This window comes from Mustela erminea, chromosome 2 (assembly GCF_009829155.1).
Source record: "Mustela erminea isolate mMusErm1 chromosome 2, mMusErm1.Pri, whole genome shotgun sequence".
Classification (NCBI taxonomy): Eukaryota; Metazoa; Chordata; class Mammalia; order Carnivora; family Mustelidae; genus Mustela; species Mustela erminea.
In genome coordinates this window covers 21,069,774-22,223,206 of record NC_045615.1, presented here as the reverse complement: position 1 = coordinate 22,223,206, position 1,153,433 = coordinate 21,069,774, and the positions used below count along the sequence as shown (strand labels likewise).

General features: G+C 38.8%; 6 protein-coding genes, 3 long non-coding RNA genes and 2 pseudogenes across 19 annotated transcripts; 5 read left to right on the top strand and 6 right to left on the bottom strand.

Moving 5' to 3' along the window:
• Window positions 1–194,024: 194,024 nt before the first annotated feature.
• NR3C2 (nuclear receptor subfamily 3 group C member 2) lies at window positions 194,025–530,958 on the top strand. Of its 4 annotated transcripts, none has more exons than XM_032330605.1 (9): window positions 194,025–194,098; window positions 201,602–203,360; window positions 363,034–363,173; window positions 431,375–431,491; window positions 460,333–460,677; window positions 461,955–462,099; window positions 488,700–488,830; window positions 494,501–494,658; window positions 528,202–530,958. In XM_032330605.1, exons 2-9 carry the CDS (start codon window positions 201,604–201,606, stop codon window positions 528,355–528,357), a joined length of 2,949 nt encoding a protein of 982 aa, XP_032186496.1. In that variant the 5' UTR covers window positions 194,025–194,098; window positions 201,602–201,603; the 3' UTR covers window positions 528,358–530,958. The 4 variants fall into 4 exon arrangements, with proteins under 4 accessions (XP_032186496.1, XP_032186482.1, XP_032186487.1 ...); XM_032330591.1 differs by lacking the exon at window positions 194,025–194,098 and adding an exon at window positions 195,502–195,689; XM_032330596.1 differs by lacking the exon at window positions 194,025–194,098 and adding an exon at window positions 196,004–196,369.
• Window positions 384,365–407,568, top strand: LOC116582861. Its single transcript, XR_004282538.1, has 4 exons — window positions 384,365–384,493; window positions 400,334–400,342; window positions 400,876–400,878; window positions 407,557–407,568. It is a non-coding gene; the product is annotated as an uncharacterized LOC116582861 (long non-coding RNA).
• Window positions 448,784–449,299, bottom strand: LOC116582838 (60S ribosomal protein L23a-like). The gene has a single exon (XM_032330634.1). The coding sequence runs from the start codon at window positions 449,287–449,289 to the stop codon at window positions 448,816–448,818; it is 474 nt and encodes a 157-aa protein (XP_032186525.1). The 5' UTR covers window positions 449,290–449,299; the 3' UTR covers window positions 448,784–448,815.
• Window positions 530,959–536,844: 5,886 nt separating the features above from the next.
• ARHGAP10 (Rho GTPase activating protein 10) lies at window positions 536,845–856,338 on the bottom strand. Its single transcript, XM_032330629.1, has 23 exons — window positions 855,936–856,338; window positions 773,070–773,165; window positions 772,934–772,995; window positions 751,414–751,485; window positions 742,352–742,453; window positions 735,948–736,058; window positions 733,582–733,686; window positions 723,615–723,744; window positions 720,702–720,808; window positions 718,105–718,199; window positions 693,852–693,933; window positions 691,839–691,884; window positions 689,079–689,144; window positions 671,365–671,439; window positions 664,578–664,665; window positions 655,411–655,469; window positions 642,081–642,186; window positions 640,476–640,635; window positions 589,433–589,583; window positions 563,162–563,318; window positions 547,157–547,309; window positions 545,881–545,972; window positions 536,845–537,581 (listed from the first exon to the last, which is right to left on the bottom strand). Exons 1-23 carry the CDS (start codon window positions 856,087–856,089, stop codon window positions 537,493–537,495), a joined length of 2,358 nt encoding a protein of 785 aa, XP_032186520.1. The 5' UTR covers window positions 856,090–856,338; the 3' UTR covers window positions 536,845–537,492.
• On the bottom strand, window positions 620,074–622,515 carry LOC116582847 (annotated as a pseudogene).
• On the top strand, window positions 659,663–659,974 carry LOC116582853 (annotated as a pseudogene).
• Window positions 801,967–829,222, bottom strand: LOC116582858. Its single transcript, XR_004282537.1, has 3 exons — window positions 827,570–829,222; window positions 814,836–814,841; window positions 801,967–802,003 (listed from the first exon to the last, which is right to left on the bottom strand). It is a non-coding gene; the product is annotated as an uncharacterized LOC116582858 (long non-coding RNA).
• Window positions 856,339–915,136: 58,798 nt separating the features above from the next.
• On the top strand, window positions 915,137–959,246 carry PRMT9 (protein arginine methyltransferase 9). Of its 2 annotated transcripts, XM_032332470.1 has the most exons (12): window positions 915,137–915,611; window positions 917,937–918,085; window positions 921,417–921,653; window positions 922,199–922,366; window positions 925,064–925,166; window positions 927,558–927,664; window positions 932,853–933,045; window positions 934,624–934,807; window positions 944,231–944,945; window positions 954,271–954,424; window positions 958,442–958,564; window positions 958,866–959,246. In XM_032332470.1, the coding sequence occupies exons 1-12, from the start codon at window positions 915,423–915,425 to the stop codon at window positions 959,079–959,081; spliced, it is 2,538 nt and encodes an 845-aa protein (XP_032188361.1). In that variant the 5' UTR covers window positions 915,137–915,422; the 3' UTR covers window positions 959,082–959,246. The 2 variants fall into 2 exon arrangements, with proteins under 2 accessions (XP_032188361.1, XP_032188362.1); XM_032332471.1 differs by lacking the exon at window positions 917,937–918,085 and having other exon boundaries at window positions 915,532–915,611.
• Window positions 959,247–960,884: 1,638 nt separating this feature from the next.
• Window positions 960,885–986,442, bottom strand: TMEM184C (transmembrane protein 184C). Its single transcript, XM_032332467.1, has 10 exons — window positions 985,753–986,442; window positions 978,654–978,784; window positions 978,519–978,555; window positions 977,593–977,798; window positions 967,398–967,472; window positions 966,213–966,306; window positions 964,187–964,299; window positions 962,550–962,649; window positions 961,875–962,046; window positions 960,885–961,651 (listed from the first exon to the last, which is right to left on the bottom strand). Exons 1-10 carry the CDS (start codon window positions 985,969–985,971, stop codon window positions 961,386–961,388), a joined length of 1,413 nt encoding a protein of 470 aa, XP_032188358.1. The 5' UTR covers window positions 985,972–986,442; the 3' UTR covers window positions 960,885–961,385.
• Window positions 986,443–986,564: 122 nt separating this feature from the next.
• On the top strand, window positions 986,565–1,080,815 carry LOC116584322. Of its 7 annotated transcripts, XR_004283158.1 has the most exons (6): window positions 986,565–986,760; window positions 987,378–988,177; window positions 1,008,989–1,009,066; window positions 1,064,256–1,064,382; window positions 1,079,132–1,079,227; window positions 1,080,044–1,080,815. It is a non-coding gene; the product is annotated as an uncharacterized LOC116584322 (long non-coding RNA). The 7 variants fall into 7 exon arrangements; XR_004283157.1 differs by lacking the exon at window positions 1,008,989–1,009,066; XR_004283162.1 differs by lacking the exons at window positions 1,008,989–1,009,066; window positions 1,079,132–1,079,227 and adding an exon at window positions 1,068,789–1,068,875.
• On the bottom strand, window positions 1,069,470–1,129,197 carry EDNRA (endothelin receptor type A). Its single transcript, XM_032332468.1, has 8 exons — window positions 1,129,102–1,129,197; window positions 1,124,643–1,125,125; window positions 1,097,830–1,097,957; window positions 1,082,374–1,082,572; window positions 1,079,068–1,079,220; window positions 1,074,319–1,074,452; window positions 1,073,786–1,073,894; window positions 1,069,470–1,071,843 (listed from the first exon to the last, which is right to left on the bottom strand). The coding sequence occupies exons 2-8, from the start codon at window positions 1,125,060–1,125,062 to the stop codon at window positions 1,071,703–1,071,705; spliced, it is 1,284 nt and encodes a 427-aa protein (XP_032188359.1). The 5' UTR covers window positions 1,125,063–1,125,125; window positions 1,129,102–1,129,197; the 3' UTR covers window positions 1,069,470–1,071,702.
• Between the last annotated feature and the right edge of the window lie 24,236 nt (window positions 1,129,198–1,153,433).

The following is a 1,153,433-nucleotide window of genomic DNA, read 5'->3' as shown; positions in this document are numbered from 1 at the left end:
CATCAGTATTTTTTTCAAAGCTTCCCAGGTGGTTCTCACATGCAACCAGGTTTGAGAACCACTGGTTAAAAACAAGGACCAGGGTGAAACAATAAACAGACACACCTGCAGTTGTTCTCAAACTTTATTATGGGGAAAATGTCACCTGGAGAACTTGTTTAAATTGTAGATCCTCTCAAACCCACTCCACACAATCCCCAGAAGACCAGATTCAGTTGGTCTGATGAACTCTAGGAATCCACATTTGTAACAAGCTCCCAGTGATCCCAAGGCAAGAGAAGCTTTGGGAAAGAGATGGCTGATGAGGATGAAGGAGCAGAGAGGTAGAGCTGAGGATAAAGACCTCTTCCTCGCCTTTCTCCAGAGTGAGCGTACTAAACTGAATCCTGAAAGAGGTAACAGATTTTTTTTCTCTAAAATGATGTTTGGCATAGGATAACAGAAAAATATTGGTACTTACTAAAATTTCATTCACCTTTAAATTTAAATCTTTCTGAAAGTATTTGAATATTATTGAATGGGTTCCAGTTATGTGTTCATCTTCCCTTACCCAGTAGCAAGCCCACCATGCTGGTTTGGAGAGAACACTATTTGAACAGGAGAGGTCTTTAACCATGAGTGTGCTTTCATATGATGATTATCTGATACTTAAGCAACCTTTAAAATTAAGGAAGCCAGTAGTACAGGACTGGATTTGAATGACCAAATAGGGAAGGTGCGTTAAATGGACTGTGAAGTTCCTTTCATTATGAGAAATGAAGGATTCAATTTGGGAACATCAGGGATTTTTATCCCCCCTTAACACCTGTTAAATCATCTTTGGTATTGGATCGTCTTCTTCTATATTGCACAAGATTGAAATGTAAAATGTATTACAGAAAGTAACTATGATCCAAGAGACAGTCAAGAGAATTTGAGTGATGTGTATATTCTTGAGCATGCTCAGGGATTCCCCAGGTCCTATCAGTCTGGGCCTGTGGATGAATCAGATTGCCTACAGCTGTGTTACCTTCAGCATGTTGCTTGGCCTTTCTGGACCATAGTTTCCTTGCTTGTAAAATGAAGCTGCTGATAATAGCTCCATTTACTGTGCTCCTATGTATTAACATTTTTGTGCCTACCTTCCTGTATACAGTAACTCTGTGTGCTATTACTATCCCATCGTATAGATGAGGAAACTGAGACTCCAAGAGGTTAGGTAACTAACCAAATGTCAAGCTCCTAAGTGGCAGAATAAAAAGCCAGTTTCACTATCCTTGAAGTTTCTAGAATTTAGGGCCCATGACTTGCTCACCATTGCATCTGTTGAGTCTAGCATGTTTAGTACAGTGCCTGGCACAGAATAGGAGTTCAGTAATCACTTCTTAAGTCAGTGAATCAAACTAGCTCTAGAACCATGTTCTCCACACCTCCAATTATTTTATTATATATGTATCAAGAAGTGGACACTGGTATTAATATCCCCAAACAAATTTTATAACTCAAGATTGGGAACAGTTGAAAACTTCAGTATTTTGTTTCAGGGGAGTTGAAAGGAGGATTTGCAGAGTGGTTGGGTGGTGGGATTCTACAGTAAGCAGAGAACAGGCTAGAACAGAGGCTGGGGTACTCCCTACCTTCTTAATTTTGTGATGTTTAAGGCCAGTTAACTCTCTCAATTCATCTTTGAGAGCCAATGTGAATCCAGTGATCCCCGTGGTTCATTCAAATTCAAACTTCTAATATATATATATATATATATATATATATATATATATCATCTTATTTTAAATATCCTCCAACATTCACTTACCTAGGGGAAAATCCAACCATCTAATTTGTGCAGGAGTGTCTGTAAATGGAGTTGACTATTCAGACCTTTTGCCTATCGCATTTATTGAAGGATCTGAAGCCTTTTATCTTTAGTCTGTAGGTAGTCTCCTTTTCAGATGACAAGGAGGGACAAATCAAATATATTCAGAGTGAGCAAAATAATTCTATTTCACTCAACACTCCTTGAGTTTTCTTCTACCATGATCAGCCTGTGTAGCATTTAGAAAACTCTATGTGAATAAGAGCTCTGCTAGATGACATGTTCAGGAAATGGAAAGAACCAGTGAGACAAAAATCATTCTAGATTCAGAATGTTACCTTTAACAGTTATGGTCATGGGGCCATAATTCTTTTTTTTTTTTTTTTAGAGATTTATATTTATTTATTTACTTTGAGAGAAAGAGAGAGAAAGCAGGGGGAGGGGTAGAGGGAGAGAATCTCAAGCAGATGGAGCATGGAACCTAACGTGTGGTTCCACCTCACAACCTCTGAGCTTATGACCCGAGCTGAAACCAAGAGTCACATGCCTAATCAACTGAGCGACCCAGGTGCCCCAGATAATTCTTAGACCAGCCAGATAAATATGAATGTGAACCTGGAGATGCCTGCAAACTACCTAGGGAAGGAAAATGTAAACCAAACTTAGGTCGAAGGTAATTCTTTTGCAATCTGATTTCAAGAGGTAGAAAGTATTTCCCTATTATCTTTTCTATTACCGCCTGTTCTTTTTCATTCCACTTCTCTCAGCCTTTCAGTTAATCTGCATTGTATTCTTGCTATGAGGGTAAGATAGTATAGGAAAAAAGCAATGAAAAAGGATTTAACTTTTTTTGAGAGGGGGACACACATACAAAGTCTCAAGTGGCATAAAATAATGCTGATACTGAAACCTCAGACTTGGAAAACAGACAAATCTGGCTTATAATTCCAGCTTCCCTAGCTGTGCAAACCTAGGCAAGATATTTAATGTCTTTGAGTTAGTGTCTTTCAATTCTGGAATAAATAAATGATGGTTGATGATACCTACTTAATGAACCTGATACAATGACTGAGATAATTGTGTAAAAAGTTATATACTTGATCTTTTAAAAAAAAATTATAGGTGTATGGGATGATGAGAGAGGAAGAAGTAATCCATTTTAATGGGGCTCTGGTACAGACTTTCTGGGTTCTTAATATGTGCTACTACCCTTGATACCAAAAAGCACTCCTTCTTAAAACTTGGTTTTGCTGATATTACAGTAGACTGACTCATTGTTTATATCTCAGTCTTGCTGCAAAGCTCTCAGGTTTTTTGTTGGCTCCTCTCTCTGTCCTCCTCCCCAGGTTCTCGTCCTGGAGTCCTGACTCTCTTGTCTTGACCTTATTCCCTTTCATGGGTCAACTGCCACATCTGTGCTGCTGACCCCTTCATCTCTATCTTCTGAGCTGAGTGTACCTCCAAACTGGAAGGACAGAGCACACAAAAGCCAGATGCTGCAAGGGTTATAAGAAGCTCCAGGGAACAAGGTGCTGGGATCAAAGGAGATTATGTTGAGTGAAATAAGTCAAGCAGAGAAAGTCAATTATCATATGGTTTCACTTACTTGTGAAGCATAAGGAATAACACGGAGGACATGGGGAGATGGAGAGGAGAAGTGAGTTGGGTGAAATTGGAGGGGGAGATGAACCATGAAGACTGTGGACTCTGAGAAACAAACTGAAGGTTTGGGAAGGGCTGCGGGATGGGAAGTTGGGTGAGCCTGGCGGTGGGTATTAAGGAGGGCACATATTGCATGGAGCACTGGGTGTGGTGCATAATCAATGAATGCTGGAACATTGAAAAAATAAAATAAATAAAACCAGATTCTGCTCATCCCCCGCCCCCCGCCAAAAAAAAGAGAGAGAATTTTTTAGCTCTTCTCAAACACAGGTCATTTTTGTTAAGGCCTACCTCACTTGTCAACCTCCCTGGGCTTGGGGGAAGCACTGCCATGAAAGTCTTCCCAAAGCATTGTTTTTATTAGGTTTTGTTCCCACTACAAGATTCCCCTATTACCTTGTATCTCAAACACAAGCTTCTCTGCAAGGGCCGCTTCTGTGTACTCATCCATCTCCCCAAAGCTACTCTCACCACACCATCTCCTTGCTGACAAATTTGGTAACGTGTTTATTCCAAGGTAATAACACACGTAAAAGCGCCTAACACCTGGTCAGGCACAGAAGAAGTATTCAATAACCACTCATATATCCCTAGCTTGATTGTTAGGGACTACAAGGACCAGTTTTTTCAGCTGTGTAATCATACACATGCATGCGGGTTGAGTTTTGACATTTCCATGTGATAACTCCACATGTTCACTATTCCTTCCCACAGAGGGCTAGAGCATTCTTTGCAGGGAAGACTTCTGACTTCCCAATGCGAAAATCAATAGACACAGACTACCCTTAGAGCCAGAGGAGAAAACAACTGTAGCTAAGTTGTAGGTGAGGATGTAGAATATGTATAGAGTGTTGTGTACTGCCTGAATGAAAAGTCGTGAGAACAAGCAATATTCTAAACAGCAACTTGCTTCTCTTGATAGAAACAGAAAAAGTGTGTTTTTTTATTGTTCAGTTGAATCTGGGCCTTTGGGTGAGAAGGACACTGAGATTTATGCTTCCCTAAGAATTATACATTCTCAAATTGCAAATACGAAGACCAGATGGCATTCAGAGAGGGAGAATTCATCCTTTCACTGATTCACAAATATTTATTGGAATCATGCTATCACCAGAGAGCATAGCATAGTCTCCTGCCCAAAACTAATTACCTGGAGGTATTCATGAATAAACATATGGTTAGTGATATCTATTGTTTGACCTACCAAACTCTGTTCTGAGCATGCTATTACCTAATTTCTCTCCTATTATATTGAAATATTATATTACAATATAACATGATATTGTAATATATAATATTACAATGTAACATGTTAATGGCAGAAATCATCTCTCACTGGTCTGTGTATCCCTGTCAGTTAACACAAAGTTGACGCAGAATAGGTTCTTCATGACAGGAAGTGAATGAGAGTATGCAGGCAAGAGCACCATTCAGCCGATTGTTGCAGTGAATCCCGTGAGATGGGAGGGCTAGGATGGAGGTTGTAGCATTGGGAATGGACACAAAAGACATTGCAGAAATAGCTTAAGTCCTGGAACATTTTCCAACATGATCATGAAAAGGCACAGTCTTGTTCCTCCTTCCTGAATTACAGGCCACCATAGTAAATAATGATTTAGGCTTCCTGGTCTGTGCATCTAACCAAGAAAACATGGGTAGGGATAATGTTGTAGCCAAAACCGGAAATCTTTTATTCATTTGCCTTGGGTATGGATTCTTAGGTGCACATGGCACACACAAGTATGTGCATGTACACACATACACACACATGCACACACCCACCACCCATTCTGAATTTCTGGTTTTCCTGCCAACTAAGAAAAAAATGCAACAATAACAGGCCAAAAGACAAACAAACAAAAAATGGGAGCCAATAGAAACAAATGGATAACAAGTTTTTCAAAATAAGTCCATAAGAGATAGTAATGATTAATAAAATATGCTTATAGATGGTCATAGTATAGTCACTGATCTAATCTGTTCACAACCAGAAAAGAAAAAGCCTGAGCTGTCATCAAGAGTGGAAAAATGCTACTAGAATGGCTAATATCCAACACCTTGAAATGTTACTAGAATGGCTAATATCCAACACCCTGAAATGCCAACACCTTGAAGAGCAACAGGTCCTCTCATTTATGGCTAATGAGAATGAAAAATGGCACAGAAACTTTGGAAGACAGTCTGCCAGTTTCTGCAAAACAACACACTCTTACCACATCATCCAGTAATTGCACTCCTTGGTATTTATGCAAATGAGTAAAAATTGTATGTCCATACAAATATTTATGGCAGCTTTATTCATAAATGCCAACACTTGAAAGCAACCAAGAAGCCCTTCACTATGGGGATGAATAGTGGTATATCTATACAAGAGAATATTATTCAGCAATTTGAAAAATTAACTTCAAGCCACAAAAAATGGAGGAAACTTAAATGCATATTACTAAGTAAAAGAACTCAATCTGAAAAAGGCTGTATAATCCCAACTATATGACACCCTGACAAGGCAAACTATGAAGACAGTAAAAGACCAGGAATTGCCAGGAGGAGGCACAAATAGTTGGGATGCAGGGATAGATTTTTAAAGCAGTGAGACAGTGCTCTATGATACTTCAACCACACATACATGTTAGTATATACTTGTCAACATACATAAAACGTACAACACAAAGAGTGAACTCTAAGCTCTGGACCTTAGTTAATAATGTATCACTATTTGCTCATCTACTTTATCAAATGTACCACATTCATATAAAATGTAAATAATAGAGGAATCTGTGGGCCAATTAGACAGGGGATATATAAAAACTCTGCTTAATTTTTCTGTAAACCTAAAACTGTTCTAAAAAATAAAGTCCATTAATTTTTGTTAAAGACAAGCAGAGTAAGTTCTATACTATATCACACTTTGTCCAAACACTATTTTAAACTGTTAGCAATCTATCAATCAAGTATTGTTTACATAGATGAGGTGTAAGATAAAACACCAAAGGGAGTGTTCACAGGGAGGCCACCTCAGTGATTTGCGATAGCAGGAAGCATCTCCTACGTCTAAGCTGAAAAGACAAAGGGGAAGACACATTATGACAACCCGGGGCTAGGGCGTTGAGAAACCTAGAACCCAGTGGCCCATAGGACCTAAGGTGGCAGAGAAGGCACTAACACTGACATAAATGATACCTGGGGAAAGGAGATCATGCTTCTCCCTTCCACTCACCCCAGTCTCTTGTGAGTGCTGCTTAATAGCTAACCAAGCTGTAATTCGAGGCAGGCAATGGGACAGCAGGGATCTGAGCCTGGTAACACAGACCAGAAGGAGAGAAGGGAAAGGTCTGGAGCATTCCGGCCCCAAACCAGCATACCATCAGAAAAGAAAAAATAATAATTATGATAATTGTAATAAAAGAAGGATGCTACTGAATTGAATTAACCTGGTTTTTAAAATACAGTAACCTTGGGGCGCCTGGGTGGCTCAGTGGGTTAAAGCCTCTGCCTTCAGCTCTGGTCATGATCCCAGAATCCTGGGATCAAGCCCCACATCGGGCTCTCTGCTTAGCAGGGAGCCTGTTTCTTCCTCTCTCTTTCTCTGCCTGCCTTTCTGCCTATTGGTGATCTCTGTCTGTCAAATAAATAAATAAGATCTTTAAAAAAAAATAAAATAAAATACAGTAACCTTGAAAGTACATTAGAAGAAATCGATAAAATAGACATGACCAAAATTCAAAAAGTAGCAATAGTCATTTACTAGAAAGAGTATCACTTCTGCCCAGTTCCCATGACATTTCTTATATTATCTGCTCCCCACCAACTCTCAGCCCTAGGAAGGATAATTTCATTACATGACATATGAGCCAACCAGATTCTCTCTTCTGGGAAATGGCAACCAGAGAGACTAGCTGAAGACCTTACATCTAATAAGGAGAAGGAAAATGAGGAGGTATCTGACTTTTTAGCTCCCAGTGAAAAATTACGAGATGCACCCCCTCATTTATGTTACGTTGAATAGGTTTCTGCTTTTGCTAAGGGATACCATCCCTAAGATCATCAGCTATAAGAGTAGTTATTTCAAAGTTTCAGACTGAAGTTTTTTTCTTTATGATTCCTGTGATAACATATATGAGATATATGAAAAGGAAATTTTATTATGATTTAATATTAAATACACCCAAAGAAACTCTCAGACTGCCCATGTTACATATTTGTACTGGATACAAAATAATGGAGCTTGGAAATTGGTTGCAGTCGAAACAATGAGCTCAGAAGAACATATTGAGGTAAAAGTTAAGGTTACCTATTGTCCCACAACCAACAAAAACATCTTCTAAGCCAGTTATAAGAGAAAACACAGATGTAAGAATGATGTCCAAGCTGAAAAAGGATAAGTAGGAGATAGTCAAAGGCAATTAAAAAAAAAATCTAAGAAGCTCTACATCAGTCTTTCTCCATTATACCAGGGTTTAAAGAGGGCTATTTATAATAATTTGATACATATGTTTAATATATACAAATGTATCATAACTAATTTATAATGAGTTCAACAGGAGATTTTCCCCATATTTTTCTATTTTAAAATATTTTTCTTCTTGGTTAAGCGGCTGCCTTCGGCTCAGGTCATGATCCCAGCGTCCTGGCTGTGGGATCGAGTCCCACATCAGGCTCCTTGCTCAGCAGGGAGCCTGCTTCTCCCTCTGCCTCTGCCTGCCTCTCTGTCTGCCTGTGCTCACTCTCTCTGACAGATAAATACATAAAATCTTTTAAAAAATAAACAAAAAATAATAAAAATAGAAAAAAAAATATTTTTCTTCATCTACAAAGAAATTCTAGAGTGAAAGAGGAATAATTGAGCCCTCAGCACCTGTCAGGTGGTACCAATAGTTTACACAAATATATATATGCACAAGCATAAAGCAGTGTATGTTCTAGAAATTCAGTCATATGGACTGAAGTGCTAGAAGGGTTTTCATTTTATTTCATTTGGACATAGAATATGGCTCTTCTTATTTGCATACTTCTATTTAATATTAAATTCTCCATAGCCATAAAATTGCATACTGTATGTACATTGTAGCAAAATATATTGTATTTTACTTTTGAGCACCCATGTGTTAATAGTTACTAGAACTATTTGAAACAGTGGATGCACCATTGACAAATCATACACACACACACACACACACACACACACACACTGGATTGAGCACAATTATTGAAAAGTTCACCATCTATTGCTGTTTTAGTTTGACAGACTGACACTTAGGTGCACACAGCATACACAAGTATGTGCATGCACACACATACACACACATGCACACACATCCACCACCCATTCTTAATGAATCACATTAGGAGAAATCCTGTGTGCAACAAATGGCTCTCTTGTGCAGTGGTTTCCAAATGTAGGTGGTCAGAATTCTACCTAATAGGTCTGAGAGGAGCCTGGTTAGGGACTACTGGCTCAGAGTGTCTTCTGGCTGTAGGCTAATTAATAGCAACCCTATTAAACAGGAAATTCTATAGAATTACCAGAAAATATCAGCTACTACAAAAATAAAGTTTAAACAATAGCTTCAAGAGTCAAACAATAGCTTTACTCTCTTCCTGACTACATAAATATTTTGAGGTAACTTATCCCTTCTAAAGTGCTGTTTATAAATAGTATAAGAGCTTATACTCAGGTTGACAGACCTAGAGATCATCTGTATGCTCATTTTATAGATGAGGGAATAAAGTTCTAGAGACTTTTGAAATGAACACATGTTTTGGGTATCAAGCTGACCATAATATATCCTAGAACTGAGCTTCTTCAAATATACACAAGTCTGCTTATATCTAAAAGAAGGAATGTTCTTTATATCCAGTGAAAATCAGCCATAGCTCCTCCACCACTTACCAGATTCAAGAGCTGTTATAGGATGAGTATACATTAATAGGAAAGCTCTCCTTTTTACACTCCTGTTATATAGAAAGTTCTAAAAAGAACACTTGTAAAGTATTATTCCTTTAAAAACTATATTGCTTTAATCAATCAGATTATACATTTATCACTTTCCTTTTGCTAACAGAAGAAAAACACCTAGTTAGAATTGTTCTTTCTAGAAGATCTTAATATAGAAGTTTTGGAGTTGAAGACTCTTTTTTATACTATCTGGATTGCATTTTTACATAACACTATTTTTAGAACAGCATAGTATTCTATAGTCTGCTAGGTATTTAAATCATCTTTCAACAGATGTCATTTTAAAAGTCATAATTTTGTATACATTATCTCATCTGATCCCCCCTCACACATAAAACCTTTGAAGTAGGATGATATTTTAAACTTCATATTTGCAGATGAGCAAACTGGAATTTCACAAAGCTAAAGAAAGTTAAACCAAGAGACTTTCAGAAATGAATAAATTATCAAGGCCTACACCAGAATCACTTGAGGGAAGGGACAATTAAATTCAGATTCCTAGGCACTCCCCCCAACATTTCTGAATCAGAATCTCTGGGAGCAGAGCTCAGGAACCACTGAGATAATCTAATCATTTTTAACTGTTTTCTAAGTCCTAGGATTCTGCAGGGACAGTTCAGAGACTGCTATAAGAGTGAAGAGAAAGCTTAATTAGTATCCCAACTCAGCCTTAAGTTTTATAAGTAATAGGTTTCCACTTACAAACTCATTGGAAGAAAAATGGAATGGGTGTTCTGCTGTTTAAAAAGAAAAAAAAGAAAGCAAAGCACCTGCATTTTTCAGATGAAGACTTCAGTCCCATGAAGGCCCAAGGTCAAACAGCTTGTCAGGACAAAACCGGGTTCTGACACTCTGATGCCGGTTCCAAGGTTTTTCTATTACACCACAGTGAATCTTCCTGCTATAGAAATGTTCCTGGGTCAGAGTCTCTACTATTGCAGTTGCATTCATATAAATACAAAATTAACAGTTCAATGGAGCTTTTTCAAACTATAATATTATGGTTTCCACATGAACCACTTGGTTAACCAGGCAGACTGTAGAAACTTAAAAGCAGGTAGACTAGGACTTGAAGGTTTGGATCCCTGACCTCCACTGCTCCACTGATGGAAGCCTCCTACTCTAGAAGGAGCTTGGTCTCCTCTCTCTCTCTCCAGTCTCCTATTTCCCTTGCAACTCCACATCTTTGAAAGCACAAAGTGGAAAGGGCAGGACCTTTTCTTCTTAATCTCCTGCATTCATTTCCTACAACCTGTTTGGAACAACATGATGCATGAGTTCCAGTTGCATAGTCACAATTACACCAGAGACGAGTACTGTTCAGGTTAAAAACAAACAAACAAACAAACAAATACCATGCATTGTCTACCCCACCCAAAACCCAATGAAACCATAAATAGAAACTCCTTAGATGTTGTGATGTGTAGCAACTGGATATTTTGAGATTTATGCAATATGTCGGGATTATATAAAAATACTGTAATACACTACATGTCCTCATTGGCACCTACCTAAAACCAGCTGCATCATAGTAGAAATCACTGCAACCTGTTGGTGGAGATGTTTTGTTCTCCATGGATAAGGTAGAGATGAACAGTCACAATGTACAGGGAGGTCAGAGAGATTGCAATAACCTAGTACATATTGAAGTCAGGAGGGAGTTGAGGCTTCACATACTGAAGGAATCTGTTAGAAGGGAGAAAGGAGGCAGAACAGACACCGAGTAAATAGCTAAGACTGGTATGGATGAATGAGATCAAGAAGGAGCAGTTCAGTTCTCAATGACTTTCCTCTTCTGATTCTAGACCACAGGTGTCCCAGTAAGCCGCCATTGCTTGGGTTTTAGAGCAATTCTCTGTTCCTTTCAATCAAAGCAAAAATGCCTAACTAAATACTCAGCAAGAAAAAGGAAATAGCAGAAAACATTGAATTTGTGTTTTATTTCAGAAAGAACATTTAATTTGAAAACTCCAGACTTTACAGCATTCAAATAATATCCACGCAAATATAAGTTTGTGTGCGTGGTTCTGTTATGGTATGTATTTGCAATGTTCTTAAAAGAAAAATTGGGGCTAGCTGATACAAGAAATCTGGGGCTATAATGTTTATTGGTACTTTCAATTAATACATTAAAAATTAAATGGCTCAACATTTTTAAATTATTCAACTATTCTATGATTTTCTTCCATTTAAATGAAGAATTTAATTTAAAGAAAGTTACCAATTCAGCAAGTTGAGAGTTAAATGAAAGCTAAGAAGTTTGTGAGTTTTTACTATTTTTTCTTCTATAACTTTCTACTAATCTGATGTATTTCAAAAAAGAGTCTGCCCAAATTTTTCAAAATAAAATTACCTCCATCTTCAACCATGCTTTTTTCAAGCATGGATAATTTAAATCTAAAAGAGATTATTTCAAAAGCTTTGAATGACTGAAAGGAATGGCTTATAATGAAAATTACTTTTTCCTTCTTACACAGCATTGTATTGTAATATGGAATTCTTACTACTCAAATGAAGCTATTTCCTCATATACTCCTACACAAAATAGACTCTAAATAGGAGCCATTATGGTTCCAGGGACTGAGCAGGCGCAGGAGTCTACTTCTAACATCCTACATGACCTAGACCATAGTCACCTAATCCACCTAGTTCTCTGTTTATTTCTCTGGAAAACATGAAACTAGGTTAAATCACTTGCCCTTGATGACATTAGATTGATATTTGCTTTTTTTAAAAAATTTTATGGAAGCTTCTCTAAGATGAAAGCAACACTACATATATTGTGCAGAGTAGCTAAGTTTTGTAATTAACTGCATTCATTTTCTCTAACATGAGCATAGTAGGAGCAACCTGCTTGAAGAACCACTAGAAAATGATACTCTACCTATTAAGGACTACTTTACTAAATAATCTCTAAGATCACTTTCTGCACAAAAATTTTATGATTCTAATTCTAAATTGACTAGGTGCACTGTTGCTGTTCCTAACAAGTGATACATGAGGTAGAAATTACAGTTTTGATCCACTGAATGTTACAGCAAAGATTTTCCATAGCTGATAAGATGGCAAATAGCATGCTTGATGGCTCTCCCACCTGAACATTAACCTAGAGATACACCAACATACAATATAAATGGGGTAGAGTGTAGAGTTGTAATGATAAAACAGAAGTAGTTGTAGGTATTCAAGTAGTCATTTAGTTCAGGAAGAGATAAGATTCAGAAACTTAAAAACAAATAAGAAAAATAAATTTAGGGATGAGCCCTAATAGGAGTAATCTCTCAAAGAATAAAAACAGGGGTCTGGGTGGCTCAGTGCATTAAAGCCCCTTCCTTTCGGCTCAGATCATGATCCCAGGGTCCTGGGATCCAGCCCCACATTGGGCTCTGCCCAGCAGGAAGTCTGCTTCCCTTTCTCTTTCTCTGCCTGCTTCTCTGCCTACTTGTGATCTCTGTCTGTCAAATAAATAAATAAAATCTTAAAAAAAAGAATAAAGATAAAAGTATAATCTTAAAAAAAATGCAATAGCTAGAAGACAAGAAAGGAAGTTTTAAAAAGAAGCAAACATAGAAATGCAAAATAATGTGGAAGAACTTCTATTTTTCGCAATGACTATAATAAATATAAAATGCTAAAAATCACAGATCAAAGGACTTTAAGATTGCACCAAAAAAATAAGACCCAGTAGTACATCCAATATAGTAGGCATACTCAGCAGGGGGTTATTAAAATGCTGAAATAATAGAATGGTTAGGGAAGGAGGGAATAAATCAAATAAAAATGTTAGATATAAGCTGAAATTTGTTTCAACTCTGACATGTAATGTCCTGTCCTCATAACAACAGAAAGTTGAACAAACAGAAATCAATGACATTTCTTAAATCCAAGATCTACGTTTGCAGGGCAAACTGCTACCTCAAAATCTAGAGAGAATGGTAAACCCAGAGAGTCAAAAACAAGATCTACTCACCTGGAATAGAAGTTGCTGAGACCTCAAACTAGTTAGACATTTACATGGCAATTTTGATGAATTGCTGGAGTCCCATTGTATGCTAACTTAAGAATGAAAAAATATTAAGGCCACGTGGTCTTTATCTCCAGGAACCCCATGAGGTTCTTAAGATAAAAACCCAAGAAAATCGTCTTGTGGCTCTAGCTGGGAAAGGAGAAAAGTAATCCTTGGTAAATATGCACAGAGCCTTCTCTATTAAAATAAAAGCCTACTCTTTGGGAAGAAATTCTTTACCACAGTCTGTGCAATAGTTGTGGGGGAAAGGATGTCTCTCTCATTCCAACCCCCTCTAGTCTTCCTGTCTCACTTAAGGAGGGAGTTGCAGAGCTATACAAGAAAACATGCTTTGAAGGTCACAAAAGACACTAGCTTACCAAAAGGCTGAGACTTAACTGGAATATTATAAAACACTCTCTCACTCCCATACCTTATAACAATACTAATCTGGTTTCAGTATGAACATAAATTAAAACTGGAAGAGCTGCAAGAAACAGACTGTTTTGGTTTTTTTTTTACATGATTATCTTAAAAAATTAAAAACAGAGCTACCCTCTGATTCTGTAACTTGCACTACTGGGTATTTACCCCAACGATACAGATGAAGTGAGAAGAAGGGCCATCTGTACCCCAATATTCATACCAGCAATGGCCACAGTCACCAAACTGTGGAAAGAACCAAGATGCCCTTCAATAGATGAATAGATAAAGAAGATATGGTCCATATATACAATGGAATATTATGCCTCCATCAGAAAGGATGAATACCCAACATTTGTAGCAACATGGATGGGACTGGAGGAGTTTATTCTGATGAAATAAGTCAAGCAGAGAGAGTCAATTATCATATGGTTTCACTTAGTTGTGAAGCATAAGGAATAACATGGAGGGCATTGGAAGAAGGAGAGGAGAAGTCAGTTGGGGGAAATCAGCAGGGGAGACAAACAATGAGTGGCTGTGAACACTGAGAAACAAACTGAGGTTTTGGAGGGGAGGGGGTGGGAGGTTGGGTGAGCTAGTGGTGGGTATTATGGAGGGTATGTATTGCATGGAACACTGGTGTGGTACATAAACAATGAATCTTTGGATACTAAAAATAATAAAATAAACAAAAATACAGAAATAAAATACAAAAAAGGGAAAAAGAAACAGACTCTTTCTGAGGGAGAATACGCAAGTAAACCAAAATTAAAGAAAGGAGACAAAAAAAAATCAAGATAGTTAAGTGATTTGAAGCCTCTGACACCTATAGCTACAGAACACATTGAACAAATCCCAACTCTTACCCAGATGAGCATATATTATTAGAGGCCTATTTTCCTCAGTTTCTGTAACCACTTACACGTCTATTTTCCAACAACAACAAAAAAATTACAAAGCATACCAAAAGATAAGATAAAACAAAACAAAACAAAAAAAAAGCTACAAAGAGATGAGCAATTTTTGAAACAAGACTGAGATATGACACAGATTTTAGAATTATCTGAAGAGCATTTAAATTGTGTTTAATATGTAAAGGGATTTAATGGAAAAAGTAAAAAACATATAAGAACAGATGGATAATGCAAATAGAGAGGTGAAAATTCTCAGAAAAAAATCAAAAGTTAATGCTGGAGGCTCGAAACTTTCTTAATGGACCCATCAATAGACTAGGCACAGCTAAAGGAAGAATCAGTGAGCTTAAATATATGTTAATAGACACTCTACAAACTAAAGTGCAAAAAAAGCAAAATAACAAAAATAGTAAAATATCCAAGAGCTTTGGAAATTTTTGAAAGAAGTTGGATTACAAGAAAGAGAACAAAAACAGAGTACAAGAAATATTTGAAGCAATGAGGGCTGAGAACTTTCTAAAATTAGTGACAGTTACCAAACCATATACCTAAGATGCTCAGAAAACACAAAGTAAAATAAGTACCAAAAAAATAAAAATAAAACATACCCATACATTGCATATTGAATTACAGAAAACCAAAGACAGAAAAATCTTGAAAAAAGCCAGATTAAAGAAAAAACAAAAACAAAAACAAAAATGCTGTCTATGGAACAATAAGGATAAGAATTATAGCAGACTTCTTGCCAGAAATCATGCAAGCAAGAAGAGATTGAAGTAAGCATTTAAAGGGGGGGGGAATATATATATAAATATATAAATATAAATATAAATATATATATATATATATATATATATATATATATATATATATATATATATATCTCCACCAACCTAGGCTTCTATATTCAGTAAAATTGTGCTTCAGAAGGGAAGGAGAATTAAAGAGTTTTTCAAAGATTGAGGGACTTCATTGTCAGCATAGCTGTCCTGCAAGAAATGTTCAAAGATTTTTTTCAAGCTGAAAGAAGCCTGTATTTATATAAATAAAGGCCATCAAGGAAGAAATAAAGATATGATAGGATATTTTTATTTTTATTATTAGTTAATCTGAAAATAACTGTTTAAAGTAATAATAGCAACAATATGTTGAGTGGTTACAACATATATGAAAGTGAAATAGATGATTGCAATGTCAGGACAACAAAAGGTAAAGAAATACTGTTATGAGATACTTGTATTACATGGGGAGCAAAATAATTTTATCTGAAGGTGGAGTTACATTGGTTAAAAATGTATAATATGAATTCTAGGCAACCACTAAAAAACAACTTTTTAAGTATAATATATAAACTGAGAGAAGATAAAATGGAAACAGGTAAAATGTTCACTTAAAACTAGAAAAAGTCTAACAACAAATATAAAATAGTTAAAAACATAGCTTATATTAAATAGATCAATAATCACTTGAAATATGCAGGGTCCAGTTATACCAGTTAAATGACAGAGATTATCAGAGTGGCTAAAAAATAAGACCCAACTAGATAGTCTACAAGAAACCCACTTTAGATATGAAAGTAAATTAATAGCAGAGAAATAGAGAAAGAAAACTAACCAAAAGAAACCTGGAGTAGCTATATTAATTTCAGACAAGGCAGACTTCAAAATAAGGAAACTTATCAGATATAAAGAACAGAACTACATAATAGAAAAAAATTAATATTCCAAAAAGACTTAACAATCTTAAACACATATGTACCTAAACACAAAATGTCAAAATATGTGAGATAACAATTGATAGAACTGAAAGGAGAAATAGACACTGCCCACTTGTAGTTGGAGAAATCAACACCTCCCTTTCAATAATTGATAGATCAAGCAGGCAGAAAATCAATAAAGATATAGTTGACCTGAATAACACTATCAATCAAGTTGATCTAACTGACAATTGTAGTACACTCCATCCAATATCAGCAGATTACACATTCTTCTCAACCTTCCATGAAACACCAACATAAGCCACATTCTGGCCATAAAATCCACTTTAACAAATTGCAAAGAATAGAAATCATATAAGGTACACTCTCATACCACAATGGAATTAAGCTAAAAATCAAGGAAACATAACTGGAAGAGCTCCAAATATATGGAAATTAAACACATTACTTTAAAATAGCACTTGGGTAAAAAATAAATAAATAAATAAAAATAAAACCAAACGAACAAAAAAACCTCATGAGAAAATTTTAAATATTTCAAATTCAATGAAAATTCAATTTTTTATAAAAATGTGTGGAATGCAATAAAGGTAATGCTTAGAGAAAATGTATAACATTAAAGGCATATTTTTTTAATGACGAAAGATCTAAAATCAATAACCTTAGCTTTCATCATAGGGAAATAGAGAAAGATCATTTAAGCCTAAAGCAAACAGAAGAAAAGGAATGATAAAAACTGGAGCAGAATTGTATAAAATTGAAAACAAGAAAACAATGGAGAAAATCAATTAATTAAAAAACTGACTCATTGAAAAAAATCAATGAAGTTAATAAACCTCTGGCCAGCTTAACCAAGAAAAGAGAGAAGATAGGGGCGCCTGGGTGGCTCAGTGGGTTAAGCCACTGCCTTCGGCTCAGGTCATGATCTCAGGGTCCTGGGATCAAGTCCCGCATCGGGCTCTCTGCTCTGCAGGGAGCCTGCTTCCTTCTCTCCCTCTCTCTGCCTGCCTGTCTGCCTGCTTATGATCTCTGTCTGTCAAATAAATAAATAAAATCTTTAAAAAAAAAAAAAAAGAAAAGAAAAGAGAGAAGATACAAATTACTCATAACCAAAATGAAAACAGGATCAATACTGATCCCATCAGCATGGAAAGGATAGTAAAAAATATTATAACTCCATGACCAGCAATTTGATGATTTAGAAGAAATGGACCAATTTCTGCAGAAACACAAATAACTAAAACCCATAAGAGGAGAAGTAGGAAGCCTGAATAATCCTACATATATATTAAATACATTTAATTGATATTTAATAATCTTCCAAAGAAGAAAATACTTGGCCCAGATGATTTAACTGGTGAATTTTACCAAACATTTAAGGAAGAAATAATATTAATTCTCACAATCTTTTCCAGAAGATAGAAGCAGAGGGAATAGATCCTAATTCATTCTATGAGGCCACCATAACCCTACTATTAAAACCAGATACAAAAAAGAAAAAACAACAACAACAAAACCAGATACATACATTAAAGGCAAACAACAGAAAAATATCTTTCATAAACATAAACATGGATTAAAAATCCTTAACAAAATATTTCCAAACTTAACCAACAATGTATACAAAAAATTTATATACCACCAACAAATGGTATTTATTCCAGGCATACAAGGCTGTTTCGACATCTAAAAATCAACCAGTGTAATATACTATATCAACAGATTAAAGAAGAACAAGTATATGATCATATCAGAAATCCAACAGCTATACTATGACAAAAATTTTCAACAAAGGAAGAATAGAGGAAAATTTCCTCAATTTGATAAAGAATCTCTCTAAAACACCTATAGCTAACATGACAATTGATGATGAAAACTGAATCCTTTCCTCCTGAGATAAGAAACAATGCATGTTTATTCTCTTTTCCACTCCTATTCAACATTGTACTAAAGCTTGTAGCTAACGTGATAAAATAAGAAAAAAAAAAAGCCATATCAATTGGAAAAGGAAGAAATAAAACTGTCTCTATTCACAGATGATGTGTCTATATAGAAAATTCCAAAACTTAACAAAAAGAAAAAGCTCCTGAAATAAATAATAGAGCACAGCAAAGTCACAGGATACATGATTAATACAAAAAGATCTACAAAAAGATCAATGAGCAACTGGGATTTGGGATTTTTTAATACATTTATAATAGCACCCAACAAATTTAAATACTTAGGTATAAATCTAACAAAATATATGTAGGAATTATATATGGAAATATGGAAAACAACAAAATGCAAAACTACCAGTAAAATATAATCAAAGAAGACCTCTAAAAGGGCAAGATATTCTGTGTTTATAAATTTGAAGACTGATTAAGATGTCATTTCTTCACGATTTGATTTAGTGCAATCCCAATTAAAATCTCAAAAAAAAAATCTCATAAGCTATTTCCTAAAGAATATACAAAAAAATTCTAAAATTTATAAGGTAAGACAAAGAATGGCAAGTGGTGAAGTTTCTCCCTGTGAGAGTGAGAGGTTACAAATAAGCAAGAGGGAAATTCTAGAATTATCACGTGGTAATGAATTAGAATTGAAGACATAAACATGATCTCATATTTAGCTTTATATAGATACAAATGGTAACATACATATGGAACATTTATAGATATATGTGTACATAGTTAATATATACACATATTTCTTTGTTCTGTTAGCTGAGAGGGCCAAGAAGAAATGACAGCCATTAACAACAAGAAGGCATGTGTTGTGGTGAGCACTGGGTGTTATATGCAACTATGAATTACTGAACTCTATATCTGAAACTAATGAGGTATATGTATACTACATGTTGGCTAACTGAATTTAAATTAAAAAATAAAAAGAACATCTAGCACCCAAACTTTGGTTTCTAATACCGTTCTCCAATAAAAGAAACCAGAGTTCCTTGGAGAAATGACTGATTCTAGGACTGGAGCACAAAATAAGCAAGATGAGTCTGAAGTATCTTATAGTACTAGGAATTAAAAAGTGGTTTTCTAAAATTTTTTTATTTTATTTTTTATTATGCTCAATTGGCCAACACGTTGTACATCATTAGTTTTTGAAGTAATGTTCAGCGATCCGTTAGTTGCATATAACACCCAGTGCTCATCACAATATGTGCCTTCCTTAATACCCATCAACAAGTTACCCCATTCACTGGCCCCCACCTTTCTCTAACCCTCAGTTTGGTTCCTGGAGTCTAGAGTTTCTCATGGTTTACATCCCTCTGTGATTTCTTCCCATTCAGTTTTCCCTCCCTTCCCGTCACCCTCTGCAGTATTCCTTATGGTTCTCATATGAGTGACACCATACAATCATTGTCTTTCTCTACTTATTTTATTTAGCATAATCCCCTTCAGTTCCATCCATGTCGATGCAAATGTTGGGTCCATTCTTTTATACCATACACAAAGATAAACTCAAAATGGATGAAAGACTTAAGTGTAAGACAGGCATCCATCAAAATCCTAGAGGAAAACATAAGCAGTAACCTCTTTGACATTGGCCACAGCAACTTTAAGACTTGTCTCTAAGGGCAAAGGAAATAAAAGCAAAAATGAATTTTGGGGAATGACATTATGGGAAAAGGGCTGGTATCCAAGATCTGTAAAGAACTTCTCAAACTCAACACCCAAAAAACGAATAATCTAGTCAATAAATGGACTTTTAAAAAAAAACAGCAATGAAAGTATATGTCAAAGACATATAGGAGTGAAACCATATGATAATTGTACTATATGCTAACTGAACATAATAAAAAAAAAGAAAGAAAAAGTTGTTACAAGGCTAGATCTTAAATGTTCTCAGCACACACACACACACACACACACACACACACACAAAAGATATACAGGAACGGACTGAAAGAGTACCCAATGGTCAATGTTAGACCAATTTTAGTAACAAAATAAGGTAGTAATGGATTATGACCTACAGTATAAATATCCTTGAGCTCATAGTGATACAAATAAATAGTTGAATAAATAAATAGGGAGAATAGACAAGTCTCCCACAAAGAAGAACTCCAACAATTTATGTTGATACTCTACACTTACGGAAGTAGAATAACTCCCTACTCCTTAAATGCGGGTTGTGCATGATGACTTTCTTCCAAAGATTATGGTATGGAAAGGAAGAAAAGAGGAACTTCACTGTGGAGAAATTTAAAACCACTACCTCAAGCAGGTGAAGAAGGTTAATATCAACACTGATATGATGTGATGAGAATGGCATTTTACCTCTGTGTTTTTAACTCAAAAAGTCCAATTTTCAAGTCCAATTTTTCAAAACATCAAATAAATCCCAACTGAGGAACATTCTACATACTATCTAACCAGTAATCTTCAAAACTGTCAAGGTCATCAAAAACAAGAAAAGTCTAAGAAACTGTCACAACTAAGAAGAGCCTAAGGGTACATGATGACTAAATCTTGAATGAGGTTTTTGATCAGCAAAAGGACATTAGGTAAAAACAGAGGAAATCTAAATGAAGTATGGACTTTCTTTAATAATAATGTATCAATATTGGTTAATTAATTGTGAAAAATATACCATACTAATATAAGATATTAATAATAGAAGAAACTGTGCAGGGGTGGGTGGGGGTGTATGGGAACCTCTCTGTACTATCTTCACAAAAATTGATAGAGATAAAGCTGTTCTAAAATAAAAATATTATTTAAAAAATATGTAAGCTGGAATAACAATTTTAATATCAGACAAAATAAAACTCAAAATTTAAAATAAATTTAAAATTTAAACTAAAATAATTTTAAGATTTTTAAATATTTAAAATACTAAAATAATATTTAAACTAAAAGTCAAAAACCAAAAGTTCTCATATAAGTCTGGGGGGAATAGTATATGCTGATAACAACAGATAAAAGGCATAAATTAACAAGGAACATAGTTTCATATTATGTAAAGAAAAAATTGATAGATATCTAGACATAGAAAAAATGACATCTAGAAAAAAAATGAATCAGCAACTATAGCTAGATATTTTACCAAAGGTCTTTTCTTTTTTTTACCAAAACCCTCTCAGAAATTCTTGCAATTAACATGAAAATAGTTAAACAGAGGTAGGTGATATCGTAATTAATGAATAACAGAATTAATAATTATAAATAATTTAGAATTTTAGTTCATATGATGGACTAAAAGAAAAAAATTATGATAGCTCAATAGGTACCATGAAAGTATCTGATAAAGTTCAACACAGGAATATTTTAATCTCATAAACCAAAAATAGAAATCAGCTTTCTTAATTTGGAAAAGACAGTATACCAAAAGCCTTCAGCAAATCTCATTTTTTTCACACAGTAACATTATATACATCCATTTAAATTTTAGAACAAGATAAAGATGCTCACTTTGCCTCTCCTTACCATGGTATCTCACAACCCTGGCCAATTCAACAAGAAAAGGAAAAAGGGTTGTAAGAAATGAAGGGAAAAACAGAAAATGGTCATTATTTACAAATGATACAATCCACATTATAATAAACTCTTGATTTCAACAAGTGATGTCCACATGCAAATAATAAAGTTGGACTCTCACCTGATTCTGTATACAAAAATTAATGTAAAATGGATCAAAGACCTAAATATAAGAGCTAAAACTGTAAATAACTTAGAAGTGAACCTAGGACAAAAATTTCAAGAGAATGGATTTGACAATGATTTCTCTAACATGAAACAGGAAACAACAGCAACAAAAAGACCAAAAAAAAAGAAAAAAGACTATTTAGACATCCTGAATATTTAAAACTTTTGTGCATGAAAAGATACCATCAACAGATTAAAAGGAAAAACTACAGAATGGGAGAAAATATTTACAAATCATATATCTGATAACGGACTAATATCCAGAAAAAGGAGAATTCCTAAAATTCAACAAAAAAGAGCAAAACAACTCAGTTCGAAAATGGGCAAAAGACTTGAACAGACATTTCTCCAAAGAAGATATGCATATAGGCAACATTACATAACATTACATAAAAAGATATTCCACAAAAAGATATTCCACATTACTAATTATTACCAAAATGCAAGTCAAAACCACAATGAGACACTACCTCACACCTGTTAAAATGGCTACTATTAAAAAAAAAAAAAAAAAAACATAAAACAGAAAAGTGTTGGCAAGGATGTGGAGAAATTAGAACCCTTATACACTGTTGGTAGGAATGTAAAATCGTACAGTTGCTATGGAAAACAGTATGGCAGTGTCTCCAAAAATTAAAAATAGAATTAGCATATGATCCAGCAATTCTACTTCTTGGTATATACCCAAAAGAATTGAAAACAGAGTCTTTTTTTTTTTTTTTTCCCTGCTTTTTTTTTTTTTTTTTTTTTTTTTATTTCCAGCATAACAGTATTCATTATTTTTGCACTACACCCCGTGCTCCATGCAATCCGTGCCCTCTATAATACCCACCACCTGGTACCCCAACCTCCCACCCCCCGTCCCTTCAAAACCCTCAGATTGTTTTTCAGAGTCTTAAAGAGACTTTTATACCCATGTTCATAGAAACATTATTCTCAGCAGCCAAGAGATAGAAACAACAAATGCCCATCAATGGATGTATGAATAAAAAATGTGAGATATATATATTTCATATTTTTATTCATACATATATGCCCTACCATATTCCAACATTTATAAGTTTATATGTAAACTTAGCCACAAAAGTCACAAAAGAACAAGTATTATATGATTCCCTTTATATGAGATACCTAGAACAATCAAATTATAGAGACAGAAAATAGAATGGTGTTGCCAAGGGTTGAGAGAAGGGGAGGAATGGAAGTTATTCTTTCATGGGGACAGAGTTTCAGTTTTGCAAGATGAAAAGTGTTGAAGATGGTGGTGATCATTAAACAATCCGATATTTAATAACACTGAACTGCGCACTTAAAAATGGTTGATAGTAAATTTTACATTATTTGTATTTTACCACAATGAAAAATTTTAATTATAAAATAAATACAAACAAAATACCACATGAACTAATAATTCAGTACAATTACAGATAGTGATCAACTTATAAGTGTAAAAAAGGTTATTCTATACCTCAAGACAAACTACAAAATAAAATAGAACATAAAAAAACCTTTGTAATAGCAACAAAAACAACAATGTATTTAAGAATTATACTAATAAAGGATGAAAAAGGCCTTTACAGAGAAAATGTTTAAACTCTTAAGGATAAAAAATTAGCACAACTAAATAAATATAAAAAGCAATATAACATTGGGAGGGAGACAAACCATAAGTGACTCTTAATCTCACAAAACAAACTGAGGGTTGCTGGGGGGAGGGGGTTTGGGAGAAGGGGGTGGGATTATGGACATTGGGGAGGGTATGTGCTTTGGTGAGTGCTGTGAAGTGTGTAAACCTGGTGATTCACAGACCTGTACCCCTGGGGATAAAAATATATGTTTATAAAAAATAAAAAATTAATTTAAAAAAAAAGCAATATAACATTATAAAGATAGCAGATATGTAAGAAATTTTTCTTGAATTCAATGCAATGCTGATAAAGATACCAGTAGAAATCTTTTCTCACCTTACAAACTTTCTAATACTATATGGAAAAATAAAGGTTCACAAATAGTTGTCAATTATTGTTTTACATTTGTTTTGCATTTTTATAATTTTTTTTTCCAGCATAACAGTATTCATTATTTTTGCACCACACCCCGTGCTCCATGCAATCCGTGCCCTCTATAATACCCACCACCTGGTACCCCAACCTCCCACCCCCCGTCCCTTCAAAACCCTCAGATTGCATTTTTATAATTTTTTACACAATGAAAATATCTTTATTTTTTCTGACTACGTAAATAAAATATGTTCATTAAAAAATCATGACTATATATAACCATGTGAAGAAGTCACCTGGAATTGCACTACCCTATGATAACCATATTTAACATTCTAATTATCCATGGTTGCATTCTTTATGCATACATGTACATACATAATTTTATAGATGAGAGCATATCATACATTCTCTCTTTATCATGGCTATCTTTTTTCCACTTTCATCCTTAATTCCATGTAGCCATGTAAACATTCTATATTTCTCCATAATCATATATTCTGTACATATACATACATGTGGTTTAATTCATTCTCAGGATGGTAGACTATTACATAATGTTTGAGCCATAATTCATTTATATCCATCTCATTAGTACAACTTCGTTTGTCATTTTTGGTGAATATATACAATACTGCAGTAAAAGGCCTTGTGAGTAAAATGTTCAGATAGACTTGTACTTTTATGGGCAAGATTTGTACTTATATTTCTGTAATGGAGAGCTTTCTGGGACTAGAAGTATTGAATAGAAAAGAATATGGATTTTTAATATTCATAGATACTGCCATATTCCCTTCCCAAAATGCTATATATTTTAACATTCTACTACTAATTTGTATCACATTATTCTTTTCTTTATGTCTCTGTTCAATGAATGTAAAGTTTTATCTAATTGTTTCTTTAATGTGGATTTCTCTTTTTTTTAATTTGTGCATCTTTTCACATTTGTTAGCTATTTAAATTTGTTTCTGAATTATCTATTCATATCTTATGTCCATTTTTAACTGAGTTGTTCAACTTTGAATAATACAGAAATTAATACTTTGAGTTATAAATGTATTTTTCTTTTTTCATTGTTGCCTATTGAACTTTTATGGAATGTTTTGCCATACAAAGGTTTTAAATTTTTATGTAGCCAGTTATTTCTATCACCTATTTTATAGCCTCTAGATTTCCAGTTTTGGTAGGAAGATCTCAGTAATGCATCTGTTGTGCATTTCCTCTCATAGATTTTCAAAGTTTTATTTTTAAATTATATCTATTTCTTTATTCATTTGGAATCTATTTTTTTAATACTATGGTATATTTTTCTTTCTTTCCATGTGGATAGCTAGTTGGCCAGTAGGCTGATTTTGAAAATATAAAAAGAGCAGGAATTTAACCTCTCAGATATTAAGGCATGAAAGAAGCTATAGAAATTTGAAGCAGTGTGGTATAGATGCAAAAACAAATATTAATGAAACAATAGGGAGTTCAAAAGAGGCTAATATTTACATGTGAATTGTTATATCATAAAGTTGACACCAAAAATAAGTGAGAAAAGATGAAAGATGGCTTATTTAGTAGATGGTCTTGAAAAAATTTGTTTACATGCAGAAAGACAAAATGAAAAACAAGGTTTATTTCAAATGGATTAAGGACTTCAATGTGAAAGTTAAAATGGTAAAGCAAATAGAAAAAAAAGTAGGGGAATATCTTGGTGCCTAGAAAGCAAAAACTATATATATATATATATATATATATATATATATATATATATATTTCTATATATGTAAATGTACATAGAGAGCTGGATAATATCAAGTTTTGAAAAGAATATAGACAAGTAAGAGCTTTTATACAGAACTAATAGGAGTAGTAGGTGGTAAGGCCTGTATGGAAAACATTCAGACTATATATAACAAAATTATGAATTTTCATATTTTAACCTTAATAAGTTAGGAATACCCCAAAGAAACCCTTGCAAGTCCTACAAAACAAACAAACAAACAAAAAACGTAAACATATACAAGCAAGAAGTTTGGTACTGCTTTATGTATATATCACTAGAAAAACAGATAAATACAAAAATAGTGGGTCAATAGAATGGAATGCTACAAAGCAATTGGAAATAATGTACTAGATATACAGGAGCCAGTGTAAATACTCCTTAAAAATATGATGTAGCATGAAAACAATTTTTAAAAATGGAATGAGACTAGTATCATAATACCAGTTACAAAGAGCTTAAATTTGTGTGTATATATAGTATATATGCACAACCATAGGACAAAAAATGCATTTTACATATACAAGAACATATATTGAAAGAATTAGATTGGTTGTCCATGGAGTGAAAAGAATGGAGACTAGGGATAAAGTAGAAAATGAAGTAAAACAAAAGAAGCACCTTGCTTAGAAGAATGTGATGGTGTACTATACACTGAGTTGTACAATTATTCAATTCCGTATCTCAGATCAATAACAAAAACAAAAACTAATGAAAAAAAAAAAGGTAAGTCTAAAAATCTCATTTTTCATCTCTGGAAACTGAGGCCCTGGAGATTAAGGTTCCTGCCCATGTCATACAGCTAATTAATAGCCAGTCCAAGGCAAACCCAGAAATACAATCACTTTGCCCCATTACATCCTTTACATAAGCTTTAAACAATACATACAACCAGAGCATTAAAGTTGTCAGGAGCCCAATATACTGTAAAATGTAGCTACCACATAATTTAAGAAACCAACGTAACTATAGTATAAAGAATCATTTTGAAATAGTAGATGTCTTGGGTTTTTTCCACCAACCTCTTTTCCTTTGGAGATTTGTACCTCCCTAGTTCCATATGTTTCTGGTGAGGTTGTCAATCCCTGGAACCCCTTCATCATCATCGATACCACGATGGGTACTTGATCCAAACTCATCCAATTATACCTTCTCCCAAGAAGTTATGTCTTAAACAGAGCACAGGAACAAATTTGGGTGATGGCCCAACCAAAGGAGAGAGAGCCCTGAATTCCTGCTCTTCAGATGGCAGAGGCAGATGTTCTGGTCTTTCTCAAAGTCTGCTGGTTCAGCTCTTTCCTAAATTGTGTGGGCTGCTCAGCTTCCCCGAAAATATTTTTGTTGACTAAATTAGTCGGTGTTTTCTGTTAGCTTGTCTAAAAGTAATATGTTAGTTGCAATAAATTTTAAACATTTAATAAACATTTTCATGATGCTCTGGAATTGAATGGGCCATGGAGGGGGTTGATCCGTATGGCCCACGTTTCTTAAAATAGATTTCCAGGAAATTTTTTTTAGGCTTGTCATTCTGTAGCAAACAGAGGAATTCAAATCCATTCCACCGATGAGTCATTCCAAAAGAGACATTTTATTATCTTAATGTTTAGAGGCACTTTCAGTATCCGAGTGTTAGAAGACCTGGAACCATTTAAATATAAACCTCTCTGGCATTGTTCTTTCTTTGCTCTCTCCCTTCATTACCAACTCTCTCACCTGCCTCCTCATTGGAAGGAAAATATAAATCATAGTACACAGCCTGGTGGTGATGTGCAGACAGGGGCTACAATATTTATTGGACAACTATATATTTCCTTGGGAATTTTTTTAAGCACAATCTCATTTTCCACTATTGAATCACTGCCCATGTGGAGTGTGCCATAGAATGAATGAAGTAGTTAATAAACATATTAAGTAAAATGCTGCTATAACTTCACAGAACATTAATCATAACAGCTCAAATACATCCATTGTTTGTGTTTCATGGAACTCAAAATATTTCACCTATTATCTCAGTTCACAAGAGTTCCATGAGATAGGTAGATAACCTTTGGTATGCAGTGCCTTTTCCCCAGATGTCTATAATATTCTATGCACTCTTTCTTCTTCCTTCTCCTTAAACTCTTATGAGGGAGAAAGAAGACAAGGGCTAGCCTCTTTGCTTGACAGGGATAAAAACAGATGTTCACGAGGGACAATGATTTGTCTGTTTGGCCACAGAGGCAGATATATGGGACTAAAGGATGTCCCATAAAACTCACCACAAGGAAATGAGAAAGAAGACGCTTAGATCAAAAGGAATAAAAAGTGAGAGAGAAAAGGGGAAGAAAGGGGTGGTCACCTCAGCCTAGCTTCCCACTGTTCTTCCATCAGTGTTCTCATACCACGGTTTCAGAGTACAGAGTAGCCACTGTCATTCCGATGATGATGATGATGATGATGATGATGATGTTCAGTTAGCCACTGTGTAGTACATCATTAGTTTTTGATGTAGTATTCAATGATGATTCATTAGTTGCATATAAAACCCAATGCTCATCACCAAACACGCCCTCCTTAGTACCCATCACTCTGTTACCCCATCACCCCCCTCCCCATCCCTCTGAAACCCTCAGTTTGTTTAATAGGGTCTGTAGTCTCTCAAGACCATTGTCATTCCTAACATAATTTTCGCTCCACTCTGAAAGTAAAATGTTGATAAATACAGTGGTCCAAGATCTGGGTGGGGGTGATGTCTAAGTCCATTTCCATTCCTACACACATTCTTTAGCAGTCACATCACTTCTGGATCTTATTCATCACTATTTAGGTGATATATATTTCACATGTAAAGACTTCCTCTAAACTTTGTTATTTCTGACTGGAATTTGGAAAGATAGACCTGATGGGGATAAACTGGGCCAAGTTCTTCTCAGCTTGTGGACAATTTCTCTGTGTCAAAGTGATCTGACATTGACAACAGATAAGTTGAGAAATTAAAATGTGTTTTCCTTCACCTTAAATGACAAGAAGTTTGAAGTTAAATGAATTGTCCAGATATAGTAAACCATTCATATCAAATACCTGGGAGCACTTTCCCTCTACTTTCTCTGCTTTTTTATAATTGTCTCCATTCTGCCCTATCCTTACATATCTCACTTTGTATCTACTACATTTTTGGCAACAAGTAGTATGAATTTGGGTGTTTTTTAAAGTCATTTTGCTAACATTTGAGGGTGAGGGAAAATAATTATAGAAAATAACAAACAAAAAGATAACCTTATTGCTTCAAGTAAGTGATTAAACTACCTTCACTAAACAATCTAGAAAAATTTTTTTGGAAACTAATACAAGGTCATGTTTCCAGATGTGAAGACATTTGACCTCCTTTCATTTATTTCTCCTCACATTGGATAAGTGTAAGAAAGAGAGAAGGTGAGGGAAGGGGAAAATGCGCGATTGTGCAATTGCTCTGAAAGGTAAATTAGTACTGGTTTTAGATTTGTGAAAGGCAGGAGAAGATGGACATGCTTTTCTGTGATGAAAATGACTGCCAGTCTCTACTATGGTCTCCCTGTTGATGGTGGTTTGTCAGTGTAATAGTGAAATATTTGAAACCACAAGTTCCCTCAGCTGGAGCAACAAATACTAGCTATTTTCTTAAGACCTCTGTCAAGATATTTTCTTGCATCAAATTTGAATTTTTTTTCCAGAAGACAATGAAGCTCAATATCACTCTTTTTCAAAAAAGCAAAGCTAACATTTTTTTAAATAACTTTAAATAACTCTTAATTTTTCAAGCCATTACTTCAAACCATGAAGTAACTTTTGTCCCAGCTAGCTTCACATGCATTTAATGAAGAGAAGCTAATGATTTAGAGATTTCTGTGAAATGCTTGTGAGCTAAAACATCACCATATGCATTTGTATGGTTTCTTTATCTTATACCAACAAATTTCTTAACAGGACAGAGATTTAAAAAAGGAACTGCCCATAACAAAAGCAAAACAAACTTTGTGTGGATCTGGAAAAATTCTTGAATGAGGAAAGTAGTCACTTACCAAATGTAATATGGAAGTTATTTGGTGAATCACATACCTATTTGTACTACGGAAACACATTATGTGGAATAGCTTGTGCTAGGACCAGAAGGGAGCCTCTCTAAATAAAATGGAGCAATAAAGAACATTTCCTTCTAGCCAGCTAGTATATCTCTAAGTGAATTTCTACCTGGTTTGTCTATAGAGAAAAGAGGACATTTTTAACTTAGCAACCAAGCAACAAATGTACTATAACTAGTTACATAAAACCATATTTACGTGGATTTTGGGATCAGCAACTGAAATTAGAGAAATTAGGCAAATTTGGAAATTGTAATATTTTCAAGAAAATTAGTTTTTGACTATATATAGCTTATATATATTTCTCCACTCAGATCTTTTCATATCCCTTCTACCATTGCTACCACCCCACCCTCATCCCCTACATCTGCTCCTTTGGATTTTGATGGCCAAGTTCAGATTCTCCTCAGAGGCCCACTTTGCCTGTATAATTAAACGGAAGTTCCAGAAATATATTCCACTTTTCCCCTACTCTCCACAGCCCACAGCAAATCACTAGTTGATACTGAACAAGACAGTCTCGGTTTTTGCCTACGGTAAGAAACTCAGAGGTGCACCTAATACTTCAGAGCAACACTTTGGCCTCAATCTGAGGCCAAGAAAGACATTGCTTGAAATCCTACTTTTGCATGGCTTGCCTAATTTCCCAGCTTCTCCCAAAGAGTACTTCCTAAAAAAATCACTTGGCCACAAATCCTCCTCTCTGAGCCTGGTTCTGGAGAAACTAACCCAAGACAGCAGCTCAAACCACTAATTAAACAATATCATCTCCATTTCATACTCATCTATAATTAGTGGTGTGTGTATATATAATGTTCAAAAACAATTTTCTCTAAATTAGTATATATTAATCAACTGGAATTCCATAGTCTGTTGTTTACCTTCATAAACTTCTTCAAAGAGAATACAAAAAGAAAATCACACTATTAAACATGAATATCACATTGAAAGTTAGAAGAGTACAAATTAGCAAAAATTTAAAAAATCATGTTTAGATTTTTAGGAGTTTTGAAGATTCTTTACTGAAAAAACCTAAGTCAAATTCCTTTCAAGTGATATTTTTTAAATGCTCTGTAAGTTATTTAGGTCCTTGAAAGAAATTTACTACTTTCAAATTAATATAGAAGTGGATCAGCTAATAGGACTAGAAGATAAACTATGAAAATGTTGGGGAGAAAATCATGATGAACAAGGAGCATTTAAAAAAATAAATAGTAAATGTTTTTTGACCAACGTCCAACTCATTAAAATCTTTCTGAATCCAACCTAAACCTTTGTTTCAGAACCTTAATACCCTTTAGTGGGTAAATTGAATTAAATTTTGAATTTAACTTGTAAAGGTCAAAAGAGCATACTTCTGATGACACAGGAAATTAAATGTATGCTATTTTATCTTCCATTGTTTAATGCATAATATCTCGTTTATTTGGAAATGATGTTGGTAAAAACCTTTCATGCAGAATAACGCCTATTTTTTAGCTAGAAAAACGTGATCATATTCTTTTTTGACTAATTCTGCCTCCAGTTTTTGAAAACTAGAGAAATGTCAACATCTAATATGGGTTACATATTGAATTATAAGTAATGCTATATATAGGTAAGAGTAAACTGAAAAACAGAAACAGCATGTGCCCGTCAGGTAAATCCGGAATATACATACAATCATTAATTCCACAAATATTGATTGAGTGCCTAATATATGTCAAACACATATGTGGTTCCTGCCCCCATGGAACTTAGTCTAGAAGTGTTCCTTCTCAGTTCTTTATCCTCCTTGAGTTCACAGTATTTCACATTGTTGACCAATGTATTTCTCTTAAAATTACCTTCTCTTTAAAGTCTAGAGATCTGAACCTGTGGAATATTTATCCCTCTGATTTCCTCTGGTTTTCTTGTCTCCTTCTGTTCCTTTCTTTCGTCCATCACCAAATGTTTATTTTCCCCAAGAGTTAGTTCATCTCTGGCTGTTTTACTTAGCTTCATCTATACCCTGCAAGCTGCTGACACCAGATAGACATTTCTAATCTAGACTAATATATACTCTAGACTAATATATACTAATATAACATATTTTCAACTGTGTACCTCACTGCTCCATTTGGATAACCCAGATACCTCAAACTTAAGGTGACCTCTTTCTTCTCACCAAAAAACAAACAGAAAAAAATTATCCTTCCCTGTCTTCCCAAGCCCCTAAAATGCTATATCATTATTGATAAAACCTAGCTGCCTTAGATCAGAAAACCTCTTGTCTGGTCATATAATCTCCTGTCTGGACCACTTACCTGTCCTTACCTGGTCTTTGGTCTCCAATCTCTCTTCCCATCTTTCTGTCAAGTCACAATTCATACAATACCACCAAAGTTATCAGTTATAAATCCAATATTAACCATGTTAATCTTCACTTTAAAATCCTTATAGCTGTTCCTTAATTATAGCATAAAATTCAAACTTTTAATTATGATACATAATGGACTTCCAATCTCATCTCAATCTGATTTTTAAGATTTATCTCTACCCATCCTTATCTTATATCCAGCAGTGCTGGGCCAGTATTGTTTCCAGAAATCTTAGACATCATCAGGCCTCTGTTTTGCATGTGTTGTTCTCTGTACCTGCTATTCTTCACCACACTACTTCAAATCTGACTCATGCATATAACTGAGAACATCTCAAAAATAGATACTGACTTTTATTCATTTTTGTACCATCAGAACAGCCATGTGCTTGGATTCTCATGGATGTTCAATTTATGTTGGATTTGAAACCCTTTACAATGTTCTCAATTTCCTATTCTATCTCATCTCTAGCCTTTTATCCAATTCAACCAATTTTCTAGTCATATAAACTTCATCATGACTGAACATATCATATTCTTTCATGTGTTAGGCTCTTTGTTAAAATCCTATTCACCTTCTAAGAATCAACTCAATCTATATATTTTAGATACACATTTTCATGTGTTCTGTGAAGGTTTCCCTATCTTTTCTCTCCAGACACAACCAGGTAGAATCATTTACCTTCCTTTTCAATAGCTAAATATTCATAATCTAATACTTACCCAGTTAAATTACATATGCATGTCTTGGTCTCTCCTACTGAATCATGAGATATTTATCTAATTTATATCTCCTGCACCAAGCATTATGCCAAGTATCCAGTGTATGTGTGTGTATCTATATATATATACACACAGACACACACACACACAGACACACACACACACATCTATATGTGTGTGTGTGTGTGTGTGTGTGTATAAAGTCTTAAGTTGAATTAAATAAAATTGAAAAATAGACCAGATTACTTGGGACACAGGATTCTCATAGCACATGGTCCACAACTTTAGCTGACCCTTATAGCTTCAGACCCTCCTTAGTTTCTGAGTTATTTTTACAGGGACAACAATAATACTAATAATACTAACAACACTTAGTAGGTTCTGGCATTCCATAAAGCTAGCAGCCACAACATAAAGTTCTAATGACATGCCCCCAAGACTTCCTCTGGATCCTGTAACTGCCACTGTTCGTGCTTCCCTAACAAAGTAGTCACCTTGGCTCTTCTGTCTGTGAGGTAGCACTTAGGACCACATTGCTCAAGAAAGGATAGACAGATCTCATGGAACCACTGATTCTGCATTGTACTTCCCCCAACACCACCACCATATAGACCTTATTTGTTTTAGAACTCAGCAGGGTATGGGAAGACCTGGTTTCTTTGGGGGATTGTTTATAAGATATAGAAGTGAAATTGGAAGGAACTGAAGTTACTTTGAACCAAAATCTTCCACAAAATGGAAAATACCACTCCACCATTTTTTATCTACCTGTTGACATACTCTACATGGAGTGTGTTTTTCCATAAGGAAAAGGGGTCATGAGTCTATTAGATAAACTTACTGAAGTCATGCCATCAGACAACCAAATAGAGAGAAAGGCATCAGAATCAAGATTGAAGGAAAAATAGGCTCCATCTACCTCAGGACCAGAAAAGTGATAGGTAGGAAATCCCTCTAAATAGTTTTGTTACCACAGTCTATGTGATGGGGTCAGATCAAGGAACAGGAAGAAGTAATATCTCAAGACAAAAACATTTCAGACATGATACCATCATAGATAAAAGCCATGAAATAGATGAGTGATAGATAAACTGGGCATATTATTGTGGTCATTCCTACATTCCTACATAATACTTTTAAGAATCATAATTATCTTTGGCTTCTGTTATTAATTGTTTAGATAAGATCTTGTTTCCAGGGAGAGGGGAACCCTCCTACACGGTTGGTGGGAATGCAAGCTGGTGCAACGACACTGGAAAACAGCATGGAGGTACCTCAAAAAGTTGAAAATAGAGCTACCCTATGACTCAGTATTTGCACTACTGGGTATTTACCTTAAAGATACAAATGTAGTGATCCAAAGGGGCACGGGCACCCAAATGTTTATAGCAGCAATATCCACAATAGCCAAACTATGGAAAGAACCTAGATGTCCATCAACAGATGAATGGATAAAGAAGATGTCATATATATATACACAATGGAATACTAGGCAGCCATCAAAAGAAATGAAATCTTGTCATTTGTGACAACATGGATGGAACTACAAGGTACTATGCTTAGCAAAATAAGTCAATCGGAGAAAGACAACCATCATATGATCTCCCTGATATGAGGAAGTGGAGATGCAACGTGGAGGGGTTGGGGGGTAGGAAAAGAATAAATGAAACAAGATGGGATCGGAAGGGAGACAAACCATAAGAGACTCTTAATCTCACAAAACAAACTGAGGGTTGCTGGGGGGAGGGGGGTAAGGAGAGGGTGGTTGGGTTATGGACATTGGGGAGGGTATGTGCTATGGTGAGTGCTGTGAAGTGTGTAAACCTGGAGATTCACAGACCTGTACCCCTGGGGCTAATAATACATCATATGTTTAAAATAATTTTTAAAAGATCTTGTTTCCAGGGAAAATCTTATTCCTCAAAGATACTTTCAGCAAAATGCAACCAGTAAGAAATGAATCCTCTCCCATTATTTGGAAGAGAACTTACATCTCTAATCCCATTATTTATTAATTCTATCAGCAAGCATTTATCATACACTGTATGTGTGGCACTCTTCTGATGGAGGGTACAATGGCGAAAAAACAGACAAAAATGTCGGCCTTCAGGGAGTTTATATTTTAGTTTTTCAATAATTTGAGATTCACATCAAATAAATTAATATCAAGAAGTTTCTTTTTATATCTTTTACTGGAAGAAGTATTTATAAATAAGAAGGATTAAGGATACCATTCAGATAGTTACAATATTATGCATCTTTAAAGATAAAATATAGATTCTCAAATTGATCAACAAACTGTCCTTTTAAAAAGATGTCAGGCAAATGTGATATGTCCTATTTTTATTTTGCCTTATATTTTTTGGCTTACACGTGTTTTAGCCACTTAAAGCTATTGTTTGAAGTATAAAGATAAAAGATGAAGTGGATGTAAGAGACATAAGGTGTGTACAATGATAAGAAGACTTTTTCCTGCTGTTCTACAAATTCATTCCTATTTGAACCAAAACCTGAAATTTGTCTTTGAATGCATTTTACAATATATAAGGAATTTTTACCTCATCAAATAGGTTACAAATATTACCAATTGAACATTTATAAGAAGACTTCACTTAGTCTTTTGGGAGTTCTTAAATTCAAGAAATAAAAACATGATACATAGATTTGTTCTGAGGCTAGAAGAAATTATCCAACACATCATTAAAGGAAAGAATACAATACCAGGGGAAAGGAAATGTCAAGATGTCAAAATCTCCCTCAAATAAAATCTTATGGACAAAGCCTAGATATGCTGAGGAGACAGAAAGAGGATTTGGGTATGGCTGCAGTTTTTTGGCTTTTTTTTTTTTTTTAAGATTTTGTTTATTTATTTGACACAGAGAGAGATCACAAGTAGGCAGAGAGGCAGGTGGGTTGGGGGGGAAGCAGGCTCCCCACTGATCAGAGAGCCTAATGTGGGTTTTGATCCCAGAACCCTGAGATCATGACTTGAGCTGAAGGCAGAGGCTTAACTCACTGAGCCACCCAGGTGCTCCCAGTTTTTAATAGATAGTTTTTCTCTGAAGTAGAGAACTCGAGACTATGAAATAAATTAGTAGATAACAAAAATTTTATATAAATCAAAAAAGTGAAATTTTATTTACATTAACAAATAAAATTTAATAAAAGTTGAATACCTTTGACTCCACTAATTCAGAATTTAAGATAATTTCATGGAAAATAGACTAAAGCTTTTTTGGTAATTTGGGATGAATGATCTTCTAGGTCAATTGTTCTTAAACTTCAATATTTATAGGACTCACTCAGGGTTGTTGGTAAATCCAAGTTCTGATTCAGTAGCTTTAGGATGGGGCCCTGAGATTCTGCATTTCTAGCAAGCTCCCTATTGATCCTTATGCTAGCAAGACACAAACATTCTTTGAGTTGCAAGGACCTGAGAAAATCAGTTTAAGCTGGGTTTCGGGGGAATGATAAACAAACCAAAAACATACTTTCACAATATCCTTGGAGGGAAAAAAAATGATTATTTACAAATGAACCTTTGTTTCGTTAAAACAGTTGTGGTAAGAGTGCTACTTTGCAGCATCTTGTAAACAGCTAACTGGAGTTAATTCACATTGTTAAAAAATGAAAAATAAGGATTTCTTTAAAAATTCTTTACCTTGCCAATTTTTCATTCTAGTTTCATTCATTTATATTGTCTTCATCTGACAATTATCATTTGATCTCCCTGATATGAGGAAGTTGAGAGGCAATGTAGGAGGTTTGGGGGCTAGGGAAAGAAAAAATGAAACAAGATGGGATCAGGAGGGAGACAAACCATAAGAGTCTTAATCTCACAAAACAGAGGGTTGCCGGAGGGAGGTGGGTAAGTACAGGGTGGTGGGGTTATGGACGTTGGGGAGGGTATGTTCTATAGTGAGTGCTGTGAGGTGTGTAAACCTGGCGATTCACAGACCTGTACCCCTGGGGCTAATAATACATTATATGTTAATTAAAAAATTAAATAAATAAATAAATAAAATAAAAAATATATTGCCTTCCTCTTAGTTAATGAACAACTAAAAGCCAAAGAAAATAGTATCATTATCCATCTTTAATTCTTCTTTGTTTCATTTTCCTATCATGGGATTTCCTCCATTTACTTACTTCCTCATTTACTCAGAAAACACACACACATACACACAGACAGAGAGTGAGGAGAGAAAGAGAGAAAAGTTACCAAGAGCAAGTCCTGAAGAGACTAAGAACAGATCCTAAGATATGCCTCCTCCACCTTGTACATCCACCTTTGGTAAGATAAATAAACAAACAATATTTTTAAGGCAAATGTTATTGTATAAAACTCAATAAAAATAATAATCCATTAAAATTTCTAAATTGGTATTTCAATGGGCTACTCCCATAGCTGTCAAATGGCTGAGGTTGTCTGAAAGCCGTTGCTTTACCTTAGTCTCCGCCATATCACTAAACTAAGGAAATTAAGAAGTAACAGTGATTGTACTTTCCTATTTCTAGGAAATGCTAAGGAAACATAGGTTCTGGAGGATATCTTGCCTTTAGATATCAATGATGATCTGGTTTTCCATGGCAAATAAACAGTCCTTTTACTACATGAAAACAGAAACCCAGGGAAGAAAGACAGAGATGGAGGTGCAGTGCAAGGAGTATACAGAAAGACATATGATGTGCAGCAAGAGAGTGTCCAGAAAAGAAACAAGAGATAGGAATATTAGGAAAAAGGAGAGAAATGCAGAAATGCATCATTAAAGCAGCAAAAAAAGAAAACACAAGTATAAAGAGACTTTGAGAAGGTGGAAGAAAAGGTTGTAGCCTGCTTATATTTGAGCATGAAAAAGGAGGGTCCTCAAGCTCCAAAGAGCATACAAAACACCAGTACCATCCAACATGGCAGAAGGGTTCCCAAGCTCAAGCGTATGATCCAGGTGGAAAGTACTCTCCTATTTCAGAGATGCATGGCTTAAACAATCAAATAATAATTTACTACCCTATATCTTTTTCCATGCTCACTAAGCAGGTTTTCTTTTATGTATAGGGGAAAAAATAAACCAATCTAACAAAAGAAGCAATAACTTGACATTTGAATTTCTCATTATAACTTGATAAATTGGCACCAATGGAAAAAGAAAGAGATGAGGAGGGATGGTGAAGGGAGAGAGAGAGAACCCAGTGCTACACTATAGCTTTTGCTATCCCTCTTGGGAAAAACTAGGACATAGAAACCAGGATTCATCAAACAGAGTTTTGCCTTGGTATATCCAACTTCATAAAGTGGAGCTAAATTGAGTGTCACATGAAGTCAAAGGAAACCTACTGCGAACATTAGAGTTAGAAGAATTTGAATAGGGACAAAAATGGGGGGAAAAAGATATCAAAATTGAGAAGACAGAACCGAGACTCATGAATAAAAACATGACATAAAGCAAGCTGTAAATATGGATGCATTCCAGAACATTCTTTTTATGTGGGTCTCAGTGAGATTTGAAGGGTTCAAAATGAACCTAAAAGGAAAATCCAGACCTAACACTTAAGCAGTCTTCAATTCCCAGCCTTGTGAATATCAAGATAGGACATGCAAACCTACTTCCAGCTGGCAGGTATAGCTGCTTTTTTGCACATTTGGAGGAACTGATCATTGGGTCTCCAGCCTAATGTAACTCTCCATCTCCCCTGGCTCTAGCCCTAACTCTGTTCAGAAAAACATAGGGAACCATGTAAAAGTAGATCTGACAGAAGAGACAACAACCCTCATAAGTTGGTTTAATAAGTCACACATTCTAACGCATGAGACCAGTGTTGCATTCAGTAGGGTGGAGTCTGACTCAAATAAAAGAAGCAGCATTCAGGGCTATTAAGAGTTTCCTTGAGTCATGTTCTTCTATGAAGTGGACCTTCTAAGAATTATGCTATGGGTAAGAAAAGAAGGTGGTGCACTCAGCCTAGGCTTAAGTTAGATAAATCACACTGTTACTAACTACTCCATTCTCTAGAAAGGGGCATTAAAGACCTATATTTCTTAAAGAATGAAAGAAAAAAAATTAAAGGATTACCTCAGCTCTTGGCAAGTGAGAGCTAATGGAAGTTCCTCTAAGATACTCAGTGCTGTTGTTGTTTTTCTTCTCAGCATTTCTTCCTGACCAATAGGAATCCACACCTGAAGCCATCAGTTTCTTCTAACCCTCCACCCTCTCATTAAAACATAATCCTATGCTTTGACTGATCTTTTTACCTCTTTTAGTGACTAATGCTCCGTTGATGAATTGAAAATATAGGTCCTATTCAGCCTTGAAAGAGACATTCCCTGGAAATGCACTGAAGTAAAATACTTATGTAAGCACAATGTTCTTATAAATCTCAGTATTTATGTCTTTAATACTCACAAGCTATTTTATACTGAAAGCAACACTTGATCTTCTTCTATAAGCACAAATGGCAAAGTCAACAATAAGAACCATAACAGGAGTCTGAAGAGGAAAATTGCAAAAAGAAACGAGAACTCTGCTCTGTAGAGATTTTCCTAAGTAGAAGAATGAAAACAAGGAAGTTTTCCTTTAGTTGGCCTTTGCACATCTCACATTTTCTAAGCCCTCTTCCCACGATACCCAGTCCTGCCATACTCCATCCTTCTACCTGTATCTTGATTGCCTAGAAAACATGCATACTGTTGGACCAGATCAGTTTGGATAGACCTTCCTCAGGCAGTGTCCTGTCTACATACAGGCATGGGGCAACAGCAAGGTGGAAATCAACAGAACAGTTTGGAAACAAAATTCTGATGAAGGAAACTATCCTTGCCTCAACAAAGTTATTCAATGCTGCAGAAGTCAGAATAATGTTTACCCTTAAGTGAGCAGTTAGAGATGGTTTCTATGAGTATGTTCAGTTTGTGAAAATCCACTGAACTATATGCTTACTTTTATGTACTTTTATGCATGTGTAACATATCGAGAAAATGGCACTATGCAAGAGATTGAAGAGGTTCAGAAGAATGCAAAATATAATCAACATAGCCTGGATATTTTAAGAAAAATTATTCCAAAGAAAGTGAAATGGCATCTAACAATATTATCAATAAAAATCCCTTCTAAATATTTTTACAAATATCTTACAAAATATGTTTTCCCTTACAAGGAATTACCGTTTAAAAAGACTCTCCCCAGGCCAATATTGACTTTAAGTATTATGGGTCTGCAAGATGTATGTAGGAAAGGAGCTGAAGAATATCTCCAGCACTATCCTGAGAAGAGGGCAAGCATTGCTAAATCAAGCATCATGTATATTGGATTATCCAACCAATTATTTTTCTTGTTCAGATCTCTATAGCACATCAGCTATAGAGACAACAGAACTTAGGTTTATTGCCCTAAATTAATAATGTTCCAATTTTACATAAATGTCTGTGTAGTCCCAACCTTTTTTTCAGTATGAGTACCCTTGCTAATCTAAAAAGTTTATCAAACTCTTATATAATAGTAACTGTGCAAACAGTGTTTGCAGTAACTTCCAAAGGAGTTATGGCTCCCAGGATGGACACAAAATAATCCTCCCACAAAAGCATTTCTAGCAAAACATTGTCTAGCACTAGAACATGCTCCCCCACTGGGTATCACTTTCTTTAGGCCAATCCAACCAGACTCTGTGGGCAATTGCCTGCTTTATCCATGAATAAGAATGTATGCAAATTCTACTGTATGTTAACTATAATAAAAGGGGCTGTATTGATGCAATGAACAGAATGTTATTTCTGTCACAAATAACAGAATGTTATTTCTTATTTTTTAAATTAAGGTATAATTGACATACAACACACTAGTTTCAGATTAGTTTCACAACGTAATGATGCAATGTTTGTATATACTGGGAAATGATCGCCAAAGTAAGTCTAGTTAGAATCTATCACCACATATAGTTACAGAATTTTTTTCTTCTGATGAGAACTTCTAAGACTTACTCTTAGTAAATCAAGTACAGTATTAACTATAGTCATCATGCTGTACATATCACCTCACTCTTATTAGAATGACAATTACCAAAAAGACAAATGTTGGCAAGGATGTACCAAAAAAAGGACTCTTGTGTACTGTTGTTTAGAATGTAAATTGATTTACTCACTTTGGAAAACAGTATGGAGTATCCTCAAAAAAAAAAAAATAGAAATACCATACAATCTGGTAATTATACTGCTGGGCATTTTCCCAAAGAAGATTAAAACACTAATCCAAAAACATATATGCTTCCTTTTGTTTATTGTAGCATTATTTACTATAGCCAAGGTATTGGAACAACCCAAATGTTCATCGATAAATGAATGGATAAGGAAGATGTAATACACACACACACACACACACACACACACACACACACACACACACACAGGAATATTATTCAGCCATAAAGAAAGAATAAGAGCTTGCCATTTGCAAAAACATGAATGGTCCTAGAGGATATTATTTTGAGTGAGATAATAAGTCAGACAGAGAAAGACAAATACTATATGACTTAACTTGCATGTGAAATATAAAAAACAAGTGAGTAAACATACCAAAAAAAAAAAAAAAAGAAAGAAAGAAAAAGAAAAAACAGACCCGTAAATACAGAAACAAACTGGTGGTTGCCAGAGGAAAGGTGGTGGGGGAGATGGATTGAAGGGGGGTGGGAGATACAGACTTCCAGTTATGGAATATATAAATCACAGGGATAAAAGGTACAATGTAGGGAATATAGTCAATGGTATTGTAATAGCATTCATTGTATGATGATAGATGGTAGCTACACTTCTGGTGAGCATAGCATGACGTATAAACTTGTTGAATTACTATATTATACACTTGAAGCTAATGTAACACTGTATGTAGATTCCAAGTCAATTTTTTAAAAAATATGTGAATAACAAAATTAAGTAGCATAGAAAGAAAATGGTCAATAAGTCACTTCATTGAAATACTTAGAAAAGAAGAACCAAAGTGTTATAAATAGAAACAAGAATAATACAACAGAAGTAATTTCAAATATATTGGTACTCATAATAAATAGATCCAGATAGCTTAAAACTTCATTAATATATAAATTTCACCAAAAAAAAAAATCCATGAACTCAAGAAGATGTATATATGCCCATTTTCAAGTCTTACAGCATTATTAACAGCTAAGATATGGAAGCAATCAAAATGTTCAATGATGTGGGGCACCTGGTTGACTTAGTCATTAAGCATCTGCCTTCAGCCCAGGTCATGATCCCAGGGCCCTGGGATCGAACCCCACATCAGGCTCCATGCTTGGCAGGAAGTCTGCTTCTCCCTTTTCCACTCCCCCTGCTTGTGTTCCCTCTCTTGTTGTGTCTCTCTCTGTTAAGTAAATAAAATTCTTTTTAAAAAATTGTTCAAGAATGGATGAATAAATGAAAGAAATGGTGGATATATATGAATATTATTCAGCCATAAAAAGGAATGAAATCTTATCATTTGCAAAAATATGGATGGACCTTGAGAACATTATGCTAAGTGACATAAGTCAGAGTAAGAAATACCATACAATCTTAATGGTATGTGGAATCTAAGACAAAACAAAACAAAACAAATTCATCAATACAGAGAACAGTTTGGTGGTTGCCAGAGATAGGCAGTTAAGAGGATGAGCAAAATTGGAGAAAACGTGCAAAAAGTACAGAATGATCTTTTTGTGCATTTTCAGAGAAGTCTTCAAAGAGATTTGTCATAAATTTCAAATCACTTGAACAATCACTATTCTGGAAGTACTTTAACTCAAGAATTTGAGCAGGTGTTATGTATTAGTCTTATCTCTATTGGCACTAAACATACTTCATAATACCTGTCGATATAATGGGATTTAATAATTCCAAGAAAGAATCACAAATCACTAATGGAGAAAAATACCTGCCAACAATTGTAAAGGGACACATATTGAAAAGCAATTTTAAATATTTATAAATATACAAGATTTCAAAATTCATTAATCTGTTTTCTAAAATTAACATCTATATTTCTCTACCAAATAAAAATTCTTTGTAGTTATTTTACATAATTAATTTTTTCCTTAATCTTTCTCTTGCTCCAAAATGGAGATATATAGCTTATATATTTCACATAGACATTTCTTTTTTTCATTAAGATATAATGTATTATTTGTTTTAGAGGTACAGGCCTGTGGATCATCAGTCTTACACAATTCACAGCACTCACCATACACATACACACCCCAATGTCCATCACCCACACACCCAAACCTCCCCACCTGCCCTCCCCTCCAGCAGCCCTCAGTTTTTTTCCTGAGATTAAGACTCTCTTATGGTTTGTCTCATATAGACATTTCAAATGTGAATTTTCCATTCAGAGAAAATCTTGTCCTTCCTTTTTGGAAGAATATCTTGGTGTCTAGTTTATGCCATTATTTGAAACATACCTAAAACTTTCTGTCATGTTAATCATTAGTTCTTCAGCAGTCATGAAAGAAACATTCAGGCAAACTTCATTCCAGCATTCAAATATAACTGAGTTCCTGTTTTCTTCTACTTCTCTACTTGACAAGGAGAAAACATCAACTGCTCCCCCAGAGCAACTTTGAAAAAAATATACAAGAAATCAACATCAGTTTTACATCAGTTCTTAAAATGATGCCTATACATAAATTAAAGTCATCTACCATCCAGGTGAGGAAAAAGGAAGAGCTAAAAATGTCCTATTTCAACTTCTGGAGTTTTCTTTGCTTTTTCTTTTTCTTTTCTTTTCTTTTTTTTTTTTTTTTTTACTTCAGTCATAACCACAGTATTTAGTTAGAAGCCACTTCCACCTAATATCCTCACCCAGAATAGAACTTGTCTAGGCGAGAATGATATACTAAAGCCAGATTGGAAAAACAAGAGGAAAGATGAAACCTGCAATCACGTTACCTTCAAGGAAAAGAGAGAAAAAGAGTACCCAGGCAAATTTACAGAACACTTGGGAAAAAACAAACTGTAGCATTCTATTCACAGGCAAGTTATTTAATTAATTAAGTAATCTCCACCCTGAAGCACTAGATTCCTTTTTCTCTAATTACTTTAGACATCATTTTTTTGGCACAATAATTATGAATGAATGTTCCTTCTTATTATCAAAAGGTGGCTTTTTCCTTCTTTCTGATAAAGCATATCAGCTAATTTAATAGATGAGAGCAAAACTATACTTTTGTTTTTTGTTCATGTCACACTGTAGTTGTCAATCAGAGATGGTTTTGTCCCCCAGGGGACATTTGACAACACCTTCCAATGTACAGGGGAGGACCTTCCTGCCCCTAAACACCTCACAAAAGAATTATTGCACCACTTTTATTTTTCTGTTCCTATATCTACCTAAAGAAAGTGTGGATTACTCATAGCATATCCTGAGACCCACATTAGTAAAAATACTTACAGTAGACATGGAACTGTGATATCCAAATTCCATTCAAGGAAAAGACTGTTGTACCAGCTGCCGAGAATACTGTCACGAAAGGACCTCTGGTTGCTATCTTTTCAAGGTTTGCTTCAGCAGCAGATGCTCTCCTCAACAAAGCAATGCCCTTCCAGGGCTGGTCCAGTGACTGATTACAGCAAGGATATAAAGGCCTGGCCATTTCAGCATTGCATTATAATGGCATTCTGAAATTTCTGATGGAATAGATCAACTCCAGAGCTCCAGTGGGAGGTCTGGCCAGTAATGCAGTTCAACTTCTCCCTCTGCCCAGTGCCGTTTCCTGCCAAAGGTATTGACCCAGGATATCCTTCACTCAATGTATACTTCACTCCTGTCTTTGACTCAACATCTGCTTCTGGAGAACCCAATCTGGGACTGAGATAAAAGAACTTAAGAAAAAGGTTTTGGTGGGAGGGAAAAAAGTTCCCCTATGACCCTGTATAGGATATACCCAGGAGGGGATTGTAGAGCCCACAGAACCCCTTGGGAAGAGTGACGAGGGAAAAAGACAGTGGGCATGGGCTCCATCTTAAAGCATAAAAAACTCTGCTATAGTAGCAAGTTGGAAAGGCTCCTAGACATTGAAGATGGTTTGTTCAAATGAAAAAATAAAAATGATATAATTATTACAACTCTAAAAACCTTCTGGACACCAACAAAAGACCTCCTCTGTGTAAACTGTGAGATTTAAAAACAAAACAATGTAGTATTGTGTCAGTGAAAAGAAAAGACAGGAGTGAACCAGTAGGAAGGAGCTGAGAGTCCCAGCACCCTGAGGTTCTAAGCTACCCTTCCTTACCTTTCCCCACTCAGACTGAGACACTTTTTATGACAAATCCACATTCTAAAAGGAGAGAGTACAACCAGAGGTCCTTTCTTTGGTTGGTGGTAGTTCAGAAACTCTGGTGGGAATGCAAGTTAACAATGGTCACAGATTGGGGCACACCCTTCAGTGCCTTACAAGGGAGTGAAACTATGAAGCCACAGGCCATTAACCATGGCTATTTTTAGCAGTGAGTCACCTGAACATAGGTAGAATCATAAAAGTTCAAATTTCAGAAGTGATTTTCATCTGTGAGAAATAAAACTTAAATATACTTATTATCAGGAAAGGATGTGCTACAGAAACTATTTAAAAGTTATCTGAAACTGAATGAGGACTTTGCCCATGGTGGTATGCAAAGAACAATGTTTGATGAGTCATTATAACTTGTGTTCTTATGGAAACTCATTTCTTAAAACCCTGTATTTTTCTATATCTTTGGCTTATCATATAGGCATTTATTTTTGACAGATAACTCCAGCTTTTACAATGCAGAATACTTCTGAAAATTTTATATTAAATGAATCTTCATAAAAATAAGCATAAGCTTTGCATTTGTCAGTTAGAAAATATTTAATGTCAGTGAGATATTCAATAAATGAGCAGGTAAAGATGAGAAGAAATATACATGAATGTTTATTAAGCAATGTCAAACATGCAAAGCAGAGAAAAGTAGAGACCCTGTGGAATGCTGTTTCTTATACCCATCACCAAGAAAGTCTAGTAAATAAGCATCAATCCAAGAATCCAAATGTCCAAATGTCTTAAGCAGTTTACAGTCAACAAAACCATAGTTGTAACCACAAACCTAGCATTATGGGGCTTGTGGTCCAACTGGGATGACTTTTTTTGGAACAAGGCTGACCTTACAGGGTCATAGGTACACAAAGGCAACCCTGTAGAGACCTGCACCTCTTCAGCCCAGGACAGTAGGTGTGGGAGTCCGGTTGGAAAGAAGAAATGTGTGAAGAGAATGGACTGCCATCATAGGGCCTAGATCCCACTGGAAAGGGAACAGGCAGAGAAAAAAAAAAAAAAGGGAAACAAAGAAACTTTTTGCTAGAGATAGTGGGGAACCAGGAAGTCATCTTAGAAAGATGAGGAAGAGGAAGTTCTAATTAAAGGAGTGTCATCACCAAATATGACAGCCTTTGAAAAAGAAAGTCAGATATTTCTTATCAGAGAGTTTGAAATCTGTGGTTATATCATAAGAGATCAGGTCTCTCCCATACAGACATAGATGCAGTTTTAAAAATATAGATAGATCTGCTTAGATGTTTGCCACCTGAAATCTTACTAAGTTTTCCATGGTTTCTAAGGATGCTTAGTATTTTTTGGGTAAATGACAAAACAAGCAGAGACTGGCCTCTCATTATGAATTTTTACTTTTCTATATTCTGTTCTTGGTGGTAAAAGTAGAAAAGGATTTAGGAGATGCCATGTTAACATTTGCATTAATTCACACTTTCTTTGGAAGTTTAATCCTATCAGTCAGGAAATGCAAAACTTAAGGTTCTTCCATTTATGTAAATTTACATGCCTTTAATTGGCTGCATTTTTAATTACTAAGGAGCAATTATTATTTTACTGTCCCATTTTTACAAATGAGCATGTTCAGTTCCCTTTGTAGCACCTAATTGTCATGTAGTTCATGGATTTTGAGCTCAGACTAGCTACATTACCATCGCTTAATGCAGAATACTGTTTAAAAGAGTGTACATTTTGCACATCCAAAATGACATGCATGCACAATGATTTCACAACTTACAATGCTAAATGAAGTTATAGAGCAATTGGAGAAAGCAGATTGGTAAGCCAGAAATCTAAAGCTTTTATAAATGCATGAATGTAGTCTCCAATTTATCTGCATCCCAGACCTCTCCATCTTCCACTATCTCCCTCCCCTTTGGGGATCTCAATGATCATTAACACCTCCACCAGAGAATATGCAAGTGAAAAAGTAAAGGCATGAAATTCAAATCAGTGTGTTACTTTTTAGTAGACCCTTAGAAAGTTTTATGGAGAAAAAGTCAAAACTAATAACTAAGCTGAGGTTTGGAGATTATGTTAGATCTTCTTCATTCATGCTCTTCCTCACTTGCGTATTAGCATAGATAATTGAATTGGGGGAAATTGGAAGGGGAGGTGAACCATGAGAGACTATGGACTCTGAAAAACAATCTGAGGGTTTTGAAGGGACGGGGGGGTGGGAGGTTGGGGTACCAGGTGGTGGGTATTATAGAGGGCACGAATTGCATGGAGCACGGGGTGTGGTGCAAAAATAATGAATACTGTTACGCTGGAAATAAAAAAAATAATAATAAATAAATAAAAATAAATAAATTAAAAAAAAAAAAAAAAGAAAGTTTTCTTCATATATCCTAGCACACTAACCAAAATGACATAGCTGTCATTTTAAGTTAAGACCATGGAAAGAAAACAAGATTTTAAATTACTACTAGAGGAACTATTACAGAAGTGAACTAAATTACTTCAAGGAAGCCAAAAGAACTAGTTACCCAAAGAAGTTATAGAATCTTCCTCTTTGAAGATTTTGAAAAGTCAAGTAAAAAACTCCTTCAATGAAGATCTGCTTGGAGACAGAGAAACCAAACTGTATTTTGTTAACAACCTATGCTCCATAGTTTTATATTCCCTCATTTTTAAAAATGTGCAAACTATGAAATGTTTGAAAAGAGAAAATTTGTGTTGGCTTAATTTATGACATAATTCAATAGCCTCCAATCTTCCCCAAACTGTGACTACACAAACCGATGATTGTGTTACCTTTAAAATTCAGTGCGACCCTAATCTCCCCCTCCACAGAACAGTAATAGTATCTCCTAGGCCGATACACATACACAAATTATAAAGGGTTCCCAGGTTTATTATTCTGGTTTGTGAATCCGACACATTCTGTGCAGATCTCCACAACTGATGACTTCCAGAGAACATGAGCTGCTGAGCTTGGTTCTCTCGGGTTCCTTAAACAGTAACTTCTAGAACCTGAATATACTGCAGAAATGGCCCTGCCCCCAGAGTCATGCTTACTGTTTGCATGGCTAGTATGGAAAGTTTTGTCAGTTAACCTAGAGTGTAGGGATTCCTCTCCCCCAAAGACAGACAAAATAAAAAAAAATGAACTGCTTGGGCCCTAAACATGAATTGATTTTATAGCTCTTAGTGATTTGGTCTTTGAATCTGTAAGAGAATTGTTATTCTTACCCCATGAAAAGTAAGCTTCAAACCAAGTTGTGTAAGGAATTTTAGTTCAGCGTATTGGAGTGGCAATATCTAGGCTCACCAACTTCCCTCTAGTTCCCACAGGCTACTTGGCCACATGGTAAACCATTACCATTAATAATCAGCTTACACATTTCCTGAGGGAAATTATGGTGCCTCAATTCAATATTCTTAAATAAACAAACATTCACTGAATACCCATTGCCAGTACCTTTTTCATGTGAACATGACAAGGTCCCTGCTGTGCTTTGCTAGGGGAAATATAAGACACTGTGGGAACACATAGGAGATACTTGACTATGATTATGACACTTCAGGGACTAGGAAGGTTTTCTAGAGGAAGTGACACCAAAATTGAGACCTGAAAGATCAGGAAATTATCAGGTCGAAAAAGGAAACAGGTACATTTTGAGAAAAGAAAATAACTTGTGCAAAGGATTATACACACAGAAGACCATGTTGGGCTCAAGGAGCGTTACATGATTCTGTATGGCAGGGGCAAGGAGAGCAGTGAGAAATCACTAAAGGGGTGAGCAGGAGCCAGATAATAAAGGATCTGGGATGCCATGCTAAAGGACTGGAACTTTATCTTAAGCACGATACAGAAAGTCATGAACTGGTTTTAAATAGAGGAGTAATACAATCCAGTTTGTGCTTTAGACAATCATTCTGAAAATCAGTTGTGAAAATAGAGGCTGGAACCCATCAAGGAAGATACAACATAATGTTGGATTGTAAGAAAACAGTAAAATTCCCTGAAGCAGAAAGAATCTGGGCTGGGCTACAGTTAACAGCTGGGTCAAAATGAGAGCCTTGAGGACCATGGTACACAGTGAGGTTACAAGAGTAACTGAGGATGAACCCAGACTTCAGACGGCACAATGACTGCTTCTATTCTGATGGATATGCCCCCTTGAATCGTCTTGGCATGATCCAGTTTAGATAATTCAAGGAGTGAAGCAAATGTTCTTTTGACTGACTGTATTGATCTGTGAGGTTTTCAAAGGCAAAGATCATCTCTCATTCATACTCGAATTTTTAGGACCTTACGGCATATACATTTGGTAGATGCTCAGTAAATATTTACTGGTTGGTTAATTATAAGATGATTAGATGAATGGATAGATGGATGAATAAGTAGATGAATCATTACACCTCAGGGATAAATGAGCTTTGGGTGAAATAATTTATCAGAACAAGTAAAAACCTAGGAATAAGCAGATAATCTAAAAACCCTTTGAGGGGCGCCTGGGTGGCTCAGTGGGTTAAAGCCTCTGCCTTCGGCTCAGGTCATGATCCCAGGGTCCTGGGATCAAGCCCCGCGTTGGACTCTCTGCTTGGCGGAGAGCCTGCTTTCTCCTCTCTCTCTCTCTGCCTGCCTCTCTGCCTACTTGTGATCTCTGTCTGTCAAATAAATAAAATAAAATCTTTTTAAAAATAAATAAATAAATAAATGAATAAATAAATAAAAACCCTTTGAAATAGGTGGTGGGACCCTCATCATGCTCTGCGGGAGCTAAAAGAGAAAATAAATCTTTTTGTCTCCAGTGATTTCTACATCTTGATCCTTAGCACTGTTTCAGTGTTTCTCCCCAAAATCTGCAACGTGAACCTATTGAGACAATGTTTCCTTCAAAACTATCTTCACTATGGGTTCCAATTTTCCCTGAGGAATAGGACAAGGGACATCCCTTCCTTGGGATCATTCACAAAACCTTAAAGACAGAAATAAAAGCACAGTGTTTTTAGGACAACCATGTATTCTTTTTCCCAGAATTTAACACCCCTTCTACACCTAAAATAAAACTCTTAGAACCAGTTCTTTAATTAGAAAGAATAAGTTGTTTCCTTGATTAATCGCACATAGCAGAAAAAGACTATGTAGGAGGTAATAATTTATGGTAGCAATTTGAGGTGATTTTGTCATAAACTTTCCATGGTTTCATATTGTAGATTTTGGATAACATAGTACTTTGTCAAAAAGGGAGGGGAATGGAGGAAGTAAAATAAATATTTAAGCCCAGAGAGATCATTCCAACAAATGTTCATTCTTAGATCATCTGTTCTTCATTTCATGATATACATTATAAACAACAGCCTCACTCCAACTCTCACATTGCTGCATACTTTAAAATTCAGCAAATATGTTAGCGCACATATATAATGTATTGTTGTAGTTTGCATTCACAGATAACACTACTAATGGAGTTGTTTGCCATATATATGGATAAGGTTAAAAATCTCAGAGGGAGAATAACAATCTTGCCACATGGGCAGACTCATAGGAGGACTGTCCTATTTTTGTAGCTCTAGAGACCATTTTAGAACAAATCACTTCTCATGACTCTGTCTCTTTGCTCAATGGGTTACTAATGTCTTTGCTCTAAAAGAGCTACATGGATTTACTCACTGCCAAGTGGGTCTTTTGGCTGCTGCTATACCCAGAATATCTTAACTATATAGAAAAGCTTTAAATGATATTTCAGGATGTCAATTTAACATTTCTTCTGGAACCTGCAGTCTCCTGCTTCAGTTTTCCAAACAGCTGCTCAACTTTTTCTGTCTTTTGGTAGGGAAGCAATATGGCATCAGCGTTAGCAAATACTTGTCCATGATTAAGAGGTTTTGTTTTTGTTTTTTGGTATTTCAAGACTTTTTTTTTTTTTTTTTTTTTTTTTAGAGCAGCATTACATTCACAGCAAAACTGAGTGGAAAGGACAGAAATTTTCTATATACTTCCTGCCCCCTCATATGGATATAGCCTCCTCCACTATCAACATGCTCCAACAAAGTGGTACGTTTGTTATGACTGGTGAATCTACACTGACATATCATTATTATCCAAAGTCCATGGTTTATATTAAGGACCACTCTCAGTGTTGTGCATTCTGTGGGTTTAGACGAATGTATAATGACATGTGCCCACTATTAAAGCATCATACCATGGATTAGTTTTACATTTTACAGAAAAACAAACAAGGAAACCAAATATCTACACATACAAAATTGTGTTTTAAAAGGTAAATTTTATTCAATTTGAAGAACTAAATATTATTCTAAAGTCACGTCCATCCCCTCTACTTATTTTTTTCAGTAAAATATACTTACTACAAAATCATAATGGCAAAATGTAAATAATAGTACTTACTTCAAGGGATTGTATGAGGATTAAGGAGGATAATCCATGTAAAATTAGCACAGAGTCTGGCTAATGACAAATTATTAAAAAATGCTAAGTATGATCATTATTATTGTTACTATTCATTACTTCTTGTTGGTTTTGTTTTTTAATTGCTGTTCCTGTTTACTGAGTAAAAATATTGCCTTTTAATCATCTAACTTCAAATAAGAAAAATGTTTGGCATTATGCTAGCTCTTCCTTCCTTGTTTAAAATAAACATAAAAATAACATAATATCCAAATTTCTAGAAATTACTAGTGGAGGGAAAGTAGATCTGAAGAATACTACCCAGGAAATCTGTGACCAAACACTGGCTTTCTGATTACACTGGCTATGTGACTATAATCACTTACATTCTCTGTGGGTGACGTCCTCACTGAATGAGGTTAACGTGAGAGTATCTTGGAGTGCCAACATGTTGTAAATATAATACCTCATAGCATTCTTGTGAAAAATAAATGCATTTAGAAATAAAGCATTTAGACAATGCCTAGCATACACTGTGCATACACAATGGACGTGTTAGCTTTTAATGTTATTTCTGTTACAGGTTCTATATGAACAGTCAGTATTTAATCTTTAAATCTTCTATGATGATAGAATCACTTCATTCAAGGTGCTATCTATTGGTGATAATATTCTATTTATACCTTTTCAAGGCCCAGGATATCAGAAAAATTGCTATAGTAAATATAAGGCTGAAAGCCATAAAAACATGGAAAACAAACTAGAGGCTTACATCACTTTATGGAATAATATATTTCTAATTTTATATAATTTCCCATGGCATCACATAGTCAAATATAACAAATCTATTTATGAAGTACTCATAATTTTTCACTGGTTGTACATTGGAATGAACTGTCATAATGAGTTCTAGAAACCCCTTCATTGAACACTTATATATAACTATCTGTCTACGTGAGATTTCTCCCAAATTTGTAACTTTCTTAGATGATAAAAGGACAAGCATGTCTATTCCTGTTAAGAATTTTTGTCATGATTATATTGACCTTAATTATCAAAATTACTAAAGAAGATAATTATTTCCTGCTTAATATAAATTGCTTCATTCATTGTTTATTAACTGCCTACTATGTGCTAGGTACTCTACAGGGTAGTAGCTTCAGTCTTTACACCTCTCCAGTTCAATGGGGAGATACACAAGTAACCAAAATATTATAAAAACAGGATCTTAAATGAAGGTAGCCCGGACACTTCTCGGTGCTATGTTATCATGGAAGCTTAAGTGTGGAAATATCAAGGCAGCCTTGTTGCGTGAGCAACTTCAAAACTCAGACAGGATGAATAAGCACTAGAGAGTCAAAAGATAATGCACTGCATAATAATCATCTTCAAAAACAGCTACTCAGTTAGCACATACTCCACTTCTCTTGCAGATTTCCATTCTCCCCTAAATTACCAGGATCCCCATTACATCCCGAGTTCTGAGTGGCCAGGCAAGACTATATTTGCAGTACACTCTTATTTCTCATAAAATTCCAATATGCTTTCAAGATAGTGAGTGTCTGAAAAAACATTTTAAATATCACTTTCTAGGGGTGCTGGGGGGCTCAGTTGGCAAGACCCACATTGGGCTCCATGTTGGGTGTGGAGGCTGCTCAAGATTCTCTCTCCCCCTCCCTCCGCCTCTCCCATTTCTCCCTCTCTAAAATAAATAAATATAGATAGATGATAGATAGATATAAATTGATATAAATTTATACCTATATATCAATTTATAAAGAACAATACCAAAGCCCAAGGGGAAATGTCATTTGAAGACAACAAAAATGGAATGACAAGGGCTCAGTTCGTTGAGCCTCCAGCTCTTGGTCTCAGCTGGGGTCATGATCTTGGGATTCTGGAATTGAACACCAGGTTGGGCTCTGTGCTCTTTGTGAGGTCTGCTTGGAATTCTCTCCCTCTCCCTCTGCCCCTCCCCCTGTTTACTTTCTCTCTCAATCTCTTTCTCTCTCTAAAAACAAAATAAATACTTTAAAAAAATGGAATGACAATATTATCTCAATATTAAAGAAAAATCAACCTTTAAAGTGACAAAATATGCCTTTCACATCTATTAAATTATAAAAAATATAAGCATATAATTTGAAGAATCAAGGCCATGCATTTCTGGTATTAGTATAAATTATTTCCTTCTTTTGGGATAAAAATCTGGCAATACATTGCAAGAGTCATAAAAATGTTTAAAACTTTTTGTTGTTGTTGTTCAAAACTTTTGACTCAATAATCACATTCCCAGGAATTTAAATTAATGAAATGATTTTTTAAAAACAAAGGGAAAATGTTAAAATTAGGTAAAATTGATAAGGCAAAAATGCTAGTATAATTCTGATTTTAAGAATAAAGTGATTCTTTTTTTTTTCCTTTTTAAAAAACTGACTTTATTTTCTTATTTTTTTTTATTTTCAGCATAACAAAAAATAAAAAAATAAAAAAGAATAAAGTGATTCAGCATCCAGAAAATGAGAAAATTATGAAATATTATCTAGAAGGAAATCTGAAACCATTTAAATGTAGAAACATTAAGGTCATAGAGACACCAAAGAAAAAAGTATCTACAGATAAAAGTAAGAGGAAAAAAATACAATTTTATAACATAATTTGTTTACTAAGTAAGTAAATAAGTAAAAGATTTACTAAATAAGTAAAAATACTTTGAAGCATCAGTAAAATAATCATGTGTTTCATTTGGGGTAATTTTTATAAATAAATGCCTGTTTTAAATTCCTTTTTGTGGGGCACCTGGGTGGCTCAGTGGGTTAAGCCTCTGCCTTCGGCTCAGGTCATGATCTCAGAGTCCTGGGATCGAGCCCCACATCGGGCTCTCTGCTCCACGGGGAGCGTGCTTCCTCTCTCTCTCTCTGCCTACTTGTGATCTCTCTGTCAAATAAATAAAATCTGTTTAAAAAAAATTTTTAATTCCTTTTTGCATATACATATATATACATAATTTGACATAAATGCCTATATACAATGGAAATTTTTGAGTACTTTTAATTTTTCTGTTTTATTTAGCTCTCCTAGTCAATGTCTCTACCCTCCAAACTATAGAATCCATTCCACCATGTTATCTATGATTAAAACTGTAGTATATTATTCTTTATTTTTTCTTATATTCTTATAACACAGAGAGACATGTAGAATTATATATAGATATACAATTATATATATATATTCATGCATATAGAATTTTTCTCATCTTTTAACTGAAAATAAAAGTATATCCATTTCTTTCTTCCATTTCTCACTTATATCTTGTCAAGTCAATTTATGCAGCTATAATTCACCCTGTTTAGTTGTTGTTTGCTATGGTATAATGTATATGGTTGTTTGCTATGGTATAATGTATATGTACCCAATCAGTAGCTTTAAATCAGTAGCTTACTCTATTTGTGCATTAACTTTGTTTCCATTTTTTCTTTTTATAAACAAGGCTTCAGTGAACAACTTTTATAAATACCAATTGAGTACCAGAACTTTTGTTTCTAAGACAGATTATCAGATCTGATATCGCTGGTCAAAAGTATTATATATTTTGAGTTTTAACAGATCTTGCCAGATTGCATTCCAAACTATTGTAATAACTCACATTTCTACCAGCAATGTGATACCTGCTTTTTAGTTCTTTGGCAGCCTCATATGTATAAAGTGATGTTTCATGTTACTTTAACTTGCAATTGCTTATTGTAAATTTAAGCATATTTTCCTTTGTTGACCATTTGGATTGATTTTTCTAAGGGTTTCCAGTTTATTTTTTATTTTTACATTAAATTGAGGTATAACATATATATAAAAAGGTATATAAATCTTATGTGTACAGCTGGACGAATTTTTGCATAAATAGATACCTCCCAGATCAAGATAAAAATATTAACAACATCCTAGAAGTCTTCTTAGTGCCCTTTTGTAAACTTATACATACTGTTACCTCACTCCAGCTCCAAAGGGAATCACTGCTCTATCACTTCTATCTCCTCAGATTAACTTTGACTGGTCTTGAATTTCATGTAAATAGTTCATATAGTGAGCTCATTATTGTCAACTTTTTTTAAAAAAGATTTTATTTATTTATTTGACAGAGATCACAAGCAAACAGAGAGGCTGGCAGAGAGATGGGGAAGCAGGCTCCCTGCTGAGCAGAGACGTCCCCCTCCCCCTACGTGGGGCTGGATCCCATGACCCTGAGATTATGACCTGGGCTAAAGGCAGAGGCTTTAACCCACTGAGCCACCCAGGTGCCCCTATTGTCAACTTTTTTAATCAATGTTATATATATGATATTCAATTATATTGTAGAGAATGGAAACACTTCAGTCTTTTCATTGCTTTTTATATATGAATGTTGTACAATTTAAAAATTTGGATCTTTTTACTTTGAGGCTATTAGGAATAGGTCTACAAAAATATTATTTTATGTGTCTTTTAGCAGATATATATATCTATTTCTCTTGGGTATATACCTAGGACAAGAACTACTGGGTAATAAAGTAAATGTATGTTTATATACTGCAAAATTAGTTTTCCAAAGACTTTGTACTAATTTACATTCTCACAAAGAATACATGTAAGCTCCAGTTTCCCCATATCTTAGTTCACATGTGGTATTGATTGGTGTTCTTTTTAATTTGGTCATTCTGGTGTGAAATGGGATCTTATATGCTTTTAGTTTGCATTTTCTTGATGAGTAATGATGTTTAGCTTTTTTTCATGCTCTTTTTGGTTTTTATGAAGCCAATTTTATAAAGTGCCTATTCAAATCTTTTGTCTACTTTGTAATCAGGTTATTTGTATTTTAACTAATGATTTGGAAGGTTTTTATATTTTCTGGATTCAAGCCTTTGTTGGATGTATATATTACAAATATCTTCTCCCAGTATATGGCTTCCCTTTCCACTCTTTCAATGGCATTTTAGAAAAACAGAGGTTCTTAATTTTAATGAAGTTCAACTTGTCAATCTTTTATTTTATAGTTAATGTTTTTGTGTCCTATTTAACAAAATGACATGCCTCAAGATAATGAAGATATTCTTCTGCTTCCTTCTAGAAGCTTTATTATTTTCCCATTAGTATTTAGATATTTGACCTACCTTCAATAAAATTTTTGTAAGAGGTCAGAGTTTATTTTTTCCATAGAGATACCTAATTATTCTACCATAATTTTTTGAAAAGACTACCTTCCCCCTCCCCTCTCCAAATACAGTGGTATTCTTGTAGTAAATCAGGTGATCAGATACAAGTAGAATTATCTCTCAATTCTCTATTCTTTTCAATTGAACAAATTTCTATCCTTAGGTTAATACCACACTGTCTTAATTACTGTAGCCTTTTAGTAAATCTTAATATCTGGTAGTGCATAAGTTCTTAAACTTTGTTATGTTTATTCAAAATTGTCTTAACTGTTCCATATAACATGTAAATTACACACACAACCAGTGGTGATTTTTATTGGGAAAGTAACGAATCTATAGACCAATCTGGAGACAACTGACATCTTAAAAACACTGAGTCCTCCATTCCTTGAAAATGGCATATCATTCCACTTATTGAGATTTTCTTTAATTTCTCTTAACAATATTTGTAATTCCCAGGATAGATCTCTTATACATATTTCATGTTACTAACTAATTCCTAAAAATTTTAATGATTTTTTGGTGTTATTGTGTTAATTATTTATTATTAGAAATGCATTAGAAATACAAATAATTTTATATTGACATTATATCCAAAGACCTTGCTAAATTCATGTAATAGAACAGTTTGTAGATTCTTTTAGATTTTTTGCATATATAATCATGTCCACTGAAAAAAATAATAGCTTTATGATGTTTTATGATGTTAAGTAGAAATAGTGGTAGTGGACTTGTGATCTTCTTCCCAAACTTGAGATGGAGGGGGAAACATTCAATATTTAATACTAATTATGAAACCCTAATTTTTATCTATACTCTTTATCAGGTTAAGGATGCTCCATTGTACTCTCAGTTTCCTGAGAGTTCTTATGAATATGGATTGATATGATCATTTTCTTATTATTTATTCTATTAATGTGATGAACTAGATTGATTTTTTATTGGTTGATTTCCTAATGTTAAGATGACCTTCCATTCTTTGGATAAACTTCACTTAGTTATGATTTATTATCTTTTCACATTTTACCAGATTCAATTTGCTAATCTTATATTAAGAATTCACATCCATTGTCGTAAGATCTTAAAGTCTCTTTCTTTTTTTTTTTTAGATTTTATTATTTATTTGACAGACAGAGATCACAAGTAGGCAGAGAGGCAGGCAGAGACATAGGAAGGGAAGCAGGCTTCCTGCTGAGCAAAGAGCCCAATGCGGGGCTTGATCCCAGGGATCCTGGGATCATGACCTGAGCCCAAGGCAGAGGCTTTAGCCCACTGAGCCACCCAGGTGCCCCGTTAAAGTCTCTAACTTTCTCTTTTCTTAATGTTATTTTCAGATTTTAGTTTGGGGTTATGTTGGTGTAATAAAACAATAAGTGTTCCCTCTTTCTGGAGTCTCTGAAAGCGTTTATGTTAGATGGATACATTTTCTTCTTTTAAATGTTTGGGAGAATTAGACAATGAGGCCTTCCTTTCCTGGAGAAAACCACTCAAAATTTGTTCTCAGGACTGTTGAGTCTAAGAAGTCCCAGTATCTGAAGGCAGCAATTTGGAGACCAAGGAGAGTTGATCGTATAGTTCCACTCTTGAGTCGAAAGGCCTGAGAAGCCTAACTGACAGCGTAATTTCCTGACTTCCTCCAATTCCAAAGGCAGGATGTCCCAGCTTGAGGACAATCAGTCAGTGAAAAAGTAATGCTCCCTTAGCCAGCCTTTCTGTTCTGTTCAGGCCTTTAATGAATTAAAGGCCCACCTACTTTGGAAACAGCAATCTGCTTTAGTCCGTCTACAGATGCAAATGTTAATCTCACCCAAGAAAACCCTCACAAATGTATCCTGATAATGTTTAACCAAACATATGTGCACCCATGGGCAAGTCAAGATGACACATTAATCATCACACAACTTTTGGCTTTGTCAATATTCTTGACTACCCCTTTGCTTTCTACTTCATTTATTTTCGTTTATGTATTTATATGTCCTTCTCCTCATTTTCTTTGTGTTTAATTTGTAATTCCTTTTCTAGCCTCTTGGGATAAAAGCTTTAATCATAGCTTCTCAACTTTCCTTCATCTCTAATATGTGTTCTTAAAGCTAAAGATTTCCTTCTAAGCACTGCTTTATTTATGTCCTGTGAATTTCAATATGTTATATTTGTATTATTATTCAGTTCAAAATATTTTTGTAATTTCAATCAGGCTTTCCTATTTGACTCAATGAGCTATTTTTGAAAGATACTGCTTTGAAATTTAAAATTCAAAAATTTTTGCATATTTTCTAGCTATGTCTGTCTATTGATCTCTAGCTTACTTCCAATCTGGTAGAAGAACATACTCTGTATGCTTTAAGTTCTTTTGATATTTCTTAAAAGAGTTTTTTCATGGCTCAGCATAGGTTCTCTTTTGTTAACTATTCCATGGCCACATGAAAATTTGTGTATTCTTTCTTATGTCAATAGGTCAAATTGGTTAATCAGGCTGTTCAAATTTGATATAACCTCATTAATTTTTTTTTCTGCTCATTTTACCTCAAACTCTGATTTTGGATATGTTTATTTTTTTTCTTCAATTTCTGCCAAGTTTTGGTTAAAAATACAACTTGAAACTATGTTACTATCTTCAAACAATTTTAGAACTATGTTTTTCTTCTTTTCAGTATGAAATATGCCTCTTACCTTTAAGTCTATGTTGTCTGATATCAGTAGTGGCCCCACATTCATGTTTCATGCTGTATATTTTTCTATTCTTTAACCTTCCACTTACCAATGTTCTTATAAAGTTTGTCTCTTGTAAATAGAATACAGTTGAGTCTTATTTTTCTCAAACACTCTAATAATCTTTATCTTTTCACTAGAGGTTTTAAACAACTTACGATTCATGTGATTTTTGGTATTTAAATTTGGCTAAATTTGTTTAACTCTACTATTTTGTTATTTGTTTTCTGTTTATCCCATCTGTTCTTCTTTCCTTTATTTCTTTTTTTTTTAATTAATTTTTTATTTTTTATAAACATATATTTTTATCCCCAGGGGTACAGGTCTGTGAATCACCAGGTTTACACACTTCACAGCACTCACCAAAGCACATACCCTCCCCAATGTCCATAATCCCACCTCCTTCTCCCAAACCCCCTCCCCCCAGCAACCCTCAGTTTGTTTTGTGAGATTAAGAGTCACTTATGGTTTGTCTCCCTCCCAATCCCATCTTGTTTCATTTATTCTTCTCCTACCCACTTAAGCCCCCATGTTGCATCACCACTTCCTCATATCAGGGAGATCATATGATAGTTGTCTTTCTCTGCTTGACTTCTTTTGCTAAGCATGATACGCTCTAGTTCCATCCATGTTGTCGCAAATGGCAAGATTTCATTTCTTTTGATGGCTGCATAGTATTCCATTGTGTATATATACCACATCTTCTTGATCCATTCATCTGTTGATGGACATCTAGGTTCTTTCCATAGTTTGGCTATTGTGGACATTAATGGAAAAATGTTCCATGCTCCTGGATTGGAAGAATAAATATTGTGAAAATGTCTATGCTACCTAAAGCAATCTACACATTTAATGCAATTCCTATCAAAGTACCATCCATCTTTTTCAAAGAAATGGAACAAATAATGCTAAAATTTATATGGAACCAGAAAAGACCTCGAATAGCCAAAGGGATATTGAAAAAGAAAGCCAACGTTGGTGGCATCACAATTCCGGACTTCAAGCTCTATTACAAAGCTGTCGTCATCAAGACAGCATGGTACTGGCACAAAAACAGACACATAGATCAATGGAACAGAATAGAGAGCCCAGAAATAGGCCCTCAACTCTATGGTCAACTAATCTTCAACAAAGCAGGAAAGAATGTCCAATGGAAAAAAGACAGCCTCTTCAATAAATGGTGCTGGGAAAATTGGACAGCCACATGCAGAAAAATGAAATTGGACCATTTCCTTACACCACACACAAAAATAGACTCAAAATGGATCAAGGACCTCAATGTAAGAAAGGAATCCATCAAAATCCTTGAGGAGAACACAGGCAGCAACCTCTTTGACCTCAACCGCAGCAACATCTTCCTAGGAACAACGCAAAAGGCAAGGGAAGCAAGGGCAAAAATGAACTATTGGGATTTCATCAAGATCAAAAGCTTTTGCACAGCAAAGGAAACAGTGAACAAAATCAAAAGACAACTGACAGAATGGGAGAAGATATTTGCAAACGACTTATCAGATAAAGGACTAGTGTCCAGAATCTATAAAGAACTTAGCAAACTCAACACCCAAAGAACAAATAATCCAATCAAGAAATGGGCAGAGGACATGAACAGACATTTCTGCAAAGAAGACATCCAGATGGCCAACAGACACATGAAAAAGTGCTTCTTTCCTTTATTTCTTCTTTCCAGCTGCTGCTTTTAGATTAATCAAGTACTTTTAAAAATTCTACTTCACCAAAAAAAAAAAAATTCCACTTTACCTAATTCAATAGCATTGTAGTAATAATATTTTGTATTTTTTCCTTTAGTAGTTATTCTAGAGATTAAAATATATTAAAATATGCTTAACTTATTACAGTCCAACTTAATTCAACATTTTTAGAATTCCCCAAATAGTGTACACTGAAGAAATATAACAAGTTACCTCCTCATATCCTTTGTGCTATTGTTATATTTCTAGAGGTGCTAAAAATCTCATAATATGCTATTATAATTTTTTTTTAAACAATAAATACCCTTTTATATCTATCTACACATTCACCATTCCAGTACTCTTCATTCTGCTTTGCATTTCTTTCTTCTATGTGGGATAATTTTTATTCAACTTGAATGACTTCACTTACTATATCTTAATGTGTGCTGGCAACAAATATTCTCAGCTTTTCTTTGCCTGAAAACATTTTTATTTTGTTTTATTTGTGGGAATAAACACATTTGATGATGATATAGTATGCTTTTTCTGTATTCATGAGTTTATTTGCTAATATATTTAAAAAGCTTTTTACATCTATGTTCATGAGGAATATTGATCTGTAGCTTTTTTTTTCTTATATGTCTCACCTACTTTTGGTGTCAGGATAATGATGGACTTAAAATAAGTTGGGAAGTAGTACTGCCCTCATTGTTTTCTGAAAGTTTCTAGAATGTTGATTTTCTTTCTTAAAAATTTGATCAAAGTACCCACTGAAATATGCTATACCTGGTTTTCTTTTTGGTGGTGGTGGAGGGCGTGAAGAGTAGGGCGTGGGTATGATTCAATTACAGAGTGATTTCAATTGTTTAATAAATATAAGGAATTCAGTTTTTCTATTTCATTTAGACTATAGTTCATCATAATAATCCCTTATTATTTGTTCAATGTCTGTAGAATCTGTAGTAATATTCCCTCTTTTATTCTAGATATTGGTATTTAATGTCTTTTCTCTTTTTCATTTGATCTATCTATAGTTTATTGATTTTGATGAACTTTTCATAGATCTAGCTGTTGGTTTCACTTAATTTCTTTACTGTTGTTCATTTTCTATTTAACTAATTTCTGGTCTATTCATTTTTTTTTCCAACCTCTTTTTTCTCTCCACTGTTAGAACTGTTTCTATTGCCAGATCTTCTAATACATTGATCTTTTTCTCTACAGAATTTACACTGCTATTAATCCTATCAAGTATTTTTTTTTATTTCTGATATTGTACTTTTTACTTTTAGAAGTATCATTTGTCATTTTTATATCTTCTGTTTCTCTTCTCATTATATCACATTTCTCTTTAAATTCTATAGCTCTTCTAAAGTCTGTTTCTGTTATTTCCACTATCCCTACCATTTTCAAATCTGTTTCTATTGATTGATTTTTTCTTTGCTATTACATTGTCCTGACTCATCATATCTAGTAATTTTATTGGATATTGAAGATTATAAAATTCATGCTATTAAATACTTGATTAATGTTTTTCTTTCTTTAAAGAAAGAAACTTTGGACTTTGTTCTGGACTTGCACTTAAGTTATAAAATTATTAGCATACTTGGTCCTCCAAAGAATTGTTTTTAAAAAATCTGAGGACAAACCTAAGATAGTTTTTTGGCTGGAGTTAGATTTGTTCTAATACTAAAGCAATGACTTCTGGATGCGCTGAGAATTCAACAAGATACTCCAGTTTGGCCAGTCAAGACTCAAATGTATGTTGCTCAACTTTAATTTCTTTGAGCATGTTTATTATTTTTCTATGCATGTTGTCATCTGCCTATGTCAGTAGTTTTAATTCACTATGCACATGATCTAGTTCTCAAGTACCTCTAAGAGGCAGCATTACCCAAAGTGATAGAGTTAAATGGTGACTCTTACCGAGCCTCTAGAACCCTGCTGAGAAGCCTAGAAGAAGCCTACTTTTTCCTCAGTCTCTTAGACACAGGTCTGACATGACTCAGCCACTTCTCCATTGAAGGCCAGGAAGACCCATCATATTCATGACAGCCAATAATACTCTTACCTATAACCTCCTTGATCCACAGTGCTTGTAAATCAAGCTATTTTCCAGGGTTGCTCACTTTATGATCTCTATTCCAGTGCCCCTATGCAGATTCCTAAGTGGTCATTGAGCTCACTAGGCCAAAAAAAAAAAAAAATCCCCTTCATTTGTATTCTCTACTAATGTTCCCACAAAACCAAGGGCTTCATTGAACACAGAAGGCTATAGGCCTCAGTAGATGTTTAACTAAGAATATGCAATTAAATCTAAATTGGACAAGGAAGAAAAGATGACAATATGCCTATTGTCATTTTCTTGAATCCCCTCTGAATAGTAACTTTCACTTTTAAGACTTCTATTTGTTCTTCCCATGTGTCCTCTTGTCCAGTACTCTTGTCCAGGAGAGAAAAGTTAAGTTTGTAAAATAACGCATGTTGTGGGTTAATTTTATCCAATGAAAACTATCTGCATTTCAATCATGACCTTTTATAAACAGTAATGTAATCCAAAAGCATGTATCTTTAGGACTTCAAAGTATGATGACAAGCTGGGGAAGAAAATATTTTCTGTGTGATTTCAATTATAATCATCATAAAAATGGAATTGCTATATTGTAGGATATGGATATATTCAGCTTTACTAAATATTTTACCAATAGCAATGTATAAAACTGTTGTTACTCCACGTCCTCTCCAACACTTGGGATTGCAAGATATTTAGAGTGACAGACATCTGTTGGTGTAAAATAGTATTTCATTGTGTCTTTACTTTTCATTTTTGTCATTAATTTACAGTTTCATTATTACTTGACATTTGGGTAATCTCTTCCATGAATTGATTATCCATATTATTTATATCATACTATATTTTTTTTCTTACCTATTTGTAGATGACCTTTTAATGTTTGGGCAATGAATACTGTGCTAAAATACTGCAAATATCTTCTCCAAATCTGTCTGCTGTATTTTAGCTTATAGTTTTCTATCTTAAGTTGACAGATTTGTCAATATTTCACTTACACTTGATGCCTTTTGTTCTTGTACTCTTGTGTTCATGTTTAAGAAGTTTTTTCCTACCTTAAAATCATGAGGTTATTGTCTTATATTTTCTTATAAAATGTTTTTAGTTTTGCTGTTCACATTCAAAACATATTCACCTAGAATTTACTTTAGCACAATGTACAACAGGGTTATAATCTAAGGATATAATTATTTTCTTCTTAAGGCAAATCAATCTTTATAGTCCCATTTATTAAACCTTTCCTCACTGACTCTCTACCAATTTAAACCACATCCTCCAACATGTATCTATTTCTGTTTTATACCTAATGTACCTACTTCTGGGCTCTAGTCAACTATCCATCCCTGAGTTAACCTCAGAGATCAATGCTTTATTGTTAGGGGACATTGGAATTCTTGAGAAGCAAAGTGACCATCTGTCTTTGAACTGGGCTCCAGAATGACAAAAGCCTGTTGGATACACTTAACCATCAGAAACAAGGTGAGTGTCATGAACATCATGACATCAAGACCAGAGAGGTATTAAATGTGCTTGACACACAGGGATCTCTGATGATAGTGAATAAATCATTATGTCTATAGTGTTGAGATATAAGAACAGCTATTGTTCATTTGTGTATTAAAGAAATTGAGATCTGAAAAGGAAAAGGAAAATGTTGATGTCAGTACTGTAATGGAAAATCGTTACTTCCATCCAGGTTTCAGATCTACATTTATCAACATCATTTGAAGGGGAGGATAGATCCCTTTGAAGAATGGCCCTGCAATTCTGCCATGGGTTATATATTATACTTACTTAGATAATATACCTTTTTTCTTGCTTTAATGAAACCTGTAGTTATATGCCAGGATAAGGGCCACCAGAGAACAAGTAATACTCAGACCTTCTGAGGAGATACAAAATACTATTACAGTTCTCCAGTTGAATGAGAGCTTATGAAGCCAGGTAATCAATGCAATAATAGCTCAGAATCATCTGATAGTGGATCCAATAAGTCCTTCAGCCTAGTCTTTGGTAATTCCTCAGGTTCTGAATGTATAATTGATGCAGTATATGTAGCAGCTCACATAAGTTGGAGCAAGAGATATCATGAAAGGAAGTTCCTGAAATTTGCATCCCAGCTAAGGTAAATAATCAGAAGTAATCAAAGTAAATAAATCAGTAGAAATACCAATCTCTTAAAGAATTACAGAGATATCCACCACCATCAAAGAACTGAAGGATATAGTGGCAGTGTATCAAATCTCTATCAACTTATCTAGGCTTTCATAAACCTAAGATGGATCACAGCAAATGAGGGTGAACCTCTGTAAACTTAGCAAGGTCACAGTTACTATGTGCAATATAATCTCTTTACTGGAGCAGATCAGCACAGCTTCTGAAATTTATTTATGAAATAAAACTTCCATAACTATGAAGGATTAGATGCAGTTTACCTTGTCTTTGCAAGGACAGCAGTTTACTTTCACTGTCCTGCCTCAGAGCTCTTGCCCTTTCTATCATAGTTTATCACTTAATTTGGCAGTAAATAATAGAAAAATTATATATATATATGTAAGTATATGGTTTTTTCTTTGATACTACTAACTAGAAAATATACATTTGACCCTTGAATAATGCGGGGGTTGGGGCACCAACCCCCAAAGTAGTCAAGAGTCATGTGGATTCCAAAAATTTAACGACTAACAACCTACTGTTTACTGGAAGCCTCACCAATAACATAAAGTTGATTAACACATTCTGTATGTTATATGTATTATATACTGGATTCTTACAATAAAGTAAACCAGAGAAAAGAAAATGTAATCAAGAAAATCATAAGAAAAAGAAAAAACATTACATTATATCATTTATCAATGCAATTAGTTTGCATCATTTCTTTATAAGATGAATTATCTGTCAGAACCTATTTCAATATTGTCCTATGTGATACAAAACATTGTGGATTGGGGTGCCTCAGTGGCTCAGTTGGTTGAGCACCTAACTTTGGCTCAAGTCACGATCTCAGGGTGTTGGGATTGAGCCCCATGTCAGGCTCCTTACTTAGTGGGGAGGGAGTCTGCTTCTCACTCTCCCTCTGGCCCTCCCCACCATTCATGCTCTTTCTCCCTCTCTGTCTCAATAAATAAATAAAGTCTTAGAAAATATTTTAAAAACTGTAGATGTTATATATATTGCTCACACTAGACATCAAAAATGAAAATATAAATTCACATGAAAAATTCATATTTTTATAGGTTTAATGATTCATGCATTGATAATGAAAAAGCAACAATAAGATTGATTTATTGTAGTCTAGCCTATACACTAATGAATGAATTATTATAAAACTTTAATGCCATTCAGTTTTGCAGTTATATTTATAATACAGTATTAGAAAACTGTTACCTCTAAAAAATAAAAAAAATAAAAACCTGTGGTGATAGGCTGATGATACATAGTTACATAGAAGCATACTGTATGGTAATGTAATTTTTTGAAAGCAAAGTTATAGAACAGTAAGAAAACTAACACATTATATTCTATATCACTTACCTTATGCCTATGTAAAGATAGACCACCCACTTCCATACAAGTCTTGCACACAATGTTCTACAAGATGAATACTTAGGCAATGATGATGATAATGACACAAAAATGTCTCATGCAGCTCTTGCCATACAGTTACTAGATTTTACATGAAGATGTTCACACACATACACAACAGTTAAGGTCATTAACTATATGGCATGATGGTTATTTACTATTCATTAAGTGGAAGGAGGTCATCATAAAGGTCTTTGTCCTTGTCTTCACATTGAGTAGGGTGAGAAGGAAGAAGAAGAGGAGAGTTTGGTCTTGCTGTCTCAGAGGTGGCAAAGGTGAAGGGGTTCAGGAGGTGGAAGGGGAAGCAGGAGAGGCAAACACACTCTGTGTAACTTTATAGAAGTACATAGTAATTTCTGTCTGAATTTTTTTCCTTTTTCATTTCTCTAAAAACATTTCTTTACTGTACCAATCCTTCCACTGTTTGCTGTAGTTTCAGTGCCCATATCACAGAGGGCTCATGTCCTAGTAGAAGTCAAGAATAGTCTCGAATAACCAGAACACTTCTGTCAGGTTGTCTAACATCAATTTGTTTTCTGGCACTGCTTCTTCTATGTCTTCCTCCTCATGGTCTGGCACTGGTTCAGAAGCACTCATCTCCATCAAGTCGTCTTCTGTTAATTTCTTTTGTGTGGTGTCTATTAGCTCTTGAATTTCTATGAGATCTGTATCTTGAAACCCTTCACACCCCACCTCTTTTACCATATTCACAGTCTCCTTTCATGATTTCCTTGATTGGCTCTGTTGTAAATTCTGTGAAGTCATATACAACATCTGGACACAGTTTTATCCAGCAGGAATTTATTGTTTTAGGCTTGATGGCTTTAATAGCTTTTTTATATAGCAATGGTGTCATCTTCATTGGTATAGTCCTTCCGGACTTTAATGATATTCTATCAGGGTTCTTTTCCACAGTGTTGGCAATCCTTTTCCACAGAGTACCATGTGCAATGAGCCTTAAAAGTCCTAATGATCTAGAGGCTGAATTAGAGATTCTGTGTTTGGGGGCAAGTAGACCACTTCAACATCTTTGGTGCTGAACTCATGGGGTTCTGAGAGACCAACGGTATTGTCCAATATCAGAAGAACTTTAAAAGTCAGTCTCTTACTGGAAAGGTACTTCTTGACTTCAGGAAGAAAGTATCAATAAAACCAATCCAGAAAAACTGTTCTTATTGTCCAGGACTTCCTGTTGTACAACCAAAAGCCTGGCAGCTAATGTTTATCTTTCTCTTTCAAGGCTCAGAATTTAACATCTTTGTAGGTAAGAGCAGATGTGACAATAAACCTAATCGCATTTACACAAAATTGTAGAGTTAGCCCATCCCTTCCTGCCTAAATCCCTAAATCCTGGTGCTCACTTCTCTTTCTTACTAATAAATATCCTTTGTGGCATTTTTTTCCCAGAATAGGGCACTTTCTGCTGCATGAAAAATCCATTCAGGCAGATATTTTTCCTCCAATGACTTTCTTAATAGCACCCGGGAATCATCTGCTGCCTCTTGGTTGGCAGAAGCTACTTCTCCTGTTATCCTGACATTTTTTAAGCCAAACCTCTTTCTAAAAGTATCAAACCATTCTTTTCTGGCATGACATTCTCCAGCTTTAGATCCTTCACTTCTTTTTGCTCTAAGTTGATATATAATGACTTTGCTTTTTCTCAAATTACATTACAGTACATAAGGAGGCCTCTCTTACGGCAACCCCACACCCACATAAAAGCTGCATTTTCAATATGAGATAAAAAAAAATATTTCACAAAATGTGTAAAGTTTTCATGCCTGTTGGCATAGCTGCAGTGATAGCTTCATGACTTTTCTTCTCTTTTTTTACAATGGTCCTTACACTGGATTCATTTATCTTGAGACGGTAGGCAACCACAGTTACAGACTTCAATTTATGGTACATATCATGCAATTCAACTTTTTTCTTGTAATGTTATGACTTTTCTCTGCCTCTTGGGAGAATTTCTAGCATCACTAGTGGCATTTCAAATGGCTCCCATGGTGTTATTCAGTGTTTACAGTATTACACTGAACATGGTGAAAAATATGTGAGAAGCGTGAGAGATCACTTTTTACAGCAGTACAATTTATTTGCGACAAACTGCTCACGTGAAGATGATTAACATCACATTGCATTCCAAGCAGATACTTGCAACATTTGGGCTCAACAATAGCAACAGGAGGTATCTAGGAAATTATTTTAGTAGCATAGCATGTACAATAGTTATTTTTATGCAGTTCTGATATGGTACCTTCACATTTCTTTACATTTTTTTTCTCAACTGTGAATGGTGTCATGTATGTTCTATAAGTATTTATATGCATACGTTTTTATAAATTTTAACTTTTATAATAGATTTATATGTATTTTATGAAAGTAGATGATAAAATGGACCAGTATCTACATATATATATGCATTCATGAAATACCTAATTTTTCTTAATTTTTTTAATATGTAGGCCATGCAGTTCATCTGTAAGTTTTTTCCAATTGTCACAGATCTCCAAAATATTTCCAATATATTTATTGAAAAACATTCATGTATAAGTAAACCTATGCAGTTCAAACCCATGTTGTGTAAGGGTCAACTGCATTTAGTAACAGTGATTTCTCATTTTATTTCTTAAGTCTCCATTCTTCTACACATGGGTAGGCTAATTGTATCTAGAATTTTGTAATTAATTGGTCAAGTATTCCATTTTTTTTCCTTCTTCTGCTGATGTTAAACACATGGCATTCAGATGTGAATTTTCCTTTGACATGCAATAATCTTCAAACATTATGATTGCAATGAAAACTTTTTCAAGTTTCCATTCCAGAAAGTAAGGGCATTAAAAAAAAAAAAAAACAGCCATTTGAAGATTTTCTGCACAATGAAATGACTGAAATGCTGTGGGTTTAGAGGTTGCTAGTTGATTTCAACATACAGTTAAAGATCATTACTGCTTTATTCAGACCATGATATTTTTGTTTCAATATTTTATATTTTTATAAATATCAGTGCTGAAAGATAATGAAAACCTTTTAGCAAAGCATCTTATACTTCTCTATTCCTAATTTCATAATAATAACCTATTTGAACCCAGAACTCAAGCTTCCTTTACAACCCTAACGTACCATTTTAATTTCCTATACCTATTTTGCTAACCTGTCAGGAGTTATGAAATAGATAACATAGAAGACCTGAGCATTAATAATCCATTTTCACAGATGTCCTTCTCTCAATTTCATTAGTAGACTGAATCCCATACAACTTTCTGTAGATTGGCCTGAAAAAAATCTCACCTCAATGAATTAGACACCAATATTAAGTCTTTCCTAGGAAGAAAAAAAAAAAGTGCATATTTTCCCCAAGAGGTACTCATCTAGATATTTCCCATTTTCACATTTATAGGTATAATTTATCTGACTATCTCAGTAACACCTTTGGATCTGAGAAAATCAGAGTGATAGTTAATGGAAATAAATCTTTAAAGACACAGATCAAGATATATGAGCCACACTTGTAAACTAATTGTTTAAGATGATGACTAGGAAAACACTGAGAATAGATTTCACATAATTCAATATTTTAAGACTATTGGTAGTTATCAATAACTATTAGTATAACAAATCCCTCAGAGAAATGGAAATATTATACCCAGAAAATCAGTGATGTAATGAAATGAGCACACATTTTCTGAAGGTTTGACTCCAGACTTCAATCTATCGCTTGTTAACTGTGAGACCTAGGACAAGATATTGAGCCTCTGTCTCACCATCTGCACACTGTAAAGAGTAATAGCTACCTCAGAGAATTGTGAAAATTAAGTAATCAAACACACAATATGTAGTACATCATAAGGTCTCAGTGAATGTTAGGGGTTTGGGGGTTTTTGTTTTGTTTTGTTTACAAAAATCTATTTTAATAGGAAAACAGTATTGCAAATTAGAGAGTTAGTCAAGATGATATCTTAAATCCTCTATAGTTCTGTTTCTGATTCTATAATTCCAAACAAAGAAGAGTCAGAGAAACAATTCATTCTTGACTCTTATGTAGATGTTCACATGCCACCATACATCCCATCTACTGTTGGTTTCAGCTTCTGCAGAACAATTTGACCATGTGGTGTATTCATTAGACCACTGGGACAAGAACAAGTATTCTAGTTAAACAGACAGACTTTTCCTGGATTGGAATTACAGTCCCTAAATTCAAACTTAACTCCCAGGATATATCCCTTTCCAGCATGCCTGAGAACACAGCCTAATCAAATCCATATATCTCCTACCTTAAGGGAGACTGCTAACAACTTTGTAAATACTGCTTTATACAAATCTTAAAAGTCAAGTTTAACAATAAAATTAAATGCATACTCATGGGAGATGCTGATGGGAAAAATGATAATGAGATTGCTTCTAGGCCATCTCCTGACAAAAGTTTTTAATGGTTCTGTTTGGATTTACAAAACTTTTGTTAAAGCTTATTTTGTGTCTCTTATACTGTTTTTGTGTTTTTATTTTTTTCTTAAGATAAGGGTTAAAAAAAAATCAGGGCAGTATAGCAATTATATTGTACAAGAGATTAGTTAATATTTCTTTGGGTACCATCTTAGTAGTACTACAATGTATATTTTAAAGAACACTGATTTTTAGTGCTTTATTAACCTGGTTTGAATTCTAATTCCACCAGTGATAACTAATTGATCTTCCAAAAAGGTTTACTTTTTCTGATCGACAGTGTTCTCATTTGCATAAAGATGGAATCACAGGCAATTAACTCAGAAAGAATAAAGTGAAAATAGTCTGGTGGCACAGTGTTAGTTCTTGCTTCCTATTACTATTTTTCCTCTGTATTATCATCACAATAATCCAACAATGTTTAATAAAGAATATTTTCTTGTCTGCCCTTCATTTATATCTTTTATAATTTTCTCCTTGTTATTTCCATGCCCCAATACCACTGTGAAGACAGCATCAATGTAAGGCAAATAAAGACTAAGAAATTGTTACAAATTAAAGAAACTTAAAGAGACATGACAGTTAAATTTCTGGATTGCATCCTGAAATATAATGGACGTTAGTGAAATATTTGGTGAAATACAAACTAAATCTGTAGCTGTAATAGTACTCCGTCAAGGTTAATTTCTTGGTTTTGATCATTGTAATGAAGTTATATAAGATAATGTTCTTGTTTTTAGTACATACAAACTAAAATATTTAAGACTAAAAAAGTATTATATAGTCAACTTTTAAATATTTCAGTAATATATGTGTGTATATGTGTAAGCCTACATATGGGAAATTCTCACCATGGGTTCCATATTTGCAAATTTATTTACTCACTAAAATTTATTTGTAATGACAAAATAATACCTGTAGCATTTATGAAATCATTTACAGACATGTGCCCTGCAATGAAAATTTGAGTCACATAATGTGCACTTCCCAGATGATGCTAAACAACTTATGTCCTGCCTTCCTGTTTAAACTCTCACACTGTAAATAAGTGTCCTTTTCACAGTTAATTTAATGCCATGTGGGTTTTTTTTTTCATTTTTGTTTTTTGTTGGTTATTTACTGTTTAAAGTGGTCCCCAATATAGTGCTAAGTTGCTGTGTAGTGTTCCTAAGTGCAAGAATGCTGTGATGGCCTTATAGAGAAAAGATGTGTTTAAATAAGCTCCCTTCAGGTATGGGTTATAGTGCTGTTGGCCTTTGGTTCTATGTTAATGAATCAACAGAACATGTTTTTAAAAGTGTCTCAAACAGAAACACACATTAAACAAGATTTTATATTGGTCAGTTGCGGGAAATGTGAGCAGAGACTCATGGGAATCTAAACCCGTATTTCCCCCAGGAGCTCAGCATTTGCTATTTCAGTGTTTGCTGTGTCTTTATAGAACAAACCTACCACAAACAATGACAATAGAGAAAGAACAGAAATGAGAGTGATTGATAAAGCAAAAGTGATAAAATGTTAATTTTGAGAATCTGAAGGAAGACTCTACCATTTTCTGTACCTTTTCTGTGTAAGTTTGAATTTTTAAATGATGTTAAAAAAAAAAAAAAAGCCTGTACTCTTCATCTAGAACCTTTTTCAGGGCCAAGAACAATCTAGAGACACTGGACAAGGGTGAGAGAGGCTAAGCCAAGAGTAGGATGCTGAAGACTGAGCGTCTATTTACTCTGGCTGGCCATGGTAGCATGATTCGGTAGGAGGGTATAGTCATGGTCAGAAAAGAGAAGATGTACAAGAGATGTGTAGAGCACTGAATGTGGAAAGAATAATGGAGCAGAAGCCATTCAGATCTGCAGGAAATTGGGAAGGAAGATTTGAAATGAATTAGAGCAAAAACTTCAGACTTAAAACCTTAAATAATGCAAGGTCCTTAGGAATTCTGCATTTATGGGTACTGCTTACATGGCATTGGGTCAGTCTGAGAGCTTTAAAAGAAGCAGGTAGGACGAAATATTTTCTTCCTCTGCATTAATATGCATCTTTTCTCAACACTGTAATTCTTCCAGAGTCATTTGTCAAAACCTTTTTTTTTGGTAAAAAATGTAATAAAAAATAATAATTGATGAACAATAACAAAAACCATCTGTTCCATCTGAAGAAAAACATCTATTTGTGAACTGAAATTGATATATGTGTTTATTTGGTTGTGTGGTTTGGGAGAGGCTTTTCACTTGTTGTTTAGAAAATAAGTACAATTAACAATATATCCTGAACACATTCTTAACTGTATTCGTTGCTAGAGTGTAACACATGGATAAATGATTCATAAATCATAAACATACAGCTTAATAACTTCACAAAAGAGAACATCACCAGTACTGCAATGGTCACCCTATTCCTTCCCAGTCCTTATGTCCACCCCTTCCCAACTTCCATAAATTAGTTTTGCCATTTTTAAACTTTGTACAAATGATATTATACAGTAGGTACTCTTTCTTTTCTGGCTCCTTTATTTACTAATATCTTTATAAAAATATTGATGTTTTTCTATGTAACAATTCTTTATACTTTCTCATTACTATTTAGTATTCCATTGCCTAGAGATACCAAAATTTATTTACGAAGTCTACTGTTGAAAGATATTTCAGTTGTTTCTAGTTTGGGGCTATTATAAATAGTAATACTATGTACATTCACGTTTTGGTACACATCTGTCCAAGGGGCTTGTACTTAGTTGTAAAATTGTTGGGTATGTGTATATTCAATGTTTAGTTCAATCTCTCAAACAGTTTTCAAAGTTCTTAAACCAGTTTATACCTTCACCAGAAGTATATGGAAATTATCCTGGACAACTTTTTATTACTCTTTTCTTTTTTTTTTTTTTCAATTTATTTATTTTCAGAAAAACAGTATTCATTATTTTTTCACCACACCCAGTGCTCCATGCAATCCGTTCCCTCTATAATACCCACCACCTGATACCCCAACCTCCCACACCCTTTATTTGATTATATTCAGAGAAAATGCTCTGAAAAGTATCTACATTTTGGAAGGTGAAATTTGTTTCTGACCAAGTATATGAACAACTATTTAAAATATTCCAAGGACATAAAAGAAAAATTATGAAATCTGTTTGTTTATACATAAACACATTCATAAAACTGAGACCTGAATACCTTTGGAAAGATAGATATTCCTAGATACAAAAAAAAATGTCATAGATACGTCAGTTTTCCCCCAGACTAATATATAAAGTTAATGCATTTCCAAATATATTATAATAAGAGATTTGTGTAATGTAGAAATTATATTTTTAATTTCATGCAAAAAATAAATTATTAAAAATTGATAACTAAAAATTAAAAATAAAATGATAAAAGGATGCTTGCCCCACTAAATACAAAGCATTAGTCTCAAGTTACCATAATTTTAATAGAATATGTTGAAACAGGAATGGTCAAATAGGAAAATATAGAGTCTATAAACTTATCCCAATACACATGAATTTTACATATAATAGAAATGATTTATAAAATGCACTTTTTTCAATAACTATCCATCTAGGAAAATAAAATTATATCCTATTAGATACCATATGAAACTAAATCACACATGAACTTAAAAACTAAACACTAAAAAAATAAGCAGTAGAATATTTAAAATCACATTTGTGTAACTTTGAAATGAAAGATGACTTAAGAATATTGCAAAGCTCCATGCAATCCATGCATGGAGCACTGGGTGGTGAAAAAATAATGATACTGTTATGCTGAAAATAAATAAATGAAAAAAAAAAGAAGAAGAATATTGTAAAGCTCAGAAGCCATAAAAAAATTATCAACAGATTTTAATACATAAAAATCAAAACTTTCTCTCAAAATTCAAAGATAGACTGAGAGAATATGTTTGCAATATATATGGCAAAGCTTATAACAAAATAAAATGGCTGAATAAATTGTGTTTTCAAAACTAAATGTTATTCAACTATTAAAAAGAATGCATTAGATCCATATGCATTGACCTTGAAAACGGCCATGTCTTTTAAGAAGCAAAAGATGTGCATTCTGAGAAAATGATGGCAGTAGCACAGCTTTCAGACATTTCTGAGTGCTTACATAAAAATAGTCAAAGTGCCTGGAAAGCGAAAACAAAATATTTACAACAAAAATCAATAACAAGTGAACCCCAAAATACAAACAGATACAGATAAACCACCAATACCTATAAGATCTAAATGTTATTGATATTTGTATGAGAGAAAGCAGAGGGAAGCAATGGTGCACCTGACTGATCTAAGAATAGTATAACACTTAATAGTCACCTTAAACACTGGAAGGCCATTTCAGGAATAGTAGCTGCATCTAGGAAGGGTTTTACACCCTATAATAGTGAATAAATATAAAAAGCCATGGTAAGGACTAAAGAGTTCAGATCAGCCTAGCCCCTGTGAACTCTTGAAACTGAATTTGCAGGGCTCCTTTGTAGTACAAGGCCATAAACGGAGGGAAAATGGATTTGAACAAAATGAAAACTGATCCTACTGGGATAAGAGAGACAAAGAAAAGAGAAGAGTCAAAAAAAAATTTTTCAACAAAGTGAATAAAGCAAGGAAATCTTAGAAAGCATTATGTCATATTTTTAACACTACACAAAAGCAGAAAAGGAAATTTTGTGAAGGCAGAAGACTATATGAGCCAGGCTCCTTATAAAAATTCAGAAGAACTGAAATTATTAATATTAAAATGAGCAATGTAAATTATTGAAATCAAATCCCATTCAAATATACTGCATAAAAAGAATAAGAACCAGAATGACATCTCTATAAGCAATAAAAACTTGCCAGAAAGATGTATTCAAAAGACAGTAAAATATTGTAAAGTACTATTTCAAAACAAGCTAAAAGATATTTTAAAATGTACAAAATATGAAAAAACAGTATAATTCAATATTATAAAAATTACAAATTGAGATGAGAGAATTCACAAATTAGAAAGAAGATATAAAATCATTTTAGAAATGAAAACTAACTTAAAAGGAAACAGGAGTGCATTAACACAACAAAAATTATCTTTATTCTTTTATGTATTTATTTGAGACAGAGGGCATATGAGAGAGGACAGGGGCAAAAAGAGAGGGAGACAACAGTGAATGCTCAAGCAGACACCCCACTGAGTGCAGAGCCAGATGCAAGGCTTAATCCCAGGACCATGAGATCATGACCTGAGCTGAAATCAAGAGTCAGCTATTTACTGACTGAGCCACCCAGGCACCCCAAAATTATCTTTAAATATAAATGATAAAAAAGGGAAAGGATTTTTTTAAATCAAAAGAAAATAAGAAAAGGATTTCAAATAGTAACAGATAGTAAGAAAAAAAAGATCCAATATATGGATAAGAGGAGCCCTAACCAGAAAAATCAATATAACTAAAAGATTATAAAAAGTTTCCTAAAATAATAATAAAAATTTTCTGCAACTATATATTGAAAAGGCACAATGTGTACTTGAGTATATAGACTCAGAGCAACAAAACCAAAACATTCTAGTAGAATTTTTAGGCTTGTAATAGAAAATTAAAAACCTTTGGTGTTCAAGAGAAAAAAAGCACATGATTTGTAAAAAATATAAAAGTATAATATTATCAGATTCCTTGTCATCTTTATGCCAGAAGGAAATAAAGTAATATATTCAATGTAGTCAAGGAAATAAAACGTGAGCCAAGTGATTTCTATGCAGTGAAATGGATCTTTAAATTAAAAAACACTAATTGTTACCAATAGCCAAGAATTTAGAGACCATTGTTCCCAAGAGACATTCTTAAGAAATCTACTAGAAAAATAACTTTAATCAACCAAAATGACCAAAATGACATTTACACAAGGACTGATAGTAAAGAGTAAATATATAAATATATATAAAACTAATCAAAATTAAAATAGATTATAGATTGTCACATTTAGATGTATTATAACTATAAAAAGAAAAAGAGCAAGATAACATATATAAAACAGTTTTAACTACTTTAATTAATCATATTAGTGGTATTAGTAGTATTAGTATTTTGATAACATTCATATGCATGGAGTAAAACAAATAAATAATTATAGGATATTTTAATTATAACATTTCCTATGACTCTAGGATTTTCAAAATGCAAGAATAAAAATAATAGTGTGACACAGAGCAGGTTAAGATAAACCATCTCATTCTGAATTTTAATTTGAAATATCACAAAAACATATAAGGTATTTTTAGGGTATGTGTGAGTGTCCTATCTGTCCACTGAAAAGGTCTATACATAATCATCATTCCAATAGCAAGGAGCATCAGTAGGGCCTCAGATATGTGGCCTTGAAATACTATTTTCCAGTTAAAAACAGAGAGGGGTGGTGCTTCCTGAATCTCATCTAAGAAAGGAGATGAACAAAAAGAGCATGTAATATCTTGATATACCAGATAACATGAAACTATTAAAAACAGGATTGTTATATAATCCATAGGAACCATCTTGAAGAAGAGTCCACTATCTAAAGATAGAAATTTTGAACTTCAGTAGGAATAAGAATTGCACTGCATTAAAACTCAAAAAATATGTTTAAATACATGATTTCATATCATTTTTCTTTTCTTGTCTAATTAGCTAAGACTTACAATGTTGAAAAGGAGTGGTGAGAGGGAACATCTTACCTTGTTCCTGATCTTAGTAAGAAAGCTTCAAGTTGCTCATAATTAGCTCTAGTTTTTTCATTTTTTTGTTTGTTTGGTTTTTTTTACTTCTAATTACACTTCTGTTTTTCATTAACGCTTAATGTATTGACTTTCTCTGATTGACTTGTTTAATTTAGCATAATACTCTCTAGTTCCATCCCAATCATTGCAAATGGCAAGATTTCTTTTTTGATGGCTGCATAGTATTCCTGTGTGTGTGTGTGTGTGTGTGTGTGTGTGTGTGTGTGTTTCACATCTTCTTTATCCACTAATCTGTTGATAGACATCTGGGCTCTTTCCATAGTTTGGCTACTATGGACATTGCTGCTATGAACATTCAGGTACACATGCCCCTTTGGATCACTACATTAGTATCTTTATGGTAAATACCCAGTAGTGTAATTTCTGGGTCACTGAATAGCTCTATTTTCAAATTTTTGAGGATCCTCCATACTGTTTTCCAGAGAGGCTTCACCAGCCTGCATTCCCACCAACAATGTAGGGGGTTCCCTTTTCTCCTCATCCTTGCCAACACCTGTTGTTTCCGGACTGGTTAATTTTAACCATTCTGACTGGTGTGAAGTGGTATCTCACTGTGGTTTTGATTTATATTTCCCTGATGCTGAGTGATGATAAGAACTTTTTTCATGGGTCTATTGGCCATTTGGATATCTTCTTTGCAGAAATGTCTCTTCATGGCTTCTGCCCATTTCTTGATTGGATTATTTGTTCTTTGGGTGTTGAGTTTGAGAAGTTCTTTATAGATTTTGGATACTAGCCCTTTATCTGATATGTCATTTGCAAGTACCCTCTCCCATTCTGTTGTCTTTTAGCTCTAGTTGTTTGTGGGTTTTTTTGTTTTGTTTTGTTTTGTTTTTTTCAGATACTCCTTAACAAGTTGAGGAAGTTCTCTCCTATTCTTATATTTCTGAGAGTTTTTATCATGAATGAGTATTGGATTTTGTCAAATGCCTTTTCTGTATCTATTGATATGATTGTGTGATTTTCCTTCCGTACCCTATTGATAGATTACATTAATCAATTTTCAAATATTGAAGTAGACTTTCATCCCTGGGATAAATTCCACTTGGTTATGGTATATAATTCTCTTTACACATGACTGGATTCAATTTGCTAATATTTTGTTGAGGATTTTTGCATGTGTGTTCATGAGAGTCATTAGTCTGAACTTCTCTTTTCTTCTATTCTATTTTCTTCTATTTGGATAATGCTGGCCTTGTATTATATTAAGAAGTGTTCCTCTGCTCTAATCTCTTAGAAGAGATTGTAGAGAAATGGTATAATTTCTTTCCTAAATGTTTGATAGAATTCACTACTGAACTCATTTGGACCTGGCACTTTCTGCTTTGGAAAGTTATTAATTATTTATCATAGTTATTTATTTTTAAAAACTAATTAATCATATTCTGAGGATGACTCGACTCCAATTCATTATCTTGAAAACCAGGTAAATAAAAAGACAGAATCAAGCATTATTCCTGTCATCCTGATATAAACTTTACCCATAGGTAATTAAATAGTAGATGAGGGAGCTGGCTCTGGTAAATAATATATTTTGAACAAATAAAACAATAAATGAAAATGAAATAATAGAATATCATCATATTGAGAACAAATACTTTGGGTAATGGCAAACTTATTTCCTAATGGATCAAAAAACAACTATAATACAAATACAGAATACAGAACTACAAAAATCAGGCTGCCTGAAAGCACTGCTGAGTGAACAAAAACTGACATATTCTGGTGAGGAGACAATGCTCAGAGGAAAAGAGTTATATCTACTGGGTTTCCATTTGCATGAATTTACCTGGGAGCCAGATACATTCAGCACAGTTTTATTCTTAATAGCCAAAAACAAGAAAAAACTCAAATGTCCATCAACTGGTAAACAAATTAACAAATTGTGGTAAATCCACTGTGTATAATACTGTGTAATTATAAAGGAAAAAACTACTGATTCACAGAGGCAGAGGTGAACCTCAAAAGCACTATGTAATATAAGATAAACACATACAAAAGACTACATAGTGTATGAGTTAATTCACTTAAAGTTATAGAAAAAGCAAAAACTAGAGAAAAGAAAGAATTAGTGATTTTCAGGAGATACTGAGTGGGCACAGGTGTTCGACTGCAAAGAGGTGTAGAGAACTTTTTGAGTTATGGAAATGTTCAATTTTATCATTGTTACAGTTTCTTGACTATACATATTTGTCAAACTCATCAAATATCACATGTAAAATTGGTGAATTTTATTGTACATAAATTATGCTACAAAACTGATTTAAAAATAGAGGGAAAGCCAGACTTCTCATGCTGAAGAAATTCAAATGACTTATGCATTTGCCAAAGTTCTTGGATGTGGATCTGAGTAAGCCTCTGGATCCACCTGTTAATTTGAAGGAATATAAAAGACAAATGGCTATGTTAAATTGTACCAACATTATAAAATCAACAAGACACAAATCATGAAAACTCTATAAGTCAAATGGCCAGGTCAGTTCAACAACTCTATAAGTCAAATGGCCAGTTCTCTTCAGCAGATAGTTTTACAGATATACCAAATTGCGGGAAGGAAAGGTAAGCTTAATCAATCGTGTATTGGGATTCACACTTGGCTAATAAAAACACAAAGCAGTCTCCCAGATTCCAGCCCAGCATGTAAGAAGCTTAGAAGTCACCAATGCATCATAACAAGTTACAAGCTGAACCAACTGGAAAATAAATAATTCTTATATTCATCAGTGAAGTAAGGAAACAGAACAAACTGTTGCCCCCCCAAACTGGAGAGAAAGAAAAGCATATACAGAGACAACTTCCTGGATCAGAAACCCATGAGCAGAAAGTCTAGAGGAACTTTAGAAATTTCCTGCTCGGGCAGGAAAATTTAGACTGTAAATGAGAAATTACTGGAGGCTTAATGTGAGCAAGTTTGAGAGTTAAAAACTCCAAGGGTACCCAGTCACAAATCGGCCTTCATACTTTTGTGAATTTTACCTCCAACAGTTCTATAAGGTCCTCACAGTAAATATCAGAGAAGAATCACTTCTGCGTTTCTATTATGAATAGGGGAGAGGTTACCATCTTGAAATATGTCAGAGTATTCTTTACTTTTTAACAAGACCTGCCCTCAGGAAAAACTATTTTACTAAGGCATAACCTGCTAGAGTTTAATCAGAGCCTAACCAACCTGGGAGAAAGGAAGTTCTCAATTCCAACTCCCTCCAGCCATCCTGTCCTACCAAAGAAGAGAAAAACAACTGAAGAGCACTGGTGAAGTTCACGTTCCAGAGACCTGCTCACCAAAAGGCTGAGACCTAATCACAAGACTATAGAATGTTTTCCTTCCTCCCATAACTTATTACAACATGCTAGAGGCCTATGAATCATAGTTCTTTTTACTCCGTGCATCACATCAATTTTCAACAACAACAACAAAATTACAATGCATACGAAAAGGCAAGGAGCACAGTTTAAGAGATTGAATAAGCATCAGAGCCAGAGTCAGGTTGGCAGAAATGTTGAGATTTTCAGACAATTAATTTTTTTAAAAAACTGTAACTAATATAGTAAGGGCTTTAATAGGGAAATTAGACAACTTGAAATAACAAAGAGATAACATAAGCAGAGAGATGGAAATTCTACAAAAGACCTCTAAAAGAAATGTTAGAATTAAAAAAAAAAGTAATATAAATGAAGAATACCTTTAAGTAGGCTCATTAGTAGACTGGATAGAACTAAGGACAGAATCTCTGAACATGAGGATATGGCAATAAAAACTAAAAAGCAAAGAGTGGGGGGAAAAGGCTAAGGAAAGACCGCAAAGTGTTCTAGAACTGTGGGACAGCTACAAAATATGTAACAAATACAAAATGGGGATACAAAAAAAAAAAAAAAAAGAAAGAAAAGAAAAGAAGAAGAAGAAGAAGAAGAAGGAAAGAAGGAATATTTAAAACAGTTGTGACTGAGAATTTCTCCAAAAGAACCTCAGACACTAAATCACGGTTCCAGGAACCTGGGAAATATTAAATAAGATAAACTCCAAAGCAAAACAAAAACAAAAACCCTATACCTAGATATATCATATTCAAACTATAGAAAATCAATGATTAAGAAAAAATTTTGAAGTCAGAGAAGAAAAATGCATTCCTTACAGAGGAGCAAAGGTAATAATTACATCTGTCTTCTCAGAAAACATGCAGGAAAAAAAGGAAAAAGGAAAGAAAGAAAGAAAGGAAGGAAGGAAGGAAGGGTTGGAGTGAAATACTTAGTGTTGATAGAATAAAAAACACTGACCTAGAATTCTATACCCTGTGAAATTATCCATCAAAAGTAAAATAAATAAATAAATAAATAGATACTTTCTTAAATAAAAATAGAGAGAATTTGTTGCAAATAGACCTGCCTTCCAAAAAAAAAAAGTTAAAAATAATCTCTTCCAAGAGAAAAAAAATGACATGTCAGAAACTTAGATCTACATAAAGGAAGCAAGAGCACTGGAGAAGGAATAAGTGAAGGGGTGTTGGACTGAATTATGGCTTTTATTTTAAAAAATGGACAAATAGATCAATAGAACAAGATAGAAAGCCTAGAAGTAAATCCACATAAATATAGTCAACTAATCTTTGAAAAAGAACAAAAAACAATACAATAAAGTAAAAATAGTCTTTTCAACAAATGGTGTTGGAATGAGGGGATATGCCCATGCAAAAAAAAAAAAAACCAAAAACCAAAAAAATCAAATAAACAAAAAAACAAACCAAAAAAACCCTACCTAAACACATACCTTTCATCCTTCATAAAAATTAATTCAAAATGCATCATAGACCTAAATGTAAAATGCAAAACAAGAGAACTCCTACAGAACAATAGAGGATAAAAGCTATGAAGCCTTGTGTATGGAGACACCTTTTTTAAATACAACAAATGTATGAAAGAAATAATTGAAGGACATAATCCAAGATGGTGGAGGAGTAGAACTTAGTTTCCCCTGATCCCTTGAACTCTACTAGATAGCTATCAAATTATTCTGAACAACTGCAAACTCAACCAGGGATCTAAGAAAACAATAGCTGCAACTCTGTAAATAGAAAAGTGACCACTTTCTGCAAAGAGGTTCAGAGGAGTGAATCCAAGGTAATATTTGAGAAGATAAGCTGTAGGGTTAAGAAGCCTCCATCATCCAGCTACCAGAAAATGATACAACAGTGGAGCATAAAATCAGAACTTTTAGAAGTCCGGTCCAGTGAGGGACTTCCTTGCTTGAAAGGTGCTCAGATAGCAAAGCAGGGCAGAATACTATGTGGGACAGTGTGGTCTCAGGATCCCCAGGGTCACAGGAAGTCAAGAGGTGACTGAGTGTAGCAGAGTTCCCAGGCATCAGAGCAGGTAAGGTGGTTGTGATCAGTGAGTCCAGGAATAGGTTCTCAGCTCAGGGTTGTCATATACTACAAACCCCTACACAGTCCAGTGACTGTTCTCTGAGCAGGGGCCCAGCAAGTGGCAAAACTGTCATGATACTCCCTTTCTTCTGATGGGAAGAGTAGCACAAGTGTGCACCACAGAAGTCTCCAGGGTTTGGAGATTCAAAGTAAAGTCACGTGACTGAAATAGAAAAGCTCATCACGTGCTGGGTGAGCATGAAGTGTGGATGGAGATGAGGGAGACAAGAGGGATTGACTGCTTTTCTCTGAGGGCACAGTGAGAAGTGGGGCCCTGAGCTCTCAGCTCTGGGACTAGAGGTTGGGAGGCCATGGTTTTCATACTCATCCTCTAAAGCTGCATGGAAAGACTTCAGTAAACAAAAGCCATATAAAGCAATCCAGAACCACTTATTTAGTCTGGTTCCCTGGCAAGGGTGGCGCAACTCTGTCCACCCTTTATATATATATGAAGTTTTTCTTTCTTTACAGTTTTGGGATTTGGTTTTCTAACAAACAGGACAATATACACACAGGATCTAGTGTATTGCTCTGTTCTGTTCACCTGTCTGATTATAGTCTCTCTCTTTTTTTTTTTTTTGTTTTCCATTTTAGGGTCTCTTCTGATTGTTAGTGTATATTTCTCTGGGGTCATTGCTGCCATTTTAGAATATTGTTCTCTCATTCATCTATTCTTGTCTGGTCAGAATGACAGGACAGAAAAACTCACCTCAAAAAAATACAACAAGAGGCAGTACTGACTGCCAAAGACTTAATCAGTATGGATATAAGTGAGATGTCAGAACAAGAGTTCAGAATAATGATTATAAAGATATTAGCTGGATATGAAAAAGCATAGAAGACACAAGATAAACCCTTTCTGGAGAAATAAAAGAACTAAAATCAAACCAAGTCAAAATCAAAAAGGCTACTAATGAGAAGCCATCAAAAATGGAGGCTCTAACTGGTCACATAAATTAGGCAGAAGAGAGAATTAGTGACATAGAAGACAAAACAATGAAGAATAAAGAAGTTAAGGAAAAAAGAAATAAATAACTACTGGGTCACAAGGGAGGAATGTGAGAGGTAAGTGATACTATAAAGCAAAACAAAATTAGAATAATTGGGATGCCAGAAGAGGAAAGAGAGAAAGGGGTTGGGTAGATGATATACTGGAGCAAATTATAGGGAGAACTTCCCTAATCTGTGGAAGGAAACAGGCATTCAAGTCCAGGAAGCACAGAGAAACCCCCCAAAATCAATATAAAAAGTTCAACACCTCGACATACCATAGTGAAACTTAAAAATCTCACAAACAAAGAGAAAATCCTTGAAAGAAGCTCAGGATAAGAGGACCATAACCTCCCAAGGGTGGAAACATCAATATGGTAGCAGAGCTCTCTATCCACCAAAAACCGGCAGACTAGAAAAGACTGGCATGATATACTCAGGAGGCTAAATGAGAAAAATATACAACCAAGAATACTTTATCCAGCTAGGGTGCCATTCAAAATAAGAGAGATAAAAAGCTTCCAGGACAAACAGAAACTAAAAGAATTTGTGATCACTAAAGCAGCCTTATAAGAAATATTAAAAGGCAACTCAAAGAGAGGACCCAAAAGTAATATAGACCAGAAAGGAATAGAAATAATAAACAGAAACAGTGACTTTACAGGTGATACAAAGACACTAAATTCATCTTTCGCTAATTACTCTGAAAATAAATGGGTTAAATGTCCCAGTCAAAAGACACAGGGAATCATATTGGATGAAAAAGCAAGACTCATTAATATGCTATTTGCAAGAAACTCATTATAGACCCAAAGATACCTCCAGATTGAAAGTGAAGGGGCAGAAAACTATCATGCTAATGGACCAAAAGAAATCTGGGGTGGCAATCCTTATACCAGACAAGTTAGTTTTTAAACAAAAGATGGTAAGAAAAGATGAAGAAGGACACTGTATCATAATTAAAGAGTCTATCTAACAATTATAAATATTTATGACCCTAACATGGGAGTGGCCAATTATATAAACCAGTTAATAACAAAATTAAAGAAACACAGTGATACTAATAAAATAACAGTAGGGGACTTTAACACCCCACTCACTGCAATGGATAGATCATCTAAGCACAAAGCCAATAAGGAAACAAGGGCTTTAAATGACATGCTGGATCAGATGGACTTCACAGATATATTCAGAACATCCCATCCTAAGGCAACAGAATACACATTCTTCTCTAGTGCATATAGAACATCCTCCAGAATATATCACATTCTAGGTCACAAAATAGGTCTCAACTGGTACCAAAAGATCAGAATCTTTCCCTGCATATTTTCAGACAACAGTGCTTTGAAACTTGAAGTCAATCATAAGAGGAAATTTGGAAAGAACTCAAAATACAGGGAGGCTAATGAGCATCCTACTAAAGAATGAATGGGTCAACCAGGAAATTTAAAAAGAGTTAAAAACTTATGGAAAGAAATAGAAATAAATACACAGCTGTTCAAAATGTTTGGGATGCAGCAAAAATATCCCTAAGAGAAGAGTGTAGCAATACAAGCTTTTCTCAAGAAATAAGAAAATATCAAATACACAACCTAATCTTATACCTTATAATGGAGAAAAGCCAGTAAATAAAGCCTAAAAGAGAAGGAGAGCAGGAGCAGAGAGGAGAATTAATAAAGATTAGGACAGAAGTCAATGAAATCAAAACCAAAAGAATGGTAAAACAGACCAATGAAACTAGGAGCTTGTTCTTGGAAAGAATAAAATCAAAAAACCCATGGCCAGACTTACCCCAAATAAAAGAGAAGGACCCAAATAAATAAAATCATCAACAAAAGAGAAGAGATCACAACCAACACCAAAGAAATACAAACAATTACAAGAATATATTATGAGTGGGGCGCCTGGGTGGCTCAGTGGGTTAAGCCACTGCCTTCGGCTCAGGTCATGATCTCAGGGTGCTGGGATTGAGTCCCGCATTGGGCTCCCTGCTCAGCAGGGAGCCTGCTTCCTCCTCTCTCTCTCTGCCTGCTTCTCTGCCTACTTGTGATCTCTCTCTGTCAAATAAATAAATAAAATCTTTTAAAAAAAAAGAATATATTATGAGCAACTAAATGCCAACAAAATTAGGCAAACTAGAAGAAATGGATGCATTCCTAGAGGTGTATAAACTACCAAAACTGAAACAGGAAGAAATAGAAAACTTGCACAAACCCATAACCAGCAAAGAAATTGAATCAGTAGTCAAAAATCTCTCAACAAACAAGAGTTCAGGGCTGGATAGCTTCTCACAGGAATTCTACCAAACATTTAAAGAAGAATCAATACCTATTCTTCTGAAGCTGTTCCAAAAAAAAAAAAAAAAATTGAAACGGAAAGAAAATTTCCAAACTTATTCTATGATGTCAGCATTACCTTGATCCCAAAACCAAAGACCTGTGAAAAAGAAGAATTACAGACCAATATGCCTGATGAACATGGATGCAAACATTCTTACCAAGATACTAGCCAATAGGATCCAACAGTACATTGAAAGGATTATTCACCATCACCAAGTGAGATTTATTCCTGGGTACAAGGAGAAAAAAGACAAGAACCATACGATCTTTCAATAGATGCAGAAAAAGCCATTGACAGAGTACAACATCCTTTCTTGATTAAAACTCTTCCCAGTGTAAGGATAGAGGGAACATATCTCAATACCATAAAAGCCATCTACAAAGAGCCCACAGCAAGTATCATTCTCAATGGGGAAAAACTGAAAGCTTTTCCCTTAAGGTCAGGAACACAGCAAGGATGTCCACTATCACCACTGCTGTTCAGCATAGTACTGGAAGTCCTAACCTCAGCAATCAGACAACAAAAAGAGATAAAAGGCACCCAAATCAGCAAAAAAGAAGTCAAACTCTCACTCTTCACAGATGACATGATACTTTATGTGGAAAACCCAAAAGACTCCACTCCCAAATTGCTAGAACTCATACAGTAATTCAGCAAAGTGGCAGGATATAAAAGCAATGCACAGAAATTAGTTGCATTTCTATACACCAACAGCAAGATAGAAGAAATAGAAATTAAGGATTCGATCCCATTTACAACTGTACCCAAAACCATAAGATACCTGGGAATAAACCTAACCAAAGAAACAAAGTATCTGTATTCAGAAAACTATAAAGTATTCATGAAAGAAATTGAGGAAGACACAAAGAAATGGAAAAAATGTTCCATGCTCATGGATTGGAAGAACAAATATTGCTAAAATGTCTAGAGCAATCTATACATTTGATGAAATCCCTATCAAAATACCATCAACCTTTTTATAGAGCTGAAACAAATAATCCTAAAATTTGTAGGGAACCAGGAATGACCCCAAATAGCCAAAGGAATGTTGAAAAAGAAAACCAAACCTGGGGCATCACAATACTGGACTTCAAGCTCTATTACAAAGCTGTAATCATCAAGGCAGTATGGTAACAGCACAAAACAGACATATATATCAATGGAACAGAAGAACCCAGAAGTGTACTCTCAACTCTATGGTCAACTAATCTTCAGTAAGGCAGGAAAGAAGATCCAATGGAAAAAAGACAGTCTCTTCAACAAATGGTGTTGGGAAAATTGGACAGCCAAATGCAGAAGAATGAAACTAGACCATTTCCTTATATCATACACAAAAATAGACTCAAAGTGAATGAAATACCTAGAAGTGAGACAGGAACCTATCAAAATCCTAGAGGAGAACAAAAGCAGCAAACTCTATGACCTCAGTTACAGCAACTTCTTGCTAGATACATCTCCAAAGGCAAGGGAAACAAAAACAAAAATGAACTATTGGGACTTCATCAAGATAAAAAGCTTTTGCACAGCAAAGAAAACAATTGACAAAACTAAAAGACAACTGACAGAATGCGAGAAGGTATTTGCAAAGGTCTTACAAGATAAACTGTTGGTATCCAAAAATCAATAAAGAACTTAGCAAGCTCAACAACCAAAGAAAAAATAGTCCAGCCAAGAAATGGGAAAAAGACATGAACAGACATTTCTCCAAAGTAGACATACAAATGGCCAACAGACATATGAAAAAATGCTCAACATCACTTGGCATCAGGGAATTACAAATCAAAACCACAATGAGATTCCACCTCACACTGATCAGAATGGCAAAAGTTAACAAATCAGGAAATGATGGATGTTGGTGAGGATGTGGAGAAAGGAAAACACTCTTACACTGTTGGTGGGAATGCAAGCTGCTGCAGCCACTCTGGAAAACAGTATGGAAGTTCCTCAAAAAGTCCAAAATAGGGCTACCCTATGACCCAGCAATTGCACTACTAGGGATTTCCCCAAAGATACAAATGCAGTGATCCAAAGGGGCACCTGCACTCCAATGTTCATAACAGCAATGTCCACGATAGCCAAATTATGAAATGAGCCCAGATATTCATCAACTGATGAATGCATAAAGTAGTTGACTACATATATACAATGGAATACTACTCATCCATTTAAAAAAAAAATGAAATCTTGCCATTTGCAATGATGTGGATAGGAATAGAGGGTATTATGCTAAGTGTAATAAGTCAATCAGAGAAAGATAATTATCATATGATCTCATTCATATGTGGAATTTAAGAAACAAAACAGAGGATCATAGGGGAGTAGAGGAAAAAATAAAACAAGATGAAATCAGAGAGGGAGTCAAACCATAAGAGACTCGTAATCATAGGGAAAAAAACTGAGGGTTGCTGGAGGCAAGAGCGGGTGGGAGATGGGGTAACGGGGTGATGGAATATAGGAGGGGATATGATGTAATGAACACTGGGTACTATATAAGATTGATGAGTCACTGACTTCTACCTCTGAAACTAATAATACATTTTATCTTGATTGATTTAAATTAAAAATAAAAAGTTTTTAAAAAAGAAATAATTCATAAGTTGTCCTTGTTTACAATTTAATACTTCTACTCTGTTAAAAAAATGTTAAGAGAATGAAGAAACAAGCCATAAACTAGGAGGGCATATTTGCAAAAGACACATCTGTAAAGGACTATTATCTAAAATATATGAAGAACTCTTTAAATTCCACAATAATAAAATGAATAACCCAATTTAAAAGTGGACAAAACATCTCATCAAAGAAGATATATAGATGTCAAATAAACATATAAAAATGTTTAACATTCTAAGTCATTAAAGAATTACAAATTAGAATGAGATTCCATTAGACACCTATTAGAATGACTCAAATCCAAATCTCTAACAATGGAAAATGCTGGTAAGGATATAAAACAATGGGAAATCCCATTCATTGCTGGTATGAATGCATAATGGTGCAGCCATTTTGGAACACAAGTTTCCTGTTTCTTTTTTTTTTTTTTTTTTTTAATAATTTTTTTTTTTAAGATTTTTTATTTATTTATTTATTTGTCAGAGAGAGAGCGAGCGAGAGCGAGCACAGGCAGACAGAGTGGAAGGCAGAGGCAGAGGGAGAAGCAGGCTCCCTGCCGAGCAAGGAGCCCGATGTGGGACTCGATCCCAGGACGCTGGGATCATGACCTGAGCCGAAGGCAGCTGCTTAACCAACTGAGCCACCCAGGCGTCCCAAGTTTCCTGTTTCTTATAAAACTAAACATTTCTTAGCATACACAATGCAGAAATTATTCTCCTTGGTAGTTAGCCAAATGAATTAAAAACATGTGTCCACACAAAAACCTGTGCACCTATGTATATAGCAGCTTTATTCATAATTGCCAAAACTTATGAGCAACGAAGATGTCCTTCAGTGAGTAAATGGATAACTATAAATTGTAGTATATCCAGATAATAGAATATTATTTGGCACTAAAAAAAAAAAAAAGGGTTATCAAGTCATGAAAAGTCATGAGGAATCTCACATTTGTAATATATTACTATGTGAAATATGCCAATCTGAAAAGTCTCTATAGTGTATGGTTCCAGCTCTATGATATGCTGGAAAAGACAGAACTACAAAGACAGTAAAAAGATGGGTGGTTGCCAGGAATAAAAAAGGCAAAGGGGAATGAGTAGGCAGAGAACAGAGGCTTTTAGGGCAGAAAAATTATTCTGTATGATACTATAGTGGTGGATACATATCATTAACATTTGTCCAAACCGTAGAATGCACAACACCAAGAGGGAGCCCAAATGCAGACTATGAACTTCAGAAGTAACTAATGTAATGTATCACTGCAGTTCAGGATGTCAGTAGTAAGTAAGTTTGTGGGGGTGGAAAAAGGGGATGGGGCAGGGATTACATGTTAACTCCCTTGGACTTTCCACCCAATTTTGATATAAATCTGAAACTCCTCTAAAAAAATTGTTTATTAATTTTAAAAATAATATAGATTACTATTTTACGGACATGGAAACATGTTGTCGGCATGTCCAAACAGTGTGTCCAGGATGAACCTAATTTGTTTAATAAAATATGTTCATAACCAATTGAAGAAAGTGATCAAGAGTCAGGATACTGGTTACTCTGGAAGGAAGAGAGGAACTCTTGTTAGAATGGGCTACACAGAGGGTCTTCCAAGTGGCAACAAAGTTCTGTTTTCTCACCTGACTTGTGTTTATTATAAGATATTCATCTTATAAATAGTTCACTAAGCGTGTGGTTCTCCAAATTGGGTCCAGATAAACAGTATCAGCTTCACCTGGGAACTTGTTAGAAATGCACATTTTCAGACCCTGCCTGAGCCTAATGAGTCAGAAACTGCATTCGAAGAGTCAGTCCAAGTTTTCCAATGTATACTGAAGTTTGAGAATCATTGCACTGAGTCCTACCTTTGTTCTATGCAGTTTGTTAATTTTACGTCTTATTTTACAATACAAAATTGAAAGATTTTTAATTGCAGAATAAAGTGGTTTTTTAGCAGTTCAAAGGGGGAACTTCTGCTATATATGTAGTTATAAGTTTTATATGTTGATATGATAAGAATATGAAAGGACATACATCAAATTCTTAGCATTGATTAATGCAGGGAAGTAGAGTTAAAAGAGATAATTTAACTTCTTTTAATCTCTATTGCTGATTTATTAATTTGAGTTGAATGTCACTTTTATAAGTTAAAAGAATTATAAGATTTAAAGGATTAAAATCACAAAAGCTACAACTCTAACTTAAGCCTTTTCTAAATAATGTTCCCTAGAATGCTAGTATCCTACCTGATATTAACAGGTATTCCAATTAAAATTTTTGGTAGTCAAATAAAGTATAAAGAATATCTTAGAATTTCAAAATACAAATTAGTATTTTAAATGTTACAAGAGTTTCCACACGTTTAGCTGTACCCAGTATTTCCCATTTAAAAAAAAAAAACAACAACTATGAATGCTTTCTTCCCCAAATTCCCATTAATATCTAGCAGCCATGGTGTGTTAGAGTCAGCTTGTAGTGCTCCTCTCTTCCCAGCTCTGCATTCAGAAACATTGAGTTGGCAGCTTGAAATCAGCTATAGTGAGGGTATTTACACCACGGAAATTAGCAAACATTACGACTCAAGACTCCACCTATCCCCCTGAGCCGCTTGTTAAGCAATTTTCAGCACACCACTCTAAAGGACTCAACATTTTCTGAAACACAAGAGAATTCTCCTTTACATTGTTTTGTTTCATTGGAATCTGGTTGTCCTCAATAATCTCAACTTTGTTACATTCTTCATTTATAATCCATAAAATCAAATCAAAATTGTATTTCTCCTAGCGCACTAAAATTTATGCATAAAAAAACTTCTGAAACACTAAAAAAAAATATTGGGGGAAAAATAGAAGTTGAAGAAAAAGAAGTAAAAAGGCATCTTCTGCAATGTTGCTATACATGTATAGAAATCTGAGGGCACAACAAAACATTTCCAATCTTTGCAAAGAAGCAGGTGGATACAATTTAAAATTTTTATGTTTATGTGATACTGTTTTTATTAGCTGGTATAAAGTTCTAATTATTTTTTTCTCCAATTGCAACTACTGCTAATCCCATCCAGTAGAAATAGCTCCAGTTCCCCCCACAGTACAGCCTCTGAAAGTAGTTCTAGATTTGTGTATTTTTGGCTAAGATGACCAGTGTTCTAAAGAACGTTGTCACATCCATATCAAACAAGTAAGCAGCTTCCGCTGTCAGACTAGTTTGAAATACAGTTCCCGTAAACACCATCCTTGCTGGCACATACGTCATTCCTTTATCCACTCTCAGCTACTTTTACATGGACTCCTCAGAAATTAAAACTTAGTACACCCACAGAAGAGTGGGACTGGAGCCAGTGGCTGAAGATCTTTGAACAGGTGGTGGCCTGCCAGAGTGTGACAGTAAAGCCCATCTTTATAATGGAAAATTCTTATTATTTCTTAACCTTGTAACAAAAGAGATAGATATTATATAACCTAAGTCCCCCCTTGCCAATCCTGGGTTGCTGGCAGCCACCCTCCTTAAACAGAATTAGAACACATCACACAGATAAACTATGTAGCATAGGTCTATGAAAGCAGAAGTGGGAATCCCAGAAGCAGGAAAACAAACCCCGTTGCCCAGCAACACTGTGGCAATGGGCCGTACAGTAACATCAAGCCCAACCCTTGAAGCAAGACTCCAATTCCTCATCCATGGAGTCATGCATACCAGAATTACAGGCTTGCATGCCATAGGCTTCTGAGTGAAAGAGGAAACTCTCATTGTGAATTGTACCATGGGCTTTCCTCACACACAGTTGTAGAAACTGACCATGAGCTCAAACAGAATTCTCGTTGCCCCATGACTATTCTAGGGATGATGCAGGGCCATTTACTGATGCATGGTAAATCACAGAATAGACACAAAGTACATTGCCATGTTGATAGGAGCATTTACATCATTATGATATTTATATCATTTTAACATATGACACTACATCATATTTTCATTTAATTCTGGGGAACATTAGATAAACAGTTGCATTTTTATAGTTCAACCCCCTCAAAATACACATACCCATTCACAAGGGCATCCCAAAACAAGAAGATGAGGGAGTGTTACCAAGAGTGAAGCCTGCTTCTAGATATTTCCTCCACTGCCAAAACAATTCGGACTTATAAAACCTTCTTCTGTTTTCAGTAATTATTGTGGATGTCTCCATGATGACATGTGAACTTCAGACATCTTTTAAGGCTTATGCGAGAAAAATACATCGATGTTATTTCATAATGAGAGCCATGGAAGTTGAAGATTCTCTGAGGAACTCTTAGGACTTTCTTTACTTCCCTGATCACTATCATTTGCTTCCAAAGTTTAACTCTTTATCTGACTATTAAAAACATAGCTATCCACATCCAATTTCAAAAGAAAGAGAATTTTCTAATCGTGGTGATATTTTGCCCTAATCATAACAGCTACCACATATTGTGCACTTTCCTCAGGTAATTTATTTACATTGTTTTATGTATTTATTACAACAATTCTATGGATTAGATCGTTTACAGATAAGGATACTAAAATTCAGAAAACTTACAGAATTTGCCTAGGGATGCCTGGTCACCAAGAGGTAGAGCTAAGATTTTAACTACCTTCCTGAAAAGCTGTTTAGTGTCCCACTTCAATATTCTCCTTCAACATGACACCAAATAGTCACCGCTCCTCTTAATTCTTGATCCTTTGATTTCTTGAGTCAGCAAGACACAGGCACTGTCTTCCAACCATTCTTGTGAAAATCAAGAACGGGAAAATAAGTATCGTACTTTGTTTATAATCTTATAGGGTATCCCTGCTGGGAATGAACCCAATGCAAAAAAACTGAATTGCCTCCCAAATTCCCTTCCAAGAGTGTAGTTCTGAGGAAGGCAGCCATTGCTGCGCTGTAATTGAGATGAGCTGACTTTTATGCTGTCTCTGTGAGATGTGCCCTGGCACTCACATTTCCTGGCCCTTAACTTGATGAATGTTGGCACAGCACAGTGGCTATTGCTTGCAGGAGCCTTAATGAATGATTGCATTCTGATTGACTTCTAGCCCAGACAAAATGCTGAATATACTCACTTTCAATACCCAGTGGCTCTTCCATTAATGCCTGGCTGACTTTTACATGTAGACCAAAGTCCCTAATAAATGTAGCGTTAGATTCAGTTGCAAAAGTGCACACCATCAAATGTGACTTGCAGACTGTACAGAGACATCAGGATAACAGGTATAGTACCTACCCTTCAATTTTGCTGTGAATCTAAAACTGTTATTAAAAATTATCTTTTAAAAAAATAGGTACAATTTTACAACTGTAGGTTGACTCTAGGTGCCTCAGAATTGGTAACCAAATGAAAAGTAAAACAAAATGAATATGAATTTTCTTGCTAACTAAGAAAGTTTGTTATTAATCTTTTATAGTATATCACTCTTAGGAATAAAACGTTTCTCCATTTTTGTTACGTGGGTCTACACAATAACAATACCATGTGTATCCTAATAAGAACAATTTAATCCTAATAAAAACTTAAGGGGAAAGCTGCCTGAGTGGCACAGTCAGTTGGGCATATGACTCTTGTTCAACCCTCAGGTTCTTGGCTCTCAGGTTAGGTTCCCACCTAACCTGAAGCGGGTCCCACTCCGCGCTCAGTGAGGAGTCTGCTTGTCCCTCTCCTTCTGATCCTTCCCTTGCTTTCTCACTCTCTCTCTCTTTCATTGAATCTTGTGTAATAAATTTTCTTTATAATAGTAATAAACATTATTTTTCCTTTTCCTTGTGTCAATCAATATTTTTCAAAAATATTATCCTAGATAATCTCAAGTATAATAATTAAATGCATAACAAAATATTTCCTTAACCATTCTTCTACGAATGGATATTTATTCATAGTGATTTTCAATTAAAAATTCTGCAAATGCATACACATAAATCTTTGTACAATCTGTCTACAAGAGGTGAAAATACTCTGATAGTGAATATGAGCTTTCTTAGGGCTGTTGAAACATATGACCAAGCTATTTTTCTAATCAATTGGTATACTTACACAACCATCAGCCATGAAAGGATCCCTTTTAATAAACACTTACTAATATTGGGCATGACATTTTCAAAAAAATATTTTCTCATTGATAGGTAGAAAAAGTTTTCTCCTTTTAATTTTTTTTCTTTATTTCTTTTTTAAAGGTTTTATTTATTTGAAAGAGAGAGCAAACAAGAAAGAATGAACAGGGGTAGTGGCAGGCAGAGGGAGAGGGAGACACAGGCTCCCCAATGTAGGAAACCCAATGCAGGGCTCGATCCCAGGGCCCTGAAATCATAACCTGAGCCGAGGGCATATAATTAACTGACTGAGCCACTCTGACACCCCTATTTTCTTTTACTTCTAATGATGTTGAAATTAAGTATTAATGTTCTTAATAATTTATTTGTCTAATTGATCTATCATGGTAGTGAAAATATCACAATAATTAAATTTTGCTAAAACTACTTTGAATTTCAAAAAGTGTTCACCTTCTCTATTAGTTACACTATAATATTCCATGCATGAGGATTTTTGAATGTTTTTAATCTTTGTCACTAATTTTACCATCTCCTGATTAAAATGAACCTCTTTATAGCACTTAATGTTTTTCCTTTAAATCCTACCTTAACTATAATGACTACGCTATACATTACATCCCATGACTTACTTATTTTATAACCAAAAGTTTGTTCCTTCTGATTACCTTACCAATTTCATCTACCCCTGGCAAACACCAGTCTGTTCTTTGCATCTATTTCTATTTTTTTTTTAAGATTCCACATATAAGCGAGATCATATGGTACTTATTTTTCTGCCTTACTTATTTCACTTAGCACAATGCCCTCAAGGTCCATCCATGCTGGGGTACCTGGGTGGCTCAGTCAGTTAAGTGTCTGATTTCAACTCAAGGCATGATCTCAGGGCCCTGAGATTGAACGGGGAGTCTGCCTCTTCCTCTCCATCTCGTTATGCAACACCCACTGCTCATGTTCTCTTTCCTTTTCTCTCTCAAATTAATCTCACAAAACAAACTGAGGGTTGCTGGGGGGAGGGGGTTTGGGAGAAGGGGGTGGGATTATGGACATTGGGGAGGGTATGTGCTTTGGTGAGTGCTGTGAAGTGTGTAAACCTGGTGATTCACAGACCTGTACTCCTGGGGATAAAAATATATGTTTATAAAAAATAAAAAATTAATTAAAAAAAATCTTCTTTAAAAAATCCATCCATGTTGTCACAAATGGCAGAATTTCCTTCCTTTTTTATAGTGAAAAATATTCCATTGTATGTACAGAACACATTTCTTTATCCATCCATTGATGAACACTTAGGTTGCTTCCATGTCTTGGCTATTGTAAATAATGCTGCAGTGAACACAGGTATGCACAGATGTTTTCAGATTAGTGTTTTCTTTTCCTTTGGGTAAATATCTAGTAATGTCATTGCTGGATCATATGACAGTTCTATTCTTAAGTTTGCGCAGAACCCCATACTGTTTCCCACAGTGGCTGTACAAACATTCCCACCAACATGCACAAGGATTCCCTTTTCCCTGCATCCTTGCCAACAGGTGTTATTTCTTGTCTTTTTGATAATACCATTCTAAGTGATGTCAGGTGATATCTCATTGTGGTTTTGACTTGCATTTCCCTGATGATTAGTGATGTTGGGCATCTTTTCATGTGTCCATTGGCTATCTGTAGGTCTCCTTTGGAAAAATTTGTTTGGGTCCTTTGCTCATTTTTTAATCAGATTGTCTGGGTTTTTTTGTTTTGTTTTGTTTTGTTTTGTTTTGTTTGCTATTGAGTTGTATGAGTTCTATATATATTTTAAATATTAATCTCTTAGCAAATATATGACTTGCAAATATTTTATTCCATCAGATAGGTTGTATTTTCATTTTATTGATAGTTTCCTTCACTGTTAAGAATATTTTTACTTTAGTAGAACCCTTTGTTTATTTTTGCTTTTTTGTCATTGCGTTGGGTGCCAAATTAAAAAAAAAAAAAAATCAATGTGGCATGGATGTTAATAGGCTTACTGTCTATATTTTCTTCCAGGAATTTTATATTTTCAGGTCTTATGTTCAACTCTTTAATGCATTTTGAGTTAATTTTTGTGTAGTTTAAGATAGTGGTCTAGTTTCATTCTTTTGCATGTAGCTGTCTAGTTTTCTCAGCACCATTTATTGAAGAGGTTATCCTTTCTTCATTTTATCTTCTTGGCCCTTTTCTTGCAAAAAAATTCATCATATATACAAGGGCTTATTTTGGGGCTATTTTGCTCCATTGATATTTGTGTCTGTTGTTATGCCTATATCATACTGTTTTGATTACTATAGCTTTGCAATATATTAATTAATACACATTTATTGGTCTAATTAATAGTTGGCCATGCTTCTACCAATATGTATTTTCTTTTTATCTTTAAAAATAATTGCTTCCTGATTTTCTTTTATTTGTTTTCCCTAAGTAGAGGTTTGGTTGGGGCTTTTGTTTGTTTGTTGTTTTTGCTGCTGTTTATTTTCTTTGACTTGCAAAGAAAAATATCTACACCTACCCCTTAAGCAACTACTTTAAACTTTTCAAAGACAGTTGCAAAATTATATTAAAGTAGGGCAAAGTAATCATTTGTTAACCTTCACTGATAGAAAATAAAATGATTTGTGCTTTTGCTTTTGAATATTCTCCAATTTCTAGATATTAATTTAATTTTTCCTGTATTTTTCCTTCTTTAATATCTTACACAATAAAAGCCAAATTTTGTGACCCATGTGGTAGTTTAGATATTAGTCTAATAGTTTTTACCAAGGATTTAGACTCGTTGATTTTTTTAAAGTTTTTATTTATTTAAGTAATCTTACACCCAGTGTGGGACTCAAACTCATGACCCTGAGACCAAGAATCAAATTCTCCTCCCACTGAGCCAGCCAAGCACTACTAGACTAATTGTTTTTAGCAGCCATTATTTGCTATGTCAAGAATTCTGAACTTTGACACTATTTATATTGTTACAATGCAGATTTTCAAATTATGTATTTATGATGTCAGGATAGCATATTTTTAATTCACACATAACAAAGAATGTCTTTCTATTGCTTTCACACATTGATAACTTCACTGGGATTTTTAAGGATTGCATTAGAATATGTCTAGTTAATGTTCTGTCTTCATAAAGTTGACCTGTAATATACTTCAGTGCATTCAAGCTCATGATGGAGTTTGCCTTTTTCCTGATCATCATTGCTCTAGATTCATTCTTTCTATTTTTCTATTTAGAGAATTTATTTTATATAAGTTAATCTTTTGATGAGTCATCTATGTCTTTCTTTTTCTCCTTTTAAGCTCTGAATTATGTGTGATTATATTTATTTTTTATTTCATCCATTCAACTTTCATCATTTTGTTTATACTGAATTCATTTTATCTTTTCATTAAGCAATTAAATTTCCCATATTCATGCAATACTTCCAAAACATAGATTGTTAGGGTTTTTTTTTTTTTTCATAATGACACCCACATCCATATTTTATAATCTGTCTCTTTCTCCCTCTCTGAGCTTCGGTGATTTTTCATAAGTCTGATGGTTTTTCTAATTACTCATCCTACAGAGAAGAATCTATTCTTGCTAAGTAGTGGCTTATAGTCAAATGGAAGACTGATAGAATTTATATGGTTCTCTGCTTAAAGCTTTTACATTTTTAAAGACCATAGTTTTAAGGCAGAAGAAATTAAAAAATAATGGGAAGATTATATTCACTGTAAATTTATATAGTAGGTTCAGAGATTTATAAGTCTAGAGGAATTGGGGAGGGAACTAGACCCATAGACAATTATAGCAAAGAACTTAATTTCAATATTTGTATGATTGCCCTCCTAGAAGAGCAGGATTTTACATCACCAAATCTCTCAAGGATTGTAGCTTCTGGTTTCTGAAACAGGTCCTAGCTCAGTCACTTCCAACAACTCACTGTTTGTTCTACTTGCCACCTTGCTCACCAGTCACTCTTACAAGATCTCCCTGTAATTCGCTGAGCACTGAGCTAATCACTGGAAATATGGTGGGAGGGAACAGATTTTCTGACTCTTAAGGGACTGATGGCAGATACAAGCACAAGACAGTGTGTTTCAACGTAATATGACAAGGTGTATAATGTGTAATTATTAGGCACATTGATGGTTTAGAGAATGCACATATATCATCAAGTTGTAATATGCCACATGTAAATAAAAGTACTTCTGTTGAGCTACTAATTGAACTCACCTTGGCTGAATTGATCTTTGAATGTGTTGAAACAATTTATTTGCTGGTTTAGTTTGTTTTTCTTTGTTTTGTTTTTATGTCATTAACCATCAGGTACCTTCTCAATAAAATGTAGCCTCTTTTCTCCTCTCTAAGACATCTTATGCCAAATCAGAGTAGGAAACTGTTATTTCCTCCTCATATCTTTATATACTCACATATCTCAAAAACTTATTCAAACAGTTGCATCTAATGTGGTTGGAAAGCCAAAAACAAAACAATCAACTTGTTCTACTGATACATTGATTGGTAAAGCAGTTGGCAGAGTAAAACAACCATTACCACCAAGCTGTGTCTAAGTCTACACACCATCTTCTTATAGTTTGAGTAGACTATTATATTCACTTTGAGCAAATTATTTAATGAATTAAACATGAATTTAAAAATTTAAAAAGAACTACCTGGAGATAGATAGATTGAAAGATAGATAATGTCTTCAATATATAATACATACAAATATGCATATATGTTATATACAAAATATTATAACTATATAGCTTTAATAGCAACTACCAATGTAGATATATATACATACATGGGCATATATGTCAGTGTCGGTTTGAAATTGATAGTTTATTGGTGAGAACATGTGTATAAGCACTGTAGGGGAAATCTATTCATTACGAAAACCCTTACCCCTACAGGACAATAAGACAAGCACCAGAAGACAAATCAGAAAGGAAGAAAAGGATGAAAACTCAAAGCCTTGACAAATCACTGCAGTAAGAGATTCTTTTCTCAATTTGCTGATGGTCTGTTTCTCCAGATTAATAGTAATCTGATACCATATGTTTAGTTCAACCCCTACAGCTTTTAGTGCATGCCTCTTTCAGATTCAGGCTGCCAGGTCAGCGGCTTCGGCTGCTTTTGGCAGTGTTTTGATTTTTCACAAGAATTGTTACAGTAACTCTGAACCTGAGTTTCTTAGATAAACTTTGAAGCTAAGTGCTCTTCTCTCTCCACTGGGTTAGAACACTGCCAAAGAAGCCAACAATGTTCATGCATATTCATATTTATGTTTAAATACTTATATGCCTGTTTGTATTTACTTACAAATACTTTGAGAATTTACTAAGAAATTTGAGAAACTGTCAATCTACTTTGACATTTATATTTATGTGTCCAAGTTAAATGTTTTAGCATTTTTTGCCAATAATTTTATTTGGATGTTTAAATAGTATTTTGATAAAGGTAGGATCTCAAATGCCTAGAAAAATACCATTCTCTGTACCTTTCATCATAAATTAAAGTCTTTTTATAGAAACAATATTGTTTGCTGTTGGAGAGAATAAGGTAATCACACACAAGTAAGTGAAAGACAAAATATGTGAAAAAACCCACAGGCCCTAATTTATGAAAATATGTGCCCAATTAATTTTTAATAAATCAAAAGTCAATAAAATGGACAAGCAAGTAGACATGTAAAGAAGCTTTTTTAGAGTTCTTTGGAAGACGTTGGATGTTCTTAATTTATAAAGAAAGATTTTCTGAGAAAATCTGAGATTTTTCTAATCCTCCCTCCACCCCCAGGAGAGGAAATATCACTCTATAGCATTCTCTGAAAAGCTCTGAATTTTGTAGTTTGACTCTTAGGGTAAGCGGGGCAGGGAACAGATATAGACCATGACTTCAGTGTTTTCAAGGGAATAGTCACTTCAACTTTTTAAGAGTGAACTGACTCAGAAAAACAGAAATTCTCTGGGACAGTTTTTGCCAACTCCTGGGGTTGAAAAATACTGCTTAGAGAAGTCTACTTCTTATATTATCTCTAATAATTCATTTAGGGAAAATGACCTTGTTGTGCAACTCTGTTTGGAACTGTTAATTAAGATTAACGAGGATCTTGCTGTTTTGCACTGGCTTGTTTCTTCGATCAAGCTAGTTGAATCTGGACTGGTCTGATGTCCTGCCTGGACAGGGCTGACATTCTGCCAACAAGCCAGTATTACGCTGAGGAAGGTTAAAACACTGAGCTGGCAAGTAATAATGATTTGAAAGTTGAATTTGGGGCATGAACAACAAAATGGAGGCCTGACACCCAGAGGTAAAGGTGACAGAATCTAAGATACCAGTGTTGAAAAAAGCCTCTCCCTCTGTATAAGAAACATTTATGCTTTTTTTCAATTACCAACTAAAAACCATGCACATTTAGAAAATTCCAGCAATTAGAGTTACCACTGAAAAGCATGCAAACCTAAGAAATTCTGAAATTTTCAATGCCAGAGACCTGCATTGAGATCATCTCTCTATTTGCCTGTTCTACATTTTTTAACTTATTTATTTTTATTTTTTTAAAGATTTTATTTATTTATTTGAGAGAGAGAGAGCCACAAGCCAGGGTGTAAGGGAGACAGAGGGAGAAGTAGTCTCCCCACTGAAGGGGAACTGAATTTGAGGCTCGACCTAAGATCATGACCTGAGCTTAAGGCAGATGCTTAACCCACTGAGCGACCCAGGCACACTGCGCCTGTTCTACTTTTTTTTTTTAAATAATAATAAATACATTTGTTTTCTATAGGTGTCCCAATTTGGTGGAATATTTCACTTTGAAATATATTTGAAGAAGTAATTATTTTTTAAACAACTTACTGGATTCCATAAAGACTTACAAGTGATATAGAATTTATATTTGAGAGATATGGATATTTCAGCCACACAGGAAGGGAAACTAGCAAAGTTAGAAGGGACAATAACAAAACTCAAATATCATTTTCTCCTGAGCAACAGACACTATTTCCTTCTCCTAGCCAACAACACAAGGTTGTATTATTTTGTTGATATTTATATTATACTTGGGAAATAGTAGTGTTCACAATTTTTTTTAACAAGTTAGCAGTCACACTTTAAAAAACATGTCTTCCTTTCATTATGTTGCTTTTGTTCAGGCCTACTGTGTGATGACTTATAAGTAATAAAATAAGGGGAATATTGTTGTGGTGTAACTTTTCCTCAAAAATGTCCTATAGATTCATTAGAATTCTAATCAAAGTCTAGCAGAATTGTTTTTTGGGGAAATCATTGAGATGATTCTAAAATGTATATGAAAAGGCAAAATAAGACAGCATTATAATAGCAAAAATAATTTTTAAAAAAGAACAGATTTGGAGAATTAACATTACATTTCCAAACTTTTTATAAAGCTATGGTAATTAAGGAATGTATTGGAGAAGTAATAAACATGTAGATCAAGAGAATACAGTAAAAAGTACAGAAACAGACCCATACAAACATGGTCAGTTGATGTTCAATAAAGGTGTAAAAGCTATTCAGTTTTGAAAGGATAATCTTTTCAACAAATGGGCTGGAACAATGAGCTATCCTTTTTTTTTTTTCTAAAGTATCTTGATCTATACCTTGTACTGCATATAAGAATTAACTCAAAATGGATCATATACCTCCAGTTGAACCTAAAATTGCAAAACTTTTAGGGGAAAACAAGAGAAAATCTTTGTGACCTGGGGCAGCCAAAGATTTTTAGGCATGACCCTAAAAGGACAAACCATTTTTTTTTAATGACAAATTGTCTTATTTTATTTTCCCTTCTTTTCCCCTGTGTTCATCTGTTTTGTTTCTTAAATTCCATATACGAGTGAAATCATATAGTATTTGTCTTTCTCTTGCTGACTTATTTCACTTAGCATAATATCCTCTAGTTCTACCCACGTCAATGCAAATGACAAGATTTCATTCATTTTGATGGATGAATTACATACACACACACACACACACACACACACACACACTCATACTACATATATCACTTCCACATCTTCTTTATTCATTCATCTTTCAATGGACATCTAGGCTCTTTCCATAGTCTGGCTACTGTGGACATGGCTGTTATAAATATTGAGGTGCTTATGCCCCTGTGAATCACTATGTTTGTATCCTTTGAATAAATACCTTAGTGGTACAATTGCTGGATCATAGGGTAGCTCTATTTTTAACTTTTTAAGGAACTTCCATATTGTTTTCCAGAGTGGCTGCACCAGCTTGCATTCCCAACAGTGTTAAGAGTGCTCTTCCCTCTCTACATCCTCACCAACCTCTGTTGTTTCCTGATTTATCAATTTTCACCATTCTGACCAGTTGAGGTGGAATCTCATTGTGGGTTTGATTTGTTTTTCCCTGATGCCAAGTGATGTTGAGCATTTTTCCATGTATTTGTTGGCCATTTTAATGTCTACTTTGGTAAAATGTCTGTTCATGTCTTCTGCCCATTTCTTGACTGGATTATTTGTTCTTTGGGTGTTGAGTGTGATAAGTTCTTTATAGATTTTGGATAGTATCTCTTTATCTGATAAGTCATTTGCAAATATCTTCTTCCATTCTCTAGGTTACCTATGTAAACAGAGAGGGAGACAAACCATAAGAGCCTCTTAATTATAGGAAACAAGCTGGGGTTTGCTGGAGAGGCAGTGGGTGGAGAGATGGGGTAACTGGATGATGGGTATTAAGGAGGGCACTTGATGTAATGAGCACTGGATATCACATGGAACTGATGAATCACTAAATTCTAATTCTAAAACTAATAATACAGTATATGTTAACTAAATACAAGTTAAATTTTTTTAAAGATTTTATTTATTTATTTGACACAAAGAGAGAGAGAGAGAGTAAGCAGGGAGAGTGGCAGGCAGAGGGAGAGGGAGAAGCAGGTTCCCTGCTGAGTAAGCAGTCCGATATGGAGCTTGATCCCAGGACCCTGGGATCACGAGCTAAGCTGAAGGCAATCATTTAACCAACTAAACCACTCAGGTGTCCACGGAATTTAATTTTTAAAAAATTTTAAAAATTTAAGGGTGCCTGGGGGCTCAGTGGGTTAAAGCCTCTGCCTTCGGGTCAGGTCATGATCTCAGGGTCCCGGGATCGAGCCCGGCTCTCTGCTCAGCAGGAAGCCTGCTTCCTCCTCTCTCTCTCTCTCTTTCTCTCTCTGCCTGTCCCTCTGCCTGCTTGTGATCTCTGTCTTTCAAATAAATAAAATCTAAAAAAATTTAAAATTAAAAAAATCAAAATTTTTAAAAATTTAAAAATGACAAATTGGACTCCATAAAAATTGAGAATTGTTCAAAAGATACTATTAAGAGAATGAAGACTAGCCATATACTGGAAGAAAATGTTGGCAAAACACACATCTTATTTAAAAAAAAAAAAAAAAACCCTGCATAAACATAATATAGAAAGATCTCTCATTATGGACATTGGGGAGGGTATGTGCTTTGGTGAGTGCTGTGAAGTGTGTAAACCTGGTGATTCACAGACCTGTACCCCTGGGGATAAAAATATATGTTTATAAAAAATAAAAAAAAAATAAAAATAAATTTAAAAAATAAAAATAAAAAAATAAAAAATAAAAAATAAATAAAAATAATTCAATAATAAGAAAATAAATCACCCAATAAAATAAGTGGGCAAAACAGACACATGAAAAAGTGCTCCATATCACTCGGCATCAGGGAAATACAAATAAAAACCACAATGAGATATCATCTCACACCAGTCAGAATGGCTAAAATCAACAAGTCAGGAAATGACAGATGCTGGCGAGGATGTGGAGAAAGGGGAACCCTCCTCCACTGTTGGTGGGAATGCAAGCTAGTGCAACCACTCTGGAAAACAACATGGAGGTTCCTCAAAATGTTGAAAATTGAACTGCCCTATGACCCAGAAATTGCACTATTGGGTATTTACCCTAAAGATACAAACGTAGTGATCCAAAGGGGCACGTGTACCTGAATTTTTATAGCAGCAATGTCTACAATAGCCAACCTATGGAAAGAACCTAGATGTCCATCAACGGATGAATGGATCAAGAAGATGTGGTATATACACACAATGGAATACTATGCAGCCATCAAAAGAAATGAAATCTTGTCATTTGCGAAAACATGGATGGAACTAGAGCGTATCATGCTTAGTGAAATAAGTCAAGCAGAGAAAGACAACTATCATATGATCTCCCTGATATGAGGAAGTGGTGATGCAACATGGGGGCTTAAGTGGGTAGGAGAAGAATCAATGAAACAAGATGGGATTGGGAGGGAGACAAACCATAAGTGACTCTTAATCTCACAAAACAAACTGAGGCTGCTGGGGGTAGGGGGGTAGAGAGAAGTGGGGTGGGGTTATGGACATTGGGGAGGGTATGTGCTTTGGTGAGTGCTGTGAAGTGTGTAAACCTGACGATTCACAGACCTGTACCCCTGGGGATAAAAATATACGTTTATAAAAAATAAAAAATTAAAAAAAATAAGTGGGCAAAAGATTTGAAAAGCTATTTCACCAAGAAAGATATACAGATACAGTATATACATGAACAGATGTTCAGCATCATTTGTAACTAGGGAAATACATTAAAACTACAATGACATAACACTAAATACCTATTAGGATGGCTTAAAAATATCTTTTTAATATCAAGTTCTAGTGAGAAATGGAGTAATTAACAGTGGGAATGCCAAGTGGTAAAGTCAGTATTAAATGATTTGGCAATTTCTTTAAAAAGTTAAACATAACACTTACAGTAAGAGTCATTAATCTGACTGCTAGGTATTTACCCAAGTGAAATGAAAACCTTTGTTCATACAAATACCTCTATGCAAATGCTTATAGCAGCTTCCCTGTAATCACCAAACACTGGAAACAACCCAAATGTCCCTCAACTAGAGAATGAAAAAACAAACTATGGTACAGCCATATAATGGAATAGTACTTCATAATAGACAGGAATGAACTATTGACACTCCCCACAATTGGGCTGATTCTCAAGTGTGTAGTGACAAGCGAAAGAAACCAGACTTAAGAAGACTGTAAATGGTATGATTCCATTTATATGACATCTTTGCAAAGTCAGAACTACAGGGAAACAAAAGAAATCAGAGGTTGCCGGAAGCTAGAAATGTTGAGAGGGGCTTACTTGAAAGGGGGAGCTTTGAGGGTGATAGGATTATTCCACATATTGATTATGGTGGTGATAAGAGTGACAGGGTTGTATATATTTGCCAAAACGTGCAGAAATGCTGCACTGCAAAGAGCAACTGGGGAAAAAATTGTGAGAGGAGGTATTCTGAAAAACAGCAAGATGGAAGGCCAAGTTTAGCGCCATTGAGGGAGCATGAAGGACAGTGGAACTAGGTATATGGGCCAAAGTCAGGGTAAAAGTCCTATATTAGCCATTTGTAATCTTGGGCTTTTGATACATTGTTTCTTGGGCAGGTTAACTTCACCTCTCAGTTCTGTATCTTCTTCTGTGAGATGCAGGCGCATACCACCCACTTTATGAGGAGCTGTATGGCTACATGAGAAACTGTATATGCTTTGTCTTAGCACGGTGTTTGACACGTATGATTCTTCTAAGTAAATAGTAGCTATAGAAGATGCCTCTGGTGACTAGCTTCACATCTCCTAGGCTCCCTCTGACTGCAGCCACAGATGGGGTGGACAGACTTATATGCCTGATGCACTGACAGCATCCCATCTCTGGAAGGTGCTTCAAGCCTTTCTGCATTTTGTCTCAGGCCCTGGGAATGCTGCTGAGCCAGATGGAAATGCACCCCAGGAATACAGGGGAGTTCGAACCCCTGAAACAACCCTCAACAAATGGCAGACGGCAGTTTCTTGTCTTTCAGGAGAACGGCGGAGGTTCCAGCAGAAGAGAGACTCCTTGCCCATAGCAGGGACCATAATAATATATCTTCATATTGTCTTCCTCTTTCCCATCTCATACTTCATTCTCTCTCCAGATTCCTGAGATCACCTCTGAAGTCCGCTCTCTCTCCCTCTGTCTCACTGCAGCTTCTCCTTTTAAGAGATCCCAAACTGACACACGAGCTATCACCAGAAAGCTGCATTTTTAAATCTGACACAATGACTTAATGAAGTGTCCATTCCTTATGCTCCCAACCTTATCATGTCCACCTCAACAAGTGCTATTTATGTTGTGATTTGTAACTTGCTGAGTACCTGTATCCATGTTACCCCACTCTGCCATCTCTTCCAGCTGTGGAACACAGAATTTACAGACGCTGCCTGCAGCTTCCTGTCACAGTTTTCTTCCCTTCTGGGCTCCTCCACTCTTTGCTACCTAACAGAAAATCTCTGCTCCAGAAACGAATAGTGCCCCTGCTCTTCCATCTTCAATCCCCACATCCTCCCTTCACAAGTCTAGCTCCTCCCCATTCAGTTCACCATGAGATTACTGAGCTGCTCTGTAAGATGGGCTCCTCCAGACACGGACTTGGCTTCAGCGCTCAAGGAAGGTTTCGCTATCCATCCAGATCAGAAAATGGGGAGAACTGAAGTGGAAACAGCTAAGAGAATAAACACAGAGAGAGCGACACCCTGCCCCATCCCAAGAAATAGATGCTTTGAGGCTCTCCAAACATCTTCTGATGTTTTTTTCTAACTCCCACTCCCATTCATAGTTATTTGGAAAACAGCTTGTAGCTGTGTGCAAATGCTACTTATAAAAGAAAACTTAACCCAAGGCTATGTAGCAAATAAGCCCCATTGTAACAAGATTTAACAAACACAAAAGCAGTCTTGAAATATTGTCGTATCTTTAACAATGAAATTATTATCTATATACGGCACCCCACATCTTGTTATGACACCCAGCTCTGCTTTAGGTGGTTTTATAGCTTATACCGGTGCTGTCTGACAGAACTTTCTGCAGTGCAGAGACGTTCTTCATCTGCCCTGGCCATCGAGCATTTAACATGTGGCTAGTGAGACTGAGGCACTGGATTTATAACTTTATTTAATTTTAATTAATTTTAATTTAATAACCACATTGCCTATGGAATACTGTATTAAACAGGCCTATAGTTTCATCACCAATTATCACAGAAATTAAACTTGTGTCTCCTAAGAGAATTATTTTTCGTTGGTTTTTTTTCTCTCATTATTTGGTTGGGGTTGACAGAATATGATTTTTCTGGGTAGTGCTGGCATTTGAATTTTAATCCCCATTGAGTATAATTATTAGTATATGGAAAAACATTCATGCTTTTAAATCTATCAACATTCTAAGAGTCATAAACAAATCACATTTCCTTTTTAAAAAGTTTTGAGAACAGGGGTACCTGGGTGTCTTAGTTGGCTAAGTGTTTGACTCTTGATTTCGGCTCAGGTCATGGTCTCAGGGTCCTGGGATCCAGCCCCATGTTAGGCACCCTATTCTGCAGGGAAACTGCCTGGGGATTCATTCTCTCTCTCTCTCTCTCTCTCTCTCTCTCTCTCTCTCTCATTCTCCCTCTCTCGCTGCCCCTCCCCTTACTCACTTACATGTGCTTTCTCTAGCTCTTTCTCTTCTCTAAAATAAATAATAAATCTTTAAAAAAAAATAAAAAGTTTTAAGAACATAAACAAAAACTAAAGACCTCTTGGACAGGAAGACTTTCCTCAAAAACTAAATATATGGTTTGATAGCAACATTTACTTACTCTCTGTCTCCCTTAGAAAGAACAGTTTTAATCAGATGATTAAATAACTCTAAGCCTCTCACAATATTTTGTTTCTCTAATTTGGTAATATCATGAACCCCCAGCAGTGCTCTGTCTTGCTTCTTTACCTATAGCTCAAATCGTTGTAGGAAGCCTAAAGAAAAAAATTGGCATTTTTTTCTAGACATTTCTAGGCATTTCTCTCAACTCAACTCCTCACCTCCCTCTCATAAACAGATCCTCATCCTGACAGTCATCTACACCAACATCAGCCATCACCAATTCCTCTTTCCTCGCCTCTGACAGATGGCGAGTGAAACTTCCTATCATCATCGCTTTATGTCAGTTCCTAGACAAACACAGCCTCCTCATCAGGCTCTAACTCCACCTTTCCTCCCTTCAACACAACTTGCACTGTCACCATATATGTCTTCCAAATGTATTGCTTTCAAATCACCCTCCTTATCCAGAAAACTTCAGTAGATCCCCATGACTTATGCAGTATTCAATATAAGCCCCTCAGTTTTGTGCTCAAGAGCCATATTCCCTTCTCTACCATAACTTTCTTCCGCTATAAATCGCCCCCCTTCTCTACCATAACTTTCTTCCTACTATAAATTCTGTTTCTCCAGACTGCAGTTTCCCACCGCTAAGTTTGTGCCCACAGACCTTCTTCCCAGTTCTTTGCCCAAAAATGCCCTATCTCTTCATGCTATCTACACAACCCTGGCTCATTTTTGGCCCTAGCTCAGTCCACTTTCTCCATGTGACCCTTCAGGTGTTAAGCCTTTTCTGATCTTTAGAAACAAATGTTGCCCACATCACTCACTTGTCATTTACTGTTAGTTGACTGTGTGTGAAAGTCAAAATACATGTAAAAGGCTTAGAGTGGCTCCTGTCACATGGTAGGTGTTCAATCACTATTAGCAATTATCAGTATGAGTATTCTTATTATTACTACTACTAATATTATTGTCATGGAAATGACCTACCGATGTAGTCTACAGAGTCTAACATGGTATCTTAGAATTAGTATGTGCTCAATAAACAAATCCTCTAAAGTAATTTTTATGCATGGATGATTTGCAAAGGAATTCATAGAAGCATAGAAAGAAGTGAGTGATGGAGGGGGTTTAACTAATTATTATGAGTATGGAAAATAGATTTTGCATTGAAAATTCTTTTATGAAAGTCTTTATCCAGTCTGTGTATACATCCAAATTATAATATATTTAGTCTCTTCTCAGAGATAACAGCACTTCTCCTACCCATCTGTCATGTCAGGTTGCACTGAGAAAATGCTAATTTACCTTTTTGATATACCATTTGACAATTTCTGGTTTCAGATATCACACGCAAGGTTGCACATCAGTGAATCAAATTTGAATCCATATTGTCAAGTTCATATTTAGAATAAAATTATGTTACATCTTTCATATAAACTTAAAAGTAAAGTTGTATATCAAATGAGTGTGTGCGTATAACTTGGATACAGAAGATAAAAGTAAGGCAAAGGAAGACCTTACTATCCTATTGGCTATGAAATTACAGAACCAACTCAGTCAATTAATGGAAGAAGGTTTAAACAAAGCTTCAGCTGAACTTTCACAGTGCAACTTCTGGATGCCCGTTCCATTAATTCATTAAATAAAAAGAGCATTCTTTTCATTCTAATTATCTCAGCTACACATGTTAAATGTGCTAAAAGCTAAACACAAGCAATAATATTCCTGTCATTTTTTTCATCTGCCAACTCTTCAGAAATAATTAAACTATATTGAGAGAAATAATTCTTCACTCAAAATGATTTTTACCAATGCAAAGGAAGGAGCATGCAATAAAAATTCATATAACCTAGTCGTTCAGTACAAAAATAGAACTAGAAAAGCATTAACAGCAATTTAGTTCAATACAAAGGAGAAAATTGCCTGTGTTTACTTTAATTTCAAAGGATAAGTATATATTTCAGATTTTCCATAGTCTTAAGGAATTTGGGGGATTTTAGAGACTAAGTTTGCGGTAACGAAAAACATTTGGAGATTTTAATATTTTTGAATCAAGAATTTCAATATTGAATATATTTGAATCAAAAAATATCAACATAATTTCTGAACTACAAAGTCAACAATAGAGGCAAAGAGTCACAGATAGGAAGAACAGTTTTGAGCAATAAGAGATCCAAATGGGAGTTGTAAGGTGCTATAGTGACAAAAAGGATCACAGTTTTCTGGGTATTGAGAGGGAAAGACTAAATTTAAGAACATCCTCAGTCCCTCATGCCAACTAGGTACATAGGTAAATACGTAGGTAGCTAAGTAGGTAGAGACACAGACAGACAGATGAAAGATGGGTGGATGGATGGATGGAAATGAAGTTACAATTGATAGATTCTCTACAATGTGAGAGCTTGTACACAAAAGCCATCTTCGTTCATAGATGAAATTTCCCGGACCCTTAAAGTTTTGTGTCACTGAGTAACAACAGCTAAATACAATATAATAACACAGTAACAGGACAGGCTGCAAACAGACACAGTATTAGAGCAGTGAAACAAGTACTGTCTTGGAAGCACTTGTAGGGAGGTTTTCCTCTTCTTTTGTGTAAAACCTGAAACTTTTCCTCAACCTACAACTTTTCTCTCTTCCCTCATTTCTATAATTCAGATGCTTCAACCCTCTCTTACATTCACCTCAACCCAGTTGCTTTCACCTTTTTCCCCCAAGGGTGAAATCTAAAATGTACCATTGTGTTATTTTTTAGGAGTATTGTGTGTCTTTTTAACTAGTTAGTAATTAAGATTGGTATTTTTTTGACATGCACAGGTTATAAGTTGTATAGGTTTGGAATGACTTGCCCCAATTCTATTTTCACATTAAGCTTTTTTATCTTTTAGGGATGATTTTTGCCAGACATGAAGTTTTTCAGAAAAGTGTGCATCACATGCTAGTAGAAGAGATGTTTATATTCTGTTTTAGAATTTTACCAAAAATGTTTCATCCTTACCCTAAAATGCACATTGTCTATGTTCAAGTTTTAATTCATCATATTCATTTGTTTCTAAGATCTCTCAAAGGAATTTACAAATTTTCTTTCCTTTTTCCCACAACCTGATCTAGTCCTGGACTGTGGAAATTCTTCAACATTTATAGGTAAGTTATTAATAAACCTCCCTTGATGTTGTAAAATCTTCATCAAAAGGGTGGTTATCAAAAATTATTTTTTGCAAAAATATTATTTGATATTAATTGGTTAAGTCATTAAATTTTTTTACTCTACCAATAATCCGTGGTGTACAATGTTCTACCTATCTAATTACAGCACTGTGACTCATCTCTTCTGTTTCATTGCACAAGATTTCTTTTAAAAGATAAAAGGTTTTTGTTCACCTGTCATCTTTCTTTTCATTGCCTTCTCTTCGTTTCCCATGTTGGCCTCAGTCATGTGGACTTTGGGATGCTAGTCACCTGCCTGCTATCTTTCTGACATATTTTTGCAAGTATTTTTGGCATATCACTGTGAGCTAAGCTTGCCCTTTCTCTCACATTGGCTACATACTTTAGCGCTTTCCCCTTCAACTGAACTCTTCCATCTGTCTAATAAGTAATTAATTCCCTTGGCAAAAAAAAAAAAAAAATAGGCATCAGTGGTAACTTAGAAAGTATCAGTTTTTAATACATCAATACATACTTAGGTCCAATTCAAGTGGTATTTTAGCTGTTTTATTCTCTTATTTTCAGTTTTCCTTAGTTTTTTTTCAGAGCCATAGTTTTGTTTTGTTTTGTTTTGTTTTTCAAATGGAAGGAGTAGGATGTAGAAAAACGTAACCTCTAGAGCTTAGCTTTAGAGCTCACATCCTTTTCCACTATTTACTCACTATGTAGTCAAATTATTTAAACTCCCTAGGCCTCAGTTTCCTCATAGAGTTGTGGGTTTATTTAAATGAGTAAAGATGGATGAGGTGCTTATAACATTGCCTGGCACGTAATTAGATTAATAAGTGTATACTGCTATCACTATGACTTTTATCTTCCCATATCACTGCTTTTATGCCATGTCAGTCCTTGATGCTCTTACACTATATATTTGCAGGGGTTGAGATACGAAGTATACCTTAGGATCCATGTACCAATATGGTGCAAATCAAAGTTAACATCTTCAAACACACACACACACACACACACACACACACACACACACACACACCCCAGACAAGAACATTTTAAAATTTTGTCAGCCACTCTACCACAATGATCCATGGACCTGGAACTCAGTGATTAGACTCTCAGTAAACTGGGGTCTCAGATCCTTGAGATCTTGGAGGGTTCTCCTGAAATAAGCATCTAGTAATCTGTAATTAGGGAAAATATAAATTTGAACTACTCCATAAGTTACTGATATGTGAGAAGTTGTCATTTCATTAAATTGTTTATTCACAGAGTAAACAGTCATTCCCATCCTGTGTCAAACACAACACAGGTTCCTGAGGGTACAAAGACAGACAAAATATTCGTGGTTCTTAATGTCTCAGTGTTTGTAATCTGGTAGAGAAAACATATAATGAAAGCAATATAGCATAAGAGCTGAAAGATGAATAAGGCAAAGTTTTGTGAGAGTAGATGGAAAGGGTAGATATGCTGAATTGGGGGGTCAGGAAAGGCTTCCGGAGGAAGAGCCATCTAAATGGAGACATGAGGGGAAATAAGAATTAGTGAAGGTCTGGGTGAGAAATTAGTGAAGGTCTGGGTGAGAAGTTTTTGAAGCAAAGAGAATAACAAGTGTGAAAAGTACTCCATCTATTAATGACCATAAGCATTTAATTGTTCCTACTGTACTCATCTAACCCTCCACTAGATTCAGAGTGGAAGATTTGTCTGATTAGTGCATTGCTATGTATCCATCTCCCAGAAAAATGCATGTATGGTGATCTATAGCATTAGCTCTATAAGTATTTGTGGAATGAATGAATAAATTCAGCATAACACTATTTCTGCTTTACAGCTTACCAGTTCACTCTGATGATTAGACTTGAGGGTCTGCAGTGGTATCATTTATGCATGTCACACATCTCCTGCACAAATAATACTACATGACATCCCTGTGTTCATATCAAAATCTACAGTTTTCTTTTCAGTGTTATTAAAGGGCAAAGAGACAATATTACCCTTGTTAAGAAAAAATGATACTAATATGTCTTATCTTTCCATGAGCCCTATACACTGCCATTAAGATTCATATACAGATAGGAGTGTGGGTGTGTTCAAACATTTGTACACTACTCTTTGGTATAGTTTCTCAGCTGTGTTTCTATCACAATGATAGAAAAAATGGAGAAAACGAAGTTCCAATGTCTTAATATTGGTCAGAAAAATTTGCATTTGGTATAGGTTAAAAATGCAATAATTCCAGCTTTAGAGTCAAAATTAAAAAAAATTTGCCAGGGTTCCTAAGTGAGTCTTAAAGTCTTTCTGAGGAACTGCAGTAAAATATCGAATTGAAGTAAACCTAACATACGTGAAAGGTGGATGAGTTCCATTCTGGGAATCAGTAATTCTGATGCCAGCACAGGGGAAATGGTGAACCAACCAGTCCACTTCTAGAATTTTCCATTTTCCCCTTCAGAAACCTTTGCCTTCTCACTGCCCAAACCAACCCCCAGTCCTGTCCTTAGGGTTGGTGCTCTCAAGCTCTCCACTTCTCTCTTTATGCTCTTCTCTTTCAGAAGATCAGCTAGATTGGAGGCTTTGCTTCTGTGTTCATGAAAGAGAGTCTGACCCAGTAAACAGCACAGAGTTGAAAGCCCAGTTCAATCACCTACATGCTGTGCACTCCTGGATAAGTTACACAAGGTCTCTGAAGCTCCGATTCTTCATCAGTATGGTAGAGTGCTTTAAAAAAATAAAAGAAAAAGAAAAGAAAAGCCCTAGTTGCTATCCCATCTGGAAAATGTAACCAATGATTCCACACCAGAGAGTTAATGATTAAAATACTCAGTGCATCCTTCCAGAAATAGCCACATGTTCAAAGGACATAAGGCCAAAGGAAGAAAGTGCTTGCAGGAAATTTTCTGGCATCAGTAAAAGAATAGTATGGATAAAGACTTTCCCAGAGAACTTTAACCCACACTTCATGGGCAGCTACCTACTCCACCCATTCCTACTGGTATAAAGTGGTACACACAGAATGTGATTAACAAACAGAAACTTCTAGATAAGTAAATGGTTCCAGCCCAGCTATGGGCTAGGATTAAGGCCAGATCTAAGCATATTTAAAGTGCTTAATTTATAACTAAATGAAATTGACCAATGCCTTATATATTTTAGAGTACAGCTGCCTTTTGAGTATATCTTTAGACTTTCAACAGTGCTAGTACTTTTCATTAACTCTACAATGTATTTTTTCATCTCTGAAATCAGGATATTGCTTACAATTCATTGAAATTCATTAGTCTCTTTCTTCTTTCTTGGTGGTAGATATGTGATGGAGTCTTAGGGTCACTAAAATATTAACATCTAGAATGATACAGAATCCCAATGAACACTCAGTAAGTTCTGAGTGAAAATCAAACAGCAAATATGCAGTTTAGAGGATTAGAGCAATCTATTTTATGTCTGTGAGCACCAACTTTAGGAATATTTTAAAAAGACAACTTTCAATAAGGTACATGTATAAAAAGGAGTGTGCTTCAAACAGCTTAATGCACAACCTCCAATAGATTAAGACTTCATTCAAGCTTTATAAAGAGTCAACATCCTAGTGGTTTTTGATTCACATCTTATAATTAACATAGGTACTTGTAGAGACTAAAGTGAATCTATATTCATCTTATTTTGAGATTTGCTCATACCCCTTGAAAGTAATTATATATTCCCTAAGTCATCACAAAACCTGAGTTTGAAAATCTCTACCTCGTATTCATCAATATGTATGTTAAAATGCCCAAAGTATTATGGTTCCTTTAAGCAATTTCCAACTGTTTATTCTACCCATGTGACCTCGGGGATATCATAAAAAGAAGAGAGAAGGAAGGAAGGAAGGAAGGAAAGAAGGAAGGAAGAAGGAAGAGAGATAAAGAAAGAGGAAGGAAGGAAAAAAGGGAGGAAGGAAGGGAAAGAAAAAGGGAGGGAGGAAGAAAGGAAGACAGAAAAGAGGGAGAAGGAAGGAAAAGGGGAAGGAAGGAAGTCATGCATTGATGATGTAAGCACAGCAAGTTGATAGTTAATTTTACAAATCTTCTATTATTTTTGGTTTAATTTAAACATAGCCTTGTGAGGCCCCCATGGGGTTATAATTAATATTGTTGTATAGTGAATAGTCAGTGTTGATTCTCATGTACTTGTATTCTCTAAGAAATTCCTTGTTTTTAAATTGACATTTCTGTGTCTGTGAAGACTCAAAAATCCTTATTACCTTGATGTGTTTTGGGTTTATATTTTGACTTACCACCTTGGGTACAGTTATTCACAGATCAGACCACAGTGTATTATGTAAAAACATATAACATAAAAATTCCAATCTCACAACCACTATTTCACACATCTGTGCCTAGGAATATAATCAATTGCAGATGCCCTAGTCTATAATATTCTCTGTAGTCATGGAAAATACTATACTAGACAGACATGTTGTACCACAAATTCTCAAATTTAAAGTTTCTAAGATCTCAGAATGGTACAGTCTGACAAAATCTGCATTGCTTATCACAACATCCAATATACCTCTTGTATTAAACAATTCCTATGTGAAAGAAAAAATTAGATAAAAATAGAGAAAGATCAAAGAATCCAAAGAAATTTCAGAAACAAATTAAAATTCTATAACTATTAAGACAAGCATAGTGTTGTCTTTATTTTTCTCTAAATCTTGACCATAGACAATAAACGTAAAATTGACAAAAATCAATTTTAGAATGTTATTTTTACAAAAGGCAGTGGAAACAACCCAAATGTCCATCAGCTGATGAATGGATAAACATAATGTGGTACACCTACACAGTGCAATAGTATTCAGCAAAGAGAAAGAGGAAGGAAGTAGTTTACATGCTACAACATAAATGAACCCTGGAAATATTTTGTTAAGGAAAAGAATACAGTCACAAAAGACTGCATATTATATGATCCCATTTAAATGAAATGTCTAAATCCAGAAAGACAGAAAACAGATGAGTGGTTGCCTAGGGCTGGGGGTAGATGACAGATGGGGAGTGACTGCTCACAGGTACCAGGTTCCTTTCTGGAGTGATGAAAATGTTCTAAAATTAGATTGTGATGGCAGTTGCACAACTCTGCCTATACTGAATTGTACCCCTTAAACTGTATACCTTAAGTGGATGAATTGAATGGTATGTGAATTATATGCGAATAGCACCATTTCAAAAGACAATAGTTCAAAGGCAAAACTTTTTCCTCCTAGTAAATTGCAAAAACTTTCTCCATGGATAGAGATGGAAATGTCCTGCTGCAAGCACTGAAAAGTGAAAATTTGCAAAGGATAAGGGGAGTCCTCAACAGAAATTTGCTACAGAGAGCTTAAGATGGAAGCAGTTACCCAATTCTATTATCTGTGTTTAAACAAATGATTCCAGTAACCAGGAAACAGTTCTTGGGGAGTAGTGTTGCCAGATAAAATAGAGGAAGCTCAGTTAAATTTGAATTCCACACAATGAACAGATTTTTAGCATAAATGACCCCAAATATTATATAAATATTAAATTAAATATTTTAAAAAGATTACGTATCTGGGGACATAGTCAAAGTAAAATACTACCCATTGTCTGCTTGAAAATCAAATTTATCTGACTGTCCTGTACTTTTTGTTGTTCTTATTAAATCTGGCAACCTAGGCTGGTACTTTTTTTAGAGTACTTTCTTAAGAGCTCAGAGCAGTTGAATACAAAACCAGGGTAGGTCTAGATAAGAATGGGAGAAAACTGTTCCAAACCCTATGACACCCATTCATTTATTCAGCGTTTTGTATGCCCAGTACTAGAAAGACTACAGTAAACAAGATGGACTCAGAACGTAGAGTCTGGCAAAAGAAGACAGAAAAGTGAAAACACAATAACAGTATAGTATGATAAGTGATCAAGGATGACAAGCAGACAGCAAGCAAAGGGGAAAAGTAAACAGAAATGGGCAAAGGCTCAGAGATGAACAAGAGTATGGCTAGTTCAAAGAAACAAAGAAGTTGCATATGAAAACAACAACAACAACAAAGACACGGCAAGGGCGGAGTGGGGAAGAGATCATTTTAAAGAGATATAAAGAAGCCACGCCATGGAGAGTTGTGGGTTTCTTTAATGTATTTTATTTTTTAGGGCAATTTAGGTTCACAACAAAACTGAGCACAAAGTACAGAGTCCCCATATACCCCTGTCTTTACACACACAGAGCCTCCGCCACTATCAACATCCTGCATGAGAGTGTTAGATTTACTGATGGATGAACCCACATTGACATATAGTTATCACCCAAGGTCCACAATTTCCATTAAGTTTAACTCTTGGTGTTGTACATTATATGGATTTTAACACATGTATAATTACATGTATCCACTACTTTAGCATCATATAGAATAGCTTCACTGTCCTAAAAATCCTCTGTGCTCTACATATTTACTCTTCCTACCCTCTTAATCCCTGGCAACCACATATCTTTTTTACTATCTCCATAGTTTTGCCTTTTTCAGAATGTCATACAGTTGGTATTATACAGTATGTAGCCTTTTCAGATTGCCTTCTTTCAGTTAGTAATATGCTAAATGTGTAAGTTTCTTCTATATGCTTTCATGGCTTGATAGCACATTTCTTTTGAGTGCTGAATGATGTTCCATTGTCTGGATGTACCCATGAAAGATTTTTAAGTTATCTTAAAAGTATTGACTTTAAACAGGAGAGAAACAGGATCATATTATTTTAAAAAATCACTCTGGTTCTAAATTAGAGAATAGACTGGAAGGATATCCATTAGAAGATTATCATAGTAATTAAAAAAAGAAATGATGGTGGGCTATAATAGTGTGTTAGTGGCTGTGGAGAGAAGTAAGCATAATCAAGGCACAACAGGGAGCAGAATCCTAGGACTTGGTGATTGGAAGGTAATAACTATAAAGGAGCAGGACTTGTGTCAAAATTCTAGGTTTCTGATTTGGACTGTAGTGTCATTCATCAAAATGATGAGCACTGAGAATAAAGGAGAGAGTTGTGGAGAAACACACTGAGATCATTTGAGAGCACACTGAACTTGAATTATCTCCAAGATATTATCTGAGCAGTGACTTCTAGAAGATGGTATACTAATGAAGAACTTAGGAAAGAAGTCTAACACATAGATGTAGTTTTTGGAGACATAATCACAAAAGAAAAATTGAAACTTAGATATGGATGAGCTCATCCAGTGAGTGTGTTAAGACTGAGAAAAGAAGACAGGTTAGAACAGAGCCCCAGAGAACAACAACATTTGAAATCCCTGTAGAGGAAGTGACAGCAGTAAGAGATGTTGATGAGAAGCTAGGGGTTAATAGTATCACAAAAGTAACAGAAGAAAGTTCCAGAAAGTGGGAGCTAATTTAAGGCTTTTAGAGACATTAAACATTGTGGTATTCTCTCTTCCATAGGAAATTAAAAACTAAATATACATTTCATATATGTATATTAAAATTAAATTATTATCTATTTTATATCTGTCCATTGATGAAGCATGAAACCAAAACATATGCTGAAATTGATATAGTTTCTTTCCAAACTTCTAATGGAAAAATTTAGGTATGTTCATTGAAGCTAATTTTCTTCAATTTTGGAAGAGCCTCAAGCACTTGCTTCGTCTACTTATTGGATAATCTTATTCTATTGACAGGGAATGGTTAGCTGTATTGAATGCTTAAAACAAGAAAATAAAAACTTCAAGATACCCATTGGATTCAAAGACAAGGACACTGATAAAGTTAACAAGTTTAAGTAAAGAGATGGATCAGAATTCAGAATGCAATGAGTTATAGCCTAAATAGGAAATGTGTCAGGAGGAGGGAAAGGGGGACAATGAATATATACAACCCTTTCAAGAAATTTGGCTTTAGGGCAAGAGAGAGAGTTAATGCAAACACTGGACCTGAATGTGTGGTTATGAGATGGGCTAGTCTTGAGTGTGTTCAAATGTTAATGGGGAAACACTGAGGTCTGTAGAAAAATGGATTCTAGACAAGGATGCCAGGTCAGGTCTTAGAGAATGGACTCCTCCTACTTTGTAAGAGACAGAAGAAAGACAAGAAAGTGCATAGTTACTACCACATTTATCAATCCCATGGCAGGAAGTTAAAAGTGTTTGCTCTAATACCTTTTTTTTCTTATGGAATAGAAGAGAAAATAATAGCCTGAGAATAAGTGAAAAAATGGAGTAGTCAGTAGTTCAAGGTAAATGGTGGAGAAATGGACTACTAGGAAGAATGAAGACATTGACTAAGAACCCATTGTGTCTAGGAAAGAAGGCAGGACAAAAAATTAATGATATAACTCTTCTTTTCACTAAATAGATATTCTTAAAGTAATATAAGACCATATACATACGCACACACAATAGATTTTCCTGGACTCTCATTTTAGTGTATTCTGATTTGAAGGAGAGATTATCTGCTATAAATGGAGTTCTTTTGATTTGCATCTTTGTAATACATCAAGAGTAGTGTTAAGATATTTCTATCAATCTATTGCCAGCGCCAAACTTGCTTTTAAATACAGAGAATCAGGTTCAATTACTAATCATCTACAACTTCATTATCCATGGTTAGATTTGAGAAGCATTGATCTAAATAATCTAAAACAGGAGATATCCCAAAATTATTTGAATTGGGTTTTGAAAAACATAATTGTTTACATTAAATTTACATTCCTAATTTGCCTCACTTTGGCAAATATTAAAAATAGCTTAAATTCTCTAGGAAGATACTCATGATACTAGAAAGGGATTAGTGTTTAGAGAGAATCCCAACAGAGATTAAGAGTTAGCAACAAATAAAATGAATCCCCTCAATTGTATTGAGACAAATGTCTAACAGAACTCCTTTTTCAATTATAAAATAACTGATAAATGATAAAATAACTGATAAATGACTCCTAAATTTTCAGAAGCAGAGCTGTTCCCATTCTCAACCTGATGCCACTCATACCCTCAGCTGAATTTTGACTTAAACTCCATGTACATTCTTTCCAAAAGCCAGGCTTATATAAGTTACCTCTGAATAATAAATAGTTCCACCTTGTGTATAGGGTGGCAGTATAGCCAGGGCAGGTGGACAACTCTAATCTAATTATACTCTCCTCACATCCCTCATCCACTCATTCATTCAATTGATTCATTCAATCTCAGTAATAATTCAAGTACTCAGAACTTACTCTGTATTAGGGGCTGTGTTAAATGATAACATCACACATATCAACAACAGAGATGACCTAAGTAAATTACCAATTAAAAACTATGAGATATGACTTATGGTAGTTGTGTACTATATAAGGTAAAGCAGTGGACCACCAACTTAGGTCTTGTGTTAACTTCTGAATACTTCCCAAGGAAGATAGCTTTAGAGTTCTTAAAGAATGAGCAAGAGTTAATCGTCTGGAGAAGGAAAGAGATCAGGGAGGAAAATAAAGACAGGGAATCAGCCTGGAAAAAGAAATAAGAGGTGTCATAGAACATCTTTGCAGTTCCCTCATATGGAGCATATGGGTCAGACCATGGAGAGAATTGTATGTCAAGATAAGGAAGTGGATCATATACTAAAGGTTATGGGGATTTTTTTTTTTTGATGGAAGCTTTAGAATGACATGATGAAATTCACATTTTACAACACTTTTTCTAGAAATTGTGTTTTGAAAACATAATTATTTACATTAAATTCACATTCTTAATTTGCCTCATGCTTATGCAAATATTAAAACTCTTCTGAATTCTCTAGGAATTCAGTGGGTTGGAAACATTTAAGAAAAACTTGAAAGCAGGGAGACGAGCTGAGGCATCTGACTGGGACAGATGCAATGGAATCAGAAAGCTGAAATCTGGAAATGTTAAAGGGGCAAAAAGAAGGTGATGATGGGAGGGAAGGAAGAACTTCAGCTAATTCTCCAGTCTCTGGTTTGGACATGGAATTATTTTTAGCATTACCACTCATTAAGTTAGAGATTGCAGTAGGAGAAAAATGGTTAAGCACATAGCAATGAATTCAGATTTGGACATGTTGAATTTGGAACACCCATGAGCAAAGACTTCTAGAGATAATCAAAGAGTCAATCAATTAAATAGGTCTGTCACTCAAAAGACAGGTCAAAGCTGAAGATACATATTGAGAATCATTACAATATATGTAATGTTATGTGGATGAAGGTATAGACCATTTGAGAGTGGAACAAGGAGAAAAGCAAAGCAAAAACAGTAGAGACCTATACACATTATACCAACTAAAAGACTGTGAGTGTCCTACTTAGTGGAGCTAAAAAGGCTTCACCTTAGAGCTAAGGCAGAGGCCAGCTTTTCTTTATCCTAACCAACTTACCCTGGTTATTCTATCAAATAATTCTTAAATGTTTATGTTTCTTCTTGATAAAGTATGTTTCTTAATCTCTTCTTATAAGTAAATGTTATTTTTTTAAACAGCTCCTGAATTAATATTGGCTCTTTTTCTTACTTCAAGAACCTGAATCAATCGACAAATAATCTAACATCTACATCATATTATGTTCATTGGCATTCATTGGCAGAGCAGGAGAAAACTTATTGTAGAACACACTATAATAGATTACAATTAAATGATTACAAATTCCTGCCATTTCTATAAGAACACCCCTACACAATATGACTTTTTCAACATCTCCCCCACACACACACAACAACGGGGAGAATCTTTACTCCACTCCTTGAATCTTGGGTTGCTTGTTTGGGGTTTTTTACTTGGTTTGGTCAAAAAGCCATCAACAAACATTAATGTGGGCAGAAGCTTAAAGGAATTGTACCTTGGAACGTGCACTCTATTGCATCTGGGAAACTTTCTACCACCTTGTGAAGAAGCCCAGGTAAGCCTACTGGAAAATGAGAGACCATGTACAAAAATGAGCCATCCCAGCTGAAAGGCTACCAGACCTTCCAGTTGACAGACATGGAAATGAAATGATCCCAGACCATCCAACTGCAGATGACCTGCCCACTGCTTATAAAGATGAACAAAGCTGGCTCAGAATTGAAGACCCTCCCAGCTGACCTGGAAAAATTAGCAAATAAAATGATTTTTAATTTCAGTCACAAAGTTTTGGGTTGCTCTGTCATGCAGCAATGGATAACTGACACTACCACCTTCTAAAAATGAATAAGAAATCACTTAATTTGTGTTAAATAACTTTTAAATTATAATCTCTGATATAGCAAGAGAATCTCAGAACAGGCAAACATTACCTCCTCTATGACTTTAACCAGAAAAACATATTCTACTTAAGCACATTGTAGAGTGTTGTAGACTTATTCTAAATCATGACAATTACCTATCTTGGATTTTAATCATAGTTAATAGCTTGGATTAAGTCTGAGTTGAGAGACAAACAGCTCTCACAAGTTTTTACCCTGCAGCTGTAAGCTTTTAAACTTCATAACTGTAATGAAGACATAAAATCAGGTTTTTATCCAAATGCACATTGATACTTAACTACCTACCCTTTATTTAATTTTTCTTTAAAAATTCAATAGATGTTTTAAAAACTACTTTGAAAAGGATGCCATGACATTTCTCAAGAAATCTAGGATGAAATATTTCATAGCAGATATTAATATTGCCACAGAACACTGAAAGAACTCTTTTAAAGTGCCCACCTCACAAGATAAGCCTAGTTTTCTTAAGATAATTATGGACAAAGTTTATGAATTATTCATCTTTATATCACCCATAGTCTCCCCAGTTTAGGAGGTACTTGATATGTGTTTGTTAAGTTTGAGTGAGTTAATGGTTAATAGGCCAATTGCATTGTTTCAGGCTTTAGTACATGTGGTTGTTGTACTTCAGGAGAAGTGATTTGACCCATGATATATGTGACTTGATACACTTAAAGAGTCACTCACAACAAGGCTCTACTGGTTTGTACTCATAAATGAAACCACACTAATGATTCCAAAGGAATCATCACAACTAAGCGATCCCTCTACATGATGTTGGATTTACCAGTTTTGACCCAGTATCTATAATAGATATCATTCTTCTTTTAGAAGAGCAAAATCAGCCAATCTAATTTTCACTTAGTTTACAAGATGTGTATATAGTTATGGATATATAAAATATATATTTATCTTTATATTTAGAGATACCAGGGCTGGTGATTGCTATCTGAGTGAACAGGTGTGGATGAAAAAACCTCTGCCTGACCAACTGTTCTTTCTGTACTGTACACACATAAAGGCTATTCTATGGATGGCAGCTGTAGCCCTATTTGCAGAGCCCACAACTATTTGTGACTCTCCACAACTTAAAATCTTCCTCTGCCCACTACCATCATTCATATATAGCTAGACTTCTAACTGGTGCAACGAAAGATGCATTGCCTATTATCACTTGGAATTCAGGATTCCACTGAGTCATACGAAGTTTTACTTCGTGGGATCTTTACAGTTTTTCTTCCACTGACTCTGTGTTTGCTTGCCACCCTCCAGCTTGGCAAACAGCATCTATATGAGTCTCCTATTGTCATACATTCTTCACACCTGCCCAGTCTCAGAGCCTCATGCTTCCGTGACAATTACATACACTAGCTAAATTTAGGCCTTCCCTGTCTGACTTGTCTACTTAAAGTTAAACATCACTCACATCAAAGGAACTGATGAGCCTATTCAAGAAATAATTTATTCATTTACTTAGTGCTTATTTATTGAAGCCACTGTTTTGAGTGCTGAGAATAAAGCAGTAAACAGAGTCACTTCTACAACGGAGCTTTTATCACAGTGATGCACATTGTTCTTCCCACCACAGAACAGAGATAGTATCTCTTCTTTGGTATCACTTAGACAACTCTTTAACACCTAGTAAGTGCTTAATACATGCTTGTAAGGCAGGTCAGAAAACCTCATTCTATACTAGAGTCTGGGTATTTATGTATATTCTTATATACATATGTATATATGTACACACATATATGCCCCATATTGGCCAGTAAACCTTGGAGAGCACTGGACTTCTGATTGATTCCACTTTCCACTCCTGCTTCCTGGATCTCATGGATCTCTCTACTGCCTAGGTAACAAAGATCATGACTGCTTTTAGATATCCTTTGCTAATCAAAATAAGTAATTGACATCACTGTTTTCTCTCTTCAGGCTGGGATATGATTTTGATCTTCTGATACTTGTACCAAGTCTATGGTCCTATACTTATTCTGCCAAGATTTCCATATATTTTATTAGCATTTTTCCTGAGTGCTTCAACAGTCATCTAGTTGTGAAAATATGGGTTCATGACATGGATTTGTCATGGAGGCTTGTATGGGTCTTTACATGCTGCCTCACCTTCCCTCCAAGTTTTACAAACACCAGTATTCATCAAAGCACCCACATCAGATGGAGATAAGACACATAACAAGTGAGTAGTAAACACAAACACAAGTCTACCATTCACTTACCTTCGTTCTGAGCCCCATAGTCTCAACCATTTTAATAGTTTGTTGGCCAGTTGGTTATTTATTCCCAAGACCATATTTTAGGAATCCCCAAAGGAGCTTCTGACATATTTCTACTGTATAAAGTTCTTTGACAAATCCTACCTATACCCAATTTCTTGTTTCTCACTCAGTAAAAATTCTCCCCCCGAAAAGGGCTGGGTTATACTAGAGCGTATCATGCTTAGTGAAATAAGTCAAGCAGAGAAAGACAACTATCATATGATCTCCCTGATATGAGGAAGTGGTGATGCAACATGGGGGCTTAAGTGGGTAGGAGAAGAATAAATATACTCTAAATTTGGATTCAAAAAAGTTAAACATTTTATTACCCAAGTTTCATCTCCATTTGGACTTTTATAAATACCATGTTATTTCCCATTTTTTGCCCCCTATTTAGTCTAGGACAAATTTGGAGTGGGAGGGAAAGAAAACTCAAAAATGTGTTAATAAACAAGTATACTCCTGGATAATTAGAAACAGAGATTATGTAAATTGCCTTGTATCATGGTCTGGACAGTAGAATGCACATGAATATGGTTTTTTTTTAATTACTTGACCATGATCTCTAGTCCTTCAAGACTCAAACCATGGAGCAATCACAAAACAAACGTTTATTTTACACTTCCTATGTTGATAGTAATATGCTATTTCTTGTGAAAAGTAAAGGATTATTATCCTCCCCAAAGGGTCCTAAAATTTTAATGAAGAGAGAATGCCAAATAATGACATATATGGCCAACAATAAAATGAGATTTCATACTATTTTAGCAAAATCACAAATATTATTAAAAAGGCAAAATCAATGGTTAGTTGAATAGTACCACTAATTAGCACTAAAGGAATTTAAAGACAAGACAATCTTCACCTCCTCAAAGTAGAATGTAGAAAATTGTTTTCCCAACTTCCCTCAAAACTAGAGATGGTCTCATGACCTGGGCATGAGACATGAGCTTGGAAGAGGGTGGAGTGAGTAAAAGACTGCAATGTTAAATTGATGCTGGCACACTAGTGTCTCCTGCAACATTCAGAGCCCACAGCAAGTTGCGCAGTGGAGTGGTGCAATACTGCATTTTGGAGATTGTTTGTGAGTGCAAAGCCGTCAACCTTGACTCACTGGCCATTACCGAGACTCTGTGGTATAAAATTTATCCTTTTGTAAACTTTTTGTAAATATATTATATATAATATAATATATAATATAAATATATATAAATATAAATAATATATTATATTATATATTACATATAATATAAATAATAAAATGATAATATAAATTACTTTATTAGTCATATATAATATATAATATAAATATATATTTCTAGATAATGTATATTATATTATTTTATTATTTATATTATTATTATATATTATCATATTATTTGTATAGTATATATACTACATATAGTATATTCTATATATATAGTATATACTATATAACTATAAGGACCTGCAGGGAAAAGAGAAACACATTCTGAAAAGTGGTTAACCTCAGGGGATGGGAAGAGAGGGAGAGTCATTCTAGTGGGGATTGGTAAACAAGAGACACAGAGATAGCAACCATATGTGTAATATATATCATATAAAAGCTTATGTATCCTGGCATCAATATTTCACTATTCTTTTTGTTTTGTTTCTTAGTGTTCAACAAGTCAGTTTTCAATCAGTTATGTTTAACACTCAGTGCTTATTCCATTATGCGCCCTCCTTAATGTCCATCACCCTATTACCCCATCCCCCACCCACCTCCCCTCCAGCAACCCTATTTTTTTCCTATAGTTAAGAGTCTCTCATGATTTGTCTCCCTCTTTGATGAATTCCCATTCAGTTTTCCCTCCCTTCCCCTATGATCCTCTGTGCTGTTTACAATGTTCCACATATGAATGAAAACATACAATGATGTCTTTCTCTGATTGACTTATTTCATTCAGCATGATACCCTCCAGTTCCATCCAGGTCAATGCAAATGGAAAATATGAAAAATCTCTCCATTTATTTAGTTCTTTAACTCACCCCAGTGATGTTTTATAGTTTTGTGGGGAGATATGTTATCATCTTTGGTTAGATTTTTTTACTAGATATTTGTTGCTTTTGGTATTATTGTCCATAGCATTGTTGTTGGTTTTTTTAATTCTCTTTTCCTTTTTTTAAAGTTTATTTAATTAAGCAACCTCTATCTCCAACATGGGTTTCGAACTCACAACTCAGAGATCAAGAGCCACATAACCTTCTAGCTGTATCAGCCAGGCACCCCTGAATTTTATTTTCTAATTATTATTATTTTTTATTTAATTTCAATTATCCAAGGTATAGTACATCACTAATGTTTGATATAATGTTCAATGATTCATTAGTTGAATATGACACCCTGTGCTCATCCTATCACGCCATCACCCAGTTACTCCTATTTTCTAATTATTAGTTCCTAGTATATAGAAATAAAATATATTTTTATATTAACCCTATCATCTCCAGTTATTTCACTAAAGTCACTTATTAATTCCAATAATTTATGTGCACATTCTTTGGTATTTTCTATACCAATAATTATTTTGTTTATGAATAATGACAGTTTCTTTTTTTTCTAGGGTGTATGATTTTTTCTTGCCTTATTTCACTATCTAGGACATCTGGTGCAATGTTGAATAGAAGTAGTGATAGCAAATATCTTTGTTTCCTATCTTAAGGATAAAAATTTAAATATTTCATGACTAAGTATTATGTTTCCTATAGGATCTTTCTGTGAGTGCACAATTTTCAGACTAAGGAATTCCATTTTCTGTGCCTACTATTTTTCAGAGTGAAGAATTCCATTTTATGGTAGGAATTTTTACCATAAATAAATATTGACTTTTAGAAAATACTTTTAGCGTCTATTGAGATAATCCTATGGCATTTTTTTTCTCCTTTATTCTGTAAATGTGATGGATTAAATTGACTGATTTTTGAATGTCAAAAGCATTTTCTATTTCTCCTTCCTGGAATAATCCAACTTGGTTATTTTCTTAGTTTGGGGTCCTTCCCCCACCTCCACCCTCAAACAAACACACACACAGACACACAGAGAGAGAGAGAGAGAGAGCTGGCCCTGAGACAAAGATTTGGTTGTAAGTAGTTTATGAAGAGTTGAAGAAAAACTCTGATAGAGAATGGAGAAGTGAGACAGGGAAGAAAAGGAAGCCAACAAAGTGTGAATTATCAAGCCAGTGGCCATGGTCTGTGACTGGAGCTTAAACCTACCAAGAAACTCCTGGAAATGGCATAGGCAGGTGTCTCAGAGTTATCCCACCTGAGAGATGAGGAAACTAGAACATTTAAAATACTCCCCGCCCCACCAATCAGTCATTTGTTGAGAACTGCATCTGAGAAGTGTTAATTCTCTGGTATCTGTGGCCTTCATGCATGTGGTCCACAGAAAGCTCTCAGGCAAGAAATGAATATACTAAAAAGTAACATTGACCCTCCCATAGGCCAAATCTGCCACACTGATGACATACGATCCTTTCAGCATATTGTGGGATTCTCTTTGCTGATACTGTGTTTGGGATTTTGCTTTTACATTTATGAGTGACATCGACCTATTGATTCTTTTTTTTTGTAATTACCTGATAATTTGTCATTGGCAATATTTCTTCCTTAAATATCAGGAGCATTTATTGGGTCTGGATATTTCTTTCTGCAAAGACTTTTTAAAAAGGATTTCATTTCCTAAATAAAATTATTCACCTTATTTTCTTGCATCAGTTTTAATAAGTTATATGGGCTTGGTTTTTTTTTAAAGATTTTATTTTTTTATTTATTTGAAAGACAAAGAGAGAGCATGACTGGGGGAGGAGTAGAGGGAGAATCAGACTCCCTGCTGAGTGGGTAGCTGAATGTGGGGCTCAATCTCAGAACTCTGGGACCATGACCTAAGCTGAAGGCAGAAGCTTAATCTACTGAGACACCCAGGTGCCCCAGTAAGTTATAGTTTTGGGGTTTTTAAAAAAAAAAAATTATTTATTTAATTGACAGAGAGATAAAGAGAATGCACAAGCAGGGAGAGCAACAGAGGGGAGAAGGAGAAAAGCAGGCTCCACAATGAGCAGAGAGCCCAACGTGGGTCTCCATCCTAGGACCCTGAGATCAGGACCTGGGCCAAAGAGATGTTTAACTAATTGAGCTACCCAGGTGCCCCAATATATTGTAGTTTAAAAGGTGCTTATTTATTTTGAATTTTCAAATGTATTGTTAATAAATTTTTTCTGTAGTATCCATATGGATGCAAGAGAATACTTTTATCTCCTCAAACAGTACACTAGACATCTCTGGGACACCTGGGTGTCTCAGTCAGTCAAGTGTCTGCCTCCAGCTCAGGCCACAATCCCTTAGATCCTGGGATGGAGTCCTGTATCCAGCTTCTTGCTCAGCGGGGAGGCTGCTTCTTCCTCTGCCCACTGCTCCCCCTGCTTGTGCACTCGCTCTCTCTCGCTCTCTCTCTCTCTCTGACAAACAAATAAATAAAAATCTTGAAAAAAAAAAAAAAAGAGCACTAGACCATCTCTGAAATAGGTAACTTCAGCGCCAGCCCAAGATTAAATATTAGCCTTATATTTGTGTAACTTAAGAAAGCCAAGATCTGCCCCAAAGTGAATATCTGCCTCCACAGATAAAAGCTACTAGTAATTTTTCAATGCAATTCACTCACGGGAAACAATTAACTTTCATCTCACTTAGCACTAATTTCACAAGTTATAAAGACCTAAGAAGCACTTGGAGACTCAAGAGTGCAACTCAGAGACCAAATCAAAGTAAGAGATTTAGATTTTGAGGTAACAAACTAGAAATAATAGATGAAGCCATAAGAAGGAGCTCATATTCCAGAAAAATGTGGGGAGAGAAAAGTGACAGGTTTGAAAAAGAATTTAAGTGGAAAAAACTTACAATAAAAATTAACTAGGAAAGGTAAAAAGTAAGGGGAAGAACCAGAGTGGTGATGTTGTTGGACATGTCAAAGAAGGAGAATTTCAAGAGCAAAGATTTGGTAAGCGAAGCCCAATATGAATAGTAATCTTAAAGAATAAGGACTAAGGTCATTTGTTTTTGAATGACAGCTGAGAAAACAGTAAAGTAGTAAATGTTAGCAATTAGAAATGTGGATAATGCATCATTTCACTGATTTCTAAGAAATGTCTATACTGAATAGCTATGGTGCCAAGTAGTCAAGATTTAAAAATGTTTCCATGCAGGGGAAAAGAAAAAAAGGAAAGTTCTATACTATAGCCTCACAGGTTGAGATGCAAAAAGGATAAAAAGCAGTTGAAAGTGAGTCAGGTCTACACTCAAAGGTCAAGAATATTATAACCAAAATAACAACCCTTTTTTCCTCAAACCTGATATTTAAAGTCCCACAAAGTTTAATATTTTTTAAAAAGCACTGCTTTTCTTCTGTCCCTTTGTATCACTGAAAGTGTTTTGCCAATCTCTAATAAAAGAAAAAAATACAGCAATCCTAAGAGGAGTCATCACACTCTGTCATTTTAGCTGTTTACATGAAACAGAAAAGTAATGTGCATGTTGGGAATCCAAGCAGAGTGAACTCTGTTACCCTTACCCTGTCTTTAAGGACAGCCCGCTTAAGTGATTTCTGGAAATCTTAAACATGTAAGACCCTCCTGATTCCAGAATCTCAGCTAGCACTTTGATTAAGTCTAAAGATTTGACAGTGAAAGAATTGCCCAACCCTGCTCTAAAAAGAAATATTTTTAAAAGACCCTTACTTTAGGGGGGAAAAAAATTCTACCTCCTGTGAAACTTGCAATATCTTCAAAGAAAATCTTTTTCTGTTTCGGTACAGGAAAGGAGCTTGGCACATGAAAACCAGGGCAAGCCATCTTTCCAACAAAGATATTTCTCGTGTTTTTGCAGAGTAATTTCAGCGATTAAAAGGGGTAATCAAAGTACATGAGGGCGGAGAACCCAATAACTTATAACAAACCTTCATTAAACACTTATTGGTTGCAGAAAATACATGAATTTCCACAGGTCCCATATCCCAGGGTATTTTTGTTCATTCTCCCCCACATCCCTTAATCTCTAGCACAGAGACTTACCTTTGTCTTCTGCGATAGAGATGAGTACATCTTCCTAGGACTGATGTTGGAAGAGGGGTGGCAGAGAGAACAGAAGAGGTGAGTCCTCAGGACTCCACTCCTGGGCAGGTTTAGTGATTCCAGGCCCCCTCCATCACAGCTGGAGCTGTAGGGATAACTGGTAAGACTGCTTTTTATTTTCTCACTTTAGTCTGCTGAACATGGTTTCCTAAAACTGAATATACGCATTAAAGTGAGATAATGAGTAGATAACTTTCCCCACACTATGCTTTATTCCTTTCTGAGCAACACAAAACCGCAACCCAGGGCCATGGAAGTTAACGTTGTCAATGTTGTAACACCATAAAGTTAGAAGGAACTTTCAAAATGAGCCCAGTCGTGGGTATTAAGAAGGGCACGTATTGCATGGAGTACTGGGTGTTATACGCAAACAATGAATCATGGAACACTACATCAAAAACTGATGTTGTACTGTATGGTGACTAACATACACAATTTTAAAAATAGGAAAATAATAAATAAATCAGTAAAAAAAATGTTCTGGCCCAAACCCCTCATTTTACTGATGAAGAAATGGGGGCCTAGAGATGGGTAATTACTTGCCCAAGGCTACACAGTTACTGGAAGATTAGGATTGAAACTGTAGTTACGTTTTACCACACCAAACTTTTCTTGCAACAATAAACAAACAGATTGCATTTTCTCTTTTTTTCCATTTCTCATTTTCCCCTTCATTCCTTCCTTCTTTTCTTTCTTCCTTTCTTTATTCCTTTCTTCCTTTTTTCCTCCATTCTTTTCTTCCTTGTTTCATTCCTTCTTCCTTTTTTTGAATTGAATAAGTATTAAAACCAAAGATTAAAAGTATTGCATTCTTTAACCCACCACACTGTCTACCCCTCCAGGCACCATTAAGAAGTCTTCAACAGTGTCTTTGAACTGAAACTTGTTTTACAGGTTCTCAGCTTAGGCACAACCTCATTATTTGTTTTTTAATAATTTGAAAATAACTCTTTATGTATTTTATAATTTTTGAACTTTGCAAAACTTGGCTTATCCCTGTATTATCTGTTTCAGCATCAGTTTCCTACATATGGATGGCCAATACAGCCATTAGATCCATTTCAAATGTATTCACTGAAACAGAGAGTGAAATTTTGTGACACAAGTCAACAGTAGTTTCATGGGTCCAGATTTATCATAGCACATTAGACATAATTTTACCTTGACCTTAACAGTAATGGAATTTTAAAGTTAAAAAACATAAACTTTAACACTAATCTACTTTTATGAGTAGCTGTTACCCAGAAGAGTTAAAAGTTGCATGTGCAAAAAAAAAAAAAGTGTATGTGCCAAGGTCATGTATTTAACAGTGGAACCAGCATTAAAATTTCTCTACTGGATGGTCTACCAGTTCAATTGTGTATCCTGCTACATCACATTGCCTCTCAGATGAACACAATTATTTGCATCTTTCCCATTCTAATATTCCTAAAATAAACTTTGAGTTGTTCTTCAGTAATCATTCTTTTTATTGAGAGGATGTTTTGATTCTGTCTTCCTTTGTTGGATTCCACCTTTCTTTCATCTGTGGGCCTTTGCTGCAGTTGCCCTGCTGAAATGATAAACAAACCTTAAGGTTCTTGTCTGATATCATCAAAGAAGAAAATAAAGCAGTTCCTTGCGTTTATGAAACAGGTTTCCTTCCTGGTTGGCACAGCCATCATTGCTTATGAAAGTAGCTGCATCAAGAAATCTGCTCTATGACTTCTTAAGAATTGGGGCATAGTGAATTTTTGTGTTTCAACCTTTAAAGAAGCTGTCTAACTTCAATTCTCAGCGTTGCTTTTCACCAACACTGTCTTCTCTTAGTCAGCTGCGAATCCTACCCTCATGATTCCCAGAATACTAAATCAGTCATCAGATTCCACTATTGCTGAACTCTCTCCCATATCTCTCCCTTTGAGAGTGGAGTTTCAACAGCAGTTCAGCTCTTTGAGACCTAGACTCTTCTGCTGATCTCCAAATGTCTCCATACATCTATAATCTCCTGGCTTCTGTCCTTCCAAAATGTGTCCATGTTACCTGAGTGTCTTACAGCCCAAGACCTTTGATTACTAATAATTTCTTCCTTCTTCACACTCACAATTTCTTTGACTACAAAACCAACTCTTGCTCCTGGTTCTCCCCCAATCCTCTGATTAATCCTTAGTCTTCTTTGCAGACTCCTCTTCCTCTAATAATCTCTTATATATGATATCCTCCTCTCTTCTCAATATACAAGATCTGCTGGTCAGATGAATTTACTCAGCCAGCACCTAACTGATCCCTCACAAAGCTACATCTACAGGCCAGATCTCTCTCTCTCACACCTCGCAGACAAAAGTCTAGAGCTACTCTGTCCAGTACAGAAGCCCTGATACATAAAGGAATTTAAACTCAAATTTAAATTAAGTAAAATTTAATATAATTTAAGACTCAATTTTAAGTTAGCATATTGGGCAGCACAAATATAAAAAAATTCTCATCAATACAGAAAGCCCTATTGGACTGTGCTAGTCTAGAACTTTCCACAAACAATATCAAGAGAAACCCATTTCTACCTTAAAATAACTAAAATGTCTCATATGAATTTTTAAACCTACTCTTCTATATAAATTTCCTTCCTGTCTCCTCTACAGTAACCCTATTGATATTGACATAGTTCCCATAAACTTTCCAATAGTCTCCAAGTTGATTTCCCTGTCCATGTTCCTGCATATCCTATCCCTACCACAATTCATTTTTGCACAATGTAACCAAGGATCTTTTTCCAAAGTGTAAAGCTGGTTGTGTTAAGCTCCTAGTAATAAGTTTCAGTGGTCTTCTAGTATCTATATAAGATGACCACATAATTTATCATCTAAACTCCGACAATTTTGATAATAATAGGGAATGCTATTAATAATTATTCTGCTACAATAGGACTAAAATGGACTCTCTGAGGTAAACCTCTATGTATGTTTACTCTTTACAGAATCTAAATTTCTTAGCTTAGTTTATGAGCTCTTATATAATCTGACCCTGTCTACCTCTTCAGCTCTGTAGATCTACTTGTCATTCATCAAATGTAATGTCCTGTTACTCTTCTGTGAATTTTGTTGTTCTGGACCCTCCATCTAGATCTCCTGCACTTTCCTTGTCATGCCTGCTAAATACAGAATTTTATAAGATGTATATAAGTACTATATACTCTATTGTTTTTAAATATATTATTTCCTTCTTATGAAATAATATATAATTCTCAGAGTAACTTGAAAAGTATAGAAAAGTTGAAAAAAAACAAAAGCATCCACATTCTAACCACTGAGAGATAACCACAATTAATATTCCATTGTGTATTTTTCTCTATCCATATATACACACACAGTTTTCTTTTCTTTTTTTTTAATTTTTTATTTTTTATAAACGTATATTTTTATCCCCAGGGGTACAGGTCTGTGAATCGCCAGGTTTACACACTTCACAGCACTCACCAAAGCACATACCCTCCCCAATGTCCATAACCCCACCCCACTTCTCTCTACCCCCCTCCCCCCAGCAGCCCTCAGTTTGTTTTGTGAGATTAAGAGTCACTTATGGTTTGTCTCCCTCCCAATCCCATCTTGTTTCCTTTATTCTTCTCCTACCCACTTAAGCCCCCATGTTGCATCACCACTTCCTCATATCAAGGAGATCATATGATAGTTGTCTTTCTCTGCTTGACTTATTTCACTAAGCATGATACGCTCTAGTTCCATCCATGTTGTCGCAAATGGCAAGATTTCATTTCTTTTGATGGCTGCATAGTATTCCATCACTCGGCATCAGGGAAATACAAATCAAAACCACAATGAGATATCACCTCACACCAGTCAGAATGGCTAAAATCAACAAGTCAGGAAATGACAGATGCTGGCGAGGATGCGGAGAAAGGGGAATGCAAGCTGGTGGGAATGCAAGCTGGTGCAGCCACTCTGGAAAACAGCATGGAGGTTCCTCAAAATGTTGAAAATAGAATTGCCCTATGACCCAGCAATTGCACTATTGGGTATTTACCCTAAAGATACAAACGTAGTGATCCAAAGGGGCATGTGCACCCGAATGTTTATAGCAGCAATGTCCACACACAGTTTTCTTACCAAAATTTAATTTTTACTATTTTATAGTAGGCTGTTTTGTGTGATATATTATTTATTTTCTCATGTCACAAGTATTCTTTTATAATATGAGTTTTAGTGATGAGATATTAATTCATTGTATGAAGATAACACAAGTTTAGCTAATCTTATGTTGGATATTTTTTGAAATTTATGAAATTTTTAAACAAATACATCTTCTCACAACAAAAGCAATTCATATTCACTGAAGACTTCTGCAAGGAAAATGCACAAAGAAGAAAAGAGATTTATCACATTCTGAAAAATTACATGTATGGTGTTTGAAAGAAAAGTTTATATGAAAACATATTTCTGAAATTGCTATTAAGTCAATGGAAAAATATTGCAATTCTAGAAATGTGGACATGCAAATTTGCAAGAATGCAAATATTGTATAAAGATAGTTTTTCCACAGCTATGAATATTTTTCTCTTAATATCTAATACAGCTACTAAGCTTAATACTTATAAACATATACATGTTAAACATGTTTGTAAGAAATACTTATTAAGATATGTAGCAGCATTCTAGGAATTCTACCCATGAACATTAAGGTGGAATATAGCTTTTCTGAAAATTTCCACTGCATTTTAATCACAGATGAAATTGAGATTCACTGTTAAAAAGTTATGCAAAATTTCTGACCTAGGAATTTTTAAAAACATCAATTATTTCTCTGAAAGATGTTAGACTTAACCAAGCATAATTGGACCTGAATTTGTGATTCCAGGAAACAGAAATATGATTAATATATCACAGATATAGTAACCATTTACCATTTCAGCAAGTGAAAGGTGGACGTGCGAATATATGAATACCAGAACATGTGCCAAAATGCTACCATAATTTTATTACTTGCTGTCCTTCTGCTAATTTTAAAATGACTTCATTCAATCTGAATTAAACTTTAATATGCCACATCTTGGTACTTGTTTGGCAGGAAATGTCACAAATTTATTCTAGTGACCTCTGCACACTGACCTATTGCTGAAATGTTTAACTATCTCCTTTCTTAAAAAAAAAAAAAGATATCGGAATATTTAGAAAGAAAGAATGCCACCAGCTAGGATCTGTAGTGACCAAATAATATTAATATTCAATTGGATTTTAGAGGAAGTAGTTCAGAAAACTATAAAAATATCGACAATTCTTGTTGACTCCAAGCCCTAAACATATACACAGCATAAGACTCAAAAGTTGTGGTTGAGAAAACACAACCTCCCAGAAGGGCCTAAATTTAGCAAACTCACACCACTATGTCAATATAGAGCCAAGCAGCACCCATGTTTGCAGAGGAGAAACGATGAGGCACAGTGGCACTTGGCCATTCTGAACTGGGCCTTAAGGAAGAGCATGTAACTCACCTTTGTAGGTGTCTGGGTATATCTGGGAAACATCAGGGGTAAGACCATAGCCTGCAGGTTATGCACACTTGCACAGACTAATTATAGAAATGTCCAAGTGCCAAAAAACACTGGGTATCCTTGGCTAAAGAAGGAAAAAAAGGAAAGCTAAGGTGAATGGCTCAGACCAAAGCTAAAAACACTGTAGGAACACTGGTTATGAGGCACTTGGGTGGCTCAGTCAGTTAGGCATCTGCCTTAGACTCAGGTCATAAGCCCAGGGTCCTGGGATCCAGTCCGACCTGGGGCTCTCTGCTCAGTGAAGAGCCTGCTACTCCCTCTCCCTCTGCCTGCTTCTCCCTTTGCTTATACAAAGAGAGAGAGTGTATATATATATATAGATAGATAGATATGTATGTATATGTATATATGTATGTATACATATATACATATACATACATACACATACATACATATATATATATATACACACACACATCTCTCTCTCTCTCTCTCTATATATATATATATATATGTATTTATATATAATAAAATAAATAAAATCTTTAAAAAAAAAAAAAGAACACTGAGGGGATAGAGCCTCCTTATGTTTACTAGCGAATCAAGGATGTGTGCTAACACAGGCATGAAAAGAGGTACAAATCCTCATGTTTAGGAGGTGAACGCAAATCAGTTCAGATAAATTACCCTGACTTAGTGTTCAGTTTAAGATCATGTCAGATTGCCAATATATTGACCGGAGAAGATCCAAACTGATGTTTGCTGTAGTATGCGCCAAAAGTCTCACCGGTTTTTACACAACAGCAGAGGTAGGAGCAGGTGACAAGTGATAACAGAGCTGGTACCAGTTGGCTGGGCTACTGAGATTAAACACACAGGTGTCCTGGCACCAACAGGCATGTCCTATTGGAGCAAACTCGCACTTTTCACCCTGAAATGTGTAATTACTGCCTTGACTAGGGCACAATGTTAACCTTTCCTTGTACTTCATTTATAAGCATTCTTCTAGGCACAATTATACACACAAATGCATTTTTTTGCTCCTTAAGCTATAAATGTTGTCAATTAAAAAAAGAACATTTGTATAGATCAAATCATTTTCCTTTGGGCTCTAATATAGATTTTGTAGATGGGGTTCATAGGCCCATAAGCTAAGTTAGTGACCACTGCAGGCAAGTAAAAGGTGTCATGCAATAATAACACTGGGTGGTTGTTAAGAGCTTTACAGGTTTTAAGTCAATTTCACATATATTACTTTATTTCATGTTCACAATAACCTAAGAAGTAGGACAGGAGATACTATCATTTGTGTGCCATTGAGTAAACTAATCTGGGTTTAGAGGTGTTTCATGTGTTGCTTAAAGACCCATGACTAGTAACTGTGCATGTTTTCTAATTCAGAGTTCAGCGTTCTTTCCTCTACAAAATAAACTAAATTGGATTACTGTCAAATATTTTTAAAATTTCTCTGTGTGTGTGTATATATATATATATATATATATATGTTTCTAGAAAAATTTCTCCATATATAAGTTCCTTATATGTTTTATGCAAGGACACACAGATAAATTTCTGTATATGTTACTTACATATAGATATTTCTAGAAAGGAGAGAACTTGTCTGCCTAAATTCTCTAATTCCACCCCTATTCCACCACTAGGAGGAAACAGGAATATATTTCCTTTGTAGTCAGAGAGGAGTAGGAGGACCCTCTGCTCTGGCTACAGGGAAAGAAATGCAGGAAGAACTAACTCTCCAACCTGGAAATACACACAGCATGAATCATCTATTTTAATGTAATGACAATAGTTTCTATGCTCTATAGTTACTTCATATACTTGAAGGAAGTTGGAAGAATAACCTCCAACCTACAAGTCAGGAACTTGGACTAGTGAAAGTTTTATTTAAGTGACCTTTACCTTTAACAAAGTCTGAATGTGAAGCTCCCATCCATTCCTGCAGGCCTCAGGCTATAAGGAAAACAGGGTATTAGAGGAATAAAAATGTCAATAAGAACTGAGTAAATAATGGAAACGTTGATAATGCCACAACAAATAATGTCCAAAAGACAGTTAAAACATGAAAATATCAAGAGAAGTGGAGGTAAGATTTCTCTTAGGTGATTTGAATTTCTAAATCTCTTAGGAATAACTTTTATCATCTGCAAAATCTTTTAAAAAATTTAATTGTATTTGTCAATGCAACATCTATTGGAACTTATGTCTTGTTTTATTTGGCACTTTAGTAAGGCACTTTTGCATAATATGTCAACACATTGTGCTAACCTTTGTCAAGAAAGGCAAGCATTTGAATCTTTGTCAGTCAAGCATTTCATTTTTAAAAAATGATCTAAGAGTCAAGAACAATAGACAACTATTCTTGGCTTCATTAGTGCTTTTATTTTGATCTTTGCCTTTTGATACTCTTTCTCAGGCACATTTAGGCAAATCTAGTGACACTAAGCCCCATTTAAAGGAAACCAAAAATTCCACAATGAAGTTCTCCACTTGACTGGAAGATTTTCAACTCTCAGAAAGAGTGGAAATTGAATATTATTTTCTTTCACTTTGAGATTCATTTAAAGTAAGAACAGGTGCATTAAAACCAGATTGGGGTTAGTAATGAATGGGGAGAAAGTGCAGCAACTATTAGATTCAAGATATGACCAAATTTAGCAGGAGTAAGGCAGAAAGGCTGACAGAGAGATGAGATCAAGAATATATTAAATACCACAAATCTCATTAATCTGTACCTAAGGCAGTGAACAGTAGACCCTTTACTTTTTGAAATGAAAGAAAACACATTGGGGAGGAACTGTAAGTATTAATTAGTTAGATACATATACATTCCTCTTAATTAGTTCACATTTCCCAAAGTAAATAAACACTCAGAGATGATGTTTAATTCTCTGCTAATTAATATTAATGTTAGAAATGCTAACCCAAAAAAGTCATTATCTAGATATAGTGTGCCTGTGCTTTTCATGCCATCTGTATTTTTGAAGTGGGTTCTTTGCACAAGTGGAAATGTTCTTAATTATTTTTAATTCTAGATGTAGTCAGAGACGCTTAGTCTTAAGAAGTAGAGTGAGGGAGACTACCTATGGTGAGTCTTCAGAAGAATTCAGTGTATATGTTTACATAGGGAGGGATGACTTTATCACTATCTTTTTTTAAATTTTTTAAATTTTTTTATTAACATATAATGTATTATTAGCCCCAGGGGTACACGTCTGTGAATCACCAGGTTTACACACTTCACAACACTCACCATAGCACATACCCTCCCGAATGTCCATAACCCAACCACCCTCTCCCTACCCCACTCCCCCTGGCAACCCTCAGTTTGTTTTGTGAGATTAAGAGTTTCTTATGGTTTGTCTCCCTCCCGATCCCATCTTGTTTCATTTATCCATTCCTATCCCCCAAATCCCCCACATTGTCTCTCAACTTCCTCATATCAGGGAGATCATATGATAATTGTCTTTCTCTGATTGACTTATTTCACTAAGCATAATACCCTCTAGTTCCCTCCACGTCGTTGCAAATGGCAAGATCTCATTTCTTTTGATGGCTGCATAGTATTCCATATATATACCACATCTTCTTTATCCATTCATCTGTTGATGGACATCTAGGTTCTTTCCATAGTTTGGCTATTGTATCACTATCTTTTGAAAGGGTTGAGCACCACTAGGTAGTTACCTAAAAGATACAAAAATACTGATTCAAGGAGACACATGTACCTTGATACTTATAACAGCATTATCAAAATAGTCAGATTACGGACAAAGCCCAAATGTCCATCAACTGACGAATGGATAAAGAAGTTGTGAGATATATATATATACTCGGTCTATATTCAGTATATATATATGCTCAGCCATAAAAAAAAAGAATGAAATCTTGTCATTTGCAACAACATGGATGGAGCTAAAGTGTATTATGCTAAGTGATATAAATCAGTCAGAGAAAGACAAATACCGTATGATTTCACTCATACATGGAATTTAAAAAACAAAACAGATGAGCATAGGGGAAAAAAAGAGGCAAACCATAAAAAAACTCAATTATAGCGACACACTGAGGGTTGCTGGAGGGGAGGTGGGTGGGGAGGATGGGTTAAATGGGTGATGGGGATTAAGGAAGGCATTTGTGATAAGCACTGGATGTTTTATGTAGGCAATGAATCACTGAATTCTAGTCCTGAAACTAACATAATACATGTTAATTAAATGGAGTTTAAATAAAAACCTGAAATTAAAACAAATATATACCTAAATGCATAAATTAAATTTAAAAACAAACAATAAAACTTTGCTATCTTTAGAAACAAAATGCAAAAATAAAAATGGTTACATTATATTATTTTTATAATTATTATTTTTCTTTTTCTTAAAGCATTCGAAGACTTAAAGTAGCACCTATCAATAATACCATTTATGTTTTTTTCCTTGCTGGAATAGTTAAGTAACAGATTCTTCCTCAAGATGGTGAAGCTCCTTGTGGGTAGGGGCCATTTGTTGGTTGTGTTCATCATTCTAAACTCAGTTCTTATCACAGTACCTGGAACATAATAAAAGTTAAATAAACAGTTGTAGAATCGATGAGTGAATTATGCTCTATATTCAAACTGGCTTCTTGAAAATCAAACATCTCTACACATCGTCAGAATGTATATGATGAAGAAGGAGTGTACGCCTTATAAGTAGACAGGGCTGGACTACTTTATAAGTAGACAGCATAGACTAATCTAGGCTGATCACCAAAATAACTGAACCTCAGTTTCCCCTTATCTAAAATGAGATGCTCACTTTGCCTGGCTGTGTTATAGATTACAGATATTGTATACACATACATACACACACACACGAGTCCAGCAGAATATCTGATATTTATTATATGTTCAATAAATTGAAATTATTTTTACCATTTAATACCTAGATCATCTATTAAAGTAAGTTTAAAATGAAAAGCTTAGTCAAAGCTTAGTGCAGCCTCTCATAAATGAGAAAAATTAGAAAGAACAAGCAGTTTGCTGAAGAGTCAAAAATTAGTGATTTTTAGAGAAACAGGGGTCTGTACCAATTCCTGCTGAAGGGTTTGAAGGCAAATTTCACTGGATCCATCCTCTACTTTTAATTGCACATACATTTTGACATAATTCAGCATATCTTTTCCCAGGCCCCACGAAACTATATGTATGTGGATATTACTATCTCTTAATATTAATCTTCTTACATTTTTATGGCTTCTCTGCCTTTGAAACAAGGTAAATAAACTTAGAAACTGTGCATGATGAATCAGTTCTCCAAATGACTGCAGTATACACTAATTTAGACTGTCCTGAATACTGGCTGAACTAGATTATTTCAATTTTTTTCGAAGTATCACTTCAACTTTCTAAAGTCTAATTAAGAGTAAAATAGGGGCACTGGGTGGCTCAGTCAGTTAAGCATCAGACTCTTGACTTAAGCCCAGGTCATGATCACAGGGTTATGAGACCAACCCCGAGCTCTTTCCACACTCAGTGGGGAGTCTGCTTAAGATTCTTCCCCTCTCCTTCGACCTCTCCCCTCTGCATGCAAAGCGCTCTCTCACTCTCTCAGATAAATAAATAAATATTTTAAAAAAAAAAAAGGAGTGAAATAATGTTTGGTAAAATACTCATCTTACCAAAATACTAGAAAAACTTAGTCTGTGCCTAAGGCAAGGTGTGATACTATTAGGTGGTATCTTACTACTTTACAGAGGCCTCAAATCATGCTACTCTTTTTAGCAAATTGAAATTATTCCAATGGCTTGAGAACATCTGGAGAAGCTTTAGATTTATCCACTTCTTAGCTTCCAGCACAGTGGTCTCCTCCTGTGTCTGCTTCTTCCTTCAGAACTGTCTTCTCCACCACCAGTGCACGTCTTATTCCTGCCTCTCTCATCACTGTGTACTGATCCACTGGGTGTGGTTAAGGGTCTGAACCATTAGCATCTTCATCTACAGTCCACTCCCAAGTCCAGCAGTGAAATGCTTAGAGCAGCGGAAACACAAGGATTCCAGACAGACTCGGTTCGTGTCCTGTCACTCAGGGGTAATAGGCCTCAGCCATACTTTGCTTCCTTGACTGAGGTTACCTCATCTGTATATCAAGGGTGGCAAAAACATGGACTATTGTGGTTCTCCAAGGTTATTCAGAAGTCCCAAGTCAGTAAGAATGCACTGAAAACTGTAAGTGCTCCCCATATATTGGTTGCTTTCTTTTTTCTTTTTAAGATTTTATTTATTTTCAGAGAAAGAGAGCACAGAACTAGGGGAAGGAGTAGGCAGAGGGAAAATCAAACTTCCTGCTGAGCAAGGAGCCTGGTATGGACTCAATCCCAGGACCCTAGGCTCATGACCTGAACTAGGCGTCCATATTGGGGGGACCCTTCTCTGTCCATGCTTACTTGCTAGGATAAACTGGGAGTTGATAACCACTAAACTGATGAACTACAACATTGGTGAGCTCCAGTAATAAAAGTAAAGTGTCTTAGTCAGCTTGGGCTGCTATACCAAAATATACACTCAGCAACTTGAACAGCAAACATTTGTTTCTCACAAAAAGTTCTGGAGGCTACAAAGTTCAAGATCAAGGTGCAAGCAGAGTTGATGTCTGGTGAGGACCCTCTTCCTGGTTTGCAGTTGGCCATTTTCTTGGTGCATCTTCACATGGTGATGAGAGAGAGAGTTCTGGTCTCTTCCTGTTCTAATACAGATACTATTCCTACTATGTGGACTCTGCCTTTGTGAAATCACCTAAATTTAATTGCTTCCTAAAAGCCCCACCTCCTAATACCATCGCATTGGCAGTTAGGGTTTCAACATGTGAGTTTGGGAGGCACATTCAGTCCTTACCACAGAGGGTCAAAATATTTTTAAAAATCTGGGACATCACAATGTATGAAAAATGCACTGAGCTGGAAGTAAGATAAAGAATTTTAATTCAGGTTCAACATCTTGCTCTATAAAGTAGGAAAGTCACTTAGCAAATTAGCAATTAATTATGTTGTCAGGTATCGTGTTAGGTATGTAACACACACATTATTTTTAATCTTAAAATATTATAGCAATTAGTAATTAAATATTATATATATAGTAATTAAAATTATCATTGATTTGCAGATGAAGACATGGAGACTCTGAGTGCCTCAGTAGCATGCCTAGTATTATAAACTACTCAACAGTAGTCCCAAGATTGAGACCTAGTTCTCTTACTAAAATCCCCTCCTTCCTCACTCTATCATGCTTTTGCTTTCTTCTTTGGTTGTCTTATCTGTAAGTTGAATCATCACTCCAGAAGTTTTCTTTGGCCCCATTCAACTCTAAAATGTGATAATTGACTATAGTAGAGGAGTATTTGGATTTATCAGATGAGCTATTAAAGCAGTTCTAAATAAATCAAACTGTATGCCTATGAATAGATTGTAAGTGTACCAAGATGTTAAGAGTCTTATATTTCAAGTTTGTGAGGAGGAGACTGAGGAAGCTGGAACCCCCGGCCCCATCACAGGGAGCACCCTCTTCTATTTACTCCAATGTGCCATGTGACTAAGACATTTTTGGTGTGTCATGACCAAAAGTGTTTGGGAAGCTCTGTAGTAATGAACCATGTGATTACATACAACAGGGAAAGTGTTTTGTAGCTTGAAACCATAGAATCCATATAATTCAACTCATGTTGTGAGTCTGGGAATGACTTAGTTTTCCCAGAAAAAGGCCATAGCATGATTTATATGTTCTCCAACTTGTGTAGTTGGAGCCACAAATAAATTTTGCAAAGGCAGACACTGATTGAGCCAAGAAAACTAAACACTGATCTTTTGAGCATTCTTAGGTAACCATATTTATGTAATAGTTTGTTTAAACTAATAGCCTTGCTATGTTTTTAAGCCTTTATTAGTTAAACGAGAACATATGTGCCAAGTTCACCTTCCACTGATGACAAACATAGCTTTGAATTCTGAGATGCAATATGAAATTCTATGTAATTGATTCTAATCTTTTCTTTCCATTGATTCAGTAACTTCTAAAGTACATTGCATTGTAGAAATATGCAAAGTAGTTACCTAGGATGACCTAGTTGATGTTTAATAGTTTATCAAGCATGTACATCTTTGAAATATTAAGATTAGAGTTCCTGGACAAATTGTAAACCTGGTACTTCCTCTTGGTTTAGAGGTCAATTTCTACAGTTCATAGCCAGAAACTGACCCTGACCCTCTTCATGAAATAGAACTGTGGAAGCACAGGCTGCCATGGTTCTTAGAATGCCATTCTTTCCAGGCAATCTTTCAGGGATGAGAAAGACACTAAGGGATAAGAGAGAAAGATTAAAAAATACTGCACTCTGAGGGCAAAATGTCATCCATGCCATTAGCTAAAGCTACAAACCCTTATGTACCCCCAACACCAGCTACTCCAAAAAAAGGCAGATATTACAAAGTGACTGCAAATGCATCACATCGCTTCAGTCTAAATAAGTAAATATGCTCACATTGCATGCAGAAGAAACCAAAACTCTCCACTACTTTTCTCTTCAATGCTTTGCTAACCTATACTTTTGTTTTTGTTTGGGACATTATTGCTTCACACTAAAATTTTCAAACTTGCCTTCTTCATGTTGAAAGTTAAGAGGAAGGTGGACTCTTTTCTGATAGACAATAGTAAAATTACTGGTTTCATTTATGGGTTAGAGATCACAGTCTCTTATTTAGGGTGTCCTAATATTATTTAATAGTTTAAAGCTGCATGCTGCTACCTCTGTTAAATTTAGAAAAGAAAACCATTTATTCACGGATATATCTATGGCAAAGTTTTCCATTCATCATCCAAACAAATAATCATCTCATTTTACATGTTGTCTTAAAAATGAGAACATTGGGGACCAAAGTTCATTATCCTTTAGAGTTTGTGCAAATTACAAAATGGAAATAAATTAGCTTTATGTAAATAAAAAAGTCTCTCATTTAGTTTGTCTTTAAGTATTTTAATATTAATTTTTAATAAATTTAAATAAAATTTAATAAAATTTAATAAATTTAAATATTTATTTTTAAAAATACAAAATATGATAGCCTTTTGAATAGGGCCTCCCTCCAGATTTGTAGAAACCTTAACTGAGATTTTTTAGGATTGAATATGAAAGTTACACCCACCAACAGTTCTATTAAGTAAAATGTCTAGTAGGGCCTCCTACAAAGTTAATACCAAGTCAAACAGCTGACAGAAAGGGCTCAGTAAAAAAATAACCACTATGTCACCATGGCGTTTGCTCACTTTGTTTTCTCCTTTCTAAGAGAAAGAGAAATGTACTGGGGCTCCGGTAAACGCTGAGGTTTCTTTGAAGTGTTCTCCGAATGTGTCATGCTGTATCATGCTTAAATACTTTTCATATTTGTTTCTCTCTGTCTTGAGTGCCTAGCACCTTCTTCTTCTCCTGGCAAATTTGGAGCCATCAGTTAAGATCCAGTTCCAAATTGACCACCTCAAGGAAGCCTCTTTAGGTTCTGGTTAAACTGATCCATGGCAGGGGTACAGTTCTATCGCTTCTTGTACCATTGCTAGACTTCTTCCCATGAGCAGAAACCAAGAGAAACTTCTTTTTGCCATGGATTTTTGGTAGGAGTAAACATAACCAATGAAACTACCTAGCACAAGATTCTATGATTTGTCTACACTAAATAAATAATTTCCAATGTTATTGCTGTTATGATCAGGCTGCAGGGCCTGCAGAGGGCACAGCCAAGATGGTCACTTGGAGCTTATGTGTGTAGCCACACATGTAGGTCACTCCCACATCTGCTGGTCACCCGGGTCCTTCTCTCCCTCTCCTGTGTTCTGCTTGTCTCAGGAGTTTAGAGGCGAAGTGATAGATTCACGAAGGGAAATTTATCCTGCATTTGGTTCTGCAGACCTTGCATCAGGTATTTTACTCAATTCTCACTGCCTCCTGGGAGAATCCTGTGCTTATCTGGGATCGAAAAATAATGGTTTTCTTTTTGTTTTAATATATGATATATGCTACTAATGTAATGATGCATACTAACATATGACAAATTGTAAATCAAATGATCATATTATCAGGTTGATAAATTTAGGGAACTTAGACACTATTAATCTTTGCTAGTATTTGTTCCTAAGCAAGGAGGGCATTTTTCTTTCTTTTTCTTTTTCTTTTTTTTTTGTTCCAGGGGTAGAATTTAATGATTCGTTGCTTGTATAGAACACCCAGTGTTCATTACATCAAGTTCCCTCCTTAATGCCCATCACCCAGTTACCCCACCTCCCTTCCCATCCCCCTCCAGCAACCCAATTAGGTCCCTATAGTTTAGCATCTCTTATAGTTTGCCTCCTTCTCAATTTTCGTCTTATTTTACATTTCCTTCCTTTTCCTAATGTTCATTTACTTTTTAAATTCCACAGATGAGTGAAATCATATGGCATTTGTCTTTCTCTAACTGACTTATTTTGCTTAGCACAATACCTTCTAGTTCCATCCATGTCATTGCAAAAGGCAAGATTTCATTCTGCTTGATGGCTGAGTAATATTCCATACACACACACACACACACACACCCCACATCTTCTTTATCCATTCATCTGTTGATAAACATCTGGGCTTTTTCTATATTTTGGCTATATTGGACATTGCTACTACAAACATTGGGGTGCATGTGCCCCTTCAAATCCCTATGTTTGTATCCTGTGGATAAATACCTAGTAGTGCAACTGCTGGCTTATAAGGTAACTCTATTTTTAACTTTTTGAGAGAACCCCATAATATTTTCCAGAGTGTCTGCACTAGTTTGCATTCCTACCAACAGTATAAGAGGGGGCCCTCTAGGAAAATATTTTCTATATCAAATATTTTTACAAAAAGCAAAACAAAAAAAAGTAAATATATGAGATGATGTGATGTGTTAATTAACTCAATTGTGGAAATACTTTCAGAGTGTATGTGTATATCAAATCTTCATGTGGTTACTTTAAATATTTTGCAATTTTATTTGTCAGTTATACCTCATCAGAGTGGGGGAGAGGGAAGCCAACCAAGTAATAAGTGACCAATTTAGACAGTCCATTTGTTTTTAATAATATTTAATACCATAGATATTTGGAAATACCTAGAAATTCAGGAATACCTACATTTGTGTCACTATATTGACCCAGTTAAAACCTATTCTCATATTTTCATTCATATATAGTATATAATTATAAAGTGATTAAATGAATTTTGCATGCCATATGCAAAATTTAATCTTTATTCTACAGCCATATTAGTTGTATGCTTTTCTCTCAGAGTTGCATGCATTAAACCAATCATAAATGCCAGCCACACGTAAAATAGTGTGTTTGAGCATCTCAAGGTTACAATGATATATCCCTGATTTCTAGAAACCTCTGGTTTAACCATATATACTCCTTATCTTTGTATTTTTTCCTGTCCTCTCTCTCTCTCTTTTTTGAAAGTATATATAAAGTTTAACTAGCAATTTTAGAAGCCCATAAAGTCATAAGCAGATTGACTCTCAATCTTTAAAGATTTTAAGCAGAATTGTAATGGCAGTGTACAGGCAAATACAGGAGTTAAGAAAGTTATTTTTATAATTTAATATCATCTTCCTGGTTAACTAACATGTATTGGGCAACTTCACAATGACAAAAGGTAATGTGATGCTAGCATTACCACATATCTCGGGCAAGTATTTATGGTGGATCTTAATGTGATGGCCCCTCCCCTTGCACCTGCACATACTCTCTCCTTGTGTTAGTCACTGTGTGGGGAATGTTTACTTTCCATGTATTTGCTTGGTGGCTTCCAGTATGTTCTGTAGCCCACTGCAACACTGTTTTCATAAAATGAATTGTTTTTCCCAGTCAAGTGTAAACCAGTGCCACCCAACAATAAGATGTCTATTAAGCTACAATATCATAGATTTTCTCTGAGAATAAGGACCTATATATGAAAGTTTTAAATATGCTATATTAAATATAGTATCTGCCAGGGCTTCTATGACAAAATACCACAAACTGAGTGGCTTACACAACAGAAATCTATTATCTCACATTTTCGGAGGCTGGAAGTCCAAAATCAAAGTGTCAGCATCGTTGATTTCTCCTGAGGCCTCTTCCTTGGCTTATAGATGGCCTCCTTTGTGCTGTATCTTCACATGGCCTTTCCTCTGTGCACACACTCCTGATGTTTTTTTCTCTTCTCATAAAGATATAAGTCCTATTGAAATATGACCCCACCCTTATGGCCTCACTTAACTTGAATTTTCTCTTTAAAGCTTCTGTCTCCAAGTACAGTCACATCAAGGAGACCAAGTCCACAACATCACAACATATGGATTTGGGGTTGGGCAGGGGGACAGGACACAGTTCAGTCCATAACATATGAAAAAAACAAAACCTCAAAAATCATAAATATAATAATCCCATTAAAAGAAACTTCCCTCAATGTTTCTGAGGATTCTTTCAAGTAAATTAGGCAAAATATAAAATGCACCTGTCATAAATTTTAGTTCATATCGCATGTTTAAGAAATGGCACATTTGTTATTTTTCTAAATAATGTTTAATCTAATCAACAGGCTATAGGAAAATTGATTTTGTTTACTATTCAGGCACTATGGCTCCTTTTTGTCCAGGTTCAATGTAGATCTAAAAGTCTTCTGTGGCTGAGAAACCCACTGTTTTCTAGCTCACACTGGTCATTGCCTCTGCTTATTGTCCAAACCATGCAGTGGCTCCAGGGCTGAGATATAGGGTGGGGCTTTGGTGAGTCTGGGAACCTGACACCTGGGGCCCTGTGTCCTGAGAATAATGAGAGCAAAGGAACAGTGCAAAGATTTCCACTATTCGTTGAGCCTCCAAACGATCCATTTGTCCCCCTTCTGTGATTAAGAGATCTCTACACCTTCTTCCAGACTAGGACCTCTAGTTCCTTCATCATTTACCCTTCTACAGATACTGTCCCCTTAATAGAGTTTAGAAATGCATTCTTCTTTTTACATCAGTCATTTTTTTCTTACTATTACAAAAAATAAAAATAACAAAGGGCCTGAACTGAGCTGTCTTGTAGGCTGGCTTATTCAGTAAAGATGACAGCTAAAGTCTACACAATCCAGGAAAATGAAAAGTTCCACATGTGTCTCATCATAGCAACCAACAGGAAGGCATGAATCCTTTCTAAGAGACAATGAGAGACATCAGAAACTAAAAATATAGAGAAGTTGAATGAATTTCATTATAGGCTCTTTAAAGTTCTTTTAAATTGTCTGTGTTTTACTTTCTTCACCTGCCCTGTGTCCTTTGTTGAGAGTGTCCTAATACGCCTTCAGTCTTTTTCATGGCAGGAGAAAAACTGATATCAGGAGAGAGTTGAAGAGGGAAGAGGAATGACTTTTGCCACCAACACATTCTTCTCCATTATCTATAACTCTGTTATTCCAGTGAGATCCAAAGTGCTGTAAAAGTACTCACATGAGGAAGCCTCAATAACCCAGTGACCATTCCAGAGTCAAACAAATTCTATGTGCTGTTAAGGAACTGGATTAGCATAATAAAAATATATAAATTAGGTAAACAGGATTGAAAAAATTTTCCAGCTAAAACACCAGATCAATAATGTACTAGTTGGATATTTTGCTTATTCCTGCTAGCTAGCTCCCAATATTTGAATAAGATGAACAAGATTAATTTTTATCTCTTTACTATTATTCAGGACTTCTATACTCAGGATTTTTAAATAAAGAGATATTTCATGTAAGTATTTTTTGTAAAATTAAATAAAATATAAATCAAATGTCACAATTTAAAAATTTATCATGTTAAAAGTGTTATCACTAAAATTTTCCATATTGAGCTTCATTTGTCAAGACTTATTTTTTCATATTTTAAAAAGAGTAAAGGATGAAATAATATGCTTTCTGGGATGTGCTTCAAAAAAATCCTGAGTTGAAAAAAAAAAAAAAATCCTGGGTTGAAGGAGAAATGAAACAAGATTGGCCATGGAATGTTAGTTTTAGGAGTTTTGTGATGATTATATGGGGATATATCTTATTGTTTTCTCTATTCTTGTATATATTTTTTTAAAAGATTTATTTATTTATTTTAGAGACAGAGAGTGAGAGAGCTGGGGAGGGAAACAGGAGGGGGAGGGAATTTCAAGCAGATTCCCTGCTGAGTGCAGAGCCTCAAGGCTCAATCTTACAACACTGAGATCAGGAAGTGACCAGAAAGCAGGCATTGGAGCCTCAATTGACTAAGCCACCCAAGTGTCCCTTGTATATATTTTAAATGTTCTATGACACAAAGTTGGAAAATAACAAGTAAAGCTTAAAAATTGAATGCCATAATCCTTACAAAAAATAAAAACCAATAGTAAATATGATAGAAAGGTAAATATAACTTTACCAGAGAACACTAGATAGACAAGTGTCAGGGTGATTCAGGAAATGTCAACTTTTTCTCCAGTTAAAGTGTTTGGAGTCCCCAGGGAACTGAACTCTTTTATCTTCTGTCACCATTGTGAAAGCTGATGGGTGTGCCAGTCACCTTTGAGAGTAATGCTTTGGGGAATAGCATCACTGTGTCAGCAAGGGCCAACTGGTGCTTGTGCTGTTTTAATATTCTCTGAGGTCTTGTCAATCAGCAGCTGTATTTCTGAGAAGAGTTTAAAACCAAGCACCAGTGGCAACTGTCCTTCCCTAATAATCTAATAATGGGCGAGAGAAATAGTAAGAGGCAGCATGGCTGGCTGTTCCCCTCCTTTGACCTTAATTTTGTGGGTCCCACTGATGAACAAATACACTCATTCTAGACTTATCTATGAAATGATGTAGGAAGACTTGCCATGTGTTGCAAGGGATACACAAAAGCAACAACCATTCTCTCTTATTCCAAAGAGCTTATAACCAAGTTACAGTTGGTACACATAGGGTGGATTAAGTTAAAAACACAAGGCAGTAAAGGATATATGCCCACTGCCCACAGATTCCCAATACTGCAGATCTCAAAGCAGGAAAGGGCCCATATTTGAGAGAGTAAATTGGAAAAGCTTTCCTGAGAGAATGGGATTAAAACAGAGGTTTAACCATATCCACATTCAAAGGGCGAGACAAGGACTGAGCTAGAGGCACATCATACAGTATTTCAAAAGAGTAGGAGAACTGAGTCAGACAGATCTACCTTCCAACTCCAGCTGTTGACTCTGAGCTCTGTTCTTTCTTTTGTAAATTGTGCAGAGTTGTTATAAGAGTTTAAAATGCTAGCACTTGGGGAAATGCCTATTGCTAAATAGTCTCCCAAAAATTGCTTGTGTGTGTGTGTGTGTGTGTGTGTGTGTGTGTGTAGGAAGCCATAGGATAAAAATTTGTAAACAAAAAGTGCACCCATAGTGTAGAGACCTTAAATATCAGACTAAGGGATTTAGACTTGATTCCATAAATGTCTAATGCTTTAGGTGGGGAAGGTATTTGGGAAAGATTATTGCAGTAGTTATGCAACCTGGTTGAGGGAGAAGACTTGATCCAGAGAAATTCATTAGAAGATTAATGTGATGATCTGAGCACAAATTGGTAATGACTAGAATTAGGGTTGTAACCAAAGATGAATCTACCTGAAGCTAATAAAGCTTAATTTTTGGCCCCACACTTGCATGAGCCTCATCTAAGTCTTCAGAAAAGACCCTAGCAATACCTTCACATAGTTAAGTGGGTTTTTGAACTTTGCAAAAGTAAAATATTAATTGGTTAAGACCACTCTCTCTTTTCACCCTGTCTTGGTCAACTTGGGCTGCCATAACAAAATATCACACTTAAATAACAAGCATTTTTTTTTTCTTAGTTCCGAAGGTTGGAAGTCTGAGATCAGGGCCAGCATGGTCAAATTCTGATGAGACCCACTTCCTGGTTTGCAGATAGCCATGTTAGGTGCAATGTATTCCCACAGCCTTTCCTCTGTCCTCATAGGGGGAGAGAGACTGAGCTCTCTTCCTCCTCTCCATAAGGATGCTTGTAAGGACCTCATAATGAGGTCACTATCTTCATGACCTCATCTAACCCTGATCACCTCCCAAAGACCCTACTTCCTAATACCATTCCAACAGAGTTTAGGGTTTCAAATATGAATGGGGGCTCCCAACATTCAGTCTATAGCACACCTCTATTTTTCTTCAATATCACTTTCCTTTCATTGTGCTCTGGAGAGACTATGGGCATTATGGAAATGGACTAAGAGGAATTGGAGTTGGAGAGAGATTTAGTTTGGGTTAAGTAAGATATATTGGTGTGCTTTTCATTCAAGTCCCTGTATAATCAAGTTACTACTATCTTTCCCTACACAGAAATGGTTTCAGAAATACTCCTGTGCCCCAGTGCCATCTTACCCAGAGTCTGGACATGAAAGTGCAGGGCCACAGTTTGGATTGCAACATAATCTGCCCTCAGATTAGGCCCCAAAGGTGTAGGTGGTAGAGGAGAAAGTCATTTTGAAATGTATGGAGCCAGAAGCCAAGTCTGTGGAAAACTCTACCATCTAATCTATCAGATATGTGAAGTTGGACTTGGAAGATTTGGTTCTTATTGATAATTAATCAAAATAGATGTCTTCTCCAGTTTGGAATATGTTCAACAATGCAGCATATGCATTATAAATGTTTAACTGTGTTATAAATACACCATACTGTTTCTTTTTAAAATGGAATTGTACAAAATAAAACTTTTCAAAACATTTAGATTTACAAAACATATACGTACTTTTAGCCCCACTTCACAAGTCTAAAGCAACTCATTTATGAGGAAAAAAATTAATAGATTTTTCACAAGTTTCAGACTCGTTTATAACTGAGAACAATTTATATGACATATAATAATGGTCTGTGATGCTGAAAGAAACTTTCTTAAACTATTAGTAATTTTTAAACTTTATTCTACTAAGTTGGAGGAAGATTGAATTGTCTTTCTAATCTCTCTAAAAAATTATTACACAATACATAGCTTATAAAGAGGTAATCAACTTTGTAGTCAAAAAAATACATACCAGGTAAAAAATTTCTGTGAGGTTATAAAACAGTTAATTAATAAAAATTTTATGTTTTTTTTTTATTTTTTTAAAGATTTTATTTATTTATTTGACAGAGATCACAAGCATGCAAAGAGACAGGTGGAGAGAGAGGAAGGGAAGCAGGCTCCCTGCTGGGCAGAAAGATAGATGCCAAGCTGGATTCCAGGACCCTGGGATCATGACCTGAGCAAAAGGCAGAGGCTTTAACCCACTGAGCCAGCCAGGTGCCCCAAATTTTATGTTATTTTTATGGAATTTGTAGTGATTGTGGTATTTATCAGTTGTGATTCTTTTTACCAGTCTAAATACAAATTAACTTCCTGGTCTAATTTTGTTTTTATAATGTTTGATACTTTTTTCTAAAATGGGGCTTCCCGGGGCACCAGGGTGGCTCAGTGGGTTAAGTCTCTGCCTTCAGCTCAGGTCATGGTCCCAGGGTTCTGGGATGGAGAGCCCCGTATTGGGCTCTCTGCACAGCGGGGAGCCTGCTTCCTCCTCTCTCTCTTCCTACTTGTGATCTCTGTCTGTCAAATAAATAAAATCTATAAAATGGCACTTCCTAAACTTGGATCTATCCCCTTATTGTGGCAATGGAATTTTTAAAAAGGATAGAGATGCAGACATTAAGGAGGCTCAAAACAGTGAGCCTCAGTGAATCATGTTCATTCTGAAAGAATCACAAAAGGAAAAAGAACTTACTCCCCTCCTAGAGAAGTTCATTTCATTAGCCATGAAAACATTTACCAGCCCTCTTCAGGTGTTAAACTTTCTGGAAGACTGTACTAATGACACAGTTTGAAACACTCAAGTCAGTATAAAGTAAACAGAAATTCACCACATGTGTTCACTGTCCCACTGCCACTATCCACACCACATTCTTTCTCACTTGCAGCAAGCTACCAACTCATTTTTCTCTCTTTGACCTTATCATCACCACCCAAAACAATTCTCCAAATTATGGACACACTCACCTCTCTAATATGCAAATTAGGTCATATTGCCATCCTATTAAAATTTTATTACTTTTAGGAAAATTATCAGTCTGTAACATAGAGTGTTAAGGACATTGGAGGATCCTTTCTCAAGTAATTGCTCCTATCTATATATATGGCTTCCATGAGAGCTGCATTATGATCTAGCCATAATTGCTAGGTCTCTTTGCCTGGGTTTTAAGACTTGGGACTGGGGAAGTCAGTGGTCATGTTTTTTTGTTATGTGAGCCTTAGAATCAGAGGTGTCAGCAGAGAGAAGGTAGATAACACTAAGATAAATTAAGACAAGGGAGTGTTGATGCCTTGAGTACATTCCAGTTCTTGGTCTCAGATGCCCCTGTGATGAGGACGTAAAGAAAATCCTCTTGCACTGTTTGTGGGAATGCAAACTGGTACAGCCACTGTGGAAAACAGTATGGACAAAAAAAGTAAAAAGAGAACTACCCTACAATCCATAATCACACAACTGGGTATTTACTGGAAAAAACACTAATTCAGAGGAATACATGCACCCCTATGTGTTTTGTAGTGTGATTTACAATAGCCAAACTATAGAAGCAGGCCAAGTGTCCATAGATAGATGAATGGATTAAGATGTAGTATATGTATACAGTGAAATGTTATTCAGCCATAGAAGAGTGAAATTTTGCCATTTGCAACAACATGGATAGAGCTAAAGTATAATGTTATGTGAAATAAGTCAATCAGAGAAAGGCAAATAGCATATGATCTCAATCTTATGTGGAACTTAAGAAACAAAACAAATGAGCAAAGAAACAAGAGAGACCCAAACCAAGAAACAACTCTTAACTACAGAGAACAAACTGATGGTTACTGGAGGCAAGGTGAATAAGAGGATGGGTGAAATAGGTGATAGGAATTAAAGAGTATATTTATTATGATGGAAAAAATAAAATTAAAATATTTTTTAAATTATCTGTTGAAATAATTTCTTCCTGTCGCCACCAATTTCACAGGACTCCCAGACTCCTGCTCAAGCAGAACCACCTGTCAACAATTTGTCTCTCATTACAACATTCAACTTCTTTAAAGACTTCTTTACCTTTGAGTAAATTTGTCTAAACAGTGTTCTCACAGTGTGGTCCACAAGCCATCTGCATCAGAAGCACCTGGGTCCTTATTGAAAACACGGATTCCAGGCCACACCCCAGACATCCTGAATTGGGATCTCTAGATTTATAGAAAGCACTCCAGGTGTACCTTGAGACATTCAAGTTTAAGAATCATGAGTCTCCTGGGAAACATTTCATGGGTTGGGGGGAGGGGGAAAAGGGCTTGGCATATACTTGAGAAATGTGATCTGTGAGGACTCAGACAGAAATCCTTTTCTCTTTGCCAACTAAAGTAATTAAAGTCCCAGTGTTCTACATCTCTAGGACCTGCTTCCTTTCCTAGGCTCTATGAAGCAGTGACCTCAAAGCTATACAGAAGATGCTCAGAAAGCACAGCAAATCTTGAACTTAAGGTGGCTAAATAAATGAATAAATGAAAGAATATTGAAACTATTGTCTACAACTCATTACAAAAGAGCTTCTGATTTTCAGATTAGGGTACGGGTTAGTGTTGAGGCTGGTTAGACTACATTTAAAATTTTCAGTGATATTTAAAATGAATAATGGCTTTATCTATAAATATGCATGACTAAATATTATGTGACTTACTCTGAAAACTGGTATTTCAACTAATGCTAAACAACCCCTCAATGGAATTTCTCTCTCGTTGTGCACCTTCATGAACATTCTTTCAATTCTGTTTTTCTGCTTTCAAATTTAGTTGTTTACATGTTTGCATGTACCCTGCCTCACTTCACAAAAATTTTTGAATATTTGTTCCATGTGTATATAGAAACAAATACAAATATTTGTCAAGAGTATTTCCGTACTCAAGCCAGTTGTTCCCAATATCAGAGGACCAGAAGCAAGGAGACGTTTTTTCTCCTGTTTATCTGAGGAAATTATAAAATTTCTCTGCTCCTTGACCTTTCATGAGAATATCTAACAGTATTTGAGTTTAGCATTAAGAAATGTTTTCTTAGCTACGTTCATGTGAATGTTCTAAATTCCTCTTTCTTAAATAGTGTTTATTGCTTGTAAGCCACCTGAAGATCTGTGTGCAAAAGGCAGGAAAACAAGAAAGGAAAGAAAAAGAGAGAGAGGAAAGCCTGATGTAGAGAAGAGTGTTCCTAAATAGAGAAATCCATTTCTCTTGTGTCATAGAGTCTGAATTCTTAAATCTCAGACATTGTTCGCTAGACTGCTGCATCACCCTGACACTTGTCTTGGAGTATTTTTTCTTACACTGCGCGTTTTTCCTACAGACTTCACCTAGTAGTTTATAAATTCTTTGAAGACAGAAATGAAGTGTATTTTCACCAGTAAACCTCAAGATTATGGCATTTGCTGCATGTTCTTAAAGAATTTCTCTCTTTTAATAAAACATAAAATAGTTCATTTTGCAAAAATAAGCTGTATAGAAAAACACAGACTACAATAGCAGTGAAAGTAAACATAATATGCAACAATATATAAGTTCCTTGTATTATTTCATTTGCTCCTCAAAGCAATTTTATGAAGAAGATGAGAAAATATATTACTTTTCTCAGGCTTTATACATGTGCCTATCCTTCTTCCTGAAACATACTTCGCCCTGATATACACATGGCTTTCACCTTCACTTCTTTTAAGTTTCACATAAGTGTCAACTATTCAGAACCCTTCCTTGATCCCCCAAACAAAGTAGTATCTCACTCTCCAATAGCATTTTTGCCATCTGCGAAGACGTGGCTTTTATTTACCTTTCTGTATTTGAATATAAGCTCCATGTGGGTGGGTATTAATTTTGTTTGCTACTATTTCCCCAGTCCTACAATAATGCCTACGACACAGTAGATGCTCAATAAATAAACCAATGAATGCATTAGTACCACTTCATGAATCGTGAGCCAGGAATATCAGGCTTAAGAGATTTGACCAACATGGCACATCTAATGAGTGGTAGATTAGGTTTCAGATCACAGGTGTAAATTTCAAGTCCTGCTAAATTTTCAGGCCACTACAGATTTGTCATGCTAACTTAACTGACAATGACTTTAGAGGCATTAATTTCTGCAATAGTGTGAGATTTGGAAACTTCTCTTACAATTTCATGAGTGTTATCTAGAGTCAAAAAAATAAAGCAGATCACATTTATTAATAGTAGACGGGATGGAGAGAACATTTCTAAGCTACAGTATAGGCCAAGCAATCTCCACCACACTGAGAACTGATGCACATTTCTTGGGTGCTAATTTTACATGGTCCTCTATGAACACTTTATGAACCATTCCAAAGTACTCTTTGTCAATAAGCAAACAGTTATTTCTGCTATAATAATAGCATCTTGAGAGATGATGTTATTTAGATAACAAAAACTCCTGGCTACTCTCAGCGGTAGACCATTTAGTAGTGTAACAGGGATGTGTTACTGCATGAGCACTAGAAAGGGGCACAGCCTTTGCAAATAGACCTGATAATTGCAATGCTTCAGTCTGATTGTAAATATAGCAAGAAAGAAGACCTCACCTAATTTTAGATAGTATTTTCCCCTGGCTTTTAAGGATCACTAGTAGACATCTAATACTAAACACAACTTGATTTAGCTTAACTCACTTAGAAATATTAAACTCTCCAATGACTGCCAATCTGTCCACAATTAACTAACACTTTCAAACAAATTCTAGAAGTGAGTGTTAAAATTCTAAGAGGGCTGATGGCTTATCCTAAAACCCTTCATTTTGAAAGTAAAGAAATTTTGACTATTTGTCTTATCAGTCATCTCTAACCAGGAAGCAGTACAGTGAGATCTTGAATCCCCAGTGCTCCTTCTACTACACACAGTCAGATCACACTTTCAACAAGGTCTGTCATTCACAAACAAACTGTTAAATGGATGGATTCTGAAATTAATGGTCTTGAAACATGACAATATTGCAAAGTAATTTTGAGTAATTTGTAAATCACTGTGGTGTTGTTTGGATAGGGGTCTATCTCTGAACATTATAATTATAAGGTCACTAATGAAAGTATTTGGTTAAGCAATAAAATCAAAGTCCTGACCAATGATATACCTTTTTATATGACCATATGATATAATGTTTATTTTTCTTGAATTACAGTGCTGGAAGGCAATAAGGAATCTGAAAGACAGGAACACTGATATAGAATTACCTCAGCTAATGCTCGTTTTATAAGGTAATTCATTCTCACTTTACAAACATATGTACTAACCACCTCCCATGTGTCAGTGTGGGAGACATTCACTAGTTGTTCACCAAACCCTTTTCCTCCTGGACACAGAAAGATTACTGTATTCAGCCAGCATTGTACTTAGCAGTAGCCATATGACTGACTCACTGGGTTGTCAACCCCAGTGGCATACACCAAAGAACCCTCCCACATGTGATCCTCCACTTACTTTTCCTCATCTTCCAACCAGATACAGTGGAATTAATGGAATACTCTGAGTCCCAGGAGATGGCAGAGCCACAAAATAGAAGGAACCTGGGTCCCTGAGTCACAATTTGGAAGACAGAAATACATGCTATGGAAACACATCAGAAAGTCTTGGGAAAGGCTTTTCAGAGTTGTTGCATCAGAGATTGGAAGAAAAGAAAGTTAATTCACCTTGGATAGAGGAGGGAGCATAGAGCTTCAGATGTGAACATCTTGGGTTAAGTTGCAGGAAGGCCAAGTACATTAAAAAGTTGTAAAGCTGTGGAGTGGCATAAATAAAACCTTCCATTAAAAGGTAAACTCTGAGGCACTGTGAAAACAGCTAGAAAGAGGAAGCAAATACTAGAAGGACCCAAATTACCAGGCCACTGGAAGAAATCTAGGCAAGAAACAAAGCAGGGACTAATCTAGGCTGCATTAGAAGAAACTCATTAAACACACACACACACACACACACACACACACACAGATATAAGAGGCCACTCAGAGGAGGCATTCCAAAAGTTTAATGTTCAAGTAGCTTCTAGGAAAAAGAAGTTAAAGTAACATTAACTGAAGTGGGAACACAAGAGAAAGTACAGGTTAGAAGGAAAAGATGATAAATTTGTTTTTAAATATGTTGAATTTGGAGTCCAAACTGCACAAATCCAGTGTGCAGTTTGCATTACATATATAGAACTCAGAAAAAAATTCAAAATTGGAATTATAAATTTGGGAGTTGGCAACATAGAGATGATGGTTAAGCCATGGGAGTGGATGAAATCTGCCAAGAAAAGTGTATAGAGTGAGAAGCGAAGGAAGAAGAGATTTCACAGGATACTTGAAAGAATGGTTAGAGAAGTATAAAAAGCATCAGGAGAGAAGGGTATCATGAAAACCAGGGAAGGACAGACTTTAAGAGTCCCACCCACGTAAAAGGGTTCAGACTAGACCAAGCAGCGAAACCAATATGATAACTAGTCATAAGTAGGATTATAGATTCTGGAATTACATCAGACACTGTGGGCATGTTCCAAAGATTTGCCAAAGAATGCCAATCTGTCATCAAAGGCAAGTGACAAACGCTGGCTAGAGATCAAAGATGGAGCCAGAGGTAAAGCATCAAGTAAATGCACAGCTAGGAAGGTGGAGGAACAAGACTCCAAAATGGCAAAAATGTCCAGGATTTTTTCCAGAGCTCCTTACCAAGTTTTGGCCAGATGCAGACTGGGTATGGCTAAATACAAGAGATAGCCAACCATTTCCAGTAATAAGAGGCCTGAAGGATCATTAAGGATTTGAAATTAAGGGTTGAAACAATTTTGTTAGTTTTGAAAATAGTTGTCACATTGCTTTGGAGTAAAGGAGAGGTTCATGAGTGAAGGCAGTGAGTGAAGATATCTTTCTCAAGATTGTTGATGTTAAATGGAATTGTGTGATGGAAGCTTAAATGGTCGAGTTAAGAGATAGCTTGTTTAGGGTGTTTGTGATGCTGAAGTTAAGAATCTATTGAAGAAGGACTAGAACATTGAAAGAGCACATAAATTAAGGAATCAAAAAGGGAGTCAGAGGAGATGAGACCAAAGTACCTATGGAGAAGCTAGTTGTGCAAATTATTTCTTGTCTTGCCTGATCTTACCCTTGCCCTTTAAAAAGAAAGAAAGAAAGAAAGAAAGAAAGAAAGAAAGAAAGAAAGAAAGAAAGAAAAAAAGAAAGAAAGAAAGAAAGACAACACTGATTAAGTCGGGATGAATGGTGAGAAATATTGAGGTATTTCATAACTGACACTCTTTATTTTCTTCGTGAGGCTAGGCTGGGTCATTCAGTGATGGAGTAGGTAAAGGCTTGAGAAGAAAGTCAAGTTTGGATTGACAGCTCCAGAGAAAGAGGGCTTTATCTGGCGAATGTGAGAAATTAGATGTACACCAAAGACCCAACTCTGGCAAGAAATCATAAGGAGATAGGATGTTCTCTAGCGGACATTAGATCCAGAAGGTCTAAAGACGGGGAAAATAAATAACTAAAACTGATATTTTCCCTGGTAGAAACAAAGGAAAGAAGAGGGGATGAAGAATCCAAAAGTGTTGATGAATACATGAAAAGAAGGACTGACCAAGTCCACTTTGATATGTTTCAGGGTTGTGGTAATGGCCTGTCATGATTCCCACCACAGGCCTGACACATAGAAGGTGCTAGAGAGATATGGAATGAATGAACGTATGAATGAGCTCCTACTTGACATTCAGGGTGGTCGTGTGGGAGATGAAGCTGGAGGACATTCCTAAACTGAGAGACTAGAAAGGATTGGAGGAGCAGCAGTGTATGCTGAGGCTGAAGAACAGGTTTTGTAGGAGAGAGTTTGGGAAAAGAAAGACTACAAAGTTGTGGGCAGAGAGAATTGTTTCAAAATTTTGATTTTCAAGGAGCAGTTCCAAGCAAGTAAAAGGGCCAAAGTATACCTCTCTGTAAATGGGATTGGTAAAGTGGAATGGAGGTAAATGTCAGTGTGAGAGCAGACTGTGAGAAGTCACTTAAGATGACAGCAGGTGCATGAGCCAACTTCCAAAGTCCTTGAGAATTAAGAAAAAAAAAAATGGCTCAGAGGTAACAGGACAAGAATTCATATCATTTCGTCAAGATAATATTGGCTTGAGGCGCCTGGGTGGTTCAGTGGGTTAAAGCCTCTGCCTTCGGCTCAGGTCATGATCTCAGGGTCCTGGGATCAAGCCCTGCATCGGGCTCCCTGCTCGGCAGGGAGCTTGCTTCCCCCTATCTCTCTGCCTGCCTCTCTGCCTACTTATGATCTCTGTCTGTCAAATAAATAAATAAAATTTAAAAAAAAATATTGGCTTTCCCTATCACTCAACATTCTTATGAGGATCAAATAAAAAGTAATCATATATGTTCTTGTTGGGAGATAAGAGATACAAAGAGCCAGCATGTCCTCCAAAGGACGAGAGATTGTTAACTGAAAACTACATAAAATTGCCAGGAGAAATTGCAGGGAACCTGGACATTGTCAAGTCCTCTTCCAAAAGCCAAAATATAGGAGCAACACCTAGAGTGTTGAGGGGGGAGCAGTGTCACTAGGAGCAAGTCTGGGTTTCAGGAAAAAGAAACAGGAAGAGAAAATTATTTTAGCTACTAATTTTGTGCTAAGTTCTGGGAGCTTTATCTATATCATCTTGAATTTCCACAGTAGCCATGCAAGATAAGAATTATTCCCTTCAGATCACAGATGAGGAAACAGGGAATGTGATCGAGTAACTTCCTAAGACTACACAGTTGTTAAACAGAGTAGTCAGGATTTGAACCCAACTCAAATAAAATCTCATTCCCTTTCCCTCCACTTCACTGCATTAAACCAGTGTTTTATAGGGGAGATGAGAATATAAAACATTGGCATGATGCTCAAAGAACTAGTAGAGGACAGAGGCAAAATTTGAGAAGAAAATGAGCTAGATGAGATTAGAGTATGAGCAAGCAGTAGCTGGCGATAGGGGTCTGCCATTACTGATCAATGGCACTGGGGATGCAGGAAGCTGGGAGGTAAACGGGAGAGCAAATAAAATTAACTAGCCTTTAGTTTCAGCTGCAATTTTGATATTCAGGGCGTGTGGTGTCTTTATGAAGACCATTCCCACTAGTTAACTGACTTCTTTTTTTTTTTTTTTTTTAATTTACATGAACAGTCAAGCAGCCATCTTGCTACTTTAACAAGCACCCTTGAGGAATCAATTAAAAATTCCCATCTCAGAGGACTTACATATGTACAGTAACAGCTTGGGTTAATTTACTAATTCATCTCATCAGCGTGCCATATTATTAGCCAATTTCTGTAAATCTTGTTATAATTCACACATTAAAAAGGCAATGTCTTCCAATTATCCTTCTGCAACATTAGAGAAAACATATATATACATCATTTTCAATCATTGGTCATAATTTTAATGTATTTTATGGAGCACAATTGACTGAATCATGTTCCTAAAATATTTAGGGTGTTTGAAAATTGCTCTTTCAAACATTTTGAGTGTCATTTTTCTGATCTTGTTTGTGCCATTTATTTCCTCGACAAATCTTTTCTTTATGTATAGCATAAAGATATACATCAGCCAGGTCCCAAATGGCTCATCAAAAATTCTGAGTTAGGGAATTTAGAATACAGAGAACTGTTATTTAGTATAAATGCTGCGCAGACAGCCTTCACAGCCAGAGATTTTTAGACATGCAAGGAATCTTATGTAACTCAAGTACAACCGGGCTTTTGGGGGCAGCTTCTTTTCTCACTTGTAGCCCATGTTAGAGCCCCGAGGAGCACTTAGTTACACTCCTCAGTCTGCCTGCCTCCCCCACCTGCTCCAATATTCCAACTCCAAAAGTGTTGGCAGGGTGAATGGGAAAATTCGCATACGATACAAAAGAAACTTCCCCAAATTCTTCCATTAGACTTACTTTGTCTAGTGACATCCTTGTCTCCTTCCTCATTCAGCTTCTTGAAAACCCTTTCTATTATCCTCGGCAATTCAACACTTCTTGACCATCTTCCAGAATGCGGAGAAGAATTAATTTTTTTTAGTTGTCCTCTCACACACAGAAGTCTTATATACCAAAACTCTCATTTTACTACTGTATCAATCAAAACCACTGGCTAAAAAAAGGTACAAGTGACACAGGTAGGAATAAAATCAGGTTCTGCATATATATTGTTGCTTTTTTCACCAATACATTCAGTAACCTCTGAAGTTCCTACTATAAAATTCTATCACTTGTCTGCTCTGTGATTCTTGATGAAATTGGGGATTGTGTAATAATGGCCTAAATAAGATCATAAGAATGTGAAAGGTTTGGAATGGGGAAGAGGGACTTCTTGACTGTCCTTTGAGAGGACCATTTGGTCCTTGACTGATGTGAAATGTCTAGATAGAAGGGAGACTTGATGAGCTTTCACAATATCATACACATATACATATAATGGTTAGTCACACATAAATTGACTTTTTTGTTTGGTTTTTTAGTAGGTATGTGGGGCTTCTTAGGTCCACCTTTTTTTGGTTTTCAATGTTAAGTTATTTAATACATTAAATATGCCAATTAATCAAGTATGGCTACACTTTCTTTTGGATAGTTCAACCAAGGTAAGGAATGTAAATGTGATTTATATGGTAAATAATTTTTTAAATTGCCAAAAGGCAGTGACTATCCATTTAACTTATGTACTGCCTTGCAAAATAAATAATTATCCACAGATAGTTTATTTTTTTAATTTTTTTAAAATATTTTATTTATTTATTTGTCAGAGAGGGAGATCACAAGTAGGCAGAGAGACAGGCAGAGAGAGAGAGGGGAATCAGGCTCCCCACCGAGCAGAGAGCCCACTGCAGGACTCAATGCCAGGACCCCGAGACCATGACCCGAGCCGAAGGCAGAGGCCCAACCCACTAAGCCACCCAGGTGCCCTATCCACAGGTAATTTAAAAATGATAGCCCGTACAAAGATGTGACTAAATGGGTTTTAATCTTTTGGCCCTGAATTTATTGATTCAGTTCTTAGGTGTCACATCAGTAATTGAGGACAACAAAGTATTATCAATATACAATTTATTTTTAACAGCTGCCTATTTGTTTAGCTCATGGCAATTTAGGCTGAGCTCAGCTGAGCAGTTGTTCTAACCTCAGCTGGGCTCCTTCATTCCTTGATCAGCTGTAGATGAACTTCAAGTCAGAGCTGAAGCTTCAAGTTGGTAAGGTTCCCTCACGTGTCTGGGGCCCTCTGTTAGGGCAACCGAGCTGACATAGTTCTGGTCCCAGTGGTCTCTCATCCCCTAGATATATAGCCAGGGCTTTTTTGCCTCATGGAGGAATAAGTCCCAAGAGAGCAGAGATATGGACTCTGCCTCTTAAGAATTTTTTTAAGATTTTATTTATTTGTTAGAGAGAGAAAGAGACAGCACAAGCAGGGGGAGCTGCAGAGGGAGAGGGAGAAGCAGGCTCCCTGCTGAGCAAGCGACTAAATCCCAGAATGCTGGGATCATGATCTGAGCCCAAGGCAGACACACTCAACCAACTGAGCCACCGAGGCATCTGGCACTCTGCCTCTTGATGAACAGATCTGGCTAAGAGCATGGATAGAGAAGTGGGCTGTGGGCGTGGGGGGTATGAACGATGATACAGGTAGGCTTCTACCAGTGCCCAGCAGAGAGTTTGGCTTCACTAAAAAAGGTGTTTGACTAATTAATTGAATCACTGTAAATGACCCTACCACCTAGGGTTACCATAATTAACCAGGTAAGCCAAGCTAAGTAAACTCTTCACTCATATTAAACCTATTTTATAAACAGAGTTGAAATCTTTTTTTTAAGATGTAAATACTTAACATTTTATTTTTATTTTAATTCAATTAGCCAAGGTATGGGACATCAATAGTTTTTGATATAATGTTCAATGATTCATTAGTTGAGCATATCACCCAATGTTCATCATATCACCCGCCCTCTTTAATCTCAGAGAAAATGTACACTTCCTATTTCATTAGACTTCGGGTAGTTGGGCATTTCACAATAACATTTGGTTGTTTTGTGCTTTTCTGAAGGCAGTGCAGAGAAAGCAGCAAAATTATTTACTGTGATCTGAGTTTGTCCCTAGAAACTTCTAGGTAGACCACCTCAGAGGGACTCACCCAGCCTCATCCTGTAAGATGCTCCAATCATCTGATCAACTGGAAGTTGAAAGAATTAGAGTAGCTTCAAAAACACTTCATTGTGCCAGGAAATGGGATCTCTGATTCCTCATTCTGTAGTTTATATCCTAAATGCTGTTTGAAACCAGTGTTTTATTAAGAGCACCATGATAAGTAGTTTGTTCAGATTAAGCCTCTGAATTATTTTCATTCACATTCATAGGATGAGCAAGATAGAACTTGAACTCAATTTTTAAGAATCTATTTCCGTACCATGCAGTTTTATTCACCCTATTATGGACACGTTGAGCTTGTGATGTAGCAACATAAATGACTATTTACCTGCTGCTTGAAAATGATGCATAGCTCTCACTTTTCAAACAAAAATGTGAAATCTACTTTCCTAAGTAGCTTGTCCTATAGCCATGTCATTTTTGAAATCTCATGCTATGGAGTTTTTTAGCTTAATTGTTTGGCTGGTTGTTTTATATGCTTATTTTTTCAAGTTCAGATTTAGGTCTAATCATGTTGGACTCAACAGCCAGATTTCTTTCTTAGATATTCAAATATCAGAAGATACAGTGACCTTTATTTAACTTTTTTGATGGACACTGAATTAGAAATAGGGAATGGGGAGTAGCTATTTAGCTGGGATTTTAATTAGCATTGAATTCATTGCCTACTTGTTTTAATAATTAAACGCTATCTTATTTAATATAAGAAGTTTGCCAAACTGGCTGCTGCTTTATGAATTTATGAATGTATTATAGTTTTCACCTTTAATAAAGAGAGCAATAAACTATACTTATTATATAGATAAACTGATTACTTTTACTGTATTTGAAAATAGTTGCATCATATTATATACATCAGGTATGTAATATTACACAAGAAAGAAACACTGGAAAATCAAGTAAAAAATAGAACCCACACTCAAGAATTGAATATTTATGTAAGAAGGTATGTACAATTCGGCTTCGAAAGAACAGTCTATTGTTTCTTACAAGACAGTTTAATTTTTCTTATGTGCTTACATATGGTATATTTTAAGGAAAAAAGCAAGAAATTAATTACTAAGTCATATTTTTTCAATTAAATGTACCACTTAAAAATAATTTTTAACATTAGAAAGACTATTTGCATGACTGTAAATTTTTTTAGAAAGAGTCTCAGAATCAAAATTAGAATCTCCTAAAAATTGTTACTAATCTCAAAATTAAGTGATAAGGGAAACTTTTGAGTTCAGCATAATAACTTTCTCTTTTTTTAAATTTGGAAACATTTGACATTCCAAATTTGACATTTGAAAACCTGGGTCTACTAAGTGGACCAGAAACTTCTGGAAGTTGGGAGGTAGGTGAAACATTAGAGGAAGGAAGAAGGAAGGTGTTAGGAATGATGATTTAATGTAAGCTCTGACAATCCAACTAAAGAAACTAATTACTTCAATTTACAAATAATGAGGTTCACACTTTTAATTCTGTGGAGGATTTTTTATTCTGGCTTCAAGGCAATAAGAATGATTAACTATACTGATAAAAATAATGTCCCACTTTAAATCTCAGTAGCCATTTCTCATAATTTAATTACAACCTCTTATTGACAGGATATTATTTGATATGTAACCTAAAAGTAATTAATATATATATGATAACATGATGAATTTTATTCTTTAAAACTAGCTTTTGGTTTTGATGGCATGACAATTCACACAGAATACAACTTCAAGTCAACATAAAATATGCAGATTTCTCTTTGCCAGGGATAAGCCAGCTAAAGAATCACAATGACTTTGAATTCTTCATCCCAAAGATGCATTGGGTGCATTTTTTTTTATAAATTGAAATAATAAATAATAGATTGGGTCTAAAAGTAATTTGTGTTTTTGCTGAGCCATCTACTCCCAAAATATCTGGATTCTGAGTCTCTAATACATTACACTGTAAATTTTATTCCTATTTCAAACTCTTATGTATGTAGGCAAAAGCAATACTTTCGTAGTTTTGTATTTCTTTTGAAGTTTTGTCTTTTCTTTCTGTCAGCTAAAATAGTTCCCCCTTCATTCAGACACATGAAAAGGAAGAGGAGGAGGTTAGAAATTATATAACATTCTACTTCATGCATTCCAGGTTGTTGACCATCAAATTCATTAAAATATGGAGTTTTCATTCAAAAGACATAATTTCTTAACTCTAAATTCTGTAAGGAAAAAAATTATACATGTACAGTTAGCCGTCTGCCTTGCCTCCTCATTCTCAGTGGGCCATTTTTTCAACTAACAAATGATGCTATAATTTGCTACACTGATAAGGTAGATAAGCAGGCATTTTTTTTTTTTTACTTTGCCAGACTGAGAAACTGGCAAGTATTCTTTCGTTTTCTGATGCCATGACAGAAATACACACCCTCATTGTCTGTGCCTAAGATTTAAGTTCTTATACATCATATTTCAGGTAAGAAATTCAGAATAATATCAAAGGATGAGTGTTCTGTGATTCAGTGATTCCTTGATTCTCTGATCTAATACATGAAATCTAGACACCACTCTGGCCTTCACTCATTGTGTGATCTTAGATTATCCTCAAGGTTCGGTCTATACCAGCTTGTTTGATAATGTTAGTTACTCTAATTGTTTTTCTTTTAATGTGCCTATATATTATATTTGAAAACATATTGCCATCCTTAGGTGATTAAGAACTGTATATTGAGTACATACTTGTGTTTTCTAGTCTGTATGTTCTATGTGAGAGTTGAGTGATCTTGCTACAGATTTAATGTTTTGCTTTTTTTTTTACAAGTCAATTCTATTGAATTTTATATTTATAAAAAGACTTTTAGTTCTTAAATCCATCATAAGTAAGTCCCAGTTCCATTCTTTTTACTTCCAAGTAGACCTGCTGGATGTGTTTAATTTGGAATGGAAAGAGGAAGATTGCTCAGGGCATAGTTTCCAAAAACGTGTTCCTCTGTCAGATGTTAATAGATGTTATTTTTAGGGTTCCATAGTCAAATGAGATTGTGAAATGGAAGGTTAAAATTAGTTAAAACAGGTTTCTTTATGAAAAAAAAAACTGCTCTGGAAATTAAATATGCTAATGAACAATTATAATTCCTGAAAGAGTGATAAAGTATATGGTTTCCTACCTAGTTGACCATAAAAGCATGATTTTGGAGAGTGGTTCACATAACTAGTTTTCTGCAGAACATACTTTATGAAACTCAGTCTAGGAAACAAGACAGAAAGGCTATTAAGTAAATATACATGGCAAGAAGAAGAGACCAAAGATGGCAAAAATGACACTTGGAATCAGGAGGAGATATCAGTTGGGATACCTAGGTTATTATGTTACAGTGACCAAAAACTAAACAAAACAGTATGTTAGTGATTTAAAACAGATATTATTTATTTCTTGTTTATGTCTAGTGCTGATCACAAGATGGCTGAGTGCCCTGCTCTACCTTGTCTTCATTCAGACATGCAGGTGGAAGAGCTTCCACAGATCTACGACGTCACTGATCACCATGGCAGCGGGAAGGGAATATGGAGGATCACATGTAGACTATTCAAAGTTTCTATCTAGGAGTGTTTGGGGGGCACAGCCGACTAAGTGACTGACTCTTGATTTCAGATCGGTTCATGAGTCAGAGTCCTGAGATCAAACCCTGAGTCAGCTCCTCAGCTCCATTCCCATCATAGAGCAGCCTGAGATTCTCTCCCTCTTCCCCCACCTCCTGCCCTCGCACCCTAGTATTCCCATTCTCTCTCTCTCTTCCTCCCTCTAAAATAAATAAAATCTTAAAAAAAAAGAAATTCTCCCTAGGAGTGACCTGTACAACTTCTAGTTCCATTCCATTTGGCCAAAGCATGTTACATGTCCTTGCCTAACTCGAAGGACACAGGGAAATATAATTTTATCATATGCCCAGGAGAAAAAAGTTAGAATATTTGTGTGAATATTGCTAATGACTACATAGAGTCTGAGGAGAACTGCCTCCCTAAGATCATGCACCTTCCCATATCCAGTGGGATCACGGGCATATAAAGCCAAGGGCCCTAATCCCAATTCCAGACAATTCTGAGGGGCAATCCTAGTTTCACTGGCTATCAGAGGGGTTGACTAAGGCCATTGTTAAGGCTATATCATGGTTCAGACTCTCCCTCTGCCCTGTCCTGCTTCCTTCCTGTCCTTCTCTCAAGATTTTGTTCCCAAAAACACTCCCTAAAGAACCTTCTGCTTAATAATCTCTATCTCAGAACCTGCTTTATGGGGACCCCAGTCTACTGTAATAGTAGTAGTATGAAATATTGTTTTGTGTGTTTTTAAGTTTTATGTAAATACTATTGTGTAGTACATATTCTACAGTTTGCCTTTTACCTTCAAATCACGTTTTTGAGGTTTATTCATGTTGATTCATACAGCTCTAATTCATTTATTTTAACTGATTTTTGGAAAATACTACAATTTAGTCCCCTATTAGTGAGAATTTAGATTTTTACCATATTTTTACAATTGTAATTTTGCTAAGATTCTTTGTGCATATCTGTACATATATGTAAAAGTATTATGTACTTTGATACATAATGTAAGAATATTTATATGTAATGTAGGTAAAACTGTTTAACATATATGTAAAAATATTCATACATGTATTATGATATATGTATATGTAAATCTCTAATATATATGTACCTAAAATACATATACCTAAAATATATATTTATATATACCTAAAATAAGAATTGCAATAAAATGAGGTATGTGCACTCTCAATTTTATTTGATGTTGTATTTCCCTGAATAAATGGCCCCCCTTTTTTTCTGGGAATTTCCTATTCATCTCTTTGCCCATTTTTTTTTCTGTTGGATTCTTAATTTTTTAAACTGAGCTTTAAATACATATGATACCATTCTTTGTCAGACATATGGTTTGAAATATTTTTTCCAGTCTATAACTTACCTTTCAACTTTCTTTATGATGTCTTTTTTATAAGTAAGCCTCAAATTCTAATGTAGTCAAATTTATTCATATTTTTTCCTTTATGACTTATGCAAAAAATCTCCCTAACCTAAGCCTTAAAATATTCTGTATTTTTCTTGAAGATATTATGGTTTTTGCTTTCCACATTTGAGTTGTTAAACCAACTGGAATTTATTTTATTTTCATATGTGATGTAGAGATATACTTCTTTTTTATATGGTCAATTAATTGTCTCAGCATTATTTTTTCCAGACTGATATCCCTATATGTAATGTAACTTCTGTTTGTATGTATGCACATGTGTGCTCATGTGTATTGGGCCCTCTGTCTTGTTTAATTAGTCTATTTGTCTATTTCTGCACTAACATCATTCTGATTTTATTCCTATAGCCTTGTATAACTTTTGGTGTCTGAAAAGTCAAGTACCTTTTCTTTATTCTTCTTTAAAATTACCTTGGCCAAAAGGGATATTGAAAAAGAAAGCCAAAGTTGGTGGCATCACAATTCTGGACTTCAAGCTCTATTACAAAGCTGTCATCATCAAGACAGCATGGTACTGGCACAAAAACAGACACATAGATCAATGGAACAGAATAGAGAGCCCAGAAATAGACCCTCAACTCTATGGTCAACTCATCTTCGACAAAGCAGGAAAGAATGTCCAATGGAAAAAAGACAGCCTCTTCAATAAATGGTGTTGGGAAAACTGGACAGCTACATGCAGAAAAATGAAATTGGACCATTTCCTTACACCACACACAAAAATAGACTCAAAATGGATGAAGGACCTCAATGTAAGAAAGGAATCCATCAAAATCCTTGAGGAGAACACAGGCAGCAATCTCTTCGACCTCAGCCGCAGCAACATCTTCCTAGGAACATCGCCAAAGGCAAGGGAAGCAAGGGCAAAAATGAACTATTGGGATTTCATCAAGATCAAAAGCTTTTGCACAGCAAAGGAAACAGTTAACAAAATCAAAAGACAACTGACAGAATGGGAGAAGATATTTGCAAATGACATATCAGATAAAGGACTAGTGTCCAAAATCTATAAAGAACTTAGCAAACTCAACACCCAAAGAACAAATAATCCAATCAAGAAATGGGCAGAGGACATGAACAGACATTTCTGCAAAGAAGACATCCAGATGGCCAACAGACACATGAAAAAGTCCTCCATATCACTCGGCATCAGGGAAATACAAATCAAAACCACAATGAGATATCACCTCACACCAGTCAGAATGGCTAAAATCAGCAAGTCAGGAAATGACAGATGCTGGCGAGGATGCGGAGAAAGGGGAACCCTCCTACACTGTTGGTGGGAATGCAAGCTGGTGCAGCCACTCTGGAAAACAGCATGGAGGGTCCTCAAAATGTTGAAAATAGAACTGCCCTATGACCCAGCAATTGCACTACTGGGTATTTACCCTAAAGATACAAACGTAGTGATCCAAAGGGGCACGTGCACCCGAATGTTTATAGCAGCAATGTCCACAATAGCCAAACTATGGAAAGAACCTAGATGTCCATCAACAGATGAATGGATCAAGAAGAGGTGGTATATATACACAATGGAATACTATGCAGCCATCAAAAGAAATGAAATCTTGCCATTTACGACAACATGGATGGAACTAGAGCGTATCATGCTTAGAGAAATAAGTCAAACGGAGAAAGACAACTATCATATGATCTCCCTGATATGAGGAAGTGGTGATGCAACATGGGGGCTTAAGTGGGTAGGAGAAGAATAAAGGAAACAAGATGGGATTGGGAGGGAGACAAACCATAAGTTACTCTTAATCTCACAAAACAAACTGAGGATTGCTGGGGGGAGGGGGGTTGGGAGAAGGGGGGTGGTGTTATGGACATTGGGGAGGGTATGTGCTTTGGTGAGTGCTGTGAAGTGTGTAAACCTGGCGATTCACAGACCTGTACCCCTGGGGATAAAAATATATGTTTATAAAAAATAAAAAATTAAAAAAAAATTACCTTGGCCATTCTCAACTTTTTATTCCAAGTGAGTTTTAGAATCCACCTGTTAACTTTCACCAAATGAAATTCTTTGTTGACATTTGATTAGAACTGCATCATATTTTTATACGTTAATTTGGAGACAACTGGTATCTTTATAATATTGAATATTTCCATTTATGAAAATGGTATATCTCTAAAGAGATACCTTTTTACCATATACATGCTCAAGTCCCACTTTTTCAATATTGTGATGCACTGAAGGGAGTGTGGAAGTGAAGGAGCAGGCTACGCATATACATTGCTCTCCTGTTTTCTCTTTCTGTATAAATAGATTAAATTTGGCACAAATGTGATTTGAAATACGTGCAGTGCTTTAAAGAATGACTGACCCCATACTGAAGGAGCTATAAAGCACCATTTAAAATTATTTGAAAGGCTGAGAAATCTGACAAAGGAAGAATAGTTATAAAATACAAAAGAGTGATGTAAAGGCCTATACAGGTGATGGGAAAGAAAAAAGACTGTTCTTCCTACTGGGAGTCATAAAGTTTGGCAGACCAATAGTTACTCATTCATTTATTCATTCATTAAACAAATATTCATTGAGTAACCCCTATTTTCCAGGCAATGTTCTGGCACTGAGGAAAGAATAGAAAACCAAGTAAAGCCCCTGATCTTTGTGAATCCACTTAGGAAAGAGACATCTTATACACTCAGTAGTACTAAGCACCCACTGTATAAAAAATGATATAAATCATTCTTTTATCTTCAAGGTGCTTATGAGAAGATTAACCAACATTAAATCACTAGAGCAATAATCAATGCTATGTGGCATGGTCCAAACTATAAATGCAATTAAAGTTCTGACCAGAAAGATATTTAGAGATTGGTTGAGAGACATAGTTTTCCTGGAGAAATGGTGTTTTGTGCTGGAATTTGAGGACAAGTAGGATTTGATAGGTAGAGAGGAAACTGAGACTGCATAAAAAAGACACTGAGAAGAGACTCTTTGTGCCATGTGAGTAGGTAGAGAGGAACCCAGCATTCTGGAAAAGAGATTCATGTTGGGTAAGAGGAGGTGAGTTTGGATAAATCAGATGAGGGCCATATAGCTAAGGAGTTTGACCATCAGCAGTAGAATATAACACGGCTGCAGAGACAAATTACAGACTCTCCTTCTACTCTCTTCATCCTTCTCTTCCTCCTTCTTTTTTCATACATCAGAGAACTGATGTGATAAAAGCAAAATTATAATATTTATTACCCCTACATTAATATGCAGGAAGTGTTGGAAAGCGAAGATGGAAACAGTTATCTTGTGGGCTTGATACAGCATGAGAGGCTCTGAGACAGAAGACAGGATGGTCCCTGCATCAGGAAACTTGCAATCAACATGGGAAGGCAAGACTAATGTGTCTACTACCAAACTAATAAACACATTTTATAGTCCAGATCTTTTCTCCAGATGAAACCTCTTGCCCTTTGGCTTGAACCCCTGAATCCACACCTGATTGCATTTTGAAACTTTTTTCATGGTTTCTGCAGATCACCCGGGGCTTGGATCTTGCAGGATCATTCTGTCTATAGCACCTGCATCCATGTATGTCTCTTCTGTTTTCCCCCTTAAAAGCCTTCACCCAAACTCTAGCCCTTCACCAATTTCCATAAAATATGCAAGCTCTCCAAGCATTTTACAAGTTTATTTTAATTTCCTGAGCAATTGAGGATCATGGGAAATGATCCTATTGGGTTATCTACAACTTTGTTCTGCTTCACTGCTTTACTCTCCCTTCCTTCCCAGTCTCCCCCTCTGCTCCTCATTTCTCCTTTTCTGAGTTGCTTGCAAAAGCCTCATATTTTCAGTTCTTTTCTTTAAGGTAGACCAATGCAGTGCTCCCTGAATCCTCACCACAAACTCTCATACCCAAACAAATTAAAGTGCCAGCAAACAAAAGAGGAGATACCATTTCTTAAAGGTACATAAGTTTGTAAGTAATAAACAAACCAAAACATTCTCTTACACAGAAAACACATACTAGAACAATCTAAGGCAGAAAAACAAATGTGCTTTACACAGCATGGTTCAAAACGGGGAAATAAGAGCTACAGTAGTTCAGAGAAGGAAAAGATTAATCAAGGAGAGTTTTAATGGAGGAGATAGATTTTGAATTTGATCTTGAAGAAAGGCTAGTATTAGTACTGCAGAGAGAGGAGGCAAGAGGTCATTCAAGGTAAGGAAATAACTATAAGAAAACCACAGAGGAAAGAATGAGCCTGGCATCTGGGAGACGGCAGCTCTCAACTGAGAATTTAGAAGCAAGATAAGCCTGACTGGGTGCTGGAAATGCTGGATTGTCAGACTCAAGGGCTTGGACTTAATCCAATAATAATCAAAAGAAGCTCTAACAGACATACTTTGAAAGGCAGGGGATAAGTGAAGCTTTGGGGTGGGGATTAGAGAGGTAGATGGGTCCTCAGAAATAAGAACTGGGGGTACAAATGTCATTTGGAGAATTGAAGAATTGAAGAAAAAAGAATTGTTTGTTTCTGACTTATGTTTCTTTCTGTAAGTTGTCTTCAATTTTTTCTCCTGAAAATCAGTTTTCTCTACCCAGGGAGTATGGTGATTCAGCAGATTCCAGGCTTACCATCCATGGAGAAGAGACTCTTACCTCTTGCTCCAGCTCCAAAAATCCAAGAGAAAGATTCTATTTGGCTTGGCTTAAATCAAGTTCCCATGCCTAAAATGAGCATTGCAGTCAGGAAGGTAAATGTTGTGGAAGAAGGTGGTCGTTTCTAAAGGACCACATAATAAAGCATGCCTAGATTTGAGAAAGGGAAAAAAATAGAGAGTAAAGAAGGGGGATGAAGCATGAATGTCATCATTGTGACAGAGTTGTGAGTAAGGAAGCACATGCAGCTTGTGTCTATGATTGGACTGGCACTGACAATGTTTATGTAAAGAAAATTGATTTATTTTTCAGCAAGCATTTACTTATAACCTACTATTCTTAAGTGCTATCATATCTCTCTTATTTTTTTCTCATTTTCTTCTAATTTAAGTCATAAGCCAATATGCTGTGTCCTTCTAAGGCATCTTAAATTCTTTTGGGGAAAAATAGAAAAAAATTAAAATCAACCACTTAACAGCTGTTATGAACCAATTATTATGATAAGACACAGTTCCTGTTTTCAAGGAGCTCTTAGTCTAAAAGTAAATATACCATGTACGCAAATAGCTCTTACAGCAGATAGAATATTATAAATGCCACTAAAAAGAATACATAAAATTCTATGAGTTCAGACTTTATTCTACTATAAGAAATAGTATTATTGAACCAATTTTTTTTTAAGTAGAATAGATCAAATTAAGACCTGAAGATAATGGCAATGAAAGACTTTCTATAGTAAGAAATAGCTTGAGACCAGAATAGCATGGAAGTAATAAAGAGCAGAATATGTTGAGTAAACAGTTCATATCTGATAGGATGGACCTGATCCTAAAAGGGGAATGGGCCAACAGAAGTGGAACCCTTCCAAATCTGTATTCAATCAATGCAAGGCAGCCATGGGAAGGTGACAAAAAATACATCTAAAATGTTTTTATAGAAAAATGTATGGGACATTGTGACAGGGTAATAGAGAAGCAGCTAAGAAGGAAAAACAAAAGAGACAGATTTTGAGAGTGACAGAACTGGGGAATAGCAGTGTCCTAGGCAGATTTATGTTACCTAGTAAAGACCATTCTCACAGTAGAAGAGGTCACCTCCCATTTCAGGAGGCCCAAGATTCCTAACTCACTGAAAGAAATGGAGACGAGTCTCCTTATCTTCCACACTAACACTTGCCAGAGTTGGTGGTGGCTCAGTGTGGCCTTTCAAACCCACAAGTTGTAAAACCCCAGAGTGCCACTAATTAATAGCACCACTGGAAATTCTTTGCCCTTTAAGATGTAGATAAGAGTTGTTCAAACCCATAATCAACTCCTTGTGGAAATCCAAAGATTTTTGCACAATCCATGTTGTGAATGCTTACCAAGATGCCATCTCCTCTGAATTAAGTGACCTTTCTATGTGGGCCCTTCCTATTCCATCTTAGCCCAGTGAGGGAACTCATTCCCTTCCTTGGTAGCCACAGACTAACTGCTCTCATGTGGTGTTGTTGCTGACAATAGACTTTATTGAAGGTTTGGGGAAATGGAAGGGAGTTCATATAACAAAAAACAGCTTCAAATGGGATTTTAGACATATCTGTCTTTTAAACGCTTTCAGCTGTCCCATGCCTAAGGACTTTTCAGAAGCCACTTCACCTTATATTGTACTCAGCCTTGCACTATCTAGAAAGTTCCTTCTATCTCATCCCATATTTCAATTTTACTTCTTTCATTCATAATTTATCCCCCCCTCCAAGATTTTCAAGCACACTTTACTGTATTATTCAGGGAGAGTATCTCAGTTAAGGATGATTTGCTCCCTTGGGGGGATTTGGCAATGTCTGGAGACATTTTTGATTTTCACAACTTGAGGGCATGTTTACTCTAGGCTTCTAGTGAGATGAGACTTAGGATGTTGCTGAACATCTTACATTCACAGGACACCCCCCCACAACAAAGAACTAGTCAATCCAAAATGTCAATAGAATCAGTGTTGAGAGAACATAATATGGCATAAGTCTATTTGTCCCAATCTTCATACTCTCAGACTTTCATGTCTTTCAATCTTATGTCCATGACTATGAGGTGGTTCCCTCCATTAAATTGAAGGGGACAGTTATTGCCACAAGAGCAACAGAGACCCTGAAATGTCCTCTAACACAAGTTGCCCTTAGAAAAATTTGTGGTTTTGAATAGAATTTTTCCTTAACACACAGAGAATAAAGTTCTTATCCATACTCAACTCTACTTACTCTGCCAGAAAGAGAAAGAGAGAAAGAGAAGAATGTAAATAGTGTGGGTGATTCTGTTCCACGTTCCACTAGAGCATATGCCCCGAGGAGCGCAGGATGGGAGATGCGAATCTGATGTTCCTTCAGTTGGTCTCAGTTCCTGAATTGCTCTCATAGAATGAGCATCTTACCATGCTGAGTGTGATTCAAGTGTTTTAAGATACATTTTTTTTTTTTTTGTACAACATGGCCCCTAAATGCAAGCCAACTACTTCATCAGGTGTTTAGCTGAGAAAACAGCAATCTGTTCCAATGCTGGAGGAAAAACTGGCTGAGTTGGATGCTATATCAGCCCCAAATGTGCACAAAAATGGCCATGTAAATTATGCCTTAAGGGATTTTTTTCCTAGGGTATTTCTGACTTGGTATGATTTTTCACCTTGCTCACTTACTTAAGAATCAAACTCTATGTAAAATGCCACTCCACATTAAATGAAAGGTGGTGGGAGGGAGAGGTCTTAGGATAAAGCTTGGAGGGAAATTAGAGTTTGGGATGGTTAAAAAAAAAAAAAAAGAAGAGAGAAAGAGAAAAGAAAAGAGTTGGTGAAGGCAAAGAAGATGGAGAGAGCACATAGCTACTCCATCAATTTTCAGACACATCTATTTGATATTTGAAAGGAAGTTTGCAAATGTTATAAAAAGGAACCTGTGCCACAGAGAGCTTAGTTTGTTGCAATATTGATCTTTTAAAGACATTACTGTGGAATGTAAGGTCAAGGTGTATAAACTAATATAATACCTATTGAATTGTTAACCCTCTTTTCTTGTATGCCTAATGTACAATATTGTTTTATTTATCATTTAATTTAATAAGTTATGTATTAGCTTGTTTTTTAATTTAAAAAGCTGGCAAGTGTATGTCATAAATTCTAAACAATTTGTTTAAATATTAAACATGTAATAAGGCAGCTCTTGCAGGTGCGCCTTTGAAGTCTGTGTTTATATTTTCTGTGCAAATGGCTTTGTGTGTGTGTAAACAGTGAGGTTGAAAAATAGGTGGTCACTATTTGTCTCTGTCTTTGCTGGTGCACATTCTCCAATGGACTACCCTCAGCAATTTGAAATGGAGGCTATTCTTCTGATTGTTAAAATGAGATGGGGAGAAGGAAAATTAACTCATAAATATTGCATGGGTCAAAAATTTTATGTGAGGTATGGAAAGATAAATTCTATAGTAATCATTTTAGAAATTCCCATTTTAATTAAATACAATATTTTCAAAATTGTGCTATGGTGCATGGCATAGGCTTTCTAAGTTGGGAGCTTTCTGAATAATGCACTAAATAAAGAGGAAATTGTTCTCTACTAAGTACTATTTTCAACACATAAAATTTTGTAATGATTTTCTTTTATTTGGGTACAAATTAAAGATATGGATACTTTCTCCAGACCAAATTACTACCTTTTATTGTCAAGGTTTTAGTCCAGTGCTGTTATAAAGTATAGCTTATGAAAAGCAGTTTAGAAGGGAGAATTACAGAAATTAGACACTGGATTGGAAATACTGGAGTATTGGAAAGGGAAAAGGATGGAAGATAGTTACCTAATAGGTTTTAGTTGACTTACCCGATAACACTATTAGAAAGGAAGTATTATTTGAATTCCAGAGAATGAACACATTAAAGTCAAAGTTATAAATGTTTGAGACAAAATTCACGTCTAGTTCTAGGGATTCTATTGTCTATATCCTTTTCTCTACAATATTCTGTTACCTAAACTCCATAATGAATTCAGTAATATTAAATATAGGAAACATCCCAGTATAAATACATTCAAACTTCCTATAATGCTCACTATAGACTTCTATTCTATCCTATCTAAATTAATCAGGGCAATGAACCCAAGTTTCCTGGAATGCATACAATAAAGATTTGTCACTCACATCACAGTCCAGTATAGTTCAGGCAACTCTCCTTGGTAGATTTCCTCCAAGAGGTGACTCAGGGATCCAGTCTCCTTCCATACTATGATACTGCCATCCTAAACTTGGGACCTCCCAGGTATTCATTGTAAGGGAAGTGAGAGGTTAGATCATCAATGAAGAGGTCTTATGACCAGTGGAGCACATCATTTCCACCAATATATCAGGACATAAACCCAGTCATATGGACCCAACCTAAATGCAAGGGAGGCTGAGATATGTAGCCTTTCTGTGTGCTCATAAAAAAGAGAGAGAGAGAGAGATCAAATCTGGAGGATCCATAGCAATATGTCTTCTACACTATTTTAGGAAATTTACTTCACATAGCAAAAAGACCCTATGAATATTATGTAAAGGTCGAGGTCAAGTTTATGCTGTAGAACACAAGGGTACTACATCAGGAGTGGAACTGTACCGAGAGAATTGCATGTTTTGTGACAGAAGGGTTGAGCTATCAGAAGAAAGTCTACCTGAATGTGAATGTAAGGAAGCCAGGAAGATAGCCCTGAATATCTAATGACCCCAGTAAGGAAAATACAAAAAGAGGAGAAGTGATCCAATAAAATCAGATGTCAAGTGCATGGAGAGCAGGAAAGAATATGGTTAGTGTAATTGGTGGGAGAAAATGGTTTAGGATTACTAGTATGAAAAATATCATAGTTATTGTTGTTTACTACACGTAAGTCAGTTTGCAAGTTGTTAATACCCATAACAACCTTATGAGGTAAGCTGTAGTATCTCATTTGGTAGGTGATGAAACTGAGGCCCAGAGTCACACAGCTATTCAGAGGCAAAGCTAGGATCTAAACCCAAGCTCAATCTGGCTCTAGAGTCTATGTTTTAACCTTTATACTTTATTGCCATTCTAAAAGACAAACCCTGCTGAATTTCCTCTTTTAAGTGATGTTTAGTTTATGACATAGAGGCAACTTTTCAAAAGAAAATGTAAAAGGATGTCAAAGTTCCAATGTACTTTATCACCCACTGATTCATCAGGCTATATAGGGCCTTTCTTCCTGATCTCATTTCCTCTTTGCAAAGTAATTATTTAAAAGGCTAAACAAACTGATATATACCTTATCCATCACCCTGCTTACAGACCCCTGCCTTTGCCATTTCAGATCAGAGGAAATGCTACTTCTAAATTTTTCTAGAGTAGGAAGTTCACAACTTCCTTTGTAATCTGTCTCAACATTTCATACTCTGTAAATAGAGTAGTTATGTGGCATCTGGAATGTATGGGAAATCTAGAATTCTTTTTTTTTTCTTTTTTCTTTTTTAAAAATTCCTTTTCAGTGTTCCAGAATTCACTTTTTATGCACCACACCCAGCACTCCATAATACCCGCTGCTAGGCTAACCCAGCCTTCACCACCCTCCCCTCCCAAACCCTCAGTTTGTTTCTCAGAGTCCACAGTCTCTCATAGTTTGTCTCCCCAACCAGTATCCCCCAACTCACTTCTCTCCATCTCCCCATGTCCTCCATGTTATTCCTTATGCTCCACAAATAAGTGAAACCATATAATCGACTCTCTCTGCTTGACTTATTTCACTTAGCATAATCTCTTCCAGTACCATCCATGTTGATACAAAAGTTGGGTATTCATCCTTTCTGAAGGAGGCATAATACTCCGTTGTATATATGGACCATATATTTTTTATCCATTCATCCACTGAAGGGCATCTTGGTTCTTTCCACAGTTTGGTGACTGTGGTTATCGCTGCTATGAACATTGGGGTACAGATGGCTCTTCTTTTCACTATATCTGTATCTTTGGGGTAAATACCCAATAGTGCAACTTCAGGGTCATAGGGAAGCTCTATTTTTAATTTCTTAAGGAATCTCCAGGGAGATCTAGAATTCTTCATCAAAATTCCAGGAAGGCCAGTAAATTATGAATAGCATATGAATCAAAACTAGCAAAATGTATCCTTTCTGCAGACTCTCTACCCTACTATCTCAAAGATGGATTGACAAATAAACCTGGGTGTTGTCTCTCTTTTCTCCATTTTATCTGTCCTATATGCAAAGTTTTTGCAGACTAGAGAAGAAACTACTACTTTTTCCTTAAGAATCTTCTTCCTTGGCCTTTTGCAGTCTGATCATCTCTCAAAAAATTTTTGAATAGACCCTGAAAGCAGGGGTAATGTTAATATTTAATGACTTGTAGGGCAGCACTGACCAATCAGGCATGCATATCAGTCAATGAGCAGGGCCAAAGGCTATAATGTAAGCAAGAAGTCCAGTTGTCCAGTACTGACCAACTGAACATAGGACCTGCTCTTAACCTTGTGTCATGGTGTTCTGGCAGGCATGCTAAAGGAGGTTGTAATCTCCTGCATATTCCCTCTGTGCTAACATACACACTTAGGAGAATATACTCGCTCTCTCTGTGTCAGGTGCGGGTTAAAATCTGAGCTTTTTTGGCTCTTTATAGAATAGTATTACTTGCATTTCAAACACTGCTGATTTATCTCAAATAGCTAAAATTCTTGTTACACTTCAATGATTTTTTTTTTTTAGATTGGTCTGTATTGGATGTTTCTTCTCATTAAAAAAAAAAAAATCATTAATTGAAGATAACTTGTTCTGTAAACTTACCATGTAGCTGAGTGAAAAATTAGCTCACCTTCACTGGAGTATTTAGTTATCACTGATTCCACTGTCTAGGTGTATTGTAAAAGATGGCCCCTTTGATTATGAAAGTGTAAATCCCAATCCCAACATCTACATTCTGGCCCTGGACCTCACCTGCCCTTCTCCCCATCATTGTTTACACCCTCAGTTATAACTTTAGATCTTTGTGCCACAACTTAAGTCTGTCTCATTTTCTTCTCTGCTCATTGGAATTGGTCATAATGTGACAAAGACCGTTGATTGTTCCATGTACTTAATTCTCCCTTTCTTCCTTTTAGCAGTAGAACTCCAGCTTTGGGAGAGCATATGACCAATCAACCTCTCTTAAAAATTGCTCTGGTTATTGGGATGTAAGCAGAAGTGATATGTACAAACTACTTGGTCAAAACTTTTGTTTTTTAATAATAAAAAAAACACCAGTGGATATGATGCTGGTGATGCAGCTTTCACCATACGGATGAGAACAACATTCTATGGAATGGGGCTGTTGGGGAGAAAACATTTTTTTACCCTTCAAATTTTCCCTGGCTAGTCTGAATTAAATTGACATGAGACAGATTGACAGGAAAAAAAAACAAAAACAAATAAAAGTTTAATAAGATGTATACTTCCTATATACATGGGAGAGACCTAGGAAAACTAAGTATCCAAAATGGCCAGAGCCATACTGTAAATAGCTCCAACTAAAGACAAAAGATGTTGGGGGTGGAGAGTCAGTTATGGGAGGTTACCAGGAAAAGTACGGTAAAGAAGCGTAATGTTGTTAAGTGGATTTTTAATTCATGTCTTCTCCATTGATAACAGTTTCTAGAGATTTTAGAGTTATCTTAGTATAACAAGGGAGACACTTTTACAAATGGAGATTTCCCTTATACATGTAAATGTCTCCTACAAAAGGGTAACTTCTTTTTGGTTTTCAGAGTTTCTTAAAAATAACCAGCTTAAAATAATATGCTAAAGAGGCATATTTTGGGGTGGTAGTATTTACTCCCCTACAAGGGTTCCTGAAGACCTCGTTAAGCAAAACCACCTATCTACCCTGAACAAAGTTCATTTTTCTTGATTTTATGTGAGATAGAATTAAACTTCTTTTCTACTTGAGCCACCCATTTGGGGGTATCTTTGTATAGGAGCTTCAACTATACCTGACTAATACATCAGAATATAAAAGAAGTATTTGAATATTATTCTTAGTTTAAAGGGCAACATATTGCCAAATAAAATGAGCGGAATACTTCTTAAACTCACTGAATTCCTAAGCCCTTTTCTGTGGTCTGAATGTTTGTGTCACTCTAAAATTTATATGTTAAAACCCTAATCCCCAAGGTGTTGATGTTAAGAAGTGGACCTTGGGAAGTGATTAGGATATAAAGGCAGAGCCCTCATGAATGGAAATACTACCCTTATAAAAGAGGTGCCTTGACATCTTCCACCATGTGAGGATAAAACAAGAAGACTGTGATCCAGAAGAGGGTCCACACGACCATTTTAGCACCCTGATCTTGAATTTCCAGCCTCCAGAACTGTGAGATATAAATTTCTGCTGTTTATAAACTACACAGTCTGTAGTATTTTGTTTTAGAAACCCAAACAAACTAAGATATCTGTCCAATTTGGACTGAACACTTTTTTCTAGGATTAGAGTCAAAATATTTAGCAATTCCTACAACATAGGCCAACCAATCAGAATAGTTCTGGTAATAACTTAAATCAACAAGCAGTGGCTTATATGAATCCTGCATTTCATTGAGAAAAAGGTGACTGGAATTAATTGGGCTAAGAAAAAGATGATTAGAAAGTGACCCATAAGCAGTAGCATTGAAATGAACTGAATTTGAATTGCTCTGTTCCAAGGTTCCATAGTCTCCTAGCTGGGCAGTTCTCATTGCCCTGAAGTCATTTTCATTCTTGAGGATCTCAGGGAGAAGAGTTTGACTTTTAAATCCCTTCCCTCAACTGAAACCATGAGCTGGGATTATCTAGGAGAGCCCCACTTTGAGAGTTATTTGCATATATTAAGAACTAATTCTCTCTTAAACTCTTGGGAAGAAAGTACAATACCCAGGGTTTGTATCAGTGGGAATGAAACCCCCAGGTGATGAAAGCCTACCCTTTATATTTTTTGGCTTCCTCCTCCAACAGTAGCCCCTATCAGGAAATAGGAATGTATTCCTCCCACAGGTTTTTATACTGCTGCAGCAAATATGACAAAATGTTCCCACCTCATAATATAAAGGTGGTGACTACCTTGGAGCCTGTGATTATTTTTTTGGTATGCTTGAAATACTTTATGAAACATTTATAAACTTATGAAATATGTTATGCTTTATAATATGATAATTAAATATTAATATAGCAACATTAAAAAGAAGCGGTCAAAAACTCCAAGTGATTTTTACAGTAGCAAAAAATAAAATGAACTCAATGGGTTACCTAATTTGTTATTAATAGTGTTGTATGATGTCACTATCTACCAGGTTAAGGAAATCAAATCACTTTTTTTCATGTATATCTTACTTTCAAAAACTGCTAACAACATTGGGTTTTCTTTCTGAATTTTTTTTCACAACCTATGAATGACAGAATGCTCCAGTTGGAGTCCACTGCTAACTATAACACCAGGTTTTCTCACAAGTGCATATTCTATTCTCCCCTTTTTATCTTGCTCATTCCAGGTCAAGCTTGATTTAAGTAACACTAGGAATACAGCATTATTTTATTCCTGTTGGCTTTAATGATTGTTCTTTAGGTTCAACTCTATAAATATGGGAATTTCATCTATCTTGACTGAATTTTATTTCTCAACTTCTCAAGGAAGGTAAATCCTGCAATGGACAAGATCAGTTCTTAACAAAGTGACACAGTTATTATAGGTATAAACAGTAGGCCTGGGTTCCTGAAGAAAATATTAGAAATTTCCTCCTATGATCATTGGTTAAAAACTAAGAATGACAGCTATGGCTTTGTCAAAACCTTATCACAGCCAATGGGTCTAATGTTCCCTTCTGATAGGATGAAAGCTGAAAAAAGAAATCAGTTAAAATCTGACTCGAGTAATAGGTGCGATATACTCAGGATAGAGAGAGAAAAGTGATCTGGACTTGACTACAGTGAACTGTGTGCAAAGGTAATTAAAGCAGTTGGGTTATCAATTCTCATCTCCTCCAAATAAACCAAAGTTAGTTAGTGCCTTAAGATAATACAATAATAAACTAATAGGTACTTCAAGAGCCTGAAAGTGATAAAGTACTTCTCAAATACTGATTCAGGGGAGGAATCCAGAGGTCTGGGAAAATCAGCATATAATCCAAGGGGTATATATTGAACTAGAGGTTTCATAATTCCTATAATTATGTGATATGAAGGCCCACCTCTACCCTACTCCTTTTTATCACTATCTGACACTTCCTTTCTTCTATCCCCTACTTCCTGTTTCTTAGCCCCACCCCAGCAGCGCCTTCCAGTGATAACTTAAACTCCTCAAAATAAGCAGTCTGGACCAGTTGTTTCATTCACCAAACTGTAGGGCAGTGGTTCTCAAAAAGAGTAATTTCCAGATAGGCAGCAGCAGCAGCAGCAGCAACAACCTGGGAATTTACTAGAAATGCAAATTATCAGGCCCCACCCCAAACCTACTGAATGAGAAACCCTGGGGTTGGGGCCTAGAAATCTCTTTTAACATGCTTTCCAGGTAATTCTGATACATACTAAAATTTGAGAATCTCTGTTTTACGAAAGAATTTTTGAAGTGTGAAATGCTTAAGGCAGATCACTGATTCTCAAGGGACCTCGAAAATCCTTTGAACTGGAAGCAAGATTTTTAATCCTCCAAAGAATCAATCTTGATTTGACAAACCTCCAGAGGTGGATATTTAGCATTTCTGAGAGCACTTACTAGATCCAAGTACTATGTTAAGTACATATCCTGTTATGGTATCAATAATCTCATTCTACAAATAAGGAAACCTAAATTTAGAAAGATTAAGTAATGTGCACTGGGTCATAAGGTTAGTAGGTGATGAAGTCAGAATTCTAAGCCATGTAAGCTGGCTCTACAGTACTGTTTGATTTCCTGGTTCTGTGAAAAGGGGTAGTGAAATATAGCTCGAAGCTAAAAATTTTTGCTTAGATTTTTCATTCAAGAAGATTGAACATTGGCTCTTTCTTGTACCTTGAGCTTTTTGAATTATCTGCAGAAGTTAGTGTTTATTTAAATTTCTCAGTGAGTACACTCGCTGTGATTAATAATCTTGATTTAGCTCCTGAGTCCATAGTTTGTTAATGTACTAGTAGTTGAATTTTAGTATTATAATCTCATGGTGCCATGGAAATAACTTAAAGTAAATAAAAAGACATGTACATATGATATTGTGTTTTGTTCCTTGGAAGCTTTTATTGAATTATACAACTACATATATATATTTTTTTTAACAAATAAAGATAATTTAAGAACTAATTATATTTTCAAAAAAACTTCAGTTCATGTGATACTCAATTTGGAAATAAAAACAGTAATTTATAAATGAATGAGGGAGTAGTATATGTTGAAATGATGTAGTTATAGTAATAATTTTCCTGGATTTTTTTCTTTTTTGAGATATACAATTATTATAAAAATACATGTTTTTGTATTATATCAAACAGATTAAAAGTCATATTCATAAATTTATTAGAAAAATCTGAAAATTTTAGGAGCTTATTTGGTCCTTTACACAACAAAATAATTCCCACTCACTGTACAGAGGCATCATAAGTCTATTTAACTTCTCCTTACAGGACATGTTTCTACTATATGCATGGCAAAGGCCATCCAAAAGCTTTTTTTTTTTTTTTTTTTTTTAAGAAATGAACTAGTTTAAATGGAAACATGTCTACTTGTTTTGATAAAATATTAAAGGCTAGCTATAATTGGCACTAAGTACTTCAAAATAGATTGTGGTCTAAATATTAATAATTGATGTGGCATATACCTTCCATATACAAAGTGTTTATATGTGTTTCCTTTTTACACATGGACATTTAATGTCCAAAATTTATCCACTAAGAAAACCATATGATGCTCTGTGAAAAACTGTCAACACCAAAATATTTGCATCTGGCAGGAGTTGAGGCTGGGAAAGAGGAAAGGATATCTTAACCACAGTTTTTACTAAAGGTGCCTATGTCTGTTGAAAAAAAGTCTTACCAAGCAATTAAAAATGCCTCATATTGAAAGAGCTAATAGAAGTGCCCCCAGAAGGGCTAGAAAAAACAAATGCAATATAATAAAAATATCATTTGACATAAGAATGCATCAATTCCTCCACTGTGCCAGCTAGATGAAGTGGGAAATACTCAGCTGCCTTTGTTGGGACAAACTCAAAACTTGGATTAGGTCCTCCAAATGAGTAGATGACCTCTGAGTAAGATGATTCAGTAGGTTTCTTTAATAATATACCATTACTCCTACTTGCCTTGGGACAAAAATCACTCAGTTTGGGGACACTATGGGTGAAAGGCAAATCTGACAGTTTCCGAAATTTTAGTTTTCATTTGCTTTGTAATGCATTATCCATAGCAAATTTACCTCTATCTTTAGGAATAAAGATGACATCTGCCATAAAGTGTCTTACATTTTTCTGTCTGCTATTTCTAATGTCATGTATCTGACATATGATAACCTCCCTTTATAAACTCTAATGTTAGGGAAAAGATTTTATTCCATTTGGGTGCCCATATGGCTATTCTTGACCTACTTGCAAATATATGACAAGATACACTGCACACTCTCTCATTCTGACATTTCTATTTCTGACATTGAATATACCTTTTAAGAATAAAATAATCTTTATTGGATGTACCTAGGCATCAGAAAATTAAAATTTAAAAAATCCACTTGGCCTCATTATTATATGGATAACTTATTGCCTGCCCTTGAGGTATGAACATTTTATATCACAAAAAATATATTTTTAATTGTGATTTTCATAGCTAAACATCAAAATCCTAAAGCATTTTGGGTTTTTTGCAATCATCTTTGTTAGAATAAAAAAATAGTGTTGATCAAAATGTTGTCTTAGTTGTTACTGACAGCTGTTAAAATGCTGCTAAAAATATAGTGCCAACTACTGAAAAGCTAACTGCTCCTGTGAAGTCCTAATGAGAAATTCTAAATGAGTTTTTCATCAAGTTCAACAGAGACTCTTATGTTTCTCACACCTGACCCACTGGATTGTTTCACTTTTCTGTGGTTGTTATTGCACATAATATCAGAGAAACAGCCCCAATGCATAGTCCTAACGTGCAAACAAACCATGAATTTATTTATGTAAGATTAGCACAGTTATTTAAAGGTGATGAATTTCCTGTACTAAACGAAGGAAAAAAAAAGGAGAGAAAAAGACAAGAAATTGAAAATATCTTTATTTTTATTAAAATATACTGCTCTAAGTTCCTCTCCCCCTTTTCAACTACTGTACATTATTTCTAAATTTAGAACAGCAGTGTAGGCACAGTGAAATCTGATTTGCTTCTAATAATATGGCATACTAATTGTGATGCATGTGCTGTTGGGTGCTCTGTCATCTCAAAATCTGGCCATAGAAATCTATTAGGTTTATGTATTTTTATTTAAAATGACTATAAATGAAATTAAGATAGATAGATGATTAAACAGAAAAACAAATACAGAAATGAAAGCTAATAAAAATATTCCAAATAGTCTAGAAAATTGAGTTTGGTCTATTTCAGATATTAACAAAAACCCTGATATGTTTTGTATTTATCTTCTGGTCCACAATTTCTTATTTGCTTGCAATGTTTATAAACTGTAACATGTGTGTTTTGCAATAAACAAAGAAAAAGTTCTATCTTCTATTATTCCCCTATTTATCTTCTCTCTCCAATTCCCCCCTCCTCTCTCATTCTGACTCTCTCTGTCTTTCTCAACTCTTTCCAACAGCTGGTAAGAGACAGTGGCGGGGAGGGGGATGGGGGGGTGCGGAGAAAGCCTAGCTTTTTAGAAAGAAAAAAATGCCAGCATGGCTAGGCTTATTAATGAAGCTAACTATGACCAAATGTTTAGCCTTTAACTTTTAAAAATTTTTGAATACAACTAAATTATATGATACCTACCTAATGGTCTTCACTTTCTTGTTGGTTATAAAGATATAAAGGAGATGTATTTAATACATTTCAAAATAAAATTGAGAAGATTTTTTTGGGGGGGTGAGTAATGATTTCATGGCTTAAACAACTCTATGCTTTTTTCCTTCCCCCAGAGTCAGCTCTTTGAAGAAATGGGATTAGAATCAGGGAACTAAAGGGTGGCTCTGCTAAAGCTAAAATAAAGAGCAAGGGAGAATTTTTTTCCAACACAAACTTAGATGATATTAGGCTTTGTATCTGAAGTTATATAATAGAGGATGTGATGTCACACATGTAAATTGCAAACGCTGAGTCTTGCATTTTATGGTGGCAAACCTCAGGGAGTTTGACACTAATGGGATGAAGGAGAGTGATGTCCTAAGGTATAACGACTGTAAACGGAGGGTGATCTATTTTCAAGAGGGAGATAACTATTGCTGCTGCTTCAAGATTTAAGACTATTTGGCAGCTGCAAATTGTCTCTATTTGGAGATGAAGTTCTTTTTCTGTTCTTTTTTTTTTTTTCTTAATTTTTTTTTTAAAAATTTTTCATCCTTTTGCAAAGAGAAAATATGCTTATCTAAAAGGATGAAAAGAATAAACTGTTGAGACAGCTTAAAAAACAAGCAAATAATGACATTAAGTGTACACTTTTTTAAGGTGATAGGGCTCTTTATTAACAAGCATTGGCACAGAGTATTCCAAACAACTGGAAAACCCTGCATCCCCATTTTTGATGGAGTCTCTCAGGGGCATCACTTATGGGGTGATTCCAAGCAAAACGTCACTTTCTCTTCAGATGAGGGAGCCACGAACCTTATCCTGGAGCTGTTCTCCCTTAGGATAGCACAGGACCACTTCTTGTCTTACAGATGGCACAACAAAATAAAGAGAAGAGGAAAACTTACTTGTTAAATGTTTGGGCAAATAGCTAAACACTTAGATATCCCCAAAGATTTGACTATTAATAACTGCAGGATCCCCAATACCCTTTCCAAAGGATAAGAGAAGCTGCTATATATTGGCATATGCTACTCCCTACTCCCAACTATTTTGGTGTGAAAAAGTTTTAAAAGAATACTTATATACGCTTAAAAACTCAATCTTAGTTTTACAATATCAAATGGTTTTTAAGGCGGGGAAGATAAAAATTTGAGAATGGACAAGGAAAAACACAGTAAGAAATCTTTGCACCATCTTTGCACCTGATCCTTGACAAGTTGTCTGTGATGGAAATTATTGGTTAAAATCATGGTAGAGATTTAGGTAAAGAATGTTTATGGTAAATCATTTTTAAAGGGGAAAGATAATCGATACCTAATCAATTTACTAATTTTGTAAACTGAATTTACATAATATAGGTTTCCTTAAATAAGAGTTTTTTTCTAACATTTCATTATGAAAAATTTCAAGTATACCAAAAAGTTGAGAAAATTTCACAGCAAACACCTGTATACCCACCAACTAGGTTCTACCATTAATATTGTACTTCAATATGCACATGCTTCATCACATATCTATGCATTCTTCCGTGTATTTTATCAACCCACCTGTGTCAATCCATCTTATTTTTGATGCATTTCAAGATTCAGTTTTTGCTGTCAGGACACTTGTAATTAATTATTAATATGTTCATTTTGAAAATATATTTTTTTCTTGATTTCGCTTAAAACATAATACCTTAAGAACTTCACATTACCTACAAATAAGGGAACTGAGGCAAAAGGTTGTTTTATTAGAGGCCAAAATGCGACCCTCGGCCATCTAAGAACTGAGTAGTGCTAACGCTGTGTGGGTGACGGACGCAAAGGCAAGCTCGATATTCGGACAGTGGGAATGTGATTGAAAAAAGGCAGTGATTGTTTCAACAGGGCAGCTCCGAGTTTAACAGGGTTTTGTGTGGGAAGAGATTAGCAACTTTCACAGCTATTTAGGAAGAAAATGAGAAAGAACTCTGAAAAGGGCGGGGCGGGGCGGTTAGGATGGTGGTCAATAGATCCGGTACGAAAAGAAGTGCTAAACTGGAAAGGGGGTGTGTGTGTGGGGGGGGTGCTGTTCGCGGGGGTTTAAAAAACGGAATCATAGAGCACAAGCTGGGAAGCGTGCAAGGGGTAGTGACTCTCCCCCCCAGTATATACCACCAAGGTTAACTGTAACGGTGCGGTGGAAGAGTCGGGCTGAACGTATATCTCACACACGTGAGTGAGCGTGAACCCGCAAGCGCGCGCACACACACACACACACACACACTCACACACACATCGCCTGATGGGGGTAATCTGTGTGGCAGAGAGTGGCGGACGTGGGACTTCGGGGAGGCTCCGGAGCCTGGATTCGGCAGACAGCTCCGCAGGGCAGAGGGAACGGGAGAATCCCGGGATCGAGGGTCACAGCTTCATCTTCTGCCCCTCGCGGCGCGCCAGCCTTCACCGCTCGGCCGCCCCCCTTTCACTTTCGCGTCTGCGTAGGTGTCTGCCCCGGCTGGCGCGAGGGCGCGGGGGCGCGCGGGGCGGCGCGGGGGCGCGCAGCGCTCGCCGAGCTTGGGGGGAGGGGTCCTGGCGCTGCGCCCCTTCCTCAGCTTGCTCCACCGAGGCACCACCGCCCGCATCTCAGCCTCTGTCAGAGCTGGGGGACCTGTCGCGGCCGCCGCTCCTCACCAGTCTCCCCACACGCCCCCACGCGCAGCCACCCGTCCTTCCTCAGCGGGCCCCCCCCCCCGCCCCCCCCCCCCCCCCCATCCCCCCCCCCCCCCCCGCTACGGTGGGGGTGGGGCAAAGGCGCCGCAAGCTCGAGAGAGGGGGGAGAAGAGCAGCCTCACTGGGTGGGCGGCGAGGGAGCAGGAAAAGAAACTTTTCACTCCCGCCCCCCGCGCGTGGTCCCCAACCCGTGCCCCCTCCTGCCCCCCGCGGGTGGGGACTGCACCTGAGGCCAGGGCGCGAGCTCAGGCCCAGACTTTGGGAGGACGTGGGAAGTGGTGGAGGGAGGGTTACGTGCATCGGCGGTTCGGTTTTTCCCTCCGCCTCTCTACTGCCAGGGGCCAGGGTGAGAGGGCAACCAGCCACTGGCGTCCCCATCCCGATTTCCCACCAGCCGGTGGCTGGACGCTTTGCAGCCTCCTCCGGCGGCTGAGGGTGTGACCCGGGGAGGGGGCCGCGGCGCCGCGGGCTCCCCCTGCGGCCGCCCCCTCACATACACACAGACACACACGCTCCGCCGCCCGAGCTGTCACCGGCCACCCCAGGCCCGAAGAGGGGGCGCGGAGAACCGCGCTGCGGGGCTCAGGCGCGGAATCATCCCGCCTTTACTTCCCGGCTTCCAAGTCTGCAGCCGTCAACGCCGGGGAGACCAGCAGCCCCGGGAGAGGGGCCCGCTTGAGGCCGGGCCGCCGCTGCTGGGGGCGAGCGGGCGCCCGCGTCCCCTTCTGCGCGGTTTGGCGCCGCCGCCTCGCCTCCTCCTGCGGGGTAACAACACTCCTGGTCTATAGCTCTACCCACCGTCAGTAGGGCGACTGCCGGGATTATCATCCTCTCCATCCTTACCGCCGATCTGGTAATATTGGACTTGCTGGTGGCAGCGGCAGCGGCGGCGGCGGCGGGAGTCTCGCTGCCCTCACCCCCACCCATCCCCTCCACCCCCCGCCCCGCGCCCCAGCTTCCCCACCATGTCCTAGAAAAGGTGAGTGCAGCGACAGTCACTTTGCGCTGACAGCGGCGGGAGGGGGCCCGGGAAGCGCAAAGGGGGCCCCGGGGAAGGCATGGTCCGCGTAGAGGGCGCGAGTGGGCGAACCGAGGTGGGCTGTGGGCACGAGACCAGGTGCCCGCCGGGCCGCCTCCGGGCAGGGGTGCTGGGCGGCAGACGAACGATCGCAGCGGCTGTCCCTGCAAAATCTAACCTAGATTTTACAAGAAGCTGAGATCCAGGGCAAGACCGGCCCTCCGTAAAGGAGGCAAAAACTTAGTAAAAGACACACGTCCATTCCTTTAATAATGAATAATTTGTCAGTGCAGGCTGAGCCGCCGCCTCCTCGCCTGCCCCGGCGCTAGCTAGGTCCGGGACTCCCCTCGCTCCTGCCTGCCGCCTGCGCTTGGCCCGGTGCGATCGATGCCAGACTGCTCGCCTGGCCCGGACAGCGCGCGTGACGGCGGGCCCCGCGGGAAAGTTGGGACACTTGGCGAGGACTCCCGGCTGTGGGGTCCCGGGGGCCGCTCTGCGCAGGGGACTACTGAGCACCGAAGTCGCCCCCGCCGCCAGGGAGTTCCCCTACCTGGAGCGGCGGCGAATTCGAGTCTTCCTTGGTTCGGGGTCTGGAATCCCGAAGCTCAGTTACTGTAAAGAGAGGAGGGGGCCTTTGGGCACAGACAGGGTGAACCCCCCTCCCCCCCGCCCTCCGACTTTGGCGGGTGCGAGGCAAGGGTGAGGCGGGAGGCTGCACAGCTGCCACCACCGGGCTGCGGGTCGCCGAGGGCTGGGGGACCAGATTTAGGTGTGTACGTCACTGGTGCTGACTCCGGGCCAGCCGGGAGCCCAAAACGGAGCCTCAGACGCGGAGCCTCAAAGTCCTTAGAAATCAAAGTTAAGAAGCCCTTCCTTTTGCTTAGTAACTACAGCGTTTGGGTGGGCGAGAGGAGAGTCGAGGAGGGGGCGGTTGGAGTGTCTTGCAGACACTCGATCCTTAGAAAACACTTTGATTCCTTTCCCCTCCTGTGTGTTTCTCCCAATTATGGGCACTCCCTCCCACCCATTATAAAGAGGTGCATATCCTCGATGGTAAGCTTTCAAATTGAGCTAGTGGAAAAATCCAATACTAAACTAATAAATACACCAACAAAATCATAAAGGAGAGCAACAGCTTTTGACCCTGGCACTTTTTTTTTTTTTAATGGTGGGGGGGTTGGGTGGGAGACAGGCTGCGTTTAAAGGGCTTTGGCTGCACTGTTAAAACAAGGAAATTCAAATCGAGTGGGAACGTGATCCTCTCTCTCGCTGGCAGCTACGCTGCGGCTGCTCTGCCGAGAGGTAACTCGCAAGACCGAGGAAAGGGGCGGGGAGAGGAACCTCGAGGGTCGGGTAAAGCCCACTAGGAGTCCTCCCCCGCGCGCGGACGCTGTGGGCGGTGCCTGGGCCAGGGCTGCTGCTCACCTGGCGCTGCAGGTGGAGAGTATGAGGGACAACACCTTGACTGGATCTCGGAAAAACCGACTTCTTCCGCGTCACCACACTTTTCACCTCTTTCCTGATAGCCTGAGGTTGGCAGCAGGAGAGTCAGGTGGGCGCGAGCAAGTTTGGGGCAGTAGAGCGAAAGGGGCGGGGGGCAGCGTGCGGAGAGTGCCTAGTGCCCTGTGTCGTAGCTGCTGCCTGGCACCCCAAGCGTCCGCCGTGGCTGCGGCTTTAAGGGAGCTGCGAGTCTAGGCTGTGTCGCAGCAACTTTGTATCAGTCATGTCGCCCTCCTGGTGACTGACAGCCGGGATTGCCCAATGAGAAGCCCGCCTGACCTGTGCAGCGTGGAGCCTTGCTTCCCTCCGGGCCAATAGGAAGGGCTCAGGGGGGCGGGATAGCAACCTGAACTTTATCTGGACATGTGACCACCCCGGCCCTGGAGCTGGCCCACTCCCCCTCCGGGCTTTCGCCCGCCCTCTCTCGCTCTCTCCCTTCCCACTTCGCCCGCCCTGGCCCTGGCCCTGGCCCTGCCCCCTCCTCTCCGCCCCTCCGCGCCCGGGGTGTCATTGGACCGGGGAGACGCAAGCCAACTTCAGGCTGCTCGGAGGAAGCCCGTGCAGTCACCTGGGTGCAAGAGCGTTGCTGCCTCGGGCTCTCTCGCTGCGGGGAGAGCGGCACTCGCTGGCCTGGATGTGGTTGGATTTAGGGGGGCTCCGCAGCAGGGGTGTGGTGGCGTTGGCGAGCGCTGCAACAGGTAGACGCCGAGAGACGGACCCCGGCCGAGGCAGGTGTGTAGGGGTGCGCCGCGGGGCGCAGCTTGCCGGACTCGGCTTGCGGCCGCGGCGCGGGAGCGTGCACTTTGCAGGGAGAAGTGGCTGCGTAATCCGGAGGCACAGTCAGTATGGTGCTGTGTGCTTGTTGTTTTGTTTTGGTTTTCCACTTTTTACCCCCTTTGGCCGCCAGAGGACTATTTTGGGAAAGTTTGGCCACTTTGGATAAATGCCCTCTAACGAGCAGCTTTCAACCGCCTTTGGCAGTGGGAGGTCTACCTCCCTTCCTCTCCCCAAGGATGGCTTTCGGATCGTTTTCCTTCTACAATTTTTAAAGGACGTTTGAATAATATTTCTTAACTCTATCAATTGCGGAAGCACCCAAATCTTAGCAGGAGGTGTAGCGGAAAAGGGCAGTTGAAGGAGATACAGATCCTGATGTAGCCTGTGTGAAGAGGGCTCTGGAAATTCGTGCATTTCCCGTTCCCTAGTATTTATAAAACTCTGGAGAGAGGCTAATGCTTTCTGTGGCATCAGTTGGAATTCCAAAGGCAGGAGAGAAAGGATGAAGCTTTTTTTGGTGTCATCCGTACCCTACTATACTGAATTTAGGTGCATGGCTTTTCCTACTGAATTTTAAAAGACTAGGTTTAAATCAGAATGGTTTATGGCACCATCATTTTTAACTTATTGTAACCTAGAAGTTAGAAAAACTTTTGTTTGATAACAGACAAGTTTTTGAAAGCGGTGAATTTCTAATGCACTTAAATTGCTTTTTAACATTTGTATGGCCATTTCTATAGGTGCTGTTATTGATGGTATTTACAAAGTAATGTTAACAGCATTCTCCATCTGTGAAGTTCTGTGAAGTTTTAATTTTATGTTTGAGCTCAAGACACACTAGCATTGAAATACCTGAGGATAGAAGTTTAAAAAAAATAAATAAAGGGGAGCTTTTTCCTTTAAGGGAGACATAGTTTGGCCTGGGGATTTTTGGAAGGATCAGGTGGCTCAGTGAATTAGGTGAGTGAATAGAAATCAGGTGTGCTCAGTTCTAACTGGTTCTCCCGCTCTCTTAGGTGACCTTGGGCAGGTTTCTATCATTTACCTCGTGTATAAAAGAGGAGAACATAATAATAGTTGTGTGGTAGGTATGACAGAAAAATAGTCACAGACAGCAAACTTTCATAGTGATACGACCACTGAAAATTGTGAAATTGTTAAGGTTCTGTCTTTAAGATGCCCTATTACAGTGAAATAACTATAGAAAATGATATGTTTTAAGTGGGACTATGTTTTGGGGATATTAAAAGTGAAAGTGTTTTCAGACAAAATACAAATTCACAAGAATCTTTGTTAATATTCCTGGGGGAAAAAAAACTATTTCCTTAGGAAAAACGCAATTTAACATAGACTGTAAAACATAAAATTTTAAAGTCAGGTTTTTCCTTTGCAAAAATAGTGCTTAAGAGCATACGAATGGCTTAAGGTAGAACTTTCATTAGCACTTTTCCTTACTTTTGTGAAATTTCCTTTATGTTTTGAGGGAGGCCATTTGCATGAAAAGTAAAGGCTCATAATGGTTTTTGTCTTTGTCCCAGTAGAGCCTCTGTTATAGTTTCTGCTGAAAGGGAGACAAGTCTGATTTTATATAAGCTAGATATGTATACATGAAGTGTCTGCTTCATCATAAACTTTCCCTTTACTCACTGGGTATTAAGTTCTATGAGGAGTATAATCATCAACTAGTATTTTCAGTATTTATTAGTAAGTTCAGGTTAACTGAAATTCTGCTTAAGCCATGGTTATTACGCCACTTCCAAAAAGACAACCTGGCTTTTTCCTGGACTACATAGGAAATGAATGCCTAACCTAATCTATTTGTTTACAGAGAAGACTGATTAAAATAATGGGAACTCAGCACAAAATATTTTAATGCTCCTAAGTTTTTAAGAACTCTGATCTTTAAAAATGTTTGCATTGGAAGCCATGCAGATGCTAGAAGTCCTCTATTCTTTTGTGTTTGACAGTTGCCAACCTTTATTTTCTTTGTTGAGAGGTGCGTCTAAAGTTGGTAGATGAAGACAATACTTTACACAGAACTAATTTAGATTTCAGCAAAGCCTTTTGCAAATTCTTTAATGATAGCCCTGTCAATAACGTGGTGAAATGCAGCCTGTTTTATGTTACTGTTAAGAGTTCGAGGCTAGCCAAATAGGACTTGGAAAGTTGTGATCAACTGCATGATGTTAGTGATAAGATGCTTCCTTGTAGATTGCTTTAAGATTGTACTTGCCTGCTCTCTTCCATGTAGATTCTCTTCGAATCTTCATGTACCCTCACAAGTCTGAGATTTGGCTCCTGCTTTAGAGCAGAGTGGTGAAAGGCATCCCTTAGAATATTAGTAGGTGTTGTAGAAAAAGGCAGCAGTGGCCAAGTTATTTAGAGGACGCTGGAATAAAAAGAAAACAGGTTTCTGCACTGTAAAACTTCTCAGGAGTTCAGCATGCAGGTTTACACTGTGAAACTTCAGAAAAGCAGTTCCTGATCATCCTTTCCAAGAGAATGTTTGGAAGATGGATTTTTGGACAGGGATCTGGAGATAGGATTCTCCTTTCAGACTGTTGCTTAGGGTCGGGTAGGGTGGGGGGAATGGGGATGAGGAAGGAAGCTGTAGGTGGAAGGTGTGGAGGCTGGAGACTTTGGAAGCCTTTGGCAAGGGCCCTCAAGCAAGGGTGATCTGCTGGAATTAAGGTAGAGAGTGGTGCCGTTCACCAAGAAAGGGAATGTGGGTTTATGGACAGGGTTCAGGGCAGGAGGTGGGGAGGGGGTGATACAAAATAGATGTTCAGTTTTGAAGATGAATGGACATGTTTCTTCTGCTGTTTAATGAATTTGGACCTGAAACATCTATACCTTAGATGTGTATCTATTCAAGTATGGGGAGGACAGAGTATTCTTAGGTAGAAGTAGAAGCACAGAATAGTATGGTTATAGGTAAATGGTTTTTCAGTGTAGAAGAGATCAGTATTAGCAGTTTAAGTCCCATTTCATGACGTGTGTGTGTGTGTGTGTGTGTGTGTATTTCAACTTGTTTTTTATCCACACTAAATTTTTTGGCTAGAATTATCAGATAAACACCTCAACTGTTGTAATTTGATTTATTTTCCTCTGCTTTGTGATTGACTTGTGATTAGGAATTTATAGAATAATGTTCTTTAAATAAAAGGTTATATGCTAGATTTTAGTGTTCAAAAATTGAGTATTATAAGAGTTAACATCTTTTATTTTGTACTGGGTCGTCTGCTTGGGATGCAGTGGTGAAATTGACAAAGTTTCTGCCTCCTGAGAACTCAAAATGTAGCGTAGAATACAATGAAGTAAGAAATAATTACAATAGTTAGAAAATTTAGCCATTACATATCATTATAGAGCCTTGTGATATCTATTGCCAGTTTATTTAGTAGAGCCATTCTGTTATTTTTCTGTGTTAATTGATTTAAGTTCTGTAGCAGAAGGACTTCCTAGTCTCTTTTCCTGAGGGGAAGCTAGGGAAGATGGGGGTAGTGAGTGGCCAAGGGAGAAAAGGATGAGAGGCCTAAAGTAATATTGGTGCACAGAACTGCAGAAACTGCATCAGACTTTTATTTGGGTCATGGATTGTTGACACACCTGAAAGGATTTGAAAAATGCGTACATAATGATTTTAGCAGTTTTGTTTATTATAATGTAAAAATGACCTTTTTGCTAAGAATGCATTAATTTTCTTTAAGATATGTTTCTTTAGAGTGGTGATTCTCAAAGCAGGGAGCATTTGGTAATGTCTGAAGACATTTTGGTTGTCACAGCCGGATATGGGGAGTACTGCTTGCAGCTAGTGGATAGGTGACAGGGAGATTGCTAAACATCTTACAGTGCATAGGACAGACCTTCACCACAAAGAATTATCAGGCCCAAAATGTCAGTAATGCCGAGGCAGAGATATCCTAGTGTAAAGAGAGACCTGGGATCAAATTCCACCTCTGCCACATAGCTATTGGCCTGTGCCTCGGTTTCCCCAACATATTATTTGGATAATACTTAAATGAATCTTACAAGGTTATTAGAGTAAATAAGAGGCTTATAATGTGGCATCGAATTATATAGTGTGTAGGATTATGTAAATATAACCTATTATAATTATTTTGTCTATGAAATAAATTTACATAGAGAGCCAATGGATATGGTTGTGTATCTAAGAAAAAACCTGTGGGCTCCCTGAGGATAAGGACTGTGACTGTTTTGTTTATCACTATAGATTCAGTGACTGGTTGTAGGCCCAGGATGTAGCACACACTTGGTAAATATTTGTTGAATGAATGAACACATAATTGTCAGGACTCATCTCAGACTTCCTCCATTTACTGTTGAAAAGAAAACTGTCTCTGCTGGAAGTCTTTATAGCGGAGGTACTACTAAGTAAGGATGCATGTCAAAGTCCCTGCCAGCATGGTAATACGGAGAATCTAGTGCTGACATTCCCCAGTTGTTATACTGCCTCTCTATGGAGCTATGGACCATCTTAATTAATCAGGATACATGAATCTTTATTTTTCAGTACTGACATTATTTTATCCTCATCACTAATCCATTTTAAGAAAATCTTATTTTTTAAAGAAATAATTCTTAAGTTATTTTTCCTGTGATAATTCACTTGGTAACTTTAATTTCATATTGAGAAAAGGTAACATTGGTTGTATTTCCGTATTGTTTTTAATAAAACCATGTGTTAGATATGGAAAACAGCTTCCATATGCTTGAAAAACTCCAAAGGTTTTGGAGTCAGAAGATTTACAACTACATTACATATCACTTCTTTGACCTTGGGCAAGTCACCCATATCACTAAGCCCTTCCTTTCCTCCTTGCCTGCCTCATCAGTCCCCAGGATTACTCTGAATATTAAATAAGTTAATATTTGTAGATATTTTGTGCAAATCTAAAGGCTGTATTATAGCAGCATGTTACTTTTATTTAGATGCAAAATAATTTTATGTGATTGCTGCTTGTAGTCCAGCTTCTGGACAAGTCATAGTCAGGACTGTTAATAAGAGTACCAAAAAGGTAACAATTTTAATATAACTAGAAGTATTGCTTATGATAAGTAGAATATGTACATATAGCTTAGTAAATGGAATTTTGGAATGTCTTCTAGAGTAATAGTGCTATAAATGACTCTAATTCAATTTTTTAATATAAATTTATTTGTTAGCTATGGAGACCAAAGGCTACCACAGTCTCCCTGAAGGTCTAGATATGGAAAGACGGTGGGGTCAAGTTTCTCAGGCTGTGGAACATTCTTCCCTGGGACCTCCAGAGAGGACCGATGAGAATAACTACATGGAGATTGTCAACGTAAGCTGTGTTTCCGGTGCTATTCCAAACAACAGTACTCAAGGAAGCAGCAAAGAAAAACATGAACTACTCCCTTGCCTTCAGCAAGACAATAATCGGTCTGGGATTTTAACATCTGATATTAAAACTGAGCTGGAGTCTAAGGAACTTTCAGCAACTGTGGCTGAGTCCATGGGTTTATACATGGACTCCGTAAGAGATGCTGACTACACCTACGATCAGCAGAACCAGCAAGGAAGCATGAGTCCAGCAAAGATTTATCAAAATGTTGAACAGCTGGTGAAATTTTACAAAGAAAATGGCCATCATTCTTCCACTCTAGGCAGTGTGAACAGGCCCTTGAGATCCTTCATGCCTGACTCTGGGAGCTCTGTGAATGGTGGGGTCATGCGTGCCATTGTTAGAAGCCCTATCCTATGTCATGAGAAGAGCCCATCTGTTTGCAGCCCTCTGAACATGACCTCTTCAGTCTGCAGCCCTGCTGGAATCAGCTCTGTGTCCTCCACCTCTGCCAGCTTTGGCAGTTTCGCAGTGCACAGCCCTATCACCCAGGGGACTCCTTTGACATGCTCCCCTAATGTTGAAAATCGAGGCTCCAGGTCGCACAGCCCAGCACACGCCAGCAATGTGGGCTCTCCTCTCTCAAGTCCATTAAGTAGCATGAAATCCCCAATATCCAGCCCTCCGAGTCATTGCAGCGTAAAATCTCCGGTCTCCAGTCCTAATAATGTCACTCTGCGATCCTCTGTGTCTAGCCCTGCAAACATCAACAACTCAAGGTGCTCCGTTTCCAGCCCTTCCAACACAAATAACAGATCCACGCTTTCCAGTCCAGCTGCTAGCACCATGGGATCTACCTGTAGCCCGGTAAACAATGCCTTCAGCTACGCTGCTTCTGGTGCCCCAGCTGGATCCAGTGCAGCCCGGGATGTGGCTCCTAGTCCTGACACACAGGAGAAAGGTGCTCAAGAGGGCCCTTTTCCTAAGAGTGAGGAAGTCGAGAATGCCATCTCCAACGGTGTGGCTGGCCAACTTAGCATTGTCCAGTACATAAAACCGGAGCCGGATGGAGCTTTTAGCAGCTCATGTCTGGGAGGAAATAGCAAAATAAATTCTGATTCCCCATTCTCAGTACCAATAAAACAAGAATCAACCAAGCATTCATGTTCAGGCACGTCTTTTAAAGGGAATCCAACGGTAAACCCATTTCCATTTATGGATGGCTCATATTTTTCCTTTATGGATGATAAAGACTATTATTCTCTATCAGGAATCTTAGGACCACCTGTGCCCGGCTTTGATGGTAACTGTGAAGGCAGTGGATTCCCAATGGGTATTAAACAGGAACCAGATGATGGGAGCTATTATCCAGAGGCCAGCATCCCTTCATCTGCTATTGTTGGTGTGAATTCAGGTGGACAGTCCTTTCACTACAGGATTGGTGCTCAAGGTACAATATCTTTATCACGATCGGCTAGAGACCAATCTTTCCAACACCTGAGTTCCTTTCCTCCTGTTAATACGTTAGTGGAGTCATGGAAATCACATGGCGACCTGTCATCTAGAAGAAGTGATGGATATCCAGTTCTAGAATACATTCCAGAAAATGTAACAAGGTAAGTTGGTTTTTGCCTCCTTTTTTGAAAATCATGGCTTTATAAAATGTTGAAAAGGTCAGTATTCACAGTTGATAAATTTAAACACGTTTCAGCTTACTGTTTTATTTTTGTTTTCCGCATGGTCATTGAGTGCCACCTCTTTCCTTGTTTGTATAATGTCATTGCTTTTTTGAAGTAGAGAAACAAAAAATTCTTAAAATCTTTTAGAAAATATTTGTGTTGATTGGGAAGGAGTGTGTGTAGGTATCCCCTTCCCCTTTGCACATTGCCTGTCGTAGGTATTTGGGAAAAGTTTATTTTCTGCTGCCTGTTACTATATTTACTTCAGCAGACTAGTGCTAGATTATTTTTTTCTTTAGCTATACACTGGTTAGCTAGAATTGTTTTAAATTTGTTTCTTGTGGTCTTAGTCTTTTTTCTTAGCTTTTATTAATCACTTCATTGGTTATGAAATATGAAATTGGACCCCAAATCTGTTACCCACAAGCTCTTCACCCTCTTTTTCCTTTTTTGAGTAGGTTAATTATATGTCAGTCATGGTTTTCAATACAAATAAATCATTTCCTTAACTTTTGAGGGCTTTTAAAGACTCAGCACATCTAAAATTACTAAGTGGACAGTCTTGCTTTTTTACTCATATTGGAAGTGAAATATGTCACTGCAGTCTTGAGCTGGTATAACTTATAAGATCTGCAAGTAGACATACTTTACTTACTGTAAAATAACTCTTGACTTTGCTTTTTGCTTATAGCGTATTGTATATATTTAGAAAAAAACAAGGAAGAGGTTTTCGATATGACTGTGAAGGGTGGTTCTAAGTTATACAATGAATACTTGCATTGGACTTTGCTTCAGTACTGTTTTTATTACATGGTTGTGATAAATGGTCCCTTTATTGAACATATAAAGAATAGATGTCCTAGATACAGTTCTTTCACTTGGCATTTAGGAATTTGTGGATATTTCCCTTAAAATCTTACATTTTGGAAAATACTTTCATCCCATTGACATGGGGTTTACGTGTATTTCTATATCTTTCTCCTCCTGTTCTCTTATGAGCCAAAAGCTAAAAGTTTAATTCATGCATTCTTTTCCTTGTCGTTGATTCAAACCTTGCTCCTCTTGCCTTTATGGAAGCAAACATTCCTTTAAATGATAGGTTATTACTGTTCTCGATAGCAGGAACAATCATGTTCTGATACTGCCTCTATCTCTTAAATTCTGAACCCCATTAGGGAGATAGCCTAAGATAGCATGGCTTTCATCAGGAGCAAACTCAGCATGTGGTCTCCTGCTAGTGCTTTGTTTTACTTTTAGAGAAGGAAATTTTGCACATGATGTCGATATTTTTGTAAGTGATGTTTTTGGTGAGTTAGTATGAGGGAGTACAACCTGGTAGTATGAGCATGGCTGCCCGGGTTGAAATCCCAGCTCTGCCACCTAATTGCTTTGTGTCCCTGTGCATACCCCTTCCCCTCTGGGCTTTTAGTATTCTCATCCGGAGGAAAAAGAAAAAAGAATTCAACAGTACGCATCTCAAATATAGTGAAGATAACTGAGTTAATTTTGCTTATCATCTGGTATGCAATAGGTATTATATGCATTTTAACTCTTACTGTTAACATTTGATTAGTTTGCACAATTTTTAGCTTTCATATCCTTTAGTTTTCTGTTTTCTTCACTATGTGAAATTACAAAATAGTTTAAAGAAATATTTTATACATAGTTGAAAGAAATATTTGTTGATAATTCTTTTTTTCAATTCATTTTATTTCTTTTCAGTGTTCCAAAATTCATTATTTATGCACCACACCCAGTGCTTCATGCAATACATGCCCTCCTTAATACCCACCACCAGGCTCAACCATCCCTCCCTCCCCTCCAAAACCCTCAGTTTGTTTCTCAGAGTCCACAGTCTCTCATGGTTTGTCTCTCCCCTCCGATTTCCCCCAACTCACATCTCCTTTCCTTTACCCAATGTCCTCCGTGTTTTTCCTTATGTCCCACAAATAAGCGAAACCATATGATAATTGACTCTCTCTGCTTGACTTTTTTCACTCAGCATAATCTCCTCCAGTCCCATCCATGTAGATACAAAAGTTGGGTATTCATCCTTTCTAATGGAAGTATAATACTCCATTGTATATATGGACGGTATCTTCCATTTGTCTGTTGAAGGGCATCTTGGTTCTTTCCACAGTTTGGTGATAATTCTGGTTAAATTCTACTCTATTATTATTTTTTGTGGTTACACATGCATCATACATTCACCAGTACATACTTATTTGCTTTTATAGTTTTTTTAAGGCTCTTGCTTTGGGTAATGATATTTTTGGTAGCAATAGTAGGGCTGTAGTAGATAAAATCATTAGTTCTCTGCTTTGTTTTGTTCTGCATCCTATTTCTGCTATTTAAACTATAGGTTTTACGCTCACTCAATTCCTAAAGCCCCTCCCGATGTTCTAGTGACCCATAGCCTTAAACATACTAATGTGAGTCACTGACCTTGAGCCTGCTCTGCATTTTGGGTACTGAGGTGTTCAATGTCTCTTCTGGAGTACGCCAAAATTCTTTACATGCATGTTAATATAGTCAGAGGGGATTCATTTTGTTTACATACATGTTGGCATTATGCTAGTTAGTATACTTTTCCAAAAACTCTAATAACAAAGCTTCAATGTTATGAAGTCTCTTACAGATTACTGATTCTTCACAGCTTTTTCTGGTGAGTATTATCCAAACCTGTTTGTTTTGATCATTCTCAGAATAAAGCTTTGCTCAAGGATTAGAAGATACTTAGGTATTTTTCTAGATTTCAGTGCGCATGTTAGAATATTTCATTTAACCTCATCCATACTTCATCACCGGTCTCTTATTTAGTGTCTTCTGGATCAAAATCCAACCTTTTGGTCTACATCTTAATGTGGGATGATAATACCGTGTTCTAGGGGACGTGGAATAAATTAAAGAATTCCAGATTGTGGAGAATCAAGATAGAGTGTGACCGTTCCTATGTTTCATAATAACCTTTGTCTTTAGATTGAACTCTGAGCTGTTTTCTAAGAGGTCTCAAAGTGTTTGGAATTCCTGAGACCCTTTCAGGGAGGTTTGTGAATTGAAAGATCACACATTGGTAAAAGATCCATTCAAAATGGAGGCTAGACTAGTGGCTTTTAATGTGATAGTGTATGAAAAGTTCACTAATATGGTTTCAGATCCACATTGCAACTAACCTTCAAGAAATTACTTACAAAGGGGCACCTGGGTGGCTTAGTGGGTTAAGCCTCTGCTTTCGGCTCCAGTCATGATCCCAAGGTCCTGGGATCGAGCCCTGCATCAGGCTCTCTGCTCAGCAGGGAGCCTGCTTCCTCCTCTCTTTCTCTGCCTGCCTCTCTGCCTACTTGTGATCCCTGTCTGTCAAATAAATAAATAAAATCTTAAAAAAAAAAATTACAGGGAGTTCTCAGTGTAGTATTAAAGAATCACATCTGTAGCTATCTCTAATGATCATTAAAATGCTCGTCCTTTTTCCAACAACGTATCTGCGTAAAGCCAGATTTTTTTCATACATTGAACCAAAACCTGTCACCACACATTGAATGTAGAAGTAGATATGAAAATCCAGCTATCTTCTATTAAGTGAGATAATAGACTTACAAAAATGTAAAACAGTGTCACCGTCCTCACTCAAGTTTTTGGGTTGGGAAACAGTTATTTTTTCATAAACATATGCTTTTGTTAGCATGTAACAACTTCTTAGTTTTAAATGATTTAAAATGAATACTAGTTTTAATTTTAATGCGATAAATACCATTAGCTGTAACTCACATAACCAAAAAGCTTTTTGGTATCCTCAGTATATTTTAAGAGTGGAAAGGTGTCCTAAGACTCAAAAGCTGAGAGGTGCTGGTCTCTTTTATTCTGTACGCCCTTTGGAGATTAATGAAAAAAGAGGTTATTATTTTATTTTATTTTATTTATTTATTAGCCTTACTGAATATTATGCTGAGGAAGGAGTACCCTATTCACATAAGAAAAATGATTCTCATCTAGTTAATTTTTCAAGTTGATAGAAGTGAGTAATGGCTGTGAAGTGTGTGTTCTCCTCATCCCCGTCCGTGGGCATCCTGAGAGAGCAGTGACGAAAGCCATCTGTCTGTTAATCATTTCTAGTGAGTGGATTGCCAGGCCACCGAAGTGTAAAGTAAATTATGACAGAAGCTGAATGTAAAGCCTTGAGGATGGACACTGGACCTGGTTATGTCATGTAGATTGGAGTTTCCCTGTCAGCTAGGACTCAAACAAAACTGTGACCTTGGTGAATCACTGGGCCTCAGTTTCTTCATAAAAAGTGAATATGTTGAACTCCATGCTCTCCGAGGTCTGCCAGCCAGACTACTAAGTGGCTGTGAAGTTTCCTTGGAGTTCTGTATGTTAAAAATCAAAATAGAGTATCCTTTAACATATTTGGTGATCTGGTGTCAACTATATTTGAATCACAGGTGTAGCTGTGTAGTTTCCAGGGTGTTTTGGATAGAAAAATGTCATTGTCATTTATCTTTTAGAAGTGAGTAGGGGAGAGTTATTTTACTTTGAAAAAGCAGAGTATTTTTTAATCATGTCTTTTTTATAAAATTTGATACTCATGATGAATTTCTTGTTCTTTTAATTTACACTCTTCCTTTTGAAAGCAGCGTTTTTCTATTGATACAACATTGATGTTTATGGCGATAGTCATAGTCACTTTGATAGCATCATAACAGCGCTAACATTGACTTAGACCTTTGAATATAAAGTTCACTGTTTCAAAGGGCATATTCTGGTAGGTTTCAAGACGGGTAATCGGGTGTTTATAACTTAATCTGTGCTGCATTTTTTTCCATGAAAGAAGGAAACAATTTAGTAAACAACCTACAGTTGTTTTTTTATTTTTCAGTTGTCCCTAGAGTTTTTGAAAACTCTCCTTCTGTAATAAAGCAAAAGCTAGAATTCAAGGAGTTACAAAAGTTGCCCTGCCTCTTAGCAAACTTTATGAGTAAACCATTGAGATCTAAATATCTCTGTGTAATGCAAAGTATGAAAAAAAATGATGATTGGGGTGGGATGTGGAATTGGATTGATTATTAGTGTTTACTATAATAAATCATCAAGAATTACTGTGGTCATTTGAAAGTGAAAACATGGAACTTTCTTTTTCTTATTATTTGTCTCACAGTATTTTGATTTTGAAATTGCTAGTGTACCTAGAATTTCTCCCGGTTAGTATTCTAAATAATATTTTTAGAAATGATTTCACAATGAGACTTGCTTCTCCCGATGATTCATTCACTTCCATTCATTTATAGTATTTCTGGTGAGAGTAGTGATAATTTTATTGAAAAAAAAAAAAAAAAGAAAAAAAGAAGCAAACCCTTAGTGCTTTTTAATGAATAAATCACTAAGTACAATGCAGTTTGAATAAATTTTGCTTTTAACATCACAAGTGTCCTAGGTTTATATATCAGTATGTCCACCTTTTATCATCTAGGGTATTAGTATACTTAGAACTGTTTACTTCATACTTAAAAAATGGAGATAAGAGCTGTGGTTTCAGTTAAATACACTCAAGTTATTCAACTTCAGGCTGTTTGCACGCACAGCAGTGTTGTGTTAAAACTAGGACCTGGAGGGGAACCTTGGTGGCTCAAGTCATGATCCCAGGGTTCCGGGATCAAGGATCCCACATCAAGCCCCACGTGGGGCTCCTTGCTCAGCAGGGTGCCTGCTTCTCCCTTCCCTCTGCATGTTGCTAGTACTCTTTCTTGCTTGTGCTCTTTCTCTGTCAAATAAATAAAATCTTAAAACAAAACAAAAAACCTAGGATCTGGTGGTGTAGCATTTAATGGATTTGATGCCTTTTGCGCTATTGAAATTCTGGATGTGTCTGATCTTTTCTTTCTTTTTTTTTTTTTTAAGATTTTATTTATTTATTTGACAGAGAGAAAGAGCACAAGTAGCAGAGAGGCAGGCAGAGAGGAAGGAAGCAGGCTCCCTGCTGAGCAGAGAGCCCGATGTGGGGCTCCATCCCAGGACCCTGGGATCATGACCCTAGCCGAAGGCAGACGCTTAACCGGCTGAGCCACCCAGGCACCCCTGTTTGATCTTTTCTATACTTGTAATGTTGAGGGGAATACCAGATGTTATGTTGATCACAAGTAATTTAGGAGTAACCATTCACTTCCCCTAATGCTTTGATATTATTAACTTTTTTCTTCAAAATACTTTTTTCCAGGCTTTCAGCTGTTGCTTTAGTTTCATACTACTCATCTATTGATAAAATTCAGCTCTTCTGCCAAATAATGTATCATTTTCTTTTATTTACTAAATTCAAATCAAGAAAAAACAATCTGCTTCGTTATTAAATTTAAATATAGCCATTAAATTGTGTGTTTTTGTGGACCGCATTTCAAAGTTTATTAGTGAAAACCAAGGAAATATAATTATGTTAAGTGTATAGGTCTTCATCTTAAATTTTAGAATTTCTAGTTTTAAACTTGTCAAGTATAGGGTTTGTGTTCAGTTTTAAGAGTTTTATTTTGTTCTATATATAGTAAAGTAATGATGAAGTTAAAATGTAATTACATATAAGCACCTGTTACTTAATTGATGTCTGGAAACCTCTGGATTTATGATTGTCAGTGGTGAGGCCTAGGCCAAAATTTCTTTGTAGAAAAGAGGTAGAAATTCCTTATATTTATGCAAGAAATAGAAAACTGTAGTATAAGGAAGGAAAGAGAACAAACACAAAGTAATTTGAATACTTAAAAGTTCACTAGGGAGAGAGAGTGAGCTAATAACTGGCGATATGGATTCATAACTGTGGCTGTGACTTCATTTTATTAATGAGGATTCCTTCTTTGGGATGTATCCTCATCTTAGAGATTAGGAGTTGTGGAGACATATAAACAAGGATTGTAATCTAAAATAAAATGAAATAAGATTTATACTGGGCAAAGTCAGCTTTGGTATTCTTTTTTTTTTTTTTTAAAGATTTTATTTATTTATTTGACAGAGAGAGATCACAAGTAGGCAGAGAGGCAGGCAGAGAGAGAGAGAGAGGAGGAAGCAGGCTCCCTGCTGAGCAGAGAGCCTGATGCGGGACTCGATCCCTGGACCCTGAGGTCATGACCTGAGCCGAGGGCAGCGGCTTAACCCACTGAGCCACCCAGGCGCCCCAGCTTTGGTGTTCTGACAGTATAAGATTATCTAGGCAAGTTTTGGAAAATGGAGAGATGGGGTGGTGGTGGTCAGAAATGATAGTTATCCTTAGTCTTAAAGTTTTTGCAGAGAGTAGGAGTGGTCATTTCCTGATGGAGCGAGTCACATGAGCAAAACTTGGAGACGGGCAGAAAATCCTGAATGTGGTCCTGCTTTATGGCTGACTGTGACACACAGAGAACTGGGGGGGAAGAAAGCCTGGAAGAGGTTAGTTAGTTGGGACTAGAAGGGAGTAGAACTTGAAGGTCACACTAAGAAATTTGTACTTAATTTGGGAGGTAGTGAGGAACTACTGAAATGTTGGAGCAGGAAAGTGGCATGAGCTGAAGCGCACTTTGGAAAAACCTTAATTAGGCAGTGATTGTGGGGTGGAGCCTTGTTAAGAAGTTATTGCAACAGTAGAGGGGGATAGGAACTTGACTCTCTGTCCAGAGTAATGAAAAAAAAAGGGGACAGATGTGAGATTATAGAAGAAGCCCTTGCGGATGTTGATTTTTGTATAATTTTTTTTTTATTTTTGAAATAATCACAAACAAAAAAAAGTTAAGTCCATTATGAAGAATTATAAAGGACATTCACGTAGCCCCAGTAGAACCATCAAAATCAAGAAGTTAACATTAAGTTACTTGCTTTAGACCTGCCTTGCACTTTTTTTGCCCCAGTCCCGGAGTCAGCTGCGTCCGCAGAGTCAGACTGCCCCCATTCCCACAGATACTCTCCTGCCTATGACTGGGAGTCTAACTCATGTTCTGGGTCACAGGGCCACATTCCCCCAACAGAGGCCCTTCTTACTCCACTCTAACACTGACTCCCCCTGCTGGGCTATCCTCTCCCTGCTTGGGTTCTGATACTGTGCACTAGACCTTGTGTACACATGGATGTGTGACTCTTCCTCCCCACCCTTGCACTGGGCATCAGAGCTACCCTTGGACTTGGTGCCCCACTGTGAGCCATGACAGCTGTCCACACCCTACCCTCTACTGTGGATCTCTACTTCACTGTGTCTTGCCAAGTGGTTTTAGGAGTGAAGTGTGAAGGAAGAGAAAGGAGAGCACTTGATACTTTCATAGAAATGGAAAGAGGGTCAAGTATGTGGAAAATCAGCAAAAACTCAACATGTTGTAAGTTTGACTGTCATGGATAACAATGATCAATAAGAGAAATGGAGAGGTCAAAAAGAGTAGTAACCTTGGAGAAGTAGTAATGATTTATCTTGGATATAGGAGTTTTCAATTCCAGACTACCTGTAACTGGAGGAGCTCTCTCTACAGGCGGAAATGTTGATCTGGAGGTCTAGGAAGCCTGTTCCTAGAAGTGGCGGTTGAGGGTGTCAGTGGTGCTATTGCCCATGGAGAGATTGTATATATGACTCAAGTGTCATTTAAAGTGCATTCTGCTAGGACTTTGGAGGAACAGATCCCCATTTAGGAGATGAACAGCACATCCTAATAAAGGAGACAGGGAGTTGTTTAGAGAATCAAGATAGTGCCAAGTCATGGATGCCAAGGGGAAGAATCAGTAGTGAGATTTCCAAATTAGAAGGGCTCTAAGGCTATCTATAAATCCAACCCCAAGACTAAGGTCCAGAGAGATTACATGCCTTTTCCAGGATCACATAAAGCAGTTGGTAACTGAGCTGGGAGTAGATCCTGTCCTTTTGTCTAGTACATCGTCCTTTCCTTCAGTAGGAGGTGGTGGTTCAAAACCTAATGATGGGGTGAGGAGGACCGGAAGTTGGACTGAATAGTTGGTGCTCGTGATTTGTCGAGAAGGAATTCTGTCGAGTGGTGGGAATGGGAATCAGACTGAGATTGGCTAAGGAGTAAGTTAAGAAGGAAGAGGAGAGACTTGGGGGTTGCAGGAGGCATCTGTTCAGTGGTAAAGAGAAAGGGTGAGAGAGGAGCCGCAGCTTTGGAGTCTGAGGATTGTGCTGGACTGGCGAGCTGTGAAGAGGGTGGCGAGGGGACTGCGCCATGATTGAGCTACAAGTGTAAGAAGCAGGGCAGATGCCTGATGGGGGCAGTGTTCTGGGATGCTGAGAATAAAAGGGAAACGGCAGTCAGCTACAGGGTCAGATATTTAATTGCCCCGTTGAACCATTGTGTGTCAGCAGTTACTGGCTGCCAGCGTCACTATTTGTGCAGATGCGGAAACTGAGGCCCAGCAGGTATATGTGATTTGCCTAAGGCACATAGCAGAGGTAAATAAACAAATACTTGAGATAGAGAAGAAAACTGAATGTCCTAACCAAAAAAATAGATGGCTCTTTTATAAACATAAATCAGATTATGCAGCTCATGTAAAGCCCTCTGGCTGCTTCTCATTGCAGGCGGCACAAAGTAAACTAATTGAGGACCTGAAAAGCCCTGAAATATCAGACCTCTGACTACTTTATTTAGTAACTGGTTTTATTTCTTGCTCAGTCCCCACACTGACATTTCTGTGGCTCAGACCAACCAAGCCCCCTTCCTTCTGGGGGCCTCTGTACTTAGTGTTCTCCGTACCAAGAAGGCTTTGTCTCCAGATTTGGGTTGTCTGCCCCTTCTTGTCACTTGGCATTAGCTCAGATGTCACCCTGTCAGAGGTCTTCCTGAAGTCCTGTTTAAAGTAGTGCCCCCCCCACCTTCTAACAACACATCACCTGCTTTTGTTGTCTTCATAGTGCATACCTATCAGAAGTTATCTGTTTACTTGGCTTCCTCTAGTTAGAATGTAAACTTCCTGAGACAGGGCCCTTAGCTGTCCTGTTTACCATGCCATTTGCCATACCTAAAACAGTGCCAGGCGCATTGTTGATGTTCAATAAGTCCCCACTGAACGAACGAATGAATTGGTTAGCAGAGGAACTTGGGGCAGGCATGTATCTGGAATGACTAGGTAAGTGTTGGTGGTTGTGGAAGACTAGTACAATTATTGTCAAATAACCGAGCAAAAAATTGTGGTCACTTCTATCAGCATATTTTTAAGGATTTTCATAAAAATAATCAACACACGCTGTTCTTGTTTTTTTCTGGCCTCAACATAATAAAGTAGTTGGTAATGATGTATTACAAGCTGTATGGTGACACAGTATTTTGAGGTCATTTATTTATTTTTAATTTGCAAACAGCAAAATTCACTGTTTTTGGTGTGCAATTCTTAAAGTTTTGCCAAATATATAATCCTGTAACCACCACCCACTCAAGATAAGAATAGCTGTGTCACCCACTAAAATTCCCTTATGTTGTCCCTTCTCAGTCAACCCCCTCTTCATTCCCAAACCCGAGCGACCATTTATATGTTCCCCATCTTTGTAGAATAGTTTTCTCTAGGTAGTCATATAAATGGAATTACACTTTTTATAGCCTTTTGATTCTGGCTTCTCTTAATTAGCATAATGCACTTGACATTCATGCATGTTGTTGCACGTATTATCAGTTTCTTTTTAATGTCAAGTAGTACTCCGTTTGTGCCTACACCACAGTTTGTTCATCCATCACCTGTTGTTTGTAGTTTTTGCTGTTACAAATAAAGCTGCTGTAAATACTCACATACAGATCTCTGTGTGGACATATGCTTTATTTTTCTTCAGTAAATACCTGTAGGTGGAATGGCTAGGTCATATGGTAGGTGTAGGTTTAATTGTTAAGAAACTGTCCAGCTGTTTTCCAAAGTGTTTGTACCATTTTACCACTCTACCAGCAGTGTGTGAGAGCTCTGGTTCCATTACATCCTTGCTCACACTTAGAGAGTCTGTCTTTTTAAATTTTAGACATTACAATAGGCGTGTAGTGATAACTCATTATTATGTAAATTGGCATTTCTTTACCACCTAAATGATACTGAACACTTTTTCATGTGCTTCCTTGCCATTCATAGGCTGCCTTCTCATGCCTGTGAACTTTGTAGCCCATTTTTACTGGGTTGCTTTCTTCTTGAGTTCTTTTATCAGTGGGTATTAATGTGAACTTTTTGACAGAAGACCTAGAACCAAGAGAAGGATAGCTATTTAAATTTCTGGATTAATAGGGGGAAAATAATAGATAGTTTTCAAATTATTTAGTACCTGCTCTGTTCTTAACAGTGGGTGAGCAAACCTCATGTCTTCCCTGTATTCCCCTCTAGCTGGGGAGATGACTCACATGAGTTTGTAGAGCTTTTTTTTTTTTTTTTTTTTTTTTTTGGTTGTTCTGTAATTATGTGTTTGATTGCATGATGCAGATAAGAACTGTTTCCAAAGATTAGAAAAGAAAGAGTTCTATGTGGGCTGGAATAGCCAAGGAAAGCTTCATAAAGGAGGTGAATTTCAGTTGACATTTGAAGGTTTGTGGTATTTGGTGGAGAGTAGAGATGTATCAGAGGAATGAGTAACAGCACAGGCCAGGTGTTTGGACATAGGACAAATGAATCCTGCTTGGACTACTTAATGCTATTTAGAGAAAACTAGATGATAGAAATCTGTGAATGGCAAAAAGAAGTGTTTGGCAATTTTAATATAGCATTATTAAACATACTCATAACCTAGAAAGTGACATAAAAGGGTAGGAAGGTAAATATGGTAAGGGAGATAAAAAATAGTGACTGAAACAAAAAAGCATTTGAAAGACCATCATATTGGTAATTCAAGCTAAGAGGATAAGTGCCTGAGTTGTCGGAATGTTGGGCAAGGGATGGAAGTTAGAGTTTGAAGGAAGAAATAATTGAATGACAGATTATTGGGCCCAAAGCCCGTTCCTTTCCACTATTCCACTATGCCACTATGCCACAGCCCCACAAAACGTAGATTGCCGCAGGGTATAAGGAATAAAAATAGTAATAAGGAGAAAAATTGAGCATAATTATGACTAAGAGAAAAGGAGTGAAATAATTTTATTTGGATGAAAGTAAATCTGATAATTTTGATACCAAAATAGAGTACTTTTTATTAGATTGGGGGAAAAAATATAACCCTGGGAGATGGAAACAGGAAGAGCCACCTCCTGGTTTGACAAAGTTGGAAAGCAAAAAGTGGTGTAAATGAATCAGAAATGTCAATGTATGGAATTCAGACATGCACACATGTATATAAATGAACAGAATCCTAGCTTGTTTGGAAGGCCATTTCTTGTGTCCTCAAGTAACTGGTGTTTGAATTAACAGTGCTCTTTCCAAAACTGGAAATGTGCTCATTTTCTTCCATCACATGTTAGAATTTGTATTTACTTAATAAATATTTTTCTGATAAGTTTGAGAAGAGATTCCAAGTGCAAAGTTTGGGAGTGTTGAGATTTTAGATGGGAGCAGATAGTCTTTAATTTACTTCAATTTAGATTCTCCCTGTAGTTTTGAAATGGAAATTATGTTCAGAGCAGCTTTTGTTCTTGAAACTAAGGTAACGTGGAAGAATATATGGTCCCACAATACAAAACATTTTTTTCTTTGTTTCTCCATCATTTTCTGACCCAGCCGAGGTAAATGTACATGTGAGGTATTCCTTTGAGACTTCTAGAAGCATTTGAGTTTTCTGTATGTGGCAGAAATATGATAATTTTGTTGACATATACCCTGTATTTTGGACTTGGTTGGTATGATTCAGGTGAAAACAGTACTTTCCCCCTCCTAAATACTGTTGTTTTTTTTTTAGCAAACTGAAGAAACTGACAGATGGGTAAAGTAGGGGAAGGAGAGGTTACAAGCACGATCACCTTTCATAGTGAAAATCTAGAGGTAGGAACTCTTATATAACTTCTGAAACCTCTCTATGGAAGGGTCTTAGGTGCCTATTAGCAGCTGCGCCTTACTTTTAAGCTAGTATTCATTTAAAAAACTAAATATTTTTGTGACAGAGTACAACTGTGTGCATTGTGCATTTGTTGAGGGATGAATTTGTTGCCAGTACCTGAGAATGGAATAAATAAAAACCAAAAACCTAACTGTGAACATGGCCCAGCCTCTGTGATTTCATAACACAGATGAAATATGCTTTTTAAAAAATTTTAACTCTTGCCAATTTACTGTAGCAGAAATAACCAAATCTAGTATTATGAGGGTTTTAAGGAGAATAGACGTAAAACAAGTGTTAAAAAGATCAATGTTGTTTTAACAGGGAAACTGACTAAATTTCTATGAATGTGTCAGCATCTGTGTGTAGTCCGTCTCCTCCACATATGTAACTGATACTGTGCATGCTACTCTGAGTTATTCAAGGCTTTTAATCAATGAAGAATGATTGAAGTTTGTCATCCTATTTTTAGTGTTGATGCTTTAGTTGCTTGGCTTAAAAGGGGGTGCTCTTCCCTGGTCGTTAGCTCAGGGGAGGAAAGAGAGAAAGACTATTACAAGACTGCAGAAAGGGAGATTTTTCAAAGAGGAATGTGCTGCCACCTATAAATAACTAACACTAATTCTATTTACTGAACTCCCTGGGATCTGTAACAAACAACAATGCACATTCAAGGCACTTAACCTGGAAGAGTTCTGGATACGGATGTTTGTGATGGTTGAACAACAGTGTGAATGTACTAAGTGCCACTGAACTCTATATACTTAAAAATGGTGAAAACAGTAAATTTTATGTATGTATATCTTATGGCAAATAAAGTAGCACTTTATCTTGGCAAAAAATGGGGGTGCCCTGCGTTGATGAAAGATACTGAGGTGTACTGCAAGTCCACTGTGGGAGCAAGCCCCTGAGAGCAAAGACTAAACAGGTACCATGTCATACTTAGCTTTGACTCTTCTGCACTGTCTAATAAGTACAGTGTCATATATGTATTTTGTTCAGCACTGATTTTCATTCAGCAAGCATTTATTAAGCTCCTGATACTGTCAAAGCATAATCCTGGGTGTGTGGTCAGAGCGAAAAGGAGAACTTCCTCATCGTTTAGGACACCCAGCCAAGATACATCCAAGATCCCATTACAAAGTAAATTGTGGTAGGTGTTTTTTGGGAGGTACCAAATACGCTTTGGAGAACACAGGGAGAGAATGCTTGGAAGTTAAATATTAATTTCATTTATAAAATTATATGATGGCCATAAGGGAATTTAATGGAATTGGCCAGAACTCTAGGTTTGTGGACGACAGCACAGGAAACCATCCCCTACTAGCTTAAATAAAACGCAATCTCTTGGCTCACAAAATGGGAGGAGCTCAAGTGGTAAACCTCAGATTTGGCTAGATCCCAGGTTTCAGATGGTGGTGTGGTAAGTTTGTCTCTCCATCTATTGCAGCTTTTCTCCTTTCATTCAACTTTGTTTCTGGAAGCTATGGACAGTATCACTCTGGGCTTGCATTTTCATTAGCGTTTGATCCTGGTGAAAGGATCAGCCCTTTTCTTGATGGATTATGATTGGCCTGGCTCAGGTTTTACAACTAGCCTTGAGTAGAGATAGTATGGGTGTGTGCGGGGGGGGTGGGGGGGTGGGGGGGTGTAGGTGCTTACCTTCACCCAGCCCAGTGGGCTAAGAACATGGGAAGGTGGTTCTTTAGTGTCGTAGGCCAACAGACACTGTACTGTTTGTCAGTAATTTCAAAACCAATCAAACAGGCAATTATTAATTATTCTTTCATTAGAAGTGAAAGCCACAGTTTTCATTAATAAGACTTTGCTATTATTGAAGTAAGCTATATAGTAGTAGTGAGAACTTATGGAGAACAGAAAAATGATGGTTGGAAAGGCCAAGGTGACTTTCTTTTTTTTAGAGGGAGAGATCCGATAGTCTCTTTTGTGGAATACATTTACAGATGCTTTAATGATAAGAAAATTTACTAGTAACCAGCATGTGTTCTAAGATCGTACACTGCAGATTCAGTCTCATTTTCTGATACATAGGGAAAATCAGCATTAATGGAACTCTAAAAGGCTTATTGAATTGACCCCATTAATAAATATGGTCCTAGACCGTCCAGAGCTGGTTATCATTGCCCTCTTCAGCGCACCTTATTTTCTTTGTCCTGTTGATTGAGAGTTTCTGCCATTCTTGTTGGAAATGTTTTCTTAGTGTGGGAGGATTACTAAAAAATGAGCTTAAACCTAAGTTCAAATACAAGCATATTTACACACATAATTTTGCATATGGCTTCAGAAGATTCACAGACCAGTTTATGAACCCCCTAGCTCCAGGTTATCTTGGTCATTGTTAAAATATAATTATAGAACAACAGAAAGAGGAGCATAGTGATCAATTACCAAGAGAACATTTATAGTTGAAAATGCAATTAGAGTTGTCTGTTCAACAGTCGTGCTAGGTTATACAGTCGCTCACCACATCTCCTAACATCTGGTAAATATTTATGCAAGATGGCTATTTGGGCAAAAGAACCCCGTGGAACAGGGAGTGTGGAGAGGCCTGTATAAAGAGGTATATTGGAGAAAATGTGCAAAATGACTATGTAGGAGAATGATGGCGGATAGTGAGGACAATGTTGGGATTACATGTCTGCTTGCTTACTCTATGTCTTTAGGCAAGTTACCTAACCTCCTGCACAATGAGTTTCCATCTTTAAAATAGTGACAGTAATAGTCCTTACCCTTACAGCTGTTGGGAAATTTATCTGCGGCAATCCACGTAAATAAAAGTGCTGGCATATAGTGATGGCTCAGTGAAAATAAAATCTTAGTTCTTATTAATGTTGACTTTTATTAATAGTTTTGATTAGAGTTGATAGAAAGGAATAGGAACACATAGGAGGAGCTACATGGGTAAATAATTGCTCATAAAAAAAGTATGACCTAAGATACTCCATTGTGAGAAGAATTAGCAATGTAGATTTAATAGATTCAGCCACAAAACTAACATTATTTTAGAGAGAGGAAATCCTTCCAATTCTTTGTGCCCTCATGAGATACTTAATTGAGAACTCTATTCTTTTATGAATTCCAAAAATAGAAATGATTATGAAGATAGTTTAGGGATTCTCAACTCTTTTTCAGAGTAAAATACAAATTTTCAGAGTAAAATACAAGTATTCACATATATCACATACTCTATGGCAGATTTGATTTAAAAGCCTTGTATGAGTATATATGTGTGGGCAGTAGAGCAGATAGCACCATGAGGTTTTTGTTTTTATGGTATTCATAAAAAATCAATACTCAGCATAAAAATAGTATTCACTAAGAATTCCTTATGTGCTGTTGCATAGGCAATACACGCGGCATGGTAATATGCAGTAATGGTCTTAACTTCTACCTCTTCTGCCAGTGAAAGCAAGAGGATGCAGACAAGTGGCTTTATTACAAGAAGAATCATGAACCTGTTTTGTGTTTTTGTTTTGAAAGTCATTTATAAACATCAATATCATTCTTATTGTTAACAAAGTACTTGGCACATAGCTCACAGCTGATCATGCCCTATTATATAGTATAGTGATTTAGAGGACAGCCTGAGACATCAGTAAAAATGTCCAGACCCTTGCTCTTCCTCCACACAGTTAAAATCACTAAGTATAATAGTGATATTCAAATAGAAGAACTGTTAAGCTGATGATACCAAATATATAGTTGTTCTTCCCTTGGGACAACAGAATAAAACAAGAAGCCCTATTAGGGATTTAGATCAGCTATGAAAAATCTGCTGACTTTATATTGAAGATTGGGCTAGAATTATTGTTCAGGGAAGGTCTGTGACAGCTCTTACTCTGTTGGTTTTTATTTTATGTTTTTAGTTTTTTTAAATTATGTTGTGTTAGTCACCATTAGTTTTTGATGTGGAGTTCCATGCTACATTGTTGGCATATAACACCCAGTGCTCCATGCAATATGTGCCCTCAATACCCATCACCGGGCTCACCCATCCTCCCATCCTGCTCCCTCTGACACCCTCAGTTTATTTTCCAGAGTCCATAGTCTTTAATGGTTCACCTCCCCCTCTGATTTCCAACCCTCCCCCCTTCATTTTTCACTCTGTGGGTTTTTAAAGGTGAGAATGATTTTCATGTTTGCGATGTTTTTGATGTGGCTGTAACCAGAATAGAAGTGTCTTAGATTATGCCTTTTCCTCAGATTGAGTAATTCTGTTGTAATAAGTCAGCATATGTTGCTGTCTGGCCTAAAAACCACATAAGGATAAAAAACATATTATGTAAAACCATCTATAGTATCAAAACTTTACAGTTCCACTCTGCTTAAGATTTAATGCCAGCACCATACACCAGATAATTTCCAGATGGATTAAAGAGAAGCTCAGTCAAGGAAAACATTCAGTTGAATGCATATCTGACTCCAGATAGAGAAGTGCTTTATAAGACTAGAGCCAAAGAAGAAAGTACATACACATAAACCAAAAATTTGACTATGTAAAAATTCTAGGTGCCCATATGCCATAAAATTAAGACAAAGATGAGAAATGGTGATTAGGTCAACTCTATTAAGAGGTAATGCAAATCAATGAGAAGACCATGAAGACTTCTGCAGGGGTGGGGGAAAACAAACAAACAAACAAACAAAAACAAGCAAAGAACATGAGTAGACAGCTCATAGAAAAGCAAATACAGATGAAGTGTATGAACTTCTAAATCGTTTAGTCATGCTAGTAAATAGAAACAAGTAGAAGCAACAGTTAGATAGCATTTTTCATCTATCAGATTTTCAGAGAGGAGAACAACTGATGGATGAATGGATGCCACTGTGGAAAGATGCCAGTCAGGAATATAAATAGAGACAAATAATTTGATAGTATATACCATCAGAAGTAGTGTAATATGATTTTGGAGCATGAACTCCCCAGCCAGATGGATCTGAGTTTTACCACTTAATGGCTGTGTGACCTTGGGCAAGTTACTTAACTTCTCTGTACCTCAGTTTTCCAACCGTAAAATGGGGACACTGATAGAATTTACCAATTATTGTAAGGGCTTATTGAGTTGGTATACGTGAACTTCTTAGAAAAGTACTTGGCCTGTAGTAATCTCTACACAAGTGTTTCTTTATTGTTCTTGGCATCTTAGGCTGTATGTACCTTAAAAGGTCCAGTTTCTAGGATTGTATCATAAGGAAATTATTATATATGTGGACAGAGATTCATGTATAATTGTGTTCATTTTAACATAACTTATAAAACTTTAAATAGCTTTTTTAATGAACTGATACATTTATTTTGAATATTACTGTGTGATATATGCAGTCATTTCTATAGAGAAAAATTAATATGGGAAATCATTAAAATATATTTTTCATTTAACATTATATATGCAACTGTATTTACAGAATTTGTGTGGTCATATTTGTGTGTGTGTGTGTGTGTGTGTGTGTGTGTGTGTGTGTGTTTTCTCAGTGGAAATGAATATGTATATTTCATTCTCAATGGAATGGAAGTTGTCTTAAAATCATTAGTGGTTATTTCTGAGTACTTAGATTAATGTTTTGCTAATTTTTCTTTCTAATATTTACCAAAGTTTTTACAATGAGAATGTATTATGTCTGTAATAAATTATTAAAAGAACATCAGATATGCTTTCATTTGAGAGTACAGGAAACCTCTCATGTAGAAGAACAAGATCATCTTTGCCTCCAGGTGGCACTGCCATTTTCTCAGAGAAGTAAAGAATTCTGGGCTGACGGGCATTTTTTTTTTTTCCTTAGGGTCTGTGCTTGAAGGTTGTTTGCCTTTCTTTCCAGGCCAAGTCTAGAAGATCTATCTGGTGGGTGTAGAGGGAGGACAGTGAAGGCCTTGCCCTTGCCTCTCAGAATGTTATTTTGCCTCTTGCAGGTTCTGCCTACTTCTAGATTCTTTAAGGTTGTAGGATCATTTGTTGTAGTATCTATTAAAACTACTTGAGAGTAAATTAAAATGCTATGTTTATAATTATCTGAATAAGCAAGCATGATGAATAAAGCAAGGTATTCATAATTTAGTTTATTTCTTAACCTAATAAAGGAACTTAAGAGCTGTTTGGCAGAATAAAAATATTGCATACAAAAAAAATCCATTATCCTCATATGTATTTCTCCTCTACTTTACTGATATTTCCTCTTATTCCACCATGGGGTCCCTGTTTTATCAAGCCTGAAATTTGACCTTTTCAGTTTCTGTGATTGTGTAAGAATGATTCTGTCAGGTACTTAGATTAGATCCACAACCTTGATTATTTTTTAACTTTTTGTTGTTGTTGTTGCCCTGTTCTCCCATAATGATCCTTTAACTCAATGATATGAGGAGAAGTTAGATGTGGATAAACAGGAAGAGTTTTATTATTTGATATTGGGTGAATCACTGGAAACTTTGTAAGCCTAATAGATTGGGGGGGGTGCTAATCATTGCCAAATACTTTAGACTGGTTTTTCTGTACAATATGAAATTCCTCTTATTTAAGAAAAAAAAAAAAAACCCTACACCCTAATCTTGTTAATAATATTATGGTTTGGAGTTGGTCTGCTGACTAGAAACTATATTCATTGAGAATGGGATGACCATGGAAATTGTCTTGTCTAGATTTATATCTATAATTATTCTCTTGTTACTGATGTAATTTTTTGTAGTAAAAATTTTTTCATTAAGCAAATTAAGGAATTTATACATTTCTTCAGAAGTTTATACATTTTTTTTAGCTTATACATATTTTTTTCTAAGTCTTCATGTTTAACATCAGTATTTATGACAAGTTATCTCCCAAAAGACCTTGTTAATATATGGAAGTTTGACCTATTGGTATTAATTTTATTGGGTGTATTTTTTGAAAGTGGCATGAAGCTTAGAATAGAATTGCTTAAAGTAGATGACAGTAAAGGAAGATGACTGTTGTTTTCTAGGAAGCTGAATCAGTTGAAACAAACAGGATTTATCATCTGGATGGGGGTTAGGAATTTTAACTTGATGCCTTCTTTGTCTTTCCATTATTATTCTTTAAAATTAAATTGCCAGAGGTGAAAATAATATCCCTGTTTGCCACCCAGTTAACACGTTAATTCATCATTTGTTTCAGATCTTTATTTAAACTTGAGACAAAATATTATGAATGAATTTCAGGTCCTGTTTGAATCCCTTCTCAGCCTTTCACTTCCTCTGTCTTCACAGGGCAAAGTGAAGAATGTCAAGTGTATCCTCTCCCCATGTTTTTAATCCTACACATATATACGTTTATACACATATTTAACAGTTATACAGTAATGAAATCTTACCCTTGCAAAACATCAAGCAATTTTGAGCTCTATGTGTGATGCATTTAGATCCCATTCATTCCACTTTAATTGCTTTATAGAATTTTTTTGCTTATCTGGTTCCCTACTAGTGGGCATTGAGGTTGTTTCCGATTTTATTGCTAAAAAAAATAGTGCTACAAAGACCAATTTTAAATGTCTCCTTATACACATGAACAGAGATTTCCTTAGAATGTAAAATTAGAAATAGAATTTCTGGGTAATGGAGAATGTATATATCTTAAATTTTACAAACTTTGCATGGTGCGGGGCAGTGTAATAGTACTGATTTACATTGTCAAAAGCATGTGTAAGTTACTACTGGTTTCCTCATGTCCTTGCCGACACTCTATATTATGAGTAGGAAATAGGTCTCATTTGTAGTTTAAATGTGAATCTCCTCATTGCTTGTGAAGTTGGACATATTTTCATAGGTTTATCAGACTGGGTTTCCCCTTCTGTAAATTGCTATTCATATCCTGTTTACCCAGCTTTCTTTTGGCTTGTGTTCTATTTATTGATTTATAAAAACAATCCATACAGTAGACCTTTGGTTATATAAGCCAAAAATAGGATCTCCCAATCTGTGACCTGTCCTTTAACCTTGCTATGGTATTTTTTAAATAATTCACTTTGATGTAAAATTTCACTTTTTCTTACATTAGGTTTGTGCTTTATGTGCTTTGTCCAAGAATTCCTTCCTTATATTCATAAAGATATTTTCCAATATATGCTTTCATAGGATTTATTTTTAAGTCTAAACACTTCCATGTAGTAATTGATAAAAGAGTTTAGTTTTCAAAAATGAGGTTTCCCTAGGAAATGAGGCACTGCCATTACTATCATCAGAAGTGATCTTCATAGTAATAGGGGTAATTTCCTATGATATTTAAGGAGCAAAGAACCAAAACCAGTTATACACTGACTTACCAAAAGTGACTGCTACCTAGCTGTTTAGAAGCTTTCAATAAACACAAGATAAAACACAGAATCAGGGTTATTTATTTCTTATTTGGTTTTGAGGTTCAGGTATTTGTGAAAATAATATGCTGGTGTGAGAAGATAAAAGAGGGGAAACTTCTCATTTTTATGATCCCAGTTATTCAGTGTAGATTTAGATTATTATCTTAAACTTCTTTGGAAAAAAAAAAATAAAAGGCCCCACAGACTGGAAAAAGCTCAAATGATGTAAAATTTTGTTCTATACTCTCAACAGAATTTGCCACCTGAAGTGTGGTGGAAGCACTCGGTGGTCTTTGGGGGTGACCCTTGGATAGCACATTGATATTCACAGTGGTGTGGTCTGGGTCAGGGAGGAAGGCTCTGTCACAGATTAAAAGACAAAAATTGCACATTTTTAGAAACTGTAAGTAAGAAAAAGAATGTTCATAAGACTGGCAAGTGCTGGCAGTTTGAGTTTTTGAAGCTACAATTGGTGTTGCCATTATAAGGCTCTCAGACAAACCCTATTTTTTCTTCCTAAGAAAGGAAGGAACATTTTTTACCCTTTCTCCTCTTCTCTTGCTTCTGCTTCTGCCTCTCTTCAATTTAAATTACCAATAGATGCTGCCTGCATTCTATCATTGAAACACTAAATCTGAATCCCAAAACTGTGACTACTTAGCCAAGAAACTAGTTTACAATTCCAGCTTGATCTTTTTTTATTTCACTTACATATTCTAACACAATTTCAATCTTCTGAAATTTAACCAATTTAAATTATACTTTTAGGAATGCCAGTCCCTAGAAAATAAGTTATTAAGCATAAAGGATTCATAGCTCTCCTAAGGGTAAACAAAACATCACTGCCCCCACCCCTCCTTGCAAAGAAGAACGTAGCCCATTGGTGGGTTATAGGCAGCCATTTGCAGCAGTGGTCAAGCCTAGCTTCAGTACTGCCCACGTGTCAGCCTTAGCTGCCGTGTTCTTTCCAAGCATTAGCCTTTGTAGCCACTGTAGGAGACAGGTGTGCTAACCTCTGCTTTGCTGATAAGGAAACGGATGCTTTTAAGTGGCTAACTTGTTCTAGATCTCACAGTTAGTAAAATGGCTAGAACCAGGCTTACAGCCCAGCTCTGACAGACCTTTTCTTATGAATACTGTCATCTTAATTAAAATGAGAAGTGGTTTTATAATTTTATGGCTTTGTGCCTTGGCATGAGTGGGTTTTTATATTCCTGAGTAGAAGAGTCATGGGGTTCCTCTGTCTTACTGTGTATCTGCAGAGGAGGTAAGGTAAGAGAAAAGAGAATATGTATTTTAGCAACACTGAAGACTAAAGTTTGCTTGCCCAGTGGTTTATGTTACAGCTTGTCCTGGATATATATACAGATGGTACCCTGCATAAGTGTCTTGTGATGTGCCATTGTCTGAAGACAACATAAAGTAGGACCACACTATCCAGAATGTTTGAGGATGGGTCTCAGTACCACAGTGTTGAGTTGTGGCGGAGGGGACAGCTTATCGAACAATATAGATCATGTGGCCATTTGTATAAAAATTTAAAAGCTAGAATATGTCCACTTATTGTTTATATATGTGTAGTATAATGGAAGTATAAAAATGTGGAATAAAGCTATCAAACCTGCTTCCGACTTTTTGTATTTGAATTTTTTCCCCCCTCAACTAACCACCACAACAGAAAGTGGTCATAAGCCAGGAAGATTTGCTGCTAATTACTGTGCTTCCAAACAGAAATATTTTGGAACCTAGAACTAAATAGTTTAATTCTTTGTTTGAGCCATTGAAAAGAGAAGAAGCCTGATGCAACCAGCCAAGAAGAGCTCTTCTTGCCATTTAGCTCTCGCCAAAATAAAAATACGTAGTTGGGATTTAGAACGGAACTGCGGTATTAGGACCCCCAAACTGTGTAAGGTAACACTAAATTGAGAGTTGGGTTCTCTGAGGCTTCTTTGCATAATTGGGTTTGGTTTGTGTCTTTGGTGGCTGCGTGTGTCCTGAATATCTGTGAACTCACCGTCATCTATAAAGCAGGCCTTGTCACTATCCTGGCCAAATGGTGTGTGACTCTGTTGTCTCTGGACACATAAATGATAGAAGTATAACCTCAGTTATTATAGGTAAGAGAGAAATCTGAAAGGCCAGTCTGCAAGTACTCACTGCCTGGAGTTACTTTTTTCTCCTTACAGTCCATGATGTTCAGGGAAACTCACAGATAGGGAAGAAAAATAATTTCTTTGTAAGACCCTGCTTCTTTGAAATACAGTGGAAGGTCCCATGTTGGTAGATCACAAGACACTAACTTGTATTTTAATTTTATTTCTGTATCTTAAACTTTGATTTAAATGTCTACAATTAAAATAAAATGTGGTGTTAACTGTTCTCTGAATTAAGTCTTATAAATTTGAAGCCCATGAACTCCTGTTATTGCTCAGTTAAAGGGGAATATGCTATGAACTGAGGATTTCAGAGAAGCTGTTTGATATCTTTTAGAGGATGGTCTGGTTTCTTGGAGACTTCTCTGTCCATTGCCTCATTTTGTTTTATTTTTTTAAAGATTTTATTTATTTATTTGACAGACAGAGATCACAAGTAGGCAGAGAGGCAGGCAGAGAGAGAGAGGAGGAAGCAGGCTCCTGCTGAGCAGAGAACCTGATGTGGGGCTCAATCCCAGGACCCTGGAATCATGACCTGAGTCAAAGACAGAGGCTTTAACCCACTGAGCCACCTAGGCGGTCCCATTGCCTCATTTTAAGAGTGGACTTTTCTTTAAAACTTTATTAATAGATAATTTAAGCATGGTTTTATTTATTGTAAGTACAGTTGATTTAGAATAGTATGGGAAAGAAGCAGCAGCTAGTGTGAGATGAGCTTAGTTCAGAAAGCCATTTAGTTACTACTTATTATTTCATAATAATAGGAAATTCACATATATATAAGATTAATAGCATGTTTTCTAAAACTTGAGATGTATTTTTGAATGACAGTCATAAATTGAGAAATGAATGACTATAGGGTCTTTAAAAAGCTTTCTTCTATATAAAAAATGACATAGCCCTTTAAAAGTACCTAATTTTGGTGTGACTTTTAGTTAGTGTTTTTTTTAAAGAAAGCATTACTTTTTTTTAATATAAGATAGTTTAAAGGACTTTAGAAACATATGACATTTAGCCTTATAACATCCTTTTCATGTGATGATAGGGACATTCTTTTTTTTTTTTTTTTTTAAGATTTTATTTATTTTTTTGACAGAGAGAGAGAGAGAGATCACAAGTAGTCAGGCAGAGGGGAGGGTAGGCTCCCCACCGAGCCCGATGTGGGCCTCAATCAATAGGGACATTCTTAAGCCCTCCATAATATATAAAGGGTCCTGGGATTGAGTCCACATTGGCTACCTTCTCAGCAGGGAGACTGCCTCTCACTCTTCCTCTGTGTTCTCCCTCTCTGTCTCTCCCAAATAAATAAATAAAATTTTAAAAAAAGAAAAAAGCTTGTAAACCTAGATTTTGTCATTTCTGATGGAATTTTTTCTTTAGTTACAATAAGTATATTTTAATTTCCAAAGAATTACCTTTGAAATCATTTTTAATTAAGTTAAGAAGTCACTTTCGAGGCTAGTATTTAATAAATTGAGAGCAATATTTAATAAGATGTTGAAAATTGAAAACATTATTAAAATTAAAATATAACCACATTTCTTTTAAGGTCATGTAAAAATATTAACTAGTTGGTCTTCTTCACTGTCTTGTCTTACACATAAATTCATGGTAAAATGTTCCAAGGAAAGTAATTTACTTAGTCCTAAATGCTGGGTGGGTTTTTTTTTTTTTAAGATTTTATTTATTTATTTTAGAGAGAGTATGGGTGGGGGTGGGAGGTCCAGAAGCAGAGGGGGAGAGAGAGGGAAAGGGAAAGATTCCCAAGCAGAGTCCCCACTGAGCAGGGAGCATGACCAGGGGCTCTCTCTCTTGACCTGAGATCATGACCAGAGCAAAAACCAATAGTCAGATCCTTAAGCAACTGAGCCACCCAGGCATCCTCTAACTGCTGTTATTTAAATTGAGGTATAATTGACATACATCATATTTTTTTCAGGTGTACAACATAATGATACCATATTTGTGTACATTGTGATATGATTACCATAATAAGGCTAGTTAATATCCATCACCTTACACAGTTACACAGTTTTTCCTATAACGAGAACTTTTCAAATCTATTCCAAGCAACTTTAAAATACACAATACAGTATCATTAACTATAGTCGTCATGCTGTAAATTCCATCCCCAGGACTTACTTATTTTATAATAGGAATTTTGTACCTTTGACCCCCTACCTTCATTTCTCCCACCCCACATCCCCTAAATTCTGTTTTTACTAATGCTTTTCCTCAGAGCTTCAGGGGAAACATACTTTCTCTTTACTAAAACATACTTTCCTTGGGACATTTTACTATGAATTTATGTGTAAGATATGACAGTGAAGAAGACCACCTAGATAATATTTTTACACGACTTTAAGTAGAAATGTAGTTATATTTCATATTAATGCCTTCAGTTTTCAACATCTTATTAAATATTTTTCTCAGTTTTTAAGTTATTAACCTAGAAAGTGACTTCTTGACTTAATTAAGGATGATTTCCAAGGTAATGCTTTGGAAATTAAAATGTATTTATTGTAACTAGAGAAAAGTTCCATCAGAAGTGATGAAATTTAGGTTTATAAGCTTTTTATTTAAGATTTTATTTATTGATTTGAGAGAGACAGAGAGGGAGAACACAGAGGAAGACTGAGAGGCAGCCTCCCTGATGAGTAGTAGGGAGCTGATGTGGGACTACTTGATCCCAGGACCCTGAGATCATGATCTGAGCCCAAGGCAGACACGTAACTGACTGAGCAACCCAGGTGCTTCTAGATTTACAAGTTTTGACAAAAACAAAATTGTGTTAATAAAGATATAACCCAAGTTTAGTGGATAAATACTTGGAAGTGTGCAGACCCCCCTCAAGATGGCAACTCATGGGTTTCTGAAATCAGGTTCTGAATAGTTCATGGCTTATGATAAGGACAAACACAAAGGATTTTTGTATAGAAAGAAGAGAAAATATAAATGGTTAATAATCATATGAAAAGATGTTTTACCTCATTTAATATCAAAGAAATATGAATTAAGATAATAAGAAACTATTGCTTACTTTCCATATTGGCAAAATTTTTAAAGTAAGTTCCTTTTTTTAAAATGAGAAACACACTTGTACTTCTAATAAGAGCACAGATGAGGGACCTTTTTTGGAGGACAGTTGGGCAGTATGTTAGTAGCCTTCCCTTTTTTGACCCAGGAAACTAACCTCAGCGAATAATGAGAAATGTAGATATTGACAAAGATTCACCACAATGTTAGCAAGACCTAGAAAATGAAAACTAATAGGTGAATTATGCAACAAAGTTTGGTATAGTCCTATTATTTCGGGCTTTATAGCGGTATTTTAAGTATTTTCTAAATTTTAGGACATAGGAAAATACTGAATGAAAAAGCAGCATACAAAACAACATTTTCAGCATGTTCTTTTCATATATCCATATATGCAAAAATATACATTCTTAGAAATACTCACAGATGAAATAGTTTCAAAGATGAAATATGCTAATTTATTTCTCTGGGTGATACATATCTCTGGGTGATAGTCTGAGGTTATAATTGATTTCATTTTTTTCAACAGTTTTTATTCTGTTTCCTACAATTAATCTTTTGTTTTTATAAACAGAAAATTAAATAGTTAAAGCAGCTGCCCTTTTATAAGCAAAAATGCCACCTAGCATTAAAAAAAAAAGTAGTACTCTTTTTTTAATTATAGCATTTTTATGGGTGATTTGATTATTTCAACTGAGTATGATTTCGGAGCTTGATGTTATAGAGTATAAAGAAATATGGTATGGGCACCTGGGTGGCTCAGTCAGTTAAGTGTCTGCCTTTGGCTCAGGTCATGATCTCAGGGTTTTGGGATCCAGCCCCAAGTTGGACTACCTGCTCAGCCGGGGGTCTGCTTCTCTCTCTTCCTCTACCCCTCCCCTGGTCATGTTCTCTTTCTCTCTCTCTCTCAAATAAAATCTTAAAAAAAAAAAAAAGAAAGAAAGGAAAGAAAAGAAATATGGTATGATCTTTGCCTTCCAGAAGTATAAAACTTAATGGGAGCGGCAAGATAAATCTCTACTAAAAATCCTACAAATAAATTCTCTGAGGTTTCAGAAACTACCTGTACAGTTACATTAAAATGGAGGATGGAAATCTAATTTGTGTCCTTATAACTATCAGATAACCGGCAGTGAGTAATAGGATTAATAATTTTGATTATTTACTCCAATTCATTAAGGCCTGGTTTGCCCATCTGTGCCATGTCACTTCCTACCCTCTACCTTCCCCCCAACCTTTTCCACATTTAGATTAAAACTTAAACATTTACTCATGGGTGTTGGGTCCCTGCTAGTTCATATGTGATAGGTAATAAAGGAATCTTTTAATTTTTTAGCTAAGGTATTAATTTGGGCACATGTTGGGTTACCTCCTGCAACTACACAATAGCAGAAGGAGGGTGGTGAGAGAGAGGATTCTCTAGGTTTTTGTTTTTGTTTTTTTATTCTAAAAATTGTTTTTTAAATTCCAGAAAGGTATTACTAAAGGCCAGTCACCAGGTTTTTGGAATTCTCATTACATCAGTTTGCTAATATGAATTATTTAGAAGAAAATATCTTTTATAAAAATAAGTGTGGCATTTTATAATACTACAGTAATACTAAAGTAGTTTAAAGAGCTGTTAGTTAAAGATGGGATGGTGAACTAATTTTTTTAGAAGAATGTATTCCTATTAAAAATTAAAGTATTAAAATATTAAAAATAGAGCTACCCCATTACCCTGCAATTGTACTACTGGGTATTTACCCCAAAGATACAGATGTGGTGAAAAGAAGAGCCGTCTGTACCCCCAATGTTCATAGCAGCAATGGCCACAGTCACCAAACTGTGGAAAGAACCAAGATGCCCTTTAACAGATGAATAGATAAAGAAGATATGGTCCATATATACAATAGAATATTATGCTTCCATCAGAAAGGATGAATACCCAACTTTTGTAGCAACATGGTTGGGACTGGAGGAGATGATGCTGAGTGAAATAAGTCAAGCAGAGAGAGTCAAGTATCATATGGTTTCACTTACTTGTGGAACATAAGGAATAACACGGAGGACATTGGGAGGAGAGGAGAAGTGAGTTGGGGGAAATTGGAGGGGGAAACAAACCATGAGAGACCATGGACTCTGAGAAACAAACTGAGGATTATGGAGGGGAGGGGAGGGGTGTGGGGGGTTGGGTGAGCCCGGTGGTGGGTATTAAGGAGGGTACGTATTGCATGGAACACTGGGTGTAGAGAAAAAATGTATTCCTAATGAAGTGGGACCTCTGATAGATCGGAATGATTTACATTGATTTAGATTCATTATGTGCATATACTTGCAAATCATATTCTAGAACTATGAAAAAAGGTATTGGCATACTTGGAAGTCTAGTGAAAGCTTGTCTATCAGTAGTAATTTATGTAGACTTTAACACTGTTTTCTTTGAAGAATAAGCTGTTTAATGAACGGATCAATACAATTTCACAAAAGTAAACCATTCAATCAAAACTAATTATATGTTTGGGAGGCATGATAAAATCATTTTAATATGGGAAATTATATCACAAGAGATACATTTTTAGGACCATGCAGTTTATAGCTATAGAATCTGATTTTAAGACTTTCTTTTAGTTGAAGAAAACATAATCAAGTAAATTTTACATGTAACAGAGCTTTTGTTGTTGTTCATAGGCCATATTTGTCTAGTGTTAAAGATAATCATCTTCCTAACAGATATCTTTGAATTTTTTTTTTTTTTTAACCATGTAGTGGCAGGAACTGAAATTGTACTGACTTGCATTTGTATTCTGGTTCCGGTTAACTGTCCGTATTGTGCCCTCAGGAAAGTCATTACTTCTGTAACCCTCAGTTTCTCCGTTTGTGATCTTCTATTTAACTCACTGGGAATTTGTGAAGAACCAATAATACACACAAAGCCCTTACCACAATGCTTGGAACTTACCTAAATGTTAACTCCACGCAAGTGGTTGGCATTATTTAATTAAGGTATGTGTGTGTGTATACACATATGTATAGATATTTTAACTGCTTGGTATTACATTTTCTTAGCCTAAAACCTGCAACTTAAATTCACATCTCCCTGAGACTGTCAACTGTGAGATTCTAACACTATTTTGTGTTTTGTAGATCAGAGCCTGATGTTCAAGGAATCAGAGGGGGAGAAGAAAGTGTTTTCTTAACACTTATTCTGTATAATAATGAGTTTTCCTGTTTAACATTCTTAAGGTTTAGTATTTAAAAAATCCTAAATGTCAATATTTAGCAGCTTATCAATCAGGATCCTTAGTTCAACTTTGTTCTTACCGTGCTGAATTTCTTCCAAGTTTTCCAACAGTGTACTGCTCTCCTCTGGCGGCAGTTCTGTATACCCAGGGCTGTTTTCTCTGCATACCTTGTAACCACCACAACTGCCTTGTCCCACATGCGTGTCCTGCCCGTGTTTACCACAGGGCTTCGCGCAAACGTTTATCTGTCAAGAAGGCATCCAAACTCTGTGACCTTAAATTCTTCTAGATATTTTTATGGCTCTTCATACTTCTCCTCTAAATATGTACATCACAAGTATTATTAGTACCACTACTCTTTTACCATTTTGTATTATTTAACTGTCCTCCCTTCTAGAATGAATGCCCTGTTAGGACAGGGCTGTATCTCTCTTGCTCACTGCTCTTACAGAGGTTAGCATTTGAAAGTTGGAAAGTCTCAGAGTTGGCAAATAGTGTCAAGGCCAGGCAGACCTGCAGTGGGGGTGCAAAGGGGAAGGGGGGTGCACAGCTCGGCTTCTGTTGGACAGCTGTTACCTGTGCAGGTGTGAGCACAGGTGCCCTGCTGCCCGCCCTTTGAGTGTCTATCAGGAACTTCCTTGTTGAGACTTCTAACTTTCTAGTAAAGACCTTGCATTTGTGAAGTGCTTTATAAATCTGAGAATCTCTCATTTTTATCACTATAGAGCATTCAAACTTCGCTAGAAAGAGACTGATGATTCCTCTTGTTGGAGGTAAAATCCAGTTAGGACTAGTTCAGCAATTGGTCAGCATTTTGTTGTGATGGAATTTTGTTAAACTTTGTAAGTCCCCAAAGTAAAATCCTTTCCGCAGGAGAAATGAAGGAAATCTTGGCACCTGTGCTGTAAATGTTACCTGTAAAAGGAGGTGATGTGGTTCTGGGGGTTGACATGTCTTAACTTCATCCTATTCCCCCCTCAGTTTGGGATTCTGGGACCCAGAAAGGGGTTTGTGTGGGGGTGCACATTTGGGCACATACACGCATGTCCTGCACATGTATGTTGGTGAAAGATTTGCAGGATATTTTCACTCTAGAGAATTGGAGAGAGAAGGGTGATGGCTATGCATAATGTTCTTCCTATAGACTTCCTATAGCCTTTTGTTCTTCCTATAGACTTTTAGAGAGAGTAGTGTATCTTTCTTTCCAGGGGCATGTTGCATGTTAAATTGTCATAGCCATGGTTTGTTATTTGCATCTACTAAGTTTTCTTGAAGCAAAATAAGTTCTTTCTGGATTTTGAATATAATATGAGCGGGAGACCTTTCTAAAACATTGCTTTCTTATTAGAAATTAATCTTCAAGAATGCAAAATATTTGAAATTTAACAGTCCACTGACCTTGTATGCTGAAATAATTTGCTAAAAAATCCAGTTCATGAATTTGGACCTATTTAATTCCTCACATGCATTTTAGCTTATAGGCTTAGTAAATTCTGCTAAATGTATGCTCCTATTTCTGGTTATTTTAAGTCAGTTAAATTTGATTATGATTTTTTCCTTCAGGTAACATTCTGAGAAGCAAATATTACAAATAAATTGTGAATGTAAATGAAAAACATTACATAGACTTTCATCATTACTGAAAGTATGCCCCTAAGTGCATTTGCTCCATTTTTATTATGTTTTCTTATGCTTTGATATTATGTTTTAAAATCATTTTATCATTTTCCTTCCAAAAAATTCATCAAGTATATTAGTTTGAATTTGAATTTCTAGATGAGATGGTAGATCATAAGTGTTCAAAAATGATTCCTTGAAATTAACAGAACATTATACTAGCATCATACTTATGCTTATGGCATGAGACTCAAAATACTTTGTTTGCATTTTTGTGTGCAGATACTTGTCTTCCCACCATCAGACAGACAAAAATAAAACAAAGTCTCTGAGAGACTGGAAATGATCTTTGGCCAAAACCAAAGTTTTAACTATTAAATATTATTATACTTCAATTAATAAATGTGTTCTTATTCCTTTTTTAATAAATTTAAGTTTCATATACCACATTTAAAGTTTACACAGAAGAACTTTAATTTTAAATGAATCATATTCTAAAGAAAAATATGAAATGTAAATAATCAGTGAACCATTTCTTCCTTTGGAAATGTACATTTTTATAAACTAGAGTTTTTAGTTATTCTGTGCAGGTGTACCTGGCTTTAAGCCTGATCTATAAAATTAAATCAAGATAAATTGGAAATGAATATATACTTTATCAAATAGTTGCAAGTGGAAAGCATCAGAAGCACAGATTTTTGAAATCCAATATATTTGAGTTTAAAATTTGACCCAGCACTCTGAGCCTGAACAAAAGTTGTAACTGTTTTCACTCTTGGATTCCCACACAAGAAATATAGATCATACTTACCAAAAAGAGTAGACAGATAAAGTTTGTAGTGGATTGTGAAACTTTATATATTTAACAAATTATCATTGACCTCCTCTTAGTGTATAAACAGCTCCCCAGGTACATTTAAAACAGGAAGTATACAAAACAGAATGTGAGGGTTTTTTTGGCATTTAAAAAGATTTCAGAAAATGTATCTTCATTTAAAACATAAACTAGTATCAGAAGAAGTATAAAAAGTTCTCATAGTTGCTAGAATCTTGAACTTCTACACTGGTACTTATTTTCCACTCTGTATTATTTAGAACACTTAAATTTGCAAATTACTGTGATCAAATCTAGTGTAGTAGATACTCATTTTTCAATCAGTATCTGGCTCTGTATAAAATATATATTTTCTGAAGCATGAGAGAAATTTGTAAAGAATATTTTAAAATAAGATTGGGTAACATTATATAGAGAAGGCAAGCATTGAAATCTGCTAGAAGCAGATATTTTCCTTTTAGCCATTAGAAAACGGAGCATCTCTCTAAATTTCTGTTTTCCTCTGGGCTTGATCACCTTCTTTCAGCACTTAACTACTCTCTAATGGAAGATTTCCTTTTGAAGCCAGGGGGATTTCCTCTGTAGTAAAGATATTGTTACCCAGTAAATAGAAAGCAGACCATAACAGAGTATAAACATTAATGGCTGGTGGAATAGAGAAAACTCGTTTTCCTTTTCAGCATCCAGTATATGATTGGGATCTCAACTAGTTATTTATTGAAACATACAATTGAAGCTTTATAGTAATATGAGAAGGAAAGTGTGGGCACCTGGGTGGCTCAGTCAGTTAACCGGCTGCCTTCTGCTCAAGTCATGATCCTGGGGTCCTGGGATCAAGTCTGCAATGGGCTCCCTGGTCACCGAGAAACCTTCTTCTCCCTCCCCTCACTTGTGCACTCTCTGTCTTCCAAATAAATAAGTAAAATCTTAAAAAAAAAAAAAAAAAAAGGAAAGTGTGGATTTCATACCAAACATTTAAAAATTTTTTTTTTCAGTTTTGTGAATGGAACTATTTGGATAAAACTCACTTTTCATTTAGATTATTCAGGTATTTTTAAAAATCACTTTAACTCCTCTTTTCACGATGCATATTTTAAAAGTATGTGTGTTTCTTTAAAAGTATGTGATATAGATAGATAGAATATCCATATCTAGGGCGCCTGGGTGGCTCAGTGGGTTAAGCCGCTGCCTTCGGCTCAGGTGATGATCTCAGGGTCCTGGGATCGAGTCCCACATCGGGCTCTCTGCTCAGCAGGGAGCCTGCTTCCCTCTCTCTCTCTCTGCCTGCCTCTCCATCTACTTGTGATTTCTCTCTGTCAATAAATAAATAAAATCTTTAAAAAAAAAATTAAAAAAAAGAATATCCATATCTATAGATATCTATAAAGATATCGATATTCTATCTATCTATCCATGTGATATTCTATCTATATCACATACTTTTAAGGAAGTATGTGATATATATATCGATATTCTATATCGATATCTACAGATATCTATAGAGATATATTCTATCTATATACATATATGATAAATTATATAGAGTAAAATTTTCCCTGTTGCTTACCACCACCAAAAACACTGCCACCACAAGACCAAAAACCCACCATCAAAACCAAAGAAGCCACTATTTGGTGTATATCCTTTCAGAAGTTTTTGATGTATTTACAGATTACTCACTGTTTGTCTGCAACTTGCCATTTTTAACTTAATAATACATTTTGGACTTATTTCCATGTCAGTCAGGAAAGCCTTTTAAGTTTGTTTTGTTTTCCATGGCATGTATATGTTTTAATCATAAAATTTTTAAAGAAATAAACTCAAGGCATTTATTTTTTTTTTATAAAATATTTATTTAATGCCAGTCATTTGCCGCGTAGGTACTAGAGATATTGAAATCAAGATGTAGCTCCCAGACCTCAAGGACTTATATAGTGATTTTTATTGTTTCTGTACACAAAAATAATACAAACATCAAAGATACTAACTGCAAACTTAGCAGGTCTTACTGAAGAGGAATGCAGTGACTCCAGGGTCTTTATGTCCCTCTCTGAGGTGTTTTGGTCTCAGCTATATCATGAGCATTTTATGTTTCCCACAAAACCTGAGACTCAGTAAATACTTATTGATTTGAATATGACAATATCTTAGCCAGATATTGTCATAGTCATAGATCATTGCTACAATAAAGATATGGTTTCTGATTTTTCTTTTATTAAATATTAGATGCCTTTGTTATTAAGAACTTCATCTTGATATTTCCTTCTTCTCCTCCTCCTGTCTCCCGTTATTCCTAGTTTAGAGTAATTACCGAAACAGGGCAGCTTATTGTTAAGAATTCAAAGCATAGAAGGTAATTGTTGTGTCTGTCTCCTGTCCATGAGGCTTATTACTATACGTATAATACTGACCACCCCACCGGGCTAAGATTAAAAATCTGCACATAGCCTGAAACCAGTGTCCCTTTTTGGAACCTAGAGCCAGTATACTTCCATACTTGAAAAATACTGGTTAGGTATTAAAAAAAATAAGTAAGATAATAAATTGTGGCATGACATTTAGTGGAATATTATGTTGCCATTTTAACATAATCATGAAGATCATAAGAGTATAGAGAATGTGCACTATAATATAAAAGCAGAATAATCTTATATGTATTCTCAGTATAAGTAGACATACTGAGACATTTACACAAAGGCCAGGGGCAAAGGTGGGCAAGCAGTTTTAACGGCTTGAAGTGTTTCTGAATGGACAACAGCATAGAGTTTGAGCTGAGCACAGACAAGAAATGAGCCTTGAGAGATGACCAGAAGGTGGCTTATAGAGTCTTTTTTATTATCCTTTGCTAAAATGTCCTTCCCTTATGGAAATGTCTTCTTTCAGATGGTGGCTCAGCAGTAAACCTCTTCATGAAAGGCCTTCCCCAGACATACTCTCTGAACTCCTCACCTCCCTGCACCACACACACATACAGGGTTACTCTCCCATTACTGTGACTATTTCTTTTCTTAGCTTACCACAGTAAGTAGTTGTCATAAATTTATTAAGTTCTGGTCTACCTGATAGAATGTAAACCCCATGAGGGAAGAGAGTATCTGTTATATTTAGAGATGTATGATTGTTACATATGGAGCATTTCAGTAAATATTTTTGAGTGAGTGAATCAAGAGTTTGAACCCTCTCCCTAGCACCATTCCTCACTAACTGTATGAGCCATGGGCAAATTATTTAATTTCTTAAGTCTGTTTTTTCTCATTAATGAATTTGGAGTGCTTTTACCTTAGGTTCTTGTCTTAGTTTGCTTAATGGAGTTAAGAATGTAACAGTACATTTTGGTAGCATATCTGAGATTGGTCACTGTATCTACTGTACAGTGATTATCCAACCGGTCCAGGCTCTGTAGTTCTCAGACTGTTAACCAGGATTAGAGCCCAGGACTATGACTCCAACAGCTTTCCTGTTTTCACTGCCCAGGGCCTTCAGAAATAGGATCATAACGAAAGCCCATGGTTCTCCAGGGTCAGGAGAAGGGCTGCCTTGTTCCTCAGGGATGCATGGCCCAGCGTGTTGGTCGGGCAGCCAGTCAGGGACTGAGGCAAAAGGGCGAGGCTGGTCCTCACTGGAATTTCCTACTATGGGACTCTGGAGGGAGGTTCAGTGAAAGCAGCTGCTTTTGTAACTTGGTATATGATTGATGAAGCAAAATGCCAAAGTAGCTGGTCAAACTACAAATCTCAGTGAGGTTCATGTGGCAGATTTTGATACTGAAACTTCCAGAGAACATTTCTAATTGGTAGTTTATACTTAATGCTTAAATCCTCTGAATTCTTCAAAAAGAAGGGTTCTTAGATTTCCAGCAGGGAAGAAATGAGCACAACATCAACTTCTATAAATTGAATTGTCCTTTACAAACAGAAGTAGGGATTGGAGAGAACCGTGTTTACTTTTGTAATGTAATGTTAAAAAAAAAAAAGTTTAAAAATTAGTGAATAGATTAGAAATTGTTTCAAAAATTTTCAAAGTTTATTAGAGTATATTAAGTTTTCAGCTCATCAAAAGTAAATTTACTTTATGGAATACATTCAAATGAGCTATTGTATTATTTCTAAATGAATTTAAAATATTCTTTAGCGCCTGCAGTGTTATCATCCAAGGAGGCAGTTTTATGGGCACCTGTTTCCAGAGATTTCAACATTTTTTCCCCCATTTTATCATTTAGATAGAAAAAAATATCAAATTCATGGTATGGAAGTTTTGCTTCTTTTTTTTATAGTTTAATGAAACTATTTCTACCAACTTATTCTGTTAACTGTGGGAGGAAAATAATTTCTTTCTTTTGCAATTAAAAAATTCAAGTTAGAATTCAGTTATTTTTCTAGTCTTTGTTAGTGAGAACTGCTTCAGTTATACAACACTGAGGGTAATTTAGATGTATACAGAATGGTTGGATATAAATTTTTCTCAAATTGCCTTGAACTTTTAATGGATAAAATGAAGAAACTTTGCCCCAGGGAAAACATAAGTATTTCAAGTTTTATTACTCATAAGTACTAACATATGAATTTTTGTCTCTGTTTATATATGTAATTTATTTTATGTTCTGCTTTATATTTATAGGATGTATCATGAAATATTGCATATGATATGTTCAGTACAACTTTGGCGTTGGGATTGTTCCAGAGCTGAGAGTTTGCTTAAAATTCAAGACTGTTTTGTTTTAGACATTTGGAATAGAAGTCTGTCTAAAATAAATTGCCCGTTTTCCTGTCTTAAATAGATTGTACTGAGCAAAAACCTTTCCTTGATGAATGATCAAACTCGGGTTTATTTTAAGCTCCTCGGAGCTTAGTGGCTTTTGTAAGCGTAGTAGAATTCCATATCCCTACCCTAGGATGATGACCATTTCTACCTGCTTGTAAGTCCACGGAGGGCAAGATTAACATTTTTTATCCCTGGCACCTCACAGGGCACATGGCCAATATTTTAGTTGAGTGAATGAAACCGTTATGCCAAACTATGATGCCCTTCATACCAACTGATATTTTTAGCGTATTTTGCTATCAAAATAAATGACCTCAGACTGCTGTTGCTGCTTCCTGCTTTGGGGGCTATAATCTTGTCTAGCTTGTAGAGCTCATCCTAAATACCGTATTCCCTTTGTAATGAGTCTGGAAAATTGAATTGAGTATGGTTCAGTATGATGTACAGTGAGAGCAAATAAGCTCTAAGTAAGAGCCTGACTGCCTGTCACTGTACGGGAGCACTTTGGGCACATGGATTCTGGGTCATCTGTTTTAATTACAGAGGTCTGTGTTTCTTAATTTTTCTGCCATTTGGTTCAGTTCTTTTCTTTTGAGAAATGGATCTGTGAGAGTCGGGATAATCCTTTGGACAAGCTGTGACTCCACAACTCCTTGTTGCCCTGCTCCCTACCTGGTGGGGACTTTTATTGGATGCCATGTTTCCAAACCTCATGAAGGGAGGCTTACCTGGGGGTTACCTCACAGCAGCTCACTTTTTCCACCAAGTTACTCCTAACGTGGTAGAGGAGAATCCCCAACCACTAGCCACAAGAATGCAATTTCTTTGAAGTCTTACACTGGAAAATTCATGCCAATTTAGGAACTGTACATAGTATATTTCTATTTATTTTAATGTAAAACAATACTTTGAATAATAGAAAACATTATGTCTACGCACATGTGCGCATGTCTGTTTAAGTATGTATTCTGTTTAAGTTTATATTCTGCTTCTTCTCAAGTATTACTTCTCCCCCCACCCCCTGCCATCACACTGCTTATCTATAATTTTGAAAACTTTGAGCATGAGAGACAGTTTTATTTCCAACCACCAAATTCTGGACTCTATTTTCCCCTACATTCTGCTTGCTAACTGGAAAGTTCCTTTTTTAGCTCTTGTTACTCCCCCTCCCCCACCGTGCCTTTATCATAGGCAGCTTAAGGAAACAAATTATATTTTCAGCCTTCTTTCTAGGATCTTCTTAGCCACATCAGCAAGTTCATTAGATGCATTTTCTGTCTTCCAAGTTATCACAAGCAGAAATGCTATCAGTTATTTCACCACAACAGGCTGCTGTTCCGCCCATCTTTAATTACTGTTTTATAATTTTCCCTGCTTTTGTCTACCATTCACTCCCCAAACTGATGCCACATGTTTTGGGTTTTTATTATTTTTATGATGGCAACACTTTACTTTCACTGTAATTTCTGCAGCCGTTCTCAATCTCTGCTTAATCCACCTCCCCAAGCTTAGTGGCTAAAGCAATAACTCTTGATTTGAACATGATTCTGCGTTTTGGGTGGGCTCAGCCGGGTCAGCTCAGGCAGCTGTGATCATCTCATGGCTTGAAGGATGGGGGCTGGAGAGTTTCAAGTGTTCTCTTCACTCCTCTGTTGGGGCTTGGTGCTCCTTGGTGGGGGAGGCCGTGGCTCCATGTGGTCTTTCACTGTTCAGTGACCTACCGCACCCCTGCTTACGTGGTAGCATGGGTCTTCAGAGGGGAAGGCTGCAAGGCGTCTGGAGGCCCCAACTCTGGAGCACAGTGTCACTTCTGTGTTGCTCAGAATAAGTCAGCAGTCCAACTAGACTCAAGGGGGCAGGGAAATGGACCCCGCTGCTTGATGCAAGGAGCTGCAAAATACCAATTATTCAGTACTGCTGATTTTTTTTTTTAACTTTATTTATTTGACAGAGATCACAAGCAGGCAGAGAGGCAGGCAGGGGGAGCGGGGAGCAGGCTCCCCGCTGAGCAGAGAGCCCAATTCGGGGCTTGAACCCAGGACCCCGAGATCACGACCCAAGCCGAAAGCAGAGACTCAACCCATTGAGCCACCTAGGCGCCCCAGTTCTGCTGATCTTTTAAACCAAGGATCAAAAACTGACTGCTGGGGCCTCCGTGTGATCATCAGCATGTTTAAACATTGAGAACTAGAGATTTTATACTAAACTGAAGCTGAATTTCTTCTTCTCTTTAACAAAATGGAAGCCCTGGCATATGCGGCTCACATCCACAAGTCCCCAAGGAGCTGTCCGGGGGTGTTTTCTCTGGTTTGTCACAGGCCCCGCCACTGCCCATTCACTAGTTCCGATTACCTACCCAGCTCCCAAGGCGTTTAAACCTGTGACAGCTCATCATCTACCAGGTCTGTGTGTCAGAACCACCTGTGAAGCTTCTAAAGCTGCAACTTCCAGGGCACAACCTCAGACCCTTTGAATAGGAAGCAGAGCCTGGGTACATGCATCGTCCTATAGCTTCCCAGGTGGCTCTACATACCCATCATTAAGAACCACTGACCCAAGATAAGGTCTCCACATATTTGAATAATTGAGAAATGACTGTACTTTGAATTTACTTATTTCTTTACTTTAAAAAATGTCATATCCTTTCACATTTATTTTATTTCCTAAGTTCCCCATGAAGAGTATGTGATGAAATAAGATAGGGAAATTAATTTGTGAATTTCTGGGGAATTTAATTTTGGCTCCTGAAACTACCTTCTCATTAAAAAAAAAAAAAAAATCAGCATTTATTACAGCTTTAGGGATTTTCCACTTATAGGAAACTCAAATAGAAGCAATAAATTTTAGTAGCAATCCTTTTATTAGCACTTGAATCTCTACCTATTGAGAGATGTCTTTATAAAGATGGGAGAGGATTGTGAACATCAGCTCTGATTACCTATAGAAGCTAATCATGGAGATGGTACCATTTATACCATTTACCTTGAAATTAAGGTAAAGCCTTAAATTATTAAAGGGACTTAGAAGCACGCTAAATGTATCTTCCTCTTCTCTGTCTCAGAAAGCAGCAGCAGCTTTTACAGTATTTTATTTTAGTAAAACACTTCCACTTTATAATAATAAAGTCTTTTTTTTTTTTTTAACTTTACATAAGGGCAATATTTATTTGAGATTGTTCAAAACAAAACCATGTTTTAAAGTCAGCCTGTGTTTTCCTGGACGGGCTTTCCCAATTTTGTTAGTCTAGTCTTCTCTATCTGTAGAGCACAGAGTCAGAAGCAGGTGCTGGGCTGAATCCCGGGACACCAGTCAGAAGTGTCTACTCTCAGCACAAGAGAGGGGGATGGTTGTAACCTCCTGAGAGAGCATTCTTGCATCTACATTGGAAGTCTGCAAGAAACGCACAGTTTAAATCTTGCTTTTGGCAAATATTTCAGAAGCACTGTAGTTCCTTAGAGTGAATTCAGTGAAGTCTCAAACTTAAGAGGGGGCAAGCACATTATTGTCTTTCCTATTTCAGATATTAAGGTACTCATAGAAAATCTGGACTGAAAACATAACGTAGAAGGAGTTATGAAGTGATTTCTATAAAATCTCTGCCACGGTCTATCTCTTTTGGTTTAAATGTCTCCGTTCATAATTGGTAAGTGTGTCTTATTTGGAAAATTACTCGCTTTCTTAAGGTATGTAAGCTTCTACTTCCCAAAAGGTTTTTCTACTATTTTATTAATTGTGATGGTTCATTACATTAAAAGAAAATTCTCACATGGCCCCTAGTAAAGGAGACATTTACCCTTTTGTTTAAGTAGTATGCATATTCCTTCCTAGTATGTGGTTTGTCACCATCCTGCTACATTTGGACCAGGGCTATGGAATTCTTTCATCCCTTTGGGGAGAAATCTCAGCTTTTTTGCACCAACAATTCAGTGGATGACAAGGTTAAAATAAGTATCATCAAGGCCAAAGACAACATTTGTATGAATTATTAAAAGAATTTTCTAAAATTAAGAAACCCTTGATTTTTTTTTCTCACATATTATAGCTCACTTTAAATATGTAACTCCCCAATTGTGATTCAGAGTAAGAAGTAGAACAGAAAATTTGCGTTAGCTACTTCATGCATTATTTCATGTTGTGGTTTTGTGAAAAAGATTTTATAAGCCTCGGGATCTAATAAGAGGCTGAGGCCCTGTTTGGTTTATAAATATGTGTGAGATATGTTTTAGGTCTTCAGAAATAAAAGCAGAGAATCATTTCCTTATGTTATCAATTCCTCCATGGGAAAGCATATTGAAATGTAGAGAATATAATAGTATATAATTTAGCAACATAATATATAATGTGGGTTGAGAGACAATTACAGTGTTTTATTTCCCTATATTTTCCATTTTAACTGAATGCATTTTAGCAACAATTGGTTTCTGGCTGTACCATTATTTTAGCTGTTTCATAAAGCTGTATAGCAAATTACTGTGGTGTACCAGATAAAATAAATTCCTGACTTCACTCTTAAAAGTCATATTATGAGCAGGCATAATTTTTACACTTATAGGTAAGCACGTATTTTATAACAATTTGTGTGTAGTGTGTATGCTGCCAAATCTTTGTTCAAGATTGTTGTTCCTACATTATTTTAGTGGTTTCCTCTGTATTTAAGGTTTTGTTTTATGCAACAAATCAAGCATCTTTTTTATTTGGCCCATAGTAAGCTGATATATACAGCACTGAATTCTGGGGTCACACATCACCAAGTAAGCAGCATCTACTTGAATAAGACCTTGTTGTGTTTTCCATTCACACAGTGCCTGCAGTGTACTGTCTCGCCAGACTATCCTACCTTGTCCTCTTTTCTGGTGATCCTTCTGTGTACAATCTCTGCCACTCCAACTCTTCCCAAGCCTGACGCTTCTTACCTAACTCCACATCCCATTTGGTCCTGTTTTCATCTGAGAATGTTGTAATTCCACCCCAGGGTTTTGTTGTTGTTTTTTTGTTTTTTTGTTTTTTTTTTTAATGTAGAAAAGACAAGAAAATAATTGAACATACTAATAAACATCCATGCATTTATCTCTGATTTAATTGTCAGTATTTAATTAAACATTACTGCTGACCTCCCTGCCTCTTTTTTTTTTTTTTTTTTTTTTAAGTAATGTGTCATTGAAGGGTTCCTAATTACATTTCCTTTACTCCTTCCCCAGATATGTCCATGCGGGTGTGCTCCATTCTAGTACATGTGTTCTACTTTTACCACATTCCTATGTATTCACAAACAGCATGAACCATTACATTACACATTCTTAAATTTGCCTGTGTAAAAGGTAATGATTTTAAAAATTCAGGCATAGTGTTACAAGTGAATTTTTGAAGACTTTTTTAAGAGTATTTTAGGTTCACAGCAAAATTAAAGGGACGCATAATCTCACATATTATCAGTATCATTCACCAGAATCGTAATTTGTTTAGAAGAGGAACCTACATTGACAGGTCATTATCAGAGTCCATAGTCTACACTAGAGTTTAAAGTTGGTCTTACACATTCTGTGAGTTTGGACAAATATATAATAACATGTATCTACCATTATCATACCATTCAGAGCACCTCACTGCTTCCAGCATTTTCTCTCCTCTGCCTATCCATCCCTTCCTCACCTGTGTCAGCCCCAGCAACCACTGGTCTTTGCACTGTCTCCATATTTTTGCCTTTTCCAGAATGTCTTGTAGTTAGAATCATACGGTAGATAGCCTTTTCTAGATTGTCTTTTCTCCCTTATTGTACATTTACGACTCCTCCGTGTCTTTTCATGGCTTGATAGCTCATTTCTTCTAGCACAGAATAATAATCTCTTGTCCCAATGTACCACAGTTTATCCGTTTACCTACTGAAACACATCTTGGTCACGTCCAAGTTTTTGCAGTTGTGAATAAAGCTGCTATAAACATCTGTGTGCAGGTTTGTGTGTAGATACGAGTTTTGCATTTATTTAGGTGACTGCTAAAGAGTGTGATTGCGAGCTAAGAGTGTGTTTAGTTTAGTTTTTTTTTTTTACGTGATTTTTATTTTATTTATTTGACACAGAGAGAGAGAGCGATCACAAGTAGGCAGAGAGGCAGGCAGAGAGAGAGGAAGCAGGCTCCTCGCTGAGCAGAGAGTCCCATGTGGGGCTCGATCCCAGAACCCTGAGACCATGACCTTAGCTGAAAGCAGAGGCTTACCCCACTGAGCCATTCAGGTGCCCAAGAGTACATTTAGTTTTCTAAGGAGTTACCTAACGGTCTTCCAAGGGGGCTGTGTACCTCTTTGCATTCCCACCAGCAGCGAATGAGAGTTCCCGTTGCTCCCCGTCCTCACTGGAATTTAGTATTGTCAGCAGTCTGGATTTTGAGCATTCTAATATGTGCGCAGTAGTATCTTAAGATTGTAACTTGCGTTTCCCTGGTGGCTTAAACTGTGCAGGTGAAACTTTTTAAAAAATATTGTTATGTTCTTTACAGTTTAAAATTCTCAATTTGTTTTTAATATGAAGCAGTAATTTCTGAATCTAGGGTTTTTTCCCTAGCAATATCCTTTATCCTTTTAGTATTTTTGTCCTCAGTATTTTGTTGTAGTAATAACCAACAGAATGCCTCTGTATATTTAAATGAAATAATATATATTTAAGACTTGATTATCTCAGTAAAGCTATTATGAAATGCATGAAGAGGCAGGATCTATCTCTCACAGCCCAAAGAAAATATTTTTTATACAGTTTAGTTTGTAAAAATTCTTATCTACATAGATTAACCTACTAAAAGTTAAACTGGCACCCTCTCTTAATGAGGACTTTTTCCTGTAATTACAAAGAGAACAAAGCCTCATATTTTACAGAAGTAGTACTAGAATGTAAATGGGGAGAGAAAAGAGCACAGGACAAGAAGACTTCTAAAGCTACAAATCAATGTATTTTTAAAATATACCATAAAGAGGAAGGATGGGGACGTTTACTACATTTGTAAATAGTACATTTACATTGGGAACCTACCTATTAAATCCTGCAGCTGAATCACCTTTTATCTATGCACTGCAGGTTCATGGCAGAGCACCTACTGTCCTCTTCGTATACACAGAGACAAAAATCTCTCTGCAGTGAACCCTTTTTTACCTGGAGCTTTGCTTTTTTTGCAAGATGTGGCCAGGCCCCTCATTGCTGTTGAGTGCAGTTTAAAATGTTTCAAAGGCCTGGAGGTGTGGCTGGGACAGGCTTTTCTGAAGCCTTAGGAAGAGCCATGTATAATGCTTTGGTAAATGAAAGTGGAAATCTTAGATGAAATATACCTTATTGTTGAACATTGAATCAGTTGAGGAATAACGTATATCTTTAAAATACTGACATGTAGCATGATGTAATGATGCTATAGTAGCCAGGCAAAGCCTTCCACTCTAAACCAGTATGCTGTAAGGTGGCCTGCAGAGGCAGTGTCTATGACTGAATATTCCCCTTTCCAACTGGCTTGCCACAGATGTACGCCACCCAGGTCCCTTGTCTGAGGTTGGCTCATCTGCGGGGGAGTCAGAGTAATACCTCTTTCTTGGGTGGGTCTTCTACACTCCTGTGACTCAAGAGTGCCTTTCAGTTCAGAGTCATCCTGACTAGTTCCACTTATGACACCTGTATCGGTATGTGGGCAAGATGGGGGCTAAATGATAAGCATTTTTAAGAAATTGGTCTGTTTGGGGGCGCCTGGTTGGCTCAGTAAGTTAAACATCCAATTTTTGATTTTGGCTCAGGTCATGATCTCAGGATGGTGAGATTGAGCCCCACTGAGGGCTCCATACTCAGTGCTTGTTCCTCCCCCTCTGCTTCTCTCCCTGCTTGCATGCTTTCTCTCTCTCTCTCAAATAAATAAAATCAAAAAAAAAAAAAAAGAGAGAGAGATGGGTTTATTATTTCCAAATAAATGACTGCTCAGTGTTTTCCTATTTATATCCAAGCATTTTGTCATTTTCTGTCTGGTTTTATATGTTGAAATTGGTGTTGATGGCTGATAGTTTTTTATGTGAAGTCATGTTGTGATATAAATAGACTTTTTGAAGAGTAAATTTGTGAATTTAAAATTTAGAAGAGGTTGATTCACCCTCACATACTTTGTTTTGTTCTAACGTATTGGACTTTTTATTTACTTACCTAATATTTAGAGAAAAATAAAGAAAGCTACTGTAGCATATAAATTATTTTCTGGAGCCATTTTCTCATTTCAGCTTATTAGAATCTGCAAATGAGACAAGAATAAAAATGAGTATGGCTGGCAGAGGTAGTAACAGTTCAGAATTGTTGGGTGGTCTTGGGAATGAATCTGGATATAGAAACTAAAATGACTTATCAGAAATGCAGTGTATGTGGCAAGATTCTCAGTAGTTTGTTCATGTGCTGTTTCTGGCTACAAAGTATTTGATGAGGAAATCAGTAACCAGTTACCTAGATGTTCTTTGTACAACTTGGATAATACTGCTTGCTCTAAATTTCAGAATTAAGATATTGAGACATCAGCTATTTAGAATAAAAACACATTCTTGTGAGGAGGAGGAATTCATATAGAAGATGTTGCTCTCACTCTTAGATTCTTAGAACTTACCACAAGTTACTGATACAATTTACATCAACTTTTTTTGGGATACAACCATTTTTAACACTTCATACATCAGATGAGTATGTTTTTGACAGTGGGACATATTGATATCTCTTCCAAGCACCGCCCCCCCCCCAGCAATGTTATCACATGTTAGTCCAGATAAATTAGCATTCAGTCAGTGGTTGGACTAAACATGCTTCCATAAAAAAATTGAAGTATGCAATTAAAAATATACAATTGTGATTTTCTTTTTCTTGTTCATGGTGACATCCTTCGACACCCGATACATGAATCAGCAATAATTTCAGCTGTATGTAACAGAAAACTGAAACCACAGTGGCTTAACCAAAACGCTTTTTTTTTTTTTTTCCTGTAGTCTAGATAAGGCAGCCTGAGGCAGGTAGCTCTAGATTTCCAGCATCATCAGATCTGAGGATCTCTCTGACCTGTTTGGCCCTCCTTTTGGCTGTCCAGCTTTCATCCTCATGCTTGCTGCCTCATGATGACTGTGTGGCTACTGGACCTCCAGGATCTTCCTAGGAACAAAGAAGATGAAAGGCAAGAAGCCAAAGGCACAAACCATTCAAATCTACTCCCTTTTAAAGAGCTTTCCTGGCAACCCCAAGTGGTACCTTCTGCTTATGTGTCCTTGGCCAGAGCTAAGACTCTTTGCCATCCGTGACTGAGCTGGAGGTTGGGATATGGGTTTTATTAGCTGGGAACCACTGCTGTGCACAAAACAGGGTTTGTGTCACTAAGAATAAGGGCCTGGGGGGGGGGGGAGTAAAACTGGAGTAGGTAGGTAGAGGTAGGTAGAAGGATCTGCCCCACCTGTGTGCAGAGATTTTCCTGGTAGAGACCCAAAACAAAGCCCAGGAAAATGGCAGATGTGGGAGAAGTATGGTTGTGGGGTTTTTGTTTTTGTTTTCCTTTTTTTAATCATCGATTTAGGAACAAGGCAAAGCTCTAAGGAATAATAGAGTAAAAAGAAGTTAGCATTCTGTAGTCCTTCCGTTTGAAATTGACCCCAGGGAGTTCTCAAATTACAGCAATTGGTCCTGCAGTAGAAATGCTACAGACCTAGTGTTAGGGGCCCTGAATCTGCTGATGGGTGACTTTGTCAACCTAACAAATCACTGCATTCTTCTTGGCAGAAGGGTTTCCTCCCTTCACCTTTAAAATGAGGGAGTTCAACTGGTCACTGTGATCCATCTAAGGTATAAGATGTTCTGATTATCTGGGTCTTTGGCTTACCGTTTATTCAGTTTGTCTCCAAAGCTAGCTCTTTTACTTTACCACATGTGAAGTTAAGTATATATAGTGTTGGTGGTCACTTTTATGAAAAATTGCCATCAGGTTACTCGTAAAAGCCTTAATTTGTATGGAAAGCTCTAAGGTATGCTGTTTTTCAGGCATCTCACCCTTTTGAGACTCACCTGTGGCTTGGACCTAAGACCACACATGCAAATGACCCTGTTAATTTTGGTGTTAAAGTATGATTTTTTATTTTTGTTTTGTTTTTGGACTCTCATGTTCAGGGCTGTAGAGAGGAGGGAGGGAATTCTTCCATTTCATGTGAGTGAGGAGCGCTTCTTCCCACATGTCCGTCTCGGTGGTTTCAGGCTTGCAGACACCAGCAGCATTCCTCCGTTTGTGTTGGTGTTGGAGGGCAGAGCTGCCCTCAAGCTCCTGCACACCCCTGTGTGCTCCTCCAGCAGAGAGCACCTGCCGTGCACCCATGCATCTGAAAGAGACCAATGCCAGTAGCTCTCTCCTTAGGGGCAGCAGGTGCCAGAATGTGGCGGCAGGTGCCAGGAAGCGGTGGCCTTACTGATGGGTTGCCACACAGATGTTTCTGGAAGTTGCCCTAGCAATGCTTCAGTCAGGCCTTCAGGCTGCAGGGAGTCCTGGACGCTGAGAATACCAGAGGAGTACATAGAACACAGTGGAATTCTCGGAGGGAGGGTGCTGTTGAGGTGCAGAAGGAGGATCCCTGTGGAAAGGCTCGTGAGAGGTTTACATGATTTAGGGTGATGAAATAGTGTATCTGTCTCTCTGTCTTTTCCTCTCTGTCCCTGCTTCCCTCTTTCTCACTCTGTTATCTTGCTGGCTCTAATTTAGTATTTTATCTTAAACAAATACATCTTTGTGTCCATTTGAAAATAATGGATAGAAATGTGGGTTCTTAAGGCATTTGCCCTTGAATAAGGGGGGTGGGGAGAAAGGATTTCAGATAGAAATCTGAGCAACCTGAGGTTTCTGTATGGAATATAAGAAGAGTTGCAATGAATAATTAAACAAGTTATAGCTAATAAAATATACAGCACATTGCTTCAAACTAAAACATTCTAACTCTGCCTTAGGGATGAATGCTTTTCATTATTTTTTAATTGTTGCCAGGGTTGACCTTGAAGGTCTTTTCTGGCAGATAATTTGTTATGGTAGGAATGAGATCACTAAGCATTTTAGCACAAGCTGCATGATGCATAGGGCCTCTTCCTATTATATAATGGTGATAGGATAAATCTGTTCTCCCGGGAATTTGTCCATTCATTAGGTGGTAGCTTATTTCTCAGAATCCTGCCTTTGGCAGCCTCAGTGTTGCTGTCCTGTAGGAGGATCTGCGGGGTTATGATGCAGGCTTGTGCATCCATGTCATATTCATACTTATGTGTGGGCTAACCTCTGAAGGCCCATAAACACCAGAGGAATGTGCCTCCGTTTTGATAAAATGAACACAGGAAGATCTAGGATCTCCTTTCTGTCCTCCGGAAAGTGGTATTCAGGGAGATCATGCTTCCCGAGGAGAGTGGAACAGATTTTGCCCTGATGGCTTTTGTCACTATTTGGTCTTCCTTTGTAGTTATTACAGGACCTGAAGTTGCAGACTGGTTACCAATATGCCTCATTACGGGTGTTCTTATGACCAATTTCAAGAAGAAACCGTAAAAGGCAATGAAATGTTTCATTAAATTAATTTACAAGTTCTCCATTTACATTATATCTTATGAAGAACAGATAGTAAAACATTATGGCTAAAAATTGGTAAAAAGCATAGGAAAAATCTATAGTTTTCACCAAATAAAATAGGAAAACTTATTCTACCCAATTGGGGAATTAAATTTAGCAAATACTGTTTCTTGTTTAGAGTGTGTACTGAATTTTGGAATTGAGTAGTGAGTTCAAAACCACGTGGTGTTGAAGTGCATAATATTAGTAGGTTCTTTGTATACAATTTGAATTACAAAAAAGCTCAGTTGATTGAACCATATTGTATAGTACGCCTTTTTTTTTCTTTGTCAGTAATATTTAGAAAAAAAAAACACTAGTGATACAATTCTCATATTTTCTTACAAGGAAAATCCAGTGTACTTTTATTTATTTATTTGTAATTATTATTTCTCTTTTAAGAGGAAGAGAGTGCAGGCGGTGGGTGGGGAAGAGGGACAGAGGAACAGAATCTAAGCAGAGTCCATGCTGAGCGTGGATCCCAGCGTGGGGTGCCATCTCACAACCTTGATATCATGAATACCAAAATCACAAGAGTAGGACACTTAACTGAATGAGCCACCCAGGTGCCCCAAGTGTGCTTTTAAATAGATACAAAGATTTACAGCATATAGGAAACTGAAGTATAAGAATAAGAAATAAAATGACTACAAATATTCATATATTGATATAAGAAGTTTTAGCTTCTATTATTATATATAGAAGATTTTTTTAACATTTTTAATATTTTTGGTAATAGAAAACCTGAAGTATCATACATGATCATTTGAATCCTGTTTTGAATATGGCAAAACAATGGATACCAAATGTAGTCTACATAAAATGTTTTTCCTTTCCAGAAATTTCTAATGAATCTTGATTCATAAGACAAAACAAAAAATGCTTCTGTCATTTTACTGAGCATCTATTTCCTTATTGCTGTCATTCAGCTTTAAAAGGTGCTTATTTATAGACTCTGTGAAGTCAAACTGTCTGGCTTATGGTGTTAAAGTTGTATACTTAGGCCCTTTGCACTGGTGATGTTCGTTTACATTTTGGTATGGTAAATCCCTAGTCAAACAGCTGTTGTTTAACATTTATAAAACTTCATAAAATTGTGGCAAAGCTGTCATGTTTAATTTCAGATACATTCAAAATATAGAAAACCCATAATTGTTAACCCAACGCAAAAGTATGAAATGATTCTAAAAAAAACAAAGATCTACTAGAATTTCAGGCTACTACAACCTGGAGTATAAGAAAATTATAACTAAGTTGTCTTGATTTACATGAAGTTAACATGCCTCTTGCTATCGTGGATATATCACTGTCCTTATTGCCCTAAGACTTGGTTTTCCTCAGCTCAGAAAAGAAATTCTAGAAAATCATTCAGAATTACTACTCTAGTTCCTATTATTATAGCCACTTTTATACAGTATAATGAAACATACAGCATGACAATATTTCATGCTACTCTCTAAGTTCTTATATATTAACATAATCAGGTTGTGAATAATTTAACTCTTGTTACAGTTTATTTTTGAGAATATTCTGAGTATGTTTATTGATTGTCTAATTTATATGTTGTCTGAATTACACTTTGGGTAAGTGAACTGTGGTTACAAACTAGATTTGAACATACTATCTCGAGTAAATGAAGACTTTCACATTTTTTTAAAGCATATGAGTGGGGAGCAGGTGTCTTTTGTTGGAGAGAAGGGGTAATATTGTTTCAGTGTTTTATGTGCATTCCTATTTTATTTAGGAGATCTTAACCCATGTTCTTCTTTTAATATTACTTAGAGTGGCTTTTACTCTTTTTTCCATTGTAGATCTTTTGGTTGCAGTAGGAAGTTAGTTACCTGTAAAGAGGTTATGTTGTAAAAACTCTACTGATTATTGCCATTCGTAGCATATTTTTAAAAAGATTTTATTTATTTATTTGACAGAGAGACGGCGAGAAAGGGAACACAACAGGGGGAATGGGAGAGGGAGAAGCAGGCTTCCCATTGAGCAAGGAGCCTGATGTGGGGCTCCATTCCGGGACCCAGGATCATGACTTGAGCTGAAGGCGGACGCGTAACAACTGAGCCACCCAGGCGCCCATTGTAGCATATTTTAAAAAGAGATAGATGATGTTACAAATTAGAAATAAAATACCCAGACTGGCTTATTTAATGTATAATGTTCTGGAAATTATAGACATTATTTTTATATGCTATAAATGCATAATGATTGCATCTGTATAATATATATTCTGTACCTTTCATACACACTTCACTGATAGAGCTGCTCGAAGCACTGAGGCTGGGTGGTTTGGGGCTTGGAAAGGTCTGTCTTTTGACCTTGGCCTGTGTATTGGTTGGTTCACGGGCTGGGGCAAACCACTTAAGTCCCGAGTTTGTTTGCTCTATGCAGCGGGCACAATAGTAGGATCTTCTGTGAAGATGTAGAAGTGAAGCAACTGTTATAATAAGTGCTTGATTAATATTAAATATTTAGTTCATGGACCATCTTGTCTTTATCCTTAGCACCTAGGTCGAAGTCCAGTTAGGAGGACGTAGAATAGGTACTAACTAACTAATTTAGAGATCCAGAAAGGATTGCAATTACTTTTGTGCTTTGTAATTTGAAGATTGTTTTCTTTGATTTGACTCATACCTTCATAAAGGTTTATGTGGACAAGGATGTGACTGTCTACACAGTCAGCCACACTAAAAACCTGGGTGTCATCTTTGATACTTCAGAATCAAGCTCCTTTTACCCACCTGTGGATTTAATTGCCCCCACTGATAGTTAATGTAGCTACTCAGTGGGAGGAACAGTCAGGACCATCTTTCTATCACGTACAGAGCTGGTATTGGATCTGGGCAGATTGCATGATGAGGGAAAGAAAACTGGACAAGGGGCAATTCCAGACAGGGGGACAGATATTTGGGGTTGAAAGTAGAAAGCATAGTGGGAGGTGCCATAATGGTTAGACCAGAATATCTAGAACACACACACACAAAATTTCATGGAGTTCACTGGGTTTGGTACTTTCAGTGGAAAACATTATGGTGTCATTTACTAAATGATTATGCGGGCATTTCCTGAATGAGTTAAAAAGTGATCATACCTGGAGTGAGTAAACTGTTACTATCAGTTGTACTTTGAGCTTTCAGTTCCTTGTTTTATGTTTTTTGAAATAGGAACATTTTGATTGCGTTTTCCATGTTTTAAGCATTGGTTTCCCTACTAACTTTCATTGTACAGGGGTTTATAGGTCATGAGTGTGGGCAATAATATATTTTGTCATATGACAAAATATACTTTCTAGTACTTAGTAATGTTTCTGAATATAATTTAGTATTTTATTTTAGTCTGTGGAAAGGTCACAGAAGTAAATTATAAAGCAATTTAGAAACTAACAAGTGATGAAACTTGCAGTGATTATTGAGAATCATTACATTTTTCTGGAGAAACAATCAATGGCATTTGAACAACGGGACTAGCTCACCTACCACCATTTACTCTTTTGCTAGAAGATATTGAACTGCTTTTTACAAACTTCATTCTTACCTGAACTTTCCTTTGATCAAACATGTTTGCTTAAGGACAAAGTGTTTGTATTATGAGTATATAAATGTATCAAATCTTATGTCAGTGTATATAATTTTTTAAAGATATACTTTTTATCATCTTCTAATAGTTTTTTCATTCACAAAATAAACATTCACTGGTTGTATGTAAGTCTCCTTAGTGAGGTCTGATGTAAAAATTATATAAGAATTGAAAAATTAGGGGCGCCTGGGTGGCTCAGTGGGTTAAGCCCCTGCCTTCGGCTCGGGTCATGATCTCAGGGTCCTGGGATCAAGCCCCGCATCGGGCTCTCTGCTCCGCGGGGAGCCTGCTTCCCTCTCTCTCTCTCTCTGCCTGCCTCTCTGCCTACTTGTGATCTCTGTCAAATAAATAAATAAAATCTTTAAAAAAAAAAAGAATTGAAAAATTATTCATCATTATTGCTAATAGATTTGTTAGATCAATCTAAACTATATGGAAAACTATTGGGAAAGTTTGTGTACTGTGGAGACGTTCAGCATCGTTAGTAATAAGGGAAGTGCAAATCAAGACAATACGGAGATACCACTCATGCCTTCCAAGATGGCTGTAGTCAGACAGTCAATGCCAAGTGTTGGTGAGAATGTTGTAAAATTGGAACTCTCATGCATTTCTAGTAGGAATGTAAGATGGTACCAGTGCTTTGGAAAGTATTCTGGTAAGGGCACCTGGGTGGCTCAGTCAGTTAGGCATCTGCCTTCAGCTCGGGTCATGGTTCCTGGGTCCTGGGATCAAGCCTCAAGTCGGACTCCCTGCTCAGTGGGGAGTCTGCCTCTCCCTCTGCCTCTCCCCACTGCTTGTGCTCTCTCACTGTCTCTCAGAAAAATAATACCTTAAAAAAAGTAGTTTCTCAAAAGGTTAATAACATACAATTACCGTATGACCCAGAACTTCCAAGAGAACTGAAAATATATGTTCACACAAAAACTTGTACATGAATGTTCCCAGAAGCATTGTTTCATAATAGCCAAAAAAGTCAGCCTAAAGGTCCAGCAACTGACTAATGGGTAATCAGAATGTGGTATAGCTATACAGTCGAATATTATTGAGTCACAAAAGAAATGAGCTGCTACATGCTACAACTTAAGAAATTTGAAAGCATTTTGCCAAATGAAAGAGGCCAAGAAACCAAAGGCCACATGCTGTCTGGTTCCATTTATTTATGAAAGTGTCCAGACTAGGCAGATTTACAGGCATAGAACATAGATTAATAGTTGTTAGGGTCTAGAGACGGGGAGGAATGACACATGACTGTTAATGGATACAGTGTCTTTTGGGGTGGATAAAAAGATTTTGAATTAGAAGGGATGGTTACATAATTTGGTGAATGTATTAAAAATCACTGAAGCATATATTTTAAAAACATGCATTGTGTGGTATATGAATTATATTTCAATAAACAAGGAAAAAAAGACTATGTGTGTGTGTAGTGCCACTGGCATCATATTTACCCCAAATCACTACATTTTTGATAGTCTAACTTTCCTGTATGTCTGTTTTTGAATAATAAAAAAAAATTTATCTATTTTTGTGAACTTTTTCATGTAATTCTTAATGTTAGTTTTCCAAATTAGGTGAAAATAGGGTATTATTGGTATTAAAGAATATTCTTACTGAAATATGGACTTAATAAGGGAGCATCTATGAGGAAGAATAAATACAGAGTCTATGAGGTCATCCTGCTTCCCAATATCTTTAAGTTATTGAAGTAAATTTTTAAATTCTTTGAACTTTTCACTCATCTTTCCTTTTATCGCTGGCATCATTAGAAAATCAGCGTTGCTTATTCAGTAAATAATATGGGAGACTACTATAAAATTTTTCTTTTAATTCAGAATTGGTCCTTTACCTCTTATCAGCTCTTGTTTCTGAGAAGAAGCTTAACTAGTCCTTATAAAGTGATGATTTCTTAGACTCCTTTGAAAATCCCACCTAGTAGCTCTCCTGATGCCTTCTCGGTACTTCTCCCAGATCTTGTCTCTCAAAGCAGGGACAGCCCAGTTTGTCAGCTGTGGGACATTGGGAAAGAGGGTGGACTTTCTACAGGTGTTGCTGCTACACTGTGCGTTCTGCTCCACCCATTTGCGCACCAGGGTTTGATTCCTTCCCCCTCTTCCCCAGGAGGAGGTGGGGAAGAGGATCATTGATGAATTCCTAACCACTTCTGTTTGAGAATTTCTGTCATAAAGAATACTTGGCTCACATTCTTAAAATGGATTCTTAAATAAGAATTATTTTAAAATAAAATGCATATTCTGAAAGAAGTATCTAGATTTTCTGTAGAGTTAAATTTGGCTACATGATTGAATCGAGATAAATATTCTTAATCCTTTTTTTCCATTTTATTTTATTAGCTGTTTAGTCTCTCTAGTGTTGTTTTCCAGCTTTTAATTTTTGTGTAATATGCTGTAAATTATTTTGTAGCTTGCTTTTGTTCATCCTTTTTTTTTTTCTTACATCGTTGATTTGGTGAATTTATTTTCATTGCTATATAATATTCTATAATGAACACGATTTGTTTCCTTTTGATGAAAATTCTTTGCAATTTTTCTTTATTTCAAAGCATAGCACACTGAATACTTTTATGTTTCCTTGTGCAAATATACCATGGCACAACAATTTTTCTGAGTATATTCCTGTAAATGAAATTGACAGGGCATGGAGGATGCATATCTTTTTTTCCCTAGTTGTTCCCAGGTTCTTCTACAATTTATAGTCCTACCAGCAGTGTATGAGACTCCTCCTAATTTCACACTTTTGCCAACACTGTTACTAATGAGTTAAAAGTTTTTGCTGCTCTGAAAGCTACTAGTGTTTTCTTACTGTTGTCTTTTTTCTTTCAAGGGAGCCCCCAAGCACCCAGATTGGAGAGAAATTGCATCTTTCTAGTTCATACTCATGATTTCTCCTCTGACCACCTCCGTGGCCAGTATCAAGGACCCAGCAGTTGTACGGACAGTAGACTATTTGAAGAGTTCCTCTGGTTGTCAGTCTGTCCTTTACTCCACATGTCTGGTGTGTCCTTGCACCCGAGTCCTGTAACCTGTAACGCTATGAAGTGGCTTTAGATGCCATGCCTACATGGTCTGTATTTGCACCGTGTACCCATTCCTCCCTCCAGCTGTCTCTTGGGCACTGGGAGGCTCCACAGCCTGGATCCCAGAGAAGTTCACTTCCTCATTTTTTCCCCACAAGGAAGGAAACAAAACAAAACAATGGAAACCTCAAAAACAAAATCTAAGTAAACTGGAAGCATCTGTCACTGTCTTGGTGATTCTTCTTCCTAGCTACCCAGACTCTCAGGGAGAAGCCTCTTCCAGGTGGCCGCAGTTTATAGACTCTTTACAAATGTCTGATGTCCAGCTGTTATTAATAAATATTAATATTTAGGGCACTAACTTTTCTCTCAACATCAGTCTCAGTGTCTCTAGCTTTGCTTCTCCCTTACTCCTCTACTCCTTCCCTACCTTCTCTCCTTTTAAATTCTTTCTAGCTGCTGCTGTTCCTTCTGACCCAGCACCAGCCCCTTCCTTGTTTTGTGGACAACATCTATGTTTAAATGAAACTATCTTTGTGGCCCCCCCCACCTGTGAGAAGAGCTTCACAATATTTGAGGATACATATGTATTCCATCAGAAACCCCATCCTTTGCTGGTCACAATGGCTGAAGTGCTCTTTGTGATATTCCCAGGCTAGTTATCCTTCTCCCATACAGGTACGGGCTACAAATTCAGTTTCCCGACAACCTTCCACGACTTCTTACCCAAAATTTTATAGTCTTCTTCCCTCCCCACCAACTCATATCCCCTCATGCCTTTTTTATCTTTTCTCTTTAGCAGACTTCATTAATAGTCTCTGTATTATACCTATGTACCTTTCTTTTGTCTCCCTTCCCCCCTAGAACAAAATGTCAATGAGAAAACTGAAAGTTAAATCAGAAATGTGTTGTCTTTTGTGTCTGCTTAGAACAAAAAAAAATGTTTTGACCTTGGCAAATATGTAAACCCAGGTATATATAATTAAATCGAAATTTCAACATCCTTAAATTTGAATTTATACTATATTGGACAAAGTTTCAAGAGAAGTATAACTTTGAGGGAAAAGAGTTTTGGTTGTTGATTTAAATACTATGGTAAAAAAATTATACCTTTAATTTTTTATTTATTTCTGGAAATAGACCGGGAATGTTCTATATTAAAATAGTAATTGAGTCCCTAACATAATTTTCCTGGTGTTACTTATTCCAGTTATTTGCTTAAAATTTCTAATAACATAATGGAAGGAATATATATTAAATCTCACCAAGAAAATTGTAGTCCGGGCTCTTTTTCAGGTTTAGCTATTCTTGGAAGATAGAATTACCTATATTGTTAAACATCATATGCTTTTAAGCTTTTGAAATTTTAAAGTTCAAGCTAAATTAATAGAGAAGTTGCATTTTTTAAAAGTGAAAGAAAATGGTTATTTGAAGTTTAAGCTAAAACTCTTAGAGTGGTAAGCCTTCTCTTGCCCTTTTATAGACTCTGACCACATTTTGAGAGTCCTTGAGGAGAGAGAGCTGCAGAAAGCAAAGGGTCTGTTGCATGTGGGGCTGCATTCCTACTCTGTACAATATTTGAAGCACACAAAACCAGCAGCACTACACTGAGTCCTTTGTTCTTCCTGTCGGGCAAAACTCTAGATAGCTTACTGTAAATATGGCCGACCGCCAAGCTGTGGCGCAGATTCTTTTTTTTAAATACTGTAAACTGGCACAGGCTCAAGAATTACAGTTCTTCCTTTTATTTGCTTTCTCCTTCCATACTGAAGAGTTTCCTCTATCATAAGATAGAAAAACAGTTGTTGTCGTTAGGGAAAAAGTGCCCAAACGGCCCATTTTTTTTCTCCCTCACTCCTAGCCTTGGGTAACTTTCTGCTGAAGTAAACAGAATAACTTTAATACTTTTAATTTTTAAAAGGACAGTGTCCTCTCTTGGTAATGAAAATAACTTGAGTAGAGAAGTGTGAACGGAGTTGTATTCAAAACACTTAATACTATGTGACTTTAAAAATTAATTCTGTATTGGTGTTTTGCTACTTTTCTTTGTTATCATGATTTTACTTCCTGTTGTCCTAGAATATTTTTGGTTTCAGATTCTAGTTTTAATGTGCCTGCTTTACTTCTGACATTACAAAGTTGCCTACCTCTTATGTTGGAATTTGTGCGGCTGCTGCTGAATTGAAAAGAGGTAGAGGGAAATGAAGGGTGTGGAGGTCTGCCTTTCAACTACGAGGTGTGTCCCCTTTGAAACTTAAAATGCGAGAAAAGTCTTGGAAGTATTATGTATTTGAAAGGATTGTTTGCTCATGATATTAAAATAGAGATGCCAGAAAGAAGTAGATACTTTCTTGATAGAATCATCTTGTCAACATTTTTAAGTTTTGCAGTTTTGTTGATTAATCTTGCACATGGAAACTTCTAGACCCTAGTAGAAATTAAATGTATATTGTATTTGTCTGAAAAGCAAGCTAAAATTGAGTGTACAGCTCTTTCCTACTTCCCTGACATTAAAATTATTTTATACAATAGACTTATGTCAACATACTTAATTTTTCATTTGGCTCATTAATCTTTGTTTCTTATAAAAGACAACTTCACTAGGATCTAATTAGGGGATATTTGTCTTGTTTTCGATGCAGTTAAAGGTGGAGGAAATTATGTTTATAATAAGATAGGTTTTATGACAGTATTTGCAGGAAATGTGGAGAATCTAAGAAAGCTTAGATGATTAACAAAGAAAGGGAGTCTGCTTCTACAGAGATGCTCTGTTGGTTATTGTGATGAATTTTCTTCGTATCTTCATATTTTTTTATTTTTTTAAGGGGGGATTTTCATTGAACTTGTTGAAAATAATCTTAAAAGTTGGACAGAATCGGGCACCTGGGTGACACATTTGGTTAAGTGTCTGACTCTTGATTTCGGTTTAGATGGTAATCTCAGGGTTGTGAAATCGTGCCCCATGTTGGGGCATACTCAGCACTGAGTCTGCTTGAGATTCTCTCCTCCCTGTCTCTCTGCCCCTCTCCCTGCTCGCACATGTACGTGCTCTATCTTAAATAAATAAATCTTAAAAAAAAAAAAAAAAAAAGTTGGGCAAAATATATTGGCTACTTTTGCCTCAGTTTCCTCATAAAATTTAGGTTGTTAAACTAAAGATTAAGTATTCATGAGGTTCTTTTAGACAGATATGTAACTAATAGGTCTTACTTTCAGTGTTTCTCTAGAAATATGGTACGTAATTCCACCAGTATCGTGGAAAAAGCAATTAGGCTGAGCATTAGGAGGCCAGCTTCTCATCTTGGCCTTTGTTTCATAATAATATGACCTTGAGGCTGTTGACTCATTCTGGGCCCAGTTTCCTCATCGGTAAGGTGGTGGGTAGAGCAAGATGACCTTAGAAGTTCCTTTCAGTGAGAAGAGTCTAGATAAAGGGTTATTTTGCCTTTTTTATAGATTAAATTTAATGAATAATGAGAACATGGTATGCTAATATAGACTATTTCATTTACATTTATAGAATGTAGGTGTATAATTTTGTAATGTTGTGTAATTTGAAGAAATTTTTACCTCCTTAATTTTCACTTGATTCCTTTTTCTTTTATTTATGGTAAGCGATTGCCATCTGGTGTCATTCATTGGGAGACTGAGTAAAAATGGCTTATAGTTTAGGGCATTTGTAATTTTGAAGAGTTCCAGTATGTATAAAAACTTCTAGGGAGGAAATTCCATCTCCTATCTTGAGAGGCAGCTGCTGATCACTGTGCTACAAGGCTTTGAGCCCCAGCCCCTGGGTTTCAGTCCTGGTTCTATTACCCAAAAGTTTTGATCCCTGATATAATTCATTAAAATGCTCCAATTTTGTTGCCTTGTTTCTAAAATGAGGATAATCTATCCTTAACTTCAGTATCAGCATCTTAAAAAAATCTTCTTTCAGTTCAATCTGGCAGACCTTTTGTTGGGCATCTAAAGAAGTATATTCAAGGAGAAGGGTGTATACACATGGATAACGAGAATGGAAGGCATACTCTGGAAAGTCAGTTGCAAAACAGTAAATGAGAGTGAAATAATAGAGATGGAACAATGGATTTCAATAGTAATATTGTGTAAGACTATATAAGAAGGTAGATTTGAGCTGGGCTTGAAAGGTGGGTGGAATTTCACCAGTGGGAGAAGAGGGAAGTAAGAGCCCCAGGGGCTTCCAGTCAGGATGAAGAAAGCCATCAAGGTTGGAGGACTTGAGGCATCGATGGAACCTGATTTCCCTTGGAAAGAAGAATAGAAGTGACTTCAGAAAGAATCAAAGTATAGCATTGCTTTATATAGTAAGAAGTAATGTTTAATCCCATTACGTGTTAGAAATTTACAAGCACTTTATAGTGCTTGTTCATATATATATATATATATATATAGTGCTTGTTTATTCTAATGTCATATATATATATATAGTGCTTGTTTATCCTAATGTCATATATATATATATAGTACTTGTTTATCCTAATGTCATATATATATATATATATAGTGCTTGTTTATCCTAATGTCATATATATATATATATATAGTGCTTGTTTATCCTAATGTCATATATATATATAGTGCTTGTTTATCCTAATGTCATATATATATATAGTGCTTGTTTATCCTAATGTCATATATATATATATATATATATAGTGCTTGTTTATCCTAATGTCATATATATATATATAGTGCTTATTTATCCTAATGTCTTATTAAAGACATCTACCTTCTTTAGATGCTTTTTCCAGATCATATAACGTGTGTGTGTGTGTGTGTGTGTGTGTGTACACAATCAGATATTGCTGAAAAATCTTTCCATTACAAGGGGCATATAAATTCCTTTAGTAGTAGAAGAGTGGTCTACTCCTTACTTTTGCATTTTTGAACAACTTAAGAGCAAAGATTCTTTAAAGAGATTAAACCGTCTGAAGCATACTCAGAAATCAGTGGAAGGATTGGCACATTTAATCTTGGTTATGATCCCTGCAAGTCATGTTATAACTGAGTAACTTTTCTCTGGAATTGATCCAGTAAGTATCTGCATTGAACTGTTAATAACTTGGAAAAATAAAGAAGCTACTGGCGTTCTCCTTTCATCCACCTTCCATTTATCAACAGTCTGAAATACTGTTTCATGATAGATTATTTAAAATGAGCTACAGTGAATAAGATTGCTTCTAGGCACTTTTTATTTCTGCTTGCCAATAGGAAATGTTTTTCTCAAACCTCGAGTCAAATATTTTCTTCCATGTTAAGAAAGCTTCTTTTGTGTTTGGCATCTCTTCAACTTTTGGGTATGATGAGATTATCAGTCGCATCACCTCCAGGGGTATGAATGGAATCACTGAGAAACAGTGGTAAATAATAGGGCTTTTGTTTGCAGAAAATATTAATAGCACAATATAAATGAGAAGGAATATAGCATATTTTTAAAACAGGAGATTATGGTATAGTATTTAGAATTCTGTTTCTGCCATCATTTTTAGTTTAGTAGGAGATTTTCAGAAAGTGAGATAGCTTTCTGCTTTGGTTTATTTACCCACAGAACACTTTTTAAGGTGGAGTGTGATATTTAATGTTATGTTTTATCAGAGAATACATCTTAATTTCAATATGCTTTATTTGCTAAGACATACAAGTGTATTTTATTTCTACTTTTAAATCTGTTCTACTAAAATCATGATCATGAGCTTTTTGTTTCTTTTCTGACCCTTAGTCAGACTAAGGGTCAGAAAAGAACTACCAACAATAGTTGTTATAAGGTAGTAACAGGCGTTTGTGGAATGAAAAATGAAAAATTAAGCGATAGCTATTTCTATGGGGAAAAGTTGGAAAGTTGAGTTTCTCCACCTTGTCCTTTTAATCTAGTATTGCGTGGGTGCTGTCGCTCACCAAGTTTATCATTATAGGTAATGACCTCATTTAATGCATCTAGTCTTTAGATTCTCCATTTGGATAATCTTTTATCACAGTAGTACCTATCTCAGGTTAATGAGCACAGATAATGTTCTGTTTTAGCAAGATTTTAGGTATCCCTCCTAAGTTCTTGGTGCTTTTAAATATATTTTCCTTCATTTTTCCCCCTCTGATAAATTAGAAACTGTTTTGAAAGAGACTGCTTATCCACAAGGTTACTAGGTATGAAATTTTACTTTCTATAAGGTGGGATATGTCTGTTTATTTCTGTGGTGTAGCATTGTCTCTGGGGGCCTCTTTTGTCTCTGAATATCTACAGAATTGTAAAATTGTAACATCATCGAGCCAAGAGGTCCTTGAATGTTTATCTAGTTCCCTATGCAGACAGGTCCAGAGACATTTTTACCAGGTGTCCTGTTTTAGGATTAAGAGTAATTAAGAGTAAAGAAGGGAACTTAATGTTCATAATTTATTCTCTGAATAAACGGCAACTGGTAAGACTGATTCTTCTGCTTTACTTTAAACCAGAGACAGTGCTTTCTGTCTTTTTCCATATATCTAAATTTCTGTACCCCTTACCATTCATCTGTTTCAAAATTTCATATAAATTGCATAGTTAGGGAAAATTGTATCTAAACCTCTTGATTTTGATAACATTCCATGTGATAGCATTCCATTCCAAGTATTTATCCAGAAAAATAAACATCTGTTCCTTTTATGTGCAGACATACTGACACACAAATACAGTATTGGAAAAAAAAAAGTTAGGCTAATTATATGATTCTTCTAACCATACCACTTTTCATGATTACATTCACAAGAAAGACTTTTACAAAATAAATTGAATAGCAAACATTTTCATTACTTAGTAAAGTAGGTTTTTTTTTTTACTTTTGAATTATTTTAATTGGTTTGTAGTGAGCTTCTTCTAAATATTAATCCATAGGAAAATAGGTATTCAGTTAGGCAGAAAAACTGCCCTCCAAACTTTTGTGTTGGTTTTTGTGCCTTAGCCTATCCAACCAAGTCAGGCATAGGTTTCATGGGGCCCAAGGTGAAGGTTTTCTTCCAGAAGAAGCAGGATCTCGGCTTTGTTCTGTAGTCAGATCACATGGCTGGATCTGGCCAGTTGTCTTGCACCTGTCACTAGCCGTCTATCCCCCCGGGACAAATCTTATATCCAACACCACTGCGAGAAAATTACTTCACAGCACATGCCTCCCAGTAGATGGGCTGGCCACATCATCTTGGTGTATAAGAAGACATATTATTACTGATTTAGAAAGTAACTGCTTTTACAAAGGTACTGCTTGGTTCTAACTCCTTAGTGCCCATTAATTGTGTCTGATTTTGTGTGGTTCTGGGCAGTATATGAAGAGGCCAGGATAGCTAACCATGAGCTCAGAGGCAATTCTTACTGCTTTTTGCAATGTAAGCTCCTTTTTACTGCTTTTTTTTATACAGAATTAATTATGTTTGTTTTGTTCTCTTCATTAAGAGCCTCTCAAGGGGGTAGGTAGGTATCACCGGATAAGGATTTATGTAGTGACATCAGAGTGGGCAGAATCCATTTGCCATACAGAAACAGTAGCTTATGCTTTAAAATTTAGAGAAACCGTGACAGATTTAAGAGAAATGGTGAGCATGATGATTATGTGCAAAGTGCCGAAGAAGTATTTAAATGTCAGTTTTCAGATCCATTATCAGTTAAGTTCTGTCAGTTTATTTTTTTAATCCAACTCAAATTTTTTGTATTTCAGGGGAGGTATATGTTTCTGCTAATGCTGCCATTTGGGGCATTTAAATTTCTTTGGGCAAATGCGATAGTCATAAAATGTGTGGGGGAAGTACAAGAGAAAGTGGCTTATATATGTCACGGGGTAAAAAAGTGTGTTCTAATATATTTTTAGTTCATGTTATGGGCATCTTAAACAACATTTCTGAAGAGCCCCTCCTTTCATTCATCGATAGCAAACATTTCAGATCACATAAAATCACTAACGCCATGCTATGTGTAGAATCACAATTTAGATACTTGCCCTTGTAATCCACTCTGGATAATTTTTGCATAAACTCTATTAAGGGAAATGATCTTTTCCTTTACTAACAGATAATTGCCAAGTGTGACCCGCCCCACTGCTTGCAAAGAATTCTAAAGTGCAGACTGCATTTCTACCGAATGTAGTTAGTTAATGGCAACAAGCTGCAGAGGGGTAGAACCAGAAAAGAGCTGAAGGCAACAAGTTTAGCAAAGGCCAAGACGAAAAGTTAGTGAGTATCCCCAGGATGGTGTAAACAAACTCCATCTCCACAGGGCTGCGTCTTTTGGGAAGTCATGCGGGACAAAGTGGAGCAGAGACTTAGGAATTGAGATTGCTTATGAGTTGAGCCCCACTTTCTGGGGTCTCTCTGTGGATATCTCCTGAATATCTCTTTGTGCCTTTTACATTGTCCTGTCTTTTCTTTCACTCCCTCTCTCCCTTGCAGTGCTAGTTTATATACCCATCCAGTCTTTAGATCCCTTTCTGCTGCTTCCTCTCTCACCCACACTTAGATATCAGTGAATCACTATGTACTGATAGAATGTGTAGGGCACCTCTTGGGCTCCGTGTAACTAGGACCAGAGAAGGCTTAAATACATAATTGTGTATGTTAAAGTACCCTGTCATGTTATTGATAACAAAATACTGCTGTTGGCTATTCATTATCATGAATAGTAATGATATGGAATAACAATAGCAGAGGCCAGAAATGAGGGATTTCGTGGGGAGCTAAAAATCCACCCTGACATTTAAAGTGCCACTGCACAGCTTAGAATTCTGTTCCCTTCTTTTGGTTCCCTTCTTTGAGGATGTAGTGATTCAGCTGAAACACATTCTTCATGTTAGGACCTATCCTACCGGAGAAGCGCGTACCTGTTGTTAGAGCTCTTCCTCCTCCCATAGGAAGTGACTCGTAGATGAACCTAGAAGTACAGGGCTCAGAGGCCAGAGACCCTGCAAGGGTGCAGCGGTGCCTGTGGAAGTGAAGAAGAGGACAGGTGACTGACATTGTATGGGGAGAGGTGGACCCACTACCTCAGCAAGGGCATCAGGATGCTGATCTGAGGGGCAAGGGGGGAAGGGAGAGGGACACTGAGGTGGAATCCCTGGTGAGTGATTGGTGTGTGAGGATTTGGGGAGGAAGGAGAGTTCAGGATTTGGGCATTTAGGTAGATGTGGTAGAGGAAGGACAGCTGAGGGCAAGTCTGTAGAGGAAGATAGAGTGTTGCTTTGGTGTATCTCTGGGTGGAAGCATACTGAATAATTTGCAGAGGTTTTTGCTTTTGTTTTTTTAAGAGATGCAGTTCTGCCTTTCAATATAGTGGCATGGAACTCAAGAAAAACAGACTTTTAGTGCTCTTTAAAAAGTTCTTCCTCAAGGACTGTTCTAGTTCTCTCTTCACTGTCACTAAAGTAATGCTGAACATAAATCCTTCATGATGTGAATAATGAAAAATTTGTGTAGTTCTCTAAACTTAGGAGGTATATTACATTTGCCTTTGCGACTTTATGGATATTAGGTTGGGATTGTGGTTAAGCTAATGAACTGAAGAACTCAAGTTGATGGTCTCATCATTCAACCCAGCAGCTTGTCTTGAATTTCAGGCTAATATCTATGTTTATACATGATTGCTTAGCTAGAATTCTTTTGGTACGTTAACATTTTTCATATTAAACCCAAGCTGAATTTTAATAGACATTTTTTTTTCAGTTCATTGAGAGTATCTTTAAACTTTTTAATATTTTATACATTTAAATGATGGCATTGTTGATTTAACATTATAGTAGTATTTATGTAATAGGCTACAGACCAAGAGAACAATTATACTATATAGGCATGCCTTATTTTTGTTGCACTTCATTGTGCTTCACAGATGAGTCTTGTAGGGTTTGCTGGATGGTTTGTTTTGTTTTTACAAACTGAAGGTTTGTGACAACCCTACATTGAACAAGTCTGTTGGTACCATTTTCCCAATAGCATTTGCTCATTTCATTTTTTGGTGTCACATTTTGGTAATTCTTGCAATATTTCAAATTTATTCATTATTATATTTGTTGTGGTGATTGTGATCAGTGATCTTTGATGTTACTATTGTAGTGGGGTGCCATGAATTGTACCCATATAAGACGGTGAGCTTAAATGTAAATGTTGTATTTGTTCTGACTGCTCTACTGATTGGCCCTTCCCACCATCTCTCCCTCTCTTTGGGCGTCCCTAATCCCAGAGACCCAACGATATTGAAATTGGGCCAATTAATAACCCTGCAATGGCTTCTAGGTGTTCAAGTGAAAGGAAGGATTGCACATCTCTCACTTTAAGTCAAAAACTAGTAATGATTAAGCTTAGTGAGGAAGACATGTCAAAAGCCAACACAGGCTGAAAGCTAAGCCCCTTGTGCCAAGAGCTGGTCAAGTTGTGAGTGCAAAGGAAAAGTTCTTGAAGAAGATGAAAAGTGCTACTCCAGTGAACACAAGAGTACTAAGAAAGTGAAACAGTCTTATTGCTAATGTGGAGAAAGTCTGAGTGGCCTGAATAGAGGATAAAACTACCCACAACATTCCCTTAGGCGAAAGCCTAATCCAGAGCAAAGCCCTAACTCTCTTCAATTCTATGAGGGGTGAGAGATGAAGAAGCTGCAGAAGAAAAGTTGGAGGCCAGCAGAGGTTGGTTCATGAGGTTTAAGGAAAGAATTGGTCTTCATAACATAAAGGTATAAGGTTGCTCTTATATACGCTGCAGCAAGTTATCCAGAAAATTTAGCTCAGGTAATTCATGAAAGTGACTACACAAACAGATTTTCTATGTAGATGAAACAGCCTTCTATTGAAAGTGGATGCTGTCTCAGACTTCAGTAGCTATAGAGAAGTCAGTGCTGGCTTCAAGGCTTCAAAGAACAGGCTGAGTCTCTTAGGGGAGAATGCAGCTACTGATTTTTGGTTAAAGCCAGTGTTCATCTACCATTCCAAAAATCCTAGGTCCCTTATAATTATGCTAAATCTATTCTGCCTGTGCTCTTTAAATATAACAACAAAGCCTCGATTATAGCAAATCTATTTACAACCTGGTTTACTGAATACTTGAAGCCTACTGTTGAGACCTACTGCTTAGAAAAAAATATTTCTTTCACAATATGATTGCTCACTGACAATGTACCTAGTCACCCAAGAGCCCTGATGGAGATGAACAAGATGAATGTTGTTGTCATGCCTGCTGACACAGCATCCATTCTGCAGCTCATGGATCAAGGAGTCATTTTAACTTCCAGGTCTAACTATTTAAGAAATACATTTTGTAAGGCTGTAGCTGCCACAGGTAGCAATTCCTCTGATGGATCTGGGCAACCTAAATTAAAAATTTTCTGGAAAGTATTCACCATTATAGATGCCATTGTGAACATTCATGATTCATGGGATTAGTAGGAGTTTGGAAGAAGTTGATTCCAATGCCCATGGATGACTTTGGGGGATTCAAGATAGAAGTAACCACAGAGGCAATGGAAATGGCAAGAGAATCAGAATTAGAAGTGGAGCCTGAAGCTGGGACTGAATTGCTGCGATCTTGTGATAAGATCAATGAAAAATTGCTTCTTGTGGATGAGCAAGGAAAATGGCTTTTTGAGATAGAATCTACTACTGTGAAGATTATTGAAATGACAACAAGGGATTTTGAATATTCCATAAACTTAGTTGTTAAAGCAGCAGCAGCAGGGTTTAAGAAGATTGATTCCAATTTTGAAAGAAGTTCTCTTGTGTGTAAAATGCTATCAAACAGCATCACATGCTCCTAAGAAATCTTCTGTGAAAGGAAGAATCCACTGATGGGTAGACTTATTGTCTCATTTTAAGAAATCACCACAGCCTCCCCAATCTTCAACAGCCTCATCAGTCAGCAGCTATCAGCATGAAGCCAGCAGTAAGACCTTCCACCAGCAAAAACATCATGACTCACTGAAAGCTCAGATATGGTTAGCATTATTTTTAGCAATAAAGTATTTTTAAATTCAGGTGTGTACCTTGTTTTTTTTTTTTTTTTTAGACATAATGCTATTGCACGTTTAATAGACTAGAGCATGAACATGACTTTTATATGCTGTGGGAAATCAAAAAATTCATTTGACTTGCTTTATTGTGGTATTTGCTTATTATGACTGTCTGAAACCAAATCCACAGCATCTCTGAGGTATGTCTGTATTGAAAGTTTATGTCTAATATTGGGTTGCTCCAACATTTACATTTACTGAAACCACCTTATAATTTTTCAGCAACTTTCCAAATGTAATGAAGGACACAACCTCATGACAGCACCATTTTATTATATATATTTTTTGAACACTGACTATCAAATGTGGAGATACTGGAACCCTTTTTGCATTTTTAAGTGATGTGAACTCTTTTTAAAATGGGTAGCCTTTGAGGTGACAAAATTCAAGACGGATTTCATAGAGTGTAACATACTTCATTCTGAACTTTATAAGGGCCATGTTTTACTTATGAATGAATTGTAAAGTGTAAGCATATCCCCAAAGAAAATAAATGACCATACATAAAATCTAAGAGTGAAATTACTTTTTGTAGATTGGTGTTATTGAAATCACACTGCCAGTGTAATTGTACAGCTAGCTGTGTTAATAAAATCTAAATATAGCTAATAGAAGGTCATTTTTCACTGTTTGATGATTTGCTATTCTAGAAAATTCCTTTCTATTATAGCTCTTATAAGAGGTGGGTTTTTTTCTTTCTTTCTTTCTTTTTTTTTTGTAATCTTAGCTTTTGATATTCAGAATGGAATGCAATCACTCAGGATTTACATATGTGGGAGGAAAGAGAAATCAGAATTTTTTTTGATGATTTGATAGGGTCTTCGCTTCTTACATGAGAAGCCTTGTGAACTGATGAGGAAGAATGGAGACATTGATTTGGTAGAGTTTGTTAATTCAGATTTTTCTAAATTAGTACTTGTGTCTTAAAATGTATAATTGAATTTGAGAGCCAGTAACTTTTTCTCTTCAAGTGTATCTTCTAGAATATTCCTATTTTTTAAAAAGATATGTAAAAAAGCAACTGAAATTACTTCAAAAATTCCTAAACAGTCATGTAATTGGCAAAAGTCTTACTAAATCTTCAGTGTGTGGTGTGTAGAGTAGACATATGTCCCAATTATAGTTCAGGAAGGTCAACCCTATTTTTTTAGGAGGAGAAAGAACTTGACTATATATGCATTAAATTGTTCCTTATGGATTTTCTGGGAACCTCCTGATATCAAGTATTTTGTCCAGTTGTCTCCACCAATACACTTGTCAATCCATGTTTAGGTTCTTCAGAAACTGTGGTCTTTAGATATACAAAGAATGGACGTGGAGCTACTTTGAGATCTCCCTACATGGGGTACTTTGGCATTAGCTAGAGCTGTACACGATATGTACAATCAAGCAACAAGTGCACTAACCTGTGAGAAGGGCACAAACAATGGGGGAGAGCACCCTGCAGGGGGCACAGCTTGCAGGAAGAGGTGGAAGCCAATGATCCCTCCTCATGATTTTTAGCATCCTTGTATGTGATTACACCTGCTGTGTCATTGTTTCCTTTGATTTGGAAGCCAAACAACATATATGTTTTCAGCAGATCAGGTTTTTAAGAACTTCCTATTTCCTGAAATAATCTTAGAGGTTTATCTTAAGATTTGGAATATTAACATTGGTGAAGATAGGGAAATAGTAGCTTTGAATTTCTGAAACAGAGTTTTCTGGCTTTTTTGTTTGTTTGATTTTTAGATGTTGACGTTGGTATTAAGGACAACTTTTTGTCATATATTGAAACAGCTTAGAATTTCTGTGGCTACCTTATAAATTGGTGAAATTTGTTATGAGAGTTGACAGGAGACCCACCTGGGGTCAGTGGCCAGAATTTGTAGGAATTTGTGAGCCTGGGTGGGGAAAAAATTTACTCTTTTATTTTCACTAGTATCTAACTGAAATTTGGCCTCTTTCTTATTTATGAATGTAGGCAATCAACCCTAGCAATATTGGCAGGCTGTAACTTTACCACTGATAGAAATCACAGATATTTTCATCCTACATTATAGTTGTTACAGATATCTCAAAATATTGAAGCTCATCACTACTTCAAAATTACAGCATTTATTAGACCCACAGTTAGAATTTGTTATTTAATACATTATTAAGCAGTACATTATTATATCACATTTTAAATATTTTGATAACTGTCAATCTGATAATTTTCTATGTAATCTAGTAACACACTTAAAAATACCATCATTCTGACAAGGGGTCCGTAGACTTCATCAGACTGCCTAAAGTATCCTGGCATAAATAAGGGTTCCCTGGGCTACAGAACTGAGCAGATGGGTCCTCTAGAGCTGTTTTTACCAGTACCTCACTGTGTGACCAGGGCCAGTTAGTCCATGTGGCACAAAGAATGATGAGACACGCATTGACTTGGGAAATTAATTGTAAAGATAAGACAAGGGAAGTAGTTTTGAAAAACTTTAGTATTATGCATACAGAAGATGTTATTAAAGTATTTTTTCCTTCCTAAGAACATGACATATATTAATAAATGTTAATAATATAAGTGAGCCATCTAGATCTAATATAAATTGTGCTTTCATTCTCCAGTTTCAGTGTGGCTCAGTGTCATTACACTTCGCAATGGACAGATCCGGGAACGTGCCGATTTTAGTATAGCTCCAAAACATTACCATTCATGGAAGAAACAAGGATTACTTTCCCCTAAATATTTCTTTTAAAAATGATTCCTATATTCTCCAACTCTCTAATCTAAACCGATGGGCTTCAGTGCTCCCCAAAGCAATATGCCAGTCAGGTAAAGCACAGGAGGAAGGCACATGTTTTGTTTACAGCAAACCAACATGTAGCAGTGTGTTGAAGCTCCTCTAATATAAGTAATCAAAAATACATAGGAGGAGGGAAGAACAAAGATACTGAGTATTGTATTTGATGTTTTATAAAAGTTTTATTTTTATGAGAGCCTTATGTAGGTCATAAATATTATGCAGTTTAACAGATGAGTAAATTGAAACGGGTATCAATTTATGAAATGGTCATGTTACTCCGAAGTTATAAAACCTGGATTCATATTCAAGACTAATTGTAAAGCCATGTGATTGAATTAAAATATAATTACTGAGTAAAATTAATTAGGAATTAATTTTGAAATGTGAAATCTCTTTAGAGTTTTTATTTCTAGCACATCGTTCATTTTTTCATTGCTGCTTGAGATTGAATATACAGTTTGGTCGGGGGACTATTTTTACCCCTTTGAAGTTACCGATAAGACTTGGTATAGAGATACATGAAAAGTCAACTTTAGTTGTTACGAGTGGTGCCATATTTTAAAAAGATTTTTAAAATCCTATCTCCTAATGCCTGTGACTTGGATACATAACAAACACATTCTGAAGGTCTGTTAAGTGAGTGAGTGACTGAAAAACACAAGGAAGGCATGTTCTGGTGGGTTAAATTCTATCTAGAAGGAAATGGAGGGTTGACTTGGGATATCTGAAATGTCCATTCTTTTCAGAGAACACTAAGAACAGTAAGGAGATCACCAAATATAAGAAAACAGAAATGGTGAGAAAAAAGAAATACGTAGTAAGAAAAATAAGTTTGCATTGTTAAGTATTTCTGTAGTCACCAAGAGTTTTGATGTCTGTCACTTCACATACAAGAATTCTGAGGTAGCTGGGGCAGATGTCCATCTTCCAGATTGAGCCCAGGAAGATGAAGTAACTCTATCACTTTACAGACGAGACTCAGAGCAAGATCTTCAGATTCAACGTCAGGGCACCTTTTGGGAGTAAGAGAGACTATGGGGAAAATGGAAAGCTGCAGGAAGAAAGGCAGAAGAATGTAGGGAACGGAAGCAGAGTGAGAGCCTTCGGCACTGTGCTCCAATGTACCTTCCTCAGAGACCCTGCCCAGCCTCCCTCACACTCTGCCTAACTCTCTGCCAAATCTGGTTTCCCTGTGGTAAGATTCACTCTCTTGTGCTCCACAGCAGTTATCACAATTGGTAGTTACTTATTTGTGTAATTTCTTTATTAAATGGCTCTTTCTTCCTCAAAACTCTAGATTGTAAATGCCATTGCAATGGGAACAGTGCCCATTTCTTCCCTGCTTTAGTCTGAGAGCGTAATGCCTGGTACTCTGTAGCTTTTGAGCAGTTGAAAGCAGGAATGATTTTATACTTTCTATACATGGATAGAAATCATAGAAAGGCCAATTAGGAGTAAAGACTCCAAGAAACTTTTAATAAAGAGAAACAGGGCAGACAGCGAACAGTCTTAGGGAATGCTGTACTTTCCAGGAAATCTGTATTTTAAATATTAATCTAGCTATGTGGTCATATCCCTCGGTTTTTGGCTCTGAAGGTATGGTCACGTATACCTCAGTAACCATTGAAGGTAAGGTATGCCTTGTAAGAATGGACAGAGAGGGGAAGGCCCTGAAGGTAGTGAGTGGGTGTGGTTTTTTGTTTGTTTTGTTTTGTGTTTTTGTTTGTTTTTTGAGTGGCTGTTTATCACAGGTTTTTTGTTTTGTTTTGTTTTGTGTTTTTTTTTTTTTTTTTTTTTAAGTGGTATTAACACAAAATTAACCGGTCTTTTCCGGTCATGGTGGACCAGAGAGAGTTACCCTGCCTGAGATTCAGATGATAAGGTGTCAGAGCTCAGATTAAAACCAGAGCCCAGGGGCGCCTGGGTGGCCCAGTGGGTTAAAGCCTCTGCCTTCAGCTCAGGTCATGGTCCCAGGGTCCTGGGATCGAGCCCCACATCGGGCTCTCTGCTCGGCGGGGAGCCTGCTTCCTCCTCTCTCTCTCTGCCTGCCTCTCCACCTACTTGTGATTTCTGTCTGTCAAATAAATAAATAAAATCTTAAAAAAAAAAAAACAAAAAAACAGAGCCCATAATTTTCCAGTAGCTACATCATGTTTGAGGAGGATGGAGCAGGACGGTGTCAGGAGCGTCTCCAGCATCGCTTGCGGGGCCACTGCTGGGGTGGCTTTCAGTATGGTTCTCTCATTCTTTGGCTCGTGCCATCAGTAGTTACAGCTTACCTGCGAAGTTTTGTATAATAACTGGTGTTCACAGTAATTACTGTGTCACTGGGAGAATGTAAATTATATTACATTTAAAAGAGAAAAGAATATCATCATCTAGAGATTTTTTTATTCCAAGTGATTAAAGGTTTAACACTTTAATTTTGTTATTGAGATTTCTCACGTATAAATTGATTCATTGATGTATAGCTCGTGGCTGGAGTGACACACTCCAGACTTAGAACCCCGGACTTCATGAGTCAAAATATAATTGAACGTTGCTTTTTCTTGCCAATCCATTTTTAATACTGTGTTATAAAACATTTCAGCATTATATAATTAAGGTGAAAAGTTATGTGAAATTTCCTATTAAAATACCTGGCACATAGGACTTAAAGGGTGTTTTAAAATTCTTTTTTTATAAGCCCAGTCAAATTACTATGTGACGTGGAATGTTCCAGAATCTGAGAAATCATCTTTCTAGCAGCAAGTCAATAACATGATTCTAATAACCCAATACATCCTAAATCTAAATAGGGATGATTAATCTTTGATTAATATGTCAGGGGCTTCTAAGTTCTTTTCAGGAAGTTTTTTTAAGGGAAAATGTACTAAAGAAAATGCAATTCTAATAATACTACAGTTTTGTAATGCTTTTGGCTGAGTTTGTTGCCTTTTCTGAAGTACCTTAGCTTCATAGTAAGACCTTTTACTACCCACAGCACAGAAAAGAAATTAATGAGCATACTTACTGCAGTTACATAGTATGGATCTTGGCCTACATTACCATGATCCAGCTTCAGTTGAAACTTGTTTTTGGTTTTGTTTCAAGATGAAAGCACACACTATTAAGTGGAGAAAAGAACCTATATACAGTGGACTTATGTGGATGTATATATAAATTATTCGTTTTAATTAGATAATTTTATTTTCATAAAGTTCTTCTCTATAGTGCTCGATGTTAAATAAGCAAAATGGTAATGCAGTGTGAAGCAAAGGGAGATGAAAGCATGCCATTTTTATGCTAAGATTTTGCTAGACGACTATAGTATCTCTTCTTTGTTTTTGCGTTTGAACAGGCTACCTTGAAAATTCCATTCCAGCTTCTATCTGTAACTTCCTTCTACTTCATTTTTCTACCTTTGCTTCCTTCTTAGATGAGAACAGAGCACATGCAGGGACTCTGCTGTAGCACTGTACATCAGTTGCTCATGCATCTCAACCTGCCTTCCTCTCTCATCCTGCACTCTCACCTGTCTCTAGCCCATGTGGTCAGTTGCACAGAATAATCGAATCAATCATATGTAAAGATAGAGCTCCCCAATACATGATATTGCCATTTTTTAAATTTATAAAGACTTAATTTGGGGACTTCTATGGGCTTCTTGAAGTTATACCTAAAATCGGTATGTATATACACATATAGAAGAGATATGGGTACTTAGCTGTTTGTCAAAGGGGATTGGGACACCAAAAATAGGGAGGAAAAATGGGAGCAAACTCTTCGATTACCGCCATTAACATTATATCCTCTCTCTCTCTGTACTAAACTCTGATTTGTAAACAGCAATGAAAGATACAGTGGTGGCTGATTTTTTTTGGTATATGCAAAATTTATTTGTACTCCTTTGTTTCTCCTGTAAGTTTTATATATCTAGCTACATCTGCCAGTGGTGGTAGTGAAACCAAAGGTAACTGGAATCCCTTTGCTTTGGGGAGCTACAGATCCTACATATAACCCAAGCGGATGTGAGAAGTATCTTTTGTTGGGAACTTGTAAGAACCATGTGGTCCAGTAAATTCTGAAAATTTTATCTAGGTTATAAGGTGTTCAAAGTATTACCTTTTTTTTTTTTTTTTTTTTTTTTTTTTTTTTTTTTTTTATAGCTACGGTGAAGGCAGGGCAGGGAAAAGTAAACACATTTGACTTCACGTGGTCAGCTATGATCTTTTTGCATGATATCCAAGTTGAATGGTCCAGAAAATCAAAATAGAGAGAACTGTATAAGAAAGTTGGACCAAAATTACAGATTAGCAAAAGCAATTCATTTATCAATTCTAGCATGAATTCTTCCTTTAAACAGCTCTCTTCTGGCCTGACTATCCAAAAAAAAAAAAAAAAGGATGTGTAAAAAATTAGATATCTTTTATGACCTACCAAGTGAATTTTTTTTTTGCATTTTGCTGTTTTTGTGAATTGTGGTTTAGCTTGTTTTTTATTATATTCATGTTTTTGTAGATGCTTTCCCTTTTTCAGGATCAAGCTTGTCTTATGGAAATACTGGTTTTGATATGCTATTACTGTGATTTAAGGAAATTGCCAACTAAATATCAGTTTGTTAGCCAAGTACTCTAATGGGTCACTATAATCAAAGATATGAGTGTCTTGAAATGGAATCTTTTTTTTTTCTTCAGATTCTAAGACCTACCACTTTTAGAATCTCAGCGATTAAGCAGTTTCATATAATTTAAATTTAGCAAACAAAGAACTGAGGCATGGCATTTTAATAAGGGGTTTACCTTGTATTGGGAACACATAGTTGAATAAATGTAGCCCTTTTGAAAGAGAACACTTTCAATGCATTTTTATAATTTAAAGGTATTTGTGGTTTTCTCATAATAATACTCTGTAAATTGAGAAGTAAAAATCTCTGGTCTCAGTGGGTTTATCCCTTTTTTTTGACCTGTCCCTCATCTTTGTAGCCTGTCACACTTTTTTCCCCCCTAGCCTGTCATACTTTTAATTTTAACATGCCAGGAACTAAAGTGACTTACACTTCTTTTACACTTTCTTAAATGATAATTAGAAGGAAAATATAATGGGGATTTATAAACAGAGAAAGAGCAATCCAATATGGTACAATTTAGCGAAAATCATCAATGTTAGATAAATAATGAGACTTTGATGGAGATTTATTTGTATTTAACACAAAAGCTTGTTATGTTACTACTTTCCCAGGTTTTTCTAGGAATAAATTTAGAATCTGTAGTTATCACAGAAATGTTTTGTATTTGAAGCAATATGTGTGTGCATTATATTTGTTTTACCTTGATAAAGTTGTGATTTGGGAGAGACTTCCATGTTCTAGCTACCCAGTGGAAAGATACTGACAGTCTAGTCATTGAAAAGTACAAGAATTCATGTTGGGAGATGAGCCTTAGAATTCAGTCCTCTTACTACAGAGGATGATGAAATTTTTGACATTTAAAAGCATAGGTCATGTTTCCACAGTTAATGGGCTTATATTGTATTAACATTCATGCTTTCATTATAGAAATGAATGGATCCTAGTTTTTAAAGATTTACAAGTGAAGAGTTGGTCAGATTATTTGTTTCTTTGGTGCTGAGTAGTATGAGAGTTTTTTTAAAGATGTATTTTGGGATCCTAATCTCATTGGATATATCATTTACAAATATCTTCTTCCATTCTGTATGTTGCCTTTTATTTTGTTGATGGTTTATTTCACTGTACAAAAGCTTTTTAGTTTGTAGTTCTAATTGTCTATATTTGGTTTTGTTTTTCTGGTATAAGGAGATTTATCCAGAAAAATGATGGTAAGACTAATGTTCAGGAGATTACTGCCTTTGTTTTCCTTTAAGGAGTTTTAGAGTTTCAGGTCTTATATTTAGGTCTTTAATCCATTTTGAGTTTTTGTTTTGTTTTGCTTTTGGCATGGTATAAGAAAGTGGTCTAATTTCATTCATGTACCCCTGTGTTTATTTGCAGCATTATTTAGAATAGCCAAGATACAGAAGTAAACTAAATGTCCATTGATAGATGAATGGATAGAGAAATTGTGGTGTGTATATAGAGTGAAATATTACTCAGCCATAAAAAAGAATGCTATCTTGCCATTTGCAACAACATGGATGGACCTAACGTCAGACAAAGTCAAATACCGTATGATTGCACTTATATGCGAATCTAAAAAACAAGTGAACAAACAAACAGAAACAGACTCATAAATACAGAGAACAAACTGGTGGTTGCCAGAGGGGAGGGTGGAGGAAGGGTGGGTGAAATGGGTAAAGAGGATTCAGAGGTATAAACTTCCAGTTATGAAGTATATAAGTCATGAGATGAGAAGTACAGCGTAGAGGTTATAGTCAGTAATAATGTAATAACTTTGTATGGTGACAGATGGTGATTACACTTATCTTGGTGAGCACTGAGTAATGTATAGAATTGTTGAATCATGTGCTATATACCTGAAGCTAATATAACATTGTCAACTGTAATAATAATAAAAAAAGATTTGGCCAGAGTTATAAAATTTTGACCAGAGAACTATAGGAAAGTGAAATTTTTGTTTTGGTAACAACTTTATTTTTTTTTTATTAGCATATATTATTAGCCCCCGGGGTACAGGTCTGTGAATCGCCAGGTTTACACACTTCACAGCACTCACCATAGCACATACCCTCCCCAATGTCCATAATCCCACCCCCTTCTCCCAAACCCCTCTCCCCAGCAACCCTCAGTTTGTTTTGTGAGATTAAGAGTCACAACTTTATTTTTATACACAAAGACTTAATGCTCCTGTGACAATATTTTTGTAAATGAGTCTTTTTGATCATGAAATAATGTCATAGTAATATATAGGTCTTAAGTATCCCTTTAGAAAATTCCAAGTTATGGTGTGCCTTTAACATTAAATTCCCAATAATTAACATGTAGAAAATTGTGGCTTTATAAGCTATAGCCTAGATACACAGCCTTTATAGGGGCAACTATGAAAAAATATTCCTTTTTTATTCTGAATGTATATTTCACAAATGTCTTTCTTTAAATGAGAATTTACTGTGTGTACATATTCATATCATTTTCTCCAAAATTACATAGTATACATATATACATAGGTACACACATTTTAATGGAATTGGCAAAACCATTTGTACATTTACAGTAGATTTTCATTTTTATCCGTATTTTAAGTACTATAAATGAACTTTTCTCAATTACACAGAACGCATGCTTTCATTATTATAGCAACAATAGTTTTTGTTTAATAAGTATAACATAAAGTGTTTATAATAGGTCCCTTTTCATTGAATTGAATAATGATAATTTTATTCTGTATATCTGAAGAGTATACACGTGAATATTATGCAGTTTCACTTTCAAGATCTTGATTCATAGCAGCATTCAGAAAACACTAAGTACTTGTTGGATCCTATTGCTAAGAATGTTATGCACGTGGCTTATTTAATGCAGCCTTTAACCCAGTGTGATGGGTTTTACCCCTGCTCCCATTTTCAAACAAGGAAACACAGAAAAGTTAAGTAATTTGGCTTGGATCAGGTAGCAGGACAAGAATTTGATCTCCAACACCTAAACTTTACCTTTCCTAAATTTCAAGTCTCTGACAAAAAACCTTTTTATTCAAAGTGTTATTCTTAACTTTGTGATGAGCTTTATTAGTAAGTGGCTTACCAGGACCTTCCATGGTCATGGTGGGCCTGCAAGCCTTAGATCAGCTTGTGTATTTGTTGCTTAAGCAGCGCTGTGCTAACAGTAAACAGCAGAGGGAGCACCCCTGCGTTCCTCTGGTAGGAGAAGCACTTACGGTGCTGCCCCAGAGGGGGCGCCACCTGGCAAAGTCAGGAGAATTTTCTTCTGGCCATCACACCAACATTGAAGTTAGTTATTAATCGGGAAAGGAACTGGAGTGGGAGTAGAGTGGGGTGTTTAGAGGAAAAGTTAGAAAATGTGAAGACCAAGGAAGAGAAACATTATGGTAAATGTAGGGCATGTAAGCATGCTGGTGCTTTTGTCTAAGATACTTTATTGGAAGCATTCTACTCATACAGTAAAAAACCCAAGGTGACATGCTATGGTTTTTCTTGGGATTTCTAATCTCTGCAACACCTCACTTCCCCCAGGAGGTATGTGGACTTTACTTTGAGAAGTGTGGTGTAGATAGCCTACTGATAAATTGTGGAGGTGGTGGGAGCAGCAAGAGGAGTCTTTACTATATGTAGAACATTTACATCTAGGCAGTTCCTGACTATAAGAACAGCTCATTGTAAACTTTTGATTATTTAAATGGGTGGATTGATTTTGCTCAGTTCCATTAGAAACAGTTATTTTATTGTTCCTCCATTGAAATAATTTAGTGATATCATGCGATAGAGATATTTACTTTAAAAAAAGTAACATAAGCTTAGCAAAAAAAAATCATCACTTCTTAATTTCCACTGTTAATTTGGAGTATAATGTTTTTGTCCTCATTTCATGTTTTTCCTAGTTACAAAATGAATCTGATAATTAATAACTGGGTGTGGTACAGTTTTATGATATTTTTCATAAAAATAAATTCATGAACTGTGTTTTTTGGAGATACTTTATGTACCAGCAACATAGAAAAAATCTGTATTTTATTATAATTATCCGTAGTATATCATTATTTTGTAGCAGGATCTTTTATTTTGAGATTCCTTGCACAGGCTTGAAAAAAAATGCCTTCCTAGGTGTTTATCCTACAGAGTAATGTAATTTATTTTATAACACCCTTCTTCAGAATATGTATTTACTTCTTGATTCAGTTATTTTTCTTCATTGAGTGAGTGGATATTTGCAAGGCTGTGTAGGTTTAAAATAATTTTTACACATCCAGAAATATAATCAACTTGTAATTTGTGTAATAATTTTTAAGTAAGTATACAAATAAGTAATTTTAAGTGATTTGTGTAATAATTTTTGAGTAATGGTATTTTTATAATACCATTTTTAAGGGGTGTGAATGGGTAGAACCCATTTCCTATATGCAGTGAAACATCACTAGGATATGGTTCCTTATTGACAGTACATGGGTTGAATTAGGGTGAAACTCTGTTCTGTAAAACAATAAAACCTTAATAAAACATGTGAAGTCAGTAAGAAGAGTGAGAATAGATGCTCTCCCCTAACAGGGAGTTGTTTTGAATAGCAGTGATGGTCTCTTCATACTGGGAAACAACCATAGGACCATTATGCATTTTTCTAAAAAGTGTAACCTCCCACTTTCTAAAACACATTCATTTTGTAGAAAACTAGGAAATCCAGGTTTTATTACCAATCTTCTTTGTCTGGATATCCATATATTTTATTTAAAAATAAAAGTGGTATGATTTTGTGCAAACTGTCTTTTTGCAACTACTAGTACTTACCATAGCTCATGAAAACTTTCCAGTGTTGTTAAATATAATGAATAGTTATGGATTTATATAGAAAATTTATATATAATTTTTATGTTTGTGTATATAAGCAATTCTCTATTATTAGACAAGCTGTTTCTTATTGTGGTTTTAACACTACAAATTTAGCTTTGACTCTGGGATTTTTATAATTCAAAAATTAAAGTGAATTTGTATTAATGAAAATATATTGGTGCTTCAATTGTATATCAGGTTTTTGGAATTTAACTAGTGGTTTTACTGCAACTGCCTTATATTTTTTAGAATAAGGCAGGATATAGGTAAATTAAAAATATGGTATTTGGATTAATCATATCTTAGGAACATGTTGAGATAGAGTCTACCTATTTGGGCAAAAATACAAGTTCTTTCTAATTTTGTAAAAACTGATGCCTTGCCCTAAAGTGAGTACTTCACTTTTTTGCTCTCTATAATCTATGCAAACCATTTTGAGGAGTTTTAAAGAATTTTAAGACCTGCCTTGTTACCACTTGTGTTCCCATTAATGTTTATCCATTCAGTGTTTGGCTTTTATTTTATGTTATCTCAGAAAATGTGTTACGTAACTTGTTAGCTACCCTGCATTTTTTAACCATGTTATATAACAATCATTGTTTTTCAGGGGTCTTCCTTGTGATTTAGCATTCCTACTATTTCTTTACTTTAAAATATTCCTACTATATCTATACTTTAAAAAAAAAAAAAAAACCAACCTGGTTGTTTAGCATTTCCAAAACATCAGGTAAGGTACCATTTTAAAAATACGAAGACTCTGTAGTTTTCTTTTATTGGGTTTCATTGTGGAAGAAGCTTGTTGCTAACTGATTTTAGGACTAAGATTAATAGGGATCCATGACCACAATTTCTCATCCTTTTCTAATGACCTGCTGATGCCAGTAGGAGAAAATACAGAGTATGATATTAGGAGGAAGAGCCTTTCAGCTCTGTCTGAGCAGCAGTCCATAGTGAGTCACCCTGTAGTTTGTACCCCTGGATGAAGAGAATTCAAAAGATGCCAGGCAGCATTTTGGCTAGATGAACAAGGATATATGCTGTCATAGTTGTATGTAGAGTTAAGATTTATTATTTTAATTAACACAGAAAACAAATACTCTTGAGTGATCTCAAAAATAAAGTGTAAAATAACATCCCATCAGTATCACTCCACCAGTTACTTTTTCTCAGAATGACTTCCAAAAACGGAGAGCGAAATCTAGAAAAATATTTTCAGATGTCTCTTTGCTTGAAAATGAGTAGGACACTTTTCTTCCAGAACTAATGTTGTAAAATCCGTCCTCCTAGTTTAAGGAGGCTTCCAAAGAAGCGGATCTCCTTCATCCAGCATGCCAGGAAGATTGAGTAACCCATATTTCCATTGGTTATTTAAGAACTCCAAAATTCATTTCTTTGTTAACCACAGATTATCCACCATTTCAGTGTCCTGAATTTCCATACTTGATCTCAGCCCTGGCTTTAAAAAGAGAAGGAAGCCTGACCTAGATACAGACAACACTTTGTTAGTGACCAGGGGTGTGAGTGGGAGAGGTGAAGGTGGGCTGCGAGCAAAATGGGTGAAGGCGGTCAAAAGGTACAAATGTCCAATTATGAGGTTAATTAAAGTCCTGAGGATGGAATGTACAACATTATGACTATAGTTAATGATACCGTATTGTATATTTGAAAGTTTCTAGGAAAGTAGATCTTAAAACACAAGAAAGAAAATTCGAACTGTGTGCTGTGTGATGTGATGGATATAATTAAACTTATTCTAGTAATCACTTTATAATACAGACATACATCAAATCATTCTGGTGTTCACCTAAAACTAATACAGTGTGCTTGGCTATGATATCTTTAAAAGAAAAGAAAAAGAAGAAAAGAAAAAATGGAGACTGAATTTTGAGACTGGCTCCCATGAGTCAGTAATATTACCTGCAATATCCAATGTCACCTTTTAGATAAACAGTTATTACTCTTTTATGGCTGAGGAAACCTAGATTCAGTTGGTCACTGTGAGTCAATTTATTTACTCTTTTATTCACTCATTCAGTCAGATCAACACTTGCTGATCACCTGCCAATTGCCTTGGGAAGAGGCTGGGGATGCATAGTGACCAAGAGACTGTCCCTGCCCTCGGGTGGTTGATAGCCTCACCAAGGTCATCATTAGCAGTGGGGACCCCTGCAGGCCTCTGGTCACTATGCAGCTGCTAAGAAAGGTAGAGAATAGGGCAGCCCCTGAAAGATGAGGTAGTAGGTGTTCCTGAGCAGCGAGAAGAAGGAGGCAGATTTACATATTAGAAAAGACAAGTTAGCCTAGAACATGAGATGGATGTTAAAACAGAAGACTCAGATTTCCTGGGCAACACCTTTTAAGTGTTACCTGAGAACATTGAAACAAACATGAGCCTGGTAAGGATTTTATTTTTATAATTTTTTATTTTTTTTATTGAACACTGCTACAGCACACCAGCTACTTTAGCACATCAGAGATGTAGACAATATAGTTTCTTTTAGGATGAAAAAAAAAACAATGGATAGAACAATATTTTGTACCAAGTTTATGGCTATTAATTTAATTCATCTCAGTAAACACTTACTGAACTCATAAAACTTAGTAGTTTCTTGCCTTGAGTTCACAGCCATTTTAAGACAGGTGAGTGATGGGCGCCAGCCGCTAAATGCCCACCCTGTATCCTATGCCAAGGAGATTAGTGTTTCTGTAGATGATGGGAATCATGAAAGCTTTTAAGCAGAGGAGAGGAAGTTTTAAAATTGTGTTTTAGATATTTTACTGTGGTAGCAATGTAAAAGAAATTTTTTAGGGGATCAGTTAGGAGACTAATCTAGTAGTCTGAGAAAATAGCATGGCCTGAATTGAGGGTATACTTTGGAAAATTGAGTTTAAGAATTAAACAGCCTTTTAGAGATAGTCCTTTGAGCTTCTTCCCTTAACATATTAGGGCCAGTTATTTGAAAAATTAAAGTGTATGTAGTTGGTTACTTTTTGTTTGGTCTACCCAAATGTACAGTAATTTAAAGTCTTATTCATATGTTATGAATATAAACTAGGGTTTCTGTCCCACAATGTGAGATTTCTTGGAAATTCTCATATTCTGCAGTGGAAGGTCAGAGTACAGATGATTTCAAAAGGGTCAGAATGAAAGGGCACTAACTCTGGAGTCAAACAGACCTCCTTCTGTACTTTGTAATTATGTTTCTTGGGCAATTTAATTTCTCTCAGCCTCAATATTCTCATCTATAAAATGGGCATTGTGCCCAATTACATGGCCTATAGAGTTAGTAAGGATCAAGGAAATTAGGAACATAACACACCTACCACAACACTAGCTCACATTCTAAGCAATAAGTAAATGTTTCTTGGTTTTATTTATAATAAAGTACTTGTCTTTCAGGAAAGAAAATGATATTGTAATTTGGGACTGCTTGGTTTATTTTCCCACTTGTATAATGAGGCCCTTGTTTGCATATTTCCTCGATTTTATGTTTATGTATTTGTTCTTCTTCCTCCAGATATTTTCCCTCAGCCTCATAACATTACACTGGGAGCAGTATACTGTAGTGTTATTTGATACCAACAATATACACCATAAACCTTTCTGGGGACTCAAAGAAATTTAGCAAATAATGGAAAATTGTCTACTGGGAAATGGAAGCCATGAAATTAACTAGGATATTGCGTGTCAGACGTTAACATCAACAACAAAAAAATCTAATGTGTTTTAAACACTAAGGAAACTGGTCATTATGATCTCCTTTCCCAAGCAACCAACAGAACCTTCATAGAAGGGAGTCATTTCTCATCAAACAAGTTTGTTCAGCGCTAGACCAGGACACATCTCTGTAGGCATATGTGATCACTTCTTTCAGCAACCCAGTGGGGCTACACTAAAGATGATAAACATTCATCATACACCCTTACTTCTCTGAGTATAATTTCTGTTATTTTAGTCTTGTTTTCTAGGTGACCTTAACATTTCCAACAAGCAAAATGAGTGGTCCCCAGAAAGCTGCTATATTTCAGACTCAAGTTCTAGTACAAGAGAGACACAATGAAAGCAGAAAAAAAAAATGTAGAGAAAGTCAAATAAAATGATGAGCAACAAAGAGGACCCTAATGAGGGAGAACACTTTTTTTTTTTTTAAAGATTTTATTTATTTATTTGACAGAGAGAGCGATCACAAACAGAGAGGGAGGCAGGCAGAGAGAGGAGGAAGCAGGCTCCCTGAAGAGCAGGGAGCCTGATGCGGGGCTCGATCCCAGGACGCTGGGATCATGACCTGAGCTGAAGGCAGAGGCTTTAACCCACTGAGCCACCCAGGTGCCCCGGGAGAACACTTTAATGCCAGAAATATGAAGGATTATTTTGCATAGTATGTAATGGAATTTTCTGTACCAAAAGGTGTGATATTGTAAAACCATTGTTTTATCCATGTCTGGTTCCTGGTTAATGGTAAGGAAGCATCCCCTCCAGGCTTTGGGGAGTTGTTTGCACTTCTCTGTAACATTTGGGTAAATTAATTTAATATATGTTCAGCTATTTATTCTTTCTAGTTATTTTCCTTGTGCTTGGTGATATTCCCTTGAATGCGGCAAAAATAGAGTTAACAGGTTAATCCTAAGACTTGAAAATGGTTGGAAGATCAGAAGGAAGAAAGCAGAGAAGACATTCTAGTCCTTAAAATAGATATAACAAGATCTCTACACTAAAAATCCATGCCCTTTTGATAGGGTGAGTAAACAAGTATCAAATATCATATATTCACAGCAAATTAGGGGATAAGAACAAGCATATTGAAAGTGGCAGGATAGGACAGAAAAACCCATACAAATACTTAGCACAGCAATTAGGCAGCTATCTGTTATCCAGGCAAATGACCCTATAAACCTCAGTAGCTCCCCAACGGCATCACTGCCTTTACAACCAAGTACAAAAATTAGAGTTTATGTTGATGACCCTGGGAAGTTACTGTTACATTTACTCTGCCCTACCTAAGAAGATAGACAAGGATAAAAGATTTTCCTTTGAATGGTAAAGTTTGGGCCTGAACATGAGTAAATTTCTTAGATTTGGAAAGCCTACTTTCTTTCATTTAACTAATATTTTATGAGTACCCCCTATATTCCAGGCATTTCTCTAGATGCTGAAGACATAGTAACATACAGTCCGGCTCTCAGGGAGCGTATAGAGCAGTAGGTGAATCAGGCATAAATCAGAGTGGAAGTTACCACCTCAATAGGTGCTTCTCTGGGAGCACAGAGCCTGTTGAAACATCAGGTTTCTGGCTGGACACAGCTGGTGGAGGAGTGTAAATTAAAGCCCAGTCAGGTGATGATGATTAGATCTATGTAGGCGGAGTGTGGCTCAAGGACTGGCTGCTGGGTCTTGACTTTTTTCATCTGTAAAATAGGCCTAACGAGGGATGCTGGGTGGCTCAGTTGGTTGGACGACTGCCTTTGGCTCAGGTCATGATCCCGGAGTCCCAGGATCGAATCCCACATCGGGCTCCCAGCTCCATGGGGAGTCTGCTTCTCCCTCTGACCTTCTCCTCGCTCATGCTCTCTCTCACTGTCTCTCTCTCTCAAATAAATAAATCTTAAAAAAAAAAAAATAGGCCTAACGAATGACCTAACAGGAGTTCATTGTGACCACCATATAAGTCACAAGTGGAAAGGGCTGAATGACACCCTTTCTAGCAATTTTAAGTGTTAAAAACTACTACTGCTATGATGGTTGTTATTTGTTATTGTTGCTATAAAACAATGATACTTATTTTTGTGCCACAGATTGTAGATTCACTGGAGGCACACAGTAGGCTCTTAAGAAATATGTGTTGAATACTTGCGTTGGGAACGTTAAACGGGGAAAAAAAGTGCAAATGCCTATTTTATTCACAATGGGTTCTTTTAGTGAGGCTACCATGTCTTATAAGCTGCACTGGTTTTATTGAGGATGGAATGAAGAATTACATAGACATTAACAACAGATACATATAATTTTAGAATTTGAAGAATTTTGGAAATGATCAGTGATTATATGGTGGTGAACAAGGATGACTCAGTAGAGGGGGAATGTGTGAGTCACGCGGCAAAGGAGATGTGATGTGAAAACAGCAGAGGTTTTTTTCTTCTACTTGATTGTTTCAGTCATCTCAAGGATTTCAGCTGATACTGAATTAGCATTTCGGGGATGGTGTGGAAAAGTATGGGTTAAAAGGTGCTAAAACTTTTATTTAAAATAATATACCATTTGGAAGTCAATACAATAAGAATTTGGAACTTTGTAGTAAAATTTACATAAATTTACATAAATTCAGGAAAATTAAATTATAGTAATACAATTATGGTTTTTTAATAAATTAACATTTTAGTAACCCTATTTATTCTTTGATGTTCTAGTTTAAATATGCTTTTCAGTCCTTACTTGATTACCCAGCAGAATTCAGCCCTGTCGTCCACTCTCTGCTGGTCAGAGGCTGTGCTTGGCTTTCTTCTATTGTACCATATAATCCAGCTTTATCAGCTTATTCCATGTTTTCAGCAGCCCCCCCAATCACACTCGTCATATGTGTGTTGAATCCTGCAGCTTCATTAGAGACCAAGCTCTAGTTAATGGTCATCTTTACTCTTCTAAACTTCAGTTACTGTCTATACCAGTGTCACCTATTGAAATAGAATACAAACCATAATGCAAAACTCCCATTAACTCTGAATTTAGAATGGCTTCCCATTAACTCCCCATTATAAAAGTAAAAAGAAACAGAAGATGGTGATCATTTTGTAACTAACGTATGGAAATGTTGAGTCACTGTTGAAACTAACACACCTGAAACTAGTATAATACTGTATGTTAACTATACTTTAAAAAAAGGGATTCGTTTTAATATTATTTCAACTGATACATCAAAAATACTACCCATTCAATATAAAAATTATCAGTGAGATCCTACATTTCATTTTCATATAGATGTCTTTGAAACCTAGGATGTATTTTTTTATATAGCACATCTTGATTGGGCCACATTCCAGATGCTCCATAGACAAATGTGGATAGTGGCTGCCATATTGGACCCTAAAGGTCCATACGCTCACAAAAAGCAAATCCTCCTTGTTAGCCCTCAACTTTCTTAGGGCTCTAGACCCATTATCTATTTGCCTAGGAGACACCTCAGACTTCGCCCATCTAAAACAAAGCATATCACCTTCCCTTCCTACCTCCAGTCTGCCCTGCCTCCAATGTTCACATCCCGTGAAAACACCTTCCTCTACCATCTACTTGGTTGATGCGAGAATCCTGAATATTTTCTTGGACACTGCTCACCCTCACCTCCAATGTTAGCATATGTAACAATCAGGTATCTTTGAGTCACTATCATCATTGCCATCTCCTTAGGCCATATGATCATTCCTTCCTACTGTGGGCTATGGGTAATAGCTTCCCCTCTGCTCTTCCTTCCTCCATTCTTGCCATTACACAGTGTTACCCACATTTCCTGGGACATTCTAAGTGTTGCTCCAATAGTTTAAGATCTTTCAGTAGTTTCCATTGCTCTTGAGATAAAATCCACACATGCCTAATCGTATTCATTAAGGTCATTTCCCTACTTTCCTTTGCAGGCTTCACCCTTCTCTGCCTTCGTTTTAGCCATCCTGGCTTTCCTTTACTTCTCACTCACACTTTACCTAGCCTGGAGCATTCTACCCTCTCCTCTTGTGCAGCTAACCTCAGTTTGTCCTTCAAATGGTTTTGGTAGAGAAGTCTCTCACTGCCTCCTGCCTGAGTTTCTTTCCTGACCTTCCCCATGGCATTCATCATGTTTGTAAATCTTTGTATTTCATCTTCCCTACTGAAGTCTAAGCTCCAGGAAGGCAGGAACTGGGTCTGCCCTGTGATGCTCTGCTATACATGTAGTATATAGCGAGGTACCTGGCATTTACTGATCATTTCATGAATATTAGGAGAGATGAACAAGTGAACAAATCCAGAAGAACCCAGTGGGGTGGTCCCCAAATTTAATTAACCCTTATCTAGTGCATGAATTACCTTTGGAACATCCCAACTTCTGCTTGAATACTAGATCTCACTAGGAAGTCACACTAATTAGGTGAGCATTTCTTCTTGTGAACAGGTCATTATTAAAAAGCTATTTCATTGTATGGAGAAAGAATTTGTCTTATGTAAGAAAGCAGTTTGTGATCTTTCAAGTAATATGCTCCCCCCCCCCCATAAAACATTTGTGTTATCCCAAATGTTCTGTTTTCATTGCTATTGTTGAGTTTGGTTAATAGTTGCATCTTGAATGTTTTTTTCTTTTCAAAAACAACATGGATGTATGTATATGTGTATATATATATGTATACATATATATATATATATATATATTCATGCCAATTTGTGTCTATAATGAAGAGAAATAAAACACATGTCAGTTCATTTTCTGTCTTGTTTACACGGGTCTGCATGTGTCTGTGTTCATATGCACATGTGTGTATATGTATTGTCTGTTTCTCACTGGAAGAAAGAAGTGATCTTTCTGACTATAAAGCATCCAGTGTTTTCCATTAGGTCTCATTTGTTACACATTTCTGCTTTTAAATTACTTCTGAACCACAGAATCTGGCAGGCCTCATTGGAAGGCATTTGAGGATAACTACTCTATCTGGAATCCAGCCATTTACAGTATTTGAAAGCAAAGAACAAAGCAAAGCAAATTGAGATTATTTCACTGAATGTTTAAAAGTTTTGGAAAGAACAATTAAAATTAAAGAGAAATCCTTCATTGGTGCATGCTTTGAAAATACCAAGTTTTCTCAATCTTTAATTTTGTGCATCTGAAAACCAACTTGAATTTGTTTGTCTTTAATCCTCTGCTAATCAGTGGAAAGTAAACTGGAGGAATTGCTAATCCTATATGGCCTTGGAATAATGTTACAAGGAACCAGATAGTTTAATGGTTAAGTATTCTTTCCACTCTTCAAGTCAGATTGAGATCCAGCAGAGAAGCAAATCTTGATCATGTGTATCATACTGATTCTTCCTCAAGAGAATTCAGATTTCATCATCTAGTTTTAAAATTTCTAAACCTCTTAATTATGTTAAGCATGTTGAGCAATAGTAGCAACATTGACCTCAGACTAATAACAGAGAAGCAGTGGAAAAAACTTGGATTTTGGAGGTAGGCAGAGCTGGGCTGAGATCCTGGCTGGCCATATTGTGTTGTCCAGCTCCTGCTCAGAGCAGCTGACACTTAGTGAATGCTGACAAGGTCCCGAGCAAGCATTAGGTGCTGTGGGTTTATTCTTCTATTGAGGACACAGTGGTATCTCTGTTTTATAAATTGCAGAGACTGAGTAACTTGACAGGTTGATGTAGCTCCCACTGAAGTTTGATCTCCACTCCTGGTATCTGGCTTTAAAGCCCACCATGCTTTTTCCAGCCATACTCCCTCCATGTTGTTCAGATTTCATGAGTTATTAGCTTTGATATTCCTTAAAGTTCTGTGATTGCAGTATATTGCATATAATTCAAATGCTATTTTAATCCAGATGAATATAAGGAATATATTTGAGTATTTTTAGGAAGTTTAAAAATTCTAGTGACTAGTATTTTTGAAGATGTAAACCTGCAAGTTGCCCTTCGTGTTACTTTAAGAGAGCAGTTGGTTGGAATTTTCTCCTTGTTGAAATAAAGTCAATCCTAAAAGAAAGAGTAAAAGGCTTTAGAACTATTCTTTGTGAAGTTTTCCATAAAACGTGGGTCTATCATCCTTTCCCTAGGTGTAGCTTATGGCTTAGTTGGCATTCAGCAATTAATTTAAAACTGTATCAGGAATTGTCAACAACTTTAGTCCTGCTTATCATTCCTGTGGCTCAGCAAACAGGAATGCAACCAGCCTTGTAATTTTTGTAACTGAACCAGGTTCCACTCTGCGTCCTGCTCAGATTTAACCCTCAAATTTAAATGTCCCAAGCTCAAAAGGAAAAGACTTGTCCTTTAAGGACAAGTCTTTTTTCTTTTTCCTTTTTTCTTTCTTTCCTTTTTGCTTTTCGTTTTTCCTTTTCTTTTTCCTTTCTCCATTTTTTTCTTTTTCCTTTGCTATTTTGTTGGACTGTGTGTATGTGTTTTGTGGGTTTGTCACCCGGTGACTTTTGTCCCCTAATGGATTTTCACTTTCATCATCTACTTTTGAAGTGCTCTGTTGGGGAAATTTTATTTCTTATTTGTAGGAAGTTTTAGCCCTAGTTTCTAAAGGCTTGGGTTGGAGTTGTCTACATACCCACTGAGAAAACTGGGCTTCATACCATCCAACTCCACCCCAAACCCTGAGGATTAAAAATAACAAACCTAGTAAAATTCTGAGGACCAAAAGCATGCCAGGCAGTGCAGGTGTCAGTGGAGAGAAGGCAGCCAGTACCTTTATCTCTCTAACATGGGAGTTCTAATAGTTCAAAATTTAGGTATGCCTCCCCCTCCCCCCCACTACCTCCGTGCTTGATTCTGTGAGCTGAAGAAACCCTGAGTTTGGGCTAAAGGGTTGAAACTTCTTTATTGCTTAGTAATTCTTTTTCAGTGACACAGAAACTGATAAAGGCAAAATAATTGACCCTGAGATAAAATAGTAAGGACTGAGGAAATGGAAGGAAGGTGGTGGGGATAAGTTGCCCATGGCAGTAAGGGGTGGTAGAGTGCCATCAGTTTTGCCTCAGAGTCCTCTAAATGGATAGATGTCTTTGCTTGACGGCTTTCAGAATTTGGGCTGCTTCACTGTCTTTCCTAAGTTTGACTAGGGAAAGAGCTGTGATATTTGATTTAATAATTACCATAGAGTCACATGAACTCCTTTGTGTCCAACTACCATATTAATCTCCAAAATGGTTTCTATTTTTTCATTCCAAGAATGGGCTGAAAATCTGCCCTTGTCTTTAGTAAACTAAAGAAAGATTACTTTATATCTGAAGTAGTTGCATTAGTAATGGGTTCATTCCAGGTACTTTGAAGTTTCTCGTAGCCTGGAAGAGATGCCAATTAACCTTGCAGCTGAAGTAATTTACAGCAAAAATACAGACGAAATGACTGAAATAGTATTTCTGTGAAAATCCTACTGCTATTCTCTTAGAAATAGTGAGATTTAGAAATAAGATAAGGTTTTTCACCATTCTTTAATGCTCCAGCATGATAATTGTATGTGTTAATAATAAAGGCATAGCAGGGGATTAGAAGTTTTAGTCACTGCTAATAGCAGTTTAAAAAAATCCCACAGCAGGTTCAGATATGTGGGAAAGGATTATAGTGAAAGCACAGCTTAGCTCATAAGGGGCTTATTATGGGTCAGCAAACTAGGGCCTCATCAGATGTAAAATACAGGTGTATTCTCAGAGTTGTTTTATTTTGTGCCATTTGATACCAGTCACAATGCACGTATGGAACACCCGACTGGAGAACTTTCTGCTGGGCTTTTCGCTGCTCAATACCATGCTAGATGTTGCTTTGAAATAGCCCTGGCATTAAGGAAATGATGTGATGGATTTCCTTATAAGGCTTTTCCTTGTCTCACTTTTTCAGCTGTGTTTTCTCTGTTTCGTTGACAATTCTGGTCTTTCTTAATTTGAACTGCACTCCTTATCTCCTTATTGCTGTTGCTGGTTTCTGGTATACATCACCAAGCTTGACTCTGGGAAGAGTTTTATTTGCTGTATATTGTAGTCTTGTCCTTGTGCTTCTAAAAGCCAAACTTAGAGTCATTCTAAGTGATAGAAGAAATGCAGCTTTCCTCACCTTAATGTTTAATCTATTTGAAATCAAACTCTTTGAAGTAAAGTAAAAACAACAAGAAAGTTTAAAATGAAGCAGAACTCAGTGTAATATTGAGTTAGTGAAGGCGTAGAAATAACTTATTTAAATAAGTCACCTATACTTCATTTACTTAGTTTTCAGTAGCTCTTGTTTTCTCTAGGCTTGGGAATTGTGTGTCTTAGAGAAATAAATAACCACAACTTAATAACAGCAAAAATATATAGCATCATCAGTTCTTAAATGCTAACTGGCAAGAGGTTCAGCAGAACAAAACCAGGCATATCTGATTGCTACTGTACATTGTGGGCATTGAGCTGAAGGTTAATTGTAGCTTCTTACTTCCTTGACACTGTTAGCTAAGAGGGAACGGATACCACCTCCTATTTTCATCAGAATGTGCCATCAGCGATGGCAGAGTCTGTATTAAAATCTAGTCCATCTGCACAAATGTTTTGATCAGTTACTGGCCAAACTTTGAGTGATTGCTTATGGGAACAAACTTATTTTTGATCAATTCATTGGTAGGTAATATCCCTAAACATAGGAGTTTGGGTTTTTTTTGTTGTTATCTATAGTCACAGTTCTGATTTAAAGCAAAATCAAACTAAACCTTATCTCTACCATGAGGAACTCTTAAATGTTCAAATCTGATTTTCTGGATGGCTTGAGTGTTTAACCCCTTACTGAAAAGGCACAGACTGGTTTAGAGACATAAGGCACTTCAGAGATGTAGACTAACCTAAGAAGACATCAGCCCTTAAAATAATTTTTATCAAGTATTTGTGGTGGCCCAGGGCCCTGCACCTAATAGATTTCTTATAAATGTTTGTTGAAGTAAACATATATCTCTCTGAAATGTAATGTTGACCAATTACGTATCTTTGTCTTGAGAACCCAGACCATGATAGTGTATGTGTATGTGTGTGTGTGTGTTGTATATTATTTATAGTACTAGTTTAAACTACTGTGCTGAATAGAAAAACTACCAGGTCCTTCTAATAAAGTCCGTTCAAGACTCTGAGCTCCCTGTGTCATATTGGGCAACATGACCTTTCTCCCAAAGATCTCAGGCTCTGACATTTGACTGCTTGTAGCTGTCACCCTCTGAGTTGAGTCTTCCAGTCATCTCCATGGGGCTGTCTTTGACAACCCTACTCTCTCCAGCAGACTGATTATAAAACACGTGAAATAAGAGTAAGAAAGTTAGAAGGAGGCACCAGAGATTTCCATGCAAATCTAGTGCATGAATTTTTGACAACGGTGTTTTCTGCCTAGAAGTGTTTTGGTTGTGGGTTGGCTTTTGACTACATGTGGGTGGGGAGCCTTTAGGTGTTTCTTGATTACAGATAGAATAGTTTGACTCTAATTTTCAGGTATATTTAAACTTAAAAATAAGTAGCTATATTAAAATGGATATGTGTATACATAATGCAATTCTTAAATTAAAAAAAAATTTTTTTTCTATTTCAAACATTCCAAAGGGGATGTTACTGAAAATGTTTTAGGTGATTAGGAACACTTACATCATAGGTCACAAACTGGCACCCATGCCAAATTTGGCCCTGTGATGTGTTTAGTTTGGCCCCTACATTTTTGTTTTGTTATGTTTTTAATTAAATTAGTCCCTAACTCTTAAAATGGAGTTATTTCTGGTTCTTTTTTGGGGGAGGGGAGAGACCAGACTGTCTGGCATGACTGGATTTGAATTCTGTCTTGTCCAGAGCAGCTGCCTTCTTTTGGTGGGACATATCTCCAGGTCACAGGACTTGCCACTGTCCCCAGTTGCTCCTTCCTGCTGAGACCAAAGGTTGGTTACCCTCAACATCAGGCCTTACCATGCCCATCCTGGCAGCTTTCTTCCTTTATTTGACCTGCTTACCTCCTATAAACCATTTGTTTTGACCCCTGAGTTTTAATGAATAAACCAATCCTAGATAAATCACGAGAAGCTTTTATACCACAAGCAAAGTTAAATGTACCAATAAGATTCTTCATCTGCACTATTTAAAAATAAAAACATTTTAACCTTGCCTCTTTAGAAAAAAAATACTATTTTATTTTATTTTTTTAAAAAGATCTAATTCATTTATTTGACAGACAGAAATCACAAGTAGGCAGAGAGGCGGGCAGAGAAGGGCGGGGAGGCAGGCTCCCTGCCAAGCAGAGAGCCCCATGCAGGGCTCCATCCCTGGGATCATGACCTGAGCGGAAGGCAGAGGCTTTAACCCACTGAGCCACGCAGGCGCCCAAAACATACTATTTTAAAAATCACATTACATTTAGCTCTTAGATAGCCTGTTTTTGAATATTTGTACACATATTGTCTGAACTTAATACTTCTGGTATATCAGATGCCTTAATTTATGGAACACTGGATCTCCTTAATGTGTTATTTAACATTTCTTGGTTAAGTGGATGCTAAATATTACAGTCCAGCAAAGAAAAGCACATTTATAACTAAATACATTTTCTTCTAAGGCAGCTATTAATACTGTAGGGAACAACGGGGATTTCTAAAGAAAAAGTGACCTTTGTGAGTTATGTTGTAGTTTTGCTGTTCCCCTTCATGAAAGGAAGATTTCCTTTTTGAGACAAGCCCTGTTCCTAAAAGGAATAACCACAGTAGGGTCCTAGATTGGTGTTCATTTTGCACGTGGGTATTTTACATACAGTATTTAATCTTAATAGTATCTTAGTGGGGCCAGTTCTTATATTATCCAAATGCTACAAATGGGGGAAAAATGAGAGATGTAAAGTTTGGAAATTATATCGCTGGTCACAACTCTGGTGAGAAATCCAAGATACAAATCCAGGTTTCCTATGTTTATAAGCACTAACCACCATGCTCTTTCCCAAATTTAAAAAGAGAAACATCCCTCCCTCAAAAAAACAAAGAACAGACATTGAATTCCCATTTTGTATTTTGAAACCATTGCGTTATAAGTGTGTTAATGAAAATACTGATTTTCTTTGCCTGAAATGTTAGCTTAATTTGAGTAATATGTCATATATTTCTGCTTTTTTGAAGGAGCTTTTCAAACATTGATTTTCTTTTCAGTTGTTAAAAGACCATCAAACCTAAATGTTTACCCAATACTGAAACCAACGATTTCTTGACCAAATTAAATCCTTTATAAAAATAGATAAATTATTATGTTCTGACTTGTTGGCAGTAGCAAATCCTAATTCTTAAATATACTTGGAAGTTCAACTAATCTTACTAAAAAAGACCTTTTCTTTCTAATGTTTCTGCTTTGCCCTGTCCCTGCTTAAAATCCAGTAAGCCCACCACTATAACTTCTGCATCAGCAAGAATTTTCATGGAAGTCAACATTCAGAAAAATAATCAGCAGAAGTCTACATGAACCCCAAATGAATTTAATGTAGGTTTGAAATGAAAGAATGTTTTAGTCACATACGTTTACTTTGAATTGTTTTTCCATTTTAACAGTACCAAAACCATATTATAGGAAAAAGAAAAACAATATTCCCTCCTCCCATGACCCTGAAAAAGAAGCCACAGCAATTGGCATTTTGATATATTTCCTTACAGACGTTTTTCTTATGTGCTTTAAAATTACAACAACATATATATGGCATCATACTTGTGTGTATTTATGTATTCTGCCTTTTTCCATAACATTACAGATTTCTTGGCATAACTTTAATGTTTTCATATTATTCTGATGTCTAACTAATATGTATAATTGTTAATCCACAAACTAGGGTATGTAAGAGCCTTGTAGATTTTTCCTTCTGGATCTAAGAGCCTGCTCTGACAGGCTAGGGAAAAGGACACTCAGTTTCTCAACTATAGCTTTCTCTTTCCAGGGTCTGGCAAAGGTCCTATAGTGTGGGTGTGTGTGTTTGACCGGGGTGAGGGGTGACATAGCACAATGAATGTGCTATGAGGTCCAGTGCCCTAACTACTAATAGATCTTTATTAAGCCAGCACGATCTTGCAGTTTTTGATGGATATGTGCCTTCACTGCCTGTGGAGCATAAGAATCCTGTCAGGTCTGTCTCTTCTGGATCTCTGCAGTGATCCACCAAATGAATAACCCTTTGTCCTGGTAAGCCACCCACTCCCATAGGCCTATCTTAGTCCTGCCTCGGGTAGGTCTCCCTTATGCTGCCAGCATCTTACAGGCTGCGAAGGCATGCTTCTCTCTTCCATTCCCACCCACAAGAACAGTTGGTCTAATCTCAGCCTTCCACAAATGTGAGGAAATCAGATTGTCTGTAAGCAATATCTTCCTCTGGCCCTCTGAGACCCCGCCACTGGAGGCAACCAAGGGGCATGCAGTGCCTGGCCACTTGGGGAGAGTGGTAGAGGAATGGACACAAAGCAGAAATCCATAATGGCATATGTTTTTCTGCCCTGTTGCATAGGATTATCCTGGTTATGCTGTAGTTGGCTAACCATCTCTCTTTCTCAGACAGTTAGTTGTTCATTACTTTTTCAGTGTTAGACATAACACTGCCGTGAACATTTTTTATGCGTAAACTTTTTTCTCTGTTTATGATTTCCTTAGGGGGAATTTTCTAAAAATAACATTACTGGTTGTGACATTCTATTTTTTTTTTAATGACTTCTTACACACTATATAGCCAAAATGCTTGCCAACATGAAAATGAAAACTGAATAAGAATGTTGTGAGGGGTACATTTATGTAGTTGAGTAGAGCAACTTTTCAAAGTCATTCCCCTTTTCATTTCAAGTTTTTCTAAAATGGTGAGTATTGGAGCATTCCTGATGCTTATTCCTAACAATTTTTTTTCCAATTTCACCAAACCTACTGAGCACAGTGAGATACTTGAGAGGGGCCTGTGTGTTCAGTGGATGATTTAGTGGTGCTGTTGTGTTCGGGCTGAATAGTAGCTCTTCTGTGGGCCATCACTCCTTTGGTTTTGCCTGTTTTAGATGGGGCCCCATCTGTGCACCTCTCTACACATTTTCCTCTAGTCATTACCACTGAGAACTCTTAGCTGGCTTGACGTTATTAGTTATTTGTGATCAAACGCTTTGTAAATTAACATGTGTCACAGACATGTATAAATAAATACAAATAAAAATCAATACAAAATGGCACAGTTGTTAACATCTATTTACTTTCATCCAGCTGTAATAGGGAAAAATCAGAATGACCTTGGCCTCTCACCAGTTGCAAGTGGGTTGAGTTGCACTCTACCAAAATTCGTATGTTGAAGTCTCAACCCTTCAATACCTCAAATGTGATCTTATTTGGAAATAGTCGTCACAGATGTAATTAGTTAATATGAATTCCTATTGGAGTAGGGTGGGCCCCTGATCCAGTAAGACTGGTGTCCTTAAAAATGGGGAGGTTGGGACACAGACACAAGTGTCCAAAGAGAATACCATGTGGACCTGGAGGCAGATCAGAGTGATAAAGCAGGAGCCAGGGGTTGCCAGTAAACCACCTGAAGCTAGGCCAAAGACCTGGAGCCCTTTCTCTTTCTCAACAGTATTTGACTCTCAGAGGAGCCAACTCTGACGACAACCTTGGTCTTGGACTTCTGGCCTCCAGAACTATGAGACAGTATGTTTCTGTTGTTTAAGCCACCAGTTCATGATACTTTGTTATGGCATTTTCAGCAAACTAATCCATCAGTTCAAGAAAGTTTTACAGTAATCCGTTTGATAACCAGGGGGACATTCCCCCCCTTTTTAAGTTGGTTGCGCCCTTTCTTTGTCATCCAGAACAAATTATGATCACATCAGTGCCCAAGTTTCTGCTATGTGCTATTCCCGATTTATGTTCATTCTGATACTGTCCTTGAAGGCTGCTTTATGCAATTTTTCATGTGCTTGGTGCTTTCTCTAAATCAAAAAACCTCTTATTTTAACTATAGGTGTTTCTAGTATTCGTCATAATTTTCCTGATGGCATGTATGACCTCTGTGATAAGGTCAGTTAGGACATTTCATGACTTCTGGTTGTTGCAAATCCACCTTCCTGTTTTGGGTGTTCTCCCTCGTTTCAGTATCACATTTCCATTTTTTCATTATCAAGGCATATTCTCAATTGAAAATAAATTTAAAATTATTTTGATTTTTGAAGTATAACAGTCAAAAACAGAAGCAAAACATTGGTATTTATCTAGGTTTTGTAAACTTGTTTTGCAGAAAGTTAGCTTTGTGGGCATCTTAGAGGTCGGGCCCTGAAATCGCTAATCCTAGCTTTCTGATTCCTTTGGACTAGGACTGGGCCAGTGGGGCAGGGTCCTGGTCCTTGCTACAGTCTGTTCTTGCCACAAAAAATGTTTATTTCACTTTGGAACAGCTTTCACACTAACACTGCCTTGCTATTCCCAATTTTACTTACATCAGCTGGGTAGGGTTTTTTAAGTTTCTACTTAAATTCTAGTTAGTTAACATATAGTGTAATATTGGTTTTAGGAGTAGAATTTAGTGATTTATCAGTTACATTTAACACCCAGGTCTTATCATAAGTGTTCTCGTTAATACCCATCACCCATTTAACCCATCCTCCTGCCTGCCTTCCCTCCAGCAACCCTCTGGGTTTAGGTGTAGCTATACACACACAAAATAGTGGTTTAAGTAAGATTTCCCTCTCATGTAAAAGAACCTAGGAAGTGGCTGGGGCTATTGGTGCCTCCCAGGTTCAGAGACAGGTGGAAATTTAGGGTCCTCTAAATGGGAAGTCATCAGAGAGGGAGACAAACCATGAGAGACTCTTAACAAACCGAGGGTTGCTATATGGGGGAGGTGGTTTGGGGATGATTGTGTGATGGGCATTAAGGAGGTCATGTGATGTGATGAGCACTGGGTGTTATATACAACTGATAAATTATTGAACACTACCTCTGAAACTAATGATGTACTATATGTTAGCTAATTGAATTTAAATAAAAAAAAAATTAGGGTTCTCCCAACTTTCATTCTCCTATCACTAGGGAGACTTTAAGGAGACTTTCTAGAAGTTCCCAGCAATAGTTCCTCTCATGTCTCATTAGATACATGGTCCCATTCAGCTGCAAAAGAGACTTGGAAGTGTCCTTTGGGTAGGCAGGAGTGTGTGCAGTTTAAAATCAGTTATGTTGCTATTAATTATCCACCTGTGATACAGAAATGCCAAATTTTCTGCCTGTTCTCAGCATATATATTCTTTTAATTCTGAATTTTTTTAAATGAAATATACACAAAATTAGTGCATTTGGAAAAGTAAGTTTCTATAGATTTTACTTGTGTTATGTCCAAAACCAAGACAGAACAAACAAACATACAAACAAACAAAAATCCACACACAAAGGCAGTCCTTTCTAAAACTTTTTCCAAAGTTGAATAGAATTGATATCCCATGAAGGCATAGCTCCATATCCCATGGCTGTCCCATGGCTGTCTAGTATTCCACTCTACTGCATGTCCTTTGGGATACCACCATCCCAGGGTGAGAAGAAAGGCTTTCAGGTCAAATGGCAGCATTATCCTGGCCTTGCTGTAGGTATGTGATGTTTTGACTTGGATATTTTGCCATAGATAGTAGCATACCAATGCTTACAGTTTAATAGCCATTTTAATACAGGATATTTTGATACAAATCAAAACAAGCAACTATGTTTTAGATAAACACTGCTAACCAACTTTGATGTATATTCTTCCAAATCTGATAAATGGGAGGGGTATGTATATTCATATAGGTATCACCTAAGTATTAAGAAAAAACACATTCCCAGTGGAATTCTACTTTCTTTGTTCTTTTGTTCTTAAAAGTCAAAGGGGGTATCTTTATATGTTTATGAAAAAGGCAGTTTTTCATAGGATTTCTTTAAGTTTTGCATAAGTGTGGAAGAAAAATTAAGTTTAAGTTGTTACTTAGAAACCTTATAGATACGTCATATATAACTTTCATCCTAGAAATACCTTTAATCTGTAAAAGTTTACTACTTGTCATGTATTTATTTTTTTAATTAGGAGAATTACCTTGGCCCTTAAATGTAGTATTTCGGGGCGCCTGGGTGACTCAGTGTGTTAAAGCTTCTGCCTTTGGCTCAGGTCATGATCCCAGGGTCTTGGGATCGAGCCCTGCATTGGGCTCTCTGCTCGGCAGGGAGCCTGCTTCCCTTCCTCTCTCTTTGCCTGCCTCTCTGCCTATTTGTGATCTCTATCAAATAGGTAAATAAAATCTTTTTTTAAAAATGTAGTATTTCCACTTGAAAGTTGCTCTCACTTCTGTGCTTTCCCTTACGTTGATGTTGTTGATGTGTGTAGTCTGCTGAGGGGACTTTCCCAAACCCTGATTCGACTGATTCTTTTCATGTTGGGACAGTCTTTTCTCATAGCCATTTTAGTTTTTCTCTTAACCCATCTTTTTTGTCATTAAGAAAATTATAAAGAGTACTAGATACAACTTTAACAAGTAGCAGAATGACTTTTTTCTTTTTTTTTTTTTTAACTTTTGCACCTATCGAGAAACCTAATGAATGTCAAAAGTTAGGATTAGATCTACTTTCTATTGACCAATTTTGGAGAGTATATGTATCTCATTTATATACCGTGAGTGAACTTTTGAATATAAAGTGAAACAGGTTAAGAGAAGTCTTAGTATCTTCCATGAATATACACATATGCCTGAAACTTGAAGTTTTGTTGTTGGTTTTTTTTTTAAAGGCTGGTAGCTTTTTCTTTGGTCTTTATTTGCCAAAATCCGAGAAAGAAAAATATTATTAACAATATATAAAAATTTCATATGCAGTAAAATAAAAAAAAATTATACTTTGGTGCCTAAGTTAGGCTGCCTCTGCTTGTGGCACGAAGGGCATTGTTTTCTGAGACACCGTGAGACTGGAGGCGGTGGAAGAGCCCAAAGGAACCTCTGCAAGACACCAGGTTATAAATTGATGATGGAGAGCTTGTTATTTCGTTGGGACTTTGGATGGGCCAGTTGTGGGTCTGGGCTGTATTTCATAATGTTCATGAGCTGAAGACTCATAAATTTTGAAACCATAACTGTCTAGTTTATAAATGCCCATTGAGAATGAATCGGATCTTATGTATGTTGTGGGGCTTTTGCTAGGATTAATTAGCTAGTATTTGCCGAGTTTTATGAAGATACAAAGCACATGTAGATGCTGGGAGGCATATTTTTTCCACTTAACACCAAAATATTTCTTAGATAATGAGAGATTAACCTTAGAAATTCAAATTTCAGTTTATCCATTTTTTAAAACTTGGCCTCAAATTAGTATTGTGGAAATGTTTGCATTGTTGGAACATGGTCTCCCTGGCTAGTCAGAAATAGATAAGAGATCATCAGTGGCCAAGCATGCAAAAGCGGGAGGTAATCACAGAATGAAAAGCCATCAGGTACCACCCTGTGACTTAGGAATCCTGTTAGACTAATGAGTTAAATAAAACTTAAGATGAAAGCCAATTAACAGATTAAAATTCATGAAGAATCATTTTAATCTTCTGTTTGTTAGTTGAATGAATTGCTGACTTTAGAATTGGTCAGAATTCAAATCCAGTCTTCTCCACCTTGGGCAAATTACGTAAACTATAAGATATAGTTGTTTTTATATAAGTTATATATAAGTTTTATGATTTTTCCAGGACTTGCTTGAGGCTGGTGTATGTAAATCTGCCAGTGTACTATTTAGTACATGAGAGGTGTTCAGCAAACAGAAGTTCTCTTTCTACCTCCTTCTTTTTATTTTACTTAGAAGATTACTATTTTACTGAGAAATCTCTTGTGATGCCAAATTGGTATTGTGGGAGGAAGGGAGATGAAGTGGTAGAAGAAGGAACCAAAAAGTGTAGCCTCTGTAAGCATCTATACACTCTATAAGTATAAATGAAGGAAATCCTCGTAGGTCCTTAGGATAAGGGCAATTCTAATCCATGCATGTTGTGTGGGACATGGGGCTGGGGCTCCTCCAGTATGCATAGTCTCTCATTTCCTCATTTTTGTGCCTGGTCACCAGGCCCCCTGAAGGTGTTTGCATTTTTGACCCCGATAGACCTTCATCACATCATCTTATTTTCTAATCTTTTATCAATTTAAAGATTTTACATTTCTGCAGGTATAGAGAATGAAAGGGGAAAGCATAAAAACTAGCTGTAGCAATCAAGCAGTCCAGCAGAAGTGGGGTTGGAGATTGGCTGAGACTGTGTGCTTAAGTTACGTTTGAAATGGAATGCTTTTGGTATTAGAAAACCCAGGGTTATCATTTGTACTCTACCATTTATTGACTTTGAGGCCTCGGATAAATTCTTTGAGCCAGCCAAGATGAGTGCCTGGCTCATTGGTGGTAGTTAACCTGTAGTTAGTTTACTCCCTTTGTCATTGAGAATTAGAATATAGTTCTGTACTAATGGTGCCCTCTCTACTCTTCAAACTAATGGATACAAATTTAAAAATCTGGATTGGCTGCGTGGATAATTCCTGAAAACCGAGGACCGGTACCTTGGTTGCTTTTACTGGGGAGAAGACATCGTCTTTTGGGGATGGGAGGTGAATGGAGTCTACTCCTATTCCCTTTACACTGTCCCAAGTTGTCATCATTTCTGCTTCTTTGGCAGAGGAGACAAAGAAAAATGCTAGGGTGTACTTAAAAGGCAGGGCCTTGGCTCTCTGTCTTTTCTTCCATGGGAGGATATTTTGTGTCCTCCTCACAAGAAAGAAGTAGAATTTATAGAGTATTCAGGTGTTGAGCATTCTTGTGCCATAAGAATGAATGCTTCTCTTTCTCTTAAGTATATCTTTCTTTCCCGTGCTGATGCTTCTGCCTTCAACTTCTCCCCTCCTTCTACAGTGGGAAGTAGAATGTCAGTGTGTCGCCCTGCAGTGCCACTGGCCTATGCCAGCTTTGGTTGCTATAGGCAGAAGGGACAGTAAAACAATTCAGTCCTCCCACAGCTGCTGCCATCTCTTTCTCCATCACTCCAGTCACTTCTATAGCAAATGCAGCCCTAGCTAAAAGTGACAGAGCCTTGGCAGGAAGCCAGTTTCGGAATAAATACCCATAACTGTCGGGGCCCCCTGTTGCCCCTGGAAAAGGACAAGCTGGGGCATATATTAAGGCAAGAAAGGAAAACTGCAAAGACCAAAATCCCCCCACAAGAAGGAAGAGGCTTTAGGGGCTGGAGCTGGAAAAACACTTGGCCGTTAACATGTTCGTTCACATGCTTCTGCCTGGCTAAGCTGCATAGCTCTGCACGCAAGTGGGAGCGTGTATGTGAGAGGAAGCATGTAAAAGAAATGGAGAGAACGCAGCGAAGGCTAGCAAGTTGTCTGTGCTGAGACATGAGACCATTTCCGTAAGACTAACAGACAAACACTTGGACTCCCGTCACAGATCACAGCCACTTTGCCCCTTATCTAGTTGGATCCACTCCTGTGCCTTGCTTTTTCTATTCCTTTGGTGAAGTCAGTATCAGGATGGTGTCACAGAAGGAACTTTGGGAGCTTCGGTGCCCCCAGAGTTATGGGCTAATTGCGGACTGTGGGGAAGAACAGGAGATCCGAAAACCATCAGTGTAGTGTATTTGGAGGTGCTGCAGACTCTAGACATGTCTTTGCCACAATACTGGCCCCCAGGATCCTACAGTTCTCTAAGGGATCATTGCGGTGAGTTTGAAAGATGCATGGGACTGTCCGTGATTAGGGTGTTTTCTGGTTTGGGGTTTTTTTGTGTGTGTTTTGTTTTTAGATTGAGGCTTTAGAAGGTTGAACTTCAGTTTAAAGATTCACATATCGGGGCGCCTGGGTGGCTCAGTGGTTTGGGCTGCTGCCTTCGGCTCGGGTCATGATCTCAGGGTCCTGGGATCGAGCCCCGCATCGGGCTCCCTGCTCCGCAGGAAGCCTGCTTCCCTCTCTCTCTCTCTCTCTCTCTGCCTGCCTCTCTGCCTATTTGTGATCTCTGTCTGTCAAATAAATAAATAAACTCTTTATAAAAAAAAAAAAAGATTCACATATCTTCAACGAGGTGAGCAACATATCCTTAATTTGAAATGTACTTTTTTCTCTTTCTTCTACTTTTTGGATGTCTGGGAATTGAGATGTTTCCTTCAATCAATAAAACAGAGACTCCTTTCTGCATCAATCAGTGCTTATCATAAACCATCAGTAATGACAAAGAAGTGAGGAAATTAGATATTTTTATTTATATTCCTATTGAACTGCACTGATTGTTGAAGATTAATGCCCTCACACAACTGACATCTTCTTCTAGTTTAATTTTAATTTCTTCCCACTAATGGAGCTGCTGCTCCTTTTTTTTATTTATTAACATATAATGTATTATTTGTTTCAGGGGTACAGGTCTATGATTCATCAGTCTTACACAATTCATAGCACTCACCGTAGCACATACCCTCCCCAATATTCATCACACAGCCATCCCATTCATCCAGCCCCCTCCCTTCCAATAACCCTCAGTTTGTTTACTGAGATTAACAGTCTCTTATGGTTTGTCTCCTTCTCTAGTTTCATCTTATTTCATTTTTCCCTCCCTTCCCCTCTGATCCTCTGTCTTGTTTCTCAAATTCTTCATATCAGTGAGATCATAAGATAATTGTCTTTCTCTGATTGACTTATTTCACTTAGCACAGTACCCTCTAGTTCCATCAGCATCATTGCACATGGCAAAATTTTTGTGGCTTTTTGATGGCTGCATAATATTCCACTGTGTGTGTGTATATATATCTCACATCTTTTTTTATCCATTCATCTGTTGATGGACATCTAGACTCTTACCATAGCTTGGCTCTTATGGATATTGCTGCTATGAACATTTGGGTGCACATGCCCCTTTGGATCACAACATTTGTATCTTTGGGGTAAATACCCAGTAGTGCAATTGCTGGGTCATAGGGTAGTTCTATTTTCAACTTCTTGAGGAAACTTCATACTGTTTTTCCAGAGTGGCTGCACCAGCTTGCATTCCTACCAATAGTGTAGGAGGGTGCCCCTTTCAATGGAGCTGCTTCCTCTTTTAATGGAGCTGAAAATAATAGAATTGAATTATCAGACAAAAGTAATTCTTACTCAACTATGACCTTATCTTAGATAGTATATCTGTAAAGAAGTAATTAGTATTTTAGATCTGTTTAAGTTATACTTTATGAATATAATGTTTTCCAGTGGTATTTTATTACTGAGCTTTAGTCTTCCAGTCATTTTTCTTTTTGTATTAATTTACAAAGCAGATATTCTTTTCGAGTATTTGAATATTGAAATACTTAGTTTAAGCATGAGACAGTGGGATTTCTTGGCACTGGCCTAGTCTCCCTTCTTGAAAGGTGAACATTGTTAGTAGTGGTGGAGCTTCATTGTCACAGAGGTTAACTTTTGTCAGTCCTTGTTCTGAATGTGTTATTTAAATCTGTTTGTTTCATAAACAGTTGGGGTCAAAATCTTTCAAATCCTGGAAGAAAAAAACAAGACGAAAACCTGAGAATCTCAAGTCTTTGAAAGATTGACAGCTTGTATACCAGAACAATAGACATAATGGGTAATAATAAAACCCTTTCCTGGACCAACTCCAGCTGTCTGTAACCTTCTCTTCTTTAAAGAACTCGCTCATCTTGGTGCAGTAATTCTGAAAAACTTGAAGTTTGTAAAGGTACTTTGAAAAAGATTCATTTTAAAAATGAAACATCTATAGTTCTTATGACAACCTGGGTCCCGTGATCTTGCCTCTTGCTGGTTGACGTTCACATCTACAGTGAATTATACAGTAGAAACTAAGTGTATTTTTGAGGATCAAACTTACCCACAAACTTGTTAACAGTGGTGTGATTCACTGAACAAAACAAAACTAAAATCTTGAATCTTATAACTTAAGCCTTAGAACTAAAACAGGATCTTGATAAATGCAGCCAAACTGGTACATGTATGTATTTCCTAGTTACAGACAAAATGAAACAAGATCTTAGATACCGTATACTACTGTAAGGATTCACCTATGACTATATTAAAGGATTATCAATCATTATAGGTAGGGGGAAGTATTTGTTTTGTTTTTGTTTTTTTTTAAGATTTTATTTTTATTATTTATTTGACAGAAAGATCACAAGTAGGCAGAGAAGTAGGCAGAGAGAGGAAGGAAGCAGGCTCCCTGCTGAGCAGAGAGCCCAGTGCAGGGCTCGATCCCAGGACCCTGGGATCATGACCTGAGCCACCCAGGTGCCCCACGTATTTGGTTTTGTTGACACAACCATTGGGGGGAAGACTTCCTTTACCATTTGCTAGCAGCTTGCTTACTTAATAGCGGGAGTAGAAGTCTAGGTTGTTTCTCCCTGATGAACAACTATCCCTTGTTTAAATCTGTTTTGATCTTACCCTTTTCACGCTTCGTACACTCAATAGATGACAGTGACGTGTGTGAAAAATCCACATCTGCTGCTGTCATGAGAGAATACCTATGCAGTACTTCATGCAGAGTTACTGTATTTAATGTGGCCTGACGTCCCGCCTGCCGTTAACTCCAGTCATCTCTTTCTCATCGATCCGTTTGTTGGGACTTCTCTGGTGTTAGAGGGGAGCAAACAACAGGCATAATGCACTAGAGTTAAAAAAAAAAAAAAGAAGTTAGAACATTCATGTGCACAGAGGCTACTTTGCAACTTTACTCAGTCTGCTTACTTTTCTCCTACCTCCTGTAATTTTAGGGAATTGTAATGTATAGGGAAAACACCATTTTGTGGATAAAGATACCAAGACCCAAGATGTCCTGCTCAAGCTTACAAAGTTTGGTAGCAAAGCCGAGTGATTTTTTTGTATGAAGAGTTTTTGTGTTCATGACTGAGCCCCTCCCAATGTATGCATACATCCTCCCATACTCCTTGCTTGGGCACAGCAGCAGACCTTGTGATGCTTGTGTTGGATAATTATGCTGGTAAATTTGTGCTTAAGTGAATGGTTCTGTAATTTGGAGATGGCCTGGAAAAATGATACTGATTTTCTTTCTCATGCCTGTGTAATATTTGAAGCTAACATTTGGCCTCTGTCTTTGGCTTCCGATATTTTGCACGTCTTTCATTGCTGGCCTGCGGCAATTAAAAAATAACAAGACTTGCACAGTCGTTGTGAAGGCAGGTAGGATGATTCTTCACCCATTTAGAGATAGCTAGTCTTCCTCGGAGTTACACTATTCTCTCTGGCCAGTACTGGATCATATAGGAAAATGACGAACTGGTGGTAGATGCTGGTCTCACCAGCTGGTTGTCATTCTGCACTGAGATTTAGATTCATTCTTGTCAGAGCTGTATAGACTTTGGAAGTAAGTAATCTGTGTGATGGGAACAAATCCAGACATTTTAAATTGTATAAAGTTTAGAAAAACCTTAGGATTGAAGACTTTGTAAAAAAATAAGATAGGTGTAATTTTTGTTTTTCCTACAGATCCATCAGGTTTTATTTTCTACCATAACTCCTCTCCTTCATTTGTACATATATTTAAAACAATGCCTAAGTGATTTATGATGTATCTCTCAAGGAAAATTAAAACTAAATAGCTTTCTCTTTGGGATCATTTTTGGGCATCATCAAATCCCCATACTTCCTCTCTACATCTTCATTATAACCATGTCAGTTGTGTTTTCTTTTAGGTAGCTTCAATCTTTTTAGGACTTGTTCAAAATAAGTACAAAACAACCTGGTTTAGTTATACTTCATTGGGTAATAGCAGTTATGAAGAAAATGGTAAAATGATAATATGTTCACTTTTATAACTGGAAATTTTTAAAATACTCTTTCTGCCACTCAAGTAACTCTCTTTTGTGAGACTCTTTCAAATATAAAGATTAAATTTCTTTTTTTTTTTTAAAGATTTTATTTATTTATTTGACAGAGAGAGATCACAGTAGGCAGAGAGGCAGGCAGAGAGAGAAGAAGGGAAGCAGGCTCCCTGCTGAGCAGAGAGCCCGATGCGGGACTCGATCCCAGGACCCTGAGATCATGACCTGAGCCGAAGGCAGCGGCTTAACCCACTGAGCCACCCAGGCGCCCTAAAGATTAAATTTCTTGTATCTTAAGTCAATAAATTCCTGAACAGTAATAGGACTATGATTTCATTTTAAAAATCCTAATAAAGAACATTTTATTTTTAAGTGGAATACTGGAACCCAGAATGCATATTTTTGTAAAATAATGTAAAGCATAAATACATCGTATCAAATTAGAGCCATATCCATAAATTTCAAAAATCTATATAACTCAGCATAATTTTGCCTTATTATAAAAATTTCCTGGGTGCCTAGTTGGCTCAGTTGGTTAAGTGTCTGCCTTCAGCTCAGGTCATGATTTCAGGGTCATAGGATCCGGTCCCACATTGGGCTCCCTCCTCAGCAGGGAGCCTGCTTCTCTCTCTGCCTGCTGCTCCCCCTGCTTGTGCTCTTCCTCTTTCTCTCCCTCTCTCTCATGGGTGCTCGCTCTCTCTGTTCAGATAAATAAATAAATAAAATCTGTAAAAAATTCCTTCTTGATGCAAATTGAAAAGAGAATTTCACAAATACCTATTTCTTGTAATTTTAAGTGACACTTTACATGATCGATTATACCAATTTCTTTATCCCTCCCTTTTGTAAATGGATAATATTTTCCTCTAATGTTCCATGAGAATCATTACTTGTAGTAAGTCAGTGCCTTACAGAAATTTGTTTACAGCAAATTAAAGCTACATTTACATGGGTTGTGGCTTCCCAGAAAGTAAATAATCTAATATTCCCCCTTAAAAGAGGGATTAAAAATAACATATGTTCACTATGAATATATAAATAAACTTTATTTTAAATTATTATACATAACTATATAAAGCTAAATAGTAAACAAATTAATATTTCAACCACACCAAAGATAATCACTATTAAATATTTTATATATTCCCTCCTAATCTTTTCTCTGTGTGTGTACTACTAAATATATTGAATGCAAATGAGATCATGTCTTACAAGTTTTTTGCCTTTTTCAGTTAGCATATCATAAGCATTTTTAACATGGAAAACATTTTTAGTGTTTGAAAAAGTTTACAACGTATATCACAGATCATATGTTTACATTTTCTTTTTTTTTTTTTTTTTTTTTTTTTATTTCCAGCACAACAGTATTCATTATTTTGCACCACACCCCGTGCTCCATGCAATCCGTGCCCTCTATAATACCCACCACCTGGTACCCCAACCTCCCACCCCCCGTCCCTTCAAAACCCTCAGATTGTTTTTCAGAGTCCATAGTCTCTCATGGTTCACCTCCCCTTCCAATTTCCCCCAACTCCCTTCTCCACTCTAAGTCCCCATGTCCTCCATGCTATTTGTTATGCTCCACAAATAAGTGAAACCATATGATAATTGACTCTCTCTGCTTGACTTATTTCACTCAGCATAATCTCTTCCAGTCCCGTCCATGTTGCTACAAAAGTTGGGTATTCATCCTTTCTGATGGAGGCATAATACTCTATCCCCAGGGGTACAGGTCTGTGAATCACCAGGTTTACACACTTCACAGCACTCACCAAAGCACATACCCTCCCAATGTCCATAATCCCACCCCCTTCTCCCAAACCCCCTCCCCCCAGCAACCCTCAGTTTGTTTTGTGAGATTAAAAGTCACTTATGGTTTGTCTCCCTCCCAATCCCATCTTGTTTCATTTATTCTTCTCCTACCCACTTAAGCCCCCATGTTGCATCACCACTTCCTCATATCAGGGAGATCATATGATAGTTGTCTTTCTCTGCTTGACTTATTTCGCTAAGCATGATACGCTCTAGTTCCATCCATGTTGTCGCAAATGGCAAGATTTCATTTCTTTTGATGGCTGCATAGTATTCCATTGTGTATATATACCACATCTTCTTGATCCATTCATCTGTTGATGGACATCTAGGTTCTTTCCATAGTTTGGCTATTGTGGACATTGCTGCTATAAACATTCGGGTGCATGTGCCCCTTTGGATCACTACGTTTGTATCCTTAGGGTAAATACCCAATAGTGCAATTGCTGGGTCATAGGGCAGTTCTATTTTCAACATTTTGAGGAACCTCCATGCTGTTTTCCAGAGTGGCTGCACCAGCTTGCATTCCCACCAACAGTGTAGGAGGGTTCCCCTTTCTCCGCATCCTCGCCAGCATCTGTCATTTCCTGACTTGTTGATTTTAGCCATTCTGACTGGTGTGAGGTCAGGAATACATTTTCTTTTTTTGACCATTCAAGTTTGTGTTGAATTTTTCCCCATAAATCCTGTAATGTGCATAGTTGTACCTAAATCTTCATCTAAATTCTGACAGATTAAGTTGAATTCCAAAAAGGGGGATTATAAGGTCAAAGACTAAGAATTTTTGAAAGTGCAAGTCATAAAACTTTTTAAAAATGTAGTAAAACTTACTGTCAGCACAAATTTTCAGTTCTGTGAAAGCAAAATATCCTTAAAAGCTACATCATCATAAACATTTTTCAGAAGGTATTGTAGGACCTTGCAGTCTGAGGCTGTCATTATAAAGCAACATGATGTATTGGTTGGGTAGACAGTGAGGGGTTCAGAGTTTTCCAGAAGAGTTTCTTTTTATCTGGCTCAAGTTATATTGAGATGTTGGACAGTGGGGAATAACAGCTAAACATGGTGGCTTGGGGGTGACACTGCAGATCGTTTTGCATGACAGGTGAGCTCAGGCCCAGTGACAGCTTCAAACCACCAAGAGTGGTTGTGGTTTGCTGTGGAATGCATGTCTGGGGAATGAAAACCTGGGGACAGCCAATCCTGGAAGACCTTGTTGGGCTTTGGGAGTAATTGGCAGCTCACAGTGACTGAATCGTGAGCCATGATGTAGGAGGAAATCAAGTGCTGGCCCTAACTATTCTGGTCTCCTGACATACTGCAAAAGCTGTTTTTTAAAAATAAATCCTCATAGCAACTTTGATACTGTCAAAACATTGGTTATTTAAAACTTCTATTTGCCTGAACTGTAGATAATCAAGAGTTTTCAACATTAAAAGTACATAATTGTCATTTATTGTATGATGTTTGTAGAATGCTGTTTTCAATGTTAGAATTTTACATAAGAGAGATTTTACATTTTTTCATTGTATAAAACACTCAAATTGTTTACCATGTTAATTAAAGATTCTGTGTAATTACTGGATTTACGTTTTCTTAGTTATGAGAACATTATGGTAATTAATTTGATAGCAGAAATAGTTTATTCCTGAAACCAGTACTGTACTATATGCTAACAGGAATTTAAATTAAAACTTGGGAGGAAAAAAAAAGGAAAGAACATAGCATTTGCCCATTGTTTTTATAAATAAGTTATAAAGGAAGGCTTTCGATTTTAATTTTTCATTTAAAATCTTCTGGATTTAATTAGTTTTCACCTCAGAACCCGTGTAGACATTAAGATACTTCTACAGTGAATTATCCTTTTTAGGAAATTATAAAACTATTTGTAAATGATTCTTAATAACGTTACATCATCTTTAAAATATGGACATGCAGGTAGTTTTACGGTGTTTCATTAAAATACTGTATAGAATGTAGGCCTGTAGGTACTCAGTTTTCATTACTGTGTAAATTGTAAATATAAACATAAAATACAATTTTATACCCACTAGACCATTAATGAGTGAAAACCTCTATAAAACTATGTGCATAATAAACTCAACATCTTTTCCACAACTGAGACCGAATAAAGCTCTTAAATGTAACAAGTCTCGTATTTTAAACATGGTTATAGATCTGAAAGAATGATGATATTTTTCACAGAACTAAAAAATGACCACGTTTAATACTGTGCTAAAAATAGTGCGCTTGCATCTGACACTGTGGTGATTTCTGGCCAAGTGTGGAGAGGTGGACGCCTCATCTCCCTCAGGTCACTCTTGCTCTTCCCCTTCATTTGCACCTCAAACTATGTGATCCTATTACCTTTGAAGATCTTCCCCCCAACCCCACACCCCTGCCCCAGTCCTTTTGTTTATTTTCACAGAATCCACTTTTAGTAGCTTTCATTCGCGTTTGTGATTCCTTAGTTAGATTTGAAACTGCGGTATTGCACACTTGCTCTTACAATAAAATTCAGCTCTTTCAGATAGGAGTCGAAATATTTGCAGCTTCTGTAAATGAGAACCTTCCATTACCTGCTTTCCTCCCAGAAAAAGTATAAGGCACAGGTATATTAGCCATTTTCATAAAGCCTGCAAATGTGTGCTAGCAGGAAAGGCTTGCTGTAGGATTTGAGGATCCTAGTTTTTACTGTTGAGCTTAGCAAGAAAATTACTTCACCTGGGGATACCTTTGCCATCTTTGCAAGACAGAATACATGCAGGAAAGGTAAAGCTAGGCTGCGGTACATAAGGTCAACGCAAATATTACTCAGCCGTTAGGATGAATAACCACCATTTATGTTGACATGGCTGGAACTGGAGGGTATTATGCTAAATGAAATGAATCAATCAGAGAAACACAATTATCATATGGTTTCACTCATATGTGGAACATAAGGAATAGTGCAGAGGATCGTAGGGGAAAGGAGGGAAAACTGCAGGGGGTGGGAGGGAATCAGAGAAGGAAATAAACCATATGAGACTTTTGACACCAGGAAACAATCTGACGGTTGTGAAAAGGGAAGTGGGTGGGGGGATGGGTAACTGGATGACGGACGAAAAAGAAGGCACATGATGGGATGAGCACTGGGTGTCACACTCAACTAATGAATCATTGACATTACCTCAAAAACTAATGATGTCTTATATTTTGGCTAATTGAATTTTTAAAAAACCTTTCAAATGAAGAGCACTTAAAAATGCTGCAGGGTATGGGATGTCTGAATGGCTCAGTCAGTTAAGCCACTGCCTTTGGCGCAGGCCATGATCCCAGAGTCCTGGGATAGAGTCCTGCATCGGGCTCCTTGCTCCACAGGGAGCTTGCTTCTCTCTCTGCCTCTGCCTGCCACTCTGTCTGCTTGTGCGTGCTCTCTCTCTCTCTCTGATAAATAAATAAATAAACAAACAAATAAATAAATAAATAAAATCTTAAAAAAAAAGTGCTGCAGAATATAATGGAAAGAACAGAGCATTCAGAGCTGAAATCTGGGCCCATTTTCCCATCTGACTGACTGTGGAGGCTTACGTAAGCCACTGAAGTTCAGTTTTCTGTCACTTTTAAAATGGGGACAGTGATATAATACATACCTTGCAGGTTTGTCCTTGGATTTAAAAAGATTTTAGCATTTTGCTAATTTATGATAACAATGTTTTATTTCTGCTTTTTAGTTTACAAAATGTAAATTGAAAGATTCTTCAGTCAATAAAATCTAGTAGGAACCATACCAACAAAGTGTATTGTTGTTACCCATCAGCTAGGTTTTCTCACAAATATAACATACTGGATGGCTTAAAAATATTTTATACATCAAAATTTTCCATGAGTGACATGGACTTGTTACAAATTTGAAGTTTTTCAGGATTTAAGTGTGTTGAAAAGTGATCATGTTTTATGGCATTTTTTTTAATGGATTGTAATAAATCTGCGTACTCCTCATAAGATAAACGTTATTGGACTGCAGCCCAAGGACTTTCTAAAGACTGTAATGTTTCCTTTCTCTGGTAAATTATCCATCACAGTTTATCTTATTTTGGTATGGCTTATTCCTTGCAGTTGGTAATAAAAGAGAGTCCTGGGTCATTTAAACGAGTAATTAAGAGGACCATTTACTATTTCTTGCCTTTGAAAAGTGTTAATTTTATTTGTTGTGGGTTAATGATGCATTTATTGTCTATACTTACAGCTTCTAGTAGTTCAAAGGTGAATCATTCCAACAGTTTAAAATTCTGTAACATTTAATTGCATTACAGCTCTTTAACTAAAGACATACACTGAAAAAAAAAAAAAAAACTTCTGTAAATTTGCTGAAATGAAGTGCTAAATGAAACTCTGAGGCAGTGCATTAATTTTGAAGGTATGATTATTTGTTTGGAAAAATGCCAACTACAGCCAAGTTGAATCATCATTTTATGAGATGTTTATTTGAATTCATGTGACATTATTTAATAGGGTACCGTATAAAACTGTATGTGACTTGTCAGATGAGAATACATTATAGTTTTGCAGTTTCTTTCTTCACATCATACTTTTGCCAGTGACTTCCAGAGAAATGTGTTCTGTCATCCCTTCAGGATTTTAGTGCCCATCGCATGCCAAGCCGCATGGCTAGAGTAGAGTCAGCCCGTCAGTGCTGGTCATGGTAACTGTTCAGTGACTGGCTCGTTGTCTGGGAGGAGAGGCCCTGACTTTGAGTGTCTGCTGCTTTTTGTAGGGTAAATATTGCCACCACCACTGATTTCAATCTACAAAGGTGACGTTACTGAATGAGAAGGGGGGAAGAGGGGCTACCCAGTACAGTTATAGCATCTCCTGCCAGTAGAGCAGCTGTAAATAACGAACATAGAGGGAAATAGGAAACAATAAATTTTGGGTCTTTATTACCCCTTTAATGTGATTAACTGTAAGTTTATAGAAAGTGATTTTTAATAATAGGTGTAGTTTAATAACCAATTTGCAGAGTTCCTGAAAATGTAAACATTGGTTTTCATGAGCCAATATAAGCTATCTCCAGTGCAGTGCTAAGGAACAAACAAAAGTTAAAAAATAAAACATGGTATGTTAAAAAGTGATGTGTGACCAAAAACTAAAGCAAAACTGGGAACGAGGAATTGCTCTGTATGTGCACACATGCATGTACCTGTGCTGTTTTAGAAAGGCTGGTCAAGAGAGGCCTCACTGAGAAGTTGACATTTGAGAAACCTCCTGAACCTACCTCCTAAAGGAGGTAAAGGAGACAATGATGGAACCTCTGGCGGGGTGGGGTGATGGGGTCATGAGGTTTGGGCAGCACCCTAGGTGGCTCAGTCGGTTAAGGGTTCGACTCCTGATTTAGGCTCAGGTTGTGATCTCAGGATTGTGGGATTGAGTCCCAGGTCGGGCTGTGTGCTGAGCTAGGAGTCTGCTTCTCTCTTTCCCTCTCCTTCTGCCCCTACCTCCACTCACGAACACATTCTCTCTTTCCCAAATAAATAAATAAATAAATCAGAAAGAAAGAAAGAAAGAAAGAAAGAAAGAAAAGGAAGGAAGGAAGGAGAAGAAAAGAAACCTCTGGGGAAAGGCATTCTTAGCAGAGTGACTAGCAGATGAAAAAGACCACACAGGAGCGATGTGGCATGTTCCAGAATCCTCGAGGATGCTAGCATGGCTGATGCAAACTAAGGGAGAGGGTGGAGTAAGGGGCAGTAGGGTCAGCGATTACTGGAGCCTTATGGTATAGGCCCTTGTAGACCGCTGCTAGGTGCTAAGCAGTTATTCGCTCCAGATAGGAAGCTATTGGGAATTTTGGAACACACTAGTGACCTGTGCTTTAGATGCCACAGGATGACTCGTGACTGCTTTATGATGATTCTAGTGGACAGGGGTGGAGGTATGGAAGCCCATCAGGACACTACTGTAGTAATGCATTTGATGGTCACTTGGACCGTGGCGGTAGTGCTAGAGGGGGTGAGACGTGACCAAATGCTGCTTCTGGTTTGCTGGTAGAGATGATGGGTTTCACCAGAATGAGGCATGGGAGAGAAAGGGTGACTCCAAAGCTTATGCCTGAGCAGCTGGAGAAATGGAGTTATTATTAACTGAGGTGAGGGAGACCGCTATAGACTTGGCGGAGAAATAAGTTTGCATAAGGTGCTACATTCCAGGTGACGGCAACACATAGATATGCTGGGTGGGCAGTAAGGTGTAGGAATCTGCGGAGGGGTTTAGGTTGGAGCTATAAACTTGAGGGTCATCAGAATAGAGGTGGATGAGGCTACTGAGAGAGTGGAGAAGAGAAAAGGCCAAGAGCTATACAATGCAGTGGGAAGATAAGGGCGAGTTGATGAAGGAGCCCAAGCAAGATGGCGTGGGTGTTAGAAGGGAAGCGGAGAGCACGTAGTGTCTGGGAAACAAGTGAAGTGCCTATTTCGAGGAGAGAGTGATCCAAGATGTCTGATGCTGCAGGTTATAGGTGAGATAAGGTGAGAACTGAGAATTGTCCTTTGGACTTAGAGTGTCAAAGTCCTTTTTCACTGTGGTGAGAGTACTTCGGCTGGGGCTGACGATATCCAGACACGGGGTTCCCTGGGGATATGGGAGGACAGAATTTGGAGATGGCGAGCATGGGGCGTTCTCTCTCTAGCTTTGCTGTGAAGGAGGATGGAGGAGCTGGCAAGAGCTGGCTGGGTAATGGGAGTCAAAGTGTTTTTGCTTTCTCTAAAAAAAAATATTATAATAATAATTACTGGACTTATGCTGTATTTTTTTTCTTTTAAAGTATCTTGAAATGTCCTTTTCCTCTATGATGTGGAGTTTAGCTTTATGCTAACTCTTTTCCCATACAAAAGCTTATTTAAAGCAAACATCTTCCTTTCATTTAGTAGGACCCACTGCGTGGAGAAAGCACATTTCTTATCATCTTTTGCCACTTTATTTTTCTCTTTGGGGAAGAGGCTTATTCTAAATGTTCTCAGCTAAGTTGGGCCTCCACCCCAAAGCAGTGCTGGTACCATCCCTAGATCCTTATGCACATTAAAAAAATATGAGCTTCATAAGCAAAGATCCAGCCATGTTTGGGTTTGTGCTTTGTCTTAAAGGGCATTCATCAGGTCTGGGTGCGTGGTGATTGTGATCTAAAGGATATTTTAGTAGTTGGGCTGTGTCATGCACACTACTCAACGTTTTTAAGTGTCTTCATTTGTCATATGTTGTCTACTGATTTCATTTCATCCTCATGTGAATTTGCAAGGTAAATATCAGGCAATTATGTTGAAAATTATAAAGTACTATAGAAATACAATACAGAATAACTGATTAATTCCTTAACTGACCATTTTATTTTCACCTTCTAGTACACAACACATTTTAATTGCAATAGTAAGTTACATCTGAAATCATCAAAACTAACTGCTCTGAGAGAGAATTCAGCAGAGAAAACCATCTTAAATAGGAATATTCCTTCAAAGGTGATTGCCATTTCTCTTTGCCCAGTTTTATCTTTTTGCGTTTTTTACCTAGTATAATGTAACATAGTAACTATTTTAGTATTTGAATGTGGCTTGGTTGTTTATTAGTGAGGTAGAAATAGGAAAAAAAATTCCCAAAAGCCTAACCTGTCAGAAAAAATATTTATGTTAAAGGGAAAAACCTTTCCTCTTATATTGTGTCAAGATATTAAGATGTAAATTAAGGAAATAATCTTAAATGTTATTTATAAAGCTGTTTCATTTAATCCATTAATTCTATTAAAAGGGACATGTAGTTGTAAACAAGCAGGATCTTTTAATTATGAGCTTATCCACTACAAAATTCCTTTTATCATTTCATTTGCCCCATAAGGCATATGTGCTATAATCTATTTTTAATGTTTTGCAGCATATTTATAGGGTGAAATTATGCATTTAAATCTATGGTATGTGTTTGGAAACCATCTGTTAGAACTTACTGGAAAATAGAACCTTCCTCCATTAATGTGCTCTCTTATTTGGGGAACTTAAACATTTAATATTATCCTTCCTAGTTCACAGCTTTAAAGAATGAGATACATTATTGAAAATTAGTTTTATTTGTTTCCGTCATATTTGTCATATTTTAGAATTGTAAAGTGTGTCCAGTTAGTAGTAATTTTAACTTTAGAATATTTTCAAGGATCATTCATGATAATATACTTGTCCTCACGTATAGGAATGATAAGTCTGTTTATTTGAAATTTTACTCAGGCAGTTGGAGAAGGTGAAGTCTGGGATGGATTTGAAAATGAATACAAGAGTCCCAGATTTCGAGGAAGCCTACTAGAGTAGTAAAGTATGCATAATAATTCATAACCTAGGGATATGATGAGTCTGAAAGAGGAGTGCAAGAGGTTTGGAAGATTTTGTTTCACGTCGTCAGTTTGTAGGTAATGGCTTTAAGAAAGTAATCCTCCTTCTCTCTTTTATCCCTTTACAAATGAATGAACATTATCACATTTATTCTCTCTCCTCTCAATTTGTCTTTCTTATTATCTAAGACACTTGACCTTTTTGAAAACGTATATTAAACCCTTCCCCCGCCCCAAATTGTAGGAAGTGGCTTTCAATATTAAAATAAACACACTCCCTCAAGAGTTGCGGGTGCGAATATCTCGTTGCCTTCCAGTGAACGATTAAGAGTGAGCAGCAGTGAGGCTGTCCAAGTGCAAGAACAACCATGCTGCCTCTCCCTTCCCTGGAGAACGGTCAGCAGAAGGAAAGATGGGCACAGAGAGCACTGTGGATTCCAAAGCTCCGTTGGCACTGTTTTTTCAAGTTCCTAGTTTTCGTAAGCGAAAATTCAAATATGGAGATGCTACAAAGAAAGTGAGAAAATACACCTGCATGGACAGATCTTCCGTGTATAGCTTAAAGTAAAATATTTTGAGTTCACTAAAGTCAAGAATCTTGTATCCCAGACTTTCCCACTTAACACTGTTTTCTCTTTGATTAGTATTTATCCCGTATTTCTTCTGAATTTCCAAGTATGACTTATAAGAAAGAAAGGTAAATTATAGAATTTCACTTTACTCGCATAATAGCATAAAACAGTCAACAACAAAACCATGAACATCTTAAAGAGATGGTTGGGATTTAGCTTCCACAAGATAATTTAGAGAATCCTCTTTCTCTGTAGGCTTCATCTCAGAATTGTGTTTCCCCATGGATTTGGAAATATAAACTTTTTTTTTAACTTTTCTTTCTTTATTCTAAACAATGAGAACAAAACCAAAACCAAAACCAAAACCAAACAAGTAAGGAATATACAGAAAACTAAAAAAGGGAAGTAATCAGGATTTGGTCTTCATACGTGAGGAGGGTTTGACAGGCTGACATCATTCCTGGTCCTTCCCCAGCAATTATTTGTATAAATAAGTCCTTTGAGGTGAATTACCTTGCTGTTTACTTTATTAAAACCAATTTCATCATTTGCAAGTTTTTACTTTAAAATCTGCAGACCTTAAGCATAGGGTCATGGCCCTGTATTTCTCTATGGTGTAGATTTTAATGCAATCTACTTAAAAGTATTTTGTGAATAATTGTAACAGAATCTGGACTAGAAGTCAAGGGGCATAAACTTCATAATACATTTTTTTTTTTTAAATCGCTAACGTAGGGACGCCTGGGTGGCTTAGTGGGTTAAGTGTCTGCCTTCGACTCAGGTTATCAAGTCCTGGGATCAAGTCTTGCATCAGGCTCCCTGCTCAGTGAGGAGCCTGCTTCTCCCTCTTGCCTGCCATTCCCCCTGCTTGTGCTCGCTCTCTCTCTCTCTCTCTCTCTCTGACAAATAAATAAATCTTAAAAAAGTAAAATTACTAAATGTATATCATCAGTGATAATACTCTGATATTATGTGTTTCCTGATATGACACAATAAAAAATAAACAGTATCACCTATGTAGTATTCTTGCCAATACAGTTTATTGTAGGTCTGAATATGAGAAAATAAGACAAATTTAGATTGTAGACCCTATTAAAGAAGTCTGATTGATTTAAAAAAAATTTTCCAAATGCAAGTAGTCGACCTTGATTGGATCTTTATGAAAACAAAGTATAAAAGACATTTTTGGGACAGCTGGGACAATTTTAATGATTGTATGTTAGATATTATTGATTGAATGCTAGTTTTCTTAGGTGTGATAATGGACTTATGTTTATGTAGGAGAATCTCTTGCTCTTAGGAAATATATATTGATCATAGATGGTGCAAGATTGTATGATGTCTACATGTATTTTCACATGTTGCAATAGAAACAAACAAAAAAAACTATATATATTAGGGCTTTACAGTGAAATAAAACCAATAATATGGATCTATGTCTGTATCTATATTTAGGTCTATCTCGATCTGTTGAGAGACTTATTTTAAGGAATTGGCTTTTGAAATTATAGAAGTTGTCGAGTCCGAAATCAGAAGGGTGGGCCACCAGGCTGGAGACCAAGGGAGGACCTGAGGTTACAATTCAAGTCTGGATTCTGTTGTCACAATTCCCTCTTGCTCGGGGGAGGTCAGTCTTACTATATTTGGGCTTTCAACTGACTAAATGAGGCCCATCCACATTATAAAGGGCATTGACTTTACTCAAAATCCCCTATTTTAAATGTCATTGAAAAATACCTTCACAGAAATATCCAGAATAACGTTTGACCAGTATCTGGGTACCGTGGCCCTGTCAAGCTGACTATAAAATCAACTAGCATACTATTTCTATCCTATGTATGTATATATAAAGAGAGAACATAAATGTGGGGAAACATTAACAATTGGTTAATCTAGGTAAAGGGTAACCTTACACACTATTCAGCTTTTCTCTAGGTTTGAACATCTTCCAACTAAAAGGTGGGGAGAGCAGAGAGAAAATATGAGTTGTTTATGATTCCCACACATTACTTTGTGATCTAGGCTTCCTGATACCCATGGCATCCTATATTGCCAATTACAACTTCAGCAGAAAGAAGTTGAAGTGCACTGGGTGTCCCATCTTATTTTCAACAAAAGAGGTCATCATCGTTTGCTAAGTCCCAGCGTGCCACCAAGAGGTACTTCAGAGATGTGGGACAGAAGAAGGGGCATTTTATTTCAATCCAGAAAAAGTCTGCACATTGAAACCCCTTAGATTCTACCTCTTGCTTCCTTGGGTAGTTATTTATTTCCTGTTTTTAAGAAAATGTAGGGAAGATGGCATAGAACGGTGCATGATAGGTAGCAGAAGAGTAGTTCAGTTTGTGAAAGCACGCCTTACACTGTTGTGTGCTATGCAGAACATACAAGGCGGTAGTACAGTGCACGCTGCTGGCCAGATGGCTGTCATGGACAGTTTCATTTTAAAGTAGAGTCAGCTCTTGTCCTTTCAGTAGTCTGTCCTCAGAATCCCTTCTATGGCACTCTACCTCCTGCAAGTCTTTCCTTTCTGAGAACTCTGGGAGCAGCTGCTTATTTGGCTCTGTATGTGAAATAAAAGCAACTTGAATAGCCCAGGACACATACTAAGTATATAAATTATCTGAATTTTTATAAAATATTCATCTTCTTGAGAGAATTGTCACCTGTTCTAATATTAGTAACATTTCTTTAATTCCACATCCCCAGACTGAGTTAACTGCCTGCAAGTATTTTTCCTAGCTCTAAGTCATACATTTTCACTCATGTGCAAAGTGCTGCTTTGCTCAATCAGAGAAGCTTTTATGCACACAGCCCTAAGTGAAGATAATAGAACAAAACTTGAGGAAAAAAAATTAAGGATCCAAATTAATTAGATGGAAAACGAGCAGTTTTGTACTTCCCTTTTCAAATGTATCTACACCAGAATTTTAAAGTATTCCAGTGACACCAAAAATGCTTTGCGCCTTTGTCATTATTTCGTAAATGAGGAAGTTTTTATTTTATTTCATTGACCACTCAAGAACTGTAAGAAATGGTAAGTTACACATAAAACTAATTGCATGCTGTTTATTCATTAAGGATAAATTTTAAATATGAAAGCCTTAGGTTATGGGAGAGAGAGCATATATACAGTGGCATTTGTAATTTCTCTGCAACAGAGTAACTGGAATTTCTTTACTTGTTGTTGAACTCTGATCAGCCTAAGCACTGACCACCAGTGCGTGAGAGACTATACAAGGAGTAGGAGTTCTGCAGAAAGTACTCTTCAATGTTTGCTGTCTTTTCTAAGACTCTACATAAGTCATTTGATCAGCATGTCCTATATCAGTGTCTCAGTTGGGCATTACTGATTTTTAAATTAGCTGAGCCTTTGCTGATAAAAAGGAAACTAAATTTGGAAGTAGTATATTCTTCTTTGTTTCTAGCTCCTTATTTCAGTTAAAAAACAAAACCCATACATTCTAAAAGGAGCATTCAAGATACAACACTGGCCCTCACACCCACTCTTCCCCTTCCTGGCTCTCTCCCAGAGGCAGTCACTGTTCTGGGTTTTGTTTTGCTTTGTTTTGTTTTACCACAGGTTAGTTTTGTGTGTTCTAGAACTTCACATAAATGGAATCATGTTTTATATTCTTCATCTACTTAATGGTTTTTAGATTTATCCGTGGTGTTACAAACTTCTCTTGTTATTGCTGTATCATATGCCATTGTCAGAATATATGTCTATCAATAGACACCTAGGCCTTTTTCCAGTTTGTGGCTATTAAGAATAAAGCTTCTATGCATAGTCCTACTTTCCAGGACATGTTTTATTTTCTTGGGAAAATATCTAGGAAAGTAATTGTTGGGTCATAGAGGAGGTGGGTGTTTAATCTCCAATAAATTGCCAGGTATTTTTCTACAGAAGATACAGCATTTGTACTTCCAACAATATGTGAGGGTTTTTTCCTTTACCTCCTCACCAGTGTTTTACGTTATCCGTGTTTTTAATTTTAGCTATTCTGATGGATGTATAGTGTGTAATTTTTTAATATATAGGCAAATTTTCAGAATTCTAAGGTTAATTTGAATGCTATGAATTATTCTAAGTTATGCCTACATATTCTAATTAGAAAATGTGGACTCTTTCCTGAATTGCACAGACATTTTTGTTGATTGGTTTGAATTGAGAAATTTAACAATTTAAGATAATAGATAGTGACTGAGGATTAGGTAAAAGGTAATGAAAGCTAACTAGATAATTATGAGCTTTCATCACATTTAATGTGAAAACTTGTGTTTTTAATAGGTTGGTTTGTTCACTAGCTAAGTCATTTATTCATTGATTGACTCATTCACAAACACTTTTTTTTTTTTCATCAGAATTGTCTAACAGTGCTGTCCAGTAGAATTTTCCTTATTGATAGACATGGTCATTCTGTGCTATTCAGAATGACTATTCACTAGCAACATATGGGTATTGAGCACTTAAAATGCTACTAGTGCTACCAAGCAATGGATTTTTCCAGTTTATCTTAATTATGGCTAGTGGCTACTTATTGGAGAGTGCATGGCCATATAAATATATTCAGGTGTTGTCTAGTCTTGTATTTACATTGTAAAATATAAAGGATGTCTGTCTCCATTATATACTAAAAGTATAAGTCTGGCTGTAATCATTGCCTTTAATTCACTTGAATTTTTGATATTTGGAATTTCATTTTGTACTTTTATTACCTTTTGGTTAGTTTTTTTGAGATAATTTTAGATATATATGCAGTTGTAAAACTTAATAAAGATCCCGTGTGTCCTTTACCCAGTCCCCACCCCCCCCGCCCAGTAACATTTTGGAAAACTATAGTACAGTATCACAACCAGAACACTGATACAGATGCAGATACAGAACTCCCAGTATGTGGAGTTAAATTTTCTGGATACTTGATCTAGTGCTTAGATTTAGAGTAATAGCCACTTATAAAATATTCATTCTACCGGTCAGTTGTTTCTATGCATAAAATGAAACGGGCAACTGAATCAGACCCCCTTCCATTTATGGTGTTAGAATCTTTCTCATCTGTTCCATTTATGTTATAGACAGATGTGCTTTTTTAATTGGTTAGATCATTACTGAGCAGATTGAAGTCATAAAGACAATGAATCATTAAAAACAATCCCGTTTTCTTAAGAATAAAGTCATTCGGTTTCAATGATTATGTGATTATGAAAGGTATAATGTCTTGGTGTGAAGAAAGAAAACAAATAAAAGATTCTAATTAGATAGCATTCTATTTTACTACTGAACATAATGGGAGAAAATAAAATATTACTTGTTTCTGTTTTTTTTTCCAGTCTAGAATCTTTTATAGGAATAAAAGGCATTCTTAAGGATAACTGTGAATACTGCTTTTTTTGGGTCAATTCCCAGAAATGTGGTAACATTGTAAGTGTGGCTGGAGCACAACAGTTAAGTCAGTTGACAGTAAAAATATTACTGTTGTCCTTCAAAATAATCTTTTAAAATAATCAGTGTTAAGTAAATACAAGCTTTGATAACTGATTTTGATAAAGGATGCGAGTCCAGTAAGATATTTTGTGACCTTCCTAAGCTCATTCTAGATCTGCCGAGTCCAATCTTAGAACCTAACTACATTCTTTTTCCCCTTTATTCCCTCTCTCAGCTCATATTAAAGGTCTCTCTGTTTCAAGCAAAGTATTAACTTGAACAAAATTAACCTCTGTTTTCTGGGCTTGCTGTATTTCTGGATGAAATGGGTTGATTCTGAAGTAAAAATGTAACTTTTCTAGCTCCTGTCAGGTTGCAGTTTACATGTGTCCTAAGTTTTATGGAGAGGAAAGGACAACATAAGCTGCACCTGTTAAATCCCCATCAGGATGCATCTGTTGATGCTTTATGCACATGCCTCTACTGGGAGATATGGTGCAGTGAAGATGAATTTGTAAGACTATTGTCTTTATTGAGCTTAATTCTAATAGAGGAGGATAGACGTGTTAGCGCCAATAGTGAGAATATAAGAAAGAGCCCTCCCATCTCGGTGTATGGGGGTGCCACTATTTGGGCATGGCCTTAGAAGGTCAGCAGGATTTGTGGTAAGCAAAGATGGTGAGAGTAGGCATTTTAGATGGAGGGAATGATGTGGATAATGGGTCATAGACCACAAACGTCTATGTGTTTAGTCTTCAGTGTAGAGAGTGCATACAGAGAATTAGCATGGGGATAGAAGGGAATTAGGTGCTACAGATGAGCCTTATTATGATGGTTCCCAGTCAAGCTGTGGCTTTTGGACATTTTTGGAGACAATGTTTATTGTCATATTTAAATGTACTTGTCGGTACATCCAGTTTTCTTAATTTTTCTATAGAGTTTTGCTTCAAAATTTCTTCTCATTGTATCAGTATATCTTAAATATTAATTTGGGTCCAGAAAAGATGCTCTTATACCATATCTTAAAGGGAAATTTCCATTCTGTGGAATGTCTAAAATCAGGTATAAATTAGTGACCCTTCTTCTCTGTTTTATCTTTCATATTAATTTTTAATTTTTTATGAATATATTTAAATTTTTAAATGTTTCATAGTTTTGCCAGTATTTAAATAATGCAGGAGTGCTTATTTAATCATTTGATTAACAGTTAAAAAACATTTTTTTATATCAATGAGGAATTCCAAAAGGAATTCTTGACCTAGAATGTAGAGGGCTATAGTATTGGATTAAAATTTAGATTATCAACAGTTAAAGTACTTGGATCAAATTGGGATAAGAGCCATTCTGTGAGGAAGTGGGTAATGAGATGCTTAAAATGTTTTTGGACAATTTCAATCCAGTGTTGTCAGAAACAGCAAGGCACAGGTTGTCTGTATATGGGAAACATGAGGTGGTTGTATATGTGATATAGAGGAAATCCCTTGGGTCTACCACTCAGGACTTAATCAAATTTATGGCATGTAATTGAAGATTAATACTGAGTGCTGACCATGTCCCTAGTATTTGTCCCCATTAACCCTCAGAACTGTCTCCCATTTTACGGGTGAGAAAACTGTGACTCAAGGCAGTACGTATTTAATTCAAATTCACTCATGATTTAGTAAGACACTGTGATTTGAACCAAGCTCTGTTTTGAGCTGGTGCTTGTAACCATGGGTAATTTTGCTGGATCAATGTTTTTTTTTTTTTTTTTAAAGATTTTATTTATTTATTTGACAGAGAGAGATCACAAGTAGGCAGAGAGGCAGGCAGAGAGAGAGAGAGGAGGAAGCAGGCTCCCTGCTGAGCAGAGAGCCCGATGCGGGGCTCAATCCCAGGACCCTGAGATCATGACCTGAGCCGAAGGCAGCGGCTTAACCCACTGAGCCACCCAGGTGCCCCTGGATCAATGTTTGAAGGCATATGCAGGTACCTAGGAGAACAGGCAAGACAGCCAAACCCCGCATTTGGGGAAAGCATACATGGAGAAGAGGGACTTTGAGTACTGAAGTCTACCTCCATGACCTGGCACAGAAGCTGGACCCTGTCCCCTAGAGACTGTTGTGCTCCACACAGAGACTCAGTTAGGGGCAACCAGCATGTGTTGGTAGGAGGAATTTTATAACAATGACTCCTGAAAAATCTGAAATGATGATCTCTAACAAGTAGATCACCAAATTGACGTCTTACACCATTAAAAGCAATGAGATAGCATGACATGTCTACCTTTCTTCTTCTCAAATGAATTGAGTGTGTAGACCAGACTCTGACTAGTTTATGGAAGACACAGAAAACCTTCACATGGAACACAAATTTCTCAGAATGAAGAGGAATATCAGTTGGGATTATAGGAAAGTAACTTAAATGTCAGCATTTTAGGTGAATATATACTGTCATTAAGGCATTTCTGATCAGTAATGAATTAGAAGAAGGAACAACACACACACACTTAACTAGCCTCAGAATCCATAAACTTATATGAGATAGCATAGGAAGAGTTCCCAAGCAATCTCTGTCTCTAGATTTCCAAAATGTTCACAGCATGATCTGATGAAATGGTATTTTACCCAATAAATTCTGATGCAGGGATTGGTCTGAGGACTACCATAACAAAATTATTTTTCTAGTGAGGAAATTTTATCTTCTAAATGAATGGTTACAAATTGACTCAGGTTTTTTGTTTTGTTTTGTTTTGTTTTTAGAACTGTTTATATCTAGTTTGGTCTTTATACTGTTGATATTACATATGAAAAATATGCATTATGTACTGTATTTGTTGAACAAGAGTTTAACTTTTTACTCATTGTAATTCCAAGTTAAATTTTTAAAACAATTCCTTCCATGAGTTCAAGGGTTCTTATTTTGAGATTTTTCAAGGTCTAACCATGAAGTCAGTTGTTAACCTCCTTTCATATCGTGCATTTTTTTCAGTATATATTTTAGTGTTCTGTATAGCTATATCTCAATAGTATCTCTGTATCCTTTTACCTGGTATAGCCCTAATGTCCAGAAGCCAGTGAGTATACTTTGAATTGCTTATTTAAAAGAGTATATAGGGATGCCTGGGTGGCTCAGTCAGTTAAGCCACTGCCTTACACTCAGGTCATGGACCCAGGGTCCTGGGATCGAATTCCATGTCAGGCTTCTTGCTCGCCAGAAAGCCTGCTTCTCTCTCCACCTCTGCCTGCTTGTGCGCTCACTCTCTCGCGCGTGTGCTCTCTCTCTCTCTCTCTGATAAATAAACAAATAAATAAATAAATAAAATCTTTTTTAAAAGCAAGAGTATATAAAATAGATAGATTCTAGAAGGTTATCAAGTCCAGTTTTTCTATAGATTTTAACCTATCTATCGCATTAGTGTTATGACTGGTTTCATTGCCCAGTATCTGGCAAGAGCCCTGAGTATTCCAAAGACCTGTGAGAGCTGTACTTGGGAACCAGTCAAGAACTCAGCTGTTTGAGTTTTTAAAAGACCTTACCAAGTTCTCTCATCCTTCCACCTTCATTCAGACCACAACCTGAGAGAAACCTCATACTGTGGCCACCAACCTGCAGAGGATTACGATGGACTCTAATGGTGGTTGGACAGGGAACTAGTGTGTGTGTGTGTGTGTGTGTGTGTGTGTGTGTGTGTATGTTTTTATATGTAGCACTTTTCTTTCCAACTTTATAAGCCAACATAGCAAAACGTCTAACATCTTAGAATTTTCTCTTTTAAATCTTTTAAAAATGTGTGTCATAAGGGTTTTAGCAGTATCCCCATGGTATTTTGTATTTGTCTTCTTAAAGTGTGATTATATAAAGCAACAAATATTTACTGCATGTTACTATACCAGCTAGCATTTCAGCTGAGAAACCAGGAGAGGTAAATCTAGAACCAGAGTAATAATTTCTTACAGGGAATATCAGGATAACTGCTAATTTGACATGCATATTGTGGTTTACCCTTCGTATGCTATAGATGACATTCAGAGAGTGGTAGTAGAGTATGTTAAGGACCTAAAGAAGACAGATGTAGGCTACTCCAAATAAAAGAAATATATTACTAGAATAAATACTACAAAGCAATGTTGAGAATGGCAACAAAACCATAGGGTTTGCTCAGTGGGAAATTTGATGTTTTGAAAAATTTTAAGAAACTAAAGAAAAAGTAACTAAACATCACTGATAATAATGAAGATGCTGAAGAAAAGGAAGGTGAGCACATTCACTTCACTATATGTAAATACAAGTAAGAACTAAATAAAAATGTTTGTAGATAAGAATTGGTTTCATTGACTAATGTTCAGCAACACCCTGAAATATTGATAGAAATAGGAAAAGATATGAAAGCTTTGTCAAAACCCAAAAGTAAGATCAATAAAAATAATACACACATACAAAAATAGAGTACAAAGCAGTCCTGTAAGATAGTTTTCATCTCTGAAAACATAAGCCCAGAGATATTTTTGGCAAATACTGTACCATAAAGCCAAACTCAGGATAGTGTCCATATTTTTTTTCCATAAATGGAAGTATAGAAATTCTTGACAGAAAGACTTAATGGGAAACCTTGCTTACAACTGTTTGAAAAAAAATTTTGAAGTCATAATGTAGTTATAGGTTTATGATTAGTAGGTGGGAGAAATAAAACCAAAATGGAAGAGAACATGGTGTTTTTGGTCTTTAAGTAATGTGATCATTTTATTTTAAAAAATGAAATAAAGAGAGGTCAATCTAGAAAGCTGATTTGTTATATGCACCCTCCTTGCAATAAAAATGCTGATTTACTTGATATGGTTTTAAGTAGAAAAGTGCTAAATACAGGCAGGCTTGTATACAAGTTTGAATGGAAGGAAATAAATAATATAGAGCTGGAAAAATCGTATTGCTCATTCTAATAGGTTATTATATATCAAAAATGAAAATATTTTGCATGTGTAGAGCAGAGAAGATGACCATCCTCACTTAAAACTGACAAACATCAAAGCTTTCAAAATACTGTGCTTTGACAGTGTGAGTGCAAGAAAAAGTACCGGAAGTCATAATAAACTAGAACCTGTCAAAGAGATTTGAAATCAGGAATTGGTGTTTATAGGGTGGATATGTTCCAAGTTCATATGTGATAACAGCCAAGCAATTATTTGCATTAGAAGAACATTGGCCATTTCAGGAATATATTTATTCAGGAAAATATGGAATAAATATTTGAGCTTTTGTTCAAGATCATATAAAAAGTTTTAATAAAGTTGTTTTTCACTAGGCCCAGATGGTGAATGATGTAACTATTTGACCTGGTATATTAATTATCTGTTGCCATATAACAAATTATCCCAAACTTAGTGGCTTGAAGCAACACTTATTATATCACATTTTCTTTTGTAGATCAGGGATTCAGTAGTAATTTAGCAAGGTCCTTTGCTTTAGAGTCTGTTATAGGCTAAATTGTGTCTGCTCTACAGTTGAAGTCCCAACTTTGTACTTCAGAATGTGACTGTATTTGAAGCTAAGGCCTTTAGAGAGGTAATTAAATTGAAATGAAGCAGTTACGGTGGGTCCTACTGCAATATGACTGATGTCTTTTAAGAAGAGATAATTTGCACACATACATCACATACATGTATATAGACTGAGGAAAGACCATATGAAGATTCAGAGATAAGGCAGCCATTTGCAAGCCAAGCAGAGAGCCCTTAGAAGAAACCATACTTGCCCACATCTTGATATCCTATTTCCAGTTTCCAGAATTGTGAGAAAATAAATGTCTGTTGTTTAAGCCATCCAGTCTGTGATATTCTGTAATGGCAGCCCTAGCAAACTAAGACAGGGTCTCATAGGCTGCAGCCATCTTAAGATTAGGTGAGAGAAGGATTTGGGCCAAGCACACTCATGTGGTTGTTGGCAGAATTCAGTGCTCTGCTGGCTTCTCAACTGGGGGCTCAGTTCCCCATTCACTACTATTCTGAGGCCACATGGGGCTCCCCATAGAGCAGTTTTCTTGCAACGTGACAACTCACTTTATCAGAGCAAGAAATCAAGAAAGAAAGGCAAAGGAGGGAGGGAGTCTGAAGGTCTTGGTCTTCTACCAAGTCTACAGTCTAATCCCCAAAGTGAACTCTCATCATGTTTGCTGTATTCCATGGTTAGAATGAAGTTTCTAGGTCCAGCCTAGTGCTCAAGGGGAGAGGATTATACAAGGTTTGAATTCTGGGAAGTGGGGCTCATTAAGGGTCATCTTAGAGACCACTCACTACACCTGCTTCTAGAGTCTTTTTAAGTATATACTTGCCTTGAAGATTATCTGTTTAACAGAAAAATATCAGAGCATGCGTGGAGACTCCTCATTCAGTAATGATTATATGTAATCTCTAAACCATCTCTTTTCTCCATAGTGGTTTGTGAGTTATTTTGATATTTTTTTAAAATGCCATAATAGGATTATAAAGCTTTTAAAGTACAAAACAAACAACCTGCATACAGTTTTAACTTGTGCAACTGAAGGAAGTTTGAGGCATATTAAGGCCAATGAATGCCAGTAGGTGTTGATCATTTAAAAACTTTCTTTTTTAAAATTATTTATTAGAGAGAGAGGAGAGAAAGAGAGAGAGCACTCACAAGCAGGGGGAGCAGGAGAGGATGAGAGAGAAGCCGGCTCCCCTCTGAGCAGGGAGCCTGATGCCGGGCTTGATGCCAGGACCCTGGGATCGTGACCTCCGCTGAAGGCAGACGCTTACCTGACTGAGTCACCTAGGCACTCCTATAAACTTTTTTTATGAAGAATATCCAAAGTATTGAAAGTCAAGAGAAGTGTATAATGCACAGTAATCACCGAGGTTTAACAATTGTTGACTTTCATGTTCACATCATCTTTTGGGGGGCTATAATATTTAAAGCGTGATTACAGACATCATTGTTTTTCATCTCAGTATTTCGGTGCTCTCTTAAAAAGGTATATTTTGCCACATAATATTGTCATAGTGATACACACTAAAATTAATTATTATATACCCAGTTCATATTTAAATTTCCCTTGGTTGTCTTAATGTTGATAGTTGACTTGTTCAACCCAACATCCTATCAAGAACCATATATCTCACTTGTCTTTTAAAAGTTTCTTTTTGTATACTAGATTCCCGATGCCACCCTCATTTCTTTTTCCTGTAGATCACCTTATTAAAGAATGGGACATATTTTAAATTGGTGCTTTTTTCTTTTCCCCAAACATTCATTTAGCACTCAAGTTATTTATTCACACCCAAATCTTGTACTGAAAACCTAGGATGTTAAGTTGATGGCATGAAACAGATACAATAGAGATATCTGTTCTGATTTCGGCAGGGCTGGGAGACCCGTCTCCCCAAGCTGCACCTAACTCCCAGTCACCTTCCTGGCTGAACCCCTGTGTCTGGCACAATTTGAAGCTACTGTTTTAAATTGTAGATTACTGAGACTAAAAGATTAGAAAGGGGGGAAAAGAAAAAAAAAGGAGCAGACAGAATGAACAAGAGAGAAAAAGTGAACTAGCTGGGCAGGATTCAAATCTTAGAACCTTTTGTATGCCAGCACAACTGGTCGATGCCCAGGAACCATGTGCTGAATGGAGGGGTGAGGACAAGGGCTGAGGGGCTATTCATTGGCATTTATGCCATAAGCTAACCTCTTTCTGATTATCCTCCTAGAGTGATAGCTCCACATGGCCAAGGCCTAGACAATGCCTGGCACTTACACATGCTCAGTTAATACTGGCTGAATAAATGTAAGTATGAATGAATAACAAATGAACTAGCATTTTACAGATCACCTATGTTATGTGTTACGCTTTGTGCTGTTCGCATAATTTGTAAGGGATTCATGTGCTAGTAGATCCTTATGAGGTAGGTTATTACTGACTCCATCTTGCATATAATGAAAACGAGTTACAGAGAAGTTCAAATTTGCCTAAAACTATTCAAACCAAGGTCCAGCAAACTCTAAAATACATATTACTGGCTTTAGTGGAACTAGAAATAGCCACTGAATTTTAATTTCAGCTCTTCTACATGCTATTTACAGACTGTACTGCTTCATTTTATGGAAATCATTTTGGTTTTCTGTGCTCCAGTCCCCTTTATGAAAAATGTTGGTAATTAAATATGTTTTCCTGAGTCACTTATGAAGGTAAATTTGATGTAAGGAAGCAAAAGTGTGTTGGAAAAACTTCAGGCTCAAGCTCAATACCCCAAGGTATTACCTACTATCTACTATAATGTTTAGCATGTAGTTGGCTATTTTTAATTTTCTGTCTGACATTAATAGCTTCTAAGTGATAGTTTTTACATGTCATTTTGTACATGCTATGTTTCTGTAGGGCTTTATAACCAAAACGATTTTACACTTTTCCCGAAGGTTCTATGTATAACTAATATTTACAATACACACCCAAGGAATTGTACGGAATATTTTATACTAGAATTTAGTCGAATATCATAATGAACCTAAATGAAAATAATATGGTACCTGATTATTTTATCACATAGTTTTTCTTTTAATGGTATTTGCCTTAATAGAATTTGAATTTTTTAAGCATAGTAATTTTATAGGAAAACTTTGACAGTTTAAGTTGGCAATTCCAAATCAGCCCACTCATTGTGTTCACTAAAGTGTTCTTCCAAAAATAAGTGAGTAGGCTGGCATTGTGTTTTAAACATCAAGCTAATTTTGGTTAATTATATAAATCTAAAAGCCATGGGCAAGGCAGCAATTCAGTCTTACTAGATGATGATCAGTGAAATTGTAAGACAGCTTGCTGAATGATGCACATCAAGCTAATAACCTGAATGCATTGTGTCCAAAAGGACAGTGCCTGGCAGAGCATCAGATAGGAAGCCTTCCCAGTGCTTTAATAAGGGGCTTGTGAAAGCTTGCAAAAGAGGGTACAAAGTTAGAAACAGTAGTAATGGCTCTGATCAGAATTCAAAAACATTAGAGGAAAAAATGGTTACCATGCATAGCTAATAATTCTCTGTTAAATAATGGAAAGCTGGGTTGAGCAGCCTCATGGGCCATCCCTTACTTGCTCCTTATCGCTAGTTTTTGTTTAAATAGAATGAGAGGGCCACATTATGTGGGGCTTTCATTTAAATTAGTTGAAATTAGCATTCTGCCACAAGCAAGCAGGAAATACAGATGCAGAATAAGAATGTGGTGCAGGCAGGAGAGTTTAGAGCACTTGACTCCCTAACCACTTCCCCATTCAGAGAAGAATCATGACTCCCTTTGTACTTGATTGTAAAGTAATAATGGGCAGAAGTTGTGCTAGGAGATTTTTGCTGTAACTGAGTGCAGTTGGATTTATGTTGCTGTCTGTTAAGTAAGCTGAATTTCTTCACATGCTTCCGCAACTGGACATAGATTTCTTTAACCCTGTATTCCATATCATGCCTAGAAAAAGAGCTGAGTACAACTCTTGAGAAAACATTTCTGCACTTGACAGTTGCATAATTTCCTTATCTTGGTTGAACAATCTGTGGTTGTTTCTTGGGTTTATTCAGGAGAGAGGTTCATCCCTCCTCCATCCACATTCCACTGAATGAGCCAAGAATGACTATTCAGGCTATTATTTTATTTCATAAAATAACAAATTTGACTGAACTTTCTCTTTTCAGTGACCATATGGTCATCCTGAAGATCCATGCTATTATTTGTAGAAGTGAATCACAGAGAATTTCTGTTGCTCTAGAATCCAAATGATTGATCATCTATAAATCAGATTATTTTCCTCAGCTCTGTATGACCTGATTTTTACTGACCTATACATTCAAGAGGGGCTGGTTGAAAGTACCCCCAGAAGACAACAGAAACACTTAAATGTCACTCATAGTAGCCAAGTCTTTTAAAGTGATTGCTGGTTCACTCTGTTACTGTTATCAACTGGCTTTAAAATAGTGTAATCTTAACAGTTCAGCATCCCCCAGCCCAAAATTGTATTTCTGTTCATCGTGGTCTTTTATCAATTTTGAATACTGACAGAAATTTAAATAACAGAATTCTTTGTGCCACACACACCCCTAGGCTTGTCCGGCAATGTCACTTAAGATGAAGAAAAAATTTCTCCAATAATTCTTATTTAACACATTGCTTTGCAGCTCTAATAGCCACATGTTAATTAGAAAACAAATGATGCATAAAATTTCTTCTGTTTTTAATCATCTGTTCAAATACACATTGTAAAATCATTCTTTGAATTAAACTAACATGTTGATATTTTCCTCTAGATTAAATTCTGTGAGAAATACACATTGTAAAATCATTCTTTGAATTCAACTAACATGTTGATATTTTCCTCTAGATTAAATTCTGTGAGAAATAAACATGTTTTATAACATAGTATGTTTTTAAATAGATTGATAGAAATTATACGAGAAACCATCACACTTTTTAAAGTAACAGTATATTTGACTTGTCCTGTCTCCACATGGGAGAGACAGAGAAGCAGCTGCAGTATCTGCCTATGGAGGGAGGAGGATTTTAATTTCAAAAGATGAAGTATGTATGCTTCCTCCCCTGCCTTTTCTATAAACCAGGCTCCTTGTTTCTCTTATTGATACCATTAGACTCTGTATAACTTCACTCTCATTCTTCAGAAGAGTTGGGTTGTTTTTTGTGTTTTGTTTTTTTTGTATTCCATAATGCAAGTTACAGATTAGAAGGCCCTGAGCACTTTTTAAAAAATTTAATTTAATTTTTCCAGTGTTCCAAGACTCATTGTTTATGCACCACACCCAGTGCTCCATGCAATATGTGCCCTCCATAATTACCCACCACCAGGCTCACCCATCGCCCCACCCCCCTCCCTTCCAAAACCTGAGCACTTCCTAATGTATTCATCCCATGATAAAAGTTGCAACGAGGCAGAAATCACTTCTTTCCTCGGTCTCTTCTGACATCCTCAGTTCATTTTTTGGCATGGTGTATTCCCATGACACTTGCAGAGTAGGACTCTCAGAGCTGCCATAGCTCACATCAAGGGAGCTCGGCCTTGGAAATGAACCACGTGTTACATAATCCTGAGAGCTAGAAAGGGAATTGGCTTTGGAGTTTTATGAACCCAAGTTCAAGTCTACCTCTGCCAGGTACCTGCTCTGTAACCAGAGGTAGTTCTGTTTTGCTTCTCCTGGGCCTGAGTTTCTCTTCCATGGAATGAGAACAATAACCAATAGCAGGAAGACTTGTTTGTAGAATTAAATAAAAGAATGCATGTAAAGCCTCTGACCCCTCAGTGCTCTTGCTCAGTGCTCAGCACATGTTAAACTTCCTTCTTCCTGCCCTTGAAGGTCAGGTTTGGATAGTGGCTTGGGATTATAGTGCTATGGGCCACTGTGCCATCTGATGGCAGAAGGCACTAATTGGAGCCCTGCATGTAAGTGTAAAATAAAAGCTTGGCCCACAAGATAGAAAATCATGGATGCTTTCACCTTCCTTGCTGGTCAGAAGGCTGTACCAGTAAGTATCCTTGACTGTAAGATAGATCAGCAGGAATCCTTATTAGTAAACAACCTGAATGTATTTATTTCCTTACCTGATTTGTTGCAAAAATGAAACAACTCTGTGATTCCTCTAGGTAAAAGTAAAGATCACTGAATCAGTACCTAGACTTGATTCTGCCTTGACTGATCTTTAAAAACTCAGACACGGTCATTTGTCCTTTGGCTCATTTATTCATATATTTATGTTTGCAAATGTGTATTGAGTATTAATTTATGTCACATCTTTTGCTGGGGACCCAAAGATTAGAAGGACAGTCTCTACTTTCAAGGAATTCATAGGCTCATGGGGGATGTATATGCATGCAAAGAGGAGCTGGGAATAAATACTGGTAGACATATATCCACAGGAGCCCTCCTCAGTGCTCCTTTAGTGCCCGGACTCTCCACTTCTGCCTTGTCCCATTCTTCTTTACAGGCTTCTCTCTCACGTGGTCGAGGATCAACAAAGTATTTCCTAAAGTGAATGTAATTGGTATGGAAGTACCTTGGAAGTAGTGATTACTCACATGGTTAGAGATGGCCTGGTAACTGTCCTCATCCTCACTTGTCCCCTGTGTGACTCAAAAAGGTTCATGTCCTTTTGAATTTCTATCGTCACTACTGTTAAAGATCGAATAATGATTTACCAGAAATTGATGTAATCAAATATGAATTAATGAACTAAGTAATTTGTTGTCTAAGCAGCAGTTATGAATTAACCAAGAATTGAATTATAAGTTGTTTTTTATTGTATAGACTGCATAATTTTTAGCATTTTTCTTGCTGTATTGTGGAAAAAGACAAATTTTGAGTGCCTTCTGCCAGTTGGATTACAGAAAGAGGTAGATAGGAACTGAATATAAAACTGTAAATGCAATTCAGCTGAAAAACAGCACTCAGCTGAATTTGAGGTAGTTAATACTTAAATTTCTTGATAGTCTTTTAAGATTAAGATACTTGTCAGAGCAATCACAATGGGAAAAACACTGAGAGTTCTTATGGTTATTGTCACTCTTGGGTTTCTCTTATCAGTGGGTTCTTTACGAAAATATCCCTTAGCATGAAGGAAACCCTATTTATAAACCTTAAGCGTTATATGCCTGATATAATTTATTTAAAAATTTAATGTTCTTTTGAAAAAAACTCATCAATTTTGCAATGTTATAATTTCTATAGAAGTAAGACTGTGACTTGACGGTGCTTATATTTTTCTGATCCTTTCAGTATGGCTAAAACTGGTTTACCTGACCATAGTCTTAAGAAAGTTACTTAATTTTTAATTGCTAAAAGTTATCTCCTTCCTTCACATGCTGCTTCTTATCTCTAAAATGACCCAATTATTCTTTTTAATGTTTACCTCTTTCAAGTGCTAGATGTTTTTACTTGTAGCACATAGAACATTTAAAGGAATTTTTCCTTGTAGTTCACTAGGTATGGTGGATTTATTTTCTCAATTATGCGTTTCCTTCCTTTTCCTTCTAACCTCATCTCTCATTTCGTTGTTGTTTTCTTTTCCTCAGATTCCCTATGAAGTCCCTCAGCTCTTGGCCTTCCAGGCCATCCCCTTTGTTTCTCTTCTTAGTCTTGTCAATCCTCTTTTTCCTCTACCACCGTGTTCCACCTGTGTCCATCTTGTATCCCTTCTTTGCTTCTCTTTACCTACCCCTGTCTCTCCTGGACTTTATTTTCCCTCCCTCATTACCACCCTTGAATTCTTTAGACGACTCTTGCCAGATGAGTTTTAGGCAGTTTCCTGGTATTTCTTCCCTTTGGATATCTACACCTACCCATGTACATACTGACTTTAATTCGGGACTTTCTTCTTTGTTTCCTTGCTCCTTCCCAGCAAGGGCTTTGTTACCCTCCTCTCTGCATTCTACTGACTTGCTCAGTGAGTGTTTGTGGAAGAAATAGCCTACTTGACATTTTTACTTCTGTCCCTACTGCATGTACTCTTATGCTGTAAGATATTTAAGGCTTGCCTGCAGTATTTATCTTGAACAAATTTCCTTTTAATTGTACTACTATAGAAAATAGTTCTATTTTTAATTGTTGTCTGAGCCTACCATATTGTAAACAAATAATCTATAGGATACCTGGGTGGTTCATTCTGTTAAGTGGCGGACTCTTGATTTTTGGCGCAGATCATGATCTCAGAGCCATGAGGTGGAACCCCACATCAGGCTCCACTCTGGGCCAGGGCCTGTTAAAGATTCTCTGTTTCCCTCTCCCTCTGTCCCTCTTACCACTACCACCCCCACTGTGGCTCACCTGCCTGCTCTGTCCCTTTCTGGAAAAATAATAATAATAATAATAATAATTTAAAAGGGATATTCAGAAACATTAATGAAAACTTTTAGGTGTTAAAATGTCACGTATACTTCAAGGCCCCCACCTTAAGTTTTACTGCTTAAAATGAATTAATATCTTCCTATTTTATTCTCATGTTACCATTTTTCTATATATATTATAACATTAATGAATATTATATATGTCTATATGTACATGTATCTGTGCTGCCCTCTTAGTTCCTTAAAAGGACAGGAATCATCTTTACATTTCCCAAAGCATTCAGCATGATATCCCACATAGCACAGATACTTGTTGAATGTTTGTTATACTGAATTGAGAGGTGGAAAGAATATTAAAAAGCAAAAACCCCAAGAACGTTGATACTGAACACATCTCTTCATAAGGCATAAGAAACAAACCCAAAGCAAAGAGTGGGGCTTAAAGTGAGAAAAGCACAAGGTATAGGACATATCTCAGAAAACACTGATTTTTAAAGCTTTCAAATATGTAATGAGTACTTGAATGTTTTACAGCTAAGTTTTCATAACTGAGAAAGAGAAAATATAAATAAAAATATTTGGTAATGACTGAAAGTGTTTAAGTGCACATAAAGTGCTCATTTTTTTAATTAAGAAAGGACACAGAGTAATTACAATAATATGTAAAACTGTAGAATGTGTTTAATTATCTTTGAATTGAAACTTTTGTTTCAATTAAATATAATTTACTACAGTTCACATAGTTATTCCTGCATTTGCATATAACTACAGGCATTAGTTTTATGGTAGAAAATAAAAAAATGCCTTCTCTCATCTCTCCCTCTTTTTTCTCATGGGGTTAACTGTCTAGTGTCACAGGACTGTTTCCTTTCATTTTGGAATTGTAATTAAACAAAGGGATAAAAGAGAAAACAGGGGGAGGTCAAAACCATGACAGCTTGATTTTAGAGAATAAGAAATAAGAATAAGAATAAGCGGGGCATCTGGGTGGCTCAGTGGGTTAAAGCCTCTGCTTTTGGCTCAGGTCATGATCCCAGGGTCCTGGGATCGAGCCCCATATCGGGCTCTCAGCTCAGCGGGGAGCCTGCTTCCTCCTCTCTCTCTCTGCCTGCCTCTCTGCCTACTTGTGATCTCTCTCTGTCGAATAAATAAATAAAATCTTTTTAAAAAAAGAAATAAGAATAAGAAATAATAAGAATAAGAAAAAATGAAGTATCCCTGGGAGAAGAAGGGAAGGACACTCACAGTGGAATTCTCAAGGAAATGGTTCAAGCAGGGACCTGCAGCTCTGACCCAGGGAGCACAGGTAGCCAGGGACTCAGAGAGTTTCTCCTTCAGCTCACTGTTTTTCCCCCACTAGCCTTCACCCCTTCTCTCAAACACATTTTAATAATGAAAAATTAGCATGAAAGGGGAGTTAATGCACATATGAATCTGTTTCTCCTGCCGTAATATGAGGAAATTACCAGAGGAGCTCTCCTATACGTGCTCTAAAACAATTAATTCAGTGGCTTGTTATACAAGGCTTTTCGGCCCAATATATGTGAAAGCCTTATCCCATGCTTGTTACAGGCAGACCTCAGCGATATTGTGCAGGTTCGGTTCCAGACCACCGCAATAAAGCAAATATTGCAATAAAGCAAGTGAAGTGAATTTTTGGTTTCCCAGTTCATATAAAAGTTATGTTTACACAATACCTCAGCCTATGAAGTGTCCAGTAGCATCATGTTTTAAACAAAGTACATACCATAAGTAAAAAAAATACTTTCTTGGTAAGAAAAGAAAATGCTAACCATCATCTGAGCTTTCAGTGAGTCATGATCTTTTTGCTGGTGGAAGGCCTTGCCTCCCTGTTGATGCCTGTTGACTAATCAGGATCGTGGCTACTGAAAGTTGGGGTGGCTCTGGCAATTTCTTAAAATGAGACATGAGATTTGTCCCATTCATTGCCTCTTCCCTTTGCAAATGTAGCACGCAATGCACTAAATGTGCTTTTACTCACAGTAGAACATCTCTCAGAATTGGAGTCTGTCCTCTCAAACCCTGCTGCTGCTCTCCCAGCTGAGTTTATGGAATATTCGAAATCCTTTGTTGTCATTATCAACAATCTTCACTGCAGGAGATTTCATCTCAAAAACCCATTTTTATTGCTCATCCATCAGAAACCATTCCTCATGTGTTAGTTTTATCATGAGATGGCAGAAATTCAGTCCCAGCTTCAGGCTCCACTTCCAGTTCTCTTGGCATTTCCACCACATCTGCAGTTGCTTCCTCCACTGAAGTCTTGAACCTTCAGTTTGTAAGAAGCACAATACCTGCAAAACACAGTAAAGCAGAGTGCACTAGAACAAGGTGTGCCTACATTTCCAAGTACATTAGAGTTTTCTTCGCGTAATTGACATCCTTTTTGGTATTACTCATAACTTTCTTTCCATGTTAACTCTCCTAAGAGAACAGGTAACTGTGTTTATAGACTGAAAGAATGCAGAACGAGTTACTTTTATTTCTCCAGGGACTAGGATAGTGTTAACTCTGATAGTAGTTAGTAAAAAGTACACTTCAGAAAAATTGTGAGGATATATTATGCCTTAAAATCTCTTTGAACAGTTGGTGAAAACTAGATTTATTCTCCCATAGGAACTCAGTGGAATTCTGTTAAAGGATAAGTTTATCTGCTGTTATTAAGTTTTTATTTTTCCTGATGTAAACAGATTATTTTAAGGTAAAAATAAAATATTTTTATCAGTTTGAAGCCAGCTAAAATTACTGCTTTACAAAGTGTTGTAAAGTATGAATGCAATGCTTGATTTGACTCAAGTTAAATTCTTAGTTTGTCTTACATCAAGGATAATAGGTACATATTATATACAAATTTGTCAACATATGCATTGCTTTTCTGAAAAGACTCTGAACCCTTCTGGCTAATAGATTTGAAAGACTTAGGGCTAATAGATTTGAAAGACTTAGGGCTTTGCTTTGCTCATATTTTATTTTTGAATTGTTAGTCATGAATTTTTAGAGTGTATTTTCTCTTTATATAAGTCTTGCATAAAATGCATATTTTTGATAGTTACAGCACTTCCAATAACAGGGAGAAAATGAATTAAAAATTATGCTCATTTAATGTTCTGCTCTCCACCAAATTTGTCTAATTTAATCACTTATTATTTTGCTTGAGAATAACAATTTCTGAAATTTTTCTTCAGTACGTTAGGGTGAGATTTAGCTATTTCATAAGGCAAGAAATCAGTCTTGAATTTTGTTTTCCCTTTGGCAGTTCTTGGGCTCAAAATTCAAGATTGGTTTCTTAAACTGGAAAGTTTAAAAAAAAATGAGTAGTTCTTATTTTAGTTAAAGAATACATACTTTGTCTCTTTAAGTAGCAGTGTGAGGTGAGATATAGTAGTCTACATATGTTATGTTCATGTTTATACATATATTTTAAGTTTAAAAATTCAGTGCATTTCTTACCAGATAAAAATTCTTTTTTTTTTCCTTTTTGAAAAACTTTTATTAACATATATTATTTGCCCCAGGGGTACAGGTCTGTGAATCGTCAGGCTTACACACTGCACAGCACTCACCATAGCACATACCCTCCCCAATGTCCATAATCCAGCCACCCTCTCCATACTCCCCCTCCCCCCAGCTATTTCCCTGACAGAGTCTTAAGAAAAATTGGCCTTTCTTGAGAGGTGAAAAGTTTGGGGTGTAGGTAGGGAGAACCAGGTATTATACAAAACTTCTAAAAATATGTTGTTATATTTATGGTTATCAGTTCATATTTAGTCTTCCCAAGTTATTTGCAGTCAGATTAGGGTCCTCTGAAAATCTTACCCATGATTTAGCCAATCTGAATGCAAGCTGTCTTCAACTTAAAAAATAAATTATATTTCAAAACTTGATTCTGTAACTCCTGTGAAACATTTCCTGAAAGATAGTTTCTTAACTAAATAATGTTATTCATAGCAGGGTTCCATCTCTGGGTGCTGGGAGTCTGTTTTCCTTTCCTTTTAGAAAACACACTTTGGCTCCCAGGAAGGTAATTCATATGGAGACCAAATTTGTGGGTTTTCCTTTTATGAGGTCCTATAGACGTAGAGCTCTCTGTCTCCTGCCTTCCCAAGTCTTGGCCTTGGCAGTTGGCCTTGGGTGCTGATGACTAGTGTAGCTGCTGCCACAGAGCTCGCAGGATTTCTGGCATGAGTGCTGGGGTGGGGTAGAGGTAATGGGAGCAGCCTTCCGGAGGTCGTGGATTATTTTAAATCTGGACACCATTTGTAAAACTTTTATTTCCTGTTATTCACTTGAATTTTGCAGCACAAATAAAAGAACACATATAATTTTGATGTAGATTAATTTGTTAGAGATTTGGATACTGTATTATAATATTTAAAATCATGTAATACTTCATATGCCTGTGAGGATGACCCATAACCATGAGGATTCCAAGGCATATTATTTTCTATACGTGATGATTCAGATCGTTTTAATAGTCCTTAAATGTCCCCTGTGGGTACTCATTATCTTGCTTAATATTACAAAGTAAAAAAGACTTGAATTTTTTTTTTTAGAGCTGAAATTTAAGCTTTTATTAGAAAATCCCATCTTGTAGGATTTTATGCTAATATTTATCAAAAAAAAAATTAGGTGATGCTGATCTTCAAGTTGCTACCATAGATGTGGCTTCCCTAAAAGGTTTGACTTTTAACATATGTTACAGAAGATATCATTTATGATATTTTGATTCCCTTTATAAATGGTATTTATCAAGTCACTGAACACACAGTAGGTTGAGTCTCAACTGTACTTGTAATAGTACACAAACAAATGCAATCAATTATTTTAACTAGAGTAAAAGACAGCTGTCAATACTCTTGAAACTATTTCTGTAAAAGAGAAATTTATCACTGGGTTATGGAATTACTGTTATAAATTGTTTCAGTAGTGTGAAAGAAAAAGAGTAAAACTGTTGCCTTCCCTTATACCCCTGTGAAGTGTTAACCCAAGTTTCTCTTGAATAAACAGTAGGAAGTTGTGGTACACTTTTAAGAATGACTAAAATGTGTTTCTCAGGAAGAGCCAATTGCTGCTGGGATTGTGGGAAAGGGAGGGTGCCCAAACCCATCTACGCTCATCCAGCACCACTGGAGAAACATACACCTTAATGGAACTGTTGTTACCAGACTCTAGTCTTTTATCTAGTTTTGGGTATGTCTTGCTGGGACTCTGCCTGTCATTAGGAAGAAGAAATCCCTGTCCCAGTAATACTGCCTTTATTCCTTTAACACTTACACAAGGTCTTTTAACTTTGTGCGACTGAGTGATAAGAATAAACTCTGCCATCTTTGGTCTTTCATTACTATGTTCTGGGTCTACTTCAAGATCTATAAAATGCACACAAGACCCATTACATCAGACTCGTATTTAAAACACTCCAAAACCACAGTTAAATATATACAAATTAGTCAGAATCTGCACTTACTAATTTGTATGCAGAATTCAAGGAGTTAATAGGGAATCGTCAGCAAAATAGCATCTCACTCAAGAAATATTCTTAGGTCAAACATATTAAGACTACCTGAAAATGTTCACAGTGAGGATCCTAAGGCTCTGAGGTGAAAATCTTCCATTAGATTCACTGTATTCTGTATGTTTTAGAATGATTTTAATACTAGTTTTAGGGGGAAAATGGTATTTATGAGTAAAATTCAAGTAGTAGCACAAAATTTCATAGGACAAATTATCTCATTTTTATTGCAATCATTTTATATTGATCATAGTTGATATGCTTATTTAAATAAGCCTATGATGGACTATTTTTCCCTACTTCAGAATTACAGATTGAATTAGAAATTTGTTCAGAGTTGTTTGGTATCTGTTGACTCTTGGAAACTCCAGATTTTTTTTCTATTAGTTGTGTGAATGGCATATGGCAATATCAATTATTTTCACTTTATCTCAAATTTTTAATTGGTTTATAAAAAGATTAGCTTTATACTTTATTTAAAAAAATAGAATTTCTCAACTCCTTTTCATTTAAATTTTGAAAATAAAAGTAAGCAAAACTTTCTAGCTTAATTTTAGATCTCAACAGATTATTTTCTGACCCTGCAAGTATACAGTAGAAAATTCCTTCTCCTGCCCTAACAAATCCTTTCCCTACCTTTAATTTCTCACACTTATCATTTTCTAATGATCTTTCCGGTTAGCAAGGCTGCAATTATTTCAACTAATAAATAGTCTTCTCTGCTCAGAAAATAAACCATGAACTTAAAGGCATACCTCAGAGCCATATTCCCTCTGTCGCAAATTTATTTTTACCATTATTTTCCCATTTCTTTCTTGGAAATGCCTGCCATTTTTAGGCAACTTTTCTGACTAAGCTTGTATATATGCACCTTTCTAGGACTCCAATAAATTGCCGTTTGTCTCCGTGAACACCATCTGCTCTCAGCAGCAGTTCCCTTGAAACACTTACCATATTCGGAAAGTTTATGCTGTTTCTAGCTACCTAGTTTTTTTTGAAAGGTTTATTTTTCTCCCTTTCCTTTCTCACCTGCATTAACTTTACTTTTTTCCCACAAACTGGCTTTCTGTTATCTGTATTGAACATGTTGGCTGGCTTTTCTCTGCACCTGATGGTGTCTGGACTGAGCCACTCCCAAGCCTAGAGTAAGGTTTCAAGTGTCCCTGGACAAGACAGGGGGCCTCCCTGGGTGAGAAGAGATTCCAGGTTTATCTGCCCCCCTCAGTGACCCAGTCAAGGCCAGCTACCTGTCTCTTGCTCTGGAGCTTGGCTCTCTGCTACCTGGTTTCCAAGGGTCTCACTGAATTGAAACATTTCCATTAGAACTTGGAGTATTTCTGCCCTTACTGGCCCCAGCTGGTTGCCCAGTGCTTTCCTAGCATGCCTTCTCTGCCTCTCATTCTTCTCTTTTGGCTTCCTGACCATCTTCCTGTCTCAGCGCCTTCTCAGTACTGTATTTTAAAAAGTTATACTGCTGACCATATTCTTTAAAACATCATGAAATTTGCCTAGGTAGAAGTACATGTGCATACGCACATTTGCATTATGTTGTGTGTGGAAATATTTTATATTAATCTCTCTCTGCTGGAGAGTGCATATAGTATATATGTACTGTTTCAAACACTAGAAAGAGAATATTGGTGTAGATTTCAAAATTTATAGAGCAGGGGCACATGGCTGGTTCTGTAGATTATGCATCTACCTTTGGCTCAGATCATGGCCCCTGGGGTCCTCAGAGGAGCCCCGCATCGGTCTCCCTGCTCAGGAGGAGTCTGCTTCTTCCTCTTCCTCTGCCCTTCCCCCTCATTGCTTTTGCTCACTCTCACTCACTCTTTTTCCCAAATAAATAAAATCTTTATTAAAAAAATTTATAGGGGCGCCTGGGTGGCTCAGTGGATTAAGCCTCTGCCTTCAGCTCAGGTCATGATCTCAGGGTCCTGGGATTGAGCCCCGCATCGGGCTCTCTGCTCAGCAGGGAGCCTGCTTCCTCCTCTCTCTTTCTCTGCCTGCTTCTCTGCCTACTTGTGCTCTCTCTCTGTCAAATAAATAAATAAAATCTTTAAAAAAAATTTATATGGCAAGCAAGGGTTGATTGTATAGTTTTAATTGAGGACATATGTAGTGTCCTTGAAATCACGTCCGGACATCTAGCAGTCCTAGTTCTGAGACACTGAAATTAAACATAGGAATTTATCAGGTTGGTATCAGTTGACTGTCCCATTTCTCATCTGGCAGCAGTATAAGGCAGGAAGACATTTTTGAAACAAGGTGGATCTAAATGACTTCTATCCCCTTCTTGCCTTGTCGGTTACAACTGAAGAAATGCCCTTCCTTCCTCAACTTCTTCACCGACTTTCATCACTGAAATCTTTTTTCCCCACAAACTGCACTGGAACTACTTCTGACCACTAAACAATGTCCTATTTGCTTTGATATCTATGCCATTTGCCTTGTTTTAAAAGCCTTTTTCATCTCTTCTCAGATCTTTTCCAAAAGGGAAAGCCTAACTTATAAAACTTTTAAGAAAAGCTTCTGTAATTGCTTTTATGAACATCAGGGAAATTTTGATGTTAACAGTTGTCTTTAATAAGTACAGCTTTTGCACCCTTAGAAGACAAAAAATTGAGCGTTAAAGCCAGTAGTAAATATGAGTAGCTTTTTCATTTGAAGGACTGCCACATCTCACTGAAAGCAAGCAAAGAGTGGTATGTTTACTTACATAATGCCATGGGTATTTACACACACACACACACACACACACACACACACACAAACACACCCAGGACTTAACAATAGAAGTATGTATCTAAATCCTGTTTATGATTCAGTACTCTTGGGAGTACTTTTTTGAATCTTTGTCGGACATAGAAGTGACATCTGGTTAACTGAATCTAGAACTGTCATTTGGTTTTTCTTGCCTTGATATTTTAAGAGACTTCATTTATTTTTTAAGGGAGGAACATAATATGAAACTATTTCGGAAGTTAATACACACAGACATATATATATTAATATCTGTGTATTTTCCAGTGGAGATTTGTCTGCACCACCAGGCCTTCCACTTCCATTCTGGCACAAGAATATGACCTCCGAATGTCAGGGATTTTAGTGTGTTTTGTTAGCTGATATGTGTCAAAGGCAGAACAGTGTCTGGCATGTCCTAGGTACTCAGTAATGGAGTTGAATAAATGAAAAGAGGGGGGAAAACAAACTTGGAGAGATACTTGAAGGTAACGATCCCTATTCCTTAGTACCAGAATAGCCCAAGAGATTGGGTGAAGAAGGTGGTCCAAGTGAGCCTAGCTAGAACAGTGGGCTCTGATTAGCTCTTCTGTCTTCTACTCCCAACTACTGGCCCTTTTAATTTAAATTAAGTATTTAAATAATGTTAATATCTGCTCTAATAAGGACCAGATATACCCACATCCCTGATTTTAGTTGTAGCTTTTTTTTTCTCAAAACCAAAGTATGCATGAGAGTAGAGTTGGGACAAGAGGAAGGGGGACAGAGATAGGAAGAGAAAGAGGTAGAGAAAAGGTAGAAGAGGCAGAATATTTGGGGGATTTTTTTTTCCTTGATTTTTCCTTAAGTGTAGGGTAGGGTGCAAAATATCTGGGAAAGGTGGTAGCTAATGAAATAAATACAGCATTTTTATGTGCCCCTCAAGTTGGCCACATAGAATGTCAATAATTCAGTGGCTGTGTGTTAGCACATATGTGTGCAAATAATCTTAGCTAACCAAAGAATAGCCAGCCTGCAACCTTGGGCTTCAAATATTTTTAGAGGGAGGAAATCAAAGAAACAGCCCCAAACTTCAAACCCTAAGAAAAACAAAGACCCAAAAAAAGTAGTCAGGATTCTGTCATTGTTTTGTTCACGCCAAGTCAGGAAATGAGCATACAGTTTGGTTTATTAAAGTTATTTAAAAAATAGCCTTTTCACTTAAAAGTAAAAGTAATCAAATTGATCAGAAAAAAAATGAAGAAAAATATATAACAACAGATTTTTAAATCTTAACCAAAATTGGTAGAAGGGAGAATATAGTGACAGAAAGGAATTTAGCAGGCTGGGGTGGGGATAACTAGTATTTAACTTCACCCCAGTACTTTCGTGTGTTACCTTGAAGGCCTAGAGCTGCCATACTTAGTAGAGTCCTATTACCCACGTGGTAGTAAATGATCATTTTACTGAATTTCAAAGGCTATTCTATTCTATGTTTTTATTAAAGCCAGAGGCTATACATGGATCCATTACATAATAAATTCCTGATTTTTCAGGTCAAAAATGGTTGAAAAACACCTATTTCATATGACTGAATCCTACAAATTGTGCTTGAGTGGGAGAATTTTTGAAAGGGAGTTAGTTCTGTGGGGAGTAGAGGCAACTCTTGGAATTTAACAGCATTGATTCGTCAGTCCTGAAGGGTGTGGGGACAAGGTAGGAAAGGTGTCTCTGAATTTCTCTGCAGATTCAGTCATCTAAACCTTCTGACTAGTGCTCTTTGGTTTCTCCCACCTAAAGCCTCTGCTATTTTCTTTTCTTTTCTTTTCTTTTCTTTTTTTTTAAGATTTTGTTTATTTATTTGACAGACAGAGATCACAAGCAGGCAGAGAGGCAGGCAGAGAGGGAAGCAGGCTCCCTGCTGAGCAGAGAGCCCAGCGAGGGGCTCCATCCCAGGACCCTTGGATCATGACCTGAGCCGAAGGCAGAGGCTTTAACCCACTGAGCCACCCAGGTGCCCACCCCCTTTTGAAGATTTTATTTATTTATTTGAGACAGAAAGAGTAAGAGAGAGAGTACAAGCATGGGGAGGGTGCAGAGGGAGAGAGATAAGCAAACTCCCCACTGAGCAGGGAGCCCAACAAGGAGCTCAATACCAGGATCCTGGGATCATGACCCAAGCTGAAGCGGACGCTTAACCAACTGAGCCACCTAGGCACCCCACCTCTGCTATTTTCTTCCCAGAAAATTCTTAATGAAAAATACCTGAACGGCAGCACATAGCGACACTGCAGAAGATTTTTGCATGTGTGTGTATATGTGTCTCCTCTTCAGTGTGTGTGTGTGTGTGTGTTTGTGTGTGTCTTATTTTCAGAGCTTACCAGTGAGGCTGGTCTTTCCCCTGAGTAGCATTTTGCAGTGCTGACTGAATCAGGTCTTTTGATGCCTGCCAACAGCATCCAGGTACAAGTCATGCTGCCTTTTAGCACAATAAGGACAAAAGTTGCTTTTTTCGTATGTGTGGTTATACTGTAGGCTTCCATAAAGAAAACCCCTGATGACTAGAAGAGTTCATTAGTGTTTTGAATGTTATGTTATAAGCTAATGTGTGTATAAGAAAGATTTTTTTTTTTTCTGATAGAATCCTTATATTTTCACTGAAAGATCCATCTCAGAGTATTGAGCTGACCTGGAAGCAATAATGTTATTTCAAAATTATAGAATGAACTCTAAGAAAGTAAGTTTATTACTCAGGAACTTTTTTCCAATTTTTTCTAACTCTCCATTGATTTCTCACTTATTATTGAAAACTGAAATGTTAAAGAATGAATTTATTTAATTCCATTAATTATAACCCCTCTTTAGGACTTTGATATCTATCAGATGAAGCTGCTAATTTTAATATTTTGAGGGGTGCCAACTCTACTCAAAGTCAGATATTGAGTAGATTTAAAGTAAATATGGCAGGATGTCGTGTCAGCAAAAATACTGTCATATTGTCATTTATAGATTTTTGAGTGAGCTTCTATAAACCTATCACATGTACATTCATGAAATAATGAGGGATATCCCTTTATCCTATGTGAAGAAACTTAGGATGAGGCAGATAGAATAGGAGGTTGCAAGTTCTTACAAAAGCCCCGGTAATCTCCTGTCCAAGTCTTGAATAGCACCAGCGCAGTGGAATTGAGCTGGTGAATCAGACGGTGATACCAGTGACAAGGAAAATGATAATTTCCAGGATGTAAGAAAAAACACTCAGGGAAAAAGCAGTTTGGAGCTTTGACTCATTAATTAAATGTATAGAAAGACGCCATCTTCTACTGCACAGAAAGGCCATGGTGAAGCATGTTGTGCATCAACTTTTTTGAAAACATGGTAAACAGAACACACTTTGACCAGTCATTTCTAAATAACTCAGGTTCAAGGTCCATAGCTAGGTTCAGTACTCATTAGTACTCAGTGTCTCGTGCCATCTGTATCAATATCTAAGTCTGCATCTTAACATAAGGATAGTTAACATTCAGGGTAAAAAGTTAAATCATGTGTACTATATATAGTATGTTTTCGAAAGCAAAGTTACTGTAATTAAAAACACTCAAGCAAGGGTTTTGTAGTAGTCTCTTTAAAACATGCTTTATATGCTCAAGCAAGCATTTAGAGGTAATCTCCTTAAAACATACTTCATAAAATACTGACCCACAGATGATGTGATAAGTTTCTTATTTCTTTCCAGAGGATTCTAGATAGCTAACTTATGATGTATAATACATTCACATATGCCAGTGATCACAGAAGCAAAATAAAATATGTAAGCACATTTTTTAGCCCATGTCTTAGCAGCCAGTGATTGACATGTACATGCTTAACAAATATTTCTGGATATAATTTGATGTTAGGTCTTTTTAGAGACTCTGCATATGCTTAAGTGTATTGTACTACCAGGTATAGTTTTATAAGAAGGGGATTTCCCTGAATTTAGAAACTTCTTAATAGAAATCTGTGGAATGCTTTTCACATCATTATGGCTTATATATGTGTTTTCTGTATGCATAAAATTAATCATCCCTAAAGTCAATGTTGTCAACCATGATAACATCCCAGGGGTCAACCTTAAGTCTTAACTCTCTTGGTGGCATTTGATGCTGTTGACCTTCCACTGAAGCGCTCCTCCCTTTCTTGCTAAGTCTGGGTTATCTTGCCTTCTTGCCCCGCCCCCCCACACTCCCTGGGTACCCCCTACCCCGCCTCAGGTTTATTTATTGAGTTTGACTGACTAACCAGAAATGTTTGTTTTCTGTAGATTTCCACTTGTGATCTTTTCTCCTCATTTCAACTTCTCCCTGGGTGAATTCATTCATTGTTCTGTGAATAAAATCTAGAGTCCTTGCTGTCCAAGAATAACCTATCTTGGGGCAACTGGATGGCTCAGTGGGTTAAGCATCTGCCTTCAGCTCAGGTCATGATCTCAGAGTCCTGGAATCAAGTCTCACGTTGGGCTCCCTGCTCAACGGGCTCCCTCTGCTGTTGCCCTGCTTGTGCTCCTTGCTCACTTGCTCTCTGTCAAATAAATCTTTCAAGTTATGTTCCACCCTTGCTTTTGTCGAATGGGCTTTTTGTGCTTGTACTATCTATTGGTTCTTTCTTTTCTTCCAGTTCATCCGGTCTTTTTGCTTTCATTGTCTGTATTGTACACATTGAAAATCATAATCAAGTCACTTTTATTATGACCCTTAACATGGTAGATTTTTGTATCCACCTCCATTTTCCAGGCCATATTTTCAGTTGTCTACCAGATATTTCCACTCAGTATCCTACAGTCATCCTAACTAGTTAATCTAGTGTGAGAGACCCTCCATGATTTGGGCCATTTTTCACACTTTTCTCTAGAATGTGTTCCTTGAGTTTGGAGCCTAGTACATTTTGGCATTGTCTGGACGTTTTACTAGGTGCAGCTCATTTTTGAATTTGGATTTATTTTTAAGCCATGGATGACTCTTATCATGTAAGACTAATATTTAGCAATCTCTAGGTCTTATCTACCCTACTCAATTTTAAACTTATTGAGAGTAGAAGCCATTTGTAATCTTTATATTCTCAGAAGGATTTTCACATAGCTTGTATTTAGTAAAATCATTTGATTAAAATGATTCATTAATAATATGGTGGCCTATAATTACATTTGACTGTTTTCTTTGCTTTGTTAAAAAATACATTTTAATCTAGATTTAAATATTTTTGTCTATTTTCCAAAAATAGGTTTTGCATATTTTGATGAAATGCTAATTTGTCTAGTTATAGTTTAAGGAGAAAAAGTTACTCAAATGCCCTCCTAATATAGATCCTTATTTCCAAAATGAAGTTCCACCCATAGTAGTGTGGGCTTCAGTTTGCTGTGATCCAAAATACTTCTACCTTTTTTTCTTTTAGGTCTATGTCAAGATATTTTTCTGCGCTGGTGAAGCTATGCATCCTTAATATGATTTTAAGTCTTTTGTGGGCAAATTTCCTTCATTTAAATGAAATTTAGAGTGTAGAAAATACATATCTCATTAAACAGAGCCACTCTAATATTATTAATGGTATAAGCTATTGTGAAAACAAACAAAAAAGTCAATTGGGAAAGATTGATCAACCATAGCTGTGCTTTAAATTTTCATTTTCCAAGCTAATTATATCCTTGAATTTTCTGTGTGGGTAACTTTATAACCTTCACACAGAGATTATAAGATATGATACCAATTTTTTAAATTCCTATCCGTGGCACACCATGAATTGTGACTTTGGAGGATGAACCCTGTTTAGTGATGAATTACCCCTCCAAAATTAATGATTCATTTATCACCAAAGATAACACCATAAAGGAAAATAAACCACAAGAATCACTCCCAAATATTCCTGCTAGCTAATGAAGAAACTAGAATGAGATACCTCAGGTAAAATATCATGATTCAAAATGTGTGCTTATCAAAGCAAGAAGAAATAGCAAAAAAGGTTTTGTGTTGGTTTTTTTTTTTTTTAATATTTTATGTATGGGTGAAAATAGTGTTTTAGTAAACCAGTTGTTAAAGGTTGATTTATGTTCTTGAAAGGTTTTTTTTTTTAAGTGTTCTCCAGAAACTTATGTTTCTTAGATTCAGTGTTCTTTATAAAAAATTTATTTGAATCTCTGATGCTTATTCTAATACTCTAATGTGGCTGTTCCCAACTTGCACATCACAGACATGAGAGGAACGAGAATGCTTACAAGAAGTACTTAAATCCATATGCACACAAAACACTGCTTATGCATACACAATATGGCTATTGTAGTACCACTATTTTATAGTATATTTTTAAAAACCTTTTCTTTTGTTGCTTCCCAATGTTATACCTGCTTATATAAATTAAAATCAGTACAGAAAAACATAATAGAGAAAAGTGGAATTATCTGTAGTTTAACTACTATGGCAATCAGTTACAGATTGTATATCCTACAGTAACACTGATTAATCATCACCAGAATTTAAATAACACCGAAAATGTTTCTGTTCTTAGAGGTCTTACATATATTGAGTAATTTAACATAGAAGCTTTGTTATCACTACTTTATGGATGAAGAAACTGGCCTGGAAAGGTTAAGTGAGCCTGATATAGATCACTCCCCATTTATCCTGAATAAACTATCATTTAATTAATTGTTATTACATTATTTACAAAAATAGCATATAACGTACCAATTTTATCCTACCTCTGGGATCCAAAACAATCTCTCTACCCTCCCACTTGCCCTTCATCCCTATCTTATATATTAATAGCACGGCCATCCAATTATTCTGCAAATCTGTCAGTACTATCTACTTTAAAAAAAAAAAAAAAAGCCCTTTTTCACTGTCTTTACTACTTTAAGCTTGATTGTGGAACCCAGTATCCTGCCCTGGCTGGGGCATTACTGGAGTCTCCTTTACTGTCCTCCGTGATTTAAAAACCACCCACTCCTCTGGTCCATTCATGCAATAGCCGCAGTAAGGTGTTTAAGTGTCAATCAGATCTTCTTCCTCTCTTGCTTAAAACATATCAGTATTTACGTCACTGCTGATGGCACTCAGGACAGTGTTCTCACTCCTTTCCATAGCCTTTGAGGCCCATGTGGTCCTTCTCTGCCCTCTTTTTGGGCCTTACATCCCATCTCCCATTGCCCCTTCCTCCTTGTTGCCTGCCCTTCAGCCACAATGCCCTCCTTTCTGTCTGTGGAAAATGTCACATTCATTCCTGTCTCGGGGACTTTGCACTTATTTGTCCTGTTGTTTGGCATTTTTCCCATAACTGGCTACTTTGTCATTTCAGTGTCCCCAAAGATGTCTTCTCAGTCTACCTTTCTAAAGAATCCTGTGCTCAACCATAAGAGACTCTTAATCTCAGGAAACAAACAGAGGGCTGCTGGGGTGGGGAGGGAGGGATAGGGTGGCTCATGATGGACGCTGGGGAGGGTGTGTGCTGTGGTGAGTGCTGTGAATTGTGTAAGACTGATGATTCACAGACCTGTACCCCTGGGGCTAATAATACATTATGTGTTAATTAAAAAAAAAAAATCCTATGCTCCACCACCCCATCCAATCTCAATCTGTCATTTTCTTTATAGCACTTATCACCATCTGCAATTGTTCGTTTACCTCTGTATTTTTTCTCTTATTACAATAGAAACTGCACAGCAATAGGAACCTTCTCTCTTGTCACAGTGGTGCCTATGGTAGGCCTTCCGTGGAACGCTTAATTACCGAGTGATTTAAACACACCAGCAATGTTCAGATACAAGGATGCTTATTGAATGTTGTTTTGTTCCTGAAAATTCTCACCCCGCTGAAGGTAGCTGACTGAACACTAGAGTTGATTACATGTGGAAAAGATCTTTTTAGCAGCTAGTGGTCCTGGTGGAAGCATAGATCTGATTAAGTGACAGTACAAAAGATGGGTTTGTTTAATTCACATTGAGTCCATTTAAGAAACAAGAAAGTATTTTCATATGAAGAAATTTCAGTACACTGAATAGTGGATTAATCACTACTGTGTTGTCCTATAATTATTAAAAAGATGGGGAAAGATAGTTTTACATATGGTAAATTTTACATTTGGTAAAAATTTACATATGGTAATTCTCAGTGAGCTGGTTTCTCCAGTCATGTTTTTTTTGTTTTGTTTTGTTTTGCTTTCCAGTCATGTTTTGATCACTAAAAATCATATTTTCTTACATAGCTTCTTTATTGCTTTTTCCTAAACATCCCACCATTTCAGGGAATGTTTTTGATGATTGGCTTGTGACCCTTCCAAATGTCACCAAAATCGGCGTGCATCTTGAACCTTTGATTATTGTCTTTAATCTCTTCACTGGGTCATTAGAATTACTATTTTTGATACTAAAATAGCTGCATCTTACTTGTATTTCCTTGAAAGAGACACTGTCTTTACAAATTGATATATAATGTTCATAGATTTCTGCTTTATAGTATTTTAACATTTGTACTAATTCCTATGAACTAACTCCCTTTGTCTGTTGATTACGAACTTCTTTTTGTGAACAACGTTTCTTTGATTACCGAGACCAAAAATTATCAGTTTGGGTAGTTTTCCCCAATTTGTCAATATTAAAATGGCTTTTAGGGGGTAGAGTACCATCGTAATGCATGCATTTATAAAGGAATTTTAAACAAAATCAGCAGAGATGCAATCATGTAGATGTAAGAGACTTTTAAGGCCATGGTTAGCTGTTCTAGAAAGAGTCCATTTTTACATGGAGATGTTTTTATGCTTGATCTAGAGCAAATGATGGTTATTTGTGGTGCATAATGCATTGTCTTTAATTGGAGCTTGAAATTTGATTTGTATAAAACTCGATCAGGACAGGCGGGCTGTCACATTTATCATTTGTATCCACCTTTGTCTTAAAAGAATATCTTGGAAAAACTCTTAGAGATTCCCTGTTTAACTTGTTATGATGAGAATTATGGTCCAGAGAGGAGAGGTGGTTTTGCTCAGGTTTGACCGGGGAACAGCTGGGTGAGAACTGGAGCCTGAGCCTCCCTGCCTTTGCCCCGCATATTTGGCCCTGCAGTCTGGGTCTCACAACCACTGCAGCTGCCTAGGAAATAGACTGTGCTATCAAGTAGAATTCTGACCTACACAATCACTCAAATAAGCTTTGTATTTTGATAACACTCAGTGTCAAAGAAGTGAGTTCATGGGGCACCTGGGTGGCTCAGTGGTTTAAGACCTCTGCCTTCAGCTCAGGTCATGGTCCCAGGGTTCTGGGATCAAGCCCCGTATTGGGAATCTCTGCTCGGCGGGGAGCTTGCTTCCTCCTCTCTCTCCCTCTCTCTCTCTCTCTCTCTGCCTGCCTCTCTGCCTACTTGTGATCTCTGTCAAATAAATAAGTAAAATCTTTAAAAAACAAACAAAAAGAAGAAGTGAATTCACAGTCTGCCCCTCTGTCCTTCTCTTCCTGCTTCTCTTTTCTCCCCTTTTCTTTCTCTACCTACCCCCTTCTAAAATGTACTGATGTGTTGCTTGAAACTACATATATAACTCCCCCAAATGTGCCATGTTTCAGTTTCAAAGATAAAGTGTCAGTAGGGAACAGCGTTTTCCTGACCCATCCACTCTATGTGGCCTGTCTTCTGTGTTAATAATGCATATGTTTGTGAGACAGCTGGCTGAGCTTTTGACAGTAGTCTGTGTCCCTGGATGTTTTCCCCCCTCTTTCCCTCTGTGCAAAGCTAAATGAACCGCATGGGAATTGAACCTATAACCTTGGCCTCATTAATTTACCTTCTGTACGATCGCCTCTTGGAAATTTATGTTCTACTGTAATGAGAGGAGGAGTGCGATTTCATTCATTCAATAAATAGTAGCACCCCACACTAATGGCAGCAGAGAGCACAGAGATGTGCAGGGCAAGGTTTTTGCCCTCAAGGGGTTAGGATAAGTGCACAGGTCACTAATGTAAGGCCAGAAATGAGGACTGCAATGGTGGGGGGTGGAGGGAGTCAGCCAAGTGCTGAGTGACTCAGGAGGAGGGCGAGGGGTGCTTGCAGCTGGGAGAACACCAAGGTGCCGGAAGGATGGATGCATTGCCAGGAGTGGGAGCAGGGCAGGAAAGCTGGGTTGTGCAGGTGCAGGTGTGCACACCAGTAGGGGTGTCAGCATGTGGCCAGCACAAGGCTGGGCACATGAGAGGGCCTGCAGGGAAGGTTGGGAGGAGGAAGAGGACTTAGCTGTCCTACTGAGGTCATCATTCGTGGTGTGGGGGACAGGGGATGGAAGTCATACAATCAGAACTCTCCAACGGGAAAAATCATTTCTCCACTACTGGAGGAGGAGGTGGAGGGAGGAGACGCCGGTGTCAGGGAGGAACCCTTCAAAAGTGAGTGACAAGGGCCTGGTACCATGTTTACCTCAGGTGGTGAGGCCAAGGAACAGCCCTGGTAACTGTTAGATTTGACAATTAGGGAGGTTCGCCCTGGCAGGCTCGCCGACGGCAGGACCCTTCCAGAAACCCACAGAATGCAGAGGCAGAGATGTTAGGGAAAGGAAGTAAAAATAGGCAGTTGGACATGGGGAGCGGCTGGAGCCAGATACGAAGATTTGGGATGTCATTCACCAAGAGAGCTGTGGGAGCCAGGAGAGTGAATGAGATCATTAAGGGATAAAGTACAGCAATAAGAAAAAAAGATGGCCAAAGGTCGAGCTCTGAAGAAACGCTGCATTGATGTCTAGAAAATGAGGAGGCTGAAAAATAGAGGAGGCGTGTTAAGGAGAATGGGCTCAGTACAGTGTGACAGAAACCCAAGAGGCAGAGGGATGCAAGAGGCGTGCAGAGGCAGATTTGCTCTTGTGTCATTGAAAGATGGTGGTGAATAGGAGGGAAAAATAATTCATGTTTGCTTTAATTTTGTAATTAAAGAAAACTGTTTTAATTTGGATTTCATGGCGTGTCTTTTTAATGCTAGACTTTCTTTTCAACTTAATTTGGTTCCACTGCCTACTGTGACATTTGGATGAAGCCCTGAAGGAGGTGGGGGAGGGGACTCTGTCGATATCTAGGTGAAGAGGAGACAGAAAGCTCAAAGGCCCTGAGGTGGAAGCACACCTGGTGGACATCAGAGCTAGTGGGGAGGCCAGTGTTGTTGGAGTGGTGTAGGCAAGCAGGAGAGGTTAGAGAAGTCTGGGAGGCCAGATTCTGGCCCTGTGGTCACATGGGTAAACTGAGTTTTCCTTTGAGTGTGAGGGAAAGGGCCCAGATGGTTTTGAGCAAAGTAGTGAATAAGGATCATTCTGGATACAGGGGAAGGAAGGGGGCAAGGAGAAACAGGATCAGCTAGAAGTTTTCTGCAAATCCTAAGGAAGACCTGTTGATGGCTTGGGCTAGTGGTCCCAGAGGAGGTATGGGAATTGAGGAGAACCTGAAGGCAAAGTGAATAGAATTTAACAGATTGGAGAAAAAGTAGAGTCAGAGATGAGTCCAAGTCGCTGCATTAGTTTGCCCCAGGGCTGCAGCAACAGAAGACCACAGCCTTAAAGAGCAGAAATGTACTGTCTCAGGGATCTGAGGGCCCAACGCCCGAGATGAGCGTGTCGGCCGGGTTATTCCTTTCTGAAGGCTGTGAGCAAGAATCTGTCCCATACCTGTCTTCTAGATTCTGGTGGTTTTCTGGCAATCTTTGGTGTTATTTGGCTTGTAAAAGCATCACTGCCTTTATCTTCGCAGGGCATTCTGTGTGTCTGTGTGTGTGTGCGTGTGCGTGTGCGTGTGCGCGCGCGCTACTTTCCGCTTTTTAACAAGACCACCAATCATATCGGATAAGGGGCCCACCCTGCTCCAGAATCCTTTCATCTTAACTAATTGTATCAGCTGTGACACTATTCCCAAGAAAAGGTCACACTCTGAGGTCTAGGGGCTAGGACTTCAACACAGGAATTTTGGAGATGACACAGTTCAGCCCAAATAGTTGCCATTAACTGAAAGGACAAAGTTTGTCTGTAGGAGGAGCAGGGAGAAAATCAGCAAACTTACGGACGCGCTAAGTTTGAGGTGCACATCAGACAATCGGATGGACACGTCAGGCAGTTAGATAAATGGGTCGGAAATTCCTGAGAGGTGTCTGGGCTGGAGATAAATATTTGGAAGGCCTGGTCATATGGATGATATTTAAAGCCAAGAAACTAGGCAAGATCACAGAGAAAGTAAATTTGGATAGAAGAGAGTTAGAAAGAACGAAGTCAAGAGATTATGAAGTTTGGGGACCAAGACAAGCCCCATGAATGATAGCAGTTGTGAAAAAGCAGTTACATGTTAATGATGATTGTAAGTTACATTCTAATTGTTTAAGGAGTCGAGGTATTTCCCTGTGAAGTGTAAGACAGTCAGACAGAGTGTGGATCCAGTTTCACTGGCTAATATGCTGAAGAAGTTCCTGATGCGGAAATGGAATGTTTTGAATGCCATAAAGAAGTCAAAGGACACTAATAAAAATAACAAAGAGCACTCTTCTCAGAAGGAGAAACAACTTTGGAGAACATTGTTTCAGTCCTTGATTTAAGAAGACCTTTTCTAGAAAGTCAGTCATGCTGTAGTTCTCCAACAGCTGAATATTTTGTTTCTTCTCCTGTTTTTTGGTGAGAGCACAGTTAAAATAGTTCAAACTTTTTTTTTTTTTTAATTACCAGGTCAGAACTATTATTATACTTTAGCTAATTGGGAAAACAGAAAAAGCATCAGTGTAATGTAACCATTCTAGCCTTTTACTATGTTTTCTTTGAGGTTTTTTTTTTTTTTTTAAGATTTTATTTATTTACCCGATAGAGAAAGAGAGATCACAGGTAGGCAGAGAGAGGGGGGGAAGCAGGCTCCCCGCCTAGCAGAGAGCCCACCATGGGGCTCGAGCCTAGGACCCTGGGATCATGACCAGAGACGAAGGCAGAGGCCCAACCCCCTGAGCCACCCAGGCGCCCCTTTTTTTGAGTCTTTTCCCCACATTGCTGCTGTTTTACATGGAGACAGATGTGACAGCAAGGTGATGGTGGTGACATACAAGAAGTCTGTTCAGCTTTCCAAACAGGTCCAGCTGGCATTTCTCCGAGCCGTTGCCCTTTCTGCTTCCCCTGCCCCTTTTCTTGGTCTGGCTCTCATCCAGTTCTTCCAAATTCAGTTCAGTGGTCACCTTTCAGGAACTGTTCCCCAGCTGGCATTCTCCTCCCCTTCCCAGTCTGTGCCACCGTACTACCCTGCACTGTAGCACTCACCATAATAGTTCGTGTCCCCACTAACTGAAGGACTGAGACTGGGTTGGGTATTTATTTCCTCAGTACCTTGCATGGGACCTGCAGGTAGGTATTCGATAAATGCATGAGGACAAGGAATGAGTAACATCACCTTCTTTGCCGGCTCACAGCACATCTGTTCCCGAACTGGAATTCATTTAAACAGTTTTGTTCAAACTGTGCCATTAGCTAGCAGTGTAATATATTTCATAATATATATGAGAAGATTCCCCTTCAGAAGTATTCATATAGATTTTTGCTTAAAGGGTTCAATTGGTCCCTAAAAACTGATACCCAGAACCCTTCAGTTTCTTACCAGAAAGATACCTGAGATACTTAATATGTATGGCTTTTTTTTTTTTTTTTGAAGTATTGACTGTGTCCCTTCAAATTAGTAAGCAGGATGTAGTGATTCGAACATATTGAAGGTAACATGAAAAAATGCAGAAGCTTGATGGGATAAAATTGCTGGCAGTTGAGGCAAGAATTTTTAAATTTTAATTAGTAGATTGTTTTGGAAATGGGAGAGTTGTTTTTTTGTTTTTTTTTTTTTTTTTTAATCTGGCATAACTGAGATAGATAATCTGAGTCTGGGTGAAAAGAGTACAGTACTGTATTAGTTCTTTGATACCAAAAATACTTCCTGATGACTCGGCTCAGGATTCTTCTCTTCCCTGCCACCTAGAATGCAAACAATATTTTCTGGTCAGTTTTCCCCAAAATAGGGGGAGGGGCCCTCAACGCTTGGTGGCTCAGTCGGTTAAGTGTCTGCCCTCAGTTCCGCTCATGATCTCAGGGTCCTGGGATTGAGTCCCACCTAGGGCTTTCTGCTCAGCAGGGAGCTTGTTCTCCCTCTGCCCCGCTCCCTGCTTGTGTTCTCTCCCTCTGTCTCTGTCAAATAAATAAATAAAATCTTTAAAAAATTATAATAATAACTGTCAATTCTCCTGAACCTTAAAAAAAAAGTAGGGGAAAATGTGTACATGTGATTTTTATTTCTTGGTGCTGAGAAAAGGTTTTGCTTTGCTCTCCAGAATTCTGGATAACATTCCTCCACAGATAGGGTTCTGCCTTCATTTTCTAGGTCACATGTTTGACCAGTAAATCCTGATTTCATTTATGGAATCGTGAGTATTGACAAATTTTGAGCTAAGCTATACAGCCTATCAAATGTGCTCCTACAGTGTATTTATTTAAATCTTGATTTCTCTCCTCAGCTCTACTTTGCGAAGTGTTTCTACTGGATCTTCAAGACCTTCCAAAATATGTTTGGTGTGTGGGGATGAGGCTTCAGGATGTCATTATGGGGTGGTAACCTGTGGCAGCTGCAAAGTGTTCTTCAAAAGAGCAGTGGAAGGTAAATGTTCATGTGGGTGTTCCTTTTACACATTTCCTTTCCTAGTGTGTCGTTTACTTGCATAGTTAACTCTAAATCGTTATTGGGAAATAATTCAAAAACGTTTTTGAGGCAGTCTGTCTGTGACAAATAATCATAATATCTTACCTTAATATCAAAAGAACATTTTCCAATGAGCACTATTTAATGGGCAGAATTTGACATGGAGAACTGCAGTTAATCAAAAAGGAGTTTTTGTTTTCGTTTATTTGTCTTTGTTTTTCAGTGAGCCTTAGAAATATAATTCTCCATAAATTTAATTTGCCCTGTGCAGGAGCATTTTACTAGGCACACATAGAATGCATCATGTCTTTCCTGTGTTTCTATATCAAATACATGTGTTTGTGGCAAATTAAAACATTAATAGCAAATTCGTGTCTGTAATTTAAGTTGTGTTCCATACTGAATAATTTCATTTAGCAGCTCCTTCAGCTTCTAGGTCCCCTAAAGTCCTACCTTTGTTCTAACTGAAGGTTTTCCAAACCAGGAAGTTAAATGAAACATCCTCTAGGTGTATTTAGACTAGCTTTTGCTTCTGTCCAAGGAGTTGTACTTCCTCTTTTAGTTTTTTTTTGCCTCCCTCCATCCTCACTTATATGCAATTAATTAACATCAGGCTTAGTCCAGATGATTTTATTAGTGTTGACTACATGACTGGCTAGACTGTAGAGTTTTTGCTCGTAGGAGCAGCGTTATCGGTGTAATCAACACTGATTTCACCAAGGAGTTCAGCATTAAGACTCCTGTAGATTTATTTCTCAGGACAGTTTTCTGGGGGACATATCAGTGCTTCAGAGACCTAAGGGTTAAGGACTTGAATGTTTTGTCTTTGTTTTGCTGGTGACTGTGAGGAAATGTCTTCAATTTTGGATGAAAAGCTGACCAAGGAGATATTTCTGTGCTTTTAGAATTGATTTTGTGTTATTTAATTAATATTACATGATTTTACATTATTTACGCTATTAATTATTGAATAGTACCCAAATCCAGCATTGAATTAGTGATAGTTCTGTATTTCTTTTGCAAAACATGGGCTCTTAGTTACAGGTGACAGAAAATTCAACACGAACTGGCTTAAGCACCAGTGGAAATGCATTGACTCACATAACTCTAAAGCCCTAGTGTAGGCTTGGCTTCCAACAAGATGTGGTCTTAAGCCAGGTTGTTAGAACTCAATCCCGCTCTCTCTCCCCCTTAACTTTGCTCTGGCTCTCTTCTCGTCCAGTCCAGTTTCTCTCATGGTGATGAGACAGCCACTAGGCCCTCATGAAAAAGAGGTTCTCTGTTCGCAACTGTTCTTATAAAAACCCCCAGTTAAATCTCCTAAGATTGCACTTGGCTCCTGTTTTGCCCTCTGAACCAATCCCAGTGCCTGGGAATGTGACAGTGCAGGATCTGACAGGCCCCTTCTGGCTGGAGTCAGCCAACCTAACCTACCTAGACCAACAGTGGGGAAGAATATTTCCTGTAGGGAAAAATGGATCCTGTTACCAGGAAACTGATCCCTGGAAAATAAATTTGTACGAAACTGCAGTCAGTTTATTTTTGTCACCCTTTCCTCCCTAGCTATCCCCTTTTCTCTTTCCTTAACTCTATGATTAGCTCGGTAGAAGATAAATAGGAAAAATTGCCTCTGATTCCTTCCTAATGCCACTTTGCACCTTCCAATATAAGGACTCCTTTCCGCTCCTACTTCCGCAATCACTGATTACTGAACCGAAGTAAGGAGATATTTAAAAATAAAGCAGTGTGGAGAAGGGTGATTAGAGAGGGACCCTCTGTGTTGCCCTACATCTGGGTCATCAGGACCCAGGTTTCGGCTGGTTATAGAACCTGTGCTTCTCTGCTTCTGAAGCAAAAGTTTTTCCCAAGGTCTTGCTTAGTTTTTGTTTTAAATAATTTCTATAGAAGTAACTGAGGAAATAACTGTTTTTGTAACTAAGGTATAAATAAATAAGGAAAAGCCTTGATATCTAAACATCTTCTTCTTTCATTGGAAAGCTAATCAATAATGAATAATGAAACTTAATAAGTGCCTTTTAAGATTTCTATTAACGTAGTCCCTATTTTGGGGGGAAATTACAATTTTAGAGTTCACCTACATGAAAAAAGGCTATAAATTTTGAATATAAACTTCATGAGAGTGAGGACTTGTTTTTATTTTGTACTTGTATTTCTTTACTGTTTTATCATGTATGAGAGAGAGAATATATGAGAAATTAGATTATCTTTGTATCAGAACTTTTTGATTTAATAAATTATTTTATAATATTTTATATAGTTTGAGGCACTAGTTATCAAATTATGGTATATAGATTTCTTTCTTATTCCCCTTTTATAGATGAAGATGATTAGAACCAGACCCAGTCTACCAATCTATTCAAAATCATAAGGCCAAAAACTCGGACCCCATAGTAAAGTCTTAGGACTCCATACTAGACCCAACCTACCATCTCACTACTCTAAATCTCACAATCTATTTATTTCATTTTCTATAATTCTCAAGTTCATGGACATTCTACCCTATGTGTCATTCATTCATGTCTACCTGCTGATAACGAAGGGAGTGACACAAGCATGAAGAAGACATAACCTGGCACCCTCGGTGTGTGTGCCTGTGTGTGGGTAACTGTGGGCTTATCTTCATACACATATGCAAAAGTCTGTGTGTGTTTTTAAATTTGAGTATTTACTAAGTTTGTTTTCTGGCTTTCCCTGATAACCTTAAGCTCCTCCTTAGAATACAAAAGCAGAGAATTCCAAGCTGCAGTGAATGGAGGGAGCTGGGATGAGGGGAGTCAATTAAGCTGAAAAGAGCTAATCACCACCAATTACCAAAAGAAAGGGAAGTGACCACTAGAGTGGAGACCGGAGGAAGAATGTAGCAATCCCAGCTCTGAGCTTACTTGTTTAAGGCTTTGTGCCCCAGAGCACTCCACTCTAAAGGCTGGTATAATAGTGTAGTTGTAACTGTGTAGGGAGACTGAAAATCATTTTTTAAAAGTATAAATTATGTTCTTTGTGTTCTGGCTAATAAGATGTATATATGTGCTTATTTTTTTTTTCATCTTAAACATCTAGTATAAAAATCCTTAGACGTTTCGTCCAGAGCACCTTATTTTCCAATAATGTCAGTTAAGAGCTATATTATTAGACCTTACAAGTGAGGGTTTATAATTTCGTTTTTAAATTTGAATTGCTTTTTTTGCCTTGAAGGTTTGTCAGGACCTTCCCATCTTGAAAACGGATAAGCGTTTATATATTTATATTTCTTAGGTAGGGTTCTCCGTTGGGTAGAAACTGGACTGGACTGGTTTTAGGGTCAGAAGATTTAGTTTTAATTTCTGCCACTCAGTAGATGTGAGATTAAGGCAAGTTATTTAATTTGCCTGGGTCTCAGCTTCTTTATATCTAAATAGGAAAAGTAGTATTGCCCTACCTACTAAGAAAAATTAAATGGAAACAAAATGTTTTTGCGAATTTTATAAATCAAAATACATCAAAATATTAGATCTTTTTTTTAATATTCAATTCCCTAGGATCAAATGCTACAGTTCTCTGTTTAATATATTTGCGGAGAGGTATGTTATCAATACAATAAATGTGGCACTGTTAGGCTTTTGTTTTTTCTTCACTAGATCTTCATTTTTTGTATAATATGTTATTTTCTTCATAGAGCTGCCCTTGGAGGTTGTAAAATCCTTCTAGATGAGCAGTTCTCAAAAGTTCTCAAAGAGCATGTGGGGAAAGTGGGAATAACAGAGGGTCTGCCAAAATTTTCTCGAGAGGCGGTCTCACATATTCCAATATAGCCTGAACGGTTGAGATTTACTCTTCTTATGACCTTTTGTCACTGATGGGGGTGGTCTCATGTTTGGAAGTTGCATAGTAAAGAAAATATTAAGAGCCATCAACTGGACTTTGAGCTCCTGTTAGATGTCTTTAGGGCAAGACAGAGTCTTATCTAGAGAACCTCACAAGATTCTAGATATTTAGTAGCTACCAAATAAATGTTTGAAGATACACATGAATGTGAACATGTGGCATGAGAGTAGCTGAGGTTAAATGACTTCCCACCAAATTAGTAAATTAGCAGTGCAACAGTCCCAAGAGTTTATGTTGGCCTTTGGCCTTCTAATCTGCAACTTCCGATTCTAGTCTGAGTTTTTACTATCTCAGTCTCTTTCCAACTGTAAATTGCCATTAGTTTCATCTCATGTGTATTTTATTTTGTGATTCCCTCCGTGAACAGAGCCAACTACATTCAGTACGCTATTTTATAACCTAATTTCCTTTTTGGATACTCAGTATACAAGCAGTGTCTAGTAGACACAGCTACCACAAATCACTGAAGAGTTACAAGGTTGAAAAAAAAGAGAGAGAGTTCATTATTATGTAAAGTCAACTGGATTGATACTTTTGTAAGCAGACCTGTTAGACTAAAGAGTCCATATTTTGATAAGGTCAGCCAAATCATGTGATGTCGGTTTCCATACTCAGACATTTCCTTTTAAGAGATTTCAGATATATTTCCTGAAGTGAAACTGCTTTAAGAGCTATAATTGTACATTAATCAAAGGATTCCTCAAATATGCAGAATTTTAAGGTAACCAAGCCTATGAACATGTACCGCAGTCCTTTCAGATGTAGTTCACAGCATATAGATTAAAAAATCTTTAAATTTATAGATTATTCTTTGGGGAAAACTGTTCTTAAGGAAATGTGATGGTTGGTTAATAGTTAATTTCTTTTGCTTTTCTGAAATTAATGATTAAACTGAGCAGGTCCAGAGGAAAACATGTCTCACTCTGTCATACCCATGTTTGCCCTATCAATGCTATATGAACAAGTTGGAGGGGTAGGGGTGTGGGGGATGGGCATAATACAATTGTGCCCCAAAATAGAGAGCTTGAATTTAGTGGACACAAACTAATTAAGATGGTATTATATAATAATTTAAATATAGCCATTACCTTATAACTGGCAATATAAAATTAAGGAAATGATAATGCAAGGAAATAATGTGTATTTATTAGATGTCTTCAGTTCATGATATGATATAACCTTCAGTGTCCCCATGAGCCATGTACAGGAGGCTAAAGAAAATTAAAGTCCATGTCACTCTTACAGAACTTCTGACTCAGAATAGGAAACCAAGGATTGTTCTGGCTTACAGTTTTCTCATAAAATTCTTTAAAGATTTTTTCTTTCCTTTACCACATATTGGGAACCAAGTAACCTGATTCTTTTTAATTACTTGTTTTAAGAGCTTAAATAAATACCTACCCAGTAGATCATATTTTTGGTTTTTATGAATACTCCTTTCCTCCTTAAATAAACATAAGGCTTTAGTTAGTGTTAATTGCAAATGTTTGCCTAGATTTTTTTATATCCCTTCAGTTAGTTGCTATGGGAACATGCAAAGCCATGACATTTAGGCCAACTTGGAAGGTCAGGGAAGGCTTCTTAAAGAATTGACCCCAGACTAAATCTTGAAATATTAGAATTGGCAATAGTGAGGAAAAATGAGGATAGGCTATTGGCACAGCACCAAAAGCAATTTCCCGTTAGCCACTTCAAAAATTTGAGGTGTGAGGTAATAGAAGGTGAAAGTAGATGTGCAGGTTGAGTCCAGTTCTTGGACCATCAGGAGGGGCTGGAACTTATCCTTGTGCCAAACAGAATCTCTGATGTTTTCTGCAACAGAATGGCAGGCTCAGTTTTGTATTTAATATCTGGCTTCAGGACAGTATGCCTATTTAAATAGGGACAGGACAGTTCCAGTGGCTGTTTTTAATCATTTTGATAAGAGATGCCCAGGGAAAGAACTAGTCCGTCAGTGTTGGGCATTGAGAGGAGGGGTAGTTAATGAGACTATCTGGGAAGGAACGTTGGCAGTTCTCTACAGGACGTAAAGAAGCAAAGATCTAGGATGATTCCCCAGGCTCATTTGCTGGTATTAGGAACATTGGAGAGGGAGTAGCTTTGGGGGCATGGGAGGAAAGGTTCATTAACTGGGCAAACATTTATTTAATACCTACCAAATGCCAGACACTATTCTAGGCATACCTAGGTACATCTGGAATGAAGATCAGGTGAACAAAGATCCCTACCCTGGTGGAGTGTACATTCTAGTGAGGGGTCATGGAGAGATCAGACAGACATAAGAAAGGAGCCATTTATGTAATTAATGGGAAAAGGTGGTGGTGGGGGCCAGCATTGTCAGGATAAAGAAGACTGGAATGAAGTTTGGTTTAGGACCCTTAGTTTGAAATGTCTAGAAGACATTCAGGTGTGCCTAACAGAATGTTGCTTGTGAGAATTTGAAGCATGGGGGGAATAAGGCAAGATTGAAAACAAAGATTTTTGGAATCATCATCCATGAAAATAGACACATTTGCCCAAGAAATGGGTATTTAGATAAAGAATGTACCATGCTATAAAGGAGACTTGATTTCCTGATCAATGCAAAGATAATGCCAAACATGTGCAGTATTTGTCGACTATATATGGGATTCACCCTTGTTTCTGTCACTGTTTCTCTGAAGTAGAAAATATGTTGAAGTGATTTATTAGAAAACGATTTGAGGGGCACCTGGGTGGCTTAGTGAGTTAAAGCCTCTGCCTTCAGCTTGGGTCATGTTTCCAGGGTCCTGTAATTGAACCCTGCATTGGGTTCTCTGCTCAGTGGGGAGCCTGCTTCCCTTCCTCTCTCTCTGCCTGCCTCTCTGCCTACTTGTGATCTCTGTCAAATAAATAAATAAATCTTTTAAAAAAAAAAAAGAAAGAAAAAAAATGATTTGAAGTAGGGACAGGTAAGCTAAGCGTAATTTGGTATTATTCAAGGAGAAATTCTTGTAGCTTAAATTTTTAAATTAAGGTGCTCTTCACTTAGCAAATTTGTAAACTATAAATTAAAAGCCCAGTAATTTTCAAATGCTTATGTGTTTGTTCGCTACCCATCTCATTCCAGAAAAAAACATCCAAAGAAATCGACAACTTTACATAAGTTAAAATGAAATCTAAAATTAGTGGGGGGGGGGGGGGACAGGGCAAAGGGAAGGTGAGAGCAAGAAAGAGAAAAATAGAGCCAGGAATGGGGATGATATAGAGAATATAAACTCTGACACTTTTGCAGAGACTGGCCACTCACTCCTTTGGCTGTTGTCTTTCCAACAGTCAACTCAAAGACCTATGATGTTCTTAAAAAACTAGTGTAAAGGATTGCCTGTTGATAAGAAAATTTTCATGAGCATTGGTTTTCATGTGTCTGTTCCTTCCATGCGAATTGTAATCTGAAATTTAAAAAGTAACTCTTTTTGCTGTTAATGGAATATCTGAGTTTATCTTAAGAAGCAGTTCTTTAAAAAAAAAAAAATACCTTTTCTGTCAACCACCTGCTCCTATACTAACAGCTACTACTTATTGAGCAGTTACTGCACGCCACACACTGCCCAGTCCTCCATGTTTCATCTCGCTCTTTCCTCATGACAGTCTTCCTACAGCTACAAAGTTTGTGAGTTTTGAATCTTTAAATCTAAACTCTCTATGCAGTTGTTGTTATAAGGAAAACATTGACTTTTTTTTTTTATTAACACATAATGTATTATTTACTTCAGGGGTACAGGTCTGTGAGTCATCAGTCTTACACAGTTCACAGCACTCACCATAGCATATACCCTCCCCAATGTCCATCACTCAACCACCCCATCCCTCCCACCCCACCCTCCAGCAACCCTCAGTTTGTTTCCTGAGATTACGAGTCTCTTATGGTTTGTCTCTCTCCTGATCCCATCTTGTTTCATTTTTCCCTCCCTACCCCAACGACCCCCCCACCCTGATTCAAATTCCTCATATCCTCTTATGATAGAGATATCATATGATAATTGCCCTTCTCTGACTTATTTCGCTTAGCATAATACTTTCTAGTTCTATCCCTGTCAGTGCAAATGGCAAGATTTCATTTTTCGATGGCTGCATAGTATTCTATTGTGTATATATACACCACATCTTCTTTATCCATTCATCTGTTGATGGACGTCTAGGCTTTTTCTGTAGTTTGGCTATTGTGGACATTACTGCTATAAACATTCAGGTGCGTGTGCCCCTTCGGATCACTACATTTGTGTCTTTAGGGTAAATACCCAGTAGTGTGATTGCTGGATCATAGGGTAGCTCTGTTTTCAACTTTTTGAGGAAACTTCATACTGTTTTCCAGAGTGGCTGAAACATTGACTATTTTTTAACAAGGCTTTATGCTATGATCCTTCAACTCTTGAAATTAATAGCAATAATAGTAAACATTTGAGTACTTATTTTGTGCTCATCATGCTAAGAACCTTATTCTATATTCTCATTTTAATCCTCCTAATAATCCTATGAAATAGGAATGATTATTATCTGTCTGCATATTAGAGATCAGTCATCAGAGGCATGTGAGAGGTGAGTAGTTGAAGATCCCTCAGATTGAAGAAAGTGGGATTTGAACTCAGGAAACCCAAGCATTCTGACTCTGTGTGCTTAACACATAAGCTATACTGCCTCTCACAGAGTTACAAAGTTCCCAACTATTTTTACCCACCAAAAAGTAGGGCAACATCTCTGGCTTCAGAACACTTATGAAGAGCACATTATAATTTAACAGTTATCTCGCTATACTCTAAATAATTAACTCCTAGCCATTCCAAGTTGAAATTCTAATTTGAATTTCTGTTGCCCTAATGGGAAAGAAATTGAGTAGTCTCTTTTTTTTTTCTTAAGGCATGATCTCCATATTTTTAAAAAATTACCATTACCATCCTGAAGTACTCTTTAACATCTTGATATTAATCTAAAGCTTTTTTTAAAACTTTTATCTTCCTGTGTTTCATTTCCTGTGTGTGATAAAAATTAGATGTAGCCTATCAGGTGCAGAGAACCATCGTGAGAATGGCCCCCCTCATCCAAAGCTGAAAGCTGCTAACTCCTCAGCTCTTTGTTGTCTGCTTTATACCGTGTGGCTTAGAAACAGACCCAGGAGCCATAGGACACAAAGCTGCTCTCACAGACCTTGCACTGGTGGTGTAATTAGGATTGTACAATTTACATGATTTGATACTTTGTTACTGAAAATGAAAATTGCTAAATTGACCACAGTCAAATGCCAAAATAGGGTCCTGGAAAGATGGGGAGGCTCAGGAGGAGAGAATGGAGAAGGAATGGAAAGCTAGAGCCTGAACCTGAGCCCACTTGCTTGAGCAAGCCCTGTTCAGTGACAGCCTGGCCAGAGAAGGCCCATGACCAGTTGTGCAGATTGGCAACTGAACAAAGACATGAGGGCCAGCTTATGTAAGGCCCTCATACTAGAATGAGAAATTCCAGCCCTTCTCTTAAATATGTCAGGTCTTTTTATAAAGTTCTTTACAGTGGAGAAAATTACAAGTGGTTTAGGCAGTTTTGTCTCTTGGTGTGGAATGGTGAGTGGCTCGTGACAGGTGCCACCTAGAGGAGAAGAGGACTACTGAAATGGGACTGTAGAGAGTAGAAAGGACCTAATTTGGGACGGCATTGTTGCCACTCAGTGAAAGGCCTGACTTGAGTGGTGAGAGGGAAGAATTGGGAAGACCCCATGGTAGCTTCGTTTGGGAGAAGGAAGTCTCTGATAGAGACTGAGGAAGGAAGAACTCTAAGAATAGAGATGATGGAAAAGTGGAGTTTAGAACCGGTTAGGCTGTGGCAGTCAGTTCTCCAAAAGGGAAAAAACCGTCCAGGTAAGTAGAAAAGGAAAAGCGGAGACAAAATTCTGCAAAAGTTCACTTTCTACCTGGAAATAGTTTCTTGAAAATTTTAAAATAAACTGCGTCATTAAGTAGTCAGCGTTTTGGCAGATGGGCTTAGTTTTAGGCAATAGCTGTCAGTGGTTCCTCTGGCTCTTTGTTGTGGTGTGTGGGAAGCTACGCAATGAAACTGAAAGCCTGGCGAAGGTGTCGGGCCTGCAGCACCAGTGGAACAGGCCTGCTGCCTGAAGTGGTCCTTGTGGGGACTTGGGCTGTTGTTACTTCTCCTATTAGAGGTACCAAATGATGATTTCACCTGCTTATGACCCCATAAGGAGCCACAACAGGAAGCTATTTATGGTTGAGAATAAATAAATAAAAAGATGTATCAAATAAAAAGATGCCAGTGTTTCAAGCCCCTAAAATTTGCCCTGTAATGTTTTGTTTGCTTTTTAAGGACAGGCATGTCCAGTGTAGTGTAGTGATTTTTTTTTTCCTTTTAACCTTACTTGTGGTATCTGTGTTCACTACTCATCCTGACTTTTTGGACAGGAAACAGAGAGCGGTTGATAATGATGTTTCTAGAGATAAGCAGATACATGCAGCACATACACAATTCCAGAGCTTTGCCACACCTCATTCGATCACCTGGTGATGGCTGTTCTGGGGCTAAGGAGCAGGGAAAACCTCAAAAGTCAGGAAGACGTTTATTATCATTAAGCCCTCTGTGCACCCACACACACTCTCTCACACTCACACACCTCCCTCCACATCATAGACAGAATCCGTACCTAGAGAAGAGCAGACTGACAGCGAGGAGTGAAGCTCACAGCTCTCGTAAGCAATGTAGATTTTTTCCATTTTGCCCCAGGTTGGCCCTATTCAGAGCTCTTCAGTAAATGCTGGCCCTTGCAATTTGTTGGCTATAAGGTCACATTTACAAAAGCATCACCTTCCTGTGTGTGCTGGGATGCTAACTAACAGTGAACTTTTACACCCCAGAGAGTAAAGAACAATCCCTAAGGAAGAGGGGAGAAATATATTTTCTCTCCACAGGTAGAAGACCAAAGGCTCCATTAAACTGCTGGCATCTGACAGCCTAATACATGGTTACAAAAATGTTTTGTTTACTTTTCTAATGGTAAAATATGAAATAAAGCAAATGAAACAAATGAACAAATCAACAGATTGTTGATTAATGAAACTTAATCAACAGATTTAGATTAAGGATCTAAATTTAGAAGGACATCATAATTGTCAAGAAGAACTGCGGAGAGTCACTTATAGCAAATTAGCTGAGGAGTAGACATGGTGAGGTTTTTAGGAAGTTTAACATACATTTCAAATTACATATATCACTGTAGGATAGCTCCGATGCATTAAATTATATTCTTCGATTTCAGTGGATTCAAAATTATATAATTTGAAAACTACAAGGCAGATATCCATAGGATAGGATAGGATACCCTAAGGTAGGATAGCTCAGACTCATTAAATTATATTCTTCGATTTCAGTGGATTCAAAATTATATAATTTGAAAACTACAAGGCAGATACCTCCTCCGCCCTCCTAATCCCTTCTTATATTTTATTTTCTTCTCCAGTTCATCAGGAAGAACCAGGGCTTGAGCTTCCAAATTCATACCACCCTCTTGTAAGCCATACTGATCACTTACTAATTTTTTAGTGAAAGCCTACTTAAATATTATCCGTCAGTTTGCACACTTTACTGTGGGAGTCCCCCAGTAAGAAGCTGTCTAAGAAAACGTTACCAAAATAGGCTTTAAACTTCTTTTTAGGGGTGCCTGGGTGGTTAAGCATCTGCCTTGGGCTCAAGTCATGATTCCAGGGTTCTGGGATGGAGTCCCTCATCGGGCTCCTTTTCAGTGGGAAGCCTGCCACTCGGCCTGCCTCTCTCTGCCACTCCCACTGCTGTGTGTTCTCTCTGTCAAATAAATGAATAAAATCTTTAAAATATAGAAATAAATAAATAATAAACTCCTTTTTAGGGGCACCTCTATGGCCTAGTCAGTTAAGCATCTACCTTCAGGTGAGGTCATGATCTCAGGGTCCTGGGATCGAGCCCCATATCAGGCTTTCTGCTGAGCGGGGAGTCTGCTTCTCCCTCTGCCTTTGTGATCTCTCTTACTCTTGTTGTTTCTCAAATAAATAAAATCTTTAAAAATAATAAAGTCCTTTTTATGTAGAATGGTGGTAGAGTAGAATGAGAATTGGCTTTGGGTCAGACAATGTGGACTTCAGTCCATAGTGCTGTCACTCTAATGCTTTGAACAAATAATTGAATGTCTGTTACCTGTTCTAGAAACCAGAAAAAATAAATATTGAAGTATCAGCCCCTACCCATCCCTCAGAGTTAGGAAGATATAAAAGAGTTTATATACATTTAAACTGCTTTAAAAACAGTAATGGCTTGCTTTACAAATATTACATTTAAAAAAGAACTTTCCCCTTCTTAGGAAGTAATTTAATCAATGTACGTTGGTTCTCAGTAAAGCGTGGAATATTTAAACTGTAGCTATTTTATGTACAGTTAAATATTTGGTTTGAAGGGAAAACCAATAAAACCTTAAGGAAAGCATCTATTACTTTAGGCACGACTTGGAGTTTTGACCTCTTTGTCACCAGTTTAGGCAGATCTATATTGTTCGTGAGTATTGTGCCAAGGGGGCACGGCGGGGAGACCTTTGAATTTAAGGTCAGATTTAAATTTAATCCACCTAAATACAGAAACAGATGAAGAACAAAGACCATTTTCACACTCTTACACCATCTTAACCATTTGCAAGTTCACAACTGCTTTTTACTATCTTTTTTTTAAATTAACTGTACCAAGATTTCTAAAACATACTGTATTCTTTTACCCTCCCACTCTTGTTGAACCACTTAATTGGAAAACCAGTGCAGAATTAGTCTAGGTTGATTCTTTTTCATCTGGCCCACACCATAGCATTTTCCCTGTTGGACCAGGCTCAGCAATTTGATATTGCTAACATTACATAAGTACTAATTGCTTTGTTTTGTTTTGTTTTTCACTACCTAATATGAAATAGAGTTGCATTCAGAAAAAGAATTGGAGTGGAGTACTGGTAGCCATTAATTAGAAATCCTTTAAAAATTACTGTTTTTTTATTTTTTAAAAAATTATTTCAATTCCAGCATAATTAATATAGAGTATTGTATTAGTTTCAGATGTACAGTGTAGCGATTCAACCTAAAAATTACTGGTTTTAAAAGAATGGGTGAAGAAATTGTTCCAGAAATGCCATTATTAAATGATGTTAGGGCGCCTGGGTGGCTCAGTGGGTTAAGCCGCTGCCTTCGGCTCAGGTCATGATCTCAGGGTCCTGGGATCGAGTCCCGCATCGGGCTCTCTGCTCAGCAGGGAGCCTGCTTCCTCCCCTCTCTCTCTCTCTCTGCCTGCCTCTCCATCTACTTGTGATTTCTCTCTGTCAAATAAATAAAATCTTTAAAAAAAAAAAATGATGTTAGACAAAAATTCCTGCAAACAACCTTCCCTTTCACTTTTTAAAAGCAAATGTGGGACTGACACATCTGATTAAGATTTAGATTTATTTGAGGAGTTTTAGTTCCTCTAATTGGTGATACTTAAAATTCAAAATATTTATGTTCCACCTCCCAAATACTGAAATAGCTGACCTTTGCCTAATTAATTTAACCAGCATCTCAAAGAACAGAGCTGTAATAGTGACTAAGGTCAGATCTCACTGAAACATGGAAAGCCGGGTCCAGAGCCTGGAGAGCACATGTTTGAGAGGACACGTGAAGAGGCAGGGACACAACAGGACCGTGGCCAATGAGGGAAATCAGTCATTGAAAATGGAGAAGAAAATGCCCCATGTGCACCCCAGTGTAGAACCACACAGCAGCCCACGTACCTTCACGCAGTTCAGCAAACTCCTGAGTGCTTACTCTGCACAAGGCCCTGGGAGTGTGCTGCCATTCCCATTAACGAAAAGGCACGCCAATCCCTGACACCGCTCCTTACTTCCTTCTAAGCAATGTGGTTTTTTTTATTTCCCCTAAAATACATCTAGTATATTTTGAAAGTTACCTATAAAGCAAAATAATCATATTGAGCCTTTGTCTTTTCCAGTAAAGCAGTACAAATTGTGTAAAAGTCTAATGGAACCAGGAAAGGTTTTTTGTTTTTTTTTTTAAATAAAGATTCTCACTGTTGAACTTTTTTCTAAACAGAAAATTGCAGTTTTCAAGTCCTGGTAGCTATTTATGAGACTGAGTAAGTTGTCATTTATAGTCCTGACCCACAAGGAGGGGATGAGAACAAAAAAAATTATTTTAGTATCAAAAATTAATCTTTCCTGAGCCATTAGCACATCTTTTGTAAAAACAAATGAGAAGATTAAAGCAATTTTTAAATTATTTTCAAAAATCAAGCAAATTATCTCTTATAGTCAGGGGAACAAGTAAGAAGCGCAACATAAAATATGGGTTTTCATTTATGTGGGAAAATGGAATAGGCTTTCCTGTTTTGTCTTTACCATAACTTACCATTACATAAGTAGTAACTCTGCTTTTTTTTTTTTAACTATCCAATATAACTTGATATTACAATTTAAAAAGAAATAGTAATTTTAAAAGAGCATTAATAGGCATTAATAAGAGTCACTGTTTTTGAAGAGAATACGTTAATTGTAGAAATACCATTATTAAATGATTTTAGATATAAAATTACTGTCACTTTCCCTTTAAATTTTTTAAATTAAATGTACTCAACAAGGGATGCCTGGGTGGCTCAGTTGATTGAGGGTCAGCCTTCAGCTCAGGTCATGATCCCAGGGTCCTGGGATCCACTCTCCCATTGGGCTCCTTGTTAAGTGGGGAGCCTGCGTCTCCCTCTGCCCGCCGCTCCCCCTGCTTGTGCATGCACACACACCTTCTCTCTAACTCTGACAAATAAATAAATAAAATCTTTAAAATAAATAAATAAATGTGCTCAACATATCTGATTACGGTTTTCTGAAGAACCTGTCGTTGATTGGACTGCAAGAAGAGTATCATTTTGGATAGTTGTGACTGGTACTCTCAATAAAGAATTTTTTTTTTAAAGATTTTATTTATTTATTTGACAGAGAGAGATCACAAGTAGGCATAGAGGCAGGCAGAGAGAGAGAGGGGAGGAAGCAGGCTCCCCGCTGAGCAGAGAGCCCGATGCGGGACTCGATCCCAGGACCCTGAGATCATGATCTGAGCCGAAGGCTGCGGCTTAACCCACTGAGCCACCCAGGCTCCCAATAAAGAATTTTTTTAAATCCACCCTGCATGAAACAGTTTTTTCAGTTACTGAAATATGTTTAAGATTTAAGTTGAAACATTAGCAAACATCTTTCACTGTGTAGTTTTTCCTTTAATAATTGCATTATGATATCATTCTACTATGTATTATAGGTCATTTGCTTTGGGAAAAACCATTTCTAAAAGGAACATCTTTATGTAGAGAGGGGTGTACCTGTGATGCATTATGCTGCCTACTGTAGACCAGTATCTCTCTCTCTCTTCTTTATTTTAGAGAGAGAGCGCACACACGTGAGCAGGGGGTGGAACAGAGCGAGAGGGAGAATTTCAAGCAGGTTCCATACCTAGCATGGAGCCCAATACAGGGCTCGATATCACAAACCTGAGATCATGACCTGAGTGAAAATCAAGAGTTGGACACCCAACTGACTAAGCCACCCACGTGCACCTAGACCAGTGTCTTTTAAAATAGAAATTTCTACATATACATGGGAAGAGCGTCTGTTCTCTTTCATATATTCTAACAAGGGGACACCAAACATTTTCTTATATTCAGGTTTCTAGAACACATTGCATGTACCCACTCATCGAAGGGCTAATTAAGAATCCATTCTATATCAATACCAGGCAGTGGTTTCTTTTTATATTACACAGGTAAATCATAGGATAAATATTCTGTTTAGGATCATATAATAAAGTACTTTTGCTGTCATATGGAAAATATGTCATGATTCCATTTACTAAAACATAGTTTCCATCTAAGTATATTCAGATTCAGTCTAATAATGCTCAGTGTTTCTTTTTGGTTTGTTTTAGTTTTTATTGTAACATTATATATTATATATAAATACATATACATACATTTTACATCTTACCATTTTTTTAAAGATTTTATTTATTTGACAGACAGAGATCACAAGTAGGCAGAGAGGCAGGCAGAGAGCCCAATGTGGGGCTCGATCCCAAGACCTTGGGACCATGACCCGAGTGGAAGACAGAGGCTTTAACCCACTGATCCACCCAGGTACCCCTACATCTTACGTTTTTAAATGTATAGTTCAGTGGTATTAACTATATTCATGTCACTGTGCAATCACAACCATCCATCTCCATAACTCTTTCCATCTTGTAAGACTGAAACTCTATGCCTATTAAATAAGAACTATATACTCTCCCCTTCCCCTGGCCCACAGCAACCACCATTATGCTGTCTTGGTTTTTAATTTTAATCATAACTGAAACTAGATGATAAGATCTCATTTTTTATATTCAGTTAAGATGTGCCATGTTCTTCCACAATAGTAACCTTTAGGGCCTGTGTTCAGAGTCTAGGGTGACTGTACAGGCTGTTCATCACTGTGAATGTCTGTTAACTGCCGTGATGAGCGAGGCACTGAAATGGAGATTCTGCAGTTTTATTTTGGTATGGTTTCTGTAGGCAGTAAGGAGTGTCCTGTGTGCACAGTCGCCCAGCGAATGTCAGAGGCAGGAGTACACACAGGTCTTTGTGACACCAAGCTCTCTTTTGTTTGGTTTTACATGTTGTATTACTGGGGCAAGTTATTAGTAGCTCCTGGATTCCCAGCTGTAGAATGAAGACCAAGTAATACCTCATTCAGCATGTTGTCTTGGCAGTTGGAGATGATGTATGCCAATCACTGGTTTGTTACAGTCATTCGGTAAATGATAGCTGTTCGCGTTGTTGTTACTTGCCAGACTGGACGTACACCACAGATTACGCAAAACTCTCTAAGTGGATACTTGGTGGAATAGTGTATAAAATGTCAGAGGAACAATAATTTTGTGTATCACATTCTAACCACCTTCCCCTCAGTCAGGTACTAAATATAAAATGCGTTTCTGAAACCAGTAAGGAGCTTCTTTGAATCCCAGTGAGAATAAATACCATTGAAATCAGATGCAGACCTGAGTTAAGCAGCCTTCTCAGTTGTTAAAATAGCTCTGTTCTGTTATCAAATAGGGTAATGGGTGACATTAAAAGCTATAATACTATTTAATACTATTTTGTAGAAGAGAGTCACTGCATGATATTAGATATGGGCACAGATCAAAAGTCCTAAACTGTAATTTTTCTAAAAAGAGTAGTTTAAATTCTAACTTGTAACAAAATTTTACTACAATTTTGCCTACATAGTCCTAATATGGAAGTATTCTTTAAAAAATATTTAGCAGAAAGAGAAGGAAAAGCAATAATGCATTTAAAAATATGTATCTCTGCATTAGTCAGTTTGTCTCCTTTCAAGACCAAGTCTACAGAAACCAAAATATGCTGGGAGCTTAAGTTAAGACGCTGTGGGCTTGCTCCTAGGAAGAAATACACAGCAAAGCTCACTTCCATATCGTTCTATACCATTGTGATCACAACACCTTTATGTTTGCACGTGTCTTCAGACTAGTAAACACTTGCAGCTGAGTGACTGAGGCTCACACAGCTGCTAAATGGCAAAGCTTGGACTCAGTCTGAACCTGACTCCATAAGGTCCTGACAAAAGAGCTAATAACCCTTGGAGTCTGACTTATTGGAGAAAAGTGGAGAGTGTGCCATTTGCTAAAAATTTTAACCAGGAGTTGATTTACAGTGTCCAAAAATATTTTTTTTAAACTTGTAATGGTTTTCCCTGGGAATGCCTGGGATGCCTACCTTACTCATCCCAAAACCTGTGGCTGACCCTCTAGAAGTGAATACATGTGTTAGACGGAGAGGGTGCTGTTCACTGAGGATGGCTGTTGTGTCACTGGCATTTTAAACCAAGGAAGTCAATAAATGTCTCCGGCTCGGACTATAGGCTCCATCTGTCAAGCTGGTGATTTGGCCAGTAGTTAACTGCCAGTCCCACCTATATATATGGCTAACCCTGTTGGTACATATTAGCCAGAACTTACTGTAACACAAACTCATTCTCTTACATAAATGACTATCCCTCAAACCTACCCATTTTAATAACTTTGCGTAGTGCCCGTTGTAAAGCTCTAACTACAGGAAACTTTTCCACTGCAGAAATTACAGTAGGAATCACACAGCACTTTTCTTCAATAAACTGGTCCCAAGGTCATACTTGGTGCATTGTTAAAATCAACAGATGATTCTCTTTCCAAGACTTCAGATGCTCTGTACCTTCATAAGACATGGGAATGGCTTCATATTTTCGATTTGCGAATATCTCATTTAGCTTTTCTTTGACATATTTAGGGCATAGGGAGCTACTGGTGAGCACTACCGAGAGCCATTCACGTGAACCTCATTTAAAGGAGGCACGTCCCTAACGAAGTCTGTATTTGTTGAAATAAAAATGCTAAAAACGAGTCTTCCCATGGCACTTCTTATTCTTGTGCATCAGGAGGTGCCATGGAACCCTTGAAATCCAGGAAAGCAGGTCTGGTCTTACACAGAACTCAGAGGAGACTGGAAATCCTTTTTAAAATGAATCACTGGGGGGCGCCTGGGTGGCTCAGTGGGTTAAGCCGCTGCCTTCGGCTCGGGTCATGATCTCAGGGTCCTGGGATCGAGCCCCGCATCGGGCTCTCTGCTCAGCGGAGAGCCTGCTTCCTCCTCTCTCTCTGCCTGCCTCTCTGCCTACTTGTGATCTCTCTCTGTCAAATAAATAAATAAAATCTTAAAAAAAAAAAAATAAATAAAATAAAATAAAATAAAATGAATCACTGGGACAGTTAAATGGAAGAAAATTAGCTTTTTTCTCTGAGTTATTTTTCATAATAGTCATCAGCTTATTAGTGATAGTTGAGTTCCTATTTATCATGGGATCATCTTTCCCAGAGTTAAAAAAAATACCTTTACAGCCAAGTACCTATCTTATTTAAAGAGGAAAAAAAAATCTGGAGAAATCCTTCTACCTAAAATGGTAACCTTGCAACCAATTATGTTCCTACGTTTGTTAGAATCATTTTCTTCTTCTTCTTTTTTAAGATTTTATTTATTCATTTGACAGACAGAGATCACAAGCAGGCAGAGAGGCAGACAGAGAGAGAGGGAGGAAGCAGGCTCCCTGCTGAGCAGAGAAGCCCAATGAGGGGCTTGATCCCAGAACCCTGGGATCATGACCTGAGCCAAAGGCAGAGGCTTTGACCCACTGAGCCACCCCGACGCCTCCTTGTTAGAATCATTCTGATAGTGTTTCCTTAATGCCTTAACTTTGTCTCCCTGAGTAGATATAAAAGTTTTGATTTGCATTATGTTTCGGGAAATGTTTAAGGCTTAATGTGATTCATTCATATGCCTCGGTTTCTTATACATAAGAACTATGCATAAGTTCTTACACGTAGGAACTAGTCCTCTTTACTCTGTAGTAGACTTTAAAACTTCTAAGCCTGGGGGATCGTTGATCTGATGATTAAATTGCATCATTTGGCCAGCTTTTTAATAACTAGTCTTTTCCCCTGTTATATAAGAAAATGTTTTCTGTGAAATTTTAGAAAACAAGAATGAAGACCGAATAAATATCTGTCCTTTGAGCATAGCAGGGAATTATATGAGAGCCAGTTGGTGTTGTGATGTTTGCTTTACTCGTCCAGTAAATGCAGGGCCCACAGAAGTACAAAAATATATGTGCAGTGGGCTCTTCCCACATGGAGGGAGAATGCTTCCAAGAAGATTTCTCCTGTACTCATCATTATACTCATTACATCTGATAGTTTTCCAGGCTAAAATTTCTGAATCACATGAAGATTTTGATTTTAAGAGGTTATTGCCAGATTGCTTTCCAAAGGTTACAGTAATTTATATTTTGACCAGCAGCTATTTCCAGCCCTACCTGCAGCGGGTATTACCATGCTTTTTACTTTATGCTAGTTGGATAGGTATCTGTATCATGGTGACCTTTCTTAAAAACTGTGGGAAAATACACCTAACGTAAAATTTACCATCCTAACTGCTGCTGGGGAGACTGTTGAGTGACACTGAGTGCGTTCACAGGGTCACGCAGCCCTCACCACCGTCCTCCTCCATTCGTTCCCCAGCTGAAACTCAGTACCCACCAGACCGTGACTCGCCTTTGCCCCTCTCCCCTGCTCTGCTCCTGGTAACCTCTACTTCTCTTTCTGGCTTTGTGGATTTAACTGCTGCAAGTGCCTCCTGTACGTGAATCAGGTGTTTGTCTTTTTGTGACTAGCTTTTGGTCACTTAGCATGATGTCAATGAAAAGTTACTTTTTATGATGAAAGAGAACTGCCCAAGAAAGGCTTTGCCCTGGTAGTTACTGATAAGAAAAAAAAAATACGTATTTGAATGACATTCATTTATTCGTGGAGGGATGAAAAATTTGAGCATCTCCTGGGTGTCAGATGCTGTTTGAGGCACAGGGTACAGAACAACACTGCTGCCATCAGAGACAGTATAGCTTAGAGGAGAAGACTGGCAATTTACCAATAACCAAATACGTAAAATAAAGGGGGGTGAAGAATTCCCAGAGTATCTAGGAAGGAGGGAAATGGTTATGTTAGACAGTGTGGTCCCTCCAAGCTCCATGGAGAGGTGACTGGGACTTAAAGTTTGAAGTGGAAATAAAAGCCCTAAATTTGTCCTGGGCACAGTGCAAAGGTCCCAGAGCAGGAGGGAGACTAGAATGGAAGAAGAATAGGCAGTGGCCCATGTGGCTGGAAAGTGGGAAAAGGGGAGATGAAATGAAGGAAATGATGGGGTGAGGGCACAGAGGTGAGACCGGATCTTGTAGGACCTCAAAGACCATGGTAAGGAGGTTGGAATTTATCTGTATCAAGGCATTTGGAACCAAGACACAGATTGGTTAGCGCCCTTCACAGTTCCAGAGAGGTGCCTCATTTCATCCTTAACAGTAAGTCCCCGGAGGAAGTGAGAGAAGTTACAAGAGACCCACTCTGTCGGATATAACACTTAGCATCTAGAAATGTTTCCCATTTTATTTCATTTTATTTTATTTTATTTTAATTTTATTTAATTTTATTTTTAATTTGTCCCTATTGTATAGGTGAGGTAAAGGAAACTGACGACTTGCTTCCCAGTGGCTCCCTGCAGCAAAGAAGAGCCAAATCTTTGTCCCCAGACCTTTAGTCTTTAAAAACATTTTAAAAACGATGGGACCAGGGAGAGAGACAAACCATAAGAGACTCAATCTCAGGAAACAAACTGAGGGTTGCTAGGGGTGGGCGATAGGGTGTCTGGGTCATAGACATTGGGGAGGGTATATGCTATGGTGAGTGCTGTAAATTGTGTAAGATGTACCTCTGGGGCAAATAATACATTATATGTCAATAAAAATAATTTTTTAAAAAACGATTTTAAGATATGATTAACATGGAAAAATCTGTGCGCAGACCTTTAGTCATAAATAATAGAAGTGAATGGAAAAGGTGTTTTGGAAAACAGAGCTTAACAGAGTTTACATCCAGAATAGCTCTGGTCCTCCAAGAGGGAGTTGGTAGATGTTCCGTAAGTTGATCACCTGTGCAGAATCACTACACCCCTGAGCCAGCCACTGTCACTCTGCATTTCCACTGCCCCTAGGCAGCTTGTCAAGAGCCCAGTGACACCACCATCTCCTGGCAGTGAGAGCCACCCCCTAATCCTAGGCTAGCTACTTCTACCTTGAGAAATGTCTCTATCTTCTCATGGGCTTATGGTTTGTTGCAGATGGAAGGTTTAGTAAAAATACTCTGAACTTGAACTATACAGTATGGTAGATACCAGCCCCATGTGGGTTTTGAACACTGGAAATGTGGTTAGTCCTAACTGAGATGTGTTGTAAATGTAAAATACATATCATATTTTGAAAACTTAGTAGGAAAAAATATGAAATACCTTTCATAATTTTTATAAGACTATATTGAATTATCATCTTGGTGAAATTGGGTTAAGTAAAAGCACTAAAATTTATTTCACCTGTTTATTTTTACTTTTTAATATGGCGACCAGGAAATTTCAGGTACTGACCTTGGTGCCCTTCTTGTTTAACTGTTGTTTGCCTCCTCCTCCCGCACACACGTGCGCCCATGGAGGACCTCACGCAGGGCTCTGACCATCAGACTGCCCTTTGTGTACTAACTAAACACCATCCTTGGGAGAGAAGAGGGGAACAACACCAAATCTCACATACAGCTTCTCTGGAGCTTCTAGGGTTTGATCACAGAGGAGGGGGAAAAAAAAAAAAACAAAACTTGAACATCTGTCCACAGAACTTTGAAAGGTCCCACATTCTTCCAAACAATGGAGGGTTTCTTCTTATACTTCAGTTCTTACCTGTTTTATCTCCCCAATATATTTAAAAAAAAAAAAAAACCTGATAAAATGTCTTTAGAGAACTGTGGGCCCCGTGCAGCTTCTGACAGCCAGGTGTATGGGACGTCTTAGCAGATGTTAAGGACTGTGCCTTCTGGTGCTTGTGACAACTAGCCAAGTGCATGTCCTCTGCATCTTTATAGTTGTTCTCGCACTTGTCACAGATTAGGAACCTGGAGAGCCCGGAAGACACCTTCCCCCCTCCCTGTGGCATCACTCTCAGTAGTCTAAACCAGAGGCAGACTCGGATGCCCCGGAGGGACATCCAGAGGGCAGCTGGGGAAAGGGGAGGACAGATGGGAGCCCGAGCTGAACTGCAGACCCCGTGCCTGCCATAAGGCCTGCAGGCACCACAGGTCATGAACCGTGTTGACACAACTCACCTTGCCTCCTGCAAGCCTGGCCTTCATCAGAAGGCACACAACAGTACGGATGCAGAGGCCCCACTTTGAATCCGTGTGTGCAGCGAGGCTGCTGCGGGTGAGCGCGTGACAGAGAGCAAGTGAGGCCACCCCCAGCATTCACTCTTCTCCTCTGCTTTGCTTTTCAGGGTTCCTCAGCATTCTGTATGAGCTCAGGAACCTGCCTACCGCTCTAGCTTTATTGCTTTCCAGTCATGCGTCAGAATCTGTTCTCCCCCTGCACTTCACTTACGAAAGTGTCTCTCCCTCCCATGTGTCTGTGTGGCTGCCCATCCCACCCAGGGCCTTTGCACACGCAGTCCCCTGTTTGATCGCTCACTCTTTCCTCCCCCCTCTCTCTGCGCTGTGCCAGCCAGCTCCCCCTTAGAGCTTCGGTTCTCATTTTAGAGGTGGCTGCCTCCAGGAAGCTCCCTTGAATCCTATGTGTCCCGTGACACCTGAGCTTGCCCCACCACAGGTCTATTAAAGCTCTATTAAAATGGCCCGTTTATGTCTTCCTACTGGACTGCTAAGAGCAGGGACCTTGCCTTGTTTAGTCTTTTATTCCTGCAAGTTACACGATACCTAGTAAATGGTAGGGGAATGAATGAACTATAAACCGGGATTTCCAGAGTCTCCTCAAAGTCATAGGTAGTTGTTGAATGTCTGTCTTGTATCAGATCTTGGGAAATACAATATTAAAAAATTTAACTATAGGAGAAAATGGAAGATTATTATCTTTTGAATTGGGTCTCTGCGGTGCACTGTAATTCAATGCTTAATGATGGTCTTTGGATGCAATTTATATCTATTACTATTTTTAAATTGTTCTCAACACTTTTGATAGCTTACTTCAGTTCCTTTTCTGTGTTGGTTTTTCTGACCTCTCCTTTGTCTGCCAAAATGACTCTCATTGTTAAGGGTGTTAGTCATAGTGATTTGCTCAAATTTCTCACATTCTTATGGATGACATTAAGAAACTCAAGCCATTTTTGACATACAGGATCAATGCAATGGTAAATTTCAGCTAAGGGAAAACATTGTTTTGGGCAACAGATATCAAAGGTAAATTTGAATGTCCTTTATTTCCATGTGTGACTGCATACACAGTCTTTCCTGTTAAGGCACTTCTCAAGTGGCTATGTGTTACCTCATCTCTCCTCTAGATTCAGATACTGAACGCGCCAAGTGGCCATGCCTGAAAATAGAGACTTTTGCAAATAGCAGTTGGTAATTTTAAATAAAAATACAAAATAGTACGAGCAGATATTGTAGTGATTGCTTAGGGAAAGGGAAGAATATTTGATGGTGTCCTCAGATGGTTTGCTCTAAATACTAGTATAGGGGCGCCTGGGTGGCTCAGCTGATTGAGCTACCCACTCTTGATTTCAGCTCAGGCCGTGACCTCAGGGTGGTGGGGTGGAGCCTCGCCTTGGGCTCCATGCTCAGAGTAGAGTCTGCTAGAGATCTTCTTACATAAGTGGAGCAAGCTGTCAGAACCCGTATTGAAGCTGGTATCATCTTAATACCAGAGTGTCTAAATGAATGATGCTAATCGTTTTAGAAGTTCATTCAGAAATAATTTTAGCCTGTATTTTGCTTGTTTCTTGAGAGGGGAAACTCACATTGTTATTAGTCACCCATTGTAACCATTTTAGCTTCACAAAAGAAGCATATCACATTACTCAACTCTGTATCATGTTTCAACTTTATGCATTAGTACTCTTGACTTGATTTCTTAATGTCATGTATTTTATTCTTTAATTTAATTTTTAAATGTAAATCATATTGACTTCTGCATAAAAAGCAACAAGAAAAAAATCCCCATTTCATTTTTGGGCAGTGCTCCAACTTAGAAAGTTACTGGAGTGTTGCAGAATGTAAATTCATTTAGTCGGACTAATAAGTTCATAAAATTGGGCCACACTTCATTATAATCTCTTTACCAGAGGAGAAAATCCTTTTGGTTTATAAATTCCAGCTGTTTTTAATTTTTTAGTTTGATTTGGGTTTTAATGTTCATAGACATAAATGCTGCTGAGAATGTTAATTATGGCATTTTTAGTGTGAGGAGACCTTAAAAGAAATCGAAATGCTATTCAAATTCTAGAACTATCCAAATGATATAAATAGTTGTGGGGAGCACTACCAGGGTCACTCTTTTTCTCTATTTTGGATTTCTAATTTAAGTGCACACTCTGAGTCTCAAAATTGTCACTGGTATTTTATAGTACTAGTGGTTTTGGCAATATATTTCTTAAACAATTAAATGATTTGGTTGGGAAATGAATGTGTCTTCCCTAGAATTGGATGTTGTTTTCAGACTTTTAAAATTGGGTGAAAAAATAATTTCTACAGTTGGGTGATTTGGGTGATTTTCATAATTTTGTTTGATAAAATTGTAATGTTTTCCTATACTCAGTATAGTTCATTCACATCTATAGTTCATTGACATATAAATATAAAGATAAGGATTTTAATGGTATAAAGGTAAAATATCAGAGTTCAAAGGATGAGATTTGAAAAGAGATCCCTTTTAGTTTCTCCCGTACTGGTGGCTACAGCTTTCCAAAGAAGTTTGAGAATAACTATTGTAGAGATTTCACTATACACCCCAAAGAATTGGGAATTATAGCTAAGTCCCATTGATCTAAAATGTTTTTTGCATTGACATGTAACTAGAGCAATCATGTGACCCAGTTTGCCTGGGTAGTTTTGGCTTTTCCTGTTATCCTGCTGCAGGTTTTAATAGCACCTCCTTTCACACATATAAGTGTTTGGATAATAAACCAGTTACTCTGTGTTTGATGCATGATTAATTGTGATCATGAGTGCCCAGATATATGCAACACTGCCTCAGAAGCATAGATTTTTTTCTAAATACTCCAAACAGTGAGATTTGAGTATTATGAGTGATTATAAAATCATAATATTTTATTTGTGGTATCTATAAACCTTCCAACAAAAGTCTTCTACGCTTTCTTTTTTTAAAGTAAGGGATATCGGTTACAAATTGTATATATTAATGGCAAGTGTCCAAAATGAATTATTCTAATATTAAGTTATGTTTCAGCCATGTGAAAAGCCTATAGGATTCCATTATTCTTTCTCAGCTGAGACTGGAAATTTGAAAATGAAAGCACACATGCCAATTCCTATGGGTGCCACTGAAGTAACATAGAGGATTTATATAGAAATAAATACTGGGAGCCATTGTTAGCTGCATGGTAACTTAGCTCTAGCCTCTAGGCCTGGCCAGAGGTGGTGGTAGAGTAGCAGCAAAATTGGTTTACCTGATTGCACCGTGCTGTACAGGCCTACTCTAGTGTATTCAGGTTTTTTGTTTTTTGTTTTGTTTTGTTTTGTTTTTTTCTTTTCCTGAGAAGTGGGAAAGATAAATTATATTCTGCTCTTCCTATGGGGGCCTGGAATTGGGGGTGGGAACCGTCCCCGGGGCTGCCCTGAACTAGCTGTAGAAACACAGAAGAGCCAATTCAGATCTCGAGTTTGCCCACTGCTGCTGGTGTGGCCGTCTGCCAATGGAGAAGTTATATGGAAAAGGAAAGGACATGTGTCTTTCTTCCTCATAACTTGGCAAGGAGAAAATATGTCAGTAAAGATTGGGGGGGGGGGGAGATGGCTTTAGTCTCAAAAACTAGTTGCTGATAAATACTGGGTTGGGTTTTGTTTTTGTTTTTGTTTTTGTTTTTGGATTACTGATATTTCAAGAAGAGAAAAATAGGCATATTTCTAAAGCATAGCTAAGCTGTTATGATAACCATTGTTGAGTAGAACTTTGTTTCACAACAGCAAAAAATTAAAAATACTCCCAACTGAAAAAAAATTTTCTTGGCTTAAAATTAAAAATCAGGGGCGCCTGGGTGGCTCAGTGGGTTAAAGCCTCTGCCTTCAGCTCAGGTCATGATCTCAGGGTTCTGGGATCGAGCCCCACATCAGGCTCTCTGCTCAGCAGGGAGCCTGCTTCCTCCCTTCTCTCTCTCTGCCTCCCTCTCTGCCTACTTGTGATCTCTGTCTGTCAAATAAATAAATAAAATCTAAAAAAAAAAAAAAAAAAAAATTAAAAATCATTGTTCTGATGGTTGTACAATGGAATAAACTAACTAAAAATCAATAAACTGTACATTTACAATGGGTGAATTATAGGGGTATAAATTATATTTCAGTAAAGCAATTGAAATTTTAAAAAAATAAAATCCTATTTCAGAGTGGTTTTGTTTATCCTTAAGCTGAAAAAGAAAATCAACCAAACCAGTCTGCTTTTCATTCCTCATATTATAAAATAAGTGCTTTTTACTTTATTTTGGAGAATTTTATATTAAAAATACATAAAATTGTATAATGAACCCTCATGTATTCATCACTCAGGTTCCACGATTATCAATATATCCCCTTTTCTGCCTTACTGGGTTATGTTTCAATCATGTCCAACCTCTATAAATTCTTTAATATGTATCTTAAGAGATTGGTCTCTTTAAAAAAATGTAACTAAAATTGCCACTTAAAAGTGTTAAATAGAATTATTACTAAAAGAGTAATCATTGAAATTTTCTTTAGTATCATATTGCAAATATCTTTTTATAATTTGTTCAAATCAGGAACGAAGCAAGCTTCACAGAGCTTAATGTCCTAAATAGCATATAACTAGGATCTTGGGGGCTAGGAGTTGTAATTTTTTTTTTTTTTTTAGTTTTTTTTTTTAATTTATTTAACAGACAGATCACAAGTAGGCAGAGAGGCAGGCAGAGAGAGAGAGGAGGAGGAGAAGGCAGGCTCCCTGCTGAGCAGAGAGCCCGATGTGAGGCTCGATCCCAGGACCTTGGGATCATGACCTGAGCCGAAGGCAGAGGCTTTAACCACTGAGCCACCCAGGCCCCCCTAGGAGTTGTAATATTAAATGTGATTTATTAACCATACCAAAGGTCTTGTAAATATTTTCATGATACCATAAAACAGCAGATGTGGCTTAGCCCAAATATCCTGTGAAAATATTTTCATGTGGAGCAAATCTTTCTAGTTTGTTTTAAAATTCGTTGATGATTATGTCACCTTTCCAGAATCTAAGGTGGAAGGCCGTACACATTGCTAGTGTTATTTAGTGGGCAGAATACTTTTAAGACCTTGACTGTACATGGCAGTAACCAAACTTGCGTGTAGAGATTGCGCTTGGGGGTAATGTTCAACCTCGTAATTATTCAGTTAAGTGTGGGCCATTTACTTCAAGTGATTTATAGGTAGGTTATTTTGTCCTAACAATGAATATATGAGTATTTGTTCATAGTTGTGGCATGTCTTGTTTACATTTTGCTTTTTAGAGCAAAGGAGCTGAATTTTTTTTTTTTAAAAAGATTTTATTTATTTATTTGACAGAGAGAGATCACAAGTAGGCAGAGAGGCAGGCAGAGAGAGAGGAAGGGAAGCAGGCTCCCTGCTGAGCAGAGAGCCCGATGCGGGACTCGATCCCAGGACCCTGAGATCATGACCTGAGCCGAAGGCAGCGGCTTAACCCACTGAGCCACCCAGGCACCCAAGGAGCTGAATTTTTAAAGTTTCAATTAGTTATGCAAAATTATTGTTCATCTGGCCCTAGAATTTAGCTCTTTACTCACAGTAGAGATTATGTCTTCTAGAATGTGGTACTTCCAGTTGTCACATTAGAGTACTATGCTTTTAACAGAATAGTCTTTAAGATGATTAATTTGTCATAGGAATTGGAATACTCACCAATGGATGAAAATTACCTTGACGAATAGGATCTAAGGCATCCTGTAGATGATACTAAGAAGAAAAATCCATCTTATTTGTTTGGCCATGTGAATACCACACATGCACATCTTTAGAATTCAGTTTTTTAAAGATTGTATTTATTTATTTGACAAAGAGAGAGCACAAGAAGGGGAAGCAGCATGTAGAGGGAGAGGGAGAACAGGCTCCCTGACAAGCAATGAGCCCGATGGGCTCGATCCCAGGATCCCAGGATCCCAGGATCCCAGGATCATGACGTAACCTGAAGGCAGACTCTTAACCAATTGAGCCACCCAGGCATCCTTAGAATTCTAGAGTTTATATTAGAATTTAGAGTTTATATTAGAATTCTAGAGTTTATCTTCTAGAATTTTGAGTTTATATCACAAGAGCTTATTTCAGTAACTAATACTTAAATTTTGAAAATTGCTGACACATCCTTCTCATTCTTTAGCTGTTGCTGAACTTCGGTGAGATACTAAAATACCACATATTCTGCTGAATTCAGGATTGAGACTTAAAGCATAATTACATTCTCCCATCTTTCATGTGGAACGTGAATTGTGCTTACTCTTACTTCCTCCTACTACACGGTTAGAACTGAACACCAAGCTTAAATGCAATGTAGGAAGAAAATAGTTAGCTAAGGCAAAGGTATTGTATGTTAAGTAGGATATTCTGTCACTTAGGATGTTTTTGGCTGTAATTAATTTTCAGAAATCCAGTGCACATAGACTTCAATAATAAAAACTATTTCCGGCTCACATGCTGAAAATCCAGAGGGAAAGCCGGTGTCAGGACTGACTAACACAGGAGAATAACAATGTCGAGATCCAGGTTCTTTTCTTCTCTCTGTTCTCTCCTCTGAGTGCCCATTTTACTCGAGGGCTGGCTTCCAGAAGTGACTAGAGCTATGCTTTCTCATTTGTGCACAGGAAAAGAGAGAATTCTCATTTAAAAAAAAAAAAAAAAAAGAATGAGAGAGCTTTGTTTTTCCAGACATCCTCAGCAAACCTTTGGCCTTGGAGTTATGTGGTGGCTTGTGAGAGCTGTTGACAAGGGGATTGGTATTACCCCATAGGATTCAGAATTTCCCTTGGGATGAGATTGGAGTTCTCACCCTTCAAGCAGATAAACTATGTAGGAGGAGGTGGAAAGGGGGCGTATTTCGAGTTCTTTGGGGAAGGGAGAAGGAGGAAATGGGCCACAGCTGAGCTAAAATAAGGCCCACTACAAGGTCTCTTTAATTTTAAGCAGCTCATGAAAAAATAAACTTTCTTCTTACTTTCAAGTGGCATCTTTGGCCAGAGGTCGCCCTGGTGAATTTCATTTTGGTGTCCCTTTTCTTTGCTGTAGCAGATCTCAGAACTAGAAGACCTGAGTGTCCCAGGGGTTTCTATGACCTGTCGTGACACATCTGTGAGCCACGGACATCATTATTCTGCAGCCATATCTCATCCCTTTCTGCCAGGAAAGCCACAGCCAGACTGTGGTTTCTTTAGCGTCATGCTCTTGAGACCCTTTCCAGTCCCAGAACTGGCCATGTACACTGGGCTCACTTGCTTTGGTCTGCTTTCAGCAAAAAAAAGCTAAGAAAGAGCTTCTCACCCTGTATCCGTTCTCTTTGCTCAGTAACCTTTCTCATGGTGTCTGGACCAAGTGTGTCTCTTAGTCCTTCCATCTCTCACCATGATTGTTCATCTCGTCCACACCTTCCGGCTCGTTTATCTGCATGATACAGAAGTTTGGACGAGGTACTTGCCTTTCTGTCCTGCCAGCAATCTGGCTGCAGGGAAAAGATACTTTCTGTTTCTCCGATGCTATTATAATAGGCTTGAATAGTTGCCTAAACTGTATATTTACAGTTTGCATATGTGAGCTATTCTTTTATGTGAGCTATTTTTAAAAATAAGAAACTCTTATTCAGTAACTCTTAAGACTTTTTAAAGCCTTTTTCTGCCTTCTTTTCATCAAAAGTTTGAACTTCATCAACATTTTAAACTCTGTTCATCAAATGATACCATGAAGAAAATACAGTGGGAAGTACAGAATGAAGAAAATATTTATAAGGTACATCTTACACATCTGACCAATGGTTTATTTACATGACATAGAATGAATACATTAATAGGCATAGATTGCTCTTAAGAAAAACACAGATCACCCAATAAAAATAAAAAATTGCTGTAACTTAGTTTGTTATTACAAAATTTTAGAAACAACCTAAATACGCATACATAAGAGAGTGATTAAATCAACGGTGGGTTGATCCGTCCATCCATGGAGTACGGTACAGCTTTATGAAAGAATGAGAGAGATCTCAATTGATATAGAGGACATTTTATTAAAAGGAAAAAGCAGATTGCAAAAGTGTATCTATATGATGCTACTGTTAATTCAAGATAGGTGAAAACACAATATCTAATATATGTATATATGCATATGCATATTTATGTTTATTTGTACAGGAAGGATAAACCAGAAACTAATGAGTTTGGTTGTAAGTAAAGAATGAATCCTGTGGTTGTAAGTAAAAAATGAATCCTGTGGGATTGGATTGAAATAAGAAATAGGAGTATCAACTCATGATTCCTAATCAGTATATATAAATATAGTTCAGAAATAGGTTTATATGTTTGTTTATATATCTGTATGTATGCATGTGTGTTTGTATACACACACATATATGTATCACACACACCACATACACTTCTTGTTCTGTCTCTGAAAATGTCCAGAAACAGTGATAGCCAGTAGTGTTAGCCCACCTAGCTGTAGATCTTGATTTCTAGTAAATAACAAACAAAAAGGTCAGAATATCTGGAGAAATGGTCCCATTCACTTCTGGGGCCAGGAACATATACTATGACCTTGGAACAACTTATGGAACCAGAAAATAAGGTGGTCTTTCAAAATAAAAGAGGGGGGCATGTCAGAAGTGCCCAAGAGCCAAGCTGAAGGAGCTCCCAATAGCCATTCTGGGACAGCTTAAATAACAAAATAAATAGATGGTAGTCATGGTTTATAACCCATAGTATAAATTAAACATCCATAATTTCATATACAATAAATATATAGATGAGGGAAAGGAATAATTATTCCTTATAGTACAATTCCATTAATAAACATGGAAGAAATGAGGGAACTAGAAAAACAGTACTTGACCAACACCATGGTAAAAATTGTTACAAGTAGGAATGCTTGTTGGATGCTAAATTAGTGAGTGAAAGTAGAAGAATCGGGATATTTACATTGTTTCAAAGGATCTCTCCACAAGATATTTATTAATAACAGAAAAATAACAGCACTGTAGGGGAGAAACCTGTGAGAAACCCAAGTGGTCAAAGTTAACAAAGCCAATAACAAGAAATGTCAACATTGCACAGCACCTGCTGTGATCCCTGAGAAGGGTACAGCATTGCTTTCTTTTCTTGCCAAAAATGCCTAACCTGAAGGTAAATATAAGGCAGTATCAGACAATTCAAACTAAGAAACATTCTACCAAATAACTGACCAGTACTCTTCAAAAATGTCAAGGTCATGAACAACAAAAACTGAGCGACTGTCTCAGATTGGAGGAAGGAAACTGAGTGGACATGACAACCAAATGCACTGCGGAATCCTGGATTGGATCCCGAAGAAAAAGATCTAAGTGGGTTAATTGGTGAAATAGAAGAAGGTCTATGGATGAATTAACAGCACTGTAGCATAATTCAGTGGTCATTGCGTGAGGCTTATGTGAGATGCCAACTTTTGGAGAAGCTGAGGGAAGGGCATACAGGGGTTCTTGGGACTTTTTTTTTTTTTTTAACTATTTTCTAATTCTGAAATTATTTCAAAATTAAAAGCTAAAGATGTTTGCAGAAAAACTTGAACACATGCTTTGCAAAAGATGCTTGCCAATAGCCCATGAAAAGATGTTAAGAACATTAATAGTCAGAAAGAACACAAATTTCAAATTAAAACTGCACAGGGACTGTTTTACAGCTGTGGAATTTGATGATAACGATGGACATCACCAAATAGCAGCTAGTGTGTGTATTCGCTGGCACTCTTAGAATTTGCTGGTGGGAGTATAAAATGGTACAGCCGCCTTGAAAAACCATTTCCTGTAAAGTTTGTATGTGCCCTCTGCCTATCTAATATATACCTAGCCTCCAACCCAGAGGTTCTGTTTCCTGGTATTTATCCATAAAGATAAAAACATATATCCCACAAATATGTGTACATGAATATCAACAGCATCCATATTCATAAAATAACTCTGTCTATTTATACAAGAGGATAGTCCTGAGCAATGGGAGAAAAAATGAACTACTGATACATACAACTGGATGAATCCTAAAAGTCAGTGTTGAACAGAAGAGGTCAGAGACAAAAGAGAACTGCCTGTGCCATTCCATTCATACGAAATTCAAGAAAGGCAAAAAAAAACCCACAAACAAACAAACAAAACAAAACAAAACAAAAAAACACCCAAGCTGTAGAGATAGGAAATCACAGTAGTGATTGTCCAGGGGTATGTGGGGACTGGCTGGAGGAAGGGTGACGGAAAGAGTCTGGATCTGGATTTGATGGGTATGTGTCTTTATCCAAATATGTTGAATTAGACAGTAAACTTTTTCTCACTTAAATTCAAGGCCCAGAATGGAGCAGACTGCCTGGCATCGAATACGCTCTAAGTAGAATTTTGAAGGACTTGTAACTTAAGCAAGAACGGCATGTATAAAACTGGAAACTTAAGTTATTATTTATGTATATAAAGCTTTCACTAACAGTCTGTGGTATTTGTCTTCAGGAAATTTTACAATATATTATTTTTAATGTATTATTTTAATTAGACCTATCTTAGGAAAGCATATTGCCATTTCATCTAAGTTTCATTAATATATTTTGTACTGTAGATTGCAGACATCTGAGAATATTTACTCTTACTTCAGTAAATTTCTGTATAAAGCTAGAACATTTATTACTAAGTCATAAACATCCTTTCTGAAAGGGAGAAAAGGACCCAATGAGTAATAGAGTTAGAATGCCAGATGTTTGAGAGCAGCTTAAGTCAGAGTGTAAAAATACTAGGATTATAATCTTCTGGATGAGTCTGCCACTAAATACCTTGCATTTATTTCCTTAGAACATTGGTTTTTGTTAATGAAAATGTTTCTCATGTGTGGGTTTTATTTTTTTTTTTGTAACTTTTTTTAGAACTGAATTAAATGTGTTAGTGGTGTAGAAATGATACTGAAATTTTCTGTTCAAGAGAACTCTAATTTATTTCAAAGTTAGTCAAGTTTTAATTTCACAAATTATATGTAATTCATTAGGAAATGATGGGAATGACTAATTTCTAAATGAATATTTGTGTCCGTTTCAGCAGAGAAAAAATTAGAGAAATCATAAAATTATCTATAAACTTTTAAAAACAAAGTTCTGGAGATAAGGGAATTTATGTTTTTATATCTGTTTTTCAAGGTATTTTTTAATGTTGTTTAATAATGAATTGTATTGACAAACATGAACTCGTATTACCTGATACAGGGTAACTTCTAGAAACTCACACAGCATTTTTTAGACTAGTTTTACTGATCATTCAACAGAAGGTTTCTGTCAGGTATCAAGCCTCACCAGAATTCTCTGGACTTGGGATAGGATCCTCTAGAATCTTGTGTCAGCTGGGTTGGAGGTTGAAGAGAGTCCAGTTTGAAGAGAAAAATAATCAGTGTTTCATCAGCCGTATACATTTTTATGGCTTCTAGTGGGCTTAATGAATATTTAAAGCTCCAGTTTTCTAGATGATACCCTGATTTAAATTTTAGTTTTCAATACTTAATTCCTAGTAATACATCCCTCTTTGTTGTTCATCAGTTTCTCCTTGCTTCAGCAGAAAGAGGAGATACTCGATTAAAATGGAAACAAGAGCTAGAATCTCAGTGCTGGAGGTATTTTTCTGAAAGTAGTTTCTCTGAAATAAGAGGGAAAATGAACTATTTTCTCCAAGTCAGGCCTTCTCACTGTATCTCTTACTTCTCATAATGATCCTGTTAGATATCGTTATTACCATTTTTAAGTAAGGACATGGAAACTGTTACTTCCAGAAGCTTCAGTTTTTTAAAACAAATGACCATGTTGGGATTCTAACTCATCTTGTTCACTTCCAAAGCCCAAACACTTTCCCACATGTCACATAATCTCTTGAAATTTAGAATCTGTTGAAATCCATAAAAAGCAAAAAAAACTTTGAAGTGATCACCAGCTATGGAATGGACTCACTGTACACAGGACTCACCGTGAGGTTGAGAGTCTCATTTCCCTTTGTCTGTGTAATCCACAGTGTAATGCTACCTCAGTGTTTTCAAGTTGGGAACATTTTGCACGTTCACATTAACAAACATTTATTCACTATTTGCTTTGAGCTTTACCAGGAGGGCTGAAGAGGTAAAAGAGATAAAATCATTGTGCTTTGAATGCCATTCTAATATATTCCATTTTGATGTGTGTGTGTGTGTCAGTGGGGGATGTAGTCCTTTATGAAATCTTTAGACTAAAAGTCAGCATGTCCCCAATCATAAAATTCTTGACTGTCCAGCTCATGAAATTTATTGCAAGATAACCTACTTCTTCCTAAGTTTAGGCCGTTCTGTATAGTCTCTGCTAGTTCACTCTTTTTCCTCCACTTTTTTTTTTTTTTTGTCCTTTCTCTCATTCATGTTCTTCCCACCTAAATTGAGGTTCTTGACTCTCTGGTGTTTTCCTTTCTTGGCTTAATCCCTTCAGTATATTCAGTCAACATAGGTTTGTGAACATCTCCAAAGTCAACAAATTCAGCTTCAGTTCTCAGTCATGTTTTATCTGTTCGTTTGTTGCTACAGTCTGTCTGTGCATAGATTTTGTAGATGCCTAAGACATAACAAGATGAAAATTTAACTTCCCAGCCTCCCATAAACGTGGCAGTTCCTTCCAACTTCTGCATTACTATTAGAGTATCTCTGCCTTCCCTCCTCGTGTTTAATCAGGTACTGATTTTCTTTCAATTGGCAGACTCTTTCCTATCCCTAAACTAACCATACTGTTGCTCAGCCGGTATTTCTCCAATGCTTATTTCTTTGTGCCTCTCTTGAATAAGAGCTTACCATGGCTCAGTAACAGTCTGACTTTGCTCTTAAATCAGATTCTACCTTAATCAACTACCAAATATTTATTGAAAGCCTGCCAGGCACTGTGGAGAATACACAGATTTGTATAACACACAGTCCATGTGCTCAAGCAGTTTATGGTTTAGTTAGGGAATTAAAACATATGTGTGAAAACAACACTAACAATACATGGTCGTGCTTAATGAGGACCGAGTGAGTGCTTCCTTATGGGTCTTAAGCTGCATCTTGGAGAATACTAAATTACAGAAGCAGAGAGGAGGAATGCATTTGAGACCGGGGAAGAGAATGAGTGGAGATTTGAAGGAGACATAGGAAATATTTGGAGTTTAATGTATAGCTCTAAAATATTGCTGGGGGGCCTTGGTGGCTCAGTTGGTCAAGTGGTGGACTCTTGGTTTCAGCTCAGGTCATGATCTCAGGGTCATTAGATTGAGCCCTGCGTTGGGCTTCGTGCACAGCTCAGAGTCTGCTGGTCTCTGTCCGTCCCTGCTCCCCCGCCCCTCCCCTGCTTGCTCCCATGTTCTCTCTTTCTCTCTCTCTCTCAAATAAATAAATAAAATCTTTTTTAAAAAAATAAAAAGTAAGTATTGCTGAAGGTGAGTGCCAGTATAGGGCAGATGGATGGGTAAGGTTGAAAAGTGGAGAGGGAACCCGAATACCTTTTACTTCTCTAGCTATTCAATTTCTAGCCTCTTTAATATTTTTCCTAATGTATTTCTAAAGAACTCTAGTTCACAGTTTCCTTTTACCCAATTGCCTATATTATCTTTACCACATATTTTTACCCTTGATACCTTTCTCCTTCCTCTCCCACACACCTGTGTATTAGATTCTGTCACATTCAACCTATGCTGTGAAGTCCCACGGGCAGCAAATGTTACCTGAAATGTGTTTGTATTCCCATAGTGTCTAAGAAGTTGGTGGACACACAGTACATGATCAATAAAAACTTATTTTATTGAAATTGCTATGATATAAATAGCAGACTTCTACCTTCTCTTCTCCTTCCTAGTGAACATTTCACATGCAAGCTATAAAATTATCTGAATTAAATAAGGAATCTTAAACAGAGTGTATAACCCATGTTTTAAATTATGTCACTTTTATTATATTTCATTAATTTCCTAAATGCTACCACTTGTAATAAAATATACTGAAATTTTCAGTTGTTGAGTGGCAGAGTTGCTGTTGAAAAAAATATGAATTTGTCTAGCTTTTCCTTAGTAGTATTAGATAACCAAGGTGAATTTCTTTCAGGCAAACATTGTAGAGTAAAGTGGACTTTGGACTTGTCAACTAAATCAACAGGCTTTTGCATACTTAACACCTGGCCCCCTAAGAAATGGATATCTATTGAGGAATTTTAATTATTTATGCCTCCTTATTCCCATTATTGCAAGCAGTGGAAAAGTCGTCATTTTAGATGGTGTTTTATGACTCTTCCTAAGGTATGTTCTAATTCTAGTGATGTTTCGTTTAATTTTTAGATAATACAATGATGACATTCCATAGATTAAACAGACAAAAGTATCAGTGAGTTTTGGTATCAGTGAGGGTTTTTTTACATCAATAACAATCAATAATAATAATAATAATAGCTAACTGTTACTGATTGCTTACTTTTGAATAAGCCAATAAGTTGATTGGGTGGCAGACATAGTTAGCTTTTTATGGATTATATTCATTTAATACACACATACATACACACCCAAATCTATGCAGTTATTATAATTATTCCATATTAGAATATTAAAATTATAGTACTATTTCTAAACTGACTCTGAAATGTAATAAGGATGTGTTTTACTTTGGTTTAAATCTTCTTATTGTGGAAGGTTTTGTTCATTTCTAGTCTCAATGAATAGAAAAAAGATAAGTAAACTTTAATCAGTTTGTTTTGAAGAAGCTTATCTAACTTATTCGATTATTTCCTCTTCCAATTTCTATCATCCATTTTCTTTTTCATCTGTAGTAGTTCATGACATATTATGACTGGTAATTAAACAGATAGTCCCCTTCAAACTGCAGGAGGTCTGAGAATATATTAGAGTGATTGAGAAAGAATTACTGTATGAATTGTACGTCTTCTTCATAGGACTTTTTAGTGTGATGACTCTGGAAATCTTGTTTGAGATTTAACATATGTATTCCAAAGAAAATGATTGGTAGGTTTACATAATAATAAGGATTTAGAATTTACCTTTCAAACCCTCAGCCACTCTGTTCTGACAAGTGTCCCAGGAGGTAGATGGTCAGCTTACCATTGGAATAACGTCATCCCAGAGGCCATCTGTTCTAGACTTACATAATGCATAGAGTTTAACATGTTTCAACAGTAATCTCATCAGAAATTTGGTCTCACCTTCAGATACTCTTTGTACATATTTTCATATTTGCTTGCATCTTTTACTCTTCAGCGTGTAATGGCAAAGGCCTCAAAGCCTTCAAAAATGTTTGTTGGATCTGAAGAAGCAGACATTAAAAACCTGGGATTAATTGGAGTCCACCCTGTGTATTCTTTTACATCACACTGTGCTCTTTCTCCGTACTCCCCTATCCCTCCCACCCCAGTCCAGATGAGGAGCTGAGATCCCTGCCACCGAGCCCTGCCCAGGAGTGCGCTCCACGTGTCCATGTCTGAGCCACTTCTTGTTGGTTGCATCTCGAACTGGCTTCCACAAGGACATTTTCCTTTGATTATAGATTTTGTTTGCTGGACTCGCATGCGACAATGCGTTCGGGTGACCTCTGTAATCACAAGTCACTCCAATGTTTTCTTTTTCTTTTCTTTTTTTTTTTTTTTTTAAGATTTTATTTATTTATTTGACAGGCAGAGAGGCAGGCTCCCTGCTGAGCAGAGAGCCCATTGCGGGGCTCCATCTGAGGACGCTGGGATCATGACCTGAGTTGAAGGCAGAGGCTCAACCTATTGAGCCACCCAGGCGCCCCACTCCAGTATTTTCTTAACTTACGGGTTCTCTACCTCAGTGGTTCTCAAGACTTTGGTTGGAGGATTCCTTGACATACTTAAAAATATTGAAGATGCCAAAAACCCTTTATGTGAGTTACACCTATCTATATTTTTTATGTTAGAAATTAGAAGAGACATTTAAAATTATTTATTAATTTCTTTTTTTTAAATTTTTTTAAAAAATATTTTATTTATTTACTTGACAGACAGAGATCACAAGTAGGCAGAGAGGCAGGCAGAGAGAGAGAGAGAGAGGAGGAAGCAGGCTCCCCGCTGAACAGAGAGCCCACGGCGGGGCTCGATCCCACAACCCTGGGACCATGACCCGAGCCGAAGGCAGAGGCTTTAACCCACTGAGCCACCCAGGCGCCCCTATTTATTAATTTCTTTAAGAATAACAATAAACTCTTTACATGTTGACATAAATTATATACTTTATGAAAAAATAACTGTTTTCTGAAGAAAAAAGCAGAAGAATGGCACTGGAGTATATTTGCAAATCTCTTTAATATCTGGTTTAATGGAGGACAGCTGGATTCTCGTTTTGTTTGAAGTATGTGAAGAAAATCTGGCTTTACACAGATAAATAGTTGAAAAGGGGAAAGAGTATTTTAAGAGCCTTTTCAGATAATTGTGGATACTTCTAGTCTCTGGAAAACTCCACTGTATACCCATGAAAGAATGAGAAGTGCAAAAACTGCCTTGGTATCATTATGACAATATTTTTGACTTCTTGGCCTCTCTAAAACTGTCCTAGAAATCCTACTTTACAGTTTGAGAGCCCCTATTCTAGCTCATTGATTGAAAGTTGAGAGTTCCATCCAAAGTTAAATACTAGTCGGGCACATGGTATCTAGAATATATAAAGAACCCCTAGAACCCAGTAATAAGATGACAGACAACTCTTTTAAAAATGAACAAAAATCATTTGAATAGACATATACCAAAGAAGATACACAAATAGCTAATAATTCCATGAAAATATGTTTAGCACCAATAATCGTGAAGGAAATGAAAGTTGAAGTCATGGGGAGATTCCACTTCAAATTCACTGGAATGGCTGTAATAAAAATATAAAATAAAACAGGTAATATTAAGTGTTAGGATGTTCTCACACATTGGTAGTGGACATGTAAAATGATACAGCTAGTTTGAAAAAAAATTTGGCGGTTCTTAAAAAAAATTAAACTTACCAGAGTGCCTGGGTGGCTCAGTTAGTGAAGTGTCTGACTCTTGACTTTGGCTCAGGTCGTGATCTCAGAGTTCTGGGATCCAGCCCTGCACTAGGCTCCTTGCTCAGAGGGGCGTCTGCTTGTGATTCTCTGTCTTTCCCTCCACCCCTTCCCCTGTTCACGTGCTCACTCACTCTGTCTCTCTAATAAATAAATAAATCTTTTTTAAAAAGAAAATTAAACTTAAGACCCAGAAATTCCACTCCTAGGTGTCCACCTAAGAAAAATGAAAGTACATACCCACTCAAAGATTTATAAACACATGTCCACATTCTCATTTTTGGGTATAACAGCAATATAGAAAGCCTCCCATGGCAGTCATTTGGCAAAGGACTAAAAATGTGGTATGTCCACATAATGGAATATTCTTCAGTGATGAAGAAGTGACCACGAGTAACATGCCACAACACGGATGAGCTTCAAAAGCATTGTGCCGAGTGGAACACACCAGAAGCAAAATATTACATATCATTTTTCCATTTATATGAAATGTCCAGTAAGGCGAATCTAAAGAGACAGAAGACAGGTTAATGGTTGAGCAGGTGAAGAAGATAAGTGCGCGTGAGCTAATGCATCTTTTAGGGGCGATGGGAATGTTCTAAAACTGGACTGTGGTGATGATTCCACAAGCACGTAAGATAACTAACAATCACTGAGTTGTACACATAAAATGGGTGAGAAAGTAGATATTTCTGTGTTTTAAAAAATGGACACCTGAAAAATAAGATAAGGGAGGGGCGCCTGGGTGGCTCAGTGGGTTGAGGCCTCTGCCTTCGGCTCAGGTCGTGGTCCTGGGGTCTTGGGATCGAGCCCTGCATCAGGCTCTCTGCTCAGTGGGGAGCCTGCTTCCTCCTTTCCCTCTGCCTGCCTCTCTGCCTGCTTGTGATCTCTGTTTGTCAAATAAATAAGTAAAATAAATAAGACAAGGGAAATACACCAAAATATTAACCAAACCAAAACAAAACCATGACACTAATATTGGATGCTTGTTATCTATGAGGGAGTGGGTGGCTTTATCCTAGAGCCTTTTAGATCCCTTAGAACATAGCACTTCCCAGGATTCTGCACAATCCTGCATCATTTGTATGATGGACCATTCAACCATTACACATATTTTTGCTTGAGTATCTCTTTGGGGCACACTCTTATCAGTATTATTTTGTTTTTGCCATTCTAACATATATATATATATTTCTAATATATACGTGTGTGTGTGTGTGTGTGTGTGTGTGTGTGTGTGTGTATGTATTCCCAATGGTATCCATCATTCTTGTTACTAAAACCTTCTCTAACTTTCATTTGTTCTCATTAAGGCAATACTTATCAATTATAACTATCACACTTACTCTTGTTCTTGTACTTAAGCTTGTAGCAAATTCATAATCTTAACATCCTCCAGACACTGGCTCCAAGTATCTTAAAAAGTTAAGATCAAATGTTGGTGACTTTTTCTTTTATACTGCTCTGCCGGAGTTACAAGGGTACCCCTGAAAAAACTGTAACAAGACAACAACACTATTTATCTGACTGAGTCAGCCTCCCAGCAAGTAAAAGGCATGTAGTTTCAGTAGATTTGCCCTGGTTTTAGGAGGTTTTCATTGTCTTTTATATTCAAATGTGCCATTGTTGAAGTTTCCTACTAGTGGCAACAGATGTTTGTTACAAGGCCTACCATTCTTACATACACATTCTGTCTGCCCCTTTACGATACACAGTTCTCCATATCTGTCTTCTCCTTTTATAGCTCCAAGCTTCTTGAGTACTTGATAACAGCAAGCACTCAGTCCCAGCGAAAATGAAAACCTATAGAGTAGCCTGGGTCACAGGGCTGTGACCCATGTGTGGTGTCAGATAAAGGTGTCAGATAAAAGGAAAAAAAGGTTGGTTAGTGGCAAGTATATCAGCATGGGTCATCAAAAGAAAAGGTGGAAAGAGGCAGAAACTCTGTTTGCAAGGGTCAAGTCATAGTACAAGAATGGATGTGCCCCAGGAAGGCATCAGTAGGGACAGTCACATCATTCAAGTGAGTGCCATATAATCTGTTGCACTAATGACCTCTGACAAGGAGAAATTCAGGAAGACATGACTGCCCCTGTGCCCAGGCTGAAAATCTCTGAGGGTGTAAAGGTTGGATCCTCGGGACCATGACACATTTATCCCGTGCATGTCCTAGGAGCAGTCCGTTATTTTTTTTTCTAAGGTAGAAGCACATTCTCTGGGCAAATTGCTGCCATTGGGTTAAATCTAGCAGGGGAGATCACAGGGGCTTCGTAGGGTGAGTTTTTCTCAGGCAGAGACTCAATTACTTCCCAGAGCTATAAGGGAGAATCCTGACCACTGGGAACCCATTGCAGTCATGCAAGTAAATGCTTTGCCCCAAATCAGGTTGGCTTATCTATGCTTGCCCTGTTTAAATGTATTTAAAGTTCTTAGGGGATTCGTATTTCCTTTTCTAGCTGTCTTGCCACTTTTTGTTCTTGGTATGGTTTAGGCATGCAGCTTTAGTTCAACTTTGGCTCATCCCCAATTCTGTGGCAGTAGTTTTGAGCAAATATGGCTTTGGTAATAAGACTCTGGGCACCATCTGGGACTTAGCTTCTCGTGAGCCTGATCTGTAATTTGATTCTTTTAAAGAATTTGCCTATGATTATGAGCATGAGCTAAGTAACAGGTCCAAATAGCAGAGTAGTTTACATTCAGGATATGCAAGCTTTTTATTAGGAGGACCACGTCTGATAGTCTTTGTTCCCACAGAGGCTCTAAGCATAGAGTAGGTCCTTGTTTTACTCCAGAACTAGTGGGAAACTGTATTTTTTATTTTTTATTTTTTTACATCCAGATGCCTGGGTCCTATGTCTAGTGATTCTGATTTGGTAAACTGAGGCAGGGGCCAGATCTGGGTATCTGTATTTTTGAAAAGTCTCCAGTAAGGTTCTGATGCCTAGCCAGGGTCAAAAAACCATGATGTGCATGTATGGCCCTCAGCATGGAGTCTACAGCCTTATGCTTGGGTTCAAATCCTGGCTTCTCACTTCCTATCTGTATACACTAGACAAGTCTCAGCACTCTCATATGTAAAATGGAGATAAAAAGAGTATTTCATAGGTTTGTTGTCCTGATTAAGTGCATTATGGTAATTGACCAGGAAATTCTGTTTCCTCTTATTTGTCTGGATCAGGGGTCAGATCTAGCCCACCGACTCTTTGTTGTGGTCTTTGAGCTAAGAATGGATGGGAAAAATCAAAAGGAAAATAATAGTTTATGATGCATGGGGAAAAAAATACATGAGATTTATATATCAGTGTCCACAAATAAAGTTTTATTGGAATACAGCCATACTCATTCATTTACATATTTTCTGTGGTTGCATTCACACTACAATGGCATAGTTGAGTAGTTGTAACGGAAACTATATGTCCCACAAAGCCTAAAATATTTACAGTTTGGCCCAAGTACAGAAAATTTGTTTACTCTGGCTCTAGATAGGTCCTTGCAGTACTCAGAGCTTGGCAGGGTAATCATACCTTCTCTCAAATAGGATATGGAGTGAGGAAACCTTTTTGCCTTAATATTGTTCTTGATGCCCAGTGTTACTTACCAGGTTATTTAAAAGAAGCTTAAATTTAATGGCTATTTTAATCCTGATGCTACCAGTGCATCCCTTTGGTCATGTGTGGCATTACTGTAATTCGAGTTAATAAATGACCTCCACTTTCTCCATATTGTTTATCCACAGCATTTGCTTCCTCGCAAGGAAGGCCTGGATCAGCTTCCGTAAGCTTGCTGAGCACAGTCTCCACCGGCATACAGCAAGTTCGTGGCTAAACGCCTCAAGGGCATTTAATAACATTTGCAGCTTAGTGAACTGGAATGGTTTTCCAGAGAGCTGCGAGTCGATTTAAATGTTTTTCCCAATACTCTGTGAAACACCAGAGGCATATCGCAGTGAATCCCAAGGACATAAGGGTAACGAAAATCAGGGACATGCCTCTGTTCTAGATGCCCTGTTTGCCTTCTCGTACCCCGAACGGGGTTTATAGGATCTGTCCTGATGCCAGTTTCCAGGATTTGTTGTGAGTTCTTAGACATCGAAGTACAAATTCAAATACAGAAGGCCACATTCTCCCGAGAGCAGCGCTGTGTTTGCTCCTCACTCCCAGCCCCCTCCGGTTCCTGAAGGCGGCCCGGGCCCCGCCCCCCCCCCCCACCTGGGTGCTCTTGTCCCCCAGAGGTCTTCCGCTGACTTCCCCCAGACTGAAATACAGCTTGCTGAGGTGTTTCATTTGGCCCGTACAATTTTTCTTTTTGAATTTGCGAATGAGCTGCCAGCACTTAGGCATCGGGAGGCTTCACACAAAACCTGGACGCCCAGCTTCTCCTGAAGCCATGGAAGATCCGGCACCGCCGCCCCCGCCGGCGGTCCCCAGGCCAGCATTTGGCAAGCCCCACGGAGCAGCTGGAGCAGCTGCTCGAGCCCCGAGCCAGGGCCTGCGGCCTCCTGCTGCTGCACGCGGCGCGGCATCGCGTGGCCCCAGCCCGTCGCAGCCTCCCAGCCCCCCTCCGCCTGGCCCGGGCTGCAGCAACCCCTCGCAGTACTGTCCGCTCTCTCCTCCGCGTCCTCACTTCCCGCCGATTTTCAGCTGTCCATCCCAAACGCGAAGTGGTCCCAAAGCCAAATGCATTCATTGTGACCTAGCCTGTGACTTGGGAAATCCCTGATCTGTCTTACTTCGTTTCTAGGGTTGAAAAGCAACTCAGATTATAGAAAGTGGGTACATGGTTATTCTGTTAGTCTGTGGTTTTCAGTGTGTATGTGTGTGTTTTAAAGCAGAGTGTAATAAAAACAGCCCAGACAGGATGATGGGCTGATAGCAGGGGCATCTTTCTTGGTTCAGAGCTCAACTTTACAATCCATGTTAAAAACGAAGCTGTTTACATACCAATCCCACTAAACACTACACTTCACACCTTAAATATGGGGTTCCCCCCCCCCCCCGTCCTTTACAATCTTCTAGCCGATCACACAGGTTATATTTTTACAGATGTACAAATGAAGGAAGTGAACCCTAAGGAGTAGAGTAACCTGCTCTCCACTCACACAGCTAGTGACTAGATGAGTTTGATTGCAAACCCAGCTCTTCTGATTTAAAGTCTAACATCTCTCTGTTATCTCTGTGACCTTGGTTAACCCCCCCGGTGGGGATCGACTCTTTTCCTCCAGCTCTGAAATTATTTGATTTTCTAAAATAAACAAAAGACTGCGGTCCTCTATAAGAAACAAAATTCTCAATTCAGTTACCAAAAGTAGCATTCAGACTTTGAGGAGAAGCATTTGTGCTGTTTCCCCCTGCCTTTTTAGAGTTCAAGTAAGAACAAGAGGGCTGTGTAAGTTGAAAAGTACTCCACAGATAGCCACGGTGACTGCACTTTCATGGCATATTCATTATATGGTTTTACTGGATGAAACAGAATCAGATTACAAAGATCTCATTTGCAAAAGTTCTAAGGAACCTTGCATGCCCTATTGAAGAAGATTTTATTTTAACTTTAATCAGAATTCAATTTAAATAATTTAGAGTGTTTTTAGGCAGAATGGCTGTCTGAGATGTAATGTCTTCGTTTCTTAAGCGATTAGATTGTATTGACTTAAAGGTTGAGTACACGTGAAAGACCGTATCCTTTGGAAATGCTGCCTAATAATACTCAGCTTTAATTTCATACGAGATAAACATACTCAGTTCAGAATACTATAAATATTAAAGCAGAAAACTGATTCTCTAGTAAATTATCATGTAACTCCAAACCTACCTAAACATTCTCTCAGTTTCTCACCTCTCGTTTGACATTTCGTGGACTTTGGAATCATGGCTATTGATTTCTGTTTTTCCTTGGGTTTGATGATAAGATTGTCTTTACTAATATTTTTTTGCTATCTTTATTATACTGACTTTAAAATTAATTCCATGACTTCATTGAATTTTACCATACCGCTATTCAGCCAATCTGTTCTGAGTCCCACGTGGAAGGCGCTGAGCATGCTCTGGGACCATGTTATGGCAGCTATAGCCCCACTGGGGCAGGTATGGCCTCAAGGGAAAGAAAGCATCAGTGTCCTTCCCTCTCCTTCTCAGCGTGGAGAAATTGCATTTCTCTTTGGAGATCCAGATAAAGATGACCTCTTCATCAAGCCTCTCTAATACCACTGGCTATCTCTCCTTCTTCCTTCATTAATTTCCTCCTCCTCTGTGATCTCATAACACTTTTTGCCCCAGATTTATTGAAGTGTAATTGACAAGTAAAAGTATAACACACCTAATGTATATAATGTGATGACTTGATGCACATACACCTTGTGAAAGAATTCCCACTGTTGAATTAACAAATACATTACCTCACGTATTTATCTCTTTTTTATTATTTTCTTTTTCTTTTTGGTGAAAACACTTAAGTTCTACTCTCAGCAAATTTCATTTATACAATATGGTGTCATTACCTTTGGTCACCATATTATATATTAGATCTTTAGATCTTATTCATCTTTGTAACTGAGAGGTTGTGCCCTTTTATCAGTCCCTCCTTATTTTCCCACCTCCTAGCCTCTGACAATCACCATTCTACTCTGTTTCTATGAGTTTGATATTTTTCTTTTTTAAAGATTCAACATACAAGTGATACCATGCAGTATTCATCTTTCTCTCTCTGCCTCATTTTACTTTGCATAGTTCCCAACAGTCTCATCCATGTTGTAGCAAGGAGACTTTCTTTAGGATGACTGATATTACATTGTATGTGTGTGTATCACATTTTCTTTATCATCTATCAGCAGTCACTTAGGTTGTTTCTGTACCTTGGTTGTGAATAAAGCTGCAATGAACATGGAAGTATAGATAACTCTTGGAGATAATGTTCTTAATTCCTTTGGATATATACCTAGAAATGGGATTGCTAGATCACATGGTAATTTTATTTGTAATCTCTTGAATAACTATTTTCCATAGTCGCTTTTACCAGTTTACAATCCTGCCAAAGGCAAGGGTTTCATTTTTTTCCACATCCTCACTAACTCTTGTTATTTCTTGTCGTTTTAGTAACAGCCATCCTAACAGGCATGAAGTTCCTAACACTTTTTATACCTGTAAATAGTTCTGTATGTAGTTCTGTGAACAACTTTGTAAGCTTCTTTTCTTATACCTGCTATATGTCAGTAAACACAATGCCTGTCACACAGTAGGTGAGTATAAAGGGACAGAAGCTGAAGCCATATACTTAGAAAACACTTTTGTTTTATCACAAATCATTTTTTTAACTTTTTATTTTTTAATTAACATATAACATATTATTAGCCCCAGGGGTACAGGACAAATCATTTTGTAAACTTTGGTTAAATGAGAATCTGTTATTCAAAATCTTGTTGTGGACCTCTAAAGATCTCCAAAATGTACTTTTTGTCTAAATTTTTATTTCATTCAAATGAAGTTCTCATTCACTTTCAGATATTTTCTTCGCCCCTTGTGTATATTTGTTTTATTACATGGTGATTGACTTCTCCGGTGCAAGACCTTAAATGGTGACTCCTATGACTCTGCCAGCTAGGGCACTGAGAAGTTTGGGAGGAAACTGCCGTTATTAGCCCAGGGCTGGTGCACCAGCTGAGAAGACAGAGCCTCCCTGCCCTGGTGTTAAACCAGTAGCCTGGTGTTAAACCAGAGAACTGCACTCTTTACTTTTGAGAATGGTATAAATGCATATTTCACACTTACCAGGTGATACACACCATGGGGCTCTATTGATACATAAGGCATTCTTCCTCCCTTAAAAGTATTCTGATATAGATATGAAAAAATGGCTCACAAACACCCACCCTTCACATAGGGAAGAAAGCAATAATTGCCAGGGAGAATTTGCCAGAGCAATAAGAACACCATGAAGTGGGAGTAATTGTAATAGTGTATGGTATTCTTACAAATCTTAATTAAAATAATGCAGCACTGTGGGGCCCTGCTCATAATAGTTCCTCGCTAATCTAAGTTAGATCCCTGAGGTTTGAGTAAAGTGTGAGGGTGTTTACGAGTGAGAAGATGTATGTGTCCAAGGTCAGTTAAGTTTGCAGAGAGCATTGAGGTTTAGTCAAGACCTTAGTTAGACACGTGTAGAAAGACCTTAGTCTCTGAGAAGGGAGAAAGAATGGGCTGGTGATAATGTCCAAAGCCTCCATTACGTAAGAATTTACACAAATTCTATTAATTTGCTTGATTATTTTTATGGGTAAGAAAATTTAAGTCCCCCAGAGAATTAAATCAGTCCAGCTATATATGCACTGCGGGTACTGATGAATGCCATCCACCTTATTCTGACAGATGGAATTCAGAGCTGGGAAAAACTAGGCTATTTTTGGCCTACAAGCTGTATTATGTTTATCACCATCCTGCTTCATACAGGCATACTATCTCACGTTACTTGATCTTAGGTGTTAACCACAGAGTACCTCTTTCCTTAATTCTCTTCCTGGGAAGCCACAGCTTCTCCACTGTAATAATCTCTGATTTCTCTTTGACGTACAGTATGACTTCTAGACTTTTCCCCCCAACATGTTTTATCAATTTTATAATTGCAGCATAAAGATAAATACATGAACAAGTAGCCTCCTTAAAAACTTGTAGGAGTGAGCATGGAAAATGTGGAGGGGGTCAAAACCTATTTCTGCATTTTTTTAAATTTTGGAATACCTAGTGAAAATTTCCCAGTGGAGAAAAAATTTTTTTTTACATAACACAGCTTCAGGATTGTAACGTGATTGCTTTTTAACTTTCAGGAGTGTTACAGTTCTTTAAGATGTAGGTATCCGTAGATATCTGTAGACATACATACACGGTTTTAGGATTTTGTTAGATTCTCTCCGGGAGTACTTTCTTTGGAAGTTATTTTCACAAAAGTAATTTCTGTTATCTTTGCCTTTCTCACCAAAGGCCATAGTGACTACTTTTGAATTCTTTTAACTAATTTGCAATTCTAAGACTCTTGTGTGGGATAAGGACAGTGATTACAGCTCCCTCTCCTGTCTTTAGCAATTTGCTCTTAGTTTGGCATTGCCAATTACACTGTGTATTTACACGGGCCACAGGGTAAGGCTACATTGCCCTATTTACTGCCTGCTCATTCTAATGATGACTTTGTATCTTTTCCTCAATGGTTCCTCTTTTCAGGACCATAGAAGCAAAGAGACAGAGCCACAGAGACAGTGGAGACAATCCCATCTCTCCATTTTACGGTTAAGAGAAGGGATTTAGGAAGGCTACATCTTAACCAGGATGACCAACTAGTTAGGGATTTATAAAGCTTACTCAGGAACTTATATATAAAATTATTTAACTTGGGGCGCCTGGGTGGCTCAGTGGGTTAAAGCCTCTGCCTTTGGCGCAGGTCATGATTCCAGGGTTCTGGGATTGAGCCTCCCATTGGGCTCTCTGCTCAGCGGGGAGCCTGCTTCCCGCCCACCCCACCCCCTTCCCTCTCTGCCTGTTTGTGATTTCTGTCTGTCAAATAAATAAATAAAATCTTTAAAAAATAATAAATAAAAATTGAAAATACAATTATTTAACTTATTAAAGTAATAATTTATTGGCTTTGTGGCTAGAAAAAGCTTAAAAACCACATTATGGTTGCTTTACATTTGCTATGTCTCAGGAGTTCTTCATTCTCACAGCATGGTGCTGTACCTGCAACATTATCTTAGGACAAATAGGAATAAAGTCAAGAGTCCAAGGGGCACTGCCATTCCCAGCTGCAGTCGCACATATGGCGGGTAGGAGGCCTCGGGGATCACATAGCTGATGACAGGGTGTAGGACTAAGAATCCAGGTATAGACAGTTGGCAGGTTAAAGTCTTCCCTGTGGCTTGCGGAGCTTAAACCATATGGTAAAGTAGAGCGACAAAGGGTGGGGACAGTAAGGACACAGCAGCAGTGTCAGGCAGGGACCTGGGAACGCAGCTTGGATGGGGCTCCAAGACCAAGGCCCAACCCTACCTCAAACCCCAGGTCTTTTTCTCTCTTAGGGTGTGTATAAGGAGCACCAACAAGTAGGGAAGCGAATTACCTTATTCTAGTGCACTGTGCTTGGGTCTAGACCCCACAGGAGAGGGTATTAGAAACTCAGACATCACACCAAAGCAGGCCTCTGTCTGTCCACTTTCATTCCCTATTAATAAAAAGCAGTTATCCTCTAGAAGCTGCCCCTTCAAGGAGAAGAGGACATTGCACTGAGGTGCTGACTTATGACCTGGGGTCCAGTAGGGAGATTTAGGCCTGAAAAACTCTTGTGCAGTGAGAGCACGTTACGCAGCAGTTCAACTCTGAGCAAATGCAGGAGGCCAGCATCATGAATGGGGAATAGGAGTAGAGAGAAGGGCTGGAATGTTCTGTGAATTTCTGACCCAAAGCAGTATCAACCCCGGACCTATGGCTAGATGAGGCCTGAAGAAGGGAGACTTGGAAGAGCAGGAGAAGGCCCAGACCAGTAAGAGCTGGGAACAACAATCCCAGGCCTATTGAGATTGTCCAGATGAGCTAAAAAATAATCTGGCCATTTTCCAGTTACAGCAGCCACTAAGGTGAATGTGTCTCTCTGATTTAAAAGTGACCACAATGATCAATAGGCAATCAATTTGTAAATCTGTGTACTTTCTTAATGATCAAGTTTTATATGTTCCTCATGACAAAGTCTTGCTTTTTGAGAGGGGAAAAACATAGTACATTTGTAAATAAGCTAAATGCTTGTTTCTCTATGTGTCTCCTCTCTTCTGTGTAAAAGAAATGACAAGAATTAGGGAAAGAAAAGACATCTTTGTAGAGTAAGTAATGATGGGGCAACCTGGAAAGGCCTGGTGGATGAAACCAGACCTGCTCACCCATATGGGACAGTTACTGGAGCATGGACACTCAGGCCAGAAGAACAGAGTTCCGAGGGCAGAGCACAGAAGCCCCTGTGGTCTGGGCAGGGCATCATGAGAGTCTCTGAGCACAAGAGCAGCCAGGTGGGCTCTTGAGAAACAAGTGTCACAGCCTCAGTCTGGGAGCTGGACTTCAGGGAATGCCAGGGTGTTAACGGGTTTGTCCAATAAGAATTCAGGGGTGCTGCTATGCAAGCTACAGAACAGGCAGTGGGACACAGGGAAATGAGGCACAAGCCCAGTTAACAAAAAGTAAACCTAGAATATAAGTATAATTAGAGATTTTACTGGACATAATACAGAGATCCCAGGTTTAGAATAGAGGGACTTTTTCCTTCCTGCTCAAAGTCAAGATTAGCCTAGACAGGGCTATCCTAAGGGAGGGGTACTATCACTCTCCCCACTTTATAGATGGGATAGGAAGGCTTCATGAGGCCTGCTAACCAGCTCTCACAGTCAGGGTGTGGTGAAATGAGGTGGGAGCCGGGCATTTGGCTCCAGGAACAGTGCTCCTCTCCCTGATCTCAGGCTCAAGCACGTGACCTTGGAGAAACCCATCTCCCCCATAAGCTCAGTTTGGTTACCTTGACTTTGTGGGTGAGAAAATATATTGCAATTGCAAGGTTTGCTCAGTATTACGTAGCTGATAAGTGATAGAGTCTGGATATAACCCACATGTGTCTGAGCCCAAAGACATCACTACCTTAGGAACTACATTAGGAGCTTTGTCTTATTCTGAGTTTCAGCTATAAATAAGGACTATGCTATTTTCTAAAAGGGGAGTTGTTTGATTTTAAGCAATTTAGTCAAATGATCAAATGTGCAAGGTTAAAATGTGTAAGTACAAAGCTTTCTTAGAAAGCAAAAATAGATACCGTGCATATTAAGATTTCAGGACTGCTCCTGAGTCACTCGCCAGGTGACCCTGGGCTTTATCAGATCTGGGTTCAAATCCTGACATCACCACTGGCCACGAGAAGCACCGTGGACAGCTGCTTTACTTATTTTCTTGTCCAGAACATGAGGATAATATTATCTATAAACACTGAGTATGATGAGAATATAACTTTTCCAGCCTGGTAGCTTAGAGCACCATAGCTACTCACCAAACATTAATCCTCTGCCTTTCTAGCTTGTTCTGTCAGTCATCTTCTCATGATGGTTCCACACACTTAAGATCTGCTCTCTCATCTGCCCCTGCCCTTCCCCTTCTCAGCCAACAGCTCGTCTTATTTCACAGGACAGTTTCCCACGGTTCCTCCGCCATGTCTCCTCTGATTGTACTCTTAACTCCAAGTGGTAAAATAATCTTACACAAAGTCCTAATGTATGCAGATCTACATCCTGTACCACTTTTTCCTCATCAGTACAAGAATTTTGGTTCAAAGATCCTAAAATTTGTGAGTAATTTCTGTTGGGAGTAATTCGATAAAGGGGAACTTCCCAATTTAGAATGCTAAAAAAGAAAATATTTGCTCTGCTTTGTCAAGGTAAGAAGGTAACTCAAAGGCTAGCATTTTTGCCTCGAACATACACAGTATCTGCTTCTTTGAGACTATGAGATCGTGGAGGCAGAAGTAAACAACTTTGGATTATAAAATCAGAAAGGTGTAGAATATTTGCATGGAGGACCAAAAAGAAATAGTTTAGGATGGTTTCAACTGTTCTCCCTTGAATAATAAGTGGATGTTGAAGCGAGTAAGATACAGAAAAACACATTTGGAGCTAGGGAGTAACAGAGATTAGGATGACTACTTCGAAATTAGGTCTCCTAACCTCCCTCTTAAAGACTCATGTGAATTCTTAGCTTAACCAGTCTCTTTGCCATCACTCTGAGTATTTCCAACTGAGCTGCCCCTGTGAACTTCCTAAAACACAAATCAGACCTGGATTTGGCTTCCCCATTGCCTAAAGAGCCATAGCGGGTCTACGTAGCATGGCACGGCAAGTCCTTACAGTCTTATTTTTTACAGCCTCCATATACGTTTCCTATGCTCCAGCCACACCAGGCTCTCCCATCCTTTTAAAGGATACCGTTTGCCAGCATCTACTTTTTAATACGTTGTTTCTCTACTTAGAAAACTTCTCTCCCTTTCCATCAAATGAACATTCCTCAAGAAGCTGGCCTAGTGTTGCTTTTCCCCGAGGGGGCATTTTCTGACTTCTGAAACAGAAGTCCTTCCTCTTCCACGTTCCTCTAGTGCTCTGCCCACATGTTCTTGATCCAGGGCTCGGTTTGCTTAGCACCCTGTCTCCCACACTGGGCCACGTATGAGTCCCTCAAGGACAGCGCTCTTGCCTTATGTATCTCTCAGCCCCTGTGCTGATCACAATAACTGGCATGAGATGACCACCCAATAACTATTTATTGAGTTAATTAGTAAAATGACAGACACATTGAATTAATAGTGCTTAACTCAACAAACAACATATTCACTGTGCTTAAAAGACGTGTCGTAGAAAACCTTTGGAATGCTACAAAGACATTGATAACAATGGTTGTCACTGGGGAAGGTAACTGGGTGGTCAGAAGATAGTGGAGACAGAGAGAACCTTTATGTCATATGACCTGTAATACTGCTGTAATTCTGTACCACGCACATGCCATTATATCATTATATACCCAAATTAGTCTAATTTAATGTGTGTGTGTGTGTGTGTGTGTGTGTGAGCAGAACAGCCTCATATCAAAAAGTTTCATAATTTCTTTTCCAGCAAAAATTTAGATTATCAGTATAAGTTTATGATACAGTCTTTCTCTGTTACCAAAACAGCTCTCGTCTGAGTTTCATTTGGGCTTAGAACTAGAAGGGCGTTTAGAAACCAGGTTATGCTTCGTATGGCAAATAAGGACCCACTGAGCTGTGTTGAGACCTTCAAATCTTAACAAATAGTTTGAGGCCAGGGTGGTTGAACAAGACCCTTTCTCTCTGCCAGGCCTCATTTCTTTTTTAAGATCTTGGGGAATTTGCTGGTTGGGCAAAAACGAATGAGATCTGATCGTTAAGAACACAGCACACGGAATTCAGTTCTGCAAGACTGTGAATATGTTTGCTTCAGGTTCCAGGGTTTATAGGTACATTTGGACCAGGGAAAAGTGGTGGATTGGGCTGTATGGGAATTTGCCATCCTGTGTAACATCAGTTGAGACTTAGACTTGAAGATAGGCCTCAATTGATGCCATTTCTCTTCTCAAGTGTCAGAGTAGTTAATATTTCAGTATACAAGTTATTCCTATATGGTAGGCTAAATGTCTTTTCATGAGAAGATCCTCCTTCTGTTCCATTTTACCCCCTGAGTGTAAATATCTTAAGGATATTTCTACTATGTATGGAACCACAGAAAGAGAAAATGCTGTAATGAAAGAGCACCAGGGAGAAATCCCAGCTAAGCCAGCCACACGATTTAACCTCTCTGTGTGGCTTCATTGACAAAATGGAGAACATATGACCAGTCTCAGAGAATTCATTCCCACATCCCATAGGATTTTTAAATTAAGGATTAAATTATATGATTTGTAAAGCACCTGTCACATAATAGGAATTCAACAAATGTTAATTCCCTGCCCAGTGCCCTGAATAACTTATTTAAAAGAAAGTTTATCTAGATAACAGATGTTTTTGCAAAGTGAAGTACAACTATGTTAAATTCCTACTACTGAATATGTGTAGGATATAAGTCACTCCTGAAAAAAACATTCCTTTTCCTTGTCAATAACGTACTTGTCTTTTCTTATTGCACATCATAATACATGTTTCTCAAGGTTAAAAGCTTATTGCGCTTGGCTTGTGTCATATATTTTCTTTGATTATCTTTCACCAAAATATACTGAGTGCCTAAAATTTAAGTCACGATAATTAGAAGTTATATATATTTATTTTTTTAAATGAAAAACTAACACCTTCCACACCAAGACGAATGTTTATCTGGGAATTTCGTGCTTACCCACATGGGAAGAACTCTTGAAACACCACAGGGAAAAAAAATAAGTCCAATCTGACTTCTAAATTAAAATCTTAGACTCCTCAAAACCTAACTTTGAAAGATTGGTGTTTAAAGGGAGCAGAGGCAACCTGTACCTCTCAAGAGAGTCCCCCTTCCCACCCCGCCCCTAGCATTTTAAAGCATGTTAATCCAGGCTCACTCATAAACCCCAGCAGCAGGGGATCATTGTTCATTGGTTTATTATGGGCAGACTGGACTGGTTTAAACTGAGCAGAGGAAGTTAATTATCAAATGTTTTAGCTGGCTCTAACAATGAATAACCAGTTCTTGTCGGACACTGTCTCGTTCACCGTGCAACTTTTTAAGATGGGGGTGGAGGGGGTGGGAAATCACCCATCAGAATCTGCAATGAGGGAATTTGCTGGGACTGCCCTAATCTGTTTCCCAGGTTGTTCAAACCAGTTCAAGAGCAGTTAAACAAGGTTATGTAAGTGACATGTGATGTAGCCCAAAATAGTGACTGCAAACACAGGCTGCTGTTGCTGGGCAGTTGTCAACTGCTTTAAAAAAAAAAAAAAAAATCCTCCAGCAGGATAATAAATGGACCTTTAAAAATCAGAAAGAAATTTAAGCCAAAAGTTAATTCTAAAAGGGATCTGGTGAAATGGCCTTTCTGAAAATGTGTGCCTTTTTCAGAAAAAGGGAAACTACAGTGTACATAAAGCCTGGAAATTCTTAAGAGTATCCATCAGGGGTATTTAAGTTAAAGAAGACTCAAAAAGTTTGGTTTTCTGCTAAAGCACAGAGTTTTCAAGTTTTAATAACAGTAACAGCAACAAAACCTTCAGGTTCGTTAATGGTTTTGGGCATATAAGAAATTATTGAGCAATGTATCTTTCAGATAGTGATAAATATTAAACTGTTATTCATTTCTGCCCCCTTTTAGTTAAACTCTCTTGTAGTTTCAAGGCGTGAAAAAGAAAATTGCATTTCACATAGCATGGAAAGCATGAAAATAAAATTTTAAAGGAAAATGAGATCCTTTAGTGAAATCTCTTTGATAGATTGTTTTTTAAAAGGAAAATGAAAACAATCATAGCAGAGGATCTAGAATATGTCTTAACTGTCATCAAGAGGTTTGCACCCTGACATTTGGGTTCTCACATTTCCATATATTCTCTGGGTTCCCTGCCTTCAAACATTTTGCAGATCTAGGGAGTCAGGAATTGGGGAGCAGGTTTCCATGGAAGTAGGTGGAGAAGGACTATAGGATCTTTGTTATAGGATTCACATTGGGGGAGCCCGCCTGGTATTTTTTTTTCCCTATTTTGTATTTTGTATATCCCTATTTTTGAGATCTGAGTCTCAGGGACACTGGTGTGGGCTTCTGTTTTAATCTCTAAGAAACCTAGGATCTAGTACCACATTTCCCTACCTGAATGGTGAACAAATTAAGAAATAAAGCAGTAGCTGGTGGTAAATAAAATACCAACCTGGGGGAGGGGCAAATGGTAAATATGTTGAAGGATGTGGCTTAGTGGTAAGAGCAAAAAAAAGGGGGGGGGGGAGGTATGGCCTAGCTACCTGGTGGAATAAGAGAGGATAGTGTATTTTTCCAAATGTAGAGAAGGAGAACATTGCTGGGGAATTGAAGAAGGTGTGTGTATCCCTAGATATCACTGAATATGAAAGTAGTTGAGCCAGAGCAAAGCAGAAATCCTTCCTAAGGTCAAAGCAAAGAAGTACTGGGGAAGATGTACCACAGGTGTGGCCACAGCACTAAGATGGAACATGAGCCAGGGTGCGACACGCAGGGATGCTCCCTGCACCCTGCACTGTCCACCTGCAATTTTAGGATGTCTCTAAGGATGGTTTGTAATTCTGGACTGATCTTTGGAGTTTTTCCATTTTTTAAAAATAAGTCACCAGACACAGTATCTTTCATTCCCTTTGTAATAGCAATCGAATAACAATAAAAACACCATAACTGAAACACCAGTAGAAGAAAATAGTCCAGTGTTGCAGTGTCAAATGCCTCTGATCCCAGCTTTGCTTACTTTTCCTGAAATAGCAGTAAGTTTTGCTGAGCACGTCTTTGAGCTCTGCCTGCCAGCCTGACTCCCCTCTTTGTGGCCCAGTGGCTCAGTGTCACTTTGAATAAGATACAGAAGAGTTTGGACTTGGAAGTTTAGGTAGTGAAGGGCCCTTGAAGACCTTTAAGCAGAAGGATGAGATGATCAGATTTGTGATTCCTAAGGATCACTGCACAGCTCTCTGGAAGGTGGAGGCTCATGGCTCTGAATGTGTGCTCAGAGGAGCCCTAGGTTTGCAGCACAGTGCTTTCTGGATTACTGGCAGGTGCTGAATGGGGAGTAGCACCAGGGAGGGTCCTCATGGGCATTTCAACCAGGGTAGCTCTTTACTCTGTGTTCTTAGATACTACGGGCTATGTTAGAGCTCATTTCTTTTGGACAGCTTTCAAATTAAAATTTAATCATCATTTGATTTAGAAGTAAGGACATGGTAGAGGCAGGGTAGACTAGTTATAATCATAATAATATGTGATAATATATTACACATATATGTAATAATATTATGTCATATGCAATAATATTATGATAACTACTGTTCACCAGATCCTTACCAAATGCCAGGGATGATTCTAAGTACTTTATGTGGTGTATTCATCTTCCCGATAATTCATGAGATAGGCATGTTGATAATTCCTATTTAAAAAATGAGGAGACTGATACATGGAAAGGTGAAGTAACTTGTTTCAGGTCACACAGACAGTAAACAAGGATTCAAACTGTAACTCAGAAATATAACCAAGGGAGCCTAAAATCAAGGGCAAAAATACCAGCGGATGTAGACAGTATGCAGGAGAAACTCAGGTCAGAGAATCATCAGGACCTCATAGCCTCAGGACCTCACTGAATATTGAAGATTGCGGGAGTTTGTGGGGAGGTGGGCAGGGTATAAATTAAAGATGACCCCAAAGCTTCTAGTTCTAATAACTGGCCATAGCTTTAAGGCTAGGGGACTATAGGAGCCTGGAAGAGGGCTGTCTGTGGGGTGGGCACCTTACGCTTGATTTGTGAACATGCAGGATTTGACAGGTCAGAGACCTTCAGGTGGGGACACCTACTGAGTTAGGTGGATGAACGCATCTAAAACCTGGAAGAGAGGGCTCAGGAACCCTCATAGTGTTGACAGCTCCCTGGATGTCCTCTGGTCACCACAATGTGTAGATACAGCTTGTTCCTTCTCTGTTCCCCTGTCCTCCTGGGCCTCAACTGGCCAGACCAGTTGCTCACCACACTTTTAACCGTATCCCTGCTGTTCCCTGCCCCAGTCCTTTGCCTGGGATGCCAGTGTGCTTGTTCTCTCCATGTTTCAAATCCACAGCATTCTTCCAGGCTTACCTCAGATGCTGGCTCTCTGCGCAAAGCCTTCCTCATCCGTCTCTTCCCAGTGTAATCACTTCCTTCTTTAGAGTCATACCACATCGACCTCACGTGATTTATCTTACCACATTTCCCCAGCCTCATCCACCTTCTAGAAAGATCATGGAGGGAATGGACCACGTTTTGCCTTTAAAATGTGTGCCTACTTACTTTGAAGAGTTTTGGTATTAAGTAACAGTGGAAAAGAGAGAAAGCAGAGAGGGAACAACTGTGCAAGGACCTGTAACCTTCCAGAGTCTTATACCCTCTTAGGGTCTTGGGCCCTCATCTGGAATTCTTAGCTGAGCTACGAACAGATCCGAGTCCCAGCTTTCTGTCCCATGTTTACCCTAAGGATGTCGTTCCCCGTTCTCATATCTTTGCCTGCTTGTTGAAAAACTTAAGACTTGAAGATGAGATCAGAGCTGTATGGTATTTGTCTCATCTCAAGCGGGCTCTTTTCATCTACAGGTGTTCCTCACTCAGTGGTGATATTCTCTTCCCACAGGAAGTTCCTCACTGACATATTAAGAGTTGGCTGTGTTTGTTCTTTGGATTTTCTCATTCTACTTTTTTTTTTTTTTTTTAAGGCCGAGATAACAACAACAAAAGTGGCATCACTAGCATGTGTTCTATATATATCTATCAATTTGAATCCATTCGACAACATACAAAGCAAGCATTACTATGTCCATTTTATAGTTCAGGAAGCTGAGGCTTAGAACAAGTTAAGCAGCTTGGCCAGGCATCTCACAGCTCCCTATTGACTGAGGTAGGGTTGGGACCCAGGTGTGTCTGGTGACAAAGATGTGCCCTTCCCACTATATCTCCTCCCTGCTGCCTTCCATGTTTCCACTCTTTCCGTTCTAGCATTATTGATGCTTTAAGGCAAGACCCATATGTCATCCAATCTGTATTTTCTCATTTGGGCCCAGCCCAAGTACAACAAAAACTTGGTTCTTGATTTCAAAGTAATTGAAAATTTTAAAAGATAATTTTTCTTGAGTTCAGTAACTTTTAAAACAATGATGATAATTTTTAGACACTTTCTGAATTATTTTCCACTTAGAAGCAATACCACAGTTGAGAACAATAGGGCAAAAATGATTCATTTTTTTTAATTTTTGAGCTCAGCTTTGTTAAAGTCCATGGGCACTTTCCATTTGGTTTGAGTACTTCTGGTTAGTCTGTAAACCCATGAATTTATATTACATATGTACTTACTAAGCTTCCTGGTACCCCATCCAGATTTGCTCTAACCTTGGCGGCTTTCTGTTTTCTGGAATGACTGCCTTTTCTCCAAAAAGCTGCCGCTTCCTCAGGCAGGAGGTACATTGAACTAGTACACACAGATGGGTGAGTGACTAAAGTTCCCTGAGCTCCACTGAACAGATTTTCATTCTTAAAACAACATGCTCTTACAGGCAAGTGGCTCTGTAATGGATACCTAGCCAACTTCAGTGGAGTACCATGTGGGCTTCATGGGGAAATTCTTGAGGACCTAGGACACCAGGAAGGCACACTCATCCACTGTGGGCTTGTGACCCTGGTTTAAGCTCTGCCTTTCACAGACCTCTCTGCTGCTTCCTTGTAAATCCTGAGAGCTCTTTTTCCATTGTTGTGTGCATGTAGGAGAGTCTGAAAGGTCTGATGCTGGAGATAAGCAGAAAGAATTTGTATGCAAGGATCTTTTGTGAAAGTCAATTACCTATGAGTCAGTGGGACTTCTGTGAACATTCATTATTGTAGGTTTGTCTATATACAACATACTGTATGAACATTTAAGTTCTGTATGTTGTACATAATTGAATTTATCAGTATGTTTATATTCATTCTTTTATTCAGTAGCAGGTATGGACCAGGAAGTATGCTGTTTGTGCTATATTGTTCTTCGTAGTGCCTAATAGAATGTCATAGATGGATGTTCAGCAATTTTGTACAAAAGCTTTTACTTCAAAGTAATATTTTGGAATCTTCAAAGCATCTTATTTACTTTAAGCTTTTATTTCCCTCCATGTTCATGGAAATGAACATTCTTTCTTTGAAGTATCTATTACAGTGCTTGTTACCAACTAGCCAGATGGAACTTTCTCTAAATTTTTATGAAGAAAAATAATTATAATCTATCTGAAAATTGTGTGACATTTGCATTTCCCCTATAGGCTTTTAATTTATTTAGTTTTTTTTTTTTTCTTTTTGGTACAAATTCTGAATATAGGTGCGTGTTAGTATACTACCATTGATAAAATAGGCTGGGGTTTTGGGACTTGGGGGCAGTCAATGGATTACATTATTTATTAAAATAGTCCATAGGTGTTTATTTCTTTTAAATGGAAATGTATTACACACTAGTAGCTTCCCATTAACATTTTGAAAAGTTCAACTATTTATGGAAAGAGCTCTCAGCATTTTCTATTAAAATCAATTTGTTAAAAAAAAAGCAACAATGTAAATCTTCTAATACTTTGAGAAGAACTAATATAAGGGCTGAATTTTATGTTTTCATTTACCCTTCATGGAGGTAGTCTTCAGCGAGGTTCCTCATATATTTCCAGCCCTTTGTCTTCTGGGCACAAGGTAGGATTCCAATTCCTGCCTGCCTTGTGGTTGGGTGGGTTTATTGGATTAGATCTAAGCAGTGAATAGTGAATTGTCCTTTCTGGGCTGGAGCATTGGATTTCCTAAGTAGATTCACCAGCCTCTGTGCCATGAGACTCACAGCATTCACTGTGGTGGCTGCTCCATCAGCCTAAGGAGGTGAAAAGACATGGAGCAGAATTTGCAGGCTATCTGCTGTTGCCTAATTACTTAGGCTTTATAAAGAACTACTTTTTGGCTTTGTTGGTTTTTCTCTGTTACTTGTATTTTTTCTTTGTCATTGATTTCTATACTGTATTTCATTCCTTCTGTTTGTTTTGGAATTAGTTTCTATTTTTTTCTAGCATCTCTTGAGATAGAATCCTAGATCATCAACTTTAAACCTTTCGTTTTTATAAGTATATAAAGCTAAAAATTCTTTTGTAAGTACTGCTTTAGCTTTATCCAAAAAATTTTTGATATGTTGAGTTTTCATTATCATTCAGTTTGAAATATTCAGTATTTCCATTTTGATCTCTTTTTTGACCCAAAAATTATTTAGATGGGTGTTACTTTTCAGGTATATGTAGCTTTTTAACTTATATTGGTATGGATTTCTAATTTAGTTCCTTTGTGGTGAGAAAACACACTGTTCGTGATTTCAGTCCTTTTAGAATTTGATACTTGCTTTTATAGCTCAAGATGTGCTCTATCTCAATGAATGTTCCATGAGCAGTTGAGCATGTGTATTGTGTAATTATGTAACCTAAATGTTAATTGGGTCAAGGTGTTTGATAATATTGTTCAAATCGTCTATATCTTAACTGTTTCTCTAGATAGATAGTGATCGTTCTGAGAAATTGTTGCTGAGAGAATCTCCAACTGTGATTTTGGATTTATATTTTTTCCTTTTAGTTCTGTCAATTTTTGCTTGATGTATGTTGAAGCTCTGCTATGAGACGCATTTTGTATTTAGGATTGTTATCTGTCTTTATAATCATCATGAAATGACATCGTTTCTTTGGTGATACTCTTTGTCTTGAAGTCTTTGTTTGATTTTAATATAGCTGCATCAGCTTTCTTACATTACATTTTACATTGTGTATATTTTCCCATCATTTAACCTTCAACCTGTCTGTGCCTATATATTTAAAATACACCTTAACACGTATATCAGTCTTGCTTCTTTTTAGCCGGTCTACCATCTTTGACTTCTAATTAAAGTGTTTAAACCATTTATATTTAATGTAATTATTGCTCTATTAGATTTATATCTGTTACTTTGGTGTTTGTTTCCTTTTGTTCACTCTGCTATTTGTTCCCTTGTTTTTCCTTCTCTGTATGTTTTGGGTTAAGTACATTTTAGGATGCCATTTTAAATCTCTTCTGTCTCTTCAGCTATACTTCTTAGTGTTATTATTTTAGTGGCTGCTAGGCAGTCTCTCAAATATTAATTTGTGTCAGAATCACTTGAAGGGCTATATAAAACACAGATTTCTAGGTCCCACCCTTGAGTTACTGGTTAGTATGTCTGTAAATTTAAATTTCTGATAAGTTCTTATGTGATGTTGATGTTGCTTGTCCAGGGACCATACTTTGAGAACCATTGTTCTAGGAATCACAGGATGTACTCTTAATTTATCATTGTCTATACTCAATTAATTTCAAGGATACCATTTTAAGTATAATGTAATAAACTTACAGCAGTAGAATTTCATTTATATCCTTTCTTTTTGCTTTGTTCTCGGATATTTCACTCACACATGTTTTATAAATCCCATTATACATTTTTATTATTTTTTTCTATAAAAAATTCATTTGACTTTTAAATAATTTTTAGAAAGAAAATTTCATTTACATTTTACCATCTATCATTTCCAGTTCTTGCTTTTCTTTTCAGTACCTCCAGACTTCTATCTGGTATCATTTTCCTTCACCAAAGAGAACTTCCTTTTCCATATCTTATAATGTGATTCTACTAGCAACAAATTCTTTTAGCTTTAGTTTATCCAAAAATATCTTTATTTCACCTTCATTTTGAGAAATATTTTCATTGGTTATTCTGGGTTGATGGTTTTTCAAGATATTATATGTTGTCTTCTGGCTTCAATTGCTTTGATATGAAGTCAAATATTGCTTTTTCTTTGTTCCCCTTTATGTAATTTTTTTTGGCTCTGGCTGCTTATAATTATTTTTATTTCTGTTTTTCAGCAACCTAACTATATTGTGCTATAGTGCTTTTCTTTGTGTTCATCCTTTAAGGGGGCATTTGCTAAGCTTTCTAGATTTTCAAGTTGCTGCTTTAATCAAATTTATAAATTTTCACATAGTTTTCTGACCTATTTTCTCTCTGTTTCTGGGACTCCAACCGCACACATATTAAATTACTTAAAGCTATCCTACAGGCTATTAGTACCTTGTTCATTTATACTTAATTTTTTTCTTTGTGCTTTAGTTTGGATGATTTCTACTTATATTTATTTAATTTCAATAGCCCATTTTTGTTTAGTGCCCAGTATGTTGTTAATTCTAACCAATAAATATTTTATTTTAGAGATTATATTTTTCAGTTTTTGGATATCCATTTGGTTTTGTTTATTTTATTTCTGTAGTTTCCACACCTCTTCTGACAGTTCACAATTCTTAACTCCTATTAATCATATTTACTTATACATTCTAACAGATCAGTTTTTAAATCCTTATCAGTTAATGTCAACCTCTGGAATCTGTTTCTACTGATAAATTTTTATATTGACTTTGGTTCAGATTTTCCTGTTTTTAAATATTTTTAATGATTATTATTGTATTCTAGACTTTCTGGAGTATCCAGATTCTGTTATAATTCTCCAAAGAGTATTGAGTTTTGTTCTAGTAGTTATATTTCTGACAGATCACTTTGAAATTGTCAAGCCTTTGCTTTAAACTTTTTTAAAGATAGGTCTATTTTGGTTAGGATAAACACCATAGGCTAAATGTCTCAGCCCTGGAATACCATATTTCCTCCTAAGGTAGGGAACCTCCAATATTAAAATGGAAACCCTGAGGTATTTAATGAGTCCTTCTGATTTAGTGGGATTCAAACTTTTTGTGATGGGCAGCAGCTGAAATAATCTGCCCAGCCCTTTTATTTTAAACTGTTTTACCCCTAGACTCTTTGAAATTTCATGTTCAGTTTAGGGGTCAGCCAAGAACTTGAGGGGAGTTAATATGTACATTTTATCTACCTCCATCCCCCTATGACACTCTTCTTTCCAGAATATCCTTCTTCAATTTCTAGCTACTCTGATAGTCCCCAAATCTGTTCTCTGCCTTCTGAAGTTAGTAAGACTGAGGATTTTGCTTGTTTTCTATCAACCCTGCACTGAGTGGAATATAGGCCCTCAAGGCGAGACCTGTTCAAAGGTGAATCTTGTCTGGGGTGATTGTCTTTTTTCAAGAGTCCATTTTCTTCCAGTTTCTTCCTGCTTTTTGTTGCTCCCCAGTGCCTTCAATTCTTTCTCTCCTTTTGTGGACAGTTTATAATTGTTATCTGTAGGAGGTTTATCTGATTCAAGCTGTTCTGCCACTACCAGAACTGGAATTCTCCCCATAATGGACATGTAATTTGAATGAGAAATCTTTGTTTCCTTTATCACCAAGATTCTTTTTAACTACAGGATTATTTCTGTTGCTATATAGTCTGACAAAATATATAGCTACTAATTTGCATAAAGGCCATCTTTGAGAACTTTCAAGTAGACTGTTAATAGTGTTCCCTATTTCCATTCTATCTACTTGGTATCTCAACTTAAGATTAATGTTTCTAAAACACAGCTCTGAACTCAACATATTGCAAGCAAAAATCTTCAGTGATATCCCATCACCTGCTGAATAAAATCTGAGTGCTTTAGTTTGTCATCCAAAGCCTCCACTGTCTGGTCCCCAGCATTCTGGTTGTTTGCCCTTTGTTAGCATCATAGAAAATCGTTTACGTGAAAATGCCTGGGATTTGACTTACTCAGGACTAGCAATCTTAATACCAGGAGAACACAATGTTTAAATAAGACATATTAAAGTTTTTTAGATCTTCTACATGCATTCTCTTGTTTTCACTGCAGGTTTTGTTGTTGTTACTTTGGTGTTTTAATATAAACTGAGGGATGGGACATACATTACTTACTAGTGTAAGGTACGATTTAAATCTTTAATGTTTGCACAACTAAAAATATACATGATGGAAAACTGTGAAAACTCTTAGACCCTTACAATGCTCCCATCCTATTTTTGGAAAATGAATTGGTGGCTGCGACCACACTGGTTGGCAGAGACCGGGTATACAATTTCAAATATTGCTGCAGGAAGGAAATTATCCTGTAACCATTATAGTAACATGGATTTTTAAGGTGTCTTCATTTTTTAAGAATCCTTACAGAAACATCCAGCTTTTGGAAGTTTCTTTTTTTTTTTTTTTTCAATTTTTATTCTTTTTGGAAGTTTCTGTTTTTGAATACCCAAAGAAGAAAATCTTCTAGTGTGCATGGAAGACAGTGGTCATTTCTTATGCATTCTTGTATGCCTGCAATCTAAGAGACTTAGTCACATTTTACTGCACATTGGCAGAAGTGGAAAAGAACCTTACATTACCCCAGCCCCTTATGCAAATGTCTGGCAGCCTTGCACACATAGTAGGTTCCCAGTGAATACTTGCTGAATTAAAACCAATTAAAATTACATTTAGTTTTCTCTTTGGACTTTAAAGTTTGTTCAGTTCAGTGTGAGTCGTAGATAAATCTTTGGTTTTGTGTTCAATTTCACACCATCCAAAAGTCACATAATGCTGGTTGTCACTGGATATACTGACGAATAGAGTGTCTTCATTCAAATAGTGTTCCTTTGCTTCTCGGTTCCAAAGAGCAATTTTAGCCTCCCATTGGACCACCAGCAAATCATATTGCAAGTTGATGTTTAAGACTGGCCTTTAATGCACACTGATACTGTCAGCCTTCCTGAATTTTTCCAGTTCCACCATTTGGGGAAGTCACTTTACCAGTGCTAGCATGAGTTTTTTTCTTATGAGCAAATAGCATTAATAATATTGACCTTCTATATCATAGGGTTGTTGTAAGGCTTAAATAAGATAGTGCTATAATAGGGTCTTAAAGTTTTATTTTAAAGGTGGTAACCAATTACTTAAGATACTGTACAGCATCATGAAATGTTATATGAATCAGTTACAGTCTTTACCATGTGTATTGATTGCCTTTGTGTAATTATCTATACTTACTTATACCCACTAAGAGCCTCCGATTTTTTAAAAAGTCATTAGATTATTATAATGGTAGGTTTTCATTTCTTTACTTTGATAGATTTCCCTATTCTAGTACTGTTTATTGTTATTATTACTAAGATTTACCATAATGTTACTGAGAATGTGCTCTAGATTAAATTATTTCAATTACATTAAGCAACACATTATTTTTATTGAGTATATACTGTAATTTACTTAGTAAGTCTCAACCAAGGGAGCATATAGTCCTAAGCTGAAGGGAGTGCTTTAGATCCTGTTTATTGCTTTATAGCAATCGATGAAATTCCCTCTCTCCTTTCTTTGTCTGCATGTTTTCAATGACCCATGACTCAGTCCTCAGACCTCTTCTCTTTCCATCTGTGCTCACTCTCCATATGATCTCATCCAGTCTCATGGCTTAAAATAATGACTGCACACTATTATACCTCCAGCCCAGACCCCTCCCTGACTCCAGACCTGAGTATCTAACTGCCGACTTAGCACATCTGCTTAGAAATTTCTCAAGCATCTCAAACTTAACATGTCCAGAACTGAATTAGGGTAGTTTCCCATAAACCACATGCTCCTACTGTCTTGCCCATCTCAACTTAAGGCAGTTCCATTTTTCTTAAGGGTTCAGCCCAAGACTCTTAATGCCTCTACCTCCCCTTTTTCTTCTGATCTATCAGCAAATGCTAGCAGTTCTACCTTTAAAATGCATCTGACCACTTCTCACCACTGTTAGTGCTACCATACTGACCTGACCCACAGTCATCTCTCCCCTGGATTGTACTGATAGCCTCCTACCCCTGTTCTTCCTATATCTGTCTCCATCCATTGAGTCCGTTTTCAACATAACAGCCAGAGTGATCATGCTAAATGTAAATCACATCTAATCATTTCTCTGCTCAAAGCTTCCCATTGCACTCAAACTAAAAGTCCAAGTCTTAAATATGGTCTTTACCGTGGCCCAGTATGATCTAACTCACATTAACTCTTTTTCCTTATCTCTTACTTTCCACTCATTCTTTCTGTTCTTTCATACTTACCTGTTCCTTAAACATGCCAGGTGTCCTCCCCATGCCCGCCCCTACCTTATTTACTTTTCCCTCTGTGTAGTGTATTTTTCTCCCCAAGATGTCCACATCTTGCCTTCCTTCCTTCAGACCTCTATTTAAAGCATCTTTGAGTAAGGCCTTCCATACTCTTTTTTAAAATACCAGCATCCTCCCACACCTCCACCATGTTATATGCCCCTTCCCTAGCACAGCTTTCCAGCATTTGTATATTTTACCTAATTACCTAGTCTGTTGACTGTCTCCTCCCAGTTGAATGAAGGTTAATGATAGCAGGGACTTCTGATCGCCTCATTCATTGCTCATATTCATTGCTATGTGCCTGGTACCTAGTGGATGTTCTATAAATCTTTTGAAATAAATAAATCAGTAATAGCGCTAGGCTACAATTTCACATTTTGGTAGTAGATGCCTCTCTCTGACTATAGTCCCACATCTGAATATTTTAAGTTACAGTTTGGTCTACAGTTAAAGATTTAACTGTTACAGTTAAGGATACAGTTAAATATTGTTAAATATTTATTTATTAATATATAATAAATATTTATTAAATATTATTAACAGTTACAGTTAAACATTTATAGTTATATAATCTATAAGTCTTCCCACTGAAATCACCTGTGTGTAAATGGTGGGCAGCATAGCAACTCCAGCAACTGCAGGAGAGCCTTCAAACAATCCACTCTGTTGCTTCTGTGATGTGTAAATGAAAATTGCACCATTGCCTGAGAGGGATTGGGCAGCTACCAATAATTTCAGTATGGAGCATGGCTCCACATATATGAAAGTCAGTTGGAAATAAATGCAGTATTAATCTTATCTGTAATCTAAAATCTCACCTGTGTGAAACTGGCCATGCCCATACCTATATTACCATACCTATATTATCTTATTCCTCTTCTATTTTTCTGAAAAAGAAATTTCAGGGCAGGAAAAATGAAGTTTCGTATTCTGATTATACTTATTAGTACTTTATATTAGTGTAGTAGTCTTTATTCTGACAGTTTTTTTGTTTGTTTTTGTTTTTTGGTTTTTGGTTATTCAGGGCAACACAACTATTTATGTGCTGGAAGAAATGATTGTATCATTGATAAGATTCGACGGAAGAATTGTCCCGCCTGCAGACTTCAGAAATGTCTTCAAGCTGGAATGAATTTAGGAGGTAAGTTTTGTGTCTTTAGTTCAATAAAAATTGTTAATATGTAACATAACACTGCTAAGCTCTGTATACTCCCAAAATCTAAGATAAAACTAACATGGAGCAAAGATTTCTAAAAATCTAATAAGCTTGTGATAAATCATTTTAGTATTTCTTTCTTAGCAGGAGTTTAAAAGAAGTATGTTATGTGGCTATGGTCCTAGTGAAGTTTTCAACCCTGAGTTTGCTAAGGTTTCAAGTACTCAGAACAGAACCAAAACCAAAACAAAAATGAATGACTTTTTATATGAAACCACAACTAACAGTTTTTATTACAGTGTCTGTTTAGAAATAAGCCCTGCATGTGATAACATTAGCCAGATAGGAATACATTCTAACTCTAAGAATAAGTGTAATAAATGAAGACCTATATGAAAAAACTTAAAAATGTCACAGTAGCCCACCCAAAGATGGGGTTGGAGGGGGGCAGGCTGGTGAGGGATGGTTAAAAGACTTGAACCAAACACAAAAGTATATGGTGTCCATGGATGGGAAGATTCAGCCAGCTAAAAGTATCCATTTTCTCTGAATGAATTTATAAATATAACACAATCCTAACAAAATTACCAACTGATGATTCTAAGTTCCTAAAGAACAGCCAGCAAAATTCTGGAAAGATGAATAATGAGGTCGACTACCTTTACCAGATAGTAAAACATATGATACAACTACAATAATTAAAATGATCTGTTTATTTATCGATTGTAAGACAATAACAGAAATTCAAAGAAATAAATAATACGAGAATTTTGTGTATAATAAAGTTGTCATTCCAGATCAGTGGTAAAAGGATAGATTTATTCAATAGAAATTATTGTGACAACTGGGAAGCCATCTGGAAAACAAGAAAATTGAGTCCAATCTCATACTACCCACCCAAATAAATTGTAATCTTTCAAAGTTTTAAACTTGGAAATAAAACCATAGAAGTACTAAAAGAAAAGAGGGATTTTTCTTATACTCTCCAAGTGGAGAAGACCCTTCTAAGTATAAAACTCAGAAGCTATGAAAGAAGAGAATTAAGAAATCAACACTATTTACAAATCAAATATTACTACAAAGGCAAATAATAAGAAACTGGGGGAAAGTACTGGCAACTTATAGATAATGGGTTTATTTTTTGCATAAAAATCTCCTATAATTCCATAGGAAAAAGAAACCAAGTTATTATAAAAATGAGATTGAGGGGTGCTTGGGTGGCTCAGTTGGTTAAGGATCTAGCTCTTGATTTCAGCTCAGGTCATGATCTCAGGGTGGTGAGATCAAGCCCCGCATCAGGCTCTGTGCTGGGTGTGGAACTGCCTAAGATTTTCTTCTCCCTCACCCCCTCCTCCCCTCTTCTTGTCCCCTTCTCGGGGAAAAAAAAAACCAATAAGATTTAACAAAACAAGAATATGAACAGAACATTCGTAGACAAAAGAAATATAATTGGTTCTTGAAACACATGAAGAGATTCTCAATCTAATCATAACAGAAATGCAGATTAAAAATATGAGTTAAATTTCTTACAAATGCTAAAAATAAAACATTTTTATGATATATTGTTTAATGATACAGAAAATGGTGATCTCATGCATTTTAGGTGGAAATATAAGGTAATACAACCCGTATAGAGAGTGATTCAGTTATTTCCATAAAATGGTAAAGGACATATATCCCTTGATTTAATGAGTCCTAAGTACATTTTTGCAATATAAGAAATTATACATTCATAAGATATCATAATATTGCTGACCATCAGAAAAACATTAAATATTCATATGTTCAGGATTGGTTAAATAAATTACAGATCCTCTTCAGACAATAAAGGAAGCTCTGTATGGATTGATCTCCAAAATAATCTTTAGTGAAAAAAATAAGATTGTAGTATTGGATGTTTTGCCTACTACAAGTGATTTAACTCGTTTAGAAAAATATATATATATTGTATAGAACATTTCTGGAATAGTTTATAAGAAACTAGTAGTGCTGGTTGTCTCAGTAGAAAGGAGTGGATAGCTAGGAGACAAGGATAGGAAGGAGAATTCTCGTCACTCTATTATCCGCCGTGCCTTTGAATTTTGTATTTTGTTTAATGCGTTGCGTATATACTACCAATTTAAAAGAAATAAAATAATTTGAAAAAGAAATGAGACTTCATTCTTTTTTGCTTTGGTAAATGCAACTGGCCACTAGTCAGGACTTGGGAGTAAACATGGCAGCACACAGAGCAGAGCGACTCTTAGAAATCGGAAGGAGTATGGGCTGTGGCCAGTTGAGGCTGCTCATGGCAGAGTGGGGCCAGAAGATGTTACATAACCGCTCAGCCGGAGAGACTCGTGCTGTTTAAGAGGATGGGTTCTGGAGCCAGACTGCCTGGGTAGGAATCCTTACCCTACCACTTCCTGACCCTGTAACCTCCAGCAAGTTACCACCTTTCCGTGCCGTGTTTCCTTATCTTTAGCTTGCAGTCATTGGCGTGCTTACCTCAGAGGCTGTGATGAGGGTTGACTGAGTCAGTGTGCAGTGAAAAGAAAGTGATCACTCAGTACATGTCAGTGGTTTGCTGGGCGGTGGCAGTGCTCATTGTGATTGAAAGTACTCGTAGCTCTTTCACACATGATCTGAAAGACGTTTTTGCTCCACGTTTTGCTGATCGTAAATCTCAGCCCAGACTGGCTAAGTGACTTGCTCCAAAATACCACAGCCAGTGAGTGACATGATGAACATAGGCCTTCTAGCTCTGGATTCTTGGTCTGGTGCTTCTAGGATACCACACTGTTCTCTTGTTCTGTTGTGTCAATCAGTGCAAATGTGGCACAAAGATCACCTCCTTAAGCATATGAATGAGAACTGGAGAAATTAATTGTTTAAGATCTAGATGGCACAAGGGTACAGCCATTGCTTATAAAATAAATTTTAAATCGATTTTGTAAATTCCAAAATCAGAACTTAAGTATACTTGCACACTACTGAGGTATCTTTAAAAGTGCCTGTATATATATTTTGTACTTTATAAAGACCATAAAACTTTAATACATAAATATTATATAAATGTCATGTAATTATGCTCTATAAAATATAAGTACTGTTAGTTATTATAACAAAATAACCATATTTATAATTCCTACCTTGTAGGGTTTTGTTAAGGGTTAACCAAGCCCATCCATAACCTGTAAAACAGGGTTTCTCAACCTCTGCAGTGTTTGATATTTTGCGTCCTTTGTGTATCAGCATCCTTGGTCTATACCTACTAAATGCCAAGAGCAGTCCCTTCACCCCAGGTGTAACAACCAAGAATGTTTCCAGACTTTGGTAAATGTACCCTGGGTAGCATCAAGACCCACTGATTTAGCTATAAGAGTAAATTACTGTAAGCACTATTCAATGAGATATTTTCTTCTGAGATATAAACGCCAGCAGGGAAAGAATTTTTGTCTGTTGTGTTCATTGCCTTTTCTGCAGTGTCTAGAACAGTGCCTGGCACAAAGCAGGTATTCAGTAGCTATTTGTTGAATGAATGAATGAATGATTGAATGGCATTTTTGAGGGCTTCTGTGTTCTAAGCATTTTGCTAGGCCTTTTATAGGTGTCATCCTTTTTAAGCCTCACATTACAACATGTGATACATACTATTAAAACTGTCCATTTTGGAAATGAGTTCACAGAGGCACAGAGAGGTTAAAGAACAGGCCTAAGGCTGCAGAGCCAGGGAACTCAGATCTCGTCCCTGGCATCAAAACCTGTGTCGAGCATCACTGTGGTTCGACATAGGTCCGCTATTTGTAGATTGGCACATCTAAAATGGCCCAGATTGTCTGTTAGTGGCAGCCGCAGCATCCTGCTTTTTCATTTGTGTCTGTAATGACCTGTGAGTGGGGTTTGGCACAGGACCTGATCTAGAATTCACATCATTTGTCATTGGTTTCTGTATATGCGGCATAGGTTCTGTGGGTTTTGGTAAAACATTTTACTAGAGAGAAAGCATACTGTGAATCTTTGTCATTGAAAGTATTGAGTCAAAAAATGGGCAGAGTAGAAATTAATATTTATGAAGATACTTTTTTCTTTAGGCTCAAGTTCTAACTTAACCACTTCTGGCTCATGGATTACATCCTTAACATCTACTAATTATCCAGTTGCGGTGACATACGTTGGAATTTTTTTTCTTTTTCTTCTGTAATTTATTTTGAAGGTTTGCTCTTGGTTTCAATGTGGGCAATAAGAAATGCAAGCATTTTTATTATATTCAAAAAAACATGAATTTTCACCTTTTACCGTGAAGCAGTTTTGTAAATTAAAAATGTGAGTTAAATTACAAGCCTGTATCTAGACAAGTCCCAGTCTCACCCATGTTCTTAACAGAGCAGGGCTGTCCAGTTTCTTCTGATCCACTCTCCTTCCCTTCTGTCTCTCTTGGGGGATAAGGCAGTTGCCAACCCAGTGTAATATTTGGAAGGCATTTTCTGTTGGTGAGTGACCATGACTCTGGGAACAAAATTAGCCTTCCCGTCCTAAAGGCTTCAGGAATCCAAAATACTTTAGAATAATTTTTTTTTCCTATCTTATCAGCTGGTTAGCGTGTAATTTTAACCGTTGTCCCCATGCTGGCCTCTACCCTAGAGAGTGGGAGGACGGAAGAAGAGCAAGTAGATTTTTAGTTCTCAAAAATTAAAGCCACAAAATGTGCCTCTTCCCTTTTCTCTAGATCCACTGCCTTCTTCCTACCACAAGCACTATTCCTTTTCTTTAAAATCCTGCTGAGCTTTAGGCTGCATGCAAAGGAAAATATAGCAGAAGATGTGAGAATGTCAACAGAGAAATTGAAAGGAAAATAACAGCTTTCCTGGCCCCAAGCTGGGCCTGCCACTCTTGCTATAGCCCCTATCAGTAGATCTAAAAAAGTCATGGTTCCATATGCATGAGAATTTACTGCTTTGCATAGCTTTCTGCAAAGGAATTAATCACTTTTACTTGCCAGTGTTCTGAAGAGGATGATCTATACAGGTCTTTAAGAGCTTCTCCAAAAATAGATAAAACATAACATTAAAGCCAAGTGGCCCTCAGACCAAGAATGAGTGTGTGGGGAGGGGGAAGGTATTTTCAGTTGACTGTACTCTGGCCATAGAATACAGAGGGGGTCTTCAAGATTTTTCTATTCTAGTCCTCCCATTTACAGATGAGGAATTTGGAATCCAAGATCATATCATCAGAGACTTAAAAGATGCAATGTAAGGATTCTGATTCTGTTGTCTTTCTCTCTTCCAAAGCACACCCCTCCCCCGTTTCATTTTTCATTAACTAGTGTAAGTCCACTTTCACATTCCTTTAATGAAGATTCTAAAATATTAAAATCTTCCTTCCTGTAGCTTTAGAAATTAGACTTTACAAACCACAGGCTATTCCTAACTTGGGTTCCAGTTTACTTCCAGAGCATATCGGCAGCTTTCCTGAACGCCACCCATCACTTTCACACAGTTCAGCAGGAGCCTTCCTTTGAAGGGTAGCCCTGTCAGGCAAGTCTACTTTTTCCTCTCAGAATGGACCATACCCCGTGCAAAGAGAGGAAGTCAGGCATAGGAAGCAACAGTAGACATCCAAGTTGCTTTCTGGAGACAGAGCCAAGGCAGTTCGGTAAAAAACGGAACCAAACATAACTCTAATTCTAGCAGCGTTCAAAGAAACAGAGAACTCTTGTATCAAGAACTCTGGATGAGAATGGAACCAAAGAAAGGAAAATCTGTAAATTAAAATTCATCCACATAATACGATATTAGTAAGCCAATAAAATGGCAATGAAAATACATAGCAACACAGAAATTTTCTTAAAAAAAGTAATAATGAAAACTTAGTATGCAAAATTATTTAAGTTACTTATTTTGTGATTACAGCTCTATAGGAAAAGACTTGCAGGAGTCAAGACGTTGGGGGGAGATCATAGAGTACCAAAAATGGCTGGGTTTGTGAGTACAGTGGATGTAGGAATATAGTAGATATATGAATGGGTATAGTCAAAGTTTTCCTTTTGCCTTTCCAGTTTTTTAATAATATGAGCATGTTTTATAATAAAACTTAAAATAGAATTCACAGTTTTGAACTAAAAATGAAGGGACACGTGAAAATAATACTGCTATTGAGCAGAAAACATAGAGAATCGGATATATAGAAAACCAAAGGAGTTGTCCCTGGACAGGAAGGAGGAAAAGGAGAAGAGAGATTAGAGACCTCAGTAAATCAATCTCCTGCTGTGAAATGCTTTTAAAAACCAAAATGGAGAAGTGAGTGAAAAACAAAAGACCCAGAGATGGGAAAATGACAGAGTCATAACTGCCGAGCCAAGCCCAAGGAGAGGGGTCTGTTTACTTGAGGGAAATTGACTTTACCTGCCAGCGACTTGCTGCAACTAGTTGGCATGGTCACCTGCAAAACTCACATACACTGTGGGTCTGGTGAGAGAAATTACAGGATCAACGCCAGTGAAGAGTAGGTTTAATATCTGAAATCCAATAAGAAAAACAATTTTTATATCTTTAAGAGTCTCCCGAGGCAGGATATGCAGTAGTCTGTAAAAGTTTAGAAAGCCCAAGTGTACCGAATTTTATGAAGAAATACCATTCCTTGGGTTTTTTTTTTTTTTCTTTCCAATCCCTCTTGCTTGTAGACAATAAGAATTTCAGTGGGACTGTTGAACAGTAAACTGGAGGGGAAAATAATACATTTTTATAAATCAGTGAAAGTATGTTTCTTTTTAATCTTCATGTATAAGTTAAGCGGTATTAATTGTCTCAGTAATATAACTTGAATTGAACAACTGGCATTTTTACCCTGCAAAATTTTATGGAGGAAAGTTCAGGATTGATCCCAAAGCAGGCAGAATTTAAAGATTTACTGTGTTTCTTCAATTCCAAGGCATTTTCTTCTTTTCAGATTTTAGCTATTATGATTATATAATTTGCAGTCAATATGTACATTTAATTTTTGTTAGTTTCACAATACTCTTAATTATATTGGGGTCTTATTTTGTGACTGATGACACCTTAGAAGTAGTAGAGGCGTTCAAATCAAAGGTTCGTCTGTCCCAAGAATATACACATTTGTAGGGACATACTTGGGCCTTGGCAAGCTTACTAAAGTAGGCTGCTTCCCTTCTGTCTTTTTAAATATATAACCCAGAGATGTTGGAAAAATTCTGCTTGGTATGCAGAGACCCATTGTTATGTCCATGTTTCCTTTAACTTTTTCTTTTTTCTTTTTTTTTTTTTTTCCATTTGTGGTCTCTCCTTGTAGGTTGTCACTACCTCTTATTTAATGGGTGGGAGAGCTTAGTCTTGACTTGGGGCCAGGCTAACTTGTCACTGGCTACAGTGATCTCCAGAGACCCAACGTCAGACCTGGCCCTTTGTCCTGCGCAGTGCCTCACGTGTACAGTCTCTCTTTCGGCTGGACTACAGCAGCCTTTCATACATTTACTGATGTTTTCTGCAATACACACTTGTTTTCCAACTCTTTGATAAACTATGGGGGGTTTTGGTTTCAGTTTTGTTTTGTTCCTGGAGCTTCATATTGTTACACTCTTTGAAGTTACCTCAGGAGACAGAGTTTTATTTTAAGAAAATTGTTGGTTTCACAATTAGTCTTTGGGAAATACTGGGATATTCTTTGGACACGTCAAGTTTTCAATCTCTAGGGCTTTCTCTTTAATTTTTTTCCCTCTCTTTTTATGGCTTGTTTTTTCAAGGAAGAAGTTCTTTTCTCCCTCACTAGGTGCTTTTGCTTACTTGTGGTTTTCACTACACTTGTCTCTATGTACTGCCTTCTGTGTCTCTCAGCTTCATTGTCACCTAAGTATCCTATATTCAAACTTCCCAAGAAAGGATCTGGGCCGATTGGTTGATCCCTACCAGAATGGACCTTCTGGTTGGGTGAAGTCCTCCAGAGGTCTTTGCCTCTGCTGCCCCTACCTTACCCAGGTCGGTGTGGCAGGTTATAGACCCCTGGGGCACAACACTTGATGATTTTTGACAAGAAACATTTTGATCCCATTTTTCAGAAAGGAATTGGAAGTATAGATAGCAATCATAGTGTAATAGATTCAGTACAGACTCATAACAATTACAGTCATCTGTTAATTGTAGAGAATCCCCTAAATCAGTTAATTTTTTCAACTCTGATTTTTATTCACGTGTTATAAGTTATCCATACATTTAAAAGTAAAAAAGCGTTTGTTTCTAGTTAGCAAATTGATAAAGGAAAATAACTTCTCATGCTTCTTAGAACGCAACTACTAAGGCTTTATTTTGGAGTTTAAGAATTTTTGACATAGCTACTTTAAAAATACACAAACAAACAAAAAGCTCACACATAAAAAAAGAATCAATGTGTAAAGTATACATTCTCTTGTAGAACATCTCTCTATATACTCCAATTGTTCTCTGACCCTAAATGCCAGAGTCTGGGGTTAAGGAAAGGTAGGGAATAAGGGCTAAGGAAATTTTAGAGAAGATGAAACCACTTAAAATCAAGCATCATAGGTTTACCATACTCATTCAACTTAGAAAGGGGTGAACACTGTTTCTAGGTAAAGTTCCCACCTGTTCTGTAGGATTCACTTTACTACCTCAAACACTGGTTTCACGAAGTTAAAATTACTGAACAGGTATATCCACTAAGGCATGTAACTTAATCTTTTTCCATTTGAAAACCTAGAGACTAATGGTCATCTGTTTGTTGGCTTTCTGAATAAGTATCTTCTCCCCATATTCGTAGTAAAATGTTACGAGTGGGAAGATGGGGAGCAGAAACTAGTTATGTTACAAAAAGTCCTCTGTCCTCACCTCTAGAATATACAAAAAACCATCCAGCTAACTTGCCAACAATTCTTCAGTCTTTGGTAGTAATATGTATATTTAATATAATTAGAATCTTTTAAGATGATGATTTTTCTGGGATAGAAAACATACCTTTTAAAGGCTAACCCAATTCTAACAGATTTTTAAAATATTTTTATTGATTTATTGAATTATAAAATACATACTGCAGTGATTAATAAAGTAATAGTTCTCTTTAATATATTGAGAGACTAAAGATGGATGTTTGCTGAGCACTTTATTTACTGATTAAAAAATAATGGTTTACATTTTAACAAGAGACTCTTAAAAGCTGAACTAGCAAAGCTAACAAAAATGGTTTCTTCGGAATGTGCTGCTTCATTATTTTGAAAAGGAGATCTATCAACAACGATATAAAGGCAGTTGTTGAGTTAGGTCATAAAAATAAGAAACTCCAAAATGTAATTGTATATTTCTCCCTTAGTGTTTTGTACAGTATTTGTTTTGAGAGGATAATAATATGAAATATGTTTAGTAGTGATAAAGATAAGCAGTTACTCTGTTACCATATACTTATCTTTTATATTAAGATGAATCTAATTTGTGTAGGAGAGAATCATACTCTCTATAAAAGGGCATCTCTGCTGCATCTGTCCATTGATTTGTTCAGCAAATCTGTGTCACGTGCCTCTGAAATTCTGATATCCCCCCATGATGTCGCCAGTGTGGCATGAGAAGGCAGGCATTGGCCTTGCTTTCAAAGACCTAATCTTTAAGAATGAAGAATTTATTATGGGCCAGATAAGCATTAAGAATTGCAGCAGGGCACTTAAGAGCACCATTAGTGTTGACGGTGGCACAGATCCCTGGAGTTCTTTGTCTTTGCCTTGGAGTGGTATTATCCACTAACTTCTTGATTCGTATTTAGCGATCAACGTGGCAGCCCCTCAAGATGGCTTCCCTTGGCTCTGCCCCTTGATATGTGGTGCATCCTGGTTGCTTTCTTTGTGCAAATGGCTTTATGGCAGTTTCCTATCCTTGTGTGGGACGTTGTCTGGAAAGGAGCAGCTCTGCATCGTGAAGCCTTTAAAAAGCACCACACATCCCCTTCCCACTGCACACCACCCCGGTTCCAACTTCAGCACCTATCTTCACTTGATGCTGCTCCCTGAACTCAAATTATGAGATTAGGCCCTTCACATTCTTGCCAAAAAATTAAACTGACTTTATCGTGAAGATTTTTGGCCATCTTAGAGGATTTTCCATCATTTCTAGTTTGAGGACAACTGAGGCAGCTCTGGTTAGTCTCCTGAGAACACAGACCATGTCTTATCTCTTTTGTAGCTCTTGTAACATGAGGGGAAACATCTGTAGAGAAAGGCCAGAACTTTGGGAGCCACTTTCTAGAAGCTAACCTTCTGCCTGCTCCCTTCAGTTCCTGAACCACACTAGCATGTTACTGATTCCCCAGAAACTTCAGAACTCACTTTCAACAACTGCCAGAGAAGTCAGGAGACAAACTGTTATGAAGAACTTTTTTTGTAATGTTTTTAATTCTTTAAGATTTCTTTTCTCACACAGTTTTCTTAATTTAGAAATAGCCAAATCAAGCCGTTCTTTCTTTCTTTTATTATTTTTTTTAAGATTTTATTTATTTGAGAAAAAGAGAGTGTAAGCTAGAGGGACAGAGAGAGAATCTGAAGCAGACCGTGATACAGGGCTCCATCCCATGACCACAAGGTCCTCAAGATTGTGACCTGGGCCACTTAACCTACTGGGCCACCCAGATACCTCTAGCCATTCTTGATTCTAAAACTAGAGTAGTTCACCAGTAAAAACTCAGTTTCACCTTCATGTGGCAGTTCATGATAATTACTTAGAAACATTTGCGTATGTTAATTAGATCCTTTATTTATTTATTTATTTATTTATTTATTTATTGGATGGGTGGAGATGGAGGATTAGAGGTAAAGGGAGAGAGAGAACCTTAAGCAGTCTCCATGTCCTCTGTGGAGCCTGACGTGGGGCTGGACCTACAACCCTCAGATTATGACCTGGGCCAAAATCAAGAGTTGTGCGATTAACTGATTGACCCACTCAGGCGCCCCAACTCACTTTTTTTCTTTTTCTTTTAAATCCTGTAGAATAAAAACAACTTCCCAGTCTGTATATGCTCATATATTTAGATAAGCTAAGTTGAGTCAGGTTAGAAATTTTAAGCCACATTCAAAAGATTATGCAGAAGAAAGATAGGAAGCCCAGGAGGACTCTGCAATTAAGGGATATTTTAGCGTGGTCGTTCTTAGTTCTGGCTGCATATCATATTCACACTCGCCCTTGCCCTGCTCTCAGAGCCCTCATGCAGTAAATCTTAAGGAGCATGGGTATCTTTACTTTGAAAAAAACCTACATTGTGCATCAGTTCACTAGAGCTGAAAACAGCTGCTCTAGGGTTACTAGAACATTGGTAGCAGTTTTCTTAACATAAGAAAACCCTTTCATTGTTTGGTTTTTTTAAGCACCTTAGGTTTTTGTTTTGTTTTGTTTTGTTTCTATTTAGTGTTACTTTTCTTTTTCTCAAGTAAATCATTAAGCATTTAGAAAATATTTCTTTATTGGGGGAGGTCCCCTAAAAATGATATTTTAAGTTAACATATTTGTATTTTCCTTGTTCACCCTAACACAGACTTACAGAGGGCCATGTTAGCTTTTAGTCCACTGGCTTTAGTGGTCCGTGCTTTTCAAAGCAGTACTTTATAAGTTATACACTTAAATGCTACAAATATGGGGGGCAGAGTGTTCAAAACGCAAAGAATGAACATTGGTTTCTTATCCTGAGAGAGGACAAGTCTGAAACAAGGGCCGTAAAGTTGTCTTCTGGGGAGCCATGAGTGGAGGAGATGAGGAGGCAGAGAATAATCTCAGGAAGAAAGCTAAGGGGGAAAGGAGGGAACGTGGACAGGACTGTGATTTGTTGTAAGACAGGAAACTGATTTAGAAGCACCCTCCTCAGTGTCACGTGACTTTTGTTTGTTGGCTCCCACCTCATACTCTGGGCATGTGTGGACATTTGCACCCCTGAAGAGAGCTGGGAGGAGTCCAAAGGGAGCAAGGTTCCATCTTCCTACACACACAGTGCCACCACCCCTGCCGTGGTGCTCCTCTCTCCAGCAAGTCATCACGGGCCCGAAGATTTCTGTGTGCATTCCATCTTCCAGGCCCTCGAGTGGGTCTGTTCCCCACACAGTTGTTCTTCAGAGTAAAGACCTCCTGACCCGCTTCTCCATCCTGGCTCAGTAGAGATGGTTTGGGCCACATCATTAAACTTCTCAGATAATGGTGGTGACACATTTCCAGTTGTTTCATGGTTAAATAAAACTCCTTATCAGGCTTTAAATATATAAGAGCTTTGATTAAAATGCCCTGGATTAAAAAACAGATTCAAAATAAAACTTGAAAGACTTAGTTCTATTTGATTTATTTACTGTAAGGTTCACTAGCTGCCCTGTTCCCAGCAGGCTTTCCTATCCAATAGGTCGATTTTTTTCAAAATGTTTGACTCATTTTCTCCCTTAATAAAGAAACTCTGAAGCCTCCCCTTAGGTTATTTGAAATAAAATAAATGGGATCCTGTGACTGAGCATAAAGCCATAAATACAATGATGGTCTGTTTTCAGCCCGCACACATCCCTTTCACTTCCACCTCTCCTGGGCCCTGGAAAGGGTCTGTACCGCTCCTAGGCACCGGCCAGTGCGACGGGTCCTGCCAGCCACTCCGCTGTGCCCTCCACACAGTTGGTGACTTCCCCCACCCCACAGCTCCCTCTGCTTCAATGCTGTGGGGAAGTTCCTGCCAAGTCAGCCTCACTGCTGTGAGTGACAAGGTCCCTTTGTCAGGCACAGCAAGGGCCTCTCATTTGCAGCAGACACAGGCAGGCCAAGGGAGCCGCCTGTATTCCTAAGTGTATGAGTTTCCTATCAGTGCTATAAAAAGTACCACAGGATTAGAACAACACACATTTGTCATCTCACAATTCTAGAGGTCAGAAATCCAAAAGGGGTCTCACTGAGTTAAGATAATCAACGTGTCAGGAGGCTGTGATCCTAGGTAGAGGCTCAAAGAGAAAATTCATTTCCTTGCCTTTTCCAGCTTCTGAAGGCTGCCCACATTCTTTGGCTTGTGACCCGCTTCCATCTTCATAGCCAGATTAAATGCATCTCCCCTACTTTAACGTCATTAAATCTGCAGAGTCCCTTTTGCCCTGCAGAGTAACACATTCACAGGTTCTGGAGACTGGGAGGTGGATGTCTTTGGGGGACCATTCTTTTGTAGTCACACTATTAACCATTTATATCCAAGAAAACACAGTTACCACTCTGGGATTTCCGGATGGCTTCCTGATTTGGGTCCTGTCCACACTTGCCCGGCTCATCTGCCTCTCTCCTTTCCCCCTGACACCATCCCATCTTTCCCTAAAGCCACTCTGATTTCTTGTTCACAACCGTCTGCTGCGCCTTTGTCCACACAGTTCTGAAATGTCCTACATATTCCTCCCCTTTGCTGACAAGTCTCTAACCCACTCCCCTCCTCCTTCAAAAAACTCATCACCTCCACACTGAGGACCCCTCACAGATGAGTCTTCTGCACAGTGGGGAGAACTTCCATTCCTTTTTAGACAGTTCCAGGATATTAATATGCATATAATTCATTAAGACTTCTTGTATAAAGCTTTCTATGACTTCCTCAGATGAAGTTAATTAATACCTCCTCTGTAACTCCAAAGCCTTTGTTGGAGCACTTCTCAGATTTGACTACAATTATTTGTTTATAGGTATTTCTTGTCAAATAGTCTTTGAATTTCTCAGGAACAGAGCTCTCCCTTTGTCTTTATATCTAGAGCACTTAAACAAATCAGTGTTTAATAAATGCTCATGGGATAAGTGAGTGAATGCATGAGCATGCAGTTAAACTTTGCACAAATATAACTAAGCTGACCATAGCAAAAAATTCTAAGTTTGGTTAGACAGTTATTTAAGGCACAGTATTCTCATTTTGAAACCAGTCCCATAACAAAGACTCCAAGGATGATATTTTAAGAAAGTTCTACTATAAATATTATTGTTTCCATACCCTTACCAGGAAGGTACCGTTTCCAAAAAACATATGAAAAGTCTTGATCATAATGTTGACTTATATAGTATAACTGGCAACTTCTTAAATGATAATATATTGCAAAAAGGCTTTTGTGTATCTCTTTGTTCGTTGATGGGGGATTTTATGTGATGTTTGAACTTCTTAATTATGCTTATCTAACCACAGTTTTTGTCTCCAGTGTAGGAGGATGGCATTTTGGGTTAGCTATTGTAGCTGTCAAGGTGGAAATCCTAGCCCTGGTCTGATGATTGGTAGTGAAGCTTTAAGTTCAAGGTCCAGAGAGGATCCTTTGAGTTGGCCCAGAGTGAAAAGACTGGAGAAATGAACCTTTAAAATACATGTAAAAAAACAGGGTTACAAGGTAATGGAAAGAAAAGAAAAAAAAAAAAATACAGGAGTGCAAAAGACCTGAGATGAGTAGATTAAGATGAAGATTTGGGGGAGCAGCTTAGTGGGATCCCAAGTCCGCAGGTTCATTAATTACATCAGTGTAATGGTCTATGGTCTATGGTCTATGGTCTCCAGAACAGTTGTAATCCAAAGTCAAAGTCAGGCATATATGCTGATTTCAGGTGAGAAAAGAAACCCATCTTCCCAAGAACTTCACCAAGATTGACAGAAGTGCTCAGCCCATGTTTGGGCAGACATTTGAGTGAAGCAGAAATAAGCAATGCTGTGTTTGTGACCATAAATGTGAAGACAGTGTTTTGGTCCCATTTCAGCGAAGTAGAGAAGCCTGCCAGCTGAAGAAGGAGTGTGTTATCAGAAAGGACCTATAAGGCCCTCATCCATGAGAAAAGTGTGAATCTACCGAGCTGAATAGTGTAAAACTACCCTCTTGATTGAAGCAACTCTGTACAGGTTATACCTGGAAATTCCTTTACATTATAGTCATGCTTAATTGTATGCTTCATTAGGCTGTGTGCAAGGCTACCATTCATGGGATGAGGGGAAAGGTGCAACTTCCAAAGATGGGAAGTAGGCTATAAACCTATGGGTGTGGACCTTTTTACCTCCAGGTGGTGTCAGCAGGAAGTTGACCATGGGGAGCAGTGCCAGCAACACAGCTGAAGGAAGACTGTTTTGTTTCATTGCAGGAACAAATATTCTTTTAATGGATGGTTAGTAAGGAAGCTTATTGTAAAAAACCCAGCTTGAAGTTTAATGTGAGAATATTGAAGACAGTCAGTCATTACTCATTTTTTTATGAGTGTAATAACATGCAGGATATGCACTTGTCAGTCAGTACACACACCCTTTGAGCATGGTAGGGTACTTGGCCATGGCTTTTGAATCGCTAACCTGAGGCTGGGATTACACTAAGCTGCGGGAACTTCTCTAGTGTGCCGGTGTGTGTGCCCATGTTGTTGGTAAATTATGTTTTCAGTATAGCCCAGAAAATAAGATTTGGATTTCTAAAAGGCTAAACATGAATTTTAAGTTTATGGATAGGTCCTAATCTTTTACAGCACTACCGATGCATACAGAGAATTTTGTACAGAATTAACCCATCTATGAAGCACAGGGGAAGACCTCCAGTGCTCTGTCTGAGGGGAGTAGCCAGCTCTCAGCTCCAAGCGTTTGTTGCCAAGGGCGGGGGGGGATACGCAGATCTTGTCAGAATTTAAGATTTCTTTTTGAGATATCAGAATTATAAAATTTCTGGTGAAAGATGCCAGAGTCTGAAAGATGAAAGCGAAGTTTTTAAATTTTACTTAGTTCACTTTCCAGTTTATGACTTCTGCGATCAAGGAAACTAACTTTAGGAGCATAATAAATTAGTATGCTGCTTATTTCAGTTCTCATTTGATTGTTTTTTATATAGTCTAAGAATTTAATTATCTTTCTAGCTCACTGTTACTGTTTTTATCAACTTCCGTAGTGTAAACCAGTGGTTCTCAATCAGGGGCAATTATATCCCCAGGGGGATATTAGGCAAAGTCTGGAAATATGTTTCGTTGTCACAGCTTGGAGTGGGAGGATACTACTGGCATTTAGGGAGTAGAGGGCCAGGGATGTAGCTATTTAAATAGTCTATACTGCATAGGACAGAACCCAACAACAAAGAGTTATCTGGCCTAAAATGTTAGTAGTGATAAGACTGAGAAATGCTGCTGTAGACTGTGTTTTAATTTCTGTATCTTGCTCATTCCCTTCCTTTTTTTTTTTTTTTTTTTTTTAAGAACCTTTTTTCCAGGTCCTCTCTGTTTCTCCTCCCTTCTGTAATCTCACTCAGACCATTTAGGATGGTGGTTCTCAATTTTAAAATGCAAGAAAAAAATCATATGGGAGTTCCTAAAAACTGAAGACCCTCAGCCCCCACTTGTAGATATTCTGACCTGTAGATCTGGGATGGCCCAAGATTCTGCATCTTGAAAAGCCCCCAGATGATCCTGAGGAAGACCATGTGTAGACCACAGTTAGAGTGGTAGGGTTATGTTTGTTTTTGGAGTATCTGCTTTTCTTCATTTGTTTAGATCCTTTATTTGTTGAACTTCTCAATTATGTTGTTACTTTTATTGAGCGCTTAAAATATACAAAGCTTTTAATAATTATTTATACTTTGGGAAATAAAATGTATCCATGGACAAGTTAACCAAGTAGCTGGATATTATTAGCTTATAAACTTTCTTCCCAAAATTTCTGGTCTCTTTTCCCTACTTTTTTTGTAATATACCGTATGTCTTCTCCCTGGTTGAGAGCAGTTCCCTGAAAATACAAAAATTGAAAACTTATATTTAATGTATGAACCAAGTAAAAAAAAAAAAAGCATGGACTATAACAGCTGAAAATATTAGAAATAATTCATGTAAGTGATTCCTTAACCAAACTGATGCATATGAAATGTTACAAAAAATTAACTTCCTGGAGTTGGTAGTTTATGCCACATACTTGTTCTGTGGAGACAGAAAGGTGAGGGCAGTTGTAGGTACATAAGACTCATTTCTCCAAATCCTGCCTGGCACTTAGGAAAATGGCCTGTTTATGCAGATACCTGCCTTCAGGGGCTTCAACTCATGCCTGGCATTCTCTGCATCATAACAGCTAAGTGCAAATCACAGGGCTTTGAAAGGTCTACAGTAGTTATTCAGTGGCTTGAAATTTATCATTAGAGTGATACGTGGCAATTATTGGGTCACTAATAAGGCATATCCTCTGGGATGTCATTACCAAAACAGATATCCTATACACAGATAAGACAACTTAGAATCATGCAAACAGTTTTAGTCTACTAACCAGCTTGCCACCTAGAGTCATGAGTAAAAAAAAAATTTTTTTTTTATCATGAAAAACACTGTATTTAGATTTGGCCAGCTGGGCTCCGTTTAGACGATCCCAATTTTGTTGGCAACATCCAAAGCATCATAGTCAGGGGCCAGTCGAACATATGCCTTCTTCTCTCCACCAGGCCTGATCACGGAGTTGACCTTGGCCACATCAATGTCATAAAACTTCTTCACAGCCTGTTTGATCTGCTGCTTGTTGGCCTTGATATCCACAATGAACACAAGCGTGTTGTTGTCTTCTATTTTCTTCATGTCTGCCTTGGTAGTCAGGGGGAACTTGATGATGGCATAGTGGTCAAGCTTGTTTCTCCTGGGGGCACTCTTTCGAGGGTATTTGGGCTGCCTTCGGAGATGCAGAGTCTTGGGTCGTCCGAACGTAGGTGATGTGTGGATCTTCTTCTTTTTGAAACTGTGGACTCCCTTCATCACTGCTTTCTTGGCCTTCCAAACCTTTGTTTTGGCTTCGGGTTTGGGAGGGGTAGGGGCTTCCTTCTTAGCTTTCGGTGCCATCATCGTAAAAGAGATTTCCGAAGAGTCATAAGTAACTTTTTATCCAACTTTGACCACTTTCTCATGATAATCCTGAAGAAACTATTTTTAAGAAAGCCAGAATTCTATTTGGTTGGCTTCATGTTCATGCGATATGAGCAGGTATTAAAGTAGTTATCGGATAGCCAGGAAAGGTCTTCACCTTCTCCCTCATAATTTTCGTCAAATGCCTTCCAACATCCTATAATAAAATACAGATAAATGTTTTACTGAGCCGCTCCTCTATAAAAATTGCTGCTAACACTGCTAATAGGCCACTGAACTTGAAATGATGAGGCTGAATGTATCTTTCACCTTAACCAGCTGGAATCTCAACAAATTCAAATTTCTGGAACTTTATTTCCTCTGATTTAAGACGAGGAGATTAAACTGACTGTTTTGTGATGTACCTTCTGGTCCTAAAAGGCTATGATTCTGTTAGAGTGCCAACAATTTGGATATCAAGTGTTGAACTAGTGAGTCATTTGGGGCAGGAGAAGACCACAGCTTTTCCCTGCGTCCTGCGCTCTTTCCCAAGGATGGGTCAGGGTTAAGGGCAGAGTCATTTCCCATCATTACGCCCACAAAAAGGAACCCATGCTGCTGTGTCTAACTCAGTGATACTAATTGGGCCCAAAGATTAGGAATGTTGAGTACCTCCTTCCTGGATTTTGTCTCTAGATAGAATATTTCTTCTACGAGGTTAAAGAGGTAAAAAACTTAACTTTTGGCTTTTCCCTTTATCATCTCTCATTAGACTCTCTCAAGGTTAGAGCCAGCAGGGCTGCCTGCCCTCCACTACTGTACTTGATTTTCTTCTTCTTGGAGACACCTGACCTGCCTTTGTGATCAAATTAAGGCTGGGTTGAGCCTTGGCTAGAGCTGTTTTCTGTATAGACTGGCCTAGCTCACTGGGCTTTGGAACGAAACCTAACATATTGTTTTCCTCAAGAGCTTTGTTAGAGAATGGTGACTGTAGTCATCACATTAAGAAATGCGACTGGTTGTAGAATATCAGCAAAGCATTCATTCATTTTCACTTTTTCCTCTTTGTTCAGTAAGCACTTATTTAATACCTGCTGTGTGCTTTGATACGTTCTAAGCATGAGAATATAGAACTCAAACAAATGAGTATAGACTATGTTCTTATGTTGAGCATGTCTCATGATCTTTATTGTCTATGATCATACCTATAAAGGGAGAATAGTTGAATCTAGGAAAGAATTTTGAATTTTAACTCTAGGACTGAAGAAATTCCTATGACAGCTTACAAATTCTCGAATGGGAATGTTATAGGCTTGTGTCCCCCCCCCCCATTCAATTATGGAAGTTAAAAATTATTATGGGCACTAAAAGTGGTGTTTTACATTGTATGTGCCTTAGAACCACATTGTCCATTTGAAAATCATAGCACGAAATTGGCTCCAACCCAAATCAGCAATGAAGAATTGACTCCTAGCCAAGACCTGTGCTCTGGGATTGACAGCCATGGGCCACCCCATGATGCTAGAAGAGGCTCGTTTGAGCACCAGCAAAGCCATCAGTGCAGTTTTTCATCAAAAGCACCATCCATTCTCCAGAGCTACATAGAAGGGTGTTAAAAATCACAACAGCCTAGCAGACTGTGTTTTAAATGAAGGGAAACCCATCTTTGGAATATGAGCAGAATACTAATGGGAAAATGGCAGGCAGTTTGTGAGAAGAAACCATAACTGTTTTTGTTTAATCTCCTTACTGTAAATGTGACATTACTTTAAAAATTACTTACAGTGACATAAATCTGAATTGTAGCCTGAAAGAAAAACTTTCAGAATGGCCCAATTATCCTTCCTGTACTACTTAAATAGTCTCCAGAAGACCTCCTCAGGGCAGCTCATCTTCCAGCTGTGATGGAGAAGGGTAGGCTTATTTTCATCTAAATCTATAGTTCAATCTCCTATGTGAAGGAAAAATAGACTATAAGGAATCATGGAATATAAAAAGGAATTTAACGTTTACTTCTCCTAAAAAAGTTTCTTTTTATGGGTTAGCATCATATTTATTAAGAACTTTCTTGAGACTTTTCCGCCCACGGGTCCTGTCCCTGTGCTTTAATAAAACCACCTTTTTTGCCCTAAAAAAACAAACAAACAAAAACTTCCTGAAATTCTTTCTTGGACATTTTTTTTTTTTTTTTACATGTAGCTAAATGATATAAATTTGAAGACTACTTTTGAAACTTAAATGGAAAGTATATTCTTTTAAAGATGCTTTTGTCCTGCCTGCTGTGCTGAATTAGGTTTTGAGAAAGCCACCAAAGCTCTGGAATTTACACTGTGGCAGAATACCAGATGAAAAAAATAGCTGTTCGTCTTCTAAACAGAGCAGAGAGGGCAGGCATGGGAGTCCGCCCCCACCCTGGCATGGCTCTGCTCACCACCAGGCAGCTAAGAAGGCTCCTCCTCAGCTGTGACCTGCGACCTACCAACACAGACATCATCAGAGTGCCTCAGAATGTTCTAGCGCTAACCCCGTGTGCAGAGAAAAGCTGGAATGAAAACACAAGAAGCAAATGCAAGAGAATCACTTATTCAAAAAAGGCCATTTGGTTTGGCTCAGCTTTATCTGGGAGTTTCCAGACCAATTCAGCCTGTATCCTGAAGAGATCCCAGCCTAGAAAAATAATTTTTTTTCAAGTACATGCATCATTGGCTACTATTAATTCTTAATTTAGACTTATTCTGATAATGTCAGTGGAATAAAATGTAGAGTAATATTTATTTAAAATGCATGAAAGCTACAAATATTGACATTTGTTTTCTGTTTCCTCAGGGCTATTTAATTTCCCTCCCAACTTGATGTCATCCTGTTAACTTGTTAACGTGTTTACTTATCCTTTTTTTCTATTAGCGTTAGCTTCTAATATGAAGATTTTTTAAAAATTCTGCTTTGCTTCTTTGTCTTGCATTTTTTTAATGTTGAAATACTAGAGTGATCGTACTCAGAAATGCAGAGTGTTTTCTGTGTTATGCCAATTGTTAAAAATACATGTTTATATGAATTCATGGGATTATTATTCTGTGTTTGATTATCTAGTTCACCAATTCTTTTTCTTGCTAAGAAGTTTTAATAATTTTTAATCATCTAGTTATAATCTCCACATCAGTAGTCTCAACTAAAACCTCGTCAGTTTAGTTTTCATGTAAGGAATGTAAAGCATTACTTATAATTTGATTAAAATTGAGATGACCTTATAAAAAATATGCTGTTAAGTAATAGTCCTTAAAAATAATTAAAACTATAATGATTTGGCTCTAAGTAATTATTTTACAGAAAGAATATTGAGCTATAAAATCTTTTGAAGAAAACTGGTATTGGAGATAAAACTATCCTCCTAGTCTGCATATTTTTGCATTCCACTCCATAGCTTTTCTTTCTTAGGTGCACAAATAGTAGTCACAAAAAAAATCTGAAATTGAATTTAGGCCTCGTTGCGTTCGAATTCTGGAATACTTGCGAGTTGTAAGGTCACTGGGTACAATGAAAGGGACCAAGAGGCAGAAGCCACTGCACTAAAGTAGGAACAAATGCTAAGAGGGAAAAACAAAACAATCGAAACATGCCTAAAAAATGATGTTCAGGCAAATGTTAAAGCATTGTATTTTAAGTGTTCTCTTAGAGCTTATTTATAGAATCTTTTGCCAAAAATGTTGTAAAGAAAAATGCCATTCATCAAAAGTAAATAACCTAATATATCTATTGGATAAGCTTTTGTTTATATATTTATAAATCTAAATAAATAAGCAAACGTGTGTGTGTGTGTGTGTGTGTGTGTGTGTGTATACTGCTACTTAAGGTAGATCCCACTGAGCCAGCTTGCTGGTTTGAGAAGGTACGCATGGGGCCCTTTCTGTGGATTTTTTGCCCAGCATGTGTCCTAGCATCTGACCAATTCTTTTTGGCCTGAGCCAATGGAAGATCATGCTAGGGCGCAGGAAGGCACAGTAAATTAAGCTGGGCACTGTAGTCTGTTTCCAGGTCACTGCCTTCTGCCTCTTTCTCATACCTTGTTCACCCTTTGACCTTGTTAGAACAGTAATGTTTCTTCATAAAACATTCTTAATGAGACTATTTACCTTGCATACCCAATGAGATCATGCTTTGTGTTATAAATTCTGTGCTCAAACATATGCCAAGGAAGGCAACCCTTGCAGCTGTTAAAGAATTAACTTTTTAACTGAGGGAGGGACCTTTCGCTTGGCAGCCACAGCCAGCGTGGCACTGTTTTTCTTATTTTGAGTTTATTATAAAGCTAGATGGAGGTTTTTACTCTCCTTTTTTTCCCCTTTTGTGCTTATTTGTTCGTGTTTTGCTTTACGTCCACAGATATATCGATCTTGAGCATAGCATAGTTATTCCTAAAGAATGTGAATTTACAAAGCAGATAAATAATATGTATTTTTTTTTTCAAGAATGTTCATCTGATTTCAAAGATCTGTTTGACCAAAGAACTCAACTCTCAGTCGCAGTGGAGCTTAGGACCTTTATCTTTGATCAGAAGTAGTGAGTTCTTCTGCCCCAATATATACTATTTTTTTTACACAGACCAGTCTGAATTCTGCATCTTTTGGTACCTTCTTCCATCAGAATGAAGGTGCCCTCACCTGAGCGAATGCATAAAGCCTGGGACACCTGCTACAGCAGTAGCAGCCCGAGAGTATACCGAAGTTGGCCCTTCTGCCCAGGGAATGAGGAGAGAATATATCTTGTGAATCAGTACAGGTCATAATATGCCTTCTGCTGAAAAGATTACTCTCTTCAGTAGAGGCAGCCTAATGGTAACCTTGCTGAACTTGTAAAAGTCATTGGAGGGCCGGGCCCTTTTTCACCCCGCTTTGACCTCCTGATTTGATGTCACCTGCACATGTAATGGAGCTTCTGTCTTCTGTTTTTCCATTGTCATTACAGTAGTTCACCGCCTACTTCCTCTGCCACAGTCCTGTCAGTGCCATCCTTGTGACCCTGTGCACACCGCCGTACCCGTCTGAGTGGTGGTGATGACAAGCAGTACTGACCTCACAAGGTCCTTCTGCAGATTCAGTGAGATCTTTTTACAAGAAAATATTGGAAATAATGCCATCCTAGCACTTAACATACAGATTCTCAGTGAATGGCAGCTTTTCACTATCGCTATTTCCCCACTAATAAAATTAGTTTAAGGTAGCCGCAGCCTGGCCAGACCTGGAAGACTTGCTGGGTCACCTTCAAAACTCTGGCCCCAAATGGAACCTTCTCCATACATAGCCTCATCGTACACACATTCCTGAGTCTGACTGTCATTGAAAGAAAAAAGGGAGGAGGAAAAATGTTGCTATTAGAGGAAAACATTATATAAAATAAAATATAAGTGTCATAAAAACAATCATATTAATCATCTGTCTAGCCCCAGAAGTACCTTGTAGGCAGATGCTTGCTTTGCACCTTTCCCACCTCTTGTCTCCAGCTGGGAAAGTATCAGAATATGTCATTGGGGATTATCTTCTAGAACCTTGTTACTATCTCTGCAAAATTAGTAGACCCCCTATTCTGGCTGCCTCAGATTCACTTAAGTCTCTCTGATGAGATTTGCCTTCTGGTCTGAGGGACTCTCCTCTTAGAGGAGTCAGTGGGGCTTAACTTTGGGTAATCCTTATAGAAGGAGGTGGCCTGGCGCACTTGGGTCTTCAGTGTAATCTGAATCACACCCGAAGCAAACCAGAGCATGGTGGGAATTAAAGCAGAGAGATACAGGAAAATGTGACCTCCCTGAGAAAGATAAAACAACTTCTCCCTCCCATCATCCAACTCTCCAAGTATCTTGTCAGTACCACGGATCCCACACTTATCATGGTCTGCTTTACAAGCCTAAATACTTTCTTTTTTTTTTTTTTTTTTCTTATGTATTGATCCACCTTCCTTCCCCAAGATTCTGATCTCTTGTCCAGGCTCAGATCTTGTTATTCAACACTGCTTACAGAACCAAGACACCTTCTACACAGTGGGTAGATAGTGGTCACTGGCTAAGTAGTGAAGAAACAAGTTTTCTGACAGCAACAAAATTATGTCTATTATAGATGTAAAGATATCTGTGGGTATATTTGTACACACATTAAAATTTAATATGTGGAGATCCACTAATTTGGAATATCTTTTTTCCCCAGGTTTATTGAGTTTATGATTAACAAATAAAAGATTATTTATATTTAATGTGTACTAGTTGGTATTGTGATATACCTGTGTAATGATTGCCACAAGCTACTATATATCCGTCACCTCATACGGTTACCATTTTGTGTGTGTGTGTGTGTGTGTGCACGTGTGTATATAATGTTTTTTAAAGTGGTCACAAGTTGGGTTTGAGTTTGCCGTGGCATATTTTCTGTGTTGCTAACATAAACAATGCCTGTTAATTTATTAAGTTATGTACATTAACATGAGGATGTTTAGAGAAAATTTTTAATAAAACACCCTGTTTTCAAGTTCTTCAACCACTCAAGGAGTATTTATAAACAATTGAAATGCAGCTTGTTTATTATCAATTGAGAAGCTAATCATTTAGTCATAAATCAAGGTGCTGGCCGCTCACCCCAGCATCCAGCCTCGTGAATACTCGATGCTCTTTTTCCTGTTAGTACCGATGAGAGAGGTTTTGCTGCAAAAACCAATTAAACCTGTAGAAAGATGACATTCCCTCATTGGCTTTTACCACACAGAGATATTTGGTTGTTCTCCCGGCTCCTAAGTGTGCCTTCTCTGGCAGTAGAAAGGCAAAGAGCAGCCATGCAAATAAAGGGGATGAGGAGGGTAGGAAAACATGACCGATGAGAGGGTGACAAGAGAAGCGGTCTGTTAAAGGAGGGATGACGGGATGGGTACCGTTCTTGTCCTGTGGGTTCAATCCAGAAGTTATATTTGGCCTGTGAACAGAAAATCCATGTTTTCACATAAGCTGAGTATATCCTCTCTAATATTTCCTGCCAAGATCTAGAATTTCAAGACCTAGCATGGAGCTTCTCTAAAATGACAGAATTCTCACTTTAAATTTTTCCAGTGAAATGTGATGATTGAAAAAAATCCCATCTCAGTCTTTTATTCTACTCGAGAAGAAGAATAAGGAAAGAAAAAAAAAAAACAAAACCGTGCTAATGACCCATTTCTAGGGTAATTGGTACTTGAGAAAGATCACGATGAAAGTACTATGAGAACCTTGTTTATCCCCTCATTTTACTGTGAGATATAAGAATGACAGAAATCCTAGCTGGCCATCATACTACTCCCCCAAAAGTTTGTCAAAAAGGTTTCTTGCAGGTCCTGTCAGCTTCAGAAGAGAGAGTAAACCAAAAAGGAAGTCTTGTCATGCGACGTTTAAGGCCTTTGTGAATCCTTAGAACTCATTGGGAGTTTTTCACACTTTTTAGAAGGTCCAGCCAGATGTTCCCTGTTGGCTTCTGCATATTGGTCAGACTGGGAAGCAGGGCCTCCCCATTGCACAGCTCCTGGGGGAGCAATTCATGGAGAATCTATAGAGTTCTGGCTCCCAGCAGTGCCAGGAAAAAGTGGCTGCCAAGATGCTGTTAGTAATTAAGGACTTGGCAGCCGAGGGCCGCCTGTAAGCACATCCTAGTTACTGTAACTTCCAGGTAGAACAAGAGAAACTCCTTTAGGCCTAAATGGGACTGGGACGTGTTCACAGTCACGTTACTGCACTTCCCCGCACACCGTGCACGTGCACACCCCCCACCCCCCGCAGCTGTCATTGGCACTCAAGAAATGAAGTAGGACTCCGGCCACCTGGACGCATGCGTTCCCAAGCCCAACACCCATTAACTCCATGGTAATTTAGTAAGGTGGTTGGTAAGCAGTGTTAAGACCCCAAATTTATGTTCACTGATGCTTTGGATAATGGAAACATGCTTATTAAGGATCTTTGGCAAAAGATTTTCCTGTGTAATTAGCAAACATCTTAATTATACACTTGGACTTGAAGCTTGTGCTAATCTTAAAGTATAAAAATGATGCAAATTAGACAAAGAGAAAAGGATTAGAAGGGAAACCGCATAGTGTAACTCCATTACTAAAGTATAATAACTTATTCACGTTTATTAAAATTTGAGTTTGAAATAATTCAACATTTATTGAGTACCCATAAGCATCATTAAGAGGACATTATAGGAACACATAAGACACTATTACCAACTTTTAGAAGCTTTCATTTTAGAATACAGCATGTATTAGAAGAGCAGCATAAAATTTTCAAGTGTTTTAGAAAGGCTACTTTGAGTAATAAAAGTGTAATTAATTATGTAACTCCCTGTACTTTTAGAAAAGATATTGGACGAATACACATGACTGCAAAATCTGCACACTGAAAATATTACCCTGAGCTTTTTAAATAAATACAAAGTATTACTCGATTCCAAGTGTGTCCCACATATGTTCACAAAATCTCAGGGTAAAGTTAAATGTACCTGAAATACCAAACAGAATGTTGATAATCTGCTCACTAGTTTACGCTACAGGACATAGTCTTGTGGATAAGTGCTAGAGAAAACGTTAAGCTCTCTTCTTTTTGATATTTCATGGCATTGACCTTAAATCAGCCAGGAGAATAAACACAGCATGATAGACTTAAGGCCTAAAACAAATATGAGTTTTATAATTAATTTGCAAGCAAATATCACTTTTAATAAAAGTTGAAAATATAACCCTTGGCTATTCCTAGTCAATCAAATTATGGTTATCGTCAGATGTAGTCTTAAAATGAATGAGAACATTTTAATGAACCGGAATATTTTGAATATTTGCAAAATTTTGGAAAGAATGGAAGTACCATTGAAATATTATATCGAAAAAGTAAAAAATATATTATTTCAGATGCTAGTAATAATTTCTAATATGGTTTTATTTTTCTTTCCCAAGTTAGCCCTCTGAGAGATGGGAGAGGGAAGCCCCATCATCTCCATTTTTCAGTGAATCAGTTGAGGCTTAGAGAAAAGTTTGTGTGACATAGGCCATTTGAAATGTCTGATTCCCCAAATGGTCACTATGTGCTATTGGTGAGGCACTTGGCTGATTTCTTAGTGGTCTCTCACTCATCCATTCCTCAGAAGCATCTGAGTTCTCCACTGTAAGCTCAGCACCCCTGGGCAGAACTCGTTTGCAGCTTCCCATTTGCATATGTGAATATGATACATTTGCTTTTCATTGAAGCAATTCTGAAAAATCAGATTTTTCTGACACATATCTTTTATTGAAGGAGACAGTCTATAAAGAAATGATTTGAAATGACTGTTTTAAAATTGTTCTGCTAATTTTAAACTCCTTAAGGATAGGAATTATATCTTTTAAGCAGATAGATAAGACAGATAGATCTGTCGTTGGCCAGTGATTTGTCTTATACCTAAATCGTGTTTCTGTAATGAATGTGGTCAGTATTAATGGCCACAGTTGTAATCAAGAATGGTTGTTTTTTACAATCAAGTTAATTAGTGTGGCATATTTCTAGTTTACATTAAGTTTGTATTCTAGAAGTCCCTTACATGTTAGAACTAAGTAGAAGGTACCTGGTCTTTCAAGAATTTTGAAATGAAGTATTCAGTAAAATTGGAAACCTTGCGTTTGCAAGTAAGTTATCACCATAGCTCGAAGTTTAGTTTGGCATTTCTAAGCTACTTTCCTTTTTACCCATTCAGTCCTCCATCCATCTTCCTGGTTATCTGTCCATCTCCCCATCCACCCCCATGCAGCTGCGTCCACCCCCCAGTTCTCCCATCTGCCTTCTAGTCTCCCTTCCACCTCCCCGGTCTTTCATTTCTCATTGTCTGTGTTAGGAGCCCTTGAAGGAAATGAGAAATAAAAACAGTTGTTATTAAACTTAATACTGACCCTTTGGTTTTCATTAAAATGACCACATTATATTCATTGTCCAAAATTTGGCACTCCTTAGAGTAAACAGGGTGCTTCTGGTAATCACGCTGAGAAAACCAGCATAAACCAGGACTGTTCTCAGCAAATCAGAACACAAGGTCACTTGTACATAATATGTTCTCCTAAAAATCTAAAGTAGGATTCCATTATAGTATTCTATTTTTTTATTTCTAGATTATATGATAACGTGAATTGTTTATATCAAAAATAGTGAGACAGGTTTTTGAAGATTTTATATGGGTGTATTGATGTAACTTAAACCTGATTTTTTTGTAGCATTAATTCCTGTACATATAGTAGTTAGCTCTCTCATTTGAAATCATTTAGATACTTAATTTAGTCCCTTTTGTTGCATTGCTTTGGGATTGATTGCTGTCCCATTATTTCAGTGGAAATCTGCACATCCCTGTCTCCAAGTGCAGCAGTTACCCAGGGGCCAGAGGGCTGTAAACGAGGAGCGACACCCAGGCTTTGTGTTTCGGGGCTTCTCAGTATAGCTGGGGACGTAGCCCCAGGAGCATTTACACGAAATAAGTGCGGCAGCCAGCAATCGCACATGGACCAGAACAGGAAACGTGGTAGAGAGGCACCAAGAAGAACTAGTAAAGGGACCAGGGAGAGCTAATTAGAGGGAGCAGAGACAGCACTGGAATCGTAAGACCCATTCTGGCACTTGTTGGCAACTCATTGGTGGGTAATAGCGGGAATAACTGGTTTCTGTAAGATTGAACTGAGGCATATGTAACTTACTGGCATACGAAATAATTCTCCTTCCTCTGAACTCCCATCTCTATCATGTGTTAACTATGTGATCTTAGAATTCTTAACCCTCTGGTCTGTTTCCTTATAGAATAAGAATCTTAATAGTACCTATTCATAAAATTGCTAAATTGCTTAATTGATAGGAAATAGGACTGTGCCTGGTATTAGAAAAATACTGACAAGGGACTATTTCTGTTAGTGTGGCAAGACATCTTTCAAAGAAAGTCATCAGTTTAAGTCAGTGTTTAACTGTAACTTACCTGGCGTGATGTATCCCAAACATAATCTTAATTTACCCTTATCGTTTATAATTTTTTACAGCGCGAAAGTCCAAGAAGTTGGGCAAGTTGAAAGGTATTCACGAGGAACAGTCCCAGCAGCAGCAACCACCACCCCCGCCCCCCCAGAGCCCCGAGGAAGGGACGACGTACATCCCTCCCGCAAAAGAGCCCTCAGTCAACACAGCGCTGGTCCCTCAGCTCTCCACGATCTCACGAGCACTCACGCCTTCCCCTGTTATGATCCTTGAGAACATCGAGCCTGAGATTGTGTATGCAGGCTATGACAGCTCAAAACCAGACACCGCTGAGAACCTGCTCTCCACTCTAAACCGCTTAGCAGGCAAACAGATGATCCAAGTGGTGAAGTGGGCAAAGGTACTTCCAGGTAGGAACGTCTCTCCTGTCACAGTCTGCATCCTAAACTAGAGAAGTCAGGGCAACAGATTTCGCCATCTCCAACAGTGCAGTTGGAGTTAGCTCCCCGTTTAATCCTCACACCATATTTTTCCATCAATATCAAATTAATGAAGTATGTAGGGAAACTGTTCACGTGCTCATTTCTCCTGAGATGTTAGGGCTACGGGTTCTGTTGTTAATATACATTTCTTGTGTTGATGATTGGAAGGCAACATTTCAGACCCAAAATATTCATAAGGTCAAATACATTCTGTTTGTGAGAACGCAATGAGCCCATTATCAGCATCATATGACCAGGGCCAATCTTAGCGCAGACAAGGAAGTGAAGACCTACCGAGTAAGTGGTATGAGACCCTGAAAGATTGTTCTTTCTGAAAACGGCATCTTACCTCCGGCACCCTTTAAATTGTCCTTGAAATTCCTCCTTTAGTCATTTTTTGTGCTGTAGAATTTTATTAATAAGGCCCCTATTAATCTACAGAAACATCACTTAGAATGGCTATCCCACTGTCCCAGTCCATTAAGCAAAGCAGTTTCTTGGATTACCTGTGGTCAGCCAGGGCCCTAAGAGAAAAGACTGGGGAAGGCTCCGATAGTTGTTTTTTGAAGAGGAGCTTGCCCAGGTAAAACTCTACAAATGGAAGAATACCATGTTGCCCCTAGGAATACAGGCAATGAGAAAAGGAACAAAAGAACAGCTATCAGAGGCCTACACCAGACTGTGGGAGAGGGCAGGACAGGAGCCAAGGACGCTCATTCTACTCCACAACTTTACCAGAGTCCGGTATTACCCCCAGAAGAAAAGGAGCAAGGAATGATATTTTTTCAACCACCCCAAATTCACGAAAATTAAAATCTTCCACCATGATAGCGGATATGCAGGAGTTAACAGTTGTTAAAATATTCTTTAGTTTAATATTATTGTGAGTAGAACAAAGCAAGTTTTACAGGTTAATATAATTTCCTCCAGTCTAACCAAGGGTTTTAGACGTTACCCACAATGAAACTGCCTGAGCTCCCTGGTTTTATTTGTCCTGGCAGTTCACCCTCATTGAAAATGTAAGGTGCATTTAGAATGAAATGTTGAATAGGGCTATGCCCAGGGTGGGTGCTCCTTAAATGACTATTGAACTAAATTGAGTCTGTTAGAGACAGGTGACTGTTTAGGGTTGTCTTAAGAAGCTTCTTCCTGGAATGTACTTAAATGCTAAGTATATTTCTGTGATTAATTGTTCTGTTCTTCAGGATTTAGAAACCTGCCTCTTGAGGACCAAATTACCCTAATCCAGTATTCTTGGATGTGTCTATCATCATTTGCCTTGAGCTGGAGATCGTACAAACATACCAACAGCCAATTTCTCTATTTTGCGCCAGACCTAGTCTTTAATGAGTAAGTACCTATTAATTAGCCTTCATAAAATAAACTGCAGAGTTATTTGTTATGCTTTTTTTATGCTTTCTAAATATAAATCATATGTATATTTGTGAAAGAATCCACTGACACATAGCATTTTTTAAGAGGAAAAAAAATCCTATCATTTAAGGATTTAAAAATTCCTTTTTGCAGAATTACCATGCACATGTCTGAGTATATATAAATCAGTATATATAGATCTCATATAATAGTATGTGGGAATTGTCCCAAAAGAAAGATGATCCAGTTGGCTCTAAAAACTTGACTGGTACAACGCCACGATTAATAGAAAACAGTCTCTTCTGGTATCTACTCCATTTGAGAAGGCTCTCTAGTTTCTAGGAAATGGGAATGTATGAAGCGCCAGTTTTAGCACGCATTCATATAGTGGTTCTATTGTTAACAGTATACAGCTGCTCAATGTGTTTTCATGACACTCATAATTACCATTCTTTGAAATCATAAAAAAAAAAAGCCAAAAATGCTTCTCTGTAGTAAAACATCTTTGGTATTATGATGCATTTTAAAAGATCAAAAGAATTATAAGAGAGATTTCTTTGGCCATGAATCCCTTCCGACGTTAAGTTTACATTAGCGCAGTTCGTTTACGTTTATCTCCACCAGTTGCTTCTTTGTAACTGTTGGGTCAAGAAACACCTAATATAAAAAAGGAACATTTGGATTATGATAGTAACCACAGCCATATTCTATCAGATGTCTCTCTCTAGGTAGGAAAATAGGGGTTTTCAGTAAGAAAGGAAGCGGATAAGAAATAGATTGATAATACAAGACAGAAAAGCAATGCAAAAGATTAGAAGTGGACTCATAGTGCCAAGATACCTAAATGGTACCATAGCAATTTCCCTACCAAGTCCAGCTCACCCCAATACAGTAGGACACGAAGACTATTCTATTCCAATATAAATTAGGAACATCAGTTGTTTGTTCTCAAGGTGACTCTTCTTTCGGCAATTAGTCAGAAAGAATAATTCTACTGCATAATTTTTCACCAAAAGCATGAAGTGAGGCCAAACAACTGACATGCACATTTTCATCTACTTGTTTTCCTCATTAATCAGCGGATATTATTAAATAGGAAGCCTGTTTTCAAATATGGTCTAGAAACCAAAAGAAAAACATGTTCCTTGTTTTAAAAGTGTGGGTAAACAAGAATCTCTATTCCATGCCATCCAGCAGGTCTCCGTTTGATTTTAACTGGAGATTTAAATGATGTGTTTGGTCTTATTGAGTACATCTATTAATTTTTCCCATAAAATACATACAACATAAACATTTTCCATCTGAGCCATTTTTAAGTGTACAGTTCAGTGGCATTAATCACATTCACACTGCTGTGCAACCTTCCCCACCATCAATCTCCCAGACTTCATCGTCCCAGACAGAAACTTTGAACCCCTCAAACAAGAACTCCACAGTCTCCCCTCCCCCGAACACCTGATAATCTCTAATCCATGGCTTTGCCTATTCTAAGGTAATTCAACCAAATAGAGTCATATGATATGTATCCTTTTGTGTCTGGCTTATTTCACTGAAGCATAAGGTTTTCAAGGCTCATTCTTACTGTACCGTGTATCAGAATTTCATTTTATGGCAGAATGATATTCCAATGTATGTACCTAGGATCGATTCTCATCGTTTGCAGATTCTGTATTTGTGAATTGACCTTCTGGCTACATTTATTTGTAACCCCACAGTGAACACACACAGCACTTCCATAGTCCTTCACAGATGTGCCCAGAGCAGCAATAAAATTGCGACGCCCAGTGTGTACATTTCAGCCGAGAGACTCTCTCTGCCTTTTTGTTTCGGCTCTTATACTGTGAACAAGTGGCCTTTTCATGGTCTATTTAGTACCACGCTTTTTGCATTTTTGTGCTTTTTGTTGGTGATTTCACTGTTTAAAGTGACCTCTAAGCAGAAGGCTGAAGTGCTATCTGGTGTTCCTAAAGCAGGAAGTCTGACATTCCTTAGGGGAAGAAAATCCAGGTCTTAGATAAGTGTTTTTCAGGCATGAGTTATAGTGTTGTTGGCTGTAAGCTCAATGCTAATGAATCAGGTATATATCTATTAATAAGTTGCCCTTAAGCAGAAATACACATACAACAGAATTATGTATATAGATCAGGTGATGAAAGTGATCAGTGGATCTCGAGAACCCAACCCTGTGTTTCCTTAGGAGGAAGAGTTCAGTATTCACGGATTCAGTGTTTGCTGCAACTTTATAAAATATAACTACCTTATTTATCTTTACCAAGTAAAGAGCTTTGACCACATTTTGTTTATTCATTCATCTGTCAATAGACACTTGGGTTATTTCCACCTCTGGCTATTGTAAATAACATTGCTATAAACATTCGTATGCTAATATCTGTTTGAGTCCCAGCTTTCATTTCTTTTTGGTGTATATCTAGGAGTAGAATCTCTGAAGCATACTGTAATTCTGCGTTCAACTTTTGAGGAACCACCATACTCTTTTCCACAGCACTTGTGCTATTATTGTACATTCCCACCAGCAATGCAACAGTAGTTACAAGAGTTCAGTTTCACCACATCCTTGCTAACACTTATTTTCTGTTTAGGGCTTTTACTTTTTTTCTTTTTTTTTTTTTTAAGATCGATTGATTGATTGATTGATTGATTTGACAGGGAGGGAGGGAGAGAAAGGGACAGAGGGAAAAGGGGAGAGAGACTCTTAAGCAGACTGCCCACTAAGCGCAGAGCCAAACATAGGGCTCCACGCCAGCACCCTGAGATCTTGACCTGAGCCAAAATCAAGAGTCAGATGTTTAACAAAATGAGCCACCCAGGAGGCCCTAGGTTTTTTGTTTTTAATAGCTATTCTAGTAGGTATAAAATGTTTGGGGATGGGTTTGTATTTCTTTTTTTTTTTCTAAATATATTTGATATATAATACTGTGAATTTAAGGTGTACACGTTGATTTTCAATATTTATATATTGTAATATGATTGCCATCGTATCTGGTACTTAGCACTCTGTCAAGTCCCATGATTGTCATTTCTTTCTTCTGGCAAGAGTAATTAAGATCTAGGCCATTAGCAAGGTTGACGATTATAATAAAATATTTCATACATTCCCTACACTGTATATTAAGTCTGCCGAACTTGTCTACTCGTTGCTAGTTTGTACCTTTAAAGCCGCACCTCTCCCCCCCCCCCCCCCGCTCCTTTCACCCTGTAGTAGCCACTGTTGTGATCTGTTTTTACCAGTTAGCCTTTTTGAGATTCCACATGTAAGTGGTATCATACAGCATCTGTCTTTCTCTGATTGATCTCTTAGGAGCTGTGAAGTCCTTTCTCATTGTGGTTTTGATTTGCATTTCCCTAATGACTAATGTTGTTGGGCCTCCATTCACGAGCTTATTGGCCATTTGTAGACCTTCTTCAGAGACGTGTCTGTTCAAGTCCTTTGATCATTTTTAATTGGATGGTTTGTCTTTTTGTTCTGGGGTTGTAGGAGTTCTTTATATACTCTGGATATTAAACCCTTATCAGAGATGTGTTTTGTATACTTTCCCCATCTGTGTGCTGTCTTTTCACTCTTGATAGTATTCCTTGAGGCATTTAAAATTAGAGTTTTTGATTTTAATGAAGTGCAGTTTATTTTTTTTCTTTTGGTGCCTATGCTTTCACTGTACTCTATTAGTTCTTAATTATATGCACATACCCGAGTATATACATTCTCGGAACAGTACTAAAGTGTTAGAATCCTTTTTAACAAATGAGATTTAGGAGAAAGCAGCTTATATTTGAAGCCTAAATTAATGTGATTGAAAGGTTTGGGAAATAAATAGGAAACCAAAGATAGAAAAGGCCATATACACTTTGTGTACATTTTCCTACTGTAAAAAATACTAATACAGATAAAGTGGAATCACAATAATGGCTTTCTAATGTTATAAATAGTTAAATGTTATGATACTATATAATTATTAGAATGAAAGTTCTATCTTGTTCTTAAACCTTTGACCTTAACCTCACCCTAGAGTTCTGCAGGTTTCTCTCGACTAGAAATAGGGCAGAGCTTGTTTTTCAAAGTTGAGAAAGAGGAGAACCTACTTCCAGAAAACATCTGGAAATGATATAAAGCCTTTTGATCAATCACACCAACATAAAGAGCTTGATCAGTGGCTCTGTTATCGGATGCTATCACAGACCCTGTATCTGTTAGGGAAACTACTAAGTTAGAGAGGATGGCCTGCAGCTAGGGTCTGCTTGCACACGCAGGCTTCGTCCTGCATTTATTGAAGGAATATTTGATAACTGTTGCCAGCGTTCTGAACAGTACCTTCAGAATAGGGGGAAAATGTATAGACAGTTCCCGGCTCATGGAACATACGGTCCAATCAGGGAGACAGATCTTGATCCGAGGATCCGAAAATCATGATTGTAAGTATTGAAAGGGCAAGCACTTCGGGGGCAGTTAATGGGAGGGATTGCTCTAGTTGGGAAAGCTTCCTCGGTATTGCGTAAACTAGTGTCACCCAGGTGGAGGGAGTACCGGAGGAGGGGTGCTGATGGAGGCTGACGGCCCAGGATGTGCAGACCCAGCAGCAGGAAGGAACTCCATGCAGAGCTGTGTAGTGATGGGACATGGAGAGAAATGCCAAGATGTTAAAAGGCAAAATCTGTGGGAATTGCTGGTGGTCAGCTGCAGGTAGAGAATGGAGGGGAGGAGAAGGGGTGTCTAGGAAGACTTCCAGGCCTCTGCCTTACGTGCCAGGTAGGATACGGTGTCACTGCCTGGGAGAAGGGAGCAAGGCTAGAGGACCAGAGTTCGGAAGGGAAGAGGAAGGGATAGTGTGAGGCCAGTCTTAAACGTAAAATTGAATTGCCTTTCAAATACTAGTCAAGGAAAGATAGTAAATAAGCAGTTATTATCCACACCTGAAGCTTAGAGAGAGGTCCCAGCTGAAGATACAAATTCTGGGCTTACTTTAGAAGCGGTAAAGGACACGAGATAGGGGAGATCCCAAGGAAAGAGGGGGTTTCCTGAAAGAAAGTATGGCTACCTGCATTAAAAGCCATGTGAGCCCAGCGGGTGGTGAACCAGAAAGCGGGAAGGACACCTCCCGCTTGCCTGCCAGCACCTTTCACATTCTTGTCTGCTCAACATGTCCCTGGTCTTTCCCTCAGCCAGTACCCTTCCAAGAGTGCAAGGAAGTAACGTACGCTGTTCGGTGGCAGGTAGATCCGCTCTTGTGGGATCCTCCCTTGCGGGATCCTACCTTGCTGTCCCGCCAACCTCCATAGGCTCAGGCCACCTCTCACTTGCACCCGCAGTTCTTGGGTGTCTGTATCCCTACTTTGTTTCCCTGGTACCTCTCTGCTGAAATCACAAGCTCTGTCGTAATCAGTTTTTAATTTCCAGCACCTGGCATGGTGTCCAAGGCAAAGGAAGAACTCTAAATATTTGCCGAATGAATGAATTATTGACCAAATGAAGCAAACAATCAATTAGGCTAGAAGACGCTTTCTAAGTTATCATTGCTAATTATGAGGATGACATTTATGATAAAGAAGTGTGATAGAGGGGACGCCTGGGTGGCTCAGTTGGTTAAGCAGCTGCCTTCGGCTCAGGTCATGGTCCCAGCGTCCTGGGATCGAGTCCCACATCAGACTCCTTGCTCCGCGGGGAGCCTGCTTCTCCCTCTGACTCTGCCTTCCACTCTGTCTGCCTGTGCTCGCTCTCGCTCTCTCTCTGACAGATAAATAAAATCTTTAAAAAAAAAAAAAAAAAAGAAGTGTGATAGGGGATGCAGTTTTCACACCACAAGCTTTGCTATATTTAAAACCCCGACCAAAACTTCCAACAGTTGATTCTTTGTGTTTGCCTTCTCCTGTAAAAAAGATCTGAAAGTTCCCAAAGATCTTATCCTTATACTGTGTACTGGCTTTATTGGAGTTGGAGGAAAGGTGGGGAGCAGGGAATAATTAAGGAAAACATTCTTTCCCATCTTTTTTTATTAAACATTGGGGTGAAGATATGAGTTAATACTTTAAATTAGCATAGAACTTTTCTTATTATAAATGTGAAACTTTTCAAATATGTATTAAATGATTAATTATTCAATTGTACCTTGAAACAGCTTATCATATATTGCTACAGATCGCTGCAAGTATTCAAATTTCTTATCAATTCAGTACACATATTAAAACTGCCATTTAAGCCTGTAATGAAATTTCTTCCAATTTTTTTTTTAAGTTTCTGAAAGGCAGGTTCGGTGTTACTACTCTCTTTTAAGTCTTGACCAATATTTTAGAATCAAAAGTATATTTAAAATCATGTTTCTATTGTACCAAGTGGTCGCCCAACAAAAAATGGTTCTTGAATGATCTTGCACTGCCTTTGTGGTTCCTAAACCTTAGAGTTTAAATCTTGGTGCCACTTTCTGAGCCCCTGTGAGTGAGCGCTCTCAGTGTGTCTGCCCTGGACCTGGACTCCTCAACCTCAGCTTCTTAGTGATGGAAGGTGAACCCCCCCTCCCGGCCATTGACTGTGTGATGGCAGCACCAGGAGGGAAGTATAGACTCAGTTAGCAGTCATTTCCTGTTTCATGGAGTGCTGTCTGTCCTTATTGTCGCCCCAGTAGGGGATCATTGTGCTGCCATGGTCCAGTTGTCCTTAATGAGAGGCCCTCCCCAGTGCCCTTAAGGACCCTCTTCACTTAAGGTCCTAAAGCTCTGAGAGGCCTGGCTCATACTTGGGCTGTGTATACCAAGGCCGTGTCACTGTTGTGCCAGCTGGGATCAGGCTGTCCCCACAAAGGCCAGAAGTGGATGGAGTTAGGACATGACAGGCCTCCCCCAGCCCTCCTAAGGCAGCATGGTTGGTACTGCATGCTTGGTACTCTCACTCCAGCAGGGTGAGAGCCAGCGATGTGGGGGACAGGAGTTCTGATGGGAGGAGCCACGGAAGTAGGATGAGCCTGGGTCAACTTCCCCTTCCCTGGCTTCATTTACTTTTCTTCTCTGTCCCCAATGGCTCTTCCCCTCTTCTCTTCCCTCTCTGTGGCTTCCAGACAGGATTTCTTACTTCCCCTGTGCACACTGGGACACTGTTCTGTGTAGTTCCCAGTGTCTGACCTCCAACCTTTCCCACCACCTTCCCTGCTCCCCCCCCTTCCTCCGTCTCCATCTCTTTCTGTCTCTCTCTGTGTCTTACACACACACACACACACACACACACACACCCCTACTCATACCTCCTGTCTTCTGATATTTCTTCTGTTTTTTTCCTCTGGGTCAGTATGAAGAGATAAACTGAAAGAACAGAAAGTCCCCCTTCTGTGCCTTATCTTTCCATTGGACCCTATGGAAACCGGGTCCTGTTCTACCAGCGAGAAAGCCAGAGTCTGCAGCAGAATGGTGTGGCCATTTGTGAGTCGGACAGGAGCCACAGCTCCCTCTTTAGAGGGTGCATATGCTGCCCCTCTCCCCATGGTTCCCACTGCTGCCTGCTGCTTGCACCTGCCCTTTTCCCTCATGCCCAGCCCCTGTAGACTTTGGAGATCGACACTCATGAATGAAGAAAAACAATGTCACAAATTAGAAAACGGTCAACCCTTGCCTGCAAGTGGCAGAAACATTGCAGAATGGCATTTTTTCTGTTGCACAAAGGTAGGGTGTGGGAAGACCTCTTGCTATCTGAAGGCAGAGGGAACTGTAAGCAAAGCTACAATGAAACCTGAGGAGATTTTCTAAGCTACAAAAAAGAAATAAGCATTCAGTCACAGAGGGAAGCAGAGGAAAGGTAGGTGCAGAACCCCAAACGAGAGGTATTTCTTCTCTTCTTTTTTCTCCCATTCTTTGAAAACAGTATTTCTCCCCTTTAATCAGCTAGCGTAGTGATAAGTAGAGTCAGAGCAAAAAGTTACTTCTAGACATTTCCGGCAAAAGGTTTGAGAGGAGGGAAGGTCTTAAATAAATGGGTAACTTGGCTGTGGGTGCTGCTTCTGGGTTCCTGCTCACATTAAGGGAAGTTCTTGAAATGAGCGTGCAGGGGTCAGGCACTGCCCTACCTGAGGAAGGCAAGAACACTGAAGAGAGGAGTATTAAGATGAGGACTGCAGATAAACCTTATAACTCATTCCTGGACCTGTCTCCTTCTTCGCCAAACCCAGCCTTCTCATTTTGGACTGTTCTTCGGAGAAGGCAGTAAGTGATATTTATCCAGTTCATTCACGCAACAAATGTTTCTTGAGCAACTTCAGGAAACCAAGCACGGTTCTAGGCACTGGGAATACAACAGGGAGGAGTCACGGATCACGTACACCGCGTGCTGGCAGTGGGCGGGAGAGCAGAAGTGGAGGCAGCAAGGGAAAGAAGTCTCACCTGCTGTGTCTCCCAGGACCGTAGCTCAGGGAACATACCATCATCCAGGTGTACGACCGCGACAAAGTGGTGTTTGAAATAATAAGGTGCAGTTCGGATTCCCTCAGAAGATTTACCAGCGCCTTTGGTTAGCCATGTTGACCTCCTTATGGTGCTTTGAAGGCTCTAAGCCCATCCCTTTCTCAGACCCTTTCTACCTGCTATTTGTTCTGTGCAGGAGGGTGGTCCTTTCTCCCCTTCTGTCTCAGCTGGAAGTATTCCTTGTTCAGAAGCCTGACCGCCAGATCTAGAGAGACCCATCTGCTCTGTCCCTCCCCATCATACCGCACATTTCTGTTCTTTGTAGTACGTCTCCTGCCACCGTGACGTAGGCTCAGAGAAGGTAGGAACCTGGCCTGTCTGGTTTGTCTTCGCAGACCCAGCACCTATAATACTGTCTGTCATTTGTAAGTGCTTGATGAACTAATTAATTTTAAAGTGCTGTTTTCAGCATTATTTCCTGCTGCTTCTCTGCATAAACTCTGCACAAGCCAAATTAACCTTCCTCTTCCCGTAGTCCTGTCTTTGCGCTGCTGTGCCTTTGCTCCTGACATTTTCCTTTCCTCTCCCTCACCTAAGCCGAAGGACTCCTCCTCTCTGCCGGCTTCTCTTGTCTTCAAAATCAAGAGGGCCTTTTTGCCCCCAAAACTTTCTTTTCTGTATTACTTTTTTCTCTATCAACTATCTGCTGCTTTTTATGTTTTATATACATTTTCAGTCCAGCTGTACTGTAAACTTCTAGAGCGCAGGAAGCATACTTGAAAAAACTTTCCTATGTTTAGCAAAATACTTTGTACATATTGGCACTCAGTGGCTTTTTTGGGGTCTGTTGATGAGTGCTCTTTCTAGTACAAATGTCGGATGCTAGATTCCTGATACGGGTTTACTCTATAATGCTTTTAGGGCATAGCATGTGAACTTAATGAAAAAGATTCGTTTTTTTATAGCATTCTTTCAAATTTTCCTTCAGGAACACTGCTATATGTTAATATTTCTTACATGTTGCATCTTGTAGCATACTTGAGAAATTTCCTAAGTAGTAATGAAGCCAGGTAATTGCCAGTATAGTATGAAATTGAAACAAAAAGGAGACTGTAAAAGGAATGCACTGTTTAAACTCTGTAGAACTCTATAGAGGTTGCGCAGAGTAGTTTTTTAGGGGAAAGAGGTTGGGGGGTTGGGTTTCAGGGATTTTTCTGGTTTTGCTCTTGTTGTTTTGTTTTTTATAACCAGTCTTCTGTTGAAGAAAGACACTGGCTGTCTTTTTTTTTTTTTTTTTTTTTTTAGGATTTATTTATTTATTTGAGAGAGCGAGAGGGAGAACCTGAACAGGGTGAGGATCAGAGGGAGAGGGAAAGAGAATCTTCAGGCAGATTCCACACTGATTGTGGAGACCCACAAAGGGCTCAATCTCATGACTCTGAGATAGTGATCTGAGCCAAAATCAAAACCAGATGCTTAACCAACTGAAACCCCCAGATGCCCCAAAATTGCACCAAGTAGTAATGATGCAAGAAAAATGTCCAAGCTTTATTCTGAATAAATAGAGGGAGCTATTTTTTATTTTGATTAAAAGTCAAAACAAGTTTAAGGTCACATGGTATCTGTAAAAGGCTTAGCGTGGCTAATATTAACGTGTTGCTTTGTATTTCAGTTAACATGCCCGAAGACTTTGGTCTCTTGAGCTAAAAATACTCTTCCTTTCAATACAAAATAAAATCACTGTGATGAATTTCTTTTTTTTTTAAATAATCGATAAACAGAAAAATTAATTTCGATGCAGTGATTACATTGTAAGATTGGGGCAGGTGCTGAGGAATGCGTAAGTTAGTTACAAAACTGAGGAGAGTAGTGCTAGGCTTCCTCCCTTGACACAGGTCATCACAGACACATAGATGCTGTCTTTGATCATACTCCTCCAGAGTGAAGGAGGAGAACACACTTGAATGTGTCTTGATATGTAAACTATTCAGTGAACTTTCATCTCTAGACACTTATAGAACCAAAACCTCATGATTATCCATTTTTACTGTGTCATACATGAGAGATGATTTGAGTTTCAATCCCTCACTTCCACCCATGAAACCTAAGCAAAATAATTGATTTGTGTATCTGGAGGGCTCTGAAGAGATTAATTTTTGAGCAGGGGTTGGGGGCATTGGTTTTGGCATTGATACTTTTCTGAAAGAAATAAGTAGAGAAGGGAAAGGGGGGGAAAGGGGCCATATTTGGTGACCTTCCCTACTTATTAAAGCTCATCTGTGGGATGCCTGGGTAGCTCAGTTGGTTAATTCGCCAGCTCTTGGGTCATGATCTCAGGGTTCTGGAATTCAGCCCCGTGTTGGGCTCTGCAGAGTCTTCTTAAGATTCTCAGTTTACCTCTCCTTCTGCTTCGCCCTTCCTGCCCCCCACACTTGCACATGCACTCTCATTCTCTCTCAAAATAAATCTTCTAAAAAAAAAGCTCTTCTGTGTCTCTGCAGTAGGAATACTGCTCTAGTCAGGGTCCATATTTACAGATGTGGCATCCTTTGTCCAATGGCCCCTCAACGGTGCTCCTGCACTTTGAGATAGCAACGGCCTCAGTAGAATCAAGGGAACTAGGAGTTTATAAACTCCTAATTTCTTTTTTGCAGCAGGTGTGATATCACTCTCTGTCTTAGTCACCTTGGACTGCAATAACAAAATACCACAGGCTGGGTGGCTTGGACAGCAGACATTCATTCCTCACAGTTCTAGAGGCTGAAAATCGGACGTCAGGGTACCTTTATGGTTGTGTTCCAGGAGGGCCCTCTTCCTGACTTATAGGCAGCTGCCTTCTCACTGTGTCCTCATATGGGGAAGACAGAAAGCTCTGGTGTCTCTGCTGCTGCTTCTTTTGTAAATCCCATCATGGGGGCTGTGCTCATGTTAACCTATTTACTCCCCAAAGTCTCACCTCCCATTGTTATCACCTTGGGGATTAGGGTTTCTACATGTGAATTTGGGGGGACACAAACATTCAGTCTATATCATCTTCACTTACATGGATAATAGGGTACAATCAAGTGCTTTGGAGGGGGAATTTGATGGATGATGAGCTGGTGCTTTTAGAGCTTTTGTTTGTATTATTCATATTTATTTACCCATATAAGAAATTAAAACAAAATTTTAGAATATGGTCTTATCATTCACTTTAAAATAACAAGTACATATTATATAAATAACATAAGCAGCATAGAATAAATATTTTATGAAAAGTAACTTTTTTAAAAAAAGTATTAATGTCACTCTTTTTGCTTTTTTATAAATCCTTTCAGTCTGACTTCAATGAAGACTGTTGTATTCCCTTGTCTGCTTCTCATATTTAGTCTGTGGTGATAGGTTGTTTTGGCTGAAGTATATGAAAAAAAAATTCCTGTTTCACCAGGTAGTTAGTTGGAAAAAGGAGTACCTTGTAGACCCCTGGAAAGGGTCTTGGGGATATCCCAGAGTCCCCAGACCACATTTTGAGAAACACTAGACAAGGCGATCGATAAAACCCAACCCAGACTTGTTATTCTGCTTTGCTTTGGGGAAGCCTCACTTGTGGTCTGGATCTCTGTTTTCTCATTCAGGAAGGACTTAATCTCTTCTCAAGGTATCTGAGATTCGCACCTGAGTAGAACGTGGTCCTCATGCTTAAAGGGCTCTCGGTCTAGTAGCAGAACATTTAGAGAGCCTACTATGTGCCATTTTCCCTACTTGATGCTTTTATGTGTGCTGTCTTGTTTATAGACAGTCACGTCTTCAGGCAGATACTATTATCACTGCTTTATAAATAATTCAGCTGCCTCAGGCAGAGAGAAGTTCAGTAGGGTTATCTAAGATCGCATAGCTGCTGAGAGGTCGCTCTCAGTATCTCCGTGGAAGTTCATGCTGTTCTTGTTATGCCCTATGTCTCCATGCCTCTATAAAGTAATGGAAATGGAAGGGTCTTAGGGTCTCTTCCAACCTCTTATAGTTTATGATTCTGCTTTTCCAACAAGATAACTTATAGCTATGAGGTCTTGTGACTAAAATGAGGCCAATTAAAAGGGAGGAGGACAGTATTATAAGTGAATATCGTAATTGCTTCCCCTCATGTGAAATGTATGTCTTCCTATTGTTCAGCTAAAAAAAAATTATGAACAACAGTTGTGTTTCACTGGTCATTAATAAATGATGAGAATATTTACAATATGCAAAGCAGCATGGTGGCTGTTGCAAGGATTCTGTCAGGTGGTTGGCGAATTAAGACCAAGACACAAGAGTGGTGGCCCAACAGGATGGAGTCCACATGACAAGTGTGACAAATAAGTTTTATTTGAGATGGGGGCTCCAGGAGTTTAAAGAGAAGGTGATTCCCTTGGGCTGAAAATAGCAAAGAAAGCTGCCTGGCAGAATTATCTGGCTTTAAAACTTGTTTTAGCCTCTAAAGGAGGGTTAGAATTTGGATGGGTACAGTGAACACGATGCTCTGTGGTCCAGGCATGAGGAATTGTACCTGCGCGGCACGGGGAACGAGTGTCTGAATTTCAGTGTTGAAGCTATCGAACTGTGCATGGGGCATGAAGAACTGTGGGCTTACACTTGAGAATGGAAGGGGCTGTTTCTTTCCCACTGCCCTTTTCTTCTCACTAGTTCTGCTTTCCCTAACTTCCCTCCCACCAGAACTGACATTTATTTTTTCTTTCTTGTCTCAGCCCTCCCCTTCGGCTTGACTCTTTTTCTGGCTTTCTCTTGTCCTCTTTTTTTTCCTCTGTCCTCTTCCCCCTGTGACTTGACAGCCCTCCACTATCTCTCATTTATCAAATAAAAATGTTACATCCCATTGTCAGCTTAGTTTTTATATTGAGACCTAATTGACATGTAACATTGTATTAGTTGCAGGTATACAATATGATGATCGCATATTTGCACATATGGCAAACTGATTGCCCCAGTAAGTCTAGTTAAAATCTATCACCATAGTTACAAACTTTTTTTTCTCCTGATGAGTTTTAAGATCTGCTTTCTGAGCAACTTTCAAATAGGTGATACAGTGTTATTAACCATCCACCATGCTGTATGCTGTTGTCTTAGTTTTGAAATTAGGTGTGGTAAGGCTCTCCTGCACCTTTGCAGGGGAAGAAAAACAGTAAACACAAAAAGTTGCTTTTTGGCTTCAGTATGACCCCTTGTGCTCTTTTCTTTGGAGTCCTAACCCGAAGTGGGAGACTTTTTCACTCAAGGTCCACCAGTCATGGTCTTCAAATCATTGAAATTCTATTCCAGAAACTACTCAGAAGAGTGATTTTGCTTTTCTAATTTTTATTATATTTTATATCTTTCCTGACTGCTATTCTTTATACTTGTTGCAGAAGAACACTGCTGTCAATTGGCTGCCGAACCACCCCCCAGTTCTTTGTGCCCAGCAGTACACTGAGGGAGGGGCTCGACTCACACTCTTTTACCAGGGTGCGGGACCCAGTGCCCGGCTGGGGAATGGGGTCCTGCCTGTTCAAGAGATCACAGCAAGCTAACACGTTTTTGTTTTTGTTTTTTAACATTTTATTTTGTTTTATTTTGTTTGAGAGAGAGAGACAGAGAGTGCCAGCTGGGGGAGGAGCAGAGGGGAGAGACAAGCCAACTCCACACTGAGCCAGACAGATGCTGGGCTCAATCCTAAGAGTCCTCGATCGTGACCTGAGCCAAAATCCAAAGTCAGATACTTAACCAACTGAGCCATCCAGGCGCTCGGGGGCTAACGCTTTTGAAGCATTGGCCTTTAATGTGTGTTTCTTCTAGTGGATGAAAACAGAAACCCAAAGAATCATTTGTTTGTCCTTAAAGACTGCATGGCCATTCTATTCTGATTAGAGAACATTCAGAAGGTCACAGAATTTCCAAGTAGAGGAGGTTAGGTACATCGGCTGTCCTCCTGAGCTGTATTGACTAGGTATTTTCTACATGTGGTTAAAGAAGATGTGGAGCAGTTAGGCTACGCTTTGAATAAGCATGGCGTTCACGCCACCTCATGTGCATGTGTAGTATGTGTCTGACCGGTGATGTTTTACGGGAAACAGATGTCACTGCTGATGTAGTGACCTGGTACTATCATACTTACTTCACCCAGTCATGAATGATGCAGTTGTTCATCGTGTCCTGAACAAAATCTGCTTTGTGACAGATGTTCAGAATAATAAGAAAGGACAACGTGGCTCATCTCTAATAGATTAATTGAGTTGAATATCATCTTTTTTTATTATTATTTAGGCCGATGACTTATCAGCTTTTAGAAGGATTCATACAAACAAAATAAACTACCTTTCATACAAAGCGATGGCACCTGAGAATGTTTTCTAGGACCCAGGTCGATTAGTGAATGGAGTAGTGTCTGTGATAACAGTCTCTAGAGGTTTAGCTGTTTTCTTCTTCCAAAGGAAGGTGCTGCGGATAGTAGAAGGAGTCTGTGATCCTGGAACGGGAGCACAGCTGCTCGCTACCTTCCACGTCTCCACCCAACCCTGCACACACTGGGAAAGTCACCTCTGCAAGTGTGAGCCACGCTCCGCTCTTGCCTCAGAAGCATAACCGCATACCTGGGCTTTATCAGAGTAAATGTCCGTCCTTATAACGTGTGCCAGGTCTGTTGCTAGAGGAACAAGCCTTTTGCTTCACGAAGAATACGTGATATTCCATAAGTTGCAATTTAATACAAATCTTTTTTTGTACTAGGAAAAGTGATTTGCTGTCACCCTTTATGCCCACGAGAGTCTAGCCATACTCCCGAATTCAGCAATTAACTTTGTTCTCATTCTTGAAGTTCACTAGTTATCAGGTGGGAATCTTACTGTTTTACAGCTCCTTTTTTTACAAGTGAGGAAACTGTGGTCGTTTATTGAAATTAAGCAGTGTCTTTAAGTATATACCCAAAATGTCCATGTTTGAAGCGATAATAAGTCACAAAGGTTTTCTGTCTTTTATTGAAATGTCTGTGTTCTGCATACCATTATATCTGCAGAAAGTTAGTATTAGAGTCTATATCCTACAAAAATGGGGCTTGGATAATTTTTTAAAAATTCTTTCACCAGAGAATATTGGGTTTTTGTATCCTTTCTGTGTGGAGAGAAATTCAGGTGTTAAGTCTTAACATGGTTTGGATTTTATGAAGTGCTCAAGGTTGTAAGCTTGCTGTTGGATATTTCCACCTTAATATAGCAGTCAAGAGGAAATTTTCACAGTGGGTTATGACTTTGTGTTTTCTTTGCTCTACCAGAAACATGTGTCCTTGTATCCAAAAGAAATACTAACTATGTAAGTATATAAAAATCTAAGGTACCAAAGACTTTTTTTTATACAAAACACTATATATAAAATATATGGTTAGAAGAATTTTTTTGATGATTTCTAGGACTATCAGTGGTAAACTATGGTTGCCATGTAACCAAGCCCCTTCTAAATTTTTAGATTGTCAAATGCTATTTTGATCAGCGTAACATCTCCTACCGTCAGTGGCAACTGTGATGCTTATATTCAAGGGCACTTCCACAAAAACACATCCCTTTTGGGACATCAGTTAAGGTGACAAAACACTGAATTATCTTTTAACTCATACTAGAGTTGACCATGTAAGATTATTAGAGAATCAGTGGACGTCACAGAGACCACTGGGATCCCACTCACTGGTACAATAAGACAACCACAAAAAACATGGTCCATCAATTCCTAGACCAAAGTGGCTGAGTTCTGGCCTGGCTGTAAATAAATGACACAGGTGCTCTAACACATACCAGAACTGCAGCGAGCGTGAGGGGCCTTCTACAGATAGATCTTGTTTATCAGTGAGGGGGAAATCTGGTAAGATTATGAAAAAAAAAAAAAATGTATACCATAAACTGGAATAATATGAATTTTGAAATTGAGGTCATTTTTATTCTAATTAGGGTTTGAAAAAAAAACCTGTTTCTGCATGTTATTTTTTTTAGAAAAATAACACGCCTAAGACAAGGACCATCTGTTACACTGACCACTTAACAAGATGTCACATTGATTCAGACACGATGGTGTCGTTTGCAGCATCAGATGTAAGGTCTGGCCTCTCAGATCGGCTGTGATTGTGCGTGTACCGTAGCTCAAGTTATTTTACTCTGTTGTAAGATTGACACGGCTGCTGTATGCATTCCAACAATGTGATAGCCGCATTCATTCCTAGGAGAAATTTACAGAAGTATTAGCTTGTTAGCAAACAGGTTTTTGAAGGGCCTTCCTAAGATGCCAGGGACTTAAAGGAGTCCAGCCCTGAATGAGCTTTGCTGTGTTTTGTTTATATATATAAATAATATATACATAGCTTATATATTTATATATAAAATACATATATGTATATATTTATATAAAATACATATATTTTTTAAGATTTTAAGTCATCTCTACACCCAGCATGGGGCTCGAACTCACAACCCTGAAATCAAGAATTACACGCTCCACCAACTGAGCCATCCAGGTGCCCCAATATATGTACATTTTAAGAGCATCTCAAGGTCTGTGAAATCCATTAGATTTATCTAATCTCAGGGGCTACCAGATATTTATTTAGTACTGGTGTCATTTGGGACCTGTGCACATAACAAAAATCAATCAGAGATGATTATCCAGGTGGAGGACACAGACCTTCAGAGCGATGGGAGTTGGTGATTGTTTAATCGTGGGCTAATGAGAAATGTTTCGGAAATTTACTTTTGTAGTTCCTCACTAAATAAAGTGATGCTTTCCTTTCCTAAAAGGCATGCAGGTGACCACGGTACAGCTAAGTGCAATATTGCTAAAGGATCTTCAGTTAAGAAATGTCACTGTACCTTTCATATGCTCCTATAGGTGGAAGAGCTGGGAACGTTTTTGCTTTGGCATTTATAAAATCAGCCAATGTGAAAGGATTATGTTTATTAAATGTGAATTCTTAGAAAGAGAAAAGAGTGATAAAAGTAGTTCTATTTTCCCTTCTCCCTGAGGGTACCAAAATTACGGCAGACAGGCCTTTTAGAAAGTGTTTCTGTGACTGACTTTGTTGAAATTATGGTTTATTAAAAGGATTTTTACCCTTCCTTCTTTTAAAAAGCATTTAGCACAGCCTGCAGTAAAAGCACATACAGTGAAAGTCCATCAAGACACAAAAAGGCCAAAAGCAAGTAGTAAAAACAGTGAAGAAAAGAGATATTTTTATATATTATAAAAGAAGAAGAATGAATGAAAAGCCTGAACTCTAAGAGAAATTACTTAATTAAACACAAACCCTCGTCTCTTAATCTCTATCAGAGTATAGCAGATAGTCTCATGGGTTGCAGAGATTCTTTCATGTTTCTAGTTAAATTTTTTTTCAGTTGTGATAAAATACCCGTAAGGTAAAATGTACCAACTTGACCATTTCTAATTAGGCAGCTCAGTAATCCTCTGTGCATTCACAGTGTTATGTAAATAAGTGCTTTTTCCTCCCTTTCCCCAGTCCCTGGGAGTGGCCATTCCACTTCCTGTCTCTAGAAGTTTGACTGCTCCAGGTACCTCATTTAAGTGGAATCTTACAGTATTTGACTTTTTGTAACTGGCTCATTTACTTAAAGAATATCATTTTGTGCGTTTGTATTGGCTCGTGTGTCAGAAGATCCTTTCTAAGGCTAAATAATATTCCATCAAATGTATATGCCACATTTTGTTTATCCGTTCACCCATTGAAGGACACTTGGGTTGCTTCCACATTTTGGATATTGTGAGTAATGCTGCTATGAATATGAACGTACAGATGTCTCTCTGAGACCCTGCTTTAAATTTTTGCAGAGTCTCTTTTAAGAAGTTAGTTCGCATCCTCCCGTAGAAGCCAGAGCACGAGGACCCACAGTAGGTGTTCAGGTTAATACTTAGAGCTCCTGAGTCCTGCAGATACCCATAGTTTGGAATGGTTTGTCATTTGGGCTTATCAGATATTTACTTCCAACAGAACAGAACATAAATATGATTCCAGGATTTCCTTTAATTTGGGTCAGTAATTTCCCAAATCAGCTGCTTCCAAATGAGCCTCCAGGTAACTGAATGACTAAGCTTCTCAAATACATTTTGAGTAGTGTCTTGGTAAGCCAGTACTTGAATACCAAAACAGAAGTGTTCGTTCTGACAGCCATTGACCCATAGTTCAGAAGACTAGCCTCATAAAGTTGGGCAATGACTTTACTGGTAATGTAATAATGGCAAGATGGCATGGGCCCTATAGATCCAAAAGTTGTTCAGTTCTTTAGTTAAATTAAGAGCCAGAAATTAGCATACAGATCGTTTAAATTGTGAACTTCGTGGGGCATCTGGGTGGCTCAGTCAGGTAAGCTTCCAGTTCTTGATTTTGGCACAGGTCATGATCTCGGGCTTGTGAGATGGAGCCCCACCTTCACTGGGGGGTCTACTTGAGATTCTCTCTCTCCTTCTGCCTCTTCCCCTCCCTCTGCTCGCTTGCTCTATCTGTCCCTTCCAAATAAGTAAATAAATACAAAAAATAAATTGGGAGCATCCTTCCTACTCTGATTATAATAGGGCTTTTTCTCATTCCCACTGTTACCATGAAAATGAACTCCATTTTCAACCCCAAGTTCTCTCAAAGGCCAGGAAAAATATATTTTCCAACTCTTCAATTATTCACTTTTGTTCCAAGTTAATCAGGTTTGGAGATGTTAGATTATTTTAATATTTTAAAACTATTTCCAAATGACCCTGTGATTGTAGTTTAGTGTAATGGGTGTTCTCAGAGAGAACCAGATGAAGTTATATCTATGAATAAAATTGGTTTCTTAGTTTGAGAAAATGATAGGTTTTCAAAACTATTGAAATATTTCTTTTTTCTTTTTCTTCTTTTTCTTTTTTTTTTTTTTTTCCAAAGTGTTTTTAAAAAATATTTTAGGGCTATCATTCTTGTAGATTTTATCCCAAGGCCTTTGGAATCAGAACTGGGTCTCTGTGCCCATTTTGGTTGTTTTTATTTATCTATCCAAAAATAGAGTTCATTCTTTTCCTGCAAATGAGATGTTTAGAAATGCGTAACATGTGCCCCCTGTTCAGAAGGCTGTCAGTTATTCAGGTCTAATGTTCACTTGAATACAGGGCTATTTCCTACTTTAGTAATCTTCCACTGCCTCCATATTAGTTCAGCATTCAGGGATAAATTCTGCACTGACTTTTATATTTTAGAAGCATTATACAGATTTCACCTTTTTCGCAAAGTCGTTCATGTATTTTTACATTATTCTGCTGAAGATGAGGTAAGATTATAAAATGAATAAAAGCATATAGCAAAGAGTATTTCTGTGAAGTAATATTGCAAAATTAATACCAGTGTCATGCCAAAAAGGTTGTCCTTGTTTCAACTTCTATGGATGTACATTTCCGTGCATTTAATCTAATTGTGCAAAAACGATGTGATGTAAAATGTGTTTTTAAGATGGCCTATTTTCCTGAGATTTCAAGCTATATTGAGTACCCAGTGCTCTTCATTTAGAGAACTCAATTTCATGCAGTGGAAACAGCAGTGGAGTTTGAAAACACAAAATCTTACCACGTAATGGGGAGCAAAGAATAAACAAATAAGTGAATGTAATAACAAAACATATGAGGTACCAAACATCTCTTCATAGTTGGAAAGAGATCCTCTGGAGAAAAAGCGAAAACAGCGCTGAGCTGTTGGCAAGCATGGAGAGAGAAGACGACCTGAGGTACGAAGTGGAGAACATGTGGTAGCTTCTGGCTGCTTCATGTACCTTCATTTCCCTATCGTGAACGTGAGGATAGTTCTTCACAGGGCACTGTGAGAATTAGCAAGACTGAATTTAACATTGGTGGATGGTAGGCACCCCATAAGTGATAGCTGTGAAGACCATAGAGCTTACTCAAGGAATAAGACCTCAAGAAAGAGGTAAAGAGTTGCTGTTCATACTGAAGGGGCAAAAGCAAACTTCCTTTAGGCGTGTGGTAACCCGTGCTCTCATCTAATCCAAGTAGCATCTGAGGTCTCTCTTCAAGTCACCTTAATCAGTGTGTGGATGTTTTGTCAACACATCTGAGAACAGAAACACTTTGACACGGAGGTGCTGAGCCCTCACATTCTACTCCTGGCAAGTTCCTTCCACCTCCCTGAAAACCTACACTCTCTGTGTTTTCTCCTGCTTTACCCTACAAAGAGAAATAATGGTAACAATATAATATTGTTTGCCTGTAAAGTCATTTCAAGAATTTGATTATCCCTTGCTTTGTTTTAACTGAAATGATCACTGGTCTCTCAAGAAGAATTTTATTTTCTTTATTATACAAAAAAAAAAAAAAAAAAGCTAATAGTACTTTATAATCTAAGAATTTGCATATAATTGGTTTCTACATTTCTGCAAGGTTGGAATTATTATTAGTATCCCAGTTTGACATGCAATGAGTCTGGGTCTCAGAAGTGATGTGATCACAGACTGACAAAGCCAGCACCCTGAAGGGCCAATGGGCAGCACATCTGCAGACCCTGCTGGGCTAAAGTCAAGGGTGCCTGTGCTCTCTCCAGCAACAGGCCTAAGGAATCAAATGCACAGGAGTCTACTCTTTCATTTGCCAAGCATCAAATGCATGTTTTGCTGTATTCCATGGATATCCTGATTTGCTACTCACTCCATCCCATTTTACAACCAAAATCTCTCCTTTTTTGGAGAAAGTTTTGAAGAACTTCATAAATGCCCTATTTTATTAGACATTTGACCTTTGTGCAAATTTTCAGTATTCTCTTGTTCTAATCATCATCATCATATGCAAATCATTTTGTTGTCTTCACTTTTTTCTTCTCTCTCATTCATTCATGAAATATTTATTGAGCAAAGATTGACACATGATACTTGGCTATCGTATTCTACTTGACATTCAGAAAGGTGAGCCAGACATGGATCCTGCCTTTAAGAAGCTTGTAGTTAGCAATCAGGATGGTGAAACTGAACTGAGCCTTTTTTTCCCTCTAAACACATAGAAATTCTGCAGTTAAAAAAGAAAGTCTTAAATATATAGGCAAGCTTTAAAAGGTGGGGGTGGGGGGGAACAGGTGCAAGAAGAGGGAATTCACAGCCAGAGTGGTGTAACTTGGAGCTAAAGCTGTAGTTGGCCCACAGACTGTGGATGTAGATAAATGCCTTAGGGGGTGCATATAAGAACACAAACAGGAACGGGAATCAAGAACATAGACTGTAGCAAGGCTGGGGCCAGAAATGGAGCCTCTTGCATAAAGCCATGGCTCTGCAGCGATTTCACTGTCTCCTAACAAGGACAGCACAACTCAACATGCCAGCCAGCCCAGGGACATGGCAGGGAAACTGAAAGAAATAAGAAACACAAGCCTGTATCACATCAAATGCGGAATCTAAATTTAAACTATACAAGTCTTGCAAAAAGCATTTAAGCTAAGAAATTAGCATAAAAACTGGTCCAGAACAAGTGGAGTGCTTCTACCTCTAACAGTTGTAAATGCTGAGACTTCCTGTAGAGTCCCTTCCATCCTCAGTGCCCGTCAGTGCCCCGGGATTCACCCAAGCCAAAACAGTGTGTGGTAGGTATGCATATGAGCAGCCCCAAAAGTTGAACAAACAAAAGCAAACTCTGAAAGAAACTATGAGATATAATGTTGAAAGTATTAAGAGGTATAACAGATAAAGACATAATTTAGAGAAAGAAGATATAATAGCCAGAAAATAAAAAGTGCCTTATGGAAAATAACAGAAATGTCTGAGAAAGAACTAAATAGAATATTTCTAGGCACCGAGACATGAAACATATTGTCATTAAAATACTGTAGACATTAAACATATTAGACACAAAAATATGTAGTTAAAAGACAGATCTGAGAAAATCACCTAGACTGCAAAAGGAGGGTTGATGTGGAGGACACAGAAGATCCAATGCACTGCTAATAGGAGTTCAAAAAGGAAAAGTAGCAGGACTGGGACAGGGGTGATACTTGAAGAAACAATGTCTAGGGACATTTCAGAACTGAAGAAATACTTACACCTTCCAATAAAATAGGGCTATTGAGTCCTAAGCAAGAGAATTACTACTCGGCACTCAGGCTCTTCGGAATGAAACTGCAGACATCAAATAAACAGGAAATTTGTGATAAGCTACCAAAAAGAAAATGCAGGTTACCTGTAAAAGAATGACAACTAGACTAACAAATTTCCACAAAAGCAGGTCTTAGGGCCCAACTACCGTGGAGTACTAGCTTCAAAGTACGGAGGGCCATTACCTGTCAAGCTGGAAGTCTACAATTTTGTGAAGAATGAAGGTGAAATAGAGATTTTCAGACAAATCAAGATGGAAAGACTTAAACTTTCAATGGCTGACCACTATTTAAAGAATTATGAAAAAAAAATTCTTTAACATGTAAAAATACAAAACAAAACAAAACAACCCTGAAGTCTGAGCTAAGGTATAAGAAACCCATCATTAATGAGACAGATGAGGGCATGTGGGTCTGAGGAGGACTGATTTCAGGAGAGATGTGAAAACAGGTGTAATCTAAATTCTAAAGACCTGTAACAAGGAGAACTGGAAGCAGTCGACCGAAGACAGTTGACTTTGTTTGTTTGCTTGTTGCTCATGGAAAAGCTGTTGATTAACTTTTGACTCTTAAGTATACAAATTCACAACTTGATAATTATTTAAAGGGTAAAAATAAAAGCGTACTTTCTAAATCCAGTACTGTGGCAGAGAGGGGGATTTTTCAAAAGCTGGATCAACCCAGTCAAAGGCAGTAAAGTGGAAAAAGAGAAAGAAAAGAGGAGAGAAAGTTAAAATGCTAGGGGAAAAAATCCAAAACCATCAGTAATCACGGTAAAGGAGAACAGGTTAAACTGAGTTGTTAAAATACAGAGACTCAGACTTTTTAAATCCAGTTTTTTGCTGCTTATGTAAGAGACATGTGAAATATAATTATTTGGGACATTTGAAAATAAGGGATTAAAAAAAGCATAACAGGCAAATTCTAAAGAGAGAGCAGAAGAAAGTTGAAGGAAGGAAGAGAAAAAAGAAGAAACAAAATTATTATCAGACAAAATTTTTAAGGCAAAAAAATACTAGGATTAGTAACTTAGTGATAGAGGAGGAAAAGTTTACAATAAAATGGGTAAAGATATAAAGAGACAAATCACCAAAGAAGAAACCCAAATGGTCAGAAAACATTTGAAAAATGTTCCACCTACTGGTGTTAATGGAAATGCAAATAAAAGCACCAGTGGGGCTATCCTTTCAACACCTGTCAGCTGGCAACAAATTTGGTGGGGGCGTGGAATAAAAGGAAATTCTTATCTCTTACTGGTTGGAGTGAAAGCAGCAGATGTGCACTGATGTGTGACTCAGCAATTCTGCTTTCTTCTGTATCCTAGATTAATGCCCTAGGATGTTCCTTGGGCATCATTCATAATAGCGATAAAGAGGAAACAGTCCAAGTGACCATCAGTAATGGAATGAATAAGTAAATTGTGATATATTTAAACAAATGAAACTTGCATCAGTGGAAACGAATTAATTTATGGTTACCTGTATTAAAGTGGATACATCTCAGAATTATAACATTGAATAAAAAATAAGTTGCAGAAGGATATGCATGTTGAATTACAAATTTACATAAAACAAAACAGGTAGTGTATGCTGTTTTTATAGACACATACATGTGGCAGTAAAATATATACCTCCGAGAGGAAATGGTAGTCCTCCAAAGTGGGCAGTTCCCTTCTTGAATGAAGATGAATGGGAAGCAGGAGGAAGAGAGAGCAGGGTGTAACTCTGCCATGTTTAATTTTTAAAGATCTGAAATAAATATGACAAAAATATTAGCATTTATTTACATTGTTAGTTCTAGATGGCAGATGTAGAGAGGCTCCTGCTATTATTCTGTGTGTGTGTGTGTGTGTGTGTGTGTGTGTGTGTGTGTTTAAAACATTTACATAATTAAAAATATCTTCCAGATGATGGGAGACAAAAGACATACAATAATAATGCAGAGAAAATGTTCTGTGTTCCATTATGGGTTCTATACAGGTGGCTTTCAGAGTTGAGGTGAAAGGGATTTCTGCCAATGAGGGGAACCCAGGAATGCGTCCTGGGAGACATCCTGCAGGGTTGCTGTCCTGCAGACTTCCGCCTGCTATCCATCACCCATAGAAATAGATCAGCTATCAGGACCTCTTTCTGTTTCTTTGGCCTTTATCAAGTCCATTCCCTTTTTCACTAATAGTCTCTTTTTCATTTATTAGATTCTAGTCATCATAAAGCAATAGTTATGAGGACTTCCCAAAAGATTTACTACTTTGAGAAGGAAAATCTTAAAAAAATAACTGATGCTTTGTTTACTTCTCATGGAAAGAGACAATGATGACTTCTGTTGTTATATACTGTAGATTTTTATGGAAGCATTTTGGGCCTGGGTGGCTCAGTCAATGGAGTGTCTGAGTCTTGGTTTTGGCTCAGGTCATGATTTCATGGGTAATGGGATCAAGCTCTGCGTCAGGCTCTGCACCCAGTGGGGAGTCTGCTTGAGGATTCTTTCCTTCTGCCATTCTCCTTACTAGCATGCATGCTCCTCTGTGTACCCTCCTCCCACATCAAAAAAAAAAAAAAAAAGCAATTGGGATTCCTGGGTGGCTCAGTCAGTTAAGTGTCTGCCTTCAGCTCAGGTCATGATCCTGGAGTCCCGTCGGGCTTCCTGCTCAGCAGGGAGTCTGCTTCTCCCTCTGCTCCTCCCTGGTTTGTGCTTCCTCTCTCTCTCACTCAGTCTCTCACATAAATAAGTAAAATCTTTTAAAAAGAGAGAAAGGAAGGAAGGAAAGAAAGAAGACATTTAGACTTGGTGGAGGGACAGGATTGATTGGTTGGTTGTCCAAGTAGAAACATGCATATATTACCCCAAACTCCTGACACTGGGAATGTTGGAGTTCAGAGCCAATAGCCAAGAAAGAATTCTTGAGACAGCTTTGGTGCAAAAAGGTGGTTTTATTAAAGCATGAAAACGGGGCGCCTGGGTGGCTCAGTGGTTAAGCGTCTACCTTCAGATCCCAGAGTCCTGGGATCGCGCCCTGCATCGGACTCCCTGCTCAGCGGGAAGCCTGCTTCTTCCTCTGCCACTCCCCCTGCTAGTGTTTCCTCTCTCACTGTGTGTCTCTCTGTCAAATAAATAAAATGTTTTTAAAAAAAGAAAAAAAAAGCATGGAAACAAGAGCTGTAGGCAGAAAAACCTGCACTGGGGTCATACGGAGTGGCCGATTATATACTTCCAAGTTGGGAGGGGTTTAGGGATGGTGTAAATTTCTAAGGAATTTTGGAAGCAAGGTTTCCAGGACCTTGAGCTGGCTAACTATTAGGAAAAGGTCACTTATTACTGTCTAATATAACCTTAGTCATGAGACTCTTTAGATGTATATCAGTGGGGCATATGCTTGGAGGAGGATTACCAACCTATATTTTGGAGTGGGTAGTGATAAAGGAAGTTTCCAAAGGAATTTTTATATATTAAAGTAGACTTACTGGATCCTGGGTGGGGGGGGCAGGATAATGTTAAGCTAAGATTACCTTTTGCCCTTAGCAAAGTATTAACATAAAGGCAGCTGAGTTCCTAGAGGAAAGTCACTCTCCCTCTTTTAAGAACTTGTCAATGGGCTATAAGTAGTATGGAAATTTAATTTTTCTTTTGCCTTTGTTTCCCACATTGCCTTTTCTCTTCATCAGAAAGATTCTGTTCAAGATTCTCACATTTCAAAATTTTGTTCAATTTCCTTTTCAAGTGTACTGCTACAAACAGTTAACAGTCATGTTTTATGACTTCTGTAAGGGAGGTCCGCATGGAAATAAGACTGGTCATCACTGTCCCGTGTTCACAGCATCTAGTAGTTTGTCAAAAACAGTAAAGTGCTTCTGGCACATTGTTACAGGGCACTAGGAAATTGGGTGGCAGAGTTGGTCTAGAAGCAATTTAGCCATCAGTGGGAAAAGCATCTAACTTGTCTATGGATATGTATCTGCTCCATGTTGAAGACAGAGGAGAAACTGACTCAGATCTCTGACTAAGCTGCCTTGGGCCACCAGTTTGGGCTTGATACTGAACCGTGTATTTTCAGAATTTTTTTTTTCCATTTCCTTTGCAGAGAAAAGATGCATCAGTCTGCCATGTATGAACTATGCCAGGGGATGCATCAGATCAGCCTACAGTTCGTTCGACTGCAGCTCACCTTTGAAGAGTACACCATAATGAAAGTTTTGCTGCTGCTAAGCACAAGTAAGTTGATGTCCACTTGTGCACTTTTTCTACGTCGTCCTATGATCTGACCTCTAAGGAGATGAGCCTATTTTCAGTGTCTGGTAGTTGGTATTAAAAAAAAAAAAAATGAGGTGAGAGAAGGTCTTTGGTCTTTGGTGAACTATGTTACTTGGAGAGTAGAGGCTTTGGGTGAAGTAAGAGCATATTCCTTCATTTCCTCATCCATCCCACCACTAAATATTGACTGACTGTTTTCCGTATAGTAGGATTATACAGGGTACAGTTTCTGCCCTCAGCAAGTTTTACTATAAGATAAATCCAAAGATACGTTTAGTATGTTGTGGAAAGGGATCATCCAATAAAGATAGAAGATAAAGAGGGTCACAGTGGCTCAAAAAAGGAGGGAGCATATTTAGTTTTGAAGGTCAGAGAGGGATTCATGGTGAAGGTGAATCTTGGCAAGCTTTGCAAGGGTTATGAATTGGATATGAGGTCTGAGATGATATTCCTATCAGGGGATGATGTGAGCGAGTACGGAGATTTGGGAAAACATATCCAGGTGTTAGAACTTTATTCTGGGTGAGGTGGTTTACCCATTAATTTTTAAATTTTTTTATTCTCTATTCATTTAATTTTTCAAGGTATATAAGGTGATGTGGGATTAGAGAGGAGTGAGGAATAAGATTGGGATGGAGGTTGGACCACGATATTCAGTGTCTGTTGAAGACACCTGACCTTCATTGTGTGGGCAGAGGAGTGCAGTACCACAGGCTTTGTGCAGTGGGAATACATGACCCAGGCTAACTTCTGTGCCTTTATGAAAATGTACCTGGTAGTAGACTGGATTAAAGAGGAAAAAGAGAGGGCGGTAGAGAGGCAAAGACAGAGAACTTAGCCAGATTGGAAGCACAGAGACTGCTGTGAGGCTATTGAAATAATAGCAGGAAGACAGTGGTAGGTGGCACGATGGATAGGAGGAAAGGCATTCAAGGAACACAGCCGAACGGATGGTGGACTAGAAGGGGAAACAAAATGGTATGGGTCAGAAGTGACCCAGGTTTTGCTCACAGAGAAATGGCTAGGATGGCAGTTGATACCATAAAGAGGAATATGTTCATGTTGGGACTTGGAAAAGATTTGGTGGGGGTTTTATAAAATGACTTCTATTTCAAATGGGTTAATTTTCAGATGTATCCTAATGGGTCAAAAGATGGGGAGAATCTGGGTCTAGCACTCAGAAGACAGGTTTGGGTTTTGAGACATAAACATGAAATTGTCCTCATAGAAAATTATCATCCAAGCTAAAATGGTGAGTGGGGCTGCCAAGGCACGGGAAGAAGAGAAACGGTCCAGTCGAGCCACGTGAGAGGAAGATGGCAGGGCTGAAGAGGCAGAGACGGGACTGTCAGTGAGGCAGAGAAACTAGAAGCCAAGAACTGGTTTCCAAAAGGAGCATGACTAAGAGCAGAGCATCCACAGAGAAAGTTGAGAGCACAGAGCGAGGCCTACTAGAGTTGACCATTAGGACTCAGGCAGGTGCCTGATGGCCAGGGACTTGGCAGATTGATGGGAAGCTTTTTTAGGCTTCTGGAACCAGGTATGAAAGTAGAGAAGTTGATGACATAAAGTGCCCGAGAGACAAGATAGAACAGGATTAGCTTTGGCAAGGGTGTTGAGCACTTCTTCCTGGGGCAACGGCACAGGGCACAGACATTTTCACATTGAGGGGAAAGAATCTGAGAAAGTTCACATCAGATGAGAGGAAGACAAGCATGATGGCAGGAGGCAGCATGGAGAAGAAATCTCCAAGCCAAGTGCTGTGGCCACTGAGGAAACTGAGCCATGTTCTGGGTGCCAGGGATGCTAGGGCAAGAGGTATGGACTTCATAGGAGGAGAGATTGTTGACTGACCACCTGGAAGCAGAGAAGAGAATCCAGCGCATGTGCGGCCCTCCCGTTGTTGCATGAACCAGGGCCGTGGTGCAAGGAGCAGTTTTCAGTAGAGTCATTTGGGAGAAAGTGGCCTCATTCTTCAAGGTAATGAGAATAGGAGGGGTCAAAAGAGATGGTTTTTTTCCCCCAGAGAGGGACTGGGTCTGAGGAGGAGTTAGGCTGAATCAAGTAGTGACAAGAGCGGGAAGAGAAGATGCCATAGCGACTCTAGATAAGCATCTGCTTCCCTGTGTGTAGCAGCTCCCGGCTTCTGAAGGGTTTGCCATACGTCTAATTTAATGCTTAACAGAACCCTGTGAGTTGATAACCCCTCTCTGAAGCGAACAAAAAGGAGGCACACATGTTGTTTTTGTCTAGTATCCTCTGTGCATGAGAACTCAAAAGCCTTGGCTTTGGACTTCACGTCCAGTGTTGTTCCTGATCTCTCCAGAGCGGGGAGCCAGGGGCAGAAAGGCAGGCTGGTGGCACGTGACCGCAGCGGGAAGCCGGGAGCGGCACGTGACCGCAGCAGGAGGTGTGGAGTGGCACGTGACCACAGCAGGCGGTGTGGAGTGGCACGTGACCACAGCAGGGGGCGTGGAGCGCTTAGCAGGCGGGACCTAGACCCCCAGGGGGCTGACCCACAGCCCCAGCCGAGAGGTGGGACCAGCACCTCACAGCTGTGTTTTGTTTGGCCCGCACAGGTATTTTAGGTTGCTCTTGGCTTTTTGTCTCATTTTATTTTCATTGACTTCGATTGCCCAAGGCAGGGCATGTTCTCTCCCCTTTGCCGCAGGCCCTACCATTCCTCACTGATTATACTCTGCCAATCTCCTGTAGGGTCCTGTGCGGCGCAGCCCGTCATCCGCAGGGCCCAGGGTCCAGGGTCCGGAGAACTGGGCTCTTTTCCCCTACTCTGCTCACCTTCCAGGTTTCTGACCACCCCAATTTAGCCTTTTTGGAATATAACTTTGGAAACAGAATCTTTAAATTCAGCGACAGTGATTCTGTTCCCGTTTCCAAGCCATGTCATTAACCGTTACTGACTTGAAAAATGTTGCAAGTATAGATCTAGATGTAGATAGATCAGATGGGTGATAGAATTTAAATGAAACAATGCATGTGATACTACTCCGTCTTAATTGGTGGCTTATCCTTTAAGACCATTTAATCAGTCAGCCTATAATCAATCCTGATATCATTTTGAAGCTACCCAAATTAATTTATTAGCTTCCAAATAGCTCAGTACTTTGAATTCTGATTTTTATAGATGCAGGAAAAGCAAAATAAGAAGGCAGGAAAACATAAGTAAAGAATTGTAAGAGTCATAGAGCTGCAGGCTTTTAGTAAGTTTATTTTGCTAAACTGTGATAGAATGTGTTAGAATTTTTCTTCTTTAGGTGGTTAAGTTGCACACCTGATGTCCAGTATATCAAGAAAGTTTTTAGCAATGACATTGAGAGAATCTTGTGTTCTTAATGCTTATGGAGAAAAACAGACGAACTTCTACCCCAGTTGTTTGGATGGTTTCCAGCAGCCCTGCTGCATTTAATAAGTAAATTCAGAAAATCTGGGCAAACCTCCAAAATTTGAGGTTTTGCTTAAGTTCTCTTTATTTGTGGGTTTGTTTCAACTTCTAAAAAATCTGGCTGGGAAATTGGTACAATATATTTGAGTTATAACAATATATAAGTAATATTTGACACAAATCGTTTGTAATCTTGAGAATTTCTAATGCAGAACTATCCATAAGGAGGTCTTTGCTTAATCTTAGCAGATACACCAAAGAGTAGTGAAATGTAGTAGTGAAATTTATTCACTCCATTCTAATTTCAGGTAATTTGTTAATGTATGGGATGAACTCCATAAACATTAATGTTGAAAAGCAAAAGGTTTACTCCATATTTTATAGCTTAAAAAAATAATTGTTAACCTGTGTATGGGCACTATTTGCAAAGTATTTGCAAACTTGCCACTTCTTTCAGAAAGTTTTAAGTTAACATTAAAATTTTGGTAGAAAGTAGATCTATAGTTCTACTGTTAACATCCTGATTATTACCACCCTTCATATGTTTTATACTTTTAAAGCAAGGCTTTATTTTTAAAGAAAACAAACTATTTGTTATATAATGGGTGTCATTTAACTTTTAATATGAATGTCAAATATTTGAAACCACAGCTAATATTGTGGCAGCCTCCAGAGATGCATGCAATTACTATTAGGGGTTTCTTTTTCCCCCACAAAAGTAGATTTAGGTAAACCACAAATCAAAAGCCTCAACAATTAAATTCAAGGAGACTATTAACATAAGATGTGAATGTAACTTGTAAGATAATTTTTGTACAGGACAACAGGGTTTAATTTGGAAACAGCAGTATTCCCAGCTTCCAGGGCTCTCATAATAGTCAAAAATGTACTTAGCTATTCTAAAGGGCTGATGACCTGAGTAAATTATTTATCCAAGTTATGACATATTAGCAAATATGCTATATAAATAAGAAGTGAAAGCAAAAGCAGTTTCAAACTCAGAACATTAATTTCACAAGATGAATTTTCTTTAGGTCTCCATCTCCTAAAAATAAAGTTCTTAAGTGATTTTATTTTTCAAAGTTAAAGCATACACATAACTATTTATTCGCTATGGTGGAAAAAAAGCAAACATGTAGGTAGATTTTCAGAGGGAATACTTTACACTCTGCCTTGCACCTCCTTCTAGAACAGTCTCGGCACAGGAGCACCTTTTCTCCATAAGGGCTTTCACATGTATCCTGGGACAAAGCATCTCCTTTCAGCAGGACGCAGAGACATTTGATATGCTTCCAAACCCTGAATCCCAAAATATTGTTTCTAAATGAGATTTTTAAATTTAAAATTAAAAGCCAGCCGCTACATAAAAGAAAACATGATCCTTAATGTTTTACTTGTTCAAAGAAAAAGGAGAACGTGGTTTATCCTCTGAAAGTTAAAGATTTTGCCTTACATGCAGAGCCACTGTGGTGTTACTCTTTTGCACACACAAACCAGTGCACAGACCCACAGCCTGTTTGCCTGGGAGACCACATGACAGGGCCCCACTGGTCATGTGATCCTGGGGCAAAGAAGAAGCAAAGTGTTTCCCAGCATGCCTGTCCTCCCCCACCCTATAGACGGCTAGTCTCCCCAAGTGTCTTTGATATTTGAATTTGGGTTTAGAGATGTTGCTTTCTAATTCTAGATCCAGCTCAGAATGTCTGTGACTCTTCCAGTTGTCCTGGAAAATCAAAGTATATTTTCCTACCTCTGAAGTATTGGCAAGTTAGGATCCATAAAACACTTAGATGATAGGCCACAAGGCAACGTAGCATTGTGGTTAAGAGGCAGGCTTTGGAAATAGACCTAGGTTTCTACCCCTTCTCTGCCCTTAATTTATTGTGTCCTTGGGCAGAATTAAACCTCCAGTCTTCAGTTTTGTTATCTATAAAATGAGAGTAATGATTATGTCATAAAACTGAGGTCAAGCCCACGTTAATATATGCAAGATATATATTAACATACACCCAATAAATAGCAATTATTATTCTTTGTACATAGAGGTGAACAAGAATTTATCAGTAGATAACTGCCATATTTGTTCATAAATGCAATTAGTTGCAATTCAGTATCAATCTGAAAGTGTGAGCCTAAAAATCTCAAAATATTCTAGGTTATTTAACTGCTACAATGTGAATGCTGTTTTCCATCCTGGGGATTTACATGTCTGTATTCCCTACACACAGTTCCAAAGGATGGCCTCAAAAGCCAGGCCGCATTTGAAGAAATGAGGACAAATTACATCAAAGAACTGAGGAAGATGGTAACTAAGTGTCCCAACAATTCTGGGCAGAGCTGGCAAAGGTTCTACCAACTGACCAAGCTTCTGGACTCCATGCATGATGTAAGTAGAGCCTCTTGGTACCTGTTAAATGAGGGATCAACCATCACACCCTGTTGACCCCACAGAACTGGAGAGGTGAGGAAGCGTTCTCAGGGCTTTGGGAAGAATAGGGATAAATGATTCAGTGGGAGGCAGCAGGTGCTGAGAATTGATTAAGAAGGAAATTTTCTTCAGATCACGTTTGAAACAAACCCAGGTAAAGTAAAGGGTGTGGCTGTCTTCCATTCTGAGCAAAATGAGAGTGTTGTGGACCATCATGGCAAGACCTCTGTGTCCCGGGCCCGGGAAGGCCCTCAGATTTGCTACAGGTATCAGATCAAGTTTCACATTTCTGCTTACAATTTAGGAAATGTTTGGTTAATGAAAATATTTGCTTTAACATTGCATAAATAGTGTCCATCTTTGACAACTGTTAATCTAATAACCCAATCTTTCCAAAACATTATTAGTGGTCCAGGGCCAACTTGGATCATCTCAGTCTTTGCCAAATTTTGAATCCTATATTCATTCTTCACAGGAGTCACCTTTCTTGTCTTATGTAAATAGAGAAAGTAAATTCTGAGCTTGTTTCTAAGTGAATCAATTATAGATGTAGCCGAGGTGTTAGCAGTTTCTACAAAATATCGATTTGGATAACTTGCTTTGTTATGTCATTTGAAATATGCTTCTTGTTTCACTTTGCGAGCAGTTTTATGTAGCTCTAGCTCAAAGAAAAAGTTGTACGCAGTCATGCTGATTTCATTTTTTATGTTTGTGAGGCTTTCGTACTTTCTTTTGAAAAATGTATGCCCAAGTTCAGCCCATATGATTTGTATAAGAAATCCTCTTTCAGATATTTCTCTGTTGTTCAGAAAAGTGTTGTAAGGCTCCATGGCTAGCTAGTATTAGACTAGTATTTGTATTTAAATCATGAGTCATCCTTTAAGATTTTGTTTATGCCAATGGAATGTGTCGTTTGATAGATAAGGAATGTGACTTGCCAGTGTTTTACACTGAACTGTTTTTGCTTTCTCCCAACTTTCCGTGTGGTATTAAGTCAAATTCTCACAAAGTGAATTCAGTGATCATTTGGCTAATTATCAGTGGCCTAAAGAGCATGGTTTAATGGAAAATCGTAGGACTAAGAGATGATGGCAGATGCATCTTTAGAGTGATCAGAACTCTGCCTTCCATAACTCACACAGAGAACAAACGAAACTAGAGCCTGGAAAACAGGTCACCTGTATGACAATAGGTAACATATTTGCTTTCTCCAGTGAGATTTATGGAAAGCCCTTTATGGTGGACTCAGAATGGGTTCTTGGGTTCTTTCTTGATGAATTCTCTTATTTGTTTAAATGTATGGACAGGCTCAAGTGCAAAATCAGAATTAGTATGTGATTGTCATCACTGCAACATACGATAATAGATGATAAACTTAAAGGCAGTTCGCATATAATGAAACTGACAACGGAAGTTAAAACTGGTTTTTCCACAACCTCTCAGAATCTTTGTGCTGTGAACAGAGTTGCACTAAAGAAACACTCAGAGTCCACACCTGTGGTCCGTGTGTCAGACTGTCCTCACCCTGCTGGAACTCAATGAATCCTTGACCCAAAGGGCTAGATCATAAATGATGATATTCTACAAAATTCCCCAAGGTAAATCAGTGTCTTCCTAGTATTTTTTTTTTTTTTGGTCAATTTGGTCATAATTGATAACACAATAAACTGAACATTATTACAGCATACATTTGGGAAGTTTTTCACACACTGGAGAAACTATCATCACCATCAAGATAATAGACATATTTATGGCCCCCCAAATTTCCTTGCCTCCTTTTTTTTAACCTTTCCTGCTACCTCCTGCTCCCCAGCTGCTTTCTGGCAATACAGATTTGTTTTTTCATTGTTGTTGCTGTTTTCAGAAATTTTTTTTTTTTAATTATATTAGTTACCATACAGTGCTTCATTAGTTTTTTTATGTAGATTTATTAATATATTCAAAGCATCTCATATACATGGAATCATGTGGTATGTAGGTTTTTTGGTCTAACTTTCTTCACTTAGCATAATTATCTTGAGATTCATCACAAACTCATCAATGCATGGAACAGTAGCATGTATCACATTGTATCACATTCATCAATGCGTGTATCACTAGTTCATCTCTGCCCTTTGCTGAGTAGCATCTCACCAAATGGATATCCCACAGTTTGATAGTCCAGCGACGTGTTGATGGACATTTGGGTGATTTCCAGGTTAGGGACTGATACAGATAAAGCTGCCCTAAAATTTGTATACAAGTCTTCGTATGAACATTGCTTTCTTTTCCTTGGGTGAATAGCTAGCTAGCTAGCAGTGGAAAGCCTGGGTCACATGGTAGGAGTATTTTCCTTCTTTATAAGACTGCCAAACTCTTTAGCCAAAGTGGTTGTCCAGTTGTACCTTCCGTTAAGAAGTGTGTGTGCACTCATAGTGATTCACATCTTTGCTAGCAGCTGGTATGGCTAGTCTTGCTAGTTTTAACCATTCTAATAGCCGTGTGCTAGTATCTCACTGTGGTTTTTATTTGCATCTCCCTAATGATCAAGGATCATTTTGTGTGCTTATTTGCCATCCTTATGTCATCATCTATAAAGTATCTATTCAACTCTTCCACTCATTCTAAAAATTTGGATCATCTGGTTGTTGAATTTTAAAAGTTCTTTAGATATTCTAGATATAGATCCTCTATCAGATTTATGACTTGCAAATATTTCCTCCCAGTCTGTGGCTTATCTTCATTTTCTTTTTTTTTTTTTTCTTTTTTTTTTTAAAGATTTTATTTATTTATTTGACAGACAGATCACAAGTAGGCAGAGAGGCAGGCAGAGAGAGAGAGAGAGGAGGAAGCAGGCTCCCTGCTGAGCAGAGAGCCCGATGCGGGGCTCGATCCCAGGACCCTGAGACCATGACCTGAGCCGAAAGCAGAGGCTTTAACCCACTGAGCCACCCAGGCGCCCCTTATCTTCATTTTCTTAACAATGTCTTTTGAAGAGCAGTAGTTTCCAATTTTTTATAAAGCCCAATTGATTGTTTCTTTTATGAATCCTGTTTTTAGTGTTGTAACCAAGAAATCCTTGCCCAAGCCAATGTCACAAAGCTTTTTTCCTATTTTCTTCTAGAGATCACTATCCTTCGTTGACTGATATGGAGTAACTTGAAAACCATTTTTTTTTAATATTTTGATTTTTGGGGAGCATTTTTGGCTTTTCCTTGTGGAAGGGTAAATCCAATCCACCTTACTCCACCACGGCTGGAAGGAGAACATTCTTTGGGGAATCACTGTAGTCATTTTAATTCTGAAACCCTTGTTTTAAATTATCAAAAATGTTTGCACTTAGAAGTAGCCTAACAGAAGCATCTTGAATGCTCTATTTATATTCCTATTCCAGACAGAACATTGAAAAATGCATTGTAAGTCTAGAGGGACCTTTCTAACATTCACGCTTACTCAGACTTGAGACTGCCTACAGCTTTTTCATTAGAGTAAATTAGTGAATCAACATTTGTGGAATTTTTTTCCAGGGAACAAAGAGCTAACAATGACTGGCTCTGTACTTGAGCCTAGTTTTGGTCACCTTATGGAAAAAGAGCATTTGTGCCTAAGGTTCACACAAATATGAACCCTATGAGTCAGATCAAAGCTCTGCTTCAATAGCATGCATAGAATGCCACCCCTCAGGACACATGTCCAAAGATCTCAGTTCGTGTGGATTTCTCCCACATGGTGCACACATGTTGTTGGCAGAACAGTGCCAAGGTGTGTGAACAGAACACTCTCTGAAAAAATAGGTTGGCCAGTTAAGTATTTGAATCGGTCAGCAGCTTTAATGAATCATAATCCCCCTGAACATCAATCTTTCCCCAGAGAATGTTTCAAAGAAAGCAGCTGTGGTCAGGCTGCTATGAATAGATGTATTTTAACATTGTAAATGTTAATGTTTCAGTGTTACATGCAAGGTGTATAGATTTCTTATTCTTCTAAAGAAAATTGATAATTAATGGTCGCTTTCTAGCTATTGCTAAGACAGGCAACTAATTTTCCACATGTAAGAAGCACATTTCTTTTTTTTTAAGAGTTTATTTATTTATTTATTTGAGATAGAACAGGAGTGAGCAAGAATGACAATGAGCATGAGTCGGAGGAGGGACAGAGAGAGAGGGAGAAACAGACTCCCCGCTGAGCAGGGAGCCCAACACGGAGCTCCATCCTGAGACCCTGGAATCATGACCTCAGCCGAAGGCAGATGTTCAACCGACTGAGCCACCCAGGCACCCCAAGAAGCACATTTCTAATGAAGTTATTGGTAACTTCTGTTCATAGAGATCAAGAACTGTGTTGTGATCATTGTGTAGAACTGTTAGTAAATGTTAAATGATGATATTAATAGTACTTTTTAGAAGCAAAGATTACCCTTTTTGTATTAATTAGTTTCAAGATCATACTATTGTAATCATCTTTATTTCAGTATACACACTAGCAAAAATGTGCCTCATGCATAGCCCTATTGACAAGGCTACAAAGGATACAAAATAAATGCATGACACCAACCCAGCCCTCAAATAGCTTATATTCTAGACAGGTGGCTGGAGAAACAGTGCACAACAGAAGGGAATCGGATGCCAAAACTGGCCGCCAGAGCAGTAGAACTTTTGAGAGTCCACGGGTCTCCTTCTTTCATGAGCCAGTGAGCACCCCCTCACCCCACCATGTTCTAGGACCAATGGTGCAAGTGTGAATGGAATGTCCTTCAGAATCCCACTTGTCTAATGCAAGAAGATGTTCGTCTCACAAAGCAGGTGCTTTAATGTCTGAAAGTACAAGGCAGTCAGTGTACGAAGGAGAACAAACCCAAAGCCTGGCGTCCAGGGGCTTGCAGTCGGCCCAGGGGCCCCAGACAGCACTGTACAGGCAGTGTGCTTGAGACTTTGAGGAGGTGAGCATGCCATGAGTCGTGGGCCCACTGATGTTTATTCTGAGTTGATAGAAAGCCTGATTGAAAAGGCATAGGATCCAGCTGTGCCGGGTAGGGGTCCTGGAAGGCTTCCAGAAGGGATTCAGAGACTCTTTAATAGAAGAAGAGACGAGAGAGATGCCCAGAGAGTGACTTTACAGGGTCCATACATAGCTGGTGGCTGCTGACCCCTCCTGACTCACTGTCTCGTGCTCCTGACCCCACTATCGCCATGAGGGAGAGCTTCAGGCTAATAGCAGCTGTTCAGTTTAAGGCCGGTCTGCACCTCTGCAGATCAGAAAACTAGCATCTAGGAACATTAAAAACAGCTGCATTGCTCTCCAGCTTTCCAGACTCATTTGGATCTTCGCTGGCATCTTCTGGAATGTGTTGTTTTTGTGAAGCATGGGGTTACATCTTGAAGGCAGTGAACCTGGCATTGTATTAAAATGTCATGCATGTTTAGCAGTTCCCAAAACAAAATGTTAGGTTGGCCTCAGCATCAGCGAAGCCAGCTTGGGGGTGGGGGCTTTTGTCTCTGCGTCTGATCATCAAGCCCAGGTAAGAACCTGTCCCTTGCCTGGGCAGGCAGTGGTGTGTCCCTTAGATGCTGTTCTCTGTGTGACAAAAGGAAACACCGTGAGGGTCATGTTGCTGAAGAATTGCTTTCTGCAGTTCGAGAGGGAATGCTCGACAACAGAAGTGGCTCTTCCTCTCAGAGCGAAGGTCTCCCTTCCGTGGGTGGGGGCGGGGGGGATGGGGGAGGAGCAGAACATCTGGCGGTACAGTAAATGCTCCACGTGCACACTGGGGAGATTTCATTCTGTAGTGAAGAGGGCGTTAAGTTTCAGTGACACGATCACCAACAAAAGAGATATTGCTGCAAGCAGTCGAGACTATTAGCAAATTATTTTGAGATTCTCATTGCTCATTTAATTAGTGGGTGCTTTTGCATCCGGGCTGTGGTAGTGGTAATTTCCATTGTGATTACACTATAGGTGGTTTTGAGATCGACGCAAACCTATTTTCAGCTTTTCTCACCCCACACTGAAGAATGCAAGCCACAAGTTTGGCTCAGTCCACCATTTGGGCAGCCCGCTTTCTTTCACATTAGATTCTGGTTTATGTCTTCCCAGTTAGCTTCTCCTCAGGAAATGTTCTGAGACCAAAATAGGAGCCCACCGCAGTAATGTTAACCCAGGGGATGGCCTGTGGAGCTCCACCACCATCTCTCCCAGTAAACTTGGGCATTTCACTTAAATTTTCCACCCCTAGTCTCTTCAACTATAAAATGGGAATGATGTCCAACTTATAGGGAACTTTCAAGAGTGAATGAAATAACACAGGTCCTGAGTGGGCATCTGCCACAGAGTGGGCAACAAACACCCCTCCGCATCCCCTTTTCCCCAGACTGCGTTAGCGTTTCCCCAAAACCATGTCCCGCACCACCCAAAAACTTCCCTCGGGCAGTTTACAGTTGGCAGGATAGGCAGTAAGGACCACTCCACAGAGCAGGGCAGGAAGCACATATGTTGTCTGGTAGTGAGTCACTAGAATTCAGTCAGTCTGCAAGCATTTCCACAGTCCTTCAGGTCCCAGGGCAACACCATATCAGCTGGACATTTACCCGGGGAGATCCGTATTGTTACAAACATGTTGGGGTGAGCTTGAACCACCTTCTAATTTGCTGGAAGGATTAAGGGTGTTCGATGATGGAATGATGGCAGATTGCTGTGAGGTGACCATCAGGAGGATTGAGGCTGGCGAACTATAAACCCTTGGCTCAGATGTTATCAGAACACCTCGAGCAATGAATAAAGGCTGGCCATGCTGCTTCAGCACAAGGAGAGAAATTTCCCTCTCTTCCCGTTGCTCAGGTGACAAGGAAATGACATTATTTGATTATTTGTAATACAATACTGGTGGTAGCACACCTGTGTATGTGTGTGTGCTCGTGTGTATGATAGATCAAGTTCAAAGCCACATTCTGTTTCACTGAGCAAAACAACTATTTACTATAGTTGTTAGCAGCGTTATACTGCCTTCTTATGTGACAAGACCATGACTAAGAAAGAGTCTAAGTAAAGGAAAAGATGTTTATTCTAGAGTCAGCTAAGTAAGCAAAGCCTTATCTTCTAAGACACCAGTGGAGGGGAGGACACAAATTATGCAAAGACCCTCTCCTTTTGAAAAAGAAATCATCATAGGTGAAGATTTCAAATTAAATGAATAATTGACATGGCAGATCTTATTCTTTGTCTAGTTGTTAATACCGGCAGAACAGTTATTAATGGTTTACAGCATCTGTTTTTGCATTTCAATATAATACCTGAAGACTGGCATTTGTCCTTACAGATTCCCAGTTTCAAGGGTATAGCATAGTTCAGAATGCATTGCCCTGGGTGAGTTGTGCCAATGAGTGCTTATTTTCATTTAGACCATTATTATGTTTATATAGTTGAAAAATGCATCAGATTTTTTAAAAAACAAGAATAGGGAAAATGGAAAAAAATAGAATATTTTAGTGTTTTGATATTGTGGATAAATAGGGAGTTCATGACTTTGGGTGTGGCTTGGAAAGATGTAGGATTGGCCATGAAGCCCAACAGAAGATGTGACCCCCGCACAGATATGAAGGATGGCCTTACCTATTGTTCATTCTTTGTTCTCATGTGAATTAAGGGCAGCATCAGTCAGTGGTCAGGATTGTGACTCTCAAAGCTCCCCTAGGGTTTGTAATCAGTTCATATTGTGAGAGGCAGCAGAATAGCTGAATTACTATCTTCTTAAACCTGTTGGAAAGAGGATCTGAAAAGCCAGGATAATATGTAAAAAGATATCTTTCAGTGACTCCTTGTTTTAGACTCTTGGAATGACACATCCATGTGTCAGTTACACTTCCTGTTGACTGTCTCCAATGGGGTGTGCAGAGGAAGTGTTGCCAAGGGGCTCTGCTTCTAGGACCTGAGCTCCTGGCAGAGTAGGCACTGGCAGAGTAGGTACAGACCAGGTACTGTGCTGGTGCTGAGGATACAACAGCAGCAAAGGAGCCTGGGTCCTTGACCTCAGAGTGCAGTCTGATGGGAAATATAGACAAACTGGGAACTAAAACCCAGTGTGACAGGTGCTCATTATGGGCTATAAGGCTTTTAGTTGGCATATCTGGAAAAGGAAGAAGCAGGGTAGAGATGGCGCCTGGCCTGAGGTGAGGGTAGTGATTGCTAAGCTGAGCCCCAAAGGCAAAGTAGGAGTTTGCCAGACAGATGGAGGAAAACTGTTTCAAGCCAAAGGAGTTAATATCCCAAGGGAGAAAGTGTGGTGATTTTGAGGAATGGAGAATTTCATTGCATCCAAGGGTGTTGGGGAGGAACTGAGAGAAATGAGAATGGAGACGATGAGGGTATCTGTGAACCACCACAAGGGAGCTGTTGAGGGATTTTGAGCACATCTGTGGAGAATCTAGACCTGCTCTGTGTAGTACAGTAACCATTAGCCACATGTGGCTATTTACATGGAAGTTAATTAAAATTAAATGAAATTTTAAGTTAAAATTAAATGAAATTTTCTTCAATCATAGTAGCCACATTTCAAGTGCTCAGTGGCCACCCGTAGCTAGTTGCCACCATTTGGGGTAATGCAGAAAGTCTGACAATTGAGGGCTGATCTAGAGACTATTAGGGGAGGAGCAAGAGAAACAAAGCACCAGTTGGGATGCTGGTGAGGTGATCCAGGTAAGAGATGGGGGACTAAGCACTAGGGGGAAGGGGGACTGAGGAGACATTCATGTGGTAGAATGAATGGCTCTTGGTATGATGAATAGGACATGGAGATTGAGCGAGGAGGGAGGAGGTCAAAGATGATGCGGGATTTAGACATAGATGGCTGGATGGGCTGGAACCAGCACTGACAAGGGGTGAGGGAAAGAGCTTTGGGAGGGGATATGATGAGCAGGTTTTGGATGTCCTGATTTAAGGTGTCCTTAGGACAACCCAGGAGAAATGTCAGGTAGATACGAGGCTCCTTGGAGAAGAAGAAAAGGAACATGGGCTGCTGATGCAGAAGGGAGACTTGGCTGTTCATGGTGGTCATGAAGCCTAGGGCCAGACGGGCCCACACATTGGTGTGGAGCAGAGGGCCTAGAACCAAACCCGGAGGGCGAAATGGCCAGTGGATTCCAAATGGGAAGATTCTGGAAAGGCTACAAAGGAGCTGCTGCTGATCCAAATTAAAAAAAAAAAAAAAAAAAAAAAAAGGAGGGATATAGGGAACAAGCCAGAAAAGTTTATCTCCCACTGTGCAAATGAGGGGTCAGAGGGGCAGAAGCTGCAGAAAGGTCAGTCAGCAAACAGTCTGAAAACTTGAATAGCCATAGCAATAGGAAGGTTATTATGAAAAATCGCTGACTGATTCAACTTGTGTTAATGTTCAGTAGTTTCTAATAACTGTATCAGAAGGCACAAAGCAAACTGGGACAAGATTTTTTTTTTTAAAAGAACACTCAAGGTGTTTTCCAGTAAACTCCTTAGAGAAATTGCTTTAATAAATAGAAGCATGAATCTTTCTGTCATGTAAGAGCATGTATATAAATGAGTATTTTATATGTGGATGAAAGAACATGCAGTCTTTGTGTTTGAGTATAGCTAAAAAATCACAGTGGCTTAGCAAACTCTGTCTTTGTGAATAACCCCAAAACAAACTATTACAGAACTCGATCCAGTCACACATGAGTAATTTTGAATTAGTAAAAGCTTTATTATACACTCTATACAAGCATATGTATTCTGTACACTAAATACATGTGTACAAACCGCATACATCTGTCTATCTATCTAGAGAAGGTGGAGGGCAGGCGTCAGAGGCAACCCATGGTGCATTAGGGCTGATCTTGCATTTTAAGTTGCAATTTTATCAGTAATACTGGTCCTGAGTCCTTTCTCACCCATCACGTTCATATGAAATCTTAATGACAATGAGAGTTAATTTCCACATGCAGCCCAGAACTTTATCTCCTTCATTCATTCGTGGTTGGTCATGGTTTTCTGTGGCTGACTTAATGCCAAATCTGGGTTACTTCCTTACGTCTTTGGAAAAGGCTGATTTAAAACATTGAATGTTTTCAGTGGCTGATGTTTAGACTGTGGCAGTGCCTACCAACTGCTGGTCATTAGCTAGGTCACATTCTGAGATGCAGTTGTATTAGATTTTAGGAAATGAAGAAAGAACTTCAGTATAGGAGTTTGCCATTCCTTTAATTTAATTGCAGTAAAATACATGAACATAAAAATTGCCACTTCCACCATTTGTAAATGTATGGTTCACTAGTGTTAAGTACATTCACCTTATCCTACAATCTCTAGAGCTCTTCAACCTGCAAAACCGAAACTCTCTATATACTATTAAACAACTCCTCATTCCCTCTCCTCTACCCCTGGCAACCACACTTCTACTTTCTGTCTCTGCATTTGACTACTCCAGGTGCCTCAAATATATGGACTCATACAGTGTTCATCTTTTCATGACTGATGGATTTCACTTAGCATATTATCCTCCAGGTCCATCCATGTTGTATCATGTGTCAGAATGGTCTTTAATTTTAAGGCTGAGTAATATTCCACTGTATGTGCATACCACGCTTTGTGTATCCGTTCTTCTGACGGACACTTGAGTTGCCTCTACCTCTTGGCTATTGTAAATGGTACAACATGAACATGAGTGTGCAGATCTGTCCTCAACACCCTACTTTCAGTTCTTTGGGTGTGTTCCTAGAAGTAGAATTGCTAGGGCATATGATAATTCCAAGTGTAATTTATTGAGGAACCCTCAATAATTCCAAGTGTAATTTATTGAGGAACCCTCAAACTGATTTTCACTGTTTTTTACATCCCCACCAACAGATCACAAGGGTTCCAATTTTTCTCCAACCTCACCAGCACTGGGTATGTGCTGTTACTGAGTTTCTGTTCCTTTTTGTTTTGAATGATGGCCATTGTAACTGGCATGAGGGTGGTATCTTGTGGTCTTGATTGGCATTTCCCTGACAATCAGTGCTGTTGAGCATCTTCCCTGTGTTTATCGGTCAGTTGTATTTCTTCCCCGGAGAATAGTCTATTCAAGCCCTTTGCCCATTTTGTAAAAGATTTATCCATTTATTTTAGAGAGAGCAAAAGACTATGAGTGGGGGGAAGGGACAGAGGGAGAGGAAGAGAGAGAAAGCCAGGTAGACTCCCCAGTGAGTATAGAGTTCCAGTACAGGGCTCAGTCCACAACCCTGAGATCATGACCTGAGCTGAAATCAAGAGTCAGATGCTCAACAGACTGATCCACCCAGACAGCCCCCCTAGTCCATTTTTTAACCAATTTTTTGTTGTAGTTGTTGAGTTGTACAAGTTCTTTATATATTCTGGTTATTAACCCTGTATCAGATGCATGGGTTTTGATGATCTGTTTTGGTGTCAGAATCTTTCCCTTATGAACTTACAATGATAGCAGACAGTAGTTTGTTCCTTTTAATACTTAACTAGAAAAATTAAAAGTTATGTCTGATCCTAATTTATTTAAAGAAAAGGGAGAAAGCATATTTTCTTGTAATAACTACTTCTTTGCATTCATTAATTAACATTTTAAAAGCTGCATACCCACAGAACATGTGCCACTGTTCACAGCTAGTATCGAAAGAATGCTGGGGGGGGCAAGCTAGGAATTTGCCTTGTTTGGGGAGATATAAAAGAACTGTGCATTCTGTTCCCATCTGATTCTGTAAGACTTCTGATGCTATAAGGTGAGCTTTCTGAAAAAACAAAAAACAAAAACAAAATAACAGGTTGAAAAGACCACTGAGGGTACTAGAAGCCATGCTCTTAGAAGATCGCATCAAAATCTAACCAGACACATGGAATCTTTTTTTAATCTAAAATATATCTAGGGAAGATTTTGGAAAACTATCTCATTGTCTAACACCTGTGTCAATAAAAAGCCCCCTCTTATGCAGCCTAAATCCCTCTTCTTACAATATAAAATAACTGTATAATACCTGGGATTTACGTCGTACCTTTCTTTCTTAAGTCCTGTCATTAAATCCTCCTAATAACTCCATGAGGCAAGGATGAATAAATACTACTGTTTACACTTAATCACCTCATCTTAATTCCTGCCTCTATAAAAAGGGAATAAAAGTAATATTTACTCTTTTTTTTTTTACCTTTTACAGAGAAAAAAAATTAAAACAGAGACTGATTAAGTATGCTGTCCCAGGTTTGTAAGTGAAGCAGAACTGGAAGGCAGGGGTGCAGGAGGAAAGGGAGCACATATGAGACACATCAGGGCGGACAAGCCCTGCCCCTGGTGAGCTCTCTTGCCCTTGGTGGGTTAGAGGTCCTTCAAGGGCCCACACATAGAAGGCTTCCAGTCTTGGCTTCATGTTTTGCTCTCACCATCTTGAAATCTGTAGCAAACTGAACGAGGAGCCCCACAGCTAATGCTAGTGGTCCTGGGCACAATATCACCATCTAAGATGGTTTGGGTTCGAGGTGATGATAAGCATGGGGGGCACTTCGCAGCTAACAGGGCACCGCACAGATGTGTCTGTGAGAGGAGGCAGTGGAGGATATGAAAGGCAGAAAGCTATTGAAGCAGGGTAGGAGAATTGAAGGAATTAAGAGATTCAGCCATACACTGAAAAGGAGCCTTTAAAAAAATCAGGCCTAACTTGATACAAAGAGAAAGAGTGGAGAAATTTCAAAAGGGAGAGAGACGTCATCAAGCAGTAGAAAAGAGGAATGTTACAGCTGGAGCTGTTTTAGACTGGAGCAGATCATTTTAAATGACTGTGATTGCGAAGACCCAGAAGATGCCGGTTGATCAATTTTGTTTATCAAGGTCATGGTTAAAGGAACTAGAAAGTGACTATGGTTTCAAACACAGTTGATTCTCGTTATTTTCAGAATCTGTATTTTCATATTCTCTTACTGGCTAAAATGTATTTGTAACCCCAGAATCAATATGGCCCTTTTACAGTCATTCACAGATGGGCACCGAGCAGTAAAAATGTGTGTGTGCCCAATGAAGGCCAAACAAGGTGATGTTCTGCCTTCTTGTTTCAGCTGTCATTTGGTAAACAAGTGTCCTTTTCAGGATCTGTTTAATGACACAGTTTTTGCATTTTTGTTGATTCTGTTGTTTACAGTAGTCCCCAAATGTAGTACTCATGCACTGTCTCGTGTTCCCAAGCGGAAAGAAGGCTGTGATGTGCCTTATGGAGAAAATACTGCGCTCGGTGAACTTCATTCAGGGATGAGTTATAGTGCTACTGGCCATGAGTTCAATGTTAAAGAATTAGCAGTACCCATTAAATAAGGTGTCTTGAAACAGAAACACATAAGACAAGATTGTGTATTGATTGCTGACAGTGGGACCAGCAATTCATGGAAACCTAACCCTGTATTTTCCCTAGGAACAAGGGTTCAGTATCTGCTCATTCTGTTCTGCTTGACATAATAGAACGGAACTACCATGTGTAATGACAACTGTAAATGTGTGTAACCTGCAGGGACTCCAGGCTCGAAGGGAAATGACTCTGAAAGAGCAGCCAGAACTGTAAGACAGTGGTTCTCCATCCGCATGACAAATTCTGGAGCCTTTATGCTTGACCATGATGACCATGACAAGGATTTTTTGGAAAGCGTTTCCTAAAGGCTCAGAGAATCCATATAACACTTAGAAAGCCAGCTCTAGCTACCAACCATATTGCTTGGCTCACAGACTTTTTTTTTCTTTTTTTTTTCCCCCCACATTTCAGTATTTCTGAAGCCAGGAGACATCTTAGACTTGATTTATATATTTTAACAACCAACCAAAGCCAGTTCTCCCATAAACTGTTACTAAATCCCTGGCATGCCTTCCAGTCCAGGGCCTGCAAGCTTTTTCTATAAAGGGCTAAATGCTAAATACTATAGGCTTTGTGGGCCCCACAGTCTTGCTGCAACTACCTGGCTCTGCCGTCGTAGCAGGAGAGCAGCCATAGAGACTACGTCAATGAGTAAGCCTGGCTGTGTTCTAGTAAAAATCCTGAAATTGCTATTTATATCATTTTCACATGTCACAAAATACTCTTCTTTTTTTAATTTTATTTTTTCAGTGTTCCCAGATTCATTGTTTATGCAGCACACCTAGTGCTCCATGCAATACGTGCCCTCCTTAATACCCAGCACCAGGCTCTCCCATCCCCCCACCCCACCCTTCTCCCCTCCAAAACCTTCAGTTTGTTTCTCAGAGCCCACAGTCTCTCATCGTTTATCTCCCTCTCTGATTTCCCCCAACTCACTTCTCCTCCCCATCTCCCCATGTCCTCCATGTTTATTCCTTATGCTCCACAAGTAAGCGAAACTATATGATAATTGACTCTCTCTGCTTGACTTACTTCACTCAGCATAATCTCCTCCAGTCTGGTCCTTGTTGACACAAAAGTTGGGTATTCATCCTTTCTCATGGCTGTGTAATATTCCATTGTATATATGGACCATATCTTCTTTATCCATTCATCTGTTGAAGGGCATCTTGGCTCTTTCCACGGTTTGGTGATTGTGGATAATGCTGCTATGAACACTGGGATACAGATGGCCCTTCTTTCCACTACATCTATATCTTTCGGGTAAATACCCAATAGTGCAATTGCAGGGTCATAGGGAAGCTCTATTGTTAATTTCTTAAGGAATCTCCACATTGTTTTCCAAAGTGGCTACACCAACTTGCCTACCCACCAACAGTGTAAGAGGGTTCCCCTTTCTCCACATCCTCTCCAACACTTGTTTCCTGTCCTGTTAATTTTGGCCATTCTAACTGGTGTAAGGTAGTATCTCAATGTGGTTTTGATTTGACTTTCCCTGATTGGTAATGATGATGAACATTTTTTCATATGTATGTTAGTCATTTGTATGTCTTCTTTGGAGAAGTGTCTTTCATGTTTTCTGTCAATCCTTGACATGATTATCTGTTTTGTGTGTGTTGAGTTTGAGAAGTTCTTTACGGATCTTGGATATCAGCCCTTTGTCTGTAGTGTCATTTGCAAATATCTTCTCCTATTCTGTGGGTTGCCTCTTTGTTTTGTTGACTGTTTCCTTTCCTGTGCAGAAGCCTTTTTTGTCTTAATGAAGTTCCAAAAGTTCATTTTCGCTTTTATTTCCTTTGCCTTTGGAGACATGTCTTGAAAGAAGTTGCTGTAGCCACTGTCGAAGAGGTTACTGCCTATGGTCTCCTCTAGGATTTTGATAGATTGCTGCCTCACGTTGAGGTCTTTCATCCATTGGGAGTTTATCTTTGTGCATGCTGTAAGAAAATGGTTGACTTTCATTCTTCTATACATAGCTGTCCAGTTTTCCCAGCACTATTTATTGAAGGGATTGTCTTCTTTCCATTGGATATTTTTTCCTGCTTTGTTGAAGATTATTAGACCATAGAGTTGAGGGTCCATATCTGGTCTCTCTACTCTGTTCCCTTGGTCTATGTATCTGTTTTTGTGCATATTTCAAAGTGCTGGAACAAACAATCCTAAAATTTGTATGGAACCAGAAAAGACCCAGAATTGCTAAGGAAATGTTGAAAAAGAAAAAGCTGGGGTCATCACGTTGCCTCATTTCAAGCTTTACTACAAAGCTGTGCTCACCAAGACAGTATGGTATTGGCACAAAAATACTCTTCTATTTTTTTTTCAATCTTTTAAAAGAAAAAAAAAAGGAAAAAACCTATAAAAAACGATTATTAGGCCAGATTTTGCCTGCAAGCCATAGTTTGCCAAACCCTGATTGATTTAGTGGAACAGGGGAATAGATGAGACCCCTTGTTCTCAAGTGTCCTTAGTTGGATCAAAAGAGGCTGCCCCTGCCCAGTGGGGTCTGCCCCTTATTTAGTGTTCCTTTTACTTCAGAAATTGAAATAAGGATTTTAACTGCTTAATCCTGAGTTAACCTGATATTAAAGTTGGTAACTTACCAACAGGAATTGGTTTAGATTTTTAGATTGCTTAGTACAGTGTACTTTGGCAAGAAGGATCTAGGAAATATTGAAAACAAAATTAAGAAAAGTTCATACTTCTATATACAGTAACATGCCAGTGCATTTCAAACACAACCCTTCCCTTAGATTCCCTTTGTTCGACAATGTTCTAATTATCCCTTTATCTTTAAGCTCTACTTTCTGTTTCCATTGTGTCATTTTTCTTTGTGTTTTTCACATGTACAATAGACCTTATTCACAAGAAGGCGGAGCTGTGATCCAGAATGAGGCTTGTAACACAAGGGAACTTAAACAGGCTGGAAATTAAATAAATTTAAGTACAAAAAAATTAGAAGGAAATTGAACCCATCTTGCTTATTAGCCCAGCATCCGAAAACGTATTTGGAAGATTTAATATTCATCACTGACCAGAGATCAAGCATTACCACTGAATTTAATATAAAAATGGTAATGAAGACAAATTAAAAAGTAGCCTCAGATAACAGAGTTTCAGAAATGCTCTTGGTTTTTCATAACTTGTGGAGCAGCTTCTACTTCCCACCCCAGAAGCCAACCCCTTCCTCGTGAGCAGCTGGTGTGGCCCAGAATGCCCGTGCCTACACCAGCCTAGACTCTGGAACTATCCCTGTGAGGCCACACAGGACAGCCCTGTCTCACTTCTTCAGGCAGCCAGGCCTCTCTGGAGGCAGAGCCAGAGATGCCTGGCCTGGCCTGGAGCCCTGGCTTTGGCCATGCTCATGGTGGGGGTTGTTCCCTTATCCAGAATTTGCAGGCAGAGCTCACATGGGAGCAAGCAGCTCCATTGAGCCTTGTCTCATGCTTCAGGGACACATGTGAATCCAGTGCATTAAATCTCTAGGACTTACATACTGGTTTCAGTTTTGTAGCTTCAAACATCTCCTCTATTCTCCCACCCTCTGGTAACCACCATTTGATTCTCTGCTTTTATGAGTTAGGCTTTTCTTGTTTTGCTTTGTTTTTGTCTGTTCCTTTTTTCTTCTTTGGTCTCTTCCCATGTGATTGATGACTTCCCTTGGTGTTAAGTTTATATTCCTTTCTCTTTATTTTTGAGTATCTATTATAGGTTTGTGCTTACCATGAGGTTCATATATAACATCCCAATTATATAGCAGTTTGTTTTAAGTTGATTGCTTTAGTTTGAACACATTCTAAAATCACTACATTTTTACTCCTCCCCTCCATGTTTTATGTATCAGATGTCATACTTTACGTCTTTTTATCTTGTGAATCTCTTAACTGAATTTTTAGATATAATTGATTTACTATGTTTTTCTTTTAAGCTTCATACTATCTTTATAAGTGATTGTTCTACTACTTTTACTATATATTTGCTTTTACCAATGAAATTTTTTCCTTTCATAATTTTCTTCTACTTACAGCCTCTCCTTTTCTGCTTTAAGAAGCCCCTTTAACATCGGCTTAGTAGTAAAGTACTCCTTTAACATTACTTGTCTGAGAAATTTTTTCTCTCCATCAACTCTTAATGATAAGCTTGCTGGGTAGAGTACTTCTGGTATTTTCCTTTCAGTAATTCGAATATATCAGACCACTCCCTTCTGACCTGTAACGTTTCTGCTACAAAATCTGCTAATGGTCTTATGAGATATCTCTGGTATATAACTAGATACTTTTCTCTTGCTCGTTTTAAGATTTCCTCTTTATCTTTAGTTTTTGCTATTTTTAAAATATTGATTGATTGACTTTAGAGAGAAAGAGGAGATGCAGAGGGAGGGAGAGAGAGAATCCTCAAGTAGATTCCCCACTGAGCCCAGAGCTGAACATGAAGCTTGATCCTAGGACTTTGAGATCATGACCTGAGCTGAAATCAAGTGTCTCATGCTCAACCAACTGAGCCACCCAGGTGCCCCACTTTTTACCATTTTAATTATGTATCTTGGTGTAGACTTCTTTGGGTTCATCTTGTTTGGTGCTCTCTTTGCTTCCTAGACATGGATATCTCTTTCTTCCTCCAAGTTAGGGGATTTCTCAGCTATTATTTCTTTAAATAAGCTTTCTGTAATTTTCTCTTTCTTCCTTCTGGAATCCCTGTTATGCAAATGTTAGTATGCTTGATGTTGCTCCAGAGGTCCTGTAACCTATCCTCACTTTTTTTTTCTTTTCACTTTGGTGTTCTCTATTACCTCATCTTCCAGATGCTGATCTGTTCTTCTATGTTGGCTAATCTGTTATTGATTCCCTGTAGTGTATTTTTCATTTAAGTTATTGTATTCTTCAACTCTGATTTTTTTTTTTTTTTGGTCTGTGTTGAAGTTTTCACTAAGTTCATCCACTCTTTCTTCAAGTCCAGTGAGCATCTTTATGACCATTACTTTGAGCTGTTCATCAGGTAGATCACTTATCTCTGTTTGATTTAATTCTTTTTTGAAGCTTTGTCTTATTCTTTAGTTTGAAGCATATTCCTCTGTCTCATTTTGTTTGACTTCCTGTGTTTCTTAGGTGAAACAGCTACCTCTGCCAGTCTTCAAGGAGTGGCCTTGAACAAGAATGTTCCGTGTAGATTGTATTCCTGGTGGCTTAGGCTGGCTGGCTGGAGCTGTAGGTGGCACAGGCCAGGAGATCATAAGGTTCTATGAGGAGCCCCAAGTGGCCCTGTACCTAGGCCACCTTGGTGAGACAGCTGGAACTGTAGTCATTGCAGGCCAGGGGATCCGGGATGCTCTATACCAGAGCCATGCTAGCAGGATGGCTCGAGCTGAAGCAGGTATGGGCCAGGTGCTCTGCACAGGGGATACCCTGGAGGAATAGGTGAAGATGCAGTCAGTGCTACAAGCTAGGACTGGCACTGGACACCTGGGTTGTGGATGTAATGGACATGGACAAGGAGGTCCCAGGTTGCTTCCCACCAGGGTCACCCTGGTGGATGGCTTGAACTGGGACAGGCATAGACCAGGGCAGTTTGCATAGGGGACATCCTGGCAGGGTGCCAGAGCTGCCCTGAGTGGGGATGGCTGGGGCTGTATCAGATGTAGGCCACAGGTTTCCCAGGGTGTGCCATGCTCATGCAGCCTTGATGAAGTGGATGGGGCTGGTGTGGGCTAGAGGCTTAGGGCTTGCTGAGGCAGCAGGCTAACTAGAGCACCTGTTCCCTGTTCCTATCTGTGCTATCAAGGTGGAGAGGGTCTTGCCAGCACCACTAACACTCAAGAGAGTTACAGAAATTCCCCCACCATATGGCAGTCAGAGTTAGTAAACGTATTTCCTTCACTTGCAGTCTAGTTGCCCTTTAAACTGATGGTTTTTTGCCGTGCCCCAGGTCAGATGAATCTGTACATGGCCCATCTGTGATGTCCCTCCCTACCGCAGGTTACCGCATTGGGGATGAGATTCCCATCAATACCATGTCTCTGTCTCTCTAGCCATTATGTGTGTGGGCCCACAATGCTTTATTGTGCCAATGCTGTTCAATCAACCCACAATCCTTCAGGAGGAATTGCTTTATATGTAGGTGTAGACTTTGGTGTGTCCATTAGAGGGGGGTGAATTCAGGATCTTCCTAAAGTTGCCATCAAGATTGGCTTTTTCTGATTTTACATCTAAGTGAGATAATATGGCATTTGTCTTTCTCTGTCTGCCTTGTTTCACTGAGCATAATGCCCTTATGGGCCATCTGTTAATTACCAGTGACAAGATCTCCTTCATTCTTATGGCTGGATAATATCCGTGTGTGTGTGTGTGTGTGTGTGTGTGTGTGTGTGTGTGTATCACACATCTTCTTTATCTATCCACTGACAAACACAGGTTGTTTCCATATGTTGGCTATTGTGAATAATGCTGCAGTGCACATGGGAGTGCAGATCTCTCTTCCATGCCCTGTCTTCATTTCCTTTGGATTATATACCCAGGAGTAGGGTTGTTGGATCATATGGTAAATATTTAATGTTATGTGGAGCCTCCATACTGTTTACCATAGGTGCCGAACAACTTTGCATTATTCCCACCAGTAGGTACAAGTGTTCATTCCCTTTTCTCCACATCCTTACCAACATTTGTTTTCTTTAGTCTTCTTAATGACAGCCATTCTTACAGGTGTGTGGTGTTATTTCATTGTGGTTTTGATATGCATTTTCTTGATATTCAGTGATGCCGAGCATCTTTTCACATACCTGTTGACCATTTGGATATCTTCTTTGGAAAAATGTCTGTTTAGTTCCTCTGCTCGTGTGTGTGTGTGTGTGTGTGTGTGTGTGTGTGTGGCTTTTGTTTTTGTTTTGTTTTAATTGGGTTTTGGGTTTTTTTGTTGTTGTTGTTTCTGAGATGGATGAATTCTTTATATACTTTGGATAGTAACCCCTTCTCTGGAATATAGTTTGTAAATATTTTTCTTCCATTCATTAGGTCATTAGGTTGCCTTTTCTCTTTCTTTGATTGTTTCCTTTGCTCTGCAGAAGCTTTTCAGTTTTATGTAGTCTCACTTGTTGAATTTTGCTTTTGTTGTTTGTGCTTTTAGTGTCATATCTAAAAACCCATTGATAAGACTAATGTCAAGGAGCTTCTTTCCTATGTTTTTCCCCCTAGGGGTTTTATGGTATCGGGTTATATGTTTAAGTCTTCAATCCATTTCAAGTTAACTTTTGTGTTTGGTATAGGATAGGGGTCCAGTTTTCTCAACACCATTTATTCTAGAGACCATCCTTTCCCTAGTGAGTGTTCTTGGCTCCCTTGTCAAATATTAGTTGACTGTTAATATTGGGGTTTACTTCTGGACTCCCTGTTCCATTGCTCTGTGTCTATTTTTATAACAAACATATATTTAAATTACTGTGTAGCTCAGTAGTATAGTTTGAAATAAGGAAAGATAATGCTTTCAGATTTCTTCTTCCTTATGATTGCTTTGCTATTCAGCATCTTTTATGGTTTCATACTTTTTTCTTAAAATTTCTGTGAAAATGCTGTTAAGGTTTTGATAGCAATTGTAATGAATATAGAAATGGCCTTGAGTAGTAAAGACATTTTAATAATGTTAAGTCTTCTGATCCCCTGGACACAAGATATCTTTCCATTTTTTTGCATTTTCTTCAGTTACTTTCATCAATGACTTATAATTTTCATTATACAGATCTTTCATTTCCTTTGTTAAATTTAGTCTTAATTATTTTATTGTTTGAATACTATTGTGAATGGGATAGTTTTATTTTTTTCAAATGTTTTGTTGTTAGTGTATGAAATGCAACTAATTTCTGTATGTTGATTTTATCTCCTGCAACTTCACTGAATTCATTGATTCAGTTTGGGTTGAGTCTTTAAAGGTTTCTCTATATTAGATCATATCATCTTCAAATAACAATTTTACTTCTTTCTCTTGGAATTGGATGCTTTTTATTTCTTTGTCTTTCCTAATTGCTATAGCCAGGACTTTCAGTACTGTGTTGAATAAAAGAGGGCATTCTTGCCTTATTTCTCATCTTAGAGGAAAAGCTTTCAGTTTTTCACTGTTGAGTATGTTACCTGTGGGTTTGTCATATGTGGCCTTTACTATATTGAGGTTTATTCCTTATATAACCATTTTGTTGAGGGTTTTTATCATGAAAGTATGTTGTATTTTGTCAGATGTTTATTGTGCAGCTATTTATATGACCATGATTTTTATCTTTCTGTTAATGTAGTGTATCACATTTATTGATGTATGTATATTGAATGAACCATCCTTGCATTCCCAGAATAAATCCTACTTGGTCATGGTGTTCAATCCTTTTAATGCATTGCTGAGTTTGGCTTGCTTTTATTTTGTTGAGAATTTTGTATCTGTATACATCAGGGATAGTAGTCTATAGTTTTCTTATGTCCTTATCTGGCTTTGGTAATGGTATGGTATAATGGTAATGGTCCTGGAGTTTTCAGTGTTTGGAGCTTTCTAATTACTGATTAAATCACCTTATGTACTATTGGTCTGTTCATATTTTCTGTTTCTTCCTCATTCATTCTTGGCAGGTTGTAGGTTTCCAAGAATTTATCATTTCTTCCAGATTAACCAATTTGTTAGCATAGAATTTGTTCATAGTAATTTTTTACAATCCTTTATAAATGTCTGTAGTATCACTTGTAATGTCACCTCTTCCAATTCTGATTTCGAGTCCTCTCTTTGTCCTTTTAGTTTAGCTATAGATTTGACAGTTTAATCTTTTTGAAAAACCATCTCTTAGTTTCACTGATTTTTTTCTGTTATTTTCCTTGTCTCTGTTTCACTTATTTCCACTTTAATCTTTGTTACTAATCCTTTTATTTTAATATATGCACTTATTACTATAAAATTCCCTCTCAGAACTGCTTTGGCAGCATCCCATATGTTTTGGTATATTGTATTTCATTTTCATTTGTTTTGAAATATTTTATTTCCTTTTGATTTCTTCTCTGAACCATTGGGTGTTCAAGAGTATGTTATTTAATTTTCATGTATTTGTAGCTTTTCACATATTTTAGCTTTCCTCTTGTTATTCTGGTTTTGTTACATTGTAGTGAGAAAGAATTCTTGGTATGATTTCAGTCATCTTAAATTCACAAGACTTGACTTGTGTTCTATCGTGTGGCCTCTCCTGAAGAATGTTCCATGCGCCCATGAGAAGAATGTGTATTCCTCTGTGAGAAGGAATGGCCTATAAATCTTTGTTAGATCCGTTTGGCCTAATGTGTGGCGCAAGCCCAATGTTCACTTGTTGGTTTTCTGTCTGGATGATCTGTCTATTGCTAAAATTGGAGTATTAGAAGTCCCCTACTATTCTTGTATTGTTGTCTGTTTCTTCCTTCAGATCTATTAATATTTGCTTAATATATTTAGGTGTTCCAATATTGGGTGTGTATGTATGTATGACTGTTACATCTCTTGATGAATTGATCCCTTTTTCATTATATATTGACCTTTGTCTCTTGTTACCATTTTGGCTTCAAGTCTATTTGTTCTGATTTAAGTATAGCTACCCTTACTTTCTTTTGATATTCACTGGAATGGAATACCTTTTTCTATCTCTTCACTCTGTGCCTATGTGTATCCTGTGTGAAGCCACAGTGAGTGACTTGTAGGCAGCTTATAGTTGTGTCATTTTTTTAGTCATCCAGCCACTGTGCTTTGGGATTGGTTAATTCAATCCATTTACATTTAGAATTCTTATCTTTTTAATTTCAAATATTTTTATTTTTTATTATGTTAGTCACTGTACAGTACTTCATTAGTTTTTGATATAGTGTTCCATGATCCATTGTTTGCATATAACAGCTTATATGTAAGATCTTATAATGCCATCTTATTGTTTTCGAATTATTTTGTATTTACGTAGTCTCCTTCTATTTCTGCCTAAGTTGGTAAATTAGTGATTTTTTATGGTGGTATGCTCGGCTTCCCTCTTTTATCTTTTGTGCATCTATTCTAGGTTTTCGCTCTGTGGTTACCATGAGGCTTACATAAGACTTCTCATAAATAAAACAGGCCATTTTAAGCTGACAGCAACTTAACTTCAATTGTTTACAAATGCTTCACCCTTAACTACCCCCCTTGTTTATTTATGATGTGATTATTTACCTCTTTTTTTGTCTGTTTTTGTTTTAGGGTTTTTTGTTTTTTCATTTTATTTCTTTTTCAGTGTTCCAGAATTCATTGTTTATGCAGCACACACAGTGCTCCATGAAATACATGCCCTCCAGAATACCCACCACCAGGCTCATCCAACTTCCCATCCTCCTGCCCTCCAAAACCTTCAGTTTGTTTCTCAGAGTCCACAATCTCTCATTGTTTGTCTCCCCCTCTGATTTCCCCCAACTCACTTCTCCTCCCCATCTCCCAGTGTCTTCCATGTTATTCCTTATGCTCTACAAGTAAGTGAAACCATATGATATGATAATTGACTCTTTCTGCTTGACTTATTTCACTCAGCATAATCTCCTCCAGTCTGGTCCTTGTTGACACAAAAGTTGGGTATTCATCCTTTCTGATGGAGGTATAATACTCCATTGTATATAATATATGGACCATATCTTCTTTACTGTTAAGGGCATTTTGGTTCTTTCCACAGTTTGGTGACTGTGGCCATTGCTGCTGTGAACATTGGGGTACAGATGGCTCTTCATTTCACTATATCAGTATCTTTGGGGTAAATACCCAATAGTGCAATTGCGGGGTCATAGGGAAGCTCTATTTTTAATTTCTTAAGGAATCTCCACACTGTTTTCCAAAGTGGCTGCACCAACTTGCCTTCCCACCAGCAGTGTAAGAGGGTACCCCTTTCTCCACATCCTCTCCAACACTTGTTGTTTCCTGTCCTGTTAATTTTGGCCATTCTAACTGGTGTAAGGTAGTATGTCAGTGTGGTTTTTATTTGAATCTCCCTGATGGCTAATGATGATGAACATTTTTTCATGTGTCTGTTAGTCATTTGTATGTCTTCTTTGGAGAAGTATCTGTTCATGTCTTCTGCCCATTTTTTGACATGATTATCTGGTTTTTTGGGGCATTGAGTTTGAGGAATTCTTTACAGATCTTGGATAACAGCCCTTTGTCTATAGTGTCATTTGCATATATCTTCTCCTATTGCGTGGGTTGCCTCTTTGTTCTGTTGACTGTATCCTTTGCTGCGCAGAAGCTTTTGATCTTGAAGAAGTCCCAAGAGTTCATTTTTGCTTTTGTTTACTTTGCTTTGGAGACATGTCTTGAAAGAAGTTGCTGTGGCCAGTGTCAAAGAGGTTACTGCCTTTGTTCTCCTATACAATTTTGATAGATTCCTGCCTCACATTGAGGTCTGTTTACCTCTTTTTATGTTGTTTACTTGTATAACAAAATTATAGTAGCTATAGTTAAATTATAGTAGCTCTAATTATTTTTAGTCCTTTTTTCTTTGACATGTATACTATACTATAACATCCATCCACTGTATTTACCATACCAGTGTGTTGTATAATTTTGTGTATTTTCATGGTGCTGATTAGTATCAATTTATTTTAGCCTAAAGAACTTTCAGCATTTCTTACAAAGCATGTTTAATGGTGAAGAGCTCCTTCAGCTTTTGTTTGGGAAAGTCTTTATTTCTCCTTTATATCTGAAGGATAACTATGCTGGGTATAGTACTATTAGCTGACAATTTTTTTCTTTCAATACTTTGAATATGTCATTCCCCTCTTACCTGGCCTATGGTGCTTCTATTGAGAAATCTGCTGACAGCATAATGGTGGTCCCTTTGTAGGTTACAGCTTTTTTTCCCCTGGATACTTATAGAATTCCTTAATCTTTAACTTTTTTTTTATAGTTTCATTATAATGTGTCTTGGAGAAGGTCTTTTTGCATGAGATAGTAGGGTAATCTTCTATAGCTCTGTGAACATAGATGTCCAATTCTCTCTGCATGTTTGGGAACTTCTCAGCTATTATTTCTTTAAATAAACTTTCTGTCCCCTTATCTTCTTTTTTTCTTTTTAGAATCTGGATTATTCTAATATATGCTCTTTTGATGAAATCCCATAGATTAGATCATGTAGTTTTTCTTCACAGTTTTTCATTTTGTTTTTGTTTTCCTCTAACTTGGTTATTTCAAAAGTCTGTCTTCTAACTCACTTATTTTGTCTTCCATTTGCTCTACTCTGTTACATTTTTTATTTCATTTATTGAGTTCTTCAGGTACAGAATTTCTGCTTGGTTCCATTCTGTGATTTCTGTCTTGTTAGTAATATCTCATCTTGAACATTTCTGTATTTGCATGTGCATGTGTGTGCGTGATTTCAACTATATTTAGAGTTTTCTGGTAGCTAATTGAGTTTCTTCAACACTGATTTTGATTTCTTTATCCAAAGCCCCTTGCCTTTGAGCTGTTATTGGAGAATTATTATTTTTTGGTAGTGACATGTTTCCTTGATTTTTCATGTTCTTTATAGTTTTGAATTGCTTCTTTCACACTTGAAGTAGCAGTCACCTCCTTAAATCTTTGATTGTTGCCTTTAGGTTGGGTATTTGGCTCATTAGTGCTATTTCCATCTAGGATTTTCTCTGCCTTTGTATGGGTACACCTGTTCCACTATTCTTGCTCCCTCTTGTGGCAAAATTCTTAAGCTCTTACATCTTTGGTTCTTAAAACTCACCAGGCTGGCTATTGGAAACCTTTCTTTTATTTTCCAGAAGACAGCTCAAGATTGTGGTTTCCCCCTTGTCCACAGACTCTGGCCTGTATTCTGAGCACACTCCTAAAGAGCTTGCTCTTGCCACCACACTTGGGAGTGTGCACATGTAACCACCCACAGAGTGCAAGGAGGTATGGATTTAGCCCTTGGGGCATTAGAGTTGCCCACAGGCCCTATAGGGAGATTCTCAGATGTAGTACTCCCAGGGGCTCTTGCTTGGACTTCCTGCTGAGTACAATCAGCATGCCCTGAGTCCCTTTAATGTCCTTTGGTTTTCTTACCTCGTCTTTCCCCCAATCATGGAGATCCTGCCTAAGTAAGTTCTTCAGGTGCTGCTGGAGAGTAACAGGTTTCTCTAGCAGCATTCCATACCACTAGGATAGCTAGACACTCACTGCTCTTCTTTTTCTCTATGAGAGAGATCACTACCACCTGCTAGTTCAGCCCAATGCAGTCTTCCCTTGGTAGGGGTGAGGACAGTGTTGGTAAAGTTCTTTCTACCATCTCTGCTGTGTCCAGACTTGTTTGTTGCTCCATGGGCATGCTGGAGTCTGTCTTCATAAGGACTAAGCTTTAGAAGTTTCTCTGTTGTCTATGGGTATCAGCCCACGTCAGCACTCTTTAGGTTTTTTTTCCTGATTATGGCAAGAGAGGTTGGGGCAAGCACTGGTCCCACAGCCTGTCCCCATAACCAGATACACAGGTGAGCCAGACTCCTCTTCATTCCTTGGCATATGGTGCCAGATCCTGCAATTCCCACAAAGGCACTTTTGTTCATGGATAGATGACTAACTCTTCATTGAAAAAGAGGGACAAAAAGGAGGAATGCCCTCCACTGCTGTGTGCTAACATCACTTCCTAATGGTGTTTTCCTGCCATTAGAACTGCCCCCAAATGCAGCCTGTAGGTAGGCCCTCCAAGAGCACTCAGCAGAGTAGTGCCATTGTGTGGCTTGGGTTTCCAGAGGGAACCCACAAGTAAATAGCAGTATAACTGTATTGTTAAAGGTTATATTATCTTCTGGGTATAGAAGCTAATGCTACTAAATTTGGGTTGCTGTTGTTACTCATGTACCATGTCACCATTATGTTTCACTGAGGCATCACCAGCCAGAGAGAAACAGCCCTAAGGGGCCCACATTTGCATGTGCAGCCATTTTCCACACTGATTTGCAATGGGTGAAGCATAGGGTTTGGAATGAAGGCCAGACTGCTTATACAATCACTGAGTAGCCTTTTCCAGTATTCACAAAGCTGTTGCAGGAATACCTGGAGTAAATGGTTGCTGGCCATTTCTATTAGTATAACAGCATTTATAGTTGAAGCTGTGTATCTTTTGCAGGTAACCCTGTTACATAGCTGGCTAAAATTCTGATCTTTGGAAATAAACCTTGAACCACCATCCCCATCTCCCTCCCTGTGCTCATTTCAGGCTAAAAGCTTGATCCTATTTGGGGGAAAGTTCTGGAGTCAGCAGATAACTTACAAGAAATGAATGTGCTGTTGAAAATATGTGTGACCCTACTTCAGAGAGGCTGTTATCATTCAGGTGTTTCTGTCACCATCTGGTGACTGTGTAACCTGAGAACAGTGGTGCCAGACCCTCCCTGCATGGTGCCCCCAGAGGCCATTTGATGCTTGGGGTAGGAGCAGCCATGCTGCTGGCAATGATTCCGTGGGGGAGGGGGCACTCATGGAACCTGACACCTTCGTGTTTGGTGCAAGTAAAGTGCCATCAGTTGCCCTGAGACCTCACCAGCATCCTCTACCACCCTGATCGCTGTGGCCCTTCAGGCGGGATAAATCATGCCCGGCAACTAGCTAAAACTTCCGTGATCCAGCAGATAGACTTTGTACAGGATGAAAAGTCAGTGCACAGGACTTTCTCTGATTCCTAATAATGTGAGACTCATTTCTGGTACCAGTGAGGGTTCCTGCCTCTCCCTCTGGCCTGGTGTTTACCAGGAAAGCCTGGTGAGGATCGATATTCAGGCATCTGGCCTTTTGTCTCATTGCAGTTAACGTATTCATCCTGATGGGCTAGTGGAGCAGTAGGACTCCGATCTCTTTAGCTGTGACTCCCCTCCCCACACCTGTCCCTCCAACCCCAGTGAGCAGTGACTGGGGTTCATGGCACCATGGCATGGCGTACGTATGAAGTCACATTGTAAAACCCAGCATCAGTGAGTTGCCCAGAATCACAGGGCAGGATGAAAGGGGATAGCTTTGAGTACTGATGAAAGAGATTAGCTTTATGTATTGAGCCTGCTTTACCTACTTAGTGCCACTAAAATGAAGATGCCCGTCTAAATTACCCAGTTTTGTTTGGGTTCATTGATTAGAACTAGCAATACACTGCCCTAAGGAAACACTGTTGAAATTAGTTAATTCTGAGCACTTAAGAGTTTGGAAGAAGTCAGAGAAACACAAGAGCAAGGCCCAGCAACAGGGGCTCTGGTCCCTGGAGCTCTCAGCAGGGCTGCACAGAAGGAGTGGGAAGGGGGCCTCTCTCGGATGCAGTGGAGCTGAGTGGGTGGGTGCTTCCTGCCTCCAAAGAGCTTGTAGGCTGCTCAGGGACCTGCAAATGTGAAAAGTTACACTAAGAGGAGATGCAAACCACTGCAAAAAAAGAGAAGATGGGGTGCCTGGGTGGCTCAGTGGTTTAAGCCTCTGCCTTCAGCTCAAGTCATGGTCTCTGTGTCCTGGGATCAAGCCCCGCATTGGGCTCTCTGCTCAGCAGGGAGCCTGCTTCTCCCTCTCTCTCTGCCTGCCTCTCTGCCTACTTGTATGCGCACGCGTGCTCTTGCACTCACGCTTTCTCTCAGGGTCAAATAAATAAATAAATATTTTTTAAAAAGAGAGAGAGGCGATGGTACCCCTGGCTCCGTGGCTAATTATCAACTTAGACAAAAGGTAGCATCATTCCGTAGCATTAGTTCTCTGTATTTTTGGTTCTAGTTCTGCTCTTCATTTGTTTTGTTTTTTAGATTCCACCTGAGAGTGAAGTCCTATGGTATTTGTCTCTCTCTGACTGGCATAATACTCTCTAGTTGCATCCATGTTGTTGCAAATGACCAGACTTTAATCCTTTTTTATGGCTAATATTCCAGTGTGTGTGTGTGTGTGTATGTGCACACATATCCTTTTTTTATGGCTTATCCCTTCTTTTCGGATAATATTCAATTGTGTGTGTGCGTGTGCACACACATACACACCACATCTTTATCCATTCATCAGTCAGTGGACACTTGGGCTGTTTCCATATCTTGGCTATCGTAAATAATGCTGCAATAAACATACAGGTGCATATATCTTTTCGAATTAGTGTTTTCATTTGGGGGAGGTAAATACCCAGTAATGGAATTACTGGATCATAGGGTATTTCTCTTTTTAAATTTTTTTGAGGAAGTTCCATGCTGTTTTCCAGAGTAGCTGCACCAGTTTGCCTTCCCACCAACAGTGCACGAGGGTTCCTTTTTCTCTACATCCTCACCAACACTTAATTCTTTTAATGTTGTCTTTTAGATTCTAGCCATTCTGACAGGTATACGGTGATATCTCACTGTGGTTTTGATTCACATTTCCCTGATGGTCGCTGATGTTGAGCATCTTCTCATGTGTCTGTTGACCATCTGGACGTCTTCTTTGGAGAAATGTTTATTGAGGTCTTGTGCCCCTTTTTAAATTGCGTTATTTGGTCTTAGGGGGTGTTGTAGGAGATCTGTATATATTTTGAATATTAACCCCTTATCCAGTCTATCATTTGCAAATATTCAATAGGTTTTCTTTTAGTTTTGTTGATAGTTTCCTTCTCTGTGGGGAAGAAAAAAAAAAAAAGAAGCTTTTTTGGTTTGATGTAGTCGCAATAGTATATTGTTGCTTTTTGTTTCCCTTGCCTCAGGAGACATATCTAGAAAAATGTTGTGAAGGCAAATGTCAAAGAAGGTACTGTTTATGTTCTTCTAGGAGTTTTATGTTTTGAGGTCCTGCATTTAGATCTTAAACCCATTTTGAGTTCATTTTTGTGTATAGTATGAGAAGGTGCTCCAGTCTTCCCAGCACCACTTACTGAAACAACCTGTGGTTCCCTGTTGTATATTATTGCCTCCTTCTAACAGGTTAATTGACCATATAAGCATGGTTGATTTCTGGGCTCTTTATTCCATTGAGCTATGTGTCTGCTTTTGTGCCAGTAGCATACTGTGTTCTTATGGCTTTGTTGTATATCTTGAAATTCAGAATTGTGATGCCTCTAGCTTTGTTCTTTTTCAAGATTGCTTTGACTACTAGGGGTCTTTTGTGGTTCCATACAAATTTTAGGATTATTATAGTTCTTTGTTAGGGATTGCATTAAATCTATGGATCGTTTTGGGTGTATAGGCATCTTAAAAAATATTTGTTCTTCCAATCCATGAGCACGAAGTATCTTCCCATATTTTTGTGTTGTCTTCACTTTTTTTCATCAGTGTTTTATAGTTTTTAGAGTATAGGTTTTCTACCTCCTTGGTTAAGTTGATTCCTAGGTACTTTATTTTTTTGGTACAGTTTTATATGGAGGTTAACATTTTTTAAAAGGAAAAACCATCCTCTTCCACAGTCCTGCAGGCATCCCACAAAGAGGGCTCTTGGGAACAGGGAGGGGTAGAGATGGGGGTGAACTTAAACTTGGTTCTGTGTGCCTGCAGCTGGTGCACAGAGCTCTGCCGTCTCCCACTGAAAGGTGTGCCCTGCAGTCGAAATGACCAGCTCATTTGTTGCACCACATACGGAGAGTGAGGCCCAGAAAGGATTGTAGCTTTCATAGCCACTAGTCCACCATCTTAAAAGAAAAAAAAGGGCACCTGGGTGGCTCAGTTGGTTAAGTGTTGGACTCTTGATTTTGGCTCAGGCAGTGATCTCAGGGTTGTGAGATTGAAACCTGCTTAAAATTCTCTCTCCTGCTCTCTCTCTGTCCCTGCCACTCCCCTTCTTAAAATAAAATAAAATATGAGGGCACCTGGGTGGCTCAGTCTTTAAGCCTTTGGCTCAGGTCATGATCAGTGGGTCCTGGGATTGAGCTCTGCTTTGGGCTCCCTGCTCGGTGGGAAGCCTGTTTCTCCCTCTCCCGCACCCGTTGCTTGTGTTCCTGCTCTTGCTCTCTCTCTCTCTAGTAAATGAATAAAATCTTATTTATTTATTTATTTATTTATTTGACAGAGAGAGAGAGAGAGATCACAAGTAGGCAGAGAGGCAGGCAGAGAGAGAGAGAGAGAGGAAATCAGGCTCCCCGCTGAGCAGAGAGCCTGATGCGAGACTCAATCCCAGGACCCCGAGATCATGACCTGAGCCGAAGGCAGCGGCTTAACCCACTGAGCCACCCAGGCGCCCATGAATAAAACCTTTTTTAAAAAATTAAGAAATTTACTATCTCAGTTCTAAGAATCTCTCCTGGAAAGGTGAAACACAAAATTCTCCTGTACCTCAGTTTATAGAAGGGGGACCCAAGGTCACCAAATTACACAAAGACTACCGAGAGCAGATTTTGCAAATTATGTCCCATAGAGAAAAATGATGTTTGATGTTTCATGTTTGAAGGAATTTGGGATAACCACTCAGGAGGACAGAATTAGAGGGGTTTTACCAGCAGTACCTCTCCACAGCTTGACTAAGAACTGGCCTCCTGTGTCCCAGTTCACTCATTCAGTCCTCTTAACCCTGTGAGGCAGATATACCCCGTTTTACGGATGTAGAAACTGAGACTCAGCCTTCACGAGGCAAGCACAGAATGTGAACCTGCCCAGAGTGGACAATGGCTTGTGCTGTTTTCCAGCTTGTTTGGCCCAACATTCTGTGCATAAGGAACACTTATTAAAGTTCTGAGGCCTTGGAACCTACTTAGGGAAGTGTCCCTCCTCAGGCCGAGGGCAAACGCAGGCACAAACAGAAGCACCAGATATTTTTCCTGAGGACATTCTTTTGATTTCTGGTTCGTAGTAAAGGCCTTTACTGTGCAGTTATTTACTGTCTTTAGGGTTGCTAATTAAGGTAAAAGAAAAAGCTCTGAAAGTTACATATGTATTTTCACCAGAATGCTTTTATTAAGACGAGAGTGATTTTTATGGCATGTAATATCTGATTTAATACAGTGGGAAATGACCAAAATTCATTTGTCCTGGTGTGGAGTTAATGGTATACTGCATTTGTGGGTGGTTGTTTTGTCAACTTACAGAAATGGGAGTGGTTCAGATCCAGGAGGATGGAAAAGGTCCTTGGGCCAAACAAGGAGGGGAAATAGCCAGACAGGCAAGTAGACCAAGAGATTATCCTTGCCGCTTGCACTCTGTCACCATCAGGCTGAAATAGAAAGTGGTTGAGAATGGATCCGAAACACACACAACACACACACACACACACATGGGAACTGAGCCATGAGAAACATGGAAGTCCTGCTGTTGGCCATAACTGGATGGAACTTGAGGGCAGTATGCTAAGTGAAGTCAGGGAACGATTATAATACTATAGGAGATCGCTCATACATGAAATCTAAAAAAGCCCAAACTCACGTAGTAGTACCAAGGGATGGGGAAATGAGGAGATGCTGCTCAAAGGACCCAAACTTCCAGTGCTGAGAGAATAAGTTCTGGGGATGGAGTATACATGGTAATTATAACTAATACTATATCACATACTTGAAAGTTGCTGAGTAGACCTTAAATATCCTTGCCACAGAAAAAGAAATGGGAATTATATGACATGATGAAGGTGTTAACCATTTTGCAGTGTGTAAGTATCCAATCAGCCCATTGGACACCTTAATCTTATGCAATGTTATGTATCAATTATACTTTAATAGAGCTCAGGGTGGGTACTGAGAAGTCTCAACCCTGCCCGCAGCTCAGGGTGAGAAGCTGGAGGAGAGGGTGGGGGGGCCCACCTGGGAGTAGAGAAGAAGGTTTTGTGTCCTGTCCCTCACTGTCCTGGGCCTCCACTGTGCAGGCCCTGAGCCAGCACCTGCCCGCCCCCAGCCCACCCCAGAGCCTGGGGCAGGCCCATCACCAGCGCCCAGAGATACACATACACGCCTGCCCCAGCAGAGTCACACACTTACAAATGAGAATTTGGTGAGAGCTGTTCAGCATCCCAGCCACTCTGAACTCGACCTGACCCCGTTGCCAGCGGTAGAGTCAGTCAGTATTCCATACTCAGCTCTCGGCTGAACCTGTTTTGCATGAAAGGCACCTTCCCTGACAAGTGAGGTGAGCGCCCTTCCTCCCCCAGCACAGGGGACTTAGCCAAATCAGGCAGCGTCACAGACGCGCTTTCCTGTTGTCACAGACGCGCTTTCCTGTCGGCTTTCTGAAGGCTGCTGGAGCTCATGCCTGAGTTAGGACGTGGCGGGGTGTAGGGAGGGAAAGGAGACCTCAATGTCGTGTCCTGTGTGTTGCAGCTGGTGAGCGACTTGCTGGAATTCTGCTTCTACACCTTCCGAGAGTCCCAGGCCCTGAAGGTGGAGTTCCCCGCGATGCTGGTGGAGATCATCAGCGACCAACTGCCGAAGGTGGAGTCCGGGAACGCCAAGCCCCTTTACTTTCACAGGAAGTGACGGAGGACATCTCACCAGGAGAGTTTTGCCTTAAGTTTCCCCATGCTGTTCTACACCCACGAAGGACCCAAGAAATCCGGTTTTTCACATGTGATGGCTGATTCCTACTTGTTCAGCAGTTTCTCAAGTTTAAAATCATGTCAAGGGTTTGGAGCCGGGAAAGCAGTGTGACATGGATTTGGCAAGACCTGAGCAGTCGGAAGGATTCTTCCCTCTCCGCTCCCCAGCGCTTTGAAACACGTTCCTGTTCCTCTGGATGAAAAGCCATATCTAGTCAATAACTCTCTGATTTTGATATTTTAACAGATGGAAGTTTTAACTATGCCATGTAGTTTCTGGTATCGTTCGCTTGTTTTAAAAGGGTTCAAGGACTAACGAACTTTTTAGAGCTTACCCTCGGTTGCACATAAAACGTATAGTCAATATGGGGCATTAATATTCTTTTGTTATTTAAAAAACACACAAAAAAATTAAAAATATATACAGATTCCTGTTGTGTAATAACAGAGCACGTGGAGGGGAACAGCAGCCCCCCCGGGGGTTCCTGTCCGCGCACGGGCTTCTGCATCACTGGTATACACACCCTTAGCGTCCATTTATTATTTAATTAGAACAGATAAGATGTTAAACAATGCCTTGGTTTCAATTTCTAGTATCTATTGTGTTGGCTTTACAAATAATTTTTTGCAGTCTTTTGCTGTGCTGTACATTACTGTATGTATAAATTGTGAAGGACCTGAACTAAGGTGTAAGGAACTTTTGTAAATGAGACACATACAAAAACAAACAAACAAAAAAAAACAAAACACACACACAAAAAAACTTTAATGGTTGATAGGATGAAGGGGAAAGTATTTTTGAAAGAATTCTATTTTGCTGGAGACTATTTAAGTACTATCTTTGTCTAAACAAGGTAAAAATTTTTTTTGTAAAGTGAAATGTTCTGCATGCATAATGAACCGTTTACAGTGTATTTAAGAAAGGGAAAGCTGTGCCTTTTTTAGCTTCATATCTAATTTACCATTTTACAGTCTCTGTTGTAAATAACCACACTTAAACCTCTTTGGTTGTCTTTCAGCCTTTCTACTTTTTCTGTACTTTCGTTTTGTCTTTGGTCTCCCGCTGGGGGTGTTCCTGGGACTTGAGCAGGTTCCCTGGCTTCTGCTCTGTCCTGCGTCTGTCGGGGAACAACGGGCTGTGGTGTCTGCAGCTCCTTGAAGGGGTCTTTTGGCAACACGTGTGAGCGAAGGTCCTGCGGGGGCTGCAGCTGTAGGAGAGCGGCCTCTTCTTCTGCTTTCCTCCTGAGGCAGCATCTGCTCTAGGAGCACGAGGCCGGAGGTGCGATGGCCCAGAGAGCACAGTCTCGTCCCATTTTAGAAAATGGCATTTTCTCCTTCGGGAAAGGAAATTCCAGGCACTCTCTCTATCCGTAGAAGGTGGCGTGTTCATTTCTGGTCTGGGAAAGAGGTTTTGCGCTCTCAGAACTGGTAAGGGGGACACGTAAGCTGCCGCAGGACGTACCAGGAAAGATGCATTTTGGCACAGTTCAGTCAGAATGGCGTGGAGACCATATGATAATTGGAGGGTTTTTAGATTTTTAAAAGGTAGGTTTTAAAAATTTTATACATAAACAGTTTTGGAAAAAAAAAAAACTACAGATCATATAAGCAAGACAGTGGCACTAAAATTTTTAATTCATTAATCTGTTTGGCACTGATGCAATTTATGGCTTTTCTCTTGCCCCAAATCACAAACCTATCTATCTTTGGGGAAGCTTCACAATATGATTGCACTTAAACAAACGACTTTGACTAGAGGCCAAATTAATCTTTTTAAAAGTAATGATAATCATCAGGTACTCAGTGAAATCCCATTATTTTCCAGAACCTAAAAGCTGTCGCTGGAGAAGCCCTAGGCCAGGAGAAGGCAGCATTGGGATCCATACTCTTCTCTAGGGTTCACCATGCAGGCAACATTACCTTGTCTTTCAGAAGACACCTGCCTTATGCAAGGGGGAACCAGTGAAAGCTGCATTCAGAGGGAGGAGTTTTTCTTACATAATTTGCAATTTCAGTAATTTAATTTATAGGCAGATCTTTAAATACAGTCAACTTACATGCACAGCAATATGAAAGCCACACTTGGAGGATGATAAATACACAGCATGCAGACTGGGAGTTCCGAGAAAAGACACGGCTTACAAGAGCAGCTTTTAGCTCAGACTTACGTTTTATGAAATTGGAATTTCAGTGTAACCAGGTTTGGGATGGAGACAGTCTGCATCAGCTTTTTGTATTAACAAAGTTACTGGCTCTTTATGTGTCTCCAGGTAACTTTGCTTGATTAAACAGCAAAGCCATATTCTAAATTCACTGTTGAATGCCTGTCCCAGTCCAAATTGTCTGTCTGCTCTTATTTTTGTACCATATTGCTCTTAAAAATCTTGGTTTGGTACAATTCATATTTCACCAAAACTTCTTCATATAATTAAAAAACACTAAATTAGTTTAAAATGAAGCAATTTATATCTTTATGCAAAAACATATGTCTGTCTTTGCAAAGGACTGTAAGCAGATTACAATAAATCCTTTACTTTAATCACCTGTTGTTCTGGAAACATTTCATTTGGGTGTCTACAGGCATACCTGGACTTTGTGCCCCTCTACATCTGGAGAATATGCACTTCTGCCTGCATCCAAGACAGTTCCCCTGTGATAGAGCCCCTGCTAGACACATGTTAATTATACTCTTCTGGGACTAATTCAGTGCCTTGTTCCTTACTGCTGATAATATGTGGGTCACTAAAACAACCTGTAACAGTTTAGCAACAAGAACTGCCCGCTATGTAGCCACTAAACACTCCGTGCACATTGCTCCTTTCTCTACTGCCACAGGGAAGCTTGATCACTGTCAGGCGTTGGGACTGACCTGAGTAGACCAGATGTCCCGTCTGACTCCAGTGTTCTTCCTCCACACAGTCCTCTCGTGCTCCTTCACCCTGGGTCCTCTTGGGCCGACAAGACTCTGCTCCCCACTGGCCGTAATGCTTCTCACACTCCCCTTGGTTTCGCTCATTAATATGAACCACAGAAGAGCAGGAAACAATTATCAGCTCATCTTAAAACTAGAAAACATGTAAAGATAGACTCAAGTACATTTTTAACGTGTCATTTAACTGGTGATCATTCAAACTATTTGCTTCCAGAAAGAGAAGACCAGTTGAGCATTAAACAAATTCAACTTCATTTTAACATGATAGAAAGACTTCTGGAACACAACATGGCCATGAAACACAGAACAGGAGAAAAAATGTTTTAACTTTAGAGTTGGGTTCACAAATTTGTTTATAAAATATCTATACATGCAGTTAATTTTTTCTCAAAGCTTATGGAATTTGACCTACTAAGGGGCAAGGGTGAGACCAGCTGGAGGCCACACCAATGTGTACCCTTAATTAAAGTGGGTGTCCTTTCTGACTAGAGCAGACTCATTCTCGGGAAAAGGGTGACACTGTTTCTAAGAATTTCTAAAAGTGCTCAGATGCAAAAATCCAGCTGCATCTTGAGGAATCATTAGCTAAGAACGAAGTCTCTGCCACTAAGCCCGCCAGCCACTGTACACAAGAGCAGCAGAAATTATGCATGGTGATGCATATGTAATTAGGGGTTTGTTTGCCTCTGTATGTTGAATGCCCCTCAAGCAAATAGAAAACATTGTCCCTTTATGTTAAAGTCAGTGCTAACATACTTTTTATAAACTGCAAGTGTACACAGACTAAAATGACTTGATTGTGAGTATCTCTGGCACTTTAATTTCAAGTCTCCAATTGTTCGTGCAGCAGTTTTCTTGGAAATCAAACAGTGGCTTCCCAAACAACACTGGAGTAGAGAAGATTACAATACGATTTGAATGGTCAGCATGGACCAAGACTATATCCAAGCCCGTACCCAAAGCAAAGTGAACTACCGAGCAGAGTTGCAGATAGTTAGCTGAAAAGCATCCCGAAATGTAGTGTTTTTTGTTTTGTTTTGTTTTTTTAAGATTTTACTTATTTATTTGACAGAGAGATCACAAGTAGGCAGAGAGGCAGCAGAGAGAGAGGGTGAAGCAGGCTCCCTGCTGAGCAGAGAGCCCGATTCGGGGCTCGATCCCAGGACCCTGAGATCGTGACCTGAGCCGAAGGCAGAGGTCTAACCCACTGAGCCATCCAGGCACCCCAAAATGTGGTGTTTTAATGACCTTTTATTATTAGGTCTCATGAGTTTATGAATCAGCTTGGAGGGTCCTGCTGATCTGGACCAGGCTTGGCTGAGGTAGCCCTAATCGTGCTTCTGTAGTTAACCATCAGTGGACTGGTCTAGGATGGTTTTGCAATACTTTTCACGCCTCTGATTGTATCCAGTTTGCTCCTGTTCCATTAGCCAAAACCAGTTATAAGGTCAAACCTTGAGTCAGCGTAGGAGGGCTCTACAAAAGGGATGTGGATTCATAGAGGGCTGAAATTTGTGATCATTCAATCAATCTACCACTGGCAATTACTCTGATGCTTTTTCACAGAACTGATGTTACCAGGACAGCACTTTCCAGTTTATTGGTGGTCTGAAAACCCCATTTCTTTGGCTCTTCATGCCCTGGGCCAGCCTGGTCCAGAGAGGATCACAGCTCCTGGGAAGACTGGCTGAGCTGGGTTGGATCATGCTCCTCCTGCTCTCTGAGTTGCTGTTTGCCATGTTGCCTCATTTGCTAAATCCTCCAAGGAAGAACTTCACGACACCAGCACATGGCACTGAGCTGCCTAAAGGAATCTGGTGTGTTAACTGTCCAGGTCCAAAGTGTGGGTGTCTTCTTGGGCAAAATGCAGAAATCTGCTTTCCAATCAAGTTTATCTCCTGATAGCAAGGAATTCCCCAAGGTATTCCTCTAACCAGTAGACTGAGACTTTTTGCAGACATGAGCATCAAAGAGGCTATGTCAGGTTACCCAAGTGCGGTGGTAATTTTAAATTACCACCCAAGCCGATGAAGGACAAAGAGTGCTGACAAGCTTCTGAGAAGACATTTTCAGAGCCACACACTCCTGGAATAACATCTTTGGGCAAAGGAAGGAAGGGAAATTGGGTGGCTCAGGCAGATTCAGAAAGTCATGGAAAACATCTGGCTGAGAGGAGGAGTCACCAAGACTGACTTGGAGAGATTGGAGGGGAAACAAGAAGGTGAGAAGGGGCTTAGCACTGAGGTAAACAGGGAACAAAGATAAGGCCAAGATGACAGAGGCAGAGTATGTTCTTGGGAAGGCAGGGAAAGACCAGACGACATAGGGGCAAAGACCAAGAACTGGCCTTTGGAGAAGGACCTGGAGAAAAGCAGCAGGTGGCCAGGAGACAAAAGGAGGGGAAAGACTAATTCCTACCACCAGGGTACCCTGCCAGCTGTCTTTTCCCAGCTCCATTTACCAAACTCTGTTTCCAGCTGTGCACCCTTCAGCCACTTAATGTCACCTGCTGGTCACACCATCCCAGTGAGGTCAGTAGTGCTCTCTCCACAGAAGCAGAAAGAGATCAAGTTCACTTGCCCAGGGTAAAAAATAGTGAAAAAAGTTTCAAAATAGGTTTTTTTCAACTTGAAACCCATACAGGTAGCCACTGTATTAATCCCCTAGGAATGCTGTATAAGGTACCACAAACCATTGGCTGCAAGTCTGAGATCGAGGTATTGGCAGTCTTGGTTCCTTCTGAGGGCCGTGAGGGAGGGATCTGTTCTGGACTTCCCCTTTTGCCTCGTGGATAGCTATCCTCTCCCTGTGTGTCTCTTCACATTGTCTTCCTTCTATGTACATCTGTCTCTGTGTCCAAATTTCCCCTTTTTATAAGGATACCAGTCATACTGGATCAAAATCTGTACTGACCTCACCTTAACTAATTACACCTGAGATGATCTTATTTCCAAATGAGGTCACATTCTGAGGTACTGGGAATTAGGAATTCAGCACACGAATTTGGGAAGGGGAATGCAAATCAACCCATGAATCTGGGACAGGGAGTGCAAATCAACCCAAAACAGCCATTGTCCCCTACTGGCTGGCTCCCAGAGGCAAGATGGTACAGCAGAAAGAACATGATTAGCTGATTGAACCTGAGCAAAACTCTTTGTCCTTGAGGGCCTCCATTTCCCCATCTATAAAATGGGACAAATTCTCCTGGATCATTCAGTCTGTATGAGGAAAGAATGAGTGAAAAACATCCGTTGCTGGCACAGACAATCCACTGCTCCCACACCACAGCCCACACCCCCAACTGCAGATGTTTCTGCTACCACAAAGGAGAGGGGGAACCCCACAAGCTCTTTGGCTCTAATCTCACATGGCATCTTCTTTATAGGCACAGAGATTTCCAGAACAGGCTCTTGGATGATGCAATCAGAAAGCCCCATAGATAGTCCCATGGCAAGCAGAAACACAAAATCTGAGTGTCTGCTTTTGGCCAAAGCTCCCTTGGTGACTCTCAATGAACACAGTGGACTGAGAGGTCAGAGCCCTGCAGATGGTCAGGGAACTGGCCATGCCCTGAGCAGAAACACAGAAACAAATCCACCCTATTTTTCATCTGGGGGAATGAAGACGATCTGTCATTTAAGCGAACACCTCACGATCCCGTTACAAAGTATACTCTGGGCCAGACCCAGAGGGGAGCTTCCTACCTGGAGGTCCTGGCAAGCTGGCCGACCAGTCCCACTGGCAGAGACAGACATCCCTGGCTGCTCCCTGGTGCTCCTCCCCAGCTTGCCACAGGAGGGGTCTTCAGAGCCTGGGGCTGTTGGGGCCCTTGCACCCAGCATGTTCTGGGGCTTCGTGACCACCCCATCAGCCCCCTATGGAACACAAATGGCCCTGATGCCAAAGGTGTTGAGTCATGGTGGAAACAATACGGGGAAAGCAGGTCCCATTTACTGAACACATACCACACGCTGGGCATGCCACTTGGGTTACATCATTCCAAACCAAACCTCTGGCTATTATTTTCTTTTTAGGAGGAAGAAACAGAACCAGAGTCAATTTAATTGACCCAGAATCACACAGGTAGTCATTGAGTAGCAATTTCCTTGACCAAGTAAGGGGTGGTAAACACACTTTGGGGGTTGTCAGCCATTGGGCGGGGAACAGCAGGTAGGGTGCACCTCACTGTCAAGGATGGAATTTGCCTGTAAGCAAGCAAATCAATCAGGTCTTGGTGCAGTGGGGCTTGTCTGTAATGCCCCATGGGGATCTAGCAATTGGGAAAACTGCCAGATCACCCCCAGTGCTATACTGAGCCCACCCTGAGTACCCAGACCTTTGCACTGTCCTGCAGAGGGCTTTCTTAAAGTGGGACACATCAGTTAAGGGCTTCTCATAAACCAAGTTCCCCTTCCACATCCCCAAGCAGCGCAGTGAGCAGGAGGCGATAACTCAGAAAACAGAATGCTGGACTGGCCGTCACCCAGAGGCCCTGGGCTCCTTGGCAATCTCAGGCCTCTCCCCTAGGCCCACAGATCAGTTTTTTCAACTAGATCGCACTTGGACTGTCTTTATTTTTATGTAAAACATGGATGCTTTTCAACAGGCCCATTCCCTTTGTATACCCTTTACCCTAAACTTGACACCCAACATGGTCCAGGGAGGTGACTTCAAACCTGATAACCAGCAAGCTCTCGAATCGACTCATCTGGGGAAGAGGCGGCAGACACATCCTTCCTGCAGCAAATTCTTAGGAGCAAAGTCTGACAGGCTGACGAGCCTCCCTTCTGTGGGGAAGAGAGACCCACCCCCAGGCCGCCACAGCAGGGTGAGGCAGGCTTTAGATCATGAGGCTCCTCAAAAGGAGCTCCACACTCCAAGGACTCCAGATCAGGGGATGAGGGAGAAGTTGGTTTGGTCTGTGCCTGGGACAAAGAAGGAAGCATCCCAGTGGCCGCCCCTCATCCTCGACACACACACAGCAGGGGTGTCATCATGGGCAGGGTCATGGCTGAGACTCCTCTAGGAATGGTCTGGATGCCTGACCAGTCGCTCCCCTGCCCAGCTTAAGGCAGATCGAGAGATTAGTGCTGAGGCCCAGCAAACAGAGGGAACACGGGCTGGGGGTGGGGGTGGCGGGGAATGGAGCCGCCCAGTGAAGCAAGTCATGAGGCCCGGCCCTGACGCAGCTCACGCACGAACCACTGGGGAGCACAGCCCCAGCCCCACTCCTACTCAGGAGTCACACACGCCATAAGGGAAGGCCTGTTCAGGGGGCTGGAGGTGGCCAGCCAGGATTTCACACGCCAGAGAAGGCTGCCACCCTCAGGAACACAGCCTGCTGTGAAAAAGCAAGGCTCCTTGTGGATAAACTCTACCTGTGGGCATGTGCCAACATCAGAGGAAAATGAATTTCTACGCACTGGGTGCCCAATCATAAAACATTACAGAGGGAATGAGTTCCATGATCTCTTCCCCACACTGTCACACACAAAATCAAATAGTAAATTACATTTTATTTCATTTACAGAGAAGTTGGGGCAAAAAGGTGGTGTCTGGAAAACAGCACACAGGTGAGAAGCACCAACGAGAAGCCTGTTATAAATACGCCAGTGCGCTCTAAGTAGAGTGAATGTGGGACCCTGGGAGGCCGTCTAAGCAGGAGCATCTCTCTGCTGCCCTCTGGGTTTGGACCCTTCCCCGCCTGCCAGCAGCAGCCCCCTCCACACCCCATCCACCACAGCCAAGAGCACAGCCCGCACACACCCCCACGAGTAAGTGAAGTTCCCTTTCACATCTCAGCAGCAGGTGTGCAGGGAGCTGCCCGGTGGAGCCGTCACCAGGGGGGAGGCTGGGCAGGCTGAGGACAGGATAATTAAAAACTCACAGTCCAAAGTTCCAAGGCTTGACACGTGAAAAGTCCATCCTGTCAATCCTGACGCCCTTCTCCAGCTCCACAGGCCGAAGCAGTTCCCTGCGGTACGTCCTCTGCCCCTGCCTCGGGCAGTAGGTCCCCCTCCCTGCCCCTGGAGTGCCCATTGGTGATGTGGAGTTCCTGTGTCCAGGTGGCTGTGGGTTCCGCCCTGGAGGCAGAAGGCCGGTTCCCAGGTGCCAAGGTCCACGTGGGGCCTCAACGGCCAGGCACTAGAGCAGCTTGACGTAATTCTGTGGGATCAGCCCCCTCTTGCCATTCAGGGTCCCTTCCAGCCAGCCGGGTTCCCTCGAGGTTTGCACTGAAAAGTAAGAGAAATCACTTTTTACCAAAACGCTCCCAAGTCCTTGCTTCCTGTGGAATTCACTGCACCGCTGTGTACATTAAAGGCTCAACCAGAAGAGAAGGGGGCCCATGGCCGGGTACAAGTGCTATTTATAGGATCTGCCCCTCAGCCACTACAGTCCCCATCATTCCTCCTGCAGCAGCCTCCTAACCAGTCCCCCAGCTTCTCGTCTGGGTCCTTCTAATCCCCATGCACAAAGGAGCTCAGGGAACTCTCTAGAACACGGAGCTGATGACATTCCCCTGCTTGAAGGCTGGCAGGGACAGGAAGAGACCTCAGCATCTACTGCTCGGGTGCACAGTCACCCGGTCCTGCCCAAATCCCCAACCTCCCCTCTTACTCCCTACCAACACGGTGCCTTCTACCTCTTCACCAGGTGGTCTTCCTCTTAGAGACCTCTACATGCCCTGTCCCCTGGGGAGACTCCCTCGACCATCTCCAGCACTCCCCAGGCCTCACGGACATGTCTGGGCACCTGTCTCTATGCCACACAGGATGGGGTGCTCCTGCGGTCGGGGCCTAGGCCACACACATCTGAACACAGTGTGGGGCAAACTGTAGGCGTCCAGAAGTATCCATGACAGATACAAAAGAAAAGGACTGCAGGCTGGACAGCAAAGGGCGCAGGGTCCAGGCACCTGGTCACCAGGCTTTGGAAGTAAAATACAGCAGCATTTAATGGCCCCAACTGTAGGCAAGCCGCACTCAGGCCTCGGCCAGGGCCAGGAGCGAAGTGGCAGCTGCGTGTGGAAAGGGGAGGACACAGACGGCCCGGAGCTGGCCGAGCCACGCAGCTGGGATCACCCCCCAGAAGAACAACTACCCGGTGTCAGAAACTGGTACACCCAGCCCTGGGCCCACCACACAAAACCTGTACCTAACAGTACTTTCCTCGGTGTGCACCACACGTTCTTGATTCTCTTCTGAAAGGCTGACTCAGCTCAGCCAAGCGGAGCTTGTAACCCACTCGTGTGTGGCGGCCACCGTGCGACCTCCGCACACCTGCTCCCTCGGCTCCGAGGCTCCTCGTCCGCCCAGGACTGGATGACACCCCCTCAGCCTGCAAAGAGCAGCTGGGGTGTCCTGCCCGCCGAGGCCAGCCTAGTGCTCCAGACTAAGTCAGGGACCCCCGGGACACACCAGTCATGTACCGTGGGGGAAGGGGGGGGCGCGGGTGTGAGCGAGAGTGAGAGAGAGAGAGAGGGTTGGAGGTTGACTGTGACTCTTCTTCTTCTACCCTAGGTTCTAACATGACACCGGGACCCCCAGCATCATGCCCGGCACATGAGGAATTGTTTAAAGAATGAATAAGCAAATGAACAAGGCACGTGCTTCCCGGGCGGTCCAGCAGCCGGTCACCTTCTTTGCTCGCTCATTGATTTCTAGCCTGGAACCGGTCCTCGGAGCAGGATTTTCTCACTTATTCCACCTCCCCTGCCCCCAAGCTGGCAATGTCATCAGAACAGCAACCTGGAGAGCCTCCATGGAAAGGGGCCCTGGGCTCAGGACAGACTGCCTGGAGGGGAGTCTCCCAGCGGACAGATGAGAGCCAGGTACACCTGGGGAACGACTGAACCCTCGGAGCCCCGCCCAGCCTCCTCCCCTGCAAGATGGGTTACCAGCACTTGGCCTGGAGGAATGCTACAAGGAGTTCGTAAAATAGCTTATGGAAGAGCACCTTGGAGTTGCTCACTGTTTCTTCTCCTATATACAATGAACGCCCACTCTTCCCCGAGTGGGTATTAATAGACACAGGCCGAACAGAAGACAAAGAAAGGTAATTTCCCATAAAGCTGGGGGTGAAGAAGGCCTAAATGTGGGAAACCAAGTGGGGTCAGGAACCCTGCACCAACCCTCTTACAGACCGAGGGCCTTCTCCACACCTCACCCGCTGCCTTCACAGCCCTCATCTCCCCAAAGGGCATGAGAGAAAGGTCACCAATGTAGAGAAGGGACTGAGGAGACTCTCACAGTATCCAAGAGCCTGGAAGTGGCCAACGGCTGGGAAGGGGAGGGAAGAGAGCAAAGCACCCATAGCTGGGCCTGCCCAGGCCCAGGAAAGGGGGCTCAAAGGCTACGGATGAGGCCTGTGAGGGTCTCATCACCTGTATGAAGACTTATCCCCTCCTGGGAGCATCAGATCCCAGAAGACCCACCCTAGGCTCCAAGCTATATACTTGGCTGATCAAACCGCTTCCTCCAATGGCAGTATGAAAGTTCCATGTGTCAGCCTGGTGAGGCCATGGTACCCACGTGTTATTCTACATGTTTAGATGTAATGAACAGGGAAATCAGTAGACTCAGTAAAGCAGACAGCTGTCCAGGATATGGGTGGGCCTCACCTAATAAGTTGAAGGCATGCATGGAACAAAGACTCCCACAAAGGAGAGGGTACCCTGCCCTTGGACACAGACTTTTGGACACTTTTGGACACAGACTACAACTACTCCCTGGGTCTCCGGCCCATTGGCCTACCCTGCAGGTTGTGCGTCTCCCACAACTGCATGAGCCAATAGCTATCTATGGAAAGCGATCCACTCATTCACAGACACAGTCACATCCCATGTGTTCTATTTCTCTGGAGAACCCTAATGCAGGCCGTTTCAGAGATAAGTGCCTCATTGTGGGGGAAGATTCTGACTCCAAGAGGCAGTGAGTATAAGTGAAACAAGGTCCTGGCTGGAACACTGGCACCTTCAGGACTGAGCAACCCTGGTTGATTTCCTTCATCTCCTCTGACCTCCATGCTCCTCTTTTCTAAAAGAGGGGAAGCGATAACTCATTTGAAGTTACTGCAAAGACTAAAATGAGACAATTTACATGAAGTGTGATGCCACACATACACCACGTCCACGCCCTGTGCACCACAAGAAAGGGCCCTGCCCTGCCACTTATGAGCCGTGTGGCCCTGGGAGAGTCACAGATCCTGAGGAACCCAATCACTGTGTGATGACAATTAAACCAGTGCTCCCTAGTACAACTGTTTCTATATATACACAATTTACCATTTTAATCATTGGGAAGCATGCAATTCGATGGTATTAAGAAGAGTCACAGTGTTGTGACCACCAACACCATCTACATCCACAGAGCTTTTACACCTTTCCAGACTGAAACTCTCTGTCCCTTCAACACTAACTCTCCATCTCCTCCCCAGGCTCCTGGGACCCTCCATGCTACTTGCCGTCTCTGTGAATTTGCCTATTATAGGTATTACATATAAATGGAATTACACCCAATTTGGTCTTTTGTGACTGTCTTATTTCCCTTAACATAATACCTTCAAGGTTCACCTATGTTGGAGCATGTCTCAGTATTTCATTCCTTTTATGGCTGAATATTCCATTATACGTTTATCTACTACATTTTGTTTATCTGCTCATCTGTCAATGAACATTCGGGTGTTCCCCCTTTTGGCTACTGTGAAAATGCAGCTGTGAACATGGATGTCCAAACACCAGGAACATGAGTCCCTGCTTTCAAGTCTTTGTGTACACATCCAAGTGGAACTGGACTGAATGGTAACCTTGTGACTCATCTGTTTAAGGAACTTCCACGCCGTCTCCCAGCAGCTACATGCACCATGTTACATTCCTACCGACAAGGCACAAAGGTTCCGATTTCTCCACATCGTTGCTCATGTTTGTTTTGTTCTGTGTTTTTGGTAACAGTCATCCTAATGGGTACAAGGTGAAATCTCACTGTGGTTTTCCCATGGCATCCTCATTTACCATCCCATAACAACAGGGGCATGGGAGCCAGTTACAAGAATAATTTGCAAGAAGCTTTCTTCAGAACAGAATATGGACTCAGTTCTGGTTTGGGTGGGTTTTTTTTTTTTTAAGCATAATAAAAACAACACATATGACAAATATTCAAGTGTTATGAAGCATCATCATAATATAGTGGACACCAGGGAGCTACAGCACATGACTGACACAGAGCTGTTCCTCTGCCAGATCCTCACCTAATGCCCCCCACACCACGTCGAGCTCATCAGGAGTTGAACACTGTATCTCATTCTCTTACCCCAGCTATGGTGAAAACCCAGCTTCATCGCACACGTACAGATCTCAAAATAATATGCTGTTTATTTTGCTTATTTCTGAGCCTGGCCAGAACCACATTAAATAGAGCCTTCTGGCACTCACCTTTTTTTTTTTTTTTTTAATTAACATGTAATGATTCCCAAAGGTTAGGAATATATCTAGGAATACAACTGTTGGGTTGTGGGGTCTGTACAGATTCAACCTGCCAAGATAATGCTAAATTGTTCTGCAAGGATTACTCTTTATATATTTGAGATCTTTAAAACGAATCACCTGGAGTTTTAAAAGATTAATCTGGGCCGCACCTGCTCCCCAAAGCATTGGCTCAGTCACATATCCACATGGAAACGAACAGTCTGGGAAGCGCTGCTGAGAGATGGCCAGCTCCCAGACACCCTCCCACCAGGGGCACCAGGGGGCCCCCTCCAGTCGTGCCAGGCAGCCTACAGAGGGACACCGTTCCCTACTCTGATCATCTGCCAGCTGAAGGACCGCCTATCTAGAAAGAGAGCAGGACTGACTGGCCACCCAGCAAACGTGTTTCCGGAGTTGCCCAGGCCCAGAGAGAAGGGAAGGTCCATAGGGCAGTCCCAGGAATAAAGGCTGCCCTGAAACTTCACCAACATCACCTTCCCTAGGGGATGTGGGAGGCACTTCCCCGGAACAACGGCTAAGCATTCATGTGTCTACGATACAGATCAATCTTCAGTCTAGAATTTAAACTCAAAACCTACGTTCAGATCCACACGGTAAGAGGAAAAGAGCAAGGAAGAACTATCAAGCTACTTCATTACTAAAGATCCCTTTCTCTTCCACACTCTGGTTCAGGGTTTCTCACTGTCGTGTACATTACAAACCACAGAACTACCGATGATGTAGCCCATGGGCCACTTTAACCTGGATTTTGTCTTTACCAAAGGGCACTGGATGCCATAAACCAAATTCCTATGTTGCCCATATGAGGTACAAAAGGGGATTACACTGCAAGAGGCTTTACGATAGCTGCTAAGGCTCCAGTGCAAGTGAACACAGAAAAAGGTCTCAGACATTTTGGAGGCCAGAGTATTGCTGGTGTGCACAAAGGAGGTGGTCCTGGCCGTATTCCCATGGCCAGTGCTGTCACAGTGGCCACGAAGAGCTCTGCCTCGCTTCATGGAAGCTGAGGCCAGATGAGCTGCCCATCTGTCCTACTCTGTGTCAGTCCCCAGAAGGGAAGACCCCAAACCATTCAAGGAAGAGCTTCTCTACACATTCTAAGCAAGCACACAATGAATTATGCATTTTCTGCTAAGAGATCTATTAACACAGAGATGAAAATACAGAGTAAAAAGAATAAATGCTGTTTAAGAGCCTTTGACATTCTGTACCTTTTAAGAACTAGCCCTAAGACACAGCAAGTGTCAGGGTGTAGGTTCTGAATATGCTCCTCTGTGTCGGCCATGCTTCTCTGTGCACCTGTGGTAGGACCACAGGTTGCATACACAGGACAAGGTGCTCACATAAAATAAGATGCTCACGTGCTTGGGTAAGGGAAAGTGGCAACATGTCAACAAGGCAGGTGCAAAGCAGCTGGCCTTGAGGGAGGGACTGAGGAACCACTGAGCCAGTGACCCAGACAGAGATAGTCTCCAGCACTCCAGGGAACCAGGTCTGAAGGAGGCAGCACAGAGCCCACTCACAGCACACCACAGTGCGCCAAGCATGGCTCCCTGCTTGGCAACATCCTCCGTGGACATCTGTGCTATTCTCAAAGCCCCACCTACATCTATGGCTCCAAAGTCTACCTTGACACCACATCACTCTTACAGGCATCCTTGAAGATGAGGATGGGGAACTGGATCCAGAGAGAGCTTAAAGAACTTGTCCAAAGGTACAGGGAAAGTAGAAAAGCCAATCTGATCTTAAGCAAAATAATGACGTGTGTGCGTGTGTGTGTGTGTCTCCTGCAAATCATTTAGGGACGTCAGAGGTAGAGAAGCTCAGTCTCTCGTGTCTGACATCTGCTAGTCTTTCCCCTGTTACCCATGCTGGCAGAAACTGGATTTGGTTGAGGTCCTGACACTCATTCACATGTCTGTGTGCCCAGAGGAGGGGCCCCCATGGTTCGGATTGCCCTAAGCCCTGGCCAGTGATCAGTTTTAGGGTGAGCATCTGACCTTGTTCTGACTACTGAAACATGAGGACAGGTTAACTAGGGAACCTGTTCTGGGAAAGTTTTCCCATTCTTAAAAAACACAAGGATGAGGCATGCCCTTCTGCGAGGGTCCAGCACAGCTATGACATCTGGACTGGCAGCCATCTCATCCCACTGGGGAAGCCAGCCAGAGGCCCCTGACCACAAGCCCTGAATGGCTCAGAAGAGACAGATCTACCGTGATGGTGATGTTATCCTTGAGAATGTGAATTAACCAAACCTTCCAGACTTAATCACCGTAAGAGCCAATCCGTTTTCGTGACTGAGAACTGGCTGTATCAGTCTCTGTTACTTGCACCCAAAGACATCCTCACAGATATACCTTCTACAAAGGTAAATATCTCATGAACAATACATCCCAATACAGGGATTTCAGAAGCTCCCAATCAGGTCTAATCACACGACGTAAAAATTCACCATCATTTCTCAAATGGGTGGGTTTCGACACTACTGCCTCAACGTTCCCTCCTGCCCTGTGGGGTGCCAGTGTGTGACAGGCCTGGAGTAGGGCGGATATTTTACCACACTCTCCTCGCAAAAATCGCACATATATGTGTTTCGGTGATTGAGGAATGACCTTGCTTCTACTCCAAGAACAAAATTCCTCTATAAAGTATAATTCTGTCATATGTGGGGTTCTGGTGGGAGTGTTGTTTGTTTTCTGGCACTATCAGGAGTCCCTGGCTCTCAAGAGTATATACCACACACAGGCAGAAATGCATTCTAAATGAGGCAACTGGCAGGGTGCTGGGGCGGCTCAGCTGGTTAAATGTCTGACACTTCTTGATTTTGACTCAGGTCATGATCTCAGGGTCATGAGACCGAGCCCATCAGGCCCCGTACTGGGTGTGGAGCCTGCTTAAGATCCCCTCTCTCTCCCCTTCCCTCTGCCCCTCCCCCTCCCTCTCTAAACAAACAAACAAACAAACAAACAGGCAACTTGCTTTCTAAAAAAGACAATCAGGGGTGCCTGGGTGGCTCAGCGGGTTAAGCCTCTGCCTTCGGCTCGGTTGTGATCTCAGGGTCCTGGGATCAAGCCCCACATCGGGGTCTCTGCTTGGCAAGGGTCTGATTCCGGCCCCCCTCCCCTGCCTGCCTCTCTGCCTACTTGTGATCTCTCTTTCTGTCAAATAAATAAATAAATAAATAAATAAACAAACAATCACCAGCAAACACCGCATGACTGACGATATACCACTAAGTGTTGTGCTGATATTTTCCACATATTCCAGACATTCTGTCTGACCGACCATTCCATTCAAACATATAAGATCCTCACTGCCTCCCCAGAACTCTTTTGGGCAGCCCCACCCACACGCATCACTGTTTCCACAGCAACCAGTGAATTTCATAATGAGTAAGACTGTTAAGGAAGAAATCAGGAGAGGGGGAAAAGAGATAAACAATGAACCATAGGACAAATCTGTGAAACATTAAGCCAGGTAGAGCTCCTAAATGCTTGCACGTGAATATTAAAGACTCAGACAAAATCCAATACACAAGGTCAATACCCAGATCCAGAGAGTCACACATTAGCCAAATGAGCAAAAATCACGTAAAGCATAAGAATGGGAAGGGAGCTATAAACCAACATTTTTGACAAGAGTACTCTTCTGTAACTCAGATTTGGCAAACCTGACACATTTAAGAGGTTTGGCTGGGGACTGTGGGAGAGGAAAACAAAGGATGCAAATTAGACGTATTTCTTAATTCCAAATGGCACTAGCTTCTTTACATCAGGAGAAAGGTATCCTAAACGAAGATTCACAAGAGTTCAAAGGGCTGGAGAATCATAAAGATGAAAGCCGAAGTGGAGTTCCATGGCCCTCCCTGCTCCCGGCCACCGGTGTTCAGTTCCTGGCAGCCAACGGGGCCAGCTCTCTCCCACCCAAAGGTCAAGGGATGGACGTGTGCCCCTGACAACCCCATAACCAGTGACTGCTTACTCTGGATTGTAGGCCTTCGGAGGGGACAGAACATATGCTACCACGGAGCTCCCACTAACACTTACCGTCCTCAAAAATTGCTCCTATCTCAAAAGATAATTCTGAGCTGTGTTCTGCTTCGCATGGATACACTGCTCGAGCCTTCCGATTGACAACGCTGAGAAGGGAACATGAAAGACACAAATTAAAACGTGAAAAACCAGGAGGGGGAACCTCACCTCCCCCCAACCCCACCCCTTCCCAAATCTCATTTACATACCACCAGTGGGACAACTTCCAAAAAAAAAAAACAAAAAAAACCCAAACCAACCAACCAACCAAATAGCAGTGAAATGAACACCAGGCACAGCTACAGCACTTGATTTTCAAGTAAATGATGGGTTTCAAATTCAAATCTTTCTTCGGGGAGCTTCTCCGAGAAGCTTTCACTGAACCTCATCACCTAATTCTCCTCTCTGCCTCGTGGAATGCTGTTTCCTATCGTTCAGCATTATGGGAGCCACAGGGTGTTTACTTCTAAGCACCGTGTTCCTCTATTAGGAAAAGCACCCTATCTTGAGACAGAAGGCGAGGCAGTGAAGGGCAGAGGTGCACGTGCCCCGAGTGACTTGGGCAGTGCACAGTGGAAATCTGTCCACACAGATAGTCTGCTTCCACACCACTCTGGAAGGAGTTTGTGGCTCTGAGTCGGGTCTTCTCTATTTGACCCCCCTTGCGTCTGCCTCCAAAATGCATTTCAAGGCTAATAAGCTTCTCGCTGCTTGTCAAAATGCCCTCTGTGCCCTTCTGGGGAAAGAGCACGCCAGGCGAGGAGGGAGACCATGGTGTCAGCCAGATGCAGACTGAAGCAGAAGGAAGTGCCCCACCTCACTGGAGTGGGGGAAGCCAGGGGAGACAAGAACTTCAGCTGAACATCCAGGATGAAGGGCTTACTAGGCCAGCTCCTTTGACTTCTGCACAATGGGCCCATTAAATGGCCATGTTAACCACTGTTCCTGGGACCCTGTTCACTTTCTTAAAAAAAAAAAAAAAAAAAGTACTTTATATTCATGTATAATGAGCTCTTCCAAAATAAATGGCTTCATCAACGCATAAGAAGCACCAAACAAAATAGAGGACAGCAGATTCAAGCAGCTCTCACATAAGGCAAATTTCTCCAGAGAATGTATTTGCTCTTGAACCAAGCACCGCCTGAGACAAGGTGGTCAATGTCACGCATGAGCTCCAGGAGGCTTGAAGAACCTGAGCATCCACTTTCATGTGGGGAACACAAAAAGCTGCTCAGGCTGATCGGGCCTGGGTGCTGCCCCGGTCTTCGACATCATTCTCCACTCCCCATACCTTTCCGGCGGCTTGTCCACTATGGCGGCAGGCAGAGAGAGGGGGGAAGGCGGGGGCTTGGGTGAAGGAGGTGTAACAGCCGGGCTGCAGCTCGGTGTAGTTGGGGACTGTGTGTTAAGCCACTGGACCATGGGCGATCGCGTCTGGCAGGGGCTACAGATAGAAGTTCGAAGGACAGGATTAATAGTATTAAAGCCACAGAAAACCAAATACGTGACACCCCATTCCCAAATGGCTAAGACGATAGCTTCCTTATCTCCCCCAGTGACCAGAACGGGACTGAATTCTCACTAGGTCTGTAGCCCCAAGAACCACAGTCCAAAGGAGAGATGCCTCGTATTTCTCCAGGTATGTGGACAAGGTCAAGTCTTGTCCAACCTAGCACCATATCCAGTTCACTAATTAGGACACTAGAATCCAACTGCCATGACCAGTTACTTGGACTTTGAAGTGCTCATGTTCTCTGCTTATAAGTAAAGTGTCAGAATCTACAGTCCAACTTATGACCTTTTACTTCAAAAACTTAACCCATGGCCTTTCAATGTTTAAAGCCCTTTCCTCTGTCACATACACAGGGCAACTCAGACAAAACTGCAGCTACGAATCAAGATTAGTCTAGAGTAGACCAAAGACAGCATTTATGAGAGAAACCCATGAGCAGGAAAAAAAATCTTTAGGGACCTTAATGTTCCCTAATATTTGCAAATTTTTTTTAAAGATTTTATTTATTTATTTGACAGACAGAGATCACAAGTAGGCAGAGAAGCAGGCCCCCTGCTGAGCAGAGAGCCCGATGTGGGGCTCGATCCCAGGACCCTGAGATCATGACCTGAACCGAAGGCAGCGGCTTAACCCACTGAGCCACCCAGGTGTCCAAATATTTGCAAATTTAAAAAAAAAAAAAAAAAAAGCTAATGTAAAAAGGTCAGGGAACAGACTCACGGAGGGCCCTCTAAACATGAAAAAGAATGCAATATATAGGTATGGATCTGAATTAAGTTATTCTTTAATTATCTCTAAACTGGAGGCTGTGACTATGGCATATGAAGCTTACTTTAAAAGCACAGTGACGAAAGTTGCTCATTTCAATTACATTTCCAACACACATGCATTTCAGTGGCTGCTACACCCAGATGCTCTTCACCTCAAATTCACCCGCTTCAGCTAAAACCAGTTTCTGTGAGCAGCTCCCTTATCCTTCCACATTCCTGAGCATTACCTTTGCTTCTTTCCTCTGCAGCAGAGCTAACATCGAATTCTGTCCATTTTTACTTCCCCTAGCTCTCATGCTGTTCCGTTCTTTACCTTCTCATCACGTTGCTTCATGCCTGGGTCACCACTGTGGTCTCCTGGCTCAGCCCCCAGTCCAATTCCTCCAACTCAAGTAGCTCAACCAGCCAGCCTCAGCCACCTGAGACCCAGTCTGCCCCATCGATCTCCCCAAGAATGAGTGTACTTCCCAACCTGCCCTCTGCCTGCTCTCCTGATGGTCCTGCACCCTGCCTAGGTCTCTTCTCAGCTCTCAGGCTCCCCAACCCCTCTGCCAGCCCCAGTCTGTCCTTTCCTCAACTCAGCTCCAGGCCTGCCTCCCCGAATGCTTCTCCTTTGGTCTAAGTCACATATCTCTGAAGGCCCAGCCCAGTAAGAAATGGGAGGGCACCTTGGCAGGAGTTATTCTGTGATGGTTTCTGAGATTTCTCTTGCCTTTGGGGTAAAATCAGGACTTTAACTCTTTCCATAGACCTCACAGAGCCAGGCAGAGGGCTAAGCATGTGCAGTCTTCCACGAACACCTGAACAACCATTCTACAACTAAAATTGGATTTTACAAATCGAGTACATGAAATATTGCATTCCTGACTTGATAGATAACTTAGCACAGTAGCAGGTCTCCTATCCTTTGATCAGAAAAGGGGAGAGGGGCTCACATTTTTTCAAAAAATGTTATTTTTTGAACAATTTGTTTACAATCTCCCCATCCAGCCAATTCATGTGGAAGTCATAAAACCTATTTCATAACCAAGCAAAGAAATCTATAAATCTCAAATGGTCTGTATCGCCTTATCAGAAAATGAATCTTAAGTGGTGTCTTACTAATCAGGAATGGACAGGAAGGAGTGACTGAAGCTCTGACAGAATTTAAGGCTGCGCTTAGCCAAACAATTGCCATTTCATCTCCCAGCAATTATTCAAGGTGCTGGGAGGGCGGTGGTGGCTGTAGATGAGCTGTTTTACCACACCCCCATCAGCTCTTTCAGGTCATAAATAGCCTAGTGATTAAATGACCGCCATCCATCTGCAGAGGGAGGACAGCTACAGGAGGAAAGATAAAGTAACAACGGTGACTATACTTATAAGGCTCTTTAAAAACAAAGATCATAAATTTTATAGCTATTATCTACTTAATCCTCACTTTTTTTTTTTTTTTAAGTGGTTTGCTTTTTTGTAAAGGAAAAGCACTCCTTTTGGAAAGTGAAAGAATTGTTGGTATAGCAGGTGTTCTAGGTCTAAGCCCATCCCTGAGCTCGGCCTTCTCCATCCTGTCCCAAAACAGGGATGTAGACTCAGCAATCCTTGTTCAGGGTCAAGTTCTCAACATCAACTGTTTTTGTTTGTGTGCTGTGATCTTTTTGATGCCCTTCAATATATAGGTGTGCTAAGCGACCCAGCACTCACCAGTTCACCCACATAACTGAGACCTGTTTCTGTATTCAGTTTCCTGGGTTCTCCCCACAGTATCTCAGAAGCCTGAGCCAGTCACTTCTCCTTTGGATTTCAGAATCCCACACGGCCACAAACTCTGTGAGGTGGAATATTCAAAAGAGGTAGCAAAACCCAAGTCTGGAAACAGTGTCTATGGGGAGGAGGCATCAGAAGTCACAGGGAGAATCAGAAAGAGGAGACCTACGTGGCAAAACAAAGTTTGGAAAACAAACAGAACAGCTGCTGGGTCGGATACAAGAAACTTTTCACAGGTTTCTCCACTGGGAAGGACTGAGGAGGGGGGCAAGAAGTGGTTAAGTAAATAGAAAGTCCTAAAACGAGTTCTCACCTCAGGCAACAGAGGTCCGAAAACGACATGTTTCATAGGTGTTTCCCACAAGCAAACTGCCCGAATTTTTTTTGAAGGGAAGAAATTGTAAGCATTGGCTTCTTTACATAAACTACTTCCTCCACAGAATTTGGTGGGATCCTTTGTTTGTTTATTTCAGGATTTGTTTGTTTGTTTTGTAATGAAGTTCAGAAATTTTTTTAACTATAGTTTACACCTGAACAATGTGAGAATTAAGGGCACTGACCCCCACACAGTCAAAAATCCACATTTAATTTCTGACTCCCCAAAAACTTAACCCTCACCCAAATGCCTTCTGTTGACCTTTGGAAGCCTTACCGGTAAGAGTCAATTCACCCATATTTTATATGTTACATTTGCATTATGTACCGTATCCTTAAAATAAAGTAAGCTAGAGAAAAGGTGTTTTAAAGAAAATCGTAATGAGGAGAAAGGACATTTACACTACTATTCTGTACTGAAAAAATCCACATTGACATGGACCTGCACAGATCAAACCTGAGTGTTCGAGGGTCAACTGTTTATTCAATGCTTCAAATATACTACTTCTGTTTTCCCAAAAAACAGCAGAGGAAAATGTTGTTTCTGATATTTGCTTTCTATTCTTTGATTTAAAACACAGGGCATTTTGGAAATGGCAGCCCCCAGGAACTGTCTCACAGTTTTTCTCATCCTGAGCCCTCGGAGAGAATTAAGCCCTAAGGCATCCCGGTACATAAAATTAACACCTCTTCTATACAACTAGAATGGTTCCAGCTACCCACATGGTAGGAGACAATTCTTGACGGCTTCTTGTGTAGTGCGCTCCTACTGAGCAGAGAGGCACTGTCTGCCTTTGTTCTAGACTATCTTTCCAAGGATATCTGCAGAGCAAACAGCATGGGAAGATAGAGACTGGGTCTCCCCCTGGAGAAAAAAGCAGGCTTTACTGCCCAGCATAAAAGATGTGGGTTTCCTAAGCTCCAGGTTCCTCTCTTACAACAGCTCCCATGCAGGTATCATGTGGCCCATAGGGCATTAGCCTGCGGGAAGTAGGAGCCAGGGAACTGTTACTCTACTACTGCTCTGTAGTAGGATCAGTCTTTTGACCAAGAGTCACGCATCTTCTACCAGCATCCATGAAACCACACACACAAATTTGGTGACTTGTAAGCAGAATAAGATTTCAGACTTCAGAATTCCTGACATTAACATCTTTGGGAGAATTGAGAAAATACTCGGGCCATTTTTTTCTTTTCTTTTCTCTCTCTCTCTTTTTTTTTTTTTTTTTTTTTTTTTTTTTTTTTTTTGACTGTGGTTCAGAGGAGAATTCTGATTAAAAAAAAAAAAGTCTTTGGGTTAAAAACCAAAAACGATGCATACTCTAAGAATAAAAAGCTTATTACCTGCTAAAACATAAATGAAATATTTTGAGTGTCCTCTCCCACCACCTTCCAAATTTAAGCATCAAAAAACATTTGTATCCTTCCTCCTGCTGCCCCTTTACAAATTTTTGATGAGTAGGACTGGCATGATCCCAAACCACCAATTTTATTTAATGACAAGCTGCAACCAATTACAACAAAGTACCTAAGTACTACATATTTCCTGAAAGCCAACTTGTGGTTTGCAAAAATGGAGGCAAAAGTCGACTCTTCCTGAAAAGCTCAGAAACCACATTTACCAAAACAGAAATAAATTAAAGGGAAGTACTAATATCTGCTTGTTTGCTATCTTCCCAATTTCACACACTAAACTGAAAGAACCTTCTTCTGAATGGACCCCTCTCCATTTTTAGTGCAGAAGAGCCAGTACCAACCACCTTCCTTTGAGGAGAAACGTTTCCTTCTCAAAGAAAAGGAACAAATGGCAACAAGACGGTCTCACTAAAAACACACAGAGATTTCATACAGCTAACTCAGAAACTCATTCTTGAAAACTCTCATGCTGAAAGCCTATCTGGCAATTCCTAAGGCAACAGAGAAGGCTCCTGTGCTCTGGGGGTGTGGGTTGGGAACACATAAGTGGGGGATAGAATGTGCATTTTTGAAAGCGCTGAGAAACTTCTATTAAAAAAAAAATAATTAAAAAAATGCACACTCTTGCTTTGGAGTATGTCTGTATTTCAGGGAAAGGCCCTGTAGCTTTCGTGGTAAGCAGGAATAAACCCTCAGACACAGAAAATTATGACAGTAGCTGTGTATGTGTATACTTTACAGTTTATATTTATAAAATGTAACATATCAGCAATATATGCTGCTTCTGATTCAAACTGTGACCCAATCTTTTCCAATACCAGACTTGACACTCCATGCATATTAAAAACTTTTTGGCAGCAGAAGTGCTCAAGCATTTCAGCAATGGGGGAGGGGAGTTAGGGCCTTAACTGTTAAAATTCAACAACAGCTGCACCAGTCACTAGAGAACTTTTGCATCTAGTGAAGATTTCTTGAATAACATAGACGGGTCAGGCTTTGGGCAGTGCTGGTGACACAAGTGCCCAATTCTGGGCTCTTTGAGTAACAAGCATCATTTTAAAATTCAAAGGACACAGACCAGGGAGAATACATATCAAGGAAAGAAATGATCGCTTATATGAAATGATTAAATCCCCCCCCCAACCAAGATATTTGACTCTGATTATATGATGTCAGAACCACATAAGAAGTTTGCGTTGGAATGAAAGATTTTAAAACCTCATTTGCAAGGTCTCCGAGCAGAAGCTAACACATTAGTGAAATGATCTTTCATTCCAGCCTGGGAAACGTACAGCATAAGTCTAGAACAGCTGTCCTGGGCAAAAGTGTTTGAAAATGTTAATAAAGACAGAAGGAAATATTGTAGATCTGTATATTATGGGAAATCTCTGTTCAAATAAATGCCACAGTTCTTCCTTAAGTGCCAGAGAAGGAGAATTCCACCGCCGGCGCACTGTCGGTTCCAAATGAGCAAACTGAGGGGGGACAGCAGCGGCGTGAAGCAAACATCAATGACAAAGAGAGGCGCCATCGTGCAGGGATGGACAAGGAGGCCTTCACTGCCCATAAGGAGACTGGGATATGGACCTTGTTCACTCATCATTTACGGTCCGAGAACTACCTGTCAGGCCCCATGCTAGGCCCTGGGGACACCCAGGGGACGAGGACATCTGCTCTCCATGAGTGCCCAGTCAAGTGAGTAGAGAATGACAAGTTGGTAATCATAACATAGTGTGATGGCTGCCATGTAGAGAGTTGCCCAGGGTCCTTTGGGAGAACAGAGGAGGAAGCATCCAACGTTCACGTGGGCCCTGAGAAGGCTTTCTGGACGACGCAGTGTCTGTCCTGAGCTGATGCTGCCAGTGTCAATATCGCTGTCACTCCCCACAACTTCCTCCTTTGAGGCCCAGCCGCACGCTCCAGCACTGTGTCAGACACAGCCCGCGCACGCCGACGCACTTCCTGCCAGCCGCGCTCCCATTACACAGGACCTGAGAGAAGAGCATCTCAGAAAGCTGAAGAGGATGGACTCAAGGTCATGTGCACACTAAAGCCCGTTCTGACTAGTCTGCATGGAGCTCACAGCCTCACACCCTTCTGGGCTGGAACAAAATACAAGGAGAGGAAAGGAGAGGGATGGGAAATCAGACCCGCTTGTGGCGGGTGGGGGCAGGACTGTGTGGCTACAGAAGGATTATAATCACACAGATTACAAGTGCAGGAAGCACCGCTATTCTGAACAGTGACCTGGGTTCCCAAGCCAGCTCTGGCTAATCTCCCTTTGCTTTTTCTTTTTTCCTTTTCTTTTTTTTTTTTTTTTTTTTTGTAGACAGAGAGGACACTCCTCACTAGCTAGCATTGTCAGTCTCGGGCTGACGGTCATCCACACCTGAAATCTGGGTAAGAATAAACTCCCTGGTCTCAGTTTCCTTAACGAAAACAAAAGGCTTCACAAGTGGCTGTATGGCTTCAGTGGGGTGTTGGTGTGAGGCACCCTGCAGTGACAGGTGCTCACTGGCTCACTCAACACTTCGTAAGTGAAGCTCTGATTACGAGCCTTAGGGCCTTGGGAGTCAAAGGTCACCTCTGCCTTCCACGGTAACATAATCCCAAACAAGTCATTTTTCTTTACCCAAAGACAATATCTAAACTCTATCAAACAGAAAAAATTGGAGATATTCGGTGGATGTCATCATTAAAAAAAGAAAAAAAAAAAAGTCACTGAATGCCGTGAATGCCATACTGTATCCTGGAATGGATCCTGGAAGAAAAGGGCATGAGTGGAAGAACTAGTGAAATCCAAATCAAGTCTATAGTTAACAGTATTGTACCAATGTGAATTTCTTATTTTTGATAAAACTGCCATGATTCTGTGTTAAGATGCTAACAACAGGGGAAGCTGGTTGATGGGTTTAGAAGAAGCCTTTATAGTGTCTTTGTAGCCTTTCAGTAAATCTACAACTATTTCAAATAAAACTTTTAAACAATAGGTTGTAAAAAAAAAAAAAAAGCCCCATATAACTCTTTATTCACTCAAACACTAAAGACCTTTTGAAATTAGGATCACACCACTTGAAGACATTCAAAAGCCACAAGGAATCCTTTTGCTTGGTTCAACGACAAGAAAAGATTCATAACAATTATGTTTAAAAATCACCTACACTGTCCACCTTAAGGCAATTAGCCTCACTTGTTGAAAGTGGGTTGTGAGAAAGGTGTTTTTTCCAAAAAAATTTGTTTTATTTATAGAGGAGATCGAGGTCAGCAAACTGTCTGGAACGGACCAGACACTAAACACTTCAGTGTTTGCAGGCCGTATGCCTGGTTTCCCAGCTCCTCCCCTCTGCCACCAGAGACAATGTCAATAACTGGGCCAGAGACCAGGTCAATGACTGGGTGGCTGTACGCCAATAAAACTTTATGTATACAGACAGGCAGAAGTGGGCCACAGTGTGCTGACCCCAGCACTAGAGGGAGCAGATGAGAATCCAGTTCCGAGTGGAGCATTGGGGGAGATGACAATGATGGCAAATTCCCCTGGGCCTGAGAAGCCCCTGCTCCCCAAGTCCGCCGACACTGGCTTTGTGGCATGGGGCCCCCAGTATGTGCCAGAAGTCCATCTGCAAACGCCCAGGGCCTACCTGCAGCAGAAATGCTCCTCACCAGCTGCTCATGAGCACCAACCATGTATCAAATCAGCACATAAAAGCAGTAACTTGATCACCCTTGAGGAAAAAAGTCTTTGGCAGGAGGGGGGCAGGCGGGGAGAGGACAAAGAGCCCCACAGGAAATCTCTGGAGCACAGCTGAAACACAGCCTTTTCAAGCTGGACCCAGCCACGGTGAACACGCGGTCCCCCCTCCTGCTGTGAGACGCTGAGGCTCCTGGGGGTTTCCCTCCTTAAGGAGAAAGGATGCCACCACCTAGTCATCCTACAGATTACGAAGTTCACTCCAGAGCTGATCATTTTCTTGGGTTTCACTATAAAAGAATTGCCTTCAAATTATATCTCTGACCCATCTTTCACTCAAAGATTGTTCCCTGAGTCCCATTTTTCTTCCTTCCAGATGATCACTGGAATGAGGTAAGAGGGTTGCACTTTAGCTTGCTCGCTGAACAGAAAAGGAACTGAAGCTTCATTTCAGAAAATGATGGGGCATTAGAGGTCTCAGCACCGAGGTCTTACGGGATAACTAACAGAAATGTTTCTACCAGCTCAATTCGTATGTGGAAAACAGCTGCCACCCGGTGTGAAGCCTGAACATAGAACACAAGGCCTACCAAGCACAGCTCACAAGGGGTGCAGCATTACTTTGCTAAGAAAAAGCTCAGTTACTTACCAAGCTGATTTTATGGGTTATCTGTTCTAATAGGTAAGCTATCCATACTGCTCAGAATAATTTACAGATTGGTCTGGTGCCAGTGGGTACCCCATGCCTTGGTAATGCAATAACCAAAGGCCCTAATCTTACAGGGTTCTATAAAGGACGTTCCTACACAGAGAGGCAAGAAGAGGATCCCCGAGCGGAGTCCTCCTGGACCAACCTCTCAGGCTTCCTGGTCCCCAGGACCAGAGAGGTTATTTCCCTGCACTATATGGTAAGGAGATTATGGAACTGATGAACCAGGAAGGCAGGTCAACTTAAGCTAAGAATATCAAATTTGGTTCTCAGAGGGAAGCAATCCAGACAGGCGGCCAACTGGCGTTCCCAAGGGAGCAGTGACTGGGCTATATTAGATGTTATACCTTGAAACCTCACAATCTGGAAGGGCAGATGTGGTGATTCCCCTTTCACAGGCAATCTTGCTAAGCCCTGGTTTGTTTAGATAATTTACATAAGGCCTCCAAGGTTTTCAGAAGCAGAATGTGGATACAAAGCCAAGTCTGATTCTACACTCAATGCTACACCAGTGTATAATCCTTTTAATACACTGTTGAATCCTGTTGGCTAGTATTTTGGTGAGAATTTTCGCATCTGAGTTCAAGGATATTGGTCTGTAGCTCTCTTTTTTGATGGGATCCTTTGGTTTTGGGATCAAGGTGATGCTGGCCTCATAAAATGAGTTTGGAAGTTTTCCTTCCATTTCTATTTTTTGGAACAGTTTCAGGGGAATAGGAATTAGTTCTTCTTTAAATGTTTGGTAGAATTCCCCTGGGAACGCTACACCAGTGTAAGCAATCTTCCACTTTACAGAGGACTCAGGAGGTCCTTGCCTTCATTTTGATTTAAAGACCGTACCAACCAATGCAAGCACAGCGAATAATAAATCATAAAAACAAAAACCAACGAAACATAAAATCATGAGAAGACATAATTGGTTCTTTGAGTTAAGCGGGAGAAAAGCTACAACAAAATTTTGACAGTCTTAATTTTAGAAAGTCAACTTTCCATTATGGGGCTTTAAAGTTACATGAACTATCAACATTCTGAACTGGAAATCAAACCTTCGAATTTTGGAACCTTCAATTATAGCACAAGGGAAGATGTGAATTAAACCACATGCGAATCTAAGTATATAATACAAATACTAAAAATGCCCTAGCAAGACACACAGGATGGTATGGAAAGTCGTGAGGATGCTAAGCAGCCAGCTCTTCACAGAGCTGGAGAGAAGATTCAAGGAAAGAGCCAGGACAGAAACTGTGTCCAAAACCCGGCACAGAAACAGACACATAGATCATAGATCAATGCAACAGAATAGAGAGCCCAGGAATGGACTCTCAACTCTATGGTCAATTAATCTTCAATGAAGTAGGAAAGAATGTCCAATGGAAAAAAGATAGTCTCTTCAACAAATGGTGTTGGGAAAATACCCACATGCAGAAGAATGAAACTGGACCATTTCCTTACACAACACACAAAAATAGACTCAAAATGGATGAAAGACCTATACATCAGACAGGAATCCATCAAAATCCTTGAGAACACAGACAGCAACCTCTTTCACCTTGGCTGCAGCAACTTCTTCCTAGAAACATCCCCAAAGGCAAGGGAAGCAAGGGCAAAAATGAACTACTGGGACTTCATCAATTTAAAAGCTTTTGTACAGCAAAGGAAACAGTCAACAAAACAAAAAGATAACTGACAGAATGGGAGAAGATATTCATGAATGATATATCAGATAAAGGGTTAGTATCTAAAATCTATAAAGAACTTGTCAAACTCAAAACCCAAAGAACAAATAATCCAATCAAGAAATGGGCAGAAGACACGAATAGGCATTTCTGCAAAGAAGACATCCAAATGGCCAACAGACACATGAAAAAGTGCTCAGCATCGCTCTGCACCAGAGAAATACAAATCAAAACCACAGTGAGAACGACAGATATTGGAGAGGATGCAGAGAAAGGGGAACCCTCCTACACTGTTGGTGGGAATGCAAGCTCATGAAGCCACTCTGGAAAACAGTATGGAGGTTCCTCAAGAAGTTGAAAATAGAGCTACCCTATGACTGAGCAATTGCACTACTTGGTATTTACCCTAAAGATACAATGTAGTGATCTGAGGGGCACCTGCACCCAAATGTTTATAGCAGCAATGTCCACAATAGTCAAACTATGGAAAGAGACCAGATGTCCACCAATAAATGAATGGACAAGGAATATGTGGTGTACACACACACAGGAATATAACGCAGCCATCAAAAAACCCGAAATCTTGCCATATGCAATGATGTGGATGGAACTTTTAAGAGGTAAATTTACTATTTTCTTTTTAAACAATAAGCATAATAAGAGAGGGGGAAAATATAAGATCCCAATTTCTAGGGTGAACTGACTGCCCCTGGCCAAGAAGGGTGGGGAGCAGTAAAATTGAGAGGAAGTCTCCCTGAGGGGGTGGAGAAGATGCAAAAAGGAAAGGAAAGAAAAGGAGATGAAACAAGGAGGTGAAGACAGAGCTTCCATATGACTGCTATCTTCTAATTTCTAAGTGTGTGCCAAATTTCACAGAAATCTGTTTAAAAATGTTAAAGATGATTAATTTTCTGAACTTCAGACAAATCACTCATGGTTTGTTGTGGTACACTAAGCCACAAATCAAACTTGAAGGGCTCCCAGCAAAATGTGTTCATCAACTTTTCCTAAAAAGCAATCATGGAACCAACAGTCAAGTAATTTAAAATGCCAAGTAGCTGTTTATGGATAACCTCAAACTGCCCAATTTAAAGGAAGCGAGTTATTTCACTGATAAGCATACAACTGGTTACCAGTGAGCGCATACAGGGTCTACGGGTGACCTGCAGCACAAGGCTGCAAATGAGAATGGGAGTCTACAATCTAAAGACTGCAAGCAGCTAGCATCAAGTCCGGGTAGGCATGAATCTGTTGCACAAAGCAGCTCTGGGCAGCAAACATAGGTCAGGACTTGCTTAATATTCAGGATAAACTAAGCCAAGCTTCTCATCATATGAGACAGAAAGATCTACCACCGTCCCGGCCCACCAGAGCACAGGGTCAGTTGTACCTTGGGATACCAACATTCCCAACCACACAGACATATGCTATGATGCTGCCATCTTGGAGGTGGAGATGGGCTGGCAAGAATCGGGGTGGCCCTTTTCATTTGAAACCTATAGAGGAAGCAGATGGCAATGGCGGGTATTTCTTAAAAGAGATTTTTTTTCTTTCTTTTTTCTTTTTTTTGTGACAGGGAACCTAAAAGGATTACTTGCCAAGAACCTGTTCCATCATTTACAATTGAAGAAAATCTGTTTAGAGAAAACCACTTTATTGGGGGAAAAAAAAAAATGACTTCGGAACATCCGAAATACCTTGACCTATGATGTAATGTCCTCCAAGGAGACTGAGCTAGCAATTCTTCACTGGCAATGAAGTCACCCATCACCTTACTGAGTGTACAGGTAAGTAATAGCTCCTGATTGATTGACTGCAATGAATAATACCCACAAGTCATAAACATCAGCAGAAACCCAAGAAATCCAATTCTGCTGTATTGTTTCCTACCTGTCAGAGGCTACAGCTGTATTTACACACTGCCTCTATCTGAATCTCGGCTGCTATAGGCTTTCCCCTGCAAATTTGCTTTCCAGTGGCTAGGGTCACAGCATTTCTGTGCGGTAGAGCTACTGGGGTCCTATGTGATCCACATACATTTGTCCGTGTTTCGGGACATGAGATAAAGCAAGTGTAAGTTTTGGAATGGAGAATCACTACCCTGGAGTAAAACCAGGCAGCCCAGGCACTGCCTCCTTTCTTAAAGCCCTAGATAGAGGATTTAATGACACCACAGCAATTTTGGTTTCATTAAAAGGAATTTTAATCAGTATTTACTCAGAAACTACTCATATTCAATACTGTACAGCTTGCGTGCAGAGATCATGAATTAAAAAACACACAAACAAAACACCACACAATGAAAACCACATTTACAGATGCTAAGGAAGCAAAGAAAAAAATGTTATAAAGAGAAAATGGTGAGATTAATTCCGTGAAATTCCTGGAGGAAGACTCATTCATCTTTAAAAGAAAGGAGGCAGATGGACCAGAAACAAACCACAGTTGCTTAACAGACATTCAGTGATATACGGAAAGAAATGAGATTACCAAGAGGGAGGTATTTTTATAAATACATAATATTTTATTTCCCATTCTAAGAACTATGTCAAGATCACGAAAAATTCACAGAGTTATAAAACCCAATTTGTATCATCAATAATTTTATAACCTATCTTAGAGTGAGAAAAAGACACTGTTAGGGACTGAAAGTTTGCGTCCTTCCAAATGTCTGTGTTGAAACTCTACACCCTTCTGTGCGATGCTGTTAGGAAGTGGGGTCTTTGGAAAGTCATTAGGATTCAGTGAGGTCCTGACAATAGTCCTCACGAATGGAATTAGGGGTCTTTAAGAGAATGACAAAGGCAGCACTCTGTAAATCAGAAGCAGCCTCTCACCAGAACCTGGCATGAGGACATCCTAATCTTGGAAATCTAACCTCCAGAACTGTGAGAAATAAATTTCTGCCATTTATACGCCACTCAAAGTTTTTGTGTTATCACGGCCTGAACGGACTAAAATACAGAGATAGGCAGACAGGCAGACAGAGACTTTGATATGAATATACAGATACACATACGCATACACCACTTAAATATCGACTAACAGTAAAAGGTAAACATCACCTAATACTAGAAGGCAATATTTTCCCCATGTCCAGCATCGGGTATAGACAGAAAGATATTGAGAATCTTCCTATAGACTACAGCACTAGAGAAAGCTTCCTGAAAGTGGAAACTAAATTAGGCCCTAAAGATAGGTCAGATCGCCATGAGCAAAGAAAGGGGGAAATATTTCAGGCACAGCAAATCAAAGTATGGGGAACCAGCCAGGGGAACTTCAAGACAGCAAACACACCATCCCAGAAGAGCTGGGGAGAAGGGGAGGCAAGAAGAGAGATCACTCATCCTAATGACACTCCTCCTTGGGGAAGCTGTTCACAATCCACACATGCCGGGCTCCAGGGGGCCAAGAGGGGCAGTTGTCTGTATCACCTGGCATTCTGTTAGAGATGCATACTTGGAGGCAGCCCCTCAAGCCTCAGGGTCACTCTGGGGGGCAAGGGGCCAGCAGTGGGGGCTTTACAAGCCCTCCAGGTGATCTTGGTGAGTGCTCAAGCTTGGGACACACTCCTGACTTCATGATAAATTTGGATTGAAATACGCTTACAAGTAAACCCTTCAAAAGATACACAAGAAACACTCTATATAATTAAGAGAAATATCCATGCATTTTATCCATTACATGGGGGGGAAAAAAAACCCAATTCTTGAAGTAGGAGAAAGTCCACATTGTAACGCAAATCTCCTTTCCAGATTCACTTCAACAACTTATTTTCTCCTCTCCCTTTTTGGCCTCTCAGTGTTGGAGTGCTTTCCATGACATTTTAAAATCAGTATGAATAGGAAGCTGGGGAATTCACTCCTCGCTTGATTTATGACCAAAAATATCAAGCCCTTCATGTTTCAGGCATGAACGTGCTACGAATTGAGCATTGGCTATATCATGGTTCATAATGTCACATTCCTACAGAACCACTCTGGAAGAGGCAGGACTAACTGAACTAGCTCCCCACTGTGATACACGCTTACTGAAAGAAGTAATCAGAAATCTGTTTTTTGCTTTAACACACACACAGGCACCCACATGCACCCATGCAAATTCTACCCCCAGAGTGCCCAGGATTAGATTCTTGGTTCCTATGTAACCACTGTCACTGGTGCTTGGAGTACTAAAGTGAAAAGAGAATTTTTAATCTAGAAAAAGAATAATAAAAGTGACAAGCATGTTTGAGTAATATGCAATTTAAGTCCACAATACACAGTCTCCAGCACATGAATATACATTTATTACAATCTTGGGGAAAAAGAGCTCATCTGGAGAATGTTTCCATGTTTTGAGTTTCACTTGCAGTTTCAGTTAGATTTTCAGTCTTTAGGTCACCCCCAAATTTTAGCATACCAAAATTCTCCCAGCCTCTTTTAATACTTAATTAAGTTCATAATGATTTCATGTGAATCCAGCAGTAACTATAAAAAGCCAAGTAATGGGAGGGATGCTTTCCAATTCCATTTAAAGTCCCAAGAATGCCCAGTTAGGGTTGGATGACATCATTATCTAGGACTTATTTTAGGCAATTTTGATTTAAAAAAAAAAAAATTTTTTTTAACTTTGAAGACAAGACACCCAAATATTCTTAGCCTAAATTATAAATGTATTTTTGGATGTAATTTGATTGACTAATCAAATAAGGGCATGTAATTATTAGTAGGGTTCCTTTGTTGTTGTTGTTCTCCAAGCATTTGTTTGAAATTTGATTCTCTTTGGATGTCCCAAACCACCACCAATCTGCATTTATTTCACAGCTTGGTCAGTGCAGAAAGACAAACATGTAGTCAGATCATGTCCATGATATTGTTTGTATTAGTATTATTTGTCCTGATATACCCGAGCTGATCTGCACATCCAAACTGAGAAGATAAAATCAGGTATTTCATCCATCAGTTGTCAAGTATGCAGGGTGTTATGGAGAAGACAGAGAACCCTAGCACAAAGCTCTTGAAAATTCAAACAACTAAAATATCATTCTACAGAGTTTCAAGAGTCTACGTATAGATCCCAATGCATGCATTCTCCTATGTCTAAAAGTTTGCATTACTAGTGAGAAAACATCCTGAGTGTCTGAGTAGAACAATAACAAATTTCCTTCATGCAACCCAAAACTGCCACAAATTAAATTCAAAACAGATTTGAAAGAGCACCCGTCCACTTTTCCACATTGGGAATACAGAGATGCTTTCAAGAACAGCTTCCTTATGAGCGATCTTTCCTTAAGCATCCCACTGACCAGAGAGCAGAGATCCTCAGACCTAACACTTTAGTATCCACTTGCCATGTGAACTTCAAAATGAGGGTCACAGCCCTCCTTCCTCAGCACCAAAGAGCAGCATAGTTACTTACACAGAGGATGCCCAGTCCCCGAAGCTGCTCCCATCTGCGAGGTGGTTTTTGTCTGGTCCAAGAGGCCCAGGGACAGCTGCAGTTGTGGGAGATGGAGAGGAAAGTGAATCTAGATTCCCAGCTGTGGTGTCTGCCTTAGGAAGGTTAACACTGTCACCTAAGGAAGAAAAAAAAAATAGCATAAACTTCCAAACACGTACTCAAAAGGGAAAAAAGAACTCCACTAACAATTAAATGGCATCATTTGATTACTCAAATCAAATTAAATACAAGATTACACTTATAATTCACCCTGAAATTTTTTGGGTGTCCTCTCTTTAAAGTTTTTTTTTTGTTTTTAACCAAAGATGCTTAAACTAAATCACAGATGATACACAGTGAGGGGTGTTTTCCCCATAAGAAAACACAATAATCAAAATCAGAACCAATGGAAGATGAGAGCTTTAGTGGTGGCCACAGTGATTTCCTAATCTCTAAGGAACACAGTTATAAATCAGTGATAACTCCAAGAACAATTCAGAGCAGTACACCAACCCCAACATGGCCAATCTCTCTCTTTCTAGTCACCGGATGCTTCTTTCAGACATTGCCAGTCACCACTTAGTGCATAATAAATTCAGCAACTCTAAAGGGATCTTGTCTTCTGAGCTGGTATCTTGGATTACAATTTAATAGTACAATTTATTAAAATCCCAGACACAGGGAAACTTCCATTTCCCTGTGAACATTAGGGAAGATGTTATAGAAGAATCAGGCCCCTGCGGTGACTGCAGGGAGGACTTTAAACCAAAACTAAAAGGCATTTTTTAAATAGGTGACATGATTTATTCATTCACAGAGGACCATTTTATGGAATGCATTTAGTATCATCTGTACATATTACAGGCTGGGGTGAAGAAATGGAGAAGATGGAGAAGAGAGTTCACAAAAGCAGATGTTTTCCTCAACTGGTCTCTACCACCGACCATAAAGTCCTAGAACAGCACCTATCAGAGCTGGGGCCACCCGGCTACATTCACATTCACAGTCCCCATTAAAATATTAACTGCCTCAGGGGGCCTTGTAGAAGTAGCAATATTCTATCAAGAGGCACCGATTTGACCTTGATTTCATAGATGAGAGGTCCCAACAGTAGATCCAGAATCTGCCACTGGAGCAGAGCTGGAGGACCATACCCAAGCCAAACAGCTTCCAGCCGATCAAACCTTCATTTTCCCTTAGTCCTTTAGTCCCAGGTCCTAGAAAGAGAGTACGCATGAACGCCAGGAAGAGCAAGGAACTTGCTCCCAGAAAACCATCACGGATGGATTTCAGTTCTACTAATAATGAAGCACAAGAGAAATTCTGGGCTCTGATTAAGCTAGATCCCAAGATGCTAACCTTGAAAATTGATTGTACTAGACAGTTCTTATTTAACTCTGACCCAGCTTACAACTCAGGCTATGAGAAAGAATCTTAGAAATGGAGCTCTAGAAAAGTTGAATTCAGGAAAGTAGGAGTTACAGATGGTGGTGATGGCTGGAAAAAGGAATTCTTTATGGGGATAGTTAGGAAGAACTACCGGGACGACTGTGGGCAGAGGATTCTGGTAAGCGAGCATTTTCTGAGCTTTTTCTTTCCTTAAGTGTGTTGTCATCGGGGGAAGGTGAGAGAGAAGCCGCAATCAGAGATGAAGGCAACCTCTGTGGGCAGGTCTTCTCGGTGGCCTCAGTGTCCCTGTAAAGCCTTGCTCAGTGCCCATCTGCAAATATGCAATCTAGAGTATTGCATGATTCCTCTTTCGGTGAAGTCACTTTTCCACAGCCCTTCACCGCAATAGTGTTTAGCTAATTGGAGTAACTCAGCCCCAAATACACGGGGCACCTTTCAGGAAAATAAACCATAACCCACTGATAGGCCACTATGATTTCCCTCTGCTTTATCTTCATTCTGGGCTACAGTCCACTCTGAAACGAAAGCTACTTCTCCTGTGTCTGGAGAGTTGGCATGCATCCAGTTCTGTTCTGTGAATATGCCCAAGAATAAGGGCTGGAGCTCCAGCCCCCCTGGGAGCTCCTGAACACGTATGTATGCGATCGCTGCCAAATCGGGGCTTGGCTAGAAGTAGCAAAATATGATCAGCTCCGAAGCAGAACAGGATCACCTCAACAGTGAGTCAGACACAGGCAGCTTCCTGGCTTCGGCAGGCTGGATCCTGGCCCTCTGCTCTCTGGGCCTCATGCCCTGTCTCTAGGGCAGGGCATGACATAGCAAAAAGAGCAAATGAGAGTCTGGGGCCAGATATTTCCTGACTCATTCCTACAAGGAAAAGCCTTTCAATGAGAAGCAACTTCAGGGAAGTGGAAAGCAAGGGTCCAACGTTACTTCCAAAAGATGCCTGAGATGTTCTGACAACCGGATACACTAGCTCATCCACAAGGCCTCAAATCCTTTTCCCCAGCAGACTGACACAGCACAAACGGTCATCCAACAAATTAAATCACATTCTATTATGAGAATTTCTCTCTCCTATCCAGCCAAACAGGAGCGATCTGAACCCCTCCAGTGAAAAGAATATTGGTAGAAGGGAGTGTGTTTATACAAACTGATCAAATGAAGAGATACCTCTCCCTACTTTCTAGGCAGACAGATTTCCTTTCTCCTTCACTGTTCCGGACTGAGCTTATCTACTTGAGAATCACTGAATTCAAGGAAATGGGCACAGAACACCCCAGGCACATAAAACATTAAATACTTACAACCATTTCTGAAACTTTAGTTCCCCCAAATCAAACTAGGGCTTTTTAACTAGTATGAAAATAATAAAACTTTTTCCAAAAAACCTCCATATCCAAATGATTTCTGGATTTAAGATTTTAAAGCCTACGAAACTGATTTGTACTTGAGAATTAAAGTCGGATACTCTCATTGTTTCTCACCTTCCATTTCTTTCGAGTGTCACACAACCTCTTCCTGTAGGTGTTACCCTTTAACAGGCACCTACAGACAGACAAATCACCTGTGAGTAACAAGGTTGTTTCGGTAAGTGAGCAGAAATGGTGCCGAAGAACTTTCATTATGAACAGACTCCCAGAGAAGAAACTCACTAGAAATAGAACTACCACAACCCAGAAGAGAAAATGACTTCTTCACAGCATCCAGCTCCATTCCCACCTTCTCCATAAAGCACCTGCCAGCTGCCTGTTCTGCCCCTTCTCTCCTTTCTCACAATGAGAGGCAGCAAGCAAGTTTGCATTCGCTATCATCTAATGGTTTCATGACCTGCTTTTAATTCCCCATTTCCATTATACATTTTTTGAGGGTAGAGACCAGAACTCAGTCTTGGTAATCCTTAAAGGACACAATGCAGGACCAAACAAACCAAGAACCTTCAGGAAATACCATGGACTCACTGCCACATGAAATATTATGAATATGGAAAGCCCGTGCCTCTAGGAACTGAGGAGGAGGAAAAAAAAAAATCTATAACCCTCAAACTATTGTTACAGAATCTGCACACAGCTTCTGATTAACATCCTCTCCCCTTTCAAACCACAAATACCTCTCATCTTCTTTATCAATCAACAAATGTTTACTAAGCCTCTACTTAACATACAAGAGACATCATGGCTGTGGAGTTATAAAGGTGAAGAATCAGTCCCTAACTCGAAAGTGCTCACAGTACAGTACCAAGGGCAGTAAGGTAAAGACAAACAGTAGAAGGTGGCGTCAGTCATACTATGATTGTATCAAGCAGCTTTGAGATCCAGAGAAATAAGTTTCCAAACCTGCCAGTGGTGGAGGGAGAAAGACATAGGAGGCAGGTAACAGGAAAAGGAAGAAATTATTACCAAACTTGCAAGGGAAGAATCCCTGATACAGCACTATCATGGTTGAAAGCATAGAAACAAGAGAGAACGCGGCAGTTTCCAGAGCCTTGGATAGTTGGATTTGGCTGGAGAATAAGGTCAAAGGTGGAGAGTAAGGGTACAAAGTGAAATGATATATAAACATTAGAGTGCCTGACTTGGTTCCATAAGCATTCGGAAGTTAGTGTGGGGGGTGAAGCACTCAAGTGACAAGATCCAGAGAATGCATTCAAGAGATATTCAGTAGAACAGACGCTAGATGTTCAGTAGTATAGACACTAGGACTCTGTGCATAAAGGTGAAGGGGGAGAGAGGAACCTAAGATGACCCTCAAGTTCTTGGCTTAGGCAACAAGGCAAATGGTAGAACTATTAATTGAAATAGGGAATAAAAAGCAAGGAACAAATTGCGTGTGGGAGATAATAAGACCAGTTGTAGACATCTTGAGCCACGGGTGTCAATAAAATGTCCAGGTGAAAGTACCCAGAGGAGAGCTGGTTATACAATCCCTGAGCTCAGCAAAGAGGTGGGGGACAGTTGTTTTGAGTTGAGTGTCAGGTAGAACTGAAGTCACGGCACTAAATGGACACAAAGAAAATGATGTGGGAATGTAAGAGAACCCTGGAGAAGCCTCAGATGCAAGGAGGAAGCTTCTCCTTCAAGCAAGAGTATTGGTAGTGGTGGTGGTTGTGGTGGTGATTGCTGCTATGCTTAGTATGATAAATACAAAGAAGAAGTGTGATTCTGCAAATATTTAGGATTCTCTCACAGGCATACATTTTCATAAACCTTGGGCAAAAAAGCATCCAAGAGGACATGACTTTTGTGATGGCTACTACATTTCACTATTGAGTCTGACTTTTTTTAATGACTCTGAGGACATGAGCAGTGTTTTATTTTCATGATAGACTGAAACTTCAAAGACTGGCAGAAAATCAGAGCAAGAAGACAAAACAAGAACTTCATAGTTCTACCATATCTAATAATGCAAAGGACGTTCTATCTCTTTAATTTTAATAGACAGACAGACTTTTACTCTAGTAGGCGAACTTTCTTGTTCGGATGATGACAAATGATTCTCCCCATTTATTTCTGGTCATTTCATGTAAGAAGAGCTTCTTACATGATCGGAGGGAACAAGGCTTTGAGGTTTCCCTTCCATTTCATGCATTTCCTTCTCGTCTTCCTCACAAATGTATTTCTTAACTGTTAAGGAGTCAGGGAAGAAAAGGAAAGTGGAACAGAAGAAAGGGAAAGAAAAATGCAGAGAAAGGATCCAGCGTACTAACTGAACTTCATTCTAATGAGACCACTGCTGCCGCTCCACTGACCCACACATATGCCCCCTGTCAGGTCAGGAAAATCATAGGTACTTCTAAATATCAAACAGTTCATCACTAGGGTCAAAGAAGCATTTGCTAAGAGCAAAGTAACTACACTTAAAACACCACGGTAACACTTACATAATAAAGGCTGGTCAGGAAATTTCCACTCAAGAGAGCAATGAAATTTTAAGTGGAAACCCACCCTACCCTCCCACATACGCTGTCACCACCACCACCAACAACAAAATGATAAAATAATATTTAAAAAATAAATAAATAAAAAGATATAACTGTACTCTAATTTTTGTTAAACTTATCTGTGAAACAAAGGGAACACAATTTCAGAGGTCAGTGGGAGCATAAACTGAAGGACTACTGGCTCCATGACCTGTGGAAATCAGCAGAACCAGACAGACATTTAAAAATCCTGAGGTGTCCCAAATACAATACACCTATAATCCACCATGCATGGGGCAGGTGGCTAGAGCTAGGCTCTCCATGTGGAACTGGGGGCTGGGAGGACTCTCCACACTAAATGGAGGCCTGAAATCTATGACTGAGTTCCCCACTTGCCTGGGAAACTAGATTTGACATGCCTAACCCTCCCACCCAACAGGATGTGATTTATTAGCAGGAATAATAAGACCTAGCTCCCAACCAAAGCACTTAGGTTGAGGCAAGAGCCAGAGAGGGAGGAGAAAACAGAAGGAGAGAGAAGGAGATTCCTACTCACCACAACCATGAGTATACACACAAAATCCTCCTTTATGACAGAATTATACAATTTCTAGAGCACAAAGAAAGCTAGGATAGCAAACTCAACAAGCACAAAAATTCAGATATTTAGAGCTTTGTAATATAGAATGAAAGTGAAATTGCCAACATCGAGGCCCCAAAAGAAGAAATAAATTGAGAGGAAGGGATACTTAAAGAAAAAACAACAATTCCTCAAAATTAAATGAACTTCAGAGACCTCAATCCAAAGAACTCAGAGTGCCAAACAAGGGAATAAAAAAAAAAAATACTGCAAAATGTAAAGATATTTCATGCTCATGAATTAGAAGAAAAACTATTGTTAAAATGTCTACACTTACCCAAACTAATCTACAGATTCAATGAAATCCCTATCAAAATACCAACAGCATTTTTCACAGATCTAGAACAGACAATCCTAAAATTAGTGTGGAACCACAAAAGACCCTGAATAGCCAAAGCAGTCTTGAAAAAGAAAAGCAAAGCTAGTGGCATTACTATTCCAGACTCCAAGTTTTATTACAAAGCTGTAATAATCAAAAAGTATGGTATAGGCACGCAGATCAATGGAGTAATAGAGAAAACCCAGAAATAAACCGACAATTATATGGCCAATTAATCTTCAACAAAGCAGGAAAGAATATCCAAAGGGCAAAAGATAGTCTTTTCAACAAAGGGTGCAGGAAAAATTGGACAGCAACATTCAAAAGAAAGAAACTAGACTACTGTCTTATATCATACATAAAAATAAATTCAAGATGGATTAAAGACCTAAATGAGAGACCTGAAAACATAAAAATCCTAAAAGAAAACATGGGCAGTAACTTTTTTGACATTGGCCAAAGCAACTTTTCTCTAAGTATGTCTCCTGAGGCAAGAAAAACAAAACTAAATATACACTATTGGGACTATATTAAAATAGAAACTTTCTGCACAGTGAAGGAAACAACAAAACTAAAAGGCACCCTGTGGAATGGGAGAAGATATTTGCAAATGACACATCTGATAAAGGGTTAGTATCCAAAATATATAAAGAACTTATAAAACTCAATATCCAAATAATAATAATAATCTACTTAAAAATGAGCAAAAAATATGGAACAGACATTTCTCCAAAGAAGACAACCAGATGTCCAACAGACACAAAAAAAGATATTCACCATCACTTACCATCAAGGAAATGCAAATCAAAGTACAAGGAGCTATCACCTCACACCTATCAGAATGGCTAAAATCAACAATACACACACAAAAAAACAACAGGTGTTAGTGAGGATATGAAGAAAGGGGAACCCTCCTGCACTGCTGATGGGAATGCAAATGGGTGCAGACACTGTGGAAAACAGCATGGAGATTCCTCGAAAAAATAAAAATAGAACTACCCTACAATCCAGTAATCACACTATTTACCCAAAGAGCACAAAAACACTAATTCTAAGGGATACATGCACCTCCATATTCATAGTAATATTATTTACAATAGCCAAGATATAGAAGCAGCCCAAGTGTCCATCAACTGATAAACAGATAAAGAGGATTCATAAATATATATATATATATATATAGCCCCCAAAAAAAGAATAAAATCTTACCATTTGCAATAACATGGATGGAGCTAAAGAGTATAATACTAAGTAAAAAACAAAACAAAACAGTCAGAGAAAGACAAATACCATATGATTTCACTCACATGTGGAATTTAAGAAATAAAACAAATGAGCAAAGATTTTTTAAAAGGGTGGTGGGAGACAAACCAAGAAACAGACTCTTAACTACAGCAAACAAACTGATGGTTACCAGAGAGGGTGGGGAGATGGGTGAAATTGGCACTGGGTGACATGGAATTAATGAATCACTGTATTTATACACCTGAAAATAATGTAATACTGTATATGGTAACTGGAATTAAAAATTTTAAAATAAGGAAGAAAAGAAAAAGAAAGAGAGCAGATCTTACAAAAAAAGAACCAGACTGACATCAGGCTTCTCAACAGCAACTCTGCATGCACAAATCAAGTAATATTTTTAAAGTATTAAAGAATTTTGAGCAAAGAATTATATATTCAAAATGCCACTGCCACTCAAATGTGACCATAATAAACGTATTATTAAACATAAAAATACACAAGGTTTGCCACAGAAAGAACTGCATTGATAACACTATTAAGGAAAACACTCAATTGTTTAATAAAATAAGTAATATGGTATGTTCAACAAACTTGATAATGTCTATTATTACCTTATAAAAACTTTAGGACAAAAGGTAAAAACATAATAATAATGATCCAGAACAAAAATTCTGGAAAATATCAACATGACTGGGGAGGAGAGCCCAGAGGCAGAGAAGAGTGCATTAAATAATTTGTCTTATTAGGCGTGGTGAGAGAAACACATATAATTAAGTTTAAGATATCAAGAGATAAATGAGATTATGTGCCCCAACATAAGAACAATAGCCTTAGGAACAAAAACAGTACTGGAAACAAAAGAACATTTGCTTTTTTAAAGAAAAGGCAAGAAAAAAAGTATCAAAATTTATTAAATAAAAATCATAAAATGACAGAAGTCCTAACATAATGGTAAATACAATAACATAAATGGATTAAACTCAATAGTTAAAAGGCAGGGACTGCCCAAATGTATTTTATTAAATCCAACAATATGTTGATTTAAAAAAAAAAAAAGCTTAAAAAAAGGCTGAGAGTAAAAAAAAAAATAACAGAGGTAATAGGCAAATATTAAGATAATGATCTTAACAAAGGGGAGAGATGAAGGGAGTCATTTTATACTGATAAAGGGACAAGATGATCTAACAAGAAGGTAAGCACCTAAGGATACAGCTTCAAGCAACAAGTGGAACTGTAAGGAAAAACAGAATAATCAACAATTGCAATTGGAGATTTCAACATACTACTCTCAGATGCTAATCAGGCAGGCCAAAAAAAAAAGATATCCACAGTCAACAATACCAAGGTGACCTATTTCTCTCTCTCTCTCTCTCACACACACACACACACACACACACACACACACACACGGCAATAAATGGGATACATATTCTTTAAAACATAGAACATGGGGTGCCTGGGTGGCTCAGTTGTTAAGGATCTGCCTTCGGCTCAGGTCATGATGCCAGGGTCCTAGGATCAAGCCCCACATCAGGCTCTCTGCTCTGTGGGAAGCCTGCTTCTCCCTCTCCCATTGCCCCTCTTATGTTCCCTCTCTCGCTGTATCTCTCTCTGTGAAATGAATAATTTTTTTTTAAAAATCTTAAAAACAGGGTGCCTGGGTGGCTCAGTTGGTTGAGCGACTGCCTTCAGCTCAGGTCATGATCCTGAAGTGCTGGCATCGAGTCCCACATCGGGCTCCCAGCTCTATGGGGAGTCTGCTTCTCCCTCTGACCTTCTCCCATCTCATGTTCTCTCTCACTCTTTCTCTCTCTCTCAAATAAATAAAATCTTTAAAAAAAAAATCTTAAAAACACATAGAAATTTAAAATAGAGCTACCCTATGACCTTGCAATTGCACTACTAGGTATTTACCCCAAAGATACAGATGTAGTGAAAAGAAGGGCCCTCTCTACCCCAGTGTTCATAGCAGCAATGGCCACAATCGCCAAAACTGTGGAAAGAACCAAGATGCCCTTCAACGGATGAATGGATAAAGAAGATATGGTCCATATATACAATGGAGTATTATGCTTTCATCAGAAAGGATGAATACCCAACTTTTATATCAACATGGATAGGACTGGAGGAGATTATGCTGAGTGAAATAAGTCAAGCTGAGAGAGTCAATTATCATATGGTTTCACTTATTTGTGGAGCATAAGGAATAACACGGAGGACATTGGGAGAAGGAAAGGAAAAGTGAATTGGGGGAAATCAGAGGGGGAGACAAACGATGAGAGACTGGACTCTGAGAAACAAACCAAGGGTTATGGATGGGAGGAGGGGGGAAGATTGGGTGAGCCTGGTGGTGGGTATTAAGGAAGGCACAGATTGCATGGAGTACTGGGTGAGGTGCATAAACAATGAATCTTGGAACGCTGAAAAAATAAAATAAATTAAAAAAAAAAAACCACATAGAACAGTATCAACAACAAAGCAGATATAGACCCATACATACAGAGAACAAACTGATGGCTGTCAGAAGGAAGCAGGGTAAAAGGATGGGAAAAATGGGTGACGGGGAATGGGGGATTCACGTTTCTGGTTCTGGAATGAATAAGTCACAGGGATGAAACGTACAGCATGGAGAATATAGTCAATGATGTTATAATAACAGGGTATGGTGACAGACGGTTGCCCCGCTTGTGGGGAGTATAGCACAAGGCAGAGACCTGTCGAATTATAAAGTTGTACACCTGAAACTGATGTAACATTTTGTGTCAGTGACACTTAAACAACAACAAAGAAGAAGAACACAGAATATTTTTGAAGCAAGACTAAGGTCTTAAATACCAAAGATTGACTATTATACATACTGTCATCTCAGATTAAAATTGCAAACTATTTATAACTTCATAAACAAAAGTACAGATTTAATAATTTCCATATGCTGGTAAACTAAATATGGTTTAAAAGAAAATTATAATGGAAATTTAAGAAGATTTAGAATTCAATGATAATAAAAACATTTCACATCAAAATTTGTGAAACACACCAAAAAACAAAACAAAACAAAACAAAAAATGAAAGCAAACTTTATAGCTCCAAAATATTTATTGGAAAACAAAAAAGGTTCAGAACATTTTTATGCCATATTTAAACAGGCAATTTTCCAAAATACTGATAGTCAAATGAGAGTCATCATGGCTGTTTAAATGATCAAATTAAATTTAGTTACAGCATGGCTAAAATTAACAAGTCAGGAAATGACAGATGTTGGTGAGGATGCGGAGAAAGGGGAACCCTCCTACACTGCTGGTGGGAAAGCAAGCTGGTGCAGCCACTCTGGAAAACAGCATGGAAGTTCCTCAAAAAGTTGAAAATAGAGATACCCTATGACCCAGCAATTGCACTACTGGCCAAAGATACAAACGTAGTGATCCAAAGGGGCACATACACCCAAATGTTCATAGCAGCAATGTCCACAATAGCCAAACCATGAAAAGGGCCTAGATGCCCACCAACAGATGAATGGATAAAGAAGATATGATATATATACCATGGAGTATTATGCAGCCATTAAAAAACCAAAATCTTGTCACTTGCAATGATGTGGATGGAACTAGAGGCTATTATGCTAAGCAAAATAACTCAATCAGAGAACGACAACTGTCATATGATCTCACTGATATCAGGAATTTGAGAAACAAGACAGGAGATCATAGGGGAAGGGAGGGAAAAATGAAACAAGACAAAAGCAGAGAGGGAGATAAACCATAAGAGACTCAATCTCAGGAAACAAACTAAGGGTTGCTGGAAGGGGAGGGGGTAGCTAGGGGATGGACACTGGGAAGGGTATGTGCTAAAAACTGTGTAAGACTGATGAATCACAGACTTGTACCCCTGAAACAAATAATATATTATATGTGTATTTAAAAAATTTAGTTACAGTAAACTCTCAATAAAATTAAAATTTACTGAAATACATTTGATGTATTTTTTATTTTTAGTGCAGGATGTAAGGGGAATTACTTGTATATTATATTTAGTAAATGCAAGCTATATTGCAAGGTAAGAAGGTAATATCCTTAACTATTATCATTAATATTTATTGGCATTAAGACTTTCCAGGGGAAAAAAAGTCTCAAAAATCACAGTGTAAATCCATGAGAAAATGTGATTCAGCAAATAAAAACTCACCCTAAGTACAGAGAAATAGGTCTGACGACTAAATATGATCTATTAAACTTCTGAAGGTTGATTTCAACCAAAATTAGGTGGACACTCTCAGCCTCAGGGGGTGAACAAAGCTGCTGTGGCTAATCCCCTCCCCTTGTACCTGGATCCATTCTCCTGTCATTCTGTATTTTCCATCTTTTAAAATAGGGCTGCCCAATAATAATCACTACGGTCTAGCTGAGAGTATTTTGACCTCTTTGCCCAACTGGTGTGTCTTCTCTAATGATGCTGCACCAAGGTAGATTCACGCTCCAAACATTTAGGTTTAATGACTGAAGCCGAGGAGGGCTGAGCAGGTGGGAGAGAGGATACCCTCAAGAATCAACATCTGTCACAGTAGCCGACAGACAATAGTTTTGGGAATGAAGTTGATGGGATGAGGCTATGGGGGGGGGGGAGGTGACAGTGAAATGCTGCAGTAGGAAGAGAGCTTCATTTGTTTGTTTTGCTAACTTATATAAGCCTGTTGAAAACACAACCTTTGAACGAAGCAGGAAATACTCAGGCTGCCCTAGTTTCCACCATGTAGCAAATATTATGACATCAATATAATCTCTTTCGAGCCATAGCCATCTTTCCTTCTAATGTTGCCCAGGACATAACATGTACTGAAAAGGAGGGCCCTGTATCAAATACAGTACTCCCAAATTCATTTCCTATAGTTTCTGACATCATTTCTACTTCGCTAAGATAAAGTCTGAGTCACCGTATTTTACCATGTCAAAACCAGATAACAAATATGGAAGTGACCTACGTAAATTAAGATAAATAGGTTCAGGAGCTGGTGAGAAGCTTCAGATATATGGAACAGTAGGAAGAAAGAATTTTTCCTCTGATTTCCATAAAGATGAGAAGGGGACTAATAAGGGAATTTTAAGGCAAAAGGAGATCAGAGAATTCAATAAGGATCCAGTGCATGGGAACAGTAGCATACGTCAGGCAAGGCTCTTCCCTGAAATGTGTTTACTACACGTTCAAATTCTGCTACTTGACTCGTGAGAAATGAGACATCCTAGAACTGTCATACTGGAGCAGAAAAACAACCCATCTAGAACAGAATTCTACCTTTAACAAGGACATCCAAGGACAACCCAGTTGCCCATGGACTCATGCTTTCTATCCAAGTCTTGGATGCATGTCGTAATTCCTACTTGCTTTCAGACTACTGGGTAAAATCATTGCAGACAGTGAAACATTCTCTAGCTGTTAATTAATACCTGTTAATTAATATCTAGCCCAATTAATACCTTACTCACCTCTGAGTAAGAAGCATGACTTCCAGAACAGCTTATCACTCGTGCCTGCTCCAAAGGCAAGATTATGCTTTCATCCAGTGTTTTGTTTTTGCATCTCTTGTCCTTAGCACTAGCATTCCCGTAATTACTGACGTATAGGCATGAGTGTGGCCAGATACCCAAATTTACCGTGACTGAGGAAAATGGTAAAAATAAGGGAACAGCCTATTTTGCCTAGGTGGTTTGCCTAACACTGATTTCATCCTAGTAGCCCACTATTTGGTTGCTGAAGAAAAGTGAACAGGATTGTTTCTTCACAACCTACTCAAATGGCTGGCTGGGTCAGAACTTCACGGATTTCTATGACCTTCTCTAACTGGAAGCTGTGGTATACAAACAGAAGGAATGATGCACAGCAGAGCGGTCTGTGAGCAGCAGGGCTGGGAAGGGTCAGGGTCAGATTCAACACCCAATTAATACCTAACGAGCCAAAGGAAACCTGGCACTCCCTTCACATCTTCCCATATGCCAGTCTACTGTACCCAAAATAGCCAAAGACCTGAGATAATCTGCTTTATGAAACACTATCAATAGTGCCCTTAAAGAGGCAAGATCTATAAAAAGAAAAAGTCTAAAGCAAGACAAAAATTAAAGTTGATATATTTTTCAGGCCAGATATTTATTCTTATCCATTCCTCCAAACTTCAACCAGAAGAACTACATCATATTATCTTATACATCAGCTTTCCTTAACTAAAAATGTAGATACACACACACACACAGAGTTCCTTTCTTAAACTAATTAGAATAATCAAGATAGGTTAGGAAACTCAAAGTTTGACTTTAAAATCGAACTTTTAAAATTCCTACAGTAATTGGATATCTTTTGTTAAAAAAGCAAATCCAACCCTACCTTTCAAAGGGAATTCTTAAGTGTTCCTAGAGTAGTAGGTGGTAAATGATTACTGTTAGAAAACAGTCTAGATTCTTTGATCAGAAAATCTTCCCTAAGTCTTACATTAGGAAAGAAAGGGGAGGAGGCAGAAGAGATTAACCCTGCCAAATGCCCATTAGGGGAAGAAAGCTAATTGTGTTTCTCCACAGTGGGAGTGCCCTGAGACAGGTTATCACTGCCGAGTGGAAGGAAAGGTTCCTAAAGTACCACTTACCCAATTCTCAGTTCTGCTACAAGTTAAGGCAACGTCATGCTGGGCAGGGGGCAAAATGTCCCAGGTCCCCTCATTTCATTTTGCCCTCATCCAACAAGACAAATGGTAATGGAAACCTTAATGAAGCTAAATAACATGCAGATTAATGACACTCAGTGGCTAAATGGGAATCATCCACTTGGGTAATACGACCTCTTTATCTGAAATTGTGTCTAGGAAAGGTTATCTCTGTAGAATAGCCTCCGACTCCCAATTCCAAAAGCACAACAAAACAAAACTACATACAGATATGCACCTACCAAAACACTTGTATAAGAGGGAAAAAGGCAACTCCTGAACTATGAATTCATGCGTCACATCAAGGCATAAAAGGTGTAATGAGGTTACCATAAAATTATTAGGCAAATTCTATTTTCTATTGCTTGCAGATTGAAAAACTTGAGGATGATGCTCGCCCCCCAAAACTACTACACAGCCTGGATATACCCACCACATAGGCGAGGACAAGCTGATGAGTTAGTATCACACGACATAAAACATGAACCCCATTATAACATTAGAGCAGCAGCTAATGGTCATTAGGTTACAACGCCAGGAACCACCTCTACGACTTGCAAAGGTCGATGGAAGTCTGGAGCAATTCAATTATAAAGTGAATAAGACCGTTCACTTGCCCTGTCAATAGAAGTCAAAGCAAATTGCTTTACTCTGTAAAGCCTGAGAGCATTTTTACACCATCATCAACAGTCCTGAAGTATTATTTACCGACTCAGATTTCTGCCTACATAAACAAACAAAAAATATAACAACCATGTACTATTATCCTGAGGAACCAAAAAGTAATCAGATACTGAATCAAACTGTCTTCCATAAACTTCTGAGGAAAGCTGACACTTTGACAGCTCAGGAAATTTAGATCACTGCTCAGGACACAAACTCCAACCCAGCTGAGACAGTGAGGGCTGCTGGACTCCTAGCTATTTACCTGTCCTCCTCTGCCATTCTTCTCCCCTGAGGAATGTTAATTATCATCAAATGGTGGATTAAGACACTAGAAACCAATATGCCTAGGTATTACGCTTGGCAAAAATAAAAGATGGAGTTACACTCTCTTTGGAAGTCTACCTTCTATGAAAATATACTTGAAGCCCTTTACCTCATACAGCAGGCCCTGAGAAAACTAAGCTAAAACTCTTGAGTATCTGCAAAATATTGGGCGGTTTACAACTATCAGCTCATTTGTTCTTGGCAAAAAACCCATGTGAAATTTTATTGCACCAAACTCATGAGGCTTAGAAGAGAATTTGCCGTGATCATAAAAGACAGAAAGAGTACAAGGATTTAAATCCAGATTACTTTAAATCCAAACTTGACCACAGCAATTCTACCAGTCAATAAAACTCTTTGCTACCTAAGTCTTTCCAGGGATAGTGATCCCCAAAATGCTTGCACAGTGTGGCTCAGAGAGCAGCCCAAGTGGAAGATGAAAGATATATGAAGTCAAACAGAAAACCACTAACCAGCAAGAGCTATCCATTCTCAATGTGGCACCAATGAAGTCTGTCCACACCAACTCATGCCAGAGCGGCTGCAGACCCTTCTTCTAGGGACCTGCTTCATTCTTTCCACTTTGAACCTTAAACTTACATCCAGCGCACCAAATACCAAGCACAACTTGCATCAGTGTTAAGCTGAAACTTCTTTAACTTAAATTCAGATATATTTATGTGGCACATGTGTATTCATTTGTATTTATATGAACGTGTATGTAACACTGTGTATAAAAATAATATGTACATATGTGTATAATAAATAATACCTGTGTATAACAAGGAATATGTGTATTATTACACAAGGAATGTGTAACAAGTAATATAGGAAAAAAGAACACAGATATGAATAAAGAAGAAAACCACAACTCTCACCTCTTAAGTATAACCAAGGTCATAACTGATTCATATTCTTCCAGATTTATGACTATGCTTCTATATTTCTTGACATAGTTTTCCTTTACAAGTGAGATCATTCTGGAAATTCTGTTTATAGCCTGCTTTATTCACTCAAAAACATACCATGTATATTATCTCTGTGAAAACATTCTGGTTATCGTTGGAAGACTAAAGCCTGCATGCGGTTAGTAAGGGGTTTGCATTATCCACTTGGGTTGGACTCTGGAACACAAGGCTCTCTTAGGAGTACATGTGTACAACAGAACCTACAGAATACTGTACAGCAGTGAAAAACAGGGAAGGAGAGCTCTGTAGCAATATGAAAAGCAAAAATAAGTCTATTTAATATTTTTTGAATTAGGTACACCTGGCTGTTGGATGCATAAGAAAGTAAGTAAGAATCTCTATTCATATTTGCTTATACATACATAAAGAATTCTGGAAGGATAAATGAGAAACCACAGGTTCAGCCATGGGAAACTGAGGCTCTCCAATCATTTTTGACATGCATGAACAGCAGTTTCAAATGGTACAACCCTTCCAACAACAGTAGTTAGCAATCCAATTAGGATCTCCACCCTGAAATGATTTAAGAAACTATAGGTTGAACTGCATGAAATTTCTGATGGCTTACGTATTTTTAACCTACTAAATGAGAAACTCTTTTTGAAATGGCCGAGATTAGATAACTGTGGAACCTAAAGCTGGCACTTTCATGTGGCTCGAGCCATGACCATCAGTGATCACAGACAGACCCACTGCGCAGACGCCGCAGGGTGTGGGAACCGAGCTGATGGGGTGGAATGGAGACTTTTCACTACATCCTTCTATACTTTCTGGTGTTTCCAACCAGGGAACACATTATCCACTTTTTTTTTTTTTTTTTTTTTTTTTTTTTATATTTCTTTTTAATAGAAGGAAGAAAGAGGAGGGGAAAAAAATACTAGCAGAATCCAGGATATTCCGGCAGCTTTACATTGCTGACTGCATTCCCTTTCCACTTCTATGACAACCTGCTGCACAGTTTGGTACCTGAGACATCCGCACAACGGCTAACATGAGATGGGCTGTTAGTCTGTTTAGGTAAATGGCTGCATAATCCACAAGAAAACAAATACAACACTGAAATAAAATGAGTGTTTTCCCTCCACATTTTCCATAAAAATGAGCCCATTTCTTTCTTTTTTTTTTTTTTTTTAAAAGAGAAAGAGGACATGAGCAAGCAAGAGGGGAGGGGCAGAGGAAAAGAATCTTAAGCGGGCTCCACGCTCAGCACAGAGCCTGACACAGGGCCCGCTCTCAGGACCCTGAGCTGAAATCAAAAGTTAGATATTTAACCAACTGAGCCCACCCAGGCACACCCTCACCCTTTTCTTCCATCCTTCCTTCCTCCCCCCACCACCTTCCTCCCTCTCTTGCTTGCCTGCTTGCTTCCTTTCTCTCTTTTTTGGAGAGCCCATTTCTGCCACTGTGTCCCAGATTTAAAACCATACATATCTCTGCCTCTTCTCTTTCACCTCCTCCATCGAGACCATTACTCTGCATCCAGTACATGGAAACAATGCCCTTGGTTTTTTGGTTTTTTGGCTTTTAATGGAAAAACCAAGAATCATTCCTGAAGTTCAGAAAGAATAAGTCGACACACTGTTTGAAATGCACCAAGTGTCTCTGAAAGAGTCAGAGGCCAACAGGCCATGTGTGCTGACTCCAGGAAGAGGAGCTCTCGCTGCAGCACTTGTGTTCCACACGCCAGCTGGGAGGAAAGGGGCCAGACCAGACCGTGGGATCGTGCTGCTTAGGCTCAGTCCTGGCTTTGCACTGGCCAGCTGGGAGACTTGGGTGCCTTCCTGACCCCTGGGCCTCAGTTTCCTGAACCACAAAATGTAATTTCTAGTTCTGAATTCAAGCAGCTCTTGGACGGTTATGAGCTTTATCTATTATCTGACAGACATTGCTAAAAACGGTGTCTGGCATACAATGGCATATGTAACTGTTCACCATCATCACCCTCCAAATTCTGCATCTTGCTCTTGCATTAACAATTAAAATGTTTAAGAGAAAATATATACCTTAAAAATAAGATAATCAACAAAGACTTTAAAAAGTACTATTCTCTTCTGACCCGAAGAGAAAAATAAAATTGTGACCATCATCGCATTTGAAGCTCGAGAAGCCATGCTGTTGATTTTAGAGAGCAAATATTAGTACATGCAAAATGCCAGCCCAAGAATTCATTTTAGTAGGTTTGAAGACTCTTTTTTTCATACAAGGGTGACACTGGACTCCTTCTAGATATTGTGCAGAGGGCACACAGCAATGCCATAGAAAGTGGAATGAGCCCTCAGAGGAAACCAAGCCAAGCAGCAGAGCTGCTACTCAGAGTTCACAAAAGGCAATTAGAAATGACTAGTTCATAGGAATATTCTCCACTATTGACTCCATCTCACGTTCCTTCTTTTTCCTCAACAGCTGGTATGGATTCAGGAAATAAAACTGAGCTGTCACAGGTTTGTTTTGTTATATTAATTGTAGACAACATCCTTACTTCGTGGTAACTTTTATCTTGGTCCAAAAGAGTTTTCTGAGTAATAGAAGTTACTTGGAATTGGCCACGTTGAGATAACACCTTCCTCCCCTTCAAGATTTCTGCTCATCTTCCTGGCTATTAAAGAAAACGTTTCAAATCACTCACTCTTGACAGCCTTAAAAATTCTATTTCATTCAGGATAAACAATACTTTGGTTGGTTTGAAAAGATGTTTCTTAGACAGCCCGGCTACCTCCTACGCTGTAGGAGTTTCAAAAAGGGCTATAAAGAGAATGACAGCTGCTTGAATTCAGAACTAGAAATTAAAATAAAAGCTATTAGAAGTGAAGAAAAAACCCACACCACAGGGAGACAGCTTTAAAGAATTTTTCTCTCTTCTATAAATTCTAGTTACCTGCCATGAACTTATTTTCACCACAGAAGCAGCTATGTATTTTTTTTTTTTGACGGCATTAAATAAGCTTTTTCCCTCCAGAGAAAAGGGGAAATGTTCATCCCACACAGAAGCAGAGTTAAGATTATATAGGAAGTCATATAAGAAGTTGCCGTGTGCTTTGTCACTAACATTAGGGGGGCTGAGCTTCTGGGAGGCTTCTGGGGAGACGCCAAGGCAGGGGAGGCAGCTTGCATGATTAATGGGCACACCACAACTCAATTACAGCCCTGAAATTTCTGGCTGCCTTTTCCAACCCATTGATCTCATCATTGTAAAATCGAGTTAAGAAATAATCTGTCTACATATACTGTCACGGAGTCAAGCCTGGTCTTAGATTTAACTTCACAATACAGTAATTCCATGTCAGGGAATCATAACATTGCTCTGGAGAGATGGCAAGAGGCCTGGCACTCAGGAAGTTATTATCTAGAGCCCATCCATGAAGTGTCATGCCAAAAAAATGATAAGAATTGAGAGAAGATTGCCAAGCTTGAGCCAAAGATCTGTTTGTGCTCAGTTATTTGGGCTGGTTATAATTCTGTGTCAAGCTGATCAGATAGGTCGACAAGAAAATGTCAATAGCTGTAGAATGTCACTGGAAATTCACATCAACAATGGTTTTACGGTGGTTCTTCCTACATCGAGGGAGGACGGAGCAGTTACAATTCACTTACAAAAGCATGTTTTCATGAAAGCAATTTCTAAAGATGCTCTCTTGGGAACTGAGATTAGAGAGTACATAGCTGCCAGGACTGCCCGCTATCCACCTTTGACATCTACTGAAATGAGCGCCTGTTAGTGTAGTGCTTTTCTCCCATCTTGTACCCTCCAGTCTTTGAGTGAATGAGGCTATGAACCTGTGAGGTAAAGTAGAGGGGAAAAAAGGAGTTCTCCACTGTTCACAGTTGTGAGATTATTCTTTCTCTAAGAAGATGTAACACTTTGTATTATTTAATAGTTCTTCTTAAAATATTCAGAAAATTCTAATATTTTCTTAATATTGACTTTCCATAGGCAGTATGGAAACTGACTTTCCATATACAATATTTATACTAATACATTTAATGCTATTTTTACCAAACCTATTTTCCAAAACAGTTACATACAGCAGTATGTATTGAATATGCTAACAAAATGAGATACTTCCTTCCTCTTGATGGAAAGGTGGTCTAAATATTTAAAAAAAAAAAAAATCCTCAAGGCAAAACCTAAGACATAAATGCAATGATACCTTTATCTAGGAGCGTAACACATGGCTGAAGACCTCGTTTTGATTATGTGCCTTCATCCTCCACACTGAGTCAGTTAAGAAGTCCCCTCAACGTGCTTGAATATCCCTCCCAGACTCCTCTTCCATCCCTAGTGCTGGTTCAAGACCACGTCACTCTGAGCCTAAACTACTTAACCAGCCTTTGCCACAGTCTTCCTGATTCCTACAGACAAATTAAGTCCCATTAAACTTCTTTTGATATTATTTTCCATGTTACAACTCCCTTGCTGAAAAAAATAGTAACTTCTCTTATCATTCTAACTATAAGGCACCTTTCTCTGGCTTTAACAACAATACTGAACAGAAAAAGCCAGTACTTGAGCGTTTACTATATGCCAGACACTATATTAAGTATATTAACCCCCTAAAATCTTCTCAACCATCCACAGTAGTAGACATTATGGTAACTCCCATTTTGTAGGTAATGAAACAGATTTAGAGACGGTAAGCTATTTGCCCACCAGCTGAATCAGAATATGAATTCCTCAGCCCAGACTTCTTACCACCTGCTCCTTTCTTAGGCAGACCTTGGCAGGGTTGGCAGCATCTCATCAGGTTGCCCGTCACTACCCCTCACCCCTGTCCCCTTCGGATCAAGCTAGCCTCTTCTTTAAGCCCCTGCCTTGTTCTTGCTCAACTTTGCTGCCATGCCTTCATTCAAGCTAGTCCCCTCACCTGAAATCATTCCCGGTCCAACTGCCAAAATGGCTCCCCTCAAGAAAACCAGGAAAACTTCCCCACCTCCTGTAGCCCTGGAGTTGCTTCCCGAGGCCCTCACAGCCGATAGCCCAGGACTGGGCCCTTACTGCCATGCTGTTTCATTATTTCACTATGTAGTGACAGAAGGGAAGTAGAATATCTACTCCTTGAAACACTGTGTGACATAATGCGGAGTTTATAAAAGTTCTTCAGTAGATAGCCAGTATAGGGGTTCCTGGGTGGCTCAGTTGGTTAAGTGTCTGCCTTAGGCTCAGGTCATGATCTCAGGGTCCTGGGATCCAGTCCCTCGTCAGGCCCCTTGCTTGGCAGGGAGTGGGGGGTGAGGTGGGAGGGCGCCTGCTTCTCCCTCTGTCTCTGCCTCGTCCCCCACCTGTGCACGCTCTCTCTCGAATAAATAAAATATTTTTTAAAAAAGATATGCAGAAGTCTGATTTTAGTGTCCAGTATAAGAAAAATCACTAATAAATGATAGAGGCAAAAAACCTCCAAACTGCCAGAAGCATTCCATATTTTAGGATTAAAAATCTACATTTCAAAAGGCCTTACAGTAGCCTACTTTTTTAGTTCTATTCTCTTGCTTATGCCTCATTATTCAACAAGATTTTTTCTGACATACCTAAGGTGCCTCATTTATCTCATCAGCATTATTCTCACTGATAGGGGACATTTAACTGTTAGGTAATCATTTTAAAAAATCCAACTTGTTATCATGTAAGCTGGAAGGACATTTATACAACTTATTTGTCCTACTCCAATTTTAGAGACTGATCCATGTCACAGTATGTTCTTCCTTAGAACAGAAGGGAAATGTTCATGCTTCACTGTTTATCTATCTCCCTTTCAACAGTTACATTTTCACTTTTTGCTTATAAGGCTCTGCACCCTTGTCACACTGTAGGACTACAATAACACATATTCAACAAAACGTGCTGCAGTTAGCACATCCAGCATCCAAGTGTGAAAGTGCCAACCCAACAATACCCAAGTAAGACCTACTCTATATTATTAAATCTTACCAACTGGCTTGCAAGATGATTCTGTTTTCAACTCACCATAAATCATATTTTTTCAGTTGCCTAAACAAATAAACTGCTATATCATGTACAAAAGATGGGCACAGCCTACCTAACTACCCAAGAATATACAAATAAAAACCTGTCCTGTGATTGCCTAGTTCTGTTTATAATTAGAGCTAGCATAAAGAAAGAGAGAGCTTAGTCAAAATTCAGATGACAAACATCTTCTCTCCCACTCCCCAAACCTTTAAATTTTTTCTTCTGCCATGAATGAAAATAACAAAGAATATATTTCATGTAGCCTCAAGAACCTTCCTTATATTTGGGAGAATTACAACAAAGACAATAGTCTCGGGGCATCCAAGTGGTTCAGTTGGTTCAGCGTCCGAACCTTGATTTCAGCTCAGGTCATGATCTCAGGATTGTGAGATAGAGTCCCGAGTTGGAGTCAGGCTCCGTGCTCAGAAGGGAGTCTGCCTGGGAGTCTCTCTCTCCCTCCCTTCTGCCCCTCCCCACCCCAAAGAAAGAAAGAAAGAAAGAAAAGAAAACAGTCTCTCTTTATATAAGTGGTAGTAAGGACATAAATATGGAGCTGGCAGGAGAAAAGGAACATATGTTATATAATGAACTTGTTTAGAGTTACTTTATTACTAATTCTAAGAAAATAAGAACACAGAAAGATAACTGGAGAATGAATGTAGACCTCTGATTTTTAGTTTTCTTTTCTTTTCGTACTTTCTGGTCTACCTCATATTTTGCTATTTCACAAAAGACTTAGCCAAATCTCCTCAACTTTGAAGTTCATGAGATTATTAAATGCTATATGAAAACAAACAATATGGCTTCTACATTATTGTATTATTATTACAAAATAAAGATAAGAATTTCAGTAAATATTTAAAAGCTGCTCTATTGAAAGAAATCTAGCCAGAAACTATATCCATTTCAGTTCATATTAATCATCAGTAAGGATCCTTAAGCAACTAACAAGAATTTTAAAGTCTTTTGCAAATAGTAAGTTTAATATCACTTAATCATATATTACAAAGAAAAATAATGAGCATTGTCTATAATGAGCATGACTAGATGTGCCAAAGCCAATTAAAGTCTTCAACAAAGTAAAGATATTAGGCATCTTTAATTATATTGGTCATCTCTCAATTGGGATGAAGGTGGGGTTGAACATATCATAATAAAAGTCATGTATAACAGGAGAGGGTTTTACTCTCATTTTATGCCCGTTTGAATTCTCTGCTTCCAGGCCTATCCTACTTCAACTCCTATAACAGGCTTGCTGACTCTTCACTAAAAAATGACTTTTTGATCTCCCTGATGTTTCACTGAAGCCGATTCTGATGGCTTTCCAGGGTTGGCTATTTGCTACGTCACACAGTTTCATACCCTACTCAAGGCAGAAGAAGAACTAACACACTACAAACTCAAATACCAAATCTGTGACCAAATCATAGGGCTAAAGAAAATCTCCAGTTGTCCCTTCCAGTCCCTTGAATCTTGACAGATAATCCACCTAAATTTAAAGAAAAACTATTTGCCCTGGGTTTCATTAAGTCAACATTAATTTATACTACAGTGCATAAATGGGAGAGAGGGTATATTTGCATTTAAATTATCTATCACATTCATATAAGCTACAAAATTGAGAAAAATAATCCACCTAAGTTGGCTATAATGTATACTTTAACCAAACCTAGAGAAACACAGCAAGTGACTAGCACCACTGATAAGAAGAAATACAAAAAAGATAAACTTTTTGAAAACTTTGAGTTGACAATAACAGAACTTATGCTACTGGGGAAAAAAAACTACATCTTAATGGCAAAAATAGATTCCCTCCCCCCAGAAGGGGGCAAAGTTTTCAATATAATAAGTGGTATTCAATAACACAGTTTTTTAGTAACATTCTACTATATGCTTTCTTTCAAAAGTTTTTCTCTTCATTTATCCACAACTCATTCTCCTTTTGGAAAATGCAATATGTAGACCTTACTGTTCTCTCTGAAATAATTCTTCTTCACAAACTTGAGTTTCATTAAAGCTTAGCTACAATTAATGGGGGGTTTGTGGGAGGATAAATAATAGCTTTTAATTGTTTTATATTATGACCTCTAAAGTCAAATAAAATCACTCTACAACAAAAGCACAAATTTTCCTGATTCTGACAGCTTGCAACACCAACAACAAATTCCAAGGCTGCAATCAAGCAAGATTAATATAAAGTTATAAAGTACAAAATGCAGAAGAAAACATCATATAAATAATGAACATAAAAATGGACTAAAGGAATTGAGTATTTCACAATCTTTTCCCCTTATAATCAAATAATTAAGAATTATTATATGACCTAAAACTAGGAAAGCTATGATTATATACCATCTTGAGGATTCCCATAAAAGACGCGCCAAACACCACTTCAGCAACTTCTTACTCATTACGAACCACTTAGCAACCCAATGATCAAAAGGCCAGTATACCATGTATACATGATTGGGTATTATGATTTAATTCCTTAAAATACCAAAAAAGTTGATATGATTCTAAGACAAACAGTCCCTCTTCAGTCATTTCCTTTATGAAATATAGTCAATTCAGTTTTGCTCAAGGGCCAGTGAGCCAATGTAGATACTATTCTACATAATGTATGATATATCTCCTTGACTTCTTTTTCTCTTCCTACTTCCCAACATTAGCCTCTTTCACAATTTATTAACACTTCCACCAGAGGACAAGTGAGATATGAGAAAAGGTGCAATTCAAACCAGTCAGTTTTACTCCTTATTAGCAACTCTGTTGAGGGAGTGAAGGTGAGAAAAAAAGAGAACAAAAAAGTTAGGTGGGATCAGAAGTTGAAACTGATGTCTAAAAGTAAGCTCTGAAATTATAGGTTGATTTTAAGGATTCAGGCTCTTCCTCTGGAAAATAAGGATCTGATTGCAAAACTAATAGTTGTATCATATGATGCATGTCTTAATATAAAAGAATACCAGCACACCTTCACCCCCCCACGTTACTACAGGAAGCATTCCGAGTCCTCCTGGGAGACTCCCAAGTCAGTTGTTACTTGCTCTCATCGATCTTTGGATATTAACTACCTGCACGTCTGACTATATAGGTCCTCATGATGAAGGTACTGTATTTGTTTCTGTCTGCACTCATTCCCTTCCTCCCTCTGACATTCACCTTCAACTTCCAAACCGATATAACTGTAATGGCTTGAAAGGATAATTAATGAAAGAGACAAAAAGAAAAAAAAAAAAAAAAGGATGAGAAGAAAAAGAATGACAATGAGTTTCAAGTTCAGGAAATGTGAAATCCCACAACAAATGAGTCCCTGTTTCAGACATGCCTACTGAAATTAAAGTTTCTGAGACCAGGATCATCTTCCTCTCCATACCAATAACCACATGATTACAAACTGGCAATCGGTGACTTCTACATGGCACAGTCTTGTTTTGTAGAGATCAGCATTTCAAATTCCAATTTCCAAGCTCTCTTTAAACAGTGAGGCAGTCTGGCAATGCTGAAACAATGTGGCTGCATGACAACGAGTGACAGGAACATGGCAGCCAGGATGAGACGGGAGAACTTCCGTTCTCCCGAGTGCCACTACAGCTTATGCTCACTCCACTCAGCCTGGCCCCTAAGGCAGGTCCCTTTGCCACTCCTGCTAGATGAGGAGACGCTAGCCTCACAAGAACATCAGAAAGATGGGCTAAGTAAGATGCAGAAGCCCTAAACTCTAGGGCAACAGAAGACTCTGTCTCTAATCCAGATGCATTTAACATTAGACTACCAGCTCCTCTCAAAAGATCTGCTTTAATTTTAGTTCCCCTTCCATTTGTCTCAGAGTTATATAACCTCACAGGAGGTCACACAAGTCTCCCAAAAAAGAAATTTAAGCTGTCTTTTAAAAATAAAAAAAGAAGCATGCATAACAAATACAAACACAAACCTGAAACTCGCATTCTCTCTCTGCCAAGGAAGCTTCACCCTCCTTGTTAATCTCAAAAATTATCATTTTAAGGAGAAAAGGAATTAAGTCACAGAGGAAGGAAAACCATGGCCTTCCCTGGGGACATACGATATACCATACTCTCAACAGGCTGTCAAGCAGAAAAATATCATTAACATCTTACCATCTTCCAGCTCAAGACAAAGATTATATACAGCCACGGGTCTCTTAGTCCTCTGGCCTTGTCTCTTCGATTGCCTTGGTGGAGCATTTGGGGGTGATGTTGACAGGGAGACTGGCTCTGGGAATGTGGCATCAGGCAGGGTCCTAAAAATCTGCCATCAAAGCATAAAGGACATTAATCGTTTCCAATGAACAGAAACCTATGTGTTGCAATATTAAACCAGGATCAAACAACATTTGATTTGGGGCTCATCCAAAACACGCTAGAGCCAAAAACCCATTCCTTCAAATTTCAGGTACAGGTCCTAAGCCTTTCATTTATTTTTTTAACATCATATTTCAAAATAAAATTTCCCCTTAAAATTAAGTAAAAGCAACATCCAATCATTACATTGCAAAATAAATTCATTCCCAAACTAAATATGTATAATTATCTTTACCAGGTGTAGACAATACCACAGCTATCCATCCACAAAGAAAGTAGCCAGGATAAAATGTCAAAAGTAAATACCCCATTAAATTTCATACAGGGTTATATTTATGCCAAATGCTGGTCTCAATTTTTTTAAACTACATAAACAGAAACATATGACTGCAAATACTTTTACACATTTAAAAATAGCTTGTGCTTATGAAATTACCTTTCAGAGTCCCATGTACATTTTTCATAAAATGCTTTATAGATTTTATCAGTTAATACCTTCCAACTTCTTTTAATAATTCCCCTTCCATTTATGAAACCTAGAATATTAGCACCTTGATTATCTTACAGTGTCACTCATGGATCAGCAATAATAACATTAATTAAAATGTGCTGCTTCTTTGCTTAGCAATTTTTTTGCTTTTGAGAAAAGCAATCTGTAAAGGGAAGCATATCGTGCAGAGGTGATTTATATAGAGACCTTCCAAGACCTGGGTTCAGAGGCTTCCTGTCCCCAACAAAACTGCAGATCCTTTGGTCTTCAATGAACTCATAAAATAAAATATTTAGACATACCAACCTAATAGAGACTGCATCTCCAAGAGGTCTGATGCTCCCCAAGTGGAAGCAGGAAACAGGAAGAAAGCTAGCTAGCATTAAACAAAACATGAATATAAACTGACAATAAAAAGCACTGTGGGAAAACCCCACTGCTGCAAGGAAATGATTATTTATGCATTTAAATAAAAACAGGCGTGTGACCCGGGTATACGAGTGAGGGTATCACATATGCGTATCACATTTAACAGCTAACAACCATAGCAGAGCTATAATCGCAGAGACTAAAAGTTCTCACCTAAAAACTATTATATACCAATAAAAATAGACAATTTCAACAGAGCCTTTGCTTGATAGTACCATACTGCCCCCTCATGTGTAAATGGAATACAAAATGATTTAAATTACTCTGGACAAATATTTGCTAGTGAAAATGTAATTTAGTGCTCCAACTGGTAACCTGCTAACACCATATTTCCACAGACTCTGTGTTCCAATCAGACACTCTGGCAAATAGCAAATTACTTATCTGCCTTAAAAAAAAAAAAAAATCCTCTGCTGTCTAAACTACTGTCCACAGCTGGATTTATTACCATCTGTCACTGTGCAAATTAAAGAAGGTTGTGGGGTAGTGGGAACAGAAGAGAAGTTAGGCTGAAAAATGCACAACAATGTGAAGAAGAGAAGAAAAGATGGGGAAACTTACTTCCACTGGAAGAAAACAGCACATGTGTGGCCAACTTTTGGAATAGGGTCTTGATTTACCTGTGTTTGATCTTTACAAATATGGGAAATACCTCTGGGACAGTAGTGAAATCGGAAACCAAACAATACAGAGAGGCAATACATCCAAAGCCTGGATAAACAATGGCAAAGTTGTATCCCCAGAACTGATGCTAGATAGCTAGCTAATAACCTTCCGAACAGAACTTCCTCCGAGATCCACACTGATGACTGCTGTTCCCCCACACATCTCAGGGGGAGAGGATGAGTAGGAATATTGTGGGGCGGTGAGCTGTGGGGCAGCTCAAGTCTAGAGAGTCAAACTACGAAGCAAGCCAGGACCTGGGAGTGTGACTCCACTGTTCACGGGGGACTGATCTGAGACATCCCAGGGCTGAGCCTCCAGAAGCCTCTGGAATACTTATGACAATATTTAGTTTACATCAAAGTATCTGAGAGAATATTATTCAGTCATAAAAAGACAAGGAAATCTTGCCATATGACAACACGGATGGTCACAGAGCATTATGCTAAAGTGAAATCAGACAGAGAAACACAAATACTCTATGATCTTACTTATAGGAGGAATCTTGAAAAAAAAAATTAATTAAAAAAAAAAACCCTAACTCCTAGAAATAGAACAGATTAGTGGCTGTTGGAGGTAGGAGGACAGGGATGGGGAAAATGGATAAAGGTGGTCAAAAGGTACAAACTTCTTCCAGCTATAAGATAAAGGTCTGGGGATGGAATGTACAGCATGGTGACTACAGTTAGTGATACTGTATTGCATATTTGCAAGCTGCTAAGAGAATAAGCCTTAAAAGTGCTCATTATGAGAAACAAAAATTTTTAAGTATGTGAGATGATGGGTGTTAACCAAACTTACTGTAGTAATCCTTTCACAGTGCATACATAGATCAAATCATTATACCGTACACCTTAAACTAAAACGAACACTTTATGCCAATTATATCTGAATAAAACTGGGGAGAAATTATACCTGGGAATGGGGAACTGTTTTGTTTTCCTTTGATTTCCATTTTTAAAGCTTCCAGGCGATTCTTCTGTGTAGCCCAAGCCTGAGAAGTGCCCATTTAGACAATCATTATATAGCACTCTACACTTTTGTTGGATAGACCAAAGCCAAAATCAAAACACAGAAAAATTACTTCAGAAAAACTGACACTGAACATATACAATCAATTCCTTGGAACCTTCCCAACTCCTAACTGGAATAAAATATCTCTAAGATTCCAAATATCGACCACTCCCTCAATAAACTCCATGTTGTAGTAACACTTCAAAGAGGTAATCTTTTATCTGAATGAGGGGATACCAAGGCACATTTGCTAACTTGAGAAGGCACTAATCTAGCTTTTAAGTCTTCTCAACCATGGAAGTTTAGACATATTGCTTAAAACAGAGTACCTCATCTTCTCATCTGTATAATGAGGGCTATAACAACTAGATCTCATGTTATGACAGGGATTAAATGAGAAAACATTTATAAAGTTTAGTACAGCAGTTGGCCCACTGTAACCAGAAATAAAATGGAGCTACTGATACTTCTAATAAGATCTCATATAGTAGATAATGATAATAAAAATGGATCTAGAGGGCGCCTGGGTGGCTCAGTGGGTTAAGCCGCTGCCTTCGGCTCAGGTCATGATCTCAGGGTCGTGGGATCGAGGCCCGCATCGGGCTCTCTGCTCAGCAGGGAGCCTGCTTCCCTCTCTCTCTCTCTGCCTGCCTCTCTGTCTACTTGTGATCTCTGTCTGTCAAATAAATAAATAAAATCTTAAAAAAAAAAAAAATGGATCTAGACCCTCATTACTCAGCTCAACCACTGTTTTGAGAGTGCTCTAAGTTCTTAAGGTCTTGAATATTCCTCCAATTTACTGTGTATTCTGAACATTATGATTCTAAAATGTTTATGGAAAAAACCCATTCAGCAATGGGCAAAAAGGAAGAAACAAAATAGAGCCCCTCAATGGAATTCCCAAGTCAGCTAGAATCACATCATTACTTTGTGTACACTGCTGCACTAAAATTTGAGATTTAAATTACCTCCTCTTTCACTGAATACATTTAACATGTAAAAAACACCTACTAGGTAGTAGGCTTTCTTTAATATTCTCGCAACTTTTGAGGAAGGCATTTTCCCCACATTTTAAAATGATAAAGTCTCAAAGATTAAATCATGAACCCAAGTCTCTTTTCCAATCTATGTTTGAAAATGGTATTGTTGGTATCTCCACTCAGCTCTGATTCCAAAGCTCCTGTTGCCAGTTAAAAAACAAAATTTAATTCGGGGCGGGGGGGGGGGGCGGGGAGCAGTGTGGAATCACCAACTATATACTATTCTATATCTGTTTTAAAAGAGTAAAACTAGAGATTATATAATCTCAGATTACGTATATAAGAGATTATCTGCCTAAAATTCACCATGGTTGTGCTAGGTCCTCCCAGATGTTTCAAGACCCATTACCTTTCACGTGCATCTACCTTGTTTGCCAAAAGGCACTAGCCTTGCATTGGCGGTTCAGGGTAGAATTCTCGCCTGCCAAAAGGCACTAGCCTCAAGTACTCAACTCTTTTTCTCGTTTGTTTTTTAAGTTACAAAGTTACGCTCTCATGGTTCTCTCTGAAACACCAGAAATAACTTTTTAAAAAATTTTTTTTAAACTTAGGAGAGGAAGAAACAGTAAACTGTTTATACTTTAAAACTTTTGACCTGTTTTCTGGCCATCTGATTCTAGAAGTTACAATTTTGCTTGTCTTATTCTATGTGGCCAAGATGTGCATCTTTAACACTGATTCCTGATTCTAGAACCACTATATGGATGCAAATTCCTTTACTGCCCACGTCTCTTTCCAAAATCTTTGGACTCTCCTAACTTCTCTAACACCATGCTACCTTCATTGTAGGGCAGATGAACTCATCTGAAACAATTCTAAAAGTTCAAGTCTACTCAAAACATTTTTTTCAGGGTAGAAAGTTTCTTCACTGCACCTACGTATTTTACAACAAAGAAAAACTCAAACCAGACAACTCAATGACAAAAAACAAAACTCCACACATAGGCATGTCAGGTAAGCAAGCGCGTATTCAGGTCTCCTGAGCGTCAGCACAAACACAAGTCTGGCACCACCTTTCAGTCACAGATTCCTCAGACTCAACAAACTGCACATTTATGCCCATGGGACTCAGCTATACAGATAAATACCTCCCCAAGTCCTTCTTGCTCTGCCACCAGGGGCCACATATGGAAATGATGGGACTGTGTCTGCTAGAAATGCTTTGTAGATATACAGCAAATAAAAATGGTTTCTAAAAAGTTTGCTTTAAAACCTAACTCAAACCTGCAGCGTTTGATTCAACTAAATTAACTAGTAATATGGTTAAAGGAAATTAAGGGGGATGAGATTATTCTTTTTTTTTTTTTTAATGTGTCTCTGCAGAAGAATTCACTGGTCTTTACTGCAATAGGAAGATTATTAATACCTGTGCATATTCTTATCATCTTTAGTAATAATAGTTGCAACTACTGGGTAGTTGCAATATATGCCTGACATATTCTTAAGACCAAGTGCTTGATCCACAAAGATTTCCTGACTCCAGTATGGATGTGTTAGTCACTATGCTGCTCTGTCTCCAGTATCTGCAATCACATTAAGGCCCATTCATACTATGTCCTCTTTGATGATGGTAGATCTCACCTAACTATACTACCCATAAACAGAGAGAGGGAGAGCCAGCAGGCAGTTGGAAATCAATGCCTACTCCCCTCAGGGAACATTTAATGTACAAAGAGGGACAGAGATAAAATTTCCAGTCTTCTTTCCACAATATTGAACTACAGAATGGCCAGATATTCCTTCAACCTTCAGAGTCTATAGTGTGTTTAGACAAACTTTCATCACCTTAAGGTCGTAGGACTCTAGCTTGGCACCAAGGTGGTCTGAACCTTCCATCTACAACAAAACTTCGGAAGTCAGCTACAGTGTGAGCACTACACAGAGAACTCTGAAGACCTTCTAGGTGTCTGTCCTTGAACCAGCTCGACCCGAAGACTAAACACAAGTCTTTAGCAGAAAATATAACTAGAATCGACAATAGGGGCTGACAGTGAAATACCAGTTGGGTTTAGACTTGACGCTGGAAGTAGATTAATGCTTCACGTTTGTTCTGGTTCATTAGAACTCAGAATCTGAGAGCTGAAAAATATCCTACTTATCACTTAGGCCAAGCCCTTTATCTCACAGTGGAACAAGCCGAGGCTCCTATGGTTAAAGATTTGCTCATTTTTATACCACTAGTTAGTGGTAAACCCAAGCTTTGTTCCCAGACCAAGGCCTCAATGCCAAATGCTATTTCCCATCTTGCTGGCTCTGGTCCTTTCTTTCCAACAGACTTTTCTGTATTCACTTGCTTCCTGATCAGGGCAGATTCTGCTATACAGCTGCAGTTCCTCCAAGCGCTTTCATATGTGTTATCTGATGCAAGCCTCTACATGGGGATCTGTGAGGCTGACCCTGGAATGGGTTACAGGGTTTGGTTCAGAGAGCCAGCTTCCAGGTAGCATGAGGCCCCTCCCACTGTGTCACAGAAGACAGGGGGAAGGGCAGCCAAGAAGAATGGGAGGGAAGGGGTGGAGGGGGGGGCCAGGAGACAGTCCCAGTTCCAGCCTATTCATCCTATGGGTTCAGGCTTTCACTGTGGCCCTGACTTACCCTGAACTTTTCCAAAAAACAACTTCAATTTTGGTTTACAAGACCCTCCCAGGAGGGGAGAGGAAGGGAGTGGAGGGCAGGGGAGGGGAGGGGGAAAAAAAGCAAAAAGTGTGTTTTTTTGGAATTTATCAAATTGCTAGAGTTCCTCTTTTCCTTTCTTTCCAAGTCTTTAGCTTTAATTTCTTAGAGACATTTTCAGACCCCTTCCCCAGTCCTAATGGGGTATATATCACATTGATTTCTGCAGCACTCTATGCACTAGAGTAATACACAACTGACTTTGGTTTTTCTACTTCAAGATTTCAGTAAATGACAACTTTCATCTACCAGACTTTATATAATGAAACATACCCCAGAACTACCTACCCCAAACCATGGATATTTTCAGTGCTATTAACTGTGCATGCAACATCTGTGCCCTGGTTTTTCTAGTGTTCAACAAGAACTGACACAGGTAGTGATAATAATTAATAACTCTGATATATTGGGAACTAAATGGTATTAATAAAATGTTTATAGGCTCCCTAAATAACTTTCTCCCCACTCAATTCACAAGAGAAACTTCTGATCAAGCCAAAGCTACACGGCTCTTACACTCATGGTGTGAACATATATTCCCAGTTCTGAAATGTTGTTTTCTGGTTTGCGAAACTTTGAAAACACTCCAGGTGCTGTTTTATCAATTTGCACCTGCAAACATTTGGGAAACACAAGCGTACACCTTCCAAAGTCAGAAGAATACACTTTCCTAAACACAGCTGTAAATCTGACTTTCAAAACCTAAATGCCACCAAATATTCTTCACTAAATAAAAAACCAGTAAGTAAAAAAGTTTTCCTTTCAGCAATGAAAGCCTAGAATAATATTAAGGAAATAGAGGTACTCTACACCAACAATGAAGCATACTCCATACATGATAGTCCTTCCTTTTTTTTTTTTCCCCCTCTTATTCCTCTTCCTCCAATTTTGGTGTACCACTTCTCCCAGATTTTTTTTTTTGTTTTTTTCATCCTTTATCTTTGCAGGACTCAACACTCCCTTAGAAATCACTTTGTCCTAACAGCAGCACAGAGGATCAGAACACAGGAAACCTACCATCTACAATCCCCAAAGGCCTGGGAATCCCTAAGAAGAGGCCTCACCAACCCAGCACTATCTCTAGCCATGACAAAGAGCAGGCCCCTCCTTCAATGACACCTGTGACACTTTAAACCGAGTACAAGTAAACACACTCATCATTTTATGACCTTTTCAAGGAGAATGACATTTTTTCTTTTGGAATACAAGCTATGACCCCTAGTCATTTGAGTAGGCCAGAATGACCATGTCCTAAGAAAGGAAAAATAAGCCACAGACCTATTAATTCTCTAAAAGGAAGTGTGTAGATTTGAATCACAGTGAAGACAATATCCCCTGAAGGCATGTATATGATTATATTTATCAGAATCATCTAAAACCTTTTTTAAGTATATATGCCCCCAGGCATGGCCTACATATTATTTAAGAGATATTGCAACAGCCTTTTTTTCTCTCTCTCCATTTTTAACGTTCATAAAAATGATATGTCTAAAGCAAAACCATGTTTTGAAGGTGGTCAATGGTGGTCCTATATGAGAAGCTGCATGGCCAGGGGAGGAGATGTTTATCAGTCTTCATACTAAATCAATAGTTTTAAAATTTATAGGAACAGTTTGGTTTAATTTTTTATTGGTAATTTTTTTTTGTTTCAAATTAGAGTTATCCCTTGAATAATGTGGGGGTTAGTGTTGACTCCCCTCCCCTAGGCAATCAAAAATCAACATACAACTTTTGACTTTCCAAAACCTTAACTAGTAATAGCCTACTCTTGACCTATGTTGTTACTGATAACATAAACAGTTGATTAACACGTATTTTGTGTGTCATATGTGTTATATACTGTATCCTTACAATAAAGCAAGCTAAAGAAAATTTTATTGAGAGTATACAATTATAGTATTGTACTGTATTTATCTTTAAAAAAATCTGTAAGTGAAACTGCGCAGTTCAAACTCACTGTTCAAACATCAACTGTACAATTTATTCATGTTACAAAACTGATAACTAAAACACATTATATTCCTTGTAGAATTTCTGGTAAACTTAAAAAAAGAAAGAAAGAAAACCTTTAAAGAAGACTAAAAACCACCCATCATCCCACACACAGAAACATTTCTGTTAAAATTTTAATGACTATTCTTCAGAGCTTTTCCCCCCATGTAACATTTGTCTCATTTTAAAGAAGTCAATACATGGCTACAAAAATATACAGATCTCAGTGTCCTAGAATTTGCCAGTATTCAGTCTTAGCTACACTGATAGGTGACCTCTGCCATATATAATTGTTAGGAATAAGCTTTAGGCAAGATTTGTTTTCTAAACACCTTCGCATATAGCTAGATTTTCACCTTCTACTTGAAATGTTTCTAATCAGGAATTTAGAAAATACTCATGTATAATTTCTTTTTAAGATTTTATTTTATTTTATTTTTTAATTTATTCAACAGACAGAGAGATCACAAGTAGGCAGAGAGACAGGCAGAGAGAGAGAGAGAGAGACAGACAGACAGAGGGAAGCAGGCTCCCTGCTGAGCAGAGAGCCCGATGCGGGACCGATCCCAGGACCCTGAGACCATGACCTGAGCCAAAGGCAGTGGCTTAACCCACTGAGCCACCCAGGCACCCCCTCATGTATAATTCTAAGAATATTCCAAGCAGCCCAATGTTTCAACCCTAACCCCGCCAACTCAAGCCTCTGTGGAAATCACATAATGGCACATGATAACAACTCCTTCAGGATATACTGCACAATTCATTTTAGTAAGACTTAAATATGATGAAAGCATAATTTTTACCTAGTTCCTGCACCTTCAAAGGTGAAGCTAAAAAGGTTAATGCTTACATTCCTGCATTATACCTCAGTTTGGAACGTGCTAATTCTCAGTTATAACAGCTTGTGTTTGAAGTGTAAAAGGAAAGATCTCCCTCAACTGATTTCACTTCCCCTAGAACTGGCTTTGACACAAATGTTTCCAATCATGATGAATGGTGCTATGCCTTAAGTGCATTCCTTTAACTGGAAGGAAACAACAGTCAGGATAAAATGACCACAGAACCACACAGAGAGCAGAACCTCTTCATCTGTATTTCTGTTGACACTCTAATAATTTAAGTGCTTGTTACTTACATCTGTATAAATTGTTTAGTACCTGTCAAATTGGGTCATGCATGCTCATCTTTGTCATAGGAATTATTCAAAAATCCAACATTGTCATCATTATATGTTTATTTACTGGGAAATGAGCATATTTAAGATCTTTATGTAATTTAAGTCCCAAATCATAAATGTTAGGGAGCCATCAATGAATGCTATCACTAACGAATAAAAGTCTATCATGGAATAGGATTCTTATATAGTCTCAGGCTATTGGTAGGGCACCTGGGTGGCTCAGTCGGTTAGGCACCTGCCTTTGGCTCAGGTCATGATCCCAGGGTCCTAAGATCAGCCCTGTTTTGAGCTCCCTATTCAGTAGGGAGTCTACTTCTCCCTCTCCCACTCATGTTCTCTCTCTCTTTCTCTCTTAAATAAATAAAATGTTAAAAAAAAATAGTTTGAGGCTGTAACTTAATTACAAAAATGGGGAAAAAACCCGCTTTTACAATTAAAAAATCTGGCAGTCATCACCTCTGACATTCTTAAAACACAATCACAAATTCATTGACACTCTTCCATCAAGAGTAGCATCTATCCACCACCAAAAAAAAGAAAGAAAGAAAGAAAGAAAGAAAGAAAGAAAGAAAGAAAGAAAGAAAGGAAGAAAGGGAAAGAAAAGAAATCTTGCCATTTGCCATGACATGGATTGAACTAGAGGGTATTATGCTAAGTGAAATAAGTCAATCAGAGAAAGATAATTATCATAAGATCTCTCTGATATGGGGAATTTGAGAGGTGGGGTGGGGACTTGTGGGGAGAAGGGAGGGAAAAATGAAACAAGATGGGACTGGAGAGGGAGACAAATCATAAGAGACTCTTAATCTCAGGAAACAAACTGGGGATTGCTGGTGGTGGGGGGTAGGGATAGGGTGGCTGAGTGACGGACATTGGGGAGGGTATGTGCTATGGTGAGTGCTATGAACTGTGTAAGACTGATAATTCACAGACCTGTATCGCTGAAACAAATAATACATTATATGTTAATAAAAAAAATAACAAAGTAAAAAATAAAAAGATTAAAAAAAGAGAGAGAGTGGCATCTATATCCCTTCCCCTTGAATTTGGGCAGCTCCTAACCATGCCAACCAACAGCATATGCATTAGTGATGGCATAGAACTATGGATGCTAGATTATAAAAGGCCCTACAGTCTCTCTCTTGATGGCTAGAATGCTGTCTTAGGCTGCCATGCTCTGTGAGGAAACACAAGCTTGTGTAGGAAACTCTGTTCCATTGTCCCAGAGGAGCCTTGCGTCTGAATCACCCCAGCCTAGGCACCAGATGTGAGCGTGGAAGCCTCCAGATGATTCCAGTCCCAGCCATTCAAACATCCCAGCTTATTTGCCTAGAATATCATTTGGGAGATAAACATCATTTATCTCCCAAAAATATACAACCTGAACCTAAACATGAAGAAAGATTCAAAATAAAGAACGTTTTATAAAAGAACTGGGCTAGACTTCCAGGGAACATGGTGGAGTAGTAGGATCCTAAGTTCACTTTGTCTCATGGTTACAACTCAATAGCACCCACATCAGTGCAAATAACCCAGAAAATGACCCAAAGACTGGCAGAGCAGACTCTCTACAGCTAAATGTAGAAAAGATGCCATACCAAAGAGGGTAGGTAGGGCAAAGACACCATCAGGAGCCAAATGGACTTGCTGGACTATCTGCAGGATGAAGGGACACAGTGGGCATGGAAGAGACCAGACCCCACACCAGATACCTTAGGCATGGGGAACACACACTGAGAAGAGGAATTCCCATAACATTAGGCTTTGAAGGGGCCTTGTTTCATAACTTCTTACAACTGATGGGGCTTAGCACTTGAACTTTAAGAATCAGTGGGCTCAGCTTTGGGAGCTAAAGGGTAAGATGAAACTGAGTTACCACCATTAAACAGTACAACAAACAATCCTGCTAAGATACAGCATAGAAACAGCAGTTTGAAAAACACCTGGAGTATACAGGAAGGAGATTTATTTACTAATCTCAGAGCACAGGCCAGAGGGGACATGGATCTCTGGGAGACTTCTCCAAGAAAAAAAGAGCTAGTGACACCAACTTACCTACCCTGCTTCCCAGCCTAAATATATAGACATCTGCACAGTGCCAACATTCTCCACCTAGCTTGCTAAAAGTACCCTGCCCCCATCACAGTTCTGTGGACATGCTCCCCCATAACCCAGCTAGCCTCAGCAGAAATTTTTCCAAGCTGTTGCAGTTCCTGTCCCATAGAGCACTGCTGTGGACCTTGCTGTCACCATGCACCTTGTCTCCTCCAATAAACCCTTGGCCACAGCCCATCCAAAGTGGTGCCAAAAACTTGGCACTGTGCTAGCAGCCCTGACAGTGGCCAACACCACTGAAAAGTGACTCCTGTCCCAGAGAGAGAGGGGAAGATAACTAGATATGTCTTCTAACTGCAGACATGAAGTCTGACTGCAGAACCGATCCACCAAAAAAAAGCTTCACAGGGGACAACTCAGGGAAAGCACCCTGTAGTTCAGTGCTACTGTTCCTCTGGCAAATGCATAGTCTGACTCAACTCAAGCCCAAGGCAGCCCCAGACTGGCCCACTAAACAACCCAGGGACCAAACCCTGCCCACAACAGGCAAAGAAAGCCATGGCACATGACTGGATTAAACAAAGCCAGATGAGCCATAACAGCAGCATGCAATTAATACACATTGGAGATTCCCATGAAGTGCCATGTCCTGGTGAACAGAGGACACTGCACTGCAGGACACTATAGGACCTCTCATTCATAAACCATTACTTTAAAGAGCCGGAGACATAGCTAATTGCCCAACACATAGAAACTAACAAAGATAGTTAGACTGAATGAGGAGACAAAGGAGTATGTCCCAAATCAAAGAAAAGGAAAATCATAGCAAAAGACTGAAGCAGAATTCTCTATACCTGATAGAGAATTTAAATAACAGAGAATTTTAATAATAGAGAATTTAAAATAATGCTAATAAAGATACTCACTGGACTTAAGAAAGGAGTAAAGGATGTCAGTGAAATCCTCAACAAGGAGATTAAAAAAAAACAACATAGGGCGCCTGGGTGGCTCAGTGGGTTAAGCCGCTGCCTTCGGCTCAGGTCATGATCTCAGGGTCCTGGGATCGAGGCCCGCATCGGGCTCTCTGCTCAGCAGGGAGCCTGCTTCCCTCTCTCTCTCTGCCTGCCTCTCCATCTACTTGTGATTTCTCTCTGTCAAATAAATAAATAAAATCTTTAAAAAAAAAAAAAAAAAAAAAAAAACAACATAAAAGAACCAATCGGAGATGAAGAACTCAATAGCTGAAATTAAAAATGTACTAGAGAGAATAAAGAGTAGATCAGAGACAGCAGAAGAATGCATCAGTGACCTGGGAGACAGGGCAATCCAGTTGAACCAGAGAGAGAAAAAATAATAAAAATGAAAACAGACAAGGGAACTCAGCAATACCATAAAGGGAATAGCATTCATATAGTAGAGATTCCAGGTAGAAAAGAAAGAGAAACAGGGCCATAAATTTTTTTGAAGAAATAAAAGTTGAAAACTTCCCAAATCTGGGGAAGGAAACAGAAATCTAGGTCCAGGAGGCACAGAAAGCCCCCAAGAAAATTAACCCAAGGAGGTCGACACCAAGACACATAGTAATTAAAATGGCAAAAAAATACTGATAAAGAATTTTAAAAGGAGCAAGGAAAAGGAAAACAGTAAAATATGCAGGAAACTCAATCCAAGGATACCAACTGATTTTTCAGCAGAAATTTTGCAGGTCAGAAAATAGTTGCATAACATATTCAAAGTGCTAAAAGGAAAAAAACCTGCAACTGAGAATATTCTATCCAGCTAGGCTACTATTCAGAATAGAAGGAGAGATTTTCCCAAACAAACAGAAGTTAAAGGAATTTATGACCACTAAACCAGGCCGTACAAGAAACATTAAAGGGGACTCTTTGAATGAAAAGGAAACACCATAAGTAGGAATAAGGAAAGTAGGATGCACAAAAGCAATAAAATTATATTTTTAAAAATAAGTCAAGACTGGGGCACCTGGGTGGCTCAGTCAGTTGAGGAAGCAACTATTAATTTTGGCTCAGGTCATGACCTCAGGGTTGTGGGACTGAGCCCCACTGGCTCCACTGGAGCCCCACTGGGCTCCATACACAGCAGCAAGTCTGGTCTCTCTCACTCCCTCTCCTCTGCCCCTTCCCCCACATATGTTCTCATGTTCTTTCTCTCTCTCTTTCAAATAAATGGGTGAATTTTTAGAAAAAAAGATTAGTGAATATAAATGTTGAAATTAGAAAATGTAAAGTATGACACCACATACCTAAAACGTGGGGGGGAAGAATAGTAAAGAATGGGTTCAAACGTAAGTGACCTTAAACTTAATATAGACTGCTATAGGCACAAGACATTATATACAAACCTAATGGTAACCACAAATCAAAAGCCAGTGAGATGCAAAAAAATAAAAACAAAGGAATCCAAGTATATCACTAAAGAAAACCAACAAGCCATGAGAGAAGAGAGCAAGAGAACAGAAAAATACAAAAACAACCATAAAACAAGTAACAAAATGGCATCAGTAGTTACCTTTAATGTAAATGGACTAAATGCTACAATCAAAAAACACAGAGTGATAGAATGAATAAAAAAGCAAGACCCATCTAAATACTGCCTACAACAGACTCATTTCAGACCTAAAGACACATGCTGGTTGAAAGTGAAGACATGGAAAAGCAGTTGTCATGCAAAGAGCAGTGAAAAGAAAGCTAGGGTAGCAATTCTTATATCAGACAAAGTAGACTTTAAAAGAAATATAAGAGACAAAAAAAGGACATAACATAATCATAAAGAGAACAATCCAACAAGATATAACAATAGAACCAATCAAATACACAAAGCACCCAATAACAAACATAAAGGAAATAATCCATAGTAATTCAATAGTAGTATGGGACTTTAACACCCAATTACATCAACGAATAGATAGATCATCAAGATAGAAAACCAACAAGAAAACAGTGGCTTTGAATGATGCACTGGACCACATGGGTCTAACAGATATATTCAGAACACTCAGTCCTAAAACAGCAAAATACACACATTCTTTTCAAGTGCACATGGAACATTCTACTGAATAGATTATGTATTAGGGCATAAAACAATTTATCAGCAAATTCATAAAGACTGAAGTCATACTATGTATCTTTTCTGACCAAAATGTCATGGAACTAGAAGTCAACCACAAGAAAAAGTCTAGAAAAAAGCAAATACACAGAGTTTAAATAACAGGATATTAAACAATGAATATGTCAACCAAGAAATCAAAGAGGAAATCAAAAAATACACAGAGATAAACTAAAATGAAAACAGCAGTCCAAAATCTTTGGGATGCAGCAAAAATCATTCTAACAGGGAAGTTAATAACATTACAGGCCTATCTCAAGGAGCAAGAAAAATTACAAATAAACAACCTAATGTTATACCTAAGGGAGCTAGAAAAAGAATAACAAACCCAAAACCAGCAGTAGGAAGGAAGTAAAATATACTAGAGAAAAATAAAACGCAAACAAACAAAAAAAGAACAAATCAATGAAACAAGGAGCTGATTCTTTGAAAAGATCAACAAAATTGATAAACCTTAGCCAGATTCTGGGGGTGGGGGAAGTGGTCAATAAACAAAATCAGAAATGAAAGAGGAGAAATAATGACTGATACACAGAAATACAAAGGATTATAAGAGAATATTATGAAAAATGATATGCCAACAAATTGGAAAACCTAAAAAAGTGGATAAATTCCTAGAAGCATATAATGTGCCAAAACTAAATGAGGAAAAAGAAGAAAATTTGAACAGACTGATTACTAGCAATGAACCAAATCAGTAATCAAAAAACTTCCAACAAACAAAAGTCCAGAACCAGTTACTTTTCTCAAACTATTTCAAAAAGTAGAAGAGGAAGGAAAGCTTCCAAATTCTTTCTGAAGCCAGCATTACCATGATACCAAAAGCAGATTAAAAAACAAACAAAAAAACTACCAAAAAAAGAAAAGTACAGACCAATATCTCTGGTGAACATAGATGCAAAAATCCTTAACAAAATAGAGTAAACCAATCCAACAATACACTTAAAAATACATCACATCAGCAGAGAAAGCATAAAAACCAAATTATCATTTCCATAGATGCAGAGAAAACATTGACAAGTACAATATCCCTGCATGGAAAAAAAAAAAAACCCTCAAAAAAGTAGGCTTAGAGGGAACATACCTCAGTATAATAAAGGCCATATATGAAAAACTCACAGCTAACATCACTCACAGTCGTGAAAAACTGAGAGCTTTCCCCCTAAAATCAGGAATATGACAAGGATATCCACCTTCACCAGTTTTATTTCACACAGCACTGGAGGTCTTAGCCATACCAATCAGAGAAGAAAGAGAAATAAAAGGCAACAAAATTTATAAGGAAGAAGTAATGTTTTCACTATTTGCAGATGATGTGATCTATATGTAAAAAACCCAAGAGATTCCACCAAAAAACTACTACAACTGATAAATGAATTCAGTATATTCACTGGATACAAAATCAATATATAGAAATTCACTGCATTTCTATACACTAATAATACACTAATAATGAAGCAGCAAAAAGAGAAATTAAGAAAAAAATCCCACGTATAATTACACCAAAAATAATAAAATGCCTAGGAATAAACTCAACCAAGGAGGTAGAAAGACCTATACTCCAAAAACTTCAAAATACCAATGAAAGAAATTGAGGATGACACAAATGGAAAAAAATCCATGGTTATGGACAGAAAGGACAAATATTGCTAAAATGTCTATACTACCAAAAGCAAACTACACATTTAATACAATCTGTATTAAAATACCAAGAGCGTTTTTCACAGAACTAAAATAAAGAACCTTAAAATTTGTATGGAACCAAAAAGACCGCAGATAGCCAAAGCAATTTTCAAAAAGAAGAACAAAACTGTAAGTATGGCAATCCCAGATATCAAGATATACTACAAACTTTAGTAATCAAAACATTATTGTACTGGCACAAAACTAGGCACATTGATCTATGGAACAGATAGAACCCTGAAACAAAACCACATTTATATGATCAGTTAATGTATGACAAAGAAGACAAGAATATGCAATGGGAAAAAGACCATCTCCTCAACAAAGAGTATTGGGAAAACTGCACAATCACATGCAAAAGAGTGAAATTGGACTACTTTCTTACACCATACACAAAAATCAACTCAAAATAAATTGAAGATCTAAATGTGAGACATGAAAACAAAGAAGTCCTAGATGAGAGCATAGGCGCTAATTTCTCTAATGCGAGCCATAGCAATGGCTAAAATAGATACATCTAAAAACGTATCCTGAGGCAAGTGAAACAAAAGCAAATATTTATTATTGGGACTACATCAAAATGAAAAGCTTCTGCACAGCAAAGGAAATAATCAACAAAATTAAAAGATAGTCTGCCAAATGGGAAGATATTTGCAAATGACATATATGATAAAGGGTTAGTATCCAAAATACATAAAGAACATATATAACGTGAAACACACAAACACGAAAATATCCAATTAAAAATGGGCAGAAAATATGAACAGACATTTCTCCAAAGAAGACCATATGGCCAACAAGTAAATGAAATGATGCTCAGCATCACTAATTACCAGGGCAATACCAATCAAAATTGCAATGAGATAGAACCTTACACCTCTCAGAATAGCTAAAATCAAAAAACACAAAAAACAGCAAGTGTTAACAAGGATGTGGAGAAAAAGGAACCTCAGTGCACTGCTGGTGGGAATTCAAACTGGTGCAATCACTGTGGAAAACAAGTAAGGAGGTTCATCAAAAGATTAAAAATAGAGCTACCATATGAGCCAATAATTCCATTACTGGGTATTTACCCAAAGAACACAAAAATACTATTTTGGAGAAATATATGCTCCCCTGGGATGCCTGGGTGACTCAGTCAGTTAAGTATCTGCCTTCAACTGAGGTCATGATCTCAGGGTCCTGGGACCTAGCCCCGCATGTGTTCCATACTCAGTGAGGCATCTGCTTCTCCCTCTCTCTCTGCCCCCCACTCATCCTCACTCTCTCTCAAATAAATAAATAAATAGATAAATAAATAAATATTTAGAAATAAATTTTTAAAAATACATATATATGCACATCTAACTTTATTGCAGCTTTATAATAGCCAAATTACGGAAGCCACCCAAGTGTCCATTGACAGATGAATGGGTAAGAGGTAATTTATATATGCAAAATGGAATATTATTCAGCCATAAAAAAGAACAGATGGATCGAGAGAGTATAATGCTAAGCGAAAGAAGTCAGAAAAAGTCAAATACTGTATGATTTCACTCATATGCAGAATTTAGGAAACCAAACAAATGAACAACAACAAACAAACAAACAAACAAAAATAGAGACAAACCAAACAACAGATTATTAACTATAGAGAGCAAACTGGGGGTTGCCATAGGGCAGTGGGGGATGGGTAAAAATAGATGATAGGGATTAAAGAGTACACTTGCCTTGATGAACACTGAGTAATGTACAGGTTTGTTGAATCATTATATTGTATACCTGAAACTAATATAACACTGTATGTTAACTATATTAGAATTAAAATTTTTAAATTAAAAAATTAAAACCAACACCTGGTCTATACTCTTCAAAAGTATCAGTATCATGAAAGACAGACTGAGAAACTATTCTAAATTAAAGAAAACTGAAGAGATATATCAATGATTAAAACACAATTCATTATACTGGACTGGATCCTGCATGTGGGTAAATTTTTCTATAAAACCTATCAGTGAAGCATGCAACTCTTGATATCAGGGTCATGTGTTCACGCCCCATGTTGGGCAAAGAGATTACTTAAATTAAAAACAAAAAGTATCAGGGAAAAACTAATGAAGTATAAATATGGACTACTCAGAACAGTGCTTCTCAAATATTCATACACATACAGATCAGGGGTCTTATTAAAATGCAGATTCTGATTCAGCAGGCCTGGAATGGGGCCCGAACTTCTCAATTCCAACAAATTCCCAGTTAGCCTCAATGTATTAAGACTGTGGGTCACACTTAGTGTTGCAATACACTAAATAACAACATTGTGTCAGTGTCAAACTTCCTAAATTTGTCCTTGGTTTTAGAAGACACATGCCACAGTAATTAGAAATGAAGGGGGTCATGAAGAAATGGAACTTCAACTCAAATGGTTCAACAACAATAACAATAATAATGTAATAATTTCTATAGTTATACAAATGTTTATTGCATTATGTTGCAACCTTTCTGTGGTCTGAAATTTTTCAACAGAAAGGGTATTATGTAAATTAATATAAACAACCTTACCAAGGTTGCTATTTTGATTTCAATGATGCAGATGAGGAAACAGATGCCTGAAGAGATCAAAAAACTTATGCACAATCATATTACTAATAAAGTGCTAAAAGGTCATAAAGTAATAATATTCCTTGCTTTTAAATATACTATGATTTGGGGAAAGTAATAGCTTATCTAGGCCTCAGTTTCCTGTTCCAGCTGAAAGGGTTGCACCAGACCAGATGATGTCTAGCATCTCAAACACCATGCTCTTCCCATAAGCCAATACACCCTGCAACTACTACATCCTTCACACACTTCATCTGTACAGATCTTTTTTTTGCCCCCCATTACTTTCACAGCAGAATAAAGGAGCAAAGGTAAACATACCCAAAACACATATCCATATGACAGATATCAATGATATTTTGAATTGGTTAACTATATGAAATGTAATCTCAAAAGTTAAAGTTAAGATCAGAGGGTAAACCACATATACTCTCCAAGGAATAGCACTGTTCCTTATCTGGATACCAGACCTAGGTTTCACAAAAGTAGACATCAAAATGGTCTCAGTAAAGTAATGTATGCTTCCATCGTTTGAGGTCCTGCAAGGAAAGTTGAAAGGAAAGCTTTCTTGAAGGCTGAAGACATTTTCAAAAATTTAAGTTAGGACTCTGAAACAACAATAATGAAAACAAAAGATACCCATGAATAAAGGAAAGGAACTGAAGCAGAGGAAATCCTTCGAACAAATGGGGATCCCAAACTGGGCTCAGATTTATTACTAAAGGAATGGTGATCACTTGGAAGAGCAGAAAAGGATAACCAGAAACTACCACAGGTCACTAGGAACCTGCACTCAATTTCCTTTCAGGCTGGGAAATATCAACACTCTATATATACATCTAGATTCTAATAAGGTCTCATGATATGATATCTTCACATATAAAATGAAAAAATGTAGCCTAGTCAGAAGTTCCTAAAATTCGGTGGAGAGAGTCCAGGACGGCGGAGGAGTAGGAGGCCTTAATTCTGCCTAGTGCCATGAAATCAGCTAGACAGCTATCAAATCATTTTGGACACCTCTGAACTAAACCAGAGACCTAAAAAAAGAATTGACACAATTCTCCAGATATAAAAGCAACCACTTTCTGCAAGAATGACAAGATGGAAAAACTCACCTCAAAAAAGAAAAAGAGGCAATACTGTCAGGGACCTAATCAGTATAGATATAATTAAGATGTTGGAACTAGAATTCAGAATAACAATTATGAAGATAATATCTGGGCTTGAAAAAAAAGACACTAGAGAATCCCTTTCTGGAGAAATAAAAGAACTAAAATTCAACAAATTTGAAATCAAAAAGCTATTAATGAGATGCAATAAAAAATGGAGGCTCTAACTGCTAGGACAAATGAGATAGAAGAGAGAATTAGGAATACAGAAGATAAAATGATGCAGAACAAGCTGAGAACAAAGAGAAACTAACTGGATCACAATGGGAGAATTTTAGAGATACGTGACACCATACAGTGAATAATATTAGAATAATTGAGATCCCAGAAGAGAGAAACGGGAAGGGCAGAAGGTACAATGGACCAAATTATAGCAGAGAACTTCCCTAATCTGGGGAAGAAAACAAGCATTCAAGTCCAGGAGGCACAGAGAACCCCCTTCAATATCAGTAAGTCAACACTCCAACATATAATAGTGAAACTTGCAAATCTCAGAGACAACAAATCCTCACAGCAGCTCGGGACAAGAGGTACATAACCTACAAAGGTAGAAACATTAGGCTGGCAGAAGACCTATCCTCAGCAGATTTGGCAGTCCAGAAAGGAATGGCAAGATATATTTAGGGTGCTAAATGAGAAAAATATGTAGCCAAGAATACTTTACCCAGCCAGCCTGTCATTCAAAATAGAAGAGAAATAAAAAGCTTCCAGGACAAACAGACACTAAAATAATTGGTGACCACTAAACCAATCCTGTAAGAAATATTAAAATCCTTTAAGTGGAGTCAGAGCCTCAAAGTAACACAGCCCAGAAAGGAACAGAGACAATATACAGAAACAGCGACTTTATATGTAATACAGTAGCACTAAATTCCTCTTTCAATAGTTACTCTGAATGTAAATGGGCTAAATGCCCAATCAAAAGACACAGGATATCAGAGTGGATAAAAAAAGCATGACCCGTCGATATGCTTTCTGCAAGAGACTCATTTTAGACCCAAAGACACCTAAAGATTGAAAGTGAAGGGGTAGAAAACAATGTATCATGCTAATGGACATCAAAAGAAAGCTGAGGTAGCAGCTTTATATATCAGAAAAATTAGATTTTAAACCAAAGACCAGAATAAGAGATGAGGAAGGACACTATAATGGGAGTAGCCAATTATATAAAACAATAACAAAATTAAAGAAACACAGTGATAACAATACAATAATCATAGGGGACTGTAACATCCCACTCACTGCAATGGACAGATCATCTAAGCAGAAGATCGAAAGGAACAAGGGCTTTGAATGATACACTGGCCCAGATGGACTTCATAGATATATCCATGGCATTCCAACCTAAAGCAACTAAATACACACTCTTCATGACTGCACATGGAACATTCTCCAGAATAGATCACAAACTGGATCATAAATCTGGTCTCAACCAGTACCAAAAGACTGAGGTCATTCCCTGCATATTTTCAGACCACAGTGCTTTGAAACTGGAACTCAATTCCAAGAGGAAAGTTGGAAAGAACTCAAATACATGGAAGTTAAAAAACATTCTACTAAAGAATGAATGGGTCAACCAGGAAATTAAAGAAGAATTTTTAAAAATTCATGGAAACAAATGAAAATGAAAACACAACTGTTCAAAACCTTTGGGATGCAGCAAAGATGGCCCTAAGAGGAAAGTATATAGCAACAGAAGCCTTTCTCAAGAAACAAAGGTCTCAAATACACAACCTAACCCTACACCTAGAGGACCTGGAGAAAGAAGCAAATAAAGCCTAAACACAGCAGGAGAAGAGAATTAATAAAGATCAGAGCAGAAATCAATGAAATAGAAACAAAAACAACAGAGCAGAACAACAAAACTAGGAGTTGGTTCTCTGAATGAATTAGTAAGATTGATTAACCCTTGGCCAGACTTATCAAAAAGAGAAGAGAAAGGACCCAAACAAGCAAAATCATTAATGAAAGAGGAGAGATCACATCCAACCCCCCCAAAATACAAATACTTATATAATAACAGATTATGAGCAACCATATGCCAACAAACTGGACAATCTGGAAGAAATGGATGCATTCCAAGAAATGTATAAACTACCAAAACTGAAACAGGAAGAAATCGAAAACCTGCACAAACACAAAACTAGCAAGGAAATTGAAGCAGTAATCAAAAATTTCTCAACAATAAATAAATTAAAAAAAAAAAAAAGAATTCTCAACAAACAAGAGTCCAGGGCTAGATGGCTTCCCAGATGAATTCTACCAAACAATTAAAGAAGAATTAATACCTATTCTTCTGAAGCAGTTTCAAAAATTACAAATGGAGGGAAATTTTCCAAACTGCTTCTGAGGCCAGCATTACCTTGATCCCAAAACCAGAAAAGACCCCACCAAAAAAGAGAATTACGGACCAATATTCCTGATGAACATAAACGTAAAATTCTCACCAAGATACCAGCCAACAGTACATTAAAGGATCCAAAAGTACATTAAAAGGATTACTCACCATGACCGAGTGATATTTATTCATGGGCTACAAGGTTGGGTCGACATATGCAAATCAATCAATATGCTCCCTTTCATTAATAAAAGAAAGGACAAGAACCATATGACCTTCTCAATAGATGTAGAAAAACATTTGACAAACTACAGCATCCTTGCTTGATTAAAACTCTTCCCAGTGTAAGATAGAGGGACATGCCTCATATCATAAAAGCCATCTACGAAAAGCCCACCATGAATATCGTTCTCAATGGGGAAAAAATGAGAAATTTCCCCTGAGGTCGGGAATATGACAAGGATGTCTACTATCACCACTGCTATTCAACATAGAACTAGAAGTCCTAGTCTCAGAAATCAGACAACAAAAAGAAATAAAAGACATCTGAATCAGCAAAGAAGTAAAACTTTCCCTCTTTACAGATGACATGATACTCTTCATGGAAAACCCAAAAGACCTACACCAAAATTGCTAGGACTCATATAGAAATTCAGTAAAGTAGCAGGATATAAAATCAGTGCACAGAAATCAGCTGTATTTCTATACAACAAGAATGAGACAGAAGGAGGAGAAATTAAGAAGTTAATCCCATTTACAATTGCATCCAAAACCATAAGATAACTAGAAACAAACCTAATTAAAGAGGGAAAGTTTCTATACACAGAAAACTAAGGAACACTCATGAGAGAAATTAAGGAAATCACAAAGAAATGGAAAAAACATTGAATTGGAAGAACTAATATTGTTAAAATGTCTATGCTACCTAGAGCAATCTACACATTCAATGCAATCCTATCAAAATACAATCAACTTTTTTTCAGAGCTGAACAAATAATCCTAAAATTTGTATGGAACCAGAAACAACTCCAAATAGCCAAAGAAATGCTGAGAAAAAAAGCTGGTGGCATCACAATGCAGGGCTTCAAGTTCTATTACAAAGCTATAATCATCAAGAGAATATGCTACTGGCACAAAAACAGACACATAGATCAATGGAACAGAATAGAGAACCCAGAAATGGACCCTCAACTCTATGGTTAACTGATCTTTGACAAAGCAGGAAAGAATATCCAATGGAAAAAAGACAGTCTCTTCAACAAACGGTGTCCGGAAAAATTGGACAGCCACATGCAGAAGAAAGAAACTGGGCAATTTCCTTATACCACACACACAAATGGACTCAAAATGGATAAAAGAACTCAATGTGAGACAGGAATCTATCAAAATCCTAGAGGAGAACGCAGACAGCAACCTCATTGACTTCAGCCACAGCAACTTCTTGCTAGACACATCTCCAAAAGCAAAGGAAACCAAGGCAAAAATGAACTATTGGGACTTCATCAAGATAAAAAGCTTTCACACAGCAAAGAAAGCAGTCAAAAAAACCAAAAGACAACCTATGGAATGCGAGAAGGTACTTGCAAATATCTTATCAGATAAAGGGAAAATATCCCAGTTCTATAAAGAACTTAACTCAAACTCAACACCCACAGAACAAATAATCCAGCCAAGAAATGGGCAGAAGACATGAATAGATGTTTCTCCAAAGAAGACATCCAAATGGCCAACAGACACATGAAAAAGTGCTCAACATCGCTCAGCATCAGGGAAATACAAATCAAAACCACTATGATGTACACCTCCCACTAGTCAGAATGGCTAAAATTAACCACTCAGGAAGCAAAAGATGTTGGCAAGGATGCACAGAAAGAAGAACCCTCTTACACTGTTGGTGAGAATGCAAGCTGGTACAGCCACTCTGGAAAACAGTATGAAGGTTCCTCCAAAAGCTGAAAATACAGCTACCCTATGACCCAGCAATTGCACTACAAGGTTTTACCCCAAAGATACAAATGTAGTGATCCAAAGTGGCACCTGCACCCCAATGCATGTAGCAACAATGTCCACAATAGCCAAACAACATAGGGAGCCCAGATGTCCATCGACAAATGAATGGATAAGGAAGACGTGGCACACACACACACACACACACACACACACACAATGGAATATTAATCAGCCATCAAAAAAATCAAACCTTGCCATTTGCAATGACATGGATGGAACAAGAGTGTGTTACGTTAAGTGAGGTAAGTCAACCAGAGAAAGACAATTATCATATGATTTCACTCATATGTGCGATTTAAGAAAGAAAACAAGAGGATCATAGGGGAAGGGAGGGAGAAAAAAAAACTACAAAATCAGAGGAGACAAACCATAAGAGACTCTCAAACATAGGGAAAAAAACTGGGTTGCCAGAGGGGCTGGGGGTGGAGGGATGGAGTAACTGGGTAATGGACATTAAGGAGGGCACATGATGTAATAAGCACTGGTTATTATATAAGACTGATGAATCACATAACTCTACCTCTGAAACTAATAATACACTATGTGTTAATTAATTGAATTTAAATAAAATTTAAAAATAATTAAGTTTCTTAAAATTCATCATCTCAGGACCTCTTTATACTAGTAAGAACTATTTATACATACTAGTAAAAACTACCCATAATGTTCTTTGGATCCCAAAGAATTGTATGGATGTGGGGCGCCTGGGTGGCTCAGTGGGTTAAAGCCTCTGCCTTCGGCTCAGGTCATGATCCCAGGACCCTGAAATCGAGCCCCGCATCGGGCTCTCTGCTCAGCAGGGAGTCTGCTTCCTTCTCTCTCTCTCTGCCTATTTGTGATCTCTGTCTGCCAAATTTAAAAAAAAAAAAAAAGTGTATGGATGTTTGTTTGTGTGGATTATGTCCACTGACATTCTTAGTGATAGAATTAAGAAACAAAATTTTAAAAAATATTTAACCACATTTTAGTTGATTAAAAATAACACATCCATTACATATTAACATCTTTTATGAAAAAACAATGGTTTTCCAAAACAAAAATAATTTAATGAGAGAAATGGCATTGTTTTCCATTTTGAAAAATTTCTTCAATGTCAGATTTAAGAGAAGGCAGCTGGATTCTCATATCTGCTTCTGCATTCAATCTGTTTCCATATTATGATATCATATCACCTCTGGAAAACTCCTCTTTACAACTGTAAAAGAATGAGTGGGAAAGGCAATTATCATAAAAATAGCTATGACCTCAGAGATCCCTAAAAGGGTCTCAGGGAAGCCCCATTCACACTTTGAGACTCCTTGTCTTAGGTGCTAATAAACCTGATTAACACAATTAAAATTATTATGCTCACCAGACACTGTTTGGAAGAACTATATTAATACGGACAAAGATTCCTCAACCTCAGCACCCTTGACATCCTGATCATTCTTACTGGAGGCACCACCCCATGCATGGTTAGCAGTATCTCTAGCCTCTACCCACTAGATACCCATAGCAGCCCCACTCAGTTCTATCAATCAAAAATGTTCCCACGCATTGCCAAATTTCCCTAGCGATTGAGAACCACCACTATACATCTAGAGAAACATTTCTAGTGTTATGCCTCAGAGATTATACTATTATTTGTTAGTAATCGCTTGTCTTCATAGACAGAGGACACAAAACTGCAGAGATACTGAACAATTTCTGGAGCAAGAAGTGTGCCCAAGCAGGTTTCAGCAGACTGGAAACAAACAGACCGGAAATACAGGGTTGAAAAGAAAAAACTTGTCAGGCCGGTACTTGAACCTGTATAAAAACAGCCACACAAGTACAGTATGAGAACATATGCCTCAGGCACAGCCATGAGTAGTCAATGTGGACAGTATGGCTTGGGTGAAGCCACCACCTGTCATGACTGACAAGCTGAGGACATTTCCAACAGGATTGACAGACAGAACATCTAGAGCAAGGAAGATGTTAATCTCAACTGCCTTCCTTACTGACTGCACCACACTAGAGCAACTCAACACAATTCTGACAGTATATACTGAGATGGCATCAGATCCCACAGGTTAAGGGCTCAGTCCCATGAGACTGCATCCCCCAACCCCCGCTTCAGATGCTTCAGATTGTAAGACCAGGTATTAATCTGGGCTTCTGACTGGCTATAAATCAGAGATTCACATGATCCACTCCTTGGGCTCAATTAATTTGCTAGAGCAGTTCACAGAACTCAGGAAACCTGTTTACTCACTAGATTACCAGTTTATTACAAAGGATCTGAAAGGATGTAAATCAAAAGCCAGATGAAAAGATACCTAGGGTAAGGTGCCAAACAAAGGAATTTTGTTCTCATAGAGTCTGGGATCTGGTGCTGTGATATGTGGGAAGCTTTGTGGCTTCGCTCTGCTTTGGGGTTCATTATGAAGGCATAGTCATAATCGATGACATAGGCATCATCGATTAAATTACTAGCCACTAGTGACTGATTCAACCTCCACCCTCTCTCTTTAACCCCTAAATCAGGGGTTAGGGCTGCAAGTTTCAATACTCTATTCACTGTTGGTTCTTCTGGCAAAGAGTCCCCATGCTTAGGTACCTTACAAAAGTCCCCTCGTTTATATAAACCCACTTGTGGCAGAGAAAGCTTTTCAGGAATAATAAGACTCCCATTTCACCTGAAGTGATTCAGGGACTGAGGACAAGAGACCAAACTCAACAAAGATGTCCCCATTGCTCTTATGGCTCAGGAAATTCCAAGAATTCTGGGAACTGGGAGCCAGGAATGGTGGACAAAGACCAAACAGATATTACTTGCTATAAAACACAGCACAATGTGACTAGGAAGGTGGGAAACTGAACACAAACTCATGCAATTTACCAGTCACCTAATTCTAAAAACACTCCCATGTGAAAGAGGGATTCATCTTATACTCGGCCCGGAGATTAAAACCAGGCCTAGGGGCGCCTGGGTGGCTCAGTGGGTTGAGGCCTCTGCCTTCGGCTCAGGTCATGATCTGGGGTTCCTGGGATCGAGCCCCACATTGGGCTCTCTGCTCTGCAGGGAACCTGTTTCCTCCTCTCTCTCTCTCTCTCTCTCTCTCTCTCTCTCTGCCTGCCTCTCTGCCTACTTGTGATCTCCCTCTCTCTCTCTGTCAAATAAATAAATAAAATCTTAAAAAAAAAAAAAAACAACAAAACCAGGCCTAATGGGTTAAGAATCTAAGAAGGCATATATCAACAGGATATATGGGGTTAAACCTTCTGAACTAATGAAGTTACATAACTCTTGGCAGTGAATTTGGGAGACGAGGAGTTCCATGTCACCAAAGTTTTACCAAGTCCTACAAATATAAGACCAGGAGCATTCCAAAAGAGGATCCAACACTGCATGCAGGCTGGGCTTGGAGAGTTGACCGATGAACCCATGAATGAGAAAAAATCTACCCCTCCCCAAAAGACAGTCTCACTCGCCAAGCTATTTGAGCCAAGGGCCTGACTCCTCAATATAGAAACAAGCATGTCAAGCTGACCTGTCACCCTTTTCTGCAAGGCAGGATAACCTTTCCCCAACCCCTGTGATAAATTCACACTGTACCATGCTCAGACCTGAGCTCCCTTAATTCCTGCTGCAAGTTGGCCATGCTCTGAGTTCTCCTTAGGTCCCAGATGCACAGTTAATGGGACACAGGGGTGGCCCCTGACTGTTACGGAGTAATCTCGTCTTACCACTCCTATTCTGGTTTTCCCTTTGCAGTGGAAGAACGTGTCAGATATCATATATGAAAAAGCTTTGTGAACTGTTAACATTTCATAAATGCTCTCGTTAAACATAAAGTTATCCTTATTTGGCTTCTGAAATAGTGATCTTACAGCTCCTCAGCCATGGATATAGAGATGTTTGTTGAAGAGCATAATGATTAACCCCCTTGGAGTTTCCTAGGAGCCACAGCACCTATAGGCATTTTACCCTTATTTTCCTATATCCTACTATGCAAAAATATGTAAATAAACAGAACAACAACAACAACAAAAAAACATACAGGTACTATAGTAGTAATACTGAGCACTGCTCCAAAAGACCCAAGAGTCCCACTGATAATAAAGTCTGTGTGTTGGGGAACAGTTGGGAGCGGGGGTAGGTGGAAATTTTAGCCAACTGGTGAAAGCTATAAACTAATGTCAACTTAGGGAGAACAAGATGAGAAGTTAACTAACCACCTACAGTGCCGGCACTGTATTTTCACTTTTAGAGTTATTATTGTATGAAAATAGGCAGATAATGTGTTGCTCTTTAAATATGTAACCTTTAAAAATATTCTCTTTTCTACCTAAAAGAACATTCTTCTGGAAGTCAATAGGAACACAGAAATTACTAAACCAGTTCAGTGAAATGGTGGGACATTCCTTCTGTTGATTGCTGCATAACAGCCCTCTCCAAAGCCTCGGGAGTTTCAAACCCAGGGGTCACCAAGATCTAAGGGAAGGAAACAGATTCTCTTATCTTGATGGAAGGAATGTAAAGGAATTTGTGGTCATCCTTATGTAATCTGTCATAAAGAGACACATTTGTTTCATTTCTTCATCTGATATCCTGTACAACCAGATGACAGTCTGGATACAAGCAAAATAATCATTCCCAAAGTGACTTCACAATGTAAGCACTCTGCCGTAAACATGCTCAGTAGGTCATACATACAAATACTTCTCTCATCACTGCTTCAAGTTTTTGTCATCTAAAGACAAGACGGCCCTGTTAGGCCTTCATTCGTGGAAGGACGCGGAAGAATGTAAGGAGCTCAAACTCTAAAAAGAATCGGACTAATGGTTAAGGTTCTTCAAACTGAAGTCTGATCTCTCTAGCAATTTCCAGTTTCTTCCAGTAGCTGAGTCAAGTTGACAGATATTTTTACACTGTGAGGTAGAGAACAAGAGTATTTGTTTGCTTATTCCATAATGTAAATCTGAGTATGTGGTAGTTGGCTTTAAGTCAAACAAGGAGATTATAAATGAACCATAATGTCCCTATCTTAATAACACTGTTGATGAGGGTACTGACAAATCAATACCAGAAAAATACTGAGTCCTCTCTTCCGCCCCTTGAAGATAATCATTGCCAACAGCTTCTTTGATTTCTTCTAAGAAAATTTTAAAAGTTGTCTATGCATATGTCTGTATATACACACAAAAACACACACACAGAATTTCTAGGTACGTATTTTAACACACAGAAGATCCTAATAGAGATACAGTTCCAAGAAATTTTTAACTATTCAATTATTAATTGAATGCTTACTATGGAACATACAATGTTCTGGACCTTAGAAATAATTAAGCATGAAGGCCCTGAGGGAGAAATGTGCCTGGCATGTTCCAGGAATGCCAAAGAGGCCATGATGACCACAGTCATTAGGGTATGAAAGAAAAGATGGGTCAGTGAGTAGGATGAGATTTTTTTAAGTTTAATTCAGAGTAAGGGAGTACACACCAGTGTTTTAGATATCATTCAGTTTCAGTGTGTTCATTTACTAGTGCTGTATAAGAAATTACCACAAACTCAAAGCCTAAAAACAACACATTTACCACTACTGTATTTTCTGATTCGTGATGTGTATGAGAAAGGTATCATCTCTCTCAGAGTTTCCAAGAATCAGGAGTCCAGGCACATCTTAACTGGGCCTCTCTGCTCAGGTTCTCAACTCACGAAGCCATAATCAAAAGTATCTGCCAGCTAGCATTACGGAGGCCAAACTGGGGATAAATCGGCTTCCGTACTCATTTGGGTTGTTGGCAGGATTCATTTCCTTTCAGTCAGGACTGAGGGTTCTGACTTTTTGATGAACATGGGCTAGAGGCCCCCAGTTCTCTGCCTTGCCAAGGTCCTCTCTGAAGGCAGTGCCCAACATGGCTATCTGCTTCTTCCAGGCCACCAAGAACCTCTGTCTCCAGTCTGCTCCCATGGAGTCTTCTATAACAAAATCATCATGGGGAAAACAGCCCCTCACCCTAGATTCTACTGGTGAGAATCAAGCCATAGGTCCCACAGGCATCCAAGGGCCTAGACCACTGGGCCACCTTAGCACACGTCCACCATGCTTGGTATCAGTGCTTATGAGTCCATTCTTGTTAACGGGTTGCTGAGCATTTCTCCTTATGGCCATCCCATAATTTAACCCTCTTCCCTGCCGCTGAAGGCTTTTTCTGTTTGTTTGTTTGTTTTTAAGTCTTTCATACAATTTTATTTTCTCCCTTCAACCATAATGATAGGATATACAAACTTTGTCTTAACCAGAGGGTCTGTAAACACAGGCTTATTCAGCCCACTTACATGCAAGGCAAATGTTGCTTCTTGAAATGGTCCCACCATGGAACCTGTGGTCATCCACCCCTTATCACCTCCATGCCTGGCTTTATCTTCACTGTACTGTGTGGCCACTTCACTGAATCTCATTTCAGACTTTAACTTTCCCATGGCTTCCATGACTTTCCCATGTTTTTCCACACAGAATGTGTCTGACCTTTACTGCATTGCCACCACCTCTGGGACCTTGTGCCTTCCTGTCAGAACTGTCACTCCCAGAGGCTGATCCCCTCTCACCCCTTTCCCAGAACCACGTTTTCCCTTGGGCCGCATCTTCGAAACTTGCAGCAGAACCCTCAACCCATTTCTGATTCTTTTTTTTTTTTTTTTTAAAGATTTTATTTATTTATCTGTCAAAGAGAGAGCGAGAGCGAGCACAGGCAGACAGAGTGGAAGGCAGAGTCAGAGGGAGAAGCAGGCTCCCTGCGGAGCAAGGAGCCCGATGTGGGACTCGATCCCAGGATGCTGGGATCATGACCTGAGCCGAAGGCAGCTGCTTAACCAACTGAGCCACCCAGGCGTCCCAAAATTTTTTTAGATTTTATTTATTTATTTGACAGAGATCACAAGTAGGCAGGGGTGGGGGAAGCAGGCTCCCCCCTGAGAAGGAAGCCGGTTGCGGGACTCGATCCCAGGACTCTGGGATCATCGCCTGAGCCAAAGGCAGAGGCTTTAACCTACTGAGCCACCCCGGCACCCTCCCATTTCTGATTCTTGCACTGCGGTATGGTGGACATGCAATAGCAGTGACTATGCTCTAAATTTTTGCAAAATCTTGACACTTAATCCTTCGAGTCCTTTGTAACAGAGAGATGGCTTCAAAGCAGGAGGTCATTCTAAGCCTTGCTGGACACACAAACCATCCCAAAAAGTCTGTTCCAGCTCACATATACTCATTTCCTCCTCCAGGAGATTTCCCTCAATTCTTGGTGGAACTTTCTAGCTTTCCTCAAATAGGTGTTCTTCATCTCTTCATGTAACCTTACACACCGGTGATTCATCTCTTGATTTAGGCTTACATCAGGCAATTCATCTTTTCAGAGAACATTGATAATAGGGCCTGCTCTCCCACTGTATTTTCTGAGGGCTTGTAGTACATACAGAAGCTATTGATTTTGGGAATTACTTTTAATCCTTTATCCCAGTGAATCATTTTAGTGTATATAAGAGCTCTTCAATCTGCTCTCTGGGGCTATCTATGTGTACAATCACACCCGTAAATAATGCAAACTTTCCCTCTTCCAGTTTCCAAACCACCTCATATCGCTTTCTCGCTTTTCTTGTCTAATAATTCTAGGACAATAGTTAATTAGTAACAGTGAGCCAAGTCACAATTTCAACATTCTAAGTGTTTCGGTACATAAACAGAATACTAACTTAAGGAATAAAATACACAGTTTTAGATCATTTTAAGAAAGTATCCACAAATTTCTGTTTTACTAGAATACTTCCCTAGGAATTACGTAGATTCTGTCACATGCTTTAAGGCATCGGCTATAAGGTTTTCTCCTTTGACTTGATAATGTGATATATTGTATTAATGTATTTCATAATATTGAGCCACTCTTGTACTTCAGAGATGAAGTCAACTTAGACTGAAATATTACACAAAGTATTGCTATTATTTCCTGATGTATTATTTAAGGTCTCTGCACAACATGCTTAAGTAAAATTGATCTACAACTTTATCTCCAACCGGCTTCGGCACTGGTGCCTTACCAGCATCACAAAAAGAATTTGAAACTCTCCTCTACCATGGTGTGGACAAGTTTAAACATTAACAGATTAAACAGTTGCTTCCAAGTTTAAAATTCACCTGTGAAAATACCTGTGTGTGGTGCTTGTTGTGGATGGCAGCTCTTTTAAAGTTTCCATTTCTTTATTAGTTCACTAATTTTATTCTGATTTTCAAAATTTTGTGCACTGTGTATCTATGGTTATTTCCATATTCGTTTCTATTTATATTTGTGAGCCTTCTCTCCCACCCGTTTTTCTTGACTAGCTTAGCCAAGGAAATCTGTTTTATGTTCCCAACTCTACCAAAAATGCAAGAGGCTTTATTAAAAAAAAAAAAACACCACTTTTTCTTTCCTAATTAATTTCATCTTCTATATTTCTTAATTTCTCCAAATTTGGGGGGAAGTGGGTGGAAGTGTAACTTATTTCATTCTTACTGACTTGGTTATCCATTTCCCTCAGAACATAATTTCTGCACAAATCTTTAGGTTTTGATATTCTTGTTTTCATGGTATTTTTCTAGGCATTCTCCACCTTTTTTATTTCTATTTTAATCCATGAATCATGAAAGTTTCTAAATTTCCAGGTGACCAGGGACCTTTTTCTTTTCTTCCAATTCCCAGATTTAGAGTGTTAAACAGATCAGGAAAAAAACGGTCTGTGTTATTTCTACCTTTTGAAATTTGGGATGTTTCCTTGTGGCCAAAACCAGATACTCAAAACCTATAAACACTGCTTTATTGTCTTCTGAGCTGCTGTAGGAAAATATGAGGCAACCAGATGTATCCTCCTAATGGGTTTTCTACTTTTCCTCAAAATCTAATAACTTAATCACAGTTTGTTTCTATATGGTTAATTCTGAAGAACTTAAAATCAGAACTGAGGTTTCTTAAAATTCAGTGAATGTTCTGATCAGATAGATTACGGTCTCACTTTGATTCAGAAAAAAGGTATCATCTGTTTTATCATTAAGATTATTTCTATTCCATGCATTTCATTCTGTACTGCCATGGTGACCTCTAACAGGTCATTTTTCCCTCTGTTTCTTTGACTTCTTTTGCCTCTCTCTCTCCGCCCACTGACCATGACTGTTTCATCGATGAGCGTAATTTAATTTTTTATTCTATTCCTTTTGACATGTTTTAATTTGTTCATTGGTTTCAAAATACTGTACGTGTGTACTGTTTTCTTAGCTCCACAAGTACCTTCAAAAAAAAAAAAAAATCCCTGAGTCATTTTATTTTTTCAACTCCCATTTCATTAACTACTTAATTCTTCTATAGAGACAAATTTTACTAAGTTCTTTTCTTCTCTTCCTTAGATCAGTATTTCTTCCAAAACAGATTCTTCCACTACAGTTTACGTTTTCTCCCCTCCTGCTGCAATACATTCATATGGACTCCACAGTGGGTATTTTGGGTTGGTTGATTTCAATTTTACTTGTGTTCTAAACGGGCAGCTTTGTCAACACTTTATTCACACCACGACACCATGGGTGACACGTCCTTGAATCTCTTCCCATGTTGCGGGGGTCTGTTTTCTTCTTCCACACACAACAGTTCTGCCTGCCCGGCGCTCTGTAGCTGGAGAATGGTGTGTTTGTCTGCTTGGGCTGCCACAACAGAACCCCACAGACTGGGTGGCTTGAACAACACAAGTCTATCTTCTCACAGTTCTGGAGCCTGGAGCCCCAAGCTCAAGGTACCAGCAGGGTCTGCTGCTCCCAAGGCCTCTCTCTGGGGCTTGTGGGTGGCTGCCTTCTTGCTGTGCCCTCACATGGCCTTTTCTGTGTGCAAGCACATCCCTGGTGTCCTTTCCCCTTCTTATACTGGACGGGGGCCACATCTTTACCACCTTGTTTAATCTTAATTCCCTTTTTTAAAGACTCCCCCGCCCCCCGACCCAAAACGCTCCTCCCCTGTGGGTTAGGGCTTGAACATTTTCAGAGGACACAACTGGTCCGTAACCAATGGGGAGGCGGAGGGCAACAGTGCGGCTGGGGCTGCGCACAACCTGGTCTTTCACCTCGGGTTTTGCCAAAATGCCTGTCTGTGTCTGTGCTCAGTCCCCCTGCCTGGGCTGCCCACAATTCCAGCAGAGGTCCTGGCCCTTCAGCCCCCACCAGGAGTCTCTGCCCTTGGTGGCCGCTATCACCACTTCCTATCATTCTCCAGGCAGAAGATGGACCAGGTAAGAGGATTTCTAGATGTTCACATCACAAGCTATCAGGGTGTGAAACAGTATTTCTCTCTCTAATCTTGGGGTTCACTTTTCCCATGTTCTTCTCTTATAGAAGCTCTTTTTTAAATTTTTAATTTAGTCTTGATTCTGAGGTTTCCTTTCTGACTTTGTTTCTTGCTGGAGATCACTGCCCCAGGCTGTCTGTGAGAGGGAGTCCATGATGCATCACACCCCACCTAGTCTCCTTCTCTGGCTAGGAGAGCAGGGTGGTCAGGAGGAGCTTCTACCTTTGTGGAATTTGCAAGTCTAACCCAAGGCTGACCAAACCATCTTCTACACCTCCCTCCAAAAAGGAATTGTGAGGATTACATATGCATCTGTTCTGTGTCGCATTTGTGGAAGGCAGAGTTAGGAGTAAAACAGATGAGGTCCATGCCAGTTTTTAAAAATGTCACTTGCTGCTCTCTAGCTTTTCTTCCATTTGACTGATACCAAGGTGTTATTCTTTTCTCCTTTTAACCTATTTTTGATTTATATTGTAAGACTTTTGAGATCTGAGCTTGCTATCTTAGAGCATGTGTTTGAGGTATCTGTTTTAGGTAAGAAACAGACAATAAATACTACTGGTAAAGACGTAAGTAAAAGGTAACACACCATCACATGTAGAAGCCTGTAACTTTACTGAACTTCACTAGTTTCCTTACTCCCAGTTGTGTCAAAGAGCCACATGTTTTTATTACGTTATTTCGGTATCACCCAAGTTCATTCCCCCAAAGCAGGGATTCCTAACTGAGGTTCCTTACGGACTCTGGTATTAGTGTATACCCTCAAATTGTCCGTAAATGGTATATATGCACTTGTATTATTTTCTTTTTAGAAAACGAGATTGTTATCTTTAATCAAATTCTCCAAGAAGTATGAAACATAAAAACTGGTTAGGAATCACTGACCTACAGTAATGAGCAGAAAAGCTGCCAAGAATAGAAAACAATGGAGAATTAGAAACCATTTATAAGAGTTTGGATTCATCCAAATAATAAAGTCAAGTGAAAGAGTTTTCTTTTCAGTTACACAGAATTTGGATAAAGCCCAGAGGACTTCCAAAAGAGTTCAACCACAGTTGACCCTGGGCATTGCAGGTAACACAGTCCTACAGAAATTGTGGAATAAAAGGAGTAGACACAAAATTATTATTCCAAGGACCCTTCCACATCAATCCATCAGTAAGTACAGCTTACTCTGAGCTTATTAGCACATTAAGCACAAATGACCTAATTCCTTCATTAAATTTTGAAAATGATGACTAATCCTCTTAGTAGTCATGTCCCGCATTTCCATCTAAACAGAAATGACATTCTAGAAAAATCAAGGGTTTAAAGGCTTTCCTGGAGAAAGAATGCCTCCACTTTCACTTATTGCTGAGTTAGGGAAAGAGAAACAATTACTTCAAAAGAGGCACAGCCTATAAATAAATTCTATTCTCAATATACAAAACAAGCAAAGTTGATTCAGCAACAAATTAAAGAGAACAGGAGGCAGATACTGAGATCATACACTAAGATTATGATCCTGCTTCTGTGTGAGTTTCTGATGTACACTGTTTCTTTATGTGACTATATACAGCACTGCTATCATTTCCAAAGGATTATAAATCTTCCTCAAAACCTATTAGTCCAACCACTTTAGAGGTTTGGTTTGGCACCATCTACAGTCTGCAGCCCATGTGCACTTTTGGTAATTAAGAATAAGTAATAATGATGACAAACAACACACCAGCTGTGCGATGATTAATAAGAACTGTCTTATGCACACAACCAGGCACTGGCATGTGTGTCTCAAGCAACTATATAAAGCTCATGCCTTTATGAAATCAAATACAGAGATTTCCTTTCTCACTCCTACACATTCCAACAGAGACATACGTAAGCACTTTTGTACAATTTAAACTTGGAGCTATCCATGTACTAATATTGACTGAAACACTATGCATCATTTAAGCTTAAAAAGAAAAAAATATGGTCTTGTTTTTCTTGGGACAGTAGAAAGACCACAAAGAATTTTCTAACTGTGTGGCTTAACTGCCTGAAATTCTTTTTGGAATGAGGCAGACTGTCAATGAATAAAGCAAGCTGTGTGACCTTGGGTAAGTTAATTTCAACTCCCCAAGCTTCTGTTTCTCAAATTAGTCTGTAAACTACAGAGAAAACAATACTACCTAAAAGACAACAAACAAACAAACACACTCTCTCAGGTTGACTGGCTGATTCATGGGTCCTACGAATGAGACCTAGCCAGTGGCTGGAACATCAGGTACTCAAGACGGCCTTGGCGCCAACCCTCTGCCCTACGCAGACTAGATGCTTCGGAAAAGCAATTTCAAATTTTATAATTACGTCCACTAGGTCTCCTGCAGGCCTAAGTCACTGTTGTAAAGGGAATGGGTACATACCTTCTGAAGAAACAACTGATTGATTCACAAAGGAATGCCTGCTACATAAGTCTTCCGAGTATAGAAACGGTCTTAACCTGGCTTTGGACAAAGAAAGCTACTGGCTTCTGGAAGGTCCAAACTCCAAACACACAATCCTTGGGCCATGTTACTAGAACTCTACCACTGTGTCAGAGTTTGTTACACCCTGGACTTCCAGAAAGCAAGATCTGCTTCCCCCTACCCCCTTAATTTTCTGTGCCTGTCCACGCAGTACAAGGCATGAAGGAGCTGCTTTATAGATGTCTGCTGAATGAATTGGTAAGTGATGCCAACACCAAATATCAGGTCATTTAACTTCCATCATGAATAATTTGAGATATATACACAAGTAAAAAATAATATAATAAATTCCTATGTCCGCATCACCTAACTTCATGAGTCATTAACTGACGGTCAGCTTAATTCATCGACATCCTTCGATTATTTTCAAGCAGATTCCAGACTTAGTACAGGTTGCTTAAGAAGCTTTAAGTAATTAGGTTTTACTTAAAGTGAATTCTAGATTAGTCTAGTAGACTCCAGAATTCTAGACACTTGTATCTCTACGGTAACAAGAAACAATACTTTGTCAAGATCAATAAAAGTCATCATTATCTGATCAAGAGAGGAGCTGTGACATAAACAAAAGGAAATCAAACCTTTCCTCTAAATCACGATGGGTTAGATGGTACTGGTAGTTAAAAAAGAGAGAGAGAGAGAGATAATACTACTACAAATATCTGTCTGAGGAAAAACAATGACTTGGGAGGGGGAACACAGTGTTAATATTGGATGACTAGCTCACCTAATGAATCCTCATGAAAGGCTACATATTTGTTTTTAACTTTTTAAAACTATTTAGTAAAAGGATTTTTCTATTGAAAAATCCAGAAGATTAAATAGAGAGTGCAGCTCTGAGGAGGGTATCAGCCAGATAATACAAAGCCCAAGCCAGGGTGAAAAGGGGGGTTTGGATCAGATGCCAAGGAGGGAGGGCAGAACAGACAGGGCAGGACCTTGATCTTTGAGAAAATGTGGGGCCCCCAATGACAGCACCTGATAGAGCCAAAGAGTGAGAACAGAAATAAAGCTGACAAAACTGATTCCTGCCCTGTGGGGTCATTCTCAAGGAGAAATCAACCAACTGAAAGTTAAACAAGGAGGGCTTTTAAGGACTTTTCATCCTGGGCCAAATTAGTCCAGCGACATAAGGCTGCATGGCTTGAAATTTACTTGACCTACACTGACCACATTCGCCTCGATTCCCATGCTCCTCAATAAAGTTAATCCTGCACTTCCTAATAGGGCTGACAACACACACTTCCCCAACAGCATGGAGAAGACACTTCCAAAGCAAAAGACAAAAGGCTCTAAATCCCAAAGATAGAGAACATCCTTGCAGGAGAGACAGTCACTCACAGTCACCCCTGCCCTCAACCTCCTCACCCCAGCAATTAGAAGATGCCCAGTGTGTAGAAGAGAATAAACACAGCAGGCATAAGATGAGCATCTTTAGAAGGCCTGCTTGCCAAACTGGCCCTTAGTTGGCGTCTAGGGACTAGGCTGGTAAACAGTTCTTTAAACTGATAGAAAACATTCCCTTTAAGGTTAGGATGGCCCGCCATGCCCAAACTGTTTGAATTCGTGTTCAAACAGTTTGGGCATGGTGGGCCTATGTGGGGGTTATGCGGAATACCTGTTTCCCATCTGGGAGTCTGGAATTCTGGTATATGGTGAGCAAAGGATGCCTATGTGACTAGCTCCCACAGGCACTGGTTTCCAATGGGCTTTCCTGAACAGAAGTATCGAACACATGTTTCTACACTTTCAGGGCTGGAGGAAGAGTCTGCTCTGTGTGACTTCTGGGAGGGGAGGGCATAAGCCCGGACTCCTCCAGACTCCACCCGGGTTGTCTTCTTCTCTGTGCGTCCTTACTCCATTGCTGTGATGATAGCTGTGAGCACAACTTTGTGTCCTTCCAGCACATCCCCGAACGTGGGGGTAGTCTGGAGGACCTCAGACACAGCCACGAAAGCAGGCACTACACTTACCGGCAAGACTTCAATTTGGAGGATATGACATAGCGGCCTGCTTCTTCAAGTAGACATTTTAGCTCCTCTGACTTTTAGTTACGGCAGAAATTGGAGAATTTATGGAAGCCTGGCAGAAATAGAACTGTCACATGCCCCACTGTGCATGAGCTGAAACTGTCAACCCTTAATTTAGCCATTTTCCAGGTACCATTCATTAGTGAAAACATTTAGTTAGGTAGGACACTAGTGTTTGCCATGCTAAAGAGGCAAGAGCTAAAATACTGGCACATGGTCAGCTCTCAGTTATCACTAACAGTTTTAATTAAAATTAAAATTAACGGTTTTAATTTCAAGGCAAGTCAGAGGAACTCAAATGAGACAACAAGGCTACACTGTGAAAACCTGACGAGGACAAAGGTGCCTTCTTCAGTCTGACCCAAGCCAGGTTCCTTCTGCTTCCCACTCAGGAAGAAGTCTGAATATCAGCACATCTCAATGGAAAACGGCTGCCTTTCATTATTTAAGGACAAGGCCTTTCAGTGTGGGCTCATTCTTTCCATGGCCAAACTGAGCCATCAGTATTTTAATAAAGGGTTTCCTTCATGACTGGCCTGGGTAAGGAACAGAAACAACGAAGTGTCACTGATTAAATAAAGCGTGAATCTGAGATGAGCGACATCTTTATCCGTTCCCCTCCTGGCTTCTAAGCAAAAACATGGAAAATAAGTCAACATCAAAAGACAAGAAAGGCTGGGCCTGAGAACATGTTCCAGACCCTAACCTCACTTAGCTATATGGCAGCTCTTGGTTTTCCCATGGTTCTAGGTTCTTAACCTGAAATTCCTAGAACTGCGCCTACATTTCTTCGGTGTATCTATAATAATAATACCATTTCCTGGGAACAGAACCCAAAGCCTTCATTAAATTTTCAAACTAGGTCCTAATGTGATAAAACTTCAAAACCACTGCTCTAGATGGAGGAAGGGTATGGCACATGCAGGAGCAGACGTTAAAATGCTACATGACTGAGTGGCAGACTGAGGCCCACGCTGCCAGGAGATGTGTAAGAGTGCAGCAGCGGAGGGAATGGCTTTATCAGGTTGGAGACCAACAACTGGGAACACAATGACTTAGAAGAAAAAGAAATTATGTTAGAGTTGAGAGAAAAGTCACTTCTGGTTTAAATACTGGTCTGAGAAAATTGAAGAAGAAAGTTAAAGAAGTTCTAGTTAAGATCATGGGAAGAGAGCAACAGGTTCATATTTGGACAACCTCAAAATGCCAGGTTCCACCTAAAACTCTGTTGACTGGACCCACTTGATCTGTTTCCAAAAACACTGGACCTGAGTTAACAGCCAGCCTCAAGGACATGCCTAAGCTACCTGATAGCACCGAAATATAAACGGAGTTAAATCAAAGTTGACAAATAAATCATGCATCTGTAAATTTATCAAATTGCAGGTATAGTACTTGTGAATTTTCTCACACTGTCCAAAGATGATTTAGTTGCAACCAAAACAGTACTAAACTGACAGAAGTAAAAAGGGATTTGTTAAAAGGAATCAGCAGGAAGTAGAAGGAGCTGGAACTCAAAACTGTTCTGAGGCCATCAGGAGTCAACTAACAACTCTCCACTTCTCACCTCTGTGTGCTTTTCTAACGAGATTCCCATCCTTCCCAGCGCTCTGCCTTCTCTGCTGGACACCTGACCCACTGCCAGGGTTCTTGTAGCCTCCCGCCCAGGGCAATGTCACAGTCACTGCTGAGTTTCTCCCCCTCCAATTCCAAATCTCTACAGGAGAGAACCTAACTCTGCCCAGCCTCCTGTGACACTCCTCTTTTGAGGGTCTAGCCAGCTCTCACCAGCAGATCAAGATTATGCAGCACCATGTCTTAGGAACCTAGGGATGTGGTCTACAGTAAGCAGTTCTCAGAGGCACGGGGCTGTCTGCCAGGACATATTTGGACTAAATGACTGTGGGGCAGCACAGATGAGGGGTACAAGAGAGAGGTTAAAGGGGAAGAGACGGAGTTCAGAGTTCAGAAAAATACCCTTCTCCCAGCCCTGCTTATCCACATAGTAGCAGGCCATCTTTCCAGGAAAAGAAAAAATAAAAACAAAACAACAACAAAATAACTTTCTTCTGCAAGCACCCTAGTCTGATGCAAGTGGCCATATTATTATTACGTAGGCTTCAAGAGAATACATACTCCATTAATATAAGCTTCTATTGTTGATTTTAAAGTTTTTGCTAAAAATAGGTCACCTATTCCTAGTAGTTTTACAGTCTAGAAAAATCAGTTCTTTACATACTATTGAAGTGATACCTCACGTGGGTATCTCCCCACTTACACTATTTGGTGTATTTTTGGATTTCTGAAAATTTATTTGAGACACTGAAACATTCTGTTTTTAGTGATTTCGTTCAGTCTGCATATGCTCTAGGTCTGCTGTTTCTAAGAATCAGAAGGTGGCTGCCCAGTCTATGAGCTGGGGACCACACATACAGAACCTTCCATGTAAAGCCAATTACAGTCTAGAGTTTAATGGTCCCACCTCCAGAGCCAGACAGTCCTGGGTTTAAATCTCACCACTGCCATTTACCAGCTGTGTGACCTGGGGCAAATTCTTACCCTAAGGCCCAGTTTCCTCATTTGTAGAATAAGGACAATGATATCTACTTCACGGACCTGTTGAGTGAGGCATTAGATGAGATCATAATGTAAAATACTTAACAGTATGAGCACTGAATAAATACCAGGCTTGGCATCATTATATGTTAATTATCCTGATGGCGAGGAACTCAAGGAGAGAGATGAGGAGCGCAGCTTCTTCACTGGAATTTCTGGCAAAATTGAGCTGGGAGGCCTGACACAACCTGTCAGCCCCAAAGACAGGGCATCTCAGAAGCAGCCTGCGTGATATAGACGATGCGGCAAGACGGGAGAGAAGATGGCCAGTTGAGAGGAGCGGCCCTTCCTGCCATTGCCTGCTGGGCACAGTGACCACATAAACCCCTTGGTTCTCTCAAAATACAAACAGGTCAGCGCTAAAAAGAAATAAGCTATCAAACGATGAAAAGACACGGAGGAACTTTAAGTGCATGTTAGCCAGTGAAAGAAGCCAGTCTGAAAGTCTACCTACCATAGGACTCCAACTACCCGGCATTCTGGAAAAAGCAAAACTACAGAGAGTAAAAAGACCAGTGAGTGGTGGGCCTGGGAAATGGGGGGCAGCGGGGTAGGGCAGACAACAAAAGAGATGAACAGACAGAACATGGGATTTTTAGGACTGTGGAAATACGCTGCTATTATAATGATGAATGTATGTTATAACACATACTGAGAGGCTGCAGAGACATTTATCTGACAGTGGCAGTGTAAGGTTAAGGGACAGGCTTTGGAGACAGACTGGGTTCAAATCCCAGCTTGGCCACTTTCTAGGACTGTGACTGTGAGCAAGTTATCGGAGCCTCCCTGAGCCCCACCTTCCTCATTTGTGCAACAGCAGTGAGAGGATTCTCTCCGGTGGATCAGCTTATCTCATCTCTGCAACCGCTCTGTTGAAGAGGTACTTAAGTTATTTCTATTTTGCGGAGGAGGAAACTGACCCTGAGTGTCAACAGGGTGGCCAGATCACACAGAAGTCACATGACTTGGTGCAACAGAGATGCCAACCCAAGGAATTTCATTTAGAGCTCACTGCGCTACATTATGTGGTCCTGGCTACAGAGTATTTCAATAAAATGTCATAGAAGGAGCTAAGTCTGGTGCCCAGCACATAATCATCCCTCTGTCAGGACTGGATATTATAATTATTATTGTTCTCAATTTTATACTGAGAGATGTGGAAGAGATAGTGCTGAAAGCTGGAAGGTTTTATTTTATAAGAGAAAATAAAAATGAGCACATCCATGCAAAGAGTCAAGCCCATAAAGGCCCCCACACTCTCCTGTCCCTTAAGGAAAGGCATTCCCTGGTACCTTCTCCACTGCTCACCTACACATCTTCCCACTGCTCGCATCCCCTCACTCCTGGATTCTTATTTTTCCCTTCCAAGAACTCTTGATGCTGCTCATAAAAGAGAGATGAACAAAAGGATCCTGTTCCTCATCCTCCTTAGTTCTACACACACAACCGAGCGCCAAGTTCCAAAGCCCAGGGCTCTGCTCTGAGACCGGTCTTCCCGGCTCTGCATCTCCGGAGACCTTGGCAGAGAATTTCTAAGTGGAGCAGACCTCCTAGGCCTGCTTGCTTTTTCCAGGTCCTCAATCCTCATCTCCAACATGAACATATTCTCATTATGAAAAATATTATGAAGTTCTTCCTTGTATTGAATCAAACACTCACCTCCTGGCAAGTTCTGCTCGCTGGTACTGACTATGCGTTCACAGGTAACAGAGAATCAATCTACCCCCACCCTTTTGTATCGCAGCTCTTGGATTTTCTGGAGACAGCCCCAGTTCTCCATCTATACCCGACACTAACGCAGAATGAAAGAATCTTGCCTTTCAAATTTTCTCTTATCAAACCACACTAGTACCCTGGGAAAAATGCTACCTGCCCCCTCCAGAGCCACACGACAGCACCAAGAAGGGACTTCCTATACAGCAGAGCTAAATGAAGACGGCAGAACTGGGAAGACAATGTCGTCATTATTTTCTGACTTGTCTTTGAGGAAGGAGAAAGGCAGACAGGAAGTTGTCTGTGGTTTTAAAGCTCCTTTTTAAACACTCCAGAGAATGCAAGGCCCTGTTGAGGGGGGAGAAAATCTAACAGTAAAGTAAGTCTCCGTGGCTACGCCAAAGATGCCAACAGTCAAGAAACCTGGAAGAAGGAAAAAGCCACCCTTCTGCAATTTTCCCTATTTTTGCCGTGGGGTTTTGACTTCTACACTAAATCGTCACTACTCAGGCAAACATAAAGCTTTTGGAAACTTCGGAGTTTTACCATTGTTGCTGTTGTTTCAGATATTTATTTTTCTCTCTCATGAAAACTGGTGCTGCCTAGCAACCCAGTGCCAGCAAAGCTAAATCAAGAAGCATTTTAGGCTGAATTCAAAAAAAAAAAAAAAGAGAGAGAGAGAGAGATTTCTTATTCCCACTGAATGACAGGCACACTCTAAGACTTAAGGGTTCCTTGCATCTCCAGGAAAACAGTTTGCATACCCCCTGAGGCCTCCTTTACAGTCAAGAATGACAGAGACCAGCCCACAGAAGAGGGTTAGGATGTGCGTGGTCTCTGCTGCCACAGGAGCGGAAGAGCAGGCTGCCCCAGATGGAACCCAATCCACTGGTGGCTGCTGCCGGACTGCAGGCTGGGACCGATGAGGGAATCCGTGCCACCGCAGAAACTGGGGGCAGGGACACATTCTTCTAGATCTTGGCAAAGACAGGGGTGTAGGTCTGAAACTGGAACCCAAGGTCAACAGAGGAATGCCATGTACCATTTGATACTCATCACATGTGCATGTAATTTAATATTCTGATTGTGTTGCACACCTGAGAAGAAACGTATATTATGCCCTTCTCATCTCTACTTTTCTGTGCTGGAGGGACACCACCTCTGCAAGGAATTTGCAACACATGTTACAGAGATGGTTACTGAAGAAACCTCAGAACAGGAACGGAACATCAGCCTTTTCCACAACGCGTGAGCATCACAAATCACCTCCATTTTCTCACCAGGAAAAATGAGGCACAGCGTGCCAGCACACCCATTTCAAAGACAACACTGTTTATTTCGACATAAGTTTTTAGAATCTTTACCGAGGAAAAGTTTTATGTAAATAAAATGTGATTATCTCTTGGCACCTCGGGGTCCGCAGAAACTACAGTATGTAAAGGCTAACGCTCAGAAACAACTTCATGCCCTACTGACCACCAGAGAATCCGGGAACATCAAGGTGAACCGCAGCACCACACAAAGCTGAAGGCAACCAGAGCACCACATCTGGCCGATCCCAATGAAAATCCAATTATAATCCTTAATAAGGTAAATATACAGGCATACCTCAAAGATATTGCAGGTTTGGTTCCAAACCACCGCAACGAAGCGAGTATTGTAATAAAGCGAGTCCAGTGAATTTTCTGGTTTCCCAAGGCATAGAAGAGCTATGTTTACCCTGTGGTGTAGGCTATCAAGAGTATAGCTGCATGATGTCTAAAAAAATAATGGACATACATTAAAAAATACTTTATTGCTAAAAAATGTTAGCCATTACCTGAGCTATCGGCAAGCTGTAATCACTGACCACAGACCACCATCACAAACAGAGTCACGAAAAAGCCAAAAGTATTGCAAGGCCCGACACATGAGATGTGACAGAGACACAAAGCAAAATGGCGCCGACAGACTTGCTCCACGCGTGGTTGCCACAAACCTCTGCTTCGTAAAGAACACGGTATCTACGAAGGGCAATCGAGCGAAGGACAATAAAACAAGGCATGCCTATAATCTGGATTAAAATTATATATATCATGTAAAGTGATTTGGTTGAGAGTAACATTATACATCTTACTTTATATGAACTGCCAATTTAAATCCTAACACAAAATAAAAGAAAACCACACTGGTATTAATGATTTCTTTGGTGATTCCCAAAGGTCTTCATAATCTTCAAGGGCCCTCAGGGACTTGGGGAGAGACCAGAAGAGAGTTACATTATAAACACAAATTTCTTTTATGACACTACAAAGATATAAAACAGCAGAACGGGCTCCGTTTCGACAAACTCGATGAACTCCCAGGAGGGTTCTTTCCATCCCTAAGTTCTTCTGAAGAACCCCCAACCCCAGAAATTAGCTAACAGAAAACTAGAACTGAGATTGACTGGCAAACTGTGTACACATCAGGAGCTGCCAGTCCTACCCTACTCTTTCCCTTCCCTGTCTGGTCTGCTTTTTCCTCTGTTACATTCTGTCGTGCGGGAAAAATACAACGTAAATCCGTACCTGTGATCACCTATTCCCAAACACTCATTCACTGACGTCAACGTCAGCTCTTGCTCTCAACAGACATTTTACTCTTGGAGTAAATACTCGAGCTCTCCCGTAGTGACAGCTCCAGCATCACTGACAAGGCCCCTTGACAACCCTAACTCTGAAACTCGCCTGGGTTTCTTCTGGCTCCTGGGTTCTCGCTAAGAGAAAAATCTTGGTGTTTCTCAAGGATATCGCTCTTAACCTTCTCTTAGGGAGGTGAAGCAAAGGTTTGGGGGTCAAACAACCCTGAGTTCAAACCCAAGCCTTGCCACTCACCGGCGGGGTGCCCATAAACAAGCTTATCTCTCGCCCTTCAGTCTTCTCCCGCGATGTGAAGGGACAATGTATGTCATAAGAATTCTGCACATATAAAGGAATACTATTACATATGCATGCAATAGGACCTTTATATATTTTTTTACTTTATCTATCTGTTTTAAGTACCTAGCATATCTGATTTAAGTAACTTTATCTGTTTTATGTACACACAAGTACACGCTTAGGTTACAGGAGGTAAGTCCCCACCATGGAGTGAGACCAGGCCTAGAGCGCAGTGAGCACCTCTCCCATGCTCATCTCGTGTCTTCTTATCGTACACTTCTTGCCACTAAATCCTCTCACAAATCTGAGCCCCACATCTCCAACTATTTGTTAGACATCCAGACAGCTAAAATTCAGCACATTAAACACTGAACTCTTGCCCCGAACCTATTTTTTTTTCCTTCTTTTTATTAAGGATCCCTATGTTCCTCCAGCTCTGGGTCCTCATTTGTGACCTACTGTCACTCCTAACACATTCTTCTGAGACAGCCCACCGATCCAGCCCCTGGACTGTGTCCACTGGGCCTCAGGACATGAGGCCCGCTACCCTGGAACTCCCATTCTCACTACGAAGTCCTCAGCCATCTGACCTCTCACCCGGCAGTGATTCTCCCACTTCTTATTTGCTAACCAGCTACCACATTAAACTTCCTGAAGCAGTTTGCCTAAAAACCATGAGAGGCCTTGATACCCATAAAACGAAATCCAAAAGTCCTAGGGTGTTATTCCCAACCTCCCTACACCTGGCCCGAATCTCTTTACAACTATCTCTCATGCCCCTCACCGCTATTCCCACAGAAGCTGCAATCCCAGAACACACGCCTACCCTCTGTACTTCTCTGATTACACGACTTCCCCACACTGAAATGTCCTCTTAAAACATCCCCAACCACCTGTTCAAACTCCATTCTAAAACCTATTCAAACCACCTAGTCAGGAAACATTCCAGATTCCTCACAGTCGGACATAAGTTCTCCTCGAAAGTCTCTGTATCGCTCCGAGAGCGCTAGTCTCCATGGCATCCTGCAGTGACTGCTGGAGAGATCTTTCCCCTGCCGGACTCTTCCCCAAATCTCACATCACATCTGACTCCAAGCAGGGGCTCACCACAAACACACTGCACTGATCCATAAGAAGTATACTTTGTCAAGAACAAAACTTATGGGGTACCTGAGTGGCTCAGGTCATGATCCCAGGGTCCTGGGATTGAGCCCCACATTAGGCTCCCTGCTCAGTGGGGAGCCTGTTTCTCCCTCTCCCTGGGGTGCCACCCTCTCCCCTACCCCCACCCCCACAAGCTCAGACTGTCTTTCTCTCTCAAATAAATAAGTAAAATCTTTAAGAAAAAATATTTACATAAAGTTCATAAATTATAAGGCGCAATCCCAATTGGAAAATCTGTGGGAACTTCACAGTACCCTTTTCCACCTGGGAAATGCAATTTTCTGGTGCGCACGGGAAGAAAGACCTTCATAATATTTTTGGCCCGTAAACGCTTCTTTTAAAACAACATCTTAATGTATTGTGTGGGAATGAGGCCAAAACATGTGGATTAAGTTTCCTATAGAGTACATATGGGTTTTATGAAAACAGCAAAGAGGCTAGGATAAAACGTGATCTCCGAGGCAAATTAACGTGGGTCTTTTTCTAACTCTAAAATTAATCTAGAGCTTTCTTGCTTTAATTACATGCTGAGAATTTCTTCTTTGGCTTTGGTGACGTTCCTGGTCAGAGTCAATATTTTTGCACGATCCTAAGATGAAAAAATAAGTAACTGAGGAAAAGAAAAGGCCTTCCTTCTACTGCCACTTTCCCCTCTGTTCCCCTTCAGAGAACCTAGGACTCTTCATTCCCTCTCTCATCGCCCTTGATTGCCTCCCTATCTATGGAACACTTTCCTCCCCCAGGGGCCTCCTCCTTTGAACCTTCTATCCACCTTCCTCTCTCTCTCATTTTGTTCTCGAACACTTACTAGGAGGAATCCTATCCCTCCCTCACCACACTCAAGTCAAACACAAGATCTTTGGGTGGTAAACATGGATCAGTTGCCAAGGAAACTTCGGGCTCCTATGGGTCCATGCGTCCACAGGCAGTTTTCCTGCACAAACCACCCTCGTCAGCGGAAATATCCTTCCTCATAGCAGAGCCTGGACTCTGAAGTGACGTCCAGCTGAGCAAGAACAAAGAGCTGGGAGTGAAAGTGGACAAGGGTGAAATCGGAGAGAAAAGAAGAGGAAATGGAGAAATTAAGTGCTCAGAAATATGAACCAATCCAAGCTAACAGTTCCCCATCCCAAGCAACCCTGTGCTTCCGAACCTAAACCCAGACACTGAGTGGAGAATCTGAAACTCGATTCCCCACATGCCCCCTTCCTGACAGGAAAGTCAGTGTGTCGACTCACGTTGGCCATGCATTCATAGCATTCTCTAGCACAGCCACAGAAAGGCAGAGGGGAAAAGGGAGAGCCCTCTCCTCGGCTCTACAGAGCTCAATCTCTGACAGTGGGTCTAGTTTCATTGCCATTGTTCTTGTAATTGGCTCGCCAGTGCCGCTTGGAAATTCCTGTATGATTTGTTAACAAGGTGAAAGTAGCACTATCGAATTCCCAAGCAGAAAAATCATGAACTTATCTTCTCAGTTTCAAATAAGAAAATAGGAAGCTGCAACATTCAATGGAGATCCTTTTATCTGAGAGCAAGACCCAGAGCCAGTATTTTCACAAATAAACTGTATAAAAGTTGCCTAATTGGGACTTAATCTAAGGACAGTTGTACCACTAAACACTATTTCAAAGCTTGTGGGTTAAATTATTTCTTTTTCTTACTAAATATGTATTTATTTATTTATTTATTTGAGAAAGAGAGAGAACAAGTGAGGGGAGAAGCAGAGAGAGAGAATCTCAAGCAGCCTCCATGCTGAGCACGGAGTCCAATGTGGGACTCAATCCCACAACACAGAGGTCATAACCTGAGCTTAAACCAAAGGCTGTACACTTAACCAATTGTGCCACCCAGGTGTTCTTAATTATTTCTTTTTCTAAAATGATTAGAAGCCATCTTTACTTAAAGCTATCTGAGAACACTACACACTACCTAAAAACAAACAAACAAACAAACAAACAAACAAAAAAAACAACCCCAAAAAAGACCCAAACTTTTTACTTCCATAAACAAGCTACTTTTACTATGCTGGGCAAGAAAATCTCTGACCAGCTTTCACATTTAACTCTTCAGTGGGTACCAATATTCACACAAGATACAACTGCTCTAGCAAATAGTAAATGCAATGAGGTTCTTGCTATGCTTTGCTCATAGAGACTACACCTCTGTTTCTCTCTTTCCCACACCTCTGACCCCCTTAAAATTTCCTGAGTTCATTAGTTCATCCAATAAATATGAACTAAACACCTACTATGTACCAGGTAGTATTCTAAGTGTAAAAAACAATCTCTGCCTCAAAGATCTGGCAGGGAAAAACAGATGTCTGTGACAATAAATAAACTATATAACAGGTTAGACAGAGATAAGGGCTATGGGATACAAGTCCCAAAATGGGGCTCCACCTCCTAGACTGTGAGCTACTCTCCATCAGGGCTGCAATGCTCGTCTTCATAGCCTAGCACCTCGTACATGCTCAGCATATCAGCTGAAAACAAACTACAACAACCTTTAATAAACAAATGAGTAACCAAGCATTTTAACAATTTTCAAATTCCCTATCTTAAAAGAATTGAGGAAAATTATTACCGAGGTCTGGATCTATGATGATAATAAGAAAAAACTACATAAAAGTTCTTCAAAGAATATATCCTACTTTGAAAACTCCTGCAGTTCCCTGATTATAGAGAAACAAGTAAGATTATCTTTTCATTTTAAACCAGAGATTCTTAACCTAGGGTTCCCAGATTCAGGGAGGCATGTGAATCCCCTGAAATTGTCAGCACAATTTGGGAGATAAGGGGGAGTTATATGTTGTGTTTAATGTGACACAGACTGCCAAAAATATTTTCCCTGAGTTAGAGAAATAGAATTTGAGAAATCCAAGGATAGGATTGAAGGCTGCAAAGAATCCAAACAGTCCAATATTATACTGCAGATTGTCATTTGCATCTGGGTGGAATGCTTCTTCCTTAAACTAGTGAGATATCAGAATTTATGGAAATCCATCAGAAGACAGAAGCTCAGTGGGAACTTCTCAGAACCAAACTCATCATCACAATAATAATAAAATCATTAATCGGGGGGGGGGGGGGCGCCCTTAAAGGCTAGTTTCAGATGGTGATAAAGCCAAAACCAGGAATTCCCTTAAGGAAAAACACAAATAGAATTTACCTTTTCATGGTTTTCAATTAAGATTTCCACCACGATGTTCTGAAACTTCAAATCCATGATGGCAGCAACAGTTTCTTCCTGTGGCCTCATCAAAGTTGGTCCAAACACCACTCCTAGATTTGCCACAGTCATGAGGTTCTGCTTGGAGTGATTCGAAACACTGGTAGGGAAGGGATGGGGTTGAAAGTCTGTTAACAGAGAGACAACAGCTGGGGAACATACAATCTTCCACAGCTGTGTGTTTCTTTAAAAATCAAGACACTCAAATGTCCTTAATTTCTGCTTCTGAAATAACAAGATCTGATGAGACCCTAGGAGATGAGGCCCCTGCCTACCATCCTGCTATTCCTCTCTTCTCGATGCTTTGCTCTAACCACAATGGCTTTCTTAATAATTCCATGTTTATGCTAGGCTTGTGTCCCTCTGAAGACCTTCTGTTACCATTCCTTTTTACTTAGAATATCCCCTTTTTCCCCAGACTATTATATCTTTGGCTTCCACTAATGACCAGATTGTATGGCACCTTTGTAAGAATTAGTTTCACAAGCACAGAGAACTTGGTCAGAGCTCCCGCATTTATCCCTTTGGTCCAATACATTGTGCAGTGAGCAACCCAGACAACTGTTCTCAGAAGCACTGATGCTTAATTCAGGTCTCAATTCAAAGCCTCATCCTCAAGATACCTTCCATAATAACCCTCTTTATAGTCCCACACCCAATATATATTCTCTATCTCCTCATTCTATTTTTTAAATCACTTAACATCTGAAATTATTTTGTCTTTTTATTTGTACTCTGTTTATGATCTTCTCCCTCTTATAAAGAAGGGACTCCATGAAAGCAGAGAATTTGTCTATCTTGTTCAACTATGTATCCACTAGCACCTAAAAAAGGCATTCGATAAACATGTGTTGACTAAATGAACGAATATGGTTTCACTAGTTGTAGGACACTTGGACTTGGCAGGTCATAATATCCTCTGGCCTTCAGTTTCTTTTTATGTAAAACAAAAACATAATGAAATAAACAGGATAATAAAAGAAAATTAAAAACATTCTAAAACAGCATTCCTCAGCTTCCTATTACCTCCAAATTTCTATAACTACAGTGATCTAAGAGTCATTTGTATATGAAGAAAGGGCTAATTTCTCCACTAAATGATCAGATTTTGCTCACTTTTTAAAGAGGGAATAAAAAGACTAAAATGGATCCTAAGAAATAACTACCTATTACTGGATTAAACTAATTTAAAGGCCATGTTCAAACTTAGGTAGGTGTGAAACCAGGCTAAATTCGCTAACAGACTTATAATCACATTTCCAGAATCTGTGTACAGGGAAGTGTATAATATTCTCTTCTTTTACTTCCAATCAAACCCCAAGTTGCTGGCAGTGATGTTAAGCAAATAATTATACAACTTCACAAAAGCATCATATTTCAATGTTCTTGTCCAAAACATACACAGTGAGTCAACTGTCCGGCCTGCCTTTCCAGGCGTGGTCCCTGGTATTGTGTAGACAGCCCCACTTCCAACCGTCACGGTCCAAGAACCCCACATGGCAGCCAGAGTGAAACAAAGAAAGTTAGGAAGACAAAGGGGCTTACTTTGTTAAGTGTTTCACCAAAATATCCAACATTTCTTTATTCTTCTCTGGCAACTTGTGTACCAAGAAATGGATAGCATTAACACGAGATTCTGGGCTTCCACTTTCTTTAAAAAAAAAAAAAAAGAAGAAGAAAAGAATAGTTAGATTACACAGAATCAAATACATTCATAAAAACCAACCATGACAACAGCTCATCTGTTCAACATCTTTCAACAGAGAATGTAAACGTATTTCTATACCTTTCGCCAAAAAGGTGGGGGGAATCTATCTTTTGGCTTCTTCTTGGTCTTCTGTGCCTGCCCTAGAAGATCATTTCAGTGTGAATGCAATGAGTGCCTTTCCCTAGGGTGATATTTAAGAACAAAGGGCTACTACAGCTTCTCCTTCTTGCATTCTGCACTTCAAGTCGGTTCATCACTTGAAGGAGTCGAGTCACTGGGTCTCTGCCCCACCATGGAATGCAAATAAAATAGGGGCAAATAGGTTCTTCCCTCTTAGGGTTGAGTTTTATCCCCCCAAAAGATACACTGAGGTTATAACCCCCTAATGTCTCAGAACAAAATTGTTTTGAAACCATACCTGGGATTTATTTCAATCAGGTACGGTAAGACACGCAGACAGGGAAATGATGGAGTTGAAGGTAGAGTTTTATAGTTATACCCCCTAGAAACAGGAGGCGTGGTAAGCCAGCATCAGCCAAGAGGCAGAGGGAAGAAGGGGAAAATGTGGGCAAGAGGCTTTACTGTATTTCCCATGTGAAGGAAGAGGCGAGGCAGAGTAAGCAGACTCAGGACTGGTTGGTCTGAATTACTGTAGCAGGTTTTAGGACGTAGGGGCTGTGCCGAGACATCTGGTACCTGTCCCTGAGGTGAACTAGGACAGGAGAATATGGACTTGAAGTGTAAGAGCCCAAAAGAGTCAGGAAGAGAAAATGGGCTCTGGACTGGTTGGCCTATGGAAAGCATGCTCAGTTTACTACCTCAAGAAATTGGTTAGCCCCAGAAAGGCATTCTCCCTAGGATCAATAAGTCCCCAGATATCAAAACATCAGAATAAAAAGACATGCTCAGCATAATGCCCTTATTTGGAAATAAGGTCATTGCAGAAGCCGTCAGTTGAGATCATACTGGAGCAGGGTGGTCCTTTAATCTAGTATGTTCGGTGCCCTTATAAGAAAACAAAGACACAAAGGGAAAATAAATTAAATCAAATTAAATTAAAATAAATAAAAATAAAACAAAAACAAACCAAAAAAAAAACAAAACAAAACAAAGGGAAGATGGCCATATGAAGATGGACACAGGGGAGACTATCATGTGACAATGCAGGCAGAGATTGGAATGATGTATGTATAAACCAAGAAATGCCAAGGATGGCTGGGAACCACCACAAGCCAGAAGAGGTAAGGAAAGAGCCTTCCCTGGAGCCTTTAGAGGTCGGCCCCACCAACCTGCACCTTGGCTAAAGACTTCCATTCTCTAGAATAGTGAGTGAGTGAGTGAGTGAATTTACTTACTTATTGACTGACTGACTGACTAACTGAAGCTATTCAGCAATAAGAGGGAACTAACACACTCACTTTCCCCCGAGATTTTGGAATGAATTATCCATGGCTCTTATTAGCAACACGCCCAAATTCCTTTTATTGTGTTCTTGACAGAAAATACCAAATCAATAAAATGCTTATTATTTAGACCTCCACTGGAATTTTCAGGGGTGTCAGAAATGCAACTGATGAGAATTCAGTGAGTACAGACTGCTTGGAGGCTCACAGAGAGCTGGCAGTAGAAGCTGAGGGAGTGTTTCACATAAAGGACAGCATCTGAGTTGGGTCTTGAAGAGCAGGGAAGAATTTAAAGCAAGGCAGAAATGAGGAGTTAGGGACACACTCCAGATTCGACAAACGATATAAGAAAATGCACAGCCTATTCAGAGAGAGCACCTTAAGCTTATGGAAAGTCCGAGGCAAAACTCTGGCTTGTAAAAGCTAATTTGAAGAATCTGTCTCTACCGTGGGCTACTAAATCCGTCACTGTAAGTAAGACTGGGAAGAGATACGAACAGAGTCAAATTTGGGGAAATATACCTGACATTTTTGGAGGATGGATTCAAATGGAGAGGAAAGCAAATTAGGAGGGAAATGCTATTTGGCCAAGAAGTAATAATGAGGCGGGGGGGGGGGGGGGGGGGCGCAGAATTACAAGTAAGGAAGTAGAGCCGGCAGGCAGGCTTCAGAATTGCTGCTTCCAAAAGACAGCAAGAGCAAGATACCTGCTAACAGAAGGTTTGGGGCCTCAGTTCCTCATCTGCAAAATGAAGTTAACAGCACGATCTCCAAAGGCCATTATGAGACTCAGTGAGGTAACACCTGCAAAGGGTTGAGCGCCGGTGGCAGGTACAGCAGGCGCTCCATCACTGTTAGCCATTACCTCCGTTACTCTTATTATGTGAGCGCTCCTATGGAATACGTCCACTTGACAGGATCTAGCTGCAGACTGGCCATGGATCAGAAGGAAGAAGGCAAAACCAGTGTTTCATGCCTTGGTTATGCAGTGGTATGGTCAGTCCCACTGACAGACAGGAGCAGAGAAGACAACGCTGGTTTGAAGGGGACAATGACGGTGGGAGTGACAGAGGAAGGGACGTGCAAGGGGCAGATATCTAGCAGGGAGCTGGGAATGGCAGGAGGCATTGGAGATGAAGGTAGCAATATTTTCCAGAGGGGCATGGGGACCTCCAGCACATGGCCAACGGTGCCTGACTACTTCAGAAAGCCAACAGAACATCCTGTGGGGAAAAGAGCACCACTGGGGTTCAGTGAAGATGCCAGCTGGGGGCTAAACAAAGCACAGGAGGAGGAAGAGGAGGGAGGGCCAGGAGGTTCAATGTCATGAGAAAGCCAAATGAGAAGAAACAGGCAAGGCCTGGGTAGCCAGTGGTATCAAGAGTTAATGAGGGACTAAGGAAGTACAAGACGGGGAGGAGGGGAGCCTGCACACCCACCACTAAGCTGGCCAGCAGGGAGTCCTTCTCCAGTTATACAAGGAGGTTAAAGAGTGAGTGGCTAGAAGGGACAGAGAGAGTGGAATTTCAGATCATTGGCTCAAAAATCAAGAAATGGAAGGGAAGGGGGAAGAGAGGTAAAGCAGATCAAGAAATGGGTATTTGTTTTTATTGAAATATAACTGACAGAACAGAATAGAGAGCCCAGAAATAGACCCTCAACTCTATGGTCAACTAATCTTCGACAAAGCAGGAAAGAATGTCCAATGGCAAAAAGACAGCCTCTTCAATAAATGGTGCTGGGAAAATTGGACAGCCACATGTAGAAAAATGAAATTGGACCATTTCCTTACACCACACACAAAAATAGACTCAAAATGGATGAAGGACCTCAATGTGCGAAAGGAATCCATCAAAATCCTTGAGGGGAACACAGGCAGCAACCTCTTTGACCTCAACCGCAGCAACATCTTCCTAGGAACAACGCAAAAGGCAAGGGAAGCAAGGGCAAAAATGAACTATTGGGATTTCATCAAGATCAAAAGCTTTTGCACAGCAAAGGAAACAGTTAACAAAATCAAAAGACAACTGACAGAATGGGAGAAGATATTTGCAAATGACATATCAGATAAAGGACTAGTGTCCAGAATCTATAAAGAACTTAGCAAACTCAACACCCAAAGAACAAATAATCCAATCAAGAAATGGGCAGAGGACATGAACAGACATTTCTGCAAAGAAGACATCCAGATGGCCAACAGACACATGAAAAAGTGCTCCATATCACTCGGCATCAGGGAAATACAAATCAAAACCACAATGAGATATCACCTCACACCAGTCAGAATGGCTAAAATCAACAAGTCAGGAAATGACAGATGCTGGCGAGGATGCGGAGAAAGGGGAACCCTCCTACACTGTTGGTGGGAATGCAAGCTGGTGCAGCCACTCTGGAAAACAGCATGGAGGTTCCTCAAAATGTTGAAAATAGAACTGCCCTATGACCCAGCAATTGCACTATTGGGTATTTACCCTAAGGATACAAACGTAGTGATCCAAAGGGGCACATGCACCCGAATGTTTATAGCAGCAATGTCCACAATAGCCAAACTATGGAAAGAACCTAGATGTCCATCAACAGATGAATGGATCAAGAAGATGTGGTATATATACACAATGGAATACTATGCAGCCATCAAAAGAAATGAAATCTTGCCATTTGCGACAACATGGATGGAACTAGAGCGTATCATGCTTAGCGAAATAAGTCAAGCAGAGAAAGACAACTATCATATGATCTCCTTGATATGAGGAAGTGGTGATGCAACATGGGGGCTTAAGTGGGTAGGAGAAGAATAAATGAAACAAGATGGGATTGGGAGGGAGACAAACCATAAGTGACTTTTAATCTCACAAAACAAACTGAGGGTTGCTGGGGGGAGGGGGTTTGGGAGAAGGGGGTGGGATTATGGACATTGGGGAGGGTATGTGCTTTGGTGAGTGCTGTGAAGTGTGTAAACCTGGTGATTCACAGACCTGTACCCCTGGGGATAGAGTATTATGCCTCCATCAGAAAGGATGAATACCCAACTTTTGTAGCAACATGGACGGGACTGGAAGAGATTATGCTGAGTGAAATAAGTCAAGCAGAGAGAGTCAATTATCATATGGTTTCACTTATTTGTGGAGCATAACAAATAGCATGGAGGACATGGGGACTTAAGAGTGGAGAAGGGAGTTGGGGGAAATTGGAAGGGGAGGTGAACCATGAGAGACTATGGACTCTGAAAAACAATCTGAGGGTTTTGAAGGGACGGGGGGTGGGAGGTTGGGGTACCAGGTGGTGGGTATTATAGAGGGCACGGATTGCATGGAGCACGGGGTGTGGTGCAAAAATAATGAATACTGTTATGCTGGAAATAAAAAAAAATAAAAAATAAAATAAAAAAAGAAATATAACTGACATAAAATATTGTATTATATGTACAACATGATTCAATATTTGTATATATGGTTAGATGACCCCCACAATACATCTAGTTAATATCCAATACCACACAGTTATAAATTTTTTTCTTGTGATAAGAACTTTTAAGATTGGGATGCCTGGGGGGCTCAGGTGTTGAAGCACCTACCAGTGTCCTGGGATGGAGTCCCGCATCGGGCTCCCTGCTCAGTGAGGAGTCTGCTTCTGCTTCTCCCTCTGTCCCTACCCCCCACCATGCTCTCTCTCTCTCTCTCAAGCTCTATCTCAAATAAATAAAATCTTAGGGGGTAAAAAAAAAAAAACAACTTTTAAGATTTACTCTCTTAGCAACTTTGAAATATACAACATAGTGTTACTGACTACAGTTACCATGCTGCACATTCCATCCTCACGACTTACTTATTTTATAAGTGGAAGTTTGCATCTTTCAACTCCTTTCACCCATTTTGCCCACTCCCCAGCCCTGGGCAGCCACCAATCTGTTCTCTGTATCTATCAACTTGCTTGTTGTTGCTTTTCTTTTCTAAGGCTCCACATATAAGTGAAATAATATAGTTTTTGTCTTTGTCAGATTTCAAGAATCTGTTTCTTCAAAATGTTGATGGTTTTACTTTTTCCTTACTGTAAGAACTAAGTATCTGTTCTGTTAACATTTTAGAAGACATACGTAAAACAACTCAGTAAAAGCAATCACTAATCATTTGAAATACATATAGTAGGGAAAGAACATGCCATCAGTATGAAGAACTACTAATCGATCCAAAAAGAAAGAAACAATCCAAAAGAAAAATGGGCAAAAGACTGGAGCAGGAATTTCAGGAAAGAGGCTAGCCGTATGACCAATAAACATATGAAAAAGTGCTAAACCTCCTTATCAGGGAAATAAAATTAAAACCACAATGAGCTACTACTACTCACCCAGCAGAATGGCTTTAAATGAATGTAGTACTAAGTTCTGGCAAGGATATGAAGTAAATGGAACTCTACGTGGGAATAATTAAATGGCACAATCACTTTGGAGAACTCTTTGGCAGTACCTACTGAAATTGAACACACACATTCCAACCCACAACCCAAAAATTCTACTCAAAACCAAGAGAAATGCACATAAACGTTCACTAAAAGACACATTTTAGAATGTTCACAGCAGTAGCACTCTTGATAATCCCAGAAGTGAAACCATTCAAGTCTCATCAAAAGAACTGATAAATGCATTGTGGTATGTTCATACAAAGGAATCCTATACCACAAGAAACCAGAATGAACTGCTCATTCACTCAGCACGGAGGAATGTCACAAGATGACCAAAAAAGCTGAATGCAAAAGAGGGTATTCTGGATGATTCCAATTAGATACAATGCAAATGCAGTAACCCTAACCTCTGGACCTATGGTGTCAAAAGCCAGGGGAGAGGGGCACCTGGGTGGCTCAGCTGGTTAGACGACTGCCTTCAGCTCAGGTCATGATCCAAGGGTCCTGGGATCAAGTCCCACCTCAAGCTCCTTGCTCAGCAGGGAGCCTGCTTCTCCTTCTACCTGCTGCTCTGCCTGCTTGTGCTCACTCTCTCTCTGTCAAATAAATCAATATTTAAAAAAAAAAAAAAAAGGCCGGGGAGTGCTCTTATGTCACAGGGACTGTGCGGGTGTGAGAAAGGGTTTCTGGGACTCTGACAATACCTTATTTCTTGACCCAGGGCTGCTTACACAGCTATCTTAATATGTGAAAATTTATTAAGCTGTATACTTATTATTCATGTGCATTTCTATTATGTTTCAACAAAAAGTTCACTTGCATTAAGCTACCCATAATAAATCTCACCTAACTGAGGCTGGCACATTTTAGGTTTAATCCTTTCAGAATTTGGGTTTTTCAAAATGAAATGTGTGAACTGGCTATTTCATTTAAGGTACCATGGACGTCTCTCCGTGTCATTTTAAAAGGAGCCCCACACCATCAATTCTATGATCATATGAGTTCCTTCCAGTGATTGTGCAGTTAAGTCTGTTCAAGTTTACACTTCCAATAGTAATGGTTTACAGTGAGGAATGAGATTTCACAACACAGGACACAGTTGATGCTAAAGACAAAGGAAGCAGAAAGGCTAAGAAATGAAAAGGCATCTGATAAAGCAGAGTAATCAAATCATATCACATAATGAAAACTCTCAGATACAGGGGCCCCTGGGTGGCTCAGTCCCTTAAGTGTCTGCCTTCAGCTCAGGTCATGGTGCCAAGGTCCTGGGATTGAGCCCCGCACTGGGCTCCCTGCTCAGTGGAGAGTCTACCTCTCCATCTCCCTCTACCTGCCACTCCTCTTGCTTGCACTCTCTCTCTCAAATAAGTAAAATCTTAAAAAAAAAAAAAGACTCTTAGATATAAACTAAATTTGTCACTGAAAACAAAAGTGCAACTACCTAAAGAGTCAATAAGGAATATCACTCAGCCATAAAAACAGATGAGATCCTGCCATTTGCAACAACACAGATGGACCAAGAGGGGCGAAATCAGTCACCAGAAAAAAACCATATGATTTCATTTAAATGTGTAACTAAAAAATAAATAAATAAATGAACAAAAAAGGCAGAAACAGACTCAAACACAGAACAAACAGGCGGTTGCAGGAGGGGGTTAGGTAGGGAGACGGGCAAATGGGTGAAGGAGAGTAGAAGGTACAGCATAGGGCATGTAGTCAATGATATGGTGAGATACAGGGACAGACAGCAGCTACACTTGTGATGAATACAGTGTAACAAACAGACTTGTCAAGTCACTCTATTGTATATTTGAAGCTAATGTAACAAACTAATGTATCAATACTTCATATACAATACTTAAAAAAAAAATAAAACTTATGTGATAAATTACACAAGTTTTTGTCTGGAGTTAAAACCAAGATAATACCTTACTAAATCAAAGCTAGAGGAAAATGAAAGAAATTTTAAAAAATAACATTTTCAATTCACAGATTTAATTTAAAAAATAAAAATAAACTAGGAGAAAATTTAAAGTCAGGACTCTGAAAAATAATAAAAATTCCAAAGGAATAAAAAGATAACTCCTTATAATAAAAATTTCATGCATTCAAAAACTAAAAATTTTTAAAAACTTTGCACTAAAAAGCTACTTCTAACTGATGTTGTCTACCTTGTCATTAATAATCATTTCTCAAAAGAAAATATAATTTTAACATTTGGGGATTTATTACTTATTCAGAAACACAAGACAGAGAAATAATTTCCCACTCTCTAAGGTTAAGGTTCTTCATTTCTAAAAACAGTAGAAGCAGTTTTGAAAAACAGAATCAAAACCTTCCACTTCTTTCTTTGAGGGCCACTCTCACAGCCATCTTCATTTGAAATCACACATGCCTTTTTCTCAAGTCTGCTTTTTCCCCTCTTTCAAAAAGAAGGATATTTGGAAGTAAGGCACTTTTTAAAAAATGTTTATTTATTTTGAGGAGAGCAGGGAAGTGGGGCAGAGGAAGAGAAAGAATCTACAACAGATTGCCCGCTGAGCACACAGCCCAATGCTGGGCTCGATCCCGGAATCCTGGAGAGCATGACCTGAGCCCAAATCAAATCTAGACTCAGATGCTTAACCTACTGAGCCACCCAGGTGCCCCGAAAGTAAGGCTTTTTTTTTCTTTTTATTTGAAAGTAAGGCTTTTAAAGTTAAACTATTTTTTCTCCATTTTATTTTGACGTTAATCAGAAATCCCTACTAAAAAAAAAAAAAAAAAAAAGAAATCCCTACTAAATGGGCATTTCCACATGGTTGTAACATAATAATAACTTTAAGGCACTCAAAAGAAGTTTTCTAAATGATAAATTATATAATTAGATAAATTATCTTTAGTGGCCTATGCTTTATGCATTTCATTTTAATTTGTATAAACTATATAATGAAAAGCATAACTTTTTAAAAATCTAGGACATTGAATTAATCATAACACCAGACCCTAACCTCAGCCAGGGAATTAGTTTACTATAATACCAAAGCATTTTTAATTGTGAAAATAAAAATCAGCATCCACAACACTTAATGTCTATGATGCTGTGCCAACTAACAGAGACTGAAAAAGATATGATCATAGCTTACTGGAGCTTATCAAAGATACTTAGGCAGGTAAATATTAAGTTATTTTAATATTTAAATGTCATACGTCAATAGTACAGTAATTTTAGGAAAATAATAGCGGTAAACATCCATACACTACCCAAGGTGCTTCACTCAACAGACATCAAGTATTTGAGTTCTTCTGTGGGTGACCCTATCCACTGGGAAATGAATGTATCTGGCTAAAATAGCTCAATGTCATTAGGCATTCAATTCCTTTAATGTCCAGGTTTCCAAATCCTTCCCAATTAAGATCACATGATTCTCCTGCTTCCCACGCATGTTTACCAACTAGAATAGAACATTCCACTTAGGCAAATACCAGTGCCCAGATCCTCTAATAGTTACATTTTTCATCATAAATGACTTAAGAGCTTTGTGATTATGATTTTGCTTCCCAGGTAACTTGATTACTGAAAGAAAACATACAGAACATAGCAAGACAAGTATTCTCTGATGCCATATTAGGCATCCAAGCTTTGGTGGTCATTCTCAAGCTAAGCTTAACATGAGTCCAACCCTGAATGGGTCTGATTTTTAACAATATGACATATCAAGAACTCTGAGTCTTATAGGCTAAGACACAGACCATGGACTAACATTCTCAGAGATAATAAACACCATAGAAAAACATCCACATAGACGCCTAATAGTCTTCCATAGATGGGCACAATCATTTGCATTCCTGCACAGACCAAGTAAACTATGTTTTCATTTTACAAATTTCTATACTAAGAGTTCATTATATCTTCTCACAAGATGGATGGTATGAAGTAATAAGAAATATATATTGGTCTCTGCTTCTGGTTCCTGACATAGAACTCCTAAAAGTCTTGTGAATAGGAGTGCTCAGAGAATCTTTTGTTCTAATATTTAGTCTTTGTTCCTAGTTCCTGACACAAAGCTCCAACAACCTCCACAATTTTGTAAGTGACAGAGGAGTGTCTCACGCCAATCCCCTAAATCCCTCGGAATTCCCTGGGCGATAAGATCATCTTTTATTCTAATGAGGTGACCTCTGGTGGGCTCCCAGATGGGGGAGGGTCACCAGAAAGGCCAAGCCATAATTAGAAGTTCAGAATTTTCAGTTCCACCTCTCATTCTCCAGAAATGGAGTTTATAATCCATCATGTCTACGTAATGACAACCCCACAAAAACAGTAGAGTCTGGTGAACTTCAGACTGGGTGAACGCATCTACATGGCCAGAGGGTGCCACACTCCAACTCCACAAGGACAGAAGCTTCTACACCCGGGACACTTCCGGATCTCATCTTATGTATCTCTTCATCTGGCTCTTCATCTGTATTCTCTATCATATCCTTTATTATATAATAAGATGGCAAATACAACTTTGTGTTTCCATGAGTTCTGAGACCCATTTATCATACCTAAGGTGGGAGTTGTGAAACTCTGATTTCCAACCAGTTAGCCAGAAGTCCTGCAGACAACCTGGGACTCACAACTGGTGTCTCAACTGCAGGCAGGCTTGTGGGACGGAGCCCTTGCCCTGTGGGACCCGATGCTAACTCCAGGTAGACAGAATCAGAACTGAATCTAATTGCAGGACACTCAGCTGGTTGCAGAATTGGTTGGCGTGGGGGAAAAAGCCCACACTGTTGGTGACCAGAGGTATCACAAGTGAAGTATTTTGTGTGTGAGTAAAGGAGAAACAAAAGAATGGTTTTCCATACAGAGAGACTCTAGCTCCTTTCAGCAATTTTAGTTAACTTTCTCAGCTCTCTTAATTTTCTCTTAAAAAAATAATTTCCCAATGTATTCAACACTGAACAGTCGGTATTTTTTAAGAATGAAGAACAAAAAATGTCCGTCTTGTGGTGACAAAAAAGAAATAAAATTCATATTTGTATGAGTCACTCCAGAAATTAACCCACGGGTTCTCAACAGAAGCCTGCAGAGAAGAAACTGAGGAGAGAAAATAAAGGGACTGAAGAGAAACCTCCAGAACTTTCAGCAGGGAAGGCAAAAGAGACCATCTCAACAGCCCAGAATGGATGGAAACCACACTTGACTGAAAGGAATCAAAAATTCGTTTCCGTGCTAGTGTGAGAGGCAATAACAAAGACTGGCGATGCTTGATAATTTTAGCAGTCAGCTCTGCTAACAGACACTTTCGCATAACAAGGTCATTTGTGCTGTTGTTAATGGAAAATGATAGCCTGACCACAGTCCCAATTTTTCCAACAATATTCAAAAGGGGAGACTAATTTTGGCCACCTGACTTCTATAACTGTTTTTATGTAATTCTTGCAAGCCATGTGAAGAAGATGAGAGAATTTGCTCCCACACTCTTTCCTAAGACAGGCACAGTGAGGACCCAGAGGGGGTACTCATAGAGACTCAAATAAAAAATTAAAGACCATGCTGGGAACACTGGATACACCGGTTTAACACGTGTACTTTTCTCATTAAAGAAGGTAACTACAGGTCCTGTTCCAACCGCAACTCCACTTGGGTACAAACACATGCCAGTAATTACAGTAGCTATAGTATTTCTCTGGAACAGGGACTGTTATTCAGATCATTGTGGAGACTCTTTTCCAGCATCCCCAGAAAGTCAGGAGGCCAAACACAAGGTACCGGGCTAGTGGGCGAAACGACCACATCCCTCAAGGATGGCCTCGACGAACTCTGTCCACTCCCTTCCTCCCGCCTCAGACTCCATCACCACTCGCAAGTTTCTGCCTCTTATGAAGCCTTCATCTGGTAAAAATCATGGACGTTAGAATCTCAGACACACTAGCCGCCGTTGCAAGGCGCGATAATCATAATGACACTAACTTGTGGTTATTGAAAACCTTACTCCATAATCACTTTATCTTTCTCCCATTCTCAAAGGATTTTAGATGAAAACTGGCACTCTTCTGCTTTTTCCAGTCTCTAAGGCGAACAACATGAAGCGATTGTCCTCCAACTAGAGTTTAATTTCTCTTTTCCCTGCTTGCCAAAAATGCCACAGGGAAGGAATCAAAACAACTAAGCGTTTGCTTGAGTTTTTGCCAAGAAAACTTTCCCCCACTTCCTTGATCACACAAATTCTCTTAAAAAAAAAAAAAAGTCTTCCACGTGAAAACAGAAGTGGGTAGACCCATATTTTTGCCTTTTCCAAAGGCTGATTTTATAAGCACAGTCTAGTTGGGCCTACACATTGCTTCTCTCTATAACATGCTAGGAACCTTTACCCAGGCTGCCATAAAGACCTCACAAGAAGATAACGTTTAAAGCAATGTTCAGGCAGCAGTAACAGAGGACCCAAAGGGATTGCTCTAAATTTTTCAACAGATTAAACTATGGAATACATCCAAGGGGGAAGGAAAAAAAAAAAAAAAAAAAAGAAATGAAAATACAATCATAGCTACTGTCAGTGCACCTGTGAAAACCAATCCTGCAGGTTTTAGCCAGTGGAGCTAAGGTTTTGAATTTTAAATAAAGATCCCTATAATCTGGCAAGTGACTTCACATGTCTCAACCTTCATCTCCTTAACTATTAAATACCTCACACCAATGAATTTCAGACGACTCTGATGATTAAACACCATGTGTCAACACAAAAACTGAGGTGTACGAACAAGAGAGAGAAAACAAGACAGCTTCAAATGAGTATGACTCACGAAAAATTTAATCACAAATTAAAATTCTACCAACTACAGGCCTTTTTTATTTAACATTTTATCACATATAATTCACTATCGGATACTGTGTGGGCTTCTGGCATTATCTCACATTACTCCTTCTGCCTGTAATTTCCATCTAAATATCTTGCTATGTGAAGCCATTTCCAACCTGCTAATCTCTCCAAATCTGCTAATCTTCCCCAACCTTCTGCAAGTTAAATACTTCTGTGTTCCCAAAGCATTTTGCTCATGTCATGATTCTAGATTTTATGGGTTAATGGGAGGTGTGTGTGCCCCAATACTTGCTGGAGAATGGACCCCTGGGGGCAGAAATCCTTTCAGGGTTCCACATACCCAGTATCTACCAGTGATTAGCCATAGTAGACAATAAATAAATGTGAATGAATGAATGAATGAATGAATGAATATATCAATAGTCCTGCTTTTTCACCCTCTAAAAGATGAAAGAGATCAAACATCTTCTAATGTGATTTCTATTTTTAATACAGATTACAAGAACATTAAGTGAGATTCTTCACGTGGAAACTTAGACACACTGTCAACCACTACACCTCTACATAATACTTACTGGCTGGAACGATGAAATCTCCATGTAACTCATAGGTCATAAGAGGCTCTGGAAGACTCCTGTATGAAAGGACAGCCCAGAATTACCAAACACATACAAACAGGTCACTGCTCTTTGTGTCCATTTTTTATAAAAGGTTATAAATGTCATGTGCATTTCTCAGTTAATGTGTAGAACTTTCCCTAAGCAATTTTTTACATATCAAATAGATACATAAATCAAATGGATTATTTATCATCTGTACCAGGCACTAACAAAGTTTAACAGCCACAAATCCTTATCAGATTTAATCACATAATATTTCATATTTAATCTTGGAAAATACCTTTACAAACAACTGAAATTATATGTAAAACTTCTTTCCACATACAACTTATTTAAAGTCAAACATTCTGTCCAACCAAATATAAGCATATAGTTTTGAAAATCATCTCTAGGATATTAACTGAAGATGATGCTATTAAGAAAACATTAAAAGCTTTCGGAGAAAGACAACTATCATATGATCTTCCTGATATGAGGAAGTGGAGATGCAACGTGGGGGGTTTGGGGGGTAGGAGAAGAATCAATGAAACAGGATGGGATCTGGAGGGAGACAAACCATAAGTGACTCTTAATCTCACAAAACAAACTGAGGGTTGCTGGGAGGAGGGGGGTTGGGAGAGGGTGGACATTGGGGAGGGTATGTGCTATGGTGAGTGCTGTGAAGTGTGTAAACCTGGCGATTCACAGACCTGTACTCCTGGGGCTAATAATACATTATATTTATTAAAAAATAAAAAAAAGAAAACATTAAAAACTTTAAACAAAGATCATATCCTCTCCTCTTACAAATCTCTATTACAGAAATATGATGTCCATTTTTGACCTATGTGTACAAAATAAAAGAGATATGAAATATGTAACAATGTGAAAAATGCCCATATAATTTTAACCTTCTACCAAATAACACAAATGGTAGTGTATTTTGTCCTGTGGTCAACAGAATGCTGCAGTTCAGTCAATCTGTATACATATCTTAAATTATAAAAAACCAGATCTCTGAACTCTGTAAAAACACTTAAAGAACACTTAGACAAGTATCAATCTGCACAGTCTTCCTGGAGGGCAATCTGGCAAGATATTAAAAATCTTTAAGAGATTTAAATCGTGTAACCCAGAAATCCCTCTTCAAATGCTTAAGAAAAAAGAAAAATCAAAGACATATACACACAAAAATTTAAGACATATACAAAAGCCAAAAAAAAAAAAAAAAAAAAAGCAGGGATAAAGGAGTTCATTTTGTATTGCTAAGGAGGACAATTAATCAACAAGACAGGGGCGCCAGGGTGGCTCATTGAGTTAAAACCTCTGCCTTCGGCTCAGATCATGATCCCAGGGTCCAAGGATCAAGCCCTGCATCAGGCTCTCTGCTCAGTGGGACGCCTGCTTCCCCCTCTCTCTGTCTCTGTCTGCCTCTCTGACTACTTGTGATCTCTGTCAAATTTAAAAAAAAAAAAAATCAAGGCATAACAATCGTGTTAATGTGTCTAATAATAACAAGAGTTTCAAAATACATAAAGCGAATACTGATGGAACTTTAAGAAGAAACAGGCAAATCCACACCTATGGCTGGAGATTTAAATACTTCTCCATTTGAATAACTGATATAACAAGTAGACAAAGAAATCAGGATACAGAAGATTTGAATAAAACTATCAACCAATTTTACCTAACTGATATGTCTCTCATCTAAATTATACTCCATCCAAAAGGAGCAGAAAAGACATTCTTTCCCAGTATACATGGAACATTTATCAAGATAAACCATATTTCAGGCTGTCAAACAAATCTCAATCAATTTAAAAGGGTTTAATTTATACCAGCTATTTCACTGATTACAATAAAAATTGAATTAAAAATTAGTAACAGAAAGAGATCTGGGAAACCCCAAAGAAAGAGAAACTAGAAAGTATTTTGAACAAAATGGAAATGAAAACACAACATATCAGAATTTAAGGGATACTATTAGTAAAGCAGTATTTAGGGGTAAATTTGTATCATTCAACACCTATATAAGGAGACAGGTCTTAAACCAATGACTTCACTTTCAATCTTGGGGAGTCAGAAAAAAAAAAAAAAAAAAAGAGGAAATTAAACCCTGAATAAGCAAAGGCAAATAAAATCAACAAGATTCAAATTAAACAAGATAAATAAAAGGATAATACATCATGACCAAGTTGGGTTTATCATACAAATGTGGTACTGTCTTAATATTTAAACAAAATGAATGCAATTCGCCACAGTAGCAAACTGAAATAGAAAAACTGTATGCTCATCTCAATAGAGAGTTCAGGAGGAAAGAGACAGCTCTTCCTATAACTGGTATTAGAATAATTGGGCACTCATATTCAAAAGCAAACTTGGATCTGTATCTCATATCTTAAATAAAAATGAACTCAAAACAGATCATAGATCTAAGAGTATAACCTAAAACTATAAAACTTCTAGAAGAAAATATAAAAGAAAACCTTTGTGCCTTTGGATTAGGCAAAGACGTCTTGATACATCACCAAACAGACAATTCAAAAAAAGAAAAACTGATAAACTGGAACTTCATCAAAACTGATGCTCTTTGAAAGACACTATTGAGAGAAGGAAAAGACAAGTCACAGACTGAAGAAAACATTTGCAAAGCACACAGCTGAGGAAGAACTTGTATCGAAAATACGGTTAAAAATTACCAAAATATAATAAGGCAACAAGTTTCTTTAATTGCATGAAAGAATACAAACATTTCACCCAAGAAGATGCAGAGATAGCATATACGCACATAGAAAAGTTTAAGATTATCGGTCATTGTGGAAGTGAAAATTCACAGCACATGAGATACCACTGTACACCTTTAGAATGGCTAAGACGAGGGACGCCTGGGTGGCTCAGTTGGTTAAGCAGCTGCCTTCGGCTCAGGTCATGATCCCAGCGTCCTGGGATCGAGTCCCACATTGGGCTCCTTGCTCAGCAGGGAGCCTGCTTCTCCCTCTCTGCCTCTGCCTGCCATTCTGTCTGCCTCTGCTCGCTCTCTCTCCCTCTCTCCCTCTGATCAATAAATTAAAAATCTTAAAAAAAAAAAAAAAAAGAAAAAAAAAAGAATGGCTAAAACGAAGAAAATGGACCATATCAAGAGTTGACAATGATGCAGAGGAAAAGGAACTCTTGCACATTAAGGGTGAGAATGCAAAAAAATATAACCATTTTGGGGAAAAAAAAAAAGTTTGTCAGTTTCCCAAAATGTTAAACATACAACCAATATAGAAGTAGATAGACATTTCACTCCTAGGCTTGACCCAAGAGAAATATAAGCCTTACTCAAAGATGTGTACAGAAAGGATTTTGGCAGCTTTATTTGTAATAGCCAGAAGCTACAAACAACCCAAAGATCCCTCAAGAGGTGGATGGATTTTTTTGTTTCGGGTTTTTTTTGTTTTTTTGTTTTTTTTTTTTTCCCCAGAGCTTTATTTTTCCTCTCGGATTGGATGGATTTTTTTAAAAAAATCTGTGGCAGAGGGGCACCTGGGTGGCTCAGTGGGCTCAAGTCGACTCTTGATTTCAGCTCAGGTCATGATCTCAGGGTCCTGACAGGGAGCTCCATATCGGGCTCCATGCTCAGTGGGGAGTCCGCTTGAGTCTCTGCCCCGCTCTCCCTCTGCTCCTCTCCCCCACTCATGTGTGCTCTCTCTCTCTCTCTCTCTCTCTCTCTCCAATAAATAAAATCTTAAAAAAAAAAAAAAATCTGTGATGTATCCCTACAATGGAACACTGGTTAGCAACAAGAAGGAATGAACCACTGGCACATGCTACAGCATAAATGAACCCTCTAATAATGCTAAATGAAAGAACCCAGATTTTTTTTTTTAAAGAAGATATATTTTTATTCCATTTATATGAAATGTTAAGGAATGCAAATTAATGTACAGTGACAGAAAACAGGCCAGTTGTTGCCTAGGAATGAGGGAGGAAAAAGGGAAGGGTGGGAGCGAGGGATTCCTCGGGGGAAGGAGGCAACTTTGGGGGGCAGTGGTGAGGGTCACTATCTTGATTACAGTGTCTGCTTAACAGGTGTGTGCATGTGTCAAACTCACCAGGATGTACACTATAAAATACACTGTTTACCCAGGTCAAATTCACTTCAGTAAAGCTGCTTAAAAAAACAAATAAAACAGATGTAAAAATATATTTACACTCTCTGGGCTCAGACCTAGTTTAGGGCGACATGGCTGAACACACCAAGAATGTCGGAATTGTGGGCAAATAGGGGACCCGTTATGGTGCCTCCCTCAGGAAGATGGTGAAGAAGATTGAGATAAGCCAGCACGCCAAGTACACTTGCTCCTTCTGCGGCAAAACCAAGATGAAAAGACGAGCTGTGGGGATCTGGCATTGTGGCTCCTGCATGAAAACCGTCGCTGGTGGAGCCTGGACCTACAACACCACTTCTGCCATCACAGTAAAGTCTGCCATCAGAAGACTGAAGGAGTTGAAAGAGCAGTAGAAGTGCCACCGTTTGAAACACTGGTAGCCTATAATAAATGGGTTAATTTATGTAACAAAATTATTTTGACTTGTTAAATTTATTAATTAGATCTTTCCATTTACGTTGCATTAATTTTGCGTTCCAGAGGACTTGGAAATTAAAAATCCTTCTAATTTTTGTTGGAAAAATATATATATATATATATATATATATATTTACAGGTCATATTCCCTACATACAACTTAGGATACCACTGCATATGCACATGCACGCACGCGCACACATACACACACACTGACAACAGGCACATCAATTAAAACTTAAAGCCCTAGTGAAGAAAAGCTCTTTCTTAGTTCCTCTCTCCCTCCCCTTCAACTCCTACACTCTCATTTAAAGAAGAAAAATAAAATCAATTAAACCATAGCCTTAATAAAAAGAAGTAAATCTTCAGGTTTTGTTTCAAAATATGTGAAAAATGGCAAGGAAGGAAAATGATGACTTGGCATAGAAGGCCAGCTAAATAGTCCTGAAAAGAAAATTGGGGGGTGGGGGGGGGGGGAGAACACTTAGAAAAGCCAGAGGGAGAATTTCTTTTCCAATAAAAATGAATTTGCATCGAAATACCTTCTATGAGCTAGTTCTACCATTGTCATATGTCTGCTAGTCAATACAGCATAAATAGCAAGTATTAAATATTGTTGACGGTAGGGAGGCAGTAATAAACATGACAAATTCTCCATACAAAATGTATCAAACCGAATCACTGTATCTCTCAACTTGCCATCCAACAGGTTTAAAGCTACCTCCCTTTGCCACCCTTTGGGATCTGTCTATGAATATAAATCATAATATTTATCTAAGCTGGCACTTTCTTCCCGAAAAGTTCCACTCCAATTTCCAGGCTTTAAAAGTTTCTTCTAGGTCAAATCAGTTCACGAAAAACCTCACAAAACCGCTCATTTGTCCCCTCACAATGGGAAACCGTTGGGATGCGCACATTGCTGGAAATCAAAATTACGGTCTGAACAGGCAGGTCATCCATCACGGAGCTGGGACCCAGCCCTCTAAAACACGAGAAACTAAGGAATTTCTGTCTCAGGTCAGTAGAAGAAGTACGATGATGCCAAACATGTATCTGCCGCACATCTTTATCCTTCTCTTAGCGTTTTAGGGGTTTGGCTACTTCCCTTCTAACATCTCCAGTCTTCCAACCAATAAGATGGCTGGGTTATTTGCAGTGACAAGAATTCAAGAGCAACAGCTTTTTTTGGTGAGAAAAGCTATATTCAACTTTGTGCTAGGGTACCTGAGGTGACAAAGCTGGGATTCCAAACCACACAGGCTGGCTCCCACCAAGCTCTTGACCATCACACCATATTACCTCCTGTGCTGAAAGAAATGCACGGGCGCAGGCCAGAACCAGATAGCCAAAATAAAATCTCCATCTTCTCCCCTTTGGTGCATCACCAGAGAAAGTATTACTTAAATCCTAATTACTGCATTTTTAGTTGCTAAAAATAACAAGGGGAAAGAACAGCAACCTAACTTTCAAAATCTCCCAAGGCATCTGCCATTTTATGATAATCACTTTATCACATTCAGGCAGACTGTGTATATTGTTAGGAGGGAAGTTATATAATAATAGCATCTCATAATGTTGTTCTGTAGGCAATGTTTGCTTCAAAGCAGAATTCAGAAGGATAAAGCAATGTAACGAGAGAAAAAGGCAGAAAAAGCAACATAAGACCAGGAACAGTAAGGCACTAGCTTCAGAAAGCATCAAGAACCAAAAAGAAATTTTATGTGCGGTGCTCAATAAAAAGATCCTCTAAGTTTATTAAACTACTTACCCCACCAGGAAAAAAGAACCATGTGGAACAGGGTAAAAAATAAAAGAAAGAGAAAGAAAGAAAGAAAAAGAAAAAGAAAAAAACACTCATACAATTTATTATAAAACTGGATTTTTGCCTTTAGTTTCCCACCAATAACTGAGTCCCCTTGGCCAATCCCTTTAAGCGTTTTAGCCATGAATTTACTAAAGAATAAAACGTGTTTAAAGCTACCTCCTGGAGTGCCAGCACTCTTTGCTCGTCAGGTAACATGTGCAGTTCACTGTATTTTTATGTCCCTCTCCCATCCTTTCCTTCATCCATCTCTTACAGGCTTTCTCAATCTCAGCACCACTAACATTCTGTACCTTTAGAGACAATGATAGGTTGCTTCCCACACCGTAGGATGTTTAGAAGCCCATCACTGGCCTCCCCGCTACTGCAGGCCAGTAGCACCCCCTTTCCAGCAATCATGGCAACCAACAATATTTCCAGACATTGCTATCTCCTAGGGGAAGCAAAATCTCCCCAGTCAAGAAGCCTCATATCCTGGTGACAAGTACAGCTCTAGATGCTGGAGATACTACAATGAACAAGACACATAAGATGCCTGTCCTCAGGAAGCTTACATTCTAATCCCCAGGTGGGAGCTAAGAAGATTCATTTTGTCGTAATTCTCATCCAAATGAGCTATTCACTATCAGTGGCAGATAGGGAGACATTAACACATAGATTAAGCATTAATTTTATCCCTTTATCAACTAGGGACAATAATAATGTACTTCACAGTTTAAGAAAAAAAATTTTAAGCAGTGGTTAAAAATAACTTATTTAAATAAAATACTCAAAAATAGGTAATACACATCTATCCATTGATAAATTTAAATCTCATTAAAAAGTGGAACAACCAGGGACACTGGGGTGGCTCAGTTGGTTGGGGTGTCCGACTCTTGATTTTAGCTCACGTCATGATCTCAGGATTGTGAGATTAAGCCCCATGTTGGGCTCCATGTTCAGTGGGGAGTCTGCTTGAGATTCTCTCTTTGCCCCTCCCCACGCTAGCACTCTTTCAGGCTCTCTCCCTCTCTAAAATAAATCAATCAATGGGGGGGGGGGGCAAAAAAGTGGGACAACCAGGTAACAGGCTTTCTAATATGTTACCACTACGATGTATCTTGGAATAAATCAATATCTTAAAAACATTCTCTGAATCTAATGAATTCTATAGATTTAACTGTTTACAAGAAATCTGACGGCTAGAGAAACACATTAAATGACACCAGGACACAATCTGCCATTTCTACTTAAAAAATGACCCAGGTTGGGACCTGGAGGACACAGTCAGTTGAACATCAGACTCTTGGTTTCAGCTCAGGTCAGGATCTCGAGGTTGTGAGACCAAGCGCTACACTGGGTTCCGTTCTCAATGCGGTGTCTGCTTAAGACTCTCTCTCTCCCTTTCCTTCTGCCCCGCCCCTCACCCCCTCTCTAAAATAAACAAATCGTTAAGAAAATAAGAATAAAAAAAAGAAAAAGGAGCCAGGTTTATAAAGAAACATACAACAATGCTGAGGGAGAATAAAGCTGTGCAGAGGCAGGTGACTGTGCAGATTAAAAGTGACTTAAAACATATCAATCAAATGAAATGTGTTGACATTATTCAAACCCTGTAGGAATTTAAATAAATATGAAAAGACCTTTTGAAAAACAAAATCAGTAAAAAAATCAAACATGGACTCCGTACTGGATAATATTAATTCTGTTGGGTATGATCATGGTATTCTTTTTATCTTTTATATTGTCTTTTTTAAGTCCTTAGCTTTTTGTAGGCATATACTTACAAATCTATGGGGGCAGCAATATGACATTTTAGAAAATCCTTCAAAAATTATCCAAAAGAAGTAGCAGGTAGGGAGATTGAAGAAACAAGAGGGGTAGGACGTTGATAACTATAGATGCAGGGTAATGGGGCCATGGGGATTCAGTATACTAACCTCAATGGGTTACCGACTTGGAATTTTTCAAATGGAAGGATTGCGTAAAATATGAAATAGGGAATAGCAGTTTATTTCATGTGCTCATTCAAACCCAAATAAGAGATATCTGAAACACAATCCTATGTGCTGGTGACCAAGAGTCAGTCCTGAGGGAGCACTGCCATGGGTCTGCCACACAAAGATCAAAGTCCCCCCCGAGCACCACAGCAGAGGAATTACAGTCATGTTCTTTTTTCCATTCTTTTACTCACTTCTTTTTTCCCCTCTCGTGGTATTGTTCATCTAATCTCAAGCTTTTTATCATTACATTCCTTTCTTTTTTATACAAAGGGTAATGACCTATAGAGATGCTGAACCCTTGTCTAACCCTGTCCTAAATATCTTCCATAATAAATGTAAGACTTGAGCTTAACTTCTCAAGTGAACTTCTTTTTGAATAACTTTATATTTACGTGTTATCGTTAGAAGCCTCTAAGTTCAATGATTTAAATTTAAACAAACAAAAATCTTCAATTTTGCCTAAAAGATTAAACGAATTCAGGAAATAGCCTTCTTCCTCACTGTTTCCTAACACTTATCTCCTAAAACTCAGGTCTACCATAGACATCATTTCAAAAATCAAGTCTACTCCAATTGTGTTGCAACTTACCTAACAACTGACATGCAGCTACTACTTGGCACACTTTTGAAGACACAGATCCCACATAAATGTCCCCCTTTCTCCTAAGGTTTAACTCAATGACTGATCTCTCCAGGCAGAGTCTGCATCTGCCGTGTGTTAGATGCCCAGGAGCGCACGCTTCCCTTCTGTCACTGAGAGGAGCTTACCTCAAGTACTGTTTTAGGGCACTTGTTATTGTCTTCACTTCCCAATCTATGGAATTCTCCAGGTCCACCTCATTGCATGTTTTTACGTCTAGTGAACAAGCAAGCAAAACAAACAAACAAACAAAAAACCAATAATTAGAAACCAGAACATTCAACACCCCCCCGCCCCTGAATGGCTCACAAAGCTTCCACTTTTAAATGGCCAAACCACAAATAATTAATTCTGGGATTTCTTATGAAAACACACACAGTTTTTTCTGGGTTAAGCTGTGTTCTATTATTCGGTGGCTCAGTTGGTTGAGCAGCTGCCTTCGGCTCGGGTCATGATCCCGGCGTCCTGGGATCGAGTCCCGCACCGGGCTCACTGCTCAGCAGGGAGCCTGCTTCTCCCTCTGCCTCTGCCTGCCATTCTGTCTGCCTGTGCTCGCTCTCTCTTCCTCTCTCTCTCTCTCTGACAAATAAATAATTTTTTTTAAAAAAATCTTATTATTAGACACTCCTAAGCAACTTCAGATCTGTCGTGGAGATCAAAGGATCAGGACAAGATGGAGCTGAGAGAAGGGGAGGCCTGGAAGAGTGGGACATTTCAGGATCCCCAACTCAAAGCATACACAGCCATGATGACCGCGATGTGGACACTTATTACTATACTGAAGACAATACTCAGCAGCCGTGGCTTCGACTGTGTGGCACTGGCAGTGTCTATATATTTTACTGTGTCTCGGGTGGCATTACGGTCATCACACGTGTTATGACAAGGGAAACAGCACTGTTAACAGCAAAATGGCAACACGTCAGTGGGAAGAAAAGGACAATAAGTTTGGTCCCATGCTTCTAAGCTCTGGACTCAACATTATTACCTTTCTGCAGATTAGCGCATGAGCCACCAAAATAACAATACAATGATACGCCCAGTAAAACTCAACTTTCCCATGAACATCACAGTTAATACGCTCATCTAAGAAACACTTATCAGAAGCCTCTATGCAAAACTTCTGACATTCATTCTGAATGAAACCAGTTTTCTTTGTCCTAAAAGTGTTAATGATGTGCTTCTTCCAAATGCCCTTTCACATAGCTAAAAAAGTAGATAGAAAAAGATGTGGGGCTTAAACAAACAAACAAACAAATGGGAGGGGTAGGGAGGTAATAAAGTCTGAAAAGGAGAAAGTTAGCCGTAGTTGAAATAAAAGGAGAGAATGGTGCAAAAGGGAAAGGCCAGTACTCTGGATAGGGTAATACCTTTAATCCTTCTAAGGCTGGACTACTGCACCCGGCTGTTGGCTTGGCATGGCGGGGGTGGGGTGGGGTGGCATGTTATCACAAACCCGGGCTTAAATCCCGTCACCACCCCGAGTAGCTCTCTACATCACCCAAACCAAGTCAGTTCCAAACCTGTCTGAATTTCAGGTTTTTGTCTGCACCATGGAAATCAAGTAAACGCTCTCGCAGAACTCTGAAGAGCGGCAAAGCACATCAGGAATGTGTACAGACTCCCATAAATTGTTTAAATGAGTAGGCAATTACCACAGCTGAGTCACTAGAAGTATAAGCGTTCAGAGGTGGTTCCGACTCAAAGGGTAGCAAATGGGTTATGATGAGTGATATTAAACAATCAACAGAACTTGCCTGGTTTTCTACACTCCTATCATCCAAAGGAAAAAAATCAGACATTCCTGGAAGAGATTTTATTTCTCCCTCGCTCTGGAATGATGTTTCAACTAAGACCTAAGAAACGAGTTGTTTCAGGTTCCTTTTTTCCCGCCCTTACACTGTATTTGTCTATATAGAGGAGGAAACGTCTTGTTAGTTATTTCCTCCTGAAAGGCACTGAAAAGAAAAGCCTGTCAGAATGGGACCCCTGCGTTCAGGCAGACACGTCACTGATAAAGCTTGGGCTTGGGCAGGAGGAAGGATAGAAGGCGACTCAATGTTACTCTCAAACTTTCTGAAAACAAAGTAAAACCGGAAGTGATGATTCTTCCACAGCCATAACATCGTACATAGGAAGTCAATTACTCCAAAGTCTGGAGACTTTTTAAAGCACTTCAACAGTTCTTGATTACAGCGACTGACAGCAACGTGCAATAAACTACAACAATGGCAATTGACACTGATTACATTTTGATCAGTTCCTACAATTCAGAACTCATTTGTTACTGAGCTTGTCAGACAAGCTGCAGATACATTCAAGAAATCAAATTAAGCACCCTGATTAGAGGTGCAATCCTTTATAACTAGGACTAAATAATTCTGTTCTAAAGGCTTTGCCAACCAATTACTTCAGTAACTGAATATTCTCTCTCTCATTAAATCAATTATTTAAATCTCATTTTAACATACAAGTCAGATAACATTTTCAATCAACTTGCTACTGGAAAATCAGCATTTTAAAATCAGGAGGCTTCTAAAGGAAATCTTTTATTTTCATCTTTCTATCAAATAATCAGTCTATATTTTGAGGATAATATTCTTTCTATGGAAAAACAAGCCATCCTTTGAATTCACAGGATAAGAAGTAGCTGTCATATCAGAAGCTAATGACTACACAGTGCCCATGGTACTAATCCTCTATTAAATTTTCACTGTTTTCAAATAACTCAATCATCCCTAGCAGTTCTTTACAATCAGTGGAGGCACTGGGACCAGGTACATTTGCTAATAACTTATTTGGGATTCAAACTTACAAATGCACCTGAGTGTTCATATCAGAATATATGTTCTACTTTAAACAAGGAAGGAATTTTGCTTCCTTTCTGACCAAGGGACAACACCCTTAGGGATTAGTTAAAACTCTAACAAGCACAGATACAAATAGTTGACTTTTTATTTGGGCTAATGTTTCATAATTATGTAACCAGTGTTCTTTTTTTTGAAACTGGAAATTTTTGGCCCCACCTAAATACAAAGTGCTGACACCCTTCTGAATATTGACTTGGGCCCCACTTTAAAGTACTTGATGGAGCACGCTGATTGAATGAATTTTGAGGACATTCTTTATAATCAAAATCAGAATTTTTTTCACCTACATTACTTTTTTCCTCCAATCTATATAAAAAAGTTGTCCTACAAATAAACAAGGTAATATTTTATACAGTAAAACTTCTAAATTAGTTTTATTTCTTGTTTTCTATGCTTCTGTGTCTAAAGATAAAATCATCCAGCCTGTTTTGCAAGTTAAATTTAGAAATAACCACCAAATTCACCAACACACGTAAGCTACCACCACATTTTTCTCACCATTTCCCCACCCTGCTCTGATGTTTTCATTGTTCAGTGGGGAGGTGGGAAGAATACTGACAGTTCTAACCCATCTCAGTTCATACCTACCAATAGCTATTGTCATTAATCTGTTATATTCTCACCCCATTTACTAAAAATCCATGACTCACCCAAAGACACCTCATCTGATATTTCTCCCTTCCCTCCCCAAGTGCTCCAAGTTTCTATTTAAACAAACAACTTTTACAAAACTATGTCTGTGCATGCCCTCTGTTAGAGCAAAAGGGGAAGGAAAGAAAAACGCCTGGAAAGGGGATGAAGACAATTGTTCACTTGGGTTGTTTTTTGTTTTTTGTTTTTTTTAAACTTAAGGAGGTTGGTCCAGGAAATGTAGCAGACCTCTACCTTCTGCTCCCAGAATGGAAGACGACTGAGAAGACAAACAACACCCATCACCATGACCTGACCGGGAGGAGTGGAGATGACAGGCCTATTTAGAGGACTCTGTATGGTCCACTGTCATTAGGATTTCTGGTTGGCAGAGAAGAAGAGAGAAAAATGGGTGGAGGAAAAGGGGGTGTGGAGAGAAGATGGGAGAGGAAAAGAATGGAAAGAAACACTTCTTATTTTAATCTTAAATACAAGGAGTGAAAACACACCAAAAAACAAGACAGGTGAAGAAAGCATGCAAGATACTAAGCATGCATCCTTTCTTTAGAAATTATCACATTTACACAAGCATACTTATATACTTAAAACATTTCAAACAATATACAAATATGTTACATAGAAACTGGCAATAACAGAAAAACATCCAAGTAAATAATTAGCTCTCCAGAACTAAAGAAACCAAGTAAATGGAAGTTGTCAAAAAAATAGTAAACGTCTTGGAATTTTTCCTCAGATACTAAAAAATTAATTTCTTGTCTCTACAAAGAACAAAAGCATTACACAGAAATTGTACTTTGAAAAATTCAAATTTGAGATAAGCACTACCTAGAGAAATGGTAACCTAAAAAATAAATAATAATAACTGCCTAGTACCACAATGGGCAGTAAAATCATTAGAACTAACTCCTCTAGAGGGGAGGAATTATGAATGCATTTAAAAGAGCAAAGCTAAAACTCTGGTGAATTCATCCAATTTTTTTTTTCTCTTTAAGATACAGAGCCCTGGAACAACATAGGGAGGTGAGCAAAGATAGAAACAAAGAATGTCCAGGGGACAGGGTATACACAGATATGCAGAAACTCTAAAATCCCTTTTTGTGGAAGAGGTATAAATTACATGTTTTGAACACTTAGTGAATCAAGATAGATTTTTTTTCTTTTGATGGAAAGAGATCTCTTAAAGGAATTTTAAAATGGGATACAGTTAATAAGTCTATTCTGTTAAGAGCTTAAAGTTTGAGTTGGTAACAAAGCAACAAGAAAGTGGTATTAATCCTAATAAAAATGCAAGGTTTGTGACTGGCAGTTTTAAATTCATACTAGGAATTATCTATGGATTAAGTAAAAAAAAAAAATTCTACTCTGTAGGACCAACCCGCCCACCCCCACCCTCCTGCCCCCCATAAGGAGATAATAAGTCATTATCTTTCCCTCTCATCAATTCTTCAACTTCCTAAAGAATTACTTCTTGGGGGCGCCTGGGTGGCTCAGTGGGTTAAGCCGCTGCCTTCGGCTCAGGTCATGATCTCAAGGTCCTGGGATCGAGGCCCGCATCGGGCTCTCTGCTCAGCAGGGAGCCTGCTTCCTCCTCTCTCTCTGCCTGCCTCTCCATCTACTTGTGATTTCTCTCTGTCAAGTAAATAAATAAAATCTTAAAAAAAAAAAAAAAAAAAAAAAGAATTACTTCTTGGGAAAACACAGCATTTTCTTTGTGAGTAGCTGAAATCGGGTTGTATCACGCTTGTATCCCCGACTTCTCTGCTCTTGAGTCTCATGGAAAGTGAAAACCATTTTCCAGGTCATGAATTTTTGAGGGTTTAGGTATTTTAAAACACCTTGCCAGTTCAGGATTATCTTGAGACATTTCCCATGAGCAGAGGAAACTACCACCTTAGTTCAGGGATGCAGATCAAGTGGGATTTTATGAGATTAAGAACAACTTTTGAGACAGCTTAACACTTCAGCGTGACCACAGAGACACCCTTGTTTGAACTTCCCTTGAACATGAACAAGATAATAAAAATAATGCTAGGATCCTTGTGACCAATTTACTGCCAAAGTGTGCCTTTCAGCCAAAATATCCCCTTCTGATACCAACAGTCTTCCAATTCTAATCATTATTACACCATCTTGGAAATGAGAGAAGTGTTTCTAATTTTAAAATTAACTAAAAGCAGATGCTGGAGTCCCATTAAATTCTTCCAGCTGCTACTGAACCACTGGCAACCTGAGTCTATTTAATTTGGAGCTCACTAATGGTAAAAAGGAAAATCTGACTGCCAAAATTACACACCCAAGTTAAACCAGAGAGGCAGAAAATGAAAACAGCTCATGAAAGCGAATGTATTCTAAGACAGCTCTCCAACTGATGATGGGCAATTTTTCCTGCGGTTAATAGCTAAAAAAAGGTTATTGCTTATTAAATCTTTAATTCAAATACAGCCAAACAAGCAATCCTATCTGCAACATGTCAGTTGATTTGATTCATCTTGGTTTATGCTTCTGAAAACTGAGTCTTCCCTACAATGCTTTAAGATGCAGACAGGTTTAGATGCATTGACAGCATACCTAAGGGCATTGTTAATATTGATTAATTAAAGTGAGATATCAAGTTAATTAATATTTAGCAAGGTCAAAATGACAGATTGGTTTGACATGCAGGCCCTCAAGCCTGATGACTTATCATCACTCCTCAAGAGGCAGCCTGCTTTGGGGTGGGGAGAGAAGTGGGGCCCCTTATAGGTGGCACTGAAATGACAGCAGCGTGTAATGTAAAAGCGCTTTGTCATTCACGTAATGTCTGGGGTAATGAAATGAATTCACTTTCTGGCTTCCTCTAGCCTACGATGCCAAAGAACACTGTGTTATCAGCACAGATGGAGCAGGCATGGTTCTGGAGAAGAGCCTGGTGCAAACTACAAACAAGCCACTGTGAATACCAATGAATCCCGGAGAATCAGATCCTTGCTGTCAAGTGACAGTTTTGGAAGCAACATAAAAATGAGTGAGTCCCAGTGGTCTTGTCCAACCAAATGTACTGTCAAGACTCTGGACAGGCAATTTGGAAGCCCTGCAAATCGCAGAGGCCTGCCTGCTACTCTCCTCTGAGAAGCAAGAGCAAGAAGACCTTCAGCCATGAGCCTGCGTTCTTTTTCCACACCCCCCTCCCCATACCATTTCTTAATCAGTAAAGAGGGAGTAGATAATCTGTGCCGAGGGGAACACTTATCTACTTCTCTGCATCAGCTATCTCTGCTCAGGAGAAAGCTCATCCAGGCAGGACAAGAACAGAATGGATTCACAAGTATGCTGTACATTACTATGAAAAATTAAGTGGTGAAGTCAATGAACATAAATAAATAATGCATGGAAAATGATTAGAAAAGAGGCATACCCATCAACATACTGAGAAGTCTCTGGACCTTTGAACTCACCCCCACAACTCTGTACAATCCTTGGTCATTTATACCTATTGGGAGAGACAAAGTTGTTAGCAAAATACAAGACTGTCATAGTTTAAAAGCTGGCAACAAACAATTGCATTCAGAATCTTTGCTAACTCACATTAGCAGCATTCCTGTTGACTATAAAAATAACGGTTGACAAAAGCAAGTGTTTACCAACTTGTTTTAGCAGCTTGGTATTCATGAGTTATGGTTGGAAAATAATCTCATAAAAACAATGTTCCATGTGGACAAAATGTAATGAGTCAATGTTAATGAAAGAAGTTCCTTAAGTAGTACTCATGTGTACCAATGCATTCTGTAAAGATGCATTGTAACTTTCATGTCTATTATGTTTACTTATTCTGGACGTTTTTCTTGAGAAGTTTTAGCCTTTTAAGAATAGCACGGTGTTAATTAGTATACAGAAAGAAATCATTATCTGCATGATTCTTTAAGACCATGGAAATGCATTCAAAACTAAGGCAGAACTGTTTTTGTTTTTGTTTTTAAGAGCTGTTATATGCTCTGTCCAGAGAGGAGCTCTGAAACTTCGAAGGAACATTACTACAAAGTATACATTGGAATAAATCAAGTCACAGCATTCTCTGCAGAGCCAGGGGATACAAAGTATCTCTTTGCACAACAGACAAGAAGTACAGGCAAGAAAATGTACTGTCCGACATAATTTAGTATATTGAATACATGGCACATTTGGATTCTGATTTGAATAAACCAACTTGTAAAAGGGCATTTTTGAGGCAATTAGGAAAGTCTGAGTGACATGAAGATTAGCTCAGAAAATGTCCCCATTTTTTTAAGGTACATACCAAAAAGCGTGAAAGGAACCTATCTGAGATTTCCTTTAAGAGCAAAGAAGGGACAGATGAAGCCATTTTAGTAAACCTTTATAACTGTTGAGCCTGAGTACTAGGAATACAAGAGTTGACTGTACCACTCTCTACTGTTTTTATGCTTGAAACCTTGCATAATAAAATGACTTTCAAATAAACAAGACTTATCTTTATTTCTCAAAAGAATTACAGCTTGCTCCCTGTGTTTGCGGTCTGCACCACCAATGTTAACACTAACAAGAACACAACGGGCTGAAAGGAAGATGATGCCTCTTATCCTCCAAGTTTCCAAAACAAAACACCACCCAAAAGGCCATGGAATTTGCCCAAGCAAGCTTACTTTCTTTTTGCTCCCTGCATGGGTGATGAATAGAATACCAGACAGATTCTGGTATGGAAGGATTCCAGTGAAGGCTCAGTCACTCCTGAGCTCTGAGACCTCGGGCAAGACGAGAAACTTAGCTCTGAGTCTTGATAAGGTATCTGAGATCAAGGATAGCATCTTGCACCTTGTGTTACGGTGGGAGGATATTGTGACGATATTAACACACATACTGTCAGTTCTAACACACAGCACACATACACGCTTTTATTATTCCTTGTAAGAAAACAAGTCTTTATTTTCCTTTTTCTCTATTTTGCCTTTCATATATTTCTCCTTAATCATCTTTCAAGCTTCTCAAATGTCCTTCTTGTCTATTATAGGCAAAATTTTGCATCCCCCCAAATTCTATAACCCTCACTACCTCAGAATTTCACTGTTTGGAAATAAAGTCTTTAAAAGAGGTAATTAAGTTAAAATTAGGTCATTAGGGTAGATCCTAAACCAATAGGACCAATGTTCCTATAAGAAGTTGGGACATACACAGAGGAGAAGACGATGTGAAGACACAGGAAGAAGATAAATCATCCACAAACCAAGAAGAAGGGCCCTCAGAAGAAACCAACCCTGCTGACACATGGACCTCTGATTTCTAGCCCCAAGAATTCTGAGAAAATAAATGTCTACTGTTTAAGTCACCCAGTCTGTAGTACTTCACTACAGCAGTCCAAGCAAACATATACACCTTCTCTCTCAATTATCTCCAAAGAGCTCAAAAAACCAGAAGAGCAAAGGCTAGCCTTTCAGTCTACACATATCTGTTCTAAAGGTGCTTTGAAAGCTAAAGAATCAAAGCAGCAGAGAGGCATCTTCCTGATGGGGAGGCTCACAGACTCCAAGAGAGAGAGAAAAATTCAGGTCAACCCTGCCAGGAGTTGATAAAAAGGAAAGGAAATTGTCCAAAAACACAAAGCTCAGAGTTTGAGCCCACTACAAGAGAAAAGACTGGGCTTCATTCCTTCCTTCTCCTAGAGGCCAGAAGGCCATGTCCAGAGAGTTTAAAATACCAGAGGATTTGTTTCCTCAATACTCCTCTATTTAAGAAACCTAAAATAATTTGACCTCAGTGCCAGAAGCCAAAAGAGTAAGTCATATTCTGCAAACAAACGTGTGTCTTTGAGAAGGGCCTTAGATACATAGAGAAATGAAATAAGAATGTTACTTCAGCAATAATCATCACTCTGTGCTGGTAATTACTATCAGATAATTGATCAAGTTCAAATTCATCAACCTGAGAGAAGCTGAGTTAATTGCTAATGCATAATGAAAGGTGCAAGGGGGAATTGATGCAACTCAACACAGTTTCTACTTTTTTAAGGTGAAATTTAAATAAACCTTATATCAAAGCAGCTTGGAAACAGCCTGTAAAACACACACACACACACACACACACACACACACACACACACACACTCAAATCATATAGGATTTTGGTTTTTGTTACAATGTCCTGAAAAGCTCTGAACTAAGAAAATTGGAACATACTTTTTATCTATGAACACACACATCTTATAAAAGACAACAAATAAATACATTTGAAGAATAAAAACCAATCAATATGCCAAGTGCCATGAGTGAGTTTATCACACAGTCTCTCTGGCTTCTCTTCCACATTTTCCCCTTTCAGCCAAAGGAGTCACTATGTCAAATCGCCAAGTATTAGAATTTTGAAATTTTCTCTGCTTCCTCTTTGTCACTTTCCAAATTCAATAGGTCAGTGTGCACAATTTCTTCAAACTTCAGACTAATCTCTGCTCCTTCAACACAGTCTTGAATTTTATACACACACATTTATTAAGGCATCCTTGCAGGGAAGCACACATGACCATAATTCATTCTGAACATCATCAATTTTTTTGTTTTTCAAACAACTTTGATTATCTAAGTTCTCTTCCATCCTGTTTAGGAGTAAGCCATCAAAAAAAAAAAGAAAAAAAAAAGAATAAGCCATCAGATCAAGTCTCGATTCCAGAACAAGTAGGCAAGGCATAAACACATAAATACCAGCATGGGCCCTACCTCACCTACCCACATTTATCATGAACTCTTCACCTTCTCAGAGCAGACCCCAGATTATCACCCGGAGAAACTAAATTCATTACTTCCTGAGGTAGAGGGCTCATCTAACAGAAATGTTCTTCCCTTTCTCTTCACAAATTACTCATCTGTCAAGTATTTATTCATCAAATACGTACCAGGTGCTGTTCTAGCTGCCCAAGATTCAACAGTGAGCAAAATGAAGTCCCGCCTTTCCTACCATCAGCCAACAGTGATATTCCCTTTCTCTGAACGGGACTCATAATGAATTCCTCTTAACACCTGATTACATTTTAAACAAGCCCACAATCTCTTATTTGTAATTCCTAAAATAAAAATCTGAAGGCTTGACCTGATATCAGATTATTTATGTCTGTATTTTCCCCCACTCAGTGTAAATAGTCCTAATTAAGCATGTTAAAGGTAATTTCCACACACAACCCAACTGGAGATGTTATATACTGTCTACAATACCTTCCTAAAACACATCCAGCCTCATGATTTTCATACATGTGTTCTACCTTCACTTTCCAAATACATAGAGACATGGAAAGATACTAGGTCAATCTTGGTTTTTGTTTTTAATAGCTTTCATGGTGCCTTGCAGAGAATGGTTGAGTAAAGAAGAGACATGGCCAAGGTGATTTGACTTGAAATTAACTTGGAACTACTGAGATAGATTGGACTTCGTCTAAAACAGACACTGCAATTAGGAACTAAACACTTAAAATATCTAAGTTATTACAATCTTTTCAGGATATCAACATTCTCTGATGTCATTACTACAAGACTTTCTAACTTTGGACAAAAATTTGTCACCTGATCAAAATGTTATAGACCCTAAGTTTTTTTCTTTTAATAAATAAGATTGTTTCTGATCAGAACTAAAGAAAGGGTAAGTACTCTCCGTTACCATGATGAGCACCTGCTGACAGCTGTCCCTGGGCAAAATGGACAAGGTGAAATCGAATGTGTCTTCCTTCCCACACCTGTCTCCTCCAATCTCACACAGTCCTATCACTGAGCACCAGCCACATCTTTCTTGAGGAGAAAGTTAATAAGTGGAAATGAGTCAGATTTCATCATCATCTCTGCCCAACAGCTTTCCTCTCAGAGCCCAGATGATGCTGCCAGAACTAGAGTCTAGTCTAATCTATAAAACACCTGACAGAACTACCCAACACCAGGGGGCACACAGAGGCCATGGTAGGTGGGCTGGAGAAGCAAAAAAGTAAGATGCTCTGGGACAATAGAAGAATTAGATGCAGAAGGAAAAGAAACCCAAAGAAGGTGGATAAGTTCAGTTAAACAACAGAGGTGGGGGCAAAGGCTGGAGTGGCTGCAACTGGCAAATAAATGTATTGAGTAAGAAGAAAACAGGAAGTGGCATTTAGAGTAAAGGAAGCAGAAGACAGAAGACAGATAATTAAAATACGCATGCACACACAGAGGATAGGTCAACAAAGACCAGAATGAAAGGAAGGAGAAACGGGAAATAAGTGAGAAGATAACAGACTAGAAATTATATAACATTTAAACTCTTATTAATTTCATAAAACATTGTGTACTTACTGTATTTTAAGCACCAAGGTAGAATAAAGTGAAGACCAGGTAAAATTTAGAAGAGAACTAAAATTAAAGAGAGAGCAACTTGGGACCAACACAGCCATAAAGCCTTGTCTTTCCTTTCCCTTTCTGGCTTCAGGAGCAGATTCCACACCTGGTAACTCAAGATTCTTAATAACTTGCAGGATCCTCAGCACATGGTATACATTTAAAAAATGAACTGGATAAATTCATGGATAAACTGGATAAATGACTAAAAAATTGATGACTGGGGCACCTGGGTGGCTCAGTGGGTTAGAGCCTCTGCCTTCAGCTCAGGTCATGGTCTCAGGGTACTGGGATTGAGCCCCACATTGGCCTCTCTGCTTGGCAGAGAGCCTGCTTCCCTCCCCTCTCTCTCTGCCTACTTGTGATCTCTCTGTCAAATAAATAAATAATTTTTTTTAAATAAAAATAAATGACAAGTTGATGGTTGATCTATAAAGTGATAAGGACAAAAAATAAAAAGGGACAGAAAAGGTTATTTGTTAGTAGAAAAAGATGTAACAGTATAAAAAGAGTAAGACTCAAAGTGGAACTCTAAATACTTTTGATGATAATAGGCACAAAATTATTAAAAAGAATTTTCTAAGTGTATGATTCTACAGAAATAAATGACCATATGTTATGGGTCTATCAACTAACATTCATTCAGTTCTCATATAGTAACGAGCGGAGTGCTTGGCATGGAATGAGGGAATTGATCAATATTTGTGGAAGGACTGAGTCATTTATTTGCATTTGTGCTAGCTGACAACAGGGTCAATGACCTTAATAAAAGGTCATTAATATCCAGACTCACATTCACGGAATTTACATCAAAAGCCTGCCACATGCCATCATTAATAAAGCATACACACATGCATGCACACATGCACGCATAAATATAAATGTAGGTCTACATGTCCCCCAGTGCCACAAAGATGAATTCCCCTTTGGGTTACGTAATGAACAAACATATAATTGTATGCATATATAAATATTAATCATAGTTGGAAGTATGTTTTATAATTATATATAATAAATATTAACTAACCTTGAGAGACTCTTGAAAATAAAAGGAAAAAAGCACGGCAGGTGAAGTGACTAGGAAAAACTCGTGAGGAAATGACCCAGCAACAAGGCTAAGAATGATACGCTATAAAGGTGACCCCAAAATTAGCAAGGAGGAGGCTCATGAATAGTGCTTCAGGTCATCAGTGAGTTATAAAAAATTGATAATGTGTCCCTTACATCTATTTATAACTAATCCCCAATACACACTCTATTTACATGGCTGCACAAATCTAGTAAGTACTTTCCAGGCTATCCACATAACTGGGTTACATAAAAATAAACAGCTTCGTACACAAAGATGCCCTTCCAAGATACAGGACAATTCATAATACTTCAAGGTTCTGTCAAAAATACACATTTTATTAAATTATTTTTAAGTATAAGCAGGCAGAACCAAGAATCATCTGCTCTAGTCCACCAAAGGGACATACCATTCAACATCATCAATTTAAAAGAATGGATTTCTAGAATTCTAGAACTCTTAAACTTTGGAAGAATGATGCATGGTTTTTAACACGTCCAAAGAATTAAATACTACAAAAAGGGTAAGAAACAGATTTTAAGCCCTGAAAGAGAAGACTGACTAGAGCTGAGAAGAACATTTTAAGCTTTCTAGATCTCGGTTCCCTCATCCAAAAAAAATTAAAAAAAGCATAATCAGGAAACACAAGTGTGTTGAGCTTAAGTTTGTAAGATGAAAATTATTATGAGTTAAGGTTGCTGACGTCCTGGAAACTTCCAACTGTACCACTACCTCCATTGTACAACCTGGTAAGTTGCTCATTCTGTGTCTCAGATTCTTTATCTGAAAAATGAGGTTAATGGTGGCATGGGGTTGTCATGGAAATGAAAGGAGACAACATGTATAAAGCGTGTGCATGAGCCTCACATACCAACCACTCATCACAAGCGTTAGTTGAGCATAAAATTCAAAATCAGTATCAGAACAGCTAGGTACAAGCCACAATACATGTTGCCCTGCCTGAGGTGTGTCGTCCATATACCATAAAGCACAGGTTGAGAAGAGGGTCAAAGTTTATTCAGTATGCATGGGCTCATGGAAATATGAAATTCCTGTTCCCCGATCACATTTGGAATTTCTCCCTGATAGGACGATGATGTGGGCTGCAGACAGAGAAACATTACAGACAGACAGCCACTGTCTGTGGGGGACACGACTCCTGTGAAGTTGGGGTTTCACTCTCAGGGGCCTCCGCACACTGTTTTCAGATAAATCCACTTCTGCACTGCGTTGGATAGCCTCTCCACCAACAAGGACTTTGAGGAAAGGTATCGTGATTTCATTCACATGGTATTCCCATGCCTAAACTAACCCTGGACCGAGCTCAGAAACCCAACAGCTCAGCGCGCAAGGGCCACAGTGCCCACTGAGGCCTCCATTACAACATCCGCCTCCATTACTGCATCTCATCCCAGCAGAAGCCATGAGTATGGGCAAAGTGCAAGGCCAATATCTAATTCCAAGTCCAGACCAATATTTTTGGAAGCAATGATCACTTCAGGACTCTTCAGACACATACAGGCTTGACGCGAAGACTCATCCTTTCAAATCCAAGCCTCAAGTACGAAGGGTATTTGGTTTATGAGCTGCTACATTGATATGAGAGCCAGAACAGAATATACATTCCTAGTATTCCATGTGGCCAGGCTCATTTCTAGTTCCTAGCCCACGTGAGAAGCATTTTTGCTTCAGACAACCCCTAGACTTGCTGCTATTCCTTGAACAAACACCCAAACCGGTGGGCAGGGCACCTCCAGCAGGGCTGGGAAGAAACCACAAACTGACAGGAAGTTTCCTCTTTCATTAGTAATACTTGGGGTCCCGAACTCTCCCCACAGGTCTGACGTTTTGCTGTCCCAGATCTGACAGATCTAGCTACAGCTCATTCAATGTGTCCTTCCATGTCTCCTCACAGTGTAAGTCCTGGGGAAAGGAGTGTCTCACAGCCCCTGGGCCGCCTGGCAGAACTGGCCGCCCATCCTACCTTCCTCTCACCTTACTCTACTGCCACAGGAGAATTCTGTCTTCGAGGCAGGAGATGAAGATCCAGATCCCAGCTCTGCCACTTTCTAGTTGTGTGAACTATGACAGGTTGACCCTTAACGTATTCCAAGCCTCAGATCCTCATTTGCACTTGAGCCTAATAAACAAGCTCCATCTCCTCAACCACCTACTGAGTTTTGTAGGCATTGGGTGAGCTACGGTACATGAAATACTTGGAAAACAAAATGCCATTTATTATTAGGGCTTTAAATAGTGTCAGATGCAGATTCCACATTGATATTATGTCTTCCACTAAGAGACTTTCCAAGGTGCTGCAAGGATTCTCGGCAAAGGGGATAAATCTTTCTTGGGCTGATGGTGCCCCTTCAGAAGTCCATGATGGAGCTGGTAAGGAAACAAGAAGGCATCACTTTAGAATGGCTTCACCTCAAATCTGGATGAGCACTTCGGAGACTGACACTTAAACCTCCCTGCTCCCCTCTTCTGCTGTCTACGGTTTCAAACTTCCTCTATTCTTTAAAAATTTGTCTAGGGGCATCTGGGTGGCTGAGTCAGTTCAGCGTCTGCCTTCCACTCAGGTCATGATCTCAGGGTCCTGGGATTGAGCCCCGCATTGGGGTCTCTCCCTAGTGGGGAGCCTGCTTCTCCCTCTCCCTCTTCTGCTCCCCCTGCTTGTACTCTCTCACCATCTCTCTGTCAAATAAATAAAATATTTAAAAAATAAAAATACGTCTGTATTCTTTCGTTTATCTCCAGCAACCTTAGGAAATCAGCCTACAGAGTCTCCATCTCCTCATGTTCATGGATGTTGAGAGCATCAGCACTAAAAACTCAGCCTTGGGTTTGAGTTGCCACCTAATGCTTTCTAGCTGAGCTTAAACACAAGTCAAATCACACCTCTTGGCTTCAGGTGCTCATGTAAAATGGAGAAATATTATCTCATAGGGTTCTTGTAAGAAGTACAACCTGTCCAGCCTGGCTACTCTCTAGCTTCTTGCCTCCCAACTCTTCACCCAGTGGTTCTTTTCTTGGTCTTCTTCCTGCCTGAACTTGCTAGAGCAGTTGATTGACATAGGTATGGTATGACTTTCTCTTCTTCAGAACTGCCCCTCTTCTAGATTCCTTTATATCACATTGTCTTGGGTTCCTTTTCTGATCCGTGACTATGCTGTGTTCCTTAAGTATTCTTTTTTTCCTCATACTCTCTAAATGCAAAGATCCCCCAAAGATTCTGCCTTTTGCCCCCTTATCTTCTTCCCTCACCATCCACCTGGCATGACTTTATGACACTCAAAGCTTCACCTCTCTGAAAATCATGCCCACCATCTCTTCTGTCGCCTTCCTTTTATTTCTGATAGAAATGCCACAGGCACCTTGAATTCGTACCAGAAACCAATCCCAATCCCTTTATTCCTCTCAAACCTACTGCTCCTCCTGCATTCTCTGTCTTGGCTAAACGTGTCTTCCACCTACCTTGGCTGGAAAGCTTACAGTTTACCTTCCCTTTGCCCTACCTTCTACAGCCAACATGTCATCAGATTTTGTTTTTCTGCCAAGTCTCTCGTCCTATCCATCCTTCTTTCCATGGCCAACGCCCTCAGTTAAACCTCCATCAGCTCTTTTGTGGATTATTTCTAAAATCCAACCAGGCATCCTGCCTGCCATCCCCTCCATCCCAGCTGGCTCCCATTAAATCTACTTCCTCCCATTGAAAGATGTGAACACACTCCCGCTCAAATCTGTCAACATCTCACCACTGCCTATAGAGACCAGGCAAGCATGCAGCACAGCCCTTGGGATCTGCCACACTCTGGCCTCGACTATTCACGAAGCATCTTTGTCACATTATACCCATCCACCCCCTCTGCCAGCAATACCCCAAGGCAGGTGAACACCATCTGTTCCACCATCTCCCTCTGGAACAAAGAACAGGTTTGCCTGCAACCTTGGAAAATATAGATAGTGTCTCCATCTAGAACAAAGGGCAAGCATGCTTGTTGGCCATAATAAAAGACTCAAGTTTCCCAAGTTCAGAGGCTTTTTGCTCTTATAATATGCCCCTCTCCACAGTGCCCTTGGGAATCAGGGACCAACACAAAATTTACTACTCTGGCTACTGAGAGTGGTAAACTATCCTTCATCTCTGATCCAGAAGTCTTGAGCTTTCTACTAGCAACCATGAAACTGCAAAATAGCTTGTTCACATGAAAGCATAAAATCAGGGCCTTCACTGCCTTGAAACTAGATTGAAGATAATCTTTAAGAAAAGGAAGCATATCACCACCATTTTTCTCTTCCAATATTTTTCCTGTAGGAAACACCCCAAAAGAATCCCATCTAACACATGCATGCCCAGGAATACATAAGTATCAAATAAGCTGGAATGGATGGAACAGCTAAATAAAAAATAAATGCATTTTATTTTCAAACTCACTCATGCAGCTTAAGCTTAAGGCATCAAAAAATTTTACTTAAGTGTATCAGAAAAGAGACTCACTCAAGGCAGAAGTTGGCTATTATTTTTTGCAAGACTCTGTTTCCTCCCTTCTCTACACAGAGCAGAACATCAGGAAAGCCCTAAAGGTGTCTCGCTGCTGCCATCTGTCTCTCCACCTCAGAGCAGCTGCGACATCAGGGACTCAACCAATTTTGGCCAACTCTGGGCAGTCTCTCTTAAGGGGAGCAGGTGGGGAAGCGGGGAGCCTGAGGTAATCTAAAAGCCATGGTCTTCTTCCTGAGGCTCTTTCCTTTCTTCACTGCCTCCCAGCCACCTTCTCACTCAAGGGTCCACAAGACCCTAGGAACAGAAGAATGAAAGCCAAAGCAGTTACTGTTACTGCTTGTTACAAGCAGCACATAAAATTACTAAAGTGAACGTAAGTGATTTAGTTCCCTATGTAAATTACTATTTAAAAAAAAAAAAAATGGTAAACTAAACTAAGTTCCTCAGTGCTCCCAGAGTCCCAGAGCCTTGAATCAATAATGGAACTACTTAATTGTGATTGGCCTCTATTCGCAGATATATCTCTAAACAAGTGACTCAGATTTACAGAGTACTCCATGTGAGCCAACGTCCCAAGTTCCTTTTTCATTCTCACCACCTGCCCGCAAAGGAGATGCCACCATTATCCCAGGTGACACATGATAAAACCAGGTCACAGGGAGTCTAACCCGCCATGGTTGCAGAGCTAGTAAGTGCTGAAAGATATTTGAATCAAGAATGACCTTTGAGCTCATGCCCTTTAGGACTATGCTAAAAGTGTTGACAGAGCCTTGCAATAATATGCCATGGACCTCATCAGGATCTGAACCAAACCCAGAGAACCTAGCACGCCTACTCTGGAGCAAGACCGTTTAACCGTTTTTCCCTATTAACTTTATGCAACCACTCATTTGGAAACTAATAGCTTTGGAAGCTTATTTGTTCTTAAATAAGATTACTAATTAAGAAAATGAATAATCCTGACTCGCCTGAATTTAGTATTTCAGTTTTGCATTTGCATTTCTGCAGACACCACAAGACTCTCTGGTTCCCTCCCACATAAGACTGTCCTCTGTTATCCACCCACTCCCATCTCACACCCATTATGATTAAAAAAGAGACAGTGAGCGAGAAACTCAAGTTTGCTTGCTGTAAATTTTCTGGGGACAGCTGTTCTTTATTTTCTTCATTTTGCATATAATTTGCCCTTGGCAATTTAAGATTAGTGTGCAATCATGGTAAAATATGTTGCAAGTTCACTCTGGGCATCTTCCCTCCCACAAAGACTAATAACTGAAGTTATACAGCCTCATCTTCTACCAGGCCCATTCTCGAGACCCTAGACAATTCCAGGGGTGCTCCGGAAGTGGAAAAACCCTCAGGCTGACTTCAAAAAGATTTTCCAAAAACCTAAAACTCTGTTTTTCAAAGAAAGAGAAATTCACTTTTACATACGACAAATCAAAGACTGACACATCTTAGACGAGGCTTTCTCCTTCTACCCCATGAATTCACAGCTTGTTACAGTGCTGAACTGGATAACTGACAGCTTGCCTAGACCGACATTTTAATGCCATACTCTAGAAATTAAAGTGAATATTCAAATTATTCACATATGGAAGATTTTTTTAAGAGAAACTTCATAAACAAAAGTAGCATACAAATTTAGTTTTAAATCATGATGATTATTTAAAAAACAGCAACCAGAGGAAGTTTTTAAGCAAGAGTCTTACTTTGTTTTTGTGTATTTTACAATGAATGCACGCACCTGAAAAACTAGATGGTGTGCAGTTCCAGAGAAAGTCAACATACTGGTCGTGGGAGTTGGTCCCTTCATAGGAATGGGAGTAATTTACTTAAGAAAGTCGTGTAATTACTCTCCAAGCTCTGAAATCATAAAATGCTTCAACATGCAACGTGACATATCTTTCTATGTCTAAAGTATTACCAGTAATTCTAAGAGATGCTGACATAAATTCACAAAGGAATGAAAACCAATCCTACATGTTATTCAAAAGTACTAATTCTAACCACATATAGAAGAAAAAGTCCTTCCAATAATTTTACCAACTGCTGGAACCCATAATTTTCTGATGTGGCATTAGTGAAATCTCTGAAGACTCAAGCAAACACAACTGCTTACTGAGTTCTATGTATGTAAGACACAGACTATATGCAGAGATGAGAAAAGGCAAGCAAAGAACAAGATTTTCTTTTTCACTCCAAGGAAACCATAAAGTTCCAGAAACAAAATAAATAGATCAAATATAATTAACAATATCAGACAATATAAGTGCCAAATGAGGAACTTCCTTTTCATGAGGGTTCAAGGGAGAATGGAAAACATTAATGAATATCTACTATATACAAAAGTTAGCTCTAATCTTCACAAATGTGGGTGTGGGTAGACAGTGTGAATGAACTTCCTAGTCACCATTCTTCTAGAGACTAAGGGTCCAAAGGGTTAAGAATCTTTCCAAAATGCCTACCTTACTGCATCATTTTAGAGTGTAAACCTGACCACTCTTACCAGCCAACAGAGGTGCATACCTTCTGCAGAGCAATCCAAGCACCTCTCTTCCTCTGGTCTCGCCCGTGACCCCCAGGTCCCAGATGCATCACGCTCTGTCAAACATCTACACTTCAACCCTGCCCACCAAAATCCTTCCCGACACCCCACACTTGTGCACCTGTCTAATTCCCCCTTGTCCTTCAGAATGCAGCTTATATGCTGAGACCCCAGGGAAGCCCTGAGTCAGTGGTGATTCAGAGGCTGGGGGTGGGGTGGGGGGTAGGGACAGGGCAAATGAGCCCATCATATTCTCCATCATCAGGTGGCAGAGACGTGGTGGCTACATGGCTTTCAACCTAGACACAATGGAGGAAAGGTGGTGTAAAACAGCTTGAGAATAACCAGGTGTTTTCCCACAAAGGAACAAACTACTACAGGGCACCAGAAACTAGGCATCATATAGAACAGCAGGTAAAGGGGCTGGAGGGAAGCACGCAATCAGTGAACAGCAGGCACCATGAACACGTCAGAATTTGCCTTGGATCCATCTACAACATGCTGGAAATCTGAAATGCCCTTGGCTTCTGCCTGAGACTTGGCCATGTTGAGCCATTTTCTTATTTCTTCTCTCAACTGCACAGTTTAGGATGGAGGTTCTACCCTACATCTGCCAGACTCACACTCATAATCCCCAAAGCTACATGGATCCATGACCCAGAGCCCTCAAAAACTCTACTCTCTCAGGAAACCATCATGGCTCCGTCTACCTACCTCCTAAAAGCAGAAGGTGAGAAAATTCCTGTTTCCCTTCAACTGTTCTTATTGGAACTTACATTCTCTACAGCAGAGGCCCAGCTACCAATGATTACGGTTCAATGCAACTGACTGAGCCCAGGAATCTGCATTTTCAAGAAGCACCATTGGTAATCTTGATACATGACAACAAGTCTGTCATGGAGTTTTCTTGATATCCTCTGTTTTCCAAACTAAAATCTGAAGGTGAAATGCCTTGCAGAACTCTGATCCTCTACATAAGACGAAGTGCGAAATGTGACCCCTGCTTCATCTGCTAAATCACTGGGGTGCCTCCATGCTATCTGACCCCACTGCCAAATCTCCCATCCCAAATCAGTTGCCTGCCCTGCCGGGTCCTTCAACCTAGGCAGAATTCTGGGGCTCCTTTGCACTCAGTCATCCCACAGGTTCCTACCAAGACTAGTTTCCAAATTTACCTTAAAGCCTCCTACTCTGCTATCCACCACCCTCTAGGACTTATGATTCCAATGTGCATCAATATTTAGGGATCATGGCTTTAGGAAGGCCTTCAGCTTGGTATGCATAAGCAGTAATTTCCTAGCAGTAGTCAGTTGGCCTGAATCCATGAAGAGCCAGTACAGAGCATTTACAAATATTTAGTAAATGGCTGAAAGATCAGGTCATCTGACTCCCACATACCCCTGAACTTCATGAGCAAACAACTCTATGGCAATGATGAGTATGATTTGTTAACTGAGGCTGATATTGTAGTGAAACAAGTTTCTTCTTATCTCAAAAGCAGAGTAACTGCTAAAGAGCCCCACTCAGACCAAGATGTGAGCATCTGCATATGACAGCATATATTGTTCATGTCTACACAGATTACATATCAGTGTCATGTACTGGTATCATGCTAGTGCCATACATATTATCTTAGTGTCATATATACTACATCTGTTGTCAAAAATACGTCAGTACACTAAAAATGTTATCTCTTCTTGGGATACTGAGGACCACAGCAGATTTTAGACATTTATTTGATGCTTTCCAAATATTTCAGTGATGACCACAGTAGATTTTAGACATTTATTTGATGCTTTCCAAATATTTCAGTGATGTCCCAATTAAGTAATAATTAAAGTGCCAAAAGTCATCTTTATGAGAACATATTAGAGAAAAAGGCACACGAATGGTTTTAATCCAAATACATGAAATGGTAGTTTTCAGATAATAATACTCATGTTTAAAACACTAAAAGCAGTGATTAGAAATAATTTTTCAGTCAGATTTCATGAAATGCCCCTGATCTTTAGGCATATAGGTCCATAAAATACACAGTTGTCATTAATGCTATTCACCAAATATTTCCAGCTCTCTGTGTGTTTTCCAGAGTCTCCTCCAGAGTTAGTTCAACCCAAACTCTTTGGGGTCGAGTGGGGCATAAGGCTTCTATTGGCCAATTAGCTGTAAGTGAATGTAACTCGCTTGAAGGCCAAACCATTCTACTTGCTGGCCCAAAACCCTCCAGAACCATTTCCCTCTGGCACGGCAACCAGGAAACTTTAATTTGATTGGTTTGCAAAGGCAACCAGGAACCCATAAGCCAAGGTACTGGTGATAAGCAAGGCCCTCCTACCAATGCTTGAGTGAGAAATAAGTCTTGCTGTTTTAAGCCATGGGAACTTGTGTGCTTCTTATTACAGGACATAGATAGCTACTTTATTCTGATGAAAAAAGTAGGCAACCATACCTGTAGTATTTAAAAAAAAAAAAAATCAACAGCCATGATAACTGATTTGGAGGAAATCATTAAGAGCAATATTCCTTTAAGGAACTTAAATTTTAGGATAAAAGCCTCAGAGATTCTACAATGTTTCTCATCACTTTTAATAATATAATCTGACCATTGATTCTTCTACATTGTTATTAGTCTAATATTCCATTAAAAGCAAAAGACTCCATTCAGTAATGGAAGACCTTTAAGAACAAAAGATTTGAAAAAGAAAAACATACGCTCTTTGTTATTTTTAAGTGAGAAAATCTAAATTAAATTGTGTAAACTTGGGGTGCCTGGGTGGCTCAGCCAGCTAAGTGTCTGCCTTCGGCTGAGGTAATGATCTCAGAGTCCTGGGATTGAGCCCTGAGCTGGGCTCCCTGCTCAATGGGGAGTCTGTCTGTCCCTCTGCCTGCCCTCCACACTCTCTCTCTCAAAAAAAATAAAATCTTTAAAAAAAAAATTGTGTAGACTCATTCTTCTGCTAAAAAATCCAATAATCATAAATTTACAATAAAAACATATTCAGTACAGATTCTAGTATGTATATATTCCATTCAATGTATATAACACTCCATAAAGCCATACCTACACTCCATAAAGCCACATCTACCAATCAGAAAGCATTCAAGGTAGATTTTAATCAGTTCAGGCAGAAGCCAGTATATATAAAACATATCCTTTGGGGAAGGAACATAATTTATCAAAATAATAAGCACACAAGTGATACAATTAAGGTGCTTCACTTCAGGAACTCAGGGGAAAGAGAACCATGAATGATGAAATGAGAGATATGAAAATCACAGTATTTTTATCTAAATTTTGGAAATGTGTGAAGCACTAGAAAAATGAAGAAATCTGTCAGCTCAACTTGAGGGCACGCTGAAATGAAGGAAAATCTGTTCCAGCCCAAATTGCCACTCTAGGAGAACACAGGAGAAAAGGCAATCTGTAGCTTGAGCTTTTACTATCGATGGGCAAATCCCCAAACCATAAAGCGGCTGGTCTTCTTCTGTCCTCTGACACTCTCATTTCAGACATGGCAGGCACCTGGCTTCACCACAAAGACCTTGTTTTGAAAGACAGTATAAAGGCAATGCCTCAACCCACAGAGTCAGCCAAGCCAGGACTGGGATATGCAATATGTGAGAGTGAATTAAATATCCATTTATCCATACTTCACTAGGTCTCTAAACAAAGAGAAACTCGACCTCCTGAAGGAGCCTATTTTGTAATGTTCAATATTCCATTCCTTCGAGGTCTGCTACCATGCCTGCAAAGTGCAAGGGTCCTGTTTTTTGAGGAACTACAAAGAAAAAGTTTCTGGTAAGGGGAGGGAATAGTGTTCCTTAAATTTAAAATGGAAGGAATCCAAGTATTTATCAATGGGCAAATGAATGAACACATTATGGTAGATCCATGTAATGAAATCAAGCCTAGCAATAAAAAGAGAGGAGCTAGGGATACACCCAAAGAGATAAGACTCAAAAGCATTATGCTATAGACGAAACACTATACATTACGATTCCATTTATATGAAATATAAATGTAATATAAATTTATAAATTTATATTTATATTATATATGAAATACAAATTTTAAAAAGGAAGAACTAAAGTGATAGAAAGCAGTTCAGTGGTTGCCAAGGGCCAAGCAAGGAGTGGGGATTGACTACAAAGGGGCACAAAGGAATGGGGGAGGGGAGGAAAGCTAGAAGTCTTCTATGATTGTTACTTCTGTGTTGTGGCAGGTACACAAAAGTACATTTACGAAAGTCACCAATTTCTACAAAGTCGTGAATTCTTTTTCATGTAAAGGACACTTGGATGAAACAGACTTTTTAGGAGGCCAACAAGACAGTGGAAGGTGAGACTAACTTAATAGTGAACAAAAAGTGATTCATATTGGCTGTCCAGCACTGCTGATTCTTCAAATGCTGCTCATTTCAGCTCTGACTTCAAGTCTCCATGGGGGCGGGGGGAGGTAGAAATATAAAAGTAAACAGAAAGGAAAATCCTACCCTGTCATGATAAAAGGACAGCTCAATTTCTGACGACCAGAATGTACATTATGCATTGATGTATTCCATGCTACACTCAACCATGCAACAGGCATTTTAAATGATTCTTAGATTTTACATACCTATAGCCTTTCATGAATAAAATGATTCAATCATGTTACCTCGTGTTTCAACTGCACTGATACATTTTCTGAGAATTGTGAATCCCATCTTATCCAACTGTGCACCTAAAAGAAATACAGTTATAAAATATTAAGGGCACAATGAATTATTTACATTTCTCTTCTTTACAAAAATAGAAAAAATTATTTAAATCCAATTTAATTTTTATTTCACTATTAAAAAAAGCTAAAGGCTGTGTGTTCCCTGTTTAAATAATGTAAATGAGAATTTCATATATTTAGAGAAGCACTTACTGGAATATTAGGACATCTATTACCAATAATTTATAAATTTATAATATAAAATAATTTTTATATTAATAAATACAACTTATTTTAAGCAGTGGAAAAGAATGTGGTACAAATCTTTAGGGGGGTGCTTGCTTTGGCAGCACATATACAAATCTTTAGGGGGAATCTATCTAAAGGTGGTTAAGATACATTTTGCCACAATTCTACCACCACCTCAGGATTTTTTTTTTTAAGTTATATATAAGTGAAGTAAAATACTTGACAGAAAAATAACACAAAGCTTTTTTTTTTCCTTACACCTAAAGAAAAAGATTTTTAGGGGTACCTAGGTGGCTCGGTTAGTGAAGTGGCTACCTTCAGCTTAAGTCAAGACCTCAGGGTCCTAAGGTGGAGCTCTACGAGGGAACCTGCTTCTCCCTCTGCCCCTCCCCACCCAGGGTCATGCTCTCTCTCCCTCAAATAAATAAAATCTTTAAAAAAATTTTTTTTCAGCACTTCTAAGATTATTATTTGGAGGAAAAGAAGGTATTATTTGGGCCATGAGCTTGAAAAAGAATTTCACATTTCATGCCATGTTCTAAGTGTTTAGTATTTTATTATTTTCACAATGAATTTAAAACAAATGATGCATGTAGCAGAAAAAATTATTTTTAAAATTTCCTCTTTTTTTTTTTCTAAAATAGATGCTTGCCTGTGATTAGGCTGGCACACTGGAGTATCCTAATAAAAGATGTTTCTTGTTTCAAAAATGAAATCAGAGAATTGAATACATGAGTCTATTTAGAACGAGGGAACACTAGTATTAACGCTTGTCTCTCAGAGGTGATAGCACAAACAATCCATGAATATAAACTGTGCAGGTTGAAATGCTAAGGTTGAAGAGTACTTTAAGGAGAACAATTGAGCAGTGGTTTACTGTTTAAGGATCCACTCTTCACAACATCTTATGAAATGTTTAGCAAAACTATTTTTCAAAAAAGTACATGTTATTATTTCTCTATTAAAAAAAATGCAACATGGGGGCTTAAGTAGGTAGGAGAAGAATAAATGAAACAAGATGGGATTGGGAGGGAGACAAACCATAAGTGACTTTTAATCTCACAAAACAAACTGAGGGTTGCTGGGGGGAGGGGGTTTGGGAGAAGGGGGTGGGATTATGGACATTGGGGAGGGTATGTGCTTTGGTGAGTGCTGTGAAGTGTGTAAACCTGGTGATTCACAGACCTGTACCCCTGGGGATAGAGTATTATGCCTCCATCAGAAAGGATGAATACCCAACTTTTGTAGCAACATGGACGGGACTGGAAGAGATTATGCTGAGTGAAATAAGTCAAGCAGAGAGAGTCAATTATCATATGGTTTCACTTATTTGTGGAGCATAACAAATAGCATGGAGGACATGGGGACTTAGAGTGGAGAAGGGAGTTGGGGGAAATTGGAAGGGGAGGTGAACCATGAGAGACTATGGACTCTGAAAAACAATCTGAGGGTTTTGAAGGGACGGGGGGTGGGAGGTTGGGGTACCAGGTGGTGGGTATTATAGAGGGCACGGATTGCATGGAGCACGGGGTGTGGTGCAAAAATAATGAATACTGTTATGCTGGAAATAAAAAAAAAAAATCAGAAAGGAAAGGGGGAAGGAGATAAGGAATGGGAGGAGGGAAGAAGAAGAGGAGAAAGACGGGGAGAGAGGAAGAGAAGAGGGTAAGAAAGCACTTCAAGTAGGTTTACAACCAGCAATTTTCAATGGTAGGCTCGAGATGTCTTTTACTCAAGCACTGGCTCAAATGAAACACATATCATGGTAATTTTGAAATAGTGTGTTAGAGAACACACTGTACACATGTGATAAACACAGCCTTAATTTCTCCAAAAATATCCAAAGTAAATTTACAAAGAATCCAACAACTCTGATAATATTTTTGTTTCATCCCTGTAAAAATCAGTATCAGAGAGCTAGGCTGTATGTTCCTCAAGCTCATATAATGCATGTGAAGATCAATGTCCTAGAATATCTGAATTTGTTTGATTGCTGTTATTTTCTAAAGTGCAGTGATTTGCTACTTATATAGTCCATACTCAGACTTAAAGGATAAAAAAATATCAAGGGTCAGGGTGAGGGGGTTGCAAACAGGGGACCTGATGAACAGCTCCAAGGGAGCTTATAATTTAGGAAGCTGGAAGGTGCATCCCTGAAACTGCTACATGTATCTTTACAGCTATGAGAATGAATAACAAAGTAGGTTGTGGAGGAAGCATTTTGGGTTTTGTAGAGAAAGAGAAGAAAAAAAAAAGTCAGAGATGGAAAAGAGGAAAACTAATGAGGATTACAGCAGTCCAGGCAAATCTGGGTCGGTCCCCGGTAGGTCAAAGAGAATCCATATATTATTTGGAGGACTAGCTTAGAGAGGGTACAGAGCACTGAGCAACAGTCTGACATCAGTAATGAAAAAGAACGAACTCATGAAAAAGGGGAACAAATGGTCCTTTTCATGAATTAACACTTACTTCCTTCTGGTCTTGGGATGATGGCTCTATTAAAACTGTGTAACAGCTAGTAAAAGAGAAAAAAGGAAAACAGTATTTTTGACACATTAATATAAAGTCTTCAAGTAAGCATGCCTAAGACTATGCCAAAAAAAAAAAAAACCCACATCAATACTGGTTAATTGTATATTAATATGCTCAAATACTGAGATAAGTAACAATAAAGGGCATCTCTGAGTCAACTTTGTCTCTTGCAGTAGCAAAAGTTAAGATGAAGGAGCTATGACTCTTTAGGAACTCATTGGAAGTTTATGTAAATTTCAAATGCTCAAGTTTATAGGTACAGAATGACAAAGGAACTGCTGCATTCTAAGCCATAAGATGAAGCTCATTTTTTTCACCACTGTTAAAATCTGTTATTTCCTTAAGAGATGACTCTTGCTCATAATTTAAATGACTATATCTGAAATAGCTACGTGCTAATTCCAGGCTGCCTCTAAGAACTTCAGCATTGACCCATTATTTGCAAGGCATATGTAACACCTGAAAAAAAAAAAAAGCAACCTTAAGTGTCTTCACATAAATATATAGCTAAATATTTTCTTTCTGCAGATTTGCCTTTGTCTGTGTATCTCAAATTAATTACTTGTTTCTTTGCTCTAAAAGAGAGGTTATATATGTCTTCAAGGTTACACTGCCTTTGACAACAGATTTATTTCTCAAAGACTTAGTCATGTGATCTTTATGCTACCCAAAGTCACTTTCCAAAGCACTTCTTGAATCTCTGGGGAGAGAAGTCCGAGTCACTGCATTGCCTTTTCTAGAGAGGATCAGTATAATGTGTTGTGGATCTCAGTAACCAGAAATGCTGTAAATACTCCTGATTCCTAGCTTAAAACCTCAAGGACAAGACAGAAATAAAACTATGGAGGCTAAATGTAGGTCAAATACAATAAAATAATAGGCAAATTTGGATTACTACATTTTTGTTTTCCCAAACATGATATATTCTCCTTTATAGCATGTATTTTTAACACATATACTTTGGGTTTTCATTTTTCAAACACTGAACCTGGACTGCCACACACACTGTGGCCCAGCTCCCCGGCCCCCATACCCTATACTTCAACCAACATGTCTGTGACCATCAGATAACATTATCTTTTGCCAGTTTCACAACTCTATTCTGACACCTCTCCTTCTCCTATATATGACCCCTCTTTCACGTTGCAAGGCACTCTTTCCCTTTCTTTAAACCCTGCTAAGATGACAGAATGCTTTCCAGTTAAGCCCACCTCATTACCTGCACGGCAGTTTACTTAGAGTCATAATATTTTCAGCAGAGTTTTTTAAATTGGTTCTATGGTGTTTTCTATAATTATTCTAAGTCTCCAGTTCAATAGGTGATCTACCAAATTCTCAATTCCCAAAGGCCCCTGAAACAAAAGGGGCCACTGAAACAAAAACTGTGCTTGAATGAAGTCGCAAACAGACTGAGTTCGTGTGCCTCTGGATCTCTACCACGACCTTTAATTTATTCTTCACACCAATCACACGAGGTGCGTTCACTAAGGCTACCTTTTCCTGCATACCCTAAACAATGAGCCTGAACCAGAAACTGTTAAATCAAGCAAAATAACTACAGCAGTTGCTCATTGCCCCATATTTACTGTTGTGTCTCCACTGAGATCAAAATGAACCGCAAGAATTTATTGAATTCATCACCCAAAGAACTGTCAGGTAAGAAAGGAAAAAAAAAAATGAGCATTTTCACGACTCCCTCAAGCACAGCAAATCTGAGTGGCAAAGTCAAGAAAAATCAAAAGTAAAATCTAGGGACACACAGGTCCTCCGTGGGCGGCTGCGACCTCCAGCCAAACAACTAGAACGCAGAACACTTTCAAGAGGACTCAAAACACCAGCGTCAGCGGGGAACTTTTTTTTCCGAATACCATAAAGCAAAAATCCCATAAAAAGGAATACAAGTCAAAGTTGAAGGAAGTGGACTACAATTCCACCAGTGAGGGTTCTTACAGCTTCTTTTCCACCCAGAGCTTCCAACCACTGCTTCCGTTCCTCTTCGGAGAATGCCTGCATGGTCAGAGCAGCGCCGGGCCTGAAAGACACCAGGAATGCGGCAGGTGAGCCCGGAGCTGGTAAAACAAACCTCGTTTCCACCTTCTCATGTTTTACTGTGGGGAGAAGCAGGGGTGAGTGTTTAATTTCAACAGAAGACACATAACGTACAATGTACCGTCTTAACCATTTTTAACTGCACAGTGCAGCTGTGTTGTGTACGCTCACGTTAACAGGAATCCAAACCCCAGAACCCTTCATCTTGTAAGACTAAAACTCTGTACCCATGAAACCACGCCCCTTTCCCTTCCTGCCCAGCCCCTGACACGCTTCCCTTCTACTTTCTGTCTCTATGACTTGGGTTACTCCTAGGTAACCCTTATAAGTGGAATCATGCTGTGTTTTCCTTTTTGTAACTTGCTTGTTTCACTTATTATGATATCCTCCATTTTCATCCATGTTGTATCATGTGTCAGAATTTCCTTCCTTTTTAAGGCTGAGGAATATTCCTTGGTGCGTATGCACTGCATTTTGCTTATCCACTCACTTGCCCATGGATACCTGGGTTGCTTCCACCTTTTGGCTATTCTAAGCAATGCTGTTGTTAGCATAGGTGTACAAATCTCTCAAATCTCTCACCTGTCAGTTCTTGTAGGGATATAGCCAGAAGTGGAATTACTGGGTGTGACATGATAAGAAATAACGCATTTGGTCTCTGACTCTGTTTCCTGGAACAAAGCTCCTAATACTCTTGGAATCTCCAAAATAAACGTCATTTTATATACTAATGAGATAACAGAGCTGGGAGCTTCAGGACAGCCTCAGCATGGGGGCTGGTTGCCCGGGGAAATGTGTGACTAGGAGATTGGAACTTTTAGCCCCACTCCCCGACACCCCTCCCAGGTGGGGGAAGGTGCTGGAGATTGAGTTCAATCACCAATGGCTAATGAGTCAATCAACCATTCCTACACAATGAAGATTCTATAAAATACTGCAAGTATCAGAGAGCTTCCAGGGTAGTGAAAACATGGAGGCACTAGGAGGGTAGCATGTCCAGAGAGGACATGGAAGCTCCAAGCCCCTTCCCCTATACCTTGCCTTAGGTATCTCTTCATCTGGCTGTTCATTTATTTCCATTAGAAAATCCTTCATCATAAATTGGCAGAAGTAAACAGTCTTCCCGAGTTCTAGGAGAGCTGTTCTAGAAAATCATCAAACCCAAGATATGAAACCCCAATTTATAAGCAAGCCCTTACTCTGAAACATCTTCATTAACTTGAGGTAGTGCCAAAGTTCAGTTAAGCTTTAGGATATTCGGTCTCTGCAGAGAACTGGAGACTTGCTGGGTATGGTAAAACCCACATATTTGGAGTACAGAAGTATCATTTGGGTAGGGAGAAATAATTTTGCCTCCCACTGGCTCAATGGTAATTCTGTTTTTAATTTTTCCAGAAACTGCCACACCTTTTCCACAGGAGCTGAGCTATTGTGCCTTCCCACTGACAGTGCATAAGGCTTCTAATTTCTCCACAGCCTCACCAACACTTGTTACGTTATTATCTCTCTCTTTTTTTTTTTTTTTAAGTAGCCATCATAATGGGTGTGAAGTGCTAGCGATGACTAAATTTTATTTATAAAAGAGATACATGCTTAGTGTTACCCAGGCACGGATAGAGTGTAAAACCAGAATAATCATTTTCCACCCCATCCCAATTCTATGTTCAAGAAGGCAGACTGTTCACCATTTGGTGTTTCCTTCATATTTTTTTAGAGCCCTGTGTTGGTCCTCTGGGCCAAATTATCTCTCTCAGTTCAATTTGTTCAAAGATTCAGCCAGAAAAACTCTTTATACCAGGAAGAAATAACTAGGTAGAAAAGCCACTGATAACGCCTCTTCACCTGGGGGCAGTTTCTCGAATGAAACAGATTTTGAATATTTGATTCAAATATTATGAATTAGTATTCGAAAAGAACTTTTCTGGCAAAGAATTAAAAGGCAAAACACAGAAAACTAGAAAGTAGATGGCTGAAACAAAAAAGTAAATATTAATTCCTGTTGGACACGGAATATACTTTTTAAAGTTATCACTCTTGTGGTAGTATTTCGAAACTCAACTTTTAACTAATGGGTCATCTTTTTCAAGTAAAGCAAGCAGTAATAATCAACTGTAATTCAATCATCACTGCAATTTTTATAAAGTAAAAAATTTTTACTGTAAAGTATAAAGTCCTCCAAAAGCAACGAGCCAAATGTGAGTAAGTCGTCTTCCCCACCCCCACTCACACGGGCATTGTGCTCTCCCCCCACATGATCCTTATACAGCACAACAGAAGTTATCTGCTTAGGGTTCACTACAAAGTAACTAGAGCTACAACTGATAGGCTCTTGTCTACAACCATATTCTCCAGACTGAAATTTGTACGGGGGGAGAGGGGGAAATCATCACCATTCCCCCACCCCTAAATAGCAAAATGACTTTTAATTGTCTACCCGACACTTTTTTGTCGTGATTCCACTCTTCCATCACCTTGGCACCACACAGTACACACCCAAGGTCCCACCTCCTCCCGCTCTACTACACACAGCATCTTTTTGGAGCAAGAATCAAGGCAAGATGCCCAGACAACCAGTCTGTTTCAAGAAGTTCCTTGACTGGGACGTGAAGATTTTGGCCCTTATTCTTAGTAACCCACACTGGGCTCAAGGGAGTTAATTAAAATTGTGAGGGAAAACTTCAGATGGCACGAATGTTTTTCTTTACATTCTTTAAGTGATAAAACAATATTTACATATGGGGGTCTCACGTCTGCAAGAATGCTCCATTCTTGTCAAGAAGGAAAAATATCTAGATACCTCTCTAAAACAGAGATGTATTCAAACATTTAGTATGCAATTAAGGGAACAAAAATATAAAATGTAAAATGAGATGTGGTAGCAAATACGTAATAGAAAGCAGACAGCTTCTCTAGTCCAGGAATGGCAAAATCAGCAGAGAAAATGGGACAGAAGGCCAAACAAGTCAACTTCTACCACAGAAAGACACAGAGTCTACATTCAGTTCAATAAACATCAAGTGAGCGCTTACTATGCTTTAGATCTTGTGCCAGGAGCGCTGGGCATTGTTTATCGAATACCTTACCATTGACTAGGCCCTGAGCTGGGCCTCCCACCCACAAAGGGCTTATTGTCTAAAGAGAGAAAGAAGAAGGTTTAAAAAAAAAAAATTACAAATAATCTATTAATTACAATAATACAGAGTCCTGCAAAAAGTCAGCTACCTAGGAGAAAAAGAGGGAGTAATAAAGACATCAGAAGATGTATGCCCAAATACAAAAGCGTTCAACTTCAATGATGTTCCATTGTCAAGAAGACATGACTGAGTTCAATTGTTGTCAAGAAGACTTGACTGTGGCTAATTCGGCTGCCAGTCTCAGAGGAAATTTCAACATTCAAGGTGCTATAGGGGGCTAAGAAAGAGAAAGATCTTACCTAGCCCTGGAAGTCAGGCTTCCTTGGGAAAGGGACATTAACCGAAGGCCTTAAGGATACATGGGCCATGTCAGAGCAGCCAGGGCCAGAGTTATCCCCCAAGCCGAGAAGGCACACAAAAGAAAAGGAACATACCTTGGAGGAGCTGGGTCAGCCTCATCAACTGTCCTCCCACCCAGCTGGAGAGGAGCACAGAGGAAAGCTACAGAAGCAGCCTGGGGGTCCAGCAAAGGGATCCTTGGCTATGCAGAGGATTTGATTTATCCTACATGTCACCAAAGGTTTTTAGTAGGGGAATAATACGATTGAAGGTGTATGTGAACTCAGCTGCTGGGTGGAAATGGACTGAAGACAGGCAAGAGCTGGCGTCAGAGGCTTGTTAGCAGAATGAGGGGATGAGTTGGAAAGGCACAAATGAAGGAAAATATGCAGGAACTTGGAAATAGGAGGCCACTTCTCTATGCTCTAGGCACCACCACCACCAACAACAAAATCAACAGTGAAGGACAGGTCGATTACAATGTTTCACCAATAACTAGTAAATAAATAGTAAATATTTAATACAATAAATAGTAAAGGGATTCCATGAAAGTCAAAAAACAACTGTAGCAAATAAAGACTTAATACTTTTACCCTAAAAAACAAAAACAAAACAGACACTGAGGCCTGATGAGATTCCTACGTTTTCTACTTACTTTTTTGTTTCCCGCTAAGATTCTCCATGCATATGTGAGGGGAAATAACACTTACTACACATAGATGGTTGGATATTCATGTAGAGGGGCAAATAGAGATGTTGGATAAGAGAAACGATGACTGGTTCTGGTAACTTGAAACACAAGAAAAAAGTGTTGAATGATGAAAAGTCTAAAGAGTCATGAACTAGAATTACAGATCGCACAGTAAGCGGGGGCGGCGGGGCGGGGACTGCCAGGCTTCCAGTGAAATAGCCAGAGTACTTCTGTATAATACCTCAATGCATAAAAACCAAAGTATTATTATATGCCTTGTCTCCAAGCACAATGACTCAAACTTGAACCACCTAGCCCTTCATGGAACACAGAAAACAAACTAACTTACTGAAAGATGAGAGATTAAATAGAAATATATCACCTACAAGGAGAGGAGTCTATTCCTGTTGCATTTTGACAAATAATAGCATGGTAACTCAAAACAACTCCCCCTTTGCGAATTAATTCATCACAGTACACATGTTCAGAACACTTCAACTTGTAACATTACAGACAGGGATCAGTCACTAATACTACATAAAGCCGGGTTCCCATCCTATCACAGAGATGGCTCACATTCATCCCTCATGGCTCAGCCCTCACCTCTAAAACACTAGTGTAGGAAAAGTAAAAAATAAAACATGCTTTAAATATTTTTAATTTCTCAAGTTTCTTTTACTAATTAATTGCTAGGAAACCATTTTGCAAATATGAGACTTTAGGAAGCAGTGGACACATTTTAAACTACAATGTTAACAACATCTCACTGTTAAACCAAACCATAAAAATTCCTTAGTTTTTGAAATAAAGACATGTTTTATTCATGAAGTTTACTGGATGTATAGAATGACACAGTGAATATATGGATAGCAAAGAACAGAAAATACTAGTATGCTAGAATATTCCCAATTGCATCTTCATTTCATGGAGAAGCTACGGTAACATCAGTGATGCCACTGGAGCTGGAACTAGAACTGACACAGTTGTAATTTTTGGTTCTTGGAGCTGACACTGCTACCGTGTACTACGTGGTCCACTGAGGACACAACATTCTCTTCTTCATCAGAAAATTCATTTCAACCAAACTAACATCTGAGAACCTCATATGTGCCAGGCATTGTGCTAAGCTCTGAGTAATTTACCACACACAGTAAGCAAAACAAATTCTTAGCAAATACAAAAGGAACAGTGTGATTTTCATAAAGAAAAAACCAATGAGGGAAAAGAGCGCCACTTGCCCAGATAGTCTATCTTTCTTTTGTTAAAACCGTAACTGTTAAATCTGTAGAGCACAAGGTAGAGAATTGAAATCTGAAGAAAAACACTTAGGTTAAGCAAGTTCTTGTTCTTAAATCAGCAATTCATCTTTTTTCCTTCACTCGTTAAGAAAATATGCATCACTCTGCACTACTGAGCACTACAGAGGCCCACACATGAGAAGCAGTCTAGAGACCTATTATCTATATTCTACATTTGACCCCATATCTATTAATTCTCTTTCAACTGCATTTTTTGTAGTTCAATCAAAGCATGTGGAAGAACTTTGTTTTCCTTATATTTTATATGACAGCTCAACGAGCTTATAAATTAAGAAAACGTAAGAAATAAAAACATCCACAAGACATTTATGCGATGCCAATTAATGAGATTTTGTAAATAGAGAAGTTAAGAGAACAAACTAAGAAGCAGCTATCAAAACTTACAATGGTAACAATTAGGAATATTCTAATGTTTTTCTAAGACGAATGCTGAAAAGGAAAAGGAAAAAGCAACTGGCACGTTGTAAGTCCTGCACTAAATTTTACTATGAGAAGGGGAAAGTGCCAAAGCCAAACCAAACACTTTCTAAAGTTATAGAAACATAGCTGTCATAATCAGTTTCTTACAAAGATTCCTGGGGGAAAAAATTTTAGTACCAACCTATGAATCTTACATTTTTCCAGAAATGATCAAAGCAAGGTGCATGATTTTACTGAGGGTGAAAACTTTATAATAACTTCTTTCTTCTGTCCACCAAAAAAAAAAAAGTTTCAAATAGAGGAAGTAAGCATTGATATAGTTAGAAGTATGATTATTTCCTCTATTAAAAGTGAATTCAAACCATTAATCATTAGAGAACTGCTACTTTAGAACGCAGAAAGTTTTAAGAGAACATAGTTCTTTCCTAACAACAAAAGGATGGAGAACCTATGAAATCAGTGTTCAAATGAAGACTGCAGAACTGAAGATGCAAAAACAAAACAAAACAAAAACCTAATGAACTAAAATGCAGACAGCAACAAGCCCTTTCTTAAAGAGAAAACACACACACATGTAGACACAGCTACTTTGATCCTTTGAGAAGCAACAGACAAAGAGGAAGACAGCAGAGAGGAGGGCAACAGTAGAACTGGAGTCTGAAAGGCAGAGTTTGGGTGAGTGTGAGGGTTTCAAATCCCTATAAAACCGAGATGCAAAGAGAGTCTGAACCCATCCTCCAACTCCCTCCCATGGGACTTCATCAAGTGCTCAGGAGGAAATACTAGAGCAGAGCTGAGACCCACCCCCATCCCCTGAGGTTTGTGTGTTAAGTATGAGGGGCAGAGCAGAAAAACCTCCAGAGAAGGTCTGATGGTGTTCTCAAGTCACATGGACCCTTGAGAAACAGAATCTAAATGAAGTAACAACATAGATTCTCAGCTCAACTGCCAACTAAAGGGACAGCCCTGCACATTAGCAGTCCCACGGAAGAAAGGGCATATCCTTTCCCAGTCATAAATATTACTTACTTTCTTTCTACTGCTCTGTTACAATAGCTGGCTTTCAACCAAAAAATTATGAGGCATGCAAAGAAGGAAGAAAATGTAACCGAACATAGACAAAGCAGTTAGAAGAACCAGACTCTCAGAAATAGCCCAGATATTAGAGGAAGAAAAAATCAGACTGAACCTATGAACGGCAATATGTACATTAAAGGATCCAGGGGCGCTCTGGGTGGCTCAGGGGGTTAAAGCCTCCTCTGCCTTTGGCTTGGGACATGATCCCCGCGTCCTGGGATCCAGCCCCGTGGCAGGCTCTCTGCTCAGCGGGGGAGCCTTCTCCCCCCACCCCCACCCCCGCTGCCTACTTGTGATTTCTGTCAAATAAATAAACAAAATCTTAAAAAAATAAACGAATACAATCTTAAATAAATAAAGGACCCAGCATACAAGGTGGCCCACATGCATAACCTGATGGGAATTTCAGCAAAGAAATGAAAACTACTAAAAAGAGACAAATGGATATGCAAGAAATAGAAAATAAAAAACAGTCATGAAGAATTCAGGAGGGTACCTTTCATATGCAAAAAAAAACCAGTCTGGAGTCAGTGTCTGCAACCATCTCCTTTATCTAACTTACACTCAAGAAGGCACTATTTTCTATGCCCTAAGTCACCCAGGACAACCACCCCTAGAGAAAACAGCCTGCCAATATTATTCAAACTAGTCAGTCCTAAATTGCTTCTCCTTCTCTGCCTTGCCTTTCTGTGAAAATCCCAATAAAGACTGGTCTGGGATATTTTTTCTCACTCCTTCCTGACTCCTGACCAAAACCTGGCATTCCCCATGTGGTCCTATGTGGCATAGCATGCCCTGTTCTCTTGGAAACTCTTAATAAATGGTCTTTCAGTGTTATTGGTCTGTCCACGTCATCACTCAGTCACTTCCACAAATTAAAATACTGCAGGTACAACCAAAACAAATACCAAATGATCAGAGATAATATAACTGGAATCCCAGAAACTGAAGAAAGAGAAAATGAAGAAGTATTTGAAGAAATAATGACTTAGATTTTCTAAACTTGCTGTGAAATATAAACCCAAATATCCAAGAACTTCAATGAACCCAAAGCAAGATAAAATAAAGAAAGCCACACCTATGCAGGTCATTTAAAAAAAAAAAAATTCTTAAGAGCAGCAAAAAGATGACATACAGGGGAATAATAAGAAAGATGGATGATTTATCATGATGATAAAAAAAAAAAAAATGGGAGGCCTGAAGAAAACAGAATGACTTCTTTGAAGTGCTGGGGGGGGGGAGCTATTAATCTAGAAATCTATATCTATCAAAAATGAAAGCAAAATAAAGACATTTTCAGACAGATGAAACATGAAGGAATTCTCCAGCAGATCTGCATTATATGAAATGCTTAGATTAACTTAGCCTAAGGAAATTAAGGGAAATGGCACAAGACAGAAACTCAGATCTATAGGAAGAAACGAACAAAATCAAAATGGATAAATATATTGATGTTTTTTAAAAAAGAATCACATACACAAATAAAACATCAAATTTTTAAAAGATTACTAATTATTGATTTCATAAAGTAAAAATAGTAATGTATATTGTGTTCATAGTGTACACAGATTTAAAAATGTACATATACAGAAGCATAAATAGAAATAGAAAATGGAATATTAAAAGACTCAATTCACTAAAAAGAAAGCAAAATAGGAGCAGAAGAAAAATAAGACAAATAGAAAACAAAACGAAGGGGCATCTGGGTGGTTCAACTGATTATCTGACTTTTTATCTCAGCTCAGATTTTGATCTCAGATCTTGTGAGGTTAAGGCCCACATTGGGCTCCACACTGGGTGGGGGCCTACTTTAAACAACAACAACAACAAGGTGGTACACTTAAACCCATACAATCAGTAATTATATTATACATAAATTAACTGAAACCTTGACTAAAATGCAAAGACTAAGTGGCTAGGTTTTTTAAAATCAGGACTCAATAACGACTACTTATAAAAAACAAAGTTTAAACATAAAGGCATACAGGTAAAAGGAAAAAGATGAAAAAAGATATACAAATGGCTGCATCAATATCAATCAAGGTAGATTTCAAAATAAAGATTAGCAGGAACAGACATTTCATAATGATAAAAAGGGTCATTTCTTTCTTTCTTTCTTTTTTTTTTTTTTTCTGAGAAAGACAGAGAGCATGAACTGGGAGGAGGAGTCAACAGAGAAGCAGACTCCCCAATGAGTGGGAGCCCAACATGGGTCTCAATTCCCAGATCTGGGGTCATGATTTGAGTCGAAGGCAGACACTTAACCAACCGACCCATCCAGGCATCCCAGTAAAAGAGTCATTTCATCAGTAAGATTTAACAACCATAAAAATGCACCAATGCTCAAATCTCAAATATTCAATATGTGAAAAAAAAATTGGCAAAATTAAAGGGAAATTGGCAAATTCTAATCATAGATTTTAACACCCTTAGTTTAGTAACTTACAGAATATTTAAAAATCAAAACAATATAGAAGTCAAGCAACACTATCATTAACTTGGATCGAGATGACATTTAGAGAACACTATATCCAACAACACCAGAAAACTCATTGTTCTTAAGTGGACATAGAACATTTACTAAATAGACCACCTTTGGGGCAGTGAAACAAGTCTAGTAAAATTCCAAGTGCTGATAAAATAGAGTATGTTCTCTGACCAAAAGAATATAAAGGAAAAACAGAAAATAATTAAAAAAAAAAAATAGAAAAACAGTAATAGTACACACAGAAAAACCCCCAACCATTTGGAACTTGTAAAACTATTCCCAAATAACACCTGAGTTAAAATACAACATTTATGTCCTATTCACATTTAAAAATATATATATATATATATATTTGCAACTGAATTACAATGAAAACAGAACACATAAAAGTTTGTAGGATGAAAAAAAAACAGGATGCAAACTAAAGCAGCTCTTTTAAGAAAAATTGTAAATTTAAATGTCTACATTCAGGTGCACCTGGGGGGCTCAGTCAGTTATGTGTCTAACTCTTGGTTTCAGCTCAGGTCATAATCCCAGGGTTGTGAGACTGAGCCCTGCATGGGGCTCCCTGCTGGGTGTGGAGTCTGCTTAAGATTCTGACTCTCCCTCCTTCCCTCCCCCACAATAGGCGCTCTCTCAAAAAAGAAGTCTACATTCAAAAATAAAATAGAAAATCAAAACTTTTATCTTAAGGAGCAATTAAAAGAAAGACAAATTAAATCCAAAGTAAGTAAAATTAAAAAATAAAAATAAAAGCAGAAACCAATGAAATATAAAATGAACAATATGGGTTATCTGAAAAAACAATCTAACAAACTGATAAAGCTCTAGACAAGACGTCACAAAAAAAATGAAACAAAAATTCCCATATCAGGAATAAAAAATGAAGTACCATTACAGATCCTACAGATATGAAGTAGTAAGAAATGAATACTACTAAGAAAGGCATGTTAACAGAGACAATATTTCCTTTATTCAAGGAAATAAATTCTTTGGAACCCCAATTTATAAAAGCTAAGGAGAAAAGATCAACAACTGGCCAAACTAATCCAAAAGAGAGAGGACCCAAATTAATAAAATTATGATGAAAATGGAGAGATCACGACTAACACCAAGGAAATAGAAGCAATCATCAGAAATTATTATCAACAGCTATATGCCAATAAGTTAAGCAACCTAGACAAAATGAATGCATTCCTGGAAATCTACAAACTTCCAAAACTGAATCAGGAAGAAACTGACAACCTGAATAGACCAGCATCTAGTAACAAGATAAAAGCAGTGACCAAAAACCTCCCAAAAAACAAGAGCCCAGGACCTGATGGATTCCCTGGAGAATTCTACCAAACATTCAAAGAAGAAATAATACCTATTTTCCTGAAGCTGTTTCAAAAATAGGGGCAGAAGGAAAACTTCCAGATTCTTTTTATGAAGTCAGTATTAACCTGATCCCCAAACCAGGCAAAGACCCCATCAGAAAGAAGAATTTCAGACCACTATCCCTGATGAATATGGATGCCAAGATTCTCAACAAGATCCTAACTAACAGGATCCAACACTACATTAAAAAGATTATCCGCCATGACCAGTGGGATTTATCCATGGGATGCAAGTGTGGTTCAACATTTGCAAATCAATGCCATAGAACAAATCAATAAGAGAAGAGAGAAGAACCACATGGTCCTCTCAATTGATGCAGAAAAAGCATCTGACAAGATAGAGCATCTGTTCCTGATTAAAATTCTTCAAAGTATAGGGACAGAGGGAACATTCCTCAACTTCATATAATCTATCTATGAAAAACCCACAGCAAATATCATCCTCAATGGAGAAAAGCTGACAGCCTTCCCTTTGAGATCAGGAACACAACAAGGATGTCCACTCTCACCACTGCTGTTCAACATAGCACAAGTCCTAACAACAGCAACCAGGCAACAAAAAAATGAAGGATATTCAAATTGGCAAAGAAGTTAAACTCTCTCTCTTCACAGATGACAGGATACTGTATATGGAAAACCCAAAAGACTCCATTCCCAAACTACTAGAACTCATACAGCAATTCAGTAATATGGCAGGATACAAAATCAATGTACAGAAATCAGTTGCTTTCCTATATGCTAAGGAAATGTTGAAAAAGAAAAAAACTGGCATCACGTTGCCTGATTTCAAGCTTTACTACAAAGCTGTGATCACCAAGACAGCATGGTACTGGCACAAAAATAAGACACATAGACCAGCAGAACAAAGTAGAGAGCTCAGATATGGACCCTCAACTCTATGGTCTAATAATCTTCAACAAATCAGGAAAAAATATACAGTGGAAAAAATACAGTCTCTTCAATAAACGGTGCTGGGAAAATTGGACAGCTATGTATAGAAGAATGAAACTCAACCATTCTTTTATACCATACACAAAGATAAACTCCCAATGGATGAAAGACCTCAACATGAGGCAGGAACCTAACAAAATCCTAGAAGAGAACATAGGCAGTAAACTCTTTCACATCGGCCACCACAACTTCTTTCAAGACATGTCCCCAAAGGCAAAGGAAACAAAAGCCAAACTGAACTTTTGGGACTTCATCAAGATCTAAAGCTTCTGCACAGCAAAGGAAACAGTCAACAAAACAAAGAGGCAACCCATGCAATGGGAGAAGATATTTGCAAATGACATTACAGATAAAGGGCTTATATCCAAGATCTGTAAAGAACTCTTCAAACTCAACGCCCAAAAAAAACAGATAATCATGTCAAAAATGGGCAGAAGACATGAAGAGACACTTCCCCAAAGTAGACATGCAAATACACGTGAAAAAATGTTCATCATCATTAGCCATCAGGGAGATTCAAATCAAAACCACATTGAGATACCACCTTGCACCAGTAAGAATGGCTAAAATCAACAAGACAGTAAACAACAAGTGTTGGAGAGGATGTGGAGAAAGGGGAACCCTCTTATACTGTTGGTGGGAATGCAAGTTGGTGCAGCCACTTTGGAAAACAATGTGGAGATTCCTTAAGAAATTAAAAATAGAGCCACCTTATGACCCTGCAATTGCACTACTGGGTATTTACCCCAAAGATACAGATGTGGTGAAAAGAAGGGCCATCTGTACCCCAATGTTCAGCAATGGCCACAATAGTCAAACTGTGGAAAGAGCCAAGATGCCCTTCAACAGATGAATGGATAAAGAAGATCCATATATACAAAGGAGTATAATGCCTCCATCAGAAAGGATGAATACCCAACTTTTGTACCAACATGGACGGGACTGGAGGAGATTATGCATTAACAGGTTCAAGAAAAATATTCAATGATCATTTTGATAGACAATAACAAATATTTGATCAAAATCAGTATCTATTCATCATTAAAACTGGGAACAGATAAAAGCTTCCTCAACATGTTAAAGGCATCTACAAACAATCTTCAGCTAACATCATATTTTATAGTGAAATAATAAATACTTTTCCCCTAGGATCAGGAATAAGGTTAAGATTTCCAATATCATTTATCATTTTATTAGAGGTATTGGCCCTGCAATAAGACAGGTAAAGGAATAAAAGACATACAGCTTCAATCCAAAAGAAAGCTATTTTATTCACACATGATACCATTGTGTACATAAAAAAATCATGAAGACATCTGAAGAAGAAATAAGTCAACTCAGCGATATTGTAGGACACAAAAACCAAGTGCATTTTTATGTATTAACAGCACTTTGGAAAATGAAAAGTAAAACTTATTCTTTAAAAATAACATTTAGAAACATAAAATACTTAGAGAAATTAAATGAAGGTGCCCATAACCCCTATATTAAACACTATAAAACATTACTGAGAGAAATTAAAGACTAAATAAATGGTAATTACTCAGGAATTATTAAAACTCTGTATTGGTGATATTGAACTGTAGGCTTTTGTAGAAATAAACTGTAAAATTTATATGGAAATGCAAAGGATCTACAATAGCCAACCAATTTTGAAAAATAACAGAGGACTCACAACTGGCTTTGAGACTTATTATACAGTTACAGAAATAATGATGGTGTAAAACTGGCAAAGGACAAATAGATCAATGGAACAGAACAGGGAATCTAGAAATAGACCTACACACATAGTCAAATAATTTATGACAAATATGCCAAAACAGTTCAATGGCACCAAAGTCCTTTTCATTGAATGGTGCTAGAAATACTGGATACCTACATAAGAAAAAATAAATAACACTCTACACATCACACCACCACCCGAAATCTTCACAGGTTGCAAACAAATTTAAAACCTTTCTAAGAAAACATGGGAAAATATCTTCATAATACTGGGATAAAGATTTCTTAGAGCAAAGAGCTCTATCAATAAAATTTTTAAAAAACTGACAAGTTCAGGGGTGCCTGGGTAGCTCATTCAGTTGAGTCTCTGACTCTTGGTTTCAGCTCAGGTCATGTGGTGAGACTGAGCCCAGAGTCAGGCTCCAAGGTCAGCTCAGAGTCTGCTTCAGATTCTCTCTCCCTCCCCTTCCCCATCTGCCCCTACCCCCACTCACACGTGGCACTCTCTCTCTCTAATAAATAAAATCTTTAAAAATAATTTATAAATTCAACTTTATCAAAATTAGGGTGTTCTTCTCATCAAAAAACACTTAAGAAAATTAATAGGCAAGCCAGATTAAATATTCGTAACTAATATCTGTTGAAGGATTCGTATCCAGAATACTTAAAATAATTCCTACAATCCAATAACAAAAAGATCAACAACATAATTTTTTAAATAAGCAAAATATTTGAGGGACGCCTGGGTGGCTCAGTTGGTTAAGCAGCTGCCTTCGGCTCGGGTCATGATCCCAGCGTCCTGGGATCGAGTCCCACATCGGGCTCCCTGCTCCGCGGGGAGCCTGCTTCTCCCTCTGACTCTGCCTTCCACTCTGTCTGCCTGTGCTCGCTCTCGCTCGCTTGCTCTCTCTCTCTGACAAATAAATAAATAAAATCTTAAAAAAAAAAAAATATTTGAATAGACAATTCACAACAGAAGAAATAGAAAAAGCACATGAAAAATTATTCAACAACAGTAACCATAATTAGCTAAAAAGAAAAAGACTGTCATAGTCCAAGGTTGGTAAGGGGGTAGCAACTGGAACTCTCATATATTGTTGGCAGGAGGAGAAAACTACCCTAAAAAACTGTCAATTTCATAAAAAGCCAAATATACATAAATATATAGGTACACACACACACACCAGCATTCTCACTCCAAGGTAATTATCCAAGAGAAATGAAAGTATGTGTCCATACTTCTATACAATTGTTCATTACAACTTTATCCACAAAAGCTAAGAACTGCACTATGATCCACATTTCAATGTCTGTCAGCAAGTATTTCAAGAACAACTTCATATTAATGTAAATTTAGTTTTCCATTTAAAAACTGGAACCAATACAAAATGTGTCTTTCAACAATTATCATATGATTTCACTCATAGGTGGAATTTAAGAAACAAAACAAGAGTAGCATAGAGAAAGGGAGAAAAATAAAACCAGATGAAATCAGAGAAGGAGACAAACCATAAGAGACTCTTAACCACAGAAAACAAACTGAGGACTGCTGTATGGGAGGTGGGGTGGGGGAATGGGGTAACTGGGTGATGGGCATTAAGGAGAACATGTGATGTAATTAGCACTTGGTGTTATATGCAACTGATGAATCACCATATTCTACCCCTGAAGCCAAAAATACACTGTATATTAACTGAATTTAAATAAAATAAAATTTTAAAAGTATAATAAAATTTCAGTATGCCACTATCAACTACCATCTTTAGGGCAAAATCTTACACACTGTGAAAAACACAGAAGCTCAGAGACAAGAAATGCTGTCTCTAATTCTATGTAATTCATTTTCTACCAGCTCTACCTAAATTCTTTTAAAATGACTTCCTTTCCTAGTCCCTCTACAGTAGAATCTAAGAATTCTTGAATGATGCATCAGCCCTGACAGATCCCTTCACATTCTGGTTTTATTCATCCCCTGAACTATAACCAATTAAGCTGTTATATTTTTTTAACTGAAATATATATCCCATAAATAGAGTCATTAAAAACAACAATGACAATAACAACAATTGCCTTCAATTCCACAAATGTGTTGGGGTTGTTACCTTTACAAACTCTTTAAAGCTGGGCTTTTCAACAGCCACACAGGGATATATTGAACCAGATGATACTGTGTTGCGGAGGACTGTCTTGTGCTGGATATTTAGCATCAGGGCTGGCCTCCATCCACTAGATGTTAGGAGTGACAATCTCAGTGTCTCCAGACACAAACACTCACAGTTGAGAACTAGACTTAAAGAATTATCTCAATATGTTTTCTCAAGACTTCCTATGACTCCTTCTGCCGTGGGCAACCCATCCTCTGAGTTTCTAAACTGTTACCAGATCTTGAAGATCCAATTTAACCATCCATTTGTCTAGCAAGCTTTCCCAGCCAACCCCACTTCTACTGCTTCACAGCCCCTAAAGCACCTCAGACCTCTGAAACGCTCTTGGCCTGTGAGTTCCCTCAAGGTCAGGCCTTTTAGTTTCTCATTCTTGCCTCCTAAGTGCCAAACACAGTCAACGATAGTTTAGATATCTGAATGACATGCTCTATAAAATACTCACAAATGCTACCACAGTTAATGTGCTACAGAAACATTATTATTCAGCCCAACTGCATGGGCTTCTGGAAGCAACCTGTTCTTAACTCACTTTTCAAGGGACAAACAAGATGGTACCATGCACATAGCTGTGAAATAAAGTCTTCGGCATAGCAGCATGCAAAAACGCTCATTGCTCCAGATACTCAGGCCACTGCCTCCACACACTGTCATCATGAAAACATAAATGAGTGAATTAAAAAACAACAAGTATCTTGCCACCCTTCAAGACAAATATACTAGGAATCAGGCAAAACCAAACCAAACAGAGTATCTGAAATGTCAGATTAATGAGAGTAAAATGGGAAGCATTTTCTTTAAGCAGCGCCTGAATGTGATGTGTGGGAGAACCTCGCACAATGGTAATTATTTATCAAGCAAATGTGTGTGGGTCACAGCACAATGAGGCATGTGATAAGCATGCAAAGGAAGCAAAAGCACCTTATATAACAAAATTGTTGGGGCAGGAGGAACGGATGGTGTTTCGTCCTTTAGAGAAGAAAGCTGCATCTTCTGATATGCTACAGCTTGCCAGGGAGAAACTAGCCACCCAAAATCCTCTTTCCCCCCCCCGAGAAATGAGTGACATGATCATTTCGCAGCCCATGGTATCTGGCATGTGGCTGGTCTGAGGTACTGAATGTTTGTATCATTTTAAAAGCCTTACTTTACTTATGGTCCTTATTTGCAGCTGTGTTTTTTTAAGCTCTACTGAAATACAATTCACACTATCAAATTTACCTAGAATATATAATTCAACAGCTTTTAATATATTCTAAGAGTTGTATAACCCATCACCAAAATCAATTTTAGAACATTTTCATCATCTCCCCAAAATATTCCATACCCATTAGCAGTTAGTATCCATTTCCCTCAAAACCCCCAGCCTTAGACAACCACTAATCTACTTTCTGCCTTTAACAATCTGCCCATCCTGGCTGTTTTATATAAATATAATCATATCACATGTAGTCTCTTGTGACTCACGTATTTCACTAAGCATGTGGTTTCCAAGGTTCATCCACATCATAGCACATGTTAGTCTTCATTCCTTTATATTGCCAAACCATATTTCATTGTATGAATAGCACATTTTATCTACCCACTCATCAGCTGACAGACATTTCGGTTGTTTCTACATTTTGGCTATTATGAATAAGGCTGCTATCAACATACACGTACAAGATTTTTATGAAGATATAGGTTTTCATTTCTTTATATATATATATATACACATACATATGTATATATATGTGTATATATATATATAACTAGAAGCAGAATTTCTGGGTCACATGATAGCTTCATGTTTAATTTTTTTTTTTTAAGATTTTATTTTTAAGTAATCTCTACACCCAACATGATGGGGCTCAAACTCAGAACCCTGAGATCAAGAGTCACATACTCCACTGACTTTTTGAAGAACGCCAAACTTCTTCTCCAAACAGCTACACTCTTAAATTTCTACCACCAGTGTATGAGAAAGATCCATTTTCTCCACTCCTCACCAATACTAGTTATTATCTGATTTTTTAATTATAGCCACCCTAGTGGGTGTGAAGTGGTATTTCATTGTTTTTTTTTTATGTGTTTATTTATTTATTTATTTATTTTTATTTTTTAAGTAGGCTCGATGCTCAATATAGGTCTTGAACTCATGACCCCGAGATCAGGGGTCACATGCTCTACTAAGTGAGGCAGCCAGGCATCCCTCACTGTGGTTTTGATTTCCTTAATGGCTAACTCTGTTAAGTATCTTTTTAAGTACTTACCAGCCACTTGTACATTTTCTTTGAAAAAAAAAAATGTCTAATTCAAATACTTTTTTACCCATTTCTTAGTTGGGTTACTTGTCTTTTTATTATTGAGTTATAAGAGTTATTTATATATTCTGGATACAAGTTCCTTATCAGATATACCATTTGCAAGTATTTCTCCCATTCTGTGGGCTGGCTTTTCACATTTTGGATGGATTTCTCAGCACATGTTCCTAAATGTTCTTAGCTGAAATAGTCAAAGCAAACTTCTGGTGAGCCGAGAGGAGGAAAATGAAGCACAGATCCATTTAACATTGATAAAGTAGCAGTGGCTAATTGGACCCCCACCACCAACCATTCTCTCTTTCATTGTCAGTGACAGATTCCCCCCAAATCAGAAGAGCACATGGATGTATGGAAACAAAAGACAGCAACTTCCCTGACTCAGCATTTCCCAGCCTCCCTTGCAATGAGGTATAACCACACAATTCCATTCACATTGTTATGTGATCAGAAGTGTTATGTTCAACCTCTACAAAGTGTTCCTACAAGACACAGTGCTGTAGAAGTGGAATCTGGGATCTTGGACCTAAGGTGACTGGGAGGTTAAGCCCCGCACAAGGGGGAGCTAGATCTGGCACCAAGAAGCATGATATCCACCCTGATCTGACCTCCTCTAGGTTCTCCAAAAAATGGGAACAAATAAACTTTTGCACGTTTAAGCCATTTTACTTTGAGTTTTTCTGTTACATGCAATCAAACTTGATCTCAACTCGTGCAACAATTAAGTGAAAGCTCTTGATTTATAGCTACATAAATCAAATGCAAGCCCAGGCTCCATTCTGCAGTTTTGGAAGCACTGACTCTTGCCAAAATGTTACTGTTTTTCCAAACCAAGGAGTTAAAAAAAAAACAAACATCAAAAATTGATAACAGGAAAGATGACAAAATATGTTTATGTTAAGCATATGCAATCAATTGTGAAATTACTATAGGAAAGTACCCAATAGGAATTCTCTACAAAATCCATCAGAAACCCATTTACAATACCCACCTGTTCCATAATGGGTTAAGTTTATTTTTTTAAGCAAAACAAAAAGCGAAAACAAAAAACCACTGGAGCTCACAGCTCTGCAGCATGGTACAGAAGAAAAGGACAGCTGACTGACAGCTGCTTGATTGAATCTAATCCCAGTTCTGTCACTTCTAAACAACAATTCAATTTCATTTAATTCAGTACAAATTTGGTGAATGCCCACCATATATAAAGCATTACATTTGGTACTGCAGTACCAAGTAATCCTAAAACAGGGTTTCTACCCTCATGGAATTCATAATCTAATAGACAAGGAACAAATTCCTTACAATTCCCAGTAGTCTACTTGGCCAGGAACTGGAGAAATAGACAAGAGAAGAGCAAGTCTCATTCACTAATAAGCTTTCAAAACCCCAGAATTAGGGAAGTGACCTCAAAGTACCCTCACGCTCCCTCCAAATTTTGTTTCAAAAGTGGGCAAGAGGGCAGGGAGCTGGTAGCAGAAACCTAACAGCCCCATAAATACTATCCTTTGGTAACATCAATTCTGAATAGATGTTTCCCCGCTTAAAAATAAGGAAATAAGCAAACACAAGAAGAGTCAATAATTTAACTCAAAAGTAACATAATCCTAGAGACTTGAGGAGACACATACATGAAGAAAGTTATTTTCTAAGTTAACCAAAAAGCTTTGGAAAAAGACACAAAATAAACATGTATTATTTTTGAAAAAATATTTCTATGATATTAGTATTTACATAAGACTGAATAGACTTATATAAAATGTTAGATCCTATAAAGGGACTGTTTTCGTTCCAAGAATCTGGGAAAATTTACAAAACAAACAAGATTTCCCACCTCCACACTGTTCAAAATGCATCACAGAAGCAATACTGAGAATACTGAGTAGGCAGCCAGATAAGAACCTGAAATTCAGGGAAAATATGTAGGTAGAGATAATAAATGCTGGAGTTACCAACATAAGGATGGCACTTAAAGCCATGAGGCTGGACAAGGTAAGGTTGAGGATGAGGAAAAGAGCTCTAAGATGAACATCAGAGAACTCCAACATCAAGAGGTCTGGGAAAACAGCTAGCTGTAAATGAGTCTAAGAATCAAAAAGCCAGTGGGGTGGGAGAAACGATTGGGCAGATATGATGTTCTAGAAGTGAAGCAAGTAGGTCGTGGAAGAGAGTGCGACTGGCCATGTCAGATGCTGCTGCTAGCAAAGAAGAGGAAAGACAGGGGCACCTGGGTGGCTCAGTGGGTTAAAGCCTCTGCCTTCAGCTCAGGTCATGATCCCAGAAGTTCTGGGATCAAGCCCAGCATCTCGTCAGGCTCTCTGCTCAGCAGGGAGCTCTCCACAACTGCAGTGGAGAGGAGAGGCAAAGACTGGAGACGGCTCAAAAGAGAATAGGAGGAAGAAAATATGAGACCTTAATACAACAGCTTTCAAAGAAGTTTTGTTGTTTATTAGAGGAGAGAAATGGGCAATAGACAAAAGGGAAGACTGGTCAAGACAGGGTCTTTCATTGGTGATAGTGGTGGCCTATTTTTTTTTTTTTTTAAGATGAATGAAAAAAAATGTTTTGTGTGCTGATGAGAATAATCCTGTAGAAAAGGACATCTGCAGGTTAACAAGAAAGAAGACTGCTTCAGTGATATTGTGGAGTAGAAATATAGGATGAGAGAGAAGTGAACAGAGAGGCTCAGGAACACAGCTCGTACAAAGACGAAGGGAAGGCAGGGTGTCTGGACACAGTGATGGAGGGGGCGTTTATGGCAGTGGATGATCTCTTTGCTTCTACTTTCACAACAAAATAGGACACAAAATTATCAGAAATGAGGCAGTGTCAGAGGCTCAGAAAGAGAAATATATGAAATATTCATCAACGAGGAGAATGAAGGAACCAGAAAATGTAACACAATTAGTAGTTAGAATTAATGGCTCATGTGGCTAGTGGTCATGAATCTGAAGTGATCCTGGAGAACACGGCTAAATATGTCTCTCTAGGAAGAGAGAAGGCAGAGTTTAGTTGGGGTTGTTCTGGCAAATCTAATAAAGGAAGAGAAAGACAATAGAGCATATTTAAAAGAGTGACTATAATGACTGACCATGAAATTAAAACCAGGTTAGAAAGGAAGTGAAGGTGTAAGAAACTGAGTAACAACAGGCTAAACTGACGAGAGAGGCTCTAAGGATACTTACCGAGAAAGAAGCAGAGAAACCCAAAAGGTGGTGCCAAACAGAGAAAGCCTTGTGGCTGAGACTCTTGGGTGGTTGCTGGTCCTTGGAATGACAAGACCTAAGCAATGACCATGACAGCGAATGGCTGAGGTTGGGTCAAGGACAAGACGAGTGAAGGAGAGGAGTTCCAGGAGTCAAGAAGCAAAGTGCTGAAAAGGATCATCTCAGGCAGTATTGAAATCACCAAGAATTATCAAAGGAGTAGAATTGGAAACAAACCATTTAAGTAGCTGAAGATTCTAAAAGCAGCTCAAAACACAGGAAAAAAGAAAAATACCGACAGCAGAGTGATTCACTTTGAGAATGAAACCATGTGAAGAGGAAGGAAGGAAGGAAAGAATAAGATAGCCATAGGAATTTAAAAAAAAAAAAAAAAAAAAAGAGCAATAGCTGAAAATGGAGAGGTCCAAGAAATTTGGGGCAATGAGCATGGTGTAGCCATGGGGGGGTCCAACATTGCCAAAGCTGCCAATGCTATACGCAGTCTCCCACCGGGTTTCCTCCTGAATGACCCACAGCAATCTAACTCAACATGACCACAGCTGAATTCATTGTTTTTCACCCTTGGGCCTCCTTGGTTTTCCATCTTAGCAAATGGCATTACCTAGTCGTTTAAGCCAGAAACCTTTCTCTCCTTTGCTCTATACTGCAACATTCAATTTGTCTCTAAATTTAGCTCTAAACTTCCGGCTCAGAGGGATCCCTTAGTTTCCATTCCCACGGCTACCAACACTAACACAGCGCCTTTCATCTATCCTTGCAGCCTGCAGGCTTTACTCTGCCAGAGTGGGTTTTGAAAAATATAAATGCCATTTAATGGACTGAACTAAAAAACCTCAATATCAGGCTACTGACCCCATCTCAAGCCTCTTCTCCTACTCCTCCCGGCTGCTCCAGTGTTGCTGGTCTCTCTGGGGCTCTCAAACGGACCACATCTTCCCTTGACTCCAGACCTTCACAGGAGCCATCCACTCTGCCTAGGAGTCTCAAGCCCAGCTGACTCCAAATAATCCATCAATCATCAGTTAGATGTCAGACCTCCTATATGCCTTTCTTCGACCATCTATCTAGACCAGATTAATGGTCCCCCAGCCACGATTTCCAAAAAAGCAGCTCTGGGTATCAACAGAAGTAAATTAGAGATGTCTACAAGGAGGAAGCTGAAAAAGTAAGGATCCAGGCCCCCTCACCCTACTTCAGTAAGGGAACTTTCTTTTTTGTTTCACATATACATAAATGTAAGATTTTATTCGAAAAGCCTATAAACCTTATAAAGCAGTTTAAAAACCACTAGATCACCTCTAACATCTCCTGCCCCCTTCTCTATTTGTAAAGTATTACCCTATATAGGCAAAAATAACTCCCCAGTAATCCCTGGTCAATCTAGGATCATCGTTGACCAAGTGCATTTGGCATGATCAAGTCTTAGAGAAAATACGGGGTTAGGCAAAAACAATACACGCTCTATTAGAATGATATATGAAAGCCCTAGAAGTGTCCTGCTTTCAAATCAAATCAGATTAACCCCATTACATTTTCTGGTAGCAACACTGCTGACTCACCTCTGTCAGTTATTCAGGGACTGTCACAATTACAGATGATACTCAGACTTATAGTATAGTGGCTGAGAGGTAGAATGGGCTCCAGAGGCAGAATGCAGAAGTTCAAATCCCTGCCCTTCCACTTACCAACTCCATGCCCTTGGGAGAATCGCCTAAGCTCTCTGTGGCCCAGATTCCAATCATAAAATGGGAAGGATGATACCTGCCTGACAGGGCTGTGGTGAGGATTCAATGAGATAAATCACAGATGAATTCAGAACACTTGGCACTGTCTGGCACTTAAGACCCAGTAAATGCCCACTACAGGTTGACACCCGCAGATGCTCAAGTTGTACTGCACAGCCTGAAACTCTTCTTAAGGTCTCTGAACCCGTCCTTATTGGCCTGAAATTGAACCTCTTCCACAATGACATTCTCTTTCATTTTATTCCAGTCTTGGCAAAATGCTTGTTCAACCACCTTTCTCATGATGGTGCCAAATTTATCATGGTGCCTAGCGGCATGCTTTTTATGTATGTGGTCTCAGTTCATTTATTGGAAAGGAAAGCATAGCTCTCCCCTCTCTGCATCCAACCCATACACTAGGCTCCATCATCCGAGGGAAAAGGAAGCCTTAATTATTTTTGTATTCATGGATCCTGACATGAAATGAACTTTTATTACAGAAATCTTATACTGTAAACTTTTGTTATACAACTAAGAAACAGCCTTCTCTAAAGACCAGTGTTGCCAAAACCAGCACTGGTGAGGAACCACCATACTGTCAGACATTACTAAAGAAATATCCTATGAGTACCAAGATTTTTCTTAGTAGGACAGGAGGACACAGAAAGAAATGCCAGAGAAGTAATATTATCAGAAGTACATTTTTCTTTTTTTTTTTTTTTTTTACTCCTTCCTCGCTGGCAAAGATTCTTTTATAATAACGCAAAGTCATACAAGGGAAAAGATAAGCAGTCTTTAAATAACAGTTTGCCTATGAGCCTCCATCACATACAGAATACACACACCGAAAATTCCCACACACAAAAACGAATATTGTTCTGCATTAACAACCCACCATCTCTCGTCAGCTTTGTCACCCACTTCCTCACTTTCATTCATTATTCTTTCAGTGCCACAATTAGGCTTCCATCAACAATGAAATGCTTCAAGGTAATTTTTTAATTACTTATTAGAAGGACTTCAAACTCCAGCCAAGTCCAAGCTATCACTCCACAACTAAACACAGAGACAAAGACTAAACAGGTCAAAATAAATACAAAGCCTGGAAATGTAACAAGATAAAATTCTTTCAGGCCAAGGAAATCTCAGTTTCAATTAACCTCTGTTTTTTAAATCATTTTTTATAGTACTCTTTCATTAAGTGCAAGAATTCTAATAAGTTACCGGTCAGCAGCTTCCACATCGAAGCAAAATCTTCTGTCAATGGAATCAGTATGCCTCTTGGTACATTCTTTCAAAAAGAACACCTCTCCATCTCCCTGCAAAAAATCATTTTAAACATCCTCAAAATTATAATATAAGCACACTAAAGAGCCCTATATTGGGGAGGGGGTGCCCCAAGGTTCAAGAGTTTTTTTTTTTTAAAGATTTTATTTATTTGACAGACAGAGATCACAAGTAGACGGAGAGGCAGGCAGAGAGAGAGGAGGAAGCAGACTCCCTGCTGAGCAGAGAGCCCGATGCGGGGCTCGATCCCAGAACCCTGGGATCACAACCTGAGACGAAGGCAGAAGCTTAACCCACTGAGCCACCCAGGCGCCCCTCAAGTTTCAAGATTTTAAGTCCAGTTATCCTATTCTCTTTCAAACAAATCTGTTTAAACACTATTTATAATCTTTCTTTTTAAGACTTTATTTATATGAGAGAGAGAGATCGAGAGAAAGAGAAAGCATGAGTGGGGGAAGGGGCAGAGGGAGAGGGAGAAGCAGACTGGCCGCTGAGCAGGGGCCCAAAATGGGGCTAGATCCCAGGACCCAGAGATCATGACTTGAGCCAAAGGCAGATGCTTAACTGACTGAGCCATCCAGGCATCCCTATTTATAATTTTAATCATTTATGTCATCCTCTTCTCCTTAAAGTTTTCTAGATCTTGCTTTGATTACAATAACACTAAACCAGACCTCGTGAGCACTAATTTTAAAAGACAGATTAACAACAGTTTCCCCATGCCAGAATATTTGCTATTCTTTTATTACACTCTTTTTTAAAAAGAAATACTTTTTAATTCATATTATGTGACACCATATGAAATAGGCAATATGTGACCATTCTTGACCTATAAAAACTTCAATTCTATATGAATCTACCTAAAAGGTATTATGTATCAAAAGGCCAAGTAGCTACTGTGATCATAGGAAGCAAGAACCACTCAATCAATGTGGGTTTTGTTTCCAGAGAAGATCATTCTGAATTCATATTTAATTTGTTTTAATATGGCACTGTTTTACCTCGCTAAACCATCCAAGGAAATAATGGAAGCAATGCAGGAACACAGGTTCTAAGGAAAAAACTCTAAGACCCCATGTACCTCCTTCTAGAACATTTTTATATTTTCTAAAATAGGAGAATCTCCAAGTAATATTAAACAAACATTCAAGTATGCCAATATTCAAAATGTCACAGTCATGTGACATTCTGAAATACACTTCTATTCTGAAGCGTATTTTTTATTATGTGATGGTTAAACAGAGACATCACTAAGCAGACATGCATTAGCACCTGAATTAGTCCTGACAGGAACCTTATACTCAATCTTAAGCCCAACAGCCTTTACGAGTGATATCCTCACTTCTTCCTCTTCTCCATGGGCTTGATTTTCCACATCTATTTCATTATTACAAAAACTATGCCTGTATTATAAGCTGTTTTAAACATATTTCACGAAGAGGCAAAGTATCTGTAAACAGAAACCCAAGCAAAATCATGCCCATCTACCCAACAAGCTATGTCTTCCCCCCTTTTTTAATGTGTTACCAATTGTATTCAATATTGGTGGAAGAGCTTTGCCTCCAGACTATCAATTATTGCTATGAGGTGCCATTTCTTTTTTTTTTTTTTAAAGATTTTATTTATTCATTTGACAGGCAGAGATCACAAGTAGGCAGAGAGGCAGGCAGAGAGAGAGAGGAGGAAGCAGGCTCCCCACTGAGCAGAGAGCCCAACGCGGGGCTCGATCCCAGGACCCTGGGATCATGAACTGAGCCGAAGGCAGAGGCTTTAACCCACTGAGCCACCCAGGCGCCCCTGAGGTGCCATTTCTATTTAAAACCCAAATAACGATCATCTTCCCTACAGAGCCAATTCCTGAGGTCTTTTTGCTATCTTGTGTTTTTTTGTAATTTATTTCTGTGGGAGGAGTAGTTAACTAACTGGGAATGGCCTAAGTGAGAACTTTGTAAGTCTAAATGTAAAACAACAAAATTCACTACAAACTATCTACTATACAATGTTTTAGGGCTGTGAATACACATGTGCATATCAGATCTTTGCAAATACCATACTGACAGAACACTGATTTGTGAAAGCTCATTACACGTGTTCATTTTATCCTCCAAGAACAGTGACATAAAAGGATTCTAGTCCTGACCATAAAAACCCATACATACAATCCAAAACCCACAAAAATTGTTGTTCATTGGCCTACTTTATTTCGAAAGAAAATAAAGATTTTAATCCTAAAATCAAAATATAATGTCTTTATCATTAGAGAATATAAACACCATTAAAATGTCAGCCTCGGACTCTGGGTGGCTCAGTGGGTTAAGCGTCTGCCTTTGCTCAGGTCATGATCCCGGGATCCTGGGATGGAGTCCCGCGTCAGGCTCCCTGATCAGTGGGGAGACTGCTTCTCCCTCTGTCTCTGCCCCCATCTCTGATCATGCTCTCTCTCAAGGAAATAAAACCAATAAAACAATGAATAAAACGTCAGCCTCAAAAACTACCTCTCATATAGAACACATAATATATAATCAAATACTTACAAGTTTTCCCCCAGATCTGTGCTCAAACGGGATTATGTTGAACTTCTTGGCAGCTTTCCGATACATGCAGTAGTGTTTGACCCAACTGGAACCAAACGGAGCAGGCCCTTCAACAAGAAGTAGAACTTTACATTTTTCCTCATAAATAAGCAGATACACAGAGTTTCAAACATATTACTAAAGAGGAAAAACCCATTAAGCAGCAACTAATAAAGCTCAAGGAAACAAACCAGCAACACTGTTGATTCCAATTTAAAAAGCAAAAAAGTAGGGAAAATAAGAAGGCTAAGAGATTATTTGAGAGAAGATTCAGTACTTTTCAGCAACAAAGCAATGGAGTTGAAGACATACTCTTCAAACAGTTTGCAGACTGGGCCATTATCTTACACCTAAAAATCTCTTCATTGTGAGATATATTTTTTGTTTATTTCCAAGTATTAAGATCTCACAAGGGTTTCAAGTATTCCATTCAATGTACGTGATGGGTTTGGATTCGGTTCTGGCCTCTCAAAATGATGCAATCAAAGAATCACAATGCTGAGAAAAAGCATCTAGTCCAGCATCTACAAGAGTGTTAAACTCACTATAGCACCTTGGTAGGCAGCTGTCCTTACTAACGCCGGTAAAGCTAAGCTTTAAAATGAAAACTGAAGCACAGAGAGGTGAGCTGTTCACATACAATCAGAACATTCTCAGAACCTCTTTTTACCTCTTGTAAAGTCAGTCTTATCACCACCTGAGCTCTTGGAAGACAGGGGTCTGTGTCAGGAATACCTAGCAATCTAGAGTTTCAAACACCAGTAAAAGTCCAATCATAACAAAATTAACTCCCCAAAGAAGTTGACAGTTGTATATTTTACCAAGTAAAGATTAAAAAAAAAAAAAAAAGGTAACACCTTTTATCACCATCATTTTGCCTGCAAACAAAATTTCTATACCTAAAAATGAAGAAGGACAAGCTTAGGAGGGAAAAAAGAACTCATTCAAAAGGAATCCACTGAGCTTTAAAAATTAGCCATTCACATTGTTTTGGGGGCAGTGAGGAATGAAAAATGTTACTAGACCATAGTAAATCTCACCTCAGGTCATCAGGAGTGCAAAGACCAAAATCCAGGGACCACTGGTGTGTGTGATATAAATAGCTAGTATCTGTATCCTATTCTATGGTTCAGAACATACTGTGCAGATATTTCACTAAATACTAAGAAAAATAGATGAATGGATGGTTCATTATTATCTCTTTAATTTTAAAGAACTTAAGCTTAGACCAAATGCCCAAAAAATGACAAAGTCTATCCTCAAACTGGAGTCTCGTTCCCTAATACCAACATCTTCCCATTCATTAAGCCACTGTCCTTTCCTGACTCCCATCTAACCTGAGCATATAGGCCTTTCCACAGCTGTCCACACTCCAGGTAATATCCTAGATAGCGTGACACGGACTGACAATTCCAGCATTCAGAACCTGTGATCTAGGGAAATTCTCTCCATTTTCTCAACGGTGCTTCCATTTTCTCAATGGTAAATGGAGTAATAATAGTAATGGAGTAACCATAGTACTGTGCACTGCATAGCGGTTTTTTAATGGATTAAATGAGACAAGGTGTATAAAAAGTTTAGCGAGGTATCTGGCATGCAGTTAATAAGAGTAGATGTTGCCCCTAATGTTTTCATTCTGTTCTTCCAACTAGACTCAGCCCACTTCCTCTCAAAGACAGTAAGTTGAACAACAGTTATAAATCTAAAAATTAAAGTCTCCTATAACTTTCATCAGGGGCATCTAATACAAAAATTTTATCCTTCTTATGTCTCCAACCTACACATTAATTTAGTTATTTCCAATTCAAAACAAACTGAGGTTAAAAAGCTAATGCATCAGAAAGATTCCAAGTTCTGCTCGCCATGCAACTGCTCTTTGTGAGACATGAAGACTGTGGGAAGCCCAGACTGAATAAGGACAAATGGAAAAAGACCCACTGTGCCCGCCACAGATGCATTAACCTCACTTGGAAGCGTAGCTACCCCACAGCTCTTCCCTGAGTACACTCTCCTACTCTAGCGGTCAGTTGAAAAGTCTTGTAAATCAGCCACACTACTGAAAACTGAAGGGCGCTGGGCTACAGTCAGGTGTGGGAAGGCAGGAAAACAGCAAATACAGAAACATTTTCGCATTCGCCTCCCGTCTACTAAACAGTACTCGGGTTCTACAGTTAATGAAGTAAAGTTTAAGAGCTGAACAGTTAAAATACGACCAAACTATCAAAAAGTTTGTAAGAATTTTTAGGTGCCTTAATTTTCAAAATAAGGACACTTTATACACCGCATATCCACTGAGAGCAACAATACTAAAAATTCCATGAGATAAGTTAGACTGCCATCTAGGACTATTTTTTATAGCCATCTGCAATCACCCTGATAATTTTAGCAAGAACAAATGATCTCAGATCGGTGTGGAAAGAACTGATGTAAAGGAATAGGAGGAATATGTCCCTGTTGACTTGAGCATGGAGAAGGAGGGCTGTGGGAGGGGGAGGGTGTGCATATGTATATGAATGTGCATATGCGTGTGCGTAGGTGATAAGGACGGTGAGGGATGAAGGGAAGGGAGGAAAAATACCTCGCCTCGCTTTCAGCCTTACACCAAGTTCTGGCATCCTTATAAGCAAGTTTTAGCCAAGTGTGATGCAGAATTCCAGGGTGCATCTGGAAAGTGGGGTGCTCCTTGAGTTCCTAATTTCACTGTCCTCTCCCGAGAGCAAGAATGTGTTTTCCCCAACAATACAAAATATACCTTCTAAGACAAGAGCGGGCAAAGGAAGTGGTAGGAATAACTGTTCCAAAAAGGAGTAATTACAGTAAGAGTTTTAAAGTAATTTTTCATTAGTCATTTATCACTGCTGGAGGTCCTCTTACTTTTTTCCTGTACATACAAGTAGCCTTCTGCCGTGAACTGACTTGCTCGTTTATGGTCCTTGGGATTCTGTCTTATTTTGTTCATAAGCTCTTCCACTTCTGACCTTGTTCCTTCAAAACGATTCCGTGTCTGAAATAGATTAAAAAAATATATATATAAGTTTTAAGTTCTCATATGACCTCTTCCATGTACATTTTTAAGTCTCTGGATAACTATAATTAAATGGGTAGGATTTTTCTATAAAATTCTTGAAATATACCCATCATTTCCAGTGTGTCTCTTTGTGAAGATTACCGCTAAAAGAAAAAAAATTAGTGGTAGAATAGCTAATAGAGGAGTCTAAGCTAAGGTAACTGAAGGTTCTTTACTCTTGAAGCTTTGAACACCAAGAATGCTTGTGTTATTCAACATAAGAATTCGTAGCTCCACATCCCACAATATTACTAAATCTTAGATTTTTTTTTTTTTAAGTAGGTCATAAAAGATCTGGGAAGTCTTTCCTTTGCACAATCAATCTGACTCACTAGTATTATACCAGCAGTATTAGGTACTCAGAACCTAAAAAAGTTAATTCTTCTCTGCCAACTGATAAATATGAGGTCATTTTTTGCAGGTCATGGTAGTTGCACTTGAAATGACATTTCTCAGATAAAGGAGAGCGGGGGAAGGAATCTCATGTACAAATAATGTCTTTGATATCTGGAGAGACAAATCACATTTCTGAAACCCAGGAGACTTGGAATGCTAATATCTCTGTCACACAGACACAGTGGAAACATACATGCAAGGTGAAGTGACGAAATTACCGAGGCAAGCATGATGAGTCAGCACCGCCAAGTTTCTGGACATGTCTTTTATCCACACTCTAAAATAACTGTATTAACACCCAAAAACTGCTGATGTGAAATTGTGAAGAAGTGGAGATAAAAAAAAAATTTTTATTGAAATCCCTCCCCTCTCCTCCCTACAATGAAAGAGGTTACCAAGGGTCCTAGAACAGAAAAATGGTAGAATGGTACACATTTTTTTTAGGGGAATGGGAGTCTGATAAATGTGGATTGCAAAGTGGAAAACTTATCTGAAGATGCTTACTTTAAACACAAGCAGAGTACGAAAAAAAATATATACACATATATATATATGTACTAGAACAAAACGCAGGATTGCAAGGAGGGTGGGACTCATCTATTCACGGCCGGTCCCCTCCTTCCCTTCCTATTTCTCATGCCTCCAGGATTTCTTGTCCCCATTTTAATACCAATGATACCCTGATTTTATTTATTTGCCTCCTTTGTCACTTTACTTAGATTTCTCTCAACCCTCACTTCTTCCTGAATGTGTGTCTGTGTGTGAATAATATTTATACATATAAAGACTTTAGAGAGATTGCAGGTTTGGTTCCAGGTCACTGCAATAGAGTGAATATTGTGATCGAGCAAGTCAAATGAATTTTGGAGTCTCCTAGTACATATAAAAGTTATGTTTACCCTATACTGTCGTCTATTAAGTGCACAATCGAATTATTTCTTTAAAATGTACATATAAAAAAAACAAAAAAAGTACATATTTTACGTGTAAAATGCTATTTGCTTAAGAAAAAAAAAAAAAAAAAACACTAACCATCATCTGAGCTTTCAGTCATAATCATTTTGCTGGTGGAGGATCTTGCTTTGATATTGACGGCTGCTGACTGACCAGGGTGGTGGCTGCTGAATGCTGGGGTGGCTGGGCCATTTTTTTTTTTTTTTAAAGATTTATTTATTTTTTTACTTGACAGAGAGAGAGATCAGAAGTAGGCAGAGATCTAGGCAGAGAGGAGGAAGCAGGCTCCCTGCTGAGCAGAGAGCCCGATGTGGGGCTCGATCCTAGGACCCCGAGATCATGACCTGAGCCAAAGGCAGAGGCTTATTAACCCACTGAGCCACCCAGGTGCCCCTGGGGCAATGTTTTGAAATAAGATGACAATGGTATTTGGTAGCATTTTGCCCATGATAGAACTTCTTTCCAGATTGGACTCAACCCTCTCAAACCCTGCTGCTATTTTATCAATCAAATTTACGGAATGCTCTAACTTCTTTGTTGTCATTTTAACCAACCTTCACAGCATCTTCACCAGCAGTAGCTTCCATCTCAGGAAGCCGCTTTCTTTGCTCATGCATAAAAAGCAACTCATCTGTTCTAGATTTATCATGAGATTGTAGCAATTCAGTCCCTTCTTCAGGCTCTACTTCTAATTCTGGTTCTCTTAGTGTTCCCACCCCATCTGCAGTTACTGCCTCCACTGAAGCCTTGAACCCCTCAAAGTCATCCTTGAGAGTTGGAATCAGCTTCTTCCAATCTCCTGCTTATGTTGATACTTTGACCTCTTCCTATGAATCACGAATGTTCTTCGTGGCATCTAGCTTGCAACGGTGGGCTTAGAAAATTCAGTAAAGCACGCCGTTAACAGATGTGCTGTCATCCAGACCTTGTTGTTCATGCCATTCACAGAGCACAGGTGGAGCAGATTCGGTCTAACGCTCAAGGGCTCTAGGATTTTCAGAATGAGCACCGGCTTCAACTTAAAGTCATCAGCTACATTAGCCTCTGACAAGAGAGTCAGCCCATCCCTTGAAGCTTTGAAGCCAAACATTATCAACATTGAAACCTGCTGTGTATGTAGCAAGGCCACCTTCATGAATTTTCTTAGCTGGAGCTTCTGGATGGAGCTACTTGCTGCATCTTCTCCATCAGCCCACGCCACTTCGCCTCACACTCTTCCATTAGGAAGACAGCTTCTTCCCTAAAACCTCATGAACCAATCTCTGCCAGCTTCCAGCTTTTCTTCTGCATCTTCCTCACCTCTCTGAGCCTTCACGGAACTGAAGAGAATTAGGGCCTTGCTCTAGATTAGGCTTTGGCTTAAGGCAATGTTGTGGCTCGTTTGATCTTCTATCCAGACCGCTCCAACTCTCTCCACAACAGCAATAAGAGTGTTTTGCTTTCTTAGCATCCATGTGTTCACTGGAGTAGCACCTTTAATTTCCTTTAAGAATTTCTCCTTTGCACTCACAACTTGGCTAACTGTTTGGGGCAAAAGGCCTAGGTTTCAGCCTATCCGAGCTTTCGACATGTCTATCTCACTAAGGTTTCTTCTAGCTTTTGATTTAATGTGTGACTCTTCCTTTCACTTGAACACTTAAAGGCCAATATAGGGTTATTCACCGGCCGAATCTCAATATTGTTGTGTCTCAGAGAACAGGGAAGCCTGAGCAGAGGGAGAAAGATGGGGGTAGGTGTGGGACGGCTGGTCAGTGGAGCAGTCAGAACACACACACGTTCACTGATTACGTTCACTATCGTATGCGGGCACAGTCTGTGGCGCCCCAAAACAATTACAATAGTAACAGCAAAGATCATGGATCATGATCACAAATGTAACAATAAGGAAAAAGCCTGAATTATCACGAGAATTACCCAAATATGAGACAGGCACACAAGGTAAGCAACTGCTACTGTAAAAATAACACAACATTGTGTGACATAGATTGCCGTAGACCTTCAATTTGTAAAAAACAAAAACAAATAAACAAAAAAACCCCCACGGGATCTTTGAAGCTTACAAAAGCAGAGCACAACAGAGTGAGGCATGCCTGTACATACACACAGATACAGATACGTGCATGCCGTGTGTACAGATGCTGGCACGCGCGCACACGCACACACACACGCACACACTTGCACACACGTAGACATTCCTGTTAATCTCATGAGTTGCACCCAATACTTTCGTTACTTACAGTAATGCTCAAATTGTCCTGGGATTGGACCAGCAGGGGCCCCTTCTAGCTAAATCTTGAATCTTTTGAGACACTCCCTTAATTGTGTAATTCCTTACTTTCTGGTCCCAAAAGGAGTCTGATACTTTTTCTGTCCCAGTCCTAGAAGCAATGATTTTTCCCCCCCTAGAAGCCCTTCTTCCTTTTAGTGGAGTGTAGTATTTAGAAACCAAAATCTGGTCACAGTGTGCCACAGTTAAAGGGGTGTCACTACTTCTGTGTTCTTGGCAGACAGAAAAACTACACAGATGTATATATATGTACACAAAGATAGGTGGGGTTTTCCTTTACATACATACATTTCTATGTGTCGCTATACTAAAAAACTCACATGTTCACACCAACAAGTATAACCCCAAACCAATACTCCAGTTTCTTTCTAGCCTATCCCTTCCCAATTTGGAAAATTTGCTTATTTATTTGACAGAGAGAGAGAGAGAACGTGCATGAGCACACACAGGCAGGGGGAGAGGCAGAGGGAGAGGAAGACAGAGAATCTCAAGCAGACTGAAGCAGGCTCCCTGCTCACCCTGAGATCATGGCCTGAGCCAAAATCAAGAATCAGGAGCCTAACTAAACCACCCAGGCACCCCTCCCTTCCTGATTTGACACATTTCTTTCCAGAGAGTGAGAACTCCAGCTCCCATTATTCTCAATCTATTTACTTACTTGTTCAATGAACACATCTGCTCCATATAATCAATCTCCCAAACACTTCAGCCGCCTCTTCTGCGAGCTGCCTCTCTACCCTCCCCACCCCCCATCATCCCCACTTTGCCTGCTGCAGACCTTGCCGCGGAGTACCTACCACCTCCCTTACTGCCCGACTTTCTCAGATGCATACGACTCTGCACTGGGGAGGGAGGAGAATGATTTTACCATTTTAGGTAAATTATGAATAAGAGTGAAAATTGCATTTTTTATTTTTTTATAAAGATTTTATTTATTTATTTGAGAGAGAGAGCATGGGGGGGTGGTGGTCAGAGGAAAAGGCAGACTTCCCGTGGAGCAGGGAACCGGACAGGACTCAGTCCCAGGACCCTGGGACCATGACCTCAGCCAAAGGCAGACATTTAAGCAACTGAGCCACCAGGTATCCCTACATTTTTTAAAATTTGAATATAAATAATAGAATGGCTAGAAACTCACAATCTCCAATTCTAAGTTCCAGGTAAATATTATCATCAAATAATAATAATGTTAGACTGGAAACAGTACAGTAAGTGACCCGTAGAGTGTTTACTCTGTGGCTGGCACAACTGAAAATACTTTTTGGTGCTTTAAATCTTCAAAATAACCTATAAGATAGTCTGTGTTATCCATTGTCAATAAAAAGGAAAAGGAAATTCCTTTCCTAGCATGCTTTCCTAAATATATTTCCAAGTAAACCAGTCTTAAATTAAGGCTTATAAATTAAATATATTATTACATCACCTCTTTGGGAGGAGGATTCAATTTGAGGACCAGGCCGGAAATCAGACACATTTGAGTATGTCTAGAAACCTGGTGAGTCAGGCTTAACATAGGTTCACTCCCATAGTAAGGGGAAAAGGAAGACGTGAGAGAGAAGGAGCTTTACACAGTGTTATACCCAGAAATAAAGCTTCCAAGGCAGAGGGAAAAGGCTGATTCCAAGCACAGATAGCCATTTTAAGTTTTCCCATCCTCGCCCCATGACCTCATTCAGAGAGGAAAGGAAGGCAAAGTATAATTAAAAATAGAAAAAAAGGAGAGTTCCTTGGTGGCTCAGTGGTTAAGGATCTGCCTTTGGCTCAGATCATGATCCCAGGGTCCTGGCATCGAGCCCTGCAGTGGGCTCCCTGCTCAGTGAGAAAAGAAACTTTCGGGGCACCTGGGTGGCTCAGTGGGTTAAAGCCTCTGCCTTCGGCTCAGGTCATGATCCCAGGGTCCTGGGATCGAGTCCCGCATCAGGCTCTCTGCTCGGCAGGGAGCCTGCTTCCTCCTCTCTCTCTGCCTGCCTCTCTGCCTGCTTGTGATCTCTGTCTGTCAGATAAATAAATAAAATCTTTAATACAAAAAAGGTTTCATGAACAGCTGTAAACCATGAGGGTGGGTTCCATGCAGCCCTGCTTTAGTAACCTTGCAAAATAACATAACAGAAAAGCGGTAAGGCCCTACACACACACACACACCCTCACTGTAATCCCCATATTCCCCTCAAACGTCCCCATGCAGAGGGAGGTGGCAGAAAAAGGAACAGCAGGCAACAGACCCCAGGTGAAAAGGTAATAGAGTCTAAATCCCATGTAAGATACCTTCTATGGGGATGAGGGAAACACAGTTTAGAACTGGTAAGAGGAGATTCACCCATGGGGCCTAAATCTTTGTTTCTACAATTGAAGGGACTCTTGTGTTACCCACAAATTGCTGAGGTCTGGGCAATACATTCCCCAGCTCCTATGTTAACAGGCCCCAGACATGCGGTGAGAGACCCATTTATATCCCAGCACAGAATCTGAAACCAACCACCATGGTAACTTGGAAGGAGTCCACCCAAGTTCCAATGCTGGACCTGACCCAAAAGCAGTAGGACAGCAGGAAGTTACTGTCCTCAGTGTCCTCATCTGTAAAATATGAATGACAAAATCTACATCATAGGACTTCTATGAAGACGAAATGTGCAAATTCCAAATAAAGCACACGGGTAATGGCTGGTCCACAGTAACAAAATAAATGTAGATGACATTACTACTACATACTACGATGACTATTACAATGTCACCATAAAGTAACAGTTATTCCCTGTCAAAGGATAAAGGAAAATCTTCAATATCAGACTAACAGTTAATTGTTGTAAAGCTGATTGTAAGTGAAAGTATACTTTTAAAAATTTTTTCAGAATATAAAAACGAATCCACAACATTATAAAATAGGAAGAGAGAAGGAGCATAAACAGTCCTGCCTTGGGGGCAGAAAGAAAATGTTTAAAAGCGATTAAAAGTGACCATAAATCTATCCCTCAGAAATAAGCACTTTCATATTTTTACACAATCACTTCCAATCCCTTAAAAAAAAAAAAAGTAATTTATTGTTTTAGTGTTCTACTTTTCTCACAACACTGTAGCAAAAATATTTGGGCATATTCTTAAAATCTTAACTATTCTTAGGCTCTTCTGGGGATTCTTCATGAATTCTAAGATTTCTCAAATTATATTTCCTTCTAGGAAGAATTCTATTCTAGTGTCTCTTTCCCCACATTCTTCTGGGGATAAAGATAACAAAAGTTTAAATTTAGTTTTTTAAAATATACTTCAATTTTGATGCAACTTATATTTTTCTTGAAAATCTATTTTCTAAAAGCCATCTTGCGGTTTTGCTTTTCATGTTTTACTCTGGATTATGGAAAGTCGAAGAGGAATAAATTGCTTTCAAAAAAACAAAAGAGGTGTTACCATTTTTACAACAGAAAAGGTGAAACCAGATGGGGAAAACTAGGTTGTTTTCATTTTTAAGTAACTTTTACCTTTTTTCTGATTTTATAAAAGGATCTTGCTGTTTTTTACTACAAATACTTAAAAGTTGACCAAAATTATCCATATCTTTAGAGCGCACAGATAGTTAACGTTAAGATTTTAATATTTGGGTCTACTTCCTTAATAGATAAATATACACTGCATAAAAAAAAGACATATAACTGGGATTTTTGTAATTTGTAGTTTTCTATCGCCAGCCTTTTCCCTTTATTACACTAAAGGTTGGTATCATCAGGGAATGAGCAAAATGGCCAAGAAATGACCAAAGCACAGCAACACTCGGGTACAGTGGGCGGGTACCACGGAAGGAGTGGCCCACGTTTCAAAGGTGTTGGCGTTTCTGAAGGGAAAAGAATGAACTAGGAACAAACAGAAACAGCAGAGACACCTGGACCAGGTGTTCTCAGAACTGCAGGTGAGGTGGAAAGAGAAGGCTCTGGATGAAAGCGTTCTGGGAGCAGCAACAGACACAGAATAAAAGAGGTGAGTATTTAGAGAAGAGTTCTTAGGGCCGTTTACTGATGAGGACCCTTGAATTGCAGAGGATACAGAGATGTTTTCCAGCCAACCATTCTTTGCCCATTTCTCTATGGGAAATGACTGTTATCAAAGGTAAGTTAACTTCAGAATGTCGTAAGGATATTAACCAAGTTATTTTCCAAACCATTTTAAGGGATAGCTTATTTTTAGGTTTTGCTTCTAAAACTTCATGACAGAGCATTGCTCATTTACACTGAAATATTTAATCTCTCAAAATCATTCTGGTGTAAATAAGGTAACCATATCCCTTGTACTACACAGGAGTGTTACAGACTACGTCCATCCACAAGCAAGCTGTGCAGGGATAGTTTCATGGAAGCACCTGGGAGACACGATGTACCCCACCCCTCACCCCAGACACCGAGGCAGAGCCAGCTTTGTGGGCACATAGCTTGTGTAACAACACAGGACCTTGTGCTCAGAAAGTCACATGCTTGGTTTAACACTCTGCTGTTACAGTCTTGAAATTCCTCATTTTTAAATAAGGACCCTGCCTTCCCATTTACACTGGCCTCAAAAATTATGGAACCCATTCTGCCTGAAGGTTCTCATCCAGGCCAGCCCTGCATTTGACAGATGACATCCAGACAGGAGAAGTAAATTTCCACAAGTTATACAGCCAGGTGGTAGAGGAAAAAAAAATCGAGAGTATAATTAATCTTCTAAACCAACTATACTGCGTTCTTTCTACAAAACTGCATTCCATTCTCTGCAAAAGTACTCTGAACAATCGCAGCAACATTAGACTATTCTACTACCTACAGAGACAATTTTAAAATTAGAACTAATCCATACATACAGATAAATTTTGACGTTTTTTTAGAATTCTGTTCCACTATAGTCACTGATAGTGGGGGGTGTGAGTGGGGGTGGATATTCTTTTAGTTATTTAACCCAGCTCAACATCCAAATAATCTCCAAATACAAAATGATACTTGAATTACCAAAAGAGAGAGAGAGAAAGAGATTGATCTACACTCCCAAATGTAGGGAACTAAACAAAAACTTAGAACCAAAATCTACACAAAACCATTCTTCCTCAGTCTCTATGATAAGATTAAATTCAAAGTCAGGCCCAGAGTCCCATCCTTCATATGTCTTTCAGGATGAGCTAGAATGAGCTTGTCCCAAAACTCACTTACTTTTTTTTTCTCTAATGAGGTCTAACATTATACTAAACATAACCTGAAAAGAATTTCAATGAGGACACTTTCAAAGTCAACTTAAGTGCTGAGAGGAAAAACATCCACCACCTCCTGATCAATATCATCTATGTTATACTATTTGATACTGCTCTCCTAAATCATAAACCAACAGGAACCATGAACTCAATACATTAGTGAGTATGCATAAACACAGGGAAGAAATTCCTCTTGAACCAGATGCCTACTTGGGATTAAAAGCCAAGTAAGATATGCAGGTAATAGAAATGAGATCATAATAACTGAAATGCCTTACATGTAAAGTGGAGTGTTCCTTTGTTTGTTTTCTCCACGAAAGACTGAGAGTTATATAACTAAGTTTACCCTTACAACTATCCCTATAGAAGGCAATATGGTGACAGTAACACTGCTTTAGGACATATTTTAAAAGTTATTAAGAGAGTAGACCCTAAAATTTCTCATCACAAGAGAAGAATTCTTCTGCAGCTCTATGAAGTGGTAAACATAAACTAAACTCACTGTGGTAATCATTTTGCAATAGGTATGTCACATCAATACACTGTACAACTGAAACATATACATGTATATGTATGTATATGAATTCATCTCAATAAAACTGGAAAAAATAATAAAAATAAATTATGGGACTCCTGATTAAAAACGTATACCTAATGACTTACCTGAAAGTTAGACAAGAAAAACACATTAAAACAAATCTTAAAACAAATTCACTATCTTAAAAAAAAAGAGCCACCAGGTGGCAGAATTCCTGAGCCTCACCTAATTGAAGAGCAGTTTGTTACACTGAGAACTGACCAGAAGGTGGCAACGTAGCCTTAGTTTCTCGACACCAACAGCTCAGCCTGGTCTTAGCTTAAGGCTTTTCATATAGCAAAATGAGAACACACATCTCAAACATCCTCTTATACTAGAAAGCTTTCATTTCCTTACATTCTGAATGTTGATCTGTAGTTCCATCTTGTAGTGATTGAAGTCTTTGGCAAGTTCATGGCCCTGATGATAGAAAGTAAACATTCCCTGAAAAAATGACAGCATCTAAGACAAAGGGAAAAAAAAAATGACATTAGCACAAACAAAAAACTCAGGGTGGAGGTAAAAAAAGAATAGAAACTTCTACTGGAAGTAAGATAATTTAAAAGTCACTGGAATTCAACTAAATCTAACTACATATTATTTATTAATTTGTCCTTTTACAAAATGAAAGGTTTGTGATTTTTCCTTAAAAATCAGAGCCATTAGATAGCTTTGAGAATACAGTGTTCTGGAGAAATGGAGTTCTATATCACCCATTTGTTCTTTCAGTCAAGAGAATCTCTACATTCATTAATAATTGAAATCTTATCACCATAGGTCAATATAATCTATAATGAAATTGAAATCACAGAAACGAAGAGCTAGAGGCTCTCTCCAGTGGCATTCAGCGCAGTGCGACTTCTCTCTGGTGTCTATGGACCTTCAGAGACTGGGGCAGAGACGGGTAGAAACAGGGTGATCATTAAGCTCTGAGTTCTGACCTACCCCTCTTGATTAAAGGGCACCTGCCTCTGCCCAACATGTGAGTGAATTTAAAGTGAGAAAAAGTGATTTGGGGTCAGAATTAGGGAAATTTTGAAATTCAATTTCCTCCTAATGTCGTGTTACACAAGTTAGGAATCTGGGACTCTAATGTCAAGTGGCCAGTAGGGGTCAATCCCCAACTTCAGCTCTGTTATGAGACCTTGAGCAAATTACTGAAACTTTCTGTACTTCTATTTCCTTATTTGCTTAGTGGGATCATAAAAATTGTCTCCTTATGGAGTTAGTATGTGGAATAAACACATGAGCATGGTGAAGTATTAGAACAACGACTTGAACAATGAGCACTGTAAATGCTCAATAAATGCAGGTCTTCATTAGTATTTCACATAAAAGAAAGCTTTATGGAGATGAATTTGTCTGTTTAAAATAGGTTAATTCTAGGGGTGTGTGGGTGGCTCAGTCACTTAAGTGTCAGCCTTCAGCTCAGGTCATGATCCCAGACTCCTGGGATTGAGTCCTGCATCTGGCTCCCTGTTTGGCAGGGAGCCTGCTTCTCCTTTCCCTCCCAGCTTCATGCTCTGTCTCCTATCTCTGTCGATATCTCTGTTTCTCTTGATTAAATAAAATCTTAAATAAAGAAATAAAGTTAATTCTATTATCTAACTAGACCACTGCTTCTATGAATGCCGATTTTAAGTTTATCATTAGTGGTTGGTTTTTTTGCTTCTCAAAATCACACATGGAATGAATAATTGTATGGGATGTAAATTCTATCTCAGTAAAGCTTTTTTTAAAAATCATGGGCAGGGGCGCCTGGGTGGCTCAGTGAGTTAAAGCCTCTGCCTTCAGCTCAGTTCAGGATCCCAGGATCCTGGGATCGAGCCCTGCATCGGGCTCTCTCTCAGGAGGGAGCCTGCTTCTTCCTCTCTCTCTGCCTGCCTCTCTGTCTATTGTGATCTCTCTCTGTCAAATAAATTAAAAAGAAAAATAAAATCTTAAAAAAAAAAAGAAAAAGAAAAAATCATAGGCAATAGCACCTACATTAAAATTAATCTTGAGAATCATGAATTCCAGTGTTTCTTGGGTTTTTTTCACTAAAACCCACAGTATGAATTACACTTTACATATATTCATGTGTCCATACACATTATACACACACACACACATACACACAAAAAAATACATATATATAAAGAACTGAAGCTATTAGAACACATCCATATAAAGCACAAACAGAAATCACATGTCTGTACACAGGTCTATAGATTAGCCAGAGTAACTGACAAAATAGTTTCAAATGCTTCGCCTGCTGGTTCTTAATTTAGGTTGCCATAACTTACTTGGGTTAGAAATAATTTGTTACTGATAATTGTTCAAAGTACCAAAATTTGGACTGGTGTGCTTGCTTCCGAACAAAGTCGAGCAAAGGAAAGATTATCCATCGAAACACCACTGTCTCTCCCAACCTGACATTTATGTCGCAGGACTTTTCTTTAAAGGGCGGACCTACAATAGGGTGGCCGAAATTGCACCTGACTGCCGAGTCCTTGAGAAATAATATTCCCTACATGTTGCTGTGCCAGTAAGGCTGAGAACCACGAATTTGTAAGGTGATTCCTTGACTCATGGTGATGTGTTCACCCTTTTTAATTTATGATGCTTTGCGCTTCACGCGTATGCACAATGGCCCCCAGCAATGGTAAAATCGATCCAGGAAGAAAAATGTTTCTATTATATCACAAAAATCTAACAATGGAATAACCTTCTGTGATACTTACAGGCTCCACAAACTCAAACTTCTTTCTTTCCTGGATTTCCTGAAGCTTACATACATATTCAAGAGACAGTTCATAAAAGTGCTGCCGATTCTGCTCCACTTGGATATCTGCCTGTGGTAAAGCAACAGAGGCTGGTTAAATCAGAGATGGTGAGGAATGAAACTCTTGATCAGAGGTTTACAACGCTCTAAGCCCCATGCCAAATATGGCCCCCAGCCTGTTTTCCTACATAAAGTTGTACTGGAACATAGTCACAGCTACTGGTTCATATCTCTTCCATGGCTACTTTCCTGTTGGAGCAGCCAAACTGAGTAGCTGCAACAGGAACCTGACTGCCTACAAAAAAAAAAAGTAATTTTTACTATCTAACTCTGTAGAAAAAGTTTGCCGGCGCCTGCCCTTTATGAGATTGACCCCAAGGATTGAACATCAAATAGTATGGCTCTTCATGAAAAACTCACCCCAACCCCAACTGATACCCAAGGTTGAACCCTACACGCACAGTCAAAATCCCATAACCATTATTTCCATTGACAAACCCTCTAAGAATACAGTTGACTTGGGAAATCTAGTCACCTCAGGACTCATGACTGAAGGCAGGCAGTGAGGAAGTGGCAGCTAGGGTACCATGTCAAGAATCTGGTTCTCAAATACCATATGATCTAGTAATTCCACTTCTGGGTATTAACCCAAAGGAAGTAAGAACACTACTTTGAGAAGACTGACTTACTGCAGCATTAGTTACATTAGCCAAGACAGGAAGCAGTCCAAGTATCCACTGACAGATGAATGGATAAAGATGTGGTACATATACATACTATGGAATATTATTCAGCCACAAAAAAAAGAGTGAGATTTGCAGGGGGGGGGGCGGCAATCACTGGCAACAACATGGATGCACCCAGAGGCTGTTATGCTAAGTGAAGTCAGTCAGAGAAAGATAAATACCACATGATTTCATATTTGTGGAACCTAAAAAAAAAAAAAAAAAAAAAAAAAAAAAAAAAACCTAAGGAACAAAAAAGCAAAACAGACCCGTTAAAATAGAGAACTGATGGTTGCCAAAGGGGAGGGGGAGGGAGGATGGGCAAAATGCATAAAGTGGGGAGGAGGTACAGGCTTCCGGGTATGGCAGGAATGAGTCATCAGGATGAAAGGACAGCCTAGGGAATATAGTCAACAGTACTGTAACAGTGCTCTATGATGACAACTGATAGCTGTACCTGAAAGTGATGTAACATTGTGTGTCCACCATACTTCAATTAAAGAAAACATAAAAGAACCTGATTCTCAAAAAGTACCCCTGGGGATAAAAACCCTGGGATAAAAAAGGGATAAAGTACCCCTGGGGATAAAAAAAAGCCAGGACCCCTGGGGATAAAAATACGTTATATGTTTATTAAAAATAAATTAATTAATTTTTTTAAAAAGATTTAAAAAAAAAAAAAAAGTAGGCCAGGGCATGAAGCCCATCTATAGATAATCCTGCTCATAGGCTCTCAAAATGTGTCATCCTCTGGGAGTAAACAGACACCGATGGTCAGGAGACTATTCCAGGGGGTGGGGGTGGGGGTGGGGAGTTCCAACTTATTTTGTCAACTAGAAGGGACCTGGGGGAGAAGCAGGGTTCCATGGGGGAACAGAAGAGCAAGAATGGTCATCCTAGAAACCACTCTTACAAGGCATCACAGGTTTCCTAAGTTGGCCAATTTTAAAAGTATTTATCCAGACATCTCTCCAAAGAGTATATATAAATGGCAATTAGCACCTAGAGAGATGCTCAAAATCACTAAGTATTATGGAAATAAAAATACAAGATACCACCTTATACCTATCAAAAAAATAATAATAATAAACAAAACTAACTTAAAAAAAAAAGAAAAGAAGTGTCATTGACAATGTGAAGAAACTGGAACCCTGTGCACTGTTGGTGGGAAGGCAAAATGACGCAGCTGTTATGAAAAACAGCATGGCAGCTCTCCAAAAAAAATAAAAACAGGATTATCACATGATACAGCAATTCCATTTCTGGGTATATACTCTTAAAAACTGAAAAGAGGAACTTTAAAAGATTTATATAACCCTGTTCACAGCAGCCTTATTTACAAAAGAAAAGCGGCAGCAACCGAAGTGCCCACTGACAGATAAATGGCTAACAAAATGTGACATACAGATAGAGATAATATTATACAGCCTCAAAAAGGAAAGAAATTTGGGCACATGTTATAACATGGATGAACCTGAGAACATTATGCTAAATGGAATAAGCAAGTCACAAAAGGATAAATACTGTAGGATTCCACTTTTTTAAGGTATGTAGAACAAACTGATAGAGACAGAAAGCAGAAGGGCTATAATCAGGAGCAGGGGGTAGGGAGCTGGGGAAGTAGTCTTCAACAGATACAGAGTTTCAGTCTTTGGAGATGAGAAGAGCTCCAGATATGGAAGGTAGTGGTGGCTGCACAAGATCGTGAATGTGCTATGTGTGGAATAAAGCACAAAGCTTCTAAAGCCTCAGAAGGTCCTGAGTGGCAGGACTATCTTTTGTACCCAGATAAAGAGCCCCTCTGGAGCATACCTGCATTTATGCTACTGAGGCGGCAAGGTGGGGTTTCTACAGAGCACAAGGAAGACTGATTAATCAGAGGGCTGGACCTTTCAGTCCTGCACACTGACCTCTGGCAATGGGAGGCAGGAGGGGCACTGGAGCCTAAGCTCTGTAAGAACTCCGGAACATCCACGTGGCCGGACACATGTGAGTGCATCCCCACACCCCAGTTCCATGGGGACAGAAGTTTCTGTGTCTGGGACCCTTCCAGCCCCCACCCTGTGTGGCTATTCATCTCTAACTTTTATATTATTCTATATGATAAATCAGTAAATATAAATAAGTGTTTTATCTCGATTCTGTGAGCCACTCTTAGCAAATGAATCAAACTGGAGGAGGGAGATGAGGGAACATCGAATTTAGAGCCAGTAGGTCAGAAGCACAGGTGATAACCTTGATTTGTAGCTGGTATCTGAAGAAGGGACTGTCTTGTGGGACAGAGCCCTTAACCTGTTGGGACTGATGCAGTCTCCAGGTAGACTGTGAGAATTGAGTTAATTGCTGGGTGCTGTGGAAAAACACATATTCAAACTATTCTTTTTGCCATACCAAGCAAAAGTGACTTTTTCAACAAATTTCTATTTGATCATCATCTAATTTCTGGCCATTCCTGCTGTAAATGTGTAACATATGAGAACAGACTAATCTCAGGCAAAGGTAGTCAAAATATGTACTTCTCTAGTCATATGTACTGAAATATAATCATTTGACTGCTCAGAAAATAAAAAATATACTTCAAAAATGAACAGAAATAGATTTTTCTCAAATCTCTGATACCTGTTCTAGGGCAAATATTAGTTGGAATTCAGGAATGTGGATGGAAGTAGATGATATCATGCCCAGTAAATGTAGAGGTTTAGGTAATGGTCCTAACAGAATTACTGAATAGCCAGCCTGCTCTCTGCGACATTATCTCCTATGTTATTTTCATTTGATACAAGGAGAAAGAATGATTCAAATTTCTATGCCTTTGTTGGTACCACTCTCAGCAACCTTTATAAACATCCCCAGCACCTCAACTCGGTTCACTGCAGATGAGGAACACATACACCAATGCTAAGATCAATGAAGATCCAAAACTAACCTTTTACTTTTAAAGAGCACCCCCCCCACCTTTAAACCTTCACACTTTCAACAGAAAGCTGATTTAAGTGGGAATCTGCACATTTGTAAAGCGCATACAGTCAAGATAGGACAGAATATACAATTTAAATGAAACTAAAACTATTCATCTTGAAGATCTCTTCAAATTTCTGATTTGGAGTTTAATTATCCTGGGGAATGATGAAATTAGTGAAGTCCCAGCTCACTGAGCAAGCACTTCACCCTTCTTCATTCAGTAAATATTTATTAAGTGCCTCCTCCCTGACTAGCAATGCTCTAGGTGTAAAGGATAGAGTACTGAATAAAACAATGTTGCTGCCCTCAAGGAGCTTACAAGCGAGTGCAAGAAGCCATGGAACAACCAAATACACAGTATGTCTAATGGGACTAAGAGTATGAAAAAAATCAAAGCTGCGTAAGGCAGGGGGCACCTTAAGTAAGATGTTTGGGGACATCTCCAGTAAAGTGGAGTCTAGGTGGAGAGTATTTGAGAGTACATGGAGGAGTAAAACATGTGAGTCTAGGCTGGAAACGTACTAGGCAGTAGGGACAGCAAAAGCAAAGGACCTGAGCATGGAGTAGGCTTGTCCCAGGCCAGTCAGGGCAAAGCAGCCCACGTGGGTGTGAGGACAGGACGGTGGGCCCTGGGCCTCTGGAGACATTAATTAGGGAGGGTCTAGGGCAGAGAAGCAACATAAAGACAGGCTCCCCCTGCTCACTGTATAGAATGTAAACTACAGGGATACGTTGGTGTGAGCAGGGAGATGAATTAAGAGGTCTTTACAGTAATCTGCATAAGGGACACCAGGGGCATGGGCCAGGATGATGACGGTAGGAGTCAGAGGCAGCTATATCCTGAGAATATCCTGAAACTGAGGAAAACGCGGGCTGACAATCTAGATGTGGTGTAGGAGAGAAAGGGCCAAGGATGGCCATAAAGATTTTGCCTGAGCAACAGCTCGAACGAGATACACAATCAGAGAAGGAAGTGAAGATGGAAATTCACTTGTAGCACAGAAAATAATTTTTTCTAAAGCAAAAATCCTTTCGGAATACCTGAAAAGAAAGGTAAGAGGAGAAGACAGGTAGAAAGCCGCTGGCATAAGGAGAGCTAGTTAAAACAACAGCTGTCGTTTCAAAATGGCCAGAGGGGAGGAGATGATGGAACGTTTGTAACATCTGTATGGTTTTCTACATAATACGGACCAAGCAGAAAAGGGGCCCTACCTACCTACAGAATTGTTAAGTATGGAATAAGTAATATAAAAGCTCATTTCTCTTATTTTTCTTTTAAAGATTTTTTATTTATTTCAGAGTGTATAAGTGAGAGAGAGCGTGCACTTGTGTGTGCGCGCGCACATACACACACACACACACACGTGTGGGGGAGGGACAGAGGGAGAAGCCAACTCCCTTCTCAGCAGGGAGCCTAACGGGAGGCTCGATCCCAGGGTCCCAGGATCCTGACCTGAGCCGATGGCAGACTTAACTGACTGAGCCTTCCAGGTGCACCCCCCGCCTCCTCTTTTATAAACTGTCGAACACCTTCCAAATGTCAGTCAAAATTATTAAAAAGGGAAGAGTAAATGTGACATGTGGGGAATGTCAAAATGACCCCCCCACACACACACACACACGGTGTGCAACTACGCATCTGGCATTTAAATATACTGGAGCCAATGCTGTTAGTGTCATTTTTATGATAATTCAATTAGTGTATATTATGCCCAGATTCCTTGTCTGTTTAAAAATAAACAAATGAGAAAAAAATCACACTTTTGTGGAATGAGTCAAGATCCCAACAGCTGCAAAACACCATTATTTTTAATGAAAACATATGTTCCAAATTGCAAGCCACTGAGTTTCCACTCAAGTGTGTGAGTGAGAAAACACAAGTGCCAGAGAATTTAGACAAGAGAAAGACAGAGAAAATGAGAGATAAGATATAAATTCCTTTCTCCTTACACATGGCTCCCTCCAAAGGAAAAAAAAAAGAGTCTATTAACACAAGTAAAACAGATTCTCTCCTCCCAATGATGCTGAACTCCTGAATCTTCAGCGTTAAAAAAGATTAATGCTGCCTTCACATAAAAGCAAAATGGTAGATGAGCTTATTAAATTCAACTCATTTCTTCAAAAAATCTTGAAAGCCAATTAATGAATCTGTTCCTGAAAATAATATATCTGTTCTTCAGTAATGCCAGATAAAATTGTTCCTGTGAAAATATATTCAGAACCAAAAATGTTAATACTATGAATCTCTACTGAATTAATCACTGTAAGATGTATTCATTATTTTGTGTCTTGTTCCACAAGAACTCTTTTCTTTTTTTTTTTTTTTTTTTTTTTTTTTTTTTAAAGATTTTATTTATTTATTCGACAGAGAGAGATCACAAGCAGACAGAGATAGAGGAGGAAGCAGGCTCGCAGCTGAGCAGAGAGCCCGATGCGGGGCTCGATCCCAGGACCCTGGGATCATGACCTGAGCCGAAGGCAGTGGCTTAACCCACTGAGCCACCCAGGTGCCCCAAGAACTCTTTTCTTAATTCATGGTGATACCCGTTCGTTTTCTTTTTCATCCCTAATAATCCTAGATGAAAAGTTTACAAAAGAAAAGCACATTTTAAAAAGAAAAGGTATGCACTCCTTACTGAAATGTAGAAACAAATAAACAGAAAAGTAAAAACAATACCTCTTGTAAATGTGAGTCTTTCTTTTTGGCTGATAAATTCAAATGTTTATCAATTAGACTATAGTTCTTTTCCGTCTCTTTGTCAAACTTCTTTTTTTCTTCCTACAAGTCAGAACACAGAGACAACTATGATTAAACAGGGGGGAAAATGCATACATACAGTTTATCTACTGAGAAGCTCAAAATAGGATTAGTATCTAAAAATAAATAAAGTACCACTAAGTGTGATGAAGTTATCTGAAAAATCAATCTATACCCAGGCTACTGCTTATTCATCCTCAAAACAGTGTTAGGACTGAAGAGTCACTTATCTTTTCTGTTTTTCCTTTAATGGGCTTTTTATGGAGCACGGTATTTTTCAATACTTACACTTAGTGTTTAGAAGCAAAGCCATGTCACTTGTCCCTCATTAAAAGAAATAATAAAAAGAACAACACAGGCTTAAAACAGCAAACTTGTGCAGACTTTGGCAAAGAAATGGGATTCTCCTAAAACTGAGTACATTTTGGTCTAGATTTTTTTTAAAAAAATCATCATCACAATTGGGGAAGAAAAAACAACTTGGGAAAAATTTTCCTTAATTGTCCAGTGTGAATTTAATAATAAGACCCTCTGATCAGAAACATCTTTTTTCCGAAACCTTCACAGTGATTTCTGTAACATCATTCAGAACATGTATCACTAGGTCAACAGGGTGTAAAGTAACGCAGATACCCTCATACTGAGACTCAGTGGTGTGACGTTACAAACATTTCTCGAGTACTGCCTAGGATTAGCATTTGCTTTTCTTTTGTTATAGAAGTTTTTGAGAAAACAAGTCTCCTAATTGTTAAATACAGAAAAGACAGACTATCTTCCCTAACACTGCCTGCCAACTTAAGTGGATTTTCAGTAAACATTTCTGAGCACCAATGAGAGCTCAGAATGTCCTCACACTGTCAAAATGTTTCCATTAACTTCAAATTCTCCCGAATTCTCCAAGGGCTCCTGGAAAGGAACATTCCCTTCCCTATTTTCCAACTTCTATCTTCTAAAGCAAAAATAATCTTTTCTGATATGATCTTTTTCCTGGTAGGCAAAGCGACTGAACAAAGTGTGAAAAGTCTATTTCTTCAATTTTTTTTTTTTTTAACCCCACCACAAGGAACTACAAACTGCTATGTGGGCTCATCTAGAGACCCTGAACTCATCCCACACTGAGGGAAGACAGGCAGTCTCCAGAACAGACATTTCTTCCCATTTCTACTCCAAGTTTAATTACAAACTAGCTGCACAATTTAGGGGGAAAAAAAAGTAACAACACAGAACCTAAGTTCTCTTACTGAAAATATAAGGATTTTTTTTTTTTTTTTTTTTTTGGTACTAGCTCATTCTTTGATCCAATCCTAAAGTTCTGTGATCTGATGGTTCACCTATGTGTGACAAGAGTCACACTTTTAGAAGCACATTTTCTTTATGCTCTTAATTTGCAATTAGTAAGAAAAAAAAGTTTAAGGCATTAATACATGGTTACTCTCTTTTCTGCTTTTTATTACTACACTCTTCATCAACTGTTTTGGTGACTAACAGAAAAATAACGTAAAACAAACATGTGGCCATCATTTCAGAATCTTCCACTATTTTAAAAAGTTGATGTGGTGGAATGCACACTGCGTTAGGTGTGAGAAGACAGATCCTGGTCCAGGCCACTTTCTACTGCACCAGCGTCACAGCGTTCTCTGGGCATCCCCTTCTCCCGTGGAAACAAAACAGGAAGAGAAGTCCCGCCCCTGCGTTCACCACAAGAGGACTGCTAAGCCGGATCTGATAGGAAAACACATTTACTATCCGCACAGATTCATCCTTCGCAGGAATACTGAAAATATTTTTACTCATTTGATTTCATGTGAATCACAGAATGGGACAAAGGAAGCAGTGATGCTAAAATCAGCAGTCAAAACACCCAGCACACTCAGCAGTTGTGGGGTTTGTAAGTTAACACGTGGGTAAAGTTGAGAATGAAAGAAAGCGGGGGTATCAAAGGCTTTGTGAAGAAGGAATTCAGCCAAGAAACAACATTCCTCCCACCAACAGAGTGGAAATGCATTCGTTCACACACCGTACGGTTGTGCGGTTTTGTTGTTAAACCTGAAGACTTAAATAATTATTTCTTCTTGCATTTTCTCTCAATGCTGTTGCTGTTTCTTTGTGCTCACGTGGCTTTTGTGCTGAAATAATACAAATTTTAAAAGGGACTATCTTCAAGTAGCACTCAGTAAAGAACAGCATTTTTTCGTCAACACTGCTAGAGCTGACATATGTAACATAGATGTGTGTGGAGATATATATATATATATATAAATGTGGAGAGAGATATATAATATATAAATATTTATATAAATCTATAATTTATATAAATCTATAATTTATATAAAGTGGAGATAGATATATATACACATATATAATAAATTAAGTAACTTATGACAAAAGGATCTATGAAGGATCGAATCTAATACAATGAAAATTTCTTTTATAAAAACAGCAGTACAAATTCAAGTAAGTCTGAGCCAGGTGCAATGAGTTTGTATCTGAACTCAGGCACAAAAAGTGAAGCAAGACAGAACTCATTAAAGAGAGGTGCAATCGCTTCTCAGCCTTTTGGCTAAGATCAAGTGTAGGAGAGGTGGGGGCTATGGAAAACCAGATCGTCCACAACTATTCTAGAGGGGAAGGTGGCTATATCATGGCTCCAGCAGATTTTTACCATGTGGGAATATAGGCTAATATATAAACCATGTCCTCTGATTTTTCTGGACCAGCTGAAAAATCCAAAGATTTTTAAATGGTGCCAACACTTTATTTTTGTTTTGTTTTTACACTTTCACATGAGTAAGCCAAGCAAAATTATGTTTACAGGTGAAATATGACTCACTGAAATTCAGTTTGTAATCTGTTACAAAACCACCCATCCCCCCCCAAAAAAAAGGTAAAGAAGAGCAATGATTTAAAACAGGAAAACTAAGTAAGTTGTATGCTATATAAATGGTAAAGAATCCAGAGATTTTTAAATGGTGCCAACAGTTTATTTTTGTTTTGTTTTTATACTTTCACATGAGTAAGCCAAGCAAAATTATGCTTACAGGTTAAATATGACTCACTGAAAGTCAGTTTCTAATCTGTTACAAAACCACCCACCCCACCCCAAAAAAAGTAAAGAAGAGCAATGATTTAAAACAGGAAAACTAAGTAAGTTGTATGCTATATAAATGGTAAAGAAAGATCAGAAACCTATGAAATAGGGGCGCCTGGGTGGCTCAGTGGGTTGGGGCCTCTGCCTTCAGCTCAGGTGGTGATCCCGGGGTCCTGGGATCAAGCCCCGCATCGGGCTCTCTGCTCAGTGGGGAGCCGGCTTCCTCCTCTCTCTCTGCCTGACTCTCTGCCTACCTGTGATCTCTGTCTGTCAAGTAAATAAATAGAATCTTTAAAAATAAATAAATAAAAAAGAAACCTATGAAATAAAACTTAAGTGACCAGGTGTCTTCAATATGTTAGAAGTAAACATATATATATATGATTTTATCATAATTCATTGGGTAAAAAAATATTCTTCAGCCAATGGTGTTGATATAATTAGTTAACTACATGGAAACAGAGAACCACATGTCATATGAAAACTAATTCCAGATGGACTGAAAGAGTCACAAGTAAAAAATGAAGCCATAAAAAAGAACAGTTTCATCAGATCTCAGAACAGAGGCATACTTTTTGAGCAAAAAAGAAATGGGAGAAGACATAAGAACTTCTAGATATTAAACACACACACACACACACACACACAATAAACAAGCTAAAAGGCCAACCACAAAGCAGAAGAAGAGACAATTAATATATTAGAAAAGAAGCAAATATTCCTAATGCATAAAACATTCTTAAGGTTAAGCAATTTTTTTGCTAAAATCATTTAATATTCCCATTGAAAAATGAGTAAGGAACATATAAAGAACTCATAAAAACTTAAATATTAGTGTGAATTGTCCACATTTCTTTAGGGTACTAGAATTTGGGGGTTTTTTGTTTTAGAAGAAAGGGAGGAAGTGTTTAAAGTTCCCAGGTATCTTTTTAAAAGGTTTTGGTTATTTCACAAATTTCCTAGGATGAGGAAATGGAAAGATTTATTTTACAATGATACACGTTAAATAATAAGGCATGCCTAGTCTGGAGAACTAGCTACTTTCTCAGAGATTCCAACTCCCCCTCCCTTACTTAAATAAGAAAATGGGAGTAATATCACACATTCAAGAAGGAAGATTCACCCACAGGTAATACACCCAGCAGGACACCTTCTCACATGGAATCCTGATATCCAAGCCAACCAGAGTTTTGCCATCCCTATTCTCCTCCTCCCCTGATCAACCTCCAGCAGGTGCAGGTGAAATGCCACCTCTTCCAGGAGGCACCCCTCTACCATGTGGGGGCATAAAAACAGCACTCCCCCCCTAAGTCCTAACCAAGTGTCACCTATATCCCTGCCTGACACTTTATTTGCCTGATCCAACCCCACAGTCCCCCTTTCTGTAAAGTCCCGTCAACCTATTCAAAGAAATAAGAATTCGGCTTTTCTCCCCACAGTATCTAGCAACTGACACCGCACCCAGGAGACACCCATCACCCATCGGAGGAGGAGAGAAGGGGGAAGCTATGGCTGCAGAGGTACCAACAACAACAAAGCTGACGGGCACCCTGGGGTCCCGTGCAGTGGCCCAGAGTCACCTACCCATTGCCTTAGCACTACTTGGCCAGAAGGGTCACATGGGGCATGTTATCTCTGCAGCTTGCATGCAGAGAGTGGACAAAAACCTGAGCAATTCGTTTGGCAAGTTGGTGCAGCACAAGCTGTAAATGGGGCAATAAAATAAATCATGACTCTGTATGCCAGACCCTACTCTAGACATGGGAAATACATCATCATGTTCATGTCATCCTCACAAAAAAACCTCCCGAGGCAGGGGTCATTCGTCTCATTTTAAAGATCAGGAAATTGAGGGCTAGAGGTCGTAAGTAACTCACTCTGAATTGCACAGCGAGCTAAGGGGCAGATGTGGGATTCACACGAGAAGGAGTCAGGTCTTCCTGAGAGACGTGCCTGGAACTCCAAAGATCAGAGGGCATGTTCCAGAGCACCTATGCTCACCCCAATTATGGCACTTTTTAGTGTATTTTTATTGCTTTTCTATTTGGCATCTCCCCTCCAGAGTTGTCAATTTCTTGAAGGCCAACCAGCCACAGTTTTAATTCACAGTTGTACCCCAGTGCCTCCTGCCATGTAACAGGCCCTGGGAAGTATGTTATCACTAAAATGAAAGAAATGTAATTAAATTAAATCAGCATTTTTTTCTGCTTTATCAAACATAATTTGAGAGATTATTTAGGTAGATTTGCTTTTTACCCATATTTTGCTGTCATTTACAGAATCCTGGGCAATCAACTTTTATTAAATATTTAGTCATTAGATACATTCTTAGAAATACAAAAGGCATTTGGTGTGAGGGCCAGTGAATAGCTGAGGGAGTTATAATATACGAAATGAACATCTGTTTCAACCCTTCGGGTTAATTTTTTACTCCATGGGATAAAATGGTAATGGGCTCTTTCCAACCCAGCATTTGAATAGGCTCTATTATCAATATAGTTTGATTGCATCTATTTGATATTTGCATGCTGCCCCTTGCTTAAAGCCACGTTGTCATAACTGAATTGCTCAAATACCTAAGAGGAATTTTTAATTCTCCCACCATAAGCCTTCACAAGCTAGGGTACTTCTTGGAGATTTTACACAACTGACTAGGCTCCTGCATTGGTCAGTACCTGTACTAGTCTCCTGTGGCTAATTCAGCATTTAATGGGCAGCGGCTACGGACAGTGCTGTGCAGACACTGGGAACAAGTGAGAACCCGAGGAAGGAGAAAGAGCTGCAGAGGAAGTAAAAGCTGATCTAGGCCTTGGAGGGAACTCTGACGAGTCACCTCATGTGACACAGCACAGAAAGACTGGTGTCCTGCAATGGGAAATGGAATTTTTCCAGCAGAGAGGAGAAGCTGGGAAACATGGAAGAAAATCCACAGAACCTACAAGAACAAAGGAATAAGCCCAAACCAAACAGAAGGAGAACAAATCCAAGTAGAGGCAAATAGTAGAAAAGAATAGTTCAGGGCTTTTAGAAAATTCAACCTGCAAAAAACACCTAACAGTTTAGATAGTATGAAAACCACAATTCAAATTCATCACAGGGATTCTGGAAACTGGAGAAACCAAGACTGAAAGGAACAGAAAGAGCTCTAGTTGAACAGGCAGACAGCAGGACACGCCAGGTGGGGAAGGAGAAGAGAAAGACATCAACATTCTGATAAAGATATTTTAAACACTCTGCTGTGGTCAACTTTTAAAGGTTTTTTTTGTTTGTTTTAATCCCCACCACCAAAAAAAAAAAAAAAAGAAAGAAAGAAAGAAAATAAGAAAAGAAAAAATAAAAAAAAAAAAAGCATTATTCTGTTTTTAAAAAAAGACTTTTAACCTAAGAGAAATAACCTAAGTCATTTTTTTTAAGTATCCCAGTTAACCAGTGAAAACAAAAATATGTTTGTCAAAACATGATTTAAGGGATGCCGGGGTGGCTCAGTCAGTTAAGCCTCTGCCTTCGGCTCAGGTCATGATCCCAGGGTCCTGGGATCGAGTCCCGCATCAGGCTCCTTGCTTGGCAGGGAGCCTGCTTCTCTCTCCGCCTCTGTCTGCTTGTGCACTCTCTCTCTCTCTCTGACAAATAAATAAACTGTTTAAAAAAAAAAACAAACATGATTTAATATTTAGGAAGCACAGATGTAGAAAACCAAGTATACAGATGACAAACCCTCCCCAGGTTCTCCTAGAATGATCAAAATAGACTATTTATTAGATACCTTATATAATAAGGCAGAGTTGAGGCTAGTAGAAAATAAGGAAAGCACAGCCTTTTCTCTGAAACACTGAACAATCTAATGAAAGAGACAGGTGTTTATGTAGCACTGTGTCACCTAGAAAATCACCTTTCTCTACTCTGTATTATATAAAACTGTCAGTAAAAAAGGGCTTCTCCCTATGACCCACAAGGACTGGCTGCCTCAAATAGTATCAATGATGTGAAAGCCAACATACATACTGTACAGAATAAGAACATGGGACAAATCCTTCATAAACTTAAAGCCAGGAGAACGATGAAGGAATTAAAAAAAAAAGACTTCAGGATGGAATCTGGCCACTAAACAACTCAAGGCATAGACTAAAACTACTAAAATAACTTCTTCTTTTAATATGGTAGTCTATCCTACCTACAAGATGTACTTTGAACAAGTACAGCATCAGGAATGGGGAAAGTTTCAGAGGGAGGAGCTGTCCATCAATAGAAAACTCAGGTCAGAAATTTATAACATCCCAGTAGGGGACTGCCTGGATGGCTCAGCTGGTACAGCATGGTCTGGCAGGGTTACCAGTTCAAGCCCCACACTGGGGATGGAGCCCACTTAAAAACAAACAGGCAAACAAACAAACAAACAAAAACCTCGTAGGGTAGATGGCAAATAAAAAGAAAATATATTAACTAAGACATATTCATTTTCCATTTCTATAATACATCCTCACTGACCACCACCCTCACTCAATCAAAAATACGAAAAATAAGAAATGGACACTGTTTCCATTCCATACCTGCCAATGAAGTGTAAAAAAAGAAAGAACCAAGATGTTCAAGATTTAGAACAGAATCATAAACTACAAAGTGGGACAGTCAGATCCCCAGATCTCTCATTTTACAGATTAGGAACAAAAACCTATTACTCGCCCAAGGTCACAGGTGTGAAAGCAGAACTCCAGTGACCTGCTGCAAAGCCAGAAGACACAGTCAGCCTGGTGCAGCTCAGCAAACAATCCCAGGAAGGGGACGAGGAGGGTAGCCCCACTAACCGCTCTCAAAACACAGCCCTTCACTAAAAATGGTAAATACTATACCAAAGGGAAATGTCTAATATTTTAACAAGTCACTTAAAGGAGAACTGATTCTATAAATAGCAAGGAAAATGCTGGTAACTCTTTGGGCCCAACTGTATAGCTACAGCCCTTGAAGCCACAATGTGCATCTGTACAAAAGGGTTTTAATATTTTGTTTAGGAAGATAAAGGGAAAAAAAAGAATCATATCCCCAAGCCATGTTGGGAAATGGGGGTGTGTGTGTGTGGGGGGGGGGGGGTAATACAAATATAAAAACTCTCTTCCCTACCTAAAATTGATGTTATTCTCTTCCAGGCCAAGCCAAAAATAGTCAACACACGAATGTTATTTTTGGTTCCTCAAGTGAATACATAAACTTCAGGAAAGGCAGGTGGAAATTATTTCTCTGGGATAATTTCAAAGTTCTGTTCACAAGCTTGAGAAGTTGCTACATATATTCCAGGCTCCCTGTGGTCAAGTCACCATATTATTCCCCGAAATCCTGGCTAACTCCCAGATCCTGGCGCACAGGCTGCGGGGTTACTCATCCTTGAATCCCCGACACCTAACTATACTGGCACATAACAGGAGCTCAATAAATCTGTGCTCAATGGAAGGAAATTATGTCCCAATAACCCCAATATTCTCTTCCTAGTTTCAGTGTCATCACAGTGTAGCAGCGTTTCTCATCTTGAACCCTCATATGCGGCTGCACTTCTCCATAAAACGAGGGCATTCAAGGAAGCCACTGCACTCCCTACAGAGGTAAGATGTTTCTGCTGGGAGCAAGTGTGCCTTTTGGTTAAGGATGTTTTCAAAACTTGTTACGGGAAGGTGTAGCCAGAGAGGACTAAAGGTTTTACTCTCCGGCCCAGGTGTTTTGGTTTTGTTTACAATTTCATATTGCCCAAAGGGCAGAAAGCACATTGAAACATAAAACAACAGATGGTTCACTCCAGCATCTCCTTTAAAGCTGCCAAATGTGAAGAAAGTGTACACTTGACGCTGTTCCTCTGAAACAGCCCCTCCGTCTTCCCTTTACAAGTGCACTCAAATTAGACACAAACCTTTACTGCTCCAAGTTGTTCTTTTCTGAATTTTTCCAAGGGTTTAATCAGGGTTTCAGTTACACTTAATGCCTAGAGGACAAGAATGATAACAAAAGAACACAGTATTAGGTTTCCCAAAAGGGAAAAAAAAAAATCAGTATTTCATTTCCCTCTTCCACCCCACCCAGAAATAAAATGAACAACATATTTTAACTACCTTATCTCACCCCGCCAATGCAACCATTAAATCACTTCTAAATTTATTAACACGCTAGATCTCCATAAATATTTTCAGGGAAGAGGAGGTGGGGCAAAGTGCCAGTGAAATGTGCAACACAGCCCCAACACAGCTCTTTCTTCAGGGAAATAGCAAGAGGGTTGTCTTTAAACAACAAAGGGGTCTATCACAGTCATTAACAGAACACTTCTGTTTGAGTTTTTTTTTCCCTCCCCCTCCTCAGAAATTTACAAGTCAATTACATTCCTTTATTAGTTATCAGACTACATTATGTGAAGGCCTAGGTTTGTGTGTTACAAGTTTAAATACACTCAGTCTTTCTGAAATTCCTCTTGAGGGTTTACAGTATATCAGCAAAGCCGTCACTGCAGCTCACAGCAAAGTCAATATTGGGTGGGCTGGCAAACAGCTCCTACATGATAGGAGCCACACACGGACTCCAACCACAACTGCTCTCATTCTTAAAGTGACTGGCTTGGGGCTTTTCATTTTAAGACAGAATATACAACAAACAAGGCTGAAAATCCAAACAAGAGGGAACAACTACCTAAGGAAAATGCATTTAACAATATGCAGGTGGAGAATGGCTTTCTCACCATGTATTTCCAGGATATGGAAAACATCCAGGATAGAAAAGGAAACCTCAAAATACTTTACAACAATGTGCCACTGCCTTTTTTTTTTTTTTTTTTTTTTTTAAAGAAAAGTCCCCTAGAAATCCACGCTTTAAATTATAGAAAGAATAAGTGACTTAGAAAAGGAAAGGATTCTGGGGCACCTGAGTGGCTCAGTGGATAAGCATTTGCCTCAGGCTCAGGTCATGATCTAGGCTCCTGAGATCCTGCCCTGAGCTGGGCTCCTCTGCTTCTCCCTCTCCCTCTGCCCCTCACTCCCCTCATGTTCTCTTGTGCTCTCTTTTTATTTTATTTATTATTTATTTGAGAGAGAGAGAGAACACAGCAGGAAGGAGAGAGAGAAGATGCAGGGCTTGATCCCAGGACCCTGGGATAATGGTCTGAACTGAAGGCAGATGCTTAAGGACTAAGCCACCCAGGCAACCCATCTCTCTCTCTCAAATAAATAAAATCTTCAAACACATTTTTTTCTAATTAAAAAAAAAAAAGAAAGAAAGAAAGAAAGAAAAGAAAAGGAAAGGAAAGGATTCTGAATTTAACCAAAGGCTCCTTTGCAATGTTCCATTAGGTAAGCACTTCTCCCAAAGAGACCGTTCGAACGGTGAAACAGGGAATCCTCGAAAAAGTGACTGTGCCTACTTGAGATGTCTAGAAGTTGAACTCTTCCGTGGGCCAGAATCTAGGTTCTACTCACTCCCACTATGAAAACTTGTCACTTAGGTATCAAGGAGCTGGGGCAACAGTGAACTACAAGAATTAAGAGCAACAACTAGTCAAGGGAAAGGGATCATTTTCAAACTAGGTTCATTTTATCCTCTCTACACTGTTGAGCATGTGACCTACAACAAGGGCAAACCAGAAACTCCTCTGCACTAAAGAAGAGAGCAGGGACAAAGCACATGCCAGGAATCCCAACCACTCAGAACAATAGGGAATACCTCCAGCAGATAGGAGAGGGTCTGCCATACATTTCCAAAGTGACCCAGCTCACACACAACCTCTCAAAATAATTTAAGGCACACTTCTATGAGCACCAGAGTCACTGTCTAGCTTCCACATCGTGTTCCTGCATAAACCTACATATAAATATACACGTACATAAGCTTACATATAAAATATTCACATACATCCTCCATGGTGGCTGGCCCACTCAAGAAAGAAGCCAGCCCAGCAAGCCATGCTGGGAACACAGGAGCTAGGAACCACTCAAGTTTACAGAAGACAGGAGCAGAGATTCCAAATCATATAAGTATGAGCCCTAAAAGTACCAGATGGGGTCTTCCCCATTCCAAGCTGCCATTGCAATAAACCTGTATTTCACGAAACAAGTATTTGCTGAGCGTTCAGCCTCAGGTACTGAAGACACGATGATGAACAAAATCAGTCCAGTTTCCGCCCTCCTGGAAGTTACTGTCTAGCACGGGAGACACAGGATGCACTCATGAATGCATAAGTAAACATCTAACTGCAAATTCTAGGAATCCCTTCCTATGGAGAAAAGCAGGGCTAAGGTGAGGAATATATTAGAGGATTTATAAGGAAAAAAAGACTCAGGAGAGTTCCATCAAAGAAATGACATTTAAGCTCAGATCTGAAAGAGGAGAAGGAATTAGGGGTGCAGAGAGCAAGGGAAACAGTTTCCAGCCTGAAGCCAGCAGAAGTCAAAAGGCTTAAGGTGAGGAATTTGTGTATTACAGTAACTAGCAAAAGGCTCGGGGGTGGGGGGGAATGAAGAACAGAGAAGTAGATGGAAAGAGAGGAGTGAAGGCAAGGGTGTGGGAACATGCAGGGCCCTGAGGGTCCAGGGAAAGAGTTCTTTGATTTGGGGCATGATGAAAGCCACTGGAGGGTTTTAAGCAAGGCACTAAAACAATGATTATTTAGATCTTTTAAAGATTACTTGGGGTTCTCTGAGAAAAAGAGATTAGAGGTGAGGAAAACTAGGAGGAGAAAGACTTGCTAGAAGGCTTCTAGAATGGCACATACAATAGAGGATGGGGGGTTGGAATAACAAAAATTTTTCATAACAAAAACTGAGAGGAGACCATTTTCAGAGATATTTGCAGGTAGAATCAAACAACGTGGGAAAGGAGGGCGTTTCCAGGATCACTCCCAGATTCCTGCTACAAGCAACAGTATACACAAGAATACTATTTAGTAAAGTAGGAAAATTTTGAGGAAAAGCAGCTGGGAGCAAGCACTAAGGCATTACATTAAATCTGAGATTCCAGGAGACATCCCAAGGATAGTAAAATACGTAAATGCCCACATGAAGAATCCAGAAAAGATGGTTCAAAATCTCGAATGTGGGGAGAAGATGAGATGCTGTCCACACATGGGTATGGCCCTGTCACAGGAGTTGGGCCCTGTCACAGGAGTTGGGCTCCTCCCCCGCCTCGTTAACAGGAAGTAAGGAGAACACGAGTGTCAGTACAAATGAGCATGCAGATTTCATGAAGAGAGGCTGGGGACCTGCTACCTGATGGTTCTTTTTTCTATGACGTACAAGGCAAGGTCACTTACTAAGAGAGTTTGGACATGGGGAAAAGTTTGCATAGAGAGGAGAATGAAGGAAAGAATCCTCACAAACAGTGAGCAGGGTACTTCCTAGAGAAACATGAACACTTACAGGCAGGCCTACAGGCCCTTTGAGATAAGCAAGCAGGAATTTGTGCAGACACCCATCGGCCCCCGTTGTGAGATTTTCTCTAGTGAGGCAGGGAGTAGGTGAGCAATGAGGGTCGTCCCTGGTAGGCGGATCTCCAGGAGACATAAACTTACCAGCATCACACTGCACAGGCAAGCTGCACAGATGGGACTCTGACTGGGTAAGGGAGGACTTCTGGAAGGGGATAAAACAGACCTGAGCCCAAAACAGGGCACTGGAGCTCTTCAGGCAAAGAATAAGAGTAACGAGGAGGGGAAAATGGAAATCTCAGGGCATAGAGCTGCAAGCAATCTGGTATCACTAACACAGCTGAAGAGATCCAATGGGCTCCGCTTGCCATCAGAGTAGGACATAGGAAATGCCCTGTGAATGCTAGATGTGGGCATTAATAACATGGACATGTGAAGGCCTTTTGAAATGTGAGCCCTAAAACTCCAGATGGTGGAGTAAATGTCCTTTAAAAAGACCAGGCCACAAAGATTACACATGAGCAATTGTAGGTCATTAAGTGTGTCCTTCACTTGGAGAATTAATTTGATGCAATATCTGACTCCCAAGGTCTAACACTGGTGTAGGAAAAGAATATAAGGGATTTCTGTCTTACTGTTTGCAGGTTAACAAAGAAATTTCCAGAATAAGGAAAGGAGTACCTGTTTTTTCCAATTTTCCAATATCCAATTTTTTCATTAAATGTTTTGATTGAAATATTATTAAATTTAAAATTATCTTTTTTTTCCCTTAAAAAAAACCTGGTTATGTAACTTCTGAACTGAACGTTAAGTATTCTGTTCAAGAACAAAATAACAGAGTGGCGACTACATGCTTCAGTAAGGCAATGTTGGTTGAGCAACGAAGATTGTTTTCTTCTTTTTCTCAAAATAGACTGGAGACTCCTTGGAATCTCTCAGTTCCTTTTATAAATTTCACAGAAGTATTATATAATATTTGTTAGTAATGAGTGTTACTAAAATGTTCTAAGGCCAAAATGTGATTCTTCTTCCCCAGTGAAAAATGAATACCGAGTCAAGGACTACTCCTAAAACCCTAAAGGAAATTACTGTGAAAACAGTACCCCAACTTGAAAGAGACAACTGAAGTAACAATACAAAAGTGTTCAAATACTAGGAGATTAGAAATCAATCAAGTCATTTAAAGAGAAAAAGAAAAAGCAAACACAGATTATGATTTTAGAATCCACATATAATCTTATATAACCATATTTTTCCCCATAAAATACTTGAACAGGCCACAAAAGGAAGTCATAAAAAGCCGTGACTAATGAGCCTTAGAAGGGATTTTGGATAGTCTTGCTTAGAAACAGAATGCATCTACCTGAACATAAAACATGTTCATTTACCAGTTGCTTTCACCTTAGGGCAGGAGTCGGCCAACTTGTTCTACGAAAGGCTGGGTTGCAACCACTCAGCTCTGCCATTTGCACAAAAGCAGCTGTAAACAGTCTGTAAGTGAATGAGCAGAGCTAGAGTCCAGCAAAATTATATGTACAAAGACTGGAGGCAAGGCGGGCTTGAGCCAGTTAGCCGAACCCTGCCTTAGAGAATCATCTCAAGTATCATGGCCAAAGATATGCTACTTACTCTCAACCAACTGTATATTTTTTAAATATACATTTACAGTATTTGAAGGGGACCAAGATTTAGGAGGTAAGATTGACTGCTGGATGAGAGAACCACAGTGCAAGTAGCTGTCTGGCTGAAAAGAGGGATTCAAAAGTGATGCTGTAGAATTCAGCTGGGATAAGCAATCTAGTGGTTTCAATACTAACAGGCAACTGTTCAAGTGTAAAACTATAGTTTTTTTTTAAAGGCAAGATCTGTTTTTGTATTTTTTTTTAAAGATTTTATTTGACAGAAAGAAACAGCAAGAGAGGGAACACAAGCAGGAGTGGGAGAGGGAGAAGCCGGCTTCCCGCTGAGCAGGGAGACGGATGCGGGGGCTCGATCCGAGGACCCTCATTAAGTGAGCTAAAGGCAGACACTTAATGACAGAGCCACCCAGATCCCCCTCAAGTGTAAAACTATCTTAATAATTTATGTTAATTTAATAGCAGGCTTTAATAAGGGCTTTAGTCCCTAAAAATGAGTTAACTGAAGTCAGCATGAGTCAAAGGAATCATAAGTTGCCCTAAAAAAGAATGAACACATACACTGGATATGTCCAAACCAAACAAGGCAATCATTCACCTGTGTCCTATCTCAGTAGCATGGGTACTGCGGTTCAAGAGAGATTTTCTAACTGGAGTGAAGCAGGAATGTGCCCAGAATGGTACAACAGTTTAAGAAGAATAAGAAAACCGGAGGTATTGGAATTGGTCTAATGGGGAAACGCTATAGATCAGATTCTGGGATTGCCATCAAGAGGAGCTCGGTAAGACCTGCACTGAGAGACAGCTGGCCTGGGAGACCTCTGGGGTCTTAACCAGCTCCAGGATTCTGTGGGAGTTCAGAGAAGCAGAAGCACAAGGTACATCTCAATGTTGAATGGCCAATCACAGAATCCATTAACACTTCACAATTCAAAGTAAAAGAAAAGGAGTATTTTGTAACAGCCTGGGGAATTAAGTTTTCCAACTAGACCAGTCTGAAATCCCTTTTATTAGGTACCTGGAGGTGAGAACTTAAATGTCTAAAAAGAAAAGGAAAGGTAGGGCAGTATCTCTGCCTGTCTCCATAGTTGAAGCAGTCACCAGGAAACCTGTTGACAAGGGACAGCTGACAAGCACAAAATCAGACTCTGCTTTGGAGAGAAACTCTGCTGCTGCTTTGAGTTTCCCCATTTGAGATCGAAGGCTAAGTTCTGATTCTAAATCTAAAGAAAATGGGGCCTGGGCCTAGAAACCCATATTCAGTAAAAAGGCAAAACTACATTGTATGAGATCTTTAGTAACATTTTTTTCACGCCTCAGTCTCGATAAAACAGTGAATAAGTCCATGTAAGTACTAAACCATGCCTTTCTAATCACTCAGTACTAACAAGGATAGACTGAGTCTAATGAAACAGAAGGAATTATGTCTGTTCCCCATGGCCCTTGTTATTTTAAGCCTGGATTCCAAGTGTTCTTAACCCCAGAGGAATGCATAATCTGAGAGCAAAGGAGAATTTCCACTATTTTCTCCCATGACCTTCCAGATACTTCCCATTTCATTAAAGGGAAAACTCTACTTTCCAACTCCCCTATCAAGAATAGCAGCAAGAAACCATGTATCAAACATATGTTTCTTACTTTCTTCTTGAAACAGAACCTCAAGAAAGGGTGTCAAGGAACTATTATATATATCTGAACAAAAGAAACATTCTTCCCAAAATTGTCTCTCAGGGAAAAAAAAGGACTTAACCCTATATAAGAATTCTTACAGTCTCCTTAAAGAGTGTGTTTTCCATTATTTTGATCAACAAAGAACTCTTAGAGGAATCTTAGCCTTAACCCCCCCGCCTCCACCCCACCACCACACCTAGTTTCAGATCACAAAAGTGTCTGGGTCACAAAAACAAGAGGAAGCTAAAAAATTTAAGAGATGCAGTTATTCTGGAGAAAACCTCAAATTTTAAGAGTTCTGTGCTTTTGTAAAGACCACTTTAAAAGAAGTAAGAGTGATTAAGTCATGAAAATACATCTGTATTACAAAATCTGTAAAAGAGACTGTCCAAATGTGCTACAAATGAGCACCTGTAGCTTAAGATAAAATGTCCAATGAAAGAATCAGAAAGGAATTTTTTTAAAGGTGCCATATCTCAAAGAACTCAGACAATTGTGGCCATGAAATACTCTGGATAGGTATGCCAAAAAAAAAAAATCAGAATATATCAGTGATAAACATACTAACATAAAAGGGATCAAGACTTGGAATAACTTTTTTATGAAGTGGGGAAAAAAATTCTAAAGTATACCTCAATAATTATGATTTTAGGGACACCTGGGTGGCTCAGTCACCTTCAGCTCAGGTCATGATCCCTGTGTCGGACTCCCGGCTTCTCCCTTTGCCCCTCCCTCTACTCATGTGTACACATGTGCACACTTTCTCTCTGACAAATAAATAAATGTTTTTGAAAATTTGATTTTAAAATACTGCCACATATTTAATCAACTACATCAAAGTAAGCATATGATTATCTAGTAGACAAACATAGGCATATTTACAAGTGTGTCCATTCGAGCCATCCCAAAACATTTTTTGTTTAATCTTCTCACAGGAAAACAGTGTTGCCGTACAATCAGGCATAAACATTATAGGTAGTGCATATCTGCCCTTTGGGATACACAACACTTAAAACACCTTCCTATGTTTGAGAATTCTACCAAATGAGGAACAGTCCACCTTCCACTATAAAAGCTGGAAATGACAGACCCTTGTTTTCCCAGCCACCTGGTAGTGAGGTCGTGGGACCTGGCCAGAGTTCCACTAATGAGATGCTCCCACCCCAGACTTGGATTTGGAAGCTAGAACTTCAAGAAACTAGTGACCAGAGATTCTGGTGGGTGGCAGCGCCATCGTTTCCAGAAGGAGCTGCTCCACAATCACCAGCAGGGGCAGCGGTGCTGTTGGGACATGCCATGTTGTGCACACCCTGCAGCAAACAGTACTGACGTTCTTCTCCAAACTGGGTTCTACAAGTGCAACTCCGGCCATCATTCCTGGTTCCCAGAATCAGATAAAGATCCTGCAAGCTACCACGTATGATTCTTTAAGATTTTATTTATTTATTCATGAGAGAGAGAGAGAGAGAGAGGCAGGCAGAAGGAAGGCAGGCTCTCCGAGGAGCAGGGAGCCGGATGCGGGGCTCAATCCAAGGACCCTGGGATCATGACCTGAGCTGAAGGCAGACGCTTAACTGACTGAGCCACCCAGGTGCACTACCAAGTATTCTTTAAATTAATTCCCATTCTGTTCAGAAGACTTAGACCTTGCAACTGAGAATCTAGACTAACAGAGCATTGGCATTTGTTTAAATTGCAGACCTTTCAACAATTGTCAAAATGCAGCACTATCACTTCAATTCTTAAATAAGTTTTTTAACCTGATTAAACCAGATCATTTTTGATGAATTAGATTACTTCCCATCCACACTCATCCTTTGCAATCTCTCTTTTTCTCCATCTAGCCAGTCTCTCCCTGGACTGAGCCTTCCTCCATCAACCTAGACTTGGGTCCTAATAGGAAAATTAAAATGCACAATAAAGCCCTCCTATTTTTCTAGTAGCTAAAATAATAAGAGAAAGAAGGTAAAAGACTCTGATGCTAAGAAGAAATGAAAACATTTAATTGGTCGTTCTATGAGAGCCTTGTCACAGTGACAAGAGGCCAATATTCTCTCATGTGGGCTTGGTCCTAATCACCAGTTCTGGTTTTAGACCAGAGAAGAAAGCAATTCTCTTTTGTTACCTGAATATTCTCAACTTTAAAAAAAGAGTAACAGTTGCTCTACCTACTTAACACAGTTAAGTGTTTAAAAAAAAAAAAAAAGGAAGGTAATGCCACACTAGAAGCAATTTTAACTTCCAAACAAATCCCTGGATGTTATTTTATTTATGAGCACAGCTCAAGCTAAGCTAATCCTTCTGGTGGAAACAAAATTAAATTTTAGAGCAGTGGTAGCTCAAATTACCAACTCAACTTGGTGAGAATCTTAAACCCACATACGAAGGTCTAACTGGGACATAGGTACAGACATGCAATAAATTAATTCTATAGAGTTTAAACCTGAAAATTAAGAACCAATTATTGGGAAATAGTTTCTTGAATGCCGGATTCTTCTAGGCCACAGCAGTCCCATGTAACAGGTTAGAAATTGTAATTAATAAAATATACATTCTAATTTCACTAGATCAGTCACCACATCTTTGCTTTCTGAAAGTCCAAGAATAAAAAGTTGCTAGAGTTTTTGACTACTTTCAATCCTAAACTCTAAACAGAGCCTAACAAAACCAGAGGACTTGAGCTGAAGTTCTGACAATTTCTTTTCTCTGGCTTAACTCCCTGAATATTTGGCCATAATCTTGCCCTCAAAAAAGCTAAGCCATTACATCACAAAAGTTTAAGCTTCCCTTAATGTCTCTTTTCTACAAACAAATATCTTCGTGTTTATTTGAAAGGAAAAATAAAAAGGAAGCCCTGCATCAATTTTGAAAGCCATTCATTAAAGGTTGCAATTTTACTCCAATTATTTAAATCAAATAGACTCTAACAATAAAGTTTTTTTATTATTCTTAAGAAAAACTGAGAATTTTCAAAGACTGGGTATATTATGAATAAATTAACCTAATAAGGACATTAAATAAGAGATTTAACCTTGATCTTCTTTCCCTCTGTGCATGAGGGACAATAAGGATCTAGCTTCTTCTTTTTTTTTTTTTTAAATAAATACCCAGACAGAACAATCTGAGAAACAATAAAATCCCACAAAAGTGAGGGAAAGAGGAGCCTGACAGAAAGCTGCAAAAGTTTCACAAGAGAATTAAAAATTTTATTTTTTAGCTTTAAATAAGAGAACATTTTATTTTTTTTTTAAAGACTTTATTTAGGAATGCCCGGGTGGCTCAGTGGGTTAAAACGTCTGCCTTCAGATCAGATCATGATCTTAGGGTCCTGGGATTGAGCCCTGCATCGGGCTCTCTGCTCAGTGGGGAGCCAGCTTTCCCTGCTTTCTCTACCTACTTGTGATCTCTGTCAAATAAATGAATAAAATCTTAAAAAAAAAAAAGATTTCATTTATTTGACAGAGAAAGAGTGAGAGAGAGAGCACAAGCAGAGGGAGCAGAGTGGGAGAACCAGACTCCCCACTGAGTAGGGAGCCTGATGCAGGGCTTGATACCAGGACCCCAGGATCATGACCTGAGCTGAAGGTGGCCACTTAATGGACTGAGTCACCCAGGGGCCTCCAGAGAATATTTTAATTTCTGAAGTGAACTATAAATCAGAGGCATAGCACCTAATGGAACCTCATAAATCAGGCCATAAATGATTGAATGAAGGAAATATGAGAAAGACAGAGAGAAGGAGGGGAAGGTGGGGAGACCTGTTCAGAAAAGAACGTCTAAACCCTTGGTCAATGGCAAAGAGACTAATCATCAGCCCTTCTGTGCCTGGGCTATCGGAGTGGCCGAGACAGAAAAGGAGTGCGGGAGGCAGGAAGGCTCTCTCCTTCTCCACTAAGCAGTCAGCAGCTGAGTGCCTCATCTCCACAAGGACCTAACATCTCACTGCATCCTTAAGTGCTAGAACACCACCCAGCTCCTAACAGGCATTCAAAAATATTTAGTGTACAAATGAGATAGGATTCGCCTACAAATTTAGATAACATGAAGAATAGAGTTTCCACAGAAATTCAACACTCCCTGCTGATGGGGACCATAGGAACCATGAATACCTGTGCTGAGGCTCCTCTACACATGATCTCCATTCAAAACCGTCTGTTTCTGTATTAAACCACATCTCAACGAAGCAGACAACACAACCAGATGAAAAATGCCAGAAATGTATTAGGGGAAACATCTGTGAGAGAACATGGGGAGGCTGGAAGAGCTGTCAGACAGTGATGCAGGCAGGTCTGACCCCGGGGAAGGAGACAGGGAGGGAAGGAAGGTCAGATGGTTGCGGGGACACGGGTTAGACTGCAGGGCAGTTCTAGGGAAAGTTCAGCAAGGTCATCGGGGAGTACTGAGCCAAGGCTTCCTGTCAGAGGACTCCAGGGTCCCCAGGAATGAGCTGCTTTTGTACCCCTGCTGTCTCGGTCACCGGCTGGGGGCAGCCTGTGGGAGGCATGGCCTTCATTCTAATGCAGTGATGGAATCATATAGCCCCTGGGCCCAATGGTCCCTTCGACTCCCTGCAGTGGTAGAACTGAGAGGTGCCTATCTGCCATTGCACCTAAGGTCCATATTCCTTCCACTACACTATCATGGCCACTGGTATACCCCTGGGCCTCTCGTAATCCCCATCACCAAGGAATTTCTTTATTTCATTCAATCCAACATGACACTAAACAAGACACTCCAGCAGCACCTGGAGTCAGTCAGTCAGTTAAGTGTCCAACTCTTGATTTTGGCTCCGGTCATGATCTCAAGGTTGTGAAATTGAGCCCCATGTCAGGCTCTGGGTTGGACGTGGAGCCTACTTAAGATTCTTTCTCTCCTTTACCCTCTGCACCTCCCCCCACTCACGAGCACTTTCTCTCAAAAAAATAAAATAATAATATTGACAGTATTTTTCATATACTATTTTGAAATATACTTTTCATATACTTTTCTCCTTTTCATATACTATCATGGAAAAAAATACTGCTAATGAAATCTTGACTAAAATTGAATACTCAGAACCTTGACATTTATTGAAAGAGCTCTTTGGTAGATTTATATCATGTGTCCCTTTCATGCATACATTAAAAAAAAACAAAAATAAAATATATCTAAGATATTTCTAAAACTTCTTCAGACTCCAGCTCTTCTGAATCACTTTTCATCTCTGTCACCAGTAGCAAGTTTTGCCCACACATTTTTTTCTTCTCTGTGCCATCAAGAATACTGGAGATACGTTACTTCTTTAAGGGCTGCTCCACTATGGTATGGGTCCCAGGATCTTCTACCAAGATGAGAACACCCACTCCTTAGGTATTTGCTGATGCTGGCACTTCTTTGACCTAACTAAAAGGCCTCGAAAGGTTTTCAAACATCCACCAGAATTCATATTTCTTCCTTAAGTGGCCAAGTGGTTTGTTGACTGAAATGTTGGCAGAGAGGGTGGTTTACACATGTCCAAACAGGACAGGAGAAATAACAAAATTCACATTTCTTCAAGACTGCTGCCTTACCGATGGCAGCTATAAGGATACATTTCCATTTCACCCATGTTTAAAGGTGGAGAAAAGGTTGGTAAATCTTACCAGGGGCTAAAGGCAAAGAACAATGCCCTTGGGCTACCAGGGGATAGGAGATTCTCTTTTCATCACTGTCACCAACTCCTTTGTGAAGTGATGTGGATCAAATCACTCCATCTCACTGAGTTCCAGTTTCCCTTCTTTTTCTTTCGGTAAATAAAAAGGTTAAAAGTTTCCCTAAGTGCTCTCTCAGCTCTTTGTTTTAGGAGCCAAGGCCGTACTTTTGAGTACTTCATAACTGGATCTGACAAAAATATGTCTCTCACAAAACTGTACATTCAGCTGAACTTAATTCCCACTAATGGAACCAACTCCTCTCCATAAGACAATGAAATGAGTGGGCTGGTCACATTCTGTGTCTGTTGTTGGTGCGTGTGTGAGGTTGGTGGGGGGAAGGGGAATGAGGGGGGGTCCCTGTGTCCTCTTTGCTCTTTCATGTCAGTAGTAACTGGTTTATCAGAAGAGCTGATTCCTCAGAAGCAGAGAGCAAGCCCAAGGACATAAAATATAGGAAACATAAGTTTCAATAGGGAAGTAGAAGCTGATGATGACAAGGCTTCGAAACCACAGATGACTCTGAGTCACCAAGATAGGACACCGAGTCATGAGCAAGGCCTTCCACGGAAAGGGGTCCACCAAGGAGCCCAATCCTCTTAAAATATCCTCACTCACTTTAGAATTCTGATTTGAGTTAGTTCAGACTATAACCTCTATAAGATTCTAGGTTCATCAAAATCCAACTGGCAAAAGCTATCTTCCTAGAAAACAGGTTTCACAATGACATCAGCATCTGACTGAATTATAGTGAGTTTACAAGGAGGGGGTGGGGGAGAAGGGATTTATATGAAAATAATAATAATAATAATAATGTCAAATTGTAAGGGTCAGTTCCAAGGAGTGAAATTCTTCATAAAGTTAGGTCATTAACAACTTCTCAACTAAACTCAGAAAAGTTTTCACAAATAAGTTCAAGATGGATTTTTTTCCCCATCTGAATATGCTTTCCATCAGAACTTCAGGCAAAAAAAAAAGTCACTTTAACTGTAAAAGAATTGATTAAAACAGGCTTGATGTACCACATAAAATATAACATTTTTAATCAGATGAAACTAAAGGTACAATTTTTCCAATGGCATATGATGCCTTAGGTACTTACATTACAAGAACTCATAAGTAATGCTAAACACAAATTAAGTAACACTGAAATTCCTAACAGCAGAAACCTGTTCTATGAAATTAAACTAGATATAGTTCAAAATTCTTTGGAAACAACACACGAAAGCTTAGGGGGTTTTGGGGGGTTTTTTTTTGTTTGTTTGTTTGTTTGTTTTAGAGATTTTATTTGTGTATTTGATAGAGAGAGAAGTCACAAGTAGGAAGAGAGGCAGACAGAGGGGTAGGGGGAAGCAGGCTCCCCACTGAGCAGAGAGCCCAAAGCAGGGCTCAATCCCAGGACCCTGAGACCATGACCTGAGCCAAAGGCAGAAGCTCAACCCACTTAGCAACCCAGGTGCCCCAAGCTTAGATTTTTAAAGTCTAGTTTAACCTCCTGGTAAAGAGAAAGTCATCAAAAAGCAATTTACAGCGTTTCTAACTTTCAGACTGCTCTAGCTCCAAGGTTAGGAATGCCAGAGGAGACTTCACTGGCACCCTGAGCCAGTGGTTCCAATTTAAGCACGCTTCACAATAACCTGGAGGGCTTTTTGAAACACACTCTGAGGGGCTGCACCCCAGCGTTCCGGATTCAGTAGGTCTAGGATGGGGCCCCGGAGTTGGCATGTCCAGCATGCCTTGGGAACCACTGCCCTAGAGTGTACTGATGAAAGGACAGCATGAAAATTTCTCCCAAAAAGCTCATTTTAACCAACATGTTATTTTAACAATATCGTGACACATTTCTGAAAAAAGAAAATAAAAGTTTGGAGCAAAAATCTGTATCAAAAACCCTAAAAGATACAGAAATCACTTCAGCACATCACTCTGTGAGACACTTGAAACGATGAAAGAACGATGAGAAGGGAGTGAAACAAGCAGGCAACTGCTGAGGAAACACGCCGTTGTGTCTTGCCTGGAACCACCTAAACGATTAACAAAAGCCTTCGGTGCATTTCAGCCCAGAGCCTTCTTTAAGGGGACATAATCACCCAGAAAGTGTTCCCCTACCCTACTTTTCACAAGAGTGAAATCTGTGGTGTAGAAAAACATGGGAGAGAGAAAAAAGAAAAGGAGGAAGAGGTCCCAAAAGCCTAAAGAGTACGTAAGAGAACTGTTTAAAATAGATTAGATGTACTACAAAACTAAGATAAAACTAAAGACACAATCTTCCCAATGGCATGTAATGCCTGAGATACTTATCACATTTCAAGAACTCGTAAGTAACGCTAAAGACAGATTAAGCAACACCAAAATTCCTAACGGCAACAGGGTCATCTTGCTCAAGGAGGAAAAGGGATGCAGCTGGTGCATAAGACACTGTTGGCACTTCACCCTGCTTGGCAGCCCAGCAGGCGCCCAGCCCCCTCGGGATGAGAGGCAAGTGCCTTTTGTGCACCATCTGGCAAGCTCTGCCTTCTCTCTCCAGGCATCCCCTCTTCCCTGAAGATTTCCTCAACCCCTGGGCCTTTCACAACTGTCCTGATTTTCCTCAATCCTCAGAAACATGTTTAGGAAAAGGATAGAAACAAAAAAGTTATGATCAAAGAACCCATGTAGAGAAGTAAACACAGCACGAAGGGCTTTTAGAAGAGCATCACACAGCCTGCGGCACTATTTTCAAAGTCCTTAAATTCTTGGACAGTTGCCCATCTCAGATAAGGACGCCATGTCCCGCCATGCCAGAGAGAACATCTCCAGAATTCTGGCTGTGAAACACACAGTACTTTCCTTGGAGAACACGCACAGAAGTGAGCTCAGCAATTCTGGCCACAAATAGTACCAAGCTCCCCAAGTCAGGTTACTCACTTACACAGTCAAGGCTAGGAAAATTATCAGTAAAAACTACTCACTTGAAAACACTACCCTGAAAAAGTCAATATTGGCCTTTTAAGGGGCATGACACATCCATTCACAGAAACTGGACTTACATGCAGGGGCTGGGGGGAAACACTCTGACTTCCAGACTGGCCTTCTTTCCAGTTCCCTCCCCAACAAAATTGGCTTTAATAGCCACAGAGCCAGACACTGGTGGGAAATATGCAAACATATGCCTCCCTGTTTCCCAAATTCTACTGGTTTTCCTCACAGGGAAGAAACTAGTGCTTCACTTCTATCTTTTCTTACTTGAATAACTCCAGTTTACCTGTCAACTCAAGTATGAAATGGTGTCCCCAACATGCCTTCCCCGAATTCCCCGATAACTGTTACCACATAGCATGCTTTGAGCAGCCTCTCCCAGTGGACAGCTAACCACATGAAGGTAGGAACTATGCCCTTGTCTTTAAAACACCTAGCACAGTGTTTGGTATGTAGGAAACACACGGTATTTGTTGAACTATTTATATCTAAGCCTATTGAGGGATACAGATCAGTCTCAAGTTTGGGGGGGGGGGTGCTCAAAACCAACAAAGAAGAACTTGTTTCTTATTGTTGAGCTTCTAGTCTGATGACTTTATTCCTTTTTTTTTTTTAATATTTTATTTACTTATTTGACAGAGATCACAAGTAGTCAGAGAGGCAGGCAGAGAGAGAAGAGGAAGCAGACTCCCCACAGAGCAGAGAGTCCGATGTGGGGCTTGATCCCAGGACCCTGAGATCATGACCCGAGCCGAAGGCAGAGGCTTTAACCCACTGAGCCACCCAGGTGCCCCTGATGACTTTATTCCTAAAGCCAAGCATCCTATTTTAACATTTACTTAAGAAATGGAAAGCTTTATAAAGTTTTCTGACATTGGCCTTTGCCTTCTAAAACACTAGATTTAAAATATTTTTTCACATTTCAATGACTCAGTCTTAATTATGAATATCTAATTATTATGGCACAACATCATTTAATTTATGACTTCAGAAAATACTACCTGTTTTTGTTTTAAAGTAGGCTCCATGCTCAGCATGGAACCCAAGGTGGGGCCTGAACTCACAACCCAAGACCAAGACCCGAGCTGAGGTCAAGAATCGGACACTTAGCCAAATGAACCACCCAGGTGCCCCTGATTGCTTTTAAAGATTAAGTGACCACTAAGATTTTGTTAAATCTTGGAACGAATTTTAGAATATTTCTACCTCTATTTTACAGCTGTCATTTTGCATTCCTTTTTTAATATGTGGCTCTGTACTGCTGGTGTGAAATAACTTTAACATGTGTTTAATGTAGATTTTTCATTATGTCACATAAAAGATGAAAATGAAGTACTGTAATGATAGAACTGATAACCATAGTACTCTGTATCCTTTTTTTTTAAGTAGCCACCACACCCAGCATGGAACCCAGTGTGGGGCTTGAACTCATGACCCTTAAGATCAAGAACTGAGCTGAGATCGAGGGTCAGATGCCCAACCAACTGAGCCACCCAGGCACCCCTATGTGTAGTAATTTTAAGTAAAACAATAGTTTTTTAAAAGTTCTCACAATACACTGGCTCCCATTTAACTACTTAAAGACCTTCCTCATCTCTTTGTCACAATTTGGGGAGGTATGAACTTCTTAAACCACACGAAGGCCCTCCTCTGTTGTCTCTGCTCCACAAACTCCAGCTCAAACACAAGTTCTTCTACAAAGTCCTTCCTAACAAGCACAGACTTAGCTCTTCTCCACTTCATGCAAGCCCATCTATACCTGTGTTATCACACATAGTAGAATAGAGGGGGTTTTTTTTAAGGTTTAAGAGGATAAGTAAATACATGATTTTAAAAAGATGTATTTAAGAGAGAGAGAGAGCATGGGAGTGCAGAGCCTAATGCAGGTCTCAATCTCATGACCCTGAGATCAGGATCTGAGCAGAAACCAAGAGTACATTGGATGCTTAACTAACTGAACCACCCAGGTGCCCCTTAGTGGAATAGAATTTATTTTATTTATTTATTTTTAAAGATTTTATTTATTTATTTGTCATGGAGAGAGAAGCGAGAGCAAGCACAGGCAGACAGAGTGGCAGGCAGAGGCAGAGGGAGAAGCAGGCTCCCTGCCAAGCAAGGATCCCGATATGGGACTCGATCCCAGGACGCTGGGATCATGACCTGAGCCGAAGGCAGCCGCTTAACCAACTGAGCCACCCAGGCGTCCCAAGATTTTAATTCACTTTTACCAGCTGATCTCCAAAGCCACACTGAACACTTCCTGACAGAGGTATCTTATCTTATTCAAAGTTTAAGGCTAGTGTCTAATAAACCATCAAGTTTTCTTTACTAAGTGTTCAAAGCTATTTAAAACGAAACAAAGGTAGCCATGACTCGATGCAATTTTCTTGGTTAGAAAAAGTGACACCTGATGATCAAGATTAAACAGAAACACCAAAAGAACAGCAATATGGGTTAAATATCAAACTCTTTTGCTTTTACTATTTTGTTATTAACCCATAACTTAGGAAGTAGTAATATTTTAAAGGTATTTTTAAAGTGAATTAAAAAATATCAGGAATCCTTTTCAAAGGAAAAAAGGAGAAAGAAAAACTTACAGATTAAGAGAGACTTAGAAACTTATCAATCAAGGGGCACTTGGGTGGCTCAGTCAGTTAAGCATCTGCCGTTGGCTCTGGTCATGATCTCAGAGTCCTGGGATCCAGCCAGCGTTTGGCTCCCTGCTCAGTGGGGAGCCTGCTTCTTCCTCTCCCTCTGCCAGTCCCCCCTCCCCACTCGTTCTTTTCTGTCTCTCTCTCTCAAATTAATAAACTCTTTGAAAAGTAAAGAAACTTATCAATCAAATGCAATGTGTTTGGAGGCAGATTCAAACAAACCAACTGCTAAAGGCAGATGTAAATGGGTATCAGAAAAATCTGAATACAGCCTAATTCTGTAATATTAAGAAATTAACAGCTTGTCTTTAAGTGTGTTGAGGATACGATGGAGCAAAACGAGAATTACCTTTCAGAGCTCTGTAGTAGAGTATTTATGGATGAAACGACAGGATAATGGGATTTCTGTCAAACTCACTGGGACAGGGAGTAAGACATATGGGAGAAGTAAGATTGCTTGTGTGGCAACCAACTGAAGCTGAATATTGAGCACACATAGTTTAATTATATTTTTCTCTCTACTTTTCATGCATGCTCAAAATTTTCCAAACTGAAAAGCTTAAGAAAAAAAGAAAGAAAAAGGCATTAGGTGTCTTAATTCTATGGTTGGTCATAGCTTCTCCCTCCTACCCCCACACCCCAAACTGCTTTCTGGCTTTGAAGAGTTTCGGGCTAAGCAGCAAGAGTTGCTGTTCCCCCAAATGGGTGGTAACACACTGTCCCATCCCTCCCTGAGGTTCATGACCTTGTGCAGACAACATCCTATTCCTACTTCCACCCTGTACTGGAAACCCAGCCCCACCATGCTCACCCTATCTAAGAGACCCTATCAACCCCCATCATAGGTGAAGACTAAGTCAAGATGCCAGCTATGAATAGCTCTGAGAACCATGCTTGTCTGACAGAGATCAGACAGCCTGGAACTAAGACCACGTTCATCTCAAGGAACATGAGACAAAAACAGAACATCAAGACAGGAAGTAGTCACACAGTATTTCAGTGGAGCTAAAATCCGGCACCAGTCTTCCCAGAACCCTCTTCCCTTTAATGCCAGGACGCCTCTCACAGTTCTCGGCAGTAAAGGCCTCCCCTCACCACCCCAGATAAAATAGCATCCCGCCCCACTCTCTGACTCTAACTACTAACCCTACATTATTTCATTCTGTAGGACTTACCACTGCCTGACCTATATTATATGCTTATTTATCACCTCCCCTTCCCAGGATGCAACTTCCATGAGGGACCTTGCTCATCAGTTTGCCTCTGTGTGCTCAGATTCTAAACAGTAACTGGAACACAGAAGCAGATCAAATGTGCATGTGCAGAATGCTGAGGATCTTAGAAGTACAATTAAGTATCAAGGAGGGCTGAGAGCAAAAAAGCCGATACCTATACACATAAACTAAGACCACACCCACATCCACTTTGTGTTGTAGACAGGTAATGTCACAGCACAATTTTTATTCACTATCACATTTAGACTTTCCTAAACTGCTAAAAATCAATGACTTGGGATCACACAAATAATCACTGAATAGGTCAGTTTGTGCCCAAAAAACCTAACGGGACCACAGTACCTTCACGTGCCCTCTACAATATTTACCATACATGGACATTACGTCAGGAAGTAAGGTACAGTGCAAATTGTACTAGGGCTTTTAGAGGCCATATGTCCCCATCACTTTTTTTTTTTTTAAGGTTTTATTTATTTGACAGACCGAGATTACAAGTAGGTCAAGAGGGAGGAGAAAGCAATCGCCCCGCTGAGCAGAGAGCCCGATGCCAGGCTCGATCCCAGAACCCTGGGATCATGATCTGAGCTGAAGGCAGAGGCTTTAACCCACTGAACCACCCAGGTGCCCCACCCTATCATTTTTAAATAAAAAAACCAATACTCTCCCACTTCTTCTTCCTCTCCTGCCACTCAACCAGACGGAAATCCCACCACCACCACCCCCAGCAAGATTAATTACTGTAACAACTAGGAAGCTGACCAAAATGGCGGGTGGTTCAGAGTGCCTGTCTCTACGCCTCAGCTGCCGTGTGATCTCGGGCAAGGCACGACCCTTCAGTTTCCTCAATGGCAAAACAGGGGCAATAACAGAATCTATATCACAGGGTTTACTCAAGGATTAGATGACATACTAAATTCACAGCTTAAGCCAGTACCAGTCACAGTGAAGGCTATCTTGGCTATCACAATCAGTATTATTATTACAACCACATCTGAACCTCATACACTTACACTTGAACATAATTATAGCTAGTACCCATTCTCAAGGACACAGAAAAAATAGTTGTCACTTTTTAAAGTCTAAACACCGGTGAGAATAGATAGTATATAATAATCTGGGGGCAATTCGACTATGAATCTTTATTGAATAACAGGTATTAGGAGGGATGTTTTTAAGAATGGTGAGAAAAGGGGCGCCTGGGTGGCTCAGTGGGTTAAAGCCTCTGCTTTTGGCTCAGGTCATGATCCCGGGGTCCTAGGATCAAGCCCCACATCGGGCTCTCAGCTCAGCGGGGAGCCTGCTTCCTCCTCTCTCTCTGCCTGCCTCTCTGCCTACTTGTGATCTCTGTCAAATAAATAAATAAAATCTTAAAAAAAAAAAAAAAGAATGGTGAGAAAATATGATTCAATACCCTCCAAATCCGTTGCTGAGTGTTTGTTAAATAAAATCACCCCCTCAGTGCACTCAGCATAGCATCAGGCATGTGGAGAGAGCTAGTATGATGAACTACCATGACCACAAATCTCAAGGCAAAGTGGGATTCTGAAGACTACCAGGCCCAAATTCTCCCCCATCACACAACATAAAAATCTGCAAAACTACAAGTCAGGCTCCAACATTGCTCTGCTGTCCCTCTGTCTCTACATAAGCTTTTCTGCCTTCATCTTCTGGGTACATGAATGTTCTGCCTGAGACTCAATTTCAACAAAAGGGCTCCACTGCTAACAAAAATCTAGAAAGCACTGCTATAGTCCAAACCACTATTTCATGGATAAAGAAACGGCCTTGTTCTAGAAGTCCCACAACTTGTCCAAGATCTTACTGTAGTCAGTACCACTGTGAAACTAGAAATCTAGGCTCCTGAATTGTCATCCAGGGCTCTTTCCACTATTAAGTGTTACTTCATCTGGAGATAAATGCATCAAAACTTCTACCAGAGGGACGCCTGGGTGGCTCAGTTGGTTAAACATCTGACTTCTGATTTTAGCTCAGATCACGATCTCAGGGTCCTGGGACAGAGCCCCAAACTGTCATAGTCAGGCTCCACACTCCGCAGGGAGTTCTGTTTCCCCTTCTGTTCCTCCCCATGCTCACTCTCTCAAATAAATAAATAAAATCTTAAAAAACTTCTACCAGAACCAGCTTCTAAACCCAGATTTTCCCCGCTTAAAGTTGAATTTACTAATTTATATCCCACAACTCACCATAATTTCTCTCTGCTCTTCCAGATTCTTCAAAAAATTAGAAAATTCACGTAAGGAAGCATCTACAAAAATAAAGTTATGATTATTTGGTGGCCAAAGCAAAGGAAGGCAAACCATAAACCTCACATTTACATACCTATGCAGCGTTCATCATCTGTCTCTGCATCACCAATAAACTCAAATTTAAAGTCTCTGAGTGAATGTGCAAACTTCCGCTGGGCTGCTGAAAGACCTAGAAAGAAAAAGTTTATGGTTACCTGAGCTTTAAGTCCAGATTTAGAAGAAATGTATTCCTCCTAAGATCACCAGAGCTGTAGAGCTCTCCACCCAATCTATGAGGAGGCACAACCTAACTCTTGCCAAGGGGCCCATTGCCCTCAATCTGGCACGCTCTGGGATGCTTCTGTCTTTGCTTCTAGACTCTGGCACAGAACAGGTGCTGAAGAAATGTTTACTCCCTCCCCCACCCTCTTCCTCCTCAGAGATGTGACTGCTCCACATTGTTCCCATTTCCCAAAGCTCTTTCCCTATTGCTGCGCACTCAGGTCACAACTTGCCCAATTCAGAAGTTCACACTATGATTAGGAACACACACACCTGACGGTTTCTCCCAGGGCTGTATGAGAACTGGCTGGATGCCAAGGTTTCAAATATAAAAGTATCAAAGCTCAAAGTCAGCCAGTCAGATGCCCTTAACTGACTAGCAAACTCCAGCCACAGAAACCCAGGAGGATCAAAGAGTTTTCACAGAAGACAGCAGCATGGAGGTAACTAAAGGCCAAGCTTAAATGGTAGGAAGAATTTATTCTGCAAAAGACCTGTAGGTTCTCGTTTTTTAAACTGGAGATGAATAGAAAATAGTATAAAATGACACTGCAGTTTCGTTGACCATAGCCAAGACACAGAAGCAACCTTAATGTCCATCGATAGATGAGTAGATGAAGATGTGGTTTATATATACAATGGAATGTCACTTAGCCATAAAAAGGAATGAAATCTTGCCATTTGCGACAACACAGAGGGAACTAGAGGGCATTATGTTAAGTGAAATAAGTCTGAGAAAGACATATCACACTATTTCATTTATATGTGGAATAAAAATACAAATCAAACGAAAAGCAAAACAGAAAAAGATTCAGATACAGAGAACAAACTAACAGTCACTCGAAGGGAGGGGACTGGGGAGGATGGATGAAATAGGGAAGGGAACTAAGAGGTGTCATCTTCCAATTATAAAATAAATAACACCCAGGGGTGTAAAGTATACCATAAGGAATATAGTTAATAATACTATAATAACTTTGCATGGTGACAGATGGTAACTGACTTATTGTGGCAATCACATCATAATGTATATAAATATTGAATCACTATATTGATACTAACACAACTATTCCTCAAAAAAAAAAAATTAATAGGAAGTACATACAAAGAAAAAAAAACCCTTAAAAATGGAAGACTATTTCTAAAATAGGGTAAACATTTATTTTATGGGCCATAGATCATGTTAGGTAATTTTATCTCATTCAATATTCATATACAAAATAAAGATTATCTTCATTTTACAACGGGGTGCAAAAGCTCAGAGATGTTAAATAATTTACACAAAGTTACACAGTTACTACAATAGCAAAGGCTTGATTCTATTCAGGCACTATTTGCACAAAGCCATGCCCTGCCCAGGATACAATCCTGCCACTGGTCTAAAGCACTTTCTAGGAAGCTGCTCAGTGACTCCTGAACTCCTTACACTTCCTGTCTCAATACTGTGAATATCAACAGATTGTGTTGAAGTTTCATGTCAAGAAAATTGAAAAGTTGAAAAAAATAAAATGCAATCCATAACTGCTGGTCAGAGTACTCATGCAAATAATAAATATTGACAAGAAAGGGAAGCTAAGAATGTAAAACACTGAGGACTATTTTAATGAGATAGTAGAAGCAATTTTTTTATTTTAGTCATTGACTAAACAAGAAACAAAAGCAAAAGATTCTTATTTTTACATTAGAAAATGCTATCTGATTTTTTTTTCTTTTACCAACTCTTTACATCCAATCATTAAGTACAAAGGCTCCCCCAGTGACTCCAGTGACCCCTCAGCAGTAATTGCTTTCTCTCACTTCTCCAACTTTCTAGTCATGTTCATCAGCTCTTTCAGCTACTGTCATGGCTTGGTTTTGTTTCTTAATGTTTTTCTTAAAGAACTGTATTTTTTTTAAAAGATTTTATTCATTTATTTGTCAGAGAGAGAGAGCATAGGCAGGGGGAGCAGCAGGCAAAACAGGCAGAGGGAGAAGCAAGCTCCCTGCTACACAAGAAGCCCAACGTGGGACTTGATCCCAGGACTCTAGGATCATGACCCAAGCCCAAGGCAGATGCTCAGTTGACTGAGCCACCCGAGTGTTCCAGAAGACTATATTTTTTACAACAATTTTAAATTCCTAGCAAAATTAGGCAGAAGGCACAATGACCCCCTGCCCACACACACATGCATCACCTCACCTATTATCAACACCCCCTCGCTATCATGCTTTTTGAAACTTCTTTCTCCCTCTACCTAATTCATGTTTTGCTTGTTCTGCTCAAATCCTTTCTCTCATTAAAATAGAGACTGGAAGAAATAAATGTGAAAGGCTAAATCACAACACTTTAAGAGGATCATATAGGATTATAATTTCTTACCCTTGGCATATGGGAAAAAAGCACACACCGTAAGGTAAATTGTGATGGACTACAAGCATGGAGACAATTCTCCACCCCTCCATGTAGACACTGCTCTTTCTGATGTGACTCTGCCACCCCTCCAGCAATTGGGGGAGTCTCTCTTCCCACCCCTTGAATCTAGGCTGGTCTTAATGGCCCACAGGGTGTAGTGGAAGTGACACTGTGCAAATTAAAAGCCTCCATCTCAGGAAACTTTGTACACCTCTGCTCAACTCTCTTGGAACCTTCTGCTTTCCATGTCAACATGCCCAAGCTAGCCCACTGGTTCATCAGACCTCTGGCCCAGTCCCCCACTTACTGTCCCAGTGGTCGGATGGCCAGCCCACAGAAGCAGAGCTTTCCTGCCCTCTATGCAGGAACTCATCCAGACAAGCCAAGTCCAGACTGAAATAAATAAAAGACTGCTCTTTAAGTCACTAGGTTTGGGAATGATTTGTTACAAAGCCATAGATAACATAGAAAGATTAATGGAATTTGTGTTAAGCTTTAAAAATTTTTAAGACATAAAAAGAGTGAAGATAAGCACATACTCAGGAGGCATAAATAACAGCTATAAATCAATGAGGCAGAAATTCCAATAAAAAATTGAACAAAACACTTGAATAGGCCCTTCACAAAAGGAACTGAAAGAAATCTAAATGGCCTATAACCACATGAAAAGGTGCTCAAATTCATTAGCGGCAGTAAGTAAAAATGAAAATCTCAATACCTCACTAACACTCGCCAGACTGGCAAAAATTAGTCTGGCAAGCCCAGGTGTTAGAGTAATCCTTTATGTGGGACAATAGAAATCCTTACATATTGCTGTTTTAGAGTAAAAATTGGGGGGCACCTGGGTGGCTCAGTCGTTAAGCATCTGCATCTGGCCAGGTCATGACCCCAGGGTCCTGGAATCGAGCCCCAGTCTCCCTGCTCAGCAGGAAGCCTGCTTCTCCCTCTCCCAACCTCTCTGCTTGTGTTCCTGCTCTTGCTGTCTGTCTGTCTGTCTGTCTCTCTCTCTCTTTCACATAAATAAATAAAATCTTTTTTTTTAAAAAAGAGAGAGTAAAAATTGGAATACTTACTATTTAAGTACTTTGACATTTTCTAGTAAATTTGATGATATCCTACAACCCAGAAATTATCTTTCTAAGTAATTTCCAAGATAAATTCTTAACACATGGGCACTTGCAGACATATACCAGAAAATCTGTAACAGAACAATCACAATAATAGCCAAACACTGGAAAAATCAAATACCAATCAAGCATAGAACTGAAAATTACATTACAACCATATACTATAGGGTAAAAACAACTATAAATTCACATGTCAACACAGATGACTCTCAAAACTTGGACAGAAAGAAGTCACACACAAAAAAATACACACAGTATGGCTCTTTCATATAAAGTTCAAAACAAGCTACACTGTATTTTGAATTTCATACACAGGTCACGAAATTATAGAAAAGCAAGTGAGTCATTACCTCCGAAGTCATACAGTACCTACCACTGGGGACCAAGGACAGCAAGACACACAGAAAATGACAAAGGAATTAAAGGTATTTTAGTTCATAACTGACTGGTGAGTCTGTAAATATTTGCTTTATGGTTCTTGTTTACAATGTAGATTTGTTTTGTATATCTCTGTATTTTTGCCATAATCTCATAACTAAAAATAATTTTTTTAAAGATTTTATTTATTTATTTGACACAGAGAGAGAGAGAGTGTGAGAGAGAGAGAGAGAGATCACAAGCAGGCAGAAGGAGAGAGGGAAGCAGGCTCCCCGCTGAGCAGAGAGCCAAATGTGGGGCTTGATCCCAGGACCCTGAGACCATGACCTGAGCCGAAGGCAGAGGCTTTAACCCACTGAGCCACCCAGCCGCCCCTAAAAATAAAAATTTTTAAACCATAAACCTAGCTATTTAGACCATTCCAAAGTAACTTAGTTTCTACTGTAATCCAAACAAACATCTAATTATTCTGACACCCTTAAGCTGCTCCCTCCACCTGTAACACTCCCTCCCCACCCCCACTGGGCTGCCTCCTTCATAACCCTGATGGCTCAGCCCATTCAGTCCTCCTCCCTACCATCCTTCCCCCCCAGCCCTAAATCCCTCTCTATCCTATAGCAGATTTTTCTTCATAGTACTGACTACCGGAAACTACCTTCTTTAGTCACAACTTACTCAGCGTCATCTGTTTTCCTACCCTACAGTATCCTGACAAGTCCCTGAGGCAACAACCAACAGTCTTGTGCTTCCTTATACCCCTGAAACAGGGACCGTAACAGGATTTTCCTTCTGCATTTCATGCATTTATGTCCAGATATTACTGGTGTGTGGGTTTATCATTTTGAATCACTTCATGTTTTTCCATTTTGTTAATGTATATTTACTTATAAACACATTTTATATATAATATTCATATAAGATATAAACACTAGCATAAATCATACTTTTCCCCTCTGGAGCTGTTTCCTGCAGTGTTTTATCCAAATCACCAGGTGAGGCATACTTTAAAGACCATGTTTTGGGGTACCTGGGTAGCTCAGTGGATTAAGCATCTGCCTTCATCTCAGGTCATGATCCTAGAGTCCTGCGCAGGCATCCTGCTGGGTGAGGAGTCTGCTTCTCTTTCTCCCTCTGCCTGCCACTCCCCCTGTTTGTACTCTCTCTGCCAAATAAAATCTTTAAAAAATAAAATAAAACAAAGACCATGTTTCCTATGGCCAAGGCAGGATGCTCTTTAGAAAGTTAAAACTTAAAGGCACCAGTTTTTTAGCATTTCATAGTACCTAATTTCATTTTAGTTTAAAATGTTTGCAATAGCAGATTAAATTTGGGTTCATTTGCACAGCTAATGTATTTCTTCCTATGTAAATAGCACACTTTTCTCTCTTATTAAGTCCTAAGTATTACAGTCACAGTAATAATTTATTTTAAAATAAATGGTTCTTCTTTTCTGTTGACTTCCTTCTGTTATTATTGGAGTTCATTACGCAAAATTTTTATTGTTTAAAAATTTGACCATACCAAACTCCATTCCTTTTAAGAATCACAAATTTAATCACATTTCCATCACTTTTCATTTTCTTCTCTGATGTAGTTTATAATTCCACAGCTATCTTCTGCCTCTCAAACATAACACAAAAATCATAAGACAGTTCACCATATTTAGTACAGTCCATCAAACAAGCACAAAGATGCTCTGTGCGAAGGATGATGCTTCGTCATTCCAGTATCACTGCACGTGAATCTCAACCAGTCTGTAGTGCTCACGTTACAAAAGCTGGCCACATTCCTCCACTGGGGCGAAGGTGGCGAGGGGCCGCTGGATGGGAATACCCTGACGAGTGCCTGCTCTGTGCTAACGGACTTACAGATACTACTTCACCGACTCCTTAATCAGCCAGGAGGGCAGGCGTTGGTGTCACCTTCTTTTTACAAATGGGTTAAGTTCAGAGATAGATCAGTGACTTGGTCAAGGGCACAGACCGCTTCAGACGGCTAGTAATAAGTTCTGCAGGCAAAGGATCAACTCCAGTCCCTCAAGCTTCTCCCAATGTCCTTTCCAACACATCATGCCAACTTTCAGAAGACGGAGTGTTATTCCTTTGCCCGGATCTCACCCAGTTATCAGAACGGTGCGAATAAAGATTTGTAATTAACAGGAAAATTTGCATACACAGGGCTCCATGCCCAGGTCCTCTCCAGCCAACTAATTCCGGAGCACTGAGAATGAAGTACCTTGAAGGTACAAACAAAGCACAGCAAACGTAAAGAATTCATGCGATCTGTGCTCTTTCAAATGAACCTGCCCCTTCAGAGTCCCCCAGACTAGAACTTGTACGTCTTCAATCCGCAGACAAACGGAAGAATGCACAGGCAACAGAACCCTTCCCAGGGTTAAGAGCTGTGTGGGAGATGAGGAGTTCTTTTGGAGACCTTGTGGGTTTGAGATGTAGGGCACCACGTGGACAGATGTGACCACAGTTTCAATCCAGGTTCGAACAGCCTCCAGACAGTTGCTGGCCCAAATTGCTACAGCTCACCCTTGCTGATTTTAGAAGTGAGAACATTTTCTTTTTCCCCCCAGAATATCCACCCATTAACAGTTTTCAGTGAGGACTGTGAACTCTGAGACACATACAGACAGTTAGAAGAGGTGAATGGGAAGCCTCTCTGTTCAGGTTGCTCTAGCGTTCCTACACTTTGAGGCTGCCTTCTGCACGAGGCACAACCAGGGAAATGGCAGGCCCCACTCTGGTGATAAAGCCTGCGGCTAGGGTCTCCAGCAACTGCCCATACCACCGAGCAAAGCACGAACAGGGCCACTTGAGGAGATGTGGCAGCTTCTACACTTTTGGGCTTCAGAAGAATGAAACGGCAAATAAATATATCTTTCTTACTCATTAAGTCTGAGATTCAAGACTGCACACTCCATAGTGGATGCTAAATTAGCCTTTTTTTTTCCAACGAGGCAAACTGCACCTAGATGTTCACATTCCTCTGCATGTAGAGACCTAAGTAACTGGTTATCAAATATGCAAACATTCTGCCAAGAGAAGCTCTGCCACCCTTTCTGCATATCAAAACAGGTACCAAAATTCTTCAACATTTTATTTAGACAGGAACAGGGTACAGATTCTAAGAACTTAATATCTTTCATGCCAGATTCATGCCAAGGATATAATGCCGATGTTAATCCAACTTAACTCGGCAATGAAACAAAATTCCTCTAGGCCTGTAAACTGGCTTCACATTTTCCTCCTTCTTTTCCAGATTCACACAACTGGCAGTGGCACTATATCCAAGAACAGCACGAGGGACTCTCTGTACGAGTCAAATAAGAAAGTAAATAACTCACTTTGTAGATTTTTTAAATGATGCAAACATCTCATGAGCCCAAAATGCATTACCGGGCTAGCCGAGGCCTGAAGGCCAAATCACAGGCTGTTCTAGGAGCAGGAACTGTTACAGAAAGGCATTCCTGGCTCTGACTCCAATTCCAGCCTTACTGCAGTGTGCTTAGAGTAAGATCTTCTTACTCACAGAAAAAGCAGCTTCTAAAGTCACTAGAATATTCCAGACTTGAACTGACAAATCTATGGGGTAGAAGAAAATAAGAAGAGTCCACAAAGACGCGTATGCCTTGGAGCAAGCGCATAAACCAGGAGTACAAGACCCAAGACGTGATAACAGACAACCAGATGCTGGTAGCCAAAATCATTGCAAACAACACGCAGGAAAGGGGTGGTCTGAACACTGCAGAGAATCCCATAGGCAGGTCCACACTGGGGACCACCACCCAATCTTCGCCACACTTTATTCCAAACTTCAAGTGTTCTGTACACATTCAGTAAATGTGCAGAGGCTACGCAGGCTAGGTTCTGTGTACAGAGAGAATCCCAGTCACTTCAGGCCATCAGATAAGCAGGGCACATGACCATCACCTGGCCTACCAGCCTGCAAACTGTCTTTGGCCCCAGATATAGTTGTTCAAAGAAAATCTTATTTACGGTGCGAACAGAAAAGTCAGCAGACAAGTATTCGTTTCCCACTGCTTCTATAACTAATCACCACAAACTTAATGGCTTAAAAACAACACAGATTTATTCTTATAGTCTTGGAGGTCAAAAGGCCAAAGTCAGTCTCACTGGGAGGCATTCCTCTGAGAGGCTCTACAGGAACATCCATTTCTTTCCCTTCTCCAGGTTCTAGAGGATGCCCAAACTCCTTGGTTCAGAGGCCCCGGCCCCCAGTCACATCACTCTGGCCTCCGCTTCTATCACACATCTTCCCTGACTCTTTCAAGGACTACTGTGATTACAGTGGGCCCACCATCCTCACCCAGGATAATCTCACCGCCCCAAGCCCTTTAACTTAATCTGATCTCCAAAGCTCCTTTTGCCAAGTAAAATAACATATTCACAGTTTCCAGGAAGAGAAAGGGACCTCATTCTGCCAACTAGACCTTCTAATGTCAGATACTCTCCTAACCACTTTATATTTATTGATTGCTTCAAGTACCCCAACCACTCTAAGAGACAGGTATTATTATTATGCCCACTTTACAGAGAAGAAAACTGAGTCACGCAGAGGTTAAGCAACTTGCCCAAGATTATACAACCAGTAAGTAGTAGAACCAAGAGATTATCAAACCTGCTCAGGTGGAGGTAAGATAAAGATCCCGCTCAACTGGTCCCCATCTCCCACAAAGGGGTCCCCAATGAGAACTCACCCTGCAGAAAACTCAATCTGAAAATCACTGACAGTCTCTCACCTTCAGTATACAGTTGGGAAAGGAAAGCACAACTTTGAACACCGAGTTCAGTTTCACACACCTAGTTCAAGGTCAGCACTAACTAAAATCCAAGTTTTAGTACAGAATCCTGCTTTCAGGATAACCCAGTGTTGCACCTGTTAGGAAGGAATACATGGTCCAGCAGGGGGACAGTACGCCCCAGAGAAAGGCTGCAAAGGTGGGGTACATTCACACACAGATGGGGAAGGGGACCGAGGTGACGTGCTTAAGTATGAAAAAGAATATTAAGCTGAACACCCTCCCAAGCTCCACCCTCTCTGATTATAATTCATAGAGAATAAGAACGGCTAAGGGGCCAACAAGCATTACAATCACAGAGCTGCATGCGGATATTTGCATAGCTTGACATTTCCAGGGAAATACCTAAATCTGAGCATCAAAAACCGATGGTTCCATAGATTTACTTATTTGGCCACCGCTTTCGTTACAGTTTTAATCTGAATCTCTCAAACCCTCCAGTTATTACCACTGGTCCCCCTACTCCCTGCAGTCTTCTGCTCCTCTGCCTCACATACGTCAAACATCTGCGTGGCCCCTGGAGGCACTGGGATTCCACGTCTGGGCCTAAATTAAAGAACTTTAGCAGGGAACATCATCTTAGAGACAACCTCGACTAATGATCCTATTTTACAGATGAGGAACTGATGGCACAGTGTAGAAGCAGTGTGGATAATAAAAAGAAAGGCAGAGCTGGCTTGAAATATTGGCTCTGACATATCCCAGGTGTGGCTCTGGGCAAGATGCACTGTATGTATCAGATTTCCCATCTATAAACTGAAAATACACAGAATGTCCCATCTAAGGAACATGTGACCTCTCACTTTCCCTTCGAGAGCAATATGCTTGAGCCAGAGCCTTCGCTTCCTACACTGGCAGGTTTCGTGGCACATGACCCTACCCAAACTTCTCCAGGGCTGAGTTAAGGAAGATAGACAGGTGACCTAAGAACAGTCCCTACAGGCCAGGCAGAGACACAACCACGTGGAACATGTATATACGGAACTGAAGAAATGAGGTAAAGCCCACAAAATGTAAAACAACTGGGGGGTTTACAAAGGGGTATGCAGATGGCCGTTAATCTATCCTTGCAACTCGTGTAGTAGATATTCATAAAACAAAATCATTAGCACAAAAGAATAAAATGATCACAATGTATTACAATGAGAGAAACAAGGACACCCACACATCCCTGAGTCAATGAACCATTTTGTGGTCCTTCCTCCCATCTACACTCCCTCTCTCCTATACTTCCAGGAACCCAAGCGGCCTGAATTCCAGTTTTCCCTTCTCAGCATCTCATTCCATAGAAACATTATTCTCTGCACCCACACTCTACTCATGTTGTGGATTTATCCAACTTTGTGCCAGGCAGTGTTCTAGACACAGAGGTGAGGTGAGAGTGGGTAACAGGCCAAGGCGAGACAGAGGAGTAGAAAGGGAGTCGAGAAGACAGATAATAAAAACATAAACCACAGTCTGTAGGGAGCAGGTAACTGCCACAGAGAAACCTGAAGAAAGGTAAGGGAAATGGGAATGCCTGGGGAGAGGCTGGGTAGATCTGAGTTGATGGTGTAGAAAATATGGCACCAAAGCAAAGACCTGAATCATGCAAGGAGCTAGCCACACAGATAACTGCCTTTCCAGACAGAGGGACAGTCATACACAGACCTGCCGAAGCCAAGGAGGGACAGAGAAAGCAATAGGCAAGAAGGGCAAAGATCAGGGGGGCCAGTTCAGAAAGGACTTGACTTTCTATTATGAGTAAGATGGGGAGCTCTGAACATTTAGCAGCATCACTCTGGCTGCTGTGCTGTAAACAGACTGAAGGTAGACAAGAAAGGCAGAAGGAAAACAAGTTAGGAGGTACTACCCTGATCCAGGGAGAGATGACAGTACCTCTTTAAAAAATTTCTGGAAACTGTGCCAACAACTGGTAAGACTCTGGGATCTCGACCTAGTGAGCTGAGGGATCTACGTGCAAAAACTTCCCCAAGAATAGCTATCACTTTTGAAACTTCTTGATTTCGAAGCCAAGAAAGTCTGCTTTATAAGTGCTTAAAACGAGTAAAGTATTCTTGTTGCCATGTTACGGGTTCCATTGTGCCCCCCCCCACATTCGTATATTAGAGTCCTATCCTGCAGGATCTCAGAATGTGACTTTATTTGGGGAGAGGGTCTTTATAAGTGTAATCAAGTTAAAGCTGGATCATTAGGGTAGGCTCTCATCCAGTAGAACGGGTGTCCTTCTAAAAAAGGGGAACGTTAGATGCAGACACATCGAGGGAAGACAAGGTGGAGCTGTGGAGGATGATGGCCATCAACAAGCTAAGGACAGTGTTCCAGGCCACTGTGAGGAAAGCCTCCCACAGCGCCCAGAAAGCACCAGCCTGAAGACACCTCAGTTCTGGACTTCCAGCCTTCAGGGCAAGAGACAATACATTGCATACGTAAGCCACCCAGTCTGTGGTAATTCGGTATGGCCGCCCTAGCAACCTAATTCAACAGGATTCTTCTCCCCCACACTTTTTTAGAAAAATAAGGTGACCTGGGGTTAACAGTAATACAGGCGTAAGAACACTATCAGTAAGTACTGGTCTTACAGATCAGGGATTTAAGCTCTGTAGCAAAACAATATTATTCAAACATTCTGGTCACTGACTATAGTGAGCTGCCAAACAAAGTGGTTTCCAAAATGACCAAAGAAAGGGGAGACAAAAAGAAAAACAAAACCACATAGAGGGGATAATGTCAAGACAAGCTACCGTGTTAACCACAGTACATGCTTAAAGCCCAAAGTAAACAGGTGTAGGGCGTGCGGTGTCAGGTGTTCTTGTGGTTCATGACTGCGAGCCTTCCCGCTCTCCTGCCATGGGAGCATCACCACGCCGCAGACACGAAAGAAAAACCTAGTTGCCAGCCAAAGCTAAGGGTAACTATGTAACTCTCGTTCCCCTCAAATGCTTTAATCATCTGTTTCCTTTAAAATAATCTTTTTTAAGTAAAACAGGAGTCTCTGTAAGGGGGAGCTAAAACCTCTTCTTTTGTGTCCCAAGATAAAACAGGATCACAAGAGCTAAAAGAAATGCCCCAAAAAATGACCCATGACTCATATCACTCACTTGGCACAGCCAAACATGTCATACAAACACCAGGATGTGACAGTTGCCCTGTGGAGTCTGTGACCCCCATTGGAAAGAGATCCCCATGATGTCACATACCGCATACACACTGAGGGGTCCAAATTACACAGTCCACAAGAGTTCCATGGAAGACAAATTCAAAAGAAATGTGAAAGTCATCAGGAAAGCCCAGCATGGAATGGGCAGCTTGAAGAGGGTCCAAATAAATGAGTTAAATTCATATCACTTTAAACCACAGAGGAGACATTCCAGGCAGTAGGAACAAAATTGAGGGGAATCCTCCAGATTCCCAGATGGGAATGAGAAAGACTATCTATACTGCACCCCCTGTCTAAATTAGAACCTTCTGAAGACAAGAAATAAAGACTCAAATAATGAGAATACAATAGCAAAGAACCCAGAAAAATTAAGTAAACAACATGTCCTTACAGAGAACTCGCAGCATAGCCTGCCATGGGATCTCCTCTCTGGACCGTTGCCATTAACACTACTTGGCTTCTGAGTGTTTACTTTTTTCTCTCTCTCTCTCATGTTCTCTGAAGTGGAGCTCTTACCTGCTTTTCCCTTGTTTCCCAAATTAAAATTCTCAAGAGAACAAAATGTATCCAGCTCATTTTTTTTTCCCCACAGAAGGCCATGACAGAAGTAGCTGTCTAGTGTGCTACCCCAAGCAAGTCAGCCAGCTCAGGAAGAAGAGAGGAGGGAGGTCCTGTGGGCCTCAGAGACCTTTCTCAGCTGCGCCTGTAAGCAAAGCCATTTCCCCTTATAGCTGCTGTGAAGTAGGTAGCAAATGCCAAGCGTGACAACTTGGGTACGAAGCCAAAGAGGACAAAGTACTTCCTTTAAAGGTCAAAACTACTTCTGAAGACTTTACTATGTCAACCATAAAAATTCCACAAAATGCCCCTAAAGACAGAAACCAGTCCATCTGAAAAACCTTAGTAGGCAGGGCAGAAGTATACGAGATGGACCATTTTAGCCTAAGAAATTATGTTTGACATCAGGCAGTTTTAACAATCCTAATAGACTAGAACATGGGTTCGGATCCAGTGCTTCCAAACGGTGAAAATGTGTACAACAACCATCCAACAGTTACAGAGCTCGTCCTTGACACCGCACGCCCTACACCGTGTGCTGCTGGCTACGAGGAAGATCTCTACCTGTATTAGTTCCTTTAACCCTCACTATGCCCAGTTCGGCACACTTTTTGCCACCTTATTTTAAAGACATGCACCAGAAGACACAAACGGGTCACACTGAGTTAGATGCTAGAGCAAAGATTTGCTCCAGGTTTCCACCTAAACCACAATACACTGCTGCCTCCCCACAGGTAAAACTACGCAGGCCACAGATGGGTCACAAGATTTTTGCCTTACGATGCTCTTATAAAATATATGTAAATCATCAAAATGTCTGGATTGTGTTGCAGCATTAGAGGAGAAGTCAAGAATTTTTTTTTCAAGGTTGTATGGGCATCTCCACTGTGTGGAGGACAAGTTGGTCTTTGCACCTGTGGTCACAGGCCTGGACCTCGGGAGCTCATGCGGGACCCACACTGTTCCTGGAAGGTGAATGGCTTTGGCCTCGCTGGCCTCTACAAGTCAGACTCTGACAGCATCAGACACATGAACACCAGGAGCTCTGCAACCAGTGGGGATGGGAAGGGTCCTGCAAGCAGGCCTGGAAGTGGAGTTGCTCTGACTACAGAATTTCTAGCAACACCACTGCTACAGTGGTGGGCAACCTGGGGCACAGGCAGCTGGAAAGGCTCCCACATAGAAGGCCCTCGAAGACAAGATGATACCTCTCAGCTCACTCCCTGGCCATCTACAGTGGTAGCTAAAGGCTGGCCCTGAGCCTGGTTCCAGGGGCACCCGGCAGAGCTTATCACAGGGCACAGCCGCCACCTGTGCCTGGCCCACCAAGGCCACTGCTCCCTTCATGCTGCTCCCCAGAGAGGCAGGCTTCACAGCTGGTTGGGGCCCAGGCTTGGTCTCCATACTGTGTGCAATGATTTCTGGGAAATTTTGCTATAGTGATGACACTGTTTTCAGTGTTTTCACTGTTTCACTGTTTTCCGAGAGTTCTATCTTTTATTCAGAATGAAATTAACTTTTTTTTTTTTTTTTTTTTTTTTTTTTAGTTCTGGGGAGAAAAAAAAACAAAAAACAGCTTTGTGGACAGTTCCTAGGAAAGGAAAATTAAACAAGAAGAAGGACAGGATAAGAAAGCTATGCAGAGGAACCCGCAGCCAACAGGAAGAAGGAAAGAGTAATTGGAAAAGCCACTCTTAGAAAACAAGTACCAGCCAGGCAGTTAGGTCGAGGTATGCTTCTTGGTTTCCTGCTTCCTGAAGGGCAAAGTCAACATGTACCAGGACCCCGGACGGCAGGATCCGCACAACCCAGGCCTCTTAGAGCAGACAGACACAAGTCTGGGCCTCCTGAAAACTAGTCATGTTTAAAAAGGAAAGAGGTTTGGACACCTGGGTGGCTCAGTCAGTTAAGCATCTGCCTTCACCTCAGGTCATGATCTCAGGGTCCTGGTTTGAGCCCTGCAACAGGCTCCTTGCTCAGGGGGGAGCCTGCTTCTCCCTCTGCCTACTGCTCCCCCTGCTTCTGTTCTCTCTCTGACAAATGAATTAATAAATCTTTAAAAAAATAAAAAAGAGGAAAGAGGTGTTATATAAATAAATAGGGCACAGTCAACTTGTAAATCCTGAAAGCATGAGAAAAGTACAGAAGTGCACATCTAACAGTTTAAGAGTCCTCCCGCCCCATCTTAAACAATGATTTTTTTTTAATTTTCTAATTTTCTGTATTTTCAAAATATTCCTCATCTAGCATAAACTACTTTTAGAATTGGGGGAAAAAAACAAGTTAAAGCCAAGACAAAACAGAAGAATGGATGGGCATGCCTGGGTGGCTTAGTCAATTACGTCGTCTGCCTTCAGCTCAGGCCATGATCCCAGGGTCCTGGGATCAAGTCCATTGGGCTCTCTGCTTGGCAGGGAGTCTGCTTCTCTGTCTCCCTGTGCCTCTCCCCCTGCTTGTACGCTCTCTTCCTCTCTCTCTCTCGCTCTGTATCAAATGAATAGGAAAATCTTTGGAAAAAAAGGGAAGGGAAGAGAAAAGAAAAGAAGGGAAGAGAAGGTATGGTATTTGGGGACAAAAAAGAAGAATGCATGATATCTGATCATAAGGATAAACTGAGGTATAAGACAGCATGGCTGTGATGGTAAATTTTATGTGTGAACTTGACTGGGCCACAGGATGCCTGCATATGACATGAAATATTCTTTCTAGGTATGGCTGGGAGATGTATCCAGAAGACACTAGCGTATCAGTGGGAGACTGAGCAAAGCAGATGGCTTTCCCCAATGTGGACTGACATGATTCAACCACGAACAAACAAACATTTTTAAAAAATTAAAATTCACTAGTAATGAAAGAAGGAAAGAAAACCTGAATAGCTTTTCACCTGATGGCCAATATGATGTCAGCGAAATCAGTATTTGCAAGCATGTGGGTAAATAACCTTTCATATATTGATAGGAGAGAAGAAAATGAATCTGCAGCTACGGCTCACTGTTCCTCCTCTCTTCCTCCCCCTAAAAGAGGAAAGAATGCAAACAACCTGCCATGGCAGCAGACCCATTTCTTTTATATCTATTTCAAAAAAAAAAAAAAAAAGGGTAATATGTGTGCAACATTTCCAGAAAAAATGCTCAAGATAGCCAACATGACTACTGTTAACAGCTGAGGTCCCAACCTCTGAAAACTGACATACTTTACAAAGTAAGGTTAGTTGTCCCTCAAAAAAGCCTCATCACAAAGCTCCCTGGCCTGCAACACAGCACAGTGATTGAGAGTACAGGTTCTGGACGATGTCCAGACAGACTGGGGCTCACACAATGGTGCCCGCAGGGACCAGATAGGTGGCCCTGAGCAGACAGACATCCCTCCCAAGCTTTGCCGATAACTTGGGAAGAACACTGGTTTTCATATAACAAACTGTAGTAAAGGAAAATAGTGAATCAAAAGATTACAACTTTATCCTGTCTGAATAAGAGTGGTGAAACCAATTTTTTTAAAAGGGGAAGTCAAGAGAGGAAGCCAAGGTAAGGTGAGGAAACAACTGCATTTTAGGTATTTCACAAAGTAGCAGATGAACAAACAAATTCTGGAAGCAACTAAGAGAAAGGTCAAGGCCAGAGATTCTCATTGTCAATTATGTGCAGAGAGGTAACTGAAGTGAATTTTCCTTGTCAGAAGGAAAAAAATAGAGAAAATCTGGAGCTGCAAATAAAGAAATGAACCATGAAGGACACTTACGATAGACAAAGGGGGAGGCAGAAGAAGACAGAGAAAAGACAGGGCCAAAATGAGGTAGGGGTGTGCAGAATCAGAGAAGACACAAAATTGGGAATGCTCAAAAGTGGCAAATGTTTTGCAAGGCTGGGGATTTGGCAAGAAGTAGCTCTCTGACAAATCATCCTGACTCCTCCCTTTCCCTTAGCCCCCTACACACCCAGCTCTACATCTGAAATATCCCATGGATCTGCTCACTTTCTCAGTCTCCACTTCCCAAGAGACCAGCTAACATCCTTCATTCACCAAACTATGTTACAGAAAGTGTTTTTGCCACAGGGAGAGTTAGCACAAAAGGAAAGAAAAAGTTGAACTAGAAATGGAAAAGTTCCAAAAGGAAATATTGGATTTCATGTTCTACAAACCAATAAAGCAAAGATATAATCATTAAAAATTTAAGTAACCTAGAAACCCAAGGATCAAATCTGTAAATTACAAACTTGATTGATAGATACCTTCCAATCAAGCCTAAATTATACCTCAGCTCTGGACCATGACTTCATAATTCCTGAGAAAGGTTACAGGTAAATGGAAGTTCATTATTCCATTTGCCCAAAATTTTTTAAAGTTAACTTTTTTTGTACTTTCTCATCTTTAATCTTTATTTCCTTGATTTCAAGTATTTCTATGGTATAAATTGCTATTAATGGACTGACTTTATTTTCTCTACTCCAACGAGTTTAATCCATAATTTTGGTTTAAATATTTTCCCCTCTTTTGGTGTGGCCTCTTTTTTGGATTATGATTTTGAATTTTGTATCTTCTTAAGTAGTCAAATTTTTCCCATTATTTTGAAGAGGCATCTTCAACCATTTGCATGCTTAAAAAAGGACCCATCATTTACATCCCTGAACATTTTAGAAGAAAACTAAACTATTTCCAATTGTCCTAAACTTTATTTTTTTTTTAAACTTAATTCTGGCATCTCTGAGTTATTCTGTTCCTTTGTTTCTCTTTCTGTACATTTTAAACCACAGTCTCATGTCATACCTTTTACTTAATACAACCAATCATCCCTACCATTTTTCTTTTTCACAAGTTTACCTATCATTTCAGAATTATCCTTAAAAGTAATAAGCATCTACTATCATGTGGGGTGTGTTATACAAAATTCACCCCTCATCCTTAGAATCATATGACAAAGGTAAATATTATGTCTTCATTTTGTAGACAGACGGTGGGTAGGGAAACAGAAGTAAAATAGGTCACAGAGGAAAACCGGAAGTTAGCCGAGGTCACTCTTGATTCCCAGCTCACGTTCTCCTCGTTCCTAAACTCTGGTAGAACTACTTGCTCGCACACTAGGCAGCACTGGGCTATGGCGGTTTGACTGACATACCAAATTAGTGTAGCACTACCTCACCTTTCAAATCTACCTGAGGCTTGGAAATCTGAGAGCCACATGGCTAAGAACTAGGTGGCAAAGGAAGGTTTGTGGTGCCCTTGGGCAATGCTATTCAAGGTGCCAGCCCATGTACGGTTGGTCCCAGGGTCCCAGAGACCCAATAATTTGGACAAAACGTAAATTAATGGAGCACACCTGTTTAGTTTGGCTGACACTATTTTACAGCAAGACCTTTTTTAAAGATTTTCTTTATTTGGCAGACAGAGAGCATGAGCAGTGGGAGGGGCAGAGAGAGAAGCAGACTCCCTGCTGAGCAAGGACCCTGATGCTGGGCTCGATCCCAAGACCCTGAGATCATGACCTGAGCTGAAGGCAGAAGCTGAACCGCTGAGCCACCCAGGCACCCCTACAGCAAGAACTTCTTGATAAAGGAAGTCAGCTTATCGTAACCAAAAGTCTGTGGACCAGGGGCGCCTGGGTGGCTCGGCGGGTTAGGGCCTCTGCCTTCGGCTCGGGTCATGATCCTAGGGTCCTGGGATCGAGCCCCGCATCAGGCTCTCTGCTCAGCAGGGAGCCTGCTTCCTCCTCTCTCTCTGCCTGCCTCTCTGCCTACTTGTGATCTCTGCCTGTCAAATAAATGAATAAATAATCTTTAAAAAAAAAAAAAAAGTCTGTGGACCAGCATAAGTCTACAGGCTTCACTTTGAGTAGCACTGACCTACAGCAGCATTTTTCGAAGTACCCAGAGCAGCATTTTTCAGTGCACCATCTGTGATTTAGTGGGTGATAAAATCAGTACACTGAGCCATACCAGCATTTTTTAATAGTAGAGAAAGAAAATAGAGTCCTCTGGTTTACAGAGTTAAAGACAGGTAGGGCATTACAATTAGCTAATACAAAAACACTTTTGAACAAAAACAGGTAATTCTTGTAAGGCAAGTATAAAGGACTCATTGGGTGAGGGTATAAATTTTATAAGTGAATATACATTTCCATTCATGGAGTGGAAATTATTGTGTATGTACAAAATTTATAGGCTTCTTTTTTTTTAAGATTTTTTTTTAAATTTATTTACTTGACAGAGGTCACAAGTAGGCAGAGAGGCAGGCGGGGGATGGAGGGGGAAGCAGGCTCCCCGCTGAGCAGAGAGCCCGATGTGGGACTCGATCCCAGAACCCCGGGATCATGACTGAGCCGAAGGCAGAGGCCCCAACCCACTGAGTCACCCAGGCACCCCTGCAGGCTTCTTTTAAGTGTACTGAGATGGACTGGGACAGCTCTTGGATTAGCACTTTGTATTAGCACTGGATTTACCAGGCTTGTTATCCACTCTGTAAGCACTACCATGCAAATAATATCATTAATTCTAACTTCCAGATTACTCTTTCGCTTTGGTTTTCTAAGAACTAGCTTTGCTTTGCTTTTTTCTTTCTTTTTTTTTTTAGAGAGAGAGTGAGAATACATGAGCAGGGGGAGAGGGAGAGAGAGAAAGGGAGAATCTCAAGCATCTCCACTCAGTGTGGAGTCCAATCCCACACCCCCAAATCATGACCTTGAGCCAAAACCAGAAGTCAGATTACCAACCAACTGAGCTGCCCTGGTACCCCCTAAGAACTGGCTTTCTAAAAAATAAAGAGAAGCTGATAAATGAGTTCAGAAACACCCAACTTTTATATATCACATTCATACCTCCATACAGCAAAGGAGAAACCCCAAAGTATAGAAACTAGGCACTTGGAGCCATCTCTGAGAAGGAGAAACAGATTCCCAGAGATAACATGAAACAGCAACACAGTACAGCGATTAGGAGCCTCCATTCCTTATAGCCAGCTGCCCACAGACTACCTTTCCGGGTTCCTGCAAGCATCCAAGCTTGGATTCCTGACACGTGGTTTCTAACATGGGTAAGGGCTCCAGAGACAGATGTTGTGCTTCCTACTCTACTCTTCCTACTCTACAAATGAGGGAACGGGCATAGAAAGAGTAAGTGAAGATTCAAATTAAGAAATGTCCCCTCTCCACATGAATACCCAACCTTTGTATCAACATGGATGGGACTGGAAGAGATTATGTTGAGTGAATTAAGTCAAGCAGAGAGTCAATTATCATATGGTTTCACTTATTTGTGGAGCATAAGGAATAACAAGGAGGACATTGGGAAAAGGAGAGGAGAAGTGAGTTGGGGGAAATCGGAGGAGGAAACAAATCACAAGAGACTGTGGACTCTGAGTGACAAACTGAGGGTTTGGGGGGTGGGGGTGAGCCTGGTGGTGGGTACTAGGGAGGGTACATATTGCATAGAGCACTGGGTGTGGTGCATAAACAATGAATTTTGGAACACTGAAAATAAATTTTTAAAGTAAAATTAAAAAAAAAAGAAATGTCCCCTTTCCATACATGATATTATACAGAGCATATAAAACAGTTATTTTTTTATACAAGCTTGCTTTTATGTTTTTAATTTTTAGGCCTTTTTTTTTTCTTTTTTTCTTTAAGAGAAAACATTTCCAACATGAGTAAGAAAGCTTGGGGCCACTGTGTTTAGTTTGGACTACATTTTAAAAGGATGCTGGCAAAACAAAACATCCAAGAAAAGTTATCAGGATAACGGGGATTCCAAAAACCCTACCAATTAAGACAAAAATCTTGGGAAGGTTCCTGAATTTTGAGGGACATCAATTAAACCAGTTCTTAGATTCACCACACATGGTCCTAACAGACTCATCCAAAAGCCAATATAGGTAGAAGCTAACAGGAGCAGATCTGATTTAAAGTAAAGCAGAACTTGCTAAGTGTAATATAATGGGCTGTCTCACACAGCAGGCAATTATGAGACATCACCCTACTGGTATGGTAGCGACACCCTGCTGAGAATGGGACTTCAGAGCAGTGGTCCAAAAAGGTCCTGCCCTGTGCACTTTTTTTCTAAGCCAATCAACAGCTTGTGAATTACTAGCACTAATACTTTCCTACCTTTATAGCACACTGTGAGAGTACACATATAATGGATTAAGTAAGACAGGTTTGAAAATTTAACCATCATACTGTATAGGATTTTTATGAAACTTGACTCCATATTCTAAGCAGCTGATTTTAGCATATGGATTGCCTATGGTAGAGTTTTATCATGAGTGACTGGAAAAGTTCTCCAAAGCCCAATGTTAAATTCCTCTCTTCAGCGCAGAGACTCTACTTTCCAGAAAGACTGCGTAAGTAGGGAAGAGGGAAAAAAACACCAAAGCAGAAAGAAAGAAACTTAGTATACAAGGGGTGGAAAGGAGGCAGAAATGCCCCCCCACCAAAGACCCCTTCAGTCAGTCTTCATGACAGAAATGACATTTAAAAGAGCCAGTGGATAGCCTTCCTCGTTGTATCTCATTCTTGCTGTGCCTCAAGGAAAGGTCCCAGGGGAAGAAGTAGATGCTTCCCATCTCAGATCTCCAAAGAGTCCTGGCATCAGTTCAGCTCTGACCCTATCTGCTCTAAAGCCCTGGAGACGTCAAAAAATTTATAAACAACTGAACAGTTAACATCTGGGTTTCTCCATTTCTCCAGTTCTGAGATGTAGGAAAAAGCGTTGTGGGGAAATACTGTGAGAAGTAGCTAGTCTGTGGAGTACACAAAGATTATCTGATAATGGGGCGCCTGGGTGGCTCAGTGGGTTAAGCCGCTGCCTTCGGCTCAGGTCATGATCTCAGGGTCCTGGGATCGAGTCCCGCATCGGGCTCTCTGCTCAGCGGGGAGCCTGCTTCCCTCTCTCTCTCTCTGCCTGCCTCTCCTTCTACTTGTGATTTCTCTCTGTCAAATAAATAAATAAAATCTTTAAAAAAAAAAAAAAAAAAAAAGATTATCTGATAAAAACGCACAGAGGTGGGGCGCCTGGTTGGCTCAGTCGGTTGAGATTCTGCCTTCGGCTCAGGTCATGATCCCAGGGTCCTGGGATCCAGCCCCACATTGGGCTCCCTGTTCAGTAGGGGTCCTACTTCTCCCTCATCCCTCTCCCTCCTGCTTGTGCTATCAAATAAATAAAATCCTTTTAAAAAAAAAAATCTTAAAAGGCACAGAATATTAAGCAAGGATGTTAATTTGTTTGGATAATGCCACCAATCTTAATTGTATTTTTTACTCTTTTTGAAGTAGAATATGAATGGTGGTGATAACCAGTGATGGAAATTTTTTGTAAGAAGGATCATTTTATAAGGTCATTTGGATATTTTATAGCAAAAACAGGAGGTATGTTATTTTAGACTTTATTAAAAATTTTCAGTTTTAAAATGGGGACAAATATACAGCATGTCATTCAATCTCAGTCAATATAATTTAAAATTGAATCTTTTACCTTGCATTCTGACAGGTTTTTCATTTGGGGTGTTAATCCTTCAGTGTGCTAATGTTTTATAAAGCCCAGAACACTACTGCACTGCAAGGTTCCCTTGTTTTCTCCTCTAGATAACTCTCTGACTCAGTTTGCTACAATAAAACCAATAGTAGATTCCTCACCAGGAGCCAAGTTCTGGTCTGAACTCTGCAATTAACTAGCAGTGGGAACCCTAGAGCAGTCACTTAACCTGACTGGGTCTCAAGTTTCCTTACCTATAAAGTAAGAGAACTCAATGACATGATTTGCTAAAGGTAAAAAAAGAAAAAAAAAAAGTTAAACTTCTTAACATTTTTAATTGCTTTTAAAAATCCAACATTTAAGAATGAATGACAAGAGACAAGATAGAACAGACTCATTTCTTTCTATTCCTTTCTACTGAGCACTATAAATCCTGGAAATATTGAAAGACAAAACCAAAGAACTCTGAAAACTGGTAAGAAAAAAAGCAAACCAGTCTGTAACTTCAAGACTAGAGGAGCAGCATAACAGGAAAGGACTCCCTCCTTTCCCTTGTCCAGAAGACCTTGGGAAAGAATACATTCCTGCCATGCGAGGAAGGCAGCCACTCAGACCCATTTCTAGTCCCTGTCCTAACAATAGATGGACCACGTAGATTCCTACCCAAATGAGAGTTCCTCTAGAAACATGAGACAAGCCCTATACCATCCAAAAGGGGGACCTATCTGAAACCCCACCAACAATAACCAACTAGGGGAACCAAGACATATGCCCAAGGACAAGTCAACCCAACAAGAACCCAGTCACAAGTGGCCCAAGAAGTCTCTTTGGTCCCACAGGCCTGGGATCCACTCCTTTCTCATGTCCAGAAGACCTTGAGAAAGCCACAGAGCACTAGTAAAAAGATCTCACCTCAGCAAGTGACAGGATCAAGGTGACCCTCTGTCCCACACAGGCAGTGGGGATTCTATCACTTTCAGGGAAGCCCCAAGTTTGCAGGAGCCTGCATCTACCTGCCCTCTACCCAGACACCCAGTGCCCCAGCCTAGGGAAACCCCTTCTCTCCCCACAGCCAGTGTGAGCAGGGAGCAATGGGAGCTCCAGTAACACCTCACCACCAACCAAATTAAAACACAACTACAGAGGCTCTAAAAATTAACCATCAGTGGAATCCTGGCCCACAGTGTAAGTCAAGAACCTGTGTGCTAAAACCCAGATAAACTAACTGCTAAAATAGAAAATTTAAATGGGACACTGAATATCCTAAGAGGACTAGGCAAAACAGAAGTAATAAAAAATCATCCACTGGGGCACTGGGATAGCTCAGTCAGTTAACCATCCAGCTCTTGATTTTGGCTCAGGTCATGATCTTAGGGTTGTGAAGTCAAGCCTCGACTCAAGCTCTGAATCAGGCTCTGCACTCAGCAGGGAGTCTGCTTGAGATTCTTTCCCACTCTCTTCCTTCCCCAGCTCACAAACTCTCTCTCTCTAAAAAAATAAATAAATCTTTAATAAAAAATCATCAATTATACCAAGAACCAGAAAAACTACAGCTTGAATAAGAAAAGCCAATCAACCGATGTTAACCCTGAGACAAATATTGGAACTACCTGAAAGGATTTTAAAGCTTAAAAGTGTTCCAACACTCAATTATAAATTCTATCAGACAAATGAAATTCTTAGCAAATTAATAGCAGTTACAAAAAAGAACCACACAAAAGTTTTACAACTGAGAAATACACTAATAGAAAGTAAAACTCACTTGATGGGCTCAATAATAGACTGGAGAGGACAGAGAACAGAATCAGTGAACTTGAAGAAAGAACAGAAGAATTCACTCAATCAGAACAGAGAAAACATGCTGAAAAAATGAACAGAACCTCAGGAATCTATGGAACAACAAATGATCCAACATTTGTATCATTAGAGTCCCAGAGGGAAAGGAGAAATAGAGTTAGGCTAAAAGTGTATTCAAGGAAACAATGGCTGAAAACTTCCCAAATCTGGTCACAAGTACACAGATTTAAGAAACTGTGCAAATTCCTGAATCAGGATAAATTCAAAGAAAGCCATGTCACAGGGTCAACAGTTAATAATAATAATAATACAACATCATAATTAGACACAAAATATCTTGAAATCAGCCAGAGAAAAACAACAGTGTCTTTCTCATTTGAAACCATGGAGACTAAAGGAAATAGATTTTTCTAGTGCTGGAAGAACTGTCAAAAGCAAATTCTATACCCAGCAAAAGTATCCTTTGGGAATGAATGGCCAATAGACACTCTCAAACAAAGGGAACTAAAAGAATATGTCACTAACAGACCTAAAACACAAATGACTATTAAATAACTAATTATATATTTCAACAGAGAAGATCCACAACAGTCTATGAGAAACCTCTAACTCCAGAGTTTATAACTAGGGAGAGATGATATATACACAACAAAAATACAAATAATAACATCAAGTATCGTGTAAGTGCCACAGCCAGCACTAAGATGGTTTAGAGGTAGGTGCCAATATTTTGAGCTGCCACCATCAAAGACAATTTCGCAAACAAGTCATGACTTGCACTGGCCCTTGAATAATGCACTACATGTAAACAGAGCTGCTGAAAGGGTGTATCCATCATGAAAATCATGCACACAAAACTGAAGAGATAGATGTGAAAACAGATGGTGTATTTAAGGGGCACTGCATGCAGGACGTATTCGTCCAACAGGTAACAAGCCTCTGATCAGGGGACAAAAAAGAATCGGGCACAATTCCTAGCCCTCACGAACTGCAGACTTCAGGGAACACAATGGAGGGTACCACTAATTCTTCCTGGGAAAGGTAGGGGAGGTTGCACAGGGCTGGTGACAGCTGAGCTGGATCTTAGCACATGAGATGGAAGTGACATATCAGCAAAGGAGAAGGTACATGGGGCCATGAAAATGACATACAGAACCCAGACATACAGTAGAATGACTTAAGGCAGACTGAGGTCAATGCTAAGGACTCAGGCCAAGAAGCTAGATTTCCATTCGAGGAGTGATATGGAGCCACGGAAGAATTTTAAGCAGAGCAGTGAAACCCTGTATAGAATCAAAGGAAAATAAAGGGGATTAGAGGAAGGCAGGCCAGTTACAGATCACTCAGTTTACTTCAGTTCAACAAAAATGTGAGTCTATTATGTGCCACACGTAGATATTTACAGCAAAAAGGTGAATGATTCCCATGCTTGTTCTTGTAAATCAAGGAGGAATCAACGTGAGGATGGAAAGGAAGAGGACACAGTCACTTCAGAGCTAGAATCAACAGGACTCTGAAAAAGAGCCGTTTGATGTCTGGAAAGACAAGAGGGAGGTTTCTAAGTTAGAAAGGATAGAATGGTGTAACTAAGGGCAGCACTCCCATTCCAGAAATAAGGAAAGAGAAAGGACAGCAGCATTTGGATGGAACACCCAGTATGGATTTATGCGATTCCCCTAAGATTCAGTGCTGGTGTCAGATCTTCCCAGAGGACCCTCCTGGCAGCCTCTCTGTTGTGTTCAAAACAAATCAACAAACAAAAAATAGCTCACAGCTATACGTGGATACATTTTACCACAATGCATTATACTTAGACATGTGTATCTCCCACTAGATTCCTCAAGGGCAGGAATTATTATATTCATCTTTGTATCTCTACTGCATGACACTCAGTAGGGTTTTAACAAATGTTCAATGAATGGAGAAAATATAAGAAACTTCGTGCTATAATAAAATCATCACAAACTTATTTTCCATTGGATTCTTAAATCACTCCTATTCTACTATAAGAACGGGGGAAAAAAAGTTTAAACAAACAACTCTAGGTATCCTAGTTCTGTTTAAAGGGCCTAAGAAAATTAATGCATATTCCCCAAAAGCATAAAGTATAACATGATAAAGGTCAATGAAAAGAAACAGTCTGAGGCTCTAGCACAGATTCATTTGGTCACCTCACATTCAGTGAGCACCTACTACCTGCCAGGTATCATGGTGAAGAAAAGACAGCTGCTCCTTTCCAGAGGTCCACACTCCCCAAGTTCCCTTTCTGAATCACTGCACTAGAGAAGGTTTCTTGAAAAATGTTTTATGAAGTTCTCTGAAGGACTGATCCACACAAAGCATGCTGCAGAACCCACCAGCAGGCCAGAGGGAAAGCTCTCCTTCAGGCAACAGGATGTAAATTTGGACTACAGCAGAACAGAGATACTCTAATAAGGAGTTTCCCAAAAAGGAGGAGGAAGAAGAAGGCATAAATATGGCAAGAAGAAAAAAGCAAGGACACTGCACATTCTCACAAGGCACTTTGAAAAGTTGACCACACAGAAACTACAAAAGCCACACTTGACTAGCAGCTGCTATGTTAGCCACAGGGGAAATTAATGTCTATTAGCTGCTATACTTACATGGAACTGATTATAGTCAATGGTAAAGTAGCTGGAAGCTCAGAAACACACTTTAACTATTTAAAGTGATTTTTTAAAATTTTATGGTAAATATAAATGATAACATGGTGTAAACAATCCAAATATCCATCAGAAGCAGATCAGTTAAATTAATGGTGCTGTACGTACATGACAGGACACCACAGGGACGTTAAAAATCATGTTTTGCAAACACTCAGTGGTAGGTTCTGTAATATGTTCATTACTAGTTGCACGATGTCAGGTTACTCTGACCTCTCAGCCTCAGTTTCTTCATCTGTAAAATGGGGATAATGGAATATGAGGCGAGTAGAGGAATAAGCAATCCAAAACTATACACATATTATATTGATTCTGTTTCCAGAAAATACAGAAATGAGAAAAGAAACATTGCTTCTGGAAGTCAAGGGGGCAAAAGGGGGCCTCCAGAATGTCCGAAACGTTCAGCTTGTTCTTGTGCTGACTACACAGGTATATACAAATCATGAAAGTCCATCCAGTTGTACATATACAAAAGTATACTTCTCTCTATATATACTAAATTCCAATAAATAGTTTTAAGAACAAGGATAATTATAGGTTCCTCTTCATAGGGACGATGAGAGAATTAAGATTATGTTGTAGAGATTAACTGTACATAAAATGTTTACCACCTAATATATGGGTGATCACACAGTAACCATTAGGTTCTCTTGTAATCCCTCCCAAAACTGACCAGCATTTAATAGGGAAGCTCTATTAAATGTCACCGAATGAATAAAGTCCTTGGGCCAAATGAAATCAGTGCCAACCTCTACAATCCCAAAACTATTTTGAAAATTTACTAAAGCACTCACTTTGCACTTTTCACTGTAACTATCTGTGCTCAAGCCTGTCACTCCCCTACACTTAAAACCCCCTAAGAACAAAGCACATGGTAGTCTTTGTATCCTTCACAATACACAGAACAGCGAGATGCTCAATAAATGAATCTCTGCTGACTCTGTGATTTGCCGAAGGTTCTAATGCAGGAATGATTTGAAAATTGTGAAGAACTTTAATTGCAAAATAATATCTCTTCTAGCCTTTATATTTTAATATGTGTTGAAAATCCACCTTGTAGATGAATTTTAGGTTCTGTTAAAGATGCCCAAGTATTTTTACTTTTCACATGTTCATTCATTTCAAAAATTCACTGACATGTAAACGTACATAAGATCACTTACATGGCTATGTTCCAAGAAGCTTACTACAAGGAGGAAGACAAATAGCACAGATTTGTTTCTGGAAGACATCTCAGCAGAGGAGAATCACTCACTGTGGATTGGTTTTTAAGCTCATTTCTTGACTTTGTGACTCCTTGAATATGTGGGTAGTATACATTTGAACCCTAAGAAGTACAGAAACACCTGTGCTTCCTAATTTTAAGACAGGATCAGAGCATTTTTATCCTCTACTCAGAACCCAGGCTGAGATGGACAAACTTCTTTATACTTCTGTGCTGGGCAGGCTTTTCCTGATCTACTACTTCACCAAGCGTGCAGCCATTGGAGGGTCCTGGCTAACCATGTATGAGGTAAGATCCCAGGTACAACTTTTGGCTCAAGGCTTCATTCTCTCTCCCCATATTGGTGTTAAGACCCTTATTATTGGGGCACCTGGGTAGCTCGGTGAGTTGATCCTCTACCTTCGGCTCAGGTCATGATCTCAAGGTCCTGGGATCGAGCCCCACATTGGGCTCTCTGCTCAGCGGGGAGCCTGCTTCCGCCCCTCTCTCTCTGCCTGCCTCTCTGCCTACTTGTAATCTCTGTCAAATAAATAAATAAAGTCTTAAAAAAAAAAAAAGACCCTTATTATTGACCCTGTGTAAGACTCAACTCTGGGGAGTTTCCATGCTTTCTTTTCATAATCACAGCTTTGGGTGTGCCTGGGTGGCTAAGTTATTAAGTGTCTGCCTTCAGCTAAGGTCATGATCCCAGGGTCCTGGGATCAAGTCCCACATCGGGCTCCATGCTTAGCAGGAAGCCTGCTTCTCCCTCTCCCATTGCCCCATTTCTATTCCCTCTCTTGCTGTGTCTCTGTCAAATAAATAAATAAAATCTTTTAAAAATTATATATATGTATATATACATATAAATAATCACAGCTTTGCATTTAAAAGGATATTCTATTTTATCCAGCATCACTAAGTATTTTGAAACTGAAACACATACTCTATATTTTTATTTTTTATATTTTTATGTATTTATTTGACACAGAGAGATAGAGATCACAAGTAGGCAAAGCAGTAGGCAGAGAGAGAGAGGGGGAAGCAGGCTCCCTGTTGAGAAGAAAGACCCCGATGTGGGGCTTGAGCCCAGGACACTGAGATCATGACCTGAGCCGAAGGCAGAGGCTTAACCCACTGAGCCACCCAGGCACCCCCTACCCTATATTTTTAATACACCTTTGACCAGGTGTCCCAGAATTCCCAACAGATAATGCTCAGTTGAAAAGGAGCTCACAATCCAAAACTAAAAAGCATGCCCACAGGGGGGAAAAAAAATTGACCATGGACAAAACAGAGTAGACACTATAGAAGAGCAGGAATTAAACCCATGTGAGTTTTAAATAACAAACCTGTGAGATACACTATAAATTTAAAATGATTATAGGCATAAAAGAGAGATGTTTCACATGGACCTAAGCCCACCTGGCGATCCAGCAAATATCAGGCCTTTTCATAAACACTGAGGGCCTCCAACAGTTAGCAGGGCAGGCTATGTGTTCCCCTTGCACCCCTTTCATACCAGCAGGCATAGCACAAGGAAACCAGACTTTACTAGCCAATCCCACCAAACCAACAACTGTTCACTGATGAGAATCACAGACACAAAAAGAAGCTCCAGAGCAACTAGACCCACAGCCTGTGGGAATATGAATGGTACAACTCTGAGGGGGAAATGGCATTAGCTAACACAGTTAGACATCAGAGTATCTAATCGAGCATTTTCAGTCCCATGTCATACTCAAGAGACTGTCTTGATCATGGCAAGATTCACATACATGAATGCTTCTAAAAGAATGGTTCATAATTACAAAAAAAAAAAAACAATCTGAAAGCAATCCAAATGCCTATTCAAAAGTGAAAGAGTAGAAAAGTAACAATACAGGGGAATGTTCTACGGCAATGAAAACTGACTAAAGTCAGTGCAACAACTTGGATAAATCGGGCTAATAATGGGGGATTGAGAAAAGCAAGGCTCAGAAGGAAAACCACATACAGAACCAGATGCCAAGGAAGGATGACATTCAGGACAGTATATACGGGGACAGGAGGCAGAGGAATGGAAGGGAGAGAAGCATGGGCAGAGGTAAGTTGTCGGCAGGGTTTCAGACTTTCATGAGTTCTCAGGAATACATTCTATTAAAAATAGGAATGAAGAAGCAGGTCATGCAAAACCAAATGGTGATACTGTGTCATGAATTAAGGATTATGATCAATCCACTTCTCTGTGACCACCACAACCGGTAAAGAAGTGGGGCTATGTGACAAACAGGCAATTCACAGAAGCAAAAGCCCAAAAGGCCAATAGATATGTGAGAAGATATTCAACCTCACTGCAGTCAGGGAAATGCAGTACTAAAGCTAGAAACAATAATAAATCACTTTACAGCCAACAGATGGGTGAAAACTCAAATGTTCAATAGAACCAAGTACTGGAGAAGACGCAGAGCCATGAGATCAATGATACACTGTAGGGGGAATGCAAACTGTCTGCCATGTCAAGCAATGTGGCACTGTCTAGTAAAGCTGGAGATAAGCCTGGGGTTGAAGACGCTCACAAACTATAACCCAGCAATTACACACTTACTTATGTCCCCAGAGAAATTTACAGGACAGGTATGAGAATGTCCACAGCAGCGCTATTTACAATAATGAAAATCGGGAAACATTCCAAAAATATCTGACAACAAAAGAACAGACTTATAATGTAGAATAATCAGCAATGGGATACTATATACATCAGTTTTCTTAAAAAGAACTAGAGCTATGTATCAAGGGGAATAAATCTCAGATAACCTGGCTGTTATTTCTCTCAAGGTACAGGAGAACATATAGTTTGCTATTATTTTCATAAAGTTTTAAAAATGACGCATATTCTATTGCTCATAAACTCATACACACATAATAAAAGTATAAAAACATGGATGGCATGATATACCCCAAATTCAGGATAGTAGTTACTCCTAGAAAGGGAGAAAGAGACATAAGACAGGGAGGCGTGTATAGGAATCTTCAATTCCCAGTGATGTTTATTTTTCATATTAAAAAAATTTTTGGACATGTTTCCTTCAAACATTAAGATCTGATAAAGCTAGGTTTGAGTACTTATATATTTATTATATTATTTATATATTATGTATGTTATAATATTTCCTACAAAAGACACACAGGACAAGACTGAAACCTGATAAAATGTATCTGAAAGAAGACAGGAGGAAAGTAACTATATGCCACTTTAGTACTGGCTACCAAATGGTTCAAATAAATAAAAAGCTTTATTTTATTCTTCCTTTGGCCTAGAACCCAGCACAGGGCCCAACTTGTAAGACGTGCTCAAATAAGCATTTGTGGAATAAAGACAAGTAGGTAGAAAAAAGTCAAATTCTTAACCTAGTCATCTCTGGATGTTTTCAAAAGCCTTTAATCATGTCTCTGAATGTTTGTAAGCATGAGTTACAACTACTGATACACTGGACTGTCTCTTAAATTGAAAACATACTTTCTACCAGATAGCCAACCTATTTTTAAAAACAGCATCACTATGTGTTGTGGACTGAGTCTTATCTGTGTCTCCCTAAAATTCATATGGTGAAGCCCGAACCCCCCAGTGTGATGGAGTTTGGAGATGGGTTCTTTGGGCAGTAACCCAAAGAGGGTGGAGCCCCATGATGGCATCAGTGCCGTTGTAAGATGACCAGAGATCTCCTCCCGACACTATGTCAGGACACAGCAAAAAGGTGTGCACACCACGAAGAAGGCTCACACCACGAATAAATCCATTGGCACCTTGATCTTGGAATTCCCAGCCTCCAGAACTGTGAGATATAAATTCTGCTGTTTAAGCCGTGCAGACTATGAAATTTTGTTATAGCAGTCCAAGATGACTAAGACACTAGGATTAAAAACAAAACAAAAAACCTTTCTGCTCTTTATGCACACACCTTCATAAGTGGTAATAGAAAGCACCTGCTGTGAGCCCACAAAAGTCCCCGCCAAAGAGAGGGGATGAGACTTGCACCATCCAATTTGGATCCTGTCTCCCTGGACCAACAGGAATGCTCTGATTTTAAATGACTTCCACCATTGTTTTACACAGAACAAGTTTATTTTATTGGGGCAAGTCCTAACCAGGAAGGTCTGAGGTCTGGCACAGCTGTGGGACACAGGCAGGGCAGCTGATCTCTAGTTAGCTGACAAGAGTATCTAAAACATGACCCTGGTCCCAGGGACCAAAGGCTCTTTGGCTTCAGAATTCAGTGTCCCACTAATCAGGCATTTCTGCACCTCTCACTTAAAATATGTGGACCCTGGGGCCCAATGGACACTCCCCACTTACACAGAAATAGATACCTTGACAAAATAGTGCTTAGACTGTAATTATGCCCCGCTGAATTTAGGATTATAGTTAAACTGACTCCCTCAAGATGGACAGGAAAGCAGATAATGCTTCGAAAAAGAGCCTCTTCCCCAGCCCCCGTCCCAAAAGCAGTTGGAATAGCTAAGAGGGAAGTCCACCCTCCAAATGAGCAGCGACCATCTTGCCATCATTTTTCACTGACGTCCTTGGTCCAGTGAAAACGACACTGGTTGATGCCAACTGTCGCTGCTGTCACAAGAACTGAATGGACTTACGGCACCAGCATCACATTTATGGTTCTTTGATAAATATCACTGACCTTCTAATTTGGACCTACTTTTATTCCATGTGAGCGACTTTCTAGATGTTTTCAGCTTATCAACAATGAAGCATGAATCTGTCCCCAAGCATACAAGACTCTAGCTCTCCTCGTGTCACAGGAATCTACCAAAGCCCTTAGAATCGGAGTTCTCTACAAATATTTCATAATACTACTATCCTCATTTTTATCAACAAGAAAGACCTAGCATAGGGGCGCCTGGGTGGCTCAGTGGGTTAAGCCTCTGCTTTCGACTCAGGTCATGATCTCAGGGTCCTGGGATCGAGCCCCACATCGGGCTCTCTGCTCAGCAGGGAGCCTGCTTCCTCCTCTCTCTCTGCCTGCCTCTCTGCCTACTTGTGATCTTTCTCTCTGTCAAATAAATAAATAAAATATCTTTTAAAAAAAAAAAAAAAGACAGACCTAGCATAGTATCATTTACTGACAACACAGACTACTACTGCTGCTCAAATCATATTCGTAGAACATTGTGTAGGTTGGCACAGGTGATGTGCAGGGCACTACCCTTCCCAGCCCTGGGTGCTGATGCCCCCTCCCTTCCCGCCCCTGCCCTCACCCCCAAGCTTACAGACATATGGAAAAAGGGTGGCACTTTCAGAATTTTTCCTTCGTACTTTCATTTAACTTCAGAAGTACTTACTCTTTTAAAGGAAAAAAAAAAGAAAGCTATTATGTTGTCTATATGGAGTCCTGGGGGTATGTCTGGTTTGTGGATCCAGAGGGAAGGATGCCTAGACAGGAAGAGCTGATAAACTTTGGAGTACATTCTCATGATTTTTTTTTCATATCTGGGAACTACTTAGATTTCCAGACAAACTTAGTCCTGGTCTTTCCCTAAGCCCTCACTCCTGAACCTACTCGAGGGGCCCACTTCACAGCCTCCGTGCCCTTCTCTCTCGTGCTCTAAATCGCAGTCCTTCTCACCCCTCCAGACCTGATGCTCCACACGAACCCCAGCCACGCTGCTGCTGTGCCTCCACGGGGTACCTGACTTCTGCTAAGGTTACCATATTGGTATTTGTGGTATCAGGAGACCAGAGTCACGGCTGTTACTTGATATGCTGTGCACACACGCTGATAGGAACTCAGTGGTCAGTGCTCACGGGACCAGGTAGCTCAGGTAAAGTGCCCAAAGGACAATAAGGCAATGGTCATGAGAACAGAGGCACTGCAGCATGAAGGCAGGAGGTTAGCGCTTCGCCCCTCTGGGGGGCAAATGCCTTCAAGAAGTGCAGAAGTGAGACCAAAATGAGGCTTTTCTCAGTCTAATCCCGTCAGACAAACTGCTGCTGAATCAGTCTTCCCAGTTCCAAAAGCTTCTCCTGCTCAGAATCCTGCCAGTCCACCCACTGCCTAACAAACAGAACCCAAAATTCCTTGGCTGATGTTCGCAGCCTTCCAGAGTTTGGCAAGAACACACACTCACTGTCCACCCGCCCCACCCTCTGCCGTCACCCCACTGCAGCTGAGAGAATGATTCATTTCTGCTTCACCACTCCATCGTCCCCCTCTGCAGAAGACGTGTGGCCTGTGCTGATTTCTAAATTAAACATACCATCCTCCACCAGCTCTGTTTAAACCTCGCCTTTACCTATTCAAATACAGACCCCTCACGGGGCCAAGTGCATCTCAAAGGCCGCGTAACAGAAGAAAAAATCCAGTACTACTTCTACCAGGAAATCGCACCCGGTCCTCCGGGGTCGCGCCTGTCTTCTCGAGGCCTACAGCACCTCACATGTGTTACAGCCCTGATCTTCTAGCTTCCATCTTGCTTATTGGCTGGGGAGATAAAAAGAGTGACTGAGAGACATTCTTCAGCATAAGGACTGAGCATTCTGGGCCCCTTCAGAATGGGTAAGGGAGTGCTTCCAGAACAAAGGAGTGGCTCCCCATGTATCACAGGCTGCCAGGAAGTTAAGACATTAAAAAATGCATCCACTACACTGACTCAAAAGGGTGTGACCTTGATGAGGACAACAGTCACTAGGCAGAAAAGACGACAGTGGTCTGAGCTATGAAACAGCAGGAGGCAAATGAAATGAAGACTGAACACAGACTCGTGTGTACCCACTTCTCCTCCATCCATATCCCCAAATAACTTCAACAGGTCCAAGAGAGCAATTATTGCTGAATAATTTAAATCAGTGTTTTATATATAATTTATTTATATATATAAATATGAATTTTAATATGTTAAGATATATCAATATATATTATATATTATGTATATTTATTTTATATAGAATTTAAATTTGAATAATTTAAATCAATAAATTAAATCAGATACAAAAACCAATTTGTGCCATCCAGTATACATGACCTCCATTGTATCACCAAGAATTTAAGTTACCATTTTATCCTCAGTTATCCTTTGACATAGGAAAACTTTTCTCCTCCCACACTGCAAATGAAAATGTTTTTTTTTTTTTTCCCTCTTTTGCTCCTACAGATGGGAAAGTATCTAGGTTAAGGGACTGAATGAACAGGAAAGAAGAAGATACTCCCTACATGTTTTGAGTCACTACTTTTCTCTGCTATTTGTAAGAACTAGACTTCTATAACAAGGGAATCTTCCGTAGGGTCCTATACCTTACACTCCCCATTCCCAGGGAATGACTTGCGGTGTCACACAACTAAAATACTGGTATTGCCAGATCAACAAAACAAATATACTTAATGACACTGCCTGGTAACATTAATGCAAATCAGTTATCTGATATCCTGTCCCAGCCTGAGAGAGGCTTCCAGGCACTCCAGCTGCCTTGTCATAAGGCAGCTCCACAGAACAACCGACTTGCAGGCTCCATTTAAAACTTTCACAGCTCCCTAGGCAAGGGTCTCCTTCCGTGTGTCTTTAACCAGAAAAAGCAATCTTGCACTGGAAAGTTAACAAAACCAAGAGCTTGTAAGTGACCGACCTCAGAAAAATTCTTGTCAATAAACATGAACACACCAACCTCAGTTTTCCTACAGCCAGAAACAAGTTTATCCTGTAAAAGACATTCACGGGCTCAGTCTTTCACAACTAACTTGGGATATAAGAAACATGTATTCAGTGGTAAATTATGAAAATAGGGAGCGGTTTGCATACCTAAAGGATTAAGAAAATGAGTCTCATTTAAGAGTCATACAAATAATATATTATTTGTTAATTTAAAAAAAAGTCATTTATGAGTCAAACCTTGATAGTTACTTTTAAACCCACTGTAATACTGAAATCTCACAGAGGACGAAAATCCACAAGAATTGGCCAAAGTCATGGCTAATGACAGAGGAAAAACTATCTTCAACAGACTTCATACCGCATTTTACGAATAAAGATCTCAAATATGACAATGTGGCACCGGGAAGGGAGATGGGCTGGATGACTTTTCCAGAAGCATAAACTGCACTGGACGTGTGTCCTGGATACCAGGCACATACGTCCATTTCGGGGGTGTCCAAGGAATTCAAGGAGGTGCTTCAGATATCAAAAGCCCTATGTCTGCAAGACTCATGTTACAGATGGTACAGGCTGTTAATCTGAAGGTCATAACACAGCTTCCCCTGATGCCCAGCACTGTCGAGTCATCTTTCAAAAACAACGAGGAACCTCAAACAGTGAATGCTAAATCTGGGGCCAGAGAATACAGAGAAGCAAAATGGGGCACTGGATTACAGCCGCAGCAAATGATACAAAATAGCACAGGCCATCATTAGAAAACCGGGAAATCTCAGAAAGCAGAACTCCAGCAGTGCGATTTTATTTTGAGGTACACTCCTACTACCAAATGCATGAACTCTCATGCTTCCATCTTAAGGCTGAGGCATAAACGCTAGAGGAGCTCAACAAGTCAATATTCAAGAGTATTCTCTCCTTTTATCTTTGATGTTACTTTCTGAGTGTCATGCTTCTAATAACATTTTTATCTTCCCGTTAGAACATAATCCCCCATATACTGCAGTGCTGCCTGTAGTCTGTCATATTTAAAATGAGGAAATCTTTCCTGGGTCTTCTGAATCTTTAGAGACAGTGGAACTGGAAACAACTGAGGAATGCTCTCTAAACAGGAAGTCCTTACCCATACATTAACTTTCCAGAAGTTTCTTCTTTCCTGTTTGCAAACTGGTCTGGCCCCTCTGAGCAAGTTGTAACAGAGGCAGTAATGGGCACCTCAGACACAGGGCTGGCGTGCGGCATTCAGACACGGGCAGTGACTGAGCCAGTTACCACACAGGCTTTACAACAAAGCACAACAAAGCACCTTCACTTCATCTGACCCACTGTCTACACACACAGTTCTCTCAAAGCTGATTTCTCAGCTCTAATTCTTGCTGAGGTAAGGAAGACTTTTTTTTTTTTCTTTTTTGCTGACAACCATTCCACAACGTAGTATTCTGTAACTAGTAGCTGACTGGTCAGCTGCAAAGCTGACTCACAATAGCAGAACCCACTCCTGAAAATGTGCTAGTTTCATACTGGTGATAAAAATGCATAAACCACATGAAAAATGCCACGGGCACTCCAATATGTTCTACAACTGTCACCACAGACATAAAGAATCAGGTTCGTCATGGAAACTACACATAGCTAACCATCCCAATATTTGTTCTTTCAACCATACTGTGCGAATTATCAATAAAAACAGTTAAGGATTTTCATGGTCAAATATATCTGTGTCCACACTCCACACACCCACCACAGCTAAATTTAGTAATCCCAGTCTCGATGAGACATTCCCTCTACAGCAACGTGAAACAGGCTGCATTAGCAATAAAAGTGTTTTCTTTATTCCTGTGTTGCTTCACTGTATTGCACCTTTGTTGTCCAAGGTCAGAAGAGAAATACGAAGTGGTAAAAACTAGACTTAGTCCCTTAAAAAAAAAAAAAAATTTTTTTTCACTTATTCCACAGTACTTCCAAATCAGAACAAATCAACTCTCCGGATTTTTCAATTTAGAAATTCAAATTTAAAATAAATGCCTACAATTTGGCAATACATATCAAGAACTATACAATCTGGGGTACCTGGCTGGCTAAGTGGGTTAAAGCCTCTGCCTTCGGCTCGGATCATGATCTCAGGGTCCTGGGATCCAGCCCTGCATAGGGCTCCTCTCAGCGGAGAGCCTGCTTCCTCCTCTCTCTCTTTGCCTGCCTCACTGCCTACTTGTGATCTCTGTCAGTCAAATAAATAAAATCATTAAAAAAAAAAAAATGAACTATACAGTCTGACCCAGTTATTGTATTTCTAAGAATCTGACTTTTATGAAGGTACTGAGAGGTACACCATGATTTACTTATTTTGCTTTTATTCCTGATAGTAAAGAGCTGGAAAAGAATTGACATTTGTAACATCATGTAATTAATGAAATTGTGGTACATTTATGAGATGAAACACAATTACCCATTAATAGTATCTTCAGCACAATATTTAGTATACCAAAATACTCCTATGTTGTATTTTATTAATATGAAAGGGACTGTTATCATTTTTTCTTTCTTTCTTTCTTTCTTTCTTTTTTTTTTAAGGAGAACAAAAAAGTCAAACTATGAAAAAGCTTAGAGCCTTGGGAAGGAGCTACTTCCTGATATTAAAGCAGGTCCCACATTTTTTTAAAAATAGGTATATGTAACCTGAGTATCTCCAATATCTCGGGTGACCCTATGACCAGGCTTGCCAGGTCCAGGCCCAGTGAAAATATTAACTGTATCCAGTTTGATCAATAAGCTAAATGGTCACCACACCCTACCCTAGTGGTTTCCAGGTCCCTGGTAAGGTCACTAACAGTCATTCCCTAAGTCTGCAGGATCAATGGCTCCTATGGCCAAGTGGCAGACCTGAGCCCTTTCTTTCTCTTTTCCCGCTCTCTGGAATTCCCAAAGGTGATAGGTGGAGGAGAAAGGGCCTACCTCCACTCCAAAGTCAGGCTGCTCTCTATGCCTCTGTCTCTCTAGGTTTCCTTAACCCACTCCACCGTCACCAGACCCCGTCTCAGAGGAGGACACTCCAGCAACACGACCCTAGGCATCTGCTCACCCAGCTATGCCTTAAGTTCTGTCACTAGCTGCATCCACTGTCATCTGTGATGTCCTACTCCATGGCTGCTGCCCTGCTTGGGTCACCCACAGGATGAGGCTGACCTGTCACTGACCTCAACTGTTTCCTTCTCTCTCTGCATGACAGGCAAGTGACTTCCCCTCCTCGAGTCCCTCTCTGTGGACTAGGCAAGGGGAATCCCACAAAAGAGCTGTGTGGTCCCTGCTGTGACACAGTTAATTCAGTCTGTTTTTCCCAGACAAGAATTCTGCCAAAGGCCCTTGAAGCCTCAGGAGGACAGAACCAGGAGAAACTGAGATGAGCACAGTATTGGCTCATCAGAAATACAAACGTTGCCCTCTTCATTTCAGGCCCGGCTTGCCTGAATCCTTCCTCAACAATGCTGGTATTCTGTTTCATTCTCAGGGGAGCTGCTGTCACTACCAGTCATCCGGCCTCACCCAAAATATGGGGGGTAACCAAACACTAAAGAGAGGGGACAGAAGAGAAAATCTGTCACTCAACTCCACACACCAGCATACTGAGCCTCAGCTCTGACCCAGACAGGCCCGACTCTACTGCTGAATACACATGCAGTCATGCAAAAACTGAGGGGAATAAATGAAAATATTACAGACATGATTTACAGGTAGTTCGCAGCTGAGTCCAACTTCTTATTATATATTTATGTTCCAAATTTGTTTTTTGGTTTTTCTTTTCTTTTTTTTTTTTTGTAAGTAATCTCTACACCCAACGTGGGCTCAAACCTACAACGCCAAGATCAAGACTTACATATTATACTGACTGAGTCAGCCAGGAGTCCCTTTTCCAAATTTAAAGTAATAAATTTATTTAATAAATTAATATAATTAATTATAAAATTAAGAAAATAGATTTAATTACTTTTTTAAGTGAGGGAGAGTGCCTGGGTGGTTCAGTGGATTAAGCATCTGCCTTCGGCTCAGGTCATAATCTCAGGGTCCTTCACTTATACTTCGACAAGGATATAAGAGTCCAGAGTAAATTACAGTGTGAAGGCTAAGAGATTTTCAAACGATATTCTCCCATTTAAATTTGAGGATAAGAGGAAATTATGTTGAGAGACAGGTGACCACCTGTGTAGACTCACAAAAAGCACAGACATTTAAAAATGGGGAAATTTTATAGACATGAAATATTACACAGACCTTCACTTTGAAAACAGCATAGACAATAATCTTCTTGGAAGAAAAGATAATTTGGGGTGCCTGGGTGGCTAGGTCATTCAGTGTCTTCCTTCGACTCAGGTCATGATCCCAGGGTCCTGAGATCAAGCCCCACACTGGGCTCCCTGTTCAGCAGGAAGCCTGTTTCTCTCTGCTTGTGTTCCCTCTCTCACTGTCTCTCTCTGTCAGATAAAGAAATAAAATCTTTAAAAATAAATAAATAAATAAAGGAGCCACTTAACTTGCTGAGCTTGATTCCTTAAAAAAAAAGGGGGGGGGGAGAAGATAAACAATTTAAACTCAGTTTAAAAATAACTGGGAAAAGCAGCCACCTCTCTGATTTCCCCTTTATGGCAATGTGACCACGACTCCCCAGGCTCTGGAGCTGAAGGAAATGTTGGGTCACCTTTGTATACTTCCTCTTTCTTACCTTCCAGATCTTTCTTTAAAATCCAATCCTAAAATAACTCGTCCGCTGGACACTGCACAACCCTCCAGCTTTTCTCCCATCTCCCTGTTACCCAGTAAACTGGGAAAGGAGTTGCCAACAATACTATCCTGATAAAATTCTCCTATGGCTTCTCACTACCCACGATCAAGCACCAGGTCCTTAGGCTGGCACTCCAGACCTCAGCAGGACTTTTACTTTGCACCCCCTCAGAACAAAGCATGCATGGGAACAGTGATCCCTGCAGCTGGCTGTAAGGGCTGCCCCAGCCACCACCTCTGCTTTAATAGAGCTCCGCCCGCAGCACTGTACTTGCTCCCCTACAGCCCTGGTTCTCAAGGGCAGTCCTGGGACCAGCAGCATCAACATCACCTGTGAACCTATTAGAAATGTAAATTATAGGGACCTACTGCAGACCTACTAAAACAGGAACTTCAGGGATGGGGCCCAACAGGTGACTGATAGTGTAAAATTGAGACCCACTGTCCCATAGAAATCCTCTAAAGCCACCATCCCCAGGTTACATTCATACTTTCCTCTTCTGCCCCTCAGTCACAGAACAGTCTCCTCCCCACCATCCAACTCCTCCATCCAACTCCTGGCCACCCTTCAAAGCACAGACCAAGTTCCTCTTCCACCATAAAATCTTTACTGATCTCTCTAATGTGTTCTTCCCTTTTGAATGCCAATGGAACCTATGGTCTCTACCACTCACTCAACCCCTATTAAAATGCAACAGAGCGGAAAGAGGACAACACCTCAGACTTCTAGGGTGGGAATTACAAACTTCATAAAATGTGCTGACTTGAGGCAAAAAGTAATGACATCCAGGAACCACGGGTTAAGAAGGATTCTGCAGCTAAACCCAGGTAGGAAAAGGACATTTCAACTAGCGACAGCCCTATGAGCAGTTTTCTTTGGAGAGTAGGGACAATGCCATAGCTTACTTACCACAAATGTCTCTTTCCTGCTCTAACGTTTTAACCCAAAAGGAAATAGAGGGAAAGGGCTCTTGAAGACCCAGAGACAAAACAGACTACAGGAAGCAGGACTTTCTGAGTACCATTTTCCCTGCAGGCAGGTCTCCAACATGTCTGAGAGAGCAGCCCAGGCCACAGCAGAAACAAGTTATGCTCTGCCCCAGGTTAAAGAGCTGTAGCACATTATAAACCCAATGCATATCGTGCTTTTTTTCCAGAATTCCATAGTTATATTCTACCAGGTGACATGAGGGACAAAAAGACCCATTTCCTGTCAAGAATGGTAACACCTGCCATAGGACAGAAAACACCCAACTTTTCTCTGTCTCAGAGTTTAGGAAATTCACACACACACACACACACACACACACACAAAATCATGTCTAAGCCAGACTCAGAGACTAGGGATCCATCAATTGCAAGTCATTTTGCTCTTCTTAGTGCCAATATTAACAGACCCCTCTAAGAGGATCTTCCCCATTGCAAACCTATGCAGTGTTTGAGCTGACATGTATCTCCACTCCACCTAAAGAGTAAGCAACTTGAGGACAGGAAGCAGGACTAACTTTGTTTCTCACATTATCTAGTTTAGTGCCACACACAGACTGTGATGAAAGGTAACCACACACGGGCTGGACCTACAAAACTCTTTTCTAGTTTTAGGGCTCCAATTTCTAAAGACACCTCCCCACATATATGAAACAGAATCTAGATTTTAGAAAGTTAGGTCATTAAAAACTCAACATTTATGGTACAATATAGGCTCCAGTGTATAACCTCATGGGTGTTACTCAAGGTAACAGGGTACACTCCTGCACTTCATATTACTATTTAGATATGCAAGCTGTCCCCACCAGAGGTAAAGACACAGTCAGAAATGACACATGCATGAATCACCCTGGAAGCCCAGGGTGATTCACAGATCTGCCTGACAGAATGGCTACAACTCCAAGCCTTGGGTTCAACATGAGGCCAAGTTTGAAAAACACACCCTAAGCAGACAACTCTATCTGGCCACACAGGCTGTCATTTAATTAGCACAGCAAGGCTACCAAACTTCTCCATGGTGAACAGACATAGATATGTAGATATCTATACATAGATATGTAGTTGAAACGCAGATCTGACACATCCATCTTGAAACAGCTTAACCTGAATATATACTCAAGTCCAAATGAAGAAAACCAATCATGACGGTGACCAGTGCCTCATAGTACTTTCTGCTGCCAGGTCAAGCCCAGCCAGAGTTTTTCTGGACTAGTCAGTGACGAATATAGCCAAGCACCTACCCCCAAAGCCTCCATGTGACTGCAGGCCACAAGGGAAGAGAGCAGACCTGTTCTCCCCCAGCACAGAACCTATCCTAAAGCTTTCAACATGCCCTGGCAAAAGTCCCCGACACTCTAGCAGGATCAAAATGAACCACTATATGTCATCTGAGCCTCCCAGAAGCTAAGGGAACAGTCTATGCTCCAGGGCAAGTCCCAGTGTATAAGCTTCTGATGCTGCCCTGTGAGCAGGGTAGCTGCCCCCTCTCAAACCTTATTTCAGCAGCCACAGAACTCCTGGTCAGCCTGGATTAAGCAACAATGCACAGGGATGCCAACGGGTCTGGAGACTTTCTTTTTCACAAATGTATCAAAAGTTCCAGAACAATAACTCCTAGTCTGTGTGCTGTCTGTGGAGGTATCACAGGTGGTATTTGAGGGGAGAAATAGGCTTCACATTGAATCAGAACAACCATTATAACCTCATAACATCTGCAAAAGGATAACTTTCTCATCAGTAGGTTATATCTGTTGCTCACTGGTAGGTCTACAGAAGGTACAGGTACCAGTTAATAAGCTGCTGTGCAGACACTAAGAATTAAGAAGGAACCATATTGTATAATACCATACCTTAGAAATCATCAAAAAGTTATACATCGGGATAATTGCAGAAGCAAACTTCTGAGTTCCTAGATTTGAATCTGGATTTCAGTACCAACATGTTCAACATACTTACCCTTTCTGTGCCTCAGTTTCCTAGGGTGCAAAATGGAGATGCTGTCATGGCGAGGACCGAGTAACTCATTGTTCGTCCTATCTGAGGATGATACCTGGTGCCCAGCAAGCACCCCACCATCAGCAACTGCCACGATCCTGGTGTGCTGCACCTAGTTTTTTTTTACTCCATAACCCTGAGCAAGAAGAATGAGAATCTCCAGGCTTCAGAGGAGAAAACTGAGGTTCAGTGGGAGGTACTGATCTATGATAATATAGTGAGCGACAGAGCAGAATTCAAATCCAGGTCAGCCTGACTGCAGAGCCTGTGCTCCTTCCATATTCCCACAGCCTTCTGAGTGAACCAAAAAAAGACAAAAGTCAAGGTGATTATTGTGCCAACAATAATCACCATACTCTGCCTGACCAGCCCTTGTTACACTACGTCAGCTGGGTCCCTGTGACAATGAGGTTTAGACCAGGACCTTGATGTAACTCTGGGAAAAAACCTGCACCATCACCGGCCCTCGGGCCAGCCCCGAGACAGCAGGCACGGCTTTCCTCCAGCAGCCTCCCATCTGCACAGCTTGGCCCTTGCAGAGAAGCCACCTCCATGAGACTGAGACAAACGTGAAGCAGCAAACAGCAGGAACCGTCTCAAGCCCCCTTTATTTCTGTATGGCTCCAGACTGGCCAGGAGGCAGGATGCAAGCTTTACACCTGGACTCCACAGGTGAAGATGTGGAGGGCCAGAAAGGCCCATCAAGGGGGAAGAAGCTATAGTGAAGTGTTAGCATGGAGGAGACACAGCGCAAATGCTGCTTGGCATCAACTCCGAGTCCCACAGAGCTCAGTCAACACCAAAAGGTTTATCTTATCTCTGCCTCTTCAAGCCCAAGGAAAAAAAAATTAAACACACATAGGAGCATGAGTAAAAGCATTATATGAAGGTTATACAATCTCCCACAACACACAGGCAGCAAGCTCTCTAACTCCCGGGTGGTCACCGTTCCACAAAATAAAGTCACAGGACATAAAGAGGGTTTAAAGGTTAAAACAAAAAAATTAAAGATGTTAGAGAATGGAGAGCACTGATGAGAGAAAAAGATAAGGAAAACTTTGATCTCACAATCATCCTTCTCACCCTCACCTGAAGCCATACCTGAAACCCTACAGACACAAGCCCAGGTCACGTGCACCACCTACGCTCTTACACACAAACCAAACCTGTCAAACAACATCAGATACCTACAGAAACAAATTCTTCCATGAACACTCCACCAGGAGCAAGAGTTCATGCTTACCTAGCCTGGGGACTGTAGAGTTTAGATGGAGAACTTGGGACAAATTAGGTCAGGGATGGACAATGCCACTGGGTATCAACCTGGTCTGCTCAGGGTCACATATGAGTTTTTAGTATGTGCTAAGATAATATTAGCGGTCAACACTTAGGGCTGGCCCGGGTGCCAGGCACTAGGCCTAAATGCCTTACATATGCTAATGTATTTCATTCTTACAACACCCCTATGAATGTGCTATTATCATGCCCATTTTATAGCCGAGGAAACTGTGGCTCTGGCTCTGAGAGGTTGGTAACCTGACCAAGATCACATAGCTTGCAGGGCAGGCCAAGGGGTGTATCCCCCAGGCAATCAGGTTCTCTTGTGTGCCTAACCTGATGCGCAGCTTCATAGGTGTCTTCAAAACATATTTCAGGCTATGCTCTGGAGTTGATCCAGGACTAAATGCCTGAGAAAAGGGAGTAACCCTTTAAACGAGCTTCAAGGAGCTCTAAAACGCATCTGCTTTAGAGCCATCCATTTTCTTTCTTGCTTCCATCTTTTCTTTCTTTCTTCCATCTTCTTTCTTCCTTGTGTTGATTCACATTCTGAAGACCTGAGGTGGAGAACCAAGAACACTCTTTCCCTCTCTGCCCCATAGGGATTCCCTAGCATTCCACTTTGATTTATGGCTTGTTTCAAGAGGGAGCGCATGCTTTCTAACAGACTGTTTTAAGCTTCACCCGTGAATCACTGTTTTTCAAGCCTTACTTATGACATCATGGCAACGCTGAACACCACATCCTACAAAACATTACAATGTTGGTTTATGTTATAACTCAGAATGTAACATTTGGACATATGTTTTGGGGTTGATGCCGAACACAAACTCAAAAACATAACACTGCTTCCCAAGCTGTCACTGGGCAGCTGGAATCCTCAAATATGAAGCTTTCCACTGCCCCTCTTTGTTACACTGGCTAACATTCCAGGGATGTTTATATTAGTCAGCCCAAAAGCCACTTTCCATCCAATAAATATGATTTCTCTTCCCAAGTGGTGTATGGGATACAGCAAAATTCCAATTGTGGTAAATTGAGTGAAATTATGATAAAGCTTCATACAGTGTTTAAATGAAAAAAATGATAGCTTGAACACACATATGAACATTCATGAGAATACGGTCATGCTCACCCACAGTAAATAAGCGCATTTTGGAAGGGAAGAATATTATTTTAAATATTTTCAAAGAATCCTGTCTCGATAACATATTTTAACTCTTTTTTTTTAAGATATTTATTTATTTATTTATTTATTTATTTATTTTTTTATTTGAAAGAGAGAGAGACACAGTAAGAGAAGGAACACAAGCAGGGGGAGTGGGAGAGGGAAAATCGGGCTTCCTGCCCAGCAGGGAGCCCAATACACGGCTGGATCTCGGGACCCTGGGATCATGACCTGAGCCAAAGGCAGATACTTACTTAATAACTGAGCCACCCAGGCACCACTTAACTGTTTCTTAATATAAAGAAGAATATCCCTTCCACCAACCAAAAAAGAACACTAAAGTGAAATGCAGAAGACATTTATTCAGATACTTTGTACTTAAAGTGTTCTTTTTGCCACTTAACCCCAGTATGCAGGACTTCTGTCAAAACCCTCTCCTAGTAGATTTCAAGAGTTCCACCTAACCCCCTGTATATTGCACTTGGAATTCTAATCAGTTCCGCCCACCCAATGACTCAAACTGAAATATTAAGATATGAACAGCTGCACTCATCTACCACACCAAGAATAGCTTTCAGGAAACCAAGCTCCAGTTGGAAAACGACACTTAGTACATGTTCTCAACTTGAGAGAACACTGGGGGGAAACTTCTCAATAGTTAATAATGAAAAGGCCCATAAAAGATTTGTAAGTAACACTTATACATAGTGTCTCCCAAAAGTTAACAAGTGAAATGATTTTGTGACCTATTATACCCTAGGATTTTGAACTCATGTGCATTTACTTGGAATTACCTGGATGATACACCCTGGCTAATGCCTTGTCAGACATGATCCTTCAACAGAATATTCTCAGAGGAATTACCACTCATTCACCATGAGGCACAGGCCACATGGTACGGGTCTGAACACAAACAGTAAGTCATTCCAAGCCTGCGCCCGTTTTCCTTTCACATGACTTCCTCACTCGTCTATCGCAGCCTGCCTTAAACCTCTGGTCTGTGTGTGGAAATGCGGTTGTGGTGGGGAGAGGGTATTGATAAGCGAAGGAAGGGGAGGGACGATGGGGAAGAACAGGTCTAAATAACATAAACCATGACATCTGAACAGTGTCAAGTGGCTGAAACATGCTCTTGGCAGTTGGAAATGCCGAAAGAATCAAGGGAGAGAGGAAGTCAAAGCACATGGCTGTTCTCAGGAGAAGCCTGATACTCCTGCCAACGGGAAGGGAAAGGCCCACGGACTTTCAAACTCGAGATGATGTCCTGGTGGATGCGGAGCTGAAGAAGAGAGAACGTCCCGAAAGAGAGCATAGGAGCCTCGAAGCAAATCACTCAATTTGGCTGCATGAGTGGGGGGTAAAGAAAATGCGAAGCCTCTGGAAAGAGACATCTAGATATTCACGGCACCACTCACCAGTGTTTACTTTTACACTTGGCTAGAACACAAAGAAAACAAGATTCCATCCCACCTCTAGCATGGAGTAGGTTAACAATGAGTATGCACTAAGCTCGTACTCAGGCCCGACCTTTGTGTATTTCATTTAATCCTCACGACAATACAATATTTGAGCATATATTATGTCCATTGCTCGTATGGGCTGATGAATTGTGTCCCTCAAAATTCATGTGTTGTAGTCTTACTTGCCAATACTTCAGAATGTGATTATACATGGTTAGACATAAGGTCTTTTATTTTTTAAAACATTTATTTAGGGCGCCTGGGTGGCTCAGTGGGTTAAGCCGCTGCCTTCGGCTTGGGTCATGATCTTGGGGTCCTGGGATCGAGTCCCGCATCGGGCTCTCTGCTCAGCAGGGAGCCTGTTTCCCTCTCTCTCTCTCTCTCTCTGCCTGCCTCTCCATCTACTTGTGATTTCTCTCTGTCAAAATAAATACATAAAATCTTTATAAAAAAAAAAAAAAAACATTTATTTATTTATTTATTTATTTATTGACACAGAGAGAGAGAGAGATCACAAGTAGGCAGAGAGACAGGTGGCGGGGTCGGAGGGAGCACGCTCCCTGCTGAGCAGAGAGCCCGATGCAGGGCTCAATCCCAGGACCCTGAGATCATGACCTAAGCCAAAGGCAGAGGCTTAACCCACTGAACCACCCAGGCCCCCCAGAGATAGGGTCTTTTTAAAAAGTAATTCACTTAAAATGAGGTCCCTCAGGTGGGCCTCAATCCAATCTGACGAGTGTCCTTATTAGAGAAGATCAGGACAGAGAGACATGCACAAAGGAAGACCACGTGAAGACACACGGAGAAGGCAGCCATCTCAGCCCAGAAACAAGGCATCAGGGAACACCGTGCAGATACTTAATCTCCAGCTTCTAGTCTCCGGACCTGTGAGAAAATAAATTCATGTTGTTTCAGCCACCCAATCTGTGACACTTTACTATGCCAACCCGAACAAATTACCGTAACTGCTGTAACAGAAAAAGACACTGAGGCCCAGAGAAGATAACTTGAACCGAGGTCACATGGTTAGTTAGAATTTGAATCTAGGTCAAAACACATACTACTCTCTACAAGTTGAATACATAGCCTGGCACAAAATAAGTGCTCAATAAATACCAACCACTCTTTATTTACACCAAATGACTATAAACTGGAATGCGGGATCCCCACATAAAGCCATAATATACTGCAATAAGGTTAGTTCCTAAGTGCTGTGATAGACAAATGCTACTGTAGCAGTGATTCAGTGCTTGGGGTTAAGTCCAGAACTGGGATAAATGCCCCAATTACATGACTGATGAAGCAGCACAGGTGAGATGGATAATGACCTGGCCCACGGTGGTGATGGTGACGGGCTAGGGAGGAAGAGCTCCCCTACGAATGCACACTACATCTCCGTGATCAAAGGGGACAGATTCATCACACTCTTTTGTCCCTGCTTTCCTTGGGCTCTTTTGTTATCCGGAATATGTGCATAAACAGTGGGAGGACTTTTCAATACTCCTCTTTTTAATCATTAGTCCAAAGCTCTATTGCATATTCCATGGTTAGAGAAGGCAGCCCTCACTTCAGCCTCCTCTCTGAAACTCCACAACACATTTCATAATCCCAACCACTGGTTTTTAAACTGGGATACCAAAGAAAAACAGATTTCCTGATAGCATCCTGCAGTTTCTTATATGAAATGATCAGGAAATAGGGCATTCAACCAAGAGGGGGGAAAAAATCACAAATAGATTCTCAATTTTCAAACAATTAGAAGACAGTAAGTATGTGACATTAAAGCTGTACTGAATGTCATCTTGGATGACTCAAAAGAATTTTGTGGATCCTCAGGGTAATCATTCCAAGTATTAATCATCGCTGTAGAAAGAATCTCTTAATATATGGAAATTCCACGGTAGCAGAATGTTAGCTAATAGGGAATTTGAGATGTACATAAGCACTGTGACTCCTATTGATGCATAGTTTATTTTTAATGTCCATATTATGAAGAAGACAATACAGAACAGAGACATATAAGAACCTAGATGTCTATAAAATTTATATTTCTTTTTTTATTTTATTTTATTTTTACATTTATTTTCTGATTAGGGGTTTACTTTTAAGTTTAAAATTATGGGCCAGGATAGGTAACTTTCATTTTTCTTTCCTTCCTCAAGAATGTTTACTGAGTAACTTCCCTGAAGACCAGAACTACTGTACTATACATGAAACAGCCTCATCACTGAAACAGATTGGTGCTACCTGAAGAATATGGATATAGAGATCACCACTGTGCTATTCATCCTTTCCCTCATTTTTAAGTAGTTAAGTATTTAAATCAAAACTTTCAAAAACAGCAAAGGTGATATAAAACTCTTACAATTTCTAGAGTCTCTATCATTCATTTATACTTAGTATTTGGCAAAAACAGGTTTTTGAAAAAAATGAAAATTTTTGGCAGAGAAGATTCTTAGAATGAACAATTTTATTATGAGGATATGCTAAAGTCTCTTCTGAGAAAATTAAGTAAAATTCACTAAATTTAAAGCATCGATGACTTTTTCTTAATTAAGCAGACAGCTGTGACAGGAAGGAGGAACTGGCAAATAAGTCACTAACAAATCTTCACACTGACATTAACAGTGGATTCTTTAGGATTATTTGGCAATAGGTTTGCAGTATTTCCAGACACTCAAAAACCCCTTCTATGTTCTTCTCCTCGGGAAGTGTTTCACAATATAATAAAGCAATATAAGCACTACCGCGCTCAGGTCCATGATTCATTCAGCTTGAGATTAGGCTAGCAACTGTAGGTGGCAATAATAGGGGGGTGGGGGGAAGGGTTGCACAGGAGCGAAAGCCCAGAGAAGAAAAAGCTGCCACCCAGAGGAAAATCACATTGGTGGGAAAGGAATTCCCACCAAAATTATGAGCCTCTCAAGGGCAGGAGCCATAATCTAACTGTTCCCGAATATTTGGCAGCTAGGGTACCAGCCAATTAGAGATGTTTATTCAGGGTCGGATACGTGATCTAAATCAAATAAATATTTGAAAATCATCCCCCCAAAAATCAGTAAACTATTAAGAAGGAATAATCCATTAGAGTATGATTTTCATCCCTGAAGACTTAGGTAGTAATGCCCTAATATACATAATATCCTTCATCATTTCTATAACCAAAATCTTTCCTCCATCATACATAAATGCTCTAATTTATCTGTCCTGTTCTTTAAGAACCATTCCCTTGATCATTCAAATATGGTATTCCCTAATTCTCCACCCCATCAATTATTATTTTCAAATTTGCAATTTATTCCAGGGAAAGGACTTCGGTTGAGCAAAAGGCATGGGTTAGTGCAAGAAAACTGTAAAAGTTTTCTGTTCTGTTTTCAACATGATTCTCAATAATCTTTTCATGAATTCTGCCTTTTTATAAGAGTAAATATGACCATTTTTTTGTTTAAAGATTTTATTTATTAAGAGAGAGTGCACACAAGCAGGGGAAGAAGGAGAGAGGATCTCAAGCAGACTGCCCACTGAGCGTGGAGCCCAATGCAGGGCTCAACGTCATGACCCTGAGATCATGACCTGAGCCAAAATCAAGAGTCGGACACTTACCAACTGAGCCACCCAGGAGCCCAGCAAATATGGCCATTTTTAAAAAAATTTTTTTTAATTTATTTATTTGACACAGAGAGAGAGATAACAAGTAGGCAGAGAGTCAGGCAGAGAGAGATAGAGAGAGAAGCAGGCTCCCCACTGAGCAAAGAGCCTGATGCGGGGCTCGATCCCAGGACACTGAGATCATGACCTGAGCCCGAGGCAGCGGCTTAATCCACTGAGCCACTCAGGCGCCCCAAATATGGCCATTTTTAAAAGATACTGTCTACGCAGCCATCTCAGAATGCCTTTCAAAATTCTAACTCTAGATCTTCAGGGAAACTGAGTTCTCACTCAGAGTGCCAACATAAATCTTTCCACATGGGTTTTCTGAGAGCAAAATCTGTAGCTCACACACATTAAGGCTTCACTTGTATTTCATGCAGCCAACTTTGACAACAGTAAGTGAAGTTAATATTTCACAATATTTATCTCTGAGAAGCTAAAGGGTGTTTTGAGAAAAGAAATCCTGGTTAAATAAACTTAAGAATTGGTGGGTTTAAGCAAAGTGAAACAGATTTCTTTATGGCCAGAATTCTTTTACTGTAATCACGTGTGTAGTGTATCTCCAGGACAGGATAGAACATGTCATGTGTTACAGGAGGACTCAGTCTTCTGAGACTGTTTTCATGGAGCTTCTATCAGAAATGGGATTCCCCAAAAACACACTGGGGATTGCTGGATTAAATCCTATCTTGTGTTTTACTTCAGGAGACCCAACAACAATAGACAACCCAATACTCTGCAGCCTGTCTGGAGGGCAGATGGATGTGGCACATTGAAATACACGTATACACATACACACTTGCCCCCATTCCAAAGTGTACTTAATGATAGCATCATGATACGGACATACTTTGACTGTGGCTTATGCAAACTTCATTCAAAAATATTTGCTAAACCGATGCTGAATTACACCTTGTGAAGTGCCGGGGCTAACAATTAAAAGAAGAGAAACTGTCATGAACACGCATATTTCTCCACTTCCCCAAAATGTACATGACATCAGGATTATCCCTAGTCGATTCTAAGTGTTAACTTAGAGTCTGTGAATACCTACAGGGGTTATAATCTGACTTCACAGCATTTAAGTGCCCTAAATTAATAAGCAAGATTATATGTATCTGTGCATTTTTGTGGAAAGACAGCTCTTGCTTGTACTCAATACTCAAAGGTTTCTGTGCCCTAAAATATATTTTTTTAAAATACTCCCGATGAACAGTCTTCCAGCATTATTCTGGTAATATTTCCAACACAAAACAACTGCATTTGTCAAATCAAGATCACCAAAAACACTGCAAGTTGTCCTGATTAAAATATTTCCGGTAAGTCCTGACAATGTTATTAGAATCTGAGCACAAACAAAAGTGACACTTGCCATTTTTCTTCCTAGTCTGATGGGCTGGTATCTGGTGAGTCTGCAGAATTTATATAAATGTGTTACCAACAAAGCATTCTAGAATGTTATTTAAAAATAACCTATAGGTCCTCAGGATATTGATCATATCAAAGCTGCTAACGGGTGCCTCAGTGGCCCAGATGGTTAAGCGTCTGCCTTCGGCTCAGGTCATAATCTCAGGGTCCTGGGATGAGGTCCCACATCAGGCTCCCTGCTCAGTGGGAAGTCTGTGTCTCTCTCCCCCTCTGCCTCCCCTCTGCTCATGCTCACTCTCTCTGTATCTCTGTTTCAAATGAATAAATAAAATTATTTAAAAAATTTTTTAAATAAAATATAAATATAAAAGCCTCCTAACAAACATTTGCTGGATTAATTTATTCCAGATTTAGAGGTTTTTTAGCTCCAGTGTCACTATTTTATTACTGCAGGGGGCCGATGGGAAAGGAGACCGGACTTCCCAAGTCACCTCTCATAAAACAACCACTTCAGATACAGTTAAGAACAGCGATCCTCTCTGTGTTGTTTACTGACCTGGCTTGCTCAGGACTAGCTGAGGCCAAGCTCTCCAAACTCAAGTCTCTCCAAAAGTAAAAATGCAAAACATAAGCTCCATAAAGTGGTACAGCCGTCCCTCTACTTTCCAACTCCCTGCCATTACTCCTTCACCAAAACCAACGCTGTCAATGTCCCGAATATACCTTCTATTCTGCCACCCTGTGTTCTTCTGAGTCCTACACATTACTCAGTCAGTTGCTCATGTCCCACTTCACATGAAATCTGTCCAACCCCAGTCAGTACCCAGTAATATTATTATCCAGTAATCTATACCAACACAGTGTTTCTCAAAGGGCAGCCCAAGAAACTGCCTCATACTCCAGAGAGAATGTGAGTGGAGATCAGGAAAACACATTTTTATTTTTCTTATTTTTTAAAGATTTTATTTATTTGAAAGAAAGAGAGAGCATGAGCACGGATTGGGGAGGGGCAAAAGGAGAGGGAGAAGCAGACTCCCCGCTGAGCAGGGAGCCCGATGTGCGGCTCAATCCCAGGACTGTGGGATCATGACATGAGCAGAAGGCAGATGTTTAACCAACTGAGCCACCAAGGCGCCCCAGGAAACTACATTTTTAAAGAGCATCCTAGGTGAGTCTGACTCTCACTAAGGTTCAATAATCACTCCCTATGTAAGATTTAATTCACATCTATACCAGTTACTCTCAATCCTGGCTGCACATAAGAATCACCCGAGGAGCTCTCAAAACTACCAAAGCCCAGGCTTCATCCCAAAGCAAGCAGAATAAAATCACTCAATCATTTTATAAGGCACCAGCATTTTTCAAAAAAGTTTCCCATTTGATTCTAGTGCATAATGAGAACGGAGAAACACTGTTGTGTAATATGTATCTTGCAATGAATTTTATACATACTTATTATGGGTCTTTTGTTTTTATATTGTATCATTAGTTGGTTTACTCATTCTTATTTTCCTTCTGTTGGTGTCCTGTCACAGTTTATGTCTTACCTCAATTGTTAAAATCTGTTATCATTCATAATTCCCAGCAAATAGGGCAGAGAGTGTGTGAGTAGCAACAACCAATCTTGAATTAGTAACAATCTGCCCTTCTCCAGTCCACGTGGCCATGAAAAAATAAATCATTTCTTTGTTTGGCTATCTCACCAAACCCATCAACACTCATCTTCCTTTTCCTACACCCCACCAGACCAATCATTCTGTATCTGCCTCAACTAGTCCTGATGAAGTACATCAGTGCCAGGGGAAATGATTTACACATATATCAAACCACACTGCACCCATTAAATATCTTACAATTTTTTCAATTATATCTCAGTAAGATGAAAAAAAATAGCAACTGTAATCAGTAGGAGATAGTAACATATTAACTGGTATCATATTTACATTTCAAAAGGAGTAAGTTTCTGAAGCTGGATAATCTGCGGTTTCTGATCTAGGCGCGAGCATGAAAAGAGTCAAGAGAAAGAACAGAACACACTGCTGCTGCTCAGAACAGTAAAGCAAATCGTCCCTCATTCAATTCAATTCATTTAACTTTTTCTTTTTTTTCCTTTCTTGGTCCTAGCAAAGCCTTCTTAATATCACCCTGAAGGCTGATTAGCACCCATCAGAACAAAAGCTTAGGAAGAGTCCAGTACTGTGCAAGGTTAACTAGCCCACATACTACAAATGGCCAGATCTTCCAATTCAGACTGTTGGCTCCTACTAGGTTGCAGAATCCCATGCAATTATATTTTATAGTGGATAAATGTAAAGGCCTGATGTAATGGCTACATCCCCGATGAAGGCCTTCCTTCCACTCAGGAAAGACTTCTGCTCCTCTGGAGAGGAGGAGGAGCAAATCCAAACCCAAGTTTTTAATTAGAGAGGAACCACTATGTATTGCAACAAACTCATGTGGTTTGAATTGAATGCTGTTGCCACACCCATTCAGAAAATACCAAAGCAGCCACCTACAAATACAAAACACACATGAGACACACTTGGGGCCAGTGAAGAAATTATTTATAAGGCGGAAGCCCTAGAGAAGGCTTTGACAGTTTTAAACAACACTAGGCTGCTGTAAAGAGGGTTACATAACTTCATCAAATAAACCACCTCTCCGAAATAATCGCCCATAAATAGCTTCTTTCCAGCTCTCAGGTGGGGGCACTTCATGCCCAGGCTTTTGTGAAGGCACGTAATGCCCAGGCTTTTGTTCCCATCCACAGTGTCCAGCCAGAGGTCCCATCTCCCAGCCCTGAGTATCCCCTATCCCCTGCACAGCAGCAGGGTGCTTCTATCACCCCCAGAAGAGACTAACACAACCCCCCTTCAACACAACCCCCCGTGACCTAAGGAAACTGGTCACGAATGAGAACATCTCTTTGTCTAGTCCTGTACTACCAATTGATGAACAGGCCCTCTCAAGTCAGCAAATTAGTAGGTCTTTTTCTTACAAGATTTGTTTGCCTTTCTAAGTTATTTAAGATGAAAGAGACAGAACAGGAGACTTTCAGGGGGAGAACTTGGGGGAAAATAAGAAAGTCTTAAAAGGAACCCAGTCTGGAAAAAAGAGAAAGAGAGAGAAGATATGAATGAATTAGGGTCGGGAGGAAGTACAGCCATCCGAAACAAGAGGGGCAATGGGAGGAGTCAAAAAGAGCAAATGCTAAAATCAACAACAAAGAACCTCAGGGTTTCTCTGACACACTGAGTCTCTCAGAAGGCCAAGGATGGACCAGGGGGACAAAGAGACAAACCCTTTATGTGAAAGGACTAGCCTGAGCCTCAAGCGAGCTGGATTCTACCCCTGACCCTACCAAGTAAAAAAGCTTGTGAATCTGGACAAGCTATTAATAAGCTCTTCAGATCATCATACTGTCATCTGTAAAATTTTGTGTCAACTGCACAGGTACTAGGATCTGACAGAATTCCCTCCTCCTCTGTTTTTTGTGAAAAATAAGGAGCTAAAACCATCGCACTGGTAGCGGGAAGCTTAACAAATGCATTCAACAGATATCTAAACACCTGCCACACACTGGATATTTTAAGTCAGGCAAAAGACGCTGCCACAAAGCTTACATTCCGAGAAAAGCAGACATTAAGACAGATATACAAAAATATAAAAGATATCAGGTGATAAGGGCTGTGGCATGTCATAGGCAGGTAAGGGGGAGAAAGAACGAGGAAGGGGTGCCAAATTAAACGTTGTGGTCAGAAACGCCTCACCTTGAAACGTGGTAAAGTGCAGAAGCATGTTACACATTATCAGCCACAAAAAAAAAAAAAAAACAAAAAACAAAAAACAAAACAAAACAAAAAAACCCAAAACCACAAAAAACCTGTAGCCCACAGAGTCCAGGGCTTCTTTTCAGGATGAAAAAAGTGTTCTAAAACTGATCGTGGAGGTGGCTACACCTATATGTGAACTTGTTTTAATATGTACACTTAAATTGTACACTTTTTTTTTTAAGATTTTATTTATTTATTTGATAGGCAGAGATCACAAGTAGGCAGAGAGGCAGGCAGAGAGAGAGGAGGAAGCAGGCTCCCCGCTGAGCAGAGAGCCCGATTCGGGGCTCGATCCCAGAACCCTGGGATCATGACCTGAGCCGAAGGCAGAGGCTTTAACCCACTGAGCCACCCAGATGCCCCTAAATCGTACACTTTAAATGAGGGACTTATATGGTGTATAAATTGGATCTCAATAAAGTGGTTAAAAAATATCAAGCACAAAGTATTAGCCAAAGGCTTTAGCATATGTAACTGCACATCTTTTTTTTTTTTTTTAACAGATTTTTTAAATGTTTTTTATTTGAAAGAGGGAGCATGAGCACAAGCAGAGGGAGAAGCAGAATCCCTATTGAGCAAGGAACCCAGTGAGAGACTCGATCCCATGACCCTGGGATCATGACCTGAGCAAAAGGCAGATGCTTAACCAACTGAGCCACCCAGGTGCCCCTGCACTACATTCTTTATAAAGTGAGATAGAAAACAGCTCCTCCCCATATAGAAATGATTATAAAATGCAAAGCAAGCTAAGGCACGTGTACTAGTTACACACATAACTAAATAATTGTGCCTTCCCCTCAATCAGCCCACCCTTCCTCTTCCAGGCCCCAGTGAGATGGCAGTCTTGGACAAACCTGTTCTGTATCACAGGTTACAGCTGGCTGGACAGGGGCAGGCACCAGATCCAAGAGCAGACAACCGACAGGTGGGTTAGTGACCTCCCAAGAGCTGAGCCAGACAACCTCTCCCCAAACAAGGACAATGGTAATTAGCTGGGCCAACTAGATTCTCTTAGGAAGCTGACTTAAGAATACGGAAATTACCCAGATGCATAGTAGAGGAAGGTGAGGCTGCTGGCACACTTAGAGAAGCAGCCCACAAGTAAGCCAAAATTGGAAGGACGCAGAAACTACGAACCAACAAAAGCTGTGGACCTACACGGTTGGAAGTAGGTAAAGATGATGGCCACAGAGTAGCCTAGACTGCGAAGACCAGCTGGGTCACACAGCCTTTAGCACAACCTGGACAGCCCTGTGCTCCCAGTGGACTTTCTGGTTCTGGTCTCTAATGTTCTCCTAATGCACCAAGCCAGAAACATGAGCTTTGATTTAGCTTTTTCAGCAAATCTTAGAAGCCCTGGACTCCTGCTAACTTTCCTTTGGCATCGCTCATTTCCCTCTGGCATGTTCTCTCCCTCTAGTTGCTCTGCCACCAACCTGGACCACAGCCCCTGTCCTCCAAGTGAGCAGGACAGCCCTCCACAGGTTTCTCTGGTCCCAGGCTCTCCCTGCTCTACACAAAGGAGTACCTGATTATTTTCCCTTTAAACAGCGTATTTCCCTATTTCCTACTCCCAAACCCCAACAAGTCCCCAGTTCTGTTTCAGGGCAGAACTTATTTCCATACTCATCCTTCCAATAGGTCTTAATATTTTCCACTAAATCCCAAACAGTCTTGGGTATTCAAGCTGTTTCCCCTTCCCAGAAATTTCTGTCCTTTGCATCAGCCCGTGCTCTGCTAACTCTACCTTCCATATGGAGGCTTTTTTTTTTTTTTAACCATACTGCATATACATGAAGGCCCCTCTTCTTAAAATCTGGTGAGAAAACACAGCACTTAATTCCACAGAAACCTTTGTCTCATGTTTTTCACTTCCACATCTGGACTGCAAATTCTAATATGACGACGCATGATATTTTTGCAGCCCTCTCTCCCTCCTTCACCAACACCAATTAACAACAGAGTTCACATTAACAGTGCTCAGTGAAGCCCTGTTGATTAGCTAAGGTTAAGTAGAGAAACACTACTAAGATCCTGAACTGTTCTTGGCAGGTCCAGAAATTGTCTCATTCAACAGTCATTCCAATCTTCTCTTCCCTCGTCCTCCTCTACGATGAAGGCTGGTCCAGAAACAACCCTTTCCTAGACCTCCGGCAGTGAGGGGAGGCCACCCGAAAACTGAGGCCAATGGCATATAAGCAAAAGCCAATGGATGATTCCTGGGAAAGCCTGTGATACATACTTTTCCTCCTTACTACTACTTCCTCCTCCTGTTGCCCTAGGAAGAGGGTGTAATGGCTGGGCCACACTGCAACCAGAGGAAAAGGCCAAGAATGTGTAGAACCCTCAGCCTTCACAATCAGCCAACAACAACCTACTACTGAATTATTAGGAGAGAGAAAAAAAAAATCACCAACTAGGTCAAGGTCTGTCTACTGTTACATGCAACCAGCTGTGACTGATGCATTGCTCCTCAAGACAGAGCCTCCTCTGTGGCTGTTCGGTGTGTGTTTTGTCTTTGGTTTATTTGTGCACATCTCTACTTTCTTTAATGATAGTCTAGCCTCTAAAAGAGACAAACGGGGGCGCCTGGGTGGCTCAGTGGGTTAAAGCCTCTGCCTTCGGCTCAGGTCGTGATCCCAGGGTCCTGGGATCAAGTCCCGCATTGGGCTCTCTGCTTAGCTGGGAGCCTGCTTCCCCCACCCCTCTGCCTGCCTCTCTGCCTACTTGTGATCTCTTGTCTGTCAAATAAGTAAATAAAATCTTAAATAAGTAAATAAATGAGACAAACAGAAAAGTATCACCAGCACTATATGAGGGCAAGAGAAGGACAAGAGGGCAGCATCTATTTGCTATGTTTATAAGACCAAAAGCAAAGCTACTCCCTAAAATATCATATCAGTAGCTTGCCAAAGAAAAGGCCAAGGATGATAATATTTTCAAAAAGAGCCATCTCTTTCTTTTTTATAACATAGCACTGATATTCCTATAGCTAGGGTCTCTTCTTGTTTACAGTTAAATGGGATGGAATGCCTTACAATTTTCTAGGAAAAATTAGATGAGAAGTGATGCTGTGAACACAGAATGTCCAGACTAAGTTTCACAAGAACTGGTTATGTAAGGAAACATTTTAACAAGGAAAAATATGACAGTCTGTTCTTCTTAAAATAACAAGTACTTCTAATATCACAGTTTTGGTTTTGCTTAACCCATTAATATATTTGCTTGTATTTTATCATTACTGTTTGGGAATTTTTTTTTTTAAGTTTCTCTTTTAATCACGGGTGTTCATCAAGACAATTGTACTCCTGAAGCCCCATCATCCAGTTCATCCATGCCCCCTACGCACCTCTCCTCTGGTAACCATCAGTTTGTCCTCTGTAATTAAGGGTCTGTTTCTTGATTTGTCACTTTCTTTTCCCTTTGCTTGTTTCATTTCTTAAATTCCACATGAGTTAAATCATATGTTATCTGTCTTTCTGACTTATTTCACTTAGCATTACACTCTCTAGCTCCACCCATGTTGTTGCAGACGGCAAGATTTCATTCTTGCTGAAGGCAGATTAATATTCCATTGCATCTACATATACACCACATCTTTTTTTTTATACATTCATCTATCAATGGATACTTGGGCTGCTTCCATAATTTGGCTATTGTAGACAATGCGGCTATAAACATCGGGATATATATATCCCTTTGAACGAGTGTTTTTGTATTCTTTGGGTAAATACCAAAAGGTGTGACTCCTGGGCGGTAGGCCAGTTCTATTTTAAACTTTTTGAGGAAACGCCATACTGTTTTCCAGTTGGCTACACTAGTTTGCATTCCCACCAACAGTGCAAGAGGTTTCCTTTTTCTCCACGACTTTGCAACACTTGTTGTTTCCTGTGTTTTTTATTCTAGCATTCTAACAGGTGTGAGGTGTTAGCTCATTGTGGTTTTGATTTGCACTTCCCTGATGATCAATAATGTTGAGCATCTTTTCATGTGTCTGTCAGCCATCCAGAAGTCTTCTTTGGAGAAATGTCTTCCACTTCTTCTGCACATTTTTAAATTGGATTATTTGTTTTTGGGGGTGTTGATTTTTATAAGTTCTTTATACATTTTGGATACTAACCTTTTATCAGATAGGTCATTTCCAAATATCTTCTTCCAGTCGGTAGGTTGCCTTTTAGTTTTGTGGATGGTTTCCTTCACTGTGCAGAACTTTTTTATTTTGATATAGTTCCAATAGTTTATTTTTGCTTTTATTTACCCTGCATCAGGGGACATATCCAGGAAAATACGTTGCTATAGCTGACATGAGAGAAATTACTGCCTGTGCTTTCTTCTAGAATTTTTATGGTTTCAGGTCTCACATTTAGGTCTTTAATCCATTTTTATTTTACTTTTGCTTATGTGTAAGAACTTGGTCCAGTTTCATTCTTTTGCATGTTGTTGTCTGGTTTTCCCACCACCAATTGTTGAAGAGAGACTGTTTTTTCCCATTGGATATACTTTTGAAAAAATATATATATTTATTTATTCATTTAAGAGAAGGCATGAGCAGGGAGAGGAGCAAAGGGGAAAGGAAAAGCAGACTCCATGCTGAGCACAAAGCCCAATTCAGGGCTCAATCTCACAACCCTGAGATCATGACCTGAACTGAGATCAAGAGTTGAACGCTTAACCAAGTGAGTCACCCAGGCATCCCTCCCATTGGATATTCCTTCCTGCTTTGTCAAAGACTAATTGACCACAGAATTGTGGGACTGCATGGGAATTTTGTAAAGCTATCATTTTGAAAGGATTTTAATATTTCTCCAGGAACTTTGTTTTTTTTATTTTTTTATTTTTTATAAACATATATTTTTATCCCCAGGGGTACAGGTCTGTGAATCGCCAGGTTTACACACTTCACAGCACTCACCATAGCACATACCCTCCCCAATGTCCATAACCCCACCCCCCTTCTCCCAACCCCCCTCCCCCAGCAACCCTCAGTTTGTTTTGTGAGATTAAGAGTCACCTATGGTTTGTCTCCCTCCCAATCCCATCTTGTTTCTTGATTCCTCTCCTACCCCCTTAACCCCCCATGTTGCATCTCCACTTCCTCATATCAGAGAGATCATATGATAGTTGTCTTTCTCCACTTGACTTATTTTGCTAAGCATGATACCCTCTAGTTCCATCCACATCGTCGCAAATGTCAAGATTTCATTTCTTTTGATGGCTGCATAGTATTCCATTGTGTATATATACCACATCTTCTTTATCCATTCATCTCTGGATGGACATCTAGGTTCTTTCCATAGTTTGGCTATTGTGGACATTGCTGCTATAAACATTCAGGTGCACGTGCCCCTTCGGATCACTACATTTGTATCTTTATGGTAAATACCCAGTAGTGCAATTGCTGGGTCATAGGGTAGGTCTATTTTCAACATTTTGAGGAACCTCCATGCTGTTTTCCAGAGTGGTTGCACCAGCTTGCGTTCCCACCAACAGTGTAGGAGGGTCAGGAACCTTGTTCTATTATAAATCAATTAAAAGAATGTGCAACCTAACTGTGCAGCAAAATTGTTATTTTTGTCTTTCTTCTATTAGTTTTCATTAAAGGAAACAAATTAAACACTAAAACCCCACCTTTTATTCATGTGTAACAATGAAAATTTACCCATACTATTTATCTCTATGTGGAAACAGACTAAACCAAAAACAACAACAACAAAAGTATGCAATGTTCAGCATATTAAATAGAAACAATCGTTAAGAAGTGACAACAGAGGAGCACCTGGGTGGCTCAGTGGGTTAAAGCCTCTGCTTTCGGCTCAGGTCATGATCCCAGGGTCCTGGCATCCAGCCCCGCATCGGGCTCTCTGCTCAGCAGGGAGCCTGCTTCCTCCTCTCTCTCTGCCTACTTGTGATCTCTGTCTGTCAAATAAATAAATAAAATATTAAAAAAAAAAAAAAAAAGAAGTGACAACAGAAAGTCAACCAAAAGAAATACCCTTCTGACAATAACCATGCTGAGCTTTCTCTGCATCCAGAGGCAGTTTGGAACGCTTGGAAGAATGGGCACGCTAGCCCAACTGTGCCCTAACTCCCCCTAGGTCTGACTTCACACTCCAAACATTTATCAACTGTAAACCAAAACTGCTTTTTCTTTTTTTTAGGATTTTATTTACTTACTTGACAGAGAGAGATCACAAATAGGCAGAGAGGCAGGTAGAGAGAGAGGGGGAAGGAGGCTCCCTGCTGAGCAGAGAGCCCGATGTGGGACTCGATCCCAGGACCCTGAGATCATGACCTGAGTGGAAGAAAGAGGCTTAACCCATGGAGCCACCCAGGTGCCCCCAAAACCGCTTCCTAACCAGAAATACAGCAGCTTTTACCTCCTGAGCATTAGGACTTTCCTGTTTTCATAAGATAAAAAGTACTCAGTGGGAATTTGCAGAAGAGCTGGGATCATAAATCGATCAAAGTTACACAAGAAGGGGCGCCTGGGTGGCTCAGTGGATTAAGCCGCTGCCTTCGGCTCAGGTCATGATCTCAGGATCCTGGGATCGAGTCCCGCATCGGGCTCTCTGCTCAGCAGGGAGCCTGCTTCCTCCTCTCTCTCTCTCTCTCTGCCTGCCTCTCTGCCTACTTGTAATCTCTGTCTGTCAAATAAAATAAATAAAATCTTTAAAAAAAAAAAAGTTACACAAGAAACTTCTGCCTCACATCAGCGGCTCCGGAGCAGGACAGGAACTAAAGGGCCTGGATTCTCACATTATTATCTGTGTCTTCACTGGTGTCACCTAAGCTCTCCAGAATTCAAGGACTTCCAACATCACAGGAGTCAGAAAGGCATTTACTCAAGCAAGTATTAATCCAAGACCTAAGAACCAGGTGTGGTGCTAGGCATTAGGAGAGGACCGCAAGGAGACAGAACCTTCAAAGGATCTAGAGTTTACTGGAATCTCGAATGTGAGCAGGGTGAGGGGCAAAGCTTTCAGAAATGTTCAGTCTTTATTAAGACCAGCAGTAGAAGACAAATGGAAACCCCCATCACAAACAATGTCACATCATCTTTATTCAATCCACTAATTTCTCTACTTTAATTTTTAAATGAAGCATCAGGAAGAAGGGCTTTCACACGTGTAAATTAAATTGCTAAGTCTCAAAATTTGCTCACTCTCCTCCACATCTAAATTTTCCACATATATGAATATGACATGAGCATCATGAAAATAGTCTCAAAAGCAGAAAAAAATCACCCTTTAAATATGACTTCCAAATTTACTTGTCCATAAATACTGCAAATAAATTTTTAAAATTACTACCATGGGGCGCCTGGGTAGCTCAGTGGGTTGAGGCCTCTGCCTTCAGCTGGGGTCGTGGTCCCAAGGTCCTGGGATAGAGCCCCCGCCACGGGCTCTCTGCTCGGCGGGGAGCCTGCTTCCCTTCCTCTCTCACTGCCTGCCTCTCCACCTACTTGTGATCTCTGTCTGTCAAATAAATAAATAAATAAAATCTTTTTAAAAAAATAAAATTACTACCATGTAGGGCTCCTGGTTGGCTCCGTGGTTCAAGCCCTGCATCGGGCTCTCTGCTCAGCAGGGAGCCTGCTTCCCCCACCTTTCTCTCTGCCTGCCTCTCTGCCTACTTGCGATCACTCACTCTCTTTGTCGAATAAATAAATAAAAAGCCTTTTAAAAAAAATTACTACCATGTAAATCCAACACTATAAATGAACTTCAAGAAACCAACAGGGAAGACAAAGCAGATAGCTAAAGGGGCCACCTGGAAGGGTTTGGCATTCCTTCCAGTTCTGTGGCACACGGTTAGAAGACCAGACTTTAATTCTAGCTTTTTATATGGAAACTGAAATTCATTATACTCAAGATTTATTAAAAAGCCCCAAAATAGTTTTAAACTAACTACAATGTCTTCTTAATACTGTCTATGACTCTACACAAAATTCTTAAACTTCTGGGTAGCAAGTTCTTCCTGGATGAACTAGGAAAAAATCTACTTCAGTGTAAATGCATTCAAAATACATCACCAAAAAGAATGAAACTGCACCCAGAAAGAAAAGAAACGGTCATTGCTTGTGAAGGAAATAAGATGCCAATACAATTTGGGGCATTAAATAGCAATAAACGTAAGCAAAGGTTCAAATTGGCATAAAGCATCCTTTTCACAAAACAAAGTATTTCTTTCTCTTTAAGGGAAGAACTCCTACAGGCCTATCATGGTAAGCCAGGGAAGCTGAAAATGGCAACAGTATCAGGCTGTCAGAACACATCAAACCCACACACCCTTAGGATCATTAACCATAACATTACTTTTAAAATTCTGCTTTGGTTAAAAAGCCAACAACATTAAGGTTTTTCACTTCTTCTAATACAAGCAGAACTGTATGGCCACTATTCCAGAACATCTGAAAATGACCTCCTTTCCCATGACTTTTAATAACTTGAAGTTTCTTTCACCTTCACAGAAATTTTTTAAATTTCCTGAAGTGCGCTTTGCAGACATAACTGCACCACCCTGTGTCTTTACACAAGATAACTCTGTAAATAAGTCTTGTGAAATACTATGTAAATGGCAATAATGCATGTTGTGAAAACTACAGGCTTCAGAGACAGTGTGTAAGTGGCAGGGGCCACACAGCTTTCTGAGTAAGTGCTGTTGGGCAAGTAACTCAACCTATCTAAACCCAGGTTCCTAAGTTGCAAAATGGTATTCGCACTAAGAATGAGCGCACCAAATGAGACTAAGAGAAGTAAATGTTAATTCATGTGAGAGGCTTACATACTTATAAGTGCTAAAAATGAACAATAAATAAAAACATACTATCTGCTACTACCAGAACCACCAGTATTATCCTTACTCTTAGTAAGCTTCTATGTTTTAGGACATCTCAGTTATTTTTTTTTTAAGATTTTATTTATTTATTTGACAGAGAGAGATCACAAGTAGGCAGAGAGGCAGGCAGAGAGAGAGAGAGGAGGAAGCAGACTCCCCGCCGAGCAGAGAGCCCGATGCGGGACTCGATCCCAGGACCCCGAGATCATGACCCGAGCCCGAAGGCAGCGGCCCAACCCACCAAGCCACCCAGGCGCCCTGGACATCTCAGTTATTATTTTCTGACAGCTCAACTGATAATTATGAAGCAAATTAAAGCAAAATCTAGTATCTCCAACTTAAAACAAAAGTAACCTACTCACTGCTGTTTTAAGTTGAAGATATCTTAAGTGCAACTTCATTTAAACAAATCAAACAAATAAAAATGGATACTCACATACACATCCCAAAAATAGGCTGGGAGAGGACTATTCCTTTTAAAGGAATCATCACTGATTCCTCTTAAATAATAAACACAGTTTGGTGACATCTAAACTATGATTAGATTATATACACACACATAATGGAACCCACAGAGCTGATTATATATTAATTCCACTCCAACTTTCCTTCCTAATGTAAATTCTGAGTTTGGGTACACATTCAATAAACACATCACAGTCTGGCACGCCTCACTCTAAGGTAAGGTGCCCTCCATCACCTTCCACAGGTCAAATCCTCACCAGCACTAGCTTCCACCAGGGAACCCACTCTCCCTGCTCCTTTCTATTTTGCTCTCACCGCATACATTAAACTGAGGAAGTACATTACTCAAAACTACACACTCAGCTTTAAAGCTTTTGAAATGAAAACTTCAAAGTCCCAAAACTTAAAGGTCTTTACAAAGTTGCCTCTTTGTTCTCTGGACAAAGAAGCACTTTTTAAACCCGTTTGTTCCATGATTGTCAAGATAAATCAGTACTGCAGACACCCATAGACAGGGCCAAAAGGCAGTGCACCGCCTTAAAGCCAACAAAAACTGTTAACTGTGGTTAAGTGATACATCCGGTTTCTGGATGTATGACTGCTCATCAACAATTCTGCATCGCCATATAAGCCTTTTAGACAGTAACAATTAAGACACAGCAGTCAATTCTCAAAGATTTCAGAGTTTACATCATAAATATGCAATTTAACCATCACAATTCCCCTAAACTAGCAATGAAAATAGTCCAAGTAGGTCATTTACCTACTTTCAAATCTTTATTTTTTTTTAAGATTTTATTTATTTGACAGAGATCACAAGTAGGCAGAGAGGCAGGCAGGGGGTCGGGGGGACAGGCTCCCCACTGAGCAGAGAGCCCAATGTGGGGCTCGATCCCAGAACCCTGGGATCATGACCTGAGCCCAAGGCACCTGCTCTCATTTCTGTTCAAGAAAAGTTTTCTTTCCTTAAAAGGAAAAAAGAATGTAAAATTGCTCAGTCTACTGTGTGAGATGAATTATACTCACAACATCAGTTCTTCTTAGCAATACTTTATTTCTCCAAAACTAAACGGAAGCACTATACCATGCAAGAAATTTCAATTAAGCCAGCAAATCACTATTTAATTTTTGAAATATTTTCCTGGGCTATCACAAATTAAAATGTTATAAATATTAGCTATGTTAGTCTAAGCTTTTTTCACAGTGATCAAAAAAAAAAGTGTCACAGTCACTCCGTATTTTAGAGGTAAATTACAGGAAGGCACAGAAACTAACTGCCTCACTGTATCAACCACCTTAACCTTGTATCCAGGCAAGTCGCACTTGATTTCTATTCTCTCATCTCTCTTGCCCTTTTCAATTTTATTTTAAAGGAATCAACCAAGCAATGGGAAAAACAGAAGGCAACCTTACTCTTTTTTTTTTTCTTATCATATATTTCCTTTTTTTTTTTTTTTTTTTTAAGATTTTATTTACTTATTTGAGAAAGAGAGCTTGTACAAGCAAGGGGAACAGCAGCAGGCAGAAGAGGGAAAAACGGGCTCCCCACTGAGCAGGGAACCCAATGCTGGGCTCAATCCCAGGACTCTGAGATGGCAACTTCAACCAAAGGCAGGCACTTACTGACTAAGCCAACCAGGTGTCCAAAACTTATTCTTTTTTTTTTTTAATTTACTTGAGAGAGAAAAAGAAAGCAGGGGGAGGGGCAGAAGGAGAGGGAGAGAATCCCAACTCTGTTGAGCACAGAGCCCAAAGCAGGGCTCGATCCCATGATCCTGAGATCATGACCTGAGCAGAAACCAAGAGGCAGATGCCTAACCATCTGAGCCACCCAGGTACCCAAGGGCAAACTTATTCTGACTACCTTCTCACAGCCCTCTTTTGCCCCATGAAGCCCCTAGGCCCAGATCAAAATAAGTCTAGAAGTCAGTTTCTTTTTTTTGACAGAGCAATCACAAGTAGGCAGAGAGGCGGGCAGAGAGAGAGGAAGAAGCAGGCTCCCCACTGAGCAGAGAGCCTGATGCGGGCTGGATCCCAGAACCCTGGGATCATGACCTGAGCCGAAGGCAAAGGCTTTAACCCACTGAGCCACACAGGTGTCCCCTAAAAGTCACTTTCAAAAATGTAAGTTCTCTTACATATTAGCTGTCTGCTCCTTTTCCAGCATTCTACAAATCCCTTTGCTATGAGCCTTAGCATTCTGGTAAAGCAATTACTTGCTGCCTGCTTCTTCACCCCAGTGGGGGCACAGAACTCAGCTGGCCCAAGTATACCATCTGCCGTGCTCAGTAGCGGGTCCAGGCTGGGCAAGTAACCCAGGACTGAAAGGGCCTTTAGGGAAGGCAACCACAGGTCCAGGTTTTCCCTGGGACAATCCCAGTTTATCCCTGTTGCTCTGGCATCATTTTATTCTCAAAAGTGTTTTGTTAGACTATATGGTCAGTTCCTCAGCCACAGCACAATTAACTTAGAGCTGGGCCATTCTTTGATCCTGGGGGCTGTCCAGCGCATTGTGGGACACTCACCAGCACTCCGTCATTGGCCTCTACCTCCAGATGCCAGTAGCACCTCCTAATCAGGACAACCAAACATGTATCCAGGGGTGTCAAATTCATCCATTTGAGAACAAGTCCTCTAAGGAAAAGGAGTCACTGTTCTCTAAAATTCGCAGAGCAGTAAGAAAGATAGCCTTAAGCTATTACCACCATGCAAAGAGTGCCCATTTGAGGGTCAAGCCAACGGAGGGAAATGCCCGAGATATGAAGAGTGACCTGATGACACTGTTGGAACCCCTGGACTCAGGTGTACCCAAAGCAAGCCCCACTCCTCAGACTTCACTTATGTGAGCCCAGAAATCTCTTTTTTGCTTCAACGATTTTAATTGGATTTCTCTCACTTGCAACTGAAAGAAATGAAAGAGGATATACAGCCTGTTTTATGTCAAAAATGTATGCTGTCAAGAAAGAAAAAGGGCTCCGGGGCTCCTGGCTGGCTCCGTGGGTTAAAGCCTCTGCTTTCAGCTCAGATAATGGTCCCAGGGTTCTGGGATCGAGCCCTGCGTTGGGTTATCTGCTCAGCAGGGAGCCTGCTTCCCTCTCTCTGTCTGCCTGCCTGTGATCTCTGTTTGTCAAATAAATAAATAAAATCTTTTAAAAAAATTTTTTTAAATAAAGAAAGAAATAAAAAGGGCTCATGGGGCGCCTGGTTGGTTCAGTCAGTTAAGTGACTTCAGCTCGGGTCATGATCTCAGGGTCCTGGGAATGAGCCCTGTATTAGGCACCCTGCTCAGCAAAGAGTCTGTTTCTCCCTCCCCCTCCCCCTCACTCTCACCCTCTACCCCTTCCCCGCTCGTGTTCAAGCTCTCTCTGATAAATGTTTAAAAAAAAGAAGAAGAAGAAGAAGAAAGAAAGACAAAGAATTCAAATTAATTCTGAACCCTATCCTACACTTTCCACAAAAAGAGACCATGAACTCTAGTTCCAGGGACACAAGCAATGAACTTCTCCACTAAGGTCCTAGAGTCCCTCCCTTTGAAGAGCTGGAGAGCCTCTGCACCTCATCTCCAGGGGCAGAGTGTGTCTACACTCAGTGCAACCAGGCCTAAAGAAAGAGGGGTGCCATTTGCACACCACTGCATCTGAAAAGTTACAGTCTATTTCTTCCAGAATCATTCCTAAACTTGTTAGAACCTAAGCAGATAGCTAGAAAAGAGGACAAAAAGATATTTTTAAATTGCTGATAATTGGGGCGCCTCGGTGGCTCAGTGGGTTAAGCGGCTGCCTTCGGCTCAGGTCATGATCTCAGGGTCCTGGGATCGAGTCCCGCATCGGGCTTTCTGCTCAGCAGGGAGCCTGCTTCCCTCTCTCTCTCTCTGCCTGCTTCTCCATCTACTTGTGATCTCTCTCTGTCAAATAAATAAATAAATAAATCTTTAAAAAATATAAAAAAATAAATTGCTGATAATTACATTTTAAACTCTTACAGGTTCTATTCCTCCTCCTTTCTTGGACAAAAAGGCAAAAATCTGAAGTCCTAGAGTCTCTTCCTAGACGATGCCAGAGGCATTGTCTTCTCTGTAGGCATTTAAAGAGAACCAGCATGATTCCACAGAGATAAAATGGAAAAATCAGCAGTGTCACTCTGTGAAAAAAAAAGGTGTTTTTATTTAATATGTGACACACACACACACATACACACACACACACACACACACACACATAGAGTTTAAAGACTGAATAAAGTATTCAACTTTAAGTGCCATCAAAATAAAAAGTCTGGAATTGAGGCATTTGTTAATGTTGATGATGTTTATCCAGATGTCTTATCCCCACCTTTTCTCCCCATACACCTACCATTACCTTGTCTCAGTTTAATGTCTAGATTCCACCCACCCACCCCCATTTCAAATAGAGTATGAAATGAAAGTCTTATAAGTCATGTATTATTTATTAACCAGAAAAAGAATGTGGTGGAGGAGAAATTAAACCACAATTAACTACCAGAAACTATCTTGTCCTCCACCTCACAGAGAAAATAAATCTACTGGTAATAATTTCTTCTAAGTCTTCAACAAATCAATAAATTTATGTGAGCCTGCATCCATCTTTTCCATGCCTTCCGGTATTGAAGTAGATGAAGGGTGTGGTCCTGCCTTCACCTGGGCTCTGAATCCCATTTTCTATAGGCAGAAGTATGTTGTAGTCTGGAATACTCCCTGAATCTTCAGTCTCTCCTCTCTGTTGGATATCACCCTCTGCATGTTCAAATCTCCCTCATTAACCAAGAGTTTGGGAGAGCTATCCATACTACAGGATCCTTATTTCCCTTACACCCTTCCTCTCAACCCTCTATGTCAGAGTCTCATCCCTGCTGTGACATAAACTAATCTCCCAGTTACTACCAATGTCACTGTCCTTTTTTGTTTCCCCAGGATAACATACAGGGTCATATTAGTTTCAGGTGTACAATATAGTGATTCAACACTTCCACACATTACTCAGTGTTCTTCAGGACAAATGTATTCTTAATCTCTGTCACCTATGTCCCCCATCCTCCTACCCACCTCCCCTCTAGTAACCATCAGTCTGCTCTCAATGGCTGAGAGTCTTTTTGTTTGACCAATGACACTGCCTTAATGCAATGTCACCTGTACTGCTGGTACTGGTTCTCTTTGTAAAATGACCTTTTCGCCTCCCTCCTACCTTCTGCGTGACATGTGCAACCCTCGCCAGATTTTCCATCTCCTCCCTTCCCCTATCCCTTCCCCTACCCCATTGCTACTGCTCTCAAATCTCCTTCTCAAGCTCTTCTTCTACCCACCCTTTAAAAGTTGTATTCCTGGGGTGCCTGGCGGGGCTTAGTCGGTTAAGCGTCGGCCTTCCGCTCAGGTCCTGGAATGCTGGATCTAGCCCCACGTCCAGCTCTCTGCTTAGCAGGGAGTCTTCTCCCTCTCCCTCTTCCCCACCACCACCCAACTCCCGCTTGTGATCTCTCTCCTTTGCTCTTTCTCTCTCTCTCTCTCATTTACTCTCTCAAATCAATAAAATATTTTAAAAAAATTAAATTAAAAAAAAAAAAAGAGTCATATTCCCCAGGATTTGCCCAGCCTCCCTGCCTTCTCACTTTACGCTCCTTCTCTGGGCAGGTTTGCTACTGTTACACGGTGTCCTTTCCTATCTATACACTGTCTCCAGAATCATTACCTTCAGCTTTAGGCCCTGTTCCTGAAATACATACTTATAAAAGAAGCAAACTACTGAATGTGTCTACTGGATAGCTGAGAAGCATCTCAGTCTCAACATAACCAATCCAAAAATGTCTCCTCTCTCCCACAAAACCTGTTCCTCTAGCTGGACTACCTCCGTGAATAGCACCCAACTGCCCAGGGCAGGAACAGAGGAATCACCCTGGGTGCCTCCTTCCTCAACCCCCGCACCCAATCACCCACCACAGCCTGCAGCCTCTGTATTCTCCTCCTCGAGAATCTGCCTCTTTTGCTACCAAAGTCTCTGCCCTAGAGGAGCAACCTCCCATCCTCCAGGTCGTCTTTCCTCAAATTCACTCTCACAACCACTGCCTGTCGGACAAACTTCTCAAACGCAATTCTGATATTGCCAATCCCCTACTGGAAATGTTTCCATCACTTCCTCCTGTGCTTCAAATGAAGTGTGAAGACCTCCTTAACATCTTCAGCAGGCCCTTCCCAACCCTGCACCTGTCCACTCTGCAGCCCCATTGTTCTCACTGTGCTCCTGCCCCACCCCCAGCCCACCGGTGGTGCTGCTCCACCAACCATGTAGCACACGATCTCTCTGGCCTCCAGTCCTCTTGCATGCATTTGACCATGCTTAAAGAACCCTTCTTCCCTCTCCTCAGCATGGAAAGCTCCTAGCCTCCCTGAGGCCTCAGCTTAGAAGTTGCTTCTCTCTTGAAGTCTTGACTCCCTAAATAGTCCTAACTAGGGACATAGCATCCCAATCTTACTCAACAGAGTGACAAGACTTAATTAATCTTGCATCTTCCCCACTAGAACTCTGACTTCTGAACAGATACACAAGGTCTTTATTCACTGCTAAACCTCTAGCAACTTGCCCACAATAGGTGGGGTTTAATGACTTCGGATGACACTTTGTCCCCTCTGTCATAAATGAGGTTATTATAGTGATGACGGTGAATAGATTTTTAATTTTTTTTTCCTATGCTTAGCAAACACATTCAGGGGTCATTATGAATCAGTTTTCTAAGTGCTTTGGAAATAATTAACTAATCTAATTCTAGCAACATTTAGGGAGATAAAACACTACCCACATTCCACAGAAGAGAAAATCAAGGCACAAAGGAGTTAAACAAGTTGCCCAAGATCACATAGTAAATCTGACATCAAAGACCATGCTCTTCAATATTTTTGCTATGCTGCCTTTGACCTGCATTTCACAAAAGAAAAACAAAACTATCTGTCACAGTGACAGAAGTCCTATCTGCCAGATTCTCCAATAAAAGTAATGACATGTCAACGACACTCCACTCCCTTGTACTTCTTTGGCTTGTCCCCAGAACTTTCAAGCAAAGAGCTTAGTAATCCACTGTATTTCAACATGCTATTACAGCTGGTTTCTTCTATTTCATAAACGTGGGGCCTATATTCAGCCCTATACTTCAAAATACTGTTAGCCTGAAAGAGAAAGGAAAATGTATTCATAGACTATTTCTACCATCTCTACCGGTAAAGCCACAACTATCTCCAAGTACAAACGAAGTCAGAATGGTGCTCTTTTGATGACAGCTCCTACAGGGACCAGACACAGTTCTGAGATCCTTTACTATGGAATACTAGGATTAAATAATGCCACCCCATCAGACAGAGTTCCTACTATCTCCACTTTACTAATAACGAAACAGAAACTGAGATGGGATGCCTGGTCAAGTGTCTGCCTTTGACTCGGGTCATGATCCCAGGGCTCTGGGATCAAGCCCCACATCAGGCTCCCTGCTCAGTGGGGAGTCTGCTTCTCCTTCTGCCACTCTCCCCCTGCTCGTGCTCTCTTACTCTCTCTCTTTCTGATGAATAAATAAGATCTTTAAAAAGGGTGGGGAGGGAGTGAGGCACTGAGGGTTTAAGTAATTTGCCCAAAGTCTCATTCGTCCAAAGTCTACCAGTCTACACTACTAAGAAGTAGGGGAGCCAACTTTACAGTTAGAGATAAACATATGCATCTTTTTAGAGAGTATTAAACATCCTGTATTCAGACCTGAAGTGACCTTGCTCTGGCTAAATGGATTTCCTCCAGCCACACACCTCACCATGACTCGCTCGCTCCCAGACAGTGGCAGAACACACACCTTGATACCCAAGGGCAGACAGTGCCAATGGGTGAACAAGCCAACAAGGAAGGAAAAATCACACTCACCATTGAAATATCAAGTGGCACAGGATTAACATCTTCCTCAGGAAACACAGGGAGGAAATTCTAGTTCAACCAGGGAGGCAGGTCTCCAGCAGGAGGAACAGGGGTGTGATACTGGTAGAGCTTAGGACTTAGAGATGCCTGCCCTTAGAATGTAAAGTGTCATGGGTTTTTCAGCATGTGTGTGTTTGTTTAAAAGAAAGGGATGTCGAGTCTTCCTCATCACAAAAGTATCCCCTTGGCAAGTCTACAAATTATGTTCCTATATTATGATAATCAAATAAAGCAGGCTGTGGTTCCCGTTGCTTTGAGGGCTATCGCAAAATACCAACCAATCCCTGCCTAAAAATCACGTTCCTCTGACCTAACTAGACTGACAGTTACCAGAGGTCTTACTGCACACTGTGTTTACGAATATAAATCTTTTTTTTCCTCCAGATACCAATATCCGGTCTGATTTCAAGGGAAGTAAAATGGCCTTAAATTTTGTTTGTGATTCAGACCAGTGACTGAAACTTAAACTGGTTTGCTCCGATTATCCAGACTAAGCTGATAATTTATCAAAAAGAAATTTTACCCAAGGACTTCAAAATTCATGGGCACATTATTTGCAGATTATTGTCAAAGCCAGAGTTTTAAAATTTATAAAATTAATTACAATAAGGCTTTCATGCTGCATAAATTCTGTAATAAGTTGCCTGGCAATCAAAAAATGCATGAATATATGACACATCATAGAACATCTTATACTTTTATATAACATCTACAAAACATCAATTAACAAAGTCTTCTGAAACACAGTTTGGAGGAAAAAGAGGTTGAACTAAATGAAATAGAGCTACGCATGTATCCACACGGATAAATCTCACAAATATGAAATTGAGGGGAAAAAAGAAGTTGCACATATAGTATCAGAACCATTATATAAGGTCTAAAAACATGCTATTATCTAAGAATTCGTACATATATATTAAAAGGTCTAGAAAAAATAAACACCAGATCTGAGATAGCTGCTACTGTTTAGGAAGAAGGACGGGTTGCTACTGGGGAGAGGCAGAGAGTAAGCTTTTTTCTAAACTAAGATGTAAATACAGAAATGTTTATTCTGAGATTCTTTACACACACACACACACACAGAGTATAGTTTTAACGAGTTAAGAATAGAGCTATTTCCATATGTTTCTCCACTAACATTTACAACCACTTGTATCTTAATGAAAAAACATGTTACTTGAAAGACAATTTATACAGTGTGCTTTCAATGAGTTAAGAACACAGCTATTCCTATATGCTTCTGCACATGTTTACAAAAACTTGCATCTTAATGAAACAAGATGTTAGCTGAAGGACACGATTACACACACTGTAGTTATTATGAGAGTCTCTGTATTTTCTTATATTTCTAAACTATCTCATAATTTTGGTAAGCAAAAAAGCCTAATGCCAAAATATAAGAACAAAATGAAAATGTATTCTACTAAAGTGTGGGAGAAGGAATGGGAAGCAAAGGAAGGAGGAGGGAGTGGAGATTAAGAGACAGAGACCGATGGGAAGGAAATGATACTGTTCTAAGGAAAGATTTGAATGTAATTGATTCTAAATCAACCAATATCTGAATGCCTATACTTGCTATACAAACTAGAAGCCACTTTTATTCATGATAATCATCCCAGGAGGCCTGAAATTGTGTCAATTGTGGTCCTTGTGCAGAGCTAATAACAACAGTCTCCCCACTGGATCATGAAATAGACACACATTCCAGATAACCAAGATTTATCATAATAACTTCCCTTAACACAAGACCGCAGTTACACCCCTTTATGGGGCCAGCTAAGGATTGTGGTTAAGGCTTTCAGAGTCAGACAAAAGTGGGTTCACATTCCAGCTCCTCCACTGACAAACTGTGTGATTTGAACAAGCTTTCACACTGTACCTACTCACTGCCGCATACAGTCAGCAATCACTCAAAGCATAATTTACGGTAACCTAACACAATACTCAGTGTTTTTATATCCTTCAAAATTCTTGCTTATGACCCAAGAAATAAACAAAATCATAAGGTGATAAATAGCTATTAGAGTCACAAACTCCTAACAGCCTCTTTGGGAATTTGTTGAGGAGACTTTGAGGATTCTTTCATAGAGAATGAATAGGATTACCTAACAAGTCCTCAGTACAGCCCTCTTAGAGAGGACTCTGACTCCCTTGTCTCATTGTGAATTTCCAATAGACACAAACACTGTCCATTACTTGTTAGGATTTCCTGCAGATGAAACACTAACATTAGTATCCTCTAAAAGTATCACTATAACTGTTAAGTCTCCTCATTGATGTTACCATCTCAGTACCTTGAACACAGCTCTGTCACCTTCAACTCCTCCTTATCAGTCCTCTAGCTGCTGACTGCTTGAGCCTCACATGCAGGGGTTCATGAGATCTACAGCAGCCTCACTGACACCCTCTCCATCTTCAAATCCTTATGAATTGGAAATAAATTCTGAAGAATATTTTTCCAAGATACCATTTAGCTTTGATTCATCAACTTATTCTCCAGATTTTTCAGTATACTGCACTACATTCAAACGTTGGAAGCCTTCCCAGAGTTTGACAAATTTGGGTCTCCTTTTGGTCACTGCTAATAAGGATATGAACCCATATGGTCTTAGGGGTAATAAGCACCAAAAGGTTACATACTAGTCACTAGGCCAAGCAGCCATTCTTCAGACAAGAAAAGGACCTTGATATTAAAACATATGCCTGCAATTTAGATAATACATCATAAGTGTTAACATTTCACATCCGAATGTTGATTCTAAATGCTTTACACGTATTAACTCCTTTAATCCGATGAGCAACGCTATACAGTGGATAGAGACAACATAGAGAAAAGCTAAGTAACTTGACCAGGACCCCACTGCCAGTGAGTGGTCGAGGTAGGATAAGGACCCAGAAAGACCAGTACCCTCAACCTGTGCTCTTAATCTTCTAAACTGTACTGTATCATCGGCTACTTTAAAACACATAAATGCCCTCCTGACTTTCCCTCTCCCGAAAGTCAATAATGCTCCCTGGTCCCCACCAAAATAACTAACCAGAGGGAGGTGGTCAGAAGACGCCCACCAAATGGGAAGGCAGGGAAAAGGCAATATGTTAGTAAGACATGGAGAACATTGGATGACTAGCCCATAAAACATTCTAAATGAACATGGCTGGCCAGTGGAGAGCTCTAAACAGAAACTATTCTATAAGGGCACCTGGGTGGCTCAGTTGGTTAAGCGTCTGTCTTCGACTCAGGTCATGCTCTCAGGGTCCTGGGATCAAGTCCTGTATCAGGCTCTCCACTCAGTGGGGAGCCTGATTCTCCCTCTTCCCCGCCCCCCTGCTTCTGCTTCTCCCCCTACTTGCTCTCTCTCTAGTAAATAAATAAATAAATAAATAACTCTTTTTAAAAAAAAAACCAAAAAACCTATTCTCTATGGAGTCAAGGACTACCTGTAGTGAGTAAAGTATATGAAGCTTTAAAGCCTGGGTCCACATCCTAGCTCCAGTCTGAGAGTTTTTCTACAGCAAGTCTGCATTCACCCTGGAGACTGGCCGACCTTACTAAAACCCCAAGAGTTGAAGACTTATCCAGGAGGTGCCCTGAACTGTTGGTGATTTCTTTCTGACAAAAATACATATGAGTATTCTTTACCATTCAGGGAAAAATTATATTCGTAATTTGTCAACTTTTTAAGTAACATTTCATTTCTATACCTCCCTAAATTCCACTCAATAGCAGCATCAGCATGAAATTTACAATTATACTCCTTCAATTACACTCCATCAAAACTGGGGTATGAAAAAAAAAAAACAACTGGGGTATGAAGTAGCAAAAAACAAAATTCAAACTGGCTTAGGTCATTTAACAACATATCCAGAGCTGGGCTTTTGACATAGAACAATCTGTGGCTGTGGCTCCCACAATGATGTCAAAAACCCAGATACACTTACCTCTTTGATCCACAGTCCTTACCTTGGCTCCACTCATTGGTCCCAAGATGGTGGTAGCGCTCCAGGAAACACAACCAGATATCACAGAAGAGTAAAGAACCTTTTCAGCTTTTTTTTTTTTTTTTAATATTTTATTTATTTATTTGACAGAGAGAGACACAGTGAGAGAGGGAACACAAGCAGGAGGAGTGGCAGAGGGTGAAGCAAGCTTCCCACTGATCAGGGAGCCTGATGTGGGGCTCGATCCCAGGACACTGGGATCATGACCCGAGATGAAGGCAGAGATACTTAACAACTGAGCCACCCAGGAGCCCCTTGGCTTTTTTTTTTTTCCTTAAGATTTATAGATTTGAGAGAAAGAGAGAGAGAACACGAGTGGGAGAGGGAGAATCTCAAGCAGACTCCCAGCTAAGCACAGAGCCTGACACTGGGCTTGATCCCACAACCCTGAGATCATGACCTGCGCCAAAACCAAGAGTCAGACGCTCAACCAACACTGCCACCCAAGCACCCAAAAAGCCGTTTTTATGAGTCTCCTCACAAAAAAGGAAATCTTTTCCAAAGTCTCCAGCAGCCTTCCTATCATGTCTCACTGGCCAGAACTGAGAAATAGCCTCATTCTTAAACCAGTCACCAGTCCAGAAAATAAGTTCACCATAACTGAGTTAGAGTCCTGCGACTCTTAACCCTGACCACATGTTTTCATAGCCACCCAGGTGATTCTAAAGATGAGCTGGGCCTGAAAAACTGAGTTGAACTAATTGGAATTACCTGCAATCACCTTTCCCTGTGTCTCCTGAGAAAAGGTATAGACACCTGAACAAAATTCAGATAGTCAGAGAAGAATAATGCTGGATGGGCAAACAATAGAGTTTACACAACCCCTCCATATGTGTGTCTGCAAAACACTTTCACACCATTTTATTTAATCCTCAAACTGGGCTTTCAGCAATAGTACCATTTTACAAATAAGGAAACTGAGGCTCAAGTTGGCAAAGTGAAATTCTTTTAAGTCTTCCAAACTTCTATATATTCCAATTCAATAGCAACTTGGGAAATTTCCCCTAAAAGGGATTATTGTGCGAACAATTTCTCTGAAACATTTAACATAAAGAAAGCAAAAAGAAACTTTTATGTTGTCCTAAAGAAAGCAAGGCAAAAATCAAGGAAATATTAAAGGAAATAGCAAAGCAAAGATTAAAATACCAAGGCCTAAAAAAAGTACTAAAACCAAGACTTGGAAGACTCCAATCCTAGGATTGGGCGCCTCTAACATCCTTCTCCGTATCTGTGCTAAAAGCAGGCTCACTTATCAAGGGCTCTCCAGCTTAACACACATCAAGAGAGCTAGACAATCTAAGCTTACTAAAGAACATTTTATATAACTGTATAAGTGTTTAATAACTGTAAGGACTATTTGCTTTAAAAAAATTTTTTCCCTCTGAAAACAGAACAAATTCTCTCAAGACTGCCTAATGTAAAATTTGTGAGAAAAGCATATATGATCTATTTCTGTTCCTGGCAAATAAGCTAAACATTTCTATGAATCATAAGCATCTGAAACTATACAGACAGCACATGAAAGGCTTACAAAAGGAAAGACTGTATTAAAAGAGGACACTGGTTATTCTAGGAAAGGAAAGGCGTGAAAAAGAAAAAAGACCAAAAAATCAATTTAAACAAAGACTCCATTGAACTGAGTGAATGATCTCCAAATGTACCACATAAATCAGTGATCCCAGACTTCTCTGTAGCTCCCGCCTACCCCCACTGTTATGTCCACCCTACACACAGATGTCAAATCCTGTCTCAAAATCAACTCTTTCCCATTATGTCAGCCTTCTGCTGACAAACCTCAGTGATTCTCCACAGGATAAAGTCCACATTCCTCACCTCGGTTTTATGACCCTCCATAATCTGAAACTGACCTCTCCCTACACCTCATTCCTAGCTGGTCTCCTCATGGTCCTTAAGCACTGTGGTGTTCCGGTTTCTTCTCAGCTGTTTTCAATCTGACAAGTTCTACAAGGTTCTATTCCTTCCTTAAAACAAGTGCCCAAATTGCCAGTCACATGTCTTTATTCTAACCTACAACAAACTCTTGTTTCTGGCAAAGTTAGAATACTTGCTCGTCACTATTTTTTTTTTTAATTTTTTTTCAAGATTTTTATTTATTTATTTATTTATTTATTTGATAGGCAGAGATCACAAGTAGGCAGAGGGCAGACAAAGAGGGGGGGGGAAGCAGGCTCCCCGCTGAGCAGAGAGCCCGATGTGGGGCTCGATCCCAGGACCCTGAGATCATTACCTGAGCTGAAGGCAGAGGCCTAAACCACTGAGCCACCCAGGCGCCCCTCGTCACTATATTTTTAAACTTTTATTTATTTTTAACATTTATTTATGGGGTGCCTGTGTGGCTCAGGTCATGATCTCAGGGTCCTGGGATCAAGCCCAAAGTCCGGCTCCCTGCTCAGGAGGAAGCCTGCTTCTCCCTCTCCCGCTCCCCCTACTTGTGCTCTCTCTCTCTCCCTCCCTTGCTCTGTCAAATAAATAAATAAAATCTTTAAAAAAAAAAAAAAGAAAGAAAGAAAGAAAAATATTTGCTTATTTGAAAGAGAGAGCATGCGTATGTGGTGGGGGAGAGGAGGTGGGAGGAGAAGGAGAGAATCTCCAGCAGACTCTGTGCTAAGAGCGGAGCTCAACACGGGGCTCAATCCCAGGACCCTGAGCCCAAGCCAAGAGTCGGTCACTTAACGACTGAGCCACCCAGGCATCCCTTAACCTTTTAATATGTGTGTGTCTGGGTATCCTTTGTTTCTTTAAGAAATTAGCACAATGCTACAGGAGTTCAAACACATTCCCTAAATTGGGCTAATTCAACTACATGATGATAAACTCAAGGACAAGGGTTTCTGGCTTATTACCTCTTTGTATCTCAATCCCAATATTTAATAAATCATAGATGCTAAATATTTGCTGATTGCTGCATCACTGAACTTAGCAGTCAGCCTTCAGGTCCCACAGAGCCACCTCCAATTTCTTTAAATATTTATGGAATACTCAAAACATCATGACATCAAAACTACATAAAGCCAACAAGTATTTAGTGCATGCAGGAGACATCTTACAGGGCAATTAAAAACAAATCACTTAAACTCACAATTCTGAAAATGCACCAAATGCCATTTATGCACAACGGAATATAAGACACCTGAAAATATAATCAGTCTGACCCAGGTGATTGCTGTTCTTTCTGCAGCTCCTCTCCCCACCTCACATCCTTCCTTGACTTCTTGACTCGAAGATGTTAGATAGAAAGTTTAACTGGTCAACTGGTTAGGCAAATGACTGACCTACACTGCGATTTCCAAACACTGCATAACGTTACCAGTACCTCTAAGAAGTAGGACAAGAGAAACCGAACACAAAATAATTAAGTGACCTGTTCAGCTGTCATGTGGCCAGGCCCTAACCAACAGGAAAGGTGAATTAAACACAGGTGTCCTGACTTAAGTCAGGTGCTCATAGTCTTTGATATGAACTAGAACTACACTTTGAGGAGCAAGTTGGGCAAATGCAGGGTCTTCCTAACTGGCCTAAAGCATGTAAGCTAAAGCTATATTTTTGTTGTCTTCTGGGAAGGACTTCAAGTTAATCAAATATAATGAGAAAAAAGATACTTTTGGGTTGCTCTTTTTTTTTTTTAAGATTTTATTTACTTATTTGACAGACAGAGATCACAAGTAGGCAGAGAGGCAGGTAGACAGAGAGGGGGAAGCAAGCTCCCTGCTGAGCAGAGAGCCAGACTCAGGGCTCAATACCAGTACCCTGGGATCATGACCAGAGCCAAAGGCAAAGGCTTAACCCACTGAGCCACCCAGGTGCCCCCTTGGGTTGCTCTCTTAATAATGATTATAAATTATGTTTCTTATGGTAAAGGACAAGAATCAAAAGGAGTAAGACAGCAGTTGACAAATTCAAGAAAGTCTACATTCTGGGGAGGAAGGCTGACAGCTGGCCCCCCAGATGCACCAGCTGCTGCTGGAACACCAGGCATGTGTCCTGTTGGCAGAAGAGCTTACATGCAGTCACATAAATAGCTTTCTACCAGTGGCCAAACTCGCTTTGCCATCTGCCTCTCCCCATACCAAAGGCTCCCTCCTTATCATCCTAACTCTAGAGGGAGCTGCTACAGCCAGTAAAAGAGAAGGTACACTCCCCCAGCCAGTGACACTGGTTAACACCAAGTACAGAGGAAAGAGACCTCTCCCTCATGTTCTCAGGGGCGCTCACATGTACACACACACACAAACTGCCTTTCTTATTCCTGCCTACATATTTATAACCCCTCCCTACTTCCTACCCAACACACATACCTAATGCCAAGACACTGGACAGTCATCAACCAAGTAAGCCTACTTGTCACATATCCCAAACAAAGTGATTCCCGATCCTCATTTTGCATCACCAACAAGGTCACAGAACATCATCCAGACATCATCCAGAGCAGTGACTAGCTTCCAGAATTACAGGGATGGCTCACTAAATTCTTCCCATTAAAACTTATTTCAACTCATTCATTAAATGAATATTTACTGTTCCAGGCACTGTGCTGGGTTCTTGAGACGGTTTTATTCAGCATATTTTAATCTTCCTTGATACAAAATGGTGGTAGAGGGGAGAGTGATATGGAGTATTTTTCCTAGAGATGATATCTGCAAACAAGTGTACAAGAGACTAACTCCCAAAGCTGGGAATTACTGAACTGAGAAACTAGAAAAGTGGTAGAGACCCTAACAACACAGATTTGTGAAGCTGGGTACTGCCCTGTCCCTCGTCTGCTGTCTTCTTAAGAGGACACTCAGAGGTATCATCAAAGGGTTATGGACCACAGGTGTGCTCAGGCCGCCCAGCTCCTCACTGGAGCTAAAGCTCCCCGCCCCACCCCCCCACACCCATCCAGCAGCATCACCAACTCGGTGTTTCAGCAAAAATTTTAGATCTCCTAGACTACCCTCAGATACAGATGTTATCTATTGAGATCTATTTCCTCGGTGGCCACTTCCTAGTTTTTCAAAAAGCAAGAAAAGAACAAGGAAGGAAGGCATCAAGCCCGACGTGGGTGGAATTCCCTAGTTGCAGGCAACGCTGGCTCCGGCCAAAGGGTAGGCTGCCTGCTCGCCCTTTCAAGTCCCAATCTTTGAACCCTCCCCAGCGCAGGAGGGAAAGAATGTGCGGAAAGCAGCACAACGCCAGGTGAACTTTCTGGTTTAGAACAGTGGAGGATCCGGGCCGAAACTATCCGAAAAGATCAGAAAATGATAGGGTAAGGGTGCAGTTGAAGGGACTTTTGAGTAAATCACGCAGCAGGTTTTCAAAGAATCCCCAGGAAAGTCCTCTGGAGAGGTCACGAGGCAAAACGAGTGAAACTGAGCTTTAGGGAGCAATCCCACCTGACCTCGGGCGGGTGGGGCAGGGAACTGCAGGCACCGAGGGGTACCCGGCTGCGGGCGGAGCTCTCCCACGCACAGCTCCTGCCTCTGGCTGCTGCTAAAGCACTAGGGGCGGGAAAGGGGACTGGCCACCCGCTGCCTGGGGAGCCGGGCAGGATAAAGCCCGGGGCCTCCCAGTCCCCAGTCTCCTGTTCCGCGGCCAGCGCACGCGACTGCCCGTCTCCCTCCCGCAGAGGCTCCTCCCGGCCTCGCCGCTCCGCAGCCTGCCCGCGCCCACGTCCCTCTTACTTTTGGTCGCTGCGATGAGGTTCTTCCCGTCCTTGATGAGCTCTTTTATGAACTTGTTGGTCCTCTCGAGCTCCGCTTCATGGGCGCGGATCCTCTCCCTGAACCACGGGCTGTCCAGGTAGCAGTCGCTGAACTCCAGGGGCTGCAGCCCCATGACTGCCGCGGTCCGCCGCCCGCCCGCCGCGCACTACGGCCGGAGCCGGGCTGCTGTGCCGTGGCCAGGTGCGGGACGCTTGGGCAGGAAGTCCCGGAGAGGCGCGCGGCCCCGGGCGAGCGAGGCACGGACGTGTCCCTCGGAGCTGAGCCCGGCCGCCGAGGCGAGCGAGAACCGCGGCGCCCCAATCCCGGCAGCCCCCGCCGAGCCCCAGGCGCCCGCGGCCCCGCCCAGCCCGGCCCCCGCGCCGCACACCCTCCCCGAGGCGCGAGCCGGCCCGCCCCGGGCGCCTCCCCGGCCCGCCCCGCGCCCCCGCCCCCTCTCGCCCCCTTCTTTATCCTCCGCCTTCCTTCTTCCTCCCTCCCTCCCTTCCCTTCCCTTCCCCAGCACACTCTTCTCCTCTTCCCCCTGCGCAGTTGCCCCTCCTCTTCCTTCCGAGCCTCACTCAGTCTAGAATTTCGTCCCGCGACTCTCCTCCACCCCCGGGGCGCGTGCCCCTCCCCTTTCACCGGCTCCCTTTTTGGGGTGACTCAAAGTCAGCTCCGCGAGGCCGGGAACTCGACGGGGAAGGGGCGTCTTCCTAGCAGCCTCTAATCCCCTCCGCCGGGAGATCGCGCTCAGATGTCTGACTTGCGAGAGGAAACGATTGACTCATTGATCTCATTTATTCTGGGAACGACCCCGAGCTGTGGAAGTTCCGCACGCAGGACTCGCTTTTCTTTATCCCCGTTCTTCATCTCAAGTAAAATGCATGTTAAATCTCCGCTTTAATTGAAAGCTTTACCCGAGCAGGGAGAGCTTGGGGGCCGGCGGCTCCTATTACACTCTTCTGCGTATCTACACAGAAGGATTTGGAGGGAAGGAGCGGGTGGATAAACCACTGAAGAGTTGTCTCTGTTGTATTCAGATTAAATTTGCTTGGGTAGGTGGAGATGATCTTTATTGTTCTAAAAATAACCACTAGAAAACAAATGCCAGGTTTCACGAGGTGGGGGTGATGATTAAATGAGAATTTATGTCAGTACTCATGGAAAAGTATCCTGTGTATTCTGAAACAATTCAAATGTGTCTCCAAAAAAAAAAGACATTTTAAGTAGTTGAGATTTATACTTAAAAGTTGCCGTAACGAACAACCGATTTCTTTTTATAGTGGCAACTAGCGATTTATTAAGCTATTATGTGCCAGGCACACACCGGGAACTCTACATACATTTTTCACAAGCTCTCAACATATGTTTACATATCCAGGTTTATTAAAGATGTTAATATCCTCCAAGAAACTTCAAACTGCTTGTTTAAAACGTTCAGGCTCCGCTCTGGGTAATTAAGAATCTGTTTGGACAGCATGTTGTTGGAGTGTAACCCTCAGGAACAAGTTAAATAAGCCTCCTACTCAATGAGCTCTTTTGTTACAAAATAGCACCGCGTGCGGCAGACCCAAAGAAAAACAGATAAACATTATTGCTTTAACGTCCATCCTCCAGGGAGTTCAAAATGTTTTACAAATAACTTTTAGGCATTGAAAGCTTCGGGTCCTCCTAAAATCAGCAGGGAGCTGGATTCTACAAAGCGGAGAGAAGAGGCAAATAAAGGGGGGAAAGATACAAGAATAAAAGGGATGTAAATAAGCAGGACCTGGCAAAACAGAAACTGACTCAATCCTCTAGACAGAACCCTAACCGTATCCTCATACACAGCAGGTGCAGATACTCATCAATGTACTAAACATAAAAATAACCCGTGAGCCAGCAACTCCACTCATTGGATATATACCCAAGAGAAATGAAATCCTATGTCTGTACAAATACTCTTTCCAGTAGCATTGTTCTTAAGAGCCAAAAAATGGAATCAACCCTAAAGTCCAACAACTGATGAATGGAGGGATAAAGAAAATGTGTGTATCCATACAGCAGAATATTAATCTACTAATGGAATATTAGAAAAAATTTACTGATGCATGCTATAACACAGTGAACCTGGAAAACATGTAAGTGAAAGAAACCAGTCATAAAAGACCATATATATTATTCAATTCATTTGAAACATCCAGAACAAGGAAATCTGTAGAGTCAGAAAGTGGATGAGTTATTGCCAGAGTCCGAATGGTGGTGTGGGGGTAGAGTGTTTTCTTTGGGGATGATGAAAAGAAACTTAGATTTTGGTAATGATTGCACAACTCTGTAACTATACTGAAAATCATTAAATTGTACATGTTAATGGGTGGAATACCTGAATTACAAAGTTAAAAAAGGGGGTGGGGGCTATTCCAAAAATTCCACTCTCTCCTTATTAGTTTCTACTCCCAGCCACAAAAATTCTGGTTCATTCAGTGTGGCCACTTCTTCTTTAGATATTTAGATATTTGGAGGAAAATGAGTTGTTTAAAACAATTTTACAACATCACAAAAACAATGCTACCTCTGTCTTTACACGCGCACACCCCAAAACAGTGTTAAAGAGCGGGTGAATATGAATCTTAATTCAACACTCAACAGGTCTACTGTGATCACCAGGAGTGGAAGGCCTAATTAGTTTAGCTTTATTCAATTACATCTTGTGCAGTGCCTAGTAGAGATGATCAGTAACTAGAAAGAATGAGTATGGCCAAGTCAAGGGAAACCTTATGGTACAGTGGAAAGATAGAAATTTAGGAGCTCCCAGTCACCTTTACTACATAACAATTGTACCAGTTTGGCAAAGGTAAATTTTCTGTAAATCTCAGGCTTGCCATCCATGGCATGGAGAGGATGACTTAGCAACTGCAAGTTGGTTGAGAAGATTTAATAAAATTGTTTTTGTAAAGTACCTGCTGAAAGTCATGATACTGATGATCAATAGAAGGAGGAGAAAGTTTGGAGGATAGGCTGAAAAGACAGAGGAGGAAGAGGAGATGAAGATTACATTCCATCAATATGGGGAAAATGGTGGGGGGGAGCAGGCAGCAGAATCTATTCTAAAACCACATAAGACAGAATTCAAAGAAAGTGATCACAAAAGCAGATACTAATGGGTTTCTGGGTCTTATTTTTGTTCATTAATTCATTCATTCTTCCCACAAATATTTGTTAAGTTTCTATACATATTATGTACTATGTGTTAGGTGCTGGTGATACAGCAGTACACAAAACAGTGTCTGTCCTCACTGTGCTTTTGTTCTCTGGAGGGAAAAATGACATGTTAACTACCCCCCTAACCCCCTCCCCACAAATATATATCTAATTTAAAATGAAAGTTCCATACAGTTAGAGCATGTGAGAGATTATAATCGAGGGCCTGATAAAAATGAAGAGTGGGGTCAGGAAGATTTAACAGAAGTGTCATTTAATCAGTGACCAGAAGAATCAGTAGGAATTCACCATTAAGTAGAGGGCTTTGAGAGCAAAGTAGTCCAGGCATGGAACCAGCCTGCGGAAACCTCTGGCATGGGAAAGAGACTGGTACATTCAAGAGACAAAAGAGGTCAGGCGGCTAAAGCATGGTCAGTGAGAAAAACTGGCTCAAGACAACACAGGGGCGCCTGGGTGGCTCAGTGGGTTAAGCCGCTGCCTTCGGCTCAGGTCATGATCTCAGGGTCCTGGGATCGAGTCCCGCATCGGGCTCTCTGCTCAGCAGGGAGCCTGCTTCCTTCTCTCTCTCTCTCTCTCTGCCTGCCTCTCAGTGTACTTGTAATTTCTCTCTGTCAAATAAATAAATAAAATCTTTAAAAAAAAAAATTTATAAAAAAAAAAAAAAAGACAACACAGGTGGTGGAGGGGAGGAAGGGGCCCAATTGCACGGAGCCTCATAGGCCATATTTATGATTTGGGGTTGTATTGTAGTGCTATTCAGAGCCTTTAAAGAGGTTTCAGCATGATGGGGATGTGATTTGGTTTCTGTTTTCTCTCTAGCTGCTGGGTGGAGAATGGGAGTCCAGAAGGATGGCTTTTGGAGTGGTCTGAGCAAGAAATGGGAAAGTTTTAACCTCTAAGTAACAGTGGAGACAGAAATAGATCAAAATATATTGTAGAGGGAGATTCTGGGAGTTGACGATGGCCTGGATATTAAGAAATGAGGAGGGTGTGAAAGATGGCCCCCAGGCTCTTGTCATGATAAGTAAGGTGGGTGGATATGAATTTCACTGAACATTCACTGAAAGGAAAACAGGGGATAGAGAAGTCCATGTGGTGGTGGTAATTAATGATGACTGGGATGGGCAAGATCAGTTTCAGTTTCAGACTCATTTTTAGATGCCTGGGAGACATTCAAGTATATATGTCAGGTAAGCATTCTTATGCTTTGCTAAATGCTTGGATTAGCTAAGGATTTGAAACAATGCAAATTGGTCAGGTTCCAGTCTAGATAAAATAGAGGTTAATACAAATGAAATCTTCTCTTTATGTAGGTTTTGCTACATACAATGTTGTCTTTCCCTGATGAGTAACAAAGTTACCACATATAAACTCAAACATGGCTTCTACTTAATCTTTGGATATGTTTCAGGCTGAGTCAGTTAGAAATAGGTTCAGACACACTGTAACAGAGAAATGTAAAATAACAGTAGTTTAAACCATAAAGAGTTTATTTCTCTCTTATGTACAGGAAGTCCAGAAGTAGATAGTCTAACGGGATTCCACAGTCCCCAGGGAAGCATTGGGTTCCATCCTCAGTTTCACTTCACAATACAAGGAGGCTCCTAGAACTCCCTCTGTGTGGGAGGAAGGGAAAGGATAAAAGTGTACCCCCCACGCCCAGCTAAGTCAGCACTTTGGTCAGCCTTCCAGCAGGTCTCAGACATTTTTGTATTTATCTCATTAGCCAGAACTTAGTCACATGGCCACACTTCACTGCTTCACTGCAAGGGAAAATGGAAAAGGTGGTCTTTTATCCAAGTACACTGTCACCTAAGTAAAACTTGAATTTTTTTTTTACAAAGAGAAAAAGGACAACAGATTTTGAGCAGAGACCTAGCATCTCTGCTGCAGGATGACAGCTTTATGAGTGAGGCCCATAAATTATAGCTATGGCAAAACATAAATGATACAAAGAAATGCAAGATAAATCTTAGAGTGTCTTCCAAATTGTATCAGACTGCTTTTTCTCACAAGTATTAAGGGGGGAATTTTCAAAATAATGTAAACAAGAAATTATTGGACCATATCACTAAAATCCTCCCTGGAGAGCTAAGACAGGGTTCTGTAGATTTATCACCACTCCAGCTTCACTTTTCTGTGATTTGCTCAGCTCTGCACCAGCTAAGTATTGACTTTAGCCTCTTGGACACTTCCTTTCTGAGAATCGAATGGCTTCATCATTTCCAGATTTGCCTATAAACAATGTTACTTCATACACCAGAAAGATGCTCCCCTATCACAACTACTTCCATCAGGGCATCAGACCAGTTTAAGAGACTGCCATGACCTATCTCAGTTAAACCCGGAGGCTTCTCCCCTAATGCTCACTGAGGCAGGGTAGGGATGATGCCAAGTTGCTTAGGCCACCCAGGGGCCACCCTTTGAGCTGGGGGTGACCACTGCAGGTAGGCATCATACAGTCTATTGAGGGCAGAAATTTAAAAAAAAAAAAAAAAAAAAAGGTAGAGGAAGGGTAAATTCCCTTTCTCTGTTTGAGTTGAGATGTCCATCTTCTCCTATCCCCAGACACTGTTACTCCTGGTTCTCCTGCCTTCAGACATGGACTGGGCTTTCACCATTGGCTGTCCTGGTTCTTCAGCTTGCAAATGGAAGATCATGGGACTTCTTGGTATTATATATATAAATCCTTTGAGCTGAAGGTGGGTTAATCTACCAAAATATGATGATGGTATACAATGAGTTGGTGAATGAGGAATCGATAAAATATAATGGTCAAAGTTGTACAACAATGTGAATATACTTAATCCCACTAACCTGTACACTTAAAATGGCTAAAAATGGTAGACTTTATGTTATGTGTATTTTACCACAATAAAAATAATATAAATATTTATAACCACAATAAAAACATGTATTTTTACATATTGCATTGGTTGGTTCTGTTTCTCTGCAGAATCCTGTCCAATATACTCTATATCTCCCAGGAGTGCATTGGGTACATGTGTGTGCTGTGGAGAAATTATTACTCATGCCTCTAATGTTAACACAGTACCCACTATATGCCAGAGAGGACCCTAGAACCAGACAAAGTAAACAAAATGAGCACTTTCGGTAAAAGGTACAATTCATGTCCTAATGGATTAATGTCTCCAGTCAGGGAGAAGGAACATATTAAATAATTACAAATATAAATATTCAATGAAATCACTGATAAGTGCTAGGAAGGAGCTGTCCATGATGCTATATATAAGAGGAATTTGGCCTTTTCTGAGAAATTAACAACTGAGCTGAGATCTGAAGAAGGATTAAGTGGATATGATCTAGAGGGGGAGAAACATGCCCAGTGAAACCTTGGTCAGAGAGCTAGTACAAGAAACCAAAACGGCCATGTGGCTGGAGCACCATGGGCTAAGATGCAACTCCTGGAAAGGGAGCGAGTGCCCATCCATCTGCATCTGCACCAGGCTTAGCAATTTTCCTCCGGATTGCTAAGCATGGGTTCCAGAACCCCCTAGGGTTTCCCGATGGCTTTTAAGGGATGCTCACCTTTTCCAGCACCTTGAGACATAACTTGGAAGAATTTAGACCCCAAGAAAGTACTAGAACTATTCCACTTAAGGTAGTCAGCAAATATTGGGGCATTTGGTTGGCTCAGTCAGTTAAAGCATCTGACTTCTGCTCAAGTCATGATCTCAGCCTCCTGGCATCCAGCCCCTTTTGGGCTCCCCGCTCAGTGGGCAGTCTGCTTCTCTCTCTGCCTCTGCCTCTGCCCTCCCCCATTGGCATTCTCTCTCACACACACACAAATAAATAAAATCTTAAAACAATATATGTAGCAAATATTAAGTACCTGGAATGAGCAAGGCACTGTGCTGCAAGAAACACCAAGGTGTTTCCTGGTGAGACAATTTCTAGGTGAGACAATTCCTAATCTCAAGGCATCTACAATGTGGTGAACTCTAGCCATGGGGAATAAGCGACATAGGGATAATTATAAAACAAAGCACACTGCTGCTTCCAAAGGACTCAGCTCACATTTGGAGTTAGAAGAAACTGGCTGAAGAACATGTGGGCCAAGGCACACAACCAGTACCCTTCTTGGGTGGAGTGCCCTGCCAGTGAAATCACTGATTTTCCTGCCTCTGGGTTTGGAGAGAATTGGCAGGGAGGAGAGGGAGCTGGGCATATCCTATTATATATGCTGATACATATCAGCGGCCACTCCCCACTGCCCACAGATCCCTCCAGCAAATGCTGCCCTCTTTTCTAGAACATGTGAATCAATTGACCAAAGCAGAAACCTTGTACTTTGTTTCATCCAGATAGCAATGGATATTTAAAAAACATTAGTAGAAGGAAAGAGGAGAGCTCTAAAGAGTATGCTTTTCCCAGGACCGCAAATGCCCCTTATATGACCCTGAGAAAGGTTTCACAGGGTGACCTTCAACTGGGCAATTATCCAATTATGGGAAAGCCAATCTACAATGATTAGAGGCATACTTTCAGAGTCCATCAGCACTTAAGTAAAATGGAAAATGAAAAAGGTTTAAATACTCGTGTGTTACCTTTTGACCCAATAATACCAGGCCTGATCATTTGTCCTAAGAAAATAATTATTTTTAAAAGTATCTGCTCAGGGCTATTTGTTGCAAGAAAGAAAACAAAAGGAAGCAATCTAACAATTGTAGAATATTAAAATAAATCAACACATCAACTCAACAGATTAATGAGAACATGGGCTTTGAGGCCATTAGAATGATTACTTTTTTTTGCTCTTAATGGTGGATACTGGCATCTTTGGAGGCTTAGCCTTCCTTCCCACTTAAAAAGAGCATCCTGATTTTCACCTGGGTAACTATTTTCCCACACAGCATGGAGTCTTGGTAAAATTCATGTGCCTGCTTCACATGAGGGAATCCAAAGAGATCCCTGGAGATTCCTTCTGCTAATCCTTCCTCTCAGACCTGCAATTGCCAAGGGTGGGGCACCTGCCCTAAGCTCAGCCAACCAGATTCTTTTTCCCAGGCCTTTGACTCTAAAGTATAAAGCACTGACAAATGAAACAAAGTTCATCTGCTCCAGCCAAGAGTGTCAAAAGAGACCTGCTGCCTGGCAGTCTACCCAGCTTCCTGTTCCAAGGCTGATATGCCAAGCTGTTGTCCTTTCACAATTTTCCATGGGGTGTGTCATTTTGAAATAGAGTTTTATAATAAATAATTGCATTAGAGAGATTTTATGTATGTATGTATGCATGCATACTCCTCACTGCCAGTGCAGGACTTGAACTCACAACCCTCAAATCAAGAGTCAGATGCTTAGCTGACTGAGACACTCAGGTCCCCCATCATGGAAGAGAATTTTAAAATTAAGCCAAGATGGGTTCCTGGACCTCCATCCTGTGTTTGAGCTGCCATGATTTCATCTAGTAGTGCATGACACACATGTGTAGTGAACACAGTGAACAGAGTTCTTACTTTGACAAGAAGGAAGTCTGAAAGATGACCAAGGATAACCTATCTCTCTTTTTTTTACCTTCCCAGAAGCAGTGTAACCAACACACTTTCAAGAAGGGCACTTATGAGTCTAATGAAGCTCCCTGGGCTATGATCAGGTAGAGACAGTTATAGTTAGAGTTACTCCTTCTGGGAGTTTACACCACTACTCTTGGCTGTTTAATATATCAGCCAATTTTAGAAAGTTTCATGCAATAACCTACAAGAGGAATAAAGCTGCCAGGGCATCAGGGTCAACATGATTCATAAAAATGTTCAGGTTAAGTATAAGATACAAAAGAGAATGAGGGTTTAGGGGAGGAAGCAAGATGGTGGAGGAGTAGCAGACTAAAATGACATCAGTTCCCAAGAGTTCAGTTAGGTAGTTAGCAAACCATTCTGAACACCTACAAACTCAGCAGGAGATAGAAGAGAAGAAGAGAAGTGCAGCAAACATAGGAACAGAAAATTGACCCCTTTCTGGAAGACAGGACATGCAGAGAAATGAATCCGAAGCAACAGGAAGATAAAGCTGGGGGGCAGGGGTAAGACTGACTTCCGTCAAGTGAGAGAGCAGCGGAGCAGAAAATCGGAACTTTTACAAGTCTGCTACACTGAGGAACCTTGCTCCAGAAGCTAAGCAGGGGTGGAGCTCTCCCAGGGAAAGTGTGGTCTCAGGACCTGCGGGGTCACAGAAAGACGGGGGGTCCCTGAGTGTGGCAGAGTTCCCAGGTATCGGAGTGGGGAAGTTGGCTACAGAGACAGAGGCAAGGAGTGCACTCTCAGCTCGGGGTCACCTTAAACCATAATTCATAGCACAGTAGGGCCATGGTTCTTCAAGCAGGGACCCCACAAATGGCAGATCCAGAGAGACACCCCCTCCTTCCTCCTCCAGAAGAAGCAGTGTGGGAACATGCGGCAGGTATCTGCTTGGTTTGGAGACTCCAAATGGGGCCGTGGACCAGAATTAGAAACATTCAGTAACAGGCTGACTGAGCCCAGAGTATGGCCAGAGATCAGGAAGATAGGAGGGATTGATTGCTTTCCTCTGAGGGTGCACTGAGGAGTGGGGCCCCAAGCCCTCAGCTCCAATGGGGCTGGAGACTGAGAGGTTGCCATCCTCATTCCTGTCCTCCAAAGCTATACAGAAAGTATCCAGGGAACAAAAGCTCCCAAGACCAAAACAGAGCAGATTACTTAGCATGATCACTAGCAAGGGTGGTACAATTTTGCCTCAGGCAAAGAAATTTGAGAATCACTGGAACAAGCCTTTCCCCCAGAAGATCAGCAAGAATATCCAAGCAAGACCAAGTTCACCTATCATTGAGAACTGCAGAACTCCAGATCTAGGGAAATGCAGCACATAGAATTCATGGCTTTTTCCCATGATCCTTTAGTCTTTCAAAGTTAAATTTCTTAAATTTTATTTTTTTTATTCTATTTTTTTTTAAATTTCTTCTTTCCTACTTTAACATTTTTAACTATCTTACCAATACCTTTTTAAAAAAATATTTTTAAATTTTCATTGTTATACTCATATTTTATCTCTTCATTGTATTTAACATTATTTTGTGTGTATATATAGGTTTTTTTTCTTTAAAATTTTGGGATACAATTTCTTCTAATAAATATATCCTAAATCTAGTGCATGACTTTGTTCTAGTCTCCAGCCTGATCACATTCTCTCCTCTTTCTTTTCTCTTTTTCCAACCAACTTCTTATCTATCAATTCCCTTTTTAGAATCATTTTTGATTTTCATCTTTACAGTCATATTTCATCCCTTCATTGTGTTTACCCTTACTTTTGTGCATATATATATATAACTTTTTCTTTCTTTAAGATTTTGGGAGGTAGTTTCTTCTAAGAGACCAGAATACACCCTAAATCAAGTTGCTGGCTCTGTTCTATTCACCAGTCTAATTAATATATATATATATATATATATATTTTTTTTTTAACCTTTCCCCCCTTTCTTCCCCTCCCCCCCCCCCGCCCAGTTTTCTGGGATTTTTGCCACCATTTTAGTATTTTTTTCTCTCATTCATCTATTCTTATCTGGATAAAATGACAAGGCAGAAAAAAATTACCACCAGAAAAAAGAAGAAGAGGCAGTACCAATGGCTGGGGATCTAATCAATATGGACATTAGTAATATGTTAGAACTAGAGTTCAGAATGATGGTTATCAAAATTCTAGTTGGGCTCGATAAAAGCATGGAAGATATTAGAGAATCCCTTTCTGGAGAAATAAAATCCCTTTCTGGAGAAATGAAAGAACTAAAATCTAACCAAGTTGAAATTTCAAAAGCTATTAATGAGGTGTGATAAAAAATGGAGGCTTGTACTGCTGGGATAAATGAGGCAGAAGAGAGAATTAGTGATATAGAAAACCAAATGATGGAGAATAAATAAGCTGAGCAAAAGAGAGACAAACAACTACTTGAACACTAGGGGAGAATACTAGAGATAAGTGATACCACAAGACAAAACAATAATAGAATAATTGGGATCCCAGAAAAAGAAGAAAGAGAGAGAGAGGCATAAGGTATCTTGGAGCAAACTATAGTAGACAATTTCCCTGATATGGTAAAGGGAACACACATAAAATCTAGAAGGCACAGAGAACTCCCCACAAAATCAATAAAAATAGGTCCACACCCCATCATCTAATAGTAAAACTTACAAGTCTTAGCGACAAAGAGAAAATCCTGAAAGCAACTCTAGACAAGAAGTCTGTAACATAAAACAGTAGAAATATTAGATTGGCAGCAGACCTATCCACAGAGATGTGACAGGCCAGAAAGGACTGGCATGATATATTCAGAGCACTAAATGAGAAAAATATGCAACCACGAATACTATATCCAGCCAGGCTGTCATTGAAAATAGAAGGAGAGATTTTAAAAAGCTTCCAGAACAAACAAAAATTAAAAGAATTTGCAAACACTAAAATAGCCCTACAGGAAATATTGAAAGGGGTCCTCTAAGCAAAGAGAGAACCTAAAAATAACAGACCAGAAAGGAACAGAGACAATATATAGTAACAGTCAATTTACAGACAATATAATAGCGCTAAAATCATATATTTCAATAATTACCCTGAATGTAAATGGGCTAAATGCTCCAATCAAAAGACACGGTATCAGAATGGATTAAAAAAAAAAAAAAAAGACGCATTGATATGCTGTTTACAAGAAACTCATTTTAGTCTCAAAGACAAATCTAGATTTAAAGTGAGGGGGTAGAAAATAATTTACCATGCTAATGGACATCAAAACAAAGCTGGGGTGGCAATCCTTATATCAGATAAACCAGATTTTAACCCAAGACTATAACAGATGAGGAGGGACACTATATCGTACTCAAAGAAGTCAAACTCTCACTCTTTGCAGAAGATATGATACTTTACATGGAAAAGCCAAAAGACTCCACTCCAGAACTGCTAGAACTCATACAGGAATTAGTAAAGTGTAAAGATATAAAAATAAATGCACAGAAATCAGTTGCATTTCAGACAGGAGAAAGCGAAATTAAGGAGTCAATCCCATTTACAATTGCACCCAAAACCATAAGATACTTAGGAATAAATCTAACCAAAGAGGCAAAGAATCTGTACTCAGAAAACTAGAAAGTGCATATGAAAGAAATTGAGGAAAACACAAAGAAATGAAAAAATGTCCCATGCTCATGGACCGGAAGATCATATTGTGAAAATGTCTATGCCACCTAAAGCAGCCTACACATTTAATGCACTCCCTATCAAAATACTATTGATTTTTTTTTCAAAGAAATAGAACAAATAATCCTAAAATTTATATGGAACTAGAAAAGATCCTGAATAGCCAGAGGAATGTTGAAAAAGAAAGCCAAAGTTGGTGGCATCACAATGTCTGACTTCAAGCCCTATTCCAAAGCTGTCATCATCAAGACAGTATGATACTGGCACAAAAACAGACACATAGATCAATGGAACAAACCAGAGAGCCCAGAAATGGATGGTCAACTAATCTTCAACAAAGCAGGAAAGAATGTCCAATGGAAAAAAGACAGTCTCTTCAACAAATGGTGATGGAAACATTGGATAGCCACATGCAGGAGAATGAAACTGGACCATTTCCTCACACCACACACAAAAATAGACTCAAAATGGATGAAAGACCTTAATGTGAGACAGGAATCCATCAAAATCCTTGAGGAGGGGCATCTGGGTGGCTCAGTGGGTTAAAGCCTCTGCCTTTGGCTCAGGTCAGGTTCCCAGGGTCCTGGGATCAAGCCCCGCATCCAGCTCTCAGCTCAGCAGGGAGCCTGCTTCTTCCCCTCTCTCTGCTTACTTCTGATCTCTGTCTGTCAAATAGATAAATAAAATCTTAAAAAACAAAAAACAAAATCCTTGAGGAGAACACAGGCAGCAACCTCTTCGACCGCAGCTGCAGCAATTTCTTCCTAGAAACATCACGAAAGGTAAAGGAAGCAAGGGCAAAAATGAACTACTGGGACTTCATCAAGATCAAAAGCTTTTGCACAGCAAAGGAAACAGCAACATAACCAAAAGACAACTGACAGAATGGGAGAAGATATCAAATGACATATCAGATAAAGGACTAGTAACCGAAATCTATAAAGAACTTATCAAACTCAACACCCAAAGAACAAATAATGCAATCAAGAAATGGGCAGAGGACATAAACAGACATTTCTGCAAAGAAGACATCCAGATGGCCAACAGACACATGAAAAAGTGCTCCACATCACGCGGCATCAGGGAAATACAAATCAAAACCACAATGAGATACCACCTCATACCAGTCAGAATGGCCATTATTAGTAAGTCAGGAAATGACAGGTTTTGGAGAGGATGTGGAGAAAGGGGAACCCTCCTACACTGTTGATGGGAATGCAAGCTGGTGCAGCCACTGTGGAAAACAGCATGGAGGTTCCTCAAAAAGTTGAAAAAAAGCTACCCTACAACCCAGCAATCGCACTACTGGGTATTTACCCTAAAGATAAAAATATGGTGATCCAAAGAGGGATGTGCACCCGAATGTTTATAGCAGCAATGTCCACAATAGCCAAACTATGGAAAGAACCTAGATGTCTATCAACAGATGAATGGATAAAGAAGATGTGGAGTGTGTGTGTGTGTGTGTGTGTGTGTGTGTGTGTACACACAATGGAATACTAGGCAGCCATCAAAATAAATGAAATATTGCCATTTGCAATGATATGGATGGAACTAGAAGGTATTATTCTGAATTAAATAAGTCAATCTGAATTAAATAAGTCAATCTGAGAAAGACAATTATCTTATGATCTCTCTGATATGAGGAATTTAAGAGGCAGGGCGGGGGGGTTGTGGGGGGTAAAGAAGGAAAAAATGAAACAAGATGGGATCGGGATGGAGACAAACCATAAGTGACACTTAATCTCACAAAACAAACTGACGGTTGCTGGGGGTGGTGGTGGGGGAGGGATAGGGAGGCTGAGTTATGGACATTGGGGAGGTATGTGCTATGGTGAGTGCTGTGAAATGCATAAGTCTGATGATTCACAGACCTGTACCCTTGGGGCAAATAATACATTATACGCTACTTAAAAGAAAAAGAAAATGAAGGCTTACTGGAGCTGCCACAGAACATATAGAGAAAATTCGGAACTCCATGGCTATAGTTATATAACCAATATTTAACTGTTTCATAACCATTTTTTGGTACCAAAAAAAAAAACCCTTTTGGCAGAAATGAGCTAAGAGAGAGGGCATGTCTAATGAAAAATTAAGTACTGATTTCCCATTTCTCAATAAAGTTCCTAATGAACTTGTGAAGTGTTTGCCAATATTTATCATCCTCCATGGGACATACACAATGATACATGAAAACCAGAGGGCCCAATGTTACTGAAATGTTCAGTACCTACTTCAGAAGTTAGAATATATTAAGAACACTGGGCCCAAGGATGGCAATTTATCATGTTAGCCACAATATACTACTCTGTAACATGTGTCTTTTCCCTTAGATCAAATTACTACTCTTCTAAATTAATTGTTTTCACTTATTCCAGAATTTCTTGTGGCAATCCATAAAACGAGACATTAATGTGTGGCTTTTACAAATAGGAAAAAAAATGCAAGTCGTTAAATGAAGCCAACTGTGTATCAGTAAGGATAGAAAGGAAAATGTAGAACTTCTGGCACTCTCCTCTCTCTTTAGGTAACATGGGAGAAATGTACCTGTCCCCTTCACTGTGTTATTAGTTGTAACCAAGTACTTAGAAATGGCACATGCCATTACAGGCTTGAAGCATCTGATTGCTGCCTCAAGGCTCAACAGCACTTTCTTGCCCTGCCTTGGCAGTAACCATGCAAACTATGAATTGATTATACGATTGGGCCTGAACCTCTGAAAGTTTGAGAAACAAGTATACTCGCTGACTGGCATAGAATATGTAAGTTGAATGAGAAGTAAACTCTTGTGTAAGCCACAAGATTTTGGAGTAGTTACCATGGTACAGCCCGTCCTATCCTAATACAGAAGAATTCTAACATATTAGGAAGGAGAAAGAGTGCTGTTGATGGGATTGAATAACAAACAGCAAGATAATGGTAATATTGTTTAATATTTTTTAAAGATTTTATTTATTTGTCAGAGAGAGAAAGAGACTGAGCAAGCAGGAGGAGAGGCAAGCCGATGGAGAAGCAGGCTCCCCGAGGAGCAGAGAGCCCAGTGTAGGACTTTATCCCAGGACCCTGGGATCATGACCCAAGCCAAAGGCAGACACTTAACTGACTGAGCCACCCAGGTGTCTCTTTAATATTTATTTTTAAATTTTTGTTTAACAGGTGCAGAGTGTCTCTCTGGGATGATGAAAAAGTTCTGAAAGTAGTAGTGATGGCTGTGTACATTATGAATATACTTAATGCTACTGAATTGCATACTTGAAACTGGTTAAGATGGTAAATTGTATGTTGTTTATATTTTACCACTATAAAAAAGATCACCAATATAAAGATTTTCTACCAAAATCTTCCAGTAATTATAAGGGTTGGAAAAACAGCAATTCACATACTGTTGTTGAAAATATAAATAGGCACCTGGGTGGCTTAGTTGGTTAAGCGGCTGCCTTCAGCTCAGGTCATGATCCCAGAGTCCTGGGATCGAGTCCTGCATCAGGCTTCTTACTCAGCAGAGAGTCAGCTTCTCCCTCCCCCTATGCTTGCCACTCTGCCTACTTGTGCTCTCTCTCTATCTCTCTGTCAAATAAATAAATAAAATCTTTTAAAAAAGAAGAAAAAGAAAATATAAATAGATACTTCTTTCTAGAGGCTCTTTTGGTGGTGTTATTATTATTATTATTTTTTTTTTATTTGACAGAGAGAGATCACAAGTAGGCAGAGAGGCAGACAGAGAGAGAGGAGGAAGCAGGCTCCCTGCCAAGCAGAGAGCCCAATGCGGGACTCGATCCCAGGACCCTGAGATCATGACCTGAGCCGAAGGCAGCGGCTTAACCCACTGAGCCACCCAGGCGCCCTGGTGGTGTTATTATTGAAATATCATGCCATTAAAAAAATATGATGCCATTGATCCATCTATTCCTCTTCTGGGAATTTAACCTAAAATTTAAAAATCATAATTTATAAAATTTTATGTTAAATGATCTTAACCATGGCACAGTTTTATTTCTTATTTTTTTATTTTTTAAAGATTTTATTTATTTATTCGACAGGTAGAGATCACAAGTAGGCAGAGAGGCAGGCAGAGAGAGAGAGAGAGGAGGAAGCAGGCTCCCTGCTGAGCAGAGAGCCCGATACGGGGCTCGATCCCAGGACCCTGGGATCATGACCGGATCCGAAGGCAGAGGCTTTAACCCACTGAGCCACCCAGGCGCCCCCATGGCACAGTTTTAAAAGCCAAAAATGTGAAATATTCTAAATTTGACCATGGTGGGTTGGTTAAGCAATTTAGGGTATATTCATACTATTGAGAACTATGTAGCTATCTAAAATTATAGTATTAAAGTATATTTGATGAGAAATGTTAAAGAAATGCTCTAATATAACATTGAATGAAAAAGATATGAAGTCTAGGGCTCAAGTTGAGTGATAAGTTCTTAGATGTAACCTTAGTTTGACAGCATTGATTCTTAATGAATCTATGATGACTTGGTTTCTGAAATCATTTTCTAAGGTTGTTAACTGTGGTTACATGATTATACCTACAAGTTCTCTAAGTATCGCAGGATACAATTTATCTGGGTATCAAAAATAAACTCATTAAAATAACTCTATTAATTAAATTGTTTCTACCTTCTTTGCATTAATATTCCTTCCTACCATTACCTTCTCATTTGAAGGTAGTTTTTGAGAGAAGAACAGAGAAAAAGAGGCTTTGGTTAGTTCTGTTTTCTCTGTTATCTTTTAAACATTACATCATCTTTCCCCAGTGTCTTTATGTTTTTGTTCTTGCTATGAACATGACCTTAAAAGGGCCCTTCCCACCAACCACCTCCCTCCTTTAAAAAAAAAAAATTGTTATTAACATATAATGTATTATTAGCCCCAGGGGTACAGGTCTGTGAATTGTCAGGCTTACAGAACTTCACAGCACTCACCATAGCACATACCCTCCCCAATGTCCATAACCCCACCACCCTCTCCCTACCGCCCCACCCCCCAGCAACCCTCAGTTTGTTTTGTGAGATTAAGAGTCTCTTATGGTTTGTCTCCCTCCCAGTCCCATCTTGTTTCATTTTTTCCTTCCCTACCCCCCAACTCCCTACTTTGCCTCTCAAATTCCTCAGAGAGACCATATGATAATTGTCTTTCTCTGATTGACTTATTTTGCTCAGCACAATACTCTCTAGTTCCATCCACGTTGTTGCAAATGGCAAGATTTCATTTCTTCTAATGGCTGCATAGTATTCCATTCTATATATATACCACCTCTTCTTTATCCATTCATCTGTTGATGGACATCTAGGTTCTTTCCATAGTTTGGCTATTGTGGACATTGCTGTTTTAAGCATTCGGGTGCATATGCCCCTTCGGATCAGCACATTTATATCTTTAGGGTAAATACCTAGCAGAGCGATTGCTGGGTCATAGGGTAGCTCTATTTTCAACTTTTTGAGGAACCTCCATGCTGTTTTCCAGATTGACTGCACTAGCTTGCATTCCCACCAACAGTGTAGGAGGGTTCCCCTTTCTCCACATCCTCACCAGCATCCGTCATTTCCTGACTTGTTAATCTTAGCCATTCTGACTGGTGTGTACCTCCCTCCTTTTTTAAAAAATATTTTTCAGGGGCGCCTGGGTGGCTCAGTGTGTTAAGCCGCTGCCTTCGGCTCGGGTCATGATCTCGGGGTCCTGGGATCGAGTCCCGCATCGGGCTGTCTGCTTGGCAGGGAGCCTGCTTCCCTCTCTCTCTCTCTCTGCCTGCCTCTCCATCTACTTGTGATTTCTCTCTGTCAAATAAATAAATAAAATCTTTAAAAAAATATATTTTTCACTTCCCTGAATTTCTGGATTCTGCTTTTCCTGGTATTGTTATTCAAGGGTCATGCCACTCTCTAGTATTTATGTAAATGTACATATCTTCCCATCATTTCATCTTTTGGCCTCAGTAAAGGAATGCCTCTAAAGTCACTCTTGGTGTTTTCAGATATCTCTTTTATTCTTCCCTATTGGGATTATTTAAAACAATAGTATTCAACCTGAGTTATAAGAGCCTTTGAAAGTATGTGAATACTTTTCAAGGAGCACTGTTGGCAGGGAATATTTTATTTCCAGATCCTCAACTTCTATATGTCCTTTTTTCTTAAACTGAACTATCTGAAAAAGCATTTTGCAAGTTCTCCTACCCACCTCCCCTTTCACAGTAACCCTTATCTCAAGGAGGAGAAGGTAGAAAAAGCACACTGCACGTTCATTCATCTGCAACCTTGTCCCAAGAATGTTAAAAGCTCCAGGGTACCAAGGGGACACTTTGAAATATTTTTTTCTGGAAGCCTTCTGTAATGATTAATCCATCACAGTGAATTAGTCTTTCCCTGTCTTATGCACATTTCTTTTAAAGGTGAGGTATGGCCTTAGAAGCCATCCCACTGAGGTACTCTAAATATGGCATAGAGTGAGATGGTAGGAGTGATGACAATCTCCCTTTATTAACTTGCCTTTCCCATCCTTAAGTATGATTAAAAAATATATGGTTCTTGAGGATGAGACTCATGAAAACAATAAACACAAGGTCTTTAAAGAAACACTGAACACTAAAAATAGCTCTAACTTTTTGAAAATAAGCTTTTTCTTTTTCCAGTCTCTTCTAAATTCTCTCTCTCTCTCTTTTTTTAAGATTTATTTATTTATTTGGGAGAGAGGAAGAGAAAGCACATGCACTCACGTGCAAGTGTGAACAGGGGCAGAAGGAGAGAATCTTCTAGTAGAATTCCCTCTGAGAACAGAGCCACTCCTGGAGCTCAGTCTCACAACCTTGAGATCATTATCTGAGATCGTGACCTGAGCCAAAACCAAGAGTGGGACCCTCAACTAGCTGAGCCACCGAGACACCCCCTCAATATCCCCTTCTAGAATGTGGTGTCAGCTGAAAAGAAAAGCACCTTTGAACAGATTAGTCATGCTGATTAGTTAAAGTATAACTGGAATGCATATCTACTAAGATTTTTGAGACATAATGGATAAAGCCTACGAGAAAAAGTTTATGTGATATATTTCAAAACAAGTTTCCATTATTCAAAAAGCAAGTTAAAACCTATTCCATCAATTCCTATCATGAAATAGTTACTGATTACTAAATGAATCTTCTTGTGCCTCAGATTCCTCCTCTGTAAAATGGGGTTAATAATCATATCCCTTCACTGAGTTGCTTTGGAGACTAAATGAGTCAACCTATAATCTATGCAAAGCACACAGAAGACTGCCTGGTGCTCTTCAGGTAGGAATGCCCTCCTCCCCAGTCTTGACTCTTCTCTTTGTACTCACTCTCTTGGTGATCTCACCCAATCTCCTGGCTTCAAATGTCATCTATATGCCAAGGATTCCCACATTTATACTTCCGCTACCTGCTCACTCTCAAAGTGTAGACTCATATACTTAACAGCTTACTGGACTTCTCTACTTGGATACCGAATAGATATCACTTTCCCTCTCTCCTAGCTGAATTCTGTTCCTCCATCTCCCTCAGCCTGCTCCTCCAACAGCATTTCCCCTGCCCCTTGATCTCAGTGCCATCCTTCCAAATGCTTAGGCCTCCAAACTTGAGTAAATCTTCACTCTTTACTTTCTCTCTTACTCCGTATTCGATGTCTTCCTGAAAAAGAAAAAAATCTATCCAGAATCTGACGACCATTCACTACTTCCATTACTGCCTCTTGCTGCAAGCCACTCTGATCCATCTTCTGGATTACTGCTATGAACTCCTAACTAGGTTTCTTGTATGAATACATCCATTCAAGCACATAAATGTTAATTTTTTAGAAGACTATAAAAATACACATCAAATTGTTGGCAGTGGCTATCTTAGGGTGGTGATCATTTAAAATATTTGCCTTTGGGGGCGCCTGGGTGGCTCAGTGGGTTGGGCTGCTGCCTTCAGCTCGGGTCGTGATCTCAGGGTCCTGGGATCGAGTCCCGCATTGGGCTCTCTGCTCGGCGGGGAGCCTGCTTCCTCCCCTCTCTCTGCCTGCCTCTCTGCCTACTTGTGATCTCTCTCTGCCAAATAAATAAATAAAATCTTAAAAAAAAATTTGCCTTTGATCCAATAGTATTACTTATGGGAACTTATCTATAGGAAACAACGACAAACTAGAATGTGCCAAAGGTTTGGGGGCACCTGGGTAGCTCAGTTGGTTAAGCATCTGCCTTTGGCCCAGGTCATGATCTCAGGATCCTGGGATTAAGCCCTGTGAGCCCCAGCTCAAAAGGGAATCTGCTTCTCCCCTTCCCTCTGCCCCTCCCCCTGCTTATACTCTGTCAAATAAATAAAATCTAAAAAAAAATAAAGAATGTGCCAAAAGTTTAAGTTCAAGGATTCTAGCTATAATAGCTACAATAGCTAAGAATCAGAAATAGCCCAAGTGTCTAACAATAGGAAAGTAGTTTAATAAATTATATTATAGCTTATAGCTAGATGATAGATTATCTTATATGATTGAGATTTTTTAAAAAAATTAATAACATCATTAGAGAAAAAAATTATGAAATAGCAAATATACTATGAGATTAACTTTGCAAAGTGAAAAACACATATGAAGAGAGGAAAAGGCATGGATACATACTAGGAAGGATGTATACTAAAATACTACTAGCCTTTATCACATAGGAAACACACATAGAAACACAAAAAACTAGCCATGATCTACAGCTGAACAGTTGTGAAAAAGCCACCGCTTCTCCATTAGTACACCTTCTTGGAATTCACAAACTCAGAACAAATGTGCAAATTCTAATCAACACTTCCTGCCATGTTCTGCAGTGTCAGCTTAAGCAACTGTCTCTTTTATAGGCTGCAAATGCACTCATAGAACATGTCACATGAATAAAAAGATATTTTAACCCCGAATTTGTTGTAACAGAAATGATTCTTATACAGCATACTTAGCAAATAGAAAAAAAAAAAAAATCCCCTAATGCTTTTAGGAATTTAGGCCTTTTAAGTCTTTGCCAGATTAGGATGGGTTAACCTATTTTTTGCAATGACTGATAAGACTTTCCCAAGAGCTTCTTATCAGTTTTTAACCTGTTAGAAAAAGTTGTTACGAGAGAGAAGTTAAGTTGCTTTGGCATGCTCAGTGACTAATAACCCAGTTTTTAACTCATAGTTTCTCTTGGTTTTTAAAGGTTGAGCTTAAAAGTTAGTTCTCAGAATTTTGTTTCATCTGTTTTTTGTTACTTACAGAATGAAGTGATCAAAAGAAGAAAAGAAATTCTAAAGTCACAACTGTCTCTCCTATTCCAGTCTCAGTCATCATCTTTACCAGAGAGAACATTAATATGGTTAAGAAGGCTGCAAGTCTTCTCTTGATTCTTTACTTAACTAAGACATAAATACCATTAGAACTACCAACTTATTTTCAGTGAAAAATAAAACAAACCAACAAATAAAAAGCAGAATGCAGAGCTCCAAAGCAACATAATGAACCACAAGGCCATCCAAATTACCTGAAAGCCAAGCCTGCAGATTTTTTCGTGAATGGAGTAATCAAATTCAACCACAAGAGTTGTCAGATTTGTCATAAAATTGACTAACTTCAGTACATTTCTTTGTTTTATCACTTAGATATAAGGCTGCCCTTAAAAAAACCCCACATATTTACAAATGAGAACATTAAGTTTTACAGGACTTTGCTGCAAAACCAGAACTGTATTACAATACTACCACTTTGCTCTTTTGGAACATAAAACACAATTTATCAAATAACAGGTCCCATGAAAGAGGGGAAGATCTGATTATGTGCTTATGAGAGCTTGAGACTTTCTTCCTTTCCTTCCGTCATCCCTCCCTCCCTTCCTTCTCCCTGTTTGATCTTTTCCTTTCCTTTCCCTTTCTTTCTTTCCTTTCTTACTTTCTCAGACTATTTTGGTATACTCCGAGAACAACTGAAATTCTTTTGTTTTACGGAGAGAGAGAGAAAGGCCAAACATATTAATGAAAACATGAGCTTCTTACAAGTATCAAAACAAGGTTGGCTTGGAATAAGTATATGCAGTAAGGTAAGAAAGGCCATCACTACAGGCAGGCTGAGTCTCTACACCAAGTATGCCTACTGAATTTAAAATCTGAATGTTAATGACCTCTAAATTTAAAAACCTCCATGAGGTGTGAACCCTTGTTTTCTTAGTACAGTTAATATTATTTATTTTTAAATTCTATTTTTTTTAACTGAAGTATAGTTGATACACAATATTACATAAGCTTTAGGTGGACAATATGGATTCCACACCCTTGTATGCTGTACTCCCCATGAGTGCAGCTACCATCTGTCACCACACAAGGCTATTACAATACCATTGAGACTATATCCCCTACACTGTACTTTCCATCCCCATGACTTATTCATTCCATTATGGAAACCTGTACCTCCAAATCCCCCTCCCCCATTTTGCCTATCCTCCCACTCTTCTCTCTCTGACAACAGCCAATCTGTCTCTGTATTTATGGGTCTGTTTCTGCTTTGCTTGTTCATTTGTTTTGTTTTTAGATTCCACATATAATGAAAGCATATGATATTTGTCTTTCTCTGTCTGACTTACTTTACTTAGCATTATACCCTCTAGATCCATCCATGTTGTTGTGAATGCCAAGATTTCATACCTTTTTTTTTTTTAGATTTATTTGTTTTTGAGAGAGAGAGAGAGAGAGAGAGAGCACAAAGAGGAAGGCAGAGAAACTCAAACAAACTCCACACTGAGCGCAGCGCCTTAAATAGGGCTTGATCTCATGACCCTGAAATCACTACCTGAGCTGAAAAGAGTCAGATGCTCAACCAGTTAGGCGACTCAAGCACACCAAGATTTCACTCTTTTTTATGACTGAGTAATATTCCATTGTGTGTATATCCCATCTCTTCTCTATCCATTCAGCTACTGATGGACACTTGAGTTGCTTCTGTATCTTGGCTATTGTAAATAATGCTGCAGTAAATGTAGAAATGTATGTATATTCTCAAATTAGTGTTTGTTTCTTCAGGTAAATACCCTGTAGTGGAATTACTGAATCATATGGTATTTCTGTTTTTAATATTTGAGCAACCTCTATTCTGTTTTCTACAATGGCTTCACCAACTTACATTCCCACCGACACTGCATGAAAGTTCCCTTTTTTCCACATCCTCATCAACACTGTTATTTTTTTTTTCTCTTTTTGATACTAGCTTTTTGATACCTTTTACCTGATAGGTAAAAGGTGATATCACACTAGGGGTTTTTCCTGCATTTACCTAATGATTACTGACGTTGAGCATATTTTTGTGTACCTGGTAGCCATCTGTATGTTTGTTTGGAAAAATTCTATTCAGGTCCTCAGCCCATATTTTAAAAGGTTTTATTTATTTGAGTCAGAGAGAGAGAGTATGTGAGCAGGGGGAAGAAATAAAGGAAGAGAGGGAAGCATACTGAGCAGGGAGCTCTACACAAGGCTCAATCCCAGGACACTGAGATCATGACCTGAGCCAGAGGCAGACGCTTAACTGACCCAGCCACCCAGGTGTTTCCTCCCCAGCCCCTGGCCCATTTTTAAATTAGATTGATTTTGGGTTGTTTTGTTTTGTTTTGGTGCTGAGCTATAGAGTTCTTTATATATTTTGGATAATTAAACCCTTATTGGAGATATCACTTGTGAATATCTTCTGTCATTCAGTAGGTTGCCTTTTCACTTTGTTGATGGTTTCCTTACTCAGCAAAAGCTTTTTATTTTGGTGTAGTCCCAATAATTTTTTTGTTGTTGTTATTGTTTTTGCTTTTGTTTCTCTTGCCTAAGGAGACATACCTAGAAGAATGTTGCTAAGACGAATGTAAAAAAGATTACTATTTATGTTTTCTCCTAGGAGTTGCATGGCTTCAGATCACACATTTAGGTATTTAATCCATTTTGAGTTTATTTTTTGTATAAGAATGTGGCCCAATTTCATTCTTTAGCATGTAGCATGTCTCCAGTTTTCTCAGCACTGTTCATTGAAGAGATTTTCTTTCCCCCCATATTATATTCTTGCCTTCTTTGTCATAGATTAATTGGCCACATAAACATGGGTTTATTTCTAGGCTTTCTATTCTGCTCTGTTGATCGATAGGTCTGTTTTTGTACCAGTACCACACTGTTTTGATTATTATAGTTCTGTAGTATATCTTGAAATCTGGAATTGTGATACCTCCAGCTTTGTTCTTTCTCAAGATCGCTTTGGGTATTAAAAGTAATATTCAAAGCTTTGGTCTTTTGTGGTTCCATACAAATTTCAGGATTCTTTGTTCTAGTTTTGTGAAAAATGCTGCTGGTATTTGATTAAGAACTGCACTGAATCTGTAAATGCTTGTGGAGTATGGACATTTTAACAAAATTATTATAATCCACAAGCATGGCATGTCTTTCCATTTGTTTGTCATCTTCAATTTCTTTCATCGATGTACAGTGTTATATTAATTTCCAGTGTAAAATATAGTGACTAAGCAATTCCATACATCACCCAGGGCTCATCACAAGTGGACTCCTTAATCCCCCATCACCTGTTTCACCCATTCTCCTACCTCCCTCCCCTCTGCTAACCATCAGTTTGTTCTCAACAGTTAAGAGTCTGTTTCTTGGCTTCTCTCACTCCCTTTCTTGTTTTTCCCCTTTGTCTATTTGTTGTTTCTTCAGTTCCACATTATGAATCAAATCGTATGGTATTTGTCTTTCTCTGACTTATTTTACTTAGTATTATACCCTCTAGGTCTATCCACATGGTTACAAGTGGCAAGATTTCATTCTTTTTTGTGGCTAAATAATATTCCATTATACATATATGCCATATCTTCTTTATCTATTCATCTACCAATGAACACTTGGGTTACTTCCATAAATTGGCTATTGTAAATAATGCCGTCATAAACACAGGGGTGTATGTATCCCTTTAAATGAGTGTGGGGTTTTTTTTTAAGATTTTTTTTTATTATTATTTATTTACTTGACAGACAGAGATCACGAGTAGGCAGAGAGGCATGCAGAGGGGCAGGCAGAGGGAGAAGGGGAAGCAGGCTCCCTGCTGAGCAGAGAGCCTGATGCAGGGCTTGATCTCAGGACCCTGGGATCATGACCTGAGCTGAAGGCAGAGGCTTTAACCCACTGAGCCACCCAGGCGCCCCAAGTATTTTTGTATTCTTTCAGTAAATACCCATTAGCATGATTAGTGGATCACAGAGTCATTCTATTTTTAACTTTTTGATGAACCTCCACACCATTTTACATGGTGGCTGTACCAGTTTGTGTTCCCACCAACAGTGCAAGAGAGTTCTTTTTTCTCCACATACTTGTCAACACTTGTTGTTTCTTGTGGTTTTGTTTTTAGCCATTCTGACAGGTGTGAGGTGATATTGCATTGTAGTTTTGATTTGATTTCCCTGACAATCAGTGATGTGGAGCATCTTTTCACGTGTCTGTTGGCTTTCTGGTTATCTTCTTTGGAGAAATGTCTGTTCATTTCTTCTGCCCATTTTTTTTTTTAAGATTTTATTAATTTATTTGACAGACAAAGATCACAAGTAGGCAGAGAGGCAGGCAGAGAGAGAGGAGGAAGCAGGCTTCCTGCTGAGCAGAGAGCCCGATGGGGGGCTTGATCCCAGGAGGCTGGGATCATGACCTGAGCCGAAGGCAGAAGCTTTAACCCACTGAGCCACCCAGGCGCCCCATCTTCTGCCCGTTTTTAAAAATTGGATTGTTTTTTGGGTGTTGAGTTTTTGTCAATTATTTATATATTTTAAATAGTAAACCTTTATCAGATATGTCTGTCATATGTAAATATCTCTTCCATTCAGTAGATTGCCTTTCAGTTTTGTTGATTGTTTCCTTCATTGTACAGAAGCCTTTTATTTTGATGTAGTCCCAATAGTTTATTCTTGCTTTTATTTCCCTTTCCTCAGGAGACATATCCGAAAAATGTTGCTATAGTCATTGTCAGAGACCTAACTGCCTGTGATCTCCTCTAGGATTTTTATGGTTTCAGGTCACACATTTAGGTCTTTAACACTTTTCTTTTTTTTTAGTAGAATCCATGCTCATTGTGGAGCCCAACACAGGGCATGGGGCTTGAACTCACAGCCCTGAGATAAAGACCTGAGTTGAAATAAAAACTTGGACCTACGTGTCCAGTCTTTAACACATTTTGAATTTTTGTGTCCAGTTTCATTCTTTTTCATGTAGTTTATCGGTTTTCTCAACACCATTTGTTGAATAGACGATCTTTTCCCACCGGATATTCTTTCCTGCTTTGTCAAAGATTAATTGGCCATGTAATTATGGGTTTATTTCTGGGCTCTTTATTCTGTTCCATTGATCTATGCGTCTTTTTTTGTGTTAGTACCATACTGTTTTGATTACTACAGCTCTGTGATATAACTTGAAGTCTGGAATTGCAATGCCTCCAACTTTGCTTTTCCTTTTCAAAATTGTTTTGGCAATTTGGGGTCTTTCGTGGTTGCATATAAGTTTTAGGATTAAAAAAAAAAAAAACCTCTTTTAATTTCCCATTTGTGACTCTGGGGTGAAAACCCCGATCCTTACCCCCAATCCCAGCTACATGTGTATGATCTGACATCAGTGAAGTGGAGGAAGGTGGTTGCAGGGCTGGCCCGCCAATTTGCACAAATCTGCCCCCATCTTTTTAGGGCAGGGAGCTCGGACGTGGTTGTACTTGTACTGCTCTAGGGCATCACTGAAGCTCTGACACAGGGACAGGTCACTCTGAGTGTTGGAACCGTTCAGGAACTGCTTGATCTCAGAGGCACAGGGCCCCATCTACAGTGGCAAGGGGATAGAGTGGATGGGGACCTCCTGAGTAGCAGGCTGGGTGGGCTCTGAGTTCACCTCACTGAAGGCTCTGGTCAGGGCACTACCCACAATGTGTCCCGTAGCCAATCCCAAGGCCACCTGAGTGGCCATGAATGCCATCTGTCCCATCAGGGTTTTTCTAGTTTTTTTTTTTTTTTTTTTTTCGTTTTTTCCATTGTGGTTGAAAGAGAAGCTTGATATGATTTCAGTCTTTCTAAGCTGATTAAGATTTGTTTTATGGCCCAACATGTCATCTATCCTGGAGAATGTTCCATGTGCATTTGAAAAAAATGTGTATTCTGTTTTTCTTGACTGGAATGTTCTATGTATAACTGGTAAGTTCATCTGGGCTAATGTATTGTTCAAAGATCCACTTCTTTATTTGATTTTCTGCTTGGTTGATCTATCTATTGATATAATGGGGTGTTAAAGTCCTCTCCTATTATTGTATTACTGTCAGTTTCACCCTTTATATTTGTTAATATTTGTATTATGTATTTAGGTGCTCCAATGTTGGGTGCCTAGATATTTACAAGTGTTATATCTTATACTTTTGTTGACTCAATCCCTTTATCATTATGTAATGCCTTTTTGGCTCTTGTTAGTCTTTGTTCTAAAGTCTATTTTGAGTGACAGTTAACTTTAAAACTACAGTTTGTACAACAGAGGGTGAATATTCCACCGATTTAAAAAGTGACAGATTCCAGCCGAAGTATCTCAACCATTGGTAACCAGCAAAATCAACTGATCTTCAGCCCCCTCTATATAGTTAGGAGCCACTTCAGTGGTATTTCCAAACATAGAGAAGTAAAAAGAGGACTTGTTTGTCAATCATCATCAAAGCCACAGAAATACTAAAATCTGAACAAATTAAACAGTTGATATTTGGCATCTGGGTACCTTCAGCAAATTTAAAGGGCTTAAGCAAAGAGGGAGTAAAATTCATTACTGAATTGAGGATGAATTTCCTGCATTCTTTAGTGCATTACTGCACCTAAGCTCCTTTTCATTTAAGACCCTATAACTTGACCTTCTATGTAAACTTTGCAATTTACAGATTTAAACTCAGTCAACCCAGGAGTTTGCCCCTCACTCTCCTTTTCTTGGGATTTGTATGTTGTATTAACCCAGAGTCAGCTGGTCCAGGATCTGCTGGGATAGGTAGTTCCCTCTAGCGTATGGTGGTCAGCTCCCTTCCCTCTTGCCTATCATCCGCAACCCCATCCTAACCACAAGGCCCCTCCCATTCCGCCATCCCACTCAAGCCTCTTATGTGCTGCTTTGGGGAGCTCAGGAAACAACTGTTGGATGCTCAGTATCCTGGAGGATGGGTAGGCATGTCTCATTCACTCTGCTTCAGTGTGGTGAGCAGGGGCCTTCTCAATGAGGTCTGCTGGAAGCAAGGTGAAGATCCTCTCGCCTTTAAGGTCCTTACTGTCTTCTTCCAGGACATTTTCTGTCCTCTCAGCTGACTCACAAGAATGAATGGGGGGTGCCTTTCATAGGCACCTGCCAGCATCTAAATTACAGTAACAGGCCCTCAGATTCTCTTCTCCTTCCAAGAGGCTGAACATCTGTTTTCTTCTGGTAGACAACTTCATATCTCATAACTCTCCAGCTGATGGTGTAAACAATCTGCCCTGAGTTCTCCAACCTTTAACAGATTTAAAACTAAAATAAATAAATAAATAAATAAAAATTCCCTTGTTTCTTCTTTTAAGAAACCTTCTGTTATAATAAAAAAAAAACCTACTGTTTTGGCTTTGATTCCATTTGGATTTTCTCTGGAGAAAGTTTTGTAAAAATTGACTGTATAAGGTCAAAGAAAAATAAAAGTCACTCACTAGAAAACTAAACAATACCACCACCACCAACAACAAAAAACCCCATTCCGAAACTTAGTTGTCTTGTTTGTTCTTAGCTATGTTTACCCTCATCCTGAAGCCATGAATGCTATTGATTCAGTGGGCAAAAGGGGAGGACCAGTGGTGGAGGAGGAAAACCAAAAAGCCTGTGAAGAAGAGAAACATCTCCAAATTGTGTCCCACCACATCCATCAGGAAGTGTGTTTTTTGGTAAATATGTGGTACATGCCAATCAGGGTAATCAGGGGTGGTACAAGCCCTCTAGTGGGCACTTGAAAATGCGCAGGACATTTTCAATTGTCACAGTGACTTGGAATTCACTGTTATCTGGTGGTGGGGGCGGGGGGGATAGTAAACAGCCTGAAAGTGCCAGACAGTTCATACAAAATGCCAATTAGCTCCCTGCTGGCAAATACCGAAGACATTCTTCTCTGTTGGGGCTTTTTCAGTCCCTGGCCCAATCCATGTTACTATCTAGTACAGCACCAAGGTCCTCCTTTTAGGCATCAGCTCCCCCTCCCCGCCGCCTGCCCTTTGCTTACTTCTCAGAGCTTGAATCTTTTCCTCGTCACAGTTCTGCAGGGCTAGGCTGACTCCCCGTGTACTCTTTACATGTCTCCAGCCTGAGCTGTCTTGGGGAGAAGCAGGGTACTTGTCCAGGAAGTATTATTTAAGTGTCCTGTCCTTTAACTTCAGGTTTCTCTTCTGTCCTAAAGTACCTATGGAGTGGTTTAAGGATTTGACTCTGATCTGCTTGGCCCCTTTTCAAAGCAGAAATATATAAGAGTTTTTTTTGCCTCCCATGATTGTTCCTATCATTTCTCTATGCAAGAAAAAATGTGAAAGATCCTGTATTTTAGTCCTGCCACTCACTCTAAGACTTTGGGCTAGTCATTGAGCAGCCTGGGCAGCTAAATTTTCTAATTTGCAAAATTGAAGGAATTGGGCTAGATGACTTGTGAAAGCATTTAATCTCTGTGCTTCCGTGGGAAAAAAAAAAAAAAAAGACATTTATTCTGATCTGGCGCATTTCACATTTCTACCTTCACATACATCTTTTGGGCTTTTTGCTCATGAGTTAGTAGTCAATGGAATCTTTATGAAAGGAAATGGTAATAATGAAACTAGATTTTTATGTCATTTATGGCTTGTATTGGTTAATTATTGAGTTATATATGGTAAAAAGAAATACATCTTAAATTATTATTCTGTTTTCTATAAAGAATTAATCTCCCATTTATCCTTATTTTATTAATACATTCAGGAAATATTTGTTAATCACCTATCGTGTTTCAGGTGCTGTTCTAGATAGAACAGTGTTGAAAATATAAAGTGAAAAACAAAAGAAACTCACTGCTTTTATATTGCTCATATTCTAGAGCATCAGTTCTCAAAGTGTTGTCCTCACATCCCTCCAAAATACCTTATAGGGTCCAAGAGGTCAAAACATTCTTTAATAATGCTACAGCATTATTTGACTTTCCCAGTGTGTCACATTTGCAGTGATCATATGAAAACAATGTTGTGTTAAATTGCAAGTGGCTTAGCATGAATCAAGGCAGTGGTACCAAATTACTAGTAGTTCTGTACTCTCTAGTACCACACATTGGCAGGAAAAAAAAAAAAAGCCAGTTTTATTTAAGAAGTTTTTACTGAAGCAGTAAAAATTACTAACTTTTATATTAAATTTCATCCTTCGAATACATATCCTTTTAATATTCTGGGTGACAAAAAAGGAAACATACAGAAAGCACTTCTGCATACAGCAGTATAATGGTTGTCTTGAGGAAAGGCAACTAGCCACTTTTTAAAAAAGATTTTATTTATTTATTTGAGTGGGGTAGAACACAAGCAGTGCGTGTGGCAGAGCTGGAGAGGGAGGAGTATGCTCCCTGCTCTGACTTCCGGCTGGATCCCAGCACCCTGGGATCATGACCTGATCCAAAGGTAGACGCTGAACTGATTGAGCCACCCAGGCACCCCAGAAATAGCTGCTTTTTAAAATGAATCCCCACCTTTATTTGAAAGAACTTAAAGACAAACTATGGTTATTTAGACTTGAAAATATGGTGGACATTTTTCTGTCAATGAGCCCAGCAAACCTCCAACTTCTATGAAAATAACTTACAGTATTTGTTACCAATGAAAATATTCAACTTTCAGATAAAAATTAGAATTTTGGAAATTGTATCTACCACTGTTAGACTGATCAGCTTCCCAAGACATAGAGATTTTCTGATGAGAGATTAACAAATATGACTTTTTAAAATAAAGCATGACAAAATGTGCCAACATTAGGAGCATCTACATAGCTCAGTGAACTACTTCCCAAATGACTAAAGCACAGTGTTATAAAATCATGCCTGAGTTATAGATTCATTAAAGGTTAAGATAAACCACAAAATAAATACCATATTGTAATTAGCCTTTAAGAAACTATTACTTATTGGACACGGGTGTCTCAGTTGGTTAAGCATCTGACTCTTGATTTCAGCTCAGGTCATGCTCTCATGGTTGTGGGATTGAGCCTCACATCAGGCTCCACACTCAACACAGTCTGGTTGTCCCTCTCCCTCTGCTCCTTTCCTCCTATGTGCTCTCTCTCTCTAAAATAAATAAATAAAATCTTATAAAAGAAAACAAAACTATTACTGTTGAGTATTATAACAAAGAAAAATATCCTCAATTATCCAAAAATGTTATTAAAATGCTCTCCGCTTTTACAACAACATATCTGTGCCAGGCTGGACTTTTTTTTTTTTTTTTTTTTTTAAAGATTTTATTTATTTATTTGAGAGAGAGAGAGCATGAGAGGGGAGAAGGTTAGAGGGAGAAGCAGACTCCCTATGGAGCTGGGAGCCTGATGTGGGACTTGATCCTGGGACTCCAGGATCATGACCTGAGCCAAAGGCAGTCACTTAACCAACTGAGCCACCCAGGCACCCAGTCAGGCTGGTCGTTTTTTTTTTTAATAAACTTCAGTTAAAACAGCATGTTGCACCGATAGAATGGGAAGTAGATATGAAGATCCAGCTAACTTTTATTGACTTAGATATTAAAGAGACCTGAAAATGTAAAACAATGCCACTCTTCTCACTACGTTTTGTGTTTTGGAAATTTAATATTTTTTATAAAAATGTTATGTGTGGTAATATGTAACAAATGTATCACTGTTGTTTCAAATAAATATTTTAAAAACATCTTTTTTAATATCCAATAAGGTAAATAAAATAGCTATAACTCACATAAACAAAAGCCCCTTGGTACCCTCAATAATTTGGGGGAATGTAAAGGGATCCTGAAGCCAAAAAGCTTGAGAACCATTGTTCTACGAAAAACCCTTAAGTTCAATGTGCCTTTGTATGATCATTGACGTAATATCTATGATAAAGTCACTATGAAGAATAATTACTAATAATTAGTGAAGTATTTTGTGATTTGTGCAAATATTGAATGAATGCTTGATATCATAGCTCATTAAAGAAAAATGTAAAGAGAATTTGTTATAATAATAAAATAAACATAGGAGAAAAGCTTTATGACATTTCTTGGATATGACACTAAAAGCAAAGGCAACAAAAATGAAAAATAGAAATTGTGTTATATCAAAATGAAAAATTTTATTCATTGCTTCAATAAAACCAGGTAGGGAGCTAGATGCAAATTCGTGGCTTCTTGACCCCGGGATCACAACCTGAGTGAAGGCAGATATTTAACCAACTGAGTCTCCCCAGCACCCAATACTAAAGACTTTTAAACTAAAGATCCCTTGATCATGCTTCCCTAGTCCTACTATTGAACTGGAATTTTATTTACTAACTTTGGTTATCTCAATATTGTCATATATCTGTAAGTTCTCATTTTTTCCCAATTTCCATTTTTCTTTCAATTTTCTTTTTAAGATTTTATTTATTTATTTGACAGACAGAGATCATAAGTAGGCAGAGAGGCAGGCAAAGAGAGAGCAGGAAGCAGGCTCCCCGCCAAGCAGAGAGCCCGATGTGGCGCCCCTCTTTCAATTTTCTTTTACCTAATTGTCTAATGATTCATTTTTACTTGGTTCTTTTCTTCATCACTAGCAATTTATTTCTAAATAATCTTTTTTGGGGCGCCTGGGTGGCTCAGGGGGTTAAAGCCTCTGTCTTTAGCTCGGATCATGATCCCAGGGTCCTGGGATCGAGCCCCACATTGGGCTCTCCGCTCAGCAGAAAGCCTGCTTCCTCCTCTCTCTCTCTGCTTGCCTCTCTGCCTACTTGTGATCTCTGTCTGTCAAATTAATTAATTAAAAAAAATCTTTAAATAATCTTTCTTTCTATCTTTGGAACAAAACCCTTTTAAATCTTCCTTATTCCTAATCCCAGGACTGATTTTCTAATTTAGGCTTGAATTAGCTCATGCCTGAATTATTTTAAATTCTTTTATCTTGCAACTAGTATCAGAGTAATTTTCTAGTGTTCAAGAAATGTGAATTCTATCTTTATTTTCTTTTAAAGATTTATTTTTTTAAGAGAGAAAGAGAGAGCAAGCATGAATGGGAGGGCCAGAAGGAGAGGGAGAAAGAATCCTAAGCAGAATCCACACTGAGTGCAGAGCCTGACACCTGGCTCCATCTGAAGACCTCAAGACCACAACCTGGACCAAAACCAAGAGTCAGAGGCTTAGCCAACTGTGCCACCCCAGTGACCACCCCCCCTTTTTAAAAAATGAATACACACAATTTCTTTTTATTGCCTTGAGAGTTTCCCTTGTATTATTCTCCAGTTTCCCATGATTTAGACCCGTTCTACACTCTTGATTTTATTTGCCACTGATGCTCAACTGAACAATAAATAGTTTCTGTAGAGACAGCTTTCTTCACTCTCTCCAGCATCCATTCTCAGATTTTTGCTTCTGCTTTGTTGGTATCTTCTCCCGGAAAAATACCATTCCCCTTATCTCAGCATATCCCAAATACTACCTATTCTTCAAGACCTAGTTCGAGTCCTATCACCTTCCTAAAGGTCTATGCACTTGTTGTAGCCACTTAAAATGAACTTATAATGCAATTTTTAGAGAAATTAAGAATTGAATTGGGAGGATGGAGAAGATGGCAAAGTGGGAGGGCCCTGAGCATACATCCTCCCACGGACACTGACTCTACAACCACATACAATGCAACTCACTCTGAAATCAACCTAGAGACTCATAGAACAGCTCTTCCACAGATAAAAATAGAGAAAAAGCCACATCGAGAAGGGCAGCAAGGGTGGAGATGGGGTTAGAACCCATACCTCCTGGAAGTCCAGTGGCCCCAAAATGGGAAGGATATCATAGACACAGAGGTTCTCCAAGAGGAGCAAGGGGATCAAGCCAAAAATTTGCACCTCCTCATCTGCACTGGGAAGACAAGCAACAAGCTCCCACAATATTTCAAAGCCAATATCCGGCTTTGAAAACCAGTGGGGCTTACCTCCAGGAAACAGTTATAGGAGGCTGAGACTCTGTTCTTAGTAAAGGGCCAATGCATTATATCATGTAATCTGAGACCCAGAACAGAGGCAGCAGTTTGAAAAGTGCTTGGGTTTCATGATCCCAGCGTCCTGGTATAGAGCCCCACACTGGACAACCTGCTCAGTAGGTAGTGGGCTTCTCCCTCTCCCTTTGCCCCTCCCCCTTTTTTGTGCTTTCTCTCTCTCACTCTCTTTCAAAGAAATAAATAAAATCTTCTTTTTTAAAGATTTTATTTATTTATTTGTCAGAGAGAGAGAGAGGAGCGAGAGTGAGCACAGGCAGGCAGAGTGGTAGGCAGAGGGAGAAGCAGGCTCCCCGCTGAGCAAGGAGCCCGATGCGGGACTCGATCCCAGGACACTGGGATCATTACCTGAGCCGAAGACAGCCGCTTAACCAGCTGAGCTACCCAGGCGTCCCAATAAAATCTTCTTTTAAAGTAGTGCCTGAATTATATGTGAAGGAGATTTATGGACTAATTTTAAGGCTTGTGGTAAAGGGGTAGAAATCTGTACAAACTTTGTCAAGGAACAGAAGTGATGGTAGGCACCATTTTTATAGTTTATCTTCAGCTAGCTGGCCAGACATTGGTGGGAGCTAGTTCTGACACTGTCCATCTACCTTGAGAACACCACTCACACTGATCTGGTATTCCCCTGTGAACCAGTCCCATCCATCCACCCACCCTGAAAGGCTGACCTCCAAAGCAGCACCCACCATGCCACACATGGCAGAGAGCTTTGGTCAGGACTGGTGTCTACCAAAAGCAACTGCCCCCCTGCCCTATCCAGCAAACATCCCTGGCCAGGACCAATGCCCCTCCAAAGCACTAATTGCCCTGGGTTGGGGAAGCAGACCCACCCACCAGCACAAATGAAGGCCTCTCAGCCAGTCATACCAGGAGCCAGCCCTGCTTACCAGTGTGCCCACAGTAGTCACAACTGATCATTAGAGTCAACCAGGCTGGGGGTCAGCCCTGCCCACAAATGTGCCCACAGCATTCACAACAGGAGGGTGCACACAGCCTACATAGGCTTTACGTGCTGTGGTTCTGGTGACCTGGAAGACTGGGCTTCTATAGAAGGCCACTACTTTCAAGACCAGGAAACATTGCAGAATCACCTAACATACAGAAAAAGCACAGATAATCAGACAAAATGAGGGGTCAAAGAAATACGTTCCAAAAGAAAGAACAAGAAAAGACTCAGAAAAACAACTAAATAAAATGGAGATAAGCAATTTGTTTGAAACAGTTCAAAATAATGGTCATAAAAATGCTCACTGGACTTGAGAGTAGATGAACTCAGAATTTCAACAAAGAGATAGAAAATGCAAAAAAGAAACAATCAGAGCTGAATACTACAATAACTGAAATGAAAAAATACACTAATGAAAATCAACAGCAGATTAGAGAATGCAGAAGAATGGATCAGTAATCTGGAAAACAGAGCATTGAAATCACCCAAACTGAAGTGCAAGAAGAATTTTAAAAGAATTTAAAAAGTAGGGTAAATTGGTGCACCTTGGTGGCTCAGTTGGTTAAGCATCTGCTTTTGGCCCAGATCATGATCCAAATTCCTAGGATTAAGCTCCATGTTAGGCTCCCTGCTTGGTGGGTAATCTGCTTCCCCCTCTGCCTCTTCCTGCTCTTGCTTATATTCTCTCTCTCTCTCCCTCAAATCAATCAATCAATCAATCAATCAATCTTAAAAAAAAAAAAGTAGGGTAAGTTAAGGGGTCTTTAGGACAACATCAAACACAGTAACATTTGTGTTATGGGGGCAGAAAACCCTAAAGACTCTACAAAAAAAACTGTTAGAAATAACAAATGAATTCAGCAAGGCTGTAGGACACAAAATTAATATATAGAAATTGGTTGTGTTTCTATACACTAACGAAATAGCAGAAAAAGAAATTAAAATATAATTCTATTTGCAATTACATCAAAGAGAATAAAATATCTAAATAAATTTAAACAAAGGGGTAAAAGATCTATACTCTGATAGCTATAAGACAATGACAAATAAAATCAAAGACAATAAAAATAAATGGGAAGGTATATACGTTCATGGATTGCAATGATTAATATGGTTAAAATGACCATACTCCAAAAGCAATCTACAGATTCAGTGCAGTCCTTAATCAAATACCAACAGCATTTTTCACAGAACTGGAACAAAGAATCCTGAAATTTGTATGGAATGACAAAAGACCAAAGCTTTGAATATTGCTTTGAACAGCCAGAGCAATCCTGAGAAAGAAGTACAAAGCTGGAGGTATCCAATCCTCGATTTCAAGATTCACTACAAAACTATAATAGAACAGCATGGTACTGGCACAAAAACAGACCCCATAGATCAACAGAGCAGAACAGAAAGACTAGAAATAAATCCATGCTTATATGGCCAGTTAATCTATGACAAAGGAGGCAAGAATATAATATGGAAGAAAAGACAGTCTCTTCAGTGAACAGTGCTGAGAAAACTGGACAGCTACATGCAAAAGAATTAAACTGAACCACTTTCTTATGTCACACACAGAAATAAACTCAAAATGGGCTAAATACCTAAATATGTGATCTGAAGCCATACAACTTCTAGAAGAAAACATAGGTACTAATTTCTTTGACATCAGCCTTAGCAATATTTTCCTGGACCTTCAGGCAAAGGAAACGGAAGCAAAAACTAACTATTGGGATTACACCAAAATAAAAACCTTTTGCAAAGTGAAGGAAACCATCAACAAGAGAAAAAGGCAACTGACTGAAGGGAAGAAGATATTAAAAAATGATATGCCTGATAAGGGGTTAATACCCAAAATCTATAAAGAACTTCTACAACTCAACACCAACCCCCCCCCACTTAATAATCTAATAAAAAAAAAATGAGCTGAAGACCCAAATAGACTTTTTCCAAATAAGTTATACAGATTCCCAACAAATCGTTGAAAAAATGGTCAACATTACTAACCATGAGGAAAATTCAAATCAAAATCCCAATGAGATATTACCATACACCTGTCAGAATGGCCATATCAAAAAGAAAAAAAATAACTTTTGGCAAGGTTGTGGAAACAAGGTTGTGGAACACACGGGATCATATGTTCCCAGTGTTGGTGGGAACATAAATTGGTGTAACAAGTATGAAAAACAGTATAGAAGTCCCTCAAAATACTAAAAATAAAAATATTGTATGTTCTAGTAATTCCACTTCAGAGTGTTAACCCAAGGAAAATGAAAACACTAACTTGAGGCACCCCTATATTTATTGCAGCATTATTTACATAGCCAAGATATGGGAGCAACCATAGTGTTCACTGAAAGATGAATGGGCAAAGAAAAGGTCGTATGTATACACACATACACACACACACACACACACACAAATATTACTCAGCCATGAAAAAGAGTGAAATCTTGCCATTTACAACAACATGAAAAGATATAGAGAGTATTCTGCTAATTGAAATAAGTCAGTCAGAAAAAGACAAATGCTGTGTGATTTCACTTACATGTGGAATCTAAAAACAAGACAAATGAACCAAGAAACAACAACAACAACAAAACAGAAGCAAACTCATAAACACAGAGAACATACTGGTGACTGCCAGAGGCAAAAAGAGTGTGGGGAGGATGGGTGAAATATGTGAAAAGGATTAAGAGGTACAAAATTCCAGTTATAAAATAAGTAAATCATGGAGATAAAAAGTCCAGCACAGGGAATAAAGTCAATAATATTGTGATAACTTTTTATGGTGACAGATGGTACAACTAAACTTACCATGTGAGGACTTTTTAATGTATGCAATTGTCAAATCACTATGTTGTACATCTAAAACTAATACTGTATGCCAACTACAAATTTTTTAAAATGTTAAAAAAACACAAGAATTGAATAGAGGCTTATATTTTCTCTAATTTTTCATGTTAGTTTCCTCTCCAGAAATTGTAACCCCTGCCAGATTATTTTTCTCCCTTATAACATATATATAGATATAGATATACTTATATACATATGTATTTAATTGAGATATACTTCACTTAACATAAAGTTATCCATTTTATTTTATTTTTTTAAAGATTTAGTTATTTTGAGAGAGAGAAAGCACAAATAGAAAAAGCAGATAGGGAGGGAGAGGCTAGCACAGAGCCTGACACAAGGCTCGATCTCATGACCCTAAGATCACAGGCTGAGCCTAAACCAAGAGTTCAATGCTTAACAGACTGCACCACACAGGCACCCGAAGATTTATTAGAAAGAGGAGAGGGGAGGAGCAGAGGAAGAGAATCTTCAGGCAGACTCTCCACTGAGCATGGAGCCTGATGTGGGGCTTGATCCCACAACCCCTGATATCATTACCTGAACCAAAACCAAAAGTCAGATGCTTAACTGACTAAGCCACCCAGGCATCTCAAAATTTACCATTTTAAAGTATATACTCCAATGGTTTTTAGTATTTTCACTATGTTGTGTGACCATGATCACAATATAATTTCAGAACATTTTCATCACCCCCCCAAAAGAAACCATATTCCCATTAGCAGTTACTCCACTATTTGTTCACCCCTACCCTAGAGCCCTAGAAAGCTATTAATTTGCCTTTTGTCTCTATTTCCTATTATGGACATTTCATGTAAATGGAATCATACAATGCAAGGAATTTTGTTACAGTCTTCTTTCACTTAGTGTATGTTTTCAAAGTTCATCCACGTTGTAGTGTGTATTAGTACTTCATTCCTTTTTCTGGTTGAATAATATTTCATGTGGAATCTAAAAACAAATTGTATATGGCTATACAATTTTTTGGTTCACTCATCATTATTACATATGGCATGTTTCCATTTTTTGGCTATTATAAATAATGCCACTGTGAAAATTCATGTACAAGTTTTACTGTGAACATGTTTCAATTCTCTCAGATATATACCTAGAAGTGGAATTACTAGGTAATACAGTAATCCTCTGTTTAACATTTTGAAGAAATTTCAAGTGGCTTTTCAAAGGGACCACACAATTTTGCATTGCAATTTATGACAGATCCAATTTCTCCATATCCTCACCAACAATTGTTACTGCTTTAAAATTTTTTTTTAATTCTTTAGAGAGTGTTATCTTAGTTCCAGGTGTACAGAATAGTGAATAAGCAGTTTCATATAGTGTTCATCAATGTAAGTATAGTTAATCCCCTTCACTTATTGCCCCCCTAGTACCCCTCTAGTAATCACCTGTTTGTTTTCTATAGTTAAGAGTCTATTTGGGGCACCTGACTGGCTCAGTGGGTTAAGCCTCTGCCTTCTGCACGGGTCATGGTCTCAGGGTCCTGGGATCGAGCCCCTGCATCGGGCTCTCTGCTCAACAGTGCGCCTGCTTCCCCCTCTCCCTCTGCCTGCCTCTCTGCCTACTTGTGCTCTCTCTTTCTCTGCCAAATGGATAAATAAAATCTTAAAAAAGAAAAAAATAAAAGAGTCTATTTTTTGGTTTGTCTCTTTTTTCTTTCTTTGTTTTGTTTCCTAAACTCCACATGAGTGAAATTATATGGTAATTGTGTTTCTCTGACTGACTTTTTTGCTTAGCATTATGCTCTCTAGATCTATCCATTTTGTTGCAAATGGCAAGATTTTGTTCTTTTTATGGCTGAATAATATTCCATTGCATATGTATACCTTATCTTCTTTATCCATTTATCTGTCCATGGATATTTGGACTGCTTCCATAATTTAGTTATTGTAAATAATATTGTAATAAACACAAGGGTATATATTTTTCTTTGAATGACTGTTTTTGTATTCTTTGGGTAAATACCCAGTAATACGTTTTCTGGATCATAGGTTAGTTTCATTTTAATTTTGAGTTTGTTACTGTTTTTTTGGTTATAGCCATCCTAGTGTGTACAAAGTGGTATCTCATTATGGTTTTGATTTGCATTTCCCTGATGACTAATGATGTTGAGCATCTTTTCTTATGCTTGTTGGTCATTTGTATATCTTCTTTGGATAAATGTCTATTTAGATCTTTTGCCTATTTTTTAATTGGGTTATTTGTCTTTCTTAGTTGAGTTATGAGAGTCCTTTATATATTATGGATATTAGATCCTTAACCAATATATGACTTACAAATATTTTCTCCTATTCTTGATAGTGTCCTTTGACACACAATAGTTTTCAACTTTGATCAAGTCCAATTTATTTATTTTTTTTGTTCTTTTGCTTTTGGTATCATGTTTGAAAAACCAATTCCTGCCCAGATTGGACTCAGTAATGAATTCTATCACTTAAGGAAAAAATTATAGCAATTATCTATAATCACTTTCAAAGGACAGAAGAAGAGAGAATACTTAACTCATTCTATGAGGTCAGCACTACCCGAATACCAAAACCAGACAAAGCTATCAAAAGAAAAGAAAATTATAAGGGGCTGCCTGGGTGGCTCAGTCGCTAAGTGTCTGCCTTCGGCTCAGGTCATGATCCGAGGGTCCTGGGATCAAGTCTCACACTGGGCTCCCTGCTCAGTAGGAAGCCTGCTTCTCCCTCTCCATCTGCCCTTCCCCCTGCTTGTGTTCACCCTCTTGCTATCTCTCTCTTTGTCAATTAAATAAATAATATCTTCAAAACAAAACAAAACAAAAACAAGAAAAGAAAATTACAAGCTAAAATCTCTCATGACCATAAGTATAAAAATCTCCAATAAAATATTAGTAAATCAAATTCAACAATGCAAATCAAAGTCAACAATATATAAGGAATTATATGCTGCAACTGAGTGAAATTTACTCCAGATATGCAAGGCTGATTCAAACTTTTAAAATCAACTAATGTAATTGAGCACGTCAACAGGCTAAGAAGAAAAATTATATGATCATATCACAGATCCAGCATTTGACAAAACTCAATATCCATTCATGACAAAAATTCTCAGCAAACTAAGAATAAAGGGGAATACCTTCAACTTGATTAAGAAATCTACAAAACCCCTAAGCTAATGTCATATTTAATGGTGAAAAACTAGAAGCTTTCCTGCTAAGATCAGGAACAAAGCAAAGATGTCCCCTCTCTCACTACTCCTTTTCAACCTTGTAATGAAGCCCTAGCTAATGCAATAAGACAAGAAAAGACAATGAAAGGTGTATGGACTAAGAAGGAAGAAATAAAATGGTCTTTGTTCACAGGTGACATGATTACTTATGTAGAAAATCAGAAAAAACTGACAAAAACTCTTCTGGAATGTCCTACAGCAACGCTATAGGACACATTAATATACAAAAATAAATCACTCTCCTATATGCCATCAGTGAACAAGTAGAATTTGAAATTAAAAACATCATCACTTATATCAGTACCCCCTCAAATGAAATAATTAAGTATAAATCCAACAAAATATGTACAAGATCTATTTGAAGAAAACAATAAACCTCTGATGAAAGAAATTTAAAAACTGAATAAGTGGGCAGAAATTACATTTTTTTTAAAGATTTTATTTATTTATTTGACAGACAGAGCTCAGAAGTAGGCAGAGAGGCAGAGAGAGAGAGAGGAGGAAGCAGGCACCCTGCGGAGCAGAGAGCCTGATGCGGGGCTCGATCCCAGGTCCTGGGATCATGACCTGAGCCGAAGGCAGAGGCCTTAACCCACTAAGCCACCCAGGCGCCCCAGAAATTACATATTTAATGAATAGGAAGTTTCAATATTATCAAGATGTCAGTTCTTTACATCTTGATGCATAGATTCAGTGTACTCCGAATAAAAATCCTAGTGAGATATTTTGAGGGCATCAATAAACTGACTGCAAAGTTTATATGGAGAGCTAAGAGACTCAGAATAGCCAATATTGAAAAGGAAAAACAAATTCAAAAGACTAAATCTATCTGACATCAAGACTTGCTATAAAACTTCAGTAATTGACACAGGGTGGTATTGGCAAAATAACAAATGATCAGTGGAACAGTTTAAAGAGCTCCAAATTAGATCCAAATAAATACAGTCAACTGATCTTTAATAAAGGAGCAAAGACAGACTTGTCGACAAATGGTGGTGGAACAACAGGATGCTCACATGTTAAAAAAAAAATCTAGATGTAGACTTTATACCCTCACAAAAATTAACTAGACTTAGGTATAAAATTCAAAACTATAAAAACCTTAGATGATAACATAGGATTAAATCTACATGACCTTATGAGTGGCGATAACTTTTTAGAAAGAACGTCAAAGACTCAATTCATGAAAAAAAAATGGTTAAATTGGGTTTTGCTAAATTTAAAAACTTATATGTGAAAGACACTATCAAAAGAATGAGAAGAGAAGCCACATTGTGGGAGAAAATATTTGCAGAAGGCGTGTCTGAGAAAGGACTGTTATCCAAAGTAAACAAATAATACTTATAACTCAATAACAAGAAAAACCAATGACCTGATTTTTAAAAAATGGGCAAAAGATATGAACAGACAACTCATCAAAAAAGATACACCAGATGTCAAATAAGCATACAGAAAGATGCTTCTCGTTATATGTCAGTAGGAAATTTCAAATTAAAACAACAAAGAAATATCACTACACATTATTAAAACAGCCAAAATCCGAAATGCTTACAGTACCAAATGTTGGTGAAGATGTGGAGCAATGGGAACTTTCATCCATTGCTGCAGAGAATGTGAAATAGTATAGCCACTTTGGAAGATTAGAGGCTTCTTAAAAACTAAACATAGGGGGTGCCTCGGTGGCTCAGTGGGTTAAGCCTCTGCTTTTGGCTCTGGTCATGATCTCAGGGTTCTGGGATCAAGCCCCACATTGGGCTCTCTGCTTGGCAGGGAGTCTGCTTCCCCCTCTCTCTCTGCCTGCCTCTCTGCTGGCTTATGATCTCTCTCTCTCTGTGTCAAGTAAATAAATAAAATCTTTAACAACAACAACAACAATAACAACAACAAAAACCTAGGGGCACCTGGGTGGCTTGGTGGGTTAAAGCCTCTGCCTTTGGCTCAGATCATGATCCCAGGGTCCTGAGATCGCGCCCCGCATCGGGCTCTCTGCTCAGTGGGGAGCCTGCTTTCTCCTCTCTCTCTCTGCCTGCCTCTCTGTCTACTTGTGATCTCTGTCTGTCAAATAAATAAATAAAATCTTAAAAAAAAAAAACCTAAACATAGGCTTTTTCTTTTTAAGATTTTATGTATTTGACAGAGAGAAAACACACATAAGCAGGGGTGTCAGCAGAGGGAGGGGGAGAACCAGGCTCTCCACTGAGCAGGGAGCCCATTGCAGGGCTTGATCCCAAGACCCTGGGATCAGACCTGAGCCGAAGACAGATGCTTAACCAAATGAGAAACCTAGGCATCTCATGATTTTTTTTTTTTTAAAGATTTATTTATTTATTTGAGAGAGAAAGAGAAGAGTGTGCATGAGGGAGGGCAGAAGCAAAGGGAGAAAAATCTCAAGTAGACTCCACACCAAATAAAGAGCCCAATGCCAGGCTCCATCCCAGGATCCTGAGATAATAACCTGAGATGAAACCAAGAGTCGACTACTTAAGCAACTGAGCCACCCAACTGCCCCCAAAACATAGTCTTAACACACAATCTAGCAACCATGCTCTTTGTTTTTTTATCCAAAGGAGGTGAAAACCTATGTTAGGGTGGCTTGTTGGCTCAGTTGTTTAAGTGTTCTGACTCTTGATTTTAGCTCAGATCATGATCTCCAGGTCATGTTCATGGGATCAAGCCCTGCATCAGGCTCCCTACTCAGTGGGGAATCTGCTTGGGATTCTTTCTCTCTCTCTCCCTTTCCCTCTGCCCCTCCCCCCAACTTTCTCTCTCTCTAAAATAAATAAATCTTTAAAAAAAGAAAACTTGGGGTGCCTGGGTGGCTCAGTGGGTTAAAGCCTCTGCTTTTGGCTCAGATCATGATCCCAGGGTCCTGAGATCGAGCCCCGCATCGGGCTCTCTGCTCAGTGGGGAGCCTGCTTCCTCCTCTCTCTCTCTGCCTGCCTCTCTGCCTACTTGTGATCCCTGACTGTCAAATAAAAAAAATTTTTTTTTAAAATTAAAAAAAGAAAACTTATGTTCACACAAAAATTTGCATTCAAATATTTATGTCAGCTTTATTCATAATTGCCAAAACTTGGAAGCAACCAAGATTTCCTTTCGTAGATGAATAGATAAATAAATGGTGTACATCCAGAAAATCACATATTATTTAGTGCTAAAAAGAAATGAGTTATCAATCTACTAAAAGATATAGAGGCACCTTTGATACATATGAGTAAATAGAAGTAGTTTTGGAATGGCTGAATGGAATGGAATGAAGAAGTAGTTCTGAAATGGCTATATACTATATGATTTCAACCATATGACATTCTGAAAAGGCAAAACTATGGAGACAGTAAAAAGAGGAGTGGTTACCATAGGTTAGAGGGGAAGAAGGGATGAATAGGCAGAGCACAGAAAATTTTTAGGGCAGTGTAGCTATTCTGTATGATACTATAATGGAAGCTACATGTCATTATATATTTGTCAAAAGTCATAGACTATATACCAGGAGTGAACCTTTATGTAAATACAGACTGGGTGATAATGATTATATTAACTCTCCCATTCCCTAAGATTGGCTGATGTCACTGCTTATTACAGTTCTGTTTGTTTAGTGACTTTCTTTTTAAGATTTTATTTTTAAGTAATCTCTATACCCAACATGAAGCTCAAACCTGTAACTATGAAATAACAAGTGGCATGCTTTACTGACTAAGCTAGCCAGGTGCCCCTGTTTCTGCCTCTTCTTGAAGTAATTCTGCAGTCTGTTCTTTGTTGTATATAGCCCCTTAAAGTATCTGTTACAGTAGCTTAGTGACCAGCTAAATGATTGATCAGAGATTTCCTTAAACACTTGGAACCAAAAAATGTCCCAGTCTTTGAGGAGAACCCATGTGTGTTTGTCGTGCCATCCTTTCGACATTCACCAGGCACTCTAAAACTCTGTCCTTCTTTCTTAGAACCTCAAAGTCAGCAGGAAGTGAGAACTTAGGGCTTGCTTGGGTCTTTCCTGAGCGTGCACACCACCCTAAGCATGTGTTTGGCCTTCTAAATTCTTAGGAGCTTTGTAAGCCCTTACAAGACACTCATAGCCCAGTCTTTCTGAATTGTCCAAGTTTACCCAGCTATTATTTATCATAGCAGGCATAATAACCCAAGATATTATACTGTAAATGTTTTCGACAAATGCTCTGTGGGAAGGAGCTTTAGCACTAGACTAGTTTGGAGTTAGGCAAAATAAAGACAAGTCTTTGAGCCAATATTCCAGGGAGCCACCAGACATGCTTAGAACAAAATATAGCTGACCCTCGAACAACATGGGAGTTGAGTGGTGAGCCCCTTCATTATCCCCCCGGGCAGCTGAAAACCCAGCTATAATATTTGGTTCCCCAAAAACTTAACTAGTAATAGTCTACTGTTGACCAGAAGCCTTACCAATAACAATCAACCCATACTTTGTATATATTATATACTGTATTTTTATAAAAAAGTAAGCAAGAGAAAATATGAAGATAATAATAATGAAAATACATTTACAGTGCTGCATTTATTGAAAAAATCTATATGTAGGTGGATCTGTGCAGCTCAAACCCATACTATTCAAGGGTCAACTGCAATTAATTACAATTCTTTGCTTATGAAGTATGTTTTGTTCCCTCTGGTATCAGGAATGCAGGCTCTTACTCTCACAGCTACCATTGATCTGAGGAGCAGAGGATAGGGATGGCACAGTTTAAAACACTATATGTTTCACTGTTCATATTAAAAATAAGCCCTTTTTCCCAAATAAATATTTGACAGCTTGCCATAGTCCTTTGGCTAGTTTTTAAAGTCACAAAAAAGTTAATTCTGATCATTTTTCATTATTTCATTTGCCTATTTTTCATTTGCTTTTATAGGGGGATGAAATTTGGAGTATGTTACTCTGCTATTTTCACTAATATAACCCCAGGTTGTTCTAAACACTGATAGCCTAGGGCTAAAAACACTGTAGGTAACATACATCTTTTACATCTTTTTTGAGATAGAAATGATCAGGAAGTTGAATTTTGTGTTCAGAAGTCAGTTCTTCATAGAAATTCTATCTTTCAACATCTTTAAAAATCCAGGCTTATGATGGTTGTTCAGTTAAGGAGATGCTCAAAATTAGATTGTATACCTGCTGTAGGCAAGGTCAGACCTAGATAAGTTTTGCCTCTAATATGATCCTCAACTTTTCAGATTCTTAAATTCTAAATAGTTAACTCAAATTCTTAGAAATGATTCACATTAACCCAACTCACTAAAAAGCTAGTTTAAAAATCATAACATCAATTAGTTCATAAAGCAAACTATTTCTGGCAAGATAACCAACATCAGCCCATTTTTTTCAGGTCACTGTTTGTTAGTGCCCTTGGAAGAAACCAGTACAAAGAACTGCTGGTGAGAGCAGTGTAGAATAATGTATTTGGGTGTTCTTGTAAAATATTTCTTCCAGCCAGGGTATCAGAGAGAACTTCCATCCCTAATTCTAATCCTCATGTGTGAAATGTCAATTACAGTGACTGCCTAAATGTATGAAATTACATATCCATTTGAAAAGACAAAAACCAATACAATTTTGGCTTAGACAAAAAAAAAGTTTCATGATTCACAGAATCCAAGGAATGGCTGAAGAACCAAACCATAGGAAGAGCAGAAATGCCATTACTTCCTTCCTGTCCTTGTTGGACTTTATTCTGTGGGTCAGCTCTATTCCCTACTACTGCAGCCTGGTTTTCTCTATATGCTGAGGAATGTGGTCACTGATGACTCCCAGGCACTACATTTTACAATTGGGCTATTGGAGTGCTCGCTTCAGCACCACATATACAATTTGGCTCCCCCCTTCCCCCCCCCCCAATCCTATTAGAAAATAGAAGGGCTCTGTTTGAGTTATATTTTCAACACTGAAGAAACCAATTATGGCCAAAAAATTGGGAACATGTAAGAACATGGGAATTTTCCCACAAGAGTCATGGAGATTAAGCTGACAGAGGAATAAGTATGGCAAATTGTATTATTGACTTACTTGTTCTTCCCTTTCCATGTACATGTGACTTGAAGTGTCTCTTTCCTGGTGAATATATATCCCCTGCCCATTAAGGCTTAGCTTACTCATATGACATGCTTTAGCCAATGGAGTGAAAGGCCATGACATACAACACTCTCTTCATTAAGGGGCATCATGATTTTTGGGGTGCCTGGCTGGCTTAGCTGGAAAGGCATACAACTCTTGACCTTGGAGTTGTGAGTCTGAGCCCCACCTTGGATGCAGAGATTACTTAAATAAACAAACAAACAAACAACCAAACAAGTAAACAAATAAAGTTATTTTTTTAAAAAAAGGTATCATGAAACAGGTTTCCCATCATGAGAATGGCAGGTCTCACATTAGAACCTGCTTCTCCAATCTGGAATCCAGGATGAGATAAGACACGGTGGACAGTAGATTACTTCCCAAAGCCTGAAGCATCATTGTAGGCAAGTTGTAGTCTGTATGTAATATAAGAAAGAAGTACTTTGTTTTGTAAGCCAGTGAACTTCAGAGTTGTTTGTTATATAGCATAACCAGGAGAGTTGACAAGTGCAAGCAGTTCCCAAAAAAAGAGAGGGGAGATGCTGGCTGGTGAAATATTAAATTACTTAAACATTAAGTTACTTAATACATTCACTATAGATTTCCCTGGAGAGATACCAATAAATTCCAACTTTCCGACTCTCATTTTTAATAAGTCACACAAAAAAATCCTCATAAAAATGAGTTGGAACACAGCTTCTTCCTACTATCTGAAAGTGGAATGTTCCTATGAAATCTGTAAGCTGAAATGGCATAAACTGAAGAGTATCCTCCACTTTCCAAAAGTTTGCATTCCATCAGTTTGCTTTTACCAAAGCCCCTACATTAATACCTGTTTTCACTAACCAAAAGAAATCTGAAGAGGACTTTATACCTGCATATTGAAAAAATAAAACATTTATATTCCTTATATTTATCTATTCTATATGCCCTTACCCTGATTGATTTGGGAAAGACACTGGTCCTACTGGCAATTCATTTATAAACCATTCCTTAGAATAGTGCATTTTTACAAAATGATCCATCTTACCCAGGATTTTACCTTCATCCACTACTAATTTCAGAAGATTCTCCCAGAGGATTTGCTGTTCTCTCTTCATTATATATTTTGGTTTGAGCATTTCCACCCTCTGCACATTTTCCCAAGGATAATAACCATTCACACAACTTCAACCTACCAATATAATTAAAACCTCCAAATATACTTCTAGAGCAAATCTTGCTTGTGAGCTCTAGATACATTTTCTTCCCTTCTCACTAGACATCTTCACTTGATATCCCATTGATATCTAAAACACGGTCATTTAACTCATCGTCTTTCTCTTCAAATCTTTGTTGTTGCTGCTATTGCCTGAATTGACTACCCTGGTCAGTAGACCACCATGTCCCTAGCTGCTCACGCTAAAAGTTTTGGCATAACCTTAACTTTTCCCCCTTTCTTTATGTCCTTGGTACTCCTATAATGTAATTGTTTCAAGTCCAATAGATACTGTTCTCTACACATCTTCTGAGTCTTCCTTTCTCTGATCTTCCTGCTACTGCCTTTAGCTTAGTTCATCACACATTTCATTACCTTTTCAGTACCAGTCACTATTTTGAATGCTGGAGACAAGGAATATATAAAGGTATACTTCCTAAGGCCTAGAACTCACTTTTCAGTCAGGAAGACAAACATATCATTTCACTTACATAATTGGGTGAATGCTAAGATAGAGCTATAGACAGGGGACTATGAGAAATCAAAGAAAGAATGCTCCTCCTAAACTAGCAATTTCTGGAAGGAAGAATCTTGAACTGAATAGGGGTGATACAAAGTAACTGAGCAAACTAAGATGGAAAACATAGGGAGAAAAAACTACTTTAGCAAAGGTGTGAATGGTGGTAGTGAAGTAGGAAATGTTAAAGATTGAGGCTAGAAAGGTTAAGTGGAAACCAAATCACGTATCTGGACTTAATTAAGGAACCTGGATTTAATCTTGTATGATTGTAATTTCCCCCTTAGAGAAAGCGTCTCAGAGTTCGGTGAATGGTTGTGGGGGGGATGGGCAGAAGGCCAACTGTACTTTATGGCTTTGGTTCAGATACCTACTTTAATCAGAGCAGCTCAGCTAACTTTCACACCATCACTTGCAAATACTTCCCTTACCTAAAGGTGTTGGATGCTTATCAAAACAATACAAATAAAGAGGGTGGAGAAGATATCTTTGGCTTGGAAACCATGTGGACTAAACAGTTCAGGAACTCTACTCTGAAGACAAAGCACAGAATGAGACATTGTTATTATTTCTGCATTGTTTTATGGCTTTTTCATGGTTCACATTCAAATAGTACTCTGCACAAAAAATAGGTCATAGGAGTCTACTGTGAACATTGCTTTCCATCAGGTTCTAAGAACCTGTTCAGAGGGCTTGTTATCACAGATGAAGATCTATCCTTTAAGATCTACTCTACCATGAAAAACACTGTTTTTGCTCCTTTTCCTTAACTCAACTGTGGGAGAAAACCAAATTAAGCATTTATTGTTCAGCTCTGAGACAGATGTCAGTTTATTTGGGAGGCAGTCGGCAGAGGAGGAAGGACTTGTCTTCCTACCCCCATTAAAGTTCTCTAGATCCAAGCTCTGTGTTAAGACTTACATGACTGGTGAACAGATAGTTACTGGCTCCTCTTGAGTGGAAGCCTGGCGCCTCTGAGAACAAGTAGAGTCTTCCTCCAGGGAAAGCTAAAGTAGCAACAGCAATAATTAATATTTAATTGGGGGCTTCATATGTTTCAGACACTTCAAGTGCATTAACTCATTTACTTTTTAAAACAAAGCTAAGGTACAAATACTGTGTGATCCTCATTTTATGAATGAAAAAATTCAGGTACAGAAATTAAGGATTTTAACTCATTCAAGATACCTAGAGGATAAGTGGCAAGGCTAGAATTTAAACACTGACTATCTGGCTCCAGTATTTGATCTCACAATCACTGAGCTATAGTGTGTTTTTAAGCGGGTCTTAAGGAGAGTCCTTTAAGGTAGAGGATGTAAAAGGCCAATTCCAAAAATCCTAGCCTATGACCATGGCTTAGATTTTTTAAAGTCAATTTGTCTCATCTTCTACCTTTGAAAGAAAAGCCTGTACCCTGATGGTCCAGTTCCTCCAAGGTTGCTACAAAAGAAGTCGGGGCTGCATCCTTATCAGCTCATTTACCTCTAAGGGCCAATCTTAAGTGGCTCAACCATTTTATTTTGCCCAGAGTGGACAATATAACAACAATCTTTTGGCATTTTGTCTCTAAGGATACCAGATTATCTTCAATTCATTTATTCAAATAATACATTCTAAACCAAACCATCTCTGTATGTAAACCTACACATTCAACACAACACTTTCCTAATGAAAGAAGGTCATATTTTTAATTAGGATTTAGGAAATTTTTGACACAAACAACTAAGAAAAAGGTTTGTAAAATACAGTCATAGGTTTTGGGGAGCCACTGAATGGGGAATTTGTGTTTTAGATCATTCTAGCTACAACATAAAAGATTAATTTAAGGAGTGTGTAAACAAAAGCTGGACGATGAAAAGGCCATTATAACAGACAACGTGAAAGATTAAAAGAACAAGAAGACAGGGGCACCTGGGTGGCTCAGTAGTTAAGCATCTGCCTTGGGCTCAGGTCATGATCCCTGGGTCCTGAGATTGAGCCCCACATTGGGCTCCCTGCTTGTCAGGAGGCCTGCTTCTCCCTTTCCCACTCCCCCTGCTTGTGTTCCTGCTCTTGCTGTCTCTCTTTCTCTGTCAGATAAATAAATAAAATATTAGGAGAAAAAAAAAGAACATGAACACAGAGAATGGTAATAAGCATTGAACGGACAAGGCAGAGTTAAAAAAAAGATTTAGTGAGTAAAAGAGGTAAAACGTAGTAAATTTTGATGGTTACTTTCCCTTTGCTCTACTGAACCATTTTCCACCTGTCTTTGCTCTATTCTTTGCTCTGGAGGGCGTGACTCTATAGGCTGTATCATCCAAGCTCCCTTTCTGGCTGGTATATTATTGAGGGCTGGAGGACAGTGAGAGACAAGGACAGTAAGAGTAAAAGGTCAGGGAATTCTCCTCTACTTATAGTACACCTCTATTTCAGTGGCCTCTCTTCCACAGCTACAGCTCTTTCTGGGTTCCAGTGATATAGTCTTTTTATTTTGCTTCCTTGGGACAGGGGATGGTAATAGCGTCCAGCTATTGATGTTCTGTGGGTATCTCACAAACTCTACCTCTGTAAAATGTCCTTCGATTAAGCTCTCTAGAATTAAGCCCTTTGAATCTTTTTCCTGCAGAGACCTGACTAGTCATGATTGATGGGGAATAGAGAGAGGATTACAGAGAACTGAGGTGACTCTGGGCTTTAGATTCTTTGCTCCCTAATGGATTTTAGCATTTTCCTGAATGCTCTGTGAGGATATGCTCTGTCCAGACTACCTGGACTCTGTCCCAGTACCAGTATCTTGATAGGTATCCCCAGCAGGGGCTTTAGGCAGGTTCTCCAGAAGCAAGCATGGTACTTGGTACACAGCAGAACTTAATAAGTGAATCTTCTCTTACCTTGTCCTTGTACATCCAGATCCTGAATTTAACACTGATCTAGCTATTATTAGAGTTTTATATTTTGAAATGCTACGAGCAATAGAAAGGGGTTATTATAAAACAACAACAAAATAATCCTAACTTTAGTAAAACAAAAAAGATTGAAGAAACTGGGAAAATTAAGCATTGGAAATGTATCATTGCAAATTTCCCTGCCCAAGCAGCTGGTTGATGGTGGTAGTGTTTTGTTGCTCTAGTTATAATTTTTTTAATCGAACAAGTAATTCAACATGATGAACATTCTATTCTTCATCACATAGCAATCACTTCAAAAGAATTTAGAGAATCTTTACAATTCTAGTTAAGCCATAAAAAAATTATATTTCTACTCCCTACATTGCCCTCACATTTTATAGTACAATACCTTAAATACTTCAAATATATCAGATAAAATAGAAGTCTGCACCACATTCCCACCCCTACCACACACTTTAGACTCACTCAGAGAGCTTTTTTAAAAATACTCATGTCCAGGGGTATCTGGGTGGCTTAAATGTTGAGCATCTGTTTTAGGCTCAGGTCATGATACCAGGGTCCTGGGATAGAGCCCCACAATGGGCTTCCTGCTCTGCAGGGAGCCTATTTCTCTCTCTCCCTCTGCCTGTCACTCCCCATGCTTGTGCTCTCTCACTTTCTCTCTGTCAAGTAAGTAAATAAAATCTTAAGATAAAAAAAAAAAGGACTCAGGTTCAGACCCTCTCCCTGCCCCTCCCCCCCAGGCCAATTAAATCAGTATCTCTAGGTACAAAGACTAGACATTGATATTGTTTAAAAGCTCCCTAAACAATCTTCAAATGTAAGAGTTCAGAACAGATCTCCAAACCACAAAAGAAAACAAACTAAATTACACAAAAAAGTATGAATCTCCACAGAAAGTATAAACACAAGATACTTGTCTCCAGCAAGCTTTTTATCCCTTGTTAATGAACTTACTATGAGCCCTTTTTTTGACTGTTAACTTTCAACTTTCGCACATTGTAAAGTTGATAGAGCCTTTCAGTTGGTTTTACTTCCTTGTTTGGCATGTGTGGTTTGTTGACAAGCTGCCCAGAACAGGGTAAAAGAAAACCTCATTAAACTTGCCTCTGAGTCAGCTGTGGTTTTCTAATCAGTGGGGTTTTTCTTGGCACACTAAAAGATGGTGAGCTAGAACACATAAGTGAAGGAATCAAACAGACTCTCAAAGGTAATTTAAGATAATAGTTTTGGTTGTGAGGTGGGAGTGGGAAGAAGGCAGTTGGAAACAAAGGAGTGATGCCCTCAATATATTTTTATTTTTTATAAACATATATTTTTGTCCCCGGGGTACAGGTCTGTGAATCGCCAGGTTTACACACTTCACAGTACTCACCATAGCACATACCCTCCCCAATGTCCATAACCCCACCCCCCTCTCCCAAACCCCCTCCCCCCAGCAAACCTCAGTTTGTTTTGTGAGATTAAGAGTCACTTATGGTTTGTCTCCCTCCCAATCCCATCTTGTTTCATTTATTCTTCTCCTACCCCCTTAACCCCCCATGTTGCATCTCCACTTCCTCATATCAGAGAGATCATATGATAGTTGTCTTTCTCCACTTGACTTATTTTGCTAAGCATGATATCCTCTAGTTCCATCCACGTTGTCGCAAATGGCAAGATTTCATTTCTTTTGATGGCTGCATAGTATTCCATTGTGTATATATACACCACATCTTCATTATCCATTCATCTGTGGATGGACATCTAGGTTCTTTCCATAGTTTGGCTATTGTAGACATTGCTGCTATAAACATTTGGGTGCACGTACCCCTTCGGATCACTACATTCGTATCTTTAGGGTAAATACCCAGTAGTGCAATTGCTGGGTCATAGGGTAGGTCTATTTTCAACATTTTGAGGAACCTCCATGCTGTTTTCCAGAGTGGTTGCACCAGCTTGCATTCCCACCAACAGTGTAGGAGGGTTCCCCTTTCTCCACATCCTCGCCAGCATCTGTCATTTCCTGACTTGTTAATTTTAGCCATTCTGACTGGTGTGAGGTGATATCTCATTGTGGTTTTGATTTGTATTTCCCTGATGCTGCATGATGTGGAGAACTTTTTCATGTGTCTGTTGGCCATCTGGATGTCTTCTTTGCAGAAATGTCTGTTCATGTCTTCTGCCCATTTTTTTTTTTTATTTTTTTTAAAAGATTTTATTTATTTATTTGACAGAGAGAGATTACATGTAGGCAGAGAGGCAGGCAGAGAGAGAGAGGAGGAAGCAGGCTCCCTGCTGAGCAGAGAGCCCAATGTGGGACTTGATCCCAGGAGCCCGGGATCATGACCTGAGCTGAAGGCAGCGGCTTAACCCACTGAGCCACCCAGGTGCCCTTCTGCCCATTTCTTGATTGGATTATTTGTTCTTTGGATGTTGAGCTTGCTAAGCTTTTTATAGATTTTGGACACTAGCCCCTTATCTGATATGTTGTTTGCAAATATCTTCTCCCATTCTGTCAGTTGTCTTTTCGTTTTGTTAACTGTTTCCTTTGCTGTGCAAAAGCTTTTGATCTTGATAAAATCCCAATAGTTCATTTTTGTCCTTGCCTTTGGTGATGTTCCTAGGAAGAAGTTGCTGCAGCTGAGGTCGAAGAGGTTGTTGCCTGTGTTCTCCTCAAGGATTTTGATGGATTCCTTTCTCACACTGACGTCCTTCATCCATTTTGAGTCTATTTTTGTGTGTGGTGTAAGGAAATGGTCCAATTTCATTTTTCTGCATGTGCTGGTCCAATTTTCCCAACACCATTTATTGAAGAGGCTGTCTTTTTTCCACTGGACATTTTTCCTGCTTTGTCGAAGATTAGTTGACCATAGAGTTGAGGGTCTATTTCTGGGCTCTCTATTCTGTTCCATTGATATCTGTGTCTGTTTTTGTGCCAGTACCATGCTGTCTTGATGATAACAGCTTTGTAATAGAGCTTGAAGTCTAGAATTGTGATGCCACCAACTTTGGCTTTCTTTTTCAATATTCCTTTGGCTATTTGAGGTCTTTTCTGGTTCCATATAAATTTTAGGATTATTTGTTCCATTTCTTTAAAAAAAAATGGATGGTATTTTGATAGGAATTGCTTTAAATGTGTAGATTGCTTCAGATAGCATAGACATTTTCACAATATTTATTCTTCCAATCCAGGAGCATGGAACATTTTTCCATTTCTTTGTGTCTTCCTCAATTTCTTTCATGAGTACTTTATAGTTTTCTGAGTATAGATTCTTAGCCTCTTTGGTTAGGTTTATTCCTAGGTATCTTATAGTTTTGGGTGTGCCCTCAATATTTTCAAAGAAAACTTCAAGTCTCAAGAAGTAAAATCTACATTCTGCATTTGTTTTGCAACATGTTTTTGAGTTCTTTTAATCAAATAAATACTCTTTCAAAAAGGGCTGAGAAAGAATTACAATAAATACAGTTGACCTTCAATAAATATGAACTATCTAATTCTAAGTCTTAATTAGAAATGAGGTAATAAAGGAAAATAGTCAAAATATATTCTTTATTCCATTTTGTTAAGGTAACCGTATGTCCCATGTTATTTGTATTAGTTCTATTTTTTTCAAATGGCTTACCCTTTGATGTAGGAAAGACGACATTAGGGTTTGAAGCCAACAGCCAAGAAAGAATGCTTGAGATGTCTTTGGTGCAAAAAAGTGATTTTACTAAATCACAGGGACAGGACCTGTGGGCAGAAAGAGATACAATGGGGTCATGAGGAGTGGCCCATTATATACTTTCAAGTTAGGAGGGGATTAGGGATAGGTAAGTCTCTAAGGAATTTTGGAAGCAAGGTTGCCAGGACCTACAGCGGGCTAACTATTGTTGGGAAAAGTCATTTATTACTGTCTAATAAAGCCTTACTCATGAGACCCTTCAGATGTGTGTCAGTGGGCCATGTGCTTGGGGGATTGTTGGAGGCAGGCCCCTGGGCAGGGCGGCCTCTGCCATTAAAAGATGGCACCTGTCTAGTTGCCAGGTTAGGATTGCCTCGTGAGACTAAGCGGAACGCCCAAAGAGGAAGTAAACAGCATTGGTTGCTAGCGAAGTTGTTCGTTTAGGTGCACAGCCTGATTTGCTCCCTCCTGTACCCTGCTCGCTGATTGGTCATGTAAGCGTATATAAGTGTGTAGACTTGTGGAAATAAGGAAAGAGAAGATTCATCCGAACCAGGGTTCTTGTCGTCCTTGCGGGGCGAGGGTGATAGGGTATGATTGCCATCACATATCTTGAGGGAGGTTTAGAGATAAAGGAAGTTTCCAAAGGAATTTTTATACGTTAAAGTAGACTTACAGGATCCTGGTGTGGGGTGGCAGGGGGGAAGGGTTGGTCAGACTATGATGGCTTTTTGCCCTTTACAAAGTATTAACATCTAGGCAGTTGAGTTCCTAGAGGAATGTCATTCTGCCTGTTTCAAGGACTTGTCAATGGGCTGTAGGTAGTAAGGAAATTAAAAAAATTTTTTCTGACTTTGTTTCACACATTAACCTACATAGTGGCCAAGCTATGAACTACAAAGAAACGTCACTTGTGCTTTCTCTATGAAAATTAATCACATTTTAACTCAGTGCAACTTAGTAGCTCACAGAGGTAACTGAAGGATTTTACAAATGGCAGGAAGCACCCCTTGCACTTTTTTAAGCAGTAGTCACTGTCTACAGGATGATGCCGTAGATGATAATGAAACAAGGCAGGTTGGCTCCTTTCATTTCTTCTCTGCCTTCTCTCCACTTCCTGCCAAGTCCCTCCTGCATCTCTTAGCCTATATTGGTAATCTATGTCCACATTAAGCTTCATGAAGTTTAGGTGTTTGAGGGATGTAGGTTATCTCAATAAACCAATAGAGCAAAATAACAAAACAAAGTAAAACAAGACAAGAGAAATCTTGCCACTGTAGAATGGGAAAGGATGCCCTGGACTACAAGATACGCTGTGAAGTGAAGTAATTCAGCTGAATCAAGGACTCACAGAGGTGATTAGAACAGTGACCTCTAAGTGATTCCGCATTAACCTAAATTCTCTGCAGAGAAAGTCTGGTAGGTCTCCCTCTGCATTCTGAAGGAGAAGCTAGCCGATTACTTTAGACTATTAAATGATATGAGTTGTGTACATTTCTGATCAAGTGCTTGAAGGTGTTAGTGACCTAATTTTTATTTTAATAAGCCAGGTAAATTTTAAATAACTCTAGATAATACTAACAATGGCTAGCATTAAATATATCTTATATATAAAATGCTTTTATACAACTCATTATCTCACTTGATGGTTGTAACAAATTTTGGTCCAAAGTAGGAAATACAGCTTTGTTAAGCTTTTTTACAAATAATGCTTCTTAAGGAAAATTGGATGGGCAGAAAAGGTCAAGTTTGAACTAGAATGCTTTTTTTTTTTTTTTTTTTAATTTTTAAGTTCAGTGATCTTTTCCTGCTCTACTGCATTCTAATGTGGGTCCCTGCAGGTTTCGGGGACTAGCATTTCAGTCTTGTTAGGGAAATATATAGTTACATCCTAAATTGTTTAGTACAAAAAGTAGCAAATCAGAAGGGGAGAGAAATAAGGACCTCAATGGTTGGGGAAATCTACAAAACCTGGTAGTATGATAGGTACTTTCCATTAAAAATTTTTTTTAGTCCTTACTGTGAGCTAGACTCTGCTAGGGGCAAAGGTTACAAAAATGGTTAAGAATAGTTACTGTCTTTGAGGGACTTTCTAAGAGAGCAGGCTACAATCTAGTGACCAGGACTCCGAAAAATTGATTAGGAACGACTTTGGTAGGTGCTCAGAGGAAGGGTGGTTCAGATAATCAGATCAATAGAGAAGGCAGAGACTTGGAGGAGCCCCCAACGTGTTAGTTCGATATGCAGATGCTCTATTTGTTGTTTTTTGCTAAGTAATCTACTCACCACTGGTATGTGTGAAAATGAAGACAAAAATGACTGCTTTCAAGGGTAATTCCCAAGCTCATCCCCTTTAAAGTTTTGAATCCATCTCTTAAGGGCCACACTTGAAGGTAGAAAAACTTTATGTATTAATATAATCACTGTACAGCGGTGATACACCAAACAGTGAACTAGACCCTAAACTCGTTTTAAAATAACTCATGGAACGTGGGTTTGAGCCACGCCTCGGCCACCAACCTGCTGTGTGACACTGCGCAAGTAACTTCTCAGGGTGTCCTCGTCTCCGTCTTTAAGATTGTGATTTAGGGGCGCCTGGGTGGCTCAATCGGTTAAGCCCTCTGCCTTCGGCTCAGGTCATGATCCCAGAGTCCTGGGATCGAGCCCCGCATCGGGCTCTCTACTCAGCCGGGAGTCTGCTTCCTCCTCTCTCTCTCTGCCTGCCTCTCTGCCTACTTGTGATCTCTCTCTGTCAAGTAAATAAAGAGATAAAAGCTTAAAAAAAAAATTGTGATTTAAAGGCCCACCTCATGGGGTTTTGTGAGGGGGATTTAAAATAATGCCTGTGAAAGCCTTTGCTCTAGCACCTCTGAGGTACGTTTGTTGTCTCGGGGTTCTTTGCAGTCTTGCCATTTTGAGATTTGATGAATCAGGACCCAAAGGTCTTAAGCATCACCGCGAACGCCTGACCTTCCCTCCTCATAGCCACTCACGTCCCTCACGGTTAGGTGCTGCTTCGCGTTGACTGGGTCTGCATTGTGAGGTCTAGCAGTCGAAGTCACACACTTCTGGCCGACAGGAAAGAAAAAGTTCGGTTTCAGTGCGGGAGAAGAGGGAGAGAAGGAGGAGGGAAGGGAAGACGGCGAGAGTACCACAGAAGACCAGCGAAGGCACGCTTCGCGCACGCGCACTGGCCGCCCTACGCCACGCTTCCTGCGGGAGGGGGCGGACCGCGACGTGCCCACGTCGGGCGCACTGACGCTCGCTTGGCGTGCGCCGGCGGCCGGTGTCGTTAGTTGCGGGGTTGGGAGTCGCGGTCTGTGGAGCCGGCCTGACCGGGGGGAGGCGGGGCTTCTGTTTGGCGGAGGTGGGGGCGCACGGACGCCGCAGAGGCGTAACTTTCCTGTACCCGCTCTCGCGCTCTTTTTAAGTCCCTTGGAAGTGTGGCCATCGGGACAGTTTGTCGTACCGTTTAGCCAAACATCTTCTCTTTGGTCATAGAAGCGCAGGTTTCAGGGCGGTAGTTCTGGCATGCCGAACTCGCGGCCCAGGCCCCGTCGGGGTGCCCGGAGTGGCGGCGGGGCAGCCGGGCGGGAGGAGCTGGTGTCGCGGTCCTTACAGAGCGCAGAGCACTGCCTGGGCGCCCAGGACTTCGGCACCGCCTATGCTCACTACCTCCTCGTCCTCAGCCTGGCGCCGGAGCTGAAAGACGACGTGAAGGTGAGGAGGAGGTCGCTTCTTAAACTTGCTGGCAGATCTGTGTTCTTCACGTAAAATAAGTTGGGGGAGGTGGGTGGCTGAGATGGGTGTCAAGTGGTTGCTATTAATATTTACTGTTCATGCTTGACTTCTCTTTTATTCAGGCCCGCAGTCAGCCCATCAGAAAATCCTGTAGGCTCCATCTTTGAAATATATCCAGAATCTGACCACTTGTCACCACCTTTTCCCCTTACTACCTTGGTTAAAGCCTCAGTCATTGGTTGGCTGTTGCGGCAGGCTCCTAACTAGGCTCCCCCCCCCCCCCCCGTAGGCTGTCCCAACACAGCCTGCGTGAGCATTTCATAACAAGTCAAACGATGTCACTTCTTTTCAAAACTTCCATTTTAATATAAAGGCTGTATTGCAAATAAGGCCGCAAGGGATCTTGTCCCTCCTCCTGTGTCTAATTCTAGTATCCCTGCCTCAGGACCTTTGCCCCTGGCCCAGCTGTGTGCAGGAGTGTTATGGGTATCTGCAGTTGAATAAAGTTTGGAAGTAGCCTGAAGTTATCATTTGATGATGCATTCTTTAACCTTCAACTACTGGATTGTGATGGTTATTGTTTAAATGCTGAAAAAATCTTCAGGTTATATTAGAAACCAACTTAAATGATTTCACTTAATTTTGCGTTCAGTTTTCAGCCTCAAGCTACTTGCTTTATTTCACCCAGCATTTCTCAACATTAGCCTTACTGACTTTGTTGATGGCCTGATTCTTTTTCTGGACAGCTGGCCTGTGCATTGTAGAATGTTTAGCAACACTGTTGATTTCCTCTACCTACTAGATGTCAGTAATGTCTAGATGTTTGTGGTTAAGATAAATTTATTGTAAATTTCATGAGCAGCTGGCCCCAAGAAGGAGAAGGTGCTATGTTGAGATACAGTTTGCTCTTATAGGTAGGCAGCAGTAGAATCAACCCAAGTGGTGGTTTCTTTCTTTGTTCCTTAGGTTCCTCCTTTGTCAAACAGTGAGAATACCTTTTTTATAACTGTTTAGTGCACATCAAAAGTATATCTAAAGCCTGTATTTGAATGCCTCATGTTCGGTAGGGTTCAGAAACCACTTTTGTTTCCTGCAGAACGAAGGCAATATTCTTCGTGTAGGCTTTAGCAAAAGATCTCTTTAGTCTTATTTTTCACTACTCTATTCCCCATGCCCACACTTCAGCCACACCAAGCTGGTTACCAGTAGATTTCCTGACCCAGTTCATATCATCTGTGCTTTTTAGGGCCTGATACTATAGACTCTTCTTGCATATCCTTCTCTCTAGTAAACTACATCAGAATTCAGTTACGAGTATCAACTCTTCTGTAAATCTCTGAGGATGATGTAAAATGTGCTCACCATAAAACTGGCATGACTAAAGCCTTCCCTCTTTCGATGGTGTTGTGATGTGGAGAATAGCTGGAGGAGGTGAGATTGGAGCTGGGGACAGTGCGAATGCTGTTACTGTGGTCCAACAAGTATTAGAAGGCCCAGACTATGTTTTAACAGTGGGAATGGAGAGACGGTGACAGATTTAAAGATGTTAAGCTATAATTGGCTGGGTTTGAAACTAACTGCATTGGAGTTAAGGTAGTGTTAAATAAGATGACTCAGTGTTTTGAGATTGGGTGGTATCTTAACCTTATATCCTGTGTGAGAGGAATATAATAGGTTCACTTTAGAGCATTTTGAATTTTTAAAAATTGCGTGTTTAATTTCTCCCAGCAAGTCTTCTGTGAGGACTGGAACAGGATTTATGTTGTTCATTGCTGTGTATTAGCTCCAGTTCTTTGCATACTGATTGTTCAGGAAATACTTGAGTTGAGCTGAATTTGAGATGGATGAGGGTGCAGTTCCTTGTTGAGATGACTGATAGGAAGTTATGTTGTGAGTCAGGTTCAAAAGAGGAGAGAGTCTTGATTGGAGATGTAGATGTTGCTTCATCCTTCAATGCATGGTTGATAGTTATTGCAATTGGATGGGTGAGAAAGGAGAAGGCAGCCAAAAACAACTCCTAAAACATAGGAGCCCACAAAAGAGAGGTAGGTGGAGAATGTGATATGATAGCTAAGAATGGAGAGAGTTTAGAGTGGTCATACTCTCTACTTCTGCATGTTATTGCTATATAGGTAGTAAAATTCATTTATGCATTTGTTTATTTGGCAAGTTGTCTACTAAAACTAAATAAAATTTAAAGTAATCAGTTAATAGTAGTTAAGTTCTGTTCTCTGTGGAATCATCAGATGCTGTATGTTCTTCATTTATGCTATTGACTAAATTACTGTTTTCTCTTTCAAATAGGAAACTTTTCAGTATACACTGTTTAGATGGGCTGAAGAACTCGATTCTCTCAGTCGAACACAAGACTTACTTGGTTGTTATGAACAAGCTTTGGAACTGTTTCCTGATGATGAAGTGATTTGTAATAGTATGGGGGAGCATCTCTTCAGGTCTGTAGTGATTTTAGTATTACTTGTTAAGAATTACTCTGTATCAGTCTTGATCAGGGATAAATCACATAGTAATTTGAAAAGGAAAGTTTAATATAAAGAATTATTAACTATGACCAGGGATCAGAGTAATGAAGGATTGGCCAGTAAGAAGTAGAGAGAACTCAAAAGAATATAAGAATAGCAAATATAATATGTAATAACAGATTAATTTTAGTGTTATATTTGTGCTACATAATAGCCATTGCCCCAAGAGTTCCCCTCCCTGGGCTAAGATCGAGACCTTGTTGGAGAGGACCAAGGTGTATGTTGCAGGATGGCTGTGAAGTAAGTCACTCTGGTACCTTGCCAGGGAACTTGTGAATCTCTTCGCTGGATCTGGCTGGAAACTTGCCATTAGAAATTCTGTCCATTCTCCATAAAAACTATAGAACTAGGAAAACATGAAAACACCCAGTTTTTGTTTTGGATTTGTTTTATTAAATTTGGTTTTACTTTGTACAAATTATCAGGAGGCTTCTTGTAAGAAACAGCATGCTAATGTCCTGTTCTATATAGTGAGATCATTTTACATGTTCCAGCAATTGTCCTCTAGTATTACTGCTTTGTTCATCCAATCATATTAAGTTTTATTCAATGAAAAGTTCTATAAAGGAAGTATCTTTATCAAAATGTATTAGTCTCAGGGATGTAGCTATATACAGTTTAATAGTCTTAATCAGCATGACTTGAAGAGTGAAATAAGTACTCCTTTAAGAGACAAATATTTGACAGTTTCTAATTGTAGAGTATAATAATAACTGGGAATATGAGGCAGATTTTTCAACTGAGGCTTGTTTGCTCACACTAACAGCTAACCTGATCCTGATACACAGATTCCATCTCTACTAATTAGCAATTACTTGCCCTTTAAATGAAATTTAGCTTAAGAAGATTTTTAAATAACTTGTCACATTAGTTAAAAGTATACATTTTAATTTCAAAATTTTCTTTAGTTCTTCAGTCCATATAAGGGAAGTTAGTCTACAGGATTCAGTTATATTTCCAGATAATAGGCATGTAATGATCATAATATTTTAAAACTAATGTTTAGGATCAATTCAACAGAAAATTGGAGCTCTGTACACTTTTGATGGATCATAATTTGGTTACCTTACCTATTGTTTTAAGATATTAGTCTGAGCAGTTACCAATTACTGAGACAATGCTTGTTTGCTTTAGGAAATGTAATTATGCAAAATAATTGAGAATTCAGAACTTGTGAAAGTGTGAATGTGGCTTTTGCGATATAGTTTGTCTTTGTTCTTTACAACAGTGGTTCTTACCTTTTGTCCTTTCTACTTCCCTCATCAAAAACAGTGGGTCACTCACTCTGCACTAAGAGAATCACGGCTCCAGGAGAAAAAAATTTCCTGAGTAAACGATAGCTTTCCTTTCTTCCTTCCTTCTATTTGTGAAATACAATATGTGTCTGGAAAGTCTTAACTTTACAACCTTGTCCAATAGTCCAATAGCATCAGATTTAAACAAAACATTCAAGTTGCTAATTGGGAAGATATTTCTTTTTCTCTAGATAAAAAAAGGGTGGTTTTATAGTTTGTTGATACTGACACATGTGTTGGGTCTATCAATATCAGATAGACTTTAATTGAGTGTACCATATATCTTTCAGATTAACATTATGGTTTAAGAAAACTGAATGATGGGGCACCTGGGTGACTAAATCATTAAGTGTCTGCCTTGGCTCAGGTCCTGGGCTTGAGCCCCACATTGGGCTCCATGCTCAACAAGAAGCCTACTTCTATCTCTCCTACTCCCCCTGCTTGTGTTCCCTTTCTCGTTGTGTTTGTCTCTGTCAAATAAATAAATCTTAAAAAACAAACAAACCTGAATGATATTTTAAGAATCAAAACTTAAGGGAAGCACAAACCCCAGGAAATTATTAGGGGCAGATTTGGCATTGATTCAGCAGATTGTTGATATTTAAACATTCTAAAATACCCATTGCTAGTTTTGTCTCACTGAGTAGTGATTATGTAAAATGTGTTTTGTATTGTATTTTGTGTAGTGTCAGTTGTAGAATAAGATAACCTGTCTTCAATATACTTAAAAATAACAGATACTAACCTTAAACATTTTTATTTTAACCTTAACCATGAGTGTCAGTCATTTGACATAGGGCCATTACCTTTTGTTAGAGTGTAGTTCCCTGTTTGAAGTTCCACAATGTTTGTTTGTTTGTTTGTTTTACATAAACCATATCTAGAATGAATAGTCTCATTTTCAAATGCTTAAAAGTTCTCACGAAGAAATGTGAGCGTAAAAGGGTTTTACTAGCCCATGTCTCTTCAATTTGTGGACTACACACTGGGGCAGGTCCACAGATTATCAGTCAGCGACAGGTAAGTATAGAAATTGAGCGTAAGTGTTTAGAAATGTATATAGTATTTTGATACTGCTTTAAATCCAAGCATGTGATCAGGGAGCTCACTTGTGAAAGAAGAGGATGGACCAGTTAGGGTGCTGCTGAAATCTGGTGGGTGAGTTGCATGCTAATCACATGCAATAGAACTGTATTGGTCTACAAATATTTATGTAATCTAAAAAGGGGGAGATGGATTCTTTACTACAGAAAGTTCCAGAAGCCCTATTCTAGATAGTTCAGTAGTTTTCCCGCTTTTATTGTTGATTTGCTCACATCTAATTCAGTTGGAACTTTTGGATGACTCGCCTTTGATTTTTATCAAAGCATTTAGCTTCATGTTCTCAGAAACAGTGGCTCTCTCTTTGCAGTTATGTTTATTTAGTTTCTATCATATATATTTATTATATTTATATAATATATATTTTATATACTTACATATTAAATATGTTTAATTGAAATATTTAATTATATGTAATTATAATAACAAGTACAACTGATAAAAACTGGTCTGGCTCTTGATAATTCACTCAGTTGCTGTGAGAGAAGGTATACAGTCACACCCCGTACTAGCTTTAGGCATTAGTATGTTTTACACAGGAATGATTTTTAGAAAGCACTGGTTTTCTAGTGAGTTAGTTAAATGCAAGATGACTCGGAGAGCTTCTACTGTATTTTAGTACAATAGTAATTTATAGTCAGTTTCCTAGAATGCATAAATACGATAAGCGTTCAGAAAGGAAAAAAAAATGATCATCCTTACAAAAGACTTCTCATAAATGATGGTGCTTGTAATGAGTAGGATTTGGGGTGCTGGAGTGATTCTTACGCCTGATAAGTGGCATGAACAAAGGCACAGTAATTGATATCATAATAACCGAACATTTTGTCTGTCATTTTTTACTGTAGAATGGGCTTTAGAGATGAAGCAGCTGGCTATTTTCATAAAGCAGTAAAACTAAACCCTGAATTCAATGATGCAAAGGAGAATTTTTATCGTGTTGCAAACTGGTTGGTGGAACGCTGGCACTTTATCATGCTTAATGACACCAAAAGGAATACAGTTTATAATGCAGCAATCCAAAATGCAGTTTCCTTGGGGTCCCAGAGTGTTTTGGACATTGGAGCAGGAACTGGAATACTAAGGTTTGTTGTAATTGTGTTTTAATTATATGCATACACACACACACAGACACACAGACACACTAAGGTAAATTAAAGCTTTTTACCAAATATGGAAAATTTAACAGTGGAATTTAAAAATAGAGTTCAATTTATTTCTCATAATCTTATGACTATTCATGTAAACTACTATTATTGTTTTTTTCACTGTAAGTATTTTATCAAGCACTGGACACAACCAATAAGAATTTGGGGTTACTATTGAAATTTTGAACAATGCCTTTTAAGAGTACTTTTTGCATTAATATTGTGTTTGAGTCTAATTGTCTAAGTTAAAGCCTGTCGACATTTTTCATCTCAATTATGTCTTCTTAAAAACATGAGTATCATGATTTATTGTATGATTTGTTTCTTGATAGGGTTCATTTTTTTTTTAATGTGGAATGAATAATGGTTGTGTTAGTTAAAGAATAAAAGGAAAAAAGCATGTCTAAGCCTAATAATTCCACTAAAATTGAAAAGCTGCAGTGGATTATTTTTTCTTGATGGAATACTTTTACCCCTTGCAGCATGTTTGCTAAAAAAGCTGGAGCACGCTCAGTATATGCTTGTGAGTTATCCAAGACCATGTATGAACTTGCCTGTGATGTAGTGGCAGCAAACAAGATGGAAGCAGGAATCAAACTCTTACATATGAAGTCACTTGATATAGAAATTCCAAAACACATTCCTGAAAGGTATTATATAATTTTTATGTAATATAATTTTATTTTTATAATTTTTTTAAAAATTAAGATGTTTCTGTTTAGAGCTTCTAGCCCAAATAAAAATTCTAAAATCCTTATATTGTAAAGATAGGAATATGGGATCATTTAGCATAAGATGGATTTTCTAAGATCATATTCTTGATAAAAAATATTTAGAGAGATCTTGGGAAAAAATCTTGTGCTAAGATATTTACTAAATATACTTGACCTTTAGCAAGTTACTTCTGTTAATTTTAGTATTCTGGTTTTGAAAATGGATACTATCTCTTGTGTGGTCAACTATTTAAAAATTGTGGGTAAAAATAATACAAGAGTAGATCTGGCTTGATGGACTTGTCATATTTTGTGTTAACCTTGGCTAAAATGAAAGCCGTCAAAGTATTTTGGCCTGGCTCCTTCAAATGCTTTTTTTTCATAAGCCTTGGATTTTTAGTATATCATCTCACTTTAATCATTATTGCAAGGGTGATGGAATTTTAGAGCTGGAATGGATTTACAAATCATCTGGTCCAACACTATCATTTTTGAGACAGTTTTCTTTTCTTTTTTTTTTTTTTTCTAAAGATTTATTTGACAGACAGAGATCACAAGTAGGCAGAGAGGCAGGCAGAGAGAGGTGGGGGTGGGGGGAGAAGCAGGCTCCCTGCTGAGCAGAGAGCCTGATGCGGAACTCCATCCCAGGACCCTGGGATCATGACCTGAGCCGAAGGCAAAGGCTTAACCCACTTAGCCACCCAAGAGCCTCGAGACAGTTTTCTTAATGTAGCACTTTCTTTAATACCTCTCCTGGGTGGTCTGTCTTCTCATCTTACTTAAATTCAATTTATATTGAAAGAGGACTTTTATACTCTGTTGTCATTTGGACTGTGATTTTTAAAAGTCTTCTTCCATATGTATAATAATATTTGTTTACTTAATAATTACACTTTCCAATGGACTCAGCATTGATTTTTATGGAAGAAGTCTTATTAACTTGTTGAAGCAGAGAGACATATTTTGTAGAAATAAACAGTGTCCTGAATTATCGTAATCCACTCAGGCTACCATTACAAAATAACCACAGACTAGATAGCTTAAACAACAAACATTTACTTTTTCACAGTTCTGGAAGCTAGAAGTCCATGATCAAGGGTGCTGGCAAATTTGGTTTCTGGTGAGAGCTCTCTTCCGAGCTTAGAGAGTTACATTCCTGCCCTTTCCTCTGTACATGTGAGGACAAAGAGAGATCACCTGTGTCTTTTCCACTCTATAAGGATACCAGCCCTGTCACATTGGGGCCCTACCCTTATGACTTCATTTAACTTTAATTTTAATCTCCTAAAGACCGTAGCTCCAAATGTAGTCACTCGGGAGTTAGGGCTTCAATTTATGAATTTTGGTGGCATGAATCAGTTACCTTAATTTAACCTTCATTTCTTTCACAGATAGTGTTATAGAAGGACCTGTGGGTTTTGAATTAGGAGATAGGGATTCCAATACTAACTCTGTTTTAATTTATTTTGACCTTGAGCATATCTAGAGATTTCAAGATACTGGATTAGATGATTGAGATACCTTCCAGGTTTTAAATGTATGCAACCATCAATACTGAAAATTTTGTGTAATTAAATAGTATTGGGTTTAGGCACTTTGAGGGATACCAAAGTTTCTTTTTCTTTCTTTCTTTCTTTCTTTTTTTAAAAGATTTTATTTATTTGTTTGACAGAGATCACAAGTAGGCCGAGAGGCAGGCAGAGAGAGAAGGGGAAGCAGGCTCCCTGTGGAGCAGAGCGCCTGATGCGGGGCTCAATCCCAGGACTCTAGGATCATGACCTGAGCCGAAGGCAGAGGCTTTAACCCACTGAGCCACCCAAGCGCCCCATACCAAAGTTGTTTCTGTCCTCAAGGCACCTATAATCTAGAGAGGAAGATAAAGAATATTCATGAAACTTTTCTTTATCTTTTAATTACATAAATAAATGTTATTGGCAGTAAGTGCTAAAGAAGTTCAGAGAAGGGAGAAAGTATTTTTATGTGTCTTTGGGTGAAATTTTCTAGGAAGAATGGTCAGAAGATCCCAACTCTGTGGACTTAAGCTTTTGTGAAAACTCACAGGGAGTAGGTAAAGCAAAAGAAGCAACAAGAGAGCTACAGTGAATGTGTAAGAGGTAAACATGGATAATGAAGGGAGAGAAAGGATTTTGAGAGGGAGGTCTTCTCAGGTCCATTACATGTTATTTGTAGATTAAGGAAAATTATAACTGAGAAAGATTACTCATCTTTATAAGTAGGGGAGTTATTTACGATAGAGAATATTTTTATAGAGTGTTGGGGATAAAAATCCATTTACTCACCAAGAAAAAGGGGACTGGTAAAGATAATGGGTATGAAGTACTCTTAAGAATTTAGGCAGTGAAAGAATCATCTGAAGAGGCCCCAGGGTCATGTGAAGGTTGTATGTCTCCCTGCCCCCAGAGGGTGCCAGTGGAGAACAGAGGAGCCTGTGGAACAGTAGAGTCAAGTTCCTTAAGATCTGAGGGTAGATACTAAAAAAGTAAAATGTAGTAGAACATTTTATATGTGAACTGTTTCTATAATATATTTTTCCTTTGTTCTCTCAGCTTTGACATCTTTACTTAAATAGCATGATATTTTACTTACATATATCTTTAAAAAATCGTTCTATAGAGTGTCCCTAGTTGTAACAGAAACTGTCGATGCAGGTTTATTTGGAGAAGGAATTGTGGAGAGTTTGATTCATGCATGGGAGCATTTACTTTTGCAGCCAAAGGTAAGCAGCATGAAAACACTTAAATTTGATTAAGAACTCATTATTTCAGTAGGTATTTATTGAGCCCCTTTGTGTACTGTTAAGCAGTATAAAATACATTCTCCTATCAAGGTTTATACTATATAGTTGGGAAGAAATCCATGCAAAAACTAGTTTAATCATGTAATGTAATGTACCTCCATGGGGTAGATAGGCCATAAAAAGACTCCAGGAAGGAATTCATAGTAATTGAGGCTACACTGTGGGACAGCTATTGTGGAATTCTTGAGTAGGATTGAGAAAGGGAAGTACTTTCAGTCTCAATAGCCCTCACTGCTTGGATTTTTGGCAAACTATCAAAGGGGAGTGTAGCGATAACTGATTTGGTGTGGGTTTAAGGTACCAATTGATTGGACAGGACTAACTCTTAAAATTGCCTGTGTTTTGCAATGAATTTCTCTAAGGTGGCCCATGAGTTATAGATTGTTTTTATAATATGTAATGTGAATGAAAGTCTTTTAACATGTCATGAGAATTTACTATTTACAGAAAGTGATTTGAATTTAAAATACCTAATTAAAGGCTGAAAAGAAGAGCAGTTGGTCTTTCAAATAGGTAGTAGTGATTTTGGTTTCTCAGTTAGTCATACCCAACAGTTTTTGTTGTGTATAGATTTATAGCTACCCTCCTCTTCCTATTTGTTGAAAAAAACATGTATACATATATACATATACAAACACACATATATAGCAATGAAAGTGAAATAAATCTTTAAAATAAAATTAGTATTAACATGGCATCACATTCATTGTTTTTCATTTTTTAAATTTACTATGTTTTTATTTAAGTACACTGAACGTACAGTGTTATATTAGTTTCAGGTGTACAGCATACTAATTCAGCAGTTCTGTACATTACTCAGCGTTCATCACAATAAGTGTACTCTTAATCCCTGTCACCTATTTCACCCATCCCCCCATCCACCTCCTTCCTCGTAACCATCAGTTTGTTCTCTCCATTTAAGTGGTTTTTTTGTTTATCTCTGTTTTGTTGATGTTTATTTCTTTCTTAAATTCCACATATGAGTGAAATCATATGGTGTTTCTCTTTCTCGGACTTATTTCACTTAGCATTATGTCCTCTAGATGCATCTGTATACTTGCTAATGGCAAAATTTCATTCTCTTTTATGGCTGAGTAATATTCAAGCTTTTTATTGAGGTATGACTGACATACAACATTATAGTAGTTTCAGGTATAGAATGTAATGATTTAAAATTTGTATATCTTGTGAAATGATCTCCACAATAAGGCTAGTAAACAAAAGAAGCTTTTCAATTTCAATTTTTTTTTAAGATTTCATTTTTAAGCAATGTGGGGCTTGAACTCACAACCCTAAGATCAAAAATTGCATGCTTTACCAACTAAGCCAGCTAGGCATCCCCCAAAGAAACGTTTTAATTAAAAAAAATTTTTTTTATAAGATTTTGTTTATTTTATTTTAGGAGGGGGAAGTGAGCAGGGGGAGTGGCAGAGGGAGAAGGAGAGAGAGAATGTCAGGTAGACTCAGCTCAGCGTGGAGCCCAGTGTGGGGCTCTGTCTCATGACCCTGAGGTCATGACCTGAGCTGAGACCAAGAGTCAGACATGTAACCCACTGAACCACCAGGTGCCCCATAAGAAACTTTTTAAAGATTTTGGGGCACCTGGGTGGCTCAGTGGGTTAAAGCCTCTGCCTTCGGCTCAGGTCATGATTCTAGGGTCCTGGGGCTCTCTGCCTGGCGGGGAGCATGCTTCCTCCTCTCTCTGCCTGCTTCTCTGCCTACTTGTGATCTCCGTCTGTCAAATAAATAAAAAAAATCTTAAAAAAAGATTTTATTTATTCACTTATTTATTTGAGAGGCAGGGATAGCATGTGCAAATAGGGGGAGGCGCAGAGGGAGGAGAGGATTGTGTGGAGTCTGGGCTTGATGTCATGATCCTGCAATCATGACCTGAGCTAAAACCAAGAGTCAGATGCTTAACCCAGATGTCCCCACCAAAAAAACCTTATTTATTTATTCATTTTTATTTTATTTTATTTTTTTAAAGATTTTATTTATTTGTTTGACAGAGAAGAGGAAAGCACAGGCCAGGGGAGCAGCAGGCAGAGGGAGAAGCAGGTCCCAGCTGAGCAGGGAGCCCAGTTAGGGGCTCAATACCAGGAGACCCAAGCTGAAGACAGTTGCTTAACCAAATGAACCACCCAGGCACTCCTAAAAAAACTTCTGAAAGAAAAAAGTACCTTAACTTGTTTATCCTTACCTGTTGATTTTAAAGTTTTTTTTCTTAATAATTTTCTTTCTCATAATCATGCACACATATTTTTACATACATGAGTATAACTGAATATAATTTTTATTGTTATATTTTAGAGCAGAGGTGAACATGGTAATTGTGAAAAGTATGGGAAAGTTATACCAGCAAGTGCTGTCATATTTGGGATGGCAGTAGAATGTGCAGAGATAAGAAGACATCATAGGTAAGTGGTTACTTAAATAGTAAATACTAGAAAACATTAATTTTAAAGAGTAAACTGTACTTGAAAGTTTATTTAGTGAATATTTATTTGGATGAGAATTTGTAGTTTTGTGACCTTTAAATTCATGATGTGTGTTCTAGTCTTAATTCCTTGTTTACCTTTTTCTTACTTTCCTTTAAAGTGTAACTCTAGGGATGCCTGCATGGCTCAGTTGGTTAAGCATCTGCCTTCTTCTCAGGTCACGATCCCAGGGTCCTGAGATTGAGCCCCACTCCACAGGGAGCCTGCTTCTCCTTCTGTTTGCTGCTCCCCCTGCTTGTGCACATATGCTTGCTCACTCTCAAAAAAAAAATCTTCAAAAAAAAAAATAAAGTAGAACTCTAGAACTAAAACCAGCTTTTAGTTTCTTAGTGGAAAATTAATTTTGATACAACTTAGTATTTTTTTTATTTGTGGTAGATTAAAGAGGCCCCCTTCAATAACTTGATAGTACTAAAGGTAACATATAAATATTTTAAGACATAGTGATGAGTAAAAGAAGAAAATAAAAATTATCCTAAACTCTTCACTGTTAGATAGCTACTTCTCATCTTTGTTGTATACTCTTCCTTACTTTTCTGTACATGTTACAGGGTGATAAGGAAGTAAAATAGTTATTGGTAGTGCATAGGGCACCAACCAGACAGTCAGTGGCCTTAATGAATAGATTGGCTGAATTAGTGTGCTGGTTGAGTGTCTGTTCTGTGTAAGTAAAGGTGTGTGTATATCAATTTAATTTTGTTTCAGAAGTTTCAGTAAGTATGTTTGCTTTTTCTTTGTGAGCCTCTTCATGTTAATAGATATGCTTCGTGATTTTTTAAAACCAATTTCCTTTCGTTCTGAGTTTAGAATTTTTAGGTGCTTCTACTGTTCTTCATATAAGAACAAGGGTAAATATCTTCGTACTTAGAACTTGGCTTTATTATTTTCTTGGGATAAATTTCTTAATAAAGAATTGAGTTACATAAAATCTTATTTAAAAAAAAATTTTAAAAAAGATTTTACTTATTTGACAGAGAGAAATCACAGAGAGGCAGGCAGCGGGGGTGGGATGCAGGCTCCCTGCTGAGCAGAGAGCCTGATGTGGGGCTCGATCCCAGGACCCTGAGATCATGACCTGAGCCAAAGGCAGAGGCTTAACCCACTGAGCCACCCAGGCACCCCGAGTTACATAAAATCTTAAAAAAAAAAAAAAGAATTGAGTTAAAAGGTATGTATATTTTTCAGTTTATGGAGACACATTGCTGAGTTGCCCACCAGAAAAGCTAGGTTGTGTGTTGCTGAGATTTCTTCCTATAACATGATTCTAGATTCTTTGCCATAAATAGTTTCTCTTTATATTTTATAGTTAAGTCACTAAAATTGTTTGCCTAAGTCAAATAGAAATTGACTGGTGTCTACTATTTTGAAAAAGGATCCCTTTATCATTGATTCATTTACGTAGCAAATAAGGGTCTGACTATACAACAGAAGCACCAGCAGTTTTTGTAAACATAAAAATGCCACACGTTTTGTTTGAGTAGGTCTGGGTGGGTGAGACTGGTATTTATTTTTCATGAAGCTCAGTAGTGTGGGTTGAGGACCATGAAGAAAGGTGCTGAAAGATAAAGAGGTGAGTGCTACCATTTTATCTGGTAGAAACAATTTTTTTTTTAGGATTTTATTTATTTATTCATCTGAGAGCAAGAGAGAGCGTCAAAGTGAGTACAAGTGGTGGTGGGGGGCAGAGAGAGAGGGAAACAGAATCCCAAGCAGACTCCACACTGAGAGTAGAGCTCATTGTGGGCTCTGTTCCGTGGCCCTGAGATCATGAACTGAGCTGAAACCAAGAGTTGGATGGTCAACCAGCTTAGGCACCTAGGCACCCCTGGTAGAAACAATTTTAACTACTGTTATAAAAATCACTGTTTGGAACCTAAGTAATTGAATCTTATGCTTATTTGAACAAGCAAATTTTTTAAGAATAGCCAAGAAAAGTGAGAAATTTGCCTTATTAGATACAAACCTCTAGAAATAAATAACACTGATGTAGAAATTGAAAAACAGATCAGTGGAACAAAATAAATACAGACCTTGGGGGGGCACCTGGGTGGCTCAGTGGGTTAAGCCTCTGCCTTTGGCTCAGGTCATGATCTCAGGGTCCTGGGATCGAGCCCCGCATCGGGCTCTCTGCTCAGCAGGGAGCCTGCTTCCTCCTCTCTCTCTGCCTGCCTCTCTGCCTACTTGTGATCTCTGTCTGTCAAATAAATAAATAAAATCTTTAAATAAATACAGACCTTGGAATTTATAGGAATTTAGTAATGATACAGATGTGGTATTTCAGATCAGCAGAGAAAGGATGAATGGAGATAGAGATATTTTTCATATAGGGAAAAACATTAGGTTCTTACTTTAATTCAAGATGAATTAAATATCTAAGTGTAGAAAATTCATTGAGTGATGAAGGCTTTCCAAAGGAAAACATAGGATAGAGTCTAAAAGCCATAGAAGAGTGACAAATTTGACCACTTTAAAAAAATTTTAATATATTTTGTGAAAGCATGTGTAAATAAAGTTAAAAGACAGTTGGCAGGCTGAGATAAAAACTTGGACTTTTACAACAAAGCATTAATATACTTAAAATTGTGAATCAGAGAAATGGAAATTAAGTCAATATGACATTTTTTTGAGTAATTATATTAGCATTAAAAATGATAATATCCTGTTTTCTCACAGGTGTGGGGAAAACGTATACACTGTTAGTATAACATTTTAGTAGCTCTATTTGGCATTATCTAAGAAAACTAAAGATCTGTATAGTCCTTGACCTAGTATTTCCACTTCTGGTAAGCTGTCCTGATAAACAAACTTACATGTGTGTACAGAGATGTATGTATAGGGGTGCTTAATGTAATGCTGTAATTGGGGAAAAAACTATCTAAAGGTTTATTAATAAGAAAATATTTCAGTAATTTTTGATAAAACATTTGCCTAGTACAGTACTATGCAAATGTCATAAAGAATTATTTAAGGTACATGTACAGACATGGAAAAAAGTTCACGATACACTATTAAGTGAAGAAGACAAGGTATAACCATAGGATCAGTGAGCATACCTGACACTAGGTCTTGGTTTCTAAATTCCATTCCTTGCCAAAGGGAACTATAGCTCCTTGGATAAATGGCTGCTTCCAGGATTAGGGTAGGACAGATTCAAGATGACTCTGAAACATTTTGCGTTGGAAATTAAGGAAGTACTAAAAAAAAATTATAGGCCATTAAAAGGACATAAAAGCATGTTTGGAAGAGTCTCCCACTGGCCAAATCTGAGAGAATTTAAGCACCAAATACATATATACATAAGGGCATTTACAAATTAAAGCCCATTGAATAAAATAAGAATCCTTAAGTTCCTACTTATAATAAATAGATTAATAAATTCATAAATGGGGACAAAAGGACAGTTCTTTGCAGCAGGAGAATGTTGACTAATAATAAAACAAATGTTGCAAAATTATTGTTTGCAATCCCCATGTAAAGATGGGAGCAAAAATTATGAATGGATCAAATCAAAGGGGGGAAAATTTAATGAAGGTCAAGATATTTGTAAGTTTAAAAGTATCTTCTCACAAATAATTTGTTACAAAAGGAAAAATGTTGATTACACAGGGAAAAAAGCACATAGCATGTTAACCAAGTGATCAAAATTAACATCACCAGTAAGATTCTTCTAAATCTGATACTTTAAGGATATATCACTTATGTAATATTACACCCAAAATGTATATAACATATACATAATTATGAAAAAAAACCTCTCTCTTTGCTGTTCCGCCTGCAGAAGGAAGGGGAGGAGCAGACTCCTTGCTAAGCAGGGAGCCCAATGTGGGGCTCGATCCCAGGACCCTGAGATCATGAGCCGAAGGCAGACACTTAACTGACTGAGCCACTCAGGTGTCCCTGGAGTATTTATTTCTCATAAAATGGTGTGGCTAAAATGTACATGAAATGGGTTTTTTTTTTTCCCAGTGTAGATTTTTATTGACATCAGAACACTGTTAAAACAAGTGCATAAACCATAAATTCATGATTTCATGAATTTTCACGACATTGATACACTTGTGTAACCAATGATCAGATCAAGATCCAGAACACCACCACCCCAGAAGGTCCCCAGGAAGAAACCCCTTCCAGTTACAGGTTCCCTGTCCCCCATTAGAGTAACCACTATCCTGACTTCTGACACCATAGATTATTTTGACTGTTTTGAATTTCGTACAAGTGGGATCATACAGAGTAAGTTTTTTTGTGCCTGACTTCTTTTTTTCAACATCCCTGTTCACTGGTGTATAGTTTGCGCTTTCTCATTCATGTATAGTATACCAGTGGATGAATATACCCAAACTTTTGCTTTTACTGATGATGGATATTTAGGTGATATCTAGTTCCTTGATTATTGGAAATAGTACATCTGTAAGCATTCTTGAGCATTCTTTTGGTGATTGTGTGTATGAATTTTTGTTGGCTTATTCCCAGAAGTAGGAAAGCCAAATACCTTGAGGTTCCTATATTAGGAGTGAATCTAGAATGGTTACGTTCAGCTTAAGTAGATACTGTGAAAAGTCCTCCAAAGTGATCTTACTAATTTTATACTCCTGCCAATAGTGTATGAGATGGTATCATCACCAACTCTTGGTATTGACTTTTTCCCAGTTCTAGTGGTTGTGTAGGTGTTAACTTCATTTCCCTGGTGACTAATGCATGCTTAATGGCAATATGTTCTTTTGTGAAGTGTCCGTTTACGTCTTTTGCCCATTTTTTCTTAAGCTGTAGACATTTGAAGGTTTATTTTGGATATGAGCCCTTTTTTGAATAGATGTTTTATAAATTGCTTCTACTCAGTGTGCCTTTGTATTTTTTTAAAGCTGAGTAGCTTTTGATGAAAAGAGTTTTTAATTTTATTATAGACCTATTTGTCATTTGTTTTGCTTTATAGTTAGTGATTGTAATGTAATTGTGTTTAAACTTCTGTCAGTAAAGTGACTTCATTTTTATGTTTATTTTTTCTGGATTCAGTATTAGATGGTGTTACTTGATTCTATAACAAAAAACAAAACAAAGAAAAGAAAACATCTTTCTCCCTTCTCCTTCTCATTTTCCCTTCTACCAGGGTGGGTACTAAGAATGTTGCTGGGATCTGTTTACCAACAAACGTGAAATTTCAGAGTCCAGCTTGTTCTTCTGTAGATACTGAAGAGACAGTTGAACCATATACAACTGAAAAGATGAGTCGAGTTCCTGGCGGGTATTTGGCTTTGACAGAGTGCTTTGAAATTATGAGAGTAGATTTCAACAATCTTCAGGTAAAAAAAAAAAAAAAAAGAAAAGAAAAAGTTCACTTATAATTTTTGAGCATTAAATTTCAAGCATTCTTTAAAGTAATACATAGGACAGTCTTATTTTATGAATTTACATGGGATTCTACTTACTACATATAAGGAAAATGATTTAATTATAATCAGTATTTTCTCCTGAAATTATGTACTTACTTTAAATACATAGGAAAAAAAAATCCCTAAGGTTTGTTGGGAATGTATAATGTGACAGGTGCTTTCACATGTGTTCTTAGATGGTTTTTACAACAGTGTTGCAACCATAATTATAGTTAAGATTATCCTTGTGCTATATAGGTGAGGGAATTGTTTCTTACATTAATTTTCCCCAAATTATGCAGGTGTGAATGCAAGAGTTATAACCTAGAGTTTTCTGACTTTCTCAATGTCATGCTGCCATTTTAGCTTAACCGTATTCCTTGAAAAGAACAGTAACCCAGATCTCTAGATTGTATCTGTATCAGAGTGATCACCCAAATCAGTTGCCCAGAAATGAGAGGTTCCCAAGACATGGGACTTTCAGTTTTAGACTAGGACAGTCTTGGGCAAACCAGGACAAGTTGGTCCCTATGTCTCTATCTGTGTATGTATTGGTGGGTGGTGGGCAGATGTGCTGCATAAAGAAAATACCCAAGGAAATTGAGAAAGGTTACACAGAGTCCTTCTCTGAAGATCATTAAGGTTAGATGAGATGTGTCTGGGGACAGAAGACTTTGTGAGGGCCATTATAGCCTGTGATCTTTACAATTCATAAATTTAATATAATTTAATCCCCTACTAATTGCTACTAGGTTCTTCTTAAGGTGGTTTGGAGCTGTATTAACACTTTGACATTACTTACTGAAGCTGAGCTTCAAGACCATTTCATTTCTGATGTAACAGTTACAGTAGGGAACAATATAGTTATAGTTGCTAAATACTCCAAAGCTGTTGTTTTCTTATTTTGAGCTTTTCTTATGTTAATTTTTCTTTGCCACAGTTTAAAAGAAAACGACACTTTAGTTAGGCTTTAATTTGGAAGTAGTATTTACTTGTTTAACACTTTCAAGTAATAAAGAAGAAAAGAAACAGTGTATGTCTTCCTTTTTAAAATCTAGGTCCTATTTTCCCCAGACCACGAGTTTGAGGTACATATTTTCAGACTTGCTTTTCTATTCTTCTAAACACACACACACACACACACACTTTTTAAAAATAAAATCCCTGTTTGTTTGCCACTTGCTGCCTTCATTCAGCAGTATATCATGAACTTCTTTCTTTTTCCTTTTTTTTCTTGTCATGGACTTCTTTCTACATCAGTATTATGTATCTGCCTCATTGTTTTTAATAGTTACACAGTATTCTACAATGATAGATGGGAGCTTTTCATCCAGTATGCCTCAAATGGCTATGGGTGTGTAAGGATATTTATTGATTTTCCTAAGGATGCTGGGCAGATGTGAGAATTTACAGAAATGGAAAGTGATATGATATTGGTGATATGATATATACATATTAAATATATATTAAATATATAAAATGTTTTCATTCCTTTTGTATTTTTGTCAGGAATTAAAAAGTCTTGCAACTAAGAAACCTGGTAAAATTGGTATTCCTGTTATTAAAGAAGGCATACTAGATGCTGTTGTGGTTTGGTTTGTACTCCAGCTTGATGATGAACATAGTTTATCCACAAGTCCTAATGAGGAAACATGTTGGGAACAAGCTGTCTACCCTGCACATGACCTTGCAGGTATATCTTATCTAATTGTTGTTTGTTTGCTTTTTAAAATCTTGTTGCTTTAGTCCTGTAAGCATTTGAATTAGTGTAAAAAAATTTACTTTGAATAAGAAATTTCCAGTCAAGGGAGATTGGTTAAATTTTTTAGGACTTACTTTTTATTGTTTTGAAAAAGATTTTATTTATGTGAGAGAGAAGAGAGCATTCAGGCTTGAGCAGGGGCAGGGATAGAGGGAGAAGCAAGCTCCCTGCTGAGCAGGGAGCCCATCAGGGCTCAATCCCAGGACATTGTGATCATGACGGATCATAGCGGAAGACAGCTGCTTAACAGGTTTGAGCCACCCAGGTGCCCCAGAACTTTCTTTTTTAAAAAAGTAGTTTTAAATAATTAATACATGTTTTAAGAAGAGAAATTAAAATGTAATTGCTGTATACCACTGAAAAATACCTATCATTGGGGTCCCGGGGTGGTTCAGTTGGTTGAGTATCCGACTCTCAATTTTGGCTGGGGTCATGGTCTCGGGTCCTGAGATTGAACCCTGTGTAGCGCTCTGTGCTTAGCAGGAAGTCAACTTGGGATTCTCTCCTTCTCCTCTCCCATTGCTTGTATGCATGTTCTCTCAAATAAATAAATAAATCTTTTAAAAGTGTGATTTCTTTAGCTCAGATTACTCTGGTTATCCGTAGATAAGAGAAATGCTAGTCTGTTATAGAACAGTGGAAAAGTACTAGGGTAGGAGTTCTTGCTGCTTGTAGAATCTGTGGAGCCCCAGGTGATAAAAGTACGCGCGCGCGCGCGCACACACACACACACACACACATACACACACACACAGAACAAAATTTTGCAGTTTTAGAGGGTTTATAAATTCACAGACTTCCCTAGAGAAGTCTGTTAAAGATATATATATATGTTTTTAAAGATTTTATTTATTTATTTGACAGAGATCACAAGCAGGCAGAGAGGCAGGCAGAGAGAGAGGAGGAAGCAGGCCCCCCGCTGAGCAGAGAGCCCGATGCGGGGCTCGATCCCAGGACCCTGAGATCATGACCTGAGCCGAAGGCAGCGGCTTAACCCACTGAACCACCCAGGCGCCCCTAAAGATATTTTTTGTATAGAAATTTTTTTACCAGCAGTATGGTGGATTTCAATATAGTTTACATAAGTTGTATTACATAGAAAAATTCTACCTTTTTTAAGTGGGGGCAGGTAATACGTTTCTATTTTTGTGTAGTTTTCCTAGTCAAGGATCTAATTTGGCAAGATTGTTACATCTTGGAATGAGTATAGTTTTTTTTTTTTTTTTTAATTTTTTATTTTTTATAAACATATATTTTTATCCCCAGGGGTACAGGTCTGTGAATCACCAGGTTTACACACTTCACAGCACTCACCAAAGCACATACCGTCCTCAATGTCCATAATCCCAGCCCCTTCTCCCAAACCCCCTCCCCCCAGCAACCCTCAGTTTGGTTTGTGAGATTAAGAGTCACTTATGGTTTGTCTCCCTCCCAATCCCATCTTGTTTCATTTATTCTTCTCCTACCCACTTAAGCCCCCATGTTGCATCACCACTTCCTCATATCAGGGAGATCATATGATAGTTGTCTTTCTCTGCTTGACTTATTTCGCTAAGCATGATACGCTCTAGTTCCATCCATGTTGTCGCAAATGGCAAGATTTCATTTCTTTTGATGGCTGCATAGTATTCCATTGTGTATATATACCACATCTTCTTGATCCATTCATCTGTTGATGGACATCTAGGTTCTTTCCATAGTTTGGCTGTTGTGGACATTGCTGCTATAAACATTCGGGTGCACGTGCCCCTTTGGATCACTACGTTTGTATCTTTAGGGTAAATACCCAATAGTGCAATTGCTGGGTCATAGGGCAGTTCTATTTTCAACATTTTGAGGAACCTCCATGCTGTTTTCCAGAGTGGCTGCACCAGCTTGCATTCCCACCAACAGTGTAGGAGGGTTCCCCTTTCTCCGCATCCTCGCCAGCATCTGTCATTTCCTGACTTGTTTATTTTAGCCATTCTGACTGGTGTGAGGTGATATCTCATTGTGGTTTTGATTTGTATTTCCCTGATGCCGAGTGATATGGAGCACTTTTTCCTGTGTCTGTTGGCCATCTGGATGTCTTCTTTGCAGAAATGTCTGTTCATGTCCTCTGCCTATTTCTTGATTGGATTATTTGTTCTTTGGGTGTTGAGTTTGCTAAGTTCTTTATAGATTCTGGACACTAGTCCTTTATCTGATATGTCGTTTGCAAATATCTTCTCCCATTCTGTCAGTTGTCTTTTGATTTTGTTAACTGTTTCCTTTGCTGTGCAAAAGCTTTTGATCTTGATGAAATCCCAATAGTTCATTTTTTCCCTTGCTTCCCTTGCCTTTGGCGTTGTTCCTAAGAAGATGTTGCTGCGGCAGAGGTCGAAGAGGTTGCTACCTGTGTTCTCCTCAAGGATTTTGATGGATTCCTTTCGCACATTGAGGTCCTTCATCCATTTTGAGTCTATTTTTGTGTGTGGTGTAAGGAAATGGTCCAATTTCATTTTTCTGCATGTGGCTGTCCAATTTTCCCAGCACCATTTATTGAAGAGGCTGTCTTTTTGCCATTGGACATTCTTTCCTGCTTTGTCAAAGATTAGTTGACTGTAGAGTTGAGGGTCTATTTCTGGGCTCTCTATTCTGTTCCATTGATCTATGTGTCTGTTTTTGTGCCAGTACCATGCTGTCTTTATGATGACAGCTTTGTAATAGAGCTTGAAGTCCGGAATTGTGATGCCACCAACGTTGGCTTTCTTTTTCAATATCCCTTTGGCTATTCGAGGTCTTTTCTGGTTCCATATAAATTTTAGAATTATTTGTTCCATTTCTTTGAAAAAGATGGATGGTACTTTGAAAAGAATTGCATTAAATGTGTAGATTGCTTTAGGTAGCATAGACATTTTCACAATATTTATTCTTCCAATCCAGGAGCATGGAACATTTTTCCATTTCTTTGTGTCTTCCTCAATTTCTTTCATGAGTACTTTATAGTTTTCTGAGTATAGATTCTGTGTCTCTTTGGTTAGGTTTATTCCTAGGTATCTTATGGTTTTGGGTGCAATTGTAAATGGGATTGACTCCTTAATTTCTCTTTCTTCTGTCTTGCTGTTGGTGTAGAGAAATGCAACTGATTTCTGTGCATTGATTTTATATCCTGACACTTTACTGAATTCCTGTATAAGTTCTAGCAGTTTTGGAGTGGAGTCTTTTGGGTTTTCCACATATAGTATCATATCATCTGCGAAGAGTGATAATTTGACTTCTTCTTTGCCGATTTGGATGCCTTTAATTTCCTTTTGTTGTCTGATTGCTGAGGCTAGGACCTCTAGTACTATGTTGAATAGCAGTGGTGATAATGGACATCCCTGCCGTGTTCCTGACCTTAGCGGAAAAGCTTTCCGTTTTTCTCCATTGAGAATGATATTTGCGGTGGGTTTTTCATAGATGGCTTTGATGATATTGAGGTATGTACCCTCTATCCCTACACTTTGAAGAGTTTTGATCAGGAAGGGATGCTGTACTTTGTCAAATGCTTTTTCAGCATCTATTGAGAGTATCATATGGTTCTTGTTCTTTCTTTTATTGATGTGTTGTATCACATTGACTGATTTGCGGATGTTGAACCAACCTTGCAGCCCTGGAATAAATCCCACTTGGTCGTGGTGAATAATCTTTTTAATGTACTGTTGAATCCTATTGGCTAGTATTTTGTTGAGTATTTTCGCATCTGTGTTCATCAAGGATATTGGTCTATAGCTCTCTTTTTTGGTGGGATCCTTGTCTGGTTTTGGGATCAAGGTGATGCTGGCCTCATAAAATGAGTTTGGAAGTTTTCCTTCCATTTCTGTTTTTTGGAACAGTTTCAGGAGAATAGGAATTAGTTCTTCTTTAAATGTTTGGTAGAATTCCCCCGGGAAGCCGTCTGGCCCTGGGCTTTTGTTTGTTTGGAGATTTTTAATGACTGTTTCAATCTCCTTACTGGTTATGGGTCTGTTCAGGCTTTCTATTTCTTCCTGGTTCAGTTGTGGTAGTTTATATGTTTCTAGGAATGCATCCATTTCTTCCAGATTGTCAAATTTATTGGCGTAGAGTTGCTCATAGTATGTTCTTATAAGTTTGTATTTCTTTGGTGTTAGTTGTGATCTCTCCTCTTTCATTCATGATTTTATTTATTTGGGTCCTTTCTCTTTTCTTTTTGATAAGTCGGGCAAGGGGTTTATCAATTTTATTAATTCTTTCAAAGAACCAGCTCCTAGTTTCGTTGATTTGTTCTATTGTTTTTTTGGTTTCTATTTCATTGATTTCTGCTCTGATCTTTATGATTTCTCTTCTCCTGCTGGGTTTAGGGTTTCTTTCTTATTCTTTCTCCAGCTCCTTTAGGTGTAGGGTTAGGTTGTGTACCTGAGACCTTTCTTGTTTCTTGAGAAAGGCTTGAACCGCTATATATTTTCCTCTCAGGACTGCCTTTGTTGTGTCCCACAGATTTTGAACCGTTGTATTTTCATTATCATTTGTTTCCATGATTTTTTTCAATTCTTCTTTAATTTCCCGGTTGACCCATTCATTCTTTAGAAGGATGCTGTTTAGTCTCCATGTATTTGGGTTCTTTCCAAACTTCCTTTTGTGGTTGAGTTCTAGCTTTAGAGCATTGTGGTCTGAAAATATGCAGGGAATGATCCCAATCTTTTGATACCGGTTGAGTCCTGATTTAGGACCGAGGATGTGATCTATTCTGGAGAATGTTCCATGTGCACTAGAGAAGAATGTATATTCTGTTGCTTTGGGATGAAATGTTCTGAATATATCTGTGATGTCCATCTGGTCCAGTGTGTCGTTTAAGGCCTTTATTTCCTTGCTGATCTTTTGATCTTGGATGATCTGTCCATTTCAGTGAGGGGAGTGTTAAAGTCCCCTACTATTATTGTATTATTGTTGATGTGTTTCTTTGATTTTGTTATTAATTGGTTTATATAGTTGGCTGCTCCCACGTTGGGGGCATAGATATTTAAAATTGTTAAATCTTCTTGTTGGACAGACCCTTTGAGTATGATATAGTGTCCTTCCTCATCTCTTATTATAGTCTTTGGCTTAAAATCTAATTGATCTGATATAAGGATTGCCACTCCTGCTTTCTTCTGATGTCCATTAGCATGGTAAATTCTTTTCCACCCCCTCACTTTAAATCTGGAGGTGTCTTCGGGCTTAAAATGAGTTTCTTGGAGGCAACATATAGATGGGTTTTGTTTTTTTATCCATTCTGATACCCTGTGTCTTTTGACAGGGGCATTTAGCCCATTCACATTCGGGGTAACTATTGAGAGATATGAATTTAGTGCCATTGTATTGCCTGTAAGGTGACTGTTACTGTATATGGTCTCTGTTCCTTTCTGATCTACCACTTGTAGGCTCTCTCTTTGCTTAGAGGACCCCTTTCAATATTTCCTGTAGAGCTGGTTTGGTGTTTGCAAATTCTTTCAGTTGTTGTTTGTCCTGGAAGCTTTTAATCTCTCCTTCTATTTTCAATGATAGCCTAGCTGGATATAGTATTCTTGGCTGCGTGTTTTTCTCGTTTAGTGCTCTGAAAATATCATGCCAGCTCTTTCTGGCCTGCCAGGTCTCTGTGGATAAGTCAGCTGCCAATCTAATATTTTTACCATTGTATGTTACAGACTTCTTTTCCCGGGCTGCTTTCAGGATTTTCTCTTTGTCACTGAGACTTGTAAATTTTACTATTAGGTGACGGGGTGTGGGCCTATTCTTATTGATTATGAGGGGCGTTCTCTGAACCTCCTGAATTTTGATGCTTGTTCCCTTTGCCGTATTGGGGAAATTCTCCCCAATAATTCTCTCCAGTATACCTTCTGCTCCCCTCTCTCTTTCTTCTTCTGGAATCCCAATTATTCTAATGTTGTTTCGTCTTATGGTGTCACTTATCTCTCGAATTCTCCCCTCGTGGTCCAGTAGCTGTTTGTCCCTCTTTTGCTCAGCTTCTTTATTCTCTGTCATTTGGTCTTCTATGTCACTAATTCTTTCTTCTGCCTCATTTATCCTAGCAGTGAGAGCCTCCATTTTTGATTGCACCTCATTAATAGCTTTTTTGATTTCAACTTGGTTAGATTTTATTTCTCCAGAAAGGGCTTTTATATCTCTCGAGAGGGTTTCTCTAATATCTTCCATGCCTTTTTCGAGCCCAGCTAGAACCTTGAGAATTGTCATTCTGAACTCTAGATCTGACATATTACCAATGTCTATATTGATTAGGTCCCTAGCCTTCGGTACTGCCTCTTGTTCTTTTTTTTGTGTTGAATTTTTCCGTCTTGTCATTTTGTCCAGATAAGAGTATATGAAGGGGCAAGTAAAATACTAAAAGGGTGGCAACAACCCCAGGAAAATATGCTTTAACCAAATTAGAAGAGATCCAAAATCGTGAGAGGGGAGAAAGGGGATAAAAAGAGGTTCAAAAAGGAAGAAAGAAAGAAAAAAAAAAAAAGAAAAAAGAAAAAAAAAAGAAAAGAAAAGAATTTAAAAAAGAGAAAACACCTTTCAGAAAGTGGCTGTTTTTCTGTTTCCAGAATTGCTGTTCTTCTTCTCTTCGATCTGCTGATGGATTTTCAGGTGTTTGCAATCTTTAGATAAGCTATCTAGCTGATCTCCGGCTAGCTGAAGCAGTCTCAGCCTGCTGCTTCTCCGCCATCTTGACTCCTCCCGGAATGAGTATAGTTTTGTGGCTAGTATGGTGTTTTTGGAGCCAATCAGGTAGACTTGGATTCAGGTCTTGGCACTGCTGCTTACCAACTTCCTGGCTGGCTTGCTGACTATGTCTGAGAGCTTTTATTATTTGATATACAAAAATAGGATGATGCTGCCTACCTTGCAGGATTGTTGTAGGGATTTTAAGAAATAATGGACAAGCATGCCTGGGTAGCTCAGTCAGTTAAGTGTCTGCCTTTGGCTCAGGTCATGATCCCAGAGTCCTGGGATAGAGCCCCAAGTTGGGCTCCTGCTCAGAGGGGAGCCTGCTTCTCCCTCTCCCTTTCCCCCTCCCCCTGCTTGTGTTTCCTCTCTCACTGTCTCTCTGTCAATTAAATAAATAAAATCTTTAAAAAAAAAAAAAAAAGTGTCTGCCTTCGGCTCTGGTCATGATCCTGGGGTCCTGGCATTTAGTCTGGCGTTGGGCTTCTTGCCTGGCAGGGAGTCTGCTTCTCACACTGCCTGCCGCTCTACCGGCTTGTGATCTTTCTTTCTCTGTGACAATAAATAAATAAAATGTATCTTTAAAAAAAAAAAGAAATAATGGATGTAAAATGCATATCAGCCACATAGCAACTGGTACTCAGTTAGTAGCATTTTTTATTTGAGTTTATTAAAAATTTTAATTCCAGTATAGTATATGGTATTATACTAGTTTCAGATAATCATTGTAATAATTGAGTAATTCTCTACATTACTCAGTGTTCATCATAAATACACTCTTAATCCTCTTCTCCTGTTTCACCCATCCATCTGCCCCCGCCCTTGGTAACCACCAGTTTGTTCTGTATAGTTGAGTCTGTTTTTTCATTTGTCTCTTTCTTTGTTCATTTATTTTTCTTAAATTCCACATGTGAATGTACTATGGTATTTGTCCGTTTCTGACTGACTTATTTCACTTAGCATTATGCTCTCTAGATCCATCCATTGTTGCAAGTGCAAGATTTCATTCTTTTTTATGGCTGAGTAATATTCTATCTATATACCACATCTTTTGGAAACATTTTTAAAGTTCCAGTTAACATACAGTGTATTTATTAGTTTCAGGTGTACAATATAGTGATTCAGTACTTCCATATACCACTGCTCATCACTTGCTCATCACAGCAAGTGCACTCCTTAATCCCCATATCCCCATCACCTGTTTAACTCATCCCCACACCCTCCCTTCTATACCACATCTTCTCTATCCATTCATCTATCAGTGGACACTTGGGCTGTTTCTGTACCTTGGCGATTGTAAATAAGGCTGCTATGAACGTAGGCATTAGTGTTGAATTAGTGTTTCCATATTCTTTTTGGTATTCATTTTCATTATTCATTCTCATATTCCACTACCCAGTAGTGGAATTACTGGGTCCTAGGGTAATTACAGTAGTTGTGTTTTTGATTTATTGAGGAACTCCCATACTATTTTCCACAGTACTCCCACCAACAGTGCATAAGTGTTCCTTTGTCTCTACATTGTTGCCCACACTTCTTGTTTCTTGTGTTTTTGGTTTTAGCCATTCTGACAGGTTTGAGGTTATATCTCATTGTGGTTTTGATTTGTATTTCCATGATGATGAGTGATTTTGATCATCTTTTCATGTGTTATTTTTTATTCTTTCTAATAGTTAGAAATTGGCTTTCTGGCTTTGGATGGGCTTTCTTCTTTTAATCTTTCCTAGGGAAAGGACATTTTATTTTTTATCTATTTAAGTTTATTTATTTTTTAAAAGATTTTATTTATTTATTTGACAGAGAGAGATCACAAGTAGGCAGAGAGGCAGGCAGAGAGAGAGAGAGGGGGAAATGGGCTCCCTGCTGAGCAGAGAGCCCAATGTGGGGCTCAATCCCAGGACACTGAGATCATGACCTGAGCCAAAGGCAGAGGCTTAACCCACTGAGCCACCCAGGCACCCCGGGAAAGGACATTTTAAATGTGTAAATAAGAATAACCTATATTTGCAACTGGTTCTAAAGCTGATAAGAAGGAATTGTGATTATACATTTACATTTAAATTTTTACCGAGTTTGAAAGCTCACGGATAAGAGCATGATATAGTCTTTATTGTAGGACTTAATCCTTCCTTATATTATCAAATTCTTAAACATTCAAGTGTCTAAATATTTATAGTTAGAAATATATTCTATTAAATCCTGCCTTGTTCTTCTGGAAATTTCTTAGAGAAAAGAATATCCCTTTAAGCTAAGGTGAGGGTTTGGTTATTGACCCCTTTCATTTATCTTTGTTATTGTTGGCTTCATTACTGAAGAAGATTAAGAGTCCCCTGGAACCCTTCCCCCACCCCCTAATATGGAGATGATGATAGCTAGTGATTGCACTAAAAGCGCTGTAGTACTACTGGTTGGAGTCTAATAGTAGAGATCTTGAATCTAATCTCTCTGTTATGCTATAAGTTAATTGTCTTCAAATTTAAGTTTTTGGCTAAGAAAGCTGGAGTGATTTTTCCTGGTTTTTGTAGGAAATGAATGAATTAATTCACTTAATTCTATTAAATCAATAGATGTAATCTTTCCTATAGTGATTTCAGAATAGGGGAGGGTGGGGGAGTTTGTATGATCCTCAGACTTATAAATATATTCATCAATTACAATTGTTTTCTTTCTTACTATTTTATGGAGACTACCGGATAAAACGTGGGGACCATGTGATGATGGAAGTGTCTTGTCAAGATTGTTACTTAAGAATCCAGAATATCAGTGTTTTTGGTCCAGAATGTGAATTGGATACTGGAAAAAATTTTACCAAAAATAAAGACTTGCTCACTTTAGGAAGTGAGGCTGAACTCTGTAGTGCCCTGGCTAACCTTCAGACCAGTAAACCAGATTCTGTGGAGCAGACATGTGTATTGGAATCCACAGAAATTGCTTTGCTTAATAACAGCGTCTATCATGAAGGCTTTAAGATGGCAATGAAAAAAGTATTGTCTTCATTGACTCCAGAGAAACTGTGTCAGGCCATGGATACTCAGTGTCAGAATGAGATGAGCTGTGGAAGTGAAGAGAGTAATTCTCAAGAGATTGTTCCTGAACCTTTCTATGTGTTAGATGTGTCTGAAGGCTTCTCTATTCTGCCCATAATTGCTGGCACACTTGGGCAGGTTAAACCTTACAGTTCTGTGGAAAAAGACCAGCATCGTATCACTCTGGACCTCATATCTGAAGCCAATCACTTTCCTAAAGAAACACTTGAGTTTTGGTTAAGGCATGTGGAAGATGAATCTTCTGTGTTGCAAAGGCCAAAATCAGACAAGTTGTGGAGTATAATCATATTGGATGTCATTGAGCCATCTGGGCTCATTCAGCAGGAAATAATGGAAAAAGCAGCAATATCCAGGTAAAACACAAAATATAATTTTTGGTTTTTGAGCTTAAATTCATGTAAATTCTTTTATTCTTTAATGGCATAGTTGTACAAATGAGTCATGATCATGTATGTTCCTTAAACATTGCTTTTCAGGATATGTGACATTATCCCTTTCTCTTTGTGTGCATGTCAGTACTCATTTTTTTTCATCTAAAGGATATCCTTCTCTATAGGTGTGAAGGAGAGAGCCTGCTTTGGGATTGGACTGCCTGTATATAGTATAGAGAATTAAGTAGAGGTTTATAAGAACAGAAAAGATATTCAGGGTAAATAAGGAAAAAATAAAATCTCACCTTTATGATATAAGAAATATCTCTAATGGGGCACCTGGGTGGCTCAGTCAGTAAAGTGTCTGCCTTTGGCTCAGGTCATGATCCCAGGGTTCTGGGATCGAGTTCCAAGTCGGGCTCCTTGCTCAGTGGGGAGCTGGCTTCCCCTCTTCTTCCATCTCATGCTCTCTCTAGCTGTCTCTGTCATTATCTTTGTTTCTCTCTCTCAAATAAATAAATAAATAAAATCTTAAAAAATACCTTTAAGAAACATATAGTACACATTTGATGGTATATTGGTAGAGTGAAGTGCTTCTTATAAACAAGTCCCAGTCCTCTTAGGTCTTAAAAACTTTATTTTATAATACAGTTTTCTCTCCAAGGTATTTTCCCTTCAGTGTTGGTTGGTGGAGGCAAAAATTGACCCCATATTTTTTTTTTTTTTTTAAAGATTTTATTTATTTGTTAGAGAGAGAGATACAGAGCGCAAGCACAGGCAGACAGAGTGGCAGGCTAGAGGCAGAGGGAGAAGCAGGCTCCCTGCCGAGCAAGGAGCCCGATGTGGGACTCGATCCCAGAACGCTGGGATCATGACCTGAGCCGAAGGCAGCTGCTCAACCAACTGAGCCACCCAGGCGTCCCGACCCCATATTTAATATTGAAAGCAAATTCAATTAAGCTTCACAGTCCTTTAGATGTGCTGCTCAGATCTGAGTGCCTATTGGCCATTTGTATATCTTCTTTGGGAAAATGTCTCTCAAGGTTCTCTGCCAATTTTTGAGTCAGATTTTTTTTTTAATTGAGTTTTAGGAATTCTCTGTGTATCTCGATATTAATTGCTTATCAGATAATTGACATATTTTCTCCCATTCTGTGGGTTGGTTGCCTTTTTACTTTATTGAGAGTGTCTTTTGATATGCAGAAATTTAATTTTTTGATACAGTCCACTTTGTTTTTTGTTTTACTTTTGTTGCCTGTTTTTGGTGTCATTTCCAAGAAATTATTGTCAAATGCTATGGTCTAAAGCTATTCTCTTATGTTTTCTTTTAAAGGTATTTATAGTTTTAGGTCTTATATTTAGATCTTTGATCCATTTTGATTTAATTTTTGTATATGGCATACAGCTAGGGCCCAGCTTCAGTCTTTTGAGTATGGTTATCATATTAGTAGAAAGGATATCCATTCCACATTGAATGGTCTTTTTTTTTTTAAGATTTTATTTATTTATTTGACAGAGAGAGAGAGTGAGGGCACAAGTAAGCAGAGGGGCAGGCAGGGAGAGGGAGAAGCAGGCTCTCCACTGAGCAGGGAGCCCCATGTGGGGCTCCATCCAGGGCCCTGGGATCATGACTTGAGCCAAAGGCAGTCGCTTAACTGACTGAGCCATCCAGACGCCCCTCACATTGAATGGTCTTGACAGCCTTGGCAAAAACTATTTTAGCATATATGTAAAGATTTATTTCTGAAGTCTTTAGTTCCATTTCATTGATTGCATATCTGGTCTTTATGCCACTACCATCCTATTCTTTATAATAAGCTTTATAATAAGTGTGTTTTTAAGCAGCTAAGTCTTTTTTGTTGTTGTTGTGATGGTAAAAAAACATTAAATTTATTATCTTAACCATTTTAAAACAATATTTTATTTATTCATTAGGGAGAACATGGTAGGGGAGCAGTGGGAGAGGGAGAAGCAGACTCCCCACTGAGCAGGGGACCAGATGCAGGAGGCTTAAACCCAGGACCTGAGCCAAAGGCAGATACTTAACTGACTGAGCCACCAAGGATTCCTAGGTGGAAAAATCATAAAACCATCATAACCATTAAAAATCATTTAATGATTAACCATTAAAAATGTTTAAAAATCATAACCATTTTTAGGCATACAGTTTAGTAGTACTAAGTAGTACTAAGTAGTACTAAGGTGTATTCACATTATTGTACAACAGATCTGTAGAACTTTTTCATCTTTGAAAACTAAAACTATAAGCAACTTAAACTATAAACTCCTTGCTGGCAACCCCTTAGCAACCACCTTTCCAATTCTGTTTCTATTTTTTTGAGTACTTTAGATACTTCATATGTAGAATCATACGGTATTTGTCTTATGTAACTGATATATTTCACTTACCATAATGTCCTTAAGGTACATCCATGTTATAACAGGTAGCAGGATTTCCTCCCTTTTTTTTTTTTAACTGCCTAATATTCCACTGTATGAAGATGCCCGTTTCATTAGCCATTCATCTGTTGTTGGACATTTGAGTTATTCTGCCTTTTAGCTACAGTCAGTAATGGTGCGTGAATATGAGTATTCATATATCTCTCTGAGAGTTTGCTTTCAATTCTTTTCATATGTATCTAGGGGTGTGGTTGAGTCATGGTAATTCCGACTTCAGTGTTGCAGCTTCCTTGGTGTTACGGCAAGTCATGGTACTAGTCTCTCTGCGGTACTGCACACCCTATGCTCCTTAACCAAGCCAAGTGATCTCCTTTGTCTATCAGAGATCCCAAACTGAATCCCATTTTTTGTCACTGCTTAGGTTCATGCAAGAGAGAAATGAGTCCCTTGGACAGCCCCCCACCCAAAGTCATAATGTTGGATATATGCTCCAACATTTTTTTGGAGCATATATCTTTTCTTCCCAACAAGAAGCAAGGAATTGGGAGTTCTCTCTTGATTATACTATGCTGTATGTGCTTGGGGAAGGGACTATGGCAAGTAAATGTGATACATTTTCCTACCATTTTCCATGTCGTTCTTTCTGGCTGTGCACTGGCCTGGGGTGTAGGAACCTCCTGACTGGTTTCTAGATATCTCAGAAACAGTTTAGTCTGTGTGTTTTTGTTAAGTGTCTTTGGGGAGAGGTGAGTTGGAGGCTTCCTATTCACCGTTTTGCTTATATGGTCATTTTCCCTGTACTTTGTAATAAGTTTTGAAATTGGTAAGTGTAAAAACCTCCAACTTTGTTTTTGTTTTTTTCAAGATTGTTTTGGCTATTCTGGATCCCTTGAAATTCCATATGAATTTTAGGATGGTGATTTTTCTGTTTCAGTAAAAAATGCTGTTGGGATTTGATAGGGATTGCATAAAATCTCTATAGCTCACTTTGAGTAGTATTTATATTTTAACAACATTTTCTTCCAGTCCATGAATGTGGGATGTCTTTCAGTTTATTCAAAAAAACAAAACTCAAAACAAAAAAACAAAAAAACCAAAAAAAAAAAAAACCCTCTATTTATTTATGTGAGAAAGAGGGAGTTGCATGTATGCGCAGGAGTGGGGAGGCGGGGTGGGGGGCACAGAAGGAGAGGGACAAGCAGACTCCTCATTGAGCAGGGAGTCTGACATGGGGCTCAATCCCAGGACCCCAGAATCATGACTTGAGTCGAAGGCAGATACTTAACTGACTGAGCCATGCATTTGCTTCTATTTGTGTCTTTCCAGCAATGTCTGTAGTTTTCAGCTTATAACTCTTTAACCTGCTTAGTTAAGTTTATTCCTAAGTTGATGCTATTATAAGTGGGATTGTTTTCTTAATTTCTTTTTTTGGATTGTTCATGCTAGTTTTAGAAATACAACTAATTTGTGTGTGTGTGTGTTGATTTTATATCCTGCAACTTTGCTGAATTTGTTAGTTGTAACATTTTTGTGTGGAATCTTTAGGAGCTTCTAAATATATGATAATGTTGTCTATGAGCAGAGATAATTTTACTTCTTCATTTCTAGTTTCTTTCTTTCTTTTTTTTTTTTTTAAAGATTTTATTTATTTATTTGACAGACAGAGATCCCAAGGAGGCAGAGAGGTAGGCAGAGAGAGGAGGAAGCAGGCTTCCCGCTGAGCAGAGAGCCCGATGCGGGGCTCGATCCCAGGACCCTGGGACCATGACCCGAGCCGAAGGCAGAGGCTTTAACCCACTGAGCCACCCAGGCGCCCCTCATTTCTAGTTTCGATGCCCTTCATTTTTCTTGCCTGATTGCTTCCTTTAGGACTTCCAGAGACTATGTTGAATGGAGGTAGTGAAATTGGGTATCCTTGTCTTGTTTCTGATCTTAGTGGGAAAGCTTTCAGTCAGTCACATTTTATTTAAATGGAACCTTTAAAGGATTTTTTAAAAAGTTATAAAAACAATTTAGCAGACAATGTGTTCTGTGTTATAATAGAGGGAAACAACTTATGTAAAGCTACCAACTCCTCTTCCCTGTGTTTCTTAGTAGGGGGAGGCATCCTATTAGCAGTTTGAGTGGGACAGTTCTTTTGTTTTTTTGTTTTTGTTTTCTTCTTTCTTTCTTTCTTTCTTTTTTTTTTCCACAGTTCTTATATAGGAGTGTCTTATAGATTGCAGGATGTTTGGCATCTCTAGGCACTAAATGCTAGAAGCACCTGTCATCATTGTTTTAACCAGTATTCTTTCCTCTCCTCCAAATACTTCCTGAGGAACAGTGGGGAACCAGTGGTTCTTTCCTTTAGCCCAAGCTATTGTACATCCTCCTTACCTTACTTATCTTGATTCTGGGGCTAGAGGTATGCAGATACTCTCACACAGGCTTGCTGTTACTACTTTAGCCTCTAACAAAGAGGAGGTCTCATGCCTGGGAAAGAGGGTGCAATTAGTGATTGGGAGAATAAATTATGTCTGGGATAAGGGATCTCTCTCACCGGAACTCCTCTCAGACACCATCCCTCTCCAGCTGCCCTCCCGACCCCGGCAAAGCGAGGGAAAATGAGTCATTTCACAGATTTCAGTATGTAGTTTCTAATTACTTTCGTAGTTATTGTTGTAAAATGTTTAGTCATACTAAATTAGGAGAACTTTTTTTTGGTACTTTTTTTTATTAAATTTAAACCCATTTAAAAACATCTTGTGTTGGGTTACAAAGAAACTGAAGGATTTCTTCTCTTCAGAATTTTTGCCATTTATGGTTAAACTTTTGAGTTGGAATGTATTTTTTCACCCCTGAAGGCACACATGGTTTAGAAGTGCTATTTGGCTTTGAAGAAGATTCCATTGAGGAGTCTGGCAGCTCCAGTGGCAGCTCCAGTGGCATAAGTGACAACAAAACAATGTCAGTAAAGCTAAGCATAGTTGCAAGGCGATTACTGTTTTATCTAACGTAACTAAGAAGCCTTTCTGTTAGGACAGTAATATTGAGGTAAGGATTTGTACAAGATTTTAGATTAAAATAATGGGACTACAGCCTTTTAAAATAATTTTCATATACTGCCTTTGTGTAGTATTTATCTCTGGCATAGTCATTAGTACTTGATTCAGCCTTTTATAACTTTTTTAACGTTCAGCAAGTAAAATTTTGATACTTTGTTTGGTTTGATTTTCTGAAATGATTTTAAGTATTGCCCTGCCTTCCTCTTTCCCATAGATTTTTATGGTTAGAAGATTGACTTTTAACCTGTGTGCTTTTTCAGCTTGCAGATTTCATAGTACAGTAACCCTCTTGTGTTTTTTGGGGGGTGGAGGGGATTAGTCAAGCAGCATAAAGCTCTGTGGCTATCTGTCATTTGAGATCTTGTGCCCTTAAAAAAAAATTAGATCTGGTTCTATTTATTTATTTATTTAATAGATTTTATTTATTTATTTGACAGAGATCCCAAGTAGGCAGAGAGGCAGGCAGAAATAGAGAGGGAAGCAGGTCCCCCGCTGAGCAGAGAGCGCAATGCAGAACTTGATCCCAAGGACCCTGAGATCATGACCTGAGCCGAAGGCAGAGCCTTAACCCACTGAGCCACCCAGGAGCCCCTGATCTGTTTCTATTTAAACAGATCACACAATTAGCAAATAACTTGAGAAAAATTTAGTAATATGAATTTTCAGATTTAAACCTGATCTATTTGAGGAAAACAGGTTTCTTCAGTTTTTTGGAAGGTAAATTTTTATTTGGTTTGCTAAAGACATAGGAATTTTGTTAAGAGCTATGTAATTTTACTAATTCTAGAGATTAATTTCTACTAGAATTTACCTAAAATATTAGAAGTTGATAGGAAAGCAGTAACGAAAATAAGCAAAGCATTGGGGTCAGGATGGAATCCTTTTTTAGGCTAGTCTGTACTATATAGGATTTATTACAATGTAAATGATTATGTACTTATATTTACTGAAGAGAGATTATCCTGATTTAGGATCATGACTTGTCTCGTTATATTTACGAATCATCTCTAACTTCCTTGCTGATTCTGTGTTCTTCAAATGATCTGGTTATGACATGGCTTCTGATTTTCTAGCTAATCTTTAGAGAGAGCTGTTACAAGAACAGTCTGTTTACTTATTGTAAACTTTTCCATCAACTTTTTATCTTGAAATATTTCAAAATTTCAAACTTAAGAAAAATTGCAACAGTGAAAACAAGACTGCTGTTTTGTCTTTCTAACCTTCACTCTTTAACATTTAGTGTGTATCTCCTTAGAACAAAGGCTTCCTCCCCTACATATCACAATAAAATCACACTCAGGAAACTTAGCATTGATAAAATGCTATTGTTTAATATGTAGTCTATATTAAAATTTCCCCCATTGTCCCAGTAATATCCTATATTCCTTTTTCTTCTTCCCAATCTATGTTCTAATCAAGGGTCCTACGTTGCATTTAGTTGTCATGTCTTGTTATAATTTGCCATTCTGGTTTTAGATACAGTATTTTTAAATGGTTGAGAGAATCAGTTGAGTAAAAGACAGAAGAATTAGTGATTTGAAACTAATTTAGGAGCAGAAATGCCAACGTGGTTTGAGGAATGGGTGTTTTATATAAGTTTGTCAAGATTTTAATGACCCATTCAGGGAAACTACATAGCATAAAATTTTAGTAATTTGTAGGATAAATGTTTTTTAGTAATTTTAGTAACTTGTAGGATAAATGTCTTGGCAAAACCAGACCTTAGCCTTGTGTTATTATAAATAGATCCTTACTAATCCTGTGTATTTAAGAGGAAAAATTTACTATCAAAGATACATATGATAATATGAAGTCCATTTGTCTATAAATAGCCTGTCCTAGAAGTTCAGGTAGAAACCAGCTTAGAATGTTCAGTAAAAATGAGGGATTTAATGTGTGACTGTAAATGTGGCAAATGAAAATAATGACTTGGTTTAAAGTCCTTTAAAGTATTCTCCCAACTGCTTCATTTGATGGTAGTAGAAGACCCACTTACTGCCTCGTGCTTCTCACAGCTGAGGCGTGAGGAAGCAAGACTGTATAGGTGGACATGGGAGCTGCCTTGGTTTAAGAGCCCTAAACTTCACATAGGAACTAATAGCTCCTATAGGTGTAGCAATAGGAAAACTTGGTTGCAAGATAACCACCCTCAGGGAAGCCAAAAGGTGATAACAGCTTCCCATCAGGCGCTTATAGTTTGTTCATGGTTCTCTCAGTCTAGATGCATTCTGCGTACTAAGAGGCAATTAAAAAAACTTTGTCCTAAGCAGTGTTGCTGATCACACTAAGATGGCTGATATTCTTCCTTTATGGGATTTCCAGGGAATCAAAAGATGAACCCAAGATCAGTTGTAGGAGGAGAATGGGTTTTGTTAACCCTTTACTATCACTCTTCCTAACATCCTTTACTAGAACATTTTAATTTTTAATTACATTTTTTTCTTTCAGTGTTTAACTTTTTGTTTTGAAATAATTTCAGACTTACAGAGAAGTTAAAGAATAACAAAAATCTTTTAACAACAGCAGCAAAAAAGAATTTTTAACATACACCTTATAGCCAGATGCACAAACTGTTACTATTTTGCCACATTTGTTTTATTATTCTCTCTGAACTATTTAATATTTTTTAAAAGATTTTATTTATTTATTTGACAGAGATAACAAGCAGGCGGGGGGGGGGGGAGCAGAGAGCCCGACACGGGGCTCGATCCCAGGACCCCGGGATCATGACCTGAGCTGAAGGCAGAGGCTTCGACCCACTGAGCTACCCAGGCGCCCCCTCTCTGAACTATTTAGAATAAGTTCCAGATATTACGTTCTCTTATCCCTAAATACTTTGGTGTATATTTCTAAGAACAAGGATATTCATATATATAACCATCATATAGTTGTCAAAATCAGGAAGGATGGCCACAATACCTATGTTTAGTGTACAGTCTTTCTCAGATTTCACCATTTGTTGCAGTAGTATCAATTACAGCTTTTTTTTGTTTCTGGTTCAGAATTCAGTTGAGGATCACATACTGCATTTAATTGTCCTCTTTAGTCTCCTTAATTCTGTAACAGTTCCGAAGTTTTTCATGACATAAACAGTTTTGTAGAGTGTAGGCCATTTATTTTTTAGAATGTTCCTCATTTTTTTTTAAAAAAAAGATTTATTTATTTATTTGACAGATGGAAATCACAAGTAGGCAGAGAGGCAGGCAGAGAGAGAGAAAGCAGGAAGCAGGCGCCCCGCTGAGCAGAGAGCCTGATGTGGGGTTCGATCTCAGCACCCTGGGATCATGACCTGAGCTGAAGGCAGAGGCTTTAACCCACTGAGCCACCCAGGTGCCCCATTTTTTTTTTTTTAATTAGGTTTGGATTATCCATTTTAGAGAGGAATCTTACGCAAGTCTTGTCACATTACGAGGCACATAGTATTGCTTTATTCCATTATTGTTGATGTAATAATTTAGATCAGTTGGTTTAAGTTGTATCTATCAAGTTTTTCCACAATAAATTGCTGTTTCCCTTTCTAATGAGTATGTCACTTGGGGGATGGGCAACACTTTGAGACTTTGTAATATCTTTTTCCTAATAAGACTTTCAATCACTAGTTTTAATATCAATTGATGATCTTCCTAAATCTAAAGACCTATCCAGCCAGCCAGCTGGTGGTTTTTCTCTTCCATGGATCAGTGGCCACATTGACTTTTTGGGAAATTATTTCCAGTGGTTTACCACTCTGAACTACCAGTCAATAACATAAAGTCTATTAGATTCTGTACAATCTGTAGCCCACCAATTCATTCTGATTTAGTTATTGGCATTTATAAAATGTTGGGAATCAAGTCAATTTTAAAATATTTTTCCTTCTCTAGGTGTTTGCTACAATCTGGAGGCAAGATCTTTCCTCAGTATGTGCTGATGTTCGGGTTGCTTGTGGAATCACAGGCACTGGTAGAAGAGAATGCTGTTCAAGGAACAGAACGCACTCTTGGATTAAATATAGCACCTTTTATTAATCAATTTCAGGTAAGTGTTTAGAAGTTCAGCCAGGTGGCTGTTACCCCCATCTACCTTATCTTTCTCTGTAGTTTTATTGAGACAGTGTGTTTAGCTGGATTAGGATGGTAATCAGTGTCCTAGAGCAAAGGAATTTATGAGTGAAAATCAACCTAGAGATTAGAATAGTCAAGTCTGTTGTTTCTACTAACAAAAGGCTACAGATATTCCTCTGAACCATTGTTACAAGCGAAAAATAGGTTCCTAGATTTAGTCGGAAAAAGGGTGCTTCTTGTCTAAAACAGGAACAGCCAGAGAAAGACTGGCATTCTAAACATGAACTCTTAATTACACTGAAACTCAGGTTAGCAGGTGATAGGTATAAGCAGCTCATGTCTAGACAGTCAGACTGCTGTGAGTAGGAATGCAGGAACCTAGGAAACTGGAGCTCAAGGCAAGGGGGTTAGTTGTTATTTGGGAAACAAGGACTCAAGATTTAGTGCTGGCAGAGGCATTAGCCTCAGAATACAAATTTGTGAGCTAAAATTGTGTGTGTGGGTGGAGTGTCTAAGGGAAGAGGTTTGGGGTTGAAGACAGAGGTAGGAAGTAGGTGGAATACTGATATGTAAGCCAAAGCAGAATTTTGGGAAGTAGATACATCTTTAAAGAAGTGACGTCTAAAACTTTTGTCTAATGGCTATACATAGTAAAGCTTTGAATATACAGTTAGATCTGTGAATAGTACTTGCTCAGCAAATATAAGTTTTTTGAGAAAATGCTTTTTTTCCTAGGGCTGGCTAACTGAGATTTTAGTGTTTGTTTAATCTCAGATTTTGGAGAGTTTAATAAGGAGAATATACTTATCAGAAGACAGAAGTTTAGGAGCACCTGGCTATTTCGGTTGGAGGAGTGTATGACTCCTAATCTCAGAGTCTATATGTAGGGTATAGAGATTACTAAAAAATAAATCAATTAAAAAAAAAAAGTTCTGGTTGTTTGTGTGGTTCAGAAATACCACTACCTCCTTTCTAGCTTATTCCCCCTTGATTTTGGTGTCTATAATTCTTTGATTCCATCAGAATCTATGATATTTTGATCCTGCCATCATTTCACTGTATTTCCCATTTTATATCCTCTCTTCTAAGGAAGAGTGTGTATTCCATGGTCCATATACTTTTCATATACCCCTTCTCTTTAGTTTTTGTACTGGCCTAGGAAAATCCTACCTTGGTTAAATCCAGCTTTCTGCCTTTTCCACACCAGTAGCCCTGCAGCTGAGTACGCAGACTTTGGTCTCTCTTCTGCTTGTGACTACTCATCTCAAGAGGCAGGTTGCCTGGTAGTTTTACATTTCCTGGTCCACTTACTCATTTTCTTAGGTGATATTGTCTCCTCTCTTCTAATATGATAATTATCTGTTACATAGACAACTGAGTGAACCAATGAAACAAAATGAGAGGTGTTAAAAAAAAAAAAGAAAAACTACACAGTAGTCCTCCCTTATTTATGGAGGATACTTTCCAAGACCCACAGTGAAAACCACCAGATAGTACTGAACCTATCTATATTGTTTTTTTCGTAAACATACCTATGATAGTTTAGTTTATAAATTAGGTAGAGTAAGAGATAACAATAACTAAAAATAGAATAATTATAATGTGCTGTAATAAAGCTTACAGGGATGTGGTCTTTTTCAGAATAGCTTATTGTACCATATTCACCCTTCTGTGATGACGTGGGATGATAAAATGCCTCTCGTATCCTCTCATTGATATCCTAATGAGATCATGTGAGGGAAATGATGTAAGTGTTAGGTTACTATTGACTTGATAGTTTGTCAGGAGGAGGATCCTCTGCTTCTGGACCTTGGTTGACTGCTGGTAACTGAAGCCATGGAAAGTGAAATCACAAAGAGGACTGTACAGAAAATAACAGAAATTTATTCATTCAACAAATGTGTACCATATTTGTGCTACTTTAGGTTTTGGGAATATAGCTGTGAATCTAAGAGATATGTTCCTGCACTCATGGAGCTGTTCAGATTGACAAACACAAGATAGATAATAAACTAGTAAAAAGATTAGAATGGTGGTGGTTAAAAGTGCTATGAACATAAAGCAGCTTATGAGATAGGGAATGGGGGTATGTGATAAACTATTTTATATAGGTGATGACTAAGGAAAGGGCTCATGGGTAAGTGATATTTAAGCAGGGAACTGAAGAAATAAAGAAGCAAATCGTAAACAAGTTAAAGGACCAAAAAGTGCAGTGACCTGCGGCAAGAGCATGACTGGAGTGTTCAGAAACAGCAGGTCAGGTAAAAGATGCAGACAGAAAAGTATTAGGAGCCAGATCTTGTACAGCCTTTTGGTCCTATTTTACTCTAAAAAGGGTGGAAGATACATGGCAGGTATTGAACGGAGGAATGACACCGTGTATATTGTTTTGAAAGTTATTGTGGTTACTGTGTTAGAAGTAAACCACTTGTGAGAGCAGGCAAAGGTATTACGGCAGTAATCCAGGTGAGAGGTGGTAGTGACTAATTTGGTAGCAATGTGGAGGTGGTGCCAAGTGTTGTGATTGTAGAGACATTGGAAGGTAGGTTGTGGTAGATAGTATGTGGGTACGAAAGCACCTGGAAGAATAGTCATCATCTACTGAAATGAGGAACATAGCATGAGGATCAGGTTGTATTCATGTGTTTGTGGAATCATTGAACAGTAGGAAAATAATTCAGAGAAAGATTGAGGCTAGAGATAAAATTTGGTACTTAAATTTGATAGATGAAAAAAAGAATTGGTAGATGATATTTAAAGCCTGAGTGAATCACCTTGGGGCTATGTAGAAAGAACTGAACTCTAGAGAATTCATGAAATGATGAGCTTTAGATGGGAAAAGTAAGAATTAGCACAGATGCCAGGAGTGGCCAGGAGGCTAGGTTGAGAAACAGGAGTGAGGACAGACTATGAGGGTTAGAGGGCATGTGATGAGAGGTTACAGGAATCTAAAGCTTCTTCTGGTGATTGATACAAACAAGGATAAAGGGCAGGGAGTCCTGGAAATGGCATGGAACTGCTGTGTTGTCAAGGCAGGAAAGGTTAGATGCCTTCAAGGATGCCGAGGGGGAGAGATTGATAGATCTGTGTCCACTGCTTCACCATGCACAGTTGCTCTAATATTTTACTCAAAAGGAAAGAGGGTACTTTCTTTTTTTTTTTAATCATTTTTCCCCCCAAAGATTTTATTTATTTGACACAGAGAGAGATCACAAGTAGGCAGAGAGGCAGGCAGAGGGGGAGGGGAAAGCAGGCTCCCTGTGGAGCAGAGAGCCCGATGTAGGGCTCGATCCCAAGACCCTGGGATCATGACCTGAGCCGAAGGCAAAGGCTTAACCCACTGAGCCACCCAGGCACCCCAAGAGGGTACTTTCAAAACAGGTTCCCTTTTTATTTCAAATGAAGAGACTAAAAGTTGCTAGTAGGAATGTTCCACTGATACTAATATTGATGGAACACATTATAGTGGTGGCTCTCAACCTTGACTGAACTTTCAGAACTATTGATACCTGGATCCCAACTCCAGATCAATCGGAGATGTGGCCTGAGCAGTTGGGGGCTTTTTAAAACCTCTTCAGGTGATTTTAACTTGGCAGCCAAAGCTGAGAACCATTGCTTTATACAAATAAACTTTATTTTCCAAGTGAAATCCACTATTAATTATTTGGTTGAATTTGGCATATTTTCTCAAATAGTTGTACTGTTTGCTTATTAGTTCATCTTTCACACATAAGCACATCCTGGGTTTAAAATTTCTGGAGCTATTTCACTTTAGTAAAAATTTGTGTTCATCCAAGACAAGATCTGTCGATAATTGAAAGTATTTAACCTACGAAGCCTTGGTTCTTTCATCCTTACAAAACTGGGAATTAAATGAGGTATTAGGTGTATAAAGCATTATATCCTATTGATGCAAGTATGAAGTAAGCACTAGAGGGTACATGGCCACAAAAAGAATTGAGTAGAACTGAAAAATTTGTATTTTCTTTAGGTACCTATACGTGTATTTTTGGATCTGTCCTCATTGCCCTGTATACCTTTGAGCAAGCCAGTGGAACTGTTAAGACTAGATTTAATGACTCCATATTTGAACACCTCTAACAGAGAAGTGAAGGTAATACAAAATGATTATTTTTTTCATATTTAGGATTATCTTAAGCTAGGTAATACTTAATGTACACAAAATAGTTTTTGCCACTTTCGTTGACAATTTAAATGTTATGTTTTTTTCTAAACAATATCTTAAAAGGAGCTTGAGTAAATACTAGTGAATACAGTAGATTGGTATTAATTTGAATTGGGTGATTAAATCTTTATAAAATTTGGAGCTAAAATTTACTAAAAAAACAGACTTACTTATCCAGGTCTACTCTACTTACTCTGATAAAATTTTCATGATTTCTTAATTTTCATAGGTACACATTTGTAAATCTGGACAAGTGACTGCCATTCCCTTTTGGTATCATATGTACCTTGATGACGAGATTAGGTTGGATACTTCAGGTGAAGCCTCCCACTGGAAACAAGCTGCAGTTGTTTTAGAGAATCCTATCCAGGTGGAAATGGGAGAGGAATTAGTACTCAGTGTCCAGCACCACAAAAGCAGTGTCAGCATCACAGTAAAGCAATGAAGAGCAGTTTTCTAATGAAAAACTGTCCAGGTAGAGCAGCAAGTACACAATTCTGGTCTGAATTAGTAGTGGAATTGTAATGATAAAATGGGGGTATAAAGATTTAATTCCTTGTAATGGTCAAGTATTTTTTAAAAATTGATTAATAAAGTATATTTAAAAGATCTTAAAGAGGAGCATTATTACAGAGATATTGTTGCAGACTTCCTTTCTCAAAAAGACTGTCAGTGATTTTCCAAATTAGCAGTTTGTTTTTATTGCTTGGTTGTACTTCACAGTGGTTTCAATTTTGCTCAATACTCTAGTCTACACTCTAGCTATAATGACAAGGGATTTGAGTCCCATCTTCATGCCAGTAAGTAGAGCAAAACTTTTAATTTTTAAGGTATCTTGGTTTCTTTGAGTCCAAACTTCTTAATTGGGATACATCAGAAAGTTGGCTGCCATTAAAGACTGAGGGATATGGTTACTTGTAAATTTGAAGCCTGCTTCTTTTAAATACTATACTTCTGAAACTCCTTGGGTTTTGTGTTTTGAGAATGCGGACTTCAATTAAGAATCTAAGCTATATGCTAAATCTAAGAGAGTAAAAGTTAGGGATGAAGTAAAATCTATAGATGGCATTTTTCCTGGTCTACTTCGGCAAAGAAAATTTAAAAAAACTTGTAAATTCAAGAAAGAGCTAAACCCAAACCAGTGTTTTTAAAAATTTTGGTCTGAATGCATAGTAAGAAATATATAATTGGCCCAGATTTTAAAAAGACTTGCAACAGGGAGATTAATAAGATAATCGTGCCTTGTATTTACTGTGTGCTCTTTGTAAGGAAGCCACAAAAAAATTAAGATGCACTTTCTTTCTACATTGCCTATTCTCATCGCTTTACTTTAAATAGAAGTGTTTTTAAGAGTGGAAAGAATGAAGACTGCATTTAATTACTGTGAACCAGTACATAAATGTGAATGTGTGTGTGCATAAATATATGAAGCAAAGATTTTGAGAAAAATATTTATTCTTGCTATGTTAACAACCTACACTGGCACTTTCTAAATTTCAGTATAGAATGTTAAACATTACCCGGTGGGTTGTGATTAGCAATTAGAGAAACTCCACCCTGAGTAATAAATGTCTCTGAAATAGAACCTCCACATCTTCTGACTGTGGTTTAATGAGTAATTAAGAATACTCAGCCTAGCTTTGTTTGCTGACACCCTTCAAAGCACTAAGGAAAAGTAGACTCTATTTCTTTCTCTTTTTTTTTTTTGAAAATATTTTATTCATTTATTTGTCAGAGGGAGAGAGAGAGAGAGAGAACACAAGCAGGGGGAGTAGCAGGCAGGGCAGGCAGGCAGAGGAAAAAACCAGGGTCCCTTCCAAGGAAGGAAGGAGTTTAATGCAGGAATTGATCCCAGGACCCTGGGATCATGACCTGAGCTGAAGGCAAATGCCCAACCAGTTGAGCCACCCAGGCATCCCTAGACTCCATTTCTATCACAAGGTTCTTATTTATTCTCTTAGTCTTCTATCCAGCTTATTTTCATCTAAAAGTCATGGATAATCTGTTAATCTATTACCAGTGTTGCAAATAGGATTTTTAAATAGTAGTTGTTTTAAAGATTAATATTAGGTCCTACTTAATTCTCCTGAAAGGAACAGAAGACACAGGTGTCTTTTCATTTTAGGTATGCAATTTCTAAACTTTAATCTTTCTGGACTTCTTTTTTGCTGTGCCTCTAATCAAGAACTTTTTGTAAAAATATTAAGGGTTTATGTTTAAAGAATGAGAGACAAAAAATTGCAGAAAATAAATGATAAATTCTTATTTATTGAAAGACATCCAGTTGAGAAATAGAGAAATAATTGTTAGGTAGGCATATATGGCACATGATTATGATTAAGTTCCACTAATTCATATTTCCAAATTACACTTTCTGCTAAACCCAGAGCATTATATTCATGCAGCAGTGGTAGGGAGCATTGATTTTTTTTTTTTTTTTAATGTCCATCCTCTTGATAAAGCAATGTAGTATGAGGAACATTTAGTAGAATCATTTTCTACCATTGGAGTATGTGATACTCTAATGTTAAGAAGAAATCAAGTCTAAGTCTAGGATATTCAGACTAATTATTTGTGATATACAAAACTCAGTCAGTTATATAAATCCAGTAGTTCCACCTGGCTTTCACCTTCTTTGTGTTGAAGTTTTCCATCATTTATGGCTTGTCCCAAGCACAAAATCCTGAGCAATGGGATACCAGGTAATGAAACAACATGGTAGCAGGAGTAGTTTACTTTTGCACACTGTTCAGGAGGCCACGGATTTATCTATAAGTTCTTTTTTCTCTTCTGCAGTATCATTACATAGTTCATCAGATACATTAGCTGTAGTAGGTGTAGTCTGGGGAGTCACAGTGTGTCCAAACCCTTGGTAGTGACCCATGGGTGAAGGTGGTACAGAAGAGGCAACAGAAATTGCATCTTGTGAAGATGAGGATAACAAGCTTGTATGTTCATTTTGATCTTGATCCTCAGGAAAAAACTTTTTCCTAGGATGTCCCATGACTGTCCTTCCTTTAAAGTAATAGAAAAGTTTCCAAGTTAGCAAAAAGTTGTTTTTACCACTATAAACTTAACATGCTAAGAATAAGTTCTCCCTCCCATCTCTCAATTTGAAGAGCCTTACTGGTACTGCTTTAAACAAAATCTTTTCATCTCTGAAATAGCTACTAAATTGCCCTAGTAGGAGAACTGCAAGAACCTGTCTATTTGGGTGAATGAAATGGCTGGTACTTACCAACATGCCTTACTTGTTCAGAAATATCATCCCTAATATCTGAAACATCCCACATGGCAAGAAAGGAATCAAAGCATGAGCCCTCTTCTGCTTCTTGGACATAGGGTTTATATGAGAAAGTGTAGTGATGAGCAATAGCGGCAAGGAACATCTCAATACAGATGATAAAGTCCTACAATAACAAAAACAAAAAAGCAGCCATCTTTAAGCTTATATCTAGTTTTGTAGATAAAGGAAAAGCACTATCTTTCTCTCTTCTCAGCAAGTATTTGAATATCAACAGCTGTTTTTTCCTCATAAGGTTATATTCATTTTTTCTTTTTCTAAAATAACTATTTTTGATCTCTTAAAGGACAAAATGGCAACAATTTATATCTATTTTATACTACCTCAGTCAAGTATGTTTTAGCAAAATACAATGTATTCTCAATCCACTGCCCAAAGACTAAGAGAAATGCACAGAGAGAAACTGACTAGGAAAAACCAAATCTAGGTTCTATTCCTGGTTCTACCACATATTAGTGATGATGGCTAGTCTCTCTAGGGTTCCTCCTTTTCCTCCTCTGCAGAGTGAGGAGAATAGAATCCCCACAGCCTACATGTTATCAGGTTCAGGAGATAATATGTAAAATGGGTAAACAGTAAAGTTTTATTAAGTTCACAGAGAGCACTAACCTGGAGTCCTGTAGCCACAGCTTCTACAGTTTGCCATTCCCATGTATGCTTTTCAGAAATAACGCCAACTTTTACCAACAAAGCAATAACTACTGCTTGCCTATATGTTAGGAAAAGGTAAACGCCATATCTATATCAAGCATAAAATGAGCAGGTGTTTTAAAAATATGCCATTTAAAAAGTTAAACCCCAGTACAACTTGTGGACCACCACACCACCACCACCCTGCCTTCATAGCATACTCCTGAAGACATTGCACATCTATTGTAAATACATTTATCCGCTTTAAAAGTTTATTCTTCCAGTAGTTTCGTCATACGAATTTTGATTATGCATTCTTATACACATGGAACTTCAAAACTTGGTTTATATGTCTTTGTTTTGAAAGTGTATACAAGTAATTAGATTTTAAGTTCTTCCTATACCCAGACAATGCCCAAAACCTGGAATAATAAACATTTAAAATAAAGGACAAGTGTTATTTACACATATATTAATTATTCAGATTATTTTTTAAAACATTTTGAAACCAGTCTTGTTAGAAGTGCTGGAACTACAGACAAACTCAGAAGGCACTGGACTCCCAAGGTGGGAGTCACAATGAACATTTCCAGCACATCCATGACTATGACCCTAAGGTTAAATTTTAACAGCTAATAATGAGATAGTTAAGTTCTGTATGTAAGAATTTTACTTTAATACTGCTTATAATGGTCAAAGAATTAGGAACAACCTAAATGTCAATAGGAGAGTAGTTAAAAAGTTAGATCCACAGAACAGAATACTGAGTAAAACCATAAAAACCCAAATGGTAAGAAAACTATATCCTCACTTTATTGATAGAGAACTATATCCACAGCATACTGAATGTATCCTTGAATTCAGCAAGTTTTTATGGTATGAAACTCTTTCTGTGGCATTTTATATGTAACATTATCTGCACCACAATATTAATCATTCTTTCTGGATGGTAGGGTTTCAAGGATGATTCTTTTTCCCCTTTTTGTACTTGTATACTGTTAAATTTGGTGTATTTGTTTCTAGGTCCCCCATCACCCACCCTTTTTACTAAACTGGGACTATGTACAGTTTTGCTGGGTGGCTCAGTGGGTTAAGCCTCTGCCTTTGGCTCGGGTCATGGTCTCAGGGTCCTGGGATCGAGTCCCGCCTCGGGCTCTCTGCTTGGTGGGGAGCCTGCTTCCTCCTCTCTCTCTGCCTGCCTCTCTGCCTACTTGTGATCTCTCTCTGTCAAATAAATAAATAAAATCTTTTTTAAAAAATGTATTTTACTAAGTAAATGAACATTACCTCACATTATTAAATATTCTTATGTTTATCTTTCAAACTATAGACTATTCTCTTATATGAAAGGACCACCATATATTCTTTAATGATTCCTCTAGTGCTGAGACAGGCTGTCTCAAATTATTTTCTTCTTATAAGTGTGATGGTGACCATCTGATTATTTCTTTATGAAAAACCAAGAAGGGCTAAACAGATGAACTTTTCAAAAGGTAAGCAGAAACATTTTAATTCATTTTCTATATTAAAACTATTTTGAAAATCCTCCCTAATCAATAGTGTTATTGCCCTGTAGAAAATGAGAACATCTATATTCAAGAGAAAGCAACACTTACCAAAAAGAAACAAAAACCACCAGTTTTACACAAAGAAATTTGCCAACAGGTTGGATTGGACTCAGTTCTTCCTTCAGTACTTTGTAAAATAGAAGCAGGCAATACATGGCAAACTAGAAACAAAATTAACAACAGTTAAACTTCAATAAGAATAACTAAATACAGTAACAGAAATAACAGTTACAAACCAGAGACCTGGTACAGAGTAATATTTTAGGCAGTTTTTTCTAGGTTTTCTATTCTGTTATTTTTATTTTATTTTAAAGATTTGACAGACAGAGATCACAAGCAGGCAGAGAGCCCGATGTGAGGCTTGATCCCAGGACTCTGGGATCATGACCTGAGCTGAAGGCAGAGGCTTTAACTCTCTGAGCCACCCAGATGCCCCTATTCTGTTATTTTTAGATAAATAATGAGCTTTCAGAGTTTACTGTGGATGAAATTACAGGATACGAAATTTCTCAGAAGAGATGTATAATGTCTTCCCTGAAAATGTTTCTGAGTATTCCCTTATGGGGGCCCATAAGGAGAATAATGAATAAATGACTGTCATGAATGGAGGAAAAGGCCCTCATTCAGCCCAAATAAAAATATATATCTGCTTATTAGACAACATAGTAAATAAGTACTATTTGACTAAAATTATGACCATGAAATATGAAAGGAATCAGGGAAACAATTTTTCTTGAGGGCAGTATGTTAATCCAGCTCAATTTATTTTTTTAAAATAAGTTTTCAAGACTATCGTTTATTTTTAGAAATCAGTTCTAACAACCTAGTGCATTGTACATACAAATAAACATTTCCCTAGAACTTTAGTTTTCCCCATTATAATTATATAAAATGTTCAGGTAAAATATTTTAGAATATGAAAGCAATAAAGAAAAATACAAAGCTGCCCACAGTCTCATTATCCAATCATTCCCTTCTACACACAAGGTGCTTTTTAGCAGGTATCATCAACTAAAATGTAAAATTTTGTTGCCTGACTTTTCCCCCACTTTAAGTATGTTACTTTTTGTATGTTTCACAGGCTTGATCATGACCTGAGCTGAAGGCAGACACTTAACCAACTGAGCCACTCAGGTGCCCCAGACAGTTATTTTTTAGAGCATTTCAGTTTCTAGATCATAGTTTTTTAAAAAGGCATTCACAATTTTCCTTTATTCCACATATATGAGAGAAATTTATTCCTCCATTTTTTTTTCTTTAAAGATTTTATTTATTATTTATTTGACAGACAGAGATCACAAGTAGGCAGAGAGGCATGTGGTGGGGTTGGGGGGGAAGCAGGCTCCCTGGTGAGCAGAGAGCCTGACACGGGGCTCAATCCCAGGACCCTGGGATCATGACCTGAGCTGAAGGCAGAGGCTTTAACCCACTAAGCCACCCAGGCGCCCCTTATTTCTCCATTTTTATTCAAACCTGGTACTGGAGCGCCTGAGTGGCTCAGTTGGTTAAGCATCTGCCTTTGGCTCAGGTCATAATCCAAGGGTCCTGGGATCGAGCCCTGCATCTGGCTCCCTGCTCAGTGGAGAGCCTGCTTCTCTTCCTGTTTGTGCTGCACACCCAGGTGCACGTTCTCAGATATATATATAAATAAAATCTTTAAAAAGAAAAAAACCAAATATTTTAAAAAACCCAAACAAACATGGTACTGTCAAATACCAATTACACTTTTTTTTTTTAAAGACATAGAAATTTTCTCTTTTTGAGTATGCCTAGGTTATGTGTTTTTTAAGGAGAACACTGTGCTTTCATTTATGATATCCACACAAGTGTGTAATGACTACCAGAACCAAATGAACAAACATGAACAACAGGTCAAGGTAAAAGTCACCAGATAATTTACAAAGATACTGTATTTTTATATATGTATAAAGACATGTCAAAGTTTCTTCAAGTTCCTTCCTATAAATTGAATTTCAAAATTAAAAAACAATGAACTTTATTCCCAGAGAAACTTCTAAGAAAATTAAGAGTCAAAGATACTAATTTAATGTAATTAAAATTAATATTTACTCACCAATTGTGACATGTTGTTTATTATAACCAAATAAGTCCAAGCATTCGAAAAGCTAAAGTTCCCTTCATCATATATACCAAGCAGCTCACAGATTCTTAAAAATGGTAAAAATGAGATTTATGATTAACTAAAACAAAATATAGTTTAAAACACAGCACTGACAGTAATACTTAAATTTACAAGTCAGTTTAGTTAAAAGACCCCATAGATAAGACTCCACTTGATTTTTGGTCAGAGAGGTGGTTTAAAATGAAAATAATTTTCCAGTAATGCTACCATATTATTATCCCTCATCTTAAATCCAAAATAAGACATATACATTGAATTAGAGGAGGTAATTACTAGATTAAAAAAAAAATTAATGTCACCTAATTTTGAAAACCTTATTAAGACATGTAATACAAGTCAATAAATAAAACTATAATTTTTTCCCCAAACTATCTTGGGAGGTAAATTTTATGAATACCCAGATCTCAGAATTAACTTACATGATTCCCCAGTTTCTAAACTGCAGAAAAAGCATGGCTTCATAAATAAATTAGTTTAATTCTAAGGTAAATGTTACTAAAGAAATGCTAGCTCAAAGGTAAAATAAAGAAATGAATGCTGCCTTCACCTTTCTTCCCCCTCTTCTCTGAACATGCACAATTATGATTAACAGATAAAACATGTAATCTATTCACTTTATCTGATATTCTTAAATTTTTCGGGAATAGTTTTACCAAATAGCTTAATAATATGCCATTTTACCTCATCTCCTAAGCCTTGTCAGAATTCTTACAAAAGAAAAATATGACTTATCCTTGAAATCTAGTACTCATATTCTAGGTTAACCATATAAAAATAAAACCATATAATGAACCTAAGGTAGCATACTTTAACTTCATGTAACAGATGTTTTTGTAGAGCTATGTGAACATTAATATTCGAGGAAAAAAAAAAGCATTTTTTAAAATGTTTCCCAGAAAGCTGTGGAGATTGTTATTTAGAAGAATTCTTTGGTGATTCTTTGCTTATAAATGATCATCTTATTTATTGTTTATAGTAGGGTTTCTACATACTCTGTTTTTTATAACAGACTAGATCTATAGCATAAACAAGTAAATTAATGCTCTTTGTGCATCCTCTTATGAAGTCAGAGCACGAGGATTTTAAGAAACGATAATATAAATTCTTTGTACTTACAAAGCAACAATAGTGGTGAATGGTCTGACCACTGTATACTGCAAAACACCCAGTTTGCATCTGAACAGCAATACTCTGCCAAAGAGTGGGAAAAAGAAAAACCTTAGAATTTCAACTACTCATTTAAATAGTACCAGATTTTCTCCAAAGCCCCCAAATTAAAATCACTTTGACAAATGATGCCATATTTATATTTCATTCTTTTAATCTTGTCATTCTAAATGATAACTGGGGAGGAATGTAGATGGTGGCAAACATTGTTTAAATGCTGTTTTGAAAATAATTTGACAACTACATCTTCTGAAAGATATCCCTTTCTATGTTTAGTCTCAAATTCCTGATTACTACAGTACAGAAAGAAGTGTATCCCTCTATGTTTCTGGAAGAAAGACTGAATAACAAATGAACTGTATGCATGTAAATGTGAAAGCATATTCAGAAGGTATTATTTACATTTAAGGTTCAGTTTCAAGTTTGGAATTTAAATATCATTCCAGAGAGTATCACTGATTAGATATTATGAAAGGACAAAAAAAGATCCTGCATAAACAGTTTTTATCCTATTGCTGGGCTCACTCAACAGAGGAGAAAATTCACAAAGAGTAACAAAACAAAAAGTCCGGAAATAAAAAAGGCTCTCTACCTTGACAGCCTTGTGCAAGCCTTCTTAAAAGACCAAGTTGCTCTGAGGGCAAATGCTTTATTTAGTACTACTATCAGGAGAACTGATTATCAGTGTTAGGTATTATAAATCCCCTAATTTTAAGAATTATTACATCTAGGGGCACCTGAGTGGCTCAGTCAGTTAAGTGGCTGACTCTTGATTTCAGCTCAGGTCATGATCTTAGGGTTCTGGGATCGAGCCCCATGCTGGCCTCTGCAGTCAGCAGAGAATCTGCTTGAGGAGTCTCTCTCCCTCTGCTTCTCTCCCCATGTGCACACTCTCTCTCAAATGAATAAATAAATCTTAGGAAAAAAAAAAGAATTACACCTAAACAGGAGACTGAGAATCTGGCATTCAAGCCTTGAGGTGTTATGTTAATAAAACTGAATAAAGAAACTGTTGGGGTTCTGTATGCTGAGAGCCTTCTCCCTGCTGAGATGGTTCACTCCCATTTAAAGCCAAGTGTGCCCCATGTGGAGGCCTAAGGGGTGCACTTGGGCTTGTTGCAAGACCTCCTGAGAGAATGCCTTGGCTATACATGCTGTGCTTCCTGCCCCATACTCTATAAATTGGGTCAAGTCAATTAGCTACCTTTGAAAGCTGTAGAGAATTACTGAGCTGGAAGATGTATTTGAAGAAATTGCCCAAAATGTAGCAAAGGTTGAGACAAAGAGAAAATGTGAAAGAGAGTTACAAAGAACTGAACAAAATCAGAAGATCTAACATATTTTTAGTTACAGAGGTCAGTAGAGGAAAGACAAAATCAGAAGAGGTTATGGCTAGGAACTCTGCATAACAGATGAAAGATAAAAATCTACAGGTTGAGGCACCCTGTAAATTAGGCAGGACTAAAGCAGAAATAAAACAATCTACATACTTCATGGTGAATCTGCAGAACATCGAAAACTGGGTCTTAAATGCAGGTGGAGACAGATCAACTATAATGGAATAACAAACTGACAGGAGAAGCTTAGCAGTAATAATCGAAGGCAGAATTAGGAAGAATAAAATCTTCAAAATGCTTGGAGAAAATTCCTGCCAACACAGAATTACACCCAACAAAACTGCCTTTCAAGGATTAGGGCAAATAAAGATACTTTTGGATAGGTGTACCTGAGAAAATTTGACACTGCTACATTGACACTGCAGGGAACTTTTAAGGGCCAGACTTTAGAAAGAAGGAAATGATCCCACAGAGAGTGAAAATGCAAGGAGTGCAGAGTAAGTAAATTTTTAATATTTGTAGTTAAATCTACAAAAGATTTTAAAAAAGCCTATCCAGGGGCGCCTATCAGTGGGTTAAAGCCTCTGCCTTCAGCTCAGGTCATGATCTCAGGGTCCTGGGATCGAGCCCCACATCAGGATCTCTGCTCAGTGGGGAGCCTGCTTCCTCCTCTCTCTCTGCCTGCCTCTCCGCCTACTTGTAATCTGTCAAATAAATAAATAAAATCTTTAAAAAAATGCAAAAAAAGTATCTAATTTTTAAGATTAAAGTTAGATTTTAAGTAATTACAGTAAATTTTAGACTCTTTAAGTATTCATGATAACATCAGAAACTATGTGACTTTTAAACCACTGATAAAAAATGGAATAAGAAAAAAAAAATGGAGTAAAAAAACAAAAATAGCAACAATAACAAAATAATTAACTACCAGTGGAATCTGGAGTAGCACCCAGGTAGCAAAGAGGTTGATATAGCTGCAATAAAGTACATATTTTTGTAATAGGTAAAAATAGTCATGTTAAAATTATAAATTGTCAAAGATTATACCCCATTCTGCTACTATATGAGCTGTAAAAAAGCTTTTGGTTTTCAAGGTTTCTTAAAAAGTATTTTATAATAAAAAAATCTATAATATATTATTTGTTAAATGTGGGTGTTTTAAAACAGATTTTTCTGTTTACATTTGTTTGTATTCCTCTGTTTGGAAAACTTTAAAATTATTTATTAAAATCTCCATTAGAATGTGGATTCCTGAACTGGATCCTAGAAAGAAAAAGTACATTAGTGGAAAAACTTGGGCAATCGGAAGAATTTGCAATTAGAAGTATTATACCAATGTACTTTCTTTTTTTAAGATTTATTTATTTTAGAGAGAGTGCATGCACAAGCACATGTTGAGTGGGGGGAGGGGCAGAGGGTGAGAAAGAGAATCTCAAGCCAGCTGAGCACAGACCCCCACACAGGGCTTGATCTCAGGACCCTGAGATCATGACCTAATTTGAAATCAAGAGTCCAACACTTAACTGACTGAGACACTCAGGCACCCCACCAATGTATTTCTTAGTTTTGACAAATGTACCATGATTACATAAGATGTTAAACATTAGGGGAAGCTGGGTAAGGGTGTATTATAAATCTGTCTTGTCTTTGCATCTTTACTGTAAATTTAAAAATTATTCTAAAATAAAGGCTTACTTAAAAAATGGAGTCAGTGATAAAAGAACAGAAGACAAAAAGAAAACAAACAGATGGCAAGATTTAAAATGACTATATCAATAATCAAAAAAATCTAAATGGTCTAATTTAAGTGATGAACTGTCAGATTAGAATTCAAAAAATACTAAATTTATAAGACGTAATATATCTAAAACATAAGGAAATGGAAAAGATGAAAGCCAAGGGTAGAGAAAGATATGCCAGGCAAATACTAAACAAAAGATGGGAAACCTATTAATATCAGAGAAAATAATTTTAAGACAAGAACTTTTTTTTTTTTTTTTTTAAATTAGAAAGCATGCCTGAGACTGAAGGGGGAGGGGCAGAAGAAGGTAGAGGGAGAGAGACTTAAGCAGACTCCATCCATGCTCAGCCTGGAGCCCAATGCAGGGCTTGATCTCATGACCCTGAGATTATGACCTGAGTCAAAATCAATAGTTGGGGGCACCTGGGTGGCTCAGTGGGTTAAAGCCTCTGCCTTCGGCTCAGGTCAGGATCCCAGGGTCCTGGGATCGAGCCCCACATCGGGCTCTCTGCTCAGCAGGGAGCCTGCTTCCTCCTCTCTCTCTGTCTGCCTCTCCAGCTACTTGTGATCTCTGTCTGTTAAATAAATAAAATCTTAAAAAAAAAAAAAATCAATAGTTGGATGCTTAACTGACTAAACTTCTCAGGCACTTAAGACAAAAAAGATTATTTGGAATAGAAACAGCATCAAAATATATAAAACAAAAATTGACAGAAGTATAGAAAGAAAGTGACAACCTGGCAGAATTTAAGTATCTTTTTCAGTAACAGTACAAGTAGTCAAAATCAACAGAAATACAGAGAATTTGAATAACACATAAGCTTGAGCCCATCATGCACATAAATATAACACAGCCATTGATTAATATAAAATTTACACTCTCTTCAAACATACAAAACCTTTATAAAAACTGATCATGTACTAAGGACATGAAACAAATCTTAGCCAATTCTAAAGGCTGTCTCAGAGAGAGTATATTCTCTGACTGCAATGAAAAGAAATAAAATGAAAATCCACCCCAAATCCTGTTTGGAAATTTAAAAATATTCCAGAATAACTCCAGTAAAGAAAAAATCCCAACAGGAATTTAAAATGGGATGATAATGAAATTACAGAACATAAAATCTGGGATTTATGTGGTCATGGGATATTAACTAGACTTACTGTGGTGACCATTTTGCAATACATATAAATATTTAATAATTAAATTGTACAACTGAAATTAATATAATGTATGTCAATTACATTTCTATAAAAAAACCTGGAATTCAGTGAATATAGAACTTGAAGGGAAATATACAGTTCTTAATGCAGTATTAAAAAAGGGGATGGCTGGCTGGTTCAATCAGAAGACCAAGTGACTTGATCTTGGAGTGGTTGTGTTCAAGCCCTACATTAGGTATAAAGATTTGGTGTAAAAATTTAAAAACTCTCAAAAAAAAAAAAAAAGAAAGGCTATGTAAATTAGTGAGCTAAGGCTCTAACATGTTAGGAAAAGATAGTAAACCAAAAGAAATGGGAAAAAGGAAGTAAAAATAGGGCAGAAATGAGTGATAGAGAAAACCAATATATTACACAGAAAATCAACAAAGCCAAAAATCAGTTCTTTAAAATTTTTATCATTTTAAGTTTTTTAAAATATTTTATTTAGTTGAGAGAGAGTGAGCAGAGTGAGAGCGAGCACAAGTGGGGGGTGGGATCAGACTCCACTCCCCACCGAGCAGGGAGCCTGATGTGGGGCTTGATCCCAGGACCTCAGGATCATGACCTGAGCCAAGGGCAGATGCTTAACTGACTGAGCCACCCAGGTGCCCCCAAAATCCAGTTCTTGAAAAGACTAGTAAAATAGGCAAACTTCTGACAAGATTTTCAAGGAAAAAAATAAAGATACAAACAGCATTACAAATGGAAAACGAATCATAACAACAGATCCAGAAGAGAGTGAGAATATATATAAACGTATGCCCATAAAGATTTATTTATTTGAGAGAGTGTGTGTGCATGTATGAGTTGGGGCAGGAGGGGGAGTTGGAGGGAGAGAGAATCCCAAGCAGGCTCACTGCTGAGCTTGGAGCCCAACTTGGGGTTCCATCTCAGGAGCCTGAGATCATGACCCGTACTGAAACTGAGGAGGATGCTTACCTGACTGAGACACCCAGATGGCCCTGTCTGTACATTTTTAAACTTTTTTTATTCTGCCTAACTCCTAAAAATTTTATTTTTTAAAAAATGATTTCAGAAACAACAGGATGCCTAAATAGTTCTATACTTGTCCTGCCATAAAGTCCAGGTCTAATCTTCAATGGTATAGCTACAGTCTTTTCCTGTGACACACAAATAAAAGGTGATAATGCCTATTCAGGCAGTATAACTTGGATATGGAAATCAGACAGGAACAATTTAAAAAAGGAAAATTATAGTCTAATCTCACTCATGAACATAGATGTAAAAATTCTAAACAAAATATGAGCAAACCAAACCTTGTGGTGTAGCAAAGCAGATGATACATCTTAATCACTTTGAATTTATCCTTGAAATACAGGGGGTTTTAACATTAGAAAAGCTATTAATCTAATTCACTAAATTAACAGGTTTAAGGCAAAAACCAACCATCTCAAAAGATACGTTAAAAATTCAAACAAGCCAGGAGTAAAAGAGAGCTAGCTCATTTAACTTGACAAAGGATGCCTACAAAACACCTTTAAAAACATAAAATTCAATTACATTTTATAAGAATTCCCTTTACAATCAGGAATAATTTAAGAATATCTAAGGCTACTCAACTGCACAGTGAGAAGAGAAATATACAGTATAGACTGGAAAGCAAAGAGATCCTTCACTTGAAGAGGACTATCTTCACACAGAACTTAGATCTACAGACTAAGAAAATTGTAACAGGATTTTTGGATTTAAGACCAACATGCCAAAACCAACTGCCTTTCTACACACTGGAAGCAATTAAAATAATTTTTAAAATAGATGCCATTTATAATATCAATAAATATGTTTATAAAATCAACAAAGATATGTATGACTTTTGAAAGTACATTTGAGGAAATGTGCTTTACTGAAAGGTAAATGAAAAGCTAAGTAAGTAGAAAGCTAGACCATAATCATGGTAAGACTCAAAAAATCATAAAGATGTCAATAAACCAAAGACAATTCAAATAACAACAACAACAAAAAAAACCCACAGTTTTTTCAAGCAACTTGCCAAACTGTTCCTAAAGTTTATATGTAAGAGCAAAACCCCCAAAATAGCCAAGATAATAGGGTCAGGGCCCTAGCCCCTCACTTTAAGGTTTATTAATAACTTGTAGTAGTTAGTGTATGGAATTGGTCCAGGAATAGAAAAGTTAACCAATAAAACAGAAGAAAAACAAAAAAACCAAAACAATAAGCCACAGACAGACCCATACGTGTTGAAACCTGACATAAGACAGAGACAGCAAGATCAGTGAGTGAGGGAGAAGGGAGAGAATGGTGCTAGGACAATTAGCTATCAGAATAAAATGAAACTGCATTTCTACTTCATACAACATAAAACATCGAATGTTTATAAATCTTAATGAGAAATTTTTGAAATCTTTGTAAGAAAAGCACAGGACAATGTTTTTGTAATCCTGTAATTGGAATAGTTTTTTGAACAAGACACACAAAAGTACTGACTATAAAATAAGATACATTTAACTATATTAAAATTAAATTCAAAACTTCTATTTATCAAAAGATTTAATAAAGGTGGCAAAGCATGCCAAAAACTATAAAAAAGGTATTTTCTATACACAGTAAACAAAGACTTGTATCTAAATATATAAATATCCCCTACAAAGCCATGAGACAGACAACCCATTAAAAAATGAGAAACAGGGCGCCTGGGTGTCTCAGTTGGTTAAGCGACTGCCTTCCGCTCAGGTCATGATCTCGGAGTTCCGGGACCAAGCTTCGCATAGGGCTTCCAGTTCCACGGGGAGTCTGCTTCTCCCTCTGACCTTCTCACCTCTATATTCTCTCTCACTCTCTAAGAAGTAAAATCTTAAAAAAAAAACAAAAACAAAAAACCCCCCAAAAAACAGAAACAAGAATTCCTTGGGAAAGGAAATACAAATACTTAATAAACATAAAAAGTTGCTTAACCTCATTACTAATCAAGGAAATCCAAATTAAGACCACAGCAATATACCACTTTATATTCCCTTGACAGGCAAACATAAAGAAGTCAGGGTAATTCCAAATGTAGGTGAGTATGTGGTTCAAGTAGAAGTGTTTTATACTGTCAGTGGGAGAGGAATATGGTACTGCCACTTCAGAAAACAATTTACCACTAACAAGGCTGAACAAAACCTAAAGACTTAGCATGCCACTACAAGGTACACACCCTAGGGCAATTTTTTTTCAAACTGTCAAATTTAACTTGTTAGGCCATGACCTGAATTTTAAAAACAAGAGGAAGGAAAGGAATATAGAGTAAGGATTAGTACCATTTCATGAAACCATTTCTTTCACCAGTATACTAAATTAACTGGTAAATGGTTTCCCCTCCTCCATACACAATTTAAGGTTCACTGAAAGAAAACTCAATGTGCTCACTGTTTATGTTACAGCAAGAGGACAAAAAGTTGACCTAGTTTTTTAATCAATTAACAACTGCAAACTTGCCAGCTATTTACATCTTATAACCAAAGCACTATACTGAATTATCCTAAACAGCAGAGCCTAATTAATTATCAGAGTTGTAACACCAGTTATCTATTAAAGGGAGACTGGTAGCCTACAATGCATTTATGCGTAAGAGCCGTTTTATTATTACTAAAGCCATACCTCTAAATTACATAACATAGGTAAACACTTAATCTTTTTTCAAAGCAAAGAATACCTGAGTTATAACCATGGATGCACTGCTGACATTATTCAGGCAGCAGCTATTAAAATTCAAGTCTCAGGAAAAAAAATGAAACCAACTGAGAGATTTAACAAGAATAAATGTAATTGTGTAGTTAGGAACAAATCAATTCCACAAGCACAGACTAGGGGGATTTTGACCAGTAGTATCCCTTGAAAAAGGTTTGGGGTTTTAAGTGGACTCCTAGCTAATTGTGATGAGCCACCCTGAAGGGAGAGCTAGAGTCTCATTTTAGGTTCTGTAGTATTAGGAAGAGAGTCCTAATCAAAGCCAAGCCATCATCATTGTATTTACTGGATCACTGCAATCTCTTCCATCCTTGTCCACTCTCAATTCAGTCCACAAAGAGCACAATAATCTCTAAAAATGAAATTTGGGCACTAGTTCTCTATTCAACAACCTATAATGGTTTCTCACTATCCTGACCAAACTTTAGACAGGTCTCCTCTGAGCTGTCTTTTCTTCTCTTTCTTTTTTTTTTTTTAAGATTTTTATTTATTTATTTGACAGACAAAGATCACAAGTAGGCAGAGAGGCAGGCAGAGAGAGAGGAGAAAGCAGGCTCCCGGCTGAGCAGAGAGCCTGATGCGGGGCTCCATCCCAGGACTCTGGGATCATGATCTGAGCCAAAGGCAGAGATCATAACCCACTGAGCCTCCCAGGCGCCCCCTTGAGTTGTCTTTTCAACTAGGCATCATTCTCAGGCCTTGTCCTTGGGGCCTAAGTCAGACTGAGTAAGAATACTGCTAAGTCATCCCTCTACCCCGATACCTGATTACCCTTGATACTTGCCAAGCTCCTCACCCCCAGCCTTGATGTGTAAGTGCTTGGTCTGCCCTTCCCAAGAATTCTATTATGTCATTTTAAAGAGAATTCCCCTTCCCTTGATGTCTCCTCTCAGTAATTTTCCATCCAGTGATCACCTCAATCTGCTCATTAGCTATAAATCTCTCTATCCATATTATATTTGTTGCTGGGCACAGTTATCTCTCCCCCATTTCAAACTTAAAATAGTTTTCTTTTACTATTCCTCTTTCATAGTCTTTTCCTTTACCTTCATAGCATTTCCTGATGTAAGTAACTCTGTATTTGTGTCTTCATTTAATTCCAAACGTCCGAACCGAAATGTAGGTTCTAGGAGTTCTACATCTGTTATATGCACTAGAATCTATCTATATATTGGCACATACTAAGTGCTCAATACATATCAAGTGTGTTAATGAACATATTAAGAGCTTACCATTTAAAATAGCTAGGTAGCTCCCTGTCATTGCACGTGTATAAACTAGAGACATATATAGTCCCAATGTTGGACAAATGGTTCTGTATTGCATAGTAGGCAATACAGGTCTCCCTAGGTTGTAGATCTACACTGATTACTGTAACTCCAAATCATTATAGTTATCTTGATTGGCAACTTTCACCTTAGTCCCCATTATCAGTGATCAAATCCTATCAGATCTTCAGTTGCAACCTCCTTTCATTCTAATTCCATCTCTCTTTCTCAGCTTATCTCACAAATGGGACTAAAATAACAACTTCCTAATTTATTTCTCCATTTCTGGAATCTTCCTCCCTCCAATGCATTCTTTATAGTATTACAAAATTAATCTTTCTAAAACGGTACCTTCAAAAGTTTCCTTGATGAAAAATATCCAATGGCTTATTCATATAAAAAATGCAATCTTAGCTTCAACTGAAATTTTCAGGCTTTATTTTTCTTTATTGTCCTCTACTGCTATAGAATAAGGCCAACAGACCATTATATAGTACTAGAATAAACACTAAACACTTACCCACTTAGACTATCTTGTCCCTGGGTCTTACACCTGATTTTGCCATTAACTAGCTATGTAATCTTAATCTCTGTAGATCCTGGGTTTCAACAGTGAAAGGATGTTGACTAAATGATTCACAGAGTTTTCTTCCCTGCAAGTTATCTATTTAGGATAAATAATGTACAAGAGAGTTCTTCCGTTTGTGTGGATTATAAAAATGTGTTTTCATACTCTTTAAACTTGACTATGAACTACTTGAGGGTAGGAACTCTTCTTAAACTTTCAGTCCTGCTCCTAGTACTTAACATGCTGCTTTACAGAGAAATGACTGGTGCTTAAAAATTTTGTCTAAATACATAAAAAGATTAAAATCAGTCATACTTACTCTCCCATTGTCCATGGTGGACAGCAACACAATGGAGGGAAATGTTTCTGCTGATCTTTGGCTTCAAGGATTAATACCAGATTTGGATACCGGTTAGTCAGATAATTGGTAAGGAATCCCATAAAGTTGTAAATGACATAAGCTTCATAACATTCCCTGCAGGTATCCACATATATTGCAATGCTGGGGTATTTCAAAGCTATCCACTATGAAAAAACACAGATGTTAAAAATATTGCAGCTAAAACGAATTGCCATTCCAATTCATGGTTATCACAATGCTAATTTTTAAACTTGGTATTTACATCAAACTTTCTAAAATTTATCAGAGCTACCAGACAATCTGTGAAATGAATTTTTAAAAGCAAAAAAGGTACTGGATACGTAAAAACATTCGTGTTGGGGGGGAGGGTGTAAATAGTATGAAGAAAGAAGCTAAATTACTCTGTAATTAGGTTCTTAAATATAATCTGAAATTTTTCTTGAGATAATCATAGAAAATGCAATTAAAGATATTTCCTTTATATTTAACCAAATTAAAGCAGTGATCTGTGTCAACTCCATGTTTGAATCCATCAGGGACAGGTTTTTCCCCCCCAAAACAAAAGATTTACTACATAAAAAGGATGATAATGTCATTTTAAATATTATATTTTTTAAAGGACTAAGAGCTAGTACTTAGAAATTTTACACGATTAAGCAAAAAAAAATAGCTATAGATTTTTTAAAATTTAAAACACCCATCTTTGCTATTGTCATACTTCATCTTTTTTACTAATATTAAAAACAAGTGAATCTTTGCACTTTTCTTACTAATCTGACTCCATATTGCCAAATAATAAACTTTCATTACTGTAAGCATTCTGTAAATATAGTTATATCATCAAGCAAGTTCTTAGCCAATGAGATAAAATTAAATATACTTACACTATCTAAACTGTATATAGGTACCATCCAAAGAATCCTAGTTGGAAAGCAAAGCATAAATTAAAAACATTTTACATCACAGTTATGAAATAAGTGAACATAACACTAGAAGAATTAAAATATATTCACACTTACCTTATTATTGGTTTCTGTAGTTCCGGTTGTGTATAATGCACTAAATGTTGCAATATCACCCACAGCGATATAGGTATAGTCAATAGCAAAAAGATTCCAGCAATAAACCAAGCCTTGGTGTGTATTCCAACCTTTAAAAAAAATAAATATTAATAAAATAAATCCTGATATTATAACTGAAAAGCTAAATAGAGAATCACAAGCAGGCTCCACGCTCAGGATAGAGCCCAACTCAGGGCTTGATCTCATGCCTTGAGATTATGACCTGAGCTGAAATAAGAATCAGACACTTAACTGACTGAGCCACCCAGACACCCCCAAAAAATCTTTAATGGTCTACTCCTTTGCTTTTATGTTTGGAGAGTTAAAATCCTACCTACATTTTCTATAAATTTTATTGTTACCCAACATGTTAGTAGAACATGTACAGAGTATTTATTGCCTAATAACTTTGCTAAGTTTTTTATATGTGTTATGTCTTTTAACCCTCCCACTTGATAAGTACTGCCAGAACTACTGTCCAAATAAACTGTGTTAATTCATGCTACTTCTATTATATACAACAGTATCAACTCAGGATATTACATTTTAAAAAGCTCTAATTTCATTTTTTAGGTATCTGATCAATATTTTATCCTTTAAAAGCTTACTCAATTTCTAAAAATATACTTTGGATGATTTTTTAAAAAAGATTTTATTTATTTATTTGAGAGAGAGAGAGAAAGAAAGAGACAGCATGAGCAAGGGGGAGGAGCAGCGGGAACAGGGAGGAGCCGACTCCATGCTGAGTAGGAAGCTGGATGAAGGGCTGGATTTGGAGGACTCTGGGATCATGACCTGAGCTGAAAGCAGACTCTTAGCTGATTGAGCCACCCAGGCACCCCTGAGCTATCTCATCTTAAGGTTGAGTTGAAGCAATTCACTCACTTTCCTGCCCACCCCCCCAAATTCTGAACTTCTGTTCTATCTGTGGAGCACGAGGGAGTGAATTTTATATTAATTTGTGAATTCACTCTTCAAGGCAGGAGTACAAATTAATGCTCATTTTTTTAAAGGAAAAAAAGTGGGCATTTAATTTTGGTACTTTTGGGATGTGAACAGTTAATTAAAAGAGCTAAAGTCCACAACTTCTAGTTTTACTTTTTTTGAACAAGATTTTTTTTTCAACAGGGGTATAAAAAGCGTTTTAAGTATAGAGAGAACAAATGCATTTTTACAACAATGAACTTCTACACTAAACAGTATGGAAAACCTGAACAGCAAACACAGTTAGCCCTTGAACAATTTGACAGCACCCCAACTCCTGTACAGGTGAAAATCTGCATATAATTTTTGATTCCCAAAAACTAACAGCCCACTACTGATCAGAAGCCTTACCTATCACATAAATAGTCCTTTAATAGATATTCTGTATGTTACATATATGTTTTCTTAAAGTAAGCAAGTAAGCTAGAGAAAAGAAAATGCTATTAAAAATCAAAGAGAAAATACATTTATAGCACTACACTGTATTTACTGACAAATATCTGTGTATAAGTGGACCTATAGCAGTTCACACCCATGCTGTTCAAGGACTAATTACACAAAAAGTATTGCTGAATGCTGGGGAATAATCAAAACAGTAAGTGAAAGCTAAGTATGTGGAGATGAAGATTCTAAAAGCAATGTCTGTGCAATCATTTTCCAGGATTTTTGCTTGGCTCAATTTCATTTAATATTTAGTACCGGTGGTCCCAGACTTACCTGATTCAACTTTCAATTTCTTGACTTTACAATGGTGCAAAAATAATGTGCATTCAGTAGAAACTATACTTTAAATTTTGATCTTTTCCTCAGTGTTTTGCTGTGTGGTCTGATGTTCTCCAGATGCTGGGCAGGGGCAGGGAGCTGTAGCTCCCAGTCAGAGATGGGATCAGGAGGGTAGACAATCTATACACTTAACAACTTCCTTCACATGTGATGGGATTACATCTGGAAAAACCCATAAACCCATCAACCCATGAAAAACCCATAAACCCATTGCTGTTGAAATACCCTCAGTTGAAATTGCATTTAATGCACTTAGCCTGCCAAACAGTATAGCCTAGCCTTGCCTCCCTTAAACATGCTCAGAACTCTTACATTAGCCTACACTTACTTGGGCAGAATCATCTAAAACACAGCCTACTATAAAGTGTTCAAGATCTCGTATCTCATGTAATTTACTGAATACTGAAAGTGAAAAACAGAATGGCTATATGGGCACAGAAGGGCTTTAACTGTATCGGTTGTTTACCCTCATGATTGCAGGGCTGGTGGAAAGCTACAGCTTGCTGCCCCGGCCCAGCATCATGAGAAGAACATTACACTACAAAGCACTAACCCAGGAAAAGAGCAATATTCAGAATCTGAAGTACAGTCTCTACTGAATGTATACTGCCTTCACACTACTGTAAAGTCAAAAAAATCGTTAAGTCAAACCATCATAATTGAGAACCTTCTGTATACCCACAGTGCCATTCTGTTTTTCACTTTCAGTACAGTGTTCAATAAAGGACATGAGATACTTGATACTTTATTATAAAATAGCCTGTGTTAGATGATTTTGCCCAACTGTAAGCTACAGTTATTCTGAGCATATTTAAAGTGGCTAGGCTAAGAGATGATGTTTGGCTGGTTAAGTGCATTAAATGCATTTTTACATACAATATATCCCACTTATGATGGGCTTATCAGGACATAACCCCATTATAAGTCAAGGAAGACCCATGTTCCTTTTAACGATGACCTAGAATAATAATAGCAGCATTTTCTAGATCTTCTCTGTTATAAGGTGACAATTAAGAACTGTATTGTCAAGTAATTTTAATGCCCACGTTTGTTATAATTCCTTACTGCCAACTTGGTGGTAGACTTAAGAGAAAAATGATGTGCTTGTGACTAATGAAGGCCAAGCATCCTCAGTGTGCTATAAAAAAGAAAGTTCTTTTCAAATGATCATAAAACAAGTGACTAGAGAACTGAGTCATTTGGCAACTGAGTGATGCCAAATTAAAAAAAAAATCTTGCATCAAAGAGTCAGTACCATTTTTACATTGCAGGTGGTAGTTTCAGAAACACATCATCTGTCCATATTGATGCCATTAATTTGAATCACTGGTTTTATAGTTTTTTGACTTTTGAGATACCTAAAAAAGCTATATGCATCTGTTTTGTGTGCACATATATTTAAGAAGTAAGTAAATGTTAGGTATCTGTAGAAATTATTAATATAATTATTACCTTTATTTTAATTTACATTTATTTCTCAATAAATTATTCACATTTGAATTGATATGAGGATATCATTAAGATTATTAGACTTATCAGCCATAAGTGGAGATACGTAGTATAGATTTTTCCCTCCTATGGTAACTTGAAGAAAGCAGAGAGGAAAGAAAAAACCATTAAGGACAATCATCCAGGAGTGAGTTAAGTAAAGCTGAGCCAAATGCTTTCAGAGCAGAGAGTAGAGTGCAATGAGAGTGCTCTCTGGATTCAATCCTCAGGAGAAGAGAGGAGCACTTACATAGAGAGAAGCTACTTGGGGTATAAGGACACGTAGGGCAGGGTAAAATGACAGCAGAGTAGTTTGACAGTATGTGTGCATTTAACTTACTGGACTTCCATTATTCATGCTTAGCCAAGTAAGAGACAGAAATAGTTTAAGTAGTTCAGATGGTCATCTTCCCATTCCAATAAGTAAGTATATGCCCCACCGTGGCACAGGATGGGCTCTATGAACTTCCTATTTTTTACAATCTCAGTTCCCACTGACTTCTCACTGTGGAAGCACAAGAATGCTAGTGTTTAAAACACAAAAATGTTTTTCATGCAAACTGTTCCTTAACATTTAGTGCTCAAGCAAATGTATGTTACTCTGCTTCAGGCGTTCAACTGAGAACCCAATCCCAACTAAGATGTTATTCCACATGAAAAAGAAATTGGGGCTCCAAAGCAATAGTGAAATTTTAAAAACAGTGATATAGGGTTTACTGAACACCTACTATGTGGCAGGCCCCATGTTACGCATTTTTGATACATAAACTCATTTAGTGAATAGTGATGTAGAGAATGACATATCGTATATAAAGCAATTAGCACAATGTCATGTTAGCCACTATCTCTCTGTGTCAGTTTTCCTACCCATAGGATGAGGACAACTCCTATGATTCACAGGTTTTAAGAAGATCAAATAAAATTACACCTAAATCTTGGGGACATGCTCTACTTATTGTATGTAACCTTAAAAACAAAACACAAGAGAAAAAAAACCCAAACCAAAAAAACCTGACTTAACCCACACTCCTATCCATAATGCCATTCATTTCTCTGGTCCACTTCATAGTAAAAACACTCAAAACAAAACCAAAAATGAACAAAAAAACTTGTCTTCGTATCCTGATACCACTTCTTTGACTCACATTCATTCTTCCAACAGTTTCAGTCCCTACAGCTCCACAGAAACCATTCCTAGGATCACCAATGACCCTCCTACCTTATGAAAACCAGCAGACGACTCAGGAGCACTATTCAGCTCCTGAAAACACTCTCCTTTTCTGGCTTCCAGACACCACTCTTTCGGCATTCTCTTTCCTCACTGGCTGAGGGAAACAAAAAGTTCCATTCATCTACCAGATTTCTAAATGTTGGTGCCAGGTTCTTAGCCTCTATAATCTCATTCACCCTTACGGATTTTTTTTTTCCCTTAAGATTTCACTTATTTATTTGACAGAGAGAGAGAGCCAGTGCACAAGCCAGGGAGTGTGGGAGAGGGAGAAGCAGGCTCCCCTCTGAGTAGGTAGGCTGATGCAGGGCTCCACCCCAGGACTCCAGGATCACCACCCGAGCACAAGACAGGCACTTAACCAACGGAGCCACCCAGGCACCCTATCCTTATGACCTTAGGCACCATCTCTTTCCTGACAACTCTCATTTTAATATCTGCAGCTCGAACCTTTCTGAACTCTTGCCTTGCGTATCCAACTGATGGTCTCTCATCCACTTCAAACTAAATGTCCAAAGCAGAACTCAAATTTCTCTCAAACCTGTCCCGATCAACTTTCCATCTCAGTAACTGGTATCACTATTTACCCTACTGTTCAAGATAAAAAAAACTCACAGTCGTTCTTGATTACTTTCTTTCTTTCATTGCCTCTCCTCCCCAACCCAACCTTTGGTAAAGTCCGGTTTCTTCACTGCCAAGGATACTTCAAATTCACTTTTCCATCTCTATTTCTACTATCCTGATTTGGGTCATAAGTCATTGTAACTCAGGCACTGATGACTTCTTAACTATCGTGAAGAGCTTTCTAATGTCCCTTTACTTCCACTTAATTTTCCATAGCTGGTAGTGGTGTTTTGAAGATGCCCAATTGTTCATTTCTTAGATCTTTTTTTAGTTTCTTCCATAGCATTTTGTGCAATTTTATTTTACTGATTTGGGGGTTTGTTTGTTTGTTTTTCATTGTTTTGTTGTTGTTGTTGTTGTTGTTGTTGTTGTAGTAGTGGTCTCCACCACGAAGTTCCATGCAAGTGGGAACCAGGTTTTTAGCTCTCACCATACTGAACACATGCCTGATTTATCACTGGGATGAAGGAAAGTTTGCAATTTTTAAACAGGGTAGCTGGGTGACATGAGTGGGCCTGAAGGACATAAAGGAATAAGAATACCACCTGGGATAAGAGAATGCCACGAATGGGGAACATTTAATGTAAGGGCCGTAGCCTACCCCAACATGTCTGAGCAAAATCAGTGGTAGAAGCCCAGAATTGGGGTAAGTCAGAGGGGGATGAGGTGGGGGTGGTGGCAGATTATGCCGGGCTATACTGGCCATAGTTAAAGCTGCCGGCTTTTAATCTGGAACTCTGAGTGATTGGAAAATTTACAGAAGAGGCACATACTGTGACTTAGGTTTTAATCAGATAATTTGGCTGGTGAATTGAGAATAGTCCAGATAAGACATGAAGAGAATTTGGTTCAGGGTGTTTGCAGTAGAGACTGCAGATTAAAATTTTCCTTACAAGCTGGCACTTAAAAACCACAGGTAACTAACAGCTAAGTGAAATCTTACATTGGATTGATACTGATATTAAATGTATTAGCCTTAAAAGGAGTTCCTATGACACACTCCAAAAAAATACTCCCAAGTAAGAGAATCCTAGTTGCATGAAGATGTCTATACTTGATTTCTGGTAGACAAATCATGAGAATAATCTACAATTCTAACAAATGGGGACTATTTAACATAGTGGAATATTATATTAACATGACAAATAACTACATAGGCTATGCCAATATGGGAAAGTCAACAAAATATAATTTAGTGAACATAGAGAAAACAAAATGTATATTAAGCTGCATTTTGTTTAATTATTTAAGAATCATTTCCAAAGCCTAAAATAGCCATGGGCTTGCCATTGCTCTTGTAAAATAGGTGTTGCTAAATAAAAGTACTTTCTGGTATTTATTAACTTAGAATTGAAAACTCACTGTACAATTTTTATAAAGTACCCATCTGAGTTGAGTATTTACCTTGGGGTCTTCCAGCTTGTAGTACACTTTACTGATGTCACAATAAGAATATGACATCAAAAAATATACAAGGGACTTTTTGCAAAATCTTTGTGGGTTAAGAGCTAGAGCTAATTTCTAAGTAAAAACAAACTACAAATTTAAACCCACTAGAATCCTTTAATTCAGGAAGCTAGTTAAGTGCTAACAGAATTCAAATACATGGTTTTCAAGGTTGTTTATTTGATCTAGTCAAGTCCAGTATCTGAACAGATCAGATTTCAGGAATAAAATTACCTTACTTTCTGGGAATTGATGAATACTTGCAAAAGAGTGCTCTTCTAAGCAGCAATCTTAATATAGTCTATTTTCTCAACCTGGTCCGCCTTCCACCCGCAGCATGCTTTGAAATACCGTGAACAAGAAACCAGACAGGTTTATCAACTAAGACTGGGCTCGTTTACATGACGTAATTTTCAGGATATCAAGTCTGGGGCATCTGGGGTAAAAAATGGGCCACCTTAGATAGAAGAAAGGGTGGACACTCATGGTGAAGGACCTTCTTACCTCCAGCTTCTGTAATTCCCACACGCACAGAGGAACCGCAACCACTATGGACACCAGGTAGATGACCACCGCTAAAGGTCGAATCCACTGTCTCCAATTCCTCCAGGTACAAGTGCAAGGCATGTTTCCGCATAAATCAGCTCCAAGTAGCAAGGAAAAAGAGCTCGAAGGAGATTGTATTGGGGAGCCCTGTTCTTTGGCTGTCGTGTCAACTCGCATACTACAGAGAACAGCTGTTGGGGGACTCTACCAGCAGCTCGAGCCGCCTCCTCGGCCCGCGCTGTGCTTTCTGCTGCTGCTACCGCAACTGCGGCCGCTCAGGGTGTTAGCAGGGAGCAGTGCGGGCAGCATCCTTTCTTCCCTGCCCCGCATCTACCCAGTTCTTCCGCGGTGGAATCCCCGGGCGGAGCCGCTGCCCTCACCTGGGTATCGCCCAGAGCTCCGCCTGCACCATGGCCTCGAGGACAGCGGCGCCGACCAGGACCGACTTCTAAACGCCCTGCACACAGTTTGGTTCTGTCCCGCAGCTGCCTGTCCACTTGCTCTTTTCTTGGGTAGTTGAGCTTCCTCCCTCCCGCGCCTGCAGGGGTCTCTTGGCCCGATTCTGCCGGCAGACAAGAGGCGAGGACTCAAACCCGCGGGGGCCAGGATTTCCTCACTCACTCCCACGGGACATCCCCCACAGCGGAACCCAAGGCCAACCCAGGGCTTCCGCTTCCGCCCCCGCTGTTTGAAGGTGCTGATTCGTCTACACTGCCAAGCTGGGCCCACCCCATCCGGCTCGCTTTACACTCTCTGATTGGTCATTTGCAGGGGGCGGGGCTGTAGAGAGGCGTAGAAAGGTGAGAAGGTTGGGAAGAGGAGGAGGTAGTTGGGAGTTGTTGGAACTGGTAGGGGTTCCCGGTGGCCGGTGAACAGGATTCTGGAAGCTGTGACGAATTGTTTGAAAAGACTTGAGGAATACCTGCTGCATTCTCCTCGCTGTATTCCAGCATTAAGAAAGCCTGGGTAAGAGGTTAGAACAAAGATCCCCGGTTTTCTCTGGGAGTGGATAGAGGAGCCGGAATAAGTCCGTGAAGAACGGGAAACGTCCTCCTGGTTTTCTATCAGTTTTTAGACTCCAGGGGAGGGCTACTTAGTTATTTCTGGATCCTGCAGAACATTCTGAAGGTAGCTTCATTTTAGAAGCAGCTGTAAGCTATGAATATCCTTTCCGCATTTAAGAACGTGTGTTAGAAACTCTGATACCCTTAAGTTTCAAAAGGCTTTGACATTCCAACTGACAGACTGTTTATGTGCTTCCAGCTTTTAGCTAAACCTATAGAGCCAGTTTGGTAAATAGGATCTTAAAGCCTTTCAAAACCAATAAACCCAACAGATATCTAACTTCTCCATTAGATATACGGGAAGTGTCCTATATTGTAATTCTCATTTTCTGAGGGGCAGGCATTGTACTGAATTCTTTACCTGCAGTATATCAGTTAATCTGTACAAAAATCCAGAAAGGTAGGCAGTTTTCCATGTTAAGTGAGAAAACAGGTTCAAGTGGTTAAGTAATTTGCTTTTGCTCCTTGAGCTAGTTAGTGGTAAGTGGCAATTCTAACCTTGGTCTCTTGACTCCAAAGGCACTGCTAAGTATTTGACCCGTCAGACTGTACCTGCCACCTGAGAATTTCTGACTAATGACTCTGTGGACAAGAAGACCTTGGTGTTGAGTGCACTTAGCCTGGAATTCTCACAGAGGCGCTGAGGGAGTCTTACCTTCCCCAATGTCAGCCGTCCTAGCTGAAGTCTGGAGCTGGATTTCTGCCCCCATCTACCAAATCCCTAACATCTCCCTTTTCCAACCTGGCCTCTTTTAATACAAACTGCTTTCTTAAAGCAAAATGGGCCTTTTGTGTGTTCTTCCTAAGGTAATCTACAAAATTAAAATAGTTGTTTATTCCCTAGTCACTAAACTATTGCATATTCCATTGTTAAATTTCAGAAAATAGAAGAACAAAGAAAAGTAACCGTTACCATGCAACCAAGTATAACCACTACTTACTTTTTGGTACACAATATTTCTTCCCTTGGACATACCGCACACACAGATTGTCTCTGCGCTTTCAGCCACAGCCACTGGCACCTTTAATCCTTCCTGCTGTGGGCAAACCTATTTCACCCAATGCGTGAAACCTTTTGCGATTTTTTCCATCTGTATTCTTACAGCATTCATGTTGTATGATAATTACCTATTCTTATGTCTTTTGGACCAAGTTCCTGGGAGCAAGCTAAAGTTCTAGAACTATTAGAATAAAGCAAGAGATAGAAGAGACCAGAATGTCAGATGCACAAGTGGTTTCACAGACCAGTTTGTGAACTGGGGTTCATCTATGGTGAAGTTTCTGCAGATCAGCGGAGGAATGAGAAAAGGATATATATAGTGAGTTTTCATTTAGTCAAATTTATTCTTAAGGATTGTGCTTTATTTTGAAATTGTCTCTTCTATTTCTTGCATGTGATGACAGTTATAGAGGCGTAGTTGTTTTTTAAATATTCTTCCTTGGAAAATAAAATATTGCTAACTTTATTTACTACCATTTAGTTTATTTTTGAAATTTTTCTTGGTTCATGGAGTCCTAAAATCTAGTAATCACTGAGATAGAGAATGGCCACCAGTTTCAGCAGTCATAATGCTGGTGTGAGTCTAATCTACTTTCTTTACTTGCTATAGGTATTTTCTGTATTCTTTCTGGATATGACTTAGTCTAAGTCTGAGGATGGATCTGAGCTTGATGGTGTTTAGAAAATAGGAACTGGTTGTAACTGGCAGATAGTACTAGGGCCAAAAGTAAGATATTAGTCATTCTTTATGAAGTTTATGTAGATAAAATGAAATTTCTGTTTGTCACTGTATTATATGAATATATGTAGATGGAATTTTGCCATCCATGTAGGCTGTTTGTGTTAGACTGACAAAAGACTAGTTGTTGTCAGTGTGACAAAATAATAAGAGAATTCACTTTGAGGGATCCTGAGAGGTGGGCACTGTTAACCCTTTGGCATGTATTTCCATCTCTCTCTGTAAATATGTCATGGTGGTCTTAAAATATGCTACAACTTCTTTGATGTCTTTCCCATAAAAAGATATACCTTGTGATGGACTTATGATTGATTTATACAATAGACTATAGTGAAAGTCATCATAATCCCTATATGTGATGTCAGAGGCTAGGTCACAAAAGGCCATGCAACTCCATCTTGTCTGTTGAAACGCTTACTTTTGGAACTCACAGCCATCGTGTGAGAAGTCTGACTACCTGAGTCTGGCGTGGTGTGAAAAGTCCAGAACATTAGGGAGACCTCTTGAAGTACTCTCATTAACAATCACAGCTGATCCCACCCCATCCAGTTAGCCCAGGTACCAGTTACGTGAGTGGGAAAGCAGATTCCAGCTCTCAGCCATTTGAGCCTCCCTTCAGCCCGGTCTTGCCAGCTGAGGCCGTAGACTTGTGGACCAGAAGTGTGCCATTCCTGTTCTATCTTGTCCTAATTCCTGACTTGGAGAATCCATGGCTTTAAAAGAATTGGAAAACAAGACACCAACTGGGAGAAATATTTGCAAAAAATACATCTGATAAAGGATTGTTACCCAAAATGTATAAAGAACTTCTAAAACTCAACAAGAAAATAAATACTCATTTAAAAAATGGGCCAGACACCTTAACAGACCTCACCAAAGAAGATAATACAGATGTCAAATAAGTATATGCAAAGATGTTCTACATTATATCATCATGAAAATGCAAAGTAAAACAAAATACCACTACACACCTATTTAGAATGGCCAGAATCCAGAACACTGACAACACCAAAAGCTGGTAAAGATGTGGAGTGAAAGGATTCTCATACATTGTTAATGGGAATGCAGAATGATACAGCCACTTTGGAAGATAGTTTGTAAGTTTCTTATAAAATGAAACATACTCTTTCCATGTGATCCAGATATTGCACTTGTTACTGTTTACCTAAGGGAGCCGAAACCTTATGTCCAGACAGAAACCTGTGCATTGAATGTTATAGCACGTTTACTCATAATTGCTAAACTTAGGAGCGACCAAAATATCCCTCGGTAGATAAATGGATTAGTAAACAGTGGTACATTCAGACAATGGAATATTATTTAGCACTAAAAAGAATTGAGCCATCAAGCTATAAAAAGACTTAGAGGAAACTTAAATGCATACTACTGGGTGAAAGAAGCCAAACTGAAAAGGCCACACACTATGATTCTAACTATGTGCCATTCTGGAAAAGATAAAACTATAGAGACAGTGAAAAATGTCAGTGATTGCCAGATGGGGACAAGGAAGAGATGACTAGGCAGAATATAGAGGATTTTTAGGGCAATGAAAATATTCTGTATATTATAATGATGAATATAGGTCACTGTGCTTTTGTCCAAATCCATAGAGTGTACAACACCAATAATGAACCCTAAGGTAAACAGTGGACTTTGGGTGATTTTGATGTGTCGATATAGATTCATCCTTGGTAAAAAAAAAAAAAGTGCCCTTCTGGTAAACAATACTGATAATGGGAGAGGCTGTGCATGTGGGGGGACAGTGGTTATATACGAATTCTCTGTGCCTTTTGCTCAATTTTGTTGTAAATCTGAAACTGCTCTGAGAAAACAATAAAATCTTAAAAAGAATCCTTAAGCATTATGAAAATGTTTGTTTTACTTCTTTGTTTAGGGGTGTTTTTTTTTGTGTCTGTGCCAGGGAATAGATAACTGGAACCATGTCCTTTATATTTGTGTACACTCAACCTATTAGTAAAAGGCTTCTTGCTTAGAATGACTTTTTGCCTGGAACTGACTTTAAGCCTAGAAAAGGCATCTAGGGTTTTCTTTTTTAGGAATATGTTGCCTTCAGAGTCTGAGATTGTGCTAACCAATGAAAGAGTTAAGTGAGTGTTAGATTTAAAGGTTGCAAATTCAGGAAAAGGATGTGAGTAGGTCTTTACATTATGCTTAATTCTGTATATGTCATTTTTTTCCTCTTCCCCCAAATCAGACGGAAAATAGCTTACCATGTACCAAATGAAAGGGGAAGAAAATAAAAGTGGAACAAGCTGTAATATCAAACTTTAAAATCTGAACTTTAAAACAGTATTTTTGCCCAGTATTTTAAAACAGTATTTTAAGTGTCAGCTTTACCTACCACATTGTTCAGGTTACATTTAAGCTTCATTGTGGTTTATTCATATTTATTACATCTGTAAAAGGTAAAGCTGTACATATGTCTATTACTAGATTTCTCATATGTATCTGTATGTCCTTATATAGATTTTGACCTCATCTTAGATGTCTCTCAAGTATCTTTTTGGCTGCACTTGCAAGTTTTGGGGATGTAACAAATATATGAAATGTGAAAATCTGTTTAACATGTTGATGTTAAAAGAAAAATGAATTCTATTAGCTTGGAAAAATTTTTCAACTATTTCATGTCATTTTATTTGTTTTGTTTAGTGGTTCTTAGAATTCAGAGCAAACTATAGGCTGCCACACAGTTGTGGTCTGCAGTCTATTTCTGTATGGCTCAGGAGCTAAGAGCTGTTTTTACATCTTTTTTTCTTGTAGTAAAATAACAATATAATAATATAAAATTTACCATTTAACTATTTTTAAGTGGCAGTTAACAGCTCAGTGGCATTAAATACATACATATTGTGAAACTGCCATCACCAAATCTATATGTGATTTTTTCATTGTCCCAAACTGAAACTTTGTATCTATTTGACACTAACTCCCCATTTCCCTTTTCCCCTAGTTCCTGGTAATCACTATCCTACTTTCTGTCTCTTTGAATTTATTCTCCATACTTCATGTAAGTAGCGTCATAAAGTACTTGTCCTTTTTACATCTGGCATATTTCACTTAGCATAATTTTTAAAAAATATTTTATTTATTTATTTGACAGAGAGAGATCACAAGTAGGCAGAGAGGCAGGCAGAGAGAGGGGGAAGCAGGCTCCCTGCTGAGCAGAGAGCCCAATGTGGGGCTTGATCCCAGGACCCTGAGACCATGACCTGTGCCAAAGGCAGAGACTTAACCACTGAGCCACCCAGGTGCCCCTAGCATAATGTTTTTAAGGTCCATTCATGTCGTAGCAGGTATCAGAACTTTTTTTTTTTAATTTTTAATTTTTTATAAATATATATTTTTATCCCCAGGGGTACAGGTCTGTGAATTGCCAGGTTTACACACTTCACAGCACTCACCATAGCACATACCCTCCCCAATGTCCATAACCCCACCCCCCTTCACCCAGCCCCCCTCCCCCCAGCAACCCTCAGTTTGTTTTGTGAGATTAAGAGTCACTTATGGTTTGTCTCCCTCCCAATCCCATCTTGTTTCATTGATTCTTCTCCTACTCCCTTAACCCCCCCATGTTGCATCACCACTTCCTCATATCAGGGAGATCATATGATAGTTGTCTTTCTCCGATTGACTTATTTCGCTAAGCACGATACCCTCTAAGAACTTCTTTATTTTTTAAAGCTGACTAGTATGCTATTTTATGTATATACCACATGGTCTTTATCCATTCACCTGTCAAAGAGCCTTTGGGTTTCCATCTTTTTTTTTTTAAAACAGATTTTTATTTATTTATTTGACAGAGAGATCACAAGTAGGCAGAGAGGCAGGCAGAGAGAGAGAGGAGGAAGCAGGCTCCCCATGGAGCAGAGAGCCCAATGCGGGACTCGATCCCAGGATCCTGAGATCATGACCTGAGCCGAAAGTAGAGGCTTAACGCACTGAGCCACCCAGGTGCCCAGGTTTCCATCTTTTGCCTGTGGTGAATATTGCTGCTGTGATATTGGTATATGTACTTTGACCTTTTAAACCTGACCACGGAGCCCCCCTTTCAGTCTCCTAATGGTGTCTAGAGCTGCTGTGTACACTAGTGTATAAGGGGAAATGGAGAACTGTTAGTTCAGTGAGTATAGGGTTTCAGCTTTTTACGATATAATGAGATTTGGAGATTGGTTGACAATAACGCGAATATACCCACTGCTTTCAAGTGGCTCTTACATTTTTAGAGTTGTTAAAAATAGAACAGTAAAAGTTTGCTAACCTTTAGAGTAAATTTTAAAACTTCTTTAATGGACTGTTACTGCTGAATGAATTTCAACATAAAGTTCCTTCATCTCTTCACTGGAGAAGTATTTAAACTTTAGTAGACTTACACTAAATATTTGGGGAACTCTAGTTATTTGATGCCCAAACCAATATTGAAAAAATCATGGTTTTGTCTTTGTTATTAAGTAAGAGTAAGATTCACTGATTTATAATCAATATTCACTAATTTTGAAGGAATCCAGTGGTAAATTCAGAGTAATAGGGCACAAAGGTTCCCTTCTTTAGAGCCAGGATAGAGTGAAAGAAAGGCTCCACTAGGTATAACTAGGCATATAGAGGCTAGAGGCACTGTCCTTTTTACTTTTGCTCTACTTTTCTGATTCTGTTCTGGGTAAGCTATGTCTTTTGAACCCTGGTATGTCCTTAAGACAGAGATTCCCAAACTTTCTTGTTTGATAGCACCTTTGGAATCTCTTAATTTTTTCATGGTGTTCTTGAGCCTAAGAAATACTGCATAGTTTCATTTATTAAGTCATTAGGTCCAGACAACCTAATCATAGACATTCTTAAAATGTCTTGCAGATGTTTCTGTGCTTCTCTCAAAAAGTTAAAATATCCCATGGTGCTTTTTGAGTTCACTCCAGTGTCCTATGCCCCTGAGCACACAATTTGGGAAGTTCAGTCCTAGGGTTATCTACCTGTGTTTCTGACTTGGATTTACTTGTCCTTGCCCTTGCTTCTTGTTTTACCCCAATTACTATTTCCCACATTTCCAGGGTTTGCCTGGTACAATATTTTCTTTTTTTTTTTAATTTTAAATTTTTAATTTTTTATAAACATATATTTTTATCCCCAGGGGTACAGGTCTGTGAATCTCCAGGTTTACACACTTCGCAGCACTCACCAAAGCACATACCCTCCCCAATGTGCATAACCCCACCCCCCTTCTCCCAACCCCCCTCCCCTGGTACAATATTTTTTGATGACTCTCTGATTACAGATTTAATTTTTACATTCTTGATCAGGTTTCTTGTTTCTTTCTTCATTAGCTTTTATGTTGTTGTTATTTTTAAAATGAAGTTTCTGTGTTTAAATTATTGAAATAAGTATTTAAATGAGTAGAACATTCACCCTCATCTTCTAAAGTGTGTTACTAGAATTACTGGATTAATGACTGTAGGGTTCTTCAGTTTCCTCACAAGAAAAGTGATAAAGTATCTTAAGCCACCTGGTAATCCTTAGTAGTCTATATTGGCCTTTGTCATGAAAGTGAAGAAGATGTAAACAACAACGGGTAAACAACTTGCATGGTAAATAATAAATTGCCGTTACTATAAATTATTACTCACTAGATAACTTTCCAATAGATCTGTGTGGTAGGGAAGTTGTGTTTTTTTTTTCTTTCCCCCTTTCTTCCCCCTCTTTTTTCCCACTCTATCTCCATAGATGTTTTATTTTCAGGCTGATTTATGTGATACTTCTGAAATGCCAAGTTATAGGTTAAAAGAAATTTGAAAAACCTTAATAACTTTATTAAGTATTAGATTCAAAACTAGATAATTCAGAAGATTTGGGAGAGAAGGTATTTTGGGTTAGGAAGAAGATTCTATGCATTATAAAAATTTGAGAAAGGAAAAATATTTTTATACTGAGACAAATTATTTTAGAATTGAAACAAAGATCAATATGTCATTCATTTGTACATTAGATGCTAGACTATGGTGATCCCTGTAGAAAGAAGGCTTTGATTTATATGAGTTGTAAGGTGAATTCATGGGAAGATTTTAGTCTACTGTGGAGGAATGGTTTTCTTCAATTATGAGGAGAGCTCCTTATGGGGTAATTTCATGCTGTGAATTGCACTTGTGTAAACTCATATAAAGTGCATGTCCTGTGTGCTTTTACACAGGAAGGATATGATGTTGGAGTAAGAATACCACTGTAGAACCAGTGTTCTGTACATGCATAGCTCTGAATGGAATCCCACTGGGCTTGGGCCAGTGTAATCAGTGCTTTTATTTACATATCATCTTTATTACGTAGAGGTAGGACTAGAATTTTTTGCTGCTCTTTTGTAAATCCTATGATTTATGCTTTCCAATTTTCTCATTTGGGAAGGGAGAATAAAACAGAAGAGCAGTGTCGTTGTTTTTTCCCTTCCTGCTTGATAATTCTCCCTAGAACTCTTTCTAAGGATATAAGAGTCGGGCAGTTGTTCCACAACTAATCTTTTTCAACTCCCCCTAATCTCAGGGGCCCCGGTTTTATAATCAGTGTTCCCAGGAAAGAAGATTTATGTGGCAAAAGTACCTTGTTTGATATATTTTCTATTGCTGCCAAACAAACTATAGTGGCTTAATATCTATTATCTTAGAGTTCTGGAGGCAAGTACCTCAAAGAGCTAAAGCCCAGGAGTTGCCCAGGTAACATTTTTTTTTCTGGAGGATCTAGGGAGAATGTCTTTCCTTGCTCATTCAAGTCATTGGCAGAATTCAGTTCCGTGATGTTACAGGACTAAAGTTCCTGTCTCTGCTCGTTGTCAGCTGAGGGCTATCCACAGCTTCTAGAGGATGTCCACATCCTTAGTTTATGGTCTTCTTCCTCTGCCTTCAAAGCAGCAACAAAAGCTGAGTTCTTTTTGAGAGTCCCTTCTTTTTTCTTCATCTTATACTTTCATTTATTTTTAAAAAGATTTTATTTATTAAGAGAGAGTGAGAACACACAAGCTAGGGTTAGGGGCAGAGAGACAGGGACAAGCAGACTCCCCACTGAGCAGGGAGCCTGGGATCATATCTTGAGCTGATGACAAATGCCAAACCAACTGAGCCACCCTAGTGCTTTTAAAAGACCCATGTGATTAGATTGGTACCACCCAGATAATTTAAAATAATCTCAAGATCATTAATCACATCTTCAAAATCCTTTTTGCCATGCAAGGTAACATATTCACAGGTTTTGGAAGTAGGACATGAACATCGTTGGGGCCTATTATTCTGTATATCACATCTGGTGATGTTAATAAATGACCTGACACTGGAAAAGTCTTCAACTTTTGGTCAGTCCACTGAAATGTCAGTTTCATACATTGCATATGGATATCTATAGCTTCCTTTGCTATGCTGAATTCAGACTTTCTTATATCCACCAATAAATAAGTATTAGGGGGATAATTCATAATATACAAGCATATAGAATAAAGGGATGGAAATAAAGGAGATAAAGAGATGGGGGAAGTTTTCTCTTACAAAAATGACAGAAAACAACTGCATGTTTAAATGCTGATGGGAGGGAATCAGTAGAGAAGGAGAGGGAAGGATGGCGACTGGAAGTAATTCCCCCACATCTTACCTGTTGGTCTCTTCTGCCACAGTAAAAGATTTGTGGTTAGGCACAAGGCCACCTAGCTAGAAAGTACATTTCTCAAACCCTTTGGAGCTAAAGTTCTGAATAGTGATAAGGTTTCTCCAGTGATACATCCTCTGGTGTATAGAAGGCAGAATGAGGTGTCCAGCACAGCTTGGTCGTCCAGCAGCATTCTAGAGTTCACAGTGAAACTGGAGGCAGTGGCATCCTCTTGATTTGATTCTCTAAAACCTATCATTGGTTGCTGGCTCTGCTCCCACCTAATTAGGCCCTCTAGGAAACCCTAGAAGCCATTTCTTTAACCAAGCACTGGGTAAGGGATTAAGAGGGCATCTCTCTCAGGCTCTCCTGACATCCAGAGAAGACAGTGGGAAATGCCACAGAAATTGCATTTCCTGATTACAGTGGGAAAATGGAATTTCAGAGGGGAAGGAGCTAGTTGGTAGATCCTAACAAAGACATGTTTGATGCAGTTAGTACAATGAATCCACAGAGACTAGTAATAGGGGTGTTCTGGAATGAATGGGCACCTTCTCAAGTTCTGGTTTACATAGAAGGAATACTTTGAGAAGGAAGAAACTAACTAGCTGGGAAGAAACTAACTAGACATCACTGTTGGGATTCATCACCTCTTACCAGGTTCACAAAACTAAGCCAGTGTACAGACCTGAATCCCCACAACAGAGGAGGGGACTACATGCCTCTGCAAAAGAACCCTGCAGGAAACTATCGTGAAGGAAGCTATAAAGTGAATTTCCTCCACGGGTTGGAGAAGAGCTTTCTGCAGAGTGACCTGTAGCTATTTACACACGGGACTGCGCACTGAGGAAAGGGAAATACCCAGAATTTCTGAGAGTTATGACATACTGACTCTGATTTTACACTGATCCCCCAAAACCACAAACACTACAAAAGTCCACCAAAGTAGGTGCTTATGGACGTCAGGCTTTACATAAGGTCTTGATCCAAATTCAGCTAACAGTGGGTCTAGTGGAAACTGTAGATCCACACTATGTTTATTATTACAATTACAGGATATATGGTGAGAGTGAACATACATATACTTGATAACTAACAAAGCAACCATTCTGGTTCCCTGTCCTTCAGAGTGAAGCTATTATGAAAGGAAAAAACATCTAGAGTCTCTGGAACTCTTGCTGTACAATACACCAATGGTAATTGGGAAGCAATACTTTGGAAGGGATTGTAGAAATTACCACTGCCATAAAAACCGTGAGAGAGGCAGGGATAGTGATTCTTATTATATCTGCATAAAATGTTTCTTGTGACCAGAGAAATAGCCTGAAGGGTCTTGGAAAATGATAGATTATTGTTGACCTAATCAGATTGTATTGTTCATTGCAGCTATAGTTTTAGGTGTATATTGACTGGAACAAGTCATCACCCTAGCACCTGACATGTGACCAATGATCTGGCAAATGCATTCTTTTCCCACCCAATCAGGAGAAGTTTTAATTTAGGTAGCAGAGACTATGCTATACCTTTAATTAATTGTGTTTTTGGAACATCACATTTTTCTTTTTACATTGATTTTTTGCAATGTTAATTGAACCTAGTGAGCAGGAAGTAGAAACTATGTATACTGAAGGGTGGGAGACAAACTGTGACAGTTTAGGGCCCTGCCACCTTGATGAAGTTTCAAGGGGTTCAGTGGTTTGAGGCATATTAGGAGATCCCTACTACAGAGAGACAAGTGGCAATACCTTGCACCAACTACTGCAAAGAAAGGCATGTGTATAATGGATTTTGATGGCAATCTATACCACATTCAGGCATGCTGCACCACTCCATTCATGAGATAAGCCATCAGCTGCTAATTTTAAGTGGGTCCTGGAACAAGAATGAGCTCTGCAACAGGTCCAGGCTGATGTGCCTGTTGGGCCTTAAGGCAGAGCATATCTAATGGTGTTAGAAGTGTGCCTGGAGGAAGTTCATGCTATAACTGTTCTTCTTTTGAAAAGCACTTCTTGAAATCAAAAGAAAGGTGGGGTGGCAATCCTTATATCAGACAAATTAGATTTTAAGCCAAAGACTATCAATAAGAAATGAGAAAAGACACTATATCATACTGAAGGGTCTATCCAACAAGAAGATCTAACAATTTTAAATATCTATGCCCCTAACATGGGAGCAGCCAATTATATAAACCAATTAATAACAAAATCAAAGAAGCACATTGACAATAATAGTAGGGGACTTTAACACCCCCCTTACTGAAATGGACAGATCATCTAAGCAAAAGATCAACAAGGAAATAATGGCTTTAAATGACACACTGGACTAGATGGACTTCACAGATATATTTAGGACATTCCATTCCAAGGTAACAGAACACATATTCTTCTCTAGTGCACATGGAACATTCTTCAGAATAGATCACATCCAGGGTCATAAATCAGATCAGGTACGGGCTAGCAGTACCAAAAGATTGGGATCATTCCCTGCATGTTTTCAGACCACAGTGCTTTGAAACTAGAACTCAAACACAAGAAAGTTGGAAAGAACTCAGATACATGGAGGCTAAGGAGCATCCTACTCAAGAATGAATGGGTCAACCAGGAAATTAAGAATTTAAAAAATTCATGGAAACATGGAAATGAAAACACAACTGTTCAAAATATTTGGGATATAGTAAATGTGTTCCTAAGAGAAAAGTATATAGCAATACAAGCCTTTCTCAAGAAACAAGAAAGGTCTCAACTACAAAATCTAACCCTACACTTAAAGGAGCTGGAGAAAGAACAATAAATAAAACCTAAGCATATCAGAAGAGAAATAGTAAAGATCAGAGCAGAAATCAATGAAATAGAAATGAAAATAACAGTAGAACAGATCAACAAAGGTAGGAGCTGGTTCTTTGGAAGAATTAATAAGACTGATAAACCCCTGGCCAGATTTATCAAAACGAAAAGAGAAAGGGCCCAAATTAATAAAATCATGAATGAAAGAGGAGAGATCACAACCAACACCAAAGAAATACAATTATAAGAGCATATTATGAGCAACTATATCCCAGCATATCTGGAAGAAATGGATGCATTCCTAGAGACATAAAAACTACCAAACCTGAACGAGGAAGAAATAGAAAACGTGGACAGACCCATAACCAGTAAGGAAATTGAAGCAGTCATCAAAAATCTCCCAAACAAACAAGAGCCCAGGGCCGGACGGCATCCCAGGGAAATTCTACCAAACATTTAAAGAAGAATTAATACCTAGTCTCCTGAAACTTCAAAAGAAAGAAAGAAAGAAAGAAAGAGAAGGAAAACTTCCAAACTCATTCTATGAGGTCAGCATTACCTTAATCCCAAAACCAAAGACCCCATCAAAAAGGATTACAGACCAATATCCCTGATGAATAAGGATGCAAAAATTCTCACCAAAATACTAGCAAATAGGATGCAGCAGTACATTAAAAGGATTATTCACCACAACCAAGTGGGATTTATTCCTGGACTCCAAGGTTAGTTCAACAGCCACAGATCAATCAATGTAAAGAACAAGAACCATATAATACTCTCAATAGATGCAGAAAAAGCATTTGACAAAATATAGCATCTTTTCTTGAGCAAAACTCTTCGCAGTGTAGCAATAGAGGTTACATACTTCAATATCATCGAATCCATCTATGAAAACCCACAGCAAATATCATTCTTAATGGGAAAAAATTAAAGCTTTTCCCCTAAGGTCAGGAACATGTCAGGGTTGTCCACTATCACCACTGCTATCCAACATAGTACTAGAAGTCCTAGCCTCAGCAATCAGAAAACAAAACGAAATAAAAGCATCTGAATTGGCAAAGAAGTTTTTTTCTTTGCAGGTGATATGATACTTTATGTGGAAAATCCAAAAGACTCCACTCCAGAACTGCTAGAACGCATACAGAAATTCAGTAAAGTGGCAGGATATAAAATAAATGCACAGAAATCAGTTGCATTTCTATGCACCAACAGCAAGACAAAAGAAAGAGAAATTAAGGAGTTGATCCCATTTACAGTTGCACCTGAAACCATAAGATACTTAGGAATAAATCTAACTAAAGGAGCAAAGAATCTGTGCTCCGAAAACTATAAAATAATTATGAAAGAAATTGAGGAAGACACAAAGAAATGGAAAAATGTTCAATGCTCAAGGAATGTCTATGCTACCTAGAGCAATCTACACATTTAATGCAATCCCTATCAAAATACCATCAAGTTTTCAAAGAAATGGAAGAAATTATCCTAAAATTTATATGGAACCAGAAAAGACCCCAAATAGCCAGAGCAATGTTGAAAAAGAAAACCAAAGCTGGAGACTTTGGTTTTCCAGACTTCAAGCTCTATTACAAAGCTGTCATCATCAAGACAGTATGGTACTGGCACAAAAACAGACACATATTTCAAAGGAACAGAATAGAGAACCCAGAAATGGACCCTCAACTCTATGGTCAACTGATGTTTGACAAAGCAGGAAAGAATATCTAATGGAAAAAAGAGTCTCTTCAACAAATATTGTTGGGAAAATTAGACAGCCACATGCAAAAGAATGAAACTGGACCATTTTCTTACATCACAGAAAAATATGTCGGAGGCAGGCCCCTGGCCAGGGCGGCCTCCGCCATTAAAAGATGGCGCCTGGCTAGTTGCCAGGTTAGGATTGCCTCGTGAGACTAAGCGGAACGCCCAAAGAGGAAGTAAACAGCATTGGTTGCTAGCGAAGTTGTTCATTTAGGTGCACAGCCTGATTCGCTCCCTGCTGTACCCTGCTCACTGATTGGTCATGTAAGCGTATATAAGTGTGTAGACTTGCGGAAATAGAGAGAAGAGAGGGAAGATGCATCCGAACCGGGGTGTCCTGTCGTCCTTGCGGGGCGAGGGCAATAAATGGCGCCGGCACCCGGGAACTAAAAAAAGGAATCTTGCAAGGTAATCCGCAGGAAAGTGGGGAGTAAAGGTCCGCAGGTAAGCGGGGACATTAGCCACGTTCAAAAGTGGGAATTCCGTGGTAAAGCAGGGAGTAAAAATAGAAAAACCTTGCAAGGGAGAAGTCCGCAGGTAAGCGGGGTAAAACCACGACAAAGGTGGTGGGAAGCTTGTACAAGACCGCAACAAGAAGCGGGGCGGCCATAGAGCCGGGATTTTCTTATCGAAACCGCAGGTAAGCAGGGAAGGGACCATGATCAAAGTGGTGGGAATCTTGTACAAGTCCGCAATAAGAAGCGGGGCGGCCTCAGAGCCGGGATTAACTTGTACAAGTCCGCAATAAGAAGCGGGGGGGGGGGGGGCATAGAGCCGGAATTAATTTGTACAAGTCCGCAATAAGAAGCGGGGCGGCCTTAGAGCGGAATTTAGCGGCGAGTCTTTAACGTCCGCGTCTGTTTGTGTGTTCTTAATGGGATCTGAAGTATCTAAAGTGCGGTTGGAAGGGTCTTTAGAAGACCTGCTGAAAGCCAATGGAACTCCACTAAAAGCAAAAACTGCTTGGGCCTTTTTGAATACAGTGGAAAAGGCAGCTCCATGGTTCCTAGATGAAAGCTTGCTAAACATACCTCAATGGGACCACTTAGGGGAGGATTTGAAGAAACAAGATGCTTTAACTCTTCGCCTCAAATTTAACATAACAAAAGCACAGGCACGGGACATAGTAGTCTCCTGCAGAAATTGCGTGATCTTACTACCTGCACCGTCCTTGGGGGTTAATCCTAAGGGTTTGTTACCTAATCATATATGGCAAATGGATGTCACACATGTTTCAGAATTTGGAAAGTTAAGATATGTTCATGTCTGTAGATACCTGCTCTGGAATAATTTTCGCCTCAGTGCATACGGGGGAAAAATCCAGAGATGTTATTGCCCATTGCCTACAGGCTTTTGCGGCATGGGGAAGGCCACGCCAATTAAAGACAGATTATGGTCCAGCCTATAGCCCACAACCTTTAAAGCCTTCCTACAACAACCTGACATTGACTCGATACATGGAATACCCTATAACACACAAGGACAGAGTGTTGTGGGGCACGCGCATCTTACAATAAAAAATGTGCTTTATAAACAAAAAGGGGGAATAGGGGACACCTTCAGGTCCCCTAAAGATAAGCTCAACACCATTCTCTTTATTTTGAATTTTTTAACGTTGGACAAAACGGGTAAATCAGCTGCAGACAGACATGCAAGTGATGCTGCTGCTTCCCCTAAGCCTTTCATACTTTGGATGGACATCCTCACAGGAAAGTGGAATGGACCAGATCCAGTGTTAGTATGGAGTAGGGGGTCTGTATGTGTTTTTCCACAGGAAAGGAGGCTCCAATTCGGATCCCAGAGCGGCTGGTGCATGCAGCCTTGCTTCCAAACAACAGTCATGATGCTGAAGATGCTGATGATAACTCTGGGGATGCTACACCTCTTGTGGCAGACTCAAGCCAGAGAGCTGTGAGCAGTGGTTAAAGCATGGCCATATCCTTTACCAGTGACTAACTTTTCTCTCATATTCCCTCCTCTCCCTTTAATGCATGGCAGGTCTGTAACTTGCTAGGGGCATGTACTGATATCTCAGCAGTATCCATGTTAAATGGTGGCAAATTCCTCAACTGTTCTTATAAACAAAATGACTCTAGTACCTTTGAGACAACAGTTAGTGTGTCTTGTCCCAATAATATTACTTATCAGCCCACTCCCATATGCGTCTGGCCACCGTTCCTTTTCCTCGTAACAAATGCTAGTGAGCTGAATGATACGTTGAATTGCACTAAGAATTGCTATCTTTCCCAGTGCTGGAATGTTATGGCCTTCAAGCTGGATGTGATTATGCGTATCCCTACCCATGTTCCTATCCCAGTTTCCATTCCAGAGGACAAGTTACCGGTGGTGCTATCCAGAAAGAAGAGAGATTTTGGTATCACAGCCGCCGTTGTGACAGCATTGGCTATATCTACAGCAGCTGCCACGGCAGCAGCAGTCTTGCTTGCTGCAACTATACCCACTGCGGAAGCTGTGAACACCCTTGCAGAAGGAATGGCGGCTGCCCTTCAAACACAGACTCAGATCAATGCACATCTGCAAGCAGGAATCCTGATAGTCAACCAGAGAGTGGATTTGGTTCAAGAACAAGTGGACATATGGGGGGCCCTATTGGGACTGGGATGTATAGTACCCTTCCCGGCAATTTGTGTAACTCCCATAGCCTATACTAATATGAGTGACTAACAGAATGTCTCCCGACAGCTCTCCCAATACTTGCGGGGGAATTAGTCCGCAGAATTCCAAAACTATACTCAGCACCTGCTACTAGGCATAACAAGGATAAATAACACCAGAGGTGAGCTTGCAACCCTCCCAGAGATAATCAAAACATTGCAAGATGGGACGCCTGGGTGGCTCAGTTGGTTAAGCAGCTGCCTTTGGCTCAGGTCATGATCCCGGCGTCCCGGGATCGAGTCCCACATCGGGCTCCTTGCTCCGCAGGGAGCCTGCTTCTCCCTCTGACTCTGCCTTCCACTCTGTCTGCCTGTGCTCGCTCTCGCTCGCTCTCTCTCTGACAAATAAATAAATAAAATCTTTAAAAAAAAAAACCATTGCAAGATGTGTTAACCTTTACAAAACAATGGGCTAGCGTAATTGGTCTGATGACAATCCTCGTAGTGGGCTTGATTCTGCTAGTATTTGGAGGCGACAGCAACATAGGCAACAGCAAGCCATGGTGCAGGCTTTGTTAGCCATCGAGGCTGGAACATCCCCGCAAATATGGCTAAGTATGCTGGATCGGTAGTCAACGATGGGTAAGATTGGTGGGGGAAATATACCAACCTAAGACAGGACGCAGATCATTGATATCTGCCGTCTGATGACGGGTAAGGATATTCCCCGCCACTGACAACCTAAGACAGGCACGATCCCTGCCATAAAAGAAAAAAGGGTGAGATGTCGGAGGCAGGCCCCTGGCCAGGGCGGCCTCCGCCATTAAAAGATGGCGCCTGGCTAGTTGCCAGGTTAGGATTGCCTCGTGAGACTAAGCAGAACGCCCAAAGAGGAAGTAAACAGCATTGGTTGCTAGCGAAGTTGTTCATTTAGGTGCACAGCCTGATTCGCTCCCTGCTGTACCCTGCTCACTGATTGGTCATGTAAGCGTATATAAGTGTGTAGACTTGCGGAAATAGAGAGAAGAGAGGGAAGATGCATCCGAACCGGGGTGTCCTGTCGTCCTTGCGGGGCGAGGGCGATAAAATAGACTCAAAATGGATGAAAGACCTCAATGTGAGAGAGGAATCCATCAAAATCCTCAAGGAGAACACAGGCAGCAGCCTCTTTGACCACGGCCACAGCAACTTCTTGTTAGATGCATCTCCAAAGGCCAGAGAAACAAAAGTAAAAATGAACTATTAGGACTTCACCAATATAAAAAACTTTTGCATAGCAGAGGGAACAGTTGACAAAACCCAAACTGACAGAATGGGAGAAGATATTTGCAAATGTCTTATCAGGCATTTATAGTATCCAACATCTATAAAGAACTTCCCCAAACACCCAAAGAATGAATAATCCAATCAAGAAATGGGCAGAAGACATGAATAGATATTTTTCCAAAGAAGACATGCAAATGGATGACAGATGTATAAAGAAACGCTCCACATCATTTGGCATCAGACCAGTTTTAACTTAACCCTGACTAACACCTGCATAGATGGACCATGGAGTGACCCATGGAGTGACCAGCAGTTACCTTTACCTCATAATACTAAAATCTGTGCCCAAGGAGGAGTACAAGCCACCTTCACATAACATACATTGTATGTATAGGCATATTTCCTTAAGTCACATGCTCCACCCTATGTCCACCTCTATATGTGATGACAAAGCTCCCCATCTAAACTTTCATCCAAACCCTAAATAAACAGAACCCATTTGCCCTTACTTGAGGACTCATGGCTTTGGAAGTTATTCCTTATGATCTCCTTATTTGCTGCAAATAAAGTTTACTTTGTGCAATAACTCCACCCGCTGTAGTTTCTTCTGTGACTCACCAAGGAGTAAATTCAAGTAAGTTCAGTTACAGTGGGAGTCCTTGGACTGTTAAGAACTGTGAAGGGTGTAAGATTTTTACCCTGTTCGCAAACTAACAGATTAGCCTGCCGTAGTTTCATAAATGCCAATAGAAGATAGACATCTTGATCAGAGACAAAGAACTTTTCTACTCCTAGCACAGCAGGAAGTGTGAGCTTCATGTCTGCATTGTTCCCTTGCCTTCCATGTTCCATTGGTTAGGTGAAAAACTCCCAGTGTATGCTGTGAATGTAGTGGATTTACGTCACAGCTGAGGAATTTCAAATTTAGAAAAATCCCAACCTTTTAGAATGGCCTGCAGGCAAACCTACCCAACTTTTGCCCTGGAGGGAGAATTTATTTTCCTGGTCAGGAAACAAATGTGCTTTTTGCCCTAGAATGAGATATTATCTCTATATCTCAAGGCTGTTTGGCATATAAACCCTTGAAAAGATGTTTCAGAGCAAAAGCTGATAGAAAGCAAGGAAATGTAATGAATGAATTGTCCCAGAGTAAAGATTAAACTAGATAAGCAGACCTACTTGACTTGTATCACCAAAAAAGTATACATTTGGTGAATAGGGGCCTGACTTGAATCAACTTGACAGAATTAGTTGTTTTCCACCCCCAAGACAGCTGTTAGACTTAGAGCTGTTTTAATAAAGGTAAGGCCACATACCCTTGAGGAAAGTCTGAGATAATACAGAAGGTGCATTCCATGAATCTTATCTATCAAGATTTATCAAGGTTTATCAAGGAAAGCATGCAAAAGGTGAAGGGAAAGAGCCACACCTTTTGTTATCATCAGACAATTACTTTGAACCAATTGCCAAGTAATTGTAAACCGTGATTACTGGTCATATGATTCATTTGAGGTTGTAGCTGGTCATATGATTCAGCCAAGGTCACACATGGTCAAATAGGTTGGTGTTTTCAGGAGAGTTTACTAGAGAGATTGTTTACAAAGCTTGGGATGAGGACTATGGAAGCCAGTAGGGGTGGTGCAATAACAGGGTGAAGAAGAGGAATTAATTGCAGGAATCTGAAGATAGACTGTTTGGAATAGGCCATCTAGAAAGAGCCATGACCACCTCTGGAGGAATGACCTCATCAAGGGGAGCTGAATCAATGCTCAACCTCACTCTCCTCCCTTTCTCTGATCTTCTTTCATGCCTTCTATGGGCCAAACTGGAAGTCTAGAACAAGGAAGCCTGTTGATACAGTCTAAACAAACTGTCCTCCCAGGGCATGGAACACAGCAGAAAAGGGCAGAGGATGGATTTGGAATGACAAATGGAAGAAATCCAACCCAGCATAATGAAACAGTATTTTAAAAAAAAAATACTTAAGCTTAAAGTATTCTGACTTCCCAATGCTTCCATTGCTGGCTGACTTTTTTATTGTGAGAGGGAATGAGCTGGAAATTAGATGTTTGGGACATAAATCTGCCTAAATTTAGATAATCAAGAGTATTATTTATTTTTATTCCATACCTATATAAATATGAATGATTTACGTCATTTTACTTGCTAGTGTCCTTCTGAAACTGGGGGATACTTTCCCATCATCACTCCTATTTTACCCACAGACACTATGATCCATTATGATTTTTGAATGAATATGCCCTCATTTTTATGTGGCCCGCTGCAGATTTGACCCAATTATTTCAGCCATTTTCACGTTTGATTCTCATCACTATGGGGTGAATGAACTGTGTGGCCATCTCCACTGATTATGATGGGGCTCGCATTGACGAGATTAGAGGAGCCACAGCCTGGGCATTCTGCACAGGAACATTCTTCTCAAGAATCAGTCTAAAAAAATCAGTAGAAGGGAAGATGCTGAGCCTTTCAAATTCTTTTCCATTTGACTTTTCAGCCACACTGTCACCAGCATTTTTTAAGCTAATACAGTAGGACAGGTATACTGAAATAAGTGCCCTGCATCTTTGGAAAAAGCAAATGGGGGACAATATCCAGATCTGAAGTTGAGAGCCACACCGAACTGACCATGCTAGTTAATCTCAGGGAGTCCCCAGTTGCACAATGTATATTTTCTGAAAGAGGTGAAGCAAGGCCGTGAGAGCAAATTTTGACACTGACGACTAGTAAAATTTTATGCAAAAATATACCAAAGTGAATCTTGGTGGTCCAGTTTTTTATTTTTCCCCAAAGGTGGTTTATAAAGATAGACACTTTCTTGTTGATATGAACTAATATTTCTATTTTTAACATTTATTTTTAATATCATACATACTATATATAATACCAAATGAATATATAATCTTAGGTATTTTATATATTTATGTTAAATTAGTTGTATTATATGTAAATTTATATATAATACATATTATATATGATATATGCATACATATTATAATAATATTTATTGTGGAGGCCACAAAATCCAGGTTACTGCTGATTTAAAGAAAAAGTTTCCTTAGTCTTAACAACTCTTCAAGAAAAGGTTAGGAACCTTACAACTCATCTCTTTGCTGCTATTTCCATCACTTTTTTCTTTTATTTTTGCTTAATAGGAACACATTACTCATGCTTTTAAAGCTTTTCCATCACAGTATTCCTAATAGTGGGAAAGAGAGAACATGTCCTTCCCAGGGGTCTGAGATAGCACCTGAAGGTACTGCAAGGAAGAAATTTCTGTCATTTTATGTTTTTTAGAAGTTTTTTTAAAAATTCCAGTTAGTTAACAGACAGTACAATATTAGTGTCAGGTGTATAATACAGTGATTCCACACCTCCACACATCCCCCAGTGCTCATTACAAGTGCCCTCCTTAATTCCCATCACCTAGTTCGCCCATTCCCCTTCCACCTCCCATCCAGTAACCATCAGTTTGTTCTCTATACTTAACAGTCCGTTCTTTGGTTTGCCTTTCTCTTTTTTTTCCTCCCATTGGTTGTTTATTTTGTTTCTTAAATTCCACATATGAGTGACATCATATGGTATTTGTCTTTCTCTGATTGACCTTTTTTGCTTAGAATAATACTCTCTAGCTTATTGCAAAGGCTAGATTTCATTTTTTTAAAATCTCATTTCATGTTTTGTTTGAAGAAACTAGTTATATATACACACATATAATGTGGAAATTAAAACAAATATATGTGCATATATTTAAATTACTATATCAGTAAATCTGGTAAAATTTTTGTTATTTATTTCTTGTGGCTTTGAATATGCCCCAAGACATTGCCAGTTATTTTATGGACCAAGTTTGAGATTCTGGGCATGCAGATTTCCTAAATATCTTTCAGTCAGTGAACAGATATTACCCATTATTATTTGGCACTGAACTAAGCACTTGAGTTACTGTGGGGAATGTGGCATCCTGATTTCTTCCTCTGTACCTTCACCTGTGTGGGCCCCTTATATAGAATTCCCAACCCCCCTTTCTTCCCACCTAGTCAAGTCCTGTCTGTGGATGTATCTCCGCATCCCACCTCACTCTGATTTCCTACAGTTCTGAGAAGACAGACTATTTCTCTATTGGAAATAGGTGCCTCCCTCAGGCACCTACCACTAAGTTGACTGAGTAGGGGGTGATATAAATTTCAAGGCCTCTTCCTAAAACTATTGCTGATATGTACATTAACATGCCAGCAAAGAGTGTTTCTTATACCAGCTAGGCTGAATTGCCCAAGTCAGTTGAGTAATTCCTGCCCCTTTTCATTGCTCCCATAAATTTGCAGAGTGGCAGAGGATCTATGCCTCTTCTCTGGAGCACAAACATGGTATGGCTGACTATGTTCCTCATAAGCAGTTGGATGGTAAGAACTTGGGGGTATTGGGTACATCCTCTTTTCCTTGTGCTGTTTCTTTGAGACAACTCTGTGTGATACAATCCTGGTTGTCCTCAACAGGGTGCTATTTAGACATTTATTCTTACAGAGACTTATTATTTAGATGTTTTTTGTGTCTTTGTAGAAAGTGACCAGGCTGTCTTTTACTTCATTAAAAAGGGATCTAGGGGGGCCTGGGTGATGCAGTTGATTAAATGTCTGACTCTTGGTTTTGGCTCAGGTCATGATCTCAGGGTTGTGAGATTGATCTCTGTGCTGAGCGTGGAGCCTGCTTGAGATTCATTTGTACTATTCTGAGAGAGTGGAATAATATCTCCTATGAGTGTCCCATACCTCTTATCCAGCCTATATGCCATTGCTCCTTTACTCTTACATGCATTAAGTATAATGCTCAACTCAAAAGTATTGAATGAATGAATGAATGAATGAACAAATAAATTATAGGAATAAGTGTTAAAGTCCAGGCTTTCAATGTACCCCATGATACTTTTCCTCCTTTTCTTATTTCCTTCCTTCCCCCCTTCCCTCCCTTCCTTCCTTCCTTCGCTCCATTCCCAGCGCAGAGCTCAAGGTGGGGCTTGAACTCACAACTCTAAGATCAAGACCTGAGATGAGATCATGAGTAGGCTGCTAAACTGACTGAGCCACATGTGCCCCTTTCCCTGATACCTTTTCTGACTGGTCCAGGCCTCAGCATTATTCCCTATTCTGTGTCATTCATTAGTGGCTAAAATAGGCTAGCATAAATGGTTGATTATATTCCATGTTTATAGTCTGTCCACTCAACCAAATTTAAAAGGCTGAGGCTTTTAGGTTTTTAATCCATTTTGAATTTGTTTTTGTGTATGGTATAAGAAAGTGGTTCAGTTTCATTCTCTTCCATGTTATTGTCCAATTTTCCCAACACCATTTATTGAAGAAACTGTCTTTTTCCCATTTAATATGCTTTCCTGCTTTGTTGAAGATTAATTGACCATATAGTTGTGGGTTTTTTGTTGGGGGGGGGTGCTTTCTCTTCTTTCTATTGAGCTATGTGTCTGTTTTGTGTCAGTACCATACTGTTTTGATCACTACAGGTTTGCAGTGTAACTTGAAGCCTGGAATTGTGATGCTTCCAGTTCTGCTTTTCTTTTTCAAGGTTGCATTGGCTATTTTGGGTCTGTAGTGGTTCCATACAAATTTTAGGATTGCCTGCTCTAGCTCTGTGAAAAATGCTATTGGTATTTTAATAGGAATTGAAACCATAAAAGTCCTGGAGGAGAACACAGGCAGTAACCTCTTTGACATCAGCTATGGTGACTTCTTTCTAGATATGTCTCCTGAGGCAAGGGAAACAAAAGCAAAAATAAACTGTTGGGACTTCAAAATGAAAAGCTTCTGCATAGCAAAGGAAACAATCAACAAAGGCTGAAGTAGATATTTGCAAATGACATATCTGATAAAGGGTTAGTATCCAAAATATATAATGAACTTATAAAACATGATACCCCAAAAATGAATAATCCAATTAAAAATGGGCAGAAGACATGAATACATATTTTTCCAAAGAAAAAAAACAGATGACCAAGAAACACATGAAAAGATGTTCAAAATCATTCACCACCAGGGAAATACAAATCAAAACGACAATGAGATATCAGATCATACCTGTCAGAATGGCTAAAATCAACAACACAAGAAACAACGGGAGTTGGCAAGGTTGTAGAGAAAGAGTAACCCTCTTGCACTACTGGCAGGAATGCAAGCTAATGCAGCCACTCTGGAAAATGGTATGGAGCTTCCTCAGAAACTTAAAAATAGAGCTACCCTACAACCTGAAATCATACTACTAGATATTTACCCAAAGAATACAAAAATATGAATTCGAAGGGATGTATACACCCTGATGTTTTTTTTTTTTTTTAAAGATTTTATTTATTTATCAGAGAGAGAGGGGAGAGAGCGAGCACAGGCAGACAGAATGGCAGGCAGAGGCAGAGGGAGAAGCAGGCTCCCCGCCGAGCAAGGAGCCCGATGTGGGACTCGATCCCAGGACGCTGGGATCATGACCTGAGCCGAAGGCGGCTGCTTAACCAGCTGAGCCACCCAGGCGTCCCCACCCTGATGTTTATAGTAGCATTATCTACAGTAGCCAAGTTATGGAATCAGCCCAAGTGTCCATTGACTGATGAATGGATAAGGTGTGGTGTATATATACACAATAGAATATTACTGAGCCATAAAAAAGAATGAAGTCTTGCCATTTGCAATAACATGGAGGGAGATAAAAAGTATTATGCTAAGTGAAATAAGTCAATCAAAGAAAGACAAATACCATATGATTTCACTCATCTGTGGAATTTAATAAATAAATGATCATAGGAAAAAAAATGAGGGAGGCAAATCAAGAAGTAGAGTTAACTGTTGAGAACAAACTGATGGTTACCAGAGGGGAGGTGGGTGGAAGAATGGGTGAAATAGGTGATGGGGATTCAGAAGTATATTTGTTGTGATGAACATCGGGTGATGTATAGAAGTGTTTAATCACTATATTGTACACCTGAGACTAATACCATACTGTATGTTAACTGAATAGAATTTAAATAAAAACTTTAAAAAGAAAAGGCTAAGATTGTGTTTTATATGCTTACTTTTTTCTTATATCTTATATCTTATATCTTACTTTTTTTCTTACTTTTTATTATAGCATGATCAATATATATTGGTTGCTATTGATAATGAAATTCTTGCAGGAAAAGAAACAATGAACTTCCAAGCTGTTGTTGCATTTTGCTTTTACCTTTCTTTGTGGTAGAAAGTTCTTGAGTCTTAAGTAGTATTGGTAGCAATTTATGTGATGATATCAAGTGTGGGTTTTATTTTAATTATGCTAAACCAAATGAACTTGAGAGGGAACACAGCTTTTCTCTTGCTACATGTAAGAAATTAAAAGTCATTTTTTATCATATTTACTATAGTGGATGATCAAGAGTACAGGGGCTGTATGGAATAGAAAAAAGAGCTCTGTACCAGGAGTCAGAGCTTTTCTCTAGATGTGTATTGTAGGTGATCATTTTGTGTCTTTGCTACTTGTGAAATGGGAAAGGAGGTAATACAATATGGCATAGTGGTTTTTAAGAACTTTAAAAAATGTTAAGTTTTGTTGAAATGCAATCTTGGGGGAAAGCCCATCACATACTGACATTCAGATAAAGCTATTGGGGCTCCTTGAAACACTGGAATCCACAGGTGTAGTACAAAGAGTAATCTTTAGAACCAGACCAATCTTACTATTTGTGCATGCTGGGACATTCAGTAAGATATCTTCTCTCTGAGCCTCAATTTCCTTAAGTGTAAAATGGAAACAAAAAAGAAAACAACCCCAAAGGGTTGATATAAGCATTATCTGAGAAAATACATGCAAAACTTTTAGCATAGAGCCTGTTATATTAAGAGTAGTTCCCCATGCAGTGGACATATATGAGCTGCTTTGTTCAAAAATACTTTACTTTCCTCTGACTACTGCTCCTTCCTTCCCAATGCACATGGTACAGCAGGAGCAGCAATATTATAACATGACCCAGTCTGCTGGCCAGTGAGTCCTTTCTCAGCATGTCTTGGGCTAGGCACCAAGAGACAGAACTTGGAGAATCTCTCCAGTGAACACATTTGAGGAAGCTGTAGGAAATAAAACTCAAGAGGGGTGCCTGGGTTGCTCAGTCAGTTAAGTGTCTGCTTTTGGCTCAGATCATCATCTCAGGGTCCTGGGATTGAGCCCCATGTTGGGCTCCCTGCTCAGTGGGGAGTCTGTTTGTCCCTCTACCTCTCCCTCTGCCTCTTCCAGCCCTGCTTGTGCTTTCTCTCAAATAAACAAATAAATATTAAAAAATAAAAACTCAGGAGTTTTCAGCAGTTTGCATAGGTTTCCTGAAGGGGAACAAGTCCGTCTGTGGAGAGGAAGGTAAAGAAGCAGGTTAAGTCGAGGCCAGCAAGAGAGGCAAGGCACTGAGAGAGGTGATGGTGTTGGAGTTCCTGTTTTCTAGTATTCCCGAGACCTAATCTCATTCCTGTCCTCAGTTCTTGGAGGAGTCCTAGGATCAATAAATCCCTCTATTACCAAGCTAGTGTGCAGGATGATGGTATGACTTCTCATTAAACTGGGAATTACATTTCCCAGAATCCTCTTCTGTGCACAATTCTCAGAGTTGGCTAAAGAGCAACTTCCATAAGATTTGGAAGGTTGAAGAGAACCAAAGACCATTATTTTCAGAAGAGCATCCTGGTAAGGCAGACAGACACAGAGGTGCCCCGGATCCATCTTATTCCAGCTCTCCTCCACACTGTCCAGTTTTCAACTGCTGGCCCTGCTCATCCAAAGCAGGCATAATTCTTTCCTATCCCCTTATGCAAAAACTTGGCTGCAGGCCCACAAAGGTCATAGTTCCACAGAAGGAATATTTGCTCCCTTCACAGTCCCACCGAAGGAGCTGCATATAGTTGCCTCTCAGATTTCCCTGCAACCTCCAACTAACCCACTCATGCCAATGCTTTTTGAGAACTAGTTAGAGACTCTCTCTCAAATCCTTTGACCTTCACTTCCTCAGATATTCCCACATTTGTGTGTGGTCTATTTTCTGTAATAAATCTCTTATTCCCATAATACTCTAGTGACTCTGCTTCTCTGGTTGAAGTCTGATTGCTACAACCAGTTTGTTTTTCTTTCACTTGCAGAGAAACCAAAAGGATATATATTTTTTAGATTTTTTTTTCACATTCTTTAAACAAAAAAACCCTCACAGAGTAAAGGGAATTATCAAGATAATGCTTTTGAAAAAAATACAGATTTTGGAGCAAAGCATTCATAAATTTTCTCACGTTATTCTTTTTTATACATAAACAATGGGTTGATAATAACTCATGGTGATTTTGTTAAAATTGCCCAATATGTCTTGAACCTCTTGAGTCAAACAGGAAAATCAGTGTGACTTTTGCCTCTTCCAGAGCTGTAGGTAATAACACTTTGAGGAAGGTACATTAGGAAGACACCAGTGTTGAGGAGTTTTCTGTCTTTAGTGGCCACAGTTCTTGGTCACTCTGCTTCAAAGAATAAAAAGGGGTAGACCAGACAAATAGTGGGGGCAGCAAAGTAAAGTTTATTGTGCAATAGTACATGCTCCCAGAAAAGGAGGTGGTCCCAAAGGATTGTCCCCAGAGTTTCTAAGTTTAGGGGGTTTTATGAGCTCTTTTGCAGAGCTATCTTAAGCATTCAGGGTACTCTGAGTCCTGCCAATCAGGATTTTGGTCACATATCAGTCTACCTATTGGGTTAATGTCAATGTGTGGATGGTCTTTTTTGCTGACATCTTGAGGCTTAAGTCTTTTTTTTTTTTTTTTTTAAGATTTTATTTATTTATTTGACAGAGATCATAAGTAGGCTGAGAGGCAGGTGGGGGGGCAGGCTCCCTCATGAGCAAAGAGCCCAATGGGGGGCTCCATCCCAGGACCCTGGGATCATGACCTGAGCCGAAGGCAGAGGCCTTAACCCACTGAGCCACCCAGGCGCCCCAAGGAGGCTTAGGTCTTAACTGCTCCTTGGCTGTGATAGAGACAAATGCCTTGTGGTTAATTGTCTTATTTTACAATATTTTGCAGAAGTCATTTCTTCAAAGGCTGCAAAACAGAATGCTAGTGTGATCCTGTCTAAGCTGCAAAACAGGATGTTAGTGCCATTTTATCTTAGCTGTCCTGATGCCGTATCTTCTTGTTGGGGATTCTGGCCCTTACTTTCCAACTCCTAACACCAGGGCAAAAACGTTACAACTTCAACATGGAATTAGGGACAATGGCTTCTCCTTCATCACTATGGATTGAACCAGAAAAGCAGAAACACTAGGATAAGCGCGTATACACACACACACACACACACACACACACACACACACACCCCACACATTTGATACAAAGATTTGAACTTAACCAATTGTGGGAGCTGGTTAAATAGTTTTTGTAGGGCTGTTGTCTTTGTGCCTGAGGCAGGAACTCAGAGTTCCAATCTCCTTAAGTCTTTATAGATACTTCCTCTACAGTATACCAGGAAAGTTTTTTCCCCCCATTTAAAAAAAATTAATTTCTTTTCATTGTAACAGAATTCATTGTTTATGCACCTCACCCAATGCTCCATGCAATAGTGCCCTCCATAAAACCCACCACCAGGGTCCCCCAACCTCCCATCCCCTGCCCCTTCAAAACCTCACATTGTTTTTCAGAGTCCATAGTCTCTCATGGTTCATCTCCACCTCCAATTTCCCTCAACTCCCTTCTCCTCTCTAACTCCCCATGTCCTCCATACTATTTCTTATGCTCCACAAATAAGTGAAACCATATGATAATTGACTTTCTCTGCTTGACTTATTTCACTCAGCATAATCTCCTCCAGTCCCAACCATGTTGATACAAAAGTTGGGTATTCATCCTTTCTGATGGAGGCATAATACTCCATAGTGTATATGGCCACATCTTCCTTATCCATTCGTCCATTGAAGAGCATCTTGGTTCTTTCCACAGTTTAGCGACTGTGGCCATTGCTGCTATGAACTTTGAGGTACAGCTGGCCCTTCTTTTCACTACATCTGTATCTTTGGGGTAAATACCCAGTAATGCAATTGCAGGGTCATAGGGAAGCTCTATTTTTAATTTCTTAAGGAATCTCCACACTGTTCTCCAAATTGGCTACACCAACTTGCATTCCCACCAACAGTGTAAGAGGGTTTCCCCTTCTCCACATCTTCTCCAACACACTTTGTTTCCTGTCTTGCTAATTTTGACCAGGAAAGTTTTTCAAGCAGAGCGAGACTAACCTCTTTAAACGCAGTTGGAAGAGTTGCTTCTCTTGGCTGGGAAGGGTCCACAGAATGCATGTGTTTCACCTACCCAGCTTCATTGGAAATATATCTCCATTTCCGTTTTCCAAGGTCCTAGTCCCCTATAGCCTGTTAAGATATCCCATCCAAGATGAAAGACAAGTTGTTGTATGTGGCCTGTGTCCATTTCTATTGTGGGGTAATGAATTACCAGAAAGGGGCTTACGCTAATTAAACTGATTATCTCACACTTTTGATAGGTCAGATGGCTGGATTTTCTGCTCAGTTATTCACTGGCTGAAATCAAGGTGTCAGCTAGCAATGCAGTTGTTTTCTACACTGGGCTTTTTGCTGCTCTCCTCTTTTTGGAAGCTTTTCTAGAGATCCTCCTTTGTTAGTGGTGTGCTGCTAGAACTTTTAGAAGTTCTTCAAAGTACATGCTAATATTAGGTGTGGGAGGCAGAGAGTTGAGAGGAGGCATAACACACCTGGGTGGCCAATGAAGGAATGTCAATAAAATGATCTCTAGTAAAATTAACTATATAAAAACTTTTTTAAAAAAGATTTTATTTATTTATTTATTTGAGAGAGACAGTGAGAGAGAACATGAGCGAGGAGAAGGTCAGAGAGAGAAGCAGACTCCCCGTGGAGCTGGGAGCCCTATGCGGGACTCGATCCCGGGACTCCGGGATCATGACCTGAGCCGAAGGCAGTCGTCCAACCAACTGAGCCACCCAGGCGTCCCTAAAAACTTTTTTGATAGCAAGTAATTGAACTCTAATTTCTTTTTCTCAAAACAAAATGAATTTGTTGATGTAGTCAGAGAGCTCAGTTCAGCTAACTTCAGATATGGCTAGATCCAGGGATTCAAATGATTTTGCTGAGATGCTTATTCTCTTATCTTTACTAGCTCTTTTCCAGCCCTCCTCTCATCCTTTGATTTTTAACCCTTAATTTGTAACCCCTAACTTCTACTATGGTCATTAATTGCAGCTGAAAGAAGTACTTCTTGTTATTTCTTAATAACAATTACAATTAATGATTGGCTTGTCTCTGGCCACATGCTTATTCCTGAATCCGTGCTCTGAAGGGGGTACAAGGTGGCTTAATTGGCCAGGTCTGGGCTATATGTTTTTTTTTTGTAGCTGGCCTAGGGATGGGGAAGTTGGTGGGAGGGGTGGAGTGGAATGGGGGCAGCTCAGGCCCTCCTGGACTGCATGAAATGAGACCTCTATGGGAAAGATGAATGCCGTTACCAGGTGAACTGGGGGGCCAGGCGATATTGGGCAAGCAGAAGCCACTAATGTCCTCTATGTTTAGCAATTGACTGATTCTGGTCTTAAGCACGAGGCAAGGTCATGTGTGGGATAGGGAGGATAGAGAAGAAATAAATGCCTCACCCATAGGTTTGAGTTACTTTAACTGGGGACACAGTCACAATTCCAGATCATTCAGAAAATCTTAAGAGTGTAAATTTTAGAGAAATGATAATATCCTGATGGAGTTATTTTGCTCATCTTTTTGTATTCACCTGCCCAGCTCTGCAACTGTATTGTGCTCACCCGCACCCCCCCCAGAACGCTCTCCCTGCCCATCCTCTCACAGCTGAACCTAACATGTTTGCTAAGACTCAGCCCAGGTCCAACTTCCGGTATAAAGATCTCCCTATTTTCACCCTTATCTATCTATCTCTCTCTCTTTCTCTCTCTCTCTCTCTATATATATATATCTGTATATATATTTCTTTTAAGCAAAGGAAAAGACATTTGCCATAGCTATGTGACTAAAGAAAATCTCTCTGAGCATCCATTTCTCCATTTGCAATTTGACAATAGATAACTACCACACAGAGTAGTTGAAAGGATTAACCAAGATACTGTAAAGGGACTCTCCCAGGACGTGGTATGGGATAGGAATGTAATGATTGGTATTTGAGGCAGTGCAGAATAGAAGAAAGAAGGCCCAGCGCGCTCATCCCCCATGCTCTTCAACATGTGCTATGCTCCCCAAAGCTCTCATCTGAGAACGAAGATGTAGTTCAATAAGCATTTTGTTTTAGGTTGAGTTCCCTCAGAAGCAGATGCTGAGACAAAGATGTATATATGAAGGTTTATCTGGGAGATGACTCCAGGAAGCGCAGAAGGGGTGTGGCAAGGAGAGGTAGGGAAGGGAAGGAAGCCAATGTGAGGGTAAGGGGTGTTAATGGGCAGCTGGGGCTCCAGCCCACTGGGAACCTTTGGGAGACTTTGTAGCACACACTCATAATTATCTCCCAAAGAGAGATGGAGAGAAGCTGGTGCCTTTATTCCTTAAACGACATCTAGTGTTGATTGCGGGTGGCTAGCACCCCACTGAATTTCCCTACATTTCTGGCCTGTTTCTGCCCATAGTTGAGATTCTGCAGTGGAGAGACCTCTGAGGCAGAGAAATCCAGAGAACTCTAGGGTAAGGCTGCCAGATTAAGCAAATAAAAATAAAGGATGCCCAGTTAAACTTGAATGTTAGGTAAACAACTATGTTTTAGTGTGTGTTATGGGCTGACTTAATGTCCCCCATCAAACTTGTACATTGAAGCTATCACCCCCAGTACCTCAGGGTGTGACAGTGATTGGAGATAGAGCCTTTAAACAGACAAGAGAGAATGAGGTCTTAGGGTGAGCCCTAATCTAATACAATTGGTGTCCTGTAAGAAGAGATTAGGACACAGGTATAGAGGGAAGACTGTGTGAGGACATAGTGAGAAAATGGACATCTACAAGCCAAGAAGAGAGGATTCAGAAGAGACCAATGTTACTGACACTCTGATCTTGGACTTCTAGCCTTCAGAATTATGAGAAAATAAATTTCTGTTGTTTCAGTACCCCAGTGTGTAGTACTTTGTTATGACAGCCCCACTAAATGAATACAGTGTATATTACAATGATGCTTGGGACATACTTACACTAAATAATTGTTGTTTATTTGAAATTCAAATTTAGTTGAGTGTTTTACATTTTATCTGGTAACCCTAATTCAGGGGCTTGTTTAAGGGGTAAGAACAGAGTACAATATCTGCATTTATTGAACATCTACCATGTGTTTGAAGTGGCATTTATTGTGGAAATACAGAATTAATGAGTAAGCCTCCAGACTTTGCTTACCTCTCATTGTTACAATTAGGCTTGAATGAAGGAGGTATATAGAACTGCTTTGAAGATTATAAAGTGCTCCACAAATAATACAAAGTTATTCATTTTTTTTACCTAGTTCTTAATACTTCCAGGAGAGTGTCTGGTACACAGTAGCTGCTAACAAATATTTGCTAAATCAAATGAAGTTATTATTATAGGCAATCAATAAACATTTTTTTTTTTTTTTTTTGCTGATTAATGTCATAAAACTCAGGTACTGTTTGAATACCTTCCCCAAACCTAGCCATGCTTATTTTTGGAGACTTGCCTCATATCAGACTATTCATATTAAAGTGAATATCTCACCTAGTAATCAATGGGAATATATATAAATGTAAATAAGTATATTTGCTGAAAGCACTTTTTGAATTTAAGAATTTTTTATAATTTAGTTTTTGAAAAGGTTTGTCTACAGGGAACTCTTTTAGGATTGACCTGATTTTTTTTTTCTGAACATTTTAAATTAACATATAATATATTATTTGTTTCCGAGGTATGGGTCTGTGAATCACCAGTCTTACAAAATTCACAGCACTCACCATAGCACAAACCCTCCCCAATGTTCATCCCCCAGCCGTCCCATCCCTCCGAGCCCCCACCCCCTGCAGTCTGTTTTGTGAGACTAAGAGTCTCATGGTTTGTTTCCCTTCTCCGGTCCCACCTTGTTTCAGTTTTCCCTCCTTTCCACCCACAACCCCCCACCCTGCTTCTCAAATTTCTCATATCAGGGATATCATATGATTGTCTTTCTCTGATTGATTTATTTCACTTAGCTTAATATCCCCATCCATATCATTGCAAGTGGCAAGATTTCATTTTATTTGATGGCTGCATAGTATTCCATTGTGTGTGTGTGTGTGTGTGTGTATAATCTTCTTTATCCATTCATCTGTTAATAGACATCTAGGCTCTTTCCATAGTTTGTTTTGTGGACATTGCTGCTATAAATATTCGGGTGCACGTGCCCCTTCAGATCACTACATTTGTATCTTTAGGGTAAATACCCAGCAGTGAGAATACTGGGTCATAGGGTAGCTCTATTTTCAACTTTTTGCGGAACGTCCATACTATTTTCCAGAGTGGCTACATGAGCTTGCATGCTCACCAACAGTGTAGGAGGTTCCCTTCTCCACATCCTCCCTAACACCTGTCATTTCCTGACTTGTTAATTTTAGCATTCTGACTGGTGTGAGGTGGTATCTTACTGAGGTTTTGATTTGTATTTCCCTGATGCGGAGAGATGTGGAACGCTTTCATGTGTCTGTTGGCCACCTGAATGTCTTCTTTGCAGAAGTATCTGTTCATGTCTTCTGCCCACTTCTTTATTGTATTATTTGTCCTTTGGGTGTTGAGTTTGAGACGTTCTTTATAGGTTTTGGATACTAGCCCTTAATCTGATATGTCATTTGCAAATATCTTCTCCCATTCTGTCAGTTTCTTTTGGTTTTGTTGACTTTTACTTTGCTGTGCAAAAACTTTGCTTCCCTTGCCTTTGGTGATGTTTCTAGGAAGAAGTTGCTTTGGCTGAGATTGAAGAGGTTGTTGCCTGTGTTCTCCTCAAGGACTTTGATGGGTTCCTGTCTCACATTGAGGTCTTTCATCCATTTTGAGTCTATTTTTGTGTGTGATGTAAGAAAATGGTCCAGTTTCATTCTTCTGCATGTGGCTGTCCAGTTTTCCCAAAACCATTTGTTGAATAGACTGTCTTTTTTCTATTGGACATTCTTTCCTCAAACATCAGTTGACCATAGAGTTGAGGGTCCATTTCTGGGCTCTCTGTTTTGTTCCATTGATCTATGTGTCTGTTTTTGTGCCAGTGCCATACTGTCTTGATGATGACAGCTTTGTAATAGAGCTTGAAGTCTGGAATTGTGATGCCACCAACGTTGGCTTTCTTTTTCAACATTCCTCTGGCTATTTGGGGTCTTTTCTGTCTCCATATAAATTTTAGGATTATTTGTTCCATTTCTTTTTTTTTTTTTTAAGATTTTATTTATTTATTTGACACAGAGAGACACACAGAGAGAGGGAACACAAGCAGAGGGAGTGGGAGAGGGAGAAGCAGGCTGTCTGCTGAGCAGGGAGCCCAATGCAGGGCTCTATCCCAGGACCCTGGAATCATGTCCTGAGCCAAAGGCAGTTGCTTAATGACTGAGCCAGGTGCCCCAATTTGTTCTATTTCTTTGAAAAAAGTTGATGGTACTTTGATAAGGATTGCATTAAATGTGTGGATTGTTGTAGGTAGCATAGACATTTTCACAGTGCTTGTCCTTCCAACCCATGAGCATGGAATGTTTTTCCATTTCTTTGTTTCTTCCTCAATTTCTTTCATGAGTACTTTAGAGTTTTCTGAGTACAGATTCTTTGCCTCGTTGGGTAGATTTATTCCTAAATATCTTATGGCTTTGGGTGCAATTGTAAGTGGGATCAACTCCTTAATTTCTCTCTCTTCTGTCTCTTTGTATATAGAAATGCAACTGATTTCTGTGCATTGATTTTGTATCCTGACACTTCACTGAATTCCTGTATGAGGAATTCAGGTGGAGTCTTTTGAGTTTCCCACATAAAGTATCATATCATCTGCAAAGAGTGAGAGTTTGACTTCTTCTTTACCAATTTGGATGCCTTTTATTTCTTTTTATTGTCTGATTGCTGAGGCTAGGACTTCTAGTATTATGTATTATGTTGAATAGCAGCGGTAATAGTGGACATGCCGAGTTCCTGACCTGAGGGGAAAAGCTCTCGGTTTTTCCCCATTGAGAATAATATTTGCTTTGGGTTTTTCATAGATGGATATTAGCCTGATTTCTTAATTTTAGGAGTGAGGGGAGCATGAACTTGAATGGAAAAAAAATTTTCATTAACTTCAAACTGAAATTTGGCTTTTTCTTTAATTACGAATCAATGTCACATATATTAATATAATATTATCTCTCTTGCCAATAGAAGTCACAGAGAGTAAGTTATTATAGTAGTTATAGATATCTCAAAATACCATTTATGTCAAGTGGTTATCAAATCTGCTGCTAATGCTAGTCTCATTATTTCATGGATTAATAAATTAGCACATATATTGCCAATTACTTTTTAAAAAGTATTTGATGGGGGTGCCTGGGTGGCTCAGTGGGTTAAACCTCTGCCTTCATCTCAGGTCATGATCTCAGGGTCCTGGGATCGAGCCCCACATTGGGCTCTCTGCTCAGTGGGGAGCCTGCTTCCCCTCTCTGCCCACTGCTCTGCCTACTTGTGATCTCTCTCTCTCTCTCTGTCAAATAAATAAATAAATCTTTAAAAAAGTATTTGAAAATATTTTAAATAGTTAGTTTGCTTTGTAATATATTTAATAAGATTATTTTGGGAAGGGTTCTGGAAGCTTCACTAGATTTCCAAAGGAATCTGTGGCATAAAAACTATAGAGATCCTGTTAGTACCTCATGGATAAAACAGCTCATGTGTGAGGCTCAGGTGTCTCTGGCCTGGTACTGCTGCTGTTTTATTCTTTTCTGGAAAATAGAAGGCACTTTGCAGGCTCAGAAGAGTACAACTGCATGCAGATGCAAGAGAAAAGTCAAAGTATGTCTAAACCTTGTTGAATAAATGACCAGATGGAGAGTCAAAGGACTGGATCTAATACAGGCTTACTTTTACTATCCTCTAACAGGTGTTTTTGTTCACTGAGTCAACCAATATTTGAGGACCTATGATGTGCCAGAGCCTGAGCGTGGCCTTGGAGAAGGGTTTGGTTCTGTCACTCATCGGGTGAGTGACCTTGAATAAGTTATACCTATAAGCCTTAGCGTCATACTCTGTAAGAGGGAGATACTGATCTTTAAGTTCATAGGGCTATTAAAAGGATTAAATAAGGGAATGAATGTAAAGTCCTAAAAACACATAATGATAATAGATACTGTGAATCACCATTTTGTCCATAAGGTCTTGCATCTATGGTATTGTTAGCTGTGAAAGAAAAGCATATAAAATTGTCTTTGCTTCTAGGGGAAACAATTCTAAGAACCTTTTAAGAATGGAAATGAGTCTGGGGCACCTGGGTGGGCTCAGTTGGTTAAATGTCTGCCTTCTGCTTAGGTCCTGGGATAGAGTCCTGCATCAGGCTCTTTGCTCAGCAGGGAGCCTGCTTCTCCCTCTCTCTGCCTTTGTTCCTCTGCCTGCTTGTGTGTGCTCTCTCTCAAATACATAAATAAAATCTTAAAAAAAAAAAAAAGAATAGAAATGAACCTAATTGACTATATTCTTGTTGGCTAAAATTTGACAGTTAAGGAAACTTCCATGAGAAGTACATCTTTTCTTTTTGGTCTTTTGATGGTGCTTAATACCTGTGGCACAAAGCAGAAAAGAATTCTGCCACGGCTGATAAAATGTTTAGTTTACTTTGTCACATATCAAAGATATCTTTGCCCTTAAATGCTTTTGCTTTTGAAACATTATTGACACAACTGGAAAAGTCATAAAAAGGGGGACTATGAAAATATATGAATGTTAAAATTGTATCAGTGTGTGTCAAAGACTCATCAGTAACCTTACTAAACCATTCTTCATGTATATTATTTTAGAAACTATCAGGAGATCTATCATAATTATGATTTAAGAGTGCCACTCTACAGTTCTTTTCCCTGATACTTTATTTTCTAAAATGCTATTTTCTAGGCATTCTTTTATTTTGGCTTGTAATTTTGGTCATTCACAGGCATAAACCATTGTAAAGACAGTAATCACCACCAGGTTGTGCTCTAGTTCCACAGTGGAAAAACACAGGCTGGGTCTGTGAAGAATTCTCTTAGGTCTTAGCTAGCAATATTATTTCTGTTTTTTGAAGCCTGGGTGGTGGTTGTGGGGGAGACAAGTATTTAAGAGGAAAAAAAAAAAAGACTTTGCTGAGAATAAAGAATTTTAAATTCACAGTGATTTAAAAATTGATATCCAGCAAAAAAGGTTTTCTCTGAGAACATTGTTATGTTATTACTTCTAGAAAAAATTGCATCAACCCAGTCCGTTAGTTAAAACCATTTTCTGGATGGAAAAATACATTTTAAAACTCTGTCAAAAATTTTGTTTTCTATATTCTCAAGTTGTTGATGGATAAGACTATATTTTGAGTTTTAAGATGAGGTGTATTTTATTTAAAATTATATCAGTATCTTCGCTATAAATAAGGCTTCAGAAAATATATGACCATTTCAACTTGAAAACAACTTTTTTTCTGGGGTAAGCTCTTTTTTTCTTTTCTGCTCTTGTTCTGCTCTTGAGACAGAAGACAAATGTCAATATTTATGAGTCAGGGGTTATGGGAAATGTTACCTAGGGCTACAAGGGGCCAGAGTTTGCCCTCTTCTATCCCAGGGGAGTTGAGTATGAGTGCCAGAGGGCAGTGTTTGGCTGGAAGGACCCAATTCCTTCTTTCTGTGTACCCTGTGGTCTGCCCTTTGAAGTGAAAGAAAATTCTGTACTCAGCGCAGCTTTATAAGATGTCAATTTAAGATGAACAATGCACACAAGTTTCTGTATATCCTTTTAGCTTAGAAACAGACGCAGACTTACAGAAAACAAACCAAAAAAGCCAGAATTATGCAATTTATTTTGAGATTTTGTGAGCTCCTCAGATAACATATTAAGTCAAAATTTCTGGATAAGATAATTTTTTTGGCCACATCACTATCAAAACATCAATTACTTCAGCTTTAATCCCTTTTAGAATTTGGGGAGGGGTGTTAGTTTGGGTGATGAATAGAGAGACAGAAGACAATGAGAATGAAATTCTGCAGAAATAAGGTAAGAACCTCACAAAATATTAGTAAATTATAGAGCCTGTATTTATTTGGAAAATGTATTGTTATCCATCAGGATAATGAAAAAAAAATCATTACTTAAACCAGGTGCTTTATTTTACTTTCTTTCCTTTCAAATTGTCAGTCAGTAGGGGCTGAACAAGAAAATAAAAGGTGAAAATGAACAAGCTTCACTAGGCAGAATAAAAGTAGGAGATAACTGGAAAATTGAGGCCATTAACAACAATAACAGCAACAACAAATCAGAAACACCCTTAAAAACAAAAAAGTCACCAATTTAAATATGTCTCTAAGGTCAAATGAAATGCCCTGGTGTTGATTCTCAACTTCCTCTTATGTTTTATTTGAAGGATCTCCTCTTTATCCTTTTCCTAAGTTAAATCTTTAACCTATAACCTCCATAGATGAGTAAGCCTGCGAGTGTTTTTTTAAACTCAGGATGATGATTTTTTTTTCCGTTTGCTTTATTCACTTCAACAGTTCATTTAGCTTGCTTTATTTTTATATCTCCCACCCAGCACTTAACCGGTTCAAGCACTTAACTAGTTTCCAAAGGCTCCTTATATAAATAACTCAATAAAAATTCATTGAATATTTTATTTTCCCAGATCAGGAGGTAATTGCACTATTTCATTTTGCAGAAAATTATGGCAAAAGAATTTTGAGATTAATGGAAAAAAATTAGGTGGAATGATAGTATCAGTTTTTGGGGGGGGGGGAACCCACAGGAGTGTAACCTTTGACTTTTCTCTCTTCCCCAGTCAACTAATTCTGAGTGCGTTTCTTCTGCTTGCCAGTGGTATGCCAGCATTCTGCTGTTTAAATTCCCCAAGCCTCAGTTTCTTCACCTATAAATGGGGCTAAAAGTATTTAGAGATGTGGAGTGGATTAAATTAGTAACCTGTTCAGTCTTTGTGTACAATAAGTGCCCAGCATGCAAGAGTTTCCTTCTCCCTTTCATCAACAGAAATACAAAAATAAAATACAGGCTTACCTATATTATTTATCTCTATGTGGGTGACATACAAAACTCATTTAAATCAATTTTGTACAGTGCCCAACATTCCCGCACATTCTATTTTTGCAAGCCAATCATAAACGTGCTTAATGAAATTAGCTTTGGAGGGATGTCTGGGTGGCTCAGTTGGTTAAGTGTCTGCCTTAGCTCAGATTATGATGCCAGGGTCCTGGAATGAGTCTCACAATGGGGGGGAGTCCTTGCTCAGTGGGGAGCCTGTTCCTCCCTCTGTCTACCACTTCCCCTGCTTGTGCTCTCTCTCTTTCTCTCTGATGAATAAATAAATAAATAAATAAATAAATAAATAAAATCTTAAAAAAAAAAAAAGAAATTAGCTTTGGAAAATAAGACTTTGAAACCAAAAGGATAAATTCTAAAGAGCAGAGTTAATTTTTGAATATTTTTTTAATATCCATATGTACATTGAATATACTTTTATCTCTTAGGCTTAGCATATACATTGACTTTCAGATTGTATAGCCATATGAACATTTTGTTTTGGAAGATACCACAAAAGCAGAGTTCTATGAAGGTATTTTGGATTTTGCCCTTCTGTTCACTCCAAAGATCAAATTGTTAGATTATATCCTGGCATAAGCTGAAAAACAGCCAACTCCCTTATCTAGTCATTGTTAACATTGGGTTTCTGTGAAAATCAAGTAGAATAGCCTGTTTTTCTTAAAACAAGACCAAACCCTCCATGGCTCAGTTGGTTAAGTGTCTGACTTCAGCTCAGGTCATGATCTTGGGGGTCCTGGGATCAAACCCTGCCTAGGGGACTCTTTATTCAGCAGGGAGTCTGCGTCTCCCTTTCCTTCTTCCTCTGCTCCTCCCCCTCGCATGTTCTTTCTGTCTCTCTCTCCCTCTCAAATAAATAAATAAGATCTTAAAAAAACAACAACAACCCCAACCCTCCATATAGTCACACGAAAGTCCTCCTTTTCAGGAGTTGCTTTGGAGGTCTAGACACTTCTTTCAACTATACTGCTATTGTTCTAAATATTTTAGGAAATTTTTTTGGAATTACTGAAAATAATTAAGGAATCATATTAAAGAAAAAGCTAGTCTTCTTATATTTTAGTCACTTCTTATTTAGGCTAAAGCAGTTCTATCCAGTTAATTACCGTTTGCTTTACTGAGTGATTTGGTTGTTTCTGAAAATGAAGCTTATACCGATGAGAAACACATATATATTTTTAACCATTAAGGATATTTGAAGCAACTCCCTAAGCGTGTGAAGAAAGGCAGTTCCTCACTGAAGTTCCAAAATCCTTTTGAACAACAGCAGTATCCTTGGAATGTTGCTACCTATTTAAGGGAGACATCATTTATTTGTATGGATAAATTCAGGTGTATTTGTTAAAATCCAGTGACCTCACCTCATAGTCATGTTTTTTGAATGTAAATATTTATGCTGTTAAATAGGGATCCTTATGGACTGACAGATCCATAAAAAGAGAAATGGTGTTATTTTAAAAAGAATCATGAGTTTTTAACCAGAGTCCACTGTGTTCAGTTACAAACCTCAGAAACTTCTAAAAAGAAGGAGAAAAATATAAAGGCTTTTGTACTCAGACTGGGCCTATGGTCTTTCTTTTATCCTCACATGGATTTGTTTATGGAGTTACCGAGGCTTGTGTATATGATTAAATCTAAGCTAGTCATCATGGAATAAAATTATAAAGACTACGCAGTCCGTATTTTGAAACAGGAGCAGGAAAGGCACATGAACTCATTTGAGGATGAATCTAGACTTTGATCTTGGCAAAAATAGAAACAGTAACAGGATAGAAATAAAGACTAAAAATATTTACAACCTCTTTGCGTTTGGATATTAATAAAAATAGGAACTGAGTAAAAATGAAGATCTGAAAAAGTAAAGCTTTCTGCTTATGTCGGTTCGTTAGACCTAATAATAAAGCTGTGGGAGCTTGTAGCACATAAAATCTCCTGCGCAGGCTGAAACCCTCAAGTGGGGCCTCCAGGCTTCAGTGTTTCAGAACGAGTCCTGCGGCCTGAGCCCTGCTGGCGTGCCATTCTCAAACCCTTTAGACTGGGGGGCTGCCAAACTGCTCGTTTCCCATAAAACTTAGCAGACTTGCAGTCTGGGCTGGCCATCTGTGCAGCACATTCCCAGTAAAGCTATGTATCCTTTCAAATTACCCACATTGTAGAAACCAGTATCCAAGCAAACCTGGGATCCTTTGATAATTCAGTCGCTATGCTGGGCGAACCGTGAAGGCAGTATCTTTGACTCATATTTGATTAGGAATGTTCTTTTTCTGGAAATGATTTTGGAAATTGAAATGGTGTCCATTTCTTTTTCCTATAAATACTGTCTTTTTAAATAAAGCCCATGAATAATTTACTCTGCTGCCAGAGATGTGCTTGCTTTTATTTTCGTCAAGACCTAAAGTGTCAGGGGACAAACATCTTTGTGTCCCTCAGGGCTGTGTGACCTTATGACTCCCATGGTTTTGCCAGGTCACTTGCAGGGAAGGAAGGCCTCTCTGCTGGGGGAGATGGGCCTTCTGAAATGTCCTCACAGTCTCCTTCCTGGCTTGATGCTAGCTTGTGTTTGGCTGCCTTAAAGCTCTATGGAAAGAAAGAATAACATTAAGTGGAATGTCTGGGGGAGATGGATCACAGATGAGTTCCCTAAGTCTTGGTAAAATAAAATAGTTAAATAGAAAGTTGGTGTAATTTTTTAAAAAAGATTTTTATTTATTTATTTGAGAGAGAGAGTGAGAGCCAGAGAGATCAAAGAGGAAGAGGGAGAAGCGGGCTCCCCACTGAGCAGGAAGCCCAGGGTGGGGTTCAATCCCAGGACCCTGAGAGCATGACCTGAGCGGAAGGCAGACGCTTAACCAACTGAACCACCCAGGCACCCTGAAAGTTGGTGTAATTTTAAAGATACTTCAGATGTTTATATCACAAAATATATTCTACTTTCCATTTTTACCTTCTAACATTTCTCTTTAGCTAAGTGAAGGAAGCCAGATCCAGAAGGTCACATAGTGTATGATTCCATTTATATGAAATCCCCAGAATAGACAAATAGATAGAGACAGAAAGCAGATTAGTGGTTTCCAGGGGCTGGGGACTGGGGAGCAGGGAATCAGTATGGGGTTTCCTCTTGAGGTGTTGCAAAAGTTCTGGAAATAGATAGTGGTGATGCCCATGTGATATTGTTAAGGTACTTAATCTCACTAAATTGTACATTTTAAGATGGTTAACATGGTAAATTTTATGCTGTGTGTATTTTACCACAATACAACAGAAAATTTTTTTCTTAAGTACAAGTTAAATGCAATAGGTAGAACAATTGTTAAGTCATTTGCACTCATCAATATCTTTGTAGTAATTTTTAGGGCAATCAAGCAGTCTCTTTGAAAGACTATGATTATTGGACAAAGCCAGAAAATTGTAAGAAACAAGAAAAGCTAGAATAAAACATGTGAGGAAAAGATGAGAAATCAGCTCAAGGTAAATTGACTTGTGTGTTGCTTAATTTTATATGTCAGCTTGACCTGGCCCTGAGGTGCCCAGATAGTTGGTTAAAAATTCTATCCAGGTATATCTGTGAGGATGTTTCTGAATGAGGTTAACATGTGAATCAGTAGACTGAGTAAAGCAGATTGTCTGCCAGCCACCCTCACCCCCTCAGTATGAGTGGGCCTTACCCCATCTGTCAAAGGCCTGAATAGAATAAAAAGTCTGAGAAAGAAAGAATTCTATCTTTTGGCTGGCACATCAGTCTTCTCCAGCCTTTGGATTTGAACTCAGAATTAAACTTGCATGTTTGGTTCTCTTGGGTCTGTCTCTCAACTTGCCAACTGTAGATATTGAGACTTCTCAGTCTCCATTATTGCCGAAGCCAATTACTTACAACCAATTAATCAATCAGTCTCTCCATATCATTCATATATATATATATATATATATATATATATGAATATATGAAGTGGGGGTGCTATTGTATCAAGTATCTAAAAATGTGGAAGATGCTTTAGAACTGGGAAATGGGTAAAGGCTGGAAGAGTTTCGAGGTACATGCTAGAAATATGGACATTAAGGATGATTCTGGGAAGTCTCAGATGGAAATGAGGAACATCTTATTCAAAAATGGAGGGAAAGTGATCTTTGTTAAGAAGTGGCAAAGAATTTATGTTCTAGTGTTTTATGGAAGATAAATCTTGTGAGTGATGAAATTAGATATTTTCCTGAGGAGATTTCTAAGCAAAGTATAGAAGGAGTGGCTTGACCCCCCTGACTGAAGAATGAGAGAACAGAGATGTGAGAGAAGGGTATAATGAGAGAAGAGCCAGATGACTTGCAGAAGGAATTATTATGTAAAAAATAACCAGAACTTGAATATTTGAAAAATTCTCACCTGTCCCTATTGCAAAAAAATGACACAAAGCATGTTCTGAAAAGAATACCAAGGGAATGAATGTACTATCACTTGATAAAAGTTAGAGGATTATAGAAGAAACACTGCCAGTTTGAACTGAAGGGTTAGAGATGGGACAAAATGAAAAAAAGTCTACCAGAGTTCTTGGATTCTATAAGACAAGATAATAGACCTAGTTGGCTGTGAATGTGTGCTATTCTTTTTTTTTTTTTTTTTTTTTAAGATTTTATTTATTTATTTGGCAGAGAGAAATCACAAGTAGATGGAGAGGCAGGCAGAGAGAGAGAGAGGGAAGCAGGCTCCCTGCTGAGCAGAGAGCCCGATGAGGGACTCGATCCCAGGACCCTGAGATCATGACCTGAGCCGAAGGCAGCGGCTTAACCCACTGAGCCACCCAGGCGCCCAATGTGTGCTATTCTTGAGGGAAAGGGAAGAATGACCCAGAAGGAGATCCAGAGATCATGAGGACTACCACAACCATCAGAGGTCCAGAGGCAAGTCTCTCTCTTCCTCATTTTCAAAGGGTAGGCCTACCTCTCTTGTTTCTTTTGTACCAGGAAGGTCCCATTCATACCTCAGGAGTAAAGCTGACCTATGGAACATTAGGAGCTCCCCCCAACTCTAAATGTTGGGGTGCAACTTCTGTCTGGCAAAGCCTTGGAGGTGGAACTGCTGTCCCAGTGAATTCTGAGGGCAGGCTGTTAAACCAAAGAGGATGTTTCATGTCTTAAAATCTGATGGAATTTGCCTTGCTAGGTTTTAGAGTTACTTAAGGACCACCACTTTTCCCCCTCTTTCCTATTTCTCCCTCTTGGAATGGAAATGTGCCTGTCCCACCATTGTACTTTGGAAGTACATCACTTGTCTGATTTCGTAGGTTCACAGCTGGAAAGGAATTTTGCCTGAGGAAGAGTCATCTCTCAAGTTTTACCCATATCTGATTTAGATGATATTTAAATAAGATTTTGGACTTTAGACTTTAGAAGTCGACACTGGAATGAGTTAAGAGTCATAGAGTCATTGGGATGGAATGAATGTGTTTTGTGTGCAGAAAGGGCATAACTTTTGAGGGGCTGGGGTGGAATGTTATGGACTAAATATTTGTGTCCCCCTCCCCCTCATATCAATGTATCAATTCATATGTTGAAGCCTTTACCTCCAATGTGATGGTATTTAGAGTTGTGGTCAGTGGAGGTATGTAGATTAGATGAAATCATGATGATGGGGACTTTATGATGGGATTTGTGCCCTTAGAAAAAGGAGATCTCTTGCTCCCTCTGAGCACAGAGATAAGGCCACAGGAAGATGTAGCCCCATGGTGGCTGTCTGCTACTCAAGGGGAGAGAGCTCTCACCACTCACTGACCCTGCTAGCAATTTGATTTTGCCTTCCCAGGCTCCAGACTGTGACAAATAAATTCCTGCTAAACCACCCAGTCTATGACATTTTGTTATGGCAGCTTTGGCTGACTAAGATGCCTGGTGTGTCTCAGTAGGAAAGGAACAGAACAAGAATGAAGGTGCGTGTGAGGTGGGAGCACGTTAAAGGCAAACCTGCTCTCTTGAGTCTGTTCGGGGCTGGTTGTACCTTGGAACAGGAGATTTTAGAGTCAAGCAATGATTTGAATTTACCAAAGTGGCAGTTCCTCTTTCTAGGCCTCTCCTCAACAAAGTTCACCAGGCATGGAAGCCATGCCTCCTCAGTGCTAGTCATTAAACAAGGTGGCTGAAGAATCACCTGTCCAGATTATTCCTAGGAGACCAAAATCAATCAAGTGAATATGCGTTTGAAATTCTTTGACAGAAGATGATCATGTTCTTCCAACCAAATTCCTGGGTCGTTAATGCACCATAAAGTATTTGGAATTATTGCAGCTATGCTTGTTTATTTTACTGATGATTGCTCCATGTATTCTTGCTGCTGGAAGGTGAGGTGTGGGAAGAGAAAGATAATCGCTCACATATGTTTGCGTGGAGAAAAACAAAAACTCCCAGCTACTCATCTATTTTCAGCAAACATTTAGGGTCAAATGACTATGCAGTATTTGTCTCTGAGGAAATGCTGTTGGTTTGAATGAGTACCTCAAATGGGGACATTTCAGAAGTCACATTGCCACGTTTTGTGAAATTATAAACTAACAAGGTAGCAAATCTGACAGAGTTTTCCTTTTGGGAGCTTCCTGGTGGTATAGGCAGCAGTGTGGCCCTGGTAGTCTAGCTCTCACCTTATCTTCCCAGGCTTGCCTCCTCTTCATCCTCTCCCCTCCCCACCTTCCTGTCCCTACAAAGCCCCTTGCTGCAGCCACATTGAACTACAGGGGTCCTTTGAAGAGTCCTACATGGATATACGTGGCCTGGAAGTTCTTGCCTTTCTGTTTGGCACAATCCCTTCTACCTCCAAACACCCCGTGACATTCTACGAGCTATAAGAAAGCTCAGAAAGAACATCACACTGGCCAGCAATGACTGCTAGAGACAACTCTTTGAGAATCTAATTTGGCTTTCTTCCTGGATCTTTTCTTTAGATCCATTTGAATTCTTAATGGATCTTGGTAGAAAATCGCACATGAAAGCATTTGTAAGAGCAGATTCCCTGAGGATGCCTGACCTCAAAGATGCTGGGAGAGAATCCGGAACTCCTGAGTTCTGGCATGGAGGCCTGACCAGTTGTCTATGGAAGCCAAAGAGTCATCTTCAGAATGTGCATTCTCCCCACCCCTTCTGGCAAGGGGAATGGAGAAGAAAAAAGAAAGCCCACCTCTTGTGCTATTATTACCTACCTCTGAATAGTGAGATCAGAGTGGTTTGTTTGTTCAACTAGTTTGTTTTTCAGTGAAGTGTTTATTTTGAGGTAGCTCCTTTAGAGGGATTAAGGGCAAAGCAGAGTGGAAATTACTTGTTTCTTCCATGTAATCCTATAATAACTACAAGTGTGTTATTGTCTTTTGGTTTCCACAAGAGGTTTGTATTCATGTGTGTGTTTATTGAGATGGGGGGAGACAGGAAGCTGAATATCAAGAAATTGAACCATGAGAAAGCAAGAAGAGGAAAATAGGGCATGCTGTGGCAGAAAGTGAAATAAGGTGAAATATATATAGTAGTACCTGGGAAAAGGGATGAGAAACTCACAAAAGATAGTGGGGAGAAAACCTAAGGGCATGTAACATAGTCATGAGAAGGCAGAGCTGAGTTGGATCTTCTTTTTTTTTTTTTTTTTTTTAAGAAGATTTTATTTATTTATTTATCAGAGAGATGAGGAGAGGGAGAGAGAGAGCATAAGCAGAGGGAGTGGCAGGCAGAGGAGAAGCAGGCTCCCTGAGGAGGAAGGAGCCCAATGTGGGACTCAACCCTAGGACCTCAGGATCACGACCTGAGCTGAGGGCAGACACTTAACTGACTGAGCCACCCAGGCATTCCAGAACTGAGGTGGATCTTGAAGAATACTGAATTCATCCTCGTTATTTCAAAGATGAAGGAACTGAAGTCCAGAGAGGCTATGTGAATTTAATAGTTGGTTAAGGTGAGAGCTAAGGCCAGCATTTGGGGCTCCTGTCTCTTGAAGTACATGGCTGTGTATGGTAGGTGGAGGTCAGGAGAAGAGAGCTCCCAGCTAAAGACAGGACACTGATATGATTTTCCTATTCACTATTGTTCAAGAATAATATTTTTAAGTGGCAAATCATGCCTCTGATACAAATATAAAATGAAAATGCATCATGGATTTTATTTAACTTACTAATTGTTAAGGAAACCAGTAAGATGTCACTGGTTGAAAAACTCCAATGCACCATACATTTGTATATACAGGCAACTAAAGAATGTGGAAAAGATTTGACTTAACTCAGATTTTAACCCATTAATTACTGAGGGGGTGTGATGAGAACTTACAGCTGGTTGAAAGGTGGATTTAAACTACCACACAATGATACAGGAAAGTGGGAATGCATTCTATCTGACACAACTAATTTGCATTTGCATGGAGAAGAATCATTTGCATTATTTTCAGCTTTCTACAAATTAAAGAGTTGTAAAATAGCTCAAAAACGATAAAAGGCAGAGATAGCTGAGATGGATACATTAAAGAGGACACTTGGTAATCTTTTTTTTTCCTTTCCAAAGTCTTGTACAATTTTTCCCAACAGGAGTACCTCACTGGAACTGAAGGAGATGTTCCCTCACCTTTTTTGGCTTGCAGCATTGTTAGCAGTGCTGAAATCAGGCTAAGAAAATGAGAGGAATCACGGAATACAACCAGGGTCCTGCTGGAGGCACCTCTGTTCAAAGTGCTCCTCCACCCCCTGCCTCTGCTGGATCCCTGCCACCAGCATTGCTAGACACCCCTGACGGCCACCTGACCCTGTCCTTTTGGACTACACCCTCAAGGCTCAGAGTCTAGGGTAGTGTCATCAAGTTGATCCAGGTCCCATGCTCTCACTCCAGCTGGAATGGGCTAGGGAGAGGGACTCTGTGGTGGTTGGTTTTACTATGGCAAGCCAAGACTCACAATGGGGATTTCCCTCCAAGGAGGAAGGATGTGTGATATGTTGGGTTTTTAAAAAAAAGACAAATATTTACTGAAAATACTATCCAAGGCCAAGCAAAACTACTGGAGAGGCTTGAAGCTTTTTCTGGAGAAACAATGTAATGAAATGGGAAGAGTAAAGGATTTAGACCCAGACAGATATACATAGGTCTATCCTAGGCTCCATCATTTACTAGCTAAGTTGTGGGAAAATTACAAATCACTCTGAGCCTCAGTTATCTCATTTATACCACCATTACTGTCTTTCTCATTCAAGATTCTGCATGATCTGGCTCATTGTTATTTTTATGACTGTATCTTCTACTGCTCTTTTCTTGCTAAAATCTCAGCCCCAGCCCCAGTAGTTTTCTTGTTGTTCTTTGAGTATGCAAACATCCATCTGCCTTGGCCATTTGCAGTTACTGAGTCCCATGCCTGAAAAGTGTGCTCCATATGACTTCCTTCATTTAGCTCTAGTCTCAAGTATTACCTTGGCTTTGGTAATGTCTTCTCGGACAACCCTAACAGTGATAACCCTTTCCACCTCATACTACCTCTCCCTCCACCCTGCTTTATTTTTCTCCACCAGTTTTATTACTTGCCTCTCTCCCTTCTCTAAACTGCAGGATCCATGAGAGCAGAAAATCAAGTCTCTTTACACAGAGCTATATCCCTAGTGCCCTGAACAATGTCTGGCACATTAGAAGTGCTTGATAATATCTGTTGGATAAATAAATGATTGCAAAGTGTGTGGAATACAGTAGGTACCAAGTAAATGCTGGTTATTGCTATTTTTATCAGACTCTTCTTTCTCTTCCCATTTTCTGCCAATCACCACCAGCCTTTCTTTCCCAGAGAACTTCTGATCTGGTAATAAAATTTTATCAGTCCAAGAACTTAATCTAACCATATTTCTCAGATGGGCTACCTAAGACAACCTGAATATTACAGTATTCATTTTAGCAACGACTTTTGGGAGTTCATGTTCATTCTACTCCTTTGTTCTTTAATGTATATGAACTATGGTTGTGGTACCTAATGGTTTATATTGACAGCTGGGCAAAAGCTCATAAAGTTTCCTTGAAAGTGTATTTTGAGGTACATGAGAGACACAACATAAAAACATTAGGAAAGGTCACTGTATTGGGATACTCCAGAAAAGTAGAACCAATAAGATAATCATTTATTCATTGAATGGTATATTTATTATTGGGAATTAACTCACACGATTAGAGAGACTGACAAGTCCCAAGATTTGTAGGGTAAATTGACAAGCTGGAAATCTAGGAAAGTTTGAGTCTGTAGGCCAGAGAACCAGGAGATTCACTGGTGTGCTTTTAATCTGAAGGCTAGCAGGTTGGAGACGCAGAAAAGCTGGTATGTCAGTTTGGGTCCAATGGTAGGAAATGAAATTGATATCCGAGTTTGAAGACTGTTAGGCAGGAATTCTTCTCTTACTTGGGTGAGGGTCAGTATTTTTGTTTTATTCAGGCCTTCAACTGGTTAGATGAGGCCCACCCATCATGAGGGAGGGCAATCTGTTTCATTTAAGTGTAATGATTTAAATGTTAATCTCAACTAAAACACCCTCACTGAAACACCCAGAATAATGTTTAACCAAACAGCTAGGCACCCTGTGGCCCATTCAAACTGACATATAAAATTAACCACAGCCACTCTATCTTTTGTGTCCATGATTAATTCTTTAGTGTCATGGTATAATTGTTATAAAAAAAAAAAAAAAAACAGTGAGTGGCAACATCTTGAGTAAACAGAGATGTAGGTCAGCAACCTTATATAAGTAAACCCCATTTAGTGTATCTGTGAAGCTCTTAATGTTAAAATTATACAGAGGGATCATGAACAAAATAAAAGTAAGGTTGCAAGAAGTTTTGGGGGACCTGCATTCTAGCTATTAACTAGAGATCCGATCTTTCACAATTTCTTTAACTTTTTGGGATTTGCTTTCCTCTTCTGAAAATGAGGGGGTTGGACTAGGTGATTTTTGAAAAAATCACATCCAGCTCCAGGATCTTGGATTCTTGTTGAATAAACTGAAAGGGAAGCCCTGTGTGGTGGCTGGAAGTCTTATACACAGGGACACATCTTGGGAGTTATGTACTCAGTGTCATCTATGTTTGCAACTGAATGACAAAAATAATTTGACCTGGCCTTTATTTGTTCTCCATCAGCTGAAAGTAAACAAAGTTTATTCTGGGAAACATCAGATCTTCATGAATTTCCTCATTCATCTTTTCTTGTCCTGGGTACCCTGCCCCAACACGTATTCCAAAATGACTTTCCATCTCACCTGATTACACTTTGATTAAAACTTTCTTATGCAGCACTATTACCTCAGCCAGACTTTGGGAGCTGAATCTTGTTATTTCTATTTCTAAAGTGAGGGGTTTAGCCTTGGTTAAAAGAAATGCTGGCATTAGCAAATTGGCAAGAAAATGTGGGGCTCTACAGTCCCCAGAAATTACATTTTATTTAACTTAGTGGATCATGAAGACTTGAATACCAATTTTGCTTTGCAGAGTGAGACAAAGGAAGGTCAGAAGGACTAGGGTACTGCTTTCCCTCTACTTTCCCACCCCCACAGTGACAATGGGGGTGAGGAGCCAGCTCATGCCAGATTGCTAATGTGAGAGTACCAGAGGACCACCAGGAGGCCCCAGGAAATAGGACACAGGCTTGGGGCTTGAGAACCTCTCTCTACCATATTTATTTATTTATTTATTTATTTATTTATTTATTTATTTGACAGTGAAAGAATAATCAGGGGGAAGGGCAAAGGGAGAGGGAGAAGCAGACTCCCCACTGAGCAGGGAGCCTGATATGGTGCTCAATCCTAGGACCCTGAGACCATGAATTGAAGTGAAGGCAGACGCTTAACAAAATGACCCAGACGCCCCTCCCTGCCTCTTTTAACCAACTCTGTCTTCCTCTGCCTCTCCCCAACATCCTCAGGTTTTGACACAATCCTATTCCTTTAGTTTGAGTTTCAGATGGTTACTTTTCTTAATTTTTTTTTTTTTTTAAAGAATAAGTGGATCATCTATAGTTTTAAACTGCTAATGCATAGCTGGTCATTGGAACGTATTCCTATTATCTGGAAAGAGATTTTTTGCCCCAATATAGAAAGTCACTGTTGCTAAATCCACTAAACGGGATCCAGCTTGCTAAAAGGGGTCAGAGTTTGAAAACAAAGTATTGAATTTATTGAAAAGTTTAAGAATTGGCCGAAAGTTTGTGCAGCAAATTGACATTGGTTATCTCTGGTATTTTAACTTTGATCTGCACGTCTCTTTTCCCCTTCAAAATAAGAAGGTGTTTTTGTAAACAGGAGAAAAGAATATTAAAAATTGACAAAACAAACCATTTTACTTTAAGTGAATGCGTATCTCAATGAAACTTTTGGGGAAATCAAGAACAAGTATGCATTTCAGAAGCTATTGCACATCCATTTTCATGGAGCTGCTGCCCAAGAATTATGAGAAATTTTGACCCCTCAAATAAAGCTTATCTTTCTCCTTAGTGTTGAATAAGAGATTTTCTTATCATATTTAAATTATTAATTTAATTACTTTTTTTTGCTTTACATAAGTTCTTAGAAAGTGAATATTATATTTAATCATTCTTAATTTGCAAATTGTTTTCCTCACTAGAAAAGACCCAACTTCCTTAAATAATAAGGTAATTATCAGGAAAAATCAGAATATTATTCCCCGCATTACTGTGACATAGTTTTCCTTACTTTGGCTCATTTATTACAGAATTGTCTAGGTGCCCAGGATTTCCAATGATTGCGGAAGTTATGCCAAATTTCTGACGTTAATAATAACAACAGTGACATGATTATAACAACAGTAATGTGTGTTAAGTGTTTTATAGTTTACAGAACACTTGTATACAGATTCTCAAATGATCCACAATATCTTATATCCAGATAAGGAAACTGATTGTGAATGGTCAAGAGGCCAGCTCAGTGTCAGCAATGCATAATGTACTAAAAAAAGATTGTGCACTTTAGAATTAGTTAGACTTGGATTCAAAACCAAGGATAGTCATGTGCTAACTGGCAACAGTCCATTTATCCACTCCAATCCATTTTCTTTCTCTTTCCTTAGGGCGTCTTGAGATAGTGACTGTAAAGTGCCTACAGTAGAGTGCCAGGCACATAGTAGGTTCTCAGTAAATGCTCATTCTCTTCTCTCTGTCCTTTTACAAACTGCATCCTGGGTTCGGGACATTGTTTGGGAAATGATAACTACAACCCTTCTCTCCATGCCCCAGGAATGGCAGCCTCTAAGGCACAGAGCCTTAGCCAAGGTGTCGGGGTAGGATAAGGAATAAACTTTATTCAGAGAGCCATGAGCAGGAACTATAAGAGAAGGGGTTTCTGAAGGTGTGTTTCTTCATCCAGGCCCTTGTGAGCACTGAGAAAAGGACAACTTTTGAAATCAGAGAGAGGAGTTTTGAATCTGGGGAGCTGAGTATGGGATGGGAAAAAATTGCATTTTTATTTTCATGCATTTCCAAATGACAGCCTTTTCTTCAGTTATGAGTATGGGCGACATGTCACAGTAGTGTTAGCTGTACCTCTGACCTTATACCAATAGAAACCACTGGTATTTTCACATCATATTGCAATTATTGAAAGGTCTCTCAAAATACCATCTACCTTTATCATTCTTTTGAAATTATGATAGTTGTTTGACCTGCCACTAGATCTTATTATTTAATGTGTTAATACAAAAGACATATATTGCCTTATAAATTTTGGTTTTAAAAAATATTCTGATAACTACATTTTTGGAGGTGAGTGGGGTGATAACTGTATTTTAATGTAATTGGTATTCATACAATTCTAGGTATTTTATTTTATTACTTATTTTTTCTTTTCTTTGGAAGGCAGAGTTGATCTCTAAACTGTAATTCTGTCTCCGAGTGATGTTTACTGTCATATGTATGATGGGTATATGTGGGTGCCTACATATACACAGGCGTGTCTATTGTGGCCTTTCTATGTCTCCTAGGAATATATTCTATGCTTTAACTTAAAAAAATTTTTTTAAAGATAGTATCCATTTGTTTATTTGAGAGAGAGAGAGAGAGCACGAGTAGGGTGAGGGGCAGAGGGAAAAGCAGACTCCCTACTGAGCAAGGATCCTCATGTCAGGCTTGATCCCAGGACCCTGGAATCATGACCTGAGTGGAAGGCAGATGCTTAACGACTGAGTCACCTAGGTACCCTATTCTATGCTTTAAGAATATTATTTACTAGACTTCCACAGGAGTCTATGATTCAAAAAGATGAAGAGCCCCTGCTCTGGCTTGAATGTTTGTGTGACCCCCAAATTCATAGGGGGAAGCCCTCGTCCCCAATGTGATGGTATTTGGAGGTGGGGCCTTTGGAAGGTAATTAGGTTTAGATGAGGCCTTGAGGGTGGAACCACCATAATAAATTGGTATCTTCTCAAGGAGAGAAAGACAGCCTTCTCTTTCTCTCTCTCTGCCAGGTGGGGATATAGCAAAAAGGTGACCATCAGCAAGCCAGGTAGCAGCTCGCACCAGACACTGAGTCTGTGAGCACCTTGATCTTGGACTTCCCAGCCTCCAGAGCTGTGAGAAATAGATGCCTGTTGTTTTAGCTACCCAGGCTGTGGTATTTTGTTACAGCAGCCTAAGCTGACTAAGTCCCTCTATGAGAAGAGCCTTGTACTGAGAACTAGTCAAGGAGGTAGAATTGGTGGCAGATATTCAACCGAGCAAAACACTCTTTATTCAGGTCTTTCAAGAAATTGTAATACCGCTTAGCAATATTTTTCTATCAGAATGGTTTCCACCTACCACTTTACCCTATATTGGACTCAGCTAGTTCTAAGGCATTAGAATTAATAGTTTAGGGATGCCAGGGTGGCTCAGTTGGTTAAGTGTCTACCTACAGCTCAGATCATGATCTCAGGGTCCTGGGATGAAGTCCTGTGTCTGGATCCCTGCTCAGCGGGAAGTCTGCTTTTCTTTCTGCCTGCCACTCCCCCTGCTTGTGCTCTCTCTCTCTGACAAATAAATAAACAAAATCTTTAAATAAAAAATGAGTTAATAGGTTAAATCACTAAACTATTTAAGATAAAAATTAAAGTGCTTTCTTGGGAGCATGACTCTCGAAAAACTTAAAACTGACCCATTGACTCACATGCCTTGGCTTGTTGACAGATAATTCCCTCCTTTGGTAAAGACTTTAAAGACACAACAAATGGCTTAGTGTCTCACTTTTTAAAAAAAATTTTAAATTAAATTAGCTGAAAGATAGTACATCATTAGTTTCAGATGTCGTGTTTAATAATTTATCAGTTGCATATAACACCCAGTTCTCATCACATCATGTGCCCTCCTTAATGCCCACCACCCAGTACCCCATCTGCCCGGTCTCCCTTTTTTTTAATGTTCTGTGTGTTTGTGGGTAGAAATGGCTCTTTCTTTTTATTTTTTCTCCACATATAAACAGTTCTCTCTGGAGAGATCAAGAGATATAAATTATTATTGATTTATTTATATTGAATGCTTTTATTTGGCCTCGTATGAATGCTGAGTGCTCACAGAGGTATTAGATTAATGAGTCTGGAGCCTTAAGTCTTCTGTTTATCCACTTATTTGGGAAACAGAAGATCTCAAAGTCGTTCAGTATAAACTTGGTTGTACTTTATAGCTAATTGCCTCAAACTTGACCCAGGAAACTCTAGAGCTTCCTCCATGAATCCATCATGGGCCATAAAATACTAGCTGCCCTCCTAAATCCTTGTATAAGGAGGTCCTTTCTTCCTTTTCCCTTCATCCTTTTCTGTTTTTTTTTTTTTTTTAAAATTAAAGATTTTATTTATTTATTTATTTGAGAAAGAACAGAGAGCACAATCAAGGGGAGCAGCAGAGGGAAAGTAAGAAGCAGGCTTCCCATTGAGCAGAGATCCTGATCCAGAGCTTGATCCCAGGATGCTCAACCTCTGCTCCCTTCATCCTTTTACCCTCTCCCTGGTATTACCAGGAAGCCACAGACTGGTATTTTGTGACTTTTCCTCTCCCTTTTTTCCAACAAAATACATAAGGTGGCCATAACTGTCCCTTCTCTGGCCCTTTCTAAATTTACCTTGTATTTCTCTATACTTCTTCTCTTAGCCCTTATGTACTTACTTTGCTGTTACTGGCACTTATCAATTGCTTCCTGAACTAAACACAGAAGTGGATAAGTGAATTTCCAGTCATGTCCTGTGAAGTTCCTTTCCTCATAATCTGATCCAGAAGGGGGAGACCCTGGCTCCTGCCAGCTCTACTTCCATCAGAGCAGCTGTTATCCATTATATTTTTCTGAACACTCCTAGTAAAACTTCATTTGAACAAAGAGTTCTATGGGTAAAGGAGTTTAGAAGGCACTGAACTAGAGAATGTTCTTGGCATGGTTTACCACTGTACTTTGGCTCTGGCACATGCAAGGGGAAGACTTTGTCTGGTTATCCCATGATGCAAACCATGAGAAGTGTGTAATAATAGCTACTCTGTGGGGCCCTGAAGCCACAAATCTAAGGGCCAAAAGGACAGAACTAGGTGGTTAATTATTTGTCTTTGGAGACTATACTGGGTTGAATAGTTTCCCCCCAAAATCTATGTCCACTATGAATCTCAGAGTGTTACCTTATTTGGAAATGACATTTTTGCAGATGTAATCAAGTTAAGAGGAAACCATACTGGATTAGATTGGGCTGTAATCCAATAGCTGTTGTTCTTATAAGCAGAGGGAAATTTGGACACAGATACATAGACATACAAAGGGAAGACACCATGTGGAGACAGAGGCAGAGAATGGAGTGATGAATCTACAAACCAATGAATGCCAAGTAATGTCTACAACCACTAGAAGCTAGGAGACATGGGACAGTTCTTCCTTCAGAGGCTTGGAGGGAAACAATCTTACCAACTTCTTGCTTTTAGACTTGTAGCATCTAGATAGTCATTTGTAGTTTTCAGCCATCCAGTATGTGGTATTTTGTTATAGCAGCCATAGGAAACAAGTAAAGAGCCTTTAACAATTCCTTCCTCATCCCTTGGTCCTCTCCATGACACCCTTCCAGTCCCTCCATACAGTCCCTCCCTTGCCCTTCTTAGGGGTCTCTTCTAGGTTGTTCAAACTTTCTTCTCCAAGGGGTCTTGCATTTGAAGTCTCATTTCCAATGAGTGAAGGTCATTTCCAGCATCCCCAAGCTGTTGGACAGGTCCATTGTTTAGTCAGGAAGGTTTTCTGGTGCCTTTCTGAAACTGCCTGCTTAAAGAGGACACCTACCTCTACCCCTTTATTAGGCTGGTTCCGATAGTGAAAAGCCCTGAATAAGGAGCCAAGGGATTGAGTTTGAAAAATCTCGTGCTTTCAAAACATTTCTTATGTTCCATAGAAGTAAGTATTAAGAGCAAGAAGAACTAACACCCTTGGGAATAACCCTCAAGTAATAAAGGAGTGGGAGCTGGCAAATATTCCAGCTTTCTTTCTTTGGAAAGATAATTTTGAGTATATTAACATGATTCCTCTCAGAATCCATAATGGGATTGAGCCTAATTGCCCAAATAAGGGTAAAGTTTTACCCTTATTTGACTTTCCCCTCTTTCCTTTCTGTCTCCCATTCCTTTACTCTTTTCTGAGATCATTTCCCAAAGAAACTTGCATTCAAGTCTATATCTAAGACAGGGAGTATGAAGGTGTTTCTAGAATTTAGACAGTCAAGCTGTAATTATTAATTTGGACTAAATCATTTAACAACCAGATAACAATGAAACCTTATCACTGGTGATAGTAACATTACAATAATTTAGAGTCTCTGAGAAAGTCTTTTCTAGGCCAGTGGGAAGCCCAGTGCAAAGATTGCCGAGTAAAGGAGTCCCATGACGGACAGGAAAGGACAGGCTTTTCGAATGTTACTGTGGTAGAAATTGAATGTCTGACAATGGGGGTATCAACTAACTATGTTATTAAAACTACCTATCATGAACTTTGTCATGAGTTGGAGCCCCCAAATCATAATGTTGGAAAGAAAGTTGCAATACTGTATGATAATATAGTACATCTGGGAGCTAATCAGAGGGCATAAATTAACAGGGATAGGTAGCCTTGCCCTCCATTTACCTACTTCTCTTGTACCCTTACCTTTCCTTCAGCTCACTCATAGCTTCTTGAGGAGTTCCCTATGACCAACCAAAACTGGAGAAAACCATCCAGCCAGGTCATGCATGAGTTAGCTCAGTATGCTGGTGGTATCTGAAAATGGACTGCTGCTACACAATGGTCCTTCCTTGGAGTACACCCACTAAGGCAGTGATGAGATGAAATCCTTTCAGTGGGGAGAGCCTCAGCAGTACACTTCTGTTATTTTTGTAAGACAAAAATGGTCCAAGCATTGGCAAATGTCTTGGCTTGTTGGTCAGAGGCCTGAACAGAGCAAGACTGGAAGATTGAAATCTAAATTTTTAATTGGTAGGCAATCAGACAGTAAAGATCTAGGGAAAGAGTGCGGCAGATGGAACGATGAGTGTGGGCACAAAGGCTTTATGATCATAACAGTATCTGCTAGGAAGCATCCACAGCAGTAGAGTTACTTGGCAACAGAATGGACAAATGTATCTGGTGAATGTTAGCCAGCCTCTGTCAATGCTTATGCAATGGGCTCAAGAATGGAATGGCCATATGTTTCAGTGATCTATTGCAATGTAATAAACCATACCAAAACTTGGGGCTTAAAACAACAATGATTCTTTTGTTTTATTTTTAAATTTCTCGGGGCACCTGGGTGGCTCAGTGGGTTAAAGCCTCTGCCTTCGGCTCGGGTCGTGACCCCAGGGTCCTGGGATCAAGCCCTGCTTCGGGCTCTCTGCTCAGCAAGGAGCCTGCTTCCTCCTCTCTCTGCCTGCCTCTCTGCCTACCTGTGATCTCTGTCTGTCAAATAAATAAATAAAATCTTTAAAAACAACAACAACAAAAAAATTTCTCATGATTCTGTGGATTGCATAGGTAGTTCTTCTGCATTACTTGATTTTTTTTTTTTCATTACTTGATTCTGTTGAGTAGGGCTATTGACTAGAGAGACTTGGAGCTCCTCCATAAAGCCCCTCTACTTATTAGCTTGGGTTTCCTCATAGCATGATGGTCTCAGAGTAGTCCATGGTAGCTGGTTTCTAAGAGGTAGCATTCCAAGAGTATGAAAACAGAAGCTACTGGCTTCTTGCTATTAAGTCATTCCAAAACTTAGTGGCTCAAAACAAAAATGATTTATTTTTCTTATCATTCTCTGGGTCAGGAATTTGGGCTAGGCTGGGGATGGGATCTTCTCTTCTACGTGGGGTGAGCCACTCCTTTAGCTGAACTCAGCTAGGGGCTGGTCTGGTTTTATAGGTCCAAGAAGGCTCTACTCAAATATTTGGCACCTCAGTGTCTCAGTGCTTCTCTATGTGGCCTCTATTTTAGTTCAGACTCAGGCTTATCATTAATTCGTCTTGCCCAAGCTTTTATACAGCAGAATATGGGTTTATATTCCCTGCCCACAGTGCCTCTACTATTACAAGTGTCTTATCACCTACTATCCTCAACTTCCTGACATGGATCCTCTGTGGAACATTACCTTGGACCCAGTGACTCATTTTGGCAAAGGATGTATGAACATGGGCTCATGACCACAAGATCCACTATATCAGCTTGGTAAGATATTGAAATGGCCTATTAAAGGCTCAGATACAATGAAAGCTGGAGACAACATCCTGTGGACTCTGTCTCCCAACTCTGAGATGCCCAAAGCCAGGTTCTTCAGAGAGTCCCCAGCAGGACCAGACCAATGCCACCTACAGATGGAACCAGCTCAAAATAGACCACCTGTTGCTTTTTCTTTCTTCTCTCTCCCTTAATCTTCCATCTCTTTTACTTTTTCTTAGAGTCATCTTTCAAATAAGCTACCTTCCTGAGTCCGAATCCCAGGTTCTGTTTTAGAGGGAAGCCATACTCAGACCCTTCTTAGGATATACTATTTTTTGCTGTTAGGAAAAAAAAAACAACCCCCCAAACCTGGAAATCTGTAGCATACAACTTGCTTTTCAGATGATTTTCTGGGTTGATTTCCAGAATTGGATGTGTTAGGTCAAAAGGTGTGGGTTGTGTTTAAGGCTCTTGTCTGTCCATTGAAAACAGTATCTACTTGTATTATTTCTAGGAAAAATATGACATTGTTATGTCTCATTTTCCTGGCCTAATTATTTTCATTTCTGTAAGTTGCAAGATAATTTTGTGAAAACAAGAAAACTTGTCTCAAATTCATGAAGTAGTAGTCTTGAGTGACTTGAAACAATGGTTCTCACATGATGTTTCATTAGTAGAGCCCACTTCCCCCTAATTGACACAGTATAGTTAGAAACAGCCAAATACTAGACACACAAAAGAAAATTTACAGAAAAAACCTATGTCAATGTACAAGGAAGTCTTAGGCCTCTGAACTCTTTCTGATAACTCTTTTCAATAAAATTGCAATAGGTTATAGAGAGGCAAATGAAAGTCTCTTCTGGCTGAAGGGCCTTTACCAGGTAATGATCTATCAGTTAAATCTCTTTTATGATAGAGTGGAGTTTGTGAAGATATACACAGAGAGAGCAAAAGTAAGAAGCTCAAATCAGAAAATTCCTACCTCCTCCCTCATATTTATAGTGTTCATTTATCACTCTATATATAAATTACATCCTTTGGCTAAAGAAAACTAGATGTTAAAAATAGTTCACTTTTCTGGTGAAGTGATATTCCTTTGTATAATGGGAAACTCCCACCAACTTTGAAGCCTGTCAACTTAATTGATATGAGTGGTTATTTTTAAAATGAATTCATATAGGAAGTAATGTGAAATTTTTAAAAGAGAAGTGCACAAGTGTGTCCAGAAATGTAGTATTTTACTGTTTCTAAATATAGCTCTGGTTCTACTGGTTAATATGTAAACTCTGGTGCTACTAAGGTTAATAAATTATAGGGGACTGGATGCTTTTAAAATCAGTTTGTGACCCATATATTTCTGATTATTTGTCACTAAAAGATACCAGGTTTTGTTTCAAATGGATATCTGCTTCCTTTTCTTTTCAAAGTCCCAAGATAATAAAAAATGTATTTTATAAGAGAATATTATTAAAAAAGTCACTGGGAAGTGGGGTAAAGTACCGTCAGCAGGCAAGAAGATCTGGGGAGTTCCTGGTTGGTAGAAAGCAAAAGGTGTTGAACTGATGTAAAAAGCAGAACAGTAGAGACATAGAAGAAAGGCAATAACAAGGAGTTTAAGGGTATTTATGGTAGAACTTGGGAGAAATTCCCAATGGCAAGTCAGAGCTGTCTTCATAGGCATGGGACCATACAGTGGCGTAGTGCCCATGCTTGGAAGTGGCCTCTACTTGATTTAAAGCTCTATCACTGTCTTGAATTTTTTAATAATTTTTAAACAAGGGATCCTGCATTTTCATTTCATTTTGCACCAAGGCCTCAAATTACATGCTGGGTCCTAATTGCTACTCTACTTTTCCACGCCCTAAATTGGGACTGTGGGAGCAGTTGCTTTACCCTTAGGCCCAAGTTAATAACTGCTTTTAGACAACAATAGGCTTGCATGAGGCTCCTAGAGAGATTACTCATGCCTGAGAAGAAAAGTAGCACAGAATTTAAAGTAACTCTAGACTTCTAAAACAAAACCAAATGAAGAAGAAGAGGACGGGAGAGGGAGAAGGGATGGAGGAGAAGGGTTTTTAGGGGTAAAATACACTAAGGAAGTCCTTCATAATTTGATATTTGGAAGAGTTCTTGGCTAATCATTCATATTGGCTCCCTGGAAACACAACTCTGTCCACTTTTCTACTGTCCCGTTTTCAAGGGAGAGACCACTGGGGAAATGAGGCCCTACACAATTAGAGAGAAAACATGTCTCATCTCCTTGTGTTAATTTATATCATCCATTTTTGATGGATAGGAATAGAAAACAGCAGGAAACAAAACGTGAAATGGAAGATCGAAGTTGAAATGATTATTGACTCTGGAGAAAACGTAATTCAAGGAACAGAAGAGAATTTTTAAAATTCTAAGTACTATCCCCAGAGATATTTAAGAAAATATTGTGTTCACCAAACAAAACCAGGCTGCCATAAAAGGAGAAAGCAGAGTTGAAGAAAGAATACACAGAATTAAAAACAGAATGGCAAAATTTTAAGAAGTGTATGGACTTTTTGGAAGTATGGAATTACAAAATTGATGGGGAAAAGATTGAGTTCATAATCTGAAAGATAAAATGCATTCATCAGAATCGAGAGGTGAAAAGAAAAAGAGAACTAGAGATGGCATCTTGCTTCCTTAAATAAAATTTAAAAAATAATAATTAATCCATTTATGTGAATTTTAAGACTCACAGAATTCCAAGCAAGAAAACAAATAAAAATAAAAAGGAAAACAACATTCTAATCTGTTTTGTTCACAGCTGTATCACTTCCACTCTTATATTACTTGTTCAGGAAAAATTTGTTAAATGAATAAACAGATGAAAATATCTCAATTTGAGGGAAAAGGAGAAAAATCTCAAATATGACTAGAGAGAATAAAAGAACAGTTTACTTCAAATAAATATACATTCTAGTGCTCACTTTGACAGCACATATACAAATAAATATACATTCGATTGTTACTAGATGTCTCTTCAACAACTATGGGTACTGGTGACACAAGCAATACCATCCACATTTTGAGGGAAAAGAATTTGTACCTAGAATTCATCATAAGCAGAATTATCGTTCTGGTATGAAGGAAAAATAGACATTTCCAGTACTTGCAAAAGAAAGACATCTCTGCCATCTGAAAAAAATTACCCAAGGATATTCACTGGGTGTGGCGGGGGAGAGGACCATACAGAATCCAGACACAGTAGAAGTCTGGAGTTCAATGTAAAGCAATTATAGGTTGCATATATAGTTACATGTAGGCTTAGAAGGAATAGTTCCCAATGGGGAGGAAGACAGAGGCTCTGTAAGGAATATCTTTTTTTTTTTTTTTTAAGATTTTATTTATTTATTTGACAGAGAGAGAGATCACAAGTAGGCAGGCAGGCAGAGAGAGAGGGAGAAGCAGGCTCCCCGCCAAGCAGAGAGCCTGATGGGGGGCTCCATCCCAGGACCCTGAGATCATGACCTGAGCTGAAAGCAGAGACTTAACCCACTGAGCCACCCAGGAGCCCAAGGAATATCTTTAAAATTATTTCTATCCATAACTTGTATAATTAAAAACACAGGGCATCTTAATATTATGAAAGCATATTTCTCTTCAGTTATCAAAATAGTAAAAAGAAGACAGTTAGAAGGTAAGTTCTATGCCATACATGGTCCAGATAGAGACTGAAGCAAGTTCCTCTCTTCTTCTCGTTATAGGGCACGTCAAGATAGTTCTTCCTGGTCCTATCTTGGTTGAAAATGAGGTTTTTCCATTGTGTTACTGTCATCCCACAAAGTAGTAAAGTCTCCAGAGACTGAGGAGCATTACTGCAAACTGGATACTCTTGATCGATTAGTGGTGAATGCTTCTAGGATGAAAATGGGAGTGATAGCTTGGGTTGACTCGCATTGGGCCATTGGGCTCCGTTCTTTTATTATGGTGAAAGGGCCTTCCTCCACCCTCTTTTGAGTATTGTCCTAATCTTCCTCACCTTTCTGATTGGCCCCTTTCTCTTTTTTCATGCTCCTCCCCATCCCGTTCTCATCAAGTTTCTGGGAGTAGACACACTGACTGCAAACACACTTCTGGACTTTTAAGACTGGAGAGAGATGTCAGTTTTTACTCCTTGAGGATTATAATTTTTATAATGGCTTCCAAAGTGGGTAACTCATTTCTGTTAAAACAGGAGGTAGAATGAGAATTTTCTTATTGGCTCAGAATTTGTGTTAAACTCTAAAAGCAGGGAAAAATGGTTAAGAATCTCCACATTCTAAAGAGAGGTATTAGAGATACTGTCATTTGCTAAGGATTTGCTTAAAGGTAGCAACATGAGTACCATAATCATTACTCCAGCAGCCTACATAAGAGAAGGCTCCCTGTGGGAGAGTGCAGATGTCTGTGATGACCCATGGGAATGTCCTTTCCATAATCAAGACTAGAACCATCTTTGACTGATGCTCTCAACTGTGAGATCAGCTCCATGGGATTGGAGCAGTTCGATGAGAGAGATCTTGGGAGAGCTGGCCTGTGCTTTCTGGAGTTTGAGGTTGTAGATGATTCTAGATTCAGGAGCTCATTTCTTACAATGAGAATTTTGAGTACCTAAAGATGCTGGTTGACATTTCCTATAACATCAGAGAGCAGCAGTGGTTGCAAGCTATACTTTCATCATTCAGAGGACGCAAGTATCTGAGTTATTGTGGGCCATGTGGATGCTGTGGAGGTACCGAGACTCTAGTCCTGTTGAAGGAGCTGCCTGCTGGAGTGGGGAGGCATCAGAAGAAAAGGCTCCAGAGTATAATGCCAAAGGAGAGAGCTGGGAGGAGTGGCGACATGATGTCAGCTGAAAGATGAATTAAATCAACAAATGGTACAGTTTGGGGATCTTTGTAGTTTTGTATATTGTTTTTATTTATTAATTCTCTTTTTGAATACCTGTCACAACAAGGGACTAGTGTTGTCCAAAGAACAACCACCAATATGGTCTAGGCAAGAATTCCTTTGCTCCTTACTCCTCTAATGCTTCCTTTCCCTTCCCTTGCCCCTGGATAATCTGGCAACAGAAAGAGAGGAGACGTGAAAGAGCAAGATCATTCTCCCTTTCTACACTGCTGCTCTGAGCTGGGCCAGGCCTGGGAGCAAGGGGGAAAGCTTTAAGACAGACGAGAGGTGAAAATTTTGGTTTCAACTGGAGTAACACTTCAATATCTGAAAACAAAGCTTCTATAATAAAAGTGGCTAGAAAGCCATAAGATCTACTTGGGAGAATGGTTAAACTATAAAGAAGGCAAATCTGTTATAACATTCGTCTAGAATGTAGGTTTTATTATTATTCAAACATGGCAAGACAAACAGATAAGGAGATGATTGCCATTGAAAAGATAGTTTTTTTTTTCTTTTCAGTATGTAACTTTTTAAAAAAATTTATTTTTTATTTTCAGCACAACAGTATTCATTATTTTTGCATCACACCCAGTGCTCCATGCAATCTGTGGCCTCTATAATACCCACCACCTGGTACCTCGACCTCCCACCCCCTGCCCCTTCAAAACCCTCAGATTGTTTTTCAGAGTCCAAAGATAGTTTTTTATACTTACAGACCCCAAGAAAAGGGGCCCTGCAGTGCCATGGGGGGCACAGAGAGAAGCACAGTCTCCATCAGGATGCAGAGGGGTGGGGGAAATGTAGGCAGAAACTTTATTGTGGTGTCTGTTGGAAGGGGGAGGAATGATCAGTAGGTTTAGAATTGGCTAGTTTTAATATTTTCTTTTATTTTTTCAGTTTTATTGAGATATAATTGACATATAACATCATGTAAGTTTAAGGTGTAAAATGTGATGATTTGATACACTTACATATTTTGAAATGATTACCACAATAGGGTTAAATAATACTTCCCAAACCTCATGTGACTACATTTCTTTTTTTGTGGTAAGAGCCTTTAAGATCTACTCTCTCAGCAAATTTCAAGTAAATAATACAGTGTTGTTATCTATAGTCACCATGCTGTACACTATCCCCAGAACTTATTCATCTTATAACTGCAAGTTTGTACCGTTTGACTGACATCACCCCATTTCCCCCAACCTTCAGCCCTTGGTAACCACCATTCTGTTCTCTGTTTCTGTAAGTTTGATGTTTTTAGGTTGTACAATGTGAATGAGATCATATCGTACTCATCTTCCTCTGAGATATTTCACTTCATACAATGCTTTCATGGTTCATCATTGTCACAAATGGCAGGATTTTCTTCTTCCTCAGGGCTGGATAATAAGCCATAGTGTATATACACTGCATATTCTTATTCCACTCATCTATTGATAGACATTTAGTTTTTTTCCCTTTTTATTATGAATATGGGAGTGCAGATAACTATGCAAAAGCCTGATTTCTTTATTTTTGGGTATATTCCCAGAAGTGAGATTACTGGATCATGTGGTATTTCTATTTTTACTATTTTGAGGAAACTCAAAATAGTTTTCATAATGACTGTACTAATTTCCACTCCCACCTGTAATACACAAGCATTCCACTTCTTCTACCTCCTTAATTTCTTGCCTTTTTAAAATAATAGCCATTCTAATAGCTGTGAGTAGTATCTCGTGGATATTTTGTTTCTCTGATGATTAGTGATGTCAAGCATCTTTTCATGTACCTGTTGCCATTTGTATGCTTTCTTTGGAAAAATGCCTATTCGGGTCCTCCCCATTTTTAATAGCATTATTTAGCTTTTGACTATTGAGTTTTAGGAGTTCTTTATATATTTTGGGTATTAACCCCTTAACAGATATATGGTTTGGAGATATGTTTTCCAATTCTATAAGTTGCCTTTTCATTTTGTTGATGATTTCTTTTGCTAAAAGAAGCTTTGTAGTTTGGTCTAGTCCCACTTGTTTGTTTTTGCTTTTGTTGCTTGTGCTATTGGAGGCATACCCAAAATGCGATTGCTAAGACCAGTGTCAAGGACATTTTCCCCAATTTTCTTTTATAGGAGTTTTATAGTTTCAGGTGTTAGGTTTAAGTCTTTAATCCATTTGAAGTAAATTTTTGTGAGTGATGTAAGATTTGGGGTTCAATTTCATTCTTTTGCATGTGATTAACCAGTTTTCCCAACACCATTTATTGAAGGGTGTATCCTTTTGCCATTGTGTATAATTGACTCCCTTGTCAAATAATGGTTGACCGTACACGTGAGATTTTATTTCTGGATTCTCTATTCTGTTCAGTTGGTCTATATGTTCATTTTTATACCAGTACCATCCTGTTTTAATTACTATAGCCTTGTGATATCTTTGAAGTCAGAGAGGGTGATGCCTCCAGCTTTGTTCTTCTTTTAAGGATTGTTTTGGCTCTTTGTGGTCATTTGTTGTTCCATATAAATTTTAAAATTTGGGGGATGCCTAGGTGACTCAGTCAGTTAAGTGCCTGCCTTCAGCTCCGGTCTTTCTCTCCTAGGTCCTAGAATCAATACCTGAATCAGGCACCTTGCTCAGGGAGGAGTGTGCTTCTCCCTCTGTCTGCAGCTCCTCTTGCTTGTTCTCTCTCTCTCTCTCATTCTCTCTGAAAAATAGATAAAATATTAAAAAAAATTTTTTTGGTTCTATTTCTGTGACAAATACTATTGAAATTTTCATAGGGAACATATTGAATCTGAAGATGGCTTTGGGGAGCATGGGCATTTTAACAACACTAATTCTTCTAATCACAGACATAAGATATTTTCCCATTTATTTGTGTCTTCATTAATTTCTCTCATCCAATTCTCACAGTTTTCAGTGTGCAGATCTTTTACTCTCTTGGTTAAATTTATTCCTAAGTTTTTTTTTTTGTTTTTTGGTTTTTTTTTTGGTGCTATTGTGGATGGGACTGTTTTCTTTATTTCTTTTTCAGATATTTCTTTGTAAGTATATAAAAACACAACTGATGCCTATATGTTGATTTTGTATCCTGCAACTTTACTGAATTTGTTTATTAGCTATAACATTTTCTTTTTTTTTTTTTTTTTGTGGAGTCTTTAGGATTTTCTATATGTGAGATCATATCATATAAAAGCAGAGACAGTTTTGCTTCTTCCTTTCAGGGTTGGATGTCTGTTTCTTTTTTTTGTCTAATTGCTCTGGCTAGGACTTTCAGTACTATGTTGATTAGGAGTGGTGAGAGTGGACACACTTGTCTTGTTCCTGATCTTAAAGGAGAAGCTTTCAACCTTTCACTATTGAGCAGAAGAGTAGTTGAGGGCTTGCCATATATGGCCTTTTTTTTTGCCCAATACTCAATTTGTTGAGAATTTTTATTATTAATGTTTGTTGAATTTTGGCAAATGCTTTTTCTGCATATATTGAAATGATCATGAGGTTTTTTTTTTTTTTTCCTCATTCTGTTAACATCACGTATCACATTTATTGATTTGCATATTTTTAACCATCCTCACATCCCAGGAATAAATCCCATTTGATCATGCCATATGATCTCTTGAATATGCTGCTGAATTTGATTTGCTAGTTTTTGTTGAGAATTTTTGCACCTATATTCCTCAGGGATTATTGGCCTGTAGTTTTCTTTTCTTGTACTGTCCTTTTCTGGCTTTGGTATTAGGGTATTCCTGGTCTCATAAATGAGTTTGGGAATATTCCCTGATCTTCTGTTGTTGTGGAGGAGTTTGAGAAGGACTGGTATAAATTCCTTAAATGTTTGGTAGAATTTCACCAGTGAAACTATCTGGTCTTGAGTTTTTCTTTGTTGGGAGGTTTTTGATTATTGATTAATTAATTACAGTAATTAGTCTGTTGGTATTGGTATTGGTCTGTTCAGATTTTCCATCTCTTCATGATTTAGTCTTGGTAGGTTGTATGTTTCTAGGAAGTTATACAATTTTTTTGTAGATTATCCAATATGTTGGTATATAATTGTTTGTTGTTTGTTGTATAATTGTTTGTTGGTATATAATTGTTTATAGTAGTCTGTGATGATCCCCCATATTTCTGTGGTATCAGTTGTGATGTTTCCTCTTTCATTTCTAATTTTATCTGAGTCTACCAAAGCTTACTGTTATGAGCATACACAGGAAGCTGACCACAGGTCAGCTGTGTGTGTGTGTGTGCGTGTGCACATGTGTGTGTGAAGTACATGGAGTTCTGGGGGTGCTGGTTGGGAAGATCTGAGGGCAAGGGGTTTCCAGGGGCTTGTGGGTGGGCTTTTTGATAGAGTCCGTGACATGGTTATTAGGATCTTCTTCTCTTTAATGCCTTCAAGAATCCCATCTATCTCTTTCCCAATCACTCTCTGCCCCTCAGTCATGCAGTTCATAATTCAACTCAGTTGGTGTGGGAGAGAAATGGACCTCATTGGAAGCATCCTGCAAATCTGGGGAAGCCAGGTGTTTACTCACATATACTCACCTCACTACCCAACCCCTTGCAGAAAAATCATTCTCTTGGCCCTAGGCTGTTTTGCCTTGGGGGAGGGATAGTACTGATAAAGTCAAACTATTCCTTTTATGTTCTCCAATGTATCCAAACTTGGATTTTTTTTCTTTCCAGTGCTCCAGTATGGAACATCTCTGCTAGAAACTTGGACTTCCACAGAGATCTCTCATTTATGGGTGATCGTTTAAGAGTGTGTTCTCCAGCTGCTCTCAGACCGCAGCCAAGAGAGGCAGAGACTGGAGCAGGTTCATGGTCCACTTCAGGGTCCACAGCTGGAACCAAAGGCTGTATACCTGTTACACATAGCATAGGGGTGGGTGTGGGATGTGGCAAGAGTCTTTCTGGATTCCTTGGCTTATGGTGCTGAGTCCCACAGCTCCCACAAAGGCAGTTTTGGGAGCCAAAGACACCAAATTGTTGAGGTGGGGAGGTACTAGTAGGGATGTCTTATTTGGTCATCTTGCTGGTATCACTCCTAGTTTGAATAATTTGGGGGAGTTGTGGGGCATGAGAGCTGTGCCTAATTGTTTGGCACTCTGGGGCATGGGAGCTTTGTCTAGTTGTTTGCCTTGGGTGATTAGGACAGGGGATAGTGGCTTTAAGTGTGATGTTTGGATAAAGGATGTTGTTGGGGTATGTGCTGTGGATTGGTTGCTTTGCTTATGAAAGGTGTGCTTGCAGGCTACTTGTTGGCTATTTTAGGAATTAGCCAACCCTGAGAGGGGCAGTTCAAACATATTAGAAGGCAATAGAATAATAATAATAATAAAAAACTATCCTTTTATTTTGCCCAATTAGATTTATACTATTTAGTAAATTGAATTCATATAGTGTCATTTGGGTAATGGGCCAGAGTTGGGGAGGGAAGATAGACCTTAATTTTTCTTTTTACACTTTTCTTACACTATTATAATTATTCTCATGTTCATGTATTTCTTTTATAAATCAACAAGTATATCCAGAGGAAAGAAAATCCTAAAAATGAAGTATAAGAAAGAACAGTAAAAGTTGTAGAGTACATATTTTTGGGTTTCACATTGCAAAAGACTATAAAAATTGCTGCTGCATGTATCTCATGAAAATTTGGCATTTATTCTTTCACTGCGGTTTAATTTAACATTGATAACAGTTTCTACAGGGTGGGAAATAGATTGTTTTCTTCTTCCTTTCTTTGTACTGTCAATTATTTCTCACATAAGCAGGTTTTCAATGATCTGAGTACCATTGGAGGTCAATCTATCATAACCACAGTGATAATTAGGCTTGTCATCTTAACCAGAATACATTTGAATGTGAAAGTGAGGACTATTAATAATTACAGTGGGACCACAAGCATAAACTGGAACAGTCTTGGTCAAATTGGGAAATATGTTCATCCTCCTTGCTTGAGGGATGCATGTCAAATTCTTCAGAAAGGCACCTAGCCCTATATGATCTAGACCCAGGCTGCCTCTAATAGAACCCCATGCTCCATTTTATACTCAGGTAGTATGTAACTGCATATAGAGCCACCCACCCCTGCAAGCTACACTCAACCCTATCCTCACTTCTGTCCATGCTGGGCTCTGGCCGGAATAAGCTCTCTCTCCCACAGATGATGCTTATCCCTATTAAGATTTTAGAAGTCCCTGTCACAAAGCCTTGCATGCCCTCCTGTGTTTTATTAAACACAGCAACCCTGTGCTATCATGTGCTTATTTTTATTATCCTTTGCCACATTGTTTATATTTATCTGTTTAGTTCTTGGTCCTTCCATTAGAGTGTGAGTTCTTCCAGAGAGAAAGAGCTGCCTTTGTCTGCTTCTGATACACTATCAAATACTTAGATATTTGGGGAATGAATGAGCAAATAATACACTTCAGATCCACCTTTTTTTTTTTTTTTAAGATTTTATTTATTTACTTGACAGAGACAGAGAGATCACAAGTAGTCAGAGAGGCAGGCAGAGAGAGAGGAGGAAGCAGGCTCCCTGCTGAGCAGAGAGCCGGGTGCAGGGCTCGATCCCAGGACCCTGAGATCATGATCTGAGCCGAAGGCAGAGGCTTTAACCCACTGAGCCACCCAGGTGCCCCAGATCCACCTTCTTAAAAGCACAGAGTCTTTAGATGGTAGAATGACTTATTCTTGGCCACAAATTCAGTATCTCTGCCTGGAGCATCCTTTTTACTTTTCCTTTTGGTCTTAATGATATAATTAATGTAAAACATGCTAGTCAGATTAAATAATTATTTTGAGATGATGGGTTTTGGAAGCATTGTGATTTAAGACTTAGTTTTGAAGATCAATTCTCTCATATATCTGTGTTTTTTACTGGTTTCATTTTTTCCTGAAACCCCTTCAGGCAGGGTAACTCTGCTGGAGTTTTGAGTTTTAGTTATTTTTTTTCCTGACATCTAGCAGTTGGAGTTACAATCTGCTACACATAAGTTGAGTTAGCTATGTATAGATATGTGGACACTTCCTGGATTTAGTAGTAGGCTTACTGATTCTAGAATTGCTTATTGAAGATGTGAGATAGGAAAGGAATTATCCTAAGAATGATAGAAATAAGTTCTATCAGTTTATAGTAGAGGAATATTGCCAGATTGCCCAGTTTTAAATTTTATTACTCAAAGGGAATTTAGAATTCTTCTAATTTGATGGAGTACATAGTCTCTAGAAAGGGAAACAACCTAAATATCCATCATTAAGGTGCTAGCTAGTAAGTTACAGCAAATCCATACAGAGGACTATAATTTAGCCATCAAAATTAATAAACTAGACCTATACATGCTGACTTGGAAATAAGTACAAAATATGTTAAGTGGAAAAATGTAGTATAATATGCGAAGTATGCCACTATGTTTTGTTTAGAATAAATAAGAATGACAAGTTAGAAACATTCAACTGTTTGAATTACTTTTTTTTAAAGAATTTTGTTTATTTATTTGAGAGAGAGAATGCAGAGCAAGAGAGAGAGCATGAGCAGGGGTGATGGTGGTGGGGTTTGGGTAAGGGTAGGGAGAGGGAGAAGCAGGCTGTCCATTAAGCAGGGAGCCCCGTGTGGGGCTCTAACCCAGGATCCCAGGATCATGACCTGAGCTGATGGCAGATGCTTAACTGACTGAGCCACTTAGGCACCCCTGAATTATTTTTTTAAACTTTTCATTTTTAATTAGCTTTGGGGTCTCATGTAGTTGTAAGAAATATGAAAGAAAGAGACTCCCATATGCCCTTCACCCTGTTTTTCCCAAAGGTAACATTTTGTATAACTATAGTACAATATTACAACCATGAACTTGACCTCAATATAATTCATTGACCTTACTCATATCAAACTATTTTATTATTTTTTTTAAAGATTTTATTTATTTATTTGACAGAGAAAGAGAGAGTGAACACTAGCAGGCAGAGAGGCAGATAGAGGGAAGGGACTGAGCAGGGACCCTGATGCGGGGCTCGATCCTAGGACCCTGGGGTCATGACCTGAGCCAAAGGCAGATACTTAACTAACTGAACCACCCAGGCACCCCAGATCAGACTATTTTAATTTTTATTTTTATGAAAATTATATATATATACGTGTTAAAAATTTACTACTGAAGACTTAACTTTTGAGCTCTAAAACACTTAGTCTCCAATTATCTACTGCTGTATAACAAACTTCTTCAATATGTAATGGGTTAAACCAACAATAATCTTATTAAGTCTCAAGATTTTGTAGATCAGGAGTTTAAGCAGGGCTTGGCTGGGTGATTTTTCTGTTCTGTATAGCATTAACTGAATGTATTCAGCTGGTATCTGGTCTAGTCTGGTAATTCAAAGACAGCTTCATTCACACATCTGCTGTCTTGAAGAGGTGGCTAGAAGGTTGGGCTCAGCTGGTTATTTCTCTCTTAATGCAGTCTAAAGATCTCTCCATGTAGTCTCTCAAGGGAGGTGGTTGGTGTTCTTACATGTTGGTTCAGGGATTCATGTGACCACAGTGGAAGCTTCTACTCCTCTAAAAACTGACAACTGGAAATGGCAGAGTGTCATGTCCACTGGGATATTATTGGTAAGCTTTTATAGGTCAACCCTAACTCACTCATGGAGAGGGGAAATAGACCCTTCTGTGGGAAGAGTTTCAAGAAATTTGTGGTCATCTTTAATCCACCACAGCTAATAATGAAAAGAGGAAGCCCCTTACCTTTACCTCTCCTGATACTTGTTAACCCAGAGGCTATCACTCTCAACTTTTAACTTGTTTTTTCCTGATATTTAACTCCATCTCTTTGAATAATGTACTTAATACTGTCATTTCCCTGGATTTAACATTTTTACATATTACTTTTGGCTTCTTTTCAGGGTGAATAAAGTCTTACCTCAATCGCTCTCTCTCTCTCTCTCTCTCTCTCTCTCTCACACACACACACACACACACACACACACACTTTCCATTCTCTGATTACCCCATTAGAGCAATGTCACAATTTGGACAGTTTTATATATTTGCTAATTCTATCTCATTATTCCCCTGCAGACAAGCTCTTCTTTCTCGAGCTTTCTGTCCTCCTGTTTCTATTTGCACTTGTTGTTCTAGGCCTGATGCTGTTCTTTGTTATTCTGAGGAATTTCTTTGTCTCTCTCCTCTGTTAGAGCCTCTGTTTTACTGCATCCTACATTTTTTCTTTTTTGGTTAACCAACTCATTTTACTTGAGTTAATTTCTTTTGTCCCCAGAACTCATCTTGGGTTTGTCTATTCTTTTTGGCATTTATAGAAGTCATTTGTCTTATTTGGGAATAGGAGGAAAGTAGTAGTGAATGTTTGGGCAACCTTCTCCAGCGTGGAAAACAAAGCTTTCTCTTCCCTTCCATGGGTGGGAGATGTGGAAATCTATTTCTGGAGAAAGGTCTTCTAGCTTTTGAGGAAAAGGAACCAATGCTATGGGATCCTGGTTTAATGGATGATCTTGGCTCTACCTATTAACTCTGTATAGCTACTGTGTTAGAAAAAGAGAAAAGTTAACTTTTTTGGTAGTGGCAACAGGAGAAGGGGGACATAGGTTTAACTCGGAGAGGTTGAGGATGGAAGCAATACTGTATATGGGAATGTAGAGATGAACACACGGGCTAGGAGAGAAGGGTCACTTCCAGAGAAGTTCAAAGTCACACCGTTGATGGGCCAGGTATTTGCTGGGAATTTTGTATTACTGCCTTCAAGTATCCTGCCAATAGATCATACAGTACTGTGGGTGTGGAAGGAGTAACCACCTAAGTTTCCTTTCCTTGGCTCTATAGCAAATAGAGGAAGCTACTCTCTTACTTGCACCCTACCTTTGCCTCCAGGACAACTATAAGACCAAAGGAATCCTTGGATACCTAGTGCGGAGGTTTGTGAGTTGAACTGAGCATAGTTGAGCATCTCAAACTAGAACAATAGAAGTGGATATTTAAACCATACACAACAGTAGGGTCAAAATTGAAGCAATCTAAAATGTGTATTTCTTTAACTGCTTCATGTTCCTTTGGAGCTACTTAAATTCCTGTTGATTGCAGAAAATAATTATTTAAAGCTTATTATTAAAAGATAGTTTCATCTTTTCTAGTTTATAGTTTTATTTTTATGGTTGTATATGTTTCAGCAATTTGAAATTCGTAAGATAAGCCCCACCAGAGCTGTTTCTCTTCTGAAGAGTCTTCCTTCCTTTTCCTTATGCCAAAGATGGCAGCTAGATGCCAGGAGGAGCTTATTTATCCTCATAGTTTTGGAAAGTGTTCCTTGACCGAGTGATATCATTTTCTGTTCTTCTGTTGATCATCAGCTGAGATACATACTCAGTGAGTGACTTTTATCCTTATTGCATCCACTGCTGTAATGTCCAGTCTTGCTCTGAACTGGCTGTCTGCCTTACCCTGTCTAGCCTGTGGACTTTGGTGTCATCTCACCTTTCTCTATAGTAACTCAATGGCAAACTCTCTGGCTCTTGACTCTTGGTTCCGGGGGCAAGTCCAGGAATACCTATATCTTTTCCACATTGCATGGGAAAGTATGGGAGGCTTGAGGATAGCTAATACAATTCTCCCCAACAACTCGTGCTTATTTCTCAGCAGCTGCAGACACCCATGCTGGTTTAGGTCAGCAAACGCTCTATGAGATGGTCTGCTCATGTGTTTCAAATAGAAACTGTGGTGTGCAATACAAGCCTCTTTCTACACAGGGCACAATTTACCAGTCTGAAACTTGTCTCTATTCTCTACCTGATTTTTGTTTCCACAATCAACTCTTCAACTGGCTAAATCTTAGGGGTATAGGGTGTGAGTTCTGAAACCCAAGGGAACCTAGGTGGGATGTACATATTGTTCCTTCTTAATTAAGCTTTCCCACTGCTCAGTAGAAAAGCATGTATTTTTCCTAATCTGGTGCAATCTTATCATCTTCCCTGGGGACTTTTGTTTTGGGTGGTATCTGCCATTCCCTTCCCTTGGGTGATTAAGCCTTAATGGTAGAAGGAGATTTTAGGAAAAATAATTCTGGATTACTGAAAAGGAAAATATTCAGGGAAGCAGTGATTTCTCTCATTACCTCTTTGAAAATGATTTTTGTCATTACTTCTTTTAAACCCACTCTATAGGTCCAGTCCTATGCCTGTTCTTTTGAAATTTTGGACCAATCCCATACTTTTTTGGGCCACTCTTCAATAGTTATAAAGCCCTTTCTTCACAAGAACAGTCTTATATCAACAGTAAAAATGTGCAGGCCAATGTAATAATCAAAGCCTCATCCGTTTATCTAATTGTCATATAGGTTTTGGCTCAAAAATCATCTCACAGAAAGATTTTCTTTGGCCATCCTATATTAAAAGTAGCCTCAAGGTATCCTCCTATCCACTTTTTTAAAAAAAATATCACCTTGATGTAATTAATTTAACATATACATATTGAGGGCTAACTATGTGTTATCCAGAATTATCCCATGCACTGGAGATATTACAAAAAATAAGATAGACCAGAGGAGGCAGACAATAGACAAACTTAAGTGAATAAAAAAAGTATCACTTAGTGATATGTGCTGTGCAGAGAATTAAAACAGAATAATATGATAGAGTGACTGGGTGACAAATTTACATTGTGTGGCCAGGAAATGTCTCTCCGAGGAGGTGACATTTAAGCTGAAATCAGAATAACAACCTTTTATTTGTTGCATACCGTGTAATCAACAGAGGCAAGAGCTTGTAAGATTGTACGTCACACAGCATAATTCCTAGATGAGAGTACTCAGCGTAACCACACAGCGTTCCCTGGAGTACTGGGGCAACCTGGTGGAATGCTGTGTGATCCCAAGCGTGGTCAGAAATTATACCGTTATTTTTCCTGAACCGAGTCATGGTTCAGTAGCATATTAAGTTCCCATGACCCTTCTACTTTTTGATTGAAGGAGATTCTGGATGCTGGGCTGATGACAAAAGTGGAAGACCGTACTCACTAACCAAGCACAAGGAGTTGTGCAATTTGTAACGCAATTGCCGAGTATCTGCAGATGATGTAGCATCTGAGAAATGGTATCAGCATGGAGGAAGTAAGGAACTCTGCCAGATGGGTTTTAAGTCCAGGTATATTTGGAAGTGGAGCACTCAGTAGAAGGGGAGGAGTTGGAAAACAGTCTACCATTTTATAGATTCTTTATGGACACACACGGAGGAAGGGGAGGGAAGGAAAGCATACTGGACAACAGCTTCAAGGCTTACTCTTCGCCAGCAACCCTGACTGATAACAATGAGAAAGACTCTTTAATGTGGAACAGCTATGAAATTGGAAGATGTTTATAAAATAAAGGCTTTTAGGCATAGTTAGTAGTTGGTATGCATCTCCAGTTTATTGGAAATTTATTTGCCCAGATAAGTTCTATAAGAAAACATGAACATGTAATGAAATGATTTTGGTTTTTCTTGTGTATTTATTGTATAACTGTGATGATTAATTTTTTGTGTCAATTTTATTTTCACTTTCCTGGGCCAAGAGATGCTCCACTGATAAAACATTATTTCTGAAAAAAACAAAACAACAACAAAAACCCCAACATTATTTCTGGGTGTGTCTATGAGAACGTATCTGGAGGAGATTAGCATTTGAATGAACAGTCTTCTCTGTGTCCCTCTAGCTAGGAGTGACCAAAGTGGAGAGATCATTCCTACACGTACACTTGGTATCTTTCCAGGTTGTTCTTGTAAGGGTTGATTTAAAAATGACATTCTTCTACCTGCAGTACAAACAGGCTCTGTTCTTGTCCGTAAGCCTAAAACATAGACAAAGGACATTCATAGGTTGGCGGATGTACAGCGTAGCTTTGTTTGTGGTAGTAAAGGACTGAGTACATTAACTGTAAGATAAAAGGAGATCACGTGCCTCAAGAGAGAGTTGCTATTGATTAATCAGTAAGGAAGAATCTTCCTTCTTCCCTCCCTTCCATCCCTTCTCTCCTCTCTCCCTTCCTTTTTTTTCTTTCATGTTCATATAGTTGACACATAGAGTTTTTTAGTTTCAAATCTTTCCTTCTACTAAAGGCTGCCATATTTGACTCTTCTCATCCTCTCTGGGCGTTTGATCCATCAATTACCTTCCTTTTCTTCACCCCTCCATGACCTCTCCTTTTCACTGGCCTCAATTCTTCCATCTTAAAAGTGCTGAGGTGGTCTTTCTCTTAAAGAAACAAAAGCCTTTCCTTTGACCCTGCTGTTTCGTCAAGTCACCATCCTAGTTCTCTGGGACTCTCATCGTCCAGCCCTCTGAAAGAGCGGTCTGTGCTTGCTACCTGCACTTCCCAACCTAGAGCTGACTAATCTCATTACCTCTCTCACTGATTTCCAGCTTCATAAATGACTGATGTTTTCATCTGGCAGACACTTGGGAGAGGTGTGTTCTTCTGAGAGTAAGGACAGTCGCATTCCATTAGAAGTAATGTCGGACACACAGAAAACCTTAGAGTCTGCAGTGGAGCTCCTACAGTGGTTTGTGTGTGCACCCAACAGAAAACATGCTCTTTGACAGCCAATGGGACTGAAGTTGAGGGTGAGGAAGTTTGGACTGCCGATTAGTGAAGAGATCTCATACATCCTAAGATGCCCCAGATAGAGAAATCAAGAGTAGTTTCAAACATGAGCCCCAATTCAGTATGCTAAAGAATCTAACATGTTCATTGTTGGAATTTGCCAATTACATTCAACTGTGAAATAAAAAGTGTGCTCTCTTTGGTTAGGTTCCTCCAGAAGCAGTCTTTAAGCCAAGAATTGAGCATAAGTGGTTTGCTAATACCCAGCCCCAGAAGAAGAAACCAGTAAGGGAGTAGAAGAAGCAGACTGAGGAGAGGGAAGAACCTAAAAGAGGTGAGCTTTCAGGTGAAGTCACAGACTCAGCCCCATTTCCTGGGTGCTGGGTATTAGCCCCACCTGAGGCACGAGAGCTGGACTTGGTCCCCTCACACCAGTAAGCCATTGTCCACAGGTCATGGTGGGGAGTCATAGGTGGACATAAAATTCCCGGTCACTTCCTCTGCTCCTTATAAGCGAGGGGGCTCTGATGTCCAAGGACAGGTATAAATAGTAGCAAAAATCATGAAGCTAGGGATGGGTGAACAGAGACGGTACAAGGGATCCAGGAGGATCTGATCAGGTCTACAACAGCATCTGTACATATGTCTAAAGGTATATATGCTCCCTCAATGTGACAGTGCCTGTGTACGGTGGTATAACTGCAAGGCACCCAGAGCCCGAAAGTAATCACACCTCTACCCAGACCTAGTGGGGACAGTCTGGCAATACTGAAGGACAGTATCAGTGCAAAATCCCAGTGACCCAGCAGCAATCCTACTTCTTTTTAATTGTCCCAGGGAAATCACACAAGTGTCCATGAAGTCTTATACAAAGATGTACGGTGGAGCCTTGTTTGTGGTACCAAAGGACTAGATAAATAAATGTAAGATATATACGTAAATACAAACATGTGATTATAATATATGCAAATATAATGTAAAAACTCTATGTAAATATATTTGCATATTTGTCTTATGTTATATTTAAAGTCTCAAGTGTAAAGATTTCCCCCTGAATACATGGATCATTCATTAATTATTGTTTTGTTCTGAAAGAGCTTTAAATATATTATAGATCTATTTTCTGTATGATTTTACAATTTGAAAAGCAAAAATTCTTTTGAAAGAATGTACCAAAAATTGAAGAATTAACTAAGCTAAGAATGTGAAAAAGCAGAAGAAATCAGGAGTGGCAGGATACATGGACAGTATCCTCAAAAAAGAGAGGAAGTGGTGCAGCTGTTCTCCCTTCCCCTTTCTAAGGCCATGTGGGGTTTCCTTTGGGAAGTCACCCTTCCCCCCATCCCACCTCCCTGTTGGCCCTGTTTGGCCTTCACTGATCAGCAGAAATCCATCCCTCCTAACAAGGTCCTGCCTGGGAGTGAAGAGAAGCAATCCAGGCCTGACCCCATTAGGCTTCATAACATAGACATAAGACCGGATCAAAGAGATCAGGTTTGCGTTAGGCACAAATGTACACCTGAAAAGCCTAAAAGGGCCCATATGTTCCCTTTACCTGATCACATTTACTAAATTTTCTTATTTCAAGATATTTAAAAACCCTAAGCATTTAACTACAGTTATTCCCAACAGTCACAATTCGAGAAAAATGAAGCGCTCATGTTCATAGAGAAATGGCTTTATTCTGAGAAAATGTGCATAAGTGGAGTGAGTCAGGGCTGTGTCCTGTAGGTGCTGGGGCCGGTGATTTGACTGATCATAGGATACTTGGCAGTCTGGGCGGCACGCATTACTGTCTCCCATCTGGGACAAATCTGTCACACAACTCTAAAAGGCAGTTGTAGCTATCATCATAGAATCCAATTCAAACAAAAGATGGTCAGCTCCACGTAGATAAATTAGGAAAGAGGACTGTGGTTTAAGGCCAGGAAGGAAAAATTTGTGGAATACTCTATATTTCCTCAGGAGATTCCAGTACTCTTCTTATTATATCTAGGTTTAGCAATGCCGTTCCTAATTTGTTACCTCCCAGGAAGAAACAAGGACATCTACTGAATAATACTGTTGTTAAAGCTTGGGAAACCATGAGGTATTAGGACTTCTGCCTTCATCAAAGCAAAAGTGATCCATGCTAGTTTGCTTCAGGAGCAAAGCCCCACTTTGCAGTTACAATGATATTATTATTATTTTTAAAGATTTTATTTATTTATTTGAGAGTGAGACAGTGAGAGAGAGTACGAGATGGGAGAAGGTCAGAGGGAGAAGCAGACTCCCTGTGGAGCTGGGAGCCCAATTCGGGACTCGATCCAGGGACTCCAGGATCATGACCTGAGCTAAAGGCAGCTACTTAACCAACTGAGCCACCCAGGCGCCCTGTTATTTTTGGGTTCTTGATTATTCCCTCATTCTAGGAACTGTAGCCTCTCCTTTCAGTTTTGGAAACACAAAAGTCAGAGTATTGGTCCTGACCAAATATAGACACTAGTTTGTCTTTGTAAGTACTTAGGCAAAAGTGTGACAGAGGCTTCTCCAAATATAAGATTATTTTTTAAAAAATGGAGGAGTTTTTAATATGAAGACCCCACTGGAATTTCAGAGACAACTGCATATGGTGGACTTGTGCCACCATAACTTCGCTTGTTTGAGGTATGGAAAAAAATCAATCAATGGAGTGCTGTACCAGATTATGTTACAAATGAAGGAATCGTAGTCTCAGAATTTTGGGCCTGGAGAGGCTTGGGAATACTGGTAGTGCATTTTCTTCACTCCACACCAATATATTGTTTAGTACTATTTATGGACTAGTAATATTGAAAATAATGATAGAGATAATAGACAAGCAAAAGATTCATATTTGTCTTGGTTCTGTCCTGGATTTAATCTCCCATTTGTTTTATTACCTTAATAATTTTAAATGCATTGATATTAAGTTTATTTTTGAATAGAGAATAATATGTATTTACAGGCTTAGAATTCATAATGCACAGACAATAGTCTGTTGCTTTTTATTATGCCATTCTCCTGGCAGTGACATATTTTTGCATTAAGATAAGAATCACAGAAGCAAGAACACTTACACGGTATTTTTTTCACTAATGTGACCAGCTGGAGTTTAAAGAATTTTGACTACTTTGTCTTTGTGCCTTTATAGGCCCCTGTTCTGACATGTACTGAGTCATCACTAAGCACTTCAGTGCATTTATTTATTTATACATCTGGTTTCATATTCCCAGCACAACTCGCACAGTGTAATAATGGAGGGTATTCACTATACTTCTACTGGGTGAAAAGATAAATCAAGAAGGAGAAGGAAGGAGGGAAGAAAAGGTGGAGCGTAGGGGGCTTTTAGGGCAGTGAAACAATTCTGAATGATCCTGTCATGGTGAAAAACTGTCACTATTCACTTATCAAAATCCATACAATGCACAATATAGTGAACTCCAATGTGAACTATGCACTTTAGTTGATAAGATTGTATGAATATTGCCTCAGCAAGTACACCATGCTAACACAAAAGGAAATAATAGGGAGAATTCTTTGTTTATAAGATTTTATTTATTTGAGAGAGAGATATATCACACACAAGAGAGCACAAGCAGGGGGAGCAGTAGGCAGAGGGAGAAGCAGGCTCCTCGGCTGAGCAACCTGAGCCAATGGCAGATGCTTAACCACTTAACTGACTGAGCTACTCAGGTGATGTGGGTGAACTCTTTGTAGGGAAAGGGGGAAAGAGGGCATGTGGGAATTGTCTGTGAATTTCCAATCCACTCTAAAACTCTAAAAAACTGAGGTCTCTGAATTTAGGCAGTAAAAAGAAACAAACCAAGATAATTTAAATGAGATGTTCTTAGAATGTATGTATTGTAAGCAACAAAAACCAAATGCAATTAGCATAGGCACAAAAGTAAATATGTTGGCTTGCTTACTGAAGTCATGAGAATGCATCAGGGAAAACTGGCACCAAGAACTTCTGTTCTTGTAACATCTTTGTAACACTCTAGGTTGACGTCCCTCATAATTCCCAAAGCATGGTAGCCAGCACCTCCCAGGCTCATGACTTACTAGGTGTGCCACAGTGGGAAAGGGCTCTTTCCTACTTTAGTTGTTCCTGAGAAAACTCCCCAGGGGATGCTGGTCAAATTAGCTTGGAAATGTGATTGATTATCTTTAGACCATTTATGGGGGTCGAGAGACCAGATCCAATTATGGTATAATGTGTACAAGGCTGGAAACAAGTAGGAGTCATAGAAGCCTACACACACACACACACACACACACACACACACACACACACACACATATCATGACAGCTCAAAAGATGGGGCTGTCTTTAACAGAGCTGTGATGGTTAACATTATATGTCAACTTGACTGGGCCAAGAGACACCCAGAAAGCTAGTAAGATATCACTTCTGGGTATGCTGGTGAGGGTATTTCCAGAAGAGATTAACATTGAAATCAGGAGGTTGAGTAATGCAAATCTGATGAAATTCTGCTCTCACCAGTGTGGGCAGGCATCCTCCATCTGATGAGGGCCCCAAAAGAGCAAAAGGTCAGAGGAAGGGTGAGTTCTCTGTCCTTTCTTGACACGGGATATCCATCTTCTCCTGCCCTAAGACTTTGTGCTCCTGACTCCTGGGCCTTTGGACTCTGGGACTTCGACCAGTAGGCTGCCCCATGGTTCCTAGGCTTTGGGTCTCAGACTGGGAGTTATACCATCCACTCCCATTTTTTTTCCCAGGACTTTGGACTTGGATTGAATTATAGGCTTTCCTGGTTCTCCAGCTTGTAGATGGCAGATCATGCATATTTCAGACTCCATAATCACGTGAGCCAATTCCCATAGAAAATTTCCTCTTTCTATCTGTCTTCCATCTAGCTATCATCTTTCTATCTAATATGTCCTATTGCTTTGGCGTTCTCCAGAGAAAAACCTTGACTAATACTTGAGCGGAGGAATATTAGGGTAGCCCAAATAGAGAGATTTGAGTAGCTTAGTTTTAGGTACAGTGTGCCTGTTAGCCATTCAATTGGAGATGTCAAATAAGCGCTTAGATATACGTGAGTCTCCTCATCCAGCTATCCACCTGATGCACTGTTTATTGTCCAGCTCCTTCCTCTAGAATGCTAGCTCCATGAGGGCAGGGACTCTGCCTGCTTTGTTCACTGCTATGTCCCTAGTACCTAGAAGAATGACTGGGGCAAAGTAGATGTTTAGTAAAATATACTGGAAATGTGAATGAAGGAATGGATGAAAGAGTTAAGTGTTCTGTATGACAAAGTAGGTTACGAATAGGATACAGTTAGGAAGTGTCTGAAAGTTAAATAGCTTGCTGAGCTATTACTAAGACGATATTAGCAATAGGCTTCATGTAAAGAACATTTTCTGTGTAGAACTATGTAGAAATGAAGAGACACTTGCAAGGCTTCTGTAAACTTTTATTTTATACATATGGGCCACTGCCAATGCAGGGGCCTTGGCTTCTGGCTCATTTCTACAGATTTGCTTGGGAGGGTGTGATAAAGGTAAAAACTGGAAATATTCCTTCTGGTAAACCATGGCTACTTACTGGTCCATAAGCAAAATGCACATTGAAGCCTGTGTGTTATTCAGAATTTATGATTTTCTGAACTGATGCAATGTATCTTCACATGTAAGAGACAACCACATCTTAAAAAAGAAGACAGTTGTCTAAACAAAATGCTGTGAACTTTGGCTTATGTTATAGGTATATATCACTGCACATGATGCACCAGTAAGTTATGGAATCCAACTGCTAACACATAAGGAGCCCTGCAATTGGATCAACTGGAACCTGATATCATTTTATACACAACTACGCTAAAATGTAGCCCCAACAAGTCAGCTTAGCTAATTTATCATCAGCAATCTGTCTGGTGAAGTCTGATAGGAAACATCGGACCTCTTGTCAGTCTCATCAGCATACTGAGTTGAGGAACCAAGACAATATAATAGTTCAATACTTAATGACTTTTGCTCTAGCACAGGAAAAGTACAATCCCAAATGCTGTTTTATCAAACGAACCCATTAACCAGCTCAACAAACACTATTGTTAACCCATGGTTCGTCCCCATTCATGCTGCCTCCCATATCCCATTTGTAATGGTGACATGTTCACAGGAATTATGACACAGATAGATTAAAACTGACTAAGACCAGTGGTCACGATAAGCAACCACTTAGATTCCACTTAGAGTATGTCCTGTGGTATGATTACAGGTCAATGTTATTAGATTACATTAAATCCATACATACCATAACACACATGCATATATCACACACACAAGTACATTCCATAAAGACAATCACAGAAAAATTGGCTAAAAAAATGTACAGTTGTTTATATATATTTCTATACACCACAGTAAAAGATTTTCTGCTGTACTCACAGTCTGTAAACATCTTGGAACATGCCCAGCAAAAGTCACTGTGGGCCCTTTGAAATGGTGACCATGTGAGGAGTGGGGGTGGGGGAGGTGTTTAGATTCATGCTGGAAACCCAGGGAAGTGAAGAACTGTAAATTCATGGTGGCATTTGGGGGTAATTATATCTCACTGATGTGATAAACTCAGCTGGTCACTCTGAAATGGTTTCTTATATGGAAAAGGGAATGACCAAAAAAGTTGGACTGACAGTTAACATTTTTAGAGAAATCAAGAGACTATGAGGTGATATGCATAACATATATGTATGTACATATATGTAAATGTCCACATACATGTTACTATTACCAAATGTGCACATATATGTTACTATTATTTAAAAAAAAATCTCGATGAAAATTTCCAAGTCTTCTAAAAACCTTGTCTTTTTCTACTAGTTGTGCTTTAGATGTAAATACATTCCACTGAAAGCCTTGGGTATGGTTGAATGATATGCACATTTAAATTTTAGTACATGATGTTGATTTTACATAAAATATCTACATTAAAAAAATATTGGGCTTGTGAAAAATAGAACTATTTGATTCAAGCATTATTTTAAAATTTCACATAAAAATATGCTCCAGAGCTCCTATAATGAAACCTCATTACAAAAGAAAAGAAAGGTTCTTAAAAATTCTTTGAATACCAGCTATTACACTGCCACATATGGATATCAGCCTGTGCTTTAAGTGCCTATATTTGCTGGAGCTTGAGAACTGATGTTTTAAAAATTAAAAAGTGACATGAAATACATTAACCCGATTGCTTACCTTACTGCATCTGGCCAGTTCAAAAAAATTTAAAATCTTGTCATAATCACTAAATTTTCATAGTGGCTAGTTCTCACTGGACATTCCACAGAAGCTGTCAAGTACTGGAAGACTGTTTTCATGCAAAAGTAGTAAATACCCATCTGATTTAACCCAACAGTCTCCCTTCCTCCTGCCAACTCCCACCATTTTTTTAGTGCGGAATATGTAAATAACAAGCACAATATGTAAATTAGATAAATTAAAGAAATAAGATTCATTGAATTTGTGACCATAAACCAGTCCACCCTCTGATGTTTTGGAAAGCATTTTTCTGGGTTTGGGGCTGAGTCACAGGAGAAGGATTAGAGAAAAGATTTCTGGAAACACAGTTGCTGTGTGATTTTTTTTCTCCAATAGAATCTGAAGGATTTCTGATGAATATCTCTTAAGATGTTTAGTTAATGCTGTCCTTATGGCTGCTCCTTTCTGTGTTGTGGTTGTTTTGTTCATGGTTCTTCCACTGGATGCTTGTTCCATTCATGGGGACCGAGGTCATCAGACTTTTGGATTGGTAACAGCAGCAGCAGAGGCATGACTGGGGGAAGGAACAAAGTCTAAATAAATGAGCCTACCAACCTGTTTCCAGCAGAACACAGAAGCCTTGGGCTCCTACCAACAAAACGTGAGGAGAGAATGTGAACCTGAACAGTAATCTAGAATATGGAGCGAGTAATCTCTAGGTAGAAATTAAACCATTCATTCTAGTGCAGAGAAATAGATCCCTTATTTCTTGTTTTAATTTATTCACCAAATCCAAGTGGAAGGGAAGGCAGTGTTGGCCTGAGGGAGCATGTCCTATGACTTGGGGTGGGCATGGGTAGAGAAGGGTCCGGAGGGGCTTGGCATTTCTGCTGTGTGCCTCACCTGTGTGGCTGCCTGCTTTGGATACCTCATCTCTCCTTGTAGCCTTAGGTGGTATGTGCTATTTTTCCCATTTTATTACTGAGGGTAAGGAGGTTGAGAGGGGGAAACAGGCAGAACTGGAATTAGAACCCAGGACACTCTGGATTAAGGTCTTTCTCCTGCATATATTGCCTCTGTATGAAGATTAATACAAAGATTGGTTTAAATTCTGAGAGTTTGTACCTTGATTTTCCCTTCCCCTCTAATTAATATATAAATTAATTAAAATTAGATTAATTCCAGATTATATGATGGATTAATTATGACCAGCATTTTAGTCAATGCTTCCTTGGGCAGAGCCTTTCTTTCTCTCTCTCTTTCTTTTCTTAAGATTTTATTTCTTTACTTGAGACACAGTATGAGCACAAGTGGGGAGAAGGATCAGAGGAAGAAGCAGACTCCTCATGGAGCAGGGAGCCTAACGCGGGACTCAATCCCAGAACCCTGGGACCATGACCCAAGCCGAAGGCAGATGCTTAACGGACTAGCCACCCAGGCTCCCCAGGCAGAATCTTTCGTAGAGCACTTCATGACTTGTAAACATTGTCAAGTAGACTTTAAAAAGGTAGCAGCTAGAACTTCCATACCTAGTTTCATCTGTTTGTAAGATTCTTTGGTAAATATATGTCAATCTCCTCCAATTCTCCTGTCCATCCCATGAGGGCAGTCATGGTGTTTTTCCTCTTTTCTCTATCCATAATCATAAAAAAACTCCTACTCAGAGCTCATTATCGTCCCAAGTGCTTAACAAATATTAACCCACTGAATCCTACCTATGAGATAGACACAGTGATCATCTGATTTTACAGATGATTGAACTGAGGGAGGGGGATCACCTGGACCTGGGTTAGACAGTTACCAAGTACAGAGCTGTGATGTAAATCAAAATTGTTTGCTTCCAGATCCTGCACCCTTGACCTCTATACTACTCTTCTTAACATGTGCCATAAACTGCAGTGAAACATCCTGGCCAAAGGATGCAGTAAGGATTTACACCATGCTAATCGTCCCAGGAACCGGGGAGATGATACCTCAGGAAGAAGGACATGGAGCTTCAGGAAGACCTGGGTTGGCTTAGCTGCAAGGAAGTTTGAAGAACAGAAGGAAAGTGATTTCAAATGAAATTATATTAGCTCAGATGGCCAGGGCAATAAGCATTTCTTTTCCTTGCATAGGCTATTATTAAATATCCTATTATTTAGCAAAAACTTTTTTAAACAGCAGACTTCACGTTTTGTTGAGCCTGTGGTTAACATCTAAGATAATCAGAGGTTAGTGTGAATTCTCTGGAGCTTGGAGCTCACAGTCGAGCATTTCTTTATAAAGCAGCATACTAAATTAACAAGCTATTAAGTTAGTTCTTTTTAGTCAAGCCCCTGCATATTTTGTTGTCTGAATTGGTATTTCCTTTCAGATAATTTTTCTGACAATATTGCTTTACGCTGGCAATCTGATCCTCTTTCTGGGTAACAAAGTAGGATTTTCACTTCTCTACTAGAAATTAGCCAAGCTCGTTGGTGACTTCATGTGCCCCCTTGGTTGTCCTTAAAAAGATATATGCAAACCAGTCTCACCTGGAAACAATTCTTAAATTTCTTGCTCACAAAGTACAGAGCTATGGGGTTTATACATGAATTCATGGTTGCCAAGTTAATGCTGATGTAATCCATGAGCAGCAAGAAACTAGAACAGAAGAAAATAGTGGAATAATTAGAAGATAATGTTTTCAACCTGCTAACTAGCATTTATCCCTAGAATAAGCATTTTTCTTGCCCAGGAGCCATTTCTTATAGGTGGCAGTCAGAATTTTTTTTAAGGCCTTGTTTAAGTGGCAGTTTCAGTTCTGCAGAACATTTACGGATATACCTGCCACTTGGTTAGCTCAAACCATGACGTACAGCCCCAGGAGGGGAGCCGCAAAATTACAGATACAGCTCACACAAACTCTGGGATCAGACATGGGCTATGTCAGCGAAAGAAAAATAATCAACTTTGCAGTTTTAATTTTTAGGGCTAACGAGACTGTAGACTAGACGGTTTTGTAAAAATACCATAAGCGTGACAATTGGAGAAATTCCAATTTCCTAACGAGTACACAGGACCATACCTAAGTAATTCACATCGGCTCTTGTCCATCTCATCGTACACGGTTTTCTTCAAAATACGGCTCAAGTGAAGAGGAAACCAGCAGAGAGCAAAAATTACAACCAAGCAGAAAACTGTTTTTGCCACTTCTCGACGCTAAAGGAAAGCGAGGGGGAAAAAAGTACAATAAATTTAGTGTTTTTCTGCTAGAGGAAAGAGCTACACAAAGGAAGTAGTAGGCAGCAGAGAAAGAATTACTTTAAAAAGAGCCAGAAGAGTGTGCCTCACAGTGCCTCCATCTCCTCAAGATTTGGAGTCCAACTTTCTAATCTAGGAGTTGCTAATGATTCTTTTGGGCAGCTGCCAGGAAGGATGGTGGCCTCAAGCTGGTTATTAGGGTCAGGACAGAAGTTCGATGTCAGGGAAATGGAAATTGGCTGGAGCTGAGCCAACACTGGAGCTGAATGCGTGTATGTGCACCCATGTGTGTGACTATATGGGGGAAGTGGTTAACTAAAAGCCTCAATGATGGGTAACTAGCCTTCATGACAGCATGGCAGTCAACGTGACTGAACCCAACATAATAAAGAATGAACAAATCTACGAAGATATTTGGAAAACAGAAGTAGGGAATAGAAGATAAAAAACCAATAGCGATGTGTTTTCTCCATTTCTTGATGTTGAAGAAAGTTAACATTGGGAGTTTTTTGCTTTTAAAATTCTCTTATTAATGACATGTAACTTCCAAAGACCTCTGTTTGCAAACAGAGGGATGAGGGAAAAGGATTATCAGCAATGTTGATTAGAATGACTGGGACATGTTAACCCTGGACTGACCTCAGTTTGAAGGTTTACATACTTTAGAGTTTGTGTAGGACCAGAAAAATCATAGGTTAGGAATTATCTGCAACCAGACACTTGGGTGCATCATGCTTGAGTGTTACAATGCATGCATGTGAAAGCCTAACTAGGAACATAAAATGCAACTTGTCTGTAACTGGGATCAGTTAATGTCAAAATAAAATTGATTGAAAGCAGGATTTGGAAGGGTAATGTTGGTTCAACCCAAAGCATATAGCATTAAGTACGGGCAGCCTACAATAAACCCACATGATTAATAGAGCCGTTTAAAAAGATTTCAAGGCAGTCGTCACAAATTGTGGCTCTAGCCTGAAGGACTGGGGTTCTTTAATCTTTTAAGAGTTATTGGGTGGGGCTCAGTGGGTTAAAGCCTCTGCCTTCGGTTCATGTCACCATCCCAGGGTCCTGGGATCAAGCCCCACATCGGGCTCTCTGCTCAGCAGGGAGCCTGCTTCCTCCTCTCTCTCTCTCTGCCTGCCTCTCTGCCTACTTGTGATCTCTGCCAAATAAATAAAAATAAAATCTTAAAAAAAAAAAGTTATTGGGTGGACTATGGCTTCAAAGAACATCCAAGCTGAGCAACAATTGAGAAAATAAGGAGTTCCTTATCTGTAGGAATAGAGGCTCATTTTAAAGGATCCTTTTATGTTCACGGAAAGTGTGACCAGAAAAAGAGAAAAGGAGGGTACTGGGGGAGAGGCTGTCTCCCTTGAGCAAATCCTCAGAGGACGATCCTTCAAAACCCATTATTAATTTGTTGCCATGGCAGTCTGGTATTTGTATTTGCTTAACCAGTACCTCTTCTCCTGTTTTCCTTATATCAGACAAATCCTTGATTTTGTTGCTGCAGCAGGGGAGTTCAGGCTAATCGACTTCAAGGCCACCTGACACAATCTGACTGCTGAGATCAAGTAGAAATCGCTGTGTGAGTTTGCTGGAAAAGCTACTACAAAGTGGAGGCTAGTCCTCAGATGCACAAACACTAATATGGTCTATATTCTCGCCCTTTGTGCTGCCTGGAAATCTGAGAGAAGGTAGAGCTGTAGTTCCTGTCTTCTAACGGAAAAGTCAGCAGAAGAGCAGAGCCCTGGCTTCCGAGTCCCTTGAGCACTGAACCTGTGACATCTGGTTTTTTTGCTGTGGGAGAAAGAAGAAACCCTCACTTGTTTTACTCAATGTTATTTTGGGTTCTCTGCTACCAGCGTCCAAACACGATCCCTAACTGATAAAATTTGTTGTCAGAATAATGAAGAGAAATTCGAGAAAACCACGCAGGAAGCAAAACTGGGAGCCATGTAGGATACTAGCCAAAGGGTGGCAGGGCCTTTCACTGTGAGTTTAGTTCTCCACGGCCCCGACGGAAGGTCTTCCAAGCCTTCCAGCCCAGCCTGCTCTCCTGCTGTTAAAACCTGTTACAACTTTTGGTGTGATAGTAGGCAATGCCTCATAGGACCAAGACTTCAGTTTTAATCTGCATTTGGGTTAGCCAGTCTCATAATCAAGTGTGCAAGGAAGTCTGTCCTGCCTATATCACAGGGTGCTTGGAGGAATCAAACAAATAACATGCTCTTTGGAAACATAAAGAATGCAATGGAAATGTAAAGCAGAATCCTATTATCCTCACAGGCAATTCCGTTCAGTTATTCTCAGAGCAGTTACCATTCATAACTTAAACAGTCTCAATTTTGGTATCAATGAAAATTTCAGCACTGAAGAACATTGTCTTTTTGTTTTTTACAAATTTATTATAATTAATTACCTCTACTGCAGGAAGGAGAGGCCAGCATTGCTTGATACAGTTCCCATTTGGAGCCCTTGAAACATTCATGCCTGAACAAAATCATACTCAATCTACTTTTTCTGTTAAATTTTACTGAAAGGTAATAGCTAACTTTTGTATTCATGTCAGATTTTACAAAGTATATGTATGCACTTAATTCTTTTTTTTTTTTTAAGATTTTATTTATTTATTTGACAGAAATCACAAGTAGGCAGAGAGGCAGGCAGAGAGAGAGGGGGAGGCAGGCTCCATGCCGAGCAGAGAGTCCGATGCGGGGCTCGATCCCGGGATCCTGGGATCATGACCTGAGCCAAAGGCAGAGGCTTTACCCACTGAGCCATCCAGGAGCCCCTGTATGCGCTTAATTCTTTTGATTTCTGTAGTGGTATCAATTTACATACTATTATGCCCAGTTTACAGATAAAGAAGCTGAAGCTCAGAAAAATCAGTACAGTAGTGGAAAGGAGTCACTGATGAGGAATGGTGCTTGTATATGGCGATTGTATAGGACAGATTTATGGGCTCCATCAACAACTCATTATCTTCTGGTGCAGCTGGGTGTTCTTATATACTTCTCTGCTCAGACTGAGAACTTATAGGCGGTCCTAGTTCTCTGAATTAATATCTAACAAACATTTTCTGGGTATTTACTATGAGATGGTATATACACTTTGATGTATTATTATATACATTTGATATAATTTTTTAAGACTTGAATTAATATTTGTACAGAAAGATGAGGTATTATATGCATCTTATAAAAAACTAGGGGTTCAGAGACATTAAGCAATTTGCCCCAAATCACAGAGCTCAGCAAGTCTAAGTGTATAGCTTTGCCCTCTAAAGCCACCTCTGTATCTGTTCTGTTTGCTGCTTGGGGGAGGGGCATGGGGGACCAACAACAGCTTCCTGGGGCTCTTCAAAATTTGACCTCTTTTTCTGTACCCAATCCCGAATCCTACAATGAGTCTGACCTTAAAAATTTTTTTTTTTAATTAACATATAATGTCTTATTTGCCCCAGGAGTGCAGGTCTGTGAATCATCAGATTTTACACACTTCACAGCACTCACCATAGCACATATCCTCCCCAATGTCTATAACCCAACCACCCTCTCTCAACCCCCCTCCCCCCTGCAACTCTTAGTTTGTTTCATGAGACTGAGAGTCTCTTATGGTTTGTCTCCCTCCCAATCCCATCTTGTTTCATTTTTTCCTTCCGTACCCCCCAAATCTCTCACCCTGCCTCTCAAATTCCTCATATCAGGGAGATCATCCGGTAATTGTCTTTCTCTGATTGACTTATTTCACTCAGCATAATACCGTCTAGTTCCATCCAGGTTGTTGCAAATGGCAAGATTTCATTCCTTTTGATGGCTGCGTAGTATTACTGTGTGTGTGTGTGTGTGTGTGTGTGTGTGTGTGTGTATAAAACATCTTCTTTATCCATTCATCTGTTGATGGACATCTAGGTTCTTTCCATAGTTTGGCTGCTGTGGACATTGAGATGTTTCTCTAATGAGGTTCATCTCTTTCTCCCCACTCCCCAAGTGCGTGGGGCCCATGCCATGGTCTCACTGGACTCTTGTCCTTGCACTTGAAATATGCCCTCTGTCATCTCCTTCCCTGTCAAATGCCTTTATCCTTGACGAACAATTCAATCTCCCTCATCCATGACAAGCATCTCTGTGACTCTGTCTTACATCCTCCTTGGTTTCCCACAACACAGTCCACTTCTACCATACCTTGTGATTCTGTTTTCCAAATGTTTCATATTTGTATTTTATTTCTGCACCAAGACTTCATCTGCTTCTTTGTGTCCTGGCACAGTTCCAACAAGCCCAGTTCAGTTCACAGACACACAAACACATGTGTTGAATATACTCTTGGCAAACTAAATCAGAGTTCCTCTCTATCTGGCCCTGCTCACACGGCCACCTCTTTTGTCGGTAGGCTCTCCACCTTCACAAAAGAAATTCCTAATATTATAACTACAAAGAAAACAGTTATAAGACAGTATTTATTTATTTTTAGGAAATGAGGCTACATCAGCTGAATACAATATCTATAGGCTTTCTGTTGTCTGGACAAATCAGTCTTGGCCAAATTTTCACGAGCCTATGAGGTTTACCTGTTTAAGGTGCTCACTGAGGGCAATTCTCAAGCTGCCGTTCCTTCTGTTTAACATCTCACAGGTCATAAGGGTGTAGAAGATAGCAGTGCACACCAAGGGCATGCAGAAATAGAACCCGAAGAGCCACCAATCCTTTACATCTTGGTAAAACTGTAAGGTGAATAAAAGGGAGAGAAACGGAGGGGTATTATAATCTAAACTTACTGGGCAATACCTCTGATGGCTTCAAAATTTTCACGCCTGAAGTAATGTTTCTATGTACACACCCTCTGGTTGTGGCAAAGGGCTTGGGGGATGACGCTCAAAACTCAATTCAATTGGAAACTCCAAAAATCATCCTGGATTTATAAAAGCCCATGAAGGAATGTCACTCCGAAAAAAATGATCCTGACAAAGATACTTATTATGAACTGAAGTTGGTTTTAATTACACAGTGGGAGAGCCCTAATCAAGAAAAAGAATTCCCTTCCAAAGCTCATACAGCATGATTTTGGGATATACAGAATATGTATTTATCTTTACTTATTGATGAGCCGCAAAATTTTGTTAGTGCCTGGTTTCCTTTTGACTCGTGGTTAAAGTGTACTTAATGGGAGTCTTATTTGGTAACAAGAAGGTTATGAATGGCTTATCTGTGCAGCTCTGGTTACTGGGAGTTAACCCTTTGCCTGGTATGCTTGCTATGTGACCTTGCAGCCTGCCAGTTTGAGCCCTCAAAAACCATGCCCTTTCTCACTCTTTAATACCTATCACCTGGAAACTATTGAGGCCCAGTATCTTATCTGAAGCCACAGTTAGCATTATCTCCTTGTGCGCAGGCTTTGTAAATAGAGGATTATTCAGTTTTACGTGTTTTTAAAGGAGAAAATTTAGTACCCTGTAAAAATGGAAATTAGAAAATTATATCTACATGCTTTCTTCCACTAAATTAATCGCTAACTTAGAAATGCTTTTCTCTGTGTTCTTTCTCCAGATTGTTTATTTACGAAGGATAACGCGGCCTCCTGTATCATCTCAGTTCCCACAGTAAAAAATAATCATGCTGCTCTGTGAAAAACTGGACAGTTGCTGAATATAGAAAGAGGCCCAGTAGGCTACACTTGTAACATGTCTATTAAAAAAATCTATAAATGGCTCCTGAGGAAAAAAAGTTCTGGGCAGAAGTTCTTAACTGTTCTTATGCCATCGACCCCTTTGAAGGTCTGGTGAAGACTGTAATCCTTTCTGAGAATAACACTTCTATATGCCTAAAAGTAAGATTACAGTGGTAACCACTTACATTGAAACACAGCTATTGAAATAGTAAAAAGAATATTCTGATATAGAAATAGAGGTGTTTATTAACAAGTTAAGGGAAAAAATCTAATGGTGGTTCTAATAACTATCAGAAGTTGAAAAGTGATGAGCATAAATGATATTTCAAGATTATCCAACTGTTATTGTGACAAGAAAATGTCTGTTATTCCTATTAGTAGAAATATGGTTCTGTTAAATATGCTTGTGGTTCATTGCCTACATTCATAATAGAAGGAAATGATAAATTCCAATTAGAAGTTAGTGAAAATGAATATGTAATCTCTTTTCCATTTAAGTTCACAGACCCCTCCCTGAATTCTATCCTAAAGTTACTGTAAACTACAAAGGAGTTGGTTTATTCAGATGTATTCATACAAATATCTCCCTCTCCATATCACACTGTAGAAGATTTCAGTACTGAAGTCAAAAAACCAAAAAAAAAAAAAAAAGAAAAAAAAATCAGAACTCTTTACCCCTCCCCCCGCTTCCAGATGCATTGTTGACTGGGTATGAATGCTGTAGAAGCAGCTGCAGAGGGTTTGGAAGCTGACCCCTGAGGGGTCTGGTTGGAGCCCCTGCCCCCTCCAAGGCACAGGCCTGTAGAGAAAGGGGTCACACATTTCTTTTGAACTAATGTCATCAGCCAGGGTATGAAGGGACCTCCCTCCACTCTAGGTTAGAGCAAAGTTGAGGAGGAAAAAATGGAACACAAACTAGGGAATAAAATGAGAAAAAAGGAACAAGAGGAGCAAAAGAATCTGGAAACTTCAGACTTGGAACGGAATGTAAAAAATGATCAGTTTAAACTCCTACCTTTTACTGAAACCCTACGATAGCCAACCTTTGCTTGCCCGCTCTTATTAGACACTTGTCTTTGCGAAAGCTCTTTCCATTTTGCCTGGTTCACATGATCAGCAAGCCCCTTCTTATACCAAGACCCTTTTCTTGAACACTTTAGCTTGGAACATCTAGATGGTTTATTCCCACTTCCCGAATTCTGGTTAATAACCTCCTGCGGTTTGCTTTGTTCTTCCACTTTGGAGACTGACTTAATAAAAAGGTCGGTAGATAAACAGAATACCTTCATTTTACCACGGCCGGTTTGGCGGTTTTCAAGAGCACTTTTAAATTTAAAATAAGAATTTCCAAAGAGGAAAACTGGTCAACTGTAAAACCACTCATTTTGTGAATTTTCCAAGTTAGGAAAACATACCTGGAGATGTCTGTAAATGATCAAATGTGGAATCTGAGCTGTATGAAACCTACATCAAAGCACTAAATTATGCCGGTTTAAGAGAAGTAGTTATTCTTTTGGTTTTTCTCCTCCGTCCACATTTGACTAGTTTGGTAAAGGAAATATGCATTTTAAATATGTTTTCCAATACACTCAATTACATAATTAAAGTCTGCAGAAAAACATTAATGTGGTCAGGTGTATTAAATAAAGATGGAATTCGCTTAACTAAAACACTTTAAAAAAAGTTCTGCAAATTCATATCATTTGTATAATACATGCAGAATTGTACGACCATAAGTACCTGTAAGTATGGCTTCCTATTTTAAGTTAATCTATCTTTTTAAAAAATGTGAGCATTGTACATTTGCCCAAGTAACATAAAATGCCTATCAGCATGCCTGTCAGATGGAAATTGTTGTGCTGTGTTGCTTATTATAAAAACAAATAGCACATTGATCTTTTTTTCTCAGTTTCTTTCAGTTCATGTGCTACCGAAGTGAGCACTGAGTACGTTTGTTTTAGACTCTGAGTTGTTTGGTGCAGAACAGTCCTGTTTACGATTGTGCTGTAAGAGTGAAAACAAAATAGTTCTATTCAAGAAGCTAAACCCTCCCATAACGTGTACTTTTCATGCAGCTGAAGAATATGTGACCAAATTAAAAGAGTAAACCATGCTGGGCACTGTAGAAATATCAAGTCTTGGCGATGGTAAAGTATACATGAAGACCTCCTCCCCCTCCCCCAGTTAATTTCCTTTATACTCTCCATACCTCCATGAATTTTGATGTGGCATTGAGCATACAGGTTTTGTACTGTTGCCCCTTGTATTCAAAGGGCACCATGACAAAGCCCATAGCTTCAGGGATGGCCAGGATAAAAGAAAGGATCCAGATGGAGACTATCTCAATGGCAGTGATCAAGGGAATCCCAATTCCCTGAACGCGACTCCAGGAGGCAACTGCTCTGTACCTGAAAAAAAAAAAGGGGCAGGGGGAAGGGGGTTGTGGTGGAAAGCAGTCATTACAAAATTTATAATTTATTTAAATTAAAGAAATTAGAAATGCTGGAAAGATCTTTCCCTTGGCCAATGATGAATATTGGCTTTTTATCACTTTCTGTGAGTTCTGATGTGAAAAATAAGTGGCATCCTTAAGAGTTTCATCCCTTTGGGAATCAGTTGGCTTTAGCAGGCCCAAGTTTGAAATCTTCATTTGGGGTTCAGCAAAATCTTGTGACAGTTTATAATGTGGCAGCATCAGACAGATTAGCCTGTGTTTTTTTCACACTGGAGGAAAAACTGTATGAAGGAGTAGTGAAAAGCTGCTGGTACTCATTGTACCTTATTCCTCTTTATATATTAAAAAAGAAACTTGAGGGAGGTCGGCGGGGATGGTCTAGCTGGGTGATGGGTATTAAGAAGGGTACTTGTTGGGGCCCCTGGGTGGCTCAGTGGGTTAAGCCTCTGCCTTCAGCTCAGGTCATGATCTCAGGTTCCTGGGATGGAGCCCTGCATAGGGTTCCCTGCTCAGCAGGGAGCCTGCTTCCCCCCTTTCCCCCCTGCCTGCCTCTCTGGTCTATGTGTGATCTCAGTCTGTCAAGTAAATAAACAAAATCTTTAAAAAAAAGGGGGGGAGGCACTTGTTGTGATGAGCACTGAGTGTTATATGTAAGTGACAGACCACTGATTTCTACTCCAGAATCCAACTTTGCACTGTATGTTAATAAGAATTTAAATTAAAAAAAAAGAAACTCAAAACATCTGTGAGGTAGATCTAGATACCCTTAAGTGAATAATAGCCATAGATAGCCCATCATCTTCTCTTTTCTTCTATTCTCACTGTACAACTGGTACCGTGGCCTTGTACCAGGTTTAGTAAGTAAGTATTTCTGGTAAATATCAGAGAATGACTGTATCTCTCCCATTATGGTCCTGTGTAGAACAGATAAAATGGAGATAAATTCATCTTGGTTCCTAATCTTTAGGGAAGATTCCTAATAGAAAACAATGGTTCACCTCCTACACTGTTGGTAGGAATGCAAGCTGGTGCAACCACTCTGGAAAACAGCATGGAGGTTCCTCAAAAAGTTGAAAATTGAGCTACCCTGAGACCCAGCAATCGTATGAATGGGTATTTACCCTAAAGATACAAATGTAGTGATCCGAAGGGGCACGTGTAACTGAATGTTTATAGCAGCAATGTCCACAATAGCAGAACTATGGGAAGAACCTAGATGTCCATCAACAGAGGAATGGATCAAGAAGATGTGGTATATATACACAATGGAATACTATGCAGCCACCAAAAGAAATGAAATCTTGTCATTTGCGATGACGTGGATGAACTAGAGGGTATTATGATGAGCGAAATAAGTCAATCAGAGAAAGATAATTATCATATGATCTCCCTGATATGAGGAATTTGAGAGGCAACGTGGGGGGTTTGAGGGGTAGGAAAGGAATAAATGAAACAAAATGGGACAGGGAGGGAGACAAACCATTAGAGACTCTTAATCTCACAAAACAAACCGAGGGTTGCCAGGGGGAGGGGCTAGGGAGAGGGTGGTTGGGTTATGGACATTGGGGAGGGTATGTGGTATGATGAGTGCTGTGAAGTGTAAACCTGGCGATTCACAGATCTGTATCCCTGGAGCTAATAATACATTATATGTTAATAAAATTAAAAAATTAAAAAAAAAAACAAAAACAATGGTTCATACCAAAATGCAGAACATGAATGTAATAGAACAATGATGTCAATCAAAAAACAAACTGACATTAAGAAATTGTTTACCTCATTTTTTACTTTAATATTTTTGTGATAATAATCACATTTCAATGTTAAGTCTAGAGAGGGTTTGGCTTTGAAACTCTGCTTTGACCTGAAGTGATGGTCTGGTGCTAATGACTTTTAGACCTACTATTAAGATGGGACTGTGACGTGGTATGGCATTTTTGGCTTCATTCTTGAAATTGTGGTTTTTTTTTTTTTTTTTTTTTTTTGCTGTTGTAATGGGAAGGAAATATTCTTTTTTTTATAGCTCTCATTAGATAATGCCAGAAGAAGACTGTAAAACAGACAAAGGCATTGAGGACAGGTGCACATGGGTTTGTAGGACACATGACTTAACATCAAAGATTTGTGAAGCCAAGGGAAGCTACCCGTATACCTTATATTTAGTGTTCCATTTCAGTACATCCATGAAAACACAAGTCATAGAAATTATGCTACCTAGTTTTTCACTGTAGCTTAGAACCCAGAGTTTGGGTTTGCAGGATGATGCCACATGGCATAGATACAGCACAATTTACTGAGAAATTGTTTTGCAAAAGATTTTTAGGGTAAACAAGACTGGTGTACAATACGAATCTTAAGAAAAAGTCTAGATTAGTTCAGAAGAGAATAAAATACAGCTATGGAAACAGACCAAGAAAATCCTTTCACGATATAGCCAAGGTTGCATTTTTAAATGTATGGTTATTTCCAGTGGGATAAAGACTGCTATTTATTTTGCTTTTCATTTCTGTTTACTTTTCTTTGTTACCTTATTAGACTGGCAGCCTGATGTCCAGTAAAAGCTAAAAGGAATGGAGACAGGATGTCTATATCCTGAGGCTGTGAGTTGTATCTATTTCTTTTCCCTCTTCCCTTAGATCAACTACCAGGAAAGGTGATTTAAATAAAATGCTTTATCTCCTAAGGGAGTGAGAAAGCCAGATTTCTTAGGCAGGATTGGAGATAGAATATGCTTTGAGTAAAAAATTATGGTCAACATGTTCTTATGATGAATACATTCACACAGCAGCTTCATTTTATAATATGCTGCGTTCCCAGAATATTACACATTTATAATCTAATGTAAATTCAACATTTTTAAATAAATAGAGGTAATGTTTATTGTGTAGTGTAGCAAACCCACATGGCTGAGAATTAGATTATTCTTCTTTTATAATCACATTCATTTTGATAACATTTCCGTGAGATGAGAAAACAACCATAAGTGCAATTAGAAACAATCATTTGTGGTGACGGGCATAGGAATATGTGTGGAAAGTAAGAAATACTGGATGTTCCAAAAATGATGTCTATTTGGAATATAATGATACAAAATACATATATGCAAACCTGTTCTCCTTACTAGGTGTGATTATAAAGCATCCTTCAGGGGAGTTGATGTGTACATATGACATCCTCACTTGACACAGAAAATCTGCAAGTGTAGATTCAACCACTAACAACTGATATTCCAGTAATTATGTCTCCTTTTTGAAATGCTTTCTTCACTTGGCTTCTACTACATTCTTCTGGGTTTTCTCCAGCTGATAAGACTGGCCACTCCCCATCTCATCTCCTTGGCTGGAAACTGCTCAATTCTCAAACTCTTAGTAGCATTGGATTCCACCTTAGTCCTTGGACCTCTTTCCACCTCTATTGACACACTCTCTTTTAGTGATTTATACAGTCTCATGGCTTTAGTATCAATTTTCTATATACTGATCATTAATTCCCAAATTTACAACTCTAACCTAGAACCTGGCCTCTATTCCAGACTTGTCTATCCAACTGCTTAACTGAGATGGCCACTTGATATCCAGTAGGCATTGGCACTCACCCAAGCCAGACTCCTGGTCCTCTTCCATGACCCCCACCCTAACCTCTCTCCAGTCTTTACCACTTCAGGCCCAGAATCTGAAGTTAGCGTTCACTCCTCTTTATCTCTTTGTTACCACACATCCAGTTCTTTAGCAAACCCTACAACCTGCTCCTTCATGATGCATTCAAATGTAACCACCTCTCACCAGCTCTCCTGTAGCTTCCGCACCGGGCTCCCTGCATCGACTTTGCCCTACTGTACTCTACCCGGAGTGAGCCTGTTAGCTCGGAAGTCCATTATGTCATCCCTCTGTTCAAATCCCCCAGTGGTTTCCCATCCCAGGAGAATGCCTACTGGTGTCCTCAGAGCTGCTTCATCATCTCCTTCTCTGCTCACTTATATCTTCTTACAGGGTCCTCTCCTGAACATGCTATTTGAAATTGCCAGAATCCCCTCCAGACTTACACTGACCTGCTCACCCCGATTTATTTTTCTCCACAGCACTTATTACCATGTGACCAATCAAAGATTGTATTTATTTTGTTTATTGCTTATGTCCACCCTTTTCTTAAAATATAAGCTCCATGAAGGCAGACATTTTATATGTTGGTCATAATGCCTAGAACAATAGATGCCAAATCCATATCTGTTGAATTAAGAGTCTTTGTTTCCTGGACATGCATTTATGTTTATTGGCTTTAGCCAATACACACTACATTCTGAGCATTTTCTTATTTTTCAAGTCATCCCTGAGTAGGCAACAGATAAAAAGCTAATACTTTGAGAATCTTAGAATCAAATAATTTTTTAAAAAACCCACGAGGGACACTTGGGTTGCTCTTTTTCCCCTTCATGTCCTACTTACTAGTTGGGAACTGAGGGCTGGAGTGTTACTATATCCTCTGCCTCGTCTCCTGTGAATGTGGGGAGCCTGGACCAGGGCTTGGTGTGCCAACTCCCAGGGGGAGTCTTTTCCCACAACATTACCTTGTTACCCTGTCATGTGATGTACCAAAATAAAACTATAAATTACATGTTTTATTTATGTAAAGATGCTTGTTACTGTATATGTCTATAAATAGATTTTTAGATGTCTTCAAGGCCAAAGGCCTTTAATGCATGTTTTTGAATTTTTGAGGTATGGTCTGGGATGGTCACTAAATTTTAAAATATTTATTATTGAATGTGCTTTAAAACAATATAAAATAAAACAGATTCAAAAGATAATACTTTAACAAAATCTATTTTTATCTTTTTATTCTTTTCTATTCACATATGCATAAACTAAATATATATTATAGTCATATCAATTACAATTTTATTTTTAGTCTTATCCACTTTTCATTATAAAAAATACCCCTAGGGGCACCTGGATGGCTTAGTCAGTTGAACATCCGACTCTTGACTTCAGCTCGGGTCATGATCTCAGGGTCCTGGGAACGAGCCCCGTATCGCATCAGGCTCTCTGCTCAGCAGGGAGCCTGCTTCCCCCTCTCTCTCTGCCTGCCTCTCTGCTTACTTGTGATCTCTGTCTGTCAAATAAATAAATAAAATCTTACAAAGTCCTTATGCTTCTGTAGAGGCATAGCATTTATTAATTTAATAGCTACACAGTATAACTGGCTATTAATAGAGTTTACTTAAATATTTCTCCTAAGGTCACATCAAGTCTAGTGTTTCAAGGTTGTGAATATCACATCTACAAATATGTTTGTACATATAGTTTTTTCTCTTTTTGAATGATTTTCCTGGATTAATTATCTTGAGTGAGATTACTGAATCAAGGGAAGGAACAGGTAGCTAACATACTTTTAAAAAGTTTCTATCAGGTGCCTGCCCATACTTGCCTATGTTAGAAATTATTCTTTTTCCTTCAATTCTGCCACTTCTCTTAAGTTATCACTTCTATCCTCACCTAGGCACACTTTAAACTAACAGCAAATGCAGTCACTTGTAATGTTTGATTGTGATTTCTGTCTCTTACGGGATAGACAAACCAACTGCCATACAGAAGTCTGGAGGCAAAGCCACCAGCGGGAAGAATTTGAAAGAGAAACCAGGCCTGGTGGATTAAAAGATAGCGGTGAGCACTTTCACACTTCTTCAGCTGAGTCTTTCAGTTGGGCTGGCCAGTGACTGCTTGGACTGGCTGAGCGGAGCTGGAAGGATGTTTTGTGGGTTTCAGGCCTGGTCTCTGAGCAGAGCCACAGCTCCACCCTCGTGCCTGTCTCACAGAACGTGTTGAGAGGTGCTAGACTGCAGGAGAGGGCGTGAGGCTCCGCTGAGACCAGACTTCCAGCTCTTCTTGCCAATGGGCTAGTCATTTGTCTTGGACCCAAGAGACAGGCTTAGCCATCAGCTGAAATCCACCAAAATACCCAAGCGAAAGTGACAAGTTACAGAGGAATTGCCCAAATTCCTACCCCACCACATGGTGAGATAATAAAACGGTGGTTGTCTAAAGCTGCTAAGATTTGGGGTAGACTGTTAGCAAAGAAAAATAAGATAGCAAAATTAACCAGTTGCTTGATCTTGTCAATAGAATTAAGATAAAAGAATACATAATTGTGTGCCATGGACACAGACCTCAAAATGAGATCCCAGGTTGCCCTACAGTCAGCGTTGGCTTTGTCTCTGTCCCGGCCCTGCGTTCTCTCTTCTGGCTCTGACTCTCCTTTCATGTCTCCCCTATTTTCACGCAGCAAAACATTATACCGGGGCGCCTGGGTGGCTCAGTGGGTTAAAGCCTCTGCCTTCGGCTCAGGTCATGATCCCAGGTTCCTGAGATCAAGCCCCACATCGGGCTCTCTGCTCAGCAGGGAGCCTGCTTCCCTTCCTCTCTCTCTGCCTGCCTCTCTGCCTACTTGTGATCTCTGTCTGTCAAATAAATAAATAAAATCTTAAAAAAAAAAAAAAAAAAAAAGGACATCATACCACCGGGAGAATAAGGAGAAACCAAGTCTGACTCTAAATAAAAATGAAGCTTTCCAGAAAACCACTTTCATGTTTCTTGACTTAGGACAAACCTTTGAGAACATCATAGAGACCACTGATTACGTGAAATGATTACGTGAAATGCTGGGATGAAGAAGTGACATTGGCTTTTGAATTTGAGGCTTATCAAACAAAATTGCCTTATTAATTGTCTCTGCAACTTTTCCAGGTATCTAATTATACATCATTCCTGGAGCATTTGTCAAGAGAGTTTTATCTTTTCATAGCCTCCTTCCCCAGGCAATTTTTAACTACAAGTTAGATCTGTACCCAGACCTTTTTACTGGTCTGACCCCGTCATTTTCCACTTTAAACATGACAGTTAACTTTATAAAGAACAGCCTTGAATTCCCCTTCCATTCTGCTCCGTCCTTTTTACCCCCAAACAAACTCTAAGTAACATCTGAAATCTGTCATTTATGGCATGCAAAAATACCTATTTTAATTGTTGGTAATGGCTGGTTAGTCCTATTTTGCTGGGAAAAATCATTCATGTTAGAAGTATATTATTATAGTGTTAAAAACGTTTTTCACTGATAAAGCTGAGGAGAGGTCAAAATTGTTTCTAAATTTCCTCAGTCTTTTCTGAAATTCCTGTTTATTTTTTTCTTAAGTGACTAAGGATGCAAAGTAAAAGTCAATGAAAGTTAGATTTGAGGAGGAACTAGTGAATATGTAGAGGAGGCAGTCCATAGTTAATATTTACAATGAAAGCTCATCTTTTCTGGGGCAAGTCATGGTTTCCTCTTACTCTCTTATTTACCTCATTTAGATTAAAAGCTGATAGTGAAACAGCTAGATTTTTTTCTTCCAACCTTCTGTATTCCATATTCATTGAATAATCAGTTAGGTAATAAAGAAATTGTATAGAACTTGGATTTATAGTTCCTCTTATTATTTTCTCTCAAAATAACAACTCTGAAATGAGAGATAATTATACTGAAATATATTTAAAAAATCATGGGAACTCTTCCTGAACTGTAGTTTGATTCACTTAACTCACAAGAGGAAGGCAGGGATGCCTAAACTGAAAATTGTTTTGTAATAGGTTGCAATTTCCCTCTTTTTATTTCTTGTTTTAGTTTTATTATTTTACGGAAGGATTTTTAAAAAAAAAAGGAAAGAGGGATTTTCTTATTTTTAGTAGAATATAATGCAACCAAATCAAGACCCAAAGCAAATCGTATCTTCTGGAATTAAGTGTGAATGATTCATTCTCATTCATTCTCTGAAAGCTTTTGAACTGGAAATGTCAAAATAGATTCCCTACACTCAGGTCTCAAAGCTTAGAGTTAGTACCAAGTGAAATGTAAAATATTAAAGAAAGAACCCACGGAACAAAGAATGTTGAGTTTATTACCACGGAAAACCCGAATTAAGGTAGATTTTTGTGGGAATGGAATTTTAAAATGGTTTATTGTCTTGATCTAAAGCTGAGCCCACGTCTTAATGAAATAGACTTTTGATGCCATTTTTTCTTTCCTCCGTTTAACCAAGAACATGTCATTGGATACACAGCTGATAATTTGTGATGGGACATTTAGTTCACTTTTCTCCATGTATGAGATGGGAGTGGGAAAGATGTGGTAAGATGAGGTGAGCCTACACCTGACATGGGAACCTATGACTGATTCCCTCCATCCACTCCATGCCCCAACCCACCTCAACCCCTGACAGGTAGAGTTTCTAGTGGGGAGAATGAAAGTGTGCAAAATGGTTGCTTGAGATTCCCCCAAGGAAGAAAGAGCGGGAAGAGCAATGCGGGGTTTTGATGGTTTAGGGGATTTAGGCATTCTGTAGCCTAAATATCTTCATGCATTTCCTTCTCCCTTGTGCTCAGGTTGCCATCTTCACAAGCGTGAAGACTTCTAAGGGGTAGCAGCTGGACCTTATTCTTCACATCTGTGCACCATGCCCTTCCTGCCTGAGCCCCTGTGGGACTAAATTATGAATTATGCTTCTCAATCTAGGGATAATTTATTATATAGTATGTCACTAAGGAATAAGTACCTTAAAATATTTTTTTTTTTAAGATTTTATTTATTTATTTGTCATAGAGAGAGAAGCGAGAGCAAGCACAGGCAGACTGAGTGGCAGGCAGAGACAGAGGGAGAAGCAGGCTCCCCGCCAAGCAAGGAGCCCGATGTGGGACTCGATCCCAGGACGCTGGGATCATGACCTGAGCCGAAGGCAGCTGCTTAACCAACTGAGCCACCCAGGTGTCCCTAAAATATTTTTTCAACAAAAAATTGACTACCTAGACTTATATAAAATATAAAATGAACACTATAACTATGCCACATAACATGACATACAAAATATACTCTAAAGTTTCTCACAAGAAAATATATCTCAAGGGTGACAATTTGCCTACATTGCTTACTAAAGCAAGCAAACTCTATTGTCTCTCTTTTAAAACATGTAAGTATGTATGAATTTATTTGTATTGAGGTATAATTGACACAAAACATTCCATTAGTTCCAGGTGTATAACGTAAGGATTCAGTATCTGTATACATTGTGAAATGAGCAAGACAATACGTCTAATGAACATCCCTCACCACAGTTATAGAATTGTGTGTGTGTGTGATGAGGACTTTGGAGATTTAGTCCCTTAGAAACTTTGAAATATGTAGTACAGTGTTAACTATAGTCCCTTAGAAACTTTGAAATATGTAGTACAGTGTTAACTATAGTCAACATGCTGTACATTACATGCCATGGCTTATTTATAACTGGAAGTTTGTACATTTTGACCCCCTGCAGCATGTCACCCCCACCACCCTGCCCTTTGGCAGCCATCAATCCGTGCCCTCTATGAGCTTGTTTTTGATTTGTTTTGCTTGTTTCGTTTTTTGGATTTTCTATATAAATGAGATCATAAGTATTTGTCTTTCTCTGTCTCACTCATTTCACTTAATGTAATGTCCTCAAAGACCACCCATGTTGTCACAGATGGCAAGATCCATTCTTTTTTACAGCGGAATAATATTCCATGGTTTATACGTGCCCCATCTTCTTTATCCATTCATGCATGGGTAGACACGAGTTGTTTCCACATCTTGGCTATCATGAATAATGTGGCAATAAAGATAAGGCTGCTCATATCTTTTCAAATTAGTGTTTCCATTTTCTTTGGATAAATACCCAGAACTGGAATTGCTAGGTCATATGATAGTTCTATTTAAAATTTTTTGAGGAACTTCCAAACTGTTTTCCACAGTAGCCACACCAATTTACATTCCCACCAATAATGCACAGGGTTCGTTTTTTCTCTGCATCCACGCCAATACCTGTTGTCTCTTGTCTTTTTGATACTAGCTATTCTGACAGGCGTGAGATGATATTACACCGTGGTTTTGATTTGCATTTCCCTGATGATGAGTTCTTCCTCTCTTTTGGCTTCTCTTTTTATCCATGCCCCTTAGGAGATTAGACTTACATGTCTTAAAAAAGATGTTATTATTTATAGGAAACAAGAATCGTCCTTGTCTTCATTCTGTTTCTCATTCTTTTTTGTCATATGCTGATCTTGTCCAACTTTGGTTAGATGTTTCCTCAGAGGTGCAGTTTTCTTTTAGAAAGCTGGATTCCTCTTTCCCAGTGCTCCTTATTGTCCTGAAAAGGACAATATTCTTTTTTTTTTTTTTTAAAGACTTTATTTATTTATTTGTCAGAGAGAGAGAGAGAGAGAAAGAGCACAAACAGGCAGAGTGGCAGGCAGAGGCAGAGAGGGAAGCAGGCTCCCTGCTGAGCAAGGAGCCTGATGAGAGATCATGACCTGAGCTGAAGGCAGCGGCTTAACTGACTGAGCCAACCAGGTGTAACCTATTGTCTTGGTTTTTAAAGCCTTTGGGACAAAGTTTAGTTTTTTAATAAAATGATATTTTCCAAAATATGATGGTTTTTGTAAAGGCACTAATAGGGATAGAGGCAGCTCTGGGCTGGGCACCTGCATGTGTTTCTCCACATACAGAAGCTTCCGTGGTCGTGTCTATGTGTCTGTATTGCTTATGCTTTAGAGCTGCCTGCCCATAGAAAATTAACCTTGATATAGAACATAGGTCATAGGAATGAGCTGCATAACTGAGATAAATAAAATGTATAAAATAGCATAGAGTAAATAAGGAAAATGGGTAACAGGCAATAAAAGTAAATATACTTTCAGAATTTTTTTTCTACTCCCAGAACAACATTGCAAACACCCATCATCCCATCCTGAGATATAACTACTGCTAATATTTGTCATGTCTTCAAGGAATTTTATATTCATATACCTACACACGTCAGTTACATTTAGCCACCTTCTCCAGTGGCCTAACATGGGGTAATAAGATTGCTATATTTTCCCGTAAATAATTTTATAAAGCACATTTTTGTGCATGAATTCTCTGTCCAAGTTTTTTAGATTGTTTTCTTAGAATCAATCCTGAAAATTGTAATTACTGGGTCACAAGACAAAAGCATTTGTAGGATTTTACCTTCCTGAAGGGCTGTTTAAATCTCTACTCCCACCAGATACTGAGAAACATGTTTTCTTAGCTGAAATCTCTGATTACATGAACATTATTCATATGTTAATTAATCATTTAAGTTTCTTCTTTGGTATTTTTATAGTCCTGCTCTTTTTATATAGAAGTCTTATGATTTTAATTACTATCTGTGTGGCCTCCTTGATTACCAAGAATATTAGCATGTTGTAGCTTTTTTAATTTTTTTTGGCAGAAACTCCAAAGCAGACTTTTATTTTCTTGTCTTATCTTGTCTTTCTTTTATTTTTTTTAAATTTTGTTTTATTATTATTATTTTTTATTTATTTTCAGCATAACAGTATTCATTGTTTTTTGCACCACACCCAGTGCTCCATGTAATCCGTGCCCTCTCTTAATAACCACCACCTGGTACCCCACCTCCCACCCCTTCAATGTTGTAGGTTTTTTAACAGGTATTTGCTGCAAATATTTCCCCCAGCTTCTTGCTTTATTTGTTTTTTAAATTTATGAATGCTTGATCTTCTTTGTTTAAAGTTTTATGTCCTGAAATCCTTTTATAATTATATTCAGCATTTCTACCACCTTTTTAAGTTCAAAAAGTCCTCCTTTACTAGTGATCAAAAAGATATTAGTCTATTTTCTTCTATATGGCTTAAGTTTTTACATGCTGGAGTGTAGTGGTTAACAAGGTGGACGACTTATAGTTGATTACTGCCTTGGTCACCAAATGGCCTTGGTTAATCTCTTCCAACCTCAGCTCCCTCATCTGTAAAGTGAGGGTGATTACAGGACCATCACAAGCTGGTGTCCTAAGGACTAAGGACAAGAACGGCTGTAAAGTATTTTTAACACGGCTTAGCACGTACTTACACTGAGTAAGTGGTAACTATTATAAATATTATTATTGACATATAGTAAAATATAAGACTTTAACGTGCTTTTTCCCCAGACGGCTAAATAGCACTATTTTTCCTTTCCCCATTATACTCAAAGTGATTTCAGTCTATATTACACTCTAATACACTGTAACACCTGTTTCCGGCTTTCCCACTTATTTCTCAGTATATTCATATGTATGTGCCACACTGTCTTTTTGTTTGCTTGTTTGTTTCTAGACTGGGGAGGAGGGAACAGAGGGCAAGGGAGAGAGAGAATTCCAAGCAGGTACCACACCCAGCATGGAGCACAATGCAGGCTCGATTCCAAGACCCTAAGATCATGACCTGAGCCAAAATCAAGAATCAGATGCTTAACTGACTGAGCCACACAGGTACCCCTGCGCCATACTCTTTTCAATACTGTAGCTTTATAACATTTAGCACTATCATATGGGAAGAGTATGCATGTAGGAAACATAACTCTTTTTTAAACTATAATGATTATTTTCTCTTTCTTTTCCCCACAGGGATTCTAGAGTTATATTGTAATTAAAAATTTAATTGGATTTTGTAATAAGCATACACAGCCACATCTCTAAATATACAACTTGATAAATACAGGAAGCATTTTACACTTATTAGTAATGTCACAGATATAAATTTAAGTGCTTTAATTTTTAGATACTACACCACTTTGGATACAAGATGAAATAGTGCTACTGGATGCTAGGAATAGGAACAGCAGAGTGAGAACTCATTAGTGAATAAAATCCAGATTACAAATGCTTACTCAGTTTCTTAGGACATGGCCACAGGTAACACAGTCAATTATTTAGTCCAGTGGAAGTGACACAGTGGCCACCTACACGCCATACATGTGTTAATACAGTGGCCCTTAATGCCTGCTATGATAACAGAAGAAAAGCACACAGAGCTCAGGTTTTCCTAGGAACAACTGAGAATGCAACTAGTAAAGCAGAAATGCTCTCTGATCTCGTGTTTACCACTGCATCAGCAGCAATTCTGTCAGTAGCATCATTACATTTTAAACTACTATAGGAATTTTTGTGTGCTGTAATTTCAGCAATACATTTTTTTGCAATACATTTATTTTTCAGAACACTGATAAACTTTTTGCTTTGTGTTTCACAGGTATTTCAGGCATATGTGGCGTAATTTATAATAAGGATGCCATGAAATCCATCAGAATCCTAGAGGAGAACATAGGCAGTAATCTCTTCGATATCAGTCACAGCAACTTCTTTCAAGATATTTCTCCAAAGGCAAAGGAAACAAAAGTGAAAATAAACTTTTGGGACTTCATCAAAATCAAAAGCTTCTGCACAGCCAAGGAAACAGTCAAGAAAACAAAGAGGCAACCCACGGAATGGGAGAAGATATTTGCAAATGACAGTACAGACGAAAGGTTGATATCCAAGATCTATAAAGAACTCCTCAAACTCAACACACACAAAACAGACAATCATATCAAAAAATGGGCAGAAGATATGAACAGACACTTCTCCAATGAAGACATACAAATGGCTATCAGACACATGAAAAAATGTTCATCATCACTAGCCATCAGGGAGATTCAGATTAAAACCACATTGAGATATCAACTTACACCAGTTAGAATGGCCAAAGTTAGCAAGACAGGAAAGAACATATGTTGGAGGGGATGTGGAGAAAGGGGAACCCTCTTACACTGTTGGTGGGAATGTAAGTTGGTGCAGCCTCTTTGGAGAACAGTGTGGAGATTCCTCAAGATACAGATGTTGTGAAAAGAAAGGCCATCTGTACCCCAATATTTATAGCATCAATGGCCATGGTTGCCAAACTGTGGAAAGAACCAAGATGCCCTTCAACGGACGAATGGATAAGGAAGATGTGGTCCGTATACACTATGGAGTATTATGCCTCCATCAGGAAGGATGAATACCCAACTTTTGTAGCAACATGGACAGGACTGGAAGAGATTATGCTGAGTGAAATAAGTCAAGCAGAGAGAGTCAATTATTATATGGTTTCACTTATTTGTGGAGCATAACAAATAGTATGGAGGACATGGGGAGTTAGAGAGGAGAAGGGAGTTGGGGGAAATTGGAAGGGGAGGTGAACCATGAGAGACTATGGACTCTGAAAAACAATCTGAGGGTTTTGAAGGGGTGGGGGGTGGGAGGTTGGGGGAACCAGGTGGTGGGTATTAGAGAGGGCACAGATTGCATGGAGCACTGGGTGTGGTGCAAAAATTATGAATACTGTTATGCTGAAAATAAAAAAATAAATTAATTAAAAAAAAGGATGCCAGGATAATTTTCATCTACTAAGGGGATGAATATTTTTATGTTTTAGCAATAATGATTTGGTCCCCCAAAGTGATTGCAGGTGATAGATAACAGAATGTCTGTAAAGGCTTAAATGTTCTTTAAGAAAAGGAGTCTTTTATTTCTATGATGGTGGGACTCAGGTGCTCTGACAGAGTGATTGATAGAGTGTGAGAGAGCAAAAGTGGAAACCTCTTCTAAATTGTGGTAGATCAATTAAGTGGGACATTAAAGAGCATTTGCATTGGAAAATATTCAATATAAAGGGATGCCATAGAATGTGTTATATGGTTCCTAACTTCATTCTTTATAGTTACTGCTATGAAAGTTAGGAGGTGCAGAAAATATCATCTAGAAGGACTCCTTTAGAGAAGTCTTGGCATCCCTGTTTGAGGAGAATTCCAGAAAGACCAAGAGAAACTTGATGGGTTTTTCAAAATCCGATCATGGAGTGCTTCTGTTGTTGCCCTCTTTTTAAAGACTGTAAAACATTTCAGGCATTCAGAGACACTTTGAGAAGAATATAACAATATTATGTATTCACCACTCGGCTCAAGTAATCAAGTATTATAACTGAATGATATATTTTTTTTCTAATGAGAAATGTACCATGGAAAATATAGCATTTGCATGTCCTAAAGTGTCCTTTTCCAAGGTTCTTTCCATCCGATATGTTCATTTCTCCTTTCTGCGATAGGGTGCCAAACAGCTATAACTGGCAAAATGCTCTAAATACACATTGCTGAGCGAAAGATGGCTAACGATCAGCCAATGTGTAAAGTGATTCTAAACAGTAGGGCTAGACTGTTAATATTTTAATTCACTTGAAACTAATTAACAACTGTCCTGTGCACCAACTCTCAAGGCTCCTTGACTTCTCTTCTTTTTGAGAAAAATGCTTTTCAAAACCCAACATGAGTGGAGGGAGAGAACCCCATTACCTGTCAACACTGAGAGCGCAGAGATTGAGGACGGTGATCCCCACCGAGGACTTCTGCAAAAAGGGGAACAGCTTGCAAAGAAACAAGCCGAAGTCATTGTGATCGAAAGGCCAGTGGCTCGCCAGCAGCTGAAAGAAGGAGACACCAGGGTCAGAAACAACAGAGGTGGCACGCAAAACGTGGACACTTATATTCCTCAGTTGTGTATAACACCCAGTGCTCATCACAACACGTGCCCTCCTCAATACCCATCACCAGCGACCTCCTCCCTTCACCCTTTCCCCTCGGAAACCCTCAGTTTGTTTGTTTCCTCCATTAGGGACCATGGTCTCATATAGTTCATCTCCCCCTCTGATTTCTCCCCCTTCATTTTTATCTTTCTTCTCCTAATATCCTCCATGCTATTCCTTATGTTCCATATATGAGTGAAACCATAGGATAGTTGTTTTCTCTGCTTGACTTATTTTACTTAGCATAATCCCTTCCAGTCCCAGCCAAGTCGATGCAAATGACCACCTACTTTTCAAAGAGCAGCAAAAAGTTAGGGTTTGGGTAACGGTTTGACTGAGAAGGGAGGCAGTTATCTCTTATCTATTTTTACTAACCCACAAGTAAAGTTAGTTTTCAAGTAGCAGTATCGGAGGATTATATTATCTCTTGATAAGCAGCATGGGCTCTGAATGTGAGTTGATGGGGAATCCTGGAAAAAGGAAGTAGTTTAGGATGTACTGACTTGTCAGCAGCTTAACACCTTGGAGTCATTTTGAACTTAACCTTTCCTCTGTGCCGATGGGGCTCACTCTGCTTCACCAGGTGTATCCTAAGTGGCCTTTCTTTATTTAGGCTTAAACCTCCCTTTATCCTACAGACAAATGTGGTTACTGTGATTAGTTTGTAGCATTTGCCCCAAAGTCTTTTTAAATGTTGACAATTAAAAACCTCTGTTGGAAGGAAAAATGGATACCCTCTAGTGGCCATGGCAAGTAGCAAGATCATAAAACCCCCTGTGAGTTGCTGGTATTTATCTAATTAAGTATTATACCAGGAGCATGGGCTTAAATACTAGCTCAGCTACTTGAAAAGGGGAGACTCTGCTGAACACATGATGCCTTTTTAGAGTAAATATGGTATTGATTTCCTTTCTAAATTTTGCTTAGTGACGCAGAATAGACACGGATTCCACTCAATAGGAAAAACCGTCCTACTAACTTGACACACCTTTTTTCTCTTTTTTTGCAATGTACTTACTGCTTTAGTAGCTCTGAGGAGAGCTTTGAATTTCTCTTCTGACATATCTAAAAGATTATGTGAGGTTTAATTTCATGGTCAATGTGGTCATTAACATAATCCTCATTTTGAGAATTTAGTAATGTAGGGCTCTCTAAAATTCTATTTTTATGGCTAAGACCTTGGTATGACTTATCTCAGAAATCCTCTCTTTTTAGTCTTCAAACATATTTCCCTTTCATTTTTAAAAGTTTTAAAATTTCAATTCAATTTAATCAACTTACACTGTTATTATTTTCAGGGGTAGAATTTAGTGATTCATCAGCTGCTGACAACACCCAGTGTTCGTTCCATTGAGTGCCATCTTTCTTTTCAAAGATTTTATTTACTTATTTATTTGAGCGAGACAGTGCTAGAGATAGCGAGAGAGAGCAGAAGCAGGGAGGACAGGGAGAAGCAGGCTCCTGCGGAGCAGGGAACCCGATGCTGGGCTTGATCCCAGGACCCTGGGATCATGACCTGAGTGGAAGGCTGAGCGGAAGGAAGCCACTTAACAGACTGAGCCCCCCAGGCGCCCCATCAAGTGCCATCTTTAATGCCCATCAGGCAATTACCCGCCTAACTCCCCTTCAGCAACTTTCAGTTTGTTGCCTGTATATTTCTCTTTCTTTTGAATACTTTCCTGAACGTATTTTGAATTGAGGAATCCAATTCTGCCTCTCCTCTCTTTCTTTTTCTCCTGCACTCTGATGAGTCTTTGTCACTATCTTCTCAGAACTTTTGCATAAACTTTTGTCCAAGGACAATTGGTGGGCTTTTCACAGGAACATTGCCCTAAACTCTTGATGGTTTTCCTGAAACTAACAAATAATTATACCATTGCTGATTGCTGGTTGGTAATGCTTGATGCAAGTAAAGATATAAAACACTATTTCTGAGATGAATTTCCCCCCATAAAGAGACAAAAACCTGAAAATGACTTTTTATAGAATGAGAGTTTAATATTTTGTCATGCAAGTGCAATTCTCCCTTGAGGACTACAGAGATGTAATTAAAATGTGTAGGAATTGTTATAGGGTATGCTTTACAGTGACTTGAGTTGTTATGGTTGGTTCATTTCAGAAACAGAGGATCCTGATATCCATGTGGATGGATTTCCCAATTCACAGATCCAATAATGAGAGAATGGATGTTTCTTGCTTAGCAAGGGGGACTTCAAAGAAGTCCTCTGAGGTTCTAAATGACAAGTGGTAAGAAAAATGATCCAGAGAAAAAAACAACTGAGCACGAACTCTTTCAGGCCCTTCCAATCTTAATTGACTTTTTTCCTTTTTCATGCTTGGCAAAGCTTTCAACTAGGGTTTCAACTAGAAGAAGGACTGAAGGGAAAGATATCACAGAATTGGTGGACACCTTAAAAAAATCATAGAATTGTCTTTCTTTGAAACAGAGTTTTGTTATTTTCGCTGTTATTTTTCCTTTCCCCAGGAGTAAGCATCGATTCGTCTTGGAAATTAAAGACAAAGGGAAAGGAAATAAATCACTGGATGGGATGCTTGGGTTACTCAGTTGGTTAAGTGTCCAACTCTTGGTTTTGGCTCAGGTCATGATCTCAGGGTCATGGGATGGAGCTCCAAGTTAGACTCCATGCTCAGCGGGGAGTCTACTCAGGATTCTCTCTCTCTCTCTCCTCCCTCCCCTGTCCACAGCTCTAAGTAAATAAATCTTAAAAAAAAAAAAAAAAAATCATGGGAGGACATTTCCAAACAATCACAGTGCAGATTTCTCTAACCTATATCCACTTCATTCTGAAAGGATGTATGGGTAGTAACTGTCCTAATGCAACCAGGGGAAATTAGGGCACTGTAGGGGTAACTTCTTCCTTTTCTGTTTAAAGGTGGCTTCCTCAAAGAGGCCCCATTATCAGGTAGCTTCTGCTTGTTAATCTTTCCTCATGGAACCAGTGTGGAAGTAATTTTACATTCCAAGTCTCAGTTCACTCTGTTTTAGCAATAAAGGAATCAAAGAGGCATAGAGTGTAGCTCACCTATGTTTCTCTTATTTATTTATTTTTTTAATTTTATTTATTTATTTGACAGAGAGAGATCACAAGTAGGCAGAGAGGCAGGCAGAGAGAGAGAGGAGGAAGCAGGCTCCCTGCTGAGCAGAGAGCCCGATGCGGGACTCGATCCCAGGACCCTGAGATCATGACCTGAGCCGAAGGCAGCGGCTTAACCCACTGAGCCACCCAGGCGCCCTGTTTCTCTTATTTAGAAGAGATATTTTAGAACTTCTGAAAGACTACTTGCTGGGAATGCATCCTTGCTCTTATTTACTAGCATTCAAAATTGAAAACAATATTTAAAATGACAAAAAATAAGTTGTATACAAACGTAAAATGAAAAGCAAATCTCCCTTGTGATCAAGTCCCCTAAACTCTCTGCCCAAGGGCAACCACTGTTAATTGTTAAATGTTCTCTTCCAGAAAAGTTCCTTTGTACATAAAAGCAAATGCCCTTTAAAAAGAGTGGGAACATATGGAAATAATATGTTTTAACAGTTTCTTATGATCTTTTTTGCCTAGTGCACTTTCCTGGTAAGCAGCCCTATTGTCTAATTAAAAGGTTTTGATTTTGAAAAGCACATCAATGAAAGAATTCAGACTAAGATAGGAAAAAATAAGTAACTATATAGGATAAATCTAGACCACAGCAAAGGAACTAGTTGATTTCATTAATGTTAATAAGCCACTATCAATTCAAAGAAAGAAAAACCAAACCACTGTGACAAACTGACAAGTTGGATTGGTTCAAAGGGTTAATCAGGCACCAGGTAGTCATAGCTTATTTTTGTCATACAAGGGCTTATGCTATTATGAACCCTCATATTTATAACTTCCAAGGACATCACATAGTCCCTAGCACATAGTAGGTGTTGAATGAATTAATAATCCTCAATCATTAATTCAAGAAAATATTTTCATATTTTGAAATTGGGCAGTACCAATTTTGCCTTAAAAACAAATTCCTCTTGTAATTTACTTTTTATTTAGAAGTTGTTTATCTGTATCCCAGAGTAATATTTCCATTTTTTACATTGAAAGAAACCATGCACCTGTCAGCGAGTCCTTTGAGGAAGTGGGAGAACACTGTTCTAGTTAAGATTTTGGTTAAAGAGGAACTGCCACAAATTTTGGAGACCTCGCAGTCTGGGCTGTGATGAGACTGTCCAGCCTGATAAGAACCACAGAGCAGACACTGGAACATGAAGCAAATCTAACTGCATTCTCAAGTGGATACAGAGGACACCACAGACCAATCACTGAGACAGGAGAGGGCAACCTGCTGAGTATGGATGCTAGTGAAGGATACTTTCCTTGGTTCTAGCCTACGAGATTTTTTCTACAGTTGAAATACAAAGATCACGATCATCTATATCTATAAAGTTCACGATCGCCTGAAAACTAAAGTACCTCTGAAAGGCAGAAATTAATGTAGAAATTATGTATGTGTGTGGCTGATTTGGATTCTGTCCAAACTAATACAAAATTGACAGGCTGCATTTTTTAACCTGTCAGAACAGATTTACCAAAGGATTTCTACCACATGGTACACTCATAAGCAACCTGTTTTTAGAATGACTAGATCCAAAAGCAGGATCTCTGTCCACCACTGTGCTTAATACAAAGCAATGTCTACATGGCAGGAACCTTTCAGAAATGTGCATTGTACCTGTTGATGTCAGTTTTCTGGAACACAACAAGCAGAAAGTGAGCAAAAATGTAACGAACCAATTGGCTGATGTGAAATTTATGCCCTCAAGCTCACACACTTTCCTTATAGGCAAACTGCCTGAATCTTCACCACAGAAGGACTTACTCTTACTTTATAGCCTTACTTACTTTACACCTTTACAATCCTACTTTATAAGTTTTCAGGGGATACTGATAGTGTTGGCCCATCAACCATACTCGGAGAACCACTGCTCTAGAAGCACTTTGAGCACAAAAAATGATAGCTGACGACCCAGTAGTGCAGGAGGAGCAGAAATATAATAGGACATAGACATATGAAATCAAAACTCATACGAGTTTAGGGCCTGCATTCCACTACTTCTTCCCCCCAGTAGTCCCTGTAGGCATCAGTACATAAAGGTACAGTTCAATATCGGGTGACTTCACTGAATGCTATAGCCTGACGTTTCAGGACTCACCAGCTTGGCACTATAGAATACGGCTGTTTCCCCCCTCATTCGTCTTGTGCACGCATAAGACTTGGGTTCAAGTCCAAGATCTACCTGTTACACACAACTAATGAATCAGCAAACACTGCCTCAAAAAGGAGTGATGTACTATATGGTGGCTAACGGAACCTAATAATAATTAAAAAAAAAAAAAAAAAACCCAGATCAAGATCTACCTGACCTTGGGTAAACTCATGTAAGTTTCATTTCTGTATTTGTTAAGTGGGGTGGTTCTCATGCCTCCAACGGTATGATGACCATCTGAGGACTCAATCAGAACAATGCATATGAAAGAATTCTCCGAACTGAATCTGTGCCACACAAACATTAGTTATTTTGAATTGCTATAATTTGTAATCATAAATGGAAATGTACCATTTATGCACAACTTAATGAAAGCAAGGATAATAGAAATGAATTTACCCCCTTTTATCTATTCCAGATGTCATCTCTTGCCATTGAATGCTATTGCTTGAGCATTACTTTTGTTATTGTCATGGCATCTTAATAATGGGATAAATAAAACCAGTGGCACATTTTTTGGTGTGCTAATTTTCCTTCCAGCCCATCCGGTGCGGCTGAGGGATTCTCTTCCTCCCTTCGTGCCGCTCCACCCATCCTAGACAGGAACAAGGGATTTAGGAGCACAGTCGATAGTAGCTGGAAATCTCAAATTAATTGTTCTCGTCTCCTCAACATGAATTCTGGTAGTGTCACTTGGACTTGAAGATGATGCACCAGGTACGCGTTTGGGATCCTTAGGTTTTCTTCCTTGCTGGGGGAGAGGCAGAGAGAATGGCAGAGAGCACAGGATGTAGCACTCGAGTAGTCAAATCAGTCGTAAACAAGAACGTCTTCCAATAGCACAGACTGAGTTCATTATAATGCCTGTGATGCCCAGGACAAGCCTTTAATGTGAACATGTTCTCTGGCTGTTGCAAATCTCAAATTGGATACAATAAAATAAATCACTGTGCGTGACTGAGAATGGATTTGGCTTTTCCTTTATGTTTTAATTGTTTCAGGATTGAGGCGGAGATTTTTTTTTTTTAAAGATTTTATTCATTTATTTGAGAGAGAGAGAAAGAGAGAAAAAAGCATGAGTGGGGGAGTGGTGCAGGGAGAAGCCTAATGTGGGGCTCGATCTCAGGACGCTGGGATCATGACCTGAGCTGAGGGCGACACTAAACTGACAGAGCCACCTGGGTGCCCCACACAGAGTTTTCATAGAAATAAATGAAGTAAAAACCGTGGCTTGTACTTATCCACACAGGTTTTCCTTCGACAGGCCCTTTTTGCCTCCTGACCAGCCTCAAATTTGGAGCGCAGGGCAGAGCAGCAACTCCATAAAGTTTCGCAATTCTGGTGCCGGAGGCCCTCAGTGACGTAGGGGGACCCAGAAGCACTTCTTTTACATTAAAGCAAGTGGCTTTGCACAGCAGTTAAGAGCGGGCCCTAGGACTTAAGGCTCTGCTATGTTCCTGTGTGACCCGGGCTTGCTGATTAACTTCATTGCTTTTGAGTTCCCTCCTCTAGAAAATGAAGACCAGGTGACAGCTACCTCAGAGGATTCCTGTAGACAGCAGGTGAGACAATCCAAACAGCGGGATTAGCAGAACTAAGGCTCTGGAGGAGTGAGCTGTTTGTTACCAGTCCCTGCTGTTCGTCCCGTTTTTCCCTGAGAACGGGAAGGAGGATCCTCCAGTCACGGCGGGCGTAGGGTGGTAGAAGACCCAAGCACAAGGGACCTCATTCTCAAGGAAATGACTAGCTGTGTGATGAACAGACCTAACAGACCTTAAAAGCCGTAAGCAACATGCCGTGGCAGCTCAACAGAAGGAGAAGGTGGTCTGGCACAATGGCAGAGAGAACAGGATCTGGAGTCTGCGATGGCCCCTGGCATCACTTAGACAAGTGACTGTGGCCTCAGAGAAGACGAGAGATAATAAGAGAATCTATGCCCTCCAGTGCATGTGGGTATGAAATGAATTAATCCAGGCAAAGCACTCAGAAGGGCCTGGCCTCTGATCTATGTTGATAGATCCTAAAGTGTCAGTTCTGTTGAGGCTCTGCTCCCACTACTCTGCTCACCCCTGGGAAACATGGGATTGTTGCTACTCCTCGCTGCCCGCCATCTTACACTATTGAAATGTGAAGGTTTCCATTTTTGCTGAGGTCTTAACTTTTTAGAATCCGAAATAACATAGCTATTTAGAATGACCAAGTGGGGACATCTGGGTGGCTCAGTCGGTTAAACGGCCCTTTGGTTCAGGTCATGATCTCAGGATCCTGGGATGGAATCCTGGCATTGGGCTCCTGGCTCAGCAGGGAGCCTGTTTCTCCCTCTGCCAGCCACTCTTTAATAAAATCTTAAAACAAAACAAAACAAACAAACAAAAAAAACCGCCTACCAAGTGGAGGAGAGGAAAGAAAAAGAGGAAAAGTAGTTTCTGAAACCAGCGTTCCAAAGCCATGAAGGTTCTTCCTTAGAAGAAAGATATGGGCTTATTATCCTCAACAGTCTCGGTTACCTGAAGGCTAGGAATGAAATGTCTCTTTCAAATAACTCTGTTTGCGTACGGATGCCAATCTAGAAGCAAGGGACCTGAGACTTCTGCTTGTCTTGCATGCAGAAAACCAAAGGATCCTTGGGTGGAGAAGAATGAAACTTCTTTAAAGCAGGAACATTAGAAGGACTCAATATCAAAATTATACAGGTCAGTGCCAAAGATATGTGTCAATACTTAAAGATTTCATTCATAACCGAGAGAAGATTCATGTTGGAAAAAAATAAACCTGGTTTTTCCTGAATGGAGAAAGCTTTTATACATGTGTCATGACTGGAGGCTTACGTTTTCTTGTAACACAGTGCGAACATAGTTAATTATAGACAATAAGTGCTCTGACCTGGACACACAGTAAGGACCAAAGCCTAATGAAAAATTTTATTGTTTCTTTTAATCAGCACTGTCTACGGTAGTACATGCTGGTATTTATTTAAAAGAAACCTGCAGGCAAAACCAAAGCAGAACAAAGCAAAACAAAACAAACTGGTAGAGATCCCCACATAAAGATCTAGGGAGTACCTACAAAAGACTTAACAAGAATTAGTGATAAGTAGGAAAAAGGGAAAACCAATGGCATAGTTGAAGGTATGCAGCTTATTTAATGATTTAATGTACAAAATCTTAAAAACTGGAGTTAGATCTTCATTGTAAAGTATGTCACGTGGTCACAGGAAATTAATTATGCTATGTGTAGTTAGAAACAATGACCCAACCAAGAAATGGTATGAAGCGTGAAGATATGGTATCGCATGTGACTTGGGGGGTGGGTGGGGAGAATACAATTGATGCTGAAGCTGACATGACATAGTACCTACGTTTGAGGTGATTTTGAGTATTTAATGACAGAAACTCATTCGACAATAAAACTTCAAGCTTTCCAATAGCTGAGACATAAAGTGAAATAGAAAAAACATACCTAAGATGTCCGAATTACCAGTCATGTGATGACACTTTGCCGAAGAATGCCGTGCATTTTAACAATTCACTATTAAAGTTTTGGAAGCCTGGCTATCTTCTGGGGGAAGTGCTATGTGTGGTATAGAGAGTATTAAAACCATAAAAGTTATATATAATGGGAAGAGAGAAGAGTGGAACATCCTGAGGGGGAAACTGGAAATCCTGACTTCCAGCTCTAGTCCTGTCAGAAATTTTGGGGCCTTGCTCCCCTCCTCTGCCATATAGTCTAGTTCTGGCCCAACATTTCTTATCTTTAAATTCTTTGCCAGCTCATAAATTGTGTGATTTCTTTTTCACATCAGAACTCTGTAACTGGTTTCTCTGAAACTACTATCAACTCCATTTACCCCTAATCTTACCTCAGTCCTTCCCTTGATTTTATATGATTTTTTCCCCCAATTTCTCTTTTATCTTTCCCATCTGTGACTCTTCTGGTCCTCTTTGACCTTCTTTCTGTCCAAAAGGAGTAAGGAAACAGAACAGAAAACACACAAGTTTGCAGTCTAATGTAATTAGTCTACAGTGACGCCAAGTTTCCTTTTCTAGACACTCAATTACTTAGAAATACTTGTACTGGTTTAAGGAATATTAACTGCCATGAAAATCAGCCATTTAATCAAATGTTATTAAGACAAGTTTGGTAAACAACACTTATCTTGGAATTTCAAAACTGTTTCAGGCTTGGACAGGCTTGATCCGTGCTTACAGATCATCTAGATCAGTGGTTCTTTTAAGTGTTGTCTGTGACTCCTAAGGATCCCTGAGAACCTTTCTTAGGGTCTGCAAGATCAAGATAACACTAGCAGATTACTGCCTTTTGCCCTACTGGTACAAAAACAATGGTGGGTAAAACCACGAGTGCCTTAGCAGGAATCAAGACGGGGCACCAAACTGTTTTAATAGTCATTGCATTCTTAACCATGACACACTAGTAACAACAACAAAAGCAACAAAAAATTGTTGCTGCAAGAGTAATGGTGAGGGATTTAGCAGGTCACAGCATACAAGAGCAATATACAAATACCAGTTGCATTTCAATATACCAGAAATGGAAAATCCAAAAATCCAAAAATGAAATCAAGAGGCAATATCACTCAAAATAGTGTCAATAGGAATAAATTTGACAAAAGAAATGTATGGCATGTACTGAAAGCTACACAATACTGGAGAAATCAAAGATTTAAATACATGTTTATGGATTGGAAGAATCAATATTGTTAAGATGGCAATCATCTAAAGGGTCAATACAATTCCTATCTAACTTCAAGGAAATGAATAAATTTATCTTAAATTTCTAAATTATTTATTTATTTAAGAGTGAGAGAGAGAGAGAGAGAGAAAGAGAAAAAGAGAGCACAAGTTGGGGGTGGGGACGGGGGGGAGAAGGGACAGAGGCAGAGGGAGAAGCAGGCAATATGAGGCTCAGTCCCAGGACCCACCTGAGCCACCCAGGTACCCCTATCTTAAAATTTATATATAACTGTAAAGATCCTAGAATAAGCAAAACAATTATGAAAAAAAAAATGAACAAAGTAGGACTTATAATATCTGTTTAAAAACTCACTATAAACTTCAGTACAGAATGGCAGTGGCATAACAACAGACACATAGGTCATTGGAACAGAAAAGTCCAGAAATAAACTCTTACATTTATTATCAAATGAGTTTTGATAAAGGTGCCAAGGCAATTCAATGATAAAAGGGTAGTCTTTTCAAAAATGGTGTTGGAGCAGCTGGATATGCTTATGCAAAGAAAACATGAACTTAGGTGCTTATCTCATAACCTACATAAAAATTAATTGTGATCATACATCTAAATGTGAGAGCTAAAACTATGAAACTGTTAGAGAAAACACGAGAATTTTTTTGTGATCTTCATTTAGGCAAAGATTTCATAGATATGACACCAGAAACATGATCCATGTAAGAACAATGTGATAAATTGTATTTAGTCAAAATTAAAAATTTTTGTTTCTCAAAAGACACTGTTAAGATGAAAAGAAAAACCAGGGTGGGAAAAATATTTGCAAATCACATATCTGATGAAGGACTTCTGTCTAGAATAAATAAAAAACTCCTACAGTTAAAAAATATAAAGATAAGTAACAATTAAAAAGTATGAGAGATTTAAATAGACATTTCACCAAAGTAGATATATATAGCTAAGAACATGACAATGTAAGATAGTCAAAATCATGAGTCTATTAGGGAGATAGAAATTAAAACCACAATGTGATACTATTACACATCATTAGAATGGCTATAATGAAAAAGTTGATAATAATAAGTGTTGGTGAGCATGTGGAGGCATTGGAACTGTCATATAATGCTGGTGGGACTCTAAACTGGTATTATATTTTTTATATCAATATGATCCAGCAATATTATTCATATTCCTCCAATGTTACTCATTGGTTTGTATTTATTTCTATGTAATTTTAGGTCATGTATGCGTGTGTATCCACCACCAGTCAAGATATGGAACAGGCCCTTCACACAAGGATCCCTTTTGATATTCTTTGATAACCACACTCCCTTTGCGTCCCCTTCCCCATTCCTAACTCCTAGGAACCACTGATCTGTCCTCAGTCTCTATAACTGTCATTTCAAGGATGTTATATAAATGGAATTATATAATATAAAATCTTTTGAGATTGGCTTTTTTTTTTCCACTCAGCATGGTTCCCTTGTGGTTCATCCAAATTATATATCTCAATAGCTTGTTCCTTTTTAATTTTGAGTAGTATTGCATGAAATGGATGTACCATAGTTGTTTAGCCACTCATCCACTGAGAACATCTGAGTTGTTTCTGGGTTCTGGTTATTACAAATTAGCTACTATGAACATGCATGAACTGGTTTTTGCATGAACATAATTTTCATTACTTTGGAATAAACGCCCAAGAGTGCAATTGCTGGATCTGACCATAACTGCATGCTTAGTTTTATATTAAACATCCAAACTTCTTGCTAGAGTGGTTCTACAAATGTATGTTTATTTTAGCCTTTCTGATAGGCGTGTAGTGATATCTCACTGTGGTTTCCATTTTGTATTTCCCTAATGGCTGATGACATTGAACATCTTTTTGTATGTTTATTGGGTCATCTGTATATTCTCTTCTACAAAATTTCTGTTTGATGCCTCACATGCTGAAAATTATCCAAATAGCTATTAGTCATTGGTCATGGATATCTTTAGCAGAGAAGAGATAGTTTGAACAGAATGAGGGGATGCACTTGAGGATCAAGGAACCTAAAAAGGGACTGATAACAAATATTAAGCCCTAAGGCACTTACTCTTCTCCATTCATTCATTTATTCAAATGCATATTCAAGTTAATAAATACTCATTTATCCATTCATTCATTTAGCCATTTCTGGCTAAGCAGTAATATTTTATTAGATATAAACAATTCTGTACCAGCTTTGTCTTCTGGACCATTTCCACCAACTATGAAACTTCTATCATTTCATGAGAGTTAAGAGTTACTGCAAACAAGTTAAGAATTTCAGAACCATGGTAGAGGTGGGCTCTGGTCTGTCAGCTGAGGGACTGCTTTTATTCTATCAACCTGAAAGCAGGACCGATTTGAATTAGTATCTCAGTAAGATTATAAACAGCTCAGTGTTCTGGTTCACACAATTGGAACCAAAGACGTTGATGCCTCACATGCTGAGAATCTGTGGTCCCTGCCTCTTCCCTACCTCCTTCCATCTCTTCTTCTTTTCCTAAATATATATGAACTGTCTTCTGTGTACCTGATGAATTACATAGTGTCTAAGAGTTGAGCCCCAGGGATGGATCCATCATCCAACACTGTCTTCTTTCCTCCAACCCCCATAGCACCTCCTTCTTTCCCCCAGCAACTAAGAAAGGGTTAATATATACAGAGAATATCTGATGCCACAAAATTACATGTATACACACACACACACACACACACACACACACACACACACACACACACACACTGTATAAAAAAGGAACGCAGAGTATTTCTGATCCTTTCCCGACTTTCCCTTTTGCAATATGGCCCTTTGGCCCATGGTCCTCAAATTCCTTGAATTTTATAGCACAGAGATTAAAAAAAAGAAGTCATTTATTTTAACTTATAATCATGTAATTTAATTGGCTTATCAAAGAAATATAAAGTGCAGTGATTTTCTGACAAAATAATTCCAAATATGTAAAGGTTTTGTCTTCAAGATTTTAGAGAGTACTCTTTTTTGTTTTTTGTTTGTTTGTTTGTTTTTTTGGCATGAAATTTCCCCAAAATAGATGGAATAGTCTCCTTTACTGAAACATGAATGTCTTTTTTTTTTTTTTTTTTAACTGAAACATGAATGGCTGCCCAAAGATCTGGTCACCTAGTTTAGTGCTGCTCTTCATTGTTTGAAAGACAATACAGTGAACATCTCTAAATTCATGACAAAGAATTTAGAACTTCTTCAGTTTTGACCACAATACATGATTTGTCCAAGAGGCTTCATGGATACTTGGTCACTAAGATCCTCAATGAGGCCGAAGTTCTGATGCATGATAACTAAATGGGGAAGACAAAGAGATGATAACAGCCCCTAGCTGTTCTTCTAACTGATATTAGTAGTCACCTTAGGAACAAGTCTACTATGTGTCATTATGCCTAATTATGTCTCCATTAATTGGGGGGCCCTTCATTATTTTTTTCATCTAAAAATAATGACTTGAGAGATCTAGTGATTTATTCTAGATCAGTCACAAACCATTTATAAAAAAAAGAACCATATTTCAATTTCTTGGGATAATGTCCATTTACTTTTGTGGGGGATTGAAGGCCAAAGCTACTTAAAAAAAATCAAAGGTAGGAAGATGTAGTAATATTTTTGAAGTTCGGGTTTTGAGTTTTGATTTGCTATGGAACAAAATGAAGGGGAATGAAAGGCAGGGATGAAACAGGAGCAGGGTAGTTGGTGAGATGTCACAGAGGTTGATAATTTTTTTTTTTTCTGTAAATGGCCAGATAGCAAATATTTTAGCCTTTGCAGACCATATGGTATCTGTCAAAACTATTTATGTACGTAATTGGGTATGGTTATGTTCCAAAAAAAATTCATTTATAAAAATAGGCATTGGGTAGAGTTTGGCCCACTGGTCATATTTTGCCCACCCCTGGGTCAGAGAGTCAGGAAAAAGCAGAAGTGGTGAGTACTGAGGGCTTGCAGATGAAATACTGGACTCTTCCTTTTAGTGTCTACTACCTTCCAAATTCAATTCCCGTCCTTTACGGTGGCCCGGGAACTGGAGGCAAATTTAGGGTCAGTCCATAACGCCAATGAAAATATTACTGTGAAGCTAATGATTTCCTTGGAACAAAAATCAGGAAAAGTTTCAACACATTACCTGAGTTCAAATGCATTTTCATAAGATTACAAAACCCAAGGCTCACACATTTTACACACTTCTGAATACTTTCTGGGAGTATGTAGTATCTGCATTGTAAGTCCATTTAAGTTCCATTTGAAATCAAGTCAGTGTTTTGTTTTGTTTTTTTCTGAAGATTTTATTTATTTATTTGACAGAGATCACAAGTAGGCAGAGAGGAGGCAGAGAGAGAGGAGGAAGTAGGCTCCCCGCTGAGCAGAGAGCCTGATACAGAGCTCTACCCCAGGACCCTGAAATCATGACTTGAGCCAAATGCAGAGGCTTAACCCACTGAGCCATCCAGGCGCCCCACAGTCAGTAGTTTTGCTGAATACAATTTCTTTTTCAGGATGCTGCAGTGGAAATTTTGTGGATGACATTAAGAGGGATTTTACTGTCTTCATAAGCTACAGCTTGGTAAATTTCTATAGTAACCCTCCCTTACCAGGATTATAACTAAATCTCCAAGTTTTACCTAGCAACTGACACAGCCAAGATATGTATTTAAGAAAATTAACCTCAGAGAGATTGTGTGGAAAATTTCATCAATTCAGCTTAAACTGTCATAACATTTACTGTCTGCAATCATGGTTTTTAAATCTGCATTTCATGCTGTGTTTCAACATTTTAAAATAAATAACCATTTATTATAGCCTCAATGGAAAATGCTGAAACCTAATTTTATTTCTGTAGCTCTTGAAATTAATTTGACTAGTTTTGTTTTAGATGCATATATTACTTTGGGAGAAGGAGAAATGACAGTGTTTCTGTTTTTAAAGAAAAGGCTAATAGGTGTTTAGCATTCAAAATGTTTTTCATGTGTCTGTGTTTGATGGTCTCAAAAACTTCCAGCAAAACACTAAAGTATAAAATTACAGTGGCATTTGGGCTAACTTGATGGTATGCCTTTGTATTCTCAAACAGAATGCGTGCCACTCAAAGTCATGACTATTCTACATCTGTGTTTTCTATAGACACTTAGCAAATGTGTGAGTTGATCTGGGGATTATCCATTATGGAGGCAGTTAATAGATTTGCTTGAAAGGCAAAGAAGAATTACAGTAGGGGCCCCTGGGTGGGTCAGTGGGTTAAGCCTCTGCCTTTGGCTCATGTCATGATCTCAGGGTCCTGGGATCGAGCCCCGCATCAGGGTCTCTGCTCAGCAGAGAGCCTGCTTTCTCCTCTCTCCCTGCCTGCCTCTCTGCCTACTTGTGCAATCTCTCTGTCAAATAAATAAATAAAATCTTAAAAAAAAGAAGAAGAAGAATTACAATGAACAAAATTCACATATATACCACACGGGTCTTTGGAGCATTTTAGAAAATAATTCCTGTTTAGGAAATCCTGCCCAATTCCTAATACTGTACCATGCCCTGATAAGTTCTCCAAATTACTGATCAAAATTTATATTAAAGATTTATAATCAAGGTTTATATTATAATATATATTTAATATATAGGTATATATTGATATGTAACGATTATATATGTATTTTAATGTATCCATATGTAGGTCATATACGTGTGTAAAATATTTATTTCAGCATATGTGTGCATACAAAGATGCATTTGAGAATATACACAAATGCACTATTTTTTTAAAAAATATTTTATTTATTTATTGACAGACAGCGATCAGAAGTAGGCAGAGAGGCAGGCAGAGAGAGAGAAGGAAGCAGGCTCCATGCCGAGGAGAGAGCCTGATGTAGGGCTCGATCCCAGGACCCTGAGATTATGACCTGAGCCGAAGGCAGAGGCTTAAACCACTGAGCCACCCAGGAGCCCCCAAATGCACTATTCTTATTAGCTCAAAATTAGAAACTATTTAAATGCCTACATATAGTGGAGTGGATAAATAAATTGTGGCCTATTCAGACAAGCAAGTACTTTGCAGTAATAAGAATGAGTAAGCGACAACACAACGTGGGTTACGGTCACTAACATAAGGTTGAGCAGAAGAAGCCACACAGAGAAGAATATATATTGTATGATTCCATTTATATAAAATACAAAGACAGGCAAATTCATGCCATTAGAAGTTTGGAAAGTGGTTGCCTTGGGAGTTAGGGACTGAGGGACTTCTAGGTGCAGGTAATGTTCTGTTTCTTGATCCTAGTTACACGGATGTCTTCATTGCATGAAAACTCGTGGAGCTGACATGTACATTTTCCTGGATGTATATGTCAATAAAAATTTTAAAAAGTTCACACAGTATTACGGCTCTTCCTGTGAGATTAGGTAACATTTCCCTAATTTTCATAGGTTTTGGCTTCTATAAGAAAATCAGATTTGGGGAAATGGTGAAAATATGCCGAGAAGTCGTGTTTATGACATAAATGACATTATTTGAAAGGAGAAATTTTGGAGTGTCCGAGACATTTTTATTTTATGGAACTAAGTTAAAAGTTCACGGCAGTCAGAGATTTTTTTCTTTCTCTCTTGGTCCAGACATTCTGCAGAATTCCTTCATCAGCTAGAAAGCTCATGTGGGATGGGGTGTAGTATAGTGTTCAGTGTTTAGCAGAGATGTGCGCCCATTACATTTCGCACTTCAACAGGCAATGACTGTGGACACTTTTAACGTGTTCGATAATTATTTGCTTCACTTGTTGCTTTTGCAATTAGGACTACTCAAGTTCCTTACTTAAAAAGCTTTTCTTCCTCTCCTTTCCTCCCTCCCTTCTCTCTTTCCTTCCTTAGAAAGAGAGAGAGAGAGTGAGAGAACAGTGGGGAGGAACAGAAGGAAAGGAAGAGAAAGAATCTTAAGCAGGCTCCATGCCCAGTGTGGAGCCGAATGTGGGGCTCTATCTCATGACCCTGAGATCATGACCTGAGCTGAAATCAGGAGTTAGACGCTTAACTGACTGAGCCACCCAGGCATCCCTAAATAGTTTGAGAGTCAATGGAATCACTTCACAAAACTTATAGTTCTATGTAAATTTATTTTATTGAAGAATTCTGACTTCTTTTTAAATATCAGTTGAGACCTGTTCCCAAATGTCATCCATGGTGTATCACACTCCCCTTTTAATTCTTGTGCATCTGTGAAACCAAGAAGGAAAGTCTAGGAATGCATTTAGTTTCATCAATAAAATCTGATGTTTCCACCCCAAATAAAACTATGGGCTAGCCATACATACTCATTTTCTGTCTCATGTTCATACAAATCTGCCCAGCCTTCCCAACAAGAACTGGGTGAGACAACTATTTGGCAAAAATGTGTCCCTCTGAACAGATAAGCAGATGCATGCTTTTAGACAAGCAGTTCATCAAGAACTCAACCTTTCTTTTCAGCTTATTATTTTACTTTCTGGCTCCTTTCTGTCTGTTGGCCTCACCAACATGACAGTGAGTATGGAATACAAAAATCTGTTTCCCAGATGTGCCAATGCAATCTGCGAGATTTACGACATAGATGCTAATCTGGAGAGCAGTCTCTGTATCACACACATTTTCCTTTATGATGTGTGACTTCTGTCTTAAATAAGCAACTAAAGAAGCTGTTGGGTTCAATGGAGGAGAGAAAAGGGTCTGACTTTATATTTGAAGACAGCCTTTGAAATTATATTTCTGTACAAGGGATGGCATTTGGATGACTGTAAAGTTTGCCTTCTGAGGCAAGAAGAGAGAAGCAGTATGGCTGCTCAGAGACAGCCTGGACTCTGAGATGAGACAGGCCCCAAACCCTGGCTCTGCCCCTTGCTCACTGTGTAACCCTGAGAAAATTCCTTAAACTCAGTTTCTTCATTTTCAGGCCACGGCAGTGCATCATAGGTTTGTTGTGAGGATCAAATGAGTAGCCTGGCACAAAGCCAGCACTAGTTAAGCCACGGGTAACACCATTCTCATGTTATACAAGTTATATACATTTTAAAATTGTATGTTTTTCCTTCACTGATTCAGGAAGTGCTTCTCAAACCAGTAGGAAGAATGCTTTTGTTAAGATAAAAACCAAATCATGCTACTCATCTGCTCTCAGGCTTCTAAAATCTTTTCATCTCGGGGCACCTGGGTGGCTCAGTCAGTTAAGCATCTGCCTTCAGCTCAGGTCGTGATCCCAGGGTCCTGGGATCTAGCCTTGCCTCGGGCTCTCTGGCGAGCAGAGAGCCTGATTCTCCCTCTGCCTGCAGCTCTCGCTGCTTGTGCTGTCTCTCTCTCTCTCAAACGAATAAATAAAATCTTAAAAAAAAATAAATAAAAGTTTTCCATATCACTCAGAGGAAAAGACTAAGGACTTTATAAAGATGTACAGGTAGGGGGACCATGTTTCCTGGTATGTTTAGGACAATCTGGGTCTATGCCTACTGTCCACATGCAATTATTGGCAATGTCTCCTTTCACACTCAAACTACCCTGGTTTGGATGCTAAAATATACGGTTACCCTATTATTAGGCAGACCCTGTGTTATCTGCTTATCCTCATACCTTTTCCACCTATCCCCTGGACTTCACGTTACCACTCTCTCCCTGCCACTCACCATGATGGCCTCCTTGCTGGTCCTTTAACCCTCCAGGCACATTCCTGCCTCTGGGCCTTTGCACTCACCCTTTCTTCTGGCTGGAATGCTCTTAACTTAAAGAATGGCATGGTTTACTCCTTTAATGTTTCAGTTTTTATTCAACTGTCACCTTGTATTGAGGCATTCTTTAGCCACCGACTCTAAAATTAGTATCTTCTCTCCCTTCCTTCTATTTTTTCTTCCCATTTTACTTTTCTCCTCAGCAGTTATCGCATATGCAATATATTTAGTTATTTCACATGCTTATCGTCTTGTTCTTCTACCAGAATGTAAGCTCCATGAGGGGAAGGATGAATGGTTTTCTTCATTGCTATTTCCCCCAATGACTGGTATACAGCAGGGGCTCAATAAATATCTTTTGAATGAATAAAATAAGAACATTTAGAGAAGAAAGATCTGATATGCCTGAGTAACCAAATGGCCAATCCACTACCCTCCCCCATTATCTTCTAGTACAAAATTTGATCTAAAATAATAGGGATCCTATGATTAGTGTTACGAGAAGCATGATTTGACTGGTTTCTATTACTGATGATCTTTTCTATGTAAGTTGTTTAAAAAAAAAAAAAGTTGAGACGGCAAATGGTCAACGAAACTCATAGAGATACTTAAACTCTAAAAGTAACCTCCATTTGAACATCTAAAAATAGTAGTACATCTTCCGGAGGGCATCCTTGATCTTTGCATCCTGAGTCCAGGAACACTGGGGACTTCAAATCTTACAAATTTAAGTAAACATTTCAGAGCACGTGGTTTTGTAATATTTTTGATGTTCAAGTTTAAAAATAAGGCTACCAAAAGTTAATACTGAATGATACTTACATTTAGTCCTCTTACTGAATTCCATTTCAACCATTAACTTTATAATGCAGCAAAGTTTTTCCAAGAAAAACTAGACATGGTTAAAAATAAAATTGTAGCTATTGAAAGCAGTTATTCTAACTCCCAGGAGAGTATGGTAGCTCCAGAAAGCAGTTGTAGAATTTCTGGCAGTATATCAAATTTATTTTGACAATTTTTTAGAACAGTCCTTATTTAATCACTCTAGTCTTAGAATCAACTTCAGAGACAAGTTGATTCCCCTCTCTCTTTCATTTTAGTGTGCACACTCTTTTCTTTCTACCGACTGCATACACTTGTATGATAATAAAGAATTAACACTCATATCCTAGCAATTCATGAGATGAAGACAGATAGAAGTATTTTGGAATGAAATAGCCTGAACGTCTGCTTTTATTGACCTGAATGCTCAAAGGAGCACAACATTTATACACACACACACACACACACACACACACACACACACACAGAACGTAGCTTGTGAAAATTGTTTTCTCAAAAATAAAGCTTTTATGCATCCCTATTTTATGTTAGATTTAGAACACAGCAACCTCTTCTAGGAGCTGAAGTGTTTGACGGAGGAATATCGTCATGACGCCTTTTCCATCTCAACACCTTCCTAATGAGAACAGGACTGAAACCATCTCTCCCTCTTCAGCCAGAGGAACAATCGTGTAGTTATGGACAGTTTCCATCCCCCATTCCCCCAACACTGCGCTGTGAGCCAGATGCTGAGGGTTAGCAGAGTAACCTCACATGAGAATAATTATTTAACATGACCATGAGAGAAAGCAGTGAGGTTCCCAGACACAGGAAACGAAAAGTCAGAATGGGAGGTAGAGTTGGAGAGGGTTCTAAAGCCTTTCCAGACAGCAACTTCCTTGTAACAAACAGCAAATTGGGTAATAAATTTATCACTCTGTCATCTTTTATGTACAGATATTCTGAAATCAGCTAGTTAGCATAATGAACTTCTGCAATGTGCATGTGACTTGGCAATGCCAGAAACTCAACCTATTTCCTGTCCTCTAAAGAGCAAATACAATCTTTAAGAACATGAACATGGCTTTTGATATTCCAACTCGCTTGTAGGTTTAATATTTCAATCCCAAGTGTGCTCAAAGAATGTGTATTGCACAGAAACCTTGAAAAAAGACTCTTCAATTGACTGTATGTACCAGAGAGAGGAAGGGGACACAATGCCCAGACAGAGGGGGAAAATGATCCTGTTGTTATGTCCTGCTCTGCTTTGCACACACATCTCACAGATTCATGGATGGTGAGACTTTCTTGGTTTGAAGGAAAAAAGTAGAAATTCAGTAAATTCTAAAGGCATGTCAGCTTTTAGATCTGGAATTGTGTGGGAGAAGAAACATTCTTATAGAAGCAAATAGAGTACACTTTCTTATTTTACTCATTTATCTAATATTTTTTTAAGTTGGGTTCCATGCTGGATGCAGGAGATACACTGATAAATGAGAAGGATGGCAGCTTGCTTCAAGGAACTTGCAGGCTAGTGGGCCAGACAGGCAAGTGCACTGGCAAATACAATAATCGAATATATACATTAAATGCTGTTTCAGAGTTCATAGAGGGTGTCTTGTGTGGCCATGAGAAAGGCAATAACCCAGTTTGGGTCAGAGATACTTGCCCAAGAGAGAAATATTTAAGATGAGATCTGAAGAATCAAGTAGAATAAGTCAGAGGAGGCATGAAGGAAAAATATGCCAGATAGAAAGACCGTCTTGGGGGGCACCTGGGTGGCTCAGTGGTTAAGCCTCTGCCTTCAGCTCAGGTCATGATCCCAGGGTCCTGGGATCGAGCCCCATGTCGGGCTCTCTGCTCAGCAGGGAGCCTGCTTCCCCCTCTCTCTCTGCCTGCCTCTCTGCCTACTTGTGATCTCTGTCTGTCAAATAAATAAATAAAATCTTTAAAAAAAAAAAAAAAAAGAAAGACCGTCTTGGTATCCTCAGACAGGCCAGGCTAGCTGAGGTAAATGGAGGGAGAGGAAAGTGTGCAGAGGAGTCCCCGAGAGGGAAGTCAGGGTCAGAACTACCCCAGAGGAAACATTAGCTGGGACGCAATGCACCAAGAAGGGGCAGAGATCTTGGTTAAGGGACACACTTTTCTTTCGCAGAATTTAGGGAATACAATTTTTATTCCTAATCTTATGATTTTTTTTTAATATTTTTATTTATTTATTTGACAGAGAGATATCACAAGCAGGCAGAGAGGCAGGCAGAGAGAGCAGGGGAAGCAGGCTCCCTGCTAAGCAGAGATCCCAATGCGGGGCTCGATCCCAGGACTCTGGGATCATGACCTGAGCCGAAGGCAAAGGCTTTAACCCACTAAGCCACCCAGGCGCCCTAATCTTATGATTATATGATTATAGCGCTATTACTGGAGTACATGAGAAAGATCTGTTTTTATTTGGTTGATGCTGAGTAAAAGGGAAACATCACCATTATCACATCTGCAATAATTTGGTGGGTAATTCAATCAATTTGGAATAGGATGTACAGGTCTTGTACAAGAACAGAGGTTCCCTCCGAAAAATTATCACCAGCAGGAGCAGCAGCATGAATAATTTAACGTAAAAATCTCAGAGAAATCGAATTAGAAGTGAGTTTTAACAAGAAAAATCCTCATCAATTCAAATCATACCGATAAGCACTTACTGAACAACTATTACACTGGAGACACACAATTTGTAAGTTGTGGCCATTTAACTTTGAGGCAGAAGTTGCCCTGGTGATCTGATGTGTCAGGAAACAGCTTTGGTATGGCTGTCCCAACAACAGGCCAGATTCCAGTTGCACAAGATGTCAAAGGCTGTGTGAACACGGAGATAACTGACTCCAAGCGAACGTCTCTGGTTTCCACATTGCTCAGATCCGCTGCCAGAATAAGGGATCGAGTCTCGATTTTCCATTGCAAAATATTCTTGATAATTTCAAACAGAAATTGTCTTTGTTTATTTTCATTGTTGTTCTCAATAAGAGGTGGATGCTTAGAGTGGACCAAATTAGTAACCGACAATCAGTTATGGAATTCTGTCACAGGCTGGTTAGCTTGTCCTCACAAATCTGCTTTTACCTCCCATTCTGAATGGAGACATTATTCACCTACAAATATTATCTAGGACAGCACTGATTTCAACTCCCAGCGACACATGTTAGCAATTCTACTCTACATAGGACTCAACTTCTTACCTCTTCCCTTGGCCACCATTCTAATCCCCTCTGATATACTTCTGTCATGCATGTATTTCCCCACATTCCTGTTTCTACTGAATGGGCTGAGGTACAGCAGTTTACAGGCTTATCTGTGTGCACGTATGGGTGAGCTGTTATCCTGAAAGCACGTGATGCCCAGCTTTGGCTTACCCGTGCACACAAATCATTTGCAAAGTTTCCAATCTATTCAAAATTATAAACCTCCTCCCTGTAGACAACACCTCAGGCGTAAACATCATCTCATGGAATCATTAAAGAGTACAATGATCAGATTCTGTACTTCCGACCTACATCGGCATTTAGTAGTTGGGAGGTTATCTGTGACCCTAAACACAGATACAATGTTTTACTTGTTTTGCCATTGTAAAGAATGTAAACAATTTACATAACAGATTAATTTACTGGCTAAGTTTGTGCATTTCTTCAAAATGCACTTATCAGATAATGTAAATTCTTGACAATTCAAATCCATCATCAGTTTAGTTTAGCAGGGTAGGTATCTGAAAGGGCTTGTAACTTCCTTCCCTTCCTCTCTCCTGTTTTTGTCAGTCTTCTCTTGTAATTATTGATACTCTCTTTTTTGTATAATTAAAAGTTAGGGGCGCCTGGGTGGCTCAGTGGGTTAAGCCTCTGTCTTCGGCTCAGGTCATGATCTCAGGGTCCTGGGATGGAGTCCTGCATCAGGCTCTCTGCTCAGCAGGGAAGTCGGCATCCTCCTCTCTCTTTCTGCCTGCCTCTCTCCCTACTTGTGATCTCTGTCTATCAAACAAATAAATAAAATCTTAAAAAAAAAGTTAAAGTAATCCTTTGATAAACTGAGTAATAACTTTTCTTTAACATTGCCATTTGCAAGGCCCTTGTATGCTCAAAAACCAAGAAGGAAACTGGCATTTATTTGGCTTCTTTGGTGCCTTCTGCTTTACATTTATTGTCTTGGACTGTCTGATTTTATCACCAGGTAGCATGTCTGTGTGCACAAGTATAAGCCACAGCCAGAGGAGTCGCTCCCTACTTTTTGGCTTATTTCTTCTCTCTGCAACATATTTAACTCCAGACTCATTTTTTCAATTTAGGATCTATAAATGCTTCAGCAGCAACCATTCAGAGACTAGATCTAGCCTCTCTAGGAATGACATTTACGATGGCATTTTGACCAGAGCTGTGTATGCCTGCCTGGAGCCGGTAAGAAACACGTGAAATGTGGTCAGAGGAGGGAGGATCTTGACTACTAAACACGCCAGCTCCTGGATGTTTTTTATTAAAGCGATGCTCAATAAGTAGAAGTGAAGACCAGTATAGGCTGGAGGAAAGAAACTCTGAAGATAGATCAATTAGGAAAACTTCTGGAAATCAGGTATAGAATGACCCACTCTGCCACTCTCACAGACCATCAGGAGCCACTCAGTACTAAACAAAATGGTAAAGTGAGGTGGACAGCTGCTACTTTGTCCTGCAACACAGGGCAGCCTGCCATGGTCAGGTCTGGTATGTGAGACCCCCAAGCATCAGACTCTTAACAGCAGGAGGCAGCTGCGGACAAAAGGCATGATCCTTCCAAATCGATTGGAAGGATTTCTCTTAACTCTCCTGGGCAGAATTTGGGGAAACTGCAACATCTTATGGTCTCCTAACCTAGAGAAGAGGGCTGACAGAATAAAGGACAAATAACCCCTCAATATTGTGAGGCTTTTAGCTTACTCAAATGTTTTCTTCTTTTCCTTTGGAAGAAGATTAAAATAACTAAACTGTATATATATATATTTTAACCCCAAAGTTTTATTTTCTAAAATGAATGTTGGTTAAATGACTCATTACATGAGTTTTAGAAAAACAGGAACTACACAAATGTACTCCTGTGATATAAAAACACATAAGGTATATAAAGTCTTGGATTCCCAAGTGGGAAGACCCATATGGTCAAATGAGAACGTGTAAATTATTATCCATTGTTATATGAATGTAAAACAAAGTTTTATTTGAATTTTCACCAATTGGAGATAAACAGATGATCTGACTTCCAATGTTGCTATGGAACAGAAATGCCGTTTCGTCTGGTGATTGGCAGGTAACACCTCAAAGAGATAAGCAAGTCTCCTTCCCACCAGTTGCAGACATTGATTTTCCAAAGAGCTTCTTTGCCAATGGTCAAATGGGAAGAGTTCATTTGAAGATAGTTAATTACTCTCCAGGGACTTGATGGGTTGGTTAACTCGTGTGTAAGTATGAATACTCAATATTTAATACTCTACAATGTGACTGCTAGAGTAAAATTTTGACTAAGAGTCATATAAACATTTAAAATCTATTATTGAAGAAAGATGTTATGAGAAAGTCAAGTGTTTATACATAATATTTTATAAAGATAAAATTAATAACTTAAAAAAATTAAAGTTCTGTAGCATGTGCTAAACATTTGAAGTTAATTGCACATTTTAAGTTTTGCATCATAGTTCAGTTCTAAAATCCCATTTTAAGTTCAAATAGAAAACATATGTTTTCATGCTATTCTGTGAAAAGGGATGGTATATTTTTAAAAAATAATTTGTTGTCTAATTTCCCCAATGTTGCAAACAGTATATTGGAGAACTTCTGAAATGTTTCTTATTTGTAACATTTGAGGTTGTAATTATTATTTTCAGCTTATTGTTAGCACTTCATGGTTTTTCCTGGGAGGCGAGTACAATTTTGCCACCGTTTAAGTGTATCTATTGGAAACTGAGAGACTTACCTAAAATTTATCATGTCTTCGAACAAAATTTGCCATTTAAAGTCATCATGCTGAATACTATGGCTCAGAATAACTGCTTTTATGGATAATTACACAGAAGAGAAAAAGGCTGAGGAAAGCACTTCTCCTGGGCTTAGAATAAAGACATCCATATAAAGACATCTATATCAGCCGTTATGGCTGATATAGACCACGTGATTTAACATGAATTTTAGGTTGTTTAGATTCTCGCAGCAATTTCCCTTCACAACCACTAAAGAAAGGACGAATTATCTAATTCTTTTTGGCTTTAGCTTGTTTTGGTACTAACTGGTCCCGGTCCCTAAAGAGAGGTGATCATAGTGACAGTGGGCTAGATATCCTCCTCTCCTACTAAAGCACCAGCTTCGTCTTATTGGTTTTGGGACCCTGACTACTTCGCTCAAGGGTGGGCACACAGTGGGTCTTCCATAAATGGAAACTCCATAAACCAAAAGAACAAAGGAGGTGACAGTAAGTTGATGCCTATTTGAAACAGCTTAATGAGACTGTTAAACAGGGTTAGCACTGGCCTGTGATCCCATGGACCTCGCTGTCTCTAGGTCACCCAGATCAATGAGGGAAACCAGCCTGCCCTTCTATATCAATCCAGACAATCAAAATAAAATATATACTTTTCATTTCAAGACATACGGTGGATTTCTGGCTGCTGAATGGCAGCACCTTAAAAAGGTAATGGAAAATGAAGAGACACTTATTTTAAGTACTGTTTAGGCTCCACAGATCTCCCCCTGCAAACTGAATCTCAGAAAAATCCCACTGCTTCCCAAGATCACCCACCCCTCAGCAAGTGCAGGGCTGCCATGAGAACCTGCTTCATGAAAGCCCATGACTTTGAAAAGTCACTCCAGAAATACGATTTTGTTTACAATTAAGTTAGCATATAAGTGTAACATTTCACAAATCATAAAATTTTTAAATGCCACCGAGTTTGAAGGCTGCAGAAAATCACTTAGCAAAAACATAGACTAAAATTCCAAAGGTCAGCAGCGACTCTCTTACTGTGGAATCAGAGCATATGTTCAAACCTGCAAATATATTTGTGGTTACTTCCTACCTTATACACATTGATAGGGAGATCAATGACCACATAGATAAGGTCTCCAAGGGCAAGGCTGGCTATCAGCGCGTTGGGGCCATTCCTCATACACTTGTTCTGGTAAATGATCCTGAGCAGGGTTGCATTCCCCACCATTCCCACGATGAAAATAGTACAAGATATCACAGTGTTAATGTATTTGAAAGCCGAAGTAATCTTAGTCTGCTGTGGGCAATACTTGTGCTTTGAACCATTGCTGGGTAGGGCCAAATTAGTGGGTCGATGAGTGGTAACCAGAAGGTTGAGTTCTGTCCCATGAAAAATGGTGACGTCATCCACTGGCGTGCTTAGGTTTGTGCTGTAGCTCTCAGGATGGTCACTGATCACACATCCAACCAGCGCTACCCAAAAGGCCACCTTGAGGCAAAAGGCTTCCATCACGATGCCAATTTGAGGAAAAGTCTCTTACTGTGTTGCCTTTATACCCTCACTTTTTTTCACCTGGAAAAGAAAGGAGGACAAATAATTTTGGTTACCAAATATAGCTGCCAATAAAATTATAGTCACTGATTATTTACTACTTCAAGTAAAAAATATTTATATTTTGGTAATTAGATAAAATAATCTGTGTCAGGTTATCCGATGGCAGGGGGGAAAAAAAAGAGCAAAGCTCCATTATGGCTCTCTCTCTACGCCTCTCTGCTTCCTTCTCTCTTTCCCTCTCTCATCTCCATCCACAGCTATCCTTATATCTAGATTATAATATGGATGAGGATATGCTGGTTTTTCCTTTAGTAGATAAAAAGTTACTTTTTTTTTTTTAAAGACTTTATTTATTTATTTGACAGAGAGAGATCACAAGTACACAGAGAGGCAGGCAGAGAGAGAGAGAGGAGGAAGCAGGCTCCCTGCTGAGCAGAGAACCCGATGCGGGACTCGATCCCAGGACCCTGAGATCATGACCTGAGCCGAAGGCAGCGGCTTAACCCACTGAGCCACCCAGGCGCCCCTAAAAAGTTACTGTTTTTCCTCCATTACACCTAGGCTGATAAGAACCTGAATTACAAAAATCTTCAAGAGTTGAGATACAAAATTATACTTATTAATGGAAGAGAAAAGGCATTATTTGCCAAGTAGAAGTCGCATGGTATTAACTCTAAAAATCGCCCAAGTCTGTAATTCAATATTCCAAAATGTGTTCTGTTTTGCACATGGTAAATAATGGACATGGGAATAAAATGTAGTATAGGTAGCCATTTAAGTGTTAAAAAATGCTCTTTTAAAATCAGAACTCTGGTGGTGAACACCATTGATACATTTAACAATCTGCGTTTGGATTAAAAATTATATAACTGGTAAAGAAAAAATATTTATTTTATTGAAAATCTTGATGGTCAATGGGTACAATCCACCTGACAGGCCCCATGTTTTCTTTTCCATTCCGCAGAAATTATTATCACAATATTTGCCAATGGCTGAAACTGGGAGTAATGGCTTTCTCAGGTCAGGCACAGTATCTGGCTTTCCAAGGGACATCTGTCCCAGGCTCTCTTTTAAACATCCTACGTTTATACATAAACTTTTAAACATAGCTACGTTTATAAGACCTATTGAGCACTTGGCACGCATGGTGCCATACAACACAAACCATATTCCTGTGAAGCCAATGCATAGTTCCATTACAAACACAGGGAACCTGGGGCACATAAGGGCAAAGTATCTTGTCAAGTTCACAGGTGGCAGTGGAAATGCTGATCATAAGGCAGGTAAGTGTGATGCTGACCCCAAGCTCCTAACCGCTAGCCCACACGCTCTCTCATTCTCTTGCCTTCTTAGCTCTATAATGTTTCAACAGAGTCTCTAGAGTTTTGATGAAGCAATAGACTCCAGAGGGCAATTACATGTTTCCAGAAGATCATTTGTGGTTTCTGCGTAAGTGACTTGCAGAGAGCACGTGGTTCTTCTTGCTCAGAAAGTCAAGGTTTCTACTTTAATCCTTTAGGAAGGATGCTGGGGAAAATGAGGGGGTTGGTGGTAACACAGTAATCAAAGGTAAATAAAAATGGTTCTTCCTATTTAAATATTTTGTAATTTTTCTTCTCTGTGAGTTTTTAATGATTCTTTAAATGAAGACCCATAAGCTCATTAATGCAGTGGCATGTGTCTATGATTTTTAGGCCCAGTCATAATTTAATTTTTTAAAAAACTGTGTCCTTTTTCTTGGTCTATTTATGGTTGGTACTAATGACTTTTAGGAATTTTCACTGTTATCTTGGGAAATCAATAAAGCTTAGGTTTAGACAATATAAAAATGAAATAAGATTTATTCAGGTTGTAAAGAAGGTCTGAGGTAAGTACAAGGTGCAAATACCATATACTTTTGCCTTTCCCTGAGATTTTCCCAGTAACCTGAAACAATAATGACCTTGTATGTATATTAATAATTTATTATATATGTGTCTGACTTGAGCTTTGCAACTCTAAGTAGGAAGGGGCAATATTCCCATTTTAATTGTGAGGAAAGTGAATCTTGAAGAAGGTAAGGCTTCATGGCCAAGAAGTGGCAGGTCAGGGAAATGCCTCACTTTGCTTTGTTTAATTATAAGTAGTTTGCAGTTGTTTCCTGCTTTTTACAGTTTAGAGTGAATATTTGACTGACTGTTGATAGATCTACAAAAAGTCACTAGTTGCATTCCACAGTGGAGACCAGGACTCCAAGAACAAAGCATATGATCATTCTTCTCTTTAGATCATAAATATGGGAGAAAAGAAATCCTTCAATACCTTGTGCTATTTGATGGCTAATCCACTTTTCCAGTTGGAATGGACCCTTCAGTAAAATTTCCTTAAATATGGGAGAGAGATGGCCTTTCCTGGAAATGGAGTGGCTCTTTGCTCAGTAGAACCCACTAGGACAGTATTTAGCGAACTGACCTGGCTATCATGGGTGATTATGACACTCAGGAAAGGTACCACTAGTGTCTGAGCTGTTGCTGGTTTGCTTGGTCAGCAGATTATGCAGGAGCTAAGAAGGCCACGGCTGTGGGTTCTTACCAAGGTGTGAGCTAGCTACCACCAAAATCACTTTTCTTCCACCTCCAACAACGACACCACCACATCATTTCTGATGACATCTCCCTCAGCCCTCTACAGGTATTAAGCTGCAGAATTCAGGGATACTTGGCAAAGATATGTGGGTATCATATTATTATTGGGTGAAAAACATAAAACCAACCAACCAAACCAAAAAACCCCTCTCAAATGCATGTTCCTCCAAGAATGAATCTGTAGCCCTTTTCTATGGATCCAAGTTATGCTGTGCTTGCAACCCTCAGTCATAATCAGACCTGGCTCTCTAGTGAGGCATCCCAGGTTCAGCCCAAGGTTTATAGGCATGCCCCCTATTTGGTGGCTAAGAATTTGGTGGGAGTTCAAAAAGCTATTTCCAAGTAAGAGGACTGAATCCTTCAGCAGACACTGTAAGCATTTAACACCTTGAATTCTCAGGATTAAAGTTCACCTATACAACTAGTAATTTGGAAATTCCAATCTTACTGAAATGGCATAAATTTAAAGCAGATAATTTACTGAAATGACTGTCAAGGTGTTTCTCAATTAATTAACACTTAACACAGAGTGGGTACTAGGTGGTGGGGGGAAAGCCCTGAATATCTACAGGAGGAGAAGAAAAAAAAAACCCCAAACCCCAAACCCCAACAAATAAACCAGGAACTTTTTACTAGTTTTCCGTGGGTTCTGCTCTCTCGGTAATAAATTAGCAGCTGGTCTTATTGACGACGCCTGACTTTAATATGCCTCCCACCCCACCCCCTCCGCCGCCAACTCTATCCGGGAACTCCATTAGGATGGTGTAAACAGAGGCTGATTATCTAGATACAGCCCTTGTTTTCTGCACGTGAAACGCAACAAGTGCCCTTTAAAGGAGAGCACAGAACAAAACGCCCAGACCTCTGCAGGCAGGTTTCCAAACTAGCTGCACTGGGGGTTTTCCAAAACACATGAGTCCCTCACACCGACTGCCCTTGGCTACCCTTGGCATACCCCGGGTATGCGGGGGGTGGTGGGGGGGAGAAGCAAGCAAGTCAGAAAGGCAAACTTCACTAGTAGGCTTTTGAGCCACCAACAGACAAGGGCGTGATGTTCCACAAACTTCTCGCATGCCTGGGGAGAACCGTTGATCTTCCTCTAAAAATCTGAATCCCGCCTAGGGAGGCTGGGGGCTTTCGCTCAGTGCCCCAGCCCCCAAACGTTTTCGGAGCGCTCCCTTCCCGGGAAGGCGCCCGCCCCGCCGCGCGCCCTCGGGCAGGTGGGTGCCAGCCCCTGCGCGGAGGGTCGCCAAGCCGCAGGGCGCCGGCCGTAAAGGCGCCTGGCTCGCCTCTCCTCCCAGCCCAGGGACCCAGGCGGCGCCCCCCACCTCCACCTCCCCGGCTCCCTGAGAGGAAAGAGTTGCACCGACCGTGGAGCTTGGCGGGCTCAGACAGCTGCCCGGTCCGCGCGCCGCACCCGGGCGGGAGGGAGCCGAGCCGGCGAGGATAGGTGGTGGCTGTCCCCCGGCTCCCGCGCCGCGGCGGCCGGAGAGCTCAGCGGCCTCGGCTTCCAGACGCTTCCTGGGCACGGCTTCTCCCGGGAGGTCTTCTGGCCACCGTGTGGGACGGAGTCTCTCCACCTCCTGTCCGCAACCGCCAAACCAAAGGGATGACTGCAGGCGCGCGCGCGCGCGAAGGCTCGCAAGAAAAAGAGAACTCCAGGGGAACACGCCTCCGGATCTGTCCTCCCCTTCTCCTCGAAACACTCCCAGACCTTCTCCTCCACTTTGGGACGCCAAGAACGTCCTACCCTTCCAGCCCTCCCGGGGCTGCCACTATAAAGCGCAAAGCTGCCGCCCCCTCCCAGGCCCTGAAGGGCAAGTCTTTTAACTCTTCCCTTCCCGAAACGGAGGGGGTTTGGCAATGGAAGGAGGAGCGTTTTACAGACAAGACTCAGAACTGAGGAAGGCCTTGCTGAAAAACCCATTCCCTTCACAGTAAGTGTAGACAGATTTGATCCGTGAGGAAAGGACTAGGGCTAGAGCCAGGATCCAAGCGGGGGTGGGGAGTCTCCTCCGCATTCCTTGCCTCTTGGCTTGGCTTCTATGCCCCCACCCTCCTCCTTAAGCTTAACCCAAGTTAAAGAGCCACCTTGGACAACGTTGACTGGGTCAAGTTTTGCTTCTGTCTCACCTCTAGAAGCCTGCTCCCCACTGCTCCGTACCACTGGGGGGAAGGCAGGAGAGTCTGTGAAAAGGCCCAGTGCATGGCTTAGAGAAACCTGTGATTCCTCAAGAAATCCAAACAGTGTGCAGACAGTGCAGAAGGTGGGTCTCAGCATCCTTCTATGATAGAGAGTTTTACCCTAAATTGGGGAGTGGGAGAGGAGACAAGCCCATCGCTTGTGACATACGAGAATAAATTCAGGGCTCCTTAGAGAAAGTTCTCCCTTAAAATCCTTTAAGGCACTACTGGTGTGAAACATATTGTGGAAAGGTGAGTTTGGAGCCCTGGTAACATTATATTACAGACTTCTGATTATCTATTGCAGCTAAAGAAAATCACCCTAAAATGGTAGTGGCTAAAAAGAACAGCAGTCATTTACTTTACTCATCCTTCTGCAATCTGAGCAGGGCTTGGCTGGGACAGCTCATCTTTGCTGGGGCTGGAGGCTCCACTTCCAAGACAGTTTGCTCACTTGATGATGACTGTTGGTTTTTCTCCATGTGTGTCTCTCTAGCAAGAGACTTGTAGAGAGTGATTTGTAGGCTTCCTCAGAGCATGGTGGCTCTATTCCAAGAAGGAGTGTCCAAAGAGTCAGGAAGTGGAAGCTGCCAGTTTTATAAGGTCTGGGCCTGGAAACTGGTACGTGTCACTTCTGCAGGATTCTATTACGAAGCAGTCACTGATCTCAGGTTAAAGGTGAGGGGCTATTGCCTCCACCTGTCAATGCAAGGAGTGCAAAGAATTTTTAGGGGGCGTCTTGTAAAAGAATCAAAGAGGTGCACAGAATATCACCATTGAGTGGAGCTTTAGTGGACATCTAGTCTGGCTGGACTAGGTATTACCCTGTGTATTAATCTACTCTATCTACAGCTTTCCCATGACAGAGAGTCAGTAAGCCTGGATAACCAATAGCTTTAGTAAATAAATGCCTTAGTTTGCATTGAAAAATAAAGCACACGATGTCCACAATAGCCAAACTATGGAAAGAACCTAGATGTCCATCAACAGATGAATGGATAAAGAAGATGTGGTATATATACACAATGGAATACTATGCAGCCATCAAAAGAAATGAAATCTTGCCATTTGCGACAACATGGATGGAACTAGAGCCTATCATGCTTAGCGAAATAAGTCAAGCAGAGAAAGACAACTATCATATGATCTCCCTGATATGAGGAAGTGGTGATGCAACATGGGGGCTTAAGTGGGTAGAAGAAGAATCAATGAAACAAGATGGAATTGGGAGGGAGACAAACCATAAGTGACTCTTAATTTCACAAAACAAACTGAGGGTTGCTGGGGGGAGGGGGGTTGGGAGAAGGGGGTGGGATTATGGACATTGGGGAGGGTATGTGCTTTGGTGAGTGCTGTGAAGTGTGTAAACCTGGTGATTCACAGACCTGTACCCCTGGGGATAAAAATATATGTTTATAAAAAATAAAAAATTAAAAAAAAATTAAAAAAAAAGCACACGGCTCGGCAAGCTGGCAATATTTCCAAGGAGGAAAAAGTTATTGCTTTCTCCAGAAGAGGCAGTTTTACACCAGGGTTCACACCTTGGAATGTGAACGAAGTGCTGGATCTTAGTCCTTACTCTGTGACCAGACACACTTGGACAGTGCACAACTTGCATAACTGAGCATATTAGTTTATCTAGTCTTTGGTAGAACATGTCCATTGGCCCCTATATCCTGGGAACAGCTCATCCCAATGTGGCACAGGTCTAGTTATTAAAAATTCCTCTTCCAGATGTGCCTGGGTGGGTGGCTCAGGTCATGATCTCAGCGTCCTGGGATAGAGCCCTGGGTTGAGTTCCCTGCTCAGGAGGGCGTCTGTTTCTTCTTCTCCCCCTGTCTACACGTGCCCCCCACTACCCACCCTTCGCACATGTGCACTCATACTCTCTCTCAAATGCATAACATCTTTAAAAAAAATTCCTCCTCTGCATGCCTTAAGATGTTGATTTCAAAAAGCAGAGAACAACAAGTGTTGACATGGATGTCTAGATACTGGAACCCTTGTACATTACAGGAATGTAAAAGAGTGCAGTAGCTGTGGAAAACAGGATGGCAGTTCCTCAAACAGTTAAACATAAAATTATTGCATGATCCAACAATTCTATTTCTGGGTATATACCCAACATAACTGAAACCAGGGACTCAAACAGGTATATGTACACCCATGTCCATAACAGCATTCTTCACAGTAGCCAGAAGATAGAAACAGCCCAATTGTCTATCTATGGATGAATGGTGCACACACACACACACATACACACAAACACAGAAACATTACTTAGCCTTCAAAAGGAGTAAAAATCTGATACATGCTACAATGTAGATGAGACTTGAGGACATTATGCTGAGTGAGCTATGGTGGATGCAAAAGGACAGCGGTTGTAGGATTCCCTTTATGTGAATGCTTAGACAAGTAGTCAAGATCAGAGACAGAAAGTGGTATGGTGGTTGCCAGGGGCCGAGATTGGGGGAGAAATGAGGATGTGCCGTTTAATGTGCTTCAGAGTGTGGTCTGGAGATGGGTAGTGGCAACGGTTGCACAACAATGTGCATGTACTTCATTTGGCAATGGTATGCTTAAAAAGTCTAAGATGATAAATTTATATTCTGTATATTTTGCCACACAAAAAATTCTTCCTGACATTAAGATGAAATCTGCCTACGTGTCTTACCTGTTGATCTGCTGTACGTGTTCCTAACAAAAATTTACTGCTTTTTCTAAGCAAGATCTTCAAATATAAATAAATATGTTTTCTGTGGGTCACCAGCATAGATCTGCCTTTGTAAGGGATTGGGACTGCCCCATTCTAGGTGAGGACAACATAAATTTCCCTTAGTTGTTGGAGGTTCATATTCTTGTCTTTTCTGCTTTACTTTGGGGAAAATGGCTTCTGTAGATTTAAATCTGTTTTCATTTAAATTAACTACTCCCACTAACCCCTTTTCCCATATATAGGACTTTATATATCTCTGCTTCTATATTCCCTGTTTTGTGTTTTTTTTTTTTTTTTAAAGATTTATTTATTTATTTGAGAGAGAGAGTGAGAGCTAGAGCTTTCACAGGGGGCAGGGGCAGAAGGAAAGGGAGAGAGAATCTCAGGCAGACTCCCTGCTGAGCACAAAGCCTGAAGGTGGGCAGTCTCAGGACACATCCCAAACCAAGAGTCAGACACTCAACTGGCTGAGCCACCCAGGGGCACTCCTGCTTTGTACTTTATTTGTTTATTTTTTTAAAAAAGATTTTATTTATTTATTTGACAGATATAGATCACAAGTAGGCAGAGAGGCAGGCGGAAAGAGAGGAGGAAGCAGGCTCCCCGCCGAGCAGAGAGCCTGATGTGGGGCTCCATCCAAGGACCCTGGGATCATGACCTGAGCCAAAGGCAGAGGCTTTAACCCACTGAGCCACCCAGGCGCCCCTGCTTTGCACTTGAAATGAACACAGAGTTAATATATTTGACTAAGTTTCTCAACTTGCCGTCCAAGGATTATTTCCTTCCCCTGGAAAGTAGGTTGAATGCAGGTTTGCAGGTCTTTGGAATTTCTAGGAGACTTTCTTAATCACATTTGACTTTTGGTTCAAGCGGCTCAGAAGTGGGGCATTAGTGTAATGTTAGTTACATTGCCTTTTCTCAGCATCATATTATCATTATTGATTTCCTGAATAATAATTGCTGAAGATGAAGACGTACTCAGATAGCACTTAAAAGCCAAGCTCTCATCTGCCCTTGGGATAAAAGTTCTTATGAATTTCAGTTTCTTGATTCAAACTTGCAGATCCATTTCACAATTGCTAATTCTTAAGCTCCTCAAACTTCAAGTGCAATAACAGATTTGCCTCTCACAGTATATGCAAAAAATGTTGTGTTCACTTCAGGGGCCCCTGGGGGAAAGCAAACATGAAGAGGTCAGACAAAAACCACAAAGATAAAGAAAGGCTGGAAAGCTGGCTGTGAGAGGAGACGGGGAGAAGCTGGGGACATGCACGTCAGTGACCCAGACCCATCACCATAGTCTTCACACTGGGCAGTGCCAGGGTCAAGGTTCCCTGTTGATAACGTACCTAGAGAAGATAAAGCAAGCCCAGTGAGTTTAAGGTTCCATTTTTAATTGAAATTCACTACAAAGTTGTTTTTTCCTAAAGGAAATAGTCCTACATGTTAGCTTGTGATGGGTTGCGGAGGACTCTAAAGTGTTTTCTCACTGCAATAATTTTGTACATGGTGGCCAAGACTGCAGGTGACCTCATTCAAACATACTTAAGGCCTAAGGCAGCCCAGTGTTTTGTAAACCACTGGTGGCCTTACTGGAGAGGTGAAAAATCATTCTATCTTAGCATCACTAATGATCAGCAAGCGGATATTAGTTGTCCTCTGATGTCATTTTCTGTCTGGCCACAAATGCTTAACTGGAGATTTTAGCTATTCTAGTTTCTAGGAGACATAGGAGAAATTAGACAAATTAGACAAATGCCGTGAGGGAATAAATAGGCAAATCTAGAAAGTGTGACATTTTACAGGACAACTAGCCCGATCTCCTCAACACGTCAGCCAATGAAAAAGGGGTACTTTTCTAGATTAAAAGAGACTTAAAGGAGCCTGGCAACCAGCTGCACTGTCCTGGATTGGATTCTGGTTTGGAGAAACCCACTGTAAGGGACATTCTTTGGACAGCTGGGAAAATTTAGATTTGGACTGAATATTAGAGGCAGTGAAGAACTTACTAATTTTATCAAATATGAAATAAACTTTATTAAATGTGATTATTTTTGGCATATAGAAGAATGGTCTTATATTTTAGAAATGCTTTTCAGGGATATATAATTTCGTTTTAACTACCAAGGCAGGAACAAAAATGACATGGTTTTGAAAAAAAAAAAGAATGTAAAGTATCTAGGCTTGGCACATAATAGGAGCTCAGTAAATGATAGCTCTTTTTACTTTCATTGCCCCTTCTTTGTTTGTCCATGAGGAGAATGGTAGCACAGAATGAGCAGCTTCCCATGGCAACATGCGTGACTTTGGAAAAGTGACCTAGCAGTAGTGACTAAGGCCAAGGAGACCAATGGCATCTAAGGTTCAAGATTTTGCTGGTGAGGACTAGAGGTCAAGATGGATACTGTGAGGATATCATTGTGACTCTGACTCTTGTCAACTCCTTTGGGTTGGTATGGGCTTGGGAACTGTGGGTTGCACTTGTAATAAAAGACAGCAAACAAGATATGTGTAAATTTGAATAAAGAGACTTAATCCAAGGAAGTGACAGCAGATGTCCTGTGGAATAGCCTCAGAGCAGGAGAGGTAGAGATAATTAGCTTACAGTTTGCTTTTTAGATATGTCAGGGCAACTTATGATAGATTTGGAAATTGGCAGAAAAGATCACTAGATGTCCTGTCTAGTGTATTTTTCTGTGTTCTCTGTCCCTCCCATCACCTTTGAGCTCTTTTACAACTCTGTAAGTTGTAGAAAACTGATAATAATATAAGAGATTCTTGAATATAGAAATAACAATTAGTTTTGATTAGTAGAGATGCAAGCGATTCTTGCCTTGTGGTTGTTGACCACTTGTCTTAGTCAGCTCAGGCTGCCCTAGTAAACTGCCACAGACTGGACGGTTTAAACAACAAAAATTTATTTTCTCACAGTTTTGGAGGCTGGAAGTTCAAGGTCTGGGTGTCAGCAGGCTCAGGTTCTGGTGAAAGCTCTCTTCCTGGCCTCTTACTGGGTCCTCAGCGAGTCAGTCAGAAGGCAAAGGGAAAGAAAGTGAGAGAGAGAAAGGGTGTGTACCCTGCTATCTCTTTTTATAAGGGTACTATTTCCATCGTGAAAGCTCCACCCTCATGACCTCATCTAATCCTAATTACCTCCCAAGGTCCTGTCTCTAAATACCTTTGTATTGGAGGTTAAGGCTTCATGGGTGCTGATCAACACTTTTAATGTGTAGAGGGGTATATTTGAGGGGGCAGTTTTCCACACCACCAAGCACTTCTCCAACACCAGCTAGATGTTCTACACTTCAACTCAGTGCTGACACTATCTTCCCAGAAATAGCATCAGAGTTTCCACGTGAAGGGTTCAGCCCCAAGAGATGGCACTCCACTTAAGCTATCAATCACAGACCCAGGTTATTTATTGTCTGTGCTTCTGACTGACTCGCTGTAAATCCGAGGGTCACACACCCTCCTCCTTGGGTTCAATTAATTTGCCAGAGTGGCTCACAGAACACAGGAAACTTGTTTATTCTCCAGATTACTGATTTATGACCAAGGTTATCAAAGGATACTAATCAATAGCCCTATAAAAAAAGATACATAGGGTGAGGTCCTGGACAAATAAGCTTTTGTTTTTATGGAGTCTGGGGCCCAGCATAGGGGTATGTGGGAGCCATCTGATTCCACAACCTGGAGGCTCTCCAAACCCTCTCTTTTATGTAGGCAGCATTGATTAAATCATTGGCCATTGATCATTGATTCAGTCTCAAGAAATCAGGGCATGGACTAAAAGTTCCAATCTTCTACCCATGGTTGGTTCCTCTGACAGCCCATATCCTTACCTTCTTTCTAAAAGTCACCTCATTTACATAGCCCACTTTGTTGGTAAGGGGCTTGTCATGAATAACAAGACATTCATTTCACCTTTATGGATCTGAAGTGCTTTTTGGCAATGAGGTCAAGAGACCAAATATTATAACAAAAGATACTCTTATGGCTCAGGAAATTCTAAGGGTGGTGGGAGCTGTGAGCCAGGAATTGTTGATGAAGATGAAATACATGTGAGACATATACTTTGGTCGTCTGAATGACCAAATATATATTCCTTATAAATCATGATATCACAAGGTTTTGATATATGAATGCAAGGGGAAACAAACATTCAGTTTATAACACTTTGCCTCTAGACTTCTTAAAATCATGTCCTTCTTGCATGGAAAATACATTCATTCTAACCCAAGAGCCCCCAAAGTCTTAATTCATTCCAACATTAACTCTAAAGTCTTAGGTCCAAAGTCTCATCTAAATATCTAAACCAGATATGGGTGAGACTAGAGGTATGATTCTTCGCTAAGGGAAATTTCTTCTCCAGCTCTGAACCTGTAAAAACTGCTTCCAAAATATAATGGTGGGACATGCGGAGAGTAGACAGTTTGCTCATATATCAGAGGAAGTTGTAAGATCACTTCATCTGTAGGCTTTTTATGCTTTAGGAGCTTTTCTCGTGGAGGTACAATTTGCATAACGTTTTTTTAAAGATTTTATTGGTTTATCTGACAGAGAGAATGCGAGAGCATGAGAGGGAGCACAAACACGCTCCCCACTGAGCAAGGAGCTCAACTATGTGGGGTTCCATCCCAGGACCCTGGGATCATGACCTGAGCCAAAGGCAGATGCTTAACTGACTGAGCCACCCAGGAGCCCCTACAATTTACATATCTAAATAGAAATTAGGAGCAAGAAGACAGGTTAGTGTTGAAGGGGTTAGGAACAAATCTCCCCAAAATGTGCCACTTTGGCAGGTGGACTATTTTGAGCTGAAGGCAATTAAGACCCAGCAGATTCAAAAGAAACTTTTACTTCCCCCTTAAAATACCCTAAACATTTTAGATTGGGGGCCTGGCCCAGAAAGGGGGCTACTACTGGAGATAATTTTTTTTTTTTTAAATCACAATGACCTATCTGAATGACAAGACAAATACAATTGCTAAACATCTGCTTTTCTTAGCCTCTTGTGACTCACCCTTCTCTTTGAAGCCCCAGAGCTTATCCCATTCCTTAGCTCAAGATGGCATATAACCCTCAATTGTCTGGATTGTCCTGGGTTCTCATTTTTTTTGGGGTCCCCATATGTATGTAATTGAAATTGCTATTCTTTAGTTAATCTATTTATTAATTTGATTATTAAGCCAGCCAGAGAACTTAGAAGAAAGGTAGATGGAAAGTTTTTTCCTTCCCCTCCTACAGTGTGTTATCTTAGTATAAAGGGTAAGGATAGAGAATAAAGTGGTGGTGGACACAGCTTTGGTGGTTTGGTGGTCAAGTTTACGGCAGTAATCCTAGAGATATTTAAAATGAAGAAGGCCTAAATAGCAGCCAGCTTATGTTATATAACAACTCTCTCCCACAAGGGAACATATTGGATTAAAACAATAATAGTTTGCTAGCTCATGATATTATAGGTCAGCAGGTTTAGTTAGATTCATCTGGGTGGTTCTTTTGCTGGTCTTGGCTGGGCTCATTCATGTAGTAGAGTTTCCTCATGGATGTGCAGTCAGCTAGCATTTGATGGCCTCCCTCACCTATCTGGCTGGAGCAAGGGATTCACAGGGCCATGTGTCTTCCACCATCAAACAGGCTAGTCTGGTTCATTCGTCTGGTGGTATCAGAGTTCCAGCTGCAGCAAGCAAGGACAAGACCCAGTAACCAAGTAGTCTTCTAGTGTCTTCTTGCACCATATTTGCTTTCATCCCATTGGCCAAAGCAAGTAATGTGGTCAAGGCCAGAGCCTGTATCAGTGGAGACTAACCAAGGGCATGGAAATAGTGCAAGAACTATGACAGCCATTTTTGCAACCTATATCATGAAACCAAGAATTGTTTTGGGGGAAAGAGTGCAGAGTAGATCTAGAGGATGAAGCAGGAAGAAGAAAAAAAAAATGACTCTATATCAGTATTTATTGAGTAAATACTGTGTATCAGGTTCTGTGCTAGGAGTAGAGATTTTAAAAAACAGTAATGAATTAGACCTAACCCTATTCTAAAGAAGTCTAGAGTCTAATGGGGGAAAAGATATATAAACAGCATAAAAACAGCCCACCAGAGATTAGGCTAGAGCTATGTGCTAGATAGGGGTTCAGAGAACATGTTCTGTAAAGGGCTATCTAGTGAATACTTTGGCTTTGCGGACACTACAGCCTCCAAGTTACTGGACTTTGCTTTTATTGCAAAAAAGAACCATATACAGAATGTGAGCAAAATGGCCAGATGAGGAAGATTGACAGTGAATCCATTAGGGCACCAAGAAAGGGAAGCCAGGTTTGAGGGGCAAGAGAGGTTTATGTAAGTGGGAAGCAGATGAATTCAGTTTTTAAACAGTTTGAAAATGTTCAAGTGGATGTGATTGATATTTAAGGGCATATGGAACTCTAAGTCTGGGTCTAGGTGTGGCCTTCAGACTTACATGGGGGTGAAAATCAGTAACTGAAGCTGTGAGTTGGAAGAATTTCATTTGGAGACTGAATGTGAAAAAGAAAAGGGCCAAGAAGCCAGGATGAGCCTTGTACAAATCATTCAGTTAGGGTAAGCAACAACCAGAACCTTTCGAACAGAGAGAGAAACATCAGAGAAAGCCAGGCAAGGGCCCTGTCCTTGCTGGGAAGAAAGAAGAGAGTTACAGGAATGAGTGGGTGGTCAGGAGAGGTCAAAGGGAATGAAGAGTGAGAATGGGGTGGGGAGATGGGCAATAAGGGGGATATTGTTCTAAGGATGTCAAGCTGGCCCTTTAGGCAAACTCCTCTGCTTTACACACATTCAAAATAACTTAGTAATTAGAAACAGTGCAAAAAGACATGCAGGGACATTGCTAACTAGTAAGTAAAAATCTTTCTGCTAAATTTATTTTTTTAATATGTGGAAGAAAAGTCAACACCATCTACAATTAGCATGTACTACATTGGGATTTTTTTCAAGACTTCTTGGTAGGTTTGGAAAAGGAACTTTACTGGGGAAACAATTCTACTTATATTTTTTTAGAGGCGAACAAGAGACAAGGAAATGTGCATGTAAGGTAAAGTCTGAAACAAGGTTTCTTCCGAATTTCTTTAACTTATATTTTTAAAATGCTTCCTAAGATGTTTTTCATGACCTCATCTGAATTCTGAGTTAAGGAAAAAAAAAAAAAAAGACTGAGACTCCCAGCTTCTCATGTATTTTTATTGATTACATTTAGGTAGTTTCTAATGCAGTGTGTTCTGTAGCAAAGCATTCCAAATTTTTTCATCTTAATTTGTCAACCAGAGCTTTAAGGCTGCTGTTCTGGAATCAATATCCGAAACTCATCGATGGGTTTGTGCTGTGAAGAATTTAGAACTGAGATTTCACAATTTTCAGCATGTACCACCTACAACAGTCCTCTCCTGTGGATATCCAAGTACTCTTATCCTTCACCTGGGAGACATAAAGGTGGGTTTGCCCAAAGGATTAGGGACAGATTAGGCAGCATCTCAAGGACCTGTGTTTACTGCTTTCTGATTCGAATATATCTGGGAGGAAATCCGTATTTGTTTGCTAAGACTATCCTAACAAAATATCACCGACTGGGTGGTTCAACCAACAGCAACTTAATTTTTACTGTTCTGGAAGCTGGAAGTCAGAGATCAAGGTGTCAGCAGGGTTGGTTTCTTCCCAGGCTTCTCTCCTGGCCTTGCAAATGGCAGCCTTCTTGCCCATGTCTTCACATGGTCTCTTCTCTGCATGAGGAGGTTGGGTTCATGTGTGTCCTAATCTTTTCTTCTTATAAGGTCATAATGGATTAGGACCCACCATATGATCTCATTTTGATTTGATTATTTTTTTTTAAAGATGCTATTTCCAAATATAATTAGGTTTTGAGGTACTGACAGAACTTCAGCATATGAATTTTAGAGAGAACATAATTCAGCTCATAACATTCAACATTTGCAACCTGTGGCTTGAAATACCTTGATTTTGTGGACATATTCAGCATACCCCACTACACTCCAGACTCTGTAGCTCTGCTCCAACTTGCCACATCGTGGAGCGACTCTTGGGTTTGCATGACTTAAAGAAAGTGTCCAGTTTGCTTTATGTGTTTTATAAGTGTACATATTTCTGTGTCAGTATTTTAAAGTAGGTTATGAACATCATAGCATTCACATCTAAATATTTGATTATCTCTATAACAGAAGAACACTTTCCTATTGAATTTATTTATGATTTTGATATGTATTTATTTATTATTGAATTCGTTTGTGATTTCATTAAGTGTTTATTTCTTCTTACACATGTGAATTCAACTTTGATGTTTTGCCAAAACACTTATTTTGGCTGTCCTCTATTAATCAAGTGTGCATAATATCTTCTGTCAAAATGTTGGTGTTCTGGGGCACCTGGGTGGCTCAGTGGGTTAAGCATCCACCTTTGACTCAGGTCATGATCCCAGGGCCCTGGGATGGAGTCCCATTCAGGCTCCTTGCCAGTGGGGAGCCTGCTTCTGTCCCTGCTCCTCCCCTCCTCTTGTGCTTTGTTTCTGGCTCTCTCTCTCTCTCTCAAATAAATAAATAAATAAATACATACATACATACATAAATACATAAAATCTTTTAAAAAAATGTTGGTGGGGTGCCTGGGTGCTTCAGTCGGTTAAGCATCTGCCTTCAGCTCAGGTCATGATCTCAGGGTCCGGAGATCGAGTCCTACATCAGGCTCCTTGCTCTGCAGACGAGCTTGCTTCTTCCTTTGCCTGTCATTCCCTCTGCTTACGCTCTCTCTCTCTCTCTCTCTGACAAATAAATAAATAAATAAAATCTTAAGAAAGTAAATAAAAATGAGAAAATCTTTGGTGTTCCATCAACATTTTATAATTCATAAAGCATCCTGTGGTTATGTAACATTAGGAAATGCTGATGCAGGTTTCTCAAGGATGTGGTTATTTGTCATTATTCCACCTTTTAGCAATACTATGTTGATATTAGTCAGTACAGGTAAAGTTTATTCATGCTATAGTTTTGTAATGTCTACCTATGTAAGACTTAGAAAAAAATCATGCCTTGAGTATATTAAGTTTTAGAAATTGTTTTTAATAACATTTTAAGCTCTTTTACTTGGAACCCTTACATACTTTATTCCTTGGAAATGTTCTTTAATGTTCTTTTTTCATTTCTGGTCTGTGATAATATTTCTCCAAACATTTCTTTTCTTCGTCCTTTATGGCTGCTAGGAACTAGTTTGAGTTCATCTAAAAGACTGCCTCATCCCCAACTTCTATCTTTATTCAGAGCCAGTTCTAGAATGCCGAGAACTACTGTGTCATTTGCCAACATCTACCCTCCCATCCCAGGACCCTGTAAGGATCTTCCCTGTCTTGCATCCTGAGCTGTAGGAGACTAAAACTCCTGAGTGTCTTGTCTCTCTATTGGTATTGGGAATGGGATCCTACTAGTCCGTATTTATCACATGTTGCAGGCAAGGCCGTGTTTTGAGCCTAGGTGCTCTCGGGGATTAGTCAGACAAATACATTTGACCACTCTCAAGCAAGTGCTATCCATTGTGCCTTCTGTAGGTGCCACTCGCTCTGACCAGAGTACCATCCCAGTTCCTTTTCAGGAACACCCTCTAACCCTTCTATCACAGCATTTGATGCATCTAGCTGAGCGCTTTCCAGACTCTGCCATCTGAGTCCACTTATGCTTATCTCCCCAGGGGTTAGAATGTATCCATTTCCTCTGTCCTTTAAATTACTTAAATGCTCATTTAATTTTACTCATTTTTAAGATTGTCCTTATTTAGACTTTACAGTGGAAAAGAATATAATAGAGTCCCTGCTCCCACAAATTTTAAAAGCTAAAAGGATGACTATGCATGGTAATCATGCTGCCCACACTAGGATAGAATATTTCCGTGATAAGAACTGGATTTTTTTTAATAATACTTTGCATTTAATTCACTCAACTTTTTCAAACTACATTTATAGCCAACATTTGTATGAGGTTCAGAGTATTCCCATGAGAAAAGTAGTGCAGGTACAGGCAAACTTCATTTTCTTACCAATTTCTCTGGAAATTGCATCATAAGGTAAATCGCTGTAAGGAGATCTTACTTTCCTCAAAGGAAAAATTTAAATTTGGAGGTTACATACCTATAAAAGACTCCCACTTATCTTAGAGCTATTCTAAAAAGTGTAGTAGCTGTTCGATAAAAGACCTGACAAAATGCTTTCACATTTTTTGTTCTCACTGACAACATTCTTAAAAAATTAAAAATGAAATTTCATCTTTACTCTCTTCCACATCCTCAGTTTGCCCAAAATTAATGAATGTGGTTGCTTGATATCAGATATTTGGATGCTTCCATCCTTCAATGACGTTGGACTTCCAAACACTCTGTTGACAGATATTAGATATCAGGATTCCTCATACAGTCATTGATATCTATAAATATTGTTATCAGGGTATAAGATCAGCATTTTAAAAATGGAATATTATCACAGCGGTTCTACAACTGGAATAAGATAGGATCTTAATTTAAGTACGTATACTTTGGATAGTGGCAACTGTGAATTACTAAAGGCTATAAAGTTAATGTGTATATTAATTATCATTCCATGAATTTAGCTAGGAGCAAGGAGGGATTGCTCATTGTAACAGGAAAAAAGGTGGCAAATAGAGGTACAGCAATTCCCCACCTTACCTGTGGTTTTGCTTTCCTGGCATTTCCAGTTCCTGTGTCAACCGGAAGCAGGTGATCTTCCTTCTGACAAATCATTAGCAGGTCAATGGTAGCCTAACGCTACGTCACGCCTGCGTCTTTTACCTCACTGCTCTCATCACTCAGGCATTTTGTCATCTTACATCATCACAGGAAGAAGAGTGAGTACAGTACAATAAGATATTTTTGAAAAAGAGAGAGAGACCACACCTACATCCTTTTATTACAAGACATTATTATAATTGTTCTATTTAATTATTACTTATTGTTAATCTCTTACAGTGTCTAATTTATAAGTGAAACATTACCATAGGTTTGCACGCAGAGGAAAAAACAGTATGTAGAGGGTTTGCTACTATCCACGGTTTCAGGTAGCCACCGGGGGTCTTGGAATGCATCCCTGCAGATAAGAGGGGAACTAATGTGCAGCCACATAAATGCTGGTAGAAGGTGAGAAAGCTATTCTCAGATTGCTTCTCTTTTCTCAGTGAAATAGGAAGTAAAACCATTAGTTAAAAGTGACAACAGAACAAAATGGGAGTAAGCTTTGCTAACAGGGTTATTTAAAATGGAGCTGGGCGGACATTGAGGATGTAGGGCTTATGCACGTCTTCATCTCAAATTCTCAGAATTTTTGCTGAACTCAGCTGAAAGCCAAGGCATCTGTTATATGTTAAGATGGACACAAATGAACTTTCTGCCTGACAGTAGCCCTAGCAACCAACCATGTATAGATTAGTGTAACTATACCAGCACCAATCACATTTTGTTTGAAACAACTTATGTAAATTCCCTCCTTAAAAGCTCTAACCTTACCCTTTGTCTCTCTGGAGCATGCTTTTGATTCTGATGGGGTCTGTGTCTCCCAGTTGCAATCTCTAAGTCCCTAAATAAATGCACATATTTTATTCTGGAGCTTACAGTTTTATCTTTTACTGGTTGACAAAAGCGAGGATTGAGGATGAATTGGGGGAGGTTTGAGAAAAATGAAAATGGAGGGGATGAAATTATGGTTTCTTCTCCTAGACTCTGGGGGAGTGATGGCATAGGGTACAATGCAGGAATGCCAGGTAACACAGAAGGCCCGCCAGCGCTTTGGGTCAGCAATATCAAAATGGGGTTGCACACTATTGAGTGCTCATCAGCCCAGAGGAGGCAAAGGTCTGATTTGAATAGTTCATGGTAGTGGTTCTCAGCCCCAGGAAATTGTGTCCCCAAGAGGACATCAGCAGTGTCTAGAAACATTTTTGGCCATCACAGCTGAGAAGGTGTGTGTGGCGGGGAGAGTTCTACTGGCATCTAAGGCTGGAGGTCTGTGTGGTGCACACTTCTGGGAGCCGCAGAATTGTAGAGAATTTGGATTTCATTGTAAGTCGATGGGAAGTTATTGGAGAATTTTGAATAAGGGAGAGAGATGATCTGATTTCTTTATAAAAATATCACTCTGGCCTAGAGAAGCCAGGGGTGCTGCAAACATCTTACAATGCATGGGGGAAATGCTCCACAGAAATTTTGGCCCCCAGGATCATAGAGCAAGCATTTTCTTTGACCCTTGATATTGGATCGTGACTCTTATGTTTCTATAGAATAAAGCCAACTGTGACCCAGGATTAAAAATAAAATGCTCACCCTTAGCCAGATTATTATTATTAAGTTTATATGTAAAATTACTTACAGGTTACAGGCATTTGATATTTATAAATATTCTACAGTGCACTTAAAAGTGTTTGTGAACTGCATAATTTCATAGACTTTAGCTCCTAATGGTTACTCTGATGGTGATGCACTAAGGATGTGAAACTTAGGAAGACTCATTTATTTCCTTCTTTCATATATTTCCTTCACTCTTCATTCTGGTTGTACCCTGAAGAGGGGTGTGTGTGTGTGTGTGTGTGTGTGTGAGTGCATACGCGCGCGCGTGTGTGTGTGTGTGTGGGGTGTGTGTGTGTGTGTGTGTGTGTCTATATGTATCTATATTTATGTGTATGTCTATGAATCTATATTTTTAACATAAATTCTCTGTTTTAATTAACATGGATTTATAGTTTGATATTTGATATTTGCCGGGGGTGAAAATCCTTATTATTTTTTAATTTTTAAGCCCCTTTTCTGGGCACATTTATTTTTACCACTGAACTTTAGAATTGACTTTTCTTTTTTTTTTTTTTTTTAAGATTTTATTTATTTGACAGACAGAGATCACAAGTAGGCAGAAAGGCAGGCAGAGAGAGGAGGAAGTAGGCACCCTGCTGAGCAGAGAGCCCTATGCGGGGCTAGATCCCAGGGTTCTGGGATCATGACCTGAGCCTAAGGCAGAGGCTTTAACCCACTGAACCACCCAGGTGCCCCTAGAATTGACTTTTCAAATTCCATTGAAAATAGTTTGGATTTTTGTCAGAAACACATTCAATATGTAGCTATCAGTTTGACAAAAACTGATACCTTTACCAATGGAATCTTCCTATATAAAAAAGAATAATGTATTTTGATATTTATTCAGGTTTTTATAAAGGCCTTTCTAAAATATTTAATAATTTTCTTATACTTCTCTGGTTTGATTTTTTTAAAACATAGGTATATATAAAATTTTAATTGTTATGAATATAATTTTTTATTGTATTTAATGGGGTTTTTTTTTAGTAATGACATTATTTCAGTATACTTAGCTTGTATCTTGATCTTCCAGAAAACTCATTAGTTCTAAAAATTTTCCATTGATTATCCTGAGCTGTAACTATTCAAAACATTGGCTATTGTCATTGTAGTATTTATGCTTCCTTTGGTTTCTTGTCTTATTACATTATTTAGGAACTAAGAATAATTTTTAGTAATAGCTATTTGTCTTATCCTTAATTCTTTCTTATCTTTTTTTTTTTTTTTTAATTTTTTATTTCTTTTCAGCGTAACAGTATTCATTGTTTTTGCACCACACCCAGTGTTCCATGCAATTCGTGCCCTCTTTAATACCCACCACCTGGTTCCCCCAACTTCCCACCTCTCATCCCTTCAAAACCCTCAGATTGTTTTTCAGAGTCCATAGTCTCTCATGGTTCACCTCCCCTTCCAATTTCCCTCAGCTCCCTTCTCCTCTCCATCACCCCTTCTCCTCCATCTCCATGCTCCCCAAATAGCATCTTCCATGCTATTTGTTATGCTCCACAAATAAGTGAAACCATATGATAATTGACTCTCTCTGCTTGACTTATTTCACTCAGCATAATCTCTTCCAGTCCCGTCCATGTTGCTACAAAAGTTGGGTATTCGTCCTTTCTGATGGAGGCATAATACTCCATAGTGTATATGGACCATATCTTCCTTATCCATTCGTCTGTTGAAGGGCATCTTTGTTCTTTCCACAGTTTGACAACCATGGCCATTGCTGCTATAAACATTGGGGTACAGATGGCCCTTCTTTTCACTACATCTGTATCTTTGGGGTAAATACCCAGTAGTGTAATTGCAGGGTCATAGGGAAGCTCTATTTTTAATTTCTTGAGGAATCTCCACACTGTTTTCCAATGAGGCTGCACCAACTTGCATTCCCACCAACAGTGTAAGAGGGTTCCCCTTTCTCCACATCCCCTCCAACACATGTCGTTTCCTGTCTTGCCAATTTTGGCCATTCTAACTGGTGTAAGGTGGTATCTCAATGTGGTTTTAATTTGAATCTCCCTGATGGCTAGTGATGACGAACATTTTTTCATGTGTCTGATAGCCATTTGTATGTCTTGATTGGAGAAGTGTCTGTTCATATCTTCTGCCCATTTTTTGACATGATTGTCTGTTTTGTGTGTGTTGAGTTTGAGGAGTTCTTTATAGATTCTGGATATCAACCTTTTGTCTGTACTGTCATTTGCAAATATCTTCTCCCATTCTGTAGGTTGCCTCTTTGTTTTGTTGATTGTTTCCTTTGCTGTGCAGAAGCTTTTGATCTTGATGAAGTCCCAAAAGTTCATTTTCACTTTTGTTTCTTTTGCCTTTGGAGACATATCTTGAAAGAAGTTGCTGTGGCTGATATCGGAGAGATTACTGCCTATGTTCTCCTCTAGGATTCTGATGGATAAAAACAGACACATAGACCAGGGGAACGGAGTAGAGAGCCCATATATGGACCCTCAACTCTATGGTCAAATAATCTTCGACAAAACAGGAAAAAATATACAGCAGAAAAAAGACAGTCTCTTCAATACATGGTGCTGGGAAAACTGGACAGCTATATGTAGAAGAATGAAATTCGACCATTCTCTTACACCGTCACAAAGATAAACTCAAAATGGACAAAAGACCTCTTTCTTATCTTTTACCCTTAATGTCATTTGCTGGGACACCTGGGTGGCTCAGTGAGTTGAGCATCTGCCTTTGTCTCATGTCGTGATCCCAGGATCCTGGGATCAGCCCTATGTTGGGCTCCCTGTTCCACAGGAAGCCTGCTTCTCTGTCTCCCTTTCTCTCTCCCTCTGCCTGCCTGTCCCACTGCTTGTGTTCGTGTGTGTGCGTGCTCTGTCTCTCTGTCAAACAAATAAATAAAATCTTAAAAAAAATGTCATTTGCTCTATGTTTTAGATTCATTTTCTTTGTCAAAATAAGGAAGTATTCTTCTATTCTTAGCTTACTAAGAGTTACAAAAGAAGCAGGAATGGATATAAAATTTTCAAGTGTGTGTATGTATCCATCTACCAAATGGTTCTTTAATATGTTAATATAGTGAATTCTGCAAGTTACTTGTCTGATGATAAACCAGTCCCTGCATAAACTCTATTTAGTTACACTGTTTTGTTCTCTGTGCTAGATTTGATTTGCTAATAATTTGGAAAGAATTTTAAAATTCACATTTGCAAATGAAACTGGTCTGTGGTAAGAATAGTGAACTCACATGCCTAAAGGAGTGAAATTTTTAAAAAAGTCAACTAGAGTAGATGAGGCTCATAAAGAAAGAAACAGAGACTATAATAGCAGAGAATGGATTTTGGCTTTCATCATACTTATATTCAATATTAAAAATTGCTATGTATACATAAACATTGGCAAGGTATATGTGGCCTGCAGAACCCAGCTAGTAGCATTTGGTATGTGTGTATGTGTTTGTGCTAGCCTTATAGAAGGAGCAGGGAAATTTTTAAAAAATTTTTTTAAGATTTTATTTATTTATTTGAGAGAGAATGAATGAGAGAGAGAGCATGAGAGAGAAGAAGGTCAGAGGGAGAAGCCTCCCCAAGGAGCTGGGAGCCTGATGCGGGACTCAATCCTGAAGTCCGTGATCATGACCTGAGCTGAAGGCAGTTGCTCAACCAACTGAGCCACCCAGGCACCCCATTTTTTTTTTTTAAATATGTAGGGATAGTTTCAATAAATAGAGATGATTGGTTTTATTGAGACAAATAAAACCATGAAAAGTCTGGATCCTTTACCTTTGGGGCATACATTTACTCCCTCTCCCCCTATGCTTTTCATTTATCCTATGGTTATTATCCAGTTTTGGCTTAGAGCTTTTTCTAGAACTGTGAATATTTATGTTTTTTAGGGACATAACATTTCATCTAGAATTTAAAATTTTCTGTGTAAGAAGATAGGATTTCTTTTAGAGTATGTTAGCTAGGAGCAGTTGTGCAGGCTGAGAGACCCCCCAGGATTGCCAGTACAAGGAATGTTTGGGTGTGAAAGTTGATTCCGTGTGTGTGTGTGTGTGTGTGTCCATTGTGCATGTCTGGAGTTACCTCAGACTCTGCTGTGCTTCCTTTTACTCTGCCTAGTTAGATCCTCTGGAAGAAAAATACCTCAGCCAGAAGATTTCCATAGACAGAAAGAAGGGACACTACTGGCTCAGCTGTTTTACAGATATTTCCTTAATTTATTATCTTCCACTCTGCCTTCCGCATTTGTAGATTCAGAGCTTAGTTTCTCTCTGACGGAGTTCTTAGAGATGGGTGTCTCTCACAGCTGTCTTTCCCACACCTATTCTGTGTTCCAGTTTTCTCTGGTTTGCATTTTCCATCCATCTGATTTCATCTGCTTTTTATTTCCTCAACATTTCTGGTCTACTGATACTTTTTCTTGTTTCTTGTTTCTTGTTTCCAGTGCTGTTAGAGGTTTATTCCTTAAATGTATTTATTTATGTATATAAATACAAATATATTTATTTCAAATGGGGTTTGGGAAGGAATGAAAAGTAAACATATTGTTGGTCTGACCTTGAGCTGAAGACTTTATGGGTTCTGTATAGCAATAGTTATTACTTTGTCAGTCTTGCTTGGTCACTCTTCTAACAAACACACTTTCCCCCTCTCTGTTGATGAGTTAATATTAGATAAGGTTTTTTGTTTTTTTAAGATTTTTATTTATTTATTTGACAGAGATCATTAGTAGGCAGAGAGAAAGAGGGGGAAGCAGGCTCTCTGCTCAGCAGAGAGCCTGATGTGGGGCTCCATCCCAGGACCCTGAGATCATGACCTGACCTGAAGGCAGAGGCTTTAACCCACTGAGCCACCCAGGCGCCCCAAGTTTTTTTTTTTTTTTTTTTTTTTTAATAACATATGGTATTAACACAGTATTGGTGAGAGATATTTTTGAAAATTTCTAAATCTTTTTTTTTTTTTAAAGATTTTACTTATTTGAGAGAGAGAGAGAGAGGATGAGCAGGGGGAAGGGCAGAGGGAGAATCAGACTTTCTGCTGAGTGGGGAGCCTGATGCCAGTTTGGATTCTGAGACCCCAAGGTCATGACCTGAGCGGAAGGCAGACACTCAGCTGGCTGAGACACCCAGTCATCCCCAAAGATTAGATTTAAAGAATGAATAGAATTCTTGACTTGTTTAAAGAGATGACAACTTGAACTTAAATGTTGATTATTTTTTACTATTAAAATGAGGACTTTTTATATGAGAAAAAGATAAATGCAGAATAATAAATTCTTTTTTTTAATAAAGTAGAACAATTCATTAGATCTGATGAAAAGATAGAGGTTTCTTTTCATCAGTGTTTCAAAATTATGCTTCCCAAAAGGAACCAATTTAGAGATGTTTTCATAGAAACATCTGGATAGTGGGTTAGAAATGTTTAGAATGTCCTGGACTGAGTATTTAATTGACTTTGGCTGGCTAAGTCTTTTCTCAAGAATAGATACTTAGGACTCACCTTTCCTAGGTTAGTTCCTGCAGTAACTACTGTCAGCTGAAGAAACGCATTCTTTATTCAGAATGCCCAATCCGGCAGTCTTTGTGAGTCAGTCTTCAGTTTAAGAATTCTGCCAGGCAGGGAACTGTAAAGGAAAAAATTCTGAAGTCAGGCCATGAAAACTCAGAATTCATTTGTGTCCAGATAATTCGCCAGGGAAAATAACCCGGGGTGTATTTACTGCAGAAAAAAATCAAACATTCTAATGAGCAGGATTAGGCCTTTGGAAAAAGAGAAAGATTCATTAACAAAAAGTCCTTCTCTCTCATCCAACCTTCTGTGAACTAAAGTTATGGAAACAGAACACTCCAAAGAACAAATATTGTTGAAAGTTTGTTTGTGAGGGTCGCAGGGGAATGGCATTCCACAGAAGTGGAACGGGGTAAGAGGTGCTGAGTGGCAGGTTCACGACTGTTCTGTGTTTTGGTGGCTAAAACATTAAAAATTTTAAAACTGATTCTGTTGTTCTAAATGTATTTCCTAATTTGCCAGGCTCTTTCGGATGCTAAATAGATGACATATGTGCACATTCAAGTGTAGACTGTAACAGATTAAAAATGTGAACTAACTTAAAACACTTTAAGGTTTTTTTGAACACCACCAGCTCTCAGTTTTCTTCTTTGTGGTACTTTCAATGCACTGGGGGAGTATTTTTTTAAAAAGGACAAAAGGTAGGAAAACTACTTTACCGATTCTTCAAAGCAAATGCAATAATCCTTTTGACTTCACTCCCCCCACACCAGTCATGTCTTGACATATCTGTTCCCATTTATAAAATTACTTGAAGGAATTGTCTATACTCTTTGTCTCCAACTTCTCTTTTCCCAGTCTCACTTAAATCCACGTAACATAAACTAGCCCACACTAATTGACCACATTTGGCTTTTCTGTAGATACTGGTAGGCACCAGGACAGACAAGTAGGGGTTTGCTATTCTTCCACTATTCCCCTACCAGGTTATAATGAAAGCTAGTCCTAGAGCAAATGGTCATCCATGTATAACATTTGTTAGCAAGCAGGCACAAAAAGTATGTAAAAATCTCAAATCTTTGTCCTTTTAGGTGCTCTGATGACAGCTTATTTGGAAATGTTGTATCAAACATTACAATATCGTAGAGGCACCATACACACAACTGGAATGGCTTGAATTTAAAGCTGGACATGGGACTAACTTGGCTAGGATGCCATCAGAAAGTGTACCGGCTACAGGGCATAGCAGACTTTTATACCATCTTCAAGCAAAACAGGAGCAAGATGTTTTAGGCAATCCACCTTCTGGTGACTCTCACTGATCTCACCTATGAAAACCCATTCAAATCTTCGCAGTGATGATACGTAAGTTTTCTGGTGAGAAAAAAGTTGCTGAGATGATTTTAGTAGCTTCTTTTGTAGAGCAGGCTGTATTATTTTAGTGGTACCAGAATCGCAGAGAGGGTTTGTGAAAATATACATTGCTAGGCCCCACCACCCAGAATTTCTGATTTGGTTGCTATGAGGGGGGCTTAGGAATTTGCATTTCTAACAAGTCCCCATGTGATGTTATTTCTGGTCTGGGGTTATCAGTTTGAGAACCTTTAATATTATGATTGCAAGTCTATTCATGTTCAGTATTTCTTTTTGAGTTAATTTTGATAAATTTAGAAAATGGCATATTTCACCTATGTTTAGAAACTTAATTCATTAATTTTTAATCCTGGTCTTTTTAAATGTACATATTTAAGATTATAAATGTCCCCTTAAGTCTCACTTTATTGGCATCGTGCAAGTTTTAAACATAGTATTTTTGTTGACATTCATGTCTGAGGAATTTATAATCTCCAGTCTAATATTTATTTCTTCAGTGAATTATTTAGAAGTATGGTTTTAGTTTATAACTGTATTTTTTTTTTTTTACAGACTTTTGTTACTGATTTTTATTTTTGTTGCATTGTTGTCAGAGAATACTATCTGTATAACATTAATCCTTTGGTAGTAGATGAAACTTCCCTTGTAGCATAGGGCATGGTTACTTAACAAGATTTCCACAGGATGACTGGAAACATTTTAAGGCCTCCAGACATCTTCTTCTCTAGTTAGGTCTTCTCCTTCTGTCCATTCTCTAAGATTCTTGACCAGTGGTTCTCAAACTTTATGGTGCATCACCATCACCTAGAGAACCGTTAGACACACAATGCTGGGCCCTGCTACTGGAGTTCTAGATTCAGTAGGTCAAGTGTGCTTGAGGGATTTTCCATTTTTAAGTTTCCAGGTGATGCTGAAGTGGTTGGTCTGGGGAATCTGGTTTTTACTCAAGACCTATTTCTGATCTTTGCTATCCTAACACCTCTACAATTTTGCTGGGGTTGTTTCATGCAAGAAACCGAGCTCTCTTCTGTAACCTGATTCTAACTTCTAATTGTTTCATTTCTTTTTTTCCCCAGACATTGAGCTGTACCTCTATTGATCAATCACAGTATCAGTTAGTAATTTTCAAACCTTATTTCACAATGGGAAGACCTATGGAGGTTTTCAGACATACATGTTCATGACCCTCCACCAGAGATTCTGAGGTATGAAATGGCCACATGTGGATTTTAAATGCTCTGTAATTGATTCTACTGTATAGCAAGGATCAAGATCTATTGACTGAATGTGTTGGTAGTAAATGTCGCCTTTTTGGCTTTGTTGTCTGCTCTGCCATTACTTCACTTATTTGAGAACATATTAATATGAGATGCTGGATGTGTCTCAAGGGGAAGACTTAGCACATTGGAGTAGATATTGAACTCAGGAGATAGGCTGGATATCAATATAGAATTAAGGATTGTGAACATACAAATTAATATTAAAATTATACGAATGGATGCACTGTCTGAAGGGGAAAGGATGGAAAAAGAAAAGAGCATCAATGACTAAGCCTTGGGAAATAA

Excerpts from the sequence above, each read along its gene's own strand:
- TMEM184C (XM_032332467.1), bottom strand. The coding sequence starts at position 985,971 with ATGCGAGTTGACACGACAGCCAAAGAACAGGGCTCCCCAATACAATCT. Across the intron at positions 977,799-978,518 it reads CTATATACAGTTTAGATAGT|TGGATAGCTTTGAAATACCC; the intron begins GTAAGTATATTT and ends GTTTTTTCATAG. Across the intron at positions 961,652-961,874 it reads TGAACAAGTAAGGCATGTTG|GAAGGACAGTCATGGGACAT; the intron begins GTAAGTACCAGC and ends ATTACTTTAAAG.
- NR3C2 (XM_032330591.1), top strand. The coding sequence starts at position 195,584 with ATGAGGGACAACACCTTGACTGGATCTCGGAAAAACCGACTTCTTCCG. Across the intron at positions 431,492-460,332 it reads AGCTGGAATGAATTTAGGAG|CGCGAAAGTCCAAGAAGTTG; the intron begins GTAAGTTTTGTG and ends AATTTTTTACAG. Across the intron at positions 488,831-494,500 it reads TTTGCTGCTGCTAAGCACAA|TTCCAAAGGATGGCCTCAAA; the intron begins GTAAGTTGATGT and ends CCCTACACACAG.
- EDNRA (XM_032332468.1), bottom strand. The coding sequence starts at position 1,125,062 with ATGGAAGCCTTTTGCCTCAAGGTGGCCTTTTGGGTAGCGCTGGTTGGA. Across the intron at positions 1,079,221-1,082,373 it reads CCACATCAAAATTCATGGAG|TTTTACCAAGATGTAAAGGA; the intron begins GTATGGAGAGTA and ends TTCACCTTACAG. Across the intron at positions 1,074,453-1,079,067 it reads TCAGTGAGCACCTTAAACAG|CGTCGAGAAGTGGCAAAAAC; the intron begins GTAAACCTCATA and ends GCTTTCCTTTAG.
- LOC116582838 (XM_032330634.1), bottom strand. The coding sequence starts at position 449,289 with ATGATGGCACCGAAAGCTAAGAAGGAAGCCCCTACCCCTCCCAAACCC.
- ARHGAP10 (XM_032330629.1), bottom strand. The coding sequence starts at position 856,089 with ATGGGGCTGCAGCCCCTGGAGTTCAGCGACTGCTACCTGGACAGCCCG. Across the intron at positions 772,996-773,069 it reads AGATGATGAACGCTGCATAG|ATGCTTCCTTACGTGAATTT; the intron begins GTATGTAAATGT and ends TTATTTTTGTAG. Across the intron at positions 718,200-720,701 it reads ACAGATCTGGGGGAAAACTT|GGAGATGGAGAGGTGTTCTT; the intron begins GTAAGTATTTGA and ends GATTTTTTGCAG.
- PRMT9 (XM_032332470.1), top strand. The coding sequence starts at position 915,423 with ATGCCGAACTCGCGGCCCAGGCCCCGTCGGGGTGCCCGGAGTGGCGGC. Across the intron at positions 915,612-917,936 it reads AGCTGAAAGACGACGTGAAG|GAAACTTTTCAGTATACACT; the intron begins GTGAGGAGGAGG and ends TCTTTCAAATAG. Across the intron at positions 925,167-927,557 it reads ATTTACTTTTGCAGCCAAAG|AGCAGAGGTGAACATGGTAA; the intron begins GTAAGCAGCATG and ends GTTATATTTTAG.